The sequence below is a fragment of the Scyliorhinus torazame genome, chromosome 13 (genome assembly GCF_047496885.1).
Source record: "Scyliorhinus torazame isolate Kashiwa2021f chromosome 13, sScyTor2.1, whole genome shotgun sequence".
In the NCBI taxonomy this organism is placed as follows: domain Eukaryota; kingdom Metazoa; phylum Chordata; class Chondrichthyes; order Carcharhiniformes; family Scyliorhinidae; genus Scyliorhinus; species Scyliorhinus torazame.
Window position 1 is genome coordinate 1,398,813 of NC_092719.1, and position 1,111,692 is coordinate 2,510,504.

Here is a 1,111,692-nt window from a genome sequence, read left to right on the forward strand (position 1 = left end):
CTCAAAGAACTCGATAAGGTTTGTGAGGCATGACCTACCCTTCACAAAGCCATGCTGACTATCCCTAATCATATTATTCCTATCGAGATGATTATAAATCTTGTCTCTTATAATCCCCTCCAAGACTTTACCCACAACAGACGTGAGGCTCACCGGTCTATAGTTGCCGGGGTTGTCTCTCCTTCTTGAACAAAGGGACCACATTTGCTATCCTCCAGTCCTCTGGCACTATTCCTGTAGCCAATGATGACATAAAAATCAAAGCCAAAGGCCCAGCAATCTCTTCCCTGGCTTCCCAGAGAATCCTCGGATAAATCCCATCAGGCCCCGGGGACTTATCTATTTTCAGCCTGTCCAGAATTGCCAACACCTCTTCCCTATGTACCTCAATGCCATCTATTCTAATAGCCTGGGTCTCAGCATTCTCCTCCACAACATTATCTTTTTCCTGAGTGAATACTGACGAAAAATATTCATTTAATATCTCGCCTATCTCTTCAGACTCCACACACAACTTCCCATCTTTGTCCTTGACTGGCCCTACTCTTACCCTAGTCATTCTTTTATTCCTGACATACCTCTAGAAAGCTTTTGGGTTTTCCTTGATCCTACCTGCCAAATACTTCTCATGTCCCCTCCTTGCTCATCTTAGCTCTCTCTTTAGATCCTTCCTCGCTACCTTGTAACTATCAAGCGCACCAACTGAAACTTCACTCCTCATCTTCACATAGGCCTCCTTCATCCTCTTAACAAGAGATTCCACTTCTTTGGTAAACCACGGTTCCCTCGCTCGACGCCTTCCTCCCTGCCTGACCGGCACATACTTATCAAGAACACTCAGTAGCTGTTCCTTAAACAAGCTCCACATATCCAGTGTGCCCAACACTTGCAGCCTACTTCTCCAACCTATCCCCCCCAAGTCATGTCTAATGGCATCATAATTGCCCTTCCCCCAGCTATAACTCTTGCCCTGCGGGGTATACTTATCCCTTTCCATCACTAACATAAACGTCAACGAATTGTGGTCACTGTCCCCAAAGTGCTCACCTACCTCCAAATCTATCACCTGGCCTGGTTCATTACCCAAAACCAAATCCAATGTGGCCTCTACTCTTGTTGGCCTGTCAACATATTGTGTCAGGAAACCCTCCTGCACACATTGTACAAAAAATGACCCATCTAATGTACTCAAACTATATCTTTTCCAGTCAATATTTGGAAAGTTAAAGTCTCCCATAATAACTACCCTGTTACTTTCGCTCTTACCAGAATCATCTTCGCCATCCTTTCCTCTACATCCCGAGAACTATTTGGAGGCCTATAGAAAACTCCCAACAGGGTGACCTCTCCTTTCCTGTTTCTAACCTCAGCCCATACTACCTCGGAAGAAGAGTCCCCATCTAGCATCCTCTCCGCCACCGTAATACTGCTCTTGACTCGCAGCGCCACACCTCCCCCTCTTTTGCCTCCTTCTCTGAGATTACTAAAACACCTAAACCCCGGAACCTGCAACAACCATTCCTGTCCCTTCTCTATCCATGTCTCCGAAATGGCCACAACATCGAAGTCCCATGTACCAACCCATGCTGCCAGTTCCCCTACCTTATTTCGTATACTCCTGGCATTGAAGTAGACACACTTCAAACCACCTACCTGAACACTGGCCCCCTCCAGCGAAGTCAATTCTGTGCTCCTGACCTCTATACTCTCAATCTCGCGTACCCTAAAACTACAATCCAGGTTCCCATGCCCCTGCTGTATTTCTTCAGCCAGAGGGTGGTGAATCTGTGGAACTTTTTGCCACAGAAGGCTGTGGAGGCCAAATCGCAGAGTGCCTTTAAGACAGAGATAGGTAGGTTCTTGAGTAACAAGGGGATCAGGGGTAAAGGGGAGAAGGCAGGATACAAGATGATCTTGTATTCTAGCCCTCTTGACATGAATGCTAACATTGCATTTGTCTTCTTAACTGCCGACTGAACCTGCACATTAACCTTAAGAGAATCTGGAGACTGAGCTCCAACGACGGCGTGAAAATGGTGTTGTTTCACGACAGAAAAATTGTTGTGAAAGAGCCACCGATTCTCCGTTCCGGGGGGGCGAGGGGGAGCGGGGTCTAGCAGCCAGGCAGCCTGGAGCACCCAGCTCTAGCTGCCGGTATGGCCTGGAGAATTGCCGGGTCCATAAGACCATAAGATATAGGAGCAGAATTAGGCCACTCGGCCCATCGAGTCTGCTCCGCCATTCAATCATAGCTGATATTTTTCTCATCCCCATTCTCCTGCCTTCTCCCCATAACCCCTGATCCCTTTATTGATCAAGAACCTATCCATCTCTGTCTTATAGACACTCAGTGAATTGGCCTCCACAGCCTTCTGCGGCAAAGAGTTCCACAGATTCACCACCCTCTGGCTGAAGAAATTCCTCCTCATCTCTGTTTTAAAGGATCGTCCCTTTAGTCTGAGATTGTGTCCTCTGGTTCTAGTTTTTCCTACAAGTGGAAACATCCTCTCCACGTCCACTCTATCCAGGCCTCGCAGTATCCTGTAAGTTTCACTAAGATCCCCTTTCATCCTTCTAAATCTCAACGAGTACAGACCCAGAGTCCTCATCCGTTCCTCATACAACAAGCTTTTCATTCCGGGGATCATTCTTGTGAACCTCCTCTGGATCCTTTCCAAGGCCAGCGCATTCTTCCTTAGATATGGGGTCCAGAACCGCTCACAATACTCCAAATGGGGTCTGACCAGAGCCTTATACAGCCTCAGAAGTACATCCCTGGTCTTGTATTCTAGCCCTCTTGACATGAATGCTAACATTGCATTTGTCTTCTTAACTGCCGACTGAACCTGCACATTAACCTTAAGAGAATCGTGAACAAGGACTCCCAAGTCCCTTTGTGCTTCTGATTTCCGAAGCATTTCCCCATTTCGAAAATAGTCTGTGCCTAAATTCCTCCTTCCAAAATGCATAACCTCACACTTTTCCACATTGTATTTCATTTGCCACTTCATTGCCCACTCTCCTAGCTTGTCCAAATCCTTCTGCAGCCCCCTTGCTTCCTCAATACTTTCTATCCCTCTACAGATCTTTGTATCATCTACAAAGCACCATCAGTCAGGGCTGGTTTAGCACAGTGGGTTAAAACAGCTGGCTTGTAATGCAGAACAATGCCAGTAGCACGGGTTCAATTCCCGTACCAGCCTCCCCAAACAGGTGCCGGAATGTGGCGACTATGGGCTTTTCACAGTAACTTCATTGAAGCCTGTTTGTGACAATAAGTGATTATTATTTTAAGGAGCTGGTTTAGCACAGGGCTAAATAGCTAGCTTTTAAAGCAGACCATTTGAAGCCTACTTGTGACAATAAGCGATTTTCATTTCATTTCATTTTCATTTCAGTTCCTTCTTCCAGATCATTAATGTATATTGTAAACAGTTGTGGTCCCAGCACAGACCCCTGAGGCACACCACTAGTCACCGGCTGCCATCCTGAAAAAGACCCCTTTATTCCCACTCTCTGCCTTCTACTAGTCAGCCAATCCTCTCTCCATGCCAGGATCTTACCCTTAACACCATGGGCTCTTAACTTATTTAACAGTCTCCTATGTGGCACCTTGTCAAAAACCTTCTGGAAATCTAAATAAATCACATCCACTGGTTCTCCTTTGCTTGTTACTTCCTCAAAGAACTCGAACAGATTTGTCAGACACGACCTCCCTTTGACAAAACCGAGCTGACTCAGTCCTATTTTACCATGCACTTCCAAGTACTTTGCGATCTCATCTTTAATAATGGACCAATGACCGAAGTCAGGCTAACCGGCCTATCATTTCCCGTCTTCTGCCTCCCTCCCTTCTTAAACAGGGGTGTTACATTAGCCACTTTCCAGTCCTCGGAGTCCCTTCCTGCCTCCAGTGATTCCTGAAAGATCATCACCAATGCCTCCACAATCTCCTCAGCTATCTCTTTTACAACCCTGGGGTGTAGTCCATCCGGTCCAGGTGACTTATCCACCTTCAGGCCTTTCAGTTTCCCCAGAACCTTCTCCTTAGTAATGGTCACAGCACTCACCTCTGTCCCCTGGTTCTCCTGAAGCTCTGGCATCCCACTGGTGTCTTCCACCATGAAGACTGATGCAAAGTAACTATTCAGTTTGTCTGTCATTTCTTTGTTTCCTATTATTACTTCTCCAGCCACATTTTTTAGTGGTCCAATGTCTATTTTTGCCTCTCTCTTACCTTTTATATATTGAAAGAATCTCTTCCTATCTTCTTTTATATTACTAGCTAGCTTGCACTCGTACTTCATCTTCTCCCCCTTACTGCTTTTTTAGTTGTCCTCTGCTCGCTTTTAAAGGCTTCCCAATCCTCTGGTTTCCCACTATTCCTTGCCATTTTGTCTGTCTTTTCGTTTGCTTTTATGCTGTCCTTGACTTCCCTCATCACCATGGATGCCTTGTCCTCCCCTTAGCATATATTTAAAACTCCTGCCATTGCTGTTCCACTGTCTTCCCTGCTCGGCTCCTTTTCCAATCAACTCTGGCCAGCTCCTCCCTCATGTCTTTGTAGTTACCCTTATTTAATTGCAATACCATGGCCGCGCATGCGTACGGCAGTAGCCTGCAGCTGCTGTGACGTGCAACATGGCGTCGCTCACGGACCCCGCCCACAAAATAGTCCTCCCTTCGGCCGACTCGCCCGGACCACCCCACCACAGTGCCCCCAGCCCTACGTTTATCCATCCTTGCCTGCGGATCGGCCCTCCCCAAACTGTTGCGGTGCTGGACTGAGTCCGCAGCCACCGCGCTGAGTTCCCGACGGGTGAGACCAGGAGTGACCCACGCCGTCAGGATCTCGGCTGGTCGGGGGCGGAGCATCAGGGGGCAGGCCTCAGCCAACATACGGAGGCCGTGGATACGACCTGCGGCATACTCTGCGAGCACAATGCTTTTTAGGGGCAGAGCATCGCAAAAGCGGCGCCGCCCCCAATTTCGGCGTCATCAGGGATTCTCCACCCTGTCGCCGAACATGATTTGGCGTCGGGAATCGGAGAATTCAGCCCCAGATATTTGAAAATGAAGACTTGAAATCCCTTGTGAGGAAGAGAGTTTTACTGAGATTGTGTAATTAACAATGGGTTGCTGAGAAATTGGTATTCTGCATCTGCCTTTAGTGTACAGTGTAATGTGTTCAACCACATATATTACACATGTACATGTACATATATTACACATGTACCTCATGTTGATTCTGCACGTTAAAGTATATTGTTTTACTTTTCTGATTTTGTATAGTAAGGTTAATTTTATTTGTTTAAAAAGCATTGAATCATGAGGCTTTATTCTCTGAGTGTGTACCTGGGTTTTCAAACTTTCTCTGGTTTAAACAAAATGTTATTGATCCCGAACCCGATCATAATAATTCTTGGAGCTCAACCAAGCATTCATACTGAGGCCTTGTTTCTAAAGATAAAGTTCCCAGATGGCTTCATGATGAATGCTTGGCTGAGCTCCACAACTTGTTGATGTATTGGCTCAGTCGTGATCTGTTCAGACAAGATGAAGTCGAGTGGAGCTGACCAGCTTGCAATTCAAGGTGTGAGCTTATTACTCCCATCCTTTATCCCATATCAGCAGAATTGGCAGCACTGAATGAGGGAGGAATCCCTATTTATACAGACCCAGCTATGCAAAAATCCAGCCCAATCTGTCAACTTCAGAACTGGCTCTCATACCTAACTTTGTATCATATGAACATACAAAACAGAAGCTAAAGTGCCCATTCTATTATATTCTAACGGAGTGGAGGAATACTGGAAAGATCTGAAGACAGCCATCATCTCAAGCTTTGAAAAAACCATCAGCTCCAAGACCAGGAAGCACCAAGACTGGCTCGACAAGATTGACCAGACCATCCAAGACCTCATTGACAAGAAGCTCTCCGTGCCTGTCAAAATGGCATATCCAACAAAGCAAAGAGGAGAGCTTATCAATTATTCAAGGCAGAGCAGCACGGTGGCGCAGTGGGTTATCCCTGCTGCCTCACGGCGCCGAGGTCCCAGGTTCGATCCCGGCTCTGGGTCACTGTCCATGTGGAGTTTGCACATTCTCCTCATGTTTGCGTGGGTTTCACCCCCACAACCCAAAAGATGTACAATGTAGGTGGATTGAACGTGCTAAATTGCCGCTTAATTGGAAAAAGAAAATGAATTGGGTACTCTAAAAAAATTTTTAAAAATTAGCCAAGGCAGAGGTAGAAAGAAGAACTCGGGAAGTCAAGGACCAATGGTGGACTGACAAAGCTAAGGAGCTGCAACTCCTCACTGACAAGCACGACACCCGGAGCTTCTTCAGTGCCACCGAGGCAACATATGTACCCAACACCCCAGTACTCAAACTGGTGTGGAGTAAGGACTAAGCTCCCTTGAGAGACTGAGAAAACATTCGCTTTTGATGGAGAGACACTTGAAAGAACTCCTCAACCATCATACAATCACAAATGAGGAGCTGCTCAGGATAGTCCACGGCAGGACAAAGCAGTGCTGGTGTGAGCTGCACACAGAGCTCCAGGGCCTCTTGTGAAAGCCTACTAAGAAAAAACTGAAATTGAGAAAAAAACAGTATGAAGATGAATATTTGAGGTATGGCTTTGCGCCAGTGCAAATCAGGATGAATGTGATTTGAATTGAATTTGAATTGAATTGAATTTGATTTATTGTTATGTGTACCGAGGTACAGTGAAAAGTATTGTCCTGCGTATAGTCCAGACAGATCGCTCCATACATGAAATAATAGGACATGCATAAATACACAATGTAAATACATAGGCCCAGGCTTTGGGTGAAGCAGATGGAGTGCAGCACTACTTAGTAGAAAAGATGTCTGAAGAGATCAGTTGAGTCCATAATTGGGTCATTCAGGAGTCTGGTAACAGCGGGAAAGAAGCTGCTTTTGAATCTGTTTGTGCGTGTTCTCAGACTTTTGTATCTCCTGCCCGATGGAAGAGGTCGGAAGAGATAATAACCTGGGTGGGAGGGTTATGCTGCCTGCTTTCCCCAGGCAGCGGGAGGTGTAGATGGAGTCAATGGATGGGAGGCGGGTTCGTGTGATGGACTGGGCGGTGTTCACGACTCTCTGTAGTTTCTTGCGGTCTTGGGCCGAGCAGTTGCCATACCAGGCTGTGATGCAGCCAGATAGGATGCTTTCTATGGTGCATCTGTGAAAATTGGTAAGAGGCAATGTGGACATGCCGAATTTCCTGAGGAGGTACAGGCTCTGTTGTGCTGACTTCATCATAGCGTCAACGTGGGGGGACCAGGACAGATTATTGGTGATGTGCACACCCAGGAATTTCAAGCCGTTAACCATCTCCACCTCGGCCCCGTTGATGCTGACAGGGGTGTGTACAGTACTTTGCTTCCTGAAGTCAATGACCAGTTCTTTAGTTTTGCTGGCATTGAGGGATAGACTGTTGTCGATGCACCACTCCACTAGATTCTCTATTTACCTCCTATACTCTGGCTGTGTTGTATGCAGGGAAGTACTGGCAAATGAAATTTTAATACCCTCAAAACTTCAAAGACATTTGAAGACAGGCCAGCACGGTAGCACTGTGGTTAGCACTGTTGCTTTATGGCAGGGCGGTGGCGCAGTGGTTAGCACTGCTGCCTCACGGCGCCGATGTCCCAGTTTCGATCCCGGCTCTGGGTCACTGTCCATGTGGAGTTTGCAAATTCTCCCTGTGTTTGCGTGGGTTTTGCCCCCACAACCCAAAGATGTGCAGGGTAGGTGGAATGGTCACGCTAAATTGGCCCTTAATTTAAAAAATGAATTGGGTGTTCTAAATTTAAAAAATTAAAAAAAAAAGACATTTGAAGACTAAGCTTGGCGAGTTCGAGGAGAAACCTCTTGATTTTTTCGAAGGATACAGCGGGAACCTAAATGATCAGCTGAAGTCCTTATCGGAAATATAACATGGAATGACAAGGCAAGTGAGATCGTGAGGACCAAGCAAGCTCACCTGTTGCATTAAAGGTAAGCGAAAATGGTGTGTCGCGGAGGTCGGCCGGCGTAGATCGCGATTGTCGGCTGGCGTGGGTCCTGAAGGTCAGCCGCCGTGGGTCCCGAACGTCGGCCGGCCTGGGTCCCAGTTGGCAAAAGTGGGTCCCAAGGAAAAAAGTTTGAAAAACAGTGCATTAAGTGATATGGGGATAGTGCGGAAGATGGTGTTGAGGTAGAAGGTCAGCCATGATCTAGTTAAATGGTGGAAGGCTTGAGGGGCCGAATGGCCTCCTCGTGCTCTGATGTCTGCTCCCAGTAATTGTACTTTTCTGTAATAATATGCACTCTTGGAAAAGGAGGCTCCTGTGTAAGGTGCAGAATGTTTGGCAATGACATGGTTTATCTCAGATTCCGTTACCAAAGATTAACAAGCTCTGAAAGTTGAAACGTGGAAATCTCAGCATTCTGCATCTGACACGGGTAAAACCTCCTTTTCCAACAATGCATTTTATTATTTAAAATCTATTACTCGGAGCAAAAGTAGCAATTGTTTTGGCAAAACTGGCCAATTATCAGGCACTTGTAATGAGGAAGCTGAAAAGTTATGAAACTAAACATTGAATTTGAGAAACAATGACCCACACATGGAAATGGCTATAATATTGATAAACATAAGGTTCTATATTAGCATAACAGTGAAAGTCAAGTTATAATAACCTGCATTTATATAGCACCTTTAATGTTGAGGAAAACTTCACAGAAACATTATGAAGGGAAATTTGACACTGTGACACGTCAAGAGAGCTTGAGGCTGAGGCAGATGAAGACATGGTCAGCAGTGATGGAGAGATAGAATCAGGACTGCCGAACAGCCAGAGTTAGATGAGCTCAGAGATCTCATTAGGTTGCTGTCTGTGGGAGATCACAGAGGCCGGGAGGGGCAAGGCTACGGAGGGATTTGAAAACAAATGACCAGGAGCCACGTAGGTTAGTGAGCACGGGGGTTATGGGGAAGGGGAGCACAGGGGTTATGGGGAAGGGGACTTGCTGGGTATGAGCCCATGGGCAGCACGGCGTATGGAGCAGAGAATGTGGGAGATCAGCCAGGAAGGCAGCGTAATAGTTGGATCTGCGCATAACAAATACATGGACGAGGGTTACAGCAGGAGATGAGCTGGAGGAGGAGTGGAGCCGGCTAATGTTGTAGATTTGGAAATAGGAGGTATTTGTGATGGTATAGCTCTGTGGTCAGAAACTCAGTTCAGGTCAAAGGTCATATCAAGCTTCCAAATGGTTTGGTTTCACCTCGGAGAGTTGAGTGGGTTACTCTGGGCTAAGGACCAGTGTTTGTGGCTGGAACCAAAGACAATGGCTTCAGTTTTCGCAATATTTCATTGGAGGAAAATTTAGATCCTCCGGTACTTGATGTTGCTTAAACAGTCTGATCATTTTGCACCAGTGGAGGTGGTGACGAGGGACAGCTGGGTGTTGTGAGTATAAATGTTGAAATTGGCTCTGTGCTTTGAGTTGGTGCCAGTGAGGGGTCGCATGTCGCTGACAAAAAGGAGGGGGCTGAGGATAGATCCGAGGGGAGTAGTGGAGTGGGAAGAGAAGCCACTGCAGTTAATTCTCTGGCTATGATTAGGTAAATAAGAATAGAAGCAGGTCCGTGCAGTCCCACACAGCTGGGTGGCAGTGGAGAGACCTGAAGGAGGATGTTGTGATCAATCAAGTCAAAGGGAGCAGACAGATTGGGAAGATCGAGCAGGGATGAACTTTGTCACACAGGATCTAATCAGTGACTTTGTTAAAACCCTTCTGTTATTGGGACAGAAACCTGGGGCGAGATTCTCCGCCCCCCCCGCCGGGTCGGAGAATCGCCGGTGGCTGACGTGAATCCCGCCCCCGCCGGTTGCCGAATTCTCCGGCACCTGATATTCGGCGGGGGCAGGAATCGGGCCGCGCCGATTGGCGGGCCCCCCCCCGCGATTCTCCGGCCCGGATGGGCCGAAGTCCCGCCGCTAAAATGCCTGTCCCACCGGCGTAGATTAAACCACCTACCTTACCGGCGGGACAAGGCGGCGCGGGCGGGCTCCGGGGTCCTGGGGGGGGCGCGGGGCGATCTGGCCCCGGGGTGTGCCCCCACGGTGGCCTGGCCCGCGATCGGGGCCCACCGATCCGCGGGCGGGCCTGTGCCGTGGGGGCACTCTTTCCCTTCCGCCTTCGCCACGGTCTCCACCATGGCAGAGGCGGAAGAGACTCTCTCCACTGCGCATGCGCGGGAATGCCGTCAGCAGCCGCTAACGCTCCCGCGCATGCGCCGCCCGGAGATGTCATTTCCACGCCAGCTGGCGGGGCACCAAAGGCCTTTTCCGCCAGCTGGCGGGGCAGAAATTTGTCCGTCGCGGGCCTGGCCCCTTAAGGTTGGGGCTCGGCCCCCGAAGATGCGGAGCATTCTGCACCTTTGGGGCGGCACGATGCCCGACTGATTTGCGCCGTTTTGGGCGCCAGTCGGTGGACATCGCGCCGATACTGGAGAATTTTGCCCCTGATTGGAGTTGTGCGTAAAAGGCCTATAGTTTTGGGAATCAGCAACATATTGCTCGACTTTTAAGTTGAAAGGGAGGATAGGAATGGGTTTGTAACTTTGAAGGACGGAGCAGTCAGGGCAGATATTTTGAGGAAATGGGTGATACGGGAGATTTAATAGTGAGAGGAGCAGAGTATTGGAGCTTGAATACTACATGTGATAAAACAATGGCATTGACATAATAGAAACACAGAAAGATAGAAAATAAGAACAGGAGGAGGCTATTTGGCCCTTCAGTTCCTCCCTCTCACTAAACTCTGTGTTCCCCAACATTTCTGGTATGTGATTTCTGTCCTCATTTGTGAAGACAGAACCAAAGGATGAATTAGTTGCTCAGCCATTTTTTTTGTTTTGTCTTTTTTTATAAATTTAAAGGACCCAATTATTTTTTTTCCAATTAAAGGGCAATTTAACGTGGCCAATCCACATACCCTGCACATCTTTGAGTTATGGGGGTGAAACCCACGCAGACACGGGGCGAATATGCAAACTGCACACGGGCAGTGACCCAGGGCCGGGATCGAACCTGGGACCTCGGCATCGTAGTCCCAGTGATAACCACTGCGCCAACGTGCCACACCTGTTCAGCCATTTCTTTGTCCCCTATAATACATTCCCCCGTTTCTGACGGTAAGGTACCTACATTTGTCTTCACCAACCTTTTTTTCTTCATGTACCCATAGAAACATTTACAGTCAGTCGATAAGCTCTATAATACTCTTGTATTCTATTTTCCGCTTCTTAATCAATCCCTTTGTCCTCCTTTGCTGAATTCTAAACTGCTCCCAATCCTCATACCTGTTGTTTTTTTTGGCCAATTGGTATGCTTCTTCCTTGGATCTAATACTATCCCTAATTTCCTTTGTAAGCCATGGATTGGCCACCCTTTCCCGTTTTACTTTTGTGCCAGACAGGAGTAAACAGTTGTTGCTGTCCCCCCCCGTGCACTCTTTGTGTGTTTGCCATTGCCTATCCACAGTCATCCTCTTCAGCAACGCTCCACAATCGATCATAGCCAACTCGTGACTCATATCAGCGTAGTTCCCTTTATTAAGATTCAGAACCTTAGCCTCAGAATCAACTACCTCACTCTCCATCTTGATGAAAAATTATATTACTGTCGCTCAGCCCAAGGAGCCTCGCACAACCAGATTGACAATGATTCAGTTTTCATTACACAGTACTCAGTCTAGGATCTTGTTAGTTCCTCAATGCATTGGTCCACAAAACCACCCCGGTTTACACTCCAGGAATTCCTCCGCCACGGTACTGTGACGAATTTGATTTGCCCAATCTATATGCAGATTAAAGTCACCCATAATTACAGCTGTTCCCTGGTTAAATGGTTAAAACTGAGGAATGAATGATCTTCTTGGATTAATATGTCTCGCGATTGGTTGGACTGTTATTAATTGAAGATTCAGGAGAACTATGAACGCGAGTTGAAACATCAAAATTTAAATAAAGGTGAACTAACAGAAACAAAGTTTTTAAAAAATCATTTGGATGAGTTCCGCAGCACAGGGAAATTATTTTTATTGTTTAACGGGTGAAAAGCTGATGGGCTGTATATATGAGTTTAGAATGTGTACAGTGAGAGCATACATATGGCTCATGCAATATAAAAACAGCATTGTAAGCAGTTTTCCTATTCTTTTGAGACTGACTCATAAGTGAGAGGAGTTGTGATTTACAAACTGGGTAGATGGTTGTGTTTATATAAATCATGACGAGTATCTTTGCACAGAATCAGGCTATTCGGCCCAACTGCTCCATCCAGTGGGATAGGTTTTCTGGTCCCGCCCAACGTGGAATCGATCATTTAAAGGTTCGTTGACCCCGCGTGGCAATGTCCAGGCTCGGTAAGGGCACAAGTGGAAAATCCCAGTCAAGAAGTTTCTCCTGAATTCCCGATTGGATTTATGTGACTGTCGTGTATCTATTGCCACTGGTTCAGGTGTTGCCTGCAAGTTGAAACCTCTCTACACCTCCATAATCATAGATCATAGAATTCACAGTGCAGAAGGAGGCCATTCAGCCCATCGAGTCTGCACCGGCCCTTGGAAAGAGCTCCCCACTTAAGCCCACGTCTCCAGCGTATCCGCATAACCCAGCAACCCCACTTAACCTTTTTGGACACTAAGGGCAATTTAGCATGGTCAATCCATCGAACCTGCACATCTTTGGACTGTGGGAGGAAACCGGAGCACCCGGAGGAAACCCACACACACACGGGAAAAACGTGCAGACTCCGCACAGACAGTCACCCAAGCCGGAATCGAACCTGGGACCCTGGAGCTGTGAAGCAACTGTGCTAACCACTGTGCTACCATGCTGCCCCATAATCAAACCCTATCATGGTTAGGGGAGCAGTGGCTGAGTGTGGGACTACTGAGCTGGTGCCAGGGACTGAACTTTACCATGGCAATGGCAGGACCGAGCTTAACTATTCTACTACAGGTGGCATCCAATTAAGGATGGAGGGGGAAATCCCATTGCTGCTGGCCCAATCACAAGGAGTCAGCAGCTCTGAAATCTCAGCAGCCCAATGGGTGAGGGGATAGTTGTTGAGGCAGATCCGAGGCCTCAGGACACATCCAGGTAAGTACATTAAAAATGACACTGCACCACCCTTCACCCTACCTAGCCCCACGCCCCCACCCTCCCCGCGTAACCCAGTAACCCCACATAACTTTGGTAGACACTTAGGGACAATTTATCATGGCCAAACCACCTAACCTGCACATCTTTGGACTGTGGGAGGAAACTGGAGCACCCGGAGCAAACCCACGCAGATACGGGGAGAATGTACAGACTCCGCACAGACATCCGAGGCTGCAATTGAACCCGGGTTCCTGGAGCTGTGAGGCTGTCGTGTTAACCACTGTGTCACCGTGCCGTCCACATTGTCACCAGTAAAATGCTGATGGTTCTGTAAAATTGCCCATATTGAGACCAGAAAGCGTGGAAATTCCCCAGAAGCACGCCTGCATACGGGAGGTGTCTCAACACCGCTCCCGGCCATTCTACCAATCAATCTGCCACCTGGGGGCAGGATAAATGCTGCCCGTGTTTCTGAAGTTGTTGTTGCCGGTGCCTTCCCCACTTCTGCATTTTATGATGGTGAAAAAATAACATCTAAAGTTCTGCCCAACTCCTGTGGATATTTGGAATCCTCCAAAATAAGATGGGTTTGATTTGAGTCCGTTTTTTTGGCAATCACAATTTTTATAATAGCAAACAGGAACCAATGTTTGTTCAGTATGGTATGAAAGATGACAGCTCGCGTTCTCTTGGAGATTTAACATACTGCTTCCATCATAAAGTCAAAATTGATTTGAATTTGTAACGTGATGGATTACATTTGACCTGTAATATCCGACTAATACAATGATGACATGTCACATTGTGTGAAATTAGTTTAAACTGCCTTTGGTTATAATTTTGTTTTTAACTTTATACAGAAAAGAAAATATATTCCTAAGTATCTAAATTATATTCTAAATATCTTTTAAAAATATAATCAAGAAGTTCTAATTTCAGCTTCATCAACAACAGGTTGGCCTGGGATTTGCAGTCGAAATTAACAGTGATGTTATCGAGTGCAACCATTCGTTACACATGAATAATGCAGCAGATTTAGGTGGAGGATGGATGTGGTTGAATGTCACAGAATCACAGAATTATGACTGGGCAGGGGTAGGCCATTCGGCCCCCGAGTCTTCTCTGGCCCTCTCAATGAGCAATTCACCTTGTGTCATTCGTCCTGCCTTCTCCCTGTAATCCTGAACATTCCTCCTTATGTAAACATCCAAACATTCCAGTCCTGGTCACGCTGCTCCACGGTTATCATGGTGGAATGGGGGGAGGGAGGGAAGGGTAAAACTACAAGTGTAATAGTTAATGGGAACCAGAGCAGCAGGTCAGCGTGTGAGGAGAAGGTTGAGGTTAATAGGATGAACAGGCAGGGCCAGTCTAACCACTACAGAGGGGAAAGGAAACGTAAAATATCAAAATCTAAGGAGGCTGTGGGAGTGGAAGTTGGTGATCAGGCTGAACGCGATCAGAGATTAATAAAGAAGGTCAGAATGTGTGAAAGTGTAGTGCACAAGGCAATCCTGCAACGAAAAGACAAATCATAAGAACATAAGAACTAGGAGCAGGAGTCGGCCATCTGGCCCCTCGAGCCTGCTCCACCATTCAATGAGATCATGGCTGATCTTTTGTGGACTCAGCTCCACTTTCCGGCCCGAACACCATAACCCTTAATCCCTTTATTCTTCAAAAACTATCTATCTTTATCTTAAAAACATTTAATGAAGGAGCCTCTACTGCTTCACTGGGCAAGGAATTCCATAGATTCACAACCCTTTGGGTGAAGATGTTCCTCCTAAACTCAATCCTAAATCTACTTCCCCTTATTTTGAGGCTATGCCCCCTAGTTCTGCTTTCACCCGCCAGTGGAAACAACCTGCCCGCATCTATCCAATCTATTCCCTTCATAATTTTATATGTTTCTATAAGATCCCCCCTCATCCTTCTAAATTCCAATGAGTACAGTCCCAGTCTACTCAACCTCTCCTCGTAATCCAACCCCTTCAGGTCTGGGATTAACCTAGTGAATCTCCTCTGCACACCCTCCAGCGCCAGTACCTCCTTTCTCAGGTAGGGAGACCAAAACTGAACACAATACTCCAGGTGTGGCCTCACTAACACCTTATACAATTGCAGCATAACCTCCCTAGTCTTAAACTCCATCCCTCTAGCAATGAAGGACAAAATTCCATTTGCCTTCTTAATCACCTGTTGCACCTGTAAACCAACTTTTTGCGACTCATGCACTAGGACACCCAGGTCCCTCTGCACAGCAGCATGTTTTAATATTTTATTATTTAAATAATAATCCCTTTTGCTGTTATTCTGACCAAAATGGATAACCTCACATTTGTCAACATTGTATTCCATCTGCCAGACCCTAGCCCATTCACTTAAACTATCCAAATCCCTCTGCAGACTTCCAGTATTCTCTGCACTTTTTGCTTTACCGCTCATCTTCGTGTCGTCTGCCAACTTGGACACATTGCACTTGGTCCCCAACTCCAAATTATCTATGTAAATTGTGAACAATTGTGGGCCCAACACTGATCCCTGAGGGACACCATTAACTATTGATTGCCAACCAGAGAAACATCCATTAATCCCCACTCTTTGCTTTCTATTAATTAACCAATCCTCTATCCATGCTACTACTTTACTCTTAACGCCATGCATCTTTATCTTATGCAGCAACCTTGTGTGTGGCACCTTGTCAAAAGCTTTCTGGAAGTCCAGGTATACCACATCCGTTGGCGCCGTACAACCTGCAAGTCTTTGGACTGTGGGAGGAAACTGGAGCACCCGGAGTAAACCCACGCAGACACGGGGAGAGTGTGAAGACTCTACACAGACAGTGACCCAAGGCTGGAATCAAACCTGGGACCCTGGAGCTGTGAGGAAGCAGTGCTAACCACTGTGTCACCATGCCAATGCTTTGATATGAACTTCGATCTGCATTTTTATAGCATATTTTACATCTTCAGAATGTCTAAAATACTTTTATTGTGAATGTATTTTGAAATAGAATCACTGTTGTTATGTCGGCAAATTCTAAACTACATGTATGCACAGCAAGACTCCACAAACAGTAATTGTGTTCTGGGGCTGTTAATTGAAGATTGATGAATGGACAGGAGGTCAGTGTAGAACCCTTCTCCTTCTTGATCAGTTGGGTTTAACATTTCCACCATGTCTGAGGTATCTTCTGAAAAGTTATAACTTCAACATTGACCTGCTGTCTCGGTAATGTGAGCATTGAAATGGGGCTGGAAAACACAATCTTCCGAAGAACAAATGGTATTACTGAGCCAAACAGGAGACGTGCTGCAAAAGAATTATTCATCGATTAGCTCAACACGAGAATAAATGCAGTTTTATAAAAAGTGAACTTGTGTATATGAGGGCCCAGTGTATTGATGCTCTCACTTTATAGGCACAGTACAACTGTCTACTATCAGCCATTGCTCAAAGGTCCGGGAAACACACCAATTATTCTGGACATTGGAATGGAGCTGCTTCACGCTGAGGTTTTATCAATCTGGTTTAGTATTTCTGGCTGCCAGCCCAACTTTGACAGCTAGCCAATAAATAAATCTCCGGCCAAAGGGAGGCCCCCTGATGCAGACTCCTGCCATTACAAAGCTTGTGAAATCACTTGCTTTAAAAGTTGAAGCTGCCTCCAATTCTGTCACGTTTATTACATATAATTGAGCTGACATGGAGACAGGCTGGGCACAAACGCAGAGCAGAGATACTACCCCATGGAGACAGGCTGGGCACAAACGCAGAGCAGAGATACTACCCCATGGAAACAGGCTGGGCACAAACGCAGAGCAGAGATACTACCCCATGGAAACAGGCTGGGCACAAACGCAGAGCAGAGATACTACCCCATGCTAGTCCAGTTTCAACCTTTCTTGCTCACATTGGTAAACCCGATGTTGGCAGCAGTTTGACAATTCCTGTCTTGATTGACTGCTGCTCTGAACTCTGCCCTGGATATTGCAGATTTATAAATCTCATTCACAGTCTGATTTCTGCTCGGGATCACTGTACATTGAGACGGAATGTTATAGAATTAGATCTTGGGCAGCAAGTGAGGATTGTACTTTTAACATCACATTACATTCAGGTCCTGATATCAAACACAGAATTAAGTTACTCAGATGTGCATTGAATGTGGCAGCAGGCGTTTCCTATTCCAGACATACTAACAAACGTCTTTTGTAAGTTTTGGCATCTTAAGTTCTGCCTCAGAACAGACACAACTTTGGTACAGGTTCTGATGACTGCATCATCTAGCTGGCCACTGTTTAATCAATGATTGTACCTGAAAACCCCAGTAGCTCCACAAAGCATAATAATCTCCGCGCAGGGAACTGGGTCTTCATTGTCCCACAGACTAACTCTGAGCATTCAGAGATGAATTTGCTGGAATATTTTATACCCCTGCATATCAATGCACACCAGAACAAATTACCTTGGGTTTAGAATTAGTCTGTGTGAATAACCAGCTGATGTAAGATGTCTTCCTTAATTTAACCTGTTTCTGTTAAATAGGTTAAAATATCCACTCAAATAATGGATAAAGGAGTTTTGTAACCTAACTTTACACAAGCTCATTTTAAACATCAAGGATATCACCCTCCAGGTGGTGGGGTTTCAGGTATCTGATGCTCGTGTCCTTCGAGGTGGTAGTGGTCGTTGGTTTGACCCCCAAGGCAGGTTTTATGGTGGGAACTGTCATAATATACACACAGGTATATGATGGTGCACAGACAGACAATGAGTGACACAAAGGATGACCAATGAACATACAGAACACAGCAGCCAATCACCAGACAGGACACGACCACTATATAACCAGGGGGCACTAGTTTTCCCGCTCTCTCGGGATCCAGCCTCTGGGACAGTCAGAGCCCGTGAGCAACAACTAGAACATACACCATGTTGTAGTGAGATACTCTGGTCAGGTTAGCCTCAGGTCGCCAGTCAACTCAGCACAGTGTCAACCCACAGTTAAAGTATGCATGATAGTTAAGAGTTTAATAAAATAGAGTTGCATTTCTTCAAGTGTTGGAAGCCTGTCCCTCTCTCTGCTACAGTAAACGCAGTCCTCCCAGACCCAGCTTACCCAACACATCATGGTACCAGTGAGTTATGTTTGAGTTTGACGGACCCACCTTGAGATAGTCTGCCTTTGACCAGCGATCAGCCATCCGGTAACATGGACAGCGTCCGCCCTCCCCCGCAGCTCCGCATCGCCGGCAACCTCGGTGCGAACTGGAAGATTTTTAAGCAGAAGTTTCAGCTGTATCTTGAAGCCATTGACCTCGAGGCCACATCGGATAGCAGAAAGATTGCCCTCTTCCTCTCTACAGCCGGGGACCATGCTATCCACATTTTTAACTCCCTCACCTTTACTGAAGGTGAGGACAAGACAAAGTTCAAAACAGTCCTGCTGAAGTTCGACAGCCACTGTGACATCGAAGTCAACGAGAGCTTTGAACGCTGTGTTCCAGCAGAGGCTTCAGGGTAAGGATGAACCTTTCCAGTCCTTCTTAACTCATCTCCGTATCCTCGCGCAATCCTGCAACTACGGCTCCACTTTCGACTCCATGATCCGTGACCAGATCATTTTCAGGGTCCATTCCGATCCCCTTCGCCAGCAACTCCTCAAAGTTAAGCAGCTCACCCTCACCATCGGCATCGAAACCTGCATCCTACATGAGCACACTAATGACCGGTACTCCCATATCAAGGCGGCAGAGACGGCGTGGCAAGGCCCCCACGATGCGGAGCGGGTGCAGGCCATAAAACAGCTCCAGGACCTGAGTCTGGATGAGGGCAGCCATTTCGCGCGCTTTTCCCGGGCTCCTGCGCATGCGCACAACGACCGAGGGGACGGCAAGGCCGAGGATTGAACTGCGTACATCTTTCGACTGCACCGCGCATGCGCGGTGGCGCACGGAATGTCCCGACATCGACATCATGACGTGCAACAACTGTGGCTCCGCCCACTTAAAGCGGCAATGTCCCACGCAATCTCGACACTGTCTACAGTGTGGCAAGCTTGGCCACTACGCAGCCCTGTGCCGATCTGCTCAACTGCCCATCACACAGCGATCCCCGTCGCAGCGCAGGAACGTCAGGTCAGTGCAGCAATCCGTTGCAGACTCCGACTCCGACATGGTTCCAGATCCCGACACCGAGGATCTCATATCCCCATTCCGGGTGGGAATCATCACCAAGCATACGATGCTTTCCAAAAAAAAGGCTTACCCACTCCCAGTGCTGAGCATTGATCCGGACGGCGAGTGGTGTGCCACCCTTACGGTCAACGAATCTCGCATTCGCTTCAGGCTGGACACCGGCGCTTCAGCGAACCTCATTTCGAAGTCTGACCTGGATACCATCCACGTCAAGCCGAGCATTCTTCCATCGGCCTGCCAGCTTATCGACTACAATGCCAATGCCATTGCTCCCAGTGGCTCATGCCAGCTTGTGGTTTCTCATCGTTCCTCAAGAGCCACCCTGCGTTTCGAAATAGTCACGTCCAACAAAGCTTCCTTGCTCGGTGCTCAAGCTGCAAAATCCTGAATCTTGTGCAGCGGGTTCACTCCATGTCGCCCGCTGAGGCATCGGCCTCGCCAGATGCCAACTTTCAAACCCAATTAGACGACATCATAGCACGATACCACAGCATCTTCGAGGGTATGGGCACACTCCCCTACACCTACACGATACTTCTGAAACCGAATGCCACACCCGTGGTTCATGCACCGCGTCGGGTGCCGGCCCCCCCTTAAGAACCGCCTCAAGCAGCAGCTGCAAGACCTCCAGGACCAGGGCGTCATTTCGAAGGTCACGGAACCCACGGACTGGGTTAGCTCCATGGTCTGTGTCAAAAAAACCGTCAGGGAAACTTCGCATTTGTGTCGACCCCAAAGATTTGAATCGTAACATCGTGAGGGAACACTACCCCATCCCTAAGTGAGAAATGGCTCACGCCAAGTTATTTACGAAGCTAGATGCTTCCAAGGGGTTTTGGCAGATACAGCTAGACGCATCCAGTTGAAAGCTCTGCACTTTTAACACCCCATTTGGTCGTTACTGTTACAACCGGATGCCCTTTGGCATCATCTCCGCCTCGGAGGTGTTCCACCGCATAATGGAGCAAATGATGGAGGGGATCGAGGGGGTGCGAGTGTACGTCGATGACGTCATTGTCTGGTCCACAACTCCTCAGGAACACATCAATCGCCTCAAGCGAGTGTTCCATAGGATCCACGAGCATTGCCTCGTTCGGTCAAGCAGAAATAAAGTTCCTCGGCGACCATATTTCGCGGTTCGGTGTGCAGCCACACGCAGATAAGGTGTCGCCAATCAATGCTATGAAGACACCGGAGGACAAGAAGGTGGTCCTCCGCTTCCTAGGGATGGTCAACTTCCTTGGGAAGTTTATCCCCAACCTCGCATCTCACACCACAGCTCTCCGCAATCTTGTAAAAAAAAACACCGACTTCAAGTGGCTGCCCCGCTCATGAGCGAGAGTGGCGTGAGCTCAAGGCGAAACTCACCAAGGCCCCGGCCCTTGCGTTTTTCGACCCTGCCAAGGAGACGAGGATCGCCACCGACGCGAGCCAGGCTGGCATTGGGGCAATACTCCTCCAGCGCGACGAATCCTCCTCCTGGGCCCCAGGCGCATATGCATCTAGAGCTAGCGATATGTTCAGATCGAGAAAGAGTGCCTGGGCCTCCTCATGGGGATTGACAAATTCCATGATTACATGTATGGACTCCCCAAGTTTACGATCGAAACGGACCACAGGCCACTGGTTCACATCATACAGAAAGACCTCAACGATATGACGCCACACCTACAGCGTATCCTCCTCAAACTCCAACGCTATGATTTCGACCTGGTCTACAACCCGGGCAAGGAGCTCATTGTGGCCGATGCACTCTCTCGCTCCATCACCACGCCGTGCGAGCAGTCGGACTTCGTCTGCCAGATCGACACCCATGTTGAGTTCTGCGCATCCAACTTTCCAGCCACTGACGAAAGGATCGTGCAGATTCATCAAGAGACGGCCAGGGGTCATGCACCATCTCACAGATGGTTGGCAGAAGGGCCAGTGCCCACAGTTCGACAATATAAAAGACGACCTGGCAGTGGTCGATGGCATACTAATGAAACTGGACAGGATAGTAATACCACAGAGTATGCGAGAGCTCGTCCTTGGCCAACTCCACGAGGGTCACCTGGGGGTGGAAAGGTGTCGCCTGCGAGCCCGAGAGGCAGTATATTGGCCTGGCATCAATGACGACATCGCCAACACTGACCTAAATTGCCCAACGTGCCAACGGTTCCAGCTGGCTCAGCCGAAAGAGACTTTGCAGCCGCATGAACTGGTGTCGTCCCCATGGACCAAGGTTGGCATTGATCTCTTCCACACAAAAGGCCGGGACTACATCCTCCTCGTGGACTATTTTTCAAATTACCCCGAGGTGGTCAGACTGCATGGCCTCACGTCAGCAACAGTCATCAGGGCGTGCAAAGAGACCTTTGTCCGTCATGGCATTCCACTTACGGTCATGACAGATAATGGCCCACGCTTCTTCAGTCAGCAGTGGACGGATTTTACCCGACGGTACAATTTCACGCACGTCACTTTACGCCCCCACTACCCCCAGTCAAGTGGGAAAGCAGAAAAGGGGGTACACATTGTAAAACGACTGTTGTGTAAAGCTGCTGATTCGGGTTCAGATTTTCACCTGGCACTGCCAGCCTACAGGGCGACTCCTTTGTCCGCTGGCCTGTCCCCAGCACAGCTGCTAATGAACCGCACACTACGGACGACGGTGCCAGCTATCCACGTCCCGGACCTTGACAATTTTCCGGTCCTGCAAAGTATGCAACTGTCTCGGGCCCAATGCAAGTCGGAGTACGACGCCCACGCCACAGATCTCGCTGCTCTGGTCCCTGCTGACCGAGTTCGTGTTCAGCTACCTGACGGTGGCTGGTCTGCCACAGCTGTGGTGGTCAAGCAAGTGGCCCCGAGATCGTTCCTCGTTCGCATGCATGATGGCTCCTTTCTTCGCCGTAATAGGCGGGCACTGCGGCTGCTTCCACGCCCGCCACCTGAACGTGACGTCCCGCCTCGCCTGCCGATTCCTCAGGACACACCCTTCCAAGAGGTCACCGATCTGCCGCTTCTTTTGCCACCATCTACGTTGGACGCAGCTCCGCCCGTTCCAGTGCAGGCGGCCCCTGACCCTCCCTTGAGGCGCTCAACCAGAATTCGTCGCCCGCCACAGAGACTGAACTTACTGACTGAATGTTGCATTGCCTCGTGCTTCGTTCACACATCGGCACATATTGATTCTTCCTAATTTGTTGTATGCCCTCTATCTGCACTAGACACCTTCCCATGTAAATACGTTCACGTATTTTGCATATAGTTCAGCTCCTACTCATGTAAATGCGCTCACATAATTTGTACATAGTCAGGCTCATACACACACCCACTATTTATTCACACATACACGCATTTTTTGAAAGGGGGGAGATGTCATAATATACACACAAGTATATGATGGTGCACAGACAGACAGTGAGTGACGCAAAGGATGACCAATGAACATGCAGAACACAGCAGCCAATCACCAGACAGGACATGGCCACTATATAACCAGAGGGCACTAGTTTTCCCTCTCTCTCGGGATGCAGCCTCTGGGACAGTCAGACCCCGTGAGCAACAACTAGAACATACACCATGTGGCAGTGAGATAGTCTGGTCAGGTTAGCCTCAGGTCTCCAGTCAACTCAGCACAGTGTCAACCCACAGTTCAAACATGTTTAATAGTTAAGAGTTTAACAAAATAGAGTTGCATTTCTTCAAGTGTTGGAAGCCTGTCCCTCCCTCTGCTACAGTAAACGCAGTCCTCGCAGACCCAGCTTACCCAACACATCACCAACGAGAAGCGAGTTGAATGGATGGGATCTCACCAAGTAACTGCACATTCACCCATTAAGGCCCCTAGTGACCATCTAATGGTTTCAAGGCCTTTACCCGCCAGGCTCAATTTTTAGGCTAACGGGAACAGATGCGGGGAGGGTGGGAAAGTGACATTAAACATTATCCTCAGAGTTGGGGCACCTTCTCCCCCCGGGACGTTGGAGCTCTGGGACCTCCACCCCCTAGCCTACCCAATGATGCCCCCCCCCCCCCCCCCCCCCGCCCCCCAGGACTTCCCTACCCTCCCGCCCCGGACCCAGGACTTACCTTTTCAAAGGTCTCGGGATTTGGTTCCAGGCAGAGAGTTGCAACACTGATTCTGTCACTGTGGTGCAGGGCAGGAAGCTGCAGTACTGCCTCAGGTCACTGCAGTGCAGGGCAGGGAGCTGCAGTACTGCCTTGGGTCACTGCATTGGAGGGCAGGGAGCTGCAGTACTGCCTCGGGTCACTGTGGTGTAGAGCAGGGAGCTGCAGTACTGCCTCGGGTCACTGCAGTGTGGGGCAGGGAGCTGCAGTACTGCCTTGGGTCACTGCATTGGAGGGCAGGGAGCTGCAGTACTGCCTCGGGTCACTGCAGTACTGCCTCGGGTCACTGTGGTGTAGAGCAGGGAGCTGCAGTACTGCCTCGGGTCACTGAGGTGTAGAGCAGGGAGCTGCAGTACTGCCTCGGGTCACTGCAGTGTGGGGCAGGGAGCTGCAGTACTGCCTCGGGTCACTGTGGTGTAGAGCAGGGAGCTGCAGTACTGCCACGGGTCACTGCATTGGAGGGCAGAGATCTGCAGTACTGCCTCGGGTCACTGAGGAGTAGAGCAGGGAGCTGCAGTACTGCCTCGGGTCACTGCAGTACTGCCTCGGGTCACTGCAGTGCAGGGCAGGGAGCTGCAGTACTGCCTCGGGTCACTCCAGTGCTGTATCTGGCCGGGGTGAAGAGCTGTCGGTTTTCTGATTGGCTGCCATCTCTCTCGAGCAGAACTACCTTCCAAGAGCAGAGGAAGTCCCGCCCCCTCCAATCAACGCTGAAGTGAGCGGCGACTGTTCGGGTGGCGAGCGCCGATCACTTGCCATCTTTAAAAGCCTATCCGCACTGTCACAGGCGGCTTGGGGAGTTGCTGCAGAGCCCAGATGTTACACCTGCTGCTACTCTGCATCAGTGGTGGAGGCAGTGAATGTTTCATTTGGTGGATGACGTGCCAATTAATGAGACTGAGTTGTCCTGGGTGGTGTCGAGCTTCTTGAGTGTTGTTGGAGCTGCACTCATCCAGGCAAGTGGAGAGCATTCCATTACACTCCTGACTTGTGCCTTGTCGATGGTGGACAGGCTTTTGGGGGTCAGGAGGTGAGTTGTTCACTGCAGGATTCCCAGCCTCTGACCTGCCGTGGAAGCCACAGTATTAATGTGGCTGGGTCCAGTTCAGTTTCTGGTCAATGGTTACCCCCAGGATGTTGATAGTGAGGAATTCAGCAATGAAATGCCACTGAATGTCAAAGGCGATGGTTCGATCTCTCTGGTCATTGCCTGGTACTTGTATGATGGAAGTGATACTGCCACTTATCAGGTCGAGCTTGAATGTTGTCCTGATCTTAGTACCAAGGGTCACAGATAGCTTCAATATTTGAGGAAAAATAGAAAGCCTGGACTGGGACCAATCATGGCACGCTGTTCTTAGCTTTCCTTTCCAGAGTTACAAGCATCACCTCTTGACCCACAAACCAGTTTCAATCGGAGTGAATGATTCAACCAGAAGTGAACCCAGTGAATATTCATCACCTACATAACATTAAAACCAATTAACAAAACCAATGTATCTTTTGTCACAGGTGCAAATATAATAGACACCCCAGCGCAGCCATCACAGAACAATGAAGTGAATAACCATCTTTTACAGCAGGCTGCAGGACTGATTATAAATTCAGACACACCAATTGCAAGTTGGAAATCTCCTATTTTCCTGCAATTTGAGACCTCAACCACCTGAACAGTCGACTTGATGGCTCTCGCCTAATGAGGCAGGTGAACCAATCTGCCATTGTCTGTGTGGCTGGTTTAATTGGGCAGGTACTGTGTGCCTCAATGTGTCTGTTAGATTGTCAGTAAAAGGAACTGGGCTTTGTAAATATGAACTGAAGTCTCCATCAATATTTCTTCCTCGCTGAAAAGGGAGAATTACAATATATTCCAAATTGGCAAAATTGTTCCAGCGTCCAAGAAAATAATCTCATGTTTTCAGGGTTCTCAACCTTTTTCGTCAACTTCATAATAGATTACTGCTGCCAAATGACTAAAGTGTTCCTCAAGCTTAATTTTCACTGCAGTGGTAGTCTGATACACGGCCAGTGAAATTCTAACAGATCTGTTCACATTATACTTTAATCTGTACATATGTCACGTGTCAGAATTTCTGCCCATGCAAAATATGTCAAATATATTGACCTCGAGTTTCTGCTGAATTTTGCTGCTTTTATAAATATAATTGACTGATATTGGTATAACCGGCACAAAAATAGCAGAATTTCAACCACCGGTTGAGTTCAGTGCATTTCGATTCTCTGAGACTTATTGGAAGCATGGTGAACTCAATACCATTAACATGAGACTGCCCCCACACGTTCCACTCATTCTTCAATAGACAGAACACTCTGTCAAGATGGCATTAATGAGAAATCGAGAAGCCGGTTTATGTTTCAAAATATATATGACTGAAAAAGCAGCAATTCCAGACTTTTTAAAACTCTCCAATTATTGCTTCATAACATCATTTTGGATATCTCAGTTGGTGAGGTTGCTGGAGCACGGTTCAGAATGACACCAACATCTTGGGTTCAATTCCCATTCCAGCTGCGATAGGCTAGGGCCCTGCCCCTCACCCTATCCACATGCATGAATGAATAAACTGCCCAGTACAACATTCCAGTGTCCTGCCCAGTGTTAATTCCTCATCAATATCACTCAAACAGATTATGTGATCATTATTACTATTCCGACCCCAGACCAGACCCCAACAGTGGCTGTAACAGTAACAACAAACCTTGTTACTAACACAGGATTAAAATATCTTTAACATTACACCAGAAGATAGATGACAATTACCCCTGAAACAATGCTGATCAATACAGTGACACAACAATCCTTAACTGCTATCTTTATTCCCTCTCAAACAACAGAACCAGTCAACTCTCAATCCACTTTTAAATACAGTTAGCACTCAGGAATACTTGCTGTACAGAGCTGTCTTGAAACTCCACTTTGAGAAAGCGAGATCTTGACAGACTGCTTAATGGAAAAGACCTGACCCCCCCTGTCAGAATAATGTAAAATTTCTGACTGTATTTCATCAGAAATCTTCTCAGCTCACCTTCCTGTCACAAATAAAACATAGGAATCAGGAACAGAAGTCGGCAATTCAGTCCTTCGAGCCTGCTCCGCATTCAATCAGATCCTGGCTGATCTCTTCCTGGTCACAAATACACCTCCCTGCCTGAACCCCATATTCCTTTATCAGAAAACTCCCTGAAAATCCTTAATACCTGACTACTTCAACCCCAGTCACCTCCCATTAACTACATTATCTTACTAAGCTGAACACAATGTCTCGAATGAACTACTTCACAGGCAATTCTATGAATATAAATAAAAATCCATCAACCCAAACTTTTACGATGCTTTAATTGCACCCTCCGGCTCCAGAAAGCCTGGCTGTCTTGTAAACCACAATTCTATAAAAGCATGACTGCAGCAGTCACACACACGAATCGAGGTTTTAACCCTTACTGCACCCAATACATATGATACCATGGGCGAAATACTCCGTAATCGGCGCGATGTCCGCCGACAGGCGCCAAAAACGGCACAAATCAGTCCGGCATCGCGCCGCCCCAAAGGTGCTGAATCCTCCGCATCTTGAGGGGCCGAGGAGTAACCTTGAGGGGCTAGGCCCGCACCGGACTTATTTCCGCACCGCCAGCTGGCGGGAAAGGCCTTTGGTGCCCCGCCAGCTGGCGCGAAACTGACATCTCCGGGCGGTGCATGCGCGGGAGCGTTAGCGGCCACTCACGGCATTCCCGCGCATGCACAGTGGAGGGGGTCTCTTCCGCCTCCGCCATGGTGGAGACCGTGGTGAAGGTGGAAGGAAAAGAGTGCCCCCACGGCACAGGCCCGCCCGCGGATCCGTGGGCCCCGATCGCGGGCCAGGCCACCGTGAGGGCACCCCCCCGGGGCCAGATCGCCCCGTGCCCCCCCAAGGACCCCGGAGCCCGCCCGCGCAGCCTTGTCCCGCTGGTAAGGTAGGTGGGTTAATCCACGCCGGCGGGACAGGCAATTCAGCAGCGGGACTTCGGCCCATCCGGGCTGGAGAATCGCCGGGGGGGGGGGGGGGGGGCGCCAACCAGCGCGGCCCGATTCCCGCCCCCGCCGAATATCCGGTGCCGGAGAATTCGGCAACCGGCGGGGGCGGGATTCACGCCAGCCCCCAGCGATTCTCCAACCCGGCGGGGGGGTCGGAGAATCTCGCCCCAGATATCTGAAATTACAATCACATTCCTGTTGATGGGAGCTTGATTTGTGCACATTGGTTGCCATGTTACAATAATGACCACACTTCAAAACTATTACATTGGCTGTAACACAGTTTGCTACATCCTGTGGTTATGAAAGGAGCTGTATAAATAAACAGGGGCAAAATTCTCCGTTTCGGCGCAAAGTCCGCCGATCGGCGCAAAAAACGGCGCAAATCTGACTTGCGTCACGTCGGAAAAATGGTTCAAAAGTCTCCGGCCCGAAATGGGCGAGCAGCGATGTGACGGGATCCGCGCTTGCGCACGTGGTTCACGCTGTGCAGCGTCATACGCGCCGCACGGCGTGCCGGCTCATAAGGCCGCGCTGCTCCCCCCCACCCGACCGGAACACCCGACCGGAACACCCGACTTGATGGCTGGCCGCCGCTCAGCCCCGAGGTTCCAGTCATGGGATGTGGAGGCGCTCCTGGACGCGGTGGAGCAGAGGAGGGATGCCCTGTATCCCGGGCACGGCCGCAGAGTTGCCCCACGCCACAGCCGGCGTCTGTGGAGGGAGGTGGCAGAGGCCGTCACCGCTGTGGCCCTGACACCACGGACAGGCACCCAGTGCCACAAGAAGGTGAACGACCTCGTCAGAGCAGGCAGGGTGAGCCTCCCCCCCCTGCCCGATATCCATATCCCCCTCCCCATATCCCCCCTCCCCCATATCCCCCTCCCCCATATCCCCCATATCCCCCCTCCCCATATCCCCCCTCCCCATATCCCCCTCCCCATATCCCCCTCCCCCATATCCCCCCTCCCCCATATCCCCCCTACCCCATATCCCCCCTCCTCCATATCCCCCTCCCCCATATCCCCCCTCCCCCATATCCCCCCTCCCCCATATCCCCCCTCCCCATATCCCCCCTCCCCCATCCCCCATATCCCCCCTCCCCCATATCCCCCATATCCCCCCTCCCCCATATCCCCCTCCCCATATCCCCACCTCCCCCATCCCCCATATCCCCCCTCCCCCATATCCCCCCTCCCCCATATCCCGCCCTCCCCATATCCCCCCTCCCCCATATCCCCCCTCCCTCATATCCCCCCTTCCCCATATCCCCCCTCCCCCATATCCCCCTCCCCCATATCCCCCCTCCCCCATATCCCCCATATCCCCCCTCCCCCATATCTCCCCTACCCCATATCCCCCATATCCCCAAGTGAATCCAGCCCTAACCCTAACCTCTGCAATGCACGCGCAACCGATGGCGTGCATTCATTTCCCTGCCTAACACTGTTGCCTTTTACCCCGCCACCCCCCCCACCCACCCCCCCCGCCACAGGAGAAGTGCGCACACAACAATAGGGAGCATGTGAGGACTGGAGGAGGCCCCGCTGATGAGAGGCCACTGACCGAACACGAGGAAAGGGTCCTGGAACTGGCTGGCGGACCTGAGGACCGGGAGGTTGCTGATGCAGAGGTCGGGGGTGTACTAGCAAGTGAGCCACCGACAGCCGGTCCCCATATCCCCCCTCCCCTATATCCCCCTCCCCCCATATCACCTGATCACTGCCTGATGTCTAACCATGCATGCTTCATTGTGTATCGCAGGAGCAAACGTCCAGGCACCCATCCCCGCAGATGCAGACCGCCCGCAGGATGCCCCTCGGAGACCACGGGAGACGGAGAGACCCGGACCCTCCGGCATGCGACGCCCGCAGGATGCCCCTCGGAGGCCACGGGAGACGGAGAGACCCGGACCCTCCAGCATGCGACGCCCGCAGGATGCCCCTCGCACACCACGGGAGACGGAGAGACCCGGACCCTCCGGCATGCGACGCCCGCAGGATGCCCCTCGGAGGCCACGGGAGACGGAGAGACCCGGACCCTCTGGCATGCGACGCCCACAGGATGCCCCTCGGAGGCCACGGGAGACGGAGAGACCCGGACCCTCCGGCATGCGACGCCCGCAGGATGCCCCTCGCACACCACGGGAGACGGAGAGACACGGACCCTCCGGCATGCGACGCCCGCAGGATGCCTCTCGCACACCACGGGAAACGGAGAGACCTGGAGCAACAGGGAGACGACACCCCCGTCACGTGCGGGAGCGACGACGCAGGCGTGTGCCACCCAGCGACGAGGGGGGCAGCCACAGGCCCCCGTCACATCCGAGCCAGGACACCACTACCCAGGACACCACTACCCAGGACACCACTACCCAGGACACCCCTACCCGGGACAGCACTACCCAGGACACCCCTACCCGGGACAGCACTACCCAGGAAGACGAAATACGGACAGTGACTCAGAGTGGATGGGTGGAGACGAACCCCCACCCCAAAGTGCCATGGACTCAGAGTGGGACGAAGAGCACGACACAAGGCCACTGCTGTCACCAACACCCTCCACCATCGCAGAAACACTCACCACGGTTGGGAACTTTAGTGATGAGGCGTCTGGTACACTCACTGGTGCGCACAACACAGCCGTCCCGGTACAGCAGGTGGAGGTAGGAGCAGCAGAGGGGCCGGGCGGTCGGAGGGCAGCCCAGCCCAAGCGAACATCTGCCGCCCAGATGGATCCCGGGTTCCTGGAGTTTCCACACCCACACATAGATCCGATGCAACCACCGACCCGGAGACGAGCGAAGAGGGTGACGGCCGGCTTGCGGCGGCTGCAGTCACAGGTGGAGGAGTCCACCCGCGTCCAGGAGCTGGAAGTGGTGCCGGTCATGCGTGCCACCCAGGCCGACACCGCAGGGGTGGCGTCCGCGGTGGAGGCAATGGGTGCGACGGTGTCAGACATGGGGAACGGTTTGCGAGGCCTGGGGCTTTCCGTGCAGGCGGCGTCTGTGGCCCAGGACATAGAACATAGAACATAGAACAATACAGCGCAGTACAGGCCCTTCGGCCCACGATGTTGCACCAAAACAAAAGCCATCTAACCTACGCTATACCATTATCATCCATATGTTTATCCAATAAACTTTTAAATGCCCTCAATGTTGGCGAGTTCACTACTGTAGCAGGTAGGGCATTCCACGGCCTCACTACTCTTTGCGTAAAGAACCTACCTCTGACCTCTGACTATATCTATTACCCCTCAGTTTAAGGCTATGTCCCCTCGTGCTAGCCATTTCCATCCGCGGGAGAAGGCTCTCACTGTCCACCCTATCTAACCCTCTGATCATTTTGTATGCCTCTATTAAGTCTCCTCTTAACCTTCTTCTCTCCAACGAAAACAACCTCACGTCCATCAGCCTTTCCTCATAAGATTTTCCCTCCATACCAGGCAACATCCTGGTAAATCTCCTCTGCACCCGCTCCAAAGCCTCCACGTCCTTCCTATAATGCGGTGACCAGAACTGTACGCAGTACTCCAAATGCGGCCGTACCAAAGTTCTGGCTGCCCTCTCACAAGAGGCCATGACCCAGTGCCAGCAGGCCAGAGCCTAGTCTCAGCAGGCCATGGCCCAGTCTCTGCAGGCCATGGCCCAGTCTCTGCAGGCCATCGCTGAGGGCATCGGCGCCAGTGGCCATGTGCGAGCTGGCGTCGCACTGTCACAGGCAGGGTTTGCCAACCCCCTGGGCTCCATGGCTGCAAACCTGCAGACCCCTGTTGATACCAGCACGGGCCTCCAGGACTGGCAGCGCCAGATGCCGGGGGGGCGTCGGATGGCCAGTCCGTTCGCATCCCCCATCCATGTAGAGGCCTGAGGGCCATCGGGCACCCCGAGGGAGGAGGAGGTGGTGTGGTCCGTCCCGGTTCCCCCTGTAGGGGAGGTCCCGGAACACCGCAACACCTCGGACTCCCCCCCTTCCGTCCCAGGTGCATAGGGTGGGCAACGGGCAGGACAGGCTGGCAGCTCGCCATCCCAGTCGCCCGGGCCGCAGCCTGGCCCATCTAGGCCAGGACGCCCCAGGAAACGGCCGCCAAAGGGATCCAGTGTCAGAGGGCAGGAATCACAGGAGTCCACCTCCAGTTCTGCTGTACCGTCTGGGGAACCACGTAGACGTAGTCAAAGGGCCCGTAAGGCCAAACAATTAGACACTGAGTAAGTTGGCACGGGTGCAGGGCACAGATGAGTTTTAGGGGCTAGGGCACGTGCATGAACTCCTTTGGTTATTAAAGTCAATGTTACACCTACAGAAGCTGCCTTTGTGCTCTGTCCAAAGCGTGCGGGGGTGTCATGTACGTTGAGCGCAAGTGTGTGTGTGTGAGGGGTGGTCTTACCTCAGCCCCAGGTGAGTCTGCCCCCTTCCCCCTGTGCCGCCATCAACATCCCCCTGGGCAGAGGACGGGACCGTGCGCTGCAGTGTCACAGCCGCATGCAGGGATGGTCCGGTTGGATGGTCGTACTGTGGCCATGGGTCAGACATAGTCCAACGATGTGGAGCCAGGAGCTCATCGCAGGGCGGGTTGTCATCATCCTCCATGGCCTGCAATAGACACGCGTCCACCCGCAACTGTGTGAGCCCGGCCATTGTGTCGCAGGTGGATCGGCAATGGGGGGGGTGGTGTGCATGCGGGTGGGGTGGGTGGGGTTGGGGAGGGGGGGGAGGGTGCTGGGTGGGTGGATGGGTGGGGGGTGTGGGTGGTCGGCTGTTGCCATGGTGTGCGGTCTGTGGCCACACTACCCGATTCCCACGCCCATTTGGTCAGTGAAGCGGGCGGCTATCAGTCTGTCCCGTGCCCGCTGGGCCAGCCGGTAACAGTGGACAGCCCCCCGCCTGTGTCTAGCCCATCTGCCCTGACCATTGCCCCCAACCCACTCATCTGGGGAGGACTGCGCCTCTTCCTGCTGCTCCTCCACTCCGCCCTCCTCTGCCTGCGGCACATCGCCCCTCTGCTGGGCTATGTTGTGCAGGACGCAGCACACCACAATGATGCGGCCGACCCTATCTGACCAATACTGGAGGGCGCCCCCAGAGAGGTCCAGGCACCTGAAACGCAACTTCAGCACGCCAAAGCACCTCTCTATCGCTCCCCTTGTCGCTACATGGGCATCATTGTAGCGGTTCTCCGCCTCATTGCGTTGCCTCCGTACAGGCGTCATCAGCCACGATCGCAATGGGTAGCCCCTGTCGCCCAGCAACCAGCCCCTCAGCCGGGGATGGCGTCCCTCGTACATGCCGGGGATGGATGACCGCGACAACACGTATGAGTCGTGTACACTGCCTGGGTAACGGGCGCAGACTTGCAGGACCATCATGCGGTGGTCGCAGACCACCTGTATGTTCATCGAATAGGTCCCCTTCCTATTGGTGAACATGGCCCTGTTATCTGCAGGTGGCCGCACGGCGACGTGCATCCCATCGATCGCGCCCTGGACCATGGGGAACCCGGCCACGGCAGAGAAGCCCACGGCCCGGGCATCTTGGCTGGCCCGGTCCACGGGGAAGCGGATGTAGCGGTGCGCCATGGCATATAGGGCATCTGTCACTGCCCGGATGCACCGATGCACCGATGTCTGCGATATGCCGGACAGGTCCCCACTCGGTGCCTGGAATGACCCCGTTGCATAAAAGTTCAGGGCAACCGTAACCTTGACGGACACGGGGAGAGGGTGTCCCCCGCCAGTGCCATGCGGTGACAGGTGTGCCAGCAGGTGGCAGATGTGTGCCACGGTTTCCCACCTCATCCGGAGTCTCCTCCTGCATTCCCGGTACGTGAGGTCCTGGTATGACTGCCGGGGCCGGTACACACGGGGCGCCCTCGGGTGCCTCCGTTGCCGTGGGGCCGCGACGTCCTCCTCCCCCTCCTCGTCCTGTCAGTCAGGTGTCCCTCCAGCCTGGGCGGCTGCCGCCTGCCCCTAGCGGCAGCCTGCGCCGCCTCTCTGGCACGCTCCTCCTCCTCATCCAGGACAACATGGACATTAGCGGCTGCCGCCACGGCGGCCAACATCACTGGATGATCGGAAAACATGACGGCCTGGTGGGGGGGGAGGGGAACGACGACATGTCATCATTGCCCATATCCCCTCCTTCCCCCCAGCCAGGTGGCATGGACCGCATGGGTCCAACTGTTGGAGGCTGGCACCTGGCCAGGTGGACCAACTCACTTGCCCTCCCATCCCCCTCCCCGGCACGGGCTCCCCCCCCCATCCCCCTCCCCAGCACGGACCCCCCCCATCCTCCTCCCCGGCACGGACCCCAACCTCCTCCCCGGCACGGACCCCCCCCCCCCCATCCTCCTCCCCGGCACGGATCCCCCCATCCTCCTCCCCGGCACCGACCCCCCCATCCTCCTCCCCGGCACGGACCCCCCCATCCTCCTCCCCAGCACGGACCCCAACCTCCTCCCCGGCACGGACCCCCCCCCCATCCTCCTCCCCGGCACGGATCCCCCCATCCTCCTCCCCGGCACCGACCCCCCCATCCTCCTCCCCGGCACGGACCCCAACCTCTTCCCCGGCACGGACCCCCCATCCTCCTCTCTGGCACGGACCCCCCTCCCGGCACTCCCCCGGAGCCCAGCCCACTGTAACCACCCCCCCCCCCGCCGCACACACACGCACACAACCCGAGACACACCTCTCCCCACACATTCAGACTGTGGCCACGCCATCGCCTGCCCAGAGCCAACCCCCCAGGCTGTCACTCACCTCCACGCTGGTCGGCGTGAGCCTGGAGTACAGGGTCACGCCGATGAAAAGGAGGTTTGATTTACATCCACGTGAACGGTCATCACGTCGACGGGACTTCGGCCCATCCGGAAGGGAGAATATCGGCAGGCCCAAAATCGGCTGCCTTGCGCAGACCCGTGCCATTCTCCGCGGCAGCGGCGCCATTAACGCCCCGCCGACTTTTCTCCCTTCGGAGAATTTGGCAACCGCCGGGGGCGGGATTCACGGCGGCCAACGGCCATTCTCCGACCCGCTGGGGGGTCGGAGAATGACGCCCCAGATATTTCACTTTTCACAACATTTACACCTTATGTGCTATGACTTTGACTTTGTGGCTTTTATTGAAATCTGACTTACCTGACCAGGTGTTCCTTCTCGTTTTGAGGAGGGTTTTTTTCAACATAATTCAAATGTACAGACTGCCATGGAGGGATTATCATCTCAGGTTTCTGATCATTCGTCTAGTGACATAACCATTCCACTACTGTAGCCAATAGCAACCCACCTTTCTATACAAAAAATATCATTCTCTAATTTCACAGATATATTGACATTAACTTGTAGCTGCCGTTTAATCCTCTCTCTCATTGCCCCCCTTTCTTTGATGCTTTGGAACAACTGATTCTATTCAGCGAACGGTGGATGAGGCAAACTTTTCAACTCGAAATCTTTGTTCGTCGCTTGGGAAACTGAACACAAAAATCCTGTCCAATTCAGCATGGCTCCGACATTCCTGTATTTTGGGATTTTCCTGCCTCTGACAATCATCTGCACCCACAGAGTAAATATTGGGATCAGTGTTTCACATAAGGCAATTACCATCTACATCACACATTAACCCTTTATGTTATACCAGTGATCTTGCTTTTGAATTGAGGCAGCATTTAATAATAATAATAATAATAATAATCTTTATTATTGTCACAAGTAGGCTTACATTAACACAGCAATGAAGTTACTGTGAAAATCCCCTAGTTGCCACACTCCGGCGCCTGTTCGGGTACACAGAGGAAGAATTCAGAATGTCCAATTCATCTAACAGCACGTCTTTCGGGGCTTGTGGAAGGAAACCGGAGCTCCTGGAGGAAACCCACACAGACACGGGGCGAATGTGCGTACTCCGCACAGGCAGTGACCCAAGCCGGGAATCAAACCCGGGTCCCTGGCACTGTGTAGCAACAGTGCTAACCACTATGCTACCGTGCCGCCCAACAGTAAAATGGCAGCGATGATGCCAGTTATAGTGTGAATGTATCTGTTAAAATACATATCTGATACAATATGGAAGATTGTGACTGAATAGGTTCATGTGATGGAATTTGAAAGCATACACAAATATAACTGAAGCATCATATTTCAAAATCTCTTTACTGTCTAGATTTAATTGTATCAGCAGAAAAATGCTCAATACATTTCTGTGACATTCTTATGCTATTTTATTCGAGTTGTTAAAGGTTTATTCTGTGTTAAGTGATGCCTCCATTAAAAATGTGGGCAATAAAAATGCTTACACTTGAAGTGATTCTTCCCTATTCTCACTGCGTCATTAGCAGGCCTATAGTTTACATCCTAGTCATATCATCCCATCACAATTCAGCTGCAACTGTTATTTCCTCCAGCTTTCTGAAGTAATGATGTGTGTAAATTGGAAAGAGATCAATGTGATGGAAAGCAAGGCATGGTTAATCAGCTAATGAGGTCACTGCAGGCACATTTTGATCCATGTCCAGAAATCACTCGTCCATGCCGAGGTTAAGATTGTGCGGAGAACATTAATCTGTGCAGCTCAAAACCTGATGGAATGGACACAAAGACAGAGAAAATTGTCCTCAAAAACATTTCTCCCACACTCTCCACCCCATCCCATATAAAACTTCCAGCATTATCAAATCAGTAGCTGACCCCACTGTTACGGAAACTGCTGAAAACGCGACTGCCAAAATCAATGAGGCTTGACTGGCGATGGCGAAAGGGTTAGTCATCTGTTTTATATAAAAACCAGGCCAAATATTCTCTCAACCATAACAGCACACTCCTGCAAGCATCCACTTAAGAAAACGTAACCCTAGGCTATTGCAGAAAGTAAAATCTTTATTCTTCTCTGGAAAATGTTACATGGTGAGTGAACAATAACATTGACCGTGTGTTGATTGGCATGGAGACTTTAATTCAAGCCAGCCTCTGGACCTGCTTAGGAACAAATACTTTTTTGTGTAACATAGTTTTTTGCTGTCACTGGAAATTAATCCCTGAACACTCTTGCCAACAACCCCGTACCAGTTAAAGGGATAGCTGCACCCAGGCATATATAATATAATGACCAACTGCGGTCCCAAGTTCATTTCATTTTATCAAATAAGATATGTGATTCATTTGAGTTCTTCATCTGTATTGTTTCTCGGTAATCAAACATTGCTGTACACAGAAACGAGAGTAGCAACTAAGCTGGTGAAAAGTTGCTGGAAGCCAGATATGACAGAAACTAGACTAACTCAAATTAACAAGAGGAGACTAACATTCAAAATAAAACTGAGCTGTTGTGATATGTATAGCTTTTAAAATTAAAAACAAAAATTACAAGTAACTTGATAGGTAGGATGCTTTGTAAACTGAGTGTAACCCAGACTCCCTCCTACAATGTTCAATAAATAGTCTTGCCTAATATATGGATCCAAACTTGCTCTAATGCACAAAGGTTTCCAGGGATGGAGGGTATACTGTCTGGGCCGGCGACTGCCTGAACTGCTGCATCTCACCTCCTTCCAGCTAAGTTGTAGGAGAAATACATTCAGTTTGATAAAGCATCGTCTTATGCTAAATTCACAAATCTCCCTGACTTCAGCTCTCAACCTCCAATGACTTGTTATATTGAGCTGCTCAACCTTGTGTTTTTTGACTCAATTTTCACAGTTCAATTGGCAGACAAAAAAGAACACGACGTAGGCTTGTACGCCAATCCCAAGATTAAAAGTTAAAATTCAGGCTAACCAAATGTTTAGCCATATTGGGCCAAATTTGAATTTGGCCATTTTACTTCGATTGGCCACTTATATCATTTAAATTGTACCATCAAAAGTTTCTTTGTATATGATGTGCGGTGTCCTCAACCCAACCATCTTCAGCTGCTTCATTAGTGACCTTCCCTCTATTTGAAGGTCAGACGTAGGGATGCTCGTTGATGATTGCACAACTCCTCAGATAATGAAGCAGTTCATGGCCAGACACAGCAAGATCTGGACAATATCCAGACTTGGGCTGATTAGTGACAAGGAACAATCACTCCACACAAGTGCCAGGCAATGATCATCTTCAACAAAAGAGAATCTAACCATCACCCCTTTACCTTCAATGGCATTACTGTCATTGAATCCTTCCCGATCAACATCCCGGGGGTCACTGACCAGAGACTGAACTGGCCAGCCAGAGAAATACTGTGTCTACAAGAGCAGGTCAAAGGTTAGGGATCCTGTGACGAGTAACTTACTTCCTGCCCAAAGCCAGTCCACCATCTACAAGACACAAGACAGGAGCGCGATGGAATGCTCCCACTGTCTGGGTGAGTGCAGCTCCAGCAACACTCAACAAGCCCAACAACTTCCGTAGGACCAAAAGAATGCACTTTCACAGACTTCATTAATGAACATTAAAATAATTTGTTAATAAGGATTGTTCAGCAGCTGCAAGGTTGCAGCGAGCTCCCTACGCATCTCTTTGCTAAAGAAGACTCCAGCCCCAGTGGTGATTTCCCACTCTGAGTCCCAATTGATCCCCAGGTCAAGTGATTCTCAATCTGCTGTGATGCCCTTAATGGAATAATCACCACCTTCCTCCCCCTTTAATCCTTTCTATAATCTTCAATAACTGAGTTACTCAGTCCTAAATTTCTAACTAAACATCATGGGCGGGATTCTCCGATCCCCGAGCCATGTGTTTCTCACTGGCATCCGTTCCCTGACAACGGGATTCTCTCCACCTCCTGTTTATCAATGGAATTTCCCATTGAAGCCACCCCACACTGCCGGGAAATCCACGGGTGCGAGTGCGCTGTCAGCGGACAAAGGAAGTCCCTACGGCCGGAACCTCTGGCTCATGTACACAAGTTTGACAGTTCGATTGGCTTCACTATTGGTCAGGAGTTGGCTTGTTTGAGGGGTTTTCTGTTTCTTGTAGAGCAGTATTAGTCTATGGTCTGAGCTGCTTCCACAGGATCGACATTAACAGGAACAGTTCTGACGGATACCCATTCTAACACAGGCAGTTCATTACTATTTGCCTCCACAGGGATGTCAGTTATGTCTGTAAGAGATCGATCAGGTATTTTGATACTGACGGTTCGAAGACATTTCTTGATGGAAACACTGAGCACTGGAGCATCTCTCTACTCAAGTGATCCACGTGATTGCGAACAATTAGTCCCTCCACGTCCACTTGGTTTGACAGAGAACATTTTTCCAGGGGACCAAACTTGATCCTCCACCACTGAAATGTCACATTATATACTTAATGTGGGATTTCTATGTTGCAGTGGTGATGACTCATTGATAAGATCTTAAGGTTTGTGTGTTTCAACATAAATACTTCTATTGGGAGGTTTTAACTATGTACAGTTCCAAATATGGGGCGTCATTCTCCGACCCCCCGCCGGGGGCTGGCGCGAATCCCGCCCCTGCCGGTTGCCGAAGTCTCCGGCACCGGATATTCGGCGGGTCGGGAATCGGGCCGCGCCGGTTGGCGGGCCCCCCCGCGATTCTCCGGCCCGGATGGGCCGAAGTCCCGCCGATAAATTGCCTGTCCCGCCGGCGTGGATTAAACCACCTTTTGAACGGCGGGACAAGGCGGCGTGGGTGGGCTCCAGGGTCCTGGGGGGGGGCGCGGGGCGATCTGGCCCCGGGGGGTGCCCCCACGGTGGCCTGGCCCGCGATCGGGGCCCACCGATCCGCGGGCGGGCCTGTGCCGTGGGGGCACTCTTTCCCTTCCGCCTCTGCCACGGTCTCCACCATGGCGGAGGCGGAAGAGACTCCCTCCACTGCGCATGCATGCAAAACTGTCAGCGGCCGCTGACGCTCCCGCGCATGCGCCGCCCCGAGATGTCATTTCCGCGCCAGCTGGCGGGGCAACAAAGGCCGTTTCCGCCAGCTGGCGGGGCGGAAATTCCTCCGGCGTCGGCCCAGCCCCTCAATGTTGGGGCTCGGCCCCCAAAGATGCGGAGCATTCCGCACCTTTGGGGCGGCGTGATGCCCGTCTGATTGGCGCCGTTTTGGGCGCCAGTCGGCGGACATTGCGCCGTTTCGGGAGAATTTCGCCCATGGTCTTGCATGGAGCTGTTTCATGTAGGCGTGCTGTTTACCAAGTTCAATTCTAGGCTGTTCGCTGACCATGTGACTACATACATCATTCTGTGGGCGGTGCCACTCTCCAATCGGATATTAACCCTTGCTCTGCCGAATACCTTACATTATAATACATGCAAGCACATTTCATCACAATATAACACAGTATTAGATCTTGACAGTTCTTTCACAATCTCGGTCTGCCATGTGTGAAGGAATGGTTGTGGTTCTGTGCCTAGTACTTTGGGCATGTGATAAAGTTTCTCCTCTTTCCAGCATTTCAATTCTGCATCTTTTACGCTGACCATTTTATCATACTGGTTCCTGTGTTTTTCCATTGGTGGAACCATTTCTGTAATCTTGTTTTGACAGAATCTCAGTTTCCTTCTGCCCAAATTGCTCATTCTGCATCAATTTCAGCGTTTTTACCTCTTCAGTTAATTCCTCATTGTCAAGCTTCCCTCCTTCGAGCTCTTATTCCCCCGATTCCACTCTTCACTGGGTTTGTTCGTTTGTCTGTTATTTACAGCACTGAAGGAGGCCATTCAGCTCATCGTGTCTGCACCGGCTCGCAAAAACCAACCGAGCTAGCCCCATTCCCTATTTTATTTTATAGTTTATTTTTCATAGAGTTCAGCTTATTGTCTTCTCTAAAACGTTAATTATTTTTGCTGATTCCTGTTTACAATCAACAGTTCTTAATTTCTTTTGAAGCCTTTAATTTCTGCATTTCTTCCGTGGGGAATCCATTATGTTCTCACTGAACGTAAACATTTCACAAATGAAATCTTAATTTCTACTTCTCTTAACTTCAGTCAAACCCCTTTATCTTCACCGTTGGTCAGGAGTTGGCTTGTTCCCATTGAGCAATTGTCTTGTTGCACTCTTGTGGGATCTTTAGTTTCTCTCTTTCTGCAGTCTTTCATTTCCCTTCTCGGATATTTCATTGCCCTCTTCCTGGGATCTTTCATTTCTCTCCTTCTGGGACCTTTCATTGCCCCCCTTCTCGGGTCTTCTTTTGCCTCCTCATTGAGGGATTCATTGCCTCCTCTGAGATATTCCATTGCCTCTTTTTTGGGGTCCTCATTTCCTCCTCTGGGGTCTCCCACTGCCTTTTTCTTGATGTCTTATGGACCTTTCCTTTTTTGAGAGTTTCCCTCTATCGGGGTCTTCACTATTTTTACGGTCCTTAGCGTTTTGTTCCTTCTTGTGGTTGTTGCCTTAAGTGCATTATCACTTTAAATGTATTAGCTCTTTAAGGGTAATGCCGCTTTGAGACTCTACAATAATATATTTTCTCCACACAGGTTGCAGTTGCTCGGATACAGTTAGCCTCCCTTTGCAGGTACAAGAGTGTTCCCAGCTGTTTCTTTTTTTTGTTTATTCTTAAAGCTGCAGAACTGCTTTCTAACGCCAGCCATTTTTTAAGCTTTTGAACATTTTAAACTGCAACAGTTCTTTTTCTTTTATCCAAATTCCTCCTTTTTAAATTTGACATCACAGCTCTTCCAGCTGCCAGTTCCGCATTGCATCATCTCTTGTTTTTTCACTCTGTAGGTTTCTTTTTCAAAACAGCCAATTCAGGTCCCTCAGCCTCTCCTGTGCATTGAGCCTCCCAGACCCCCTCTGAAAGTGGAGGTACTTTACTGTATTTCACTCACCCTTCTTGTGGATTCTAACCCAGGGGTCTTCCCTCCGTCGCTCGCCCATCTTGTACCTGTCCACCTTTTCTGATTCTACATTGCACGGAGTCTGTCACTATCTCAAATGGGTTTATTTGCTTGAAGAGAAGCATTCTGGTGAGTATTTTGTTTTTTGAGGCTTCCATTAAAACAGGATATTCACGGGGGTGGCACGGTGTCACACTGGTTAGCACTGCTGCCTCACGGCACCGAGGACCTGGCTCGATCTCAGCCACGGGTCACTGTCCATGTGGAGTTTGCACATTCCCCCTGTGTCTGCGTGGGTCTCACCCCAACAACCCAAAGATCTGCAGGGTAGGTGGATTGGCCACGCTAAATTGCCCCATGATTGGGAAAAAATAATAATTGGGTACTCTAAATTTATTTTTAAAAACAGGGGCGGGATTCTCCGCCGGTGGGATTCTCCGCCGGTGGGATTCACCGCCGGTGGCATTCTCCATTTTGCCGGCGCTCGAGGGTTTCCCGAAGGCGTGGGACTGCCCCACAATGGGAAATCCCATTGACCGGCCAGCGTAACGGAGAATCCCGCCGGCGGGTCGCGGCCGAATTGTGTCGGGGCGGGACGGAGAATTCAGCCTAGGCTGTGGCAATGTCAGAGGAGGGCAGAACCTCCCTGGCAGTACCAGAGGAGGGCAGTACCACCCTGGCAGTGTCAGAGGAGGGCAATACCACCCTGGCAGTACCAGAGGAGGGCAGTACCTCCCTGGCAGTACCAGAGGAGGGCAGTACCTCCCTGGCAGTGCCAGAGGAGGGCAGTACCACCCTGGCCGTACCAGAGGAGGGCAGTACCTCCCTGGCAGTACCAGAGGAGGGCAGTACCTCCCTGGCAGTACCAGAGGAGGGCAGTACCTCCCTGGCAGTGCCAGGGGAGGGCAGTACCACCCTGGCCGTACCAGAGGAGGGCACTCTGGGGAGACCCATTTCGGTGAGTTCTCCTTGTGAGTGTGTGTGGAGGGGGGTGGGTGGGGCGTAATGGTTTATTTTGGAGATCGGCGCTCCCTTTCGTTGCCGGCTCTGCCAGCCCCCCTCCCGCCGGCGTGATGGCAGAAACCACAGAGTGCCATGGTATCCGGAGAGAGAGCTCGGTTGAGCAGTTAGAACATAGAACGATACAGCGCAGTACAGGCCCTTCGGCCCACGATGTTGCACCGAAACAAAAGCCTTCTAACCTACACTATGCCATTATCATCCATGTGCTTATCCAATAAACTTTTAAATGCCCTCAATGTTGGCGAGTTCACTACTGTAGCAGGTAGGGCATTCCACGGCCTCACTACTCTTTGCGTAAAGAACCTACCTCTGACCTCTGTCCTATACCTATTACCCCTCAGTTTAAAGTTATGTCCCCTCGTGCCAGCCATATCCATCCGCGGGAGAAGGCTCTCACTGTCCACCCTATCCAACCCCCTGATCATTTTGTATGCCTCTATTAAATCTCCTCTTAACCTTCTTCTCTCCAACGAAAACAACCTCAAGTCCATCAGCCTTTCCTCATAAGATTTTCCCTCCATACCAGGCAACATCCTGGTAAATCTCCTCTGCACCCGCTCCAAAGCCTCCACGTCCTTCCTATAATGCGGTGACCAGAACTGTACGCAATACTCCAAATGCGGCCGCACCAGAGTTCTGTACAGCTGCAACATGACCTCCCGACTCCGGAACTCAATCCCTCTACCAATAAAGGCCAACACTCCATAGGCCTTCTTCACAACCCTATCAACCTGGGTGGCAACTTTCAGGGATCTATGTACATGGACACCTAGATCCCTCTGCAGGGGTACTCACCTCAGCCAGCACACTGTGCACAGATCGCAAAATCCCACCCATCGCTGGGCCTTTGTCTGTGAGGGGAGTGGGCACAGTGACAGATTGCATCACCATGAACTTCTCCTCTCTGCGGAGGCTGACTGAGCGGCTGAGAATTTCCACCACTTTCTGCGTTTGTTTCCGATCCCTAACATCCATCATTTTTGAAAGTTTTACTTGAACGAAAAGAATTGCTGCTTTATCAATTTTTGGAAATATTTAATTGAACTGAGTTTTTAAAGCTGATCTTGCACATGAAGCTGGCGAACTGGGTACCACTCCCTGGATAGTGCCAGAGTACCTATCCACTCCCTGGATAGTGCCAGAGTACCTATCAACACCCTGGACAGTGCCAGAGTACCTATCAACACCCTGGACAGTGCCAGAGTACCTATCAACACCCTGGACAGTGCCAGAGTACCTATCCACACCCTGGACAGTGCCAGAGTACCTATCCACATCCTGGACAGTGCCAGAGTACCTATCCACACCTGGACAGTGCCAGAGTACCTATCCACACCCTGGACAGTGCCAGAGTACCTATCCACTCCCTGGATAGTGCCAGAGTACCTATCCACATCCTGGACAGTGCCAGAGTACCTATCCACACCTGGACAGTGCCAGAGTACCTATCCACATCCTGGACAGTGCCAGAGTACCTATCCACACCCTGGACAGTGCCAGAGTACCTATCCACTCCCTGGATAGTGCCAGAGTACCTATCCACTCCCTGGATAGTGCCAGAGTACCTATCCACATCCTGGACAGTGCCAGAGTACCTATCAACACCCTGGACAGTGCCAGAGTACCTATCAACACCCTGGACAGTGCCAGAGTACCTATCAACACCCTGGACAGTGCCAGAGCACCTATCCACACCCTGGACAGTGCCAGAGTACCTATCAACACCCTGGACAGTGCCAGAGTACCTATACACACCCTGGACAGTGCCAGAGTACCTATCCACTCCCTGGACAGTGCCAGAGTACCTATCCACATCCTGGACAGTGCCAGAGTACCTATCCACTCCCTGGACAGTGCCAGAGTACCTATCCACACCCTGGACAGTGCCAGAGTACCTATTCACACCCTGGACAGTGCCAGAGTACCTATCCACACCCTGGACAGTGCCAGAGTACCTATCCACACCTGGACAGTGCCAGGGTACCTATCCACACACTGGACAGTGCCAGAGTACCTATCCACACCCTGGACAGTGCCAGAGTACCTATCCACATCCTGGACAGTGCCAGAGTACCTATGCACATTCTGGACAGTGCCAGAGTACCTATCCACATCCTGGACAGTGCCAGAGTACCTATCCACATCCTGGAAAGTGCCAGAGTACCTATCCACATCCTGGACAGTGCCAGAGTACCTATCCACACCTGGACAGTGCAAGAGTACCTATCCACACCCTGGACAGTGCCAGAGTACCTATCCACACCCTGGACAGTGCCAGAGTACCTATCAACACCCTGGACAGTGCCAGAGTACCTATCCACACCCTGGACAGTGCCAGAGTACCTATCCACACCCTGGACAGTGCCAGAGTACCTATCCACACCCTGGACAGTGCCAGAGTACCTATCCACATCCTGGACAGTGCCAGAGTACCTATCCACACCCTGGACAGTGCCAGAGTACCTATCCACACCCTGGACAGTGCCAGAGTACCTATCGACATCCTGGACAGTGCCAGAGTACCTATCCACACCCAGGACAGTGCCAGAGTACCTATGCACATTCTGGACAGTGCCAGAGTACCTATGCACATTCTGGACAGTGCCAGAGTACCTATCGACATCCTGGACAGTGCCAGAGTACCTGTCCACATCCTGGACAGTGTCAGAGTACCTATCCACACCCAGGACAGTGCCAGAGTACCTATGCACATTCTGGACAGTGCCAGAGTACCTATGCACATTCTGGACAGTGCCAGAGTACCGATCGACATCCTGGACAGTGCGAGAGTACCTGTCCACATCCTGGACAGTGCCAGAGTACCTATCCACATCCTAGACAGTGCCAGAGTACCTATCCACATCCTGGACAGTGTCAGAGTACCTATCCACACACAGGACAGTGCCAGAGTACCTATGCACATTCTGGACAGTGCCAGAGTACCATTGCACATTCTGGACAGTGCCAGAGTACCTATCGACATCCTGGACAGTGCCAGAGTACCTATCCACATCCTGGACAGTGCCAGAGTACCTATCGACATCCTGGACAGTGCCAGAGTACCTGTCCACATCCTGGACAGTGCCAGAGTACCTATCCACACCCTGGACAGTGCCAGAGTACCTATCCACACACAGGACAGTGCCAGAGTACCTATGCACATTCTGGACAGTGCCAGAGTACCATTGCACATTCTGGACAGTGCCAGAGTACCTATCGACATCCTGGACAGTGCCAGAGTACCTATCCACATCCTGGACAGTGCCAGAGTACCTATCGACATCCTGGACAGTGCCAGAGTACCTGTCCACATCCTGGACAGTACCAGAGTACCTGTCCACATCCTGAACAGTGTCAGAGTACCTATCCACACCCAGGACAGTGCCAGAGTACCTATGCACATTCTGGACAGTGCCAGAGTACCTATCCACACCTGGACAGTGCCAGAGTACCTATCCACACCTGGACAGTGCCACAGTACCTATCCACACCCTGGACTGGGTGCCAGAGTACCTATCCACACCATGAGCTGGGTCCCAGAGGACCTATCCACACCCTGAGCTGGGTGCCAGAGTACCTATCCACACCCTGAGCTGGGTCCCAGAGGACCTATCCACACCCTGAGCTGTGTGCCAGAGTACCTATCCACATCCTGGACAGTGCCAGAGTACCTATCCACACCCTGGACAGTGCCAGAGTACCTATCCACACCCTGGACAGTGCCAGAGTACCTATCCACATCCTGGACAGTGCCAGAGTACCTATCCACATCCTGAACAGTGCCAGAGTACCTATCCACATCCTGTACAGTGCCAGAGTACCTATCCACATCCTGTACAGTGCCAGAGTACCTATCCACACCCTGTACAGTGCCAGAGTGCCTATCCACACCTGGACAGTGCCAGAGTACCTATCCACATCCTGGACAGTGCCAGAGTACCTATCCACACCCTGGACAGTGCCAGAGTACCTATCCACACCTGGACAGAGCCAGAGTACCTATCCACATCCTGGACAGTGCCAGAGTACCTATCCACACCCTGGACAGTGCCAGAGTACCTATCCACACCCTGGACAGTGCCAGAGTACCTATCCACACCCTGGACAGTGCCAGAGTACCTATCCACACCCTGGACAGTGCCAGAGTACCTATCCACACCCTGGACAGTGCCAGAGTACCTATCCACACCCTGGACAGTGCCAGAGTACCTATCCACATCCTGGACAGTGCCAGAGTACCTGTCCACATCCTGGACAGTGCCAGAGTACCTATCCACATCCTGGACAGTGCCAGAGTACCTATCCACATCCTGGACAGTGTCAGAGTACCTATCCACACCCAGGACAGTGCCAGAGTACCTATGCACATTCTGGACAGTGCCAGAGTACCTATGCACATTCTGGACAGTGCCAGAGTACCTATCGACATCCTGGACAGTGCCAGAGTACCTATCCACATCCTGGACAGTGCCAGAGTACCTATGCACATTCTGGACAGTGCCAGAGTACCTATCGACATCCTGGACAGTGCCAGAGTACCTGTCCACATCCTGGACAGTGCCAGAGTACCTATCCACACCCTGGACAGTGCCAGAGTACCTGTCCACATCTTGAACAGTGTCAGAGTACCTATCCACACCCAGGACAGTGCCAGAGTACCTATGCACATTCTGGACAGTGCCAGAGTACCTATCCACACCTGGACAGTGCCAGAGTACCTATCCACACCTGGACAGTGCCACAGTACCTATCCACACCCTGGACTGGGTGCCAGAGTACCTATCCACACCATGAGTTGGGTCCCAGAGGATCTATCCACACCCTGAGCTGGGTGCCAGAGTACCTATCCACACCCTGAGCTGGGTCCCAGAGGACCTATCCACACCCTGAGCTGTGTGCCAGAGTACCTATCCACATCCTGGATAGTGCCAGAGTACCTATCCACATCCTGGACAGTGCCAGAGTACCTATCCACACCCTGGACAGTGCCAGAGTACCTATCCACACCCTGGACAGTGCCAGAGTACCTATCCACATCCTGGACAGTGCCAGAGTACCTATCCACATCCTGGACAGTGCCAGAGTACCTATCCACATCCTGTACAGTGCCAGAGTACCTATCCACATCCTGTACAGTGCCAGAGTACCTATCCACACCCTGTACAGTGCCAGAGTGCCTATCCACACCTGGACAGTGCCAGAGTACCTATCCACATCCTGGACAGTGCCAGAGTACCTATCCACACCCTGGACAGTGCCAGAGTACCTATCCACACCTGGACAGAGCCAGAGTACCTATCCACATCCTGGACAGTGCCAGAGTACCTATCCACACCCTGGACAGTGCCAGAGTACCTATCCACTCCCTGGATAGTGCCAGAGTACCTATCCACATCCTGGACAGTGCCAGAGTACCTATCCACACCTGGACAGTGCCAGAGTACCTATCCACATCCTGGACAGTGCCAGAGTACCTATCCACACCCTGGACAGTGCCAGAGTACCTATCCACTCCCTGGATAGTGCCAGAGTACCTATCCACTCCCTGGATAGTGCCAGAGTACCTATCCACATCCTGGACAGTGCCAGAGTACCTATCAACACCCTGGACAGTGCCAGAGTACCTATCAACACCCTGGACAGTGCCAGAGTACCTATCAACACCCTGGACAGTGCCAGAGCACCTATCCACACCCTGGACAGTGCCAGAGTACCTATCAACACCCTGGACAGTGCCAGAGTACCTATCCACACCCTGGACAGTGCCAGAGTACCTATCCACTCCCTGGACAGTGCCAGAGTACCTATCCACATCCTGGACAGTGCCAGAGTACCTATCCACTCCCTGGACAGTGCCAGAGTACCTATCCACACCCTGGACAGTGCCAGAGTACCTATTCACACCCTGGACAGTGCCAGAGTACCTATCCACACCCTGGACAGTGCCAGAGTACCTATCCACACCTGGACAGTGCCAGAGTACCTATCCACATCCTGGACAGTGCCAGAGTACCTATCCACACCCTGGACAGTGCCAGAGTACCTATCCACTCCCTGGATAGTGCCAGAGTACCTATCCACTCCCTGGATAGTGCCAGAGTACCTATCCACATCCTGGACAGTGCCAGAGTACCTATCAACACCCTGGACAGTGCCAGAGTACCTATCAACACCCTGGACAGTGCCAGAGTACCTATCAACACCCTGGACAGTGCCAGAGCACCTATCCACACCCTGGACAGTGCCAGAGTACCTATCAACACCCTGGACAGTGCCAGAGTACCTATCCACACCCTGGACAGTGCCAGAGTACCTATCCACTCCCTGGACAGTGCCAGAGTACCTATCCACATCCTGGACAGTGCCAGAGTACCTATCCACTCCCTGGACAGTGCCAGAGTACCTATCCACACCCTGGACAGTGCCAGAGTACCTATTCACACCCTGGACAGTGCCAGAGTACCTATCCACACCCTGGACAGTGCCAGAGTACCTATCCACACCTGGACAGTGCCAGGGTACCTATCCACACACTGGACAGTGCCAGAGTACCTATCCACACCCTGGACAGTGCCAGAGTACCTATCCACATCCTGGACAGTGCCAGAGTACCTATGCACATTCTGGACAGTGCCAGAGTACCTATCCACATCCTGGACAGTGCCAGAGTACCTATCCACATCCTGGAAAGTGCCAGAGTACCTATCCACATCCTGGACAGTGCCAGAGTACCTATCCACACCTGGACAGTGCAAGAGTACCTATCCACACCCTGGACAGTGCCAGAGTACCTATCCACACCCTGGACAGTGCCAGAGTACCTATCAACACCCTGGACAGTGCCAGAGTACCTATCCACACCCTGGACAGTGCCAGAGTACCTATCCACACCCTGGACAGTGCCAGAGTACCTATCCACACCCTGGACAGTGCCAGAGTACCTATCCACATCCTGGACAGTGCCAGAGTACCTATCCACACCCTGGACAGTGCCAGAGTACCTATCCACACCCTGGACAGTGCCAGAGTACCTATCGACATCCTGGACAGTGCCAGAGTACCTATCCACACCCAGGACAGTGCCAGAGTACCTATGCACATTCTGGACAGTGCCAGAGTACCTATGCACATTCTGGACAGTGCCAGAGTACCTATCGACATCCTGGACAGTGCCAGAGTACCTGTCCACATCCTGGACAGTGTCAGAGTACCTATCCACACCCAGGACAGTGCCAGAGTACCTATGCACATTCTGGACAGTGCCAGAGTACCTATGCACATTCTGGACAGTGCCAGAGTACCGATCGACATCCTGGACAGTGCGAGAGTACCTGTCCACATCCTGGACAGTGCCAGAGTACCTATCCACATCCTAGACAGTGCCAGAGTACCTATCCACATCCTGGACAGTGTCAGAGTACCTATCCACACACAGGACAGTGCCAGAGTACCTATGCACATTCTGGACAGTGCCAGAGTACCATTGCACATTCTGGACAGTGCCAGAGTACCTATCGACATCCTGGACAGTGCCAGAGTACCTATCCACATCCTGGACAGTGCCAGAGTACCTATCGACATCCTGGACAGTGCCAGAGTACCTGTCCACATCCTGGACAGTGCCAGAGTACCTATCCACACCCTGGACAGTGCCAGAGTACCTATCCACACACAGGACAGTGCCAGAGTACCTATGCACATTCTGGACAGTGCCAGAGTACCATTGCACATTCTGGACAGTGCCAGAGTACCTATCGACATCCTGGACAGTGCCAGAGTACCTATCCACATCCTGGACAGTGCCAGAGTACCTATCGACATCCTGGACAGTGCCAGAGTACCTGTCCACATCCTGGACAGTGCCAGAGTACCTGTCCACATCCTGAACAGTGTCAGAGTACCTATCCACACCCAGGACAGTGCCAGAGTACCTATGCACATTCTGGACAGTGCCAGAGTACCTATCCACACCTGGACAGTGCCAGAGTACCTATCCACACCTGGACAGTGCCACAGTACCTATCCACACCCTGGACTGGGTGCCAGAGTACCTATCCACACCATGAGCTGGGTCCCAGAGGACCTATCCACACCCTGAGCTGGGTGCCAGAGTACCTATCCACACCCTGAGCTGGGTCCCAGAGGACCTATCCACACCCTGAGCTGTGTGCCAGAGTACCTATCCACATCCTGGACAGTGCCAGAGTACCTATCCACACCCTGGACAGTGCCAGAGTACCTATCCACACCCTGGACAGTGCCAGAGTACCTATCCACATCCTGGACAGTGCCAGAGTACCTATCCACATCCTGAACAGTGCCAGAGTACCTATCCACATCCTGTACAGTGCCAGAGTACCTATCCACATCCTGTACAGTGCCAGAGTACCTATCCACACCCTGTACAGTGCCAGAGTGCCTATCCACACCTGGACAGTGCCAGAGTACCTATCCACATCCTGGACAGTGCCAGAGTACCTATCCACACCCTGGACAGTGCCAGAGTACCTATCCACACCTGGACAGAGCCAGAGTACCTATCCACATCCTGGACAGTGCCAGAGTACCTATCCACACCCTGGACAGTGCCAGAGTACCTATCCACACCCTGGACAGTGCCAGAGTACCTATCCACACCCTGGACAGTGCCAGAGTACCTATCCACACCCTGGACAGTGCCAGAGTACCTATCCACACCCTGGACAGTGCCAGAGTACCTATCCACACCCTGGACAGTGCCAGAGTACCTATCCACATCCTGGACAGTGCCAGAGTACCTGTCCACATCCTGGACAGTGCCAGAGTACCTATCCACATCCTGGACAGTGCCAGAGTACCTATCCACATCCTGGACAGTGTCAGAGTACCTATCCACACCCAGGACAGTGCCAGAGTACCTATGCACATTCTGGACAGTGCCAGAGTACCTATGCACATTCTGGACAGTGCCAGAGTACCTATCGACATCCTGGACAGTACCAGAGTACCTATCCACATCCTGGACAGTGCCAGAGTACCTATGCACATTCTGGACAGTGCCAGAGTACCTATCGACATCCTGGACAGTGCCAGAGTACCTGTCCACATCCTGGACAGTGCCAGAGTACCTATCCACACCCTGGACAGTGCCAGAGTACCTGTCCACATCTTGAACAGTGTCAGAGTACCTATCCACACCCAGGACAGTGCCAGAGTACCTATGCACATTCTGGACAGTGCCAGAGTACCTATCCACACCTGGACAGTGCCAGAGTACCTATCCACACCTGGACAGTGCCACAGTACCTATCCACACCCTGGACTGGGTGCCAGAGTACCTATCCACACCATGAGTTGGGTCCCAGAGGATCTATCCACACCCTGAGCTGGGTGCCAGAGTACCTATCCACACCCTGAGCTGGGTCCCAGAGGACCTATCCACACCCTGAGCTGTGTGCCAGAGTACCTATCCACATCCTGGATAGTGCCAGAGTACCTATCCACATCCTGGACAGTGCCAGAGTACCTATCCACACCCTGGACAGTGCCAGAGTACCTATCCACACCCTGGACAGTGCCAGAGTACCTATCCACATCCTGGACAGTGCCAGAGTACCTATCCACATCCTGGACAGTGCCAGAGTACCTATCCACATCCTGTACAGTGCCAGAGTACCTATCCACATCCTGTACAGTGCCAGAGTACCTATCCACACCCTGTACAGTGCCAGAGTGCCTATCCACACCTGGACAGTGCCAGAGTACCTATCCACATCCTGGACAGTGCCAGAGTACCTATCCACACCCTGGACAGTGCCAGAGTACCTATCCACACCTGGACAGAGCCAGAGTACCTATCCACATCCTGGACAGTGCCAGAGTACCTATCCACACCCTGGACAGTGCCAGAGTACCTATCCACACCCTGGACAGTGCCAGAGTACCTATCCACACCCTGGACAGTGCCAGAGTACCTATCCACACCCTGGACAGTGCCAGAGTACCTATCCACACCCTGGACAGTGCCAGAGTACCTATCCACACCCTGGACAGTGCCAGAGTACCTATCCACATCGTGGACAGTGCCAGAGTACCTATCCACATCCTGGACAGTGCCAGAGTACCTATCCACACCCTGGGCAGTGCCAGAGTACCTATCCACACCCTGGACAGTGCCAGAGTGCCTATCCACACCCTGGGCAGTGCCAGAGTACCTATCCACACCCTGGACAGTGCCAGAGTGCCTATCCACACCTGGACAGTGCCAGAGTGCCTATCCACACCCTGGACAGTGCCAGAGTACCTATCCACACCTGGACAGTGCCAGAGTGCCTATCCACACCCTGGACAGTGCCAGAGTACCTATCCACACCCTGGGCAGTGCCTATCCACATCCTGGACAGCGCCAGAGTACCTATCCACATCCTGGACTGTGCCAGAGTACCTATCCACACCCTGGGCAGTGCCTATCCACATCCTGGTCAGTGCCAGAGTACCTATCCACATCCTGGACAGTGCCAGAGTCCCTATCCACACCCTGGGCAGTGCCTATCCACATCCTGGACAGCGCCAGAGTACCTATCCACATCCTGGACAGCGCCAGAGTACCTATCCACACCCAGGACAGTGCCAGAGTACCTATCCACATCCTGGACTGTGCCAGAGTACCTATCCACATCCTGGACAGTGCCAGAGTACCTATCCACACCCAGGACAGTGCCAGAGTACCTATCCACATCCTGGACAGAGCCAGAGTACCTATCCACACCCAGGACAGTGCCAGAGTACCTATCCACACCCTGGACAGTGCCAGAGTACCTATCCACATCCTGGACTGTGCCAGAGTACCTATCCACACCCTGGACAGTGCCAGAGTACCTATCCACACCCAGGACAGTGCCAGAGTACCTATGCACATTCTGGACAGTGCCAGAGTACCTATCCACATTCTGGACAGTGCCAGAGTACCTATCCACATCCTGGACAGTGCCAGAGTACCTATCCACACCCTGAGCTGGGTGCCAGAGTACCTATCCACACCATGGACAGTGCCAGAGTACCTATCCACATCCTGGACAGTGCCAGAGTTCCCTATCCACACCTGGACAGTGCCAGAGTACCTATCCACACCTGGACAGTGCCAGAGTACCTATCCACACCCTGGACAGCGCCAGAGTACCTATCCACACCCTGAGCTGGGTGCCAGAGTACCTATCCACACCATGGACAGTGCCAGAGTACCTCTCCACACCCTGGACTGGGTGCCAGAGTACCTATCCACACCTGGACAGTGCCAGAGTCCCTATCCACACCCTGGGCAGTGCCTATCCACATCCTGGACAGCGCCAGAGTACCTGTCCACATCCTGGACAGCGCCAGAGTACCTATCCACACCCAGGACAGTGCCAGAGTACCTATCCACATCCTGGACTGTGCCAGAGTACCTATCCACATCCTGGACAGTGCCAGAGTACCTATCCACACCCATGACAGTGCCAGAGTACCTATCCACATCCTGGACAGAGCCAGAGTACCTATCCACACCCAGGACAGTGCCAGAGTACCTATCCACACCCTGGACAGTGCCAGAGTACCTATCCACATCCTGGACTGTGCCAGAGTACCTATCCACACCCTGGACAGTGCCAGAGTACCTATCCACACCCAGGACAGTGCCAGAGTACCTATGCACATTCTGGACAGTGCCAGAGTACCTATCCACATTCTGGACAGTGCCAGAGTACCTATCCACACCCTGTACAGTGCCAGAGTGCCTATCCACACCTGGACAGTGCCAGAGTACCTATCCACATCCTGGACAGTGCCAGAGTACCTATCCACACCCTGGACAGTGCCAGAGTACCTATCCACACCTGGACAGAGCCAGAGTACCTATCCACATCCTGGACAGTGCCAGAGTACCTATCCACACCCTGGACAGTGCCAGAGTACCTATCCACACCCTGGACAGTGCCAGAGTACCTATCCACACCCTGGACAGTGCCAGAGTACCTATCCACACCCTGGACAGTGCCAGAGTACCTATCCACACCCTGGACAGTGCCAGAGTACCTATCCACACCCTGGACAGTGCCAGAGTACCTATCCACATCCTGGACAGTGCCAGAGTACCTGTCCACATCCTGGACAGTGCCAGAGTACCTATCCACATCCTGGACAGTGCCAGAGTACCTATCCACATCCTGGACAGTGTCAGAGTACCTATCCACACCCAGGACAGTGCCAGAGTACCTATGCACATTCTGGACAGTGCCAGAGTACCTATGCACATTCTGGACAGTGCCAGAGTACCTATCGACATCCTGGACAGTGCCAGAGTACCTATCCACATCCTGGACAGTGCCAGAGTACCTATGCACATTCTGGACAGTGCCAGAGTACCTATCGACATCCTGGACAGTGCCAGAGTACCTGTCCACATCCTGGACAGTGCCAGAGTACCTATCCACACCCTGGACAGTGCCAGAGTACCTGTCCACATCCTGAACAGTGTCAGAGTACCTATCCACACCCAGGACAGTGCCAGAGTACCTATGCACATTCTGGACAGTGCCAGAGTACCTATCCACACCTGGACAGTGCCAGAGTACCTATCCACACCTGGACAGTGCCACAGTACCTATCCACACCCTGGACTGGGTGCCAGAGTACCTATCCACACCATGAGTTGGGTCCCAGAGGATCTATCCACACTCTGAGCTGGGTGCCAGAGTACCTATCCACACCCTGAGCTGGGTCCCAGAGGACCTATCCACACCCTGAGCTGTGTGCCAGAGTACCTATCCACATCCTGGATAGTGCCAGAGTACCTATCCACATCCTGGACAGTGCCAGAGTACCTATCCACACCCTGGACAGTGCCAGAGTACCTATCCACACCCTGGACAGTGCCAGAGTACCTATCCACATCCTGGACAGTGCCAGAGTACCTATCCACATCCTGGACAGTGCCAGAGTACCTATCCACATCCTGTACAGTGCCAGAGTACCTATCCACATCCTGTACAGTGCCAGAGTACCTATCCACACCCTGTACAGTGCCAGAGTGCCTATCCACACCTGGACAGTGCCAGAGTACCTATCCACATCCTGGACAGTGCCAGAGTACCTATCCACACCCTGGACAGTGCCAGAGTACCTATCCACACCTGGACAGAGCCAGAGTACCTATCCACATCCTGGACAGTGCCAGAGTACCTATCCACACCCTGGACAGTGCCAGAGTACCTATCCACACCCTGGACAGTGCCAGAGTACCTATCCACACCCTGGACAGTGCCAGAGTACCTATCCACACCCTGGACAGTGCCAGAGTACCTATCCACACCCTGGACAGTGCCAGAGTACCTATCCACACCCTGGACAGTGCCAGAGTACCTATCCACATCCTGGACAGTGCCAGAGTACCTATCCACATCCTGGACAGTGCCAGAGTACCTATCCACACCCTGGGCAGTGCCAGAGTACCTATCCACACCCTGGACAGTGCCAGAGTGCCTATCCACACCCTGGGCAGTGCCAGAGTACCTATCCACACCCTGGACAGTGCCAGAGTGCCTATCCACACCTGGACAGTGCCAGAGTGCCTATCCACACCCTGGACAGTGCCAGAGTACCTATCCACACCTGGACAGTGCCAGAGTGCCTATCCACACCCTGGACAGTGCCAGAGTACCTATCCACACCCTGGGCAGTGCCTATCCACATCCTGGTCAGTGCCAGAGTACCTATCCACATCCTGGACAGTGCCAGAGTCCCTATCCACACCCTGGGCAGTGCCTATCCACATCCTGGACAGCGCCAGAGTAACTATCCACATCCTGGACAGCGCCAGAGTACCTATCCACACCCAGGACAGTGCCAGAGTACCTATCCACATCCTGGACTGTGCCAGAGTACCTATCCACATCCTGGACTGTGCCAGAGTACCTATCCACACCCAGGACAGTGCCAGAGTACCTATCCACATCCTGGACAGAGCCAGAGTACCTATCCACACCCAGGACAGTGCCAGAGTACCTATCCACACCCTGGACAGTGCCAGAGTACCTATCCACATCCTGGACTGTGCCAGAGTACCTATCCACACCCTGGACAGTGCCAGAGTACCTATCCACACCCAGGACAGTGCCAGAGTACCTATGCACATTCTGGACAGTGCCAGAGTACCTATCCACATTCTGGACAGTGCCAGAGTACCTCTCCACATCCTGGACAGTGCCAGAGTACCTATCCACACCCTGAGCTGGGTGCCAGAGTACCTATCCACACCATGGACAGTGCCAGAGTACCTATCCACATCCTGGACAGTGCCAGAGTTCCCTATCCACACCTGGACAGTGCCAGAGTACCTATCCACACCTGGACAGTGCCAGAGTACCTATCCACACCCTGGACAGCGCCAGAGTACCTATCCACACCCTGAGCTGGGTGCCAGAGTACCTATCCACACCATGGACAGTGCCAGAGTACCTCTCCACACCCTGGACTGGGTGCCAGAGTACCTATCCACACCTGGACAGTGCCAGAGTCCCTATCCACACCCTGGGCAGTGCCTATCCACATCCTGGACAGCGCCAGAGTACCTGTCCACATCCTGGACAGCGCCAGAGTACCTATCCACACCCAGGACAGTGCCAGAGTACCTATCCACATCCTGGACTGTGCCAGAGTACCTATCCACATCCTGGACAGTGCCAGAGTACCTATCCACACCCAGGACAGTGCCAGAGTACCTATCCACATCCTGGACAGAGCCAGAGTACCTATCCACACCCAGGACAGTGCCAGAGTACCTATCCACACCCTGGACAGTGCCAGAGTACCTATCCACATCCTGGACTGTGCCAGAGTACCTATCCACACCCTGGACAGTGCCAGAGTACCTATCCACACCCAGGACAGTGCCAGAGTACCTATGCACATTCTGGACAGTGCCAGAGTACCTATCCACATTCTGGACAGTGCCAGAGTACCTATCCACATCCTGGACAGTGCCAGAGTACCTATCCACACCCTGAGCTGGGTGCCACAGTACCTATCCACACCATGGACAGTGCCAGAGTACCTATCCACATCCTGGACAGTGCCAGAGTTCCCTATCCACACCTGGACAGTGCCAGAGTACCTATCCACACCTGGACAGTGCCAGAGTACCTATCCACACCCTGGACAGCGCCAGAGTACCTATCCACACCCTGAGCTGGGTGCCAGAGTACCTATCCACACCATGGACAGTGCCAGAGTACCTCTCCACACCCTGGACTGGGTGCCAGAGTACCTATCCACACCTGGACAGTGCCAGAGTACCTATCCACACCCTGGACAGTGCCAGAGTACCTATCCAAACCCTGGACAGTGCCAGAGTACCTATCCACATCCTGGACAGTGCTAGGGTACCTATCCACATCCTGGACAGAGCCAGAGTACCTATCCACATCCTGGACAGTGCCAGAGTACCTATCCACATCCTGGACAGTGCCAGAGTTCCCTATCCACACCTGGACAGTGCCAGAGTACCTATCCACATCCTGGACAGTGCCAGAGTACCTATCCACACCTGGACAGTGTCAGAGTACCTATCCACACCCTGGACAGTGCCAGAGTACCTATCCACACCCTGGACAGTGCCAGAGTCCCTATCCACACCCTGGGCAGTGCCAGAGTACCTATCCACACCCTGGACAGTGCCAGAGTGCCTATCCACACCTGGACAGTGCCAGAGTGCCTATCCACACCCTGGACAGTGCCAGAGTACCTATCCACACCTGGACAGTGCCAGAGTGCCTATCCACACCCTGGACAGTGCCAGAGTACCTATCCACACCCTGGGCAGTGCCTATCCACATCCTGGACAGCGCCAGAGTACCTATCCACATCCTGGACTGTGCCAGAGTACCTATCCACACCCTGGGCAGTGCCTATCCACATCCTGGTCAGTGCCAGAGTACCTAACCACATCCTGGACAGTGCCAGAGTCCCTATCCACACCCTGGGCAGTGCCTATCCACATCCTGGACAGCGCCAGAGTACCTATCCACATCCTGGACAGCGCCAGAGTACCTATCCACACCCAGGACAGTGCCAGAGTACCTATCCACATCCTGGACTGTGCCAGAGTACCTATCCACATCCTGTACAGTGCCAGAGTACCTATCCACACCCTGGACAGTGCCAGAGTGCCTATCCACACCTGGACAGTGCCAGAGTGCCTATCCACACCCTGGACAGTGCCAGAGTACCTATCCACACCTGGACAGTGCCAGAGTGCCTATCCACACCCTGGACAGTGCCAGAGTACCTATCCACACCCTGGGCAGTGCCTATCCACATCCTGGACAGCGCCAGAGTACCTATCCACATCCTGGACTGTGCCAGAGTACCTATCCACACCCTGGGCAGTGCCTATCCACATCCTGGTCAGTGCCAGAGTACCTATCCACATCCTGGACAGTGCCAGAGTCCCTATCCACACCCTGGGCAGTGCCTATCCACATCCTGGACAGCGCCAGAGTACCTATCCACATCCTGGACAGCGCCAGAGTACCTATCCACACCCAGGACAGTGCCAGAGTACCTATCCACATCCTGGACTGTGCCAGAGTACCTATCCACATCCTGGACAGTGCCAGAGTACCTATCCACACCCAGGACAGTGCCAGAGTACCTATCCACATCCTGGACAGAGCCAGAGTACCTATCCACACCCAGGACAGTGCCAGAGTACCTATCCACACCCTGGACAGTGCCAGAGTACCTATCCACATCCTGGACTGTGCCAGAGTACCTATCCACACCCTGGACAGTGCCAGAGTACCTATCCACACCCAGGACAGTGCCAGAGTACCTATGCACATTCTGGACAGTGCCAGAGTACCTATCCACATTCTGGACAGTGCCAGAGTACCTATCCACATCCTGGACAGTGCCAGAGTACCTATCCACACCCTGAGCTGGGTGCCAGAGTACCTATCCACACCATGGACAGTGCCAGAGTACCTATCCACATCCTGGACAGTGCCAGAGTTCCCTATCCACACCTGGACAGTGCCAGAGTACCTATCCACACCTGGACAGTGCCAGAGTACCTATCCACACCCTGGACAGCGCCAGAGTACCTATCCACTCCCTGCGCTGGGTGCCAGAGTACCTATCCACACCATGGACAGTGCCAGAGTACCTCTCCACACCCTGGACTGGGTGCCAGAGTACCTATCCACACCTGGACAGTGCCAGAGTACCTATCCACACCCTGGACAGTGCCAGAGTACCTATCCAAACCCTGGACAGTGCCAGAGTACCTATCCACATCCTGGACAGTGCTAGGGTACCTATCCACATCCTGGACAGAGCCAGAGTACCTATCCACATCCTGGACAGTGCCAGAGTACCTATCCACATCCTGGACAGTGCCAGAGTTCCCTATCCACATCTGGACAGTGCCAGAGTACCTATCCACATCCTGGACAGTGCCAGAGTTCCTATCCACACCTGGACAGTGTCAGAGTACCTATCCACACCCTGGACAGTGCCAGAGTACCTATCCACACCCTGGACAGTGCCAGAGTACCTATCCACACCCTGAGCTGGGTGCCAGAGTACCTATCCACACCCTGAGCTGGGTGCCAGAGTACCTATCCACACCCTGGACAGTGCCAGAGTACCTATCCACACCTGGACAGTGCCAGAGTACCTATCCACACCTGGACAGTGCCAGAGTACCTATCCACACCCTAGACAGTGCCAGAGTACCTATCCACACCCTGGACAGCGCCAGAGTACCTATCCACACCCTGGACAGCGCCAGAGTACCTATCCACACCCTGAGCTGGGTGCCAGAGTACCTATCCACACCCTGGACAGTGCCAGAGTACCTATCCACATCCTGGACAGTGCCAGAGTACCTATCCACACCTGGACAGTGCCAGAGTACCTATCCACACCCTGGACAGTGCCAGAGTACCTATCCACATCCTGGACAGTGCCAGAGTACCTATCCACATCCTGGACAGTGCCAGAGTACCTATCCACACCTGGACAGTGCCAGAGTACCTATCCACACCCTGTACAGTGCCAGAGTACCTATCCACACCTGGACAGTGCCAGAGTACCTATCCACATCCTGTACAGTGCCAGAGTACCTATCCACACCCTGTACAGTGCCAGAGTACCTATCCACACCTGGACAGTGCCAGAGTACCTATCCACACCTGGACAGTGCCAGAGTACCTATCCACACCTGGACAGTGCCAGAGTACCTATCCACACCTGGACAGTGCCAGAGTACCTATCCACACCTGGACAGTGCCAGAGTACCTATCCACACCTGGACAGTGCCAGAGTACCTATCCACACCCTGTACAGTGCCAGAGTACCTATCCACACCCTGTACAGTGCCAGAGTACCTATCCACACCTGGACAGTGCCAGAGTACCTATCCACACCTGGACAGTGCCAGAGTACCTATCCACACCTGGACAGTGCCAGAGTACCTATCCACACCTGGACAGTGCCAGAGTACCTATCCACACCCTGTACTGTGCCAGAGTGCCTATCCACACCCTGTACAGTGCCAAAGTACCTATCCACACCTGGACAGTGCCAGAGTACCTATCCACACCTGGACAGTGCCAGAGTACCTATCCACACCTGGACAGTGCCAGAGTACCTATCCACACCCTGGTCAGTGCCAGAGTACCTATCCACATCCTGGACAGTGCCAGAGTACCTATCCACACGCTGGACAGTGCCAGAGTACCTATCCACACCCTGGACAGAGCCAGAGTACCTATCCACATCCTGGACAGTGCCAGAGTACCTATCCACTCCCTGGTCAGTGCCAGAGTACCTATCCACACCTGGACAGTGCCAGAGTACCTATCCACACCCTGGACAGTGCCAGAATACCTATCCACACCCTGGACAGTGCCAGAATACCTATCCACATCCTAGATATGCCCCCTGGTCCATGTTCAATCAGCGAAGGAGACATCAATTATTCATGATGGATTTCTGTGGCCAAAGTGTTTGAGCAGAATTGCAGAAATGCTATTATTACAGTTGTATGTACAGATGTGCCAAGCTCATTAATAATTGTGTTATTGTTGGGATTTCGATACCACTCATGCTTGCATAGTTTCGAAGGGGTCACTGAACCAGTGCTGGAACTTGACAGTGTGGGGATTAGCAGCTGGAATCTGCATGGGGTGTATATAAAACACCATTCGTGATGTTTAATCTGACTACAATCAGCTGCAATCTCTTGATTATTTTAATTACATTTAAATTGTACTCGTCAAACGTTTTAATGAGCAATATGTGAGAGAATTCCAAGAACTGTATTAATACCAGTGCTCTGAATACTTTGATACTTCTTCTTTCTGCAACTTGGGAGAATTCCTTTGGCAAAGTGTAAAAATGAATTAAAATCCTGGATCTTAAAGCTGGAATCTACAGCCTGCACGACCTCAGCTTCCCTGTGCTGCCACCCTGGAAGGTCAGACAGTGATGTTCTCTATCTTCCCCTCTCTTTGGCTTGCCACAGAGCTGGTATCTGTGTCAGAATGGATTCAGACATCAATCGAGGTTCAGTGAACACACAATACTCCTGTAAACCAATTATTACGATTCCCGTAAAGACCAACAGCTTTTAAAAAGTGATTTGAATTTTCCAGTGTCCACAGAATAAGATTGCACCTTTTGAGGTTTTTACTGACAACAAATACACTAAAGTACAGAAATAGTGGGACTTGATTTAAAGTCAGCTAAATGTTGCATTTAGTGCAGTGTTTCTTGGCAAATGCATGTCGAGGATCACTCGCTTTGCAAAGGCACTTTGCCGTGTTTTATGGCCTTGGTGAGGAACTCCCCATCGAGTCCGCACTTTAGTAATTTCCAGCACTGGCGAGCTCAGCTCATCATTAATGCAGGAAGATTCCGCGGATTGGGGTGCATTTGTAAAGGCAGCCCCGATATTTCAAATCCCCCTCAGCAACCCCCCAGGGGCCTCCCGACTATGCACCTCACCCAACTTACTTCTTCCAGGGTCCACGGGCTTCCCCTTCACCTCACCTCTTATGGACAAGCCCCCCCCCTGGGCCATGCTCCTCGTACAGGCAACCTGGCACCTGGACAGCTTGGCACTGCCAGCTTGGCACCTTGGCAGTGCCCCCTCCATCCTGGTAATGCCACCCAGGTACACTGGTCCTGCAGGATGGCATTGTCAAAGTTCCTGGGTGTCAGTGCCAAGGTGCCAGATTGGCAGTGTCAAGGTGCCCAATGCCAGAGGGAGTATCAGGGTGCCACTCTTCCCAATGCCCTACCACCCAGCGGTCTTCAATGGCCTTGTGGACCCCTCAGGTGCTGTTATGATTGGTCCATGTTTGTGTGGACTCATACTAATGGAGCTTGGCGAGGACTCCCAGGCCCAGCCGGAGATCCCAGGCCCAGCTGGAGAATCCAGGCACAGCTGGAGATCCTATGCCCAGCTGGAGATCCCAGGCCCAGCCGGAGTTCCCAGGCTCGGCCATGGATCCCAGGCCTAGCCGGAGATCCCAGGCCCAGCTGGAGAATCCAGGCACAGCTGGAGATCCCAGGCCTGGCCGGAGATCCCAGGCCCAGGCGGAGATCCCAGGCCCAGCCCGAGATCCCAGGCCCAGCCGGAGATCCCAGGCCCAGCCGGAGATCCCAGGCCCAGCCAGAGATTCCAGGCCCAGCCAGAGATCCCAGACCCAGCCGGAGATCCCAGGCCCAGCCAGAGATCCCAGGCCCAGCCGGAGATTCCAGGCCCAGCCAGAGATCCCAGGCCCAGCCAGAGATCCCAGACCCAGCCGGAGATCCCAGGCCCAGCCAGAGATCCCAGGCGCAGCCGGAGATTCCAGGCCCAGCCAGAGATCCCAGGCCCAGCCAGAGATCCCAGACCCAGCCGGAGATTCCAGGCCCAGCCAGGGATCCTAGGCCCAGCCAGGGATCCAAGGCCCAGCCGGAGATCCCAGGCCCGGCCGGTGATCCCAGGCCCAGCCGGAGATCCCATGCCCAGCCAGAGATCCCAGGCCGGAGATCCCAGTCCCAGCCGGAGATCCCAGGCCCAGCCGGAGTTCCCAGGCCCAGCCAGAGATCCTCGGCCCAGCCAGAAATCCTAGGCCTAGCCAGAGATCCCAGGCCCAGACGGAGATCCAAGGCCCTGCCGGAGATCCCAGGCCCAGCCGGAGGACCCAGGCCCAGCTGGAGATCCCAGGCCCAGCCAGAGATCCCAGGCCCAGCCGGAGATCCCAGGCCGGAGATCCCAGGCCCAGCCGGAGATCCCAGGCCCAGCCAGAGATTCCAGGCCCAGCCAGAGATCACAGGCCCAGCTGGAGGTTCCAGGCCCAGCCAGAGATCCCAGGCCCAGCCGGAGATCCCAGGCCCAGCTGGAGATCCCAGGCCCAGCCGGAGATGCCAGGCCCAGCCGGAAATCCCAGCCGGAGATCCCAGGCCCAGCCAGAGATCCCAGGCCCAGCTGGAGATTCCAGGCCCAGCCAGTGATCCCAGGCCCAGCCGGAGATCCCAGGCCCAGCCGGAGATCCCAGACCCAGCCGAAGTTCCCAGGCCCAGCCAGGGATCCTAGGCCCAGCCGGAAATCCCAGGCCCAGCTGGAGATCCCAGGCCCGGCCGGAGATCCCAGGCCCGGCCGGAGATCCCAGGCCCAGCCAGAGATTCCAAGGCCAGCCAGAGATCCCAGGCCCAGCCGGAGATCCCAGGCCCAGCCAGAGATTCCAAGGCCAGCCAGAGATCCCAGGCCCAGCCGGAGATCCCAGGCCCAGCCGGAGATCCCAGACCCAGCCGGAGTTCCCAGGCCCAGCCAGGGCTCCTTGGCCCAGCCGGAGATCCCTGGTCGGCCGGAGATCCCAGGCCTGGCCGGAGATCCCAGGCCTAGCCGGAGATCCCAGGCCCAGCCGGAGATCCCAGGCCCAGCCGGAGATCCCAGGCCTGGCCGGAGATCCCAGGCCCAGCTAGAGATCCCAGGCCCAGCCGGAGATCCCAGGCCCAGCCGGAGATGCCAGGCCCAGCTGGAGATCCCAGGCGGGAGATCCCAGACCCAGCCGGAGATCCCAGGCCCAGCCGGAGATCCCAGGCCCAGCCAGAGATCCCAGGCCCAGCCGGAGATCCCAGGCCAGAGATCCCGGGCCCAGCCGGAGATCCCAGGCCCAGCCGGAGATCCCAGGCCCAGCCAGAGATCCCAGGCCCAGCCATAGATCCCAGGCTGGAGATCCCAGGCCCAGCAAGAGATCCCAGGCCCAGCCGGAGATCCCAGGCCCAGCCAGAGATCCCAGGCCCAGCCGGAGGTCCCAGGCCCAGCCGGAGGTCCCAGACCCAGCCGGAGTTCCCAGGCCCAGCCAGGGATCCCAGGCCCAGCCGGAGGTCCCAGGCCGGAGATCCCAGGCCCAGCCGGAGATGCCAGGCCCAGCCAGAGATCCCAGGCGGGAGATCCCAGACCCAACCGGAGATCCCAGGCCCAGCCGGAGATCCCAAGGCCCAGCCGGAGATCCCAGGCCCAGCCAGAGATTCCAGGCCCAGCCGGAGAACCCAGGCCCGGCCGGAGATCCCAGGCCCGGCCGGAGATGCCAGGCCCAGCTAGAGATCCCAGGCGGGAGATCCCAGACCCAACCGGAGATCCCAGGCCCAGCCGGAGATCCCAAGGCCCAGCCGGAGATCCCAGGCCCAGCCAGAGATTCCAGGCCCAGCCGGAGATCTCAGGCCCAGCCAGAGATCCCAGGCCCAGCCGGAGGTCCCAGGCCCAGCCGGAGATCCCAGACCCAGCCGGAGTTCCCAGGCCCAGCCAGGGATCCCAGGCCCAGCCGGAGGTCCCAGGCCGGAGATCCCAGGCCCAGCCGGAGATGCCAGGCCCAGCTAGAGATCCCAGGCGGGAGATCCCAGACCCAACCGGAGATCCCAGGCCCAGCCGGAGATCCCAAGGCCCAGCCGGAGATCCCAGGCCCAGCCAGAGATTCCAGGCCCAGCCGGAGAACCCAGGCCCGGCCGGAGATCCCAGGCCCGGCCGGCGATCCCAGGCCCAGCCAGAGATTCCAAGCCCAGCCGGAGATCCCAGGCCCAGCCGGAGATCCCAAGGCCCAGCCGGAGATCCCAGGCCCAGCCAGAGATTCCAGGCCCAGCCGGAGAACCCAGGCCCGGCCGGAGATCCCAGGCCCAGCCGGAGATCCCAGGCCCAGCCGGAGATCCCAGACCCAGCCGGAGTTCCCAGGCCCAGCCAGGGATCCTAGGCCCAGCCGGAGATCCCTGGTCGGCCGGAGATCCCAGGCCTAGCCGGAGATCCCAGGCCCAGCCGGAGATCCCAGGCCCAGCCGGAGGTCCCAGGCCGGAGATCCCAGGCCCAGCCGGAGATCCCAGGCCCAGCTAGAGATCCCAGCCGGAGATCCCAGGCCCAGCCGGAGATCCCAAGGCCCAGCCGGAGATCCCAGGCCCAGCCAGAGATTCCAGGCCCAGCCAGAGATCCCAGGCCCAGCCGGAGATCCCAGGCCCAGCCGGAGATCCCAGACCCAGCCGGAGATTCCAGGCCCAGCCGGAGATCCCAGGCCCAGCCGGAGATCCCAGACCCAGCCGGAGATCCCAGGCCCAGCCGGAGATCCCAGGCCCAGCCGGAGATCCCAGGCCCAGCCAGAGATCCCAGGCCCAGCCGGAGATCCCAGACCCAGCCGGAGATCCCAGGCTGGAGATCCCAGGCCCAGCCGGAGATCCCAGGCCCAGCCGGAGATCCCAGGCCCAGCCGGAGATCCCAGGCCCAGCCGGAGATCCCAGGCCCAGCCGGAGATCCCAGGCCCAGCCTGAGATTCCAGGCCCAGCCAGAGATCCCAGGCCCAGCCGGAGATCCCAGGCCCAGCCGGAGATCCCAGGCCCAGCCGGAGATCCCAGGCCCAGCCGGAGATCCCAGGCCCAGCCGGAGATCCCAGGCCCGGCCGGAGATCCCAGGCCTAGCCGGAGATCCCAGGCCCAGCTAGAGATCCCAGGCCCAGCCGAGGTCCCAGGCCCAGCCGGAGATCCCAGGCCCAGCCAGAGATCCCAGACCCAGCCGGAGATCCCAGGCCCAGCCAGAGATCCCAGGCTGGAGATCCCAGGCCCAGCCGGAGATCCCAGGCCCAGCCGGAGTTCCCAGGCCCAGCCAGAGATCCCAGGCTGGAGATCCCAGGCCCAGCCGGAGATCCCAGGCCCAGCCGGAGATCCCAGGCCCAGCCGGAGATCCCAGGCCCAGCCAGAGATCCCAGACCCAGCCGGAGATCCCAGGCCGCAGATCCCAGGCCCAGCCGGAGATCCCAGGCCCAGCCGGAGATCCCAGGCCCAGCCGGAGATCCCAGGCCCAGCCAGAGATCCCAGACCCAGCCGGAGATCCCAGGCCGCAGATCCCAGGCCCAGCCAGAGATCCCAGGCCCAGCCGGAGATCCCAGGCCCAGCCGGAGATCCCAGGCCGCAGATCCCAGGCCCAGCCAGAGATCCCAGGCCCAGCCGGAGATCCCAGGCCCAGCCGGAGATCCCAGGCCCAGCCGGAGATCCCAGGCCCAGCCAGAGATCCCAGACCCAGCCGGAGATCCCAGGCCGCAGATCCCAGGCCCAGCCGGAGATCCCAGGCCCAGCCAGAGATCCCAGGCCCTGGGAGAATCTGGCAAACACATATTTAACGGAGCCGAATAGCTCATTTAAATATTCTGATTTGGATCTCGCCCAGCGAGGGTGACATCCAGATCACCACCTCTCGACATGTTTCAATCATCACGAATCACGTGAGAAACCTCTCACGGGATTCAATGGCTTTGACCTGCCACAAGTCGGGAGTAATGAGGCTGCTGTATCGCGCCCAGTATTCCCCATTAACTTCTTAACACAACCTAAAATCGCACGGGTATGCAGGACACCACAATCTCAGCAGAAAGATATTGGAACTTCTCATTTGCTCCTGGCTTTCACAAGATCTCTCCCCTCCCCCATCAGGGTGAATCTTCCAGCCTCCTTAACGACCCCTTGACCTGATCTGAACAGACTGGAATGGGCTTCCAGTAACAAGGCACCCTTTGGCAACTCCTTGTTCAGTAAGGAGAAGATAGCAGAGTAGTGGTAATATCACTAATCCCAAGGCCCAGGCCAATTCCCGAAGACATGAGTTCAACAACCACCAAGGCAGCTGCATGTCGAGGATCACTCTCTTTTCAAAGGCACTTTGCCGTGTTTTCAATTGATAAAACCTGGAATTGAAAAGCTAATCACATGACAACTATCATTGATTGTTGTAAAATCCCAGTTATCTCATTAAGGTTCTTTAGCGAAGGAAATTTGCCATCCTTCCCTGGCTTGGTCTACACGTGACTACAGATCTACAACAATGAAATTGATTCTTGTTGCCCTCTGAAATGTCTCGAATCAGCTGCTCAGTTCAAGGGCTGAGCATCAAATGCACAAATTCAATAAAAATGAATCCTCGACATGTGATGTTTCTTCAAAGAGGGAATCCATCCTTACCAGCGTCTGGTGCCAATCCAAGAACAGTCCTTTTCCCCTTCCTGGCAGAACAGCACCTGCCCTGGATCTTCATCTCGAATTCTCTCTGTCTGACTCTGCGAAGCTGTGATTCTAGACCAGGAAGACCGGCTGCCTCCTCCTCGTGTCCAGCTGGCAAAACTTGCACCAATCTTTCAATAAGCTTTGACCAAGGTGCCTGTCCACATGACAACCAAGTGACATGAGCTTATTCCACAGGAGGTCACTTCCCCCTCGCCAAACTATTTCATTTCACCTTGATTAAAGGAGATTAAAGGAGATAGTTTAAAACATAAACATCTTATCAATTGTAACACAACGATATAATATAGCTTTATTGTTACTGCATTAGAGATTTAAATTTCAAATCTCAGCAATAACAAATTTCAAATTGATTTCAATAAAACTGTTAATTCCTGGGTTTGCATGAGGAAAATGCCCAGAACGTTCAACCCAGAAGAAGAAGATGGAGGATGAGAGGGGTAAATTCCAGTGTGCAGGGCCAAGGGAAAGTATTTCTCGCAGTAATGGATGAAGTCAGCTGAAGTCAAAGGAACAGAAAGTTTGGGGATTTATTACATTGGAGAAGTTCATGGCGTTGGGGAGGGGGCTGAGGTTAATTAGAGATTTCAATTACAGAGTTACATCTTGGTTGAAAATGCATGTGTAATATTAATAACAGTAAGAAGTTTTACAACACCAGGTTAAAGTCCAACAGGTTTGTTTCGATGTCACTAGCTTTCGGAGCACTGCTCCTTCCTCAGGTGAATGAAGAGGTATGTTCCAGAAACATATATATAGACAGATTCAAAGATGCCAGACAATGCTTGGAATGCGAGCATTAGCAGGTGATTAAATCTTTACAGATCCAGAGATGGGGTAACCCCAGGTTAAAGAGGTATGAATTGTGTCAAGCCAGGGCAGTTGGTAGGATTTTGCAGGCCAGGTGGTGGGGGATGAATGTAATGCGACATGAATCCCAGGTCCCGGTTGAGGCCGCACTCATGTGTGCGGAACTTGGCTATAAGTTTCTGCTTGGCGATTCTGCGTCACTGTACCAGGGTACAGTGAAAAGTATTTTTCTGTGAGCAGCTCAAACAGATCATTTAGTACATGAAAAGAAAATACATAATAGGGCAACTAAAGGTACACAATGTAAATACATAGACACCGGCATCGTGTGAAGCATACAGGGTGTAGTGTTAATGAGGTCAGTCCATTAGAGGGTCATTTAGGAGTCTGGTAACAGCGGGGAAGAAGCTGTTTTTGAGTCTGTTCGTGCGTGTTCTCAGACTTTTGTATCTCCTGCCCGATGGAAGAAGTTGGAAGAGTGAGTAAGCCGGGTGGGAGAGGTCTTTGATGAAAATTAAATGAAAATTGCTTACTGTCACAAGTAGGCTTCAACTGAAGTTACTGTGAAAAGTCCCTAGTTGCCACATTCTGGCGCCTGTTCAGGGAGGCTGGTACGGGATTATGACGTGATAACGACACCGTCACCTCTGCTGGAAGGGCTTATGTGTCAACGTTGATGGAGGACATCGTCAGTTATGAGTTTTCGCTGTGCAATACTCTGCCAACACTCAGGACCAAGCTTCTCACATTGATTCTATTAGATCAGATGTTAGCTTGATTCACTTGGTAGCACTGTTACCTCAAAGTCAGGAGATCGAGCATTCTAGCCTCATTTGCCATTTCAGCATTTGGAATAAGCTGCAGTATTAGGGCTGGGTGAGATTTTAAATTGTAGCCCCACTTACCCACTCCAATTAACACCAAAGACCCCATTCCATTTGTGGAAAAGCGGACAACACCAATAGCTTTCCCTCAACCAATGAAAGCAAAGGAAGTAGGTTTATATGAACTACGCTATTTGTAACTTTGTGTTTCGGATGATAACTGACTGTAACAAGAGCAGAAAGCAGCGTGAATTTCCTGTTATCGTAAACATTGTAAACTGGCCCTTGGAAACGCTCTGTTCTCGGTATTGTAGCCACATAAAATGGCTGCTTCCCGATTAATTTGGCCAAAACCCGATTTTAAATGGCTAACTGGAAAGGCTGATGGGAAAAGCAGGTAACAAGACACAAACGGACAGCTGCAGGCAGAATATCATATTCGGCTCTGGGGAGGTCGGCCCAGATCGATACTCAGGGCTATTAACAGCCCATCAACCCAGACATCTGCAGTTTAATCGGCTATCCCCGGGAACAATTGCAACATATTAGCAATTGAATACCGGGCCAGACCTGTCGGCGCCTGCAGTGGCCGAAACAAAGACAAGTGAGCGACCACCCCCCGATCGAGGAATCGCCTCACCATTGGACACATCGACCCCAGAGATTGGGGACAGATCCAATCACTTGGGACTCAGGGTCAAGGGCCGCCCCGAGAGGCGGGAAGCCCCTGAGCCCTATAAAGTGAGGGGCCAAGTTCAGATCTCTCTCTCTCTCCTTTCTTCGCCTGCTCGAGACCTTCGCAAGAACATCAACCAGCAACTGTAAGTTTGAATCCAGCGATCGCTATCCGATAAAGACTCCTAGCCATCGACCTGTATCAGCCTTTTGAATCCCGCGGGCCAGATCCGATTCGATAAGCCATTTGTTTCCCTGACCTGGTGGGCCCTTCCTAAAGCTAAGTATTGGCCAGTAGTGATAGGTTTATTATATAGATAGTAGGATTATTGTATAAACATTACTTGTTATATATAATAAATGACCATTGATTTCAATCTTACTAAGCAGTGTGCTGACTTATTAATCATAACTTGAACTTGAACCACGTGGCGGTATCAGAAAGATACCTGGCGACTCGTGAGCAAAGGTGACGTAATCAGAGCTAATAAACTAAGGCTAAAAAGAGCAACATAATTGGCGACTCCGCCGGGACCCGACATAGAAGTGGAAAACCACTCCGGGAGAACCCCAACAATTTGAATAGAATCCAATCGGAAACAAAAACAAAAAAAAACACAAGTGTTCAAGCGGTTCTGGTTAATAATTCACAATTCGGAAGTGTGTGTATGCATGCGTAACTAACAGGGTTATAAGGTAAAACTGATAGATTTTGTTGCGTCAAAACTGTCGGAAGTCTGTATTTTCGGAAATTAGCGCAAGCCGTACCCGCATCTACAACACCACCTTAGCCCCCTGTTCCAAATTTGAACGTAACGAGCAGATAAGAGAGATAGCCATGCAGGCAATGCAAAGCCTCATGATCCCCGAAGAATTTGTGGTCGCACCGATCAGCAGCGTTAGAGTGGGACAGTGTCCCATTTGGGAAGTGGAAATACGCAAATTTCTGCAGGGTAAAGGATGGCCCGTGTGGAGCGGTTTCTGTAATAACGACGACTCAGGTCCCGGAAGTATAGGGCATACTTGGTGGGAGAACATGAGTGAAATTCATAAAAAGAGCTTAGCAAAAGCGTGCAAGCCGATGGCAATCGTGTCCTGTCTGGCACAATTGCGAGGCACAGAGGAGGTCATCAGGACGCTCCGAAAAGAAATAGAGGGCATACATCGTATGAGTAAAATCGATGTATGCGAAATGGAAAAGGAAAACCTGGAATTGAAAAGGCAGTTAGAAGCCAAGGACGAAGGGGTGGCTGACGCCAAACGGGGTCACCAGTCTTGTCTGGCGCATTTAAGCAGTTTTCAATCCCAGTATGAGAAGGCTTATCAGGACACGCAGCGTGCCATCCTGGTTAAGAAAGAGACGGAGAAGCAGGTGGAGACACTACAGAAGCAATGTAGTGATCTCAAGGCAGCCTTGAGAGCGCTCCACGCTGCAACCACAGAACAAAGGCAGAGTACCTTAGACCATGCGAAGTGCCGAAAGCAAATTGCAGACCTGCAATCACTGCTTTCTGTCCAAAAGGGATTGCAAGACACCTTTGGGGAAGGTTTAGACCAGGAAGACGGCCCTGATTGGGAAGAACTGCAAGAGACAGCGCAGAGATTATGTTCAGGGAGCATGTGCGCAGGGAAAACCCCAAAGGAGGAAAGCACCCCCACCCCCCACACAACAGATAATACAGGCTCCCATGAACCCTGTAACAACCCACCGCACCGCCACGGCAGACGAGGCGGAAGTCTTATATTCCACCCCCCTCACAGTGACCCAATTACGGGACGCGTGTGCTAAAATCGCACCGTTCCTCCCCGCTTCAGACCCACACCATTTCTGGGACACAGGAGGGTCCCGCACAACCTTAAATTCCTCCACCCTTGGTAAGGACACGTGGCCCATCACAGCCACTATCACCCTCAGCGGCTTCACAGGCCACTCACAACAGGGACATATCACGACACCTGTACCCATCCAGATCGGAACTATTAATACAAAACACCCCGTAGTTTTAGCCCACCTGCCCCCAACAGCAGAGCACATTTTAGGGATCGACTTTATGAGCTCTCACCACCTCTCTTTCGATCCAGTCAACCAGTGTGTCTGGAAGATGGCGAAATCCGCTAGAGCCCCCGCAACGCTCAATATAGGGGATTATATGAACAGAATTAGCGCAGTAGGCGAGTTTTGGTTCAACCCCACCACACTCAGCACGGACCGACAGGTTAGGGCCGTCCTGCAAAAGAACAGGGCAGCATTTGCAACCCACAAACACGACTGTGGACGGATGACCGGTTCCGTACAAATAACCGGACCGGACCCAAGACCCCAAAAACAGTACGGATTTCCCCTAGAAGCAGAGGGAGAAATCCTAAAGGTCATAGAAAGCTTATTAGAGCAGGGCGTCCTAAGATCGGTAGCCTCAACTAATAATGCCCCGATTTGGCCAATAAGGAAACCCGAGAAGTCACATATTGTGACCAATTATATGGGTTTAATTGGCCCCAAGAAGGACAGACACACTAACACACCGGATATTAAACCAAGGTAGTTACAGATACTATGCTTGGTTTACAGAACTTCAGAAGCTCCAGGACCGGAGAAAAACAGAGAACACAGAGAAAGAAAAGAAAGAGGACAGCCATGAGGACTCCTTTCATCGTGCTCAACATTCTTTTTCTGAACATTTGGTTGCGCGGGAACGCGGACCCCATTACTCCTAACCCCCCTGCCGTTAATGTTTCACTGCCCCGCAGTACCGAGGGCCCAGTCACCAGCCACGCTGCACTATCCTGGTGTGCCAAGTTCATAACTTGGTACTCCCTGTCATACATCATTGAGGCACCGTTAGCATTGGCCATACTCTGCTGTGCAGTACAGACCATGCGCCTCCGCAAGTGGAAAAGGAGAGCGTACCGCGCTCGAACCCCGGTATATCGGATCCGATCGCCGATATTCGGCTATGACCAGACCCCAGACCCCCGCGACCTATAAAGAATAAAGAGTATTCACTTGCGTTATTACTGTAAATAAAGAGATGTACAAAACGTTTCATTAAAAAAAATGTATGATCCTGAGCTTGACTGCCAAGCCAGGAAAGAGTATATTAAATGTTGTGATTGTTGTTGTATGTTTTAGGAAGATAGGATAATGCAATGTTTAGTGAGTATAGAGTATTGAGGTAAAATTAGAAGTTCCCAGTTTTATTTTTTTAGATACATGCCCCTGCCTGACATAGCGCCCTCAAGAATTGTTTAGGTAAATTTTTGTGCATAGCTAGGGTCTGAGTAGTGGCCATGTAGGAGGTGCCCCCCCCCCCCCCCCGCCCCGGTCAGGGAACGAAAAGGACAAAATTTATGTGATCCTTCACGCTTCACGTTAGGATCACAAGGTGGGAATGTAGCCACGTAAAATGGCTGCTTCCCGATTAATTTGGCCAAAACCCGATTTTAAATGGCTAACCGGAAAGGCTGATGGGAAAAGCAGGTAACAAGACAGAAACGGACAGCTGCAGGCAGAATATCATATTCGGCTCTGGGGAAGTCGGCCCAGATAGATATTCAGGACTATTAGCAGCCCATCAACCCAGACATCTGCAGTTTAATCGGCTATCCCCGGCAACAATTGCAACATATTAGCAATTGAATGCCGGGCCAGACCTGTCGGCGCCTGCAGTGGCCGAAACAAAGACAGGTGAACGACCACCCCCCGATCGGGGAATCGCCTCGCATTTGGACGTATCGAACCCAGTGATTGGGAACAAGTCCAATCACTTGGGACTCAGGGTCAAGGGCCGCCCCGAGAGGCTGGAAGCCCCGGGGCCCCATAAAATGAGGGGCCAAGTTCAGATCTCTCTCTCTCCTTTCTTCGCCTGCTCGAGACCTTCGCAAGAACATCAACCAGCAACTGTAAGTTTGAATCCAGCGATCGCTATCCGATAAAGACTCCTAGCCATCGACCTGTATCAGCCTTTTGAATCCCGCGGGCCAGATCCGATTCGATAAGCCATTCGTTTCCCTGACCTGGTGGGCCCTTCCTAAAGCTAAGTATTGGCCAGTAGTGATAGGTTTATTATATAGATAGTAGGATTATTGTGTAAACATTACTTGTTGTATATAATAAATGACCGTTGATTTCAATCTTACTAAGCGGTGTGCTGACTTATTAATCATAACTTGAACTTGAACCACGTGGCGGTATCAGAAAGATACCTGGCGACTCGTGAGCAAAGGTGACGTAATCAGAGCTAATAAACTAAGGCTAAAAAGAGCAACTGTATAACCCCTCTCCCTGTTCAACCAGAATCTGCCGGGTGCAAAGCATCATCCATTTCAGATTGGAAAGAAATAATTGTAAACTAAAAAAAAAATGACTTGCTGGTTTACTAATTGCCATGATGCCACTTAAAAGGTAATAAGATGATATGAAATCAGAGCAGAAGTGTGTCATTCGGCCCATCAATGTTGATCTGATTGTAGCTTTAACTACAATTTACAGCCTCTCTTGTTGATGAAAAATCTGCCGAACATAGACTTGTTTATATTCAATTATCCAGCCTCCACTGGTCTTAGTGGAAGCAAATTCCAAAGAATAACAACCCTCTGACAGAAGGAATTCCTTCTCATCTCCAACTTAAATGGGCAACTCCTCATTTTTAAACTGTTCCCTCGCTCTAGATTCCCGCACAAGTGGAAACAATCTCTCAGCATCTAGCCTGTCAGCTCCCTCAGAATCTTACCTGTTTCAACAAGATCACCTCTCATTCTTCGAAACTCCAATGAGCATAGGACCAACCTTTCTTCACAACGCAGCCCCTTCACCTCAGCAATCAGGCCAATGAACCTTCTCTGAATTGCCCCCAGTGAACACAACTTTCCCTGAGCACGCATTTTCAACAGGCATCAATGGTCTCTATGTAAGAGAAGTAAAAGGTCCCCTACTCAGCAAATTATTACCTTTCTGCTAAACTGTTGAGGATTTTACAATTCCTGTCCTTCCGCACAGTTGGTGTGAGTGACATTTTCAATGATGCTGCAAATTGTTTGAATATTATTGCTGAATTATGTAAACTTTGAAAGCTATAAAAACTATTTTCAGCAATTTATAGCTTAAAACAAGTGAACCCAGATGGTCAAATTTCACTTCCCCGCCGAGTGCAGGTGTCAGCATCCGCGTGTGTGGTTGGAATGTGAGATCGTTCATACACTGCAAATAAGCAGATCTTCCAGAGAGGCGTTGGGGAGTATTTTCCATTCCCGCCAGTGGCTGGAATCAGGGCAGATGGGGCATTTCAGTTGGTGGAAAGCAAAAGATCGGTTTGTTGACAGTCGGATGAATTGTCTGAATTTCTTTCTCCCAACTCTCAAGACCGGTTAAAGGCAAACCAAGTTTCCCGTCAACAATGTCAGGACACTATTTGCATTCATTAACGTCTCGGGCATGCTAATTAAATGGCGATATTACTCGAATTAAGTTCACTCTCCAAATTAAAATGGTGGAGGGTTTGAATGTTTGTCAAAGGGGGAGCAATCAAGCGGGCTGATTGGTCCTGCATGGTGTTGAGCTTCTCGAGTGTTGTTGGAGCTGCACTCATCCAGGCAAGTGGAGAGTATTCCATCACACTCCGGACTTGTACCTTGTAGCTGGCTGACAGGCTTTGGGGAGTCAGGAGGTGAGTTACTCACCGCAGGATTCCCAGCCTCTAGCCTGCTTTGGTAGCCACAGTATTATTTGGCTAGTTCAGTCCAGTTTCTGGTCAATGGTAACAGCCAGGATGTTGATAGTGGAGGATTCAGCAAAGGTAACTGTAATAACCTCCACATCACATATCCAATTGAGGATGATTGTTTCCCTGTGCTCTTTGGGAGTGCAAGCTCCCCCACCCCCTCACTAGCACTGGGATAAAAGGTCAGCCAGTGTGAGTCTGAGTAGAAAGGAGAGAGAACCCGGTGAGCTGGGACCGGGCCTCATGCAGGTTCAGAGTGAGAGCCTGATAGGTAAAGGTCTTCTCAGGGGCAGGGTTCACAGAGGGGGACTAGTTAGGTGGCTTGGATAATGGGAAGCGGCAGCATCAGGGTGGGAATGGGAATGGTGAAGGGTGTTGGCTCTGAGGGAAGGAATGTCATGAGGAGTGGATCGTGAGAGGATCCAGGGTAATGGGGGAGGGTTCAAGGGTGACAGAGGGATGAGGAATGGTGATGTTGGTTGGTCCATGGTAATGGAGCAAGGTTGGTGGGTGACAAGGGGAGGGGGAGTGAGTTTGAAAGGTGATGAGCATAATTTTAACAAACTGACCTTGACTACAGATTTGGTCAGTCAGTGCGATCCCTCGAGATTGGAGGATGGTGTTTTCAGGTGGGTGGAGTACAAGGTTAACACAAATGGCCGACTAAAGGGTCAATCTAATAACTCTGAGGTAAATGCTGAGTTGTGTTTTCCTCTCGATGATGAAGCCCACACGGCCACAGATTTGTTCCTGACTCATGGAAACATCAAGATCCCAGCAAAGTGTGGAACGGCTTTCCATTCTGGGTCATTTACCATTGACTGCAGTCAGAGGCTGGGCTGGAGGGAGAGAGGGAGGGAGGGATGGATGGAGGGAGAGAGGGAGGGAGGGAGGGTGGGAGGGAAGGAGGGAGGGAGGGAGGGACAGAGGGACGGAGCTGTACGCCTCCAAGGGACACGATTGCTGAACCGCCAACTCCAAACTTCCATCCTCCCAAGCGAATGGTTATGGCTGACAAGGGCTCATGTGGTTGGTCCTCCAGAATATCCATTACATGGAAGGGGTGGGGTGGGGACGCCATGTCTACACCGAGGCCAGGTGAAGGCTTTCAGATGGATGGAAACCTGTAAAGGACAAACTCACTAAATGTAGAATTCCTTCACACATCCACTGAGGTGTTGATGCTTCAGGCTGCAGATAGCCCTGCCTTGGTGATGGCTCTCATCCAGATGAGGAGATGGAGGGCCCATCATAGGTAGACATAGGGCAGGAGGAACAAGGGCCTGAGCAGCTCGAGGCAGCGGAGGTTCTACACGTTGGAGAACATGGAGCACCACAATGGCGAACATTGATCCAACCATGGGTATATCACTGGGTTGTGCTCTTATCTAGAGATGAGCCAGAGGCAATTACGGAGGTGCCCTCGTATCCCGGGAAGTGGTTGTTCACATCTGCCAGCTTCTCCAGTACGAGCTGTAACTGCAAGGACTCTGGGGGAGTAATGTGGACCTCCTGGCCTGCGAAGGACGAATGTCTGTCTGGCTCCCGTTTAAATATGGTGCCAGGACCTCTGACCCCATACAGTAACAGCAGGGTGAGCGATGTCCTGCCGGTCGCGCCACATGATTCGCCGAGCTCCTTGCAGACACATAATTAATGAGCTGGCCATTGGAAAATCACGTGTTTAACCATCCCACCCCCAATTGGAATTCATGCTAACTTTCCCGCTCACCACTGACTCAGGGGCCACAATGTAAAATTCCATTTGGCAATTCAGACAAATGTTGATCCATAATGTTAACATTGGAACGGGAATAGCAAACATGTTAACCCCTCTTTCACTTACATGGATAGGAATATCAGTGAAGGTGTTATTAATTGACATAAAGAATATCATAGCTAAGAAATCCAAAAATGGACCAATTTATACAACTTTATGAGGCATTTAATTGGACTTCAAGAGAAATGAAGCATTGTCCAGGATTTGTCAGTGGTTTCAGTGCTCCAGCCAGAGTAACATTGACTTATTGTATTCTCGATGTGGAGATGCCGGCGTTGGACTGGGGTGAGCACAGTAAGAAGTCTTACAACACCAGGTTAAAGTCCAACAGGTTTGTTTCGATGTCACTAGCTTTCGGAGCACTGCTCCTTCCTCAGGTGCATGAAGAGGTATGTTCCAGAAACATATATACAGACAAATTCAAAGATGCCAAACAATGCTTGGAATGCGACCATTAGCAGGTGATTAAATCTTTACAGATCCAGAGATGGGGTGACCCCAGGTTAAAGAGGTGTGAATTGCATCAAGCCAGGACAGTTGGTAGGATTTTGCAGGCCAGATGGTGGGGGATGAATGTAATGCGACATGAATCCCAGGTCCCGGTTGAGGCCGCACTCATGTGTGCGGAACTTGGCTATAAGTTTCTGCTCGGCGATTCTGCGTTGTCGCGCGTCCTGAAGGCCGCCTTGGAGAACGCTTACCCGGAGATCAGAGGCTGAATGCCCTTGACTGCTGAAGTGTTCCCCGACTGGAAGGGAACATTCCTGCCTGGTGATTGTTGCGTGATGTCCTTCACCTTGCGCTTCAGCAGTGACTGATGGAAATAAAGATATGATAGGTGAGGACCTTGAGATGATTGTAATCACTAAGGAGGCAGTATTGGGCAAGCTAATGGGGCTAAAGGTAGACAAGTCTCCTGGCCCTGATGGGATGCATCCCAGAATGTTAAAAGAGATGGCTAGGGAAATTGTAAACGCACAAGTGATAATTTATCAAAATTCACTAGACTCTGGGGTGGTCCCAGAGGATTGGAAAGTAGCAAACGTGACACCACTGTTTAAAAAAGGAGGTCGGCAGAAAGCGGGTAATTATATGCCGGTAAGCTTAACTTCGGTTGTAGGGAAAATGCTGGAATCTATCATTAAGGAGGAAATAGCGGGGCACCTGGAGGGAAATTGTCCCATTGGGCAAACGCAGCATGGGTTCATAAAGGGTAGGTCGTGTCTGACTAATTTGGTAGAATTTTTTGAGGACGTTACCAGTGCAGTAGATAACGGGGAGCCAATGGATGTGGTATATCTGGATTTCCAGAAAGCTTTTGACAAGGTGCCACACAAAAGGTTGCTGCATAAACTAAAGATGCATGGCATTGAGGGTAAAGTGGTAGCATGGGTAGAGGATTGGTTAACTAACAGAAAGCAGAGAGTGGGGATAAATGGGTGTTTCTCTGGTTGGCAACCTGTAACTAGTGGGGTCCCTCAAGATCAGTGTTGGGCCCGCAGTTGTTCACAATTTACATAGATGATTTGGAGTTGGGGACCAAGTGCAATGTGGCAAAGTTTGCAGACGACACTAAGATGAGTGGTAAAGCAAAAAGTGCAGAGGATACCAGAAGTCTGCAGAAAGATTTGGATAGATTAGGTGAATGGGCTAGGATCTGGCAGATGGAATTCAATGTTGCCAAGTGTGAGGCTGTCCATTTTGGGAGGAATAACAGCAGAATGGATTATTATTTAAACGGTAAGATGTTAAAACATGCTGCTGTGCAGAGGGACCTGGGTGTGCTGGTGCACGAGTCGCAAAAAGTTGGTGTGCAGGTGCAACAGGTAATTAAGAAGGCTAATCGAGTTTTGTCCTTCATTGCTAGAGGGATGGAGTTCAAGACTAGGGAGGTTATGCTGCAATTGTATAAGGTGTTGGTGAGGCCACATCTGGAGTATTGTGTTCAGTTTTGGCCTCCTTACCTGAGAAAGGACATATTGGCACTGGAGGGAGTGCAGAGGAGATTCACTAGGTTGATCCCAGAGTTGAGGGGATTAGATTAAGACGAGAGGTTGAGTAGACTGGAACTGTACTCATTGGAGTTTAGAAGGATGCGGGGGGATCTTATTGAAACATATAAAATTATGAAGGGAATAGATAGGATAGATGCGGGCAGGTTGTTTCCACTGGTCGGGGAAAGCAGAACTAGGGGGCATAGCCTCAAAATAAGGGGAAGTAGATTTAGGACCGAGTTTAGGAGGAACATCTTCACCCAAAGGGTTGTGAATCTCTGGAATTCCTTGCCCAGTGAAGCAGTTGAACCTTTTTAAGAAAAAGATAGATACCTTTCTAAAGAGTAAAGGGATTCGGGGATATGGTGTACGGGCCGGAGAGTGGAGCTGAGTCCACAACGATCAGCCATGATCTCATTGAATGGTGGAGCAGGCTCGAGGGGCCAGATGGCCTACTCCTGTTCCTAGTTCTTATGTTCTTTTGTTCTTATGTTTTGCACCATGTTCATAACTCAGCTGTTGCTATCGTTCACACCAAAGCTTCAAAACGATTGGCCTGAGTTCTGAGCGAGGTCAGCACGCAATCGAATCAGATATAGAATGGACTCCCATTCATTATTATCAATGCAACCATCAGAAATGTATAACCTTCCAATAATGTAAACAATCTCGGAGCTTCTTGAACTGCACACCAATCCCCAGCGAGAGGTAACAATTGGTTGTGGAGGGCTCTTTCATTCTGTAGTATGATCCCAGCAGTAAATTTGAATAAAAGGGTTACATTTTCTTTCAGTTCATTGCAATGTTCCCAATTTCAGATTTGGATTGGCATCAAGTTTGCATGTTTTGTCTAAAATTAGAAGTTTGAGTTATTTTTGGACATTGTTGGTGCGATTCAGCGGAAATATTTCGAAGCCCGCGTTTGGGTGCATTTGGCAGGGTATTTCTCGACAGCTGCATTGGCGAGATCGCGGCCTGTACATAGATACTTAGTGCCAAAAATGAGCCCCCAAGTGAATCTCAACATTTCTGGCTCCTTTACCGTCTGATTCGCCCGATTCCCGGCACAGTGCCTCGCCACTAACAAGTGGGAGCTGCTTTTAAACGCTCCCTCAGCACTCACTCCCATTCCACACTTTGGCAATGCCGACCTGGCCAGACTTCCCGACACAGTGGACGAGAGGCCTGTTCCCCCAAGGGGGTGGGAGGATCAGCAGCAGGGTCAGAAATGCTGCCTGGGTGGCAGTGCAGCAGCTGTCAGTGTGGACAGTGTGACCAGGAGGACTGCCGTCCAATGTTGGAAGGAGGCCAATGACCTCCACCGAGCTGCAAGGGTAAGTTACCACCTCTCTCCTGGCATCGGTTTCAGCTGCCACCCCTCAAATTTCCAACCCACCCCATACACCCCCCCACAAATCACCGGCTGCCACCTCGCACCCTCCCCACATCCCATATTCAAGCTTGTTCCTCAGAACACCCCGATACCCTCCATCACAACCCCTTCATGTCCAGGTGCGGTGCCCACATTTGCCACCTGCTATCGACCCACTGACCCATCAAGCGTAGGGCGCACAATGCCCTCTCTGTGTCCTCGCAGAAGGACATAGCCCATAATGAGAGGGAAAGTGGAAGATGGGAGGCAGAATCCCAGAGATTCGAGTCATCATCCCCCAGATCAAGTTTAAACTGAATTTAAATTTCTTTATGCAAATACTTTGGGTCTCTTGTGGGAAATTAGCCGGAGAGTGATTATTTAGTGGAAGTGAAAATGCAAGTTGGATTCAGGTTTAAACTTCAGTCTGAAAGGTAAATTGGTTTCCTTCACTGATTTTCCTCATGAAATAACTTCATGTTAAAGGTATTTGTAATTGTGCTGAAAACAATGAAAGCTGCATTTCTGTCAAGTCACACTTTTGAAACTTTTCTATTGTTTTAGCTTATCGCTACTGCCTGACGCAGTCACAGCTGGCGTGGGATTGACACCAACTATGGAAAAGTCTACAGTGTGGACGCATCTTATTGAAAAATCTGACAAGAAAATATTAGGGCGAAGGAAAAACAAACTGTTTTAATTCTGTTTGGAGGGGAATGCAGCCCATGGAGAGAGGAAGATGAAAATATAAAATTGGAACAGAGTGAGAGGAGGTGCAGTGAACAATTTTAGAAGGTCACACTGTCTTGAGTTAATAAAGCTCAGAGGATAATAGATTTTTTTCATTCTTTCAATGGTTGCAGCCATCGCCGGCTGGGCCAGCATTTATTGCCCATCCCGAGTTGCCCTTCAGAAGGTGGAGGTGAGTTGTCACCTTGAACCACTGCAGTCCCTAAGGCGTAGGTACATCCACTGTGCTGCTAGGGAGGGTGTTCCAGGATGTTGCCCCAGCGACAGTGAAGGAGCAGCGATATATTTCCAAGTCAGGGTAGTGAGTGACTCGGAGGGAAACCTCCTGTTGGTGGGGTTCCCAGGTATCTGCTGCCCTTGTCCTTCTAGATTGTAGTGGTTGTAGGTTTGGAAGGTGCTGTCTGAGGAACCTAGATGAGTTGCTGCAGTGCATCTTGTAGGTGGTACACACGGCTGCTACTGTGCGTCGGTGGCGGAGGAAGTGAATGTTTGTAGAAAGGATGCTAATCAATCAGACAACTTTGCCCTGGATGGTGTCGAGCTCCTTGAGTGTTGTTGGAGCTGGACTCATCCAGGTAAGTGCGGAGAGTATTCCATCACACTCCTGACTTGTAGATAGTGGACATACTTTAGGAGTCGGAAGTGAGTTCGCTACAGGATTTCTAGCCTCTGAATTGAGCTTGTAGACACAGTATTTATATGATTGGGTCCAGCTCAGTTTCTTGTCAATGGAAACAATGGATGTTGGTTGTGGGGGATTCTGCGATGGTAATGCCATCGAATGTCATGGGCGGTGGTTAGATCCTCTCTTGTAGGAGATGGTCATTGCCGGGCACTTGTGTGGCGCGAATGTTACTTAATGTTACACACTTCAATCATGATGAATATTATTACTTGAGGAACTGTCTTACAGTGCCAGGTGTTTATAAATAGTTTAATATATGAAGAGATTGCAACCCTAAGTAAAACTACTTGAATATTATACAGTTAGTAAAAGAACAATTGATGGAGAAGAGCTTCTGTTTAGTTACCTAAAAAAACATCTTTCAGTATAAAAGGAATTTTGTAGTTTGCTGCCAGTGATATATTAGGCCATGTTATCCACTGTTATGCTCAATGTTATTAATTTTATAATTCTTTGATGATCAAAAGTTGTTAGTGATTCTTCTCTGCTTCTTGTTTGTTCCTTTTTTTGGTCTTGCGAGGTTTCTTTGTTACCTTCGCTATTGCTGATGTGTTTTTAACTGTTAGATTGGGCGATTTCTCTGTCAATGGGACGAGGGTATTTGCAGCGATGTTTGCAGATTTCCACCAAGAATATTTGTTTTGACATGAACTGGCCTTCATAAAATAGCGACCACTGAGAGGCCTTGTGCAGTCGAGAATCAATAACTAAAGTCAACATGTCAGAGCTTTGTCCAGCTGTTCGGGCTGCTGTCAAAACAATATCAGGGCCCCGCTGTGATAGCTGAAAATATTCCTGGCATGAATACACATTCTGAATGAATGTAGAGAATCCCTGAGCTTTAACTCGGCATGTTTTGCAAGGTTTCTGATAACAGTCCCCCCAGTTTCCAACAGGAATGGCCCAACTGAAACATCCAGAAAATCACACATCTATTTACCGTCTAATCTCTTGTCATTTAACACACATCCTTGTTCATCTGACACTTAAACAAACTCCCTCTTAATACTTTGGGTCTCTTGTGGGAAATTAGCCGGAGAATGATTATTTAGTGGAAGTGAAAACATGTTTCGAAGGAAAACTGTAGAATAACAACAAAACACATGGGATGTCAACACTTGGCAAAGCAACGTTCATCAATGCATCGACACCACTCAGCAACTGCATATTCCATTAAACCTTTTTCAGATTGGACATTCTCCCTCTGTTTTTATGCTGAAATGTGGGCCTTAGCTGGTAAATATTATCAGCAAAAATGTTGTTCGGTAAAGTTACGGTGAAGCTTGTTCAGGGTTGGTAGTGTTATAGGGTCAATGCAAATTCTTGATCTCAGCTTTAAAGGTACAATGAAGAATTAAAGGGGAGGGGATATTTTTGAAAAAAAGGAGACAGAATATTATTGGGGGTCATGCAGAGTTGTTGACCTGGCAGAGTCAACCAGTGCCAGGGGCGGACTTTCTGTGGAGTCACATTTGGGAGGCGATCCACATTATGTCTGGTTGGGGGGTGGAGTGAGCCGAGGCCAGTGAGGGGGGAAATTGCAGGTGAGGCGGGATTGCCAGCGATACGACCGTTGTGTGCGTGTGTGTGAGTGTGTGGGGTGGGGGGAGAGACCCTGATGATTATGAGGAAATGGTGGTAGGGGAATGCAGGGGATATCCCCGTGTTGGGGGCGGTGGGGGAGTAAATGATCTTCAGTTCTGAATGGGGCACCCTATAAAGATGATTCCCTGATCTCGGTAGAACCGGCCTTCCTGCCTTTACCAGGCCGTGCCCTGCCAGGCTGACAGCGGAACCCACGCCCACTCAGTTTTTATACTCAGAGAGGCTGAAGATCTGGAGTGAAAACAGGTGTGTGTAAATGGAGATCCACATACCCTGTTTTCAGTCTGATACATGTGTAAACAGATTATCAGGACAGAAGGTGGAAGAAGAAACCAGCGGGAATAGCAACGTGGGCGCAAAATCTTGGCTCCTCACTGTCTTCAGGTAATGTCTCAGAGAACTGGAGAATAGCCAATGTTGTTTCTTTGTTTAAGAAGGGTAGCAAGGATAATCCAGGGACCTACAGGCCGGTGAGCCTTTCCTCAGTGGTAGGGGAATTACTGGAGAGTATTCTTCGAGACAGGATCTACTCCCATTTGGAAGCAAGTGGACGTATTAGTGAGAGGCAGCACGGTTTTGTGAAGGGGAGGTCGTGCCTCACTAACTTGATAGAGTTTTTCGAGGTGGTCACAAAGATGATTGATGCAAGTAGGGCAGTGGATGTTGTCTATATGGACTTCAGTAAGGCCTTTGACAAGGTCCCTCATGGCAGACTGGTACAAAAGGTGAATTCACACGGGATCAGGGGTGAGCTGGCAAGATGGATACAGAACTGGCTAGGTCAGAGAAGGCAGAGAGTAGCAATGGAAGGGTGCTTTTCTGATTGGATGGCTGTGACTAGTAGTGTTCCGCAGGGATCAGTGCTGGGACCTTTGCTGTTCGTAGTATATATAAATGATTTGGAGGAAAATGTAACTGGGGCATGCCTCTGAGACTATTGTCTGGCACTGTCCCTGTCAAAGGCTGGCAGTGCTGTTATGTGTGGTGCAGGCGGAGAGCGGCGAGGTCTTTGAAAGGGGGAATTTGCAGTGATGGGTAGTGTAACCATTCAGGGGGAGAACTTGCATTGGGGGGAGCAGGCATTGAGGGGGGGTGGCCATTGAGGGGGAGAACTTGCATTGGGGGGAGTGGGCTTTGAGAGGAGCACGGTGGCAATACTGCCATGATGGTTGGGGGGGGGGGGAGAGGAGAGTCCCAATAGTTGTGCCCTTGGGGAAAAGATCCCAGGTACTTTTGGGGTGACGGGGTGTGGGGTGAAGCTGGGGGGAATTTAACATCAGTTCTGATCAGGGCGTCCTTTAAAGATGGCGCCCCGATCTCTGTGGAGCCGGCTTGCTTGTCCTATCAGGCACCACCCCGCCAGACTGATGGCTTTAACCTCACCCCCCAATTTATTTTCATCAGAGTGCTTCAATATGTGGTCTGAAAACTCAGCAGTGCATCTGGAGAGATACACATGGGTTTTCAGTCAGAACCTGGCACCCTGACAAATTACAGGAACTCTTCAAGAAAGAGTGAGGAAGGTTCTTTGGCGAGGAGTGAGATTCAGGGTTATTGGGAATGTGCTGAGAGAAGTTAGGGCAGGCTGGCTTGTTGGTCTTCTGCCTGGAAGTATTACTGTGTTAATATATTTGTACTTGTTCAAAATGTCAGTAATCAGAATAGTAAATCCATACAGGCTTGGGGAGAAATCGTACGGCCCCATCGTGGTGGCTCGGGGCTATGAATTGCGGTGAGCATTCAAAAGTCCATCGATTTCGGCGTAACTGGAAAATCCCTCTGGGAGAGGCTGTAATGTTCCACCCTTAGTTTCTGAAAAATAAATAGCTCTTATCTGTCACAAAACAGATACAGGTGAATCAAAATGGAAAAGTACATTTTTAAGATGAGGTATTTCAAATGAAAGTGGATATCTCTGCGCAGTTAAATAATGAGGGGCCTATCATAATGTTCAGATTGCAGAAGAAACGTTCATCTTTTCCTTATTCTATTCAATTAATTGAAAATGGTTTCACTAAAGAATATGCTGCAAGTACTTTCAGAAACCTTTGAGTCCACAAAAAATAATTTGGACAAAGTCTGAAATAACAATTAAAATGGTAAATGGAGATATTTCTGTACAAGATGACTGTGTGTGGCTAATTAATTCACAAGACATTTGAATCAGCTCAGATTGGAATTTCTGAATGGATGGACCAAGATAAATGAACAATTTTATTTCCAGACATAAATGGAACTGTTTACATCAGCTACAGTATTAAAGAAGATTAATTTATTGTTTTAAAGGCAGGACTGTCAGACGCACTGTTTCCAGCAGGTCACTCCTGGGTCATTCATAGCTCACTCCTGACCGTCTACAGGTTTTCTTTATTTTATTTCTGATAATTTTACCAATTTTCTCGTGCGAGTGGGTTTCTTGCTGGTGTGTGTACTTCTGTCTTCCTTTACCTCGTGGAGATGAACTTTGTATCATCCAGTAATCCTTTGCTTTTCTTTAAAACAAAGTTCAGGACCTTAAACCTCCTCACTGACTGGAATATCTGTTTGGCTGTTTCATGTTCCCATTCCTGATTCGACTAAAAATCATGTTTATCATTTACATAGAATAGAATTACATAAAGTCACAATGCAGAACCCATCTCTCTGACTGGTCGACGGAAGTATTAATGTTCCATATGAACCACTACCTAGTCCCTTACATTTCACCCTACAACACCCTCCTTTCCCCCTCACACATCTTCCCTTTTTAGATTCAGTTGTGAAGATCAATTCTCCTTGAGATATTCACATTTCCTTCCTCTCCTTGTCCAGGTTCTTACATTTTCAGTTTGTGTCTCAGTATGAAACTCTGGGATCTGAATTATCAGCAGGAGGAGCATTTTGATCGTAAGGACCAATGGTGGTGGAGGACAGCTCTGCTATCAGCTGCATGAATATAATTCTATTCTATTGGAATTGGAGGAGGCTATTCAACCCCTCAAGTTTGTTCCACCATTCAATGAGATTATGACTGATCTGTGATCAAATTCCGTAGCGGCCTTTGTCCCATTTCCCAAGTGACTTTGGCCAACAAAAATCTATCAGTTTCAGACTGAAAGTTAACTAGTAATACCATCCCAGACCAGACCCGAACAGTGGCAAGGATATTGGACTGAAACCCCAATATTTTAGTTTATTTTAAGACTGTACGAAAAGAATGATTCGCTCCAGGAGTGATTGCACAAAGAAATATGGTTTTGGTATTTCTATAACACAACTTTATTAGAAATACAATATTAAACAATTATCTTCATATCTGCAAAGAATAGCTTACAGTTACCCTTAACACCCTTTAATTTCCCATTTAAAAGCAAGAAAAGAAACATACACCTCTCAATCCAGCTTAAGAATCAGCAGTGCATTGATTAATACCTGCTTTGCAGAACAGATTTGGGTCCCAGTCATAACCCCTTCAGACTCTGGCTGAATACCTTCAAATAACTCCTGGGTTGTTTCAGCCTCGTCCTTGTCTTCAGACAGGACCGTTCTGCATTAAAATATTATTACTCTTTTTTTATTAAACTATCCTACTGGAAGAGAATTGTGGACTCAGGGTCAGGCAGATCAGAATTCAGCTCCTCTCTCTCCCAAAGATTCTCCAAAACTCACTGCCTCTCTGCCTTTCTGGGCACCACCCAGCAATGACACCATCTCTCCAAGCTGAAAAACAAATGATCTGTGAAGGCTGAAAAAGCACATTAACTCCGCAGGGACTTCCCCAGTCAACCCACATTCCTCTGGCCAATTTAACCTGCTGTATCACAGAAGCAAAACAAAATCCTTTAAAAAAAAACATGACCACTGCAGTCAAACACACTATAATCACAGGCTTTTAACCCCTAACTTGTCCCAATATTTAGAAGCCAATATTTCTAAAAATTTTCCATTCGTCACACTACTGATCCGGTCAGTGTTTGCCTTCTGTTTCATGTTTTTATTTCAGATTTCCAACAATTTCTTATTTAAAGCGTAACTTTCATGTCATGTTTATTCACTCTCTTTCTGGATGACATCAATATCACTCATAGTCATTTTGGTCTAGAGGGCAAGGAAGGAATTTATCATTAATCACACAAAGCTAATTTAATTTAGCAGAGAGAAAATGGGAAAGTTGATTATCTCTTAGTATTAAAATGGTTAAGATTGAAGTTGAAAATATTTAAGGGATCCAGTCAGCCTCTGTGAATGTATTAGACCTCCGCTTGCAATGGTTTGAGTTAAACCACAGCCCACTCAGAGCCAGAGAATTGTAAGACTAACCTCACAGCTTCTCACAGTGTTTAGCGAAATTTTATTTGAGTGACTTCTACTTTACAAATATTACAAAAGCAAAATCTTGCGGATGTTGGAAATCTGAGGTAAAAAACTTAAAACGCTGTAAACGCTCAGCTGGTCAGGCAACACCTGTGGAGGAAGAAACAGAGTTAATGGGCTGAAATTTACCTGGTGAAAACAGGGCTGCGCTCATGTATCATTTGGCACAAAGATGTCAGGTTGCGTTCCCGACATCATGATGCCCAAACCCGGGAGCTCGCCCACCTTCTTCAAATTAAATGTAATTGTTTGGTCAAGCTTTTAATTCAGTTTCATATTGTCCCAATTGAAAATGAAATGAAAATCGCTTATTGTCACAAGTAGGCTTCAAATGAAGTTACTGTGAAAAGCCCCGAGTGGAATAACATGTACTGGGAGAGTCTCTTTGTCTCTTTTTGTCTCCTGAACATTGGTTCAGGCTCAGCACTTTCTACAGAATTTAACTCAAACATTTGGAATGTGGTTTCTGGTGACCTGTGTCTCAGTGTGAAACTCTGGGATCTGAATTATCAGCAGGAGGAGCATGTTGATCGTAAGGACCAATGGTGGTGGAGGACAGCTCTGCTATCAGCTGCATGAATTAAATCAGAAGCAGTCTGTTTTTTATTTAAAATCCTCCCGAAATCCCCAAGTAATTTACCCATTAATTTACCAGAAAGGGCTTTCCACAACTCATTCTTTGAAAACAATGGACTTTAATATCTGCTTCTGACCTTTGGTATCATTTAAACTGATGGCAGGAGATGAAATTATGAAGGAAATGAGTGAACATTTATCTGCTATATGTAGTGTTGCACACAGCTTCCTGATTATAAATGTAATGTCACTGTAAAGCATAAGGTTCGAGTCTCTAATCCAATATGAGGCAGTCTAATGGGATCAGGGGCGGGATTCTCCGATATCGGCGCGACGTCCGCCGACCGGCGTGAAAAACGGCGCAAATCAGTCCAGCATCGCGCCGCCCCAAGGGTGCGGAATTCTCCGCATCTTGAGGGGCCGAGTCCTCACCTTGAGGGGCTAGGCCCGCGCCGGACTGATTTCCGCCCCGCCAGCTGGCGGGAAAGGCCTTTGGTGCCCCGCCAGCTGGCGCGGAAATGACTTTGCCGGGCGGCGCATGCACGGGAGCGTCAGCGGCCGCTCACGGCATTCCCGCGCATGCGCAATGGAGGAGGGGGTCTCTTCCACCTCCGCCATAGTGGAGACCATGGCGAAGGCAGAAGGAAAAGAGTGCCCCCACGGCACAGGCCCGCCCGCGGATCGGTGGGCCCCGATTGCGGGCCAGGCCACCGTGGGGGCACCCCCAGGGGCCAGATCGCCCCGCGCCCCCCCCCCAGGACCCCGGAGCCCGCCCGCGCCGCCTTGTCCCGCCGTTCAAAAGGTGGTTTGAGTCTTGCCGGCGGGACAGGCATTCCAGCAGCGGGACTTCGGCCCATCACGGGCCGGAGAATCGCCGGGGGGGGGGGGGGCCCGCCAACCGGCGCGGCATGATTCCCACCTCCGCCGAATATCTGGTGCCGGAGAATTCGGCAACTGGCGGGGGCGGGATTCACGCCACCCCCTGGCGATTCTCCGACCCGGCGGGGGGTCGGAGAATCCCCCCCCAGGTATTTGTCTTTTATTATTTTGATCGTAGGACATTTTTATCTCAATTGTATTATATTTATATGTTGAACTAATGTTATTAAAAGTCCTGGTTTAACACACAGGCAGGTGGTGTATCTGTAATTAAGATGTTGTAAAAGTGACATAACCATTCATCCCAACTACGTACTTGTTTACAAAGAGATGTCGAATGGAATTTTGTTATTATTGTTGGAGATTCCCTGGAAAGTAGCTAATTTTAGACAAAGACTTAGGTAAACAGGTCATGGAATGTGAGTGGGATAGAGATGAGGTAATTGATGGGAGGACCCATGGGCGGAATTCTCCCCCCCCCCCCCACGCCGGGTGGGAGAATCGCCGGGGCACCGCGCGAGTCCCGCCACGCCGCCCCAGCACCCGCACGCGATTCTCCTACTCCCCCACAAACCGGCGCGGCGAGAATCACAGCTGGCCGCTGGGAGAATCGCTGCTCGCCGTTTGTAACGGGCAAGTGGTGATTCTCCGGCCCGGATGGGCCGAGCGGCCTGCCCAATATGACAGGTTCCCACCAGCGCCGTCCACACCTGGTCGATGCCAGCGGGAACAGCGCGGGAACACTGAGGGGGGCGGCTGAGGGTGGGGGGGGGGGGGGCCGGGGAGTTCCTGCACTGGGGGGGGGGGGGACTGAAAAGGGGTCTGGTCTGCGATCGGTGCCCACCAATCGGTGGGCTGGCCTCTCTGAAGGAGGACCTCCTTTCCTCTGCTGCCCCGCAAGATCCGTCCGACATCTTCTTGCAGGGCGGCCGCGGGGAGAATGGCAACCTGCGCATGCGCGGGTTTATCATAGATCATAGAATTTACAATGCAGAAGGAGGCCATTCGGCCCATCGAGTCTGCACTGGCTCTTGGAAAGAGCACCCTACCCAAGGTCAACACCCCCACCTTATCCCCATAACCCAGTAACCCCACCCAACACTAAGGGCAATTTTGGACACTAAGGGCAATTTATCATGGCCAATCCACCTAACCTGCACATCTTTGGATTGGCGCCGGTCAACCTGCGCATGCACGGATGACGTCATTTACGCGGTGCCGGCCGCGTCATTTACGTGGCGGCAAGGCCCGGCATGCGTAATTGATGCGGCGCCGCTCCTAGCCCCCGGGGGCGGGAGAATAGGGGGCTGGGAGTGGCCTCTGACGCCGGAGTGAAACACTCCGGTTTTCACTCCGGCGTCGGGACTTAGTCTCCCGATGGGAGAATTGTGCCCCATGTCTGTAGCCAGCAGTTTTTGCTGCAGTATCCTTTAGTCTGAAAATGACAGAAGGATCTGCAGGCTGTTGCTGAAAGGGTCTCTCTCTCTCTCCAAATAGTCTTTCCGAGAAAGCTCCACACAAGAGTGCAGCAAGTTTCCCCTGTTTGCTAACTTTGTTTACCAGTGGCTTTTGACCTGTAATGTGCTTTGCTTAATTGGAGATAGGGAAGGTATACTTTTCTTTTAGTTTAAGAATTGATTAACTGTTAATTGAAAAGCTATTTTCTGTAATGTTAATGTAGTTACTCCTCTGTTAATAATGAAGTTTGTTATTGATATTAAAGATCCCTATTTGTCAGTGGAATCGCTCCTGGGAGTGAAGTATCCTTTCCTCAGAGTTTACACATTGAAAAATTGTTGGGGTTTCCCGTCTGGTTTCCTGATATAAATTGGGATCTGGTCCGGGGACCATAACAACATTCAAAGTTCTCTGATTTTTTTCTGTTTATATTTTACAGCTTTTATTTTTCAGAACATTTTCAGAGATGATGATCTGAGGAATGAAGAAAGTTACACAATTCCATGGCAGTGTGGGCAGGAGAGTCCATCACAGGCCTTTCAGCAGTTTCTGGGAAGACAATCATTCACCTGCTTTAATAGAATATATTTTCAATTTTACAGTACAGTGCACAGGAAAAATCCTTTCTGCCATTGATTAAGTGGCATTGTGAATCCCTGTTTTATAGAATTTAGAATTTACAGTGCAGAAGGAGGCCATTCGGCCCATCGAGTCTGCACCGGCTCTTGGAAAGAGCACCCCACCCAAGGTCAACACCGCCACCCCATCCCCATAACCCAGTAACCCCACCCAACACTAAGGGCAATTTTGGACACTAAGGGCAATTTATCATGGCCAATCCACCTAACCTGCACATCTTTGGACTGTGGGAGGAAACCGGAGCACCCGGAGGAAACCCACGCACACACGGGGAGGATGTGCAGACTCCGCACAGACAGTGACCCAAGCCGGAATCGAACCTGGGACCCTGGAGCTGTGAAGCAATTGTGCTAACCACAATGCTACCGTGCTGCCACTTTTGGGCACTTTTTCGACACTTTATTTATCACAGGACCTTTTTCAGTTATTTTTGGATGGTGTATAGAAAAACGGGTGGCAATAAACGGTGAAGATTAAACAATGGTAAGATAAACAGTTTTCCTGTGAGGGTCATTACATTTTAATATCAGAATCTACAATGGCAGGTGTAGAAATGTCCGGGTATGCCTGGTGCTGCTCCTGCGTGTCGTCCTGCACTCTTTATTGTGATGGTTTTATCTTCATTGCTCCTATTTTAGGCACTCAAGCTCTGGTTTAGCACAGGGCTAAATCGCTGGCTTTGAAAGCAAACCCAGGCAGGCCAGCCTCCCTGAACAGGCGCCGGAATGTGGCGACTAGGGGCTTTTCACAGTAACTTCATTGAAGCCGACTTGTGACAATAAGCGATTTTCATTTCATTTCATCCTTCACACCCGATCACCCCCACCCACTCCCTGTGCCACTACCGTTCACCATGCCACACACCCACCCCCATAGCCCCCATACCAACTCTATGCAAACTAATGCCAGTATACCCAGAATCCTTGGCCTAATACCCTCCATGCCAACTCACACAGTATCTACCATGGGAAGAGCTCAGGAGCAGGGTCAGATTTACAATGAGACACACCATGCCCAGGCACAGGGCCTTGACAAATGGTGGGGTGCTGGGGGGGGGGGGGGGGGGGGGGGGGGGGGAGGCTGCTGCCTCTACCGCCCGCCCCGTACCACACTGGTACACTCAGTCAGCTGGATTGCAGAGCACATCAACATCGCCATTCAGAGGCTGATTCCTGTCTGCATTAGCTGCTGATACGCTCCCTCACCAGGGGGCCGGGGGAGTTTCCTTTGCCTGACTCCTAATTTTTAAAACATTGTTGGGGGAATTCCTAATGTGGGGGGGGGGGGGGGGTGCGCGATACGATGGGGAAGCCTGCTCACATGATATCATCATTTATCCAAATGCGTTTCTTGATCTTTCTGGGTGGGAAACTCTTTACGTCACTGGGGGAGGGGCAGGTAAGTCAGGAAACTGGACCTGGCGGCCGATATTCCCGTTTCTTTGACTCCGGCAAGATTTTGCGCCCGCATCGTCATTTGCACTCGCAGCAAACGCAGGCCCAAAGTCTAGGCCGCAGGTTAAAGCCCTTGCCTCAGCTTGAACTCAGCGCAGTTCAAATTGCCCACCTGAGATTGAACTTCCCTCCTGTGAATTACCCCTGCCTCCTTTCTCATATCGGCAAAAACAGGATCGGTCACAGCCGGTGGTGGGACGTTCACACCGAGGGCGTCATTCTCCGACCCCCCAGAGGGTCGGAGAATGGCCGTTGGCCGCCGTGAATCCCGCCCCCGCCGGTTGCCGAAGTCTCCGAAGGGAGAAAAGTCGGCGGGGCGTTACTGGCGCCGCTGCCGCGGAGAATGTCACGGGTCTGCGCAAGGCAGCCGATTTTCGGCCTGCCGATATTCTCCCTTCCGGATGGGCCGAAGTCCCGTCGACGTGATGACCGTTCACGTCGACGTGAATCAAACCTCCTTTTCATCGGCGTGACCCGGTGCTCCAGGCTCACGCCGACCAGCGAGGAGGTGAGTGACGGCCTGGGGGGTTGGCTCTGGGCAGGAAATGGCGTGGCCGCAGACTGATTGCGTGAGGAGAGGTGTGTCTCGTCTTGTGTGTGTGTGCGGCGGGGGGGGGGTGGTTAGAGTAGGCTGGGCTCCGGGGGAGTGCCGGGAGGGGGTCCGTGCTGGGGTGGAGGTTGGGGGTTGGAGGGGGTCCGTGCTGGGGTGGAGGTTGGGGGTTGGAGGGGGTCCGTGCCGGGGTGGAGGTTGGGGAGGGGATCCGTGCCGGGGTGGAGGTTGGGGGGGGGTCCGTGCTGGGGTGGAGGTTGGGGAGGGGGTCCGTGCTGGGGTGGAGGTTGGGGGTTGGAGGGGGTCCGTGCCGGGGTGGAGGGGGTGGAGGTTGGGGAGGGGGGTCCGTGCCGGGGTGGAGGTTGGGGGGGGGTCCGTGCTGGGGTGGAGGTTGGTGGGGGGGTCCGTGCTGGGGTGGAGGTTGGGGGTTGGAGGGGGTCCGTGCCGGGGTGGAGGCTGGGGAGGGGGTCCGTGCCGGGGTGGAGGTTGGGGGGGGTCCGTGCTGGGGTGGAGGTTGGGGAGGGGGTCCGTGCCGGGGTGGAGGTTGGGGGTTGGAGGGGGTCCGTGCCGGGGTGGAGGTTGGGGAGGGGGACCGTGCTGGGGTGGAGGTTGGGGAGGGGGTCCGTGCTGGGGTGGAGGTTGGGGGGGTGTCCGTGCTGGGGTGGAGGTTGGGTATGGGGTCCGTGCTGGGGTGGAGGTTGGGGGTTGGAGGGGGTCCGTGCCGGGGTGGAGGTTGGGGAGGGGGTCCGTGCCGGGGTGGAGGTTGGGGGGGGGTCCGTGCTGGGGTGGAGGTTGGGGAGGGGGTCCGTGCCGGGGTGGAGGTTGGGAGGGGGGGTCCGTGCTGGGGTGGAGGTTGGGGTGGGGGTCCGTGCTGGGGTGGAGGTTGGGGGTCGGAGGGGGTCCGTGCTGGGGTGGAGGTTGGGTGTTGGAGGGGGTCCGTGCCGGGGTGGAGGTTGGGGAGGGGGTCCGTGCCGGGGTGGAGGTTGGGGGGGGTACGTGCTGGGGTGGAGGTTGGGGGGGGGGGTCCGTGCTGGGGTGGAGGTTGGGGAGGGGGTCCGTGCTGGGGTGGAGGTTGGGGGTCGGAGGGGGTCCGTGCTGGGGTGGAGGTTGGGTGTTGGAGGGGGTCCGTGCCGGGGTGGAGGTTGGGGAGGGGGTCCGTGCCGGGGTGGAGGTTGGGGGGGGGTGTCCGTGCTGGAGTGGAGGTTGGGGAGGGGGTCCGTGCTGGGGAGGAGGTTTGGGGTTGGAGGGGGTCCGTGCCGGGGTGGAGGTTGGGGGTTGGAGGGGGTCCGTGCCGGGGTGGAGGTTGGGGAGGGGTCCGTGCCGGGGTGAAGGTTGGGGGGGGGTCCGTGCTGGGGTGGAGTTTGGGGAGGGGGCCCGTGCTGGGGTGGAGGTTGGGGGGGGGGGGGGTCTGTGCTGGGGTGGAGGTTGGGGGGGGGTCTGTGCTGGGGTGGAGGTTGGGGGAGGGGGTCCGTGCCGGGGTGGAGGTTAGGGGTTGGAGGGGGTCCGTGCCGGGGTGGAGGTTGGGGAGGGGGTCCGTGCCGGGGTGGAGGTTGGGGGGGGGTGGTCCGTTCTGGGGTGGAGGTTGGGTGTTGGTGGGGGTCCGTGCCGGGGTGGAGGTTGGGGAGGGGGTCCGTGCCGGGGTGGAGGTTGGGGGGGGTCCGTGCTGGGGTGGAGGTTGGGGGGGGGGGTCCGTGCTGGGGTGGAGGTTGGGGAGGTGGTCCGTGCTGGGGTGGAGGTTGGGGGTCGGAGGGGGTCCGTGCTGGGGTGGAGGTTGGGTGTTGGAGGGGGTCCGTGCCGGGGTGGAGGTTGGGGAGGGGGTCCGTGCCGGGGTGGAGGTTGGGGGGGGTGTACATGCTGGAGTGGAGGTTGGGGAGGGGGTCCGTGCTGGGGAGGAGGTTTGGGGTTGGAGGGGGTCCGTGCCGGGGTGGAGGTTGGGGAGGGGGTCCGTGCCAGGGTGGAGGTTGGGGGGGGGTCCGTGCTGGGGTGGAGGTTGGGGAGGGGGTCCGTGCCGGGGTGGAGGTTGGGGGTTGGAGGCGGTCCGTGCCGGGGTGGAGGTTGGGGAGGGGGTCCGTGCCGTGGTGAAGGTTGGGGTGGGGGTCCGTGCTGAGGTGGAGTTTGGGGAGGGGGCCCGTGCTGGGGTGGAGGTTGGGGGTTGGAGGGGGTCCGTGCTGGGGTAGAGGTTGGGGTTGTGGGGTCCGTGCCGGGGTGGAGGTTGGGGAGGGGGGTCCGTGCCGGGGTGGAGGTTGGGGAGGGGGTCCGTGCCGGGGTGGAGGTTGGGGGAGGGGTCCGTGCTGGGGTGGAGGTTGGGGAGGGGGTCCGTGCTGGGGTGGAGGTAGGGGGTTGGAGGGGGTCCGTGCCGGGGTGGAGGTTGGGGAGGGGGTCCTTGCCGGGATGGAGGTTGGGGGGGGGGGTCCGTGCTGGGGTGGAGGTTGGGGTGGGGGTCCGTGCTGGGGTGGAGTTTGGGGGGGGGGTCCGTGCTGGGGTGGAGGTTGGGGAGGGGGTCCGTGCTGTGTTGGAGGTTGGGGGGGTGGTCCGTGTTGGGGTGGAGGTTGGGGAGGGGGTCCGTGCCGGGGTGGAGGTTGGGGAGGGGGTCCGTGCCGGGGTGGAGTTTGGGGGGGGGGTCCGTGCTGGGGTGGAGTTTGGGGGGGGGGGTCCGTGCTGGGGTGGAGGTTGGGGAGGGGGTCCGTGCTGTGTTGGAGGTTGGGGGGGTGGTCCGTGTTGGGGTGGAGGTTGGGGAGGGGGTCCGTGCCGGGGTGGAGGTTGGGGGTTGGGGGGGGGTCCGTGCTGGGGTGGAGGTTGGGGAGGGGGTCCGTGCCGGGGTGGAGGTTGGGGGTTGGGGAGGGGGTCCGTGCCGGGGTGGAGGTTGGGGGTTGGGGAGGGGGTCCGTGCCGGGGTGGAGGTTGGGGGTTGGGGAGGGGGTCCGTGCCGAGGAGGGTGATGGGAGGGCAAATGAGTTGGTCCACCTGGCCAGGTGCCAGCCTCCAACAGTTGGACCCATGCGGTCCATGCCACCTGGCTGGGGGGAGGAGGGGATATGGGCAATGATGACATGTCGTCGTTCCCCTCCCCCCCCACCAGGCCGTCATGTTTCCAGATCATCCAGCGATGTTGGCCGCCGTGGTGGCAGCCGCTCATGTCTATGTTGCCCTGGATGAGGAGGAGGAGGAGGAGGAGGAGCGTGCCAGAGAGGCGGCGCAGGCTGCCGCAGAGGGGCAGGCGGCAGCCGCCCAGGCTGGAGGGACACCTGACCGACAGGACGAGGAGGGGGAGGAGGACGTCGCGGCCCCACGGCAACGGAGGCACCCGAGGGCGCCCCGTGTGTACCGGCCCCGGCAGTCATACCAGGACCTCACGGACCGGGAATGCAGGAGGAGACTCCGGTTGAGGCGGGAAACCGTGGCACACAGCTGCCACCTGCTGGCACACCTGTCACCGCGTGGCACTGGCGGGGGACACCCTCTCCCCGTGTCCGTCAAGGTTACGGTGGCCCTGAACTTTTATGCAACGGGGTCATTCCAGGCACCGAGTGGGGACCTGTCCGGCATATCGCAGACATCGGTGCATCGGTGCATCCAGGCAGTGACAGATGCCCTTTATGCCATGGCGCACCGCTACATCCGCTTCCCTGTGGACAGGGCCAGCCAAGATGCCCGGGCCGTGGGCTTCTCTGCCGTGGCCGGGTTCCCCATGTTCCAGGGCGCGATCGATGGGATGCACGTCGCTGTGCGGCCACCTGCAGATAACAGGGCCGTAATCACTAATAGGAAGGGGACCTATTCGATGAACGTACAGGTGGTCTGCGACCACCGCATGATGATCCTGCACGTCTGCGCCCGTCACCCAGGCAGTGTACACGACTCATTCGTGTTGTCGCGGTCATCCATCCCCGGCATGTACGAGGGACGCCATCCCCGGCTGAGAGGCTGGTTGCTGGGCGACAGGGGCTACCCATTGCGATCGTGGCTGATGACGCCTATACGGAGGCCACGCAATGAGGCGGAGAACCGCTACAATGATGCCCATGTAGCGACAAGGGGAGTGATAGAGAGGTGCTTTGGCGTGCTGAAGATGCGTTTCAGGTGCCTGGACCTCTCTGGGGGCGCCCTCCAGTATCGGTCAGATAGGGTCGGCCGCATCATTGTGGTGTGCTGCGTCCTGCACAACATAGCCCAGCAGAGGGGCGATGTGCCGCAGGCAGAGGAGGGCGGAGTGGAGGAGCAGCAGGAAGAGGCGCAGTCCTCCCCAGATGAGGGGGATGGGGGCAATGGTCAGGGCAGACGGGGTAGACACAGGCAGGTGGCTGTCCACCGTTACCGGCTGGCCCAGCGGGCACGGGACAGACTGACAGACGCCCGCTTCACTGACTAGATGGGCGTGGGAATCGGGTAGTATGGCCACAGACCGCACACCATGGCAACAGCCGACCACCCACACCCCCCACCCATCCACCGACCCAGCACCCTTACCCCCCTCCCCAACCCCACCCACCCCACCCGCATGCACACCACCCCCCCCCACCCCATTGCCGATCCACCGGTGGCACAACGGGCCGGGCTCACACAGTTGCGGGTAGACGCGTGTCTATCGCAGGCCATGGAGGATGATGACAACCCGCCCTGCGATGAGCTCCTGGCTCTACATCGTTGGACTATGTCTGACCCATGGCCACAGTACCACCATCCACCCGGACCATCCCTGCATGCGGCTGTGACACTGCAGCGCACGGTCCCGCCCTCTGCCCGGGGGATGTTGATGGCGGCCCAGGGGGAAGGGGGCAGACTCACCTGGGGCTGAGGTAAGACCACCCCTCACACACACACTTGCGCTCAACGTACATGACACGCCCGCACACTTTGGACAGAGCACAAAGGCAGCTTCGGTAGGTGTAACATTGACTTTAATAACCAAAGGAGTTCATGCACGTGCCCTAGCCCCTAAAACTCATCTGTGCCCTGCACCCGTGCCAACTTACTCAGTGTCTAATTGTTTGGCCTTACGGGCCCTTTGACTACGTCTACGTGGTTCCCCAGACGGTCCAGCAGAACTGGAGGTGGACTCTTGTGATTCCTGCCCTCTGACACTGGATCCCTTTGGCGGCCGTTTCCTGGGGCGTCCTGGCCTAGATGGGCCAGGCTGCAGCCCGGGCGACTGGGATGGCGAGCTGCCAGCCTGTCCTGCCCGTTGCCCACCCGATGCACCTGGGACGGAAGGGGGGGAGTCCGAGGTGTCGCGGTGTACCGGGACCTCCCCTACAGAGGGAGCCGGGACGGACCACACCACCTCCTCCTCCCTCGGGGTGCCCGATGGCCCCCAGGCCTCTACATGGGTGGGGGATGCGAACGGACTGGCCATCCGACGCCCCCCCGACATCTGGCATTGCCAGTCCTGGAGGCCCGTGCTGGTATCGACAGGGGTCTGCAGGTTTGCAGCAATGGAGCCCAGGGTGTTGGCAAACCCTGTCTGTGACAGTGCGACGCCGGCTCGCACATGGCCACTGGCGCTGATGCCCTCAGCGATGGCCTGCTGAGACTGGGCTATGGCCTGCTGAGACTGGGCTATGGCCTGCTGAGACTGGGCCATGGCCTGCAGAGACTGGGCCATGGCCTGCTGAGACTGGGCCATGGCCTGCTGAGACTGGGCCATGGGCTGCTGAGACTGGGCTATGGCGTTGAGCGCCTCTGCCATCTGGCTCTGGCACTGGCTCATGGCCTCCTGTGAGAGGGCAGCCATTTCCTTGCCCACAGACGCCGCCTGCACGGAAGGCCCCAGGCCTCGCAAACCGTTCCCCATGTCCGACACCGTCGCAGCCATTGCCTCCACCGCGGACGCCACCCGTGCGGTGTCAGCCTGTGTGGCACGCATGACCCGGACCACTCCCAGCTCCTGGACGCGGGTGGACTCCTCCACCTGCGACCGTAGCCGCCGCAAGCCGCCCGTCACCCTCTTCGCTCGTCTCCGGGTCGGTGGTTGCATCGGATCTATGTGTGGGTGTGGTAACTGCAGGAACCCGGGATCCATCTGGGCCGCAGATGTTCGCTTGGGCTGGGCTGCCCTCCGACCGCCCGGTCCCTCTGCTGCTCCTACCTCCACCTGCTGTACCGGGACGGCTGTGTTGTGCGCACCAGTGAGTGTACCAGATGCCTCATCACTAAAGTGCCCAACCGTGATGAGTGTTTCTGCGATGGTGGAGGGTGTTGGTGACAGCAGTGGCGTTGTGTCGTGCTCTTCGTCCCACTCTGAGTCCATGGCACTTTGGGGTGGGGGTTCGTCTCCACCCATCCATTCTGAGTCACTGTCCGGTATTTCGTCCTGCGGGTAGGGGTGTCCTGGGTAGTGCTGTCCCGGGTAGGGGTGTCCTGGATAGTGGTGTCCTGGGTAGTGGTGTCCTGGGTAGTGGTGTCCTGGGTAATGGTGTCCTGGGTAGTGGTGTCCTGGCTCGGATGTGACGGGGGCCTGTGGCTGCCCCCCTCATCGCTGGGTGGTCTCTCCCGCACGTGACGGGGGTGTCGTCTCCCTGTTGCTCCAGGTCTCTCCGTCTCCCGTAGTGTGCGAGGGGGCATCCTGCGGGCATCGCATGCTGGAGGGTCCGGGTCTCTCCGTCCCCCGGGGTGTGCGAGGGGCATCCTGCGGGCGTCGCATGCTGGAGGGTCCGGGTCTCTCCGTCTCCCGTGGTCTCCGAGGGGCATCCTGCAGGCGTCGCATGCTGGAGGGTCCGGGTCTCTCCGTCTCCCGTGGTCTCCGAGGGGCATCCTGCGGGCGTCGCATGCTGGAGGGTCCGGGTCTCTCCGTCTCCCGTGGCCTCCGAGGGGCATCCTGCGGGCGGTCTGCATCTGCGGGGATGGGTGCCTGGCCGTTTGGTCCTGCGATACACAATGAAGCATGCATGGTTAGACATCAGGCAGTGATCAGGTGACACGGGGGAGGGGGATATAGGGGAGGGGGGATATGGGGACGGGCTGTCGGTGGCTCACTTGCTGGTGGGCCCCCGACCTCTGCATCAGCAACCTCCCAGTCCTCAGGTCCGCCAGCCAGTTCCAGGGCCCTTTCCTCGTGTACGGTCAGTGGCCTCTCATCAGCGGGGGCCTCCTCCAGTCCTCACATGCTCCCTATTGTTGTGTGCGCGCTTCTCCTGTGGGGAGGGGGGGGGGGTGGTGGCAGGGGTAAAAGGCAACAGTGTTAGGCAGGTATATGAATGCACGCCATCGGTTGCGCGTGCATTGCAGAGGTTAAGGTTAGGGCTGGATTCACTTGGGGATATGGGGGATATGGGGGAGGGGGGATATGGGGGAGGAGGGGATATGGGGAGGGGGGCTATGGGGAAGGGGGGATATGGGGGAGGGGGGATATGGGGAGGGGGATATGGGGGAGGGGGGATATGGGGGATATGGGGGAGGGGGGACATGGGGGATATGGGGGAGGGGGATATGGGGGAGGGGGGATATGGGGGAGGGGGGATATGGGGGATATGCGGGAGGGGGGATATGGGGGAGGGGGTATATGGGGGATATGGGGGGGGGGGGGGGGGGGAGGGGGGGGGGGGGGGGGGGGGGGGGGATATGGGGGAGGGGGGATATGGGGGATATGGGGGAGGGGGGATCTGGGGGATCTGGGGGATATGGGGGAGGGGGATATGGGGGAGGGGGGATATGGGGAGGGGGGATATGGGGGATATGGGGGAGGGGGGATATGGGGAGGAGGGATATGGGGGATATGGGGGAGGGGGGATATGGGGGAGGGGGGATATGGGGGAGGGGGATATGGGGAGGGGGGATATGGGGGATATGGGGAGGGGGATATGGGGGAGGGGGGATATGGGGGATATGGGGGAGGGGGGATATGGGGGATATGGGGGAGGGGGATATGGGGGATATGGGGGAGGGGGGATATGGGGGAGGGGGGATATGGGGGATATGAGGGAGGGGGGATATGGGGGATATGGGGGAGGGGGCATATGGGGGAGGGGGGATATGGGGGGAGGGGGGATATGGGGATATGGGGGAGGGGGGATATGGGGAGGGGGATATGGGGGATATGGGGGAGGGGGGTAATGGGGAGGGGGGGATATGGGGGAGGCTCACCCTGCCTGCTCTGCCGAGGTCGTTCACCTTCTTGTGGCACTGGGTGCCTGTCCGTGGTGTCAGGGCCGCAGCGGTGACGGCCTCTGCCACTTCCCTCCACAGACGCCGGCTGTGGCGTGGGGCAACTCTGCGGCCGTGCCCGGGATACAGGGCGTCCCTCCTCTGCTCCACCGCGTCCAGGAGCGCCTCCACATCGCGTGACTCGAACCTCGGGGCTGAGCGACGGCCAGCCATCCAGTCGGGTGTTGCGGTTGGGTTTTCCAGTCGGGTGGGGGGGAGCAGCGCGGCCTTATGAGCCGTCACGCCGTGCAGCGCGTATGACGCTGCACGGCGTGAACCACTGCGCAAGCGCGGATCCCGTTACGTCGCTGCTAGCCCATTTCGGACAGGAGACTATCGTCCCATTTTTATGACGTGACGCAAGTAGGATTTGCGCCGTTTTTTGCGCCGATCGGCGGACTTTCCGCCGATAACGGAGAATTTCGCCCCAGGTTCCCGCCCTCCATTTTGGAAGCTCTGCTGAATCTCCCTGACTCTGTGAAAATCTCGGCCCTATCATGTAAATATGATGGTTTGTAATAAACTCAACTTTCATTATTCCTCTACTGTGAGAGGTTCAGAAATTCACTGGATTATCCTTTCATATTCGGTGAGGAAACTTTCAGAATCGGATAGTAGTCCTTCATGTAGAGACAATAAGAGAATGACATTAAAACGTAGAAATGACTGTTGACAATGTTAGCATCTGTCCAAAAATATTTTGTCTGTTATTGTATCATAAGAACATAAGAACTAGGAGCAGGAGTCGGCCATCTGGCCCCTCGAGCCTGCTCCGCCATTCAATGAGATCATGGCTGATCTTTTGTGGACTCAGCTCCACTTTCCGGCCCGAACACCATAACCCTTAATCCCTTTATTCTTCAAAAAACTATCTATCTTTATCTTAAAAACATTTAATGAAGGAGCCTCTACTGCTTCACTGGCAAGGAATTCCATAGATTCACAACCCTTTGGGTGAAGAAGTTCCTCCTAAACTCAGTCCTAAATCTACTTCCCCTTATTTTGAGGCTATGCCCCCTAGTTCTGCTTTCACCTGCCAGTGGAAACAACCTGCCCATATCTATCCTATCTGTTCCCTTCAAATTTTATATGTTTCTATAAGATCCCTCCTCATCCTTCTAAATTCCAACGAGTACAGTCCCAGTCTACTCAACCTCTCCTCGTAATCCAACCCCCTCAGCTCTGGGATTAACCTAGTGAATCTCCTCTGCACACCCTCCAGTGCCAGAACTGCCTTTCTCAGGTAAGGAGACCAAAACTGAACACAATACTCCAGGTGTGGCCTCACTAACACCTTATACAATTGCACACAACCTCCCTAGTCTTAAACTCCATCCCTCTAGCAATGAAGGACAAAATTCCATTTGCCATCTTAATCACCTGTTGCACCTGTAAACCAACTTTTTGCGATTCATGCATAGCACACCCAGGTCTCTGCACAGCAGCATGTTCTAATATTTTATCATTTAAATAATAATCCCTTTTACTGTTATTCCTACCAAATGGATAACCTCACATTTGTCAACATTGTATTCCATCTGCCAGACCCTAGCCCATTCACTTAGCCTATCCAAATCCCTCTGCAGACTTCCAGTATCCTCTGCACTTTTTGCTTTACCATTTATCTTAGTGTCGTCTGCAAACTTGGACACATTGCCCTTGGTCCCCAACTCCAAATCATCTATGTAAATTGTGAACAGTTGTGGGCCCAACACTGATCCCTGAGGGCACCACTAGCTACTGATTGCCAACCAGAGAAACACCCATTAATCCCCACTTTTTGCTTTCTATTAATTAACCAATCTTCTATCCATGCTACTACTTTCCCCTTAATGCCATGCATCTTTATCTTATGCAACAACCTTTTGTGTGGCACCTTGTCAAAAGCTTTCTGGAAATCGAGATATACCACATCCATTGGCTCCCCGTTATCTACCGCACTGGTAATGTCCTCAAACATTTCCACTAAATTAGTTAGGCACAACCTGCCCTTTATGAACCCATGCTGCGTCTGCCTAATGGGGCAATTTCCATCCAGTATCATCGGCAAAAACCATTTGCTAATATCACACAAATGCACAAGGCATTCGTCTGCAGACATCAGCGCAGCCTCGCTGTTTCCTGCCAGGTTTATACAACTGACTAGTCACATCTACTTTTCATCAGTCATTACAGAGAGAGAATTATAGCCACAAGAAAAAGCAACATTGCCAAATGCAAAACTCAGAATATTTTTCTTTGATCGTTGGCAGTCATCCGTTCTGTGACATGATGGTCTGCACCATGGAGCTCGGCTCCCTGCTGAGTGTTGGCTGGTGTGTCTCAGGAGTCCCAGTCTGCCCTCCCAGATTCTGCCACAATGGAGGATGGTGGGCTGAGGTGCACAATTCGCTGCTCCTTGTTTCCTCTGAATCCTCGCCCCAGTCAGCTGGCTTTTCCTAGTATCATCCTAGTTTTTGAATACTCCTAACAATCACTTTAATGATATCCACAATAACAGATTTAATTTGAATTTGTATTCACACCAGAATTCTTCTTTCTGACTAATTGTGTTGAAGCATTCTTTTCTCTTTACACCCAGTGGAGATTTCTTTGTTAATAATAAGGGTTTTCCAGCAGGTGGAGGTCTTGATCTTTACAAATACATTTCACAGCTTTGTGCTTCTGGGGATTTTGTTCCATGATGACAAGGCATTTATAGCCTTAACTACAAAACATTTTCAAAACTATTTCAGTGTCTGCGAACATTAAATTATTTTATTATTTTTCATTGAAACACCGACACGTGAGTCTGTTGCTGTCAGACTTTCCAGAATGTTGCCCAATCTTCTGGTTGTTTATGTGTTTTGCATTTTTGTGTTGTGCTTCTTGCTAATTAGTTATTTTAAACCTTTATTATTAACCAGTTTCATTACTCAAAACCTTTCTCTCCAATCACCTGTCACAAAAATCCGATTCCATCAAAACAATTTCTTCATTGTCCAACCAGCACACAGCTCTTCACAATCTCACAATAAAACCCCTTGCAGATAACACACAGAATTGAAGGGTGGAAGCTTCCCATTCCGCCTGCAGTGGGTTTGTTGGCGACAGGAGAGAATCCAGCAGGAGCCAAGAATGTTGGAAACCTACCAGCGTAAAATTCCGTTGCAATTGTCCGAATGGTGAGTCGCTCTTCTCGCTGTCTGGTGGCACCAATGCCATTTGCATTCATTTGCATCTCATGGATGTTCATTAAACTAGCTGCCCATTGGCACCTGTCATAGCAGCATGAAATTACGTTGGTCTTTAACCCGATTGCTAAAGAATGGCCTCAGCTCACGGGAGATGTCGGGCCAAGTGCAACAAAGCCTTTCTGCCAAAGTGTTGCACTGCTCCTGATGCACTGACACCACGCTGCCCATTCCTACGCTCCTCTCCACGCCAACCTGGTCTTCACTGGCCCAGGGACCCTCTGTGTGGGGGTTGGGAAGTACAGGGATGTCAGAACGGCACCCCCCCCCCCCCAATGCTGTCTCACAGTGCCAGGGACCCGGGTTAGCAATTCTGGAAAGTGTGAAAATAGATAAGTCACCTGGGCCGGATGGGATTTATCCTAGGATTCTCTGGGAAGCTAGGGAGGAGATTGCTGAGCCTTTGGCCTTGATCTTTAAGTCATCTTTGTCTACAGGAATAGTGCCAGAAGACTGGAGGATAGCAAATGTTGTCCCCTTGTTCAAGAAGGGGAGTAGAGACAACCCCAGTAACGATAGACCAGTGAGCCTTACTTCTGGGGCGAAATTCTCTGTTATCGGCGGAAAGTCCGCCGGATCGGCGCAAAAAACGGCTCAAATCCGACTTGCGTCACGTCGGAAAAATGTGTCGATAGTCTCCGGCCCGAAATGGGCTAGCAGCGACGTAACGGGATCCGCGCTTGCGCAGTGGTTCACGCCGTGCAGCGTCATACGCGCCGCACGGCGTGACAGCTCATAAGGCCGCGCAGCTCCCCCCCACCTGACCGCAACACCCGACCCGCAACACCCGACTGGATGGCTGGCCGTCGCTCAGCCCCGAGGTTCGAGTCACGCGATGTGGAGGCGCTCCTGGACGCGGTGGAGCAGAGGAGGGACGCCCTGTATCCCGGGCACGGCCGCAGAGTTGCCCCACGCCACAGCCGGCGTCTGTGGAGGGAAGTGGCAGAGGCCGTCACCGCTGTGGCCCTGACACCACGGACAGCCACCCAGTGCCACAAGAAGGTGAACGACCTCGTCAGAGCAGGCAGGGTGAGCCTCCCCATATCCCCCCTCCCCCATATCCCCCCTCCCCCATATCCCCCTCCCCCATATCCCCCCTCCCCCATATCCCCCCTCCCCCACATCCCCCCTCCCCATATCCCCCCCTCCCCCATATCCCCCCTCCCACATATCCCCCCTCCCCCATATCCCCCTCCCCATATCCCCCCTCCCCCATATCCCCCCTCCCCCATATCCCCCCTCCCCCATATCCCACATATCCCCCCTCCCCCATATCCCCAAGTGAATCCAGCCCTAACCTTAACCTCTGCAATGCACGCGCAACCGATGGCGTGCATTCATATACCTGCCTAACAGTGTTGCCTTTTACCCCTGCCACCCCCCCCCTCCCACAGGAGAAGCGCGCACACAACAATAGGGAGCATGTGAGGACTGGAGGAGGCCCCGCTGATGAGAGGCCACTGACCGAACACCAGGAAAGGGCCCTGGAACTGGCTGGCGGACCTGAGGACCGGGAGGTTGCTGATGCAGAGGTCGGGGGCGTAGTAGCAAGTGAGCCACCGACAGCCCGTCCCCATATCCCCCCTCCCCTATATCCCCCTCCCCCGTATCACCTGATCACTGCCTGCATGTCTAACCATGCATGCTTCATTGTGTATCGCAGGACCAAACGTCCAGGCACCCAGCCCCGCAGATGCAGACCGCCCGCAGGATGCCCCTCGGAGGCCACGGGAGACGGAGAGACCCGGACCCTCCAGCATGCGACGCCCGCAGGATGCCCCTCGCACACCGCGGGAGACGGAGAGACCTGGAGCAACAGGGAGACGACACCCCCGTCACGTGCGGGAGCGACTACCCAGCGATGAGGGGGGCAGCCACAGGCCCCAGTCACATCTGAGCCAGGACACCACTACCCAGGACACCACTATCCAGGACACCCCTACCCGGGACACCACTACCCAGGACACCACTACCCAGGACACCACTACCCAGGACACCACTACCCGGACACCCCTACCCGGGACAGCACTACCCAGGACACCCCTACCCAGGACACCACTACCCAGGACACCACTACCCAGGACACCACTACCCGGGACACCACTACCCGGGACGGCAGTACCCGGGACAGCACTACCCAGGAAGACGAATTACCGGACAGTGACTCAGAGTGGATGGGTGGAGACGAACCCCCACCCCAAAGTGCCATGGACTCAGAGTGGGACGAAGAGCACGACACAACGCCATTGCTGTCACCAACACCCTCCACCATCGCAGAAACACTCACCTCGGTTGGGCACTTTAGTGATGAGGCGTCTGGTACACTCACTGGTGCGCACAACACAGCCGTCCCGGTACAGCAGATGGAGGTAGGAGCAGCAGAGGGGCCGGGCGGTCGGAGGGCAGCCCAGCCCAAGCGAACATCTGCCGCCCAGATGGATCCCGGGTTCCTGCAGTTACCACACCCACACATAGATCCGATGCAACCACCGACCCGGAGACAAGCGAAGAGGGTGACGGGCGGCTTGCGGCGGCTGCGTTTGCAGGTGGAGGAGTCCACCCACGTCCAGGAGCTGGGAGTGGTGCCGGTCATGCGTGCCACCCAGGCCGACACCGCACGGGTGGCGTCCGCGGTGGAGGCAATGGGTGCGACGGTGTCAGACATGGGGAACGGTTTGCGAGGCCTGGGGCTTTCCGTGCAGGCGGCGTCTGTGGCCCAGGAAATGGCTGCCCTCTCACAGGAGGCCATGAGCCAGTGCCAGCGCCAGATGGCAGAGGCGCTCAACGCCATAGCCCAGTCTCAGCAGGCCATGGCCCAGTCTCTGCAGGCCATGGCCCAGTCACAGGAGGCCATGACCCAGTCTCTGCAGGCCATCGCTGAGGGCATCGGCGCCAGTGGCCATGTGCGAGCTGGCGTCGCACTGTCGCAGACAGGGTTCGACAACCCCCTGGGCTCCATGGCTGCAAACCTGCAGACCCCTGTCGATACCAGCACGGGCCTCCAGGACTGGCAGCGCCAGATGTCGGGGGCGCGTCGGATGGCCAGTCCGTTCGCATCCCCCACCCATGTAGAGGCCTGGGGGCCATCGGGCACCCCGAGGGAGGAGGAGGTGGTGTGGTCCGTCCCGGCTCCCTCTGTAGGGGAGGTCCCGGTACACCGCGACACCTCGAACTCCCCCCCTTCCGTCCCAGGTGCATCGGGTGGGCAACGGGCAGGACAGGCTGGCAGCTCGCCATTCCAGTCGCCCGGGCCGCAGCCTGGCCCATCTAGGCCAGGACGCCCCAGGAAACGTCCGCCAAAGGGATCCAGTGTCAGAGGGCAGGAATCACAGGAGTCCACCTCCAGTTCTGCTGTACCGTCTGGGGAACCACATAGACGTAGTCAAAGGGCCCGTAAGGCCAAACAATTAGACACTGAGTAAGTTGGCACGGGTGCAGAGCACAGATGAGTTTTAGAGTCTAGGGCACGTGCATGAACTCCTTTGGTTATTAAAGTCAATGTTACACCTACCGAAGCTGCCTTTGTGCTCTGTCCAAAGTGTGCGGGGGTGTCATGTACGTTGAGCGCAAGTGTGTGTGTGAGGGGTAGTCTTACCTCAGCCCCAGGTGAGTCTGCCCCCTTCCCCCTGGGCCGCCATCAACATCCCCCGGGCAGAGGACGGGACCGTGCGCTGCAGTGTCACAGCCGCATGCAGGGATGGTCCGGGTGGATGGTGGTACTGTGGCCATGGGTCAGACATAGTCCAACGATGTAGAGCCAGGAGCTCACCGCAGGGCGGGTTGTCATCATCCTCCATGGCCTGCGATAGACACGCGTCCACCCGCAACTGTGTGAGCCCGGCCCGTTGTGCCGCAGGTGGATCGGCAATGGGGGGGGGTGGTGTGCATGCGGGTGGGGTGGGTGGGGTTGGGGATGGGGGTAAGGGTGCTGGGTCGGTGGATGGGTGGGGGGTGTGGGTGGTCGGCTGTTGCCACGGTGTGCGGTCTGTGGCCATACTACCCGATTCCCACGCCCATCTAGTCAGTGAAGCGGGCGTCTATCAGTCTGTCCCGTGCCCGCTGGGCCAGCCGGTAACGGTGGACAGCCACCCGTCTGTGTCTACCCCGTCTGCCCTGACCATTACCCCCATCCCCCTCATCTGGGGAGGACTGCGCCTCTTCCTGCTGCTCCTCCACTCCGCCCTCCTCTGCCTGCGGCACATCGCCCCTCTGTTGGGCTATGTTGTGCAGGACGCAGCACACCACAATGATGCGGCCAACCTTATCTGACCGATACTGGAGGGCGCCCCCAGAGAGGTCCAGGCACCTGAAACGCATCTTCAGCACGCCAAAGCACCTCTCAATCACTCCCCTTGTCGCTACATGGGCATCATTGTAGCGGTTCTCCGCCTCATTGCGTGGCCTCCGTATAGGCGTCATCAGCCACGATCGCAATGGGTAGCCCCTGTCGCCCAGCAACCAGCCCCTCAGCCGGGGATGGCGTCCCTCGTACATGCCGGGGATGGATGACCGCGACAACACGAATGAGTCGTGTACACTGCCTGGGTGACGGGCGCAGACGTGCAGGATCATCATGCGGTGGTCACAGACCACCTGTACGTTCATCGAATAGGTCCCCTTCATATTAGTGAACACGGCCCAGTTATCTGCAGGTGGCCGCACGGCGACGTGCATCCCATCGATCGCACCCTGGACCATGGGGAACTCGGCCACGGCAGAGAAGCCCACGGCCCTGGCATCTTGGCTGGCCCGGTCCACAGTGAAGCGGATGTAGCGGTGCGCCATGGCATATAGGGCATCTGTCACTGCCCGGATGCACCGGTGCACCGATGTCTGCAATATGCCGGACAGGTCCCCACTCGGTGCCTGGAATGACCCCATTGCATAAAAGTTCAGGGCCACCGTAACCTTGACGGACACGGGGAGAGGGTGTCCCCCGCCAGTGCCACGCGGTGACAGGTGTGCCAGTAGGTGGCAGATGTGTGCCACGGTTTCCCGGCTCATCCGGAGTCTCCTCCTGCATTCCCGGTCCGTGAGGTCCTGGTATGACTGCCTGGGCCGGTACACACGGGGCGCCCTCGGGTGCCTCCGTTGCCGTGGGGCCGCGACGTCCTCCTCCCCCTCCTCGTCCTGTCGGTCGGGTGTCCCTCCAGCCTGGGCGGCTGCCGCCTGCCCCTCTGCAGCAGCCTGCGCCGCCTCTCTGGCACGCTCCTCCTCCTCCAGGGCAACATAGACATGAGCGGCTGCTGCCACGGCGGCCAACATCGCTGGATGATCTGAAAACATGACGGCCTGGTGGGGGGAGGGGAACGACGACATGCCATCATTGCCCATTTCCCCTCCTCCCCCCAGCCAGGTGGCATGGACCGCATGGGTCCAACTGTTGGAGGCTGGCACCTGGCCAGGTGGACCAACTCACTTGCCCTCCCATCCCCTTCCCCAGCAGGGACCCCCCCCCCCCCCCGGGCACGGACCCCCCCCCCAACCTCCACCCCGGCACGGACCTCCCATCCCCCTCCCCAGCACGGACCCCCTCCCGGCATTCCCCCGGAGCCCAGCCTATTCTAACCGCCCCCCCCGCGCCGCACACACACACACACAAGCCGAGGCACACCTCTCCTCACACATTCAGACTGCGGCCACTCCATCGCCTGCCCAGAGCCAACCCCCCAGGCCGTCACTCACCTCCTCGCTGGTCGGCGTGAGCCTGGAGCACCGGGTCACGCCGATGAAAAGGAGGTTTGATTCACGTCGACGTGAACGGTCATCACGTCGACGGGACTTCGGCCCATCCGGAAGGGAGAATATCGGCAGGCCGAAAATCGGCTGCCTTGCGCAGACCCGTGACATTCTCCGCGGCAGCGGCGCCAGTAACGCCCCGCCGACTTTGCTCCCTTCGGAGACTTCGGCAACCGGCGGGGGCGGGATTCACGGCGGCCAACGGCCATTCTCCGACCCGGCGGGGGGTCAGAGAATGACGCCCCTGTTGTGGGAAAAATCTTGGAAAGGTTTATAAGAGATAGGATGTATAATCATCTGGAAAGGAATAATTTGATTAGAGATAGTCAACACGGTTTTGTGAAGGGTAGGTCGTGCCTCACAAATCTTATAGAGTTCTTTGAGAAGGTGACCAAACAGGTGGATGAGGGTAAAGCAGTGAATGTGGTGTATATGGATTTCAGTAAAGCGTTTGATAAGGTTCCCCATGGTAGGCTACTGCAGAAAATACGGAGGCATGGGATACAGGGTGATTTAGCAGTTTGGATCAGAAATTGGCTAGCTGGAAGAAGACAAAGGGTGGTGGTTGATGGGAAATGTTCAGACTGGAGTCCAGTTGCTAGTGGTGTACCACAACGATCTGTTTTGGGGCCACTGCTGTTTGTCATTTTTATAAATGACCTGGAGGAGGGCGTAGAAGGATGGCTGAGTAGATTTGCAGATGACACTAAAGTCGGTGGAGTTGTGGACAGTGCGGAAGGATGTTACAGAGGGACATAGATAAGCTGCAGTGCTGGGCTGAGAGGTGGCAAATGGCGTTTAATGCAGAAAAGTGTGAGTGATTCATTTTGGAAGGAATAACAGGAAGACTGAGTACTGGGCTAATGGTAAGATTCTTGGCAGTGTGGATGAGCAGAGAGATCTCGGTGTCCATGTACATAGATCCCTGAAAGTTGCCACCCAGGTTGAGAGGGTTGTTAAGAAGGCGTACGGTGTGTTAGCTTTTATTGGTAGAGGGATTGTGTTTCGGAGCCATGAGGTCATGTTGTAGCTGACCAATACTCTGGTGCGGCCGCATTTAGAGTATTGCGTGCAATTCTGGTCGCCGCATTATAGGAAGGATGTGGAAGCATTGGAAAGGGTGCAGAGGAGATTTACCAGAATGTTGCCTGGTATGGAGGGAAGATCTTATGAGGGAAGGCTGAGGGACTTGAGGCTGTTTTCGTTAGAGAGAAGAAGGTTAAGAGGTGACTTAATTGAGGCATACAAGATGATCAGAGGATTGGATAGGGTGGACAGTGAGAGCCTTTTTCCTCAGATGGTGATGTCTAGCACGAGGGGACATACCTTAAAATTGAGGGGAGATAGATATAAGACAGATGTCAGAGGTAAGTTCTTTACTCAGCGAGTAGTAAGGGCGTGGAATGCCCTGCCTGCAACAGTAGTGGACTCGCCAACACTAAGGACATTCAAATGGTCATTGGATAGACATATGGACAATAAGCGAATAGTGTAAATGGGCTTTAGAGTGGTTTCACAGGTCGGCGCAACATCGAGGGCTGAAGGGCCTGTACTGCGCTGTAATGTTCTATGTTCTATGCTGTCTCACAGTGCCCGGGACCCGGGTTAACACTGCTGTCTCACAGTGCCCGGGACCCGGATTAACACTGCTGTCTCACAGTGCCAGGGACCTGGGTTAACACTGCTGTCTCACAGTGCCAGGCATGCGGGTCAACACTATGTCTCACAGTGCCAGGACCCGGGTTAGCACTGCTGTTTCACAGTGCCAGGGACCCGGGTTAACACTACTGTCTCACAGTGCCAGGGACCCGGGTTAACACTGCTGCCTCACAGTGCCAGGGACCCGGGTTAACACTACTGTCTCACAGTGCCAGGGACCCGGGTTAACACTGCTGCCTCTCAGTCCCAGGGACCCGGGTTAACACTGCTGTCCCACAGTGCCAGGGACCCGGATTAACACTGCTGTCTCACAGTGCCAGGGACCTGGGTTAACACTGCTGTCTCACAGTGCCAGGGACCCGGGCTAGCACTGCTGTTTCACAGTGCCAGGGACCCGGGTTAACACTACTGTCTCACAGTGCCAGGGACCCGGGTTAACACTGCTGCCTCACAGTGCCAGGGACCCGGGTTAACACTGCTGTCTCACAGTGCCAGGGACCCGGATTAACACTGCTGCCTCACAGTGCCATGGACCCGGGTTAACACTGCTGTTTCACAGTGCCAGGGACCCGGGTTAACACTGCTGTCTCACAGTGCCAGGGACCCGGGTTAACACTGCTGTCTCACAGTGCCAGGGACCCGGGTTAACACTGCTGTCTCACAGTGCCAGGGATCCGGGTTAACACTGCTGTCTCACAGTGCCAGGGACCCGGGTTAACACTGCTGTCTCACAGTACCAGGGACCCGGGTTAACACTGCTGTTTCACAGTGCCAGGGACCCGGGTTAACACTGCTGTCTCACAGTGCCAGGGACCCGGGTTAATACTGCTGTCTCACAGTGCCAGGGACCCGGGTTAACACTGCTGTCTCACAGTGCCAGGGATCCGGGTTAACACTGCTGTCTCACAGTGCCAGCGACCCGGGTTAACACTGCTGTCTCACAGTGCCAGGGACCCGGGTTAACACTGCTATCTCACAGTGCCAGGGACCCGGGTTAACACTGCTGTCTCACAGTGCCAGGGACCCGGGTTAACACTATGTCTCACAGTGCCAGGGACCCGGGTTAACACTGCTGTCTCACAGTGCCAGGGACCCGGGTTAACACTATGTCTCACAGTGCCAGGGACCCGGGTTAACACTGCTGTCTCACAGTGCCAGGGACCCGGGTTAACACTGCTGTCTCACTGTGCCCGGGACCCGGATTAACACTGCTATCTCACAGTGCCAGGGACCCGGGTTAACACTGCTGTCTCACAGTGCCAGGGACCCGGGTTAACACTGCTGTCTCACAGTGCCAGGGACCCGGGTTAACACTGCTGTCTCACAGTGCCAGGGACCCGGGTTAACACTGCTGTCTCACAGTGCCAGGGACCCGGGTTAACACTGCTGTCTCACAGTGCCAGGGACCCGGGTTAACACTGCTGTCTCACAGTGCCAGGGACCCGGGTTAACACTGCTGTCTCACAGTGCCAGGGACCCGGGTTAACACTGCTGTCTCACAGTGCCAGGGACCCGGGTTAACACTGCTGTCTCACAGTGCCAGGCATCCGGGTCAACACTATGTCTCACAGTGCCAGGGACCCGGGTTAACACTGCTGTCTCACAGTGCCAGGGACCCGGGTTAACACTGCTGTCTCACAGTTCCAGGGACCCGGGTTAACACTGCTGTCTCACTGTGCCCGGGACCCGGATTAACACTGCTATCTCACAGTGCCAGGGACCCGGGTTAACACTGCTGTCTCACAGTGCCAGGGACCCGGGTTAACACTGCTGCCTCACAGTGCCAGGGACCCGGGTTAACACTGCTGTCTCACAGTGCCAGGGACCCGGGTTAACACTGCTGTCTCACAGTGCCAGGGACCCGGGTTAACACTGCTGTCTCACAGTGCCAGGGACCCGGGTTAACACTGCTGTCTCACAGTGCCAGGGACCCGGGTTAACACTGCTGTCTCACAGTGCCAGGGACCCGGGTTAACACTGCTGCCTCTCAGTCCCAGGGACCCGGGTTAACACTGCAGCCTCACAGTGCCAGGGACCCGGGTTAACACTGCTGTCTCACAGTGCCAGGACCCGGGTTAGCACTGCTGTTTCACAGTGCCAGGGACCCGGGTTAACACTACTGTCTCACAGTGCCAGGGACCCGGGTTAACACTGCTGCCTCACAGTGCCAGGGACCCCGGTTAACACTGCTGTCTCACAGTGCCAGGGACCCGGGTTAACACTGCTGCCTCTCAGTCCCAGGGACCCGGGTTAACACTGCAGCCTCACAGTGCCAGGGACCCGGGTTAACACTGCTGTCTCACAGTGCCGGGGACCCGGGTTAACACTGCTGTCTCACAGTGCCGGGGACCAGGGTTAACACTGCTGTCCCACAGTGCCAGGGACCCGGGTTAACACTGCTGCCTCTCAGTCCCAGGGACCCGGGTTAACACTGCTTCCTCACAGTGCCAGGGACCCGGGTTAACACTGCTATCTCACAGTGCCAGGGACCCGGGTTAACGCTGCTGCCTCACAGTGCCAGGGACCCGGGTTAACACTGCTGCCTCACAGTGCCAGGGATCCGGGTTAACACTGCTGTCTCACAGTGCCAGGGACCCGGGTTAACACTGCTGTCTCACAGTACCAGGGACCCGGGTTAACACTGCTGTTTCACAGTGCCAGGGACCCGGGTTAACACTGCTGGCTCACAGTGCCAGGGACCCGGGTTAACACTGCTGTCTCACAGTGCCAGGGATCCGGGTTAACACTGCTGTCTCACAGTGCCAGGGACCCGGGTTAACACTGCTGTCTCACAGTGCCAGGGATCCGGGTTAACACTGCTGTCTCACAGTGCCAGGGACCCGGGTTAACACTGCTGTCTCACAGTGCCATGGACCCGGGTTAACACTGCTATCTCACAGTGCCAGGGACCCGGGTTAACACTGCTGTCTCACAGTGCCAGGGACCCGGGTTAACACTATGTCTCACAGTGCCAGGGACCCGGGTTAACACTGCTGTCTCACAGTGCCAGGGACCCGGGTTAACACTATGTCTCACAGTGCCAGGGATCCGGGTTAACACTGCTGTCTCACAGTGCCAGGGACCCGGGTTAACACTGCTGTCTCACTGTGCCCGGGACCCGGATTAACACTGCTATCTCACAGTGCCAGGGACCCGGGTTAACACTGCTGTCTCACAGTGCCAGGGACCCGGGTTAACACTGCTGTCTCACAGTGCCAGGGACCCGGGTTAACACTGCTGTCTCACAGTGCCAGGGACCCGGGTTAACACTGCTGTCTCACAGTGCCAGGGACCCGGGTTAACACTGCTGTCTCACAGTGCCAGGGACCCGGGTTAACACTGCTGTCTCACAGTGCCAGGGACCCGGGTTAACACTGCTGTCTCACAGTGCCAGGGACCCGGGTTAACACTGCTGTCTCACAGTGCCAGGGACCCGGGTTAACACTGCTGTCTCACAGTGCCAGGCATCCGGGTCAACACTATGTCTCACAGTGCCAGGGACCCGGGTTAACACTGCTGTCTCACAGTGCCAGGGACCCGGGTTAACACTGCTGTCTCACAGTGCCAGGGACCCGGGTTAACACTGCTGTCTCACAGTGCCAGGGACCCGGGTTAACACTGCTGTCTCACAGTGCCAGGGACCCGGGTTAACACTGCTGTCTCACAGTGCCAGGGACCCGGGTTAACACTGCTGTCTCACAGTGCCAGGGACCCGGGTTAACACTGCTGTCTCACAGTGCCAGGGACCCGGGTTAACACTGCTGTCTCACAGTGCCAGGGACCCGGGTTAACACTGCTGCCTCTCAGTCCCAGGGACCCGGGTTAACACTGCAGCCTCACAGTGCCAGGGACCCGGGTTAACACTGCTGTCTCACAGTGCCAGGACCCGGGTTAGCACTGCTGTTTCACAGTGCCAGGGACCCGGGTTAACACTACTGTCTCACAGTGCCAGGGACCCGGGTTAACACTGCTGCCTCACAGTGCCAGGGACCCGGGTTAACACTGCTGTCTCACAGTGCCAGGGACCCGGGTTAACACTGCTGCCTCTCAGTCCCAGGGACCCGGGTTAACACTGCAGCCTCACAGTGCCAGGGACCCGGGTTAACACTGCTGTCTCACAGTGCCGGGGACCCGGGTTAACACTGCTGTCTCACAGTGCCGGGGACCAGGGTTAACACTGCTGTCCCACAGTGCCAGGGACCCGGGTTAACACTGCTGCCTCTCAGTCCCAGGGACCCGGGTTAACACTGCTTCCTCACAGTGCCAGGGACCCGGGTTAACACTGCTATCTCACAGTGCCAGGGACCCGGGTTAACGCTGCTGCCTCACAGTGCCAGGGACCCGGGTTAACACTGCTGCCTCACAGTGCCAGGGACCCGGGTTAACACTGCTGTCTCACAGTGCCAGGGACCCGGGTTAACACTGCTGCCTCACAGTGCCAGGCATCCGGGTCAACACTATGTCTCACAGTGCCAGGGACCCGGGTTAACACTGCTGTCTCACAGTGCCAGGGACCCGGGTTAACACTGCTGTCTCACAGTTCCAGGGACCCGGGTTAACACTGCTGTCTCACTGTGCCCGGGACCCGGATTAACACTGCTATCTCACAGTGCCAGGGACCCGGGTTAACACTGCTGTCTCACAGTGCCAGGGACCCGGGTTAACACTGCTGCCTCACAGTGCCAGGGACCCGGGTTAACACTGCTGTCTCACAGTGCCAGGGACCCGGGTTAACACTGCTGTCTCACAGTGCCAGGGACCCGGGTTAACACTGCTGTCTCACAGTGCCAGGGACCCGGGTTAACACTGCTGTCTCACAGTGCCAGGGACCCGGGTTAACACTGCTGTCTCACAGTGCCAGGGACCCGGGTTAACACTGCTGCCTCTCAGTCCCAGGGACCCGGGTTAACACTGCAGCCTCACAGTGCCAGGGACCCGGGTTAACACTGCTGTCTCACAGTGCCAGGACCCGGGTTAGCACTGCTGTTTCACAGTGCCAGGGACCCGGGTTAACACTACTGTCTCACAGTGCCAGGGACCCGGGTTAACACTGCTGCCTCACAGTGCCAGGGACCCCGGTTAACACTGCTGTCTCACAGTGCCAGGGACCCGGGTTAACACTGCTGCCTCTCAGTCCCAGGGACCCGGGTTAACACTGCAGCCTCACAGTGCCAGGGACCCGGGTTAACACTGCTGTCTCACAGTGCCGGGGACCCGGGTTAACACTGCTGTCTCACAGTGCCGGGGACCAGGGTTAACACTGCTGTCCCACAGTGCCAGGGACCCGGGTTAACACTGCTGCCTCTCAGTCCCAGGGACCCGGGTTAACACTGCTTCCTCACAGTGCCAGGGACCCGGGTTAACACTGCTATCTCACAGTGCCAGGGACCCGGGTTAACGCTGCTGCCTCACAGTGCCAGGGACCCGGGTTAACACTGCTGCCTCACAGTGCCAGGGATCCGGGTTAACACTGCTGTCTCACAGTGCCAGGGACCCGGGTTAACACTGCTGTCTCACAGTACCAGGGACCCGGGTTAACACTGCTGTTTCACAGTGCCAGGGACCCGGGTTAACACTGCTGGCTCACAGTGCCAGGGACCCGGGTTAACACTGCTGTCTCACAGTGCCAGGGATCCGGGTTAACACTGCTGTCTCACAGTGCCAGGGACCCGGGTTAACACTGCTGTCTCACAGTGCCAGGGATCCGGGTTAACACTGCTGTCTCACAGTGCCAGGGACCCGGGTTAACACTGCTGTCTCACAGTGCCATGGACCCGGGTTAACACTGCTATCTCACAGTGCCAGGGACCCGGGTTAACACTGCTGTCTCACAGTGCCAGGGACCCGGGTTAACACTATGTCTCACAGTGCCAGGGACCCGGGTTAACACTGCTGTCTCACAGTGCCAGGGACCCGGGTTAACACTATGTCTCACAGTGCCAGGGATCCGGGTTAACACTGCTGTCTCACAGTGCCAGGGACCCGGGTTAACACTGCTGTCTCACTGTGCCCGGGACCCGGATTAACACTGCTATCTCACAGTGCCAGGGACCCGGGTTAACACTGCTGTCTCACTGTGCCAGGGACCCGGGTTAACACTGCTGTCTCACAGTGCCAGGGACCCGGGTTAACACTGCTGTCTCACAGTGCCAGGGACCCGGGTTAACACTGCTGTCTCACAGTGCCAGGGACCCGGGTTAACACTGCTGTCTCACAGTGCCAGGGACCCGGGTTAACACTGCTGTCTCACAGTGCCAGGGACCCGGGTTAACACTGCTGTCTCACAGTGCCAGGGACCCGGGTTAACACTGCTGTCTCACAGTGCCAGGGACCCGGGTTAACACTGCTGTCTCACAGTGCCAGGCATCCGGGTCAACACTATGTCTCACAGTGCCAGGGACCCGGGTTAACACTGCTGTCTCACAGTGCCAGGGACCCGGGTTAACACTGCTGTCTCACAGTGCCAGGGACCCGGGTTAACACTGCTGTCTCACAGTGCCAGGGACCCGGGTTAACACTGCTGTCTCACAGTGCCAGGGACCCGGGTTAACACTGCTGTCTCACAGTGCCAGGGACCCGGGTTAACACTGCTGTCTCACAGTGCCAGGGACCCGGGTTAACACTGCTGTCTCACAGTGCCAGGGACACGGGTTAACACTGCTGTCTCACAGTGCCAGGGACCCGGGTTAACACTGCTGCCTCTCAGTCCCAGGGACCCGGGTTAACACTGCAGCCTCACAGTGCCAGGGACCCGGGTTAACACTGCTGTCTCACAGTGCCAGGACCCGGGTTAGCACTGCTGTTTCACAGTGCCAGGGACCCGGGTTAACACTACTGTCTCACAGTGCCAGGGACCCGGGTTAACACTGCTGCCTCACAGTGCCAGGGACCCGGGTTAACACTGCTGTCTCACAGTGCCAGGGACCCGGGTTAACACTGCTGCCTCTCAGTCCCAGGGACCCGGGTTAACACTGCAGCCTCACAGTGCCAGGGACCCGGGTTAACACTGCTGTCTCACAGTGCCGGGGACCCGGGTTAACACTGCTGTCTCACAGTGCCGGGGACCAGGGTTAACACTGCTGTCCCACAGTGCCAGGGACCCGGGTTAACACTGCTGCCTCTCAGTCCCAGGGACCCGGGTTAACACTGCTTCCTCACAGTGCCAGGGACCCGGGTTAACACTGCTATCTCACAGTGCCAGGGACCCGGGTTAACGCTGCTGCCTCACAGTGCCAGGGACCCGGGTTAACACTGCTGCCTCACAGTGCCAGGGACCCGGGTTAACACTGCTGTCTCACAGTGCCAGGGACCCGGGTTAACACTGCTGCCTCACAGTGCCAGGGACCCGGGTTAACACTGCTGTCTCACAGTGCCAGGGACCCGGGTTAACACTGCTGTCTCACAGTGCCAGGGATGGGTTAACACTGCTGTCTCACAGTGCCAGGGTCCCGGGTTAACACTGCTGTCTCACAGTGCCAGGGACCCGGGTTAACACTGCTGTCTCACAGTGCCAGGGACCCGGGTTAACACTGCTGTCTCACAGTGCCAGCGACCCGGGTTAACACTGCTCTCTCACAGTGCCAGGGCCCCGGGTTAACTCTGCTGTCTCACAGTGCCAGGGACCCGGGTTAACACTGCTGTCTCACAGGGCCAGGGACCCGGGTTAACACTGCTGTCTCACAGTGCCAGGGACCCGGGTTAGCACTGCTGTCTCACAGTGCCAGGGATGGGTTAACACTGCTGCCTCACAGTGCCAGGGACCCGGGATAACACTGCTGTCTCACAGTGCCAGGGACCCGGGATAACACTGCTGCCTCACAGTGCCAGGGACCCGGGTTAACACTGCTGTCTCACAGTGCCAGGACCCGGGTTAGCACTGCTGTTTCACAGTGCCAGGGACCCGGGTTAACACTACTGTCTCACAGTGCCAGGGACCCGGGTTAACACTGCTGCCTCACAGTGCCAGGGACCCCGGTTAACACTGCTGTCTCACAGTGCCAGGGACCCGGGTTAACACTGCTGCCTCTCAGTCCCAGGGACCCGGGTTAACACTGCAGCCTCACAGTGCCAGGGACCCGGGTTAACACTGCTGTCTCACAGTGCCGGGGACCCGGGTTAACACTGCTGTCTCACAGTGCCGGGGACCAGGGTTAACACTGCTGTCCCACAGTGCCAGGGACCCGGGTTAACACTGCTGCCTCTCAGTCCCAGGGACCCGGGTTAACACTGCTTCCTCACAGTGCCAGGGACCCGGGTTAACACTGCTATCTCACAGTGCCAGGGACCCGGGTTAACGCTGCTGCCTCACAGTGCCAGGGACCCGGGTTAACACTGCTGCCTCACAGTGCCAGGGATCCGGGTTAACACTGCTGTCTCACAGTGCCAGGGACCCGGGTTAACACTGCTGTCTCACAGTACCAGGGACCCGGGTTAACACTGCTGTTTCACAGTGCCAGGGACCCGGGTTAACACTGCTGGCTCACAGTGCCAGGGACCCGGGTTAACACTGCTGTCTCACAGTGCCAGGGATCCGGGTTAACACTGCTGTCTCACAGTGCCAGGGACCCGGGTTAACACTGCTGTCTCACAGTGCCAGAGATCCGGGTTAACACTGCTGTCTCACAGTGCCAGGGACCCGGGTTAACACTGCTGTCTCACAGTGCCATGGACCTGGGTTAACACTGCTATCTCACAGTGCCAGGGACCCGGGTTAACACTGCTGTCTCACAGTGCCAGGGACCCGGGTTAACACTATGTCTCACAGTGCCAGGGACCCGGGTTAACACTGCTGTCTCACAGTGCCAGGGACCCGGGTTAACACTATGTCTCACAGTGCCAGGGACCCGGGTTAACACTGCTGTCTCACAGTGCCAGGGACCCGGGTTAACACTGCTGTCTCACTGTGCCCGGGACCCGGATTAACACTGCTATCTCACAGTGCCAGGGACCCGGGTTAACACTGCTGTCTCACAGTGCCAGGGACCCGGGTTAACACTGCTGTCTCACAGTGCCAGGGACCCGGGTTAACACTGCTGTCTCACAGTGCCAGGGACCCGGGTTAACACTGCTGTCTCACAGTGCCAGGGACCCGGGTTAACACTGCTGTCTCACAGTGCCAGGGACCCGGGTTAACACTGCTGTCTCACAGTGCCAGGGACCCGGGTTAACACTGCTGTCTCACAGTGCCAGGGACCCGGGTTAACACTGCTGTCTCACAGTGCCAGGGACCCGGGTTAACACTGCTGTCTCACAGTGCCAGGCATCCGGGTCAACACTATGTCTCACAGTGCCAGGGACCCGGGTTAACACTGCTGTCTCACAGTGCCAGGGACCCGGGTTAACACTGCTGTCTCACAGTGCCAGGGACCCGGGTTAACACTGCTGTCTCACAGTGCCAGGGACCCGGGTTAACACTGCTGTCTCACAGTGCCAGGGACCCGGGTTAACACTGCTGTCTCACAGTGCCAGGGACCCGGGTTAACACTGCTGTCTCACAGTGCCAGGGACCCGGGTTAACACTGCTGTCTCACAGTGCCAGGGACCCGGGTTAACACTGCTGTCTCACAGTGCCAGGGACCCGGGTTAACACTGCTGCCTCTCAGTCCCAGGGACCCGGGTTAACACTGCAGCCTCACAGTGCCAGGGACCCGGGTTAACACTGCTGTCTCACAGTGCCAGGACCCGGGTTAGCACTGCTGTTTCACAGTGCCAGGGACCCGGGTTAACACTACTGTCTCACAGTGCCAGGGACCCGGGTTAACACTGCTGCCTCACAGTGCCAGGGACCCGGGTTAACACTGCTGTCTCACAGTGCCAGGGACCCGGGTTAACACTGCTGCCTCTCAGTCCCAGGGACCCGGGTTAACACTGCAGCCTCACAGTGCCAGGGACCCGGGTTAACACTGCTGTCTCACAGTGCCGGGGACCCGGGTTAACACTGCTGTCTCACAGTGCCGGGGACCAGGGTTAACACTGCTGTCCCACAGTGCCAGGGACCCGGGTTAACACTGCTGCCTCTCAGTCCCAGGGACCCGGGTTAACACTGCTTCCTCACAGTGCCAGGGACCCGGGTTAACACTGCTATCTCACAGTGCCAGGGACCCGGGTTAACGCTGCTGCCTCACAGTGCCAGGGACCCGGGTTAACACTGCTGCCTCACAGTGCCAGGGACCCGGGTTAACACTGCTGTCTCACAGTGCCAGGGACCCGGGTTAACACTGCTGCCTCACAGTGCCAGGGACCCGGGTTAACACTGCTGTCTCACAGTGCCAGGGACCCGGGTTAACACTGCTGTCTCACAGTGCCAGGGATGGGTTAACACTGCTGTCTCACAGTGCCAGGGTCCCGGGTTAACACTGCTGTCTCACAGTGCCAGGGACCCGGGTTAACACTGCTGTCTCACAGTGCCAGGGACCCGGGTTAACACTGCTGTCTCACAGTGCCAGCGACCCGGGTTAACACTGCTCTCTCACAGTGCCAGGGCCCCGGGTTAACTCTGCTGTCTCACAGTGCCAGGGACCCGGGTTAACACTGCTGTCTCACAGGGCCAGGGACCCGGGTTAACACTGCTGTCTCACAGTGCCAGGGACCCGGGTTAGCACTGCTGTCTCACAGTGCCAGGGATGGGTTAACACTGCTGCCTCACAGTGCCAGGGACCCGGGATAACACTGCTGTCTCACAGTGCCAGGGACCCGGGATAACACTGCTGCCTCACAGTGCCAGGAACCCGGGTTAACACTGCTGTCTCACAGTGCCAGGGTCCCGAGTTAACACTGCTGTCTCACAGTGCCAGGAATGGGTTAAAACTGCAGTCTCACAGCGCCAGGGATGGGTTAACACTGCTGTCCCACAGTGCCAGGGACCCGGGTTAACACTGCTGACTCACAGTGCCAGGGACCCGGGTTAACACTGCTGACTCACAGTGCCAGGGACCCGGGTTAACACTGCTGTCTCACAGTGCCAGGGACCCGGGTTAACACTGCTGTCTCACAGTGCCAGGGACCCGGGTTAACACTGCTGTCTCACAGTGCCAGGGACCCGGGTTAACACTGCTGTCTCACAGTGCCAGGGATGGGTTAAAACTGCAGTCTCACAGTGCCAGGGACCCGGGTTAACACTGCTGTCTCGCAGTGCAAGGGACACGGGTTAACACTGCTGCCTCACAGTGCCAGGGACCCGGGTTAACACGGCTGTCTCACCCGTTATCTGATGCGGCTCTCCCCCCGCCGGCAGCGGGATTCTCCCGGCAGCTGGCCAATGGGGTTTCCCATTGTGGGGACTCCACGGCGTCGGGAAATCCGCGGGTGTGAGTTCGCTGCCGGGGAAACGGAGAATCCCGCCGACGGAGAATTCTGCCAATTACATTTTGTTCAGTAATTGTGGTAGTATGTATTGGGGGTCATGTGGGACTGGAAGCCCTAATGTCATTGGCTGACAGATCCCGGGTCCTGGTTGGCCGTTGACCTCTAGCTCCGCCCTGAAGGCGAAGTATAAGAAGCCGGTGTCTTCCCCCGCAGGCCAGTTTACTATCGGGCTGCTGGGGAACAGACACGCTTAATAAAGCCTCATCGACTTCACTATATTCGTCTCATGGAGTCTTTGTGCGCTACAATTTATTAAGCGTGCCTAAAAAGGACTATGGAGCTCAGGATCATTCCAGAATGCCTGAGGATCAGCCCCCACGCAGTGAATGCGGCAGCAGCCTTCAAGCACTGGCAGACTTGCTTCGAGGCCTACATCAGGACGACCACCGGCCGAGTCTCAGACGAACAAAAACTGCAGGTTCTGCACTCGAGGGTGAGCACGGAGATTTTCACCCTCATTGAAGACACCGACGATTTCCAGACGGCGTTCACAGCACTGAGAAGTCTCTACGTTCGCCCAGTTAACCAAATCTACGCTCGCTACCAGCTCGCGACGAGACGGCAAGCTCCCGGAGAATCGATGGACGAATTCTACGCCACGCTGCTGATTTTGGGACGAGCCTGCAGCTGCCCGTCGGTGAACGCAAACGAACACACGGACATGTTAATGCGCGACGCTTTTGTGGCAGGTATGCAATCCTCCCAAATCCGCCAAAGACTTCTAGAAAAAGAGTCGCTAGGACTCTCAGAGGCACGGGCCCTAGCAGCCTCCCTAGACGTGGCCGCGCGTAATACCTGCGCCTACGGCCCCGACTGCGCGGCAGCCCATTGGGCCCCGTTCGTACCCGTCGCGGCAAACCCCCTACCCCCCCTCCCGGACGCCCCGCAGGCGCAGCCGCTCTGGGTCCCGACCACCGCGGTCCCGGGAGAACTGGGAGCCCTGCACGCCGCCTACGCTCCCCAACCCCCCTTCCTGCAGCCCACGTATGACCCGCCACCGGCGCTACCGCTTTGGGTCCCGGCCAACACTCCCCACGGAGAGGAGGGGGTTTTTCGCGTCCCTAACGCCACCCTAACCCCCGTCCCGCGCCCCACGCCTGACCCGCCGGCGCCACCTACTTGGACCCTGACCACCGCTGTCCCCGGCGAGGGAGCTCCGCACGGTCCTAGCGCTCGCGGCCCCACGCCTGACCCGCCGGCGCCGCCGACCTGGGCCCCGACCACCGCTGTCCCCGGCGAGGGAGCTCCGCACGGTCCCAGTGCTCGCGGCCCCACGCCTGACCCGCCGGCGCCGCCGACTTGGGCCCCGACCACCACTGTCCCCGGTGAGGGAGCTCCGCGCGGTCCTAGCGCTCGCGGTCCAAGAGCTCGCGGTGAGGGAGCTCCGCGCGGTCCAAGCGCTCGCGGTCCTAGCGCTCCCCAGACCCCCCAGCACACCATGTGCGACCCGCAGACGCCGCCATTTTGGGTCCCGGCCACCACGAGGGGAGGAAGGGCGCCGCCATCTTGGACCACCCCAGACCTGTACGACGCATGGGGGCGGCCATTTTGTCCACCCCCGCCGCCATCGTGTGACCCCCCAGCCACGTGCAATGTATGGGGGCGGCCATTTTGTCCATCCCCGACGCCATCTTGGACGGCAACAACGGACCCCACCCCACTACTACAACCACGGCTCGCTTCGGTTACGCTCGATCAGGCTCGGCCCCGGACACTCCAGACGACGACGACAACGGTCCTAATTAACGGCCACGAGACGCCATGCCTAGTCGACTCCGGGAGCACGGAAAGCTTTATACACCCCGACACGGTAAGACGCTGTTCCTTGACCACCTATCCCAGCGCACAAAAGATTTGCCTAGCTGCAGGATCCCACTCCGTACAGATCCAGGGATTCTGCATAGTTACCCTAACGGTACAGGGGAGGGAATTCAAAAACTACAAACTTAACGTCCTTCCCCAACTCTGTGCCCCCACCTTGCTGGGATTAGATTTCCAATGTAATCTACAGAGCCTTACGTTTAAATTCGGCGGCCCCATACCCCCACTCACTATCTGCGGCCACGCTACCCTCAAGGTGCAACCCCCGTCCTTGTTTGCGAACCTCACCCCGGATTGCAAACCCGTCGCCACTAGGAGCAGACGGTACAGCGCCCAGGACCGGACCTTCATTCGGTCCGAAGTCCAGCGGCTACTAAAGGAGGGCATAATCCAGGCCAGCAATAGTCCCTGGAGAGCGCAGGTGGTAGTAGTGAAGACAGGGGAGAAACAAAGGATGGTCATTGACTATAGCCAGACCATCAACAGGTACACACAACTAGACGCGTACCCTCTCCCCCGCATATCCGACATGGTCAATCGGATTGCCCAGTATAAAGTCTTCTCCACCGTGGACCTCAAGTCCGCCTACCATCAGCTCCTCATCCGCCCAAGTGACCGCAAGTACACAGCCTTCGAGGCAGACGGGCGATTATACCATTTCCTACGGGTCCCTTTTGGCGTCACAAACGGGGTCTCGGTCTTCCAACGGGAGATGGACCGGATGGTTGATCAACATGGGTTGCGGGCCACGTTCCCGTATCTCGACAATGTAACCATCTGCGGCCACGATCAGCAGGACCACGACGCCAACCTCCAAAAATTCCTCCAGACCGCCAAAGCCTTGAACCTCACGTACAACGAGGACAAGTGCGTTTTCAGCACCGACCGGCTAGCCATTCTGGGCGACATAGTACGTAACGGGATAATAGGCCCCGACCCCGAACGTATGCGCGCACTCATGGAATTTCCCCTCCCGCACTGCCCAAAAGCCCTGAAACGCTGCCTGGGATTCTTTTCGTACTACGCCCAGTGGGTCCCCCAGTACGCAGACAAGGCCCGCCCCCTAATACAGACCACGACCTTTCCTCTGTCGACAGAGGCTTGCCAGGCCTTCAGCCGCATCAAAGCGGACATCGCAAAGGCCACGATGCGCGCCATCGACGAGTCCCTCCCCTTCCAGGTCGAGAGCGACGCCTCCGATGTAGCTCTAGCGGCCACCCTTAACCAAGCGGGCAGACCCGTGGCCTTTTTCTCTCGAACCCTCCACGCTTCAGAAATCCGCCACTCCTCAGTGGAAAAGGAAGCCCAAGCCATAGCGGAAGCTGTGCGACATTGGAGGCATTACCTGGCCGGCAGGAGATTCACTCTCCTCACTGACCAACGGTCGGTAGCTTTCATGTTCGATAATGCACAGCGGGGCAAAATTAAAAATGACAAGATCTTAAGGTGGAGGATCGAGCTCTCCACCTTCAACTATGAGATCTTGTACCGGCCCGGAAAGCTGAACGAGCCGTCCGATGCCCTATCCCGCGGCACATGTGCCAAAGCACAAATTGACCGCCTCCAAACCCTCCACGAGGACCTCTGCCACCCGGGGGTCACTCGGTTTTACCACTTCATCAAGTCCCGCAATCTCCCATACTCTTTAGAAGAGGTCCGTACAGTCACAAGGGACTGCCACATCTGCGCGGAATGCAAGCCGCATTTTTTCAGGCCAGATGGAGCGCACCTGATTAAGGCTTCCCGCCCCTTTGAACGCCTCAGTCTCGATTTCAAAGGGCCCCTCCCCTCCACCGACCGCAACGCATATTTTCTTAATGTAGTGGACGAATACTCCCGCTTCCCTTTTGCCATTCCCTGCTCCGACATGACCGTGGCCACAGTCATTAAAGCCCTGAACAGCATCTTCACACTGTTCGGTTACCCCGCATTCGTCCACAGCGACAGGGGGTCCTCTTTCATGAGTGACGAGCTGCGCCAGTTCCTGCTCAGCAAGGGCATAGCCTCAAGCAGGACGACCAGCTACAACCCCCGGGGGAACGGGCAAGTAGAAAGGGAGAACGGCACGGTCTGGAAGGCCGTCCTATTGGCCCTACGGTCCAGGGATCTCCCAGTTTCACGGTGGCAGGAGGTCCTCCCGGACGCTCTCCATTCCATCCGGTCGTTATTATGTACAAGCACTAATCAAACGCCGCACGAGCGTCTCCTTGTCTTCCCTAGGAGGTCCTCCTCTGGAACGTCGCTGCCGACCTGGCTGGCGGCCCCAGGACCCATCCTGCTCCGAAAGCATGTGCGGGCACATAAGGCGGACCCGTTGGTCGAAAGGGTTCACCTCCTCCACGCAAACCCCCAGTACGCCTACGTGGAGTACCCCGACGGCCGACAGGACACGGTCTCCCTGTGGGATCTGGCACCCGCCGGCACCACGCACACCCCCCCCGACACCATCAACCCAACCGCCCCCCTTCCTGCCACCGCCGCACCCCGCAACCGCCCCCTTCCCAGGAGGATCAGTCCCCCTCCCCTTTGCACCGACAGCTGAAACCGTGCGGTTCCCGGAGGCGACAACGCTGGTACAAGCACCACCACCACCGCCGGGGCCGAGGCGATCGACACGGACGACCAGACCGCCCGACCGACTCGTGGCGTCGATGTAAAACAAAGATGGACTGTTCAATGAACATTTTGTTTTTCCTATACCCTCTGTAAATAGTTGTAACAGGACAAAACTGTCCAATACTGTACTACCATGTAACTGTTCTATCCTCCCAGGACCAGCCCTGTTAACCCTTAACACCATACGAAGCATCACCACGCCGGGTTCATTTTGACAAGCGGTGAATGTGGTAGTATGTATTGGGGGTCATGTGGGACTGGAAGCACTAATGTCATTGGCTGACAGATCCCGGGTCCTGGTTGGCCGTTGACCTCAAGCTCCGCCCTGAAGTATAAGAAGCCGGTGCCTTCCCCCGCATGCCAGTTTACTATCGGGCTGCTGGGGAACAGACACGCTTAATACAGCCTCATCGACTTCACTCTATTCGTCTCATGGAGTCTTTGTGCGCTACAGTAATGATTTGCTGTCACCAGGTGTTATCCAATGCAATTGATAATGAGTAAGTCATGTCATTCTTCAGAGATATCGAACAAAATTTAGTTATTGAAGGAAATTATTACCGTGACGTTGTAAAGCCGGCATTGGGCAGTTGGAAAACAAATTGCAAGAACCAATGTGGTTCCAATTTCATCTTTTATGTAAATATCAGTGAGATATTGTCACACGGACAGGTTATCAACATAAGCAAGTGGGAGCCACATTAGCCTCATTAGCCCATTGAGAAACAAATCAGTTTCATTACAGCTTCTTGTCTTTGTAAACAGCATCTATTCTATGGCTGGGGATATGGGTAATAAAACATGATATTTGCAATTTTCATGTTGAACCATTGCTCTGAGCTTCACACAATGAAGTATTGTTTTGTGGGTCACAAAGTTTCGTGCCAAGTCTTCAGGGCAACATCACTATTGTATCAACAGGAAACTCAAAGTTCAGTTAAATTGTTGAAGCACCTGGATCAAAGATTGGGTTGCCTCTGAGTTTCATTGGTATCAGTTTCGAAAATGGCTGCAATTCAATAATTCAATTGAAAAAATACCTCTTGTCAGTTCAGCCATCCTGGATACTAAACCAGATGATCGGCTGCATGGCGAGGTGCAGAGAGTGTAAATCCCAGTTATCCGGCTTCTTTCAGAATGCGATGTAAACTCTGGCAAACCGACCACGGTGGGGGTGTAAATGTAGTTTGGGAAAAACGAAACGGAGGGTAAATTTTCACTTGTAACAGTTTGCACATGTGTCCCTTGGGGGAAGGGGTGTAATTTTAACCCGGGGAGGGTGTGAGCGTTTGATGTGGTGTGAGGTATTAGGAAGCTGACACCACTCGGGTGCATCAGGCTGGTTGCACACAGCTTACTCGAGAGACTAATCTGTTAGCACGATGGTAATCACTCATTGGGAGCAACATTTCAACACAGATTTCAGTTTAATGTCAGATCCAGGGATTTCCTGCGTTTCCCAGAACTCACTGTTAAAATCAAGGTGAGAAACACTTCAGCAATTGAGGAGGTTGGTTAAAATCTGTGTAAGTATTGCAATAAACAGTCAGTGCTCACAGCTGCTTTCTTATAGAGCAAAGAACAAAGAACAAAGAAAAGTACAGAACAGGAACAGGCCCTTCGGCCCTCCAAGCCTGTGCCAATCATTATGCCCTAACTAAAAAATACTTTCACCCCTTACTCGGTGCGTACCCCTCTATTTCCTCCCTATTCATGGACCCATCCAGATGCCTCTTAAATGTTGCTAATGTGCCTGTTTCCACCACATCCTCTGGCAGCGCGTTCCAGGCACCCACCACTCTCTGTGTGAAAATCTTACCCCGCACATCTCCCTTAAACCTTCCCCCTCTCACCTTGAACCTATGCCCCCTGTAATTGACACTTCCACCCTTGGAAAAAGCCTCTGACTATCCACCCTGTCTGTGCCTCTCACAATTTGGTAGACCTCTATCAGGTCTCCTCTTAGCCTCCATCTTTCCAGTGAAAACAATCCTATTTTAGTCAACCTCAAGACCAGGCAACACCCTCGAGACCAGGCAACATCCTGGTGAACCTTCTTTGCACTCTCTCCAAAGCTTCCACGTCCTTCCGATAATGTGGTGACCAAAACTGCACGCGATACTTCATATGCGGCGTAACCAAGGTTTTATAGAGCTGCAACATGATTTCCCAACTCCTGAACTCAGGCTGATGAAGGTAAGCATGCTATATGCCTTCTTAATCACCTTGCCCATCTGTATTGCCACCTTTCAGCAACTGTGAACCTGCACGCCCAGATCCCTCTGCATGTTAATGTTCCTAAGGGTTATGCCATTTACAGTATAATTCTTGCCTAGATTTGATCCTCCAAATGCATCACCTCACATGTGTCCAGATTAAACTCCATCCCTGTGTCTGTGTGGGCTTCCACCGGGTGCTCCCACAAGTCCCCCAAAAAGTGCTGTTAGGTAATTCGGACCTTCTGAATTCTCCCTCTGTGTACCCGAACAGGCACCGAAGTGTGGCGACGAGGGGCTTTTCACAGTAACTTCGTTGCAGTGTTAATGTAAGCCTACTTGTGACACTAATGAAGAATATTATTATAATCCCACACTCATTGCAGGAGCGATTCCTTTCAGCCCCCGGAATGTTAGATTCTCATAGTGGTTCTTGTTCCCTCCACTCTCTACTCCATCATTGTCACCCACTATATTCCCACTCTCTACAAGTCCTTTTCCTTGATACTTCTGCCTTGTTACCTCTCTTCTTTTCTCCTTTGTCCGTTCTAACTCCCCTCTTCCATTTCTGTCCTTCTGTACAAGAGGTTAACTAGAAAGTGTTGTTGTTAACTGGATAGTGCTGGCTGCTTCAAATATAAATAGGCAACAAAACTATTAACAAGCAACAAGTATACAGCAGAGAATGATGTTAATCAGCTAGCGGAAAGCACCAATAAACCATCACATCTCAGAAAGAGTATCAATATAAAAATTGAAATTTATTTGCCGTATGTTGAACAACATTGCACAGCAGCATACAAAAGCCTGAAGGTGTGTTTCTAATCGATGCATCCTGATGCCGCACAGTAACTCCTTGATCACTCACTTTAAAATGGTGCATTAACCCCACTATAATATTAAGGTCATTGCTGCTTTTTGTCAAGTAAGTTAGCTTGTTAACGTCAGGGTAGATATTAATTTATATTGACTGTTTATTTGTAGGACAAGTTGACCATTTTTTCTGAAAAAAGTCTTTCACTCAACTTACGTTAAGGAAAGACCACACACTCAGCCAACACATCAGAATCATTTACACAGCTGAAATCTATCACGGCATATTTTACTCTGTGTGTTGTGACCTGTACAAAAATATCACATTAAACTCAGATGGTCCCTTCTGTAATATGAAAAATCAAAAATATTATTTTAACAAAGGTATTTTCATTTTCTCTCTGGCCAACATTTTCGTGAAAATATTTGATTAAAACTAAGAATTCTTGTGAATGGGTTTCTGTATCGACTGAGAGTAAGAAAGTGAGTTTCATGAAGATGTTTCCAACTCTGACTAAAACGAAGCTGGTGGGAATTTGGAGCCGATATTTTAAGTTAACTGATGTCGGGAGAGAATTATCTGTGATACATGCAGATGTCACCGTGGCACACGGCAGGCTGGCATAGTGGTTAGCACTGCTGTCTCACAGCTCCAGGGACCCGGGTTCAATTCCATCCTCGGGTGACTGAGTGGAGTTTGCACGTCCTCCCCGTGTCTGCGTGGGTTTCCTCCGGGTGCTCCGGTTTCCTCCCACAGTCCAAAGATGTGCAGGTTAGGTGGACTGTCCATGCTAAATTGCCCCTTAGTGTCCAAAGGTTAGATAGAGTACAGGGATAGAACGGGCCTGGGTAGAGTGCTCTTTCAGAGAGTTGGTGCAGATTGGATGGGCCGAATGGCCACATTTTGCACTGTAGGGATTCTATGATTAACTTCACTCCACAGTAAAATTGGTTTTAAATGGATCAGTTTGCTTTCATTATTGTTTCAATCGTCCTGTTTAGTTTTAATTGAACAGAGGGAAATGTGAAATTGACAGTGAGAAATTCTACATTTCCTAAATGCCCAAGCTGTTTCTCCAAGAGCTTTAGATTGCTTTTATTGTGATCTTTCGTTCACCTGTTTGAGAGAAGTATGACGATAGAGTACACCGTCTCACTTCGGCAGTTCTCAACTGGCAGAGGACTGAACACAGACAAACAACGCCTGCCTGCAAAACACAAAACATAATGTCTAAAGTTAGATGTGATTGGACAGCACTTACTGAACAATCCCGAATGCGCTATGAATTACATCAACAATCAATTTAAGATTATTAGTCAGGCTCGCAATGTGGCTCATGTACTAGAACATTGCTAGAAATTACGGGCGGGATTCTCCGCTCCCGGGACTAAGTGCCCGCGCCGTTGTGAAGGCCGTCGCGTTTCACAACGGCGCGAACAGGGCCCGGGCACGACCTATTCTGGCCCCCACAGGGGGCCAGCACTGCACTGGAGCAGTTCACACCACTACAGCCTCCTTACGCGGCACCAAATGGGCACCGCGCTAACCCGCGCATGCACAGTTGGGCCGCGCCATCCTGCACAAGCGCGGGGAACTTCCTACGCGCGCCGGCCCCTCACCAACATGGCGCCGGCGTTCTGGGGCTGGCCGCGGAAGGAGGTAGGCCCGGGGGGGGGGGAGAGGCCGGCCCGCCAATCGGTTGTCCTCGATCGCAGGCCAGACCCCATCGGAGGCCCCCCCCCCCCCCGGTGAAGGAGCCCCCCCCCGCCCACAGGCCGCCCCCCCCAGAGTTCCCGCACAGTTCCCGCCGGCCGCTCAGCCCATCCGGGCCGGAGATTCGCCGCTCCCCGTTTGCGGCGATTTTTCGAGCGGCCCAGCGCGATTCTCGCGGCGCTGGTTTCGAGGGGGTGGGAGAATTGCGTGCGGGTGTCGGGGCGGTGTGGCACGACTCGCGCGGCGCCCCGGCGATTCTCCCACCCGGCGGGGGGGGGGGGGGGGGAGAATACCGCCCCACATATATTCATTTGCAGATCCTGGGGCCTGGATTCTTCGCTTCAGCGGCTCAGTGCCGGCTCGAACGGAGACTCTGTAGACGTTTTACCAAAAATCGGTGGCGACCCCTCATCAATTTCGGGACTGGTGTGGAGCGAGCAGCAGCGCCGGGTGAAACCCTCGTTCCCGCACCGAAAATGGCCGGAGAATGGCCGCTCATGCACACGCCGACGGCCTGCAGCGGTTGCGCTGTCCAACATGGCGCCGGCCGTGCGGGGACTCGACCCACAATCCGCGGCTCCACAGGCCACCCCCTGGCCACTCACCACCAGTCGCCCTCGCAGGTGCCCCCCCCCCCAACCCGGCCAGCGGCACAGACCCCGGCCGAGTGTGGCGGGGCTGGGCACATTCCGCAGCCGCCACGCCGGGTACCCAACCACTGAGACCACACCTGTCCCCTGCGGTTGGGAACTCGGACCATCGGGGGCAGAGCATTGTGGGAGGGCCTGGCAATACGCGCCAATGCAGCTGCAACACCGCACGGCGCACGATGCAATTATGCCATTTCGGAGGGGGCGGAGCATGGTGACCGGTGTCAAATTGGAGCCGACCCCGATTTGGGCATCATAGTGGATTCTCCACCCGATCGCCAATTACAATATCGACGTCGGGCAACGGAGAATCCCGCCCCTTTCTCTGCACAAAAAAAGAACATGTCCAGACGTTGCACCTTTCTTGAATAAACAAAAGCATGTGGGACAATAGCTTCCTGATTGGAGAGCTTGAGGTAATTTTCATTGGAACAGAGAAGGCTGAGGGGTGACATGATTGAGATTTACAAAATTGTGAGGGGGAGTGTAGAGGAGACAGGAGGAATCAGTTTCCTTTGGTAAAGAGTTCAAAAACCAGGCGTCATAGATTCAATCTAAGTGGCAGAAGGTGCTGAGGGGACATGAGAAAAAACCTTTTACGCAGAGGGTGGTGGGTGTCTGGAATTCGCTGCCTGAGTCGTGCTGGAGGCAGAAATCCTAAACTACTTTAAAAACTACCTGGATCTGCACCTTATATGCTGTACGTTACAGGGCTGTGGATCACGTGCAGGAAGATGACATCAGAACATACGAACATAAGAACATAAGAACTAGGAGCAGGAGTAGGCCACCTGGCCCCTCGAGCCTGCTCCACCATTCAATGAGATCATGGCTGATCTTTTGTGGACTCAGCTCCACTTTCCGGCCCGAACACCATAACCCTTAATCCCTTTATTCTTCAAAAAACTATCTATCTTTATCTTAAAAACATTTAATGAATGAGCCTCTACTGCTTCACTGGGCAAGGAATTCCATAGATTCACAATCCTTTGGGTGAAGAAGTTCCTCCTAAACTCAGTCCTAAATCTACTTCCCCTTATTTTGAGGCTATGCCCCCTAGTTCTGCTTTCACCCGCCAGTGGAAACAACCTGCCCGCATCTATCCTATCTATTCCCTTCATAATCTTGTATGTTTCTATAAGATCCCCCCTCATCCTTCTAAATTCCAGCGAGTACAGTCCCAGTCTACTCAACCTCTCCTCGTAATCCAACCCCTTCAGCTCTGGGATTAACCTAGTGAATCTCCTCTGCACACCCTCCAGTGCCAGTACGTCCTTTCTCAAGTAAGGAGACCAAAACTGAACACAATACTCCAGGTGTGGCCTCACTAACACCTTATACAATTGCAGCAGAACCTCCCTAGTCTTAAACTCCATCCCTCTAGCAATGAAGGACAAAATTCCAATTGCCTTCTTAATCACCTGTTGCACCTGAAAACCAACTTTTTGCGACTCATGCACTAGCACACCCAGGTCTCTCTGCACAGCAGCATGTTTTAATATTTTATCATTTAAATAATAATCCCTTTTGCTGTTATTCCTACCAAAATGGATAACCTCACATTTGTCAACATTGTATTCCACCTGCCAGACCCTAGCCCATTCACTTAGCCTATCCAAATCACTCTGCAGACTTCCAGTATCTTCTGCACTTTTTGCTTTACCACTTATCTTAGTGTCGTCTGCAAACTTGGACACATTGCCCTTGGTCCCCAACTCCAAATCATCTATGTAAATTGTGAACAGTTGTGGGCCCAACACTGATCCCTGAGGGACACCACTAGCTACTGATTGCCAACCAGAGAAACACCCATTAATCCCCGCTCTTTGCTTTCTATTAATTAACCAATCCTCTATCCATGCTACTACTTTCCCCTTAATGCCATGCATCTTTATCTTATGCAACAACCTTTTGTGTGGCACCTTGTCCAAGGCTTTCTGGAAATCCAGATATACCACATCCATTGGCTCCCCGTTATCTACCGCACTGTTAATGTCCTCAAAAAATTCCACTAAATTAGTTAGGCACGACCTGCCCTTTATGAGCCCATGCTGCGTCTGTCCAATGGGACAATTTCCATCCAGGTGCCTTGCTATTTCTTCCTTGATGATAGATTCCAGCATCTTCCCTACTACCGAAGTTAAGCTCACTGGCCTATAATTACCCACTTTCTGCCTACCTCCTTTTTTAAACAGTGGTGTCACGTTTGCTAATTTCCAATCCGCCGGGACCACCCCAGAGTCTAGTGAATTTTGGTAAATTATCACTAGTGCATTTGCAATTTCCCTAGCCATCTCTTTTAGCACTCTGGGATGCATTCCATCAGGTCCAGGAGACTTGCCTACCTTTAGCACCATTAGCTTGCCCATCACTACCTCCTTGGTGATAACAATCCTCTCAAGGTCCTCACCTGTCATAGCCTCATTTCCATCAGTCACTGGCATGTTATTTGTGTCTTCCACTGTGAAGACCGACCCAAAAAACCTGTTCAGTTCCTCAGCCATTTCCTCATCTCCCATTACTAAATCTCCCTTCTCATCCTCTAAAAGACCAATATTTGCCTTAGCCACTCTTTTTTGTTTTATGTATTTGTAGAAACTTTTACTATCTGTTTTTATATTTTGAGCAAGTTTATGCTCATACTCTATCTTACTCTTCTTTATAGCTTTTTTAGTAGCTTTCTGTTGCCCCCTAAAGATTTCCCAGTCCTCTAGTCTCCCACTGATCTTTGCCACTTTGTTTGTTTTTTCCTTCAATTTGATACTCTCCCTTATTTCCTAAGATATCCACGGTCGATTTTCCCTCTTTTTACCGCCCTTCCTTTTTGTTGGTATAAACCTTTGCTGAGCACTGTGAAAAATCACTTGGAAGGTTCTCCACTGTTTCTCAACTGTTTCACGAGAAAGTCTTTGCTCCCAGTCTACCTTAGCTAGTTCTTCTCTCATTCCATTGTAATCTCCTTTGTTTAAGCACAAAACTCTAGTGCTTGATTTTACCTTCTCACCCTCCATCTGTATTTTAAATTCTACCATATTGTGATCACTCCTTCCGAGAGGATCCCTAACTATGAGATCCTGAATCAATCCTGTCTCATTACACAGGACCAGATCTAGGACCGCTTGTTCCCTCGTAGGTTCCATTACATACTGTTCTAGGAAACTATCGCGGATACATTCTATAAACTCCTCCTCAAGGCTGCCTTGACCGACCTGGTTTATCCAATCAACATGTAGATTAAAATCCCCCATGATAACTGCTGTACCATTTCTACATGCATCAGTTATTTCTTTGTTTATTGCCTGCCCCACCATAATGTAACTATTTGGTGGCCTATAGATTACTCCTATCAGTGACTTTTTCGCCTTACTATTCCTGATTTCCACCCAAATGAATTCAACCTTATCCTCCATAGCACCGATGTCATCCCTTACTGTTGCCCGGATGTCATCCTTAAATAACAGAGCTACATCACCTCCCTTACCATCCACTCTGTCCTTCCGAAAGGTTTGATACCCTCGGATATTTAACTCCCAGTCGTGACCATCCTTTAACCATGTTTCAGTAATGGACACTAAATCATAGTCATTCACGATGATTTGCGCCATCAACTCATTTACCTTATTGCGAATACTACGAGCATTCAGGTAAAGTACACTTATGTTGGCTTTTTTTACCTCTGTTCTGAATCTTAACACCTCGATCAGTAACCTCTCCTAAGTTATATTTCCTCTTAACCTTTCTCCTAATTTTCCTTGTCGTCGAACACATATGTTCCTGTAACAACCTGCCACGTCGCTTACCATTAATGTTTTCACTTCCCGTTTTATTTCTTTTAGTATTCCTGGTCCTATTCACTGAGCTCCCCTCAGTCACTGTACCTTGTACTGTCACCCTTTTTGATTTTTGACTATGGCTTCTCTGCCTTACAATTTCCCCCTTACTGCCTTTTATTTCTGTCCCTGTTTTACTACCTTCCAACTTCCTGCATCGGTTCCCATCCCCCTGCCACATTAGTTTAAACTCTCCCCAACAGCTCTAGCAAACACCCCCCCTAGGACATCGGTTCCAGTCCTGCCCAGGTGCAGACCGTCCGGTTTGTACTGGTCCCACCACCCCCAGAACCGGTTCCAATGTCCCAGGAATTTGAAACGGCAAATTGAAACTGCACCTGGGTGTCTTTGGGTCAGCATGGACAAGATGGGCTGAATGGGTCCCTTCTGTGCTGTATCATCTTTTCTATGGTTCTATGGTGCATTCATCATGGTAACGTCTCAACCAATCAGAGCTGACATGCCAACCAATCTGCATCTGTTTTCTGGTGCAGTATAAATTATTGTTCTCTATGAAATTTGGTATTCTGACATTTGTCCTGATGAATGCAAGATGCAAAACGTCAACAGCTTGTCTCTTTTTTCTAGCAATCCTCAAGTTCTGTACTACCAAGAGGCTATGTATATATTATTTCAGGTCGCTAGTCTAACCCATGCACAGACCAAGTTTTATTTAATGTAAAAACAACACGAGACCTCTGGAGTTCAACAGAAAAAGCAGCAGGCTAGAGATAATGATAATTATTCACAATCAATGATCAGAATAAAATTCTATTACCTCATCACGTCCAATTGTGGATGGTGGTGGGCAGTTAGGCAGCTCATGGGAGGAGTAATTCATTGAACATTTCTTCATTCACAGTGAAAATAAACCAGGTGTTTAACAGACAAAACTGAAATGTCTGCTGACTTTGTCAACTCAAACTGTCAAAGTGATGTTTCCATTAACCTTGATCCTGAGGCCCAACCAATTGATTCAGCTCCAGTGAGATAGAGGAATTGGCTGACTGACTGGTTTGTATTGCTGCAGACTCTGTGCCTCTGTATCTGAGCTAGTCCAGTGTAACTATGAAAGGCAAAGCAAGAGCAACAATAGGCTCAGCCGAAGAAACCATGTTTGTTGGAGACCGATCATTAGAAGCCCAGGTTACTGCTGCAAGAGATTCTCATGAATTAACCTTGGTCCAAACGTCTTCAATCGTTTCATCCATCAATGGGTTTCCCTCCATCATAAGGTGAGGAAGAAAGGTCACAATTCAGTAATGCCTAGCAGTATGCCAATTCTTCTGGTAATGAAGTAACTGCAGTGGGCCCTGTGTAACATGCCAGCCTGGGCAGTGACAGGTAGATTTTCCACCACCTAAGTGGTTCAAAACGAACATTTGCCACCAGAAAAAAAACATCCAATTCTAGTTGATCTTCAATGCCACGGCCATCAATATTCTGGTGGTGACCATTGAAAGGGAGCTTTAAGTGGATTAAGTGGATCAACTGTGTCAACCACATAGTTCCAAGAGCAGGGCTGCACACTCTGTGATGAGTGGTTTGTCGCCTGACCCATCACAATTTTTGAACAATCTAAAAGGCTCAGGAGGGTAGTGTGATGGAAAGGAGCGGCAATAGATCATGGAAGAAGCTCAATACTATTCAGGACACAACAGGAAGTTTCGTCTCCACTGCCATAAGACTAAATATCTACCTTCTCTCATTGGCTCTCTGGCTGCAATATGTAACATCTACAGGCTGCACTTCAACAACTCACCAGCCTTCCTTTGACAGCAGCTCCATACCTCGTGACCTCTATCACCAAGAGTGGCAAGAATAGGGGGGCAGCAACGTGCATGGTTTCTGCACCGAGACACACACCATCTCACCTTGAGCTTATTGTCATGGATTCAAGATCCTGCGATTCCCAGCCTAATATCAGCATGGGAGCATTATCGATACACACAGCATTTCAATAAAAATAACATGTTTATGGTAGTTATGTTACTAGTTATGTTATTGGACTGGATTAATGATCTAGACACGAGTTAAAATCTGCAATAAAAGGGCAGGCTCAATGGCCATGAAAATTTCATGGACTGTGAAATTGGTATGGACAGTTGATGATGTCACTAAAGCTGGCCTTGCAGTGATGCCCACATGAATAAATAATAGTATCTGATTAACGTTAGCATTAGATGGGACCTACTAACCATGCAATGAAAACATGCAATCTAGCAACACAAACAAAAAAGGATTCAAGTTGTGCAATCACTAAACCCTTTGGAATTTCTACATAAATCTATCTTACACATAAGAAGGTCCTTATTACAGTGAAAAGGAGCCCCTACCCCAATGAATATCGTATGCTAACATCGGCAAGAGGGCCAATTATGTCACCTCCACTAGCCTCAACAGAGTTCAGAAATCAGACAACTGAGTGCTGAATTTGGTGCTTTTTGAGTGCTATAGTAAGAGTTTGGTGACCGAGGGAGTATAAGGCTTCATTTTTATCTAAAGATTAGTCTTTCTTTTATTTAGTTAATTAACTTAAAAGTTGCTGTTTGGTTTAGAAGAAGGTGAATTTTCAATAAGCTTTAAACAGGCTTCTACTTGGAGGCACTTGCAGCTGGAGCTTGTTAATTAGTTAATTCGATTAGGCCAGTTTTCAGAGGCTAGATTCACAGTATAAAAGTGATCCCCTACAGTGCAGACTTTGTTTGCACTGAGTGCTGAATTTGGTGCTTTTTGAGTGCTATAGTAAGAGTTTGGTGACCGAGGGAGTGCTGAATTTGGTGTTTTTTGAGTGCTATAGTAAGAGTTTGGTGACCGAGGGAGTGCTGAATTTGGTGCTTTTTGAGTGCTATAGTAAGAGTTTGGTGACCGAGGGAGTTAGGTGAGGAGGGAGTAAGGTGCTCCTTTCATTTTGTTTCCGACATTTCCGCAAAGAGTGCGAAGAGAGCCAGGAGTTTATAGAAAGTGTAGCTGACTGGGAGCAGAGTCGGAGGGCGGAGATCTAGTTAGTCCACAGGGCAGCTATATTCTGTCAGGTAAGAAGGGATGGAGGCTAGGCCAGTTGCATGCTCCTCCTGTAGGATGTGGGTGGTGAGGGATACAACCGGTGTCCCCGCTGACTATACCTGCGGGAAGTGCACCCAACTTCAGCTCCTCAAAGACCGTGTTAGGGAACTGGAGCTGAAGCTGGATGAACTTCGGATCATCCGGGAGGCAGAGGGGGTGATTGAGAAGAGTTACAAGGAGGTAACCACACCCAAGGTACAGGACAAGAATAGCTGGGTTACAGTGAGGGGGAAAAAAACAAACAGGCAGACAGTGCAGGGATCCCTCGTGGCCGTTCCCCTTCTAAACAAGTATACCGTTTTGGATGCTGTTGGGGGGGATGACCTACCGGGGGAAGGCCCTAGCGGCCAGGTCTCTGGCACTGAGTCTGGCTCTGGGGCTCAGAAGGGAAGGGGGGAGAATAGAAAAGCAATAGTTGTAGGAGATTCAATGGTTAGGGGAATAGATAGGAGATTCTGTGGTCGCGAGCAAGACTCCCGGAAGGTATGTTGCCTCCCGGGTGCCAGGGCCAGGGATGTCTCGGATCGTGTCTTCAGGATCCTTAAGGGGGAGGGTGAGCAGCCAGAAGTCGTGGTGCACATTGGTACCAACGACATAGGTAGGAAAAGGGGTGTGGAGGTAATAAACAAGTTTAGGGAGTTAGGCTGGAAGTTAAAAGCCAGGACAGACAGAGTTGTCATCTCTGGTTTGTTGCCGGTGCCACGTGATAGCGAGGCTAGGAATAGGGAGAGAGTGCAGTTGAACACGTGGCTGCAGGAATGGTGTAGGAGGGAGGGCTTCAGGTATTTGGATAATTGGGGCGCATTCTGGGGAAGGTGGGACCTGTACAAGCAGGACGGGTTGCATCTGAACCAGAGGGGCACCAATATCCTGGGAGGGAGGTTTTCTAGTACTCTTCGGGAGGGTTTAAACTAATTTGGCAGGGGAATGGGAACCGGATTTGTAGTCCAGCAACTAAGGTAGCCGATATTCAGGATGCCAAAGCATGTAGTGAGGCAGTGGGGAAGGGAACATTGACAAAGGAGAGTACTTGCAGGCACGGAGATGGGTTGAAGTGTGTATACTTCAACGCAAGAAGCATCAGGAATAAGGTGGGTGAACTTAAGGCATGGATCGGTACTTGGGACTACGATGTGGTGGCCATCACGGAAACTTGGATAGAAGAGGGGCAGAAATGGTTGTTGGAGGTCCCTGGTTATAGATCTTTCAATAAGATTAGGGAGGGTGGTAAAAGAGGTGGGGGGTGGCATTATTAATTAGAGATAGTATAACAGCTGCAGAAAGGCAGTTCGAGGAGTATCACCCTATTGAGGTAGTATGGGATGAAGGCAGAAACAGGAAAGGAGCAGTCACCTTGTTAGGAGTTTTCTATAGGCCCCCCAATAGTAGCAGAGATGTGGAGGAACAGATTGGGAAACAGATTTTGGAAAGGTGCAGAAGTCATAGGGTAGTAGTCATGGGCGACTTTAACTTCCCAAATATTGAGTGGAAACTCTTTAGATCAAATAGTTTGGATGGGGTGGTGTTTGTGCAGTGTGTCCAGGAAGCTTTTCTAACACAGTATGTAGATTGTCCGACCAGAGGAGGGGCAATATTGGATTTAGTACTGGGTAATGAACCAGGGCAAGTGATAGATTTGTTAGTGGGGGAGCATTTTGGAGATAGTGACCACAATTCTGTGACTTTCACTTTAGTAATGGAGAGGGATAGGTGCGTGCAACAGGGCAAGGTTTACAATTGGGGGAAGGGTAAATACGATGTTGTCAGACAAGAATTGAAGTGCATAAGTTGGGAACATAGGCTGGCAGGGAAGGACACAAGTGAAATGTGGAACTTGTTCAAGGAACAGGTGCTACGTGTCCTTGATATGTATGTCCCTGTCAGGCAGGGAAGAGATGGTCGAGTGAGGGAACCAAGGTTGACAAGAGAGGTTGAATGTCTTGTTAAGAGGAAAAAGGAGACTTATGTAAGGCTGAGGAAACAAGGTTCAGACAGGGCATTGGAGGGATACAAGATAGCCAGGAGGGAACTGAAGAAAGGGATTAGGAGAGCTAAGAGAGGGCATGAACAATCTTTGGCGGGTAGGATCAAGGAAAATCCCAAGGCCTTTTACACATATGTGAGAAATATGAGAATGACTAGAGCGAGGGTAGGTCCGATCAAGGACAGTAGCGGGAGATTGTGTATTGAGTCTGAAGAGATAGGAGAGGTCTTGAACGAGTACTTTTCTTCTGTATTTACAAATGAGAGGGGCGATATTGTTGGAGAGGACAGTGTGAAACAGATTGGTAAGCTCGAGGAAATACTTGTTAGGAAGGAAGATGTGTTGGGCATTTTGAAAAACTTGAGGATAGACAAGTCCCCCGGGCCTGACGGGATATATCCAAGGATTCTATGGGAAGCAAGAGATGAAATTGCAGAGCCGTTGGCAATGATCTTTTCGTCCTCACTGTCAACAGGGGTGGTACCAGGGGATTGGAGAGTGGCGAATGTCGTGCCCCTGTTCAAAAAAGGGACCAGGGATAACCCTGGGAATTACAGGCCAGTTAGTCTTACTTCGGTGGTAGGCAAAGTAATGGAAAGGGTACTGAAGGATAGGATTTCTGAGCATCTGGAAAGACACTGCTTGATTAGGGATAGTCAGCACGGATTTGTGAGGGGTAGGTCTTGCCTTACAAGTCTTATTGAATTCTTTGAGGAGGTAACCAAGCATGTGGATGAAGGTAAAGCAGTGGATGTAGTGTACATGGATTTTAGTAAGGCATTTGATAAGGTTCCCCATGGTAGGCTTATGCAGAAAGTAAGGAGGCATGGGATAGTGGGAAATTTGGCCAGTTGGATAACGAACTGGCTAACCGATAGAAGTCAGAGAGTGGTGGTGGATGGTAAATATTCAGCCTGGAACCCAGTTACCAGTGGCGTACCGCAGGGATCAGTTCTGGGTCCTCTGCTTTTCATTAATGACTTGGATGAGGGAGTTGAAGGGTGGGTCAGTAAATTTGCAGATGATACAAAGATTGGTGGAGTTGTGGATAGTGAGGAGGGCTGTTGTCGACTGCAAAGAGACATAGATAGGATGCAGAGCTGGGCTGAGAAGTGGCAGATGGAGTTTAACCCTGAAAAGTGTGAGGTTGTCCATTTTGGAAGGACAAATATGAATGCGGAATACAGGGTTAACGGTAGAGTTCTTGGCAATGTGGAGGAGCAGAGAGATCTTGGGGTCTATGTTCATACATCTTTGAAAGTTACCACTCAAGTGGATAGAGCTGTGAAGAAGGCCTATGGTGTGCTCGCGTTCATTAACAGAGGGATTGAATTTAAGAGCCGTGAGGTGATGATGCAGCTGTACAAAACTTTGGTAAGGCCACATTTGGAGTACTGTGTACAGTTCTGGTCGCCTCATTTTAGGAAGGATGTGGAAGCTTTGGAAAAGGTGCAAAGAAGATTTACCAGGATGTTGCCTGGAATGGAGAGTAGGTCTTACGAGGAAAGGTTGAGGGTGCTACGCCTTTTCTCATTAGAACGGAGAAGGATGAGGGGCGACTTGATAGAGGTTTATAAGATGATCAGGGGAATAGATAGAGTAAAGAACAAAAGAACAAAGAACAAAGAAATGTACAGCACAGGAACAGGCCCTTCGGCCCTCCAAGCCCGTGCCGACCATACTGCCCGACTAAACTACAATCTTCTACACTTCCTGGGTCCGTATCCTTCTATTCCCATCCTATTCATATATTTGTCAAGATGCCCCTTAAATGTCCCTATCGTCCCTGCTTCCACTACCTCCTCCGGTAGTGAGTTCCAGGCACCCACTACCCTCTGCGTAAAAAACTTGCCTCGTACATCTACTCTAAACCTTGCCCCTCTCACCTTAAACCTATGCCCCCTAGTAATTGACCCCTCTACCCTGGGGAAAAGCCTCTGACTATCCACTCTGTCTATGCCCCTCATAATTTTGTATACCTCTATCAGGTCGCCCCTCAACCTCCTTCGTTCCAGTGAGAACAAACCGAGTTTATTCAATCGCTCCTCATAGCTTATGCCCTCCATACCAGGCAACATTCTGGTAAATCTCTTCTGCACCCTCTCTAAAGCCTCCACATCCTTCTGGTAGTGTGGCGACCAGAATTGAACACTATACTCCAAGTGTGGCCTAACTAAGGTTCTATACAGCTGCAAAATGACTTGCCAATTCTTATACTCAATGCTCCGGCCAATGAAGGCAAGCATGCCGTATGCCTTCTTGACTACCTTCTCCACCTGTGTTGCCCCTTTCAATGACCTGTGGACCTGTACTCCTAGATCTCTTTGACTTTCAATACTCTTGAGGATTCTACCATTCACTGTATATTCCCTACCTGCATTAGCCCTTCCAAAATGCATTACCTCACATTTGTCCGGATTAAACTCCATCTGCCATCTCTCCGCCCAAGTCTCCAGACAATCTAAATCCTGCTGTATCCTCTGACAGTCCTCATCGCTATCCGCAATTCCACCAACCTTTGTGTCGTCTGCAAACTTACTAATCAGACCAGTTACATTTTCCTCCAAATCATTTATATATACTACAAACAGCAAAGGTCCCAACACTGATCCCTGTGGAACACCACTGGTCACAGCCCTCCAATTAGAAAAGCATCCCTCCATTGCTACCCTCTGCCTTCTATGGCCTAGCCAGTTCTGTATCCACCTTGCCAGTTCACCCCTGATCCCGTGTAACTTCACCTTTTGTACTAGTCTACCATGAGGGACCTTGTCAAAGGCCTTACTGAAGTCCATATAGACAACATCTACTGCCCTACCTGCATCAATCATCTTAGTGACCTCCTCGAAAAACTCTATCAAGTTAGTGAGACACGACCTGCCCTTCACAAAACCGTGCTGCCTCTCACTAATACGTCCATTTGCTTCCAAATGGGAGTAGATCCTGTCTCGAAGAATTCTCTCCAGTAATTTCCCTACCACTGAAGTAAGGCTCACCGGCCTGTAGTTCCCGGGATTATCCTTGCTACCCTTTTTAAACAGAGGAACAACATTGGCTATTCTCCAGTCCTCCGGGACATCCCCTGAAGACAGCGAGGATCCAAAGATTTCTGTCAAGGCCTCAGCAATTTCCTCTCCAGCCTCCTTCAGTATTCTGGGGTAGATCCCATCAGGCCCTGGGGACTTATCTACCTTAATATTTTTTAAGACACCCAACACCTCGTCTTTTTGGATCACAATGTGACCCAGGCTATCTACACCCCCTTCTCCAGACTCAACATCTACCAATTCCTTCTCTTTGGTGAATACTGATGCAAAGTATTCATTTAGTACCTCGCCCATTTCCTCTGGCTCCACACATAGATTCCCTTGCCTATCCTTCAGTGGGCCAACCCTTTTCCTGGCTACCCTCTTGCTTTTTATGTACGTGTAAAAAGCCTTGGGATTTTCCTTAACCCTATTTGCCAATGACTTTTCATGACCCCTTCTAGCCCTCCTGACTCCTTGCTTAAGTTCCTTCCTACTTTCCTTATATGCCACACAGGCTTCGTCTGTTCCCAGCCTTTTAGCCCTGACAAATGCCTCCTTTTTCTTTTTGACGAGGCCTACAATATCACTCGTCATCCAAGGTTCCCGAAAATTGCCGTATTTATCTTTCTTCCTCACAGGAACATGCCGGTCCTGTATTACTTTCAACTGACACTTGAAAGCCTCCCACATGTCAGATGTTGATTTGCCCTCAAACATCCGCCCCCAATCTATGTTCTTCAGTTCCCGCCTAATATTGTTATAATTAGCCTTCCCCCAATTTAGCACATTCATCCTCGGACCACTCTTATCCTTGTCCACCAGTACTTTAAAACTTACTGAATTGTGGTCACTGTTACCGAAATGCTCCCCTACTGAAACATCTACCACCTGGCCGGGCTCATTCCCCAATACCAGGTCCAGTACCGCCCCTTCCCTAGTTGGACTGTTTACATATTGTTTTAAGAAGCCCTCCTGGATGCTCCTTACAAACTCCGCCCCGTCTAAGCCCCTGGCACTAAGTGAGTCCCAGTCAATATTGGGGAAGTTGAAGTCTCCCATCACCACAACCCTGTTGTTTTTACTCTTTTCCAAAATCTGTCTACCTATCTGCTCCTCTATCTCCCGCTGGCTGTTGGGAGGCCTGTAGTATACCCCCAACATTGTGACTGCACCCTTCTTATTCCTGATCTCTACCCATATAGCCTCACTGCCCTCTGAGGTGTCCTCTCGCAGTATAGCTGTGATATTCTCCCGAACAAGTAGCGCAACTCCGCCTCCCCTTTTACATCCCCCTCTATCCCGCCTGAAACATCTAAATCCTGGAACGTTTAGCTGCCAATCCTGCCCTTCCCTCAACCAGGTCTCTGTAATGGCAACAACATCATAGTTCCAAGTAGTAATCCAAGCTCTAAGTTCATCTGCCTTACCCGTAATGCTCCTTGCATTAAAACATATGCACTTCAGGCCACCAGACCCGCTGTGTTCAGCAACTTCTCCCCGTCTGCTCTGCCTCAGAGCCACACTGTCCCTATTCCCTAGTTCTCCCTCAATGCTCTCACAATCTGACCTATTGCTCCCGTGCCCACCCCCCTGCCATACTAGTTTAAACCCTCCCGTGTGACACTAGCAAACCTCGCGGCCAGGATATTTATGCCTCTCCGGTTTAGATGCAACCCGTCCATCTTATACAGGTCACACCTGCCCCGGAAGAGCTCCCAGTGGTCCAGATAACGGAAACCCTCCCTCCTACACCAGCTGTTTAGCCACGTGTTTGTCTGCTCTATCTTCCTATTTCTAGCCTCACTGGCACGTGGCACAGGGAGTAATCCCGAGATTACAACCCTCGAGGTCCTGTCTTTTAACTTTCTGCCTAGCTCCCTGAACTCCTGCTGCAGGACCTCATGCCCCTTCCTGCCTATGTCGTTAGTACCAATATGTACAACGACCTCTGCCTGTTTGCCCTCCCCCTTCAGGATTCCCTCTACCCGTTCGGAGACATCCTGGACCCTGGCACCAGGGAGGCAACATACCATCCTGGAGTCTCTTTCACGTCCACAGAAGCGCCTATCTGTGCCCCTGACTATAGAGTCCCCTATTACTATTACTCTTCTGCGCTTTGACCCTCCCTTCTGAACATCAGAGCCAGCAGTGGTGCCACTGCTCTGGCTGCTGCTGTTTTCCCCTGATAGGCTATCCCCCCCGACAGTATCCAAAGGGGTATATCTGTTCGAGAGGGGGACAACCACAGGGGATTCCTGCACTGACTGCCTGCCCTTTCTGGTGGTCACCCATTTCTCTGCCTGCACCTTGGGTGTGACCACATTTACATAACTGCGATCTATGACGCTTTCCGCCACCTGCATGCTCCTAAGTGCATCCAATTGCTGCTCCAACCGAACCATGCGGTCTGTGAGGAGCTGCAGTTGGGTGCACTTTCTGCAGATGAAGCCATCCGGGACGCTGGAAGCCTCCCGGACCTGCCACATCTCACAGTCAGAGCACAGCACCCCTCTAACTGACATTGCGTCAATTAATTAAAATTAAAATTTGTCTTTTTTCTTTTTTAAATACTTTTTTTTTAAATTGCAAAGTTACTGTCAACTATCTGTTTCCTAGCACTAGATTTCTAATAGAAATGCGATAGCTAACTATAATACTCTCCGATCTCTGGCTTAGATATCCTCTAAATTATAATTAAGTTATTATGTTTAATTAGTTCCCAAATACTCAAAAATTTTTTTAAAATTTAGGTTAGAATCCCAACCAGCCACTCAGGTCACAGCTTTTCTGTGATGTCACTTCAGTTTCCCCCCGACACACACAATTTGAAAAAAGGTATAAAAGTAAAAATCACTTACTTACCTTCTTACCTTCTGAGTGTCTGAGATGTTCTCAGGTTCTCTCGCTGACAGAGACTGCTCCAAGTAGACGTAGACAGTCAGAGACTTTTTCCCCGGGTGGAACAAACCATTACAAGGGGACATAAATTTAAGGTGAAAGGTGGAAGATATAGGAGGGATATCAGAGGTAGGTTTTTTACCCAGAGAGTAGTGGGGGCATGGAATGCACTGCCTGTGGAAGTAGTTGAGTCGGAAACATTAGGGACTTTCAAGCAGCTATTGGATAGGTACATGGATTACGGTAAAATGATATAGTGTAGATTTATTTGTTCTTAAGGGCAGCACGGTAGCATTGTGGATAGCACAATGCTTCACAGCTCCAGGGTCCCAGGTTCGATTCCGGCTTGGGTCACTGTCTGTGCGGAGTCTGCACGTCCTCCCCGTGACTGCGTGGGTTTCCTCCGGGTGCTCCGGTTTCCTCCCACAGTCCAAAGATGTGCAGGTTAAGTGAATTGGCCAATGATAAATTGCCCTTAATGTCCAAAATTGCCCTTGGTGTTGGGTGGAGGTGTTGTTGAGTTTGGGTAGGGTGCTCTTTCCAGGAGCCGGTGCAGAATCAAAGGGCCGAATGGCCTCCTTCTGCCCTGTAAATTCAATGATAATCTATGATTAATCTAGGACAAAGGTTCGGCACAACATCGTGGGCCGAAGGGCCTGTTCTGTGCTGTATTTTCTATGTTCTATGTTCTATGTTCTTACATCTACTTTGAAACACACCAACAACACAAAGTTCTGTTTATGGCCAATGTTCCTCCATATATTTTTCACTTCATCAAACTGCACTTATCAAGATACCCTCCTGGCAATCAAGGTAAACAGGGAAATACCTGCCAACATATTCAATGTCTCCGTGTTGACACACAGCTTTCATTATTCGTTCTATTCTCTGGAAACCTGAGCACTTTCACAATGAAGGCCTCAGGGCTGTTAGGCAGGGTTGGAATGTTTTGTTTCTGAACAATTCACTTGGTCACTTTGCACTGAAAGAGAGTTCAAACTGCCCTTCCTTTGTTCTGTGGACAGCAAGGGGTTAATGCTTTCCACTGGATGTGCCGGATTCCAAGGTTGCAGAGATTATCCTTTGAACATCAACTTCAACTCTGAGGACACTTAATTGTGATATTTTGACTTCACAGAGGAAGGATGTTTTGCCTCTTGTGCATGTGATGGTTTTTTTTGAAATAACTATCCAGTTTGTTCCACTTCCTGGATGGTTTTGTCCCCAAAAATCAGCAGAGTCCGGTTTTGGGTGGGGAAAGCAGTATTTGAACCGCCAACGCCAATGGCGACTGTTTGCACCATATTGTTCAGCCCGTAACGCAGAGGAACGGGTTTTACATTGGCTCGCTGGCTGGGCCGTCCCTGAATCGCCCTCATGGCCTTGGCCTCTGGCCTGCAGCAATCCGGGTGCAATATTTAAAGGCCGTCCCTACTCATTCTCCTCAAGGAAAGGGAAGCTGCTGGGAACTGAGGGCTGTTAAAGCCAAGAAACCAGCGGCCCCGTCAATGCCAATGCCCTCCGGAGGAGGACAGACACCCAATGCCACAAGGGATGAACCATCTCCTCCGTTCTGCAAGTGTAATTCACTGTTCTCATCATCTCTAATTCAACTGAATCATCAGAAACTGATTCATCAGGAACTGAATCATCAGGAACTGAATCATCAGGAACTGAATCATCAGGAATGAATCATCAAAAACTGAATCATCAGGAATGAATCATCAGAAACTGAATCATCAGGAACGAATCATCAGGAACGAATCATCAGGAACTGAATCATCAGAAACTGAATCATCAGGAACTGAATCATCAGGAACTGAATCATCAGGAATGAATCATCAGAAACGGAATCATCAGGAATGAATCATCAGAAACTGAATCATCGGGAATGAATCATCAGGAACTGAATGATCAGGAATGAATCATCAGAAACTGAATTATCAGGAACAAATCATCAGGAACTGAATCATCAGGAACTGAATCATCAGGAAATGAATCATCAGGAATGAATCATCAAAAACTGAATCATCAGGAATGAATCATCAGAAACTGAATCATCAGGAACGAATCATCAGGAACGAATCATCAGGAACTGAATCATCAGAAACTGAATCATCAGGAACTGAATCATCAGGAATGAATCATCAGAAACGGAATCATCAGGAATGAATCATCAGGAACTAAATCATCGGGAATGAATCATCAGGAACTGAATGATCAGGAATGAATCATCAGAAACTGAATTATCAGGAACAAATCATCAGGAATGAATCATCAGAAACTGAATCATCAGGAACTGAATCATCAGAAACTGAATCATCAGGAATGAATCATCAGGAACTGAATCATCAGAAACTGAATCATCAGGAACTGAATCATCAGAAACTGAATCATCGGGAATGAATCATCAGGAACTGAATGATCAGGAATTAATCATCAGAAACTGAATTATCAGGAACAAATCATCAGGAATGAATCATCAGGAACTGAATGATCAGGAATGAATCATCAGAAACTGAATTATCAGGAACAAATCATCAGGAATGAATCATCAGGAACTGAATCATCAGGAACTGAATCATCAGAAACTGAATCATCAGGAATGAATCATCAGGAACTGAATGATCAGGAATGAATCATCAGAAATTGAATTATCAGGAACAAATCATCAGGAATGAATCATCAGGAACTGAATCATCAGGAACTGAATCATCAGAAACGGAATCATCAGGAATGAATCATCAGAAACTGCATTATCAGGAACGAATCATCAGGAATGAATCATCACGAACAGAATCATCAGAAACTGAATCATCAGGAACTGAATCATCAGAAACTGAATCATCAGGAACTGAATCATCAGGAATGAAGCATCAGAAACTGAATCATCAGGAACTGAATCATCAGGAATGAATCATCAGGAACAGAATGATCAGGAACTGAATGATCAGGAATGAATCATCAGGAATGAATCCTCAGGAATGAATCCTCAGGAACTGAATCATCAGAAACTGAATCATCAGGAACTGAATCACCAGAAACTGAATCATTAGAAACTGAATCACCAGCAACTGAATCATCAGCAACTGAATCATCAGAAACTGAATCATCAGGAACTGGATCATCAGCAACTGAATCATCAGGAATGAATCATCAGGAACAGAATGATCAGAAACTGAATCATCAGGAATGAATCATCAGAAGCTGAATCATCAGGAACTGAATCATCAGCAACGGAATCGTCAGGAATGAATCATCAGGAATGAATCATTAGGAATGAATCATCAGGAACTGAATCATCAGGAACTGAATCATCAGGAACTGAATCATCAGGAATGAATCATCAGGAACTGAATCACCAGGAACTGAATCATCAGGAATGAATCATCAGAAACTGAATCATCAGGAATGAATCATCAGAAACGGAATCATCAGAAACTGAATCAACAGAAACTGAATCATCAGGAACTGAATAATCAGAAACTGAATCATCAGAAACTGAATCATCAGGAACTGAGTCATCAGGAACAGAATCATCAGAAACTGAATCAACAGAAACTGAATCATCAGAAACTGAATCATCAGAAACTGAATCAACAGAAACTGAATCATCAGGAACTGAATAATCAGAAACTGAATCATCAGAAACTGAATTTCAGGAATGAATCATCAGGAACTGAATCACCAGGAACTGAATCATCAGGAATGAATCATCAGAAACTGAATCATCAGGAATGAATCATCAGAAACTGAATCATCAGAAACTGAATCACCAGAAACTGAATCATTAGAAACTGAATCACCAGCAACTGAATCATCAGCAACTGAAACATCAGAAACTGAATCATCAGGAACTGAATCAACAGAAACTGAATCATCAGGAACTGAATAATCAGAAACTGAATCATCAGAAACTGAATTTCAGGAATGAATCATCAGGAACTGAATCACCAGGAACTGAATCATCAGGAATGAATCATCAGAAACTGAATCATCAGGAATGAATCATCAGAAACTGAATCATCAGAAACTGAATCACCAGAAACTGAATCATTAGAAACTGAATCACCAGCAACTGAATCATCAGCAACTGAAACATCAGAAACTGAATCATCAGGAACTGAATCATCAGCAACTGAATCATCAGGAATGAATCATCAGGAACAGAATGATCAGAAACTGAATCATCAGGAATGAATCATCAGAAACTGAATCATCAGAAACTGAATCAACAGAAACTGAATCATCAGGAACTGAATAATCAGAAACTGAATCATCAGAAACTGAATCATCAGGAACTGAGTCATCAGGAACAGAATCATCAGAAACTGAATCAACAGAAACTGAATCATCAGGAACTGAATAATCAGAAACTGAATCATCAGAAACTGAATCAACAGAAACTGAATCATCAGGAACTGAATAATCAGAAACTGAATCATCAGAAACTGAATTTCAGGAATGAATCATCAGGAACTGAATCACCAGGAACTGAATCATCAGGAATGAATCATCAGAAACTGAATCATCAGGAATGAATCATCAGAAACTGAATCATCAGAAACTGAATCACCAGAAACTGAATCATTAGAAACTGAATCACCAGCAACTGAATCATCAGCAACTGAAACATCAGAAACTGAATCATCAGGAACTGAATCATCAGCAACTGAATCATCAGGAATGAATCATCAGGAACAGAATGATCAGAAACTGAATCATCAGGAATGAATCATCAGAAACTGAATCATCAGGAACTGAATCATCAGCAACTGAGTCATCAAGAAACTGAATCATCAGGAACGGAATCATCAGGAACTGAATCGTCAGGAATGAATCATCAGGAATGAATCATCAGGAACAGAATCATCAGAAACTGAATCAACAGAAACTGAATCATCAGGAACTGAATAATCAGAAACTGAATCATCAGAAACTGAATCATCAGAAACTGAATCATCAGGAACTGAGTCATCAGGAACTGAATCATCAGGAATGAATCATCAGGAACAGAATCATCAGAAACTGAATCAACAGAAACTGAATCATCAGGAACTGAATAATCAGAAACTGAATCATCAGAAACTGAATCAACAGAAACTGAATCATCAGGAACTGAATAATCAGAAACTGAAACATCAGAAACTGAATTTCAGGAATGAATCATCAGGAACTGAATCACCAGGAACTGAATCATCAGGAATGAATCATCAGAAACTGAATCATCAGGAATGAACCATCAGAAACTGAATCATCAGAAACTGAATCAACAGAAACTGACTCATCAGGAACTGAATCATCAGGAACTGAATAATCAGAAACTGAATCATCAGAAACTGAATCATCAGGAACTGAGTCATCAGGAACTGAATCATCAGGAATGAATCATCAGGAACAGAATCATCAGAAACTGAATCAACAGAAACTGAATAATCAGAAACTGAATCATCAGAAACTGAATCAACAGAAACTGAATCATCAGGAACAGAATAATCAGAAACTGGGTCATCAGAAACTGAATTTCAGGAACTGAGTCATCAGGAACTAAATCATCAGGAATGAATCATCAGAAACTGAATCATCAGAAACTGAATCATCAGAAACTGAATCATCAGGAACTGAATCATGAGAAACTGAATCACCAGGAATGAATCATCAGGAACTGAATCGTCAGGAATGAATCATCAGGAATGAATCATTAGGAATGAATCAACAGGAACTGAATCATCAGAAACTGAATCATCAGAAACTGAATCATAAGAAACTGAATCAACAGGAATGAATCATCAGGAACTGAATTATCAGAAACTGAATCATCAGAAATGAATCATCAGAAACTGAATCATCAGGAACTGAATCATCAGGAACTGAATCATCAGAAACTGAATCATCAGGAATGAATCATCAGGAACTGAATCACCAGGAACTGAATCATTAGGAATGAATCATCAGAAACTGAATCATCAGGAATGAATCATCAGAACCTGAATCATCAGAAACTGAATCAACAGAAACTGAATCATCAGGAACTGAATAATCAGAAACTGAATCATCAGAAACTGAATCATCAGGAACTGAGTCATCAGGAACTGAATCAACAGAAACTGAATCATCAGGAACTGAATAATCAGAAACTGAATCATCAGAAACTGAATCAACAGAAACTGAATCATCAGGAACTGAATAATCAGAAACTGAATCATCAGAAACTGAATTTCAGGAACTGAGTCATCAGGAATGAATCATCACAAACTGAATCATCAGAAACTGAATCATCAGGAATGAATCGTCAGAAACGGAATCATCAGAAACTGAATCATCAGGAACAGAATCATCAGAAACTGAATCAACAGAAACTGAATCATCAGGAACTGAATAATCAGAAACTGAATCATCAGAAACTGAATCAACAGAAACTGAATCATCAGGAACTGAATAATCAGAAACTGAATCATCAGAAACTGAATTTCAGGAATGAATCATCAGGAACTGAATCACCAGGAACTGAATCATCAGGAATGAATCATCAGAAACTGAATCATCAGGAATGAATCATCAGAAACTGAATCATCAGAAACTGAATCATCAGAAACTGAATCAACAGAAACTGAATCATCAGGAACTGAATAATCAGAAACTGAATCATCAGAAACTGAATCATCAGGAACTGAGTCATCAGGAACTGAATCATCAGGAATGAATCATCAGGAACAGAATCATCAGAAACTGAATCAACAGAAACTGAATAATCAGAAACTGAATCATCAGAAACTGAATCAACAGAAACTGAATCATCAGGAACTGAATAATCAGAAACTGGATCATCAGAAACTGAATTTCAGGAACTGAGTCATCAGGAACTGAATCATCAGGAATGAATCATCAGAAACTGAATCATCAGAAACTGAATCATCAGGAACTGAATAATCAGAAACTGAATCATCAGAAACTGAATTTCAGGAACTGAGTCATCAGGAATGAATCATCAGAAACTGAATCATCAGAAACTGAATCATCAGGAATGAATCATCAGAAACTGAATCATCAGAAACTGAATCATCAGGAACTGAATCATGAGAAACTGAATCATCAGGAATGAATCATCAGGAACTGAATCATCAGGAATGAATCATCAGGAATGAATCATCAGAAACTGAATCATCAGAAACTGAATCATCAGGAACTGAATCATCAGGAATGAAGCATCAGAAACTGAATCATCAGAAACTGAATCATCAGGAACTGAATCATCAGGAATGAAGCATCAGAAACTGAATCATCAGGAACTGAATCATCAGCAACTGAATCATCAGGAATGAATCATCAGGAACAGAATGATCAGGAACTGAATGATCAGGAATGAATCATCAGGAATGAATCCTCAGGAACTGAATCATCAGAAACTGAATCATCAGGAACTGAATCATCAGAAACTGAATCATCAGAAACTGAATCATCAGGAACTGAATAATCAGAAACTGAATCATCAGAAACTGAATTTCAGGAACTGAGTCATCAGGAATGAATCATCAGAAACTGAATCATCAGAAACTGAATCATCAGGAATGAATCATCAGAAACTGAATCATCAGAAACTGAATCATCAAGAACTGAGTCATCAGGAACTGAATCATCAGGAATGAATCATCAGGAACAGAATCATCAGAAACTGAATCAACAGAAACTGAATCATCAGAAACTGAATCATCAGAAACTGAATCAACAGAAACTGAATCATCAGGAACTGAATCATCAGGAATGAATCATCAGGAACTGAATCATGAGAAACTGAATCACCAGGAATGAATCATCAGGAACTGAATCATCAGGAATGAATCATCAGGAATGAATCATTAGGAATGAATCAACAGGAACTGAATCATCAGAAACTGAATCATCAGAAACTGAATCATAAGAAACTGAATCATCAGGAATGAATCATCAGGAACTGAATCATCAGAAACTGAATCATCAGAAATGAATCATCAGAAACTGAATCATCAGGAACTGAATCATCAGGAACTGAATCATCAGAAACTGAATCATCAGGAATGAATCACCAGGAACTGAATCATTAGGAATGAATCATCAGAAACTGAATCATCAGGAATTAATCATCAGGAATGAATCCTCAGGAACTGAATCATCGGAAACTGAATCATCAGGAACTGAATCACCAGAAACTGAATCATCAGAAACTGAATCACCAGCAACTGAATCATCAGCAACTGAATAATCAGAAACTGAATCATCAGAAACTGAATCATAAGAAACTGAATCATCAGGAATGAATCATCAGGAACTGAATCATCAGAAACTGAATCATCAGAAATGAATCATCAGAAACTGAATCATCAGGAACTGAATCATCAGGAACTGAATCATCAGAAACTGAATCATCAGGAATGAATCACCAGGAACTGAATCATTAGGAATGAATCATCAGAAACTGAATCATCAGGAATTAATCATCAGGAATAAATCCTCAGGAACTGAATCATCGGAAACTGAATCATCAGGAACTGAATCACCAGAAACTGAATCATCAGAAACTGAATCACCAGCAACTGAATCATCAGCAACTGAATAATCAGAAACTGAATCATCAGAAACTGAATCATCAGCAACTGAATCATCAGGAATGAATCATCAGGAACAGAATGATCAGAAACTGAATCATCAGGAATGAATCATCAGAAACTGAATCATCAGGAATGAATCATCAGAAACTGAATCATCAGGAACTGAATCATCAGCAACTGAGTCATCAGAAACTGAATCATCAGGAACGGAATCATCAGGAACTGAATCGTCAGGAATGAATCATCAGGAATGAATCATTAGGAATGAATCATCAGGAACTGAATCATCAGGAACTGAGTCATCAGGAACTGAATCATCAGGAATGAATCATCAGGAACAGAATCATCAGAAACTGAATCAACAGAAACTGAATCATCAGGAACTGAATAATCAGAAACTGAATCATCAGAAACTGAATCATCAGAAACTGAATCATCAGAAACTGAATCATCAGAAACTGAATCATCAGGAATGAATCATCAGGAACAGAATCATCAGAAACTGAATCAACAGAAACTGAATCATCAGGAACTGAATAATCAGAAACTGAATCATCAGAAACTGAATCAACAGAAACTGAATCATCAGGAACTGAATAATCAGAAACTGGATCATCAGAAACTGAATTTCAGGAACTGAGTCATCAGGAACTGAATCATCAGGAATGAATCATCAGAAACTGAATCATCAGAAACTGAATCATCAGGAACTGAATAATCAGAAACTGAATCATCAGAAACTGAATTTCAGGAACTGAGTCATCAGGAATGAATCATCAGAAACTGAATCATCAGAAACTGAATCATCAGGAATGAATCATCAGAAACTGAATCATCAGAAACTGAATCATCAGGAACTGAATCATGAGAAACTGAATCATCAGGAATGAATCATCAGGAACTGAATCATCAGGAATGAATCATCAGGAATGAAGCATCAGAAACTGAATCATCAGCAACTGAATCATCAGGAATGAATCATCAGGAACAGAATGATCAGGAACTGAATGATCAGGAATGAATCCTCAGGAACTGAATCATCAGAAACTGAATCATCAGGAACTGAATCATCAGAAACTGAATCATCAGAAACTGAATCATCAGGAACTGAATAATCAGAAACTGAATCATCAGAAACTGAATTTCAGCAACTGAGTCATCAGGAATGAATCATCAGAAACTGAATCATCAGAAACTGAATCATCAGGAATGAATCATCAGAAACTGAATCATCAGAAACTGAATCATCAGGAACTGAATCATGAGAAACTGAATCATCAGGAATGAATCATCAGGAACTGAATCATCAGGAATGAATCATCAGGAATGAATCATCAGAAACTGAATCATCAGAAACTGAATCATCAGGAACTGAATCATCAGGAATGAAGCATCAGAAACTGAATCATCAGGAACTGAATCATCAGCAACTGAATCATCAGGAATGAATCATCAGGAACAGAATGATCAGGAACTGAATGATCAGGAATGAATCATCAGGAATGAATCCTCAGGAACTGAATCATCAGAAACTGAATCATCAGCAACTGAATCATCAGCAACTGAATAATCAGAAACTGAATCATCAGAAACTGAATCATCAGCAACTGAATCATCAGGAATGAATCATCAGGAACAGAATGATCAGAAACTGAATCATCAGGAATGAATCATCAGAAACTGAATCATCAGGAACTGAATCATCAGCAACTGAGTCATCAGAAACTGAATCATCAGGAACGGAATCATCAGGAACTGAATCGTCAGGAATGAATCATCAGGAATGAATCATTAGGAATGAATCATCAGGAACTGAATCATCAGGAACTGAGTCATCAGGAACTGAATCATCAGGAATGAATCATCAGGAACAGAATCATCAGAAACTGAATCAACAGAAACTGAATCATCAGGAACTGAATAATCAGAAACTGAATCATCAGAAACTGAATCATCAGAAACTGAATCATCAGGAACTGAGTCATCAGGAACTGAATCATCAGGAATGAATCATCAGGAACAGAATCATCAGAAACTGAATCAACAGAAACTGAATCATCAGGAACTGAATAATCAGAAACTGAATCATCAGAAACTGAATCATCAGAAACTGAATCAACAGAAACTGAATCATCAGGAACTGAATAATCAGAAACTGAATCATCAGAAACTGAATTTCAGGAATGAATCATCAGGAACTGAATCACCAGGAACTGAATCATCAGGAATGAATCATCAGAAACTGAATCATCAGGAATGAACCATCAGAAACTGAATCATCAGAAACTGAATCAACAGCAACTGAATCATCAGGAACTGAATAATCAGAAACTGAATCGTCAGGAACTGAGTCATCAGGAACTGAATCATCAGGAATGAATCATCAGGAACAGAATCATCAGAAACTGAATCAACAGAAACTGAATCATCAGGAATGAATCATCAGAAACTGAATCATCAGAAACTGAATCATCAGGAACTGAATCATGAGAAACTGAATCACCAGGAATGAATCATCAGGAACTGAATCATCAGGAATGAATCATCAGGAATGAATCATTAGGAATGAATCAACAGGAACTGAATCATCAGAAACTGAATCATCAGAAACTGAATCATAAGAAACTGAATCATCAGGAATGAATCATCAGGAACTGAATCATCAGGAACTGAATCATCAGAAACTGAATCATCAGGAATGAATCATCAGGAACTGAATCACCAGGAACTGAATCATTAGGAATGAATCAACAGAAACTGAATCATCAGGAATGAATCATCAGGAATGAATCCTCAGGAACTGAATCATCGGAAACTGAATCATCAGGAACTGAATCACCAGAAACTGAATCATCAGAAACTGAATCACCAGCAACTGAATCATCAGCAACTGAATAATCAGAAACTGAATCATCAGAAACTGAATCATCAGCAACTGAATCATCAGGAATGAATCATCAGGAACAGAATGATCAGGAACTGAATCATCAGGAAGGAATCATCAGAAACTGAATCATCAGGAACTGAATCATCAGCAACTGAGTCATCAGAAACTGAATCATCAGGAACGGAATCATCAGGAACTGAATCGTCAGGAATGAATCATCAGGAATGAATCATTAGGAATGAATCATCAGGAACTGAATCATCAGGAACTGAGTCATCAGGAACTGAATCATCAGGAATGAATCATCAGGAACAGAATCATCAGAAACTGAATCAACAGAAACTGAATCATCAGGAACTGAATAATCAGAAACTGAATCATCAGAAACTGAATCATCAGAAACTGAATCATCAGGAACTGAGTCATCAGGAACTGAATCATCAGGAATGAATCATCAGGAACAGAATCATCAGAAACTGAATCAACAGAAACTGAATCATCAGGAACTGAATAATCAGAAACTGAATCATCAGAAACTGAATCAACAGAAACTGAATCATCAGGAACTGAATAATCAGAAACTGAATCATCAGAAACTGAATTTCTGGAATGAATCATCAGGAACTGAATCACCAGGAACTGAATCATCAGGAATGAATCATCAGAAACTGAATCATCAGGAATGAACCATCAGAAACTGAATCATCAGAAACTGAATCATCAGAAACTGAATCAACAGAAACTGAATCATCAGAAACTGAATCATCAGGAACTGAGTCATCAGGAACTGAATCATCAGGAATGAATCATCAGGAACAGAATCATCAGAAACTGAATCAACAGAAACTGAATAATCAGAAACTGAATCATCAGAAACTGAATCAACAGAAACTGAATCATCAGAAACTGAATAATCAGAAACTGGGTCATCAGAAACTGAATTTCAGGAACTGAGTCATCAGGAACTGAATCATCAGGAATGAATCATCAGAAACGGAATCATCAGGAACTGAATCATGAGAAACTGAATCACCAGGAATGAATCATCAGGAACTGAATCGTCAGGAATGAATCATCAGGAATGAATCATTAGGAATGAATCAACAGGAACTGAATCATCAGAAACTGAATCATCAGAAACTGAATCATAAGAAACTGAATCATCAGGAACTGAATCATCAGAAACTGAATCATCAGAAATGAATCATCAGAAACTGAATCATCAGGAACTGAATCATCAGGAACAGAATCATGAGAAACTGAATCATCAGGAATGAATCATCAGGAACTGAATCACCAGGAACTGAATCATTAGGAATGAATCATCAGAAACTGAATCATCAGGAATGAATCATCAGAACCTGAATCATCAGAAACTGAATCAACAGAAACTGAATCATCAGGAACTGAATAATCAGAAACTGAATCATCAGAAACTGAATCACCAGGAACTGAGTCATCAGGAACTGAATCAACAGAAACTGAATCATCAGCAACTGAATAATCAGAAACTGAATCATCAGAAACTGAATCAACAGAAACTGAATCATCAGGAACTGAATAATCAGAAACTGAATCATCAGAAACTGAATTTCAGGAATGAATCATCAGGAACTGAATCACCAGGAACTGAATCATCAGGAATGAATCATCAGAAACTGAATCATCAGGAATGAACCATCAGAAACTGAATCATCAGAAACTGAATCAACAGAAACTGAATCATCAGGAACTGAATAATCAGAAACTGAATCATCAGAAACTGAATCATCAGGAACTGAGTCATCAGGAACTGAATCATCAGGAATGAATCATCAGGAACAGAATCATCAGAATCTGAATCAACAGAAACTGAATAATCAGAAACTGAATCATCAGAAACTGAATCAACAGAAACTGAATCATCAGGAACTGAATAATCAGAAACTGGGTCATCAGAAACTGAATTTCAGGAACTGAGTCATCAGGAACTGAATCATCAGGAATGAATCATCAGAAACTGAATCATCAGAAACTGAATCATCAGGAACTGAATCATGAGAAACTGAATCACCAGGAATGAATCATCAGGAACTGAATCATCAGGAATGAATCATCAGGAATGAATCATTAGGAATGAATCAACAGGAACTGAATCATCAGAAACTGAATCATCAGAAACTGAATCATAAGAAACTGAATCATCAGGAATGAATCATCAGGAACTGAATCATCAGAAACTGAATCATCAGAAATGAATCATCAGAAACTGAATCATCAGGAACTGAATCATCAGGAACTGAATCATCAGAAACTGAATCATCAGGAATGAATCATCTGGAACTGAATCACCAGGAACTGAATCATTAGGAATGAATCATCAGAAACTGAATCATCAGGAATGAATCATCAGGAATGAATCCTCAGGAACTGAATCATCGGAAACTGAATCATCAGGAACTGAATCACCAGAAACTGAATCATCAGAAACTGAATCACCAGCAACTGAATCATCAGCAACTGAATAATCAGAAACTGAATCATCAGAAACTGAATCATCAGCAACTGAATCATCAGGAATGAATCATCAGGAACAGAATGATCAGAAACTGAATCATCAGGAATGAATCATCAGAAACTGAATCATCAGGAACTGAATCATCAGCAACTGAGTCATCAGAAACTGAATCATCAGGAACGGAATCATCAGGAACTGAATCGTCAGGAATGAATCATCAGGAATGAATCATTAGGAATGAATCATCAGGAACTGAATCATCAGGAACTGAGTCATCAGGAACTGAATCATCAGGAATGAATCATCAGGAACAGAATCATCAGAAACTGAATCAACAGAAACTGAATCATCAGGAACTGAATAATCAGAAACTGAATCATCAGAAACTGAATCATCAGAAACTGAATCATCAGGAACTGAGTCATCAGGAACTGAATCATCAGGAATGAATCATCAGGAACAGAATCATCAGAAACTGAATCAACAGAAACTGAATCATCAGGAACTGAATAATCAGAAACTGAATCATCAGAAACTGAATCAACAGAAACTGAATCATCAGGAACTGAATAATCAGAAACTGAATCATCAGAAACTGAATTTCAGGAATGAATCATCAGGAACTGAATCACCAGGAACTGAATCATCAGGAATGAATCATCAGAAACTGAATCATCAGGAATGAACCATCAGAAACTGAATCATCAGAAACTGAATCAACAGAAACTGAATCATCAGAAACTGAATCATCAGGAACTGAGTCATCAGGAACTGAATCATCAGGAATGAATCATCAGGAACAGAATCATCAGAAACTGAATCAACAGAAACTGAATAATCAGAAACTGAATCATCAGAAACTGAATCAACAGAAACTGAATCATCAGGAACTGAATAATCAGAAATTGGGTCATCAGAAACTGAATTTCAGGAACTGAGTCATCAGGAACTGAATCATCAGGAATGAATCATCAGAAACTGAATCATCAGAAACGGAATCATCAGGAACTGAATCATGAGAAACTGAATCACCAGGAATGAATCATCAGGAACTGAATCGTCAGGAATGAATCATCAGGAATGAATCATTAGGAATGAATCAACAGGAACTGAATCATCAGAAACTGAATCATCAGAAACTGAATCATAAGAAACTGAATCATCAGGAATGAATCATCAGGAACTGAATCATCAGAAACTGAATCATCAGAAATGAATCATCAGAAACTGAATCATCAGGAACTGAATCATCAGGAACTGAATCATCAGAAACTGAATCATCAGGAATGAATCATCAGGAACTGAATCACCAGGAACTGAATCATTAGGAATGAATCATCAGAAACTGAATCATCAGGAATGAATCATCAGAACCTAAATCATCAGAAACTGAATCAACAGAAACTGAATCATCAGGAACTGAATAATCAGAAACTGAATCATCAGAAACTGAATCACCAGGAACTGAGTCATCAGGAACTGAATCAACAGAAACTGAATCATCAGCAACTGAATAATCAGAAACTGAATCATCAGAAACTGAATCAACAGAAACTGAATCATCAGGAACTGAATAATCAGAAACTGAATCATCAGAAACTGAATTTCAGGAATGAATCATCAGGAACAGAATCATCAGAAACTGAATCAACAGAAACTGAATCATCAGGAATGAATCATCAGAAACGGAATCATCAGAAACTGAATCATCAGGAACTGAATCATGAGAAACTGAATCATCAGGAATGAATCATCAGGAACTGAATCATCAGGAACTGAATCATTAGGAACTGAATCATCAGGGACTGGATCTTCAGGAACTGAATCATCGGAAACGGAATCATCAGAAACTGAATCATCAGGAATTGAATCATCGGGAACTGAATCATCAGGAATGAATCATCAGAAACTGAATCATCAGGAATGAATCATCAGAAACTGAATCATTAGACACTGAATCATCAGGAACTGAATCATCAGGAATGAATCATCAGAAACTAAATCATCAGGAATGAATCATCAGAAACTGAATCATCAGGAACTGAATCATCAGGAACTGAATCCTCAGGAATGAATCATCAGAAACTGAATCATCAGGAATGAATCATCAGGAATGAATCATCAGGAATGAATCATCAGAAACTGAATCATCAGACACTGAATCATCAGAAACTGAATCATCAGGAACTGAATCATCAGAAACTGAATCATCAGGAATGAATCATCAGTAATGACTCATCAGAAACTGAATCATCAGGAACTGAATCATCAGGAATGAATCATCAGAAACTGAATCATCAGTCACTGAATCATCAGAAACTGAATCATCAGTCACTGAATCATCAGAAACTGAATCATCAGGAACTGAATCATCAGAAATTGAATCATCAGAAACTGAATCATCAGGAACTGAATCAACAGGAATGAATCATCAGGAATGAATCATCAGAAACTGAATAATCAGGAACTGAATCATCAGAAACTGAATAATCAGGAACTGAATAATTAGGAACTGAATCATCAGGAACTGAATCATCAGAAACTGAATCATCAGGAATGAATCATCAGAAACTGAATCATCAGAAACTGAATCATCAGGAACTGAATCATCTGGAATGAATCATCAGGAACGGCACAACCCGTTGTGTGCACAGAATTGCTTTAACAGCTGACCAGTTTTACAACTTACTGTTTCAGTCCTATAGCTAATAGAGGCAGCAGGTTTATTTATAACAGATGCCACATCTCAGTGTCTGATGCTTGCACAGTGTGTGTTGTTCTAATCTGACTTTAATGGTTGATGATCAGCCTGCCATGCGTTATTTCACCAGTTACAGTGTAAAAGGTGATCTGCATTTTCAGGAGATTTAAGATTCCAGTTTGTCAGACTTTCCCATGTGTCTGTGAGCAGATCAGTGGTCACGGTATAGATTGAGAGCAGACATTTCAGCAAACATCAAAACAAGTTCTACTACATGTAGAATAAGGGCAGCAGATACTTGGGAACATCACCACCTGCAATTAGTTCCTCTCTAGTAAGCTACACACCATCCTGACTTGGAAATATATCACCGTTCCTTCACTCTCACTGGCTCAGAACCTTGGACCTCCCTCCCTAACAGCTTTGTGGGTGTACCTGCACCACATGGATGACCACCATCAGGGATGGCAAATAAATGCTGACCTGACCTGGCCAGCAACGCCCACCTGATAAAGAGCGGGAGGGTCACGGTACTCCACTCGGAGTTTGATTCAAAGTCACAGGGGGGGGTGGCCATTTTGCTGAGCCAAAGGACGGGGTTTCTAGGGGCCAAGGAAGTGCATGACCCATGTGGGAGGTAGGTGATAGTGAGCGGGATGTTGGAGGGGATGCTAGAGAACATTGATGCACCGAATTGGGATGATGTGGGGTTTGTGAAGGAGTTGCTGGGAACGATTCCAGATGTGGGCACACATCAGTGATTATGGGAGGGGACTTTAACTCCGTGCTGGAACTCAGGGTCGATAGGTCGTGCCTTAAGTCAGTGGGAAGGTTGAGGATAGGTTGGTGCCAGTTCCTTCATCGTTGTTCTCAGTTCCTTCATCTTCATACCAGGATGTCCCTCGTGCAGTTGGTCAAGAATTCTACTTCGCAAGCACAGGGGAATAATCACATGGATTCTCTACAATAGAACTCCATTCTGAACTCTCAACTCAAGTCTTTGTGTGATGTAGGGCTTGGAGTCTGGATTTTTCTTTGAACATCTGACAGCGTTTCTTTTTGGACCAAGTCCATCACCTTCCCCATCACTGGATTGGTTCTTCTGTATCGTAGAACTTGAGATGAAGTTGCAGGTACACTATCAACGGACGAGAAATAGCTCAGAGAGCCCACTTGGGGAGAATGGGATCAAAGGCTATGGGGAGAAAGCAGGATTAGGCTATTGAGTTGGATGATCAGCCATGATGGTGATGAATGGCGGAGCAGGCTCGAAGGGCCAAAAGGCCTCCTCCTGCTCCTATCTTCTATGTATCTATGTAAAGAAACCTTTATGTGTCACTATGGTGAGTAGCGGATGTGATTCAGCCGCCACATTCATCTGTAGATATGTCTGTGAAAGATCAATTTTACTGAATTTCTGTCCTCCAGAAAGTTCAGCAAACAAACCTTCAATCAGGGGCAGTGGATAATGATCCATCCAGAATCCTGGGTTAAAGCTGTGTGGTGGTATGTATTAGGGGTAATACGGTACACCATGAATGCCGAGGAGCTATTGGAGGACAGATGCTGGGTCCTGATTGGATCTGCCGCCTACTGGGCTCCACCCAGATAGGCGGGGTATAAGAACCCGTTTTACTCCCCGCAGCTGCATTCTGTGACTGAGCTGCTGGGGAACGAGTCTGAACAAGTCTGCTCAATAAAGCCTCGATTGAAGTTCTCTACGTCTCGCCTCATGTGTGATCGATGGTGCTACAATTTATTGAGCAGACTTAAAAAGGAATATGGAGCTCCGGATCGGTCCAGAGTGCCTGCGAATCGGCCCCCAAGCAGCTAACGCAAAATCGGCGTTTAAGCACTGGCTGGCGTGCTTTGAGGGATACCTCCGAACGGCCCCCGGCAGACCAACAGAAGACCAGAAGATGCAGGTCCTGCATTCCAGGGTGAGTCCCGAAATCTACTCACTCATCGAGGGCGCGGAAGAATTCCCAGAGGCGATCAACTTGCTGAAGGAGATCTACATTAAGCCCGTCAACCAGGTCTACGCATGCTACCAGCTCGCGATGAGACGACAAATCCCCGGGGAATCTCTAGACAAATTCTTCAATGCCCTAACGATCCAGGGACAAAACTGCAACTGCCCAGCGGTTACGGCGAACGAACATACGGACCTCCTGATCAGAGACGCTTACGTAGCAGGTTTGGCATCGTCGCAAATTCGCCAGAGACTTTTAGAGAAAGACTCTCTCGGACTCACAGAGGTACGGGCCCTTTCAGCCTCCCTCAACGTGGCCTCCCAAAACGCCTGCGCCAATGCCCCCGACCGTGCTGCAGCCCCTTGGGCTCCGTGGACTCCCGTCGCGACCAACCCCCCTGCACCCCCCACCCCTCCGCAAGCGTGCGCATCCAGAATCCCAGACCACCGGGGGAACCCCGCTGCTATTTTTGCGGGCTGCAAAAACACCCCCGCCCACGCTGCCCGGCCCGCTCGGCCACCTGCAAAAGCTGCGGTAAAAAGGGGCGCTACGCAGCGGTGTGCCAGTCCCGTGGGGTCGCCGCTATCTCCGGGGAACAAATGGGACCATGGGCTCCACCCCCCCAGCGACCCACGGGCGGCCAACGGGCGTCGCCATTTTGGGCCCCGGACACCACGAGGGAGGGACGGGCACCGCCATCTTACTACCCATGGGCCGCGTGCGATCCATGGGAGCGGCCATTTGATCCACCCCCGGCCGCGTGCAACCCATGGGGGCGGCCATTTTGTCCACCCCCGACCGCGTGCGATCCATGGACAACGACAAAGGTGCTGGTGAACGGCCACGAGACGCCGTGTTTGATCGACTCGGGGAGCACGGAGAGTTTTATTCACCCGGACACGGTAAGATGCTTGTAATTCGGCCAAGCACCCAAAAAATTTTCCTGGCGGCGGGGTCCCACTCCGTTGAAATCAAAGGGTTCTGCTTCGCAAACCTAATGGTGCAGGGGAGAGAGTTCAAGAATTACCGGCTGTATGTCCTTCCCCACCTCTGCGCTCCCACCCTCCTGGGGTTGGACGTCCAATGCAACCGCCAGAGCTTAACATTCAAATTTGGCGGCCTATACCCCCACTGACTATCTGCGGCCTCGCGACACTCAAGGTCGAACCGCCCTCCCTGTTTGCGAACCTCACCCCGGATTGCAAACCCGTCGCCACTAGCAGACGACGGTACCCAGGACCGGACGTTTATCAGGTCCGAAGTCCAGCGGCTGCTGAAGGAAGGCATAATCCAGGCCAGCAATAGTCCCTGGAGAGCCCAGGTGGTAGTAGTGAAGACAGGGGAGAAGCAAAGGATGGTCGTAGACTACAGTCAGACCATCAACAGGTACACGCAGCTAGATGCGTACCCTCTTCCCCGCATATCCGACATGGTCAATCGGATTGCACAGTACAAAGTCTTCTCCACCGTGGACCTTAAGTCCGCCTACCACCAGCTCCCCATTCGCTCCGGTGACCGCAAGTACACTGCCTTCGAAGCAGACAGGCTGCTATACCACTTCTTAAGGGTTCCATTCGGCGTCACGAACGGAGTCTCAGTCTTCCAACGAGAGATGGACCGAATGGTTGACCAGCACGGTTTACGGGCCACATTCCCGTACCTCGACAACGTCAACATCTGCGGCCACGACCAGCAGGACCACGACGCCAACTTCCGCAAATTCCTCCAGACCGCTAACGCCCTCAACCTCACCTACAACGAGGAAAAATGCGTGTTTAGCGCCCACCGTCTAGCCATCCTTGGCTACGTAGTGCGTAATGGAGTGATAGGCCCCGACCCCGAACGCATGCGCCCCCTCATGGAGTTCCCTCTCCCCCACTGTGCCAAAGCCCTGAAACGCTGCCTGGGCTTCTTTTCTTATTACGCCCAGTGGGTTCCTCAATACACAGACAAGGCCCGCCCACTAATTCAGTCCACTACTTTTCCCCTATCGACATAGGCCCGCCAGGCCTTCAGCCGCATCAAAGCGGATATCGCAAAGGCCACGATGCGCGCCATCGACGAGTCCCTCCCCTTCCAAGTCGAGAGCGACGCGTCCGACGTAGCTCTGTCGGCCACGCTCAACGAAGCGGGCTGACCTGTGGCCTTTTTCTCCCGGACCCTCCACGCTTCAGAAACCCGCCACTCCTCAGTGGAAAAGGAAGCCCAAGCCATAGTGGAAGCTGTGCGACATTGGAGGCATTACCTGGCCGGTAGGAGATTCACTCTCCTCACTGACCAACGGTCGGTAGCCTTCATGTTCGATAATGTGCAGCGGGGCAAGATAAAAAACGACAAGATCCTGCGGTGGAGGATCGAACTCTCCACCTACAATTATGAGATCTTGTATCGTCCCGGAAAGCTGAACGAGCCGTCCGATGCCCTATCTCGCGGCACTTGTGCCAACGCACAAGTGGACTGTCTCCAAGCCCTCCACGAGGACCTCTGCCACCCGGGGGTCACTCATTTCTACCACTTCACAAAGGCCCGCAACCTCCCTTACTCTGTCGAGGACGTCCGAACAGTCACCAGGAACTGCCAAATCTGCGCAGAATGCAAACCGCATTTTTTCAGGCCAGATAGAGCGCACCTGATAAAGGCTTCCCGTCCCTTTGAACGCCTCAGTTTGGACTTCAAAGGCCCCCTCCCCTCCACCGATCGCAACATATACTTTCTTAACGTCGTTGACGAATAGTCCCGTTTCCCCTTCGCCATCCCCTGCCCCGACATGACCGCGGCCACGGTCATTAAAGCCCTATGCACCATCTTTACCCTGTTCGGTTTCCCCACCTACATCCATAGTGATAGGGGGTCCTCCTTCATGAGTGACGAGCTGCGTCAATTCCTGCTCAGTAAGGGCATAGCCTCGAGCAGGACGACCAGCTACAACCCCCGGGGGAACGGGCAGGTAGAGAGAGAGAATGGAACGGTCTGGAAGACCGTCCTACTGGCCCTACGGTCTAGGAGTCTCCCAACTTCCTGCTGGCAGGAAGTACTCCCGGAGTCCCTTCATTCTATCCGGTCCCTGCTGTGTACCACCACGAACCAAACGCCGCACGAGCGCCTCCTTGTCTTCCCTTGGAAGTCCGCTTCTGGAACGTCACTTCCGACCTGGCTGGCAGCCCCGGGACCCATTCTGCTCCGGAAACATGTGTGGACGCACAAATCAGGCAGAAGGCAGAGAGTTGGGATAAAAGGTTCTTTTTCGGAATGGCAACCGGTGACGAGTGGTGTCCCGCAGGGTTCAGTGTTGGGGCCACAGCTGTTCTCTTTATATATTAACGATCTAGATGACGGGACTGGGGGCATTCTGGCTAAGTTTGCCGATGATACAAAGATAGGTGGAGGGGCAGGTAGTATGGAGGAGGTGGGGAGGCTGCAGAAAGATTTAGACAGTTTAGGAGAGTGGTCCAAGAAATGTCTGATGAAATTCAACGTGGGCAAGTGCGAGGTCTTGCACTTTGGAAAAAAGAATAGAGGCATGGACTATTTTCTAAACGGTGACAAAATTCATAATGCTGAAGTGCAAAGGTTCTTGGGAGTCCTAGTCCAGGATTCTCTAAAGGTAAACTTGCAGGTTGAGTCTGTAATTAAGAAAGCAAATGCAATGTTGTCATTCATCTCAAGAGGCTTGGAATATAAAAGCAGGGATGTACTTCTGAAGCTTTATAAAGCATTAGTTAGGCCCCATTTAGAATACTGTGAGCAATTTTGGGCCCCACACCTCAGGAAGGACATACTGGCACTGGAGCGGGTCCAGCGGAGATTCACACGGATGATCCCAGGAATGGTAGGCCTAACATACGATGAACGTCTGAGGATCCTGGGATTATATTCATTGGAGTTTAGGAGGTTGAGGGGAGATCTAATAGAAACTTACAAGATAATGAATGGCTTAGATAGGGTGGATGTAGGGAAGTTGTTTCCATTAGCAGGGGAGACTAGGACCCGGGGGCACAGCCTTAGAATAAAAGGGAGTCACTTTAGAACAGAGATGAGGAGAAATTTCTTCAGCCAGAGAGTGGTGGGTCTGTGGAATTCATTGCCACAGAGGGCGGTGGAGGCCGGGACGTTGAGTGTCTTTAAGACAGAAGTTGATAAATTCTTGATTTCTCGAGGAATTAAGGGCTATGGAGAGAGAGCGGGTAAATGGAGTTGAAATCAGCCATGATTGAATGGCGGAGTGGACTCGATGGGCCGAATGGCCTTACTTCAGCTCCTATGTCTTATGGTCTTATGGTCTTACTCCACGCAAACCCGCAGTACGCCTACGTGGCGTACCCAGACGGCCGACAGGACACGGTCTCTCTGCGGGACCTGGCGCCCGCTGGAGCTCCCCACACCCCCCCCAACACCAATCACCTCCCCCTCACTCCCGCCGGTGCACCCCACAGCCACCCCCTTCCTGGGGGGATCGGTTCTCCTCCTAGGCCCGTCCAAGAGTAAGGAAACAGAGGGGGACAGCGCGATGTTCCCAGAGTCAACCGGACCCGAGCCAGCACCACCACCACCACCACCCGGACTGAGACGATCGGAAAGGGCGACCAGAGCACCATCTCGACTCATCGAATCGACTTAGGGGGCGTCATTATCCGACCCCCCGCCGGGTCGGAGAATCGCCGGGGGCTGGCGTGAATCCCGCCCCCGCCGGTTGCCGAAGTCTCCGGCACCGGATATTCGGCGGGGGCGGGAATCGGGCCGCGCCGGTTGGCGGGCCCCCCCGCTGGATTCTGCGGCCCGGATGGGCCAAAGTCCCGCCGATAAATTGCCTGTCCCGCCGGCGTGGATTAAACCACCTTTTGAACGGCGGGACAAGGTGGCGTGGGTGGGCTCCGGGGTCCTGGGGGGGGGCGCAGGGCGATCTGGCCCCAGGGGATGCCCCCACGGTGGCCTGGCCCACGATCGGGGCCCACCGATCCGCGGGCGGGCCTGTACCGTGGGGGCACTCTTTCCCTTCCGCCTCCGCCACAGTCTCCACCATGGCGGAGGCGGAAGAGACTCCCTCCACTGCGCATGCGCGGGAATGCCGTCAGCGGCCGCTGACGCTCCCGCGCATGCGCCGCCCGGAGATGTTATTTCCACGCCAGCTGGCGGGGCAACAAAGGCCGTTTCCGCCAGCTGGCGGGGCGGAAATTCCTCCGGCGTCGGCTCAATGTTGGGGCTCGGCCCCCAAAGATGCGGAGCATTCCGCACCTTTGGGGTGGCGCGATGCCCGTCTGATTGGCGCCGTTTTGCGTGCCAGTCGGCGGACATCGCACCGTTTTGGGAGAATTTTGCCCAAGATGTATATAATTCAGTGGCCCAGTAAAGTGGCATTGTTGTAAATAGTTAACGCTGCTAATCGGGTAAAATGTGAATAATTCAGTGGCCCAGTAAAAGCGGCATGATTGTATATAGTTCAATGGTTAAAGCACCGACCCTGTAAACCCCTACCACCATACCACCCACCACCCTGCCGGGTTCTTTTTTAACAAGGGGAGAATGTGGTGGTATGTATTAGGGGTAATACGGTACACCATGAATGCCGAGGAGCTATTGGAGAACAGATGCTGGGTCCCGATTGGATCTGCCGCCTACTGGGCTCCACCCAGATAGGCGGGGTATAAGAACCCAGTTTACTTCCCGCAGCTGCAGTCTGTGACTGAGCTGCTGGGAAACAAGTCTGAACAAGTCTGCTCAATAAAGCCTCGAATGAAGTTCTCTACGTCTCACCTCGTGTGTGATCGATGGTGCTACAAGCTGTTTTAAAATCTCGACAAATTCTCACTGAGCTGTTGCATTTTAATACAGGAACAATTGGTGTTGCCCCATCACTTGTAGCAACAGTTTCAATGTCCTAATCTTCCAGATTCTTCTTCAACTTTAGGCCTAACGGCCTAGTTTTGAGACATTTGCACGTGCTGTCTGGCTTGATTTTTAGGTGTAGCACAACTCCAGTTATTGAGCCTAATGAATCTTCAAATACCTTCTTGTACTTCATCAGAAGTTGTTGCAAGTTGCTCTTTGAATCCACTACGGCTGAGGGATTTGGAGAATTCCGCCCTATGTCAATGGTATTCAGAAATCTGTTTGTCTCTGTTTCAAACATCCTCATTGATGGAGATTCCACAGCCTCTGGGAAAGAGAATTCCAAAGATTCACTGCCCTCTGAGTAACAGAAATTTCTCCTCGTCCCAGTCTTAAGGGTCCTGCCTATCCCTTTAAGTATTTTATAGGTTTCAATGAGATCAGTTCATTCTTTAAAACTCAAGAGAATGCCGGCTCAGTTTGCCCGATCTCTCCTCATAAGACAGTCCCGCCGTGCCCAGAACAAGTCTGGTGAAGCGTCACTGCACTTCCTCTATGGGAATAATATCCTTTCGGAGGTAAACTATTCACAGTAGTCCAGGTGTGGTCTAACCAAACTTCAGTACAATTGAAGCAAGACTTACACTGCTCCTGTACGTAAATCCCCTTGTGATAAAGGCTAACATTCCTTTAGCCTTCCTAATAATTTGTTGCACCTGTATGCTCGCCTTCAGAGACCTATTGACATGGACATCAGGTCCCTTTGCACACATTCTGCACATTTGTTCCTCCTCCCAAAGTGGGCAATCTCACATTTACATTAATGCCCATCTCATGAACGATCATTAAAAGGCTAATTTTCCGGAATGATGTAACGATATTAAGTGCCCCCCCAGCAGATAATTAAAATGATCTGCTTCCCGATTGCTCATTTGAACATAGCAACAGGAGTTGGCCATTCAGCCCCTCGAGCCTGTCCCACCACTCAGTGAGATCATAGCTGATCTGTGACCTAACTCCATACACCTGCCGTTGCCCATATCCCTTCATATCTTTGCTCAACAAAAATCTATCTATCTCATTTACAACTGTTCCAGCTTCAACTGTTGTTTATGGGAGAGAGTTCCAAATCCCTTTGAGTGAAGCCTCTGACTGTCCACCCACCTCTGCCTCTCATAATTTTGTAGACCTCTATCAGGTCACCCCTCAGCCTCCGTCTTTCCAGTGAAAACAATCCTAGTTTATTCAACCTCTCCTCATAGCCAACACCCTCGAGACCCAGGCAACATCCTGGTGAACCTTCTTTGCACTCTCTCCAAAGCCTCCACGTCCTTCTGATAATATGGTGACCAGAACTGCACGCAACACTCCAAATGTGGCCTAACCAAGGTTTTATACAGCTGCAACATGATTTCCCAACTCCTGTACTCAATGCCGTGGCTGATGAAGGTAAGCGTGCCATATGCTTTCTTAATCACCTTGGCCACCTGTGTTGCCACTTTTAGGGAACTATGGACCTGCACGCCCAGATCCCTCTGGATGTTAATGTTCCTAAGGGTTCTGCCATTTACAGTATAATTCATACCTAGATTTGATTCTCCAAAATGCATCACCTCACATTTGTCCGGCTTAAACTCCATCTGCCATTTCTTTGCCTGAGTCTCCAATCAATCTACATCTGTTGTAACCTCTGACAATCCTCGGGACGAACAGCAACTTCGCCAATCTTTGTGTCATCCGCAAACTTACTAATCAGACCATCCACATGTTCCTCCAGATCATTTATATATACGACAAACAACAGAGGTCCCAGCACTGATCCCTGTGGAACACCATTAGCTACACGTCTCCATTCAGTGAAATACCCTTCCACCGCTACTCTCTGTCTTCTATAACCAAACCATCTATCCATCTATCCAGCCCACCCCAAATGCCATGTGATGAGTGAACCAGATGGGTTTTTACAACAATCAACAATGGTTTCATGGTCATCATTAGACTTTTAATTCCAGATATTTATAGAATTCACATTTCATCATCAGTCCTGTTGGGATTTGAACCTGGGTCCTTAGAGCATTACTCTGGGTTCTTGGATTACTATTCCAGTGACAATATCACTACATCACCCACCACCTGCCGTATTCAATAGATAGGCTGACAGGGAAAAGATAGTTAAGAGTGCTGGTAAGAATTTATTCCTTATCAACACATTGGAAACTAATGGATTTAATCAGTAGCAGGAGTCCTGAGATGGTGCCCGGTTTCCATATAGGAACCATAGAATCTCACAGCACTGAAGCAAGCTACTCATCCGAGGATTCTCACTGCACAACTCTCAGAAAGAACTATTCAGGGTGTCCTATTTCTCATACTCCTCTATCTTTTAGTTCAGCTGTGTTGATGGAGTCTATTCCTGCAACAGTTTCTGGTGAGAACATTCTGTGTCTTCGCAATCCCTCAATTCATATCAATAAACATCATATCATCAGATTTCATTTGGTTGTGAAATTCTTGCTGAAGACAATGTTTTACCTGCTGTAGGAATGGGCTCAATTTTCACGTATAAAGAAAGATTCCAGAACTGGAGTTTGGGATGTGCTTCTTGAGGGAAATAAGTAATGGGGAGAAAAATAATGTTATTTAAAAAAAGTCAGAAAATCTGGTAATGTCCATTTCACAAAGAGTATTTTTGCCAAGCTGAAATCTAAATGTCTTAATGAATGTACATCGGGATAATAACCTCAGAAATAAATATTTAATAAAGTATAAAATATTGGCAAGACTGCATATATGGGTATCTAATACAGCTGAAGTTGTATGGCAACTTTTGCCATAGTCCCAGGTGACCACAGGCTGCTTTCCCCTTAGAGGGGGAGAGGTGACTGGTGCTGATTTAACCTGAGGGTCACCACACCTCAGGTGAGGGGCAAGGTTGAGAAGGCGGGGCCTTCATGAATAACCTGAGCCGGTACAGGGAATTGAACCCACGCTGCTGGCCTCGCTCTGCATCACCAATCAGCTGTCCCCCAACTGAGCTAAACTGACCTCTCTGACTGAAAGCCACAGCTTTAGTGAGTGAATATCTGAGCGGGTGCTGTCTAAATATGGCACCATGATTTTCGACTCCATGAGAAACAACAGGGCACATCAATCCCTGCTCTCACCTCCACGAGAGTCAGCTGAAATCCTCGCTGGTGCATAATTAATGAGCTGAGGAGCAGAATATGGCACTGGTTTATCCGAACCTTCGCCCAGCGGGAACCACACTGACCCTCCTTCCCAGCACTGCCCTTCGTCTCCAGAATAGAAAATTCTGCCCCATCTCCCTTTGGCTGCAGACATCTTGAATTAAATAAATAAGGTTGATGCAAGTCTGCACCACAAATCTCTCTACAAATTGGCACTCTTGGCAGCTTCAATACAAGGCTGGTGTGGGAAAGTGAACATTTGGTGAGAACAGTAAGAGTGCATTTTTTGAGGTTAGTTACAAGGCACCTTATCCTGACAACGTGGATTTCCATATCAGACCTTGTTACTCATGAATTCTGAATGCTTGTTCCTGGCTGTCAAAGCAGAGAGTGGGATATATTCTCTCCTGCACTCAGTAACAAGAAGGAAGAGGCAATGGGAGAAAAGAACAGTTTGAGCTATGAGAGCATAAAAATAGACTGGAAATTCTTCTTTAAAAAACACAATTCTGTCTCCAGTTCTCTGCTGGCAAATTAAAAACTGCCCAACATACACAGAATACCAACAAAAATAACATTTTATGACAAAAGATAGCTGATAAATTTCATTATGTCAAAAGTTAAATCCTTACACACAGCAGCCCCGTGATGTTTTTAGTTTATTAAAATATATGGGGTGAAATGATTGAAAAAAGATCATGAATTTATGTGTTAGGAAAATGTCTTCAGTTTGTTGGCTGGATCGGTGCAGAGTCGGGAGATTCTGCAGACATTTAAAATGACGAGGGAGATCTGGTTATTATAATAATTATTGCTTATTGTCACAAGCAGGCTTCAAAGAAGTTACTGTGAAAAGCTCCTAGTCGCCACATTCCGGCGCCTGTTCGGGGTGGAAATCCCGGTCTCATTTCTGACAGGTGCAATTTTTGGCAGCAAGGGGAAAGGGGTGGGGCATGATTGACACATCAAGGGAATTCAGCACCGCCATGTGAACTGAATGCTGAATTAATCCATTTTGGCTGCTGCAAGGATTTTACATTCCCATTTTCGGGAGACGGGAATGGTGCAGGCGGTGGGGTATCAAGCGGGAGACCCAAAACGGCTTTTACGTTGGGGGGGAATTCCCCTCTCGATCATCCCCTCCCCTCACCAATGATGTACTTTATATTTACTTCAATATGCATATCAGGTGTTTGCGCCTGATTGTCCCCCCACCTTAGATTATCCATTCACATTGCTGAGCTCTCACCACACGTCCATCGCACCTTGGGCCAGGTGGAATGAGGCCGCTCAAGGCACAAAGGTGAGTACAGCCCTTGGGGGGGGGGAGAAAGGGTCATTCCCGGCACACGCTCCAGAGGCAGTAGGTGGGCAGTGCCCGGGGGGGCAGTGCCCGGGGTAGTGCCCGGGGGGCAGTGCCCGGGGAGGGTGGACAGTGCCCGGGGGTGGCAGTGCCCAGGGGGGCAGTGCCAGGTGGGCAGTGCCTGGGGGGCAGTGCCCGGGGTAGTGCCCGGGGGCAGTGCCCGGGGGGCAGTGCCCGGGGGGGCAGTGCCCGGGGAGGGTGGACAGTGCCCGGGGGTGGCAGTGCCTGGGGTAGTGCCCGGGGGCAGTGCCCAGGGGTGGCAGTGCCAGGGGTAGTGCCCAGGGGGCAGTGCCAGGGGGCAGGGGGCAGTGCCCGGGGGGGCAGTGCCCGGGGAGGGTGGACAGTGCCCGGGGGTGGCAGTGCCCAGGGTAGTGCCCGGGGGTCAGTGCCAGGGGGCAGGGGGCAGTGCCCGGGGGGGCAGTGCCCGGGGGTGGTGGACAGTGCCCGGGGGGGCAGTGCCCGGGGGGCAGTGCCTGGAGGGGTGGACAGTGCCCAGGGGGGCAGTGCCCAGGGGGGGCAGCGCCCGGGGGGGGTAGTGCCCGGGGGGGGCGTGGGGGATGGTTCCGTTGGTGGAGTTGCCTGGGTGTTAAGTTTTTTATTTTTCCAGATCAGGGCGCCTGTTCAAAAGTTGCCTAAGTGTTGGAGGGGCAGGCTCATTCAGAGCTCTCTCAGCCAGTCTGATATTGTGGACCCCCCCACCCCACCGCGATCCCTCCCCCCCCTCCTTCACTTTTGTTTTGAAAGTGTCAAACAATATGGCAGGAAAGGTTGCCAGCCGGCGGGCTACATTCCATTTTTTTTTTAATTGGAAAATTGCACCCAGAGTGTTGGAATCGCAAATTGATGGAGTTGACATTAACGCCCTTGAAGGGCGGGTAAGGTCGATACAAGAGGCATGATCTACAATTTTTTTAAGTTCTCCACTTTTAAAATTAAAAACAAAATAGGCTGCAGCTGTCAGAGAGAATTTAAAAACCATCCTGATGGATTGCTTTGATTGACAGACACAGGTTAGAAAAAAACATCTGGTCATAGTTTCTTTAGAGTTCTTTGTTGACATTTCACCAAGAGTTATTGTCATGTCAGCACAAATACTTGAATGAGTTTCAAAAGTTACAACTATCACAACAGGGATTTCTGTATTCAAAGTTTGATTGACAACTTAAATAATGATATTGAAGAATTAGCTGTCTTTGATGTGGGTTCTGAATAATTTGTTTGGTTTAATAAGAGATCAACTGCTTGAGATTTCAATGGATTTTATGAAGGCGAGTTTTTTCACTCGACAATTGAAAAGAATAAGCTATATTAAATTGTGAGAAGTTTGTGTTTTTATAGCTCCATATGGTTACCACTGGGTTGGTATGGGGGCTACTATGAAGTGGCAAAAGTGGTGGATTGGGGGTGAGAATGAGATGGTGTGAGTGTGTGAGGGTGAGAGGGTACGAGTGTGAGAGGATGAGAAGGTGTGAGGGTGACAAAGGACAAACAATTATTGAAACCACTAGAGCAAAGTTCCAGAAACCCAAGGCAATCTCTCTGAGGCCCATTCAGCCCTCACCTAACCCCAATGCTAACCATGCTCTGCCTCCGTGATCGGTAAGTCAGACTCCCTCATTCCACTCCCCCCCCCCCCCCCCCCCCCCCCCCCCGCCCCCACCACCACCACCCCACCCCGGGTACTTATTATATGGTTTGGCTTTGTTTGGCCCTTGTTCCGCACTGTAACCAATCACTATTTGTCGATGTACTCTGCGAATATTCTTTTTGTCTATTGTGTACGTACTTTGTACGTTCCTTTGGCCGCAGAAAAATACTTTTCATTGTAATTCGGTACATGTGACAATAAATCAATCAATCAATCAAATGAAGAAATTTCCCAACTCAAGCTCGCATCCTGGGTAACTAAAATCCAGTCTGTATCTCAGACATATATGGGTCAAAGAGTAGTCAGCTATGCTTGCTTCATTATTTCCTTAATTTTCGGAATGTTTACTTTAGTTTTAGCTCTTGATATAGTTTCAAAGGGAAATGTATGTAATGAAGCACAGTCTATTTGTGTGCCGAGAAACTGGAAGTAATTAGAAGTTCATCATGTACAGTATTTCAAGACAGTTTAATTGCATATTTGATGGGTTAGTGTTACCCCACATTATAGAACAGAGAACATGGAACAGTACAGCACAGTACAGGCCCTTCAGCCCACAATGTTGTGCCGACCATTTATCCTAATCTAAGATCAACCTAACCTACACCCCTTCAATTTACTGCTGTCCATGTGCTTGTCTAAGAGTCGCTTAAATGTCCCTAATGACTCTGACTCCACCACCTCTGCTGGCAGTGCATTCCACACACCCACCACTCTCTGTGTAAAGAACCTGCCTCTGACATCTCCCCTATACCTTCCTCCAATCACCTTAAAATTATGTCCCCTCGTGACAGCTATTTCCGCCCTGGGGAAAAGTCTCTGGCTATCCACTCTATCCATGCCTCTCATCGCCTTGTACACCTCTATCAAGTCACCTCTCTGCCTTCTTCGCTCCAGTGAGAAAAACCTTAGCTCCCTCAACCTTTCTTCATAAGACATGCCCTTCAGTGCAGGCAGCATCCTGGTAAATCTCCTCTGTACCCTCTCCAAAACATTCACATCCTTCCTATAATGAGGCGACCAGAACTGGACACAAAATTTCAAGTGTGGTCTAACTAGAGTTTTATAAAGCTGCAGCAAAACCCTGTTGGCTCTTAAATTCAATCCCCCAGTTAATGAAAGCGAACACACCATACGCTTTCTTAACAACCCTATCAACCTGGGTGGCAACTTTGAGGGATCTATGTACGTGGACCCCAAGATCCCTCTGTTCCTACACACGTCCAAGAATCCTGCCTTTAACCCTGTATTCAGCATTCAAATTCGACCTTCCAAAATGAATCACTTCACATTTATCAAGGTTGAACTCCATCTGCCACTTCTCAGCCCAGCTCTGCATCCCGTCAATGTCCTGTTGTAACCTGTAACAACCCTCAACACTATCTACAACTCCCCCAACCTTCGTGTCATCGGCAAACTTACTAACCCACCCTTCCACTTCCTCATCCAAGTCATTTAGAAAAACCACAAAGAGCAGAGGTCCCAGAACAGATCCTTGTGGGACACCACTGGTCACCGACCTCCAGGTGGAATACTTTTTATTCCATTCTGTTTTGCTTCATTCAAACACTTACCAAAATATATACCACAAAACCGTGTGGTTGCATTAGTTGAAACCTGAATTTATTCATTGGACACAAGAGAAACTGAAGAAAGATATTTAGCTTCAAGTTCAACCTTCCAGAATATCACCTCCACCCTCGCCCCTGAAATATATCCAGTGGTTTCGTAAGAATCCAAATTCCGCCATCCCTCCTGCCAACTGTTAGCCACCTCCGGGTAAGAAATACTTCCTGATGTCTGTTAAGCTTTCCCTTCACAAACCTATGCCCTCTGCCCCGATAGCAAAATTCTAACATGGCTTTACCTTCTCTGTCCAATTAGTATTATGTACTGTGAGTAACCCACCTCCACAATATCCTTCATAGTGGCTGCAATCAAACACAGCTACTTTCTCCATCATTACACACCTCTGGTTATTTACTTGTGTAACGGTCAAACCAGTTTTATTTAATCAATGGTCTCATGATGTTGAAAACAAGCTTAAAAATCTCCGGTAAAATTGGAAGTTGTGATCGAGTGTCATTAATTCAGTTGCACATTTAGGAATTTCTACTGATATTTATCCATGAAATTGTAGCACTATTCTGATTTTCAATCATTTATGTTGCGGCTTTCTAGTTTAATGATTGAGTCTGTCTTTCTCCTTCTGAGAGTGGAATTAGAGTCAGCTGGAATATATAAATCTCTCTGTCACCATCAAGCTGTGATATTCAGAGAAATATTAATGGCACGATTTAACTAAAAGGGAACAAAGTCCCATAGCGAGTGCGTTTAGCCGCGTGTTTCCCCGGGCTCACAGCGCTGAGAAACACCCCACTATTTAATGCGCCCCCGGTTAGAGAAGGGGCCTCAGTGGGGACCGCGTGACCAAGGCACATAGCCCCGCTTTCCGCACTGAGGAGCTCACTCGCCAGAACTCCTCGGTGTAGAGGGAGATGGCGTCCCGATCTCTGGAGCCCCTGATGCAACCCCCGACCCCCCCCAGCACGGTTATGGGGGGCACGGCAGCACAATGGTTAGCACTGCTGCTTCACAGTGCCAGGGTCCCAGGTTCAATTCCCGGTTTGGGTCACTGTCTGTGCGGAGTCTGCACTTTCGGTGTGGGGTGGATTCAATGGGAAAATCCTATTGACAAGCTGTGGGAAGAGAGAATCCTGCCACTAGTGAATGGCCATCGCCAAGAAACACATGGCTAGGGGACTGGAGAATCAAGCCCCTAATCTCGCTCATAAAAATTCCTGCAGGCCTGCTGGGGAACTGAGTTTAGGGAACTGATGTGTTTGCTCAGAAGTTAAAGTAATACTGAGTTTAGATTGTGGTTTTTGGGTGTCTGTGGAAGAGCTACCAGCTGAAAAAAGTACCTGGTGAATGCTCAGCAGTTTGCCGGAAGACAATGATGTGAAACTGACCTAACCCAAGCAAGAAACCTTGATGTTGAGACAGTGGTAAATCCTCACTGGGGATTTGTGTCTGTCAGGGTTGAAAAGAATCATGTAAGTTTGAATAATTTTCTGGGATCTGCATAGAAATCTTTCCAATCTATTTGTCCAGTGTAATAGCTAATTTGTTCTTGTTTGCTAAACATTGTATTCTTTGTGTTAACAAAACACTGGCAGACTCCTGTGAATGTGTTGAGTAACATCAAGCTAGGTCTTGTTCTGGAATCAGAGTTGTCCTGTATAAACAATAGCTTGAATCAGTAGAATAGTCCATTTCTGGAAGAATAGAAAGATTAGCTGCTCATGTTATGATAATGCTATACTGGATTTACATCCATACAATTATTTATTTGTTCATCTCAACCTTCAGCTCAGCTCTGAAATCTGATTTGCTTAAAACATCAATGAAAAAAATCTGCCTGAATTATAAGAGAAGCAATTGGTTAAATCAAAAAATACACATTGTGAATAGCTTTAATTTTTATGCAGTTTACAAGGAAATTTCACAGAATCAAATCTCAAATCAGCTCTGTTTGAATTATTTATAGAGTGAATATACATTTATGACAATAAGGATGATTCAACAATATTACAGTAAGCATAGACACAGAAAAGTCTGCTTTCTTCATTAAAGAAAAATAGCAATTTCTATTGAAGCTGATTGTAGCACCAAATTCTTACAGCTCATTTTGCATATTTTAAATTAAAAAACATATGACAGTTTGTAGAATGTAGTAGGATCTTTCAAGCTGTCACAAACATTTCCATTTGTACAGTTGGAGCTGGTTCTGTGCTGGGAACCAGAAGAAATCATTCCTTTCATGGGCGTGATGGTCTATCAGAGAATTCTGCAAATATGTCTCATCACATCCAGGTCCCAAAGACAAAGATCAACAACAAACAGAAAAACAGAATTATCTTCTGGGGTGTCTCCTCGACATTTGAAAATGAGAAGCTAAGCAAACTCCATAGTTTAAAAGAAAAGTTTATTCAACAACTGAATACATGCCAAAAGAAATAATTTACAGCAGCATTTTCATAATATTCCTTTCCAGTTTTAGGGTACCCCTTTGAAATGCAATGATAAATAGAGAAATTAAAACTCGTCTACCAGATACACATGCTTTGAATAACTGTAAAGTGTACACTTCTTGTTTCAGGAATAGCCAAATAAATAGCCTTTTGTATTTCATCTGGGCAGGTTATATAGACACTATAATAGCTGGCACAAACATATGAAAACTAGCTGACTATCACCATTGCAATAAAACATAATATTGTTCCTCTTTGTCTAACAAAAATATATATACACCAGTCTAGGCAAGTGGATAAACGAATGAACTATTTAACAAGAGTATTGCTAATTACTAAATAATGGAAAAGATCACTGTCTAGTATAGTTTACTGGGGAAAAACAATCTATAAAGAACATCCACATGCATTTTTTTACACAGTACCTTTTAATAGACCATAAAACTATTAATTTCTTCTGCAAACAAAGCTCGTCAAAATCACAAGATGCAGTCTGATGTTAAGTCTGGTTGTTTATGGTCTATAAACCTTTCCTTTAAACAATAATGTAATACTATGAAGCTAATGCTCCACTAGATTATCAGTCCACTGATTGTTAGCATGTAATTAACATTCTTTCTGTGATTTGTTGCAATGGGATTGTTGGATTTCTTAGTTACCAGTCAAAGTTGTTCCAACACTCCTTTCATTTTAGGATATATCAATCTGGTCATATAAGCACAACTAGAAGATGAGGTGCATCAGGAGAGGAATTGTAAGAATGTCATTATCCATCTAATGTTATCTCTCCACAGTAATATATAATTTTCTGTAAAAGGACAAAAATAAATCATACATGAACGTTTTGCAAAATATTAATTGAGAGAAAGATAAAGAAAATATTTGAGCAGATATTGAAATATCTGAGTCCTCTAGAATAATTTAAATTATGTCAGTGAACCTGACAATTCTTTGCTCTGGTGTCTTTTTAATGCTTGCACAGTGGTGATCGATATACTTTAAAAGTTAGAGCATCAGCAAGCTGACATTGGAAGGAAATGTGCTGGTTAGCATATTATTTGGATGATTGTGATAAGTGATAAGCATCCAGCCCCTGCAGGTAGATTGTCCACCTTCTTATCAGGCTCTGAGTAGTTCTCAGATATAATTCAGAAGGTGACAAAAGCTATTTTAAACAGGTCTGAGCTCTGGAAATCACTATCTCCTCAAACTAGGTAAAGAGAACTATTTGTGCAGTGGTTCCAGTTTTGTAAAAGGTATCACAGGTGACCATTCGAAAACTCCAACAGCAAGCAGTGCCTCGATTATTCCCATTTTTGTGTTAGCATTGCTTTCATGTAGTCTTGTTTCCCCCGCTTCAGCCTCCATTTTCAGGATATTATATATCCTCGGGGGGGGGGGGAGACTTTATTTTCTCATCGTGTGTGAGCATCGCTGGTTAGGTCAGCAATTGTTGCCCATCCCTAATTGCCTTCGATACACATCTACTCCTTTAATTTTGAGGTGACTGCTACCTATGTTACTGCATAGTTGGCTATCTTGAAATGAGTAACAGAAGCAATGTTTTATTTTCTCTTCACCTGCTCATATTCCTTGAGAGAGAAAAGAGAGAGCTGGAGAGAATGGAATTTCTTTCATGTGATTCTCTCGTTATATGATTGCTAAATGACAGATGCCTCTCGCACAACTGAGGTAGTAAGTGAGTTTATGTGATGGATCATTCTGGACCTTCTCTCTTAATATGAAATAGTCAAATATATTAGCTGTTGGAGCTAGTTTTACAGGATATTAAATGTAACCTGTGCAGGTTAAAAAGAAAAGTCCTTAGCAATTAAGATACAGCAACAATTGTTATTTTTATTACAAATAATATCTCGCAATTTTAATATGTATTATTTACTGGCAAGTACAATTGACTAACTTTGCACCGTCACCACTCCATTGCTTTATTTAAAGTATATTTCAATGCAACAACTCCTGATACATGGACCGTGGGGCTTTGGAACCCTCACTGCTCTCGAACTTTCATTTTGGACCATGTTTGCCTTTCTGACATTTCGAAGACTTACATTGGCAGCAAGGATACCACACACCCTCCAACCATTCCCAACAATACAACTGCTACTTTAACTCTGCGATGGGATCATTTGGAATTTTGATTTGGTCCATCATTCTACAGCCTTAGCAACCGGATTCCTTCTGAATATTAGTATAAGTGGGCAGTAAGTTATTTCTGGAAGATTTAGTGCCGTATTTTTATTCCTAATGGGCACTGATGTACTAGACTTAAAGCAATTGACAATCAAAGCTGCTTTCCTCACCTGGAACTATATCAGTCACCAATGTTAACTGATTTAATCTTCATTGAAGTTGAACATTTTCTTTTGTCCATCTAATGTTCTCAAATATTCTACCAGTCAGCTCCATATCTATAGCCTTTTCAAAAACTTCTTTCCATAAAATACACCATTACCAGAACACAAATTAAATGTCTTTTGACATGCCTGAGTAAACATTTTGGAGTTCTATTCAAAGTAGATGGGACATTGGTCTTTTACTTCAGTCGAGCAGCACCTTAATTTCCATCAGTTGTTAAGTGGTAATTCACCATGCTGTCGTTTGTGGGTTATTGTTGCACACAAAATAGAATGCCATCGTTCTCTGCTGTGCTGACTGTAAATATTCCAGCCAATGTAGTCAACTTGGTCTTCTTGAATCCAGTGCCTTCCCACTCCTGTGACATTGGTTCCACTTGCATGTTCATCAGTAGATGTGTTTGTCTGAACTTTGTGTTCATTGTCTTTTGGTCAAAGTGGGGCCCATGCACTCAACAGTTTCACATTACACTAAACTGATTACACATGCTGCACTTTGCAAGGTTCTCTGGTCACCTCTGTCAGTTCACTTACACCAGAGCATTGTCATTGCACACTGTAATCCTTAACCTATAGCAGGCATGTGAAAGATTGACAAACAAATCTTATATTTCCCCACCTGATCTTCAATCCCGTGTTCCTTGTGCACAAAGTACTTTAATGGGAAGCAGTAATTAATTGTTAACACATTCTGGCATAAGCAAACATTTGGGGGAGGTTATCCAAACTGAGTTGGCGAATTTCAGTCAGTTCCATGTATCGTTGAAACAGCAAGTCCAGTCCAACTATGAAATGCATTGACAATCACCATGCTGCATTGACAAATAGAGTAAAGGAGATGAGAAAGGACAATGGGTGGCCGTTGTGTATCTGGTGAGCAGCCCATATACTTGTAAACATCAACATAATGCAATGAATTAGTTAATGTATGTATTGCATTTTGTTTGAATTCAATATCTGTAGAGGTGTGTACTGTTAGACACTTCTGGGTGGCCTCTCCGACTCATGGGTCCTCCTGTTTCGACCTTTCTTGCTTTCCTGTAAGTGTTTCCATTTGTTGCCGTTTCCAGGTGTGTGCGCTGGTCTTTGTTTCCTCTGCCGCCGATCCCGCCGCCACACCTGTTCACAGAACTCATCCATGGTGTTGAGGTTGGGATGGTTTATCAGTTGCATGAAGTCCCTGTACCACACCTTCTGGTTTGAAGCCATCATGCTGGGGCTCTCCTTGGTCCTCAGGGTGTCATCTACCTCTTTGTGCAGAAGTTCCTCCAGATGTTCCGTGTCAATAATTTCCAGGGTCACCTTCAGTAATGTCTGCATGAAGCCATGTTCCACAGTCTGACAAATATACATCCCAGCATCTTTCCTTTGCAGGCTTCGCAGCAACAGCCCCTGTTCAGTCTTGATGACTCTGTCATTTGCTCTCATCTGCAGCACAAGGAGGATCACGTCATCAGTCATTGAATATTAACAAGAGCAAGGGAGGGAGGATTTAAACAAAATGTAAAAACAGCTGGAGAAAGGACAGGTCAACAAAAACTCTTCTTAATGAAGTATTAAATCAAACAAAGCAAGAGGAATGTGGAAATGTAAGATGAAAAATATAAGTTTGTGAAAAACATAAATCTGATTCCGGAACAAACTTAGTCCACAATTACTGGAGGAACAATTACTTAAAACTGAGGTTGTTATTACATTTCTCTGGAATAAAGGGGATATTTTTTGTAAGGGGACCAGTTGTATGTGACAGTCAGTCAGTAGATGTGTGTTTGCAATTATCTGTGGTATTTTAAGCCCGCTGGATAAGGTGTTTATAAATTCCTATCTGCGCCATTTCAATTTTACTTAAAACCAATTAACACCTGTGTTTAATAGTGTTGACAAGAATTTAGTAAAATACAGACAATAACACACTGAGGAATTTTAACTCAGTGGCCATTAAATGAGAACAGCAAATCCTCTTTCAGCAAACATCAGTCAGGGTTTTTTTGAAAATCCCAGGGACTAATGAAGTTGAATTATTGAACAGAGGTGGCCAGGGATGTCATCTGTAGAAAGCTTGGCAGTGTGGTATAGATCATATTGCAGAGTGACACCAATCATTCCTGCATCTCGACGATTACGAACAAAGGTTTGATAAGTCTGCTGTCAACTCAAACGTCGAACATCACTACAGTCGCCATGTTTCTTTATGACATCTTAAATTCTTGAGCTAAATACAGGTTTTTAGCACTCTTTACAATAAACACAGGGAAGTCTTTACAAAACCAATGGGACTCTGCTGGGGAAGTGAAGAAGATGCTGACACTACTGTTGATAACAGACATCGATGGCAGTCTAAACGCAGCCAATCTATTTCACTACCAGTTTGTCAGATCGCAAAATATTAGGATGGGAGATGAGCACAGACAATTAAGTGTCATGAGTTACTCTTTACATTAATTGTGTCCTATCACACAAAGCTTAATTAAACTGCTAACTCAGTCGAATGATGAATGTATTTCACATCTCCCACACCAGAATTAGGAAGGTTCTGGTTTTCACTTTGCCATCGAGTTGTAACAAGATGAAAGCTTCTGGGATTAATGGTTGCTACATGCAAGGAACAGACTGAATCATTAATCTGTGCAGCCTCAGCTTTTACTGAACATTCCTCAGTGAATTGTCCCTGAAATGAAATTAAAGTGGGACTAATACAGTAGATTGCCTCGGGATGGTTGGGGGGGGGGGGGGGAGTTGGAAAGACTACACATCAAGACTAGAAAGAATAGAACACCTTGTTGGAGAATCACTATGCCTAATCAGTGAGGAACAGGGTACATGAACCATTTTAAATTGTACAATTTGCCCCAATCAGTTAAACATTAACATGTTAAAAATGTATATGTACTTTTGACTAAAATTCCCTTCTAATTAATTAAAACCTGCCTCCGAGTAACATGTTTTTAAAAAAAAGTCACCCAAATGTAACCCCGTTTTCTACTTCCCCGCGGTACCACAGGTTGGATTATCTAGAATTAAGGTGAATACCCAGGGATCACACAGGGAAATCTGGATCCTGTAACATTGAAGGAAAGAAGTAATAGAATTTCAGACACATTCCTGACAAAGTAGAGGAAAAATAGATGAAACCTAACTCAACAAAGGCCTGTGGACCTGAAGGTAATCTGTTTTCCAGATTTTAATATTTTTTGTGCCACAATGTCATCCCTGATGCCAGTAAAACACAGTAACATAAAATCAGATTTATCACTCTTTTGCCAATTAATGCCAATTTGATTTTTAAAAATCTGAATTTGAGTTTTGGGAAATTGAAGTTTGATGTCTGAGGATGTGTGTGAGAGTGAGTTGTGTGTGTGAGAGTGAGTTGTGTGTGTGAGAGTGAGGTGTGTGTGAGAGTGAGGTGTGTGTGAGAGTGAGGTGTGTGTGAGAGTGAGGTGTGTGTGAGAGTGAGGTGTGTGTGAGAGTGAGGTGTGTGTGAGAGTGAGGTGTGTGTGAGAGTGAGTTGTGAGGATGTGTGTGAGAGTGAGGTGTGTGTGAGAGTGAGGTGTGTGTGAGAGTGAGGTGTGTGTGAGTGAGGTGTGTGTGAGAGTGAGGTGTGTGTGAGAGTGAGTTGTGAGGATGTGTGGAGAGTGAGGTGTGTGTGAGAGTGAGGTGTGTGTGAGAGTGAGGTGTGTGTGAGAGTGAGGTGTGTGTGAGAGTGAGGTGTGTGTGAGAGTGAGGTGTGTGTGAGAGTGAGGTGTGTGTGAGAGTGAGGTGTGTGTGAGAGTGAGGTGTGTGTGAGAGTGAGGTGTGTGTGAGAGTGAGGTGTGTGTGAGAGTGAGGTGTGTGTCAGAGTGAGGTGTGTGTGAGAGTGAGGTGTGTGTGAGAGTGAGGTGTGTGTGAGAGTGAGGTGTATGTGAGAGTGAGGTGTGTGTGAGAGTGAGGTGTGAGGAAGTGTGTGAGAGTGAGGATGTGTGTGAGAGTGTGGTGTGTGTGAGAGTGAGGTGTGTGTCAGAGTGAGGTGTGTGTGAGAGTGAGTTGTGAGGATGTGTGTCAGAGTGAGGTGTGTGTGAGAGTGAGGTGTGTGTGAGAGGGACGTGTGAGGATGTGTGTGAGAGTGAGGATGTGTGAGAGTGAGGTGTGTGTGAGAGTGAGGTGTGTGTGAGAGTGAGGTGTGTGAGAGTGAGGATGTGTGTGAGAGTGAGGTGTGTGTGAGAGTGAGGTGTGTGTGAGAGGGACGTGTGAGGATGTGTGTGAGAGTGAGGTGTGTGTGAGAGTGAGGTGTGTGTGAGAGAGTGAGGTGTGTGTGAGAGTGAGGTGTGTGTGAGAGTGAGGTGTGTGTGAGAGTGAGGTGTGTGTGAGAGTGAGGATGTGTGTGAGAGTGAGGTGTGTGTGAGAGTGAGGTGTGTGAGAGTGAGGTGTGTGTGAGAGTGAGGATGTGTGTGAGAGTGAGGTGTGTGTGAGAGTGAGGTGTGTGTCAGAGTGAGGTGTGTGTGAGAGTGAGGTGTGTGTGAGAGTGAGGTGTGTGTCAGAGTGAGGTGTGTGTGAGAGTGAGGTGTGTGTGAGAGTGAGGTGTGTGTGAGAGTGAGTTGTGAGGATGTGTGTCAGAGTGAGGTGTGTGTGAGAGTGAGGTGTGTGTGAGAGTGAGGTGTGTGTGAGAGGGACGTGTGAGGATGTGTGTGAGAGTGAGGTGTGTGAGAGTGAGGATGTGTGTGAGAGTGAGGTGTGTGTGAGAGTGAGGTGTGTGTGAGAGTGAGGTGTGTGTGAGAGTGAGGTGTGTGTGAGAGTGAGGTGTGTGTGAGAGGGACGTGTGTGTAAGAGTGAGGATGTGTGTGAGAGTGAGGTGTGTGTGAGAGTGAGGTGTGTGTGAGAGTGAGGTGTGTGTGAGAGTGAGTGTTGGGTGTGTGTGAGAGTGAGGTGTGTGTGAGAGGGAGGTGGCTAGGGTGCATGTGCCTGGGGTTAAGGAGACGGAAAAGGTGAGACCAACATGAGAAATGAGATGCACCAAAGTAAACAAATTAATTTGGTCTTTGGTGAGCAATCATTCATCAATTCCAACATGAACAAATTCATCATTTAACCACTAATTCTACTTTTTACCTTCAGGAAGCCAGGACTTTGGTCTGGTGCAGAGTCTCTGTCCTTCCCAGCACCCCTCCACCTTCCCCCCCCCTCGCCCCCCCCCCCAGCATTACCCCCACCCCAACCCCCAGACCCCCACCATAGAGGCAGAAAGGTCAGGGGTGAGCCTGTTCACACTTGGCCGTCAGCGCAGGTGCCAGCAGCATTACAGGGAGGAATGACACTGTCGGGGCTGCATCCAGTCTCCAGTGGTGATTGTCGATAGGGTTGGATGTAAAGTTAAGTGGGGGGAGTCTCGGTCAGGGTTGCAGACCTTGATGAGGAAGTGGGGGCAGGGTGGATAGGGAGATGTCAGGGTGGGAAAATGTGGGAAAGGAAAGACCTTTCGGGGAATCACCGATGGACACTGGGAACCTCTAAGGGCGGTCTTCCCATTGGCCAACACCAGCCCCAGCAGTGAATGCTGCCGGGCGCTACCTCCTCCTGCAGCAGTAAAGTGAGGAGGTCTTTAGCGGCCATTCATTGGCTCAAGTGAAGCTGGCCCGACACCCCTCACCCACTGTGGGTTAAATTGCTAATGGGGACAGGCGCAGGTGGGTATCCACAGGAATGATGCTCATGGCACCAATTTCCCCCCTCCCCCCCCTCAACACCCACTCCAGTCCTCTGCCCCTTTCACCCCACCCTCAGATAGCTGTAAAATCCCAGAAATGTTGTGTGGGACCGGCGTTTTTCTGGAGTGGTCAATGGGCTACACTTAAGCATCAACTAGTACTCATAATAATTTTGAAAGTAAGGGAACAATAAAGTTACTGACAAAACAAAACTGGCTGAAACAGGAAAGTAGAGGTCACCCTGTTAGGGGTTTTCTATAGGCCTCCGAAAAGTTCCAGAGATGTAGAGGAAAGGATTGCAAAGATGATTCTGGATAGGAGCGAAAGCAACAGGGTAGTTGTTATGGGGGACTTTAACTTTCCAAATATTGATTGGAAACGCTATAGTTCGAGTACTTTAGATGGGTCCGTTTTTGTCCAATGTGTGCAGGAGGATTTCCTGACACAATATGTAGATAGGCCAACGAGAGGCGAGGCCATATTGGATTTGGTACTGGGTAATGAACCAGGACAGGTGTTAGATTTGGAGGTAGGTGAGCACTTTGCTGATAGTGACCACAATTCGATTACGTTTACTTTAGTGATGGAAAGGGATAGGTATATACCACAGGGCAAGAGTTATATCTGGGGGAAAGGCAATTATGATGCGCTGAGGCAAGACTTAGGGTGCATCGGATGGAGAGGAAAACTGCAGGGGATGGGCACAATGGAAATGCGGAGCTTGTTCAAGGAACAGCTACTGCGTGTCCTTGATAAGTATGTACCTGTCAGGCAGGGAGGAAGTGGTCGAGCAAGGGAACCGTGGTTTACTAAAACAGTCGAAACACTTGTCAAGAGGAAGAAGGAGGCTTATGTAAAGATGAGACATGAAGGTTCAGTTAGGGCACTCAAGAGTTACATGTTAGCTAGGAAGGACCGAAAGAGAGAGCTAAGAAGAGCCAGGAGGGGACATGAGATGTCTTTGGCAGGTAGGATCAAAGATAACTCTAAAGCTTTCTATAGATATGTCAGGAATAAACAAATGACTAGGGTAAGAGCAGGGCCAGTCAAGGACAGTAGTGGGAAGTTGTGCGTGGAGTCCAAGGAGATAGGAGAGGTGCTAATTGAATATTTTTTGTCAGTATTCACACAGGAAAAAGACAATATTGTTGAGGAGAATACTGAGATTCAGGCTACTAAACTAGAAGGGCTTGAGGTTCATAATGGAGGAGGTGATAGCAATTCTGGAAAGTGTGAAAATAGATAAGTCCCCTGGGCTGAATGGGAGTTATCCTAGGATTCTCTGGGAAGCTAGGGAGGAGATTGCTGAGCCTTTGGCTTTGATCTTTAAGCCATCTTTGTCTACAGGAATAGTGCCAAAAGACTGGAGGATAGAAAATGTTGTCCCCTTGTTCAAGAAGGGGAGTAGAGACAACCCTGGTAACTATAGACCAGTGAGCCTTACTTCTGTTGTGGGCAAAATCTTGGAAAGGTTGATAAGAGATAGGATGTACAATCATCTGGAAAGGAATAATTTGATTAGAGATAGTCAACACGGTTTTGTGAAGGGTAGGTCGTGCCTCACAAACCTTATTGTGTTCTTTGAGAAGGTGACTAAACAGGTGGATGAGGGTAAAGCAGTTGATGTGGTGTATATGGATTTCAGTAAAGTGTTTGATAAGGTTCCCCATGGTAGGCTACTGCAGAAAATACGGAGGCATGGGATTCAAGGTGATTTAGCAGTTTGGATCAGAAATTGGCTAGCTGGAAGAAGACAAAGGGTGGTGGTTGATGGGAAGTGTTCAGACTGGAGTCCAGTTACTAGTGGTGTACCACAAGGATCTGTTTTAGGGCCACTGCTGTTTGTCATTTTTATAAATGACCTGGAGGAGGGCGCAGAAGGATGGGTGAGTAAATTTGCAGATGACACTAAAGTCGGTGGAGTTGTGGACAGTGCGGAAGGATGTTACAAGTTACAGAGGGACATAGATAAGCTGCAGCGCTGGGCTGAGAGGTGGCAAATGGAGTTTAATGCAGAAAAGTGTGAGGTGATTCATTTTGGAAGGAATAACAGGAAGACAGAGTACTGGGCTAATGGTAAGATTCTTGGCAATGTGGATGAGCAGAGAGATCGCGGTGTCAATGTACATAGATCCCTGAAAGTTACCACCCAGGTTGAGAGGGTTGTTAAGAAGGCGTACAGTGTGTTAGCTTTTATTGGTAGAGGGATTGAGTTTCGGAGCCATGAGGCCATGTTGCAGCTGTACAAAACTCTGGTGCGGCCGCATTTAGAGTATTGCGTGCAATTCTGGTCACCGCATTATAGGAAGGATGTGGAAGCATTGGAAAGGGTGCAGAGGAGATTTACCAGAATGTTGCCTGGTATGGAGGGAAGATTTTATGAGGAAAGGCTGAGGGACTTGAGGCTATTTTCGTAAGAGAGAAGAAGGTTAAGAGGTGACTTAATTGAGGCATACAAGATGATCAGAGGATTGGATAGGGTGGACAGTGAGAGCCTTTTTCCTCAGATGGTGATGTCTAGCATGAGGGGACATAGCTTTAAATTGAGGGGAGATAGATATAAGACAGATGTCAGAGGTAGGTTCTTTACTCAGAGAGTAGAAAGGGCGTGGAATGCCCTGCCTGCAACAGTAGTGGACTCGCCAACACTAAGGGCATTCAAATGGTCATTGGATAGACATATGGATGATAAGGGAATAGTGTAGATGGGCTTTAGAGTGGTTTCACAGGTCGGCGCAACATCGAGGGCCGAAGGGCCTGTACTGCGCTGTAATGTTCTATGAAACGCAGCATCTAGAAGCTGAAATCACAATTGAAGATACCGGTACAAAATGCATCAATTGCATTTTAATGGAATTAATTTTCCTTTATATCGGTTTAAGACTCCGGGTTAATGTATGAATATCACGGGAGTGATTTCAATCTCTGCAGTTCTGAGCATACAGCTGTAATCAGTACCTCATCTTGGTGTTCCTCACTCTGTCTCTGGAATTTCCAGAATACCAGGGCTCGCTGGGATTTAGGGACACATTCCAAAAACGTGGTGCTGTTCTCCACCCCGTAGATAATCTTTTCCTCCATATTTTCATGTTCGTGCAAATTGTCTGAGGGAAGAAGACACAACAGCAAAAATAGAAAAAAGTCCGGCCAATCATCGTGCATTGTGAAAAGTATAAAATAACTATGATCACATTGTTTATCTTGCAGGGCTCACGATTACATTAATCTTCTGCTATTACTTCTTTGGTTTGATTTTCAGAGAGCCGTGGTCTCTGCCCCAACTCTCCCTCCACCTCCTCCGGAAGGTCGGGGGGAAAGTTGCTCTCTGTGCAGTAGTTGGAGGCTGGGAGCAGTGTCTTCCACCCCTACCTCAGGAGGAAGTCTCGTCTCAGAGAGCCGTGCGCCATCAGATGGCTCCCAATTCAGTCGTCCCAGCATCACCAGCCATAAGCAATGGCCACTGCTGCGACCACAGGGAATGCCGCCAAACCAAGGTGTCCATGTAAGTCCGGGGTCGAGGGTCTCACCGAAGCCTGCCAGCCTGTCTCAATAAGGGTGGTAGGGGTGGTTGGATGCCATTTCTGTGCTGAGGGGGCCGACATGGGAGGCTGCTCCCTACCCCTCTGTCTGACACCACTCGTATAGTTGATTCTGCCAGACCTCCTACGTGGCATGAGCTCCCCCACATTGTGGGGAAAATACCGGTGCACTGGTACGATGCCCCTTGAGGCCATTATAATCGAGCCCATTATTTCAGAAATTTCCATCTGCTTTACAGACACATAATTACTATTTTGAAAATGCACAGTTAAAACAACAGCCCACCTTCAACCCAGCAAACAGCTATTTTGTGGAATATTCTTCAAATGTTCTTTCAGGTACTGAGATTGTACTCATGGGTGGGTTTCTCCGACCTCCCGCCGGGCGTGAATCCCGCCCCCGCTGGTTGCCGAATTCTCCTGCACCGGATATTCGGCGGGGGTGGGAATCGCACCGCGCCGGTTGGTGGGCCCCCTCCGGCGATTCTCCGGCCCGCGATGGGCCAAAGTCCCGCTGCTGGAATGCCTGTCCCGCCGGCGAGAATCAAACCACCTCTCTTACCGGCGGGACAAGGCGGCACGGGCGGGCTCCGGGGTCCTGGGGGGGCGCGGGGCGATCTGGCCCCGGGGGGTGCCTCCACGGTGGCCTGGCCCGCGATCGGGGCCCACCGATCCGCGGGCGGGCCTGTGCCATGGGGGCACTCTTTTCCTTCCGCCTTCGCCATGGTCTTCACTATGGCGGAGGCGGAAGAGACCCCCTCCACTGCACATGCGCGGGGATGCCGTGAGCGGCCGCTGACGCTCCCGCGCATGCGCCGCCCGGCAAAGTCAGTTTCGCGCCAGCTAGCGGGGCACCAAAGGCCTTTCCCGCCAACTGGCGGGGCGGAAATCAGTCCTGCGCGGGCCTAGCCCCTCAAGGTGAGGGCTCGGCCCTCAAGATGCGGAGAATTCCGCACCTTTGGGGCGGTGCGATGCCCGACTGATTCGCGCCAGTCAGCGGACATCGCGCCGATACCGGAGAATCCCGCCCCAAATATCAGTCTTCATTGGATATTCTCCCAGGTTTGATGTCACCTCTGAAGCAGAGTTCCCACTCAGGAGGGGATAGTCCCCCTGCCCAGTTGTATTGTGACCGTGATAACGCGGGCGTGTTCACGGAATTCTGTATTGCCATAAAAGGGTCTGCTATGTCCTGGGAGGTGGACTGTTCAGCATTCAATCAATAAACTAATTTATTTTAATGTAATGAATTTTAAAATGTTCAAGAAATCTACACTGATGTCATTATCCTCCTCGAAAAATAGAAAATAATAAAACATATCGGTCTACCTTTGTAAAAGGCCAACATGCATTTTCCACACTCGTCAGACCCAAGAGGAGATTTCCAAGGTTTCTTTTCCACTTCAAATCTGCTACCCACCTTTTCCTTCTAGCAAGGCAGAAGGGGAAATATGTCACCTATTGCAACCGCCCCCCCCCCCCCCCCCCCCCCCGGCCACTCCCCAGCTTTACAAACTCACTAATTGAACCAATATAATTCAATTAAATATTACTGTCCATTCCAAAATGAATTGCAGGTACAGTGAATCCTGTGTTGCCGGGCGCTGTACAGCTCCAGGTTTACACTAAAGTTACATTTTACACTGGTTCACTAGAATGATAAAACTGTAATATATTTCTTAGAGATGGCAACCACTCCTCATCTGTCTTTCAGCCAATCATCCAAAAATCTGAAAATGTGACCCTGGGCCATCCTTGACTTAGTCACCCAATAATAATGGTTTATCCTGACCACAGGACCAGGTCAGCACACAGGACCGTTATAATATTTTGCCTGATGACTTCAGGTAACCCATGTTCTGGAGGACAGGAGGAGGAAACTCACAGGTAAACCAGATCTCACGTCCACAACCAAAATGTTACAACACGTTTAACAACATGCCTGATATTCTCTTCCAAAGTCTTCAACTAGAAAGAAGATCATTGGGCGGGATATACTGCGCACCCCTCCATTGGCCAGCAGCGACATCTTGTGGTCCCGCTGTTGAGTGCATCCCTCACTGTCGTGAAACCCGCGACGGGAATGTTCCATTGGCTGGACCGGAGGATCCTGCCGGCGTGAACAGCTGGAAAGTTCCGGCAACACTGTCCAGTGTAAACCCGGCTGGGTTGCTGATTCACTATTCCGCGCTTTGTGACATTGCCCCATGTGAATGTCACCTTGACAATACTGCACATCCTGTAATAGAGTCTCGAGATACAGGACCTTATAGGAAAGCAAAGGTGGAATGGATAGTTACCATAGAACAAGTGCTGGACATTTAAATGTTTGTGTGTGAGCTCTTACTATTTGCTTAAATTGGAATTGGTTTGTGTTACAGTAAATTTGATACTGCTCACGTTGTAAAGACATCTTGCAAGACAATGTTGTATATTTAACCAATTGTAACCAACATGTCGCCTTTAATTCCAATTACCACCAATGTTTACATATGCAGATTGGTGCCCATATGCTTATGAGGATTGTACATTGGTACTTGGTCAGGTTTCTCTCCAAAATCTTCCACCAGGGAATTTTCTTGAGAGATGCACAATGAGTACAGACGATGGTAACATTAATTTTAAAAGTTCAAAAAAATTTCCTTAAATGAATCCTTCGAGGACATGGAGGTTAAGGCTTGTGGAAGATTGTTCTCGTCCTTAATTTCTCTTGGGAAAAGGAATTAGCAAAGGAAGTACATTGAGGTGTTTACATTGGAGCAGTTGGTTATGAACGCTTTGAGCTCAGTCACTTTTGGGATTAATGTATTGCCAGGAAATGTTTAATTGTCCATTTAAAATTTAATAGAGGCACGTCAACCATGGGTTTTTCTTTAGTTCAGGAGACTGCCAGCCTTGCGATATGACCAACTGGGGGACATTAGAATCTCATAGGTTATTGCTTCAAATGAAACGAGCTGTCTACCATTGAACTTTATCACAGGGGGTAATGTTTTTAGAAGTATGTGGATCACAAGTGGCTGCATCATACTCCAAGTGTGGTCCAACCAACATTAAAGACAGCTGCCTATTGTTCAGTTACATTTTGTCCAGCAGTCCAAAATCTCAAACCTTTTGGAAGCCTTGGAAGCTGAGTATTGTTTCCACATTTGCACTTACTTATTTAAGGTTTGTGTCTATTGATCATATTTGAAGGGGTTATGCCATAACAAATATGAAATAGTCTCAGTTTGACTGAATTATTCTTTGGGTGAGAAAATTAGCCTCAATCCAGGTGTAGAATTTGAGTATATAATTAAGGTTGGTTGAGGGAATAATAATGATAATCTTTATTATTGTCACAAGTAGGCTTACATTAACACTGTGAAGTTACTGTGAAAATCCCCTAGTCGCCACATTCCGGCACCTGTTCGGGTACTCAGAGGGAGAATTCAGAATGTCCAATTCACCAAACAGCACGTCTTTTGGGACTTGTGGGAGGAAACCGGAGCACCCGGAGGAAACCCAGGCAGACACGGGGAGAACGTGCAGACTCCACACAGAGAGTGACCCCAGCCGGGAATCGAACCCGGTCCCTGGAGCTGTGAAACAACAGCGCTAACCACTGTGCTACCGTGCAGCCCAGACTTTGTTGTCTGTCCCCTAATAATTCTTGACTCTCTTGTCAATCCAAAACCTGTATAACTGTGAGTTCTCCCAGTGAGCCAGAGAGAAGACAGAGCCAGGAGTGAGACACAGCAAAGAGTGAGTTTGGGAATTTGAATCGAGGTGGGAATTCGAAGCTGGGTGGGGAGGAAGTGTTTTTTATCCCTGGTAAGTGACTGGTAAGTAGTGTTTCTGTTTTTTGTGTTTCGCTTCATTGGTATATTTATTTATTTTTTTCTTCATTGTTTATTTGTTTATTTAAATTTTGGGGGGGGGAAATTGAAATTGTTGAAGTTAACCGAAGGTTTAAGACATGGCAGGAGATCTCAGACCCGTGTCATGCTCCTCGTGTGCAATGTGGGAGCTCAGGGACACGTCCACTGTCCCTGGCTCCTTCATGTGCATGAAGTGTGTCCAGTTGCAGCTCCTGTTAGACCGCTTGACGGCTCTGGAGCTGCGGATGGACTCACTTTGGAGCGTCCGCGATGCTGAGGACGTCGTGGATAGCACGTTTAGCGAGTTGGTCACACCGCAGGTGAAAGGTTCTGAGGGAGATAGTAAATGGGTGACCAAAAGACAGAGAAAGAGTAGGAAGGCAGTGCAGGTGTCCTCTGCGGTCATCTCCCTGCAAAACAGATATACCGCTTTGGATACTGTTGAGGGAGATGGCTCACCAGGGGAAGGCGGCAGCAGCCAGGTTCATGGCACCGTGGCTGGCTCTGCTGCGCAGCTGGGCAGGAAGAAGAATGGCAGGGCTATAGTGATAGGGGACTCAATTGTAAGGGGAATAGACAGGCGGTTCTGCGGACGAAATCGAGACTCCAGGATGGTATGTTGCCTCCCTGGTGCAAGGGTCAAGGATGTCTCGGAGCGGCTGCAGGACATTCTGGGGGTGGAGGGTGAACAGCCAGCTGTCGTGGTGCACATAGGTACCAACAATATAGGTAAAAAACGGGACGAGGTCCTACAAGCTGAATTTAGGGAGCTAGGAGTTAAACTAAAAAGTAGGACCTCAAAGGTAGTAATCTCAGGATTGCTACCAGTGCCACGAGCTAGTCAGAGTAGGAATGTCAGGATAGAGAGGATGAATACGTGGCTCGAGAGATGGTGCAAGAGGGAGGGATTCAAATTCCTGGGACATTGGAACCGATTCTGGGGGAGGTGGGACCAGTACAAACCGGACGGTCTGCACCTGGGCAGGACTGGAACCGATGTCCTAGGGGGGGGGTGTTTGCTAGAGCTGTTGGGGAGAGTTTAAACTAATGTGGCAGGGGGATGGGAACCGATGCAGGAAGTTGGAAGGTAGTAAAACAGGGACAGAAATAAAAGGCAGTAAGGGGGAAAGTGTAAGGCAGAGAAGCCATAGTCAAAAATCAAAAAGGGCGACAGTACAAGGTACAGTGACTGAGGGGAGCTCAGTGAATAGGACCAGGAATACTAAAAGAAATAAAACGGGAAGTGAAAACATTAATGGTAAGCGATGCGGCAGGTTGTTACAGGAAGATGTGGGTTCGACGACAAGGAAAATTAGGAGAAAGGTTAAGAGGAAATATAACTTAGGAGAGGTTACTGATCGAGGTGTTAAGATTCAGAACAGAGGTAAAAAAGCCAACATAAGTGTACTTTACCTGAATGCTCGTAGTATTCGGAATAAGGTAAATGAGTTGATGGCGCAAATCATCGTGAATGACTATGATTTAGTGGCCATTACTGAAACATGGTTAAAGGATGGTCACGACTGGGAGTTAAATATCCGAGGGTATCAAACTTTTCGGAAGGACAGAGTGGATGGTAAGGGAGGTGGTGTAGCTCTGTTATTTAAGGATGACATCCGGGCAACAGTAAGGGATGACATCGGTGCTATGGAGGATAAGGTTGAATCCATTTGGGTGGAAATCAGGAATAGTAAGGTGAAAAAGTCACTGATAGGAGTAATCTATAGGCCACCAAATAGTAACATTATGGTGGGGCAGGCAATAAACAAAGAAATAACAGATGCATGTAGAAATGGTACAGCAGTTATCATGGGGGATTTTAATCTACATGTTGATTGGTTTAACCAGGTCGGTCAAGGCAGCCTTGAGGAGGAGTTTATAGAATGTATCCGCGATAGTTTCCTCGAACAGTATGTAATGGAACCTACGAGGGAACAAGCGGTCCTAGATCTGGTCCTGTGTAATGAGACAGGATTGATTCACGATCTCATAGTTAGGGATCCTCTCGGAAGGAGCGATCACAATATGGTGGAATTTAAAATACAGATGGAGGGTGAGAAGGTAAAATCAAGCACTAGTGTTTTGTGCTTAAACAAAGGAGATTACAATGGGATGAGAGAAGAACTAGCTAAGGTAGACTGGGAGCAAAGACTTTATGGTGAAACAGTTGAGGAACAGTGGAGAACCTTCCAAGTGATTTTTCACAGTGCCCAGCAAAGGTTTATACCAACAAAAAGGAAGGACGGTAAAAAGAGGGAAAATCGACCGTGGATATCTAAGGAAATAAGGGAGAGTATCAAATTGAAGGAAAAAACATACATAGTAGCAAAGATCAGTGGGAGACTAGAGGACTGGGAAATCTTTAGGGGGCAACAGAAAGCTACTAAAAAAGCTATAAAGAAGAGTAAGATAGATTATGAGAGTAAAGTTGCTCAGAATATAAAAACAGATCGTAAAAGTTTCTACAAATACATAAAACAAAAAAGAGTGGCTAAGGTAAATATTGGTCCTTTAGAGGATGAGAAGGGAGATTTAATAATGGGAGATGAGGAAATGGCTGAGGAACTGAACAGGTTTTTTGGGTCGGTCTTCACAGTGGAAGACACAAATAACATGCCAGTGACTGATGGAAATGAGGCTATGACAGGTGAGGACCTTGAGAGGATTGATATCACCAAGGAGGTAGTGATGGGCAAGCTAATGGGGCTAAAGGTAGACAAGTCTCCTGGACCTGATGGAATGCATCCCAGAGTGCTAAACGAGATGGCTAGGGAAATTGCAAATGCACGAGTGATAATTTACCAAAATTCACGAGACTCTGGGGTGGTCCCGGCGGATTGGAAATTAGCAAACGTGACACCACTGTTTAAAAAAGGAGGTAGGCAGAAAGTGGGTAATTATAGGCCAGTGAGCTTAACTTCGGTAGTAGGGAAGATGCTGGAATCTATCATCAAGGAAGAAATAGCGAGGCATCTGGATGGAAATTGTCCCATTGGACAGATGCAGCATGGGTTAATAAAGGGCAGGTCGTGCCTAACTAATTTAGTGGAATTTTTTGAGGACATTAACAGTGCGGTAGATAACTGGGAGCCAATGGATGTGGTATATCTGGATTTCCAGAAAGCCTTTGACAAGGTGCCACACAAAAGGTTGTTGCATAAGATAAAGATGCATGCATTAAGGGGAAAGTAGGAGCATGGATAGAGGATTGGTTAATTAATAGAAAGCAAAGAGTGGGGATTAATGGGTGTTTCTCTGGTTGGCAATCAGTAGCTAGTGGTGTCCCTCAGGGATCAGTGTTGGGCCCACAACTGTTCACAATTTACATAGATGATTTGGAGTTGGGGACCAAGGGCAATGTGTCCAAGTTTGCAGACGACACTAGGATAAGTGGTAAAGCAAAAAGTGCAGAGGATACTGGAAGTCTGCAGAGGGATTTGGACAGGCTAAGTGAATGGGCTAGGGTCTGGCAGATGGAATACAATGTTGACAAATGTGAGGTTATCCATTTTGGTAGGAATAACAGCAAAAGGGATTATTATTTAAATGATAAAAAATTAAAACATGCTGCTGTGCAGAGAGATCTGGGTGCGCTAGTGCATGAGTCGCAGAAAGTTGGTTTTCAGGTGCAACAGGTGATTAAGAAGGCAAATGGAATTTTGTCCTTCATTGCTAGAGGGATGGAGTTTAAGACTAGGGAGGTTATGCTGCAATTGTATAAGGTGTTAGTGAGGCCACACCTGGAGTATTGTGTTCAGTTTTGGTCTCCTTACTTGAGAAAGGACGTACTGGCACTGGAGGGTGTGCAGAGGAGATTCACTAGGTTAATCCCAGAGCTGAAGGGGTTGGATTACGAGGAGAGGTTGAGTAGACTGGGACTGTACTCGTTGGAATTTAGAAGGATGAGGGGGGATCTTATAGAAACATATAAGATTATGAAGGGAATAAATAGGATAGATGCGGGCAGGTTGTTTCCACTGGCGGGTGAAAACAGAACTAGGGGGCATAGCCTCAAAATAAGGGGAAGTAGATTTAGGACTGAGTTTAGGAGGAACTTCTTCACCCAAAGGGTTTTGAATCTATGGAATTCCTTGCCCAGTGAAGCAGTAGAGGCTCCTTCATTAAATGTTTTTTTGATAAAGATAGATAGTTTTTTGAAGAATAAAGGGATTAAGGGTTATGGTGTTCAGGCCGGAAAGTGGAGCTGAGTCCACAAAAGATCAGATATGATCTCATTGAATGGCGGAGCAGGCTCGAGGGGCCAGATGGCCTACTCCTGCTCCTAGTTCTTATGTTCTTATGTTCTTATAACTCAACCTTGAATAAATTCAGTGAGCCAGCCGCCACTGCCTTCTGGCAAAGACAACCTCATATTCTGAATACCTTCCGAGATAAATAATAGCCCCTTATCTCCAACTGAAATGGCAGACCTTTTATATTAAACTGTGTCCCCAGTGCTGGTCTCACCCACAAGGGGAAATATCCACCCGGTCAAATCCCCTCAGCATCTTATATTTCAACAAGATCACCTCTCAATCTTCTGAACTTCAATGGGTATTGGCTCAGCCCGTACAAACTTTATTTATAAGATAAGCCCCTCATCCCAGAATTCGTCATGAGAACCTTCTCGAGATTACTTCTGATGCAACTATATTATTTTTCTGTTATATTTCTTTGTTGTCACAAAGAGAAAATGGTTGGGGATGTCCACACTCTGTATTATTTCAAACAGGGTGAGAGGTTTTATTCAGAGCTTTGTTCATACAGTCGGTGGAGAATTGCAAATCCCGCGCAAACTCTCACTGCTGATGTCACTACTCATCAGGTGACTCATAACCAGCAAGATTAAAGGTCCAGTTTAATAAAAACGAAAGTGTCTCACCTGCCGAAAGCCTGCTGCCTGGAAGTACCACACGGAATAATGATTCTGCCAAGGAGACCATCTGTAAACCAGATACTTTGATCAACAGCCGTTAGGCTCGGCCATGCTGCAAAAAACTCATCATCTGTAGCAAAGAATCTTAAATTCTGACTTTAATCCTTATTATTTTTACCCCTTCCCCGCCCCCCCCCTCTGTGTTTGTTTGCCTTCAATGTGTGGGTAAAGGGTGGGACAGTTAAAGGGGAGCAGTAGTGGGTTAGCTTGCTCATTATCCAGCTGAATTATTACATATTTCATCTTTATTCCTGCTATAAATAAACAGTAATTGTGTTTAAACTTACAAACCTGGTGACTAAAATTATAGGGCAGCAAACGGCCAAAGACTTTGGGAATTTTTACAGGGAGCTTTGGTTAATTAACTTGTGTTGTGAGTCCGGGATGAGTGAGGCTGGAATTAACTGAAAACTAGCCCAAGGTGTTGTAAAACCTCTAAGATTCTTAATAATTTGATGTCGGACTTTTCTCGGGGTTTTTCTGGATAACTAAATGTTGTTGCATCCTAAACATTCAACCCCTGACTGAGCCAGGTTGGTGCAACCTGGATGCCGGTCATGTCGCTGACAATTCGGGGACGCCAATGTCCTCGGAGCCCCCCGGTGTTGTAATCACATCAGTGGTGAGATTCCCGACTACGGCTCCGTGTTTCCCATCTGGAGACGGCGCGCGGATCGCTGGCGGTGGGATTCCCGGCTCGTGTTTCCCAGCTGGAGACGGCGTGCTGATCGCTGGTGGTGGGATTCCGGGCTCCGTGTTTCCCAGCTGGAGACGGCGCGCGGATCGCTGGCGGTGGGATTCCCGGCTCCGTGTTCCCCAGCTGGAGACGGCGCGCTGATCGCTGGCGGTGGGATTCCCGGCTCCGTGTTTCCCAGCTGGAGACGGCGCGCTGATCGCTGGCGGTGGGATTCCCGGCTCCCGCTCCGTGTTTCCCAGCTGGAGACGGCGCGCTGATCGCTGGCGGTGGGATTCCCGGCTCCGTGTTTCCCAGCTGGAGACGGCGCGCTGATCGCTGGCGGTGGGATTCCCGGCTCCGTGTTTCCCAGGTGGAGACGGCGCGCTGATCGCTGGCGGTGGAATTCCCGGCTCCGTGTTTCCCAGCTGGAGACGGCGCGCTGATCGCTGGCGGTGGAATTCCCGGCTCCGTGTTTCCCAGCTGGAGACGGCGCGCTGATCGCTGGCGGTGGGATTCCCGGCTCTGGCTCCGTGTTTCCCAGCTGGAGACGGCGCGCTGATCGCTGGCGGTGGGATTCCCGGCTCGTGTTTCCCAGCTGGAGACCGCGCGCTGATCGCTGGCGGTGGGATTCCCGGCTCCGTGTTTCCCAGCTGGAGACCGCGCGCTGATCGCTGGCGGTGGAATTCCCGGCTCCGTGTTTCCCAGCTGGAGACGGCGCGCTGATCGCTGGCGGTGGGATTCCCGGCTCCGTGTTTCCCAGCTGGAGACCGCGCGCTGATCGCTGGCGGTGGAATTCCCGGCTCCGTGTTTCCCAGCTGGAGACGGCGAGCTGATCGCTGGCGGTGGGATTCCCGGCTCCGGCTCCGTGTTTCCCAGCTGGAGACCGCGCGCTGATCGCTGGCGGTGGAATTCCCGGCTCCGTGTTTCCCAGCTGGAGACGGCGAGCTGATCGCTGGCGGTGGGATTCCTGGCTCCGGCTCCGTGTTTCCCAGCTGGAGACGGCGCGCTGATCGCTGGCGGTGGGATTCCCGGCTCCGGCTCCGTGTTTCCCAGCTGGAGACGGCGCGCTGATCGCTGGCGGTGGGATTCCCGGCTCCGTGTTTCCCAGCTGGAGACGGCGCGCTGATCGCTGGTGGTGGGATTTCCAGCTCCGTGTTTCCCAGCTGGAGACGGCGCGCTGATCGCTGGCGGTGGGATTCCCGGCACCATGTTTCCCAGCGGGAGACGGCGCGCTGATCGCTGGCGGTGGGATTCCCAGCTCCGTGTTTCCCAGCTGGAGACGACGCGCTGATCGCTGGCGGTGGGATTCCCGGCTCCGTGTTTCCCAGCTGGAGACCGCGTGCTGATCGCTGGCGGTGGGATTCCCGGCTCCGTGTTTCCCAGCTGGAGACGGCGCGCTGATCGCTGGCGGTGGGATTCCCGGCTCCGGCTCCGTGTTTCCCAGCTGGAGACGGCGTGCTGATCGCTGGCGGTGGGATTCCCGGTTCCGGCTCCGTGTTTCCCAGCTGGAGGCGGCGTGCTGATCGCTGGCGGTGGGATTCCCGGCTCCGTGTTTCCCAGCTGGAGACGGCGCGCTGATCGCTGGCGGTGGGATTCCCGGCTCCGGCTCCGTGTTTCCCAGCTGGAGACGGCGCGCTGATCGCTGGCGGTGGGATTCCCAGCTCCGGCTCCGTGTTTCCCAGCTGGAGACGGCGCGCTGATCGCTGGCGGTGGGATTCCCGGCTCCGGCTCCGTGTTTCCCAGCTGGAGACGGCGCGCTGATCGCTGGCGGTGGGATTCCCGGCTCCGGCTACGTGTTTCCCAGCTGGAGACGGCGCGCTGATCGCTGGCGGTGGGATTCCCGGCTCCGTGTTTCCCAGCTGGAGACGGTGCGCTGATCGCTGGCGGTGGGATTCCCGGCTCCGAGTTTCCCAGCTGGAGACGGCGCGCTGATCGCTGGCGGTGGGATTCCCGGCTCCGTGTTTCCCAGCTGGAGACGGCGCGCTGATCGCTGGCGGTGGGATTCCCGGCTCCGTGTTTCCCAGCTGGAGACGGCGCGCTGATCGCTGGCGGTGGGATTCCCGGCTCCGTGTTTCCCAGCTGGAGACGGCGCGCTGATCGCTGGCGGTGGGATTCCCGGCTCCGGCTCCGTGTTTCCCAGCTGGAGACCGCGTGCTGATCGCTGGCGGTGGGATTCCCGACTCCGTGTTTCCCAGCTGGAGACGGCGCGCTGATCGCTGGCGGTGGGATTCCCGGCTCCGGCTCCGTGTTTCCCAGCTGGTGACGGCGCGCTGATCGCTGGCGGTGGGATTCCCGGCTCCGGCTCCGTGTTTCCCAGCTGGAGACGGCGAGCTGATCGCTGGCGGTGGGATTCCCGGCTCCGTGTTTCCCAGCTGGAGACGGCGCGCTGATCGCTGGTGGTGGGATTCCCGGCTCCGGCTCCGTGTTTCCCAGCTGGAGACGGCGCGCTGATCGCTGGCGGTGGGATTCCCGGCTCCGTGTTTCCCAGCGGGAGACGGCGTGCTGATCGCTGGCGGTGGGATTCCCGGCTCCGTGTTTCCCAGCTGGAGACGGCGTGCTGATCGCTGGCGGTGGGATTCCCGGCTCCGGCTCCGTGTTTCCCAGTTGGAGACGGCGCGCTGATCGCTGGCGGTGGGATTCCCGGCTCCGTGTTTCCCAGTTGGAGACGGCGCGCTGATCGCTGGCGGTGGGATTCCCGGCTCCGTGTTTCCCAGTTGGAGACGGCGCGCTGATCGCTGGCGGTGGGATTCCCAGCTCCGTGTTTCCCAGCTGGAGACGGCGCGCTGATCGCAGGCGGTGGGATTCCCGGCTCCGGCTCCGTGTTTCCCAGCTGGAGACGGCGCGCTGATCGCTGGCGGTGGGATTCCCGGCTCCGGCTACGTGTTTCCCAGCTGGAGACGGCGCGCTGATCGCTGGCGGTGGGATTCCCGGCTCCGTGTTTCCCAGCTGGAGACGGTGCGCTGATCGCTGGCGGTGGGATTCCCGGCTCCGAGTTTCCCAGCTGGAGACGGCGCGCTGATCGCTGGCGGTGGGATTCCCGGCTCCGTGTTTCCCAGCTGGAGACGGCGCGCTGATCGCTGGCGGTGGGATTCCCGGCTCCGTGTTTCCCAGCTGGAGACGGCGCGCTGATCGCTGGCGGTGGGATTCCCGGCTCCGTGTTTCCCAGTTGGAGACCGCGTGCTGATCGCTGGCGGTGGGATTCCCGGCTCCGGCTCCGTGTTTCCCAGCTGGAGACGGCGCGCTGATCGCTGGCGGTGGGATTCCCGGCTCCGGCTCCGTGTTTCCCAGCTGGAGACAGCGCGCTGATCGCTGGCGGTGGGATTCCCGGCTCCGTGTTTCTCAGTTGGAGACCGCGTGCTGATCGCTGGCGGTGGGATTCCCGGCTCCGTGTTTCCCAGCTGGAGACGGCGCGCTGATCGCTGGCGGTGGGATTCCCGGCTCCGTGTTTCCCAGCTGGTGACGGCGCGCTGATCGCTGGCGGTGGGATTCCCGGCTCCGTGTTTCCCAGCTGGAGACGGCGCGCTGATCGCTGGCGGTGGGATTCCAGGCTCCGTGTTTCCCAGCGGGAGACGGCGCGCTGATCGCTGGCGGTGGGATTCCCGGCTCCTGCTCCGTGTTTCCCAGCTGGAGACGGCGCGCTGATCGCTGGCGGTGGGATTCCCGGCTCCGGCTCCGTGTTTCCCAGCTGGAGACGGCGCGCTGATCGCTAGTGGTGGGATTCCCGGCTCCGTGTTTCCCAGCTGGAGACGGCGCGCTGATCGCTGGCGGTGGGATTCCCGGCTCCGTATTTCCCAGCTGGAGACGGCGCGCTGATCGCTGGTGGTGGGATTCCAGGCTCCGTGTTTCCCAGCGGGAGACGGCGCGCTGATCGCTGGCGGTGGGATTCCCGGCTCCGTGTTTCCCAGCTGGAGACCGCGTGCTGATCGCTGGTGGTGGGATTCCCGGCTCCGTGTTTCCCAGCTGGAGACCGCGTGATGATCGCTGGCGGTGGGATTCCCGGCTCCGTGTTTCCCAGCGGGAGACGGCGCGCTGATCGCTGGCGGTGGAATTCCAGGCTCCGTGTTTCCCAGCGGGAGACGGCGCGCTGATCGCTGGCGGTGGGATTCCCGGCTCCGTGTTTCCCAGCTGGAGACGGCGCGCTGATCGCTGGCGGTGGGATTCCCGGCTCCGTGTTTTTCAGCTGGAGACGGCGCGCTGATCGCTGGCGGTGGGATTCCCGGCTCCTGCTCCGTGTTTTCCAGCTGGAGACGGCGCGCTGATCGCTGGCGGTGGGATTTCCGGCTCCGGCTCCGTGTTTCCCAGCTGGAGACGGCGCGCTGATCGCTGGCGGTGGGATTCCCGGCTCCGTGTTTCCCAGCTGGAGACGGCGCGCTGATCGCTGGCGGTGGGATTCCCGGCTCCGGCTCCGTGATTCCCTGCTGGAGACGGCGTGCTGATCGCTGGTGGTGGGATTCCCGGCTCCGGCTCCGTGTTTCCCAGCTGGAGACGGCGCGCTGATCACTGGCGGTGGGATTCCCGGCTCCGTGATTCCCAGCTGGAGACGGCGCGCTGATCGCTGGCGGAGGGATTCCCGGCTCCGTTTTTCCCAGCTGGAGACGGCGTGCTGATCGCTGGCGGTGGGATTCCCGGCTCCGTGTTTCCCAGCTGGAGACGGCGCGGTGATCGCTGGCGGTGGGATTCCCGGCTCCGTGTTTCCCAGCTGGAGACGGCGCGGTGATCGCTGGCGGTGGGATTCCCGGCTCCGGCTCCGTGTTTCCCAGCTGGAGACGGCGCGCTGATCGCTGGCGGTGGGATTCCCGGCTCCGGCTCCGTGTTTCCCAGCTGGAGACGGCGCGCTGATCGCTGGCGGTGGGATTCCCGGCTCCGTGTTTCCCAGCTGGAGACGGCGCGGTGATCGCTGGCGGTGGGATTCCCGGCTCCGGCTCCGTGTTTCCCAGCTGGAGACGGCGCGCTGATCGCTGGCGGTGGGATTCCCGGCTCCGGCTCCGTGTTTCCCAGCTGGAGACGGCGCGCTGATCGCTGGCGGTGGGATTCCCGGCTCCGTGTTTCCCAGCTGGAGACGGCGAGCTGATCGCTGGCGGTGGGATTCTCGGCTCCGTGTTTCCCAGCGGGAGACGGCGCGCTGATCGCTGGCGGTGGGATTCTCGGCTCCGTGTTTCCCAGCTGGAGACGGCGCGCTGATCGCTGGCGGTGGGATTCCCGGCTCCGGCTCCGTGTTTCCCAGCTGGAGACAGTGCGCTGATCGCTGGCGGTGGGATTCCCGGCTCCGTGTTTCCCAGCTGGAGACGGCGCGCTGATCGCTGGCGGTGGGATTCCCGGCTCCGTGTTTCCAATCTGGTGACGGCGCGCTGATCGCTGGCGGTGGGATTCCCGGCTCCGTGTTTCCCAGCTGGAGACGGCGCGCTGATCGCTGGTGGTGGGATTCCCGGCTCCGGCTCCGTGTTTCCCAGCTGGAGACCGCGCGCTGATCGCTGGCGGTGGGATTCCCGGCTCCGTGTTTCCCAGCTGGAGACCGCGTGCTGATCGCTGGCGGTGGGATTCCCGGCTCCGTGTTTCCCAGCTGGAGACGACGCGCTGATCGCTGGCGGTGGGATTCCCGGCTCCGTGTTTCCCAGCTGGAGACGGCGCGCTGATCGCTGGCGGTGGGATTCCCGGCTCCGTGTTTCCCAGCTGGAGACGGCGCGCTGATCGCTGGCGGTGGAATTCCCGGCTCCGTGTTTCCCAGCTGGAGACAGCGCGCTGATCGCTGGCGGTGGGATTCCCGGCTCCGTGTTTCCCAGCTGGAGACAGCGCGCTGATCGCTGGCGGTGGGATTCCCGGCTCCGGCTCCGTGTTTCCCAGCTGGAGACAGCGTGCTGATCGCTGGCGGAGGGATTCCCGGCTCCGTGTTTCCCAGCTGGAGACGGCGCGCTGATCGCTGGCGGTGGGATTCCCGGCTCCGTGTTTCCCAGCTGGAGACGGCGCGCTGATCGCTGGCGGTGGGATTCCCGGTTCCGTGTTTCCCAGCTGGAGACGGCGCGGTGATCGCTGGCGGTGGGATTCCCGGCTCCGGCTCCGTGTTTCCCAGCTGGAGACGGCGCGCTGATCGCTGGCGGTGGGATTCCCGGCTCCGACTCCGTGTTTCCCAGCTGGAGACGGCGCGCTGATCGCTGGTGGTGGGATTCCCGGCTCCGTGTTTCCCAGCTGGAGACGGCGCGCTGATCGCTGGCGGTGGGATTCCCGGCTCCGTGTTTCCCAGCTGGTGACGGCGCGCTGATCGCTGGCGGTGGGATTCCCGGCTCCGTGTTTCCCAGCGAGAGACGGCGCGCTGATCGCTGGCGGTGGGATTCTCGGCTCCGTGTTTCCCAGCTGGAGACGGCGCGCTGATCGCTGGCGGTGGGATTCCCGGCTCCGTGTTTCCCAGCTGGAGACGGCGCGCTGATCGCTGGCGGTGGGATTCCCGGCTCCGTGTTTCCCAGCTGGTGACGGCGTGCTGATCGCTGGCGGTGGGATTCCCGGCTCCGTGTTTCCCAGCTGGAGACCGCGTGCTGATCGCTGGCGGTGGGATTCCCGGCTCCGTGTTTCCCAGCTGGAGACGGCGCGCTGATCGCTGGCGGTGGGATTCCCGGCTCCGTGTTTCCCAGCTGGTGACGGCGTGCTGATCGCTGGCGGTGGGATTCCCGGCTCCGTGTTTCCCAGCTGGAGACCGCGTGCTGATCGCTGGCGGTGGGATTCCCGGCTCCGTGTTTCCCAGCGGGAGACGGCGCGCTGATCGCTGGCGGTGGGATTCTCGGCTCCGTGTTTCCCAGCTGGAGACGGCGCGCTGATCGCTGGCGGTGGGATTCCCGGCTCCGTGTTTCCCAGCTGGAGACGGCGCGCTGATCGCTGGCGGTGGGATTCCCGGCTCCGTGTTTCCCAGCTGGTGACGGCGTGCTGATCGCTGGCGGTGGGATTCCCGGCTCCGTGTTTCCCAGCTGGAGACCGCGTGCTGATCGCTGGCGGTGGGATTCCCGGCTCCGTGTTTCCCAGCTGGAGACGGCGCGCTGATCGCTGGCGGTGGGATTCCCGGCTTCGTGTTTCCCAGCTGGTGACGGCGTGCTGATCGCTGGCGGTGGGATTCCCGGCTCCGTGTTTCCCAGCTGGAGACCGCGTGCTGATCGCTGGCGGTGGGATTCCCGGCTCCGTGTTTCCCAGCTGGTGACGGCGTGCTGATCGCTGGCGGTGGGATTCCCGGCTCCGTGTTTCCCAGCTGGAGACGGCGCGGTGATCGCTGGCGGTGGGATTCCCGGCTCCGTGTTTCCCAGCGGGAGACGGCGCGCTGATCGCTGGCGGTGGGATTCTCGGCTCCGTGTTTCCCAGCGGGAGACGGCGCGCTGATCGCTGGCGGTGGGATTCTCGGCTCCGTGTTTCCCAGCTGGAGACGGCGCGCTGATCGCTGGCGGTGGGATTCCCGGCTCCGTATTTCCCAGCTGGAGACGGCGCGCTGATCGCTGGCGGTGGGATTCCCGGCTCCGGCTCCGTGTTTCCCAGCTGGAGACGGCGCGCTGATCGCTGGTGGTGGGATTCCCAGCCCCGTGTTTCCCAGCTGGAGACGGCGCGCTGATCGCTGGCGGTGGGATTCCCGGCTCCGTGATTCCCAGGTGGAGACGGCGCGCTGATCGCTGGCGGTGGGATTCCCGGCTCCGTGTTTCCCAGCTGGAGACCGCGTGCTGATCGCTGGCGGTGGGATTCCCGGCTCCGTGTTTCCCAGCTGGAGACGGCGCGCTGATCGCTGGCGGTGGGATTCCCGGCTCCGTGTTTCCCAGCTGGAGACGGCGCGCTGATCGCTGGCGGTGGGATTCCCGGCTCCCTGTTTCCCAGCTGGAGACCGCGTGCTGATCGCTGGCGGTGGGATTCCCGGCTCCGGCTCCGTGTTTCCCAGCTGGAGACCGCGTGCTGATCGCTGGCGGTGGGATTCCCGGCTCCGGCTCCGTGTTTCCCAGGTGGAGACGGCGCGCTGATCGCTGGCGGTGGGATTCCCGGCACCATGTTTCCCAGCTGGAGACGGCGCGCTGATCGCTGGCGGTGGGATTCCCGGCTCCGTGTTCCCCAGCTGGAGACGGCGCGCTGATCGCTGGCGGTGGGATTCCCGGCTCCGTGTTTCCCAGCTGGAGACGGCGCGCTGATCGCTGGCGGAGGGATTCCCGGCTCCGGCTCCGTGTTTCCCAGCTGGAGACGGCGCGCTGATCGCTGGTGGTGGGATTCCCGGCTCCGTGTTTCCCAGCTGGAGACGGCGCGCTGATCGCTGGCGGTGGGATTCCCGGCTCCGGCTCCGTGTTTCCCAGCTGGAGACGGCGCGCTGATCGCTGGCGGTGGGATTCCCGGCTCCGTGTTTCCCAGCTGGAGACGGCGCGCTGATCGCTGGCGGTGGGATTCCCGGCTCCGTGTTTCCCAGCTGGAGACGGCGCGCTGATCGCTGGCGGTGGGATTCCCGGCTCCGTGTTTCCCAGCTGGAGACGGCGCGCTGATCGCTGGCGGTGGGATTCCCGGCTCCGTATTTCCCAGCTGGAGACGGCGCGCTGATCGCTGGCGGTGGGATTCCCGACTCCGTGTTTCCCAGCTGGAGACGGCGCGCTGATCGCTGGCGGTGGGATTCCCGGCTCCGTGTTTCCCAGCTGGAGACGGCGCGCTGATCGCTGGCGGTGGGATTCCCGGCACCATGTTTCCCAGCTGGAGACGGCGCGCTGATCGCTGGCGGTGGGATTCCCGGCTCCGTGTTTCCCAGCTGGAGACGGCGCGCTGATCGCTGGCGGTGGGATTCCCGGCTCCGTGTTTCCCAGCTGGAGACGGCGCGCTGATCGCTGGCGGTGGGATTCCCGGCACCATGTTTCCCAGCTGGAGACGGCGCGCTGATCGCTGGCGGTGGGATTCCCGGCTCCGTGTTTCCCAGCTGGAGACGGCGCGCTGATCGCTGGCGGTGGGATTCCCGGCTCCGTGTTTCCCAGCTGGAGACGACGCGCTGATCGCTGGCGGTGGGATTCCCGGCTCCGTGTTTCCCAGCTGGAGACGGCGCGCTGATCGCTGGCGGTGGGATTCCCGGCTCCGTGTTTCCCAGCTTGAGACGGCGCGCTGATCGCTGGCGGTGGGATTCCCGACTCCGTGTTTCCCAGCTGGAGACGGCGCGCTGATCGCTGGCGGTGGGATTCCCGGCTCCGTGTTTCCCAGCTGGAGACGGCGCGCTGATCGCTGGCGGTGGGATTCCCGGCTCCGTCTTTCCCAGCTGGAGACGGCGCGCTGATCGCTGGCGGTGGGATTCCCGGCTCCGTCTTTCCCAGCTGGAGACGGCGCGCTGATCGCTGGCGGTGGGATTCCCGGCTCCGTGTTTCCCAGCTGGAGACGGCGCGCTGATCGCTGGCGGTGGGATTCCCGGCTCCGTGTTTCCCAGCTGGAGACGGCGCGCTGATCGCTGGCGGTGGGATTCCCGGCTCCGTGTTTCCCAGCTGGAGACGGCGCGCTGATCGCTGGCGGTGGGATTCCCGGCTCCGGCTCCGTGTTTCCCAGCTGGAGACGGCGCGCTGATCGCTGGCGGTGGAATTCCCGGCTCCGTGTTTCCCAGCTGGAGACGGCGCGCTGATCGCTGGCGGTGGGATTCCCGGTTCCGTGTTCCCCAGCTGGTGACGGCGCGCTGATCGCTGGCGGAGGGATTCCCGGCTCCGTGTTTCCCAGCTGGAGACGGCGCGCTGATCGCTGGCGGTGGGATTCCCGGCTCCGTGTTCCCCAGCTGGTGACGGCGCGCTGATCGCTGGCGGAGGGATTCCCGGCTCCGTGTTTTCCAGCGGGAGACAGCGTGCTGATCGCTGGCGGTGGGATTCCCGGCTCCGTGTTTCCCAGCTGGTGACGGCGCGCGGATCGCTGGCGGTGGGATTCCCGGCTCCGTGTTTCCCAGCTGGAGACGGCGCGCTGATCGCTGGCGGTGGGATTCCAGGCTCCGTGTTTCCCAGCAGGAGACGGCGCGCTGATCGCTGGCGGTGGGATTCCCGGCTCCGTGTTTCCCAGCTGGAGACGGCGTGCTGATCGCTGGCGGTGGGATTCCCGGCTCCGTGTTTCCCAGCTGGAGACGGCGCGCTGATCGCTGGCGGTGGGATTCCCGGCTCCGGCTCCGTGTTTCACAGCTGGTGACGGCGCGCGGATCGCTGGCGGTGGGATTCCCGGCTCCGTGTTTCCCAGCTGGAGACGGCGCGCTGATCGCTGGCGGTGGGATTCCCGGCTCCGTGTTTCCCAGCTGGAGACGGCGCGCTGATCGCTGGTGGTGGGATTCCCGGCTCCGTGTTTCCCAGCTGGAGACGGCGTGCTGATCGCTGGCGGTGGGATTCCCGGCTCCGTGTTTTCCAGCGGGAGACAGCGCGCTGATCGCTGGCGGTGGGATTCCCGGCTCCGGCTCCGTGTTTTCCAGCGGGAGACAGCGTGCTGATCGCTGGCGGTGGGATTCCCGGCTCCGGCTCCGTGTTTCCCAGCTGGTGACGGCGCGCTGATCGCTGGCGGTGGGATTCCCGGCTCCGTGTTTCCCAGCTGGAGACGGCGCGCTGATCGCTGGCGGTGGGATTCCCGGCTCCGGCTCCGTGTTTCCCAGCTGGAGACGGCGCGCTGATCGCTGGCGGTGGGATTCCCGGCTCCGTGTTTCCCAGCTGGAGACGGCGCGCTGATCACTGGCGGTGGGATTCCCGGCTCCTGCTCCGTGTTTCCCAGCTGGAGACGGCGCGCTGATCACTGGCGGTGGGATTCCCGGCTCCGTGTTTCCCAGCTGGAGACGGCGCGCTGATCGCTGGCGGTGGGATTCCCGGCTCCGTGTTTCCCAGCTGGAGACGGCGCGCTGATCGCTGGCGGTGGGATTCCCGGCTCCGTGTTTCCCAGCTGGAGACGGCGCGCTGATCGCTGGCGGTGGAATTCCCGGCTCCGGCTCCGTGTTTCCCAGCTGGAGACCGCGCGCTGATCGCTGGCGGTGGGATTCCCGGCTCCGTGTTTCCCAGCTGGAGACCGCGTGCTGATCGCTGGCGGTGGGATTCCCGGCTCCGTGTTTCCCAGCTGGAGACGGCGCGCTGATCGCTGGCGGTGGAATTCCCGGCTCCGGCTCCGTGTTTCCCAGCTGGAGACCGCGCGCTGATCGCTGGCGGTGGGATTCCCGGCTCCGTGTTTCCCAGCTGGAGACCGCGTGCTGATCGCTGGCGATGGGATTCCCGGCTCCGTGTTTCCCAGCTGGAGACGGCGCGCTGATCGCTGGCGGTGGGATTCCCGGCTCCGTGTTTCCCAGCTGGAGACGGCGTGCTGATCGCTGGCGGTGGGATTCCCGGCTCCGGCTCCGTGTTTCCCAGCTGGAGACGGCGCGCTGATCGCTGGCGGTGGGATTCCCGGCTCCATCTCCGTGTTTCCCAGCTGGAGACGGCGCGCTGATCGCTGGCGGTGGGATTCCCGGTTCCGTGTTTCTGAGCTGGAGACGGCGTGATGATCGCTGGCGGTGCGATTCCCAGCTCCGGCCGCTGTCATTGGAATTTCCCAGGGATGCGCTTTGGCAGGACCCGGTAATCCCATCGCAAGCGGACGGCCGTGGTCCCTAGTGACGGGGAGCAGTAGTGATTCCTGTCGACCTGGCAATGCGCTTGCAGGAAGGAAGAATTCCGGGAGCCGGGCGAATCCGGATTCAAACACTCAGCAAATTAAAATGCTGATTCCAATGTGCTGACCTGTTTCACATCCATAGCAGGATGTGTGTCGGCCTCAAGGTGGCCACAGAATCACCCCCATGTCACCAATTGCTGTGGATTATATCCACTCTACACAGCAGCTGCTGTCCTGGATATTATTTGATGGTTTCATGAATACAGATGGACCTTTAACAGAGAATGACTATATTTCCATTTCATAACTATACTGTTATATCTAAAAATTTGTTTTCAGCATTCTGCTTGACAGCTGCAGAGGAGCAGCATTAAGCCCAATATATTGATCAATTCTTTAAGTTATTGTCAATGGAGATACATTCATTCTGATAATGAAACTTTGGGAAAGTCTGTGGTTTCGTTTATAGACATCCAATAAATCATCCATCAGTTAAATCCCTGACAACGGAAACCTAATTCTGAACCTCTCACTGTATAAAGTCTTTATGCTTGAACAAAGCCTCATTTTAGAAGACATGAGGCCTCAGATTTCTACAAGATAAAACTGTCATGATATGCAGACTTGCAGATAATGATATACAGACAGGCAGCTAATGAACACAGAGAACAGGACTTGACCAAAGAGCAGGCAGGACACTCAGGACTGGTATCTCACTATAAAAGGCACGAGGCACTCACACTCCGCCTCTTTCCACTGATGAACATTTACAGAGGGAGTCAGGGTGTATGTACAGTATCACACCTCCAGCACGTGGCTAAGAGCTAGTCTGGTTCAGTCAGACAGAGTAACCACACTTAGGTTAGCAGAGAGTCGAACTCATAGAGAACTGTGCTAACTGTGCTACTGGTTCAATAAACCTGATTGAACTAACTTCAAGGTCTGGAGTATCTTATGGTTAAAGCTGCATCCAGTTGCAGCCTGTGTTATCCCAGAGTACATAACACGACAAAAACCAGCTGGAAAGAGTTACCAGAAAGCTGGGTGTGAAATCCATACTCTACAATATCAGTGTGTGAACACATTCAGATGCAATCCCCTTGTGCATTGTTGGAATTGATTCAGTTATTTGAATAGGTTAAAACTTGTGTTAAAATATTCAAGTGTTTCTTTGTTAATGTTCCAAACATGATTTCATCCTCTTGGGAATTTGTGCCTGTATGTAATGTTACATACAAATGATTTAAAGTCTTATATTGTAAATGTTTAACTTTCTGAACACACGTGTATTGTGCAAACATTGACTGCTGGAGTTACGACATTCTGAACCAGTGCGGCCATTTAAACATACTTCAGTGCATGTGCTAAGTTTATAAATGGAAAAGTTTCAAACGTTTACCAGAGTGCGTGTGTTGTTAATATGACAAAACTCTGTCTCGGCCTTTCCACCAGAGGGCAGTGGTACCAAACATTCAGCTTCAGGATGTGTCTTGGAGTTTACCGCTTGTCGGGTGACGAGGTTTTATGCATTTTGCATTTTTCCTGCCGAAAGCACCAAACCGTAAAGAAATTTTGTGCATGAGCTAGTAATTCTCAGGACTTATTTAGAAATATTGTGAGATCCTTCTCAGCAATGTTTGTTGGATGTTGGTGACATATTCAAGTCTGAAGTATAACTAGCTGCAGTGGGAGTAAATCAATAACTAGATGCAGTGAGGAAAATTAATTATTGGTCTGTCGGCGTGAACAAGTTCCAGGATGAGATTGAAGCAAGCAGAAGAATATTTCTGCCCCAAAACAATTCCCCCGCCCAGTTACTCAACTTCACTTCTGTCGATAATCTGTTATTTGCTAGTTTCCAGTTCTGACACTCTGCAATGATGCAGCTAACAGACCGGGACAGGTAAATATACTCCCAGGCATCGTGGATGGAGTTTTTGGTTCAGGATGGTGGATGGAGATGGTATTGTGGATCAACAATAACATCGCAGAATCATAAAGTCCACTGCACCAAAACCCAATCACCTCTGTATTCAGGAATCAAAACGGAATCAAATCACCAACACGATTTACACCGAGGGGGGAGGAGTTTATTCATTCACCAACACTGCTTTTTCACATTTACACTCATCTCATTTCAATTTAAAGAAAACATTGGTGAGTTTGGTCAATCGATTCAGGTAAATATTTTCCAGAATCCTCAACCAATCGCAATGTTTACGGGCTGCGAGTTTGATTTAATAAAGGGATAGACTATAAATTAACTGAGATTGTATAAAACATCCTGCCTGGTGTCACATGGTCAGCTCTCGTCGTCAGAAACTAATGAGCAGCCGGGGACACAAGCATCGGGAATGATCCCGCTGATCGGAAAGCAAAGTTAGAGGAAAAGATCAGTTTAAATGGGATTGTATCCGATGGAAGAGGGAGAGTTGAGATGTTCCAAGAAGTGTTTAAGATGAAGGACAATGATAAAACTGGTTCAAGCAGATTGTTCACATTGGAGAAGGTTTCATATCGTCGAGGGAATGAGGGGAAAATAAATCAATTAGGTTGAGGATGTAAATCAGGCTGGTTTCTTCACTCAAAGGTCCCAGCATCGATGAATAAATTAACATGAGGATATTACAACACAAAATCAGGAGAGAATCAGGATGGGAGGGAAGACGGGAGGATAGGGAGGGGGAGGGAGGATGGGGAGGGGGAGGGGAGGATGGGGAGGGGAGGAAGGGGAGGGGAGGGGAGGGGGAGGATGGGGGAGGGGAGGATGGGGAGGGGGAACGGGAGGGTGGGGAGGGGAGGATGGGGGAGGGGAGGAGGGGGAGGAGAGGATGGGGAGGGGAGGGGAGGATGGGGGAGGGGAGGATGGGGAGGGGAGGGGGAGGGGAGGATGGGGAGGGGGAAGGGGAGGATGGGGAGGGGGAGGGGAGGATGGGGGAGGGGAGGATGGGGAGGGGGAGGGGAGGGTGGGAGGGGGAGGGGAGGATGGGGAGGGGAGGATGGGGAGGGGAGGGGGAGGATAGGGAGGGGAGGGGAGGATGGGGAGGGGGAGGGGAGGATGGGGAGGGGGAGGGGAGGATGGGGAGGGGAGGGGAGAATGGGGAGGGGGAGGATGGGGAGGGGGGAGGGGAGGATGGGGAGGGGAGAATGGGGATGGGGACGGGAGAGGGGAGGGTGGGGAGGGGAGGATGGGGATGGGGGACGGGAGAGGGGAGGATGGGGTGGGGAGGGGAGGATGGGGAGGTGGAGGAGGGGGAGGGGAAGATGGTGAGGGGGGTGGGAGGGGGAGGGCATGATAGGGAGGGGGAGGAGAGGATGGGGAGGGGGTGAGTGTGGGGGGCGGGTGGATGGGAGGAGGGAGGGGGGCGGGGGAATGGGGAGGGGAGTATGGCAGGGAGACGGGAGGATGGGGAGGGGAGGATAGGGAGGGGGAGGGGGTGGGAGGATGGGAGGGGGCAGGCAGATGGGGAGGGGGGAGGGGAGGATGGGGAGGGGGAGGGGGTAGAGGTGGATGGGGAGCTGGGAAGGGGAGGGGTGGATGGGGAGGGGGAGGGGTGGCTGGGGAGGGGGAGGGGAGGATGGGGAGGGGGTGGGGAGGATCGGGAGGGGAGGATGGCGAGGGGAGGATGGGGAGGGGGATGGGAGGATGGGAAGATGGGAGGGGAGGGGTGGATGGGGAGCGCTGGATGGGGAGGGGAGGGGAGGGGTGGATGGGAGCGCTGGATGGGGGGTGGGAGGGGGAGGGGAGGTGGGGGAGGGGTGGATGGGGAGAGGGAGGAGTGGATGGGGAGGGGGAGGGGTGAATGGGGAGGGGGAGGGGGAGGAGGATGTGGAGGGTTGGATGGGGAGGGGGGGTGGATGGGGAGGGGTGGATGGGGAGAGGGGGAGGGGAGGATGGGGAGGGGGAGGGGAGGATGGGGCGGGTACGATGGGGAGTGGTGGATGGGGAGGGGGAGAGGTAGGGGAGGGGTATGGGGAGGGGTGGATGGCGGAAGAGGGTTGGGAGGATGGGAGGGGTGGATGGGCAGGGGTGGATGGGGAGGGGGAGGGGAGGGGGAGGGGGAGGGGAGGATGGGGAGGGGGAGGAGGAGGGGAGGATGGGGAGGGGGAGGGTGAGGGGAGGATGGGGAGGGGGAGGGTGAGGGGAGGATTGGGAGGGGGAGGGGGAGGGGAGGATGGGGAGGGGGAGGAGGAGGGGAGGAGGGGTTGATGGGGAGGGGTGGGGAGGATGGTGAGGGGGAGGGGTGGGGAGGATGGTGAGGGGGAGGGGGAGGTTGGGGAGGGGGTGAAGGAGGTTGCAGTGGGGTCTGGTTGCTTTATGGAGACAGGAGGAACATTTCAGCTCCTTCCATTTCTACAAAAAACATAATTTAGACAAGTTTTGACGTTTATTTTGAGGGATCTGTTGGCAACAATCTTATTAGTGTTAGTGTCACAAGTAGGCTGACATTAACACTGCAATGAAGTTACTGTGAAAACCCCCTAGTCGCCACATTCCGGCGCCTGTTCGGGTCACAGAGGGAGAATTCAGAATGTCCAATTCACCTAACAGCACGTCTTTCGGGACTTGTGGGAGGAAACCGGAGCACCCGGAGGAAACCCACGCAGACACGGGGAGAACGTGCAGACTCCGCACAGACAGTGACCCAGCAGGGAATCGAACCTGGGACCCTGGCGCTGTGAAGCAACAGTGCTAACCACTGTGCTACCGTGCCATGCCAAATTAGTCAGAGTTTGTGCACCACAAGTTTTGATATGTCTGCACAAACCTCAATTCTACGTTATAGTGAGATGTCCGGGGCGGGATTCACCGCAACCGGCGCGATGTCCGCCGACCGGCGCCAAAAACGGCGCGAATCAGTCCGGCATCGCGCCGCCCCAAAGGTGCGGAATCTTCCGCATCTTGAGGGGCCGAGCTGGCGGGAAAGGCCTTTGGTGCCCCGCCAGCTGGCGCGAAACTGACTTTGCCGTCCGGCGCATGCGCGGGAACATTAGCGGCCGCTCACGGCATCCCCGCGCATGCCGCCATGGTGGAGACCGTGGTGAAGGCGGAAGGAAAAGAGTGCCCCCACGGCACAGGCCCGCCCGCGGATCGGTGGTCCCCGATCGCGGGCCAGGCCACCGTGGGGGCACCCCCCGGGGCCAGATCGCCCCATGCCCCCCCCCCCAGGACCCCGGAGCCCACCCGCGCCGCCTTGTCCCGCCGGTAAGAGAGGTGGTTTGATTCTCGCCGGCGGGACAGGCATTCCAGCAGCGGGACTTTGGCCCATCCGGGCCGGAGAATCGCCGGGGGGGGGGGCCGCCAACCAGTGCGGCGCGATTCCCACCCCCGCCGAATATCAGGTGCCGGAGAATTCGGCAACCGGCGGGTGCGGGATTCACGCCAGCCCCCGGCGATTCTCCGACCCGGCGGGGAGTCAGAGAATCCCGCCCCAGATCTTGATCACATTAGCAGGAGCCTGAATAGACGGAGTGAAGGCTTTTGTTCTGCTGCCTTGGTTATCATTGGCTGGGATTTCCTGGCCCGGTTGCGGTGGGATCCAGCACCGGGGAGTGTGGCGGCCCAGGCGGGAGTCCATTGTCTTCCAGTGGGATTGAATGATTTCCCAATGCTGGGCGGAGGCAGTGAACCCAGCCCATTGTGTCTGGTTTATGCTCATAGAAATTCTAAAAAGAAAATTTCAAAAAACCCCACTCTGAAATCACGTTTAACTATGAAATGGGCAGAGTTCTCATGTTGACCAAATTATAAAGTCATTAAAGTCACAACTCAATCTTCCTCACCTGTGTTCAGCTGCCTGAATTCAGCTGGGCTGCCATCCAGGCGACTGGCTTCTCAGCAGCCATTGACCAGGAATGGAGACAAACAGCCGAGATTCTGAGTTGAAGGGTTATTGGAAGACAAGGGGGTGGGACTATCAGTGAGGACAGGAATGGTTTTGACTCTTTCTGTGGCGGCAACCAATATGCTTTTACATGGAGAGTGTGCACTTGGCTGGAGTATTGGACTGCACTTGGTGTCAGTGACTCCAAACCTGAGATTGTAAACATAAGTAAGAGGAGCAGCAGTGGCCATTCTGACCTCAAGCTTGTTCCTTCAATAAGAGAATAGCTGATCCTCAACCTTAACTTCACTTTCCCGTCTGGCTCCATATCGTCTGACTCCTTCAAAACCCAAAGATTTATCGATCTCTGTTCCAAATGTGTCCATTGATTAAAGATCCACAGCTCTCGGGGGTAGAGGATTCCAAACATTTACAACTCTCAGATCTAAAACGGCCAATCCCGGACCCTGGAACGATGGAGCAGACTTTCACAGATGGAGGGACTGGAGGTGGGCTGGCATGGAATCCCACACCACCGGCTGACATTGCAGGTTTGCCAGCATGGTTCCACCTCGCCCCCCAACCACCGAGCCATTTTCGGAAAGGCCAGATCGTGGTGGTGGTGGTCGCGGGGGGGGGCAGCGCTCCGGGAGGATTTTGCCACATCCTGATGGACACAGCTGCAGGGCAGCCTCCGACAAACATTCGCAACTCCCACCTCTTATTGGTGAGCCAGCCTCAGAAATCTCCCTGCCTTCCTTCTTTGGCTGGTGACTGCACTCTCTGGCCAATAATTGGCCATCACTGAACATCACGTCAGGGACCTACTTCCAACACAGCCAGGGTGCAGCACGGAGGAGTTCTCCTGACATCGGGGTCCGAACTCAGGACGAACAATTCAGCTCTCTGAGCTCTTTAGCGGGATTCTCCCTTCTGGGGACTAAGACCCCAAACCAGCGGGAGAACCGGCACCAACTACTCCGGCCTCAACAGCCCCCGAAAGTGGGGAATTCTCCACACGTTCGGGGGCGAGGTGGACGCCGGAGGGGTTGGCGCCGCTTCAGCCGGCGGCGAAGTGACGGCGTGATTCCGCGCATGCGCAGACCAGCCGCCCTATTTTGGCACATACGCGGGGGGGTCTCTTCCCCGCACTGGCCATGGCGGAGCTGACAGGGGCCGGCACGGAAGGAAGAAGTGACCCCACAGAACAGGCCCGCCCGCAGATCTCTGGCATGATCATGGGTCAGGCAACCGTGGGGGCCCCCCCTGGGGTCGATTCCCCGAGAGCCGCCCCCGCCGACTTACCTGCCAGATCCCGCCTTGTGGGATCCGCCATCAGGAACCAACAGTGGGGGGGGGGTCACCGTTGGCGGGGCAGGAAGATTCCGCTGGCGGGACAGGACAGGAATTCCCGTCCAATATCTTTGTTAATCTCCAACTTTTATTTTACTCTCCTTGCCCAGGGATTCATCGAGAGCAGCATCAACTCTTCCCTGTTTCGTGTGAGTGATTGCCTATCACCCGCTCTCTCTCCTCAGCTTCACTGAGAAAGGAGGTTCACCACTGACATCATCTTGTTTATTGAGAGAAAGCAAATGGCAAGAGTTACTGCTCCCAAAATCAGCTGAGAAGAAGGAGAATCAGGAGGAGGGAGAGAAGAGAAGCCTGTGAATCTTCTCAGCATTCCTTTGAAGAATGGATGAGACACAGTTTGTCGTTTTTGGCTATCTTTAGGTTTTAATGCACATTTAACCTCTGCCACCTGGCACTCAGCATTCTCCAGTGTCGAACGTACCACCAATATATCCAAATGGGTCAAATTAACCACTCTCATTTTAAGAACAAAGAAGATTACAGCACAGGAACAGGCCCTTCGGCCCTCCCAGCCTGCGCCAATCCAGATCCTTTATCTAAACCTGTCGCCTATTTTCCAAGGATCTACTTCCCTCTGTTCCCCGTCCGTTCATATATCTTTCGAGATGCATCTTAAATGATGCTATTGTGCCCGCCTCTACCACCTCCGCTGGCAAAGCGTTCCAGGCACCCACCACCCTCTGCGTAAAAAACTTTCCATGCACATCTCCCTTAAACTTTCCCCCTCTCACCTTGAAATCGTGACCCATGTAATTGACACCCCTACTCTTGGAAAAAGCTTGCTGCTATCCACCCTGTCCATACCTCTCATAATTTTGTAGACCTCAATCAGGTCCCCCCTCAACCTCCGTCTTTCCAACGACAACAATCCTAATCTACTCAACCTTTCTTCATAGCTAGCACCCTCCATACCAGGCAACATCCTGGTGAACCTCCTCTGCACCCTCGCGAAAGCATCCACATCCTTCTGGTAATGCGGCGACCAGAACTGCACGCAGTATTCCAAATGTGGCCTAACCAAAGTCCTATACAACTGTAACATGACCTGCCGACTCTTGTACTCAATACCCCGTCCGATGAAGGCAAGCATGCTGTATGCCTTCTTGACCACTCTATCGACCTGCGTTGCCACCTTCAGGGTACAAATGACCTGAACTCCCAGATCTCTCTGTACATCAATTTTCCGCAGGACTCTTCCATTGACCGTATAGTACGCTCTTGAATTGGATCTTCCAAAATGCATCACCTCGCATTTGCCTGGATTGAATATAAATGATTTGGAGGAAAATGTAACTGGTCTGATTAGTAAGTTTGCAGACGACACAAAGGTTGGTGGAATTGCGGATAGCGATGAGGACTGTCTGAGGATACAGCAGGATTTAGATTGTCTGGAGACTTGGGCGGAGAGATGGCAGATGGAGTTTAATCCGGACAAATGTGAGGTAATGCATTTTGGAAGGTCTAATGCAGGTAGGGAATATACAGTGAATGGTAGAACCCTCAAGAGTATTGAAAGTCAAAGAGATCTAGGAGTACAGGTCCACAGGTCATTGAAAGGGGCAACACAGGTGGAGAAGGTAGTCAAGAAGGCATACGGCATGCTTGCCTTCATTGGCCGGGGCATTGAGTATAAGAATTGGCAAGTCATGTTGCAGCTGTATAGAACCTTAGTTAGGCCACACTTGGAGTATAGTGTTCAATTCTGGTCGCCACACTACCAGAAGGATGTGGAGGCTTTAGAGAGGGTGCAGAAGAGATTTACCAGAATGTTGCCTGGTATGGAGGGCATTAGCTATGAGGAGTGATTGAATAAACTCGGTTTGTTCTCACTGGAACGAAGGAGGTTGAGGGGCGACCTGATAGAGGTATACAAAATTATGAGGGGCATAGACAGAGTGGATAGTCAGAGGCTTTTCCCCAGGGTAGAGGGGTCAATTACTAGGGGGCATAGGTTTAAGGTGAGAGGGGCAAGGTTTAGAGTAGATGTACGAGGCAAGTTTTTTACGCAGAGGGTAGTGGGTGCCTGGAACTCGCTACCGGAGGAGGTAGTGGAAGCAGGGACGATAGGGACATTTAAGGGGCATCTTGACAAATATATGAATAGGATGGGAATAGAAGGATACGGACCCAGGAAGTGTAGAAGATTGTAGTTTAGTCGGGCAGCATGGTCGGCACGGGCTTGGAGGGCCGAAGGGCCTGTTCCTGTGCTGTACATTTCTTTGTTCTTTGTTCTTTGTTCTTTGAACTCCATCTGCCATTTCTCTGCCCAACTCTCCAATCTATCTATATTTTGCTGTATTCTCTGACAGTCCCCCTCGTTATCTGCAACTCCACCAATCTTAGTATCATCTGCAAACTTGCTAATCAGACCACCTATACCTTCGTCCAGATCATTTATGTATATCACAAACAACAGTGGTCCGAGCACGGATCCCTGTGGAACACCACTGGTCACCTTTCTCCATTTTGAGAAACTCCTTTCCACCACTAGTCTCTGTCTCCTGTTACCCAGCCAGTTCTTTATCCATGCAGCTAGTACACCCTGAACCCCATACAACTTCACTTTTTCCATCAACCTGCCATGGGAAACTTTATCAAACGCCTTACTGAAGTCCATGTACATGACATCTACAGCCCTTCCCTCATCAATTAACTTTGTCACTTCCTCAAAGAATTCAATTAGGTTTGTAAGAGATGACCTCCCCTGCACAAAACCATGCTGCCTATCACTGATAAGTCTATTTTCTTCCAAATGTGAATAGATCCTATCCCTCAGTATCTTCTCCACCAGTTTGCCTACCACTGACGTCAAGCTCACAGGTCATTAATTCCCTGGTTTATCCCTGCTACCCTTCTGAAACAAATGGACATTAGCAATTCTCCAGACCTCCGGAACTCACCCGTGCTCAAGGATGCTGCAAAGATATCTGTTAAGGCCCCAGCTATTTCGTCCCTCGCTTCTCTCAGTAACCTGGGATAGATCCCATCCGGACCTGGGGACTTGTCCACCTTAATGCCTTTTAGAACACCCAAAACTTCCCCCTTCCTTATGCCGACATTAAGAATCTCACCCATTTCCTCTGACTCCACGCATAAATTCCCTCTTTTGTCTTTGAGTGGGCCAATCCTTTCTCTAGTTACCCTCTTGCTCCTTATATACAAATAAAAGGCTTTGCGATTTTCCTTAACCCTGTCAGCCAAAGATATTTCATGACCCCTTTTAGCCCTCGAGATTTGTCCTACTTTCCCGATATTCCTCCAAAGCTTCATCAGTTTTAAGTCGCCTAGATCTTATGTATGCTTCCTTTTTCATCTTAGCTAGTCTCACAATTCCACCCGTCATCCATGGTTCACTAATCTTGCCATTTCTATCCCTCATTTTCACAGGGACATGTCTGTCCTGCACTCTCATCGACCTTTCCTTAAAAGACTCCCACATTTCCAATGTGGATTTACCCTGAAACAGCTGCTCCCAATCCAGATTCCCGAGCTCCTGCCGAATTTTGTTATCCTTGGCCTTTCCCCAATTTAGCACTCTTCCTTTAGGACCACTCTCGTCTTTGTCCATGAGTATTCTAAAACTTACGGAATTGGGATCGCTATTCCCAAAGTAATCACCGACTGAAACTTCAACCACCTGGCCGGGATCATTCCCCAATACCAGGTCCAGTATGGCCCCTTCCCGAGTTGGACGATTTACATACTGCTCTAAAAAACTCTCCTGGATGCTCTTTACAAATTCTGCTCCATCTACGCCTACAACACTACGTGAGTCCCATTCAATGTTGGGGAAGTTAAAATCTTCCATCACGACCACCCTATTGCTCCTACATTTTTCTATAATCTGTCTACATATTTGTACCTCTACTTCACGCTCGCTTTTGGGAGGCCTGTAGTAAAGTCCCAACAATGTTACTGCAACCTTCTTATTCCTTAGCTCTACCCATATTGCCTCAGTGCTCGAATCCTCCATAGTGCCCTCCTTAATCACAGCTGTGATATCATCTCTGACCAGTAATGCAACTCCTCCACCCCTTTTACCTCCCTCTCTATCCCTCCTGAAGCATCTATGCCCTGGGATATTTTGCCAGTCTTGCCCTTCCCTCAACCAAGTCTCAGTAATACCAATAACTTCCTAATCTGGTTCCCATTCCCCTGCTACATTAGTTTAAAACCTCCCCAACAATGTTAGCAAAAGCACCCCCTAGGACATTGGTTCCAGTCCTGCCCAGGTGTAGACCATCCGATTTGTAATGGTCCCACCGCCCCCAGAACCGGTTCCAATGTCCCAAAAATCTGAATCCCTCCCTCCTGCACCATCTCTCAAGCCACATATTCATTCTGACTATTCTTGAATTTCTACTCTGACTGTCTCGTGGCACTGGTAGCAATCCTGAGATTACTACCTTTGAGGTCCTACTTTTTAACTTATCTCCTAACTCCCTAAATTCTGATTGTAGGACCTCATCCCGTTTTTTACCTATATTGTTGGTGCCTATATGCACCACGACAACTGGCTGTTCACCCTCCCCCTTCAGTTTGTCCTGCAGCCGATCTGAGACATCCCTGACCCGTGCACCCGGGAGACAACATACCATTCGGGAGTCTCGTTTTCGACCACAGAAATGCCTGTTTACTCCCCTTACAATTGAATCCTCGATGACTATATCCCTGCCAGTCTTTTTCCCGTCCTTCTGTGCAGCAGAGCCAGCATCGGTGCCATGAGCCTGGCTGCTGCTGCCTACCCCTGGTGAGTAGAAGAATTGGTCAGAAATACAGAACGGTTGTTCAACCTGAAGCAATTAAATCCCAGTTAACTTACCTTTGTGGTGTTGGTCAGAACACTGGGTAAGAGGGTCACCGTTCCTTATATCCTGCCTTCTGCTGCGTCTGAAATAAGAAATATCTGTGTGAGTTTCAAATGCCTGTTTCCTTTGATGGATTAGATTTTGTGTCCACATTGAAATGAATGTTCTGGTTTTATGAAAGCAAATATTTTGAGATCAGAGACAGGTCTGGAGAACTCCAGGCCACTGAGTACAATGGGGAATCATTTTGATTTGATTTGATTTATTATTGTCACATGTATGAGTATACAGTTAAAATTATTGTCTCTTGCATGCTGTACAGACAATGCATACCACTGCATTAAGTCAGTCTTCTATATTTAGGACAATATTGATTCAGATAGGAATGTATTGGCTAAACCCATCTATCACAATGAGTTTGTCTGCAGGTGCTTCAATTTGAGTTTGAAGTTCAGTAGAATACATTACATTAACTGTTCTATTTGTATAAAACTAGAAAGACATTTGGGGAGATCCTGAAGTTTCTGAGGAATGAATCAACAGGGCTATTTGGTGGTGTAGTATCACCGTGATCCACCCAAAGGATCAGTTGTAATAAACCAAGACAGAAAATTTGATAAGGAATGAAATCACTCAGCATCGACCTTAGCATTGGAAATGACAAAGTCAAACCCACTTCTGTCAAACCTGCAAAATCCTCCTTACTACTTATGGTTTGTGCCACAATTGGATGAGCCGCCTCACAAACTCGTCAAACAACAGTCTGACCGAATCAGAGTGATGGAATCATACCTTACCGATAATGTCCTTGATCACCATCACCATCCCTGGGTATGTCCTGTCTCACCGGCAGGACAGACCCAGCAGAGGTGGCGGGTGGTATAGTGGTATACAGTCAGGAGGGTGTAGCCCTGGGAGTCCTCAACATCGACTCTGGATCCCGTGAAGTTTCTTAGTATCAGGTCAAACACGGGCAAAGGTACCTCCTGCTAAATACCACATACTGTACCCCACCTCAGTTACTGAATCAGTACTCCTCATGTTGAACACCACTTGGAGGAAGCACTGAAGGTGGCAAGGGCTCAGAATGTACTCTGGGTGGGGGGCATTCAATGTCCATCACCAAGAGTGGCTCGGTAGTACCACCACAGACCGAGCTGGCCGGGTCCCAAAGGACAGAGCTGCTAGACTGGGACTGCAGCAGGTGGTGAGGGAACCAACAAGAGGGAAAAACATACGTGACCTCATCCTCACCAACACATTTGGTGCGCATGCATCTGTCCATGACAGTATTGATAGGAGCGACGAACACACATGCCTTGTGGAGTTGAAGACCCATCTTCACAGTGAGGATACCCTCCATTGTGTTGTGTGGCACTACCACCGTGTCAAAAGTTCGAATCGGTCAAGCAACTCAAGACTGGGCATCCATGAAGTGCTGTGGGCCATCAGCAGAATTCATAGGATCATAGAATCATAGAATTCACAGTGCAGAAGGAGGCCATTTGGCCCATCGAGTCTGCACTGGTCCTTGGAATGAGCACCCAACTTACGACCACACCTTCACCCTATCCCCTTAACCCAGCAACCCCACCGAACCATTTTGGACACTGAGGGCAATTTATCATGGCCAATCACCAAAACTGCACATCTTTGGACTGTGGGAGGAAACCGGAGCACCCGGAGGAAACCCACGCACACACGGGGAGAACGTGCAGACTTCACACAGACAGTGACCCAAGCCGGGAATCGAACCTGGGACCCTGGAGCTGTGAAGCAACAGTGCTAATCACTGTGTTACCGTGCTGCCGTGTATTCAACCCCAATCTGCCACCTCATGGCCCCGGCATATCCCCCACTCTACCATTACCACCCAGCCAGGGCATCAACCCTGGTTCAATGAAGAGTGCAGGAGAGCATGCCAGGAGCAACATCAGGCAGGCCGAACAATGGGGTGTCAACCTGGTGATGCTACACCACAGGACTACGTGTGTGTGAAACAGCATCAGCAGCAAGTAACAGACAGAGCTAAGCGATTCCACAACCAATGGATTAGATCTCAGGTTTGCAGTCCTGCCACATCCAGCCGTGAATGGTGGCGGACAATTAAACAACTCACTGGAGGAGGAGGCTCCACAAATATCCCCATCCTCAGTGATGGAGGAGCCCAGCACATCTGTGCAAAAGACAAAGCTGAGGCATTCGCAACAATCTCCAACCAGAAGTCTTGGTCTCCCCAGCATCACAGATATCAGACTTCAGCCAATTCGATTCACTCCACGTGATATCAAGAAACGGCTGAAGTCACTGGACACTGCAAAGGCTACGGGCCCTGACAATATCCCACCAATAGTACTGAAGATATGTGCTCTAGAACTTGCCGCACCCCTAGCTAAGCTGTCCCAGTACAGCTACAACACTGGCATTTACCAGCAATGTGTAAAATCTCCCAGGTATGTTACGCATTCAAAAAGCAGGACAAATGGGCAGCACGGTAGCACAGTGGTTAGCACTGTTGCTTCACAGCTTCAGGGTCCCAAGTTCGATTCCCGGCTTGGGTCACTGTCTGGGCGGAGTCTGCATGTTCTCGTGTGTCTGTGTGGGTTTCCTCCGGGTGCTCCGGTTTCCTCCCACAAGTCCCGAAAGACGTGCTTGTTAGGTGAATTGGACATTCTGAATTCTCCCTCAGTGTACCCGAACAGGCGCCGGAATGTGGCGACTAGGGGCTTTTTACAGTAACTTCACTGCAGTATTAATGTGAGCCTACTTGTGACAGTAAAGATTATTTTAAAAAATAATTTAAAAATCCAACCTTGACAAATGTGGCTCCATTTGTCTAATCTCGATCATTGGCAAACTGATGGAAGGGATCATCAGAGTGCTATCAAGCAGCACTTACTTAGCAATAACCTGCTCACGGACGCTCAGTTTGGGTTCTGCCAGGGTCACTCAGCTCCTGACCTCATTGCAGCCTTAGTTCAAACATGTACGAAAGAGCTGCATGCCAGAGGTGAGGTGAGAGTGACTGCCCTTGACATCAAGGCAGCATTTGACCGAGTGTGGCATCAAGGAGCCCGAGCTAAACTGGAGTCAGTGGGAATCAGGAAGAAAACTCTCCGCTGGTTGGAGTCATACCCAGCACAAAGGAAGATGGTTGTGGTGGTTGGAGGTCAATCATCTCAGCTCCAGGACATCACTGCAGGAGTTCCTCAGGATAGTGTCCTAGGCCCAACCATTTCAGCTGCTTCATTAATGACCTTCCTTCCATCAGAAGGTCAGAAGTGGGGGTGTTTGCAGATGACTGCACAATTTCAGGACCATTCGCGACTCCTCCGGTAATGAAGCAGTCCCTGTCCAAATGCAGCAAGACCTGGACAATATCCAGGCTTGGGCTGACAAGTGGCAAGTTACATTCGCACCACACAAGTGCCAGGCAATGACCATCTCCTACAAGAGAGGATTTAACCATCGCCCCTTGACACGCAATGACATTACCATCGCTGAGTCCCCCACAATCAACATCCTGGGGGTTACCATTGTTCAGAAACGGAGCTAGTCACAGTAATACTGTGGCTCCCAGACCAGATGAGAGACAGGGGGCCTGTTTTTCGGCTCTGAAAGGCAGCCCACCGATGGCCGGAACTGGACATTTCGTTCCCCTCGCTGTCCATGGAATTTTTCATTGAATCCACCACCAACCACCGGGAAACTCGGAGCTGGGATTCACCATCCACAGGCCCGGAAGATCCTGTTGGCAAGAACCGCTGGAAAATCCACCCCTAGGAATCCTGCGACGAATGACTCACCTTCTGACTCCTAAAGCCTGTCCATCATCTACAAGGCACAGGCCAGGAGCCTGATGGAATACACTCCACTTGCCTGGATGAGCACAGCTCCAACAACACTCAAGAAGCTCAACACCATCTAGGACAAAGCAGCCCCGCTTGATTGCTCCTCCTGCCACAAACATTCAAACCCTCCACTACCGACGAACAGTAGCAGCCGTGTGCACCATCTACAAGATGCACTGCAGGAACTCAGCAAGGTTCCTTAAACAACACCTTTCAAACTCACGACCACTCCCATCTAGAAGGATGAGAGCAGCAAATACCTGGGAACCCCACCACCTGAAGGTTCACCTCCGAGTCACTCAGCATCCTGACTTGGAAATATGTCGGCCATTCCTTCGCTGTCGCTGGGGCAAAATCCCTATCAGCACTGTAGGTGTACCTACACCCCAGGGGCTGCAGCGGCTCAAGAAAGCAGAGCATCACCACTTTCCCAAAGAAAACCGCAGTGGATAATGAATGCTGACGTAGACACTGAAGCCAAACGTATCATGAATGACTTAAAAAACTTGTTTTCTCCCGAGCAGGGTGTTTACCTGAAACAGACTCCGACACTGGGCAAACCAGCTCCCTGTGACAGGCAGTTCTGGACAAGGCCAGGCTATCTACAGCTTCTTTTGGTGTTCTAGCACCGGTGGAGCCACAAAGAGGAGTTTTATTTATTTCTGGGGGATGAAAGGTTCAGGTGTGTTCCTCTGGGCTTCACTTCTAGACTGCCAGCACACTGGGTATGGTCCTGTCCCTGAAACAGATACCGCACCCCCCAACTCCGAGATCTACCTTTCTCCACCAGGTGTCCTGATGTTGCCGGAACCCAGACCTGTCAAGCTGACTGGGGCATGAACATCCTCCCCACAGCCCAGCCGCCCTGTACTAATGAAGTTCAGTCTTCAGGATGATCACTGGGAACATCAGGCAGGAGCATAAAGCCCTCTCGTTATCTGAACATTTATAAAATGTTCATTGTTGTTCACTCACTGTCACACTTGTAATAGACTTCAAAACCCGGAGTTGCTTCTCTGATAGACTTTTCACCATTTACAGACACGTCATCCTATCTGGACCTTTTCAGCAGTAAAACCCCTTTTCTTGGGCAAATCCCAATTCGAAATCTGGCTTGATTCAATCTGTCTGTGGTTCAACAGTCTTTGAAGTTTATAATATTGTATCAGGTGTCCCAAATATAATCAGGTATTCCGTCCCTAAACTCAGCAAGGTGCCTTTAACCAGCACAAAACACATTTACAACGTAAATTCAATAACTCTGCAGTACAACCTGAATAGGCTAAGCAACTTAAGGTAAAATACATTCCGAAGATGAATGTATTTATTGTCCAGGCTATAAATACATCTTCAATCCCTGACATCTTCCCATTAATATATCACAGGTGCTTCTGAAGTGTAAAAAATGTCCATTCTGCACAATCCATTAATGCAGCTTCTGCAGTGGGTTCATTGTCTTGGTGAAATATAACTTCTGACTCTGGGTATGGATGTTGAACTGCATTACATTTAGAAGCTAATTAGCTGCAATGTAAATTAATCGCCTCTCCTTGCATTCACCAAGTATTGATCAAGAGCACACACATGTGAGAACACAAGAAAGCATTAAAAAAGTTGTTGTTTAATTAATCAAGTCTTTTTTTCCACAGACCCTCAAGTTATCGTGGATTCTGCCAGCCCAGTTAATCTCCTTTGTGAAATTGCTCCTTACTTACACTGCAAAATCAATTGAAGCGGTCTAAGCAATCACAGGAAAAGCCAGGCACTTTTCCACGTATTTTATATGTGTGCTCAATCTTATCTGGAGAGGTTGCAGTTTTATCCCGGTAGTTAGGTCAAACTGGTTGATTAACACCATGTTGAGGATAGGTTACAGAGCATGTCGCTCATGAGTACAGTTTCTCCAAAATTCTTTTTACTCATTTGTGGGATGCGGAAATCACTGGCTGGGATTTGAACCTGTAACCCCAGGTCTGTGAATTGACCAATCCACTGACAATACCCCCCATGCCACCAGCTCCCAAGGGTGTCTCGGTGCGAGAAAAACAAGAGCTTTAATATTTATTTTCTGCAGTATTACTGTCATATTATTTTATACCAGGAAACAAGCTTGGGGCTGTGACTGGGGTTAATTGGATTGGAGACAGATAGAATGCAAAGGTCAGAGATCAATAAATGAGGTGAGAAGACAGAGTGGTTGTAAATGGTAATGAACAGACAAGCTGGAGAGCTTGTAGAGGAATTTACATAAGGCAAATAAAAACTGGTTTAAAGTTAGCTGTTGTATTTCAAAAGGAACATATACAAATAGATGAGGCAAAAGAGTGTACATTTACTATTAAAATAAAGTAGTCTTGATGTTAAAAAACAATGAATCAATTCTGGGAAAGTTAACTTCTAAACGATTGTGGAAAGCAATAGAGTGCAAAATCAAAGGGAAACAGAGATTTAAAACACTGAAGACTATGTTGGTGGTGGTGACTGTGAGGCTCCGAGCAAGACAATGTGTGCGTTGAAGCCAGACCTGGCAAGAGTACTTTACCACCATCCTCAGAGAGGACCCAAAGAGCTGTAGGGTGTTGAGTGGTAATGTTACTGGAATGTTATAGTTTTGAAGATCTATAAGGACTATTGCCATCAAAAGGGGGTTTAGCTCAGAGTTTATTTAAGACAAAGTCAGTTTGGAAATGTTTGTAAAATATTGTTAACTGTGTAAAGGTGTTCTTGTGTTTGAAGTATTGTTTTCTTTTCTCTTTATTTTAATCAATGTTAATCTTTAATATAAAATCACAATTAGTCTGATAATTACTTGTCTTAACTTCAGAAAGCTCCTCATAATACATAAGTTGTAAAATTGTTCCGGCAGCTGATTCAAATTTCCTTTTAGAATTTGGGTTGCCTGACGCCCACCATTCTCTTTGTTATAACATAGTGCATGACTGCTGATGTCAGTGTTACATCATGGTCTACATCCTTCAATACCATTGATATTCTGTTCACCCAATACACAGCATTTACAATCCCTGATATGGCACTGCAGAAACCTGTGTTTATGCACCATTTAAATCACCTCTACCTGTGTTTTAAAATGTTTCCACCTATTTCCTAAATAGATATTCATCTGTTTTCATTTTTTTTGGAAAGATAAAGTGGAGTTCTTAAGTTTAGATAATAATGCGAATCATAAGACCGTAAGAAAAAGAAGAGGTGCTAGAAAAGCTGGCAGAACTCTCGTTAGAGAAGTTGCCAGGCCCAGATGGGATGCATCCTAGATTGCTGAGAGAGGTAAGGGAACAAATCACGGAGCCATTGATGAAAAATTTCCAGGCCTCTCTGAACACAGGATTAGTCCCGGGGGACTAGAAGATTACAAATGTGATGTTGTTGCTTAAGAAAGGGGCAAAGGAGGGGCAGCACAGTGGTGCAGTGGTTAGCACTGCTGCCTCAAGGTGCCGAGTTCGATCCCGGCTCTGGGTCACTGTCCGTGTGGAGTTTCACATTCTCCCCGTGTTTGCAAGGGTTTCGCCCCCACAACCCAAAGATGACCAGCGTAGGTGGATTGGCCACACTAAATTGCCCCTTAATTGGGAAAAATTAATTGGGTACTTTTAAGCAATGGGGAAAGGATGACTCAGGAAACTACAGAACTGTCAGCTTGATATCAATTGTGGGAAAACTGATGGAGGCCATGATATGGGATGAGATAAATATACACTTAGAGAAAAATAAGTTAATATTAGACAGTCAACATGGTTTTGTCAAGGGCAGGTCACGTCTGACAAATTTAATTGAGTTCTTTGACGAGGTGACATGGGCAGTGAATAATAATCTTTATTGTCACAAGTAGGCTTACATTAACACTGCAATGAAGTTACTGTGAAAAGCCCCGAGTCGCCATATTCCAGCGCCTGTTCGAGTACACTGAGGGAGAATCCAGAATGTCCAATTCACCTAATAAGCACGTCTTTCTAGGCTTGTGGGTGGAAACCGGAGAACTGCGAAGAAACCCACGCAGAGACGGGGAGAATGTGCAGACTCCGCACAGACAGTGACCCAAGCCAGGAATCGAACCCTGGACCCTGGAGCTGTGAAGCAACAGTGCTAACCACTATGCTCCCGTGCTGCCGGGGTAGTGGGCGAGATGAGGGTAGTGATGCGGATGTTGTATATTTGAACTTTAAGAAAGCATTTGATATGGTGCCACATGGGAGGTTGGTTAGCAAATTTAAAATGTTTGAAGGGCAGCATGGTGGCATAGTGATTAGCACTGCTGCCTCACGGCGCCAAGGTCCCAGGTTCAATCCCGGCTCTGGGCCACTGTCCATGTGGAGTTTTCACACTCTCCCCGTGTTTACATGACTTTCGCCCCCAAAGATGTGCAGGGTAGATGGATTGGCCACGCTAAATTGCCCCTTAATTGGAAAAAATAAATTGGGTACTCTAAATTTATTTTTAAAAAATGTTTGGGATTGATGGGTCCTTGGCAACATGGATTAGAAGTTGGCTCAGAGATAGGAAACAGAGAGTAGGTATAGACGGCATTTCTCTGACTGGAGGCGAGTTATAAGTGGGGCTCCCCAGGGCTCAGTGTTGGGAACCTTGCTTTTTATTCAAGGTCTCTAAATTGAGACAACTACAATTGCTGCCTGTCCATCCTACCAAACACTTCCAGGACAGAGCCCTGTTATTGGTTATATGCTGAAGGTCACTTTAACTCCCTTTGACTGTGAGCAGCCTGTAGCTTCACAGCTGAAGGCTATTGCTTCTGAGAAATTAATCTTGTTAGTTGTGAGAGCACCTCACTGCTGCAGGTTGTGTTTGCTGTTTGCTTCTGCTGGTGGCTGCAGATGCCTGGAGGCTGCTTTTGCTGTTCCCTTCCTTTTCCGTAGCCGGAAAGCAGGATAATTTTTTCTGAACTTTGATTTGATTTGATTTTTTATTGTCACATGTATTAGTATACAGTGAAAAGTATTGTTTCTTGCTGTACAAACAATGCACACCGTACATAGGGAAGGAAGGAGAGACTGCAGAATATAATGTTACAGTTATAGCAAGGTGTAGAGAAAAGATCAACTTAATATGAGGTAGGTCCATTCAAAAGCCTGATGGCAGCAGGGAAGAAGCTGTTCTTGAGTCGGTTGGTACGTGACCTCAAACTTTGGAAATACCCGAGTCCTGGAACATCGGGATTGGGGGGAGGTATGTGTCCAGATGGGAATCCGGTTTGAAGCAAGAAGATGCTGCGGGACCTGATGTGCGACATTGATCCAAATGGGCCACCTGCTAATGCCATTGAAGAACTGCTTTTGCAGATTGCTGCTGCTTTTGTTGCTGCTGTGGTGAGTGCTGTGTGTAACTGGCACATCACCGCGGAATAAACACGCTGGAAGTTCAGGGGCGAAATTCTCCCCCAACGGCGGGATGCCCGCCGACTGCCGCCAAAGCCGGCGCAAATCAGACGGGCATCGCGCCGGCAAAAAGGTGCGGAAGGCTCCGCATCTTTGGCGGCCTAGCCCCAACATTGAGGGGCTAGGCCGACGCCGGAGGGATTTCCGCCCCGCCAGCTGGCGGAAATGGCGTTTGTTGCCCCGCCAGCTGGCGCGGAAATGCGGCGCATGCGTGGGAGCGTCAGCGGCCGCTGTCAGTTTCCCGCGCATGCGCAGTGGGGAGAGTCACTTCCGCCTCCGCCATGGTGGAGACCGTGGCGGAGGCGGAAGGGAAAGAGTGCCCCCACGGCACAGGCCCGCCCGCGGATCGGTGGGCCCCGATCGCGGGCCAGGCCACCGTGGGGGCACCCCCCAGGGTCAGATCGCCCCGCGCCCCCCCCCAGGACCCCGGAGCCCGCCCACGCCGCCTGGTCCCGCCGGTAAATACCAGGTTTGATTTACGTCGGCGGGACAGGCAATTCCTGGGCGGGACTTCGGCCCATCCGGGCCGGAGAATCCAGCGGGGGGTCCCGCCAACCGGCGCGGCCGGATTCCCGCCCCCGCCCAATCTCCAGGAGCGGAGACTTCGGCGGGGGCGGGGGCGGGATTCACGGTGGCCAACGGCCATTCTCCGACCCGGCGGGGGGTCGGAGAATGACGCCCCCCATGTTCAACTACACCTTGAGCGTCAGTGGATTATGTGGACTGCAGGATTTGGTTCCGATGAGATTGGGCCATGTGGGAGGAGCCTACACAGCTGCGACTCCTGGACAGAGAATGGCTCTGACACATGGAACAAGTCACACATTGCGGGACAGATCATTTCTCCGACAAAGTTCTGGACATGATAACACAATCTCAGACTTATCCACCGTTTCTGTTGAGGAACCTCCGAGAGGTGATACTGTGTGTTGTTTTTTTTGTGAAAATGAGCTGATGTAGCTTTGTATCGGTACCAATATGGAACAATGACGTTTCCTTGTTGTTTAATGGTGAGTGTCATATGTGGAATGTTACGTGGTTGATTTTCAAATCTTTGTTACTCTTGACCATTTAATAAACACAATATTCTCAAGTGGCTTCTTGTGGGTACACGTGACGTGTCTCAGACAATGAACATTGCATCAATTATTCAATCAAACTGTGAATCCTGAACAGTTTGTCTGAACTCTACACGTGTCAGCACCTTAGACGCAGCAGCCAGCAATCAAACAGTAAAGAGCCGGGCTTCAGCACTGGGGATATTGTTGCGACCATAGGTGTGGATCAGGGATAGACAGCTGAACCTGGCAGGGGCCCGGGGTCTGGGGTCCAGAGGCTCTTGCTGTGGCCAGGGGTGAGTGTGCAGAGTAAGGTTTTCCAGCACATCTGGCTTGATGGATGTCATTCCGAGAGAAGACGGGTCACGTAAGGGTGAGGGAGGCTTGGGCGATTTGAGGGTCCCAGAATGGAAGGCCAAACTGATTGTGGGTCTCTCTCCTTCTCCTTACAGAGACCAGAATGGATGGTGGTGTCGGACCCGCAGAGGCTGCCCCTCAGAGTGCTGGTGGCAGCCCAGGCGGCTAGACGCCGGAGAAGACAGCAGCATTGATGCGGTCTGCAGGTGGCACGTCATGTGCAGGGGGCCGCCGCATACCCTGAAGACCTGGCCATCCATCAGGCCAAGGTGGGACCCAGAGGGGGAGAACAGCGATGGTCGAAGTTGGACAGGCATCGTTGATCTTTCAAGGAGATGACAGACAGCATGTGCCGCAGGACATGGGGCACCTGTGCCAGGTCCCCACAGACATGGCATCTTGTGGAAGAGAAGGAAACCCACTCCCGGTAGCCCTGAAGGTCAATGCAGCCATGAATCTATATGGCGCCGGTGAATTCCGGGGCTTGCGTGGGAACTTGTGCGGCATAACCCAAATACAGCCCATAAGTACATCCCGTGAGGTCACAGATGCCCTCTGTGCCCGGGCAGCTGACTATATCAGAATTGAGCTAGCCCAAGCCCACCAAGGTGCCCAGGCTGCAGGGTTCTCCACCATCGCCGGGATGCCCGGGGGTAATTGATGGCACGCAGGTGGCCTTGTGCATCAGCAAGTGCCTTCATTAACAGGAAGCGGTTCCACTCCCTGAACGTTCAACACATGTCCCTCCCACCACTTTCCCACCCACACTCCACCCCTCCCCTTGACTATACGTTTCAATCCTGCCAGAGACTGGGTGGGGTGATGGGCCTGTGTCAGCAGTGGGTCAATAGACCAACCAGGAGAGTGGTCACTCACTGTGAGGTAAGCTCTGATGCTCCTCAGTTTATGCCAAAGTTGTGACAGAGGCTTCACATGTATCAGGTGTGACATGTTTTAATTGTGAACATTTCCATTCCCCCCATCTACAGATAGTACCCCCACCCCCCCTCTCCCCACAGTGCCCAATCAGTGATCCTCTCTCTTCTTGATCTTTCATGGTCCACTGATACGCCTAGGTGTGTCCCCAGGATGCGCATCACAGGTGGAGACAGGCGTCTGCTTTTCTCTCCCTGTAGCCTTTGATGCTCTTGGCAGATGTTATTTGGATTACCTGGAACCAGAAGGCCCTGGCCAACTTACCGGTGTCACTGCCGTCACCGTGCCATCCTGTTCTGCCCGCTGCCCTGTGTCAGGAGGGGGGGTTTCGGAAGAACTGTAGACTGCTGACATCTCCTAGGCCCCAGGCAGCCTCCAGCGCTTCCTCCCCCCTGATGGTGCCCTCAGGGCCCTAGGGGGTCTCAATAGGATGGACAGACAGCTGGAGTGACCTCCACTACCTCTGCGTTATTTGGCTCTGCCAGTCCTGGCGGCTCCCCATTGTCTGCACCATGATGTCAATGCCTTCAGTGATTGTCCTCAGTGACTGGGCCGTGCTCCGTAGTACCGCGGGCAACGTCCACCTGCATCTGGGACATGTCCCTCCGTGACTGGGACATGATAATGAGGCCCTCAGCCATGGTCATTATGGACTGAGCCACGCCTTTGCCACCACCACTCAAGACGCTGATGTTGTGCTCCAGGCATTTCATTGCGGTCGTCACCCTCGCAGTGTTGGTCTCGGTGCCATGCAGTGTTGGCATCATCTCCTGTGCCCTTAGCCTTTGGGATTCTTCCAATCGGCCTTGCACCATTAGAATGTCACCGACATCCCCTCCGTGTCCTATTATCTGCATCAGCTCTGGGATAATCCAGCTCGGCATCTGGCTGGGACACAGCTGAGTCCTGGGATCCAGCAGACCTCCAACTGCTGCCTCCTTTCGATATTCCTGCCTCCACCTGATGTGCGTCAGTAACTATGTGATACCCACCAGATTGTGCCCCAGAAGAACATCCACCAATGTCATCCACCGAGATGTGTGTCTCGGTGCTGGTGGAGGGTGGGCGTGATAGATGTAATACCTCGATGGTGGTCTCCTCGGAGCTCTCCTCCAAGGTGGTCTCTTGGGTGGCAGTGGGGGAGAGGGACTTTGGATGGTCCTGCGCCATCAGATTGAGATCCTGTGAGACAATGGATATGTGGTCAGTGCGAGGGAAGGATCATTTTGTCTGACATGAACGACTCATTTAACACAGCTCATCTGGGTGAAGGGTCAGTGGACCCTCACCTTTGCGCACAGGCCAACTTCGCGGTGGGTGGCTGCTCTCTCCCTGGTCAACCTTGCGATCCCCAGGGCCCATTCCTCATAGCATGTGAGGATTCGGATCTCTGTCCCCTGTCTTGGACCTTTTCTGCTTATCACAGGCTACCTTCTCCTCCGGGGACAAAGAGAAGACATTGTGAACCACCCGTTTGATTGATCGCGGGGGGGGGGGTCTATTCCAGGTGGCACGTGTGGGCCCCACACATGTAGGGGCTGTGCTGGTGGGTGCTAGGGGGTGCTGAGGAACAAGCACAAAGACCGGATTTGGGGAGATTTCTGCCGGTGATTTTTGTGAGAGGGGTGGTCTGGGAATTTGAGGGGTGGCAGCCAGACATGATGACAGGAGGGAGGTGGTAACTTACCCTTGCAGCTCGGTGGAGGTCGTTGCTCTTTTTTCCGACATTCTTTCCGGCAGCACGGTAGCACAGTGGTTAGCACAATTGCTTCACAGCTCCAGGGTCCCAGGTTCGATTCGGGCTTGGGTCACTGTCTGTGCGGAGTCTGCATGTTCTCCCCGTGTGCGTGGGTTTCCTCCGGGTGCTCCGGTTTCCTCCCACAGTCCGAAGACGTGCAGGTTAGGTGGATTGGCCATGATAAATTGCCCTGTGTGTTGGGTGGGGTTACTGGGTTATGGAGTTATGGGGATAGGGTGGGGGTGTGGGCTTGGGTAGGGCGCTCTTTCCAAGAGCCGGTGCAGACTCGATGGGCCGAATGGCCTCCTTCTGCCCTGTAACTTCTATGAAAATCTATGAAATAAACGGTGGTCCTCTTTGTCACGCTGCCCACACTGACAGCTGCTGCCACTGCCACTTCCCTCCTTCCAGGGAACAGGATGCCCCATCTCCCATCGATGGCACCGAGAAGCCTGTCCTGGGCAGCATCCCCAAGGCGAGGAGCAGGTCTGCATGGTGCCTAGCTGGTGTGTTGACAGGGAGTGCGTGAGCGAGCGTTTAAAAGCATCTCCCTCTGGTTAGCGCCGAGACACTGAGGCGCAAGTCGGGCGAATCAGACGGCGAGATAGCTAGTAATAGCGAGAGGCTCGTGATGGCTCATTTGCGGCGTTAAGTGCCGTGAAATACGGCCACTATCTCGTCAACGTGGCCATCGAGGAAACCTCACCAATCATGCCCAAACTGACACTTAAAATATTTCATTTAAATCGTGCCCACGGGCTGTTGATGCGCATCTCAGAAAATAGTTAGCGTTTATAGTCCGAATGAGTTTATTAGAACATAGAACATAGAAAATACAGCACAGAACAGGCCCTTCGGCCCACGATGATGTGCCGGACCTTTGTCCTAGATTAATCATAGATTATCATTAATTTACAGTGCAGAAGGAGGCCATTCGGCCCCCTGAGTCTGCACCGGCTCTTGGAAAGAGCACCCTACCCAAACTCAACACCTCCACCCAACACCAAGGGCAATTTTGGACACTAAGGGCAATTTAGCATGGCCAATCCACCTACCCTGCACATCTCTGGATTGTGGGAGGAAACCGGAGCACCCGGAGGAAACCCACGCAGACACGGGGAGGACGTGCAGACTCCGCACAGACAGTGACCCAAGCCGGAATCGAACCTGGGACCCTGGAGCTGTGAAGCAATTGTGCTATCCACAATGCTACCGTGCTGCCCTTAAGAACAAATAAATCTACACTATATCATTTTACCATAATCCATGTACCTATCCAATAGCTGCTTGAAGGTCCCTAATGTTTCCGACTCAACTACTTCCACAGGCAGTGCATTCCATGCCCCCACTACTCTCTGGGTAAAGAACCTACCTCTGATATCCCTCCTATATCTTCCACCTTTCACCTTAAATTTATGTCCCCTTGTAATGGTTTGTTCCACCCGGGGAAAAAGTCTCTGACTGTCTACTCTATCTATTCCCCTGATCATCTTATAAACCTCTATCAAGTCGCCCCTCATCCTTCTCCGTTCTAATGAGAAAAGGCCTAGCACCCTCAACCTTTCCTCGTAAGACCTACTCTCCATTCCAGGTAACATCCTGGTAAATCTTCTTTGCACCTTTTCCAAAGCTTCCACATCCTTCCTAAAATGAGGCGACCAGAACTGTACACAGTACTCCAAATGTGGCCTTACCAAAGTTTTGTACAGCTGCATCATCACCTCACGGCTCTTAAATTCAATCCCTCTGTTAATGAACGCGAGCACACCATAGGTCTTCTTCACAGCTCTATCCACTTGAGTGGCAACTTTCAAAGATGTATGAACATAGACCCCAAGATCTCTCTGCTGCTCCACATTGCCAAGAACTCTACCGTTAACCCTGTATTCCGCATTCATATTTGTCCTTCCAAAATGGACAACCTCACACTTTAGTGAACATAAATAACAATGCTCAAATCCATTTCTTTTCTCATCGTTTCTATTGTTTGTCATACCATGGGACAGGTGTTTTGTGTTTCTGTTTAATTCATCTGCATTAAACTCCAAATGCCATTTCTGCTCTATCTACTTACTTGGATCAAATACCTTTGAATGTTGTTAAGCTCTTTAATAAGTTGCACTTAATACCTACGCACCTCAAAATCATTGATGAATATGAAATGAATGAATGAAAATCGCTTATTGTCACAAGTAGGCTACAAATGAAGTTACTGTGAAAAGCCCCTAGTCGCCACATTCCGGCACCTGTTCGGGGAGGCTGGTACGGGAATTGAACTGTGCTGCTGACCTGCCTTGATCTGCTTTCAAAGCCAGCGATTTAGCCCTGTGCTAAACCAGCCCCTATCTGAATATCTGAACAGCAGAGAAGAAATACTTTTGAAACTTTATTAATTACTTTTTCTCCGTTTATTTTTGCTCTTGGTTGAGTTGATTTTTATTCCAGGTAACAATGTTTCTAGGAAATGAGGACTGATTGGTGACAGCAGGGCAGTGGAACTTATTGGAAACCTCTTTCAAAGACCTAGCACAGACAGAATGGGTCAAATGGCCCCCATTTCTGCTGCAAGATTCTATGACTTACCCTGTCGTACATGGCAACTATTTCAGGAAGAGTTCCATCTGAAAGAACGCTCAAAGATAGGAAACAAGCTTGGAACTGAGCCACACTTTGAGCTCATTTTTACGGCCAGTTCAGAGCTAGTGTAAATCTCAGAAAGCAGCCAATCTGCACAAACTTTCACTTTCCTCAATGTTTATACCTGGATCATGAATCTGAACATGGAATGATCTCAGTTAACTGAATCTTGTCCAATGCATACAATAGGCTTGAAAAACAAGAAAGACAATGAAGAGAGATCGGGATTTTAATCAGTTTTTTGCCATCAGACTGGTTCCAATTAATTTGATCTGACAGGTAGAATGGGGTAATGCTAAACGCAATTGGTGAGACTGGAACAAAAACAGAATTGAATCAGAGCAATAGCTACAAAGACTTATTACAGTTAAGAGATGACGGCATGGAGAAAACATGCATCATCGAGATCCATTGGAACAACTTATAAGTGACCTTCAGTGCAGTGATACCAGCGCCTCGAGGTGGGAGGCTGCACGAGGAACCAGCACCCAAAATATTGGCTTTGCAGTTGAGGGTGACCATTCTAATTCAATTACCCAGGAATAACTACCCAGGCCACACAGATTTATAGCGAAGGTACAAAGATGACTTAAGCCAGGGTAATAAAAGAACCTCAACTTCCTGAACTTTCATCTTCCCATTTTTAGAGTGCACAAAACATAAAAGTAGGAATTTCTGTAATCCCTGTTAAAACGTGACTGTCAGGAGAGAATGCACTGTGCCAAGAATTTCACAATCACCATAATGGGACCGTCTAGGCACATCTGGAAAATGAAGAATTACGGTAGCATTTGATGTCTGGATTCTAGTCGTCATGCTGTTGTTAAGACATATTTATGTGACAGGTGCGTTTAATTTTTAATCTTTATTTGGCAATGAGCTGAGCACAAAATCATATCCTATTTATTTATTTAAAAACATACCTGGAGTGTGAGGTACCCTCCCAGGAAAGGAAGCAGCACACTGCTCTGTACGAACATCATTCAGACAATTTCTTGGGCTCTGTTTTGACACATTTTACTAATTAACAAATGGTGTTAGCCTATATTCATGTCATGGTTTAATCTTCTTCGGCAGTCACTCACAAACGAGTCTGACTGTTCACTGAGGATTCTCCCTGTTGCTGGTCAGGGGTTCTGTGGGTGCTTGCATGGTGAGGAGCCCGATCCCAGAGCCACACCTTCAACTGTACACTTGCCAGATGTTTCTGGGAGGTGCGATTGGTCTGTGGACTCAAATACAATATGGAAAAGTGTGAGGTTCTGCACTTTGGCAGAGTGAATGGAGGCATAGACTACTTTACAAATGGGTAAAAGCTTCAGAAATCAGAAGCACAAAAGGACTTGGGAGTCCTTGTTCATGATTCTCTTAAGGTTAATGTGCAGGTTCAGTCGGCAGTTAAGAAGGCAAATGCAATGTTAGCATTCATGTCAAGAGGGCTAGAATACAAGAGCAGGGATGTACTTCTGAGGTTGTATAAGGCTCTGGTCAGACCCCATTTGGAGTATTGCCAGCAGTTTTGGGCCCTGTATCTTAGGGAGGATGTGCTGACCTTGGAAAGGAGGTTCACAAGAATGATCCCTGGAATGAAGAGCTTGTCATATGAGGAACGGCTGAGGACTCTGGGTCTGTACTCGTTGGAGTTTAGAAGGATGAGGGGGGATCTTATTGAAACTTACAGGATACTGCGAGGCCTGGATAGAGTGGACGTGGAGAGGATGTTTCCACTTGCAGGAAAAACTAGAACCAGAGGACACCATCTCAGACTAAAGGGACGATCCTTTAAAACAGAGATTAGGAGAATTTCTTCAGCCAGAGGATCTGTGGAACTCTTTGCCGCAGAAGGCTGTGGAGGCCAAATCACTGAGTGTCTTTAAGACAGAGATAGATAGGTTTTTGATCAATAAGGGGATCAGGGGTTATGGGGAGAAGGCAGGAGAATGGGGATGAGAAAATATCAGCCATGATTGAATGGCGGAGCAGACTCGATGGGCCGAGTGGCCTAATTCTGCTTCTATGTCTTCTGGTCTTCTGGACTGTATATCACAGGTCATCCTTTCTCAGACTCCTTTTCCTGGTCTCCTCTTGCCATTAGGTGTTCCTGATGAATTGAGTCTTTTCAATCAGGAGGTTCCACCAAGTAGGTCATTCCTGAGCAAGCGTCTCCCAGGCGTTGGTGTCTCTTGAGGGGAGCCTTCAGGGTGCCTTTGAAGTGCTCCCTTTGCCCTCCTCTTTTTTGGGAGCCTTTCTTGAGCTAGGCGGAGAAGATTTGCTTTGACAGTCGGGACTTTCACATTCTAAGCACATGGCCGGCCCAGGCGAGTTGGTTTTGGATGATCATGGCCTTGATGCTGGTTCTTTTGGCTCCTTCAGGACGTTGATGTTAGTGTGCCTGTCTTCCCAGCTGATACAGAGAATCTGTCTCAGGCAGTGTTGATGGTGCCTCTCCAGGGCCTGGAGGTGATGTCTGTTTCTGAGCCGTATAGAAGAGTTGGGAGGATGTCTGCCTTTTCCATGAGGCTCTTGGTGTCAGCAATGATGTTGCGGTTCTCAAGACTCTCATCCTTAGGCATCCAAAGGTGAAGCTCACGGATTGGATATGATGTTGGATCTGCACATCAATGCCAGCCTTAGCTGAGGGGTGGCTCCCCAGGTAGGGGAAATGCTCCACATTTGGCAGCGTTTCTCCGTTAATCTTGATGAAACGAGAGACCGGACCTTGTCCTGCGGTAGGCTGGAAAAAGGACTTCAGCCTTCTTGAGGTTAAGGATGAGAACAATTCTTCGGTATGATTCCGTGAAGCTGCCACCACGGCCTGGACATTCACTCCTGCGAGAGTGGAGATGGCGATGTCATCCACATACTGAAGATCCACGGGCGGTGTCCATAAGACCATAAGACATAGGAGCAGAATTAGGCCACTCGGCCCATCGAGTCTGCTCCGCCATTCAATCATGGCTGTCAGTGTTGCTTTCTTCGTGGATTTCTACCAGTTAAGTTGAAAATGTTTCTGTCCACCCTGTCGATGATGTCAACTCCACTGGGAAGCTTGTTCCTGACAAAGTGAAGGATGGTGGCAATGAAGATGGAGAACAGGTTGGGAGCGATGACACATCTCTGCTTGACTCCAGTCTTGACCTCAGAGTTTTCTGCCTTATTTCCATCGGGGAAGACTGACACTGACATCTTGCTGTGGAGGATGTTGATGAATTTCTCTGAACAGCCAGCCTTTGACAGGATCTTCCATAACAATTCCCGATTGATTGAATCGAAAGCCTTGGTCAGATCGATGAAGGACGTGTAGAGTGGTTGCTGTTGCTCCTGGAATTTCTCTTCAAGCTGCCGAGCAGTGAAAATCAGGTCGGCTGATCCACGGTTTGGTCAGAAGCTACACTGGCTTTCCGGAAGGAATTCATCCTTGACAGAGGGTCGGACCAGTACCAGCGGAACGACTGTGGATCTCCCTACTGCTGCCGTCTTCATCCGCCATCGCAGCAACTGATATTATACGAGTATCTTCCTCTTGATCTGCTGCTGACTCCTTGTTTAACTATATTCTTGATATTTTTGATCATGGTCAACTTTCTTAGAATCCATAGAATCCCTTCAGTGCAGAAGGAGGCCATTTGGTCTATCGAGTCTGCAATAACCCTCCGACAGAGGACCCTAGCTAGGCCCACTCCCACCCACCGACCCCCCCCCCCCCCCCCCCGCCCCTTTCCCATAATTCCACTTAATCTTCACATCTCTGGACACTAAGGGGCAACTTAGCATGACCAATCCACCTAACCTGCACATCTTTGGGCTGTGGGAGGAAACCGGAGCACCCGGAGGAAACCCACGCACACACGGAGAGAATGTGCAGACTCCGCACAGACAGTGGTCCAAGGACGGAGCTGAGGTGGGACCCTGGCTCTGTAAGGCAGCAGTGCTAACCACTGTGCCGCCCCTCTTGTACCTGGAAATATACTCAATATACTTAGAATTACATGGCTATCAGAATAGACATATTTAGGTTCTGGCAGGGCACAGGTACAGTATAGTATTCTAGCGGGACACAGGTGCTGTGCAGTATTCTAGCGGTGCACAGGTACTGCGCAGTATTCCAGCGCGGCACAGGTACTGTGCAGTATTCTAGCGGTGCACAGGTACTGTGCAGTATTCCAGCGCGGCACAGGTACTGTGCAGTATTCTAGCGGGACACAGGTGCTGTGCAGTATTCTAGCGGTGCACAGGTACTGCGCAGTATTCCAGCGCGGCACAGGTACTGTGCATTATTCTAGCGGTGCACAGGTACTGTGCAGTATTCCAGAGCGGCACAGGTACTGTGCAGTATTCTAGCGGTGCACAGGTACTGTGCAGTATTCCAGCGGGACACAGGTACTGTGCAGTATTCCAGCGCGGCACAGGTACTGTGCAGTATTCCAGCGCGGCACAGGTGCTGTGCAGTATTCTAGCGGGACACAGGTGCTGTGCAGTATTCTAGCGGTGCACAGGTACTGTGCAGTATTCCAGCGCGGCACAGGTACTGTGCAGTATTCCGGCGGGGAACAGGTACTGTGCAGTATTCCGGCGGGGAACAGGTACTGTGCAGTATTCCAGCGCGGCACAGGTACTGTGCAGTATTCCGGCGGGGAACAGGTACTGTGCAGTATTCCAGCGCGGCACAGGTACTGTGCAGTATTCCAGCGGGGAACAGGTACTGTGCATTATTCTAGCGGGGCACAGGTACTGTGCAGTATTCTAGCGGGGCACAGGTACTGTGCAGTATTCCAGCGGGGAACAGGTACTCTGCAGTATTCCAGCGGGACACAGGTACTGTGCAGTATTCTAGCGGGGCACAGGTACTGTGCAGTATTCCAGCGCGGCCCAGGTACTGTGCAGTATTCCAGCGGGGAACAGGTACTGTGCATTATTCTAGCGGGGCACAGGTACTGTGCATTATTCTAGCGGGGCACAGGTACTGTGCAGTATTCTAGCGGGGAACAGGTACTGTGCATTATTCTAGCGGGGCACAGGTACTGTGCAGTATTCTAGCGGGGCAAAGGTACTGTGCAGTATTCTAGCGGGGCACAGGTACTGTGCAGTATTCCAGCGGGGAACAGGTACTGTGCCGTACTCTAGCGGGGAACAGGTACTGTGCAGTATTCCAGCGGGGAACAGGTACTGTGCAGTATTCTAGCGGGGCACAGGTACTGTGCATTATTCTAGCGGGCCACAGGTACTGTGCAGTATTCTAGCGGGGAACAGGTACTGTGCAGTATTCCAGCGCGGCCCAGGTACTGTGCAGTATACTGGTGGGGCACAGTAACTGTGCAGTATTCTAGCGGGACACAGGTACAGTGCAGTACTCCAGCGGGGAACAGGTACTGTGCAGTATTCCAGCGCGGCCCAGGTACTGTGCAGTATTCTGGCGGGGCACAGGTACTGTGCAGTATTCCAGCGGGACACAGGTACTGTGCAGTATTCCAGCGGGACACAGGTACTGTGCAGTATTCCAGCGGGACACAGGTACTGTGCAGTATTCACTTTTATGTAAACTGCAGGGGCACAATGGAAATGCTGAACGACATTCCTGCATCTGAGTTGTTGGCCATCTTTGAAAAGAGGAGTTCCATTCTTCCGAGGTTAATGTCCGTGTGAGTTACACAGAAAGCAATGCAATTAAACACGTCAATGTGTTCTTTAGAACGACGATAAAAAAGTATTTCAAACAAAATATCATCAAAACGTAAAGCCTACAAACGTGTTTTTCATCGGAGAGAAGTCTGGCATTTTGAAAGCAGGGCAGAGCGTATTTCTTCTAAATTCATTTCTTTTTGAGATGTGATGGGATATCAAGGCGGAATAGCTTGGCCACCTCTCCATTCTGAGGAAGTGTCTACTCAGATCCCACACTGACCAAGCTCTCCCCTCCTACACAGTAGAACTAGATATACCCGCAGGAAGGACACTATCATATTTAACTGACAATTGATCATAGAAAGACTGACCAGTTGGCATGGAGCTCATCAATGTAACGGTATTTGAAGGAAGATGTTGATGCAGACTCTCAGTCTATTTCTCCCTTTCTCCCTCCACCCGCCCCCCCCCCCCCCCCATTCCTCCCAACCCCCTCCCCTCCCAAATCTGCTCACTCTCTGACCCCTTAGAGTCATCGCGGTGTACAGCACAGAAAAGGCCCATTGAGTCAGTGCCAGTCAAAAACTACCTACCTAATTATTCTAATCTCATTTTTCAGCACCTGTCTGCTCTGGGATCGCAAGCGCACATCTAAATATTTCTTCAATGTTCTGAGGGTGTCTGTCTCCAGCCCCCTTCCAGGCAGCGAGTTCCAAACTCTCACATCCCCTATAAAACTCCTGCCCATAACCTTAAATCTCTGCCCCCTGGTCACTGACCCCTCCACCAAGGGGAAAAGTTTGTTCCTGTCTACTCTATCTACGTCCCTCATAATTTTATACATTTCAGAGATTTGGAGTGAAATTTACAGCTGATGATGTTTAGAGGCATCTGCTGCCTTGTTCTAGATGGTAGTAGTTGTGGGTTTGGAAGGTGCTGCCTAAGGAGCCTTGGTGAGTTCCTGCAGTGCATCTTGTAGACGGTACACACGGCTGCCATTGTGTGTCGGTGATGGAGGGAGTAAATGTATGTGGAAGGGGTGCCAATCAGGTGGGCAGCCTTTATTAATGTTGTATGTATTTTGTAGCATGTGATGAATCATGTGGGGCAGCACGGTAGCACAAGTGGATAGCACTGTGGCTTCACAGCGCCAGGGTCCCAGGTTCAATTCCCCGCTGGGACACTGTCTGTGCGGAGTCTGCACGTTCTCCTCGTGTCTGCGTAGGTTTCCTCCGGTTTCCTCCCACACTCCAAAGATGTGCAGGTTTGGTGGATCCGTGATAAATTGCCCTCAGTGTCCAAAAAAGGTTAGGAGGGGTCATTGGGTTGTGGGGATAGGGTGGAAGTGAGGGCTTAAGTGGGTCGGTGCAGACTCGATGGGCCGAATGGCCTCCTTCTGCACTGTATGTTCTATGAATATGACGACCTGATTACCACAAGTTTGGCGTGCATTGAAATGGACAACATTGAACTAGATATTTATTTGTTGAGAGAAGATGGAGGGGACAGAGTTCATCTGAATATATGAAAAAGACCAAAGGAAAGAACATCTTGTCCTGTACAGCTGTGTTGTAACTAGGAAAGAACTGCCAATGATCACCACACAACAATAGCCAGGTAATCTCTCAGGAGAGACAGATTTTAAATGCCAGAGCCAATTCAGGGAATGAAAGCGTTCCAACAAATTCCTTTCTGTCCCCAAAAGTTGATTATAAATGGGTCTCAGGAGATCACAATGACCTTGAGGTACATCATCCAACATAGATCTGTATTTTTACACAATTTCAGTATTCCATAGAAACCCATTTGCAGCAAAACTGCATCACTACACAAGCCATTTCTTCAGACATGTAGATTTATTTTGTTGTTTACTTTAATCATTTGTATTTCTAATATATTTTATGATTGTTTTGGTTTTGCCCTTTCCATTCTGAAAGAAGTAAAATTTTTCACAAGTGTCTGTGGGTTCCTGAGGCCATCGGGATGTTCCAAAGGTGGGCACGAGAATGCTCCGAAGGTGGGCACGAGAATGTTCCGAAGGTGGGCACGAGAATGTTCCGAAGGTGGGCACAAGGATGTTCCGAAGGTGGGCACGAGAATGTTCCGAAGGTGGGCACAAGGATGTTCCGAAGGTGGGCACGAGAATGTTCCGAAGGTGGGCACGAGGATATTCCGAAGGTGGGCACGAGGATGTTCAGAAGGTGGGCACGAGGATGTTCAGAAGGTGGGCACGAGGAGTTGGTTTCGCTCAAAATGGAATGTTAAATTCAGAGTTTCTCTGACATTAAATTACATTTGCTCGGAATTATGAGCCTAGCATATATGAGGATATTTACATTTTTCCTGTTGACTATATTATTTAGTTTCAGTTCCTGCACAAAGCTATGGGGCGGGATTCTCCGTAGTCCCATGCCGAAATCGGGATCGGCGATCGGGCGGAGAATGGACGCCGGGACCGGGGCAGATGCCGGTTTGACGGCGGTTTGCGATACACAGCCCCCTGCAAACCAGCGCCATTGGGATGTGCGCCGGGCGCAGTTGCAAGGCCATTCGTACGTCATCAGCTGGCTCACCTGCAATGCTCCGCCCTCGATGGGCCAAGTTCCCAACGGCGGGGGCCGCGTGCGGTCTCAGCGGTCGGGAACCCAGCGTGCCGGCTGCCGACGGTGTCCAGTGCAGCCACACTTGTCCGGGATCCGTGCCGCTGGCCAGGGGTTCTGCTCGGGCTGGGAGGACTGGTGGGGGGTGGCCAGGGGGTGGCCAGGGGGTGGGCTGTGGGGTCGGGGTGGGCAGGTTAGGGTTCGAGCACGGCCAGTGCCATGTTTTCCAGCGTGACCAGTGCAGGCCGTCAGCCCTGAGCATGTGCAGCCCGGGACCCGGCTATTCTCCAGCCGTTTTCCACGATCTAGCCCCTGGAATCGGTGAGGGGTTCACGCTGATCTCCCGCGGATTCTCTGTTGGCTCCGGCACTCAGCCGCTGGAACGGAGAATTCTGCTCATTATTTTTGGAGTCCAAATCGATAAAATCTATAATTAGAATTGGTGCTTTTATCAGTAAATTATCCACAATAGAGAATTTAAGATGTGTACTCAAGCCGAATGGAGATACAAGGGCCATAGGCAGGATTCTCTGATCCTGAGGCTGTGTGTTGACACCGTCGGAATCGCGACGCCAGGATCAGCAATTCTGGCCCCGAGAGGGGGCCAGCCGGGCGCAGGAGCGGTTCGCACCGCACCAGCTGCTTATCCGGCCGTGGAATGGGCGCCGGGGGATGCGATTATGTGCAGTGGGTCCGGCGCGAACCCGCGCATGCGCAGTCTCTCCCTTGTCCGCGCCGGCCCCGACCCAACATGGCGCAGGAGTACAGGCACCGGCGCGGATTAAAGGAGGCCGGGAGACAGAGAGGCCGGCCCGCCGATCGGTGGGTCCCGATCGCGGGCCAGGCCACATCAGAGGCAACCCCCCCGGGGTCGGACCCCGCCTCACCCCCCCCCCCCCCCCCCACAGGCCGCCACCCGACCCTTCAACGCCGAGGTCCCGCCCGCTCAGAGCAGGTTAGAATGGTGCCGGCGGGACTCGTTTTTTTTTATGGCCGCTCGGCCCATCCGGGCCGGAGAATCGGCGCTGACCACGCCGGCCCCAATTGTGCCGATTCTCCGGCGAAGACGCTCTGCGGAGAATCACGTCCCGGCGTCAGGGCGCGATTCGCACCGTTCCCCCGGCGATTCTCTGACCCGGTGCGGGGTCGGAGAATCCCGCCCATATATCCTAATTTCTTACTTCAAACCAGGAGTGACCTGGCCTCGAGTGCGACTGTTCAGCAAGAAAGTCAGATTGAAAAATATCAGCAGCAAAATAGCCCCACATGTCGCTGCACACATTCCCAAAATATATAAACCTGAATCTGTGCAAAGTTTACAAAAAGACTGCTCGAGTCCCAGACTCTAAATGAGCTGACGATCAGGCTGGGATACGTACAGAGCTGATAGGCAGCAGGCACATTGGATCATTAATGTGAGAAAACCCCAGCTCGGAAAGGGTTACTTTAACAAAAAAGGGGCACAATTGGTTTAATGAATTAAATCTGTCACAGAGGGACTAAGAGTAGGATTGACATATTGCCAAACATAACTACCAAGTGCTCCCGAGTGATGTGCTTCTGCTGTCAGCTTTGCCCATCTGCCTGATATTTCCTCATTCAATGCTCACATGAATATTTACCACTGCTGTTGAGGATCTCCGACTGAGGGTTTATGCTGCTCACCGACTGAACAGCAACACCTTCATTAAGAGGAAAGGTGTCAATACCAGAAATCTCAAATCACTCCTACCTTTTGGCAGTGGGGAAATATCTGGAACACGAGAAGCCATCCCAAGCACAGTAGGGGTCCCTGGCAAGGCAGCATTCCGCACAGGCTTTTCCATAAACATCACAGCGATGCAAGGGAAGCTGAGACACGCCAGCAGCGGAGCCAGTATACAGCTGTTGCTGAGAACAAAACAAGAAATATTGACCTGGGATAATTGCAGTGGATAGAAAGAGATAATTCATCACAGCTGAGCAGAAGATGTCTGTTATTTTACTACACTTGTGCTTATTTTTAGGTCCAACAGCAAAGATGCATCAGTCAATCCATTTTCACCATTCGAATTGTGCAAATATTCTGTTATATTTTTCCATGTGTTGCACAAATTTAAGGGAGATGGTCCACACGGAATCGGAGCTTCAAGTTACAAAATCTGTTGTAAAACATATCTTCAATTTCACCATTGTATTTGCCTCCTTATTTGTAGAATTAGTAGCAAAATAAAGAACAACAGCTTGAAGGAGTTGGAATAATTTCAGAATATTCAGCCAATATCCATGGGTTTGCTCAATGAATCTTTGCAGTAACCAGTGCCTTCAGCCATTCCTTGATGTCATGTGGAGTAAAGTGAACTGGCTGAAGGCTGACAACTGTGATACTGGGGACGCCTGGAGGAGGCCGAGATGGATCATCCACTCGGCAATACTAGCTGAAGGTTGTGTGAATGCTTCAGTTTTATCTTTTGCACTGATATGCTGGGTTCACTGTCATTGAGACTGGGGATATTTGTGGCACATCCTCCTCCTGTGAGTTGTTTAATTGCCCACCAACATTCACGGCTGGATGGGGCAAGGCTGCAGAGCTTCGATCAATGTTATTGTTTGTGGAATTTCTTAGCTCTATCGATTGTTAGGAAAATGAAGGGGATTTTAAGGGATTTTTATTTATATTGGTAAACATTAGCAATAAAGTATAGTTTTAAGCAGGGTTAATTTAATGTTTCTGTGACTGGAAGGAGAAAACCTAGAGTTAGTTATATGCTGAACAAAAGTGTTTGTATGCTTGGGGATTGGTTAAGTTCCAACTGTGTTTCTATTGAGCTTAGAGAGGGCTACAGTGTGAAGGATGAATAAATCAGCAGTGGTGGCTTAGCAACTGGGGCCTTGTAAGGTAGAGACGCTTTTAAGTTTTAGCTTAGCTAGAGAGGTAAGTCTTTTTCTCAGCAGAAAGCATTTAACTTCTTTTGATGTGGTGAGGACCTGTCAACCATAGCGAAATGTTTAAACATTGTGGTTAGCATCACAGCAGTGTACTTAAGATGTTTTCAAGGAGGAAGGGAAATGAAGATAAACAATCCAGACACTATCTGGAAGTTATTACACTGTCAATTGCAGCCTACTAAAAACTATTTATCTTTAAAAGTAAATAGAAGCCTCACAGATCAAATGATTCAAGAGGGTTTAAAGCCTTGTGATGTGTTTTGGATTTTTATGAAGTAGCAGCTGCTGTTTTCAACATTTCTGTCTGAGGCAGCAGATGTAAGGGACAGGTAAGTGAAAAAGCAGTGATTTTTCACTGTTTCTGCCTGGGCTGTTCTTTAGCTTCAAGGCATTGGAACCGGTTCTGGGGGAGGTGGGACCAGTACAAACCGGACGGTCTGCACCTGGGCACGACTGGAACCGATGTCCTAGGGGGGGAGGGGGGGGGTGTTTGCTAGAGCTGTTGGGGAGGGTTTAAACTAATGTGACAGGGGGATGGGAACCGATGCAGGAATTTGGAAGGTAGTAAAACAGGGACAGAAACAAAAGGCAGTAAGGGGGAAAGTGTAAGGCAGAGAACCCATAGTCAAAAATCAATAAGGGCGACAGTACAAGGTACAGTGACTGAGGGGAGCTCAGTGAATAGGCCCAGTAATACTGAAAAGAATAAAATGGGAAGTAAAAACATTAATGGTAAGCGACACAGCAGGTTGGTACATGAAGATATGGGTTCATCGACGAGGAAAATTAGGAGAAAAGTTAAGAGGAAATATAACTTAGGAGAGGTTACTGATCGAGGTGTTAAGATTCAAAATAGAGGTAAAAAAGCCAACATAAGTGTACTTTACCTGAATGCTCGTAGTATTCGGAATAAGGTAAATGAGTTGATGGCGCAAATCATCGTGAATGACTATGATTTAGTGGCCATTACTGAAACATGGTTAAAGGATGGTCACGGCTGGGAGTTAAATATCCGAGGGTATCAAACAATTCGGAGGCTGGTTTAGCACTCTGGGCTAAATCGCTGGCTTTTAAAGCAGACCAAGGCAGGCCAGACGCACGGTTCAATTCCCGTACCAGCCTCCCCGAACAGGCGCCGGAATGGGGCGACTAGGGGCTTTTCACAGTAACTTCATTGAAGCCTACTTGTGACAATAAGCGATTTTAATTTCAAGGACAGAGTGGATGGTAAGGGAGGTGGTGTAGCTCTGTTATTTAAAGATGACATCCGGGCAATAGTAAGGGATGACATCGGTGCTATGGAGGATAAGGTTGAATCCATTTGGGTGGAAATCAGGAATAGTAAGGCGAAAAAGTCACTGATAGGAGGAGTCTATCGGCCACCAAATAGTAACATTATGGTGGGGCAGGCAATAAACAAAGAAATAACGGATGCATGTAGAAATGGTACAGCAGTTATCATGGGGGATTTAAATCTACATGTCGATTGGTTTAACCAGGTCGGTCAAGGCAGCCTTGAGGAGGAGTTTATAGAATGTATCCACGATAGTTTCCTAAAACAGTATGTAATGGAACCTATGAGGGAACAAGCGGTCCTAGATCAGGTCCTGTGTAATGAGACAGGATTGATTCATGATCTCATAGTTAGGGATCCTCTTGGAAGGAGCGATCACAATATGGTGGAATTTAAAATACAGATGGAGGGTGAGAAGGTGAAATCAAACACTAGTGTCTTGTGCTTAAACAAAGGAGATTACAATGGGATGAGAGAAGAACTAGCTAAGGTAGACTGGGAGCAAAGACTTTATGGTGAAACAGTTGAGGAACAGTGGAGAACCTTCCAAGCGATTTTTCACAGTGCTCAACAAAGGTTTATACCAACAAAAAGGAAGGACAGCAGAAAGAGGGAAAATCGACCATGGATATCTAAGGAAATAAGGGAGAGTATCAAATTGAAGGAAAAAGCATACAAAGTGGCAAAGATTAGTGGGAGACTAGAGGACTGGGAAATCTTTAGGGGGCAACAGAAAGCTACTAAAAAAGCAATAAAGAAGAGTCAGATAGAGTATGAGCATAAACTTGCTCAGAATATAAAAACAGATAGTAAAAGTTTCTACAAATATATAAAACAAAAAAGAGTGGCTAAGGTAAATATTGGTCCTTTAGAGGATGAGAAGGGATATTTACTAATGGGAGATGAGGAAATGGCTGAGGAACTGAACAGGTTTTTTGGGTCAGTCTTCACAGTGGAAGACACAAATAACATGCCAGTGACTGATGGAAATGAGGCTATGACAGGTGAGGACCTTGAGAGGATTGTTATCACTAAGAAGGTAGTGATGGGCAAGCTAATGGTGCTAAAGGTAGGCAAGTCTCCTGGCCCTGATGGAATGCATCCCAGAGTGCTAAAAGAGATGGCTAGGGAATTTGCAAATGCACTTGTGATAATTTACCAAAATTCACTAGACTCTGGGGTGGTCCCGGCGGATTGGAAATTAGCAAACGTGAAACCACTGTTTATAAAATGAGGTAGGCAGAAAGCGGGTAATTATTGGCCAGTGAGCTTAACTTCGGTAGTAGGGAAGATGCTGGAATCTATCATCATGGAAGAAATAGCGAGGTACCTGGATGGAAATTGCCCCATTGGACAGATGCAACATGGGTTCATAAACGGCAGGTCGTGCCGAACTAATTTAGTGGAATTTTTTGAGGACATTACCAGTGCGGTAGATAACGGGGAGCCAATGGATGTGGTATATCTGGATTTCCAGGAAGCCTTTGACAAGGTGCCACACAAAAGGTTACTGCATAAGATAAAGATGCATGGCATTAAGGGTAAAGTAGTAGCATGGGTAGAGGATTGGTTAATTAATAGAAAGCAAAGAGTGGGGGTTAATGGGTGTTCCTCTGGTTGGCAATCAGTAGCTAGTGGTGTCCCTCAGGGATCAGTGTTGGGCCCACAATTGTTCACAATTTACATAGATGATTTGGAGTTGGGGACCAAGGGCAATATGTCCAAATTTGCAGACGACACTAAGATGAGTGGTAAAGCAAAAAGTGCAGAGGATACTGGAAGTCTGCAGAGGGATTTGGATAGGCTAAGTGAATGGGCTAGGGTCTGGCAGGTGGAATACAATGTTGACAAATGTGAGGTTATCCATTTTGGTAAGAATAACAGCAAAAGAGATTATTATTTAAATGATAAAATATTAAAATATGTTGCTGTGCAGAGAGACCTGGGTGTGCTAGTGCACGAGTCGCAAAAAGTTGGTTTACAGGTGCAACAGGTGATTAAGAAGGCAAATGGAATTTTGGCCTTCATTGCTAGAGGGATGGAGTTTAAGACTAGGGAGGTTATGCTGCAATTGTATAAGGTGTTATTGAGGCCACACCTGGAGTATTGTGTTCAGTTTTGGTCTCCTTTCCAGAGAAAACTAGGTTAATCCCAGTGCTGAAGGAGTTGGATTACGAGGAGAGGTTGAGTAGACTGGGACTGTACTCGTTGGAATTCAGAAGGATGAGGGGGGATCTTATAGAAACATATAAGATTATGAAGGGAATACACAGGATAGATTCGGGCAGGTTGTTTCCACTGGCGCGTGAAAGCAGAACTAGGGGGCATAGCCTCAAAATAAGGGGAAGTAGATTTAGGACTGAGTTTAGGAGGAACTTCTTCACCCAAAGGGTTGTGAATCTATGGAATTCCTTGCCCAGTGAAGCAGTAGAGGCTCCTTCATTAAATGTTTTTAAGATAAAGATAGATAGTTTTTTGAAGAATAAAGGGATTAAGGGTTATGGTGTTCGGGCCGGAAAGTGGAGCTGAGTCCATGAAAGATCAGCCATGATCTCATTGAATGGTGGAGCAGGCTCGAGGGGCCAGATGGCCGACTCCTGCTCCTAGTTCTTATGTTCTTATGATTTGTATTGTGGATGAGGGGACCCTCTGATCAACGTTGGCGGCAGCAATGTGAAAAATTTACCCCCTTGATCCATCGCAGGATCCACCATACCAGGGCCACGCTTGAAAATATTTGCACCAATCCACACCGGCGTGCAGTGTTTCGCACTGTTGCTTCACAGCGCCAGGGTCCCAGGTTTGATTCCCGCTTGGGTCACTGTCTGTGCAGAGTCTGCACATTCCCCCTGTGTCTGCGTGGGTTTCCTCCGGGTGCTCCGGTTTCCTCCCACAAGTCCCGAAAGACGTACTGTTAGGTAATTTTGACATTCTGAATTCTCCCTCTGTGTACCCGAACAGGCGCCGGAGTGTGGCGACTAGGATATTTTCATAACTTCATTGCAGTGTTAATGGAAGCCTTTTTGTGACAATAAACATTATTACTATTATCCCGGTTGAGAGTGTTGGAACATCACAGGTTGTGGAGAATTGGGGTTCCAGCCGGTAATAGGATGGAAATGGGTTGAGATTACCCATTTTCATCTTCCCATTGGCGTGGGGGGTATGGCTCGCTTCCCCCTCTGGTCGGGTCCAAAGCATTGGAATGGGATTGGTGCTGATCCCAGTTATTGCCTGACACCCGATTTGCCGTCAGATTGGGAACCCTGCTACCGGCAGTGAGCAGCGGAGAATCCACCCCGATGTTTTTTTTAATCAATTTCCTTTTTTTCATACCCTGAATGACAGAACACAATGGTCGCTAGATCTCAAATGTCCTCTTCATTCTACCTCACTAACTGTTAACTCCTTATTCATTCGAACTAAATCTGATATCTGCCCCTTGCGAGTTCTTTAATGTGTTGCTTTAAAAACAAGTTCCTCATAATTTCATTAAAGGGCAGCACGGTGGCGCAGTGGTTAGCACTGCGGCCTCACAGCGTGGAGGTCCCAGGTTCGATCCCGGCTCTGGGTCACTGTCCGTGTGGAGTTTGCACATTCTCCCCGTGTTTGCGGGGTTTCGCCCCCACAACCCAAAGATGTGCAGGCTAGGTGGGTTGGCCACGCTAAATTGCCCCTTAATTGGAAAAAATGAATTGGGTACTCAAAATTTATTTTTAAAAAAATAATAATTTCAATAAATATGCATGCACAGACTGTGTCTCCAGACAAAAACATTTAAATTCTTCAGGATTACTCAAAAGTCCTCAACTTTTCTCTCCCAGAAAACTGCCCCTGACCTGCCTTTAGATATTTGTGGCCATTTCTAATAATAAGGTTTCTCCTTGGCTGTTTTTAATTCTATCCAACTGTCATGATATCCACATCAGCATATCATGGTGCAATCACACACACACTGATGGACAGGCAGTTGGACTAATCAGCACACACATAACATCACAGCCAATCACCAGTGAGAGAGCACACGCACTATAAAACAGGGAACACCACAGTTCCCGCTCATTCTACCAGGAGATAGCTCAGAGCACAGAGCTCACAGCGTGCCACTCAGACATAGACCATGTGCTGAGTGCCTCACTAAGATAGTGATAGGGCTGGGTCCACAGGTTAGCTGGTGAAGCACGTACCCAAGCCAGCAGTTAGTAGTTACCGTAGTTAAGACAATAAAACAGAGTTGTACCATCTACAGCCGTGTTGGATCATTTGTGCATCAGAACACCCAACATGACATGATACCAGGAGTGGAAGCTATCCAGCGACTGTGAGACCTACCTGCACCCTTTCAGAAATCCGCCATCCTGCTCCCTGGACAACATCAGCCCGCCGCAGCCGCTCCGAATCGCTGGTAATCTCGGCGTAAACTGGAAGCTGTTTAAACAGCGCTTCCAGCTCTTCCTAGAAGCCACAGACAGGGAGAATGCATCGGACACCAGGAAGATCGCCCTCCTCCTCTCCAAGGCGGGGCAACACGCCATCCACATCTACAACTTCCTGGCATTTGCGGAAGGCGAGGACAAAACAAAATATAAGACGGTGCTTCTGATGTTCGAGGAACACTTCAGCGTGGAAGTCAATGAGAGCTTCGAGAGGTACCTATTCCAGCAGCGCCTGCAGGGTAAGGATGAGCCTTTCCAATCTTACTTGACACACCTCCGTATCCTCGGGCAGTCCTGCGGCTATGAGGCCACCTCCAACCCCATGATACGGGATCAGATAGTTTTTGGGGTCATCTCGGACACCCTACGCCAGCAGCTCCTTAAAATTAAGCGCCTCACCCCAGCGGCTGCCATCGAGACCTGCTTCCTCCATGAGAACGCGACCAGCCGGTACTCCCAAATCCAGGCAGCCGAAGCGGCATGAAAAATGAAAATTGGCACAGGTCCTACGAGGCGGAGCGGGTCCAGTCGATCCAGTTCCTCCCGGCCCGCGGCCCGGATGAGGGAGGCCATTTTGCTTGTACGCGCCAAAAGAGGGGACGTTGACGCAGAGGGACGCGATGCGCAGGCGCGCTCTACGCAGGACCGCACCGTGCATGCGCGTTGGTGCAACGAACCAGTTGGACCAGGCAGTTGGACCAACCAACACACACACAACATCACAGCCAATCACCAGTGAGAGCACAGGCACTATAAAACAGGGAACACCACAGTTCCCGCTCATTCTACCAGGAGATAGCTCAGAACACAGAGCTCACAGCGTGCCACTCAGACATACACCATGTACTGAGTGCCTCATTAAGATAGTGATAGGGCTGGGTCCACAGGTTATCTGGTGAAGCACGTACCCAAGCCAGCAGTTAGTCGTTACCGTAGTTAAGACAATAAAATAGAGTTGTACCATCTACAGCCGTGTTGGATCATTTTGTGCATCGGTACACCCAACACGACATCAACCACATCACATCCAGTTTCCAACTCCTTTTCTCTGTCGTCTTCCTGAAGATATTTAAAGGCAGGCTTTATGGAAAAAAATCACGCCATGTACCGATACTTATTTCAAATCTATAGATCACAGACAAACTCTGTCCGCTGAAGTCTCAGCTCAGTGGACACAATATTTATCTGGGTGTTTGCTTGAATTGATTTTGGATAAGAAACTGTTATTATTATAGACAATCAAATCTATCTGCAAAATGGAGATCGAAGTACAAACGTTAATGGGATTTAGCAAATCCTGTCTCTTCGAGGGACTGACCCTCAAACTGGGGTAACGGATTTGGTATTCGAAACGTGGTTAGCACCTCCGGTATTTTACTACATTAAAGGCACTATATAAATGCAGTTGTTTTTATTTGTGACATAGCTCTGGCGATGGTTACATCGGCTATAACCAGAGTAGTTCTATGCTCAATGAATCGCTGGCCTCTTTCTTCAATATCTGAAGCTTCAATGTTGCATTTTCTGCCAACAGCGATCAATTCCATTTCTTCCATTTCCCCAAAACAAACTAAATAACGTCAACAAGTTTCCTTCTCAGGAATCAGAAGTATTTTTCATTAGCTTTCTCAACATCCAATGTATTTACAATGCACCATTGAACTAAATCTCACCTGTTTGGTGGAAATTGCCATTGTTGTGATAGGTGTCAGCTCCTGGAAGATAAAAGTGAAAATGTCATTCGTTTGTGCTTTCATTTCTCATCAAATGTTGAAATATTGCACACAGGTCTGGAATTCCATCCCTGAGGTGGCTAATGGGAGTCAGGAACGTTTCTGGCTCAGCCAGTGTGCGTTGGAGAAAATGACTGCAAAAGCGGGATCTTCATCGCCAGGGGAAAGGTGTAGGCTCAAGAAAGATGCTAGAAGCAGCTACAGGGCTGCCGGGTGCCAAGGCAACTGTTGGACTTCATCCAGCACCTTCCAAACCCTCGATCCCCACCACCTCAACAGAAAAGGGCAGAAGATTACATGGGAACACCTGCAAGTTCCTCTCCAAGTCACTCACAATCCTGACCTGGAAATGCATCACCGTTCCTTCACACTGTCGCTGGGTCAAAATCCCAGAACAGCACAGTGGATGTACCTAAACCACAGGGACTACAGCGGTCCAAGAAGGCAGCTCACTATCACCTTCTCAAGGGGCAAATAGGAATGGGCAACAAAAACTGGTCTTCCAGCAGGGTCTACATCACAGGAATTTAAAAAAATTAAAATAAAAGCAGGAAGACCCTCAAAGGCTTAATCGTTACACCCCTCGTAGTCTGCATGCCCCATCCATGCTACCTCATGCCCTGCTTGTCAGACTATGTCCACACCCCTCCCTTGGCCCCTCGTGATCCCTGTGCCAAGTTATGCTCTTCCACACTAAGGATATTTAAGCAAAGACCTTTAATGTCCACAGATATTGCCGACCTTTTTGTTACTGCTTTCTTTTAAAAATAAATCTTTAAATTATCTATTTATCCAAAATTAAATTGTCTTGTTTAATGAAATCCTTGCAGTTGTGTAATAAATGTGTTCAATGATATCCGGCTCTGGGAATATGCAGCCTCATGGATAAATTTTATTTGGATATTCACACATCTGTTGGCGGGAGCAGGTGATCTTTGATCGGACACATTCGTTCTTAAGCATGCACCAATTCATCAGAAATCTCCGAGAGATCAGAGAAGTCAAGTTGTGAATAAAAATCTGAGATTATCAGGTTCTGTGATTGTAAAAATGCCAATCATTGTGCCACGGTTGGTGTGACCTTTGAGAGCAGCACATTGAAGTCAGAGCTGTGATGACAGATGGATTGCTGGAGCCGGTCGCAAGGACAAAGCTTTAGGTTAATGAAAGAATGAGAACTCTCACCCGCAACACTGCCAACTCCTCCAGTAGGACCTCTTCAAGGTCATGCCAAGTCTCTCGGGGAATAGACACCACCTTCAGAACTGTCCCCACATCTTAAAGAAATAACAATAAAAAGCAGGTTAATTTATTACTCTGTTCGCTTTTTACATTAAGTGTTATCTTATAGCTCTGTGTTTCATCGAGATTTATGAAGGGTGTTCATTACAATAGGCCAAATGCTTTTCTTAGATTAGCAAGATGAGCAATTTTCTTCATATACATGCTTCATAAATTTCTTTCCAGAAACTCTTTCCTCACCGTTGTTCTGCTGTCACTGTAACAATGAAATGACTCCCACAGTATATTCTTTATTACAAAAATTATACTGCAGCATAAATAGATGTCTGTACATAGATATATCATAAGATATAGGAGCAGAATTAGGCCACTCGGCCCATCGAGTCTGCTCCGCCATTCAATCATGGCTGATATTTTCTCATCCCCATTCTCCTGCCTTCTCCCCATAACCCCGATCCACTTATTAATCAAGAACCTATCTATCTGTCTTAAAGACACTCAGTGATTTGGCCTCCACAGCCTTCTGCGGCAAAGAGTTCCACAGATTCACCGCCCTCTTGCTGAAGAAATTCCTCCTCATCTCTGTTTTAAAGGATCGTCCCTTTAGTCTGAGATTGTGTCCTCTGGTTCTAGTTTTTCCTACAAGTGGAAACATCCTCTCCACGTCCACTCTATCCAGGCCTCGTAGTATCTCGTAAGTTTCAATACGATCCCCTCTCATCCTTCTAAACTCCAACTAGTACAGATCCAGAGTCCTCAACCGTTCCTCATATGACTATAATAGAATTTACAGTCCAGAAAGAGGCCATTCAGGCCATCGAGTCTGCACCGGCTCTTGGAAAGAGCACCCTACCCAAGGTCAACACCTTCACCCTATCCCCACAACCCAGTAACCCCACCCAACACTAAGGGCAATTTTGGACACTAAGGGCAATTTTGAACACTAAGGGCAATTTAGCATGGCCAATCCACCTAACCCGCACATCTTTGGACTGTGGGAGGAAACCGGAGCACCCGGAGGAAACCCACGCACACACGGGGAGGATGTGCAGACTCCGCACAGACAGTGACCCAAGCCGGAATCGAACCTGGGACCCTGGAGCTGTGAAGCAATTGTGCTATCCACAATGCTACCGCGCTACCCTTCAATCCAGCGATCATTCTTGTGAATCTCCCCTGGACCCTTTCCAAGGCCAGCACATCCTTTCTTAGATACGGGGCCCAAAACTGCTCACAATACTGCAAATGGGGTTAACAATAACTATTGAATTTACCATTTGAATATTCCAATGAACTTGATCTCATACCATTGAGGGAAGCATGGATAGAAATGCATTGTGGCAATAGTCGGTTATCAGCTTGGCTTCTGTGTTTAAATTCTGGAGTAAGATTTGAAATCATAACCTTCCCCATCATTAATAAGGATAGAATAAACTAAATGATGTGGTGGGAGGGGGAAAGAGAAGATTGGAAGATGGCTGAATCGCAGTCACACTTGTCAAACACCCAGGCTGCTAAATTAGACACTCCCCTCCCCACCCCTCTCCTCCTCCCAAAACAAATGGGGGGGGGGGGGGGGGGGGGGTTGGTTTGGGGCGGGGGGGGGGGGGGGGGGGGAGTTTACAATGTGCGATTGCTTCCGCTGCAAGCACCATGTTAAAATATCACTCACAACAACGGGAAACTGGGCACTGCAGAGTTCCATTCTGCACCAAGTGTTCCAGAGATTTTTTACTCTTTTATTTCCATTTTCGCTCCGTAAAGATGGTGTAGAATCCCACCAGCATTCCCCGCCAACATTCCCCGCCAACATTCCTCGCCAGCAATCCTCGGCAGCATTCCGCGCCAGCATTCCCCGCCAACATTCCTCGCCAGCATTCCCCGCCAACATTCCTCGCCACCATTTCTCGCCAGCAATCCTCGGCAGCATTCCGCGCCAGCATTCCCCGCCAACATCCCTCGCCAGCATTCCTCGCCAACATTCCTCGACACCATTCCTCGTCAGCATTCCTCGCCAGCATTCCCCGCCAACATTCCTCGACACCATTCCTCGTCAGCATTCCGCGCCAGCATTCCCCGCCAACATTCCTCGCCAGCATTCCCCGCCAACATTCCCCGCCAACATTCCCCGCCAACATTCCTCGCCAGCATTCCAGGCCAACATTCCTCGCCAGCATTCCTCGCCAGCATTCCGCGCCAGCATTCCCCGCCAACATTCCTCGCCAGCATTCCCCGCCAGCATTCCGCGCCAGCATTCCCCGCCAACATTCCTCGCCAACATGCCCCGCCAGCATTCCTCGCCAACATTCCGCGCCAGCATTCCCCGCCAACATTCATCGCCAGCATTCCTCGCCAGCATTCCCCGTCAGCATTCCACGCCAACATTCCTCGCCAGCATTCCCCGCCAGCATTCCTCGTCAACATTCCCTGCCAACATTCCTCGCCAGCATTCCTCACCAACATTCCCCGCCAACATTCCTCGCCAACATTCCTCGCCAGCATTCCGCGCCAACATGACGGACAGCATTCCTCGCCAACATTCCCCACCAACATTCCTCGCCAGCATTCCCGCCAGCATTCCCCGCCAGTATTCCTCGCCAACATTCCCCGCCAACATTCCTCGCCAGCATTCCGCGCCAGCATTCCGCGCCAACATTCCTCGACAGCATTCCGCGCCAACATTCCCCGCCAACATTCCCTGTCAACATTCCTCGCCAGCATTCCTCGCCAACATGCCCCGCCACCATTCCGCGCCAGCATTCCGCGCCAGCATTCCGCGGCAACATTCCCCGCCAACATTCCCCGCCAACATTCCTCGCCAACATTCCTCGCCAGCATTCCTCGCCAGCATTCCTCGCCAACATTCCTCGCCAACATGCCCCGCCAACATTCCCCGCCAGCATTCCGCGCCAACATTCCGCGCCAGCATTCCCCGCCAACATTCCTCGCCAGCATTCCTCGCCAACATGCCCCGCCAGCATTCCTCGCCAGCATTCCGCGCCAGCATTCCGCGCCAACATTCCCCGCCAACATTCCTCGCCAATCATTCCTCGCCAATCATTCCTCTCCAGCATTCCCCGCCAACATTCCTCACCAGCATTCCTCGCCAGCATTCCCCGCCAACATTCCTCGCCAGCATTCCCGCCAGCATTCCCCGCCAGCATTCCTCGCCAACATTCCCCGCCAACATTTCTCGCCAGCATTCCGCGCCAGCATTCCGCGCCAACATTCCTCGACAGCATTCCGCGCCAACATTCCCCGCCAACATTCCCTGTCAACATTCCTCGCCAGCATTCCTCGCCAACATGCCCCGCCAACATTCCGCGCCAGCATTCCGCGCCAGCATTCCGCAGCAACATTCCCCGCCAACATTCCCCGCCAACATTCCTCGCCAACATTCCCCGCCAACATTCCTCGCCAGCATTCCTCGCCAGCATTCCTTGCCAACATTCTCCGCCAACATTCCTCGCCAACATTCCCCGACAGCATTCCCCGCCAGCATTCCTCGCCAGCATTCCTCGCCAGCATTCCTCGCCAACATGCCCCGCCAACATGCCCCGCCAACATTCCCCGCCAACATTCCCCGCCAACATTCCTCGCCAGCATTCCTCGCCAGCATTCCTCGCAAACATTCCTCGCCAGCATTCCTCGCCAGCATTCCCGCCAACATTCCTCGCCAGCATTCCTCGCCAGCATTCCTCGCCAACATTCCTCGACAGAAATCCCCACCAGCATTCCCCGCCAACATTCCTCGCCAGCATTCCCCGCCAGCATTCCTCGCCGACATTCCTCGCCGACATTCCTCGCCAACATTCCCCGCCAGCATTCCCCGCCAGCATTCCCCGCCAGCATTCCCCGCCAACATTCCCTGCCAGCATTCCCCGCCAACATTCCCCGCCAGCATTCCTCACCAGCATTCCCCGCCAGCATTCCCCACCAGCATTCCCCTCCAGCATTCACCGCCAGCATTTCCCGCCAGCATTCCCCACCAGCATTCCCCGCCAACATTCCTTGCCAGCATTCCCCGCCAGCATTCCCCGCCAGCATTCCCCGCCAACGTTCCACGTCAATGTTCCACGTCAATGTTCCACGTCAATGTTCCACGCCAACATTCCACGCCAGCATTCCCCGCCAACATTCCCCGCCAGCATTCCCCGCCAGCATTCCCCGCCAGCATTCCCCACCAACATTCCCCGCCAACGTTCCACGTCAACGTTCCACGCCAACGTTCCACGCCAGCATTCCCCGCCAGCATTCCCCGCCAGCATTCTCCGCCAGCATTCTCCGCCAACGTTCCCCGCCAACGTTCCACGCCAACGTTCCACGCCAACATTCCCCGCCAGCATTCCCCGCCAGCATTCCCCGCCAGCATTCCCCGCCAGCATTCCCTGCCAGCATTCCCCGCGAGCATTCCCCGCCAACATTCCCCGCCAGCATTCCCCGCCAACATTCCACGCCAACATTCCACGCCAACGTTCAACGCCAACATTCCACGCCAACGTTCCACGCCAACATTCCTCGCCAGCATTCCCCGCCAACATTCCCCGCCAGCATTCCCCACCAACATTCCCCGGCAGCATTCCCCGCCAGCATTCCTCGCCAACATGCCCCGCCAACATGCCCCGCCAACATTCCCCGCCAACATTCCTCGCCAGCATTCCTCGCCAGCATTCCTCGCCAACATTCCTCGCCAGCATTCCTCGACAGCATTCCCGCCAACATTCCCCGGCAGCATTCCTCGCCAGCATTCCTCGCCAGCATTCCTCGCCAACATTCCTCGACAGCATTCCCCACCAGCATTCCCCGCCAACATTCCTCGCCAGCATTCCCCGCCAGCATTCCTCGCCAACATTCCTCGCCAACATTCCCCGCCAACATTCCTCGCCAACATTCCCCGCCAGCATACCCCACCAGCATTCCCCGCCTGCATTCCCCGCCAACATTCCCTGCCAGCATTCCCCGCCAACATTCCCCGCCAGCATTCCTCACCAGCATTCCCCGCCAGCATTCCCCACCAGCATTCCCCACCAGCATTCCCCGCCAACATTCCTCGCCAGCATTCCCCGCCAGCATTCCGCGCCAGCATTCCCCGCCAACGTTCCACGTCAATGTTCCACGGCAACATTCCACGCCAGCATTCCCCGCCAACATTCCCCGCCAGCATTCCCTGCCAGCATTCCCCGCCAGCATTCCCCGCCAACGTTCCCCGCCAACGTTCCACGTCAACGTTCCACGCCAACGTTCCACACCAGCATTCCCCGCCAGCATTCCCCGCCAGCATTCCCCACCAGCATTCTCCGCCAACGTTCCCCGCCAACGTTCCACGCCAACATTCCCCTCCAGCATTCCCCGCCAGCATTCCCCGCCAGCATTCCCTGCCAGCATTCCCTGCCAGCATTCCCCGCCAACATTCCCCGCCAGCATTCCCCGCCAACATTCCACGCCAACGTTCAACGCCAACATTCCACGCCAACGTTCCACGCAAACATTCCTCACCAGCATTCCCCGCCAGCATTCCCCGCCAGCATTCCCCACCAGCATTCCCCGCCAACATTCCCCGCCAGCATTCCCCGCCAGCATTCTCCACCAACATTCCCCGCCAACGTTCCACGCAACTATTCCATGCCAACGTTCCACGCCAACGTTCCACGCCAACATTCCCTGCCAGCATTCCCCGCCAGCATTCCCCGCCAACGTTCCCCGCCAACGTTCCACGTCAACGTTCCACGCCAACGTTCCACACCAGCATTCCCCGCCAGCATTCCCCGCCAGCATTCCCCACCAGCATTCTCCGCCAACGTTCCCCGCCAACGTTCCACGCCAACGTTCCACGCCAACATTCCCCGCCAGCATTCCCCGCCAGCATTCCCCGCCAGCATTCCCTGCCAGCATTCCCCGCCAGCATTCCCCGCCAACATTCCCCGCCAGCATTCCCCGCCAACATTCCACGCCAACGTTCAACGCCAACATTCCACGCCAACGTTCCACGCAAACATTCCTCACCAGCATTCCCCGCCAGCATTCCCCACCAGCATTCCCCGCCAACATTCCCCGCCAGCATTCCCCGCCAGCATTCCCCACCAACATTCCCCGCCAACGTTCCACGTCAACTATTCCACGCCAACGTTCCACGCCAACGTTCCACGCCAACATTCCACGCCAGCATTCCCCGCCAGCATTCCCCACCAACGTTCCCCGCCACAGTTCCCCACCAACGTTCCCCGCCACAGTTCCACGCCAACGTTCCACGCCAACATTCCCCGCCGGCATTCCCCGCCAGCATTCCCCGCCAACATTCCCCGCCAGCATTCCCCGCCAACATTCCACGCCAACGTTCAACGCCAACATTCCACGCCAACGTTCCACGCCAACATTCCTCGCCAGCATTCCCCGCCAGCATTCCCCGCCAACATTCACCGCCAACATTCCCCGCCAGCATTCCACACCAACATTCCCCGCCAACATTCCCCGCCAGCATTCCCCGCCAGCATTCCTCACCAGCATTCCCCGCCAGCATTCCCCGCCAGAATTCTTCACCAACATTCCCTGCCAGCATTCCCCGCCAACATTCCACGCCAGCACACCTCGCCAGCATTCCCCGCCAGCATTCCTCGCCAACATTCCTCGTCAACATTCCGCGCCAGCATTCCCCGCCAGCATTCCCTGCCAACATTCCTCGCCAGCATTCCCCGCCAACATTCCTCGCCACCATTTCTCACCAGCAATCCTCGGCAGCATTCCGCGCCAGCATTCCCCGCCAACATCCCTCGCCAGCATTCCTCGCCAACATTCCTCGACACCATTCCTCGTCAGCATTCCTCGCCAGCATTCCCCGCCAACATTCCTCGACACCATTCCTCGTCAGCATTCCGCGCCAGCATTCCCCGCCAACATTCCTCGCCAGCATTCCCCGCCAACATTCCCCGCCAACATTCCCCGCCAACATTCCTCGCCAGCATTCCAGGCCAACATTCCTCGCCAGCATTCCTCGCCAGCATTCCGCGCCAGCATTCCCCGCCAACATTCCTCGCCAGCATTCCCCGCCAGCATTCCGCGCCAGCATTCCCCGCCAACATTCCTCGCCAACATGCCCCGCCAGCATTCCTCGCCAACATTCCGCGCCAGCATTCCCCGCCAACATTCATCGCCAGCATTCCTCGCCAGCATTCCCCGTCAGCATTCCACGCCAACATTCCTCGCCAGCATTCCCCGCCAGCATTCCTCGTCAACATTCCCTGCCAACATTCCTCGCCAGCATTCCTCACCAACATTCCCCGCCAACATTCCTCGCCAACATTCCTCGCCAGCATTCCGCGCCAACATGACGGACAGCATTCCTCGCCAACATTCCCCACCAACATTCCTCGCCAGCATTCCCGCCAGCATTCCCCGCCAGTATTCCTCGCCAACATTCCGCGCCAACATTCCTCGCCAGCATTCCGCGCCAGCATTCCGCGCCAGCATTCCGCGCCAACATTCCTCGACAGCATTCCGCGCCAACATTCCCCGCCAACATTCCCTGTCAACATTCCTCGCCAGCATTCCTCGCCAACATGCCCCGCCACCATTCCGCGCCAGCATTCCGCGCCAGCATTCCGCGGCAACATTCCCCGCCAACATTCCCCGCCAACATTCCTCGCCAACATTCCTCGCCAGCATTCCTCGCCAGCATTCCTCGCCAACATTCCTCGCCAACATGCCCCGCCAACATTCCCCGCCAGCATTCCGCGCCAACATTCCGCGCCAGCATTCCCCGCCAACATTCCTCGCCAGCATTCCTCGCCAACATGCCCCGCCAGCATTCCTCGCCAGCATTCCGCGCCAGCATTCCGCGCCAACATTCCCCGCCAACATTCCTCGCCAATCATTCCTCGCCAATCATTCCTCTCCAGCATTCCCCGCCAACATTCCTCACCAGCATTCCTCGCCAGCATTCCCCGCCAACATTCCTCGCCAGCATTCCCGCCAGCATTCCCCGCCAGCATTCCTCGCCAACATTCCCCGCCAACATTTCTCGCCAGCATTCCGCGCCAGCATTCCGCGCCAACATTCCTCGACAGCATTCCGCGCCAACATTCCCCGCCAACATTCCCTGTCAACATTCCTCGCCAGCATTCCTCGCCAACATGCCCCGCCAACATTCCGCGCCAGCATTCCGCGCCAGCATTCCGCGGCAACATTCCCCGCCAACATTCCCCGCCAACATTCCTCGCCAACATTCCCCGCCAACATTCCTCGCCAGCATTCCTCGCCAGCATTCCTTGCCAACATTCTCCGCCAACATTCCTCGCCAACATTCCCCGACAGCATTCCCCGCCAGCATTCCTCGCCAGCATTCCTCGCCAGCATTCCTCGCCAACATGCCCCGCCAACATGCCCCGCCAACATTCCCCGCCAACATTCCTCGCCAGCATTCCTCGCCAGCATTCCTCGCAAACATTCCTCGCCAGCATTCCTCGCCAGCATTCCCGCCAACATTCCTCGCCAGCATTCCTCGCCAGCATTCCTCGCCAACATTCCTCGACAGAAATCCCCACCAGCATTCCCCGCCAACATTCCTCGCCAGCATTCCCCGCCAGCATTCCTCGCCGACATTCCTCGCCGACATTCCTCGCCAACATTCCCCGCCAGCATTCCCCGCCAGCATTCCCCGCCAACATTCCCTGCCAGCATTCCCCGCCAACATTCCCCGCCAGCATTCCTCACCAGCATTCCCCGCCAGCATTCCCCACCAGCATTCCCCTCCAGCATTCACCGCCAGCATTTCCCGCCAGCATTCCCCACCAGCATTCCCCGCCAACATTCCTTGCCAGCATTCCCCGCCAGCATTCCCCGCCAGCATTCCCCGCCAACGTTCCACGTCAATGTTCCACGTCAATGTTCCACGCCAACATTCCACGCCAGCATTCCCCGCCAACATTCCCCGCCAGCATTCCCCGCCAGCATTCCCCGCCAGCATTCCCCACCAACGTTCCCCGCCAACGTTCCACGTCAACGTTCCACGCCAACGTTCCACGCCAGCATTCCCCGCCAGCATTCCCCGCCAGCATTCTCCGCCAGCATTCTCCGCCAACGTTCCCCGCCAACGTTCCACGCCAACGTTCCACGCCAACATTCCCCGCCAGCATTCCCCGCCAGCATTCCCCGCCAGCATTCCCCGCCAGCATTCCCCGCCAGCATTCCCTGCCAGCATTCCCCGCGAGCATTCCCCGCCAACATTCCCCGCCAGCATTCCCCGCCAACATTCCACGCCAACATTCCACGCCAACGTTCAACGCCAACATTCCACGCCAACGTTCCACGCCAACATTCCTCGCCATCATTCCCCGCCAGCATTCCCCGCCAGCATTCCCCGCCAACATTCCCCGCCAGCATTCCCCACCAACATTCCCCGGCAGCATTCCCCGCCAGCATTCCTCGCCAACATGCCCCGCCAACATGCCCCGCCAACATTCCCCGCCAACATTCCTCGCCAGCATTCCTCACCAGCATTCCTCGCCAACATTCCTCGCCAGCATTCCTCGACAGCATTCCCGCCAACATTCCCCGGCAGCATTCCTCGCCAGCATTCCTCGCCAGCATTCCTCGCCAACATTCCTCGACAGCATTCCCCACCAGCATTCCCCGCCAACATTCCTCGCCAGCATTCCCCGCCAGCATTCCTCGCCAACATTCCTCGCCAACATTCCCCGCCAACATTCCTCGCCAACATTCCCCGCCAGCATACCCCACCAGCATTCCCCGCCTGCATTCCCCGCCAACATTCCCTGCCAGCATTCCCCGCCAACATTCCCCGCCAGCATTCCTCACCAGCATTCCCCGCCAGCATTCCCCACCAGCATTCCCCACCAGCATTCCCCGCCAACATTCCTCGCCAGCATTCCCCGCCAGCATTCCGCGCCAGCATTCCCCGCCAACGTTCCACGTCAATGTTCCACGGCAACATTCCACGCCAGCATTCCCCGCCAACATTCCCCGCCAGCATTCCCTGCCAGCATTCCCCGCCAGCATTCCCCGCCAACGTTCCCCGCCAACGTTCCACGTCAACGTTCCACGCCAACGTTCCACACCAGCATTCCCCGCCAGCATTCCCCGCCAGCATTCCCCACCAGCATTCTCCGCCAACGTTCCCCGCCAACGTTCCACGCCAACATTCCCCTCCAGCATTCCCCGCCAGCATTCCCCGCCAGCATTCCCTGCCAGCATTCCCCGCCAGCATTCCCCGCCAACATTCCCCGCCAGCATTCCCCGCCAACATTCCACGCCAACGTTCAACGCCAACATTCCACGCCAACGTTCCACGCAAACATTCCTCACCAGCATTCCCCGCCAGCATTCCCCGCCAGCATTCCCCACCAGCATTCCCCGCCAACATTCCCCGCCAGCATTCCCCGCCAGCATTCTCCACCAACATTCCCCGCCAACGTTCCACGTCAACTATTCCATGCCAACGTTCCACGCCAACGTTCCACGCCAACATTCCCTGCCAGCATTCCCCGCCAGCATTCCCCGCCAACGTTCCCCGCCAACGTTCCACGTCAACGTTCCCCGCCAACGTTCCACACCAGCATTCCCCGCCAGCATTCCCCGCCAGCATTCCCCACCAGCATTCTCCGCCAACGTTCCCCGCCAACGTTCCACGCCAACGTTCCACGCCAACATTCCCCGCCAGCATTCCCCGCCAGCATTCCCCGCCAGCATTCCCTGCCAGCATTCCCCGCCAGCATTCCCCGCCAACATTCCCCGCCAGCATTCCCCGCCAACATTCCACGCCAACGTTCAACGCCAACATTCCACGCCAACGTTCCACGCAAACATTCCTCACCAGCATTCCCCGCCAGCATTCCCCACCAGCATTCCCCGCCAACATTCCCCGCCAGCATTCCCCGCCAGCATTCCCCGCCAACATTCCCCGCCAACGTTCCACGTCAACTATTCCACGCCAACGTTCCACGCCAACGTTCCACGCCAACATTCCACGCCAGCATTCCCCGCCAACGTTCCCCGCCACAGTTCCCCACCAACGTTCCCCGCCACAGTTCCACGCCAACGTTCCACGCCAACATTCCCCGCCGGCATTCCCCGCCAGCATTCCCCGCCAGCATTCCCCGCCAACATTCCCCGCCAGCATTCCCCGCCAACATTCCACGCCAACGTTCAACGCCAACATTCCACGCCAACGTTCCACGCCAACATTCCTCGCCAGCATTCCCCGCCAGCATTCCCCGCCAACATTCACCGCCAACATTCCCCGCCAGCATTCCACACCAACATTCCCCGCCAACATTCCCCGCCAGCATTCCCCGCCAGCATTCCTCACCAGCATTCCCCGCCAGCATTCCCCGCCAGAATTCTTCACCAACATTCCCTGCCAGCATTCCCCGCCAACATTCCACGCCAGCACACCTCGCCAGCATTCCCCGCCAGCATTCCTCGCCAACATTCCTCGCCAACATTCCGCGCCAGCATTCCCCGCCAGCATTCCCTGCCAACATTCCACGCCAACATTCCACGCCAGCATTCCTCGCCAGCATTCCCCGCCAACATACCTCGCCAGCATTCCACGCCAGCATTCCCCGCCAGCATTCCCCGCCAGCATTCCTCGCCACCATTCCTCACCTACATTCCCCGCCAACATTCCTCGCCAGCATTCCTCGCCAGCATTCCTCGCCAGCATTCCTCGCCACCATTCCTCACCTACATTCCCCGCCAACATTCCTCACCAGCATGCCCCGCCAACATTCCTCACCAGCATGCCCCGCCAACATTCCTCACCAGCATTCCCCGCCAACATTCCTCGCCAGCATTCCTCGCCAGCATTCCTCGCCAGCATTCCTCACCAGCATGCCCCGCCAGCATTCCCTGCCAGCATTCCTCGCCAGCATTCCCCGCCAGCATTCCCCGCCAGCATTCCCCGCCACCATTCCTCGCCTCCATTCCTCGCCAACATTCCCCGCCAGCATTCCTCGCCAGCATTCCTCGCCAGCATTCCCCGCCAACATTCCTCGCCAGCATTCCTCGCCAACATTCCTCGCCAGCATTCCTCGCCAGCAATCACCGCCAGCATTCCCCGCCAACATTCCACGCCAACATTCCTCGCCAACATTCCCCGCCAACATTCCTCGCCAGCATTCCTCTCCAGCATTCACCGCCAGCATTCCCCGCCAACATTCCACGCCAACATTCCTCGCCAGCATTCCTCGCCAGCATTCCTCGCCAGCATTCACCGCCAGCATTCACCGCCAGCATTCCCCGCCAACATTCCACGCCAACATTCCTCGCCAGCATTCCTCGCCAGCATTCCTCGCCAGCATTCCCCGCCAACATTCCTCACCAGCATTCTCCGCCAACATTCCTCGCCAGCATTCCTCGCCAGCATTCCCCGTCATCATTCCCCGCCAACATTCCTCGCCAACATTCACCGCCAACATTCCCCACCAGCATTCCCTGCCAACATTCCCCGCCAACATTCCCCGCCAGCATTCCTCGCCAGCATTCTCCGCCAGCATTCCCCACCAGCATTCCCCGCCAGCATTCCCCGCCAACATTCCTCACCAGCATTCCCCGCCAGCATTCCCCGCCAACATTCCTCGCCAGCATTCCCTGTCAAAATTCCCCGCCAACATTCCTCACCAGCATTCCTCGCCAACATTCCTCGCCAGCATTCCCCGCCAACTTTCCCCGCCAACATTCCTCGCCAGCATTCCCCGTCAACATTCCCCGCCAACATTCCCCACAAACATTCCCCACCAGCATTCCCCACCAACATTCCCCGCCAACATTCCCCGCCAGCATTCCCCGCCAACATTCCCCGCCAGCATTCCCCACCAACAATCCTCGCCAGCATTCCCCTCCAGCATTCCTCGCCAACATTCCCCGCCAGCATTCCCCACCAGCATTCCCCTCCAGCATTCCTCGCCAGCATTCCTCGCCAGCATTTCCCGCCAGCATTCCCCGCCAGCATTCCCCACCAACATTCCTCGCCAGCATTCCCCGCCTACATTCCTCGCCAACATAACCCACCAACATTCCTCGCCAGCATTCCCCGCCAACATTCCCCGCCAACATCGCAGATGGCGCCGTGTTGTACTGCATGAACGCTGCAGGTAATCAGGAATGCGTGCTCGCATGCGCGTCCCGGGTCCCGCCGTTTTCGACGCAGGAGGCAAGAGTTTCAGTCGCCGCCCGTGCGAGCCCCTCACCTGTACCAGAATCGGTGAGGGGTGCGCGCTGATTTTTTTCACGTAAACCTCCCGTGGATTCTCCATTCGAGCCGGCACTTAGCCGCAGGAGTGAAGATTGCCCCTCATATGTTTGCACGTTCACAGCAATAATTAATGGAAAACGACCAAGAGCAGGAAATCTAGCGAAACCTTCTCTGCACCAACAAGGGCCGCCCGATAGCAAAGCTCCCTTAACTTCCAATCTGGGTGGGATCAACTAGCTCACCACAAATTGAGAATCAAACCTGGGGCCCTGCTGGTTCACATTACTCCACATATCCCAGCGCTGATCCCACAAAGCCACATGGGGTTAAAATGATCCCTCTGAGAAAGTGTGCTGAAATAGCTGAACCATGATTTCAGTCTGTCCCTGAAACTTGAAAGGCCTCTGAAAATCCTTCATGTAACAGTGGTTTTAGGATCAAGGATACAGTCTGCAGGGAACAGGCTTGGCATTTGCTCTTTTTGAACTAAAACTAAAAATTGAGTTTGACCAAGGTAGGAATAAATCTTTCAAATATCACTGAGGTGGTATTTAACCCGAAAGTCCTTCTCCTTGTGAAAATATTCCATTGATGAAAGAGGAAAATGTCTTTCCAGATTAATTATTATCTGACATCATTAAAAATTTAGTTTGGTCGACTCAGCAGAATACAGCAAAGAGCCATTTTATAGGGAAACATCCTTACCGCAGAAATATTAAACTTGCCTTGATTTGAAAACCATATGATTCAAGAGTGACATGAAGAAACCGTTTGCCACCAGTGTATTATTCATTTTAGCAGAAACTCCGATGCTTGCTTTAAACGTCTGCAAATTAGACTTGAAAATAGGATTTTGAATGCTGTGCTGTCAAGGAAATAGTGAGGGATCCTTGAATCAAAGTGCAGAAGAACTAATCAGACTTCTGGCAATGAGTCATCCCCTGATACCAAAGCTGAATACGTTTAAAGATTTTACATTGACAAGCTGTGTTCAACAATGCCTAAGGTCACCTTTTCCATTGATCTCAACACTAGTCTGGCTGGAAGGTTGCATTCCTGTATCTGATTGTTTTAGTATGCAATCACTTCACCTGCAACGTGAGGCTCACTCGATTGGCCCTGACCATTTTTGTAAATTTGTACAGATTGTTGTGACACAATTAACTTTTTAATGACTCTGTATGTAGAAACTGAACTTGGATTTTATTGCCTCGCCACATTATTACTACATAAAGAATAATAGTTATTGTCATTAAGTGAAATCTGACCATTCAAATTTCGACACATCATAAACTGTGAGAAGAACGTTTGAACAGATAACGATCATCTGAACATCAATATTTGATTCCAGTGTTCAAACTACACCTGGTTGAGTTCTTTTATTTCAATATATCTCCTGTGGCCTCAGTGGTAGTTTATTCAGTTTGAAGCACAGGGTCGAGCAATCAGTGATCAATGTAATTCACAGATACTAACATTCCCTACTCAAAGCTTGCAGCTATGGCAATACCACCACGGTTCACGCACACTACCAGTTAGCTCACACCTCTCACTGTGGATGTTCCCCGACATTCGAGAACAATTGATAATCCCGTGACATAGATTCCCTTTCGTGCTCTGCATGGATTAAGTGTTCCCAGGGACTAATTACCAGAAAGTTGACCAAATGATGTTTCAAAGTTTCACGTTGAAACAAAACATGCCTGTTACAAATGCATATCGCGGTGAAACTGCAAACATGTTGAGAAGGAGAAACAAGACTATTGATGGCCCCTGACAATGGGGAGATAGTGGTGCAGTGGGAATGTCACTGAACTAATAAACCAGGGATCAGATTCACGTTCTGGGGATATGGGTTCAAAGTCCACTATGGTAGCTGGTGGAACTTGCATTCAATTAATAAAACCTGCAAACAAAAGCTCTTACTAGGAATGGTCACCGTGACGATGATGACTGACTATCATGGAACCCAGCTGCTTCAATGTCCTTTAGGGAAGGAAATCTGCCGTCCTTACCCGGTCTGGTCTACATGTGACTCCAGACACACAACAATGTGGTTGACTGTCCTCTGAAATGGCCGAGCAAAGCACTCAGTTCAAGGGTAATTAGAGATGAGCAACAAATGGTGACTTTGCCAGTGATACCCACATCCCACGAATGATCAACAAGAACACATCAAAACGTTACGCCAGGCAGAAAAAGTCTACAAACTGCTGAAAAGTTAATTTGCTTAGCCAAAATCAAGCACAAATTCATGCTTATTAGTGAAAACCAAAATGCAGGATATAAATGGAAGTTTGCAAAGTGCTGAAGGGATTGTTTTCAACATTATTACCTGTTCCAATGAACATGACATCGTACTGCCCATCTTCAGCCTCCACTCGATCCACAACTATCTGGGTGAACTGGTAATCTACATCGGTCTTTATGACGATTGGCCGATTGTTGATGGGCAGTGCTGGATTGTACATGGCTGGGTGACTTCTGGCAAATGTGATTACATCATCAGGAAAGTCCTTTGTTGATTCAAATCCTCCAAATGTTTTGCTCGGACACTTTAATAGAACAAATCAGTTGGGGGAAAAATTATGTAAAGCGAAAATCGATGCTGTAAAAAAGTATTCGCAGTTAATACACTAGTCGGAGAAAAACCTTAACTTTAAAACGACCACAATCAACAAAACAAGCAAAAATATCATGGATGCTGGAGATATGATAATGAAAACAGAAAGTTCTGGACAAACTCAGCAGGTCTAGTAGCCTCTGTGGAGAAAGAAACAGTTCACACTTTGAGTCCAAAACCAAAGAGTCACGTTGGAGTCAAAGTGTTGTCTCTGCTTCTCTCTGCACAGATGCTGCTGAGATTTCCCAGCATTCCTGTTTATAAAACAAACCAAAACTCCTTTAAGACAATTCTTCTTCTTCTATAATTTGAGTATTTTAACCCCCTGTGGTGATTGACCCTTTAAGGGCTGCACAGCAGGAAAGGGTCACCTGGTTCTAGTCCTGACATGTTTGGAATTTTAAACGTCTACAAGGCAAGTAGCTGAAAGCGCTAACTGAAAACGTCACGGTGACCTGGGAGCTGAGTGAATGCCCTTAACCAATCATCTGATGATCTGAATGGGTAAATAAATGTGGGGTAATTGAATGTCAAACCAGATACAAAACAACAAAGAAGGATTGGTTTGAGAGAGAGATAAAGGAGATAGAAAGATAAATGTTTTTAAAATGTTAAACCTCCAGCAACCGTTAACACACAAGAAATTATGGGCTGGATTCTCCGGCTCCCTAGCCACGCGAACATTTATCACATTGTTGGCAGAGCAGTTAGACATAAATGGACAAGATTTCACTTTCTGTGGCGAGTTTTGTTTGCATTTACTGTAGAAATTCAGCAACTTTACATCATTCAATGCATTTCAATGGTAAGCCAGACATGCAAATCTAATGGCGAAACAGTGCAACTGGGACAGCAACTTTACTGTGTTTAACTGCACATCTGCCCTGTCCCTCAAGTTGCTGCAGCATTTACGGAATGTCATTAACATTGGCCCATGGAATATGACATGGTCATTGACTTGCAACAATGGCATTGCAGACACTGGTCAGGATTGCTGAAGTAAGCTGGACATAAAGTCAAGCTTCTAACCTTACATTGGCACCTTGACTCAGGCTGGCTGAAAATATTTAATAGCTGTGGCAACACTCCCCAAAGCTCGAAGCGAGAGTTTCCAGCAGAGACATGTTTAATCCTCTTGTTTATATACCCGATTGCTGAACATTTTAAATTCACATGATTTAACAATAAACCTGTCTTACAGATTGGTAACCTTTTCAGATTAACTGGCAAGTTAATACATTTTGTTAACACTGATGGGGTGAAATCACACTGTGGAAAATTTATAATGAGCACATTAACATGTCCGTCTGAAATTCTTTTGTCCCGATTTTAGCAATGGTGGTAACCCATTTATTTTAAACGGGTTGAACAAGTTCACCAAAGAAACAGGGAACAAACAGAATGTTCGGAATTCACCCGTCGTTGGGATTCACTATTCTGAGCGGCAGTGAGCCCCGCCCACGGGTTTCCCAGCAGCGTGGGGTGATTTCCATGGAAAATCCCATTGACAAGCGGCGGGAAGGTAGAGTCCCGCCAGCAGCGAAGGGCGCACGTCCGAGCAACATGGGAATGGGGGACCGGAGAATCTCGCAGTGTGTCTCCCAGACGCAGTTACGGATATCCTAATCCCCATCGGGATTTTACTCTGCACCAAAGACCTTGAGTGCAATCTAACCAAAAGCAATCAGAGTCTGCTCTGGATGGGATTGGGGGACCCCGCTATCAAACGGCACTCTGCTGCTATTCCTGGCTGTGGTGGGAAATGCCTCTCCCCCAAGGCTGCACTCAGCACCACTCCCTGCACTAGGGAGCTCCTCAGTGCAGCAAGAGATCGGGACAACATTTTTAAATGACATACTGTGATCCCAGCGCTTGCACAGGTGGGTTCTTCTCTGCGCCTGCCACGGCAGAGCTTTACAGCGGCCGGCATGGAAGGAAAGAGTGCCTCTACGGCACAGGCCCGCCTGCAGATCGGTGGGCCCCGATCGCGGGCCAGGCCACCGTGGGGCCCCACCCAGGGCCAGATCCTCCCACGTCCCCCACCCCCCGAGGACTCCGCAGACCGCCCGCAGAGCCAGGTACCGCCGGTAAGAACCTTGTGTAATTTACGCTGGTGGGACTGGCCAAAAACGGGTGGCCACTCGGTCCATTGCGGAGTGGAGGATCATGGGGGGGGGCCACTGCCAATGGCCCCCGACCGGCGCGATGCGATTCCCACCCCCGCCAAAAAACCGACGCCGGAGAATCCGACAGCCGACGCTGGGACGGCAGGGCGGGATTCATGCTGCCCCCCGACGATTCTCTGGCCCGGTGGGGGATCGGAGAATCCTGCCCCTAGTCTCCATATGGACTGTGTTTTTACAAGGACGGGGTGGGAGGGGGGGGGGGGGGTAGGAGGAGAAGAGACATGATGGAGTGTGCACCAGCTGTTGCAGCCCAAGTCAGTGTTCTGCATATTGTAAGTAGTTTATGTTCCTTTGTCCAAGTTTGTGCTGTCTACATAATAAATAGTTTATAACCCGTCACTTCTGTCCTACATTGTTACCCTGTAGCACCAGTTGTCCCAACTTAATTGGGGAAGATGTAGACCGGGTGGTCAGGGATACATCACGATGATGTGGACACAGGAAGTGACATATCAATGCGGGAGATCTTTCCCAGCACGGGCAGGCACACAGCTGTAAGAGCTGCTGAGATTCTTGAATAAACCCGTCTGCTTGTGCAGCCTTTGCTGTCCCTCGATATAACCCAGTGAAGGCAACGAGAGAGATGGCAATCTGACTGCAGACACGGAGAAGTTGAGTACAAGAGACCATGTGGGGATTTTACACTCCGACAGGAGCGATGGACAATAAGAGAAGCGACAGTTATGAAATAGACAAGATCGACATTCCATAAAAGAAAGGACGAGACAGAGAGAACTAATAGAAACAAGGAAAAGTAGTGAAGAGGGTTAGAAGAATATTGCCAGAAAAGCACGAGGGGGAAATTAAGAGATTGTAAAATAGATGATTTTCCATTAACTGCACCCCTCATCATCGGAATCTTGTGCACCCTCTGTGGGACCAGAATGTCCAGTGAACAGCCGGTAAATCCCGCTCCCATTGAGATGTATGTTTGGAAAAGATGGACATTTTAAAATGCTCACAAGTATGCTCCAGTGAAGTTACTGTGAAAAGGCCCTGGTGAAATGAAAATGAAATGAAATGAAAATTGTTTATTGTCACAAGTAGGCTTCAAATGAAGTTACTGTGAAAAATGGCCTCCTGTGTCGTAACAATTCTGTGGGAATGCTGGGTCCTCCTAACTCCAACCTGTTCCAATTGCCTACAGAGCTTGCTTGATTCAAATTTCAACAGTGAACAGGCAAGTCTGGAAGGACTTAGTGCTTGCATCACAGGAATTGTAGAACAAACGGAATATATGGGTGCGGTGCCATCCTCCATCGCCACATTCCGGCGCCTGTTCGGGGAGGCGAGTCCGGGAATTGAACCCGCGCTGCTGGCATTGTTCTGCACTGCAAGCCAGCTATTTAGCCCACTGTGCTAAACCAACCCCCACATACACCTGACTGAGATCGGACCTGAGAGGATGGCTTTTTTGCAGATTAGTCCATTTTACTCCATTGCTACTCAGTCATTCATATACAGATTTATATTTGCACCAATGTTAGAAACACTTACTGTTCCTGGGCGAGGATATGGGACCCTTCCTTGGAATGGTACCCACTGATAGGTCGGACCTTCCCGATGGGCATATGGACCCAAGAACACTCTCCTTATATCAGACATACTGTACATACACACAGCCGAGCCCTTAAAGATGTTGCTGTAAGAAGAAAGAGCCATGAAAATAATTAGTCTGTACTTGCAACTGGGGGTTAACATAATGATATTTGTGTTACTGAGGAATGCAGAATATATTTGCAATCAGAAAATGCTCTTTTCCCTCCAGAATATCTTAATCATGACCTCAGGAAGGAAAATCGTACATGTAGTCACCTTGACCAAAGGGACTGCACAGGAAACCATACCAGGAAATTTACTCCCAAATTGCATGGATTGAGAAAGTCCTGATTAAAGCAATCTGTTGTGACAGACAGATTAACTCTTGCCCTACTGAAGATGTGACATTCCTCGCTCTTCTGTGGACTGCTTGGTCATAACTCTAATCATGAGGACCCACCAGCGATTGGTTGAGGCAAAAAATGGCAAAGCTGATAACCTTCTTGTTCTGAGGATGATGAATGGAAAATAATTCATTCCAATCCTGCTGTCACTTTCTTCAAGGCACTTCAACAAACCCATCTGTCCAAGCTTACCCCCCGAGCGACCTTATTTGTTAATTAATTGTATGTTCTTCATCACCCTCAAAGTAACTGCAATCAGTCTACAATATATTGCCACAATATTTTTATATTTGTGCTTAATTCTGGAAGCTTTTTTAAATAAACAAATGGCCACTTGCAACACTCCTGCAAAACACATTTTTGGGGATATGCCTGTCCATCCCTGAAATGCTGTCATTTCCCAACAATTGAAAGAAATGAGCAATGGATAGATAGTACTATCATACACCGACACAATCACAGAGTGCCTACAGACTGGGTCAACAAGGCTCCTTCAACAGCACCTTCCAAACCCACGACCATTACCATCTAGAAGGACAAGAGCAGCAGATACCTGAGAACCCCACCACCTGGAGGTTCCCCTCCAAGTCACTCACCATCCTGACTTGGAAATATATCGGCCGTTCCTTCAGTGTCCTGGAACTCTCCCCCTCCCAATCCCCCAACAGCATTGGGGGCCTCTCACGGCATCCCCGCGCATGCGCAGTGGAGGGGGTCTCTTCCGCCTCTGCCATAGTGGAGACCATGGCGAAGGCAGAAGGAAAAGAGTGCCCCCATAGCACGGGCCCACCCGCGGATCGGTGGGCCCCGATCGCGGGCCAGGCCACGGTGGGGGCACCCCCCCAGGGCCAGATAGCCCCGCGCCCCCCCAGGAGCCCGCCCGGACCGCCGTGTCCCGCCATCCCCAAGGTGGTTCAATCCACGCTGGCTGGCGTGGGTTGACAGCAGCGGGACTTCGGCCCATCACGGACCGAAGGATCGCCGGGGGATTCCCGCCGACTGGCGCGGAGCGATTCCCGCCCCCGCCGAATCACCGGTGGCGGAGAATTCGCCACACGGCGGGGGCGGGATTCACGCCGGCCCCTGGCGATTCTCCGACCCGGTGGGGGGGGGGTCAGAGAATCACGCCCCATGTTTCCACAAACATAGGTTTCCATTCTACTTATGACAGAGTTATGGTAGCACTGTGACATCATCCAAGAGCTACGAAGGCAAATAAAGCTACCGTTATTCACTTTACTTCATTCATACCGCAATGCACCTCAATTCCTCACCTGGAAGTGGTAAAGATGCCATAAATAAAAGGATTCTTGGGATCTTTAGATTTCATTATGTAAATATCCTCTGAAAAACAATACTTTGCATTTTAGTCAGCAGGAAATAAAACATAGAGAATTTGCTGAAGGAAGATTAGTAATTGTTTGCCATGGCATCGGTTTTCCTACTTACGTAATTCATCAAAGTGAGTGTCGATTCCGTTTGGTCCTGGTACTGAACAGACTAAACGAGCTTTGAGAAAAGTTACCCATTTATTAACAAGGCTTCTATGGCCGCCAAAGTCATTCTGATGACAAAAACAAGATAAGTTAATTGCATCATTAAATCACAATGACATATCAGAGCGCTTTGTTAATGGGGGAAGGAGGGTCAATGGAAATACTTCCAATGTGAAGTACGTCCTGTTTATCAATAGAGCTGGAGGCTTCAGGCTCTGCTGATGTGAGTGAGACAGAGGTGTACAGATGTGGTAGAATGCCGCACTCCCCTAGTTCCATCCTTTGCATCTGGCCGTTGCCAGAGACGGGGCATTTCTGGCCGTTGCCAGAGACGGGGCATTTCTTTAGCACCGTTTTCAGCTGAATGGAATTTCTGGTGGGCTTCTTCACCAGAACCTTGGCATAAATTAACACTGTTCGGAATCCTAAATCCCAGTGTGTGTCCAGTCTGGGATTCAGAATTTTGCAGCCTATATTTTTGAATGATTGGAATATTTATCTTTTCTGATAGATATTTTAAACTTATCTAACTTACAGCTAAAGTAACAAAGCCTTAATTTCAATTTTTGTGAAGTCTCGAGATGTGAGAGATCATATTTGAATATTTTGGAAATCCACTTATATCTGAAGCAACTTCAGTGATGAACAGGAGGGGTACATCCCAGTACAGCGATGAACAGGAGGGGTACATCCCAGTACAGCGATGAACAGGAGGGGTACATCCCAGTACAGCGATGAACAGGAGGGGTACATCCCAGAACAGTGATGAACAGGAGGGGTACATCCCAGAACAGTGATGAACAGGAGGGGTACATCCCAGTACAGCGATGAACAGGAGGGGTACATCCCAGTACAGCGATGAACAGGAGGGGTACATCCCAGTACAGCGATGAACAGGAGGGGTACATCCCAGTACAGCGATGAACAGGAGGGGTACATCCCAGTACAGCGATGAACAGGAGGGGTACATCCCAGAACAGTGATGAATAGGAGGGGTACATCCCAGTACAGCGATGAACAGGAGGGGTACATCCCAGTACAGCGATGAACAGGAGGGGTACATCCCAGTACAGTGATGAATAGGAGGGGTACATCCCAGTACAGCGATGAACAGGAGGGGTACATCCCAGTACAGCGATGAACAGGAGGGGTACATCCCAGTACAGCGATGAACAGGAGGGGTACATCCCAGTACAGCGATGAACAGGAGGGGTACATCCCAGTACAGTGATGAACAGGAGGGGTACATCCCAGTACAGCGATGAACAGGAGGGGTACATCCCAGTACAGCGATGAACAGGAGGGGTACATCCCAGTACAGCGATGAACAGGAGGGTTACATCCCAGTACAGCGATGAACAGGAGGGGTACATCCCAGTACAGCGATGAACAGGAGGGGTACATCCCAGTACAGCGATGAACAGGAGGGGTACATCCCAGTACAGCGATGAACAGGAGGGGTACATCCCAGTACAGTGATGAACAGGAGGGGTACATCCCAGTACAGCGATGAACAGGAGGGGTACATCCCAGAACAGTGATGAATAGGAGGGGTACATCCCAGTACAGTGATGAATAGGAGGGGTACATCCCAGTACAGCGATGAACAGGAGGGGTACATCCCAGAACAGTGATGAATAGGAGGGGTACATCCCAGTACAGCGATGAACAGGAGGGGTACATCCCAGTACAGCGATGAACAGGAGGTACATCCCAGAACAGTGATGAATAGGAGGGGTACATCCCAGTACAGCGATGAACAGGAGGGTTACATCCCAGTACAGCGATGAACAGGAGGGGTACATCCCAGTACAGCGATGAACAGGAGGTACATCCCAGAACAGTGATGAATAGGAGGGGTACATCCCAGTACAGCGATGAACAGGAGGGGTACATCCCAGTACAGCGATGAACAGGAGGGGTACATCCCAGTACAGCGATGAACAGGAGGGGTACATCCCAGTACAGCGATGAACAGGAGGGGTACATCCCAGAACAGTGATGAACAGGAGGGGTACATCCCAGAACAGTGATGAACAGGAGGGGTACATCCCAGTACAGCGATGAACAGGAGGGGTACATCCCAGTACAGCGATGAACAGGAGGGGTACATCCCAGTACAGCGATGAACAGGAGGGGTACATCCCAGTACAGCGATGAACAGGAGGGGTACATCCCAGTACAGCGATGAACAGGAGGGGTACATCCCAGTACAGCGATGAACAGGAGGGGTACATCCCAGTACAGTGATGAATAGGAGGGGTACATCCCAGTACAGCGATGAACAGGAGGGGTACATCCCAGTACAGCGATGAACAGGAGGGGTACATCCCAGTACAGCGATGAACAGGAGGGGTACATCCCAGTACAGTGATGAACAGGAGGGGTACATCCCAGTACAGCGATGAACAGGAGGGGTACATCCCAGTACAGCGATGAACAGGAGGGGTACATCCCAGTACAGCGATGAACAGGAGGGGTACATCCCAGTACAGCGATGAACAGGAGGGGTACATCCCAGTACAGCGATGAACAGGAGGGGTACATCCCAGTACAGCGATGAACAGGAGGGGTACATCCCAGTACAGTGATGAACAGGAGGGGTACATCCCAGTACAGCGATGAACAGGAGGGGTACATCCCAGAACAGTGATGAATAGGAGGGGTACATCCCAGTACAGCGATGAACAGGAGGGGTACATCCCAGTACAGCGATGAACAGGAGGTACATCCCAGAACAGTGATGAATAGGAGGGGTACATCCCAGTACAGCGATGAACAGGAGGGTTACATCCCAGTACAGCGATGAACAGGAGGGGTACATCCCAGTACAGCGATGAACAGGAGGTACATCCCAGAACAGTGATGAATAGGAGGGGTACATCCCAGTACAGCGATGAACAGGAGGGGTACATCCCAGTACAGCGATGAACAGGAGGGGTACATCCCAGTACAGCGATGAACAGGAGGGTTACATCCCAGTACAGTGATGGATAGGAGGGTTACATCCCAGTACAGTGATGGATAGGAGGGATACATCCCAGTACAGCCGCATTGTCCCAGTTAGGTATTTGAGCTTTGACCTAGCTGGTTACTGATGAAAAGTTCTGCAACTACTCGCTTAGGCTAATTATCGAGCATGAACGCTGTGAATTGATCTTGCAATGTGAACAGGGCAAACACAAAACATTGACAGCCCTTTCAAATCATGGATCAAAGTCTTGGTATCTAGAAAAATCAATGCAGTCACTTTAAGGTAGATAGTAGCACATTCATATCGTAAGTCATTGTATTAACATTGAGGATTAACTCATGTACGGGAAAAAAGATTACACTGAAATTACCTGCTCCAAGTTACACTCATGTTTTCACTTTTATAGTTAGGTGGACATAAACGAGTTTCTCTTATCCTATAACAGGTGATATATGTAAACTTTGATTTGAAAAATGTTAAATGGATTGTCAAATGCCATTAATTCAAGTAACAAGTCAGCAGCACTAACAACACAATAACCTATTGTGGTTATCAGCGCCCCACTCTCCGTGGACAGAATCATGTACCATTGAAAGATAAAACATCACCAATGACTGATGTACTGCAGTTAGACTGCCAAAACCATCATATCGTTTATTCATTATATCAGCTGAGGTTCCCATCCAGAACAATAAAATAGTAAAAACACTGCCTTTGCTCCAATGCTGGCACTATTGTTCTGAACTGACTTCCCAATAAAAGTAGGGCATACTCGAACAAGCCCTTCATATCATGAAATTGCTTCTCTCAGTCCAAACGCGTCATATGAAAGGAATAGGTCGAAATAGGAATGCAAGCCATTGAAAGTTGAATTGTGCTGCAGCTTAGGAGGTACACCCTTTATCTTTGCAGTTTCAATTCATTTAAACATAGAAACATAGAAAATAGGTGTAAGAGTAGGCCATTCTCTTGTGTGGGACCTTGTCAAAAGCCTTTTGAAAGGCCAGATACACAACATCACCCTTGTCCACTCAGCTGGTCACATTCTCAAACAATTCCAGAAGATTTGTCAAGCGGATTTCCCTTTAGTGAATCCATGCTGACTTGGACCGATCCTGTCCCCACTTTCCAAATACTCAGTTATTTCATTCTTAATAATTGACTCCAGCACTTTCCCCACCACCAATGTCAAGCTAACCTGTCTATAATTCCACGTTTTCTCTCTCTACCCTTTTATAAAAAGTGGGGTTACATTAACTATCCTCCAATCCATTGGAACTCTTCCAGAGTCTCTAGAATGCTTGAAAATGATCACCAATGCGTCCACTATTTCTAGTGCCACATCCTTAAGTACTCTGGGATACAGAGCATCAGGCCTTGGGGATCTATGAGATTTAATCCCATCAATTTCCCTAATACAATTTCCTGACTAATAGGAATTTCCTTCAGTTCCTCCTTCATGCTAGACCATCTGTCCCGTTGTATTTCTGGAATGTTATTTGTGTCCTCCTGAGTGAAGACAGATCCAAAGTAATTGTTTAAATGGGCTGCCATCTCTTAGTTGCCCATTATGATTTCACCTGATTCTAACTAAGGGACCTACATTTGCCTTCAGTTCAGATTAATGGGATAAACGTTTCCATAATCTTCCAGGGGCCAACATAGAATCATAGACCCCAGGCAGCCACCCTCAGCCTATCATACTGTACCGATTTATTAACGTTTTGATCTAATTAGTCTCATTGCTCTTCGCCTTTTGATTTTGCATTTCCCAGTTTACATCTGATTCTCTTTTGAAGGTTCCTATTGAATCTGCTTTCTCCGCCCTTTCGGGCAGCATCTTCCATTTCACATCAACTCACTGCTTTTAAGAACATCACCTCTTCTCCTCTTTGGTTCTTTTGCCAATTATCTTAAATCTGTGTCCCTCTGCCCACCAACCCTCCTGTCGCTGGAAACTATCTCTCCCTGTCTGCTCTATCAAACCCTCCCATAATGTTTAAGACCTCTGTAGCCACGTAAAATGGCTGCGTTCTGATTAATCTGGCCAAAACCCAGTTTAAAATGGCTAACCCGAAAGGCTGCTGGGAAAAGCAGCTAAGAAGACACAAGCAGGCAGCTGCAGACAGTATTGCATATTTGGCTCTGGGAAGTTAGCCCAGATCGATACTCAGGGCTATCAACAGCCCATCAACCCAGGTATTCGCAGTTGCATTCAGGACTGTTTGCAGCCCATCTATTCAGACATCCACAGTTAAATCGGCTATCCCCGGGAACAATTGCAACATATAAGCAATTGAATACCGGGCCAGACCTGTCGGCGCCTGCAGTGGCCGAAACAAAGACAGGTGAGCGACCACCCCCCGATCGAGGAATCGCCTCACCATTGGACACATCGACCCCAGAGATTGGGGACAGATCCAATCACTTGGGACTCAGGGTCAAAGGCCGCCCCGGGAGGCGGGAAGCCCCTGGGCCCTATAAAAGTGAGGGGCCAAGTTCAGATCTCTCTCTCTCTCCTCTTCGCCTGCTCGAGACCTTCGTAAGACCAGCCACCGGCAACAGTAAGTTTGAATCCAGCGATCGCTATCCGGTAGAGACACCTAGCCACCGACCTGTACCAGCCTTTTGAATCCTGCGGGCCAGATCTGATTGGACAAGCCATTCGTTTCCCTGACCTGGTGGGCTCTTCCTAAGTTAAGTATTGGCCAGTAGTGATAGGTTTATTATATAGAAAGTAGTATTAGGGTATTAATATTGCTTGTTGTATATAATAAATGACCGTTGTTTTAATCCTTACTAAGCGGTGTGCTGTATTATTAATCATAACCTGAACTTGAACCACGTGGCGGTATCAGAAAGATACCTGGCGACTCATGAGCAAAGGTGACATAATCAGAGCAAATAGACTGAGGCTAAAAAGAGCAACACCTCTATTAAATTTCTCCTTCACCTTCCCTGTTCTAAGGAGAACAGGGCAACATGGTAGCACAGTGGTTAGCACTGTGGCTTCATAGCTCCAGGGTCCCAGGTTCGATTCCCGGCTTGGGTCACTGTCTGTGCGGAGTCTGCACATTCTCCCCGTGTGTGCGTGGGTTTCCTCCGGGTGCTCCAGTTTTCTCCCACAGTCCAAAGATGTGCAGGTTAGGTCGATTGGCCAAGATAAATTGCCCTTAGGTTGGGTGGGGTTACTGGGTTACAGGGTAGGGTGGAGGTTTGGGCTTAAGTAGGGTGCATTTTCTAAGAGCCGGTGTAAAGTCGATGGGCCGAATGGCCCCCTTCAGCACTGTACATTCTATGAAATCTAAGAACAATTGCAACTTCAAAGGATATAGGGGGAAAGTGAGAACGGGTTACTGAGTGTGATAATCAGCCATGATCATAATGAATGACGGAGCCAGTTCCATCGGCCAAGTGGCCTCCTCCTGCTCCAATGTTCTAAGTTTCTAACTTCTCCAGCCTCTCACATGACTGAAGTCCTTCAGAACTAATCTTGTCCACCTGTGAAAGGGAGGAAGGGAATTCAGAAAGGGTAATAGTGCAGCCCCAGTGCTAGGGCTGCCATGCATTGGGTGATGTGTCCATCTCATGGGCAATCAGCGGATTTTCACAACAGCACAAGGCCACCTGGTTTCAATAGCTCATCGAGTGCAGCTGGCCTCCCTTAAAACATGCTGGTGGATTTTGTCAGAATTAAAGACAGGCTGGCAGTAGGGTGATTGAAAAAGCAGACTCTTCAACGACAATAAAAAGTAGCCATATTGAAGGAGGGGTTACCTAGTAACAGAGTGTCAGCCATGGCTCAGTTAGCAACATGCTGGCCCCCGAGTCTCAAGGTTCTGCGTTCAAGTTGCACCGCAAGGTTTGAGAATAAAATTGCAGGCTGACACTCCAGTGCAGTACTGAGCCAATCACTGGGCTCCCTCCCATGATTCGAGTTGCTTGCAGTGGACAGTGGGAGAGCGAGATCATGTCAATCAGAATCGAGCTTTGTTCTAGGCACCAATCTGTACTCGAACATAAACAGGGTGATTTAAACCTGATCAGACGGGGTCCAAGGGTAATTTGAAATGAAACGTCACCAGCTACGATACAAAATTATTTGACATTACATAATACATCCTTGATGTCGGGTCCCTGCGAATGAACAGCAGATCACTTTTAGATCAACTACTGCAGAGAATCCGTCTCTGTCATTCGACCATTTTAATAGTCTGTAGGCAGCACAGAAACTGGACTTGAACTGAATATCCCCCACATATCGACACCGACTGTTTTCAACTTGTGAGCTGATACATAACAGAGATGTCAGGAATGCCATTTAATCCTCCAATTCAGATGATTGTTTTGAACAGGTTTTTCTGCTGTGTTTTTTGAATATTTGTAGTCCTTCCTAAATACTTTGAATCCACATTTAATTGTAATTCAGATGTAACCAAGATCCTTCAGATACACAGGGTTGGATCCTCCGCTCTGCCAGCCGCGTGTTTTTCGCTGTTCACTGGCAGTGGGATTCTCTATCCCACCGCTTGTCAATGGGATTTCCCATTGGAGCCACCCCCTGCCACCCGGAAACCACAGGTCGGGGTGAGCTTCCGCCGGGAACAGAGGGTTCCAACAGCCGGAATATTCCAGCTGTAGACGTATCATTACCAAGACTCAATTAATTTTTCCTTCAGTTCGAAACGTTTTCTTACTACCTGAAAGTCTGACTATATTCAATTATTGAGTGGATCAGGTTATAAACTGGAATGTGTTTATCTGTATTTATGAGCACAAAATGAAGGTAATGTTGACAGGGCAGCACGGTAGCACAAGTGATTAGCACTGTGGCTTCACAGCGCCAGGGTCCCAGGTTCGATTCCCTGCTGGGTCACTGTCTGTGCGGAGTCTGCACGTTCTCCCCGTGTCTGCGTGGGTTTCCTCCGGGGGCTCCGGTTTTCCTCCCACAGTCCAAAGATATGCAGGTTTGGTGGATTGGCCGTGATAAATTGCCCTTAGTGACCAAAAAAGGTTAGAAGGGGTTATTGGGTTACAGGGATAGGGAGGAAGTGAGGGCTTAAGTGGGTTGGTGCAGACTCGATGGGTCAAATGGCCTCCTTCTGCACTGTATGTTCTATGTATGTTCTAAAAGTCTAGCGGGGAAACATTCTTCTCCGGTCTGTGGAGGCACAAGAGTTGCCAGAAACTCACACAAAAAATGTTAGTGAGGCCTGTGTGGCCATATTTATAGCCTCCCTTTATATCAGGAACATTACAAGGTAATGCTTTTTAAAATAAATATATGTTTTGTGTTCAGGAGTTTATTTTGTAGTCAAAGGATCAATTTTGCAGGATTTTTTGAAACAGCCTAATGTCAAGGAAACAGCCTACATCCACCCAATCAATGTCGTCATACAAAATAGCTTGTGTTACTGTAATCTTCCAATAGATATGTTTATCTTGTCTGTACTCTGTCAGGATACCTATTGTCCCTCTCTCTCAGGGATGCTGAGCTAATGTAAATTATTACAAAATAAAGAGTGAAGGTTGCGGAGGAGGTATGATGTAATGGTCTTTTAGTTGAGCTGAAAATACCTCAAGGAGATTTCTCAAATCCCAGTGGGCAAATCAACCATGTCCAACTTCAGCACCTGGAACATGACATCTCCACGCAGCCTCTGCAATGTTGAGTGTGTTTTCTGTGAGTATCATTCCCTCTCATAAACTAAGAATCTGCATTTCGATTCTGAATTCCCGGAACAACAGCTCCGTGACGGCTTGTTTGGGCTTAGTTGGGGGATAAGCTGCTCGCGCAGGAACAACTCTGGGCTCAGATGAGTTTGCATTTTATTTCCTGTGTACATTTGCCTGCATTGCAACATCCTTAATTGCTGTTCACTGCAGCGAAGAAGCATTGAAGATAGCATCAGTTTGCAAAACAATCAATTGGCATTCATCAAAATCCCTTATTGTCCTAAAAGAACATTGCTAGCAACTTCTTTTCCAGCCAATTTAAAACACGCTAGGCTAATGAGATGGGCCAGATACATCGTACGTCCAGTCCTGCTCCATCTGAACGTTAGGTATTAATTAACACAATGACTTTGAAAGTTATCCTGTGTAAAAGTGAAAAAGATGCCGTCTGATGCAGATTGAAAAAAAACAGAATTGCAGAATCATCGGGCAAAAGGCGGTTCAGTGAGGCATTGACACAGTTAATATATCAACATCTAGAACCAATGTTGGAAAATATTTTATTTACTTCATAGTAACCACACTCATCTCAACTTTTTATTTGATGGTTATTTGGGAAACACCCTCAGCCTTTAACAGGAGTTTTTAATTCATACACAAAACAGCTTGTGATAATTAAATATATTTTCTTGTTTTCTGTATGGGAAGGAGCTGTGAATCATAAACTTTCCTGGCATTACTTCGAAGGAAAACGAACGACGAACGGAGGACTTGACTGGGTCCAAATGGCAATACTTGTATTGAATGTCACTGTGTTGATTTTATAGAGAAACTGCGTTTTGATTATTGTTTCCGGACGAATTTGCTGCTTTCAATTAACAGTGGAAGATTGGACTGGTATACTACAATATGGTCTGGTCCAGTTGAGGTACATTTAATGTGTACACTTGAACCTCTTTAGTCATTCAGCGACTGAAGAAACAGGATCCGAAAACCAACCACAATTTACACAAATGTCCAGATTTCTCAGGAATTTCTATTTCCCTTTGCTTTAATAAATGACATGCTCTGGCCCAGCATTTTCCACTACACCCTCCCCATAAAGTAATTCGGCTGAACTTAGAATCTTGCTAATCAGAGCCAGAACGAGACCTGCTTTGTGCAGTGGACTTAAGCACAAGCGGCAGAATTGATTTCCCCTTGAGCTCCTTAACAGACAAGGCTGCATTTATATCAGTCCTGAGGTGGATTAAAAACTTGAGCTGGAAAGGCAGACTGATAACCCTGCTGGCTCAGGAAAGTAGATGCTTTCACATCGTGTGGTTTAGGATATCCATTACATTAAGTTCTGTAAATGCTGACAGTTGTTCGCTGGAATATCATGGAGCTGTTTGCACACTATTCTCAAAACCAGTTGAGCCTCAATTCTAAAACCTCAGTTGGCAAATAATGCAACAACAACTCGTCTCTCCTTTATCACCTCTTTCACAATGAATCTAATAACATTTGCCTTATTCCACCCTACTCTATAGTTATCAGGTGCCTTGACTACTTTCCCTACCTCTGACCTGCGGTGTGTTCATCAAATCGTTTCTCATACTGGGCGGCAGAACTTCCAACCATCTTCCCTTCACATTTTTCAATTGCCCCGTAGGTACCTCTGACAACATGCCTTTGATCATCTCTTCTATTTTTGCTTGGATGGATTTCCCAATTGGAAAATCCTTCAGTTCTTTGAGCTAGAAATGTATGTTGACTGGTATCTCAAAATGAGCATTTATACTCCCCACCTCATTCTCACACTGGCTTCAATTCATTTCAATCCAGCTGAATATCAAGTGAAGTACAAAACAGCAACAGAAATGAAAATGCTTCCTCAGTGGTACTGGTTACGTTGAACTTGTACATTCCTGTCTTTGTTACAGATGATGCACTAATGTCAGCTGTTGTAGTTATAGTATTAGTATAGTTACAGTGTATTATTTGTTTACTATTTCTCCCAGTCCGAGATCACACTTCTCTTCACAATTCCACAACAATAACTTTGGAACTGGACTCTCAGCAGAACAAAACAGGCTGACCACCAATCAGAGGACAGAACAAAACAGGCTGACCACCAATCAGCCAGCAGAACAAAACAGGCTGACCACCAATCAGAGGACAGAACAAAACAGGCTGACCACCAATCAGCCAGCAGAACAAAACAGGCTGCCCACCAATCAGAGGACAGAACAAAACAGGCTGAGCACCAATCAGAGGACAGAACAAAACAGGCTGAGCACCAATCAGAGGACAGAACAAAACAGGCTGAGCACCAATCAGCCAGCAGAATGAAATAGGCTGACCACCAATCAGAGGACAGAACAAAACAGGCTGAGCACCAATCAGAGGACAGAACAAAACAGGCTGACCACCAATCAGAGGCCAGAACAAAACAGGCTGACCACCAATCAGCAGTTGCTTCTTCGTTGCGGCAGATTTCAGTGGAAAGAGTTGACTGAATCCATAATGGTTAATGTTGACCAATTTCACCCCCGTGTCTCCGCTGTCGAAGTGTGTAACCATTAACCCAGGGTGACACCTTAATATTTGGAGAATTTTTCACCCTTTCAACTGACCTTACACACTTGTCCTATTCGGGCATGAGTTGCTTTTCCTGAATACTCTCCATCCAATGCATTTTCTCGAAAAAAGAAATATATCTTATCATCTTCTGGATTGTCACTCTCTGGTATCAAGTGGGCACCAATAAATTTTGGTTCTGAAGAAAAGAAATATGAAAATAAGCAAACTATTAAGTGAAAAATCATCTTTTTTAATAATGCGCTGATTAATTCTAATACCAAACCTGTTAATATAATCAAATCACATTAGATTTCCAACATTGTTAGATGCTCAGAATATGTTATTGGCAAATAAATGGTTATAGAACACAGAACATAGAACATAGAAAAATACAGCACAGAACAGGCCCTTCGGCCCACGATGTTGTGCCGAACCTTTGTCCTAGATTAATCATAGATTATCATAGAATTTACAGTGCAGAAGGAGGCCATTCGGCCCATTGAGTCTGCACCGACTCTTGGAAAGAGCACCCTACCCAAGGTCAACACCTCCATCCTATCCCCATAACCCAGTAACCCCACCCAACACCAAGGGCAATTTTGGACACTAAGGCAATTTATCATGGCCAATCCACCTAACCTGCACATCTTTGGACTGTGGGAGGAAACCGGAGCACCCGGAGGAAACCCACGCAGACAAGGGGAGGATGTGCAGACTCCGCACAGACAGTGACCCAAGCCGGAATTGAACCTGGGACCCTGGAGCTGTGAAGCAATTGTGCTATCCACAATGCTACCATGCTGCCCTTAAGAACAAATTAATCTACACTATATCATTCTACCGTAATCCACGTACCTATCCAATAGCCGCTTGAAGGTCCCTAATATTTCTGACTCAACTACATCCACAGGCAGTGCATTCCATGCCCCCACTACCCTCTGGGTAAAGAACCTACCTCTGACATCCCCCCTATATCTTCCACCATTCACCTTAAATTTATGTCCCCTTGTAATGATTTGTTCCACTCGGGGAAAAAGTCTCAAACTGTCTACTCTATCTATTCCCCTGATCATCTTATAATTATGTTTAAACAATCTGTGGTCCTTCCAAAGGACTTATTCCTGAATGTTAATCAGGTTTAGGGAGTCCTATGAACTCAGGCCTCAATGGCATCCATTAGTTGTCGTGGAGCTCCCTGCGAAGGCAAGAGTGGGATCTGTACGGAGGAGGCTTCAGTAAATCCACCCCATCTGACCTTGCATCTCTGGGTGGCAGACGCAGTATAATGTGGATAAATGTGAGATTTCCCACTGTGTGGTGGCAAAAACAGGAACAACAAATAAGAACAAAGAACAATACAGCACAGGAACAGGCCCTTCGGCCCTCCAAGGCTGTACTGGTCATGATACCAACCTTAGTCAAAACCCTGAGCAGTTCCGAGTGCTGTATCACTCTATAACCATCCTGTCCATGCATTTGTCAAGATGCTTTTTGAACGCCGTTAATGAATCTTCTTCCAGATTCCAGCGATGAGCTGAGAGAGGGGAATGTGCAACAAGACCTGGGTGCCCTTGTGGCTGCAGGTGAGCATAGAGGTGCAGCAGGTGGTAAAGAAGGCAAAATAAGGGGAAATCTCTTCACCCAGAGAGTGGTGAGCCTGTGGAATTCGTTACCACAGGACGTAGCTGAGGTCAAAACATTGTGGGCTGGATTCTCTGTTTTGGAGACTATGTTCACCCGCCGGGGCGAATTGCGGCAGTTTTACGATCCCCTTGCGGTTGCAAAGCGGATGTGATTGAGTGTTCCACGCCGTGTAAATGTATGCCTGGTGTGGAATACGAGGGAATCGCAGGGAATCCCGATAGCAGGCCGCCATCTTCAGCGTGCGGCCAGATAGCGAGGTCCCCTGGCCAACACCTTCTGGACAGCAAATCGGCCCCAACTTCCCCCTCCTCTGTACCTTGAATCGTCCCCAAACCTGCCCCCCACCTCGACCCTCGGATTGCCTGGGTGCCTCCCCCACCCTCAGGTATGGGAGTGACCCAACCCACCCCCCCCCCCCCAGGAACCCTTGTAATAGGGGGACGCCCCACAGGGACCCTTTACCTAAAGGAAACCCCTCCACAGACCTCCCCACAGAAAAGGTACCCTGTGTGGATGCTAGAGAGCAGTCCAGACAGAAGCAGTGGGCAGCATTATCGCTGTAACACTCACCTTGCAGTTCCACATGTTCACTCCTCAAAGGAGAGCAGCTGTATCTGAGTCTGGTTACCACATATCCACTGTCGGCAGGTCATTCCTGATTTGGCAGTGTAAGCCTGTTAGCTACATTTATTTACATGCCGCTGGCGTGTGGTGTGGACACGCTGCCAGCAGGGGGCCGGAGTGCTCGGGTCGGCACCCGCCACCAACCCCGATTTTGCCCCGACACCAGGTTCTGCGTCCCATCGGGGAACGCATTCCAGGTGTCCCAGAGCGGAGAATCCAGCCCCGTATGCTTTTAAGAAGTATTTAGATACCGCTCTTGGGGCTGAGGGGGGGGGGGGGGGGGGCATGGGGGGAAGCGGGAACAGGTTACTGAATTTAATGATTAGCCATATTTATAATGAATGGAGGAGCAGGCTCGAAGGGCCTATTTTCTCTGCTTCTATGAGGTGTAGGTACATCCACAGTGCTGTTAGGGAGGTAGTCCCAGGATTTGGCTCCAGCGACAGTGAAGGAACGGCCGATATATTTCCAAGTCAGGGTGGTGAGTGACTTGGAGGGGAACCTCCAGGTGGTGGGGTTCCCAGGTATCGGCTGCTCTTGTCCTTCTAGATGGTAGTGGTCGTGGGTTTAGAAGGTGCTGCCTAAGGAACCTTGGTGAGTTACTGCAGTGCATCTTGCAGATGGTACACACGGCTGTCACTGTTCGTCCGTGGTGGAGGGTTTGAAGATTTGTGGATGAGGTGCCAATAAAACAGGCTGCGTTGTCCTGGGTGGTGTTGAGCTTCTTGAGTGTTGTTGGAGCTGCAATCATCCAGGCAAGTGGGGAGTCTGGACCCGCACGGGAGAGACAACAGGAACACACAGTAGAGTAGAAAAGAACGACTGTCAATGGGCGGTGATTAGATCCTTTCTTGTAGGAGATGGTCATTGCCGGGCACTTGCGTGGCGTGAATGTAACTTGCCACTTATCAGCACAAGCCTGGATATTGTCCAGGTCTTGCTGCATTTGGACATGGACTGCTTCAGTGTCTGAGGAATCCCGAATAGTACTGAACATTGTGCAGTCATCCGCAAACATCCCCACCTCTCACCTTATGATGGATGGAAGGTCGTTGATGAAGCAGCTGAAGATGGTTGGGGCCTAGGACACGACCCTGAGGAACTCCTGCAGTGATGTCCTGGAGCTGAGATGATTGACCTCCAACCACCACAACCATCTTCCTTTGTGCCGGGTATGACTCCAACGAGCGGAGAGTTTTCCCCCCTGATTCCCATTGACTCCAGTTTAGCTCGGGCTCCTTGATGCCACACTCGGTCAAATGCTGCCTTGATGTCGAGGGCAGTCACTCTCACCTCAGTATTGCCCGCAAAAAAGATTCCCTAAGCACCTTAATGCTTCAACTCACGAACAGATGTCCACCTCTGCTCTGCTATTTAAAAATAATAAATCTTTTACTTTCTCACCAGCAAGGAGTAGAAGTAACATTTTACCAGAGGCACATTAACTGCAATTCTGATGTTTGCACCTGGGCTTTCAATATTCTGAAAAGCAAATGCTCTTTATAAACTACAATTTCTCGTGAATCAAAGCAGCCCATCATTTATCATCTGCAACTGCTCAACTCTCACAAGATTTATATGAGGTACAACAGTCAGGAAAGGCAAGTAAGCCTTGATCTTATTGTGTTAAAGCAATAAAGCCCTTTGAGTCCCAAACTTCTGTGTAGAAAGGGTCAAATTGCAACATTTGAAAATGCCAATATTTTATGGATTTCCTTACCTTTCTCCAACAAAAAGCATTGTATTGGATATGTGTCAACATCTGAGGAAGAACAGTTCAACCATATCCCTAAGTGTGTTGGCTTGGAACTTAACTGGAGCACTGGAGATTGCACAACATCTCCACACATCTTTCCTTCAAAAACTCCAAAGTGTGGAAAACAACATCCAATTTATCCTGTCCTATATTAAACCTCAAATCTCTTTTAAACCTAACCCTCATCAATCTCCATAGTTATCCCTGTCTGATAGTACCCTGTGCATTGCTCTCATTTACAACTGCTGTCATAGCCTATCACTTTAATCTCAGTCAGGTATACGTGTTAATGATTGCATTCTGCCCTTCTCATTCTCGTCTCCTTTTCATCCTCCCTCCTCTCTGTTATCCTTGGCAGCCTAGTTCTCAGCTACCTTGATCCAACATTCTGGATCTTTCTGTCCCCTCTGCCTAATCGTACCTGCATAAATGTCTAAAAAACCGAGCCCTTCACTCGTGCCTTTGGTCACGTCCTCTAATCCTTCTCCTTGGTTTCTGGGTTTGCCTCGGTGAATGTTATGGCATCTTTATGTTGCTGATGTCCTATCCACTCTCTTCCCTTTACTGCATTTTTCACCTACCGTTTAACTTTCCCTGTTAATCAGTGTCTCAGTGTTTTGGTCAGAATAACTGGCAAAAATGATCATGAGGAAATAAGGCAATAACACTCTGACATAGTTAAACATTCAGCAACAAATATTTCTCGATTAATAATATTCCAAGCAAAAAAAGGGTGAAAATCTTTGTGTTTGGTCTTGTTACTGATGCTCAGCAGAGCTATTTAAATAAAGATAGTGCTTATTCCATTGTAGAACTATTTATTATGTGACTTTGACTGTTTCTGAATGAAAACAAGCAGGCATCAGATCTCATCTGCTTTAAAGACGTACATTTTTTGCAAATGAACAGCACACCTGTAAATAAACCTGCTAATTACACATTGCAAATCCCGTTAACATCAGTAAGTGGTGTTTGTATTTATTGCTCTTATACTGTATTATCTCTCAATGCAAAACAATGTTGATGCCTATGAATGCGAGATTGTCAATATTGTGATGTTTTTCAAATCCCTCCATGGCTTCACTCCTCCCTATCTCTGTAATCTCCCAGTCTCACAGCCCTCCAAAGTATTGGCACGCCTCCAATTCTAGCATCTTGTGCATCCCCAATTTTAATTACTCCAATTCAGTAGCCATGGGCGGGATTCTCCCCGACCCGGCGGGGCGGGGGGTCCCGGCGGGATGGAGTGGCGGGAACCACTCCGGCGTCGGGCCGCCCCAAAGGTGCGGAATTCTCAGCACCTTTCGGGGCCAAGCCCTCACCTTGAGGGGCTAGGCCCGCGCCGGAGTGGTTTCCGCTCCGCCGGCTGGCGGGAAAGGCCTTTGGCACCACGACAGCCGGGGCCGAAAGGTCTTCGCCGGGCGACGCATGCGCGGGAGCGTCAGCGGCTGCTGACGTCATCCTCGCGCATGCGCAGGGGAGGGGGTCTCTTCCGCCTCCGCCATAGTGAATACCATGGCGAAGGCGAAAGGAAAAGACTGCCCCCACGGCACAGGCCCGCCCGCGGATCGGTGGGCCCTGATCGCGGGCCAGGCCATCATGGGGGCACCCCCCGGGGCCAGATTGCCCCGCGCCCCCACCCAGGACTCCGGAGCCCGCCCGCGCCGCCTTGTCCCGCCGTTCAAAAGAAGGTTTAATCCACGCCGGCGGGACAGGCATTCCAGCAGCGGGACTTCGGCCCATCGCGGGCCGGAGAATCGCCGGGTTGGCCCCGCCGAATATCTGGTGGCGGAGAATTTGGGACACGGCGGGGGCGGGATTCATGCCAGCCCCTGGTGATTCTCCGACCCGGTGGGGGGTCGGAGAATCGCGCCCCATGTCTTCAGTTGCATCGAGCTTCAGCTCTGCAATTCCTTGTGTAAACATCCCTGCCTCCATACCACGCTCTCCTGTAAGAGCTCCTTGAAACCTATCTGTTCATCCAAATAGTTCCTTGTGTGGTGTCAAACTTTGTTTGATATTACTTGTGGAGTACCTTAGGAACTTATTGTATTAAAAGGCGTTTTATATTTATGCAGATTATAGTTGAGCCCCCAGTCACATCAAAATTGTAAATTTGGCATCGACTTCATGATCCGTTCCTTGAGAGTCGACACTGAATGTGATGAAACAAGTAAATATGCATCGTGCAGAACTCTGGGGATATGAAATATGGAGTAACTGGAATCCAGCAGTAAAACACATTCAGTGCTTCCAGCTATGCACACACAGTGTAGATAAAACTGTACTCAATATTTGTGCTATAATCACATACTCTGTGCCTCACAAATGGAATCATGAGATATAAATACTTAAATGATTTGCTTTAAAATTTCACTCATTAATATGTGTTCCGATTAATTATTTAATATTGGTATTGGAATATTCACTTCTTCGATGCAAATCTGACTACACCAAAGATTAATGTGATCATAAAAAAATTATTTGTCCACTACTTAAGGAGATATATTAACCAATTTAATTTAAAATAGTTAAACTTCTGAAAAGTAGCAAAGGAATTCAATGCGAGTGTTCTAGATTTTAATTTGCTTATAAATAAAGTGTGATTTTAAACACTAAAACTCCATGCCACTGCTCACAGTTAATCGCTTATTTTACTTGACCCCACGGTCAAGGCGGGCTGGTGAAAATGCTCACCTCGATGCTCTGCGACTTTGTCCCAGCTAAAAAGCCCTCACCACTCGCCCCTCACCCCTCCTCACACTTTTTTTTTTACTGTCTGTTCTTATTCATTCATGTCCCATTTTTTCTGTTTGATGAGTAAAGTTCAGTTCTGTTGCTATTAGAGTTACGTCTGTTGACACTCATTAGATGACACAGCACAACAGTAGTGTCGTATTATAATCGTTCCCAGATCTGAACACTTCGGACCCCTCAAGTCTGGTCACATTGTACTTAACCTCTGTCTCTATCTGACTGATTTACAGCTGTAAGTTACTTGCTTTGTATGGTTTAGTTTTTGAGCACTTCAGTAAACACTGCACTGCAGCTCTCTGTTGGCTATTTTTTGACCATGCTATTCAAACTGTTTTCCATTCTACAAACTGCAGGTCAACACTCCAAGTTGAAGACAGAAATTAATCAGTTTGCTCAAATGAAATATCAAATGGTGGATGCGGTATTGAATAATGTGTCATCACAACCATTCCCACCACATGTGGCACGCATGGGGCTGAATCTCTGAACCTGAGTGGGGAAATACCCACCTCAGCAAACCCAACTGGGGAGGAAATGCCCAAATTTTCAGTCTTGTTCCAGGACAGGGTTGGGTGTTAATAGGAGTTGGACCCATTGCCCCAGAAATACGGTCGAGGCAGCCACTGGAACTAAGGGTGTGGAGGCGGGCTGGTGAAAATGCTCACCTCGATGCTCTGCGACTTTGTCACAGCTAAAAAGCCCTCACCACTCGCCCCTCACCCCTCCTCACACTCCTGAAGCCTCATCCATGCCAATTGGCGTGGGTGTACCTCAGGGACTGTAGGTGGTTCAAGAAGGCAGCTCACCACCACCTCCTGAAGGACAACTAGTGATGGGCAATAAATGCTGGCCAAGCCATTGATACCCACATCCCATAAATGAATCAAAAAATGCTCATGCCACCTCATTCCTCCCAACCACTCCCAAACCACTCATTGCCTCCCTAGCAACCTAACTTTTACCCCTCTACCCAACCCCAATTGCCCCTCATAACTTTCATATCAACTTCTTCCCTTATACCCTCCTTGCCAACACACCTGGTGTCCACAGTGGGCAGGCCCTAGGAGTCATGGTGAGGGGAAAAAAATAAAATTCTAAGACCCATATTTTTGTCACTATGAAGAGGTTTTCCTTCACAGCAAAGATCCTACAAATGACTGAAAATTCTAAGTCTGACCCCACATTGGCATGTTCCATTTTCTCAGGGCGAAGGAGGAGTTGGGCCAGGGTTCAGACATGCATAGTTTACAGAGGCAACATAATATCACCAGCTGCTTCCTCTAGAGTGGAACTTTAGTAGACCAGGAGTATGAAACCCGAAGTGTGCAGATTAAAACAGGTAAGAGGATGTCTGAAAATGGTGGATCTATTTTGGAAATCCAAGATAAAGCTTTGGATAGGTAAGGTGCCCCTTTGAATATGATCCAAGGACCCTTTTTGGAGAGGTAAGGCACCCATGGAATTGTTACAACTGAACAGGATTGCCATTTGTTCTGCACAAACTCATTGGAACTGCCAGCTGTCATATCAAAATGTCCAGCTGTCCAAGAATTGGCAAACTGTCCTGCTGCCAAAGAACTGTTCAGCTGTCAAAGCTGTCAAGGAGCTGTCAAAGGTGAGTTGACAGGAGGGGGTAAGGGCAAAGGGTGGTGGGTTGATGGCATGGGTTGATATAAGTTGGCATGAATTGGTATAGGGGCCATAAAGGCCCGTGGAGATATGCGAGGAATAGGGGGTATGAGGGGCATGGGAGGTGGGCAGAGGGGCATGGGTTGACATGGGGGTATGAGGAACCATAGGAGAGGGTAGAAGGGCCTAATTTTGCACAGGTTGGTATGGATGAGGCCATAGGGAGTATGTGGAGGACGAGTGAGGTGAGGGTAAGGGCTGGAAATGTATTTTTTTATGTTATTATTTTTGTATTATTTCTTTCAACATAGTGCCATAGCAGAGGCAGACCTTCTGTGAAAAATGCCTATGCACCTGTTTTGGGATGGCGGGTCTGCCTGACTTCCACTCCAGCCTGTACCACCCCCCCCCCCCGCCCCACCCCCCCCACCCACCTAAAGTATGATCTGCAAGCAACCATTTTTCAAGGTCGAGTTCACAGACTTTGGAATTCTACCATCGATGGTAATTCAACCTGGAAGCAGAAATCTGGGCCAAAGTGTCTATGGATGACTTCACAATTTAAAAAAAAAAGACTCACTGACAAAAACAAGTCAATACATTTAAATTCCATCAAGCACTTAATCTCTTAGGGAGACAAACATCAAAGACTTGGAACTGTGAATCAAAACTGTGAACATACAGGTATCCCACTGTGATAATAATAGGTTGCAGAATCAGTCATGCAGCACTATAATGATAACCCTCAGGTTTCTGCCAACAGACAGCTAGTGAAATTGTAAGCGCTTTTTTTCCAACTATATTCTCCCCGTACAGAAGAAAATTTAAAGACTTTGTGGATTTAAATGCCTTGACAACTTAGACAGTCCCACTGAGTTTATCCACTTTTTAGGCACATTCATGTCAACGCTTAACAACACTAATGGGCAACTGACCACTCCCAAAGGCATACTTCGCACTTTCCAAAAGAGTACCCTGCCTCTCTAAATAACCCTGGCAGATTTGTATATTTTTCTCAAATGTCTAAACCCCACAAGTCATGGGCGAAATTCTCCTACCCGCCCCGCCACATTTCTGCCCCGACCTGCCGGTGGGAGTCTCCGTCACACCGGCCGGTCAATGGGGTTTCCCATTGTGGGGCAGCCCCACGCCGTCGGGAAACCCCCGGGCGCCGGCAGAACGGAGACTCCCGCCGGCGGAGAATGACGCCCCATGTTTTTGAAATCCATGAATGAACACTTTTTAAAAAATTAATTTCCAGGATGTGGGCATGTTGGCTGGATCAGAATTTATTGCCCAGGCTAGTGGAGAATATTCCATCACACTCCTGACTTGTGCCTTGTAGACAGTGGACAGGCTTTGGTGTGTCAGGAGGTGAGTTACTTACCATAGGATTCCTAGTCTTTAACCTGCCCTGTTAGCCACAGTGTTAATGCAGCTAGTCCACTTCAGTTTCTGATCAATGGTAACCCCCCCAGGATGGTGATAGTGGGGGATTCAGTCATGGTAATGCCAACGAACGTCAAGTGGCGATAGTTCAATCCTCTCTTTTTGGAGATGGCCATTACCTGGCACTTGTGTGGCACAAATGTTACTTGTCACTTGTCAGCCCCGAGCCTGGATATTGCCCAGGCCTTGCTGCATTTGGACAGGGACTGCTTCATTATCTGAGGAGTCGCAATGTTACTGAACATTGTGCAGTCATCCACGAACAACCCTACTTCTGACCTTATGATGGAAGGAAGGTCATTGATGAAGCAGCTGAAGGTGGTTGGGCCGAGGACACTACCCTGAGGAACTCCTGCAGCGATGTCCTGGAGCTGAGGTGATGGAAACCGAACTGGATCTGTTTGAAGGCAGCGTCTCTTTTACATGAACCATAGATCTGCAATCTCCAACCTGGCCCCAAATTATGGGTGTTGTGTTCGGGGGCAGTGTTTCCGGACTCACGGCTCCGTTGCTGCTTTCTTGAAGGCGTGGAGACTTGCAGCTCAGTGAAAATTGTGGGTCACAGTCAGGGTTGACTCTACAGCCTGAACCTCCAAACTCACAGCTGTACACATTCACAATGTTTCAAATCACAACACTGACGGCAAAATGGTTTCTGACAGAACTAACACTTATTGAACAGACCAATAGAAAGACTTTCCGAGCAAATAAATGGGGAACATTCTAAATCAGAATAAGAGACCTGTTTCAAAAAGACAGAGTTCATTTTATTAATTTTGTATTGCTGCAAAAAAGGGTTTTCTGCAGGCTTACCGCACTCAGCCCTTTTAAATAGTAGCTAACCGGTGGAATGCTGGTACTGAAGCAATGTGCTGCAACGGGTTACTGCATCAAGTGATACGTTTGATCTGAACCCATAATTTGACACACTGCAAGTGTCTAATCTTGCCCTTTCTGGGAGGCTGGAATTGGGCAAGTAACCCTGGGCCTCCCTTTACATCCTGTCAGCATTAAATGTGTTGATCTTAGAACAGTTTCTCTTTGTGTGTTTGGCCAGGAATCTGTGTGAGACAATGGGGGAACCACAAAGAATACTTCACAAAGGAGACCTTTGTGATGACTTGTCAGCATTAGATAACAGTTTATAATCAGAATATGAATCAAAGCAAGTGTTATTTTAGTATAGATTAAATGATATCCTTAAAATGGTAAAGAATTTCGGGATTGAAATTTGGGTGGGATTCTCCGACCCCCCCGCCGGGGTGGAGAATCACCGCGGCGCCGCACGAATCGGGTCACGCCGCCCCAACGCCGGGACGTGATTCTCCCACCCCTGTGAAAACAGCCGCTCGCGCGTGGCGCCGGGCCGCACGGAGAATCGCTGCAAATGGCCGTAGCGGCGATCCTCTGGCCGCGATTCTCCGGCCCGGATGGGCCGAGCGGCCGTCCCAAAAAATCCGAGACCCGCCGGCGCCGTTCTAACATGCTCTGGGCCGGCGGGACCTCGGGGTTGAAGGGTCCGGGGTCGGCCTGTGGGGGTGGAGGGGGGGGGTCCAATCCCGGGGAGGCCCTCTGTGGTGGCCTGGCCTGCGATCGGGACCCACCGATCGGCGGGCCGGCCTCGCTGGCTGCAGACCTCTTTTCCTCCGCCCCGGTTCCTGGATCCCTGCGCCATTTGGCGTCGGGGCAGGCGCGGGGATGACAGCCAGTGCGCATGTGCTAGTTGGTGCCGGCCCAACTGTGCAGACCCCGCGGTGCCGGGTCGACACCGGGACCGGCAGCTGCAGCGGCGTGGGTCGTTCCAGCACCCTGCTGGCCCCCCCAGGACCCGAGAATCGGGTCTCAGAACCGGCGCCGGAGTGAAGTACTCCTGTTTTGGCGCCGGCACGACACTCTGGCGCCAGACCAGAGAATCGCGGCCTGTGTGTGTGTGGAATTGTAACACCTAATCCCCAATAATGGAGTTTAAAACAGCTGTGTGAGTGACGTGAGAAAAAACTAATGTAAGTTAACTCTTAGTTATCGTGTTTGGGAAAGGGAAAGAAATTAAACTCAGATTTTAAACTCTGTTCACGGTGGCATAGTGGTTAGCACCGCTGCCTCACAGCGCCAGGGTCCAGGTTCGATTCCCGGCCTGGGTCACTGTCTGTGCGGAATCTGCACGTTCTCCCCGTGTCAGCGTGGGTTCCCCCGGGTGCTCCGGTTTCCTCCCACAGTCCAAAGACGTGCAGGTTAGTTGAGTTGGCCATGGTCAATGCACGGAGTTATGGGGATAGGGTGGGGGAGGGGCCTCGGTTGGCTTCTCTTTCACAGGTTTCAGGACAGATTACTGTAGGGATTCTATGATTTTTATCTGATGATATCTGCTGGAAAATATGGATGATCCCGGTGCTGGATGGGGAGAGGATCAGATCAACTCTAACATATTGAACGGTCAAGGTCCAAAAACACCCAGATCGGGAATTTTCTTGCCGATTATCCTGATGTCGCGCACTAACTGCAGACAGTACGCAGGGTGCAGCACCTGAGCTGGATTTCCGTCGATCCTCCACTGGGAACACAGAGCCTGATGGGGAGAATCCATTAGGGAGGCTGACAGCTAGAAGAATAAAAGGCTAAAGACCCATGGGGATAACAAACTGGAGCGCCCCCTCCCTCTGATTGATCAATACTTTACTCTGTGCTAGTTCAGGTCAGTACATTATGAAGCAGCAAAATGCGAACAACCAGAAAGGTTCTTTTTTGTATCAGGATGTTTACTTTTGATTTTCAACCAATCACTGAACTGCTGTGAAGGGACGACATTCACCTTGAGGAGAACATATTTTGAGAAAACAAATAACAAGAAAAACCTGAAAATTTTTCAGAAAACTGAATATGAATTAAAGTAAAAATTCCCAGGGTATGCAGAGGATTCATGTTTTGAAATATTATCGGAAGAGATGTCTAAAAGGCCAGAATTGGACTTGGAGTAAACCGAAGGAAGGAAGTGAACCTGTGCGAGTAATTTCCCAGCTACTCACCATTCAGCCACCTGGAGTCGTGCTGCTCTGTCCTTATCGGGTGATGCTGCCCCAAAGTGCGGAAGATTGCAAAATCTCTGCCCATGAAATCTGCTGCTGTGCCCGAATATAGTTCCCCATCTGTGAAATAGGGAGCACAAAGTTGTCAGGATCGGAAGAACTGTTTCTTTGGGGCATGTTCCCGTGATACATTGTGTATGGAATCATAGAATTCACACATTTTGAACATTGCACCTCGGTTACAGTAATGACTCCTCGATCTCCTCTTTCTTTCCTATTCTTTTCAAAGTTGATCGGATGATGCAGTGAGTGCATTATTCCTTAGTGTCACCCAAAGAGCAGCACAGACGCTCACTCAGCAGAGACGCTCACTCAGCTCAGACAGTCACTCAGCACAGACGCTCACTCAGCACAGACGCTCACTCAGCACAGACGCTCACTCAGCTCAGACAGTCACTCAGCACAGACAGTCACTCAGCACAGACGCTCACCCAGCTCAAACAGTCACTCAGCTCAGACAGTCACTCAGCACAGACGCTCACTCAGCACAGACGCTCACTCAGCACAGACGCTCACTCAGCTCAGACAGTCACTCAGCACAGACAGTCACTCAGCACAGACGCTCACCCAGCTCAAACAGTCACTCAGCACAGACGGTCACTCAGCACAGACGCTCACTCAGCACAGACAGTCACTCAGCACAGACAGTCACTCAGCACAGACGGTCACTCAGCACAGACATTCACTCAGCTCAGACAGTCACTCAGCACAGACGGTCACTCAGTACAGACAGTCACTCAACACAGACGCTCACTCAGCTCAGACAGTCACTCAGCACAGACGGTCACTCAGCACAGACGCTCACTCAGCACAGACGGTCACTCAGTACAGACAGTCACTCAACACAGACGCTCACTCAGCTCAGACAGTCACTCAGCACAGACGGTCACTCAGCACAGACGCTCACTCAGCACAGACGGTCACTCAGCACAGACGCTCACTCAGCACAGACGGTCACTCAGCACAGACGCTCACTCAGCACAGACAGTCACTCAGCACAGACGCTCACTCAGCACAGACGCTCACTCAGCACAGACGCTCACTCAGCTCAGACGGTCACTCAGCACAGACGCTCACTCAGCACAGACAGTCACTCAGCACAGACGCTCACTCAGCACAGACGCTCACTCAGCACAGACGCTCACTCAGCACAGACGCTCACTCAGCTCAGACGGTCACTCAGCACAGACGCTCACTCAGCACAGACAGTTACTCAGCACAGACGCTCACTCAGCACAGACGCTCACTCAGCACAGACGCTCACTCAGCACAGACAGTCACTCAGCACAGACGCTCACTCAGCACAGATGCTCACTCAGCACAGACGCTCACTCAGCACAGACGCTCACTCAGCACAGACAGTCATACAGCACAGACGGTCACTCAGCACAGACGGTCACTCAGCACAGACGGTCACTCAGCACAGGCGCTCACTCAGCACAGACGGTCACTCAGCACAGACGTTCACTCAGCACAGACGCTCACTCAGCACAGACGGTCACTCAGCACAGACGGTCACTCAGCACAGACGGTCACTCAGCACAGACGCTCACTCAGCACAGACGCTCACTCAGCACAGACGCTCACTCAGCACAGACGGTCACTCAGCACAGAAGCTCACTCAGCACAGACAGTCACTCAGCACAGACGGTCACTCAGCACAGACGGTCACTCAGCACAGACGCTCACTCAGCTCAGACAGTCACTCAGCACAGACGGTCACTCAGCACAGACAGTCACTCAGCACAGACGGTCACTCAGCACAGACGGTCACTCAGCACAGACGGTCACTCAGCACAGAAGCTCACTCAGCACAGACAGTCACTCAGCACAGACAGTCACTCAGCACAGACGGTCACTCAGCACAGACGCTCACTCAGCACAGACGCTCACTCAGCACAGACGCTCACTCAGCACAGACGCTCACTCAGCACAGACGAGTACTCAGCTCAGACAGTCACTCAGCACAGACGGTTACTCAGCTCAGACAGTCACTCAGCACAGACGCTCACTCAGCACAGACAGTCACTCAGCACAGACGCTCACTCAGCTCAGACAGTCACTCAGCACAGACAGTCACTCAGCACAGACGGTCACTCAGCACAGACGCTCACTCAGCTCAGACAGTCACTCAGCTCAGACAGTCACTCAGCTCAGACAGTCACTCAGCACAGACGGTCACTCAGCACAGACGCTCACGCAGCTCAGACAGTCACTCAGCACAGACAGTCACTCAGCACAGACGGTCACTCAGCACAGACGCTCACTCAGCTCAGACAGTCACTCAGCTCAGACAGTCACTCAGCACAGACGGTCACTCAGCACAGACGCTCACTCAGCTCAGACAGTCACTCAGCACAGACGGTCACTCAGCACAGATGGTCACTCAGCACAGACGGTCACTCAGCACAGAAGCTCACTCAGCACAGACGCTCACTCAGCACAGACAGTCACTCAGCACAGATGGTCACTCAGCACAGACAGTCACTCAGCACAGACAGTCACTCAGCACAGACAGTCACTCAGCACAGACGGTCACTCAGCACAGACGCTCACTCAGCACAGACGCTCACTCAGCACAGACGCTCACTCAGCACAGACGCTCACTCAGCACAGACGCTCACTCAGCACAGACGCTCACTCAGCACAGACGCTCACTCAGCTCAGACAGTCACTCAGCACAGACAGTCACTCAGCACAGACGGTCACTCAGCACAGACAGTCACTCAGCATAGACGGTCACTCAGCACAGACGCTCACTCAGCACAGACGCTCACTGAGCTCAGACAGTCACTCAGCACAGACGAGTACTCAGCTCAGACAGTCACTCAGCACAGACGCTCACTCAGCACAGACAGTCACTCAGCACAGACGCTCACTCAGCTCAGACAGTCACTCAGCACAGACAGTCACTCAGCATAGACGGTCACTCAGCACAGACGCTCACTCAGCACAGACGGTCACTCAGCACAGACAGTCACTCAGCATAGACGGTCACTCAGCACAGACGCTCACTCAGCACAGGCGCTCACTCAGCTCAGACAGTCACTCAGCACAGACGCTCACTCAGCACAGACAGTCACTCAGCACAGACGCTCACTCAGCTCAGACAGTCACTCAGCACAGACAGTCACTCAGCACAGACGGTCACTCAGCACAGACGCTCACTCAGCTCAGACAGTCACTCAGCTCAGACAGTCACTCAGCACAGACAGTCACTCAGCACAGACACTCACTCAGCACAGAAGCTCACTCAGCACAGACGGTCACTCAGCACAGACGCTCACTCAGCACAGACAGTCACTCAGCACAGACAATCACTCAGCACAGACGCTCACTCAGCACAGACGGTCACTCAGCACAGACAGTCACTCAGCAGAGACGCTCACTCAGCACAGACGCTCACTCAGCACAGACGCTCACTCAGCACAGCCGCTCACTCAGCACAGACGGTCACTCAGCACAGACGCTCACTCAGCACAGACGGTCAGTCAGCACAGACGCTCACTCAGCACAGACGCTCACTCAGCACAGACGGTCACTCAGCACAGACGGTCACTCAGCACAGACGGTCAGTCTGCACAGACGCTCACTCAGCACAGACGCTCACTCAGCACAGACGCTCACTCTGCACCGACGCTCACTCCAGCCCAGATGATGGCTGATCCAAGGTTCCGGGAGTCCGTGATCTACCGAATGCTGGATGCCGTTGTGTAGGGAGGGACACCCCCTTCCCCAGGGTGGGGCAGATCCTGAGCGAAGCCTGGGATGAGGTGGCAGAGGCTGTGAGTGCTACCAGCCTCACCAAGAGCTCCGACACGCCATGCTGGAAGAGGAATATGAACGTATCCCTTCAGTCTGGGTGTGTAACCACCCCTGTGCCCCCAGCTTTACCACCCACCCCCCCCCTTACTCACTCGTCACATCGTCCCCTAATCCCCTAGAGGCCAATGGCACCCCAACTGCCTGCATTTCCCTTACAACCCACCCGACACGCACCCCCAACACAGTTATTGTCCTCTTTGGCCAGGAGCCTTGCACATACAGGCCGCCAGCTATCACCTCCCCCACCCCCCACATCCCACTCAACAGCCTCGGCAGTTGGGCCCTGCTAGTAAATACTTGCACCAATTCACGCCTACAGTCAGGGATGGATCGTACCAGAATCCCAATACCGACATAGAGCAGTGCGGAATCCAGCCCATTATATAACCACAAAAATTGTAGCTTCTCAGTTTTTACAATCTCCTTGGTGTCGAGTTCAATTATGCCAGATTCCATCCATCGAATTTCAACATGATATTTACTACAAGCAAATAATAAAACCTGCGCAACTTCATAAATTTCCAACTGCGTAAAATAATCTGTATAGAATAACAGAGATTCGAGTATGTAGGAAGGATTTAAGACACATTAAGATTCAGATGATATTAAGAAACTTTTCACATTTTGCTTGATTTCACCTGAATACTTTGATACATTGCTGCCGACTAATAGTTTCCAGAAAAAATGGCTTATCCTTGACTGAAATTTCGAAGTGAAGTTGCAATGCTTGCTGCAGTAATTTTCCGAGGCTGACGTTGTAGCTCTCCAATTTACCATCCTTTTGTGTAAACTGTCTAATGAAGAGCTTCATATCAAACAGTAATGTTTGCTTTTCTGGTCACTGACTCAACAGTTTCTGCAAGCTGACTATCAGTGCTGTTATAGCTAATACATGTGACGTGATCTGTCTGTTCTTGCTTGGCGAGAGTGTTGTGAGAATATACCTCTGCCGGGACAAGCTGACACTCTTGTTTGTTTTAGCCTTATTAAAAGCATGCTTCCTGCTGACAATGCCTCAGAGGGAGTGCTGCGCCCAATGCTTCATTTACACTCCCCCACAGGAGAAGTATGTCTGGATATAACTGAGTGAGGAATGGAGCAGGAGGAGGAAATGTTGAGGCACAGTAAAAGCACACAGTTCATTCACATCTTTAACTTAACACGCAGACCAGGCAAAACAACGTATGCCGTGCTTAAGTGTGCAAAATTTCCAAGGCAAAATTAAATATCATTCATTTTGGTTCAGCTGTTCAAAGTAAGAATGTTTTTCAGTCCAGTGGTTAGTTTTTCAATCTGTTCACATGTTAGATCAGATGGCCTAACATTGTATTTGCTTCAACAGTAATGGGCAAGTTCTACAAGGTGTCCTCCTGGAATTAACACTGGGCATTTGTGTTAGTGGGTCCTGAAGAATCTCTTGTCCATTTTTGACGTCCACTTTCGATCCTGCTGTAGGCTAGTGCAGCTCACAGCTACAAGTCTGGAGCTCAAATTCACTAAATCAACCCAAATACATCATCCTTGAAATTGGCATGATCAGCAATCATCTGACATAATCAGAAATTTATGTTAACTGGGGAGAAAACATTAACTGAACGAGTTTAAGTTCAAAATATGCAATGCCGACAAATTAAGCACAGATAAAATTGAGGAGTAATATCATCAAGCAACAGAAATATTTACTCAGCGTAAAAGCAATGAATCTCACCAAGTGACTTAAAAAAATCATTTTCCTCTCGGTAGGAACAACTCTAGATTAATTGGCCCCTTTCCAACTTGCATCTGTTAATGTTAATCAAAAGAGCAAAATGGAACGCCTCATATTCTGTCATGCAAAATTGTTACAGTCGCCACTATCAAAGTTCCAGGCTGAGAACAATCATTCTGCTTTGTTACATTAAATTGAATCTTAAGTTAACTCATTTTGCTGTTTAAAAAAAAGTTCTTGTATCTTCGAGAGCAGCATCACCAGGAGAGATGGTATTGTCGTAATGTTTGTGAACTAGTAAACTAGAGGCCCAGGTTAATTCTCTGGGACATGGGTTCATTCCCACCATTGCAGTTTGTGAAATTCACATTCAATTAATAAATATATTTGGAATATAAAGATAATCTCACTAATGGTGCCATGAATCGAATGTCGTAAAAACCCATTTGGGTCCCTAACATCCTTTCGGGAAAGAAATCAGCTATCCTGACCTGGCCTGGTCGAGATGTGACTCCAGTCGCACAGCAATGTGTCTGACTCTAACTGCCCTTTGAAACTGGTCCACTCAGGTACCACATGAAATGAGCGGTTTATGAAGATGACTCACCACCATCTTCTCAAAGGCAATTAGGGGCGGGCAGCAAATGCCTTAAAGGGGCACCCAAATCACATGAAAGAATTTTTAAAAAGCATTGCGTATTATTGTAGTTTACAAAAAGATCTTGTGCTATTCTCTTATTCATATCTGGAAAATTTCAATCATTTGAATTAGTTGACATTCCTCTCTGCAGTCCCAATAATTCACTATTTGGAAAAAATTTGGAATCTGTATCTGGATAAAGCTTTACTATATGCTCAAATGAAATTGACCGTGGGCAGAAAAAATCACTCCTCTCAAAAATGAGATCATCCTATTACTCTCCCTACAGCTCAGGTTGGATGTCTACCTGTGTAATATCTGTGGGATACTATCTGTGTTCTGGTGGGATATCTGTCTGTGTTCTGGTGGGATATCTATCTGTGTTCTGGTGGGATATCTGTCTGTGTTCTGGTGGAATATCTGTCTGTGTTCTGGTGGAATATCTGTCTGTGTTCTAGTGGGATATCTGTCTGTGTTCTGGTGGGATATCAGTCTGTGTTCTGGTGGAATATCTGTCTGTGTTCTGGTGGGATATCTGTCTGTGTTCTGGTGGGATATCTGTCTGTGTTCTGGTGGGATATCTGTCTGTGTTCTGGTGGGATATCTGTCTGTGTTCTGGTGGAATATCTGTCTGTGTTCTGGTGGAATATCTGTCTGTGTTCTGGTGGGATATCTGTCTGTGTTCTGGTGGGATATCTGTCTGTGTTCTGGTGGAATATCTGTCTGTGTTCTAGTGGGATATCTGTGTGTTCTGGTGGGATATCTGTGTGTTCTGGTGGGATATCTGTCTGTGTTCTGGTGGGATATCTGTCTGTGTTCTGGTGGGATATCTGTCTGTGTTCTGGTGGATTATCTGTCTGTGTTCTGGTGGAATATCTGTCTGTGTTCTGGTGGGATATCTGTCTGTGTTCTGGTGGGATATCTGTCTGTGTTCTGGTGGAATATCTGTCTGTGTTCTAGTGGGATATCTGTCTGTGTTCTGGTGGGATATCTGTCTGTGTTCTGGTGGGATATCTGTCTGTGTTCTGGTGGGATATCTGTCTGTGTTCTGGTGGGATATCTGTCTGTGTTCTGGTGGAATATCTGTCTGTGTTCTGGTGGAATATCTGTCTGTGTTCTGGTGGAATATCTGTCTGTGTTCTGGTGGAATATCTGTCTGTGTTCTGGTGGAATATCTGTCTGTGTTCTGGTGGGATATCTGTCTGTGTTCTGGTGGGATATCTGTCTGTGTTCTAGTGGGATATCTGTCTGTGTTCTGGTGGGATATCTGTCTGTGTTCTGGTGGAATATCTGTCTGTGTTCTGGTGGAATATCTGTCTGTGTTCTGGTGGAATATCTGTCTGTGTTCTGGTGGAATATCTGTCTGTGTTCTGGTGGAATATCTGTCTGTGTTCTGGTGGGATATCTGTCTGTGTTCTGGTGGGATATCTGTCTGTGTTCTAGTGGGATATCTGTCTGTGTTCTGGTGGGATATCTGTCTGTGTTCTGGTGGGATATCTGTCTGTGTTCTGGTGGGATATCTGTCTGTGTTCTAGTGGGATATCTGTGTGTTCTGGTGGGATATCTGTCTGTGTTCTGGTGGGATATCTGTCTGTGTTCTGGTGGGATATCTGTCTGTGTTCTAGTGGGATATCTGTCTGTGTTCTGGTGGGATATCTGTCTGTGTTCTGGTGGGATATCTGTCTGTGTTCTGGTGGAATATCTGTCTGTGTTCTGGTGGAATATCTGTCTGTGTTCTGGTGGGATATCTGTCTGTGTTCTGGTGGGATATCTGTCTGTGTTCTAGTGGGATATCTGTCTGTGTTCTGGTGGGATATCTGTCTGTGTTCTGGTGGAATATCTGTCTGTGTTCTGGTGGAATATCTGTCTGTGTTCTGGTGGGATATCTGTCTGTGTTCTGGTGGGATATCTGTCTGTGTTCAGGCGCTACCATGATTTTGACCCAAGTTACTCCGATCAGGATTTGAGATCTTCATCGTTGGTTTCCAACATGACCCCAGCAACGAGTAGGGGCTTGCCAGTGGCTGACAGGTGGTCTTACAGCTCAGAGACTTAAATGGAGCCTCTCCGAAGGCCTCAGCTGAAACAAGGGTGGATAGAGAAAAATTGGCCAAGAACGTGGGGGTTAGAGGAGGGTGAAATTTGGCTGCTGCCTAAAATGAACAAAACTAAACTGACAGCACATTTGTCTGGTTTTATTTCCACTGATTTCAGATCAGGCTGAGTGGAAACGGGCCGAGCGTTTGTCCCATTATCACCCCCTCCCACTGGCAATGGCTTGTGATGGGTGGAGAGGGAGCAGCAGAGACTGATGTGGGGGTTGGTGCAGCTTGTGGAGGGAGGGAAGGGGACAGTGGAGGGAGAATGTGAGATGGTGATGAGCTGGGTGCCAGATATTTCCCCCTTTCTCTGGCTATAATTAGGACTGGATTGTGGAGGCAATTCCACCGTTGAGTTTCTGAATAGGTGTTCCCATTGGTGCCAAGATATGAGAGTCAGCGGAATGCATTTCTGAGGCTTTTCGTTGTGTTTAACAAGGTGAGAGGTGGAACTGCCGGGGAATGAAGCACCTCATAAACTTTGGCATTTTGGATATATTTGCCTCTGAGCCGCGTAGACAAAAAACACAAAGTTCACCTGTGTGCTCTACCCAGATTAATGTCTGCATTTAAAAAATCCATATAAATGACAGTTTCAATTTATATATCGCCCTGTCAGGATAGTGAAATGGATCGAGATACTTCACAAGAGTCATCAAAAACATTTTGACACCAAGCAACATAAAAAGATTAAAGTTGGTGATCGAGAGTTGGGTAAAAGCAGCAGGGTATAAAGAAGGGAGGGGGAGCAAAGTGGAGGGAAAGATATGGAATAAATTATACATTACACCTCCTGTCTAAAGTGTTTTTCTTTTTTTTAACCTTTCTCGTTTTCCCTTTGCGATTATGATTTATTCATTTCTCTCTTGGTTTTGATGGGCCTCCCTTTCGTTGGGTTCTCGCCTTTGCTTTTATTTCTCACTGCAGCCAGTTTTCACATTTACTGATTCATTCGCAGAATTGTGGGATTCATCATTTTGAAATCTCCAATTATAATTTCTCAGAATGCAATTTCGTCAGCAGGCCAGTAACTCTCCAGCAAATTGAGCACTGTCCTGCTTCCCAACGAAAGGAGAATCTTACCTCACTCACTCTGTCTCTCTCTGTCTGTCTCTCTCTCTGTCTACCTGCGTTTCAATACTAATGAAAATCAGTTGCTGCTGGCTCAAGGTTTATTGATTTCTACTGGAACAATAACTCATACTCTGGTGAATATCAATGGGTATTTGTAACATGACCAGGAGAACAGGCAAACAGCTCAGAACACATGAATTTTTATATACCTACCCAGATCCAGACTTATTAATTAAAAAAAAAAAAAATTTAGAGTACCCAATTCATTTTTTCCAATTAAGGGGCAATTTATCATGGCCAATCCACCTGCCCTGCACATCTTTGGGTTGTGGGGGTGAAACCCACGCAAACACGGGAGAATGTGCAAACTCCACACGGACAGTGACCCAGAGCCGGGATCGAACCCGGGTCCTCGGCGCCATGAGGCAGCAGTGTTAACCACTGTGTCACCGTGCTGCCCTGATCCAGATGTATAATTTAGAATTTGTGAATACAGATTTCTCATATATCTGGGAGTAATCTGCAAGCTATTTAACGGTGTAATGGAGCAGTAAACTTACACAAAAACAGACTTGCACTTTTCACAAGATCATTTCCATTGTAGCAATGATAGAACTTAACACAGAAATCAGCACGCTGAGATGTGTGCAATGCCAATTGCAGATATTTTCCTGGTGGCGGAGTTGTTTTTTAAAACTGAAATCTTAGGATGTGGGTGTCACCAGCAAAGGCCGGTATTTATCTCCAGTTCTTTGTTGTCTTGGGTATCAATCGCTTGCTGAGCCATTTGGAGGGGATTAGGAGTTGCACCGGGGAAGCCGTATACAAATGAGACCAGGTAAGGACAGCAGCAGATTAGTGAAGCAGCTGTGTTTTTCTGTATTTTCATGCTTACTTTCACTGGTAACAACTTTTATTTCCAGATATCTAAAAGAGCCACGACAAACATACCAAATTCTTACAGGACCCAACAGGGTAGATACAGCAAGGATATATACCCTGGCTAGATGGCAGCCTAGAACCAGTGGACACAGAATAAGGGGCATGTCATTTAAGACCGAGACGAGGAAGAATTTCTGCTTTTATTAGGAAGAAAGTGTCAGGTGTTTGCACTAATGGCGACAGCATCTATGTTTACAATGGTTAGACTGCGAGACTCCAAAAACCAAAGAAGGTGCTGAGAATATTATCCTTTACTTATGTACTTTAAACTGCCCAATAACTTCCACGATAAAAGATACTTGAGGTCTTAAGAATAGTTAATCAGCATTTCTACCTGGATACGAGGCTAGTGTGATTCATGTTGCAATGAGATGGGCTTTGAGAGGAGACATATTTCTCAGACACCCTGAAAACTCACAAAAATAGGCAGTTTGACAGAATCTGGACGAAATAGAGCAGCTAACAGTTAAATCGTTTGATGATTCAGTGCACAGAAATGCATGCGCGAGTCCATACTTGGATGGAAAGTACTTATGAGGATTTGAAATGAGGCTGGAAGATTAGCCAAGCTTGTGCTCGAGGAGGAATCTCCACAAAAACTCTCACCATGAAGGAGAGTTAGATGAGTAAAAGTTACCAGGCTGAGAAAGGAACTAGTGGAAGTAAACCTTTGGGAATTAAGGATCACTTGGGATTGGTTCCAGGAAAATTAAATATCTACTTAAAGGCCCTGTGAATTATATCCGTGAAGTGTGTTATAGGTTATGTTAAAAATGGAAGTGGCATGTTCTATGGTTAAATGTATAAGTCACTGACAAAAATAATTTAGTGAATAGTGCTATTAGTCTGTTTGTTACAGTAAAATTTTTAAAAGGCAAATTCTTGTCATGTCATCCTATCAGCTATCAACTAGAAGTTGGAATTTCCTTTTTTAAAGATATTTGTCGAGGGATCACAACAGAAGAATCAGCTGGAACACCAATGTTTCACAGATATTCAATGTTGCCAAGACAGCAGAAAGTCATTTGAAGATTGAAGAGCTGAATAAATTACAGAGAAAAGATCAGTAATAAAATAAAAAGAAATATGTCAAGTTGCTTGCCTGGATGGCTCTCTGAATGACTATCAGCTGTGATTTAGTGGATTTCACTCTCGATTCTGAGTGAGGAATTATAGGTTCAAGGCCCAACCAGGATTTGATTAAAAAAAGGAGGTGCTTTGAGTGAAGCACTGAGGGTGTGCTGCAAAGGCATTGGGCACGATTCAGCGCACTTAAAACTAAAATTGGCTTTTGAGTGTGTTTGGTTGGGTGATTCTTGGCGATTCAGCTGCACTTTGCCGTTTTTTTTACCTTTGGAATTTTTCCCCGCCAGGGCCGCACTCAAAGAGAGTTCTTGCCGGCACGCTGACCTCGTCAGCAGGAATGGGGGTTCGCAGAGCGGGGCCTTTTTGAACGGCAGCCTCAATCTTCACATCCCATTCCCCTCCCAACCTTCCTACAACCCTGTCAGGGCCACCATGCTTTCTGGACCCCCTAAGCTTGCCAAGTCCTGCGGGAACCCCCTCTTCATTCCCTCTCACCCTCCCCTCCAATTGGCAAGGTCCCGGCCTGAGCCCGACCCCTGGCAGTACCAAACTGGCACCCAGGCAACTTGGCACTGCCAGCCTGGCAGAGCCTCAGGCACCCTGGCAATGTCATCCAAGATGGCAAAGCCAGGGTGCCAGCCTGGCCATGCCAAGGTGCCCAGGTTCCAGGGGGAGGGCCACTCTGCCCTATCCCCAACCACCCGGGGGTCTCCAATAGAGTCATAGAGTCACAGATGTTTACAGCATGGAAACAGGCTCTTCGGCCCAGCTTGTCCATGCCGCCCAGTTTCTATCACTAAGCTAGTCCCAGTTGCCCGCATTTGGCCCGTATCCCTCTATACCCACCCTGCCCATGTAACTGTCTAACTGCTTTTTAAAGGAAAAAATTGTACCCGCCTCGACCACTGCCTCTGGCAGCTCGTTCCAGATGCTCCCTACCCTCTGTGTGAAGAAATTTCCTCTCTGGTCTCTTTTGTATCCCTCCCCTCTCACCTTCAACCTCTGCCCTTTAGTTCTAGTATCCTCTACCTTTGGGAAAAGATGTTGACTATCTACCTTATCTGTGCTCCTCATTATTTTATAGATCTCTGTAAGATCACCCCTAAGCCTCCTACGCTCCAGGGGAAAAAGTCCCAGCCTATCCAGCCTCTCCTTATAACTCAGACCATCAAGTCCCGGCAACATCCTGGTAAATCTCTTCTGCACTCTTTCTAGTTTAACAATATCCTTCCTATAATAGGGTGATCAGAACTGAACACAATATTCCATTTGTGATCTTACTAATGTCTTCTACAACTTCAACAAGACGTCCCAACTCCTGTATTCAATATTCTGACCAATAAAACCTCGCATGCTGAATGCCTTCTTCACCACCCTGTCCACCTGCAACTCCACCTTCAAGGAGCTATGAACCTGTACTCCTAGATCTCTTTGTTCTGTAACTCTCCCCAACTCCCTACCATTAACTGACTAGGTCCTGCCCTGATTTGATCGACCAAAATGCATCACCTCACATTTATCCAAATTAAACTCCATCTGCCATTCATCAGCCCACTGGCCCAATTGGTCAAGATCCTGTTGCAATCTTATATAATCTTCTTCACTGTCCACTATGCCACCAATCTTGGTGTCATCTGCAAACTTACTAAACATGGGCGTCATTCTCCAACCCCCCGCCGGGCTTGTGCCGTGGGGGCACTCTTTCCCTTCCACCTCCACCATGGCGGAGGCGGAAGAGACTCTCCCCACTGCGCATGCGCCGGGAAACTGACAGCGGCCGCTGACGCTCCCGCGCATGCGCCACATATCCGCGCCAGCTGGCGGGGCAACAAACGCCATTTCCGCCAGCTGGCGGGGCGGAAATACCTCCGGCGTCGGCCTAGCCCCTCAATGTTGGGGCTCGGCCCCCAAATATGCGGAGCATTCCGCACCTTTGGGCCGGCGCGATGCCCGTCTGATTGGCGCCGGCTTTGGCGCCAGTCGGCGGACATCCCGCCGTTGGGGGAGAATTTCGCCCCATGTCTCCTACATTCTCATCCAAATCATTAATATATATAACAAATAACAGTGGGCCCAGCACCGATCCCGGAGTCACACCGCTAGTCACAGGCCTCCAGTTTGACGAACAACCCTCCACGGCCACCCTTTGGCTTTGGTCGCCAAGCCAATTTTGTATCCAATTGGCTACCTGACACTGGCTTGCGTGAGGTTTACCCTTTTCCAACAACCTACCATGCAGTATCTTGTCAGAGGCCTTGCTAAAGTCCATGTAGACAACGTCGACTGCACTGCCCTCATCTACCTTCTTGGTTACCCCTTCAAAAAATTCAATCAAATTCGTGAGACATGAATTTCCCCTTACAAAGCCATGCTGACTTTCCCTAATTAGCCCTTGTTTGTCTAAATGCCTGTCGATCCTGTCCCTCTGAATACCTTCCAACAATTTGCCCACTACAGAAGTAAGGCTAACCGGTCTGTAGTTTCCAGGCTTGTCCCTACAGGCCTTCTTAAACAAGGGTACAACATTTGCTACCTTCCCATCTTCAGACACCTCTCCTGTGGCTGTCGATGATTCAAATATCTCAGCTAGGGGGCCGGCAATTTCCTCCCTTGCCTCCCACAATGTCCTGGGACACGTTTCATAAGGTGCCGGGATTAATCTATCTTGATGCACTTTAATACCTCCGGCACCTCCTCCATTATGCCTGGTTCCTGTTTGTGAGGACCAGTAGTGCTAGGGGCTTGGACGGGGCAGAGTTTGTAAGGAGCATCCAGGAGGGCTTCTTAAAACAATATGTAGATAGTCCAACTAGGGAAGGGGCGGTACTGGACCTGGTATTGGGGAATGAGCCCGGCCAGGTGGTCGAAGTTTCAGTAGGGGAGCATTTCAGGAACAGTGCCCACAATTCAGTAAGTTTTAAAGTGTTGGTGGACAAGGATAAGTGTGGTACTAGGGTGAATGTGCTAAATTGGGGGAAGGTTAAATATAACAATATTAGGTGGGAACTGAAGAACCTAGATTGGGGGCGGATGTTTGAGGGTAAATCAACATCTGACATGTGGGAGGCTCTCAAATGTCAATTGAAAGGAATTCAGGACCGGCATGTTCCTGTGCAGAAGAAGGATAAATAAGGCAAATTTCAGGAACCTTGGATAATGACGCGAGATATTGTAAGCCTCGTCAAAAAGAAAAAGGAGGCATTTGTCAGGGCTAGAAGGCTGGGAACAGACAAAGCCTGTGTGGAATATAGGAAAGTAGGAAGGAACTTAAGCAAGGAGTCAGGAGGGCTAAAAGGAGTCATGAAAAGGCTTTTTACACGTACATAAAAAGCAAAATGGTAGCCAGGGAAAGGGTTGGCCCACTGAAGGACAGGCAAGGGAATCCATGTGTGAAGCCAGAGGAAATGGGTGAGGTACTAAATGAATACTTTGCAACAATATTCACCAAAGAGAAGGAATTGGTGGATGTTGAGTCTGGAGACGGGTGCGTAGGTAGCCTGGGTCACATTGAGATCCAAAATGACGAGGTGTTGGGCGTCTTGAAAAATATTAAGGTAGATAAGTCCCCAGGGCCTGATGGGATCTACCCCAGAATACTGAAGGAGGCTAGAGAGGAAATTGCTGAGGCCTTGACAGAAATCTTTGGATCCTCACTGTCTTCAGGTGATGTCCCGGAGGACTGGAGAATAGCCAATGTTGTTCCTCTGTTCAAGAAGGGTAGCAAGGATAATCCAGGGAACTACAGGCTGGTGAGCCTTACGTCAGTGGTAGGGAAATTACTGGAGAGAATTCTTCGAGATAGGATCTACTCCCATTTGGAAGCAAATGGACATATTAGTGAGAGGCAGCACGGTTTTGTGAAGGAGAGGTCGTGTCTCACTAACGTGATCGAGTTTTTCGAGGTGGTCACAAAGATGATTGATGCAGGTAGGGCAGTGGATGTTGTCTGTATGGACTTCAGTAAGGCCTTTGACAAGGTCCCTCATGGTAAACTGGTAAAAAAGGTGAAGTCACACGGGATCAGGGGTGAGCTGGCAAGATGGATACAGAACTGGCTAGGTCATAGAAGGCAGAGAGTAGCAATGGAAGGGTGCTTTTCTGATTGGAGGGCTGTGATTTGTGGTGTTCCTCAGGGATCAGTGCTGGGACCTTTGCTGTTCGTAGTATATATAAATGATTTGGAGGAAAATGTAACTGGTCTGATTAGTAAGTTTGCAGACGACACAAAGGTTGGTGGAATTGCGGATCGCAATGAGGACTGTGAGAGGATACAGCAGGATTTAGATCGTTTGCAGACTTGGGCGGAGAGATGGCAGATGGAGCTTAATCCGGACAAATGTGAGGTAATGCATTTTGGAAGGTCTAATGCAGGTAGGGAATATACAGTGAATGGTAGAACCCTCAAGAGTATTGACAGTCAGAGAGATCTAGGTGTACAGGTCCACAGGTCACTGAATGGGGCAACACAGGTGGAGGCATACGGCATGCTTGCCTTCATTGGCTGGGGCATTGAGTATAAAAATTGGCAAGTCATGTTGCAGCTGTGTAGAACCTTAGTTGGGCCAAACTTGTAGTATAATGTTCAATTCTGGTCACCACACTACCAGAAGGATGTGGAGGCTTTAGAGAGGGTGCAGAAGAGATTTACCAGGATGTTGCCTTGTATGGAGGGCATTAGCTATGAGGAGTGGTTGAATAAACTTGGTTTGTTCTCACTGGAACGACGGAGGTTGAGGGGCGACCTGATAGAGGTCTACAAAATTATGAGGGGCATAGACAGAGTGAATAGTCAGAGGCTTTTTCCTCGGGTAGAGGGGTCAATTACTAGGGGGCAAACGTTTAAGGTACGAGGGGCAAGGTTTAGAGGAGATGTACGAGGCAAGTTATTTACACAGAGGGTAGTGGGTGCCTGGAACTCGCTGCCGGAGGAGGTGGTGGAAGCAAGGACGATAGTGACGTTTAAGGGGCATCTTGACAAATACATGAATAGGATGGGAATAGAGGGATACGGACCCAGGAAGTGTCGAAGATTGTAGTTTAGTCGGGCAGCATGGTCGGCACGGGCTTGGAGGGCCGAAGGGCCTGTTCCTGTGTGTACCTTTCTTTGTTCTTTGTTCTAGTACTAAACGGCCCTTGGTGAAATCTCACACTTGTGGCTGTCGAGTCTCAGGCACAAGTTGAATTCAGCATCCGGGTATTTAAATGAGCGGGTGATTCGCGATCCACCTGGCACCCAATTTGGGATTCGTACGCGATTCACCCGTTGCACCCCAATACACGCCAGACACAACGGGGGCATCGCTAAATTGCGCCCATTGTCTTCTGGATGAGCAGAGGAGTTCTGCTTGATGTTGCAGACAAAAATTTTCTCTCAATCCATATCACAAAAACAGGTTATGTGGTCATTGTCACATTGGTGAATTTTGGCTTCCGTACAATGTCTCTTTGGCTATAAAGCACTTTGATGCATTCTGTGTCTGTGAAACATTCTGTATAACCTACATAGAGAAGTCTGTTTTTCTCTTTCTGATCACAGTTCCCAGTCACTCTATCATGCAGCAAGTGTCATTGCAATTTCAGTCACTATCCCAACAATGCCAACTCCAGAACCAATCCAGGCCGAAGAGTTCATCGTCTGATTTGATTTGTTGCTTATGGATAATTTTTTAAAATATAAATTTAGAGTACCCAATTCATTTTTTCCAATTAAGGGGCAATTTAGCGTGGCCAATCCACCTACCCTGCACATCTTTTGGGTTGTGGGGGCGAAACCCACGCAGACACGGGGAGAATGTGCAAACTCCACACTGACAGTGACCCAGAGCCAGGATCGAACCCGGGACCTCGGCAGCGTGAGGCAGCAGTGCAAATCACTGTGTCACCGTGCTGCCCGCTTATGGATAATTTAGGCAACTGGATTCCTGATTGTCTATTTTTCAGATGTAAGATATATACCAACACAATGATAGAGTTAAAATAAAATTATTGATGAATATTTTGATACAACTTTATAGAATCTGAATTGATAAGTGGAACATTAACTAATCTTGCAATACTTTTCCTCACGTATTACTTCAAGTGCTTGGCCTTATCCAGGATCTTTGGATTAGTAGAGGGATTTCAAAATCAGGTTTTCAGGGTGGCTGTATTCAATGTAATTTTATCATTGGTAAAACAGCTTTTTAATTAAAGTTATTATATTGGAACCTAAGTAAATTGAACTTACTGAAGGACAGTGTTAATCTTTTAATTCAACTCAACTGATGTTATCAATATTGCATTCAATTCAGCGTTATCTGACTTTCACCCCTCAGTGACCCCAGCATTTTAAAATCCGATTTTGTATTACCGTCAAATGTCAATCTTTTTAAAGTCTTGATCTGAAAAGAGACTGATTCTACCTAAACCTGCTGACTGAAACACAAATCCCAGCTCTTCCTGCTGATCCAGAAATAAAACCAGATAACGTAAAATTTGAAAGGAAGGTTGGAATAGAGCCAGTGTGACTGCCAGCCTTTAACATAAAAACGGTAGCATTTTTAGAATATTAAACTCTGTAAGCATCGTATTTCACAGTCATTGTGGCTGCCCCACCACAATCGACAACACAACCAGGAGCAGATTACTCTCACAATGGCTTGGATTTTCCTCAGCCCACCTGCCTCGGGAGAAAGTCGCTGCCAAGACATTTTTGTTCTGAAACTGCGTGTGTTAACTAGAGTCCGGCTCATCACCCTGAAAAAGTTTGGAGGCAGCCATCGGGGCTGTTTAGAAGGCTCAGCATGGTGCTATGGATTTTGTCCCCACCACAATTAAAACAAAGAGGGTTTCCATCCCTCATGTCTCATTCCCCCTCATACTACGCACATTCCTGTGCCCCATCCAAGCCATCCTGTGTCACTTCATACCCCCCCTTGCTGTTCATACCCTCCAAAGCATGTTATGCTACTTCAATGCCCATTCACCCACTGAAAAGAACCAACAAACCCGTGAGTAACATTAGGAAATGTGAAAAATCTTTTCAAGTCATTCATTCATAACCTTCTACTTTCTTCAAGAAAAAAAATCTCTTTTCAATACAGTTGTATTGAAGTGTTAAATATCCAAACCTTCTAATCTATCAACAGCAGAAACTGCAGGCTCTTGAAACTACTTTACCTTGTGTAAATATATGTTAAATATTTGACAGCATAAATCAGGGATCTAGAGATGTCAGTCAAGCAACGTTTCTCCTGGGGTGAGACTCTTTTTTAAAAAAAAAAATTTATTAAAGCTTTTTAACACAATTTTTCTCCCTTACAAACAATAACCCCCCCCGTAAGAGAAAAAAAAAAGAGAAATCGCGGGGGTGAGACTCTTTTAATACTCTGATCAATGTTTGGGTTCCCAACCAAAAATGCATGATGATTGGATAGACATATGGACGATAAGGGAATAGTGTAGATGGGCTTTAGAGTGGTTTCACAGGTCGGCGCAACATCGCGGGCCGAAGGGCCTGTCCTGCGCTGTAATGTTCTATGTTCTATGAAACTTGGCTGAAGGCCCAGAAACCCATTAGCCTGTTGAAACAGCTCCATCTCAAGGCAAACATTTCTTGATTGACAGCTCTAGCTTCCTGATCTATGTTGTCAATTGCTCAACGTGTATTTAAATAAGATAAAGAAGCTTCAGGTGTTTACAGTTTCAGCTACTGATACATTAAAACGCCTGGCTGGCTGGCACTTTCATAGGATTGTAGCGAAAGGATATTTTTTTAAAGAAAGTAGAATGTTATGAATGATATAGGGTTACGATAGGGTTCATTGGTTCCGTATAGAGTTTATAGTAGATTAATAGGCATGGAAGCAACACAGCTTGGCATGGGATGCAAGAGGGGTGATGGGGTGTAGATGGAATGGCATAGCTTGGCATGGGGGCTACAGGGGCACCATTAGGGTGGTTAGAGGGACATATCTTGGAATGGGTGAAAATAGTTTAAATTTGCATTTCAAAAGGTTCCCTCATCCAGGATATGGTTCACAACACCTCTGAGGTATTTGAACCATGAGCCCTTTAAACATTGGTCTGACTCCATGAAAATTGTGGGTTACCAAGACATGTCTATCCCTCAATGGAACTGGCTAGGCCAGGAGCATAGGCGTACAAACCGCACCACCTCACACCTTTGAACTGTGCTGATGAAAATCAGGAGTACCGCGATAGGGTCGGGAATGGGGTCCCAACCACCATCTTCTCACCTTCGCAGATTTGCCCTGATTCCACGAATATCCAGCCCAAAGTAGTCCTTATTGATTTATGCTGCAGTAGGATTATTAACATAATAACGTACACTGAGAAAGTCGCCTCAGTCCATCATTTTAATCAGGCACAGATGAGATTGTCTTTAATTAAGTATTGAGAGAAACTTTGGAAAGTCAATGCTTTCTTTGGGCTAGATTCCACCGCCCCCCCCCCTCACCCCGGCAACGTGTTTTGCGCCGGCTGGTTGGGTCTTCCAGTCCCGCTGATGCCTATGACGTTTTGTGCGGCTCGCCCGACCTGCCACCGGGGAACCCGGCATGGGGGGCGGGGGTCCCCTTCAGCAGGATCGGAAGATCCGTGGAAAGGGCTGAAAAATCCACCCTTTGTCTTGAACCCCAATGTTCCCATCATATTATTGCATTGGTGGCATCACCGATTCTCCTGTGTCTGACCTTCCACTGTGTGCCCAACTCCAAACTGCTTGGAGAACAAATTATTCACAGAGTCCAGCGGCCGCCACTAGGTTAAAATTCTAATTGGTTGCTACATTTTGGGCTTTGTATATTTGTTTTATACTGAAAGACAAAAATCACACGTGTTGCTCTTTTTAGCCTTAGTCTATTTGCTCTGTTTACGTCACCTTTACTCATGAGTCGCCAGGTATCTTTATGATACCGCCACGTGGTTCAAGTTCAGGTTATGATTAATAATACAGCACACCGCTTAGTAAGGATTAAAACAACGGTCATTTATTATATACCACAAGCAATATTAATACCCTAATACTACTTTCTATACAATAAACCTATCACTACTGGCCAATACTTAACTTTAGGCAGAGCCCACCAGGTCAGGGAAACGAATGGCTTGTCCAATCAAATCTGGCCCGCGGGATTCAAAAGGCTGCTACAGGTTGGTGGCTTGGTGTCTCTACCGGATAGCGATCGTTGGATTCAAACTTACAGTTGCCGGTGGCTGGTCTTGCAAAGGTCTCGAGCAGGCGAAAAGGAGAGAGAGAGAGATCTGAACTTGGCTCATCACTTTTATAGGGCCCAGGGGCTTCCCGCCTCCCGGGGCAGCCCTTGACCCTGAGTCCCAAGTGATTGGATCTGTCCCCAGTCTCTGGGGTCGATGTGTCCAATGGTGAGGCGATTCCTCGATCGGGGGGTGGTCGCTCACCTGTCTTTGTTTCGGCCACTGCAGGCGCCGACAGGTCTGGCCCGGTATTCAATTGCTAATATGTTGCAATTGTTCCCGGGGATAGCCGATTTAACTGTGGATGTCTGAGTAGATTAGGTGTAAACAGTCCTGAATGAAACTGCGGATACCTGGGTTGAAGGGCTGTTGATAGCCCTGAGTATCGATCTGGGCTACGTTCCCAGAGCTGAATATGCAAACCTGTCTGCAGCTGCCTGCTTGTGTCTTCTTGGCTGCTTTTCCCAGCAGTCTTTCGGGTTAGCCATTTTAAACTGGGTTTTGGCCAGTGTAGCGCACAATGACTTACGAGAGAGACGAGTAGAGATGAAGTCGATGAGGCTTTATTAAGCGAGACTTGTCCCCAGCAGTTCAGCAACAGAATGGAGCGGCGGGGAGAAGCTCAGGTTCTTATACTCCGCCTTCAGGGCGGAGCCAGGAGTCAACAGCCAACCAGGACCCGGGATCTGTCAGCCAATAGCATCACGGCTTCACAGTCCCACATGACCCCTAATACATACTACCACATTCACCCCTTGTTAAAAAATGAACCCGGTGGGGTGGTGGTTAGCATGGTGGTAGGGGTTTACAAGGCTGGTCCTGGGAGGAAAATTTTGGGCATGTCATTACAGTTTTAGCCCTACACTGGGCTATGTACAAGGTTTGTGAAACTATTTACAATATTAGTAAGAGAAAATTTTTTTGTTACAGTCCAACAACATTCTTGGTGTCACACCGATGCCACGAGTCGAGCAGGTGGTCTGGTCTTCCTCGTCGATCGCCTCAGCCCCGGTGGTGGTGCAGGTGCTTGTTCCGGCGTTGTCGTCTCCGGGAGCGTTTCGGTGTTTGTTCCTGTTTCACTCCTGGGCGGACACGGGAGGAGGACCGATCCTCCCGGGAAGGGGGCGGTCGCGGGGTGCGCCGGTGGCAGGAAGGAGATGATCGGTGTCGGGGGGGTGTATGTGTTGCCGGCGGGCGCCAGGTCTCGCAGGGAGACCGTGTCCTGTCGGCCGTCGGGGTACGCCACGTAGGCGTACTGCGGGTTCGCGTGGAGGAGGTGAACCCTCTCGACCAACGGGTCCGACTTGTGCGCCCGCACATGTTTCCGGAGCAAGATGGGTCCTGGGACCTCCTGCCACCGGGAAACTGGGAGATCCTTGGACCGTAGGGCCAGTAGGACGGTCTTCCAGACCGTGCCGTTCTCCCTCTCTACTTGCCCGTTCCCCCGGGGGTTGTAGCTGGTCGTCCTGCTCGAGGCTATGCCCTTGCTGAGCAGGAACTGGCGCAGCTCGTCACTCATGAAGGAGGACCCCCTGTCGCTATGGATATATGCGGGGCAACCGAACACTGTGAATATGGTGCCAAGGGCTTTAATGACTGTGGCCGCTGTCATGTCGGGGCAGGGGATGGCGAAGGGGAAACGGGAGTACTCGTCCACCACGTTCAGGAAGTATGTGTTGCGGTCGGTGGAGGGGAGGGGCCCTTTGAAATCCAGACTGAGGCGTTCAAAGGGGCAGGAAGCCTTGATCAGGTGCGCTCTATCCGGCCTGAAAAAGTGCGGTTTGCACTCCGCGCAGATGTGGCAGTTCCTGGTGACTGTACGGACCTCCTCCACGGAGTAGGGGAGGTTGCGGGACTTTATAAAATGGTAGAACCGAGTGACCCCCGGGTGGCAGAGGTCCTCGTGGAGGGCTTGGAGACGGTCTATTTGTGCGTTGGCACATAGGGCATCGGACGGCTCGCTCAGCTTTCCGGGACGGTTCAAGATCTCGTAGTTGAAGGTGGAGAGCTCGATCCTCCACCTTAAGATCTTGTCATTTTTAATTTTGCCCCGCTGTGCATTATCGAACATGAAGGCCGTTGGTCGGTGAGGAGAGTGAATCTCCTGCCGGCCAGGTAATGCCTCCAATGTCGCACAGCTTCCACTATGGCTTGGGCTTCCTTTTCCACTGAGGAGTGGCGGATTTCTGAGGCATGGAGGGTTCGGGAGAAAAAGGCCACGGGTCTGCCCGCTTGGTTAAGGGTGGCCGCCAGAGCTACGTCGGAGGCGTCGCTCTCGACCTGGAAGGGGAGGGACTCGTCGATGGCGCGCATCGTGGCCTTTGCGATATCCGCTTTGATGTGGCTGAAGGCCTGGCGAGCCTCTGTCGACAGGGGGAAGGTAGTGGTCTGTATTAGCGGGCGGGCCTTGTCTGCGTACTGGGGGAGCCACTGGGCGTAGTATGAAAAGAACCCCAGGCAACGTTTCAGGGCTTTGGAGCAGTGGGGGAGGGGAAATTCCATGAGGGGGCGCATGCGTTCGGGGTCGGGGCCTATTATCCCATTGCGCACTACGTACCCCAGGATGGCCAGCCGGTTTGTGCTAAAAACGCACTTTTCCTCGTTGTATGTGAGGTTCAAGGCGTTAGCGGTCTGGAGGAATTTTTGGAGGTTGGCGTCGTGGTCCTGCTGATTGTGGCCGCAGATGGTTACGTTGTCGAGATACGGGAACGTGGCCTGCAACCCGTGCTGGTCAACCATTCGGTCCATCTCCCGTTGGAAGACCGAGACCCCGTTCGTGACACCAAATGGGACCCTTAGGAAGTGGTATAGACGCCCGTCTGCCTCGAAGGCTGTGTACTTGCGGTCACCTGGGCGGATGGGGAGCTGGTGGTAGGCGGACTTGAGGTCCACGGTGGAGAAAACCTTATACTGGGCAATCCGATTTACCATGTCGGTTATGCGGGGGAGAGGGTACGTATCTAGCTGTGTGTACCTGTTGATGGTCTGGCTATAGTCTATGACCATCCTTTGCTTTTCCCCGGTCTTTACTACTACCACCTGAGCTCTCCAGGGACTATTGCTGGACTGGATTATGCCTTCCTTCAGCAACCGCTGGACTTCAGACCGAATAAATATCCGGTCCTGGGCGCAGTACCATCTGCTCCTAGTGGCGACGGGTTTGCAATCCGGGGTGAGGTTTGCAAACAAGGATGGGGGCTCAACCTTGAAAGTTGCGAGGCCGCAGATAGTGAGTGGGGGTATTGGGCCGCCGAATTGGAATGTTAGGCTCTGCAGATTACACTGGAAATCTAATCCCAGTAATGTGGGCGCGCAGAGTTGGGGAAGGACATAGAGCCTGTAGTTTTTAAACTCCCTCCCTTGCACCGTTAGGTTCGCGATGCAGAACCCTTTGATCTCTACGAAGTGGGATCCTGCAGCTAGGGAAATCTTTTGCGTACTTGGATGGATTGTCAGAAAACAGCGTCTTACCCTGTCGGGGTGAATGAAACTTTCGGTGCTCCCGGAGTCGATCAGGCATGATGTCTCGTGTCCGTTAATCAGCACCGTTGTTGTCGTCGTCTGGAGCATCCGGGGCCGTGATTGATCCAGCGTCACCGAAGCCAGTCGTGGTCGTAGTGTCTCGGCGTCTTCTTCGGACCCCGTGGAGCCGTCGATGCTGGGGTCCTTTGTTGTCATCCAAGATGGCGGCGTCCATGAATCGCACTCGGCCGGGGGTGGACAAAATGGCCGCCCCATGGATCGCACGTGGTCGGGGGTGGACAAAATGGCCGCCCCATGGATCGCACGTGGTCGGGGGTGGACAAAATGGCCACCCCCATGAATCGCACATGGCTGGGGAGTCACAAGATGGCGGCACCCATCCTCCCCTCGTGGTGGCCGGGACCAAAAATGGCGGCGCCCGTGGGTGATTGCGGTGACCCCCCGGGACCGGCACGCAGCCGCGTAATGGCCCTTCTTGCCGCAGCTTTTGCAAATAGCTGCGCGGGCCGGGCAGCGCCGCCGGGGGTGTTTCGCTTGCCCGCAGAAATAGCAGCGGGCCCCCCCGGGATGATCTGGCGCTTTAACCGTGCAAGCCTGTGAGGGAGGGGGAGGTTTGTCGCGACGGGGGTCCACGGAGCCCAAGGGGCTGCCGCGCGGTCGGGGCCGTAGGCGCGGGTGTTTTGCGAGGCCACATCTAGGGAAGCTGCAATGGCCCGTGCCTCTGAGAGTCCTAGCGACTCTTTTTCTAAAAGTCTTTGGCGGATTTGGGGAGAGTTCATACCTGCCACAAACGCATCGCGAATTAGCATGTCCGTGTGTTCAATCGCGTTCACCGGCGGGCAGCTGCAGCCCCGTCCCAAAATTAGCAGCGCGGCGTAGAACTCCTCTAACGATTCTCCGGGACTTTGCCGTCTCGTTGCGAGTTGGTAGCGTGCGTAGACCTGGTTCACGGGGCGAACGTAGATGCTCTTCAGTGCTGCGAGCGCCGTCGGGAAATCCTCTGCGTCTTCTATGAGAGGGTAAATTTCCGGGCTTACCCTCGAATGCAGGACCTGCATTTTCTGGTCTTCTGTGATCCGGCCGGGGGCCGTTCGGAGGTAGCCTTCAAAACAAGCTTGCCAGTGTTTAAAAACTGCTGCCGAGTTCGCTGCGTGGGGGCTGATCCGCAGGCATTCCGGGGCGATCCGGAGCTCCATAGTCCTTTAAGCTCGCTTAATAAATTGTAGCGCACAATGACTTACGAGAGAGACGAGTAGAGATGAAGTCGATGAGGCTTTATTAAGCGAGACTTGTCCCCAGCAGTTCAGCAACAGAATGGAGCGGCGGGGAGAAGCTCGGGTTCTTATACTCCGCCTTCAGGGCGGAGCCAGGAGTCAACAGCCAACCAGGACCCGGGATCTGTCAGCCAATAGCATCACGGCTTCACAGTCCCACATGACCCCTAATACAGACTACCACAGCCAGATTAATCGAAACGCAGCCATTTTACATGGCTACACACGTGATTAGAGAAGTGTGGTTTGAAATCATTGTTAGAGCCTCTATTTATGTGAATTTAACCAATTCAACATTGGTGTCACAGATACATGACACAAATCTGATTATACTGATCATCACAAAATTTTATTTGGGGGAGATAAGCAGAACCCATTATTTTAGATTGTCTGGTTTCTATGTACATTGCTTGAGTGTAGTCATCACTCAATAGAATGTGTAATATCACCAATGCGTATGCGGAACAGTCGCATTGAATTGGTTGAATCTGTTAAACTCCGAATTTACTCACCAATTAAAATAGAAGTGGTCAGCAGCCTTGGGTCGTAGGGGCTTTTCCCTCTTCCATTCTCAAAGTGCGATGTTTCGAGTTTGAATACATTTTCCTAGTTGCATAAAAATATACAATGATTAACACAACTCGAGGTCCTCACTAAACCAAATAATTTACCTCAATCTAACACCATGATTGATGAGACAATTATACAACTCATAATGATTTTTAAAATCATTTTACTGAACAAGAAAATGTTGCTGCATTAATTCATGTGCCTGTCTTTACTGCGTTCAGAGAGCTGTTTATTTCCCCTAACTGCCGGGAAATCATTGCGCGTATCAATATGACAGTCAAGTCTTTCAGCAAAAGAATTATAAATTGTGGCGAACTCTATGAACATGTATGAGTAGAACATTGACGTCTGGTTTGCAGAAACCATAAGGTAGAAATTACTGTCTGTGATATTATCACATGGATGCTTAACACCATCACATCATTTGAAATAATTGAGTTGTTATTCCCATGGAGCCTCCATCATCATTCAATGAAATCTAGACTGATGGGCGACCACATTCCTGCTTTCCAGTAATATTTTTTGGGTGACAAAAATGTACAAATTTTAAGATTAAAATTAGCAGCTGATCTTGCATTAAGATTAAAATTAGCAGCTGATCTTGCATTAACAGCTCTCTTGCTTCAGTCCATGCTCTGGGCTGAGGGTTTAGGCTCAATTCTGCCAGTTTCGCTGAGGACTTCGGCACTTGTGTTGAGGTGAATCGCCAGGGCTGACTGAATCCCTGGCCCAGTGCCCTCCCTGGCTGGCGGCCTCTGCTGGCTTGGACCCAGTGCCCCGCAGGGAGTTCCCCACAGCCGGTGGGGCCCAGTCTTCAGCCCCACTCCAAAGTTGAGAGGCCGAAGGCCCACTCACCTCGCCCCCTACACACTTCCCTGCTTGAGAGTTGTCGTCCAAGCAACTAGGCACATCACATAATGAGTGCTCAGCAATCCTGTGATCAGCAGGTCTGATTGAGTTATGATAAATGTCACATTCAGATCCACACAGTGGGAGTAGAATTTTCTTCATGCGTTACAGATCAGGGAAAATGGTCAGGGTTTAGGACGATATTAAACGTTCAGTTGAGACGATCTTCGCAGCCCCTCATCCGTATAGGCATTTTTATTGTGGCCTTGTAATGGATCAACCCCGGCTGGTCGAGGTCAGCCTTGTGTCCAATATGATTGGTGGCACCTGTCACCTCAGCTGCAAAGTCACTGCAAGTCCTCGATGTGTCCTCTTCCAGTACCACTGCACAGGTACATCTCATCGCGCAGCAGACACGCCCTGGGTTCACCACGCACAGTCACTTCAAGGTTCCGCATCAGTATCCTATTCCCTCCTCCCAACACGAGATACAGTAATGCTCTTCAGTGAGTGATTTATTTCCACTTCATTCACCAGGTTTCTGGCCTTGAGAAACTCCTCGCTGTGCACCATTTTGTGAGTCTGCTCTCCTGTTATAAGTTCAACAACATACGTGTGGCCCCAGTGTCAAGCTGCTTGCTGACTTGGTGAGGTTCAGAATCGGCACAATATCTTATTCCAATCTATCATATTCCAGTTCCACAGGAATATTCTTGTGCTGATTAGAAGGTTCACCTGATCTGCTTTATGATTATGTGGCATTTTCCTCAGTGCTTCATTCTCGATCCTATCGGACACCATCTTGAACGTGTGGTTTAGCCTCATGTGATGCTTAACGATCCACCCGGCAACTTAACCATCTCCATTTAAAGGTGTGGTGAGCTCAAGGAGATAATACACACAAAGGACTGGGTCTGTTCCAAGGGATAGATACAGAAGAGAGTAACCTGTGCAGGAATGTGGAGTATTATTATAAATATAGACCAGCTCCAGGAGATACTGGGATCGCTTTAATTTACTCTCAAGAGGCAGGATGTCCTTGCAGAGCGTTGTTGAATCGCTCACACTGTTCATTACTCTCCAGCACAGAGATAGTGAATTTTCCATGAAAGGAACCTAAGGTACAAACTGATTGACTTCTGTAAGAGATGGATTACGGATTAAAAAGGAATTATCTCCAACAATTGCAGTAACATTTGCTCCAATCCAACTCCTAGAGTCCAAAGGAACTTGAACAAATGTCTGCCACAGCTCCAGTGACACAGACAAAGACTCATAAACGATGAACTCTCAGTTTTTTAAAATCTTTCAGCATTGAACTTGGCTCAGAAAGCAGCTACCTACAGGATCAATTGTAGATTTTTAATACTTGCGTATACGGGAATGTTCACAAAGTGTGGGTTTACCTTTTAAACTATTTTGCTCTCTTTATCTGGGTGGGTTTTTAACACAATAAAAATGAACCCCTTTTTGTGTCAAACCTGAGGAAAGCCTTTCAGACTCGTTTCCTAAAAATCAGTATGTGAATAGTTGAACACAGATATTGAGTAAAATTCCTTCATTTGTCTAAGTCCATCAACAAGTCTTGTTGTGGAGCGAGACGGAGTCGTTTTAACCCGTCCCTCATGTGGCTATAACATTATGAAAAATATGAATGAGGCCAGACAGGGAGAGCGTGCTGTAGTCATGATAAGGATGTCCAATCCTTGAACAGTGGAGATTGGGAGGTAGGAAAAGATATTGATCAGTTCACACCCTTCAGCAAGATGCTCTCAGAAGAACTTGTGAATACTGGTTGACCTCCACCATTCCCGTGTCAGTTAGCATCGACTCCTCCATTATACCAAACCTCACAACCACCAGAGGACACCTCCTTGTCACTCCAGAGAAGACTGCCCTTCATCCTGAGAAAACCTCACCCCCTGTAATTGGCTCTCTCTGGCCATGAGGCTCTCCATGTAGGTAGCTCAGGGAGGACAGGACTTGTGCTTGTTGTGCAGTAACCTGTTCCACTTGGGTCCTCAGCCTGAGGTTAATACCTCCGCCTGCACCAACAGCCACCTCCCTGATGGTGGCCTCTTTCCAGGAGCCGCTTCTTTCTCCGTGGTACAGCTGATGTGGTCCCGCACGTTTAAGAAGGATAATTGGGGTTTGTCACTATTAGGCCTCCTCAACGTGATGCAGGCAGTTGCAGCCCTCACTGCTTCAGCTCGGCAGTCCTGCAGCAGTGCGCCCCTGGTTGATTTGAGGGACAGATCCAGGAGGATAAAGCGATCTCCGGGGACACGGAGACTGGATTCTCTCCCTCAGTTTCCTTAGACCCATAAAACCGCTGCAGTAATTGCGATAGGCTATTGGTGTCCTCAGAAAGCCAAGGCAGGACCTCAAAGATCCACTCCGGACTTCTTTGAAAATCTTTATGCTTCCTAATATTTCCTGTTGGGCTCTGATAGCAGCTGTTTCCTGCTGCCTGCCTGGTCTGATTGAGGCCACTGATTGTCACGATCAATTATGCAACTCGGGGAGAATTCTCCCATTCTGGGATTAATCCCCGTGGCTGGGATGGGAATGTGGAGTGTTTCCCACTCTGGAGGCTGGTGGGAAAGGGTGGCAAGTCCTCTGGTCCCGGTTTCAATAGTTATGCGACTGGGTGCTTTGTGCCATATTGCGTGGCAGGGTGGGCTTGGTGGTGCCTTGTCCACCATCCTAACATCACTGACCCACTTGAGGAAAGGAGGTAGACTTCCTGAGAAGGAGAATGGATCTCCGGGAGCTTTCCGATGTTGGAAGATAGACACCCTCCGGGATACCGAACCTGAGAGATCCACCCGCAGGTACTCCCCCAACTCACTGCTGTGGTGTGCCAGGGTCACAGCGGCCTCCATCCTAAACTCCGGAGGCAGCCCTGGCTATCGTTCACTTGAATCCAGCGTCGGGGGGGGGGTGGGGGGGGGGGGGGGGGGGGGGGGGCGGAGATCAGGCCTTCACCTGCATCCCATAAATGGGAAACAAATTAGTTTCACGCTGGCCTCCACGGGATTTTTATGCCGATAGAGAATTGGGAGAATTCCTCTGGTAGATCAGCCGGCATTTGTTGCCCCTCCCTAATTGCCCTTGAACTGAGCAGCTGGCTGGGTCCCTTCAGAGGGCAGCTAAGAGTCAACCACATTGCTGTGGGTCTGGAGTCACATGTAGGCCAGACCGGGTAAGAACGGCAGATTTCCTACCCTAGAGGACATTAGTGAACCGAAGGGTTTTTAATGACAAACATAAAAATGGTTTCATGGACAAGCTTTCAGTTCCAGCTGCCAGGGCGTAATTTGAACCCATTCCCCAGAGGCGTGGGCCTCTGGATTTCTAATGCAGCAACATTACCGCTGCCCTACTGTCTCCCCACAATAAAATGCTCAATTTGCTCGAAACCCAGCTGATTGGTTTTCCCTTTCTAGGAACTTGCAGGTGGTGCTTCCTCTGCCCGAGTCAGCAGGTGTATTGCACAGCTGACATTAAAAACAATGATGTTTTACACTGGCTCTTTCTGAGCTGCTCTCTAGCTTCCAGGCAGGGGTCTCTGTAATGGTGGGGGAGGGGGGCGGAGGGGTTCCACGCTGGTGTTTCTGTAATGGTGGGGGAGGAGAGGGGTTCCAGGCAGGGGTCTCTGTAATGGGGGGGGACGCAGAGGGGTTCCACGCTGGGGTTTCCATAATGGGGGGGTTCCAGACAGGGGTCTCTGTAATGGTGGGGGGGGGGGGGGGTGACAGAGGGGTTCCACGCTGGGGTTTCCGTAATGGGGGGTTCCAGACAGGGGTCTCTGTAATGGTGGGGGGGGGGGGTGACAGAGGGGTTCCACGCTGGGGTTTCCGTAATGGGGGGTTCCAGACAGGGGTCTCTGTAATGTTGCAATGGGGGCATTCTGGTGGGGTTCTCTGTAATGAGGGGCCTTCCAGGCAGGAGTCTCAATAATGGCCGGGGGTGGGGGGGGGTTTCCAGGCAGGGATCGCTGTAATGGCCGGGGGTGGGGGTTCCAGGCAGGGATCGCTGTAATGGCCGGGGGGTGGGGGGGGGGGGGTTCCAGGTAGGAGTCTCTGTAATGGCCAGGGGTGGGGGGGGGTTCCAGGCAGGAGTCTCTGTAATGGCCGGGGGGTGGGGGGGGGGGTTCCAGGTAGGGGTCTCTGTAATGGTGGGGAGGTGGGGGGGGGGGTTCCAGGCAGGAGTCTCTGTAATGGCCAGGGGTGGGGGGGGTTCCAGGCAGGGATCGTTGTAATGGCCGGTGGGTGGGGGGGGGGGGTTCCAGGTAGGGGTCTCTGTAATGGTGGGGAGGTGGGGGGGGGGTTCCAGGCAGGAGTCTCTGTAATGGCCAGGGGTGGGGGGGTTCCAGGCAGGGGTCGCTGTAATAGCCGGGGGTGGGGGGGGTTCCAGGCAGGGGTCGCTGTAATGCCGGGGGTGGGGGGGGTTCCAGGCAGGGGTCGCTGTAATAGCCGGGGGGTGGGGGGGGTTCCAGGCAGGGGTCGCTGTAATGGCCGGGGGTGGGGTTCCAGGTAGGGGTCTCTGTAAAGGGAGGCTTTCTGGTGGGTTCTCTGGTGGAGGTCTCTCAAATGGGGGGAGTCTGGTGGGGGGGTGGGGGGTGGGGGGGGGGGGGGGGTCAGAATGTGCATTGTGAAGGGGAGGGTGCCCTCTGTTGGACTTTGGGGGAACTCCCTTAAAAACTTACCCCTTTGGCCCATCGTGAGTTCCACCGCGCCAAGGCCAGGCTGGGGAACACCGGCAGCAACTCTCCCAGAGGAGCGGGGATTCTCCTGTTGGCGCAGGGGGCGAACCTCGATGCTGCTGGGGACTGGAGCTTTGGAAAGGGCCCCAATCCTGTTTTTTTTGTCCGACACTGGATTCTCTAGCACATGGGCTACTCCATTACCAGCGGTGAGCAGCGGAGAATCCAGCCAACAACCTCATACATCCTCCTGCCAAATATTTTCCTCTCCTCTTCCAAATTGGGGCTGATCAGTAATGATCCACCCTTTACAAATTCATGCTGCGATTCTAACCTCAGCCAATAATCTTCAAGCTGTTCAGTCTGTCTTTCCTTAATTACATGATGATTAAAATCTAAGCTTCATGGTGGTTGAATTATTTTCACTAATTCTAGTTTGGCACATATACAACCGTAAAATTCAATAAAATCTTAAGATAAAAGAGCAAGGGCAGAATCTCCCTGAGGATAAAGCCCAACTTCTGTTAACGTACACTGAAATTATTAACCTCATTTTTATAAATGTGTTCACAATTTTGCTTGATCAAACGCTTCGTGAAACGAATCAGAACACAAAGTAACATTTTAAAGAAAGAGGAACAATATTTTCGCAAAGAAAGTGGGTCTGGATTTACCACGCGTATAGAACACAGGAGCTTTTCAAAAATCTTCATCAATAGAAAAAAATACTTATTTTGGACAATATTCCAGGAACGTAATACTTTCCAAGGAATTCCCTCAACTTATGAGTTCCGTCCTATTTATTGGGTTTGATTCTCTGGCCTCCCAGCCGGGTGTTTCTCGGTGGATGAACGAGGGGCGTCGTTCCCTGGCAGCAGGATTATCGCCTCCCACCGCTGTCGATGGGAATTCTGATTGAAGCCCCCCCACACTGCTGGGAACCCCATGGGTGGGGGCGCGCTGTCAGTGCGACCAAAGAATCCCGCCTCTAGCAAACGGCTGGAGAATTCCGGCCAATTTATATCAACAGGCTACCCTCTTTCCCACGACACCTTTGAAAGCACACCACTCTCTCCATTTTCCATCTCTTTCACATTCTCACTGAGATCAGCTCCAGAGAACACCCTTCCCAATCTATCCACTCCTGCTTCAGTGACACAATCGCTGTCAAAAGTTCCGCAGTGCTGGCGACATCTGCAAGTGAAACAGCTTTATTTCCTGAATGGAAAACTAATTCCTCTTGTACGTGTGCCAGATGAGACTATGCTGAGTATTTTGGAAACCAATACATTTGAGGATGCCTTGCTCTGAATCGTGTGCTTCAATCATGGTTATTGCGAGTGACTCAGCCAGTTCTATGATGGAATGGGAAACGGGAACCAATTATAGCACACAATTTTACCCTATGTTTTAATTAGCTCTCTATCCTCTATTCTAGAATTCAGTCTGTTGGATCAATCACTGCAGACTAATTAGAGTTTCCAGCATGCCTGTAAGAAGATCAATTGCAGATCTAAACACAGGATTGTAAATGGAAGCAGAAAGGCAGAAACTCAGGGAGATAAAGACTGCAGAACAATATTATTATATTGATATCAATTAATCTGCAATTTTATAAAATCCCTGTGACAGGATTTTAGAATTCATCAGCTGATGTTGGAATACCAAAGACCTAATTATATTGCTGGATTATAATAATAGTGATTTGTTCATGTAATTGGAGAGGAAACATTGATTCGATCCGATGGCAATAATTCCAGCTCAATGGATTTCTGGAGACTTAATCGCATCAACAACCTTGAACATCTTCCCTCAGTAAGTGAAACCAATTCTCCAAGTGCACTGTCAATAAAAATCTCTTTTTATAACAAAGTATTGTCAAATGTAATTCATCACTTGGCATTTTAACCTGAACAGTAACCTTTAATGAAGGTAAAATAGATGGAAACTCTTTATTGTGGAGACACTTTTATTTACAGCTGGCAATGTGCGATTAATGCAAACCAGGGCAATCAATTCTACCAGAAATGAGAGATTTTCATTTTATCTGGAATACGACTGAATTCCTCATGTGTTCCTTCTCCCAACAGGATGGACAAGTATCATTTCAGTGGGTGTTTATTAGAAACGTGTAGAACATATTTGCATAGATCAAAGAAATTGACAAAGGTAGATGAAAAATTCTATAGGTTAGTGATTTAAACATCCAACATATTAGTCCTGGAGCTGCATTGACACAGAGACCCCTGCAGTAGCTGTGAAAGATTTGAAGGTGCATTTGAAGAGGAGCAGTGTGTTTTCCACATGTTCTTCCAATATTCATCCTTCAGCCAACATTTCTAAACACCGTTCATCCAGTCAAACATCGAGGCCGGGATTCCCCGAGCCCGCGCCAGGTTGGCGAATCGCCGGGGATGGCACGGGAATCCCGCCACGCCGCTCCGACGACGGGCCGACGATTCTCCGGTCGCGCCGGCACGGTCGCTGCAGCGCCGGTCAGGAGCATTGATAGCGGCACCTTTGCCGATTCTGCGTGCTCGATGGGCCAAGTGCCTGCCGGGTCCCGCCGGCGTCATTTGCGTATGGTCCTACCCGGCGGGCCTTCGGCGTTCTGGCTGCAGGGGCCGTCCTGGTGGGGGGGGCGGGGAGGGGGACTCTGGGGGGGGGGGGGGGGGGGGGGCTCCATGGTGGCTAGGCCCACGATCGGGGCCAACCGATCAGCGGGCGCGCTAATTCTGGGGGGGGAGCTATGTTCCTCCCCGCCGGGCCCCTGTAGGGCTCCGCCAAGTTGCCCACGGCGCGGAGACAGCCGTAGCGCGCGTGCGCGGACCCGCGGCGACTGTGGCGGGACGGCTTTCGGTGCCAGAGCAGCGCACAGCATTCCGGCGCCATTCTAGTCCCCGAGCACGTGGCGAATGACTGGACCTGGAGGCCCGTTGACCCCGGCGTCACTCGCGCCGGTTTTGATGTCGGCATCAGCACTTGGCCAGGATTTCGGAGAATCCCTGCCCTTATTGCTGGATTGTGGGAGCTTGCTGTGTGCAAACTGGCGGCAATGTTCCCCATATTACAAAAGTGACTACAGTTCAAATATACTTCCATTGGGATGTGCTTTGGGATATCCTGAAGTCATGAAAGATGTGTCGTAACGGGAAAGTTCTCCCTTTTCAAAGGAAAATAAATCTGCCAAAAAAGAATGATGATAACTTCTTCAGGCACTTTGAAAAGTGTGGTCCAATCAGGAGCAGTCAACACACATTCCCGACTAATCAAATCCTTCAGGGAAATCACGCCATGTATAAAGAAAGGGAATTCCGGGATTGTGGCTGATGTAGAATTTTGAAACCTATTTGTTTCGGGATTAGGAGGGTCAGGTGTTTTTCACGGATCAGTGCAGACTCGATGGGCAAAGAGCCTCTTCCACACTGTGTGATTCTGTGATTCTGTAATGCCGAGGAGGAGTAAATGGATGGAGTGCAGTCATAAGCAGAATTTGCTGACAACACAAAATCAACAAACACGGCAAATTGTGATGCAGAGACTACAGCATTCCAAGCGTGGCCTAGTCAACCATCTGGGCAGATTCACCATCATTTCCTTATTCTCAAATTCAAAGCTCCAGGTATACAATCTTGAATAACAATTGCTGAGATTTCTCCAACTGTAGTACTGATTTTAAGATTTAAAATTTGAAAGATTTTGCAGGCACCCAAGTGGCAGGCTAGGAGACAGAGCAGCCAATCAAAACGTCTGAGGGCTGCGTCTGCTCACTGCATGATCTGCGGTCAACCATTCAGGCGGGAAGGGCAGTGACTCAGCCTCCCGCCTACCAGAGGTGAGCTGCCAATTAAAGGCCGAATTGAGTGTCATGCTCCTGGGATTACTGGCACTTGGTTGGTGGTGGACCTGCTGCTCTGCTAAGCGGGAGGCTGCCAGTTACCAGGAGGTGGTTCCCATGAAGGAGTTAGCACGGGAATACCCCAGAGTCAAGGGCTTGTCCCACAGCCCCAAGTTGCCCCTGGAGAGTTTATCCTTCCAGTCGCAGGAACATGCCTTCTTGGCCCTGGAACACAATACAACTCTCTGACACCTATGAAGGCACCTCAAAATGGAGGCACCACTCGTTCTCTCTCAACAGAGGGCACCTCTCTCAGATGCACTCCAAAGGTTAGAGAGTTGTTGGTCTTAGATTGGGTCAGCAATATAGAGAGTCAGCCTCCTATTTTTTATTGAGCAGTGAGCCCAGTGATAGACAATTTATGGGTAGCACGGTAGCACAGTGGTTAGCACTGTTACTTCACAGCACCAGGGACCCGGGTTTGATTTCCGGCTTGGGTCACTGTCTGTGCGGAGTCTGCACATTCTCCCCGTGTCTGCGTGGGTTTCCTCCGGGTGCTCCGGTTTCCTCCCACAAGTCCCGAAAGATGTGCTGTTAGGTGAATTGGACATTCTGAATTCTCCCTCTGTGTATCCGAACAGGCGCCGGAGTGTGGCGACTAGGGGATTTTCACAGTAATTTTGTTGCAGTGTTAATGTAAGCCTACTTGTGACAATAATAAAGATTACTATCATTAAGAGGCCATCACTGGGAAAATTACCACCATGGTCCTATTCTCTGCCTCTGCTGGCTCAGAATCTATTTATGGTTCCAATATCCCTCCTGAGTAAACCCCAGCCACAGATTCACTCAAATGATGCCAAAGTTGAGAGGATAGAATTATCCTAAAGGCTTGAAAAATGAAGACTTTATTCACTGGAATTTACAAAAAAGAGCTGTTTGAACTTTGATAGTTTGTGAGCGGTTATGATACGAAGAATTATTTTTTGCTGTTTGATAAACCAATAAAAGAACAGCATAAATTTAGCATTTGTGCGAAAAGCAAAAAGAGACAGGGGCGATAAAACCTTCTGTTACCCAAACACGGAATGCAGCAGATCTCCTGGTTATTGAAGCTGAGGAAATGAAGTGCTTTAGAGAGGATTGCATCTGCGAAAATTGTAAAGGGTCGTGGAGAAGGCAGGAAAATGGGATTAGACTGCATTGCTTTGTTTTGGAGCTAAAACTAGTCCAGAAAGAATGGGTTGAATGGCCTCCTTGGCTGCTAAGGTTCCTTGAATGTTAGAACATGTGTAGCCAAGTTACACTCTGTACAGACTGGGGATTGCTTCATCCAAACATCAGGAAATCACTTTGCACTTTATAAGAAACAGAACATACATTCTTGGCCCTTCAAGGTTCTCCTGAATTCACAGACTGTTGCGTGTAACATGATTAGAGTTTGTGAATTTGTGATAAGTTCATGTGCCTCACTTACGTCAACCTGAGTATCACAGACATTGGTAAAGAGTAATACGTCTATCATTACTGATATCCTTCAGAACAGATATTGCAGTAGAGAATGTGATGGAATAGGATGTATTTGTTACTTCCATGTTCCCTTTGCTTGCACAAAAATCAAAATGTTGTATCAATAGGCCAGGACTAGGGGGCATAGCCTCAAAATAAGGGGAAGTAGATTTCGGACTGAGTTTAGGAGGAACTTCTTCACCCAAAGGGTTGTGAATCTATGGAATTCCTTGCCCAGTGAAGCAGTAGAGGCTCCTTCATTAAATGTTTTTAAGATAAAGATAGATAGTTTTTTGAAGAATAAAGGGATTAAGGGTTATGGTGTTCGGGCCGGAAAGTGGAGCTGAGTCCACAAAAGATCAGCCATGATCTCATTGAATGGTGGAGCAGGCTCGAGGGGCCAGATGGCCTACTCCTGCTCCTAGTTCTTATGTTCTTATGTTCTTATGATTGTAGATTTCAGAAATGTTTCGGAGTGGACACTCATTATTTTTAAGGTTTAAGTGAAAGCTGGAAAAGGAATGAGCTGACACGAAAATTCTAGTTGCTTTAACCTTCCTAGTGAGAACAAATCTTCTCAAACCTCGGGAAATAAAGCAACTTCCGATTCTGAAAATGTAATTTACATGTGATAATTACACCATTCAGCATTAGCAAGTTACAAATAATGAAATGTAGAACTGAGATGGGGAGGGTGTGTGTGGGGGGGGGGAGGGGGGGGGGGGTTGAGCAGGAAACAATAGTGACATTTTAGTGTTAATTGCAGTTAAAAGATTAATTACAAACATCGATTCAAGCCTTTTTATGGGGCATTTCATTGCTAATCTCTCATTCTGGTGAAAACACTAAATATTATTCTGACCATTGAACCATGCTTGTTTCTGGTTCACAGACAACCCCCGCTCCCCCAACTCTGAACCTTCCCAATGGAGGCGCTCCTGCCTCGAGCACTGACATCTGACACTGGGCAGAGTCCTAAGGTTGGGGGTCACAGAGCAGGGAAGTGCGCTGATGATATTAGAATGCATGTTAATGGAGTTCCCAGCATTGCATGGCAGGAACCTCGATACGTCATTGGTGGGGGGACAATCCAGCGGGGAAGTCCGGCTGCCGTGAATGCCATTTTGAGGCTCCTGCTGCAGTTTCAGCCGCACCCCCATTCCTGCCAACCGGAAACAGGGATGGGAAATCCCAGCCGACATGTGTGTCTATGCCACATATCCATTGGACATTACACCCTCATTTAATAACTACCGTGTGAATTGGGACTAGCTTAGTGATAAAAACTGGGCGGCATCGAAAGGTTGGGCCGAAGGGCCTGTCTCATGCTGTAAACGTCCATGACCTCTATGAATGCTATTTTGGTGATAAAGGTCATGAACTTGCACAGACACCAAGTCACACTCAATACCACGTTCACTTTTCACCACTTTACATCATATACTATTGGGAACGTTTAATGAGAATATTTATCAGGGATAGACGGGATTATCCAGCCATTCCCCGGCAGGATCTCCCGGTCCAGCCAACGGCGACCCCACGCCGAGGGTTCCGCCGGCGGTAGAGGGAGCGAACAATGGGAAAGCTTGTTGATAATAGCGGGCCGGAAGATTCCATTGCCAGTATTAGGCTGAACAAATGCAAATGCAATGGAGGGGAAGCTAAATAAATACATTGAATTATAGAGTCATGGAGTAGTTTTGGCAGGAGTCCACTTGTTCCATCTAGTCCATGTCAGCTTTCTGTAGAGTAATTAATTCCGTCTCATTCTCCCATTCTATCCATGTAACCCAGTGAGTTTATTACCCTCATGTTCCTATCCATTTTCAGTTTGAGATAATTAGTTTTCTCCACATTCACCAGCCTTTCAAGCAGCAAATTTGGGGTTGCTGGGTTGCGGGGAGGGTGGAGGTGTGGGCTTGGGTAGGGTGCTCTTTCCAAGGGCTGGTGTGGACTCGATGGGCTGAATGGCCTCCTTCAGCACTGTAAATTCTGTGATTCTGTGAAATTTCAGGTCATTACTTCTTACTGTGTAAAAAATGTCTTCCCCATACCTGTTGCACCTCTTATTCAAAACTCTTAAATCTGCTTCCCCCAGTCATTGCTCCATCAACGAATGTGAACATTTGTTCTTTGTCTACCTTCCCTAAGCCTGTCACAAACATGTACACCTCAAATCTCCCAATAAACTCCTTCGCTCCAAGGAGAACAACCCCAGCATCTCCAACACAACCGTGTAGTTAAAATCCCCATTCCTGCACCATTCCATCTCCTCTACGCCCTCGCAAGGATCCTTTCTAATGTGTTGTGACCAGAACTAAATGTGGTCTCACCAGAGTTTGTAAAGGTGCAGCATATCCTGACTGCTTTTGCAATCAATGCTTCGATGTAGGAAGCCCAAGACCCCAAGTGGTTTGCTAACTACTCTCTCAATATGTCCACCACCTTGAAAAATCTACATAAATAAATCTCTGATCTCTCTGTTCTTACACACTCTTTAAAACTGTGTCATTAACTCTACATTGCGTTCCCTATTCCTTCTTCCAAATGCATCACCTCATACCTCTCAGTATTGATCCATCTCTAAATTGTCCGTCCATTCTGCCAGCCTATCTCTGACCTGTTGCAATCAATTGGTATCAGCCTCATTCTTTGTCACACCTCCAAGTATTGAGCTTCCCCTCAATTGCATTTGCATTTGTTCAGCCTAATACTGGACGTTCTATGATTACCAGAGTGTAAGATGAATTACACTTAAATAAATCTTATAACTATAAGGCCACTTAAAGCAATGAAGTATTAATGAAGCGTTTGATTATTATTTGAATTTGATTGAATTAAATGTATTATAACTGCCAGTAACATCTATTTCTTCCTCATTACATTGGTATCATCAGCAAATTCATAACTTTTACTCTTTATTCCAATATTCAAGTCATTTATATATATTCTAGCATTGACGCTTGGGGAACACCACTGTCTATCATATCCTCCCATCTGAAAAACAACCATTTGCTACTACTCACTGTTTTTTGATCCAAGTTGACTCAGGCCTCCCTGTTCCATGGAGCTGAATTTTACTAACCAGCGAGGAAGGCCCGCTGAGGCCACACTTATTACCATTTCCTGCATGAACGAGCTAGGCTGGGCAGTGTAGGAAGAGAGTAATCGGGGTGCCATTTTCAAAAGGTGCCCCAATCTCGAGACCACAATGGACCCCCCCAATGTCCCAACTCACCAATAAGAGGGTTATCCTGCCCCCCCACACCCCATCTTATAAGGAAGGGCAGGAGACCCCTGGGCGGCATCCCTGATGCAGGCAAAATGCCAACCAGGCACCGTGGCACTGCTGCCTGACCACCTGACAGTGCTATTGTTAGTCTCGCAGTGCCACCTGGACACTATGACACTTCCAGGTGGCACTGCCAGTGTGCCAGGCTGGCAGTGTCACCGGGGCAGGGTACCACCCTGCCCAGAGCCTGACCACCCAGCGCCCTCGATTGCCCGTTAGGCTCCCCGCGTACCAATATGCCTGGTTCCTGTTTGTGCAGGCCAGTGCTAATCGGCAGCAGGCAGGGATCTCCTCAGTGAGGCTGATAGATCCCGGGCACTGGTTAGATCCAGCGAATGCCAACCTAAATGTGCCTAACTGCACACTTTAATATGCAGATTTGGGTCCCGCCCATTGTGGGCAGGATCTAGATCGTGAGATCCCATGAGATCTTGCGAGACAAAGTGAGCTGGGTAAATCCCACGAGATTAACTGGCCATGTCACAGCCCAAGTTGGACGTCGCCGTTAGGTTTTGCCCCAATTAAGATGAAATAAAACTACTGCAACAATGTTTTCATTTAAGTTTCTCATTTCAAATAAACTGTAATTCAAATACATAGCATTAGAGTACCCAAAGATTCTGGTGATAGAACTGCACCTTGTGCTGGAACTCCTTTTGAGTGGTTGGTTCTGGCAATGACTTTGATCAGTTGATCACCATGATTATGACATTACTTCCCCACTTCCATCATTAACTTGTTACCAACCAGGAAATCAACCAACAACTGATCATCCAAGATGTCTTTGAAACATCTGGGTGGCGCCTCAAGGATGTTTTTAAATGATAAAGCTGCCGATTTGTAAACAACAGCTGAAATGGTGACTGAAGCAAGTGGACTGTCCGTAGACGAGGGAAATTCATTCACAAAGGAGCACATACTGAAGGCAAAATAAATTCTCAATACTTGGTAAAACAGCCTAAATTTGTAAAGCCTTATCTCTCTTCTGATTATTGTGGATAACTAGAATAAGATGCGCTTATACACCACTCCTTAACACAGCCGCACAGAATAAAAGAATTGCAAACCAATTTAAAAATTGGAAATGGAAAATTTGGAAGTCCTTCAATATGCATCAAAATGCCACATTATTAGATAAAAAAGTTAACAGAGTGGAAAATGATAGCACATATTAAAGAATGGTGCACAACTATACAACTCTTGATTATCAAAACCGCTGAACTATCAGAATCAACTCCTACGCCCGTTGCACATTTTCGGGTAATTACTGGCTTCCAGTATTCTGAACTTTTCATGAAGCAAATTAATTCTTTGTTTCTGAAGCAGCAACTGGAATAAATGCCCCTTCAAGCTCGATAATTTAACTCTTTCAATAGACTTTTCAGTTTTATTTCAAAGGCAGCTTGCTGCATAATATCTGGAAAAATATTTTCCAGGAAATACCCGGTGAGCAGTGCTACAAAATAAAAATATAGCAAGGTAACAGGCATTGCTTAATTCACAGAGGATTGGGAATAATTTTTTAAATTTTAATATCAAAAAAGTCACTGGAACATGAGAAGGAAACCGAGTTGACAAAATCAGGTTAACCATTGTGCACTTACTGAGTTCGATAAATTAGCGAATCCGAGGTAGCATTGAGAAGATTGGAATATCTGGGGTCAGGGTGGGTTCAACTCAATTGAATATTTGGACTGGCAGTTTCGTCAGTGACTGCATGTTGTGCATGTCTGATTTACCATTGAAATGGTCAGAATGTACATTGAGAAATTGAATATGCTAATTATGGTACATTAAAATTATTATATTAATACACAGGAAGAGGATCAAAATGACAAAATGATTCCAGGATTTAAAACAAATTAACCACTGTAAAGAGAATGTATTCCCTTGGAGACAAGGCTGTACTTTATTCAAATGTTGATCATTAAAGTAAAAAACCAGAGAGCGAAATTAACAGACTTCCAACTAAATTTTCTAGATTTTTATGTCATCATTGGCTACAGGAATAGTGCCAGAGGACTGCAGGATAGCAAATGTAGTCCCTTTGTTCAAAAAGGGGAGCAGAGACAACCCCGGCAACTATAGACCGGTGAGCCTCACGTCTGTAGTGGGTAAAGTCTTGGAGGGGATTATAAGAGACAAGATTTATAATCATCTAGATAGGAATAATATGATCAGGGATAGTCAGCATGGCTTTGTGAAGGGTAGGTCATGCCTCACAAACCTTATCGAGTTCTTTGAGAAGGTGACTGAACAGGTAGACGAGGGTAGAGCAGTTGATGTGGTGTATATGGATTTCAGCAAAGCGTTTGATAAGGTTCCCCACGGTAGGCTATTGCAGAAAATACGGAGGCTGGGGATTGAGGGTGATTTAGAGATGTGGATCAGAAATTGGCTAGCTGAAAGAAGACAGAGGGTAGTGGTTGATGGGAAATGTTCAGAATGGAGTTCAGTTACAAGTGGCGTACCACAAGGATCTGTTCTGGGGCCGTTGCTGTTTGTCATTTTTATCAATGACCTAGAGGAAGGCGCAGAAGGGTGGGTGAGTAAATTTGCAGACGATACTAAAGTCGGTGGTGTTGTCGATAGTGTGGAAGGATGTAGCAGGATACAGAGGGATATAGATAAGCTGCAGAGCTAGGCTGAGAGGTGGCAAATGGAGTTTAATGTAGAGAATTGTGAGGTGATTCACTTTGGAAGGAATAACAGGAATGCGGAATATTTGGCTAATGGTAAAGTTCTTGGAAGTGTGGATGAGCAGAGGGATCTAGGTGTCCATGTACATAGATCCCTGAAAGTTGCCACCCAGGTTGATAGGGTTGTGAAGAAGGCCTATGGAGTGTTGGCCTTTATTGGTAGAGGGATTCAGTTCCGGAGTCAGGAGGTCATGTTGCAGCTGTACAGAACTCTGGTACGGCCGCATTTGGAGTATTGCGTACAGTTCTGGTCACCGCATTATAGGAAGGACGTGGAGGCTTTGGAGCGGGTGCAGAGGAGATTTACCAGGATGTTGCCTGGTATGGAGGGAAAATCTTATGAGGAAAGGCTGATAGACTTGAGGTTGTTTTCGTTGGAGAGAAGAAGGTTAAGAGGAGACTTAATAGAGGCATACAAAATGATCAGGGGGTTAGATAGGGTGGACAGTGAGAGCCTTGTCCCGCGGATGGAAATGGCTAGCACGAGGGGACATAGCTTTAAACTGAGGGGTAATAGATATAGGACAGAGGTCAGAGGTAGGTTCTTTACGCAAAGAGTAGTGAGGCCGTGGAATGCCCTACCTGCTGCAGTAGTGAACTTGCCAACATTGAGGGCATTTAAAATTTTATTGGATAAACATATGGATGATAATGGCATAGTGTAGGTTAGATGGCTTTTGTTTCGGTGCAACATCGTGGGCCGAAGGGCCTGCACTGCGCTGTATTGTTCTATGTTCTATGTTCTAAATCACAAATTGGAAGGATTTCTTTAAACCCACATAATGGCAGTATTGTGGGATAAATCTTCAATATATTCAGGAATTGCAGAATTGATAAATTCATTTCGATAAATACGCATGAACAATTCTGAAGTTTAGATTGTGAAGTATAGTCTGATACAATGAAATATTCTGTGCTGTTGGGAATAGAATCCTGTAGCTGAACAATGTCAATGTTCTGAGCCATATTTCTGTTCAAATTCTGATCCAGAAATCATAGATTATCATTGAATTTACAATGCAGAAGGAGGCCATTCGGCCCATCGAGTCTGCACCGGCTCTTGGAAAGAGCACCCCACCCAAGGTCAACACCTCCACAATATCCCCATAACCCAGTAACCCCACCCAACACTAAGGGCAATTTTGGACACTAAGGGCAATTTATCATGGCCAATCCACCTAACCTGCACGTCTTTGGACTGTGGGAGGAAACCGGAGCACCCGGAGGAAACCCACTCACACACGGGGAGAACGTGCAGACTCCGCACAGACAGTGACCCAAGCCGGAATCGAACCTGGGACCCTGGAGCTGTGAAGCAATTGTGCTATCCACAAGGCTACAAGAATCTACATCATTCCCTGTTACAGGAATGGAAACAGTATCTGGAAAATGTTTTTTTTATTCACTAGATGATTGCTTAAACTTTTATAATTCATAAACTGGTTGAAGCAAAGTATTTAGGGAACAGGGCAAAGGAGGTTTAGGGTATAAGTTCATCTTGGAAGATACCGTGAAAAGAAAATAGTAAAGAGGCACCTGTTTTGGACTTTGACTTTCATTCCATTGACTTGTGTTTATTTCAATTGCCTTACTGTTCCTATTGTCTCACTTTGAAAAGGAAGATCTGAGTCACGTAACTCTGCTCTTCAAAACCATGAATAAACCACACAAATACTTTAAATGTATGACATTAATACCATTACCCAGCAAAACAGAACAGAAAGGATAAATAGAACATGTATTTGCAAAGTGCTTCATTGGGTCTCTAGAAATATTTCAAAACAGTTCAGAAACAATCAATTACTTTGAAGTACAAAGAGTATTGTTCGTTAGACAATCACAACAGCCACTTGAGCATTGAAGGGCTCCACATAACAGCAATGTGCTGAATGACGACCGCACACTGAATTTGAGTTTGGTGATGCTACTTAAAAGAAGAATATTGACCAGGAGACCATAAGATCTCCCGTCTTTTCATTGAGTGGCACATACTTGAACAGAGCTTCACTTTTCACATCCCATCTAACACTACACAATCCCCTCAGCGCCTCACTGTCACTGCACAATCCCCTCAGCGCCTCACTGTGATGAACAGTTACTGCCTTATCATCATGTCAGGTGATGTCCCCTTTAAGACTGGGCTTGGAACCCTGGGGACTCCGCCTCTGGCTCCGCCCATCTGTGAGCCATATATAAAGGGCTGCCTCATGGTCTGTGTAGCAGTCAGCTCTCGTCTCTAGCTCTAGCATAGTTCTTAGTCTAATAAAGCCTTCTTTACCATTTATACTCTAAGCATCGTTATTGAGGCTAGGCCAGTTACATGCTCCTCCTGTAGGATGTGGGTGGTGAGGGATACCACCGGTGTCCCCACTGACTATACATGCGGGAAGTGCACCCAACTTCAGCTCCTCAAAGACCGTGTTAGGGAACTGGAGCTGAAGCTGGATGAACCTCGGATCATCCGGGAGGCAGAGGGGGTGATTGAGAAGAGTTACAGGGAGGTAACCACACCCAAGGTACAGGACAAGAATAGCTGGGTTACAGTGAGGGGGAAAAAAACAAACAGGCAGACAGTGCAGGGATCCCTCGTGGCCGTTCCCCTTCTAAACAAGTATACCGTTTTGGATGCTGTTGGGGGGGATGACCTACCGGGGGAAGGCCCTAGCGGCCAGGTCTCTGGCACTGAGTCTGGCTCTGGGGCTCAGAAGGGAAGGGGGGAGAATAGAAAAGCAATAGTTGTAGGAGATTCAATGGTTAGGGGAAAAGATAGGAGATTCTGTGGTCGCGAGCGAGACTCCCGGAAGGTATGTTGCCTCCCGGGTGCCAGGGCCAGGGATGTCTCGGATCGTGTCTTCAGGATCCTTAAGGGGGAGGGTGAGCAGCCAGAAGTCGTGGTGCACATTGGTACAAACGACATAGGTAGGAAAAGGGGTGTGGAGGTAATAAACAAGTTCAGGGAGTTAGGCTGGAAGTTAAAAGCCAGGACAGACAGAGTTGTCATCTCTGGTTTGTTGCCGGTGCCACGTGATAGCGAAGCTAGGAATAGGGAGAGAGTGCAGTTGAACACGTGGCTGCAGGAATGGTGTAGGAGGGAGGGCTTCAGGTATTTGGATAATTGGAGCGCATTCTGGGGAAGGTGGGACCTGTACAAGCAGGACGGGTTGCATCTGAACCAGAGGGGCACCAATATCCTGGGAGGGAAATTTTCTAGTACTCTTCGGAAGGGTTTAAACTAATTTGGCAGGGGAATGGGAACCGGATTTGTAGTCCAGCAACTAAGGTAGCCGATATTCAGGACGCCAAAGCGTGTAATGAGGCAGTGGGGAAGGGAACACTGACAAAGGAGAGTACTTACAGGCACAGAGATGGGTTGAAGAGTGTATACTTCAACGCAAGAAGCATCAGGAATAAGGTGGGTGAACTTAAGGCATGGATCGGTACTTGGGACTACGATGTGGTGCCCATCACGGAAACTTGGATAGAAGAGGGGCAGAAATGGTTGTTGGAGGTCCCTGGTTATAGATCTTTCAATAAGATTAGGGAGGGTGGTAAAAGAGGTGGGGGGGTAGCATTGTTAATTAGAGATAGTATAACAGCTGCAGAAAGGCAGTTCGAGGAGTATCACCCTATTGAGGTAGTATGGGTTGAAGTCAGAAATAGGAAAGGAGCAGTCACCTTGTTAGGAGTTTTCTATAGGCCCCCCAATAGTAGCAGAGGTGTGGAGGAACAGATTGGGAAACAGATTTTGGAACGGTGCAGAAGTCATAGGGTAGTAGTCATGGGCGACTTTAACTTCCCAAATATTGAGTGGAAACTCTTTAGATCAAATAGTTTGGATGGGGTGGTGTTTGTGCAGTGTGTCCAGGAAGCTTTTCTAACACAGTATGTAGATTGTCCGACCAGAGGAGGGGCAATATTGGATTTAGTACTGGGTAATGAACCAGGGCAAGTGATAGATTTGTTAGTGGGGGAGCATTTTGGAGATAGTGACCACAATTCTGTGACTTTCACTTTAGTAATGGAGAGGGATAGGTACGTGCAACAGGGCAAGGTTTACAATTGGGGGAAGGGTAAATACGATGTTGTCAGACAAGAATTGAAGTGCATAAGTTGGGAACATAGGCTGGCAGGGAAGGACACAAGTGAAATGTGGAACTTGTTCAAGGGACAGGTGCTACGTGTCCTTGATATGTATGTCCCTGTCAGGCAGGGAAGAGATGGTCGAGTGAGGGAACCATGGTTGACAAGAGAGGTTGAATGTCTTGTTAAGAGGAAAAAGGTGACTTATGTAAGGCTGAGGAAACAAGGTTCAGACAGGGCATTGGAGGGATACAAGATAGCCAGGAGGGAACTGAAGAAAGGGATTAGGAGAGCTAAGAGAGGGCATGAACAATCTTTGGCGGGTAGGATCAAGGAAAACCCCAAGGCCTTTTACACATATGTGAGAAATATGAGAATGACTAGAGCGAGGGTAGGTCCGATCAAGGACAGTAGCGGGGGATTGTGTATTGAGTCTGAAGAGATAGGAGAGGTCTTAAACGAGTACTTTTCTTCTGTATTTACAAATGAGAGGGGCGATATTGTTGGAGAGGACAGTGTGAAACAGATTGGTAAGCTCGAGGAAATACTTGTTAGGAAGGAAGATGTGTTGGGCATTTTGAAAAACTTGAGGATAGACAAGTCCCCCGGGCCTGACGGGATATATCCAAGGATTCTATGGGAAGCAAGAGATGAAATTGCAGAGCCGTTGGCAATGATCTTTTCGTCCTCACTGTCAACAGGGGTGGTACCAGGGGATTGGAGAGTGGTGAATGTCATGCCCCTGTTCAAAAAAGGAACTAGGGATAACCCTGGGAATTACAGGCCAGTTAGTCTTACTTTGGTGGTAGGCAAAGTAATGGAAAGGGTACTGAAGGATAGGATTTCTGAGCATCTGGAAAGACACTGCTTGATTAGGGATAGTCAGCATGGATTTGTGAGGGGTAGGTCTTGCCTTACAAGTCTTATTGAATTCTTTGAGGATGTGACCAAGCATGTGGATGAAGGTAAAGCAGTGGATGTAGTGTACATGGATTTTAGTAAGGCATTTGATAAAGTTCCCCATGGTAGGCTTATGCAGAAAGTAAGGAGGCATGGGATAGTGGGAAATTTGGCCAGTTGGATAACGAACTGGCTAACCGATAGAAGTCAGAGAGTGGTGGTGGATGGCAAATATTCAGCCTGGATCCCAGTTACCAGTGGCGTACCGCAGGGATCAGTTCTGGGTCCTCTGCTGTTTGTGATTTTCATTAATGACTTGGATGAGGGAGTTGAAGGGTGGGTCAGTAAATTTGCAGACGATACGAAGATTGGTGGAGTTGTGGATAGTAAGGAGGGCTGTTGTCGGCTGCAAAGAGACATAGATAGGATGCAGAGCTGGGCTGAGAAGTGGCAGATGGAGTTTAACCCTGAAAAATGTGAGGTTGTCCATTTTGGAAGGACAAATATGAATGCGGAATACAGGGTTAACGGTAGAGTTCTTGGCAATGTGGAGGAGCAGAGAGATCTTGGGGTCTATGTTCATACATCTTTGAAAGTTGCCACTCAAGTGGATAGAGCTGTGAAGAAGGCCTATGGTGTGCTCGCGTTCATTAACAGAGGGATTGAATTTAAGAGCCGTGAGGTGATGATGCAGCTGTACAAAACTTTGGTCAGGCCACATTTGGAGTACTGTATACAGTTCTGGTCGCCTCATTTTAGGAAGGATGTGGAAGCTTTGGAAAAGGTGCAAAGAAGATTTACCAGGATGTTGCCTGGAATGGAGAGTAGGTCTTACGAGGAAAGGTTGAGGGTGCTAGGCCTTTTCTCATTAGAACGGAGAAGGATGAGGGGCGACTTGATAGAGGTTTATAAGATGATCAGGGGAATAGATAGAGTAGACAGTCAGAGACTTTTTCCCCGGGTGGAACAAACCATTACAAGGGGACATAAATTTAAGGTGAAAGGTGGAAGATATAGGACGGATATCAGAGGTAGGTTCTTTACCCAGAGAGTAATGGGGGCATGGACTGCACTGCCTGTGGAAGTAGTTGAGTCGGAAACATTAGGGACCTTCAAGCAGCTATTGGATAGGTACATGGATTACGGCAAAATGATATAGTGTAGATTTATTTGTTCTTAAGGGCAGCACGGTAGCATTGTGGATAGCACAATTGCTTCACAGCTCCAGGGTCCCAGGTTCGATTCCCGGCTTGGGTCACTGTCTGTGCGGAGTCTGCACGTCCTCCCCGTGTCTGCGTGGGTTTCCTCCGGGTGCTCCGGTTTCTCCCACAGTCCAAAGATGTGCGGGTTAGGTGAATTGGCCAATGATAAATTGCCCTTAATGTCCAAATTGCCCTTGGTGTTGGGTGAAGGTGTTGAGTTTGGGTAGGGTGCACTTTCCAAGAGCCGGTGCAGACTCAGGGGGCCGAATGGCCTCCTTCTGCACTGTAAATTCAATGATAATCTATGATTAATCTAGGACAAAGGTTCGGCACAACATCGTGGGCCGAAGGGCCTGTTCTGTGCTGTATTTTCTATGTTCTATGTAGGCCTAAAACCAGAGAAGCCTCAATCTGGAAGCACGGACACCGGAGGCGAATTAAATTTTTAAATACTGGCTGCGGTGCTTCGAGGCCTACCTGGGGCCACACAAACTGCATCTACTCTACACCCAGGTGAGTCACAGAATCTCCGCCATGCTCGAAAAGGCGACGACTTATGAAGAGGCGGTCAAGTTACTCCGCAAGTGGTTTGTCAAACCCATCAACGAGGTACACGCCAGGCATCTGCTCTCTACCTGCCGGCAGCGCTCGGGGCAATCGCTAGACAAATTCGTCGAGAAACTCACCGCGCTTGCCAGGGACTGTGACCATCAGGATGTGACAGGGGAAGTCCATATGAACCTGCACATCAGAGAAGCTTTCGTGTCCGGCATCCGCTCGACCTACATCCGGCAGCGGCTGCTCAAAAATGGGGCATAAGACATCCAGGACACGCTAACGCTCGCCTCCTCGCTGGAGGTGGCCCGACATAACTTGGGTACATACCCCGCGGACTCTGCGAGCCTGTGGTAGTATGCATTAGGGGTCATGTGGGACTGTGAAGCCGTGAAGTCATTGGCTGACAGATCCCGGGTCCTGGTTGGACGTTGACCTCTAGCTCCGCCCTGAAGGCGGAGTATAAGTACCAGGAGTCCTCCCCCGCAGGCAGTCTACTACTGAACTGCGGGGGAACAGTCACGCTTAATAAAGCCTCATCGACTTCACTCTATTCGTCTCTCGGAGCAAGGACGGGGGTTGCACCTTGAGGGTTGCGAGTCCGCAGATAGTGAGTGGGGGTATTGGGCCGCCGAATTTGAAGGTTAGGCTCTGTAGATTGCACTGGAAGTCTAATCCCAGTAATGTGGGGGCGCAGAGTTGGGGAAGGACGTAGAGCCTGTAGTTTTTAAACTCCCTCCCTTGCACCGTTAGGGTAACTATGCAGAAGCCTTTGATCTGTACGGAGTGGGATCCTGCAGCTAGGGAAATCTTTTGTGCGCTGGGACGGATGGTCAAAGAACAGCGTCTTACCGTGTCGGGGTGGATAAAGCTCTCCGTGCTCCCGGAGTCGACCAGGCATGGTGTCTCGTGCCCGTTTATCAGCACCGTTGCCGTCGTCGTCTGGAGCGTCCGGGGCCGTGCTTGGTCCAGCGTCATTGAAGCCAGGCGTGGTTGTAATGGTTGAGCGTCTTCTTCGAACCCCGTGGAGCCGTCGACACTGGGGTCCGTTGTTGCCGTCCAAGATGGCGTTGGGGGTGAACAAGATGGCTGCCCCCATGCATCGCACGTGGCTGGGGGGTCACAAGATGGCGGCGGGGGTGGACAAAATGGCCGCCCCCATGCGTCGCACAGGTCTGGGGTGGTCCAAGATGGCGGCGCCCTTCCTCCCCTCGTGGTGGCCGGGACCCAAAATGGCGGCGCCTGTGGGTCGCACATGGGGCGTTGGGGGGGTTGGGGAGCGTTAGGAACACGCAGGACTCCCTCTTCTCTGGGGACAGCGGTGGCCGGGACCCAAAGTGGTAGCGCCGGCGGGTCATACATGGGGCGCGGGGGGGGGGGGGGGTTGGGGAGCGTAAACGGCGTGCAGGGCTCCCTGTTCTCCGGGGAGAGCGGTGGTCGGGACCCAGTGTGGTTGCGCCTGCGGGTCGTACATGGGGCGCTGGGGGGGTTGGGGAGAGTAAACGGCGTGCAGGGCTCCCTGTTCTCCCGGGACAGCGGCGACCTCGCGGGACCGGCACACAGCCGCGAAATGGCCCTTGTTCCCGCAGCTCTTACAGATCGCTGCGCGGGCCGGGCAGCGCTGCCGGGGTTGTTTCGCCTGGCCGCAGAAATAGCAGCGGGCTCCCCCGCTGCGACTTGGCGTTTGAACCGCGCAAGCCTGTGGGGTATCCGGGGGGGGGTGGGTTTGTCGCGACGGGTGCGTACGGAGCCCAATGGGCTGCCGCGCGGTCGGGGCCGTAGGCGCGGGTATTTCGCGCGGCCACGTCTAGGGAGGACCTCCTGCCACCGTGAAACTGGGAGGCCCCTGGACCGTAGGGCCAGTAGGACGGTCTTCCAGACCGTGCCGTTCTCCCTCTCTACTTGCCCGTTCCCCCGCGGGTTGTAGCTGGTCGTCCTGCTCGAGGCTATACCGTTGCTGAGCAGGAACTGGCGCAGCTCGTCACTCATGAAGGAGGACCCCCTGTCGCTGTGGACGTATGCGGGGCAACCGAACAGTGTGAATATGGTGTTCAGGGCTTTAATGACTGTGGCCGCGGTCATGTCAGAGCAGGGGATGGCGAATGGGAAGCGGGAGTACTCGTCCACCACATTAAGGAAGTATATGTTGCGGTCGGTGGAGGGGAGGGGTCCTTTGAAATCCAGACTAAGGCGTTCAAAGGGGCGCGGGGTGCCCTACAGAGCCCCCCCGGACTTCCTCAGACTCAGCCGTATTACAGGCCAGCGCCTCGCAGCGACCCGCTTACCATGGGGGCACACCGTGCTACTTCTGCGGGCAGGGCCAGCACCCATGCCCACGCTGCCCAGCCCACTCCACGATCTGCAGCGACTGCAGGAAGAAAGGGCATTTTGCGAGGGTCTGCCTGGCCAGACCCAGGGGCCAGAAAAACAAAGAACAGCTGGCCCAAAAATCAGGCTCTCAGGCCCGCAGGCCTCGCAATGCTGCTGCGCACCGACCCGACACGCCCCCTTCTGACGCGTCATCAGTCTCGTGCGAATCATGGGAGCGGCCATCTTGTCGGCGGCCATCTTATTGACTCGACACGTGCGACCGACGGCGGCGGCCATTTTACGAGTCCGACTCGGCTGAGAAATCGGTCTACCCGCGAGTGGGTGCGATCACCCTCGACCAAACTCGGCCAAAACACCTGCAGAACTCTATGATGCAGGTCCAGGTCAACAGGCACGACACTGCATGCCTCTTCGACTCCGGGAGCACAGAGAGCTTTATCCACCCTGAAACGGTAAGGCGCTGCTCCCTACGCACCCATCCCACATCCCAAACCATAGCCCTCGCATCCGGGTCCCACTCGGTACAAATCACGGGGTACTGTATTGTGGATCTCTCGATCCAGGGTGCCAAATACACCCGTTTCAAATTTTATATCCTCCCTCACCTCTGTGCCCCCCTGCTGCTCGGACTGGATTTCCAGTGCAGCCACCGAAGCCTGACACTGAAGTTCGGCGGACCCTTGCCCCCCCCTCACGGTATGCTGCCTTGCAACACTGAAAGTCGCACCCCCCTCGCTATTCGCTAACCTCACTCCTGACTGTAAGCCCGTCGCCACCAGGAGCCGGCGCTACAGTGCCCAAGATATGGCTTTTATCAAGTCAGAGGTCCAGCGTTTACTGGGAGAGGGGGTCATTGAGGTTAGCAACAGCCCTTGGAGAGCACAAGTGGTGGTAGTCCGGTCCGGGGAGAAGAACGGATGGTCGTGGATTATAGCCAGACCATAAACCGATTCACGCAGCTTGATGCGTACCCCCTTCCTTGCATCGCGGAAATGGTAAATCGGATCGCCCAATACCGAGTCTTTTCCACGGTCGACCTCAAATCCGCCTACCACCAGCTCCCCATCCGACCAAAAGACCACCCCTATACTGCCTTCGAAGCAGCCGGCCAGCTCTTCCACTTCCTCAGGGTCCCCTTCGGTGTCACAAATGGGGTCTCCATCTTTCAAAGGGCGATGGACCAAATGGTGGACCAGTACGGTTTGTGGGCTACATACCCGTACTTGGACAATGTACCCATCTGCAGCCATGACCAGCAGGACCATGACGCTAACCTCAAAGTTCCTCCAGACCGCCCGAGCCCTTAACCTTACCTATAACGAGGGCAAATGCATTTTCCACACCACCCGGCTAGCCATCCTCGGCTATGTCATGGAAGACGGGGTCCTAGGTCCCGACCCTGACCGCATGCGCCCCCTTAAGGAACTCCCTCTCCCCCGCAGCCTCAAGGCCCTCAAACGGTGCTTGGGGCTTTTCTCTTATTACGCCGTGGGTCCCCAAGTATGCGGACAAAGCCCGCCCATTCATAAAGACCACCATTTTTCCCCTTTTGGCTGAGGCTCAATTTGCCTTCAACCGCATCAAGGCCGACATCATCAAGGCCGCTATGCACGCGGTGGACAAAACCATCCCTTTCCAGGTAGAGAGCAATGCATCAGACATCGCCCTGGCTGCTACCCTCAACCAGGCAGGCAGACCAGTAGCGTTCTTCTCCCGAACCCTCACCGCCTCCGAGGTTCGACACTCTGCAGTCGAAAAGGAGGCACAAGCCATTGTGGAGGCTGTGCGGTGCTGGAGACACTACCTCGCCGGTAGGAGGTTTACCCTCGTCACCGACCAACGGTCGGTCGCCTATATGTTCGATAACACGCAAGGGGGCAAAATAAAAAACGATAAAATTTTGAGGTGGAGGATCGAACTCTCCACCTACACGTACGATATCAAGTATCGTCCAGGGGAGCTCAACGAGCCCCCAGATGCCCTGTCCCGCGGCACATGCGCCAATGCGCAGGAGGACTGCCTGCAAGCCATCCACAATGACCTCTGCCACCCGGGGGTTACCCAGCTCATCCATTTTATCAAGTCCCGCAACCTACCTGACTCAACCAAGGAGGTCAAGGCCATGGTCAGGGCCTGCCAGGTCTGTGCGGAGTGCAAACCGCACTTCTACCGGCCAGACAAGGTTCGGCTCGTGGAGGCCTCGGGTCCCTTTGAGCGACTGAGCGTGGACTTCAAGGGGCCCCTCCCATCCACCAATCGTTATGCCTATTTCCTCACCGTGATCGATGAGTTCTCCCGTTTCCCATTCGCCATTCCTTGCCACGACATGACCTCAGCCACGGTGATTAAGGCACTGCACAGCATCTTCACCCTGTTCGGTTTCCCCACTTATATCCACAGCGACCGGGGTACATCGTTCATGAGCGATGAACTGCGTCAGTATCTGCTCAGCAAAGGCATCGCCTCGAGCAGAACGACCAGTTATAACCCGCGGGGAAACGGGCAGGTGGAGAGGGAGAACACAACAGTGTGGAAGGTTGTCCTTCTGGCCCTGCGGTCGAGAAATCTCCCAACCACCCGCTGGCAGGAGGTCCTACCCGATGCCCTACACTCCATTAGGTCACTCCTCTGCACGGCCACGAATGAGACCCCTCACAACCGATTGTTTGTCTTCCCCAGGAAGTCTACCTCCGGGGTCTCGCTTCCACCTTGGCTGATGGCTCCAGGTCCTGTTCTTCTCCGGAGGTACGCGAGGAGCCATAAAATGGACACCCTGGTCGAAAAGGTCCGACTGCTCCACGCCAACCCCAGTTACGCCTACGTTGAGTACCCCAACGGCAGGCAAGATACGGTTTCCCTCCGGGATCTGGCGCCCGCTGGATCCTCCACCACAGACGCCCCTTTCCGCGCCGCTCCCCTGCAGGACCCGGCGCCCCCTACAACACATCCCCTTCCGGCCCTACCCCCCGTTGGTGAGCTCCTACCATGCGCCCCCCCCTTGCGTCCCCCTTTACACACCCCGCCGGCGCCGGCTCCGCTACCCCCGGCCCTGCCTAGTTCCTCTGCCCCGACCCGGACCGAAGCTCCGACCGCTGTGCACCCGGGTGTGCCCTCAACTGGGATGTCCGTGCCCGCCGCACCACCGCCCGAACTGAGGAGGTCGAGGAGGACGATCCGGCCACCGAGACGGATGGACCTATGATGGCACTTCACCCCCGCTGGACTCTTTTTAAACAGGGGGTGAATGTGATGAACGGTTACTGCCTTATCATCATGTAAGGTGATATCCCCTTTAAGACCAGGCTTGGAACCCTGGGGACTCTGCCTCTGGCTCCGCCCATCTGTGAGCCATATATAAAGGGCTGCCTCATGGGCTGTGCAGCAGTCAGCACTTGCCTCAGCTCTAACATAGTTCTTAGTCTAATAAAGCCTTCTTTACCGTTTACACTCTAAGCATCGTTATTGAGGGTACCTCACTCACTGACACCGCACAATCCCCTCAGCCCCTCACTCACACCGCACAATCCCCTCAGCCCCTCACTGACACTGCACAATCCCCTCAGCCCCTCACTGACACGCACAATCCCCTCAGCCCCTCACTGACACGCACAATCCCCTCAGCCCCTCACTGACACCGCACAATCCCCTCAGCCCCTCACTGACACCGCACAATCCCCCCAGCCCCTCACTGACACCGCACAATCCCCTCAGCCCCTCACTGACACACACAATCCCCCCAGCCCCTCACTGACACCGCACAATCCCCTCAGCCCCTCACTGACACGCACAATCCCCTCAGCCCCTCACTGACACTGCACAATCCCCTCAGCCCCTCACTGACACGCACAATCCCCTCAGCCCCTCACTGACACGCACAATCCCCTCAGCCCCTCACTGACACACACAATCCCCCCAGCCCCTCACTGACACCGCACAATCCCCCCAGCCCCTCACTGACACGCACAATCCCCTCAGCCCCTCACTGACACGCCCAATCCCCCCAGCCCCTCACTGACACACACAATCCCCTCAGCCCCTCACTGACACACACAATCCCCCCAGCCCCTCACTGACACGCACAATCCCCCCAGCCCCTCACTGACACACACAATCCCCTCAGCCCCTCACTGACACGCACAATCCCCTCAGCCCCTCACTGACACACACAATCCCCCCAGCCCCTCACTGACACCGCACAATCCCCTCAGCCCCTCACTGACACCGCACAATCCCCCCAGCCCCTCACTGACACGCACAATCCCCTCAGCCCCTCACTGACACGCCCAATCCCCCAGCCCCTCACTGACACTGCACAATCCCCCCAGCCCCTCACTGACACGCACAATCCCCCCAGCCCCTCACTGACACGCCCAATCCCCCCAGCCCCTCACTGACACACACAATCCCCCCAGCCCCTCACTGACACCGCACAATCCCCCCAGCCCCTCACTGACACCGCACAATCCCCTCAGCCCCTCACTGACACGCCCAATCCCCCCAGCCCCTCACTGACACTGCACAATCCCCCCAGCCCCTCACTGACACGCACAATCCCCCCAGCCCCTCACTGACACCGCACAATCCCCTCAGCCCCTCACTGACACGCCCAATCCCCCCAGCCCCTCACTGACACGCACAATCCCCTCAGCCCCTCACTGACACGCCCAATCCCCCCAGCCCCTCACTGACACCGCACAATCCCCTCAGCCCCTCACTGACACCGCACAATCCCCTCAGCCCCTCACTGACACGCCCAATCCCCCCAGCCCCTCACTGACACGCACAATCCCCTCAGCCCCTCACTGACACGCCCAATCCCCCCAGCCCCTCACTCACACCGCACAATCCCCTCAGCCCCTCACTCACACCGCACAATCCCCTCAGCCCCTCACTGACACGCCCAATCCCCCCAGCCCCTCACTCACACCGCACAATTCCCTCAGCCCCTCACTCACACCGCACAATCCCCTCAGCCCCTCACTGACACGCACAATCCCCTCAGCCCCTCACTGACACGCACAATCCCCTCAGCCCCTCACTGACACGCACAATCCCCTCAGCCCCTCACTGACACGCACAATCCCCTCAGCCCCTCACTGACACGCACAATCCCCTCAGCCCCTCACTGACACCGCACAATCCCCTCAGCCCCTCACTGACACGCACAATCCCCTCAGCCCCTCACTGACACCGCACAATCCCCTCAGCCCCTCACTGACACGCACAATCCTCTCAGCCCCTCACTGACACGCCCAATCCCCCCAGCCCCTCACTGACACCGCACAATCCCCTCAGCGCATCGCTGTCACGAAGCAGCCAAGTTCTGAATTGGGGTTTGAATCCACCACATATGAAGACAGACGTGCGGGTCCAGCCTAACAAGACAAGCGTAACTGATGGTAATTAACTGCAACGTTGATATGAATTTGGAATTTGTGACTGGGTTCAGAACACATGACTCTCGGCCTATCGGTGGATATATTGCCCTGCAGACAGTTTTACTTTGTGATTAGCCTGTTATCTAACTTTTAAAACAACATTCAATACCCAAAATATCAGGAAGAAAAATATCTATCCATAGAACCATTTCATATCAAATGTTTATGGAAGTTAATTGGATGTTTTAATCCAGGCTAAATATAATTTTAGAAATGTGTTTTGATGAAGCATTGTTTGATGATGTGAACACTGACCAGTGTCACGGTGACAGGAATTGAAGAGCAGACATTTTCAATTTTCTTGAATAACCTTCTGATATGTTTCTGGCTGTAATTTAGAAATGAGTTCAATCTTTCTGCTTGAAGTTGCTGAGATCATTCAGAATATGTCATCACCTTAGCTTGGTAAAGGGTGGCCGACTCATCCACAATTAACCTCTTTCTCCCGCCTTTGGAAGAGTAATTTTCTGTGATGTGAAAGAAGTGAAATCTGCCAGCATTGACAATCATTGAGACTGTGATCAAACACTTGGCACTGCTTCATAACAATATCCAGTGATGACAGCCAATTAACTCAGGATAAAGCACAGTGCTGTTCACAATCTCAGAACAGAAAAACAATTGTCCTATTATTAGTGGAATATTCTGGAAACGGATTGACACAAACGTATATTAGACACATCAAACAGAACACTAGAAGGCTTGACTAGCCTGAACTTCAACTCATTTTTTAAATGGATGGTGGCAGGGAATCTAACCCAGTCTGATCGGAAAACCATTCCTCCCTCCTAGACATCTCCGTGAAACTGCAGCATTACTCAGGGGGAGATAAACAGGAATACTGGATGGAAAGTTAAATAATTAAGGATATTTCAGTTTCATGGTTAGAAATAATAAATAACATTTTGGAAACATCTCAGTCCATTACACTGAGGAATGGATTTCAAATGAGGATAACTAATATATTTCTTTCAAGAATAATGGGTGCGTCACATCACATTCATTACAACCCCCGGGGCATTGTACTCAACAAAACAAATGACTGGTATAACAGAGAAGATCAGTATCAAATGTTCTATGGGATCAAATAATAGGCCTTCAATCCTAATTCACGGCTCTATTGGTATATAGGACTTCTGTCTCCGAGGCAGAGGGTGTGGATTCAAATCCCAATCCATGGATTTAAGCACAAAAACGTGTCTGATACTCCAGTGCAGTACAGAGAACCTGCTGCACTATCAGGGAGGTTGTCTTGTGATGGAGATCTTAAACCCAGATCCAGTCTGTCACTCAGTGGACATCAATCCCACAGTCTATTGAAGCAGGTTTCCGCTATTCTGGCCAATCAATATCACAACAAAAAACCTTCTTTTCAACAGCATAAAAGCCGCACATTTCTATCCCGCTCCAGTTCTGAAGAACCGTTTAGGACTCAAAGCGTTAACTCTGTTTCTCGCTCCACCAATGCTGCCAGACTGGCTTTGTTTGCCCAGCACTTTCTGTTTTTATTTCTGATTTCCGATGTCTGCAGTATTTTGCTTTAATATTATTAATTAGTGTCACAAGTCGGCTTACATAAACACTGCAATGAAGTTACGGTGAAAATCCCCTAGTCGCCACACTCCGGCGCCTGTTCGGGTGCACAGAGGGAGAATTCAGAAAATCCAATTCACCTAACAGCACGAATTTCGGGACTTGTGGAAGGAAACCGGAGCACCCGGAGGAAACCCACGCAGACACGGGGAGAACGTGCAGACTCCACACAGACAGTGACCCAAGCCGGGATTCGAACCTGGGACCCTGGCGCAGGGAAGCAATAGTGCTAACCACTGTGCTACCGTACCACCTGTTGGTGTGAGCTCAAGTAGGGTGCTCCTTCCAAGGGCCAGTACAGACCTGATGGGCCGAATGGCCTCCTTCTGCACTGTAAATGCTATGATAAGCAATTTTGTAAACACATTGTGGATTCAATTATTGGGACATTTCTAACACTCAAAGCGGGAGAGTGGTCCGGATCTGCTCTGCTTAAAGCAAAACTGCAACCAAAACTGGATCACATGACACACCTCCTCTGAGTGATGTATTGCTGCAATCCCTTAAAGGATTATTATTATTATAAGTACAGTCTTGGTACAAGAAAGTGAGAAGAAAATCATGGGGAACAACAAAATTGAGGGGGAAATTGCGATAGGTAGATAGATTAGAAACTCAAAAAACTAAAATGAACAATTTGAATAGCCGCTAACTTGGAGGCAGAAAAGAGATTCACTCACTGAGCAGAAGGAAGGAAGATATGTTCGAAATTTTGAGAAGCCTGAGGATAGATAAGTCCCCTGGGCCTGATGGGATATATCCTACGATTCTTTGGGAGGCGAGGGATGAGATTGCAGAACCTTTGGCTTTGATCTTTATGTCCTCACTGTCGACAGGAATAGAGCCAGAAGACTGGAGAGAGGCGAATGTTGTCGCCTTGTTCAAGAAAGGGAATAGGCATAACCCTGGGAATTATAGGCCGGTTAGTCTCACTTCAGTCATAGGTAAATTATTGGAAAGGATCCTGAGGGATCGGATTTATGATCATTTGGAAAGATACAGCTTAATCCAGGATAGTCGGCACGGATTTGTGAGGGGTAAGTCTTATCTCACAAGTTTGATTGTATTCTTTGAGGAGGTAACTGAGTACATAGATGAAGATAGAGCAGTTGATGTATACATGGATTTTAGTAATACGTTTGATAAGGTGCCCCATGGTCGGATCATGCAGAAAGTAAGGAGGCATAGCATAGAGGGAAATTTGGCCGATTGGATCAGTAACTGGCTATCGCATAGAAGACAGAGGGTGGTGGTAGATGGTAAATTTTCATCCAGGAGCCCAGTCACCAGCGGGTACCACAGGGATCAGTGCTGGGTCCTCTGCTATTTGTGATTTTTATCAATGACTTGGATGATGGAGTTGAAGGTTGGGTTAGTAAATTTGCTGATGACACCAAGATTGGTGGAGTAGTGGATAATGTGGAGGGCTGTTGTCGGCTGCAAAGAGATATTGATAGGATACACAGCTGGGCTGAAAAGTGGCAGATGGAGTTTAACCCTGATAAGTGTGAGGTGATTCATTTTGGTAGGACAAATTTGAATACGGATTACAGGGTCAACGGCAGGGTTCTGAAGAATGTGGAGGAGCAGAGCGATCTCGGAGTTCATGTCCATAGATCTCTGAAAGTTGCCACCCAAGTGGATAGAGCCGTGAAGAAAGCCTCTAGTGTGTTAGCATTTATTAACAGGGGGATTGAGTTTAAGAGCTGTGAGGTTATGTTGCAACTGTACAAGACCTCAGTTAGACCACATTTGGAGTATTGTGTGCAGTTCTGGTCACCTCATTATAGGAAGGATGTGGAAGCATTGGAAAGGGTGCAAAGGAGATTTACCAGGATTCTGCCTGGATTGGAGGGTAGGTCTTATGAGGAAAAGTTGAGGGAGCTAGGGCTTTTCTCATTGGAGCGAAGTAGGATGAGAGGTGACTTAATTGAGGTTTATAAGATGATGAGAGGGATAGATAGAGTGGACGTTCAGAGACTTTCCTCGGGTGGATGCAGCTGTTACAAGGGGGCATAACTATAAGGTTCATGGTGGAAGATATAGGAGGGATGTCAGAGGTAGGTTCTTTACTCAGAGAGTGGTTGGGGCGTGGAACGCACTCCCAGCTATGGTAGTGGAGTCGGACACTTTAGGAACTTTCAAGCGGTTATTGGAGAGGCACATGGAGCACACCAGAATCATTGGGAGTCGGTTGATTTGATCTTAGTTTCAGACTAGTTCGGCACAACATCGTGGGCCGAAGGGCCTGTACTGTACTGTACAGTTCTATGTTCTATGTTGTAACTCAGAACACAAGAAGAATCCCAGACGCAAGAGAGAGGTAGCAAAAATAAAACAGCCAGGAATTGACCAGCAGTGTAGACAACAGGAAATAAGGGCAGACAGAGAGTTGGAGAGGAAACCAGATTGTACAGGGGGGAGATAAATCAAAAGTAATTAAATGACCTGACAGGGACTGTGAATGATAACTAGATCAATAATCTTTCATCTTCCCCTGTAAATTGAAACTTTACTCAGACTATATTTTCAAATATTTTGGAGAACATGATGAAGAGCTTCTCTGCCGGCATTTTTTCCAGAAACTATCCCAGATTTCGAGAGCATTTTCCAATTTTCCGATTTTGTTTCATATTTGTATTTAAAATATAAAATGAACATATTAATTTGCCTGGTTCAGGAGCGTAATAAGAAGATGAGCTATTCGAAGAAATTAAAATAAAGAAGGACTTCCAATCCACAACACTTCTGCTTAGTTGTGTCGACATCACAGACTGATATCCACATTCACTATCATTCCTACGGGGAGTAGGAGTTAAACCAACCACAGCCTGCTGGAAATTAACATATTAAGACGGAAATAATCTCACGATGGGTCTGGAAGATTTCCAGTGATTGGAGCTGTGACTATTTCTTTTAGCAGCTTGTTCCATTGTGGGGTTGTCCTTGGGAAGAAAGATGTTGAAACATTGTCTTAGAAACAAATGGGGTGGGATTCTCTGTCGACCGGCGAGGAATTCGGAAACACGATTGGGCCCAGAATTGATTCCCGTGCCGAAATCACGGTGGGTGCCAATTTCACGGCAAATCACAATTCTCTGTCGCCTCGACAGTGGCATCAATACATTCCAGAACGCACGTAGAGTAAACATCGTTGGCACATCATTCGAGGGTCCAACCCGATACTCTCCGGGGCCTCCGTGATGCTCCTCCCCCGATGGCGAGGTTCACACATTTAATAACCGTGGAACTAGCGGTTTGGCTGCTGAGGGGGAAGGGGGTACGGAAAATGACCGACATCGCCATAGTGTCCTGACAGCTGTGCTGTACGAGCTTCTGCCAGGGCCGGAGGGGGAGTTGCGGTGGGTGGCCAGGATTTGGTCTTGTGGTCAGGGTGGATGGGCACAGCACACCATGGCCGCAGCCGGCAAGGCAGTGGTGCAGCTGCACATGCCACTGACTGCCCATTGTGTATTTAGTGCCACGGGCCATATAGGTCCCCCCCCAGGACAGCCCCCCCCAGTGCCCTCTGACCCCAGCCGACCCATCAGCTGTATGGGCGCGTCCAGCACCACCTGTGCCATCCTGTTGGTTGGGTTGATGTGTGCAGGGAGCGAAGTGCGTATCTGCAGCTGCAGCTTGTCAGCCTCCTGAGTGTCTGTCACGAATCCAACACCGTTTCTCACTGGAACTGATTGTGTTCCACGTGGCGTCAGTTCGAGCCCCTCCACAATTACTGAATCGGTCCAGGTGCGGCGACAGTTTTGCTGTCGTGGAAACTCCACAAATCCTTCCCGGCATCAAGACTTGGTCTCAGGAATGGCGGAGCCGCCAATGGTCTTTGTAGTTTGTGTGGATGGTGACCTCCGGTTTTGTCATTGCCGGAGGGCACCAGGTACTGGTTTTTCCCACCAGCCCATTGCATATCTTATAGAACCCGGACCCCAGACCCCAGCCGGGAACATTACCTGGACCCGGCGCTGGTTCCCTCCCTCTGGTCAAAGAACAAAGAAAAGTACAGCACAGGAACAGGCCCTTCGGCCCTCCAAGCCCGTGCCAACCGTGCTGCCCGACTAAACTACAATCTTCTACACTTCCGGGGTCCGTATCCCTCTATTCCCATCCTATTCATGTATTTGTCAAGATGCCCCTTAAACATCACTATCGTCCCTGCTTCCACCACCTCCTCCGGCAGCGAGTTCCAGGCACCCACTACCCTCTGTGTAAAAAACTTGTCTCGTACATCTCCTCTAAACCTTGCCCCTCGAACCTTAAACCTATGCCCCCAATTGACCCCTCTACCCTGGGGAAAAGTCTCTGACTATCCACTCTGTCTATGCCCCGCATAACTGGGGCCCAGTTCCTGGGTGTGTCAATGTCGGCTGCTGCCTCTATGGTGTTGATGCCTCCAGTATCCAGGCGTCACGGTCTAATTGGGAAGCCAGGCAGTAATACTCGCCTGCGTCTCCCCACGGGAATCCACTTGGACGCTGCGGAGTGCTCACATCACAAACACATTGTCAGTTCTATATCAGTGATGGCCTTCAGTTGTGCGGCCAGAGGCCACCACGGTCAGTGGGAGTTAAAGGGACCCTCACCATGGGGGTAATGGTGAGGCGAACAGGCAGCAGCTGAGGTTGCCCCTGGTATGGGTATACACGATCCGGGGGGATCGTGTATACCCATACCGCATGTTGGACCCGTGGGCGCTGAGCCCATCACCTTCCAGCCCTGGGGCACCCCCCCCCAGCCCCAACTGAGCCCGTTCCCCCCCCTGCCCCACCCGGGGGCTCCCCCATCCACCCGAGCCCTGTGGTACCTGGGCTGATTGCTCGATTTCGAAATGGCTCCACCCCTCCTCCGATTGCGCCAGCTTCATGATTTTAAATAGGTGCTAAACCCGGGGAGGGAACCAAGGGCAGCACGGTGGCACAGTGGTTAGCACTGGAGGGTCCCGCTTGGGTGACTGTCTGTGCGGAGTCTGCACGTTCTCCCCGTGTCTGCGTGAGTTTCCTCCGGATGCTCCGGTTTCCTCCGGGTGCTCCGGTTTCCTCCCACAAGTCCCGAAAGACGTGCTGTTAGGTGAATTGGACATTCTGAATTCTCCCTCTGTGTACCCGAACAGGCGCTGGAATGTGGCGACTAGGGGCTTTACACAGTAACTTCATTGCAGTGTTAATGTAAGCCTACTTGTGACAATAATAAAAATGACTAAAAAATAAACGGCACCCTTGTGACCTCTCACTGGGTCGGCGGTTAGATTATGAGAGGCTGTTCGATCAGGCTTCCTTCCCGTTCACGGGATGGAGATTGGTCTTCATTGGTGATTGTTGGTGTCTCGCCACGCTGCATCGGGATTCGGATCCTGCCAACGGGAGCGGGCTGGTAAGATTGGGAACTGATCGGCGCCCAGCGCGGTTCCCGATTTCGGATGTTCCCGCGATCTAACTGGCTCATGGGGAGTTGCCCGTCGTGGCACGCCCGTTAGATTGCGCCCCCAGTGTCGAAAGGACGTTAAGTTTGGGGGCCACATACTGTAAGCAGAATTAGTTTTTGCTTTTCCTCTCCTGAAATTTCATTTGTGACAAAAAATAGAGAATCTTTCAATGTCGAAAAAATAACCGAGTCTTTCAGCGTCAGGAACGCAGTGTTCAGGCTGTGGGTCAAAAACAGAGATTTTGCAAAAAGGGGCATTTTTGTTTAATGTGCTGTTGCTGTAGAGATTTTTGTTTCAACTTTGAAGTCAAACCCTTCCCCAACACCCACCTAGCCCCCCCACAACTCCCACCTAGCCCCCCTCCCAACACCCACCTAGCCCCCCCACAACTCCCACCTAGCCCCCCTCCCAACACCCACCTATCCCCCCCACAACTCCCACCTAGCCCCCCCCCACAACACCCACCTAGCCCCCCTCCCAACACCTACCTAGCCCCCCCACAACTCCCACTTAGCCCCCTCCCCTACTCCCAACTAGCCCCTCCCCCACAACACCCACCTAGCCCCCCCACAACTCCCACCTAGCCCCCCTCCCAACACCCACCTAGCCCCCCCACAACTCCCACCTAGCCCCCCCCCATAACACCCACCTAGCCCCCCTCCCAACACCTACCTAGCCCCCCCACAACTCCCACTTAGCCCCCTCCCCTACTCCCAACTAGCCCCTCCCCCACAACACCCACCTAGCCCCCCTCCCAACACCCACCTGGAGAGGAAACAGTCAGTACAGGGATCCCCTGTGGTCGTTCCCCTGAGTAACAAGTATACCACCTTGGATACTATTGGGAGGGACGACTTCGACTTACCAGGGGTAAGCCATGGGGTGCAGGTCTCTGGCACAGAGTCTGTCCCTGTTGCTCAGAAGGGAAGGGGGGAGAGGAGTAGAGCATTAGTCATTGGAGACTCCATAGTTAGGGGGATAGATAGGAGATTCTGTGGGAACGAGAGAGACTCCCGGTTGGTGTGTTGCCTCCCAGGTGCCAGGGTGCGTGATGTCTCGGATCATGTTTTCGGGATCCTTAAGGGGGAGGGGGAGCAGCCCCAAGTCGTGGTCCACATAGGTACCAACGACATAGGTAGGAAAAGGTTCGGGGATGTAAGGCAGGAATTCAGGGAGCTAGGGTGGAAACTTAGATCTAGGACAAACAGAGGTATTATCTCTGGGTTGTTACCCGTGTCACATGCTAATGAGACGAGGAATAGGGAGAGAGAGGAGTTGAACACGTGGCTACAGGGATGGTGCAGGAGGGAGGGTTTCAGATTTCTGGATAATTGGGGCTCATTCTGGGGTCGGTGGGGCCTCTACAAATGGGATGGTCTACACCTGGACCAGAGGGGTACCAATATCCTGGGGGGGAAATTTGCTAATGCTCTTCGGGAGGGTTTAAACTAGTTCAGCAGGGGCTTGGGAACCTGAGTATAAGCTCCAGTAAACAGGAGGTTGAGAGTAGTGAGGTCATGAGTAAGGTTTCAAAGTTGCAGGAGTGTACCGGCAGGCAGGAAGGTGGTTTAAAGTGTGTCTTCTTCAATGCCAGGAGCATCCGGAATAAGGTGGGTGAACTTGCGGCATGGGTTGGTACCTGGGACTTCGATGTTGTGGCCATTTCGGAGACATGGACAGAGCAGGGACAGGAATGGTTGTTACAGATGCCGGGGTTTAGATATTTCAGTAAGCTCAGGGAAGGTGGTAAAAGAGGGGGAGGGGTGGCATTGTTAGTCAAGGACAGTATTACAGTGGCAGAAAGGACATTTGATGAGGACTCGTCTACTGAGGTAGTATGGGCTGAGGTTAGAAACAGGAAAGGAGAGGTCACCCTGTTTGGGGTTTTCTATAGGCCTCCGAAAAGTTCCTGAGATGTAGAGGAAAGGATTGCAAAGATGATTCTGGATAGGAGCGAAAGCAACAGGGTAGTTGTTATGGGGGACTTTAACTTTCCAAATATTGACTGGAAGCGCTATACTTTGAGTATTTTAGATGGGTCCGTTTTTGTCCAATGTGTGCAGGAGGGTTTCCTGACACAGTATGTAGATAATCCAACGAGAAGCGAGGATTTGGTACTGGGTAATGAACCAGGACAGGTGTTAGATTTGGAGGTAGGTGAGCACTTTGGTGATAGTGACCACAATTCGATTACGTTTACTTTAGTGATGGAAAGGGATAGGTATATACCGCAGGGCAAGAGTTATATCTAGGGGAAAGGCATTTATGATGCGATGAGGCAAGACTTAGGATGCATCGGATGGATAGGAAAACTGCAGGGGATGGGCACAATGGAAATGTGGAGCTTGTTCAAGGAACAGCTACTGCGTGTCCTTGATAAGTATGTACCTGTCAGGCAGGCAGGAAGTGGTCGAGCAAGGGAACCGTGGTTTACTAATGCAGTTGAAACACTTGTCAAGAGGAAGAAGGAGGCTTATGTAAAGATGAGACATGAAGGTTCAGTTAGGGCGCTCGAGAGTTTCAAGTTAGCTAGGAAGGACCTAAAGAGAGAACTAAGAAGAGCCAGGAGGGGACATGAGAAGTCTTTGGCAGGTAGGATCAAGGATAACCCTAAAGCTTTCTATAGATATGACAGGAATAAAAGAATGACTAGGGTAAGAGTAGGGCCAGTCAAGGACAGTAGAGGGAAGATGTGCGTGGAGTCCGAGGAGATAGGAGAGGTGTAAATGAATATTTTTTGTCAGTATTCACACAGGAAAAAGACAATGTTGTCGAGGAGAATACTGAGATTCAGTCTACTAGACTAGAAGGGCTTGAGGTTCATAAGGAGGAGGTGTTAGCAATTCTGGAAAGTGTGAAAATAGATAAGTCCCCTGGGCCGGATGGGATTTATCCCACAATTCTCTGGGAAGCTAGGGAGGAGATTGCTGGGCCTTTGGCTTTGACCTTTAAGTCATCTTTGTCTACAGGAATAGTGCCAGAAGACTGGAGAATAGCAAATGTTGTCCTGTTGTTCAAGAAGGGGAGTAGAGACAACCCCGGTAACTATAGACCAGTGAGCCTTACTTCTGTTGTGGGCAAAATCTTGGAAAGATTTATAAGAGATAGGCTGTATAATCATCTGGAAAGGAATAATTTGATTATAGATAGCCAACACGGTTTTGGGAAGGGTAGGTCGTGCCTCACAAACCTGATTGAATTCTTTGAGAAGGTGACCAAACAGGTGGATGAGGTTAAAGCAGTTGATGTGGTGTATATGGATTTCAGTAAAGCGTTTGATAAGGTTTCCCACGGTAGGCTACTGCAGAAAATATGGAGGCATGGGATTCAGGGAGATTTAGCAGTTTGGATCAGAAATTGGCTAGCTGGAAGAAGACAAAGGGTGGTGGTTGATGGGAAATGTTCAGACTGGAGTCCAGTTACTAGTGGTGTACCACAAGGATCTGTTTTGGGGCCACTGCTGTTTGTCATTTTTATAAATGACCTGGAGGAGGGCGTTGAAGGATGGGTGAGTAAATTTGCAGATGACACTAAAGTCGGTGGAGTTGTGGACTGTGCAGAAGGCTGTTGCAAGTTACAGAGGGCCATAGATAAGCTGCAGCGCTGGGCTGAGAGATGGCAAATGGAGTTTAATGCAGAAAAGTGTGAGGTGATTCATTTTGGAAGGAATAACAGGAAGACAGAGTACTGGGCTAATGGTAAGATTCTTGGCAATGTGGATGAGCAGAGAGATCTCGGTGACCATGTACATAGATCCCTGAAAGTTGCCACCCAGGTTGAGAGGGTTGTTAAGAAGGCGTACGGTGTGTTAGCTTTTATTGGTAGAGGGATTGAGTTTCGGAGCCATGAGGTCATGTTGCAGCTGTACAAAACTCTGGTGCGGCCGCATTTGGAGTATTGCGTGCAATTCTGGTCGCCACATTATAGGAAGGATGTGGAAGCATTGGAAAGGGTGCGGAGGAGATTTACCAGAATGTTGCCTGGTATGGAGGGAAGATCTTATGAGGAAAGGCTGAGGGACTTGAGGCTGTTTTCATTAGAGAGAAGAAGGTTAAGAGGTGACTTAATTGAGGCATACAAGATGATCAGAGGATTGGATAGGGTGGACAGTGAGAGCCTTTTTCCTCGGATGGTGATGTCCAGCACGAGACATATCTTGAAATTGAGGGGAGATAGATATAAGACAGATGTCAGAGGTAGGTTCTTTACTCGGAGAGTAGTAAGGGTGTGGAATGCCCTGCCTGCAACAGTAGTGGACTCGCCAACACTAAGGGCATTCAAATGGCCATTGGATAGACATATGGACAATAAGGGAATAGTGTAGATGGGCTTTAGAGTGGTTTCACAGGTCGGCGCAACATCGAGGGCCGAAAGACCTGTACTGCGCTCTAATGTTCTATGTTCTAGCACCTCCCCCAACACCCACCTTGCCCCCCCAACACCCTCCTAGCCCCCAACACCCACCTAGCCCCCCAACACCCTCCTAGCCCCCCACAACATCCACCTAGCCCCCCCAACACCCTCCTAGCCCCTCCAACACCCACCTAGCCCCCCCACTCCCTCCTAGCCCCCCCAACACCCAACTAGCCCTCCAACAACCTCCCAGCCCCCCAACACCCAACTAGCCCCCCAACACCCTCCTAGCCCCCCCAATACCCTCCTTGCCCCTCCCAACACCCCCCTAGCTGCCCCCAACACCCTCCTAGCCCACCCCCCGCAACACCCTCCTAGCCCACCCCCCACAACACCCTCCTAGCACACCCCCCGCAACACCCTCCTAGCCCACCCCCCACAACACCCTCCTAGCACACCCCCACAACACCCTTCTCACCCCCCCACAGCACCCACCTAGCCCCCCAACACCCACCTAGCCCCCCCACTCCCTCCTAGTCCCCCCAACATCCTCCTAGCCCCCCCAACACCCATCTATCCCCCCAACACCCTCCAAGCCCCCCCAACACCCTCCTAGCCCCCCCAACACCCTCCTAGCCCCTCCAACGCCCTCCTAGCCCCTCCCAACACCCTCCTAGCTGCCCCCCCAATACCCTCCTAGCTGCCTCCCCAACACCCTCCTAGCCCACCCCCCACAACACCCTCCTAGCCCCCCCCCACAACATCTTCCTAGCCCCCCCACAACACCCTCCTAGCCCCCCCAGCCCCCACAACACCCTCCCTGCCTCCCGGCTTCAGAAGCCGGCGATTTTCCTCATCGCCAATGTAATAGCCACAATGCTCAACAACTACTCGGCAGGTGAAAGTTAATACATTTGTTTTTTGGAGTTTGACCATTTGCAAAGAAGGACAAAAAATGCCACCTTACTCCTCGACTCCCCGGGTGTCAACTGGTCAACACCCAACCGTCGGTCCGCGAGCTTGGAACCGCGGATCCGGGAATCAATTACAAACCCGCCATCTGCCTCTCCACAGGATCTGCCGCGTTACCACAGATTCCCATTCCAAATTTCCGATCCAGGATGTGACACTGCTGTATTTCCCACACTGCTTCCTGCAGAATCCTGTACCACTTGTTTGGATCATTTCAATCTGATTGATATCTCTCGCTACAGAAGGATTGCACACACTGCTTACATATTCCAGGGTTATACAAGCAAATGTTTGTTAAGTTTTAACTCTGGAAATTTCCTTCATTAGAAAAATCATTGATAACCCTATCCCGTGAGAGATATTTGTACATTTGATGTGTAATTGTCAGTACTGAGCAGAGATTGAACATTGTTGTCTAACACGATTTACGGTCGGCATCCAGCAGTGCCCAGATTCAGATTCCAGGACTTACTGTGGAGCTGTGTGCTGATACGCGTTGTTACTACGTCAGCAGAACAGTTCCCTGCAAAGGCAAAATGTACAGAATAGTGGGACTCTTGCGAGGAGGCTGGAAAGAAGGTACAAATTCTCATCTCCTGCCAGAGAGAAATGTTTATTGCTGGATTTTTCCCTCCGAATATATTGCTCGAAGCACCAAATGCTGAAACAGCTCCAATAATGTTCTGCTGAACAATCGGTTGTTCAGCTTTCTCCATACCCACCTGACAACCTGACCTTGCTATTTTTCAAATATTCCTTCAGTCAATATTCTGGAAGATTCTTCTTCTACTGAAACACTTTGGCGTTAAGCATTTTGTAGCTCAAAGATTTAACATCACATTTGTAAAACATTGCAGAGTAATCAGTACCTGGGACATTGAGACCAACATTTACATCACGTTATCATTCACCAAAAATGTGGAAAAGATCCACAAGCAACAGGTGCAAGAGTCAGGTGAATATTATTCCTGACATTCAGTATAACCTTGGAATATGCTTGGTGGAAAATTGCTCTCTCTACGGCATTAATCACATGTAAATCGCGAGGTTGTTTGTGTAATAAAACTGATTTGGCAGACAATCTAAATGCATCTTCCTTTGAGTTTTTAAAACATGCTTTACAGGTGTTGAGGCAGATCTTTCCGTGAAAGCCACCTACATTGAATTTTGCTGGATTAGTTTTCCAAATCTTACAAGTCTTTACGTGCATATTTTCTCTCATTGTCCTTGATCTAGAAGAGTTGCACTAAAGTTTAACCACAAGCAGTGTTAAAAATAGGAGCGGTGCTCTAAATGTGCCAATATATATTCATGCCATATGTTCTGTCCTTCTGATTGCTGGGCAGCAGTTAAAGGAAAAGGTCCCTGTGAATTTGGCACAATCCTTGCTGGCATTCCAATTCAAATAAAACATGGCATTTTCTGCTTTTGCAGTTGGCATCCGAGGATCTTCCACCCATTCAAGTAAGAATGGAAAGTGGAGAGCTGGTAGCTGTGAAGTGGAAACTCCCAGCCAAAGAATTTCAACAGAATTGTTTTTTCTTAAGAAATATGCTAAGCTAATTTTCACAAAAAAACTCAAACACACAGTATCCCCCTTTGCAGGGTCCTCAACAGAAACAGAGAATAACGTTCCACATGTCACATCAAACAATTATAGCATCATTAGGTTTTCTAATCAAAGCACAAGGAACTATAATAGCCAACGCCTCCACATCTCTCTTGTGGTGATTTCCTGAGTGCGGTTTCTCTCGTGCGCCAGCAGCATCATGTTTGGTGTTGTGTGGTCTGTCAGCACAGAGTTACTTTTTTGGGAAGTTATTTATGTTAATTTCCCTTTGCCGCATGGAATTGGAAAACTGTGGTCAGTGTCACCACTTTCCTTGTCCTTATTATTTTCCTCTTCACTCATTTTGGCTTTGCTGCATTGCCCAGCTCTTCAATCAACGTTGGATTAGAGAAAGTTAAACACAGCAAATTTTAATCCATTTTCCCCTCTGTTGGCAGATGGGAACGACCGAGCTCCAAGGCCGAATTTTCCAGTCCTGCCAATGGCAGAACCCCCGCTGCAAGTTTCCAGGCGCCGTGGGATGATTCAAAGGAGGAACCCCATTGGCAGCACCGGGAGCAGATGGACCTGCTACTGGCCAATGGCGGACACCCTCCCGCCTCCTTCCTCACTGCCTCCCCCCTCCTCCCCCACTCCTGCCCCCTCTCCCTGCCCCCCTCCTCCCACCCTCCTCCCCTCCTGCCCCCTTCCTCCCCCTCACCCTCCTCCCCCTCCCGTACCCCTCCTCCTGCCCCCCTCCCCCTGCCCCCCTCCTCCTGCCCCACCCTCGCCCCTCCCACCCCCCTCCTCCCCCTCCCCCTCCACCTCCTCCCACCCCCACCTCCTCCTCCCCCTCCCCTCCCCTCCCCTCCCTCTCCCCCTCGTCCCCTCTCCTTCCCCTCCCTTCCCCCTCCCCCTCCTCCCCCCTGCCCCCTCCCGCCCCCTCCTTCTCCTCCTCCCCCTCCTCCCCCTCCTCACAACCCCTCCCATCAGACTCTCTCCCCATCAGACCCCACCATCAGAGACTCCCCAACTGAAACAGGCCCTCCACCCCCGGTTCTCCTTTCAGGCCCCTTCTCAATCCCCTTCTTTATTGGTCATGGCCCTTTCAAGACCTGCCCCTTGGCCCCCTGGCAATTCCAACATGGCAGGGGGCACCTGCCCTGCCATGTCCCCGACCACCCACGGGCTCCAAAGGCCTCTGCGTTCCACGGTGTGGTCATCCCTTCTGGCCTCTGTTGATGGAGACCACTTATGATTCTGATCGGCCTCATGTTGCGCTGGCATGGGCGGTGACTCAGAGAGCTGGGAGACTGGGTAAAACTTGGAAATGTACATTTAAATGAGTGAAACAAATTGCGTTGGGTGCTGTGGGCTGGGAATATCACGTACCATATGGCGCCCGGCGCAAATCCCGTTTAGGGGCTCTCCCGTTATTCTTGGGGTATTGCGGGATGTGCACAAGGCGCAAAGCGGAGGGAGAATTGCTCCAACATAAATGAAAATGAAGCACTTGATATCTAGGAGCCAAATTACAACATGATAATGAGAGAAATAACAATCTGACAATATCTATGATGTCTCCTTTTCACCCTGTGAGCAATGGTATAGTTTGGGATGAGACAAGTTTCTTGTATTGGAACAAAAATATAAACAATACATCACAAAAAGTGCTTTGGAAGAATAAAAAACATGTGTAGGGGAGGAGGAAAAGTTATTTTTACCTCAGGCCGATGACCAACTTCAATGTAGGCACAGACTGGGTGAAAAGCTCCTGTTCCACAGGCATACAGGTGGCTTTGGTTATAATGCTGCAGAACGCGGATGAAATTTGCACATTCTTTCTGCATGAGAGATAACATGAAAGGAATTCAGATGATTAGTCCAAGATTTTATACATGAGCTGTCTTCAACTCTAACATTTTTTGGATCTTCCTGTCTATTTCTGAAGCTGCTGTCTTCATTCTGAAAACATTGAAGATTTCCATTTCAGCAGTAAGACAGTTTTGCTCCTTACTTTGAAATAAACAATGTAGAAGCGGGAAGATTTCCACTCTTATTGCCCACAATGTCTTCTGCAATAACAAAGCGTAACTTTCTGAAGAACATATGGCAAATGGATACTGAATCCATTAATCGTACAGTGCGTACATAGTTCAGACATCAGAACTGTTAGCATATCAAATCCTAACCCCAACCCTAACCCCAACCCAAACCCTAACTGTAAGCATATCAAACCCTAGCCCTAACCCTAACCTCAACCCCAACCCGAACCCCAACCCTAACCCCAAGCCTAACCCGAACCCAACACAACCCGAACACCAACTCCTACCCAAACCCTAACCATAAGCATATCAAACCCTAGCCCTAACCCCAATTCTAAACCCAAACCCAACCCAACCCTAACCCCAAATCCAAACCTAACTGGAAGCATATCAAACCCTAGCCCTAACCCTAACCTCAAACCCAACCCTAACCCCAACCCTAACCCAACCCAACCCTAACCCCAAATCCAACCCTAACTGTAAGCATATCAAACCCTAGTCCTAACTCTAACCTCAACCCCAACCCTAACCCCAACCCCAACCCTAACCCAACCCTAACACCAACTCCAACCCAAACCCTAATCGTAAGCATATCAAACCCTAGCCCTAACCCCAATCCTAAACCCAAACCCAACCCCAACCCTAACTATAAGCATATCAAATCCTAACCCCCACCCCAACCCTAACCCTAACCCCAAACCCAACCCTAACCCCCACCCCAACCACACCCCAAACCACCCCTAACTATAAGCATATCAAACCACTATTATTTTAAGATAGATAAACATCTAACGGGCATGGTTTGCTGATTATGACGTGTTATTTACCCATATGGAGCCCCATCTACTCTGAAACGTTGGAATTGGAAAAGTTAACTATTTATGTGTAGGAAACAAATTGTTTTCAATTATACACTTATCTCGGATGTAATTCCCGGGCTAGTTTGAGGTTGATGAAATGTAAACTAATCCTGCAGATCTTGAACATGTTTAGACATAAACTATCTTCCAGTCAGCTGATAGATTCCTTATAGGAATCGATAGGCCAGGGTTGGTTGAAGACTTGCTGTTATCACTGGGGAGACTGTTCAGGAAATAATGGTGTCATGATTCACACAATTATGCTCACTAAGCTAATAACTTACGCCTATATTTAACCATTTGCAGCTCCGTCGCTTATGTAATGAACGGTGATTGAGACTTTGCTGTATTAATGCTGCTGTGATCATTGCTGTCTCTTAGACTGAGCCAGAACAGATCTGGGGAGGTGCGGATGCTGGGATTTTAAAGGAATTGAACGGCAACGTTTCAAACAGAACTTTAACAGGGGAGAAACAGCAGCAGTTTACCGAGAGTTTAACTAACATCACAGCAAATAATAAAATACAGGCAAGACGATCGATAAACTGGAGTGTTTCATGGTCTAAATGTATTTGCAGAGTATATAGATATATTTTAAAATTGTATTATTTTCTTGGGTTTTGCTTCACCGCACGAATCATTATAAAACAAACAACCTCATGGTTGACGCAAGGCATTGGGATCTAGGTGATAATTGGAAACTGTTGAAGAATCCAGCCAGAGATAGTCACTGAATGGTGCAAAGAGTAAAGTTTTAAAGACAAATTCCTGTTAAAGGCCCGTGACAGGATTGAGCAGATAAAATAATCGCCTCAACTGAAATTTCATTCATTTCCAGACAGATAATTCACTGTAGGCGTAAGACTTTAAAAATGTCAGCTTAAAATATCACATCGATGACTTCTCGAAGCTTATTTTATTATCTCTTGTTGCGAATCAATCAGATCCAGTGACAGAGCCACAGGGGGTTAAATGACGGTTATAATTACAGTGGAATCATTCGTTAGCTAAACAGAACTGACCAATACGAATCGGAACCGTTTGGCAATGTTACTGTGAAATAATCCCATTCTGGTGTGTTGTTAAGTTTTACACAGGATCAATTTCACATTATGATGGGGATCCCTTCTCTGTTAGAAACACCCCAGCAGAGACAGGTCGCCATTGGACGTCGAAAGGATCTTCCGATCCTGTCAATGTCGATGGCCCTTTGCCCGGGGAACGCGCTGTGGGGGCCACCTTCAGGATGTTGGGGGGGGGGGGGGGGGGGGTGAGTGCGAGATTGAGAAAATCCTGTGCTGGCAGGTTCACTGACAACATTTCACCTTTGAGCAAGACTGTGCCAGCTTCCTGCCCAACAGGAGCAAGTAGCAAATCAGCAGCAAATAGGGTCCCATGCAGGGGCGAATTAGTAACATTGCCAGGATTTTTCAGATGGTGGGCTGATTCCACACTGAGGGCTCTCCTCCACACGGTTGGCCTGGCAACTGTGACCCCAGTTTATTTGAAACATTAATTTTACAACGCTCAGAAGCCACTTCCTGCTGACCTTCACAGGGGCCTTCACAGTCCCACAACCTCCCGAGGGACTGTCAGCAGCCCAGAGCGTCAAGCCACCCCCCATTGACACTCCTGCTTGCTCACCCATCTTTAATTGGACGGGGTTCACAGAGGAGGCCTGTTACTACGTTCCCTCCGGGAAGATCAGACAGGAGGTTGGACCTCAGAAACTACTGGAGTTAGGACCTGGATATGGTCCACGCCCTCCTTTAAAAATTAAAGAAATAAGACTCACCCATGTAGCTGATTCCACCCACATACCACCCTGAAGAAAAAAATATTCTACAGCTGCTGCAGATTGTGCACGGGTACAGAGAATGGCCCAAAGTCAGACTGCTCATTTGGAGAGTTGATGCAGACACGATGTGCTGAATGGCCTCCTTTCACCCTAACACTTCTGTGATTCTGTGATTCAAACAAAACTTCAGCATATTCATCCTGACACCTTCAAACCTGGTTCAGCGGAACTGAAACATCAGAAGCCGCAACCCCTTCCTTCAACAAACAAAATGCCAGTTCATGTTGCAATCTGTCTTTAAGGGGTAGCAGCATGTCATCATTGGAAGGGAAGTGTGTCATGTGATCCAGTCTCAGTTTCACTGTGAGCAGAACACAGCCCACACAGCTCTGTTGTTGGTGTCTTCAAGCGTTCTATCCATTTGCCTAGCCGAAATAAATGAATCCGCCGTGTGTTTACCTAATCCCTGATAAGTGATTGTTGCTTTTATATCTTTACAAATAGGCGGCAATTTTAGCTGCACTGTGTTTGTATTATACATATTATTATAGCTTCCAAATCGATTCCGCTACAGCAGATTTTCTTTTGCAATACACCTACAGGTATTTTTGCATGAAGCCTGTTCCATGTATACATTATTCTGTGACATTTCTGCAATGGAAATGTTAAATCAGAGTACTCGGAAATATTAAATAACACTGGGACATACATGTACTAAAATAATATTTGTGACTTTCTCTAAAAGAGATTAATATTAATTTGATGAAATACGAAAGTTGGTTAATCCCATTAAAAAACTCATTTGTTACATTTAGCAGTATTCTGTTAAAAATTTAAACTTCAGTGAATGAAGTTTGGTGCAGTAACATTACTTCTGTGGACAATATCCACTGACCAGAAAATCGTTCGGTATTACAAAGTGATTTTAATATTGAAAAGGTTTGAAGCATTTTAGATATTAAAGTGACGCAGTTATCCCAACCCTGACTGTGCTGATACACAGAGGGGTTGGGTACAGAGATATCGGGCCAGGATTCCCATTCTCCATGTTCTCATACTCTGAAGATACCTCGGAAAATTCACTGGGGGACCCTTGGAAGTCCCAACACAAAGACTGCAGAGGATTTGCTTGGGAAGTTTAAACCTCCGACAGACAATTATCCTGCAACCAACGTAAACCAATACTTCGATTTGAAGCAGAAACTTCAGATGGTTCCGGAACTCTGAGCAGAATAGTTACATAGGAAATGTTAGAAGAAGTAAAACCATTTCAAATCCTGTGTAGTCACAGCACTGACCTCTCCCCCGCCACCCCCCCCCCCCCCCCCCCCCACTGGCCCCTCCTGACTATTACCCCATCCACTGACCACCCAATATCCAACTGATCTCATTATTCCCAACTATCCACAAACCACCTCACCCTTTGCGACTACCCCATCCCAGCCCCTTTGACTACTTCCCATCTCCTCAACCACCTGACCCTCACCCCAGTCTCATCTACCCTCCCAACTATCTGACTATCATCCCAACCCCACCCCATGACCTTTCCACTGCCTCAATCTATCTATCTCTCACTCCCAACTGCCTTCCCAACCCCACTCTCTGATGACTTTTCTATTCACTCAACTATCCTCCCAACTACCCACCCAACCCCCTCCACTACTCCTCCAATAACCTGACCTCCTGTGACTACCCCCACCAGGCCACCCAACTCACCCCAAGCACCTGACCCCACCCTGGTGGGTCTCAACACTCCACCATCACCCAGATACCCTCTCCCCGCCCTCGCAAAGTGGCTGGTGCCGTTAAATTTACCCACTTTTGGCAGCCAGTAAAACAGAGGTGTGGCTTCAAATGTTGCTGCCCTGCTCTGGGAGTACCCGGGGACCAGCTGCCTGCACCAGGCTGACAGCGGGGAATCCAGTCAGACATGTGCATTTCCCAACCTGGATAACTGAAAATGAGCAGAGTGACATCTGACAGTGGGGATCTGGGTCAATCAGCAATGTAATAATATCTTTGTTTATTATTCCTAAAAATAGGAAAACTGAGGGAAAAAATGTGTGTACCCAACAACGTTACATCTGCTGCATTACATAACAGTCATAGCTTTAACCTCGTCATCTCCTCAATGGAGGCATTGGATTGGAATTGAATCCCAATGTGCTTCTTTCTCCTTGACCTCTTACAGAGTACAGCAACTAGCATTAGCTCTGAATTAACACCACAGGTTCCTTTGCTAGTTGGTTTGGTTAAGTTTAAATACCGTCATCATAACGTTGGCCCCAACCATCTTTCCCACTGAATTGCTTTGTAAACTAAAACAGCAGCAAATGGGTTTGTACTGAGGGGGTAGTTCTGCTCTGTAGCAGATACCAGACATTTCCTTTCACACTTACTAAAATGTCAGCAAAGTTTTCTTAATGATAATTGGAAAGCTTTGGCCAGATTTACGTAAATCCTGAAGACTAGTGACAGCCCACACGAACAGTTTTGGGAGGCAGCTAATCCCCAGGCAAATGTTTAAGATCTGTAACACTGATTAAAAAGTGAGATACAAGCTTTCCAGCCCAGTTATAAAAACAACAGTCCATCTGTATAAACATGCTCTACACAGAAGCAATTGGAAGAAAATAGAACCATCTGGATGTACAGGAGCAGCTGGATTTAACGATTGAAATATTTTGTGGGGAAAGTATATTTAGATTAAGTTTTGACATCCCGCTATGAAATAATGGTGAATCTGAAATAAAGTTGACAAAACCATTGTAAACATTGTTTGCCTCAAGTAAACTGTGAGACAGATAGTCAGGTAAATAGGCACACTGGCTAATTTCCATTCATTCCTTTTCCCAATTAATTCTCCCACTCACAAACATAATGACCGTCTGTGACTGCATGGCAATGCTCTTGTCTGCTGCTGCTCACCCGTTTATTGTGTGTCACTGTTAGTCACAGTGAGTCACACTTGCATCTGAGTCAGGAGGTTGTGCATTCAGGTCCCACCCCAAAATTGGGTACAATTTGTTTTATTCATTTATGGGATGTGGCATCGCTGCCTAGACCAGCATTTATTGCCCTTCCCTGAGTGCCCTTGACAAGGTGGCAGTGAGCTGCCTTCTTGAACCGCTACAGTCCAGGCAGAAATTTCAGAGCAACTGCTGCTCCATCATTGGCACACAGCAGGATTCTCCTTTCTGTCTTTCAGGTGAAACATTCAATGACATTTCACCTTGGCCAATAGCTGGTCATTAATTCCCATTGCTGTTTGTGAGAGCTTTCTGTGGACAAATTGGTTGTTCTGTTTTCACAAATTACGCAATGACTTCAAAAACACTTCATAGAAACATGCATAAAAAATAGAAGCAGGAGGAGGCCATTCGGCCCTTCAAGCCTGTTCCGCCATTCATTATGATCAGGGCAGATCAACAAGTTCCATACCCTGACCCCACCTCCCCCTACCCCTCAGATCCCTTGATCCCGTTAGCCCCAAGAGCTATATCTATTTCCTTCTTGAAATCACACATTGATTTAGGATAGAACATAGAACATTACAGCGCAGTACAGGCCCTTCGGCCCTCGATGTTGCGCCGACCTGTGAAACCACTCTAAAGCCCATCTACACTATTCCCTTATCGTCCATATGTCTATCCAATGACCATTTGAATGCCCTTAGTGTTGGCGAGTCCACTACTGTTGCAGGCAGGGCATTCCACGCCCTTACTACTCTCTGAGTAAAGAACCTACCTCTGACGTCTGTCTTATATCTATCTCCCCTCAATTTAAAGCTATGTCCCCTCGTGCTAGACATCACCATCCGAGGAAAAAGGCTCTCACTGTCCACCCTATCCAATCCTCTGATCATCTTGTATGCCTCAATTAAATCACCTCTTAACCTTCTTCTCTCTAACGAAAACAGCCTCAAGTCCCTCAGCCTTTCCTCATAAGAGGCGGAATTCTCCAACCCCCCGCCGGGTCAGAGAATCGCCGGGGGCTGACGTGAATCCCGCCCCCACCGGTTGCCGAATTCTCCGGCACCGAATGTTCGGCGGGGGTGGGAATCGCGCCAGTTGGCGCCCGCCCCCCCCCCCCGGCGATTCTCCGGACCGCGATGGGCAAAAGTCCCGCTGCTGGAATGCCTGTCCCGCCAGCGAGAATCAAACCACCTCTCTTACCGGCGGGACAAGGCGGCATGGGCGGGCTCCAGGGTCCTGGGGGGCGCGTGGGGCAATCTGGCCCAGGTGGGTGCCCCCACGGTGGCCTGGCCTGCGATCGGGGCCCACCGATCCGCGGGCGGGCCTGTGCCATGGGGGCACTCTTTTCCTTCTGCCTTCGCAATGGTCTCCACTATGGCAGAGGCGGAAGAGACCCCCTCCACTGCACATGCGCGGGGATGCTGTGAGCGGCTGCTGACGCTCCCGCGTATGCGCCACCTGGCAAAGTCAGTTTCCCGCCAGCTGGCGGGGCAGAAATCAGTCCGGCGCGGGCCTAGCCTCTCAAGGTTAGGGCTCGACCCCTCAAGATGTGGAGGATTCCGCACCTTTGGGGCAGCGCGATGCCGGACTGATTCGCGCCATTCTTACCGCCGGTCGGTAGACATCGCGCCGATTGCGGAGAATCCCGCCCAAGGTGGCTCACGGTAAAAAAATCATCTGTGGGGTTTTGAGGAGAAATCCACAGACATTCACTTGGGTTCAGAGAAGAGTGTGTCTGACCATGGCCAGCCTGTCTGCTTAAAAGGGACTTTGTGTTAATGAGACCATTGTAGTTTAAAATGCAAATTGTAACTTGTGTTAATCTTAAAATCTGTGTATATTTATTAACTAAGAGGGGAGTAAAGGAGCATTGTGCTACAGAAGAGCCAGGAAATGGCCATCGACAACAAGCGAGAATCTATCCAGCTCCTCTTGACAGACAATGCATTACTATTGCTGAATCCTCAACTATCAACACCTTGGTGCTTCCCATTAAGCAGAAACTGATCTGGAGTCATCATATTGATGTTGTGGCTACAAGAGCAGGTCAGAGGCTTAGCATTCTGTGGAGAGTAACCCACGTCCTGACTCCCCAAAGCCTGTCCACCATTTACAAGGCAAAAATCAATGATAGAATTGGCTGTGTGAATGCAGCTTCAACAACACTCCAGAAACTCAACACCTTACAGAACAAAGTGCACCACCACCATCCTTCACCTGGTCAGGAACAAGCTTCCCAGCGGAGTCGACATCGTCTACAGGATGATCGGAAAACCTTTCAACCTCAACCGGTTGAAATTCAAGAAGAAAACGACATTGACATCTGGCTGGGGCGATGATATCGCCATCTCCACTCTCTCAGAAGAGAATCCCGAAGCCACCTTCACGGCACATAGGAGGAATCGTTCAACCCGCCCCAGTACAAGATCCCGTCTCTCCCTCCATCAGGGTCAACTGAGAAGTCCTACCAAACGTGGAACATTTCCACTACCTGGGGAGCCACCGGTCATCTCCAGCTGACATCAATGCAGAAATCCAACATCATATCCGACCTGTGAGTGCCTCCTTTGGATGAGAGCCTTTGACGATAGCGAAATCTGTGCAGAAACCAAGATTCTCGTGTATCAGGAAGTCATTATCCCAATTCTTCTACACAGTGCTGAAAATTGGACAACAATAGTTCAAGGCCCTGGAGAGGTACCATCAATTCTCCACATCAGCTGGGAGGACAGGAGTATTGACATCAGTGTCCTTGAAAAAGCCAATGGCATCAGTATTGAGGCCATGATCATCTGAAACAAACTCCATTGTGCTGGCCATGTGCTTAGGATGTCAAGAGTTCCGACTACCAAAGCAAATCTTCTTTTCCCAGAATCGTCTTTTCTCAGCTTAAGAAAGGCTCCTGAACAAGAGGAGGGTAAATGGAAGACTTCAAAGACACCCTGAAGGCTCTCCTCAGGAAATGCAAACTGGACATCAATGCCTGGGAGATCCTTGCTCAGAAGAGACCTACTTGGAGAAACCGCTTGATTGAAGAGACACAATTCTTCAAGAGCACGCAATGGCAAGAGGAGGCGCAAGAAAGGGGCCCGAGAAAGGAATACCAGCGATCTAGAGTCCAAGGACCAATCCCATGCCCTGGAAACACCTGTCAAGTGTGCGGTCAAAATGCAGCTCTAGGATCGGGCTCGCAAGAACCAGCAGAAACCATGACCAGTAACCCAGAGTTTCTGAGGTGGACAATCGTACTCGTTACCGAGTGATCGCTGAAGAAAAGAGTCACATTTGGGATAAACGTCAAAATGTAGTTCAATCAGTCAAAGTTAATGGGAGAAAAGAAACAAAGGAGTTTTGGTAAATGTTCTTTTCTTCAAATGTCAATAATGTTGGTCTTAAGCTCAATATCAAAGGTATTGAGAAAATGAGTGGAAATTTCTTTAATTGATGGCTCATCATCCTGAAGTTAAAACAAACAAACTGCTGGCAGAATCAATGAATGAATAATTCAATGTACTGAGGTATTGGAAGTTCAAGAGCAGCATGTTTTCCAAACTATAACTGCACAAAATATTGACCACAAATTAATCACCTCATGTCCTCCAGAGTACAAAACAAAATGATCGCTCTCGCATTTAAATAGGGGCCGGATTCTCCGGCCTTTGGTTGGTGGTCGGATTCTCTGTTCCCACTTATAGCGCACCCGGCACGGATTTCCCAGTGGCATGGGGGGATTTCAGTGGGAAATCGCATTGACTCGCGGCAAAGTAGAGAATTCCGCCACCAGAGAATGGAGCAGGCAAATTCTTCAATCTCGTTAGCAGCGGTAGCAGAGCGGACTCGCAACGGAGAATCCAGTCCAGCTTCTTAACAATAAAAGGAGATCGGAACAGTGGTTTATTCCAGAACACCAGAACACAGGAAAACTGGCTAATGTGCAACTCAATTCAATCCTTGAACTGCTGAAAATCTCATCAAACTTTCCCAGTTTTAGATAGTTATACTTTCTTACTCATACCCACAGCCACAAGGGATCACATATCTGTGCTCATTGTTGTTTTCCTTCCTTCAGTTCCATTTTTATTGTCTCTTATTAATGTGCATATCAATACCAACTTCTCAGATTGTCAGAATGAGATTCTCAAAGATGCCCCTGTCCAAATAAGTTGAAATTGCTCCTTAAGGAATAACAATTAAACTGAAGTCCATTTGCCAGCGGTTCTTATCTATGACCCTGAACATTCACAAAGTCACATTGAGGCATTCAACTATGATATGTGGTACATGTGACCAGGATTCAGGGGTTATATCAAACGACACAAACATGTTGAGTGCAAAGACAGGGGCCAGGATTCTCCGAAATCCCGGCCGAGTGTTGACGTCGGCGTAAACGCTGGAGTGGTGTACGCCGGAGTGGTGTACGCCGGAGTGGTGTACGCCGGAGTGGTGTACGCCGGAGTGGTGTACGCCGGAGTGGTGTACGCCGGAGTGGTGTACGCCGGAGTGGTGTACGCCGGAGTGGTGTACGCTGGAGTGGTGTATGCTGGAGTGCTCTACGCCGGCGCCAATGGGCCCCTGGCCCAGCAATTCACTGGTCTTCGGGGGCTAGCATGGCGCCAAAGTGCTGCGCGCTGCTCCGGCGCCGAAAGGCAGCCCTTCATGTCCGGCGCGGGTCCACGCATGCGCGCCCCGGCCGTCACCATGCCGGCGCATGCGCGTGTGGTTGCCGTATCCGCATCGGCGTAAAGCAACATGTCAGGGGCCTTACAGCGGGCCGCGCGGAGTGAGGTCGGCCCCATCCAGATCGCGGCCGCCCGCCAATCGGAAGCCCCCAATCGCGGGCTTGGACCCGGTGGAGGCCCTCTCCGGAGTCAGATCCCCCCGCCCCCCCACCAGGACACCCACCGCGGCCACGGGTCCGAGCTCCCGCCGGGTGGTACCAGGTTGGAACGGCGCCGACGGAACTCAGTGGGAGTTCAGCCCATCGCCTGCGGAGAATCGCTGCGGGGGCCTATTTCAGCGGCCCCCAACTGGCGCAACGGCAACTGTGGCGTGCCGATTATCCGGTCGCCGGAGAATTGCACCGCGGCATCGGGGCGGCGTGGTGGGAATCTCTGACCAAGTGCGGGCTCGGAGAATCCCGCCCCTGATGTCTACTTGCATCCTCTTAGCCAGAAGGACAGAATCATCTGAGTTGTTGACCATGGCTGTCATCAATACCGAGTTGACAGGTTTCTGTGAAATGGAATCGGATCAGTCACTGTTCCTCTTCATAGACGACTGCATCACACGGCTCCTTCCAGTTATCCAATGCAGATCTGATCATGTTTGCTTCGTGAAAGTAAGTATCTGTAAGAGTGTTTCAGTAACAGCTGGGGCCCTGACTGCAGTGTTTGGCCTTCAGGCTTTCCATTCTAAGCTGTGTCACTGGCCTGTCCTCAGTATACATCTCCCTGAACATACCATTCTCAAAAATACTTAATGGATCATTTGTTTTTCAAGTTTAAATTTATTTACTAACATATATTTTAATTAATTCGATTTTGACAGATTTTTAAGACTATATTTCTCCAGGGAATTAATGCTTTGAGAATTACCCCACCTCACAAAATATTTCTATGCAAGTATTTGAGTGCTTCAGCTGAGGTACTTGCTTGCAATGCAGGATACACGTAATCAAAAGATGTTGTAACAAGGTAATAGAAGTAGTTACTTGCAGGCAGAAACTTGTATTTTCTTACTGAGGTACCAAAGAAATCTGTTTCTTTAGATGTGAAATTGGGTTTTATCTTCCAGGTTGTAATCCAAAACCAACAACAGTGTCCATCCAACCAAGTCAAGAGGTAAGTAATTCCTCACTTACAAATATATTTATAGTGACGGGTAGGAGGAACAAGTTGGCAAGTTGCATTCTGTTTGGGCAAGATTCCCTCCACGCGCTTTCTGAAGTAAAAGGGTAAGTCGATCCTTTATAAACGTATAGTGACCTGGTTAACAGTTACTGATTAATGGGGAAATGAGACCGTATTATCACTGTGCAGGGCCTTCATTGCCATGTAATGAATATTAGAGTTTGTCCCGTTGCCTAATTTTGCAGCTGGACTTGAGACCATTTCAGCCTGAAAACCTGGGAAGCTGTTCGATGTTCCATGTCTGTGATTTTTACCTGGAAGCAAAATCTGCTCTTTGAGAAATGCAATTGGACAATGGTTCTGTGCAATACTTTAATGGGGCCTGACAGAGAGTGACGGAATTCCTGTCAGCTTTGGTTTACGCCAACGCTTGATGCCAGCACAAAAAGTGTGAATCATAGAATCTCTATAGTGCAGAAGGAGGCCAATCAGCCCATCGAGTCTGCACCGACCCTTTGAATGAGCACTCTACCCATGCCCACTCTCCCTATCCCTGACATCCCATAACCTAACCTGCACCTCCCTGGATACTGTGGGGCAGTCTAGCATTGTCAATCCACCTAACCTGCACATCTTTGGACTGTGGGGGGAAACCAGAGCACCCGGAGGGAACCCACGCACACACGGGGAGAACGTGCAAACTGCACACAAACAGTTAACCGAGGGCGGAATCGAACCTGGGTCTCTGGGCGCTGTGAGGCAGCAGTGCTAACCACTGTGCCACCCGTATCCATCAATGAGGAGTATTCACTCATTTTTAGTTTGGTGCAAGGGCCCCGAAGTTAAACTCAACCTTTCATTTCCCACTACCCAATTTGTCTTTGTGTTATAATGAACGAGGGAAACATCAGTCCAAAAAGCATCCCTCCATCGAGATCTCTAATTCGTCAACATCAAAGTGAGTAGTTTGCCTACATGGCACTGTAAATTTGCATGTATTGATGCAAAACTATAATATCAGTAAATATAATCCTTACCACAAGGTCCTTTCCTGCCCATTTACATTCATTTCTCCTGCTGGGTGATGGAGGCCACACGATCTGAAAATCAACCAAGAAATAAGAACTTTTTTAAAAAGTGTAATATTGGCATTATTCAGTTTAGTTTCTATACTACCTAGTCCTTTCTGGACCAACAATTCCAATGTTCTTTGAAATTCAAACCAACCTTCCAGATATTGAAGTTCCTATCAAAGTGAAATTGGGAAACTTATAATACTGTTACTAGTTTAGCAAGATGTGCAAATCCATTGCAACAGTAATGCCAGGTCAAAATTGAGCGTTATTGCTGATCGGGTAGCTCTGATTGTACATTACCCAATTACTTCTCAGGAGAGTTGAAGTCAGGATCTGGTCTTAAAAGCTTTTTGACTGTTATTAACTTCTGTTAGAAATCAAAGGTAGTTTTAAAAGATTCATATTTGTCTTGGTAAACATTCGAAATGAGGTAGAGTTTTATGAGTGTTAATGTTTCTGTGCCTGGAAAGTAAAAACTTCAAGTTAAAATCATGCTGGACAAATATGTTTATATGTGTGGACGTTGGTTTCAATTCCAACTGTAATTCTATTGTGCTTAGAGAGGGTTACGGTGTGAAGAATAAATAGAACTAGCAGGGGTTGCTTACCAGCTGGAGGCCCATATAAGGATAAAAAAAGCTTTTAGGCTTTAGTTTTAGCTAAATGTGTTGGCCAATGGAAATAGGACCTGGGGGAGTAGACATCTCTAAGCTCTATCAGAAGAAAGGACTGGACAGGACAAGGGTTGCAAAGAAAGAGGCTTCCTAGAATGCAAGTTACAGTCCAGATAGCCAGGGAATTGGGACAGAAAGAGTATTTAAGACAACTGGAGTGAACAGAGACCAAGGTTTTGTTCACAAGAATTCAAGGAAGAATAAACAAAGTATTCTAAATCAAAGAGACATTTGCAGTAACCAGGGCCGGGATTCTCCCCTACCGGGCGGGGCGGGGGAATCCGGCGGGATGGAGTGGCGGGAACCACTCCAGCGGTGCGTCGCCCCAAAGGTGCAGAACCGCACCTTTAGGGGCCAAGCCCTTACCTTGAGGGGCTAGGCCCGCGCCGGAGTGATTTCCGCCCTGCTGGCTGGCGGGAAAGACCTTTGGCGCCATGCCAGCCGGTGCCGAAAGGACTTTGCCGGGCGACGCATGCGCGGGAGCATCATCGGCCGCTCACGGCATCCCCGCGCATGTGCAGTGGAGGGGGTCTCTTCCACCTCCGCCATAGTGAAGACCATGGTGAAGGTGGAAGAAAAAGAGTGCCCCCATGGCACAGGCCCGCCCGCCGATCGGTGGGCCCCGATCGTGGGCCAGGCCACCGTGGGAGCACCCCCGCGGGCGCCAGTTCGCCCCCGCCCCCCCCCCCAGGACCCCGGAGCCCGCCCGCGCCATCTGCTCCCGCCGGTAAGGTAGGTGGTTCAATCCACGCCGGCTGGCGAAGGTTGACAGTGGCGGGACTTCGGCCCATCGCGGGCCGGAGAATCGCCGGGGGGAGCCCACCGACTGGCGCGGCGCAATTCCCGCCCCCGCCAATTCTCTGTTAGCGGAGAATTTGGGACACGGCGGGGGCGAGATTCACGCCAGCCCCCAGCGATTCTCCGACCCGGCGGGGCGTCGGAGAATCGCGCCCCAGATATTAAAGTGCGGCAGCAGACTTCAAATTAAATCAAATATCTGGGGCGGGATTCTCTAATAGTGGGGCCATGTCCCCGCGCCAGCGTGAAAACCGGCACCAACCACTCCGGCGTCAAAAGCCCCCAAAAGTGAGGAATTCTCACCTTTCTAGGGGGCTAGGTTGCCACCGGAGTGGGCCCCGCAGCTCCAGCCGGCGCGGAACAGCCGGTGTGATTCCGCACATGCGCGGGGGTTCCTTTCTCCGTGCCGGCGCCCGGACAATATGGCGGGGCCCTACAGGGGCCCGGTGCGGGGTAAAGTAGGCCACCACAGAACCACCCACCCGCCAATCTGTAGGCCCCGACCGCGGGCCAGGCCACCGTGGGGGCCCCCCCGGGGTCGGATCTCACCCCCCGCCCCCCAACCAGGCCGCTCCCCGCACACACAACTTCCAGGTCCCACCGTGTGGGAGGTGATTAATCCACATCGGCAGGACTGGGCCAAACTCGTCAGACACTCGGCCCATCGGGGCCCGGAGAATCGCCAGGGGTCAGCTGTCAACGGCCCCCAACTACCGCGGCGGGAATCCCGCGGGCGCCCGAGAATCGGCACCAGAGAATGGGGAAGCCGGCGTCGGGGCACGATTCTCGCGCCGCCCCGGGGATTCTCCAACCTGGCGCTGGGTCGGAGAATCCTGGCCCTGATGTCATTTTGCTACAGTCTTGTAATCAGGAGTTAACACAAATGCGAGCAGTTTGCACAGCAGTCAAGACAAGGAAATCCTAAAGGATTTGGTGTAAAATCCTGCACTCAATTTGGTGTTCAAAATGGAGTGGAAGCTTTGTTTAAAAGTGTCATTTGGAAAACCCGGAGGCTAGTAAGTGCCTGGAACTCGCTGCCGGAGGAGGTGGTGGAAGCAGGGACGATAGTGACGTTTCAGGGGCATCTTGACAAATACATGGATAGGATGGGAATAGAGGGAAACGGACCCAAGAAGTGTAGGAGATTGTAGTTTAGTCGGGCAGCATGGTCGGCACGGGCTTGGAGGGCCGAAGGGCCTGTTCCCGTGCTGTACTTTTCTTTGTCTTACAACACCAGGTTAAAGTCCAACAGGTTTGTTTCGATGTCACTAGCTTTCGGAGCGCTGCTCCTTCCTCAGGTGAATGAAGAGGTCTGTTCCAGAAACACATATATAGACAAATTCAAAGATGCCAAACAATGCTAGGAATGCGAGCATTAGCAGGTGATTAAATCTTTACAGATCCAGAGATCTGTAAAGATTTAATCACCTGCTAATGCTCGCATTCCTGGCATTGTTTGGCATCTTTGCATTTGTCTATATATGTGTTTCTGGAACAGACCTCTGCATTCACCTGAGGAAGGAGCAGCGCTCCGAAAGCTAGTGACATCGAAACAAACCTGTTGGACTTTAACCTGGTGTTGTAAGACTTCGTACTGTGCTCACCCCAGTCCAACGCCGGCATCTCCACATCACGTACTTTTCTTTGTTCTTTGTTCTTTGGATTTTAGAATGTAAATTGGTAAGGGAAAGTATAATTATGAGAGAAGATTTTAAACTGCATTTTCGGGAGTGGAGTTTGGAAACTCACATGTGACAATCATCTGGGGGGATTCTGAGGAGATACCCACAAACATTCAATTGAGTTCGGAGAGGAGTGTATCTTACCACAGTCCTTTAGTGTGCTTAAAGGGATATTGCGTGTTAATGTGACCATTGTAGCTTAAGTTGTAGCTTAAGGAGTAAAGGATTATTGTATAATAATCCAATTTTTGCATGTTTAATAAATGTTTTTCCTTGTTGTGAAAAATAATTAACCATCTTGTGTCTCTGTTCCTCCACATTTAATTTTTTTTGAAGTTACAGACTTTTGAGCCAGTTTTCCAGTTATAACATCAACTGGGATTGTAACACTTCTCCTGATGTAACAGACATCATTGAAAATAAATTACTTCAATTGTAATGTTTGGAGTTTGGGGAAAGGAGGTTAGGAGAAGGGTAAGGATATACAATATACCATGACAACATTACAATGTATGTTGTAATTATACAACACTTAATATGGTTTGATCAAATCTCCGTCATCAACTAAACATCTGTCAAACAGATTGATACAGAGGCCATCTTGTCGTCCAAATATTACAACAAGTTAATCAAATTGGGAAATGTTTGAGAATTGGACTGGATTTGGTTAATATGTTCTGTTGTTTTATAAGGCTTCATGTTTAGCAAAAGCAAACAATGCATCAATTTGTCAAACCTTCCTTTAGAGCTTTGATCTTTCTCTTTTGACTTTTTAATAATCATAAACAATAATTAACAGCATAAATCGGGCTAACAAACTGAGGTGCTTTTATGCTAATTGATATCCTGCAATTTAAAACTGCAGTGAATAAACCTTCTAACAATTGGACTGCGCTTTTTGAATTATAAACATGTTACACTTCATACTGTGGCATCTGTAAACTATGACAAGCGCTTATTAAAATTACTTGCAGAACTTGATTTTAAGGCACTATTTTTGCAATTAGCCCATTCAGCAATGCAAATTTGAAATTTACATTTTTAATATTACATCATACACTTTGCCTTTCTCATAACAATGCACACCTTACTCAGATATGTAATGGCCCATGACAAATTATTCACATCTATAATTTATGACCAATTTTCAGAATGTTTTAGATGATCCTTTGGAAGAATATTGATAGTGGAAAAATGAATAATTCCAGCGATTTCTTCAGTTTTTGATAAACTGTGTCAGGTAACGCTTTAGAGTTTCAAATATTTACAATATATAGAAACTAACCAATCAGTGAAATAAGTCCCTCCATTGGAACTGCTCGAGGGGAATAAAAATAAGACGATTGGATTCATGCAAACACTTCACTTGCTCGGTTTAAAGTCCACGTTTTGTTGTTATATTATTGTCATGCTTTTGTTGAGATGCCAGAAAGAGGAATTTGTTATAAATGCAACACAGATGTTTGTGTGATAAAACCTAGTACTCTGTTTTCTCAATCTTTAAACAGAAATCTAAGTACTAGAACTTCAGAATTGTCAAGTTTATTTTAAACAAAATGAAATATATATAGCTGTTTTATTCAGTGACTTCTCTTGTATATAAATTACAGGACTGTTTGACAGCCAAATTCAATATGTGAGCAGAGAGACAATTCCTGAATGTTTATTTTGAATTGCTTGGTGTGACAGGAATGTAAAGTCATCTCTGCCAATGGGTGGCCGATTGGGATCAGTGAACTACTTTTAAAACACAGTTAAGCACAATTTTGTTTCGCCCTTTCCTGCCGCTGAGGTTGGAATTTATTGAAACATGTTTGCACTGATTGACATTCAGACCTAAGACCCAATTCTGCTCATCGTGTGAAGCTTGTGCCCATCAAGAGCTGTCAGCATAAAATGGAACTCTTCTTTTATTTACTGACTGAATTCGCACAGACCAAAACAGCACAGATCATACGAAGCAGTTTACTCGACACTGTCCCAGCAACTTGCTTCAAATCCATCCTCACAACACAGTGCTCAAAGTACAATTTCTATTCCTTACGCTATAGAATTGTTATGTTGCAGAAGGGAGGCCATTCGGTCCATCGTGTGTGCTCCAGCCCTCCAAACGAGCATCATGACTTTGTGCCGTTCCCCTGCCTTTTCCCCGAACCCAGGCACATTGTTTCTGTTCAAATAATCATCTAACACCCTCTTGAATGTCTCGACTGAATCTGCCTCCACCACACGTGCAGGTGGGGACCACTCGCTGGGTGAAAAAACAGTTTTGTCGCATCATATTTGCTTCTTTTGCAAATCACTTTAAATCTGTGCCCCTCTCGTTATCAATCCTTTTCTGAGCAGGAACAGTTTCTCTCTATCAGTCCATAGATGTGCAGTTTAGGTGGATTGGTCATGATCAATTGTCCCTCAGTCCCTTGGTTAGTTGGGGTTACTGGGTTACAGGGATAGGGTTAGGGTGTGGGCCAAGTTTCGATACAGACTCGATTGGCCGAATGGCCTCCTTTCGCACTGTAGGGATTCTATGATTCTACTCTGTCCAGCCTCTTATGATTTTGAACATCTCAATCAAATCTCCTCTTAGCCTTCTTCTCTATAAGGAGAACAGTCCCAACCTCTCCAATCTCTCCAATCCATCCTCATACCTTAACAGTCCTCTTGCTCAAGTATAGATTGTGTCATTGCTATTTAGCTGATATGAATTGCGCCGTAAAAATATTATACTCTCTCAAACTTCAAAATATTCATTGGGCCACTTCAATCAGGAATTGACTTTTTCAGTTCTCCCTTTTCAATTCAGTATAGATCTATACGATTAGAGGATAGATTTTAGGCTTATCTCACACACTACCAGTGCACAGAAATTAATTACTCACAGTCCAATGTGTGATCATGGTGAATCAGAAACCTTGCTTTGTGCAAACACTTGTAGAAGACAACAGGAATGCTTTGATAAGTTTTACAAGATATTAAATAATCACCAGCGTGCAGTGTTGGATTCGTACTCCATTCTGAATGAACAAAGACACGTGATGACATTTGTTACAAGGGCAGTTAGAGAATTAAGGGTACTACAACTGGAAAGCTCAATGATCTGTGTTAAATCTGAACAAGTCCTAGATTTATGAAGCGGCCCTGCAGTCTGCACAGTGGGAGGGGTAGCACAGTCAGGGTCAACAAAGACAGAAGAGCTGTCAGTGGAACTTGTTAAGACTTTACCTTCTTGGAAACTGGTCGCTCAGTAATCTCTGGTGTGTGTGCTGTAGGTGTGACTGGTCATGCGTGACTGACTATGTTTCACTGGCTGTCTGTCAGGACGGAGTAAGAATGCTGCCTGACAGCAACCAAGTACAGAAAAGCTTTGCATTCCTGAAATCGAGAGAAGGTTGAATGTGTGCACAGTTTAAAAATGAGTTCTGCTTAAACTAACATTTCTCACAAATAATGTCTCTTTGCTTCCCCAAAACCACTGGGGAAAATACTCGAATACAGTCTCAAAAAACAGTGGCATTTACTCTTTGGCATCAGTGACCTATTGAAGCACTGATATTGTGGGTTATGCTGCACTTTGAAGTGTGAGATGCCTGTACTGTCTAATGAAATGCAAGTTACTGCTGGCTTTCTGAGTCACTCACTCACTTCTCCACCACAAAGCTGGGGATTACTCTCCTGCATATCCCTCAAATCCACCTGTCACAGCTGAGTGGAGATTTCTCTGTTTACACTAAAGCCAGTCTGGGCTGAACAGTCTCCCAGAAGCAGGAAGGGTTCTATTTCAGGATCTTAAGCAACCTGCACTGACTTACTCGTGTAAAATAATTTTCTGAAATCAAAATGCTTCACTTCAATAGAGGAAGGGTCATGCTGGATCTCTTTGAAAACCTTTTGAGCATTATTCGGAAGCATATTGACGCTCCATCAGTCCCTGCTAAAGGAGTCGACCATTCAGACAATCAAATCTATTCCATCAATCCCGAGGATCTTAACTTTCCACACTCTCCCCATGATTCTGGTAATATCCAAAGGCCTTTTGCTCTGTCTTCAATGTACTCCATGGGCTGGAATACCCCTGCTGTGTCTTCAATGTACTCTATGGGCTGGAATACCCCTGCTGTGTCTTCAATGGAAAACGTAAAAAACGACAAATGCCAAACCCTCCATCTTCCCACCCACGCCCGAGTCTACCCACAATGCAGTAGGTGGGCAGCCCACTCACTATATGCAGATAGATAAATAAGAGTCAATTGAGCTCATTAACAAGCTAATTGACTCTGATGAAATGCTGCCCATGTCACAATACGTTGGTGAAGACAGGTGGGCGTGAATGCGCAATGTTTTTTTTTAAGTTATTAAAAGGGCGGGAAGGAAGTGGGGGTGCTACCTATTGTGGTGATATGCATCACTGTAAGTACACAAGGGGTTAATGTAAATATACTTAGACTAGATAAACACTAGAGGGAGCACCAGAGACATCATGACACACAGACAGTCAACCAATAGGTCAGTAAGATAGGACACGACCAATGGGCAGTCACGACACACCCAAAAGTGACACTACCACAGGGGGGCATTACACCAACCCATATAAAAGGACACAGCACACCTGCTCAGTCTCTTTCCAGTGGATACACTCAGTGAGTACAGACACAGGGTTGATTGAAGCACATCACACCCACCACGTGAATTGTAGCAGACTGGTTAGTCAGTCTGAGTAGCTATAGCAGGATTAACAGTAGCATTGAATCCAAGTAGGAGAATTGTTAATAGTTTAATAAATGTGTTAAAGCTTTCTCCAAGTCTGAACCTTCCTTTGTCAGAGTGCACATCAAGGAAGCAGCTTATGCTACGACAAGAGCAGAACAAAACACCTATGTGGATGCCCTTTGCACTTTGGGGGTGATGCAGTTAATGTGGAATTGAAAACAAGAGAGTGTACTTTGAATAAAGTAGATTTTGTGGACAACAGGGAAAGAGCAATTATCTTTGGGCAATAAATGCCACATTTGCGAGAGATATCCACACGCTTTGACCTAATGGAAAAAAGGGGAAGTAAGTTGTGATGAAAAGAAATTGAGTTTGAAAAGCAGCTCAGAAATGATCAGAATGTTAAGGTTTCATACAGTCCGGTAGAGTCAGAGAAAGATAGCAAGGAGCGGAATGAAATCAGCGGGTAGGAAGCATGGATTTTGGCAGGAATTGGGAAGAACGGCTTCAATTTTCCCAAAGCTAAATTGGGGGAGTTTTCATTCATCCAATACTCAATATCAGGCAAGCAGTCTGGCTGAAGACAGCTGAATGATGATTGAGAGGAGCAGTAGATCTGGTCTGGGAGGTGTTAGCTTTGCAGAGAGTCTGTATAGACTCGGACTGTTTTCATTAGAATGATGGAGGTTGAGGGGTGACCTCATAGAGGTCGAGGGACATGGATAGAGACATGGGCAGGCACACCCAGGGTGGAGGTCAGTAACCAAGGGGCATAGGTTAAGGGGCAGGATTCTCCCAGTGGGCGGCTAAGTGCCGACGCTGGAGTAAAAACGGGAGTGCTTTATTCCAGCGTCGGCGCCCATTCCAGGACCTCATTCTGCAGCCCACAGGGGCTAGTACGGCGCCAGAGCAGCCTCCGCCGCCATAGTTGTCGATCCCAACCTGATCCCGGCACCATGGGGTCCGCGCATGCGCAGTTGCCTTCTTCCCCACGACGGCCCCGGCGCCAAATGGCGCAGGGCTACAGAAGCCAGCGTGGAGGAAAGGAGGCCGGGGCGGCAGAGAGGCTGGCCCGCCGATTGGTGGGCCCTGATCACGGGCCAGGCCACTACGGAGGCCCCCCCTGGGGTCGGTCCCCCCTTCCCCCCAACAGGCCGCACCCGGACCCTTTAATGGCGAGGTCCCACTGGCCCACAGCAGGTTCGAACGGGGCCGGCGGGACTCGGCTTTTTGATGACGGCCGCTTAGCCCATCGGGCCTGGAAAACCGGCGCGCCGGCCTGTGCCGGAGAGTCGCCGCATACCCTGACCGGCACCGTGCCGACCACGCCGGCGGCAATGGCACCGATTCTCCTCTTTGCGGAGAATTGCGTTCCGGCGTCGGGGCGGCGTGGCGCGATTCGCGCGGTACCTCGCCGATTCTGTGACCCGGCAGGGGGGTCAGAGAATTCCAACCAAGGTCTGTAGAGCAATGTTTAGAGGAGATATAGGATGCAGGTCTTTTACACAGAGGGTGGTGAGGGCCTGGAACCCGCTGCCAGAGGAGGTTGTGGAAACGGATACATTAACGGTGTTCAAAAGGCGTCTTGACAAATATATGGATGGGATGGGTATGGAGGGATACGGCACAAGGAAGTGCTGAGGGTTTGGCCACGGGTGGTATCATGACCGGTACAACCATGGAGGGCCGAAGGGCCTGTTCCTGTGCTGCATTGTTCTTTGTTCTTTAAAAAAAAATTTAGAGTACCAATTCATTTTTTCCAATTAAGGGGCAATTTAGCGTGGCCAATACGCCTACCCTGCACAGCGTTGGGTTGTGGGGGTGTAACTCCCGCAGACACGGGGAGAATGTGCAAACTCCACACGGACAGTGACCCAGAGCCGGGATTCGAACCCGGGTGCTCAGCACCATAGGCGGCAGTGCTAACTGCTACGCTTCTTTGTACACGTTGATCATGTGTTAGTGACAGTGACCACAACTCCTTGACCTTTGCCATAGTGTTATGGGCCAGGGTTTAGACAACCCAAAAGTGTATCATGGAGTTCACCTGACCCACAGCTTTTAATAGATTGTGGTATGGGGAGCACACGGCCCACTCTACAGGTGTGGGACAGCAGAAATGGAAAAGTATTTTTAAAAAGCAAAACAATGTTTATTCAATGAACTCAAGTTAACCTTTTTATAACATACAGTGAACATCTTAGCAACCAACAATTCAAATACAATCCCCAAAGAACACTAAGTAATACTTAATAACTTCCCAAACAACATCCAGAAGACAGAAGAAACACCTTTCAACAGAAGCACATGAGGTTAACATTCACTACTGAGAACATTTATAATTCTGAATTCACCAAATGATCAGGAGATAGTCTTTTGATGGCAGAGAGAACAGCAGTACACCTGCTTGGTCTGGCTTCAGTTCCAACACTGAAAACGAAACTAAAACACACCCTGCAGCCTGCTCAAAAACAAAAGTAAAAAGCTGACAGACAGCCCAGCTCCATCCACACTCTGACATCACTGATAATACCCATCTCTTAAAGGTACATTTCTTAAACACCCATTTCTAAAAGGTACTCTCACGTGACAATAGTCATGGGGAGGAATAGGAACAGACAGTATGGGAAGGTATTTAATTGGTGGAGGGGAAATTATATTGCTATTAGACAGGAGCTGGGGAGCATAAATTGGGAACAGATGTTCTCAGGGGAAATGCACAACAGTAATGTGGGGGTTGTTTAAGGAGCAGTTGCTGCGAGTGCTGGATAGTTTTGTCCCACTGAGACAAGGAAGGAATGGTAAGGTGAAGGAGCCTTGGATGACAAGAGAAGTGGAGCTTCTAGTCAAGAGGAAGAAGGAAGCTTACGTAAGGTTGAGGAAGCAAGGATCTGGCACGGCTCGACAAGGTAGCCAGGAAGGAACTCAAAATGGACTTCGGAGAGCTAGAAGGGGGCATGAAAATGCCCTAGCTGGAAGGATTAGGGAAAACCCCAAGGCGTTCTACACGTATGTGAGAAATAAGAGGATGATCAGAGTGAGAGTAGAACCGATCAGGGATAGTGGAGGGAACTTGTGCCTAGAGTCTGAGGAGATGGGGGAGGCCCTAAATGAATATTTTGCTTCAGTATTCACTAGAGAGACCTTGTTGCTCATGAGAACAGTGTGAACCAGGTTAATAGGCTCAAACAGGTTGATATTAAGTTGGAGGATGTGCTGGAAATTTTGAAAAGCATCAGGATAAATAAGTCCCCTGGGCCAGGCGGGATATATCCAAGGTTTCTACGGGAAGCGAGGGAGGAGATTGCTGTGCCGTTGGCGATGATCTTTGCGTCCTCACTCTCCACTGGAGTAGTACCGGATGAGTGGAGGGAGGCGAATGTTGTTCCCCTATTCAAGAAAGGGAATCGGGAAATCCCTGGGAATTACAGACCCATCAGTCTTACGTCTGTGGTGAGCAAAATATTGGAAAGGATTCTGAGAGATAGGATTTATGATTATTTAGAAAAACATAGTTTGATTAAAGATAGTCAGCATGGCTTTGTGAGGGGCAGGTCATGCCTCACAAGTCTCGTTGAATTCTTTGAGGATGTGATGAGACACATTGATGAAGGTCGGGCAGTGGATGTGGTGTATATGGATTTCAGTAAGCCTTAGGAAACTATGGAGCTAACTATGTGGGAGTAGGATGGAAATAACTGATTGAGATGTACTGGTTACATTCAGACAGATAAAAATTGAATCATACGAAGTCAGTGTGAAACTGGACACTGGATAAAAGGCAATAACAACATAATGGAGGTTATCAAAAGGTCCTGCAGTGTGACCATTTTTCTTTTCCATTAAAAGGTAAAATTAGAAAAAATTATTCTAGAATTATTGACTTTGGGTAGAATAAAATTAACAATTCCTACTCTCATTAATGAATACATCATTGGATAGTTGGCAGAATCTGTCGGATTCCTTATCATTTTGCATATTAAATGTAGCTATTTAAATGTGGGAATATTGATATTTGGAGGAAGATTGTGAAAGGTCTGTGAAACACTGAGGATGCACAGCAGAAATTGCTGAAATGTTACCCCTTTCACAGGATTGTACCACACCTAATAATTCACAGGAGTCAGTCACTATTGTGTTTGACACATCTTTGAAGTTATAATAAGTCAACATATGCTTAAGCACATTTTGCACCCAGGAAATGATTAATTTTAAGTTTAATCTGTTTATTTTCACTTGATTTTAAACAGATGAATCTCTCTATTAAAATAGCCATTAAAATTTTTGAGAAGACATCTTAAATGTTTGAATGCTATTAGCGAATAGTGGGATTTCAACACATTTAACACTCTTTAAAAAGTTATAAAAATCAATTTTGTAGCCAGTTTTGTATGCATTACAGCACTAAAACTGTTATAATACACTGGAGGTGACGGAGGCACAGTGTATACAGACAAGAACATCGACTCCAGTCCCCATGAAATCTCAAGACATCTGGTCAAACATGGGCAAGGAAACCTCCTGTTGATTATCATGTACCCCCTCCCCCCTTCCCCCCCTCCCCACCCCACCTCCCTCAGTTCATGCTGAACACCACTTGGAGGAATCACTGAGGGTGGCAAGGGCGCAGAATGTAGTCTGGGTGGGGTACTTCAATGTCCATCACCAAGCGTGACCCAGTGACCTCACTACTGTCCTAACTGGCTGAGTCCAAAAGGACATAACTGCTAGACTGGCTCTGTGGCAAGTGGTGAAGGAACCAACAAGGAAAGACCTATTGACCTAATGTCCAACAACCTGGCAGCCACAGGTGTATATGTACATGATGTTATCGGTAGGAATGACCACTGCACAGTCCTAATGATGATGATATTAAAGATACCCTCCATTGTGTTGTGTGGCACTACCACTGTGCTAAATGGGGTAGATTTTAAACAGATCTTGCAACTTGAGACTGGCCTTTGTTGTGTTATGTTATTGCTAGTAACATAAGCTGCCATTTGATGTAGGCTCTGCTGAAAGATGCTCCAGACTTGGAGATAAGTTTAACGTATTTATTGAACGATTAACAATGCTCTTAAATGAGTTTGACACTCTACTAATCTGCCTCTAGTAACTCAGTCTACTCTGCTAACTATAAAAGCTTGCCCTCGGCCATGTGCTAGGGTGTGATGTTGCTGATAATCAACCTTGTCCTGCTCTCTTTGTTTCTGCCGGTGGAAGAGGCAGAGCCTGTGTGCCTTGTCCTTTTTATATGGGTCGTGTAGTGCCCCCTTGTGGTAATGCCACCTCTGGGTGTCCTGATTACCCATTGGTTGTGTCCTGTTCTAATGACCCATTGTTTGCGTGTCTGCATGTCATGACATCTCTGGTGCTCCCTCTAGTGGCTACTTAGTTGTAGTGTATTTACATTAACCCCTTGTGTATATACAGTGATGCATATCACTACATCCCCCTTTTTGGTGTTACATATTTTCTGTACTTTGTTAAAGAAAATTGGACAAAACAGGTAGATGAATGATGACATGTACAAGTTGTGATGATATTGATGATTATACAATACCAATTAATATCTATGAGTCCAATCTTATGAATTTGTATGGTTGAGTTGCTTTCTTCTTCTGTTGTTGAAGTGGTGATGTTGATGTTGTCATTTCTTTGTGAACGTCGTCAGTGTTCTTATGTTCAAGTAACCAAGAAGTCATCATGAGGTGTTCGAATGGTCGAATCACTTCGTTGTCTGATTTCGACTTTTGTTTTCTATGCTTGTGGCAGCGATTCTGTCTGTCATCTTTCTTGAAAGCTGGTTTGCTTGTTTCTAGTGGAGCAAACGTGAATTTGTGAGATTCGGTGTCGTGCCGTGGTATGTTTGTACTCTTGCCATTGTTTTGAGCTGTGCTGTTTCATTGTCCTCCATGTGCAGAGTTGTACCAGGTCGTACAAGTTGTTGTTTAATAGTTGTTGTTTTTGTCGTGCTTGTCGCGCTCAATGACTGTCCATGTGGATAATTTCAGTCATTCTCAAAGTTACTTGTGTCAGTGTCCTTTGTGGTATCTGATGCTTCATTGAGCGTTTCTTCTTGAGGATTGTGGGAATGACCGGATGTTGCACTGATCTTGGTGACATCACTTCTTTGTGGTTGATGTGATTCCTCTTTGATTCCTTGGTGCTCCTCTTCTGGAGTCATTTCTGGTTCACTTGAATCATCTTTGGTTTCTTGATGCTCCTCGTCTGGAGTCAAAATCTTCAAGATTTCATTTTCTTGTGATAGGCTCGAGTAGATGAGGTTTTAATTGACGTGGTCTCACTGGACTCACGAGTAGTTTCACTTTGATTGTTGACTGCGTCTGTACATACAAGCTGAGATCTGTGATCTTGCTGTGATCTTGCGCATCTTGTATGGGAATTGTGATTTCTTCGTCACTTGTCTCACATACAGTGGGTAGACATTCAGTATCTTCTTGGTGGTTAAATGAGCTGGGTGGACTTTCATAGTCTGCTGCTGGTTGCTCAGGTAAGGTTAATAGACCTTCATGGTCTTGTTCATGCATGGACTTTGCTATGGAGTCTTGAGTTGCTTCCATTGTGGAGTCTGTCAACGAGCTCTCTGTGGAGGCTTGTATCGCTCTCGCTGTGGAGTCTTTCATCGCTCTCTGTGTGGAGTCATGCCGTGGTCTCGCTGTGGAGTCTTTCATCGCTCTGTGTGTGGAGCCGGGGACTCTTCGTGGTGCGTGGACCACTGGTTTGGCGGAAGGCCGCAGTAGAATCCTGTACCCGTACGGAGGTGTGTCCATCCCGCTGAAGACATCTGGAGACTGGGTCAGGATGAGTCGATGCTGGCCATAAGATCCGGAGGAGACGGCGTCATGGTGTAGTCCCGTCGGATGAGGGTCAGTTGCTTGCAGGCGTGCGCACCTAGCAGGGACGCCCTGTTTGGCTGAACAGTCTCGAAGCGTAGGCTTGTCTGTATGTGTCGGTTGGACACTGTCAGGTGGCAGGACCCCAGTGCCTTAATTGCATTGCCAGTGTAGTCCTGGAGTTTGCAGGCAGCTGGAAGGAGCTTGGGAGCTTTCTTGATTCTCGTAAAGTTCGACTGCGAGATCAGGTTGGCGGAGGCACCTGTGTGCAGTTTGAACTGGATGGGCCATTGGTTGACATCCATTGCTGCATTTCATTCGTCCTCAAAATCCACGGCAAGGATTGACGGGACTTGCAATGTACCCGGTGTGGCGTATTCGCACTTCGTGATCATCATAGAATTTACAGTGCAGAAGGAGGCCATTCAGCCCATCGAGTCTGCACCGGCTCTTGGAAAGAGCACCCTACCCAAGGTCAACACTTCCACCCTATCCCCATAACCCAGTAACCCCACCCAACACTAAGGGCAATTTTGGACACTAAGGGCAATTTTTTAGCATGGCCAATCCACCTAACCTGCACATCTTTGGACTGTGGGAGGAAACCGGAGCACCCGGAGGAAACCCATGCACACATGGGGATGATGTGCAGACTCCGCACAGACAGTGACCCAAGCCGGAATCGAATCTGGGACCCTGGAGCTGTGAAGCAATTGTGCTATCCACAATGCTATCGTGCTGCCCCGTGATGATGCCTATTCGGTATGCGTTATCCAGGTAGTCATCGTCTGGATCTGTAGCACTGCCTTGATCAGAGTCATGTGTTTGGTGTCGCACACTCCTGAGTCGTTCAGTACTCGCTGTGTGGCATCATTTTCTTGTTGGTCAATGAACAAATCAGCTTCTTTGTTTTTGGATTTGTCATTGCGCTCTTCACTTCGAGTAGTGCAAACTGCTTGTTCCAGGGTGCTGCGGAGGTTCTTTTCAACGTCTGGTAGAAGTTCAGGAATTGTTCTGTCTTTCGAGGTGAAAGAATTGTTTTTTGTGGCTTTTAGGGGGCAGCACGGTAGCATTGTGGATAGCACAATTGCTTCACAGTCCAGGGTCCCAGGTTCGATTCCCGCTTGGGTCACTGTCTGTGCGGAGTCTGCACGTTCTCCGTGTGTCTGCGTGGGTTTCCTCCGGGTGCTCCGGTTTCCTCCCACAGTCCAAAGATGTGCAGGTTAGGTGGATTGGCCATGATAAATTGCCCTTAGTGTCCAAAATTGCCCTCAGTGTTGGGTGGGGTTACTGGGTTATGGGGATAGGGTGGCGGTGTGGACCTTGGGTAGGGTGCTCTTTCCAAGAGCCGGTGCAGACTCGATGGGCCGAATGGCCTCCTTCTGCACTGTAAATTCTATGAAAAACTCTTCTTTTTAATTTTCGGACATTTCCCCTTTAAGTGGGCATGGTCCAGGGCCTCTGACGTCATGATGCTCGTGACGTCATGCGTCGGACTCAATTGCGCATGCGCACGCTGAGGTTCCTTTACTGTGCGCTCTTTTCGCAACTGCGCCTGCATGGCTCCTCGCGCATGCACAAAACACCTGTTTGCCGGTTTGCGTCTTTTAGGGAAGTGCGCATTTGCGGACTGGTCAGACTGCTCACACGCAAGATGGCTGCCATTCAAAACTGCCGTCTTCTTCTGTTTCAACCCTACCTCTGCCTTGTGGTGAGTATTCGCGCCAGTTTTACCGATTTCGGGAGACTCACGACCCTCTGGAAGAAGAAATTTCACCTGAAATGGCGACCCGTTATTTTTAAACAGTGACCCCGAGTTCTAGATTCTCCCACAAGAGGAAACGTCCTCTCCACATTCACCCTGTCAATGCCCCTCAGGATCTTTATAGTTTCAATCAAGTCGCCTCTCACTGTTCTAAACAACAACACAAGTCTATTCTGTCCAGCCTTTCCTCAGAAGACAACCCGTCCAATCCAGATATCAGTCTCGTAAACCTTCTCTAACGGCTTCCAAATGCTTCTTCTAATATTCTAGCAATAGTACTGAAGACGTGCTCCAGAACTTGCCTGAGACAAGCTGTTCCAGGTGCAGCTGCAACTCTGGCATCTGCCCAGCAATGTAGAAAAATGTCCAGGTTATATCCTACAAACAAAAAGCAGAATAAATCCAAGCTGGCCAATTACCGCCTATCAGTCAACACTCAATCTTCAGTAAAGTGATGAAAGGGGTTGTTGGCAGTGCTGTCAAGCAGCATTCACACAGCAATAATCCAGTCACTGACTCTCGGTTTCCGTTCTGCCAGGGCCACAGAGCACCTGCCTCAGTACAGCCTTGGTTCAAACATGGACAAAAGGGCAAAATTCCAGATATGAGGAGAGAGTGACTGCCCTTGACATCAGGCCAGTGTTTGATTAAGTATGATATCAAGGAGCCCGAGCTAAACTGGAGTCAATGGGAATCGGGGAAAATTCTCCGCTGGTTGGAGTCATACCTGGCACAGAGGAAGACGGTTGTGATCGTTGGAGGTCAATCATTTCCGCTCCAGGACATCACTGCAGGAGTTCCTCAGGGTAGTGTCCTAGAATCTTCAGCTGCTTCATCAATAACCTTCCCTCCATCATAAGGTCAGAAGTGAGGGTGTACACTGATGATTTCACAATGTTCAGCACCATTCATGATTCCTCCAGTACTGTAGCAGTCAGTGTGCATATGGATCAAAACCTAGACGATAGTCAGCCGTGGACTGATAAGTCACAAGTAACATTAGGGCCACTCAAGTTCCAGGACATTACCATCTCCAACAAGAGAGAATCTGACCATCTCCCCGTTACAATCAATGGCATTGTCATCACTGAACCTCCCCTTTCAATATCCTGAACTGAACTAGCCATCTAATACTGTGGCTACAAGAAAAGGTCAGAGGCTGGGAATCCTGCAGAGAGTAACACACCTCCTGATCTCCCCAAAGCCTGTCCACCACCTACAAGGCACAAGTCAGGAGTGTGATGGAATACTCTCCACTTGCCTGGATGAGCACAGCTCCAACAACACTCAAGAAGCTCAACACCACTCAGGACAAAGCAGCCCCGCTTGATTGGCACCTCATCCATCACCTTCAACATTCATCCCTCCACCACCAATGTACAGTGGCAACAGGGTATTCCAGATGCACTGCAATAACTTACCAAGGCTCCTTACAAAGCCACAACCTCTACCAACTAAAAGGACAAGGGCAGCAGATACCTGGGAACCCCACCACCTTCAGGCTCCCCTCCATCCAAACCACCCACCATCCTGTCTTGGAAATATATCGCGGCCCCTTCACTGTCACTGGCAAAATCCTGGCACTTCCTCCCTGATAACACTGTAGGTGTACAAAGGCCATATGGACTGCAGCGGGTAAGAAGGCAGCTCAGGGCCACACTGTCAAGGGCAATTTATAATGGGTAATAAACACTGGCCTAGTCAGTCCTGCCCACACCCTGTGGATGAATAAATAAAAACAAATAACGTTTTTAAGGATTGAACTGTGAAGGGTGTAAATAGAGAAAAGTGGTTTCTTCCACTCATCCAGGTGGTAAGAATGGGACATGGAGGCAAGATTCTCATGAAAAGAACAAAGACAGAGACGGGAATATTAATGCAAGTTCCAGTACTCGGTCCAATCAGGGAATCTATGAAGACAATACAAGGCTCTGTGGATAGAGCAGAGGAGTGTGATGAGTAAAGATTGAGGATGAAGCAGGCATATGAGGAGTTGAATCATTGGATAATTTCTATGATTTCAATAATGTCTTTTGTATTAAGTATTAAACCTTTAATAATTATTTCAAAAATGCACCATGCTGACTGGTATCCACCATGTACAGTGTTCTAAGCCCCTTTGTCGAGTACCCTATGCCAGACATCCTACATCACCCCACTGTGACCAGAGTTCATGCATGGATCACGGCTTTCAGAGAGAGACGATGATGTCTGACACATATTAAAGCACACCCAAAGATGTGCATGTTGGGTGGATTGGCCTCGCTAAATTGCCTCTTACATACATATAACACAGAACATACAATGCAGAAGGAGGCCTTTCGGCCCATCGAGTCTGCACCGACCCACAAGCCCTCACTTCCACCCTATCCCCGTACCCAATAACCCCTCCAAACGTTTTGGTCATTAAGGGCAATTTATCATGGCCAATCCACCTAACCTGCACGTCTTTGGACCGTGGGAGGAAACCGGAGCACCCGGAGGAAACCCACGCAGACACGGGGAGAACGTGCAGACTCCGCTCAGACAGTGACCCAGCGGGGAATCGAACCTGGGACCCTGGTGCTGTGAAGCCACAATGCTACCCACTTGTGCTACCGGGCTGCCCTTAGTGTCCAAGGATGTGCAGGTTAGTTGGGGTTATGGGGATAGGGCAGGGGATTGGGCCTGGGTGGGGTACTGATTTAGAGGGTCGGTGCAGACTCGATGGGCCGAATGTTCTCCTTCTGCACGGTAGGAATTCGATGGTTCCATCCAGCAAATGTATCTTCAGGAACAAAGTTGAGGAGAGAACATTGGGGACAAAAGTACCAGTTTGCAATGAATGCCCGAGCATCTGATTTTCTACCATCTCATTTTCTTTTGGTGAAGAGCCCAGTCTTTTGTGCTGTTGGAAAGAATTTTACTTTGCTTGCTGCAAGGCAGACACTGAGGTAGAGTCAGGAGCCCTGTATGCCAGTGATATTCTTCGATGATGCACAAGCACATACCTTCAAAACATCCTTGTTTATGTTGATCAGATTGAAAGAAAATATGTGATCTTTGGCCCCAACAAAGAGTCTGCCTTTCTCCTCATCCAGCAAGAACGCTTGGTAACTGGAGCTGTTTGCAATGCCACCAAAAGTGACAACATTGTTTAATTCCATCATTTCTGTGAAAAGAGAGATAAAAAAAACTTGAGTGAAAGAAAAGATCAAGTGAGTTCAACTGTTCTGATTGACAACACCATAACACAACATGTTTTGAACAAGTATGCAAAGGCCATTGAGATTTTGAAACTTTGAACATGCAAGTACTTGAAGGGAGATAGTGTTTATGGAGGAATGCTGTCAAATGTCTATAATTATTTTGCCTGAAGGTAAAGATTTGGGGTGTTTATTTATAGCCGTAAGGACTGAAATTATTTCATGCATCAAGGTATAAAACCCAATGCTTTTGTCCAAGTTACTCCATTTCTCTATTATCTAAATATTAATCAATTATATATTGTAAGAAGCGGAAACTAGAGTTACTTCTAGATGAAGATGAAGATATTAAACCTTACATCCTATGAAATAATGCCTAATTCTCAACAGTTCTAAACTTGGGAATCTTTAATTGTTTTTGCCTCACAGTCAATGTATTGTGAGGTTTGAAGACACTCTGGGCCCAAAGTTCAGAAACTCCAGCAGATTTATCTCTTCACTGAAGCCAGCACGGATTTAAATTGGATATAAAACTGATACTTTACCCAAACCCGCCTAGTACACGAAGCTGAATTTAGCTTAGTTCGTAGCATCTGCTTGTCTAAAGCAATATGCGTCGAAAGTTTATGTAGCAGAGATTTTCCATTGCTGCCTTACTGAGTCTCCTCCAAATGTTCCAGAGGATTTTCTTCTCCTTCTGGCCTTGCAGTTACCAACCAGTGATAGTGTACAGAAACCTACTGCCCTATGATGCCTCACCTGAGCTGTCATCCTTCAGATTGAGCAACTCAGCCTAGTTAATCCAACCCCTGCAGTCAATATTCGATATCCTCACAATGCTGCTTATATTCTGACATGGCTTTATATTCATGGACTAAAATCTCAGCATGAGTAACGGAGGAATGGCCTCATAAAGCACATAATGCTTTCAGAAACCATTTCCACACCAGGTTGAAAGTACAGCTGTGGAGTAGCAATATAATTCTCTGTTCCTCCATTTATCATTCTGTTTCTAAATCTGACAGTTAAACCTTAGATGTTCTGATGTTCTGTAGCACTAACCTCTCTTTTTCTCTTTCCAGCTCGGACAAACCTACTCTGTATTCTTTGTTTGTTGTGTTTTATTTCAGTCAGATTCAAATTTATGTGTTGCGCGGTGGCACAGTAGTTAGCACTGCTGCCTCACAACACCAGGGTCCTGGGTTCAATTCCAGCCTTGGGTGACTGTGTGGAGTCTGCACATCCTCCCCGTGTCTGCGTGGGTTTCCTCCGGGTGCTCCGGTTTCCTCCCACAGTCCAAAGATGTGCAGGTTAGGTGAATTGGCCATGATAAATTGTCCCTTGATATGCAGGTTAGGTTACGGGGACAGGACGGGGTTGATTGGGGTGTGGACCTGGGCAGAGTGCTCCTTCGGAGGATCGGTGCAGACTTGATGGGCCAAATGGCCTTCTTCTGCTCTGCGGGGACTCCATGTTCAGCTCACTGTTTTTTCATAGAATTTACAGTGCAGAAGGAGGCCATTCGGCCCATCGAGTCTACATCAGCTCTTGGAAAGAGCACCCTACCCAAGGTCAACACCTCCACCCTATCCCCATAACCCAGTAAACCCCACCCAACATTAAGGGCAATTTTGGACACTCAGGGCAATTTACATTCGCCAATCCACCTAACCTGCACATCTTTGGTCTGTGGGAGGAAACCGGAGCACCCGGAGGAAACCCACGCAGACACGGGGAGAATGTGCAGACTCCGCACAGACAGTGACCCAAGCCGGAATCGAACCTGGGACCCTTGAGCTGTGAAGCAATTGTGCTATCCACAGTGCTGCCGTGCTTAGTTCAGTAGTATGATTCCCTATTTTCTGGGATCTGTCCAAAGAATTTCCAATCTCCAACTTTCATGGTTTTAAATGCTGTGATGTAGAGAGTAGAACATAGAACATAGAACATAGAACATTACAGCGCAGTACAGGCCCTTCGGCCCTCGATGTTGCGCCGACCTGTGAAACCACTCTAAAGCCCATCTACACTATTCCCTTATCGTCCATATGTCTATCCAATGACCATTTGAATGCCCTTAGTGTTGGCGAGTCCACTACTGTGGCAGGCAGGGCATTCCACGCCCTTACTACTCTCTGAGTAAAGAACCTACCTCTGACATCTGTCCTATATCTACCACCCCTCAATTTAAAGCTATGTCCCCTCGTGCTAGACATCACCATCCGAGGAAAAAGGCTCTCACTGTCCACCCTATCCAATCCTCTGATCATCTTGTATGCCTCAATTAAGTCACCTCTTAACCTTCTTCTCTCTAACGAAAACACCCTCAAGTCCCTCAGCCTTTCCTCATAAGATCTTCCCTCCATCCCAGGCAACATTCTGGTAAATCTCCTCTGCACCCTTTTCAATGCTTCCACATCCTTCCTATAATGCGGCGACCAGAATTGCACGCAATACTCCAAATGCGGCCGCAACAGAGTTTTGTACAGCTGCAACATGACCTCATGGCTCCGAAACTCAATCCCTCTACCAATAAAAGCTAACACACCGTACACCTTCTTGTGAGCACCGAGTGAAATGTCTTCGCACGTGGATAAAAATTGGACTAAGTCCATTTACTGACCTCACAAATTGGCACAAGTTTAGGTTCCAAAGGGACACCAGAGTTCAGTACGCCGGGCTGACATCAATAAATAGTGGGTCACAATGGAACACAAACACAGATATGAAAGAGATGAATAGAAACCGGGTTAGAAAAGATCTCCTATTGGAGCAGCGCCGGTTTGTCAAAAGGCCCATCTATCCACATCTTATTTACTCTCTGAAAGCAAAAAATCATCAAAAAATGATCTCAATCTTTATTTCAATATCTTTTAATACCCATTCAAATCTACTATAGTTTCTTTTTTATTTTCTCCAAATTGTTTTTCTCATTAGTACTCTTCATTTCCTGGATGTATTTTTCCTTCTTGCTTTGTACAAACACTTTTTGCCAGCCCAATTTCTAATATTAGAATCAGGGTCGGGGGTTGCCTCAGAGGAGTATCGCTTCATGCTTGGCTTTAACTCAAACAGCACTGTGGCCAAGAAAGACCTCAAATTGGAGCGGAGTCAAAATACCAGACAACAGAAGCTCTTCTCCCTGTAGCTGTTGCAGCAATATGCAATTAGCTACAGATTAATTCTATAGAATCAGTCGTGCATGTTGTATGTTCTGTTAGCCTTAGGGTTTAAAGTGGTGTCATTGTCAGTGCTGTACTCTAATCTACAGCTCATTCAGATCAACACAAAGAGTCGACTCATGGATTGAATTTTCCACTCGATAGTCACCGAATAGTTATAGGAGTTGCCAATAAATCCAAATTTTTGGTTAATGAAAAGGAATTACAAGTAGTGGCAGTCATGATTAAGGCACCTCTGCAGAACTATTGCTATACTGCTAATTCTCAATTTTCCTTTGCCAAGTGCTACTGCTCAAATTTTATTTTATTTTTGGCATGGCCGGAATCCTCTCCTTCAACACCAGCTCCGGTTTTCTGTTTCATTTGAATTTTCGCAGTAATTTACAGCACAAAAGGAAACCGGAGAATCATTGAAGGTTTACAGAAAGGAAGCAGCCACTTGGCCCCTCAAGCCCATGCCAGCTCTCTACACAAACAATCCAACCAATCCCACTCCTCCACTCATTCTCATGCAAATATTTTCGCCTCAGATGCTTACCCACCCCCTTTTAAAAAGTTCCAACTAAATCTCTCTCCAATACACTTAAATGCCGTGCATTCCCAATGCTCTCCTCTTACTCCCTGGAAAAACTCAATCACCTTAAATCAGTGTGCTCTAGTGTGCAACCCTTCTGCCAATGTTGCCGTATGATTTATTATGTCCAGACACCTCACCATTTTGAACAACTCTACTAATAAGTCTCTTATCCTTAGAACTATTCTCATAAATGGGGCGGGATTCTCCCAGTCCTGGGCCGGGCCGGAGATCCCTGAGAACGGGCCACACCTCCCTGACGCCGGCACGCGATTCTCCATTGGCGCTGGCGTGGTTGGCGCGGCGCCGGCCGCGGGCCGCTCTACGCGGCCGGTCCACCGAATCCGCGGCCCGCCGATTCTCCGGCCTGCATGGGCTGAGCGGCCGTAAGAAAAGAGCCAGGACCTGCCGGCGCCGTTCTAACCTGCTCTGGGCCAGCGGGACGACGGCATGGAAGGTCGGGTGGCAGCCAGTGGGCAGGGGCCCGGGGGCTCCGATGTGGCCTGGCCCGCGATCTGGGCACACCAATCGGAGGGCCGGCCTCTCTGGCTGGGGGCCTCCTTTCCTATGCGCCGGCCCCTGTAGTCCTGCATCATGTTGCGTCGAGGCTGGCGCATTGAAGGAGGCCACTGCGCATGTCCCCATTGGCGGCGGCGCAACCGCGTATGCGCGGATCCCGCGGCACCCAGTTCGCGCCGGGATCGGCAGCTGGAGTGGCGCGAACCGCTCCAGCGCCATGCTGACCCCCTGTTGGGGCCAGAATTAGTCCTGGGAGTGGCCCGTTCACGCCGTCGTAAAACGTGACGGTGTTTACGATGACATGGAAACTCTGCCCTGGGATTGGAGAATCCCGCCCCTGATGTTTGCACCCTCTCTAAAGCCTTCATATCTGTCCTCGAGCAGCACAGTAGCACAGTGGTTAGCACTGTTGGTTCGCAGCTCCAGGGTCCCAGGTTCGATTCCCGGCTTGGGTCACTGGCTGTGCGGAGTCTGCACGTTCTCCTCGCGTCTGCGTGGGTTTCCTCCGGGTGCTCCGGTTTCCTCCCACAAGTCCTGAAAGACGCGATGGTAGGTGATTTGGACATTCTGAATTCTCCCTCTGTGTACCCGAACAGGCGCTGGAATATGGCGGCTAGGGGCTTTTCACAGTAACTGATTGCAGTGTTAATGTAAGCCTATTTGTGACAATAAAGATTGTTATTATTATTAAAGTATGGAGCCCAGTGGGCAGCACGGTGGCGCAGTGGGTTAGCACAGCTGCCTCACGGCGCTGAGGTCCCAGGTTCAATCCCGGCTCTGGGTCACTGTCTGTGTGGTGTTTGCACATTCTCCCCGTGTCTGCGTGGGTTTCGTCCCCACAACCCAAAGATGTGCAGGGTAGGTGGATTGGCCGCACTAAATTTCCCCTTAATTGGAAAAATATCATTGGGTACTCTAAATTATTTTTTTTAAGTATGGAGCCCTGAATGAAACACAATACTCCAACTGAAGGTAAACCAGGGCCGGGATTCTCCCGCAATCGGCGTGGGGGGGGGGGGGGGGGCGGGGGGGGGGGCGGGGGGGGGGGCGGGGGGGGGGCCTTACCGGCGCTTAAGAGTGGCATGAACCACTCCGGCTTTGGGCCGCCTGGAAGGTACGGAATCCTCCACACTTCCGGGGGCTAGGCCGGCGCTGGAGTGGTTAGCACCGCGCCAACCAGGGCCGAAGGGCCTCCGCCGGCTGGCACGAGTTGGCGCATGTGCAGTAGCGCCAGTGTGATCTGGCACATGCGCAGAACCGCTGACGTTATTCCTGCGCATTCGTTGGGGGTTTCTTCTCCGCGCCGGCCATCGCGGAGCCTCACAGAGGCCGGGGCGGAGGGAAAGAGTGCCCCCACGGCACAGGCCCGCCCGCAGATCAGTGGGCCCCGATCCCTGGCCAGACCATCGTGCGGGCCCCCCCCGGGGCCGGATCCCCCACGCCACCCCGAGGACTCCGCAAGCCGCCCTCAAAGCCAGGTCCCGCCCGTATGGACCTTGTCTAATCCACGCCGGCAGGACCGGTCCAAAACGGGCGGCCACTCAGCCCATCGGGGCAAGGAGAATCGCCGGGGGGCCACTGCCAAAGGCTCCCGACCGGTGCGATTCCCGCCCCCGCCCGATAACCGGCACCGGAGAATTCAGCAGCCGGCGTCGGAGCGGCGGGGCGGGATTCACGCCGCCCCCCAGCGATTCTCCGGCCCGGCGGGAGGTCGGAGAATCCATCCCATGTGTTTTATAAACGCTCTTTATAACCTCCTTGCATTTTATGCCCCTCTTTATAAGACCAGAATCCAGTTCTCTTTTCTAACAACTTTCTTAACCTGCCCTGCTACCGTCAACAATTTGTGCACATTTCACCCCAGTCATGCACCTATTTTAGATGTGTTGCTTTTATTTTATATTGCCTCTCCTCATACTTCCAAACAAAATGCACCATTTTCTCTGCATTAAATTCCATCCGCCCTGTGTCTATCCAATTTGCGAGCCTAGATTCTATTGAAGTTAATCCACGATCCACTTCATAGTTCACAATACTCCAAAAATTATGGCATCTGCAAATTGTTTAATTGTGTACCGTACGCCAAAGTGAGGTCATTAATATAGATCCGCAAAAACAGTGATCCTAACACCTAATATTATATCTAATTCCTTGGGGAACCCAATTGTAACTCTTCCTCCAGTCTGCTCTCTGGCCGTGATCTTGACCTCACACTCGTTGTCCGTGGAATCAGCATTCATCAAGGCTGGACAAGTTCACTTTTGCAGAGATTGAAGAGAATGGGACCCTTTTCCTTGGAGAAAAGAAATTTGAGAGGAGACTGATAGAGACGTTAAAAATCATGAGGGGTCTCAAGCAGCACGGTGGTGCTGTGGTTAGCATTACTAGTGGGGCGGTGGCAGGAGTTGCTGTCTCACATTGCCAGGGATTTAGCTTTGATTGGAGTCTTGGGTGACTGTGTAGACTCTACACCTTCTCCCCGTGTCCGTGTGGGTTTTCTCCGCGTGCTCCAGTTTCTTCTCAAGGTCCAAAGATGTGGGTATGTGGGGCTACGGGGATAGGGAGGGGGATTGGGCCTTGGTGTGGTGCTCTTTCAGAGGGTTGATGCAGACTCGATGGGCCAAATGTCCTCCTTCTGCACTGTAGAGATTCTATGGATTCTGCAAACTGTCCCCTCTCGTGAATCGAGAACCAAAGGGCATAAATTTAAAGTCATTGGCAAACGAAACAAAGCAATATGAGAAAGAACTCTGTCACACAGTGATTACGGTTTGGAATGCATTGCACTGCCTGAGAGTGTGGTGGAGGCAGGTTCAATTGAAGCATCGAAAGAATTAGGCTGTAATCTTAAAAGCAAGAACGTCCAGAGTTGGGCGGGGGGAAAGCAGAGGAATAGCACCAAGTGAGCTGCTCCCTCGGTGAGCTGGTGCAGACATGTGGGCCGAATGGCCTCTTTCTCTGCTGTAACAAATCTCTTAACCTGTGATTCTGTGACGAGTATTTGGGGTTATTTATTATGGGTGGTCTTGCCATTTTTCACAAATAATCCTCACTTTTCACTCAGTGTTAATATGACGGTATTTCCTCAAGGGGTTGTAGAGACGTTTATAGTTTGTATTGAGACTCTAAGATTAAGCGATGTTTGAATTTCAGGATCGTGTTTATCTTGACTTGGAGCTTTTCTGATTGATTTGGTTGCCAGAGTAGATGCTCAGAATGTCAGCTGTATTTGGATTTCCCCAATGAGATTGTCTTTCAAGGTCAAAGAAAATCTACACGTTTATTCTGAACACTTGCACAAAGCACTAAATATGCATCATTCTGATCTCTGTTAGAATACAAAACAATGACGGCAGTGTGAGGGTAATCAAATCCCATCTTGAAGGTTCTTATCGAACGTACCTGTAGGTCAGTTTTAAACTGGGATTTTCATTTTCAGAGGATGGGAACAGATTCCTGCAGGCAGTAAAACAACTGTGCGGTGCAGTTTTAGATTGTTGATGAGTAGCAGATTCAATTCTGAAAGTAACGACGAGTTGCTCAGGGCAGAATTACACCCACTGCTGATGGTAAACAATGGACAGGTTGTGTGGCTAAGCAGACAGGGATTCCCAGCCATTTACTCATTGTTAATATTCATTACTTTCATATCCACTTTTTGTGTCTCATTCATGATGAGACAAATTAAATTCTCAACACATTTTTATGTTGTGCATTGAAAATAAAAACATCATTGCCCTAAAAAAATCTATTTTCTGCAAACCTTTTCTGAATTTTGGATAACCACATTCCTCAGTGTGGTCGTAGATGATGTGGTCGGAAATGCTTTTTTTATTCATTCATAGGATGTGGGTGTCGCTGATTAGGACATTTATTGCCAATCCCTAATTGGCATGGAGAAGGTGGCAGTGAACTATCTTCTTGAACCACTGCAATAACTGAACTATCAGCTTCGGGTGAGGAGTTGCAATTGCAGATCATGGAAACTCCTCGACCCTGGTGTAATCCAGGGCAAACCTCTCTGCAGGAAGTGTTTTCAGCACAAGTCAGCCTCAAAGAACAAAGAACAAGAACAAAGAAAAGTACAGCACAGGAACAGGCCCTTCGGCCCTCCAAGCCCGTGTCGACCATGCTGCCCGACTAAACTACAATCTTCTACACTTCCTGGGTCCATATCCCTCTATTCCCATCCTATTCATGTATTTGTCAAGATGCCCCTTAAACGTCACTATCGTCCTTGCTTCCACCACCTCCTCTGGCAGCGAGTTCCAGGCACCCACTACCCTCTGCGTAAAAAAACTTACCTCGTACATCTCCTCTAAACCTTGCCCCTCGCACCTTAAACCTATGCCCCCTAGTAATTGACTCCACTACTCTTGAAAAAAGTCTCTGACTATCCACTCTGTCTATGCCCCTCATAATTTTGTAGACCTCTATCAGGTCGCCCCTCAACCAAGTTTATCCAACCTCTCCTTATAGCTAATGCCCTCCATACCAGGCAACATCCTGGTAAATCTCTTCTGCACCCTCTCTAAAGCCTCCACACCCTTCTGGTAGTGTGGCGACCAGGATTGAACACTATACTCCAAGTGTGGCCTAACTAAGGTTCTATACAGCTGCGACATGACTTGCCAATTCTTATACTCAATGCCCCAGCCGATGAAGGCAAGCATGCTGTATGCCTTCTTGACTACCTTCTCCACCTGTGTTGCCCCTTTCAGTGACCTGTGAACCTGTACACCAAGATCTCTCTGACTGTCAATACTCTTGAGGGTTCTACTGTCCACTCAGGATTTATGATCTGGAGGCAAAGTTGCGACACATCAGGGAAGGAGAGAATTACCTGGACATTTGTTTCTGGATGTGGTCACACTGCTTGTTGTGTTCTGCTGCTTCGGATAACACAGGCTGCTACTTGGTGCAGTCTTAACTAAAGGATGCTCCAGTCTCTGAAATGAGTTCAATGTGTTTATTGAACTATTAACACAGTTCTCAAATGAGTTTGACTCTCTGCTAATCTAACTGTAGTAACTCAGTCTAACTGTAGCAGTTTGCTCGAAGCCACGTGCTGGGGTGTGACGCTGCTGATCAACCCTGTCTAACTCTCTAGATGTCTGCCTGTGGAAAGAGGCAGGGTGTGAGTGTCTCATCCCTTTTACAGTGTTTATGCCATGCCGCCTTGTGGTGATGCCACCTCTGAGTGTCCTGACTGCCCATTGGTTGTGTCCTATTCTGAGTGTTCATTGATTGCATGTTTGCATATCGTGACACTGCTTAGCTCAGAGATTTCTGACTTGGTGATTGGTCGGGGCAATAGGGTGTGACTGCGAGGCAGGTGGACGGGGACCCAGAACCTGCCAGTTAGTCTCCAGAACAGAAAATTACACCCAAGAAATCTTCCCATTTCTGCTTTAAACAAACTCAATGACGGAGCTCCCACAGCCCTCTGAGGAGAGAATTCCAAAGATCCTTCATCCTCGGAGTGAAGAAAGTCCTCCTCATTCAGTCCCAGGGCCTATTTGGACATCACCCACCAGCCAAACACCACCCCTCACTCACCTCCCCCTATCCCCCACCTCACTGCCCCCCCCCCCCCCCCCCCCGCCCCCACCAGATCTTTAGAAAAGGTTCCCAATGGTTCCAATGAATGAATGAACATAATGCTGAGCATTATTTTTGCTATTAGGAGGAGGATGGATGACAAATTCATGTTTCTTGATTCCGTACTTGCTTTATTTTGCTTTCTATCACAGCCACTTATTTCTTCTCTATTGCAGAGTCTCAGTCCCTGGCATCTTGTCCGCTCAAGAAGCAGGAGAGAAGATCTTCATCCCGGCTTCGTCAATAACTTTCTTATCTCAAAGCAACGTGGAAAGAACATGGGGAAGAATGCACGGGATGAAATCACTCTTTTAATAGAAAAATGTGCGAGCTTTTTTCTGTCATCAAAGACTTGCTGATGAAATATCTTTCTGAGAAATCGCACCCTTCATGCAATGCTTCCTGCCCGTTGTTAATGACCAAGAAAATCAGCATCATCTCTGAGGTTATAGTTATTAGCGATCTGGTTCAGTTGGTGGTCTTTAATTCTGAACGTTTAATGTTAAAGTTCAACTCCTGAACATTAGCGTATAATCAGCACTGCAGTGAGGGAGTGTCCCTGAGTGAGGGAGTGTCCCTGAGTGAGGGAGCGTCCCTTAGTGAGGGAGCGTCCCTGAGTGAGGGAGCATCCCTTAGTCAGGGAGCGTCCCTTAGTCAGGGAGTGATCCTGAGAGGGAGCGTCCCTGAGTGAGGGAGCGTCCCTGAGTGAGGGAGCGTCCCTGAGTGACGGAGCGTCCCTGAGTGAGGGAGCATCGCTAACTGAGAGAGTGCCCCTGACTGAGGGAGCGTCCCTGAGTGAGGGAGCGTCCCTTAGTGAGGGAGCGTCCCTTAGTGAGGGAGCGTCCCTGAGTGAGGGAGCGTCGCTAACTGAGAGAGTGCCCCTGACTGAGGGAGCGTCCCTGACTGAGGGAGCGTCCCTTAGTCAGGGAGCGTCCCTGAGTGAGAGAGCGTCCCTTAGTGAGGGAGCATCCCTTAGTCAGGGAGCGTCCCTGAGTGAGGGAGCGTCCCTTAGTGAGGGAGCGTCCCTTAGTCAGGGAGCGTCCCTGAGAGGGAGCGTCCCTGAGTGAGGGAGAGTCCATTAGTGAGGGAGCGTCCCTGAGTGAGGGAGCGTCCCTTAGTCAGGGAGCGTCCCTTAGTCAGGGAGCGTCCCTGAGAGGGAGCGTCCCTGAGTGAGGGAGAGTCCATTAGTGAGGGAGCGTCGCTGACTGAGAGAGTGCCCTTGACTGAGGGAGCATCCCTGACTGAGGGAGCGTCCCTTAGTGACGGAGCGTCTCTTCGTGCCATCCTGAGAGAGTATTCTACCTTGGCATAGCGGGCACAAGGAGGACCTTTTGAACTTACTTTTGAAAAGGTTCCCTCACCCAAAACTTCCCCTTTCACCCCGCCACAGACCATCCCGTCTCCATGATAATCCAGCCCCGGGAAAGTGCAGGTGGAAGCTGCTGCTTTCCCAAGTGAGCTGCAAGATGGGAGGGCATATCGGAACCCTGCCACCTTCCCGTCTCCTCCGGTATAAGGTTCTGGATGGGAACCGTAACCCTGCCACCTTCCCGTCTCCTCCGGTATAAGGTTCTGGATGGGAACCGGAACCCTGCCACCTTCCCGTCTCCTCCGGTATAAGGTTCTGGATGGGAACCGTAACCCTGCCACCTTCCCGTCTCCTTCGGTCTTAGGTTCTGGATGGGAAGACCCATGGTCGACTTTCCCACCCAACTGCCAATTGAGGCCTAGAAGTCGCCAATTAATTACCACTTAAGCACCTGATCTCAGCACCAGCTGTAGGTGGGCCTGTCACAATTGGCCATGCACGGCAGCTAACAACACGCGGTCAACTTCACACCTCCTAGCGTAGTGGGGGGAGGGGTGATGGGGAGCGCAGGTGCAGGAGGAGTGGAGGTGGGGGGAGAAGGGGAAGGGGGAGTGGGGGTGTGGACGGGGGAGGGTCCCTTGATCAAAATCACTCATTGTCTGAATGAGGGACATGCCATTAGGAAGGTGTAGCCCTCTGCGAGTCCCTCCGGTGCTCTCACTGTTGATGTGCCCCTCTCCCCAGCCACGAGGAGCACTGCTCTCCAGATCGCGTACCTGTGGCCTGGGTCACTGCCATCCAGGGACTCTGATACCCTTCCTTCTGGCAGTAGCCACTGTCCCTTAATGGTGCTGCTGAGCACAAGAGTTGCCAGCCTCCAATTGGCCAGCAGTTTTCGGTAAGCGAGGCCTGCGCCAAAGCCTTAAGTCCAGACGAAGACAGTCGCCGCTCTCGTCGCCGCTCTCGTCGCCGTTCTCGTCGCCGCTCTCGCCGTCGCTCTCGTCGTCGCTCTCACCGCTCTTGTCGCCGCTCTCGTCGCCGCTCTCGTCGTCGCTCTCACCGCTCTCGCCACCGCTCTCGTCGCAGCTCTCGTCGCCGCTCTCGTCGCCGCTCTCGTCGCCGCTCTCGCCACAGCTCTCGTCGCCGCTCTCGCCGCAGCTCTCGTCGCCGCTCTCGTCGCCGCTCTCGTCGCCGCTCTTGCCGCCGCTCTCGTCGCTGCTCTTGCCGCCGCTCTCGTCGTTGCTCTCGCCGTTGCTCTCGTCGCTGCTCTCGCCGCTGCTCTCGTCGCTGCTCTCGCCGCTGCTCTATTCGCTGCTCTCGTCACTGCTCGATTCTGTGTGATTCAGCCGGCTTCCCATAAAGAGGCAGTGGTGGTCTCTCAGTGGCTCACTAGCTGCAGGCGAGACCCCGACACCTCAATGAGGCTTCGCTCTGTGATTGCTAATCAGTTCTGGACCAGGTGCACAATCAACACCTTTGAAAAACACCTGAACATCGATGCTACACAACTGGGGCTGAATGCAAGCAGACAATGAAATAACATGCTGCTTGTAAATTAATGCAGATTGTGAATATAAGCTAAATACTGCAGATGTTCCTGGCACATGTGAAGTAAAAGCAATGAGCCATTTTTCCAGCACTCACTGTTTTTATGTTTTGCTCTGTACTCGTGCATTCATAGAATCATAGAGTGCGGAAGGGGGCCATTCGGCCCATCGAGTCTGCACCGGCCCTTGGAAAGAGCGCCCTACTTAAGCCCACCCCTCCACCCTATCCCCGTAACCCAGTAACTCCACCTAACCTTTTTTGGACTCTAAGGGCAATTTATCACGGCCAATCCACCCAACCTGCACATCTTTGGACTGTGGGAGGAAACCGGAGCACCAGGAGGAAACCCACGCAGACACGGGGAGGATGTGCAGACTTCGCACAGACAGTGGCCCAAGCCGGAATCGAACCTGGGACCCTGGAGCTATGAAGCAACAGTGCTAACCACTGTGCTATCGTGTCACCCCTATTGTTGCAGTGCTGATAATTGTGAGACCATCTGCTTGTTTCAGTAGAAAGAAAGAATAATCTTCTATTTATATAACCCCTTTCATGACCTCAAGCTCCCCTCCATAATGAATGATGTTTTCTTGGAGATTGGTAATTAAGTACTAGCATGCCTGGATGTGTACCATACGACTGGAATGACAATCAGCCAGCTGACTGAACAGGAGCTAGCAGGATGAATCCTTAATTGTCCGCAAAGTCTTCATTCCCTGCAGTGCACAGGAGAGAACGTCATTGCGTTTTGATCACATGTTTATCAAGCTGAAAACGAAAGCTATTTCCTTTGATGAAGAAACCGCCCAGATTTTGGTCTCAAAGAATGTAATGACCTCAGGTTGGAAGTGAGGGGTGAAGCAGACAGTCCATTTGACAAGAGTATGCAGCATCACGTTGAGCAAATCTCCATCAGGTTTGGAAAGGGAGCTTGAGTCCACTCAGTCACAGAATTATACAAGTGTCTAACTGAGCTTCAGTTATAAAGCTCAATGCAGAAAAAGCTCAAGCTTCATGTTTACATTTACTGGGTTAGGGAGGGGTGACTGTAAAACGATGTCCGCCAATAACATCTAGTTCAAAACTTAAAGATTAAATTTAGAAAATTGTACTCTTTTCAGATACAAAAACAGCTTTTGTGGAACTTACAATGTTTAACAAAAGATAACACAATATTGTTGCATGCTGGACCAGTTGAGGATGAATTTGTTCTTGTATGAGAGAGATTGTGTGACCAGTAGCTTAACAATACATTATTAAACACAGTAAAGCACCTCACTAATTAACTCTTTTAAAACTGAAAGTATTGTTTTTGCTTCTTTGCTTAATCCTGGAGCGTTGCTGCATACAATTCATGTTACTTAGAATTGGCAGTTATGTACAAACACATATACACATGTGCATACACACCAAACACACATACTACACACATGAACATACATTTGCAAACAGAAAAACACACAGATACGCGCACTCACATTTACGGTTGAGGAGTGGGTGAGTATTAAGTGTGTCAGCTCCACACCAACATTGTAGGCAAGGGTGGCGGGGGGGGCATGTCAACGCTACCCCTCTCCGCCCCATATTTTCAGTGCATGGTTTGAAATGTGCTGATGAAGGGACTGTACATCACGGATCTTGCCTGATCTGCTCGGTTTCCCAAGATTTTTTGACTGTGTCAGATTATGACACTTTGAGTGTTTATCAATTCTCAGTTTTTATATAATATTATGCCACAGCACCCTGGGCGAGTGCGTGGTCAACTCCAGCGCCCCCCCTTGACCCGGAATGCAACACAATTGAATGAACCATTAATTGTTAAAAAGATACCCAAAGTCTTTGGCCCCTGACTGCCCAATAATACAGTCACCAGGTTTGTAAATGTAAACCCAATTACTGTTTATTTATAACAAGACTATACTGAAATATGCAGTAAGTACAACGGGTTAAGTAGTATATCATTCCTAATCCCCCACTTTTAAGTTGCCCCCACTCTACTGTTGCTCTTATTAGCCTTAGTTTTATTAGCTCTAATTCTGTCACCTTTGCTCACGAGTCACCAGGTATCTTTCTGATACCGCCACGTGGTTCAAGCTCAAGTTACGATTAATAATACAGCACACCGCTTAGTAAGAGTTAAAACAACGATCATTTATTATATATACAGCAATAAATACTTATACAATAATCCTACTGTTCATATCACTACCTACCACTACTACCTACCACTACTGGCCAATACTTAACTTTTAGGAATGGCCCACCAGGTCAGGGAAACAAATGGCTTATCGAATTGGGTCTGGCCTGCGGGATTCAAAAGGCTGATACGGGTCGATGGCTAGGAGTCTCTATCGGGTAGCGATCGCTGGAGTCAAGCATTACTTGTTTCTTTGTCGAAGGTTCTTGCGAAGGTTGCGAGCAGGAAGAGAAGGGAGAGAGAGAGAGATCTGAACTTGGCCCCTCACTTTATAGGGCCCAGGGGCTTCCCGCCTCTTGGGGCGGCCCTTGACCCTGAGTCCCAAGTGATTGGACTTGTTCCCAATCACTGGGTTCGATATGCTCCAATAATGGGGCGATTCCTCGATCGGGGGGTGGTCGTTCACCTGTCTTTGTTTCGGCCACTGCAGGCGCCGACAGGTCTGGCCCGGCATTCAATTGCTAATATGTTGCAATTGTTCCCGGGGATAGCCGATTAAACTGCAGATGTCTGGGTTGATGTGCTGCTAATAGTCTTGAGTATCGATCTGGGCCGACTTCCCCAGAGCCGAATACGCTATTCTGTCTGCAGCTGTCCGTTTGTGCCCTGTTGGCTGCTTTTCCCATCAGCCTTTTCGGTTAGCCAGTTTAAATCGGGTTTTGGCCAAATTAATAGGGAATCAGCCATTTTAGGTGGCTACACTACACACACACAAGACAGACAAACACAGAGGGCAGGAGAAGATTGTAAATAATAAGTAAAAGGAAAAAGAGTCTTTATGTCTGAGGTTTGTCTTTAAGCAGACCTTGCTTCACACTGAGCTTTCAGATCCAGGGGCGAAATTCTCCCCCAACGGCGGGATGCCCGCCGACTGGCGCCAAAGCCGGCGCAAATCAGACGGGCATCGCGCCGGCAAAAAGGTGCGGAAGTCTCCGCATCTTTGGCGGCCTAGCCCCAACATTGAGGGGCTAGGCCGACGCCGGAGGGATTTCCGCCCCGCCAGCTGGCGGAAATGGCGTTTGTTGCCCCGCCAGCTGGCGCGGAAATGCGGCGCATGCGCGGGAGCGTCAGCGGCCGCTGTCAGTTTCCCCGCGCATGCGCGGGAGCGTCAGCGGCCGCTGAAAGTTTCCCGCGCATGCGCAGTGGGGAGAGTCTCTTCCGCCTCCGCCATGGTGGAGACCGTGGCGGAGGCGGAAGGGAAAGAGTGCCCCCACGGCACAGGCCCGCCCGCGGATCGGTGGGCCCCGTTCACAGGCCAGGCCACCGTGGGGGCACCCCCCGGGGTCAGATTGCCCCGCGCCCCCCCCCAGGACCCCGGAGCCCGCCCACGCCGCCTGGTCCCGCCGGTAAATACCAGGTTTGATTTACGTCGGCGGGACAGGCAATTCCTGGGCGGGACTTCGGCCCACCCGGGCCGGAGAATCCAGCGGGGGGTCCCGCCAACCGGCGCGGCTGGATTCCCGCCCCCGCCCAATCTCCGGGAGCGGAGACTTCGGCGGGGGCGGGGGCGGGATTCATGGCGGCCAACGGCCATTCTCCGACCCGGCGGGGGGTCGGAGAATGACGCCCCATGTCTCTGTTTGCAGCCTGTAATGGTTTCACTGTAGACTCATCCAGGTCTCTGCAGTTTCAGAAATACAGAAACTCAGCCTTTCCAGAGATAGAGAGGAGAGAAGAGGAGCAGCTCCTTGTCCCTGTATGTCCAGGTCCCAACTCCACTTTCCTTCGGTCTCTGGAAATCATCCCACTCAGGCAGGATCCAATCACCACCTGTCACTGGGCAGAATACAACCTTTTGACCAATTCATTGGCCACCAACCAACCAATCAAACCGAGTCCCACCCCATCTCTCGGGTGCCACAATATCTGGGTCTTGCTGTCCAAAGCTAGCTGAGTATTCTTTGTTGTAACTTTTGATTACCTCATTCTCTCTGCTGCTTGACTTAAAGATACATGTCCATTAAGCATCCATAGATCAAAATAACGTCAAAAATAAAGAAAGGGGAAATAAGGGAATTTGCAGGAAGGAACCTTCTAATTGCCTATTGTTCTGTTGTGGGTGTCTTGCTGAACCATTTCAGAGGTCGGTTTGTCCTACTCCTCATGTGGCAACAAGCCAGGTCACTGCTGGGTTAATATCAATGGTTGTAGAATGAGGCCCTTAATCAAGGGGTGGTGATGGTGGTGGTGGGGGTGTTGGAGGAGGAGGGGTTGGAGGAGGAGGGATGGTCGACCATGGGACTTCCCGCTATACACTTAATTGGAGTGGAGGCAGGAAGGTGTTGGATGCCACCCTCCTACCCAATTACAGACCCCTCTGACTCCAAACACACCACGAGGGATGAAAGGGGATTCAACACCCTTAGTGTTGGGTGGGGTTACTGGGTTATGGGGATAGGGTGGAGGTGTTGACCTTGGGTAGGGTGCTGTTTCCAAGAGCCGGTGCAGACTCGATGGGCCGAATGGCCTCCTTCTGCACTGTAAATTCTATGATAATCTATGATAATCAAACCTAGCTTTTAATTCAAGATTTATTAATTAATTGAAATTGCATCAGCTTCCATAATGGAATTTGAATTCATGTCTCAGAACCACTTCAGTGTATCCCCATTGCACATTCTGCTCCAAACCACTCACTAGCCTGAGTTGGAAATATATCAGCCGTTCCTTCACTGTCGCTGGGTCAAATTCCTGGAACTCCCTCCCTAACAGCAGTGTGGGTGTACCTACACCTCAGGGACTGCAGCCGTTCAAGAAGGCAGCTCACCACCACCTTCTGAAGAGAAATTGACGATGAGCAATAAATGCTGGTGTAGTCAGCATTACTCACATCCCAAGAACAAATTTAGAACAACGTTAATGGAAAAATGCTGCCTGTGCCGCAAATCTGAATTAAACACAGAAAATGCTGGAAATACTCAGGGGGTTCCATTGGCAGGTGGAACAACAGAGTTAACATTTCTGGTCTGTGATCTTTTGTCAGAACTGGGAAAAGTTAGAAATGTAACAAGTTTTGAGCAGAAGGTGTTTGGGACAAGGACAGTGGTGATTTCGGAGGGGATGAATGAAGAAGAGGTGGTCTTCCGATACCAGAGGGAATGGTGAAGGGGAAAGACTAAAAGAAACAGAAGGTGTGTCGAGAGCAGGTGTGCTGCTGACAGAGAAATAAAATAATTCACAAAGTCAAAGAAAGGAAATGGAATGGAGATTATAGTCTGAATTTTTTTTAAACCAATGGCTTTGCCAGGCTTGTTCCCCTCTTTATATGACAAAGAAACAGTTATTCAATACAGCAAAACAAATTGACACATGCAACTTTCCTACCTGTCTAGACTTACTCATTTATCTCTGCTGATGTCACTCAGCCAACAGTACGTCCAATAGCTGGCTTATATTTCAAACAGCTTCTACTATTATCAAATCATATTCCTTTGCCAATATTGCAGTCGTAGTCAATACAGTGCAACACTGCCGTGTCATCAAACGCTTCACTGACAATAATAGCTGGAATGATCACAGATGTTTCATTTTCTCTATTATATCAGCTGTGCTTTTTAATTATTTCATTAGAAGTTCTCATTTTTGCTCTCATGATTTTTGTAATTAACCTCTTTGTCTTTGTTACTCATTAGCTTGTGAAAATATGTCACAAATTACGTCACAATGGGAATGTTAAAAATCTTGCATTCCCAATCAATTGATGCAGTAGGAGCACAGTTATACACACAGGCACTATTTCAGGATACTGTCTCATTCCCCCCCCCACCCCCGCCACCACCACCAAATAATTTCTTGTCCCTACTAATCTCTTATCAGGCATGTTTTTATAACTCTCCGAGTGTCATTTTAACTGATCCTTCGCACATGATTGAAAGGCAACCAATAGAAGCCACAATAGCAATTTTGGCATAATTTAACTTTATTTTTAATTTATTTATCTTGGGAATCTGCCACTATCTCAACACACTCAATCGAGCAAACACCAAGCACCGCAAAGTTGGATCCATAATTCTACTGGATGTGCGTAAGGTCGTATATCCTGAAAACCTTTTGTGTAATTAAGCTCAAGGTGCTTTCATTCTGTAAAAACCCAAAGAGCACAGGAAAAAGTCAATTTGGCGCAATGCGTCATTGCTGACTCTCTGAGAGAGCTCAATCTTCCACTATCCTTTGTCTAAGTTTGTGTTTATTATACAACAGTGCACACACCATGGCCTGAAAATAAAACCAGTTTCATCACACAATTATTTTACATATTAATATAAAAATAATCAGTGGACCATTTTGAAAGAGATGCTAATCTTTTGGTGGAATATACGGCCAGCCCCATGCATTATGGTAGCCGGGCAACTTTTGGTCAGGTGGAGGGTAGTGGGTCGGTGGGGGGGGGGGGGTCGGTGGGGGGGAGGTCGGATGTTGAAGATGAAAATCGCACCCATCAAGTTTTGTTCCAGGTCAAAGGGAGTAATAATTCTAAATAAATTTTTAAAAATAAACCATGATAGCACAATTCGAGCTTAGTAGACAATCCTTTATAAATCAGTAAGAAATTGGTTCATTATTGCATTTGCAATTATTTTGAATGAGCTCAGCTGTTATGAAAATAAGATCGAGTCTGATGTGGAACATAGAACAGTCCAGCACAGTACAGGCCCTTCAGCCCTCGATGTTGTGCCGACCATTTATCCTAATCTAAGATCAACCTAACCGACACCCCTTCAATTTACTGCTGACCATGTGCCTGTCTATATGCCGGATTCCTGAGCCTCAGGGACCCTGTGCTGGAGGCTATAAATACAAAGGGTTCGCAAAATCTGAGACACAGAGGACTGGATTCTCTGCTGTTGGGATACCTTGCTGTAGATTACAGTTTACAGTTACAAACCTCACTGTATTGTGAGTTATTATTTGGAGTAATGAAATGAGGTGGAATTTAATGCTGGCAATGGGGTTTTCATCTTCAACATCCGACCCACCCCCACCCACTACCATCCACCTGACCAAATGCCACCAAAATCCAGGGGCTGGCCGTATACACAGCCCAATCCCGCTATTTCTGCTGATTAGTGGGAGAGACTAAAAGCTGCCTTTACACGATGCATCTGTCCCGGCGTGATCTGCATCATGGCCTCACCCAGCGTGCTCTAGCTCAGCATATTTAAATGAGTCATTAAACTAATTAAAATATACACAGCCCGTTCGAGAACGGGTTGCCATGGCTCCCGGTATTCACTTTCCGCCAACCTGGCAGTGCCAACCGAATTGCCCGGGTGTCACGGGGCAGTGCCTGAAGCGTGCAGGGGGCATGAAGGGTGTATGAAGGATGAGGGCGTGAAATGCTGCTATGAAGGAAGGGGGTTGAAGGAGGGGAATGGGGGTGTAAGAATGTTGGGGGGGGTGAAGTGAAGGAGGGTATGGATGGGGTTATGAAGAGAGGAGGGTTGAAGGGGGTCTTTAGTTCTCCAGTCCAGGGAAAAATTCTAAGGGCGCAATCTATCGGCCCCTTCGTGTGTCACCGAGGACACAATGAGGCTGATAAATCTTCGCCTCTCGCAAAATTCACCGGCCTCGTCACGATCTGGCTCCCTCCCATTCAAGTGGGCAGTTAGGCTCCCCGGTGATCCCCCAACATGACTCCGGACACCCCCAATGCCCCAACCTACCTGTTGGAAAGTCCACAAGCCATTCGCACCGCACCCCATAAGGGCAGGGATCCCTGGGAAAATCCCCGGCGCGGGTAAAATGGCACCTTGGCTCTGCCCGCCTGTTACCCTGGACGTGCCCCTGCAAGGCTGGCAGTGCCATTGGGTGGTTGGCGCTGCCAGGGGGCCACCTTTCCCAGGAACCAACCACCTGTGAGCCTCTATCGCGTGCGAGGACCTCCCCAAGTGCCGTTCTGCCTGGTCCCTATTTGTGGAGACCAGTGCTAAACAGCACCCGGCTAGGGTGTCCTCGGTGAGGCCGTTAGATCCCGGGGGATGGTTAGCTCTGGCGGAGACACGTTTAAATAGGCAACTTTAGATCCACCCATAGTGGGCGGAATCCAGATAATGATATCTCGTGAGATCCCATTAGATCTCGTGAGGCATGGCGAGCCAGATAAATCACATGAGAGACGCCTCGCGAGATTTACCAGCCGTGTCTCAGTCCGAGTCATGTCGATGCGACCATTAGATCACAGCCTAAGTGTGGTTGAATTGCGGTATGGATCGCACCCAAACACTGGCAGGAATCACTCCGTGAAACTCCCCCCAAAATGACACTTAGGGCGGGATTCTCCAGTCTGGATTCTCCGGTACCCCTCCCGTGTGTTTCTCGGCTGCCTGCCGCTTGCTCGCGGTGGGATTATCCACTCACGCTGCTTATTCATGGGATTTCCCAATGAAGCCACCCCATGCTGCCGGAAAACCCAAGGGCTGGGTGTGCTGCCGGCGGGAAACGTGAATCAAACGGCCGGAGAATTCTGGCCTCAGTCATGTTTGGACGAATCGCTCGAGGCTTTCTCACTTTATTTGTTTTCAAGGATTCTCACACGTGTAGTTCATCACCTTCATCATCGAGGAAATGGCTGATCGTCCTGTCAATGGATAAAGACTTGAACTGTCTTCACTACATTCCTCTGACCATTATTCTAACACAAATCCTAATTCATTTATTTTAAATTTAGCAATTAAAATAATATTAATTTATTTAATTTGTTTTATAAAATAAATCAGTCCAAAATATTTATTGTACATCATAAAATGGCATAATCAGATAAACATCTATCACAGCAACTAACTGCTTGGCCGTCGCCATTCAAACTCTCAATCATTGCACTCAGAATGTTTCAAGAACATTGACATTAGTTTGGAGAGGCACAGAGCTACAAAAGACCAGAGGTAAGATTTTAAACTTGTTTTGTAAAATCAGTCTTGATTTATAATTCTCAAAATTAAATACCTCATACCATATGCCATCATCTGTGTGCTTGTGTAATGTAAGGAGGGAGGGAGTGGTGAGGAATTCGGATTTATTATCAGCATTGTTTCAGTGACACAAGCACATTGGAATCCAGGAATGGGCGATGAGGGGAAGACGCAGAAATCTTCAATTACTTTGCAATCCTGATGAACTTTCATGACGTTCAGAAGAACAAAACTTGACTGATAAGAAAACTTGCGGAAACAGTTGTGCCAGCAACAACTACACCAGATCAAAACAACAACCTGCAAATGATTTTAAAATGTTGTGTGGAGTTTCCTTCAGGCAATTCATTGGTAAACGATTACAGAGGTTGTGACAGTGACCGTGAGTGTGAATAATACCCTGGGCGTTTGGCTTCAAGCTTTGTAATGTATGCTGTTTAACTTCTGAAATCTTTGTAATAACACACTCCTAAGCTAGCCCCAAGCTGCATTCAATGTCCATGCAATCATATATGAATAAAATGTTTTCATATGTGTACATTTGAGCCAAAGTCCTTGATATCCAATTGAAACACAAATATGAGTACAGCATATCCTGTTGAGATGAAGGTGATTTATAAATCCCTGGTCTGTGTTGAGTTAGCTGATCTCGTCTGAGTTAGTGATAGGTGTTTGGCAATTGGCGTCAGCATTATAAACTAAAACGGACAGAATGCCAAAAGTTCCTGCTCCGAATTGTTAACCAGTGACTCTGACTGGAAGTTTGTGGACACTGAATGAAGGCTGGATCTTTTTATTTTCTTCATTTTCATGGGATGTTGGCGTCGCTGGCTGTGCCATCGGAGGGTAGGTCTTGTGAGGAAAGGTTGAGGGAGCTAGGGCTGTTCTCATTGGAGCGAAGGAGGATGAGAGGCGACTTAATAGAGGTTTATAAGATGATGAGGGGGATAGATAGAGTGGACGTTCAGAGACTATTTCCTCGGGTGGATGTAGCTGTTACAAGGGGGCATAACTATAAGGTTCAGGGTGGGAGATATAGGAGGGATGTCCGAGGTAGGTTCTTTACTCAGAGAGTGGTTAGGGTGTGGAATGGACTGCCTGCTGTGATAGTGGAGTCGGACCCTTTAGGAACTTTCAAGCGGTTATTGGATAGGCACATGGAGCTCACCAGAATGACAAGGTGGGATAGCTTGATCTTGGTTTCGGACAAAGCTCGGCACAACATCGAGGGCTGAAGGGCCTGTTCTGTGCTGTACGTTCTATGTTCTATGTTCTATTTATTGCCCATCCTTGAGGGCATTTAAGAGTCAACCACGTTACTGCGGGTCTGGAGTCACAAGGAGGACAGACCGGGTAAGGACGGCAGATTTCCTTCCCTAAAGGACAGTAGTGAACCAGATAGGTTTTTATGACAACTGTCAATGGTTTCATGGTTATCATTGATCTTTTTAAAAATTCAAATGCCGCCAGCTGCCCTGGTGGGATTCGAAAATAGGCCCTCACAGCATTACCCTGGGTTTCTGGATTACTACTTTAGTGACAATATCACTACACCTCCTCTGACACTGCACGTTCTCCTCGTGTCAGCGTGGGTTTCCTCCGGGTGCTCCGGTTTCCTCCCGCAGTCCCAAGATGTGCAGGTTAGGTGGATTGGCCGTGATAAATTGCCCTTAGTGTCCAAAAAAGGTGAGGTAAAGTTACTGGGTTACGGGGTAGGGTGCTCTTTCCAAGGGCCGGTACAGACTCGATGGGCCGAATGGCCTCCTTCTGGCACTGTAAATTCTATTATTCTATGACTCAGCTTCAACATCCTCCCCGAGTCAAATAGCTGCCATTGCACACTAAATAGGCTTACCCATGAGTAAGGCCCAATTGGCCTTGCCCCAAAGGGGTGGTGGAAAATTATAGAATCTTATTCCATAAATTCAGCAGAGGAGATGATGGAAGGAAATTTGTGGAAATATATTGGTGCACAACAGGGACAAAATTAGAATATTGCGTTTCTTTTACTGCACAGAAACGGCACAGTGTGAAGAAACCTCAACTCTCTGTGCCTACAGATTGTAGATTGTAAAGTTGGAGTCCCTAGGTTCAATATATGCTTATTTCATTCAGAACTCCATCACATTGGGCTGCCTGAGGCGAGCAGCTTCTCCATTGGGTTTGGGTGAGGGAAAGGTTCGAGGTCACGTCACCCCAGGTCCCATTGCATTACAAGAGAAGTGTTTCGGGAAGCAGATTTTCCAGGTTCTCTCTCGGGGCCAGTGAAAGATGGATAAACTGCTACAGTGTAGAGGAAAGAGAGGCATTCCTTTGCAAAAAAAAAAACACTTTACAGTGTACAAAGGTTCAAAACTCTGCTCTGACAACATTACTTAAAAATCAGAAGTTGTAAGAAAGCTGCAGTGTGCCCTCCCAGCTGTGGACTCCACCTCTCATAACCTCAGTGGATTATGAGTAGCAGGATGTTTACATCGACGAGGCAGTCAGTTCAGTGTTCATTTCAAGTGACAAAATCATCACTTTTATTCTTTGGCTTTTAGAATAATGTTTTGAAAGAAGCAGGTGGCCAAAAGTGTTTTTTACGAACCAGACGAATAATTAAAAGACCATTAGTGATAAGCTGTGGAAAATAAATGTCCAGCAAAGGGAAATAGATCCTTTTTTTTGCAGTCTGGTCCCTAATCCTTGGATAAGGCCATTTTAAAACAAGTCAACTCAATTAAAAGACCATTCCTGCACAAAGCATCTCCCACAAGGCCCACTGCCAAATCACCAACCAAGACACTGGTTACAAAATCAGCTGCCAGATTGAGCCTATCTCCCACTTGGTGACTTTTTTTCCAAAGCTTTTACATTTGATCTTTGGAACGCTTGCCATAAAAACAGCAAGACTAAGAGGAGCCACCCAGCTTATCAAACTGCCTTTGTTGTTCCATTTCATTTCAGAACTAACAAACATAGATATTCATGTTATAGTTGCATTTTGCTCCCTTTGATCAGTTAAGGAGCAGCACTGATAGAGGCCAGAAACCTCAAGCTCAAATCTGCCCAAGTCTTTCCCCAGTAGAAGGGGGCTGCCCTCTGTGGGACAATGAGAGGATGAAGTTATTATCAGTCAAAGGGGACAGAGCGTGGCCTGTTAATGAAGCAATGAGGTTAACAGTTGAGTAACACTAACATCTCGAGTGGAGTTTTACGGTCCTGTTGTAGAGATCACTCTATAATTCAGTGAGCCATTTAAAACTCTGTAACTGGGCATCATAAAATACTGCCAGCGTAAAACTGCTGCCATCGCCCATCAACTCCGAACCCAAAACTGCCGCCATCGCCAATCAACTCCGAACCCGAAACTGCCACCATCGCCCATCAACTCCGAACCCGAAACTCCCACCATCGCCATCAACTCCAAACCCAAAACTGCCACCATCGCCCATCAACTCCGAACCCGAAACTCCCACCATCGCCCAACTCCGAACCCGAAACTCCCACCATCGCCATCAACCCCGAACCCGAAACTGCTGCCATCGCCCATCAACTCCGAACCCAAAACTCCCACCATCGCCATCAACCCCGAACCCGAAACTCCCACCATCGCCATCAACTCCAAACCCAAAACTGCCACCATCGCCCATCAACTCCGAACCCGAAACTCCCACCATCGCCATCAACTCCAAACCCAAAACTGCCACCATCGCCCATCAACTCCGAACCCAAAACTCCCGCCATCGCCCATCAACTCCGAACCCGAAACTCCCACCATCGCCCAACTCCGAACCCAAAACTACCACCATTGCCCATCAACTCCGAACCCAAAACTGCCACCATCGCCCATCAACTCCGAACCCGAAACTCCCACCATCGCCCATCAACTCCAAACCCCAAACTCCCAAAATCGCCCATCAACTCCGAACCCGAAACTCCCACCATCGCTCATCAACTCCGAACCCGAAACTTCCACCATCGCTCATCAACTCCGAACCCGAAACTCCCACCATCGCCCATCAACTCCGAACCTAAAACTGCCACCATCGATAATCAACTCCGAACCCGAAACTCCCACCATCGCTCATCAACTCCAAACCCAAAACTGCCACCATCGCCCATCAACTCCAAACCCGAAACTGCCACCATCGCCCATCAACTCCGAACCCAAAACTCCCACCATCGCCCATCAACTCCAAACCCGAAACTGCCACCATCGCCCATCAACTCCGAACCCAAAACTCCCACCATCGCCATCAACTCCAAACCCAAAACTGCCACCATCGCCCATCAACTCCGAACCCAAAACTCCCACCATCGCCATCAACTCCAAACCCAAAACTCCCACCATCGCCATCAACTCCAAACCCAAAACTGCCACCAACGCCCATCAACTCCGAACCTGAAACTGCCGCCATCGCCCATCAACTCCGAACCCAAAGTTCCCACCATCGCCCATCAACCCCGAACCCAAAACTGCCACCATCGCCCATCAACTCTGAACCCAAAACTCCCACCATTGCCCATCAACTCCGAACCCAAAACTCCCACCATCGCCATCAACCCCGAACCCGAAACTCCCACCATCGCCATCAACTCCAAACCCAAAACTGCCACCATCGCCCATCAACTCCGAACCCGAAACTCCCACCATCGCCATCAACTCCAAACCCAAAACTGCCACCATCGCCCATCAACTCCGAACCCAAAACTCCCGCCATCGCCCATCAACTCCGAACCCGAAACTCCCACCATCGCCCAACTCCGAACCCAAAACTGCCACCATTGCCCATCAACTCCGAACCCAAAACTGCCACCATCGCCCATCAACTCCGAACCCGAAACTCCCACCATCGCCCATCAACTCCAAACCCCAAACTCCCAAAATCGCCCATCAACTCCGAACCCGAAACTCCCACCATCGCTCATCAACTCCGAACCCGAAACTCCCACCATCGCCCATCAACTCCGAACCCAAAACTCCCACCATCGCCCATCAACCCCGAACCCGAAACTCCCACCATCGCCCATCAACCCCGAACCCAAAACTCCCACCATCGCCCATCAACTCCGAACCCAAAACTCCCACCATCGCCCATCAACCCCGAACCCCAAACTCCCACCATCGCCCATCAACCCCGAACCCGAAACTCCCACCATCGCCCATCAACCCCGAACCCAAAACTCCCACCATCGCTCATCAACCCCGAACCCAAAACTCCCACCATCGCCCATCAACCCCGAACCCGAAACTCCCACCATCGCCCATCAACCCCGAACCCAAAACTCCCACCATCGCTCATCAACTCCAAACCCAAAACTGCCACCATCGCCCATCAACTCCGAACCCGAAACTCCCACCATCGCCCATCAACCCCGAACCCAAAACTCCCACCATCGCTCATCAACCCCGAACCCAAAACTCCCACCATCGCCCATCAACCCCGAACCCGAAACTCCCACCATCGCCCATCAACCCCGAACCCAAAACTCCCACCATCGCCCATCAACTCCGAACCCAAAACTCCCACCATCGCCCATCAACTCCAAACCCAAAACTCCCACCATCGCCCATCAACCCCGAACCCGAAACTCCCACCATCGCCCATCAACCCCGAACCCGAAACTCCCACCATCGCCCATCAACTCCGAACCTAAAACTGCCACCATCGATAATCAACCCCGAACCCGAAACTCCCACCATCGCTCATCAACTCCAAACCCAAAACTGCCACCACCGCCCATCAACTCCGAACCCAAAACTCCCACCATCGCCCATCAACTCCAAACTCAAAACTGCCACCATCGCCCATCAACTCCAAACCCAAAACTGCCACCATCACTCATCAACTCCGAACCCAAAACTCCCACCATCGCCCATCAACTCCAAACCCAAAACTGCCACCAACGCCCATCAACTCCGAACCTGAAACTGCCGCCATCGCCCATCAACTCCGAACCCGAAACTCCCACCATCGCCCATCAACTCCAAACCCAAAACTGCCACCAACGCCCATCAACTCCGAACCCAAAACTCCCGCCAACGCCCATCAACTCCGAACCCGAAACTCCCACCATCGCCCATCAACCCCGAACCCAAAACTCCCACCATCGCCCATCAACTCCGAACCCGAAACTGCCGCCATCGCCCATCAACTCCGAACCCGAAACTGCCGCCATCGCCCATCAACTCCGAACCCGAAACTCCCACCATCGCCATCAACTCCGAACCCAAAACTCCCACCATCGCCATCAACTCCGAACCCAAACCTCTCACCATCGCCCATCAACTCTGAACCCAAACCTCTCACCATCGCCCATCAACTCCGAACCCGAAACTGCCGCCATCGCCCATCAACTCCGAACCCAAAACTCCCACCATCGCCCATCAACTTCGAACCCGAAACTCCCACCATCGCCCATCAACTCCAAACCCCAAACTGCCGCCATCGCCCATCAACTCCGAACCCGAAACTCCCACCATCGCCCATCAACTCCGAACCCAAAACTGCCACCATCGCCATCAACTCCAAACCCAAAACTGCCACCATCGCCCATCAACTCCGAACCCAAAACTGCCGCCATCGCCCATCAACTCCGAACCCGAAACTCCCACCATCGCCATCAACCCCGAACCCAAAACTGCCACCATCGCCCATCAACTCCGAACCCAAAACTGCCACCATCGCCATCAACTCCAAACCCAAAACTGCCACCATCGCCCATCAACTCCGAACCCGAAACTCCCACCATCGCCATCAACCCCGAACCCGAAACTCCCACCATCGCCATCAACCCCGAACCCGAAACTGCTGCCATCGCCCATCAACCCCAAACCCAAAACTCTCACCATCACCCATCAACTCCGAACCCAAAACTCCCACCATCGCCATCAACTCCGAACCCAAAACTCCCACCATCGCCCATCAACTCCGAACCCGAAACTCCCACCATCGCTCATCAACTCCAAACCCGAAACTCCCACCATCGCCCATCAACTCCGAACCCGAAACTCCCACCATCGCCCATCAACTCCGAACCCGAAACTCCCACCATCGCTCATCAACTCCGAACCCGAAACTCCCACCATCGCCCATCAACTCCGAACCCAAAGTTCCCACCATCGCCCATCAACTCCGAACCTGAAACTCCCACCATCGCCCATCAACTCCAAACCTGCCCACTCAGTGGTCTAATATCGGACAGCACCGTAGTCATCAGTTTTAAATGTTATTTTGACGATTTGGACAATATATTTTGCATGGTCTTGTATTGAATTCAACACCATTATGACAGTGAATGTCGCCTGGGAACAATTCCAATGGCTGGCTTTAAAATCAATTGAAAAGCAACAAATTTGCAGGTTTCTCTTTTTTAAAATAAATTTAGAGTACCCAATTATTTTTCCAATTAAGAGGCAATTTAGCGTGACCAATCCACCTACCCTGCGCATCTTTGGGTTGTGGGGGTGAAACCCACGCAGACACGGGGAGAATGTGCAAACCTCACGCGGACAGTGACCCAGGGCCGGGATTCGAACCCGGGTCCTCAACGCCACAGTCCCAGTGCTAACCACGCGCAGGTTTGCAGATTTCTGATGACATTTTCTTCTTTCACAGTACAATCAAAAACTGAGGTAGCAACAGGCTCAATTTAATTTATGTAAAAGCCAAATTATTAATAATGTTAATGAAGCAATGGGGATAATTTTCAGCTAATCCGTCCTTTGTGGAACTACTCATTGAAGTCAGTGGAGAACACTGAGTGGTGAGTAAAACCAGTGTTCCGCCCAGTCCTCTGGGATCCTTGTTTGCCAAGTTATTCTGCACTGTAAATTCTATGATAATCTATGATGTTAAAGCTACCCATAGAGATCGGCCTTTCTATTGGTTTATGTGCGAGGCCGCATATAGCTCCATTGTGTATATTGGGGCGCTCTGCTCGCCGGAACTCCTCCGTGTACAGATATCGGGACACTATTTGAAAATGGTGACCCGATCTCCGAGGCCCCTGAAGAAATCCCCGACCTCCCGCTCAGCCTGAATGCAAAATGAGAGGGTCTCCAGTCACCCTGTAGCCCCCCCTGCCCCCCCCCCCCCCCCCCCCCCCCCCCCCACCAGCCTTTTATTTTTAGAAGCTGCTGGCGTAGGCTGCCGGAGGCAACCCCAAAAGCGATCTGGTCCCGGATCATGGACTCTGAGGTGGTGTCGTAACCGCAGGACTGCACGAGTATGCGGAGATGCGTCAGCAAGGACTGAAAGAGCTCATCCTTACCTTGCAGGTGCTGCTGGAAGACATACCTTTCAAAGCTCTCGTTGACTTCAAAGTTGAAGTGTTGGTCGAGCTTGAGGAGGACCGTGTCATATTCAGATTTGTCCTCGCCTTCCGCGAACACCAGGGAGTTGTATACATGGATGGCGTGCTGACCTGCGGTGGTGAGGAGGATGCCGATCTTCCTTTTGTCCGAGGCGCCCTGTTTTTCGTTGGCTTCCATAAAGAGTTTGAAGCGCTGCTTGAACAGCGTCCAATTTATGCCAAGGTTCCCAGCGACTTGCAACGGCTGCGGTGTGTTGACTGTGTCCATGGGACAGGATGGCAGATTTGTGGGTAGGTTGTGATTCACTCCTGGTGCCATGAAATGTTGGGTGCTCTGAGATACAGACGAACCAACACGGTTGCGATTGGTACAACGCAGTTTTATTCCTTTAAACTATTAATATAACAAACTTGGTACTCAGCACGTGGTGACTGTGTGAGTGTCTGGCTTTGAGGTCCTTGCCCTGTGCCGTCTCCTAATGGACTGCCCAGGAAGTGTTGTGTTTCTTGTTTTGTACTGTGTATGCTCTTATCTGTGATTGGCTGTCGTGTTATGTGTGCTAATTGGTCCGTTGCTCTGTCTATCATTATGTATGTGTGTATGTGCTGTGATGTTCACTTGAATATCATGACACCCCCCCAACACCTACGCATGGCATCACCAACCGGATCGTGCATGCGCGCAAACAATGCCAGCTTGGCACTCTAGGTGGGATTTATGTGATCTCGTGAAGCTATGTGAGCGGGATAGATCCCAGGAGCAGAGTCTACCCCCGACGAGCTGCTTTTACGACGCAGCGTGGCCATTGGATCGTTCCCCTAGTGCCATTTTGGTAGGTAAACTGGTGAGGATCCCGCTGGTTGTTCGGCCGCACTTCCGATCGCAATCCGCCCACACTCGGGGTGGATTCTCTGCCACCGGCAACGTGCTTCCTGACCCAGCCGAGAATTGAGCATCGGCCCAAAATTGGAATCGGCGTCCATTCCAATACTCCGATCCCCTGCCACCGACAGCAGCAAGCTACACGCCCTGCGCAGGCAGGAAGATGCAAATCAGTCATTTGAACCTATTTGCACCTGATTAGCGTCTGGAAGCCTGTTTCTCCAGGCCTCTGTGATGCCCCAGGCCGCTCAGCCGGGATCCGCAAGGCCGTGGATTGGTGCAGGTATTTACAAGCATGGCCCTGATGCAGTGGGTCAAGGGGATAAGTGCGTAACGTGGATGACCCCCAAAGTCCATCAGAGGGCCCGCTACCCCCCCAACACAAATCCAGCCCTCCCAGTACCCCCATCCCAATAGAAAGCACCATCCCTCCATCCCGCAAATCAGAGACACCCACATGAAAACTGTAGAGAAGTCCAGGCAATGGGTTGAAAAATTACTGCATTTTCACTTACCTCTCCCGAACATCTTCTGCTTCAGACAGAAGTGTTAGAAACAGCAGCGGTTACAGGTGTCAGAGGTTTCCTCGAAAGCCCAGCGCACTTCAAAGTGCTTGAAATCCTTTGACAGCCTTTGGAATGCAGATCTCCCATTTTTTCAGCAATTGATTGACAGGTTTATTACTCCAGAGAAGGATTCTTGATCAATCTTTCTCCTCACACTTGAATGAATCTCCATTATTCTGCTTTGCTGCTAATCACAATGTATTTCTGTGACTCCCAGATCCTCATCACAGCAAAGGCAGCTAAGTGCTTCCTTCTGTGAAAAAGAAGGAAGTCAAAGTATTTTGCTGCTTTTCTGATTTGATTTGCTATGTGGGGGTGGGGAGGTGGGCCAGCTGTCAGGCTTTGGTATTGGCTCGCCCCCTCAAAATGGTGAATCGATACTGGATTCCGAACAAAAAGCCCCACGACCTCCCTTCCATGCATACATTTGCATGGGTATCACTCCTAGTGACAGCGGAGACCAGGAGTGATTCTACTCTTGCAGGAGTATTTAGTCCCCAGAATGGAGAATCCAGATTCAGTATTCGAACTCCCTCCTGGCTGTGTTACGATGGTAAGATGTGTTGTGTTGTTAAACTACTATTGTCTTTTTAGAATCATCATCCTGGAATTCCCTACTTGGCACCATCCCATTGGCAATGCACAAGAGGTGCTCTGTGTTTACCTACAGAGGTTAGATCCCAATACTCAATACTTTTCACAGTAACTTAATTGAAGCCTGATTTGTTATGTTGCAGGTGTCACATAAGCACCTTCCTTGTGGTGCACTTAACAAAGGAAGGTTCAGATGTGGAGATAACTTCAACACGTTTATTAAACTATTTACACTTCTATTACTCGGGTTCGACACTACTGCTAATCCTACTATAGCTACCCAGACTGACTAACCAGTTGCTGCAATCCACGTGGTGGGTGTAATATTGAATCAGCCCTGTGTCGCTACTCACTGACTGTCTCCACTGGAAAGAGGCAGATCATGTGTGTGGTGTCCTTTATATATGGGTTGGTGTAATGCCCCCCTGTGGTCATGTCACCTCCGTGTGCATCGTGAATGCCCATTGGTCGTGTCCTATCTAACTGATCTATTGGTTGAGTGTGTGTGTGTGTGTGATGTTTCTCGTGCTCCCTCTAGTGTCTAGCTAGCCTACATGCATTTACATTGATGCACATCACCACAAAGCCTACTTGTGACAATAAGCAATTATTATTATTCTTATCATTACTACTTGTGGCAACAGGCAAAATAAATTCAGACTAACTATGGTGCTGGACATCTATCTCTTAACCGGCATCACTAAAACAGATTATCAGGTTATTATCACATTGCTGTTTGCTTCAACATCTTGCTGTTCAGAAACTGGCTTCCTGTGTCTGCCAGTACAACAGTAAAGCATTTTTAAAGTATTTCATTGACTGAAGCCCTTTGGGATGTTCTGAGGTCGTGAAATTCAATTCTTTATTTTTTTCTGGATGGCTTTTTGAAGCATTCAAATTTCAGCATCTCACCTTCAGAGGCTCCTGTATGAGTATGGATAAGCCAGGGAAGCGGGATTGGTCACGTGCGCCACGCTGACAAGCAGATCTTCAGGCCTAGCTGCACCCACATGGTAACTATTCCAGGAAATGTCTTCTTAGAGTCTGAGTTACCAGGACTGGGAAGAAAACTTTGAATGAACCTTCTTTAAATTCCCCTGCTGCATTAAAATACCATAAGGCTGGCACACCATGAGGTAAAACCAGTCAACTGCAGACACATCCCACACACGGGACTTGCTTTGTCATCATTTTTATCTGTCACTTCTTAACTTCTTACAGCTACACCCCTTGTCATAGACTCTATCTAGACTCTATAAAGACTTCTACATAGATCTCCACATAGATCTCTACATAGACTCTGCATACACTTTGCAAAGATCTCTGCATTCTGAGCATTTTGAGGGACTTTCACAATTTGTCCCCAAATGAAATCTTCATGTTAAAGTTGTCATATTTAAATTTCACTTAAGAGGTGAATTTCCTCTCCTCGCTTTAATGAGCACCTCACATGCTGGACTTTGTTTACACCTGTGTTTATGGTTCATGGAATGAATGATGAAACTTGAGTGTTGATAATACATTACCAACTCAGGTAGATTGACCAACATTTTCTTAACACAATCTGTCCCAGAATAGAAGTCTTTTTGTTACATTTATGAACTCACTGTAATTATTCTTATTTTTCCTAACCTCAAGAAGCACAAACTACCCGTAACACAAAGTGTTTTGTGATATTTGATTATCTATTTGGATAATAGTTATGATGCAGATCAGATGTGAAATAAGGCTCCCTCCATTTCTGCAACCTTGCTATTTGAAACAAAGTACAATCGCTACGAAGGTAGATGTGATAATGCTCATTAAATCATCATATAGTCAGAGGGTGCCCATTTAGCAAAAGTCAACAACAGCTGGGGAGAGCAACCACGTTTGAATCAACAAAATTTGACTGACCCATTTATAAATGGTGCCAATGTTAAGGGTAAGACTCCACACGGAGGTCACAGGAAGCAAATCTAGAACATTCAGTCTAAAGCAGGAAAACAGAATTGGCGTTCTTCTAGTGTTCATCCTTGTCGTGTTCAGCTGATAGGAAAGGTTTGGTATGTTACAGGTAGACGCTGCACTGCTTTGGAAATTATTTTTAATGGAAGAACTGTCATCCCAATGATAATCATGATTAATGGATTTTACAATGCTGGCCACGCTTTGTGATCAATGTTGTTAGACGGTGTTCGAATGAAGAGTTTTGCTCAAAAATAATGGATTATCTGAGGATTTGTGGGAATTGGTGCAAATCACTGAATTTTGAGATAACAAGAACAATAGCACAAGGTTACAGAACTCCGCGTTCTGAGAAAGGATGAAGTACGGTGCTGGTATTAGGAAACTAAATAGATTGCTTAGCTCACGAGAGATCAGCAATTTAAAATTAACTTGCCAAAGTGGAAGAGTATTAAAAACAGTAAGATAATTCACAATGTGGAGGAGACAGGGGAGGAGATTTACCATCTGCCTGAGATAGGGGGATTAGGGAGGACAAGTTCACAACAACTGCTGTGCCGCAGTGTAAGGATGCCCAGCTTATCGTCAGGGTCAGGCTTCATTCGAATTTTGCCACCAGGTGTAGACAGCCAAAGGTGTGTCCAACAGCAGCTGACAGGGAGTGTGAGGGTGAGAAATCTGCCAGTTCCCAGAGTGTCAGACTTGACAGAGCTTGAGCACAGGCCAATGACATTGTTCCGGTAAACCAGAAGAAACACTTGTCAGGCGAACAGTTTGGAGACTCAGTTTTATGATCCAACTAAGAGGACCATGTTCAGGGTCTACTGCACACATGTGTAACTGACAATTTGAAATCGGGCCCTCCAGCTGGCTCCTGCCCCGATTCACTTTATCGAAGCACAAATCAGGAGGTACAGACTTGCCTCGGAATTACAGAGGGCTGGCAGGGAACCCCCGCCCCACACCCCACTCTACCCTCAACAATATTCAATGGCTGACTTCCCAATATCAGGCATGAAATGCATGGGACACAATTGAAATAGTTTGATATGAAAATATTTTGTCTTTGCTTCCAAACAGACTGCAGGAGACCGCAGGATACAGGGTGGGCGGAGGGGGGAGACTTGTCTCTGATGCCTTCAAGCCATCATTAAATATTGTGGATACTCATAACAAGGACAACTACAGCTGCTGCCTGCCTGTCCCACCAAACACTTCCAGAACAGAGCTCTGCTCTCGTTTCAATGGCTGAAGGTCACTAATTCCTTTTGACTGTGAGCAGCCTCTAGCTTCACAGCTGAAAACTGTTTCTGATGAGGAATTGGCCATGTTAGTTGTGAGAGCACTTCACAGCTCTCAAGTGTGCTGCAGGTTGTGTTTGTTGCTTGCTCCTGCTGGTAGTGACACTAGCCGGAAGGCAGTGTGTTTGTTTGCTGCTCTATCTTTTGCTTTTGTGGCCTGGATCAAGGAAAGGGATGATGTTGGATGGCCTCCTGCCAGTGCTGGAGAAGGGGAACGGGTGCTCTTTCTCTCCTCTAGTCTGCGCTGGTTGGTGTGACTTTCCACAGTTGAGAGTCCATTTCTGGGAGATGTGGGAGGGAGAGTGAGGCGGTTTGTTTTCCTTTTCTTGTCTACTGGTATTGTTGACAGTTTAATGAACAAAATATTCTCGCGTGGCTGCAGGTTGTGTTTGATGCTACTTCTTGCTGGTAGGTGCAAATACCTGAAGGCCGTATGTATGTTTGCTGCCACCTCTTTTGCTGCTGTGGTTTGGAGGAAGGGAACAGAAGATGTATGATGACCTGCTGCCAATACTGGAAAAGGGATGCACTTTCCCTCTGCTGGCTGTCATGATATTCAAACATACATCATAACACATACATAATGATAGACAGACCAACAGACCAATTAGCACACATAACACGACAGCCAATCACAGACAAGAGCAGACACAGTATAAGACAAGAAACACGACACCTGCTGGCCAGTCCATCTGGAGACAGCACAGGGCCAGGACCTCATTAGCAAGACACTCACACAGTCACAACGTGCTGGGTACCAAGTCAGATGTGTAAATAGTTTGTTGGAATAAAACTGCATAGTACCAATCGCAACTGTGTTGGTTCATCTGTACCTCAGAGCACCCAACACCTCATGGTACCAGTGAGTGAATCGATACCTACCGGCAAATCTGCCATCCTGAGCCATGGACACCCGCAACAAACCGCAGCCGTTGCAAGTCGCTGGGAACCTGGGCACAAATTGGAAGCTCTTCAAGCAGCGCTTCGAACTCTTCATGCGAGCCAACGAAAAACAGGGCGCCTTGGACGAAACAAAGATTGCCATGCTCCTCACTACCGCAGGTCAGCACGCCATCGATGTATACAACTCCTTGGTGTTCGCGGAAGGCGAGAACAAATCTAAGTATGACACGGTCCTCCTCAAGCTCGACAAGCACTTCAACGTTGAGGTCAATGAAAGCTTTGAAAGGTATGTCTTTCAGCAGCGCCTGCAAGGTAAGGATGAGCTCTTTCAGTCCTTCCTAACGCACCTCCGCATACTCGCGCAGTCCTGCGGTTACGACACCACCTCAGAGTCCATGATCCGGGACCAGATCGTTTTTGGGGTTGCCTCAGGCAGCCTACGCCAGCAGCTTCTAAAAATTAAAGGCCTGACCTTAGCATCTGCAGTTGAAGCCTGTGTCCTGCATGAAAATGCGACCAGCCGCTATGCCCAATTTCAGGCGACCGAATCAGCACGGAGGGGGGGGTCCCACGCGATCGAACCGGCAAGCCAGGCCGCACATGAGGCCGAACGCATCCAGGCAATCGAGTTTCTCCCGGCCCGCGGCCCGGACGAGGGCGGCCGTTTCGCGCGCTTTTTGAGGCCTCCCGCGTTTGTGCGCGCCAAAACCTACGGCAACACTGAGGGACATGCTGCGCAGGCGCGCCCGACGCAAGACCGAACTGCGCATGCGCAGTGGCGTAACGAACGCCATGATGTCATGATGTGCGGCAACTGTGGAGCTGCACATTTAAAAGGGCAATGTCCTGCAAAAACCCGACAATGCCTACGCTGTGGCAAAGTGGGCCACTACGCTGCCTACTGTCGAGCGGCTCAACCTGTTGATCTCCCGCATCTCCGACAACCTCGCAGGAACGATCGGACCATTCAGCCTCCACATCACGACATCCAAACCGACGACACAGATGACCAAGACGCCTTCCGGGTTGCGGTCATTGATGCGAACCGGGTCAACACCATCAATCCGGCCGATGAATGGTGTGCCACCCTGACGGTCAACCGATCGTCGATCACTTTCCGCTTGGACACTGGCGCCTCCGCCAACCTCATAGCATGGTCAGCCTTCTATGCCATGAAGGTCAGACCACCAATCCAGCCATCCCGGTGCAAGATGGCCGACTACAACGGGAACGTTATCCTGGCCATGGGATCCTGCCAGCTCCAGGTGACACGCAAAACACACACGGCCACACTCTCGTTCGAGATAGTTGGCTCATCGAAGGACTCCCTGCTGGGCGCACAGGCATGTAAGGCTCTCCACCTTGTACAACAAATTCTGTCTCTCTCTCCAGACGGCACGTCTGACTTCCCGGATGCAGAGTTCTACGCACAGCTCCAATCGCTCCTCGTCCACAACCAGGAGCATTCGAGGGCATAGGAACACTGCCATACACCTACCGAATTCGCCTCAAACCGGACGCCATCCCGGTCGTTCACGCACCTCGCAGGGTTCCTGCGCCACTTAAAGACCGCCTCAAGCAGCAGCTGCAGGATCTCCAGGACCAAGGGGTCCTATCCAGGGTCAGGGAGCCCACGCCGTGGGTCAGCTCCATGGTGTGTGTCAAGAAGCCCTCTGGTGAGCTCCGCATCAGTATAGACCCCAAAGACCTCAATAATAATATTATGAGGGAACATTATCCCATACCCAAACGGGAGGAGATCACCAGTGAAATGGCCCAGGCGAAGATATTCACGAAACTGGATGCGTCTAAAGGATTTTGGCAGATCCAACTGGACCCGTCCAGCCGAAAGCTATGTACCTTCAACACCCCTTTCGGCAGGTTCTGCTACAACCGGATGCCATTTGGCATCATCTCGATTCAACTAAATGGGAACAAAGCGCTTCCCGGCACTCACAGCACTGAGAAACACACGGCTATACAATGCGACTCACATTGTATAAGGGGTCTCAGCGGGTTACTGAGGCCGCACTCAGCCCCGTTTTATACACTGGGGAGGTCCACTTGCCGGAACACCCCAGTGTAGCGAGAGATTGGGATACCATTTCTAAATGGCGTCCTGACCCCCAAGGACCCTGAAGCGATCCCTGAACCCCCCCAGCCCGAATGCACTACGGGACGCACACCCCCCCCGCACACCCCCAATACCCATGCAGGGTACCCCCTGCCCGATCGCGCGCTGGCACTGGCGCCCAGGCAGTACTGGCGACCTGCTGTTGGTGCCCCGACCCCCTCGGAAGAACAGGATATCAGCCTCACATCAATGTATTGAGAAGCCTGGCCTGGTCGGCATCCCCAAAGCGAGGGGTCGGTCTGTGCGCTGCCGAGCGTCTGGGAGTCAGGGATGACGGAGTGTTTAAAAGCAGCTCCCTCTTGTTAGTGGTGAGACTCTGAGGCACAGTTTAGGCAAATCAGACAGCGAGGCAGCCATTAATGGTGAGAAGCTCCTGGGGGCTCATTTCTGACACTGAGTCCCACTAAATATGGGCTGCGATCTTGCCAAGGTGACCGCCAATCGCGCCCAACATGACACTTGGAAATGTTTCCGTTAAATCGCGCCCCTCATCTCTGCCACAAGATTAGACCCATTCCCTGGATTCACACTATTCAATCCCCTCAGAATCTTCCATTTCAATAAGAACAGCTCTCACTCTTCTAAATCCAATGAGAACTGTCCCAACCTGTTTAAGGTTTCTCCAGAAGGAATGTCTTTCATCCCAGGAATGAGTTGAGTCGACACTGCTGATCGACCTCGCTGTTATCAGCGAAAGTGGACACTATGAGCAGTTGAGGTTCCGACACACGTTCTTGGCTGGAAACCCCGCGGCGTGTTTTCCGACAGTGGACCTGACGCACCCTTGGCCGATGGGGGGGATCTTCCAGTTTTGCCACTATCAATGGGTTTTCCCGTTGTTTGCACCCTCTGCTGCGGGGGAATGCCTGGCGGGGGGGTCAACTTCGACAGGACTAGACGATCTCGCCAGCGGGAAGGCCTGGAAAACCCTGCCCCATGGGTCATATCTCGTCAATTAAAGCTCCTGTCCAGTATCACTCCTCCATCTCCTGCCTCTGAGCGACTGTCTGAACTAAGGCAATAATTTGTCCTCAACTCCATGAGCTTCAATCTTGGCTGTCAATCCTTATCGAAGGAAGGGCATTTTAGTTTTGAAGAATTGCTGTAATAGGGGTCACGATTTCAAGGTGAGAGGGGGAAAGTTTAAGGGAGATGTGCGTGGAAAGTTTTTTACGCAGAGGGTGGTGGGTGCCTGGAACACTTTGCCAGCGGAGGTGGTAGAGGCGGGCACGATAGCATCATTTAAGATGCATCTAGACAGATATATGAATGGGCGGGGAACAGAGGGAAGTAGATCCTTAGGAAATAGGTGACAGGTTTAGATAAAGGATCTGGATCGGCGCAGGCTGGGAGGGCCGAAGGGCCTGTTCCTGTGCTGTAATTTTCTTAGTTCTTTGTTCTCGTGCTTTGCCTAAACTCAAATGAGTGCTTGTATTTAAAAGTTATTCATACATCAGCATTTTAGAAATGTTAATTCATTTTGATCTTCAATCCCAATAACATAATTTAGTGTAAAATAAACTCAAGAGCTTGGAACTTAAAACATTATTTAAATAAAACTATCATATCACTTTTTAAAACATGGGTGAAATAGTTCAAAGGGAGAATTATTGTGGAGATTTATCAAATGGAATCTACTTTGAGGATCTCAAGATGCATTCCATGCTGCGCAATCTGTTTTTTGTTGTAAATTAACTAAATATTTTAAAAATTGATTCAACAGTTCCATTCAGCATTCAACTAATGAGAAAAGCCTGCACTGGTTTTCAATCTGAAATGCCCACTCAGTCGCAGTCTTCAATAGCGAGCATGATCACTTCTGAGAGAGTCACATCTTCACGCTGCACACTACAATATGGTGCTATTGGTAATCTATTGCAGATTGTCACTGACTTGGAATAGGTAAACATTTCACGTTTTATACAGGCACAGTTTCTTTTCATTTACCAGAAAGAGCGTTGGAGACAAAACAGTTTTCTTTCACGCTGTTTTGTGAGGCCTTCTTATTGAGAGGAGATTATTGATCTGAGGAGAAACTTTTCTCACAGAACTGGCTAACATGCTATGTTGTTCCTCATTTAATTACGCCCCCCTTGCTCTGCCACAGATTGCCTTAGGCTCAACAAGCCAGACCCTATCTATTTCGATGAAACTGGAGCTTGGGCATCCACGAAGCAAGGACAGATCCATGTTCCGTGAACAATTTCCCACAAGTCACATAATCGAAAGGTAAAGCACGATGAAAGGAGGTAGGAAAGGACGGAGACATTTATGCTGCAAAATATATGACAAGAAAAATAATTAATTCAAGGCTATTTTGAAAGGATATTGACTGCATTTATTTACAGCTCTGGACAGCACAACTTACACACATAATGAGCATGTCAGGTGTCTATCTGTGGGAAATATAGGAACAGGAGGAGGCCGTTTCGTTCTGAGTGGGCGGGGGGGGGGGGGGGGCTGGGGAATTCTACCCACTGAATCTACTAATATCTGTTTGTAACCTTGTGCTTCCAACTTTACTGTTTTCAAAGTCTCGTGTCTTTGTGTCATCTGTCATTAAATTTGGATTTGTGTTTTTTTTCTCATCATCTAAGTTGTGAATAAATATGGTGAATAAATATAGTTAAATTGAGCGGCTTTACAAAAGGAAATCAAATGCTATCAGAATATTCTTTCCATATAACGTTCTAGCTTCAGTCTGCATTGAGGACCAATAATGCTACATTTGTATAATCTTAGTATTGTATACTTCAATATCCCCACAAATCTATATGGATCGTCTGTTCCATTAAGCTATCAATGATTCCTTCACCACAACCCAACATGCATGTTTTGCAGCTGAGATAATCGACGTTATCTTCACAGCTCTCAAGATGTTACTTAAATTCCCAGTAGTGGCTGGGAACAAACTTCTGTCATTTCTGATGCTTGTTGGTTCCAAAGAACCAATTAAGGTGAAAAAACATTTGTGTTAAATTGACAATTATGACATCCCAAAGGATGTAAATCCTCCCGTTCACACATACCAATGAACAACCAGTGACCTGCTTGTGGATATTTTACATTTATCCTATTTTTAAATTAAATTTATATGAATATTTAGATCTCAAATAAATTAGGTTGTGAAGTGGCCATGACTCAGAATTGGGGAAAATTGGAAAAAAATGAAATTGGGATAAAATAAAAAAAGGGGAATTGACAAGGGCTTAAGGAGGTGATGATATGCAAATTAGCATACTAGAGAGAACATCAAGGGCGGGATTGTCCGACCCCCTGCCGGGTCGGAGACTCCTCGGGGGGGCGTTGTGAATCCCGCCCCGCCACTCCGACGCCGGCTGCCGTATTCTCCGGTGCCGGTTTTCAGGCGGGTCAGGGAGCCGTGGACAGCGGCCCCCCCCGGCAATTCTCCGGGCCCCGATGGGCCGAGCGGCCGTCGGTTTTTGGCCAGTCCCGCCGGCGTGGGTCAGATATGGTCCCATACGGCAGGACCTGGCTGGTAGGCCAGCTGGTGCAGTCCTCGGGGGATCCAGCCCTGGGGGGGGGCCCCACGGTGGCCTGGCCCGCGATCGGGACCCACCGATCTGCGGACGGGCCTGTGCCGTGGGGGCACTCCTTCCTTCTGCACCGGCCACTGTGGGGCTCCGCCATGGCCGGCGTGGAGAAGACCCCCCCTGCGCATGCGCTCGAATACGTCGGCCGGTCTGCGCATTATACCTATGTGATTAGAGGAAAACAATGGGCTGTAGCAGAGGTAACTTCAGAGTGGGGAGATAAGGAAATTGGCACTTATGAGCTAAAAGCCGGGTCCACAGAGTGGGTAACATCAAAGGGGAAGAATAATATGTCCATAGCATAATACAATAACAGCAGTTACCATCAGAGCCACTCCCAGCTGCAGGAAACAGTCTCCCTGAAAGCAAGTTATTGCTAAAGGCGCAGCTGGTTAAAATCCAAAACTCAAACCGAGAAGATGATATACTCAATGAAACTGAAGATGGTTTTCCAAAGATGGACAAATAACCTGTGAGTGGTAATTATCTGCTGGATTTAGCTCATAAGGTTATATAATATTGGATGTTGTTTGGGAACAAGGGGAGTCTCCGAGTTCAGGAAATGTAGGTAGATGGGGTAACCTCTGAAAATACTGAGTGTGCACAGCCATCGGTGATAGTCCTTCTTGGCAAGTGTTTTTTTTTAAGTTAATAAGTATTCTTTATTCATTGATCACAAAACAACTGGACTATTCCTCCCTGGTTTGCATATGTTGTCTCACAATAGACCAAATTAACAACATAAACCACTCAGAACTGGTGTTCCAAGTTACCTTCTGGGTTTTGGGATAGCCTCACATTTAACATCAGCGAGGTTCATAAAAATTTTAATAAATATTTTATTTAAAGAGTAGAAAATAAACTATTACTGTTGAAAACATGATATTGCTTCCTTAATATGCCCACAAAAAATGTATCAATTCTTATTACATAATCTTACCCCAAGACCATTCAACATATTGAAATAGTTAACCACATATTTAAATTATATATTTCAAAATATTTTCTCTAACCCTCTTAACATAAAACAGACCTGAAAACATATTTCCGGATTGCCCATAACAGCCTTTCACTCCGATTCATTGAATGTTAGCTTTTATTCATATTTTAAAGCCAATGCCTAGAATTTTACACTCCCCCCGGTGGGTTCGAGATTGAGAGGTGGGCTGAGGGTGGGGGGGGAGTAAAATTGCACGAACAGATTTCTCTCCAGGATCCTGCCCGTCCCACCTGGTTGCGGTTTTGGGTCAGGGCGAGCAGCGCCTCGGAAGCGAAATCCGGCCTTGCCACTTAACGCATTTTGAAAGGGTTTACTCTAATTTCATGGTAGTTTTCTGAATCACTGTATGGTAGGTTTGCTGATACACAAATCCAGACTCAAATACAAACACAAAGGACTTGACATTCCTCCTGGGTAATACTGGATCGTCTTTCCACTCCAGGCAGCACGTGAAATTTAGTTCCATTGCACTCAATGGAAATAAATCAAAACTTATTATAAATTGAAACTAAATTCTATAATCTTTAATAGTGTCACAAGTCGGCTGATATTGACACTACAATAAAGTTACTGTGAGTATCCGAGTCGCCACACTACCGCCCCTGTTTGGGTTCACGAGGGAGAATTCAGAATGTCCAATTCACCGAACAAGCACATCTAAATTAAAAATATCAGAACCATGAGATGTTCGATGCATAACATGAGTAAAATTACAGGATGAATTAGTGGCAGGAATTCTAGCCTCAGCACTTTTCATAGAATCCCCACAGTGCAGAAGGAGGCCATTCAGCCCATCAAGTCTACACCAGCTCTTGCTCCGATAAAGCACCCGACCTAGGTCCAATCCTATGCTCCTATCCCCGTAACCCTACCTAATCTTAGGGTAATATTAGCACGGCCAATTCACCTAACCTGTACATCTTTGGACTGTGGGAGGAAACCGGAGCACCCGGAGGAAACCCTCGCAGACATGGGGAGAACTTGCAAAGTCCACACAGTCACCCGAGGTGGGAATTGAACCCGGGTCCCTGGTGTTGTGAGGCAGCAGTGCTAACCACTGTGCCGTCCAAAGTGGACACAAGTGGAAATGAAGATTCCATTTTTGAAACATCAACTTCCAGCCAGATCATGGCAGATTTCACCGAAAGCGACCCACACCACAGGTTCCCTGGTGTCGTCGGGTGCACACAACGGCAGGACTGCAGCACCCCGTCGCCGGCCAATGGCAGGTGTCTCCGCCGGCACAAAACACAGCGGAGGGTTTGTAGATCCTGCCCAGTGATTCTTTGTTAAGTTATTTCTGGTAGCGTAAGGTTCTTTGCTGTGTTAAAATCCTCTTGTGTAGAAGCGTATAGTGGTTATTATACCAGACTAGTAACGTAAATTATAAACTAAATACAAGCATGGCTAATGATCAAACTCAATGCAATAAATGTGATAAATTGCAGACAAGGAGCAGAAAAAAAGAAAGTCACCAAATTGGTTCATTAATCTCTCCTGGTAAGGAACTACCAGCCTCTATACAGTGTGATTTACACAGACCTCTGGTGATTGACTCAAAATGTACTCGAGTAACGAGGGGTTAACAATGATACCTCAACAACTAATCAGAAAGGTTTAACCTTTAACCAAATTTTCAGCAATGTGTCTTCCGTCTACTTTCTCACCACATTATTTAATTTCACAATTGTTTCCCTTTCTTTCTCAAAATATAAAGCTCACAGGAAGCGTTTGGGCCTGTGAAATATTTAAGTCACTGACTGTAATTGAGTCAGGTGTGCAGAGGATAAAGACGTTTAACAGAGTCTTGACTAACCATTAGGATGAGGAAGCGACCCTGCCTACCAGAGAGATAACGGAAGCTGGCAGATAATTGAGGGTCGCAAGAAATTAAACTGCAACGGAATAATACAAGGATTCGAACAAATAGGGTGCGGAGCTGGGGTGTGAGGTTAATTCTGAGACTCAACGTTGTTGGTGGTTGGAGGACTTCAAAGTTTTTAATTATTACGACATGTGTTTCTCTGCCATTTCATTTAGAAAAACATGTTCTCTGCTGCAGTTAACATCCTCCACCAAGATAAACACACTCTCTTGAAATTTCTGCAGGGGTCTATGATCTCCAGCACTCACTTAGATGAATGATCAGCAAACACCTCAGAGAAATAGTGGAAACATTTTGACGACTTGTCACACATCACATCTTCCTCATGAACTGTCTTCACAATCAAATGTCTGTGAAAACTTGAGACCTGTCTGGGAATGTTTTTTGCTTATTTCAAAGACAAAGGCTATATTTAGTAGCCGTCAAATGACTGAATAGTATTGTCTTTAGAGCGGCTGCAAGTTGCACATTCCCCGGAAAGCTACATCAGACAGAGACACAGAATCAGTGCAGCAATTCTGAGGACAAAGTGCATCAGGACTTGAGTACATGTTAACGAAGCAAACTCTCAATAGCTGACCAGTGTCAGAAGGTTCGGTATTATTTTCATTTTCAGGTGTCATGTTTACGGCCTAACTGCTGCTCTCATCTTTTATGTCATTCGTATTTTAACACCATCAAGTAGCAACTTCTCTTTATGCCAATGCTGTTTGTGTACATGTGGCAGTCAAGTGAACAAAATCATTTAACATAAGAACAGTTCATTCCTTGAGCTCCCAACAAAGCAGATTCAGGAACAGCAGACAAAACAGCTGTCCTGGTTTTGTTGCTGAGGTGATGCACTGATCGTTCTGCATGTGCACAACATAAGGACCAAGAAGGAAAGAGCAAATTTAAAATCAATGTTCATTTTCTCCCTTCTCTCCTGAAGGATTTTGGCTGAGGTGTGGCTTAATAAACACCACTCATTCATTTCACATCCAAATCTTCATGTTTGAGTCTTCGTGTAGCATCGCAGACAGACCCGAGCATGTTCTCAGCTGAAGCTGTGGAGGGGACATGTCGGCTTACAAAGCAAAAGGATACGGCAGCATTACAAGGCAGCTATTTAGGGAATGGTAACCAGAATGTGACAGGAAGGGATAGGGTGCAAAAACATTTAAAAAAGCAACAAATGGGGTCAGGAAAGGAAAAAAATAACAAAAAGGCAAAATGAATAGCTCTTTACTTAAATGTATGTAGTATTTGGCACACAGTAAATGTATTAAAGGCCCAAATTGAGGTTAATGGGTATGATTTTATAAACATTACAGAGACATGGGGCGGGATTCTCCGCCCCCCCCCGGCCGGGTCGTAGAATCGCCGGGGGGCGGCATGAATCCTTGTCCTCCCCAGCCACCGAATTCTCCGGCACCGAAGATTCGGCGGGGGCGGGAATCGTGTCACGCCGGTCGGCGGGCCCCCCCCCGGCGATTCTCCGGCCCACGATGGGCCGAAGTCCCACTGCTGTCATGCCAGTCCCACCGGCGTGAATCAAACCACCTACCTTAGCGGCAGGACTGGCGGCGCGGGCGGGCTCCGGGGTCCTGGGGGGGGGGGGGGTGCACGGTGCGATCTGGCCCCGGGGGGTGCTCCCACGGTGGCCTGGCCCGCAATCAGGGCCCACCGATCCACGGGTGGGTCTGTGCCATGGGGGCACTCTTTTCCTTCCGCCTCGGCCATAGCCTCCGCGCTGGCCGATGCGGAGGTGACTTCCCCCCCCCCGCGCATGCGCGGGGATGACATCAGCAGCCGGCGGAGTCCCTTCGGCCCCAGCTGGCATGGCGCCAAAGGCTTTTCCCACCGGCCGGCGCCCGCCAACCACTGCGGCGCGGGCCTAGCCCCTCAAGGTGAGGGCTCGGCCCCTAAAGGTGCGGAGAAATCTGCACCTTTGAGGCGGCCCGACGCCGGAATGGTTCCCGCCACTCCATCCCGCCGGGTGGGGGAGAATCCCGGCCATGGTTACAGGGAGATCAAAAGTGGGAACTAAATATTCAGTGATATGTGACTTTTCGTAAGGACAGGCAGGAAGGAAAGGGTGCTGGGGTAGCATTGTCAGTAAAAAATGGAAGATGTAGAATTCATGTGGGTGGAGGTAAGAAATAACAAGGGATAGGCGCTAGTGCTAGTAATCTTTACCCCCCTAGCATTAGCTGCACTGTCAGGCAGAGAATAAATCAGGAGATAATAAAGGCATATAAAAAAGGCAGTACTTTCATCGCTTCTCGAACTTTTGGCTAAGATGAGCGTGAAGTCAGGTGTAATGCCTGGATCTGGTGTGTCTCTCTTGTGGAAACCATGAATTGGATTCAATTTGGGTTGGTTTTTAGAGCGGGAAAGGAGCTGGGATTAGGGGTTTGCCCCTGTCCACACTCTGAGTTCTGGCTTTGTAACTCTGAGAAAGTTATTTTAAAAACGGCAGTACTTTCAACATGGGTGACTTTAATCTTCATGTAGATTGGGAAAATCAAATTGGCAGAGGTCGCCATGAGGGAGAATTCACAGAGTGTATTAGAAATACATAATATAATCCAGCAGAGTCAATGTGGCTTCATGAAAGGAAAATCATGCCCCCAAAAAATGTGGCAATTGAAGTGGCAATGAACAGGGCAGAGGAAGGGGAAGCGATAGATTTAATATTCAACCAAAAGTGAAAGTGCCGGAAAATCTCAGCGGGTTGGCAGCCTCTGTAGGGAGAGAAAAGAGGTAAAGTTTCAAGTCCAGGTGACCATTTGTCAAAGCTTTTATCTAGATGTAATATTACTTGGATTTCCAAAAAGCGTTCGATAATATCCACACAAAAGGATATTTAATAAGATAAGAGGTCATGGTGTGGGGGATAGTATATTAACATGGATAGAGGATTGGCTAACTGGTAGAAGACAGAGTTGGGACAAAAGGGGCATTTTCAGGATGGCAGCCTGTAACTAGTGGAATGCCACCGGGATCAATGCTGGGGCCACAGTCATTTACAATATATATTAATGACTTGGACTGGTTAGCACTGGGACTACGGCGCTGAGGACCCGGGTTCGAATCCCGGCCCTGGGTCACTGTCCGTGTGGAGTTTGCACATTCTCCCTGTGTCTGCGTGGGTTTCACCCCCACAACCCAAAGATGTGCAGATTAGGCGTATTGGCCATGCTAAATTGCCCCTTAATTGGAAAACTGTTAAATGCACTGAAACAATTGGGCACTCTAAATTTATTTTTTAAATTAATGACTTGGACGAGGAAAGTGAATGTACTATTGCCATGTGAAATGAAATGAAAATCACTTATTGTCACAAGCAAGCTTCAAATTAAGTTACTGTGAAAAGCCCCAAGTTGCTACATTCCGGCGCCTGTTCGGGGAGGCTGGTACAGGAATTGAAACGTTCTGCCAACCTGCCTTGGTCTGCTTTAAAAGCCAGCTCTTTAGCCCTGCGCTAAACCAGCCCAGATGTTTGCAGATGACACAAAAATAGGTGAGAAGGCAGGTGGCGAGAACGACACAGAGTCTAGAGAGAGATATAAACAGGTTAGGTGAGAGGGCAAAATGTTGGTAGATGGAACATAATGTAGGAAAATATGAAGTTATGCACTGTGCTAGGAAAAATAAAGGAGCTGAATCCTATAAAAATATCTTACTTGCTGCAGTAGTCTGTAGTGTTCTGGATCTTTCACAACTATTTTGGCTCGGCAATGGAGGTAATCATTTCCTCAGCTAGATTGTATATATCTTGTCATCTCGTAAGAGCTTTGGAAAATACCAGACTTATGAAAAGTTGCCAGCAGCATGACAGAAGATGTGCTAAATGCCACATTAAGAAAATAGCCTCTCTCAATCGAGGCCTAGATCTTAATGTTTTTATCTTTTTTCCCAAAATACAGTTAATGACCTTGTTCATTAAACACACAATGTAGCTCAAACAAAGGAAGACCTTAAACTACAACAGGAAACCATCTTAAATTACAGAACATTGAGTTCATGATTTAACTGGAAATGATAATGTTAACACAATGTCCAAACCAAGCTAGCAGCAGTTCTTCCACACATGGTAAGTGTAAACGTGTGTGTCCCAGTATCAAGTCAGTCCCCACCTCTGTGAGGCTAACCTCCACCCCAGTGACCACAATTAGCCATTCTAAATACCTGCTTCTCTCCCCAAAAGCTAAACTAAATCCACGATCAACAAAAGAAATGTCCTATCCTGCTCTAGTCTGAATCGGAAAGAGTTGTCTGAAATTTTCGATAAGGTTTACCACAATGCAATGGGAATCTGCTCAAACAGAAGGTCCTTTTTCAGATTGTCTGGTAAAAGGAGAGTTGCCGTTGATAGCAGCGCCTGTCACACTGTGTCAAATAGCAACCATAATGGTAATGGATAGTAGAGCAGACTCATAGGGTTGAATGGTCTATTCCTGATCGCTTAAGCCAGCAGAAGTTAACAAATACAATAGGATTCGCTACTGCAGAATATAGAAGAAAACTATGGTAATGATTTTTAACTTAACACCAAGGTGAATTAAAATTGAACCTGTGTATTGGGTTCCTGTAATAGGAAGGATTTAGGTTAGCCCTTAACGTAAATCTAATGGTTTCTATGATGTTAATTGGCTTCCAATGCCAGTTTTTACATTCCAGGTTGAAAATTTCCCTCCTATAACTCACAATATAAGTGAGTAAAAGAGACTTTCATTCAAACATCTTTTAGACCATCACAAAGCATCTTACATACAAGGGCCTATTTTGAAGCATAGTGGTGTGGACGAATATCACCGCAATCTGTGTACAAGACCTCTTAAACTGCTGAAAATGGTTCATCGGTACTTCATTAGTCTTGAGACTAATGAGGGAGGAATTTTGGCCGGAATTTATTTCATGGGAATATTAGCTTGGAAATCAGGAGAATTCCGTGCTCTGCTTTGAATGTTTCCATGGCATTTACGGCTAAGCACTGGAATAAGTATTCGGGCCCCTGTTTAATAATTTATCCAAAGGGTCACTCCTTTGACAATGCAATATTTCATCAGACTGCTTTGTAGCGTCAGTCTAGATTAAGTCTGCAAGTCCTAGAGGGAAGCTTGAACAAGTAACCTTCCAACTCAGAGGTGACCGTGGGCGTCATTCTCCGACCCCCCGCCGGGTTGGAGAATCGGCGGGAGCTGCCGTGAATCCCGCCCCCGCCGGTTGCCGAAGTCTCCGGTACCGGATATTTGACGGGGGCAGGAATCGGGCCGCGCCGGTTGACGGGCCCCCCCGCTCGATTCTCCGGCCCGGATAAGCCGAAGTCCCGCCGATAAATTGCCTGTCCCGCCGGCGTGGATTAAACCACCTTTTGAACGGCGGGACAAGGCGGCGTGGGCGGGCTCCCGGGTCCTGGGGGGGGCGCGGGGCGATCTGGCCCCGGGGGATGCCCCCACGGTGGCCTGGCCCACGATCTGGGCCCACCGATCCGCGGGCGGGCCTGTGCCGTGGGGGCACTCTTTCCCTTCCGCCTCCGCCACGGTCTCCACCATGGCGGAGGCGGAAGAGACTCCCTCCACTGCGCATGCGTGGGAAACTGTCAGCGGCCGCTGACGCTCCCGCGCATGCGCCGCCCGGGGATGTCATTTCCGCGCCAGTCGGCGGGGCAACAAAGGCCGTTTCCGCCAGCTGGCGGGGCGGAAATTCCTCCGGCGTCGGCCTAGCCCCTCAATGTTGGGGCTCGGCCCCCAAAGATGTGGAGCATTCCGTACCTTTGGGGCGGTGCGATGCCTGTCTGATTGGCGCCGTTTTGGGCGCCAGTCGGCGGACATCGCGACGTTTCGGGAGAATTTCGCCCCCAGGTTCCTGCATGTGTCAAACACACGCCTGCTCATAAAATATAATTTAGAGATAAAATATACCAAAGAAGCCAATCTGATCTCTGGCTTGTTCAACGGACAACAGTTGTATTAATATTTTACTTTATTATAATATTGACCTACTATCCACACAGTACAAGCAGTTTCAGAGCTTCCATTGCACTTTTTAAATGTTTCATACCTTGGTCATTTATAAGTCTGAAAAGTAACTCCACAATTTCATTGCCTTAATTTATAGGAGACATATGTTCTCCACTGTTATTTTTTGTGGAGACAGGGGTGTTGTGTCTCTTTAATAGCCCACATGATAAGACCAACTCCTCAATGCTTTGCTATCTATATCATGTCGCAGTCTTATCTTCACTTGAAATGCCACAACCATGCAATAAGCAGTTTTCAGGGGCTAGGAATCTGTGAGCTTTTATTAGCCTTTAGAATGTACTTGTTTTGATGATACAATACATCAATATTATGCTAGTTAAAAAAAGTCAGCTTCACCCACCAAATCTGGCATCAGCAAAATCCTGAAATAATTCAACTGTATAAAAATATAAATGTACAAACCCCCAAATATCTGCAAGAGGCCTACTGGGGAAATACCCGTTAGTACCCTTACCCATTCCAGGGGTCAGGAGTTGTCAGTGTTAATCACGCCACTTTGGACAGATTTGGAATTCCGGGGTAGGGGTTGGACAGCTGCTAGGAATATCTCGCCCCAATGACAATTTTGATTTGCCCTCATTAGCCTATGTACAGAAGACTGAAGGGACATAAATAATTGTACAATTTCAGGAGGCAGAGCCAAGGCCAATCCCCAAGCTGGGACCCTCAGGGAGGCTGGATTTATGGTGCTCCAAGTACTGACAATCCTGACTCTTCCTGGTGTATTCCCCACTAGGTATGAAGCAGAACAGGGATGAGAACAGTCTAAGCTCAGGAATTCCCTCTTCCCAGAGTTCACCCTCTCACATTAAGACCAGTTTTGAATTGGATGGTGGAACAAGCTGATTATGTGGCGGCATGGTGGCACAGTGGTTAGCACTGCTGCCTCACACGCCAGGGTCCCGGGTTCAATTCGAGCCTCAGGTCAATCTGTGTGGAGTTCGAATGTTCTCCCCGTGTGTGTGTGGGTTTCCTCCGGGTGCTCCGGTTTCCTCCCACAGTCCAAAGATGTGCAGGTTAGGTGGGTTGACCATCATAAATTGTCCCTTAGTGTCCAAACATTTAGGTGGGGTTACAGGGTTATGGGGCAGGGTGTGGACTTGGGTAGAGTGCTCTTTCAGAGGGTTGGTGCAGACTCGATGAGCCGAATGGCTTCCTTCTGCACTGTAGAGATTCTATAATTCTATGTCACAATGCGCAGGGGAGCACATGGTCCAAGGTTCTCAGAATTAAACTCTGAGCTGAGGAATCGGTGAATGACAATTTCGGAATGGAAGAAAATCTGAAATACTGGCACAAAAGACCAAGGGTGAGATCCTCCGTCCCGACGCACATGTTTCCTGGTGCAGCGTGCCCCCCGTTGGCAGCGGGATTCTCTGTCCCACCAATGGGGTTTCCCATTGTGGGCATCCCCACACCATTGGGAAAACCGCAGGCGTGAGTGCGCTGCCGGCGAAACGGAGGAGCCTGCCGACGGAGAATCCCGCCCCAATTTTATCTGGATTCGTGGCTAGAAATTGGTGGTGTGCACAATCCAACTGGGAGATCGGAGACTGGCTGGTTTAAGGATTTAAGCCTTAGGCCTCACTTACTTTATATTGGGTGAATATTAGGACAAACAAAACAATTTAACGTTTGTATGGACCTTGTTGTCGTTCGAGTCAGAACACGGTTCAATAATCCTCCAATTACTGCACTACTGAGAAACGAGAGGCAATGATTCTCCCCAAACTTTTCATTATTAGGATCCACAGCATTGCTGCAGTGCAAAGGGAGGCCATTTGACCAATTGGGTTTGCACCGACTCTCGAACAGGGCGTGTTCCACTCACTTCAGTCCAATTTCATAAATAGTGCCGAGAATTTACATTCTGTATTTCACTTGGGGATGCAAGGGTCCTGATGCCTGAAGAATAATCCATCCCAATATTAGGCAATTGGTCTTCGGGATGAGATTGGTCATTGCTCTGCCCTCATATGTCCAGTTCCGGCCAACCCTTGTTTGTGACGGTAGAGAGCTCGGAATATTTCCTTATTTTCTGCATCTTTCAGCAGATTTTCACATCTTGCACTCGTCCAAGATGATTAAATGAGTGAGATTTATATTGGCTTCCTGTTCAACTGCCAAAAATATCAGGCAATGGAATTCAGCGCATGACCCAGAGTCAGAAGAATCAAAGTAGCTTGAAACCTGGCAAAGAATTGCCTGAGAAAGGAACATATCAGAATTGAAATTCGAAGGTTAGTGTGGACGTCAGCATCTTTCAATGCAGCGACAGTGCAAAATGAGAGGTCCTTGTTCACCAGGAATAAAAGCTACCCCACAGCCTCAGAGCCACAATGTCCCATGTAGCACTATTCAAAACCATTTAGGCCACAAGGAATTGAGTCTGACTAATGGTTTATTCGCCAATCTCCGATTAGACAATAATTGGTTATGCAGTTACAGTTGGCATTGGTGACCCCTGGTTATGTCTTGCAGGGTCCACTCTACGTTGTCAACACCAAACAACTGACAGAAGTGAAACACACAACTTTCTGGTCAATAGCTGGTTGAGGGCAATAGCTCCGAGGAAACACAGCTGTGCAACAGAAGGCAAGCAAGTGTCATTAATGGAACAGATCCGGTACAGTCTACATTTTTCCTGTTTTAAAATAATATATTTATTCATTCATAGGATGTGGGCATTTCTGGATAGGTCAGCATTTGTTATCCATTCCTAATTGCCTTTGAGAAGGTGATGGTGAGCTGCCTTCTCGAAACGCTGAAGTGCATGTGGTGTAGTTACACCCACAACTGGTGGGAGAACTAGCAAAGGAACTAGGAAAGGAAATCTGCCGTCCTTACCCGGGCTGGCCCACATGTGACTCCAGATCCATAGCAATGTGGTTGATTCTGAAATGCCCTCAGGGAGGGGCAGTAAATGCCCTCAGGGAGGGGCAGTAAATGCCCTCAGGGAGGGGTGGTAAATGCCCTCAGGGAGGGGCAGTAAATGCTGGCCCGTCCAGCGACGCCCACATCCATGAATGAATAACATGATTTTTTTTTACCCGTTCAGAATTTTTATGTTTCAATTAGATTACTCTCGTTCTTTGGAACTCCAGGGAATATGGGCCGAGCCTACTCTCTCCTCATAGGACAATCCCATCATCTCAGGAACTATTACAGTGAATCATTGCTGCACTCCCTCTTGGGCAAGTATATCTTTCATTCAGTAAGGACACCAATACTGAAAATCCTCCAGCTTTGGCCTCACTAATGCCCTGTCCACCTGCATTTATTTCAGGTGAAAGGCAGGACTCTCCAATACTATAGAACATAGAACATTACAGCGCAGTACAGGCCCTTAGGCCCTCGATGTTGCGACGACCTGTGAAACCACTCTAAAGCCCATCTACACTATTCCCTTATCGTCAATATGTCTATCCAATGACCATTTGAATGCCCTTAGTGTTGGTGAGTCCACTACTGTTGCAGCCAGGGCATTCCATGCCCTTACTACTCTCTGAGTAAAGAACCTACCTCTGACATCTGTCCTATATCTATCTCCCCTCAATTTAAAGCTATGTCCCTTCATGCTAGACATCACCATCCGAGGAAAAAGGCTCTCACAGTCCACCCTATCCAATCCTCTGATCATCTTGTGTGCCTCAATTAAGTCACCTCTTAACCTTCTTTTCTCTAACGAAAACAGCCTCAAGTCCCTCAGCCTTTCGTCATAAGATCTTCCCTCCATACCAGGCAACATTCTGGTAAATCTCTTCTGCACCCTTTCCAATGCTTCCACATCCTTCCTAAAATGCGGTGACTAGAATTGCATGCAATACTCCAAATGCGGCCGCACCAGAGTTTTGTACAGCTGCAACATGACCTCATGGCTCCGAAACTCAATCCCTCTACCAATAAAAGCTAACACACCGTACGCCTTCTCAACCTGGGTGGCAACTTTCAGGGATCTATGTACATGGACACCGAGATCTCTCTGCTCATCCACATTGCCAAGAATCTTACCATTAGCCCAGTACTCTGTCTTCCCGTTATTCCTTCCAAAATGAATCACCTCACACTTTTCTGCATTAAACTCCATTTGCCACCTCTCAGCCCAGCGCTGCAGCTTATCTATGTCCCTCTGTAACCTGCAACATCCTTCCGCACTGTCCACAACTCCACCGACTTTAGTGTCATCTGCAAATTTACTCACCCATCCTTCTACACCCTCCTCCAGGTCATTTATAAAAATGACAAACAGCAGTGGCCCCAAAACAGACCCTTGTGGTACACCACTAGTAACTGAACTCCAATCTGAACATTTCCCATCAACCACCACCCTTTGTCTTCTTCCAGCTAGCCAATTTCTGATCCAAACTGCTAAATCACCCTGAATCCCATGCCTCTGTATTTTCTGCAGTAGCCTATCATGGGGAACCTTATCAAACGTTTTACTGAAATCCATATACACCACGTCAACTGCTTTATCCTCATCCACCTGTTTGGTCACCTTCTCAAATAACTCAATAAGGTTTGTGAAGCACGACCTCCTACCCTTCACAAAACCGTGTTGACTATTTCTAATCAATTTATTCCTTTCCAGATGATTATATATCCTATTTCTTAAAATCTTTCCAAGATTTTGCCCACAACAGAAGTAAGGCTTACTTGGAGTATAGTGTTCAATTCTGGTCGCCACACTACCAGAAGGATGTGGAGGCTTTAGAGAGGGTGCAGAAGAGATTTACCAGAATGTTGCCTGGTATGGAGGGCATAAGCTATGAGGAGCGATTGAATAAACTCGGTTTGTTCTCACTGGAACGAAGGAGGTTGAGGGGCGACCTGATAGAGGTATACAAAATTATGAGGGGCATAGACAGAGTGGATAGTCAGAGGCTTTTCCCCAGGGTAGAGGGGTCAATTACTAGGGGGCATAGGTTTAAGGTGAGAGGGGCAAAGTTTAGAGTAGATGTACGAGGCAAGTTTTTTACGCAGAGGGTAGTGGGTGCCTGGAACTCACTACCGGAGGAGGTAGTGGAGGCAGGGACGATAGGGACATTTAAGGGGCATCTTGACAAATATATGAATAGGATGGGAATAGAAGGATACGGACCCAGGAAGTGTAGAAGATTGTAGTTTAGTCGGGCAGTATGGTCGGCACGGGCTTGGAGGGCCGAAGGGCCTGTTCCTGTGCTGTACATTTCTTTGTTCTTTGTTCTTTGTTGGTCTATAGTTACCGGGGTTGTCTCTACTCCCCTTCTTGAACAAGGGGACAACATTTACTATCCTCCAGTCTTCTGGCACTATTCCTGTAGACAAAGATGACTTAAAGATCAAAGCCAAAGGCTCAGCAATCTCCTCCCTACCTTCCCCGAGAATCCTAGGATAAATCCCATCCGGCCCAGGGGACTTCTATTTTCACACTTTCCAGAATTGCTAACACCTCCTCCTTATGAACCTCAAGCCCTTCTAGACTAGTAGCCTGAATCTCAGTATTCTCGACAACATTGTCTTTTTCCTGTGTGAATACTGACGAAAAATATTCATTTAGCACCTCTCCTATCTCCTCGGACTCCAAGCACAACTTCCCACTACTGTCCTTGACTGGCCCTACTCTTACCCTAGTGATTCTTTTATTCCTGACATATCTATAGAAAGCTTTAGGGTTATCCTTGATCCTACCTGCCAAAGACTTCTCATGTCCCCTCCTGGCTCTTCTCAGCTCTCTCTTTAGGTCCTTCCCAGCTAACTTGTAACTCTTGAGCGCCCTAACTGAACCTTCATGTCTCATCTTTACATAAGCCTCCTTCTTCCTCTTGACAAGTGTTTCGACTGCTTTAGTAAACCACGGTTCCCTTGCTCGACCACTTCCTCCCTGCCTGACAGGTACATACTTATCAAGGACACGCAGTAGCTGTTCCTTGAACAAGCTCCACATTTCCATTGTGCCCATCCCCTGCAGTTTTCCTCTCCATCCGATGCAGCCTAAGTCTTGCCTCATCGCATCATAATTGCCTTTCCCCCAGATATAACTCTTGCCCTGTGGTATATACCTATCCCTTTCCATCACTCAAGTAAACGTACTCACCTGACAATTGATTCTTCTGTCTCATCTTCCTCTCCAACCAAGAAAATAGTTTCACTCAAGCCTACAATCTGGCTCTCAGTGACACCATGTCTGAGAAGAGCAATGTGTTAATTGACATGGCCAATGTTGTTAAATGTTATAACATCTTCGCCTTTCAAAATTTACAGTTTAATTTCTAGATGGGATAAGATCTCATACATCTCGGGCTTTGAATATTTCAATCTACTTTTATTGCCGAGTTAAGCTGTCACACAGTGAAGAATTGCATTTTATTGAATTTTCTTCATCAATGACTGAGATTCTTGACTATTAATGTTCATTCTGTAACTGGCACAGTTTATAATTTAAAATAGAAACCCTGATTCACATGAAGCTTTGATTTGTTAAAACTAAGAACTCCAGCTGCCAGGGTGTAACAGAAACATTACAAAGCTGCTTTTGTTCCAAGTTACATTTTCCAACCTCTGGTCCCTAATCAAAAGAATAAACCAAATATTTTTCCATCAACGTTGTCAATCAAACCCAAATGCTGGATCACAGAATGGAAAGTAAGACTGAGGACAGAGAAAAAAAAATATTGGGAGTGTCAGCAATGGTTCTGTTGGGAGAGCTCGTGCTTTGTGTCAGGTTATTGTGGGTCCAGGTCCCACTTCAGAGATTGACCTTAAAAATCTAGGCTAACCCTCCAGTGCTGTACTGAGGGGGTGCTGCACTGTTGCGGGCCCAGTCTTTGACTATACTGAGGGGGTGCTGCACTGTTGCGGGCCCAGTCTTTGACTATACTGAGGGGGTGCTGCACTGTTGAGGGCGCAGTCTTGGACTGTACTGAGTGGGTGCTGCACTGTTGAGGGCGCAGTCTTTGACTATACTGAGGGGGTGCTACACTGTTGAGGGTGCAGTCTTTGACTGTACTGAGTGGGTGCTGCACTGTTGAGGGCGCAGTCTTTGACTATACTGAGGGGGTGCTGCACTGTTGCGGGCCCAGTCTTTGACTATACTGAGGGGGTGCTGCACTGTTGAGGGCGCAGTCTTGGACTGTACTGAGTGGGTGCTGCACTGTTGAGGGCGCAGTCTTTGACTATACTGAGGGGGTGCTACACTGTTGAGGGTGCAGTCTTTGACTGTACTGACGGAGTGCTGCACTGTTGCGGGCCCAGTCTTTGACTATACTGAGGGGGTGCTGCACTGTTGAGGGCGCAGTCTTTGACTGTACTGAGGGGGTGCTGCACTGTTGAGGGCGCAGTCTTGGACTGTACTGAGTGGGTGCTGCACTGTTGAGGGCGCAGTCTTTGACTGTACTGATGGAGTGCTGCACTGTTGATAGTGAATAAAATATTAAACCTGCTCTCCCAGGCCCACATAAAAGATCTCGTGGAACTATTTCAAAGAAGAGCAGGAGAGTTCTCCCCAGAGTCCTGGCCAAAACATATCCCTCAATCAACATCATCGACACAGAGTATCTGGAAATTATCACGTTTTTGTCAGTGTGCAATGTAACTGCTGTGTTTCCTCCATCACCGCAGTGACTATACTTTTTAAAATATTCTTTGTTTGGGTTGCAGAGCATCCTCAGCTTGTGAAAGGTGCTACATGGATGGAAGTCCTTTTTTTTAAAGTAGAAGCCCTTGTGAATAATCCATATCCTGCCAAATCCTCTACTTTTATAAGGAGCCTGGTATTAAGTGGGACACCACAGATATCTGAAAAATAGCTCAACCCAATTTTAATTAGGTATTTTTAAAAACATCCTTCTCCCTTCTGGGGACTAAGTCCCCACGTCGGCGGGAAAACCGGCTCCAACCACTCCAGCGTCAACAGCCCCCGAAAGTGCAGAATTCTCTGCATTTCGGGGGCTAGGTGGACGTCGGAGGGTTTGGCACTGCTCCAGCCGGAGCCAAAGGGCCGGCGCGAGTTGGCGCATGCACGGAATCATTCCGCGCGGACCGGCCGGTGTATTTTCGACTGCACTTTCTCCCCGTGTCTGCGTGGGATTCCTCCGGGTGCTCCGGTTTCCTCCCACAGTCCAAAGATGTGCAGGTTAGGTGGATTGGCCATGATAAATTGTCCTTTAGTGTCCAAAGGTTAGGTGGGGTTACTGGGTTACGGGGATAGGGTGGAAGGATGAGCTTAAGTAGGGTGCTCATTCCAAGGGCCGGTACAGAGCCAATGGGCTGGATGGCCTCCTTCTGCATTCTATGATTCTATGAAAGAGGTTGAATGTCCAATTTCTACACTATATTGTTAGGAAACTAGAACACCAAACTGCTTTGAGGCAATATCTTCCAACTCAACAATCCAGCAATAAATATATATATATATACAACAGTAAACGCTGGGAATACTCCGCAGCATCTGTGGAGAGAAAAGCAAAGTTAATGGGCTGGAATATCCAACCTATCTCGGCAGAGGGATCTTCCTGCCGGAACCGGCCCCCACCACGGGCTACGCAGCGACGGGATAGGGGAGCCATCTTATTGCCATTCACTTGGGCGGGACCGGGAGATCCTGCGGGTGACCAATGGCAAGCCTGGAAAATTCCGGCTAATGTTTATGGTCAATGACATTTCGTCAGAACTGAATTGTTTTTTCAATGTGGCTTTCTTGAACTTACAACATAAATTGAGGAATTCACACATTGAGCAATTCATTTCAAAGCACCAACAGCACCTTCATAAATTCCTTTTGTCATAACTCGCAACAAATTTACACTCTTTCTGCAGACTTCAAATTGCAAACAATTACTCGATCAAATTCAAAGCGGCCTGATTTTGCCCCGGGGAATTATGTAACAGCCACTTCGAGCAGTTGTGTCTGGACACGGGATTCATAAATGTGTCACCACAAAGCTCCAGTTGCTGCTCTGTAATCTACACCTGAGAAAAGAGCAAAACCTCAGTGCACCAGTGAAAACAAATGTTTCAAACATGTTGATCACTTTAAACCACACATCTGGCCGATAAAAAGGGCAGGTTCGAAAGGAAAGCTCACGAGATATATTAGCTCCATTTCTAGTTGTATGGTTTGGAGGGGTCTGGACAAACTAGATGAACTGATCTTGCTATAAATGAAATGAAATGAAAATCGCTTATTGTCACAAGTAGGCTTCAAATGAAGTTACTGTGAAAAGCCCCTAGTCGCCACATTCTGGCGCCTGTTCGGGGAGGCTGGTACAGGAATTGAACCGTGCTGCTGGCCTGCCTTGGTCTGCTTTAAAAGCCAGCGATTTAGCCTGGTGTGCTGAACCACGTGCATGCGCAGCGGAGGGAGTCTCGTCTGCGTCAACCATGGTGAAGACTGTGGCCGAGACAGAGGGAAAAGAGTGCCCCCATGGCACAGGCCCGCCCGCGGATCGGTGGGCCCCGATCGCGGGCCAGGCCATGGTGGGGGCACCCCCCGGGGCCAGATCGCCCCACGCCCCCACCCCAGGAACTCGGAGCCCCGCCCGCACCGCCAGTCCCGCCGGCAAGGTAGGTGGTTTGATTCACGCCGGCGGGAACTGGCATGACAGCAGTGGGACTTTGGCCCATCATGGACCGGAGAATCGCCGGGGGGTGGGGGGAGGGGGGGGCCCGTCGACCGGCATGCGCGATTCCCGCCCCCGCCGAATATCCGTGCCGGAGAATTCGGCGGCCGTGGGGGCGGGTTTCACGGCGGGGGGTCGGAGAATCCCGCATCGTATGTTGGTACCTCAGCAATAAATACAAAAATCCAATTCCCTGATATACATAGAATATGTCAGATGGAGATGCAAATTACAATATGATTCACATTGCAATCATCAGTGTTAAATTATTCATTCTAGTCACATGTAGGGCAGAGCAGACAAGAACAGCAGATTTCCTTCCCTATGTCGTGTTATTCACCCTGGGGTAACACGGACTGCAACTGGATGCAGTTGTACTTGAAAGTAGACTCCAAACTGTGATGTTGGTTCAATACGCTTTATTGAACTTGTTAAGCAGTGCACACAGTTCGCTGTGGGTTTGACACTACTAATCTAAGCGTGCTTACTATAACTAACTAGACCAGACTAGCTCTGAGCCACGTGTAGAAGGTGCTCACTGATATATACACCCTGACTGTCACTACAGTTGTCACCAGTGGAAAGAGGCAGAGTGTTGATGCCTCGTGTGTTTTATAGTGGGAGACCACCTTCTAGTGTTCTGCATGGTGATTGGTTGTGTTGTGTCCTGTGTGTTGAAAGGCTGTACTGGGTGTCTGTCACTGCCTGTCTGTATCTCATTATGTGCATGAGTGTATATCATGACACCCTAAAGGGTATTAGTGAACCAGATGGGTTTCTATGGCAACTGTTTAATGTTCTTCATTAGGTTTTTAATCCAGATCTTTATTGAATTCAAATTTCCCCAATTGCTGAGGTGGGATTGGAACCTGGGCCGCTGGATTTCTATGACAAACCACTAATCCACCATTCAATTATACAGGCTGTGTGGGCTCAGCACAATGTGTAATCTGCTGGAATACTGTAAAATTGTCCAGAATTACACTGAATCTACAGAACAGAAACAACCCATTTGACCCAACTGTGTCAGGATGACGTATTTAATCCACACAGCCTCCTCCCACTCTCGGAATTTCTTTCCACACACACCCTTTACCACCATGAACTCATGGAACCTCCCTTCCAATGCACCAATGTTATTCATTACTTCACTACTCCACGTGATCCACAGCTCCACTCTGTAAATCAGTGCCTCCAAAGAGCTTGAATTGATTTCTCAGTGCTGACGGTATATTAATTACCCCCGTGTTTTGCCTGCACTCACTTGTGGGAATAGATTATTTGTTTCACCCAAAAGAAGCACTAAAGAGTATCTTCTCATCCACCCTATCAAAAGCATTCTTGTAGACCAATATCAGCCTCCCCTTGGTCTCTTTTTGTTCATGTGTCGATCTTTATTGACAGTTGCTGTGGCTTTGGGTGTACCGTCTTGTGTGGGAGGGCGGCACGTTGACACAGTGGTTAGCATTGTTGCTCCACAGCAACAAATAGTTAACCTTTTAATAAAATAGTGTTGCACTACTTCAAGTGTTGGTGACCTGTATGTGATCCAGAACACCCAACACATCATGATACCAGGAGTGGATGCATATTAGCACTTCTTAGACCTACCTGCAAGTGATCTGCCTTCCGCCAGCATTCCGTCATCCTGCAACATGGACAACATCAGCCCGCCGTCGCCGTTCTGCATCGCCGGCAACCTCGGGGCCAACTGGAAGATTTTCAAACAGCGCTTCCAGCTCTTCCTTGAAACCACGGACAGGGAGGGCGCCTCGGACGCCAGAAAGATTGTTCTTCTCCTCTCCACGGCCGGGGACCATGCCATCCACATTTTCAACTCTCTCACCTTTGCAGATGACAAAGACAAGACGAAGTTTAAGACGGTCCTCCTCAAATTTGATACTCACTGCATTGTAGAGGTGAATGAAAGTTTTGAGCGCTACGTGTTCCAGCAGCGTTTGCAGGGTAAGGACGAACCTTTCCAATCCTTTCTCACGCACCTCCGCATCCTTGCGCAATCTTGCAGCTACGGGCCCACCTCTGACTCCATGATACGCGACCAGTTCGTTTTCGGTGTTCAGTCGGACCCCCTACGTCAGCAGCTCCTCAAAGTAAAGCAACTCACCCTAGCGACCGCCATCGAGGCTTATGTCCTACATGAATGCCATCAGTCGGTACTCCCATATACAAGCGTCTGAAACGGCGCGGCAAGGTCCCCACGAGGCGGAACGGGTCCAAGTGATTGAGCACCTCCAGGGCCTCAGCCTGGATGAGGGCGGCCATTTTGCACGCTTTTCGCGGACTCCCACGCTTGTACGCACCAAACGAGGGGTCGGCGACATGGAGGAATGTAATGCGCAGGCGCGCACCATGCATGACCACACCGCGCATGCGGGGTGGCGCATCGAACGTGTTGACGTCACGATGTGCAGCAACTGTGGCTCCGCCCATTTAAAGCGGCAATGCCCCGCAAAATCTCGACAATGCCTACGATGTGGAAGACTTGGCCACTATGCTGCTTGCTGTCGAGCAGCTCAGCCTTCCAATTCATATCGCTTCAGCCAGCCTCGCAGGAGTGTTCGGGCAATTCAACCCACGGTCACCAAGTCCGATTCCGACCTCCCGCACAGCAGTGACACCGAGGATCCGAAGGCGCCTTTTCGAGTCGGTGTCGTAATGAAAAACAGGCTGTCCCCGAAGCAAAGACACCAGCCACTGTCGGTATACAGCATCGATCCAGACGATGAGTGGTGTGCCACCCTGACGGTCAACCAGAATTCGTCGCCCACCTCAGAGACTTAATTTGTGAACTTTGTGCACTAATGGACTCTCTGGTCTGTTCTGTTCTTCCTTTTAATCGTCCAAGTGGTTTGTATATAGTGTTCATCTCGTTATTTGTGTGACACACTTTTATCTGCACCAGGCACTTTCCCAAGTAAATAGCTTAGTTTTATGTACATAGCCCTGTAAATATTTCGCACACACGCAGTCAGGAACACTCACCATACACTATTTATTGTCACGCAGGCACATTTTTTATATAAAAGCGGGGATGTCATAATATACACCAGTATATCATGGTGCAGACACACATTGATGGACACACAGTGGCACCAATCAACACACACAACACCGCAGCCAGTCACCAGTGAGAGCACATGCACTATAAAGACAGGGGGCATCAGAATTCCCGCTCATTCTAGTAGCAACTAGCTAGGAGGACAGAGCTCACAGCCTGCAGCACAGACATTCACCATGTGCTGAGTGCATCGACTGGTTAGGACAAAGCAAAGGTCTTTAGTTAAAGCTAGTATCGTATTTACCCACAGTTCAAGTAAGTTTAAATAGTTAACCTTTTAATAAAATAGTGTTGCACTACTTCAAGTGTTGGTGACTTGTATGTGATCCAGAACACCCAACACATCAGAGGTGACACGACCACAGGGGGGCATTACACCAACCCATATATAAAGGACACATGATCTGCCTCTTTCCAGTGGAGACAGTCAGTGAGTTTAGACACAGGGTTGATTCAATATCACTCCCACCACGTGGATTGCAGCAACTGGTTAGTCAGTCTGGGTAGCTATAGTAGGATTAGCAGTAGTGTCGAACCCGAGTAATAGAAGTGTAAATAGTTTAATAAACATGTTGAAGTTATCTCCACGTCTGAACCTTCCTTTGTCAAGTGCACCACAAGGAAGCCACTGATGTTACACCTACAACATAACAAATCACAGAAGGAGGCCATTCGGCCCATCGAGTCTGCACCAGCTCTTTGAAAGAGCACCCTACCCAAGCCCACATCTCCACCCTATCCCCATAACCTAGTAACCCTGGAACTGTGAAGCAATTGTGCTAACTACCTTGCTACCGTGCTGCCACAATGGTATACACTGCTGGTAAACACTGCTGCTACTGTGTATCATTGGTTGTCGGAGTGAATGTTTATTGTGGAGGATGTTGAGCCATTCAATTGGGATGCTTTGTCCAGGATGGCATTGAGTTTTTTGAGTGTTGCTGAAGCTCACCTCGGCAAGTGGAGAGTATCCTACTACACAGCTGACTTGTGTCCTGTCGACGGTAGACAGGATTTGGGAAGCTGGGAGGTGACTTGCTCTGCCTCTGATCTACTTTTGTAGTCACAGTATTTATATGGCTGGGTCTAATTCAGTCACTTGTTAATGGTGCCCCCCAAGGATGTTGTTAGTAGGGAATTTAGCAATGGTAATGCCATTGTCTGTCAAGAGGAGATGTTGAGTCTCTGTTGTTGGACATGGTCATTGTCTGGCACTTGTGTGGCGCTAATGTTACTTGCCATTTAACACCCTAAGCCTGTATATTGTCCAAGTCTTGCTGCATTTGGACACAAACTGTTTCAGTATCTGAGGATTCCAGAATGGTGCTGAACATTGTGCAGTCATCAGTGAACATCCCCACTTTGGACAAAATGGTGGTGGGAAGGTCACTGAAGTGCCGTTTGATAGCAGTGCTGATGACACCTTCCAACATGTTACATAGAATCATAGAATCATAGAAGTTTACAGCATGGAAACAGGCCCTTCGGCCCAACCAGTCCATGCCGCCCAGTTTTTACCATTAAGCAAGTCCCAGTTGCCCGCACTTGGCCCATAACCCTCTATACCCATCTTACCCATGTAACCATCTAAATGCTTTTTGAAAGACACAATTGTACCCGCCTCTACTACTACCTCTGGCAGCACATTCCAGACACTCACTACCCTCTGAGTGAAGAAATTGCCCCTCTGGGCCCTTCTGAATCTCTCCCCTCTTACCTTAAACCTATGCCCTCTAGTTTTAGACTCCCCTACCTTTGGGAAAAGATGTTGACTATCTATCTTATCTATGCCCCTCATTATTTTATAGACCTCTATAAGATCACCCCTAAGCCTCCTACGCTCCAAGGAAAAAAGTCCCAGTCTATCCAGCCTCTCCTTATAACTCAAACCATCAAGTCCCGGCAACATCCTAGTAAATCTTTTCTGCACTCTTTCCAGTTTAATAATATCCTTCCTATAATAGGGTGACCAGAACTGCACACAGTATTCCAAGTGTGGCCGTACCAGTGTCTTGTACAACTTCAACAAGACGTCCCAACTCCTGTATTCAATGTTCTGACCAATGAAACCAAGCATGCCGAATGCCTTCTTCACCACCCTGTCCACCTGCGACTCCACCTTCAAGGAGCTATGAACCTGTACTCCTAGATCTCTTTGTTCTATAACTCTCCCCAACGCCATACCATTAACTGAGTAGGTCCTGGCCTGATTCGATCTGCCAAAATGCATCACCTCACATTTATCTAAATTAAACGCCATCTGCCATTCGTCGGCCCACTGACCTAATTGATCAAGATCCCGTTGCAATCCTAGATAACCTTCTTCACTATCCACTGTGCCACCAATCTTGGTGTCATCTGCAAACTTACTAACCATGCCTCCTAAATTCTCATCCAAATCATTAATATAAATCACAAATAACAGTGGACCCAGCACCGATCCCTGAGGCACACCACTGGTCACAGGCCTCCAGTTTGAAAAACAACCCTCGACAACCACCCTCTTCCTTCTGTCGTCCAGCCAATTTTGAATCCAATTGGCAACCTCACCCTGGATCCCGTGAGCTTTAACCTTCTGCAACAACCTACCATGCGGTACCTTGTCAAAGGCTTTGCTAAAGTCCATGGAGACAACGTCTACTGCACTGCCCTCATCTACCTTCTTGGTCACCCCCTCAAAAAACTCAATCAAATTTGTGAGACATGATTTTCCACGCACAAAGCCATGCTGACTGCCCCGAATCAGTCCTTGCCTCTCTAAATGCTTGTAGATCCTGTCTCTCAGAATACCTTCTAGCAACTTACCTACTACAGACGTTAGGCTCACCGGTCTGTAGTTCCCAGGCTTTTCCCTGCTGCCCTTCTTAAACAAGGGCACAACATTCGCCACTCTCCAATCTTCAGGCACCTCACCTGTGGCTGCCGATGATTCGAATATCTCTGTTAGGGGACCCGCAATTTCCTCCCTAGCCTCCCACAACACCCTGGGATACATTTCATCAGGTCCCGGGGATTTATCTACCTTGATGCGCTTTAAGACTTCCAGCACCTCCTCCTCTGTAATATGCACACTTCTCAAGACATCACTATTTATTTCCCCTAGTTTCCTAACATCCATGCCTTTCTCCACCGTGAATACCGATGAGAAATATTCATTCAGGATCTCACCCAACTCTTGTGGCTCTGCACATAGATGCCCTTGTTGATCCTTAAGAGGCCCTACTCTGTCCCTAGTTACTCTTTTCCCCTTTATGTATTTGTAGAATCTCTTTGGATTCTCCCTTGCATTATTTGCCAAAGCAATTTCATGTCCCCTTTTTGCCCTCCTGATTTCCCTCTTAACTCTATTTCGACAATCTCTATACGCTTCAAGGGATCCACTTGATCCCAGTTGCTTATGTACGTCATATGCCTCCTTCTTCTTTTTGACCAGAGTCTCAATATCTCGAGTCATCCAGGGTTCCCTACTTCTACCTGCCTTACCCTTCACTCTAAAGGGAATGTGCTTACCCTGCACCCTGGTTAACACATTTTTAAAAGCCTCCCATTTACCAGCTGTCCCTTTGCCTGCCAACAGTCTCCCCCAATCTACCTCTGCAAGTTCCTGTCTGATACCATCAAAATTTGCCTTGCCCCAATTAAGAATTTTAACTCTTGGGCCAGACCTATCATTCTCCATAGCTATCTTAAAACTAATGGAATTTTGGTCACTGGTCCCAAAGTGATCCCTCACTAGCACTTCTGTCACTTGCCCTTCCTTATTTCCCAAGACGAGGTCAAGTTTTGCCCCCTCTCTAGTCGGTCCATCCACATACTGAATGAGAAATTCCTCCTGAATACACTCAACAAATTTCCCTCCACCCAAGCCCCTAATGCTATGGCTGTCCCAGTCAATGTTGGGAAAGTTAAAGTCCCCTACTACTACCACCCTATTATTCTTGCAGCTATCTGTAATCTCCTTACATATTTGCTCCTCAATTTCCCGCTGACTATTTGGGGGCCTGTAGTACAGTCCTACCAAGGTGATCTCTCCCTTCTTATTTTTCAGTTCCACCCATATAGAGTCAGTGGGCGAACCCTCGGATATATCCCCTCTAAGTACTGCCGTGATGTTCTCCCTAATCAAAAACGCCACTCCCCCTCCTCTCTTACCTCCTGTTCTATCCTTTCTATAGCATCTGTACCCCGAAACATTGAGCTGCCAGTCCTGCCCCTCCCTTAGCCATGTTTCAGTCATAGCTATAATATCCCAGTCCCATGTGCCCGTCCATGCCCTGAGTTCATCCGCTTTGCCCGTCAGGCCCCTTGCATTGAAATAAATGCAGTTTAATGTAGACCTTCCTTGCTCTCTGCCCTGCTTTCTCAGGTCATGCTTTACACACTCTCCCTTCCTGCCTTTTGTTTCTGTCCCCACTGACTTCCTACATCGGTTCCCATCCCCCTGCCACATTAGTTTAAACCCTCCCCAACTGCACTAGCAAACACACCCCCGAGAACATTGGTTCCAGTCCCACCCAGATGCAGACCGTCCGATTTGTACAGGTCCCACCTCCCCCAGAACCGGTCCCAATGTCCCAGGAATTTGAAACCCTCCCTCTTGCACCATCTCTCAAGCCACGTATTCATCCTAGCTATCCTGTCATTCCTACTCTGACTAGCTCGTGGCACTGGTAGCAATCCTGAGATCACTACCTTTGAGGTCCTACTTTTTAGTTTAACTCCTAACTCCCTAAATTCAGCTTGTAGGACCTCATCCCGTTTTTTACCTATATCGTTGGTGCCTATATGCACCACGACAGCTGGCTGTTCACCCTCCCCCCCAGAATGTCCTGCAGCCGCTCCGAGACATCCTTGACCCTTGCACCAGGGAGGCAACATACCAACCTGGATTCTCGTTTGCGTCCACAGAAACGCCTGTCTATTCCCCTTACAATTGAATCCCCTATCACTATAGCTCTGCCACTCTTTTTCCCGCCCTTCTGTGCAGCAGAGCCAGCCACGGTGCCATGAACCTGGCTGCTGCCACCTTCCCCTGGTGAGCCATCTCCCCCAACAGTTTCCAAAACGGTAAATCTGTTTTGGAGGGAGATGACCGCAGGGGATCCCTGCACTGCCTTCCTACTCTTCCTCTGTCTGTTGGTCACCCATTCCCTATCTGCCTCAGTAATTTTAATCTGCGGTGTGACCAACTCACTGAATGTGCTATCCACAACTTCCTCAGCATCGTGGATGCTCCAAATGGGGTGGAAATTGTCCGGGTTGGATTTCTCCTGTCCGGGCAATTTTACTCATTGCCGGGTGGATGCCAGTGTTGTAGCTGGACTGGAATAGCCTATCTCATAGATTATCATAGATTATCATAGATTATCATAGAATTTACAGTGCAGAAGGAGGCCATTCGGCCCATCGAGTCTCCACCGGCTCTTGGAAAGAGCACCCTACCCAAGGTCCACACCTCCACCCTATCCCCATAACCCAGTAACCCCACCCAACACTAAGGGCAATTTTGGACACTATGGGCAATTTTGGACACTAAGGGCAATTTATCATGGCCAATCCACCTAACCCGCACATCTTTGGACTGTGGGAGGAAACTGGAGCATCCGGAGGAAACCCACGCACACACGGGGAGGATGTGCAGACTCCGCACAGACAGTGACCCAAGCCGGAATCGAACCTGGGACCCTGGAGCTGTGAAGCATTTGTGCTATCCACAATGCTACCGTGCTGCCCCGGGGCGCAGCAAGTTCCGGAGCAGAAGTCTTCAGTGCTATTGCCGGAATGTTGTCAGGGTCCACAGCCTTTGCAGTATCCAGAGCCAACAGCCATTTCTCGCTATCACATGGAATGAATCGGATTGGCTGAAGACTGATATTCGGCTGGGGACCTCTGGAGGAGGATGGATCGTCCACTCAGCATTTCTGGCTGAATGCAGTGGCTTCTTAGCCCATGGGTCTCAAGCAGGTGGTTCCAATGGAAAGCGAGGATAGGCAGATGTAAGAGATGTAAGCGGGTGTCTTTAGCAAGGCCAGTATTAGTTACCCATCCCTAATCGGCCTCAAGCTAAATGTTTTTCTGTACCATTGCAGAGGACAGAGTCAATCGCTTTGTTACTGAATGTATTTTTGTCTTGAGTTTTATAGTTTAAATGTACACATGGATTCCTTTTTATCACTTTTCAACTGTAAATATTGGACAAATGCTAATAATTTATACACATCTGGTACAACTTAGATACAGTGCATACTTTGTCTTGTTGAACACATCTGGTATTATTTGGTTAGTATATGATCTTTGTACATGTTATATGGTAAACTGGGGATATTGTACACTCGCATTAACAGAGGAACTGATGCTGGAGATTGAAGCAAGCTGCCCTGATGATGGAGGAGCCGGGGATTTATTCCTCCAGTTTCCTATTCAGGATAGCTGCTTTATAAATGTTAGCTATCATCAACGAAAGTCTCACATTGCTCATATGAAACATGTGTGAGCTGAGCTATACAATTATATATAACAGCCATTAGCGAGCAAAACATTTTTATTTACATGAACCATTCTCTTTAAACTATCTTCTCTCCGAGAGCAATCTGAAGATAGATGAGTGAAGTGGGGCGCGATCTAATGGCCACCCGACTCTGGACGCAACAAGGCCGCCAAGTCTCGCGAGATTTATGGACCTCATTACGCCTCGTAATATCTAAGGGGATCTCGCAAGGCACTGCTATCCAGATCCCGCCCACAGAGGGAAGGGTCCAGATTTGCATATTTAAGTGTGCAGTTAAACCTGAAATACGTTCGTGCTGCAGTTACCCATAGCGATGGAGCTAACGGTCTCGCCTCGAAGACCCTGAGCAGGCAGCTTTGAGCACTGATTTCTACTGGTGGACCAGGTGCACCGGTGACTGGGGGGGTCTCCCAGGTGATCGGGGCCCCCTGGATGGTCGGGCTCTGGACAAGGTGATACCCAGGCACCCTGATGCCACCTGGGAACCATGGCACTGCCAGCCTGGCACCCTGGTACTGCCACCCAGGTACAATGCCACTGACACCGCCAGCCTGGCACCCTAGCAGTGCCACCCTGATAATGCCAGGGAGCCCAGGTGACACTTCCAGTAACCAGGGAGCCTAGGTGACACCGGCAGTATCACGGTGCACAGGTGGCATCTTGCCCATGCTGGGATCAGTCCCAGGCAGCACTGTGGTGCAGTGGTTAGCACTGCTGCCTCACAACGCCGAGGTTCCAGGTTAAATCCCGGCCCTGGGTCACTGTCCGTGTGGAGTTTGCACATTCTCCCCGTGTTTGCGTGGGTCTCACCCCCACAACCCAAAGATGTGCAGGCTAGGTGGATTGGCCGCGCTAAATTGCCCCTTCATTGGAAGAAAATGAATTGGGTACTCCAAATTTTTTTTTTTAATGGGTAAGTTGGGGCGTTGTGGCAGTCCAGAGTCCATGGTGGTGGTGGTGGTGCGGGGGGGGGGGGGGGGGGGGGGGGTCCAGAGATCAGGACGGCATTTATAAATCTCTTCCTGCACCGGCAAGCTGAGCTCGTTAGTGCAGGAAATGGGAATAAGTGTGGCCTCTGTGAGGCCCAGAACTGAAGCAGAGCCCCGTTTAATAGCAGGTTCGTTCTCGGCGCGGTCTGTACCGGGAAACACGGCTAAACGTGCCCAAACCGCCACTTTTTTTCATTTCTGTTAAATCGCGCCCAGGGGGCCGGAGAATCCCCGCGACCGGCACAAATCTCGCCATGCCGTCCCGACGCCCGGACGCGATTCTCAGCAGAGCGGAGAATCGGCGACGCTGCCGGCGGCATGGTCGGCGCGCCGCCGGTTGGGGGCCGCTCTATGGGGTCCCCCGGCGATTCTCGGCCTGGGATGGGCCGAGCGGCCGTTACAAAAAAGGCGAGTCCCGCCGGCACCGTTCCAATCTGCTCTCAGCTGGCGGGACCTCGGCGTGGACGGGTCCGGGGGTGGCCTGTTGGGGGGATCGACCTTGGGGGGGGGGGCCTCCATTGTGGCCTGGCCTGCAATCGGGGCCCACCAGTCGGCGGGCCGGCCGCTCGGGCTGGGGGCCTCCTTTGTTCCGCGCCGGCCCCTTTAGCTCTATGCCATGTTGCGTCGGGGCCGGCGCGGACAAGGGAGCCACTGCGCATGTGCGGACCCCGCGGACCCCATCTGATGCCGGGATCGACAGCTGGAGCAGCGTGGGTCGCTCCAGCGCCGTGCTGGCCCCCTGCAGGGGCCAGAATTGCTTCTCCTGAGGCCATGTTGATGCCGTCGAGAAACACGACTGCATTTCCGACAGCGTCAACACTTAGCCTCAGGATGAGAGAATCCCGCCCAGGGTCTTCGGTTCTCTTTAGATGCCGCACAGACTAAGGTACACATTTTGCTGCTAATCCTTTCATTTGAGTTTTGTGATGTCCTCACCACCTGGGTTTGGACTTCCTAAGTTCCCAATTCCTCAGTCTTTGTCTCACTGTTAACTCCATCTTTGTTCTCTCTGATCTGATTATGATGAGCTTTCTGAGTTACTCTGCTGATTGGGTTAGAGTGTCAATTGATTCACCTCAGGACAGGTCAGTCACTTGTGAAACTCCACTGGTAAAAATTCACAACGGAGGGGAAGTTATTTACACTCTCAATCTTTTGTGTATTCCCCACCTGGTCGTCAATCCTCTTACTATTTACACTTTCACCAGTCTGAACTTCAGTGATTGAGTTATTTATCCGTTTGTCACACTTTTGCTGCATTGACTTTGCATCATTTGGACAAGATTCACACATGATCAATCATAATGAGCCTGATCCAGTTGGTGAATTGCGGCACTGCTCGCTCAGCCCAGTTAAAGATGACACATTTTCATCCAATTAAATGGGCTTGTCACAGAACAGGAGTTCCAACAGCTATTTGAGTTTAGATAGAGAGGAAAATATGATTTAAATTGGCTCTGGTCTGCTGTCTCTCTATTGTTTCTGGAGCAATGGGAAACAATTCACATTACTGTCTGCACTATCAGACTATAGCAGAGGGAGAAATCGGACTTGATTTTCAGATTATGCATTTCTAACAGTTCAGGATTGCCAAGAGCTGCTGGAAGGTTAGAGCTGGCTATTTGCAATGGAGAATGTGGATTGTCAAACCATGGAATAGACACATTCAATTACTCTGATTGTTCAACATTAAAGTGTCATGTTAGCAAGATAATGGTAAATATCAGGACATTATCCAAGCTCAGAATGTAAACGCAATTAAATAGCCCGAATAAGGGATTCCCATCACACAAGTCATTGATTCAGTGCTGTCTGGAACGCAGAACTCTGAACTGAAAATTTACATTCCCCGCACAATACTTTCCATTGTTGGTGACAGACTGCTCCATCCAATAATCCTGTTCCTTATCAAATTGTTTAACGCAGGACCAGAGGAACAGGAACAGGCCATTTTGCCCCTCAAGCCTATTCTGACATTTAATTAGATCATAACTGTTTTGTGAACTCAAAGTGCCCACCTTTTCCCCATATTCTTAATACCTATTGTGCACAAAAACCTATCAAGCTCACAGTTAGTCAGCCATTGATATTTAGCATCAATTACCATATATGTTACTTTATTGTTGAACAGAGTAATTGAATTTTGACTATTCCATGGTTTGACAACCCACACACTTCATTGCAAACAGACAGTTCTAATCTTCTACCACCCTTTGTCGAGAGAGTTCTTTCCTAATTTCGCTCCTGAAAGTTTTAGATCGAATTTTCCAACTCTACCCTCTCACCCGAGCCTAGTGGAAATAAATTCGACCTGCCCGATCTGTTCCACTTGATATCTTGAAAATTTTGATTAAATTATCCATTAACCTTCTAAATTCCAGAGACTGCGACTGCAGTGTGTGAACCTCTTCCCACAATTTAATCCTCGGAGTTCAATTGTCAGCTGTCGCTCGACTCAAGGATCCTAGTCAGAGCTGCGGGTTTTTTGCCCTGTGTCTTCATGTGAAATGAAAAAAAATGAAAATCGCTTATTGTCACAAGTAGGCTTCAAATGAAGTTACTGTGAAAAGCCCCAAGTCGCCACATTCCGGCGCCTGTTCGGGGAGGCTGGTATGGGAATTGAACCGTGCTGCTGGCGTGCTTTGGTCTGCTTTCAAAGCCAGCGATTTAGCCCTGTGCTAAACAGCAATAAGTTAATTCACAACCTGCAGATCTTTGGGTACATGGGGGCAAGATGTCCCATAAATCAATAGGGTCTTGAGCAGCATTTTCTTCTGTCTCTTTCCTTCCCTGTCGCTATGTTGCCTCATCGTTAAGACACTGTGACTCAAAGCGTAATGCATTTTGAAGGACAAGTGTCAGGTCGTAGCAAGCTCCTCCCAGTCATTATTATCAATGCTGCCAAGGAGAGCTTCAGTATCTTTGAGGCCTTTTCTTTGTCCCCCATGGAACATTGGCCTTTTGAGAGTTGAGAAATAGGAGCTGGCAGGACAATTGCTTTTGCAGGGGTTTTGCCTGAGTGATGGATTCAAGACTGACATTGCCGATCGTTCAATCGGCATCTCATTAAATCCAGAGGATGCAGTGTGTACCTGGGAGTCCAGATATCATTGTGATGGATCAACACTGCACTGTCTCCATGGTCAATCATTGTAGAAATGGTATTTAATCCCTTGTAGAATGACAAAATTATTTATAGACTTCACTCGCAATAAGAAGTTGGGTTTTTCCTGCTTCACAGTTGCAGCATCCAGAAGTCATAAATGGCACAGCACATCAGACCAAGCTGACCATGTGGAAATCAATCTGGTCCCACCCGCCCACTGGGAATCGCTGTGGGCGAGTCGGAAAATCTGACAGACTATTTAAAGGTTAACCTTGGGTGGGAATTTCCGGCCTAGGGTTGGAGGGGACTGGAAACCTCTCCCCATGACATAAATAAGGGCTCTTCCTTTCTACCCGCCTGGGAGTATTATTTTAAGGCGGGAGGATGACATGATAACTGCCCCATCTGGCCATTTATTTATATATCCCTTCTGTTATTTTGTGCTAAGCCAAGTTGTAATATTGGGAAATAAACACTCCCACATCAAATATAAAATGCCGAATACCACCCCCCCCATTCCACAAACACAATCGACAGAATTGTCCCAGAAATCAGCAGTCCGGTTTTGGGTGGGGAAAGTGGGTTTGAGCGGCCAACGCCAATGGTGACTTTTTCCGCCATATTGTTCAGCTCTTAATGCAGAGGCACGGGTTTTACATTGGATCGCTGGCTGGGTCGTCTCTGATTCGCCCTCCCGGCCGTGACCTCTGACCTGCAGTAATCCGGGTGCAATATTTAAAGGCCGTCCCTACGCACAGCTCATTCTCCTCAAGGAAAGGGAAGCTGCTGGGAACTGAGGGCTGTTAACGCCAAGAAACCAGCCGCCCCGAAATTCAGCAATGCCTCCCGCAAGCGCCAACTAGATGCAGCACAGGGGGCAATAGCAGTGGTTGTCAATGCCAATGCCCTCCGAAGGAGGACAGGACAACCACAAGGGGATGAACCATCTCCTCTGTTCTGCCAGGGTAAGTCACGCTTTTCATCATCTCAACTCACACACACATCACACATCCACAGGGATCTCACCCAATGCTAGCCCCAGGGACACCACCCCTCACTCTCCCACACACACATTCGTCTCCCCTGTGGGACATGTTCTCAACCCATCCATGGCACCAGCCACACAAGCCAGGATTCCTTACCATCTGGCTTGGCACATGTCCTGCTTACTCTCCCTCCACCTGTCCTCATGAAGGACAAACTGGCTGACAACATCAGGAGAGGTCCCAGAATGGTGGCCTGAATTCAAGGTCCTCTCACAGTTAGAAGACAGAGCCAGTCAGCTGGCTGGTGAGGACATGAACCATTCCTGTGCTGACGATGAAATCGGTGGTGATGGACCAAGTGAGAATCCAGCAGAACAACCTCCATCAGACACAATGACGGGGGCCCCTGCCATGCACTAAAAACCTTTCCTTTCCTTTAGCAGTGCTAACCACTGCGCCACCACGCCACCACGCCACTGCCGTACTGCCACGAAAATTAAGTGCTGTGGTTATCTCCATGGTGACTGGCAGTGACTATCCGCAGGGATGGACACTAGGGAGGAAAATCACTGAATTAAATGTAAATGTATGTTAATTTATGGAAATCAGGTTCATGCTCACTGACTGCGTGAGGGGGTGGGGTGAAGATCTCAAAGCGAGATCTCACTGCCGCAATCCTGTTATGGCTCTCTCCTGAGATTTCGCAATCAGAACGGGATTTGTTCTCGCAGCTCACGGACCTCAATAATCACGCCCCTTATAGCTCACAATAATTCTGATATCCACGCAGTGTGAATATCCCATACTAATGGTGCAATCCTTAAAAATACTATTTTAGACACATTGGCTTGAAGATTCATTCTTGAGTTGGGTATGGGGAGCTGGGAAAATTCCGGCTCAGCCCATCCTCCTCGGGAGTAAGTGCCCACCAATGTGTGACCTCCATTGCCAGGGAAGGGACATACAAACTGGAGTCAGTCCCGCTGATCGGGGAGAAAGTACAGAGGATGTCACGGGCACTGCTGGGTCCCCAGCTGGGCTGTTACAAAAACTCATTTTGGTGTCATGGGACTTAATCCTAGTGGAAAAAATAACATGAAAACCACTCCATCCCTCACCCCTCACACTATTTTCACACTTCAAACACTCCAAGCCCCATTCATGCCACCTCATGCCTCCACCCACCCCCTCAGGCCCCTCAAGCTCCCTATTCCAGACTCTGCCCTTTCACCCTCCCCTCAACTCCCTCATGCCCCTTATCCCAAAGTCTGACACTTCCAATGCCCACTGACCGACTGTACACTTTCTAGAACCATTGAACATCAAAGTGTCAGTGATTTGTGGGGAAAAAAGCCTTGAAAAATTGTCACTCATTGCTAAATTTCTCCTCTGAAAAAACTGCCTGGGACTGCAAGTCAACAAATGTGTCAATCATTCTTCAGGCCATTTGACGTTTCAAAGACCACAATGCACAAACACTTGAAAACACTTAACTATGTAAACAAACATTGAAAAATTGACAGCAGAGATCTGAGAGTCTGGGCTGTATTTCAAACAGTGTTTCCTCTGGAGAGCAGGGGTACTGTTATTCTAAAAGATGTTTGGGCTCTCAGTCAAGCCTCATTATGTATGCTTGGCTGAGACCCCAGCTATCCAGTCGAATATCAGAACACCTGCTCCCCAGAATAAACATTGATTGATTGACAGCTCCAGCTCTCTGATCTCCAAGGCCAGTTTCACAATGTTTATCAACAACATGTCCTTTCAAGTGTTTCTCTCATTTCAGAAATTTAGCAATTATATTATTTAAAAGCTTTTCACGTTACTCTGTGATATTCACTGGTTCCAGAAAGTGTGCAGTGGGTCAGTGGACATATAAGTGCCAGAGCCTGGCAGAGGGGACATGAAGGTTTGAGGGAGTGGGTGGGGCATAGAACATACATGGCAGAAGGAGGCCATTCGGCCCATCGAGTCTGCACCGACCCACTTAAGCCCTCACTTCCACCCTATCCCCGTAACCCAATAACCCATCTTAACCTTTTATGGACACTAAGGGCAATTTAGCATGGCCAATCCATCTAACCTGCACGTCTTTGGACTGTGGAAGAAAACTGGAGCACCCGGTGGAAACCCACACACACACGGGGAGAACGTGCAGACTCTGCACAGACAGTGACCCAAGCCGGAATCGAACCAGGGACCCTGGCGCTTTGAAACCACAGTTCAAGGTGCAATCCCTGGTCTGTGGCTCCTTAACTTAACTCACCTGGAACAGTCAGAAGGCTGCAGTAATCTGTTTATTTATTTACTGCAGAAGGGAAAACATAACCTGACTTTCTCTAATTACCAATGCAGCAAGTGTTTGTGAGGTCAGGAATGGGTCAATGTGTGACGCCCCCACAGTTAAATAGTACAGCAGTAGTGTCCATGTGGGTTAGGTATTATTGGACACCTGAGTTAAAATTTTCAGGAGAAATGAGGAGAATACTGGATGAAAATTGAAGAAATAAACAAACAATAAAATACTTCATTCTTGGACATAAACAGAACTCCACCAAGTAGAAATTCGGTCAAGCCCATATTTGATACGTGGGTACAATCTTGCATCTGACCTGTGGCTCGCCCAGTATCACAGGGTAAGAAGCAGTTACTTTTGCAAAGTGTGATTGAAGAATGCCTCAATATTGGTGGCAGCCACCCTTTGGTAAGAGAGGATAGGGAGTCAAGATGTAGTGACCTAGGGTTGGGGCAATGGGGTAGCGCAGTTACTCTGACCTGTCATCTCTGTAATGGCATTGGAATTAACAAAGTGTTACATTTCACAGTAAATAAAGCCCAGAGTTCCCATAACTCTCAGCATCCTGAATTATTGGGTCACGTCAGTGTGACATTGACAATTAATTGGAAAATAGCCATCTCCAACCTATAGAATATATGACTCGACAAGATTCACTGCAGCAACTCATCAAGGCTCTTTCGACAGCACCTTCCAAAATGACGACCACCTCTTTCTCAAAGGGCAAGGGCAGCAGATACCTGGGAACCCCACCACCTGGAAGATCCCCCTCAAGCCACTCACCATCCTGACTTGGAAATATAATTGGCCGTTCCTTCACTGTTGTTGGGTCAAATTCTGGGAACTCCCTCCCTAACAGCATTGTGGGTGGACTGCAACAGAGGAAAAAGTCGGCTCACCACCACGTTCTGAAGGGAAATGAAAGATGGGCAATAAATGCGGGCCGAGCTTTGACACTCACATCCCATAAATGAATTTTAAAAATACAGTGAGAAGTGTAAAAGATATCCTAAATGAAGAGTTGATTTCACTGCGTTAATGTTTAATGTAACACTGCTCCAATAACCTCCGGGTTCCCCTGCGTCGCAATTAGTGCTGGGAATCTCGCTCAGATGTTCCCACGTAAGAGTTTACCCGCTAATTGCCCAGAATCGCTAACACCTCCTGGGCAATTGCACTGGGCACGGAACCATACGACAGGAGCGATCGAAATTGCTGACTCCAGATGGTTCTGTCAGTTTTACCCTGACAATTACTCTTCAAGAGTTAGAAAAAAAATCAGTTCAAACTCCAGAGTAACTATTGAAACATCCATGGGACTCGCACCGGACACCACTCCAGCTGGCAGCAACAGCGGGGCAGATTCGCAACGGAAATACACACTCAGCGTGCAGCAAATGATTTTCTCCGTTTTCAGGAAGAGGCACAGTGAGACAAATGGCTCAAATCGTGCTGGATCGTTCGATAGAAATAGAAGGGAGGACAATGGCGGAATTTTCAGAAAAATGGGGTGGCATGTGGCACAGTGGTTAGCACTGCTGCATCACAGCGCCAGGGACCCGGGTTTGATTCCCGGCTTGGGTCACTGTCTGTGACCCGAGGAAACAGGTGCTCCGGTTTCCTCCCACAAGTCCCGAAAGACGTTCTGTCAGATAACTTGGACATTCTGAATTCTCCCTCTGTGTACCCGAACAGGCGCCGGAATGTGCGACTGGGGGATTTTCACAGTAACTTCATTGCAGTGTTAATGTAAGCCTACTTATGACAATAAAGTTTATTATTATTATCATCTCTTGTGCAAAAGCCGGTGCGATTCCTGTTGGCTCAGCTGTTGCGAAACTGAACGTGATCTTTGCACACGTTCCCACATGAATCAAATCGAGCTGGTGGCCCCAGGCATCTGAATGACCTGACGTGGGGTTCAGCTGTGCAGTGCTAACAAAGGGGAGCTGCAGATAAGCAACCCCTCGGCATCCACTCCCAGTCCATCCAGCAGGATGGCAGCACAGAGAGCAGCTCCTCACTTCCTGGAGGGAGACCTGAACAGAATTCCAGATGCCGTGGAGAGGTGGGGCCTGTACCCCAATGTGGGCAGAGGACCCCAAAGTCACGTGACCACTCCGCCTGGCATGCGGAGGCAGCTCCGATTCCCAATGTAAAAACAACAATGATCTCCTTCGAATTGCAAGGGTCAGTTCCCATCTCCCTCCCCTGGAATGTCACCTTTAATTCATTCACTGCCACCTTGCACCCTCCCAACAACCGAGCCCCCAGCACCTTCCTCAGAACACCCTGACACTCCTCATCACAACCCCTCCTGTCCAGGCACGGTGCCACTTGCAGTTGACCCCCAGTCCGTGAGGCGTCCGGCTCACAATGGCCCCTTGGTGCCCCCGCAGGAGACGGTCACTCAGAGTAAGAGGGAGAAGATTGGGTTTCTGAGCAAAGGGCTATGGAGATTGTGGGGGAGGGCCAGGAGTGAGCCGGGACTGACTGAGAGTGTGGTCAGGATTCACTGTACCTTCATCCATATAACCTGTTTCCAGTGAGTTACCCAGCGCCGTGTCCTTTCCATTCACTGACCCCATGTTGTTTGTCTTGCAGGACCACCATCTGATGAGGCTGGGCCATTTGGAGCCCCTCACGACCCTCGATTACTCCAAGACATCCAGGAGAGCCGGTCAGCGACATTCCTGCAACTACAAGGCAGAAAGGCGGAGTTCCAAGGTCTTCAGTCACAGGAGATGTTGGTGCTGATAGGTGGCACCGAGACCAACACTGCAGAGGAAAGCCTGGGATGGGGGGGGGATTCTCTGACCCTCCACGCCAAAATTAAGCTGGGCGCAGGGATGGAGAATTACCCAAAATAGGCTCCCACGCTGGCACGCAATTCTCCGGCGACCGGAGAATCACCGACAGTCGTGCGCGGGTGATCAACACGGCGCCGGTCGGGGGCCATTGAAAGCGGCCTCCGCGGCAATTCTCTGCGCTGGACGGGCCGACTGCCCTCCGAGTCCCGCCGGCGTGCTTCACATGTGGCCCCACCTGGCGGGACCTCTTCGTTCTGGATGCGGGGGCCGTCCTGGTGGGGGGGGCGGGGGGGATCCGACTCCGGTGGGGGCCTCCACGGTGGCCAGGTCCGCGATTGGTGGCTACCAATCGGCGGGCGCGCTCATTCTGGGGGGGCCTATGTTCCTCCGCGCTGGGCCCCTGCAGGGCTCCGCCATGTTGCACAGGGGCCGGCGCGAAGACGGGCGTGGCCATGTGGGCGTAACTGCAGGGCCCCGCCGGCAGCCAGAGCTGCGGGATGTATTCCGGGGCTCTGCTAGCCCCCTTTGGGAAAAAGTCCGGAGTGATTCCCGTCCGTTTTCAGGAAGGGAGAATCCCACCCAGGATGTTTGAGCATGAGTGGTGGAGGTCCATGGCTGAGATCTTCAAGAACATGGAGCAGACACAGAGGTCCATTGCTGCGGGGCTCCACACCATGGTGCAGGCCTCCAGGACTGGCAGTGCCAGGTGACAGAGGCTTCTGGATCTCACTGCCGCTGCCCCTCCATCCCATGGTGTAGCCCCGGGGCCGACAACCATCCCGAGGGAGGAGAACATAGAAACATAGAAAATAGAAGCAGTAGGAGGCCTTTCGACCCTTCGAACCTGCTCCGCCATTCATTATGACCATGGCTCATCATCAAGTTCAATACCCTGATCCCGCCTCCTCCCCATATCCCTTGATCCCTTTAGCCCCAAGAGCTGTATCTAATTCCTTCTTGAAATTACACAACGTTTGGGCCTCAACTACTTTCTGTGGGAGTGAATTCCACAGATTCTCCGCTCTCTGGGTGAAGAAATCTCTCCTCACCTCAGTCGGAAAAGGTTTACCCCTTATCCTCAAACTATGACCCCGAGTTCTGGACTCCCCCACCATCGGGAACATTCTTCCTGAATCTACCCTGTCTAATCATGTTAGAATTTTTCTCATTTTTCTTAACTCCAATGAATATAATCCTAATCGATTTAGTCTCTCCTCATATGAAAGTCCTGCCATCCCAGGAATCAGCCTGGTAAACCTTCGCTGCACTCCCTCCATAGCAAGAACATCCTTCCTCAGGTAAGGAGACCAAAACTGCTCACAATACTCCAGGTGTGGCCTCACCAAGGCCCTTTACAATTGCAGTTATACATCTCTATTCCTAAACTCAAAAGAAAGCGACGGAGCCCATTCCGGGGCCTTTCACGATGGACACTCTGGCAGCCTGAACACCTTCTGAATCCCGCTTCCTGACATCGGTGCGTCTCAGGGGCAATGGGCAGAACAGGATGACACGGCAACACCAGTGACATCGGAGTGTCGGCTGGGTCCCCCATGTCCAGGTCCTGCAGAGGACGCCCGCCAAGGTCATCTCAGGCTTCAGGGCACAGAAGGAAGCAGGCTGCCTCTACCTCTAATCCTGGGGTAACACCTAAACATATCGGAAGGCCACACAACATTAAAACATTTTAAGAGCTCAAAGTGGACATGGATGAAGTCAGGCACCGTTACTAAGGGAGTGGGTAATGTGGCACTGTAATGATTTGCCACACACTGTGGGACAACGAAATGTACCCCTGACCTCACTCAGACAGGAGCCCAGTAGTCAGCGTGCAGTCAGCAGACAGACAAGAGTCAGATGTGAGCCGAACTTGAGGAGAATCACAACCTTCCTCACAGAGAGTCACCATCATCCTCCTGCCTTGACAAATGTCTCACTCACATGGACAACCCAGGCCCACCACACTGGTGAGATGTCAGAGAACTTCGGAGGTAAGGCTGTGTGGAATCTGGATGATATGATCTCTCTGGTCTGTCACACCCTGGCTGCTGCCTGTCCTCCATTTTCCGGGGCCTTCGCAGGCCCGCCCTCCCCTCACTCCTGGTCTTCCAACTCAGAGGAAGTGGCACGTCCCCTCCAGAATATCGCTGCTCTGCTGTGCCCTCCACATACAATGAATTCTAATGCAGGCTGGTCAGGTTCTCACACGTTCTGGGCGAGATCTGGATCACATCAGCATGAAGGGCCCAGGAAGATCGCAAACTGACTTGCGCCAGGTACAAGTTCCGGTTTGGATCACGCGCCAGATTTTCCCGACATAATGGGATTTGTGACAGACGTAATGTGGCTCCACCTAGTTGGAAGGGAAGAACAGCAACATTGAATCATAGAATCCCTACAGTTCAGGAGGCCATTCAGCCCATCGAGTCTGCACCGAATCTCTGAAAAAGCACCCTACCTAGGACCGCACCCCATCCCAATAACCCCATCTAACCTAAGGAACACTAAGGGGCAATTTAGTGTGGCCAACCCACCTATCCTGCACATCTTTGGACTGTGGGAGCAAACTGGAGCACCCGGAGGAAACCCACGCAGACATGGGGAGAACGTGCAGACTCCGCACACAGAATCGAACCCGGCTCCCTGGTGCTGTGAGGCAGCAGTGCTAACCACTGTGCCACCGTGCCGCACTTGAACTTCCTCTTGAATCTGCTCTGCTTACATTCAGGAACCCTGTAATCAAGCTATATTACAGTCAAACTATGGTATTTGCGCCAATAAAATGGAAGAAAAAAAACTGGATGCTTGGCTTCATGAATTTGTAATTTAAAAATATGCAGAATCAATATTTGTTTGAAAGGCGATGTAATGGTGAGGAAGGAATGGCAAACTGACTATCGTCAGTGTTCCTTTGGTGTAAGACTAACTAAAGCCAAGGCTAAATCTGCTCCAATGCGCTCAGATTTAATTGTAACTCCAATGTTAGCTGCAGCTGGAGTTCGGTGAAAACAAAGATTGCTTCCTGCCGTTACTGAAAGCAGTGTGTGCGCTGTTCAAACACACCATGGAAAAAAATCTAATCGGGGGAAACAACGTCTTTCCATTTCCAGCCCATTTTATCATCGTGTTAAAATGAGACAAATGTGTCACACAATAAATGACCTTTTGCACTGTAGGTACACGGCAAAAAGCAGCAGCTATTCCACACTAATTACAACCCCACAAACCACATTACTCTGAACAGTCAGGCTGTCGGTTGTTGAGGGGTGGGTATTGGGCAGGGGAATAATGCCATCACCTGAACAGGAAGCACGACCCGTTGTTTAACATCATACCTGCAGGAACTTCTTCATGCTTCGTTACTCTGCATTTCCCACAGCTCGTGTGAATGCAAGGCATAACATTGTTCTTGATCAGGGGTAAACCACAGTAACATGTTTACATTACCATGTGTAGATTAAAGCCCTTCATTTAATGGATTACAAACAAAGATTTTAAAATATCACCAAATAACAGCACAGTCAGCATTATTACATTTGGTGCGTGCCGATTCAGAGTTGTGGAAAGTGGAGTTCCTGTACTGATTTGCTATTGGCCCAGTCCTAAAACCTCACTTCACATGGGCAGAATGACATTCATATGTTTTTATGCATTTACATTTTTGCTAATATAGGAGACAGCTTTATCAGGGTGAAAATGCATAGATATTGCAACTGAAAGTTCTGGAGTATAAAATGTTAAATTATCTTTTAAATTCTGAGGAGGTGGAATAGATTCAAGGTGGAATTGCCTCAAGATTTACATGTGCATTTGTGACTCCTTTCTTCATGTATATCCTGGCCTAGGTCAACTCTGGACAAGACCCATGATGAAAAAATTGATTCTCAGTGAATGGAGAAGACTGAACTTCTGAGATATTCACCAGTGTTTTCAGGGTTACATTCACATTCCAACCTGTTTAGAGTCACTGGTTTGTGGTGACTGAATAAATCAAATTTTCTTTTTATTACTTGAAATTCTGGACAATTTATGAGTTTTTAACTGCTGTTTTGAGAATGCATTCTCTAATTCCATTTATTTTTCAGTGAAAATGACGATTACCAAACACTGCAACACAACTTTAAACAAAACTGTGCAACTATTGGGTTAGCCATTCAACTAAGGTGAACTCACATTTGAGTAACAAATTTAGGATGTGCAATATTTTATTTTCTGTTTCTGTGGCAGCTCCAGGACAGGTTTGTTAGCCATGGATCAAGAAAAATCAATCAATAAACAACATCTTATTTTAACATTTTGCCCAGTCACTGAACAATGTCGATCAGAACTTGTCCTAAATAAATGTTTTAAAATCCATCACAAAATTAAATCAATTTTAACTCGTTTCACAGCTGACTCTGACAACAGAAATTAATTTTTTTCAATCTGTGCAATTCTAAACATCATGTAACTGCACCTTTTTAAGGCGTTAGTTAACAGCAAGAAACTGAGGATTTTTCCTGTAAAATATCAGATTAAATACACAAAATACTCTTAACAAAATTGAACAGAAAAAACCCCAGAAAAATATACAATGCAAAGTGAAAGGTGTCACAAACGAAAAGGAACCATTCTACAGTGAGGACTGGGAAATAAAGAAGAAACAGAGAGAAGGAAGGCGTAGAAGGGAGGAGAACGGATTACCTTTGTAAGTGAGCTTCAATCTTGGAACATTGTTCTTCCCGTTCTGACAGTTCACCACAGCAGGAAGCAGCAGACTGGAGCAGAGTCCGAGGATCCCAAAGAGCCAGCCCATGGCTTGCAGCTTGTTTCTGTGAAGATTCAGTAAAGTGTCTCTGGACTATAAACCTCACACAGTCAAAGGAAGCCTAGAACCTGCAGGTGACAGGTGAACAAAGTCAGTGTGATGCAAAAGACTGCGCCAGCCTCTACCAGCAGATTTCTCTTCCAACAACTGCTCATTCCACCAGTCAAGTGGAATAATCTCTACACACCCAGTTTAATGACCACACTCAGGCTAGATGCCAGATTATGAGGTACAACTGTGAAGCTTTTTCTGTGGGAACATAAAGCTTTTGAATACAGCAGCGCTGTTTTTGCTGAACGCCTTTTATTTACTCTGCTCCTTTTAGCTACTGGCTTCGGCTAATCCTGCTCCGTAGCTTCACTTCAGTGCCCGCAGGCAGTCATAAGGAGCTTCCACTTTTTTTCACTGAAGGCAGTAAATGACGATCTCTGTGGGCAGAGTCCTTTTCTCTCTGCTCCAAAGCCTTACTGACAATGGAGGAGCAAACCAGGATTGCACATCTCATTCCTCCCTTGTTACTGCAGCATGACGAAGAACAGCCAAAGCTGTGGGGAGAGAGAGAGAGAGGAGGGAATAGTTTAGTTCCTACAGCTTTCAAAGGACACCCCTTTCAGGATATCAGTTCAATTAAACAAGCTGGGATTGTTTCCGAAAGGTGGGATGAAGGAAGCCAGCTGTTTATCATGCGCCATCATTTCCTAAATGAAAATAATAAAACATAATTTATTGACATCTCTGTGGAATAAATGAATTACTGTTTCGCACTTTAACAAGAGCGAGTACAGATGATTCATGCTTCTCACAAGAACTAATCCTCATCAGTTGGATTTTAATCATCTAACCTCTGTCTGTATTGCACATTGCAATCAGCATTTCTTTTCAGTTATTCCATTGTGGCGTTATGATATTCAAATTAAACAAATCATCAATTTTAGTAGTTCCCACACTTTTCCCTAATCCCCATAACTTTCCTGCCTGAGGCTGTGGGCTCAAATTAAATCCTTTAATATGACACAGGGACAACAATTGTATGTAGATATGAACTTGCTCTCTCTGTCTCATTCTTTCATTCGCACACACACACACACAGTCTCTTTCTGTGACCAATGAATTAGTTTACCAGCTACGTTGACCTTGCTTAACTGTGTATCGGCAATTGGACAGCAGAAAAAAAGAGGGGGAAAAAAACACCATTTCTTTACTTGACAAATATTTCGCAAAAGGAGCTGGCCTGAGTTCATTCTGCCCCCTGCGGTAGTCTGTACTTAACTTCTCACGCGCAGGAATTAAGTGAGAGACAGAAATGTCATTGTTTATTCCAAACAGTCCAAACCAGGCAATGCAATGAAGAACTGAGATGTTCACTGAATGTAAATAAAAGCAGGTTAGTTTGTGTGGGGTGGAAAGTGATTGGAGACGGAGCGGTTTAGCCTCCAGCAACCAGGAATTCCAGCAAAAAGAACAAAAACACAAAAAGCTTCTATAAGGTTACAACAGGTCACCTTCAGCTAAAAAACAGCCATTTTCAGCAAAGCTATTGTTTAAAGGAATGTTGAGCATCACCAGAATTTTTCTTTACAAGCATAATATTGTTTTAAGAAGCCTTTTAACCATTGTAAAAACGTTTGTAGCTATCAATATTACACAGCTAAACACAGGGAGCTGAGAACACAGAGCCAGAATTAAAGATGTTTAAAGGTGTTCATTAGGGATGTGGAACAACTGCTAAAAATACCGATTTCTAAAGGAAACCGCATCTACAAACACACAGACACAACCAGTAATCCACTGGTAGATCTCACCCTGGATGAAAGTACTTCAAAGAGAAACTCATTACTGTTTGTAATAGTCCAAACATCAGTAAATAGCTTCAAAGTCACTTTGTTTCCTAATACAGGCTCACTGCATGGAACTGTGCACATGGCAAAGTTACCTGAAAGCCTATGACTGGTTATAACCAAAGAAAATAGAAGCTCAATGATTAATTTGGTCTCTGCGATGACAGGTTTCATCTTCTGTTAACAACATGTAACCCTCGCTGGTGATGCCAGTCTGGGACTATGTAACCCTCGCTGGTGATGCCAGTCTGTGACTATGTAATCCTCGCTGGTGATGCTAGTCTGGGACTATGTAACCCTCGCTGGCGATGCCAGTCTGGGACTATGTAACCCTCGCTGGTGATGCCAGTCTGGGACTATGTAACCCTCGCTGGTGATGCCAGTCTGTGACTATGTAATCCTCGCTGGTGATGCTAGTCTGGGACTATGTAACCCTCGCTGGCGATGCCAGTCTGGGACTATGTAACCCTCGCTGGTGATGCCAGTCTGGGACTATGTAACCCTCGCTGGTGATGCCAGTCTGGGACTATGTAACCCTCGCTGGTGATGCCAGTCTGTGACTATGCAACCCTCGCTGGTGATGCCAGTCTGTGACTATGTAACCCTCGCTGGTGATGCCAGTCTGTGACTATGCAACCCTCGCTGGTGATGCCAGTCTGGGACTATGTAACCCTCGCTGGTGATGCCAGTCTGGGACTATGTAACCCTCACTGGTGATGCCAGTCTGGGACTATGTAACCCTCGCTGGTGATGCCAGTCTGGGACTATGTAACCCTCGCTGGTGATGCCAGTCTGTGACTATGTAACCCTCGCTGGTGATGCCAGTCTGGGACTATGTAACCCTCGCTGGTGATGCCAGCCTGGGGCTATGTAACCCTCGCTGGTGATGCCAGTCTGTGACTATGCAACCCTCGCTGGTGATGCCAGTCTGGGACTATGTAACCCTCGCTGGTGATGCCAGTCTGTGACTATGTAACCCTCGCTGGTGATGCCAGCCTGGGGCTATGTAACCCTCGCTGGCGATGCCAGTCTGGGACTATGTAACCCTCGCTGGTGATGCCAGCCTGGAGCTATGTAACCCTCGCTGGTGATGCCAGTCTGGGACTATGTAACCCTCGCTGGTGATGCCAGTCTGTGACTATGTAATCCTCGCTGGTGATGCCAGTCTGGGACTATGTAACCCTCGCTGGTGATGCCAGTCTGGGACTATGTAACCCTCGCTGGTGATGCCAGCCTGGGGCTATGTAACCCTCGCTGGTGATGCCAGTCTGGGACTATGTAACCCTCGCTGGTGATGCCAGTCTGGGACTATGTAACCCTCGCTGGTGATGCCAGTCTGGGACTATGTAACCCTTGCTGGTGATGCCAGTCTGGGACTATGTAACCCTCGCTGGTGATGCCAGTCTGTGACTATGTAATCCTCGCTGGTGATGCCAGTCTGGGACTATGTAACCCTCGCCGGTGATGCCAGTCTGGGACTATGTAACCCTCGCTGGTGATGCCAGTCTGTGACTATGCAACCCTCGCTGGTGATGCCAGCCTGGGGCTATGTAACCCTCGCTGGCGATGCCAGTCTGGGGCTATGTAACCCTCGCTGGCGATGCCAGTCTGGGACTATGTAACCCTCGCTGGTGATGCCAGTCTGTGACTATGTAACCCTCGCTGGTGATGCCAGCCTGGGGCTATGTAACCCTCGCTGGCGATGCCAGTCTCGGACTATGTAACCCTCGCTGGTGATGCCAGTCTGTGACTATGTAACCCTCGCTGGTGATGCCAGTCTGTGACTATGTAACCCTCGCTGGTGATGCCAGCCTGGGGCTATGTAACCCTCGCTGGTGATGCCAGTCTGGGACTATGTAACCCTCGCTGGTGATGCCAGTCTGTGACTATGTAATCCTCGCTGGTGATGCCAGTCTGGGACTATGTAACCCTCGCTGGTGATGCCAGTCTGGGACTATGTAACCCTCGCTGGTGATGCCAGTCTGGGACTATGTAACCCTCGCTGGTGATGCCAGTCTGGGACTATGGCAGCAACCACCAAACTCAGGCTGGAGTTATTGGAGGTCTTCTGTTCTTTGCTGTTCTGTTCTTTGAAGCCACAAAGAGAGGTGGCACACTCCAGATTTGTGGTGCAAGGGGATTATTTACAAGTTGCAGCTCAAACAGGGACTCTACAAAAGTCCGCAAAACGCTCTGATGACATTATTGTGTGACACGTGACATTACACCAGCCAATGGTATTACTCTGATCAATAACAGGAGAATAATGTGAAACTGGCAGACCAGAGCTATAGAAACACAGAAAATAGAAGGAGGAGGCCATTCGGCCCTTCCAGCCCGCTCTGCCATTCATTGTGATCATGGTTGATCATCCAGCTCAATAGCCTAACCCCGCTTCAACCATATCCATTGATCCCCTTCGTCCCAAGTGCGATATCTAACTGCTTCTTGAAATGTTTTGGCCACAATTACTTCCTGAGTTAATGAATTCCACAGGCCGACCACTCTCTGGGTGAAGAAATTTCTCCTCATCTCTGTCCTAACTGGTCTACCCCGTATCCTCAGACTATGACCCCTGGTTCTGTACACACCCACCATGGGGAACATCCTTCCTGCATCTACCCTGCCCAGTCCTGTTAGAAGTTTATAGGTTTCTATGAGATCCAGCCCCTTCATTCTTCTGAACTCCAGGGAATATAATCCTAACCGATTCAATATCTCCTCATACATCAGTCCTGCCATCCCAGGAATCAGCCTGGTAAACCTTCGCTGGACTCCCTCTAGAGCAAGAACATCATTCCTCCGATAAGGAGACCAAAACTGCTCACAATATTCCAGGTGAGGCCTCACCAAGGCCCTGTATAATTACAGCAATACATCCCTGCTCCTGTACTCAAATCCTCTCGCTATGAAGGCCAACATACCATTAGCCTTCTTTACCGCCTGCTGCACCTGCATGTTTACCTTCAGCGACTGGTGTACGAGGACACGCATACTGCTGGCTGTGTATCTGTTCAGGTCACAATGGAAGATCTCTCCATTGGCACACGGAGACACTTGTGTGAAATGCCATCAGGTCACATGCTCATTAAGATAGAAAAAATGGGAGAGAGAGGGCGGGTGTTAGTGTGTGTGTGAGAGAGAAAGTGAGTGAGTGAGAGAGAGAGAGAGTGAGAGAGAGAGAGAGAGGGTCTGTATGTGTGTGTATGTGAGAAAGAGAGAGCAGGAGTGGGAGAGGTGGCACGATTTAGCAGGGAGGAAGTGGTCGAGCAAGGGAACCGTGGTTTACTAAGGCAGTCGAAACACTTGTCAAGAGGAAGAAGAAGGCTTATGTAAAGTTGAGACATGAAGGTTCAGTAAGGACGCTCGAGAGTTACAAGTTAGCTAGGAAGGACATAAAGAGAGAGCTAAGAAGAGCCAGGAGGGGACATGAGAAGTCTTTGGCAGGTAGGATCAAGGATAACCCTAAAGCTTTCTATAGATATGCCACAACATCGAAGTCCCAGGTACCAACCTGTGCCGCAAGTTCACCCACCTTATTCCGGATGCTCCTGGCATTGAAGAAGACACACTTTAAACCATCTTCCTGCCTGCCGGTACACTCCTGCAACTTTGAAACCTTACTCATGACGTCACTACCCTCAACCTCCTGTACACTGGAGCTACAATTCAGGTTCCCAAGCCCCTGCTGAACTAGTTTAAACCCTCCCGAAGAGCATCCGGAAATTTCCCCCCCCCCAGGATATTGGTACCCCTCTGGTCCAGGTGTAGACCATCCCATTTGTAGAGGTCCCACCGACCCCAGAATGAGCCCCAGTTATCCAGAAATCTGAAACCCTCCCTCCTGCACCATCCCCGTAGCCACAGGAGGAGAGAGAGTGGGTCTGTGTTTGTGTGTGTGGGGGAGAGAGTGTGGGTCTGTGTTTGTGTGTGTGAGGGAGAGAGTGTTGGTTTGTGATTGTGTGTGTGTGAGGGAGAGAGTGTGGGTCTGTTTGTGTGCGCGAGAGAGAGTGGGTCTCTGTGTGTGTGTGAGGGAGAGAGAGTGGGTCTGTGTTTGTGTGTGTGTGAGGGAGAGAGAGTGTGTCTGTGTGTGCGTGTGTGTGAGGGATAGTGAGTGGGTCTGTGTGTGTGTGAGGGAGCGAAAGTGGGTCTGTGTTTGTGTGTGTGTGTGGGGGAGAGAGAGCGGGTTTGTGTGTGTGTGTGTGTGTGTGTGTGTGAGGGAGAGAGAGTGGGTCTGTGTTTGTGTGTGTGGGGGAGAGAGTGTGGGTCTGTGTTTGTGTGTGTGAGGGAGAGAGAGTGGGACTGTGTGTGTGGGGGAGAGAGTGTGGGTCTGTGTTTGTGTGTGTGTGGGGGGGAGAGAGTGTGGGTCTGTGTGTGTGTGAGTGTGAGGGAGAGAGAGTGGGTATGTGTGTGTGTGTGTGTGTGTGGGGAAGAGAGTGTGGGTCTGTGTTTGTGTGTGTGAGGGAGAAAGTGTGGGTCTGTGTTTGTGTGTGTGTGAGGGAGAGAGTGTGGGTCTGTCTTTGTGTGTGTGAGGGAGAGAGTGTGTGTGTGTGTGTGTGTGCACGAGAGAGAGTGGGTCTGTGTGTGTGTGTGAGGGAAAGAGTGTGGGTCTGTGTTTGTGTGTGTGAGGGAGAGAGTGTGGGTCTGTGTTTGTGTGTGTGAGGGAGAGAGTGTGGGTCTGTGTTTGTGTGTGTGTGAGGGAGAGAGTGTGGGTCTGTGTATGTGTGTGTGTGTGTGTGTGCATGAGAGTGGGTCTGTGTTTGTGTGGGTGTGTGCGAGAGAGAGTGGGTCTGTGTGTGTGTGCGTGCGAGAGAGTGGGTCTGTGTTTGTGTGTGTGTGTGTGTGCGAGAGAGAGCGGGTCTGTGTGTGTGAGAGAGAGTGGGTCTGTGTGTGTGTGTGAGGGAAGAGAACGGGTCTGAGTGTGTGTGTGCGAGAGAGAGCGGGTCTGTGTGTGTGTGTGTGCGAGAGAGAACGGATCTGTGTGTGTGTGTGTGTGTGTGAGAGAGAGTGGGTATGTGTGTGTTTGTGTGTGTGAGGGAGAGAGCGTGGGTCTGTGTTTGTGTGTGTGTGGGGAGAGAGAGTGTGTCTGTGTTTGTGTGTGTGTGGGGAAGAGAGTGTGGGTCTGTGTTTGTGTGTGTGAGGGAGAGAGTGTGGGTCTGTGTTTGCGTGTGTGTGAGGGAGAGAGTGTGGATCTGTCTTTGTGTGTGTGTGAGGGAGAGAGTGTGTGTGTGTGTACGAGAGAGAGTGGGTCTGTGTGTGTGTGTGTGTGTGTGTGTGTGTGTGCGAGAGAGAGTGGGTCTGTGTGTGTGTGTGTGAGGGAGAGAGTGTGGGTCTGTGTTTGTGTGTGTGTGAGGGAGAGAGTGTGGGTCTGTGTGTGTGTGTGTGTGTGTGTGTGTGTGCGAGAGAGAGTGGGTCTGTGTGTGTGTGCGTGCGAGAGAGAGTGGGTCTGTGTTTGTGTGTGTGTGTGTGTGTGTGTGTGTGTGAGAGAGAGTGGGTCTGTGTGTGTGTGTGAGGGAAGAGAACGGGTCTGAGTGTGTGTGTGCGAGAGAGAGCGGGTCTGTGTGTGTGTGCGAGAGAGAGCGGGTCTGTGTGTGTGTGTGTGTGTGCGAGAGAGAGCGGGTCTGTGTGTGTGTGTGTGTGTGCGAGAGAGAGTGGGTCTGTGTGTGTGTGTGAGGGAAGAGAACGGGTCTGAGTGTGTGTGTGCGAGAGAGAGTGGGTCTGTGCGAGAGAGAGTGGGTCTGTGTGTGCGAGAGAGAGTGGGTCTGTGTGTGTGTGTGTGCGAGAGAGAGTGGGTCTGTGCGAGAGAGAGTGGGTCTGTGTGTGTGAGTGAGGGAAGAGAGTGGGTCTGAGTGTGTGTGTGCGAGAGAGAGTGGGTCTGTGTGTGTGTGTGCGAGAGAGAGTGGGTCTGTGTGTGTGAGTGAGGGAAGAGAACGGGTCTGTGTGTGTGTGTGTGAGAGAGAGTGGGTCTGTGTGAGAGAGAGAGAGTGGGTCTGTGTGTGTGAGTGAGGGAAGAGAGTGGGTCTGAGTGTGGTAGTATGCATTAGGGGTCATGTGGGACTGTGAAGCCATGATGTCATTGGCTGACAGATCCCGGGTCCTGGTAGGTGGTTGACCTCTAGCTCCGCCCTGAAGGCGGAGTATAAGAACCAGGAGTTCTCCCCCGCAGGCCAGTCTGTTACTGAACTGCGGGGAAAAAGTCACGCTTAATAAAGCCTCATCGACTTCATCTCTATTTGTCTCTCGTGAGTCTTTGTGCGCTACACTGAGTGTGTGAGTGAGGGAGTTGGGTGTGTGTGTGTGAGTGAGGGAGTTGGGGGTGTGTGTGTGAGTGAGGGAGTTGGGGGGGTGTGTGAGTGAGGGAGTTGGGGGGGTGTGTGTGAGTGAGGGAGTTGGGGGTGTGTGTGTGAGTGAGGGAGTTGGGGGTGTGTGTGTGTGTGAGGGAGTTGGGGGTGTGTGTGTGAGTGAGGGAGTTGGGTGTGTGTGTGTGAGTGAGGGAGTTGGGGGGGTGTGTGTGAGTGAGGGAGTTGGGGGGGGTGTGTGAGTGAGGGAGTTGGGGGTGTGTGTGTGAGTGAGGGAGTTGGGGGTGTGTGTGTGAGTGAGGGAGTTGGGGGTGTGTGTGTGAGTGAGGGAGTTGGGGGTGTGTGTGTTTTTCTCTGAGTGTGTGGACCAGTGTGGATCTGCACATGACCACATTCTGCTGCAAGGGAATCTTCCCGATTAGGATCATTGTTACATTTCATTTGTGGGTTTTTTTCACCAGAACTGTCTTTATCTATCATCACTGTGACTAAAATGAATTTGTTTCACTCAGTTTGACAACCCTGTTAACTTGAAGTTGTTGGGATTGAAGTTAAACCCCTAAAACAGGAGCAGGTATTGTGATTAACCTGTTCCGATTGATTGTACACAGGCAGATCAGGAACTTGGTGCTGCCTGTTCATTCCTGTGATAGCTGTGTGTCTATCAATGCTCCCTGACATTGTTCACTGACTGCACACATCAGCAGAGAGCCCAATCTTATTGCATTTTAAAGCTGGCCTGTGCCTCTGAAGGGGAGGTTTACTGTGGCTGCAGAGAGGTGCCAGGCTCATTGTGAATAATGCACTGTGAAATATAGATCCCCACCCCATCAAAAACTCTTCCTTCCTCCAAAACGCAACCTGACCCACACACACTCTGCCTCCCTGCATGTCTGAACCCTGGCCAACTCCCCTCACACACTCTCACACTCTTCCACCCCACACATCATTGTTGCTGGGTCGATTCTCAAGCCTGCTTGCGTGCACGGCACAAGTTAACCGTCCGTATGGTCCGGAGCAATGTTTTCCACCAATCAGAGCCTGATGCATTGTGATAGGCTCAGTGAGCAAATGCAGAGTAATCAACTCTGACTGAACCCCAGTGCTCGGCCAGCATGGGCCCCCCCATTGGTCAGGGCCCTGTGTCTCGGCACAGTGTGTTTCAGTGTAAATCCCCCCCAGCTCATGACGATATCCCACCAACAGCATCACCAACCCCAGACACCGCGCAATTCACCACACGCCCATCATTCGCCCACCAACAATCGCTATCCACAAGGACTCATACCCAACATACATCTGTTTCACCTCACCCTCTCACAGATAGTGAGCTTATACTCACTGACAGCTATTCAAGCATGACTCGTACATCATCCAAATAAAATTCACACCTTTGCCTGAAGGTGGCAAATAATAGGGAACAGCAGGAATTATCAGGTTGCTGCAGGAAAGAGGTATAACTGCACATTTTAACCCTGATGGAGGAGACAGTGTCGGCCTTTATGGGAAGGGACATTGTTGAAAGCTCCTAACCCCCTTTTTCTCCTCCCTCTTTGAGAAACTTGTCCTCTGCGTAACCTCTGTTCATTCTCCCAGTCAAGCTAATGAAGCAATTGGTTTATGCCACAGCCTTTAATTCACCAAAAATAGTGGGCGGGAAATTCTGGCCAATATTGTAACAAAGTCCATGCCACTCCCTCCAGACGAGGGAAACATTAAGCAGGTAATAGAAGTACAGCAATCAGAGGAAAGAATCCAGCAACTAAGCAACTTAGCTAAGCAGATGCTGATCCCTTTAAAAAGCACTGGTTGGGAGTGGATAGGGTCTCCATACTGTTGACTACGTGTTTCGCAATGCAACATTAAGACACGATGGTGGAGCAGATTCGACAGGCCATATGGTCTTCCCGTTCCTATTTCTTGTGTTCTGTTGTAGGTTGGGGTGGCAGAGCTTGTGTTAAATCAGCATTGTGGCATCGTGATCCGCTGATGGTGCTGCAAGTCCATCCTTCGGAAATTTGCATCTGGTACTCTCCCTGTCACAAGTATGTGTCCATGAGAGGTGTACGTTGGGCGGACGTTAATCTCAGCTCAGAGAAGAACTCAGATCAGCTTTATTTGTAAACGGGCAGGTATCGTTTGGGAATTTCAAGGGGCCTCGCAATGGCCAACATATGGGCAGCACATACAGAGCTCAATTATTTCCCTGTATTTCAAGTAACGTTGACCTTTACAAGCCTAGACAGAAATATAATTAACACTGACTTGCAAAATGCTAAAGTCTGTAACAAGATGAAAATTAGGCCTGACCATAGGAAAAACAAAGGCCCCTAATTAGAATGCCCCTGTGTTGCTGTGCTCCCACCTGCTTTGTCTCCAAGTTGGATGAATCATGTTAATTCTTAACTCAACCCCGAGGTAAAGCCCCTTGTGTTCGTGAGGTGTCATATAGAAGGACAATCAATGTCATCACTTTGATCACAGACATCATCTTGAGCCAAACTCTCAAAGTGCCAAAGGGAGTTGCTGGCAAGTTGCCGTTTGTTTAACTTCATAAAGAACTTAGCATCAGTAAATAGATAGAATTGGGTTCTGGCAAACTGGAAAAAAACAAACAATGGTAGCGCTGAAATATGCAGTATATGAAGTCAGTTTATTCACTTATCAATATACTGATGTTGTCGCAAGAACAGGAAATGTTTGACAATCTCAGCAGGTCTGACAGTATCTGTGGAGAGAGAGAGAGAGTGAACGATTCATGTCTGGATAGCTTTTTGTCAAAATTGACGTTGTTTATTTTTGCCAACTTCAATCGGCTCCCTGCATTGAACAGGACTGACAGAGAGACTTCTCACACTCCTGCTGTGCCTGCTTTGCAGAAAGGAAGGAGACAAGAATCCGATTAGGTCAGAATACATATCTATAATCATTCATTTGAACAGGTCATTCTGATTTTATTACAGAAACAACTTGTTGATTGGGTAATCGTCCTTAGATTGTTTCAGAGTGCTTAACACAGTGATGTGCACCAATCAGGAAGGGGGTACATTTGGAGATGCAGGGGGAGACTGAAGAAATGGCCAAAGATTTTATTTATAGGAGAATTTGAAGACAAGTCAAGAAACAGGAAAGTGAAGTAATTTATGACTGAAATTGTAGCGACAGGGGGAGCTAGAGTTATTGAGTGTTGGGGGTTTCAGGGGTGGAAATATGTTGTTGATTCCATGGGTGACCCAAGGAGGATAGGAACTGTGGATGTGGACAAACGTTTCCAAGACAGAAGAATGTGAGGTGAGGGGTCTTCTTGCAGGAGATCAGTGATGTTATTCCTTACAAGTGTTGAGCAACAGCAGTGAATGCTGTGACGTTAAGCTCAAAACAAGACTGAACTAGATTCTGCCCAGGAGAACAGTGATGCAGATTAGAGAAAGGCAGAGGTGTTGGAAAGAGCAACAAAACTGCCTTCTGGTTTTGTTAATACTGCACTGAGGAAGTATTTACTCATTAGGTCTTGACGTCAGGCACCATTAAGATCCCACAAACATCCTTTAAAAGAATGGCCAGCCAATCGACTTTTCGGAAATATTGGTTAAGGAAGGGTTTTGGCCAGGGCACTGGAAAAACTTGCTACTCTTCCACGAATAGAGGATCTGAAGCATCCACCTAATCCACTGGAACAGGATATCTATTTTAAAACTCATCCAATAGACAGTCCCTCCAACAACCTAGCATTTCCTCAGGATTAGGATGGATTGGCATTTAGAATGTAAACTCAAATCCCAAACCACCTGATCCACAGGAGAAGCCAAGGTGACACACATCCTGCTTTGTGCAATAAATGAACAGGAAAATCCTTTGTCGCCAACACCATGAACGGATTCAAGGAACAATTAATATTTTTCGGAGAAGGGATTGAGGATAGCGTGAAAAGGTGCATCAATTCATTGAGGTCAACCAACAAAGGGGCAGATTTATTGTAATGAATGGTTTTCTATTGTTGCAAAAACATTTCTTACAACAGTATTTCAACAACAAACTACAAAGTATGAATTCAAAGAGCGCCTTGAGCTGATTTTGTGTTATTCCTGATAAATCTCTCGTGAACACAAGATGGCCCATGCTGGAAGAGTGAACAGTGTTGAGGTTTAATGCTTTAAAATAGCTCAAGGTTCTAACCTTAGACAATTACTCGACTTCTGTTCGATAATTCTGAAGCAACTAGAGTTATAATATTTTTTTCAGGTAAACATTTGCCTCTGCTTCTTTCCATTGAACGCAAATTTGAAATTCCTCTTTGGAACGAGAACACAAAATGCGTAGATGACTTGAGAAAGGACTACTCTCAATTGATAAAGACTTCCCTTTTTCAAAACACATGTTAAATGGCACTAATAGTGCGTTCTCATCCTTCCCCCGTTCCTCCCTTTCTATTTAGGGTTGTTTTGTTTATTGTGGTCTTCTATTTTGACTCCCCAAAAGTTTCAAACTTGTTCTAGGGTCCAGATGCTCTCACCAGCAATTAATGCTTCCTGTGCCAATCAAAAATTTGAATCTTACTCAACCATCTAGTGGGATTGGATTTGTGGTTGGGACACAGTATTTCACAGCACACAGCAGTCTGTGGACTTTGTGAAAGAAAAGTAGGGTTTAGTTAAATTGGTCTGGTTCCGACCACTTATAGTGGGCATGTTGGTTCCAACACAATTTTCCCACTAAGCACATTGGGTGGTTTGCATAATCAAAGCATTCTGGTACTAATTAAAGGTTGAAATGGACAGAAATAAAGCCGTCAAGAAAACATGTGCTTCACGCCATTGGCACTCCGCACAGTAAACGTACACTCGGAATCTGAAATGCTATTTTTTTGCAGTAATTACAAAGATTGCCAAAACAGACCCACAAGCGTACCTGTACTCCACTTAAAGCTTGAAAGGAGTAACAGACGTCAAACCAATCCCCAAGGTAAATCGGTCTGTTATATTAAAAAAATATACCTGAACTGCTTGCTTGAGTAATTGTCATGTAATTTACTTCAAAGCGAGGTGCAAAATATTCAATTAACACCTGTTTCTGCCTGAAATAGCCAGCGCTACACACTGTAAGCGAGAACTTTGTAATTGACAAAAACAGTAATATAACTGGTTTAGTGCCAAAGGCCTCATTTGGCTCTGAAAGGTTTAAATTGGCGGGGACTATATCACATCTATTTTAATGCCATTAAAATGTAAAAAGCAATCACAATTCTCAACACAAATACATCTTTCTTTCTGGAATTATCCATGATTCTTAATACACGGGACCAAATGCCAGACATTGTGTCACCTCATAGCAGGCATCAGGAGGGACCTGCGAAAGGCAGGAGGACCAGCATAAGAGGAGGATACCCCAGAGATCGGTACGGCAGTCGGGAATGCATGGCCTAGTCAACCATCAGAAGATGCAGAGAGAGGAGATGAATGTGGAGCGACGAACTGAGGACGTTCGCAACCAGGCAAAGGCAAACACAAAAAACTTGAGAGACAACATTGTTGTATTTAGTAAACTGCTGAGTGGACAATATGCCATGTGCCTGGCCAATGTTAAAAAATCCATATCATGACTTTTAAATTCACCTGTACAATCGGGCAGCACGGTAGCATTGTGATTAGTACAATTGCTTCACAGCTCCAGGGTCCCAGGTTCGATTCCGGCTTGGGTCACTGTCTGTGTGGAGTCTGCACATCCTCCCCGTATGTGCGTGGGTTTCCTCCGGGAGCTCCAGTTTTTTCCCACAGTCCAAAGATGTGCAGGTTAGGTGGATTGGCCATGCTAAATTGCCCTTAGTATCCAAAATTGCCCTTAGTGTTGGGTGGGGTTACTGGGTTATGGGGATAGGGTGGAGGTGTTGACCTTGGGTAGGGTGCTCTTTCCAAGAGCCGGTGCAGACTCGATGGGCCGAATGGCTTCCTTCTGCACTGTAAGTTCTATGATAATCAATGATACACCTGCCTTCTCAGGCAGAGAAAGAAACACCTGGCAATTCAAGGAAGAAATAGTGAGGCATCTGGATGGAAATTGTTCCATTGGGCAGACGCAGCATGGGTTCATAAAGGGCAGGTCGCGCCTAACCAATTTAGTGGAATTTTTTGAGGACATTACCAATGCAGTAGATAACGGGGAGCCAATGGATGTGGTATATCTGGATTTCCAGAAAGCCTTTGACAAGGTGCCACACAAAAGGTTGCTGCATAAGATAAAGATGCATGGCATTAAGGGGAAAGTAGTAACATGGATAGAGGATTGGTTAATTAATAGAAAGCAAAGAGTGGGGATTAATGGGTGTTTCTCTGGTTGGCAATCAGTATCTAGTGGTGTCCCTCAGGGATCAGTGTTGGGCCCACAATTGTTCATAATTTACATAGCTGATTTGGAGTTGGGGACCAAGGGCAATGTGTCCAAGTTTGCAGACGACACTAAGATGAGTGGTAAAGCAAAAAGTGCAGAGGATACTGGAAGTCTGCAGAGCGATTTGGATAGGCTAAGTGAATGGGTTAGGGTCTGGCAGATGGAATACAATGTTGACAAATGTGAGGTTATCCATTTTGGTAGGAATAACAGCAAAAGGGATTATTATTTAAATGATAAAATATTAAAACATGCTGCTGTGCAGAGAGACCAGGGTGTGCTAGTGCATGAGTCGCAAAAAGTTGGCTTACAGGTGCAACATGTGATTAAGAAGGCAAATGGAATTTTGTCCTTCATTGCTAGAGGGATGGAGTTTAAGACTAGGGAGGTTATGCTGCAATTGTATAAGGTGTTAGTGAGGCCACACCTGGAGTATTGTGTTCAGTTTTGGTCTCCTTACTTGAGAAAGGACGTACTGGCACAGGAGGGTGTGCAGAGGAAATTCACTAGGATAATCCCAGAGCTGAAGGGGTTGGATTACGAGGAGAGGTTGAGTAGTCTGGGACTGTACTCATTGGAATTTAGAAGGATGAGGGGGGATCTTATAGAAACATATGAAATTATGAAGGGAATAGATAGGATAGATGCGGGCAGGATGTTTCCACTGGTGGGTGAAAGCAGAACTAGGGGTCATAGTCTCAAAATAAGGGGAAGTAGATTTAGGACTGAGTTTAGGAGGAACATCTTCACCCAAAGGGTTGTGAATCTATGGAATTCCTTGCCCAGTGAAGCAGTAGAGGCTCCTTTATTAAATGTTTTTAAGATAAAGATAGATAGTTTTTTGAAGAATAAAGAGATTAAGGGTTGTGGTGTTCGGGCCGGAAAGTGGAGCTGAGTCCACAAAAGATCAGACATGATCTCATTGAATGGCGGAGCAGGCTCGAGGGGCCAGATGGCCTACTCCTGCTCCTAGTTCTTGTGTTCTTATGTAATTCCTAGAAAGGGAGAATCACATCAGTTGTATTTAAACCCCATTAGATCTTAGATCTGCAAGGCTTTTACTCATATCAATGTGAAATTATTTTGCTGGACTGTGATTGGTAGCTTTCACATGCAGTCAGCTGTTTGGGTTGTTCAACCTCATTTCCCTTTACCCTTCAGTAGATTTAAAGCAGCCAGCTGCGAAACTAGCCACAAATGTTCATAAATATCTAGCTATGATTGACAGCCCTTGGACCACATCAAAGGCTGTTAGTGATTTCTGCAGGAAAAAGATGAAGTGAACGCACTTAACTGTTTTCTCTGGTGGGGATCTGATTTTTGATTTGATTTTGATTTGATTTAATTTATTGTCACATGTACCGAAGTACAGTGAAAAGTATTTTTCTGCGGCCGAGGGAACGTACACAGTACGTACATAGTAGACAAAAGAATAATCAACAGAGAACATTGACAAATGGTACATCGACAAACAGTGATTGGTTACAGTGCGGAACAAGGGGCCAAACAAAACAAATACATGAGCCAGAGCAGCATAGGGCGTCGTGAATAGTGTTCTTACAGGGAACAGATCAGACCGAGGGGGAGTCGTTGAGGAGTCGAGGAGCTGTGGGGAAGAAGCTCTTCCTCTGTCTGGATGTGCGGGTCTTCAGACTTCTGTACCTTCTGCCTGATGGAAGAGTCTGGAAGAAGGCAATGTCTGGGTGGCAGGGGTCTCTGACAATGCTGTCTGCCTTCCTGAGGCAGCAGGAGTTTTATGGGGGTCTCTGGTGGGGTCTCTTTTATGGGGTTGTCTCAGGAAGGGTCTCTCTAATGGGGGGCTCTGGCGGGGGGGGCCCTAGTGGAGGTGTCTGGTCACCCTCATACTGTGGGTGGGGGTGAGGCGCCACCTAGAAAATCCCGTGGTGGGGGGGGGGAAATTGCGTTGCGAGGGGCAGCCACCTGATCTGGACCATCCATTCAAAATGCTGGCCCAATAGTGGGATTCACAATGGAATCCTTGCCATGAATTTGCATGGGAAGGGAGAGAGAATTGCCTCTGATTTGTGCTCCCAGTGCGAGTGCTCCACCTCCATCGGGAAAATATATTCTCCCAAACAGAGAATTCAGCCTTGATTTTGCGTTTGCCAATGTCTGTGCTGGTTCAGAGCTGGACATGCAATGTCATCTGGATCGTTCTCCAATGCACGGGACAGTTTTGACCTTATGATCAGCACGAAGAAATGTGAAGAAATGAAATGAACCAGCGTGCTCCAGGAAAGTCCCATCTCCAGTCCAGGGTTTCAGTCCATGAGTAGACCTGTCAACAATCAATAAGGTCACATACTTCGGCAGTAAACTTTCTGAAGTCTATATTGATGATGAGACACATGGAAGAATTGCCAAAGCTGGTGTACTTCAGCAGGTTTTGAACATCAGTCTGGGAATGAGGAGGTGTAAGTCTGCCGACTGAACTGAAGTCGATAGAGTAATAATCCTACTCTATACCTGTGAAATGTGGACTGCATCACGGCAAGAAGCTCAGTCAGTTTCACTTGAGCTGCCTTTCAACGTTTCTGAAGATCAGATGGTCGGAGAAAATGATCATAGAATTTGCAGTGCAGGAGGCCATTCAGCCCATCGAGTCTGCACCGGCCCTTTTGGAAAGAGCACCCTACCTAAGCCCACACTCCCACCATATCCCTGTAACCCAGTAACCCCACCCAACCTTTTTGGACACTAAGGGCAATTGATCATGGCCAATCCACCTAACCTGCACATCTTTGGACTGTGGGAGGAAACCGGAGCACCCGGAGGAAACCCACGCACACACGGGGAGAAAGTGCAGACTCCACACAGACAGTCACCCAAGCCGGAATCGAACCTGGGACCCTGGAGCTGTGAAGCAACTGTGCTAAACACTGTGCTACAGTGCCCCCAGACACGGAGATGCCCACCCAAGCCAAGCAACCTGACCACATTGAGACAGTCACAACTAGTTGGGCTCAATGCCTCACACTTGCTTATTAAAGTGCAGCTTCTATGGAGAGCACGAGCCTGCAGTGCGCCCTCATGAGGGTCAAAGGAAGTGTTACAAAGACATTCTGAAGGCTTCACTGCGGAGTACTGATAGAAGTTCACCCAGGATAGCAAAATAAAAAACGATACATTGTCCTTTGAAAGCAAATGTAAATCAGAGATAGAGAGAAACACGACGAGAAGAAATCCCATATCAGCAATTCACCCAAAGCTCAGTTATCTGTGATGTCCTGTCCTGTTTGCAATAGAACCTATTGGTCCCGATCCACTTCAGCAGTCACCTACGTACCCACTGAAATCCTATTAAATACTGGAGATGATGAGTGCTTCACCTCGAAGGCTGAACAAGAGAGAATGTAAAAGTCCCGACCTTTATTTAGTTGTGTCAATTGTAAGAGCTAAGAACGATGTTAAAGCAGTGGGAAAAGTATATAAATCCATCCATCAGTGACTCAGACAGGAAAAAGAAATTGCAAAGGGAGGTCGCACCAGGATTGTATCTCCCAGTATTGCCAGTTGATGATAAAATTGGTGAATAGATGGTGAAAGGAATGTGCTTTTGAACAGTTTATCTGAATGGAGTTGCTGATATCGTTTGTTCCCATAAAGACGTTTCTATAAAGCTTTCAAAACAGCTTCAACATTAAAGCAGCAAACCATAGCCCACTAGATTGATGAGGTCATGCCAACACTGACCAACATTAATTGAAGTAAACTGCAACTATTTTCCATTCATTTTTCAGTACAGATGTTTAGAGATTGTGGGCGCGATTCTCCACTCCCGCGCCAGTTGGGAGAATCGCCTGAGCTGCCAACATTTCCGGGGACGCTGGTCCGACGCCCTCCCGCGATTCTCCCAAGCAGCGGGGACGGGCCAGTCGAGTTTCGCGGGCCGCAGGCCGGAGAATCGACGGAGACACCGAAAATGGCGATTCTCCGGCACCCCCGCTATTCTGAGGCCCGGATGGGCCGAGCGGCCAGGCCAAAACGGCGGGTTCCCCCCGGTGCCGTCCACACCTGGTCGCTGCAGTCGTGGGCGGTGCGTGAACGCTGGGGGGGGCGGCCTGTGGGGGGGCGAGGGGGGATCCTGCACCGGGGGGTACCTCAAATGTGGGGTGGCCCGTGATCGGTGCCCACCGATCGTCGGGCCGTCCTCTCTGAAGGAGGACCTCCTTCCTTCCGCAGCTCCGCAAGATCCATCCCCCATCTTCTTGCGGGGCGGATTTAGACAGGACGGCAACCACGCATGCGCGGGTGACGTCCGTTAGGCGGCACCGGCCGCGTCATCTATGTGGCGCCGCTTTTACGCGGGCGACAAGGCCTGGCGCGTGTAGATGACGCGGCCCCGATCCTGGCCCATTGTCAGGGCCTGAATCGGTCGGGACCGGGGCCGTTCCGCGCCGTCGTGAACCTCGACGGCGTTCACGACGGCGCGGCCACTTGGGCACGGGAGTGGAGAATCCCGCCCTGTGGTTGTCATCTTAATGTAACAACCACAATAATTTGGTCGATGATTCAAAGGAATACTTTTGCCCAACTATTTTTTATATATCCAGCACCAGCTGTATTTGTGATTCACGTTGCTAGATTTACAGTTAATGGGATCACGTGCTTGGCTTCATTCCCCCCCTTCCAAACTCTAATCATGTTTGGACACTCACGTGTCAACACACACACATTGGGACAAATGGCATCCTCTGTTGCCTGGTCCTCTGATTATAGATCATCCCCCAATGTATTGAAACATATTGTAATACTGGCACAGGGCACTGCTAAGGGAAATATTCCCCCGTCAACCCCGCCCCTCCCCCCACCCCACCCCGCGAGAAAGTAAAGGAATCAGGTGACCAAACGAAATGAAATGAAATGAAAATCGCTTATTGTCACAAGTAGGCTTCAATGAAGTTACTGTGAAAAGCCCCTAGTCGTATAGATCCCAGTTCCGGAGGGACACGAGGACAGTATAGATCCCCGTTCTTGAGAGACACGAGGACAGTATAGATCCCAGTTCCAGAGGGGCACAAGGACAGTATAGATCCCAGTTCCAGAGGGACACGAGGACAGTATAGATCCCCGTTCTGGAGGGACACAAGGACAGTATAGATCCCAGTTCCAGAGGGGCACAAGGACAGTATAGATCCCAGTTCCGGAGGGACACAAGGACAGTATAGATCCCAGTTCCTGAGAGACACGAGGACAGTATAGATCCCAGTTCCGGAGGGACACGAGGATAGTATAGATCCCCGTTCTGGAGGGACAGGAGGACAGTGTAGATCCCAGTTCCAGAGGGACACGAGGACAGTATAGATCCCCGTTCTTGAGAGACACGAGGACAGTATAGATCCCAGTTCCAGAGGGACACGAGCACAGTATAGATCCCAGTTCCAGAGGGACACGAGGACAGTATAGATCCCCGTTCTGGAGGGACACAAGGACAGTATAGATCCCAGTTCCAGAGGGGCACAAGGACAGTATAGATCCCAGTTCCGGAGGGACACAAGGACAGTATAGATCCCAGTTCCTGAGAGACACGAGGACAGTATAGATCCCAGTTCCGGAGGGACACGAGGATAGTATAGATCCCCGTTTTGGAGGGACAGGAGGACAGTGTAGATCCCAGTTCCGGAGGGACACGAGGATAGTATAGATCCCAGTTCCGGAGGGACACGAGGACAGTATAGATCCCAGTTCCTGAGAGACACGAGCACAGTATAGATCCCCGTTCTGGAGGGACACAAGGACAGTATAGATCCCAGTTCCAGCGGGACACGAGGACAGTATAGATCCCAGTTCCAGAGGGACACGAGCACAGTATAGATCCCCGTTCTGGAGGGACACAAGGACAGTATAGATCCCAGTTCCTGAGAGACACGAGGACAGTATAGATCCCAGTTCCTAAGAGACACGAGGACAGTATAGATCCCAGTTCCTGAGGGACACGAGGACAGTATAGATCCCAGTTCCAGAGGGGCACAAGGACAGTATAGATCCCAGTTCCGGAGGGATTTGACGACAGTCTTGATCCCAGTTCCGGAGGGACACGAGGACAGTATAGATCCCAGTTCCTGAGGGACACGAGGACAGTGTAGATCCCAGTTCCCTTTTTAAAAAAATTTAGAGTATCCAATTTATTTTTTCCAATTAAGGGGCAATTTAGCGTGGCCAATCCACGTACCCTGCACATCTTTGGGTTGTGAACAAAGAATATAGAAAAGTACAGCACAGGAACAGGCCCTTCGGCCCTCCTAGCCTGTTCCGACCATGTTGCCCGTCTAAACTACAATCTTCTGCACTTCCTGGGTCCGTATCCCTCTATTCCCATCCTATTCATATATTTGTCAAGATGCCCCTTAAATGTCACTATCGTCCCTGCTTCCACCACCTCCTCCGGTAGCGAGTTCCAGGCACCCACTACCCTCTGTGTAAAAAAACTTGCCTCGTACATCTACTCTAAACCTTGCCCCTCGCATCTTAAACCTATGCCCCCTAGTAATTGACCCCTCTACCCTGGTAAAAAGTCTCTGACTATCCAATTGTGACATTGTGGGAGCGAAACCCACGCAAACACGTGGAGAATGTGCAAACTTCACACGGACAGTGACCCAGAGCCAGGATCGAACCTGGGAGCTTGGCGCCGTGAGGATGCAATGTTAACCACTGCACCACAATGCTGCCCCTAGATCTCAGTTCCTGAGGGACATTAGGACAGTATAGATCTCAGTTCCTGAGGGTCACGAGGACAGTGTCGATCCCAGTTCTTGAGGGACGCGGGTACAGTATAGATCCCAGTTCCGGAGACACACGAGGATGGTATAGATCCCAGTTCCTGAGGGATAGGAGGACAGTATTGAAACCCCCTACCCCCCCTGTGGACACTAATGAACCACTCCCACCTCCACCCGAGGCTACAGTAACCATTGTTTCTACTTTATTTGCCAATTCTTGACATTGATTTCAAATCCAGTAGGCGTTCCACACCCAGATGGTGCTGTCGTCTCTTAGGCAAAGCGCGAGGTAACATTGACTCTCACTTTATTATATGTGATACCCGGAACACTTTGCACTGTTAGTCTTACTAATGTAAAATTAGTCCTCTCAAAATGTGTCAATATAAATGATTTTCTTTTAAAACTAATTTTCACATTTCTTAATCCGGGTATTGCAAGGCTGCTGTTAAATAATTTCATTCTGACAACCGTTTATCTTGGTTTAGTTTGGGTTTAGTGTTGAGTGATGAAGCCTTGAAATCTGGATTCATAAAAGCCTTCGGTTTCCCTATGGAAACACTTCAGGTCTTTGCAGTGAATAGGTTGTGCCATCTTCATTCCCAATTGGAGGAATATTTTCCAGTCATACCCAATTTTTGCATCGCTGCTCCGCACCGCCCTAACTATGCCTAACCTTTGAAGGATCTCTGTATTCCCAGGTGGATGGACGCAGTGACAGTTTCCTCCAGGTACTTGTCACTTCCTCTGCGTGCTGAAATTGCCCACCTTCTGCTGGTCTCATCTCTGGAGGCTACCTTCCCGGTTTGTTTGCTGTCTCCTCTGGTTACCTCGCTAGAGGGGTGATAGGTTTTCCTCTTTAATTGACAGGTTGCAATTTGTCCTGTATTTTAGGGGCTCTATCATTTGGGGGCCCTATGCCATGGTATGGTGTGTTTCTTGGTAACTCCACCATGTGTTTTACAGGAACTATTAACTATTTCAAGCTTAGCCTATGTCACAAGGCGATAGAATAAAAATACACTTTCAGTTTGGAAAGTTTAGCTGAGTGTAGCAATGATGTTTATTCTTTACCCCAAAGAAAAGCAGTACGCAAATGTTTGGGACTCTTTTTGTTCCTAAATGCACAATGTGTTGAGATAATCTGAAACTCACAGTTGTAATTCTCCCAAACCACCTTTTAAGGACAATTTATTTGAGTCCTAGTTTTCTTTCCTGGATAGTTTTCTTTTCTACCTTCTTACATTCTGTGACATTATGTGTAATGTCTGGCACATTAAGAGCTAATGTGATACTTTATTCTACCACCAGATGGAGCTGGGGAGCAGACCTATAAAAGGGAATGCCTCTCAGACTTCTGGGAGAAGGTGTAAGAAGGAGTAAGGAGAAGTATTGAGTAGGTGTGAGTTAAGATAGTTCAGTTGTATCGAGTTCTGTAGCATAGATACAGTATCATCGTATTTATTAGTTAATACCTTGTAATGTGTTCGAATCATAATTTGTGTCGTGTACATAAACTAGCTTTGCTTAATAACATAGCTTGATGTTCTTTGGCTACACTACACCTTTAATCCATCCTGAGAAACTCAACAAAGAACATCACACATTCCATGGGTTCAATTTGACCTAAAAGGGGATAGAAGAGAGCAGTGGGTTGGCTACCTGGTTCTCTGAACAGCCACTGTCAGCTAATTACTCGGGGTGACCAGAAGACATCATGTGGCCTTGTTGTGGTTGCTGTGAAGTATCGCTTCAGAGATAGTTGGGCAAAATGATATAATTCAGGAGTAAATTTTCTTTTGAGTTGCTGTAAATATTCCTCCTGGTAACTTTTTCCAACTTAGTTTCATGGTTGGAAAGCTGAGACTTCTGCAACTTATCTGCAATCCCACACAGACCCTTCAAATTCAATTAATGCATTTAATTAATCACACGTGATACAAGTGGCTGGAAGACATTGCACTGAAGATACCACAATTCTATCCCATGTCACAGCTAAAATGAATCTAAAATCAAGCTCTTGTATCGAACTGAAGAGCACGTATGGTGCATAGATAATGAATGTCTTAACTTTGCAACAATTAATATTTGCGACAGGCCAATATTTGACAACTCATATTTCAATTTCCGCTCAGCATCTTGCTCTCTTGCCCACGTGTCCATCCTCGGCCTGCTCCAATGCTCCAGTGATGCCCAACGCAAACTGGAAGAACAACGCCTCATCTTCTGATTGGGCACGGTACAGACTTCCGAACTCAACACGGAGTTCAACAACGTTGAACTTTTCCCTCCATGTTCATCCCCTGGTTATTTGTTTTGCTTCCTTAGCTTGCCCCAAAACAGCCCCTCCCCCACAGGGCCAACTGTCACTTGTTTTTCAGTTTTGCTCCCACTGAGCACGAACCCTTGTTCTCCTATTAATATATTCTCCTATCTTACCTTTCTGCCACTATTAGCAATTCTTCAGTCCTCAATGCTACCATACACACCCATTTTGTCTTGCATCCATGATACCTTTGTCAATCTCTCCTTAGCTCCGACCTATCCCACCCACCCCCCTCTCCAACTTTAGTCGGAAACATTAGGGACCTTCAAGCAGCTATTGGATAGGTACATGGATTACGGTAAAATGATATAGTGAACATTTATTTGTTCTCAAGGGCAGCACGGTAGCATTGTGGATAGCACAATTGCTTCACAGCTCCAGGGTCCCAGGTTCGATTCCGGCTTGGGTCACTGTCTGTGCGGAGTCTGCACGTCCTCCCCGTGTCTGCGTGGGTTTCCTCCGGGTGCTCCGGTTTCCTCCCACAGTCCAAAGATGTGCGGGTTAGGTGAATTGGCCAATGATAAATTGCCCTTAATGTCCAAATTGCCCTTGGTGTTGGGTGGAAGTGTTGAGTTTGGGTAGGGTGCTCTTTCCAAGAGCCGGTGCAGACTCAAAGGGCCGAATGGCCTCCTTCTGCACTGTAAATTCAATGATAATCTATGATTAATCTAGGATAAAGGTTCGGCACAATATCGTGGGCCGAAGGGCCTGTTCTGTGCTGTATTTTCTATGTTCTATGTTCTATGTTTTATAATTTGTTGCATTTCTTATATAATAATAATCTTTATTGTCACAAGTAGGCTTACATTAACACTGCACTGTGAAATCCCCTAGTCGCCACATTCCGGCGCCTGTTCAGGTACACAGAGGGAGAATTCAGAATGTCTAAATTAGCTACCATCACGTCTTTCGGAACTTGTGGGAGGAAACCGGAGCACCCGGAGGAAACCCACACAGACACGGGGAGAACGTGCAGACTCTGCACAGTGACCCAAGCCAGGAATCGAACCCGGGATCCTGGAGCTGTGAAGCAACAGTGCTAACCACTGTGCTACCGTGCTGCCCTATCCCTCTTCAGTTCTTAAGAGGAGTCATATTGGACTCAGAACATTAACTTTCTTTCTCTCTCCACAGAAACTGCCAGACAAGTTGGGGTTTTCCAGCATTTTCTGTTTTTATATCAGATTTTCTTACCCAATATACATAACTGTAATTCTATTCCCTGTTTGTTTCTGTTCAGTTGAACCTGGAAAATTCAGATGGGCTGGCTAATAGTTCCAAGGTTTTAAGAGTTAAGTTAATATCTTTGTGCTGTTTCTCGTCTGTCACCAAACCACTTGTCCCACATGAAACACAAACCTTCACAACTAGCTGTATTCAAAGCATATCAAAAGGAAAACTCCATTGCAAATGAGGGAGGTGAGAGAACAGAGAAAAAGGCAGGTTATTGCAGAGGCCATTGACTACGCCACCACACCAGGGCAAGCCTTTCATCTTGCGTTCTCTCCATGCAGAGAAAAGCAGTGCAAAGAAGCAATGTTTCAATTAGAGATTGCTGTAACCTTATATACATGTGCTGCTGATTACCTTAGAGAGAAAGGCAGGCGCCTGTGAAGCTTTGCAAAGACCCAGGCTTGCATGACTGTAGATTTTGAAGCTATTTCTGTTTTCTATAATCTATGAAAATACGTACAGGCAAACTGTGAAAGTAGAACAATGTGTTTAACACGTCAAGTTAAGTGTGAGTGAATAATCCACATAATTGCTGCACGTTATTACTTTCCAGAATATCCGACGACACATTTGTAATTTCTAATATATTTCTGCTGATATGCGAGTTACAGATGCCATGTGAAGCCATGTTGGACAAAAGTTAAACACGTCGCGTAAACAGATGTCTGCAATTCAATTAAAAAGTTTTATCCTTCTTGCTGGTCAAAGCTCACACAGTTAACGTTGGGAGCAGTTTAGCTGCTTTTGGAGGATGCTGAGAATGCACATCTTAGACAGACAGATTCTCACCAGGTCAGAACTCGGCGTCGATTTACTTCAGGAATGCTTCATGTGCAAGGCTTGTTTCTGGTCACTATGGAATGCGGCGGATCTACTTTCCAGTCATGTTTGGAACTGTTGATTGGATCAAGCTGATCACTGCAATTACAGACATCCCGGGGATCTGTTTACTATTCCTGCTGCTTTGGCACCTGCACTTTTATAGGAAAGCACCATTTTCCATCCTGTGAATGCGCGCCGGGAACACATGTATGAAAAATACTGTTTTGTTTGGGGTATTTTCAAAGGAATTTACAACTGTACTTTGGATGATATCAGATGAAAGCAGCAGTCAGCTTTAGGTTGACAGGTGGCATGGGAGAAATGTCTGTTGGTTCTGGCATACACAAAAGTTAATAAAGCTTGTAACAACTATAAATACACGGTGCAATATTTAGAGGTGCTGTGAAATACAAGCTGTTGAAGACACAAAGTATTAAATACGGTGGGTTTTAATACCGGGGGTGTTACAGGGACTCAGTTCCTTTGCACTGCTACAGTGGGCCGATGAATGGCAGATGGAGTTTAATTTGGATAAATGTGAGGTGATGTATTTTGGTCGATCGAATCAGGGCAGAACCTACTCAGTTAATGGTAGGGAATTAGGGGGAATTACAGAACAAAGAGATCTAGGGGTACAGGTTCATAGCTCCTTGAAGGTGGAGTCGCAGGTGGACAGGGTGGTGAAGAAGGCATTCGGCATGCTTGGTTTCATTGGTCAGAACATTGAATACAGGAGTTGGGACGTCTTGTTGAAGTTGTACAAGACATTGGGAAGACCACACATGGAATACTGTGTTCAGTTCTGGTCACCTTATAGGAAAGCTATTGTTAAACTAGAAAGAGTGCAGAAGAGGTTTACTACCGAGGATGCCACCAGGACTTGATGGTCTGAGCTATAAGGAGAGGCTGGATAGGCTGGGACTTTTTTCCCTGGAGCGTAGAAGGCTTAGGGGTGAACTTATTGAGGTCTATAAAATAATGGGGAGCATAGATCAGGTAAATAGTCAACATCTTTTCCCAAAGTAGAGGAGTCTAGAACTAGAGGGCAGAGGTTTAAGGTGAGGGGGAGAGATACAAAAGAGACCAGAGGGGAAATTTCTTCACACAGAGGGTGGTGAGTGTCTGGAACGAGCTGCCAGAGGCAGTGGTAGAGGCGGGTGCAATTTTTTCCTTTAAAAAGCAGTTAGACAGTTACATGGGCAGGGTGGGTATAGAGGGATATGGGCCAAATGCGGGCAAGTGGGACTAGCTTAGTGATAGAAACTGGGCGGCAGGGTCAAGCTGGGCCGAAGGGCCTGTTTCCATGCTGTAAACATCTAAAACATCTAACTGGAGATAACAGAGTGCTGAACACTGGGCGCAATTCTCCCATCGGGAGACTAAGTGCCGACGCCGGAGTGAAAACCGTAAAAGCGGCGGCGCGTAAATGTCACGGCCGGCGGTGTGTAACTGGCGTCACCCGCGCATGCGCAGGTTGCCGTCCTCCCCGCGGCCGCCCCGCAAGAAGATGTCGGACGGATCTTGCGGGGCAGCGGAGGAAAGGAGGTCCTCCTTCAGAGAGGCCAGCCCACCGATTGGTGGGCACCGATCGCGGGCCAGACCCCTTTTGAGTCCCCCCCCTGGTACAGGAACCCCGCTCCCCCCCTCCCCACAGGCCACCCCCCCCAGCGTTCCCGCACTGTTCCCGCCGGCAGCGACCAGGTGAGGACGGCGCCGGTGGGAACCTGTCGTGTTGGGCAGGCCGCTCGGCCCATCCGGGCCGGAGAATCGCCGCTCGCCCGTTACAAACAGCGAGCGGTGATTCTCCGAGCGGCCAGCCGTGATTCTCGCCGCGCCGGTTTGTGGGGGGGTGGGAGAATCGCGTGCGGGTGCCGGGGCGGCGTGGTGGGACTCCCGCAGCAGCCCGGCGATCTCCCACCCGGCGTGGGAGGGGGGGGGGGAGAATTCCACCCCCAGTTCTCCTGGTTCGCCAACATACACTTCCTCTGATTGAAAATGTGGCTTTCTGTGAGATTCTTACCTTGCTGCAGTCCTGCCAGAATCACCGTTCTCATCGAGAGACAGTGTCATCTGTCTAGATATCTGTCTACAATATCACCATTGAAATGTCCATTCTTGTATTAAAACCCTTCGGTATCTCTGCATTCTCCTTCGGCCCAACAATGCACTCAACAACCCTTTCCAAATATCTGCTCCCTGTCATGATATGCAGACATGCAGATAACGATATACAGACAGGCACAGACAGGCAGCTAATGAACACAGAGAACAGGACATGACCAATGAGCAGGCAGGACACTCAGGACTGGTATCTCATTATAAAAGGCACGAGGCACTCACACTCCGCCTCTTTCCACTGATGAACATCTACAGAGTGAATCAGGGTGTATGTACAGTATCACACCTCCAGCACGTGGCTAAGAGCTAGTCTGGTTCAGTCAGACAGAGTAACCACACTTAGGTTAGCAGAGAGTCGAACTCATAGGGAACTGTGCTACTGGTTCAATAAATCAGATTGAACTAACTTCAAGGTCTGGAATATCTTTTGGTTAAAGCTGTATCCAGTTGCAGCCTGTGTTATCCCAGAGTACATAACACGACATGCTACCAGGAGACTGCTTAATCTAGGTGGTTTACCTCAGTTCGTTCCGTGCCGACCAGCGAATGTATCCCGGCACCATGGAGAACATTCAGGTTCCTCACCAGCTCAGGACCTCCGGCAATCTCAGTGCCAACAGGCGGACATTTGAGCAAATGTTTCTGCTGTACATTAAAGCTTCAGACCTCGCGGGTGCGTCTGATGCAAGGAAGATCGTGCTTCTCCTCTCAACAGTGGGTGATCAAGCCATCGAACACTTCAACTCTTTTCACTTCACTGAAGGCCAGGGCAAGACAAAGTTTCAGACCATCCTGGACAAGTTTGATAGTCACTGTGAAGTGGACACCAATGAAATCTTCGAGCGCTATATATTCAAACAACGTCTACAAGGTAAAGATGAATCTTTCAACTCCTTCTTAACTAACCTCTGCCTGCTAGCGCTGTCCTGCAACTTTGGTGATATTACTGGCTCCATGATCAGAGACCAAATCATTTTTGGTGTTCTCTCTGATCCTCTGAGAGAGCAGCTACTGAAAATCAAGCATATGACCCTGCCAGTCGTGATTGAAACATGCACAGTGCATGAGCACGGCAAAAATCGCTACACCCAGTACAAATCGGCTGAAAATGAGAAATTTGCCTCCCACGAGGCAGAGTGTGTGCAGGTCATCTCCCAGATGCAGCGCCTCAGCATTGATGAAAGCGGCCATTTCGCGCACTTTTCCCGGGGCCCCACGCATGCACGATGCAAATGGGATAACAAGGCGGCTGACACCCACACTGCGCAGGTACAGATGTCTGCCGACCGCACAGCGCATGTGCGACGACTCGCGGAGCCTCAGGACGCCGACGTCATGACGAGCTCGAACTGCGGCAACGCCCACTTAAAGAAACACTGCCCTGCAAGAGGCAGGCGATGTTTAAACTGTGGGAAGCCTGGACACGGTGCAGCCTTGTGCAGGTCTGCACCACCAGTCAGGAGCCAGTGCTCCCAATTCCGACGACGGCGCGTTCAGAGTGTACAACAACGATGCTTATATGTAAATAGTTGTGTTACCAATAAACACCACTATTCAACCGTACAAATCTCTGAACCTCTTTGTGAGGCCGACTGGACAAACAACTTGAACCCACTGGTGAATGACTGGAATCTGAAAAACTAAAGGAACAGCGTCCTGGCCTCCCTGAGGCACAGCTGGACAGACGGCCCAGCAGGAGGTCACCGAAACAGAAACTCCATTGCAGACACGGAGCTGAAGAGCAGAAGCAAAATACAGAGTGGAGCCAAAGAACACCACCAGGGCCATTGGGAGTCCATTGTGTATCCCCATCGATTGTGGAGCCGGTGGACATGTTAAGGCTGAGAAACAATCTCGCTCTAAGTCTGAATCAGCCTTTAAAAATCTTCAGGCCATCAATCAGTCAGAGCAATCCGAATCAATGTGGACGGCCGAGTTCAGAGATGGAGCCATAAAACCATAAGACATAGGAGCAGAATTAGGCCACTCGGCCCATCGAGTCTGCTCCGCCATTCAATCATGGCTGATATTTTCTTCACCCATTCTCCTGCCTTCCCCCCATAACCCCTGATCCCATTATTAATCAAGAACCTATCTCTGTCTTAAAGACACTCAGTGATTTGGCCTCCACAGCCTTCTGCGGCAAAGAGTTCCACAGATTCACCACCCTCTGGCTGAAGAAATTCCTCCTCATCTCTGTTTTAAAGGATCGTCCCTTCAGTCTGAGATTGTGTCCTCTGGTTCTAGTTTTTCCTACAAGTGGAAACATCCTCTCCACGTTCACTCTGTCCAGGCCTCGCAGTATCCTGTAAGTTTCAATAAGATCCCCTCTCATCTTTCTAAACTCCAACGAGTACAGATCCAGAGTCCTCAAACGTTCTGCATACGACAAGCTCTTCATTCCAGGGATCATTCTTGTGAACCTCCTCTGGGCCCTTTCCAAGGGCAGCACATCCTTCCTTAGATCCGGGGCCCTAAACTGCTCACAATACTGCAAATGTGATCTGACCAGAGCCTTATACAGCCTCAGAAGTACATCCCTGGTTTGGATTCTAGCCCTGTCGACATGAATGCTAACATTGCATTTGCCTTCCTAACTGCCGACTGAACCTGCACGTTAACCTTAAGAGAATCGTGAACAAGGACTCCCGAGTCCCTTTATGCTTCTGATTTCCTAAACATCTCCCCATTTAGAAAATAGTCTGTGCCTCCATTCCTCCTTCCAAAGTGCATAACCTCACACTTTTCCACATTGTATTCCATCTGCCACTTCTTTGCCCACTATCCTAGCTTGTCCAATTCCTTCTCAAGCTTGCCTGCTTCCTCAATACTACCTGCCCCTCTACAGATCTTTGTATCATCTGCAAACTTAGCGACTGTGAAAAGCCCTTAGTCGCCACATTCCGGCGCCTGTTCGGGGAGGCTGGTACGGAAATTGAACCCGCGCTGCTGGTCTTGTTCTGCATTATATGCCAGCTGTTTAGCCCACTGTGCTAAACCAGCCCCTAACTTAATTCCTTACTAACAATGCAACCCCGCCCCCTTTGCCCATCTGCCTGTCCTTTCAATAGGACATATATCCTTGGATATTTAGATCCCAGCCCTGATCCCCTTGCAGCCACGTCTCTGTGATGCCCACAACATCGTACCGGACAATTTCAATGTGCGCAACAAGCTCATTTACCTTGTTGCGTAGACTGCGCGCATTTAGGTACAACACCCTCAATCCTGCATTGGCCACCTCCCTTCTCACACTCATCACCTTTTCTGCTCTGCCTGAGGGTGATGTTCTCTTATTTTTGTTCTGAATTTCCCCTTCAGTTATTACACCTTCTGAGCTCACATTCTGGTCCCCACCCCCTGCCAGACCACAGAGTGGCTAAACTCCATTGAAAAAAAAGACGAAAGGCATGACTCAGCAACTGCGATGTGCCCGGCCTGGATCGAGTCCCCGAACCCGTTCTGCTAGGTGCGATCTGGGTCCCGCCCTCGCTGGGCATGATCTAGATCTGCATATTTAACTCAGCCAGTTAGATACCTGGATGCAGTCTGCACCTGGCGCGCGGGAGTCAACAGCCTCCCCTGCGAGACCTCGACAGGGTGCCAACAGCATTGCTTTCCACAAACGTGGACCAGGCATGACGGCACCTTGGGGGGTCTCACAGGCCATTAGGAACCCCCGTGTGGTCAGGGACTGGGCCAGAAGGTGCATTGAAACTCCCCCTCTCAGTGCCACCCTGGCAATGCTACTCTGACACTGCAGAGTGCCATGTTGGCAGTGCCGGGGATTGGGCCTGGGGCCCTTGCCCATTGGAAGGGGGATGGGGCGGGATTCCAGGGACCTCGAAAAGACTGGGGAATGAAGGGGAGTGGCAGAAAGTGGTTCGGGGGGCTGAAAGGGGATGGGGGGGGGGTGGGGTCAGTGTGTAGAGATTGTGGCTGCCATTCACAATGGCACCCCGATCTGCAAGGAACCGTCCTGTGCAGGAAATGGACTAAAGCACGGTAGCATTGTGGATAGCACAATTGCTTCACAGCTCCAGGGTTCCAGGTTCGATTCCGGCTTGGGTCACTGTCTGTGCGGAGTCTGCACATCTTCCCCGTGTGTGCGTGGGTTTCCTCCGGGTGCTCCGGTTTCCTCCCACAGTCCAAAGATGTGCAGGTTAGGTGGACTGGCCATGCTAAATTGCCCTTAGTGTCCAAAATTGCCCTTAGTGTTGGGTAGGGTTACTGGGTTATGGGGATAGGGTGGAGGTGTTGACCTTGAGTGGGGTGCTCTTTCCAAGAGCCGGTGCAGACTCGATGGGCCGAATGGCCTCCTTCTGCACTGTAAATTCTATGATTCTATGATTCTATGATAAATTGTGGCCTCGGCAGAGAGAAATCCCCAAGGCCCGAAAAACTGGCAAAGTGCCGGTGAATAGCGGGTAAATTCAAAATCCAAAACAATTGCTGCAAGAGATCAATCCTTTTGAGGTCTGGATCTGTGATTATCGTGGCTCAAAGCGTGACACGCACCACGAAGAATCATTGACAGAACAGTGACTGAAGCGCCCTCTTTACGCGGGGGTTCCTAATCCCGCCCAATGTCAATGTCAATGCGAGTACACGTGAATCAGCGAGTACACGTGAATCGGCGAATACACGTGAATCAGCGAATACACGTGAATCAGCGAGTACACGTGAATCAGCGAATACACGTGAATCAGCGAATACACGTGAATCAGCGAGTACACGTGAATCAGCGAATACACGTGAATCAGCGAATACACGTGAATCAGCGAATACACGTGAATCAGCGAGTACAGCTGTCATCTCCAAGCCACAAAACAGCCGGGGATAATGGAGCAACCTGAGCAGGTCAATTTGAGCTGATACAAGGTCTAAAAGGGATGCAAAATTGCACATCATAAAGAAGAAGTTTTTGAAGTTACCGGAGTGTAACCGGACTCAGTAGGAAATCAGACAAAGTCCAGATTAACACAAAGTTGCTCTTGTTTGGTGTATTTGGAAATTAAGTGATCCAAATGCAAAGCATTGATGAATTTTCAGCCAACTTTGATGAGACAATAAAAGCCTTTGACAAGTATCTTCATGTTGGGGAATGGGGAGAGCATAAAAAGACCGATAGAAAAACACAGCGAAAGCAACTGCCGAGCAAAAGACATTACCCAAGAAAACCGCACGAGGGTGGCAGACTGTGGGCAGGATTCTCCAGCTACTTTCGCCCAGCGACCAGAGAATCCCGCCCAATGTCAATGGACTTCTCCATTGTCCGTTGCCGTGGGCAGGGCATTTAATCCAGCCCTATGTTAGCACAATGAAGTACATGAGACAAGGGATTAGTAGAGGGAAGAGGAGGCTGAGAACCAGCTGGGAGGCTGAGAAATAGATCTTTCTGGGAATGCCGACATAGTACCCGAACTGCAACAGCAGGTGGCAGTGCTGAGCCAGCCGGCTCTGATTGAAGGTAAAGTTGGAGAGCATTTCAAGCTGCAAGCGGCGACTGAAGCCACAAATGGCACAGTTACAGAGCTGGAACAGGACTTCACCAGAGGTAGATCTGGCCAACAGTGCAACAGGGAAAAGGCAGAAATAGAAACTTAGGACGGGGATCTCCGTTCATTCCCACCGGCGGAACTCTATGTCCGTTCACGGCAGTGGGAATCTCCGTCCGTTTATGCGGCAGGATTCGCCAGTCCGGCGTCGGCGAATTGAAGTTTTGGCTGAGCGCCGAACTCTCCATTCTCACTGGCAGTGGTAGCAGGGCGAGCTCCGACCGGAGATTCCTGGCCATAGGGGCAGGAGGAGGCCATTCGGCCCCTCAAGTCAAACTTTAACTCAATCACAGCTGATCTTCTGCCTCAACACCACCTTCCTGCATAATCCCCGTATCCCTGAATGTCACTGGTATCTAGAAAAAAGATTTGAAAATATAAATTCGATGCTGCAGCTCAGTGAACGAGAAGGAAATGAACTGGGTGTCTGAAACCGACCGAGAACCATCAATTTGTTGAAGAATCAAATGGTTGAAATGAAGATCAAGAACCGAGAATGAAGAGAAGGTAGGAGACCTCACAAAGGAGCATGAAGAGCAGATGTGTTGTTGTAGAATGTGAGCCTAAAGGACAGCACCGAGGAATTAGACTCCACAAAGCGAAAACAGATCATTGGAGAGAACCAACTTTGATGTATGAAAGAGGAGTTTGCGAGTGACACAGGACCATCGCTCACAGGAAGTAGAACACCTGAAATGATAAACTTGTTCAACAAAGATAGACCTTCAATTAGAACTTGATGAACTTCAAAGACATCTTTATTATGTATTGTGAAAAATGTCTGCAACAGAAGGACGGGCTGTTAAATCAGAACATGAATGCAGAGTTAACAACCAAATCTGATAACTCTCTCAACTTTAATCCAATCTGAAGGACACGAAAGATGAAATGCGCAGGATGCAAGAAATCCAGACTTTAAAAGCAGATAAGGAAAATTTGAAGAAACAGATTGAGAATCTAATGCGTGGATTTAGGTTTACGGAGCAGTCAGTCAGTGACCATAGAATAAAAACTCCAAAAGGAGTTGAATGCCCCGGTGAATTTGTGAAACTGGAATAAGGGTTCCACAGATTACTCGGAAAGGGAGACGACTTAACTCACCGGAGTAGTTGCTGATCTGAATGAAATGTTCATAATCAGTAAACAAATATTTGAGTGATGTTGTGAATCATAGAATCTCTACAGTGCAGAAGGAGGCCATTCGGCCCCCTCGAGTCAGCACCAACCCTCTGAAAGGGCACCCTACCCAGGCCCACTCCCCCACCCCATCCCGATAACCTCACCTAACATTTTGACACTAAAGGGCAATTTATCATGGCCAATCCACCTCACCTGCACATCTTTGGACTGTGGGAGGAACCCACACAGACACGGGGAGAAAGTGCAAACTCCACACAGTCACCCAAGGCTGGAATTGAACCTGGATCCCTGGTGTTGTGAGGCAGCAGTGCTAACCGCTGTGCCACCGTGCCGCCCAAAGTGGACACAAGTAGAAATGAAGATTCCATTTTTGAAACGTCACCTTCCAGCCAGATCGTGGCAGAGCACACAGAGAAAGACAGCTCAGACATGAAGGAATGGAGCGAACAATCCCCCCAGGAGGAGTGGGATAAACCTGCGGTATCTGAACAACGAAGGTGGCCATTGATAAGGAAATGTTCAATCCCGAGAAACAAAAAGCAAATCAGATGGAGACATTGACGTGCTGGAAATACAGAATGCTGCATATTCAATGCCAAGCTAAGAAAAACTGCCCAAAGCAACTGAACCTACCACTCTTCAACTGTGACCAGAATGAGATCTGGAGGAATGGACCAGCCTCCAGACCATCTAAACGTATAAATTCCAAGACTTGAGGTGGGAAGAAGCGGTAGCATGTAAATATGTTGGCTAAAGGCAGTATAAGCGTGTCTGGCATAGCAAGGGGTTAATATGTACGTACATACATATGGACACGTGAATTGAGAGCTCCTCGAGTCACCATTCAATCAGGTCATAACTGATCGAATTTTAACCTCAACCTCACATTTCTGCCGACACCCGATAACCTTTCACCCACTTGCTTATCAAGAATCTATCTTCCTTTAAGATATTCAGAGACTTTGCCTCAATACCCTTTTGAGGAAGACAGTTTCAAAGTCTCTCAACCCTCGAAGAGAAAGTTTTGTTGTAATCTCTGTAATAAAATGGGCGACCACTTATTTTTAAACAATGGCCCAAGTTCATGATTCTCCCGCAAGAGCAAACATCCTATCCACATCCACCATGTTTCTATCCCCCAGGACCTGATGTTGGACTGGAGAACAGTACACTCCTCGGTGTGATATAAACAGCCACAAGGCGTGGGATCTGGATCAGATGATGAGCATGCAGAGACCTGTGTAGAAGTAAGCATTGAGTTAGGCGATAGTCTGGGCTATATATTGTACATATGTAAATAGTTATGTGTTGCCAATAAATACTACTGTTCAATCTACAATCCTCTAAACCTCTTTGTGAGACCTACTGAGCAGACCCTTACATCACATATCATTTCGCTGCGTCGCACAATGTGTTAATACAACAGTGTGTGTAATATGAAGTCACTTCAAAAGATCACTTCAACTAAACTTCAATGTTACTTACTGAACATGTGTTTAGCTTATGCAGAATAAAATCTCACTATAAAGCGTATCACCGCAGTAACACCTGATGGAACTCATTGAAAGCAGAATTCAATGGGTTTTATTTCAGCTTAATATTTCCATGGTTGTAGCAAATAGGAGTCATCGCATTTCGTAGAATTAGTTGTGTTTATAGCCCCTTTATAGATTTTTTCATCAGAAGTATTTGTCTTTTTAGCAAATACTTAGTGAACAATGAATCAAAATAGACAATGTGCAAGCTCTTCCGGCTGTTCACAGTTAATTGAAAGCTATTTTCTGAGACGTAAATGTGTTTAATCCTCTGGTCAGTGGAACCACTCCTGCAGCGAAGTATCCGTTCCTCACAGTTTTCAAAAGTAAAAAAGTCTTTGGGGTTCTTGTCTGGTATCTTTCCCCAACTCCCCGAGGTTGGTTTTTACACCAATCAAGCATTGACAATTTCATGGTCACCATTTCTGAGGCTAACTTTATATTCCAGACTTATTGTTTTTAAATTCTACCAGCTGCCAGAGCGGGATTTGAACCATTATCCCCAAAGCATGAACCTGGGCCTCTGAATTATTCTCCCAATATCATCACTCTGCCAGTACCCCCGCCAACAGCAGCTAATTTGTACAAAGTCAGCTCCAACAAACATCAATGTGATAATCAATAGATAATCCAGCAGAGGGTAGCAGAGCGGAGATGCTGATTGGCTGTTGCGGGGAAAATTTGCATCAGTGCATTGCGGTCACTGTATCCAGACGGTGCGGAGAGAGAGAGGGCGAGATTTCAGTAAAGAGCGTGGAGAGAGAGAGGGCGAGACTTCAGTAAAGAGCAGAGAGAGAGAGAGGGCGAGACTTCAGTAAAGAGCACGAGGAGAGAGAAGGCAAGACTTCAGTAAAGAGCGCAGAGAGAGAGAGGGTGAGACTTCAGTAAAGAGTGCAGAGAGGGGGCGAGACTTCAGTAAAGAGAGAGAGAGAGAGGGCGAGACTTCAGTAAAGAGCACAGAGAGAGAGAGGGCAAGACTTCAGTAAAGAGTGCGGAGAGAGAGAGGGTGAGACTTCAGTAAAGAGCGCGGAGAGAGAGGGCGAGATTTCAGTAAAGAGCAGAGAGAGAGAGAGGGCGAGACTTCAGTAAAGAGCACAGAGAGAGAGAGAGGGCAAGACTTCAGTAAAGAGCACGGAGAGAGAGAGGGTAGGACTTCAGTAAAGAGCACGGAGAGAGAGAGGGCGAGACTACAGTAAAGAGCGCGGAGAGAGAGAGGGCGAGACTTCAGTAAAGAGCGCGGAGAGAGAGAGAGGGCGAGACTTCTGTAAAGAGCATGGAGAGAGAGAGGGCGAGACTTCAGTAAAGAGCGCGGAGAGAGAGAGGGCGAGACTTCAGTAAAGAGCACGGAGAGAGAGAGGGCGAGACTTCAGTAAAGAGCACGGAGAGAGAGAGGGCGAGATTTCAGTAAAGAGCACGGACAGAGAGAGGGCGAGACTTCAGTAAAGAGCACGGAGAGAGAGAGGGCGAGCCTTCAGTAAAGAGCGCGGAGAGAGAGAGGGCGAGACTTCAGTAAAGAGCACGGCGAGAGAGAGGGTGAGACTTCAGTAAAGAGCGCGGAGAGAGAGAGGGCGGGTCTTCAGTAAAGAGCGCAGAGAGAGAGAGGGCAAGACTTCAGTAAAGACCGTGGAGAGAGAGACGGCGAGACTCAGTAAAGAGTGCGGAGAGAGAGAGTGCGAGACTTCAGTAAAGAGCGTGGAGAGAGAGAGGGCGAGACTTCAGTAACGAGCAGAGAGAGAAAGAGGGCGAGACTTCAGTAAAGAGCGCGAGGAGAGAGAAGGCGAGACTTCAGTAAAGAGCGCGGAGAGAGAGAGGGTGAGACTTCAGTAAAGAGTGCAGAGAGGGGGCGAGACTTCAGTAAAGAGAGAGACAGAGGGCGAGACTTCAGTAAAGAGCACAGAGAGAGAGAGGGCAAGACTTCAGTAAAGAGCGCGGAGAGAGAGAGGGCGAGACTTCAGTAAAGAGTACAGAGAGAGAGAGGGCATGACTTCAGTAAAGCGAGCGGAGAGAGAGAGGGCGAGACTTCAGTAAAGAGCACGGAGAGAGAGAGGGCGAGACTTCAGTAAAGAGCACGGAGAGAGAGAGGGCGAGACTTCAGTAAAGAGCGCGGAGAGAGAGAGGGCGAGACTGCAGTAAAGAGTACGGAGAGAGAGAGGGCAAGACTTCAGTAAAGAGCGCGGAGAGAGGGCGAGACTTCAGTAAAGAGCGCGGAGAGAGAGAGGGCGAGACTTCAGTAAAGAGTACGGAGAGAGAGAGGGCATGATTTCAGTAAAGAGCGCGGAGAGAGAGAGAGGGCGAGACTTCAGTAAAGAGCACAGAGAGAGAGAGGGCGAGACTTCAGTAAAGAGCACGGAGAGAGAGAGGGCGAGACTTCAGTAAAGAGCGTGGAGAGAGAGACGGCGATACTCAGTAAAGAGTGCGGAGAGAGAGAGGGCGAGACTTCAGTAAAGAGCACGGAGAGAGAGAGGGCGAGACTTCAGTAAAGAGCATGGAGAGAGAGAGGGCGGGACTTCAGTAAAGAGCACAGAGAGAGAGAGGGCGGGACTTCAGTAAAGAGCATGGAGAGAGAGAGGGCGGGACTTCAGTAAAGAGCGCGGAGAGAGAGAGGGCGAGACCTCAGTAAAGAGCGTGGAGAGAGAGAGGGCGAGACTTCAGTAAAGAGCGCTCTCGGGTAAGATAGCTGTTTGTTTGTTTCAAATTTTTATTAAAAACGGTATTTTGACGTCACACGAGACTGTGACCTGATTGGCTGAAGTCGCACTGGGCTAAATTTGAATATCTGGAGTTCCTGATTTAAATTCTAGTTTTGATTTGACTTAGATTACCATTTTAAAGTTGATTTGAATAACTATTAAAAAAAAATTTAATTGGACTTAAATAATTATTTTGGGTTGATTTAAATTACTACTTTAAATTTGATTTAAATAACTTTTCTAATTTCAATTAAATAACTATTTTTAATTTGTTGTCAGGTCTAGAGCGATAAATACTCAACTTTAAAAAAAAAAAATCTAATTACATAGTACACGGGGATTGGATTTAATCTGACACAAAAACATCCTTCTAAAGTTTAATTTTAAAGGTTTAATTTAAGGGAATAATTCATGGCAGGACAGCTCCAAGGCGTAGTCTGCACCTCTTGCTCCATGTGGCAGGCTGGGGACAGCTCCAGTCCCCAGGGCCAGCATGTGTGCAGGAAGTGTCTCCAGTACAGCTCCTGGAAGCTCGAGTTTCAGAGCTGGAGCGGCGGCTGGAGACATTGTGAAGCAATGTAGATAGCATGTATAGAGAGGTGGTCACATCGCAGGCTCAGACTCTGCAAGCAGGAAGGGAATGGGTGACCACCAGGCAGAGCAAGAGAGCGAGGCAGGTATTGCAGGAATCTCCTGTGACCATTCCCCTGCAGAACAGATATGCTGTTTTGGATACTGCTGAGGGCAATGGCCTCTCAGGGGAAAACAGCAACAGCCAAACTCTTGGCACCATGGTTGGTTCTGCTGCAGAGGGGAGGGGTGATAAGTGTGACAGTGCAATAGTTAGTGCAGATTCAACTGTAAGGGGAATAGAGAGCCATTTCTGTAGCCGCAAACGAGACTCCAGGATGGTATGTTGCCTCCCTGGTCCGAGGGTCAAGGATGTCTCGGAGCGGGTACAGGACATTCTGGAGGGGGAGGGTGAACAGCTAGTGGTCGTGGTACACATCGGTACAAATGACATAGGTAAATAAAGGGATGAGGTCCTAAAAGCAGAATACAGGGAGCTAGGAAGGAAGTTAAGAAATCGGACCTCGAAGGTAGTGATCTCAGGATTACTACCGGTGCCACGTGCTAGTCAGATTAGAAATGGCAGGATATATCGGATGAATACATGGCTGAAGGGATGGTGTCAGGGGGAGGGTTTCAGATTCCTGGGGCATTGGGACCGGTTCTGGGGGAGGTGGGACCTGTACAAACTGGACAGGTTACATCTGGGCAGGACTGGAAGTGATGTCCTAGGGGGGCTATTTGCTTGAGCGGTTGGGGAGTGTTTAAACTAATGTGGAAGGGGGCTGGGAACTGATGCAGGAAGTCGGATGGTAGTAAAACAGGGACAGAAACAAAAGGCAGTAAGGGGGAAAGTGTAAGGCAGAAAAGCCATAGTCAAAATTCAAAAAGGGCGACAGTTCAAGGTACAGTGACTGAGGGGAGCTCAGTGAATAGGCCCAATAAAACTAAAAGGAATAAAACAGGAAGTAGAAACATAAATGGAATGCGACGCGGCAGGTTGTTACATGAAGATATGGGTTCAACGACAAGGAAAATTAGGAGAAAAGTTAAGAGGAAATATAACTTAGGCGAGGTTACTGATCGAGGTGTTAAGATTCAAAACAGAGGTATAAAAGCCAACGTAAATGTACTTTACCTGAATGCTCGTAGTATTCGGAATAAGGTGAATGAGTTGATGGCGCAAATCATCGTGAATGACTATGATTTAGTGGCCATTACTGAAACGTGGTTAAAGGATGGTCACGACTGGGAGTTAAATATCCAAGGGTATCAAACTATATGGAAGGACAGAGTGGATGGTAAAGGAGGTGGTGTAGCTCTGTTATTTAAGGATGACATCCGGGCAATAGTAAGGGATGACATCTGTGCTATGGAGGATAAGGTTGAATCCATTTGGGTGGAAATCAGGAATAGTAAGGTGAAAAAGTCACTGATAGGAGTAGTCTATAGGCCACCAAATAGTAACATTATGGTGGGGCAGGCAATAAACAAAGAAATAACGGCTGCATGTAGAAAGGGTACAGCAGTTATCATGGGGGATTTTAATCTACATCTCGATTGGTTTAACCAGGTCAGTCAAGGCAGCCTTGAGGAGGAGTTTATAGAAAGTATCCGTGATAGTTTCCTCGAACAGTATGTAATGGAACCTACGAGGGAACAAGCGGTCCTAGATCTGGTCCTATGTAATGAGACAGGATTGATTAATGATCTCATAGTTAGGGATCCTCTTGGAAGGAGCGATCACAATATGGTGGAATTTAAAATACAGATGGAGGGTGAGAAGGTAAAATCAAACACTCGTGTTTTGTGCTTAAACAAAGGAGATTACAATGGGATGAGAGAAGAGCTAGCTAAGGTAGACTGGGAGCAAAAACTTTATGGTGAAACAGTTGAGGAACAGTGGAGGACCTTCCAAGCAATGTTTCACAGTGCTCAGCAAAGGTTTATATCAACAAAAAGGAAGGACGACGGAAAGAGGGAAAAACAACCGTGGATATCAAAGGAAATAAGGGAGAGTATCAAATTGAAGGAAAAAGCATACAAAGTGGCAAAGATTAGTGGGAGACTAGAGGACTGGGAAATCTTTAGGGGGCAACAGAAAGCTACTACAAAATCTATAAAGAAGAGTAAGATAGATTATGAGAGTAAACTTTCTTTGAATATAAAAACAGATAGTAAAAGCTTCTACAAATATATAAAACAAAAAATAGTGGCTAAGGTAAATATTGGTCCTTTAGAGGATGAGAAGGGAGATTTAATAATGGAAGATGAGGAAATGGCTGAGGAACTGAACAGGTTTTTTGGGTCGGTCTTCACAGCGGAAGACACAAATAACATGCCAGTGACTGATGGAAATGAGGCTATGACAGGTGAGGACGTTGAGATGATTGTTATCACCAAGGAGATAGTGATGGGCAAGCTAATGGGGTTAAAGGTAGACAAATCTCCTGGCCCTGATGAAATGCATCCCAGAGTACTAAAAGACATGGCTAGGGAAATTGCAAATGCACTAGTGATAATTTACCAAAATTCACTAGCCTCTGGGGTGGTCCCGGTGGATTGGAAATTAGCAAACGTGATACCACTGTTTCAAAAAGGAGGTAGGCAGAAAGCGGGTAATTATAGGCCAGTCAGCTTAACTTTGGTAGTCGGGAAGATGCTGGAATCGATCATCAAGAAGAAATAGCGAGGCATCTGAATGGAAATTGTCCCATTCGGCAGACGCAGCATGGGTTCATAAAGGGCAGGTCGTGCCTAACTAATTTAGTGGAATGTTTTGAGGACATTACCAGTGCGGTTGATAACGGGGAGCCCATGGATGTGGTATATCTGGATTTCCAGAAAGCCTTTGACACACAAAAGGTTGCTGCACAAGATAAAGATGCATGGCATTAAGGGTAAAGTAGTAGTATGGTTAGAGGATTGGTCACTTAATAGAAAGCAAAGAGTGGGGATTAATGGGTGTTTCTCTGGTTGGCAATCAGTAGCTAGTGGTGTCCCTCAGGGATCAGTGTTGGGCCCACAATTGTTCACAATTTACAGAGATGATTTGGAGTTGGGGACCAAGGGCAATGTGTCCAAGTTTGCAGACGACACTAAGATGAATGGTAAAGCAAAAAGTGCAGAGGATACTGGAAGTCTGCAGAGGGATTTGGATAGGCTAAGTGAATGGGCTAGGGTCTGGCAGATGGAATACAATGTTGACAAATGTGAGGTTATCCATTTTGGAAGGAATAATGGAGTCTTGTCCTTCATTGCTAGAGGGATGGAGTTTAAGACTAGGGAGGTTATGCTGCAATTGTATAAGGTGTTAGTGAGGCCACACCTGGAGTATTGTGTTCAGTTTTGATCTCCTTACCTGAGAAAGGACGTACTGGCGCTGGAGGGTGTGCAGAGGAGATTCACTAGGTTAATCCCAGAGTTGAGGGGGTTGGATTACGAGGAGAGGTTGAGTAGATTGGGACTGTACTCATTGGAATTTAGAAGGATGCGGGGGAACCTTCTAGAAACATATAAAATTATGAAGGGAATAGATAGGATAGACGCGGGCAGGTTGTTTCCACTGGCGGGTGAAAGCAGAACTAAGGGGCATAGCCTCAAAATAAGGGGTAGTAGATTTAGGGCTGATCTTAGGAGGAACTTCTTCACCCAAAGGGTTGTGAATCTATGGAATTCCTTGCCCAGTGAAGCAGTAGAGGCTCCTTCATTAAATGTTTTTAAGATAAAGATAGATAGTTTTTTGAAGAATAAAGGGATTAAGGGTTATGGTGTTCGGGCCGGAAAGTGGAGCTGAGTTCACAAAAGATCAGCCATGGTCTCATTGAATGGTGGAGCAGGCTCGAGGGGCCAGATGGCCTACTCCTGGTTCTTATTATGTTTTTATAATCTCCTTCCTAATGCTAATTGAGGATAAATATTAGTGGAAGTGGGCTCATTTCAGCGAGTACATTAAAATGATTTATATCACACCTCCGTACTGCAATGGGGGTTTGGCGTAAAGCTTTTTTGCCGTCAAATCTCCAAAATGAAACTTCAACCCAGAATCTTCAGATTCAGAGGTATCAATGGGCCGGAGTTAATGGGGCGAGTCACATCACGTAGCAGCACCTGTCCCATCTGAATTTAACATGTACTTTAGAATGGGCGCAATCTGTCATATCTGATGTATCACACACATTTCTACCTGATTTTGCCCATAAAACATTGCTCCACTTCAGGGTCTAGACGTGATAATCGAAACCATCAGCGTTCCAAAGGCTGCCGTCCGCGAAGCCATTTGTTAATCGGCAGTTTTTTGCCACAGGTCTTTTCTCCATCAGTATTTTGACAGTATGTTGGGGGGGCTGATGTTATGAGTATGGCTGTTCCAGACACACTAACTGTACTACAGCTGCAGGAACCACTCTTTAACTGACTTCAATATTTTATAACAACCCAGGTGTTTCACACATGAACAAGGAGAGCGGTGAGGTCTTCTCCTTGCTGAGGTGACGTGTTGAGTTTCAGCAGTTCGCAAAGTGCTTGAAGTTTCCATTGCCGTGCTGCCCGTTATTTTCACACCGGCCGTCGCTGCAGGTTCACACTGGGCCCTCGCTGCAGGTTCACACTGGGCCCTCGCTGCAGGTTCACACTGGGCCCTCGCTGCAGGTTCACGCTGGGCCCTCGCTGCAGGTTCACACTGGGCCCTCGCTGCAGGTTCACACTGGGCTCCCGCTGCAGGTTCACACTGGGCTCCCGCTGCAGGTTCACACTGGGCTCCCGCTGCAGGTTCACACTGGGCTCCCGCTGCAGGTTCACACTGGGCCGTCGCTGCAGGTTAGCACTGGGCCCTCACTGCAGGTTCACACTGGGCTCCCGCTGCAGGTTCACACTGGGCCCTCGCTGCAGGTTCACACTGGGCTCCCGCTGCAGGTTCACACTGGGCCCTCGCTGCAGGTTCACACTGGGCTCCCGCTGCAGGTTCACACTGGGCTCCCGCTGCAGGTCACTCTGGGCCGTCGCTGCAGGTTCACACTGGGCTCCCGCTGCAGGTTCACACTGGGCTCCCGCTGCAGGTTCACACTGGGCCCCCGCTGCAGGTTCACACTGGGCCCTCGCTGCAGGTTCACACTGGGCCCTCGCTGCAGGTTCACACTGGGCTCCCGCTGCAGGTTCACACTGGGCCCTCGCTGCAGGTTCACACTGGGCTCCCGCTGCAGGTTCACACTGGGCCCTCGCTGCAGGTTCACACTGGGCCCTCGCTGCAGGTTCACACTGGGCTCCCGCTGCAGGTTCACACTGGGCTCCCGCTGCAGGTTCACACTGGGCCCTCGCTGAAGGTTCACACTGGGCTCCCGCTGCAGGTTCACACTGGGCTCCCGCTGCAGGTTCACACTGGGCCCTCGCTGCAGGTTCACACTGGGCTCCCGCTGCAGGTACACACTGGGCTCCCGCTGCAGGTTCACACTGGGCTCCCGCTGCAGGTTCACACTGGGATCCCGCTGCAGGTTCACACTGGGCCCCCGCTGCAGGTTCACACTGGGCCCTCGCTGCAGGTTCACACTGGGCCCTCGCTGCAGGTTCACACTGGGCTCCCGCTGCAGGTTCACACTGGGCCCTCGCTGCAGGTTCACACTGGGCTCCCGCTGCAGGTTCACACTGGGCCCTCGCTGCAGGTTCACACTGGGCCCTCGCTGCAGGTTCACACTGGGCTCCCGCTGCAGGTTCACACTGGGCTCCCGCTGCAGGTTCACACTGGGCCCTCGCTGAAGGTTCACACTGGGCTCCCGCTGCAGGTTCACACTGGGCTCCCGCTGCAGGTTCACACTGGGCTCCCGCTGCAGGTTCACACTGGGCCCTCGCTGCAGGTTCACACTGTGCCCTCGCTGCAGGTTCACACTGGGCCCTCGCTGCAGGTTCACACTGTGCCCTCGCTGCAGGTTCACACTGGGCTCCCTCTGCAGGTTCACACTGGGCCCTCGCTGCAGGTTCACACTGGGCCCTCGCTGCAGGTTCACACTGGGCTCCCGCTGTAGGTTCACACTGGGCCCTCGCTGCAGGTTCACACTGGGCTCCCGCTGCAGGTTCACACTGGGCCCTCGCTGCAGGTTCACACTGGGCCCTCGCTGCAGGTTCACACTGGGCCGTCGCTGCAGGTTCACACTGGGCCCTCGCTGCAGGTTCACACTGGGCCCTCGCTGCAGGTTCACACTGGGCTCTCGCTGCAGGTTCACACTGGGCCCTCGCTGCAGGTTCACACTGGGCTCCCGCTGCAGGTTCACACTGGGCTCCCACTGCAGGTTCACACTGGGCCGTCGCTGCAGGTTCACACTGGGCTCCCGCTGCAGGTTCACACTGGGCCATCGCTGCAGGTTCACACTGGGCCCTCGCTGCAGGTTCACACTGGGCTCCCGCTGCAGGATCACACTGGGCCCTCGCTGCAGGTTCACACTGGGCTCCCACTGCAGGTTCACACTGTGCCCTCGCTGCAGGTTCACACTGGGCCGTCGCTGCAGGTTCACACTGGGCCCTCGCTGCAGGTTCACACTGGGCCGTCGCTGCAGGTTCACACTGGGCTCTCGCTGCAGGTTCACACTGGGCCCTCGCTGCAGGTTCACACTGGGCCCTCACAGCAGGTTCACACTGGGCCCTCGCTGCAGGTTCACACTGGGCCCTCGCTGCAGGTTCACACTGGGCTCCCGCTGCAGGTTCACACTGGGCTCCCGCTGCAGGTTCACACTGGGCTCCCGCTGCAGGTTCACACTGGGCTCCCGCTGCAGGTTCACACTGGGCTCCCGCTGCAGGTTCACACTGGGCCGTCGCTGCAGGTTCACACTGGGCTCCCGCTGCAGGTCACTCTGGGCCGTCGCTGCAGGTTCACACTGGGCTCCCGCTGCAGGTTCACACTGGGCTCCCGCTGCAGGTTCACACTGGGCCCCCGCTGCAGGTTCACACTGGGCCCTCGCTGCAGGTTCACACTGGGCCCTCGCTGCAGGTTCACACTGGGCTCCCGCTGCAGGTTCACACTGGGCCCTCGCTGCAGGTTCACACTGGGCTCCCGCTGCAGGTTCACACTGGGCCCTCGCTGCAGGTTCACACTGGGCCCTCGCTGCAGGTTCACACTGGGCTCCCGCTGCAGGTTCACACTGGGCTCCCGCTGCAGGTTCACACTGGGCCCTCGCTGAAGGTTCACACTGGGCTCCCGCTGCAGGTTCACACTGGGCTCCCGCTGCAGGTTCACACTGGGCCCTCGCTGCAGGTTCACACTGGGCTCCCGCTGCAGGTACACACTGGGCTCCCGCTGCAGGTTCACACTGGGCTCCCGCTGCAGGTTCACACTGGGCTCCCGCTGCAGGTTCACACTGGGCCGTCGCTGCAGGTTAGCACTGGCCCGTCGCTGCAGGTTCACACTGGGCTCCCGCTGCAGGTTCACACTGGGATCCCGCTGCAGGTTCACACTGGGCCCCCGCTGCAGGTTCACACTGGGCCCTCGCTGCAGGTTCACACTGGGCCCTCGCTGCAGGTTCACACTGGGCTCCCGCTGCAGGTTCACACTGGGCCCTCGCTGCAGGTTCACACTGGGCTCCCGCTGCAGGTTCACACTGGGCCCTCGCTGCAGGTTCACACTGGGCCCTCGCTGCAGGTTCACACTGGGCTCCCGCTGCAGGTTCACACTGGGCTCCCGCTGCAGGTTCACACTGGGCCCTCGCTGAAGGTTCACACTGGGCTCCCGCTGCAGGTTCACACTGGGCTCCCGCTGCAGGTTCACACTGGGCTCCCGCTGCAGGTTCACACTGGGCCCTCGCTGCAGGTTCACACTGTGCCCTCGCTGCAGGTTCACACTGGGCCCTCGCTGCAGGTTCACACTGTGCCCTCGCTGCAGGTTCACACTGGGCTGCCTCTGCAGGTTCACACTGGGCCCTCGCTGCAGGTTCACACTGGGCCCTCGCTGCAGGTTCACACTGGGCTCCCGCTGTAGGTTCACACTGGGCCCTCGCTGCAGGTTCACACTGGGCTCCCGCTGCAGGTTCACACTGGGCCCTCGCTGCAGGTTCACACTGGGCCCTCGCTGCAGGTTCACACTGGGCCGTCGCTGCAGGTTCACACTGGGCCCTCGCTGCAGGTTCACACTGGGCCCTCGCTGCAGGTTCACACTGGGCTCTCGCTGCAGGTTCACACTGGGCCCTCGCTGCAGGTTCACACTGGGCTCCCGCTGCAGGTTCACACTGGGCTCCCACTGCAGGTTCACACTGGGCCGTCGCTGCAGGTTCACACTGGGCTCCCGCTGCAGGTTCACACTGGGCCATCGCTGCAGGTTCACACTGGGCCCTCGCTGCAGGTTCACACTGGGCTCCCGCTGCAGGATCACACTGGGCCCTCGCTGCAGGTTCACACTGGGCTCCCACTGCAGGTTCACACTGTGCCCTCGCTGCAGGTTCACACTGGGCCGTCGCTGCAGGTTCACACTGGGCCCTCGCTGCAGGTTCACACTGGGCCGTCGCTGCAGGTTCACACTGGGCTCTCGCTGCAGGTTCACACTGGGCCCTCGCTGCAGGTTCACACTGGGCCCTCACAGCAGGTTCACACTGGGCCCTCGCTGCAGGTTCACACTGGGCCCTCGCTGCAGGTTCACACTGGGCTCCCGCTGCAGGTTCACACTGGGCTCCCGCTGCAGGATCACACTGGGCTCCCGCTGCAGGTTCACACTGTGCTCCCGCTGCAGGTTCACACTGGGCTCCCGCTGCAGGTTCACACTGGGCTCCCGCTGCAGGTTCACACTGGGCCCTCGCTGCAGGTTCACACTGGGACCTCGCTGCAGGTTCACACTGGGCCCTCGCTGCAGGTTCACACTGGGCCCTCGCTGCAGGTTCACACTGGGCTCCCACTGCAGGTTCACACTGTGCCCTCGCTGCAGGTTCACACTGGGCTCTCGCTGCAGGTTCACACTGGGCTCTCGCTGCAGGTTCACACTGGGCTCCCGCTGCAGGTTCACACTGGGCTCCCGCTTCAGGTTCACACTGGGCCCTCGCTGCAGGTTCACACTGGGCTCCCGCTGCAGGTTCACACTGGGCCCTCGCTGCAGGTTCACACTGGGCCCACGCTGCAGGTTCACACTGGGCCCTCGCTGCAGGTTCACACTGGGCCGTCGCTGCAGGTTCACACTGGGCCGTCGCTGCAGGTTCACACTGGGCCCTCGCTGCAGGTTCACACTGGGCTCCCGCTGCAGGTTCACACTGGGCCGTCGCTGCAGGTTCACACTGGGCTCCCGCTGCAGTTTCACACTGGGCACCCGCTGCAGGTTCACACTGGGCTCCCGCTGCAGGTTCACACTGGGCCCTCGCTGCAGGTTCACACTGGGCTCCCGCTGCAGGTTCACACTGGTCTCCCGCTGCAGGTTCACACTGGGCCGTCGCTGCAGGTTCACACTGGGCTCCCGCTGCAGGTTCACACTGGGCCCTCGCTGCAGGTTCACACTGGGCTCCCGCTGCAGGTTCACACTGGGCCATCGCTGCACGTTCACACTGGACCGTCGCTGCAGGTTCACACTGGGCCCTCGCTGCAGGTTCACACTGGGCCCTCGCTGCAGGTTCACACTGGGCCCTCGCTGCAGGTTCACACTGGGCCGTCGCTGCAGGTTCACACTGGGCCCTCGCTGCAGGTTCACACTGGGCCCTCGCTGCAGGTTCACACTGGGCTCCCGCTGCAGGTTCACACTGGGCCGTCGCTGCAGGTTCACACTGGGCTCCCGCTGCAGGTTCACACTGGGCCGTCGCTGCAGGTTCACACTGGGCTCCCGCTGCAGGTTCACAGTGGGCCCTCGCTGCAGGTTCACACTGGGCCGTCGCTGCAGGTCCACACTGGGCCCTCGCTGCAGGTTCACCCTGGGCTCTCGCTGCAGGTACACACTGCGCCCTCGCTGCAGGTTCACACTGGGCTCCCGCTGCAGGTTCACACTGGGCCCTCGCTGCAGGTTCACACTGGGCCCTCGCTGCAAGTTCACACTGGGCTCCCACTGCAGGTTCACACTGGGCCCTCGCTGCAGGTTCACACTGGGCCCCCACTGCAGGTTCACACTGGGCCCTCGCTGCAGGTTCACACTGGGCTCCCACTGCAGGTTCACACTGGGCCGTCGCTGCAGGTTCACACTGGGCTGTCGCTGCAGGTTCACACTGGGCCCTCGCTGCAGGTTCACACTGGGCCCCCACTGCAGGTTCACACTGGGCCCTCGCTGCAGGTTCACACTGGGCTCCCGCTGCAGGTTCACACAGGGCCCTCGCTGCAGGTTCACACTGGGCCCTCGCTGCAGGTTCACACTGGGCCGTCGCTGCAGGTTCACACTGGGCACTCGCTGCAGGGTAACAGTGGGCCCTCGCTGCAGGTTCACACTGGGCCATCGCTGCAGGTTCACACTGGGCCCTCACTGCAGGTTCACACTGGGCCCTCGCTGCAGGTTCACACTGGGCCCTCGCTGCAGGTTCACACTGGGCTCCCACTGCAGGTTCACACTGGGTCGTCGCTGCAGGTTCACACTGGGCTCCCGCTGCAGGTTCACACTGGGCTCCCGCTGCAGGTTCACACTGGGCTCCCGCTGCAGGTTCACACTGGGCTCCCGCTGCAGGTTCACACTGGGCTCCCGCTGCAGGTTCACACTGGGCCGTCGCTGCAGGTTCGCACTGGGCCCTCGCTGCAGGTTCACACTGGGCTCCCGCTGCAGGTTCACACTGGGCTCTCGCTGCAGGTTCACACTGGGCTCTCGCTGCAGGTTCACACTGGGCCCTCGCTGCAGGTTCACACTGGGCTCTCGCTGCAGGTTCACACTGGGCTCTCGCTGCAGGTTCACACTGGGCCTCCGCTGCAGGTTCACACTGGGCCCTCACAGCAGGTTCACACTGGGCCCTCGCTGCAGGTTCACACTGGGCTCCCGCTGCAGGTTCACACTGGGCCCTCGCTGCTGGTTCACACTGGGCTCCCGCTGCAGGTTCAAACTGGGCTCCCCCTGCAGATTCACCCTGGGCTCTCGTTGCAGGTTCACACTGGGCCGTCGCTGCAGGTTCACACTGGGCCGTCGCTGCAGGTTCACACTGGGCCCACGCTGCAGGTTCACACTGGGCCCTCGCTGCAGGTTCACACTGGGCCCTCGCTGCAGGTTCACACTGGGCTCCCGCTGCAGGTTCACACTGGACCGTCGCTGCAGGTTCACACTGGACCGTCGCTGCAGGTTCACACTGGGCCCTCGCTGCAGGTTCACACTGGGCCCTCGCTGCAGGTTCACACTGGGCCCTCGCTGCAGGTTCACACTGGGCCCTCGCTGCAGGTTCACACTGGGCCGTCGCTGCAGGTTCACACTGGGCTCCCGCTGCAGGTTCACACTGGGCCTTCGCTGCAGGTTCACACTGGGCCGTCGCTGCAGGGTAACACTGGGCCCTCGCTGCAGGTTCACACTGGGCTCTCGCTGCAGGTTCACACTGGGCCCTCGCTGCAGGTTCACACTGGGCCCTCGCTGCAGTTTCACACTGGGCTCCCACTGCAGGTTCACACTGGGCCGTCGCTGCAGGTTCACACTGGGCTCCCGCTGCAGGTTCACACTGTGCTCCCGCTGCAGGTTCACTCTGGGCCGTCGCTGCAGGTTCACAATGGGCTCCCGCTGCAGGTTCACACTGGGCCCTCGCTGCAGGTTCACACTGGGCTCCCGTTGCAGGTTCACACTGGGCTTCCGCTGCAGGTTCACACTGGGCCGTCGCTGCAGGTTCACACTGGGCTCCCGCTGAAGGTTCACACTGGGCTCCCGACGCAGGTTCACACTGGGCTCTCGCTGCAGGTTCACACTGGGCCATCGCTGCAGGTTCACACTGGGCTCCCACTGCATGTTCACACAGGACCCTCGCTGCAGGTTCCCACTGGGCTCCCGCTGCAGGTTCACACTGGGCCGTCGCTGCATGTTCACACTGTGCCCTCGCTGCAGGTTCACACTGGGCCCTCGCTGCAGGTTCACACTGGGCTCCCGCTGCAGGTTCACTCTGGGCCCTCGCTGCAGGTTCACACTGGATTCCTGCTGCAGGCTCACACTGGGCCCTCGCTGCAGGTTCACACTGGGCCCTCGCTGCAGGTTCACACTGGGCCCCCACTGCAGGTTCACAGTGGGCCGTCGCTGCAGGTTCAAACTGGGCCGTCGCTGCAGGTTCACACTGGGCTCCCACTGCAGGTTCACACTGGGCCCTCGCTGCAGGTTCACACTGGGCCCTCGCTGCAGGTTCACACTGGGCCCTCGCTGCAGGTTCACACTGGGCCCTCGCTGCAGGTTCACACTGGGCCCTCGCTGCAGGTTCACACTGGGCCCTCGCTGCAGGTTCACACTGGCCTCCCACTGCAGGTTCACACTGGGCTCCCGCTGCAGGTTCACACTGGGCCGTCGCTGCAGGTTCACACTGGGCCGTCGCTGCAGGTTCACACTGGGCTCCCACTGCAGGTTCACACTGGGCCCTCGCTGCAGGTTCACACTGGGCTCCCACTGCAGGTTCACACTGGGCCCTCGCTGCAGGTTCACACTGGGCCGTCGCTGCAGGTTCACACTGGGCTCCCACTGCAGGTTCACACTGGGCCGTCGCTGCAGGTTCACACTGGGTTCCCGCTGCAGGTACACACTGGGCCCTCGCTGCAGGTTCACACTGGGCTCCCGCTGCAGGTTCACACTGGGCCGTCGCTGCAGGTTCACACTGGGCTCCCGCTGCAGGTTCACACTGGGCCCTCGCTGCAGGTTCGCACTGGGCCATCGCTGCAGGTTCACACTGGGCTCCCGCTGCATGTTCACACTTGGCCCTCGCTGCAGGTTCACACTGGGCCGTCGCTGCAGGTTCACACTGGGCCCTCGCTGCAGGTTCACACTGGGCTCCCGCTGCAGGTTCACACTGGGCTCCCACTGCAGGTTCACACTGGGCCGTCGCTGCAGGTTCACACTGGGCCCTTGCTGCAGGTTCACACTGGGCCCTCGCTGCAGGTTCACACTGGGCTCCCGCTGCAGGTTCACACTGGGCCGTCGCTGCAGGTTCACACTGGGCTCCCGCTGCAGGTTCACACTGGGCCCTCGCTGCAGGTTCACACTGGGCCGTCGCTGCAGGTTCACACTGGGCCGTCGCTGCAGGTTCACACTGGGCCCTCGCTGCAGGTTCACACTGGGCCCTCGCTGCAGGTTCACACTGGGCCCTCGCTGCAGGTTCACACTGGGCTCCCGCTGCAGGTTCACACTGGACCGTCGCTGCAGGTTCACACTGGGCCCTCGCTGCAGGTTCACACTGGGCCCTCGCTGCAGGTTCACACTGGGCTCCCGCTGCAGGTTCACACTGGTCCGTCGCTGCAGGTTCACACTGGGCCCTCGCTGCAGGTTCACACTGGGCCCTCGCTGCAGGTTCACACTGGGCCGTCGCTGCAGGTTCACACTGGGCTCCCGCTGCAGGTTCACACTGGGCCATCGCTGCAGGTTCACACTGGGCCGTCGCTGCAGGGTAACACTGGGCCCTCGCTGCAGGTTCACACTGGGCTCTCGCTGCAGGTTCACACTGGGCCCTCGCTGCAGGTTCACACTGGGCCCTCGCTGCAGTTTCACACTGGGCTCCCACTGCAGGTTCACAGTGGGCCGTCGCTGCAGGTTCACACTGGGCTCCCGCTGCAGGTTCACTCTGGGCCGTCGCTGCAGGTTAACACTGGGCTCCCGCTGCAGGTTCACACTGTGCTCCCGCTGCAGGTTCACTCTGGGCCGTCGCTGCAGGTTCACGCTGGGCTCCCGCTGCAGGTTCACACTGGGCCCTCGCTGCAGGTTCACACTGGGTTCCCGTTGCAGGTTCACACTGGGCTCCCGCTGCAGGTTCACACTGGGCCGTCGCTGCAGGTTCACACTGGGCTCCCGACGCAGGTTCACACTGGGCTCTCGCTGCAGGTTCAGACTGGGCCCTCGCTGCAGGTTCACACTGGGCCCTCGCTGCAGGTTCACACTGGGCTCCCGCTGCAGGTTCACACTGGGCCATCGCTGCAGGTTCACACTGGGCCCTCGCTGCAGGTTCACACTGGGCTCCCGCTGCAGGTTCACACTGGGCCCTCGCTGCAGGTTCACACTGGGCCCTCGCTGCAGGTTCACACTGGGCTCTCGCTGCAGGTTCACACTGGGCCCTCGCTGCAGGTTCACACTGGGCCCTCGCTGCAGGTTCACACTGGGCTCCCGCTGCAGGTTCACACTGGGCCATCGCTGCAGGTTCACACTGGGCCCTCGCTGCAGGTTCACACTGGGCTCCCGCTGCAGGTTCACACTGGGCCCTCGCTGCAGGTTCACACTGGGCCATCGCTGCAGGTTCACACTGGGCCCTCGCTGCAGGTTCACACTGGGCTCCCGCTGCAGGTTCACACTGGGCCCTCGCTGCAGGTTCGCACTGGGCCATCGCTGCAGGTTCACACTGGGCCCTCGCTGCAGGTTCACACTGGGCCCTCGCTGCAGGTTCACACTGGGCCCTCGCTGCAGGTTCACACTGGGCCGTCGCTGCAGGTTCACACTGGGCCCTCGCTGCAGGTTCACACTGGGCCCTCGCTGCAGGTTCACACTGGGCTCCCACTGCAGGTTCACACTGGGTCCTCGCTGCAGGTTCACACTGGGCCGTCGCTGCAGGTTCTCACTGGGCTCCCACTGCAGGTTCACACTGGGCTCCCGCTGCAGGTTCACACTGGGCCGTCGCTGCAGGTTCACACTGGGCCCTCGCTGCAGGTTTGTGTCTCTTTGCTCAATTTGAACACGAGCTTCAAATCAGCAGTAGTGACAAAGGAAGGTGGGTCTGCAAGCAGTGAGCCATTACCCTCTCAGCACCATTGGGAAGCTCCGCAGTGCAATGGGCCCGAGAGCTTGGGGAAACTGTTCAGATGCTTCACTGTACAGTTGTTCAGCTCATTTAGTTTAAATAAATTGTCGGACTTTACTGGGCCTTGTGCACATTCTCCTCATGCTATGTCTGGCTTCACTGAGGTGTGTTGAGATCAGCTACAGCAAAAGCCTCAAGTCTCTGCTGATATTGACGCAGTGCTCGACGCGATGCCTGATGGAGTGTCTGATGCAGTGCCCGACACGGTGCCGACGCAATGCCCGATGCATTGCCCAACACGGTGCCTATCATGGATTTTGGCAGCGTGAGTCGATTTCGGCGGCGTGAGAGCAGCTGGTGAGTCAGTTTCAGCGGGAGCATTGCGGAAGGAGGTTGCTGGGAGGTAAGTCAACCTTTAAAAGCACTTCTCTTTGCAGGGGCAGGCCAGTCGATTTCGGCGGGAGTGGAGCTGGCTGGTTAGTCAATTTCAGCAGGAGCTGAGAATTTTTCTTTTTTTTTTAAATTAGTTTTTTAGGCGGGATCAGGAAGTCGACCCGCGGACGTCTGGGAAGACCCTCACCAATAAATTCTGGTGGAGAGGAAACCCGAGACACTACACGTGTAGTGTCTCCCACCCACCCTCCTCCTCTAACCTAATAATAAAACCCATTGGTCTGAGGTAAGTACCATATTTTTATTATATTATTATTATTTTTTATAAAAATTTAATTTAGTTGTTAGCCAGATCTTGGTAGAAAGTTAGAGGAATGGCAGGGAAGGGAGTACAATGTTCCTCCTGCAGGATGTTTGAGGTGAGGGATGCAGTTAGTGTCCCTGCTGATTTTACCTGCAGGAAGTGCTGCCATCTCCAGCTCCTCCAAGACCGAGTTAGGGAACTGGAGCTGGAGTTGGAAGAACTTCGGATCATTCGGGAGGCAGAAGGGGTCATAGATAGCAGCTTCAGGGAATTAGTTACACCAAAGATTGGAGATAGGTGGGTAACTGTAAGAGGGACTGGGAAAAAACAGTCAGTGCAGGGATCCCCTGCGGTCGTTCCCCTGAGAAACAAGTATACCGCTTTGGATACTTGTGGGGGGGGGGACTTACCAGGGGTAAGCCATGGGGTACGGGCCTCTGGCACGGAGTCTGTCCCTGTTGCTCAGAAGGGAAGGGGGGAGAGGAGCAGAGCATTAGTAATTGGGGACTCTATAGTCAGGGGCACAGATAGGAGATTTTGTGGGAGCGTGAGAGACTCACGTTTGGTATGTTGCCTCCCAGGTGCAAGGGTACGTGATGTCTCGGATCGTGTTTTCCGGGTCCTTAGGGGGAGGGGGAGCAGCCCCAAGTCGTGGTCCACATTGGCACCAACGACATAGGTAGGAAAGGGGACAAGGATGTCAGGCAGGCTTTCAGGGAGCTAGGATGGAAGCTCAGAACTAGAACAAACAGAGTTGTTATCTCTGGGTTGTTGGCCGTGCCACGTGATAGTGAGATGAGGAATAGGGAGAGAGAGCATTTAAACACGTGGCTACAGGGATGGTGCAGGCGGGAGGGTTTCAGATTTTTGGATAACTGGGGCTCTTTCTGGGGAAGGTGGGACCTCTACAGACAGGATGGTCTACATCTGAACCTGAGGGGCACAAATATCCTGGGGGGGAGATTTGTTAGTGCTCTTTGGGGGGGTTTAAACTAATGCAGCAGGGGCATGGGAACCTGGATTGTAGTTTTAGGGTAAGGGAGAATGAGAGTATAGAGGTCAGGAGCACAAATTTGACGTCGCAGGAGGGGGCCAGCGTTCAGGTAGGTGGTTTGAAGTGTGTCTACATCAATGCCAGGAGTATACGAAACAAGGTAGGGGAACTGGCAGCGTGGGTTGGTACCTGGGACTTCGATGTTGTGGCCATTTCGGAGACATGGATAGAGCAGGGACAGGAATGGATGTTGCAGGTTCCGGGGTTTAGGTGATTTAGTAAGCTCAGAGAAGGAGGCAAAAGAGGGGGAGGTGTGGCGCTGCTCGTCAAGAGCAGTATTACGGTGGCGGAGAGGATGCTAGATGGGGACTCTTCTTCCGAGGTAGTATTGGCTGAAGTTAGAAACAGGAAAGGAGAGGTCACCCTGTTGGGAGTTTTTTATAGGCCTCCTAATAGTTCTAGGGATGTAGAGGAAAGGATGGCGAAGATGATTCTGGATATGAGCGAAAGTAACAGGGTAGTTATTATGGGAGACTTTAACTTTCCAAATATTGACTGGAAAATATATAGTTCGAGTACAATAGATGGGTCGTTTTTTGTACAGTGTGTGCAGGAGGGTTTCCTGAAACAATATGTTGACAGGCCAACAAGAGGCGAGGCCACGTTGGATTTGGTTTTGGGTAATGAACCAGGCCAGGTGTTGGATTTGGAGGTAGGAGAGCACTTTGGGGACAGTGACCACAATTCGGTGACGTTTACGTTAATGATGGAAAGGGATAAGTATACACCGCAGGGCAAGAGTTATAGCTGGGGGAAGGGCAATTATGATGCCATTAGACGTGACTTGGGGGGGATAAGGTGGAGAAGTAGGCTGCAAGTGTTGGGCACACTGGATAAGTGGGGCTTGTTCAAGGATCAGCTACTGCGTGTTCTTGATAAGTATGTACCGGTCAGACAGGGAGGAAGGCGTCGAGCGAGGGAACCGTGGTTTACCAAGGAAGTGGAATCTCTTGTTAAGAGGAAGAAGAAGGCCTATGTGAAGATGAAGTGTAAAGTTTCGGTTGGGGCGATGGATAGTTACAAGGTAGCGAGGAAGGATCTAAAGAGAGAGCTAAGACGAGCAAGGAGGGGACATGAGAAGTATTTGGCAGGAAGGATCAAGGAAAACCCAAAAGCTTTCTATAGGTATGTCAGGAATAAGCGAATGACTAGGGAAAGAGTAGGACCAGTCAAGGACAGGGATGGGAAATTGTGTGTGGAGTCTGAAGAGATAGGCGAGATACTAAATGAATATTTTTCGTCAGTATTCACTCAGGAAAAAGATAATGTTGTGGAGGAGAATGCTGAGCCCCAGGCTAATAGAATAGATGGCATTGAGGTACGTAGGGAAGAGGTGTTGGCAATTCTGGACAGGCTGAAAATAGATAAGTCCCCGGGACCTGATGGGATTTATCCTAGGATTCTATGGGAGGCCAGGGAAGAGATTGCTGGACCTTTGGCTTTGATTTTTATGTCATCATTGGCTACAGGAATAGTGCCAGAGGACTGGAGGACAGCAAATGTGGTCCCTTTGTTCAAAAAGGGGAGCAGAGACAACCCCGGCAACTATAGACCGGTGAGCCTCACGTCTGTAGTGGGTAAAGTCTTGGAGGGGATTATAAGGGACAAGATTTATAATCATCTAGATAGGAATAATATGATCAGGGATAGTCAGCATGGCTTTGTGAAGGGTAGGTCATGCCTCACAAACCTTATTGAGTTCTTTGAGAAGGTGACTGAACAGGTAGACGAGGGTAGAGCAGTTGATGTGGTGTATATGGATTTCAGCAAAGCGTTTGATAAGGTTCCCCACGGTAGGCTATTGCAAAAAATACGGAGGCTGGGGATTGAGGGTGATTTAGAGATGTGGATCAGAAATTGGCTAGCTGAAAGAAGACAGAGGGTGGTGGTTGATGGGAAATGTTCAGAATGGAGTACAGTCACAAGTGGAGTACCACAAGGATCTGTTCTGGGGCCGTTGCTGTTTGTCATTTTTATCAATGACCTAGAGGAAGGCGCAGAAGGGTGGGTGAGTAAATTTGCAGACGATATTAAAGTCGGTGGTGTTGTCGATAGTGTGGAAGGATGTAGCAGGTTACAGAGGGATATAGATAAGCTGCAGAGCTGGGCTGAGAGGTGGCAAATGGAGTTTAATGTAGAGAAGTGTGAGGTGATTCACTTTGGAAGGAATAACAGGAATGCGGAATATTTGGCTAATGGTAAAGTTCTTGAAAGTGTGGATGAGCAGAGGGATCTAGGTGTCCATGTACATAGATCCCTGAAAGTTGCCACCCAGGTTGATAGGGTTGTGAAGAAGGCCTATGGAGTGTTGGCCTTTATTGGTAGAGGGATTGAGTTCCGGAGTCGGGAGGTCATGTTGCAGCTGTACAGAACTCTGGTCCGGCCGCATTTGGAGTATTGCGTACAGTTCTGGTCACCGCATTATAGGAAGGACGTGGAGGCTTTGGAGCGGGTGCAGAGGAGATTTACCAGGATGTTGCCTGGTATGGAGGGAAAATCTTATGAGGAAAGGCTGACGGACTTGAGGTTGTTTTCGTTGGAGAGAAGAAGGTTAAGAGGAGACTTAATAGAGGCATACAAAATGATCAGGGGGTTGGATAGGGTGGACAGTGAGAGCCTTCTCCCGCGGATGGATATGGCTGGCACGAGGGGACATAACTTTAAACTGAGGGGTAATAGATATAGGACAGAGGTCAGAGGTAGGTTCTTTACGCAAAGAGTAGTGAGGCCGTGGAATGCCCTACCTGCTACAGCAGTGAACTCGCCAACATTGAGGGCATTTAAAAGTTTATTGGATAAACATATGGATGATAATGGCATAGTGTAGGTTAGATGGCTTTTGTTTCGGTGCAACATCGTGGGCCGAAGGGCCTGTACTGCGCTGTATTGTTCTATGTTCTATGGAGCCGACGCAGTACCCAATGCGGTGCCCGCGAAACGGTGCCCACAACACAGTGCCCGTGACATTGTGCCCGCGACACGGTGCCCGTGACACGGTGCCTGATGCCGTGTCTTGACGCGACGCCCGATGCAGTGCCATATGCGGTGCCCGACGCAGTACCTGGCGCAGTGTCCGGTGCAGTGCCTGACGCAGTGATGCAGGGCCTGACGCAGTGCCTGACACAGTGCCTGGTCAGTGCCTGATGCAGTGCAGTAGGTGCTGACTAATGCATTTTCATCACTAGTAGCTGCATGTTGGAAGAACACACTCAGTGTTCTCCATCAATGAAGCAACTGAGCTGAGAAATTCCCAGCAATATCGAAACATTCTTTTTTGGCAGTACTTTGATTCACTTAAAACCTGTGATCAAGGTTTAGTATTTATTCTTAACACAGGCGTTCAACACATTTTTTTAGGACTGTGCTGGTAATAGCCTAATAATCTGGTCCCCCTTTTGTATTTGGAGAGGCAGTAGTAATTGCAGATTCTTCAGCACACCAGCCTGACCGCAATCTGATATCAGGCAACATTCTTCCTGGGATATTACTGTTTCATAAACAAATGACTGTTTATGAATTGATCAATGGTGAACACATGTCTTGGCACCGTGCCAGCTGCACCCCTGTGCCACACAGTAGATGCACAAATGATCATATTGCCCCAGCAGCAAGGCTTTCTGAAGAAGGATTAGTGAAATCCATCACGGCCTTTGTATTTGAAACACAAAGGAATGAATTGCAGCTGTAGAGGTATTCCATGTTACAGCCTAAAAATGAAACACTATAAATTTTAATATGTATTTTTACACAATAAAATTAATATACAAAAGCGGATGTTAATTAGCATAAGGTTGTCAGGTTTAATTTGCTTTCATTTGGGTCAGTCAGGGAAGCACCAGCCCAGATTGAGGCACGCTTTGGAATGGTTCCACACTCTGCTGCGTGGCTTTGATTTACGGTGGACAAGATCAGTTGTGATTCATGCACATTACAACATGTGGTTAACTCACACTCCCTGTTAAGTTATATCTAATACTGTGTAATGTCGGGCATGGTTTAGCAATACCCATTCAGTTGTTGCAGTACAGCACTGAAAACTACTGTTTCTGTGGAGTGGGTAGAAAACCCTTTCTGAAATATAACAAGGAAAACGTTTTTTTTCTTTCTGACAAACCATATGAATTATTTTCTGAAGAGTTCACTGCAAACTATCTTTGCATTATGTTTTTCTATTTATTTATGTCCCTATTTGCCCCCAAATTTGTCTGTCAAGTCAGTTACTCTTGCTAATACTCTTGCACCCATCAGCAGGCCGCTTTCCATGTGCCAGACTATCAGTGAACATCAGCAAGCTGAAAATGAAAATCACTTATTGTCACAAGTAGGCTTCAATGAAGTTACTGTGAAAAGCCCCTAGTCGCCACATTCCAGCGCCTGTTCGGGGAGGCTGGTACAGGAATTGAACCGTGCTGCTGGCCTGCCTGGGTCTGCTTTAAAAGCCAGCGATTTAGCCCAGTGTGCTAAACCAGCCCCAGCTGTTTAACCAGAGGTCTTTGCAGTGGGACCTGATTGACTGCCCAGCTCTACGGCTCGCTGGATAGCTATCAGAGTTTGAGCAGGGCTCGCTGGATAGCTATCAGAAGTAGGAATGCTGGCCGATTCCACTGAGTGCCAAGTCCACACACACTGACACCAACTGAAGCACCCGAACCTGAAGCTGTTAATTCAACATTGATGTTTTTTTTTAAGGTGGTACAAACAGCCAGAGCTGCAATGAGGGCCTGGAGAATTTGACCCTGGTGATTGACTGAGAGAAATTGTTTTGGGGAACCAATGGGTTACTAAATTAGCATATTTATTTTAGTAAGATTTCAATTCCGTGTAAGAATATCATGTTAATGGGGCAGAAAGGATGCACTCAGACTCCAGCTCCAACTAAAATAAACTGAAACGCAGCTGATATTTGTGTTATGAACATAAGACTACCTTACAGGCGAAAGTCAAACTGCTTGGGCAGTGACTAACGGTAATGCGAGATGTCCAATTAATTTAACATTGCAAAAGCATCCGGAATTCTGAAGGGAATTGCTGTCGACCAAGGAATACTTGTCATTGGATAGGTGATCTCTCTCACCTCGGAGTAACAGAAGCTTCCAACTTCCCTCCATACAAACATTTATTTAGATTTCTTCAATGTTATTCTTGCAAGTGCTTCTTTGTCTTTCTCTTGCTCCTACCAAGATGTGCAAAAAAACTGCACCAAATATTCATCCTTCTGCCTCCAATCTCACTGTGTTGTGAACAAAGACCAGTACAGCACAGGAACAGGCGCTTTGGCCCTCCAAGCCTGCGCTGATGACATGTCCTATCTAGGCCAACCATCTGTATCCTTCTATTCCCCGTCTGTTCATGTGCTGATCCAGATAAGTCTTAAAGGTCGCTATAGTATCTGCCTCAACCACCTCACTTGGCAGTGCCACGTTTTCATCCCTCCGCCATTGGTCCGGACACCATCAGCTGCCCCAGCTAAAGTCCTGGAATTTCCCCCTTCAGCCTTTTGACCCTCCTTGAAGGCAATTGTTGAAACCAACCCCTTTGTTCAGGCTTTTGATGGCCTGTCCTATTAGCTTGGTCTTATATTTTGCCCAAAATGTGCCTGAGAGAATTTATTACATCAAAGGCACTCTATAATTACAAGTTGTTGTTGGTTGCTACGAGCTCATTTATCACAGGTTTGAGGAACTCTTGAGCTCCCTCAGTCTTCTCCAATCCCTACATTCTTGAGGCTTTGAAAATATAAATGTAGCAGTGCTCAATATTGCTTCTTTCATTCTTAGCAATTTTGCCAATATCGATCAACATGCATATTTCCAGAAGTTTACAATTACTGCGTATATTGATATTTAAGACGTTTGGGTTAGAGAGTAATGTACTGACACTCATACAAATTTAGCAGCAACTAATCTAGACTGTCACTCCAGCATAATAATGAAAAAGTGCTGCATTGTCAGAGGAATCTCATTGTGATTTTGCTGGATATTAAAGTGCTGCATTGTCAGAGGAATCTCAGTGTGATTTAGCTGGATATTAAAGTACTGCATTGTCAGAGGTATCTCAGTGTGATTTTGCTGGATATTAAAGTACTGCATTTTCAGAGATATCTCTGTGATTTAGCTGGATATTAAGTGCTGCATTGTCAGAGGTATCTCAGTGCGATTTAGCTGGATATTAAAGTGCTGCATTGTCAGAGGTATCTCTGTGATTTAGCTGGATATTAAAGTGCTGCATTGTCAGAGGTACCTCAGTGTGATTTTGCTGGATATTAATGTGCTGCATTGTAAGAGGTATCTCTGTGATTTCGCTAGATATTAAAGTGGTGCATTGTCGGAGGTATCTCAGTGTGAAGTAGCTTGATATTAAAGTACTGCATTGTCAGAGGTATCTCAGCGTGATTTCGCTGGATATTAAAGTACTGCATTGTCAGAGGTATCTCAGTGTGATTTTGCTGGATATTAAAGTGCTGCTTCTTCAGAGGTATCTCAATGTGATTTTGCTGGATGTTAAAGTGCTGCATTGTCACAAGTATCTCAGTGTGATTTCGCTGGATATTAAAGTGCTCCATTGTCAGAGGTATCTCAGTGTGATTTTGCTGGATATTAAAGTGCTGCATTGTCACAAGTATCTCAGTGTGATTTCGCTGGATATTAAAGTGCTGCATTGTAAGAGGTATCTCTGTGATTTTGCTGGATATTAAAGTGCTGCATTGTCAGAGGTATCTCAGTGTGATTTAGCTGGATATTAAAGTGCTGCATTGTCAGAGGTATCTCTGTGATTTAGCTGGATATTAAAGTGCTGCATTGTCAGAGGAATCTCAGTGTGATTTTGCTGGATATTAAATGCTGCATTGTCAGAGGAATCTCAGTGTGATTTTGCTGAATATTAAAGTGCTGCATTGTCAGAGGAATCTCAGTGTGATTTTGCTGAATATTAAAGTGCTGCATTGTCAGAGGTATCTCCGTCGGATTTCGCTGGATAGTAAAGTACTGCATTGTCAGAGGTATCTCAGTGTGATTCAGCTGGATATTAAAGTGCTGCATTGTCAGAGGTATCTCAGTGTGATTCAGCTGGATATTAAAGTGCTGCATCTTCAGAGGTATCTCAGTGTGATTTTGCTGGATATTAAAGTGCTGCATTGTCAGAGGTATCTCCGTGTGATTTAGCTGGATATTAAAGTACTGCATTGTCAGAGGTATCTCAGTGTGATTTTGCTGGATATTAAAGTACTGCATTTTCAGAGATATCTCTGTGATTTCGCTGGATATTAAAGTCCTGCATTGTCAGAGGTATCTCAGTGTGATTTAGCTGGATATTAAAGTGCTGCATTGTCAGAGGTATCTCTGTGATTTAGCTGGATATTAAAGTGCTGCATTGTCAGAGGTATCTCAGTGTGATTTAACTGGATATTAAAGTGCTGCATTGTCAGAGGTATCTCAGTGTGATTCAGCTGGTTATTAAAGTGCTGCATCTTCAGAGGTATCTCAGTGTGATTTAGCTGGATATTAAAGTGCTGCATTGTCAGAGGTATCTCAGTGTGATTTAGCTGGATATTAAAGTACTGCATTGTCAGAGGTATCTCAGTGTGATTTAGCTGGATATTAAAGTACTGCATTTTCAGAGATATCTCTGTGATTTAGCTGGATATTAAAGTGCAGCATTGTCAGAGATATCTCAGTGTGATTTAGCTGGATATTAAAGTGCTGCATTGTCAGAGGTATCTCTGTGATTTAGCTGGATATTAAAGTGCTGCATTGTCAGAGGTACCTCAGTGTGATTTTGCTGGATATTAATGTGCTGCATTGTAAGAGGTATCTGTGTGATTTCGCTAGATATTAAAGTGGTGCATTGTCAGAGGTATCTCAGTGTGAAGTAGCTGGATATTAAAGTACTGCATTGTCAGAGGTATCTCAGTGTGATTTCGCTGGATATTAAAGTACTGCATTGTCAGAGGTATCTCAGTGTGATTTAGCTGGATATTAAAGTGCTGCATTGTCAGAGGTATCTCAGTGTGATTTAACTGGATATTAAAGTGCTGCATTGTCAGAGGAATCTCAGTGTGATTCAGCTGGTTATTAAAGTGCTGCATCTTCAGAGGTATCTCAGTGTGATTTAGCTGGATATTAAAGTGCTGCATTGTCAGAGGTATCTCAGTGTGATTTAGCTGGATATTAAAGTCCTGCATTGTCAGAGGTATCTCAGTGTGATTTAGCTGGATATTAAAGTGCTGCATTGTCAGAGGTATCTCAGTGTGATTTAGCTGGATATTAAAGTACTGCATTGTCAGAGGTATCTCAGTGTGATTTAGCTGGATATTAAAGTACTGCATTGTCAGAGGTATCTCAGTGTGATTTTGCTGAATATTAAAGTACTGCATTTTCAGAGATATCTCTGTGATTTAGCTGGATATTAAGTGCTGCATTGTCAGAGGTATCTCAGTGTGATTTAGCTGGATATTAAAGTGCTGCATTGTCAGAGGTATATCTGTGATTACGCTGGATATTAAAGTACTGCATTGTCAGAGGTATCTCAGTGCGATTTCGCTGGATATTAAAGTGCTGCATTGTCAGAGGTATCTCAGTGTGATTTAACTGGATATTAAAGTGCTGCATTGTCAGAGGTATCTCAGTGTGATTTAACTGGATATTAAAGTACTGCATTGTCAGAGGTATCTCAGTGTGATTCAGCGGGATATTAAAGTACTGCATTGTCAGAGGTATCTCAGTGTGATTTCGCTGGATATTAAAGTACTGCATTGTCAGAGGTATCTCAGTATGATTTAGCTGGATATTAAAGTACTGCATTGTCAGAGGTATCTCTGTGATTACGCTGGATATTAAAGTACTGCCTTGTCAGAGGTATCTCAGAGTGATTTCGCTGGATATTAAAGTGCTGCATTGTCAGAGGTATCTCCGTCGGATTTCACTGGATATTAAAGTGCTGCTTCTTCAGAGGTATCTCAATGTGATTTTGCTGGATGTTAAAGTGCTGCATTGTCAGAGGTATCTCTGTGATTTAGCTGGATATTAAAGTGCTGCATTGTCAGAGGTATCTCCGTGTGATTTAGCTGGATATTAAAGTACTGCATTGTCAGAGGTATCTCAGTGTGATTTTGCTGGATATTAAAGTACTGCATTTTCAGAGATATCTCTGTGATTTCGCTGGATATTAAAGTCCTGCATTGTCAGAGGTATCTCAGTGTGATTTAGCTGGATATTAAAGTGCTGCATTGTCAGAGGTATCTCTGTGATTTAGCTGGATATTAAAGTGCTGCATTGTCAGAGGTATCTCAGTGTGATTTAACTGGATATTAAAGTGCTGCATTGTCAGAGGTATCTCAGTGTGATTCAGCTGGTTATTAAAGTGCTGCATCTTCAGAGGTATCTCAGTGTGATTTAGCTGGATATTAAAGTGCTGCATTGTCAGAGGTATCTCAGTGTGATTTAGCTGGATATTAAAGTACTGCATTGTCAGAGGTATCTCAGTGTGATTTTGCTGGATATTAAAGTACTGCATTTTCAGAGATATCTCTGTGATTTAGCTGGATATTAAAGTGCTGCATTGTCAGAGATATCTCAGTGTGATTTAGCTGGATATTAAAGTGCTGCATTGTCAGAGGTATCTCTGTGATTTAGCTGGATATTAAAGTGCTGCATTGTCAGAAGTACCTCAGTGTGATTTTGCTGGATATTAATGTGCTGCATTGTAAGAGGTATCTCTGTGATTTCGCTAGATATTAAAGTGGTGCATTGTCAGAGGTATCTCAGTGTGAAGTAGCTGGATATTAAAGTACTGCATTGTCAGAGGTATCTCAGTGTGATTTCGCTGGATATTAAAGTACTGCATTGTCAGAGGTATCTCAGTGTGATTTAGCTGGATATTAAAGTACTGCATTGTCAGAGGTATCTCAGTGTGATTCAGCGGGGTATTAAAGTGCTGCATTGTCAGAGGTATCTCAGTATGATTTAGCTGGATATTAAAGTGCAGCATTGTCAGAGATATCTCAGTGTGATTTAGCTGGATATTAAAGTGCTGCATTGTCAGAGGTATCTCTGTGATTTAGCTGGATATTAAAGTGCTGCATTGTCAGAGGTACCTCAGTGTGATTTTGCTGGATATTAATGTGCTGCATTGTAAGAGGTATCTGTGTGATTTCGCTAGATATTAAAGTGGTGCATTGTCAGAGGTATCTCAGTGTGAAGTAGCTGGATATTAAAGTACTGCATTGTCAGAGGTATCTCAGTGTGATTTCGCTGGATATTAAAGTACTGCATTGTCAGAGGTATCTCAGTGTGATTTAGCTGGATATTAAAGTGCTGCATTGTCAGAGGTATCTCAGTGTGATTTAACTGGATATTAAAGTGCTGCATTGTCAGAGGAATCTCAGTGTGATTCAGCTGGTTATTAAAGTGCTGCATCTTCAGAGGTATCTCAGTGTGATTTAGCTGGATATTAAAGTGCTGCATTGTCAGAGGTATCTCAGTGTGATTTAGCTGGATATTAAAGTACTGCATTGTCAGAGGTATCTCAGTGTGATTTAGCTGGATATTAAAGTGCTGCATTGTCAGAGGTATCTCAGTGTGATTTAGCTGGATATTAAAGTACTGCATTGTCAGAGGTATCTCAGTGTGATTTAGCTGGATATTAAAGTACTGCATTGTCAGAGGTATCTCAGTGTGATTTTGCTGAATATTAAAGTACTGCATTTTCAGAGATATCTCTGTGATTTAGCTGGATATTAAGTGCTGCATTGTCAGAGGTATCTCAGTGTGATTTAGCTGGATATTAAAGTGCTGCATTGTCAGAGGTATCTCAGTGTGATTTAACTGGATATTAAAGTGCTGCATTGTCAGAGGTATCTCAGTGTGATTTAACTGGATATTAAAGTACTGCATTGTCAGAGGTATCTCAGTGTGATTCAGCGGGATATTAAAGTACTGCATTGTCAGAGGTATCTCAGTGTGATTTCGCTGGATATTAAAGTACTGCATTGTCAGAGGTATCTCAGTATGATTTAGCTGGATATTAAAGTACTGCATTGTCAGAGGTATCTCTGTGATTACGCTGGATATTAAAGTACTGCCTTGTCAGAGGTATCTCAGAGTGATTTCGCTGGATATTAAAGTGCTGCATTGTCAGAGGTATCTCCGTCGGATTTAACTGGATATTAAAGTGCTGCTTCTTCAGAGGTATCTCAATGTGATTTTGCTGGATGTTAAAGTGCTGCATTGTCAGAGGTATCTCTGTGATTTAGCTGGATATTAAAGTGCTGCATTGTCAGAGGTATCTCCGTGTGATTTAGCTGGATATTAAAGTACTGCATTGTCAGAGGTATCTCAGTGTGATTTTGCTGGATATTAAAGTACTGCATTTTCAGAGATATCTCTGTGATTTCGCTGGATATTAAAGTCCTGCATTGTCAGAGGTATCTCAGTGTGATTTAGCTGGATATTAAAGTGCTGCATTGTCAGAGGTATCTCTGTGATTTAGCTGGATATTAAAGTGCTGCATTGTCAGAGGTATCTCAGTGTGATTTAACTGGATATTAAAGTGCTGCATTGTCAGAGGTATCTCAGTGTGATTCAGCTGGTTATTAAAGTGCTGCATCTTCAGAGGTATCTCAGTGTGATTTAGCTGGATATTAAAGTGCTGCATTGTCAGAGGTATCTCAGTGTGATTTAGCTGGATATTAAAGTACTGCATTGTCAGAGGTATCTCAGTGTGATTTTGCTGGATATTAAAGTACTGCATTTTCAGAGATATCTCTGTGATTTAGCTGGATATTAAAGTGCTGCATTGTCAGAGATATCTCAGTGTGATTTAGCTGGATATTAAAGTGCTGCATTGTCAGAGGTATCTCTGTGATTTAGCTGGATATTAAAGTGCTGCATTGTCAGAAGTACCTCAGTGTGATTTTGCTGGATATTAATGTGCTGCATTGTAAGAGGTATCTCTGTGATTTCGCTAGATATTAAAGTGGTGCATTGTCAGAGGTATCTCAGTGTGAAGTAGCTGGATATTAAAGTACTGCATTGTCAGAGGTATCTCAGTGTGATTTCGCTGGATATTAAAGTACTGCATTGTCAGAGGTATCTCAGTGTGATTTAGCTGGATATTAAAGTACTGCATTGTCAGAGGTATCTCAGTGTGATTCAGCGGGGTATTAAAGTGCTGCATTGTCAGAGGTATCTCAGTATGATTTAGCTGGATATTAAAGTGCAGCATTGTCAGAGATATCTCAGTGTGATTTAGCTGGATATTAAAGTGCTGCATTGTCAGAGGTATCTCTGTGATTTAGCTGGATATTAAAGTGCTGCATTGTCAGAGGTACCTCAGTGTGATTTTGCTGGATATTAATGTGCTGCATTGTAAGAGGTATCTGTGTGATTTCGCTAGATATTAAAGTGGTGCATTGTCAGAGGTATCTCAGTGTGAAGTAGCTGGATATTAAAGTACTGCATTGTCAGAGGTATCTCAGTGTGATTTCGCTGGATATTAAAGTACTGCATTGTCAGAGGTATCTCAGTGTGATTTAGCTGGATATTAAAGTGCTGCATTGTCAGAGGTATCTCAGTGTGATTTAACTGGATATTAAAGTGCTGCATTGTCAGAGGAATCTCAGTGTGATTCAGCTGGTTATTAAAGTGCTGCATCTTCAGAGGTATCTCAGTGTGATTTAGCTGGATATTAAAGTGCTGCATTGTCAGAGGTATCTCAGTGTGATTTAGCTGGATATTAAAGTACTGCATTGTCAGAGGTATCTCAGTGTGATTTAGCTGGATATTAAAGTGCTGCATTGTCAGAGGTATCTCAGTGTGATTTAGCTGGATATTAAAGTACTGCATTGTCAGAGGTATCTCAGTGTGATTTAGCTGGATATTAAAGTACTGCATTGTCAGAGGTATCTCAGTGTGATTTTGCTGAATATTAAAGTACTGCATTTTCAGAGATATCTCTGTGATTTAGCTGGATATTAAGTGCTGCATTGTCAGAGGTATCTCAGTGTGATTTAGCTGGATATTAAAGTGCTGCATTGTCAGAGGTATATCTGTGATTACGCTGGATATTAAAGTACTGCATTGTCAGAGGTATCTCAGTGTGATTTAGCTGGATATTAAAGTACTGCATTGTCAGAGGTATCTCAGTGTGATTTAGCTGGATATTAAAGTACTGCATTGTCAGAGGTATCTCAGTGTGATTTTGCTGGATATTAAAGTACTGCATTTTCAGAGATATCTCTGTGATTTAGCTGGATATTAAAGTGCTGCATTGTCAGAGGTATCTCAGTGTGATTTAGCTGGATATTAAAGTACTGCATTGTCAGAGATATCTCAGTGTGATTTAGCTGGATATTAAAGTACTGCATTGTCAGAGGTATCTCAGTGTGATTTTGCTGGATATTAAAGTACTGCATTTTCAGAGATATCTCTGTGATTTAGCTGGATATTAAGTGCTGCATTGTCAGAGGTATCTCAGTGCGATTTAGCTGGATATTAAAGTGCTGCATTGTCAGAGGTATCTCTGTGATTTAGCTGGATATTAAAGTGCTGCATTGTCAGAGGTACCTCAGTGTGATTTTGCTGGATATTAATGTGCTGCATTGTAAGAGGTATCTCTGTGATTTCGCTAGATATTAAAGTGGTGCATTGTCGGAGGTATCTCAGTGTGAAGTAGCTGGATATTAAAGTACTGCATTGTCAGAGGTATCTCAGCGTGATTTCGCTGGATATTAAAGTACTGCATTGTCAGAGGTATCTCAGTGTGATTTTGCTGGATATTAAAGTGCTGCTTCTTCAGAGGTATCTCAATGTGATTTTGCTGGATGTTAAAGTGCTGCATTGTCACAAGTATCTCAGTGTGATTTCGCTGGATATTAAAGTGCTCCATTGTCAGCGGTATCTCAGTGTGATTTTGCTGGATATTAAAGTGCTGCATTGTCACAAGTATCTCAGTGTGATTTCGCTGGATATTAAAGTGCTGCATTGTCAGAGGTATCTCTGTGATTTTGCTGGATATTAAAGTGCTGCATTGTCAGAGGTATCTCAGTGTGATTTAGCTGGATATTAAAGTGCTGCATTGTCAGAGGTATCTCTGTGATTTAGCTGGATATTAAAGTGCTGCATTGTCAGAGGAATCTCAGTGTGATTTTGCTGGATATTAAATGCTGCATTGTCAGAGGAATCTCAGTGTGATTTTGCTGAATATTAAAGTGCTGCATTGTCAGAGGAATCTCAGTGTGATTTTGCTGAATATTAAAGTGCTGCATTGTCAGAGGTATCTCCGTCGGATTTCGCTGGATAGTAAAGTACTGCATTGTCAGAGGTATCTCAGTGTGATTCAGCTGGATATTAAAGTGCTGCATTGTCAGAGGTATCTCAGTGTGATTCAGCTGGATATTAAAGTGCTGCATCTTCAGAGGTATCTCCGTGTGATTTAGCTGGATATTAAAGTACTGCATTGTCAGAGGTATCTCAGTGTGATTTTGCTGGATATTAAAGTGCTGCATTTTCAGAGATATCTCTGTGATTTCGCTGGATATTAAAGTCCTGCATTGTCAGAGGTATCTCAGTGTGATTTAGCTGGATATTAAAGTGCTGCATTGTCAGAGGTATCTCTGTGATTTAGCTGGATATTAAAGTGCTGCATTGTCAGAGGTATCTCAGTGTGATTTAACTGGATATTAAAGTGCTGCATTGTCAGAGGTATCTCAGTGTGATTCAGCTGGTTATTAAAGTGCTGCATCTTCAGAGGTATCTCAGTGTGATTTAGCTGGATATTAAAGTGCTGCATTGTCAGAGGTATCTCAGTGTGATTTAGCTGGATATTAAAGTACTGCATTGTCAGAGGTATCTCAGTGTGATTTAGCTGGATATTAAAGTACTGCATTTTCAGAGATATCTCTGTGATTTAGCTGGATATTAAAGTGCAGCATTGTCAGAGATATCTCAGTGTGATTTAGCTGGATATTAAAGTGCTGCATTGTCAGAGGTATCTCTGTGATTTAGCTGGATATTAAAGTGCTGCATTGTCAGAGGTACCTCAGTGTGATTTTGCTGGATATTAATGTGCTGCATTGTAAGAGGTATCTGTGTGATTTCGCTAGATATTAAAGTGGTGCATTGTCAGAGGTATCTCAGTGTGAAGTAGCTGGATATTAAAGTACTGCATTGTCAGAGGTATCTCAGTGTGATTTCGCTGGATATTAAAGTACTGCATTGTCAGAGGTATCTCAGTGTGATTTAGCTGGATATTAAAGTGCTGCATTGTCAGAGGTATCTCAGTGTGATTTAACTGGATATTAAAGTGCTGCATTGTCAGAGGAATCTCAGTGTGATTCAGCTGGTTATTAAAGTGCTGCATCTTCAGAGGTATCTCAGTGTGATTTAGCTGGATATTAAAGTGCTGCATTGTCAGAGGTATCTCAGTGTGATTTAGCTGGATATTAAAGTACTGCATTGTCAGAGGTATCTCAGTGTGATTTAGCTGGATATTAAAGTGCTGCATTGTCAGAGGTATCTCAGTGTGATTTAGCTGGATATTAAAGTACTGCATTGTCAGAGGTATCTCAGTGTGATTTAGCTGGATATTAAAGTACTGCATTGTCAGAGGTATCTCAGTGTGATTTTGCTGAATATTAAAGTACTGCATTTTCAGAGATATCTCTGTGATTTAGCTGGATATTAAGTGCTGCATTGTCAGAGGTATCTCAGTGTGATTTAGCTGGATATTAAAGTGCTGCATTGTCAGAGGTATATCTGTGATTACGCTGGATATTAAAGTACTGCATTGTCAGAGGTATCTCAGTGTGATTTCGCTGGATATTAAAGTGCTGCATTGTCAGAGGTATCTCAGTGTGATTTAACTGGATATTAAAGTGCTGCATTGTCAGAGGTATCTCAGTGTGATTTAACTGGATATTAAAGTACTGCATTGTCAGAGGTATCTCAGTGTGATTCAGCGGGATATTAAAGTACTGCATTGTCAGAGGTATCTCAGTGTGATTTCGCTGGATATTAAAGTACTGCATTGTCAGAGGTATCTCAGTATGATTTAGCTGGATATTAAAGTACTGCATTGTCAGAGGTATCTCTGTGATTACGCTGGATATTAAAGTACTGCCTTGTCAGAGGTATCTCAGAGTGATTTCGCTGGATATTAAAGTGCTGCATTGTCAGAGGTATCTCCGTCGGATTTCACTGGATATTAAAGTGCTGCTTCTTCAGAGGTATCTCAATGTGATTTTGCTGGATGTTAAAGTGCTGCATTGTCAGAGGTATCTCTGTGATTTAGCTGGATATTAAAGTGCTGCATTGTCAGAGGTATCTCCGTGTGATTTAGCTGGATATTAAAGTACTGCATTGTCAGAGGTATCTCAGTGTGATTTTGCTGGATATTAAAGTACTGCATTTTCAGAGATATCTCTGTGATTTCGCTGGATATTAAAGTCCTGCATTGTCAGAGGTATCTCAGTGTGATTTAGCTGGATATTAAAGTGCTGCATTGTCAGAGGTATCTCTGTGATTTAGCTGGATATTAAAGTGCTGCATTGTCAGAGGGATCTCAGTGTGATTTAACTGGATATTAAAGTGCTGCATTGTCAGAGGTATCTCAGTGTGATTCAGCTGGTTATTAAAGTGCTGCATCTTCAGAGGTATCTCAGTGTGATTTAGCTGGATATTAAAGTGCTGCATTGTCAGAGGTATCTCAGTGTGATTCAGCTGGTTATTAAAGTGCTGCATCTTCAGAGGTATCTCAGTGTGATTTAGCTGGATATTAAAGTGCTGCATTGTCAGGGGTATCTCAGTGTGATTTAGCTGGATATTAAAGTACTGCATTGTCAGAGGTATCTCAGTGTGATTTTGCTGGATATTAAAGTGCTGCATTGTCAGAGGAATCTCAGTGTGATTTTGCTGGATATTAAATGCTGCATTGTCAGAGGAATCTCAGTGTGATTTTGCTGAATATTAAAGTGCTGCATTGTCAGAGGAATCTCAGTGTGATTTTGCTGAATATTAAAGTGCTGCATTGTCAGAGGTATCTCCGTCGGATTTCGCTGGATAGTAAAGTACTGCATTGTCAGAGGTATCTCAGTGTGATTCAGCTGGATATTAAAGTGCTGCATTGTCAGAGGTATCTCAGTGTGATTCAGCTGGATATTAAAGTGCTGCATCTTCAGAGGTATCTCCGTGTGATTTAGCTGGATATTAAAGTACTGCATTGTCAGAGGTATCTCAGTGTGATTTTGCTGGATATTAAAGTGCTGCATTTTCAGAGATATCTCTGTGATTTCGCTGGATATTAAAGTCCTGCATTGTCAGAGGTATCTCAGTGTGATTTAGCTGGATATTAAAGTGCTGCATTGTCAGAGGTATCTCTGTGATTTAGCTGGATATTAAAGTGCTGCATTGTCAGAGGTATCTCAGTGTGATTTAACTGGATATTAAAGTGCTGCATTGTCAGAGGTATCTCAGTGTGATTCAGCTGGTTATTAAAGTGCTGCATCTTCAGAGGTATCTCAGTGTGATTTAGCTGGATATTAAAGTGCTGCATTGTCAGAGGTATCTCAGTGTGATTTAGCTGGATATTAAAGTACTGCATTGTCAGAGGTATCTCAGTGTGATTTAGCTGGATATTAAAGTACTGCATTTTCAGAGATATCTCTGTGATTTAGCTGGATATTAAAGTGCAGCATTGTCAGAGATATCTCAGTGTGATTTAGCTGGATATTAAAGTGCTGCATTGTCAGAGGTATCTCTGTGATTTAGCTGGATATTAAAGTGCTGCATTGTCAGAGGTACCTCAGTGTGATTTTGCTGGATATTAATGTGCTGCATTGTAAGAGGTATCTGTGTGATTTCGCTAGATATTAAAGTGGTGCATTGTCAGAGGTATCTCAGTGTGAAGTAGCTGGATATTAAAGTACTGCATTGTCAGAGGTATCTCAGTGTGATTTCGCTGGATATTAAAGTACTGCATTGTCAGAGGTATCTCAGTGTGATTTAGCTGGATATTAAAGTGCTGCATTGTCAGAGGTATCTCAGTGTGATTTAACTGGATATTAAAGTGCTGCATTGTCAGAGGAATCTCAGTGTGATTCAGCTGGTTATTAAAGTGCTGCATCTTCAGAGGTATCTCAGTGTGATTTAGCTGGATATTAAAGTGCTGCATTGTCAGAGGTATCTCAGTGTGATTTAGCTGGATATTAAAGTACTGCATTGTCAGAGGTATCTCAGTGTGATTTAGCTGGATATTAAAGTGCTGCATTGTCAGAGGTATCTCAGTGTGATTTAGCTGGATATTAAAGTACTGCATTGTCAGAGGTATCTCAGTGTGATTTAGCTGGATATTAAAGTACTGCATTGTCAGAGGTATCTCAGTGTGATTTTGCTGAATATTAAAGTACTGCATTTTCAGAGATATCTCTGTGATTTAGCTGGATATTAAGTGCTGCATTGTCAGAGGTATCTCAGTGTGATTTAGCTGGATATTAAAGTGCTGCATTGTCAGAGGTATATCTGTGATTACGCTGGATATTAAAGTACTGCATTGTCAGAGGTATCTCAGTGTGATTTCGCTGGATATTAAAGTGCTGCATTGTCAGAGGTATCTCAGTGTGATTTAACTGGATATTAAAGTGCTGCATTGTCAGAGGTATCTCAGTGTGATTTAACTGGATATTAAAGTACTGCATTGTCAGAGGTATCTCAGTGTGATTCAGCGGGATATTAAAGTACTGCATTGTCAGAGGTATCTCAGTGTGATTTCGCTGGATATTAAAGTACTGCATTGTCAGAGGTATCTCAGTATGATTTAGCTGGATATTAAAGTACTGCATTGTCAGAGGTATCTCTGTGATTACGCTGGATATTAAAGTACTGCCTTGTCAGAGGTATCTCAGAGTGATTTCGCTGGATATTAAAGTGCTGCATTGTCAGAGGTATCTCCGTCGGATTTCACTGGATATTAAAGTGCTGCTTCTTCAGAGGTATCTCAATGTGATTTTGCTGGATGTTAAAGTGCTGCATTGTCAGAGGTATCTCTGTGATTTAGCTGGATATTAAAGTGCTGCATTGTCAGAGGTATCTCCGTGTGATTTAGCTGGATATTAAAGTACTGCATTGTCAGAGGTATCTCAGTGTGATTTTGCTGGATATTAAAGTACTGCATTTTCAGAGATATCTCTGTGATTTCGCTGGATATTAAAGTCCTGCATTGTCAGAGGTATCTCAGTGTGATTTAGCTGGATATTAAAGTGCTGCATTGTCAGAGGTATCTCTGTGATTTAGCTGGATATTAAAGTGCTGCATTGTCAGAGGGATCTCAGTGTGATTTAACTGGATATTAAAGTGCTGCATTGTCAGAGGTATCTCAGTGTGATTCAGCTGGTTATTAAAGTGCTGCATCTTCAGAGGTATCTCAGTGTGATTTAGCTGGATATTAAAGTGCTGCATTGTCAGAGGTATCTCAGTGTGATTCAGCTGGTTATTAAAGTGCTGCATCTTCAGAGGTATCTCAGTGTGATTTAGCTGGATATTAAAGTGCTGCATTGTCAGGGGTATCTCAGTGTGATTTAGCTGGATATTAAAGTACTGCATTGTCAGAGGTATCTCAGTGTGATTTTGCTGGATATTAAAGTACTGCATTTTCAGAGATATCTCTGTGATTTAGCTGGATATTAAAGTGCTGCATTGTCAGAGATATCTCAGTGTGATTTAGCTGGATATTAAAGTGCTGCATTGTCAGAGGTATCTCTGTGATTTAGCTGGATATTAAAGTGCTGCATTGTCAGAAGTACCTCAGTGTGATTTTGCTGGATATTAATGTGCTGCATTGTAAGAGGTATCTCTGTGATTTCGCTAGATATTAAAGTGGTGCATTGTCAGAGGTATCTCAGTGTGAAGTAGCTGGATATTAAAGTACTGCATTGTCAGAGGTATCTCAGTGTGATTTCGCTGGATATTAAAGTACTGCATTGTCAGAGGTATCTCAGTGTGATTTAGCTGGATATTAAAGTGCTGCATTGTCAGAGGTATCTCAGTGTGATTTAACTGGATATTAAAGTGCTGCATTGTCAGAGGAATCTCAGTGTGATTCAGCTGGTTATTAAAGTGCTGCATCTTCAGAGGTATCTCAGTGTGATTTAGCTGGATATTAAAGTGCTGCATTGTCAGAGGTATCTCAGTGTGAATTAGCTGGATATTAAAGTACTGCATTGTCAGAGGTATCTCAGTGTGATTTAGCTGGATATTAAAGTGCTGCATTGTCAGAGGTATCTCAGTGTGATTTAGCTGGATATTAAAGTACTGCATTGTCAGAGGTATCTCAGTGTGATTTAGCTGGATATTAAAGTACTGCATTTTCAGAGGTATCTCAGTGTGATTTTGCTGAATATTAAAGTACTGCATTTTCAGAGATATCTCTGTGATTTAGCTGGATATTAAGTGCTGCATTGTCAGAGGTATCTCAGTGTGATTTAGCTGGATATTAAAGTGCTGCATTGTCAGAGGTATATCTGTGATTACGCTGGATATTAAAGTACTGCATTGTCAGAGGTATCTCAGTGTGATTTCGCTGGATATTAAAGTACTGCATTGTCAGAGGTATCTCAGTGTGATTTCGCTGGATATTAAAGTACTGCATTGTCAGAGGTATCTCAGTGTGATTTAGCTGGATATTAAAGTACTGCATTGTCAGAGGTATCTCAGTGTGATTCAGCGGGGTATTAAAGTGCTGCATTGTCAGAGGTATCTCAGTATGATTTAGCTGGATATTAAAGTACTGCGTTGTCAGAGGTATCTCAGTGTGATTTCGCTGGATATTAAAGTACTGCATTGTCAGAGGTATATCTGTGATTACGCTGGATATTAAAGTACTGCATTGTCAGAGGTATCTCAGTGTGATTTCGCTGGATATTAAAGTGCTGCATTGTCAGAGGTATCTCAGTGTGATTTAACTGGATATTAAAGTGCTGCATTGTCAGAGGTATCTCAGTGTGATTTAACTGGATATTAAAGTACTGCATTGTCAGAGGTATCTCAGTGTGATTCAGCGGGATATTAAAGTACTGCATTGTCAGAGGTATCTCAGTGTGATTTCGCTGGATATTAAAGTACTGCATTGTCAGAGGTATCTCAGTGTGATTTTGCTGGATATTAAAGTGCTGCTTCTTCAGAGGTATCTCAATGTGATTTTGCTGGACGTTAAAGTGCTACATTGTCAGAGGTATCTCTGTGATTTAGCTGGATATTAAAGTGCTGCATTGTCAGAGGAATCTCAGTGTGATTTTGCTGGATATTAAATGCTGCATTGTCAGAGGAATCTCAGTGTGATTTTGCTGAATATTAAAGTGCTGCATTGTCAGAGGAATCTCAGTGTGATTTTGCTGAATATTAAAGTGCTGCATTGTCAGAGGTATCTCAGTGTGATTTTGCTGGATATTAAAGTACTGCATTGTCAGAGGTATCTCAGTGTGATTTTGCTGGATATTAATGTGCTGCATTGTCAGAGGTATCTCAGTGTGATTTTGCTGGATATTAAAGTACTGCATTTTCAGAGGTATCTCTGTGATTTCGCTAGATATTAAAGTGCTGCATTGTCAGAGGAATCTCAGTGTGATGTAGCTTGATATTAAAGTGCTGCATTTTGAGAGGTATCTCAGTGTGATTTCGCTGGATATTAAAGTGCTGCATTGTCAGAGGTATCTCAGTGTGATTTTGCTGGATATTAAAGTGCTGCATTGTCAGAGGTATCTCAGTGTGATTTTGCTGGATATTAAAGTGCTGCATTGTCAGAGGTATCTCTGTGTGATTTTGCTGGATATTAAAGTACTGCATTGTCAGAGGTAACTCAGTGTGATTTCACTGGATATTAAAGTACTGCATTGTGAGAGGTATCTCAGTGTGATTTAGCTGGATATTAAAGTGCTGCATTGTCAGAGGTATCTCAGTGTGATTTTGCTGGATATTAAAGTGCTGCATTGTCAGAGGTATCTCTGTGTGATTTTGCTGGATATTAAAGTACTGCATTGTCAGAGGTATCTCAGTGTGATTTAGATGGATATCAAAGTGCTGCATTGTCAGAGGTATCTCAGTGTGATTTAGCTGTATAGTAAAGAACTTCATTGTCAGAGGTAACTCATTGTGATTCAGCTGGATATTAAAGTGCTGCATTGTCAGAGGTATCTCAGTGTGATTTTGCTGGATATTAAAGTACTGCATTGTTAGAGGTATCTCAGTGTGATTTAGCTGGATATTAAAGTGCTGCATTGTCAGAGGTATCTCAGTGTGATTTCGCTCGATATTAAAGTACTGCATTGTCAGAGGTATCTCAGTGTGATTTTGCTGGATATTAAAGTCCTGCATTGTCAGAGGTATCTCAGTGTGATTTAACTGGATATTAAAGTGCTGCATTGTCAGAGGTATCTCAGTTTGATTCAGCGGGATATTAAAGTCCTGCATTGTCAGAGGTATCTCAGTGTGATTTTGCTGGATATTAAAGTGCCGCATTGTCAGAGGTATCTCAGTGTGATTTTGCTGGATATTAAAGTGCTGCATTGTCAGAGGTATCTCACTGTGATTTCGCTGGATATTGAAGTACTGCATTGTCAGAGGTATCTCAGTGTGATTTTGCTGGATATTAAAGTACTGCATTGTCAGAGGTATCTCAGTGTGATTTTGCTGGATATTAAAGGATCAAGTGTACAACCTAAAATTGAGAAAATAATTTTCCCAGATGTCTTGGCCAATAATCCTGCATTAATTTAAACCATTACCCTTTCATCTCATTTCTGTTTGAGGGGTATTAATATGTTGTCACATTTGACCACATAATCAAATTATTAATTTAAAATGAATTGTCTTCAGGAGAAAGTGATGTGAAAGGAACTCTACACTTGCCTTGCAGATTCCTTAGATAATCTGATAATGAGTAGAATAGAAAAGCACAGAAGCTGGCCATTCAGCCCACACTGACCCTCTGACCACTTTAAAAATAAGAAAATGTGTTGCCGGGACTAATTCCAGAATTGTAATTTAATTGACACAATCACCAAGTGATTTCTTCTCTTCCACCGTATGATGAAAGTGTGTTACTTTCTTTCCATCTTTATATCTCCTGCGATATGATTCTGATATTAATCTTTAGTTAGGTTATTGAGGTTTTCAACAAGAGATGTTGATATACGTTACTTGTTTGTTTCTATTTACGATGAAGCCCAGCCCTTGCTTAGTGCCTGCATAACCAGACAAAGATTAGCAGTGATCCATCCAAACTTAGTTGACAACAAAGAACAATACAGCCCAGGAACAGGCCCTTTGGCCCTCCAAGCCTGCGCCATCTTGATGTCTGACTAAACTAAAACCTTCTTCACTTCCGGGGTCTGTATCCTTCTATTCCCATCCTATTCATGTGTGATGATATGCATAATGTAAGTTTGTATATAATGTGATGTACAATCTCCAACCACTAGATGGCATTGTAAACCCATCACGTCACCTTGTGATCTGGGAGTTGGGAGTTGATCATGCTGGGAGATAGATGTATTTGCAGTAAGAGTTGTTTAGAATTAGTTCTTTGTTAGTTTGTTTATCCTAGTTATCTTATCACAGTTTGTTCTATAATTAATTATTTTAAACTACATGTTCTGTGGTTCATCTTTCCCTTTGGCCAATCTACAAAACATGACATCATGTATTTGTCAAGGTGCCTCTTAAATGTCACTATCGTATCTGCTTCTACCACCTCCTCCGGCAGCGAGTTCCAATCACTTACCGCCCTCTGTGTAAAAAGATTTCCCTCCCACAACACCTCTAAACTTTGTCCCTCGCACCTTAAACCCCTATCCCCTAGTAATTTATTTTTCCACCCTGGGAAAAAGCTTCTGACTATCCACTCTGTCCATGCCCCTCATAATTTTGCAGACCTCTATCAGGTCGCTCCTTAACCTCCGCCGTTCCAGTGAAAACAATCCGAGTTTATCCAACCTTTCCTCATAGCTAATGCCCTTCATACCAGGTAACATCCTGGTAAACCTCTTCTGTACCCTCTCCAAAGCCTCCACATCCTTCTGGTAATGTGGGTAGTAATAATCACCAACTGGTCAGTAGGACGTTTTTCTTAAGTTTGAGAACAAAAGTTAAAATGTGGAGACCAGCCCCTTATGGAGGACAATATCAAGGTTGAAAAGAATTGAGGAGTAGACCAGGCATGTAATAGTCAAGCAGTGTGAACCAGATTCTTCAGTGTAATAGCATGGGAGGAGTAGGAAAGGATTGGAAAGTGAAATATTCACTCCTTAGGTGGAATACCATGGGAAAGAGCAGAGGGGTCCAAATAACTTGTAAAAGCTCATAGAGTAAGGATGGAAGCGAGTAAATGAGAAACCGTTGTGTATGAATCGGAATGTATTGGAACATCACCATCACAATACTGGTATTGAATATTCCTGCAGTGTCTTGTAGAGCAGGCCTTTAAGTTTTAACAAAGACAAGAAACTAATGTTATTTTTCACGTTACTGTCCTTTTGTGGGAGACCTTAATTTTAAGATATCAGATGAATTGAGGAGAATCCTGTAATTATAATGCATCCGATTTTAGAGTGATTTAAGTTTAAGTTAAGCAATGTGCAGCAGACTCAAATCATAGTTTTAAATAAAAAGTTAGAATTCACAAAGAAAAATGACTGTGGCTTATTTATATTTGAGAAGTGCAGCTGCATGAACATCAAATGGAGAGAAGGAAGCAATTAGAACTGGTTCAACAATATTAGACAGCAAGATCAAAGAGATTGAATGTCTGCATGATGCCTGGACGAGGTGGTTGGATAACAAGCTTATTAATCAATAAATTGTATATCTGTCCATTATATTTTAATCAGCATCGTTTAGTTGTAAACCTATTAACTATCTGCAACAATCATTGTAAAAGCAATTCGTTAACGAATGTGCTGTTGTCAAGGACTTTGAGATCGCTTCAGGACTCTGATATTGCACTCTATCCAGGGCCCCACACTCACTGTGAGCAAACTGAAAATTGCAGGATTTGCACCCGCAGTACGATCACTGTCGGTGGTCCTGCCTTCTGACAGCATGGAAATGACTCAGAATTGGTGTCTTTAAACTGTTGTGAACTGACCAGGTGCCAGGAACACATTGTGCATTAACCACACCTCACACTATCTGCTGGTGCTTTTCTCCCACTGCTGACACCATGAGCGCGCCAGCCGATTCCAGTACTGGTTCGCGCCTCACTCGGTCACTCTCTCCGATCCATTCTCTCTGCCACAGCCTGCCCTGAGCCATCGTCGGTCCTTGCTGCCACACTCCCTCTGCCAACACAAGCCCTCACCGGCTCTTTCTGGAGTCTGCTATCTGGCTGTGGTGACTATATGCACGGTACTCTTGATATATTTCACATCACAATCAGCTTTTGCCCAATTCTAATGCAGAAACACATTTCCCTACCAAATGCCGACAAGTTTGCAGTCTGGAAATAATATACATCAAAGTTGATCTTGTAAACAGAGATTACTGATGACCATTTCAGCTATTTCCACTGAGGTTCACACAGGATTCTGACTCAGAATTCCATAACCCTGTTCCAGCTATTCTACAAATCTGCAGTATTTTACTAATCAGAGCATTACAGTCACTGACATTGGGAGTGCAAGGGGGGGTGAGGGCAGTGTGCCTTCTGCAGTTGCGGCATCATCAAATCAGCCTTCTGCAAATCGAAAAAGCACTAGTATCTCGCTTATCAATTAAAGGTCATGAATGTCCAATTTTAAAAGGAGCTTGTGAGGTGTAATATCCCACACGGGAACTACAGGCTGGCAATGCTCGTCTTCCCTATGCCTCCTTGCGGAGTATGAGCTCCCTCGCTCGGGGCGGATATCTCAATTAGCCAATGTGTAAAAGATCAGCCAGACAGTCACGGACCAGAATCGGGACCCGGTAGGGGTCAATCGGATAGTGTACATATCGTTTGTGTAAATAAATCGTTGTTTCTTATTTTGCTCAGTGTCGACTCCCCGTGTCCTTATTAAATGTGGAAAATGAAGCAATGTGAAAAAGCAAATATAGAAAAAGCCATCTCAGACATCTCAAACAGCAAGTGAGCCACTTAAACCACTGTGGAGATGGAAACCTTTAATAACCAGTAGCAAAATATGGTGGTTCAAACGATGTTGGAATAAAAGTCTGAATTCCCGGTAGAGAAGGGAATGTTATTAATTGAAAACAAAAAAGTGTGCTCTGAATTTTACAATAATGTTGGCTGTAAACCAGAAACATGAACATTTGTAATAGGAGTGCACCAGAAAGTACAAGGTATGAAGAATGGAAGTGGAATTGGAAGTGCTGATATTACACATGTCATGGTAATGAGAGAATGCATTGCAGGAAGGAAGAGGATTCTGTTGGTTCGGTCACCGTGTTATAATCCCCAACTGTGGTGTTTTACGCGGGTGGAATTGATTGAGCTTATGGTCGCTTGGAGCAGGAGAGCAATGAGGCGTTGTAGCTGATGTGTTGTCTTTATTGACCAGATGGAGCATCTCAATGACACGCCCTCTCTGGTGAACCTGGGCTTTCCACTGCATGGCCCATGGGATTCAGGCTGTGCTTGTTTGCTCTCTCTGCTTCCGGGCATGACTGGATTTTCCTTCTCTTGTCACTCTCCATCTCCAACAGCAATTAAGCAACTAAATCCTTTCTCTCAGGCAGAAAGCTCTTTCCATACAGTTCATTTTCTCCTTTTAATTGACAACTTTGCATATATCCTTACCGCCAGAGGATGTGGGGTGGTGGGGGGTCCAGAATGTCCCTGCCAGTGTTTTAAAACAACTTCAGATCAGACCACAAAGGTGCAATTTTTCAAAAATTAGCTTCACCCCCTCACTGGGGGTGATTACATTGCTGGCAAGGAGGCAGGGACGGTCTCAAGGTGACATGTCACCGCTGTAAATCCCGCTACGGCCCCCTCTCTCCTTCTCCCTCTCTCTCTACTCTCTCTCTCTCTCTCCCTCTCTCGAGCATTAGCGGCCATGGCCAGGAAATCACTATTTGATGTGATGAAATGACTGCGGGTGTTCACCAGTCACTCTTTAAAAATACACAAATCTTTTTTGCCTTTTTTCCAATTGTCCACTATTTCCTTTTCTTTTTTCTCCTTTTAAAAAAAAATAAGTTTAGAGTACCCAATTAATTTTTTCCAGATAAGGGGCAATTTAGCGTGGCCAATCCACCTACCCTGCACGTCTTTGGGTTGTGGGGGCGAAACCCATGCAAACACGGAGAGAATGTGCAAACTCCACACAGACAGTGACCCAGAGGATCGATCCTGGGACCTCGGCGCCGTGAGGCCGCAGTGCTAACCACTGCGCTACCATGCTGACCGTTTTTTCCTTTTCTGAAGTGGAGATATATTCAGAACCTGAGCAGGGCTCACTTTCACCCACCACTCTGTCCATTCACATTCTCCACCTTGACTTGCAGACAAGCCGACGTACAGGTGTGAATTCCTGAAGTTATCCTTCCTGTACCCCTTGTCCCCTTTACATTCTAAAACATACAACAGGGTCCGAGTGAAGAAGTTCTGCATCAAAGCTCGGTTTTGTTAAGCAGGTCATCCACTCCTCCCTAACCAGGTCATCCACTCTTCCCTAATCAGGTAATCCACTCCTCCCTAACCAGGTCATCCACTCTTCCCTAACCAGGTAATCCACTCCTCCCTAACCAGGTCATCCACTCTTCCCTAACCAAGTCATTCACTCCTCCCTAACCAGGTAATCCACTCCTCCCTAACCAGGTCATCCACTCTTCCCTAACCAGGTAATCCACTCCTCCCTAACCAGGTAATCCACTCCTCCCTAACCAGGCCATCCACTCCTCCCTAACCAGGTCATCCACTCTTCCCTAACCAGGTAATCCACTCCTCCCTAACCAGGTAATCCACTCCTCCCTAACCAGGCCATCCACTCCTCCCTAACCAGGTAATCCACTCCTCCCTAACCAGGTAATCCACTCCTCCCTAACCAGGCCATCCACTCCTCCCTAACCAGGTCATCCACTCTTCCCTAACCAGGTAATCCACTCCTCCCTAACCAGGTAATCCACTCCTCCCTAACCAGGCCATCCACTCCTCCCTAACCAGGTAATCCACTCCTCCCTAACCAGGTAATCCACTCCTCCCTAACCAGGCCATCCACTCCTCCCTAACCAGGTCATCCACTCTTCCCTAACCAGGTAATCCACTCCTCCCTAACCAGGTAATCCACTCCTCCCTAACCAGGCCATCCACTCCTCCCGAACCAGGTAATCCACTCCTCCCTAACCAGGTAATCCACTCCTCCCTAACCAGGTAATCCACTCCCCCCTGGAGGCTGTCTGTGTGTTTCAGGTTCTGATGGATTTTCTGGGGAATTTAAAGGGAATCTATGCCGGGCGAGGTTCCCCTCCTGCTGCTGTTCACAGACACCTCCTAGTGGCATTAGAGAAACTTGGAGATGCACAGAAATCTGATTATTCCATCCTCTCGTCTAGGCAGCTCGTCTAGGCAGAGGTGGGAGCACAATCTCAAATAGGGGATAGGGGAAACAGGCAGAAGAAACAAAGTGATGGATAACTCAAAATGCTGGAACATTTTATACTTGTGATCAAATAAAACAGAATATTCTTGTTGCAAATGTTCTGAATTTAGGAATCACAAGAATAGGAGCAGCATGCTGGAGTCCTCCTGCCCTGAATGATCTTTACTTACATTGTAGGTTCATTAAAAACAGTGTTCACACAGAGGGGGGGGGGGGGGGGGGGGGGGGTGCGGTGAGCTCAGTTTTAGCTTCACAGCTATTTCACTTTCTTGATACCCAGAAATGGAGAAACTGATTTTGGATCATGCTGGATAATTACAATCTTATAATTATGTTCCAGGGCTTCAGACCCCAAACTGCACAAACTTTTATTTCGCAGAAGAGTGTTAAATCTTTGAAGATGCACCTCTTCATTAAATAAATAAAAGATTGACAACATTTTTACATAAGATATGGCTCCACATGTTTGACAATTTACACAAGAATACTTGCCAAGTGTTCTGAACATGACAAAATATTCACAGTTCTAAGCAAAAGCAACTTCAGCACTTAAAGGGTGAATTGCCTTTCCCTCTTTAGACTTCACATTTTAAACAGACAGACTCTTGAATGGATTCAGATAATGCCTTCAGGACATGACCTGAAGGAATAGAAAAAAAACATTCAGAAAATAGTAGCTGGCTTACCGAGAATGGCTCAAAGGGGAAAAATGTACCCGAGTGCAAACATTAATCCCACAGGAGATGACTTTCACACCTTTATGGAGAACTTAGACCAATGCTTTGATTTGAACTAATCAAATATGTCAACTGAGTGTTCATTGCTTTCCTCCGACCAGTGAAAAAACTGCTTCTGGATAAAGACCGTAATCCAAGGCTTTGATGCCAGTACCGAACCGCTGCTCTCTCAGCAACTCCTTCAAGTGTGGAAAAGCAGCAAGGGAATCACTCGGAAAGCAAAGCGAAGCACTGGGTGGGCGGGGACAAAAGGGTACGAGAGGGGAATAGCAGCCATATGCTCAAAGCTAAACCTAAAGCAGACATAACAAACACATTTTACAAAACCTACTTTACAAGATTTATTTGCCTTTAACAGGCTGCGAGCTATTGAGTCTGCCTGCTCCACCACGCACTCATATGAAACACTTTTAATTCAGTTTTAACAAGTTCAGCAATTTGACTTGTTCATTTTCTTGAGAAAGCCACTTTATATGCTGCTAATGACTATTGCTGGCTGCGTAAATAATGTAGTTATTTCACTTTATGGCTCACTGCTCTAAATCAGTAAATACTAATTGGACTACTTTCCGAGAATAAAACCTCATTTCCTCCCTGGGTCACTGCCTAAACAGAGAGTCTCTACCACCTGAGACTTGGGTAGGATTATGCTTCTGGTCTGATCAACGTTAGGCTGTTTGAAATGAGATATTCTGGGGGTAATTTTAACCTTAGTGACTGAGAATGAGGGACAGAATTCTGGGCTCAATCTGCGCCTGTGACCATTCTCAGCTAACTTCAATAGGACAGGCATAAAGCCAAAGTTTCACCCAATCTCATCAATTTCCTGATGGCAAGTCCATTAAGATAACCCCAGAAATGTCTCTATATTGTCACGAATACACTATCACGAAGGTCTCTCCATTTCCATATAAATGCCAATGGGTTTGTCACATTTTGCCAAATTGCCCTCAAACCACCATCCTCATTTATTTTGCCATTACTTTCTCCTCACTTCCTTTCTTCTTCTGGTACTCGGGGATCCTGTGAGTTTAATGTTAACAGTTGCATCCAGAGGGGGTGACACTGGCAAAGCCAGGAATTTGTTGCCCACCCCGTTGTCAAAGGGGTTTAGACAGCAGATTAGACTCATGAAGCCGTGTTAGAGGGCAGGCAAAATGGTGTGTGACTGGAGTTAGGGTTTGTGATTGGTGTGTGACTGGAGTTAGGGTTTGTGATTGGTGTGTGACTGGAGTTAGGGTTTGTGATTGGTGTGTGACTTGAGTCGTACATACGGATGGCAGGTCTCATTCACTAAAGGACAAGTATGAACCAATCACGTTTACGTGTGAATCTTGCAGTTTTGTGCCCACGTTTACTGGCAACAGCTTTTTATGTCTAGATTTAAGAACAAACGGACTTAAATGCTTCCAATATTAGGGGCAGCCCGGTAGCACAAGTGATTAGCACTGTGGTTTCACAGTGCCAGGGTCCTAAGTTCGATTCCTTGCTGGATCACTGTCTGTGCAGAGTCTGCACGTTCTCCCCGTGTGTGTGTGGGTTTCCTCCGGGTGCTCCGGTTTCTTCCCACAGCCCAAAGACGTGCAGGTTAGGTGGATTGGCCGTGATAAATTGCCCTTAGTGACCAAAAAAGGTTAGGAGGGATTATTGGGTTACGGGGATAGGGTGGAAGTGAGGACGTAAGTGGGTTGGTGCAGACCCGATGGGCCGAATGGCCTCCTTCTGCACTGTATGTTCTATGTAACAGCCATGATGGAATTTTAATCCTCATTCTTTGGATATCTTAGTCAGGTACCTGAACCATTGCATATTCATATCCTCACATCATATTATCGCCACATCTCCATATTATCGAACAAAGTAGAAAGGGTCGAGAGCTTCAAGTTTTTAGGTGTACAGATCACCAACAGCCTGTCCTGTTCCCCCCATGTTGACACTATAGTTAAGAAAGCCCACCAACGACTCTACTTTCTCAGAAGACTAAGGAAATTTGGCATGTCAGCTACGACCCTCACCAACTTCTACAGATGCACCATAGAAAGCATTCTGTCTGGTTGTAGCACAGCTTGGTATGGAGCCTGCTCTGCCCAAGACCGCAGGAAAGTACAAAAGGTTGTGAATGTAGCCCAGTCCATCACGCAAACCAGCCTCCCATCCATTGACTCTATCTATAATTCCCGCTGCTTCGGAAAGGCAGCCAGCATAATTAAGGACCCCACGCACCCCGGACAAACTCTCTTCCACCTTCTTCCGTCAGGAAAAAGATACCAAAGTTTGAGGTCACGTACCAAACGACTCAAGAGCAGCTTCTTCCCTACTGCCACCAGACTTTTGAATGGACCTACCTCGTATTAAGTTGATCTTTTCTCTACACCTTGCTATAACTGTAACATTATATTCTGCAGTCTCTCCTTCCTTCCCTATGTACGGTCTGCATTGTTTGTACAACATGCAAGAATCAATACTTTTCACTGTGTACTAATACATGTGACAATAATAAATCAAATCAAATCAAATCAAAAAACATCTCTCCTGTAAGACACCCTTCACCGGTCCCAATATCTCTAACTGGTTTAATGCCAAATGTTGTTTGAGATGCCTCCTGTGAAGCAATTTGCTATGTTTTACTAGCAAGCAATGAGACAAATGGTATGTTAGCCTTTGATGCAGGGGGGTTGTGTCCCACAGTAAGGATGTCATCGTGCAATAATAGACAGCTTTAGTGTCCCAAACGTGCTGTAATGACCCAGATCTTTCACAAAGTGACAAATACTGTCAGATCGCCACTGCGCTCAAACCTGTCTGCGTCGAGATGCTGTTCCACATTTTTTGTTGGCTCTTCCAAGTCCGGCCTCTCCAGAAATATCGAACAAAACCCAGGACATTATATTTTTATCCTTTTTGTTTCTTTCACCCTATTCCTCTTCCTGATCCCTTTTCTCTTTCCTTGTTCCAATTTTCTTTCTTATTATTTCACTCATTTGCCTCTTCAGTCCATCAGGTGACAAGGGAAGGCAAAAGATTGCAAAGGAGATAGAGACATGGGGCGAAATTCTCCCCCAACGGCGCGATGTCCGCCGACTGGCGCCAAACAAGGCGCCAATCAGACGGGCATCGCGCCGGCCCAAAGGTGCGGAATGCTCCGCATCTTTGGGGGCCGAGCCCCAACATTGAGGGGCTAGGCCGGCGCCGGAGGGATTTCCGCCCCGCCAGCTGGCGGAAATGGCGTTTGTTGCCCCGCCAGCTGGCGCGGAAATGCGGCGCATGCGCGGGAGCGTCAGTGGCCGCCGACAGTTTCCCGCGCATGCGCAGTGGGGAGAGTCTCTTCCGCCTCCGCCATGGTGGAGGCCGTGGCGAAGGCTGAGGGGAAAGAGTGCCCCCACGGCACAGGCCCGCCCACGGATCGGTGGGCCCCGATCGCGGGCCAGGCCACCGTGAGGGCACCCCCCCCGGGGTCAGATCACCCCGCGCGCCCCCCAGGACCCCGGAGCCCGCCCACGCCGCCTGGTCCCGCCGGTAAATACCAGCTTTGATTTATGCCGGCGGGACCGGCAATTTCTGGGCGGGACTTCGGTCCATCCGGGCCGGAGAATTGAGCGGGGGGTCCCGCCAACCGGCGCGGCCCGATTCCCGCCCCCGCCCAATCTCCGGCACCGGAGACTTCGGCGGGGGCGGGGGCGGGATTCACGGCGGCCAACGGCCATTCTCCGACCCGGCGGGGGGTCGGAGAATGACGCCCATGGAGTAGCCAAAGTAATATTCACAGGGAACGTGAATGCCCACTATTTAAATATAGACCCTCTAGATTTATAGAGCGATTATCACCACTGCTATGAACACTTGAATCGTTAACTTTTCATCTGTAAAATGGTCTCTTCCAAAAAATGTTGCCAAAAGTTCTTATCTGATTGTGATTGCTAGACCGTGGATCCCACGCTCATCCAGGGGTTTGCTTCGGAGTACAGTGGGGCTGGAATTTGCTACCCCAGAATGCGGTGGATGCTGGGATAGTGAGTAAATTTAAGGAGGAGTTAGCCAGATTTTTAATTGGTAATGGGTTGAACGGTTATGGAGAACGGGCAGGACGGTGGAGTTGAGGCCAGGGTGGGATCAGCCAGGATCGCATTGAAGGTATTTAGGCTCGGGAGGCTAAATTGCCGAATCCGCTCCTTGGTCATGTGTTCCAGGGAGGAGATGCTCTGGCTGATTTTGCAATCCAGCTCTTGGTCTGTAACATTGTAGGTCACAGATGAGGAACATATCAGGCATGATAGACTGGCGGAGCAGAATCGATGGGCCGAATGGCCTAATTGTGTTGCTATATTTTATGAAGGTTCAGTAATGATAGATTACAGAAAATGAAACATTCTGACCTCACCCTTGGATGTCCAAGGACAATTTTTGTTCTTGCGATGTGTGGTTTACCATCATTCAATGGTTTAGTTTATTTTCACTGCATTGCTCATTCTCTGCATACTCCCTATGGACAGTCTTCCTCCTCATCCCTGTGGGAATAATCCATCCACCATAATACCCAAGACATGCTCCAATTCTTGGTCCTCAGTGAGTCTCCTTGTTCACCCACTCTGTTAACATGCATACCCACCCGCCAGAACCCTCAACTTCTTTCAGATACTTTCCATTTCCCCCACTTTGGATGACTGTTCTATCAGTGACCACAGATTCCATTCCTAAATCTCTTCAACTGCCTCCTCTTTAAAATGTTTCTTTAAAACCAAACTCTTTGCCGTTTTTGATGATTCCTTCAATGTTACCTTCTATTCAGAATATATTATCCCCACTCCATGTGAAGCACCATGGGGGACTTTCCCGATGGTAAAGGCACAGTGAAAATCATTGTAGTCGTTAAATCTGCATGTGTAGAGTTTTCCTGGCAACCTTTCCATTTCAGTCCCCAGACAACCTGGAGGTTCCTCGTGTATTCACTGATGAACCTACATTTTTGATGTCTAATTTAGAAGGTGTTAAGCATTGTCTGCCTTAGCCAAGAATTATTTGATTAAGATTTCCTTCTCACTTTCTTGCTACCTTTTAACTTTAGGCTTGCACATGATGTTGTCACGCGGTTAAAGAAGTTCCATTTCTTTACAGTTTAGATTTTGGTAGACTTTTCAAACAGCTAGATTTGGGAAGCGTGTCTGATAATGTTGACTTTTTAAATCTGGTCTCTTTCTGCTCTATTTATGTGCATCTTTATTCAAAATAAATTCAATGATTATTCACCCTGAAGGTAATTGAAATGATATCTAGATCAAGAACATAAGGAAGGTGTGTCTGATAATGTTCAGTTGTAGAGCCAAAGCCCCAAGGTGAACAATTGGGATCTTCAGAACAGAGATGCAACGCCTGTTTGTGAATTAACTGGAGTGGCCCCACACGCGTTGTGACTGAAGGATGTTTGCATGAGTTTAGTTGTGAACAGATTAACTATCTTCGCTTCTACACCCGTGTCAAAATATATTATGGTAATTGTAAGATTTTAAAGGGTTTGATTTGTCATGTGGAAAAAAAGTCAGCACATTACATAAAATTACAGCTTCCTGTTTGAAGCATAATTGGCCATTCGTTGTCAATGCATTACCAAATTGGAATCTCTTAATGTTCATTTCTTGGTAACACCCTTATACAAACTACAAAACCACTGTCACTAAAGCAAATCGAGAGAAAGTCCATCTGCAGTTATTTCAAGGGATCTTTAGAAGGTTGGTTTCAGGTGAGAGTTAGGTGAGAGTTAAAATAAAATGTGATTCATTACACAGGATATCAGTGTTCAACAGCAGCAGGTTTGTAGAATCATTGCTCATTGATATCTCACTGCAGCAATAGTTGGATTGGATTGGATTTGTTTATTGTCACGTGTACCGAGGTACAGTGAAAAGTATTTTTCTGCGAGCAGCTCAACAGATCATTAAGTACATGAGAAGAAAAGGGAATAAAAGAAAATACATAATAGGGCAACACTTACATATACAATGTAACTACAAAAGCACTGGTTCATAAATTCAGTATGTTTAAAGAAAGACTATGGTTTGTTGAAGTCACCAACATTACAAAGCAAAGAGGGACAAACAAGCTTGGGTCTCCGAACCCAAAGAATAGAGTGTAGTAAAATAAGTGACTCTATACCGGCGTGTATGCCTGAGTATGGAAGCTGACAAAGTCACATCCAAGTTGTACACACTGTTCTGATCTGTGAGCTAGGGAAATCTGCCAACAATAAAACATAAGGAAATGGAACATTTCTTCACCATGTGCCAGTACCATCCCCAAACCTCAAGTCAGGAAATTGCTACAGGAATACAGGCTGAAGTCCAACTTCACTTCCTTCCTTCATTATTGTCATAATTCTCATCTTCGTCAACGCCAATATTTTCCTCCATCTCTGCTCCCCTGTAGAGCGGAGCTGCTGATTGACTGTTGCGGGGAAAATTTGCATCAGTGCACTGCGGTCACCATATCTTGAAGGTGGTTTGTGGAGCAGCTGTTGTCAAGTGACAGTTAAACCCGAAACACTTCTTCAGTGTTTCCCTCCCTACCTCCTCCTCTAACCAAAGAAAAAAAGACAATCACTGTAAGGATCCCAGCCGAGTAAAGATCAAGAGGGAGACTCGAGGGCAGGTAGAAGTAGAAAGAAGTTGAACCGTGACGTCACAGCCTGCAGTGAAAGAGCACGAGGAGAGCGGCGGGGACACAGGATAAAAGAGCGTGAGTTTAGCGGCGGGGACACAGGATAAAAGAGTGCGAGGAGAGCGGCGGGGACACAGGATAAAAGAGCGCGGGGAGAGCGGCGGGGACACAGGATAAAAGAGCGCGGGGAGAGCGGCGGGGACACAGGATAAAAGAGTGCGAGGAGAGCGGCGGGGACACAGCTGCCGGAGAAGCGGCCTTCAGATTTTCGGTGGGAGCAGTGGCCAGGGGTCTGTCGGGAAGGTAAGTTTTCCTCTTTAAAAACTTACCTTGAAGAGTGACATCACAGCAAAGCAGTGACCTGATTGGCTGGTAATCAAAGTGTTCCAACTAGCAGTAGCTGGGAGAAATTCAACTCTTCGTGGGTTGGTAAGTATTGTGATTGGTAAGTAAAATCGTTATTCCTTTCACTTATTCATTATTTGACATTATATTTGTAATCAGTTAAGGTAAAGTGTAAAAATGGCAGGCGATCCCAGACCCGTGTTATGCTCCTCGTGCTCAATGTGGGAGTTCAGGGACGCGGCCGATGCCCCTGACTCCTTCATGTGCGGGAAGTGTGTCCAGCTGCAGCTCCTGTTAGACCGCATGACGGCTCTGGAGCTGCGGATAGACTCACTTTGGAGCATCCGCGATGCTGAGGAGGTCGTGGATAGCACGTTCAGTGAGTTGGTCACACCGCAGATTAGGATTGGTGAAGGAGACAGGGAATGGGTGACCAAAAGGCAGAGAAAGAGCAGGAAGGCAGTGCAGGTGTCCCCTGCGGTCCATTTTGGATACTGTTGGGGGAGATGACTCACCAGCGGAAGGCAGTAGTAGCCAGGCTCATATCACCGTGGCTAGCTCTGCTGCACAGAAGGGCGGGAAAAAGACTGGCAGGGCTATAGTCATAGGGGATTCAATCGTAAGGGGAGTAGACAGGCATTTCTGTGGTCAATAACGAGACTCCCAAATAGTACGTTGCCTCCCGGGTGCACGGGTCAGGGATGTCTCAGATCGGCTGCAGGACATACTGAAGGAGGAGGGTGAACAGCCAGTTGTCGTGGTGCATATAGGCACCAATGATATAGGTAAAAAACGGGATGAGGTCCGACAATCAGAAATAAGGGAGTTAGGAGATAAGTTAAAAAGTAGGACCTCAAAGGTAGTAATCTCAGGATTGCTACCAGTGCCACGAGACAGTCAGAGTAGAAATTCAAGAATAGTCAGAATGAATACGTGGCTTGAGAGATGGTGCAGGAGGGAAGGGTTCAGATTTTTGGGACATTGGAATCGGTTCTGGGGGCGGTGGGACCATTACAAATCGGATGGTCTACACCTGGGCAAGACTGGAACCAATGTCCTAGGGGGAGCTTTTGCTAACACTGTTGGGGAGGTTTTAAACTAATGTAGCAGGGGGTTGGGAACCAGATTAGGAAGTTAGAGGTCAGTAAAGAGGCATCAACTAAAGCCAGTAAGGTACTAGATAATAAACTCAATGTGACTAAGGGGAAGAGTAGACAGGGAAGAGATGATGAACGCAAAGGGACAGGTGGTCTGAGGTGCATTTGTTTCAATGCGAGAAGTGTAGCAGGTAAGGCAGATGAATTTAGGGCTTGGATTAGTACCTGGGAATATGAGGTTATTGGTATTACTGAGACTTGGTTGAGGGAAGGGCAAGACTGGCAACTAAATATCCCAGGGAATAGATGCTTCAGGAGGGATAGAGAGGGAGGTAAAAGCGGTGGAGGAGTTGCATTACTGGTCAGAGCTGATATCACAGCTGTGATTAAGGAGGGCATGATGGAGGATTCGAGCACTGAGGGTAGAGCTAAGAAATAGGAAGGGTGCAGTAACATTGTTGGGACTTTACTACAGGCCTCCCAAAAGCGAGCGTGAAGTAGAGGTACAAATATGTAGACAGATTACAGAAAAATGTAGGATCAATAGGGTGGTCGTGATGGGAGATTTTAACTTCCCCAACATTGAATGGGACTCATGCAGTGTTGGAGGCGTAGATGGAGCAGAATTTCTAAGGAGCATCCAGGAGAGTTTTTTAGAGCAGCATGTAAATTGTCCAAATCGGGAAGGGGCCAGACTGGACCTGGTATTGGGGAATGATCCCGGCCAGGTGGTTGAAGTTTCAGTCGGTGATTACTTTGGGAATAGCGATCACAATTCCGTAAGTTTTAGAATGCTCATGGACAAAGACGAGAGTGGTCCAAAAGGAAGTGTACTAAATTGGGGAAAGGCCAAGTATAACAAAATTCGGCAGGAGCTAGGGAATGTGGATTGGGAGCAGCTGTTTAAGGGCAAATCCACATTTGAAATGTGTGAGTCTTTTAAGGAAAGGTTGATTAGAGTGCAGGACAGACATGTCCCTGTGAAAATGAGGGATAGAAATGGCAAGATTAGGGAACCATGGATGATGGGTGGAATTGTGAGACTAGCTAAGATGAAAAAGGAAGCATACATAAGATCTAGGCGACTTAAAACAGATGAAGCTTTGGAGGAATATCAGGAAAGTAGGACAAATCTCAAACGCACAATAAAGAGGGCTAAAAGGGATCATGAAATATCTTTGGCCAACAGGGTTAAGGAAAATCCCAAAGCCTTTTATTCGTATATAAGGAGCAAGAGGGTAACTAGAGAAAGGATTGGCCCACTCAAAGACAAAAGAGGGAATTTATGCGTGGAGTCAGAGGAAATGGGTGAGATTCTTAATGAGTACTTTGCATCGGTATTCACCAAGGAGAGGGACATGACGGATGTTGAGGCTAGGGATGGATGTTTAAATACTCTAGGTTAAGTCAGCATAAGGAAGGGGGAAGTTTTGGGTGTTCTAAAAGGCATTAAAGTGGACAAGTCCCCAGGTCTGGATGGAATCTATCCCAGGTTACTGAGGGAAGCGAGGGACGAAATCGCTGGGGCCTTAACAGATATCTTTGTAGCATCGTTGAGCATGGGTGAAGTCCCGGAGGACTGAAGAATTGCGAATGTTGTCCCTTTGTTTAAGAAGGGGAGCAGGGATAATCCAAGGAATTATAGACCTGTGAGCTTGACGTCAGTGGTAGGCAAACTGTTGGAGAAGATACTGAGGGCTAGGATCTATTCACATTTGGAAGAAAATAGATTTATCAGTGATAGGCAGCATGGTTTTGTGCAGGGAAGGTCATGTCTTACAAACCTAATAGAATTCTTTGAGGAAGTGACAAAGTTAATTGATGAGGGAAGGGCTGTAGATGTCATATACATGGACTTCAGTAAGGCGTTTGATAAAGTTTCCCCTGGCAGGTTGATGGAAAAAGTGAAGTCGTATGGGGTTCAGGGTGTACTAGCTAGATGGATAAAGAACTGGCTGGGCAACAAGAGATGGAGAGTAGTGTTGGAAGGGAGTGTCTCAAAAAGGAGAAAGGTGACTAGTGGCGTTCCACAGGGATCTGTGCTCGGACCACTGTTGTTTGTGATATACATAAATGATCTGGACGAAGGTATAGGTGGTCTGATTAGTAAGTTTGCAGATGATACTAAAATTGGAGAAGTTGCAGATAGCGAGGAGGACGGTCAGAGAATACAGCAAAATATAGATAGATTGGAGAGTTGGGCAGAGAAATGGCAGATGGAGTTCAATCCAGGCAAATGCGAGGTGATGCATTTTGGAAGATCTAATTCAAGAGCGGACTATACGGTCAATGGAAGAGTCCTGGGGAAAATTGATGTACAGAGAGATCTGGGAGTTCAGGTCCATTGTACCCTGAAGGTGGCAACGCAGGTCGATAGAGTGATCAAGAAGGCATACAGCATGCTTGCCTTCATCGGACGGGGTATTGAGTACAAGAGTCGGCAGGTCATGTTACAGTTGTATAGGACTTTGGTTAGGCCACATTTGGAATACTGCGTGCAGTTCTGGTCGCCACATTACCAGAAGGATGTGGATGCTTTAGAGAGGGTGCAGAGGAGGTTCACCAGGATGTTGCCTGGTGTGGAGGATGCTAGCTATGAAGAAAGGTTGAGTAGATTAGGATTGTTTTCGTTGGAAAGATGGAGGTTGAGGGGGGACCTGATTGAGGTCTACAAAATTGTGAGAGGTATGGACAGGGTGGATAGCAACAAGCTTTTTCCAAGAGTGGGGGTGTCAATTACAAGGGGTCACAATTTCAAGGTGAGAGGGGGAAAGTTTAAGGGAGATGTGCGTGGAAAGTTTTTTTACGCAGAGGGTGGTGGGTGCCTGGAACACTTTGCCAGCGGAGGTGGTGGAGGCGGGCACAATAGCATCATTTAAGATGCATCTAGAAAGATATATGAACGGGCGGGGAACAGAGGGAAGTAGATCCTTGGAAAATAGAAGAGAGGTTTAGATAAAGGATCTGGATCGGCGCAGGCTGGGAGGGCCGAAGGGCCTGTTCCTGTGCTGTAATTTTCTTTGTTCTTTGTTCTGTACTGTTCTCGATCTGCAGGAGTACAAGCAAATGATAGCTGAGCAAAGATACACCTCCTTGACATCAAACAGCCAAACAAAGTGTTTGGATGCTTGTGGCTGTATGATGTTTCTGAGGCATATCTTCTGAGGTGCTCAGACACTAACATCACTACTTTTCATCTAACCTTACCATCTCCACAGCAAAGGTAGACTGCCTCCACACGTGCTCTGCTTCTTATGAGATGTTTTAGGCTGGGAATGCAACCACTGATGGCCTGTCTCTCATGGACATTGTGTTGTTTCTTTTTCCTCCAGTAAGATTGTGTAACTGACATAAAAACTGACAATTGAGAAATGTGTCGGGGCTGCAGCAGGCGCTGTGGTGCTGTCATCCTGTTGAAGTGGAGAAAGGGGTTTTGATGGAGTGTGTACTGAGCCAGGATACAATAGCAGTAATCTATTTTTCAGAGGGCAGATTGTGGTAATACCTAGTCTCAGCAGGGGGGAAATGATTGGCGTGTTGCCTTGCCTAGGCCATTAAACACTTTTCACAAGTGGTTTGTTACAGTGGAGGTGAAAGTATTATCAGAACTCTGTGCCAGTGTTGCCTCCTCTACTGGCAAGTAAAATAGCCAGCATTCTATCTATCCACCATCTTATTTAATTCAACAGGATATGCACTTCATTCAGTAGTTTTCCAATGAAAAACTATCAACAATTGTTGGAGGGTATTTTTAAATCTCTACCAGTTCATCTACCCAGACTAACCTGCAGATACTTAAAAAAGTCACATCTGGAGTTCACGGTCAAAGTCATTATACATAACATGATGAATATGTTGAATATTTTTCAGTTCCATGCATTAAATAAATGGCCCAGTGTCCCTGGGGAAAATCTCAGTGACAAATACAACATGCCCATTTCACTAGCTAGATATTCCACACTGAGACATGTCAATAACGCACAGTCAGTGTATCTCCTGAGCGAGTGTCTCGCCCACCTGCAGTGAAGTTAAAATTCTCCATGAAGGTTTTTTTGATGGAGTGAAGGTATATTTGCTGCTTCAGATAATTTATCAAATACTATCCAACTGTTGTTCATTTAAAGTACAACATTTAGCTCGATGCCTGTAGCACATCATTTAGAATTGCGCATCGAATATTAACTTCCATCATTAGAAATAAATGTATATCCCATTAAATCTCACATCGGTTATAAAGTGATGAATTCAGTATTTGTTATCTTGATAGGGCATGATGAATGGAACATAAGTAGTATGTTTGGTGGTTCATTAGTGGGAGTTTGACCTATATACAACTCGGAGCTACCAGAACATAGGCATCAATATTAATGACCTTTCATCAGGAGAGATTATAGAAACATTTCCCTGTGATTGATGTGCCTGCGTTGTGTATCTGGAAGGTGCCGGCACAGGGTTCTTTGAGAAAAATACAAAGGAAGCTGTTTCTAATATTTTAAATGCACTGGTTCACATAAGTGTGTACTGATCAAAAGCTGTAAATGTGGATGCAATAAAGAGTGGATAGCCACTTTTTTCTCGAAAAGGTCAGCTCATGTTACAGAAATCAAGTGAATACTTCTTTCAAATTCTTATCTTCTGTATTAGAATCAGGAAGGAAATTATTTCTTATGTTAATAAACAAGTAACAGGAAATGTTATTACTTAGGTGTAAAGGAGAACAATTCTCTTTACACCAGCACTATTGACTGCACAAGACCTTACCAGAAAAATCTATTTGAAAATATTGAAATTCTGAATGATAAATTAATAAGAACAAACCCAAAACTTTGCCTCGTTAAGCCCAACATTTGTAGGTTTTGCTGTATTGTTGCTGGAGTGTTTTTTGTCAGCTGGTGCCGTGCCAACGTCCATCGATTGTCCATTATGTTAGGAACTGGTACAACATGGGAGTGAGAAAGGAGATTGACATACACACTCTTGGGAAGATAGAACGTCAGAGATGTCTGCACGTACAGGTCCACAAATGAAAGTGGCAACACAAGTGGACAAGGTAGTCAAGAAAGCAGACAGAATGCTCGCCTTCATTGGACGAGGCATTGAGTATAAAAACTGGCAAGTCATGTTGCTGTTGTATAGAACTTTGGTAAGGCCGCATTTGGAATGTTGCGCACAATTCTGGTCGCCACACTACCAGAAGGATGTGGAGGTTTTGGAGAGGGTGCAGATGAGGTTTACCAGGATGTTCTCTGGTCTGCAGGGTGTTATCTATGCAGAGAGGCTGAATAGACTTAGACTGTTTTCATTAGATCAATGAAGGTTGCGGGGTGACCTGATAGAAGTCTACAAGATTATGAGGGGCATGGATAGAGTGGATGGGCAGGCACTCTTTCCCAGGGTGGAGGGGTCAGTCACCAGGGGGCATAGATTTAAGGTCCGTGGGGCAAAGTTTAGAGGAGATGTGCGAGGCAGGTTTTTTTACACAGAGGGTGGTGTGTGCCTGGAACACATTGCCAGGGGAGGTTGTGGAAACAGGTACTTTAACGGCTTTCAAAAGGCAATTCGACAAATACATAGATAGGATGGGTATAGAGGGATACGGCACTAGGAAGGTTTTGGCCAAGAGTGTTATCATGACTGGTACAGGCTTGGCAGGCCTGTTCCTGTGCTGTATTGTTCTTTGTTCTTTAACATGGGAGTCAGAAAGGAGATTGACATACACAACAGGACATGATGAGAAGGCAAAAAGGGGCTTTTAATAAGTATCAGGCGAGTAAGAGGCATTAGTGGAGCATAGAAAGTGCAGGATGGAGCTTAGGAAATCAGTTAGGAGAGCAAAGAGGGGATATGAGAAAGCTCTGGCTGGTAAAAGCAGGGAAAATCCCAAGATATTCTATAAGTATATCAATGGGAATGGAATAACCAGGGAACGAGTAGGGCCCATATGGGACCAAGGGGGAAATCTGTGGGTGGAGCCAGACGACATTGGTCGGGTGTTGAATGAATCTGTCTTCATCCAAGAGAATGAGAAGGCAGATATGGAACTCAGGGAGAGAGATTGTGAGGTTGAGCAAATTGTCACAGGGAGTGACAAGGTATTGGCGGGTTTAAAAGTGGACAAATGTCCAGGTCCAGATGAATTGTGTCCCAGGATTCTGTGTGAGGCGAGGGAAGAGAAGCAAATACCATTTGTTTAAAATCATGTGAAACAAGTAAACACACGGGTGGAACTCTCTCCCTCCGCCGCGCCCCCCGCCCCCCCCCCCCCCCCGCCCCCCCCCCCCCCCTGCCTTGCTGGCAGAATTTTCCAGTCTTGCCGAAATTAATGGCCGAGGAATTCCAGCTCGAAAGATGTGGTGAGCCATTGGTCGTCAGCGTGATCTTCCATTCCCGCCAAAGCCTCCAGGCTTTTTTGTGGCTTGCCCGCCCTTCCGACCGCTGTGGGACCTAATGCAGAAGGCCAGCTTCGCCTGGTCCGGAAAATTCCACCGGTGTGATGGGCTGGAATATTCCACCCAGTGCATTTTACAGCCCCGCCCCAACCTCGACCCAGCCATAGAATTCCACCCATGATTCCCAGGAAGCACTTGTCCAAACATAGTTCAGAATGATGTCTAAAAACTTAGTGCATGCTGTCACTCACGTTGCATAGAATATCCAATTTATTCTTCACATTTAAATACATGATACTGAGTGAATATATTTATTAAAGTCACTCTATATTGGACTTTTACTGCTGAATATGCTAAATGTAGTGAATCAGCTGACGGCTGAAGTGTTGAGGCTGACAAACTGACAGAGGCAGATCGATATCTAGAAAGTGAATCACTTTTGTTCCAATGCTGACAATCTTTGTTTTGATTGAATTACTGAAAGAATGAATGATTGGACGCTTTGTCAATATCTTTGTAGAGTGCCTGCTTTTCACTGAAGCTCCTAATTAGTGGAAAACAAAGTCTGTGTTTCTTGGGGTTTAATCATATCTCATAAGATGACAGGCAGCTGACAATGAATTTAAGGTTGATGTGTTGGAGGAAGGTGCTGGGCATATTTTTGTCCACAGAGAAAAGAGAGCCAAAAGAGGCGAGTTGACAGTTTTTGTCACAACATCCAAATAATGCTGCATTTTACCATAAGCTAAATGGTGGGTGGGATTCTGTCAGCCCATGCCGGTTCGGAGAATCGCCGGGACGGGCGCGATTCGCGTGACGCCAGTCCGGAGAATCGGTGCCATTGGCGCCGGCACGGTCAGCGTGGCACCGGTCGGGGGTCGCTCTACACGGCCCGCCCCCCGGCGAGTCTCCGCCCGGGATGGGCCAAGTGGCTGCCAAAAAAGCCCGAATCCCTCCGACACCATTCACTTCTGGTCTTACCCGGTAGGACCTCAGCATCCAGATGGGGGGAGGTGGTCCGACCCCAGAGGAGGGGGGCCTCCACCGTGGCCTTGCCCGCGATCGGGGCCTACCGATCGACGGGCTGGCTTCTCCTGGTGGGGGCCTCTTTTGCTCCGCGCCTGCCCCTGTAGCCCTACGCCATGTTGCGTCGGGGCAGGCACGGAGAAGGTGGCGACCGTGCATGCGCGCATTCGCACCGGTCGCAGTGTGCGAGACCGGACCCGCGGTGCCCATTTGACGCCGGTATCAGCAGCTGGAGCGGCGTGGGTTGCACCAGTTCTGTGCCGGCCCCTGTAGAGCAGAGGATCACTACACGTAGTGGTCCGAGGACGCCGTAGTTAAACTCTCCAGTTCTTACGACGGCGTCAAAACTCTGCCTTCAGAAGGGAGTATCCCGTCCATTAAGTTTGGAAACAACAAAAAAGGCTGTATTCTCCTCAAGACGAATATTTGGTGGAGTCATTTTCTCCTTCGCTGCCTGGTGGTATCTGGTACTGCACATCTGTCCTTGATAGGAGTGGCTGCGTTCCACAACAGACAGATGCTGAGATCTCAGACAGACAACATTCAGGTGTTCAAAGTGTAAATCACGTCCAAGTTCCTCAATATCCCTTTAATTACAATTAGTCCTGGTGTACTCCTGCACTCAGCTTTTCCATTCACAATATCATTCACCAAAAAGTCTTCTGGCTTTTCCCAGTCCACTGCCAGAACGTTGGAAGAATCTTCATTATTCAGCATAAAACATGGATTCTGGAAAAGTCACAATGGCGGGAGTAGGAAAATCCGAGACAGTTCCCAACAAACGACTCTTTTTTGGATGCAGTATTGTTTCTATTTTCCATCACATACGAACATTTGAATTGGAGCAGGAGTGGCCACTCTGCCCCTCGAGCCTGCTACACCATTCAACAGGATCTTGGCTGATCTGATTGTAACTTCAACCCCCCACATTCCTGCCTACCCCCGATAAACTTTCGCCCCCTTGTTAATCAAGAATCTATCCAGCTCTACCTTAAAATTATTCACAGACTTTGTTTCCACCCCCTTTTGAGGAAGAACATTCTAGAGAATCACGATCCCCTGAGAAAAAGAAACCCCCATCTGGCTTAAATGGATGACTCCAAATGGGTGAATCCATGTTTTATGCTCAATAATGAAGATATGGTGACTCCATATTTTTTAAGTGGTCCCTAGTTCTAGATTCTACTTCTAAACTACTTGTAACGCATTTATATATTTATTTAAATAAGGAGTCCAACAGTACTCCCAATATTCTCCAATCAATGCCCTGTACAACTGAAGCATAATCTCCTCACTTTTGTATTCAATTCCCTGGGAAGAACAATAACATTCTATGAGCTTTCCTAATTACTTGTTGTACCTGTTTTCCAGCCTTTTGCAATTCATGTACTAGGACACCCAGATCCCTCTGCACCTCAGGGCTCTGCAATCCCTCACCTTTTCGGGAATAAGCTTCTTTTTTTATTCTTCCTGCCAAAAATGGATAATTTCACATTTGCTCACATTATGCTCCATTTGCCAGATTTTTGTCGGCTCACTGAACCCATCTCTGTCCCTTTGCAGCCTCCATACGGCCTCTTCACAATTTACTTTCCTACTTATCTTTGTGCCATCAGCAAATTTAGCAATAATACCTTTAGCCCCTTCATTCAATTCATTTGTACAAATTGTAAATGTTGAAATGAAATGAATGAAATGAAATGAAAATCGCTTGTCACAAGTAGGCTTCAAATGAAGTTACGTGAAAAGCCCCTAGCCGCCACATTCCGGCGCCTGTTCGGGGAGGCTGGTATGGGAAATGTTGAGGCCGCAGCACTAATCCCTTCACTTTATTGCAAATATATTCAAATATTTAACTATGCACTGCAGCACAAAAAAACTACTTCTGCGGCTGAATTTTCCGTGACCCCACCAGGTCCACCTTCCTGCCACTCCCGTGCTCACCACCATAACACAGTCGGTGTTGGTGTCAAAATTGGCAGCTCACCAACCATAGTTCGATAAATAATCAAGGGTCAATTCACAGAATGAATCCGTACAGTGCAGCAGACCATTCGGCCCATCGAGTCTGCACCAACGATCTGAAAGTGGACTCCACTCCACTGCCCAACCTCCCCTATCCCCATTACTCCGTAACCCAATCTGCACATCTTTGGACTGTGGGAGGAAACGGAAAAACCCAGAGGAAACCCACGCAGACACAGGGAGAAAGTACAAACTCCACACAGACAAGGCCGGAATCAAACTGGGGTCCTTGGTGCTGTGATGCAGCAGTGCTAACCACTGTGCTTTTTAACCATTGAGCTTGCGAACAAGGCAATTGGCCCCATAGTACGGTGCTCACTCTATAATATGGTTGGCTTGTGCAGAAGGGGGGGAATGGGCATGCTCGGGTTCTTTGACTTTGCTTCTGTGAGGCCATGGGGGATGGGGCACCACCTCCCCTTTTTCTCTACTGCCCCTCCGTAATGTGCAGCCCATGGTGAGGAATCACTGCGCAGTCTAGGTGTTAATCACACCTGTAATTTACTGGGACCTAAATAGTTTCCTTTTTTTGTTTATCAAGACTGAAATGTTAAGTTGTTGGTAATACATTTGGAGGTTGAATCATCCTCTGTGATGCTAAGTTGATAGAGCAGAAAGGGTACATGCTTGTGTGCTGGTCTATCTTGGTCCCAATGGGCTGAGCCAGTTTGAGTTATACAGTCAGTTTCAATGTCATTGAGTAGCAGGACCAGTGGCCTCTATATAAAAATAGTATAATATCTTCCATTGCTGAATACCAATGACAATAAACAGACGCTGAGAATACTGCCAACATATTGCTCCGTAGACAATGGTGCTGAGCGTGCACGCTCTACACCCGCACAGAGCTTGGCTTCCCTCCCTGGATTGTGCTCAGGCCTCCTTATCCTGTTTTCTGGGAAGTGGCTTCCCAATTCACTGAGGACATCCTGCAGCTGCTATCACGTTATTAGCCTTTCATGAATTGAAGGACCCCTTGTAGGAGTATTACAAGACAGCTGGTATCCATGGAGCCATAACCCCGAGTGTTAACTTCTCCCTTATTATTCAGCACCACTAAAGAAATGGAAGGAATTCTCTTTTGTTAATTGATAGTAACTTGCCAGTTCCTCAAATATTGAGCTGATTTGGATATTTTAAAATCCAATGAGGTGCCTCTGAACCCAACATAAAGACAACAGCAGAAACAACAGAGTAAATGAGAAATAGCGACCCAAATACAAACCACCTGCTGGAATTGGCACATCTTTGTCTTCAAGATTAAAGGGTCTGTTTCGCCCAATGCAGCAAGGATTTATTTTTCCACAAACCACTGTTCGATATTTACTAATGCACTAACATCAGTCACATAACAAAATAGTTTTATATAAAATATTCAGTTTCAACTGTCGATACGAACAAGATGTGAATGAACACATGAATGTCTGATGTTAGCTTGTCAGATACACCAACCATGTGACACTCCCGGCTTAACCTCGGCATGGGGTTCAGAAATGGCTCTGGGAAGAGATAATAGGAGATTGAAATGGAAATACAATCAAGAGCAGAATTCCATGGCGGTTAATACCAATAATCTGGCATTGGGAGAAAAGTGATCAAGTCATAAGAGATTGGATTAGCGAAACTAACACAATGGAGGTGCAAGTTAACTGCTTAAACTGGTGAGGCCTTTGAAACAATGAATGTCTCCTTGTGACTTACTCGTACTTGATTCAATTAAATGTTCTAACTCTAATCTCAGAGATTGATTTCAACTTTCACTGCTGGGCATTCATTGAATCATAAAATTTACAATGTAGAAGGAGGCCATTCGGCCAATTGAGTCTGCACCGACCCTTGAAAAGAGCACCCTACCCAATCCCTCCATCCTATCCCTACACCTCCACCCTATTCCCGCAACCCACCTAACATTTTTTGGACACCAAGGGCAATTTAGCATAGCCAGTCCACCTAACCTGCACATCTTTGGACTGTGGGAGGAAACTGGAGCACCCGGGGGAAACCCACACAGACACGGGGAGAATGTGCAGACTCCGCACAGACAGTGACCCAGGCCGGGAATCGAACCTGGGACCCTGGAGCTGTGAAGCAACAGTGCTAACCACTGTCCTACCATTGCTGGATGCCCATTATACACCAGGCTGGATGTTCATTCTCATTGACCTCAATGAAAGGAAAACTCTGATGTGTGTGAAAGGTGACTGATCCGCCACTGAAAGGTTTTACACCGGCACAAATTTAATTTGTAGTTTCAGAATAACACTGATCAGGATATTCACAGGATTTAAGCTGCTATCGTATGGGCAGGTGAGATATATTCGGAACATTATAATGGCCAGAGAATCTCTATTTTGGGGAGAGGGAAAACTGAGTGGGGCTCTAACTCCTGCCCATGGCACTTAGACCTGCCAGAAATGCATGCAACTGGGATGATGACATGACGGGGCTTTGCAGCAGGACCTGGTCAACCTGCCAACACACGAGACAAGACACATTTATCAGTAGAAGCCATTGGAAAGATCAATCACCATTTATCAGACCCAACTACAGCAAGGCAAGTGATATGTTTAGGAAGAAATTGGACTGATGAAATCAGGGAAAATATTTATACAGTTCTGTGGCATTATTGGACTCAATTACAAGATGAAACGGTTTACAAGCAGCAATGCAAATTGAAGTTGCTGCTCTTTTATCTTTTTTAATAATAACCACAAGACGCGAGCATGTTCCGTGTACTGGACAAATGACCACACAACCAATATATTAGTTTAATTATTGTTTATTCTTAAACATAGGCTTGGTTCTATGCATAATAATCTATACGCAGCTACACATTAAACTATATCTAACAGCTAAATGACGTTTATTTAACTTTCAAGTGACCGGCTCTGTGCAGGTTAGACAAGGCCTTTTTCTGAATCCTCATGTGTGGTGGCTGGAAGTCTTCAGGTGCGTTTGGGCTGCGGCTTGTCCTTCTGGTAGCGATCGCGGGTCCTTGAACTTGGCTGGTCGATGGGCTGCAGTTGGTGAGGCAGAGACGGGTCCCAAAAGAGACAGAATGTTGGTCACGCAGTTCTTATCCTCCGATCTTTCGCGCTCTTTTGGGTGGTCCCGACTCGGGATCCAATGGATCGATAGGATTTCGATCACCCTAATCGATTCTGGCCAATTAGGGGCAGGTACCTGGATAGCTGGGCAGGTCCTAGTTGTTATTGTCCAAGGCACGTATGCACTCCCAAATAAGATAAATAGATGCCCCCGAGTCTGCTACTGTTGCTATGTTTCAATCTGAGTCCCATTGTCCTGGGGAAATCGGTGATTGATCTTTAGCAAGTTTCTGTACAGGTCTGGTTTCCTCCTCACAATACACAGGGCTGTGTATCGTCTGTGTCCCAACCTGACCATAATTCCCATTATCCTTTGCGGGCGGCCATTTTAGTGCTTGCAGGTTGAGGCTAAAATCCAATCTGTAATTCGGATACGATTCCATTCAAGGTGCAGATTTTGTAACCAATTCCGAATCTCGTTACTTTCTGATCAAATGTTCTTGATGAATGTTTGAAATCCACAGAATGAACCATTTGTACAGAGATTCTCACGTACTCATCAGTAACTCTCCTTGATGTGACTGCTTTAGAATATCTACTTGTACCCACAATTATAATCACCAGAAGAAACAAATACTAGTAGTCTTACATTTTCCATTGACGGTTGGAAATATTTATTTAACTTCCGCATGAACTTATGACCCAGGGTTCCTTACTGAAGTATTGGCATACAGAAAAACCATTGTAATTCCTGACAGCTCATTCCAGATACCTTCAAAATAAAAATGTTAAGACTTGATTTCTATTCGAATTACCTTCGAGAGTTTAAGCTAATACAATAACAATCTAGAACTAGTAACAATGCAAGAAGGAACTGGATACAAGTCCAAACCATAAATCAAATCTCAAATAATGTGGTGTTGCATATTACCTGGTGTAGTAATAATCAAACAAAACATGTTCTGATGTTTGATTCCAATCTATAATGATAAAGCAGCAACTGAATGAGATATTGACCTCGGTACTTGCTAGTAATGGGAGATAGAGATCAATGATTGTTCCTAGGAGGTGTTTGTGTATATATGGAATCATAGATTGGTTACAGCACAGCAGATGGAAATGCGGCCTAATGTAGGGTCTATACCGGCTCTTTGGAACAGCGATTCAGCCAGTCCCACTCCCCTGCCTTTTCCCAAGAGCTCGGCAAATTTCCAGTATCCAGTTAATTTGGTTTTGGTTGGATCTTCCTCCAGCACACTTTCAGGCAGTACATTCCAGATCCTAACTACTCGCTGCATAAAAAGATATTCCTCATGACACGGTTTCTTCTTTCTCGATGTGAGCCAGAGACAGGACCATCTCAGCTTTAACATCTTCCGTGGTCCGATGTTAACAAATAATGCAGGCTCCCACAAAAATAACCAGCTGTTGTGTGATGTGCAGGATTGACAAGAATGTGAAGTCACACCCAACCTGGGTCAGGGTCTTCTGGATAACCGTCGCTCTTAAAACTCCCCCCAAAAAAACTTTGACTTGCTGTATCACTCCACATGTTAAAAGTCTTCCTCAAGGTTGACTCATTTTGAATATTTTAGAACTCTCTCCCCAAATGCATTACATTTCTTGCTTTGCGTTTTCCCCTGTTGTGCACCGTGCTGCTCTCCGACATGAGAGTGAAATAAGGAAGGAAACTGGAATGAAGTCAAGAACATAAATAGTGAAAACTTGCAACCAATATATAATTTGTCTCCTCGTGGAAATTGCGCAGAGAATTTCCTGAGACACTTCCCTCCTTAGTCAGCTCACCTTTTCCATTTCCCTGTCTCCTTCCACACAAACTAAAGCCTGTCCCTTTGACAATATCTTTCAAATTATTACAACATTGAAGCCAAACTCAATGCTGTGAAATGATAGTCCAGCTTGATTATAAACCAGAAATCCCCGACAGCCATGTCCCTTTAAAACACACCAGGGATCTCCAGCACTGGAGTTAAAAGGTTCAATGCAGACGCACTGAATGTCGGTGAGTAAAGTTATTGTCCAGTCCTTGCTAAGTTCAAGTGGACGATGTTACATCATCCTCTGTGAGTCAGATTTGAAAGCACATTGATGTTTTTAATCTGCTAAACAAACTCTTTGGAACAAAGCAGGTATTCATTCGCATGTGAAACTGTAGAACAAAGTGGCATTTCAAACCAGCCGGAAACACTAGGATCTGACAGACATCAGTTAACAAGAGCAGCATGCGATGTATGATTTCTGTGTCTATCGGCTGTCTAATGTTTACAGTCATATTCCTGCACATTATCAACAAGAGAAATATACAGCAGTATCAATTTCCTCTTGGCTAATGTCCAGGATGTTGTTAAAAGGTGTAAGAGTCTAACTTAGATCTGCCTTTATGACCCATAATTAAGATTTAGAGCATGAAATTCCTGGGCAACTTCTTTCCTGATGTCAGTGATTCAGAGAGGGAACCCCAAAAGCTATAGAAACCTGAAATGAAAACTGGAAATGCTCAGCAGGTTTGGCAACATCTGTGGCGAGAGAGAAACAGAGTTTAACGTTTCAAGTTGATGATCTTTCATCAGAACTCGGTGGAATCGGATTCCAGCCCATACACAGTTCAGGTTAACATTAGTCAGCTCAGCAATTTCAGAACCTCAGTCCTAGGGATAGCCCTTCAAAGGTGATTTTCTCCTCAAGAGGCTGATTAGTGTTTTCTAATTGATAGAGATTCTTGTACATTTAGACCTTTTATTGAAGCAAATGAGTGACGGTGTGGAGTTTGCACGTTCTCCCCGCATCTGCGTGGGTTTCCTCCAGGAGTTCCGGTTTCCTCCCACAGATATGCAGATTAGGTGGATTGTAACTGTCTAAATACTTTTTGAAAGAAAAAATTGTACCCGCCTCTAATACTGCCTCTGGCAGCTCGTTCCAGACACTCGCCACCCTCGGTGTGAAAAAACTGCCCCTCTGGACCCTTTTGTATTTGTGCACATTAGGTGGGGTACAAATCTGTTACGGGGCTGGCCTGACCCGCGATCGGGGCCCACCGACCTGCGGGCGGGCCTGTGCCGCGGGGGGCACTCTTTCCTTCCGCGCCGGCCTCTGTAGGGCTCCGCCATGGCCGGGGCGGAGAAGAACCCCCCTGCGCACGCGCAGGAACACGCCAGCCTAGCTCCCGGAAGTGAGGAGGAGTCCGCAACTTCCGGTCAGCCGGACGCTGGAGTAGTTCGCGCCGCTCTTGGCGCAGGACCATCCGGCCAGTTGTGGGAGAATCCCGCCCGAAGTATAGTAAGAGATATGGGCAAAGTGTGGGAAAATGACACCGAGGTAGAGAATCAGCCGCGAACGAGTTGTATGCCAGAGCAGGCTGGAGGTGTTTAATGACGCACTCCTTTTCCTATTTCCTCTGATCCTGTTGCTGATGTAAACAGGCTGGCTGATGGCTGACGAGATGCTCCTGCTGTAAAGTGCTTGTGGTAAATTTTGTGGAGGAATTCATCAATTTCAGTTGTAATGGCCTTCGGAGTGACACGATCAGGAAAGGGGGGGTTGAATTGCTCCCAGTTTTCCCACTCCTTGTTTGACCACACAGGTGTTTTATTAAAGGATGTTCTTGCCAATTCAGTGAGTGATAATTATTCACATGCTGTAATTGTGAAAAAAAATAAACACAGACTGGCTCCCGAGTAAGTTATTAAAAAGAAAAGAGAATAGTTTACATTATACTTAACCCAGTCAGAGGAAAAATCACACCCTCTCCACACACACGCCCACATCCTTATTGCTGTAATCCCACCCTGAGGAGCAATTTTTAGCATGACCAATCCACCTAACCTGCGCATCTTTGGACTGTGGGAGGAAACCGGAGCACCCGGAGGAAACCCACGCACACACGGGGAGAACATAGAAACTCCACACAGATAGTCACCAGAGGTCGGAACTGATCTCAGCTCCTGGTACAATGAGGTAGCCTATCGCGCCCTGGGCAGACTCCACCTGGAATATTGTATTCAATTTAGGACACAAAACGTCAATATGGATGGACTGGAGAGAATACAGAGCCAGAATGATGCCTGGCTTGATGTTTAATTAGAAGGACAAGCTGTATCAGCAAGGTGTGCATTCTCAAAAGGAGTGATCCACGTTCATCTTCGGACATCCAGTTCGCAAAGGATGGTACTGGACCTAATCTTTGTTCAATTTAAATTTGTTCACAGAGTTCAACGCCACAAGCTGACACCTCCTAACCCAACCACACTGATTTCACTGTGTCTCTGTATTCTGAAGTGAAACTCCAGCCCATCTACATACAATTAATATACAAGTAACAATCTCATCAAGCTTTTCACAATGAAAAAGGAATTCAGTCGGTTAGATAAACTAATTGAAGTCTTTAATGTTGAGATTGATATATTTGTGGTGGATCAGGGTATCAGAGGATCTGAATGAAGAGGATACCGAGCAACACTGATATAGTAGAACAGTGAAGCAGACTCCAGGGTCTACCTCTGTCAGCCGTGCTCTGCTCGGCTATTCCCATCATCGAGCTGAAAAAGCACTTTCTTCACAACTGAATGTTGAGCCAGAAAGAGCAGTAATGCTCTCTCAGCTCCACATCATGCTGCAAAACTGCTGCCAACCTCCAATAGCTTTCCCTTCCATCCTCCCGCTCTCACTGAGAGAAAGCTAAGGCCTGCTGACAGCAAGGCAAACAGTTTGGAATGGATCTCATTAAAATAGGCAAGCTTATTCTGGAGCAGAAAAAACAATCAAATTATTGCAAAGTGTTCCCATTTTGGTCTGTTTTAATAAACTGTCGAGCTGGGAATAGGATTCTAAGAGTTTTCAACCGTGATATTACTGGTAGGGATTGAGGGTGCTTGTCAGTGACCAGGAAGCCTTGCAAATGCTGAGGGTGGAGAGGTCTTGCTGTATTTCATGATTGTTTACATCTGTTTTTCACACAACAACTGGACAGATTGAGAGGCTGACTGTTTTCTGGGAATGTCCATCCTACAAGACAGCAGTTTGGGACCACTGGGGACAGTCCTTGACAATTAGAAAGATTGCTGGTCGAGGAGAGGGTGAGGTGCAGGGATGGAGAGCAGTGGAGAGCAGAGGGGGGTGAGCGGAGATTGCAGGGGCGGGAGAGATAAATCATGTGAGAATAAATGACCCTGAGATCACCGGGGGTGGGATAGAAACTTGTGGGCAGAGGACAGGGGGGAAATGGGCAGATTGTAGCAAGTTAGTTTGGGGTGATGAGAAAATTTATTTCTGTTCTTCTTGACCCACAAGCTGTCGTGGAAAAAAATATTTTCCTGCGGGATCTCACCTCCCTCCTTGTGCAGGATTCCTGGACCTCAGGAAACCTGTGCTGGAGGCTTTAAATACAAAGTGTCAACAAATTCTGAGACACAGAGAGCTGGATTCTCTGCTGTTGGGATTCTCCGTTGCGCTGGCAGCCCGGAGATTTCCCGACAGCGCGGGGCTGCCCACAGTGGGAAACCCCATTAGCCGGCTGGCGAGACGGAGAATCCCGCCCAGACTCTCATTTAAATCTGATAAATACTGACCCTCAAGCCACCCCATTCACAGCAGGTTGGGGGTAGTTTTTCCATTTTAAAATGTTTAACACTCCCAACACCCCACAGCCTCACACACTGTTACACCCATTTTCAAAATAAAATTATGTCAGTTGTGAAATATTTACTCAACTTGTTTGTGTTTGTGCTGCTATTAATTTATGATTCAGGCTTTTCGTTCGTGAACTAAATGTTTACAGGCTATTCCCATATAATTATCTGCCGCAGTGAATTTTTCTATCAAGTTGAGAGGAAAATGCTAGCGTAATATATTGCGGGATTTTATATTCCGAATACAGCCGGTCCGCTCTCTGCCAAGTGTCATTTTGTATCTTGGCTACAAGTGTTGATGGTTTATAAGTAGAAATTTGTACCAGTAAAAATCATTTGGTCTGAGCATTGCAATGGAATGACACATTATGCACAGAACTTTAGATGGGAGTTCAGTTCAGACAGAATCTATAGAAGAGGACAGGACATATTTTGCAAAACACATTTGTTGCTAAAGAGCTCAGCGTCGAAAACCAATTTATTGATGTCAATTACTCGGGGGCATATGTTTAAGGTGCGAGGGGCAAGGTTTAGAGGAGATACACGAGGCAAGTTTTTTTTACACAGAGGGTAGTGGGTGCCTGGAACTCGCTACCGGAGGAGGTGGTGGAAACAGGGACGATAGTGACGTTTAAGGGGCATCATGACAAATACATGAATAGGATGGGAATAGAGGGATACGGACCCAGGAAGTGTAGAAGATTGTAGTTTAGTCAGGCAGCATGGTCGGCACGGGCTTGGAGGGCCGAAGGGCCTGTTCCTGTGCTGTACTTTTCTTTGTTCTTTGTTCTGTGTCTTCCAAACCCAGAGATTAAATAAGTTACTAATAGTTAAATTAATTTGCACCCATTTTCTGGCATTTAGAATCTTTAATTATATATCATTAAAGTACACATTTCAATTACACTACAGAGATCAATGGAATGCTCAGTCAGCAGATGACAATACCACTTTGCCTTTGTATAGCACCTTTAGTGTAATGAGGGGGGGCCCCACAAAACATAATCAAAAAGTACAGAAGGCCATTCCGCCCAGCGAGCCTGTTAAACTAGATCATGGCTGATCATCCATCCACCTCTACACCACATTCCCAGATTGTCTCCATATCCCTTGATGTCATTAGTATCTGCAAATCATTCGAGTTCTATTTTGAACACCCTCAGTGAAGAAATCCCTCCTCATTTAAAACATTTGAACCTGTGGAGTCCCATTAGTGACCTGTTCTTAGAAGTTTACAAATGTCAAATTTTAAATATTGTCAGCTTTTTCTCACTTTTATTTTCGGACTATTTTCTCTTGCGCTTGAGCTAACCTTTCTTTCCCTGTCTACATATTTCTTTCTGGATGTCTGCCATGGTTCTGTTGTCGGACACTCACCTGTCTGCCATGGTTCGGTTGTCGGACACTCACCTGTCAGTCATGGCTCTGTTGTCGGACACTTGTGGATTGTTGTGGATTGAAACACCAGGATTTGAACACAGAAAACCGGCTGATGTGACTGATGCGGTTTTGCACTTTTGGAGGTACCATCTTTTGGTGAAATGTTAAACTGAGGCCCCCTCTCAGGTGGTCACATTAAAGATTCCAAGGAGCTTGCTGAATGCAAATCGGTTGCCCTGTTACTTACGTTGCAACAGTGAGTACAATTTAAAATTACTTCCAGGTCAGCATGGTATGTGACTTGGAGGGAAACTGCAAGAATGGTGTTCCCATGCCTCTGCCGCCCTGATTTGTCGAGGCGGTAGTGTTTGTGAGGCGCTCTCGAAGGAGCCTTGGTGAGTTGCTGGAGTGCATCATGTCAATGGTTCACACTGTGGCATCTATGTACTGGTGCAGAGGGAATGATTGTTTAAGATACTGGATGGACTGTATGCAAAGCTTAGTTCCTGTTTATTTTGCGAGATAGTGATGATGCACAGCTCTTTCCCCACATTCATCAACAGAATTATTATTTCCATAGACAAGGTTCAGTGAAATATCTGCTACATGTAAGTGTAGACCGAATAAGGAAACTATTCCCTAGATTGTGTTCAGCTGAACATTGTAATGAAAAACAAAGCACAAATATAATGAGGGCTTTCCAAACAAACCAAAATATCTTAATTTTCCACCATTCTGAGCCAAGTTCCAACATCAATGTGACATCGGTGCATTAAACTTTCACATTCCCATTGCTGTGTAAACAAACCGCATCATCCATGCTGACCATTACTGGATTTAATTTCATCCGTTGGACCTTAATTTACATCTTTGCGATCAAGCAGAAGTGTCAGGAAAGTGGTGGATAAAGCAATGCTATGCTTCATTTGACTTTGCAAAATAATTACATTGCATGAATCCCATTCCAACACCACAACATTTGGAGGTTCTTCTGAGTCATCTATGTTCTGCAGTGAAATCTGAATGAGTGCCAGATATCATGTGCAGTGCTAGGATTGAGCTTGGAATTTATCTCAATATACCTCAAGTTATTGCAAGGTTGGTGAAACAGGGGGCGGGATTCTCCCCTCCCCGACGGGGCGGGCCGTACCAGCGCCGAGGAGTGGCGGAACCACTCCGCGTCAGGCCGCCCGGAAGGTGTGGAATCCTCCGCACCTTCAGGGGCGGGGTTGGCGCCATGTCAGCCGGCGCCGAAGGGCCTCCGGCCGGCGCGGGTTGGCACATGCGCGGGAGCGCCAGCGTGTGCTGGCGTCATCCCAGCGCATGCGCAGGGGGTTTCTTCTCCGCGCCGGCCATGGCAGGGAATTACAGCGGCCGGCGCGGAGGGAAAGAGTGCCCCCACGGCACAGGCCCGCCCGCAGATTGGTGGGCCAGGCCGCCGTAGGGGGCCCCCCCAGGGCCAGATCCCCCCGTGCCCCCCCCCCCCCCCAGGACTCCGCAGGCCGCCCACAGAGCCAGGTCCCGCCGGTATGGACCTGGTGTATTTTACGCCGGCGGGACCTGCCGAAAAAGGGCCGCCACTCGGCCCACCGAGGAGCGGAGAATCGCCGGGGGGGGGGGGGCGCGCTGCCAACGGCCCTGGCCGGCGCAGCGTGATTCCCGCCCCTGCCGAAAAACCGGAGACTCCGGCAGCCAGCGTTGGGCCGGCGGTGCGGGATTCACGCCGCCCCCGGCGATTCTCCGACCCAGCCGGGGGGGGGGGGGGGGTGGGGGGGGTGGGGGGGGGGGGGTGGTCGGAGAATCCCACCCGGGTTCTCAATGAGGGATACAAGCTTAAAGGACACAGGGGATTTTTTCCCTCCAAGTTTCAGTCGAACAGCTGTTTGCGCTCAAGTGGAAAATGATTGGTTTTGAAAGTTGATAAGATTCAGAAGGCAAGGGATGAAAGTAACGATGAATGGAACATTATTAAGTGCAAGCTGTAACACTTAACACTTGCGTGAAGGTAGACCAAAGCTATTCTGCCTCATCAATGTGAACCGACACCAACTTTAAAGAGAGTGCCTTGCTGCATCAGTGTGATATTTCCTTACCCTTCACGTGATCCCGTTTTTCTCAGAGAGATTGCTGATTAGTGCTAAATTATGGGCACTTTGATTCAGTGCCCAAACACCCACAGGAATTGGTTGAGACAGTCCAGACTCGGTGTGGCCTATTTAATCTCATCCTTTGAAGATATTGACACTGACATCTTCCCAACTGTTGTTTCTTCAAGAAGACCAATGTTCCTGCCTCATTTGAATCCATTCCAGTTTTTCCCACTGTCTTGCATTAAAAAAGTAAACATAAAATCCCATCACCAAATAAAAACATACAAAATAGAAACAGGAGGAGGTCATTCGGCCCTTCGAACCTGCTCCACCATTCATTATGATCATGGCTGATCATCAGGTTCAATACCCTGATCCCACCTTCCCCCCATATCCCGCGATCCCTTTAGCCCCAAGAGCTGTATCTAATTACTTCTTGAAATTACACAACGTTTTGGCCTCAACTACTTTCTGTGGGTCTGAATTCCACAGATTCACCACTCTCTGGGTGAAGAAATTTCTCCTCACCTCAGTCCTAAAAGGTTTACCCCTTATCCTCAAACTATGACCCCTTGTTCTGGACTCCCACACCATCGGGAACATTCTTCTTGAATCTACCCTGTCTAACCCTGTTAGAATTTTGTAAGTTTCTATGAGATCCCTGCTCACTCTTCTAAACCCCAATGAATACAATCCTAACCGACTTAGTCTCTCCTCATATGACAGTCCCACCATCCCGGCAATCTGCCTGGTAAACCTTCGCTGCTCTCCCTCCACAGCAAGAACATCCTTCCTCAGATAAGGACACCAAAACTGCACACAATACTCCAGGTGTGGCCTCACCAAGGCCCTGTACAATTGCAGTAAAACATCTCTATTCCTGTACTCAAATCCTCTCGCTATGAAGCCAACATACCATTTGCCTTCTTTACTGCCGGCTGTACCTGCCGCTTACTTTCAGCGATTGATGCACGAGGACACCAAGGTCTCGCTGAGTATCCGCCTCTCTCAATTTACACCCATTCAAATAATAATTTGCCTTGCAATTTTTGCTATTGAAGGGGATAACCTCACATTTATCCACATTATACTTAACCTGCCTTGCATGTGCCCACTCACTCAGCTTGTACAAATCCCGCTGAAGCATCTCTGCATCCTCCACGCAGTTCACCCTCCCACCCAACTTTGTATCATCTGCAAATTCATGGATCATACATTTAATTCCCTCATCCAAATCATTAATATATAATGTGAACAGTTCGGGTCCCAGCACAGATCCCTGCGGTACCCCACTAGTCACTGCCTGCCAATCAGAAAAAGACCCATTTATTCCAATGTTTTGCTTCCTGTCTGCTGACCAGCTTTCTAACCATCTCCAAACACTACCCGTAATCCCATGCGCTTTAACTTTACACATTAATCTGCTATGTGAGACGTTATCGAAAGCTGTCTGAAAGTTTAATAAACCACATCCTCCAGCTCTCCCTGGTGAACTCTACTAGTTACATCTTCAAAGAATTTGAGTAGATTTGTCAAGCATGATTTTAGTTCCGTAAATCCATCCTGACTTTGTCTGATTACACGACTGCTTTCCGAATGCTGTGCTATGAAATCCTTGATAATGGACTCCAGCAACTTCCCTGCTACTGACGTTAGGCTCACTCGACAGTTTGCGATTCTCTCCGTCTCCCTTTTTGAATAGCGGGGTTACATTCGCTACCCTCCAATCTGTAGGAACCATTCCAGAGTCCAAAACATTTTGGGAAATGACCATCAATGGATCTACTATTACTAGGGCCACTTTCTTAAGTACTCTGGAATGAAGTATATCAGGCCCTGGAGATTTATCCGCCTTGAATCCCATAATTTCCCCAAAACCATTTCTTTACTGATACTAATTTCCTTCAGCTCCTCACTGAAACTTGTGTTTCTCAGAACCTCCGCTACATTATTCATGTCTCCCTTTGTGAAGACAGAAGCAAAGTATGAATTTAGTTCCTCCGCCATTTCTTTGTTCCCTGTTATGAATTTCCCCGTTTCTGACTGTAAAACATTAGTTTTGATTAATCTTTTTTTCTTTACGTACCTAGAAACTTTTACAGTCAGTTTTTATGTTCCCCACTAGTTTACCTCCAAATTGTATTCTCCCCTTCTTAATCAATCCCTTTGTTGAATTTTAAACTGTTCCCAGTCCTCAGGTCTATTGCTTTTTCTTGCTAATTTGTATGCCTCGTCTTTAAATCTAATACTATCTCTAATTTCCCTCATAAGCCATGGTTTGGTCACAGTTCCCTTTCTTCTCTCCGGCCAAATTGGAATAAAAACGTTTGGAGTTCACCGATTTGTTCCTTGAATCCTGCCATTGCCTGCCCACTGTACTTCCTTTCAGCAATGTTCCCAGTCCATCATAGCCAGCTCATGCCTCATATCATCATAGTTTACTTTATTGAGGGTCAGGACCCTGGTCTCAGAATCAACAACCTCACTATTCACCTTGATAAAGAATTCTACCATATTATGGTCACTCATCCCCAAGGGTTCTCTCACAACTGGAATGCTGACTAATCCTTCACATTGCACAACACCCTGTCCAAGTTGGCCTTTTCCCTTGTTGGTTCATCAACATACTGGCCCAGAAAACCATCCCGTACACACTCCAGAACTTCCTCCTCCATTGTACCGTGGCTAATTTGAGTCACCAATCTATATGCAGATTAAAGTCACCATAATCACAGGTGTTCCTTTATCACATGCATCTCTGATTTCCTGTCGAATGCTATTCCCAACACCACCACTGCAGTTTGGTGGTCTGCATACCACCCCTATGAATGTTTTTTGCCTCTTGATGTTTCATAACTCCACCCAGACAGATTCCGCATCATCTGTACGAATCTTTCCTCAATATTGTGTCAATATCTTCCATTAACCTGGCTAAATTATAGTCAATGCATCCTAGGTGAAAAGACATGATTGCTAATTGCGCGTTGATGAGCTCCATTTTAATAAATGCTCCCTTTGTGTTGGCTTTCAAAGTTTTGTGCCACCTTGAAGGGAAATCACCAATTGAACATTAGCTAACCTCAAATGAAAGTTAGCAAGGTTGCTATTAATTCCCTACCTTGATTCTACAGTGTAAATTCCCTGATCCTGCGATCTTTGGAGGGCCTAATTGAAGAGAGCAAGGGACGGAGATTGGTTTGAAACATGGTAAACCAAATTCTTTAAGCTTTACTCCCTGTACCCAGAAATCTCCATTGGATCAAGGAATTTAGCCTTTCTTCCAGTAGGGCAGGTCGAAAATGTCTTCTTCCCAAGTTGGACTTGGCATAGTCACAAATACTTGGTGTTAGCAAAGGGAAAAACTGCTTGCGGCCTAGTGCCTTCGAGAATTCTGAGCCCAACTCTGCACTCTTTAATTGATGATGTTGCGAAGAGGCACTCTATAAATAAATCATTTTCTCATGTGTACTGTCGGATTAATCAAGTTACTATTTCAATATTAGAATGGTTAAAGTGCGGAGTCTGGAGGCCTTCTCTCAAATTCAGTGTGTATGAGTCTGTTTTGTCTTTTTGTGAGCGTGAAATCCATCCCCCCTTGGTTTTATGGTCACCAACACCCTCCCCCTCCTCCTGCTCCCATGGTTGAAGTGTCCCTCATCTTATTTACTAAGAGCCAGCCACCTTCTTGTTGATGTTTCTCAGGAACCCTTTCTATCAAGGACACAGCAGCGTCTCTAAGCCACACGGAGTTGGATTTTCCCGGAGGCAGGGAGACAGGGTGAGTTGAAGGGTACGTTTTGGTTGAAGAGTAAATTTTGTTTGTGACATAAGAGATAACTCGCCCCTTCATTTTGGAGTCAATGACAAGGAATCCTTTCCATCCCCCTGGAGGATTACCCGGAAATGTTCGGCGGTCCCAGTTTAATATCGCATCCAAAGGATTGCATGTCCAACTGTGCAGAACTCCCTCAGTACTACGTTCGAAACATTCTTTCACAGAATGTGGGCAACGCTGGCTGGCACTTACTAACCCCCCTCATCCCCCGAGAGACACAAGGCTTACACCAACTTTCTGGATCTTTAGCCCCATTAGCTTCGCCCCATGAGAGCCCCTTTCACTGAGCGCAGCCATCACCATTTCACCAGGTTGGCTTTGGCCTGCCTGGCTCAATCTTCCCTGCTGCTGTCCATTCAAGAGCCACTTTGACTATTTTCTCCGATGGCATTCTGAATGCTTGGCCAAGCCAGAGGCGTCAGTAGTGCTTGGTCTCACTGATTATGCTGCAACAGCAGCTTTTTCATGCAAGTCTAAGTTGGAGATGTTATTTGGCCAGAAAATGCGGAAGATTTTCCTGAGACATCCATTGTGAAAAGACTCTTCTTTACTCGTATCTGACTCTCTGACTCGCTCTCTGATCCATACAGTAGGACAGATTTGGCATTGCTGTTATATAGCCTAACCTTTGTCTTCATGCTGCATTTCTGAGACTTCAGGTGGGCTGAAGCTGAGCAAATGGTGAGCCTTGCAGAGTCTTCCTCTCTTGATATGCCCTTCTTGGTCTCATTATCTTTGCTGATGACATTTCCTCAGTAAGTAAACTCTTCTACTGTCTCTAAAGGAACTCCATTCACAGTTTTAAGTGTAGTAGACTTGGCATTGATGGGCATTGCCTGGGTCCTGATGGTACTTATTTGTAGACCAGTCCTACTCGCAAAGCTGACTCGTCTGTCAGTCTTCTGTAGATGGGCATGTCTGGATGACAGGAGAACTCTGTCATCAGCAAAGTCGGCCAGCTCAAAGGGGAAAGCAGCCTATGGTGCTTGGAGACTTTCACAGTATAAGTTCCAATTAACTTGAGCCTCTGACGTGGACATTAAATGAGCCTATCCCACGATACAGGCAGGTGCTTGGGAACAGCCCCTTACAAGATGGTAATGACTGTATTGTTGTGGTTAACGGGGAAACAATGATCCCATTTTGAAGCTGAAAATTCCACTCACTCATGTTTTCCTTTGATTAACAATAACATTTAAATGAATATTTTTCTAACTTTGGTGATTATTATTGGGTGTCAATGGGACAACAGAAGTCAGAAAGTTAGAAAGAAAGACTACTGACGTCTCATTATGAAGTAATCATATAAATCGGCCTACTTTGAAAGCATAATAAAAACAGTAAGTTACTGGAAAAACTCAGCACGTCTGGCAGCATCTGTGGAGAGAGAACCTGAGCTGATGTTTTGAGTAAAGGAGGTTGTGTGGCAGTTGTGTGATGTCCTTGTATAGTTTTCCAAGACAGCTAAAAGTCGTAGTGTTTACAAAGAACATCAAGCTGTGTATTTAAAACAAAGCTAGTTTATTTTGCACTACTTTAAATGGTTCCCACACTCTTCAAAGTAATAGCTAACAAAATAATAGTATTGACTCTATGTTACAGTAATCTATTATGTAACTCTAATACAACCAACACTCTAACTCAACATCGCACTATCTTTCTCCATAAGCTTCTCCCAGAATGCTTAGAGACGCAGCCTTTTATAACGCCATCTAGTGTTGAGATCCATGAACATCATCTTGTTAACCCTTTACTCTCCTTAGGTTCTACATATAGCATTACAAGTGTGTAGTGCCCCTACCTCTGGAGCAGAAACTCTGGCATAAAGTCCAACGTCAGGATTTGTTGGTCATGGTTCATGGTGTGGCCCAATGAGCTGATGATCAGCTCAGGAATCCTTTCACCACTTTTCCCCAATAATATTAAAGAACTGGGAACAAAGGGAATAGACAGGAAGGACTCTTACACCAGTGCACATTCTGCTCTCTTTCCTGTTTAGGTTTGTGCATATACAAAAAACCTTTTCTTTGATTTAGTTAATTGACAATTCGAGCATTTTGAGCAGTTGAACCATCATTTTCTTTTCTGGATAGTTGATTGGATCATCAGTGCTAAATGCAGTCCAGGCCTCTGGCTCTGACTCAAACCAAAATATTGCTGCGTTTGATATTGAGGAATGATTACCAGTTGCCAAAATTCTGCTCTGACAAAATGCAATGTAAATATATAAAGAAATGAAATAAACAACACGACATAGAAAGGAACCCTGGGGATAACGGTAACATTATATTCAAAGCTCAACATATGGAGTGAAACAATAGGAAAGTTGACAAATTCCGATTAAATACTGCCAGAGTAATACCAATAATAAAAACCATACCAAGGATTTTAATACACAATACGCATTAGTTTAGTTATCACATTAGAACAAAGCTACATTAGTATTGAAGAGGGTGCAAAGGGAAACAACAATAAGATTGATGCCAAGTGGACAAGCAATAAAGCAAAGATTACAGAAAGGGTCCAGAACTCAATTTTTGCATGAGGAAGATTGGAACTAGGGGCAGGAGTTGACCATTAGACCACTTGAGCCTGGTCCACCATTCAACTAGAGTATGGCCATTTTCCTGCACTATCCCTGTATCCCTTGTTATCTTTAATATTCAGAAATCTATCGATCACTGTCTTGAACATATTCAATGTCAAGACAGAGGTCGATTTGGTTTCTGGACTGGTAGGCACTGCATAGTCATTGACAAGCAGAAAATTGGAAAGTATGTCCTTGGATGTCTTGCCTTTGCCTGGCGCCCTCTCAGATTGACGGCTTCCGATCTATCTGATATCTGTTTCCGATACCAGGATCACCATCATGGAAGACATCGGAGAACAAGGTGGAGAAAACATGCTGACGAGTGTTGGCGCTATCATGCTGCCTGTTTACCTTTATTAGTGTCGGGGAATTGACCAGGAGACTCAACATCATCCAGAACACATGTGAACATGTTGTCATGGAACTATCGAGCCGTTGTGAAGAATTTCTCACAGCAGCTGAATTTCCCTATTTCCATTCAAAGGACTCATGGCTAATTATGTCAATGTAATGTACCAAACTGCTCCTGGAAAGCTCCATCATGGCCAGAGCAGGTCAACAGTGGATGGATTCACTGATCTCAACAGCACACTTTCTCGAGCCGTCCATGTATGATAACAAGGCACAGACAAGAATTGCCAAAGCTAATGTAGCCCTTGGAAGACTTCAAACATCAGTCTGGGAATGAGTAGGAGTAAGTCTGCCTACTGGGCTGAAGTCTATAGAGCAGTAACCCTGCCCATTCTGCTCTAAGGATACAAGATTTAGACTGTGTACCAGAACCATGGCAAGAAGCTCAACCACTTTCACTTGAGCTGTCTTTGGAAGTTTCTGAAGATCAGATGATCGGAGAAAATACCAGACACGGAGATGCCCACCCGAGCCAAGCAACCAGACCACATTGAGACAGTCACAACTGCGTTGGGCTGGTCATGTAGCCAGAATGCTTCACACTCGCTTATCAAAATGGATCATCCATGGGGAGCCTGAGTCTGGAGTGCACACTTCTGACTGTATAAGTAAGTGTTACAAGGACACTCTGAATGTCCAATTAGGAGTTTTAATATTAACTTTTAGTCCTGGGAGAAGTGTGTCCAGCATATCAGAGGCAGAGAGAAGATGCAAGGAGAGAGAATTCCCAGACAATAACTCGTCCAAATTGCATTGTGTGCTGTATCATTGCCCTATTTGCAGCAGAACCTTGTGAGCACAGATTGGCCTCTGCAATCACCCACGTACCCGCTGGAACACCATCAAACTCCCCAGATAACGAACATGGTCATCTCTGCCTCAAAGGATGAAGAAGGAAAGACGTTTAACTTTGCTGCTTTCATTTGTATGTTAGTTTTTCACTCCCATCTCAAATGACAAATACATTGCTTTCCTCAAAGCTCATACAACATACCTAACACAACAACAACTTACATTTGTATAGTACCTTTTAACCTAACGAAACAACTCATGGCACTTCATGGGAGCATTATAAAACAAATATATGATGTATAATGAGCTAATAGGTCAGGTGCCTGAAAGCTTGGTCAGAAAGTTGGGTTTTAATGAGAAGAGGGAAGTGCGAGAGGTGGAGAGGTGTCAGAGGGTATTCCACAGCTGGGGCTCAGGTAGTTGAAGACGCGGCCACCAATGGTAGAGCAATTAATATTGGGAATGCACAAGAGGTCAGAATTAGAAGAGCTCAGATATTTTTGGAGCACTGTGTAAGAGACGACAGTGGTGGGGTCAGTGCTTCTGTACCCCCACACCTGGCACTGGCACATCTGGGGCGTCATTCTCCGCCGGCGGGAGTCTCCGTTTTGCCGGCGCCCGGGGGTTTCCCGACGGCGTGGGGCTGCCCCACAATGGGAAACCCCATTGACGGGCCGGTGTAACGGAGCATCCCGCCGGCGGGTCGGGGCAGAAATGTGGCGGGGCGGGATGGAGAATTTCGCCCCTGATGCGCAGCGGGCAAAACAGGTTGACACCTCGTCAACTGTGAGACACAAAACCCGGCCTGGCCCCTCCAGTTCCAGACCCTCCAGAGGTCGGCTGCCAAAGGCATCTCAGGTCAGAGGGCGAGATACGCAGCAGACTGACTGTGTCTGGTCTGTTGTCTGGGGTCACACGTAGAAATAGGCCATGGGCCATGTGAGTTGAAGAAGTTAGACGGCAGTTAAGTTGGCGCGGGTGGTAGGCTAGAAGTAGGGGTCAGGCAACAATAATTCTCCATAGTCGCGAATAAACACCTTTTCACCAACATTCCGACTTGCCTCAATCCTCTGTTTGAAGGTTGTGAGGGATGAGATGGGTTGGGTATAGAGGGTTGAGGGGGTGTAGGTGTAGAGAAGGTGGAGGGGGGTGGCGCCAGAAAGTAGGCTGGGGAGGGGGTGGGGAAAGAGGCCGGCCTGTCGATCGGTGGGTCCCGATCGTGGGTCAGACCCCATCGGAGCTCCTCCCCGGTGAAGGTGCCCTCCCCCCAGGCCACCCCCCCCCCCGACCATTCTCGCAGAGTTCCCGCCGGCAGCGACCAGGGGTGAATGGCGCCGGCGAGACTCTGTCGTATCCGCGCGGCCACGCGGCCCATATGGGCCGGAGAATCGGCGGCCCCCCCGATTCCAGGGCCCCACGACCGCACCAAACACGACGGCGCAAATGGTACCGATTCTCCGCACCTCGGTGAATCGCGCGCCGGCGTCGGGGCGCGGTTGTGCCGATTCTCCGGCCCGGCACGGGGCTCAGAGAATCGCCCTCAAAATCACGACAGTGCAGAAGGAAGCCATTCGGCCCATCGGGTCTGCACCGACCCTCTGTAGGAGCACCCTACCTCAACCCTCAAACACACTCCCACCCCTCAGCCGTTGCCCTGATACGTTGCCTTCCTCAGTGCACCTCTGTCCCTGTCAGTGAGTGGCACCGGGTCTGTGATGTGAGGAGTCCCCACCCTCACCGTCCATCCCTGTCAACATGGGTACCAGCGGTTGCCACAACCAGTATCAGCGATCGGCTCTGTGGCACCTGTCTCCCCATCGGGGTCTACTGAGGGTGTCCTTATTGGGTGAGCTGTACGTTATCCCGCCAGCAGGGTGGCACCTGGTTCATAGATCATAGAATTTCCAGTGCCGAAGGAGGCCATTCGGCCCATCGAGTCTGCACCGGCCCTTACAAAGAGCACCCTACTCAAGCCTACGTATCTACCCTCTCCCCGTAACTTAATCTCTTTTTGGACACTAAGGGCAATTTAACATGGCCAGTCCACCTAACCTGCACATCTTTGGACTGCGGGAGGAAACCGGAGAACCCAGAGGAAAACCACACACACACGGGGAGAACGTGCAGACTCCGCACAGACAAGGGTACTGGTTGTGTAGTGGAGAGTGTCACCGTGTGCCACCAATCGTCTCCGTATTTAGGGCATGTGAGTGGGAGTGAAGCAGGGAAGTATGTGTCTGCTGGGAGTGTAGCGGCCGTGTGATGTGGGTCCTGGGTGTGACACACAGGTTGTGACAACCTGTCCGGGGGCTGGGTGGATGGGAGCAGGGGTGCGATGGGCAGGCAGGGCTTGGAGACAGCTGGTGGTCCTGAGGGGTGGGCTGGCTGAGTGTGTCACTGGTGAGACCTCTGCCCTGAGAGGGGCAGTGTGTGCCTGGGATGATGCCAATTGCCATGGTGCATGTGTCCTTTGTTTGGGGTGAGCTCTGCTATTCCCCTGCGTCTCCTGCAGTGGGGCTGAGCTTCTGCTGAGTGAACTGAGGAGTGGCAGCACCTGGTGGGTCACCGATTGAGCTTGGCCACGCCCATTCCGGTGATGGCCACGCCCATCCCGGTGATGGGTCAGCCGGGGGTCTGAGGGTTTCCAGCGGGGCAGCCTGGGTGGGCACCCAAATGACCAGAGGCTGTGTGAACATTTACAGGACACAGTGAGTGGTCAGCAGTGAGCAGCCAGGGGCCTGCAACTTGTACCAAAGGCTGTGTTTAAAACACAGACTGCAGCAATGAGGGTCTGATCCAAACCCCCCCCCATCCCGAGGAGCAACCCCGATCCCGAGGCGGACAGACCGAATTCAAGGAGCTGTCAGCACATTGCTCCCCCCCCCCCCCCCCGGCCCCCAGCAAGCGGTACAGGTTTTCACACCTTGTTTACCTTCTCTCCCCCTCAGCAGCCATGATGCCCAGCCCCGATTGTAAATGCTGGAGTAAATCACGCTCGCGTGACTTCCGCCTGAGAGGGGTGGAGCGTCGCGGGGGCCCGGAGAATACAGGGTCAAACCCGCCAGTCACATTTAAATGAATATAAATGTTGGTTTTGCCCCAGCAAGGGGCATGAACCTTGTTACCACCACCAGCAGCGGACCGGACAAGGCCGATTAGGCATCGGGTGCAAATCTCAATTTTAGCTGGACGCCCGATTCTCCGCCCGATCGTCGTTCATGTTGAGGCATCACGTGGGAGAGAATTTAGCCACTGTCTTTTCACCTTTCATTACATCCAAGGCAGGAGCTTGAACCTTGGGTTTTGTACTACACCTGGTTATTGAATCATTGATCTGTAATGAACTGCAGGCTATGAACACCATTGACTAATTCACGATTATCCCATTTGCCTTTTGATGACATTTCATCCATTGAGTGTCTCAGTCGCTTCTTTCAGAGACTCATTTGTGTGAAAGTATCGACACTTTCTGAAGGTGGCCAGATTTACTGAACACAGGAACATAGTGTTGACCAGTCACAGGTTGCGATGTCTACTGTTATTCTGATAACAAGCTGTAACCAGATCTGATTGTTGCAGAATATTTGCACCAATTTTATCTGCATTTGAAACTGTTCTGCTCAATATCTAATATACTGAATTCAATTCTAAAATCAAGACAACCATTCACAACTAGAGTTAGCTATTCGCTTGCACCTTAAGCTCCACTAAAACACTAATCACATCAACATCTTGCAGTAAGATTCAAACTGCTGCATTAATGTTAAGATCTCACATGCATTTTTGAATGTCGAAAATCAGTGAAACGTCATTGGAGAATGAATGTGTTCGGCAGCATTGTGAAGTTCTGAGGTATTTGGGATAATTCTTTCAATGAAAGACTTGTTCACACTTCATGCGCTTGTTATAATTAAACAATGGCAGACCACGAACTCTTATCATTCATCACCATGTAGATATTTGCTCACAGTATTAATGCCACTTATGGGATTACATCATATTTAATCTGCTAATAGTTGTTGATCAGTACAGTGTGACAGATCAACATGCCGACAAATAAGCCATCTCGGGTCACCAGCAGTGAACGAAATGCTCGCAGGTTGAAAGCCTGCTGATTAATAGCAGTAACATGATAACACATTCAAATCACATTTGCCTGTTTGTCATTTCAAGAAACACATTAGGTCATCTGAAACAAAATAGTTTTTCTGATCTCCATGTATACAATGGAGAGACTCCTCTCTAATACATCGAGCTATTCATTAAAGATAGGTTTATGAATAGCACACAAAGGAATATCAATACACAAGTGTCTTTGTTAAAATAGCAGATGGAGGAATTAAAAAAAAAGATTGATGCACAATCCATTAAAGCATCGTTACTAATCTCACACTTCATCTTTAAATCCCTTGGGATCAATGCTAATTTATTTGAGTGGGGGGAGGGGATGCAATGATCTCAAGTGGAGACAGAATTGGGAATCACACAATGCTCGAAGTTATCCAAAATATGGCAGCATCTTTCACAGACAGTGCCTTGCTCTGCATACTGTCTTTGATTAAATTATAAACCAGTGTGTATGGTGCTACCATTGTGCGATGCAAGGACACAGGTGCCATCTTTTCACAAAAGTACAAAGAATGTGGAGCGCAATTCTCTGTAGCCCGAAATCGGGATCGGCGATCGGACGAAGAATGGCTTCCGATGCCGGATTCGGGGCAGGCGAGTCTCCAGCCGTTTTCTGTGCGATCCGCGGGTATTCCACGTGGCGCCGATGTTAGCCCCTCACCAGTACTGGAATGGGTGAGGGGTTCGTGCCGATATTCCCGTCGTGAACCATCCGCGGATTCTCCGTTGGCGCCGGATGGTTCACGACGGGAACGGAGATTTCTGCCCCTGCTGTTAGGCATCACTGGAGCTGATGGGCGCGATTGAACGGCCTCACTGCGCCCGACCTGTGACACAAAATTCCGCGAGCGGCCTTTCGCGAGATATGCAATGCTCAGAATGCCTTGCAAGATCTAACGAGACGGATCACACCGATGAAGATTTAGGTTTTGGAAGTAAGCAGTTTGGCTCTCAGTCAAATATGTTTTGCGTCGGATTCTCCCAGAGCCTGGGACGAATGCCCAACCTGGGAGACCTCACCATGGACTGTTTAGCACTGGTCCACACAGACGAGGACAAAGTGTTATGGCGCCTTGGGGGGGGGGGGGGGGGGTCTCCCCAGGTCATCGGCGACCCCAGGGTGTTTAGGTTCAGGGCAGGGTGGTACCCTAGCACTCCTGCTGCCACCCAGGCACCTTGGCACTGTCAAGGCATCCTGCCAGTATCACCCTGCCAGGGGCACTGCCAGTGTGCCAGGATGGCAGTGCCAATGTACACAGGTGCCAAGGATTGGGCCTGGGGGTGCCCTGCCCTTATGAGGTGGGGTGGGTTGGGTGCTCTAGGATCCCATAACACACAGGTTATGCCATTAGGGGGCCCAAGAGGCTGTGTGAGGGGGAAGGGGTTGAGAGATTGGGGCGAGGTTTAAAAATGACCCCCCAATCTTTTCCTGCACCCACAGGCTCAGCTCAGTGCTGGAAATGAGGGAGGTGTGACCTGAGTGGGGCCTTCCTCACCAAGGGAAAAAAAGGGGAGTTCAGTTTAATAGCAGCATTTGCTAAATGAGCCCAAAACAAGACTATCCTTTTTCCCGTTAAATTGCGCCTGAGAGCAGGCAGCTAACATTGTTGGGTGCTGCGCCCACTGTGTACTCATTATCGGGAAGATGAACAAATGTGAGTCCATTATAACCTTTGGAATGTCGGTTCCTTCCTCATTTGTTCCTGGGATCAGGAAGATAGACATTGCTCACCTTTCCTGTTAACTTCTTCCACATTTACCAGGGACCCTCTCCACTCCTTTGTACAGCACCTCTTTATGTAGAACCTCCAAAACTACATCATGCCCTGGCCTTGCCCTCAGGGACAATACAAGTTGAAGCTGAACCACTCGGAGCTGCTGCCACCAGAAAGCACAATCATTTTCTTCATGTGTCTTTCTCCTACCAGCAGTGTGTCCAGACAAACACACTGCCAGAATAGCCATTCACTGGAACCCTCCTCCCAGCAGTTTGTCCAGACAAACACACTGCCAGAATAGCCATTCACTGGAACCCTCCTCCCGGCAGTGTGTCCAGACAAACACACTGCCAGAATAGCCATTCATTGGAACCCTCCTCCCAGCAGTGTGTCCAGACAAACACACTGCCAGAATAGCCATTCACTGGTTCATTCCTCATGGCAACACCGTAACCAATTAGAGTCAATCTGCCTGGTTTAAATTTTCTAACAACACTTGGTAGTTAATGGTCAGTCACCATTAACCAGTGCATTCTCCATGGCAATGTTTCCAATTACTAACCATTCAACACTCTTGTCATACAGTATGAAATGATTGATTTCAATGACAATGGTATTCGTGCGATTGTCCTGATGTGTACAAGAAAAAAAGCTTTGACAAAATTTAAGCGACTCTTAGACAGGCACATGGACAGCAGTAAATTGAAGGGGTGTCGGTTAGGTTGATCTTAGATTAGGATAAATGGTCGGCACAACATCGTGGACTGAAGGGCCTGTACTGTGCTGTACTGTTCCATGTTCTATGTTCTATGTTCCATGTTCTATGTTCTATGTTCTAAAATGACTTCTTCAGGAATGTTTACTTTATCCGAAGTTCAATATCCAAGCTTCATGCAATATTGAGTATCAAACAAATCTAAACAAAATAGCAGTATGCTGAAGTTCGACTAGAACTGGAATAATGTTGTGTTCACCTCGCAGAGTGACAACTTGAGGTAACACTGCAACAGGGTTATTTCTACTGCTGTCAGATTCTCTTCAAAACCAAGAATGCTGTAAATTCACAAACACCAGCTATTTAACAGTCACAATATTCCCCAGTTGCCGGACTCATTTAGAAGGATGTTGAAAACGATAACAGTAGGAGCCTGCGAGTTACTTTGTATTTATACAAACATTAAAGAAAAGGCCCACATCTACCTCCTGGGTGACATTTGCTACTTTCGGTGAGCGGAGAACTATTTTATTTACTCTCCAGATTTGTTGGCACTTTCAGAGTTGCGGTCAGCGCAATGGAAAGCTTCTGTAAAAGGTAAATTGATCAGTTTGAACAAAAGTGTGTGCTGAGTAGTTGCCGGGTGTAGTAGGTTCAAGCGCTTGGCATACCCAAATCATTGTGTTGGTATTAGAAATGAATATGTCAACATTTTGATATGAAATTCTCTTGGCTGGTTTTCTGGTGGTGGTTTTGTGGCCCGTGAGATGAATACGGCCCACAAGCTCCTTTTACTCAGCCCATGAGGTTCTCACTGACACTTTTCTAATGGCAATAACTGTACACAGAGACAATATGACTGTGGTAGTCTGTGTAGAGGTATTACGGTACCTGGTAATGCTGGAACACCATTGGTAGATATTGTATGTTTCCTATTGGTCAAGCTGTATGGTAGCTCCGCCCTGCAAGGCGGGGTATAAGAGCCCGTGCCATCCCAGCAGCCTTCATTCTGTACCTGAGCTGCTGGAGGAAACAGCCAGCTTATTTACGCCTTCAGTTGGACGACAACCTCGCTTTAGTGGTCACTGATCGTGCATCAATTTAAAAAGCTAGATTTAAAAGGATGGAGCTCCGAATCAAGCCGGAGTGTCTGCAACTCGGCCCCCAGGCGGCGAACTCAGCGGCAACCTTCAAGCACTGGCTGGCGTGTTTTAAAGGATATCTCGGAACTGCCGAAAACACACCCACGGGAGAACAGAAATTGCAAGTCCTGCACTCGAGGGTGAGCCCAGAAATTTACACCCTCATCGAGGAAGCGGACGACTTTGATGCAGCAATGGCGCTGCTAAAAGGACATTATATTCGCCCGGTAAACCAGGTCTATGCCCGACATCTGCTAGCAACGAGGCGACAAATCCCTGGGGAATCGCTGGAAGAATTCTACAGTGCACTCCTGGTGTTGGGGAGAAACTGCAGCTGCCCCAAGTTTCGGCGAACGACCACACAGAATTCTTGATCCCAGATGCTTTTGTGGCAGGTATGCTGTCCTCCCAAATCCGGCAGCGATTGCTGGAAAAAGACACCAGGAGCAGACGGTACAGTGCCCAGGATCGGATCTTTATTAGGTCAGAGGTCCAAAGGCTACTGAGAGAAGGAGTCATTGAAGCTAGCAACAGTCCCTGGAGAGCCCAAGTAATGGTGGTAAAGACCGGGGAGACTACAGTCAGACCATCAACAGGTTTACGCAGCTGGACGCGTACCCTCTCCCCCGCATATCCGACCTGGTAAACAGGATCGCGCATTACAAGGTCTTCTCCACGGTGGATCGTAAGTCCGCATACCACCAGCTCCCCATCCGCACTAGTGATCGCAAATACACTGCCTTCGAGGCAGATGGGCGGCTCTATCACTTCTTAAGGGTTCCCTTCGGTGTCACCAAAGGGGTCTCGGTCTTCCAGCGCGGGATGGACCGAATGGTTGACCGGTACGGTTTACGGGCAACATTCCCGTACCTCGATAATGTCACCATCTGCGGCCACGACCAGCAGGACCACGACACCAACCTCCGAAAATTCCTCCAGACCGCAAAGATCCTTAACCTTACGTATAACAAGGATAAATGCGTGTTTAGCACCGACCGCCTAGCCATCCTCGGCTACGTAGTGCGAAATGGAGTTACAGGCCCCAACCCTGAACGCATGCGCCCCCTTATGGAGATCCCCCTCCCTCACTGCTCCAAGGCCCTGAAGCGCTGCCTAGGGTTTTTTTCTTACTATGCCCAGTGGGTCCCCAACTATGCGGACAAGGCCCGTCCCCTGATCCAATCCACAGCTTTTCCCCTGTCGATAGAGGCCCGCCAGGCCTTCAGCCGCATCAAAGCAGACATTGCGAAGGCCACGATGCACGCCATCGATGAGTCCCTCCCCTTCCAGGTCGAGAGCAACGCGTCTGACGTAGCTCTGGCGGCCACCCTCAATCAAGCGGGCAGACCCGTGGCCTTCTTCTCACCTACCCTCCATGCTTCCGAAATCCGCCACTCCTCAGTCGAAAAGGAGGCCCAGGCCATAGTAGAAGCTGTGTGACATTGGAGGCATTACCTGTCCGGCAGGAGATTCACTCTCCTCACTGGCCAATGGTCGGTCGCCTTCATGTTCGATAATGCACAGCGGGGCAAGATAAAAAACAATAAGATCTTGCGGTGGAGGATCGAACTCTCCACCTACAACTGCGAGATCTTGTATCGTCCCGGGAAGCTAAACGAGCCTCCTGACGCCCTGTCCCGCGGCACATGTGCCAACGCACAAGTGGACCGCCTCAGAGCCCTCCACGAGGACCTCTGCCACCCGGGGGTCACTCGCTTTTTCCATTTTGTCAAGACCCGCAACCTGCCCTACTCCATCGAGGACGTCAGGACAGCCACCAGGGACTGCCAAATCTGCGCGGAGTGCAAACCGCACTTCTACCGGCCAGAGAAAGCGCACCTGATAAAGGCTTCCCGTCCCTTTGAACGCCTCGGCATGGATTTCAAAGGCCCACTCCCCTCCACCGACCGCAACACATACTTCCTCAGCGTGACTGACGAGTCAAAGCCCTCCATAGCATCTTTGCACTGTTCGGGTTCCCCTCCTACATACATAGTGATAGTGGGTCCTCCTTTATGAGCGACGAACTGCGTCAATTCCTGCTCAGCAAGGGCATCGCCTCGAGCAGGACGACCAGTTACAACCCCAGGGGTAACGGACAGGTCGAGAGGGAGAACGGAATGGTCTGGAAGACCGTCCTACTGGCCCTACGGTCCAGGAATCTCCCAGTCTCCCGCTGGCAGGAAGTCCTCCCGGATGCCCTCCCCTCTATCCGGTCACTGCTTTGTACCACGACCAACCAAACACCTCACGAACGTCTCCTTGTCTTCCCCAGGAAGTCCTCCTCTGGGACCTCGCTCCCGACCTGGCTGGCAGCTCCCGGACCCACCCTGCTCTGAAAACACGTGCGGGTGCACAAGTCGGACCCGTTGGTCGAGAGGGTCCATCTTCTCCACGCTAACCCCCAGTGTGCCTACGTGGCGTATACCGACGGCCGACAAGATACAGTCTCCCTACGAGACCTGGTGCCCGCCAGATCCCCACGCACACCCGAGCCACCAGTCCCATCCTCCCTCCCACCAGTGCACCTTACAGGAGGATCGGTCCTTCCGCCGGCCCCATCTAGGCCCCCCCACCCACCGACGCACCGTTCAGACGCTTCCTTCCCAGGTCAACCGTTTTCCCCACCAGCGCCGTCTAGGGGTGTTGAAGCTGTCATAATATACACCAGTATATCATGGTGCAGACTCACACACTGATGGACACACAGCATGACCAATCAACACACACAACACCACAGCCAATCACCAGTTAGAGCACACGCACTATAAAGACAGGGGGCATCAGAGTTCCCGCTCATTCGGGATGCAGCCTCTCAGAAGGACAGAGCTTACAGCTTACAGCACAGATCCTCACCATGTGCTGAGTGCATAGACTGGTTAGGGCAGGCATAGGTCTTTAGTTTAATCTAACATCGTGTTAACCCACAGTGAAAGTATGTTCAACAGTTTTGCACAAGTCGGACCCGTTGGTCGAGAGGGTCCGACTTGGGGGGGGTTTAAACTAATGCAGCAGGGGCATGGGAACCTGGATTGTAGTTTTAGGGTAAGGGAGAATGAGAGTATAGAGGTCAGGAGCACAGATTTGACATCGCAGGAGGGGGCCAGTGTTCAGGTAGGTGGTTTGAAGTGTGTCTACTTCAATGCCAGGAGTATACGAAACAAGGTAGGGGAACTGGCAGCGTGGGTTGGTACCTGGGACTTCGATGTTGTGGCCATTTCGGAGACATGGATAGAGCAGGGACAGGAATGGATGTTGCAGGTTCCGGGGTTTAGGTGTTTTAGTAAGCTCAGAGAAGGAGGCAAAAGAGATGGGAGGTGTGGCGCTGCTAGTCAAGAGCAGTATTACGGTGGCGGAGAGGATGCTAGATGGGGACTCTTCTTCCGAGGTAGTATGGGCTGAAGTTAGAAACAGGAAAGGAGAGGTCACCCTGTTGGGAGTTTTTTATAGGCCTCCTAATAGTTCTAGGGATGTAGAGGAAAGGATGGCGAAGATGATTCTGGATATGAGCGAAAGTAACAGGGTAGTTATTATGGGAGATTTTAACTTTCCAAATATTGACTGGAAAAGATATAGTTCGAGTACAATAGATGGGTCGTTTTTTGTACAGTGTGTGCAGGAGGGTTTCCTGAAACAATATGTTGACAGGCCAACAAGAGGCGAGGCCACGTTGGATTTGGTTTTGGGTAATGAACCAGGCCAGGTGTTGGATTTGGAGGTAGGAGAGCACTTTGGGGACAGTGACCACAATTCGGTGACGTTTACGTTAATGATGGAAAGGAATAAGTATACACCACAGGGCAAGAGTTATAGCTGGGGGAAGGGCAATTATGATGCCATTAGACGTGACTTGGGGGGGATAAGGTGGAGAAGTAGGCTGCAAGTGTTGGGCACACTGGATAAGTGGGGCTTGTTCAAGGATCAGCTACTGCGTGTTCTTGATAAGTATGTACCGGTCAGACAGGGAGGAAGGCGTCGAGCGAGGGAACCGTGGTTTACCAAGGAAGTGGAATCTCTTGTTAAGAGGAAGAAGGAGGCCTATGTGAAGATGAAGTGTGAAGTTTCGGTTGGGGCGATGGATAGTTACAAGGTAGCGAGGAAGGATCTAAAGAGAGAGCTAAGACGAGCAAGGAGGGGACATGAGAAGTATTTGGCAGGAAGGATCAAGGAAAACCCAAAAGCTTTCTATAGGTATGTCAGGAATAAGCGAATGACTAGGGAAAGTGTAGGACCAGTCAAGGACAGGGATGGGAAATTGTGTGTGGAGTCTGAAGAGATAGGCGAGATACTAAATGAATATTTTTCGTCAGTATTCACTCAGGAAAAAGATAATGTTGTGGAGGAGAATGCTGAGCCCCAGGCTAATAGAATAGATGGCATTGAGGTACGTAGGGAAGAGGTGTTGGCAATTCTGGACAGGCTGAAAATAGATAAGTCCCCGGGACCTGATGGGATTTATCCTAGGATTCTCTGGGAGGCCAGGGAAGAGATTGCTGGACCTTTGGCTTTGATTTTTATGTCATCATTGGCTACAGGAATAGTGCCAGAGGACTGGAGGACAGCAAATGTGGTCCCTTTGTTCAAAAAGGGGAGCAGAGACAACCCCGGCAACTATAGGCCGGTGAGCCTCACGTCTGTAGTGGGTAAAGTCTTGGAGGGGATTATAAGAGACAAGATTTATAATCATCTAGATAGGAATAATATGATCAGGGATAGTCAGCATGGCTTTGTGAAGGGTAGGTCATGCCTCACAAACCTTATTGAGTTCTTTGAGAAGGTGACTGAACAGGTAGACGAGGGTAGAGCAGTTGATGTGGTGTATATGGATTTCAGCAAAGCGTTTGATAAGGTTCCCCACGGTAGGCAATTGCAAAAAATACGGAGGCTGGGGATTGAGGGTGATTTAGAGATGTGGATCAGAAATTGGCTAGCTGAAAGAAGACAGAGGGTGGTGGTTGATGGGAAATGTTCAGAATGGAGTACAGTCACAAGTGGAGTACCACAAGGATCTGTTCTGGGGCCGTTGCTGTTTGTCATTTTTATCAATGACCTAGAGGAAGGCGCAGAAGGGTGGGTGAGTAAATTTGCAGACGATACTAAAGTCGGTGGTGTTGTCGATAGTGTGGAAGGATGTAGCAGATTACAGAGGGATATAGATAAGCTGCAGAGCTGGGCCGAGAGGTGGCAAATGGAGTTTAATGTAGAGAAGTGTGAGGTGATTCACTTTGGAAGGAATAACAGGAATGCGGAATATTTGGCTAATGGTAAAGTTCTTGAAAGTGTGGATGAGCAGAGGGATCTAGGTGTCCATGTACATAGATCCCTGAAATTTGCCACCCAGGTTGATAGGGTTGTGAAGAAGGCCTATGGAGTGTTGGCCTTTATTGGTAGAGGGATTGAGTTCCGGAGTCGGGAGGTCATGTTGCAGCTGTACAGAACTCTGGTACGGCCGCATTTGGAGTATTGCGTACAGTTCTGGTCACCGCATTATAGGAAGGACGTGGAGGCTTTGGAGCGGGTGCAGAGGAGATTTACCAGGATGTTGCCTGGTATGGAGGGAAAATCTTATGAGGAAAGGCTGATGGACTTGAGGTTGTTTTCGTTGGAGAGAAGAAGGTTAAGAGGAGACTTAATAGAGGCATACAAAATGATCAGGGGGTTGGATAGGGTGGACAGTGAGAGCCTTCTCCCGCGGATGGAAATGGCTGGCACGAGGGGACATAACTTTAAACTGAGGGCTAATAGATATAGGACAGAGGTCAGAGGTAGGTTCTTTACGCAAAGAGTAGTGAGGCCGTGGAATGCCCTACCTGCTACAGTGGTGAACTCGTCAACATTGAGGGCATTTAAAAGTTTATTGGATAAACATCTGGATGATAATGGCATAGTGTAGGTTGGATGGCTTTTGTTTCGGTGCAACATCGTGGGCCGAAGGGCCTGTACTGCGCTGTATTGTTCTATGTTCTATGTTCTCGTTTCTAACTTAATAAAATAGTGTTGCACTATTTCAAGTGTTGGTGGTCTGTATGTGTTCCACGGATCCAGAGCACCCAACACATCAGAAGCTGCCACAGAGATCGAGGCCACGCTCCCGGAGTCACAGATGCCCGAGCCTCCACCAGCGTCACCACCGAAGCTTCGACGATCACAGAGGACGACCAGGGCCCCCGATCGACTGATTGCTTCATTGTAAAGTGTATACAGTTAATTGTGAATCTGTAAATAGTTACAAAAACACTGTACGGAGCTATTACGCTACCTCCATAACTATAATTTCTACCACGTTACCATGTTGTAATATCAAGCCACCACCCCCGCCGGACTCTTTTTTAACAGGGGGTGAATGTGGTAGTCTGTGTCAAGGTATTATGGTGCCTGGTAATGCTGGAACACCATTGGTAGATATTATATGTTCACTATTGGCCAAGCTGTATGGTAGCTCCGCCCTGCAAGGTGGGGTATAAGAGCCCGTGCCGCCCCAGCAGCCTTCTTTCTGTACCTGAGCTGCTGGGGGAAACATCTAGCTTATTAAAGCCTTCCGTTGGACTACAACCTCGCTTTAGTGGTCATTGATCGCGCATCAAAGACTTCACCTGTTTAAATAACCCAGGGCTAAAGGAGTGGAAATGCTGCTCCCTGAATGGTGGATTTTGTCTAATTAGGGGGTGATTTTTTAAGGCAATTGGAGATTCAAGTTTGTTTTTAACCATTTTGAGATTTGAGAGCTGACTTTTCCAGGTTTTGAGAGATCGCAGCAGGATGGACGAGGCACTGAAAGACTGGTAAGGGCTATAAGTAACGCGGGTTTGAATATAGTTGTGTGTTTCTGAGTCTCCAATTCTTATCTATAAATTCCTCACTTTTATAGGCCCTCAATGCTGTATGTGTGGAGATTACATTCTGTGCAATCCATTCTGGCCCATTGACTGTCTTTCACATGTGTCCAGTCCCCAACTCCAGAAGATCTGACCCCCCTGAACAACTCAAAAATGTGAACCCATCTGTTTTAAACGGGTTAATGTTGACTTCTCAAAAAAAATCTGCAGAGAGAAATTTTGTGAATCACTGGTAGGAACACATTTCGTAACTCTCGATTACTAATATCTTTGCCATTTGAACTACATTGTATATATGAACCGTAGAGAAAGTGTTTGTAACTCAAAGTCAAAGTCACGGTTACTGATTTCAGTTGTGGGTCGTATTAATTTGAAGCCATTATTAGGGCAGCACGGTAGTACAGTGGTTAGCACAATTGCTTCACAGCTCCAGGGTCCCAGGTTCGATTCCCAGCTTGGGTCAGTGTCTGTGTGGAGTTTGCACGTTCTCCCTGTGTCTGCGTGGGTTTCCTCCGGGTGCTCCGGTTTCCTCCCACAGTCCAAAGATGTGTAGGTTAGGTGGATTGGCCATGATAAATTGCCCTTAGTGTCCAAAATTGTCCTTAGTGTTAGGTGAGGTTACTGGGTTATGGGGTAGGGTGGAGTTGGGGGCTTGGGTAGGGTGCTCTTTCCAAGAGCCGGTGCAGACTCTATTGGCTGAATGACCTCCTTCTACACTGTAAATTCTCTGAAGCCCTGCATTTTGACAGGTTTCAAAGGGGTTCTCGAAATTCCAATGACGATCATGTACTTCAAAAAAGGCTGCATGTGGAGGAAATAATTCCATTCAGGTCAGCATTGAATAAGGATGAAAACAATGAAGTAAGCAGCAAGATATATGTCTACTGTGTTTAATGAACAACTTTCAAGAATGAGAGTAAATGCGATACAACATAAAAACTTAAGAAAAGAAGAAATAGGCCATTCAGCCCCTCACGCCTGCTCTGCCATTCAATAAAATCTTGGCTAATCTGATAATGGCCACTTTTCTGCCTTCCTCCCGTAACCCTCGACTCTCTTGTAGATCAAAAAATTGTCCAATTCCATAGCCCGGCCTCCACAGCTCTCTGGAGTACAGAATTCCAAAGATTAAGGATCCACTGTGAGAAGAACATCCTCCTCATCTCTACCTTAGATAGGAGACCCCTTATTCTGAAACTGTGCCCCCCGCCCACCTGGTTCTAGATTTCCCAACAGGGGGAAACATCTTCCCAGCATTTCCCCTGTCAAGGATGTTAGGAATATTAAATGTTTCAATACTATCGCCTCTCATTCTTCGAAACTCCAGTGTGCAACGGCCCAATCTGCTCGATCTTCCCGTGCTAAACAATCCCTCTATCCCAGGAACCAGCCGAGAGAACATTGTCTGAACTGCTTCCAAAGCGAGTAAATCACTCACGTGTTGTCACGAGGCTATGCCCCTTTCATTTTTGAAAATATGATTTTTCAACTGAAAGGAAATTTTGCCATTTGAACAGAGGCAGACAAACTGTTTTAAAAAGGACAAGTCTGCCTTCCGAGGTCAATGTGAGGAACTAACAAATCACCCCTCAGCGAAGTGAGACATTTTCTATAATTCAGACATCCATCGAAACGCATAGCTGTCTAAGGAAGAGGCATTAAAAATGCAAAGTGCTGGATATTTGAACAACGGCTGCCATAGACGGACACACCCAAACCTTCTGGGTGAAGTATTTCACAACAAAGCTGGCTAGCCGCTTCAGAGAGATTGCAAGTGATGCAGTGGTGTCAAAAAGTCCTCAACCGAGGAAGCAAACTGATGGGCGCTCTCGCTCTTTCAGAATCACTGTGTTACTCGATTCAAGAAGCCAGGTCTACCTTTAACTAATTAGCAAATCAGAACCACAAAATAATTGCAATACCTTCTAAATCTGACTGCATTGAAGAAGTCAGCAAACCTAAATAAACTCCTGGCTTTAGAATTCTCCACTAAGGGAGATAATTTCATCCTCTCCACTCAATCCTACCCCTCATAATTGTGTACACCTTACATGCTGACTCTTTGTGATTCAAAAGGCAGCCAGGTCCCTTTTTACTGCACCACTCTGCAGTCTCCATATAAATAATAATCATCCGACCAAAGTGGACAAGCTCGCATTACTCTCCATCTGTCAAATCTTTACCCACTCACTCCACCTCTCTACGTCCATTTGCAGATGTCGAATTTTCAGTTGAAGTCAGCGTCGGGATGGAAGGCAGACGGACCTGTAATTGGGAGCCAGAGGCCCCCCATGTGGTTCAGCAGCACAGTCCTGATCTCGAGCCATTTTCAAAGAGAGCAACACTGTGGCTTTGTCTGCACCTCGCAGCACTGATTCAAGACGGCTGCTCACCACCATCTTCTCAAGGGCCCGTTGGAATGGACAACAAATGTTGGCCCAGCCAACAATGCCCACATCCCATGAAAGAATTAAAACCTTTTCACTGGTGATAATCATTATTTCAAGTTCCTCCCTTGCTTTTCCGTCTTGATTTGCTATTAGCTGTGTGATACTTTTAGTGTCTTCTGCTGTGAAGACAAATAACAATACTCATTTAAAGTTTCTCACATTTCCTTGTTTTACAGTGTTAGTTCCCCACTTTCGTCCTCTAAGGGATCAATCCACTAGCACTCTCTGCTGAGTTCAAAGGCGATGAGCCCAAGTTTTATTCCAGAGACTTGAGCACAGATTCTGAGCTGAAACTCCAGGGCAGCCACTGGGGGAGCCTCCGCTGCGCAGCTGGAGATATCGGGTTACTGGAAATGAAACAGGGACCCGTGTCGGGCACATTTACCTGGCGCTGGCAGTGTCAGGGACAACACCGCTATTAAACGGGACTCTGCTTCATTTCCGGGCCTTAGCGAGGAACAGCCCCATTAAGGCTGCACCTAGTCCCATTTCCACTTGCCAGTGCAGGGAGCGGTCATGGTGCCACCCAGGGCCCCCCCTTCAGCTCGGAGATTCCCCCAGGGGTCCACGTTTGTGGAAACCAGTGCGAAATGGCTCCCGCGCGGGGTCTCTGAGGCAAGGTCGCTTGACCCCGGGCGCTGGGTGGGTCCGGCGTAGATATATTCAAGTGAGACTAGCTACTCACTGGAATATACAAATCTGAATCTCGACCTCAATGCGTGGCATCAAGATCGTAGCACCTTGCAAGATTTCATTAGATTTTGCGAGGCGTGACGAGGCGGGTAAATCCCCCGAGAGGCCGCATGTCCCGAGGCCGATAGATCCCAATTTGTGCAACTTTAAACTGAGGCCCTGTCTGTCCGCTCTGGGGGGATGTAAACCATCCGATGGTATAATTTGAAGAGCTGGGTAGATATGTCCAGAGTCCTGCCCAATATCTCATCCCGAATCGAACAACTAAAATAGATGCTCTGGATATTAGCATATTGCTGTTTGTGGGATTTTGCTGGGAAGAAATCGCCTCCCTCATTTCTTACTTTACAACAGTGATAGACTTCAGCAGCACTTTGTCATCTATATAGGACAGCCTGAGGTTGTGAAAGTTACTATATAAATGCAAACGTTTCATTCTTCTTTGATTTTAGATCAGTACAGTTATTTTCTTACCGGTATCTGGCTGGGGGACATTTGTCATTTCCAAATCCCTTGCCAATTTATCTGCTTGGGATCAAGTGGTGGAGGAATAAATGACATCACTGAGAAACGTCTGAAACAATGTTTGTAAGTGCAAATAAATACGTTATCACAATAATCCAATACTTCATTTACCACAGTTAGAAAGCTGCTGTGCACTGACTGATGCATCATCTATTCCAGTTTGAATGATTATTGTTCACACCTGGTACAGGTGGGTTTTGCAACTGCAGGCAAGTAATGAATTCCTTCAATGAACACAACTCCTGTACAATGTGAGTGAAAGGTAATTTATGGTCAAATGTAGTCTGTGTCGGCTCAGTCGTGGCGATATTTGATTTGTGCGACTATTCCACAGACCGTGCCATTGTTGTACTTAATTACCACAGGACGGAGAAAAATCAAGAGGAATTCAGTGGAACCTGGAACAATAACATTTGCGGTAACTGGGCCATTATGTTTTTGCAAATGATTGACTTTTAATTAAATTTTGAAAGCATATCTCAAACTGGGCATGATTTATGGAAATTAAAGGATCACGCGTCAGCATGATGTGTATTTATTACATTTCCAATTTATACAACAAGTAAACTGAAGCAGGATAATTGAAAAACTCAAAGTACTCGGCAAAACAAGTTACGGAATGTCGTTTCACAGAGCTTGATTATATTGGTCAACTAATTACTTGCAAAGCGATTGCTGACCCTAAGTCTTCAGATATATGTCGGCTGAAGTGTCTGGAAATACATTTTTAAAATTGTTTTTCTATGTTGCTCTTAAAATTGGTGTAAAAATTAGTTACGCATCGGCCATTTAAATTTTAAATTTAAAAAAAAAAATCTTTATTGTCACAAGTAAGCTTACATTAACACTACAATGAAGTTACTGTGAAAAGCCCCTAGTCGCCACATTCCGGCGCCTGTTCAGGTACACTGAAGGAAAATTCAGAATGTTCAATTCACCTAACAGGCACGTCTTTCGGGACTTGTGGGAGGAAACCGGAGCACCCGGAGAAAACCCAGGTAGACACGGGGAGACCGCACAGACTCCGCACAGACAGTGTTCCAAGCCGGGAATCGAACCTGGGACCCTGGCGCTGTGAAGCAAGTGCTAATCACTGTGTTACCGTGCCGCTTTTTAACCTACATGCAGTCTTGCCTTACACTGCTCTCAGAGAAATGTTGCAGTACGAAGATCTGAGAGATGGGTTCATACCCCCCAAGATTCACACATATGGTGAGCTGCTGATTTCAGATGTGTTGTTGAGGATAGAATGGTTGCTCAATGGGAGGGTCGAATGGCCTCCTCCTGCTCCTATTTTCTATGAGATTAGATACCCCCTCCAGAGGAAGAGGAAGTCAATGAAAGGGAGGATTAGCTGCAAATGGTCCTCAGACATGCGTGTGTCACTGATACAATATGACTGATATTCTACATAATGGTTATGTTACTGGGCTAATGACCTGGGCGACAATAAGTTCAAATCCCACGACAGTAACCAGGAAATTTAAATTCAGTGAACTTAATAATTCTGGAATAACGATTCATCAGAGTAATGGCAGCCATGAAGCTCCTGGATTGTTGTAAAAACCCATCTGGGTCACTAATGTCCTTTAGGGAAGGAAATCTGCCGTCCTTACCTGGTCTGGCCTACATGTGACTCCAGAGCCACAGCAATGTGGTTGACTCTATGGGGCCCTGCAAAAAGGTCCAGCAAGACACTCAATTGTACTACACCCCCCCGATCAGCAGAATAAGGAGGCTGCTCACCCGGGACCGCCATCTCAAAGACAATGGGCGCGATTCAGCGATTTTGTGTGAGTGAGTGTATAGGAGTGCTCATGTGCATGAGTGAATGAATGAGGGTGTGTGAGAGTGAGTGTGTGAGGGTGAGCATGTGTGACAATGAGTGTGTGAGAGTGAATGTGACAGTGAGTGAGTGAGTGAGTGAATGAGTGTGAGTGAGTCAGACTGAGTGTGTCTGTGAGAGCCAGTGTTCAAGGGAGTGTGTGTGTTAGAAAGCGGGTGGGCCTGAAAGGGGAGGGCATATAGAGATCGAGGCTGCTAGTCACAGTGGCACCCCGATCTGCGAGGGGGAATTCCTGCCAGCGAACTCAGCTCCCGAGCAGCAAATAAACTAAAGTGTAGCCTCGGCTGAGGGGGAAATCTCCTCGAGACCCAAAAAACCAGCAAAGTGCCAGTGAATAGCGGGGTGAATCTCGGCATGGCGACCACCAAGAAACAGCCCGCCAAACATGACCAAAAACGGACTTTAACTGTTTTCTGCTGAATCGCGCCTCGATGGTGAGTTGGCCAATGGTGCTGATATCCCAATGAATGAATAAAAAATAGAACTCTGTTAGTAGAATAATGCCATATACATTGAAATGCAGTAACATGATGTAGAAGTTCCAAATCTGATTTTATTTCTATTGTTGGGAAATTACAAATTAAATGTCTGTTATAAACCCACAAGAGTTCAAACCCACATCACAAATGTGTGGGGTTTTATTTGAACTCTGAGCCCTTTTACAACATATCCCCTTGGTGCAATTTCATTGATATAATTCCCTTCTTCCTGATGTGACAAGAACATTCCACAGGGACATCCAGGATAATCTTCCTATTTACACACTGTCCAACTGCAACAACCATTAATATTAAACTCTCTTCAATGTGTCACACACTTTAGTAGCAGAGGATTGGCCAGAACATTGTCTGTAAGTCTGCTGTCTTCAAAACCAGATATATCTCATTGACATGTTGGCAGTCGCACTATTGCTGCAACGTAAACACGTTATTACTCACATCAACCGTACAGTGGGAGATGGAAACGTCACTAACATTCAATGCAAAGGCTGCTAGCGCAGTTGGACTGAGCATTAATTGAGTTTCTCCCTCTTTCACCCATATTGAAATGAAAGACTTGCATTTATGTGGCACCTTTCACAACTTCAGCTTAACCCAAAGCACTTTACTGCCGTTGATGTGTAGTGTATGATGATGTCGAAAATGCTGTGTCCAATTTGCACACAGCATTTCCCCCAACCAGCAAGAGAACAATGATCAGGTAACCTGCTTTCCTCAGTGTCGTTTGCTGGGGGATGAATATTGGGCAGGACGCCCAAGATAATTTCCCTTTGAAATAATGTCATGGGATCCTTTACATCCACATGAGGGAGCAGACGGGACCTCGGTTTATCATCTCCTCCAAAAGACTCTGCAGTTTAGGGAGGTTAGAAGGTTACAGTCCAAATCACAATTTGGGGTGTAAGTTACAACATAAATAACAAACAACACCATTAGACCAGAAGACCAGAAGACATAGGAGCAGAATTAGGCCACTCGGCCCATCGAGTCTGCTCCGCCATCAATCATGGCTGATATTTCCTCATCCGCACCAGCTCTGTTTGGAAAGATTCAGCACTGTAGCACATTTAATACAGCTTTCTCATTCAGAGTGTTCTATTGTGGGGCTCCACATCTAAATACATTCAAACTTTGCAAATTAATCCTTGCCCTGCTGTCCCTTCAGGAGCCAGAGCTCTTTGCTTCACAAGATCATGTCCAATGCTAAAAATATTGCATATTAGTACAAAAATAAATTGTCAACCAAATCCCATTAAGCAAACTCGAACTTGGATCTCCTTTGATTTGACACATTCCACGGCTTGCTAACGAAACGTGGACCCTTGTGGCTGGGGAAACTGGGCCGCAAACATTTGCTGGACAGAAGTTCAGACATTTTTACAGGATTTTAGACTCTAAACCATACAACCATTCAATTCAACATCAAACCACACAATATTGCCGACAAAAATTCAAAAATGTTAGCAGCTGATCAGGAACAGATGGGAGCTTCAGATAATTTTTTCCTGTGTTATTTGGTTTAATTTATTCTGCACAGTCCAATTAACCTGCTAAACAGCAGTGACCGAATTTATGATATCATTCCAGATGTCCACATGTTCTTATTAATTATATTGAATACCCATTGGAAAAGATTCTCCCTTTATTTTGTTGTGTTTATGATGGGAGGGAGCAAGTTCTTTTACCTCTTACGATGAAATTGGTAGCACATGGAAATTCTAAATGATGCAACTTCTGTTGTTTTAACACCTCCTCCTTCAGCCCCTTGATTCCCTTTTCCCCTCTGGATTTTGGGATCAGTTAAATACAGATGCTAAAACCTGCCTTTCCTCGCCACTGGAGTGGGTTTAGGTCATCAGTTCAGTTATTGATCCAGATCATTGTACTCACTGTCCATGAGAGCAGCAGAAGTGGAAATGATCTATGATTTTGAAAGGAAATTGGAGGTCCGTTTGAAGGAACTAAACCGACAGGAAACAAGCGGGCAGTGGTACCGAATGGATTGCTCTGCAAAGAACTAGCATGAACCTGATGGGCCGATTGGCCTCCTTCTGTGCTCTCAATGTCTCGGAGTCTCAATAGACTGGATTGTGATCTGAGAGGCAAGCTGTGTCTAAGTGTGCCCGCCTCTGATAAAGTGCCTGCACAGGAGGGATTGTACAGGAGGGATTTTCATTTCAGGGGGGCTGGGTGTATTCCAGAGATGGGCATACAGGAACACAAGAAATAGAAACAGGAGTAGGCCACCAGGCCCTTCAGCCCTGCCCCGCCATTCAACACGATCATGGCTGATCTATGCCGACCTTAACTCCTCCTCTGTGCCATTTCCCCACAGCCTCTATTCCTCGATCCATCAGATATTTATCCACCTCCACTTTACATACTTCTAATAATCCCGCCCCCACCTCCCTCTGGGACAGAGGATTCGAGAGATTCCCCACCCTCTACGAGAAGGAATTTCTACGCATCTTAGATTTAAATGATCGGCCCTTTATCTTGTAGCTCTGTCCCCTTGTTCGAGACTCTCCCACTAGTGAAAACATCTCACCATCTACCCTGTCATCCCCCTCAGCATCTTATATGTTTGAATAAATATGTTTGAGTGCCTGGAACGCGTTGTCAGGGGAGGTTGTGGAAGCAGATACATTAACGGCGTTCAAAAGGCATCTTGACAAACACATGGATAGGATGGGGAAAGAGGGATACAGCACAAGGAAGTGCTGAGGGTTTTGGCCAAGGGTGGTATCATGACCAGCAGAGGCTTGGAGGGCCCAAGGGCCTGTTCCTGTGCTGTATTGTTCTTTGTTCTTTTCATTGTGCAAAATAGCTTCCCAAAACAAACACAATATGTAATGACACAGTCAGTGACTACTCTTTTATTCTCATCTGTTTGTGAAAGCAGATGTAATGGGCTTGTGATCTGTCTTTGAATGGACCATATTAACACTGACCCCATAAACACCAGTTTGAATGTCGTCAAACCAGAATCCGCACCAATTTACAACACAAACAGTGGCAACATTCACAATGAATGGTCAGAAGTATAACAGTAACTGGAATTCCTCAGTGATAAAAGTATTCTCAGGAGAAGAGTATCTATCCATGTTTTTATATATTATATTTAATTTATACATATATTTATTACATTTATATGACTCAGGCTCCAGGTATCTTCATGCTCATAAATCAGGACAACTTTCTTTTCATGGTTTATGACAATATCTGAAGAGCTTATTATGGTCCGCAAACCTGCCCTTCGCTTTTTGTATCTAAATACGCAACAGACATTAACTAAGCAACTGTCGGCTGTCGCTATCTTTAAGTTGCTATAAATAAGAGTAGTTGTGGCCTTGTTTAATCAAAATTGATTAATAGTCTGTAACTATTAATTAAAGTTTGTTAATATGAGTAATCGGATTAACTCTTGGAGCAGATTGAAATACTGGCGTTTCCTCCTGAGATTAGAGTTTAAACCTTTGAGAGCTGGAAAAGGATTCCCGAGCCAAAAATAGCAAAGAGATGGCAAATTATTTAGTCTACCGCAAGTATTCTTAGAACAAGGATATATTTTCTGGGTCCATATGATTCCCAAGTCCTGCTTATTGTATATAGCACTGTAATATTAATGTAACTGTTTTCAGACATTACATGAAAATCTGATTGAAATTTTGACATCAGCAAATGTCATTCAAAATATAGTGCGATGGATGTAAGAAATTATTATATTTTTCGCAGGAATGTTATCAAAAACTGGGATCAGATGCATACAGATAGTATGTCTGCTTGAGCGGTGATTAAGGTGTCACAAAAATGAGGTAAAATGGGGATGCGGTGAAGTAGTGGTATTGTCACTGGCCACATAATCCAGAGACCCAGAGTAATTATCTGGGGACATAGGTTCAAATCCACCATGGCTGATGGTGGAATTTAAAGTCAATAAAATATCTGGAATTAAAAGTCTAATGATGACCATGAAACCATTGTCGATTGTCATCAAAACCCATCTGGGTCACTAATGTCCTTTAGGGAAGGAAATCTGCCGTCCTTACCCAGTCTGGCCTACATCTGACTCCGGACTCACAGCAATGTGGTAGATTCTTAAATGCCCCTCTGAAATGGCCGAGCGAGCCACCCAGTTGTATTCAACCGCCCCCATGGGTGGGGGGGGCAGTGGTACCCTGGACGGTCGCCCCCGGTTAGGGGTGGGGGCGGGGGGCAGTGGTACCCTGCACAGTCTGCCCATTCAGTCCTTAGTGACGGTACTTAGTCTCTCAAATGGAGAATCCCGCCCTGAATATGTCAACAACTGGGATGGAGACCTTCACTCTCCAGTGAAGCAATCTTCTACTAATCTGATTGGTGGAACATATACAGGAAATGGTGGAAATAGAGAATAGACAAGATCGAAACTCAAAAGGCATTTTAAGAGGGATCTTTATGTAGCTGTAACAATAACTTGTCTGTTTCTCCCTCACAGATGCTGCCTAATTTTGTCATCCTTTATTTGCTAGTTGCTGTTGTGAGCACCTTGGGTCATTTCAGCAGGTTAGAGCAGCTGAATGTTAAATGGAAGTTAGTATTGGTGAGAATTCCCGTGTTCCCAGTTTTTATCTCAGGTTTCCAGGATCTGTATTTCCTTGCTTTTAGTGAATTATCTTTGAGGGGCAAAAGGAACATCACGTTTAGAATTATTCTACTGACTGTGAAATTAATCAACTATCAATGCAAGGAAAAGATTGTAAATTCAAGCCTTTGACAAATAGGAAATGACTCTCGACATAATGTTGTGATTTCACTCGATAAACACTGAATGGAGAGGTTTCTGCCCAATCGGGTAGCTCGGTGCAAAATCAGCTCAGAATTTCACCAGTTTTAAGAAAGTTTTTTTCATCCCGTGTCTGCACAACGTTATTCGCATGAAGTACTTCTCTGATGTGACCTGACTTTTTTTCCAAGAAAAAACATTGCATGCTTCTCCCATGAAATCCGAGTAAGTATACATTAAACACCAGATTCTGCTACAATCAGCAGGGGGAGTCCTTGTGGTTGGAAATCAGAGGCTGTCATTGAGTTCTCGAGTACAGCTTAATAGCACGGTGCACAGACCCTGTCAGTCTGCACAGTAACACTGTGCACACACCCTGTCAGCCTGCACAGTAACACTGTACACACACCCTGTCAGCCTGCACACTAACACTGTACACACACCCTGTCAGCCTGCACACTAACACTGTACACACACCCTGTCAGTCTGCACACTAACACTGTGCACACACCCTGTCAGCCTGCACAGTAACACTGTACACACACCCTGTCAGCCTGCACACTAACACTGTACACACACCCTGTCAGTCTGCACAGTAACACTGTACACACACCCTGTCAGTCTGCACACTAACACTGTACACACAACCTGTCAGTCTGCACAGTAACACTGTACACACACCCTGTCAGCCTGCACAGTAACACTGTACACACACCCTGTCAGCATGCACACTAATACTGTACACACACCCTGTCAGTCTGCACACTAACACTGTACACACACCCTGTCAGTCTGCACATTAACACTGTACACACACCCTGTCAGCCTGCACAGTAACACTGTACACACACCCTGTCAGTCTGCACACTAACACTGTGCACACACCCTGTCAGTCTGCACAGTAACACTGTACACACACCCTGTCAGTCTGCACAGTAACACTGTAAACGCACCCTGTCAGCCTGCACAGTAACACTGTACACACACCCCGTCAGTCTGCACACTAACACTGTACACACACCCTGTCAGTCTGCACATTAACACTGTACACACACCCTGTCAGCCTGCACAGTAACACTGTACACACACCCTGTCAGTCTCCACAGTAACACTGTACACACACCCTGTCAGTCTGCACAGTAACACTGTGCACACACCCTGTCAGTCTGCACACTAACACTGTACACACACCGTCAGTCTGCACAGTAACACTGTACACACACACTGTCAGTCTGCACACTAACACTGTGCACACACCCTGTCAGTCTGCACAGTAACACTGTACACGCACCCTGTCAGTCTCCACAGTAACACTGTACACACACCCTGTCAGTCTGCACACTAACACTGTACACACACACTGTCAGTCTGCACAGTAACACTGTACACACACCGTCAGTCTGCACAGTAACACTGTACACACACACTGTCAGTCTGCACAGTAACACTGTACACACACCCTGTCAGTCTGCACACTAACACTGTACACACACACTGTCAGTCTGCACACTAACACTGTACACACACCCTGTCAGTCTGCAAACTAACAATGTACACACACCCTGTCAGCCTCCACAGTAACACTGTACACACACCCTGTCAGTCTGCACACTAACACTGTACACACACTCTGTCAGTCTGCACACTAACACTGTACACACACTCTGTCAGTCTGCACACTAACACTGTGCACACACCCTGTCAGTCTGCACACTAACACTGTACACACACCCTGTCAGTCTGCACACTAACACTGTACACACACCCTGTCAGTCTGCACACTAACACTGTACACACACCCTGTCAGTCTGCACACTAACACTGTACACACTCCCTGTCAGTCTGCACACTAACACTGTACACACACCCTGTCAGTCTGCACACTAACACTGTACACACACCCTGTCAGTCTGCACACTAACACTGTACACACACCCTGTCAGTCTGCACACTAACACTGTACACACACCCTGTCAGTCTGCACACTAACACTGTACACACACCCTGTCAGTCTGCACACTAACACTGTACACACACCCTGTCAGCCTCCACAGTAACACTGTACACACACCCTGTCAGTCTGCACAGTAACACTGGACACACGCCCTGTCAGTCTGCACAGTAACACTGTACACACACCCTGTCAGTCTGCACAGTAACACTGTGCACACACCCTGTCAGTCTCCACAGTAACACTGTGCACACACCCTGTCAGTCTGCACACTAACACTGTACACACACTCTGTCAGTCTGCACACTAACACTGTGCACACACCCTGTCAGTCTGCACACTAACACTGTGCACACACCCTGTCAGTCTGCACAGTAACACTGTGCACACACCCTGTCAGTCTCCACACTAACACTGTACACACACCCTGTCAGTCTCCACACTAACACTGTACACACACCCTGTCAGTCTGCACAGTAACACTGTACACACACCCTGTAAGTCTGCACAGTAACATGCTACACACACCCTGCCAGTCTCCACACTAACACTGTACACACACCCTGTCAGTCTCCACACTAACACTGTACACACACCCTGTCAGTCTGCACACTAACACTGTACACACACCCTGTAAGTCTGCACAGTAACACTGTACACACACCCCGTCAGTCTCCACAGTAACACTGTACACACACCCTGTCAGTCTGCACAGTACCACTGTACACACTCCTTGTCAGTCTGCACAGTAACACTGTACACACACCCTGTCAGTCTGCACAGTAACACTGGACACACACCCTGTCAGTCTGCACAGTAACACTGTACAAACTCCTTGTCAGTCTGCACAGTAACACTGGACACACACCCTGTCAGTCTCCACAGTAACACTGTACACACACCCTGTCAGTCTCCACAGTAACACTGTACACACTCCTTGTCAGTCTGCACAGTAACACTGGACACACACCCTGTCAGTCTGCACAGTAACACTGTACACACACCCTGTCAGTCTGCATACTAACACTGTACACACACCCTGTCAGTCTGCACAGTAACACTGTACACACACCCTGTCAGTCTGCATACTAACACTGTACACACACCCTGTCAGTCTGCACAGTAACACTGTACACACACCCTGTCAGTCTGCACAGTAACACTGTACACACACCCTGTCAGTCTGCACAGTAACACTGGACACACACCCTGTCAGTCTGCACAGTAACACTGTACACACACCCTCTCAGTCTGCATACTAACACTGTACACACTCCTTGTCAGTCTGCACAGTAACACTGGACACACACCCTGTCAGTCTGCACAGTAACACTGTACACACACCCTGTCAGTCTGCATACTAACACTGTACACACTCCTTGTCAGTCTGCACACTAACACAGTACACACACCCTGTCAGTCTGCACACTAACACTGTGCACACACCCTGTCCGTCTGCACAGTAACACTGTACACACACCCTGTCAGTCTCCACAGTAACACTGGACACACACCCTGTCAGACTGCACACTAACACTGTGCACACACCCTGTCAGTCTGCACACTAACACTGTGCACACACCCTGTCAGTCTGCACAGTAACACTGTGCACACACCCTGTCCGTCTGCACAGTAACACTGTACACACACCCCGTCAGTCTCCACTGTAACACTGTGCACACACCCTGTCCGTCTGCACAGTAACACTGTGCACACACCCTGTCAGTCTGCACAGTAACACTGTACACACACCCAGTCAGTCTGCACAGTAACACTGTACACACACCCTGTCAGTCTGCACAGTAACACTGTACACACACCCTGTCAGTCTGCACAGTAACACTGTGCACACACCCTGTCAGTCTGCACACTAACACTGTGCACACACCCTGTCAGTCTGCACAGTAACACTGTGCACACACCCTGTCAGTCTGCACAGTAACACTGTACACACACCCTGTCAGTCTGCACAGTAACACTGTACACACACCCTGTCAGTCTGCACAGTAACACTGTACACCCACCCTGTCAGTCTGCACAGTAACACTGGACAATCACCCTGTCAGTTTGCACAGTAACACTGTGCACACACCCTGTCAGTCTGCACACTAACACTGTACACACACCCTGTCAGTCTGCACAGTGACACTGTACACACACCCTGTCAGTCTCCACAGTAACACTGTACACACACCCTGTCAGTCTCCACAGTAACACTGTGCACACACCCTGCCAGACTGCACACTAACACTGTACACACACCCTGTCAGTCTCCACAGTAACACTGTGCACACACCCTGTCAGCATCCACAGTAACACTGTACACACACCCTGTCAGTCTGCACAGTAACACTGTACACACACACTGTCAGTCTCCACAGTAACACTGTGCACACACCCTGTCAGTCTGCACAGTAACACTGTACACACACCCTGTCAGTCTGCACACTAACACTGTACACACACCCTGTCAGTCTGCACAGTGACACTGTACACACACCCTGTCAGTCTCCACAGTAACACTGTACACACACCCTGTCAGTCTCCACAGTAACACTGTGCACACACCCTGCCAGACTGCACACTAACACTGTACACACACCCTGTCAGTCTCCACAGTAACACTGTGCACACACCCTGTCAGCATCCACAGTAACACTGTACACACACCCTGTCAGTCTGCACAGTAACACTGTACACACACACTGTCAGTCTCCACAGTAACACTGTGCACACACCCTGTCAGTCTGCACAGTAACACTGTACACACACCCTGTCAGTCTCCACAGTAACACTGTACACACACCCTGTCAGCATCCACAGTAACACTGTACACACACCCTGTCAGTCTGCACAGTAACACTGTGCACACACCCTGTCAGCATCCACAGTAACACTGTACACACACCCTGTCAGTCTGCACAGTAACACTGTGCACACACCCTGTCAGCATCCACAGTAACACTGTACACACACCCCGTCAGTCTGCACAGTGACACTGGACACAAACCCTGTCAGTCTCCACAGTAACACTGTACACAAACCCTGTCAGTCTCCACAGTAACACTGGACACACACCCTGTCAGTCTCCACAGTAACACTGGACACACACCTTGTCAGTCTGCACAGTAACACTGTACACACACCCTGTCAGTCTCCACAGTAACACTGTACACAAACCCTGTCAGTCTGCATACTAACACTGTACACACACTGTGTCAGTCTGCACAGTAACACTGTACACACACCCCGTCAGTCTCCACAGTAACACTGTACACACACCCTGTCAGTCTGCACAGTAACACTGTGCACACACCCTGTCAGTCTCCACAGTAACACTGGACACACACCCTGTCAGTCTGCACAGTAATACTGTGCACATACCCTGCCAGACTGCACAGTAACACTGTACACACACCCTGTCAGTCTCCACAGTAACACTGTACACACACCCTGTCAGTCTCCACAGTAACACTGGACACACACCCTGTCAGTCTGCACAGTAATACTGTGCACACACCCTGTCAGTCTGCACACTAACACTGTGCACACACCCTGTCAGCCTCCACAGTAACACTGTACACACACCCTGTCAGTCTGCACAGTAACACTGTGCACACACCCTGTCAGTCTCCACACTAACTCTGTACACACACACTGTCAGTCTGCACACTAACACTGTACACACACCCTGTCAGTCTCCACAGTAACTCTGTGCACATACCCTGCCAGACTGCACACTAACACTGTGCACACACCCTGTCAGCCTCCACAGTAACACTGTACACACACCCTGTCAGTCTCCACAGTAACACTGTACACACACCCTGTCAGTATGCACAGTAACACTGTACACACACCCTGTCAGTCTCCACAGTAACACTGTGCACACACCCTGTCAGTCTGCACACTAACTCTGTACACACACACTGTAAGCCTCCACAGTAACACTGTGCACACACCCTGTCAGTCTCCACACTAACACTGTACACACACCCTGTCAGTATGCACAGTAACACTGTACACACACCCTGTCAGTCTCCACAGTAACACTGTGCACACACCCTGTCAGTCTGCACACTAACTCTGTACACACACACTGTAAGCCTCCACAGTAACACTGTGCACACACCCTGTCAGTCTCCACACTAACACTGTACACACACCCTGTCAGTATGCACAGTAACACTGTACACACACCCTGTCAGTCTGCACAGTAACACTGTGCACACACCCTGTCAGTCTCCACAGTAACACTGTGCACACACCCTGTCAGCCTCCACAGTAACACTGTGCACACACCCTGTCAGTCTCCACACTAACACTGTACACACACCCTGTCAGTCTCCACAGTAACACTGTGCACACACCCTGTCAGTCTGCACAGTAACACTGTACACACACCCTGTCAGTCTCCACAGTAACACTGTGCACACACCCAGTCAGTCTGCACAGTAACACTGTACACACACCCTGTCAGTCTGCACAGTAACACTGTGCACACACCCTGTCAGTCTGCACAGTAACACTGTACACACACCCTGTCAGTCTCCACAGTAACACTGTGCACACACCCTGTCAGTCTCCACAGTAACACTGTGCACACACCCTGTCAGCCTCCACAGTAACACTGTGCACACACCCCGTCAGTCTGCACACTAACTCTGTACACACACCCTGTCAGTCTGCACAGTAACACTGTGCACACACCCTGTCAGTCTGCACACTAACTCTGTACACACACCCTGTCAGTCTGCACAGTAACACTGTACACACACCCTGTCAGTCTCCACAGTAACACTGTACACACACACTGTCAGTCTGCACAGTAACACTGTACACACACACTGTCAGTCTGCACAGTAACACTGTACACACACCCTGTCAGTCTGCACACTAACACTGTACACACACTCTGTCAGTCTGAACACTAACTCTGTGCACACACCCTGTCAGTCTGCACACAAACACTGTACACACACCCTGTCAGTCTGCACACTAACACTGTACACACACTCTGTCAGTCTGAACACTAACTCTGTGCACACACCCTGTCAGTCTCCACACTAACACTGTGCACACACCCTGTCAGTCTACACACTAACACTGTACACACACCCTGTAAGTCTGCACAGTAACACTGTACACACACCCTGTCAGTCTGCATACTAACACTGTACACACTCCTTGTCAGTCTGCACACTAACACTGTACACACACCCTGTCAGTCTGCATACTAACACTGTACACACACCCTGTCAGTCTGCACACAAACACTGTACACACACCCTGTAAGTCTGCACAGTAACACTGTATACACACCCTGTCAGTCTCCACAGTAACACTGTACACACACCCTGTCAGTCTGCACAGTAACACTGTACACACACCCTGTCAGTCTGTACAGTAACACTGTACACACACCCTGTCAGTCTGCACACTAACACTGTACACACACCCTGTCAGTCTGCACAGTAACACTGTACACACACCCTGTCAGTCTGCACAGTAACACTGTACACACACACTGTCAGTCTCCACAGTAACACTGTACACACACCCTGTCAGTCTCCACAGTAACACTGTGCACACACCCTGTCAGTCTGCACAGTAACACTGTACACACACCCTGTCAGCCTCCACAGTAACACTGTGCACACACCCTGTCAGTCTGCACAGTAACACTGTGCACACACCCTGTCAGTCTGCACACTAACTCTGTACACGCACCCTGTCAGTCTGCACAGTAACACTGTACACACACACTGTCAGTCTCCACAGTAACACTGTACACACACCCTGTCAGTCTCCACAGTAACACTGTGCACACATCCTGTCAGTCTGCGCACTAACACTGTACACACACCCTGTCAGTCTGCACAGTAACACTGGACACACACCCTGTCAGTCTCCACAGTAACACTGTACACACACACTGTCAGTCTCCACAGTAACACTGTACACACACCCTGTCAGTCTCCACAGTAACACTGTACACACACCCTGTCAGTCTGCACAGTAACACTGTACACACACACTGTCAGTCTCCACAGTAACACTGTACACACACCCTGTCAGTCTCCACAGTAACACTGTGCACACACCCTGTCAGTCTGCGCACTAACACTGTACACACACCCTGTCAGTCTGCACAGTAACACTGTGCACACACCCTGTCAGTCTGCACAGTAACACTGTACACACACCCTGTCAGTCTGCACAGTAACACTGTACACACACCCTGTCAGCCTCCACAGTAACACTGTACACACACCCTGTCAGTCTGCACACTAACACTGTACACACACCCTGTCAGTCTGCACACTAACACTGTACACACACCCTGTCAGTCTGCACACTAACACTGTACACACACTCTGTCAGTCTGCACACTAACTCTGTGCACACACCCTGTCAGTCTGCACAGTAACACTGTGCACACACCCTGTCAGTCTGCACACTAACACTGTACACACACCCTGTCAGTCTGCACACTAACACTGTACACACACTCTGTCAGTCTGCACACTAACTCTGTGCACACACCCTGTCAGGCTGCACACAAACACTGTGCACACACCCTGTCAGTCTGCATACTAACACTGTACACACTCCTTGTCAGTCTGTACACTAACACAGTACACACACCCTGTCAGTCTGCACAGTAACATGCTACACACACCCTGCCAGTCTCCACAGTAACACTGTGCACACACCCTGTCCGTTTGCACAGTAACACTGTATACACACCCTGTCAGTCTCCACAGTAACACTGGACACACACCCCGTCAGTCTCCACAGTAACACTGTACACACACCCTGTCAGTCTGCGCACTAACACTGTACACACACCCTGTCAGTCTGCACAGTAACACTGTACACACACCCTGTCAGTCTGCGCACTAACACTGTACACACACCCTGTCAGTCTGCACAGTAACACTGTACACACACCCTGTCAGTCTGCACACTAACACTGTACACACACCCTGTCAGTCTGCACAGTAACACTGTACACACACCCTGTCAGTCTGCACAGTAACACTGTACACACACACTGTCAGTCTCCACAGTAACACTGTACACACACCCTGTCAGTCTGCACAGTAACACTGGACACACACTCTGTCAGTCTCCACAGTAACACTGTACACACAACCTGTCTGTCTGCACAGTAACACTGTACACACATCCTGTCTGTCTGCACACTAACACTGTACACACACTGTGTCAGTCTGCACAGTAACACTGTACACACACCCTGTCAGTCTGCACAGTAACACTGTACACACACCCTGTCAGTCTGCGCACTAACACTGTACACACACCCTGTCAGTCTCCACAGTAACACTGGACACACACCCTGTCAGTATGCACAGTAACACTGTACACACACCCTGCCAGACTGCACAGTAACACTGTGCACACACCCTGTCAGTCTCCACAGTAACACTGGACACACACCCTGTCAGTCTGCACAGTAACACTGGACACACACCCTGCCAGACTGCACAGTAACACTGTACACACAACATGTCAGTCTGCACAGTAACACTTTACACACACCCTGTCAGTCTGCACACTAACACTGTACACACACCCTGTCAGTCTCCACAGTAACACTGTGCACACACCCTGTCAGCCTCCACAGTAACACTGTACACACGCCCTGTCAGTCTGCACAGTAACACTGTACACACACGCTGTCAGTCTCCACAGTAACACTGTACACACACCCTGTCAGTCTCCACAGTAACACTGTGCACACACCCTGTCAGTCTGCACACTAACACTGTACACACACACTGTCAGTCTGCACACTAACACTGTACACACACCCTGTCAGTCTGCACAGTAACACTGTAAACACACCCTGTCAGTCTCCACAGTAACACTGTACACACACCCTGTCAGTCTGCACACTAACACTGTACACACACTCTGTCAGTCTGCACACTAACTCTGTGCCCACACCCTGTCAGTCTGCACACAAACACTGTACACACACCCTGTCAGTCTGCACACTAACACTGTGCACACATCCTGTCAGTCTGCACACTAACACTGTACACACACCCTGTCAGTCTGCACACTAACACTGTACACACACCCTGTAAGTCTGCACAGTAACACTGTACACACACCCTGTCAGTCTGCATACTAACACTGTACACACTCCTTGTCAGTCTGCACACTAACACAGTACACACACCCTGTCAGTCTGCACAGTAACATGCTACACACACCCTGCCAGTCTCCACAGTAACACTGTACACACACCCTGTCAGTCTGCACAGTAACACTGTACACACACCCTGTCAGTCTCCACAGTAACACTGTACACACACCCTGTCAGTCTGCACAGTAACATGCTACACACACCCTGCCAGTCTCCACAGTAACACTGTACACACACCCTGTCAGTCTCCACAGTAACACTGGACACACACTCTGTCAGTCTGCACAGTGACACTGTGCACACACACTGTCAGTCTGCACACTAACACTGTGCACACACCCTGTCAGTCTGCACACTAACACTGTACACACACCCTGTCAGTCTCCACAGTAACACTGGACACACACCCTGTCAGTCTGCACAGTAACACTGTGCACACACCCTGTCAGCCTGCACAGTAACACTGGACACACACCCTGTCAGTCTGCACAGTAACACTGTACACACAACATGTCAGTCTGCACAGTAACACTGTACACACACCCTGTCAGTCTGCACAGTAACACTGTACACACACCCTGTCAGTCTGCACAGTAACACTGTACACACACCATGTCAGTCTGCACAGTAACACTGTACACACACGCAGTCAGCCTCCACAGTAACACTGTACACACACCCTGTCAGTCTCCACAGTAACACTGTGCACACACCCTGTCAGTCAGCACACTAACACTGTACACACACACTGTCAGTCTGCACACTAACACTGTACACACACCCTGTCAGTCTGCACACAAACACTGTACACACACCCTGTCAGTCTGCACACTAACTCTGTGCACACACCCTGTCAGTCTGCACACAAACACTGTACACACACCCTGTCAGTCTGCACACTAACACTGTGCACACACCCTGTCAGTATGCACACTAACACTGTAGACAGACCCTGTCAGTCTGCACACTAACACTGTACACACTCCCTGTCAGTCTGCACAGTAACATGCTACACACACCCTGCCAGTCTCCACAGTAACACTGGACACACACGCTGTCAGTCTCCACAGTAACATTGTACACACACCCTGTCAGTCTGCACACAAACACTGTACACACGCCCTGTCAGTCTGCACACTAACACTGTGCACACACCCTGTCAGTCTGCACACTAACACAGTACACACACCCTGTCAGTCTGCACAGTAACATGCTACACACACCCTGCCAGTCTGCACAGTAACACTGGACACACACCCTGTCAGTCTGCACAGAAACACTGTACACCCACCCTGTCAGTCTCCACAGTAACACTGTGCACACACCCTTTCAGTCTCCAAAGTAACACTGTACACACACCCTGTCAGTCTGCACAGTAACACTGTACACACACCCTGTCAGTCTGCACAGTAACACTGTGCACACACCCTGTCAGTCTGCACAGTAACACTGTACACACAACCTGTCAGTCTGCACATTAACACTGCACTCACACCTGTCAATCTGCACAGTAACACTGTACACACCCCCTGTCAGTCTGCACAGTAACATGCTACACACACCCTGTCAGTCTGCACAGTAACACTGTACACACACCTGTCAATCTGCACAGTAACACTGTACACACCCCCTGTCAGTCTGCACAGTAACACTGTACACACACCCTGTCAATCTGCACAGTAACCCTGTACACACACCCTGTCAGTCTCCACAGTAACACAGTACACACACCCTGTCAGTCTGCACAGTAACACTGTACACACACCATGTCAGTCTGCACAGTAACACTGTACACACCCTGTCAGTCTGCACAGTAACACTGTACACACACCCTGTCAGTCTGCACAGTAACACTGTACACACACGCAGTCAGTCTCCACAGTAACACTGTACACACACCCTGTCAGTCTCCACAGTAACACTGTGCACACACCCTGTCAGTCAGCACACTAACACTGTACACACACACTGTCAGTCTGCACAGTAACACTGTAGACACACCCTGTCAGTCTGCACACTAACACTGTACACACTCCCTGTCAGTCTGCACACTAACACAGTACACACACCCTGTCAGTCTGCACAGTAACACAGTACACACACCCTGTCAGTCTGCACAGTAACACTGTACACACACCCTGTCAGTCTCCACACTTACACTGTACACACACCCTGTCAGTCTCCACACTTACACTGTACACACACCCTGTCAGTCTCCACACTTACACTGTACACACACCCTGTCAGTCTGCACACTAACTCTGTGCACACACCCTGTCAGTCTGCACACTAACACTGTGCACACACCCTGTCAGTCTGCACACTAACACTGTACACACACCCTGTCAGTCTGCACAGTAACACTGTGCACACACCCTGTCAGTCTCCACAGTAACACTGTGCACACACCCTGTCAGTCTGCACACTAACACTGTAGACACACCCTGTCAGTCTGCACACTAACACTGTACACACTCCCTGTCAGTCTGCACACTAACACAGTACACACACCCTGTCAGTCTGCACAGTAACACAGTACACACTCCCTGTCAGTCTGCACACTAACACAGTACACACACCCTGTCAGTCTGCACAGTAACACAGTACACACTCCCTGTCAGTCTGCACACTAACACAGTACACACACCCTGTCAGTCTGCACAGTAACACAGTACACACTCCCTGTCAGTCTCCACAGTAACACTGTACACACACCCTGTCAGTCTGCACACTAACACAGTACACACACCCTGTCAGTCTGCACAGTAACACAGTACACACTCCCTGTCAGTCTGCACACTAACACTGTACACACACCCTGTCAGTCTCCACACTAACACTGTGCACACACCCTGTCAGTCTGCACAGTAACACTGTGCACACTCCCTGTCAGTCTGCACAGTAACACAGTACACACACCCTGTCAGTCTGCACAGTAACACTGTACACACTCCCTGTCAGTCTGCACAGTAACACAGTACACACACCCTGTCAGTCTGCACAGTAACATGCTACACACACCCTGCCAGTCTCCACAGTAACATGCTACACACACCCTGTCAGTCTGCACAGTAACTCTGTACACACACCCTGTCAGTCTGCACAGTAACACTGTACACACACCCTGTCAGTCTGCACAGTAACACTGTACACAAACCCTGTCAGTCTGCACAGTAACACTGTACACACACCCTGTCAGTCTCCACAGTAACAATGTGCACACACCCTGTCAGTCTGCACAGTAACACTGTGCACACACCCTGTCAGTCTGCACACTAACACTGTACACACACCCTGTCAGTCTGCACAGTAACACTGTACACACACCCTGTCAGACTGCACAGTAACACAGTACACACACCCTGTCAGTCTGCACAGTAACACTGTACACACACCTGTCAGTCTGCACAGTAACACTGTACACACACCCTGTCAGTCTCCACAGTAATAATGTGCACACACCCTGTCAGTCTGCACACTAACACTGTGCACACACCCTCTCAGTCTGCACAGTAACACTGTACACACACCCTGTCAGGCTGCACAGTAACTCTGTACACACACCCTGTCAGTCTGCACAGTAACACTGTGCACACACAGTCAGTCCCCACAGTAACACTGTACACACACCCTGTCAGTCTCCACACTAACACTGTGCACACACCCTGTCAGTCTGCACAGTAACTCTGTACACACACCCTGTCAGCCTGCACACTAACACTGTACACACACCCTGTCAGTCTGCACAGTAACACTGTACACACACCCTGTCAGTCTGCACAGTAACTCTGTGCACACACCCTGTCAGTCTCCAAAGTAACACTGTACACACACCCTGTCAGTCTGCACAGTAACACTGTACACACACCCTGTCAGTCTGCACAGTAACTCTGTACACACACCCTGTCAGTCTGCTCAGTAACACTGTACACACACCCTGTCAGTCTGCACAGTAACTCTGTACACACACCCTGTCAGTCTGCACAGTAACTCTGTACACACACCCTGTCAGTCTGCACAGTAACACTGTACACACACCCTGTCAGTCTGCACAGTAACACTGGACACACACCCTGTCAGTCTGCACACTAACACTGTACACACACCCTGTCAGTCTGCACAGTAACACTGGACACACACCCTGTCAGTCTGCACAGTAACACTGTACACACACCCTGTCAGTCTGCAGAGTAACTCTGTACACACACCCTGTCAGTCTGCACACTAACACTGTACACACACCCTGTCAGTCTGCACACTAACACTGTACACACACCCTGTCAGTCTCCACAGTAACACTGTACACCCACCCTGTCAGTCTCCAAAGTAACACTGTACACACACCCTGTCAGTCTGCTCAGTAACACTGGACACACACCCTGTCAGTCTGCACAGTAACACTGTACACACACCCTGTCAGTCTGCACACTAACACTGTACACACACCCTGTCAGTCTGCACAGTAACACTGTGCACACACCCTGTCAGTCTGCACACTAACACTGTACACACACCCTGTCAGTCTGCACAGTAACACTGTACACACACCCTGTCAGTCTGCACAGTAACACTGTGCACACACCCTGTCAGTCTGCACACTAACACTGTACACACACCCTGTCAGTCTGCACAGTAACACTGTGCACACACCCTGTCAGTCTGCACAGTAACACTGTACACACACCCTGTCAGTCTGCACAGTAACACTGTACACACACCCTGTCAGTCTGCACAGTAACACTGTGCACACACCCTGTCAGTCTGCACACTAACACTGTACACACACCCTGTCAGTCTGCACAGTAACACTGTGCACACACCCTGTCAGTCTGCACAGTAACACTGTACACACACCCTGTCAGTCTGCACAGTAACACTGTACACACACCCTGTCAGTCTGCACAGTAACACTGTGCACACACCCTGTCAGTCTGCACAGTAACACTGTACACACACCCTGTCAGTCTGCACAGTAACACTGTACACACACCCTGTCAGTCTCCACAGTAACACTGTACACACACCTGTCAATCTGCACAGTAACACTGTACACACACCCTGTCAGTCTGCACAGTAACACTGTACACACACCCTGTCAATCTGCACAGTAACCCTGTACACACACCCTGTCAGTCTCCACAGTAACACAGTACACGCACCCTGTCAGTCTGCACAGTAACACTGTACACACAACCTGTCAGTCTCCACACTGACACTGTACACACACCCTGTCAGTCTCAACAGTAACACTGTACACACACCGTCAGTCTCCACAGTAACACTGTACACACACCCTGTCAGTCTGCACACTAACACTGTGCACACACCCTGTCAGTCTGCACACTAACACTGTACACACACCCTGTCAGTCTGCACAGTAACACTGTACACACACCCTGTCAGTCTGCACAGAAACACTGTACACAAACCCTGTCAGTCTGCACAGTAAAACTGTACACACACCCTGTCAGTATGCACAGTAACACTGTACACACACCCTGTCAGTCTGCACAGTAACACTGTACACACACCCTGTCAGTCTGCACACTAACACTGTACACACACCCTGTCAGTCTGCACACTAACACTGTACACACACCCTGTCAGTCTGCACAGTAACACTGTACACACACCCTGTCAGTCTGCACAGTAACACTGTACACACACCCTGTCAGACTGCACAGTAACACAGTACACACACCCTGTAAGTCTGCACAGTAACACTGTACACACACCCTGTCGGTCTGCACAGTAACACTGTACACACACCCTGTCAGACTGCACAGTAACACAGTACACACACCCTGTCAGTCTCCACAGTAACACTGTACACACACCCTGTCAGACTGCACAGTAACACAGTACACACACCCTGTAAGTCTGCACAGTAACACTGTACACACACCCTGTCGGTCTGCACAGTAACACTGTACACACACCCTGTCAGACTGCACAGTAACACAGTACACACACCCTGTCAGTCTGCACACTAACACTGTGCACACACCCTGTCAGTCTCCACAGTAACACTGTACACACACCGTCAGTCTCCACACTAACACTGTACACACACCCTGTCAGTCTGCACACTAACACTGTGCACACACCCTGTCAATCTGCACAGTAACACTGTACACACACCCTGTCAGTCTCCACAGTAACAGTGTGCACACACCCTGTCAGTCTGCACAGTAACACTGTACACACACCCTGTCAGTCTCCACAGTAACACTGTGCACACACCCTGTCAGTCTGCTCAGTAACAACGTACACACACCCTGTCAGTCTGCACAGTAACAACGTACACACACCCTGTCAGTCTGCTCAGTAACACTGGACACACACCCTGTCAGTCTGCACAGTAACAACGTACACACACCCTGTCAGTCTCCACAGTAACACTGTGCACACACCCTGTTAGTCTCCACACTAACACTGTACACACACCCTGTCAGTCTCCACAGTAACACTGTACACACACCCTGTCAGTCTGCACAGTAACACTGTGCACACACCCTGTCAGTCTCCACAGTAACACTGTGCACACACCCTGTCAGTCTGCACAGTAACACTGTACACACACCCTGTCAGTCTGCACAGTAACACTGTACACACACCCTGTCAGTCTGCACACTAACACTGTACACACACCCTGTCAGTCTGCACACTAACACTGTACACACACCCTGTCAGTCTGCACAGTAACACTGTACACACACCCTGTCAGTCTGCACAGTAACACTGTACACACACCCTGTCAGACTGCACAGTAACACAGTACACACACCCTTTAAGTCTGCACAGTAACACTGTACACACACCCTGTCGGTCTGCACAGTAACACTGTACACACACCCTGTCAGACTGCACAGTAACACAGTACACACACCCTGTCAGTCTCCACAGTAACACTGTACACACACCCTGTCAGACTGCACAGTAACACAGTACACACACCCTGTAAGTCTGCACAGTAACACTGTACACACACCCTGTCGGTCTGCACAGTAACACTGTACACACACCCTGTCAGACTGCACAGTAACACAGTACACACACCCTGTCAGTCTGCACACTAACACTGTGCACACACCCTGTCAGTCTCCACAGTAACACTGTACACACACCGTCAGTCTCCACACTAACACTGTACACACACCCTGTCAGTCTGCACACTAACACTGTGCACACACCCTGTCAGTCTGCACAGTAACACTGTACACACACCCTGTCAGTCTCCACAGTAACAGTGTGCACACACCCTGTCAGTCTGCACAGTAACACTGTACACACACCCTGTCAGTCTCCACAGTAACACTGTGCACACACCCTGTCAGTCTGCTCAGTAACAACGTACACACACCCTGTCAGTCTGCACAGTAACAACGTACACACACCCTGTCAGTCTGCTCAGTAACACTGGACACACACCCTGTCAGTCTGCACAGTAACAACGTACACACACCCTGTCAGTCTCCACAGTAACACTGTGCACACACCCTGTTAGTCTCCACACTAACACTGTACACACACCCTGTCAGTCTCCACAGTAACACTGTACACACACCCTGTCAGTCTGCACAGTAACACTGTGCACACACCCTGTCAGTCTCCACAGTAACACTGTGCACACACCCTGTCAGTCTGCACACTAACACTGTACACACACCCTGTCAGTCTGCACAGTAACACTGTACACACACCCTGTCAGTCTGCACAGTAACACTGTACACACACCCTGTCAGTCTGCACAGTAACAACGTACACACACCCTGTCAGTCTGCACAGTAACACTGTACACACACCCTGTCAGTCTGCACAGTAACACTGTACACACACCCTGTCAATCTCCACACTAACACTGTACACACACCCTGTCAGTCTGCACACTAACACTGTACACACACCCTGTCAGTCTGCACAGTAACACTGTGCACACACCCTGTCAGTCTGCACAGTAACACTGTACACACACCCTGTCAGTCTGCACACTAACACTGTACACACACCCTGTCAGTCTCCACAGTAACACTGTACACACACCCTGTCAGTCTCCACAGTAACACTGTACACACACCCTGTCAGTCTGCACAGTAACACTGTGCACACACCCTGTCAGTCTGCACAGTAACACTGTACACACACCCTGTCAGTCTGCACATTAACACTGTACACACACCCTGTCAGTCTCCACACTAACACTGTACACACACCCTGTCAGTCTGCACAGTAACACTGTGCACACACCCTGTCAGTCTCAACAGTAACACTGTACACACACCGTCAGTCTCCACAGTAACACTGTACACACACCCTGTCAGTCTGCACAGCAACACTGTGCACACACCCTGTCAGTCTGCACAGCAACACTGTACACACACCCTGTCAGTCTGCACACTAACACTGTACACACACCCTGTCAGTCTCAACAGTAACACTGTACACACACCGTCAGTCTCCACAGTAACACTGTACACACACCCTGTCAGTCTGCACAGCAACACTGTGCACACACCCTGTCAGTCTGCACACTAACACTGCACACACACCCTGTCAGTCTCAACAGTAACACTGTACACACACCGTCAGTCTCCACAGTAACACTGTACACACACCCTGTCAGTCTGCACAGCAACACTGTGCACACACCCTGTCAGTCTGCACAGTAACACTGTACACACACCCTGTCAGTCTGCACAGTAACACTGTGCACACACCCTGTCAGTCTCCACAGTAACACTGTACACACACCCTGTCAGTCTGCACACTAACACTGCACACACACCCTGTCAGTCTCAACAGTAACACTGTACACACACCGTCAGTCTCCACAGTAACACTGTACACACCCTGTCAGTCTGCACAGTAACACTGTGCACACACCCTGTCAGTCTCCACAGTAACACTGTACACACACCCTGTCAGTCTGCACACTAACACTGTACACACACCCTGTCAGTCTGCACACTAACACTGTACACACACCCTGTCAGTCTGCACAGTAACACTGTACACACCCTGTCAGTCTGCACACTAACACTGTACACACACCCTGTCAGTCTGCACAGTAACACTGTACATACGCCCTGTCAGTCTTCACAGTAACACTGTACACACACTCTGTCAGTCTGCACAGTAACACTGTACACACACCCTGTCAGTCTGCACAGTAACACTGTACACACACCCTGTCAGTCTGCACAGTAACACTGTACACACACCCTGTCAGTATGCACAGTAACACTGTACACACACCATGTCAGTCTGCACAGTAACACTGTACACACACCCTGTCAGTCTGCACAGTAACACTGTACACACACCCTGTCAGTCTGCACAGTAACACTGTACACACACCCTGTCAGTCTGCACACTAACACTGTACACACACCCTGTCAGTCTGCACAGTAACACTGTACACACACCCTGTCAGTCTGCACAGTAACACTGTACACACCCTGTCAGTCTGCACAGTAACACTGTACATACACCCTGTCAGTCTTCACAGTAACACTGTGCACACACCCTGTCAGTCTGCACAGTAACACTGTACACACACCCTGTCAGTCTCCACAGTAACACTGTACACACACCCTGTCAGTCTCCACAGTAACACTGTGCACACACCCTGTCAGTCTGCACAGTAACACTGTGCACACACCCTGTCAGTCTGCACAGTAACACTGTACACACACCCTGTCAGTCTTCACAGTAACACTGTACACACACCCTGTCAGTCTCCACAGTAACACTGTACACACACCCTGTCAGTCTCCACAGTAACACTGTACACACACCCTGTCAGCCTGCACACTAACACTGTACACTCACCCTGTCAGTCTGCACAGTAATAATGTACACAAACCCTGTCTGTCTGCACAGTAACACTGTACACACACCCTGTCAGTCTGCACAGTAACACTGTACACACACCCTGTCAGCCTCCACAGTAACACTGTACACACACCCTGTCAGTCTGCACAGTAACACTGTACACACACCCTGTCAGCCTCCACAGTAACACTGTACACACACCCTGTCAGCCTCCACAGTAACACTGTACACACACCCTGTCAGTCTGCACAGTAACACTGTACACACACCCTGTCAGCCTCCACAGTAACACTGTACACACACCCTGTCAGTCTGCACACTAACACTGTACACACACCCTGTCAGCCTCCACAGTAACACTGTACACACACCCTGTCAGTCTGCACACTAACACTGTACACACACCCTGTCAGCCTCCACAGTAACACTGTACACACACCCTGTCAGTCTGCACACTAACACTGTACACACACCCTGTCAGCCTCCACAGTAACACTGTACACACACCCTGTCAGCCTCCACAGTAACACTGTACACACACCCTGTCAGTCTGCACACTAACACTGTACACACAACCTGTCAGCCTCCACAGTAACACTGTACACACACCCTGTCAGCCTCCACAGTAACACTGTACACACACCCTGTCAGCCTCCACAGTAACACTGTACACACACCCTGTCAGTCTGCACAGTAACACTGTACACACCCTGTCAGTCTGCACAGTAACACTGTACACACACCCTGTCAGTCTGCACAGTAACACTGTACATACACCCTGTCAGTCTTCACAGTAACACTATGTACACACCCTGTCAGTCTTCACAGTAACACTGTACACACACCCTGTCAGTCTCCACAGTAACACTGTACACACACCCTGTCAGTCTCCACAGTAACACTGTACACACACCCTGTCAGTCTGCACAGTAACACTGTACACACACCCTGTCAGTCTGCACAGTAACACTGTACACACACCCTGTCAGCCTCCACAGTAACACTGTACACACACCCTGTCAGTCTGCACAGTAACACTGTACACACACCCTGTCAGTCTCCACAGTAACACTGTACACAAACCCTGTCAGTCTGCACAGTAACACTGTACACACACCCTGTCAGTCTGCACAGTAACACTGTACACACACCCTGTCAGCCTCCACAGTAACACTGTACACACACCCTGTCAGTCTGCACAGTAACACTGTACACACACCCTGTCAGCCTCCACAGTAACACTGTACACACACCCTGTCAGCCTCCACAGTAACACTGTACACACACCCTGTCAGTCTGCACACTAACACTGTACACACACCCTGTCAGCCTCCACAGTAACACTGTACACACACCCTGTCAGTCTGCACAGTAACACTGTACACACACCCTGTCAGCCTCCACAGTAACACTGTACACACACCCTGTCAGTCTGCACAGTAACACTGTTCACACACCCTGTCAGCCTCCACAGTAACACTGTGCACACACACTGTCAGTCTGCACAGTAACACTGTACACACACCCTGTCAGTCTGCACAGTAACACTGTACACACACCCTGTCAGTCTCCACAGTAACACTGTACACACACCCTGTCAGTCTGCACAGTAACACTGTACACACACCCTGTCAGTCTGCACAGTAACACTGGACACACACCCTGTCAGTCTCCACACTAACACTGTGCACACACCCTGTCAGTCTGCACAGTAACACTGTACACACACCCTGTCAGTCTGCACACTAACACTGTACACACACCCTGTCAGTCTGCACAGTAACACTGTAGACACCCTGTCAGTCTGCACAGTAACACTGTACACACACCCTGTCAGTCTGCACAGTAACACTGTACACACACCCTGTCAGTCTGCACAGTAACACTGTACACACACCCTGTCAGTATGCACAGTAACACTGTACACACACCATGTCAGTCTGCACAGTAACACTGTACACACACCCTGTCAGTCTGCACAGTAACACTGTACACACACCCTGTCAGTCTGCACAGTAACACTGTACACACACCCTGTCAGTCTGCACACTAACACTGTACACACACCCTGTCAGTCTGCACAGTAACACTGTACACACACCCTGTCAGTCTGCACAGTAACACTGTACACACCCTGTCAGTCTGCACAGTAACACTGTACATACACCCTGTCAGTCTTCACAGTAACACTGTGCACACACCATTTCAGTCTGCACAGTAACACTGTACACACACCCTGTCAGTCTCCACAGTAACACTGTACACACACCCTGTCAGTCTCCACAGTAACACTGTGCACACACCCTGTCAGTCTGCACAGTAACACTGTGCACACACCCTGTCAGTCTGCACAGTAACACTGTACACACACCCTGTCAGTCTTCACAGTAACACTGTACACACACCCTGTCAGTCTCCACAGTAACACTGTACACACACCCTGTCAGTCTTCACAGTAACACTGTACACACACCCTGTCAGTCTCCACAGTAACACTGTACACACACCCTGTCAGCCTGCACACTAACACTGTACACTCACCCTGTCAGTCTGCACAGTAATAATGTACACAAACCCTGTCTGTCTGCACAGTAACACTGTACACACACCCTGTCAGTCTGCACAGTAACACTGTACACACACCCTGTCAGCCTCCACAGTAACACTGTACACACACCCTGTCAGTCTGCACAGTAACACTGTACACACACCCTGTCAGCCTCCACAGTAACACTGTACACACACCCTGTCAGCCTCCACAGTAACACTGTACACACACCCTGTCAGTCTGCACAGTAACACTGTACACACACCCTGTCAGCCTCCACAGTAACACTGTACACACACCCTGTCAGTCTGCACACTAACACTGTACACACACCCTGTCAGCCTCCACAGTAACACTGTACACACACCCTGTCAGTCTGCACACTAACACTGTACACACACCCTGTCAGCCTCCACAGTAACACTGTACACACACCCTGTCAGTCTGCACACTAACACTGTACACACACCCTGTCAGCCTCCACAGTAACACTGTACACACACCCTGTCAGCCTCCACAGTAACACTGTACACACACCCTGTCAGTCTGCACACTAACACTGTACACACAACCTGTCAGCCTCCACAGTAACACTGTACACACACCCTGTCAGCCTCCACAGTAACACTGTACACACACCCTGTCAGCCTCCACAGTAACACTGTACACACACCCTGTCAGTCTGCACAGTAACACTGTACACACCCTGTCAGTCTGCACAGTAACACTGTACACACACCCTGTCAGTCTGCACAGTAACACTGTACATACACCCTGTCAGTCTTCACAGTAACACTGTGTACACACCCTGTCAGTCTTCACAGTAACACTGTACACACACCCTGTCAGTCTCCACAGTAACACTGTACACACACCCTGTCAGTCTCCACAGTAACACTGTACACACACCCTGTCAGTCTGCACAGTAACACTGTACACACACCCTGTCAGTCTGCACAGTAACACTGTACACACACCCTGTCAGCCTCCACAGTAACACTGTACACACACCCTGTCAGTCTGCACAGTAACACTGTACACACACCCTGTCAGTCTCCACAGTAACACTGTACACAAACCCTGTCAGTCTGCACAGTAACACTGTACACACACCCTGTCAGTCTGCACAGTAACACTGTACACACACCCTGTCAGCCTCCACAGTAACACTGTACACACACCCTGTCAGTCTGCACAGTAACACTGTACACACACCCTGTCAGCCTCCACAGTAACACTGTACACACACCCTGTCAGCCTCCACAGTAACACTGTACACACACCCTGTCAGTCTGCACACTAACACTGTACACACACCCTGTCAGCCTCCACAGTAACACTGTACACACACCCTGTCAGTCTGCACAGTAACACTGTACACACACCCTGTCAGCCTCCACAGTAACACTGTACACACACCCTGTCAGTCTGCACAGTAACACTGTTCACACACCCTGTCAGCCTCCACAGTAACACTGTGCACACACACTGTCAGTCTGCACAGTAACACTGTACACACACCCTGTCAGTCTGCACAGTAACACTGTACACACACCCTGTCAGTCTCCACAGTAACACTGTACACACACCCTGTCAGTCTGCACAGTAACACTGTACACACACCCTGTCAGTCTGCACAGTAACACTGGACACACACCCTGTCAGTCTCCACACTAACACTGTGCACACACCCTGTCAGTCTGCACAGTAACACTGTACACACACCCTGTCAGTCTGCACACTAACACTGTACACACACCCTGTCAGTCTGCACAGTAACACTGTAGACACCCTGTCAGTCTGCACAGTAACACTGTACACACACCCTGTCAGTCTGCACACTAACACTGTACACACACCCTGTCAGTCTCCACAGTAACACTGTACACACCCTGACAGTCTCCACAGTAACACTGTACACACCCTGTCAGTCTGCACAGTAACACTGTACACACCCTGTCAGTCTCCACAGTAACACTGTACACACACCCTGTCAGTCTCCACAGTAACACTGTACACACCCTGTCAGTCTCCACAGTAACACTGTACACACACCCTGTCAGTCTGCACAGTAAGACTGTGCACACACCCTGTCAGTCTGCACAGTAACACTGTGCACACACCCTGTCAGTCTGCACAGTAACACTGTACACACACCCTGTCAGTCTGCACACTAACACTGTGCACACTCCCTGTCAGTCTGCACAGTAACACTGTACACACACCCTGTCAGTCTGCACAGTAACACTGTACACACACCCTGTCAGTCTGCACATTAACACTGTACACTCCCTGTCAGTCTGCACAGTAACACTGTGCACACACCCTGTCAGTCTCCACAGTAACACTGTGCACACACCCTGTCAGTCTGCACAGTAACACTGTACACACACCCTGTCAGTCTGCACAGTAACACTGTACACACACCCTGTCAGTCTGCACACTAACACTGTGCACACTCCCTGTCAGTCTGCACAGTAACACTGTTCACACACCCTGTCAGTCTGCACAGTAACACTGTACACTCCCTGTCAGTCTGCACAGTAACACTGTACACACACCCTGTCAGTCTGCACAGTAACACTGTACACACAACCTGTCAGTCTCCACACTAACACTGTATACACACCCTGTCAGTCTGCACACTAACACTGTACACACACCCTGTCAGTCTCAACAGTAACACTGTACACACACCGTCAGTCTCCACAGTAACACTGTACACACACCCTGTCAGTCTGCACAGCAACACTGTGCACACACCCTGTCAGTCTGCACAGTAACACTGTACACACACCCTGTCAGTCTCCACAGTAACACTGTACACACACCCTGTCAGTCTCCACAGTAACACTGTACACACCCTGTCAGTCTGCACAGTAACACTGTACACACACCCTGTCAGTCTGCACAGTAACACTGTACATACACCCTGTCAGTCTGCACAGTAACACTGTGCACACACCCTGTCAGTCTCCACAGTAACACTGTACACACACCCTGTCAGTCTGCACAGTAACACTGTACACACACCCTGTCAGTCTCCACAGTAACACTGTACACACACCCTGTCAGTCTGCACAGTAATACTGTGCACACACCCTGTCAGTCTGCACAGTAACACTGTACACACACCCTGTCAGTCTTCACAGTAACACTGTGCACACACCCTGTCAGTCTGCACAGTAACACTGTACACACACCCTGTCAGTCTGCACAGTAACACTGTACACACACCCTGTCAGTCTCCACAGTAACACTGTACACACACCCTGTCAGCCTGCACACTAACACTGTACACTCACCCTGTCAGTCTGCACAGTAACAATGTACACAAACCCTGTCAGTCTGCACAGTAACACTGTACACACACCCTGTCAGTCTGCACAGTAACACTGTACACACACCCTGTCAGCCTCCACAGTAACACTGTACACACACCCTGTCAGTCTGCACAGTGACACTGTACACACACCCTGTCAGCCTCCACAGTAACACTGTACACACACCCTGTCAGTCTGCACAGTAACACTGTACACACACCCTGTCAGCCTCCACAGTAACACTGTACACACACCCTGTCAGTCTGCACAGTAACACTGTACACACACCCTGTCAGTCTCCACAGTAACACTGTACACACACCCTGTCAGTCTGCACAGTAACACTGTACACACACCCTGTCAGTCTGCACAGTAACACTGGACACACACCCTGTCAGTCTGCACAGTAACACTGTACACACACCCTGTCAGCCTCCACAGTAACACTGTACACACACCCTGTCAGTCTGCACAGTAACACTGTGCACACACCCTGTCAGCCTCCACAGTAACACTGTACACACACCCTGTCAGTCTGCACAGTAACACTGTGCACACACCCTGTCAGCCTCCACAGTAACACTGTACACACACCCTGTCAGTCTGCACACTAACACTGTACACACACCCTGTCAGTCTGCACACTAACACTGTGCACACTCCCTGTCAGTCTGCACAGTAACACTGTTCACACACCCTGTCAGTCTGCACAGTAACACTGTACACTCCCTGTCAGTCTGCACAGTAACACTGTGCACACACCCTGTCAGTCTGCACAGTAACACTGTACACACAACCTGTCAGTCTCCAAACTAACACTGTATACACACCCTGTCAGTCTGCACACTAACACTGTACACACACCCTGTCAGTCTCAACAGTAACACTGTACACACACCGTCAGTCTCCACAGTAACACTGTACACACACCCTGTCAGTCTGCACAGCAACACTGTGCACACACCCTGTCAGTCTGCACAGTAACACTGTACACACACCCTGTCAGTCTCCACAGTAACACTGTACACACACCCTGTCAGTCTCCACAGTAACACTGTACACACCCTGTCAGTCTGCACAGTAACACTGTACACACACCCTGTCAGTCTGCACAGTAACACTGTACATACACCCTGTCAGTCTGCACAGTAACACTGTGCACACACCCTGTCAGTCTCCACAGTAACACTGTGCACACACCCTGTCAGTCTGCACAGTAACACTGTGCACACACCCTGTCAGTCTCCACAGTAACACTGTACATACACCCTGTCAGTCTGCACAGTAACACTGTACACACACCCTGTCAGTCTCCACAGTAACACTGTACACACCCTGTCAGTCTGCACAGTAACACTGTACACACACCCTGTCAGTCTGCACAGTAACACTGTACACACACCCTGTCAGTCTCCACAGTAACACTGTACACACACCCTGTCAGTCTGCACAGTAACACTGTACACACACCCTGTCAGTCTCCACAGTAACACTGTACACACACCCTGTCAGTCTGCACAGTAATACTGTGCACACACCCTGTCAGTCTGCACAGTAACACTGTACACACACCCTGTCAGTCTTCACAGTAACACTGTGCACACACCCTGTCAGTCTGCACAGTAACACTGTACACACACCCTGTCAGTCTGCACAGTAACACTGTACACACACCCTGTCAGTCTCCACAGTAACACTGTACACACACCCTGTCAGCCTGCACACTAACACTGTACACTCACCCTGTCAGTCTGCACAGTAACAATGTACACAAACCCTGTCAGTCTGCACAGTAACACTGTACACACACCCTGTCAGTCTGCACAGTAACACTGTACACACACCCTGTCAGCCTCCACAGTAACACTGTACACACACCCTGTCAGTCTGCACAGTGACACTGTACACACACCCTGTCAGCCTCCACAGTAACACTGTACACACACCCTGTCAGTCTGCACAGTAACACTGTACACACACCCTGTCAGCCTCCACAGTAACACTGTACACACACCCTGTCAGTCTGCACAGTAACACTGTACACACACCCTGTCAGTCTCCACAGTAACACTGTACACACACCCTGTCAGTCTGCACAGTAACACTGTACACACACCCTGTCAGTCTGCACAGTAACACTGGACACACACCCTGTCAGTCTGCACAGTAACACTGTACACACACCCTGTCAGCCTCCACAGTAACACTGTACACACACCCTGTCAGTCTGCACAGTAACACTGTGCACACACCCTGTCAGCCTCCACAGTAACACTGTACACACACCCTGTCAGTCTGCACAGTAACACTGTGCACACACCCTGTCAGCCTCCACAGTAACACTGTACACACACCCTGTCAGTCTGCACACTAACACTGTACACACACCCTGTCAGTCTGCACAGTAACACTGTACACACACCCTGTCAGTCTCCACAGTAACACTGTACACACACCCTGTCAGTCTGCACAGTAACACTGTACACACACCCTGTCAGTCTGCACAGTAACACTGTACACACACCCTGTCAGTCTGCACAGTAACACTGTACACACACCCTGTCAGTCTGCACAGTAACACTGTACACACACCCTGTCAGTCTCCACAGTAACACTGTACAAACACCCTGTCAGTCTGCACAGTAACACTGTACACACACCCTGTCGGTCTGCACAGTAACACTGTACACACACCCTGTCAGTCTGCACAGTAACACTGTACACACACCCTGTCAGTCTCCACAGTAACTCTGTACACACACCCTGTCAGTCTGCACAGTAACACTGGACACACACCCTGTCAGTCTGCACAGTAACACTGTACACACACCCTGTCAGTCTGCACAGTAACACTGTACACACACCCTGTCAGTCTGCACAGTAACACTGGACACACACCCTGTCAGTCTGCACAGTAACACTGTACACACACCCTGTCAGTCTGCTCAGTAACACTGTACACACACCCTGTCAGTCTGCACAGTAACACTGTACACACACCCTGTCAGTCTGCACAGTAACACTGGACACACACCCTGTCAGTCTGCACAGTAACACTGTACACACCCTGTCAGTCTCCACAGTAACACTGTACACACCCTGTCAGTCTCCACAGTAACACTGTACACACCCTGTCAGTCTCCACAGTAACACTGTACACACCCTGTCAGTCTGCACAGTAACACTGTACACACCCTGTCAGTCTCCACAGTAACACTGTACACACACCCTGTCAGTCTCCACAGTAACACTGTACACACCCTGTCAGTCTCCACAGTAACACTGTACACACACCCTGTCAGTCTGCACACTAACACTGTACACACACCCTGTCAGTCTGCACAGTAACACTGTACACACACCCTGTCAGTCTGCACACTAACACTGTACACACACCCTGTCAGTCTGCACAGTAACACTGTACACACACCCTGTCAGTCTTCACAGTAACACTGTACACACACCCTGTCAGTCTGCACACTAACACTGTGCACACACCCTGTCAGTCTGCACAGTAACACTGTACACACACCCTCTCAGTCTGCACACTAACACTGTGCACACACCCTGTCAGTCTCCACAGTAACACTGTACACACACCCTGTCAGTCTCCACAGTAACACTGTGCACACACCCTGTCAGTCTGCACAGTAACACTGTACACACACCCTGTCAGTCTGCACAGTAACACTGTACACACACCCTGTCAGTCTGCACACTAACACTGTACACACACCCTGTCAGTCTGCACAGTAACACTGTACACACACCCTGTCAGTCTGCACAGTAACACTGGACACACACCCTGTCAGTCTGCACACTAACACTGTACACACACCCTGTCAGTCTGCACACTAACACTGTACACACACCCTGTCAGCCTCCACAGTAACACTGTACACACACCGTCAGTCTCCACAGTAACACTGTACACACACCCTCTCAGTCTGCACACTAACACTGTACACACACCCTGTCAGTCTCCACAGTAACACTGTGCACACACCCTGTCAGTCTCCACAGTAACACTGTACACACACCGTCAGTCTCCACACTAACACTGTACACACACCCAGTCAGTCTCCACACTAACACTGTACACACACCCTCTCAGTCTGCACAGTACCACTGTGCACACACCCTGTCAGTCTGCACAGTAACACTGTACACAAACCCTGTCAGTCTCCACACTAACACTGTACACACACCCTGTCAGTCTGCACAGTAACACTGTACACAAACCCTGTCAGTCTCCACACTAACACTGTGCACACACCCTGTCAGTCTCCACAGTAACACTGTACACACACCCTGTCAGTCTGCACAGTAATACTGTGCACATACCCTGCCAGACTGCACAGTAACACTGTACACACACCCTGTCAGTCTCCACAGTAACACTGTACACACACCCTGTCAGTCTGCACAGTAATACTGTGCACATACCCTGCCAGACTGCACAGTAACACTGTACACACACCCTGTCAGTCTCCACAGTAACACTGTACACACACCGTCAGTCTCCACAGTAACACTGTGCACACACCCTGTCAGTCTGCACAGTAACACTGTGCACACACCCTGTCAGTCTCCACAGTAACACTGTACACACACCCTGTCAGTCTGCACAGTAATACTGTGCACATACCCTGCCAGACTGCACAGTAACACTGTACACACACCCTGTCAGTCACCACAGTAACACTGTACACACACCGTCAGTCTCCACAGTAACACTGTACACACACCCTGTCAGTCTGCACACTAACACTGTACACACACCCTCTCAGTCTGCACAGTAACACTGTGCACACACCCTGTCAGTCTCCACAGTAACACTGTACACACACCCTGTCAGTCTGCACACTAACACTGTACACACACCCTCTCAGTCTGCACAGTAACACTGTACACACACCCTGTCAGTCTCCACAGTAACACTATGCACACACCCTGTCAGTCTGCACAGTAACACTGGACACACACCCTGTCAGTCTCCACAGTAACACTGTACACACACCGTCAGTCTCCACAGTAACACTGTACACACACCCTGTCAGTCTGCACACTAACACTGTACACACACCCTCTCAGTCTGCACAGTAACACTGTGCACACACCCTGTCAGTCTCCACAGTAACACTGTGCACACACCCTGTCAGTCTCCACAGTAACACTGTACACACACCCTGTCAGTCTCCACACTAACACTGTGCACACACCCTCTCAGTCTGCACAGTAACACTGTACACACACCCTGTCAGTCTCCACACTAACACTGTACACACACCCTCTCAGTCTCCACAGTAACACTGTGCACACACCCTGTCAGTCTGCACAGTAACACTGGACACACACCCTGTCAGTCTGCACAGTAATACTGTGCACATACCCTGCCAGACTGCACAGTAACACTGTACACACACCCTGTCAGTCTGCACAGTAACACTGTACACACACCCTGTCAGTCTCCACAGTAACACTGTACACACACCCTGTCAGTCTCCACAGTAACACTGTACACACACCCTGTCAGTCTCCACAGTAACACTGTACACACACCCTGTCAGTCTGCACAGTAACACTGGACACACACCCTGTCAGTCTCCACAGTAACTCTGTACACACACCCTGTCAGTCTGCACACTAACACTGTACACACACCCTGTCAGTATGCACAGTAACACTGTACACACACCCTGTCAGTATGCACAGTAACACTGGACACACACCCTGTCAGTCTCCACACTAACACTGTACACACACCCTCTCAGTCTGCACAGTAACACTGTACACACACCCGGTCAGTCTCCACAGTAACACTGTACACACACCCTGTCAGTCTCCACAGTAACACTGTGCACACACCCTGTCAGTCTGCACAGTAACACTGGACACACACCCTGTCAGTCTCCACACTAACACTGTGCACACACCCTGTCAGCATCCACAGTAACACTGTGCACACACCCTCTCAGTCTGCACAGTAACACTGTACACACACCCTGTCAGTCTCCACAGTAACACTGTGCACACACCCTGTCAGTCTCCACACTAACACTGTACACACACCCTGTCAGTCTGCACAGTAACACTGTACACACACCCTCTCAGTCTGCACAGTAACACTGGACACACACCCTGTCAGTCTCCACAGTAACACTGTACACACACCCTGTCAGTCTGCACAGTAACACTGTACACACACCCTGTCAGTCTGCACAGTAATACTGTGCACACACCCTGTCAGTCTGCACAGTAATACTGTACACACACCCTGTCAGTCTGCACACTAACACTGTACACACACCCTGTCAGTCTGCACAGTAATACTGTACACACACACTGTCAGCATCCACAGTAACACTGTGCACACACCCTGTCTGTCTGCACAGTAACACTGTACACACACCCTGTCAGTCTGCACACTAACACTGTGCACACACCCTGTCAGCATCCACAGTAACACTGTGCACACACCCTGTCTGTCTGCACAGTAACATTGTACACACACCCTGTCAGTCTGCACACTAACACTGTACACACACCCTGTCAGTCTGCACACTAACACTGTGCACACACCCTGTCAGTCTGCACACTAACACTGTGCACACACCCTGTCAGTCTGCACAGTAACACTGTACACACACCCTGTCAGTCTGCACACTAACACTGTGCACACACCCTGTCAGTCTGCACAGTAACACTGTACACACACCCTGTCAGTCTCCACAGTAACACTGTACACACACCCTGTCAGTCTCCACAGTAACACTGTACACACACCCTGTCAGTCTCCACAGTAACACTGTACACACACCCTGTCAGTCTGCACACTAACACTGTACACACACCCTGTCAGTCTGCACACTAACACTGTGCACACACCCTGTCAGTCTGCACAGTAACACTGTACACACACCCTGTCAGTCTCCACAGTAACACTGTGCACACACCCTGTCAGTCTGCACAGTAACACTGTACACACACCCTGTCAGTCTCCACAGTAACACTGTACACACACCCTGTCAGTCTGCACAGTAACACTGTACACACACCCTGTCAGTCTCCACACTAACACTGTACACACACCCTGTCAGTCTGCACAGTAATACTGTGCACACACCCTGTCAGTCTGCACACTAACACTGTACACACACCCTGTCAGTCTGCACAGTAACACTGTACACACACCCTGTCAGTCTCCACAGTAACACTGTACACACACCCTGTCAGTCTGCACAGTAACACTGTACACACACCCTGTCAGTCTCCACAGTAACACTGTACACACACCCTGTCAGTCTGCACAGTAACACTGTACACACACACTGTCAGTCTCCACAGTAACACTGTACACACACCCTGTCAGTCTGCACAGTAACACTGTACACACACCCTGTCAGTGTCCACAGTAACACTGGACACACACCCTGTCAGTCTGCACAGTAACACTGTACACACACCCTGTCAGTCTTCACAGTAACACTGTACACACACCCTGTCAGTCTCCACAGTAACACTGTACACACACCCTGTCAGTCTCCACAGTAACACTGTACACACACCCTGTCAGTCTGCACAGTAACACTGTGCACACACCCTGTCAGTCTGCACAGTAACACTGTGCACACACCCTGTCAGTCTCCACAGTAACACTGTACACACACCCTGTCAGTCTCCACACTAACACTGTGCACACACCCTGTCAGTCTGCACAGTAACACTGTACACACACCCTGTCAGTCTCCACACTAACACTGTGCACACACCCTGTCAGTCTGCACAGTAACACTGTGCACACACCCTGTCAGTCTCCACAGTAACACTGTACACACACCCTGTCAGTCTCCACAGTAACACTGTACACACACCCTGTCAGTCTCCACAGTAACACTGTACACACACCCTGTCAGTCTGCACAGTAACACTGTGCACACACCCTGTCAGTCTGCACAGTAACACTGTGCACACACCCTGTCAGTCTCCACAGTATCACTGTACACACACCCTGTCAGTCTCCACAGTAACATTGTACACAAACCCTGTCAGTCTGCACAGTAACACTGTGCACACACCCTGTCAATCTCCACACTAACACTGTGCACACAACCTGTCAGTCTGCACAGTAACACTGTGCACACACCCTGTCAGTCTGCACAGTAACACTGTGCACACACCCTGTCAGTCTCCACAGTAACACTGTACACACACCCTGTCGGTCTCCACAGTAACACTGTACACAAACCCTGTCAGTCTGCACAGTAACACTGTGCACACACCCTGTCAATCTCCACACTAACACTGTACACACACCCTGTCAGTCTGCACACTAACACTGTACACACACCCTGTCAGTCTGCACACTAACACTGTACACACACCCTGTCAGTCTCCACAGTAACACTGTACACACACCCTGTCAGTCTGCACAGTAACACTGTGCACACACCCTGTCTGTCTGGACACTAACACTGTACACACACCCTGTCAGTCTCCACAGTAACACTGTGCACACACCCTTTCAATCTGCACACTAACACTGTGCACACACCCTGTCAGTCTGCACACTAACACTGTGCACACACCCTGTCAGTCTGCACACTAACACTGTACACACACCCTGTCAGTCTGCACAGTAACACTGTGCACACACCCTGTCAGTCTGCACAGTAACACTGTACACACACCCTGTCAGTCTCCACAGTAACACTGTACACACACCCTGTCAGTCTGCACAGTAACACTGTGCACACACCCTGTCAGTCTCCACAGTAACACTGTACACACACCCTGTCAGTCTCCACAGTAACACTGTACACAAACCCTGTCAGTCTGCACAGTAACACTGTGCACACACCCTGTCAATCTCCACACTAACACTGTACACACACCCTGTCAGTCTGCACACTAACACTGTACACACACCCTGTCAGTCTGCACACTAACACTGTACACACACCCTGTCAGTCTCCACAGTAACACTGTGCACACACCCTGTCAGTCTGCACACTAACACTGTACACACACCCTGTCAGTCTGCACAGTAACACTGTGCACACACCCTGTCAGTCTGCACACTAACACTGTACACACACCCTGTCAGTCTCCACAGTAACACTGTGCACACACCCTTTCAATCTGCACACTAACACCGTGCACACACACTCTCAGTCTGCACAGTAACACTGTACACACACCCTGTCAGTCTGCACAGTAACACTGTACACACACCCTGTCAGTCTGCACACTAACACAGTACACACACCCTGTCAGTCTGCACAGTAACACTGTACACACACCCTGTCAGTCTGCACACTAACACTGTGCACACACCCTGTCAGTCTCCACAGTAACACTGTGCACACACACTGTCAGTCTGCACAGTAACACTGTACACACACCCTGTCAGTCTGCACAGTAACACTGTACACACACCCTGTCAGTCTCCACAGTAACACTGTACACACACCCTGTCAGTCTCCACAGTAACACTGTACACACACCCTGTCAGTCTGCACAGTAACACTGTACACACACCCTGTCAGTCTGCACAGTAACACTGTACACACACCCTGTCAGTCTGCACACTAACACTGTGCACACACCCTGTCAGTCTCCACAGTAACACTGTGCACACACACTGTCAGTCTGCACAGTAACACTGTACACACACCCTGTCAGTCTGCACAGTAACACTGTACACACACCCTGTCAGTCTGCACAGTAACACTGTACACGCACCCTGTCAGTCTCCACAGTAACACTGTACACACACCCTGTCAGTCTCCACAGTAACACTGTACACACACCCTGTCAGTCTGCACAGTAACACTGTGCACACACCCTGTCAGTCTGCACAGTAACACTGGACACACACCCTGTCAGTCTCCACACTTACACTGTACACACACCCTGTCAGTCTCCACAGTAACACTGGACACACACCCTGTCAGTCTCCACAGTAACACTGGACACACACCCTGTCAGTCTCCACACTTACACTGTACACACACCCTGTCAGTCTGCACAGTAACACTGTACACACACACTGTCAGTCTGCACAGTAACACTGTACACACACCCTGTCAGTCTCCACAGTAACACTGTGCACACACCCTGTCAGTCTGCACACTAACACTGTACACACACCCTGTCAGTCTCCACAGTAACACTGGACACAAACCCTACAGTCTGCACAGTAACACTGTACACACACCCTGTCAGTCTGCACAGTAACACTGTACACACACCCTGTCAGTCTCCACACTAACACTGTACACACACCCTGTCAGTCTGCACAGTAACACTGTACACACACCCTGTCAGTCTCCACAGTAACACTGTACACACACCCTGTCAGTCTGCACAGTAACACTGTACACACACCCCGTCAGTCTCCACACTAACACTGTACACACACCCTGTCAGTCTGCACACTAACACTGTACACACACCCTGTCAGTCTGCACAGTAACACTGTGCACACACACTGTCAGTCTGCACAGTAACACTGTACACACACCCTGTCAGTCTCCACACTAACACTGTACACACACCCTGTCAGTCTGCACAGTAACACTGTGCACACACACTGTCAGTCTGCACAGTAACACTGTACACACACCCTGTCAGTCTGCACAGTAACACTGTACACACACCCTGTCAGTCTGCACAGTAACACTGTACACACACCCTGTCAGTCTCCACAGTAACACTGTACACACACCCTGTCAGTCTCCACAGTAACACTGTGCACACACCCTGTCAGTCTCCACAGTAACACTGTACACACACCCTGTCAGTCTGCACAGTAACACTGGACAATCACCCTGTCAGTCTGCACAGTAACACTGTACACACACCCTGTCAGTCTCCACAGTAACACTGTGCACACACCCTGTCAGTCTCCACACTAACACTGTGCACACACCCTGTCAGTCTGCACACTAACACTGTACACACACTCTGTCAGTCTGCACAGTAACACTGTACACACACCCTGTCAGTCTCCACAGTAACACTGTGCACACAACCTGTCAGTCTCCACACTAACACTGTACACACACCCTGTCAGTCTCCACAGTAACACTGTACACACACCCTGTCAGTCTCCACACTAACACTGTGCACACAACCTGTCAGTCTCCACACTAACACTGTACACACACCCTGTCAGTCTCCACAGTAACACTGTACACACACCCTGTCAGTCTGCACAGTAACACTGTACACACACCCCGTCAGTCTCCACACTAACACTGTGCACACACCCTGTCAGTCTGCACAGTAATATTGTGCACACACCCTGTCAGTCTGCACAGTAACACTGTACACACACCCTGTCAGTCTCCACAGTAACACTGTACACACACCGTCAGTCTCCACACTAACACTGTACACACACCCAGTCAGTCTCCACACTAACACTGTACACACACCCTCTCAGTCTGCACAGTACCACTGTGCACACACCCTGTCAGTCTGCACAGTAACACTGTACACAAACCCTGTCAGTCTCCACACTAACACTGTACACACACCCTGTCAGTCTGCACAGTAACACTGTACACAAACCCTGTCAGTCTCCACACTAACACTGTGCACACACCCTGTCAGTCTCCACAGTAACACTGTACACACACCCTGTCAGTCTGCACAGTAATACTGTGCACATACCCTGCCAGACTGCACAGTAACACTGTACACACACCCTGTCAGTCTCCACAGTAACACTGTACACACACCCTGTCAGTCTGCACAGTAATACTGTGCACATACCCTGCCAGACTGCACAGTAACACTGTACACACACCCTGTCAGTCTCCACAGTAACACTGTACACACACCGTCAGTCTCCACAGTAACACTGTGCACACACCCTGTCAGTCTGCACAGTAACACTGTGCACACACCCTGTCAGTCTCCACAGTAACACTGTACACACACCCTGTCAGTCTGCACAGTAATACTGTGCACATACCCTGCCAGACTGCACAGTAACACTGTACACACACCCTGTCAGTCTCCACAGTAACACTGTACACACACCGTCAGTCTCCACAGTAACACTGTACACACACCCTGTCAGTCTGCACACTAACACTGTACACACACCCTCTCAGTCTGCACAGTAACACTGTGCACACACCCTGTCAGTCTCCACAGTAACACTGTACACACACCCTGTCAGTCTGCACACTAACACTGTACACACACCCTCTCAGTCTGCACAGTAACACTGTACACACACCCTGTCAGTCTCCACAGTAACACTGTGCACACACCCTGTCAGTCTGCACAGTAACACTGGACACACACCCTGTCAGTCTCCACAGTAACACTGTACACACACCGTCAGTCTCCACAGTAACACTGTACACACACCCTGTCAGTCTGCACACTAACACTGTACACACACCCTCTCAGTCTGCACAGTAACACTGTGCACACACCCTGTCAGTCTCCACAGTAACACTGTGCACACACCCTGTCAGTCTCCACAGTAACACTGTACACACACCCTGTCAGTCTCCACACTAACACTGTGCACACACCCTCTCAGTCTGCACAGTAACACTGTACACACACCCTGTCAGTCTCCACACTAACACTGTACACACACCCTCTCAGTCTCCACAGTAACACTGTGCACACACCCTGTCAGTCTGCACAGTAACACTGGACACACACCCTGTCAGTCTGCACAGTAATACTGTGCACATACCCTGCCAGACTGCACAGTAACACTGTACACACACCCTGTCAGTCTGCACAGTAACACTGTACACACACCCTGTCAGTCTCCACAGTAACACTGTACACACACCCTGTCAGTCTCCACAGTAACACTGTACACACACCCTGTCAGTCTCCACAGTAACACTGTACACACACCCTGTCAGTCTGCACAGTAACACTGGACACACACCCTGTCAGTCTCCACAGTAACACTGTACACACACCCTGTCAGTCTGCACACTAACACTGTACACACACCCTGTCAGTATGCACAGTAACACTGTACACACACCCTGTCAGTATGCACAGTAACACTGGACACACACCCTGTCAGTCTCCACACTAACACTGTACACACACCCTCTCAGTCTGCACAGTAACACTGTACACACACCCGGTCAGTCTCCACAGTAACACTGTACACACACCCTGTCAGTCTCCACAGTAACACTGTGCACACACCCTGTCAGTCTGCACAGTAACACTGGACACACACCCTGTCAGTCTCCACACTAACACTGTGCACACACCCTGTCAGCATCCACAGTAACACTGTGCACACACCCTCTCAGTCTGCACAGTAACACTGTACACACACCCTGTCAGTCTCCACAGTAACACTGTGCACACACCCTGTCAGTCTCCACACTAACACTGTACACACACCCTGTCAGTCTGCACAGTAACACTGTACACACACCCTCTCAGTCTGCACAGTAACACGGGACACACACCCTGTCAGTCTCCACAGTAACACTGTACACACACCCTGTCAGTCTGCACAGTAACACTGTACACACACCCTGTCAGTCTGCACAGTAATACTGTGCACACACCCTGTCAGTCTGCACAGTAATACTGTACACACACCCTGTCAGTCTGCACACTAACACTGTACACACACCCTGTCAGTCTGCACAGTAATACTGTACACACACCCTGTCAGCATCCACAGTAACACTGTGCACACACCCTGTCTGTCTGCACAGTAACACTGTACACACACCCTGTCAGTCTGCACACTAACACTGTGCACACACCCTGTCAGCATCCACAGTAACACTGTGCACACACCCTGTCTGTCTGCACAGTAACATTGTACACACACCCTGTCAGTCTGCACACTAACACTGTACACACACCCTGTCAGTCTGCACACTAACACTGTGCACACACCCTGTCAGTCTGCACACTAACACTGTGCACACACCCTGTCAGTCTGCACAGTAACACTGTACACACACCCTGTCAGTCTGCACACTAACACTGTGCACACACCCTGTCAGTCTGCACAGTAACACTGTACACACACCCTGTCAGTCTCCACAGTAACACTGTACACACACCCTGTCAGTCTCCACAGTAACACTGTACACACACCCTGTCAGTCTCCACAGTAACACTGTACACACACCCTGTCAGTCTGCACACTAACACTGTACACACACCCTGTCAGTCTGCACACTAACACTGTGCACACACCCTGTCAGTCTGCACAGTAACACTGTACACACACCCTGTCAGTCTCCACAGTAACACTGTGCACACACCCTGTCAGTCTGCACAGTAACACTGTACACACACCCTGTCAGTCTCCACAGTAACACTGTACACACACCCTGTCAGTCTGCACAGTAACACTGTACACACACCCTGTCAGTCTCCACACTAACACTGTACACACACCCTGTCAGTCTGCACAGTAATACTGTGCACACACCCTGTCAGTCTGCACACTAACACTGTACACACACCCTGTCAGTCTGCACAGTAACACTGTACACACACCCTGTCAGTCTCCACAGTAACACTGTACACACACCCTGTCAGTCTGCACAGTAACACTGTACACACACCCTGTCAGTCTCCACAGTAACACTGTACACACACCCTGTCAGTCTGCACAGTAACACTGTACACACACACTGTCAGTCTCCACAGTAACACTGTACACACACCCTGTCAGTCTGCACAGTAACACTGTACACACACCCTGTCAGTGTCCACAGTAACACTGGACACACACCCTGTCAGTCTGCACAGTAACACTGTACACACACCCTGTCAGTCTTCACAGTAACACTGTACACACACCCTGTCAGTCTCCACAGTAACACTGTACACACACCCTGTCAGTCTCCACAGTAACACTGTACACACACCCTGTCAGTCTGCACAGTAACACTGTGCACACACCCTGTCAGTCTGCACAGTAACACTGTGCACACACCCTGTCAGTCTCCACAGTAACACTGTACACACACCCTGTCAGTCTCCACACTAACACTGTGCACACACCCTGTCAGTCTGCACAGTAACACTGTACACACACCCTGTCAGTCTCCACACTAACACTGTGCACACACCCTGTCAGTCTGCACAGTAACACTGTGCACACACCCTGTCAGTCTCCACAGTAACACTGTACACACACCCTGTCAGTCTCCACAGTAACACTGTACACACACCCTGTCAGTCTCCACAGTAACACTGTACACACACCCTGTCAGTCTGCACAGTAACACTGTGCACACACCCTGTCAGTCTGCACAGTAACACTGTGCACACACCCTGTCAGTCTCCACAGTATCACTGTACACACACCCTGTCAGTCTCCACAGTAACACTGTACACAAACCCTGTCAGTCTGCACAGTAACACTGTGCACACACCCTGTCAATCTCCACACTAACACTGTGCACACAACCTGTCAGTCTGCACAGTAACACTGTGCACACACCCTGTCAGTCTGCACAGTAACACTGTGCACACACCCTGTCAGTCTCCACAGTAACACTGTACACACACCCTGTCAGTCTCCACAGTAACACTGTACACAAACCCTGTCAGTCTGCACAGTAACACTGTGCACACACCCTGTCAATCTCCACACTAACACTGTACACACACCCTGTCAGTCTGCACACTAACACTGTACACACACCCTGTCAGTCTGCACACTAACACTGTACACACACCCTGTCAGTCTCCACAGTAACACTGTACACACACCCTGTCAGTCTGCACAGTAACACTGTGCACACACCCTGTCAGTCTGCACACTAACACTGTACACACACCCTGTCAGTCTCCACAGTAACACTGTGCACACACCCTTTCAATCTGCACACTAACACTGTGCACACACCCTGTCAGTCTGCACACTAACACTGTGCACACACCCTGTCAGTCTGCACACTAACACTGTACACACACCCTGTCAGTCTGCACAGTAACACTGTGCACACACCCTGTCAGTCTGCACAGTAACACTGTACACACACCCTGTCAGTCTCCACAGTAACACTGTACACACACCCTGTCAGTCTGCACAGTAACACTGTGCACACACCCTGTCAGTCTCCACAGTAACACTGTACACACACCCTGTCAGTCTCCACAGTAACACTGTACACAAACCCTGTCAGTCTGCACAGTAACACTGTGCACACACCCTGTCAATCTCCACACTAACACTGTACACACACCCTGTCAGTCTGCACACTAACACTGTACACACACCCTGTCAGTCTGCACACTAACACTGTACACACACCCTGTCAGTCTCCACAGTAACACTGTGCACACACCCTGTCAGTCTGCACACTAACACTGTACACACACCCTGTCAGTGTGCACAGTAACACTGTGCACACACCCTGTCAGTCTGCACACTAACACTGTACACACACCCTGTCAGTCTCCACAGTAACACTGTGCACACACCCTTTCAATCTGCACACTAACACTGTGCACACACACTCTCAGTCTGCACAGTAACACTGTACACACACCCTGTCAGTCTGCACAGTAACACTGTACACACACCCTGTCAGTCTGCACACTAACACAGTACACACACCCTGTCAGTCTGCACAGTAACACTGTACACACACCCTGTCAGTCTGCACACTAACACTGTGCACACACCCTGTCAGTCTCCACAGTAACACTGTGCACACACACTGTCAGTCTGCACAGTAACACTGTACACACACCCTGTCAGTCTGCACAGTAACACTGTACACACACCCTGTCAGTCTCCACAGTAACACTGTACACACACCCTGTCAGTCTGCACAGTAACACTGTACACACACCCTGTCAGTCTGCACAGTAACACTGTACACACACCCTGTCAGTCTGCACAGTAACACTGTACACACACCCTGTCAGTCTGCACACTAACACTGTGCACACACCCTGTCAGTCTCCACAGTAACACTGTGCACACACACTGTCAGTCTGCACAGTAACACTGTACACACACCCTGTCAGTCTGCACAGTAACACTGTACACACACCCTGTCAGTCTGCACAGTAACACTGTACACGCACCCTGTCAGTCTCCACAGTAACACTGTACACACACCCTGTCAGTCTCCACAGTAACACTGTACACACACCCTGTCAGTCTGCACAGTAACACTGTGCACACACCCTGTCAGTCTGCACAGTAACACTGGACACAAACCCTACAGTCTGCACAGTAACACTGTACACACACCCTGTCAGTCTGCACACTAACACTGTACACACACCCTGTCAGTCTCCACAGTAACACTGGACACACACCCTGTCAGTCTCCACACTTACACTGTACACACACCCTGTCAGTCTGCACAGTAACACTGTACACACACACTGTCAGTCTGCACAGTAACACTGTACACACACCCTGTCAGTCTCCACAGTAACACTGTGCACACACCCTGTCAGTCTGCACACTAACACTGTACACACACCCTGTCAGTCTCCACAGTAACACTGGACACAAACCCTACAGTCTGCACAGTAACACTGTACACACACCCTGTCAGTCTGCACAGTAACACTGTACACACACCCTGTCAGTCTCCACACTAACACTGTACACACACCCTGTCAGTCTGCACAGTAACACTGTACACACACCCTGTCAGTCTCCACAGTAACACTGTACACACACCCTGTCAGTCTGCACAGTAACACTGTACACACACCCTGTCAGTCTGCACACTAACACTGTGCACACACCCTGTCAGTCTCCACAGTAACACTGTGCACACACACTGTCAGTCTGCACAGTAACACTGTACACACACCCTGTCAGTCTGCACAGTAACACTGTACACACACCCTGTCAGTCTGCACAGTAACACTGTACACGCACCCTGTCAGTCTCCACAGTAACACTGTACACACACCCTGTCAGTCTCCACAGTAACACTGTACACACACCCTGTCAGTCTGCACAGTAACACTGTGCACACACCCTGTCAGTCTGCACAGTAACACTGGACACAAACCCTACAGTCTGCACAGTAACACTGTACACACACCCTGTCAGTCTGCACACTAACACTGTACACACACCCTGTCAGTCTCCACAGTAACACTGGACACACACCCTGTCAGTCTCCACACTTACACTGTACACACACCCTGTCAGTCTGCACAGTAACACTGTACACACACACTGTCAGTCTGCACAGTAACACTGTACACACACCCTGTCAGTCTCCACAGTAACACTGTGCACACACCCTGTCAGTCTGCACACTAACACTGTACACACACCCTGTCAGTCTCCACAGTAACACTGGACACAAACCCTACAGTCTGCACAGTAACACTGTACACACACCCTGTCAGTCTGCACAGTAACACTGTACACACACCCTGTCAGTCTCCACACTAACACTGTACACACACCCTGTCAGTCTGCACAGTAACACTGTACACACACCCTGTCAGTCTCCACAGTAACACTGTACACACACCCTGTCAGTCTGCACAGTAACACTGTACACACACCCCGTCAGTCTCCACACTAACACTGTACACACACCCTGTCAGTCTGCACACTAACACTGTACACACACCCTGTCAGTCTGCACAGTAACACTGTGCACACACACTGTCAGTCTGCACAGTAACACTGTACACACACCCTGTCAGTCTCCACACTAACACTGTACACACACCCTGTCAGTCTGCACAGTAACACTGTGCACACACACTGTCAGTCTGCACAGTAACACTGTACACACACCCTGTCAGTCTGCACAGTAACACTGTACACACACCCTGTCAGTCTGCACAGTAACACTGTACACACACCCTGTCAGTCTCCACAGTAACACTGTACACACACCCTGTCAGTCTCCACAGTAACACTGTGCACACACCCTGTCAGTCTCCACAGTAACACTGTACACACACCCTGTCAGTCTGCACAGTAACACTGGACAATCACCCTGTCAGTCTGCACAGTAACACTGTACACACACCCTGTCAGTCTCCACAGTAACACTGTGCACACACCCTGTCAGTCTCCACACTAACACTGTGCACACACCCTGTCAGTCTGCACACTAACACTGTACACACACTCTGTCAGTCTGCACAGTAACACTGTACACACACCCTGTCAGTCTGCACAGTAACACTGTACACACACCCTGTCAGTCTCCACAGTAACACTGTGCACACACCCTGTCAGTCTCCACACTAACACTGTGCACACACCCTGTCAGTCTGCACACTAACACTGTACACACACTCTGTCAGTCTGCACACTAACACTGTACACACACCCTGTCAGTCTGCACAGTAACACTGTACACACACCCTGTCAGTCTCCACAGTAACACTGTGCACACAACCTGTCAGTCTCCACACTAACACTGTACACACACCCTGTCAGTCTCCACAGTAACACTGTACACACACCCTGTCAGTCTCCACACTAACACTGTGCACACAACCTGTCAGTCTCCACACTAACACTGTACACACACCCTGTCAGTCTCCACAGTAACACTGTACACACACCCTGTCAGTCTGCACAGTAACACTGTACACACACCCCGTCAGTCTCCACACTAACACTGTGCACACACCCTGTCAGTCTCCACAGTAACACTGTACACACACCCTGTCAGTCTCCACAGTAACACTGTACACACACCCTGTCAGTCTCCACACTAACACTGTACACACACCCTGTCAGTCTGCACACTAACACTGTACACACACCCTGTCAGTCTGCACAGTAACACTGTGCACACACACTGTCAGTCTGCACAGTAACACTGTACACACACCCTGTCAGTCTCCACACTAACACTGTACACACACCCTGTCAGTCTGCACAGTAACACTGTGCACACACACTGTCAGTCTGCACAGTAACACTGTACACACACCCTGTCAGTCTGCACAGTAACACTGTACACACACCCTGTCAGTCTGCACAGTAACACTGTACACACACCCTGTCAGTCTCCACAGTAACACTGTACACACACCCTGTCAGTCTCCACAGTAACACTGTGCACACACCCTGTCAGTCTCCACAGTAACACTGTACACACACCCTGTCAGTCTGCACAGTAACACTGGACAATCACCCTGTCAGTCTGCACAGTAACACTGTACACACACCCTGTCAGTCTCCACAGTAACACTGTGCACACACCCTGTCAGTCTCCACACTAACACTGTGCACACACCCTGTCAGTCTGCACACTAACACTGTACACACACTCTGTCAGTCTGCACAGTAACACTGTACACACACCCTGTCAGTCTGCACAGTAACACTGTACACACACCCTGTCAGTCTCCACAGTAACACTGTGCACACACCCTGTCAGTCTCCACACTAACACTGTGCACACACCCTGTCAGTCTGCACACTAACACTGTACACACACTCTGTCAGTCTGCACACTAACACTGTACACACACCCTGTCAGTCTGCACAGTAACACTGTACACACACCCTGTCAGTCTCCACAGTAACACTGTGCACACAACCTGTCAGTCTCCACACTAACACTGTACACACACCCTGTCAGTCTCCACAGTAACACTGTACACACACCCTGTCAGTCTCCACACTAACACTGTGCACACAACCTGTCAGTCTCCACACTAACACTGTACACACACCCTGTCAGTCTCCACAGTAACACTGTACACACACCCTGTCAGTCTGCACAGTAACACTGTACACACACCCCGTCAGTCTCCACAGTAACACTGTACACACACCCCGTCAGTCTCCACACTAACACTGTACACACACCCTGTCAGTCTGCACAGTAACACTGTACACACACCCTGTCAGTCTCCACAGTAACACTGTGCACACAACCTGTCAGTCTCCACACTAACACTGTACACACACCCTGTCAGTCTCCACAGTAACACTGTGCACACAACCTGTCAGTCTCCACACTAACACTGTACACACACCCTGTCAGTCTCCACAGTAACACTGTACACACACCCTGTCAGTCTGCACAGTAACACTGTACACACACCCCGTCAGTCTCCACAGTAACACTGTACACACACCCCGTCAGTCTCCACACTAACACTGTGCACACACCCTGTCAGTCTGCACAGTAGCACTGTACACACACCCTGTCAGTCTCCACAGTAACACTGTACACACACCGTCAGTCTCCACAGTAACACTGTACACACACCCTGTCAGTCTCCACAGTAACACTGTGCACACACCCTGTCAGTCTGCACACTAACACTGTACACACACCCTGTCAGTCTCCACAGTAACACTGGACACAAACCCTACAGTCTGCACAGTAACACTGTACACACACCCTGTCAGTCTGCACAGTAACACTGTACACACACCCTGTCAGTCTCCACACTAACACTGTACACACACCCTGTCAGTCTGCACAGTAACACTGTACACACACCCTGTCAGTCTCCACAGTAACACTGTACACACACCCTGTCAGTCTGCACAGTAACACTGTACACACACCCCGTCAGTCTCCACACTAACACTGTACACACACCCTGTCAGTCTGCACACTAACACTGTACACACACCCTGTCAGTCTGCACAGTAACACTGTGCACACACACTGTCAGTCTGCACAGTAACACTGTACACACACCCTGTCAGTCTCCACACTAACACTGTACACACACCCTGTCAGTCTGCACAGTAACACTGTGCACACACACTGTCAGTCTGCACAGTAACACTGTACACACACCCTGTCAGTCTGCACAGTAACACTGTACACACACCCTGTCAGTCTGCACAGTAACACTGTACACACACCCTGTCAGTCTCCACAGTAACACTGTACACACACCCTGTCAGTCTCCACAGTAACACTGTGCACACACCCTGTCAGTCTCCACAGTAACACTGTACACACACCCTGTCAGTCTGCACAGTAACACTGGACAATCACCCTGTCAGTCTGCACAGTAACACTGTACACACACCCTGTCAGTCTCCACAGTAACACTGTGCACACACCCTGTCAGTCTCCACACTAACACTGTGCACACACCCTGTCAGTCTGCACACTAACACTGTACACACACTCTGTCAGTCTGCACAGTAACACTGTACACACACCCTGTCAGTCTGCACAGTAACACTGTACACACACCCTGTCAGTCTCCACAGTAACACTGTGCACACACCCTGTCAGTCTCCACACTAACACTGTGCACACACCCTGTCAGTCTGCACACTAACACTGTACACACACTCTGTCAGTCTGCACACTAACACTGTACACACACCCTGTCAGTCTGCACAGTAACACTGTACACACACCCTGTCAGTCTCCACAGTAACACTGTGCACACAACCTGTCAGTATCCACACTAACACTGTACACACACCCTGTCAGTCTCCACAGTAACACTGTACACACACCCTGTCAGTCTCCACACTAACACTGTGCACACAACCTGTCAGTCTCCACACTAACACTGTACACACACCCTGTCAGTCTCCACAGTAACACTGTACACACACCCTGTCAGTCTGCACAGTAACACTGTACACACACCCCGTCAGTCTCCACACTAACACTGTGCACACACCCTGTCAGTCTCCACAGTAACACTGTACACACACCCTGTCAGTCTCCACAGTAACACTGTACACACACCCTGTCAGTCTCCACACTAACACTGTACACACACCCTGTCAGTCTGCACACTAACACTGTACACACACCCTGTCAGTCTGCACAGTAACACTGTGCACACACACTGTCAGTCTGCACAGTAACACTGTACACACACCCTGTCAGTCTCCACACTAACACTGTACACACACCCTGTCAGTCTGCACAGTAACACTGTGCACACACACTGTCAGTCTGCACAGTAACACTGTACACACACCCTGTCAGTCTGCACAGTAACACTGTACACACACCCTGTCAGTCTGCACAGTAACACTGTACACACACCCTGTCAGTCTCCACAGTAACACTGTACACACACCCTGTCAGTCTCCACAGTAACACTGTGCACACACCCTGTCAGTCTCCACAGTAACACTGTACACACACCCTGTCAGTCTGCACAGTAACACTGGACAATCACCCTGTCAGTCTGCACAGTAACACTGTACACACACCCTGTCAGTCTCCACAGTAACACTGTGCACACACCCTGTCAGTCTCCACACTAACACTGTGCACACACCCTGTCAGTCTGCACACTAACACTGTACACACACTCTGTCAGTCTGCACAGTAACACTGTACACACACCCTGTCAGTCTGCACAGTAACACTGTACACACACCCTGTCAGTCTCCACAGTAACACTGTGCACACACCCTGTCAGTCTCCACACTAACACTGTGCACACACCCTGTCAGTCTGCACACTAACACTGTACACACACTCTGTCAGTCTGCACACTAACACTGTACACACACCCTGTCAGTCTGCACAGTAACACTGTACACACACCCTGTCAGTCTCCACAGTAACACTGTGCACACAACCTGTCAGTCTCCACACTAACACTGTACACACACCCTGTCAGTCTCCACAGTAACACTGTACACACACCCTGTCAGTCTCCACACTAACACTGTGCACACAACCTGTCAGTCTCCACACTAACACTGTACACACACCCTGTCAGTCTCCACAGTAACACTGTACACACACCCTGTCAGTCTGCACAGTAACACTGTACACACACCCCGTCAGTCTCCACAGTAACACTGTACACACACCCCGTCAGTCTCCACACTAACACTGTACACACACCCTGTCAGTCTGCACAGTAACACTGTACACACACCCTGTCAGTCTCCACAGTAACACTGTGCACACAACCTGTCAGTCTCCACACTAACACTGTACACACACCCTGTCAGTCTCCACAGTAACACTGTGCACACAACCTGTCAGTCTCCACACTAACACTGTACACACACCCCGTCAGTCTCCACAGTAACACTGTACACACACCCCGTCAGTCTCCACACTAACACTGTGCACACACCCTGTCAGTCTGCACAGTAGCACTGTACACACACCCTGTCAGTCTGCACAGTAGCACTGTGCACACACCCTGTCAGTCTGCACAGTAGCACTGTACACACACCCTGTCAGTCTCCACAGTAACACTGTACACACACCGTCAGTCTCCACAGTAACACTGTACACACACCCTGTCAGTCTCCACACTAACACTGTACACACACCCTGTCAGTCTGCACAGTAGCACTGTACACACACCCTGTCAGTCTGCACAGTAACACTGTACACACACCCTGTCAGTCTCCACAGTAACACTGTACACACACCGTCAGTCTCCACAGTAACACTGTACACACACCCTGTCAGTCTCCACACTAACACTGTACACACACCCTGTCAGTCTGCACAGTAACACTGTACACACACCCTGTCAGTCTCCACACTAACACTGTACACACACCCTGTCAGTCTCCACACTAACACTGTACACACACCCTGTCAGTCTGCACAGTAGCACTGTACACACACCCTGTCAGTCTGCACAGTAACACTGTACACAATCTGATGGTGTAGTTAACACAAGAACATAAGAACTAGGAGCAGGAGTCGGCCATCTGGCCCCTCGAGCCTGCTCCGCCATTCAATGAGATCATGGCTAATTATTTTGTTGACTCAGCTCCACTTACCCACCCGCTCACCATAACCCTTAATCCCTTTACTTGCCTTAAAAGCATTTAACAAGGTCGCCTCAACTGCTTCACTGGGCAGGGAATTCCCCAGATTTACTACCCTTTGGGTGAAGAAGTTCCTCCTCAACTGAGTCCTAAATCTACTTCCATTATTTTGAGGCTATGCCCCCTAGTTCTAGTTTCACCGCCAGTGGAAACAACCTCCCCATATCTATCTTATCTATCCCCTTCTTAAATCAATATGTTTCTACAAGAACCCCCCTCATTTTTCTTGAGTTACAGGGCGGGATCGGCGGAATGGCCCGACAGCAGCGTAAAAAACGGCGCAAACCACTCCAGCGTCGGGGCGACAGGAAGTTGCAGAATCCTCCGCACGTCTGGGTGCGAGGCCGGCGTCGGAGGGATTGGCGCCGCGCCAGCCAACGCCAATGGGACTGCATGAGTTAGCGCATGCGCAGAACCGCCGCCGTGGTTCAGTGAATGCGCAGACCGGCCGGCATATTCTGGCGCATGCACAGGGCGTGTCTTCTCCGCGCCGGCCATGGTGGAGCGCTACAGGGGCTGGCGCGGAAGAAAGGAGTGCCCCCACGGCACAGGCCCGCCCGCAGATTGGTGGGCCCCGATCGCGGGCCAGGCCACCGTGCGCCCCCCCGCCCTTGGGATCGGATCACCCCCCCCCCGAGGACCACACCAGCCAACCTACCTGCCAGGTCCCACCGTGTGGGACCATGTCCAATCAAAGCCGGCGGGACTGGCCAGAAACAGACGGCCGCTCGGCCCATCGGGGCCCCAAGAAACGCCGGTGGGGCCGCTGCCAATGGCCCTCGACAGGCGTGGCGTTATCCCAACCCCTGCTTGAAACCCGACGCCAGAGAATACGGCAGCCGGCATCGGAGCGGGTTTCACGCCACCCCCTGGGTATTCTTCTACCCGGCGGGGGGGTCAGAGAATCCCGCCCACTGTGTTCACATACCAGTCAGACTGTGCTGTTGGTGTACACATTCCAGTCAGACTGTGCCGTTAGTGTACACATACCAGTACAGTTGGTGTACACATTCCAGTCAGACTGTGCCGTTAGTGTACACATTCCAGTACAGTTGGTGTACACATACCAGTCAGGCTGTGCCGTTACAGTGTCAGATGTACATGCTGTTATCAGTATAAACTGCAGAAGCTTCGAGGGCAAACACGTTTTGAACTGAATATTACAGAGACAACTGGAATAAATACATGCACCATTAAAATCCCAATTTGAGCAAAATTGAGCCCAATAGACTTAAAAATATTTACTTGGAAATTAATCTAGAAACACAGGAAAACAAAAGCATGCTTAAGCCATTCGGCCCTCCCAGCGTGATCCGCCATTTAACGTGACCATGGCTGATCCCCCCATCTCGACGCTAGACTCCCACACTCCCCTTTGTTCAAGGAAAATGAAGGTATTTGGGAAAGAAGCAGAACTCTGGGCTAACAGTGGTAGCAGAGGATGGTTACTGTGCAAATGTGAATGGTTGAGAGATACAACTTTTCCCGAAAAGAAAGGAAAGGGGGAGCCGGGGGGGTGGGGGGGGGGGGGTGGGGGGGTTGTGTGGACACTGTTAGCTTCTGGCTGCTGTTGAGTAAAGAGTCCAGCGTTCTGCTTCTTTCCCAAACACCTTTATTTTTCCTTGAACACACTCTGCACCAAACTCTACCATCACACCAAACAAATGCCACCTGAAGTCCCTTTTCCATATCAGCATCAATTATTGGATACTTACCATCAATGAGACATCTAATTGGAATGTCTCTTAACCCATTCCTTAATCTCTCCCATCCCCGGACACCTTCAGAGTCTAGAAATCTACATTTCCTTCTTATATATATTCAGTGACTTGGTCTCGGTAAAGAATTCCACAGGTTCACCACCCTCTGACTGAAGATGTTTCTCCTCATCTCAGTCCTAAATGCCCGTATCCTGACACTGTGACCCCTTGTTCTAGATCTCCCCACCCCCTAGCCAGAGGAAACAACATCGCTGCATCCAGTCTGCCCAGCCCTGCCAGAGTTTCCTCCATTTCAATGAATCCTCTCTCATTTCTTCTGAACTCCTGTGACTACAGGTCCAGTCGACACAATCCCTCCTCAGGCGACAATCCTGCCACCCCCGGGAACAGTCTGGTGAATCTTCGCTGCACTCCCTCGATGACAACTATATCCTTTCTCAGATAAAAAGACCAAATCTGCACAAAATCCTCGAGGTGTTGTCTCGCCCAGGCCCTGCAAGTTCTTTGATTTTATATAAACTTAAGAGTGCAGTCAGATCGTGTTCAACTATATTTAAAACAAAATCCCGTCAGAGTGTATCGTTGTCCATATCAAGTTTGGAAAAGTATTAATTCCATGCCGAACAATAAATCTGGCCGATGAAAAGCTGGGATTGTCCAATACAATTAGTTTCACTTTTATAGGCTGCCTGCATTTGGTAGAATTAATATCATCTTTTAACCAAATCTGACAGCGACTGAGTGTCAGGCAGAAGCATCAACTCAATGAAGCTATAGTTTGGAAAATTAACACTAACTTTATATCATGTCTGCCCTTGAGTCAGACGATCTTCAGAATGTGATTAGTCGAAATAACTTCCCAGCAGGCAGACAGAAAATGTAATTACTGATGTCACTTTCTTTTCTTCTTAAAAGGTAAAGCAAACTGATGGCCGAATTCTCCCGTTTTGAGGGTGGGTGTAGTGGCGACAGCTCCTTTCCCACAGGCCGAATGGCTTTGGGAATTCCCACAAGCTTTGTCCTTGGAACTTCATTAATTATGCGCAGGCGCGTTCCCCTTCGAACCTCCGGGTGAGCTGGCAGCCCATTCATCAGCTGGCAAGTTCAAAGGTCCCGGCGCCATATTTAAATACCAGTCCAGCACACATATCCCCCTCTCCTGCCCATCAGTCTTGACCAGACCGTGCCGAATGTCAGCAACCCAGAGGGAAAAATCAGAAAAGTCTAGCTGCGTCAAGAAGGAGCCTCTATTCACCCCCCCCCCCCCCCCCCCCGCCCACTGAGTCTATCCCCTGCGATGTGCTCACGTCCTACTTGGATTTCTATGCACCGTATCTGGAGTCTCCATTCATCTCCATCCTGTACACAATGTGATGTCCCGTTGACTGTCCTGTGTGCGAGATTTTAATGCAGCCTCGTCAGGGTCCAACTTTCCTGCCCTCGCTCTTCCCTCTGCCTTCCATTGCTCGCCTTCTTCATCCCCACCTTGGCCCCTGCTAGCCTCCCCTTGTCATCGCCAGCCCAACCACGCCCCCCCCCCCCCCCCCACCCACCACCACCACCACATTGGCTTCCCCCCAATTGAACTCCAGGCCTTTGTTTATGGGGGCTGCAGGAGTCCCAGAGCACAGAGATGCCCAGACAGACACTGGTGTATGGCACCAGGGGGAGTAGGAGACCCCATACTCCCCAACCCCAGGCACAGTGCGTCTCCGACTCAGTGACACCGGAGAGTCCATGGACCCAGCAGCACGGTGCTGCCCATGAAGACCAGCTGGGCATGGAGATGGAGGGCAGGAACCGATCTGCCCTGGCAGAGTGGTGAACAGTGCATCAGGAGCAGCGCAGCGCTGTGCCAGAAAGGTTGTTGCACTGACCTCAAAGTCTCTGATGAACGGGAATCCGTCTTGTGCACGCCACTCACTATCAATCACGGGGCGTCATTCTCCGTCCCCCCGCCGGGTCGGAGAATCGCCGGGGGCCGCCGTGAATCCCGCCCCCGCTGGTTGCCGAAGTCTCCGGCACCGGATATTCGGCGGGGGCGGGAATCGCGCCGCGCCGGTTGGCGGGCCCCCCCGCTCGATTCTCCGACCCGGATGGGCCGAAGTCCCGCCGATAAATTGCCTGTCCCGCCGGCGTAAATTAAAGCACCTACCTTACCGGCGGGACAAGGCAGCGTGGGCGGGTTCCGGGGTCCTGGGGGGGGCGGGGCGATCTGGCCCCGGGGGGTGCCCCCACGGTGGCCTGGTCCACGATCGGGGCCCACCGATCCACAGGCGGGCCTGTGCCGTGGGGGCACTCTTTCCCTTCCGCCTCCACCACGGTCTCCACCATGTTGGGGCTCGGCCCCCAAAGATGCGGAGCATTCCGCACCTTTGGGGCGGCGCGATGCCCGTCTGATTGGCGCCGTTTTGGGCGCCAGTTGGCGGACATCGTGCCGTTTCGGAAGAATTTCACCCCCTGTCTCAGACCGACATGATTCCGTGCTGGCATTATGCAAGGTTGAAAGGCCTGATGGGATGCCGGCAGGCAGCTGTTTTAATGAGTATTCATGGGTTGCAAATACGTTCATGTCACCAACCAATGGGAAGACAGGCCCTCCATTAACCAGCCATTGGGAGAATTGAAAAGTGATTTTACCCGAGTGATTTCCCAGCTCTTTGATTCCGCCGGATTTTCAGCTCCCGACTGCAGGCGGGATGGGAAAATTCTGTTTTTAATAAATTAAGCACATTTAGAATATGCATACATTTATTTAATTCAACTATATTCCTCCGGTAAAATGCACATTGCTTATGTGAAACTCTACCAGTCATCTTTACAGTATAAATAGAACAAAGAACTCTGAATACAGAGTCAAATCTAGACCAGTCGAACATTGGGCGGGATTCTCTGAAAATGGGGCTATGTCCCCACGCCAGTGGGAAAACTGGCGTTAACCACTCCGGCATCAACAGCCCCCAAAAGTGAGGCATTCTCCACTTTCTCGGGGGCTAGGTAGATGCCGGAGTGGTTGCCGCTGCTCCAGCCGGTGCGGAAAGGCCCGCACGAGTCCGCGCATGTGCGGACCGACCGGCCGGCCCACGGGCAATATGACGGAGCCCTACAGGGGCCCGGCGTGGAGGAAAGAAGGCCCCCTCCCTGCACGCAACCAGTCCACCCTCAGATCGGTGGGCCCCGATAGCGGGCCAGGCCACCGAGTGAGTCCCCCTCAGGGCTGGACCCCCCCCCCCCCCCACCCAGGATCACCCAGGACCGCCTCCGCACACTTACCTGCCAGGTCCCGCCGTGTGTGAGGTGAGTAATTAACACCGGCGGGACTGGACAAAAGTTGACGGCCACTCGGCCCATCGGGGCCCAGAGAATCACTGGGGGGGGGGGGGGTGCTGTCAACGGCCCCTGACTGGCGTGGCAGGAATCCCGCCGACCCCCGAAAAATGGCGCCGGAGAATAGGGAAGCCGGCGTCAGGGCGTTGCGGCGGGATTCGCGCCTCTCCCCGGGGATTCTCCGAATATATGGCCAAGTACGATCTGCTCGAAAATGACATCAATACAACAGCAATGACTATCAAGCAGCAACAGAAATAGGCAATATCCAATCACCAATAGGCACATCGAAATGCCTCAGAATGGATGTATCATTCATGCCAATAAATCTTCTTGGATCTACAACCAGTGATGTTTTGTGGATGTCTCTCCTAATTCTAAAGATGAGAATTAGCGCTCCGAAAGCTAGTGACATTGAAACAAACCTGTTGGACTTTAACCTCGTGTTGTAAGACTTCGTACTGTAATTCTAAAGAGGCAGAGGAATCAATCAGATCAGAATGAAAAACCCTGAACAGCCTCAACGCTGAACCTATCCGCTGAATGCTTGCCTATTAACCACCTCGATGTTGAGGGGCAAGTAGTTCCATGTGAGACAAATGATGCCACGTCGAAACCAACACAAACTATCTTACCTTCACTCTCAGATTCTCGGAGAAGTTTAATGCAGATTCAGTTTGTTGAAGGCATCAAACTGCAAAGTGACCACAGAGATAGAGATAGAGCTAACACAGCTCATTCACGAGTCCCTGCAGTGCAATGATCCCCATAGCAGAGGGTCGTCAATCGCTGGGACATTTTTAGTATCACCACATGAAATCCTTCACAGACGTTTATGAGAGATTTATGACGTAATGTGCTATAACGTGGGTTCTAAATATAGACACATTGTGATAGGCATTCAATTCCCCAATCAAGTTTAGAATTCAAATTGCAGCTTTTCAGTTTTACTCGTGTCCTAGGATTACTTGTAAATGATTTGTTTAATTCCTGACCAACTTCATACTAGATGCCAGAAAATTGAAAATAAACAATTGTACTGTCTAATGAATAGACAAGCGATTGTCATTCTAGTTTGAATGCAGAATAATAAACAGTGCATGCCGTACAATATACTAAAGTGGCTCTGTATTTCTGGAAATTGCCATTATTTTTAATTGATACTATTCTGTGGAGGAGGCTTTGAAAATCATCACTTGCTTTCTGACTATTTACTAAAATAATAGCTTTTCCCAGTCACTGACTCAAGGTTAGATTTATCCCAAATGGTCTTCAGCGAGAGGACTCGAGAAGGCCTTTAAGGATTTGAAGGTCTGGGATGAATAAAAAATCTTCAGGGTGTCAATAACATGAAAACAGAGAATTCCCTGAATAACTTTATAGCCTAATCTCGGTGATCACTTTACCTTTCCCACCTTCAAACAAACTGGATCTGCATTAAAGTGCTCAGAAACTCCAAACATCTCTGTGACAGATAGAACTGTTAGTGCCCAGTATGAAGAGATTCAGCTCTTCAATATCGAGGCAAGGAACAGAATGGTGTTAGACTATAGTCTTGGTTTGCAGCTGGGGATTGAGGCAATGGATAGTGTTGGTTGATGTAACTTTGCTTTTGTTGGGAGTAACCTGGAAATACTCCAGATTTGGATCAATGATTAAAGCCTGAGAAAATAGCAAAAAAAAAAAGATTTAAAGGCTTCTGTATTGGAATGTGAGCAGTATTTGTAACAAAATGGGTGGATTGTTAGCACAGAGGGAAACAAATATATATATTACCTGATAGCCATGACAGAGGCTGCTAGGTGATCAAGGCTGAGATCTGAATATTTATATTTCAAAAAGATGAGAAGCTAGGAAAAGATGTCTTGAGTACAATCGTGAGAGATAACCTTAGCTCAAAAGAGCAAGATGTAGAATTAGTTTGGGTCGAGATAAGAAATAGGAAAGCTAAGAGGTGACTTGTGTGAATAGTTTATAAGCCCCCTTACAGTAGCTACACTGTAGGGCAGGGTGTACAGGGAGAAGTAATTGGGTGTGTAGAAAGACACTGTAATAATCGGCATTTAGATTGGGCAAATGAAAAGCAGCATCTTCTGGAGGGAACGGACTATTCTCGACCTGTTAATATGCAATGAGATAGGATTAATCAATACGCTCACGATAAAGAAGTCTCCAGGGAACAGCAATCATAACATGATAGAATTTCATGTTCATTTTGAAGGTGAGAAGTGTGGGTCTAAGACTAATGTTTTGAAACCAAATAAAAAGTAATTAGCAGGATATGCAGGCAGAGCTGAATTAAATGAACTAGGAAGTTAAATTGAATTGGAGGACAGTAGTGATGCAGTGGCAGATATTTAATAGCTTTCAGCAAAGATTTATCCCATTGCGAAAAACAGACTGGAGAACTTTGCATCATCCGTGACTAAATAATGAAGTTAAAGAATAGGATCAAATTAGAAGAAACATTGTAAAGATCTGCAAAGATTATTGGTAGGTCAGAAGATTGGACAGATTTTAAGAACCAGCAAAAAATGACTAAACAAAACAATAAGGAGGGAGGAAGTAAATGTTTCTACAAGTATTTGAATAGGAATAAAGAGTAACTGAAACTGGGTGACCACTTTGCAGAACACCTCTGGTCCGTCTGTAAGCAGGACCCAGATCTTCCTGTCGCTGCCATTTCAACTCACCGTCCTGCTCCTGCTCCCACGTCCACATGTCCGTCCTTGGCCTGCTGCAATGTTCCAGTGAAGCCCGGTGCAAACTGGAGGAACAACATCTCATCTTCTGATTAGGCACGTTACAGCCTTCCGGACTTAACATTGAGTTCAACAACTTCAGCCTGTGAACTCTCTCCTCCACCTTTACCACATTTTCATTTCTATCAATTCATTTTCATTTCTTCCATTGATTTGTTTTCCCCTCACCATTGTCCCTCCTCCCCCTCCCTCATCCTTGTCCACTCCCCCACTCCACTTGACCCTAGTTGTCCTTTGACACACTGCTGACCCCTGTTCTGCCATTGACACATGCTGATGTCTTAATGTGCCACTATCAGCACCCTTCTTGGTCATTATCACCAGCATTTACATTCCCCTTGTCTTCTGTCCATGACATATTTGACAATCTCCACCTATTGCTGGCCCTCTGTCATGCTCCCTCCCGCTTCCCTCCCCGACAAAGAGTCATCCAGACTCGAAACGTTAGCTCCATTCCCTCTCCGCAGAGACTGTCAGACCTGCTGAGATTGCCCAGCATTTTCCATTTTTGTTTAGATTCCAGCATCCACATTATTCTGCTTTCAACTAAAGCTAGTGTTGGTCCACTAGAGAGTTTTGGAAATTGCTAATGAAAAACAAGGAAATGACAGAAGCTTTGAACAGTATTTTGTCTCTCTTCACTGTGGAAAACTTCCCAAAGATACTTGAAATCAGGAGGTGAAAGGGAGGGAGGAACTTAAAAATAATCACCATCACCAAGGAAAAGGTACTGGGAAAACAATTACATCTAAAGACTGACAGATCTCTAAAACATTTCATTTGATTTGATTTATTATTGTCACGTATTAGTATACAGTGAAAAGTGTTGTTTCTTACATGTTGTACAAACAATGCACATCATACATAGGGAAGGAAGGAGAGACTGCAGAATATAATGTTACAGTTATAGCAAGGTGTAGAGAAAAGATCAACTTAATACGAGGTAGGTCCATTCAAAAGTCTGATGGCAGTAGGGAAGAAGCTGTTCTTGAGTCGTTTGGTAAGTGACTTCAAATTTTGGTACCTTTTACCTGACGGAAGAAGGTGGAAGAGAGTATGTCCGGGGTGTGTGGGGTCCTTAATTATGCTGGCTGCCTTTCCGAGGCAGTGGTAATTATAGATAGGGTCAATGGATGGGAGGTTGGTTTGCGTGATGGACTGGGCTACATTCACGACCTTTTGTAGTTTCCTGCAGTCTTGGGCAGAGCACAAACCATACCAAGCTGTGATACAACCAGAAAGAATGCTTTCTATGGTGCATCTGTAGAAGTTGGTGAGGGTCGTAGCTGACATGCCAAATTTCCTTAGTCTTCTGAGAAAGTAGAGTCGTTGGTGGGCTTTCTTAACTATAGTGTCGACATGGGGGGACCAGGACAGGTTGTTGGTGATCTGAACACCTGTACACCATGATGGCTAGCATCGGAGGATCTTAAAATAAGTGGCATCACTTATAAAAATTCCTTAGATTCTACAAGGATCCCAGCAGATTGGAAAGTAGCAAATATAATACCTTTATTCATGAAAAAAAAAACAGGTCAGTTAGCCCAACATCAGTCATAGGGAAATTTATAGAATCCATTATTAAGGAGGTTGCACATTACTTAGAAAATCATGATAGTATCTGACAGAGTCAACATGGTTTTGTGAAAGGGAAATTATATACAACTAATTCATTAGAGTTCTTTGAAGAAGTAACAGGTGGATAAAGGGGGACCTGTAGATGTGATGGTCTTGGATTTCCAAAGGGTATTTGGTAAGGTGCCACATCAAAGTTTACTGGAGAAATACAAAACCCATGGCCTAGGCGGAAACAGATCAGCATAAATTAATGGGTTGGTTAGCTAACAGGAAGCAGAAAGTATAGAAAAATGGATCTTCTTCAGATTGACAGGAGTGGCTATTGGAGCTTCACTGGGATCAGTTCTTTAGGCCTGAACTATTTGTTGTCCATACCAAAAACTTGGACCGAGAAACTGAATGGATGGTCATTTGTCAATGACACCAAGGTAGGTAGGAAAATAAGTTGTCAAGAGGAGGTTATGGGCAGGATTCTCCAGCCGCACCCCCCCCGACCAGAAATTCCCACCCGAGGTCAATGGACCTTTACATGGTCTGCATCCCGCCTGCGGCGATCTTGTGGTGGGTACGGCCAAAGGATCCAGGCCAAAGTGTCTGCAAAGGGATACTGACGGTTAAGTGAGTGGGCAAAAAAAAATTGCAGATGGAGCATAATGTGAGGAAGTGTGAACTTGTCCACTTTGTCAGGAAGAAAGGAAAATCAGTAAACTATTGAAGTGGAGAGAAAGTGCCGAACTTGGTGGTACAGAGGGATCTGGGTGTCCTGGTACATGAATCACAAAGTCAGTTTGAAGCAAGTGATTAGAGAGGCGAATGGAATGTTGGGGCCTATTGCAAGGGTAATGGAATATAGGAAGTAGGTAAGTATTACTGCCTCTGTCCAGTGCCATGGTGAGACCCCACATGGGATTTTCCGTGTCCTTCAGCAACGGAGTCAACCTGATATTGGCTGGTGGTGGGATCTCTGATCTCACCACAGTCAATGGGGCTTCCCGTTGAATGCCGCCTCCCCTCCACTGCCGGGATACCCCCAGTGGGGGTGCATCATTGGTGGGACCAGAGATCCCATCTGTGCGAATGACTGGGAAATTCCGGTCCACATCTGTAATACAGGGAACAGGGCGGGGTGGGGGTGATGTTTCCTGTCTGGGGGACATTAGAACCAGATGCTTAGTTAACTACTTCGAAAGTCTCCCTTTGAAGACAGATGTGGAGATGCCGGCGTTGGACTGGGGTGAGCACAGTAAGAAGTCTTACAACACCAGGTTAAAGTCCAACAGGTTTGTTTCAAATCACAAGCTTTCGGAGCGCTGCTCCTTCCTCAGGTGAATGAAGAGGTAGGTTCCAGAAACATACATATAGACAAAGTCAATGGTGCAAGATGATACTTTGAATGCACGTCTTTGCAGGTAATTAAGTCTTTACAGGTCCAGAGATAGGGTAATCAACCTGTGTGTAGACACGGGAGTGAAGGGTTATGGGGTCAGACAGCAAAGTGGGGTTAAGTGGAGCACATTCGGAAGGGCTGAATGATCTAATCCTGCTCCCAAGTCCCATGTTCCTGCCCTTCATCATCTCATTACTGACGGAGGACGCTACAATTCTCCCATCAAAACTCTGACTAATTAGAAAAGGCCAATTGTCGGAAATGTTGGTGAGTGAGGAGGAGAAACAGAGAAACCTCACAGGAACTGAGCCCCTCCCTCAGCCTAAATGAGAGTCAGAGGTTTGAGCAGCATCAAAGTTAATCAGTGCAATCACGGTTAGACAGTGACATGACCATTTTTAGACCTTGTTTAAACCTGTATTGAGGGCGAGGTGAAGGTCACACAGCTGGATTTGGTGGATTGCAGAGAAACAAACTATTGAGTGATGTTCAGCTCAGCTGTTCTGTAACGGTTTCTGTATCAGCCAGCTTCCACATCCTGCCATACATCCTGTTCACATCCCAGGTTTATGGATCTTAGAAATCTATTTAGTAAATTGGGACATCATAGAAATTTATAAATATAAAATTTAAAATTTTGACAACTGTTTTTTATTCATTGAAGGGATGTGGGCGTTGCTGGTTAGGTCAGCATTTATTGCCCATCCCTAATTGCCCTTCAGAAAGTGGGGATGAGCTGCCCTCGTGAACCGTTGCAGTACATGTGGTGTAGGTACACCCTCAGTGCTGTTAGGGAGAGACTTCTAGGATTCTGACCCAGAGACAGTGAAGGAACGGCGATACATTTCCAAGTCAGGGTGATGAGTGATTGGGAGGGGACATTTCAGCTGGTGATGGTGTACCCACGTGTCTGCTGCCCTTGTTCTTCTAGAGGGTGGTTTGGAAGGTACTGTTCAAGGAGCGTTGACGAGTTCCAGCAATACATCTTGTAGATGGCACATACGGTTGCTACTGTGTGTCAGTGGTGGAGGGACTGAATGTTTGTGGAAGGAGGAGCAATCAAGCAGGGCTGCTTTGTCCTGGATGGTGTTGAGCTTCTTGAGTGTTGTTGGAGCTGCGCTCATCCAGGCAAGTGGAGAGTATTCCATCACACTCCGGACTTGTACCTTGTAGATGGTGGACAGGCTTTGAGGGGTCAGGAGTTGAGTTACACACCGCATGATTCCGAGCCACTGGCCCACTCTTGTAGCCACAATATTAATACTGTGGGGCTGATTTAGCACAGGGGGTTAAACCGCTGGCTTGTAATGCAGAACAAGGCCAGCAGTATGAGTTTAATTCCCGTACCGGCCTCCCCGAACAGGTGTCGGAATGTGGCGACTACAGTAACTTCATTGAAGCCTACTTGTGACAATAAGCGATTATTATTATTAATATGGCTAGTCCAGTTGAGTTTCTGGTCAATGGTAACCCCCAGGATGATGATATTAAGGGATTCAGTGATAGTAATGCCATTGAATATCCAGGGCAATGTTTAGATTTCATCTTGTAGGAGATGGTCATTGCCTGACCTTTGTATGTGGTTAAGTGTTACTTTCCACTTCAGCCCAAGCCTGGATATTGTCCAGGTCTTGCTGCATTGGGACACGGACTACTTCAGTATCTGAGGAGTCGCGAATGGTGCTGAACATTGTGCAGTCATCTGCGAACATCCCCATATCTGACCTTATAATGGGGGGAGGTCACTCGTGAAGCAACTGAAGATGGTTAGATCGAGGTCAGTCTGCAATTATGACATCCCTGGATACAGAAACCACTGAACGATCATATTGAATGCAGAACTCCAAAATCCATTCTTCACATTTCACATGAAATCTATTAAAACAATATTTAAATAAGTTGAAGACAGATCTGCCTCTTGAAGTCTGGATGCTGCGACCTACACCCACAATCCCCCAGTTTTAAATCATTGTGAATTTTGAAAGGCTTTAACTCAGATGTCACTGTGTGGTCCAGTGGTTCGGTTTCCTTGTTGTAATTCTGAATTTCTGAAAATACAAATGTTCTTATATGAATAACTCACTTGTTAACGAGCCTCAGCACACTGGACGCCAGTCTACCCAGTTGCTAAGTAAATACCAGCACTGTTGGAAAGTCCCCAGGAGTCACCACAAATGACTGGTCCCCTTCACAGGAACCTCACACACTTGTCTCTTAGTCTAGGAAAGGGAAAGAGCCATTTCCCAGAAGGATGGCTTTATAGTAAGAGTTGGAGGTGGCAATCTGACATTTTATGGATGAAATTGAAAATTTACAGGAGGCAGTTATTGACTTTCCGTCATTCTACTTTTTATTAAAAGAATTAGAGCTTGGAGGCAAACATTTGGAAAATAAATTTACCACTGACCTTCCACTCAAACAGATTTTTAATACACCATGATTTAGGCACTGTTGGTGTAGGGCAGGAACTTCATTACTTCCTGCAAATTCGGGTCTTATTGTGTATTTAGTACACCTGGGGCGAGATTCTCCGACCCCCCGCCGGGTCGGAGAATCGCCGGGGGCTGGCGTGAATCCCGCCCCCGCCAGTTACCGAAGTCACCGGTACCGGATATTCGGCGGGGGCGGGAATCGCGTTGCGCCGGTTGGCGGGCCCCCCCGCGCAATTCTCCAGCCCGGATGGGCCGAAGTCCCGCCGCTAAAATGCTTGTCCCACCGGCGTAAATGAAACCACCTACCTTACCGGCGGGACAAGGCGGCGCAGGCAGGCTCCGGGGTCCTGGGGGGGCACGGGGCGATCTGGCCCCGGGGGGTGCCCCCACTGTGGCCTGGCCCGTGATCGGGGCCCACCGATCCGCGGGCGGGCCTGTGCCGTGGGGGCACTCTTTCCCTTCCGCCTCCGCCACGGTCTCCACCATGGCGGAGGCAGAAGAGACTCCCTCCACTGCGCATGCGTGGGAATGCCGTCAGCGGCCGCTGACGCTCCCGCGCATGCGCCGCCCGGAGATGTCATTTCCGCGCCAGCTGGTGGGGCACCAAAGGCCTTTTCCGCCAGCTGGCGGGGCGGCGGAAATTCGTCCAGCGCCGACCTAGCCCCTTAAGGTTGGGGCAAATGGTGCATTCCGGACCTTTGGGGCGGCGCGGTGCCCATCTGATTTGCGCCGTTTTGGGCGCCAGTCGGCGGACGTTGCGCCGTTTCCGGGGAATTTCGCCCCTGATGTCATTAATGCTCCAATCAGCAATATGCCAATTCAATGTTAAACCCTGAACACTGGTCATGGCTGCGAGACCAGAAATGGCCCAACTGGAAAGGTGGATCCTAATGAGGTATTATCGAGTAGAGCATTCGAGTGATCCTGGATGTAAAACTGGACACATCAACTTATTTTGCAACTTTGCTTCACTTGGCTGGGAATCCATCAGAACAATAGATTATTCCTTTCCCTCACTATCAGAAAGGGGGGAACAGTGGACATTCTTTAGACTTCTTAAGGACCAGAAATGGCATCTTGTGTGCAGGAGTTGCTCTATATCGGCATTCAGGCCACCCGAGTTCCCATCCTCCCCAAAGGTGAGCTATCAGCCCCAGATCATCAAAGGTCAATGAGGTACAAGGATCATGGACCATGATCAGGTGCTGTGATTGTGCTCCTGTTAATGCGCCCAAGAACAAAATCAAATCTATTGTCTCCATTTTCTTTTGAAAGAGGTCTCTCTCTTTTATGATTGTTGATACTTAGAATTCCCTATTTTTCTGCCTATTGGTTCTCATAAATCTTTCCAAGGAAATGAAAGGAATCCCGATAATAATGGGATCACTGGACTTGGTCACTACTCAATTACTGACTGTAGAGGCATCCCGAAGCACGAATATTTCTTGCAGTTACAACTGCGACGAGGCTGATTTGCCTGCAGCAGCGGCAGGAACTGACTGTCCTCATTATCATTCTTCACTGTCCATTTTCCCCCTCTGCGATTTATACATTTGGAATTAGGACCAATCCTGCATCACTCGAGGCTGCTCCTCGTCCACCCCGACTGTTACTCACAGGAAAGCTTATCCCTTTTCACTTATGATGATCATCCAAATGCAAAAGCCTAAATCTATCGCAGGATTGGATTTTGTTTATCTGTAATGTACTGAAAATAAATAGAAGAAGTTACATAATCACTTAAATTCATAACATCTATCAAAAGCACTGTTACATTCAACCAAGTAAAATAAATAAGACTGTGTTGCTGAATTCTGGTAAGTCTGCAAAGCCCTCAACATTATTTCCCTCTGTGCATGCAGTTCAATGAAAATACTTTTATTCACATGCTGTGGTTTATAATGGCAGGCTGGTCAAATAATTTTCCTTAGCTTTACACGCAGCAGAATCATAACTTGTATTTAAACAGTGCTGTTGATGTACGAATAAACCCCAAGGCACTTCACAGGAGCCTAATCAAACAATTATGGCAGTACAGTTTTTTGATTCAGAGAGGGAGAATATAGTTACTGTATTTTGAAAGTTAGTGGGGAGAGTTGAAAGGTTAAATGTTGTTAAAAATACATATTTAATGTTTTGAAGCTCAGAGAATATTTACACAGAACCTCCCCCAGGAGACTATGTTGTCAGGGTCGGGACCAGTGTTTCCTCCAATATCCTTCCATTATGCATAGTCCATTTAAAACAGCCACTTGGTCCCATATGCTGAAAGCTCGGCTTCGTTTGAACATCCTGTTTGTCCCGTGCGGTAAATCCGACACCTCTGCACACCTATGTAGCTCAGACAGAACACTGATAGGAACTACGATTAGTGGGCAGCACGGTAGCACACTGGTTAGCACTGTTGTCTCACAGCTCCAGGGTCCCAGATTCGATTCCCGCTTGGGTCACTGTCTGTGTGGAGTCTGCATGCTCTCTCCGTGTCTGCGTGGGTTTCCTCCGGGTGCTCCGGTTTCCTCCCACAGTCCAAAGACATGCAAGTTAGATGGATTGAGCATGCTAAATTGCTCTTAGCGTCCAAAAAAGGTTAGGTGGGGTTACGGGGATAGGGTGGAGCTGTGGGCTTAGGTAGCGTGCTATTTCCAAGGGCTGGTGCAGACTCGATGGGCCGAATGGAGACCGTCTGCACAGTAAATTCTATGATTCTATGAAGATGTAGCCAATAAGGAAGGTTCAGCCAAGATTTCTTTTTATAAATTCAGAGTCCCCAATTTCTTTTTTCCAATTAAGGAGCAATTTAGCGTGGCCAATCCACCTACCCTGCACATTTTTGGGTTGTGGGGGTGAAACCCACGCAGACATGGGTAGAATGTGCAAACTCCACACGGACAGTGACCCAGGGCAGGGATTCGAACCCGGGTCCTCAGCGCCGTGAGGCAGCTGTGGTAACCAGTGAGCCACGTGCCGCCCGAGGTGTCGCCAAGATGAGCAGAATGGCATGTTCTCATTTCAGGTTTTCTTTTGTTATTAATATGAGCCACTAAACTGCGTCTCTTCAAGTGAGTTAAAGGTCGCATGCGATTGTCGAAAGATTATCCTCCTGAGCAACAATCATCCACACCCAAACCACAAAAACAGATTATCTGATTATTTATTGAGCTTGCTACTGGTAGAACCTTGCTGTGTTAAATTGGCTGTTACGTGTGTCGACAAGGGAACAATGATTGCACGTCGTGGGCAGCATGGTAGCACAAGTGGATAGCACTGTGGCTTCACAGCGCCAGAGTCTCAGGTTCGATCCCCTGCTGGGTCACTGTCTGTGCAGGTTAGGTGGATTGGCCATGCTAAATTGCCCTTAGTGACCAAAAAGGTTGGGGGGGTTACGGGGATAGGGTGGAAGTGAGGGCTGAAGTGGGTCGGTGCAGACTCGATGGGCTGAATGGCCTCCTTCTGCACTGTATGTTCTATGTTCAAAAGTAACTCGGGAGGCTTGGGACATGCTACGGATCCAAAAGACATTTCTTAAACAAACATTCATGGTTTCATCTTTCAAATCATTTTTGGTGGAGGGATAAGATATAATTCTTTTTAAAACATCCTTTATGGGTTATCTTATGCCATCTATCATTCGTTACAGGAGTGGCAGATGCTCCCAGACCAAATGTCCAAGACAGAATGTGTGAGAATTGTTCAGAGACAACTTTCCCTCAAGTTTCTGCTCGTTTCAAATACTAAAACTGCCTGCTGTTGCTCAAATATAACTCACCGCTGTCAATGGTAACGCAGCTTTCAAAACTTATTCCACACCTCACATGACAACATCGTTGAGGAATATCTAATCAATCATCTGTGTAGAAGTGTCACTTCTTACAGATCAAATCTTTTACAGTTTTCAAACCTGTTTTTTTTATCCTCCTGCCTTCACTTTGATTACTTCACACAGCTCGCAATAGACAGGAGCTGGTTACCTGCTGGTTAGCCAGTTGACAGGGGGTGTTTGAGCTCCAATCTTCCTCCAGGGAAGTGGGAGCATCTGCCAGTTATTTCCTGCAGACTGCACCATTACTGTGAATTCATCCTGTGGAAAATCACAGGTGTAAATTTGCTTCTTACCATTCTGCGGGGCAGCATGTGACACCTAAGCACTGTCACTTTACAGTCTGACTGCAGTTAGGTTCTGGATATTCATTAACATTTTCAGCGAAATCAAATAAGCTTTCAGCAGTCTGTTGTCCATCGAGATAGAATATTCCCGTTCGGTACTAACTATGCCATATATTTCTTCAGGTTTTGATTAGTACTTTAGTCAAATAGGGTTGATGCGGAGTGGTGCCTCAGTATTACCCCAACACGTTACAACATTTCACAGAGCATTCTATGGCACCATTTCTATTTCCAGTACCATTCACAGTCTCTGAAATGAGTGAGGTTTGCTGCTGAATGAGCAATTTTAGAAAGGAAGGAACATGGGAAATGGAAAAAGCCGTTTGACCCATTTCCACCATTGAACTTCAGAGATTTCACCATGACAATTGAGGTAGATATTCCAGGGCAGTGGTGAAGGAGTGCTGCACTGTCAGAGGGTCAGTACTGAGGGATTGCTGCACGATCAGAGGGACAGTACTGAGGGAGTGCTGCACTGTCAGAGGGTCAGTACTGAGGGATTGCTGCACGATCAGAGGGTCAGTACTGAGGGAGAGCTGCACTGTCAGAGGGTCAGTACTGAGGGATTGCTGCACGATCAGAGGATCAGTACTGAGGGAGTGCCGCACTGTCAGGGAGTCAGTACTGAAGGAGTGCCGCACTGTCAGAGGGTCAGTACTGAGGGAGTGCCGCACTGTCAGGGAGTCAGTACTGAGAGAGTGCTGCACTTCAGAGGGTCAGTACTGAGGGAGTGCTGCATTGTCAGAGGGTCAGTACTGACGGAGTGCTGCACTGTCAGAGGGTCAGTACTGAGGGAGTGCTGCACTGTCAGAGGGTCAGTACTGACGGAGTGCTGCACTGTCAGAGGGTCAGTACTGAGGGAGTGCTGCACTGTCAGAGGGTCAATACTGAGGGAGTGCTGCATTGTCAGAGGGTCAATACTGAGGGAGTGCTGCACTGTCAGAGGGTCAGTACTGAGGGAGTGCTGCACTGTCAGAGGGTCAGCACTGAGGGACTGCTGCACTGTCAGAGGGTCAATACTGAGGGAGTGTTGCACTGTCAGAGGGTCAGTACTGAGGGAGTGCTGCACTGTCAGAAGGTCAGTACTGAGGGAGTGCTGCACTGTCAGAACGTCAGTACTGAGGGAGTGCCGCACTGTCAGAGGGTCAGTACTGAGAGATTGCTGCACTGCAGGGGGTCAGCACTGAGGGAGTGCTGCACTGTCAGAAGGTCAGTACTGAGGGAGTGCTGCACTGTCAGAGGGTCAGTAGTGAGGGAGTGCTGCACTGTCAGAGGGTCAGCACTGAGGGAGTGCTGCACTGTCAGAGGGTCAATACTGAGGGAGTGCCGCACTGTCAGAGGGTCAGTACTGAGGGAGTGCCGCAATGTCAGAGGGTCAGTACTGAGGGAGCGCTGCACTGTTAGAGGGTCAGTACTGAGGGAGTGCTGCACTGTCAGAAGGTCAGTACTGAGGGAGTGCCGCACTGTCAGAGGGTCAGTACTGAGGGAGTGCCGCACTGTCAGAGGGTCAGTACTGAGGGAGTGCTGGACTGTCAGGGGGTCTGGGCTGAGTGAGTGCTGCACTGTCAGAGGGTCAATACTGAGGGAGTGCTGCACTGTCAGAGGGTCAGTACTGAGGGAGTGCTGCACTAACAGAGGGTCAGTACTGAGAGATTGCTGCACTGTCAGGGGGTCAGGACTGAGTGAGTGCTGCACTGTCAGAAGGTCAGTACTGAGGGAGTGCTGCACTGTCAGAAGGTTAGTACTGAGGGAGCGCCGCACTGTCAGAGGGTCAGTACTGAGGCAGTGCTGCACTGTCAGAGGGTCAGCACTGAGTGAGTGCTGTACTGTCAAGAGGGTCAGTACTGAGGGAGTGCTGCACTGACAGAGGATCTGTACTGAGGGAGTGCTGCACAGTCAGGGGGTCAGGACTGAGGGAGTGCTGCACTGTCAGAGGGTCAGTACTGAGGGAGTGTTGCACTATCAGAGGGTCAGTACTGAGGGAGTGCTGCACTGTCAGGGGGTCAGGACTGAGTGAGTGCTGCACTGTCAGCAGGTCCGTACTGAGGGAGTGCTGCACTGTCAGAAGGTCAGTACTGAGGGAGTTCTGCACTGTCAGAGGGTCAGTACTGAGTTAGTGCTGCACTGTCAGCGGGTCAGTACTGAGGGAGTGCTTCACTGTCAAGAGGGTCAGTACTGAGGGCGTGCTTCACTGTCAGAGGGTCAGTACTGAGGGAATGTTGCACTGTCAGAGGATCAGTACTGAGGGAGTGCTGCACTGTCAGAGGGTCAGTACTGAGGGAGTTATGCACTGTCAGAGGGTCAGTACTGAGGGAGTTATGCACTGTCAGAGGGTCAGTACTGAGGGAGTGCCGCACTGTCAGAGGGGCAATACTGAGGGAGTGCAGCACTGTCAAGCGGGTCAGTACTAAGGGATTGCTGCACTGTCAGAGGGTCAGTACTGAGGGACTGCTGCACTGTCAGAGGGTCAGTACTGAGAGAGCGCTGCACTGTCAGATGGTCAGTACTGAGGGACTGCTGCACTGTCAGAGGGTCAGTACTGAGGGACTGCTGCACTGTCAGAGGGTCAGTACTGAGGGAATGCTGCATTTGTAAGGTGCAATTTTTAAAATGAGAGGTTAAACTGCTCCATTAGGCAAAGATATATTAATCTTTTGAAGGATTTATGCCCTCGCTCAACATCACTAAAATAAAACTGATCTGGTCGTGTCTGTGTAGGTTTCCTTCAGGTGATCCAGTTTCTTCCCACAAGTCCCGAAAGACGTGCTGTTAGCTAATTGGACATTCTGAATTCGCCCTCTGTGTACCCGAACAGGGCCGGAGTGTGGCAACGAGGGGCTTTTCACAGTAACTTCCTTGCAGTGTTAATGTAAGCTGACTTGTTACACTAATAAAGATAAAGATTATAAAGATTAAAGATTATCGCATTACTGTTTGTGGGATTTTGCTAGGGTTTCCTAAGTTGCAACTACGACGAGACTGCCAAAGTATTTAAATAATTGTAAAGTGCTTTGCGATGTCCTGAGTTCATGAAAAGTACTCTATAAATGCAAGATTTGTTTCTTTGAAATCTTAGGTGATCTTGTCCCTCAATTCCATTTGCTCACTGTTATAACCTGCCTACTTACCATTGGCTGGGGACTAATGACTATCCCACAATCCTGTGGGAGTGTGAGCTCCCCCAATGAGGGGGGGCGGAGAAACCACTAGCAACCTCCTAGTATAAATAAGCTGGCCAGTTCAGGAACCAGGAGGAAGGAGTATGTAGCAAGGGAAGTTACTGCTACTGTTATGTATATATTGTTATAGTAAATAAATGTTATTACTTTGTATCCTTAAAACTCGTGCTGGATTCTTCGTGGCCCTTACAAAACTGGCGACGAAGGTTAACGTGAATAGCCGTCTACACTGCTGAAGCCACCTCCCTGGATTTTTGTTGGATACAGGTTGGAAGTTGTTTTCTATTATACCATGCCTCTGTACGGACGTTTGGATGTTTTTGATGCTGCGCTGGAAAGCTGGAACCAGTACACACAACGGATGCGTTACTATTTCCGGGCAAACAATATCACCGAAAACGAGCGCCAGGTGGTCATATTGCTCACCGCCTGCGGCCCGCTTACGTTTGGGGTGATTAGGAGCCTTACGTACCCAGCTGCACCGGACTCCAAAACGTTTGATGAACTTGTGAATATAGTGGGGCAACATTTTAACCCAACCCCGTCCACGATAGTCCAGTGTTACCGGTTTAATACCGCTGAGAGGACCCCAGGAGAATCCCTTGCCGATTTTCTATCCAGGCTATGCAGGATTGCGGAGTACTGTGACTATGGTGAGACCTTGTCAGAAATGTTACGCGACCGTTTGGTTTGCAGTATTAACAATGTGGCCACCCAGAGAAAGTTGTTAGCGGAGCCAACATTGACTTTTCAACAGGCCATTCAAATAGTATTGTCCCGAGAGAGTGCAGAGCGAGGAGTACAGGAACTACAGGGAATGGAAGTGCACGCCTTGGGGCGCAACCCCTTCCGTCCGAAAACGTACCCCCGCACTCCTGCGGTACCTTGGGCGAGGCAATGTCGGACCGACGCCAGTGGCCGTCGGACATTCTTCCCCGAAGGGAGCCTTCTCCAGAGCCAATGGATGAGGAGCCATGTCCGTGTCAGACTTGTAGGCGCCGACCCCGTCGCGGACGGCGGTCCTGGGGGCGCCAGAGGCGCTGTCGTTCCGACCGAAACTAAGACCAGCCCAGGGGCCGTGACTGGGACCAGCCCAGAGGCCATACCTTCCATGTGGATGAACCTGCGGCGACTGCCCCTGAGAATGTGGAGACGGAGGACGACTGCCTGCAGCTGCATTGTGTGGCAGCTCCCCGTGTGGCTCCCATTAAGGTGACAGTACGGGTCAATGGCCACCCGCTTGAGATGGAGTTGGATACTGGCGCAGCGTTCTCCGTGATCGCCCAGAGGACATTCAACCGCATCAAGCAGGGTATACAGACCCTTACATTAACCGACTCACAGGCCAAGTTGGCCACCTACACGGGGGAACCACTGGACATTGCAGGAACTACAATGACCCCTGTTGTCTATGGACGCCAGGAGGGGCGTTTCCCACTTATCGTGGTGCGCGTCCATGGGCCTGTTGGGTCGGGACTGGTTGCGCCATTTGCGGTTGCAATGGCAGCACATCCTCCAAACAGTTTCTGAAGGGTTGACTGAGGTGCTAGGACGATACCCAGATGTATTCCAGCCTGGTTTGGGGAAAATAAAAGGGGCCGTAGCCCATCTCCAAGTTGAACCAGGAGCCACGCCGCGCTATTTCCGGGCGTGCCCAGTGCCTTACGCCTTTCTCGAGAAGGTAGAAGGGGAGCTCACTCGTTTGGAGAGTTTGGGTATTATCAGGCCCGTCCGTTTTGCTGACTGGGCAGCACCAATTGTACCTGTAATTAAGCCAGGTGCCACAGTTCGCTTGTGTGGCGACTATAAACTTACAGTGAATACGGTTTCCCGACTCGACCGATATCCAATGCCTCGCATCGAGGATCTCTACGCGAAACTTGCAGGTGGACTCTCGTTCACAAAATTAGATATGAGTCACGCCTACCTGCAGTTGGAGCTGGACCCTGCCTCCCGACCATATGTAACGATTAATACACACCGGGGCCTGTATGAATATACATGGTTGCCCTTTGGAGTATCCTCTGCCTGCGCAATTTTTCAACGTGTTATGGAGGGCATTTTGAGAGGTTTACCACGTGTTGCTGTCTACCTAGATGACGTTTTGATTACAGGGACGACGGAGCAGGAACATTTGGAAAATCTGGAGGCCTTAGACGCCTTTCGGAGGCTGGAGTCCGTTTACGTCGCACAAAGTGCGTATTTCAGGCAAAGGAAGTGGTCTACCTGGGTTATCGGGTGGACCGCGAAGGTCTGCACCCCGTCGCAGAGAAGGTGCGTGCAATTCAACATGCCCCCACCCCGACTGACACTTTGCATCTTCGTTCTTTTCTCGGTCTTGTAAACTATTACGGGAAGTTCCTCCCCAATCTGGCAACTACGCTGGCCCCTTTGCACCTTCTGCTAAAGAAAAATCACACCTGGGTTTGGGGTCAGCCGCAAGAAACCGCTTTCCGGCGGGTAAAGCAACAGTTGTCGTCGTCTGGGTTACTAACCCACTATGATCCTGGAAAGCCTTTGCTCGTCACATGTGATGTATCCCCGGATGGTATTGGGGCCGTCCTGTCCCACAAGATGGAGAATGGGGCCGAACGACCGATAGCTTTCGCCTCCCGCACATTGACTGCAGCGGAGAAAAAGTACGCGCAGATCGAGAAGGAGGGCCTGGCAGTGGTTTTTGCGGTGAAACGCTTCCACCAGTACGTGTACGGCCGCCATTTCACTATCGTGACTGATCATAAGCCTCTGCTGGGACTTTTCAGAGAGGATAAGCCAATACCGCCCATTGCTTCTGCACGGATCCAGAGCTGGACTTTGTTGCTTGCTGCATACGAGTATTCTCTGGAGCACAAACCAGGAACGCAGATAGCGAATGCTGACGCACTGAGCCGATTGCCTTTATCGACCGGCCCCATGTCGACCCCCATGACCGGTGAGGTGGTTGCAACCCTATATTTTATGGACACCTTGCTTGTCACGGCATCACAGATCCGTGAGTGGACCCAGACGGAGCCAGTCTTGTCAAAGGTTCGGCACATAGTCCTGTATGGTGGGCAGCAGAGACAGCTCCCAGGTGAGTTGCGGGCATTTTCCTCCAAGCTGTCAGAATTCAGCGTGGAAGACGGCATCCTCTTGTGGGGGACGCGTGTGATTGTCCCGGAAAAAGGCCAGGAGCTGATACTAACAGACTTGCACAATGGGCATCCGGGCGTGACAAATGAAAATGTTGGCCCGGAGTTATGTCTGGTGGCCAGGCCTCGACACCGACATTGACAAGGTGGCCCAAAACTGCTCCATTTGCCAGGAGCATCAGAAGCTTCCGCCGGCCGCGCCCCTACATCACTGGGAATGGCCAGGGCGGCCTTGGGCACGCTTGCATGCCGATTTCGCAGGCACTTTTCAAGGATCCATGTTGCTTCTACTAATTGACGCCTAGTCCAAATGGCTAGAGGTGCATAAGATGCAGGGGACAACGTCCTGCGCAACAATTGAAAAGATGCGTTTATCGTTTAGTACGCATGGCCTCCCCGAGGTGCTGGTCACGGATAACGGCACTCCATTCACGAGTGAGGAGTTTGCTAGGTTCACAAAGATGAACGGCATCCGCCATATCAGCACTGCCCCTTACCACCCGGCTTCAAATGGGTTGGCAGAGCGCGCAGTGCAGACATTCAAAAGAGGCCTAAAGAAGCAGTCTTCCGGATCAATGGACACGAGACTGGCTCGCTTTTTGTTTACATACAGGACCACCCCCCCCATGCAGTGACTGGGGTAGCTCCCGCAGAACTCCTAATGGGCCGGAGACTTCGCACCCGCCTTAGAATGGTTTTCCCGGATATTGGCGCAAAAGTACGCCGCACACAAGAACGGCAGGGACAGGGATTTTCTCGGCATCGTCCGATTCGGCAGTTTGCGCCCGGTGACCCAGTGTTCGTTCAGAATTTTGCTGGTGGTGCCCAATGGGTTCCTGGTGTTATCTTTCGCCAAACGGGCCCTATATCTTACAAGTGCAAGCCCAGGGTCATCTCCAGCGAAAACATGTAGACCACGTTCGGTCCAGAAGATCATCCCCTCAAAAGATTCCCCGCCCCCGGAGCTCATTTCAACAGCCCCAGAGACAAGGGAAGGTAGTCCTCACAATCTTCCACTGGTGCCTCACTCGAAGCCTGCGCAGGTCGTTACGGGACCGAATGGAGATAGAGACGCTGACATGACGGAGGCAGCAGACTCTGACTCCGAGATGGAGACACAGGATGAATCAGAGGGGGAATCCTCGGGTCCACGGGCCGTGGATGTACAACCGCGCCGTTCATCACTGAAGCGCCGGTCTCCGTCTCATTACACGCCGCCTGATCCAGCGCCGCGTGCAAATGGTGTCTGGCCTGCGGCCAAACGAGTCCGACGCCCTCCTTCGCCAGGGTCTTCGGTGGATTCCTTGGACTTTGGGGGGGAGGGATGTTATAACCTGCCTGCTTACCATTGGCTGGGGACTAATGACTATCCCACAATCCTGTGGGAGTGTGAGCTTCCCCAATGAGGGGGGCGGAGAAAACACTAGTAAACTCCTAGTATAAATAAGCTGGCCAGTTCAGGAACCAGGAGGAAGGAGTATGTAGCAAGAGTAGCATCTGCTACTGTTATGTATATATGTTATAGTAAATAAATGTTATTACTTTGTATCCTTAAAACTCGTGCTGGATTCTTCGTGGCCCTTACAAAACTCACCTTAGCTCCATGCCCCTTATTACTGTTATAATCATAGAATTTACAGTGCGGAAGGAGGCCATCTGGCCCATCGAGTCTGCACTGGCCCTTGGAAAGAGCACCCTACCCAAGCCAACACCTCCACCCTATACCTGTAACCCCATCTATCCTTTTGGATGCTAAGGGCAATTTAGCATCCCAACCCACCTAACCTGCACATCTTTGGACTGTGGAAACGGGAGCACCCGGAGGAAACCCACGCACACACGGGGAGAAAGTGCAAACTCCACACAGACAGTCACCCGAGGCCGGAATGGTGCTGTGGGGTAGCAGTGCTAACCACTGTGCCACAATGCCGCCCAAATGTTCACCACCAAAATGATTGATCTGAGTTTTGAATGCTTCTGTTGACCAGTCTCAGCAGCTTTTTGTTGGAAAGAGTTCTGGGCAGTTTTGTGTCAAATGGCCAGAAATTGTCAACATTAATTTTGTATTGAAGCAGAGAAGCTTGTTAAGAGTAAAGATGTTCCTGTCATTATTCTGGACTGGAGTCTTCACAGAGAAAGACAAAGGCCGGGATTCTCCGACCCTCCGCTCTGCAATCGCGCTCGGCACGGGGGCGGAGAATAGGCTTCAGACCTGCGGCCGGGGACTTCTCCGGGGACTGGAGAATCGCCGGCAATCTCGCATACGTAGTCGACACGGCGGCAGTCAGGGGCCATTGAAAGAGGCCCCCGCGGCAATTCTCTGCAGACAACTGGCCAAGTGCCCGCTGGCGTGGTTCACTCATGGTTCCATCCAGTGGGAGCTCGGACTGGCGGCTGCGGATGCCCTGGTGGGAGGGGCCGGGAGGGGATCCCTCACCGTGGGGTGGGGGGGCCTCCAGGACGGCCAGGCTCGTGATCAGGGGCCACCAGCGATCTGGGGGGGGGGGGGCCTATATTGTCAAGGCCGGCCCGCAGTGTGGATCCACCATGTTGCGCAGGGCCACCGCCGCGTGCATGCGGGTCTCCCGCGGCTGGAAGTGCAGGGCCCCGTATCGGCTGCCGGAGCTGGGAGGAGCACTCCGGGGTCCTCCAGCCCCCTGGAAAATGGAGAATCACTCTGGACTTTCTCCAGGAAAGTGCAGAGTGATTCACGCCCGTTTTCCCATGGGCGTGGGGACATCGCCCCATTATCAGAGAATTCCACCCAAATTCTGTCACAACCTGAAACAGCAAGCCCTAAAACATAATAAAAGTGTTATTATAAAACATATACACCAAGTTTACCAATACATACAGGGTAATTTATATACTTCAAAAAATGTTTAACCCTTCCCTCTGACACTCCCTTCACATTTGATATTAAACCTTCATTGCATGGGAAGCCATGATGCCCACATTACCGTAGCCCGCCAGTACTGACTTATTAAACAATGTATTTTTCACTATTGGAAATGAGGAACATTAGTACAGGGGGTACTTGTGTAGGGCAATGGTGTAAAATGTGTGAGAGTGAATCAACCGCTCCATACTCTCCTCCCCCAAATTCCATTTCCACTAGAATTCCAGAATTAGCAGGATGAAATTGAAACACTGCAACTTGCACTAAGATCCAAACTTCTAGTTTATCCAAACCAACCTGTGATTAATTCCTATCTACAAGGATCACTTCATGCATATTTTTATTTCTGCCCAATTGTGTGGATTCATTCAAATGTTCTGCATCAATACTGGCCAAGGCCACTATCACGGCCAGTTCTGACTGTCCAATGTCAGAGTTATAACACTGGGTACTCCCAACTCCCTCACTACCCTTGCTTTATCTATCAATGAAGAGCTCTTCTCCCATTCGGCACTCCATCTGGAGCCTAGCTAGAAACATATGCATTTAATCCAAGTGAGGCTGACTGATAGGAAGGCCTGGGATTAACAGTTGTAACTGGACAGTTGGGCATTAAGTATTTAGCAGATTATTAGGTCACCTCTTGTCTTTCACCCATTCCAAAGGATGTGTAAAGATTGCTGATATGGTGTTGATACCTGGGTCAATTGAACTGAAAGTGTTTCAATTATGTTAAAAGGCTGGTGGTGAAAGAATTGGCAGAGTCAGTCGCACCTGCTGCAGCCACTGTAAGTGGATCATGGATGGAATTGGCAAAGGTCATATTCTTAAGAGGATGAGATGAGGACAGATCAGAACTGCTCCGGGTGACCACAGACTGCATTCCTGGGTACTCATCCTCATCAAAATCCCTAATTATAGGATTGACACAGAAACTAAGATCCTGTAATTAGAAACACTTTTTTGTTCATAGGTGAGTGCTTCCAGAAAAAAAGAACCCCATCTGTTCCCACAGTTTGCAAACAGTTTAGTTTAAGAATGTAATGTTGTTCCAATATAATTACAATGAATGTGGAAGTGACATTTGTTTGTAGGCTACCGAATCAAAATGCATTGTTGAAAAGCATCTTGTAGCAATGACTTTCACAAATTAGACTCTTTGAAATAATAATCTATACAGAAAACTCAGATTAAACTGTCATTGAAAAGGATTCAATGTCGGTTCATATTTCAACAGTGATACCAGTAAACAGGGGCCCGCATTCCCTCAGTTAATGTTGAGAAAAGCAATTTAAATTCTTAGCAAAGCTGATTTAAAATTAATTTGAAAACAATGGGGAAACAATCTGCTAAAAGTCATCAACGCACATGTGTCACCTTAGATCACAAAAGCAAAGGGCAAATCATTAGTTAGGCGTCAGTTGGATTTTGTGTCCAGTTTTGGATGGTCCACTTTTGGAACTATGTCAAGGTCATGGGTAGCGAATGGAGGTGAGAACGCAAGTCCTGAGTTGCACTGAGACCAGAAACGCTGCAGGTTCTTTCATTAAAGTAGAGGAATTTAAGAGGAAATCAAATCAGGCTATTTGTAACTATGAGGCATTTTGATGAAATGAATGACATTTTATGGCATTATTTCTGCTGCTCGGTAAGCAGCAATTCAAGTGCACAAACTATATATTGGCCACGCTGCCAGCAAGAATGGAGAATTTGGTGCTGAGTGGGGCGAGGCCAGAGAATTCTGGCCATTGTCACCAGGAGGAGGAAATGGGAGCGGGAAAGAAGAAACAGCTCCTCAGATGGATGGGAAATCATGGGCCAGGATTCTCCGCGTGCCACGTGGGGGGGGGGGACTTTCTCTTCCCGCCGCTTGTCGTTGGGTTTCCCATTTAAGCCACCTCACAATGAGAAACGCATGGGCGGGGTTGCAGCTGCCAACGGGAAAGAATCCCAACGGCTGGAGAATTCTGGGTCATGAATTACCCAGTCCAAAGCAGGAAGCAGAATCGACAATTGTTTTACAAAGTAAGTTGATAAATCTTGGGAAAAGTAAAATCAGAAAAACCATAAAGAAAAGGCATGGGAACATGATCAGAATGAGGCAAAGAGGTTCCTGACCCTGCTGTTAAATTAGTGCTGGATGTATTGTGCAAGGGGGGAAAGATGTTTCTGGTGGGCTATGTGTAATGAAACTATACATTTCCTTATAAATAACAGGTTTACGGCTTTGTTTCAGATATTTCCCAAGAGGAGATCATTCTCCCTGTTTCCATTTTGAAAGATGTTTCCAAAAGATAATCAGAATAAAGCCAACGATTTTAACTTTCTAAATAAAGCAGACAGCACCCAGAGAGCGACTGCATGGGAGAGCTACTCATACCCTTTGAACTGAAGCAAAGTCTTCAGAAGAGACAAGTAATGAAAACTGCCCTTTATATCACCTGGTAGGTTTTGTTGCGAGTCTGTGATCATTGATATTGGTGAGGCTAGTGAACTGATTGCATTGCATATTCAAAAAGTTTTTTTTTTTTTTTTTTGCTGCATTGTAATTTCTGATTTAATTACACATAGCCAGTCTTGCCCAACTTTTAAAAATTAAACCTAAAATGCGGTCAAGTGGGACTAGCTGAGTGATAGAAACTGGGCGGCATAGACAAGCTGGGCCGAAGGGCCTGTTTCCATGCTGTAAACATCTATGCCTCTATCTCAAAGAACAAGAACAAAGAATAAAGAACAATACAGCACAGGAACAGGCCCTTCGGCCCTCCAAGCCAGTACTGGTCATGACATGTTCTAAACATTTTGTCCGGAGGAGGACTCAGTTGGCATTTGTTTTCCTCATGCCGTCCCTGTCTAACACGCAGTTCCAAAGGTTTGCGCCCTTCCCGACCTAGCATTGAAGTCATCTAGCCAAGGAGAATCAGCTTGTCTCTGAGATACAGGACAGTGTTTGGTCGAGGCTGGAGTAGAATGCCTCTCGTCTCGTCCCTTGCATCTGAGGTTGTGATATGCTGTTCTGGGGCCAGGGTGAACCGTAGAGTCATGAGCCTTTCGATCACCCCGCAGAGGTGTCCGTTGAGGTCAACCTTTACAAAATCACTGGTTCGGCCCCGGTTATAGTATTGTATTCAATTCTGCCATCACACTTTTGGAAGGGAACCAAGGATTTAGAGAGAGGAAGCAACTTGTTGGAATATCAGAGGTGAGGGACTTCAGTTTCATCGAGAGACCAGAGAAACTGGATTTGTTCTCTTTAAAGCAGAGAAAGGTGAAGAAAGATTTGATCGAGATTTTCAAAAAAAACAGTCTTGACCGAGGAGAAACTGTGGTTATCAACTCCTGCCACTGGAAACCAATTTAAGATGATTGGGAAGGGAATCAGAGGCAACATATGGGGAAGAAATATTTACACTGCAAATTGTTGTGATCTAGAACATATTTCCATGCAATGGTGTTGGAAGCAGATTCATTCAGAAAGGAATTGCATAAATACTTGGAGAGATACTTACTGCATTATAGAAGAGCTGGAATGTAGTGAGACAAGTTAGGTAGATCTTTGACAGAGACAGCATGATGGGTTGAATGACCCATGATGGGGCAGCACGGTAGCATTGTGGATAGCACAATTGCTTCACAGCTCCAGGGTCCCAGGTTCGATTCCGGCTTGGGTCACTGTCTGTGCGGAGTCTGCACATCCTCCCCGTGTGTGCGTGGGTTTCCTCCGGGTGCTCCGGTTTCCTCCCACAGTCCAAAGATGTGCAGGTTAGGTGGATTGGCCATGATAAATTGCCCTTGGTGTCCAAAATTGCCTTTAGTGTTGGGTGGGGTTACTGGGTTATGGGGATAGGGTGGAGGTGTTGACCTTGGGTAGGGTGCTCTTTTCAAGAGCCGGTGCAGACTCGATGGGCTGAATGGCCTCCTTCTGCACTGTAAATTCTATGATATGATAATCTATGATACCACCCTTTGCCAAAACCCTCAGCACTTCCTTGTGCCGTATCCCTCTATACCCATCCTGTCTACGTATTTGTTGAGATGCCTTTCGAATGCCATTCGTGTATCTGCTTCCACAACCTCCCCTGGCAACGCGTTCCAGGCACTCACCACCCTCGTATTACTTTCCGATCTAAATTTAAATTAATATGATTAACAGGGGCAGAAGTGTCAGAAAAATGCAACAGCGTTCAATGTTTTCAACACAATCTCACTTCAACTCCAGAGATTTCTTTCCTTAACATTCCCAATCTTTTACTAATCATCCTGTCTGTTTTGAAATCTATAAATTATATCTGGAATTGATTTGACGCTGTTCTAACTGCTGTTTGACTGCTGAAATGGGGCTGGTTTAGCACAGTGGGCTAAACAGCTGACTTGTAATGCAGAACAATGCCAGCAGCGCGGGTTCAATTCCCGTACCGGCCTCCCCGAACAGGCACCGTAATGTGGCAACTAGGGGCTTTTCACAGTAACTTCATTGAAGCCTACTTGAGACAATAAGTGATTATTATTATTATTATAACTGTATTATGAGACCAGCAGGGACTTCATATTCTTTCTTGGTTGGAGCAGAAAGAGAGGAACGATAAAAACACACAGCGGAGGTAGATGGGCAATGGCAGAGACGAAGAGACACAACTTCAATATACGGGGAACATGCACAAAACAAAATGAATAAATTATTCTTCAACTCTGAGCCCCTTGTAAATATAAACTCCACATGACAAATCTGTAATTTTTAAAGAACCTTGTTGATTTTTGTTTTTTTTGTTCCTAGTCTCGCTGAGGTAAATCTCTAGATGAACAAAATCTAGATTTCTGTAACGTTGCTCTTTTCCGTCAATGGCATGTATTGAAGTGATTAGTATTCCACACAATGCACCTCGTGTGTTCTCCAGCGGTTTCTCTACTGATCCACACATTGCTATAAATAATTTAGGTGTTATATTGCAGAGCAGTGGACCAGGAATACACACTGTTGCTGATTTTTCCTGCTTCGGAGTCAGCTTCCGATAAATATAACTTTTAAATTGTGTTCATTTCTCTCCTTTCTCCTTCATGCAGTGTGCATCATCTGTACCTGAAAGGGTGCACAGACCTGAGGTTGTTTGCTAAACTTCTGTTGATGCAATCAATCCTATAAATCTGCCTGTCAGGTGCCTTCAAACTGGGGTCTGATCCTTTTCCTTCTGAGGATATATCCGAATCCCAACTGGCATCTCTTTCTGACCCCAAACTGGAATAAGAAAATCACATACAGGAAGACACTTCTTACTATCCGTTATGTGGTGTAGCTGTGCATTACAAACACAGGGCTCCGATAACATCATTTTGTATGCCCAAAACAAATCATGATAAAAAAGATACTGGAGTGCAATAGTGCAATTTTCTAAAATTGTTTTACTTTATGAATTTCAAGTTATTTATTTCACTGTATGTGTATCATGTTAAACAAATAAAACTGTCTTCCCAGGTGGTAGGGACAAAGGGGGCGGGATTCTGTGATCCTGAGGCTAAGTGTTGACGCCGTCGGAAACACGGTTGCGTTTCTCGACTGCATCAACACGGCCTCAGGATCAGCGATTCTGGCCCCTACAGGGGGCCAGCACGGCGCTGGAGCGGTTCACGCCGCTCCAGCTGCTGATCCCGGTGTGAACTGGGCGCCGCGGGATCCACGCATGCACAGTGGCACCGGCGCCAACGCGCACATGCACAGTGGCTTCCTTCAACGTGCCGGCCCCGACACAACATGGCGCAGGGCTACAGGGGCCGGCGCGGAAGAAAGGAGGCCGCCAGCCAGAGAGGCCGGCCCGCCGATCGGTGGGACCCGATCGCGGGCCAGGCCACATCGGAGGCCCCCCTCCGCTCTGCGGAGAATCATGTGCCGGCGTCGGGGCGGCGTGGCACTATTCGCGCCAGTCGTGGGGATTCTCTGGCCCGGCTCCGGGCTGAGAGAATCCCGCCCAGGATGTCACATGACGTGTTCACATGCTAACGGTACACATGCTTACTTCAAAGGCTAGATCTTTCCCATCGGAATACAGCTGTAGTATGTTATGTTGGTTCCATTTTTCTTTGGATCCCATTGGCTGCATCTTAATAACCTCCCTGGCATTTAGTTTTTTTATGTTTGAAGTGAATTCCTTCACGAAGAGTCAGACAGGTGATATGTAGTGGAAATGAGTCTGGACCCGAGCTTGGTTCTAGACTTGACACTGTGCCAATCACAGAGGTCCAAGGTCAAACTGCAATTGGACCACATCTAAATCTTTAGAGAAAAATGCATTTCACGACCCCAGCAATGGCCCTCTTGTCAGGGTGGGGAGGGAGCTGGGTGGAGTTTGGAATGGTCAATAGTCAGGTGTGTCCCGCGAGGGAGATCATGCCTGCTGTTTTGAGTTCCACAGAGGTAACTTTTAAAAATTGATATTTACCTAGAATTAGAGGTCACTGCAGAATTTGATGCTTTCCCCACATGTCAGAAACAAATTCAGCAGAAAGGTGACATTTCCCGGGTATTAGTGTCCTCCTGGGTATAGTGGAGGAGATGAACATCTCAGAATGCGGCCTAAAAGCAGCTCCTGAATATTTAACAATGGGGGAGTTTGGACACAGGTTGTCTCAGTACAAAAGTGACAGACATGCTCAAAAGCGACAGACATGTTCAAAACCATCAGGAAATGGGGAGAACCGGTTCTCTTTGGCAAAAGGGTTGAGTACCTGAGACACAGATTGGGGAAAGAATCAAAAGCGACAGTACAAACATTTTACACAGCAAGTATTAGGACCTGGAATGCACTGCCTGAGTGAGTGCTGGGCAGAGATTCCTGGCTGAACAAGAAGATACAAAATTTGCAGGGTTCTGGGGAAAGAGCGAGGGCGTATGACTAGCTAAACTGCTCTTAGAGAGAGTTGGCATGGATTCAATGGCCTCTTGTTCTGGAATCATTCTTTGATTCGATACTTTTGTGATTCTGTGATTCTAGAATTTTGTGATTCTGTGGTTTTATACTTTGCTCGTATCATGTTTTGTTAAATTTATGGAATGGACGAAGACAATGACAACCTTGTAAACAGCAGCATATATTTAGAGAGCAGTTTTACTGTAAAAGCTGCTTCAAATGGAATAGACTGTACATATTCCTCCACTTTTCCTTCAAAACCAGCATTTGAGGAGATTCAGATCAGGAATCCTGAATGGTGTGCCCCAATGTCCATAAATGTGGCTCAATCTTCTAACTTCCATTCCACACCTTTCATTCCTAAATCCAATATTGATAAACTCTCCTCAGTCTGACTGAGCAACATTGTTCCAGATGTTGGCTGTTACATCAGCAAAACTAGGAAAATGCCACCCGGCAGCAAAATGACACCAAACACAAAGAGTTTTCCTTTGTGCAGGAATGTTTCCCACAGTGTGAACGAGAAAAAGCAATGACTGAGTATTTAGCAAATATCTGCAGATGGAAGATGCAACAAAGAAATAAGAACAAGAGTCACAATTGGGAAAGACCATGGGCTCGATTCTCCGCCGGCGGGAGTCTCCGTTTTGCCGGTAGCCCGGGGGTTTCCCGACAGCGCGGGGCTGCCCCACACTGGGAAACCCCATTGACCGGCCGGCCTAACGGAGCATCCCGCTGGCTGGGTGAACCAGAAATCTGACATGGTGAATCCAGCCCCATATTTGGTAAAAGGAGATGGTTGCTAATCATTGCTGAATAGACAACTCAAAACACAACTTCTGAAGAGTTTGATTTGGGGTGTTATTTTGGATAGATGTGAGAGTTGGACCTTATGAAAGGAGGAGAACAATTTGCTAAATAAGTTTGAAATGTGGGTTCGGAGGGAAAGGATCACTGACAGAAAAACTAAATAGTGCTGAGGACAGTGAACAAGCAAAAACATTTACTGAACATTGTTTTCTTTCGTGTGGTGTGGACATAGTTGGCAAGGCAATCATTTATTACCCCTCCCTAATTTCCCCCGAGATGCTGATGGAACCACTGCAGATAAATTGATATGATATATTTCCAAGTCAGGATGGTGAGCTTTGACAAAGAGTCATCAGACTCGAAAAGTTAGCTCTTTTCTCTCCCTACAGATGCTGCCAGACCTGCTGAGATTTTCCAGCATTTTCTCTTTCATTTCAGATTCCAGCATCCGCAGTAATGTGCTTTTATCAGGATGGTGTGTGCCTTGGGAGGGGAACCTCCAGGTGGTTGTGTTCCCAGGTATCTGCTGCTCTTGTCCTTCTAGATGGTCAAGGATGTGGGTTTGGAAGGTGCTGTCTAAGGAACCTTGGTGAGTTCCTGCAGAGCATCTTGTAGATGGCACACGGCTGCCACTGTGTATCAATGGTGGAGAGATTGAATATTCAAGGTGATGGATGAGGTGTCAATTAAATGGTTTGCTTTGTCCTGGATGGTGTTGAGCTTCTTGTGTTGTTGGAAATGCACTCATCCGGGCAAGTGGGAAGTATTCCATCACACTCCTGACTTGTGACTTAATGATGATGGACAGGCTCTGGGGAGTCAGGAGCTGAGATATCTGCCACAGATATTCCAGCCTGCTCTTGTAGCCACAGTATTTATATGGCTCGTCCAGTTCAGCTTCCGGTCAATGTAAACGCCCCAGGATGTTGATCGTGGGGGATTCGGTGATTGTAATGTAATTGCATGTCAGGGGGAGGTGGTTAGATTTTCACTTGTGTGACACAAATGTTACTTGACACTTAGCAGCCCAAACCTGGATATTGTCCAGGTCTTGCTGCATTTGGATATAGAACATAGAATAGAAAAATACAGCACCGAACAGGCCCTTCGGCCCACGATGTTGTGCCGAACCTTTGTCCTAGATTATCATTGAATTTACAGTGCAGAAGGAGGCCATTCGGCCCATTGAGTCTGCACCGGCTCTTGGAAAGAGCACCCTACTCAAAGTCAACACCTCCACCCAACACTAAGGGCAATTTTGCCACTAAGGGCAATTTATCATGGCCAATCCACCTAACCTGCACATCTTTGGACTGTGGGAGGAAACCGGAGCACCCGGAGGAAACCCACGCAGACACGAGGAGGATGTGCAGACTCCACACAGACAGTGACCCAAGCCGGAATCGAACCTGGGACCCTGGAGCTGTGAAGCAATTGTGCTATCCACAATGCTACCGTGCTGCCCTTAAGAACAAATAAATCTACACTATATCATTTTACCGTAATCCATGTACCTATCCAATAGCTGCTTGAAGGTCCCTAATGTTTCCGACTCAACTACTTCCACAGGCAGTGCATTCCATGCCCCCACTACTCTCTGGGTAAAGAACCTACCTCTGACATCCCCCCTATATCTTCCACCATTCACCCTAAATTTATGTCCCCTTGTAATGGTTTGTTCCACCCGGGGAAAAAGTCTCTGACTGTCTACTCTATATATTCCCCTGATCATCTTATAAACCTTTATCAAGTCGCCCCTCATCCTTCTCCGTTCTAATGAGAAAAGGCGTAGCACCCTGAACCTTTCCTCGTAAGACCTACTCTCCATTCCAGGCAACATCCTGGTAAATCTCCTCTGCACCTTTTCCAAAGCTTCCACATCCTTCCTAAAATGAGGCGACCAGAACTGTACACAGTACTCCAAATGTGGCCTTACCAAAGTTTTGTACAGCTGCATCATCACCTCACGGCTCTTAAATTCAATCCCTCTGTTAATGAACGCGAGCACACCATAGGCCTTCTTCACAGCTCTATCCACTTGAGTGGCAACTTTCAAAGATGTATGAACATAGACCCCAAGATCTCTCTGCTCCTCCACATTGCCAAGAACTCTACCGTTAACCCTGTATTCCGCATTCATATTTGTCCTTCCAAAATGGAGAACCTCACACTTTTCAGGGTTAAACTCCATCTGCCACTTCTCAACCCAGCTCTGCGTCCTATCTATGTCTCTTTGCAGCCGACAACAGCCCTCCTCACTGTCCACAACACCACCAATCTTCGTATCGTCTGCAAATTTACTGACCCACCCTTCAACTCCCGCATCCAAGTCATTAATGAAAATCACAAACAGCAGAGGACCCAGAACTGATCCCTGCGGTACGCCACTGGTAACTGGGATCCAGGCTGAATATTTGCCATCCACCACCACTCTCTGACTTCTATCGGTTAGCCAGTTCGTTATCCAACTGGCCAAATTTCCCACTGTCCCATGCCTCCTTACTTTCTGCAGAAGCCTACCATGGGGAACCTTATCAAATGCCTTACTAAAATCCATGTACACTACATCCACTGCTTTACCTTCATCCACATGCTTGGTCACCTCCTCAAAGAATTCAGTAAGACTTGTAAGGCAAGACCTAACCCTCACAAATCCATGCTGACTATCCCTAATCAAGCAGTGTCTTTCCAGATGCTCAGAAATCCTATCCTTCAGTACCCTTTCCATGACTTTGCCTACCACCAAAGTAAGACTAACTGGCCTGTAATTCCCAGGGTTATCCCTAGTCCCTTTTTTGAACAGGGGCATGACATTTGCCACTCTCCAATCCCCTGGTACCACCCCTGTTGACAGTGAGGACGAAAAGATCATTGCCAACGGCTCTGCAATTTCATCTCTTGCTTCCCATAGAATCCTTGGATATATCCCGCCAGATATGGACTGCTCCAGTACCTGAGGAGTCACAAGATTTGCTGAATCTTGTGCTGAAGATTTTGCAACCATCAGAAAACATCCTCATTCCCAATGGAAGATAATTGATGAAGTAATTGAAGATAATTGGTCCTCGGACACTCCCCTCAGGATGTCCTGCAATGATGCAGGGCGTATCTTAAGTGAGAATTGACTTATAAGAGACATTATGGAGGGAGGATTTTAAGGAAAAAGAAATGGAAGGAGGAGAAAATCAAAGCAGCTTGGCTTGTAAATGGAAGAAAGTTATTGCCATATGTAAACATTGACGCGGAACAGAGAGGTAAGGGGCAGAATTTTACATTCCCTCCTGGCAGGCTTGTATGCCGACGGTTGCCATAAATTTCTTTGGCTGATCTTCCCACTGAGATCCTGCCCACTCCGTCCTTTCTGCAATTTGAAGGATGGACAAGTAAGGCCTGCGCCATCTCCCCACCTTTGCCTGAATTTAGGCCCTTAAGTGACCATTTAGTGACATTTCTCACCAAGTCTCAATATTCAGGCTGGTGGGAGAAGATCAAGGTCAGGCGGGAAGCCTGAAAAATGACCCCGCTCAGATCTCAGGGGAGGGGGTCCCTCCTGTCAACATTGGGCACCCTCCCTGAAGGTCTGGCACCTGTGAGTGCTCTCTTCTGAATGAGGTGCTGAAACCCCAACTCCATCTAATTGATCCCCATCGAAACGTTAACTAACTGCAGAGCAGCCAGTATCAGCAAAAATTATTTAATTTATTCAAAATAAGAGTATCGGCGGAAATGTGTTCTCCATCTCCATGGATGGCAGGAAGAAAGATTCCATTATCCGAAATATCCTGACCATGGGAAAGCCAATGTGCCAAGGAGTTTTACCTTCAGGCAGAGCACATCTGAATGATGCTGAAAGCACTGACACTCCCTGAAAGATCGGTCAAATATCCACAAAAGGTTTTCTAATTATTCAACATTACTTAATAAATATGAATTAGGAGTCAGTCTCTCAAATTGCACTCTGATTCTTGTTCTTTCATATGTAGAAAATCCAAGCCGAATGTTTGCATTGTGAAATGCGACCTGTAAAGAAAATGTCACATTTTTTAACTTTATTCTTTCGTGGGATGTGGGATGTCACTCGAAAGGGCAGGATTTGTTGCCCATTCCTTATTGCCCTTGAACTGAGTGTCTCGCTCGGCTATTTCAGAGGCAGTTAACAGTCAACCTCATTGCCGTGGGTCTGGAGTCACATGTAGACCAGCCCAGGTAAGGACGCCATTACTGAGTTTGCCTTTCAATTCCAGGTTGCATTAATGGAATTTAAATTCCCACTGGCTGCCTTGGTGGGATTTGAATTCATGTCCCCAGAACATAAACCTCTGGATTATTAGTTCAATGGCAGTGCCACTGTCTCCCCTAAATTAGTCTAGCACCTTTCACAATGTCCCAAAGCGATTTTCAGCCAGTGAAGTACATTTGAAACACGGTCACTTCTGTGATGTATGAATTTAATTTGCTTTAAACCAAACATTTTTTTACCATGTGGTTAATAAAACTATGTTTCAAAGAAATAGTTACTTTTTATTGCCACAGGCGAGTATCAATAACAGTGTGAAACCCTCCTCAGGTGTAACCCGAGGCAGCCCAGCACTGATTTAGGAGAGATATATTTAAACCTCATTTGCACTCTCAGCAGACCAAATCATCAACATCATGGCTCACAGTGAAGGTGGGGAGTATTTGTGAAGTGATTGATGAAAGCTGCGGTCAATGAAAGTGCTGTTCATTAGCTTTGTTATGCTGGAGCCCTGCAGAAGAACAGGTTCAGGGAACACGGAGGTGCAATGTAAATAGAAACGGAACATCAATGACCTCTAAAGGTTAGAATTATATACTGGGGTGTGTTGTGAAAAATTTGAGAAGTTGTGAAAGAACCAAATCTGCACTAAAATGGCAAAATTCAACATGATGGGTCCTCCACAGGAGCAATTCATCTCTCGGTCACGTAATACAAGACCAGGTATTCAAGTATGGTTCCAAATTCAAAGGTTCCCTCATCCATCTCACTTACACACGTTGTCCTAAAGTGACTTTAGATGGAACTGTGGAGATTGATTTATGTGGTCTTCGATAAAATCAGTTGATAAAGAACAAAGACTCCAAATAGTGATGAACCTTTATAAATTGATCTCAGAATTGTCTGCACTCATATGGGATGCATTACTCAGAGCTTCACCTGAAGTATTGATTGCATCTAAAACAGCTTTGAGTGCATTTGTACGGCACCGCGGTGCAGATCGACGACCAGATACACTAAACATTGCCCAAGGAGAATTGACAATGGTCTCCTCCATACAGCTGTTAAGAATTGGAGATAAAATTAGCGGCGGCATTCCGAAGGTAACATTGGCGGCCTCACGCTCAGCTCGGAGAATCCAGGACTGAGTGAAGCACAACTGGTTTCCTGATAAGAGATTCCATTAATTAAATAAATTGATTATACTGCAATTGAGGATTCTCCAAAATGTGGTTAGTATTGTGGGATGTTCTTCAGAGAGTAATCACACCACTCGGGTTGGCAGTATAACTACCATCAGCTGAAATCATCATTTTAAAGGGAAGCTTGGCTGCCTCTATATTTTCAATATCAACACAGAACTGATGAAGAGTTTACACCCATAATGTTGACCAGCCTTTTCACAGGAGAACATAAGTAGGTAAGGAATAGGCCATTCAGCCCCTCGAACCTGCTCTGCCATTCATTAAGATCAAGATTGTCCTGCTTGATTCTCAAGACCCTCGATCCCCTCAGACTGATCTCAGCCTTGAAAATACACAACGATCGAGCATCAACAGCCCTTGAGAATTCCAAAGGCTTACAACCCTCACGTGAAGAAATTTCTCCTCATGTTTTACCCCAAATGGCACATCTTTTATAGTGAGACTATGGCTATAATGTTCTGGCCCTTCATGCTGGAGGAATGTTCTGGTCCCACCGACGGTGACTCTCCCACCACAGGGTCCCTGATGGCAGAGAGCACGACAACAAGAAAACCTGTTGACAGCAGGGGGACTGGAAGATCCCACCTCTAGTCAGTGGTGGCCATCTCAGCCACTGCAAAACATGCCCCGTGACTACTGGTCCCAGACTCTCTACTCAGGAGAAACAAGGTCTCGGCATCTGTCAAACCCTCTCAGAAACGTATGTTTGACATTACAAATTCCGATGAAATGCTTGCATATCTCCAGCTCTTTGTGCTTGTCTCGATTTATCTTCAGAGTAATTCACTTCACATTTACCAAGGCCCAAATTCCATTTTAATGTGTCTTAGAATCTACAGATAGGGGATTTGGGAACTGACTAGAAACCTCAAACAGGAAAAATAAGATTGAAGGAAGGAAGGTTTGCATTTATATAGCACCATATTAATTCCCTGAGAAACATCTCAGAAAGCGTCCGATAGCTGTTGAAATGCTGTCAACTCTTGCGATGGAAGCAACAGTTGAGAAAACAGGTCCAGCAAGTAATTAGGAAAGTCACTTTGGCAGCAAAAACTGACAGACAAATGATTATCACAATGGTTATAGGTTACAAGAGGGGAGTGTGCAACAAGACCTGGGTGTTCTCGTACATCAGTCACTGAAGGTCAGTATGCAGGTGAAGCAGGCGGTAAAGAAGGCAAATGGTATGCTGGCCTTCATAGCGCGAGGACTCGAGTACAGGAACAGGGATGTCTTGCTGCAATTATCCAGCGCCTTGGTGAGGCCACACCTGGAATATTGTGTGCAGTTTTGGTCTCCTTATCGGAGGAAGGATGTTCTTGTTCTAGAGGGAGTGCAGCGACGGTTTACCAGACTGATTCCTGGGATGGTGAACTGACGCAGGAGAGATGCGAGTCAGTTAAGTTTGTATTTGCTGGAGATTCGAAGAATGAGGGGGCTGGATCTCATAGAAACCTATCAAAGCCAAACAGGACTGGACAGGATGGATGCAGGAAGGCTGTTCCCGATCGTGGGGAGTTCAGATAGGACTGAGATGAGGGGAAATCTCTTCACCCAGATACTTGTGGCCTGTGGAATTTGCTACCACAGAAAGCAGTTAAGGCCAACACATGGTGGGCTGGAGTCCCCACTGCCCGATGCTAGCAGAGAGACCTGCAGTCAAACAGAGAACCTGATAACGAGGTCCGCGGCCTGCCACCCCTCCGTACCGCAAAGCGGCCCAAACCCATCCCCACCAACCCTCCCCCCCCCCCCCAACCACCCCATACATCCAGAAGCCCCAGAGAGGTCAGTGAAATGCAATCAGATGCTTCAGTGATTGAAATGCACTTAATGCTTGGAATTCACTTACCTCTCTTTGATGTGGTCAATGTTTGTCAACATTTGGGTTTCACAACTCAGGCTGCTTACCCCTCTGTGGGCGCAAGATCGGTGAGGGGGCGCCACCGATTCTTTACACGTAAAACTCCACGGTTCCTCCACACTTAGCCTCAGAATCAGAGAATCTGGCCCATTGTCTCCCAAAGTGAAGAATCCAACCCCAAATGTTTTCAAGGAGTTAGATATCGCTCTTCAGCTAAAGGGATCAAAAGGTAGAAAGCAGGATCAGGTAGCCAGCCGCAGGACCTCACTATCGGGCTGCCCGCTCAAAATGGCAGTTGGATAGCAGGATTCCCTCACAATCCTCGCCATGCATTAATTTGCATGGTGGGGGATTGGGAATCACTTCCTAATCTGTGCTCCCAGTGGGAGCTCAAAGCATTTGCAATTCAGCTCCGGTGGGAGAACATAGGGCCAGATTCTCCTCCCAAGTGCGGAGGATCCATGGCGTTTTACGTGGAAAACATCGGCAGCAACCCCTCACCGATGCTGCAACTGGTGAGTAGCTTGCAGCCACGACACGCAAAACACCCAGCCTCCACAAAATAAACGGCCGGCAATTGTCGGGTCCATGGCCGCGTATGTGCACATCGATGGCCTGCAGCGGTTGCGCCGTAGACACGACCTGCCCCCCTGGACACTGCCTCGCCACCACCTGGCCACCCCCCACCAGTCTCCGCAGTCCTCGCGGAAGACCCCACCCGGCCAGCAGCACAGCTCCCGCCCGACTGTGGCGGTACTGGACATAGTCCGCAGCTGCTACGCCGGGTTCCCGCATGGCTAGGCCCACACATCCCCTGTGCCGTTGCGAACTCAGCCCATCGGGACAGAGCATAGGGGGAGGGCCTTCAGGTGACGACTTGAGGCCGTTCCAACGGCGGCGGTGCGCACTGCGATAACACCATTTTGGAGGGGGCGGAGTATGTGAAAGCTGCGTAAAACAGGCACGCCCCCGATTCCATCGTAAAAAGGGATTCTCCGCCCAATCGCCGATTACAAAATCAGCGTCGGCAAGCGGAGAATCTCGCCCATAGCCCCCTAAATAAAGGATCTTGCCCCACCTTTGGAGTATTATGCACAGTATTGGTTTCCATATTTCAGGAAAATATGTGAATATGTTGGAATCAGTTCAGAGAAGGTTTACTGGACTAATGGGGTGGCAGTGATGCAGTGGGATTGTCGCAATGATAGTAATCCAGAGACGCAGAGTCATGTTCTGGAGATCCGGGTTCGAATCCCGCCTTGGCAGATGGAGAAATTTGATTTCAGAAAAAGGAAACCTGGAATGAAAGCATCTAAAAGGTGACCATGAAACCATTGCCGATAGTTGTAAAAACCCACTTGGCTCTCTCATGCCCTTTAGGGAAGGAAATCTGCCATCCTCACCCGGTCTGGCCTACATGTGACTCCAGACACACAGCAATGTGGTTGACTCTGAATTGCCCTCAGGAATGGACACAAAATGTTGGCCCAGCCAACGATGCCCCCATCCCATGAACGAATAAGAAGGAAATACCAGGAATGGATGGGTTGTCTTATGGGGAAAGGGATCCACTGGAGTTTTGAAGATGAAGAGGCGACTTGATCAAAACCTTTATGATCCTCAGGTGTATTGGCAGAGTGGATGTGGAGAGGATGTTTCCTCTGGTGGGAATATCTAGAACGAGGGATCATTGTTTAAAAATAAGGCATCGCCCATTGTTTCTCCCAGTGGGTCGTTTCTGGAACTCCGCAAAAGGCAGTGGAAGTAGAATCTGAATATTTTCAAGGCACAGCTATAGAGATTCTTGATTAACAAGGGGTGAAAGGTTATCGGGGCTTTGGCAGGCGGGGGGGGACACATAAATACCCCGGCCAGTGTGTGGGCTGTGGGCCGGAGACACTTGGAGGAGTAGAGAGTAAGTTATTAAATTCCTTTAGGTCATATCCATCATCGTTCCCTCGGGGTCACTTTTCCTGGATCTTACAGAGGCAATTGATCTTCATATTTCTCGGACAAGGAAACTCTCAAGCTTCTCGTTGGCATTTTCTTAATAATTGTCTTCCAAGGTTGAAATATTAAACTTATTCCACTGAATCATAAGATAATGTAATTTGTGCATTTAAGGTTGCTACATTAAACCTTATCGTGGTTTAGTTGTTGGGCTTCAGTTGATATCCCCTAATACTAGAAACAATGGTCATTTGGAATTGTGGGATTGAAACCCAAATATGTATTCCGAGAAAGTATTTCTCTCAAAACCATCTTCAGAGATAAGAATCCAAAGGGTAAACATTTCATTCAATGGGCGGAAAGTGAGGCCAAAGGGCCAGTCTGGTTGGTTACGACCAATTGTACTTTGTTCAGAACTCTTGACCATAATTCCTTAACCTGAGCATTAATCGCTCATTGATGCTAATAAGCTTAGTAAATTATGTTTAACTTTATGTGATATTCTTCAGGTAGAGTTAATTAAAACACTGCAGGAGTGACGTGACCTTTTTGAACAGGAAATCTGAGGATCCGTGACACCCTCTGGGTAGCCATGACCTTTTATTGCTTCTTTCCAAAGGGATTACCAGCTTTGTTGCTGTTTCTTTTCTCTATTTTTGTGGGGGGGGTTAATCACAATATAAAAACTACTCAGCTTCAAGAAGCCACCTCAGAGTAAGCTGCATAAATAGCTGTTTTTTCGATCACTTACGTGAAGTTAAATTCCCTCTTCTCATCCAAAAGATTGTATTTGAATAAGAACAGAAATTTCTAAAAAACACTAGAAGAGATTGGGTCAAAAACCCAAGGACTATGTCAACTCGCTGCATGAAACATATTCTTCAATGGAGCATCATCGAATTGTATCCAACGTCTTATCGAAGACTCCTCCGCAAAGGAATATTCAGCCTGGAGAAGGGGGAAATGTGAACATGTCCACGTGCGACTAAAATACATTGGCCAAAGTTATCAATGAGCTTGCGGCCTTTTGATCTAAAGACAGGGAAGAGTTATAATAACACAGGAAGGGTGGGGGGAAATCACATTGAAAAGAAATTAAAGAACTGCATTAATTTTATTATTTGGAGATGCTTCAACCCTATAATTTGGCAATGCTGTAGGAAAAACAATGCCCTGCGGTGATATTGTGAAATGGAATCCTTTTAACTGACCACATTTCCTGCACATCATTTGTAGCTTTTTTCGGGGAAGTGGTCCTGTCAATGCAATTAAGGAGATCATAAATAGTTTCTGAGAGGTAATAATTTTCTTAAGTTAACTAAAGGCTGATAAGAGTGATTATTGGCCTCCTGTCTGTGTCTGCATGCTGGCTGCACAATGTAAATAACACACGCACAAAATATCTCAGGTTATGGGTAGACTAGAAAAAGTCTGTTTCCCTTAGCGGGTAGAAGGCTAAGGGGAGATTTTAGAAGTGGTGTTGGAAATTAGGGTGGTTTTGATAAAGTTGGTAGAGGAAGCTGTGTCCACTGGTGTGAGGACTGAGATAACTAAAGGATGCAGATGTAAGATAATTGGTCAAAACAGCCAGACAGAAAAACGAGTGGAATATTTTATGTGAAACAAGTAGCTGTGATTTGGAATCCACTACTGCCTAAAAGGATTGTCGAAGCAGGTTAAATAGTGACGTACAGAGGAAATATTTACTTGGTGATGGGGTAACAGCAGTGGACTGGAATTAATTGGTGGCTTTTGTCAAAATCCAGCACACAGAGAATGGACCAAATGGCCTCCTGTGGGTTCTGGGAGTTTCTACAATGGCTGGTAATCTACTTACTGGTCATTAGCAATGTTCAGACTTCCCCCCAAAATAGGAGGTCAGCGACTGATGCCATAAAATACAGCATCAGATTTGTTGGGTTTGCCTTGATTGCTCGGTCCATATTTCACATCCATTTATTTTCCAATAAAAAGCACAGTAGTGTAAAGGAGTAAAGCCAGCTATGAGGTAAAGCCCCAGTAGGCACTCATACAAAGCAGTAATGCCACCAGGGCCAATCTCTTCCTGATAGAATTGTTCAGGCTGGGTAAGCAGGGTTGCAGTTATACTGTGCTTGCTGAGCTGGCTTCTAGCAGCAGAGCAGGAAATACGTAACTAATTTTGAGATAAATGTGTCGGCAATCTTGTTCTTCAGAGAATCATTTTGCTGCCAGGCATCAGTGTCGACTATAAAAGGTCGCCATACAAAAACTGCTGAGGATCCAACAAATTGGTGATAGATTTGGATTTTTGTTGTGACAATAATCATCCAACTACTTCTGGTGAGGGCCGATGGCACAATCCTAAGAAAATATCCAAGACGGTGCGAGTTACTTACTCTGGTATTTCTTTCATTTGCAGTTTAAGGGCCCCCAACAACTTCATGACTCAATTATTATGATTCAAGTTCCTCAGAAATTCTGGGCCATTTAGTTCAAACAGATCATCATTATTCTAAGCTGGAATTCCATGGAGAGACAACCGTGTTGAGGTTAAATCCTTGCAGGCTTTCGGCAAGGCAGGTGGAAAATGTGAACTATGAGACGAACGCTTACCCCCTGAGGCCATTCTGCTGACTTGGCTACTTCAGAAAGTAGTCATTTCTGTGAGGACGAGATGCAAGACTGCGAGAACTATAACGCGCCCCAGTGAAGCAACCTTCTATCATGGATTTCGACTTCAGGGATCTTATTAAAACTGACTGTGGGTCTATTCATGAAAAGAAGTCAAGGTTTGAACTTCAGCATATGAGTATCATGGGGACTGTGATTCAGTTCAGACAAGTGTGAGATGATTTACTGCACTGCTCCGGCCTATAGGGTTGTCTCGACCTGAGGGCACTGCTCTATAAATACAGAGTCTTACTGTCAGCAAACACCATTCTTCATACATTTGGGGGTTTTTCCTGGTAAAGCTCTCTCAGTCACTACTCTGAAATGGCTTGTGAGTGTTTAACAGGAAAATAAAGTTTCGGAAGTAAATCCTCAGTGTTTGTCACTATATCCTCCAGCCTCATTGCACATTCTCTTTGCATTGCCATGCAGCATAACAAAATAAACATTCCAGACCTGTTTTGATGATAATATAGTTTTACAAATCTGCCAGGGTGGAATCTTACACATACGCAGACTATTCTGACTGTATTTTGCAATTGGTGAATGAGGAGAAATTGGAGACATTAAAAGTCCAGAGATCGATTTCACCTCTGAGACTATATCCCAAGGCAGGCAATGGGAATGGGGACTGCTTCCCACTGGAGGCTGGCAGGAAACCATGCCAACTTCATTAATTATTCCCCTGGTGGTTTAGCACCATAGTCCAAGAAGATAAACATTCTGTCATCATATCTGGGTTAAAAGGTGTCCAACATCACTGAATCACCGACTCACCATTGAAGAAGGAAGGTGGTCCTCCTGAAAGTGATGGATCTCCAGGAGCTCTCCAAGGCTGCATGATAGATCTCCTCGATGACACTGAATCTTGAAGATCCACCTATAAATCCCCCCCCCCACCCCCCCACCCCCGTCGAAGACCCGGATTCAATCCCAGTCCCGGGTCACAGTTTTCACATTCTCCCTGTGTCTGCGTGGGTCTCACCCCCACAACCCAAAGATGTGCAGGGTAGGTGCCCCATAATTGAAAAAAAGAATTGGGTACTCTAAATGTATTTTTTTTAAAGTAAATACTCACCCTCACCCAATGCAGTGGTTGTGACAATGTGGATATTGTATGGTCAATGAAGGGTTAACAATTTTATGTAAATACATCTAACCACTAGATGGTGATCAAGAGCAGTCACATAGATGACGTGACACCCTTGATTTTGGGAGGTGTTGTTTAGGCGCGAGAGAGTAAAGTAGTGTGTTCAGGAGATTTGTAGATATAGTCATAGCATAGTTTATTTAGCAACATTTGTACTTAGGAAGACTTTTGAATCTAGTTATAAGTAGTGTTAATAAATTAGCTTTGTTAATCAACAGAGCTTGATTTTCTTTGTTGAACACGACACATCAAAGCCATCCTTATCAAGAAGCAGAGAACATCACAGTGGTGTCTTGAGATCCGGGTTGCTAGCAGCCTCCATCCCAAACTCAGGAAGTAGCGGCAGGCATTGTTCAGGTGAATCCTGACCTCTGCACACCGTGTTTCTCCAAATGTGCTCTGGACAGGTGTGTTCACCCACTGTTGTCATGGAGAGTTGAGCGTGTGAGTAGGATTCTGTTCCCGACTTCATCTACACCCCATTAGCAGGATGCAATCAGTTTCACACTGGCTTCCAGCGGGTTTTCCGATCTGCCATGTTGGGCACCAGGTGAGGATCCCGTGGAAAATTCACGCTGGCGTAAAACCACTTTCTGGATTCTTGATGAATTCTGCACCCCTCAGCCTGGGGGCATGGGTGAATTCTGTCCAGGTGTACATACCAAACCATTTTAGAAATATGGTCCCTTCAAATTTGTAAACATTATCCACATTCTTATTCCAATAATATGACGATAAAGAATTGTTGAACCAAAAAATATTGTAAATGGTGATCTTTATGACATCCAACTTTAATGCTAATTCTAGCCAACATCAATGACATGCACCACAAAAACTAAACAAAACTTCCTGTGGAACTGCGGATGATGAAGTTCAGAAAATAACATCCATATGATTTTGAGGTCCTCGATGTCTACAATGGACAATTGTGTGATTCTGCGTTTCGGGCCTGCAGGTTCAAATCTCAAGTGAGCTTTGACTGTTCTCACTAACGGTGCTGTTCAAATAAAATTGTTCAAATAAAAACTGAGAGCTTTTCACCTCAGCTTTTATGCTTTCACGCTAAGGTGTAAAGGGATGAAACCTCAGATGAACATGGCGTAAAGCAGTGCTATTTTTGTTCAAATAGTCATTATTTGGTCTGACTAATTATAAAGCTATTGCAAAGATGATCAAAGAATATCAGCAGCTGCTTATTTATATTGTGGTTTGTCGTGTACACATTATCCTTCAATCAGCAGGAAGACACATCTGCTTTTTCCATTCCTACTCCGCAGCTGTCTCGTGATGGACGATGATATCAATGCAGGATCGTGAGTTTCTCATCTGACTGGATGTTCATCTGACTGAAAGGCCCGTTCTCGATTTGTAGGATCTTTGGATACCTGGAGCAGGATGTCCCGTGAAGTAGTGGGATCCGGAGTGCGGGATTTGCTTACTTTTCTTTCAGTTTCTGCTGTCGCTTTGCCTCATCGTCAAGACGTTGGTGACTCAAAGCAGCTGGATGGATGGGTTGTCACCATTTTGAATGATTGGTCATTAGCTCCTCCCAGTTATTAATGTCGATGTTGCTGTGCCTCAAGGAGAGTTCAGAGTGTCGATGAAGAGTTTTCTTTGTCCTGCTCTGGAATGATGGACATTTGAGCGTTGAGAAACAGGATCTATTTCGACCACCTGGACAGTGTTTCAGTCCATTGAAGTTGATTTTGCAGGAGTTTTCCTGAATACTTGCGCAGTTGGCTTCAAGAAGGATTTGAACCTTTATTCAATGGATCTCCCATTGAATCCAGAGAATGCAATGGAGGCATTGCAGATGGGATTTCTCTAGTGCTGTTATGTGGCTGATACACAGTCCAGGTCCCATTGCAGTACAGGAATGTGCTAAGACAACTGCTTTGCACACGAGAACTTTTGTTGACTTGTGGAGATCTTTGATGGCAAACACTCGTTGCTGTAGATTGCAGAATGTCAAACTGGTACAGCCGATCTGATGTTGAATTTCCTCATCAATGATGTCTTTTTGAGAGAGGTGCTGCCAAGGTATGGGGAATACGGAACTTATTCCAGAGTCGCTCCTTCAACATGCATGCTGAAGTATGTTGAGGAGGTGGTGACATAGTGGTGACACAGAGGCCCAGTCTAATGTCATGGGGACAAGGGCTCAAATCCCACCATGGCAACTGGTGGAATTTAAATTCAGTTCACAAAATTTGGAATTGAAAATTAGTCTCAGTGACAGTAACCATGAAATTATCATTGATTGTTGCTAAAAGCCCAGCTGGCCCACTCATGACCTTGTGACTCCAGACCCACAGCAATGTGGTTGACTCTCAAGGAGTTGATGGGATGTGGGCATCGCAGGCTAGGCCAGCATTTACTGCCCATCCACGGTTGCCCTTGAGGGGACAGTAAATTGTCAACCCTCCGAAATGGCCGAGTGAGCCAGTTAGTTCAAAGGTGGGATGGGCAACAGATATTCTGGATGACTTGGTTGGTAAGGAGGAGGCAATGGCATAATTGTAATGTCACTGGACTAGTAATCTGGAGACCCAGAGGGTAATGCTTTGAGGGTCGGGATTCAAATCGCACCATGACAGATGCAATTAAAGGTTTAATGATGACCATCAAACCATTGTTGATTGTGCCATGGGAGTGTCCCTTTAAGAAAGGTTTTTGTCTTATCACACGGCTTCAGTGATGTCATTGTGTGGATGGAGCTGGGCCGTGGCTCTGTGAGTTTTCTTTCGCTTTCACATTTGGCTGCTGTGGATTCAGACAGAAGTGTTTGGCCTGTCTCTCTCTATTTTCATTTTGAAGAGTTGTTCCAAGAAAAACCCATTGATTATAGCTCCCTGCTGCTTTGGCAACTTTAAAAGATATAGTTTGCTTTCCAGAAGGGTTCAAACCTGCTGGTGAGATGGGGTCAGAATCTCAGGGAAAGCCAGTCTTATTCAAGTGAGAATGCAGAGTGCTGGGCCACGCCCGTGAAAAGGGGTTTTTGGTTTATGGGATTTTGTTTTTGAATTGGAACAGTTAAGGAGGAATTAATTCAGGGTAATAAATAGATACTGTAGCTGTGTGGGGTATTTATGTTTGTAATTGATAAAAAATCTTGCTGTGTGTGTTTATACAAATGTTAACTAAATTCTTAGAATAAAGCTTGTTTAGGAAGACTGTTGAATAACATCTGAAGTGACGGTTCTTGTGCTCACCCTAGCCAAATTCAACAAAAAAAGTTATCGGTCAGGTGAACTCCATAATACACTTTGGAGTTTTTAAAACCTGGCCCATAACAATTGTTGTAAAAAACATTTATTCACTAATGCCCTTGGGGAAGGAAATCTGCCATCTTTACTTGGTCTGGCCTACATGTGACTCCAGACCCACAGCAATGTGATGGACACTGAAATGGTCCAGCAAGCAGGGCAATTAGGGATGGCAATAAATGCTGGCCCAGACAGAGATGCCCACATCTCATAAACAAATAAACATGGGGCTGGTGACAAGGTTATGGGTCACGGCTGGTGGAGGCTGATTTCCTGCCCCTCCTTCCCTAATCACATGTCACCTCCCACCCCCGCCACCATGAGCGATGCTCTGCTGTTTCCATTCCTTTTTAAACACTGTGATGGCAGCAACAGCAAACTTCAAAGATTGAAAATTGCAACGGTAACTCATTGGGATAAAAGACTTTGGAATTTCCCAAAGATGGATGAAGAGCTAAATATAGATGAGTATTTCTTCTTTACAGCAGCCTGGAATTGCAATAAGAGGTTTAATTAAAGCCCGTTAGCCTGTTACATATGGATTTAGATTACACATATATCAAAGTGGAGTTTGCGCATTCTCCCCGTGTGTGCGTGGGTTTTACCCCCACAACCCAAAGATGTGCAGGATAGGTGGATTGGCCACGCTAAATTGCCCCTTAATTGGAAAAAAAGAATTGGATACTTAATTTTTAAAAATAATAATCTAGTCTTTTACTACATCAGGAAATATAATGTTAAGTCATCAATTTTCTGGTTGGGAATTCCAAGCCGAATGCTTTTTGCCTTCAACGCCAGAAAGCGAAAATACTGAAATGACTCTCTGCATTATGTACTTTCCAACAAGGCACACTCAGTTTGGCTCTGGCAGGTCACACCAGAAAGAGTTTTAGTTTTACTCTATTTGGAATTACTTGCAACAGTATTAACAAGTTTAACTTGTTCTGAAATGTTAATACATTAATCTTTGCTTGGTGCATCTGTATGCATTGCTATGGTTACACAGGTCAGCAGGCCACAATCTCAAGCCAGCACACTACTTTCTTCACTCACTGTTTATTATTCTCACTTGAACTGGTGTACAGTAACCCATCGACTCGTTTTTCACTCTCAGTGTGGCAGCACTGCTGAGGTGAGGACAAGGCTTGCCCAGGAGCCTTGTGTACATGTGCTGACACACATTTATTTGAGGGTTAAAAGGTCCTCTGAACACAAATGATGAATCTCTCAAGTACTGAATTGCAAGGCCATAAAACACCACACAAGGACTAACAACTTTTCAACACTCTTCAGAATAGTTCACTCAAACTATTAACAATAATCATATTGACATTCCCCTTAACTTGCCTCCCAAATGTGTTTAAACGGGGATGTGGTAACGCTTCTCGTATAGTGGCGATATTTTTGGTCATGAAGACCATCAACTCCATACCCCCAGAACGCCGAGATCCACTGCAATTCGCATACCGCCGCAACCGAGATCTCCCTGGCCCTACACACATCATTAGAGCATCTCGACAACAAGGACTCCTATTTATTTACTACAGCTCCGCCTTCAACACCATAATCCCAGCCAAGCTCATAGTAAAGCTCCAAAACCTAGGACTTGGCTCCTCCCTCTGCAACTGGATCCTCGACTTTCTGACCCACAGACGACAATCAGTAAGAATAAGCAACAACACCTCCTCCATGATAGCCCTCAATACCGGGGCCCCACAAGGCTGCATACTTAGCCCCCTACTATACTCGATATACACACACGACTGAGTGTCAAAATTTGGTTCCAACTCCATCTACAAGTTTGCTGACGACACAATCAGAGTGGGTCGGATCTCGAACAACGACAAGTCAGAATACAGGAGGGAGATTGAGAACCTAGTGGAGTGGTGCAGCGACAACAATCTATCCCTCAATGCCAGCAAAACTAAAGAGCTGGTCATTGACTTCAAGAAGCAAAGCACTGTACACACCCCTGTCAGCATCAATGGGGTCGAGGTGGAGATGGTTAGCAGTGTCAAATTCCTAGGGGTGCACATCATCAAAAATCTGTCCTGGTCCACCCACATCGACGCTACCACCAAGAAAGCATAATAGTGCCTATACTTCCTCAGGAAATTCAGCATGTCCACATTGACTCTTACCAACTTTTACAGATGTACCATAGAAAGCATCCTATCTGGCAGCATCACAGCCTGGTATGGCAACTGCTCGGCCCAGGACCGCAAGAAACTTCAGACAATCGTGAACACATCCCAGTCCATCACACGAACCTGCCTCCCATCCATTGACTCCATCTGCACCTCCCGCTGCCTGGGGAAAGCGGGCAGCATAATCAAAGACCCCTCCCACCCGGCTTACTGTCATGTGAGAGTACCTTTCAGAAATGGGTGTTTATAAATGGGTGTGTATATAAATATCTGTAGTGAGTGTACCTTTAAGAAATGGGTGTTTATTACTGCAGTGATGTCAGAGAGTGGGTGGAGCTGGGCTGTCTGTCAGCTTTTTACTTTCGTTTTAGGCAATTTGCTGCAGGGTGTGTTTTACTTTCGTTTTCAGAGCTGGATAGCTGCAGTCACAACCTGAAGGTGTATGAGTCTCTCTCTCTGTAATCTAAAGAATGTAAATCGATCCTTTGGTAATTTAAAACTAATAACTGCTCTCAGTAGTGACTTTAACCTGATGTGCTTCTGTTTAAAGGTATTTTTTTAAGTCTTCTGAATGTTAAAAGGACAGCTTAAGGATTACTTAGTGTTGTATTCTTTGGGGGTTGTATTTGAATTGATGGTTGCTAAGATGTTCACGGCATGTTTTAAAAAGGTTAACTTGAGTTCATAGAATAAACATTGTTTTACTTTAAAAAATACTTTTCGATTTCTGCTGTACCACACCTGTAGCGTGGGCCGTGTGCTCCCCATACCACAATCTATTAAAGGTTGTGGGCCAGGTGAATTCCATAATACACTTTGGGATTCTCTAAACCCTGGCCCATAACATTACTCACTCTTCCAACTTCTTCCATCGGGCAGGAGATACAAAAGTCTGCGTAAACGCACAACAGATTCAAAAACAGCTTCTTCCCCGCTGTTACCAGACTCCAAAATGACCCTTTGATAGACTGACCTGATTACTAAACACTCCTGTATGTTTCACCCGAAACATGTATTTACTTGTATACTTTACCTGTGTTGCCCTATTATGTATTTTCATTTTCTTTTATTTTCATGTACTAAATAAATCTGTACTAAATAATCGGTTTGAGTTGCTTGCAGAAAAATTCTTTTCACTGTACCCCAGTAAATGTGACAATAAACAAATCCAATCCAATTCAAATTTCACCATTTGCCATTGAGGGATTCAAACCTGGGTCCCCGGAACATTACCCTGGGTCTCTGGATTACTAATCCAATGACAGTGACAATGCCACACAGCCACTGCGTCCCTGTGAAGATGGTTCCCATCGTGGGTTTGGAAGGTGCCATCAAGGGAACCTTGGAGAAGTCCTGCAGTGCGTCCTGTAGATGATACACGGCTGCCACTGTTCCTCGGTGGTGAGGGAGTGAATGTTTGTGGAAGGAGGAGCAATCATGTCGGCTGCTTGGTCCTGTATTGGGTCGAGCTTGTTGAGAGTTGTTAGAGCTGCACTTATTCAGGCAAGTGGGGAGTATTCCATTACATTCCAGATTTGTGCCTTATAGAGGACAGGATCTGAGAGCCAGGAGGTAAGTTACTCACTGCAGGATTATATATACTGCATACAGTGCACCAGGTATTATTTGTCCAAAGCCTTATATAAATGTAGTAAAAATTCCTTATTCTTCTATTCCAACCTGGTTTCAATAAAGGTCACATACCATTTACCTTCCTAATTCAACCACTCTGGTAGTCGGTATTAGGGGTATTATGGTACCCTGAATAATGCTGTAAGACCATTGGTGTGGGAGGTACCTGAGACTGCTATTTTCATTGGTGAAGCCTGCCTGCTGGTTCCGCCCAGTAAGGCGGAGTATAAGAGCAGGTGTCTCCCCAGCAGCTGCATTCTGTACCTGCGCTGCTGGGGGAAACATCTCGTGCAATAAAGCCTTCAATTGTCTCCAATCCCGTCTCAGGAGTTACTGATCGAGCATCAACCACTTAAGCATTCAACCAGCAGCAGCTGACCGACGTGCCATTCAGAGAGGTTGCCCAGCAAACCCGATAGGATTTCCCAGCAGCTTGCTGGGCAGGGGGTGCTCTTGCTCACAGGCAATGTGTCCAATTGAGAGAACGAGCATTATGAATGGGGGTCCCGCAAGAACTTACCCTCTGTCCTCGTTTCCGGCCCCCTCGCCAATGATCACCTCAGTGAGCAGCTCTTGGGTGAGATTTCCTCCGTGCTGGGGGCTTAATTGGATAGGAGCCCAGGTAAGTGCATGACTGCAATTTAATAGCATCAAACCTCCTGGACAAAACAATAGGGCATCCCAGCAGTTCTCCACCTGGTGGAAGAGACTCCCGTTGTGCATGTTAATTTTGGGTTAATTTTTCCAGCTGTTCTCGGTCCTGCCGATAGCAACCCCCCGTGCTGTGGGTCCCATGGCAGGGGAGAGTGCGAACAATGGGAAACCTGGGCGGGACTGTGATATCCTGGCTACGCCCAACGGTGGGTCTCCTTTGCTACTGCAAAACATGCCAGCCGAGTGTGCAAGATTCGGCCCTCTGTTTCCCTCTCTGCCGATGCGTCAGATCGGAGAGGATTTCCAGCATCTTCTGGTTTTATTTCATATTTCCAGTGTCCAGTGTAAAAGTCCTTCCTGTTTATTTCCTTTGTTCCCATTTCTTTTCTTTTATTATTTTCGGTCTGTGGACCCATAATCGTAATGTACCTTTAAGTAGAAGACTGCTTGCCAGGACAGTGTGCTCCTAGGTTTTGTATTTTGGAGAGGAGAAACCAGACTCACCGGCACCGAGTGAATCTCATGAACCGGTTTTGGAAGCAGTTGGTTCAATTGGTTAACTGGTAACTGGTGGGTTGGCCAGGAACAATGTTCTGCCTGACAATAGTCAGAAATTGTTCCTGCCAGGTGTTTTTTGTCCCAGGGAGAACCTGTCAAATGCCTCTGGACCCTGGGTGGAAGAGGAGCCGTGTTTCTCCCTCTCTCTGCAGCCAGTTGCCGGCTGTCTCTGAGTCTGCAGTGAAGTTCATTACAAACTGAAGGAAGAGGAAGAACCCAACTGAAGGTCTAACCTTGAAAAAGAAACTAACTGGAAAACATCCATCCGAATCAAAGATTGTATATATATATCATACGCGAGTTATAAAGTTGGGAGGGGGCTGAATCAGATAGTGGAGAACCAGTTGTATTTTTCATCCTATTTGTTTATAATTATTGTTAATAATAAAAAGTTGCTTGTGTTTAAATTTTACAATTGAACTGAACCAAAGCAGAGGGTCTTCATATAAAATCTAATTTGACTTGTGATGAGACTGAGGGTCAAGGGTGGCTCGGATTGACAGTGCGCTCGCCCAGGAATAAACAAATATTCAGATACCATATCTGAAATGTTGTTTATATATATGTACACTTAGCACATGTGCACAACGTTATTTGAATGAATAATTTGAAGAAAGCTTTTATTCATTTAAAGTGAACAATTTTGTGTCAATCTCTAAATAACAAAATAAATTCATGCAAATGCATTAAATATTTATGAATCAATGTCACGGTTAGATTTTTAGGCTACAGCCTTTTAAAAAAACATATTCTAAATTGCAGTCACCAATTCTCACATGATAGAATTTCAGATCCAAAATATTTCTTGGTATCCTTATTTCGCCTTCAGATGATCTATTTCTCATCAGATACCATGTCAAACATATGTCGGAATTAGCTCGAGACTCTTCTCCTCACATAACCAACACATCACTCTTTCCATTTATTTTGAAACCAAATCGTCACTAAAAGGAGTCTGGGTGTGTTTGTGCTTGTAATACTGTACTGGGGGCTGGTTTAGTACAGTGGGCTAAACAGCTGGTTTGTAATGCAGAACAAGGCCAGCAGCGCGGGTTCAATTCCCGTACCGGCCTCCCCGAACAGGCGCCGGAATGTGGCGACTAGGGGCTTTTCACAGTAACTTCATTGAAGCCTACTTGTGACAATAAGCAATTATTATTAATAATTACCTTTTGATACACAACAACTGGTGTTGTTTAAAAATTGGTGGCGAGGGAACCACCAAGAGGGGAAAAAATACTTGACCTCATCCTCACAACCTGCCTGCTGCAGATGGATCTGCCCCTGACAGTATCGGGAGGAGTGACCACCGCACAGTCCTTGTGCAGACAAATCCCGTCTTCACATTGAGGATACCCTCCATCGTGTTGTGTGGCACTGGCCCCGTGCTAAATGGGATAGACTTCAAACAGATCGAGCAACTCCAGGCTGGGCATCCATGAGGCTGGGGGCCATCAGCAGCAGCAGAATTGTATCAACCACAATCTGTAACCTCCTGGCCCGACATATCCCCCACTCCCCCATTACCACCCAGCCAGGGGATCAACCCTGGTTCAATGGAGAGAGCAGGAGAGCGTGCCAGGAGCAACACCAGGCATACCGAAAAATGAGGTGTCAACCTGGTGAAGCTACAACACAGGACTACTTGTGAGCCAAACAGTATAAGCAGCAGGTAGCTGACAGAGCTAAGAGATTCCACAACAAACGCATCAGATCGAAGCTCGATATTCCTCCCACATCCAGCCGTGAATGGTGGTGGACAATTAAACAACTCACTGGAGGAGGAGGCTCCACAAATATCCCCATCCTCAATGATGGAGGAGCCCAGCACATCTGTGCAAAAGACAAGGCTGAGGCATTCGCAACAATCTTCAGCCAGAAGTGCCGAGTGGATGATCCGTCTCGGTCTCTCCCGGAGGTCCCAGCATCACAGATATCAGTCTTCAACCAATTTGATTCACTCCAGGTGATATCAAGAAATGGCCGTAGGCACTGGATACTGCAAAGGCTATGGGCCTGGACAATATTCCGGCAATACTACTGAAGGCTTGTGGTCCAGAACTTTCCCCACCCCTAACCAAGCTGTCCCAGTACAGGTACAACACTGGCATTTACCCGGCAATGTGGAAAACTGCCAGGTGTGTCCTGTACACAAGAGACAGGCAAAATCCAACCCAGCCAATTACCGCCCTATCAGTCTACTCTCTATCATCAGCAAAGTGATGGAAAGAGTCATCAACAGTGCTATCAAGTGGCACTTACTCAGCAATAACCTGCTCACAGACACTTAGTTGGGTTCCGCCAGGGTCACTCAGCTCCTGACCTCATTACAGCCTTGGTTCAAACATGGACAAAAGAGCTGAATGCCAGAGGTGAGGTGAGAGTGACTGCCCTCTATCTACATCAGGGCAGCATTTGACCGAGTGTGGCATCAAGGAGCCCGAGCTAAACTGGAGTCAAATGGGAATCATGGGAAAAACTCTCCGCTGGTTGGAGTCATACCCAGCACAAAGGAAGATGGTTGTGGTGGTTGGAGGTCAATCATCTCAGCTCCAGGACATCACTGCAGGAGTTCCTCAGGGTTGTGTCCTCGGCCCAACCATCTTCAGCTGCTTCATCAATGACCTTCCTTCCATCATAACGTCAGAAGTGGGGATGTTCGTTGATGACTGCACAATTTCAGGACCATTCACCAGCGACTCCTCAGATAGTGAAGCAGCCCATGTCCAAATGCAGCAAGACCTGGACAATATCCAGGCTTGGGCTGACAAGTGGCAAGTAACATTTGTGCCACATAAGTGCCAGGCAACGACCATTTCCTACAAGAGAGATTCTAATCATCGCCCCTTGACATTCAATGGCATTACCATCGCGGAATCCCCCACAATCAACATCCTGGGGGTTACCATTGACCAGAAACTGAACTGAACGAGCCACATTAATACTGTGGCTACCAGAGCAGGTCATAGGCTAGGAATCCTGCAGAGAGTAACTCACCACCTGACCCCCCCAAAGCCTGTCCATCATCTACAAGGCACAATTCAGGAGTGTGATGGAATACTCTCCATTTGCCTGGATGAGTGCAGCTCCAACAACACTCAAGAAGCTCGACACCATCCAGGACAAAGCAGCCCCGCTTGATTGGCCCTCCTTCCACAAACATTCAAACTCTCCACCACCAATGCACAGTGGCAGCCGTGTGTACCATCTACAAGATGCACTGCAGTAACTTATCAAGGTTCCTTAGGCAGCACCTTCCAAACCCACAATCACTACCATCTAGAAGGACAGGAGCATCAGATACTTGGAGTAACTGGGGGACAGAGGTCAACCACTCCCCCTTTTTATGGCAGAGGGAGGGGGGTCAGTCCAGGAGGGGGGTGGGGCGGGGGGAGGTAGGTCAGACTGGATCACACCAGGAGGGCAAGTCGGGTCGGGTGGGGATGATGTCGTGGATCCCCTGGGGTTGGGTTTGTGCGGGGTCTCCGTGCGAGGCTGGATGTTTCAATAGTTACTCTGGGAGTTAAAACTGACTTTTCTCCTTCTAGCTTTTTCAGAGTAACTATCAGGGTAAAATTGGCACAACCATCCAAAGTCAACAATTTAAATCACTTCAGTCGGATGGTTCCCAGCCCAGCGCATTTGCCCAGAGGGGTTCGCACTTCTGGGCAATTGCCAGTTGAACCATTACATGGGAACTTCCTCGAGGAATTCCCAACACATTATTGGGGTACCCTCCAAATGCAACATTAGCGAAGCTGTAATTGATGGGATTGAACATCTGGGGCGAAATTCTCCCCAAACGGCGCGATGTCCGCCGACTGGCGCCCAAGACGGCGCCAGACGGGCATCGCGCCGCCCCAAAGGTGCGGAATGCTCCGCATCTTTGGGGGCCGAGCCCCAACATTGAGGGGCTAGGCCGACGCCGGAGGGATTTCCGCCCCGCCAGCTGGTGGAAACGGCCTTTGTTGCCCCGCCAGCTGGAGCGGAAATGACATCTCGGGGCGGCGCATGCGCGGGAACGTCAGCGGCCGATGACAGTTTCCCACGCATGTGCAGTGGAGGGAGTCTCTCCGCCTCCGCCACGGTGGAGACCATGGCGAAGGCGGAAGGGAAAGTGTGCCCCCATGGCACAGGCCCGCCCGCGGATCGGTGGGCCCCGATCGCGGGCCGGGCCACCGTGGGGGCACCCCCCGGGGCCAGATCGCCCCGCGCCCCCCCAGGACCCCGGAGCCTGCCCACGCCGCCTTGTCCCGCCGTTCAAAAGGTGGTTTAATCCACGCCGGAGGGACTTCGGCCCATCCGGGCCGGAGAATCCAGCGGGGGGGCCCGCCAACCGGCGCGGCCCGATTCCCGCCCCCACCGAATATCCGGTACCGGAGACTTCGGCAACCGGCGGGGGCGGGATTCACGGCAGCCCCCGGCGATTCTCCAACCCAGCGGGGGGTCGGAGAATGACGCCCCAGGAGCATTCCCCTGCAGTCAAATGTGGACTGTCCTGGTTAATAAGGGAATAATAATCTATCCACAAACAGTAGCACAATCTTCTCTATGAATGGGGAGACTCATTATCACACAGGCATTTATTGTGTATTCCATATTGATCAGTCAAATTATGAAAAATATGTTTAAAGCTTTCTCAAAATAGCCATTTTAAATGAGAAGTCAGCCAGAATTAAAAGACGACGAGATGTTAATGACTCCCAGGCAGAAATGTCTGCTAAGTGTTCAGAACCATATGTCATCCTTCAATAGTGAAATCCAACTTGTAACATTGCACCTCGAGAGTCAGTGTTTGTGCCCTGTTCAGAACCTTCTGCAATCCTCATGTCTGCAGTTGTCTTTTACAATTTCCAACATCATCTTGTTTTTGATGGAAATAGCTTCTATTTATCAGTAGCATGAAGCCCAGGAACAGAAGCAAATCTTCACTAAAGACAAGTGTATTTATTATTGTTAAATATGACATTTTCTTTTTCAGGCCCTTTCAAAAGACTGTTCGGCATCAATACATTCAAACTAGAGCTGGACCCGTCCATTCTCTGACCATGGGAATGCACTGAGAAAACCTGGCAACACTCTTCCCCATCCCCCTCCGCCCCGCCCCCATCCTCCTCCGCCCCATCCCCCTCCGCCACGCCCCCCTCCGCCTCGACCCCTTCCGCCCCATCCTCCTCCGCCACGCCCCCCTCCGCCCCATCCCCCTCCGCCCCATCCACAGTCTGCTAAAGGGAGTTCTTCAGTCAAATTCCGTAGACAGCAGTTTTGATCTAGCTTCCTAATGTTCCGTTTGGAACCCCACACCCACACACGCTGACCCTCACACCCACCCCATGGCAGATTGCAATTCCCTCATGAAAATGGCATGAAACCGATTTGCTTTCCACTAGATTCAGATGAAGACCCAACGGAAACTACCTCACCGATCATCGTATTCCCAGAGGGAAATGGTGCCAGTACAGAACGTACCTGTCCATGTGGCATGTAAATATTGGGACTTACCTGACGGAGGCCAAGGTTGCCTCTGGATTTCGGGATAGGCCCTCCAGGGACTATGACTGCTGGAACACACAGCAGAGGGTGGGGGGAGCACTCGGAAGGTGCATCTTCAAGAGTGTTCCTGGAGATCCATCTTCTTTCTTCAGTGCGTCCATCTTCTTCAAGAGTGGGTCATAGATGTCTGCAGAAGACTTCCGGGTGCGGCGATGACCAGCTGAGTCGCACGTTTCGGCAGCTCCCGGTGAAACGGACTTTTGGGCTCTTGATAGGAGCCCCAACGGCAATTTTGACGGCTAAAAACACTGTGCGGTAAACCAGAAGGGAATCCCCCCTGGATACGGATGAAAAAAGGAGGAGAAAGTGGCCGGATTGCAGTGGATCCTTTAGAACAGCGGCAAGGAAGGCAAGCAAAAACCAAGATGGCGTCAGAAGGTGGCAGTTTAACATGGGGCCCTGAACAACAAGAGTTCTTGAAATGCTGTGTGGAAGAGCTCAAAAAGGAAATGAAGAAAGAGCTGTTGGCCCCGATACTACAGGCGATAAAGGGCTAAAGGAGGAACAAAAGACCCAGGAGCGGGAGCTTCGGGTCGTGAAGGCAAAGGCAGCCGAGAATGAGGACGACATACAGGGCCTGGTGGTGAAGACGGAGACGCATGAGGCACATCAGAAACGATGTGTGGAAAGGTTGGAGGCACTGGAGAACAACGCAAGGAGGAACAACCTGAGGATTCTTGGTCTTCCTGAAGGTGCGGAGGGAGCGGACGTCGGGGCATATGTGAGCACGATGCTGCACTCGTTAATGGGAGCGGAGGCCCCGGCGGGTCCGTTGGAGGTGGAGGGAGCATACCGAGTGATGGCGCGAGGACCGAGAGCAGGAGAAATTCCCAGAGCCATAGTGGTGAGATTCCTCCGTTTTGAGGATAAAGAAATGGTCCTTAGATGGGCAAAGAAAACCCGGAGCAGTAAATGGGAGAACGCGGTGATCCGCGTTTATCAAGACTGGAGTGCGGAGGTGGCGAGAAGGAGGGCGAGCTTTAATCGGGCCAAGGCGGTGCTTCATAAAAAGAAGATAAAATTTGGAATGCTGCAACCGGCAAGACTGTGGGTCACATATCGAGGGAGGCACCACTACTTTGAGACGGCGGATGAAGCGTGGACTTTTATTGTGGAAGAAAAACTGGAATGAGCGGGTTATTAAAAAGAACGTTTGAACAAAATGGTGGGGCGAATGTGGGGGGCGAAGAGGGGGGTTAAAAAGGGGGGAAAGAGGAGTTTTATGTACTAATCCTGCGATGTGGTAACTTTTCTCTCTTCCACAGGTGGTGATGGGGGGAGGAGGGGAGGTGGAGGAGATGGGGCGTTGGCCATTGGGGGCGGGGCCAAGGAAGAAGCGCGGGCTTGGTTCCCGCGCTATGATAATCATGGCGGGAATAGAGAAGCAGGAAGGAGGGGGCGTCGCACGGTGCGAGCCGAGGTCACGGGGGGAAGCCGAGGTCGGCCAGAGTTTGCTGACTTCTGGGAGCAACATGGGGGGAGTAATTATGCTAGCGGGGGATCTAGCGGGGGGGGGTGGGTGGGAGGGGGGAATTACTGGGGTGCTGCTGCTGGGGAGAGGGGGGAGCTGGTATGGGAGGGGATGGGCGGGGGGGGGCACCGCCTGGGGGAGATACAGCTGCGTGGGAACCGGGTGAAGAGCTGGAAAAAGGGGATGGCTAATCGACAAGGGGGGGGGGGTAGGAAGCCCCCCAACCCGGCTGATCACGTGGAACGTGAGAGGGCTGAACGGGCCGATAAAGAGGGCACGGGTACTCGCACACCTTAAGAAACTTAAGGCAGATGTGGTTATGTTACAGGAAACGCACCTGAAACTGATAGACCAGGTTAGGCTACGCAAAGGATGGGTGGGGCAGGTGTTCCATTCGGGGCTAGATGCGAAAAACAGGGGGGTGGCTATATTAGTGGGGAAGCGGGTAATGTTCGAGGCAAAGACTATAGTGGCGGATAACGGGGGCAGATACGTGATGGTGAGTGGCAAACTACAGGGGGAGACGGTGGTTTTGGTAAATGTATATGCCCCGAACTGGGATGATGCCAATTTTATGAGGCGGATGCTAGGACGCATTCCGGACCTAGAGATGGGAAAGCTGATAATGGGGGGAGATTTTAATACGGTGTTGGAACCAGGGCTGGATAGGTCGAAGTCCAGGACTGGAAGGAGGCCGGCAGCAGCCAAGGTACTTAAAGATTTTATGGAGCAGATGGGAGGTGTAGACCCGTGGAGATTTAGCAGACCTAGGAGTAAGGAGTTCTCGTTTTTCTCCTATGTCCATAAAGTCTACTCGCGAATAGAGTCTTTTGTGCTGAGAAGGGCGTTGATCCCGAAGGTGAGGGGAACGGAGTATACGGCTATAGCCATTTCGGATCACGCTCAACACTGGGTAGACTTGGAGATAGGGGAGGAAACAGGAGTGCGCCCACCCTGGAGAATGGACATGGGACTAATGGCAGATGAGGGTGTGTGTCTAAGGGTGAGGGGGTGCATTGAAAAGTACTTGGAACTCAATGATAATGGGGAGGTCCAGGTGGGAGTGGTCTGGGAGGCGTTGAAGGCAGTGGTTAGAGGGGAGCTGATATCAATAAGGGCACATAAAGGGAAGCAGGAGAGTAAGGAACGGGAGCGGTTGCTGCAAGAACTTTTGAGGGTGGACAGACAATGTGCGGAAGCACCGGAGGAGGGACTGTACAGGGAAAGGCAAAGGCTACATGTAGAATTTGACTTGCTGACTACGGGCACTGCAGAGGCACAATGGAGGAAGGCACAGGGTGTACAGTACGAATATGGGGAGAAGGCGAGCAGGTTGCTGGCACACCAATTGAGGAAAAGGGGAGCAGCGAGAGAAATAGGGGGAGTGAGGGATGAGGAAGGAGAGATGGAGCGGGGAGCGGAGAGAGTGAATGGAGTGTTCAAGACAATTTATAAAAAATTATATGAAGCTCAACCCCCGGATGGGAGGGAGAGAATGATGGGCTTCTTGGATCGGCTGGAATTTCCCAAGGTGGAAGAGCAGGAAAGGGTGGGACTGGGAGCACAGATCGAGGTAGAAGAAGTGGTGAAAGGAATTAGGAGCATGCAGGCGGGAAAGGCCCCGGGACCGGATGGATTCCCAGTCGAATTCTACAGAAAATATGTGGACTTGCTCGCCCCGGTATTGACGAGGACCTTTAATGAGGCAGAGGAAAGGGGACAACTGCCCCCGACTATGTCTGAAGCAACGATATCGCTTCTCTTAAAGAAGGAAAAGGACCCGCTACAATGGGGTCCTATAGACCTATTTCCCTCCTAAATATAGATGCCAAGATCCTGGCCAAGGTAATGGCAATGAGAATAGAGGAATGTGTCCCGGGGGTGGTCCACGAGGACCAAACTGGGTTTGTGAAGGGGAGACAGCTGAACACGAATATACGGAGGTTGTTAGGGGTAATGATGATGGCCCCACCAGAGGGGGAAACGGAGATAGTAGTGGTGTTGGATGCCGAGAAAGCATTTGATAGAGTGGAGTGGGATTATTTGTGGGAGGTGTTGAGGAGATTTGGTTTTGGAGAGGGGTATGTTAGATGGGTGCAGCTGTTGTATAGGGCCCCGATGGCGAGCGTGGTCATGAATGGACGGGGATCTGCATATTTTCGGCTCCATAGAGGGACAAGGCAGGGATGCCCTCTGTCCCCATTATTGTTTGCACTGGCGATTGAGCCCCTGGCGATAGCGTTGAGGGGTTCCAAGAAGTGGAGGGGAGTACTTAGAGGAGGAGAAGAACACCGGGTATCTTTGTATGCGGACGATTTGCTACTATACGTGGCAGACCCGGCGGAGGGGATGCCAGAAATAATGCAGATACTTGGGGAGTTTGGGGATTTTTCAGGGTATAAATTGAACATGAGGAAAAGTGAGTTGTTTGTGGTGCATCCAGGGGAGCAGAGTAGAGAAATAGAGGACCTACCGTTGAGGAAGGTAACAAGGGACTTTCGTTACCTGGGGATCCAGATAGCCAAGAATTGGGGCACATTGCATAGGTTAAATTTAACGCGGTTGGTGGAATAAATGGAGGAGGATTTCAAGAGATGGGATATGGTATCCCTGTCACTGGCAGGGAGGGTGCAGGCGGTTAAGATGGTGGTCCTCCCGAGATTCCTCTTTGTGTTTCAGTGCCTCCCGGTGGTGATCACGAAGGCTTTTTTTAAAAGGATTGAAAAGACCATCATGGGTTTTGTGTGGGCCGGGAAGACCCCGAGAGTGAGGAAGGGATTCTTACAGCGTAGCAGGGATAGGGGGGCGCTGGCACTACCGAGCCTAAGTGAGTATTATTGGGCCGCTAATATTTCAATGGTGAGTAAGTGGATGGGAGAGGAGGAGGGAGCGGCGTGTAAGAGATTAGAGAGGGCGTCCTGTACGGGGACTAGCCTACAGGCTATGGCGACAGCCCCATTGCCGTTCTCACCGAGGAACTACACCACAAGCCCGGTGGTGGTGGCTACACTGAAGATTTGGGGACAGTGGAGACGGCATAGGGGAAAGACTGGAGCCTTGGGGGGGTCCCCGATAAGAAACAACCATAGGTTTGCCCCGGGGGGGAATGGATGGGGGATATGGAATGTGACAAAGAGCAGGAATAACGCAACTGAAAGATCTGTTTGCGGATGGGAAGTTCGCGAGTCTGGGAGCGCTGACCGAGAAATATGGGCTGCCCCAAGGGAATGCATTCAGGTATATGCAACTGAGGGCTTTTGCAAGGCAACAGGTGAGGGAATTCCCGCAGCTCCCGACACAAGAGGTGCAGGACAGAGTGATCTCAAAGACATGGGTGGGGGATGGTAAGGTGTCAGATATATATAGGGAAATGAGGGACGAAGGGGAGACTATGGGAGATGAACTAAAAGGGAAATGGGAAGAAGAGCTGGGGGAGGAGATCGAGGAGGGGCTGTGGGCAGATGCACTAAGCAGGGTAAACTCGTCGTCCTCGTGTGCCAGGCTAAGCCTGATTCAGTTTAAGGTATTACACAGGGCGCATATGACTGGAGCACTGCTCAGTAAATTTTTTGGGGTGGAGGATAGGTGTGCGAGGTGCTCGAGAAGCCCAGCGAATCATACCCATATGTTTTGGTCATGCCCGGCACTACAGGGGTTTTGGATGGGGGTGACAAAGGTGCTTTCAAAAGTAGTGGGGGTCCGGGTCGAACCAAGCTGGGGGTTGGCTATATTTGGGGTTGCACAAGAGCCGGGAGTGCAGGAGGCGAGAGAGGCCGATGTTTTGGCCTTTGCATCCCTAGTAGCCCGGCGCAGGATATTGTTAATGTGGAAAGAAGCCAAGCCCCCGGGGGTGGAGACCTGGATAAATGACATGGCAGGGTTTATAAAGCTAGAGCGGATTAAGTTCGTTCTAAGGGGGTCGGCTCAAGGGTTCACCAGGCGGTGGCAACCGTTCGTCGAATACCTCGCAGAAAGATAGATGGAATGGAAAAAAGAAGGCAGCAGCAGCAGCCCAGGATCGGGGGGAGGGGGGGGGGGGGGGTAGGTGGGGGGAGGAGGAACCAGAAGGACTCTCAGGGTTGTTAATATATACTGTATAATATGTATAGGTCGTTGCGACAGATAATTATATATTGGACTGTTAAATTATATTTTTGGAGAGTGTTACTTGTGATAAGGCAGTTGCCAATTAGGGTTAGTTTTCATTTTTGTTATTTATTATTTATTCATTTTTTGTTTATAAAATAGGTCATTATTATCTGTATTGTTACAATGTTGTGTAAAGGATGCACAATGTACTGTGTTGGTTGACCAAAAATTTTCAATAAAATATTTATTTAAAAAAAAAAATAGATGTCTGCAGATCCTTTAAAAATAATACTTGGATACGATGGTGGGCCGGGACCCAGCCAGCCCCCTGCCATACGGAACATCAGAAAACCCCTGACTGCATAAATAGGAAGGGGTTCTATTCCCTGAATCTGCAATTGGTGTGCAACCAGCAGATGCTCATAATGCCCATCTGTGCTCGATACCCGGGCAGCATGCACAACTCTTACATCCTGGCGCACTCGTCAGTTCCCGGATGCTCCCTCAGGTGAGGGGTTGACTCTTGGGTGGCAAGGGTTACCCGCTGAGGTTATGGCTAATGATGCCAGTCCTGAGGCTCCAGACTGAGGCTGGGAACCGCGACAACGATGCTCTTGCAGCAACAGGGTGCGTCATCGAGCTCTGCATCGGCATCCCGTTCCATTGCCTGGACCTCTCTGGTGCGGTGCTCCAATATAACCCCTGGAGGGTCCCCAACATCTTGGTGACCTGCTGCATCCTTCATAACATCACACAGCAGAGGGGGGACCTGCTGGAGAAAGAAAAGTGCTAGGCCTCATCTGACGAGGAGAGTGTCCAGGATAATCCGGGCATTGGGCCCGGGCTGCAGGACACCTAACGCCCAGGATCACCTCATCACCTCCAGACTTCCTGGCCACTGACAGGTCCACCACCCTGTCACACCTCTCCATGTTCTCCGCCCACCCCACCCACCCGCTTCCAAGTGGCGGCCCCTTCCCCATAGCCACTCATATCCTCCACTGCGCCTCCTCCCTTCACTCCTTCCCACCATCCCAGCTTCCCCCTCCCCACTTTGATGGTCCTACCATCACAACAGGGTGTTAGCCCTGGGTTGGCAGTATCAGCGGGTCTTGTCCATGGGGCGGAGACGACTCGCTGTGAGGTGAGCTCTGGTGCTCCTCATAGCTTGACAAAGTCTGACTCCTGACTTTAGGATCACATTCCACTGTCCAGCTGGGTGTTCCTGCATGTGTGCAGGCCATTCCATCGCAGGGGCCCATATATCCTTTATGGATTATGGAGATGGTGAGTGGTGATGGGTCACTTATTGGGTAAGCTGTCCTACAAGGCGGCCTCACACTTCTGGCCCTGTTCCCTGCTGTCTTAAAGAGTTACCCCCCTTGACCCACCATGAGCTCCACAGCATCAACTGCACGTTTGTCAGGACCAGCACCAATTCCCACCCACGTGATTCTTGGCCCACAGGCCCGGGGAATCAGGCAGGTCCAGAGATGGTAATGGGTCTTAATGACATTGGCACGGGGCGCGAACCTTGATCCCGACACCACCGGAGGGCCGGGGTATGAGAAAAGGGTCAACGCCCAGCGTCCATCCCTCTTTCTCCCAGATGCTGGATTCTCCGCTGCTTTGGTAACCTACAGTGGAGTGAGGCAGAGGATCTAGCCCTATCTGTTTACACAACCCCTTATCAGCGACAGCATTATATCAATACAATGCTTCAATTGTTTCTTGGTTAGACCACACCTGGAATATCCTGTACAGTTTTGCTCCGACTATAAAGGAGGAATTTTCCTGTCATGGAGAAGGTGCAGCGCAGGCACACCTGACCGATCTCGGACATGCTTGGATTGTGCTATCAGGTGGGATTGTGGAACTGAATTCTTTGGAGTTTAGAAGAATGAATGATGATCTCATTGAAACTTTAGAAATCCTTAAAAGGAAGGATATGCTGGCCTTGGAAAGGGTCCAGAGGAGGTTCACAAGAATGATTCCTGGAATGAAGAACTTGTCGTATGAGGAACGGTTGAGGATTCTGGGTCTGTACTCGTTGGAGTTTAGAAAGATGTGGGGGGATCTTATTGAAACTTACAGGATACTGTGAGGCCTGGATAGAGTGGACATGTTTCCACTTGGAGGAAAAACTAGAAACAGAGGACACAATCTCAGATTAAAGGGACGATCCTTTAAAACAGAAATGAGGAGGAATTTCTTCAGCAAGAGGGTGGTGAATCTGTGGAACTCTTTGCCACAGAAGGCTGTGGAGGCCAAATCACTGAGTGTCTCTCAGCCAAAATAGAAAGGTTCTTTTTTTTTCATAAATTTAGAGTACTCAATTTTTTTTTTTCCAATTAAGGGATAATTTAGCCTGGCCAATCCACCTAACTTGCACATCTTTGCGTTGTGGGGGTGAAACCCACGCAGACACGGGGAGAATGTGCAAGCTTCACACGGACAGTGACCCGCCGCGATTCGAACAGAGGTAGATAGGTTCTTAATTAAGAAGGGGATCAGGGGTTATGAGGAGAAGGCAGGAGGATGGGGACGAGAAAAATATCAGCCATGATTGAATGGCGGAGCAGACTCGATGGGCCGAGTGGCCTAATTCTGCTCCGATATCTTATGGTCTTATGACAGGCTGGATGCAGAAAGGACGCTTTTCCCTGGCCAGGTGATCTAGACCCAGGGGACAATCTCAGATAAGGGTCAGATTGAGGTTAGTGGGCGAAAAAGGCATCAAAGTGTCTGATCAGCAACGACTGTGTTGAATGGCCGGGCAGGGTCGACGGGCCGAATGGCTGACTTGCGTTCCTCTCGGAGAAAATAAAGTTATTGGATAATTTTACATTCAGTTTGAGGGAGAGAAAAATGGGTCCAAGACAAATATTTAAAAAACATAAATAGGGCCATTAAATTCGAGCTAGCTAAAGTGAGCTGGAAAATTAGGTTTGAAGGACAAGTCAATAGATATGCAGCGACAGACATTTAAAGGATAATTCCGAATACACAGGACAGATACATTTCAAAGGAGAAAGAAAAATTCCAATTCCAAAGGGGAGGATCCATCATCTGTGGTTAACTAAAACAGTCAAAGATGGGTGGGTTGTCTTGTGAGCAAAGGGTGGAGAAGTGGGGTCTGTATTCATCAGAGTTTAGAAGAGTTAGAGGGAACTTCATTGAAAACCGAAAGAACCGGAGAGGTTGGAGAATATTTCCTCTTGTTGGTCAATCTAGAACTCGGGGTCACTGTTTAGAAATAAGGGGTTTCTCATTTAAGACAGAGATGAGGATAAATATTTCCCCAGAGTGGCCCGTTCCTGCTCCTAATTCATATGTTCATTTGTTAATTGGCTTGTGTCACTCCCACCAACTCTGCTGGGAGAGTGGAGATGACACCAAAGCTGGTGGGGTAATGGTAATGTCATTGCTTTTGGGGCATCAGCTCAAATCTCACCATGACATCTAGTGGAACTTAAATTTAATTTAGAAACCTGGGCCAAGACTTTACAGCCCGTACCCCCCAGGGGGATATTCCTGTCCCATCGAAGCGAGTGGGGATTTAAATAGCTTGCTGCATTCACCAGGGGGTGGGGGGGGGGGGGACGGACACTGATTGGAAGCTAGTCTCACTAATGATGACCATGAAACTATCATAAATTGTTGTAAAAACCCATCTGGTTCACTAATGTCCTTTAGGGAAGGAAATCTGCCGTCCTTACCCGGTCAGGCCTACATGTGACTCCAGACCCACAACAATGTGGTTGACTGTTAACTGCCTCTGAAATGGCCGAGCGAGACACTCAGTTCAAGGGCAATTAGGGACGGGCAATAGATTCTGGGCCCAGTTAGCGACGTCCACATCCAATCAAAGAAGAAATACAAAACATTTCACCAGTAAAGGTCAAAAATAAATTATGCAAGATGCATGAAAATAGTTTGGGTATCTTTTTGTTCTGAACTCGACAGCAACTAAAACCAGTCACTAAAGTAATCTGTGAAGAAGCAATTGAAATTTACTCGGTTTTGAAGAGGGTGATTTTCCCTTTAAATAGTTGTTGCATGGAAAATTCCCACAATGTGTTGTACACCACAGGGAATACATTTGCACTGTTTAATTAATGGAGGGAGTCTGTGCTGCTTCTGACATTACAGATATGATACTGCCACTGTCCCTCATTCACAGACACAGTCACCATGTGGGCTGTTAGGCATTAATCATCATTCATTTTCTGTCAACTGCTTGAGCCATTTCAGCACTTGCTTTATTTCAGTGGTGCTGCATTTCCGTGTCGACCGTCCCTCAGTACTGCTCAGATAGGGACATTAATATTCATGACAAAGAGTTGGGAAAGTTAGACGAGATAAGTAAAAGGCAGTGTGCAATAGTGAGAGTTAAAACAAATCAACAAAACATATCCAGCAAATTCCAAGTTGTATGATATCGGGTAGATTCCCGATGAACAAAAGGTGAAAGGTTATCAGAGATAGGCAAGAACGTGGGATTGGAGTTACACTGTGATCAGCCATGATCTAACTAAATGATGGGAGCAGGATCAAAGAGCTGACTCCTGCCCCGAACTTGTATGTTGTACGTTAGCACGTATGTTTGCATGTTTAGTGTGGATCGAGCCCATCAACACCACGTCAGAAATGCACCAAAATTCTTCACTTGCGTTGTTTTCAGAATAATCTAAATTTGGGCATTTTAATTGCATCGTGACAAGTGCCAACATGTTCATGCGAGCTTTCTCTCAGAGGGGGCATTAATCCGGCTCCGAAATCACAAAGCCGGGAATCTGTGTCAAGCATGTTAGCATCGGTAGGTTAGTGCACCACAGAATATATGCAGGGCACGGGTTTTTATTTGCTGATGAAACATTGCTTTTGTAAAGGTTGTTTTTTTCTTGTTGAGATCATTGCAATTAAAGCTGCAGTTATTTCATTATCTTTCATGTCTTGATTATCCTCAGAAACTTTAGCAATTTTCATTTAGCATTTGTCAAACTAAAATGAAACATGGTAGATTTTTGAAAGAACATATGAAATAGGAGAGGAGGAGGCCATTCAGCCCCTCAAGCCTGCTCCACCCTTCAATAAGATGATGGCTGATCAGTTTGCGTTTCGAGTTCTACATTCCCATCTACCCCCAATCATTTTGATTCCATTGCCTAACAAGAATCGTTAACCTGGGCTTTAGAAATAACCAATGACCCGGCTTCCACCGCCTTCCGAGGGAAAGAACCCAAAAGTCACAGAATACTCATTTCCTCATCTCTGTCATATAAAGTTGACCCCTAATTTTAAAACAATGCCCCCTGGTCCTAGACTCTGAACCACCTCGAATGCATTTACATCATTACTTCAATAATGAGACCTAAACTGCACATCCAGGGCTCGATTTAACTAAATGGGAACAAAGTTCCAAAGCGAGTGCGTTTAGCCGCGTGTTTCCCGGCACTCACAGCACCGAGAAACACCCCGCGGTGTAACACGCCCCCGGTTAGAGAGGAGGCCTCAGTGGGGAACCCGTGGACGAAGCGGCACATAACCCCGTTTCCTGCACTGAGGAACTCTGCTCGCCGGAACTCCTCGGTGCAGTGAGAGATCGGGACGCCATTTTTCAATCTCTGGAGCCCCCGTGCAACCCCCAACCCTCCCAAGCCCCAACTCACTATGAGGGGGGTCACCCTCCCCAACACCCATGCAGGGCACCCTGGCCCAAACGCCACACGCAAAAAATGCCAGCTTGACAGTGACAGGCTGGCACCCATGTGGCACTGCCAGGGTACCACCGTGCCCAGAGGGTAAGCACCTGGGGGCATCCAATCCCCTGGGAAACCCCCACGAGTGCCTTTCCATCTTGTCCCCATTTGTGGAGACCAATACTGAACTGTGTTCGCCCGATGTCTCTCGCCGTACTGAGTAGTTCCAGCGTGCGGATCTCCTCGGTGTAGAAATAATAATAATCTTTATTATTGTCACAAGTAGGCTTACTGCAATGAAGTTACTGTTACCGAGTGACGTTTTATAGCCATGTGTTTCTCGCTGTGAGTGCCGCAAACACACGGGTAACACGTTCGCTCTGGGACTTGGTGCCCATTGAATTGTGCCCAACATTCCATTAGCCTTCTTATTTACTTGCTGTACTTGCAAACTAATGTCTTGTGACTCATGGACAATGACACCCAGATCCCTCTGCACCTCAGAATTCTGCAGTCATTTTCCATTTAAATAAATCTCTGCTTTTTATTCTTCCTGCCAAAGTGAACATTTTCTTCATTATACTCAATCTGCCAGATATTTGTCCACTCGCATCAGCTATCCAGATCCCTCGGTAACCTCCGTATGTCCTCTTCGCAACATACTTGCCTCCCTATCCTTGTACCATTTACAAATTTAGCTACCTTGCCTTCCTCTAAGTCATTGATATAAATTGTAAAAACTTGAGGCCCCTGTGGGGCTCCATTTGCCACATTCTGCCAATCAGACAAAGACCCATTTATACCTACTCTCTGTTTTCTGCCAGCCAATCTTCTATCTAGGCTGGTAAGTTACCCTCGACACCATGAGCTTTAATTTTCACAATAACCTTTGATAAGGTGGCATTGATGTGGCACCTTATCAAATGCTTTCTGTCAATTTAAGTACAGTACATCTGCAGACTCTCCTTTATTCACAGCACATGTTACTTCATCAAATAACTCCGAAAAAACTGGTTAGAAATGATTTGCCTGGTCGCAGAGGACCAGACGGGCTTTGTCAAAGATAGACAGCTTACCTCGAACATGAGGCGCCTGCTGAACGTGATAATGACCCCCTCCGGGGAGAGAACACCAGAGATGATCGTCTCCCGAGATGCAGAAAAGGCCTTCGACAGAGTCGAATGGAAATACCTCTCGGAGGTACTGGAGCGGTTCGGGTTTGGAACAGGGTTTACCTCCTGGGTAAAGCTCCTATACAACATTCCCACGGCGAGCGTAGGGACCAACAATACCAACTCCCGATACTTCCAGCTGCACAGGAGCACCAGACAAGGGTGCCCACTGTCCCCGCTGCTGTTCGCTCTAGCGATCGAACCACTAGCAATTGCGCTCAGAGCAGCAAAAAGCTGGAGGGGGATCCGAAGGGGCGGCAGAGAGCACAGAGTCTCACTCTATGCAGATGACCTGCTCCTCTACATTTCGGATCCACAGAGCAGCATGGACAGAATCATCGCGCTCCTGGAAGAGTTTGGCGCCTTCTTGGGCTGCAAACTCAACATGAGCAAAAGCGAGATCTTCCCGGTACACCCACAAGTAGGTGGGGCAGCACTAACGGGACTGCCGTTTAAACAAGCCCGACACAAATTCCGCTACCTGGGGATCTAAATAGCCCACGACTGGAAAGGGATCCACAAATGGAACCTCACCAGTCTGACGGAGGAAGTAAAAAAGGACCTGCAAAGATGGAACACACTCCCACTCTCCCTCGCGGGGAGAGTCCAGATGATCAAAATTAATGTACTGCCCAGGTACCCCTTCCTACTTAGATCCATTCCGATCTACGTCCCCAAGGCCTTTTTCAAGGCGTTGGACAAACTAATCATGGCGTTTGTATGGGGGGGGGGGGGGGGGGGAGTGGCGGGGGGGGGAAAGGCTGGGATCCCAAAGAAGGTCCTACAAAAAAAAAAATCCAGGGGGGGGGGCTAGCCCTCCCAAACCTACAATTCTACCACTGGGCGGCGACGGCCGAGCGAATAAGGGGATGGTTCAAGGAGCCAGAAGCCGAGTGGGTGCGCGCGGAAGAGGCCTCCTGCATGGGGACCTCCCTCCGGGCCCTCGCCATGACAGCACTCCCATCCCCACCCAAAAAACACTCCAGCAGCCCGGTGGTGATAGCCACCGTCCAGTCCTGGAACCAGCTACGGCAGCAATTTGGCCTGACCAAAACGTCGGACAAAGCTCCCATCTGCAATAACCATAGGTTCACACCAGCGCTGACTGATGCCACCTATAAAAAGTGGGGACAGGACAGAGGGACACTGACAGTCAGGGACCTATACACGGACCGCAGGATCGCAACACTGGACGAACTGACAGAGAAATTCCAGCTAGCCAGGGGGAACGAGCTCAGGTATCTACAGCTCAAAATATTCCTACGAAAGGAGACAAGGACGTACCCACAACCGCCACGACAGACACTACTGGAAGAACTACTGGACACAAGCATACTAGACAAAGGAAACTGTAGCGACGTGTATGACCGACTGGTAGAAGGGGCCGACACCGTACTGGACGCAACAAGAAAGAAATGGGAGGAGGACCTGGGGATTGAAATAGGGTGGGGACTCTGGAGCGAAGCACTGCATGGGGTCAACTCCACCTCCACGTGCGCAAGGCTCAGCCTGACGCAACTAAAAGTGGTACATCGAGCCCACTTAACAAGAAGCCGTATGAGTAGGTTCTTCCCAGAGGTGGAGGACAGATGTGAACGGTGCCAAGGAGGCCCGGCCAACCACGCCCACATGTTCGGGTCCTGCCCCAGACTTGTGGAGTACTGGACAGTCTTCTTCGAGGCAATATCCAAGGTGGTGGGGGTGAGGGTGGAGCCATGCCCGAAAGTGGCGGTCTTCGGGGTTTCAGACCAGCCAGATCTATTTCTGGGGAGGAGCGCGGACGCCCTTGCCTTTGCCTCCCTGATCGCCCGCCATAGAATCCTGTTCGGCTGGCGGTCAGCAGCACCACCCAAAGCTGCAGACTGGCTGGCGGTCAGCAGCACCACCCGAAGCTGCAGACTGGCTGGCGGTCAGCAGCACCACCCAAAGCTGCGGACTGGCTGTCCGACCTCTCGGAATCTCTCCACATGGAGAAAATCAAATTCGCCGTCCGAGGGTCAGATGACGGCTTCCACAGAACGTGAGAGCCATTCACCCAATTGTTCCGGGACCTGTTTGTCGCCAACGAATGAGAGGAAGAATAGCCAGGTGGCCAAGAATCAGGGGGGAGTAGCTGGGGCATGGTGGGGGGGGGGGGGGGGGGAGAGGGATGTACCGGGAGAGGGGGGGGAGGCAGCTAAGCCTACGAGGAAAGAAAGGCGAACCACGAGAGGGAGGGGGGAGGGGAGGAGAGAGGGAAGAGACAGGGAATGAGAAAGGAAAATCAGGGGGGGGAGGGCGGAGGCAGGGAAATGAGAGCCGGAAGGAAGGCACAGGATACAATAACGAACAGGGCATCTCCAGGAGTAGGAAATGAGGAGAATGAAGATGAAAGACGGGAGGAACGGCAGAAGTGGCAGTGAGCGCGAGACGGCAGCGAGATCCGTCCGGGAGAAGAGACAACAACACCAAACCCATTCGAGTATTGCCCACTGTAATTGTCTCTCCGGCACCCAAATGTATATTTACTTCCCCGGTCTCCACCCCCACCCCCCCCCCCCCCGCCCCTCCCTGCCGCAAACAGTCGCCTACTCATGTGTTGTAAAGGATTTTGCCAGTTGTACAGAGTTGCTGCTGTTGACCTGCACAATACACTACCAGTTATCCTATTTCATTTTTCTTCTTGTATATTTTTTTTACCATTTACTATTTTCTTCTCTTTGGTATGTTTGGGTATGCCCCTCCCACTTTGTTCAAAAACCCAATAAAAAACATTTACTAAAAAAAGAAATGATTTGCCTTTCACAACACCATGCTGACTCGTTCCGATTCCCTTTCACAACACCATGCTGACTCGTTCCGATTCCCTTTGACTTATCAAACTCCCCAGTTATAACCTCTTTAATGATTGATTCTAACACCTTCCACACGACAGCTGTCAAGCTAATTGGCCGATAGTTTCCTGTTTCCTGCTTCCCTCCATTCTTGAATAGAGGGATTATATTCGCTTTCCAGTCTGATGGAACCTTTCCAGAATCTAGAGAATTTTGGAAAATTAACACCAACCCATCTGCTACATCATTAGCTCCTCCATTAAGATCCTAAAATTTCCATTAGGACCCAGAGATTTGTCAGATTGCGGCTCCATCAGTTTGCTCAGTATCGCCACCCTAGTGATTGTAATTTCACCAAGTTCCTCTCTCTCCACCACCTCCTGATTTACAGCTATCCCCAGAATGTTTTCTGTATCCTCTATAGTGAAGACAGAAGCAAAATATTTGTTCATTTCATCCACCATTTCCTTATTATCAACCATTAACTCCCCATTCTCACTCTCTGGAGGGCCAACACTCATTTTACTTCCCTTTTCCTTTTTGAATACCTGTAGAAACTCTTGCTATCTGTCTTTATATCCCTAACTAGCTTCCTCTCAAACACTAATTTCTTTCTCCTGATTAACCTTTTAGTCATTTTCTGCTGCTTTTTATATTTTGACCAATCAGCTTACACATATTTTCCTTAAGTTCGATACTTCCCTTAACTTCTTTAATTAACCATGGATGGCGGGGCCCCCGCTTAGAATTTTTTGTTGTTGTTGAAGGAATATATTTATTCTGAGTATCCTGAATTGGCCTCTTAAAATAACTGCTGCTGCTTCTCTAATGATGTATCCCCGAGCCTAGTATCCCAGTTAAACTACTCCCAGCTCAGCTTTCATGCCCACGCAATTGCCCTTATTTAAGTTTATACTACTCGGCTCAGACCCACTTTTTTCCATTTCATACTGGATGTAAAATTCAATCATATTGTGGTCACTGCTACCTTGGGGAGCCTTTACTCAGAGGTCATTATTTGATCCTGTCACATTGCACAATATTGCTTCCACTAGCATCTTATTTCCCCTATTATTCCTCATCTCCACAGAAACTGATTCTACATCTTAAATCTCCTGAACCAAGGCCATCTCTAATTATTGCTGAAATGCTATTCTTGCTGCCCCTCCACCTTGACGTAGCTTCCTATTCTTCTTGAATGTCGTATACCCCATAATATTGAGGACCCAATGCTCGTCATCCTGCAGCCACGTCTTTGTAACGTTTATTGGGCCATGGGCTGGATTCCCCATTCCCACGGCAATGTGGCAATGCTGGCATGGGGCCCGTCGTGTTTCACAACCGACAAATCAGCGTGAACCCCTCACCGATTCCGGTGCTGGTGAGGGGCTAGTACCGGTGCTGACTGAAATGCCTGCCTCCCGCGGTGGAAACAGCCAGAGAATGGCCGTCTCCCGGGCCACGCATGCCCACGGCTGACGACCTGCAGTGGTCGCGCCGTACAACATGGTGCCGGCCGCGCACGAACCCAACCCGCCATCCGCGACCCCACAGCCCACCCCCTGGCCACCCCCCACCAGTCTCCCCAGCCCTCGCAGAAGCCCCACCCCTACCAGCCAGCGGCACGGATCCCGGCCGAGTGAGGTGCCGCTGGACACAGTCAGTCGTCAGAACCCAGATTCACGATTTGTGGGGCCACACGTGGCCTGCGCGTCGGGAACTCAGGCCATTGGGGGTGGGGCATCCCGGGTGGGCTGGCCGATGAGGCACCAATGGCATTGCGGCTGCGCACGGCGCGGGTCACAATGATGCCAGTTCAGAGGGGGTGGAGCAGGCCTGACCTGCGTCAAACCCGCGCCAGCCCCGATTCCGGCCCTGGAGTCGATTCTCCGCCCGATAGCCGGACACGATTTTACCGTCGGGCAACGGAGAATCCAGCCCCCTATTTATTTCCTTCAATGTGCACTATCAATTTGCTTACTTCATTATGAATGCTACGCACATTCAGACGCAGAGCCTTCAGTTTTGTCTTGTTATCTTTGCAACATCTAGTCTTGATTCTTAGTGTACTTCTATTTTTTCTCTCTGTCCCCTCCTGCCTTTCTCTGACCCTCATGTTCCAGATTTTCCTCCCTTGCAGCAAGCTGCAATAGTCGTGAAAGTGATGTTTTGTTATCAATTTGCAACTTTACTGAAATACAGTTTTTGTTACAGAGGTGACAACACGGTAAGGAAGTGCTTTTACTGCAAAATTCTCTTTTCCTTACAACATGTGCCTCTATATTATAACAGATTGCTGCATTGCTGAGTGCATGTGTGTGACCGGAAGAAGATCACCAATCTCCAGAACTGTCTACAAGCTCCTATAAACGTCCATTTATATTGTAATACTTTAACAGTGCTATGTTTGCACTTTTAGATGGTGTCAACTTTACTTCCTTGAAACAATGGCATTTCTGTTTAAATATTTATCAGAATGGTGTTTTTTTTAAGTGATTGGAGAATATGGGGAAATGAGGTATTTCTAATAATCCCATCTATATTTATTTTTTCTGAAAACAGCAGAATAAAAGAGATAATTTTAAAGCATACACATTTCTCCCACTTTATGGTTCCTCGTGTGTCAGCAGTTGTTACCTTCTCGTGACAGTGCATATCGGCAGGGTCGATGAGGAGTCACATCCTTTTTTCATCTTAATTCCACAGTTTGCACTTTCTGCCACAATTTTGAAATGCTGGTTGATTTTTCTCCACTGCAATTCACGGACATTATAACTAATTTCAATTTCCCTCCATCAACCAGGTTGTAGAACTTGTACCAGGCGATTAGAATGGGAAACGTAGACTGTTGAAACATAACCTAATATTCATTGCAGTTTCCTTTCCTCTATTAATTGGGTGTTTCTAAATGAGGCAATGACTGTCGGATAGTCTGAAGCTTTTAATAAAGACCAGGATATGTTTGACTTTTGCAAGACAGAAAAGACCTTACCCTGCATGTTAGGTGTGTGGAGATTGGGAGTGATTTCTAAAAACATAATAAATAGGAGTAGGAGTTGGCCATTTTCCCCTCGAGTCTGATGTGTCATTCAATAAGATTCTGACTGATCTCATTGTGGTCTCAGTTCCACTTTCTTCTCTTATCCCATTACCCTTGACTCCCTTGTCAATCAAAAATCTGTCTAACTCAGCCTTGAATGCATTCAATGACTCAGCTTCCACATGGTAAGAGAATTCCAAAGATTAATCATCTTCGAGAGAAGATATTTCTCCTCATCCTCATCTTCATCTGAATATTGTTCTTTGTTCTTTGAATGCACTCTAATCCGCTCTATGTTTTGTTGGGAATCTACCTTGCTCTGAATCCCCATTGTTGCTTCTCTCCTGAAAGACAAAGCATTTGAAAAGCTGTATCTAGGCACAATCCTGGACGTTTGCAGTTAATTTCTCCTGCGTGCAGTCATCCCGTTGTGATTGGCACGTTGGTGCTGCCAAGGCTGCTGCGTCAGAATTTGATTAATTGCTGTCTGTACTTTTGTAACTCCTTCACCTTGAGTTACACGAGAATGCATAGGTTGACAGGATAAAAAATTACCTGCTCAAAAGATTATGGACTAAAATTGGAAGAGACAAACTTGTCTAGTTTATTAGCTGCCTTCAAAGTGCTGCAATTGCATTTACTCTTTTCCCAATAGATTAGCATTGAAGAATCGGCCAAGAATCCAGCCCACAAATCAATATCTTCTATTCTGAATCGTTCTCTTGTAAGCTGACACTTCCTTAATTAAACTTCCAAACTTGCCTTTTCTCTGTCCAGCAGGCTATCGCACTCAGAACATTACCCCTCTTTCACCATGAAATCATTGATTCAGCACAAATCTGCTTACTGTCCCTCCAAATATCTTTGGACTTATTCCAAATATGCCCGTTGCAACATCTTTAGTTCAAAAGGCTACTAAGTGCACTTCGCAGAAATTCCAGCAAATACAGTTTGTGCGTTTATATCTGAGGAAATACAAATACTGCAAAAAAGTCACTAATAATTTCTGCGGAACAATAAGCTGAGCTAGATCACCAGATCTAATTCACATTACCGTGAAATCAATTGCTGTTTCATTTATAAACATGTCACCAGAATCAAGCTATCTATGTCCCATTTAAAAAAACCCACAAATATTTGTCTTAATGCTCTATTGCATCTGAGTGGCCTGAATGGCCTCTTTCTGCACAGTATGTTCTATGACATCTCTGAAATGCTTTCTCGGAGTATTTTGGAATGATTGTAGCCATCTTTCCATTCCATGCTGAATCAATACATTATTCAAAGATATTCCTCGGGACATTCCAATCAAAAACACTCCCCTCAATGCGTTGCAATTCTATTCCTGCTAACTGATCTCAGAGAAGTAATGTGGGGCTACATACCTCATTATATTAATCTTTTCATCATTAATTATAATAAACGGCTATATGATTACTGTCTGATGGCTTTATGTTGCTCTGATATAGCAAGCACCCAGAGCCATTTTATGAGTAATGGGGTTATTTTCAACATATGACTGGGATGTATAGGTAACACTGAATATTAGAAATTAAATCAGGAATATGTACAAAATCACAGCACGCCTCAAGTCGAGCTCACCAAGGAAAATTCATGTCATTCCATTCATCTGGTGGACAAAATTCTGAACTAACATTTAAAACATAACTGCACGGTCTGTTTGAAAAGATTCCGGCAACATTCCAATATTGCCTTTTAAAAAGAATCCTTGCACTGCCCGTACAGCAAGCAGAATGAACTCAGACCTTCATTTACTTTCCTACGTGTTCAAGAAAATGAAGAGCATAAATTGTAAAATCTGTTCAATAAGTAGATGATTCACCCTGTGAAATGCAGGCACATCTCAATCAGTCATCTTTCCTACAATGCAAGGATATACTAGATGTGGTTAGTAATCTATCCTTTTAAATGATTATTGCAGAGTACAATAAGGTACAAACTGCAAGGAGAGTCAGAAAGGGAAATACATATGACAGTCGTTTACACAATTCTTGGAGAAATGCTCAAGAGTTTTCTTTGTGCAAGCAGTTGTAATTAATTCCATGTTACTTAAAAATAAATTTCTACTCACAGTGCCTGCTCCTTTCGTCTGCAGTTTGTATCCAGTACCTCCACTGAGTTCCAAGTCGCTCACAAACAGATTGGTCTGATATTGCTGAGCCACCCTAGCAGGTTTGCTGACTCTTGGACGCAGTTTGTATTGTTAGTTTGACGAGCCATCACAAAAAGTGCTGTGCTCCAGCCCAAGGGCAGTGTGAGTTAGCTACTACCCCCCCCAGGGGGCTGCACCATTTCACCTACACCTGGGCAAATCGATCACGCCGCCCTCCTGTTGGAGAGTTTGTGCTCTGTGACCCAACCAGCCTGCCGCTGTCACACTTGCTTCCTATTAAAAAGCCTGACGGTGGATTGTATGAGTAATTGTGTGCGAAGGTAGCCTGTCTGGCTGGCAGATGTGAATAAGCTTCAGTGGAGCAGTGCAGATGGGCTGTGTAGGGCACGAACAACACTTAGCAAAGGCGTGATTAAAACAACAGCCCCAACCTCCCCCTGTGGGGGAAAGGGGATAGCCAATAAAACAGACTGATTGTATGCTGGGGAATGTATGGGGTTGTAACAATGCAGCCAATGAGAAGGAAATAAACTTAAATGGGAAACAGAGAGCGAGGAAGGAAGCTGCAGGCACCAGGACAGGAATTCTTCATTGAAATGCTCATTATTCTGCCAAATCCCTCTCAACACGGTGATGGGATTAATTTCCTGTAGGTGTAATCCACAGAAAATAGAGCAACACTTGTTTTTTATTACTGTTTCTGACTAAAATGTACATGCTGGAAAAAACGTTTGTTTCATTTTATTTCTCATCTGACCACCCCTGGCAACTTTTGTGCAACATTGCATCATGTGGAGGGCTGGGCAGCACGGGGCACAATTACTGATCACAGTAATTGATTAGAAATGAATTGACTCCTGATGAGCTCACAGTTACTTTATAATAGGGGCTGCGATCATTCGCTGACTTACATTGAGGGCATTTCAACCCTTGTTTGAAAATTAGAAATGACAGAAAAATCACTGACACATGCATATCCTGCCACCCACAATACAATTCATACCACACAGGATAACATGCTTCTCATTGTCATAATATCCACTCATGTATATAATGAGATGCAGACAGGCAGTGATTGACACATAGGATGACCAGTAAGCACACAGCACAGTGCAGCCAATCACCAGACAGGGCACTACCACTGGAAAGCCAGAGGGCACTAGGTTTCCCGGTCTCTCGTGACCCAGCCACTGAGACAGTCAGAGTCCACGAGCTAGCAAGTGCAAACACCATGCGGTAGCTAGTAAGTCTGGTCAGGCTACTGAAAGGTCTCCAGTCAGTTCAGTATAGTGTCGACCCACAGCTGAATATGTAGATCAGTTCTATCGTTGAATAAAACAGTGTTGGATCTTCTCCAGTGTTAGATGTCTGTTTTTAGCTTCCCTGCATCGAGTGCAGTCCACATCGAACCTACCTGCCTAACACATCATGGTACCGGAGTGATACTGATCTTGACGGACCTTCCTCGAGTGAATCAGCATTGACCAGCAAGCAGCCATCTGGTGAAATGGAAAACATCCAGCCTCCTCCGCAGCTCTGCATCTCCGGCAACCTCGGCGCCAATTGGAAAATCTTGTAGCAAAAGTTCCTCTTGTACATCGAGGCCTCCGATGCCAGGAAGATCACACTATTTCTCTCCACCGCGGGAGACCACGCCATCCACATCTAAAACTCCCTTACGTTCGCTGACGGCGAAGACAAAACAAAATTCAAAACAGTCCTGCTGAAGTTCGACAGCCACTGCAACATTGAGGTGAACGAGAGCTTTGAACGGTACGTTTTCTAGCAGAGGCTTCAGGGTAAGAATGAACCTTTTCAGTCCTTCGTGACCCATCTCCGCATCCTAGCGCAGTCACGTAACTATGACTCGACGGCTGATTCCATTATCCGAGTTCAGATCGTTTTCGGGGTCCACTCCGACTCTCTTCGGCAGCAACTCCTGAAAGTTAAACAGTTGACCCTCTCTGTCGCTATCGAGACGTACGTTGTCCATGAGCATGCTAAGAATCATTGCTCCCACATCAGGGCGGCAGAAACTGCAAAGCTGGCCTCCCACGAGGCGGAACGGGTACAGGCCATTGCGCAAATGCAGGGCCTGAGCATTGAGGAGAGTGGCTGTTTCGCACACTTTTCCCGGGTCCCTGCGCATGTGCGCCACGACCGAGTGGATGACGAGCCCGACAACCCGACAGCGCAGGTGTGTACGCCGACCGACCGCACTGCGCATGCGCAATGGCGTGCAGAACACACTGACGTCGGCGTCATGACGTGTCTGAATTGTGGCTCCGCCCATTTAAAGCGGCAATGACCGGCAAAAGGACGTCGGTGTCTACAGTGTGGCAAACTTGGCCACTACGCAGCCCTTTGCAGATCTGCTCCACCGCTCAGCAGCCAGCGATCCCAGCTGCGGCGCAGAAGTGTCCGCTCAATACAACAAGGCATGCCAGATTCTGATCCCGACAGCCCAACGGACCCTGATGCTGAGTGCCTCAAGTCCCCATACCGGGTGGGCATCATAACTATACATGCGCTGCCTTCCACCACAACGGCGAAACGCCTCTCGATCCTCAGTGTGGATCCCGACGACGAGTGGTGTGCTGTCCTCACAGTTAACAAGGCTCGCATCCGATCTAAACTGGACACCGGCGCATCAGCGAACCTCATCTCAAAATCCGACCTCGACGACCATCCGCGCCAGACCAAGCATTCTTCCACCGGCCTGCCAGCTCCTTGACTACAATGGCAATGCCATATCTGCCAGTGGCTCCTGTCAGCTAGGGGTATCCAACAAGGCAATCAAGGCAACACTGCGGTTTGAAATCGTCGGGCCTGACAGAGCGTCCCTGCTCGGTGCTCGAGCCTGCAAGCTCCTGAAGCTGGTTCAGCGAATCCACACCATGTCATCATCACCGGTGACGGCCTCGCCTGATGGAAACTTGCAAGCCGACATAGATGACATTATCACACAGTACCACAGCGTATTCGATGGAATGGGCACGCTCCCATACCAATATAAAATCCTGCTCAAGCCGAACGCCCCCCCTGTAATCCATGCACCATGCCGGATGCCGGCACCCCTCAAGAAGCAATTACAGGACCTCCAAGACCAGGGCATCATATCGAAGGTCACAGAGCCAACAGACTGGGTCAGCTCCATGGTCTGCGTAAAGAAGCCGTCAGGGGAGCTTCGCATTTGCATTGACCCTAAGGATCTAAACTGCAACATCATGCGGGAGCATTACCCGATACCAAAACGTGAAGAGTTGACCAGTGAGATGGCTCCTGCCAAATTCTTTACTAAGCTGGATGCCTCGAAGGGTTTTTGGCAAATGCAGCTGGACGCGTCCAGTTGAAAGCTGTGCACGTTCAACACCCCGTTCGGTCACTACTGCTACAACCGGATGTCTTTTGGGATCATATCTGCCTCCAAAGTATTTCACCGCATCATGGAGCAGATCGAGGGGGTGCGAGTATACGTCGACGACGTAATTATCTGGTCCACAACGCCCCAGGGACACATCGCTCGCCTCATAGAATCATAGAATTTACAGTGCAGAAGGAGGCCATTCGGCTCATCGAGTCTGCACCGGCTCTTGGAAAGAGCACCTTACCCAAGGTCAATACTTCCACCCTATCCCCATAACCCAGTAACCCCACCCAACACTACGGGCAATTTTGGACACTAAGGGCAATTTATCATGGCCAATCCACCTAACCTGCACATCTTTGGACTCAAGAAGATATTCCAGAGAATTCATGAACATGGTCTCCAGCTCAACAGGGCCAAGTGCTCATTTGGTCAATCGGATATTAAGTTCCTGGGTGACCACATCTCGCAGCAGGGCGTGCGGCCAGATGCCAACAAGGTCTCGGCGATTAATGCCATGAAGACCCCGGAGGACAAGAAGGCGGTCCTCCGCTTCCTCGGGATGGTCAACTTCCTCGGGAAATTCAATCCCAATATGGCATCCCACACCACGGCCCTCTGCCATCTCGTGAATAAGTCAAGGGAATTCCACTGGCTGCCCATGCATGAAGAGGAATGGCGTGAGCTGAAAGCAAAGCTCACCACAGCCCCGGTTCCAGCGTTCTTCGACCCAACCAAGGAAACCAAGATATCGACTGATGAAAGCTAGGACGGCATTGGGACGGTGCTCCGTCAGCGAGATGACTCCTCGTCCTGGGCTCCAGTGGCATATGCCTCCAGGGCCATGATGCCCACTGAGCAACGGTACGCTCAGATTGAGGAGTGTCTGGGCCTCCTGCCAGGGATAGTCAAGTTTCACGACTACGTTTACGGCCTGCCAAAATTCATGGTAGAAACGGACCACAGGCCTCTAGTCCATATAACCCAGAAGGATTTAAATGACAAGACACCTCGGTTACAGCGAATTCTTCTTAAGCTATGCCGCTACGACTTCGAACTTGTCTACACGCCAGGAAAAGAGCTGATCGTTGCAGATGCCCTATCCCGGTCCATCACCACACCGTGTGAACAAAGTGACTTCATCTGCCACATAGAAGCGCAAGTGCAGTTGTGTGCCTCGAACCTTCCAGCCTCTGACGAACGGGTGGTCCAAATTCGTGAGGAGATGGCCAAGGATCGTCTGCTGCAGCGCGTGATGCAGCACCTCAGCAATGGCTGGCAGAAGGGACAATGTCCCCAGTTCTATAACGTAAAAGACGACCTGACGGTGGTGGAGGGAATCCTTCTGAAACTCGATATGATCGTAATTCCTCAGAGCATGCGGGCTATGGTTATGGGCCAACTCCATGAAGGTCACCTTGGGGTCGAGAAATGCCGACGCAGAGCTCGGGAGGCGGTCTATTAGCCGGGCATCAGCCAGGACATTGCCGACACAGTCCTCAACTGCCCTACCTGTCAGAAGTTTCAACCAGCTCAACCCAAGGAAACGCTGCAACAGCACAAGATCGTGACCTCTCCGTAATCCAAAGTAGGTGTAGACCTTTTCCACTCCAAGGGGCGTGACTACGTACTCCTGGTCGACTACTTTTCCAGTTACCCAGAAGTGGTGAAACTGTCCGACCTCACATCAAAGGCGGTAATCAAAGCCTGCAAAGAAACGTTCACCAGGCATGGGATTCCGCTCACGGTAATGAGCGACAACGGTCCTTGCTTTTACAGCCAGGAATGGTCTGATTTTGCACAGTCCTACAACTTCTGTCACGTAACCTCCAGTCCCCACTACCCGCAGTCAAACGGGAAGGCCGAGAAAGGGGTCCATATTGTCAAGCGGTTGCTGTGCAAAGCTGCAGATTCAGGCTCCGACTTCAACCTGGCGATGCTGGCATACAGGGCAACCCCACTGACCACTGGGTTGTCTCCAGCGCAGATGCTCATGAATCGCACTCTGAGGACCACAGTTCCAGCCATCCATGTTCCAGACCTTGACCACCTCACGGTCTTACAGAAAATGCAGCAGTCATGGGCCCAACAGAAGGCCACATACGATGCTCATACCACGGATCTACCCGAGCTGGCCCCAACTGATCATGTTCGTGTCCAGTTGCCTGAGGGCAGCTGGTCAGCCACAGCTGTTGTGATCAAACAAGTGGCCCCAAGATTGTTCCTTGTCCGCATGGCTGATGGCTCAGGCGCAACAGACGGGCACTGCGAAGAGTTCCACGCCCACTACCTGACCAAAGTGCCCCGCCGCCTACGATGCTTCCTCCGGAGGTACCCTGGCATGAGGCCACCGATCTGCCAGCAATCCTGCCGGCCCATGCGACCACTGCGATGGCAGCAATCCCGCCTATCCACGTGCAGGCGGCTCCTGATCCACTTCTGCGGCGATCGACAAGAATTCATCACCCACCACAAAGACTGAATCTGTAGACTGAACGTTTGTACATTTTGTGACTTCATCGATTTAACCTCTGTAAATATTGTGTCGTTTGCCATGAATCTGCACTATTGACACCTTCCTATGTATATACGTTCATTTAGACACCTTTTGTATATAGTCAGACATATATATATATATATACGCATGCACACCTTAGTATTTATTTATCTAAAAATAAAGGGGGAGATGTCATAATATCCACTCATGTATATAATGAGATGCAGACAGGCAGTGATTGACACACAGGATGACCAGTAAGCACACAGAACAGTGCAGCCAATCACCAGACAGGACACTACCACTATAAAGCCAGAGGCACTAGGTTTCCCGCTCTCTCGGGACCCAGCCACTGAGACAGTCAGAGTCCACGAGCTAGCACAGTGCAAACACCATGCGGTAGCTAGTAAGTCTGGTCAGGCTACTGAAAGGTCTCCAGTCAGTTCAGTATAGTGTCGACCCACAGCTGAATATGTATATCAGTTTTATCGTTGAATAAAACAGTGTTGGATCCTCTCCAGTGTTCGACGTCTGTTTCTAGCTTCCCTGCATCGAGTGCAGTCCACATCGAACCTACCTGCCTAACACATCACTCATGTGATAAATTATTCACTTCTCATGGAGAAAGTATTATAAATGAGAACAGGTAACAATGTGAAAAAAAGAGTCACTTAAACCAGTCCCCAATCTGAAAAAAACCTAAACTTTTACACTTCTAACAAAGTTTGATCATAATACAGCGTAGATGGAGGCCATTCACCCCATCAGGCCTGTGCTAGCTGGTTGAAAGAGCTGCCCAGTTAGTTCCACTCATCCCTGCTCTTCCCCCTTTGTCTGAAAAATCTTTTCTCTTTAACTATTTATCCAATTTATTTTTTAAAGTTACTGTTGAATCTGCTTCCACCACCTGTTCAGGCAATGCATCCCAGATCACAAAACTCACTGTGTGTAAAAATGTTCCCTCATCCTCCCCTCTGGTTCTATTGTCGCTCATCTTCAATCTGTGTGCTACTGAATCTCTTGCCACTGGAAACATTTTTCCCAGATACTCAATCATCTCTATCTCCTCTTCACCTTGACTGCTCTAAAGGAAGACAATCGGAACTGCCAGGTTAGAGAAGTCAGAGGCGTAATGGCATTGTCACTAACCCAGAGAACCAGGTTCGAACCACGGCTGTGGCGAAATTTAGAATTAAAAGTCTAACGATGACTATAAAACCATCATCGACTGTTGTGAAATCTATTCTGATTCACTAATCTGCTGCCCTTACCTGGTCTGGCCGAAATGTGATTCCAGACCCACAGTAATTAGAGAATTGTAGAATCCCGAGAGGCCAAGATGTTTACTCTTACCTGCCACTCAGTTCAAGGGTAATTAAGGACGGGTAACAAATGCTGGCCCAGGCAGCGACATCCTGGGAACATTCAGCAACTAATGTTGCCCCAGTAGCATTCTAGTAAATCTCCTCTGCGTCATTTTCACTTCCTTCCTAACGAGTAATGTCCAAAATTGGACACAATGCATTTTATAAAGGTTTACAATAATTATAAAAAGTAAACAACTGCAGATACAGGAAATCTGAAGCACAAACAGAAAATATTGGTTGAGCCTTCAAGTGAAGAAAAATTATTCACCTCTTTATTAATGTATTAACTCTGTTTCTGTGTTGCTGCCTGACAATCTGGGTGTGATTCTGCAGAAAGATTTCCAAGTGTTGTCGTGAGTGTGAACTGCCCCGACCTTCAACGTTAATTGGTCCACTGACCGACCTCACGTGCTTCTCGCCGCAAATTAAAGCTCACCAGCTGACTCATCGGGACCGCGCTTGCCGGCCTCCGACTGACAAGGTCGCGCAGCACTTACGCTGCACTTGCTCAGCCAACCCCAGCCAGCGCGCAACATTGGCGCCCAGGAACCCGGCCACAAGATTGAGGTGGAGATCTGGGGAGGCTGTTCGTTGCTGTGGAGGCCAGGAGTGATGTCTGTTCCCCCGAGGGTCCCGGAGAGTGAGCCACAGGGCAGCCAGTGCGCCAGTCCTGAAGTGGCAGTGCTCAGGGAGTGTGACCAGGAGGTCTGGCCTCCAGTGCAGGAAAAAGGTCAACAATCTACACTGGGCAACATGAGTGAGTAGACACCAACGTGCCCCCCCCCCACCAACCCCAAGACCATTCCACCCCCAACCCTCCATGCGACCCCCAACACTCCCTCCACCACTCCCTTTCCCTTCAACCCCCCAAACCTAACCCTGCCTTCACACCCCTCCCACCACTGTGAACTAGACATGCGGCTAAAGATGATTTCTCTGTGTCTCCTGAGGAAAAGCTCTCCCACAATCGCTGGGAGAGGGCAGAGACTGGCGGTGAGTTGCCGGACATCAGAAACCTCACCATCCCTCAGGGGCTTCCCCTGGAGGTTACCGGTGTGGCCGAGGATGGTCACCAACGCGGAGGCTGGCGGATACCACAGACAGGCTACACCCAGGGGACCTGTCAAATGTGAGTTGTTATTGCCTTACTGACTGATCTATCCTTCCCACTGACCACATGTACATTCTCCCGCAGGTCCTCCAGCCGATGGTGCCAGCCCATCCCAGGGGGACCCTTCTCCTGCCTCCCAGAACAATACCTCAGAGGGAGCTCCGAGGATGCCTCCATAATAGTCGTGGCACAGCATCCCCAGCCTCCACAGATACACACACTTCAGTGGGAAATGTTAGTGGACAGGCTTCTGGGGCACAATCTGGTGAGCACCGCACTGCTGCCGATGTACAGCAGGTGGAGGCAGGAACCCCCCCAGGAGAGACAACAGTCGGTGGTCTGCTGGATCCCCCCCAGCCTGATGCTGAGCCTCTGGTACAGGGTTACCCGGAGCTGGTGGAGACGATAGGGAGCAGCCGGGACATTCAGAGGGAGATGTCAGCGTCACTCCAGCAGATCCATAGCCGATTGGAGGAGTCCCAGAGGCTCCGGGCGCAGGAGATGCCATCTGCACCGAGGCCAACACGACCAGAGTGGAGAGCCTGGTGCACGACGCCGGTACCATTAGTGAAGGTGTCCAAAGCGTTGCGCAGTCGGTAACGGATGGGAATGCCCAAGGCACAGCGGAGCTTGTCCCAGTCGCAGGTGGGCATTGCTGAGGTTCTGCAGAGCATGGTCCAATCTCTGCGGAGCATCTCTGAGAGCGTTGACAGGATGGTGCAGACCATGGGGAGCCACCAGGGCTGGCAGAGCCAGATGATATAGGGGCAGCCGGGGCTTAAACCAGTTGCCCCTCCATCCCAAGGTGAACCCCAGGGCCTATAGGCACCGACCAGACAGAGGGGGCACTGGATGCTCACCCGGACCCATCCCATGGATTGGCGACAGTGGTCACCAGCTCCCCCGGGTTCCACCCCTCTGATGAGGCCACGTCTCGGGGTCAGCAGGCGGGACAGGGCGGCACGGCTGTGCATGTGCCATCAACAAGTGAGCTGGGGCCCTCCAGCCCCAGAGGACACACTCCTGGGGCATCGAAGGCCACGGGATGAGGTAAGCAGCTGGCTGCCTCCACCTCAGATGTGCACCCTGAGGAAACACCAAGACGTAACGGTATAGCGAGGAAGGTGAAGCAAATTGAGGATCACTGAGGGCACCGGGGAAGGGGGAAGGGAGGGGGTGAGGGGGTGGGTGGCACCTTCGGGAGAGTGGGGAATTGTAAAACACAATAAACACTCTTGTGCACAACCAGTATGTCGCCTCTGTCTCTTTCATCCAAAATGTGGACTGACCTCTGAACCCTTGTCCCATCTCCCCAGGCATCCCCCCCTCCCCAGGCACACCGCCTGCAGGTGATGGGTGTGAGCGAGCAATCAGCTCGGGGCAGGAGTCAGACCATCGCATTGATTGAGGAGCACCAGCGCCCAGCTCTCTGCGGGTTATCATCACCCCCCTGCCCTCGACAGTCACCCGCTGACGGTGCCGACACAGTCCCAGCCCCCTGGAGTGATGTGATGGGGAGTGGAGGGTTGGGGGGGGGGGGGGTGGACCAGGTCGCGTCCTCAGTGAATCGGGCGAGTATGAGGGCCTTCCTGGCCCTCCGGGCTTGCTGGACTCTCACCGCTGCCACCTGTCCTCCAGCCTCCGGCTGGTCCTCAGGTTCCTCCCCGGGGTCGTCCTCCAGCCCCTGCTGCTCCGGCGCCTCATCCTCGTCCCCGTCCCCCTCCTCCTCGGAGTTGGGTACATGTTTCTCATCTCACCAACCTCCAGCTAGTCACCCCGCTGCTGTGCCAGGTTGTGGAGGACACAGCAGACCACCACAAAGCGGGCGACCCTCCGGTGGGTGCTTCAGGGCACCACTGGAGCGGGCAAGTCATCGGAACCCCATCTTGAGGAGTTCGATGCACCGCTCAGTGACAGCCCAGGTGGCTGCATGGGCCTCATTGTACCGGGTCTCCGCATTGGTCACCGGCCTCTGTACTCTGAGTCTTAACCAGGTCCTCAGCAGGTACCCCTTATCCCCCAGGAGCCAGCCGCCCATCCTGGGGTGCTCCTCGAAGAGGCCGGGGACTGCCCCAGGGTGTAGCTGCCATGCACACTCCCCGGGAAGCGGGCATTATCTTCATCTGGTGGTCACACACCAGCTGTATGTTGCGGGAGTGGAACCCCTTTCTGTTAAGATAGGGCCCCCCGGATGGCCTGGTGAGCGCGGGGCAATATCCCTGGACCTGGGGCACCCTGGTCATGGTGGAGAAACCTGCAGCCCGGGCATCTTGCTGGGCTTAGTCCATGTCAAAGACGATGTAGTTCTCCACCCGGGCACACAGGGCATCCGTGTCCTGTCAGATACACTGTGGCTGCGAGATGCCACACAGGTCCCTGCTGGAGCACTGGAATTAGCCCGACGCGTAAGCATTCAGGGCTGTGGTGGCCTTGACAGCCACCGGGAGCAGGTGTTCTCCTCCACGTGGTGCCAGGTCCACGAGGATAAGGCACAGGTGTCGCACTGTCTCCTTGTTGAGGCGGAGCCTCCTGAGGCACACGCTGTCCGTCATCTGTTCAAATGACCTGTGACACCTGTACACCATGGGTCCCTCCCTGGCCTGATGGACGGCCGGGTCCTCAGGGTGTGGAGCGGGTCCGGCACATGGGCTGCTGCCTCAAGCATCTGCTGACGCTACTGCTGCCACCGTCTCCAGCGTCGCCCGGCCTAGCAGCACCACGAGGGCAAGCTCTGTGTCCAACATCCCTGCCAAGCATTCAATATCTGTAAGGCATTGGGAAGAGGGTGTTAGAGTGACAAACAGTGGTGACTCCCACTCCGAGACCCTCCCTCCATTCTCCCATTGATCCCTCGCACCCAGAGCACCCTGTCCACGCACTCACGGCCGGAGTGGACGCCCTCACCGGACCCCAGACCCTGTACCCTGGACACCCACTCATAACGTCACCCTGACCGGGCACTGCTCCCCTCCCCATGGCACCCACCCTCTGGCCGTGGACATGCCCCCGAAGCTGTGTCCCATCCCTGGGTGTTTGGATGTTGGTTGCTGCGTGTGTGGTATTTGCTCCCGCAGTGTCAGTGCAGTGTCCGGGCATCATGGTGTGATTGGGTTGCTGGGCAATGACTCCCACATGCTACATGGCCTGCCCATCCATGGGAATCCACGTGGGTTGTGTCAAGTGATCACTTTTCTACAATTGCCAATTCCACATTAGCGATAGTCTTCAGCCGCACAGCCAGAGGCCTCCGCAGTCAGTGGGGGTGATGGGTGGTCGGTTGGGCAGAGGGGCAGGGACAGAAGTTGCCCCCAGAACGGGTTAACAAGATGCAGGGTTTGGAATGGTGGTGCCACGAACGGTTGCCCCCGCTTGCCCCCCCCAGTGCCTCCCCCCACACCCTCCCATGGCAGCCCACCCCAGCTGAGTGTCCCCCTCCTCCTGCTGAACACTGGGGCGGCAAGTCCAGTGCCCTCGGTTTCTTTGCCTGTGAGCAAAGGTGACTACTCACCTCCTCGGCTCGCTACTGAAGTCCTTCCGCCAGGTTCACATTTTTAAAAAGGAGTACGAATCGGCACCAGCGGGAGCACTTGTTGGGCAGACATACGTCAGATGAAATCTAATTAGGGGCAGCACGGTAGCATTGTGGATAGCACAATTGCTTCACAGCTCCAGGGTCCCAAGTTCGATTCCGACTTGGGTCACTGTCTGTGCGGAGTCTGCACATCCTCCCCGTGTGTGCGTGGGTTTCCTCCGGGTGCCCCGGTTTCCTCCCACAGTCCAAAGATGTGCAGGTTAGGTGGATTGGCCGTGATAAATTTCCCTTAGTGTCCAAAATTGTCCTTAGTGTTGGGTGGGGTTACTGGGTTATGGGGATCGGGTGGAGGTGTTGACCTTGGGTAGGGTGCTCTTTCCAAGAGCTGGTGCAGACTCGATGGGCCGAATGGCCTCCTTCTGCACTGTAAATTCTATGTATTCTATTCTAATGCAGGGAAGTGAGGAGAGGCAATATAAATTAAACTGTACAACTGTAAAGGATGTGTTGGATCTGTAGGTGTATATATAAATACATTGAAGTTGACAGCAAATATTGACAAGGCTATTAAAAAGCAAATGGGACTGTTGGTTTGATTAAAAGAGAAATAACTTGCAAAATAATTCATTATTTTAAAAACAGGAAGTGCTGGAAATATCCAGAGGGTGCGAATCTCCAGCCTCATTGCTCTCCCGCTCAAGTGAAATGTCGGAGACTGTTGGATAAGGAGTGGCTCCCGTTAATTGGATGGAAATGGGGCTGAAGTGGAGATAATTGGATAGGGTGGACAGTGAGAGCCTTTTTCCTTGGATGGTGATGTCTAGCATGAGGGGACATAGCTTTAAATTGAGGGGAGATAGATATAAGACAGATGTCAGAGGTAGGTTCTTTACTCAGAGAGTAGTAAGGGCGTGGAATGCCCTGCCTGCAACAGTAGTGGACTCGCCAACACTAAGGGGATTCAAATGGTCATTGGATAGACATATGGACGATAAGGGAATAGTGTAGATGGGCTTTAGAGTGGTTTCACAGGTCGGCGCAACATCGAGGGCCGAAGGGCCTGTACTGCGCTATAATGTTCTATGTTCTATAATTGGTTTCTCGCCACGCTACGGCGAGAGCCTGATTTCGCCTACAGGAGTGGGCCGGTTGCATCACAGACTGGCGCCCGGCACGGTTTTCATTTTAGGCCTCTCCCGCTATTCACCGGCCTCATTTCACTTGATTGCCTCTCCTCACTTGTACTACTTTGCACTTCTCTGCATTAAATTTCACCTGACACACGTCTGCCCATTTTACCATGACTACTCCATGTCCTGCTGAAACCGATTACGTTCTTCTTCATTGCTGACTGCATTTATGAGATTTGTGTCAAACGTTCAAATTATACCCGACTCCGGTCTTTAATGTATATATTGTGATAGGATCGACCCCCGTTCATTCCGAGCTGCAATCATAGAATCATAGAATTCACAGTGCAGAAGGAGACCATTTGGCCCATCGAGTCTGCACCGGCCCTTGGAAAGAGCATCCTAAGCCCAGACCTCCATCCTATCCTGGTGACCCAGTAACCCCATCCCTTTTGGACAGTAAGGACAATTTATCACGGCTAATCCACCTAACCTGTACATCTTTGGACTGTGGGCGGAAACCGGAGCACACGGAGGAAACCCATGCACAATCAGACCAATGCCTGTAGGACAGTGCCTCAGTCTCAGGAAGGGAGGATGGTGAGGCAAAATCAGCTGGCATTCCTATTCCGGATCATTTCCCAATGATTCCTGCTGAGGAATGAATGTGGGTCGATATCAGGTTAACAGGCAGAACTGGGCTTTCATTTAAACATCCTAGCAAGACTAGCTAAATTAGATTCTCTGATCAGTGTTGTCCAAAGAATGTCAACTCGGATAAATTAGTGTTTGTTCTTTTTTCCATTTAATACCGATGTAATTTCCCTCGGTAACTTCTTTCTGTAATAATAAGCTCCCGGTGATAGTTTTGCATGTTTTATGCATGACTTGTTTCCACAGCCTACCAATAAGAAATGGGTCCCCTGCGTTGCTGCAGCCTCAGTTGTTTGCGGAAGAGTTTTTAAAGATCTCTGATTGAAGACTATCGGACAATTTTCAGCCCAATTATTTTTGTCTATTTTTTTGCTTGTTTCCTCTTGTTTTTATTTTCATGTTTAGGTTCCCTTCTTTGGCAACAGTTGGGCTAATGACAATTTTAAAAATGTATTCTTTCATTGGATGTACAAGTCAGTGAATGTTTGCCGGCAAAGGCCAGCAGTTAATGCCCATCCCGAATTGCCCCTGAACTGAGTGTCTCGCTCGGCCATTCCATGGGGCGGTTAGGAGTCAACCATATTGCTGTGGGTCTGGAGTCACATGTAGGCCAGACCAGGTAAGGACGGCAGATTTCCTTCCCTAAAGGACATTAGTGAACCTGATGAATTTTCGCAACAATTGGTGACCGTCATCATCACTGAGGCGAGCTTCCAATTTCGGATGTGATTAATTAAATTTAAATTTCACCAGTTTCTGTGGTGAGGTTTGAACCTGTGTCTCTGTTTCTCCTCAGAGCGTTAGCCTGGGTTTCTGGATAACCAGTCTTGTGACATTAGCACTGTTCTACCACTTCCCCCAAGCCTGATATACTGACATCAACCAACAAGCCTGTCCAGTTCTGGTAGATAGCTTCAATATCTGAGGACTTGCTAATGGCGTGCAAAACCCACAAACATCCCCACTTCTGACCTTATGGTCATTGATGGAGCAGCTGAAGATGGTTGGGTCTGGGACACGGCCCTGAGGAACTCCTGCAGTGATGTCCTGGAGCTGCAATGATTGACCTCCAACCCACAAAACATCTTCCTTTGTGCTAGGTATGACTCCAACCAGCGGAGAGTTTTCCCCCTGATTCCCATTGACCCCAGTTTAGCTCGGGCTCCTTGATGCCACACTCGGTCAAATGCTGCCTTGATGTGGAGGGCAGTCACTCTCACCTCACCTCTGGCATTCAGCTCTTTTTGAATTGTATTTTCTATGCAACCAGGAGCAGTAGGAGCCCCCACCCAGTCACCTCTACAGTCCTTTCTTGGCAACCAATTCTATAATGGGACCTTTAAACAAACCTGAGGTCATTCATTAACGCATTTCAGTGGCAATGTCTGTGTCAGCTGGAATTCTGCATCATCCAAAGAGTGATTGTCATGTGATTAGCAGTTTGACCAATCTCTGCAGAGAGGGCACAGGCAGTCCCATTGATGTTAGGAAACTAAGGGAAATAAATAGTGATGTCTTGAGAAGTGTGCATATTACAGAGGAGGAGGTGCTGGAAGTCTTAAAGCGCATCAAGGTAGATAAATCCCCGGGACCTGATGAAATGTATCCCAGGGTGTTGTGGGAGGCTAGGGAGGAAATTGCGGGTCCCCTAACAGAGATATTTGAATCATCGGCAGCCACAGGTGAGGTGCCTGAAGATTGGAGAGTGGCGAATGTTGTGCCCTTGTTTAAGAAGGGCAGCAGGGAAAAGCCTGGGAACTACAGACCGGTGAGCCTAACGTCTGTAGTAGGTAAGTTGCTAGAAGGTATTCTGAGAGACAGGATCTACAAGCATTTAGAGAGGCAAGGACTGATTCGGGGCAGTCAGCATGGCTTTGTGCGTGGAAAATCATGTCTCACAAATTTGATTGAGTTTTTTGAGGGGGTGACCAAGAAGGTAGATGAGGGCAGTGTAGTAGACGTTGTCTACATGGACTTTAGCAAAGCCTTTGACAAGGCACCGCATGGTAGGTTGTTGCAGAAGGTTAAAGCTCACGGGATCCAGGGTGAGGTTGCCAATTGGATTCAAAATTGGCTGGACGAATGAAGGCAGAGGGTGCTGTAAACTTCTATGATTCTATGATTCTAAGCTGGTATGTTCTGTGCCTTCCTCATGTCTGATCAATGGGCAGCACACACCGATTTCTTTCCACAGATTGGCTTTGGAAATACCTTGGACAGAGTGCCACCTGTAAATCATAGAAAAGCCCATGATTGCTGGTGAGGACGAGTTGAAATGACAGGAACCAATAGTGAGGAATGTGAATAATGGGATAATAAGAATTAAAGGGCCATTATATATGTTACTCTGCCCTAATAAAATTATATATTCACATATGATCCTAAATTTATAAATAATTTTATAGTGAATATTTAAAATATGAATACATACAAATGTATTAGTTTGAGCTCTGCCACAGCACAGTGTGTGACTGCATCTCTAAATCTGCCTGTAGTGATGAAAAGGGACTGTGAAAGCAGATTGCAATAGTTTGCGCTGTTGTAAGTATCTGATGAGTTGTAGCACAAAGCTTCCTAGCAGCCAGTACAGTGACAGAGATTGCTGTTACAGCAACTATTAATAGAGGAGTCGCGCACAGTTGAAAACAAATACAATAATTATACATTTGTACAAAGCATAGGTTTAGCCACAGTGAGAGCATTGGAATTAGTTATGGGTTTCCATAGAAAGAATATTAAATCCATTGTAAGTGCCCAGTGTAGGTTCACCAATGTGTGGGTAGGAAACAATGGGGCTGGATTTCCCCACAGGCTTTGGGAGCAACTTGGAGGTGGGAGGTGGGGGGGGGGGAGTGCGGGGAGGGGCACTCCCCTCCCCCCCCCCCCTCCCCCCCCCCCCCTTCCCCCCCCCCTCCACGGCACTTGTTGCATACTAGGTTTCTGGTCACCACTGCAGTGTTCTTACTTGCAGTAAAAATGACAAATAATGGTAATTGTTTCTAAATTTGATTTTCCTCTCCATATTTGCCTCTTATGTATTGTCGCTCTTCCAATTGTAACTCTATACATGTGGAAAGGTTTAGGGATTCGTTTTCTGAACCAGCTCAACAAGGCGGCTGAGCCTCTTGCAAATTATAGTTTGGTCTCCGTTCCTACAGGAACTGGAGCAATCAATAGATTATGAAAATAAACAAGTAGCTGAAGGGAATGAGGCTGTGGTGAATAAACAAGCTTCACTCTCTAGACACATGCTGGGAAGGCTGTAACAATCGCCGTCCATTACAGCAGGAATAATTGAGTCCATTTCTTCTCAGTGTCTGGGTGGTGATCTGATGATTGTCACTTTTATAGCACCTGCTCGATTCCTCGTTCCATTGAAGTCATATCCAAGTTTCACAAACACTGATATCTGGAGAAAGTGTGAAGATAGTCCAGACAGGTGGGTTTTACTGGAAATATTTCAGTTTTAAACTCCGCCATTCTCCGCCAGCGAGATTCTCTGTTTTGCCGGTGCCCGGGGATTTCATGTCGGATTTGGATGCCCCACAATGGGAAATCCCATTGACCAGCCGGCGTAACGGAGAATCCCGGCAGCGGGTAAGGGCAGAAATGTGGCGGGGCGGAGAATCCAGCTCTATGTACAAGCAAACAGGATCAAACTTTTGTACAATGTGAAAAAAATTCAGAACAAATCACCTGAGGCTGGGAAATGCAGTTGGGAGTGAACCACACTGAGCAAGGCAAAAACTTCCTGTCAATTCTATTTGCTCTTATAACTACTTATAATTACCTTTGTTCAAGGAAGATACCTATATGATTAACTTTGCCTTGTTAAATAGTGCTGTTTGAGAAGAGGAAATGTAGCCCCTTCAACCTATTTGGTCAGATAGGCCGGTAGCTCCAGAGGGTGAGGCATCTTCCCCAGAGAGGGGCGGAGATCTTGCTCTGCCCTTAGCCCACCTATAGCACTTCATAGTTGAGGGGCAAGCTGGCATTGAGTTTGCCTCCCTTCCCCCCATCCCCCACCCCCGTAAAATGTAATCCTCTGTCTCTGATAGATTCTAGTAACTTGCTCATCGCAGAACCTGCACCTGAAATTTCTCTTTTCAATATCCTGAGATAGAAACTATCAGTTCCTGGAGGTTGCATTTTCAGTCCAATTCTTTTCTCTATTACCATTATATTTTTTAAAATCTTGTATTAAATTCTCTGAGATTTTCCCCTTGATTTATTTTCAGTTTCTCTTGTACAGTTTGTATTTTTAACTCACCGCCATCGTATAAAGTACTAATTTTAATAAGTTGGCCATTTCCATATTGTCTATTATAGTATTCTCTGCATCTATCTTATTGAAAGGCTCATATTTCTCTTTACCTCTCTTTTGCTCTTTAAATATTATTTAAAAGTTGTGCGAAATTCTCCTGGCCTCACCGCCACATGTTTCTGTTGGCCGGCAGCGAGGTTTTCTGGTCCAGCCGTGATCCATGGGATTTCCCATTGAATCCACCCCATGCCGCTGGGAAATCCGCAGCAGGGGTGTGCCCTCGGTAGGACAGGAACATCCTGCCAGTGTGAACAGCCGGAAGATTGTGTCCCCTGCCTTTGACGTTCCCAGTCGTCCTTTTGGCATATTCTCTTTCTTTGTCCCACTGCTTTATCGCCCGCTGATGTTTTGGGTGTTGAACTTCGGGGGAGTACAGTACCCCAGGAGCCAATCTCTGTAATCTATTAGGACTAATTATTATTGGCACTCTGCTGGTGCCATAACCGTCTCAATGTTCAGCTGATCTCCTAGTGCAGTAAATTGCTTCCCTTTTATATCTACAAGTAGTGTTGAGCACAGCATTCTTAATATCATTTCACCTTCTTGTGCATGTCTCACCCCAAATCAATGCAGACATTGTTCCTTCGCAGTCCTAGTCTGAGCATCATTTAGCCATTCCAGTTCCTGTACATTGTGTACATTGAAATGTCGGGTGGCACAGTGGTTAGCACTGTTGCCTTACAGCTCCAGGGAAACAGGTTCAATTCTGGCCTTGGGTGACTGTCTGTGTGGAGTTTGCACTTTCTCCTGGTGTCTGCGTGGGTTTCCTCCGGGTGCTCCGGTTTCCTCCACAGTCCAAAGATGTGCAGGTTAGGTGGATTGACCATGATAAATTGCCCCTTAGTGTCCATAAGGTTAGGTGGGGTCACTGGGTGACGGGGATAGGGTGGAGGCGTGGGCTTAAGTAGGGTGCTCTTTCCAAGGGCTGGTGCAGATTCGATGGGCCAAAGGGCCTCCGCCTGCACTGTAAATTCTGTGATTCTACAATAAGAAGGCTTACATTAACAATGAAGTTACTGTAAAAATCCCCTAATTGCCACACTCAGGCGCCTGTTCGGGTACACAGAGGGAGAATTCAGAATGTCCAATTCACCTAACAAGCACACCTTTTGGGACTCTGTGGGAGGAAACTGGAGCATTCCGAGGAGTGGCAATCATTGTCCGATTGCCGCTGTATCCGTAAATCTGCCTGACCCAACGCTGTCCCACATTTCTCTCAAGGCATGGTGCAGTGTCCCTCGAAGAACTCCATTGGATCATAGTGAAGCCAGTAAAAGGCAAGACAAGCTCCCTTTTTATGACACTCACAACCATATTGTGAGTTTAAATGTCCAATGTGAACACTAGTGAATGGATGTTAGGTGAGTGAGTGGCTGGGTATGAGGGTAAGTGGGTAGGGATAACCGGGTGGTCAGGAGGGGTGAGGGGATTAGTCAGGTGCTTGTGAGAGGTTCTCGGGAAGGTCACGGGGTTAGTCAGGGAGTCGGTGTGAGTGACTGGGGTGTCAGTTCTGTAGTTACCCAGGACTTTCTTTCATTAATCCTCACAGCCTGATCCATGTCAACTACATGTTTATTTTTATGTAATCCATTAATTGTTCCAGTCCCTGTAGGAATTATAAGAAATGCAAAGCACCCTTAACGGAGTCCAAACTATACTTTACATGAGGCTCAGTATCTCAGTGAGATGGTTTTCATCTGTCTAACTTTTCCTGGGTAACTAGTCCCACGGAACTAGCTGAAGTCTCTGACTCGCAAACATCGGTGGAGGGTCCCAGGGGCCACCAGAAGTTCAAACTTCCAGGGCAATTCCCGCAGTGGTCGGGGCGTCAGGATTTCCAGACGCCCCAATATGCATGTTGGATCATACATCCCATCCCTGACAATCCGGAGACCGGAAGATCGAGTTCATAGTAAATGAATCAGAAACTGTTACAGGAGACTTGAACACATAGCTGAGATACCGATAACATACCCGGACCCTCACGAATCGGACCCTCACAAAGGACAAAGTTACACTGTATGTGGTAAGAGTGAGGGTTACTCAGCATGCTGGATTATTGCCAGGTTCAATTCTCCACCGGACTGACCGTAGATATAAGCAGCAACCACAGCGATGTTCAAATTCTGCAAACATTTAGGGAGTGAGATCATGTTCTTAAAATTAAACACCAAAGTATTTTTAGTGTGCCACACTATTGTATAAAAATAGAAGCCCCTTTAAGCTGCATTGTAAATATTGTACATATTGTGGTGCAAACTACAGCTTTTTTATTCATCCCTAAATTCCATTGAAAACACTTGCAGTTAAAAATGAAGAGTATAATTTTGTCTATTTTACACATCATTCCTGAAATCTTCCTGAAATACGATGGCTATAGTTATCTGTTCGTACATGAAATGCCTCTTCATGAAATATTGATCCCAGCTGTGGAAACTTTTGACATCCAGTTTCTCACCGATAAAGGAGAGTATGGCTGGAATTCCCAGACCACGATGAGCTGTGACAAGTTTAACCCCATTGTAACTGACGTTATATAAAGGACTGACTGAAACGCTGCTATTTCTTTGCCTCCAATTTGCCTCTTCGCCTGGGAAATAGCTCCACGAGCTCGGGCCATTTTCAGTGCAACACTCAAATGGCCATTCAGCATGGAGCACTCAATGCCCACAAGCTATCTGGTCATTCAGAACATTACCACAAGGCACAATCCAATCCTCACCTGATGCGCATTTTTCAGGAATGGTCAGCAGATAACGATCAGCAGTAAGAACTGTAGCTGGCTCCCCTCCCCCCCCCTCCACACACACACACACACCCTCCACCTTCACCGATTCTGGAAACTGTGCACAGAGCAGTGACCGAAGCAGCAATCTGCCTGCGGCGTGTGTGGTTCCATTAATGAGCTAGCCTAACCGGTCAATCATCCACACTGCCCTGGAGTATTGCAGGTATACCTGGCTCAGGTTTTGGGTTACCGAGGTTGAAACAAAAAGGTGAATAAAATCTGGACTCCTGTTGCCAGCCTGGAGCCACTTGTACCCCAATCAGACCCAACGTACTATCTCCATAACACAAAAATGTTAGTCAGCCTGGGAGAGGGGATTGCAATCTGAACAGTTTTCTTTATTTGTCCCTGATCGGTGAGCATCGCAGACCGGGTCCACATTTATTGCCCATTCCTGAGGATATTTAATAGTTAACCACATAAACGTTTACATGACATTGGCCTTGTTGTTATTTTTCATGGGATTTGCCCGTCACTGACAAGACCAGGACTTATTACCCATTTCCAATTGAACTTGAACTGAGTGGCTTGCTGGGCCATTTCAGAGGGTAGGTTAGAGTCAGACACATTGCTGTGGGTCTGGAGTCACATGTAGGCCAGACCAGATAAGGACAGTAGTGACCAAAAGAGAAAATGCTGGAAAATCTCAGCAGGTCTGGCAGCATCTGGAGGGAGAGAAAAGAGATAACGTTTCGAGTCCAAATGACCCTTTGTCAAAGCCAGGACATTAGTGAGCTGGATGGATTTTTCTGACAATAAATGATAAATTCATGGTCACTGTGACTGAGCCTTGTCGCTAATTCCAGATTTATTAAGTGAAGGTCAATTCTTCCGGCTCTGTGGTGGGATTTGAACCCTTGTCCCCAGAGGATTAGCCTGGGCTGCGTTAGCCCAGTGACATTACCACGATCCCACCTATCTGCTACTTTATTTAAACACATTAGTTAAAACAGAGTCCCGTGTTGAGCTGGTTTAGCCAGTGTTTCCCGCATGGCAGTGGTGCAAACAACTCCGCTATCAAACGGGCCTCGGTGAAGAACGTCCCGTGGAGGCCGCACTCAGTCCCGTTTCTTGCACTAACAAGCTCCGCTCACCAGTGCAGGAAGAGATCAGGATGCAGAAATGGCGCCCCCGATCTCTAGACACCCCGTCCCTTGGCCTCTGGATCTCCCCCATGTACCAACTCAACAATAAGGCGGTCATCGAGCCCCCAATACCACCCCCACCCCCCACACCCCTCCTCATAAGGACAGAGCCACGTAGCCGGGTGCCACTTTTAGGGTGCCATGCTGGCAGTTCCACGGTGCCTGGGAAGCTGCGGGGGTGCCAATGTTCCACCCGGCCCAGAACCTGACTACCCAAAGGGCCCCGATCACCTGGGAGACCCACCCCCACACACCTAATTGCCAGTAGGCTTGGCTCTTGTTTGTGGAAACCAATGGTGATCGGTGCCCGCTCGGGGTATCGGACGCCAGGCCGATAGATCCTGCGGCTGGGTAGATCAGGCATTCAGATATCGCATGGTGTTACGAGGGCGGTCAATCTCCGGCCTCGGACGTGTCGAAGCCGATAAATTGCGGCCAACACTCCTGCTAAAATGAGAGGCAATATCCACACACTAATACTCAAACTTTATGGTACAAACTAGCATTTAGTTACAAAGTTTACAAAACTGAGCGGTAGGAATCCACTCTGGGAATTCAGCAACTGTTAATGTTAACAAAATGCTGATGCTGAACTGTAAAAAGAATTTACAATTTTGCTCATTGACACGGAAACATGTTCAAGCAATAACCAATGTTTTAGGGCCTCTTGTAGTGACTGTGAGGTGTGTGTGTGGGTGCTGAACGTTGTTATGCCTCTCGCATGTCTCCATTTATGTCACAAGTTAACTATTCAGAGCGAGACTTGACCTGAGTTTGTGACTCCACCACCTTTACTGAACCAACTGTTGCGTTTATTCAAAGTGATCAGATTTCTTTGTCAGACAGAACATGTCGAGTTGACGTTGCACTGTCTCCGTAAAAACAAATTGTCTGTGGACAAACATGGAGACACATGATGCTCTCTTATACACAACTGCTGTCATTTTATAAAATCATAGAATCCCTATAGCGCCGAGGGAGGCCATTCGATCCATTGGGTCTGCACCGGCCCTTGCAAAGAGCATCCTAGCTAGGTCAACTCTCATGCCCGATCCCTGTAACCCCACCTAACCTGCACATCTTTGGACTGTGGGAGGAAACCGGAGCACCGGAGGAAACCCACGCACACACGGGGAGAACGTGCAGACTCCACACAGTCACCAAAGGCCGGAATTGAACCCTAGTCCCTGGAGCTGTGAGGCAACAGTGCTTACCACTGTGCCAAAATTTCTCCTATCCATTTTCCCTGCTCTAAGTGTGGCCTCGTTGGGACGTTCCTCAGCGAGGCCGAGGAATGAAGCATAGGCCCGTTGAATCGCAAAGTTGTTCTCACCACTTCCAGTGCTGGGAAACACCTGCGCGCTCGACAGGTGACTCCGATTTAATTAATGTGTTTAAAATAAAGTAGCTGACAGGTAGGATCGTGGTAATGTCACTGGGCTAACGAAGCCCAGGCTAACCAAGCCCAGGTTAATGGTCTGGGGACAAGGGTTCAAATCCCACCAGACAGGCAAATCATCTATTTTACTGGCTCATGCTAATTTCTTCTAATTAAACATTGGACCGATTAACAAAAGCTGGATCAAAGGGTAAGGATTGAAGGAACTTCCTGAAGAAAGAGAAAGAGATCAAGAAGTGAAGAGATTTACTGAAAGAATTTCCGATCTTGGGCTCAGGCAGCTGAGGCATTGCTGGATGAGTGGAAACTGGAATGGACAGAAGACTGAATTGACAGAGGGCAGTTACCTCGGAGGGCTGGACAAGGTTGGAGAGATAGGGAGGGACATGCCCCAGGAGAATTTTAAAATCAAGGCAATGTTGGACCAGGAGACAACATAGCTCAGTGAACACTGGGGTCAGGAGTCATGGATTAATCGGACTTGGAGTGACCGATGCCACCAGCAGAATGTGAAGGCATCTGGCGAAAGGAACCTTGTTAAATCTGTGAAATACGAGGGTCATTTTGTGGAAATAAAAGAGCGGGTATGGAAACAATTAGCACCTGGGGCGGGATTCTCCCATCCCTCGGCAGAGTGTCCACGCAGTTGTAAACCCCATCGCGTTTTAGGACGGCGTGAACGGGCCGCTGCCAGTGTTAAGTAATGGGTTAAGAGACATTGCAATTAGTTGTCTCATTTATGTTAAGCATCCATTAATTGACACTGATATGTAAAGGGGCTTCAGGTGGCCTCTGGGAGGTGGTGTGTTGTTAAGAGTTTTGTGCAGAGGCTGTGGAAGTGAAATAAATGGTGTTTGATGAAAAGGACCCCCTCCACTGCGCATGCGCGAGGATGTCGTGAGCGGCCGCTGACACTCCCGTGCATGCGCCGCCCGGCAAAGTCATTTCCGCGCCAGGTGGCGGGGCACTAAAGGCCTTTCCCGCCAGCTGGCGGGGCGGAAATCAGTCCGGTGCGGGCCTAGCCCCTCAAGGTTGGGCTCGGCCGCTCAAGATGCGGAGGATTCCGCGCCTTTGGGGCGGCGTGATGCCGGACTGATTCGCGCCGTTTTTGGTGTCGGTCGGTGGACATCGTGCCGATTGTGGAGAATTCCGCCCCATGTGTGTGTTTTTGAGTTTCTTGAAATGTTGTTTTCACCTAATTATTTTTTTTCTCCAAGGAAGGGGAGACTGTTAAATAATGGGTTAACAGACATTGCAATTAGTTGTCTCATTTATGTTAAGTATCCATTAATTGACACTGATATGTAAAGGGGCTTCAGGTGGCCTCTGTCAGGTGGTGTGTTGTTCAGAGTTTTGTGCAGAGGCTGTGGAAGTGAAATAAATGGTGTTTGTTGAAAAGGAACAAGAACTCTTCATTTCACAGCAACTAAAACGTCTAACAGCCAGGAGTAATTCTGGCCCCTATAGGGGGCCACCACACTGCTGGAGCGGTTCACGCCGCTCTAGCTGCCGATCCCGGCGCTGCGGGATCAGCGCATGCACAGTGGCATCGGCGCCAACGTGTGCATGCGGGTGGCCTCATTCAACGCGCCGTCCGTGACACAACATGGCGCAGGGATACAGGGGCCGGCGCGTAGGAAAGGAGGCCGAGGGCAGAGAGGCCGGCCCGGGCAGGCCGCATTGAAAGCCCACCTGGGGGTGGAGCCCCCTCCCCTCCCAAGAGGCCACCACCCGACCCTTGCACGCAGAGAGCCCGCCGGCTGCGAGCCGGTGTGGATGGCGCCGGCGGGAATGAGCATTTAAACAACGGCCGCTCGACCCATCCCGGACCGGGAATCGGCGAGCTGGCTGCGTAGAGCGGCCCGCGACTGGCGGCGCGCCAACCATGCCGGCGCCAATGGCGCCGATTCTCCGCTCTGCGGAGAAACGTGTGCCAGCGTCGGGGGGGGCGTGGCCCGGTCACGGGCCGCTCTACACGGCCAGCTCGCCGATTCTCGGTCCGGGATGGGTCGAGCGGCCGTTGTTTAAATGCTCATTCCCGCCGGCGTGAGACGCAGCTGAGAGAATCCCACCCCTGGGGCGAAATTCTCCGGAAACGGCACGATGTCCGCTCACTGGCGCCCAAAACGGCGCCAATCAGACGGGCATCGCGCCGCCCCAAAGGTGCGGACTGCTTCGCATCTTTGGGGGCCGAGCCCCAACACTGAGGGGCTGGGCCGACGCGGGAGGGATTTCCGCCCCGCCAGCTGGCGGAAATGGCCTTTGGTGCCCCGCCAGCTGGTGCGGAAATGACATCTCCGGGCGGCGCATGCGCGGGAGCGTCAGCGGCCGCTGACAGTTTCCCGCGCATGCGCAGTGGAGGGAGTCTCTTCCACCTCCGCCATGGTGGAGACCGTGGCGGAGGCGGAAGGGAAAGAGTGCCCCCACGGCACAGGCCCGCCCGCGGACCGGTGGGCCCCAATCGTGGGCCAGGCCACCGTGGGGGCACCCCCCGGGGCCAGATCGCCCCGCGACCCCCCCAGGATCCCGGAGCCCGCCCACGCCGCCTTGTCCCACTGGTAAGGTAGGTGATTTAATTTACGCCGGCGGGACAGGCAATTTATCGGCGAGACTTGAATCGAGCGGGGGGTGGCCCGCCAACCGGCGCGGCGCGATTCCCGCCCCCGCCGAATGTCCGGTGCCGGAGACTTCGGCAACTGGCGGGGGCGGGATTCACGCCAGCCCCCGGCGATTCTCCGACCCGGCGGGGGGTTGGAGAATGTCGCTCCTGGTGCCTGCAACTATGGACAACAAACAAAGCAAAGAACAAAGGGAATTAAATCCCAGTTTTTCCAGGAACTAATCACTGAGCAGCAACAAATGGAATTCACAGTATTGATGATTTCCAGTCAGGGGAAATTTGGTCTTTTCATTACACGGATACATAAAATGTCAAATGTCTAACAATTAAAACTTGATTGGCTGCTCACATTACGGGCTGAATTCTCCGCTCCGTGACGCCTGAAATGCGAATCGCAATCGGGTGGAGAATTACGGGAAATTTGCCATTGCTGCAGTCTGTCTTTCAAATGCACCCCTTTGGGGCTCCAAGCTCCTGGCTCTGTGGGTGCCCCGCAGACGGCCCCTCTGGACACCCTCATACCCAGCTGGGTCATCAATGGGATGTGTGTGGCCAAGCTCAATCAGGGTTCATCAGGTGTTGGCGCTCCTCAGAAGCGCTGCCACATTGCAGAGGAAGCAGGGGAACAGCAGAGCTCTCCCCAACCAGGGGAACCTGCACTGTGGCCATTGGAAACATCCCTGGTTCGCTGCCCCCCTCAGGGTAAAAGCCTCACCAGAGACCCCAACCAATCTGGTTGACTCGCTTTCTCAACAGCACACCCGATGGGAACACGGATTGCATGCTATTCAGTCCCACGGCAACGCTTAGTCTCCCAAACAGAGAATCCTGCCCAACATGTCAGCAAAGTTGGTGCCTATGGAATAAAAGGCAAAATAATATCATAGATACAAAATTGGCTAAATAGCAGAGAAAAGATCAGTGGTGAATGGTTCAGTTTCAGAAAGTAAAAAGCGGAGTTCCCTTGGGTTGGTATTAGGACCACTGTTTTTCTCCATTTATATGAATGACTTTGTGTCATATCTAGTCCAGGAAACGTGTACCATCTGCAAGATGCACTACAGCAACTCCCCAAGGCTCCTCAGGCAGCAACTTATGGGTTAGATTCATGCTAGACATGGATCTTTGTATGTGTGTGTGTTGGCGGGGGGGGGGGGGTCTGTTGAGTTTAAACTGTGCTCCTATTGTGCTTCGAAAGGGTTACAGCTTGGAAAGTAAATGCATTTGTAGGAAGATAAAACAATTGCTCAGCAACCGCGGCACATTTAAGGTCGGAAGGCTTTTTGAGTTTAGTTTAGAGCTGGATATATAGCAGTCGAAGATAGGAAGCCAGGGAGTGAATATCTCTGCGCTCTGCCAGAACAAATGCTGGACAGGACAGGGCGGCTGCAAAAAGGCGAATATGGTCCAGACAACCAGGGAATTAGGACAGGAAGAATGCCTTAGAATGTCTTAAGTTAATGAAACAGAAACCAAGAAGTGAACAAGATACAGTTCAGGAGAATTCAAGGGGAGAGCAGATAAATGAGTTCTGAATTGAAGAGACAGCTGTAGTAACCAGACTTAAAGTGGGAAAGCAGACTTCAGAGGCAAATCAAAAGTTTGGTGCCATCTTAATGGAGTCTGGGAATCGATAGCTAATGCAATTGTGAAAAGTTTATGTAAGCATCCAGACAAAAGGAATCCTGAAGAGAGAGGTGTAAAACTTGTAAGTGAATCATTGATGTAAGCAGCTGGAGGAAAGCATTGTTTAAAAGATGATTTGTAAATGCAGGATTTAAATTCACTCGTGTGGAAAAGAGTAACGTTCAGTGAGGCAAAGTGGCTCACAGTATAAGAATCACCTGGGGAACTTAGAGGAGAAATTCAGCAAAATGAATGAGGTTTGTGCATGAGCAGTGGGAGAGAGCACAGCCAGAGTGAGACGCAGCCAGGGTGGGACACAGCCAGAGTGGGATGCAGCCAGAGTGGGATGCAGCCAGAGTGAGTCGCAGCCAGGGTGAGACGCAGCCAGAGTGAGACGCAGCCAGAGTGGGTTGCAGCCAGTGTGGGACGCAGCCAGAGTGAGACGCAGCCAGAGTGAGACGCAGCCAGAGTGAGACGCAGCCAGAGTGAGTCGCAGCCAGAGTGAGTCGCAGCCAGGGTGGGACGCAGCCAGTGTGAGATGCAGCCAGAGTGGGACACAGCCAGAGTGGGACACAGCCAGAGTGGGACGCAGCCAGAGTGAGGCACAGCCAGAGTGAGACGCAGCCAGAGTGAGATGCAGCCAGAGTGAGTCGCAGCCTGAGTGAGTCGCAGCCAGGGTGGGACGCAGCCAGAGTGAGACGCAGCCAGAGTGGGACACAGCCAGAGTGGGACACAGCCAGAGTGGGACGCAGCCAGAGTGAGACGCAGCCAGAGTGAGACGCAGCCAGAGTGAGACGCAACCAGAGTGAGTCGCACCAGAGTGGGACACAGCCAGAGTGGGACGCAGCCAGAGTGAGACGCAGCCAGAGTGAGACGCAGCCAGAGTGAGTCGCAGCCAGGGTGGGATGCAGCCAGAGTGAGACGCAGCCAGAGTGACTCGCAGCCAGGGTGGGACACAGCCAGAGTGGGACGCAGGCAGAGTGGGAGGCAGCCAGAGTGAGACACAGCCAGAGTGGGACACAGCCAGAGTGGGACACAGCCAGAGTGAGACACAGCCAGTGTGAGATGCAGCCAGAGTTGGATGCAGCCAGAGTGAGACACACCCAGAGTGAGAGGCAGCCAGAGTGAGACACAGCCAGAGTGGGATGCAGGCAGAGTGAGACACAGCCAGAGTGAGACGCAGCCAGTGTGATACGCAGCCAGAGTGGGATGCAGGCAGTGTGAGACGCAGCCAGAGTGAGACGCAGGCAGAGTGAGACACAGGCAGAGTGAGACACAGGCAGAGTGAGACGCAGCCAGTGGGAGACGCAGCCAGAGTGAGACACAGCCAGAGTGAGACACAGCCAGACAGGGACCCAGCCAGTATGAGTTGCAGCCAGAGTGAGACACAGCCAGAGTGAGACGCAGCCAGAGTGAGACGCAGCCAGAGTGAGACGCAGGCAGAGTGAGACACAGCCAGACTGGGACCCAGCCAGTGTGAGGCACAGCCAGAGTGAGACGCAGCCAGACTGAGTCGCAGCCAGAGTGAGACGCAGCCAGAGTGAGACACAGCCAGAGTGGGACACAGCCAGAGTGGGACACAGCCAGTGTGAGATGCAGCCAGGGTGAGACGTAGCCAGAGTGGGACACAGCCAGAGTGGGACACAGCCAGTGTGAGATGCAGTCAGAGTGAGACGCAGCCAGAGTGAGACACAGCCAGAGTGAGACACAGCCAGAGTGGGATGCAACCAGTGTGAGACACAGCCAGAGTGGGACACAGCCAGAGTGAGACGCAGCCAGAGTGAGATGCAGCCAGAGTGAGTGTGGGTACCGGAATTTGGAAAACAGTGGGAATTGCCCTTCTGCAACAGTAGAGGTTCTGCAGGAGAGACCTGATTGGTAAGTAGTGGGTAAGGTTGGTAGGTATTTACTGCTATTGTTGATAGTTTGTATGGTCTTTTTGTGGTTGAGAGTTCGTAAGGAGCAACTTCTGTGATAACAAGGACAAGGACGAAGGGTGCTGGAGTATTGACTTAATCTGATATTAAGCAGATTCCAAAGGTTTAGTTTAAAGGGATAAGTCATGACAGGAGAGGTCAAAGCTCAGGTTTGCTCCTCATGATCCATGTGGGAAAACAGGAACATTTCCAGTGCCCGGGGCCAGCGTGTGCTCAGGAAGTGTTTACCGCTGCAGCTCCTGGAAGCCTGGGTTTTGAAGCTGGAGCGGCAGCTGGAGACACTGTGTAGCACCAGCAAGGAGAAGAGTATCGTGAATGGCACATGTGGCGAGGTGGTCACACCGCAGGCTCAAACACCACAGGCAGGAAGGGAATGGGTGACCACCAGACAGAGCAAGAGAGCTAGGCAGGCAGTGCAGGAATCTCCTGCAAAACAGATATTCCGCTTTGGATACTGCTGAGGGCAATGACCTCTCAGGGGAAAGCAGCAGCAGCCATATTCATTACACTATGGTTGGTTTTGCTGCAGAGGGGAGGAGTAAAAAGTGCGGGAATGGAATATTTACCGAGGGCTCAATTGTAAGGGGGATAGATAGGTGTTTCTGTGGCAGCAAACGAGACTCCAGGATGGTGTGTTTCCACCCTGGTGCTGGGGTAAAGGATGTCTTGGAATTGTTACAGCACATTCTGGAGGGGGAGGGTGAACAGCCAGTGGTCATGGTGTATATCAGTGGGACACAGCCAGAGTGAGTCGCAGCCAGAGTGAGACGCAGCCAGACTGAGATGCAGCCAGAGTGAGACGCAGCCAGAGTGAGACGCAGCCAGAGTGGGATGCAGCCAGAGTGGGACACAGCCAGAGTGGGACACAGACAGAGTGGGACGCAGCCAGAGTGAGATGCAGCCAGGGTGAGACGTAGCCAGAGTGGGACACAGCCAGAGTGGGACGCAGACAGAGTGGGACACAGCCAAAGGGATGGGGTTCTAAAAGTAGAATATAGGGAGTTAGGAAGAAAGATGAGAAGTTGGACCTCAAAGGTAGTGATCTCAGGATTACTTCCAGTGTCACGTGCTGGTCAGACTGGAAATAAATACATGGCTGAAGAGATGGTGTTGGGCATTGGGACCAGTTCTGGGGCAGGTGGGACCTGTACAAACTGGACGGGTTACACCTGGGCAGGACTGGGACTGTTTGCTAGCTAGGGGAGGGTTTAAACTAATATGGCGGGGGATGGGAACCGAGGCAAGGATTCAGAGGAAATAAGGACAAAAACAAAAGATAGAAGGGGGAATAAGAAAAGTGATAGGCAGAGAAATCAAAGGCCAGAATCAAACAGGCCAAAGTGAAAAATATTGGGAGCGAGACAAGTAACGTTAAAAAGACAAGTGTCACAGCTTTGTGCCTCAACCCAAGGAGCATTCGCAATAAAGCAGGTGAACTAATCATGCAAATTGATGTAAATGGGGATTATATAGTCAGGATTACGGAGACATAGCTGCAGGATGACCAGGGATGGGAACTGAATATCCAGGAGTATTCAATATTTAGGATGTACAGATTAAAAGGAAAAGGGGTTGGATTGCATTGCTGGTTAAAGAGGGAATTAACGCAACAGTGAAGCTCTGATAGTGTGGAATCTGTATGGGTTGAACTGAGAAACACCAAGGGGCAAAAAACATTCGTGGGTGTCGTGTATTGACCCCCCAAACTGTAGTGGTGATGTTGGGAATGGCATTAAACAGGAACGAGATGTATGCAATAAAGGAACGTCTGTGTGATTTTAATCTGCATTTAGATTGGGCAAATCAAACTAGTAACAGCACAATGGAGGAAGAATTCCTGGGTGTATGGGTGGTTTTCTTGGATGGTTTTCTGGACCAATACATTGAGGGACCACTAGAGAGCAGGCCATCCTAGACTGGGTACTGTGTAATGAGAAAGGAATCATTTTGTGACACCCTTGGGGATGAGCAACCATAATATGATATGAATTTTTCATCAAGGTGGAGAGTGACGTCGTTGATTCTGAGTCTAGGGTCCTGAATATTAACAAAGGAAACTACAATGGGCACGAGTTGGCAATGATAAAATTGTTAATTCTTGTCGGGCGCAAAAGCGAATCAGGAAAGGTGGGCAAATCATGGCTGACAAGGGAAATTAGAGATAGTATTGGATCCAAGGAAGAGGCATACAAATTGGCCAAGAAAAAGCAGCAGACCTGAGGATTGTGAGCAGTTTAGAATTCAGCAAAGGAGGACCAAGGGGTTGATTAAAAAGGGACAAATAGACTATGAGAGAAAGTTTATGGGGAGCATAAAAACTGACTGTGAACGTTTCTATAGATATGTGAAGGAAAAAAGACTGGTGAAGACAAATGTACAGTCAGAAACAAGGGAATTTATAATCAGGAACAAAAAAATGGCTGACCAACAAAATACATACTTTGGTTCTGTATTCACAAAGGAAGACAGAAGTAATGTACCAGAAATGTAGGGCAATGTAAGGTTTAGTGAGAGGGAGGAACTAAAGGAAACCTGTATTTGTGAAGAAATGGTGTTGGGGAAATTGATGGAATTGAAGGCCGATAAATCCCAAGGGGCTGATAATTTACATCCCAGAATACTTAAAAAAGTGGCTCAAGAAATAGTGGACGCAATGGTGGTCATTTTCCAGGATTCTATAGACTCTGAAACAGTTTCTGCAGATTGGAGGGTAGCTAATGTAACCCCACTATTTAAAAAGGGAGGTATAGAGAAAATAAATCTAGAGACCAGTCAGCCTATTAGTAGTACGAAAAATTCTAGAATCCTTTATCAAAGATTTTATAGCAAAGAACTTGGAAAACAGTAATAGAATTGGACAGAGTCAGCATGGGTAATAGAAATCATGCTGAACCGATCTACTGGAATTCTTCGAGGATGTAACTAGTAGAGTTGATGAGGGGGAGCCAGTGGATGTGGTATATTTGGACTTTCAGAGGCTTTCAACAAGGTCCCACATAAGAGATTAGTGTGTAAAATTAAAGCGCATGGGATTAGGGGATTAGGGTAGTGTATTGAGCTGGATAGAAAACTGTTGGCAGACCGGAAACAAAATGTCTTAGTGAATGGGTCTTTTCCGAATGGCAGGCAGTGATTAGCGGGGTACCCCAGGAATCGGTGTGAGGACCCCCCCTATTCACAGGGCGGCAGCATGGCACAGTGAAAAGCACTACTGTCTCACAGCGCCAGGTACCCGGGTTCAATTCTGGCCTCGGGTGACTGTCTGTGTGGAGTTTACACTTGCCCCCCGTGTCTGCGTGGGTTTCCTCCGGGTGCTCCGGTTTCCTCCCGCAGCCCAAAGATATGCAGGTTAGGTGGATTGTCCATGATTGTGTCCAGGGACGTACAGTTAGGTGGGGTTATGATGATAGGGCAGGAGTGTGACCCTAGTTAGGTGCTGTTCAGAGGATCGATGCAGACTCGATGGGCCGAATGGCCTCCTTCTGCACTGCAGGGATTCTGTGATTCTATTAATGATTTAGATGAGGGAATTAAATATAATATTTCCAAATTTGCAGATGACAGAAAGCTGTGTGGGAGGGTGAGCTGTGAGGATGTTGATCTCCAAATTTCTTTCTCTGTCAGTCTGGCCTCAATAAAAGTTGAGACGGATTCGCACGTAAACAGAAGTTATTTATTTAGCTTGCAAGCTTAATCATCTTACAGAAATGTAAGAGACATCCAGCCTCTTTCATTCCAGAAAACGACTGAACTAACAGACAAAGGGATCTCTGCAAAATCAGTTCAAATGGTATCAAGTTTCACATACTCGACGGACATAGGTCAGCCTATGTCCCTCCTGACCTGTTCGATCTATTCTGATTGGCTCACTTCCAATCCCTTTCTCTGGCCCCTATCAATGAAGCATCACCCTCATAGACACACCTCTTCCGGCTTTTTCCATGCGGTCTCAAATTCCTTTGTCCCTAACTGCAAAAATCAAAGTGGCTTATTTCTACATTACATTAACTAGTAACTCTAAAGTAACTATTTTATATCACATTCGTCATTCCCTCCTTTTATCATTCCATGATAACCGAACTATCCAATCTATAGCTACGGTTCCTCATCTAAAAAGATTTGTCGCTGCATTTCCAATTCCTGTCTTAGCCCCCCTTCATCTGCTTCACCCTCATGGATTTTAACAGTTAAAATTTTTTCTCGGTGATTGGGGCGGTGATCTGATCCAGTGCACCCAGCATTCTACCCATCACACATTTAAGGATGGCCAGGCCCACAAAGATGCAGCCGATAGCTACCACTAGATACATGGCCATATTTATCAACCAGTCCTTCCATCCTCCAAATCCCCAGTTACCCCAAGAGTCAGGATCCTGCATCCCGTCCAAGTGATCCCGTATGCGATCCATAAATTTAGTAATGTTAGCAGTCAAGTCCTGAATCCCCATAATACACTTGCCCTGTACTATGGCGCATACCCCACCCTCACGGGCCAGAAGATAGTCAAGAGCATACCGGTTGCGTAAGGACCTCCCAGTAGCCCAGTTTATCCAATTTTGAAATGCCCATTCGGGCCGCCCAGCAATGCAGAAAGCCCTATTCCCAACAGTGATATGAGAGACATTCGCCCAGCCACAAAGGAGCTGGAGGCCAGCGTTCAATGGAACGCAAGTGGTGCTATAACAAACGCATTGGCCAGACGCCTGGGTGATATGGCACCTCCTGTCCGTACAGGTGGGAAACAGACATGTTATATTTGTGTCCACCTCTACCAGCAAACAGCCATATCCTTCACTGCTGAAGCAATTCTCGTACGACCGGGAATCCCTATTGGGAGTGAAGTGGCTAGGTATGTACGCCCTCCACCGTCGCAGCCTATCGTACTGTGAATGGGAATTATCCCGAGGGAGGGGAAGGCAAATAGCCGGTGGTGCTGAATCCGGATCGTAAGGAAGAGTGACTTGCTCGGGCAATGGCTCGGAACGCTGACAATGAACCACCGTTTGGGGAGTGCCCCAAAGCGGTGAAACAGAAAATAACCTAGACACCGCTGCGGGGTTTGGGTAGCAGACAACCCGTCCCTGGCCATACAGACGGTGGTAAATCTGGTAGAAGAGATTCATACTACCCGGGTTTTCCTCAGTTTGGCCTTTAATTAACTTAAGTGCATCTCCCGGTAACCTACGTTCTAGCTGTACTTCCCTTCTCACACGCCCCGTCCTCTCTCTAGTCCCTTTCTCTTTCTCATGGTCTCTTCCTACACTCTTCTGACAGCCTGATGTTACCTTTATTGTACCACTTTTAACACATCCAAAATCAAATTTACATGTATTCCAAAAACAAGGCAATGTCCATATAATGTTCCCTTCCCATCGCCGGGGCCGGTGCAGCTGCTTCATGACTCCCGCATTCTCCTTAACTTTGATGACCTTCCATGAGTCGATACCATGTCCTCGTATATGGGGGCAGTGAAGAACATCACCTGTGCATAGGTGATGTATCCTTGTAGATTGGTTGGGGCTACACAGATACATAATATTCCCCTTTTCCATGTCCATCGCCAATAACACGCCAAGCGAAGTGAGGCCAAATATCAGACAGACGATGCGTAGCCACTCCATCATGCTCCACACCTGTAAAATAGCACTGGAGAAGGGAGGCAGGTTAGTATCCGACCCTTTACAGTAGTGGAGATGGGCTCAATTTACAGTGATGTAGGTGGACCCAAGCACTTCGCCCCTCCACTTTAACTGCTGTGGGGGTGGTAAGGAGAACTTGGAAGGGCCCGTCCCATCGCGGCTCCGACCCCTTCCTAGTCCAATTTTTGACCATTACATAACTACCGGGCTGGACTGAAAGTGAGCTAGGTACTGGGCAATGGCTCGTGAGCCGCGCGGACTTGGCCATGGAGTTCCTTGAGCACTTGCGTAAGGGCTAGAACATAGGTGGTCATTTCCTCAGTCATCTGATGAAACTGAACCCGTCTGGGAACCTGCAGGCTCCAGGGAGTTCTAAGAGGCCTGCCATAGAGAATCTCGGCGGGAGAGAGCCGGGCCGGTCCCGCAGGTGTAACCCGCAGCTGGAAGAGGGCAACGGGGAGCAACTTAAGCCATGTCAGTCCCGTGTCTGCTCTTAATTTAGCCAATTTAGTTTTGAGGGTCAGATTGTGTCTTTCAACCACCCCGGCTGCCTGTGGTCTGTAAGCACAGTGTAACTGCTGGCGTATGCCCAACTGGGAGCAAAACTCCTTGTTAATTTGTCCAATAAAATGAGGCCCATTATCAGAACTTAACTGAGCTGGTATACCGTACCGGGGAATGATTTCCCTCATCAAGACTTTAACCACAGTAGCAGCTTTACTATAGATAGTCGGATACGCCTCAACCCATCTGCTGAACACATCCACAATGACCAAAACATATTTATAACATTGACACCTTTCCAACTCAATGTAATCCATTTGGAGCGTCTCAAAGGGACCACTGGGCAACGGGGTTTGCCCCTTCCCACAAGGGATACCTTTTCCGGTGTTATATTGCTGACAAATCAAACACCGATTACTGATACTTTGGGCCAACCCCTGCATTTTAGGGTGCCACCAAGTGTCCAGCAACAAATCACTAGTCCCCCGAGCCCCACAATGAGTTGCAAAGTGTACACATTCGATGACCCATAAAGCCAGTACATCAGACATACAAGTCTGATGTGCAGGCGTGGTCCATAAAGAGGAAACAGAATCATATGTACAACCTAACCGTTTCCACATTTGTTTATCACTCTCAGGAGCGTCCTCCTGTAACCTTATGACGTCTTGGATGGTTGGCATTGGCTTGTCAGAAGCAGACACATTCATAGTAGATCGTTTAGTCTGACTTAACATTTTAGGCACCATCACTTGCTGAATTTGTGCGGCTGTGCGCGCTGCACAATCTGCTCGTTCATTACCAACGTCAACTGGGGTTGTACCATTCGTGTGGGCAGCACATTTAATAACGGAAATCTGCGCTGGCAGAAGGAGGGCCTGCAGTAGGTCATTAACTAAACCCCGGTGGGATATTTGACCACACATAATCATGTCAGGTTGTTCTGACGAAATGTCACTCAAATCGCCCCTTATTGTGGTAGTTTCCTGAATCAAGGCTAAACAGTCGTGGCCAGGTGCGTCTTCATGGACAGGGGGACCACTAAGAAAACAGGCTGGATTGATAGTGGTACAGTATTTAAATGTCAGACGTGGATTGTTCAAAAGGTATATCTCATACCTATTCTGACGAGCTGCGGTAAGATGCTGACCATTCGCCCCATATCCCTGGCATGGTACTGGTCATGGACCTGACGTGTAATATGAGGGCTTACCGAAGCTGACTGTGGCCATAAATGTGGTGATATTGTAACAAAATCGGCTGTACCTTCTTTTCCCGTGACTGTGGCTGTAACCTTGACTGGCCATTCGGTCTCAAGTAATGGCCAGTATTTGTCCTCCAACTCCCTGTTTCGTCCAGTTCTGTCATAGGCCAGGGTAACGTGATGCAGTGATAGTGGCTGTTCAATGTCTAACGTCCACCACTGGGGGGTGATAGAAATATAGCACTGTTGTCTCATCCTCCTCTTCGCTGATCCACCCACCCAAAGTCACTATATTGGAGCTCCTGCTGGTAAACTACCATTTCTGCCGCTTGTTGGGATCGCAGATCATCCTTTTTCATTACATACTCAGTCTTAACCTTTGTAACTGAGCCTCCTTCTTGGCCTACACCCTCCTTCCAGTAAAATCTGACTGCCCTTGCCATCTGGGAAGGGTCGTTCTCTGTCCAATTCATGTTATTACATTTCACAGCAGTAACCACAGAAGGTGGTAGGCAATGCATTAACATAGCACAGTATTGAGGGGAATTCTGACCATTTTGATACAGCAAATCGCCTGACTGCCCCCGGTAGATTTCATTAAAACGCCCCAGACATTCCTATGGCTCATCAATCTTCCTAGGTTTTAGGTCTAAGATAACAGAAAGATTTATGGGCCTTTGAAATGTGCTATTCAACGCATTCAAGATCTGTGTCCTTCTTTTCTCTATTTGCTCTCTTTTTTTTTTTAACTTAAAAATGTTTGAAAATTCAAATTGAATTACTGCAACTTGCAAGCTTAGCTCTGATCTCAACTCAGAACTAAATTTACAATTTGCTTAACACAAACTTGTATAACATTTACAACTTAATTATTTCTTTATCTTAACAATTTTTTCTTTTAACAAGTTTTTTTTTCTGTTACATACACATAAGTATTAGCAAAATCAACTATCATAAGTATTAGCAAAATCAATTATCATCTTCAGATTGACACTTTTTAAAATGGTGTCCATGATCTTCTTTAAGTTTCTATTAATCTCCAGATAAAATGAGATAAACCTTATTTCAAGTAAGTAAAATTTAAGATTCTGGCAATTTCAATCAATTGCTTTCGAAAATAATAACTTTTATCAAAGAGGTGGAGAAACCCACTGGTTTCCTTTAATTAATTCAAAACGTAACTTTGCTGGTGTTCACTGACTCAAAGGAAAGGTATCCGATTACACTGCAGACTGTTATCTCAAGGCCTGAGTGAGAAGCACTGTCTGTTTTCAACTCCGCCTGCTGCTGTTAACCCTTTGAGAGACTTCTGCTTCAACCTCACAATCTCAACTAGACCTCGGAACTTTACAGTCCAAGGAGACAATTTTAGCTTAATCAACTATATATTTAAAACACTCACACATAGAGTTGAACCATCTTCAGATTTAAAAACAGTTATACTGGACTGAACCCCCATCTATTGAAGTCCCATCAGCCCCTGAACCCATATAATAGACTGAACCTTTATTATTTAAAGTCCCATCAGCCTCTGAACCCTAATAATAGACTGAACCTTTATTATTTAAGTCACATCAGCCTCTGAACCCCGATAATAGACTGAACCTTTATTATTTAAAGTCACATCAGCCTCTGAACCCCGATAATAGACTGAACCTTTATTATTTAAATTCACATCAGCCCAAAACCCTAACCCAAGCCGAAACAACAATATGAAATCCCATCAATTAAAGTGCTAATCCCCAGACTGACCTGTGATTTCGTCGAGGCGGTCTTTCTGTGCCAACCGCGAGTGACCAGACTAATCAGACGATAAGAAGAGGGGAACAATCAATGCTGGTCGTTTTCCATTTCTACATTGAGGGCCCTTTGTTCCCGTCCTCCTGTTCATAATCAGTCTAATTCTGATTTCGCAGTTGGAACAGGATCGCCCAGAGAAATCCCGGTTTTCGGCACCAAATGTTGATCTCCAAATTTCTTTCTCTGTCAGTCTGGCCTCAATAAAAGTTGAGACGGATTCGCACGTAAACAGAAGTTATTTATTTAGCTTGCAAGCTTAATCATCTTACAGAAATGTAAGAGACATCCAGCCTCTTTCATTCCAGAAAACGACTGAACTAACAGACAAAGGGATCTCTGCAAAATCAGTTCAAATGGTATCAAGTTTCACATACTCGACGGACATAGGTCAGCCTATGTCCCTCCTGACCTGTTCGATCTATTCTGATTGGCTCACTTCCAATCCCTTTCTCTGGCCCCTATCAATGAAGCATCACCCTCATAGACACACCTCTTCCTGCTTTTTCCATGCGGTCTCAAATTCCTTTGTCCCTAACTGCAAAAATCAAAGTGGCTTATTTCTACATTACATTAACTAGTAACTCTAAAGTAACTATTTTATATCACATTCGTCAAGGAGAATGTGGAGATGATTAAGTGTGATTTGGTCAAGTTGAGTGAGCAGGCAAATGCATGGCATGAGTGGTATAAAGTGGATAAAGGTGAGGTTATCCACTTTGGTAGCAAAAACAGGAAGGCAGATTATTTATCTGAGGGTTGTATCACAATCAAACTTTTCACATTTGATAAATGTCTTTTTTCTTTGTTGCAAAAACTAGTTAGTGGTCATGTGACTCTGGTCCTCCCCATTTTCTAAAGAAATGTAAAAATTATGGGACTGGATTCTCCGTTTTTGGGACGATGACCCACGCCATCGTGAAAACTGTTGTCTTTTACGCCAGGAAAACTGGGATCAAAAGGCTACATCTTCACGGCCCTGCAGGGGGCTAGCAGGCAGCTGTTGTGACGCTCCAGCTGCCAATATGGACCTCCGCACTTCCGGGTCAGAAGCCGCGCATGCGCAGGGCGGCGACCTCCAGCGGCTGCGTGGTCCTCCATGGCGGACACAGACCACGGACCTGGACCGGCAAAATAGTGCCCCACATCGGTTGCACGCACGCCTCAGACCGCCCGCACACATTGTCCCCAGCCCCGAATGAAGCCCTCCCCCTGCCCGCCGATCGGCCCTCCCCCGACTGTGGCGGCAAAACCGATTCTCCGCCCCATCGCCAAACCTGATTTCGGCAGCGGGGAATCCAGCCCACGGTCTTTTGGGCCAGGGTTCTATTCTGGGATCTTCCCTTCCAGTTACAACATCAACTGGGATCATAATAAATGTCATCATTCATTGTGAGAGGGAATTGAATACAAAAGTAGGGAGGTATTGCTCCAGTTGTACGGGGCATTGGTAAGACCACATTTGGAGTATTGGTCTCCTTATTTGAGGAAAGATGTAACTGTTTCAGAATCAGTTCAGAGAAGATTCACTGGACTAACACTAGGAATGGGCGGGTTGTCTTATGAGGAAAGGTTAGGTTTGTATCCAATGGAGTTCAGTCGAGTAAGAGGCAATTTGATCGATTTAAGATCCTGAGGGGTGTTGACAGGGTGGGTGTGGAGAGGATGTTTCCTCTTGTGGGAGAATCTAGAACTCGGGGTCACTGTTTAAAAATAAGGGGTCACTTATTTAAGATGGAGATGTGGAGAATTATTGTCTCTCAGAGGGTCGTATGTTTAGAACATAGAACATGGACCTGTACAGCACAGTGTCGTGTTATTCACCCTGGGGTAACACGGACTGCAACTGGATGCAGTTGTACTTGAAAGTAGACTCCAAACTGTGATGTTGGTTCAATACGCTTTATTGAACTTGTTAAGCAGTGCACACAGTTCGCTGTGGGTTTGACACTCTACTAATTGACACTCTACCGCAGCACGGTAGCATTGTGGATAGCACAATTGCTTCACAGCTCCAGGGTCCCAGGTTCGATTCCGGCTTGGGTCACTGTCTGTGCGGAGTCTGCACATCCTCCCCGTGTGTGCGTGGGTTTCCTCCGGCTGCTCCGGTTTCCTCCCACAGTCCAAAGATGTGCAGGTTAGGTGGATTGGCCATGATAAATTGCCCTTAAGTGTCCAAAATTGCCCTTGGTGTTGGGTGCGATTACTGGGTTATGGGGATAGGGTGGAGGTGTTGACCTTGGGTAGGGTGCTCTTTCCAAGAGCCGGTGCAGACTCGATGGGCCGAATGGCCTCCTTCTGCACTGTTAATGCGATGATAATCTATGATAATCCGGTCAATGTCTCTTTGCAGCCGACAACGGCCCTCCACATTATCCACTACTCCACCAATCTTGGTGTCATCAGCAAATTTACTAACCCAACCTTCAACTCCATCATCCAAGTCATTGATAAAAATCACAAATAGCAGAGGACTCAGCACTGATCCCTGTGGTACCCGCTGGTGACTGGGCTCCAGGATGAAAATTTACCATCTACCACCACCCTCTTGTCTTCTATGTGATAGCCAGTTACTGATCCAATCAGCCAAATTTCCCACTATGCCATGCCTCCTTACTTTCTGCATGAGCCGACCATGGGGCACCTTATCAAACGCATTACTAAAATCCATGTATACGACATCAACTGTTCTACCTTCATCTATGTACTTAGTTACCTCCTCAAAGAATACAATCAAACTTGTGAGATAAGACATACCCCTCACAAATCCGTGCTGACTATCCTGGATTAAGTTGTATCTTTCCAAATGATCATAAATCCTATCCCTCAGGACCCTTTGCAATAATTTACCTGTGACCGAAGTGAGACTAACCGGCCTATAATTCCCAGGGTTATACCTATTCCCTTTCTTGAACAAGGCGACAACATTCGCCTCTCTCCAGTCTTCTGGCACTACACTTGGAGTATAGTGTTCAATTCTGGTCGCCACACTACCAGAAGGATGTGAAGGCTTTAGAGAGGGTGCAGAAGAGATTTACCAGAATGTTGCCTGGTATGGAGGGCATTAGCTATGAGGAGCGGTTGAATAAACTCGGTTTGTTCTCACTGGAACGACGGAGGTTGAGGGGCGACCTGATAGAGGTCTACAAAATTATGAGGGGCATGGACAGAGTGGATAGTCAGAGGCTTTTCCCCAGGGTAGAGCGGTTAATACTAGGGGGCACAGGTTTAAGGTGAGTGGGGCAAGGTTTAGAGTAGATGTACGAGGCAAATTTTTTACACAGAGGGTAGTGGGTGCCTGGAACTTGCTGCCGGAGGAGGTGGTGGAAGCAGGGACGATAGTGACATTTAAGGGGCATCTTGACAAATACATGAATAGGATGGGAATAGAGGGATACGGACCCAGGAAGTGTAGAAGATTGTAGTTTAGTCGGGCAGCATGGTCGGCACGGGCTTGGAGGGCCGAAGGGCCTGTTCCTGTGCTGTACATTTCTTTGTTCTTTGTTCTATTCCTGTAGACAGTGAGGACATAAAGATCAAAGCCAAAGGCTCTGCAATCTCAGCCCTCACCTCCCAAAGAATCCAGGATATATCCCATCAGGCCCAGGTGACGTATCTGTCCTCAGGCTTCTCAAAATTTCTAACACATCTTCCTTCCGACTATCTACCTCCTCCAGCCTACCAGCCTGAATCGCACTATTCTCCTCAACAACATGGCCCCTCTCCTTTGTGAACACTGAAGAAAAGTATTCATTTAGGGCCTCGCCTATATCTTCAGACTCTATGCACACGTTCCCACTACTGTCCTTGACTGGCCCTAACTTCACCTTGGTCATTCTTTTATTCCTCACATAAGTGTAAAAAGCCTTGGGGTTTTCCTTGATCCTACCCGCCAAGGACTTCTCATGCCCCCTCCTAGCTCTCCTAAGCCCTTTCTTGAACTCCTTCCTAGCTATCTTGTATCCCTCAAGTGCCCTAACTGAACCTTGTTTTCCCATCCATACATAAGCCCCCTTCTTCCTCTTGACAAGACATTCAACCTCTTTTGTGAACCATGGTTCCCTCACTCGACCATTTCCTCCTTGCCTGACAGGGACATACATATCAAGGATACGCAGTATTTGCTCCTTGAACAAGCTCCACAGCTCAATTGTACCTATCCCTGACAGTTCCTGTTTCCATCTTATGCTCCCCAATTCTTGCCTAATCGCATCATAATTACCCTTCCCCCAGGTATAAACCTTGCCCTGTCGTATGTTCCTATCCCTCTCCATTGCTATAGTGAAAGTCACCGAATTGTGGTCACTATCTCCAAAGTGCTCTCCCACAACCAAATCTAACACTTGGCTCGGTTCATTACCCAGTACCAAATCCAATGTGGCCCCGCCTCTTGTCGGCCTATCTGCATATTGTGTGAGGAAACCCTCCTGCACACACTGGATAAAAACAGCCCCATCCAAACTATTCGGATTATAGTGGTTCCAATCAATATTTGGAAAGTTAAAGTCACCCATGACAACTACCCTGTGACTACCGCAACTATTCAAAATCTGCATTGCAATCTTTTCCTCCACATCTCTGTTACTGTTTAGGGGCCTATAGAAAACTCCTAACAAAGTGACCGCTCCTTTTCTATTTCTAACTTCAGCCCACACTATCTCGGTAGACAGATCCTCCTCAAACTGCCTTTCTGCAGCCATTATACTATCCTTGATTAACAATGCTACTCCTCCACCTCTTTTACCACTTTCCCTAATCTTACTGAAACATCTAAACCCTGGAACCTCCACCAACCATTCCTGCCCCTGTTCTATCCACGTTTCTGGAACTCTCTTCCTCAAAAGGCAGTGGAGGCAGACTTTGAATATTTTTAAGGCAGAGCGAGATAGATTGTTGATTAACAAAAGGGGTGAAATGTTATTGGGGGTCGGTCGGAATGTGGGGTTGAGGTTATGATCAGCTATGATCATTTTGAATAGCGGAGCAGTTTCGTGGAGCCGAATAGCCTCCTCCTGATCCTAAGTCACATGTTCATATTTTCGCAGAAACACTCAATTGTTGCAGTGTAAAAGGAGGCCTTTCGACCAATCATCTCTGCTCTGGCTGTCTGACCGAGAACTAGCATTTTCAGCACTGATGTGAATGTTTGTTGCGTGTGCTGCCTTTTCAACACATTGTCGGAAACAAACGTTACTGGCCTTGTGCTTGTTTGAGATTCCAGTGCACACACAGCCATGTGAATGTCTGACAGCCATGGTGATTGTCAATTTCAATCCCTGCGATGTGGAAAATTATTTCAACAACCCATATAGTGTGCTCAGTTCAACAGAAATTAACAGGTTCCATCAAGGCAAGTGTAACACATCCTCTCATTCAAATCAGTAAATCCAATAATTCCATTGAGATATATCTTGTGCTTTGTGTCTTCCATAACACATTAAAACATGGATCGCCAGTCTGGTGCCTTGCAATGAAACAACACAAAGCAAGAGCATCATAGGTCTGATCTCAACTAAGACAGTACTAAAGATCTCATCAACTTAACACTGGGGCAGGGGGACAGATTAGCCAAGTCTCCTGGCTTTGATCACTGTCCAGTCAGAAAATGCAATTGAGTATGTACAGGGGAAGGTTAGGGCGAGACCCCCCCCCCCAACCCTAACCCCACCCTTGACAGATAGCACACGAACCTCTACCATTGAAATTCACATTCCCAGAATGTTCCTGTACAAAGGACGTGATGGCGTCTTGTTAAAGTGAGATTGTCTTAAGCGTTTCTTTGAATTAAACATGGAATGAAAAGATACAACACGTGATGAAGAAATACTGTAGCTTCTTCCTTATTCTTCAATGCATGATGACCTTTGACTGATCATGTGCCGATAGGCCATGTGGAATTATTCCACGGGGGAAGGTTTTCTCTGTCATTTCATAAATCATAAAGCTATTTTCAAAAATGTCATTATGCAGGAGGAATCTTCTGGCTATGTGTTATATCCCTTAACAGGTTTTTATATTGGTTTTAAAATCTTAAGAACAAAACCAGCTTTGACAGTCTGAAGCCACAAAGAGTGTCCAGTTTGAAATCCTTTTCATGGAAGCTTGTCCTCGAGATAGCAGAACGCCAGATAGGACAGACTATTTGATTCTGTATGCACAGTACATCTGACAGCCATTATGGCAAGATCTCAGCTTTCTGTAAAAAGTATAAATTAAAGCCCAAATTTAATTTAAAATATGCGATATGTTTATTATTGTAAAAGTCAACAGTACATGCTTTGAAAGCTGAGCTGGTCCACAATAGCATTGACTATCCACAGATGATATTTTTCTTCTGGTATGTATACAGAGGCATAGCATTTTGGCAGTGAATTAAAGTGTCTGGAAGCAATTAGAAATAGCAAGAGCTAACAGTGTTTAATTCTATCAGAGACAAGTACATTTTTGTTGTTCCTTGTGCTCTGATAAATGTCCTTCTTTGGTGTTCTGGTTATATTCTATGCCTGCTAATCCTGGGCTAAAAGATGCCAGAATGGTTTGTGATGATGACATATAATTCATGGATTATGATTTAAAAAGTGTTCAAATTTGGGATATGAACAAAATAAGAGGTGAAATTAGGAAAATCTGCAGGGGTCTAATCACTGCTTCCAAGCTGAGGTAGCCCGAGGAAACAATTGGAAAAGTAATTTGCATGAAGGGGAAGAGAAAAGATTACTTTGGATAAACATTTTCATTTTCATCACACAAAAAACAGCTGGAGATGGAGGAGATTTCGGTAAAAAATGTCAGTAATGTCCAAACTGACACCGCAATAGTCCCAGAGGGTGTTAAAAAGATCAGCCAATTTTAATTTCTTGACCCTTTTGTACAACTACAGTGAAATAAAAAGAGACATTTCTGGAATTACTTGGAGCAAGAGAAAAGACAGATCTGTGTATCAGGTGTGGGTCCTTCCACATTTTCAATGAAGGACTAAGAAAATATTGACTTGCCTATTCTCCTAGTAGATAATTCCAGCATTTTCTATTTTTATTTAACATTTCCATTATTTAGAATTTTCCTTTCTTTTAATTTGAGCTCCTGTGAAGTGGTTTCTGGTACATAGATTTTGCTGGAATTTTACAGCACAGAAACGGACCATTCAGTCGGAGAGGTCTGTGCAGGTTATGATATGCCACATCTCCTCCCACTTCACTTAAACCGATTAATATATTCTTCTGCAATAAAATCAAATTACTGCGGATGCTGGAATCTGAAACCAAAGAGAAAATGCTGGAAAATCTCAGCAGGTCTGGCAGCATCTGTAGGGAGCGAAAAGTGCTATTCCTTTCTCATGCAATTAATCAATGCTATTAGCCTCAATTCTCCATCTGTTTGTGATCTGTGTGGTACAGAATATTTCCCAGGTAAAGTAAAACAACAGAAAATGTACTTTAAGAGCTATTTGCAACAACACCAGGAAGCCATTTAGGAAGAGGAGCTACTGCTCGCAGATTAGTACCAGCAATGCTTTATAGAAAAGTGCAATTGTAATTGAGGCAGGAATTTATGTATTGGTCAAATACGAGCTCTGACTGCTCACTTTGTCAGGAGCAGTCACCTGACCTCAGTTTTGGCTCTTGGCAATTAGCAACTAGAGGGCGTGGCTGTTTATCCAATTAAGGATGGACTCTCGAGGTTTGAATGCCAATAGGAGTCCTCCAGCACATGAGTAGCTGCTACCTGCCATTGCAGGTAAGGAAGAGAGAGGGTACGTCCATCCTGAGGCAACCTCTCAACACTTTTTTACATATTTGAACTAAAAGATAGACACAGGTGCCAGGCCAGCATTGTGGTGGGAAAATGTCCACTGGACAATCATAGTCAGCCTCTGATCCACGGCCATTATTGGTCTGTTAACTGCTTTACCATTTCTTAAATGCAAGTAGCCATTCTTGCCCTCAACCAGGCTTCCTTAAAATGGTTCAGCAGCATGATGATACTGGAGAGCCATTCCTCCACCTTCATTCTCACCACGATCAGTCCACAGAAACCTACCTGAGGGTGAGTGTGGGTGGAGGGATCAATCCAACGTTCCCTTTCTTTCCATGGCCTGTGTTAGAACCAGCTCCAGGTGAGACACCCCAACAGTTGATGTCCCTTTGTCTTTATCAGAGATGGTAATCAGTTTTTGGATTATTTTAGAAGTACCTTGTCTGGAAACAGAGGGAGGGGTTCCATTGTCCCTCAGAGAAATCGCTGCAGCCATTCCTGTCAGTGGCTAACTGTACATTCTCACCCACCTTTGGGCTTTATGTCCAATATTCCCATTATTACGATCCCGGACATGACTCAACACCAGTAGCTGGGATACTGGTCAGAAACTTCAATATTTGATTTTAATTTTGTAAGCCTGTGAGGAAAGGATACTTCGCCCCAGGAGAGATTGCATGAAGAAATAGGGACAGGGTATTTTAAAACAAACGTTATTACTAACGCAGGATTAAAATATCTTTAACATCACACAAGAAGATAGCTGACAATTACCCCTTAAACAATGCTAATCAATACAGTGACACATTAATCCTTAATTGCTATCTTCACTTCTACCCAAACAACAGAACCATCTCAGTTCTCAATCCACTTTTAAATACAGTTAGCAGACCCAGACATACTTGTTTAAGAGATGTTCTTTGAGACTGTTTTCGGAGATAGACCTGAACCCTGCCAGAACAATGCAAGATCTCTAGCTGACGTCTTCAGAAACTGTCGTCATGGTTTGTCTTCCAGGAACCAACCAATCTCTGCTTCTCTACTAAAATGGCTGGTCTTCTACCTCCTTCCATTAGTTACATCATCTTACTAACTGAACACAGAGGTCTCTAATTAATTACTTCACAGGGGACCCAAATGTCCATTGGTCCAAGCTTTTATGATGCTTTAATTGTATCCCTGGTCCCAAAAAATCCTAGCTGTATGCACCCCCATTAATCCTGAAAGATGTGCTGTTAGGTGAATTGGACATTCTGAATTCTCCCTCAGTGTACCCGAACAGGCGCCGGAATGTGGCGACTAGGGGCCTTTCACAGTAACTTCATTGCAGTGTTAATGTAAGCCTACTTGTGACAATAATCAAGATTATTATTATACCAGGACTTTTAATAACAGTACTGCAGCAGTCAAACACACACTAACACAGGTTTTTAACCCTTACTGCACCAAATACATACAATGCAATATATCTGAAACTCCCACATCCATCACATCCATGTTTTCTTCTCTCCATCACCGTAACACCTGCTACTGTACCTGTACATTTTAATACCGCTGGTACGTTGTGGATTTGCTGCCAACAGAACTTTAACTACCGGCTGGAAAGTTGTGATACAAATGAAGTCGTCCTGCACCTTATCACCAAAGAAACAAGTTTCCATGGTAACCCCGCCAGGACAACTACCACGGAGTTCAACATAAGCAGAATAGGGAGAGACCCGCTTTTGAAGACACTTCTCCATTCAACAGAGGGAAAGGGCTATTTTAGCTGACAGCCAGTGTAGTTCTGGTCGAAGAGGCCCTGTTAAGTCCTTTTGTGATACATTAGTTTCTGTGGTGTTAATTATTACATCAAAGGGCCAAGTTCAGGCCCAACAAAGAAGAGCAAAATGAACAATGACACAGCTTATTGGAGAAGTTCCATATGCTGCTTTAATTTTGCACAACACTTAGCTCCTCGCCCCAGTTGCAAAGCTTTGGGAACCCAACTTCTCTGAAAGTGGAGGGAAAATTGAAGAGAGAGTGCCACCAAGTAATCGGAGATTTCCTCAGAAATTCAGTGCTGGAAGTGAGGAAATATTCACGGCTCCAAATAGCGACTGGCTAAAAGATTTGAAGAGAAAATAGAATAATAATAATAATCGTTTATTGTCATAAGTAGGCTTCAATGAAGTTACTGTGAAAAGCCCCGAGTCGCCACATTCCGGCGCCTGTTCGGGGAGGCTGGTACGGGGCTGGTAGAGGGTTTCAAACTCATATAGAAAAGTTGCAGCACTGGATGAAGAAGGAGTCCATTCTTTCACACATCCTGTTTCATTGTGGTTATCTTGTACACCGTCTCCTCACAACATCGGAAATGCTGCTTCATTCAGTTATCCCATCTAAGCAGAACTGGAACTGAATGGTTTTGACCTACATCCAACAACCTTAACTAAATCTATATTTTGAGCTGATTTAGCTTCCCAGGAATTTATATGCCTGCCCTATGCCAACATAGGAACATTTCAATATTCATGTATGATGCTTGCAGATGCATCATTTTTCCATCATTGAAATTAATTTCGTATTACATTAACCTGATTCAGTCTATCAGTGAAATTGTCTACAGAAAATTACTTATGGTCTTGGACTCAACTTACAATCGATCAGTTTACAAAACATTCAATTTACTTTCAACACTCGGTCAGTCAGTCTGATGGTCATTCATCTCAACAAAGATAAAAGGCAAGGTTTAAGACAGATTTGAACTGTTCACACCTGACAAGAATGAGACTTAAGGGAGGGTTAAAATAGGGCACACCTGCTACAATAACTACCAAGAATTAGGTAGTGTGTGGGCCTCATAAATATTTAAAGGTTGGTGTTGAATGTCATACTTTGGTCACAATGTCAGTGTAACTACAGAAAATGTGAGGGGCAGGCGGGCTGATTGTTCATAGGAAAGTTGCTACAATCTTGGTGCACCTCCAGAAGGATCCTCGGCAAGAAATAATTTTTAAAAATGGTTTCCTTATGATCTGGACAAAGTAAAATTCTCTTTGGGGTCTACAAGAAAACTGTGGATGTTCCCTCCCCCTAGTCTGACTGCAATTACCCCAGATATCCCCCCTCCCACTCCAAAACACCCCCATCCCCAGACACCTCCCCACTCCAAACAACACCCTCTCCGAACACCCCTACCCCAGATAAACCCCCTCTCCAAACACCCCCACACCAGATATCCCCCCTCGCCAAACGCTCCCACTTCAAACACCCCCCACCCCAGACCCGTATTGAAACCAAACACTTGATTGCTGTAAACTGGTAAAGAACAAAGAAAATTACAGCACAGGAACAGGCCCTTCGGCCCTCCCAGCCTGCGCCGATCCAGATCCTTTATCTAAACCTGTCGCCTATTTTCCAAGGATAAAGAACAAAGAACCTGGGCCTCCACCGAAAAACTCTCATTTCTCAAAATCCCAGCCACTGACCTTCTCGTTATTCTCACTGTGTACAGACCAAAAAACGTTTTGGATATGGTCATGATCCTGGTGAGTTGAGATGTTACAAGGCTGGTTGGTCACCTCACTGCCATCAATGCTGCACTTCCATCCTGAGTTACAAATGGGACATTTGGTTTTGAGTGACCATTAAGCTGAATTGGTGGCACAATGGTGATGTCACTACACGAGTTAGCCATCTCTCTCTCTTGCTGTCTCTCTCTGTCTCTCTCCCTCTCTCTCTCCCTCCCTCTCGCTCTTTACCATCTGTCATGGTGGGATTCGAACCCGAGACCCCAGGCGCAAAGCCCTGAGTCTCTGTGTCTGCGTGGGTTTCCTCCCACAGTCCAAAGGTGTGTAGATTATGTGGATTGGCCATGATAGATTGCCCCTTAAGGTGGTGTTGCAGGAATAGGACTAGGATTGAGCCTAGGGAGCGTGCTTCTTCGGAGGGTCGGTACAGACATGCTGGGCCGAATGGCCTCCTTCTGCACTGTAGGGAGTCTATGATTCTATGTGGCAGTGTTAAATCAGAGCAGCGATTTATTTAACTGAGAATAACTTTAAACACATCAGCACAACTATTACATAGGCCTTGTTCCGTCGACTCTCAAGCTGATTCCTTCCTCTCGGCCCTGTATGTATATGATGGAGGATACTGCCACTCCTGGCAACAACTCTCCCACGTAACCATTTTGATCCTCCACCAAAGTTCTATCCGCTAAACATTCCGTTTGAAATGACCTGTCTTCTTGCCTGTATCACGATGGCCTGAACTCATCAGCTGAACATCGAGCCACTTTGTGTGGGCATCTACCACAATCAAAAACTTCAGACTCAAAAAGGGACCCGCAAAGTCGATGTGGCACCTCATCCATGGTCGCCCCAGTCACTCCCAAATGGGCAAACCCGCTTCAGGCAGAAGGTTGTGCTGAGCCTGACATTGTTTGCCTTGCTTGGCCGTATTTGTGATCCCCTTGTCGATTGCGAGGCACCAAACGTAACGCCTGGCCAGCTGCTTCACCTTGAACTGACCAAGATTATGGCTGTGCAATTCTTGGAGAAGATGCTGCCGCCTCGGGGGGGGGGGGGGGGGGGGGGGGGGGGGGCACTGGCACTTGGCAACCCCACTGGAAAAAACCCTCTTCACTGGTGATTCCGTCCCTACGTTGCAGAAAGGGCCTCATCTGTTTCGGCCTCTCAAAATGCCAGTCCGTAAGAACCATCCTTTTAACCCAACACAGGGTCTCTGTTGGTCCATATCTTAACGTCGATGGATGAAATAGAAAGAGGGCTGGATTCATCCGCCCCGCCCACTGCAAGGATGCCACGGGCGAGAGGCGGACAACGGAGAACGTCATTGACCTCGGGCGCGATTCTCCGGTCGCTGGGCGGACACGGCCGGAGAATCCCAGCCAGAGCATCAAGAAAATCTCGAGCCAGGATGATCTCCTGTGGAGAGGGAGCTCGGATATTGTTTGTGGTAGTGGAAGCTGCTCAAGGCATCTGCATTTGATATCTGGGCTTCTGGTCTATCGGTTTATGAATAGACGGCACAGAGCAGTGTCCACCTTTGCACTCGAGCTGAAGCTATTGATGGGAAGGCTTCATCTTCACGGGAAAATGCCGAGTAATGGTGTATGGTGTGAGATGATAGTAAAGTGCCGGCCTGAACATATCGATGACATCTTTTAATGGCATAAATGACCGCCAGACGTTCTTTCTTAATCTGGGAATATTTCCTTTCCGCATCATTCTGGGTGCGAAGACTGTGGGGCAGCACGGTAGCACAGTGGTTAGCACTGTTGTTTCACAGCTCCAGGGCCCCAGGTTCGATTCCCGGCTTGGGTCACTGTCTGTGCGGAGTCTGCACGTTCTCCCCGTGTCTGCGTGGGTTTCCTCCGGGTGCTCCGGTTTCCTCCCACAAGTCCCGAATGACGTGTTACTAGGTCATTTGGACATTCTGAATTCTCCCTCTGTGTACCCGAACAGGCGCCGGAATGTGGCGACTAGGGGATTTTCACAGTAACTTCACAATGTTAATGTAAACCTACTTGTGACACGAAAGATTATTATCTTATCTTAGAGTGGGTGCAAAGGCTCTCCATTGTGTGCTGAAATATAATGCAGGCAGATGAACCTTGTTTCTTGGAATAAGCCTTTATGAGTGTTTATGATAACAAACTTTAGTGACTCCCTTCCAGCCCAAGCTACTGGTATGCATGGCTTAGATCCAATTTGGTGCAGTGAGGCCCCTGCCAACTTGACATATAAATCTATCCTGGGGATAGGATGTTTATCTACTTTAGTTTCCCTGTTCACCATCATAGAAACGCTACAGCACAGGAGGAAGCCATTCAGCCCATCTTGCCCATGCCAGCCTGATAGAAATCCGATTTTGTATTTGGGAACTAAAAATGGATAATGCAGATCCAGGGTTCCGAATAGAACATAGAACATAGAAAATACAGCACAGAACAGGCCCTTCGGCCCACGATGTTGTGCCGAACCTTTGTCCTAGATTAATCATAGATTATCATTGAATTTACAGTGCAGAAGGAGGCCATTCGGCCCTTTGAGTCTGCACCAGCTCTTGGAAAGAGCACCCTACCCAAACTCAACACCTCCACCCAACACCAAGGGCAATTTGGGCATTAAGGGCAATTTATCATTGGCCAATTCACCTAACCCGCACATCTTTGGACTGTGGGAGGAAACCGGAGCACCTGGAGGAAACCCACGCAGACACGGGGAGGACGTGCAGACTCCGCACAGACAATGACCCAAGCCGGAATCGAACCTGGGACCATGGATCTGTGAAGCAATTGTGCTATCCACAATGCTACCGTGCTGCCCTTAAGAACAAATAAATCTACACTATATCATTTTCCCGTAACCCATGTACCTATCCAACAGCTGCTTGAAGGTCCCTAATGTTTCCGACTCAACTACTTCCACAGGCAGTGCATTCCATGCCCCCACTACTCTCTGGGTAAAGAACCTACCTCTGATATCCCTCCTATATCTTCCACCTTTCACCTTAAATTTATGTCCCCTTGTAATGGTTTGTTCCACCCGGGGAAAAAGTCTCTGACTGTCTACTCTATCCATTCCCCTGATCATCTTATAAACCTCTATCAAGTCGCCCCTCATCCTTCTCCGCTCTAATGAGAAAAGGCCTAGCACCCTCAACCTTTCCTCGTAAGACCTACTCTCCATTCCAGGCAACATCCTGGTAAATCTTCTTTGCACCTTTTCCAGAGCTTCCACATCCTTCCTAAAATGAGGCGACCAGAACTGTACACAGTACTCCAAATGTGGCCTTACCAAAGTTTTGTACAGCTGCATCATCACCTCACGGCTCTTAAATTCAATCCCTCTGTTAATGAACGCGAGCACACCATAGGCCTTCTTCACAGCTCTATCCACTTGAGTGGCAACTTTCAAAGATGTATGAACATAGACCCCAAGGTCTCTCTGCTCCTCCACAATGCCAAGAACTCTACCGTTAACCCTGTATTCCGCATTCATATTTGTCCTTCCAAAATGGACAACCTCACACTTTTCAGGGTTAAACTCCATCTGCCACTTCTCAGCCCAGCTCTGCATCCTATCTATGTCTCTTTGCAGCCGACAACAGCTCTCCTTACTATCCACAACTCCACCAATCTTCGTATCGTCTGCAAATTTACTGACCCACCCTTCAACTCCCTCATCCAAGTCATTAATGAAAATCACAAACAGCAGAGGACCCAGAACTGATCCCTGCGGTACACCACTGGTAACGGGGATCCAGGCTGAATATTTGCCATCCACCACCACTCTCTGACTTCTATCGGTTAGCCAGTTCGTTATCCAACTGGCCAAATTTCCCACTATCCCATGCCTCCTTACTTTGTGCAGAAGCCTACCATGGGGAACTTTATCAAATGCCTTAATAAAATCCATGTACACTACATCCACTGCTTTACCTTCATCCACATGCTTGGTCACCTCCTCAAAGAATTCAATAAGATTTGTAAGGCAAGACCTAACCCTCACAAATCCGTGCTGACTATCCCGAATCAAGCAGTGTCTTTCCAGATGCTCAGAAATCCTATCCTTCAGTACCCTTTCCATTACTTTGCCTACCACCGAAGTAAGACTAACTGGCCTGTAATTCCCAGGGTTATCCCTAGTTCCTTTTTTGAACAGGGGCACGACATTCGCCACTCTCCAATCCCCTGGTACCACCCCTGTTGACAGTGAGGACGAAAAGATCATTGCCAACGGCTCTGCAATTTCATCTCTTGCTTCCCATAGAATCCTTGGATATATCCCGTCAGGCCCGGGGGACTTGTCTATCCTCAAGTTTTTCAAAATGCCCAACACATCTTCCCTCCTAACAAGTATTTCCTCTAGCTTACCAATCTGTTTCACACTGTCCTCTCCAACAATATCGCCCCTCTCATTTGTAAATACAGAAGAAAAGTACTCATTCAAGACCTCTCCTATCTCTTCAGACTCAATACACAATCTCCCGCTACTATCCTTGATCGGACCTACCCTTGCTCTAGTCATTCTCATATTTCTCACATATGTGTAAAAGGCCTTGGGGTTTTCCTTGATCCTACCCGCCAAAGATTGTTCATGCCCTCTCTTAGCTCTCCTAATCCCTTTCTTCAGTTCCCTCCTGGCTATCTTGTATCCCTCCAATGCCCTGTCTGAACCTTGTTTCTTCAGCCTTACATAAGTCACCTTTTTTCTCTTAACAAGACATTCAACCTCTCTTGTCAACCATGGTTCCCTCACTCGACCATCTCTTCCCTGCCTGACAGGGACATACATATCAAGGACACGTAGCACCTGTTCCTTGAACAAGTTCCACATTTCACTTGTGTCCTTCCCTGCCAGCCTATGTTCCCAACTTATGCACTTCAATTCTTGTCTGACAACATCGTATTTACCCTTCCCCCAATTGTAAACCTTGACCTGTTGCACGTACCTATCCCTCTCCATTACTAAAGTGAAAGTCACAGAATTGTGGTCACTATCTCCAAAATGCTCCCCCACTAACAAATCTATCACTTGCCCTGGCTCATTACCCAGTACTAAATCCAATATTGCCCCTCCTCTGGTCGGACAATCTACATACTGTGTTAGAAAAGCTTCCTGGACACACTGCACAAACACCACCCCATCCAAACTATTTGATCTAAAGAGTTTCCACTCAATATTTGGGAAGTTAAAGTCGCCCATGACTACTACCCTATGACTTCTGCACCTTTCCAAAATCTGTTTCCCAATCTGTTCCTCCACATCTCTGCTACTATTGGGGGGCCTATAGAAAACTCCTAACAAGGTGACTGCTCCTTTCCTATTTCTGACTTCAACCCATACTACCTCAATAGGGTGATACTCCTCGAACTGCCTTTCTGCAGCTGTTATACTATCTCTAATTAATAATGCCACCCCCCCACCTCTTTTACCACCCTCCCTAATCTTATTGAAACATCTATAACCAGGGACCTCCAACAACCATTTCTGCCCCTCTTCTATCCAAGTTTCCGTGATGGCCACCACATCGTAGTCCCAAGTACCGATCCATGCCTTAAGTTCACCCACCTTATTCCTGATGCTTCTTGCGTTGAAGTATACACACTTCAACCCATCTCCGTGCCTGCAAATACTCTCCTTTGTCAGTGTTCCCTTCCCCACTGCCTCATTACATGCTTTGGCGTCCTGAATATCGGCTACCTTAGTTGCTGGACTACAAATCCGGTTCCCATTCCCCTGCCAAATTAGTTTAAACCCTCCCGAAGAGTACTAGAAAACCTCCCTCCCAGGATATTGGTGCCCCTCTGGTTCAGATGCAACCCGTCCTGCTTGTACAGGTCCCACCTTCCCCAGAATGCGCTCCAATTATCCAAATACCTGAAGCCCTCCCTCCTACACCATTCCTGCAGCCACGTGTTCAACTGCACTCTCTCCCTATTCCTAGCCTCGCTATCACGTGGCACCGGCAACAAACCAGAGATGACAACTCTGTCTGTCCTGGCTTTCAACTTCCAGCCTAACTCCCTAAACTTGTTTATTACCTCCACACCCCTTTTCCTACCTATGTCGTTGGTACCAATGTGCACCACGACTTCTGGCTGCTCCCCCTCCCCCTTAAGGATCCTGAAGACACGATCCGAGACATCCCTGGCCCTGGCACCCGGGAGGCAACATACCTTCCGGGAGTCTCGCTCGCGACCACAGAATCTCCTATCTATTCCCCTAACCATTGAATCTCCTACAACTATTGCTTTTCTATTCTCCCCCCTTCCCTTCTGAGCCCCAGAGCCAGACTCAGTGCCAGAGACCTGGCCGCTAGGGCCTTCCCCCGGTAGGTCATCCCCCCCAACAGCATCCAAAACGGTATACTTGTTTTGAAGGGGAACGGCCACGAGGGATCCCTGCACTGTCTGCCTGTTTGTTTTTTTCCCCCTGACTGTAACCCAGCTATTCTTGTCCTGTACCTTGGGTGTGGTTACCTCCCTGTAACTCTTCTCAATCACCCCCTCTGCCTCCCGGATGATCCGAAGTTCATCGAACTTCAGCTCCAGTTCCCTAACACGGTCTTTGAGGAGCTGAAGTTGGGTGCACTTCCCGCAGGTATAGTCAGTGGGGACACCGGTGGTATCCCTCACCACCCACATCCTTCAGGAGGAGCATGTAACTGGCCTAGCCTCCATCCCCTCTTACCTGACAGAATATAGCTGCTGTGTGGACTAACTAGATCTCCGCCCTCCGACTCTGCTCCCAGTCAGCTACACTTCCTGTAAACTCCTGGCTCTCTTCTCACTCTTTGCGGAAATGTCGGAAACAAAATGAAAGGAGCACCTTACTCCCTCCTCACCTAACTCCCTCGGTCACCAAACTCTCACTGTCGCACTCAAAAAGCACCAAATTCAGCACTCCCTCGGTCACCAAACTCTCACTATCGCACTCAAAAAGCACCAAATTCAGCACTCCCTCGGTCACCAAACTCTCACTATCGCACTCAAATGCACCAAATTCAGCACTCAGTGCAAACAAAGTCTGCACTGTCGGGGATCACTTTTATACTGTGAATCTCGCCTCTGAAAACCTGGCCTAATCCAATTAACTAATTAACAAGCTCCAGCTGCAAGTGCCTTGAAGTAGAAGCCTGTTTAAAGCTGATTGAAAATTCACCTTCTTCTAAACCAAACAGCAACTTTTAAGTTAATTAACTAAATAAAAGAAAGACTAAACTTGAGATAAAAATGAAGACTTATACTCCCTCGGTCACCAAACTCTCACTATCGCACTCAAAAAGCACCAAATTCAGCACTCGGTGCAAATAGACACCGAGATCCATCACAGCCCAAGGACACGAAGGTGCCGTTTCTAATCCCACCTTCTTGCACCCAGTCCATCACTCTGTAGCTTACAGTGCTTAAGGTGCAGATCTTTTGAAAAGAGTTTCGGGTCTCTGTTTCCACCACCAACTCGGGCAGCGAATTCCAGACTCCCACCACCCTCTGTGTAACACGTTCTTCCTCACGTCCCCATTACACCTTCTGTCTCTTATCTTGAATCTATGCCCCCTGGTTCTATAATTCTCCGCCAAGGGAAACTATTTTATCCTGTCCACTCTATCTCTCCCCCTCCTAATTCTGTACACCTCAATTAAGTCACCCCTCAGCCTTCTTCGTTCCAAGTAAAATAACCTTGACCTATCCAATCTCTCCTCGTAGCCACACTTTTCCAGCCCTGGCAACATTCTTGTAAACCTCCTCTGCACTCTCTCCAGAGCAATAACGTCCTTCCTGTAATGTGGTGACCAGAACTGCACACAATACTCCAGTTGTGGCCTCACCAGTGTCTTATACAATTCCAACATTATATCCTTACTTTTATATTCTGTACCTCTGCCAATGAAGGGGAGCATTCCATTTGCTTTCTTAACAATCTTGTCTACTTCAACTGCTGCCTTTAGGGGCCTGTGTACCTGTACGCCGAGATCTCTCACTTCATCCACCCCTCTTAGTATATTCCCATTTATTGTGTACTCCCTACAACTGTTTAATCTTCCTAAATGCTGACCTCACACTTCTCTGTGTTAAATCTGCCACTTTATTACCCACTCTACCAACCCATTTTGACGATTACAGTGTCCAATTATTTTTTTCCAATTAAGGGGCAATTTAGTGTGGCCATTCCACCTGCCCTGCACAACTTTTGGGTTGTGGTCATGAGACCCATGCAGACATGGGGAAAATGTGCAAACTCCACATGGACAGTGACCCAGGGCCGGGATTGAATCTGGGACCTCGGCGCCGTGAAGCAGCAGTGCTCACCACTACCCCACTGTGCTGCCCATTAGCTTCCTCTACACATTAGGTCAATCTTTGTGTCATCTGCAAATTTCCCAATCATGCTCCCCACGTTCACGTCCAAATCATTAATGTATAACGCAAACAGTAAGGGTCCCAACACCGAGCCCTGTGGAACACCACTGGAAACACCTTTCCAATTGCAAAGGCAGGTATCGACCATTACCCTTTGTTTCCTGTTACTAAGCCAACTTTTTATCCAGTTTGCCACATTGCCCTGTATCTCTTGGGCTTTCACCTTCTTGACTAATCTGCCATGTGGGACATTGTCAAACGCCTTGCCAAGATCCATGAACATCACATCCACTGTACTACCTTCATCAACCCTTCTCCTCACTTCCTATATCTACTTATGTATTTCAGTGTTGAACGTTCTCTCCTGAGAAGCATCTTGGAATGTTCTACTGTGTTGAAGGTTCTATATCAATACAGGTCATTCATGATGGCCCTGCCTTCTCAACCCTGCCCCTGAGAGGTGGTGACCCTCAGATTAAATCACCACTAGTTGGCTCTCCCCCTCAAAGGGGAAAGCAGCCTATGGTGATCTGGGACTATGGCAGCGTTACTTTACTTTATATCTATACAAACTTGTAACAATATAACATTTTATAGAATTTACAGTGCAGAAGGAGGTGGAAAGAGCCACTACTTAAGACCACGCCTCCACCCTAGCCCCGTAACCTAGTAACCCCACCTAACCTTTTTGGACACTAAGGGCAATCTAGCCTGGCCAATCCACCTAACGTGCACATCTTTGGTCTGTGGGAGGAAACCGGAGCATCCGGAGGAAACCCACGCACACATGGGGAGAACGTGCAGACTCCGCACATACAGTGAGCTAAGCCGGGAATCGAACCTGGGACCCTGGAGCTGTGATGCAACTATGCTAACCACTGTGCTACCGTGCTGCCCTCCGCGGTATACAATATGTATATTGTATGGGAGATAAAGGGTTAACAATTTAATGTAAATATTTCTTACCACCAGATGTGATCAAGAGCAGTCACATATATATCATGTGATGATCTTTCCTTCGGAGAGGTGTTTAGGCATGAGATAGAGCAGTTGTATATTTGAGAGTTCTGCAGTTAGAGTTAGTGTAGTTTATTTTAGCAATCTTATACTTTAGGAATACGTTTGAATCTTATTTAAGTACTGTTAATAAATCAGCTTTGTTAATTTACTTCGCTTGATGTTCTTTGTTCAACACTACGCATTCAAGACATCCAGACAAAGAAAACAGAACAGCACAAAGTTGTTATTGAATCAGTTTATCTATACTTTCAAAATACACTCATAAATGAGGTCAATTTACAATGGGCTTATTCATTCTGACGAGAGTAGAATTCATTTAATGGTCTGAGTATTATGAGAAGTGCTAATGCTATAATATAAATATTGTGTCAAACTCGTGACAATTTAGAAATCTTTAATTTCCATCCATCTGCAAATCTATGTCTTGTGTACATGAAAACTGGTTCACATCACCAATTAGCAGAATGAACTGTCCCATTATGAGTGTGGAGTGAAACCTGCCACCTCTGGTCACTTATCGTGAGCTCGGCTATATATCAGTGGGTTTACATCAGCTTAATGTAAACAGTTAATGCAAATTGCAGTCGTTTTGTCAAGCTGAAGGAAAACATAGGGGTACACCAAGCTGGAAACCGAATAACACATGATTCATATTGGAGCCAAAATAAACAGAAAATACTGCAAACACAAATGGGACAGAATCCCAACCGGTATCCTCAGCTGGGATTTAACACGGAATTGTTAACCGTCTATGTTTTGTTAATATTGGCAGAGTTTATTAGAATTTACTTGACTTAAGGTGATGCAGTCCTGTGACAACATAGGAAGAGGTGATATTGGTTGCATCATATTCTTCCCAGGTGACATGTGCCAAAGAAAGTTTTGACCAAATGCTAACTGAGTTTAGTCGGTGAATAATTCAGCACACTCTGAATTCAGCGCAACCGAGGACATGTCACTGAACATTCTACATATTTATTCTTAAAAGGTCATGAATGTAGGTTAGTCAATGGAGGAAAATTAATCCAATACATTGACCTTTATTGAACAAACCTGGCAGCTGTAAAAAAAACAAGAGTTAAAAAATGATATTTGAAAATTGCAAACATGTAGATTGATACTTAACAATGTGTGATAATCCCTTAACCACGGTGTGAAGGAACACCTTAACCACAGTGTGAAGGAACACCTTAATGCTTAAACTGGTGACACTGCTCTGAGTCAGGAATTGAGATTGAGGAGCCTCTGCTTGCATCTGCAACCCCTGTCCCACACATGATGGTTAACAGTTAACTACTCTCAGAGGTGACTGTAAGTCACTCAATTTTATCAGTTGTGTGTAGATATTCTGGGTCAGAAAGGACGCGGTGTTGGGCATCTTGAAAAACATTATGGTAGATAAGTCCACAGGACCTGATGGGACCTACCCCAGAACACTGAGAGAGGCAAGGGAGGAAATTGCTGAGGACTTGACAGAAATCTTTGCATCCTTACTGGCTACAGGTGAGGTCCCAGAGGACTGGAGATAATGTTTTCCTTGTTCAAGAAGGATAGCAAGGATAATTCAGGAAATTACAGGTCGGTGAGCCTTACATCAGTGGTAGGCAAATTATTGGAGAGGATTCTTTGAGACAGGATTTACTCCCATTTGGATGCAAGTGGCGTATTAGCGAGAGGCAGCATGGTTTTGTGAAGGAGGGGTCATGTCTCATTGATCGGGTGTTTTGAGGAAGTGGCAAAGATAATTGATGAGGATAGGGCAGTGGATGTTGCTACATGGACTTCAGTGAGGCCTTTGACAAGGTCCCTCATGACAGACTGGTACGGAAGGTGAAGTTGCACGGGATCAGAAGACAGAGAGCAGCAGTAGAAGGATGCTTTTCTGAATGGAGGGCTGTGACTAGTGGTGTTCCGCAGGGATCAGTGCTGGGACCTTTGCTGTTCGTAGTGTATATAAATGATTTGGAGGAAAATGTAACTGGTCTGATTAGTAATTTGGATGAGGGTTGGTGGAATTGCGGATAGTGATGAGGACTGTCAGAGGATACAGCAGGATATAGATCGGTTGGAGATTTGGGCGAAGAGATGGTAGATGGAGTTTAATCTGGACAAATGTGAGGGAATGCCTTTTGGAAGGTCTAATACAGATGGAAAATATACAGTAAATAGCAGAACCCTTAAGAGTATTGACAGGCAGAGGGATCTGAGTGTACAGTTCCACAGGTCACTGAAAGTGGCAACACAGGTGGAGAAGATAGTCAAGGAGGCATACGGCATGCCGGTGAATCTGTGGAACTCTTTACCGCAGAAGACTGTGGAGGCCAAATCACTGAGTGCCTTTAAGACAGAGATAGATAGGTTCTTGATTAATAAGGGGATCAGGGGTTACGGGATGAAAGCAGCCATCATTGAATGGCGGAGCAGACTCGATGGGCCGAGTGGCCTAATTCTGCTCCTATGTCTTGTGGTCTTATGGTCTTAAAATTTAACACTTTAAACCCTGGTATTATTCTGGTGAATTAACGTGGTATCCTCTCCAAGGCCAATACAAAAACCTTGACATGAATGCCACAGTTCAACAGTAAGTGTTTATTAACTATTCATAACCATGTACATATTTACAACATAAGATCTAAGTTAGGTGTTGTCTTCATGCATGCCTCGATACACGTCTCTATCAGTACAAGACTGCCCGCTAGACTTGGGTCAGATGTTCCTTTACATCACACCATGAGCTGTCCCATATTAACCCTTTCTTTGCCAGACCCACAGTCCCCCCGGCTCAGGCAGTGAGAGTTCAGGATAGTAGGTGGGTGAGCATGCGGTACGGCAGGAAGAATCATAGAATTTACAGCGCAGAAGGAGGCCATTCGGCCCATCGAGTCTGCACCGGCTCTTGGAAAGAGCACTCCACCCAAGGTCCACACCTCCACCCTATCCCCATAACCCAGTAACCCCACCCAACAATTTTGGACACTATGGGCAATTTAGCATGGCCAATCCACCTAACCCGCACATCTTTGGACTGTGGGAGGAAACCGGAGCACCCGGAGGAAACCCACGCACACACGGGGAGGACGTGCAGACTCCGCACAGACAGTGACCCAAGCCAGAATCGAACCTGGGACCCTGGAGCTGTGAAGCAATTGGCTATCCACAATGCTACCATGCTGCCCTTAAGGAATGGACAGGAGTTTCTGTAACCATCACAGTGAGTCCCACACAGTATGTTGCTGTTCGAATAAAGGACATCACACAGGGCTGGACTTCCACAAGTTCACAGGGGTGAATTTCACATTTTGAGCAGTGGCAGGTGAAGTATCAAAAGACCCACCCACCAATGGCCCAACTAATGGTGAGAGATACCCATACCAAGTGTGTAACTGGGCAGGCTGGCCAGCAAAACAGGGTGGGCTGCCTCCCATACCAATCCCCTGTGTCTATTGGAGGATTCCCCCTCCATATCTCCCCCCCCCCTACCCCACATCCATCCTGCCAATGTCCTCCAACCCCCATATCCTCCAGCACTGTCCCCCCAGACCCCATCCCTTCAGGAGATCTGGCAGCACAGCAAATCCCCAAGCTTAGCTTAAAGACCTGGCCCATCATCACACACCCTCTTTGGGACTGGCCACTGTCCCAGCAATGGCACTGCTGAGATCTGAGAGTTGTCGGCCATTTGATTAGTTGGCAGTGTCATGATATACACACACATCATGATAGACACACCAACAGACAAATCAGAACACACAACACCACAACCAATCACAGAAAGATATAAAAGCACAAACACGACACCTGGTGGTCAGTATTAGCTGGAGACGAGGACCAGGACAGACCTGCTACACGACACACTCAGGGAGACAGCACGTGCAGAGTATCCAGAACGAACTGTATATAAGAGTTAAAATAAAATAGAGTTGTACCACATACAACTGTGTTGGCTCATCTGTGCACCAGAGAACCCAACACCACAGGCAGCTCTTAGAGGTCGGGCTTCCTCCTCACATGGTGGTGGAAGGCTTGGTTCAAGTCGATTATTGGGCTGACAGAGACCCTGTGCACCCCACTCATAAAGTCCAGGGCAAAGGGTGTGAAAAATATTCTGCTGGGGGAAGAGAATCAGACAGAAACCTTGATACACATCAATGCCGAAAACATGGAGAGGGCAGGTACTGAGGTTCTACAAGCAGACCATGAGGACCAAGGGATAAAGTTAAAAAGTAAGACCTCAAAGGGAAAATAGGGGGGATAGAAAGTTGCAATGAGGAAGTAATAAATTTACAAATGGATATAAATAGGCGAGTGGCCATAATTTGGCAGATGGAGTTTAATGTGGAGATGTCCCATTTTGGTTGAAAAAATGGAAAGGCAGCTTTTGAACTAAATGGAGAGAACGTTTAGAGTACTTTGGTACAGAGGGAACAGGGTATCCTCGTGCTTAAATCACAGAAAGTTAGCATGCATGTATAGCAGGTAACAAGGAAGGCAAATGGAATTTTGGCCTTTACAGATAAAGGAATAGAGTATAAAAGTAGGGAGTTGTTGCTGACACTGTACAAGTTGAGACTGAGCCTGGAGTACAGTCTATTGTTTTGGTCCTTTTATTTGAGGAGGGATGTAGTCGCATTAGGTGCAGTTCAGAGGAAGTTCATTAGATTGATTCCAAAGACGAAATAAAATGGATGAATCATTTGCACAGATAGATGTAAAGGGATATGATATAGTTGGGATTATGGAGACATGGCTCCAAGGTGACCAAGGATGGAAACTAAATATTGAAGGAATGACAGACAGAAAGGAAAAGGTGGTGGAGTTGTATTGTTGATTAAAGAAGATATTGAGACAATATTGAGGAAACATATTAGCACAGATGATGTGGAATCTGTCTGGGTTGAGTTAAGAAACACCAAAGGGCATAAAATATTTGTAGGGGTGATATACAAACCGCAGTGGTAATGTTGGGAACAGCATTAGACAGGAAATCAGAGATGCATGTGATAAAGGAACATCTGTGATTATGGGTGACTTTAATCTGCATATAGATTTGGTGAGTCAAATTAGTCACAGTGCAATAGAGGAGGAATTTCTGGAGTGTGTACGGGATGGTTTTCTGGACCAGTATGTTGAGGAACCAACAAGGGAACAGGACATCTTGGACTGGGTGTTGTGAAATGAGAAAGGATTAGTTGGCAACTTAGTTGTAAGAGATCCCTTGGGGAGGAGTGACCACAATACGATAGAATTCTTTATCAAAGTGGATAGTGATTCTGAGACCAGGGTCCTGAACCTCAAAAAAGGTAACTGTGATGATATGAGGCAATGAGCTGGCAATGATGGACTGGGAAACATTACTGAATGGAAGGGCAGGCATTCAAGGAATGAATAGGTGAAGTCCCAAAGTTGTTTATTCCTATTTGGCACAAGAGTAGAAAGGGAGGTTTGGCCAAACTATGGCTTACAAGGGAAATTAGAGATAGTCAATAGCATTAGATTCAAAGAAAAAAAATGCAAATTAATAAGAAAAAGCAATGGGCCAGATTCTCTGTTTCTGAGTCTAGGTGTTGACGCTAATGGAGAATCCGTGAACCTTCACGTCAGAAAAATCACGCCACACCTGTAGCGCACAAAGACTCCGTGAGACGAATAGAGTGAAGTTGATGAGGCTTTATTAAGCGTGTCTGTTCCCCCGCAGCTCGATAGTAGAATGGCCTGCGTGGGAGGACTCCGGCTTCTTATACTCCGCCTTCAGGGCGGAGCTAGAGGTCAACGGCCAACCAGGACCCGGGATCTGTCAGCCAATGACATTAGGGCTTCCAGTCCCACATGGCCCCTAATACATACTACCACAACACCTGCACCGACTCTGCTACTGGTGAGGGGCTAGTACCGACGCCGCATGGAACACCATTGAATGATGCACGTTTTAGTTACCGTTGTATGAAGAGTCAGAAGTCCTGTTCCTTTTTACCAAACACCATTTATTTCACTTCCACAGCCTCTGCACAAAACTCCAACAACACACCACCTGACAGAGGCCACCTGAAGCCCCTTTACATATCAGTGTCAATTAGTGGATACTTAACATAAATGAGACAACTAATTGCAATGTCTCTGAACCCATTACTTAACATTGAATCCCACAAAAAATGGTATGGGAATTGCCGGGTCCGTGACGGACACTCGCAGGGCTGACAAGCTACAGCCACGCTTAAACAATACATGCTTAAAGAATCATAATCCTTCCTTTGAAACTGCCTGACCCTGTCAATCAAGAGACTTTTAAAAGACAAGGGTCTGTGAAATTAAATGTAAACAATGCAGTTCAAAGCTTTTAGGTTTCTAGGCATGCACACAGGCTTAAAAAAGATAAAGGGAAATGAAATTGACTGTGAAAAAAACACTTCAATTGTTCCCTCACATTAAAAGGAAGACTTTTACCTTCATCTCACAGATCTTATTTAAATCATACTGGGAGACAGTTTGAAGGTTTTAAGGCTGTAGATAGGAATACTCTCACTTTATTCTCCAAGATCTTTCATCTAGACATGATGAGAGATGGTTTAAAGGTAGAAGATGCAAAGAGCAGCCAAACAAGCCCTTCCAGGAAAGACCCCTGACTTGAACCCCCAAGTCTCACCTCCCCTGAAAGACTCCTCCCGACACCCTGAAGACAAGTGGAGAGACGATACTTGCCCCCACCCCCACCCAGAGTACAAATCGCCAGGTCCCTGTTTCTCAAGACTTGCAACAATTCACACCGGCGAAACCACCGGCTGTAGGGGCTGGAGCATCTCAGGAGACTGGTGAATCGGGAGTCCGGCCCAATAATAATATTAGAAATAGGTTTAATGAAGTATTTGCAGTTTCCCAGCGGTGCTGGGCAGGATCGTCATTGGGGCCGGTGGGTGAGGCCAGGAAGCTCACAAAGGACTTGATGCCTGGCATGAAATCCATTTCCAGCCTCCCACTCGATTAGCTAATTGGAATTCCCGCCATTGGCTCGCAGACACGGAGTATCCCCCCCAGGGTGCGGTTCTATTGTCTCTCTCAGTAACTAACCCAATTTACATTCACGGTCATCTTTGCGTATCCATTTTTAAAACCGCAGAGCTTGGGTGGAATTCTCTCAGCCCGGGCCGGGCCGAAGAATCCCCGCGACCGGCGCGAATCGCACCACGCCGTCCTGACGCGATTCTCCGCAGAAGGGAGAATTGGCAGCATTGGCATCGTCGTGGTTGGTGCGGCGCCAGTTGGGGGCTGCTCTGCGCGGCCCCCCCCGCCGATTCGCGGCCCGAAGTGGGCCGAGCGGCCGTCGTAAAAAAAAACGAGTCCCGCCGGCGCCGTTCACACCTGCTCTCAGCCGGTGGGACCTCGGCGTTTAAGGGTTCAGGGACGGCCTGCGGTGGGTGGGGTCCGACCACGGGGGGGGTGGGGGGGAGCATCCGATGTGTCCTGGCCCGCGATCAGGGCCCACCGATCGGCGGGCCGGCTCTCTGGCTGTGGGCCTCCTTTCTTCCGCGCCAGCCCTGCGCCATGTTGCTTCGGGGCCGGCGCGTTGAAGGGAGCCACCGCGCATGCGTGAACTCCACGGCGCACAGTTCATGCCAGGATCAGCAGCGGGAGCGGCGTGGGTCGCTTCAGTGTCGATCTGAATTGCTGATCCTGAAGCCGTGTTGGCACCGTCCATGTTGACGCCGTCGAGAAACGCGACGGCGTTTCTGAAATCGTCAACACTTAGCCTCAGGATCACAGAATCCCGCCGCTTATTTCAGAGTTCAGTATGTCTGTACATAATGTGGGGTTTTCTCCATCAGCAGAGCAGGAGATAGTTTGGCAACGGTTTGCATTTGAGTAAAACAAATTTATTGCACTCAGAAGATTGCAGTAAATCACTAAACTTGCTGGCGTTTAATTTTTAGTGACAAGACTTTAGCTGTACTGTGAATGTATCCATTTTATACTAAAATGTGTGGCGCTTTTCAAAGCAAGAATAATTCAATACAGCTGCAGGTCTCATTGAGAGTATATCGAATTCAGACGATAACATTTCCGTAAAGTGTTCTTTGGTTTTTTCTCTGACTCGGTAAATTAATAATGTTTGATTGCTAATAAATGTGTTTCACTTAAGTAGACATAAATAATGTCTTTAATTAATGTAGTTTAATTGATTAATTAATGCTGCCTCTCACATACAGTGGTAATTTCTCACGCCAACATAACCCTGCTGTCATCATGAAACAAATCCAAGAATATATGAGGCGTCTGCAGTTTAATAAACTCCCTCTATCTTCTTGGTAAAATCAGACCAAGCTTGGTCAGAATGTGCACAGCACTCCTCATGGAGCCTTTTTCTTTGGCCCATTCACTCCTATTGTCCCTTAATCCTCAGTAATCCTCTATCGAAGGCATTTCAACACAATTGGCTATCAATCAATGAAGATGACTGGTAAATTCCAAAAGTGCTCAAATTGATGCAGACACTTCAGAAACCGGCAGGTGTCTGATTTCTCAAAGCAGATTGAAGCATTAACCTTCAAAATGGTTAAAGGACAGTAAAGGATTTTCATGACAGTAGAAATTGACACACATTGTACAAAATGATTGCTTGAAGGTTAAATGTTTGTTCGCTGTTGACTTTTCTGCTGAAACTGTTATCTGCCACTTTCAGCATGTTACGATTGATGGTGGGGGGGAATGTTGTTTATGTTTTTCCTGATAAATGTTCCTCTTCCAATTTTCTCATTCATGGTCCTTGGCTTTTTATTACAAGGTGAATGAATGGGCAGCGCAACTTACTAAAGACAATTTCACTGAATTGTTTCTGCAGGATCAGCTGATATTATAGTTCGTTGGTTCTTTCCCTGAAATGCAAGCTACTTACATGAAATGTGCGGTAATGTATCTTGATAGAGAACTAAGGATACTCCTACACAATAGTTGGCACTGAATACCAAGTTTTCAGAAACACAAAGTGTGCGTATCAACTCGTGCAGGTGTTGCAAACTGGGTCGGGATTCTCCCCTACCCGGCGGGGCAGGGGGTCCCGGCGGGATGGAGTGGCGGGAACGCACCTTTAGGGGCCAAGCCCTCACCTTGAGTGGTTGACGCGCTGCCAGCCAGCGGGAAAGGCCTTTGGCGCTACGCCAGCCGGGGCCGAAAGGTCTTCGCCGGCCGGCGGAAGTCCGCGAATGCGCAGGAGCGTCAGAGGCTGGTGACGTCATCCCCGCGCATGCGCAGGGGGGGGTTGTCTCTTCTACGTCGGCCATGGTGAAGGCTCTGGCCGAGGCAGAGGGAAAAGAGTGCCCCCACGGCACAGGTCCGCCCGCGGATCGGTGGGCCATGGTGAAGGCTCTGGCCGAGGTGGAGGGAAAAGAGTGCCCCCACGGCACAGGCCCGCCCGCGGATCGGTGGGCCCCGATCACGGGCCAGGCCACCGTGGGGGCATCCCCCTGGACCCCGGAGCCCGCCCACGCTGCCTAGTCCCGCCGGGAAGAGAGGTGGTTTGCTTCTCGCCGGCGGGACTGGCATTCCAGCAGCGGGACTTCGGCCCATCGCGGGCCGGAGAATCGCCGGGGGGGTGCTCGCCCACCGGCGCGATTCCCGCCCCTGCTGAATATCCGGTGCCGGAGAATTCAGCAACCGGCGGGAAGGTTGGAGAATCCCGCCCCATAGATAACTTTCAAAAAGACATTTGACCAACTTAAAGGACGGGATTTCAAGTTTGAAGACTTGGGGAGGCGGAGATGTCGTGGTATTGTCGTTGGGCGAGTAATCCAGAGACCCAGGATAATGATCTGGTGACATGGGTTTGAAACCCACCACGGCAGGTAATGGAATTTAAACTCAATAAAAAATCTGGAATTAAGAGTCTAGTGATGACCATGAAACCATTGTCGATAATCGGAAAAAACCATCAGGTGCACTAATGTCCATCGGGGAAGGAAATCTGCAGTCCTTCCCTGGTCGGACCTCCATGTGACTCCAGACCACAGCAATGTGGTTGACTCTTAACTACCCCCTCGCGGGCAATTAGTGATGGGCAATAAATGCTGGCACAGCCGGTAACAGCCATGTCCCATGAATGAATAAAAAAAATATGTAACAAACAAACTAAACTGAAAGCAACATCGGCTAAATACGACTTAGTCAGCAGCTAAATACTCTAAATCACAGTAAAGGTCGCAACTTTAATTTTAACACAACTGAACCCCCCCACACCACAGTTACAGTGCGCGATCTACCGACTGTTCACGCTGGTGGGATTTTCCAGTCCCACGACGGTGCACGGGCTTCCCAGTGGTGAGGGATGCCAGTCACCGAGAAATCCTATTGACAACATCGGGGTGGGTAAATCCCGCTGGCGGGCCACCTCTGCCGCTGAAAATCAAGCGGCGGGTTGGTCAATAAATCCCGCGCTCAGTTTACAACCCGCTCGCCACAGAATTAAAATTGAAGTTTTTACAGGAACCAGTCCAACATCACTCCATGCTTCCAATGGGATCACGTCTCCCTGATTCATTGAATTGTAACATTGAATAACCATCAAAATATGCTTTCCTGAATTGAAATCCCCTGACAGCTCTCACTAAATCCCCCCTACTTACCCCTATATCAACACAGACTCTGAAAGGAGTTAATGTTCAACAATGATTCATCAAATACATTCATTCTCCAGCCATAATCATCCCATCCCTTTACCAATTATTCAGTCTGATCTCTATGAGCAAGCCATTATAATTGATAGTTTCCTGATGGAATGACAGGAAAGTGGGTTATATTTCCTTAAATTTGTGAAAAGCCGAATTGTTATTGTTTTTATATCATCTATTGACAAGAAAGTTTTAGTAATAAGTGGCACCAATAGAAAAATGCTAAAATGAGTGTAAATTCTTTTTGTAAATCACGTGATATTATATTTCCACCTTAATGTCACTTGGAATACATGTTCCTCATTTGTAATGAAAATATTCTAAAAAGAAAATGCAGAGAATGAATGCCATGGAAAGATTTGACAGAACCTCCATTGAGATGCCTCATCACCTGATTGAGATTTCTGTGCAAGAGGTGAAAACATAGCACTTCATGGTGAGACCACCGGAGAGGAATTGACTTTGGTTCAATTGAAAGGATGTTGCTAATCCAAGAAGCTCTCAACGTCACCGCAACCTGGAGGTCATCACTTCCTGCAAGAACCAAATGTTACAAGCAGCCACTGGGAGCAGGAATTGGCACCGGAAGCTTCAAGTACAAGAATCACGAAAAACAAGAATACAAATATCACATAACCATGGGCTTCCTGAACCAAAATTAAATAACTCCCCCTCCATGCTGTCTCAGGTTTATGATTTGTATGACTAATGGAATACAGTGAGGTTGCACGCTGCCTCTCTCTCCAGCTACAGCTGCCCAACTGGCTTCTTCCACATGGACAAAAATAATCTTGCCTTATAATCATTTTTTCGTCCAACCTTTAGATAGGGTGAGTAAAATAAAAGCTGCCACCAGTCAGTTTATATTTTGAATTACAATTAACAGGTGGCCATTTTCTTGCCCGTCGCACCAATTTGAAGAGGAACTAGGATCTGGAAAAAAAGTAACACTTTTTCTTTCTCTTCTTTTGAAATTTAACCAAATTTTTTTGAAAAGGTAAACTGGAACTGCAGTCTAACGTCGACAGGAATTTAAATTGAATTAAATTAAAGAGAAGTCCAGCTTTCTTTGATTTTATATGTCAATAGATTTATCATAGAATCCAAGAATCCCTACAGTGCACAAGGAGGCCATTCGGCCCATCGAGTTTGCACCCACCCTCTGAAAGAACATCTTACCTAGGCCCAATTCCCCACCCTATCCCCCAACCCTGTCTAACCTGCTTATCTTAGTTCAGTAAGGAATAATTTAGCATGGCCAATACTCCTAACCGGCACATTTTTGGTAATTGCATTCGTAACAAAGCAGAAAACTACACAGATTCATTAGGAATTCACTGCACTACTTGCAACAAAATCATAATCATATTTAAAAATGACATTATTTTGGTAGGAAGAGGAAGATTCTCCTGCACTTTTTTTCCACGTTCTGCCATCTTCTGTTTCTAACTGATGCTGCTTGGGGAGCAAAGACAGCTGGGTAGAAAGACTGACTTAAAAGCTCTTTTTTACAGCACTGCTGGAGGGTCCCAACCTATTGCTGCTGCCATACAGGGCTTGATTTTCAATCTGGGGTCAGGAGCCTGATGTCCGGGAGATCAATCCTTGGTCCCAACCTCCTTTTGTGTCTGCGTCGTTCCTGCCATCTTTAAACACACATCCCACTATTGGGCCAGAGGTGATGTGGGGCACTGCCTCAGGGATAGAACCTGACTGCACAATCCAATCTTCAAAGTCAGACACTGGCATCATTTGACCTGCTGTAGCCTTACAGAATAGAGGAGGTTGGAGATCAGAGGGCTTCATGGCCTGGGTAAGTTAGCGAAAGGGAATAGATACAAAACTTGCTCGGAAAATAACCTCTGTTCCCAAAAATATTTGTCCAGCAGATACAAGGCTTCGTAGTTTTCGTACTGCACCCAACAACTGTGCACGAATGTCTATCAGACTGATTTCACTTTCACAATCACCTCCTAATCCTCCATGGCCCAGTTACAGGCTCTTCAGGGATATTAGCAGGCAGTTAATTATAATCTGATGATTTCCGACAACATCCGCCCCCCCTCATCCTCACTGTGAAAATAGGAGGGTGGCTCGGAAATGTCAGGATACCGACACACCATATGACAGCACTGCGTTTAAAGCAAGCCGACCTCTAACCTCACCCCTAGTGGATGATTGAAAATCAAGCCCGGAATGTGTGTTCCAATGCACCATTGCAACACCTGAGTCGCTTCTCTTAAAACAACAAAAATAAAATCATACCAATGAAACCCCAACACACTAACAAAGGGGTATTTAAAATCGGTACAAACTGCTCGTATAAATGCCTTGTAGTGAACCCAGAGGCTAGAAACTGAATACCTAAAACACTTGGGAATCTGCTGAAATTCTGAAACTTCCCAAGTGAATTCTCTTGTTCTGTGTGTCTCCAGAATGCGATCTCATATTTAAGAGCTAATAGATTCTTGATTTAAGGGAGAACCAGGAACACAAGAACACACAAGAAGAAATGTTCCATCACTGAGCAATATCTCACTTTGCCTGATGAATATTTGATTTCTAAAGCTCTTCTTCACACCACCCTGAAAGACCAAAGAGACATTAATTTGTTATATAATGCCCTGCAATTAGATCCACAGTCCAATAGAGGGGGGAAAGGAACCTTTTTCAATATATCTATTTAATTTTATCTAAAATATAACATTTGTTTCCACTAAATTCTGCAAGTGTAGTCACAAACCCTCCACAATGTCACACCTGTTCTTCAATATCAATTCAGCAATTATTTCAATGTTGCCTTGTATTTTCCACTTGCTTCAAAATAATACCGGAAATATCTTTTGTGGCTTACAATGTTGTTCAAACCTCCTGGTTTTATTTTCTGCTCTCATTGAAACACTTCCAATTCAGTCAGTGTCAGCATCAGACTATTCAGTGCCAAGTGTAACATGGTTCAGGTGCTAATTATAGCTCTCTTGGTAATCATTTACATCATGCCTGTATCAGACCTGTGTAAACACTACGTTTATACATTCACCTGATCCATCAGTTCTTTGATCAGGATTCCTGATTTTGTGTTAGCATTGAATGAGGGACAGTTTGCAATGAGAGACAGGCTGAAATCCAACCTGGACAGATGGGATGAAATGGTCTCATCTTTGCTGGCTCCAAAGATCCTGTGGAAAACGAGGATGAACACAGTGCTCTTGATAGATGTGAGCACACAGCTCGAAACAGGGCAGAAAGTGGCAATCCCGCTCAGCAGTTCAAAACAGCGGCATCGTTCAAAAGGTTTAACATTTTATATTGTTTCAGTAGGTCCGTCATTTCTAAGGAAGGCACATCTGACCCGGTAACAAAATCTGAACAAAGAAGTGTCTATTCCTCAAAACTAACGTCCTATACAAATAAAACACCCAAGGTAAACCAAACAGAAACCAAAAACTGGATCACAAAGTTTTAAATTGTTAACGTTTAATTTTTTTATTAACTTATGATTACAACAAACATTTTATTACATTTAAATGTTGGGGGAGGTGAGTGAACAGATGTAACCTTAATCAGCTCTCGGTTACCTCTTTTCAAATTTAAAATGCTAAAATATTGACAACAAGAACTTGAGCATTTACATGACCAAGTGAAGGAAGGAAAAATCTTCGGTCTGGTAATAACAAGCCCTGTCCCAGAAGCTATCAAAATCCACGTCGTGTGTTCAGTCAGTAAAACAAAGACCGACAAGATGACCTGAGTCTCATTCAACACCTGCTGGATCTTCTGCTCTGTAATATTCCCGGTTCACTAGTTAGGTAAATAATGCTACATTTATTTACATTTGCAAAGGTTCGCAGCCTTCAGGATTGGACTGATACAGAAACCCCGACATGCTTGCCAGGGTCATCCCCCACCCTGGTCCCAGGTTTTGTCGCCCCTTAAAGGGGAAAAACACCACTTGCCCCCCCCACTCTAAGTTATTTTATACATCGATAATAATTAAACTACTTAGTCCCCAGTAATTAGAACATTAAACACATGCAATCAGTTCATCATAAATTAAGTCTTTCAGGTGATTTCTGGTTTCTAGCAGAGCGGTGTAACTCCTTGCCGGGGTCCCTCCACTGGGGAGCTTTCTGCAGAAACCACCATACCCAGCATCTCCTCAGGTACGGGTAACTCAGCTTCATCTGTCTCCATGGGGACAGCGGGCTCGCTTGTAGGTAACAGCACCTCAAGCATGAATCTGGTGTTCTTGATTAATAAGGGGATTTCTTGATTAATAAGGGGATCAGGGGTTATGGGGAGAAGACAGGAGGATGAGGAACATAAGAGCCATGACCAGAACACCACGGCGGTGCAGTGGTTAGCACTGCTGCCTCACTGCGCCGAGGACCTGGATTCAATCCCGGCCCCGGGTCACTGTCCGTGAGGAGTTTGCACATTCTCCCCGTGTCTGCGTAGGTCTCACCCCCTCAACCCAAAAAGATGTGCAGGGTAGGTGGATTGGCCACGCTAAATTGCCCCTTAATTGGAAAAATAGAATTAGGGACTCATAATTTATATTACAAAAAAGCCATGTCCGAATGGCCGAGCAGACTCGATGGGCCGAATGGCCTAATCTCGCTCCTATATCTTATGGTCTTGCTGGTGACATAGTTTTAGGTGGCAGTACTGGCTGCTGGGACAACTCTCGTCCTCGTAAATGGTCCACATGCTTCCGGATGATTTTTCCTTGTACACCCACTTCATAAGACAAAGGTTCTGTTTTTGACAACAGCTCCTGGGACCCAACTTGAGCCACTTCCAAAATTTCTGATATGCACAGCTTCCTCCACTGAAAACCACCTTTTTGATTTCTTGGAATCCTGATTTTTCTTCTGACTGCACCGACTGACCTCTAATCTCCCCGTCAAATTCAGAAACACCAGGATTAGTCTGGTCCGGGGACGCCAGCCCATCAACCACTCTGTTGCTGTACTCCTGGTGTAGAACATGTTGTGGTTTTATAGCCCAGAAGTTCTGGCCTCCAGGGTCACCCCTAACCGCTTCTTCGAACCCACTTTGAGGGTTTGCCCTGCTCGTTCAGCCAGTCCGTTGGATGCTGGGTGCCAAGGCGCCGTCCAGATGTGCTTGATACCAATATCATTAGTGGACCCATCCACGATGCTCCGCCTCCGATAGGCCGAGTTCCTGACAGGGCGATCCACATGTGCTCTCACAAATCGTGAGCCTGGCGTGGTGGCTGCTGAGAGAGGGTGTACGGACAGTGTCCAGCACCACCATACTTCGCCAACAGTTGTGCCGCTGGCTGGGGGGAGTAGTTGGGGGTTGTCAGGAGGTGGACTGTGGGGTTGGGGTGGATGGGTATGCAACACCATCACCACAGCCGGCAAGGCAGCCATACAGCTGACAGCCCACTATACACCTGGTGCCCTGGGTCAGATAGGTGACCCCCAGGGGCACCTGTCTGGGTGCCCTCTGGCCCCAGCTGACCTGTCAGCTGTATGGGCGCTCAAGCATAACCTACCTCATCTTTTCACGGCGATCAGTGTGTGTGTGTGTCGGGGGGAGGGGGTGTATAGTTTAAGCTCAACTGCAGCTTGTCAGCCCTGTGAGTGCCCACCATGGACCTGGCGATTCCCACAAAGTCTTTTGTGGGTTTTGATGGTGCTCCACGCAGCGCGACCGATAGCAGAATCGGTGCAAGTGTGGCGCCAATTCTTCTCACCTGAAAGTCCACGGATTCGCCATTGGTATCAGCACGTAGACTCAGGAACGGATAACCCAGCCCCAGATGTTTCCTCTTTCATTGGTGGTAACCACTAAATATTATCATTAATCTCTCCACTGGCAAGACATTTCGATATTCCATGACACTCCTCTCTTCAATGAACTATGTGCACTCACATTATCTCAGGCCTGCAGGCAGGGAATCCCCACAATGCACCATCACGACCTCATGCTCCTCTTGAGCAAGGCTCTTTCTGAACTCTACAGCAAGATAATAACTTGCATTTACATAGCACCATTAATGTCATAAAACACCCCAAGGTAGAGAAGCTCTCTTCCATTTGGACCAACACTGCTGCCATTTAAATATCTCACTGTACCCACAACAAAGTCTCTTTTACTGCCTCAGCTTATTCAAGATACAATTACTTATATTGTAATCAACTATAATAATAATCGCTTATTGCCACAAGTCGGCTTCAATGAAGTTACTGTGAAAAGCCCCTAGTCGCCACATTCCGGTGCCTGTTCGGGGAGGCCGGTACGGGAATTGAACCCACACTGCTGGCTTTGTTCCGCATTACAAGCCAGCGATTTAGCCTACTGTGCTAAACCAGCCCCAATGTTAACTTTTGGCAGATTTCTATTTCCTGTTTTGTATTTACTCATATTTGTAAAGTTGAATCTTTAATGCAGGATGAGTAAGTCAAGAATAACAAGTTGCCACTGGATGTTCTGCCAATATACATGTTTTTGGTAGAAAGCAGCTATCAAAGCATTAAGAATCTAATAGGAAGGATAGTACATGAACATAGTTTATCCTTAACCACCATCAATTATTTTCAAATTAACTTAGCACAATTTTAATCCAACCTCCAAAATATGGATAAATCTCCCACAAAGTGATTCAAAATCAAAGTCAAAGAATCGATTTGATAGATGCAATAGGAAATCTCAGTAACACGTAGATCTCACAAAATGACACCAAAGTCGTCAGCAGTGAGATGAATCTGTCACAGAACCGGCTGCTGAAGTCTGTTCCAGAGGTGCAAATACAACAATTTCCAATCGACTTGCGAGCGTCTGGAAGGAGATTGATGGGTTTCTCTCGCTTTGAGCAGATTCCCCTGTGTGCGATTCCCTTGAACAAACAGTTATCAAACTGGGCCAATTAATGGCTAAACTGCAGAGGCAAAAACCGTAAATGGAAAAAGGGGGATAGAAATTAGCCCATGGATAATAAAACAAAATCGTTACACATGTTAGAGTCTTTAACCCTGGTGAGTAAAATGTGAGTGCATTTCCCAAGGACACCTTTGACAGGTCAGGGAAAGTGTGATGGAGTAACTTCGCCCTTTGATGAGCCAGCTACTGTTTATTTGTAATTGATTGCTTGAGGTAAAAGAGTGAAGCCAACCCTTTAGGATCTATAAACTGATAGCTTGATGATAACACCAGATAAATGAGCACAACGGAAGTCTTGTTTGCAGAGGGAGTGGGAATTAGGATTTGATCCAAATGAAAAATATCAGGGGATGAAATTGATCGATGCCAGCAGTGAGGGACAGGCTTGGAAATCAGCAGCTGATTGGGCACTGCCCAGGTTTCTTATTCTCCATTTAAAAAACTCAAGACTTTCAATTTCAAATTACACCAAAGTGAAAGTGAGACAAGGAAATGAAACTCTGAAAATAATTTGAATCATTGTTCTGTGAGCTTGACTGGAAAGTTGAACGGTTGTGGTGACGAGAATGTCTACACGTTCACGATGAGCTTCTGCTCTCGGTCCAATTTGACCCCGCTGTGTGTTTATATCTACACGATCAACTCACCTTCCTGTATCACATGTAAAACAAATTGGTTCAAAACAAGCTATTATAAATTGATGAAAATCCCCATGTCTTTTCCTTCTACCAATTTACAACTTGATCTTATCCAATCTAGTTTGAGGGAGCAAATGTCATGGAACTATTTTGGAGAAAAAACTGAGGAGCAACATGACCCATGATCGATGCTGATTTTTGTTTACTAAAGATATAAGGGGGATCAGTGAACAAGTATTAAATTACAGTTATGCAGGGACACTGTCAATGTGTATAGCTTCATTTTACATTATGCCACTTTGCATCATGTCAAGTGTCCCGGTATTCCAGTCAAAGCACAGTCGGAACTTGAAGAATAGGCAGACAGGCGCTAGGAGCAGACAGGAATGGGATGACATCACGGTATCACACTGCCATGTGCATTACTTCAATGGCAGGAACAAGTTTCAGTGATTAATGATGTAGTCACTGAAGGCTAGCGTCTATACAAGTCCCCTCAATAAAAATCAATGTGATCCAGAAGAAGATCTATTTTTTTTGAACTGCAGATTAAATTCAGAATTTGAACCCTTCAATTCAGTTTAATGTTTTCTCCTCCTGAGAAGTTGAGGAAATCCACGGCAACATTTACTAACCCACGAGTGCTCTCAGCTTTCGAATTGACAGCCGGCCAGATTGGCATGAGCACCCAAGGTCAGCTGTCAGACTGAACTCATGCACGGGGTTTACTATAATTACTAACGTAACGAGTGCTACATGCCTCAAATAACTAGATACAATTAATTAAAAAGACTGAAAGAATACATGTAGGGATTGGTTATTACAATGTCAGGGCGAAAAATATATTTTGAAACATTTACAATATTTTTCTTTAAACATTTTCATTTATTAAAAAAGGAAAAGGTCCAAAGAACAGAATTGACAGAATCATTATGTGTTCCAGAAAGATTACAATCTACATTCACCAGTCACCCTCCCAAAGGCAGGGAAAGCACATGTTCATTCTGGTGTGAAAAGCGAATTTCAGTTGGATTTCTGTCTACCCACAGCAATGTTAACCACTGGGACATACTGACCTGCTGTACACTGAATCCCAGCATGGGATGCTCGGGATATTTCTGTCAGCCTGCGAAAATTCGATGGTGAAGATTTTCCTGCCAACACTCGGGTCTGGGATTCTGGTGGGCATCTTGCGGTATGAAGGAGGGGAGGGGTGGATGCTGGCATCCATCTGCAGGAAAGGTAGGAACATCCCGGGTAAGATTGAGAGAAGCATCTGAATTTCCACTCCTCTTCTCAATTGATTTCGCTGGCAGGGAATTTGGGCTGGGTTCCTGCGTTAGGTTGGATTTAAAATTGCGGTCAGACGCCAGGTTACATCATCGGACCCCTGTCTGCACATTCAACAAAAACCCCTCCAGCTTCAGGTGAGAGCCTTTGCCATCTCCTGGATAAAACGAAAGGCAACAGGATCCAAGTGTCTTTCCAGATTTTTGTTAACTTTACAAATCTGCTTTGCCCATTTGTCACTGTCTGATAGTTGGTAATCAACGATAATCTGCTATTCAAAGGTGGCATTTTAAATGAATTGACAACCAAAAACGGTCTTACCAAGAAGCTACCAGATTACTGGGCTGATGCCACATGCCAATGTTTCAGAATACATCATTCTCTGGATAACCTGGTGAGGTAACCATAGCCTCAAGATGCAGTCAATTTCTCTCTGTAAATGTTGTGGGCAGGATAATGAGTGCATTCTGGCAGTGGTACGTCCACCTGTCTAATGGGGTTCCGACAGAGAGAGATGTTGGAGAGTCCTCTGTTAGGTTAATGCCCTTTGGTACTTCACCATGCTCGTCACCATGGTCTGTCCCTGTTCTAATTCAAATCCATTATGATCTTGAAATGCATACTCACAATTCTGACATTTGAATACGAGGGTTGACTGAGCACATCAAAACATTCCAGACAATACAATCTCAATGCTAAAACTCAACCTGAAATTGAAATTAGAATACCTAGAGTGCAGAAGGAGGCCTTTCGATCCATCGAGTCTGTACCAACCACTCTGAAAGAGCACTCCAAGCAGGCACAAAACCCTGGACACGAAGGGCCAATTTTAGCATCGCCAATCCACCTACCTGAGTATTGATTAACTATCGATGCTCACTGTTAGCTTGGCATTTTTACCTTTTCCTCGACCACGCATTTTAAATTCTGTTTGAGGAGAAAGACAGATCACTGCAGAAATATTCACAGTCTGCATGGCTAGTTTGTGACCTTCAGGTATCTCCCCCTGTTGGAAAGGCATTGTGCTTGATGCTACACTCTGAAAATCCAGCTGTGATCTTGAACTTGCCAGCTGGGGGTTGACTGAGTGGGAAGGTCAGGTCAGTAAAGGTGTATAGCACAGGCTGGACAACTCATTGCAAGTCAAGTTCCCTGTACAGCTGTTGATTTTCACAGCACATGATTATATTTAGACAGGAGTTTGTTTGCTCCTTGCTCCATCAAGGTAAAGCCACAGTATTTTATTGCAACACAGAGAAAACTTGGTACTCAATCGTTAAAACACTACAGCCTATTTGAAATGGGGGAACAAAACTCCTCGATGATTATCAGGAGTAAATTATATAAATTTAAATCACCACTATATTAGCTAGGCTCTGCCTGCGTAAAGCCAAAGTCTTTTCGAAACAAAAATGCACAACATGTCATAAGTTACATAGTCATTGGAATTTGCTGCATATGTTTGTCTTTAGTTCTGTAAGTTAGCCACTATAACTTATCTCCAGGTTCAATGTTTCGGGTGATTGTTCTGTGCCTTTTCACAAAATTTGTATTCACGAACAGCTGCCAATCTCCAAAGTACAAATTCCAACAGCTTCTGATTGATTTTCCTCCTTCCATTCCTTCCATTTATCTTTGTTTCGAGAAGGAATGGAATCTTTACCAGTCCACTGAATGTTGCTTCAGAGGTAATGACTGCTATTGTTCTTTATTAGGTGTGCATGCGGTTTGAACATTCAGGCATGACACAAAATCATAATAACACTTGCACCTGTTTTGACCAGAAATAAAATAGCAGCTATTCAGATGACATTTGAATGCACAAGGCCATGAAGAATTGTGATTCAGTCTTCATCCTTTTTACAAAGATAGATTTTGGTACAAATGAAGCAGGACTATCTAAATACCGCATCTTTCACCTTCATTTGTTAGGCAGACAACATCTTTCACTCACGGTTATTTAGTTTAACAGACAAGGGGCTGTTTAGCACAGGGCTAAATCGCTGGCTTTGAAAGCAGACCAAGGCAGCCAGCAGCACGGTTCAATTCCCGTACCAGCCTCCCCGAACAGGCGCCGGAATGTGGCGACTCGGGGCTTTTCACAGTAACTTCATTTGAAGCCTACTTGTGACAATAAGCAATTTTCATTTCATTTCACAAGATAAATAGAATGCAAAATACTTCAGCAGGTCCTGATCAGCTCTCCAAACCCTCATCCTGATCTCTTGTGATTAGGTCTAATCATAATGCACTTACTTTGAACTCAAGTCTGTGCAGGCCAACATCCTGAGGAGGGTCCGGTGGAGTACAAATGTTGACATTGCTGATGGACCTGTTAACATGTTCTGCTGTTCTCAATTTGATGAAATTCTACAACATATGGCTTCAGTACACTGGCTAATCGCCCAGTCCACTGGCTAATCGCTCAGTCCACTGGCTAATCGCTCAGTCCACTGGCTAATCTTTGAATGCATTGGTTAGCTTCCAAGCACACTCACTAGCCTCTGAGCACACTCACTGGCCTCTGAACACACTCACTAGCCTCTGAACACACTCACTAGCCTCTGAGCACTAGCCTCTGAGCACACTCACTAGCCTCTGAACACACTCACTAGCCTATGTGTGCGCTGGCTAACCTCGAGGTACACAGGTTTACCTCCAAGAACAGGGGCTAATCTCCTAAATATGGGCGGGATTCTCTGAAATCGCGGCTAATTGTTGACGCCGGCATAATCATGGTGCCGGAGTGCTGCATGCAGCGCCAGTGCCGATACGCGACCCTGCACTGCCGGTCGCAGGTCCGCCCATGCGCGCGGCGGTCGGCTGCGGTGCCGGGTCCGCGCAACATGGCGGAGCCACACAGCGGGCTGGCGCGGAAGAAGGTAGGCCCTCCCCCGGATCATGTGCGCCCACTGATCGATGGACCCCGATCACGGGCCTGGCCATCCCCTGGAGTCTGATCCCCCCCCCCCCCCCCCACCAAGACGGCCACCACGGCCGCGGGTCCGAGCTCCCGCCGGCTGGAACCATATGAGAACCACGCCGGCGGGAACTCGGCCAGTCGACCGCTGAGAATCGACCCGGGGGCCTCTTTCAAAGGCCCCCGACCGGCGACGCGTCGATCGCGCGCGGCTGGCGGTGATTCTATGGTCGCCGGGGAATCGTGTCCCGGCGTCAGAGTGGCGCCGCTGGCCGTCCCGGTGTCGCGCGGGCTCGGAGAATCCCGGCCCAGATCTGTCATGTCTCATATTCTGTATCCTGAAATATAATTTTTGAATTAAATATATTTAATTTGTACTGGAGTGAATTAAAACTATCTCCTTCTACCATCTGTCCATGGAGCCGGTTCCATAACTTTACCACTCACTCTCTGAAATGCTTCTGTGTATTTCTTTTTATTGACCTCTCTTCAAGCACCGGCCATTGCCTCTGATTGTACTCTTTGGGACAAGGTGAAGTAGTCTGTCACAGTTGACATGATCCAATCCCATTCGAATCCTAAAAGCGATCCCTCTTAACCTTCTCTTTTTAGGAAGAACATCCCCATTTTAAGTCATCACTCCTCATAATCCATTTCTTCCAACTCTTCAATCGTTCTTGCTACTAGTCCCTGTTATGTTTTCAATAATGACGGTGTTATTTCTGTCTGTGGTGGCCAGCACTGGTTACAAAATTCGAAATGGCGTTGCACTATTGGTTCGGATTAGCTCACTATTTCGTTGCACTATTGGTTCGGATTAGCTCACTATTTCAGTTCAATACTGACCTTTAGTTGCTGCGATTTGCTTCAGCAGCCGTCACCGAGAATCATTCAGGAAACATCAAATTGTTAACCGAGATCGCCAGGTCGCTGGTAATTTCCAGAGTTGTTTTCTTTCTCTTTATGGACTATTTGCCATTCTGGAGTTTTTAATCCCAGGTAAAGTATTTACGTTGCTCCGTATTGAATGTCACCTGTCCAATTTCCAAGCTCATTCCAAACCTCTGCAGCTTCTCTTGTTTCACTTTGCCGATTACCACATTCATTCGCTTTCTACCTTCGGAAAGTACAGTTAGTGCTTGCGATTTCTAGCTCCTGAATCGTTATAAATGTGTTAAACACAAGAGGTGTCCAGAGAAACCCCAAAATATTTCAAAGTACATGCCACATGGAAGCTGACATGTCTGTATCATTCGCACAGGTGTAAGTCATGGATAAGATATGAACAAGCAGAAGTCTTAACTTAAGGCACATTTGCATAGATGGCTTTAGGACCGTTAATACTGGCACTTCAGAAGGTTAAGGGAGGAGGTATCATCGTGTTTGATACAACCATTTGTCTTGAATTTTGCTCCATTATTTATAAGCACAGGGGTAGATTCTTGCCTGTAACATCTGTGAGGTATGCATCTACCTGGGCATAATGAATACATTCAACGATCACATGTAAGTAACAAAATCCATTTGGTCTGTCACCAGCCCCCCCCCCCCCCCCCCCCCACAGGAGGGATCACGCACCCTCCCACAGGAATCTGATGAATTTTCAGAGAACATTTTCAGAGAAAATTCATCAGATTCCTGTGGGGGGGGGTGGGGGGGGGGTGGGTGCGTGACCCCTCCTGTGAGGGGGGTGCGTGACCCCTCCTGTGGGGGGGGTGCGTGATCCCTCCTGTTGGAGGGTGTGTGACCCTCCTGTAGGAGGGTGTGTAACCCTAGCACTCCCTCAGTACTGACCCTCTGACAGTGAGGCACTCCCTCAGTAAGAAGTCTTACAACACCATGTTAAAGCCCAACAGGTTTGTTTCGAATCACTAGCTTTCGGAGCACCGCTCCTTCCTCAGCTGAATGAAGAGGTGGGTTCCAGAAACATACATGTGGACAAAGTCAAAGATGCAATACGGTACTTCGATCTTGTCTGCTTGTTTGCACCTTTGTAAAAACTTTTCTATGATTCTATGATTCTATTAATGTCAGTGTGAATAGGCATGTCTATATGTAAGTTTCTACATTGTCTACATATATATTTCTGTAACCCACCTCTTCATTCACCTGAGGAAGGAGCTGTCCAACACCGGCATCTCCACATCATGACTTCCTCAGTAATGCACTGGAATGCCAGCTTACGGTATGTATACTCACTGAGGGAGTGCTGCACTGTCAGAGGGTCAGCACTGAGGGAGTGCTGCACTGTCAGAGGGTCAGTACTGAGGGAGTGCTGCACTGTCAGAGGGTCAGTACTGAGGGAGCGCCGCACTGTCAGAGGGTCAGTACTGAGGGAGTGCTGCACTGTCAGAGGGTCAGTACTGAGGGAGTGCTGCACTGTCAGAGGGTCAGTACTGAGGGAGCGCTGCACTGTCAGAGGGTCAGTACTGAGGGAGCGCTGCACTGTCAGAGGGTCAGTACTGAGGGAGTGCTGCACTGTCAGAGGGTCAGTACTGAGGGAGCGCCGCACTGTCAGAGGGTCAGTACTGAGGGAGTGCTGCACTGTCAGAGGGTCAGTACTGAGGGAGTGCTGCACTGTCAGAGGGTCAGTACTGAGGGAGCACTGCACTGTCAGAGGGTCAGTACTGAGGGAGCGCTGCACTGTCAGAGGGTCAGTATTGAGGGAGTGCCGCACTGTCAGAGGGTCAGTACAGAAGGAGTGCTGCACTGTCAGAGGGTCAGGACTGAGGGAGTGCTGCACTGTCAGAGGGTCAAGACTGAGGGAGTGCTGCACTGTCAGAGGGTCAGTGCTGAGGGAGTGCTGCACTGTCAGAGGGTCAGTGCTGAGGGAGTGCTGCACTGTCAGAGGGTCAGTGCTGAGGGAGTGCTGCACTGTCAGAGGGTCAGTACTGAGGGTGTGCCGCACTGTCAGAGGGTCAGGACTGAGGGAGTGCTGCACTGTCAGAGGGTCAGGACTGAGGGAGAGCAGCAGTCGAAGACATTAGTGAACCAGATGTTTTATTTCACAAAAATTGACAATGGTTTCATGGTTGTCATGAAAAGTTTAACTCCAGATTTTGTTTTATTGATTTCAAGTTCCACCATCTGCCCTGGTGGGATTTGAACCCGGGTCCCCAGACATTACCCTGGGTCCCTGGATTACGAGTCCAATGCCAATACCACCACACCACCGCCTCCCCAATAATTCGAGCATTTTGAATTTTTATTCATAAATTAATAATAACTGCCATGGCAGCTGACATTAACTTGTGTACACTGAATTAATCACATTTATCAACTTCTCAAAAATACAAGTATATATACAAGCTCATGGGGTGGGATTTACCACCCGTCGTGTGTATTGCAGCAGTGGGGGCAGCACGCCAGCAGGATCTACCGACCCCGCCGTTGTCACGGTGAAGGTTCCCCTCGTCGCTGGGAAACACGTTCACCACCGTGGGACCGGACTCTCTCGCCAGCGTGAACAGCTGGTAAATCCAGTTCATTCAGTTATTTTCACAACACAGAAAAAAAATACTGCTTCGCAGCAAAGTGTGCACTGAACCTATGTTAAAATCCATTAAAATCCTTCTCCTCCTGGTCTTCAAAACTGTATGATGTGTCCAAATCCTCCCAAATAGTATCACCATGTGGATCTGGGCATGATGTCCATCAGCAATATGTCATCATTGACTGTATCATTCCACAAATCATCATACTCTGCACATTGGACACTCCATTTCTTGAATGGCTTCACATCACCTCCATTCTGATTTCATCCCAAGCTTTAACAACCCATTCGCATTGGGTCTTCGCCCATATGCTACCTCCCTTGATGAATATCTTTTCTCCTCCAATAATCCAGTTATTCCAAACTTTTCTCATGCAATCCCTAATAATCCAGTTATTCCAAATTTTTCTCATGCAATCCCTGAAGGATTGTTTACAAAGATACCCAATGGGGCTGGTTAGACCACTGGGAATCATTGCCTTTTCACTGTTCTGCGATTTACCTTCAGCAATGTGTTGATCGCACAACCACTCTACCAATTGGGAAGGATTGGGAAGAGCTTTAGAAAGCCAAGACTGCGCATCCATGAGGTGCTGTGGGCCATCAGAAGAAGTGGAACTGGAACATAGAACATAGAACATAGAAAATATAGCACAGAACAGGCCCTTGGGCCCACGATGTTGTGCCGAACCTTTGTCCTAGATTAATCATAGATTATCATTGAATTTACAGTGCAGAAGGAGGCCATTCGGCCCCCTGAGTCTGCACCAGCTCTTGGAAAGAGCACCATACCCAAACTCAACACCTCCACCCAACACCAAGGGCAATTTAGACATTAAGGGCAATTTATCATTGGCCAATTCACCTAACCCGCACATCTTTGGACTGTGGGAGGAAACTGGAGGACCCGGAGGAAACCCACGCAGACACGGGGAGGATGTGCAGACTCCGCACAGACAATGACCCAAGCCGGAATCGAACCTGGGGCCATGGAGCTGTGAAGCAATTGTGCTATCCACAATGCTACCGTGCTGCCCTTAAGAACAAATAAATCTACATTATATCATTTTACCGTCATCCATGTACCTATCCAATAGCTGCTTGAAGGTCCCTAATGTTTCCGACTCAACTACTTCCACAGGCAGTGCATTCCATGCCCCCACTACTCTCTGGGTAAAGAACCTACCTCTGATATCCCTCCTATATCTTCCACCTTTCACCTTAAATTTATGTCCCCTTGTAATGGTGTGTTCCACCCGGGGAAAAAGTCTCTGACTGTCTACTCTATCTATTCCCCTGATCATCTTATAAACCTCTATCAAGTCGCCCCTCATCCTTCTCCGCTCTAATGAGAAAAGGCCTAGCACCCTTAACCTTTCCTCGTAAGACCTACTCTCCATTCCAGGCAACATCCTGGTAAATCTTCTTTGCACCTTTTCCAGAGCTTCCACATCCTTCCTAAAATGAGGCGACCAGAACTGTACACAGTACTTCAAATGTGGCCTTACCAAAGTTTTGTACAGCTGCATCATCACCTCACGGCTCTTAAATTCAATCCCTCTGTTAATGAACGCGAGCACACCATAGGCCTTCTTCACAGCTCTATCCACTTGAGTGGCATCTTTCAAAGATGTATGAACATAGATCCCAAGATCTCTCTGCTCCTCCACATTGCCAAGAACTCTACCGTTAACCCTATATTCCACATTCATATTTGGCCTTCCAAAATGGACAACCTCACACTTTTCAGGGTTAAACTCCATCTGCCACTTCTCAGCCCAGCTCTGCATCCTATCTATGTCTCTTTGCAGCCGACAACAGCCCTCCTTACTATCCACAACTCCACCAATCTTTGTATCGTCTGCAAATTTACTGACCCACCCTTCAACTCCCTCATCCAAGTCATTAATGAAAATCACAAACAGCAGAGGACCCAGAACTGATCCCTGCGGTACGCCACTGGTAACTGGGATCCAGGCTGAATATTTGCCATCCACCACCACTCTCTGACTTCTATCGGTTAGCCAGTTCGTTATCCAACTGGCCAAATTTCCCACTATTCCATGCCTCCTTACTTTCTGCATAAGCCTACCATGGGGAACCTCATGGCTTGACAGATCCCTCCACTCCACCATGACCACCAATCCTGGAGCACATTCCAGGAGCAAGACCAGGTATACCTAAAAATGAGGCGTCAACAAGGAGAGGATACAACACAGGACTACTTGAGTGACCCGGTCAAGAAGAACGATTTGAACTTGGGGGCTTAACTTTATAGTCCCCAGGGGCTTCCCGCCTTTCGGGTCGGACCCTGTACCTGGTTCTAGGTGATTGGACTTTGTTCCAATCACTTGGTTCGATTTCTCCAATACTGGAGCGGTTCCCTGATTGATGGGCGGTCTTGAGGTGTCCGTTAACCTCTTTTGTGTTGGCTCCTGCTGGAGCCGGGGAGTCTGGCTTAGCTTTGTTTGTCCCAAATGTTGCGATCGTTCCCGGGGATCGCTTATTAGTATGTAGATGGCTGCTACATTATTATGCAGATGGCTGCTTGTATCGATGCTGTCTGAGCTTTTGCAGAGTTTAATACACAGTAAACTTGCACATGCTGGTTTCTGCCTGTGTTGGCTGAATGTCCCTGCAGCCTTTGCTGTTCTCCATTTTACATTGGGAGTTGGCCAACCCAGGTGGCTACACTCCCATCCTGAATCTTATAGTTATGCCCCCTTGTAACAGCTACATCCACCCGAGGAAATAGTCTCTGAACGTCCACTCTATCTATCCCCCTCGTCATCTTATAAACCTCAATTAAGTCGCCTCTCATCCTCCTCCATTCCAAACAGAAAAGCCCTAGCTTCATCAACCTTTCCTCATAAGACCTATCCTGCAAACGAGGCAGCATCCTGGTAAATCTCCTTTGCACCCTTTCCAATGCTTCCACATCCTTCCTATACTGAGGTGACAAGAACTGCACACAATACTCCAAATGTGGTCTCACCAGGGCCACGTATAGTTGCAGCATAACCTCGCATCTTAAACTCAAGCCCCCTGTTAATAAACGCTAACACAGTATAAGCCTTCTTCACGGCTCTATCCACTTGAGTGGCAACCTTCAGAGATCTGTGGACATGAACCCCAAGATCTCTCTGATCCTCCACATTCCTCAGAATTCTGCCGTTGACCCTGTAATCCGCATTCAAATTTCTTCTACCAAAACGAATCACCTCGCACTGATCAATAGTAGTGAAGACTTGTGCTCCAGAAATTGCCACACCCCAGCCAAGCTATTCCAGTACAGCTACAACACTGGCACCTACTCAGCAATGTGAAAAATTGGCAATGTATGTTCTGGACACAAGAAACAGAACAAATCCAACCTGGCGAACTACTGCCCCATCAGTCTACTCTCAATCACCAGTGATGGAAGGGGTCATAATAATAATCTTTATTGTCACAAGTAGGCTTACGTTAACACTGCAATGAAGTTACTGTGAAAATCCCCTAGTCGCCACATTCCGGCGCCTGTTCGGGTACACAGATGGAGAATTCAGAATGTCCGATTCACTTAACAACACATTTTTGGGACTTGTGGGAGGAAACCGGAGCACCCGGAGCAAACTCACGCAGACATGGGGAGAACGTGCAGACTCCGCTGATAGTGCTATCAAGCAGCACTTGCTTTGCAATAATTTGCTCACGGATGCTCAGTTGGTTTCTGCCAGGGCCACTCAACTCCTGACCTCATTGTAGCTTTAGTTCAAACATGGACAAAAGAGCTCCAGAGATGAGGGCAACTGCCCTTGACATCAAGGAGCCCGAGTTAAACTGAACTGAATGAATCAGGGGGAAACTCGCTACTGGTTGGGGTCATACTTAGCACAAAGAAAAATGGTTGGGGTCTTTGGAGGTCAATCATCTCAGCTCCAGACATTTCTCTGGATAGTGTCCTGGGCCCGAACATCTTCAGCTGCTTCATCAATGATCTCCCTTCCATCATAAGGTCAGAAATGGGGATGTTGGCTGATGACTGCACAATGTTCAACACCATTCCTGACTCCTCAGATACTGAAGCACTCCATGTCCAAATGCAGCAAGACCTGGATAATATCCAGTCTCGGGCTGAGATGTAACATTCGTGACGCACAAGTTCCAGGCAACAAACATCTTCAACAAGAGGAATGCCAGCTGCAGAGAGTGGAGCTTGAGATAAGTGTGGGAGTTGAGGTGAGTGTGGGAGTTGTGGTGAGTGTGGGAGTTGAGGTGAGTGTGGGAGTTGAGGTGAGTGAGGGAGTTGAGGTGAGTGAGGGAGTTGAGGTGAATGAGGGAATTGAGGTGAGTATGGGAGTTGAGGTGAGTGTGGGAGTTGAGGTGAGTGTGGGAGTTGAGGTGAGTGTGGGAGTTGAGGTGAGTGTGGGAGTTGAGGTGAGTGTGGGAGTTGAGGTGAGTGTGGGAGTTGAGGTAAGTGTGGGAGTTGAGGTGAGTGTGGGAGTTTGGAGAAATGGGGGAGTTTGGGGAAGTGGGGGAGTTTGGGGAAGTGGGGGAGTTTGGGGAAGTGAGGGAGTTTGGGGAAGTGAGGGAGTTTGGGGAAGTGAGGGAGGGAGTTTGGGGAAGTGAGGAGTGAGGTGTTGCTGTGTCTTGGTTTCCTAACTACGTCCGCAGATCGGGGGGCAGGAACAGGTCAAGGCCGGAGAGCTGGGAGATAAGCCACAGCAGTCCTTCAACATCAAGCAAACACGCTCATGTGTTATCGCAGGTAAGTGACTGGTAGGTCAGTATCTCTCCGTTCTGCCTTTTCTGACTTGTTTTGAGGTTGAAGGCTAGGTTTGAAAATTTTAAGTGAAAACTAAAGATCAATTGTAAAATCAAAAACTAATTGAAAATCTAATTAAATGTAAAAGGGATGGAGGACCAAGCGATGTGTTGTAGCTGCAGAACGTGGGGGCCTGGTGGACCCCATTGTGGTTCATAGTGACCACATCTGGAGCAGATGCTGGTTGCTTGAGGAACTTCAGCTCCGCGTGATGAGCTGCGAGTGGGGGAGGTAGAGACAACAAGAGGTAACCCTGCCCTTGTCCAACAGGTTCGAAATTCGTGCTCCCTGTGTGGACGAGAGTGGGGACTGTTGGGAGGATGAGCAAACTGCTCATAGCATCGTGGTTCGAGGAGCCATTCATGTGCGGGGTGGGGCGGGGGGAAGAGAAATATCATTGTAGTCTCTGATAGTATAGTTAGGGGAATGGACACTGTTCTCTGCAGCCAGGATCGAGAGTCGTGAAGGCTGTGATGCCTACCTGATGCTCGGGCTATCTCATCAAGGCTGCAGAGGAACTGACAATGGGAGGATAAAGATCCAGTTGTCAAGTCCACAGAGGTATCAACGATATAGGCAGAACAAAGAAAGAGGTTCTGTGGAGGGAATATGAGTAACTAGAGGCTAAATTAAAAAGTACTACAAAGATAATAATCTCTGGATTGCTACCTGAGCAACAAGCTAATTGGCACAAAGATTGGTGTGGGAGAAATGGGACATTGGCACCAGGACTGGGGAAAATGGAGCGGTTCCAATGGGACTAGCTCCACTTGAATTATACTGGGACCAGAGTCCTGGCAAATCGAACAACTGGGTTTGTAGATCGGGCTTTGAACTAAATAATGGGGGAAGAGTTCAGTTGCACGGACATTTAAAAATCAAAGTGTAAGAGAAGGTAGGAGTATAATGATGAGGCTGATTGTTACCAGATAAAGAAAGGAAGGGACAAAGCGTGTGAACATCATATTATACCAGGGAAGCATACACAAATCAGCAAGATTAATAATAATGGGAGAAACCGAAAGGCTTTGTATCTGAATGCATGTAGCATTTGAAAGAAAATTAATGAGCTATCAGTGCAAATAGAGGCAACAGGGCATCATTTGGCGGCAATTAATGAGACATGGTTACAAGGAGATTGGAAAAAGTCTAATGTAAATAAAGGCGAAAAGTAGGAAACTCTAGATCAGTTAGTTTAACGTTGGTCATTGAGAAACTGTTCTGATCCATTAATAAGGAAGTAGTATAGGGCGTTTGAAACATCAAAACGCACTCCATCAGAGTCAGCACAGTTTCGTGACGGGTAAGCCATGTTTGACTAATTTTCTGGAGTTCTTCGAAGATGTGAGAAGCAAAGTGGACAATGGGATCCTGTAGATGTAGTTTCTTGGGCAGTCCCTCAGGGTGGAGGATGACTTGCTTCCGCTCCGGAGAGGTGGGTTCTGCCGTGGCTGAATAGTCCGACCCTGGATCCACAGACACTGCCACAGCTTTGTCCGGTGGTGCTTGATGAGGTGGCTGGGACCCTCTGGATTCTGCACTCGCTTTCCGCTGTCGACACTTGGCATACGCATGCTGCACTCGGAGATGTTCAAGGTGATTGGCGAATTTGTGGATGTTTTTTCTCCAACTAAGGCAGCGATTCCCACGTATCAGTGGGAATGTTGCATTTACTTAGAGAGGTTTTCAGAGTGTCCTTGCGGCATTGCCTCTGCCCTCCGAGTGATCGCTTCCATTGCGGAGCTCGGAGTAGAGCACTTGTTATTATTATCAAGCAACTTACTATCTAAATGGGGAGAGACTTTGGGGAGCTCCGATGCAGAGGGATCTGGGTGTCCTCATGCATCAGTCACAGAAAACGAGCGTGCAGATACAGCAGGTAATAACGAAAGCAAATGGATTGCTGCCATTTATAGCTAAGGAGGGAATTGAGTATAAAGGTAAGGAAGTGTTGTTGCAATGATACAAGGCAGTGGTGAGACTGCACCTGGCGTATTGTGCACAGTTTTGGTCTCCTTATTTGAGGAAAGATGTAGTGACATTGGAGGCAGTTCAGAGGAGGTTGACTAGGTGGATTCCAGAGATGAGGGGTTTGTCGTATGAAGAGAGATGGAGCAGTTTAGGCCCATACTTTCTCGAGTTTAGAAGAATGACGGGAGATTAAATTGAAGTATACAAGATGCTAAAATGTATGGATCAAGTAGACTTGGAGCGGACGAATCCTTTGATGGGGCATTTTCGAACGAGAGGTCATGTTCTGGCTCCACACCTGGACAGATTCCGCTACCGTGGAGGGGCTAGCAGCGGCGCCACGTGGAACACAATCGATTCCAATGAGAAACGGTGCCGGATCCGTGATCAACGCTCGGGAGGCTGACAAGCTGCAGCTGCACATACACATTACACTCCCCACACACACTCATCCCAGCCGCACACACACATTACACTTCCCACACACACTCATCCCAGACAGCAAGATGGCACTGGTTGTGCTGGAGTGCACCCATACAGCTGATGGGTCAACTGGGGCCAGAGGGCACATAGGGTGCCCTGGAGACACACCCATACAACCCATGGCCAAAGTTTACAGCGGGCAGTCAGTGGTGTGTGCAGCTGCATGGCAGCCTTGCCGGCTGTGGCAATGGTGTTCCGTGCCCGTTTACCCCGACCCCACAGCCCACACCCTAGCCACCCCCGCAATTCCCCCCAGCCCTGGCAGAAGCCCCCCGACCAACGGCACAATGGGCAGCAAACTACGGCGATGTTGGACACTTTCCGTACCCCCTCTCTCTCCCTCAGCAGCCATGACGCCGGTGTGACGATCATTAAAACACAAGTGAACAGTGCCATTGGGAACTCGGCCCATTGGAGGCGGAGCATCACAGATGCCCCGGAGAGTACTGGATCGGGCCCGCTAATGATATGCAAACGATGTCTACTGTACGTGCGTTCCGGACCACATTGATGCTGCTGTTGAGGTGACGGAGAATTGCGATTTGCCATCAAATCTGCGCCTGCCGAGATTTTAGGTCGGAACCTATTCTCCGCCCAATCGCCTTTCCCGATTTAGGGACCCATCATGTCTTCCAACAAGAAAAAATGATGCCTTGTGAAAAACTTTGTGCCGGTATCATGTTCAGTACTGTTTTTCCCATTAATGTCTGGAATATTTGTGTGTTTATTTTAAGAGGGAAATAAATAGAGGAACTAAGCAGAAGCTGCAAGTTGTGATATCTGAATCTTTCAGTCCTTTTCTTTCTATACTCAGTGTAACTATTTTTAACTTGTTTTCTCTAGTTAGCTGTTTTAAGTAAAATGTGTAAATTGCAAATGAAGCAGCAGACAACATAAAACAATCACAGAAAACTCTTAAATACAGAAAACACAGAATCAAGACTGGGAACTGTGTGTCTAACCAAGCCCGGTGTTAATGAAGTTGACTGGATTTTGCATTTGTTCAGTCAAAGGCTAGAAAATCTCCCTGCTTCAGGGAAATATGACCTTTATCATCCACTGGAACTCACCAATCTACCTTATGAAGCAATCACTCTACCTCAAAGTTTCCCCTTGATCACTCATCCACCCATAACTCCACACTCCCCAATTGATGTTAATGGTTGGGAAAGTGGTTGTGGGCAGACATGTATACAGTGAATAACTTGGCTTGATGATCATTTAGAAAACTGTGGGAGTTGAAGAAGTCTGATTCACCAGAATACTCCTTCTTTTGTTTCAATTTTGGTTTTATTTCAGTTAACCTCAGTTTGTTAGTCTTGACTGTTCAAATACCTTCTTGTCAATAGTGTCTGCAAATTTGGACACTGGGAATGTTTAAAATGAAAGTCTTCAGTTTCACAGTCTGCCAGTATTTACAGCATCAGCAATTTCCATGTGTGACTGACGGGAAGAATGTGGACACTGTCAGAATCATTAATGTCTGGTGTGGAACTTCTTCCAGATCCTAACAGCCACTGAACAAATTGCAGAACTGACAGGGACATGTATGATGAACAACACGAGAAACTGGTTCAGAAAGACACGTATTCATGCAGAACTGTTCAATATGACACACTTGGTTTGAATTGGAATGGATTTGTTTATTGTCATGTGTACCGAGGTGCAGTGAAAAGTATTGTTCTGCGTGCTCAGATAGATCATTACGTACATGAAAAGAAAATACATAAAAGGGCAAACATAAAATACGCAATGTAAATACATAGACACCGGCATCGGGTGAAGCATACAGGGGTGTAGTGTTAATCAGATCAATCCATAAGAGGGTCTTTAGGAGTCTGGTAACAGCGGGGAAGAAGCTGTTTTTGAATCTGTTAGTGCGTGTTCTCAGACAGAGTCAATGGATGGGAGGCGGGTTCGCGTGATGGATTGGGCTGTGTTCACAACTCTCTGTAGTTTCTTACAGTCTTGGGCCGAGCAGTTGTCATACCAGGCTGTGATGCAGCCAAAAATAGATGCTTTCTATGAGGATACTTTCTATGGTGCACTGTAAAAGTTCGTAAGAGTCAATGTGCACATGCCGAATTTCCTTAGTTGTCTGAGGAAGTATAGGTGCTGTTGTGCTTTCCTGGTCGTAGCGTCGATGTGGGTGGACCAGGACAGATTTTTGCTGATGTATACACCTAGGAATTTGAAGCAGTCGAATATCTCCACCTCAGCACCACTAATGCAGACAGGCGTGTGTGTACAATACTTCACTTCCTGAAGTCAATGAAGTATTTCTGAAAATTCATCACAATTGCAATGTAGGAAATGTGGCAGACAAGTTGTGCACAGCAAGCTCCCACAAACAGTAATGTAATGATGATCAGATCATTTGTTTTAGTGTTTAGTTCTCCTTCAAAATACTGATTAGAACATCTTTTACATCTATCTGATTGGGCAGGCATGGCCTTGGTTTAATGTTCATTTGGAAGGTGGCCCTCCATTAGTGCAGCACACCCTCCATTCTGAACAGGAGTGCAGGCCAAGACTTTGTCTAAATCTCTGGAGTGGGACTTCACCCAGTGACCCTCTGACCCTGAGGGGAGAGCATTACACACCCAGACTGACTGTGGTCATTCAGGCCATGAATGGCTCTGTTGGACATGATGATTGGTGATGTCATGGCCATAACTGATTCAGATTGTAGCAATAAAATCCTCAGAGATACTTACAACATCTTTTTCCTTATAAGAATTTGCATAAAGGTAAGTAATACTGGGTCAAGTTATATCATCTTACAACGCGTCTTCAATCCAACAATCAGAAAACTACCTCCAATAGCACCAGGGTAAACTTCCACTCTGTATACCAGCCACCACATAAACCTGAGAGTGCTTAGAAATCCTTTCAAAGCATCCCACAATCCTGCCCTATGCCCCCCCTCACCCTGACCCCCCCCCAATCAGCCCACCCCAATCACCACTCCTCACCCTGACTGCCCCCCCAATCACCACCCCCCTCGCCCTGACCGCCACCCCCTCCAATCACCAATCCCCTCGCCCTGACCGCCGCCCCCTCCAATCACCACCCCCCCTCGCCCTGACCGCCACCCCCTCCAATCACCACCCCTCTCACCCTGACCGCCGCCACCTCCAATCACCACCCCCCTCGCCCTGACCGCCGCCCCCTCCAATCACCACCCCACTCACCCTGACCGCCCCCCCCCCCCTCCAATCACCACCCCTCTCACCCTGACCGCCCCCCCCCCCCCCCAATCACCCACAACTCTCCCATCTGTAATCTTATCCAGCCTCATCTTCCATCAAACCTGGCCTGCCATGTATCTCCACTCCCCCCATTCCTCCATTCGCTTCCAGCTGATTTAGTAATTTTCTCTGGAACTCGCACACAAATCCTCTTCATTTTCTCGCTCCATCCTTCCTTTGCCCTTTTGTGGAGTGATCGGAGAAGCTTTTTTATTTTGAAGTTGTTGTGATTATGGAAGCTGCAATTAAACTGTAACCAGTAAGTTTTTTTTGCTTGTTGTACGAGTAACATCCATGGTGTTGGGATATTTTGGGTCCAGAACATTGAGCAGACTTGTCTGGGATGTCTTTCCTCCTGACTGTGAATGGAGGCTGAGAGAAATGGAGGTCAGCAAAGGTTAAGAAGCCCTTCAGATTGTAAACAGAACAATATGTTGGCAAACTTTGGCCAATGTTCAGAAGAAGCATATTGAGAAGTTATTTCATTGAAGTTAAGCAACACAATTCATTAATGTAGGAAAGTGTAGCATGTTCATTAGTGTTCTAACATTATGTGCCAACACATTTTATTGATTAAATTTGAGTTGCACTGGATATTTGTTGTAAAATAAAGCACTATACTTCTGGGGCGAAATTCTCCGTTATCGGCGCAAAGTCCGCCGATCGGCGCAAAAAACGCCGCAAATCTGACTTGCGTCACTCCGGAAAAATGGTTCAAAAGTCTCAGGCCCGAAATGGGCTAGCAGCGACGTGACGGGATCCGCGCTTGCACACGTGGTTCACGCCGTGCAGCGTCATACACGCCACACGGCGTGACGGCTCATAAGGCCGCGCTGCTCCCCCCCACCCGACCGGAACACCCGACCGGAACACCCGACTGGATGGCTGGCCGCCGCTCAGCCCCGAGGTTCGAGTCACGGGATGTGGAGGCGCTCCTGGACGCAGTGGAGCAGAGGAGGGACGCCCTGTATCCCGGGCACGGCCGCAGAGTTGCCCCACGCCACAGCCGGCGTCTGTGGAGGGAGGTGGCAGAGGCTGTCACCGCTGCGGCCCTGACACCACGGACAGGCACCCAGTGCCACAAGAAGGTGTACGACCTCGTCAGAGCAGGCAGGGTGAGCCTCCCCATATCCCCCCTCCCCCATATCCCCCCTCCCCCATATCCCCCCCTCCCCCATATCCCCCATATACCCCTCCCCATATACCCCCTCCCCCATATCCCCCATATCCCCCCTCCCCATATCCCCCCTCCCCCATATCCCCCACTCCCCCATATCCCCCCTCCCCCATATCCCCCCTCCCATATCCCCCACTCCTCCATATCCCCCCTCCCCCATATCCCCCTCCCCCATATCCCCCCTCCCCCATATCCTCTCTCCCATATCCCCCACTCCCCCATATCCCCCATATCCCCCCTCCCCCATATCCCCCTCCCCCATATCCCCCACTCCCCCATATCCCCCCTCCCCCATATCCCCCCTCCCATATCCCCCACTCCTCAATATCCCCCCTCCCCCATATCCCCCTCCCCCATATCCCCCCTCCCCCATATCCTCTCCCCCATATCCCCCACTCCCCCATATCCCCCATATCCCCCCTCTCCCATATTCCCCCTCCCCCATATCCCCCTCCCCATATCCCCCATATCCCCCCTCCCCCATATCCCCCCTCCTCCATATCCCCCCTCCCCCATATCCCCCTCCCCTATATCCCCCCTCCCCCATATCCCCCTCCCCCATATCCCCCCTCCCCATATCCCCCCTCCCCCATATCCCCCCTCCCCATATCCCCCCATCCCCCATATTCCCCCCTCCCCCATATCCCCAAGTGAATCCAGCCCTAACCTTAACCTCTGCAATTCACGCGCAACCGATGGCGTGCATTCATATACCTGCCTCACAGTGTTGCCTTTTACCCCTGCCACCACCCCCACGCCACAGGAGAAGCACGCACACAACAATAGGGAGCATGTGAGGACTGGAGGAGGCCCTGCTGATGAGAGGCCACTGACCGTACACGAGGAAAGGGCCCTGGAACTGGCTGGCGGACCTGAGGACCGGGAGGTTGCTGATGCAGAGGTCGGGGGCGTACTAGCAAGTGAGCCACCGACAGCCCGTCCCCATATACCCCCTCCCCTATATCCCCCTCCCCCATATCACCTGATCACTGCCTGCGTGTCTAACCATGCATGCTTCATTGTGTATCGCAGGAGCAAACGTCGAGGCACCCATCCCCGCAGATGCAGACCGCCTGCAGGATGCCCCTCGGAGGCCACGGGAGACGGAGAGACCCGGACCCTCCGGCATGCGACGCCCGCAGGATGCCCCTCGCACACCACGGGAGACGGAGAGACCCGGACCCTCCGGCATGCGACGCCCGCAGAATGCCCCTCGCACACCACGGGAGACGGAGAGACCTGGAGCAACAGGGAGACGACACCCCCGTCACGTGCGGGAGCGACCACCCAGCGATGAGGGGGGCAGCCACAGGCCCCCGTCACATCCAAGCCAGGACACCACTACCCAGGACACCACTACCCAGGACACCACTACCCAGGTCACCACTACCCAGGACACCACTACCCAGGACACCCCTACCCGGGACAGCACTACCGAGGACACCCCTGCCCGGGATAGCACTACCCAGGAAGACGAAATACCGGACAGTGACTCAGAGTGGATGGGTGGAGACGAACCCCAACCCCAAAGTGCCATGGACTCAGAGTGGGATGAAGAGCACGACACAACGCCACTGCTGTCACCAACACCCTCCACCATCGCAGAAACACTCACCTCGGTTGGGCACTTTAGTGATGAGGCGTCTGGTACACTCACTGGTGCGCACAACACAGCCGTCCCGGTACAGCAGGTGGAGGTCGGAGCAGCAGAGGGACCGGGCGGTCGGAGGGCAGCCCAGGCCAAGCGAACATCTGCCGCCCAGATGGATCCCGGGTTCCTGGAGATACCACACCCACACATAGATCGGATGCAACCACCGACCCGGAGACGAGCGAAGAGGGTGACGGCCGGCTTGCGGCGGCTGCAGTCGCAGGTGGAGGAGTCCACCCGCGTCCAGGAGCTGGAAGTGGTGCCGGTCATGCGTGCCACCCAGGCCGACACCGCACGGGTGGCGTCCGCGGTGGAGGCAATGGGTGCGACGGTGTCAGACATGGGGAACGGTTTGCGAGGCCTGGGGCTTTCCGTGCAGGCGGCGTCTGTGGCCCAGGACATGGCTGCCCTTTCACAGGAGGCCATGAGCCAGTGCCAGTGCCAGATGGCAGAGGCGCTCAACACCATAGCCCAGTCTCAGCAGGCCATGGCCCAGTCTCAGCAGGCCATGGCCCAGTCTCTGCAGGCAATAGTCCAGTCTCAGCAGGCCATGGCCCAGTCTCTGCAGGCCATCGCTGAGGGCATCGGCGCCAGTGGCCATGTGCGAGCCGGCGTCGCACTTTCACAGACAGGGTTTGCCAACCCCCTGGGCTCCATGGCTGCAAACCTGCAGACCCCTGTCGATACCAGCACGGGCCTCCAGGACTGGCAGTGCCAGATGCCGGGGGGGCGTCGGATGGCCAGTCCGTTCGCATCCCCAACCCATGTAGAGGCTTGGGGGCCATCGGACACCCCGAGGGAGGAGGAGGTGGTCTGGTCCGTCCCGGGTCCCCCTGTAGGGGAGGTCCGGGAACACCGTGACACCTTGGACTCCCCCCCTTCCGTCCCAGGTGCATCGGGTGGGCAACGGGCAGGACAGGCTGGCAGCTCGCCATCCCAGTCGCCCGGGCCGCAGCCTGGCCCATCTAGGCCAGGACGCCCCAGGAAACGGCTGCCAAAGGGATCCAGTGTCAGAGGGCAGGAATCACAGCAGTCCACCTCCAGTTCTGCTGTACCATCTGGGGAACCACGTAGACGTAGTCAAAGGGCCCGTAAGGCCAAACAATTAGACACTGAGTAAGTTGGCACGGGTGCAGGGCACAGATGAGTTTTAGGGGCTAGGGCACGTGCATGAACTTGTTTGCTTCTTAAAGTCAATGTTACACCTACAGAAGCTGCCTTTATGCTCTGTCCAAAGCGTGCGGGGGTGTCATGTACGTTGAGCGCAAGTGTGTGTGTGAGGGGTGGTCTTACCTCAGCCCCAGGTGAGTCTGCCCCCTTCCCCCTGGGCCGCCATCAACATCCCCCCGGGCAGAGGACTGGACCGTGCGCTGCAGTGTCACAGCCGCATGCAGGGATGGTCCGGGTGGATGGTGGTACTGTGGCCATGGGTCAGACATAGTCCAACGATGTGGAGCCAGGAGCTCACCGCAGGGCGGGTTGTCATCATCCTCCTGGCCTGCAATAGACACGCGTCCACCCGCAACTGTATGAGCCCGGCCGTTGTGCCGCAGGTGGATCGGCAGTGGTGTGCATGCGGGTGGGGTGGGTGGGGTTGGGGAGTGGGGTGAGGGTGCTGGGTGGGTGGATGGGTGGGGGTGTGGGTGGTCGGCTGTTGCCATGGTGTGCGGTCTGAGGCCATACTACCCGATTCCCATGCCCATCTAGTCAATGAAGCGGGCGGCTATCAGTCTGTCCCGTGCCCGCTGGCCCAGCCGGTAACGGTGGACAGCCACCCGCCCGTGTCTAGCCCGTCTGCCCTGACCATTGCCCCCATCCCCCTCATCTGGGAATGACTGGGCCTCTTCCTGCTGCTCCTCCACTCCGCCCTCCTCTGCCTGCGGCACATCGCCCCTCTGCTGGGCTATGTTGTGCAGGACGCAGCACACCACAATGATGCGGCCGACCCTATCTGACCGATACTGCAGGGCGCCCCCAGAGAGGTCCAGGCACCTGAAACGCATCTTCAGCACGCCAAAGCACCTCTCTATCACTCCCCTTGTCGCTACATGGGCATCATTGTAGCGGTTCTCCGCCTCATTGCGTGGCCTCCGTACAGGCGTCATCAGCCACGATCGCAATGGGTAGCCCCTGTCGCCCAGCAACCAGCCCCTCAGCCGGGGATGGCGTCCCTCGCACATTCCGGGGATGGATGACCGCGACAACACGTATGAGTCGTGTACACTGCCTGGGTAACGGGCGCAGACGTGCAGGATCATTATGCGGTGGTCGCAGACCACCTGTATGTTCATCGAATAGGTCCCCTTCCTATTGGTGAACATGGCCCTGTTATCTGAAGGTGGCCACACGGCGACGTGCATCCCATCGATCGCGCCCTGGACCATGGGGAACCCGGCCACGACAGAGAAGCCCACGGCCCGGGCATCTTGGCTGGCCCGGTCCACGGGGAAGCGGATGTAGCGGTGCGCCATGGCATAGAGGGCATCTGTCACTGCCCGGATGCACCGATGTCTGCGATATGCCGGACAGGTCCCCACTCGGTGCCTGGAATGACCCCGTTGCATAAAAGTTCAGGGGAACCGTAACCTTGACGGACACGGGGAGAGGGTGTCCCCCGCCAGTGCCACACGGTGACAGGTGTGCCAGCAGGTGGCAGATGTGTGCCACGGTTTCCTGCCTCATCCGGAGTCTCCTCCTGCATTCCCGGTCCGTGAGGTCCTGGTATGACTGCCGGGGCCGGTACACACGGGGCGCCCTCGGGTGCCTCCGTTGCCGTGGGGCCGCGAAGCCCTCCTCCCCCTCCTGGTCCTGTCGGTCAGGTGTCCCTCCAGCCTGGGCGGCTGCCGCCTGCGCCGCCTCTCTGGCACGCTCCTCCTCCTCATCCAGGGCAACATGGACATTAGCGGCTGCCACCACGGCGGCCAACATCGCTGGATGATCGGAAAACATGACGGCCTGTGGTGGGGGGGGGGGGGGGGGGGGGGGGGGGAACAACGACATGTCATCATTGCCCATATCCCCTCCTTCCCCCCAGCCAGGTGGCATGGACCGCATGGGTCCAACTGTTGGAGGTTGGCACCTGGCCAGGTGGACCAACTCACTTGCCCCCCCATCCCCATCCCCGGCACGGACCCCCTATCCTCCACCCCGGCACGGACCCCCCATCCCCCTCCCCGGCAGGGACCCCCCATCCCCCTCCCCGGCACGGACCCCCTATCCTCCTCCCCGGCACGGACCCCAAACTCCTCCCCGGCACGGACCCCCCCCCCCATCCTCCTCCCTGGCACGGACCCCAACCTGCTCCCCGGCACGGACCCCCCCCCCCCCCATCCCGGACCCCCCATCCCCCTCCCCGGCACGGACCCATCCCCCTCCCCGGCACGGACCCCCCCATCCCCCTCCCCGACACGGGCCTCCCCATCCTCCTCCCCGGCACGGACACCCCCATCCTCCTCCCCGGCACGGATCCCAACCTCCTCCCCGGCACGGACCCCCCCCCATCTCCCTCCCCGGCACGGACCCCCCATCCCCCTCCCCGGCACAGACCCCAACCTCCTCCCTGGCACGGAACCCCCATCCTCCTCCCCGGCACGGACCCTCCTCCCCGCACTCCCCCGGAGCCCAGCCTACTCTAACCACCCCCCCCGCCGCACACACACACACAAAAACCCTACACACACCTCTCCCCACACATTCAGACTGCGGCCACGCCATCGCCTGCCCAGCGGCCAACCCCCCAGGCCGTCACTCACCTCCACGCTGGTCGGCGTGACCCTGGAGCACAGGGTCACGCCGATGAAAATGAGGTTTGATTTACGTAGACGTGAACGGTCATCACGTCGACGGGACTTCGGCCCATCTGGAAGGGAGAATATCGGCAGGCCGAAAATCGGCTGCCTTGCGCAGACCCGTGACATTCTCCGCGGCAGCGGCGCCATTAACGCCCCGCCGACTTTTCTCCCTTCGGAGACTTCGGCAACCGGCGGGGGCGGGATTCACGGCGGCCAACGGCCATTCTCCGACCTGCTGGGTGGTTGGTGAATGACGCCCCTGATCTCCTATTACCGAGTATCTTTGAAGACAGCGGTGAGGCAAGTCTGAACAGATGCAAGGGACATGAATATCTGGTTGATGTTGTACCAGTAAGACACACGGAGCTTACGCACTGTATAAACAGGCAATGCACAATGTACATGACATCTTCGAACTGGGGAGACTGGTGTCCATGTACTAGAGGATCTATCAGATGCTGAACATGTCGCAGTTCCCTCCATCAGAAGGTGTCCCATACATCTTTTTATCTATCCCTCTATCCACTCTGACTCTGAACAAGTGAAATTACTCTCTCATGGACATAGATCTCCTTCTATGAATCCCTGTGATAAGATGTACAGCCGTATCATCTGTGAATGATATATATTCTAATACAGTATCAGCGGTGTCTTTATTTCTCATTCTGAAATGCTCCATTTATTTAAGGCTTGCCTCAGAGAGAACTGATAATTTAATCTCTTGAAGATCTGTATTTATATCATTACTTCTTCCTCCTGTTTTAATACAACACCTTTTGTTAAACATATAGGGCAGGATTCTCCGCCCCCCCCCCCCCCCGCCGGGCTGGAGAATCGCCGGGGGGGGGGGTGGGGGGGGGGGGGCGGCGTGAATCCCGCCCCGCTGCCCCGATGTTGGCTGCCGGATTCTCCGGCGCCGGTTTTTCGGCGGGGGTGGGAATTGCGCCACGCCGGGTTGGGGGCCGTTGGCAGTGGCCCCCACCGATGATCCTCCGCTCCGCGATGGGCCGAATGGCCGTCCGTTTCCGGCCAATTCCGTCGGCGTAAATCAAACAAGGTCCTTACCGGCGGGACATGGCTCTGCGGGCGGTCTGCGGAGTCCTCGGGGGGGATCTGGCCCCGGGGGGGGCCCCCACGCCGGAGTGGTTCACGCCACTCCTCGGTGCCGGTGCAGCCCGCCCGTCGGTTAGGGGAGAATCCCGGCCATGGTGCCTGACAGCCTCTGGCACAATAATTATTTACATTCTGTAATATATATTAAAACATTCAAAGAATGGCAGAATCTACAGTTACCCTTTGAACTGTTTTCACCTTGTATCACTGTCAGCACCTCCACATTGGGTAAAACAAATGCTGCTGTCATCCAAAACAGCAAGTGGCAGCACACGTTACGTGGAGAGGGGGTCAGAGTGAGTTATCGCTACGACTATGTTGCAAGGAATTATTTTTCCAGAGACTGAGCTTTTGCATTCAAAGTTTAAACTTCATGCTGAGATTATGATAATATTCATGCGGTTTTGACATCTATTATACTATTTATTCTACTTATTATCACAGCCACCATTGACTTAAATCTATAATCGGCTTAGCATTGGGGACCCGGGTTTGATTCCGGCCTTGGGTCACTGTGTAGAATTTGTACAGTCTCCCAGTGTGTGCGTGGGTTTCCTCCGGGTGCTCCGGTTTCCTCCCACAGTCCAAAGATGTGCAGGTTAGGTGGATTGACCGTGATAAATTGCCCCTTAGCGTTAAGAAAAAAGGTAGGTTAGGTTAAGGAGTTGTTGGGATAGAGTGCAGTGCTCATTCAGAGGGTTGGTGCTGATATGATGGGCTGAATGACTTCCTTCTCCACTGCAGGGAGTCTATAATTATGATAACGATGAATCCTCTCTAATTCAGCAATCTCTCGGGATCAAGAATGATTTGTTTCCACTGACGTTTGATGCATTCTAACATGTCTGATTAGTCTACTGAACGATCTTCTGATGTGGCCACATGTAGGACAGGTGGTGCTTAGCAAGTTGGGTCGGTGATTTGTTGGGAGATTGTGCACTCTCTCCGATGCCCCTACTGCATGTTCCTGACCAAGACTCTCAACGTGTTTTTCCAAAGGAACCTTCTTCATTGTGGTCAGTCACAAACCGGGGATTCCCGTGAGTCAGTCAGTTTCTTTGATCTCTTCAGTATTGCTTTGAAGCCATCCCTAAAACAATTCCACTGCCCTCCTGGGAGTCTCCTACCACAACCGAGTGCTGAATGGAGAATGTTCCACCAACATTCATTCCCTCCACCACCGACGCACAGTGGCAGCTGTGTGGTAAGCATTGCAGGAACTCACCGAGGTTCCTGTGGTGGTCTGGCAGAGAATCCTCAGCCAGGTCAGCGGGTGAATAACAATGATACAGAGGCCACAGGTCTGACTGCCTCGGAGCAACTGCTGCTCCAGCCTTGATATCTTTACTACACCATTATTATATCTTTACTACACCATTATCACATCTTTACTACACCATTATCACATCTTTACTACACCATTATTACATCTTTAGTACACGGCTCACTGATGTAATCTGCCCAGGACAGGACTCCACCTTCTGGGGATGGTGACTGGCTCTCGGTCCACATTGGTCGCAGGAGTCAGGTGACCTTCCTCTCCAGTGCTGTCTTAAAGTGACAGGCATCTCAATCTACAGCTGCTTAGACAGCACCTTCTAAACTCACGACCACTACCACCTAGAAAGACGAGTGTAGCAGGCACATGGGAGCTCCAGCACCTGGAAATCCCTCTCCAAGTCACTCACCGTCCTGACTTGGAAATATATTAATGGTCCTTCTCTGTCGCTGGGTCACAATTCTGGAACTCCCTCCCTGACCGCACTAAGGGTGTACCTGCACCACATGAACAGCAGTGTCAGCTGTCCTGATCAGCTTAGTTGCGCTGGGTATCATGGAGTTACAAGAGATGCGACAATGTAATATTTCTGGGGTTAATATCCAGAGTAAGTCCTTTGTATCTGACCCCTGTCTCCAAAGGGAGGCATTTGCAGAGGGTCCTGGGCAGTGGAAATCAGTCACATCAGGATGAAATCTAATTTCATTTTCAAATCAGCAATAAAAGTGAACCTACTGAAAAGAATCACAGAATCTTTACCTTACAGAAGAAGGCTATTTGGCCCATTAAGTCTGCACTGGCCCTCTGAAAGAGCATTCTACCTAGCCCCACTGCCCTGCCTGATCCCTGTAACCCTGCACACTTTCATTTCGGATAACAATCCAATTCCCTTTTGAATACCTCGATCGAACCTGCCTCCACCACCCCCTCAGCAAGTTTGTTCCAGACTCCGATCACCCTCTGGGGGGAATTTTCTTTCCTCACATCATTTCCAATCCTTGTCCCCATTATTTTGAATCTGTGCCTCTTGTTCTTGATGCTCGAGTGGGAACAGTTTCTCACTATTACCCCTGTCTATACCCCTCAGGATCTTGAAGACCTCCATCTAGTCTCCTCTCAGCCTTCTTTTCTCCAAGGAAAACAGTCCCAACCTCTCCAACCTATTCTCAGAGCGACATTTCATTATCCCTGAATCTTGTGAATCTCCTCTGTACCGTCTCCAATGCCTTCACATCCTTCCTGAGGAATGGAGCCCAGAACTGGACGCAATCTCCAGGTGAGGCCGACTAGTGTCTTATACAAGTTCAAATTGACCTCCTTACTCTTATACTCAATGTCCCTGTTAATACGATCGATTTTATTAGCTGCTCTCTGAACACGCCCGGCCTTCTTCAATGACTTAGGTACAGAGGCACTGAACTTCCCCTGTTCCTGCCTCGTCTTTCGAGTTTCTCCCTTTCTGGTTTACGGTCGCTCCACGTTCTTCCTGCTGAAACGAATCACCTCAAAAGTATGAGAAATTTATCAAAATGTAAATGAAATCTGATGTGATATTCAAACAAGTACTGTCCAGGGTGTGAATGAACAACAGTGAGCTCTGCTGCTTCCCATTGGGGAATGGAAGATGAAAATGAAAAAAAAAAGAAAATCGCTTATTGTCACAAGTAGGCTTCAAATGAAGTTACTGTGAAAAGCCCCTAGTCGCCACATTCCGGCACCTGTTCAGGGAGGCTGGTATGGGAATTGAACCGTGCTGCTGGCCTGCCTTGGTCTGCTTTCAAAGCCAGCGATTTAGCCCAGTGTGCTAAACCAGATGAAGACTGTGCTGTCCTCGTGATTTCTTTCTTCATTTTGAGCAAGTGCTCCAATATTTATTGAGAAACGTGTAAAACTCATTATTTAATGGAAAGCCAATTAATTAAAAAAGCCACGTCAAGCTATTTGATTGTATGTATCTAATTCACATTGTACTTTTCTGAATGACAAGTTAATACCGAACAATAATCTGCTAAAAAACAAGTCAAGTAAAAGACAAAAGAATAATTTCTCCTGTTTAATATTACATCGTTTCGAGCATCAAAATAGAGCTCAGTTATGAAAAATAAAATGTGCAATGAGAGGTTCAGCATGCATGTAAACATAACTCAGGCAGACTAAAATATTGAATATTGCCTCAGAGAAATGCTACCAACACACGGTTTGTGCTGTGTGTGGATGACAACCACACGTGAGAGACCTCATTTTTCTACAGGGGCACATGCAACATTTATTATCCTCACAGCATTGTCTGCTTGGAGTTGCTTGATCAGCTGAAGTTGAATCTGAATCACCCAGAGGGAAAATTATTTACAAAAGTTCTGTACTCCCAACAGCTGTTTGGAAAAATAAGATTCCAAATCCCAGCAGGAATCTGCAATATGTGAGGGAAAGTGTTTCAACTTGAAATATACGGAACAAAAGTAAATGTATTCTTGCAGTCTGACCCAGTTTGGTTTGCTGATGAATGCCGTGAATTACGAGACGCTATTGAACCATTCACGTCTTTTAGAGAAAAGTAGATGCTGCAAAAAATGTTATCGAGAACTGCGACCCTGAATTGCAGCAGTTAAAGCAGAATATGAAACCTATTGTAAATCTGGATCTCACACAATCCAAAGCTGAAAACATGAAAAACACAGAATGGTCAAGTTTCAACAGATTTATTTTGTTAATCCCAACCCATTAATATAATCATCCAATATATAATAGTAATTATCATGAAAACATTCTGAACATTGTATATCAACACCTCCTATACAGCCTATTTACTTTTCCTATCCTATTATTTTTTTTAATTGGTATATATTTTTTCACCCGAGTGCAGTGGTGGTTCTCGGGGCAGAATCTGCCTCGAACATCTCAGGCGGGATTCTCCAATGGCTGACGGCGAAATCGGGAAATGCAATTGGGCGGAGAATAGGTTCCGACGCCAAAATCGCGGCAGGTGCTGTTTTGATGCCAAAGCGCGACTCTCCGGCACGTTGACAGCGGCCTCAATGCCCCCCACCCACCCTCCAAAATACCCCCCTCACCCGGCCGTCACCAACCGGTGGGGCATCACGTGACCCACTCAAGGGCAAATCGCATGGAAGCCCCCATGGGGGTGCCGGGCAGGTGCCGTGGTGCATGCCCCTGGCAAGGGAAGTGCCCGCCAATGGTGCCCTTGGCCTCAGGGATGGGCATCGGCCAGAGGCTCCTACAGTACCGGGCATCAGGGAACATGCGGGGGCAAGATCTGCAGTGCCAACCGGGGCCACTATGTAACCCGGTGGACCTGGTTGGGCAGGGGGGTACATGTCGGCCTTTCACCCCCTGCAGACAATGGATATTGGAATTCAACCAGCAATGGTGGCCTTCCTGCTGGTTGCCGCAGCCCTGGGGGATGTCCTGTAGCTGTACGAGCTGGAGCTGCTCGAGGAGGAGGAGGCTGCAGCAGATCGGGCAGCAGCAGAGTGGGCAGCAGCAGAGAGTGCCCCAGAGGAACAGGCCCAACAGGCAGAGGAGATGGAAGAGCTGCAAAGGAGGCACCTTATGAGGCCTCGTGTGTACCGGCAGAGCCTGTCGTTCAAGGACCTTCTGGACCGGGCATGCCATTACAGAGTCTGGCTGAGCGGCAGGCAATGTGAGATATCTGCCAGATGATGGCACACCAGGCACAGTGGGGGTATGGGGGAGGACACCCGCCCCCGGTGACTGACAAGGTGATGTCGCCCTGAACTTTTACGCGATGCGGTCCTTCCAAACGCTGATTGGGGACCTGTCCAGGATCTCACAGACCTCGGACCCCAGGCCACCCACAGTGTCTGCCCATCCACCACCCCCACCCCTGTGGCCAACCCAGACCAGTCCACCCCTCACGCCAACCTGACAGAGCACTGAGGCAGGTTGTAACAATGTGAACAGGTCAAAAGGGCCGATTTAGCTCAATGGGCTAGACAGCTGGTTTGTAATGCAGAACAAGGCCAGCAGCGCGGGTTCAATTCCCGTACCAGCCTCCCCGAACAGGCGCCGGAATGTGGCAACCATCACCTCTTCCTCCCTCCGGGTGCCTATTGGTCCCCGGGCTTCTCCATGGGAAGGGGGTTCGAGCGGAGTCATCCCCGCTACCCGGCGCTGCCAGACCTGGAGGCCCACTCTGGTCTTGACCAGGGACTGCAGGCTCATGGCCATGGAACACGGGGAGTGGACCATCTCCATCTGGGACTGCGCCATATCGCATGGCGACTGTGCCACCACCTTCTGGGTTTGTGTCACATCAGCCAGTGACTGCCCCATCTCCCTCTGGGACTCAGGCACCTCCCTTTGTGTCTGCGGCACGTCAGCCAGTGCCTGGGCAATGCCCCGACGTTCCCAATCATGGCCTGCTGTGACTGGGCCACGCTGAGCAGCACTACTGCGATTTCCAGGTGGCTCTGGCGCATGGCAGCCTGTGAGAGGGTGGCAACCCTGTCCTGGGCCTTGCCCCCCAATGTCTCAATCGTGGATGCCACCCATGCGATGTTGGCCTGGGTGGCATGCATGGTCGGCACCACCTCCTGCTCCTGCATTGGCTGGGGGGTGGAGGACACTGGATGGGCCCTTTCTATCTTAAGCAGGTGTTGGGGGGTGAGGGGTGAGGGTGGTGTTGGGGGGTGAGGGGGAGGGTGGTGTTGGGGGGTGAGGGGGAGGGTGGAGTTGGGGGGTGAGGGGGAGGGTGGTGTTGGGGGGTGAGGGTGGGGGTGAGAGGTGAGCGCGGTGGATACACGGTGTGGGTGCCAGTATGTGGGGCAGGTTGGGGGTTGGGCCACCCTCCATGTTGGGGGTGGAGGAGTCGGGAGATGGGTGTGTGGGATGGGGGTTACTGCCAGGGGCACAGTGCTGCCTGCACACTCTGGCCACCCTGAGGAGGCACTGCTGGCCGATCTGGACGGTGTTGCTGGTGGCACTGACTGTCTCTGCCACCTGCACCTCCTTCCCGGGCCGGGGTACAGGGTCACCCGCCTCTCCTCCACCACGTCCAGGAGGGTCTCCAGCTCGATGTCAGTGAAGTGTGGAGCCGCTCTGCTCGCTACCACCTTGTTGGCTGGGCTGGTGTGTGCGGGAGTGAAGTGTGTGTGTGTGGCTGCAGCTTGTCATCCTCCTGAGTGTCAATCCTGACCCCAGCGAATCAGACACCGTTTCTCATTGGAATCGATCGTGTTCCACTTGGCCCGGTGCCAGCCCCTCCACAGTCGCTGAATCGGTCCAGCTGGGGCGCCGGTTTTGCTGTTGTGGTATTTATCTGGTGCTCGACATTCCGGACTCCTGTTCTCTATAAGGTGGGAGTAACTTTCACAATTCGGGGCATTTCTAAACACAAAGCCGGCTTCACAGGTCACATTTGCCGCCAATGGAATGGATCAAAGAGCGAAGGTGACATTGTTTCACTGAAGGTGCGATCAGGTCAACCTTTGATGTGTAAAATATTTCAAAGCAGAAAAGATTCTCCTCAAGGACAAATAAATGAATTGATAGCCAGTCGGAGATTGTGCCCAAACGCGTAATTGTGTTGTCTTTGTGATCAGGACAAGTATCAGCCTTGTGGCATTATCTTGAATGTTGACTGAAAGCTGAACAAACTGAGACACTAACGCTGGTACAATACAATCGAGCGCTGCCAGGATGCCTTACAAATACTTTCAGGTTTTGAAATCGCAGGTCATCCCTGTTTAAATGATTCCACAATATCAGTCAAGGCCACAAATGGGGTTACAATTATGTAGCCTCATTTAAACTTTAATTAACCTTTACTTACCTTCCAGATGGTTTTGATGAACTTGTGACTCTGAGGATTTGTACCTTGAGGCATTCTTTAAGTTTATGTGCAATAAGAGCTGAAGAGAAAACCTTTGCAGCTGATTGGATTGCCTCGGAGAAGCAGCTTGTCATCTTGCTGCAGTGACCTTTTCAATAATTCACCATTGCTTCAGTTATCGCAACTGATCTGGTCAAATTGCAAAACTTACTTGAAACGACAGCCATGTTCATTGTAATGGGGGACAAATCAGGCAAGATTACAATTCATCCAAGATGTGACTCTGTCAGGATCTAATTAAATATCTGATGAAAACCAAATTGAACCAAATGTATCAACTCTTTGCTTCATTTGATTAATCACACAGGGATAAGGATCCATCTGGTTAGGAAATGCAAGGACATTGGGCAGAAGTTTCACCCCACCATAGCGATGGGAATGGAGCTGAATAGGCAGGTAATTTTCTGAAAAAGATTTAGAAGTTGCTGAGAGGGCTCTTCAGGCTATAGACATCTCTCTCTCTCTCTCTCTCTCTTTTTTCTCTCACTCTTTTTTTTTCTCTTTCTCTCTCTCTCCCTTACCTGCAGTAGGAGGCACATAGAACATAGAAAAATACAGCACAGAACAGGCCCTTCGGCCCACGATGTTGTGCTGAACCTTTGTCCTAGATTAATCATAGATTATCATTGAATTTAGAGTGCAGAAGGAGGCCATTCGGCCCACTGAGTCTGCACCAGCTCTTGGAAAGAGCACCCTACCCAAGGACAACACCTCCACCCAACACTAAGGGCAATTTTGGACACTAAGGGCAATTTAGCATGACCAATCCACCTAACCTGCACATCTTTGGACTGTGGGAGGAAACCGGAGCACCCGGAGGAAACCCACGCAGACACGGGGAGGATGTGCAGACTCCGCACAGACAGTGACCCAAGCCGGCATGGAACCTGGGACCCTGGAGCTGTGAAGCAATTGTGCTATCCACAATGCTACCATGCTGCCCTTAAGAACAAATTAATCTACACTATATCATTCTACCGTAATCCATGTACCTATCCAATAGCTGCTTGAAGATCCCTAATGTTTCCGTCTCAACTACTTGGACCTTTGACCCCAATCTCAGAGTCCCCACCCCAAAATACAGAATCCTACCTACTGCCTGAGTGAATTCATTCTTAACTTTGTGAGAAATATTGAGGCAAATCCTTCATTAACATATTCATGATGTCATGTTAAATACTCAAAATTATATAATTTAAAAAATTCATATAAAGATACCTGTAAATGGAAGAGGCAAAACAATTTAAGGCACTTCACCCTCTTATATTTCCTCAAATTACAGTGTTTAGCACTGCTGCTTCACAGTTCCAGGGTCCCAGGTTCGATTCCCGGCTTGGGTCACTGTCTGTGTGGAGTCTGCACGTTCTCCCCGTGTCTGCGCGGGTTTCCTCCGGGTGCTCCGGTTTCCTCCCACAAGTCCCGAAAGGCGTGCTTGTTATCTGTCCATCTGCTACCTTACTGCCCATTTGACCATCCCGTCTGTATCTTCCTGTAACCCAAGACACTCAACCTCACTGTTAACCACCCGGCCGATCTTTGTGTCATCCACAAACTTACTGATCCACCCTCCACACAGTCATCTATGGCATTTATATAAATGACAAATAATAGGGACCCAGCACGGATCCCTGGGGTACCCCACTGGACACTGTCTTCCAGTCACTAACGCAGCCGTCTGTCATCACCCTCTGTCTCCTACAGCTCAGCCAATTTTTGATCCACCTTATCAGGTTATCCTATTATCCATGTGCATTTGCTTTCTTTATAGGTCTCCCATTTGGGACCTTATCAAAGCTTTGCTGAAATCCATGTAAACTACATCAACTGCGCTACCCTCAACCTGGTCACATGTTCAAAAAATTCAATCAAGTTTTTTTAGTCATGACCTCCCTCTGACAAAGCCATGCTGACTATTCCTGATCAAACCTTGCCTCTCCAAGTGGAGATAGATTCTCTCCTTCAGAATCTTCTCCAATAGTTCCCCTACCACTGCGTGAGACTCACTGGTCTGTAGTTCCCTGACTTATCTCTACAACCTTTCTTAAATAGTGGGACCACATTAGCCGTCCTCCAATCCTCTGGCACCTCTCTCGTAGCCAGAGCGGAATTAAACATTTGGTTCAGGACCCATGCAATCTCCTCCCTTGCCTCCCACAGCATCCTGGGTCACAATTCATCCGGACTTGGAGATTTGTCCACTTTTAAACCTGCTAACACCTCCAATCCCTTGTCACTCCCCATGACATTTGCTCAAGAACCTCAAGTCTCTCTCCCTGAGTTTTTTTGTCTGCCTCCTCATTCTCTTGGGTGAAGACAGATGTGATGTCTTCATTCAACACCCTACGGATGTCCTCTGGCTCCACCCACAGATTCCCCCCTTGGTCCCTAATGGGCCCTACTCTTTCCCTAGTTATCAGCTTCCCAGTGATATACTAATAGAATATCTTGGGATTTTACCTACTTTTACCAGCCTGAGCTTTCTCATATCCCCTCTTTGCTATCCTAATTGCTTTCTTAAGCTCCATCCTGCACTTTCTGTACTCCACTAATGCCTCTTTTGATTTGGTTCCCTTGTACTTGCTAAAAGCCTCTCTTTTCCTTCTCATTGTATCCTGTATATCTCTGGTCATCCATAGTTCTCTAGTCCTGTTACTCCTTCCCATCATCCTAGAGGGAACATGCTGGGCCTGTACCCTCCCCATTTCCTTTTTTAATCTCCCCCCCCCCGCCCTCCGCCAGTGCTTTTTTATAGATTTCCCCACAGTCCACCTCTTTCCAGTCTACCTTTGCCTTATTTGACTAAAATCAACTCTCCCCAAATCCCAAACCTTTTATTGCAACTTGTTTATTTCTTCATCCATAACAAACTTAAATTGTACCATGTTGTGGTTGCTATCACCAAAATGCTCCCCCACCAACATATCAACCACCTGTCCAGCTTCATTCCCCAGAATTAGGATTCTCCAAAATCTCCAAAGTGTCCATTTTAATGGAGTGAAGGAACTGGGAAGAGCTGAAGACAGCCATCATCTCAAGTTGTGAAGAAACCATCATCCACAAGACCAGGAAACACCAAGACTGGCTCAACGAGAATGACTGCACCATCCCAGACCTCATCGATAAGAAGAGAAAAGCTCTCCACGCCTGGCAAATCAACATCACCAGCAAGGAAGAGAAGGAGAGCTTGTCAATCTGCCACGGTGGTAAAAAGGAGGATTAGGGAAATCAAGAACCAATGGTGGACTGAGAAAGCTAAGGAGCTGTGACGCCTCACTGACAAGCACAACACCCGGAGCTTCTTCATTGCCACCAAGTCAATATATGGACCCAACACCCCAGGCCTCAAACCGGTGTGGGGTAAGGGCAGAACCCTCTTGAGAGACATAGAAAACATTGACCTTCGATGCAGAGAACACTTCAAAAAATTCCTAAAAGGTGATTCAATCATAGATGAGGACGTGTTTGAACAAATCCCCCAACTCTCCATCAAAGATGTTCTTGGAGTCACACCAAGTGTGGACGAAGTTGAAGCTGCCATTAAACAGGTGAAGAATGGAAAAGCCGTGGCAGTGAACGGGATCCCAGCGGAGATTTTCAAACATGGAGGAGAACAGATCACCCATCATCTCCATCAACTGTTCCTAGAACTCCAGAACAAGAAGAAATTCCTGCCTATCTCAGGGATGCCGTCATCACCACCTCTTCAAGAAAGGAGACAAAGTGAACTGTGGAAACTATTGAGAAATCTCCCTACTCTCCATCACGGGAAAGATCATTGCCCGAATCCTCACTAGCCACTCTCTCCCAGTCTCTGAAGAAATCCTTCCGAAAACCAGTGTGGCGTCCGATCAAACCGTGGAACAGCGGACCTGATTTTCACTGCTCGGCAACTTCAAGAGAAATGCCAGGAGAAACATCAACCAGTCTCCATGGCCTTCATCGATCTGACCAAAACATTTGACACAGTCAATCGGGAAGTGCTGTGGAAGACCCTGTCAAAGGCTGGCTGTCCAGAGAAATCCACCAACATCCTCCAACTCCTGTGCAACAACATGTCGCCGGCAATCCTCACCGACGAAAAAATGACAGCTTCTTTCAAGGTCAAGAGTGGAATCAAGCAGGAATGTGTCATCGTCCCACCCATTTCTCCATTTTCATCACCACAATCCTTCACCTTGTCAAGAACAAGCTTCCAGTGGAGTAGACATCATCTACAGAATGTACGGGAAACCTTTCAACCTCAATTGGCTGAAATCCACGAAGAAAATAACAGTGACACCGCTCGTGGAGCTACAGTATGCGGATGACATCGCCATCTCCACTCTCTCAAAAGAGAATCTCCAAGCCACGTTCGACAACCTTCGAGGAAGCATGACAAAGAATCGGTCTCAGCCTCAACCTAAGGAAGACTTAAGCCCTTTTGTAAACCGTGCCAGCGCAAGATCCGATTTTTCCTTCTATCAAGATTAATGGAGAAACCCTGCAAAATGTGGAACATTTCCCCTCCCTGGGGAGCCAGCCCTCAGCTAAGGCTGGCATTGATGTGGAGATCCAACATCATATCCAACCCACGATTGATGACTGTCTTTGATGGCCGTGACATTCATGCTGACACCAAGATTCTCTGGTCATCCTCCCAGCTCTTCTATATGGCTCAGAAACCTGGAGCACGTACCCTCACCACCCCAAGGCCTGGAGAGGTACCATCAACACTGTCTGAGATGGATTCACCACATCAGCTGGAAGGACAGGTGAACTAACGTCAGCATCCTTAAGGTAGCTCAGAGCACCAGCATTGAGACCACGAGCATCTGAAACCAACTCTGCGCGGCAGGTCTTGAGCTCAGGATGTCAGGGTCCCGACAAGCAAAGCAAATCTTCTTTGTTCAGCTCAAATCCCTGTCTCTCCCCCCGCCCCCCCACCCCCCCCTCCCACCCTCCCGTGGTTCGCCTTTCTTTCCTCTTAGGTTTAGCTGTCCGTTCCCCCCCCCCACCTCCTTCTCCCGGTCTATCTCTCCCTCTTATGCTTTGGCTACTTTCCCCTGATTCTTGGCTACCTGGCTATTCTTCCGCTTGTTCATTGGCCACAAACAGGTCCCAGAACAATCGGGTGAATGGCTCCCACGTTCTGTGGAAGCCGCCGTCTGACCCTCGGACGGCGAATTTGATTTTCTCCATTTGGAGAGATTCCAAGAGGTCGGACAGCCAGTCTGCAGCTTTGGGTGGTGACGCTGACCACCAGCCAGTCTGCAGCTTTGGGGGGTGCTGCTGACCGCCAGCCAGTCTGCAGCTTTGGGGGGTGCTGCTGACCGCCAGCCAGTCTGCAGCTTTGGGTGGTGCTGCTGACCGCCAGCCAGTCCGCAGCTTTGGGTGCTGCTGACCGCCAGCCAGTCTGCAGCTTTGGGTGGTGCTGACCGCCAGCCAGTCTGCAGCTTTGGGCGGTGCTGACCGCCAGCCAGTCTGCAGCTTTGGGTGGTGCTGCTGACCGCCAGCCAGTCTGCAGCTTTGGGCGGTGCTGACCGCCAGCCAGTCCGCAGCTTTGGGTGGTGCTGACCGCCAGCCAGTCTGCAGCTTTGGGTGGTGCTGACCGCCAGCCAGTCTGCAGCTTTGGGTGGTGCTGCTGACCGCCAGCCAGTCTGCAGCTTTGGGCGGTGCTGACCGCCAGCCAGTCTGCAGCTTTGGGTGGTGCTGCTGACCGCCAGCCGAACAGGATTCTATGGCGGGCGATCAGGGAGGCAAAGGCAAGGGCGTCCGCCCTCCTCCCCAGGAATAGATCTGGCTGGTCTGAAACCCCGAAGACCGCCACTTTTGGGCATGGCTCCACCCTCACCCCCACCACTTTGGACATTGCCTCAAAGAAGGCTGTCCAGTACCCCGTAAGTCTGGGGCAAGACCAGAACATGTGGGCGTGGTTGGCCGGGCCTCCTTGGCACCGTTTACATCTATCCTCCACCTCCGGGAATTACCTACTCATATGGGTTCTTGTTAAGTGGGCTCCATGTACAACTTTTAACTGCGTCAGGCTGAGCCTTGCGCACGTGGAGGTGGAGTTGACCCTATGCAGTGCTTCGCTCCAGAGTCCCCACCTTATCTCAATCCCCAGGTCCTCCTCCCATTTCTTTCTTGTTGCGTCCAGTACGGTGTCGGTCCTTTCTATCAGTCGGTCATACATGTCGCTACAGTTTCCTTTGTCTAGTATGCTTGTGTCCAGTAGTTCTTCCAGTAGTGTCTGTCGTGGCGGTTGTGGGTATGTCCTTGTCTCCTTTCATAGGAAGTTTCTGAGCTGTAGATACCTGAGCTCGTTCCCCCTGGCTAGCTGGAATTTCTCTGTCAGTTCGTCCAGTGTTGCGATCCTGCGGTCCGTGTATAGGTCCCTGACTGTCAGTGTCCCTCTGTCCTGCCCTCACCTTTTGAAGGTAGCGTCAGTTAGCGCTGGTGTGAACCTATGGTTGTTGCAGATGGGAGCTTTACCCGACATTCTGGTCAGGCCAAATTGCTGCCGTAGCTGGTTCCAGGACTGGACGGTGGCTATCACCACCGGGCTGCTGGAGTGTTTTTTGAGTGGGGATGGGAGTGCCGCCGTGGCGAAGGCCCGGAGGGATTATTCAAAAGTTGATCTCCAAGATGGGCCAATTCATTGTTCGTTTTGTGAAAATGGCATCTTGCTCACTGCCTCACCATTGAAATGCATCGAATGGTGTAAAGTTCTGCATCTGTACGGCAAAATCAAAATTAAATTCATCAAAGTTCTCATGTCCATTCGAGCGGAAGTGCCTCGTCAATATTGTGATAATTGTTAATTACTGCCTGATATACATTCTGATATTAAAAATCAACTATTGTAAGGGTGGTGATTCATTCCTTCAGGTTTATTTGTTGTTGGAGATTTGAAAACTGTTAATTTTTAAAAACTTTTCCATTCAGTTTCATTTTCCTTTCTCTTAAATATTACTGGAAAAGTGACATTGGGCGTGATCCAACCGTCACACTGGGCCTGAAGGGCAGCTCGCCGCAGCGCTGTGTGGGCAGTAAAAGCTGGGAGACCCAGCTTCCGGGATCTACCAGCTCACAACGCCTCGTGAGATCCATCCCGAGGCGTTGCAATGTAAATCCTACCCATTGTGGGCAGGATCACTTTTTGGCAACTCTCCATATTGAGGCGGGGCAGTAAGCCTCACTCTAATGTGTAGATTCCCGAGGTACCTGAGGCTTTGGGATTTATTCCCTTTGCCTTGGAGACCTCGGGCAAGTGCCATTCAGTACTGGTCTGCACAAATGGGGACCAGATGGTACTGCACTTGTGGGGGTCTCCCGGGGGTTGGAGGTCCCCAGCTGCATGCTCTTTGGGCAGGGTGCTGCCCTGACACTGCTGCCGCCTCCAGGGCACCCTGGCAGTGCCATGTGGATGTCAGCCTAGCATTGCCAAGGTAACACTGCCAGCTGTCATGGGCACTGCCAGGGTGCAGGTTGGCACTTTGAAGCTGGCATTCTTTGCTCTTGATTGGGCTGAGGGTGCCCTGTGTGGGTATTTGGGGGAGGGCCAGTGACCTTTCATAGTGTATTCAGGGTGAGGGTGTTGGGGGTTGTTTCGAGGGCCTCGCTGATCAGGATGCCATTTAAAAATGGCGTCCTGACCTTTTGCTGCACTGGGTGTTCCAGCGAGCGACGCTCCTCAGTGTACAAAACGCGGCTGTTTGCAGCCTCGGGCACGCGTTCCCCACTGAAGCACCTTATACAATATGAGTGACATTGTGTGGCCATGTGTTTCTCAGTGCTGCAAGTGCTGGGAAACGTGCAGTAAACACGCTCACTATGGGACTTTGTCCCCAATTAGTTGAATCGCGCCAATGCTGTTTAAGCTTTTCATTTTGCACTCACCAGGATAACCAGGACAAATGCAAGAATACCAAATATCAAAGGGAAAATATTTTACACTGCTGCAGAAGAGGATGCTGATTGGTTGGCAGGCTGACTCTAATGGATCAATTCTCTTATTTTCTCTCTGACATGGTCTCTGCTCATCCAATCTTTCTAATCTATCTATCTCTTTATTTGATTTTCTGTATCTGATTTAACATTGAATTCATCCACTCACATTTCCTTCTCAATCCCTATTCTTCAATCTAATAGGTCAATTAGATACCCTGGGTTGTTTGACCTGCTCACTCAGACCCCATGCAGAGTCCTTACTTCCATCAATCCAATATTATTAGTTCACATTTTCAGTAAGTTGTCACTCAAACATTATAAAAATCTAAACATGCCCATGCAGGTCTAACAACCAGCAGGTGGCAAGGGTATAGCCCAAAAGCATTGCTTTAGTATTAAATAAGTAATTAAATTGAAACTCTCAAACTTGTTATAAAATGTTGGCAATGAAAAATTATGAATTGTGTGGATTACCACACACAGCGGAAAAACATCGGTTATATGAAGGAAAGCAAATGGGGCATATTGTTCAAGCCAACATTATATCAGAGACACAAAGTCTGTATGTGGCACATTGAAATTTACTGAAGAAAAGGCACATTTATAATTACCCAGGCTTTCTAGTTATATCCTGGAGAGTCCAGGATCAGTTCCATCTTAATGAACCGTCACATTATTCAGTTTTAAGAACAAAAAAATGTGATCAACAGTAAACTCTGGGCGAGGTCGGATCTCGAACAACAATGAATCACATTCCTTCGGGGAGATAGATAACCCAGTGCAGTGGGCTATCCGAATGACACTACTCTCTCCCTCAATGCTTGCAAAGCTAAACAGCTGGTTATTGACTTCAGAAAGTGAAGTATCGTACACACCCCTTTCTGCATCAACGGGGCCGAGGTGGAGATGGTTGGCAGCTTCAAATTCCTAGGTATGCACATCACCAACAATCTGTCCTGGTCGACGCTCTGACCAAGGAAGCACAACAGCACCTATACATTCTCAGGAAACTAAGGAAATTTGGCATGTCCACATTAACTCTTACCAATTTTTACAGATGCACCATAGAAAGCATCCTATCTGGCTGCATTGCAGCCTGGTATGGCAACTGTTCGGCCCAGGGCTGGAAGAAACGACAGAGTCAGGAACACAGCCCAGTCTATCACGCAAACCCACTCCCATCCATTGACTTTGTCTACACCTCCCGATGCCTTGGGAAAGCGGGCAGCATAATCAAAGACCCCTCGCACCCGGCTTACTCACTCTTCCAACTTCTTCCATTGGGCAGGAGATACAAAAGCTTCTTCCCCTGTTGCTAGTTTCTTTTTCTACTTGGTCTTTTCTGTGGCTCTGTTCCAATTAGGGCAATCAGTGAATTTGCCTTTCTTTCTATGCTATGTATGTCCGAATGCTCAGAGTCGCCAGGTATCGAATAATACCACCACAAGTTTCAACCGGCCATCGATCAAAGAGCCAAACACCAGTTGCTTAGTTCAAGGTTCAGGGTACTTTATTTACACACAATTAGTTATGCAACATAAACACTACTAGTTAACTACACCTATCAACCAAGACAACCTGTACTTAACTTCAGGCACCCGGCTTATGTCAGAAAACAGTGGCCGCTGTTCAATTCTGGATCTCTCGGGTTTGAAGGAGTAAATGCTGCTCAGCTGGGCTCATCTGTCTGGTAGCGGGCGTTGAACTTGGACTCGCTTCTGGTGTTGCTGCAATTGGCGATGGCCGTGATCGGGGTACCAAGGCCAAAAGAGAGCGAACATATGGTGAACTCTTCTTCTTATACTCAGGGGGTTTTCAGGCTCTTTTCGGCGGTCCTTCGATTTGGGCCTTACTAATTGGGTGATCCCTGACCACTCCATTCGATTCCTTAACCAATACGTGGGCGGGGATCTGGATGGCTGGGCGTGTCCCAAGCGGTCACTGACCCCGTTGTTTGCGTTTCCCTTGAACAGGGAGAGGCGCCGAAATGTCTGGGACTGTCCCGGGTGCTCGAGTATCAGTCCTTTGTTTTGGGGAAGATGGGCCATCAAATGCTAATCGGCCTGATTAACATGCTAATGGGACGGAGTTTCGATACCGTCTGGGCTTTTGCTGCCAAATATGCATTTCAGGCTCTGAGCCTGCCTGAGTCTTTGCTTGTCCCTTTTACCCGCCAGGCTTTGCAAGTACCTCTGCACCTAGTTGGAAGTGGCCATCCCAGATGGCTACACCCTGCTGTTACCAGACTCCTGAATGACCCTCTTATGGACTGAATTGATCTCTTCACACATCTTCTCTACTGAGTAGTGCTGCATTCCATATGCTTCACCCGATGCCGGTGTCTATTTATTTACATTGTGTGTATTATGTATGCCCTATGTATTTTTCTCATGTATGGAATGATCTGTCTGGACTGTACGCAGAACAATACCTCAGTACCCGTGACAATAAACAACTCCAGATCCAGGTCTCATCCATTGTGGGGCCTGTTGCGAGCGAGAATGGAAAATTTGGCATTCCAGTCAGAACTCCATTCACTTTCAGTGGCACGGGAAAATCCCAGGCACAAACAAGGAAGATCCCGGACTGTGTGTGCCCCTGAGCCTGCTCCTTCGTTCAATACATTAATGGCTGATACTTTGTCTTCACTCCACTTTCCAGCCCACTCTCCATATCCTCTGACTCACTGAGAGACCAAAGGTCTACTTCAGCAAAGAACAAGAACATAGAAAAGTACAGCACAGGAACAGGCCCTTCGGCCCTCCAAGCCCGTGCCGACCATGCTGCTCGTCTAACCTAAAATCTTCTACACTTCCTGGGTCCGTATCCCTCTAATCCTATCCTATTCATGTATTTGTCAAGATGCCCCTTAAATGTCACTATCGTCCCTGCTGTCACTACCTCCTCCAGTAGCGAGTTCCAGGCACACACTACCCTCTGCGTAAAAAACTTGCCTCGTACATCTACTCTAAACCTTGCCCCTCTCACCTTAAACCTATGCCCCCTAGTAATTGACCCCTCTATCCTGGGGAAAAGCCTCTGACTATCCACTCTGTCTATGCCCCTCATAATTTTGTAGACCTCTATCAGGTCGCCCCTCAACCTCCGTCGTTCCAGTGAGAACAAACCGAGTTTATTCAACCGCTCCTCATAGCTAATGCCCTCCATACCAGGCAACATTCTGGTAAATCTCTTCTGCACCCTCTCTAAAGCCTCCACATCCTTCTGATAGTGTGGCGACCAGAATTGAACACTATACTCCAAGTGTGGCCTAACTAAGCTTCTATACAGCTGCAATATGACTTGCCAATTCTTCTACTCAATGCCCCAGCCAATGAAGGCAAGCATGCCGTATGCCTTCTTGACTACCTTATCCACCTGTGTTGCCCCTTTCAGTGACCTGTGGACCTGTACATCTAGATCTCTCTGACTTTCAATACTCTTGAGGGTTCTACCATTCACTGTATATTCCCTACCTGCATTAGACCTTCCAAAATGCATTACCTCACATTTGTCCGGATTAAACTCCATCTGCCATCTCTCCGCCCAAGTCTCCAGACAATCTAAATCCTGCTGTATCCTCTGACAGTCCTCATCGCTATCCTCAATTCCACCAACCTTTGTGTCGTCTGCAAACTTACTAATCAGACCAGTTACATTTTCCTCAAAATCATTTATATATACTACAAACAGCAAAGGTCCCAGCACTGATCCCTGCGGAACACCACTAGTCACAGCCCTCCAATTAAAAAAGCATCCTTCCATTGCTACTCTCTGCCTTCTATGACCTAGCCAGTTCTGTATCCACCTTGCCAGCTCACCCCTGATCCCGTGTGACTTCACCTTTTGTACTAGTCTACCATGAGGGACCTTGTCAAAGGCCTTACTGAAGTCCATAGAGACAACTTCAACTGCCCTACCTGCATCAATCATCTTGGTGGCCTCCTCGAAAAACTCTATCAAGTTAGTGAGACACAACCTCCCCTTCACAAAACCATGCTGCCTCTCACTAATATGTCCATTTGCTTCCAAATGGGAGTAGATCCTGTCTCGAAGAATTCTCTCCAGTAATTTCCCTACCACTGAAGTAAGGCTCACCGGCCTGTAGTTCCCGGGATTATCCTTGCTACCCTTCTTAAACAGAGGAACAACATTGGCTATTCTCCAGTCCTCCGGGACATCTCCTGAAGACAGCGAGGATCCAAAGATTTCTGTCAAGGCCTCAGCAATTTCCTCTCCAGCCTCCTTCAGTATTCTGGGGTAGATCCCATCAGGCCCTGGGGACTTATCTACCTTAATATTTTTCAAGACGACCAACACCTCGTCTTTTTGGATCTCAATGTGACCCAGGCTATCTACACACCCTTCTCCAGACTCAACATCTACCAATTCCTTCTCTTTGGTGAATACTGATGCAAAGTATTAATTTAGTACCTCGCCCATTTCCTCTGGCTCAACACATAGATTCCCTTGCCTATCCTTCAGTGGGCCAACCCTTTCCCTGGCTACCCTCTTGCTTTTTATGTACGTAAAATATATATTCAACAAGGGATTATTAACAAAATACTGAGGCGGAGAATTACAGAAGTTCACAATCCATTGTTCGCTCCACATTTCATTGAGAAATGAACAACTCCTTGTTCTGAGATTGTGGCTGTCATGTTCTTTAGGCAGTGTGGCAGTGGGAACAGGCTGACCAGGGGAAAGATATATCAGCAGGAAACATAAACTGTTCAATGAGGCCCTGGCTGGAATGGATATTGGTCGTCTGCAAGAGGACTCAAGTAAACACAGAAATTAACTCATTATTGCTCTATGGACTTTGTAATTGCCCACTCACATTTACACAAAAGATCAAGATCATGGTATGAATGTGTAACTCACTTCCAGACAGACGTGATCAACTTTGCAGCAGGATGAACGACAAACAAAGAGGCCATCTGACTCCATAAAGGGCTACTAGTTGGTCAGACAGGAGTGTTTAAGAGGACAATAGATCTTGCTTGAATCACCCTGGCTGAACAGGTGTATTCTGTTTATTGACATTAATGAGTTTAAGCCTAGATGGGACAATAGAACTCAGGCCAGGCGTGGGCATATACCTATGACTCAGTGCTAGCAGAACATACCTTCAGCGATAACCTGGGAGTCCCCCACATACAACCATCGCGAGAAGAAGGGTCCCTGGGCTCTGAGACCAGAGAAGATATCCACATCGAGTGATCGTAGCCTGGCCATCGCCCTTCACTAAGTGTGGGTAATACCAAGAGCTCAGCTGCAAATCTGAGTCGCACTTTGTGCGAGTGATGCTGAAGATTGTAAGCCCCAAATAAAATAGATGTACAATTTTTAAAAATCGGAGAATTGTGAATAAAATTGAGTTACACTGCAAACCTCTTTTGTCTTTGTTCATCTCAAAAGTAAAGACACCTGGGTACAACGTTTTGAAAATAAACTGGCTGAAGTGTCTGATAATTTACAGACAACAGTAGAAAGGCACCCAGCACTCATAAGGGAATGTGTAAACACATTGTGGGCTTATTTGTTAAGTTTAGGCATGTGAGAAATTAGATTTGAAGAGATCAGCATTAGAGCTGTGTGTGTGCTCTGCTGAAAGTAAAAGTGAAACTAAGACTGGATCACACGACACTCTCCTTTCTAGTGTTGCCTTGCTATTATCTCTTAAAGGCAGCTTACCAGAATGGCCTGGACTTTTGAATCTGGCTCCCTCTGGCTGTAGAAGAGGGGAAGTAATCTGGAGGTACATGATCGGGAAAACACGTTAGCTAATAATCTAAGATTGTAATTCAGCACAGAAAGTGTTTTGGTTTAAAATGTGTATTTTCTTTTGATAATTGGCCTTACAGATTTTGGCTGAACACTAGTGATGCGATCTGGCAGATGGTAAATGCCACGCAAACCAAACCCCAGAGGGAAACATGGCAATCTATCACAGCCCTTTTCTACTTGGGCAGGAAAAGCAGAGGGCACGACTACACTGCCAGCTTTATTTTTAATTCATTCATTGGATGTTGGTGTCGCTGGGCCAGCATTTACTGCCCCTCCCTGAGAGCATTGAAGAGTCAGCCACATTGCTGTGGGTCTGGAGTCACATGTAGGCCAGACCAGGTAAGGACGGCAGATTTCCTACCCGAAAGATGGGTTTTTATGACAGTAATGGTTTCATGGTCATCATTAGACTTTTAATCCCAGTTTTATAGTGGATTCAAATTTCACCATCTGCAGTGGCAGGTTTGGCACCCGGGTCCCCAGAGCATACCTTGGTTTCCAGATCACTAGTCCAATGACAATAAGCCGCTGACTCTCCTTTTCCCACCATAATTTTAGACACTTTGGCAAGAATAATACAATGAGAAGTCTGAATCCTGTGACCTCATGCTGAAGGGGGCGTGGTGGGGGGGGGCTCTGATTCAAGCCTGCCCACCAGAAACTGGGACGTTTAAATGCTCAGGACATCCCTGAACCCCGACCCCACCCCATGGATCCCCCGACCTCTTGGAACTCCCCCACCCTGCCCATGGATGTTGACCAGCAGTTCCCTCACAGAACTCCACCCCCACCACTAGAATGGACGCCCCCCCCACCAAGGGGCAGTGACAAGGGGTAATACTGGGGGCAGTGCTGGAGCAGGTGCCAGGGTACTGTCCTGGCATGGCCCTCTCCCCCTCTCACCTGTGCACCTCCAGCAGGTTCCGCTGCCAGGTAAACATCATTGGGGACGTGTTATAACTCTCGCTGAGGTGAATGGCCAGTTTAATGAGGGCGGAATTCACCTGACACCAACAGTTAGATTGATGCAAATGGAGATCCCAACATTTAAAGTCGCGATTCCCGTTACGTCATTGATGGGGTGCGAGGTCAACTGCAACGGAAAATCCCGCCATCTTAAAATCCTAATGGCCATCACATTTGAGTAAAATGAAATTTAATAGCCTCACTTTATTCATTTTTAACCTTTTCCAAGTTCTAAACTCTTTTTACTTCCCTTTGAAATTTAACTCAACACAACAATCTTTATCTCCTAACGCAAATTTCTACCCATATTTTAATTATTTGTAGAACGTCCATCTCAGCTCCATTCATTTTAAATGCCTGCCTTTTACATCGAGCCCCTAGATGCCCTCAATTTTGTAGAAACTCAGTCTCCAGCTTAATTAATAATAATAATAATAATCTTTATTAGTGTCACAAGTTGGCTTCCATAACACTGCAATGAAGTTACTGTGAAAAGCCCCTAGTCGCCACACTCCGGCGCCTGAGGGAAAATTCAGAATGTCCAAATTTCCCAACATTAAATTAGGCACAGACAGACACAGAACCACAGCCACAAGCCTGCTTTCCCCAATACGCCCCAAGATATGTTTAAAAGGAGCTTCTTCTACACACTGGTCCTAAGGAAATGAACCCATTTGTAACACTGCAGCTGATGTCCTTGCATGTTATTGTGCTGAGTGATATGTTACACAGTATATTCCCTCTGGAATATGCAGAAATAGTATTAGCCAACTCAGTTGTCTGTATACCTAAATTCCATTAAAGTTTATTTAGAGATAGAATTATTCGGCACATATCTTCCAACTGCACAAGACAAATATTTACACATGGCACTGAAATCCTGTCTGAGCTGAACTTCTCAACAAGTAGAATGAATATTGAGTGTTGGCACAGCATAAACATACAACCAACCTCCTTCGGCCACTTCCAGAATCTGTCACTCTGGGACCTTCTGTGAAACTGCTCAATTACTGACCCCGTTTTATGTCAACAAACCTCATTCTTTCAGCAAAAGACTGAAGAACTGATGAAAAATTCTGTTTTTTTAATCAATGTAATTTATTCAAAATGGAATGTACCAGACAAACTTGAAAAATATGAATGTCCAGATCGATAGTGGTAGCAATCTCGAACCCATAACAACACAAAGACACAACGGAGATCAACTCATGCAATAAGTTCCTTTAAACAATTGTCAATGTCTTTGTTAAATGGCTGGTGTATTTCACAAGGCATGCTGCAATGGCGATCGACAACAATAATCCAATGCTTACTGGGAGAGAGAGAGACGCAAAAGGATTCACCATGAAATAACGGGAGCAGGAGTGCTCAGATGCAGGGACACAGGCCGGGAGGGAATCAAAGAAAGGTTCAGAGTGAAGATAATGGAAGGGGTGCAGTGCAAAATATATGGCATTGTTCTTTAAAGTGCACAGTCTCCCTTTGATGTAAATTCCAAATGCAACTTATTGTTCAACAAATCACAATAAAAACTAAACATCTTCAATACCTGCTCATTCTGCTCAGGATTTTACAATCTCCACCTCAAATACTATCCCTAAAGTTACTGCAGATTCACACAGTTAACCAGAAAAAACATTCTACCAAATGTCTGAGTCAGTGGTGGTGCAGGAGTTTTGATGCTGCTAATTGAAACTTGGGATTTTAAAATGTAATAGCTGGAGGTTGGAGTGGAATAAACATGAAGAGAGGCGAGGGAAGGAACAGGGGAATATGAATTCGGAAATTAAAGGGGAAATGTTTTTTTAAAATTAGTAATGCCATGTTTAGAGTCTACTAATTGTGTTCTCCTTTGCACAGTGAGCGTTGCAGGAGAGATTCCAACAGGAGATCGCCACAATCGCTACAATAATAAGCCTCTGATTTCATTCAGGTCAGTTGCAAGTCGGAATACATGCTGTCAGCACTGGATACCTAGAATGCTGTTTGAAAATTCTAACTGGACAGTTTCCTTCTCATGATACCACTCTACTCTGTTAGTAGCTGAAACTATTTGTCAATAACTGGGATTGGGAAAATTAGCTACTGGAAATCCAACCATGAAAGGAATTACTGCCCATTTCCATAAGACCATAAGACAGAGGAGCAGAATTAGGCCACTCGGCCCATCGAGTCTGCTCCGCCATTCAATCATGGCTGATATTTTCTCATCTCCATTCTCCTGCCTTCTCCCCATAACCCCTGATCCCATTATTAATCAAGAACCTATCTATCTCTGTCTTAAAGACACTCAGTGATTTGGCCTCCACAGCCTTCTGCGGCAAAGAGTTCCACAGATTCACCACCCTCTGGCTGAAGAAATTTCTCCTTATCTCTGTTTTAAAGGATCGTCCCTTTAGTCTGAGATTGTGTCCTCTGGTTCTCGTTTTTCCTACAAGTGGAAACATTTTCTCCACGTCCACTCTATCCAGACCTCGCAGTATCTTGTAAGTTTCAATAAAATCCCCTCTCATCCTTCTAAACTCCAACGATCACAGACCCAGATCCTCAAATGTTCCTCATACGACAGGTTCTTCATTCCAGGGATCATTCTTGTGAACCTCCTCTGGACATTTTCCAAGGCCAGCACTTCCTTCCTTAGATATGGGACCCAAAACTGCTCACAATTTCCTTCAATTCCTTCACAGATTATCATAGAATTGACAGTGCAGAAGGAGGCCATTCGGCCCATCTAGTCTGCACCAGCCCTTGGAAAGAGAACCCTACCTAAGCCCACACTTCCACCCTATCCCCATAACCCAGTAACCCAACCTAACCTTTTTAGACACTAAGGGCAATTTATCATGGCCAATCCATCTAACCTGCACATCTTTGGACTGTGGGAGGAAACCGGAGCACCCGGAGGAAACCCACGCACACACGGGGAGGATGTGCAGACTCCGCACAGACAGTGACCCAAGCCGGGAATCGAATCTGGGACCCTGGAGCTGTGAAGCAATTGTGCTATCCACTGTGCTACCATGCTGCCCTATTGAATATACCCTAGTGAAACACACAATGTTTTCATAACTTCTTACACTTTAGTATTAACTTTGAATAATATTTCAGATGCTGTTATGCGTCGTCGCACACCATTGGCATTCTTAAGAGACTCCAGACTTTGTTAAGAACAAGAAGGTGTTAATTAACAAAGAGTAATTTGGTACAGGAGGTTTTGCAGCTCTAGCATTCCTTGGAGCACAGCTCCAAGTCCTTACATGCTTACTACATAGCTGCTAGATGTATTCTTCCCAAGAGAGGACTCCCCCTTCTGAGGTGATCACTCACTCTCAGTTCCCATTGGTCCCTTGAGTCAGGTGGCGCTTTTCGACTGTACTGCCCCAAAGAGACAGACATCACAAATACAACACAGCTGCATTTGAACTTCCGTATTCTGATGAGTAAATTCCTTTACTAACACTGTAATTTTGAAGTATAATTGAGGTTATATGAAAAGGAACCATGGCAGCAAATCTGCACAAAGCAAATATTAATTGCTCTGTTCAAGGACAGAGGATACATTCTTATACATTAATATACCAAAATGATGTTAGGAGTATGAGAACAAAATGCTTTCAGGATGTGCTTGGAGTAAAACTGCAGTAAAACAATTTTACTTTACTTCGATGCTGTGGAACATCAATATAGTGGATCAAATGTTGCTGTCAAAATCATAGCAAAACTAATATTATGGGCCATTATTTTGTGTAAGTAGCAACTCAGGTGAGGTCACGTGTGTGATTAAAGGTGGAAATGCAAAAGGTGGCATCTGAATTGCACAGTTCTTCCATTATCTTTTCAAACTTGGCACCTCACTGTCTGGCTCCCCATTCCATTGTATCGAGTGGTGGGAAGTTCCTATACAAGAATAGAAGTTGAATCCATTTGGGTGGAAATCAGGAATAGTAAGGCGAAAAAAATCACTGATAGGAATAGTCTATAGGCCACCAAATCGTAACATTATGGTGGGGGAGGCAATAAACAAAGAAATAACGGATGCATGTAGAAATGGTACAGCAGTTATCATGGGGGATTTTATTCTACATGTCGATTGGTTTAACCAGGTCGGTCAAGGCAGCCTTGAGGAGGAGTTTACAGAATATATCCGTGATAGTTTCCGAGAACAGTATGTAATGGAACCCACAAGGGAACAAGCGGTCCTAGATCTGGTCCTGTGTAATGAGACAGGATTGATTCATGATCTCATAGTTAGGGATCCTCTCGGAAGGAGCGATCACAATATGGTGGAATTTAAAATACAGATGGATGGTGAGAAGGTAAAATCAAACACTAGTGTTTTGTGCTTAGACAAAGGAGATTACAATGGGCTGAGAGAAGAACAAGCTAAGGTAGACTGGGAGCAAAGACTTTATGGTGAAACAGTTGAGGAACAGTGGAGAACCTTCCAAGCGGTTTTTCACAGTGCTCAGCAAAGGTTTATACCAACAAAAAGGAAGGACAATAGAAAGAGGGAAAATCGACCATGGATATCTAAGGAAATAAGGGAGAGTATCAAATTGAAGGAAAAAGCATACAAAGTGGCAAAGATTAGTGGGAGACTAGAGGACTGTGAAACCTTTAGGGGGCAACAGAAAGCTACTAAAAAAGCTATAAAGAAGAGTAAGATAGATTATGAGAGTAAACTTGCTCAGAATATAAAAACAGATAGTAAAAGTTTCTACAAATATATAAAACAAAAAAGAGTGGCTAAGGTAAATATTAGTCCTTTAGAGGATGAGAAGGGAGATTTAATAATCATAGAATTATCATAGAATTTACAGTGCAGAAGGAGGCCATTCGGCCCATCGTGTCTGCACCAGCTCTTGGAAAGAGCACCCTACCCAAGTTCAGCACCTCCACCCTATCCCCATAACCCAGTAACCCCACCCAACACTAAGGGCAATTCTGGACACTAAGGGCAATTTATCATGACCAATCCACCTAACCCGCACATCTTTGGACTGTGGGAGGAAACTGGAGCACCCGGAGGAAACCCACGCACACACAGGGAGGATGTGCAGACTCCGCACAGACAGTGACCCAAGCCAGAATCGAACCTGGGACCCTGGAGCTGTGAAGCAATTGTGCTATCCACAATGCTACCGTGCTGGGAGATGATAATGGGAGATGAGGAAATGGCTGAGGAACTGAACAGGTTTTTTGGGTCAGTCTTCACAGTGGAAGACACAAATAACATGCCAGTGACTGATAGAAATGAGGCTATGACAGGTGAGGACCTTGAGAGGATTGTTATCATTAAGGAGGTAGTGATGGGTAAGCTAATGGGGCTAAAGGTAGACACATCTCCTGGCCCTGATGGAATGTATCCCAGAGTGCTAAAAGAGATGGCTAGGGAAATTGCAAATGCCCTAGTGACAATTTACCAAAATTCACTAGACCCTGGGGTGGTCCCGGCGGATTGGAAATTAGCAAACGTGACACCACTGTTTAAAAAAGGAGGTAGGCAGAAAGCTGGTCATTATAGGCCAGTGAGCTTAACTTCGGTAGTAGGGAAGATGCTGGAATTTATCATCTTGAAACCTTGAGTGTGCAGGTAGAACAGGCAAGAGGGGGAAAGAATTTGGTGGCTTCATTTGGATAGCCAGGGGTTTGGGCAGTACGGTAGCATAGTGGTTAGCACAGTTGCTTCACAGCTCCAGGGTCCCAGGTTCGATTCCTGGCTGGGTCACTGTCTGTGCGGAGTCTGCATGTTCTCCCCGTGTCTGCATGGGTTTCCTCCGGGTGCTCCAGTTTCCTTCCACAGCCCAAAGATGTGCGGGTTAGGTGGATTGGCCATGCTAAATTGCCCTTAGTGTCCAAAACATATTAAGTGGGGGTTACTGGGTTACGGGGATAGAGTAGATATGTAGGCTTCAGTAGGGTGCTCTTTGTAAGGGCCGGTGCAGGCTCGATGGGCCAAATGGCCTCCTTCTGCACTGTAAATTCTATGATTCTGTGCTTGCTCTTTGGAGAGGCAAGGTATTCTTTTGACTAGAGTCCTGGGACACCTATGGGAGCAGTAAGGCCCTTTGGGATTGTTAAAATTAAATGTGATTATACATTTTTATGCACAAATACATTTGCACTGTCAAGCTGTCAAAGAGTTGTCCAGCTGTCAAAGAACTGCCAAAAAACTGTCCAGCTGTCAAGAAACTGCCAAAGAACTTTCAAAACTTTCAAGGACCTGTCAAGGATATTAGGTGAGTTGGCATGGAGGGGGGAATGCAAAGAGTGTTGGCTGGGTGCATGGGTTGGCATAAGGGGTATGAGACTCCATGGTGGGTGATGGAGAGGGATGGGTTAGGGGTAACAAATGCTTTGTTAAAAACTGTGGTTGAACTTAATCAAAAAATAAGTTTATTTTTAATTCAAAATAACAATTTTAATTCTGATTCAATTTTCTAGGATGTTTTCCCTCCCTACCTTTAATACATTAGTTACATTGCTTATTTAAATTATTTGATAATTTAAATGTATTAGCTTTAAAAATCTTGATATTATCAGAAGTAAACTGCATGAGAAAATTAAGTGACATTTTGAATTAATCATATTCAATAAATAATCCAGTCCATAATTCCCCTGAAGACCACCAGGACCTCACCTCTTGCCCGTTCCCCACATCCCACACTCTACCCAAGTTTGACATCTCTCTCTAACCTTGAGCTGTTCTTTGCTGCTGGCTTGACCTGTAGCAATACAATTCTGCCTCATTCTCGGAATGGATTCTTGCCACAGTTAGAATTCCGGATTGATCAAGGATTTCCCCCGATAGCACAGAGTGAGACCCCAGAATGGAGATTGCCAGAACATTTCATAAAACTAGCAAAAACTGATTGACTATTCCAAAAATTGATGCTGCAGCCTGTAATAAGCTAGCAACGAAAGACAGGCCTCTAGACATGCCAAAGTGTTCAGTCACATAAAACGTACAACAAAGAAATAGGGCATCTGAGTCAATTGTTCTATACTTACAGTTTGCTCCATATGAGCCTCTTCCCAACTTTCATCTGAAATTATCAGCATATCCGTCAGTTCCTTTGTCCCTCGTGTTTTTATCTCGCCAACACGACCAATCGGCCCCAAAATGTTTCCATTAAAACGCATTCACTATTTCCATTGATTAAGGAGTCAACAATTCGAGCTCCTGCAGTAGAATTTGATATGCATTGTACCTATTTTTCGGGTTCATAATGAGAACAGAGCACACTATGTTCACAACGGGAGCTTTTGGGTTTAATTATCTCAGTTTTACAAAGGGCCCAGAATAATCTCTACTCCCAAAAATCTAAGATCATCACCAAAGGACTAAAAGGACAGTTAAGAAAATGTTACGCAGAGAGTTATTACAAGATGGAGTGCACTTCTGGAAACACAATAGTAACGTTTAAAATTTAAAGAAATAAATGTTTGAAAAATAAAAAAGATAAGAGTATGGGTTTTAAATGACCATGAAGGAGTCCACAACTTGAACAAGTAGTTCAAAGAAACTTTATTTGCAATAACTATTATATACATCACATGGTATAGATCCCAAGTGGGACTGCCTTGCTGGTGTCTAACTTGCCGGCTTTATATACCCCCCAGCTAGACATTGCCTCCTTAATGGGGGAGCTCGTATTCTGCAAGGTTCACGGGGAAGTTAACTGTTCCCACCCTGTCAGATACATGCGGGAAAAAGCAAAAGGTTTTATTTGATGAATGGACCTTTCAGAGAGCCAGTATGAGGCTGATTCGTTGAATGGCATTCTCCCGAGTTGTAGCATGCTATGATTCTATAACTCTGTTTATCAGTGTATTAGGTGCTTATCTATCTGTTGATGCCTTGCCTGTGAAAAGGGTTTGCAAAATGATTGATGGTGCGGATATCAATTTACTCCATGCGTGTGCATTTTAAGCTCGATTGTCCCGCTGCACAGGGGTTCCTCTTTCTTGTTGATGATTGTTGTGTGTTGATTCTTGTAGCTTTCGTGTCTTGCTGTTTTATCTGATCTAAGTAATTTTGATTTTGGCAGCCCCAGGGTTACCATTGTCGCATTCAGTTTTGTGCGTGTGAAATTATATTACTTATTCAGTCATTAGAGCATTTTATGACTGTACTGTATGCAGGACTTTTCCTATCTACTTATTACATTTGGTTATTTTTTCTCAAATGATATTTTGGATGATTTTCTTCCCATCGAATTGTTTTGTCTTTTTGGGTACAGATCTCTATTTTTGTTCCTGGTGTGGTCTATACACAGTGTGTCCTTTGTGATTGAGGAGGTGAACAGCCTTTTCTTGGCACCCATCATGAACACAAAATGTCTGACCTGCTGAGTATTTTCATTATTTTCCGTTTATATATCATTACCCCACTTTGGTCAGGTGCCAAGGATCTCATAATAGTGACCTTGCAGAAATTCTTCTGCGTTTTCTCCCAGTTGGAATGAAGATACCACAGTGGTCTCCCTGAATTAGCTTCCTGCCAGAGAAGGCTGAAATCAGGAATGGAGTGGGGGATATCTAGTTCATAATTCATGCGTTTTGGAACGTAGTTATAGGAATTAAAGTTTAAACTGTAGAAAATGGGGACTTTGGGGTAATGAAAACCACACTGACGTAGATGCAACTCAAACAAGTTTCAAGTTTATTATAGTTAAAAGGTTGGGCTATGTTGATTTAAGCGGTTAAAAGCTCGATAGGTGTTAGATCCAGATAGAGCGATCGCAAGGAAGTGATCATGAAAAAGCAATAAACATTTTAATTATACGAATAACTACAAAACACAACTCCACTCCCCGAAGGGTCACCTACCCAGCCCATCTGTCCGGTTGGCTTCCTTTGTTGAGGGTAAATCCCGACCCCTTAACGGGGAAGTTCGTATTCATCCGAGGTTACGGACAATCCACAAAAAGTCAAAAGGGAATTCATTTCCATTATCTGGCAACAGGCCATGCCTGCCCCATTGCTATGGAGATGGGTAGGACTTAATGATATTCTTTGTTTTGAGTCTCTCTCAGTTAGCCAGCAGGCAAAACTGGTTGATGTTTGGAAAAGTACCTGAGAGATTGTCAGCTTTGGGTCTCCTGTAGCTTGTAATTCCTTTGAAATAAAGAAATAAAGTTAGACCCTAACCCTAACCCATTGTAGAGTAAACGTGAGACAGTTTGCCCAAATAGAGCCTGTGATTGGGAACAGAACTCTGCATTAGAAAAAGTTGGTCACGGGAAAACCACTGGAAGATTTATGAAGCTGGAAGCTGAAGAAAATATCTGCAGATCTCGTGTCAGTGAACAACAGTTCACCTTGTTACAGTTGAAGTTCTGGAGGTAATCATCTTGATGGCAGTTTGAAAGCAGAGTTGTGGACTATCGGAAATCAAAGGTGTTTTCTGATGTTTTAAGCCACAGTGCAGGAGTCAAAGGGAGTCTTGTGCTTGAGCTGTGAAATTCAGTCATTACGTTTGAAAGGAAAGGTGAAAGGTCGCTCAGCCAATAGCTAATGGAAGGGTCCACCAAGAATCTTGTATATTAGTGAATAGCTGGAACATTGAAGAGAAATCTCTAGTAAATCCCGGAGGGGATTGATTACAGGAAAAATGAATGAACCTTAAATATTTCATAAGATAGGGAGCGCTTGGGGGAAAAAGTAAGATGTAGAGCTGCGTTTATATAGGTTTTTATAAGCTAAAATGCGAAGTTAATAACCTCACTTTATTTAATTATTTTTGATACACAATCACCTCAGTTCCAGGACATGGCTGCAGAAGGTCCTCAGGGCAGCCATCATCAGCGGCTTCATCAATGACCTCATAAGGTCAGAAGTGAAAATGTTCGCTGATAATTAATGTACAATGTTCAGCACCATTCCTGACTCCTCAGATAATGAATCCATGTTCAAATGCAGCAAGACCTGGACAATATCCAGACTTGGGCTGACAAGTGGCAAGTAACATTCGTGCCACACAAGTGCCAGGCAATGACTATCTCCAATAAGAGAGGACCTGACTATTACTCATTACCATCACTGAATTCCCCACAATCAACATCCTGAGGGTTACCATTGATCAGAAACCGAACTGGACTAGCCATCTAAATAATATAGACGCGATTCTCCCACAAGGGGACAAAGTCTCCGAGCGAGCGCATTTAGCCGCGTATTTCCCGACACTCACAGTGCCGAGAAACAGGACTCGCGCTGAATAAGTGGCCTGAATGAGGAACATGTGGCTGTTGCTGCACAGAGCCCCGTTTTGTACAGTGGGGAGCTCTGCTCTCATTGTAGCAAGAGATCGGGATGCCATTTTTAAATGGCGTCCCGAGCTCCGAGGCCCCCAAAACATTCCCAGACCTGCCCCCAGCCCGAAAGCAATATGGGAGGGTCCTCCCGTTTGTGGGGACCAGTGGTGAACGGCGCTCACCCGAGGTCTCCGAGGTGAAGGGTTGAATCTCAGGTACCTCAGGAATCTGCACATTAGAGTGAGACCAGCTGCATCGCTTTAATATGAGGAGTGTTCCCTATGGTGACCAGAGCAGGTCAGAGGCTATGAATCATGTGGCAAGTAACTCACCCCCTGACTCCCAAAGCCTGTCCACCATCTACAAGGCACAAGTCAGGAGTGTGAGGGAATACTCTCCACTTGCCTGGGTGAGCGCAGCTCCAACAACACTCAAGAAGCTCAACACAATCCAGGACCAATCAGCCCGCTTGATTGCTCCCCCTTCCACAAACATTCAAACCCTCCACCACCGATGCACCGTGGCAGCCGGGTGTACCATCTACAAGGTGCACTGCAGGAACTCACCAAGGTCCCTCAGGCAGCATCTTCCTAATCTAAGGCCACTACTATCTAGAAGGACAAGGGCAGCAGATACCTGAGAGGTTTCTCTCCAAGTTACACACAATTCTGACTTGGAACTAAATTTCCATTCCTTCACTTCTTGAAGTAAACGGCAAAGGGGGAGTCCAAAAATTTCATCAGCAAAAGTTTATTTAGCATCCAGTAGGATTTACACAGGACCTGGTTACACATCTCAAGGTCCTGACTTCTTTCACTCAGCTGCTAGAGTAACTAACCTGTTATATTAGTGCTGGTTAACTCACAACCCAATCAGCAGGAGGGAATAATCATCCCCAGCTGCATGAGTGACATGCAGGGTTACAACACTTCCATCGTGGCATAATCTGGAACTCCCTCACTAACAGCACAATGGGAGTACCTACATCTCAGAGACCACAGTGGTTCAAAAAGGCAGCTCACCCACACCTTCTGATATTGGGGAACTGGCAGACATGTTGAACAATTACTTTGCTTCTGTATTTACTGTTGAAAAGGAGGATAACTCGCTGGAAGTTCCGAAAAAATTAATAGTCGATAGAGGACAGGGTCTTAATACAATTAACTTACATTCAGCATCAGTAACTAGGAAATTAATGGATCTAAAGAGTGACAAATCCCCAGGACCTGACGGTTTCTATCCGAGGGGGTTAAAGAAAGTGGGGGAGCACATTGTAGATGCCCTAACTATAATCTTTCAGAGTTCCCTGGATTCAGGAGTAATCCCTCTGGATCGGAAAATTATGGGCGCTATCCCCCCCCGCCCCCGCCGGGTGGGAGAATCGCCGGGGCGCCGCGCAAATCGCACCACGCCGCCCCGACCCCCGCACGCGATTCTCCCACCCCCTGGAAACCAACGGCGTGCGATTCGCACCGGGCCGCTCGGAGAACCGGCGAGCGGCGATTCTCCAGCCGGATGGGCCGAGCGGCCTTTGGGTGGACGGCCTGTGGGGGTGGGGAGGGGGGCTCATTCACCGGGGTGGCCTCCGATGGGGTCTGGCCCGCGGTCGGGGCCCACCAATCGGCGGGCCGGCCTCTCCCCCCCGGGCCTACCTCCTTCCGCGCGGGGCCCCAGAACACCGGCCCCATGTTGGTGAGGGGCCGGCGTGCGTAAGACATTGGGCTGCCCCAACTGCGCATGCGCGGGTTGGCACGGCGCCCATTTGGTGCCGCGTAAGGATGCTGGAGCTGTTGAACCGCTCCAACGCCGTGCTGGCCCCCTGTGGGGGCCAGAATAGGTCGTGCCCGGGCCCTGTTTGCGCCGTCGTGAAACGCAACAGCGTTCACGACGACGCGAACACTTGGCCTCAATATTGGAGACTCGCCCCCTACGCATGTCACTCCACTTTTTAAGAAGGGTGAAAGGGGAAACCAGGGAATTACAGACCGGTTCGCTTAACATCTATGATGGGGAAATTGTTGGATTCTATAATCAAGGGTGGGGTAACTGAACACCTTGAAAACTGTTGGTCTATCAGGGAGAGCCATCATGGATTTGTGGAGGGGAGATCCTGTCTGACTGATCTTACTGAATTTTTTGAAGAGGTGACTAAGATAGTGGAAAGGGGAATGTCTACGGATGTTATTTATATGGACTTCCGGATAAAGTTCCACACAAGAGTCTGTTAACTAAGGTGGAAGCCACAGATTGAGGGCAAATTATTGACATGGTTAGGAAACTGGTTGAGTGGCAGGTGACAGAGAGTGAGGATAATGGGTTAGATAATCGGTAAGCTTAGAGTAGCATGGTGACACAGTGGTTAGCACTGCTGCCTCACAGCGCCAGGGACCCAGGTTCAATTCCGGCCTTGTGTGACTGTCTGCACATTCTTCCTGTGTCTGCGTGGGATTCCCCTGGGTGCTCTGGTTTCTTTCCACAGTCCAAAGATGTACAGGTTAGGTGGATTGGCCATGCTAAATTTCCCCTTAATGTCCAAAGGTTAGATGGGGTTATGGGGTTGTGGGGGTGTGGGCCTAGGTAGGGTGCTCTTACAGAGGGTTGGTGCAGATTTGATGGGCTGAGTGGTCTCCTTCAGCACTTTAGGGATTCTATGGTTCTACAATACTTTAAGTGGCAGGAGGGGACGAATGATGCAGCACAAGAATCTGTGTTGGGGCCTCAATTATTCACATTATTTATTAATGACTTGGATGATGGCACAGAAAATCATCTATCCAGATTCGCTGATGATACAAAGTTAGGTGGCATTGGAGACAGTTTAGATAGCATCAAATTCCAAGGAGATATTGACAGACTAGGTGAGTGGACAACATTGTGTCAGATGGAGTTTAATGTGAGCAAGTGTGAGGTTATCCATTTTGGACCAAAAAAGGATAGAGCAGAGGACTTTCTAAATGGAACGAGGTTGGGTACAGTGGATGTCCAAAGAGACTTGGAGGCTCAGGTGCATATGTCCTTAAAATGCCAGGAACAAGTGCAGAAAATAATCAAAAAGGTTAATGGAATGCTTGCCTTTATATCCAGAGGATTGGAATATAAAGACACAGGGGCTATGCTGCAGCTTTACAAAACTCTGGTTAGACCCCACTTGGCATCACTGGGAGCAGTTCTGGACACCACACCTTAGGAAGGATATTTTGGTCTTGGAGAGAGAACAACGTAGGTTTACAAAAATGAAACCTGGATTATAGGGGTTGATTACGAGGAGAGATTACACAAATTAGACCTGTTTTCACTAAAATTTAGAAGGTTAAGGGATTAGTCACCTGATCTGATTGAAGTATTCAAGATATTGGGCGAGATTCTCCGACCCCCCGCCGGGTTGGAGAATCGCCGGGTGCTGGCGTGAATCCTGCCCCCGCCGGTTGCCGAATTCTCCGGCACTGGATATTCGACGGGGGCAGGAATCGCACCGCGCCGGTTGGCGGGCCCCCCCCGCGATTCTCCGGCCCGGATGGGCCGAAGTCCCGCAGCTAAAATGCCTGTCCCGCCGGCGTAAATTAAAGTAGGTATTTACCGGCGGGACAAGGCGGCGCGGGTGGGCTCCGGGGTCCTGGGGGGGGCGCGGGGCGATCTGGCCCCGGGGGGTGCCCCCACGGTGGCCTGGCCCGCGATCGGGGCCCACCGATCCGCGGGCGGGCTGTGCCGTGGGGGCACTCTTTTCCTTCCGCCTTCGCCACAGTCTCCACCATGGCAGAGGCGGAAGAGACTACCTCCACTGCGCATGCGCGGGAATGCCGTCAGCCGCCGCTAACGCTCCCGCGCATGAGCCGCCCGGAGATGTCATTTCCGCGCCAGCTGGCGAGGCACCAAATACCTTTTCCGCCAGCTGGCGGGGCGGAAATTAGTCCGGCGCGGGCCTAGCCCCTTAAGGTTGGGGCTCGGCCCCCCAAGATGCGGAGCATTCCGCACCTTTGGGGCGGCGCGATGCCCGACTGATTTGCGCCGTTTTGGGCACCAGTCGGCGAACATCGCGCCGATACCGGAGAATTTCACCCCCAAACAGGGAAAGACAGGGTCGATAAAGATAAACTATTTCCACCGGTTGGAGATTCTAAAACTAGGGGACAGAGTCTAAAAATTAGGGCTAGACCGTTCAGGAGAGATGTTAGGAAGAACTTCTTCACTCAAAGGGTGGTCGAGGTTTTGAACTCTCCCCCACACACAGACGTTGAAGCTTGAACAGTTGTTAAATTTAAATCGGAGATAGGTGGTCAATTGTTGATTATTCAGATTCCTTGAAATGTTACCGGTTCCTGAATGGAGCACAATATAAATTCAAAAATTAGAAGAAACTTCTTGTAATGTTAAAATATCTGGAGAAAATGAGGCAGTAAAGTCCGGATGAGGGTTTGGGTTATTGAGGACAAAACGGAAGATGTGAACCAGTGGAACAAAACCTGGCCGATGGTAAAACTGCACAGCATGGATGAAAATACTGAAGAACAAATATATATTACCCTTGGTAATAATGACAAAATCACGTGGGAATTCTCCGTCGTCACAATTGCACCAGTAACACGATGGAAACAAAGATTAAACTATTATTTTGAATGTGCACAAAAAGGCAAAGCAAATTTAAACACCGTAAATTACTGAAATAAAGTAGTATCTGGAGAGTAGCCAAAGCTGCAAGGCAGTTAGGCAGTGTCTGGACGTGTGCAATCCAGTTCATTTTCACCCTCAAGGTCACAGAAACATTCAAATGTATCACATCCATTTTATCCGGGGATTCTCTCCATGAAATTGTCTCCTTTCTTTTTTCAGAGTTTCAATGCCTACCACCTGCCATCCAATTTCTTCTGTGAGGCAGAAAATTGGTCCATTCTTGGCCAAGGATTTGCTCACACCATCCACAGATCAATAACCGCTGACTTGTGAATGCCAGGAGGCATACTTTGAATAGCATCACTCAACAGCCGAGCTCAGCTCTCCTCCTGATCTAGGTCATTGTTGTACAAAGCTGTCAGTATATTTGTTGTCAATTCTCCTATTGCCGAAAACTGTTAACTCTTAAATGGGGTTTACATTTCACTGAAATAAAAACACGCCTTGCTTCTTCTAAAAAAAAACCTGTTATCATAGAATTATTGAAACAGGAGGTGGCTGCTCTGTTTATTTTGGCGGTGTGGAAGAGCTCTCCAATTAGTCTCCTTAACCTCTTTCCCCACAGCCACACACATTCCTGTGATCCCACGTACTGGGATTTGAAACAGAACAGAAAATGTTGCAGACAGAGAGCAGGTCAGGAAGCGTGTATGGAGAGAGAGATTAGTCATCAGAGATCAGTGATTTTTAGGGTTTAATGTGTGCACCAGGATTGACAATAAGGCAAACACATACCTCATTTAGACTATTAATTTACTCCATAGATTGGGGGCATTTTGGGGATATTACCATTGACGTACACTTCAATCACTGGAACTAGGAAAAGACCATTTGACCCAAAAAATACATCGGGCGAGATCTTCCAGCTGTTTCCGCCAGCGGATTTTCTGGTCCCGTGAACAGCACTCCTCCGCCATGGGATGTCTGGCGGTGTGTGTTCATTCAATGGGAAATCTCACTGACAGCGGCGTGACAGAGGACCAGCCAGCAGGATGCTGCCTCCCACTGCCGAGAAACATGCTCGGGGAGGCCCGAAAACCTCGCTCATCCTTTTCGGCGGATCTCTAGATTCCTGTCTTTTCAATACCCCACCCTTTTTAAACAATCCAGCTGCGGACTCAATTGTATGACTGGCTTTACCTGATAAATTAGTTCATTCGTGTAAAATATTTCAGCCTAAATTCAGAGTTTGCTTCAATTCTCTTGCTGTTTTCTTTGAATCTCAAAAATAATGGTCAGGATTTCCCAGCTGTTCCCACTGGTGAGATCTTCCCGTTGCTCCGGCAACAATTCCCTCTGCGGGTTCCCCAGCATCGGAAAATCCGAACAGCAGGTCCAGGAGATCCCGGCAAATGGTGGATTGCTTGCACTGCTGCAATACACGCTGCCGGGTGAGAGGGGGGGCGGCGGGGGGGGAGGTGGAACATCCTGCCCAATTGTCTGGATAGAATTGAACAATTACCTTCAAAATTTCACAAGTTCTGTTATTAATGGGCTGTTTAAATGTCATTCACCTCAGCACAGTTTACCAAATAAGGAAATGTGTATTCCACCCACCATATGTCTTGGCAAAATTAGTAACTGCGTTGGGTTGTGGACCGGCATTTCTCTTTGGCAACACCAGTAAGTTCTGCAGAGAGCTCTCCCATACCCAGCGGGTCCACTCTCATTATCCTCCCATTCCTGGTGCAGAGACTTTAGGAACTCAATTCAACACAGCCAATTTTAACTCGCTTGGGGAATAGTTATTGGTGACCATGTGGAAGATGATTGGCCTAATGGTGCAGACTGTAGATGATCATTTTCTGTGGATGGATCAGTGTCCATGCTGAGGAAATGTCCTTCAACAAAGACAAGCAGAGAGTAACATAACGATAACTAATTGGCACCCATGTTAGCGGTAGTTTGATGCCATCACATTGCCTTGCACAAGTGACAGTAGGTAGTGCCTTAGAAAACAACTGCATCTTTGAGATCATAATACAATGGTTAATCTGATGCACAAGCAGTAAAAAGCAGAAGGTATTCTTTAAAAGCAATTGATGTTAGTTCAGTAAATATGTTTAAAGTTAGGACCGTTAGATTTTTGTTAAATGGCTTAGATAGGGTGGATGTAGGGAAGTTGTTTCCATTAGCAGGGGAGACTAGGACCCGGGGGCACAGCCTTAGAATAAAAGGGAGTCACTTTAGAACAGAGATGAGGAGAAATTTCTTCAGCCAGAGAGTGGTGGGTCTGTGGAATTCATTGCCACAGAGGGCGGTGGAGGCCGGGACGTTGAGTGTCTTTAAGACAGAAGTTGATAAATTCTTGATTTCTCGAGGAATTAAGGGCTATGGAGAGAGAGCGGGTAATTGGAGTTGAAATCAGCCATGATTGAATGGTGGAGTGGACTCGATGGGCCGAATGGCCTTACTTCCGCTCCTATGTCTTATGGTCTTATGGTTAACCAATGACCTTGTGGGATGTGGAACCAAGGTGGATGAATAGAGTCCGGAGACAGAGCAGTACTGCTCTCATTTGAACAGGAACATAGGAGCAGAAATCGGCCATTCTGCTCCTCGAGCCTGCTCCACAATTCAACTCGACTGTGGCTGATCTCCTTTGGTGGCAGAAGAGGTGGGATTTTCCGGTCCGTCAGCCGCGATTTCCTGTGCGGCGTGCCCTCACCGGCATGGGATCCTCCGTTCCGGAAGCATGCCAGTGGGATTTCCCATTGTGGCTTCCATCGGGAATCCCGCGGATGTGGGTGCGCTGCCGGCAGAGTCGCTGCCGGATGTCGCCGATGGAGCATTCCGCCCATAATATTTGAGCCTGTGTAAAAGTGACACCAATAAGTTCACAAAACACACAAGGACAAAGGTGCTAGAAAGACACAATGTATTCCATTATGCAATGTATGAAAATTAATTTAATTTCTTGCATTCGGACAATTTTTGTTTAAATCGGCAAAGAAAGTGATTGTATCCCTGAAGATCCTTTAGCCGGTGGGTAGGTTAAGCCTCTTCTATCGCTTCTCTACCATAACCAGGCAGCTGACTTTGTGTCTCACATCCAGGGCAGGATCCACTGCAACAACTTTTCAAGGTTAATTGGGATGACCAGGTTAAAATACTTCCAAAAGAAAAATTGCTACTTGATAATGATAAATGAATGTGCTGACAAAACTTGGTTCTTGAGGTTCTCCAAAATTTAGAAGTTGACAGAAGCGGTCGTATCATTCTGGCTCCAGAAAATTCGACTGTCACAACAGCAGAAAGACAGATCTGGGAGTGCACACGAGAAAACACTTTGAATTGAAATTGCAGCTCTTTTCCAAAAGTGGCTTTAACATTTAGCAGCTTTGTGGCCAGAGCATTTGACCTTAACGCGAGGAAAGGTTTCTGGCATTGATCACGCTGATTGTTGTGGGCAACAGTCCCCCATTTAGGAATGAATTAAATGATGATGTATCAAACATTCATGAGATCCAGGTGCTGTCCAAAAATGCTTTAACCTCTGGAGAACAGGGTCCAAATCCATTTAAGGAGCTAATTAATGTCATCTCTCACTTTCATCTGATCAGGGTCACGTAAAAAATGAGCGACAGTCAAAATTTCTTCCTTTCCTTTCGACAGCCAGTATTTAGAATTGTGAAGCAAAGCATAACAGACCCAGATCTTCCAATCAGCATCAGATACGTTATCTGTCACTCCGATCTGTGCCTATTTCAGGGCAGTTTTCTGATGGAGAGTCCTTCACATCTGATCCAGTGCAGCTGACCTCACGGGGAGAGACAGAAATTCCTCGCAGAAACCACACTTTTTACTGCACGAGCTGCTAGATTCCAATAAGAAGAGTTTGAACTCTCCAAAGCTGCATTTAAAAGCTATGTGTGCAATTCCCCGGAAAGGTTTCTAAGTGTTGTAGCGAGCGGGAATTGCCGTGAGCTTCCCGGCACTAGGCCCAGCGAGGCCGGCAACGCAATTCAATGTTAATTGGGCCACGAGCGCAACCATGGCAGTGGCAAGGCCAACACTGCCAGGATGGTGACCGCCGCAGACAGCCTGGTGCATGATGTCGGCACCATGAATGAAGGTGTCAAAGTTGTCGCACAGTCGGTGACGGCCATGGCTGAGACTCTCGGAAGAATGGCCAACTCGCTGGGGGATGTGACATACCAGGCTGACCTTGATGAGGTTCTGCGGAGCTTGCTCCCCTCTCAGCTGGGCAGGGCTGAGGCGCTTCAGAGCATAGCCTGGTCGCTGAGGAGCAACGGGAAGGTCAGGGTCCTGAATGCGAACAGACCGAAGATGCTCAGCAAAGCGATCACCCAGTCTGCATTTGGTATCTCCGATATAGAGGAGACCACATTGGGAACAGCGAATGCAGTAGACCAAATTGGAAGAGATGCAAGTGAAACGCTGCTTAACCCGGAATGAGTGTTTTGGGCCTGGGATGTTAAGCATGAAAGAGGTAAAGGGGCAGGTGTTACACATTCTGCGATTGCATGGGAAGGTGCCATGGGTGATGGGAGAGGTACTGGGTATGGTGGAGGAGTGGACTAGATTGTCTCAGAGGGAACGGTCTCTGCGGAATGCTGACAGAGGGAGTGAAGGGAAGGTGTGTTTGGTGGTGGCATCATGCTGGAGTTGGCAAAAATGGCGGAGGATTATGCTTTGCAAACAGAGGCTGGTGGGGTGAAATGTGAGAACAAAGGGAACTCTATCCTTGTTCTGTGAGGGAGTGGAGGGGGCGAGGGTAGTGGCACGGGAGATGGACCGTGGAAGAAGATGAAAGAAGGAAATGGTGCTTCGAAAATGTGTTCCTTCTTCCTCAACCGTGATTTCCCACCTACAGTTGTTGACAGGGCATTGGTGGTGATCTTTCAGGAATCACTGGAGGCAGGAAGGGTCCCAGAGGACTGGAAAGTGGCTAATGTAACACCGCTGTTTAAGAAGGGAGGGAGGTCAAAGACGGGAAATTATAGGCCGGTTAGCCTGACTTTGGTCGTTGCTACGATTTTAGAGTGCATTATTAATGATGAGTTTGCAAAGTACTTGGAAGTGCATGATAAAATAGGACTGAGTCAGCACGGCTTCGTCAAAGGGAGGTCACGCTTGACAAATCTGTTGGGGTTCTTTGAGAAGGTAATGAGGAAGTTAGACAAAGGGGAGCCAGTGGACGTGATCGATTTGGATTTCCAGAAGGTCTTTGCCAAGGTTCTGCACAGGAGGCTGCTAAATAAGATCAGAGCCCATGACGTTAGCGGTAAGATACTGGCATGGATAGGGGATTGGCTGACTGACAGAAGGCAGAGAGTGGGGATAAAGGCGTCTTTTTCAGAATGGCAGACAGTGGCTAGTGGTGTTCTACAGCGATCACTGTTGGGACCACAACTTTTCATGATCTGGAAGAAGGAACTGAAGGCATTGTTGCTAATTTTTCAGGTGGTACAAAGATTTGGAGAGGGACAGGTAGTATTGAGGCAGTAAGAGGGCCGGAAAAGGACATGGACAGGCTCGGAGAGTGAGCAATGAAGTGGCAGATGGAATACAATGTGGTAAAGTGTGAGGCTATGCACTTTGGAAGGAGGAATGGAGGCATAGACTATTTTCTAAATGGGGAAAGGCTTCGGGAATCTGAAGCAAAAAGGGACTTGGGAGTCCTTGTTCAAGATTCTATTAAAGTTAAAGTGCAGGTTTAATTGGCAGTTCGGAAGACAAATACAATGTTAGCATTCATGTCAAGACGGCTAGACCAGGGATGTACTTCTGAGGCTGTATAAGGCTCTGGTCAGACCCTATTTGGAGTACTGTGAGCAGTTTTGGGCCCCGTATCTAAGGAAGGATGTGCTGGCCTTGGAAAGGGTCCAGAGGAGGTTCACAAGAATGATCCCTGGAATGAATAGCTTGTGTTAGAGGAACGGTTGAGGACTCTGGGTCTGTACTCGTTGGAGTTTAGAAGGATGAGGGGGGATCTCATTGAAACTTACAAAATACTGCGAGGCCTGGATAGAGTGGACGTGGAGAGGATGTTTCCACTTGTAGGAAAAACTAGAACCAGAGGACACCATCTCAGACTAAGGGACGATCCTTTAAAACAGAGATGAGGAGGAATTTCTTCAGCCAGAGGGTGGTGAATCTGTGGAACTCTTTGCCGCAGAAGGCTGTGGAGGCCAAATCACTTAGTGTCTTTAAGACAGAGATAGATAGGTTCTTGATTAATCAGGGGATCAAGGGTCAGGGGGAGAAGGAGGAGAATGGGGATGAGAAAAATATCAGCCATGATTGAATGGCGGAGCAGACTCGATGGGCCAGTGGCCTAATTTTGCTCCTACGTCTTATCGTCTTATGGTCCTGAGGTTGTGGCTGCTCAACTGGGACTGCATCAGGTCATGAGGGACCCAACAAGAGGGAAAAACATTCTTGATGTCATCCGCACCAGCCTGCCTGCTTCAGATGAATCTTCTATGACAGTATTGGTAGGAGTGACCACTGCAGGGCAGCATGGTAGCACAGTGGTTAGCACTGTCACTTCACAGCTCCAGCGTCCCGGGTTTGATTCCCGGCTTGTGTCACTGTCTGTGAGGAGTTTGCACGTTCTCCCCGTGTCTGCCTGGGTTTCCTCCGGGTCCTCCGGTTTCCTCCCACAAGACCCTAAAGACGTGCTGTTAGGTGATTTGGACATTCTGAATTCTCCCTCTGTGTAGCCAAACAGGTGCCGGAATGTGGCGACTAGGGGCTTTTCACAATAACTTCATTGCAGTGTTAATGTCAGCCTACTTGTGACAATAATAAAGATTATTATTGATTATTGTAGAGACACAATTCTGCCTTCACATTGACGATCCCCTCCACCGTGTTGTGTGGCACTACCACCGCGCTAAATGGGATAGACTTCGAACAGATCCAGCAACTCCAGACTGGCATCATGAGGCTGTGGGCCATCAGCAGCAGCAGAATTGTATCAACCACAATCTGTAACCTCCTGGCCCGGCATATCCCCCACTCCCCCATTACCCCCAGCCAGGGGATCAACCCTGGTTCAATGGAGAGAGCAGGAGAGCGTGCCAGGAGCAACACCAGGCAGACCGAAAAATGTGGTGTCAACCTGGTGAAGCTACAACACAGGACTACTTGTGAGCCAAACAGCATAAGCAGCAAATAATAGAAACAGTTAAGACACTCCACACCAATGGATCAGATCTAAGCTCTGTAGTTCTGCAAAATACAGCTTTGAATCATAGAATTTACAGTGCAGAAGGAGGCCATTCAGCCCATCAAGTCTGCACCGACTCTCTGAAAGAGCACCCTACCCAACCGCACACCTCCACCCTATCCCCATAACCCAGTAACCCAACCCAACACTAAGGACAGTTTTGGACAATAAGGGCAATTTATCATGGCCAATCCACCTAACCTGCACATCTTTGGACTGTGGGAGGAAACCAGAGCACCCGGAGGAAACCCACGCACACACGGGGAGGATGTGCAGACTCCGCACAGACAGTGACCCAAGCCGGGAAACGAACCTGGGACCCTGGAGCTGTGAAGCAATTGTGCTATCCACTGTGCTACCGTGCTGTTCTTCAGAAGATAGTCCCATAGATAGAAGATAGAAGAATGGTGGTGGACAATTGAACAATTTAACAGGGTAGATAAAGATAAACTATTTCCACTGGTTGGAGATTTTAAAAAAGCGGGCATTGCTTAAAGATTAGAGCTAGACCATTCAGAGATGTTGGGAAGAGCTTCTTCACTCGAAGGCTGATAGAGGTTTGGAACAGTGCCCCACAAGCAGACGTTGAAGCTAGAACAGTTGTTAATTTTAAATCTCAGGTAGCTAGATTATTGTTAAACAAAGATATGAAGGGATATGGGCCAAAGGCAGGTAGATGGAGTTCGGTCACAGATCAGCTATGATCTCATTGAATGGTGGGACAGGCTAGAGGGGCTGAATGGCCTACACCTGTTCCTGTGTTTCTATAACAGAGCATATTGATTTTCACAATATCTGGATGTTGTGGAATTGTTGATTAAGTTTGTTTTCATGTTGTTTTAAAATTTTCTATCAACGTAGTGTATACCAGGATAAAGAAATGCCGTGTATTGTAACATTATTCTATTTGCGATAGATCTATCTGACACTATGGGTTGAACTTTCTGGCTCCCTAACAGAAGTGGGTGGAACTGGAAAATGCAGAAAGCCACTCAAAGGTTTATTGCTTTTGGCGGGAGCAGAAAGCCCCACTGATGGAAAATCCTGTGTTATGGCCGATATATCCTGGCCCTGACATCTTTGCGGGCAGGAAGATTTTCAGCTCTCCAAATATTCCCGTTTCGACTGTGACGATGTCCACTCGTGTCAGGGCTGGAAATTCCCTCCATTGCTGCACGGAAACATTCTGGCAATGGAATAAATAGCAGCAGTCTTCATTTTTAAATGCCGCCCCGATCTTTCGCGCCCCCTCAGCGACCCCACAGCAGCCTCCGGACACCCCGACTGCATCCAACCTATCTATTACAGGGCCCTCGAGTCCACTCGCACCCGCCTCGTAAGGGCAAGGCACCCACGGGCCTGATCCCTGACATGGGCGACCTGGCACCTGGACAAATTGGCACTGCCATCCTGGCACCATGTCAGTGCATGTGCCAGCCTGGCAGTTCCATCTGGGCACCCTGGAAGTCCCAGAGTGGCACTGCCAAGGTGCCCAGTTGGCAGCATCAATGTGCCAGGGTGGCACTGCCCAGAAACACGGGTTCCAGTGGGAGTGTCAGGGTACCACCCTTCCCAGGGGCCGACCACCCGGGGGTCTCCAATGGCCTGAGAGACCTCCCCCCAGGTACTATTGCGACTGGTCCACATTTGCCTCAAGGCTCATCTAAACATGTTGATCTGGATCACATCCAGCATGGGCGAGATCCAGGCCGCAACGTCTCACGAGGTTTAGTTGAATCTCGCGAGACGTTTCAAGCATTGAGTATTTTGTGAGAGGCCCTCACGAGATTCAGCGGCCTTGTCGCCTCACCAGGTCGGGCGTGACAAGGCTGGCAAATCCTGATCAATGTTTCTGACACTTCTTCAGAATGGACTCTTGCAAGAAGAGTCAAATTAGGTTCAAAAGGTTATCTCTGTTTCTCCACAGATGCTGCCGGACTTGCTGAGCTTTCCCAGGGCTTTCTGTTTTTTACCTTAATAGGGAAATTGGTAGTGGTGTGTTGAAGAACTGCAATAATGTTCAGGGTAATTTTGATAGTATTATACAGATGTTGAATTTAAGAACACAGCTGGAGTTGCCTCTGCTGAAAAATTGGGGTTAAGAGAGAAAAGTAAAATTATGCTTTCGTATATTTAAAATGAAATCATAGAATTATAGAATGCCTACAGTGAGTCCATTCGGCCCATTCGGTCTGCACTGACCCTCCAAAAGAGCAGCTGGGCTCAATCCCACACCCTATTCCCGTAGCCCCGTAGCCCCACTTAACTGTGAACACTAAGGGGCAATTTAGCTTGGCCAATCCACCTAACCTGCACATCTTTGGACTGTGGGAGGAAACCGGAGCACCTGGAGGAAACCCACGCAGACACGGGGAGAACGTGCAGACTCCGCCCAGACAGTGACCCAAGCCGGAATCGAACCCGGGTCCCTGGTGCTGTGAAGTGGCAGTGCTAAACATTGTGCCACCGTGCTGCCCTATATAATGTTTGTCAAGAGATTATCCAGCCTGGCAGATTTCATTGATAACCCTTTCCTTGTGCATTTATCTGACATGAAATTTCCATAAGCATTCTCCCTCTGAATAAACATCACAGGACAGACCAAGATTCCAAAATACCCAAGCAATCAACTTGATCTGCAGAATGTTCTCCCTGAATGGTCTTGTCAGAATGCAATTATTAGATAAAACTGTGAGAGTGATGCTGGAATTTTCACTTTGCTCCTGTGTGTGGGTAACTTACAAGCATCATTTCAGTTTTCAATCTATGGAAAGTGCAAGAGTGTGAGAAAGTAATCCAGGTTTACTGACCCATTCAATGCAGTGGGCTGGAGAAAGCATTACATTTCAAAGAACGGACACCACAAGATCCATTGGAATGTATCAGAGCTTCGAATACAGTCTGCTGATCAACACGATCCTCCTTGCGTCGAACTATAAATCTGAAAAAGTGTGCAGTTGAAAGTGTGAATAGACTGGACGTTCAGTTGAGAGTGGAAACCAATTGAGGTTATAACAGATAAGGCACACAGCAGCACCCCTGATGGCAGGGTCAGTCTTGGTAACTGGTGCTGTGGTGTGGAGCCAGAAAGAATAAGAGAGGTTTTAGGGTTGTTCTATAGTTTGTATCGAGTTTACTTGGCTCGGTTGGAACAGTGGTGTGAGAAGCGAGTGACATCATCAGACCCACTCGCGTATTGGCCCCTGTAATTGTTTCTCCGGCACCCGAATGTATATTTACCTGCCCGGTTCCCCCCCCCGTTCCCCCCCCCCCCCCCCCCCCCCTCCCGCCTCCACACACACACACACACACACACACACAAACAGATGCCCACTTAAGTGTCAAAAACAATATTGCCACTTGTACAGAGTTGCTGCTGTTGAGGTGGTGCATAATACCTCACCAGTTATTTGATTTTATGTTTGTTCTTTTTGTGGTATGTTTGTGTGCGCTCTTCTCTTCTATATATATTATTCTGTGTACATAACGGTAAATATACTTTGTTCAAAAACCCAATAAAAAACATTTATAAAAAAAACAGTGGCGTGGATATTACAACCAGCCTCAGTATCTCCAGGCTGGGAGTTCTTACTCTGCTCACTGTTTACCAGTTACTTGCACAGGCATCAAATAAGCAGAGGATGGTCACAGTTAATTTCCCCATTGCCAAGCAACCCAGCACTAACTATATCCAGGCCAATATATAAGGAATACTCATTCAAACAAGTGTGTTGATAGCTACATGTAAACTTCTACTTTTATACGAGCTGGGTCCTCAGGGTGCAGCAGGATATGGGGACAAGAGAACAAAATAAACTGTTTGTCGCAAAAATAGTGCATGAAAATATCTCTAAAGATAGAAAATAAATGCTACACTGGGGTTTGTCTGGCTTAACAATGAAAAATGATTATATGAGTATAATTTTTTTGTTACACATGTGGTGACAACACAAAGTCAGCGATGTTTCTGCTATGTAATCGTGTGGAAAGCATGCTCTGAATTTTTTGGAAGGACACTGGAAAAATTATTTTTGGGCTTGAATATAAAATTAGCATCAGGACAAACAGTTCAATGAAAACAGGTTCTGGATCTATGAATGCCAACAATTTGAGGCCAAATACATGAGAATATATATATAATTTTAATAAATTTAGATTACCCAATTCATTTTTTCCAATTAAGGGGCAATTTAGCGTGGCCAATCCACCTACCCTGCACGTCTTTGGGCTGTGGGGGCGAAACCCACGCAGCCACGGGGAGAATGTGCAAACTCCACACGGACAGTGACCCAGAGCCGGGATCGAACCTGGGACCTCAGCGCCGTGAGGCAGCAGTGCTAATCCACTGCGCCACTGTGCTAGGATACATGAGAATACATAACTAGAAGTAGGCCATTCAGCCCTTGAGCTTGTACTGTTATTTAATTAGATCATGTCTAATTTGAAGACTGACTCATTTATCCACCTTAGCTCCATATCCCTTGTTAACGTTCGCAACAAAAAGTTAAATCTCAACATCCAGGATCTTTGGAGGGAACAGGGTGCAGATTTCTACTCTCCTTTGCATCCTTTCAATCCTGATTGGTCAAGCTCAAATTTAAGATTATACCTTCTTTTCATTCCCCTCACTAACTATCTTATCAAGTCTTTGTTATTTCACAGACTCTTCGAAACTGAAAGAAATACAAATCAAGTTCTGCAGCCTATCCACATGATTTAAAACTTAAAGCCCTGTTACCTTTTCGCTAAAACTGCGTGACATCCCCACCAGAGTGTCCAAAACTAAATACAATACTCCAGATAGGGTCTGGCCACCACTTTGTACATTTAAAGCATCACTTGTTCATTATTGCATTCCAAAATAATTTGAGGCACTGACCAACATTGCATCAGATTTCTTGATTACTGTTTTCTATTTGTGTACTAGCTTTGAGTGACTTGGACATCTGGACATCCAAACCCCTTTGTTCTCCACAGCTCTATGATTCTTACCATTCAGAATATAATTCCAATTTGTCTTTGCCAGAACCAAGTTGTCAACCAAACATCCCATTGCCCTCCATCCGTCATAAACTTTCCCTCTCCCGCTCATCGCCAAATTCGCTAATCCTCCCCAACCGATTCCATGTATCTCGGTGGGGACCATTTCTGTGGTTACTAAGCAGAAACCCTTTCCATCACAAGATTCAAACTGAGTCCACCAGTCACATGGAGAACAGTAAGAAATGGACTCAAAATGTTGGAGCTTCATCAAGTGAAAATGTGATTATTTCAAACTTATTGGAACCAGAAGACACAGCTTCTGCCGCTATTAATGTGACATCACCGTACACCTTGGCCAGGGTAACACAAGGCAGATGAAATTCTCTTTAGCCAAGACAGTCACTGTTCCTTCAGAGCTGAATACATTCCATCTCAGTCATCTTTGTTGAGCTACTGATAGAGTTTCTGATTAGAACAAATTTCTGCTGGTTTCGGACATTTTGTTCTGTGCAGGGGATTTGGATTCTTTCACAAAAGAGCCTAAAAGACTGTGAGAACATTCTTCAGTCAGTCTGCAGTGGAAGGGAACCAAAGACTACACAATAGAAGAAACATTACAGCATTGTCCCATCACACACTTAATCAAAGCTTGTTCCTGCCAGGGAGCAAGCAATAGCCAATTGAGTTTCAAATTTCATCTTTAATGTTAAATTTAATGCAGTCCATTCGCTCTTTTGTTCTGCTGCCAATATGCATCAATTCATATGATACCATTTATATATTTTCAGGCACAATTGATATATTGTGCACAGGGACATATATAAAAAATTACTGAATATGGATTGCCTTGATATCATAGCCTCAATCAAATGACTTTCATCGCAACTTGATTAATAAACTGTGTACATCACTTACTACATTTACAGAGGGTGGGGGGGATATTCCGTGTTCCTCTGAGGCGGGAGGCAGCCTGTCGTTGGTCGGCCCACTCCTCGCCGTCGGTGGGACAGCGCTCAGCTGAATCCACATTGCAGCTGAACGATGTGGAAACCTGCTCTCCAAAGTGGAAGGTGGGTCGGTCTGAAACGCAATTGCAGCCATGAATCCCAGACCCTGGAAAAAATCCCATCAACCTGCCCACTAGTGAGATGTAGGAGGCACCTTGTTCCTGCACTCAGCATCTCAGGAGGCCATCAAATCATTACCCAAACTAGGTGTTCATTAATTCTGGAGCCAGATGGTCAAGTAGCAAACCAGAAGCTAATCATTTACTTAATGCCATTTATTTAATATTAGATTTATTTAAGAGAAATAAAGTATTACAAATGTCTGCCTTCCTGTTATCCAGTGCCCAGTGTCCTAGGAGCCTCCCTTTTTACTCATTTAGGCCTAAAAATAAAACAAATTCACAAAGTGACAGCCCCTTAATGGCACTGCACCATAAATACAAAACTTTCAAAGAAAACTTCGCAATTCAAATGAAAATGTAATTCCCAGGGCTGATGATGCACGTCAGCTACTGCAGTGTTCACCATGCCCAGGAAGCGTCAAACATTCCGGCAAACACGTGTGCTCCCAGTCCAGGAAACATAGCCACGGAAGAGGGGAAGATAGTCAGGTCGGACATCAATTCTCTTTTATACTCTTTTGATTATACAGGTAAAATGAAGTGAACAAGTGGATTGAGTTAACAAACTAAATGAAATTGATAGCCTCTTAAAGGGACAGTGCAACAAAAGGACAAAACAAAATGCGACTTTCGGGGCCCATAATGCCGACCAACCCCTGCACTTCCTGACATTAGCAAGTGAAATAACAAGTGTCAATTACCTGTGCATTTACCATTTGGGTTGGTAAAGGTTTGCTGAATAGTATTATTTAGATTGGTGGGTCGATGATATTTGCACTGACATCTGTTAGGATACCGGATCAGACCCCTATTTTTGTTCGGATATCAGACAAGAACCTCAATGTTTTAAAGTTGTAAACTTACGAGAAAATCCCAGATGAGATGACTGTGACCAATGGGTATCTTTGATGTTAAAACAAACTTTAATTTAAACACAGAATTAACCACATTATCAAATAAATAGCTTTAAAATGATCAGTTAAACAGTTTTTAAATAGAGGAAAAACCTGAACTTATGATCTATACCTGCCACTAATTCCAATTAAGCAACCCAATACAGTTCAAATGTTTCTTATAAATAGAGTTAACAAAACAGATTTACTTTCTTGGCTGTGTCGAGGCTTTTGGAGAGCGTTCCTTTCAAGAGCAGATTCAATACATTTCTGTCTTGTCAGACTCAAATCCTATGGCAAACTGCAAAGCTACTGACAGACTTGGCTCCTCCCATTAATTCCACCATCTGTATCCCACTAAGTTCCATGACCTGCTTAACTAGGACGAAACACCACTCCCGCCATAAATTATCTACACTCCAGGGAATCTCCAGCAATCAAAACATTATCCCATTACCCCTTTATCTGTAACCAAGTGGTTTAGGACTTCATAATTACAGTTTTATTAGACACACAGTCTGGGTACCTTAATCTAGGTTCTTTAATAATGTTACTACAACAAATATATACCTTAACCCAGGTTTTTAAAAACATTACTGTAACAGATATAAAATATATTGTATAACAATCTCTCCATTCATCCATCATACATCCAATCATTTGTGATCATCGCTGATTTCCAGCAGCAATTTGCAAAGCAGTTGCTGATTTATCTGAATCGTCGAGGGAGCAACTACAACATTTTAGAGCAGCAACAGGAACACCCACTTAAAGCAGACAAGGTTTTTGCGTTTAGTAGGAAACCCTTACAGCCTCTTTAGCAACTCACACCTGATGCAGGTGCACCTTTGGCGGCATGGTCGCACAGTGGTTAGCACTGTTGCTTCACAGCTCCAGGGTTCCAGGTTCGATCCCTGGCTTGGGTCACTGTCTGTGTGGAGTAACAAGCCCTATCCAATCCTGTGAAATCTGCAGCCTGTTCCTCGATGGGGGAGAGTTTCCTCAACTCCAAGATTCCCCAGCGGTCTTCACTCTCTCCATTTTGTTGTGGGAGATCTTGAGCGAAATTCTCCATCCCGCCCCGCCGGCGGGATGCTCCGTTACACCGGCCGGTCAATGGGGTTTCCCATTGTGGGGCAGCCCCACGCCGTCGGGAAACCCCCGGGCGCCGGCAAAACGGAGACTCCCGCCGGCGGAGAATGACGCCCCTTATCCTGCATCAAGACAGATTAACCATGAGCCGCAATGTGGCGACTAGGGGATCTTCACAGCAACTTCTTTGCAGTGTTAACATAAGCCGACTTGTGACACTAATAAAGATTATTATTATAGACCCTGTCAGCATAACGTTACACTGGTGGAGGGGCGATAATACAGTGAGCAAGCCCAGAAATGCATGTTAAAGGGATTCCAGAGCTTTTATGAAGGGAACCCCATGATATCATTGACGGGAGGTGGGGACAATGTCCCACCAACGTGAAGGCCATTTGAGGACTCCCGCTAAGTTCTCCGTCTCCATTGGCTTTTCCCGCTCACTGGAATTTGCATTGATTGTGTTAGGCTTTAGATTGGGCTTTTTAAAGAATTTTCTCCAATGCGACCAAGGGACATTCACTCACATTACCTTTCAGATCACACTGAGTTAATGGAAATTTAACCACATGATGAAAATTAAAGAAGGATTTGGGGAAAAAACTAACCATTAACTATTCTAGGTCAGTTCCTAAGTTAACAAGTGCCCTCAGATTTAAACACCTTCACTCCTTGACCAGCAACCTGGAATCGGTTTTCTTAAAGGTATTTTGATTTGAAGATCTGTTATAATTCTGATGACTATTAGATAAAGCGCTTAATAGATAAACTAGCAGTGTGTACAGGGGACAATCATTCAGCTGCAGTGTCACAGAGCTTTTCCTGCAGTTCAGTAAAGACATAATGGTGACCTCAAAACTACAAATGGGTTATCAGAACGTTACTGACAAGTTGAGGACGTTCCAGGTCCAGAGACATTGTGCCTCTCTCTTTACTCTCTCTGGGGTTTTTTTCAAGCTGAATATTTCTTCATTTTCACATGGGAATTAATGAAGTGGACAGCAGCAGGTGCTGCGCTTCTGATGTGTGACACGACACACTTCAGGAAATCGAGAGGTCACTGCTGTTTTAATTGCCATGTGCTTTGTAGAATTAGTTGGGATGTTGTTTTCTCACCAATGTTATGCCAACCCCCCACTGATTTTATCCCTCACATGTGGTAAGAATGTACAGCCTCCTAAATCCTATTTATGTGGAACCCTTGAGTAGATCCATCTGTGAAGTAATAAGCTGAAATAAAAGACCACATTCCTCCTGATTTGACTCAAGTGAATATTGAAAAATATTTTACTTGCCATCAACCAGTAATAATTCCAAGATGGTGTCTCTATTTCCCACGTATCAACATAAATGCCACTTTTAAATAGTTTTATAGTTCCTTTCACCCAGTTTTCCTTCTTATTCAAGGCACTTACATGTGCTGGGGTAAGGTTCTACCAACACTACTTGATCTTTGCTACGATACTCAAATGGCCATTCTCCATGTGGGAGTGTCAGCCGGTATTGGGCTATCAGAGTCCAGGGCAGCTTGAACCTCAGACAGCTTCCCAACACAATTATATTCCAGTGAGGATCATTAGTCAGCAGTCAACTGGGGGAACCATGGGGCAGTTTTCTTCTCTCCCTCGTCAGGGTCACTGGGGTCAAGCTGTTTCCTTCCACCACTGCTCAACTGAATTTTCAAACATGACAAACACAAAGGTCAGAAACAACAACAATTTGCAGTTATATAGTGCCTTTAATATCGTAAAATATCCCCAAACACTTCACAGTAGCATTATCAAAAACATGTAGTACAGGTGGCTAAACCTTGAGGAATGTCATAAAGAGGACATGTAGATTGTGAGGTGGAGAGTATTACAGACATAATTCCAAGTCTTAGAGCTTAGGTAGCTGAAGGCATGGCCACCCATGTTGGAGTAAAGGGAATTGAGGATGTGTAAAAACTATTTTTTCATTCAAGGGGTGTGAACGCCACTGGGCAGGCCAGCATTTAGTGACCATCCTGAACTGCCTTTGAGAAAGGCAATTGGAGAACATCCGACTGATCCATAAGAAGTTCAAAGGCAAGCAAAGATTTACTGATGTCCTTTGGGGAAGGACATCTGCCGCCCTCACCTGGTCTGGCCTCCAGGTGTCTCCAGGTCAACAATAATGTGGTTGACTCTTAAACGCCCTCTGGAATTGCCTGGCAATTCACTCAATTCAAGGGCAACAAGGAAGGGGCAATAAATGTTGGCCCACTATTGAATAAAAGAAACTCCAAGTTCAATATCATGACCAAATGTTGAAATGTTACTTTGTATTCTAATAACCACATCACCTGTATGCATCAGAAGAAGCAGTCATCTGAACATAGGAACAGAGGGATATAGGATGAGGAGTAGCCCATTCTGCCCATCGAGACCGCTTCAGAATTTGATTCTTCCCACAGTTTCCCTGTATCCCTTAATGTCATTGGTACCTAGAAATCTATCAACCTCTGCTTTGAGCATACTCACTGACAGCACATCATACCTACTGAACAAAGTCAAGAGCATTACTACGGGCTGGTTCCCCACCTACCTGACTCACGGTCACTTCCTCCTGTCCCTGATCACTGACCAACTCTAAAGTTCTGTATAACCCAAGGGGAGTGAGTGGCTGTCTCCTGACAGAAAGTGCCCCCCTTCTTGAGGCTCCACATGTCCACAACTCAGACTCCACCCCAGCAAATCTGCCCACACTGCAGCCACTTTATGCAGATATGGTTGTCCAGGGTTTCAGGGATTTCCACAGTATCCCACATTTCCCAGCACATCACCAGACCTGCCATTTCAGCCCAACCTCATTTTAAAATTAGTTAATTAGTTAATAAGTTACACAGATCGAGTAATAGAAGGTTGCACTGACCTAGCATTGAGCCAAGGAAGGACACTCTCCAACAACTAGAGGCTGAAAAAAACGTAGAAAAAGAAGCCCCTCTTAATAATAATAATAATAATCTTTATTGTCACGATGTAGATTGTGCAATGAAGTTACTGTGAAAAGCCCCTAGTTGCCACATTCCGGCGCCTGTTCAGGTACACAGAGGGAGAATTCAGAATGTCCAAATGACCTTAACAGCACGTCTTTCTGGACTTGTGGGAGGAAACCGGAGCACCCGGAGGAAACCCACGCAGACACGGGGAGAACGTGCAGACTCCGCACAGAGAGTGACCTAAGCCGGGAATCGAACCTGGGACCCTGGTGATGTGAAGCAACAGTGCTAACCACTGTGCTACCGTGCTTCCCACTCTGCCCCTCTGCATCAAATTCCCACCTGCACCAAATTCACAACTATTCACTCGGCAATGTCTTACTCAGGCATCGTTGTGTGGCTGCGTGCCCCTCTCTCTCAACTGACCCCTGCCAAATACGATCATCTACAGCCCAAGAAACATCCATTTACTCTGCCTTGCTGTTTTCTGTCCGAATTGTTTTAATCAAAGCTTCAATATCTCTTGTGAATTTTGTTAACCAGCCTTTCACCTGGTACTTTGTCAAATGCTTTCTTAAAACCCATAGAGACAACATTGCTTTACCTTCTGTAATGTTCTCCGTCACTTCAAAGAATTCAATTTGATTAGCCAAGCACAATCCTTTTATCAACTATGCTGGATGCCTTTAATAGATTCAAATCTCTCCAAGTGCCTGCTGATCTTTCATCCGATTATTTTTTCCATCACCTGACCCACCATTGATGTTAGATTGTCCTTTGTCCTCACACCCTTCCTTGAACAGGTATGTCACAATTTCCACCCTCCAATCCTCTGGCACCTCCCCTGGAATCTCAGGAAGATTGGAGGATTATGGAAAGGCCTCCCGTTATCTCCATCCCCACTTCGTTCAGCAACCTGGGATGCAAGACATCCAGATCTGGTGACTTATCCACTCCAAGCATAGCCAGTCTTTGCAGCCTGGAGGTCCATGACCAGTGGTGTCCTGCAGGGATCTGTTCTGGGAACTCTGCTCTTTGTGGTTTTTAGAAATGACTTGGATGAGGAAGTGGAAGGGTGGGTTAGTAAGTTTGCCGATGACACAAAGGTTGGTGGAGTTGTAGATAGTGTCGAGGGCTGTTGTAGGTTACAATAGGACATTGACAGGATGCAAAGTTGGGCTGAGAAGTGGCAGATGGAGCATCCTGGTAAATCTAGATAAATGTGAAGAGATTCATTTTGGAAGGTCAAATGTTAATGCTGAATACAGGGTTAAAGGCAGGATTCTTGGAAGTGTGGGGTCCACATACATAGATCCCTCAAAGTTGCCACCCAGGTTGATAGGGTTGTTAAGAAGGAATATGGACTGTTGGATTTCATTAACAGGGGGATTGAGTTTAAGAACCGCTAGGTTTTGCTGCAGCTTAATAAAACCCTAGTTAGAGCACACTTGGAATATTGTGTCCATTCTGATTGCCTCATTATAGGAAGGATGTGGATGTTTTGGAGAGGGTACAGAGGAGATTTACCAGGATGCTGCCTGGACTGGAGGGCATGTCTTATGAAGAAAGGTTGAGGGAGCTAGGTTTTTTTTCACTGGAGCGAAGAAGGCAGAGAGGTGACTTGATAGAGGTGTATAAGGTGATGAGAGGCATGGATAGAGTGGATAGCCAGAGACTTTTCCCCAGGGCGGAAATAGCTGTCACGAGGGGACATAATTTTAAGGTGATTGGAGGGAGGTATAGGGGAGATGTCAGAGGTCGGTTCTTTACACAGAGAGTGGTGGGTGTGTGGAATGCACTGCCAGCAGAGGTGGTGGAGTCAGAGTCATTAGGGACATTTAAGCGACTCTTAGACAGGCACATGGACAGCAGTAAATTGAAGGGGTGGAGGTTAGGTTGATCTTAGATTCAGATAAATGGTCGGCACAACAACGTGGGCTGAAGAGCCTGTACTGTGCTGTACTGTTCCATGTTTTATGTTCTATGTTCACATCATGCTTCTCATGTTACTTTGTCAACACTTAGTAAACACTGATAAAAATAGTCGAGCCATACCCTGTACCTCTGAGCATATACCACTCACTTTGTCCTCAATGGAACCCACTGCACCTTTTACCATCTTTTATTTACATGCCTGTAGAAGGAAACCCCAAATCCCTCTATGTAAACCGTCATTCTATTCTCATATTCTCTCTTTGCAAGTCTTATATTCCACTTCACCTCAAGTATGAACTTTTCCTGAACTATTTGAGGAAAGCGGAAGTGAAATTAGGCTCAATCCAATTCATGGGGGTTTACTGATCATTCACTTTTGTGCAAATCGGATTTTTAGTGTGACGAGCAGAGAGCAGCGCACACTGGAACAGAGAAACACATTGCAGATTATTGGAATGCCCAAAAAAACATGTACAGATACAACAAACCAATTCAAACAAAATAACTCTCAAAGGTCCAAAAATGTGATTATTTGTGTATTCTGAGCCAGCTTGGCAAAAAAAAATAATTTAAAGCCAAGAATTGTTTTTATTCAGTGAGTTGTTATGATCTGGAATGCACTGTCTGCAAGGTGCTGGAAGCAGATTGAATAATAACTTTCAGATGGGAATTGGATATATATTCTTGAAACAACAAGGGTTAAAGCACCAATGTTCCCTCCAGGTATTCTTTGCTGTGCGATGGTCTGCTTGTTGAGTTTGGCAGGAGGCCTAGAAGCTGGTTTAACGCCGGTGTGAGTTTCCCGTTGGTGCCTACCATGCCGGATTGGGAAACCCGCTGGAGGCCGACATGAAACTACTAATGGGATGCAAATGAAGGCCCTGCGCCTGATTCCTCGCGATGCCAGCAGGAAACCACATCAGCATGAAACACATTTGGAACAACGTGGCGTGCTGATGTTGGGATTCACCTGAGCAATGCCTGGGCTGCCTCGGGATTTAAGGATGGACGCTGCCGGCAACGCTGAATCCCGCAACACCACAGCATGGCTCGGGGGAGGTGGATCTTCCAGCCTCAGAATATTGCTGCATCTTCTGCTTTCTCGGGAGGTCCATATTCATTCTCAGGAGAGCTATCTTCATTTTCTGAAGGTCCATCTTCCTGGTTCAGTAATGAGCCAGTGATGTTGACGCCTTTTCAATATGGTGCCCGGGTACAATAGCATCAGGCCGGCCTTGCCATGGCATAGGGTGCATAACCCCAGGGAGAATAATTAATGAGGTCGGGGCCGGAAGATTTGGCATGATCCCGCTGACCCCCTCAGCAGGAAACACCCCACGTTCCCACACCACCGTGGGATTTAGTCTTCGGATGGGAGAATTTCACCCTTTGCATTTCAGGATACAGTTAACCTCATAAAGATATTCCTCATCACTGAATTGTCTCTGCTCATGTCACAAAGATCAGCTGAAGAACAGATGTGGAGAATTTTACTCTTATATCAAATGAAATGTCCTGCCCAGTGGAGCTGGATTTGAGTGACTGGAACCTTGATTCCGGGCATGTTGACGTGGGAAAGGATTTTATTTTACAACTAGACAGATCAACTCTGATTGATCAAGGCATAATTTAGTTAAAAATGTGCAAAAATGGACATGTTCTGTTTTGAAAAGCCCTGTTTGTGAATATAAGTAGTCTCTGGCATGAGTAGCACATCATGATGCGATTCCAGGATTGGACACCACTTACTAAAATCCTGATTGTGCTGAGAATTACCCAACTTGAAGTTTAGCAGTCAGGCAGGCTGTGCAGCTCATTCACATGTGTTAGAAACTAAGTATATTTAAACACAAGGTGCTGCCCTTTGCAGACAGAACATGCCCACAAATTGCTCCTTTTTCAGCTAAACAAAAGCTTTAGGGGACAGCCATTCCCTGGTTCATTCCCCAAGATAATGCCCTGACCAATTAGAGTCAATCTGTCTGGTTTTAATTGAAACAAAAGCTTGGCAGTTAACTGCTCTCTGATGCATTCTCTATGGAAATGCATCTACCAATCAGAATCTACTTTCCAACCAATCAGCACCCTCCTCTCATGTGGTAAAACATTGCTTTGAAATGTGGTATTTTTACCACTGTTCTGATGAATGTAAGATGATAAACTTTGACAGCATGCATTTTTTCAGCAACAATCAGGTTCTACACTCCCCAGCAACTAACAATCATTGTTTTTGATTTTAGTTCAACACCTTTGATCTGGAACATCCATGGCTGTTTCCAGAACTAAGAAGTTATGTCCGGAATTCTCCGATCTGAGTCCGGCCTCGCCACTCCTGCCAGTGAGAATGGAGAATCTGGCTCTCAACTAAACCTCCACTCACTGCAGCAAAGCCAGAGAATACCACCAGCGAGAAGGGTTGGAGAGTTTCGGCCTATTCCTATCAGGAAAGACCAAATAGGCTTGGGGCCTTTTCTCTCGAAAAGACAAGGCTCACTTCCGCTTGTGACCATGGAGTGATTGGTCACATAAAGGGTTGTTCCTGTTCAAAGTCATAGAAAAGGGCTCTTTTTTCCCAGATCTGGGTGGAATTTTGATGACAAGGCGTAGGTGAATGTTAGAGGAGGAGTTTACCCCTGGAATGGTCTGTCTTCTGGTCACCGGACCCGGCAGAAAACAGTGAGAGGTTTGGCTGGAAAGTTGAAGCAGTCTTGTGCTTCACAGACAGTCTCTTCCAGCATGCAGGCAGGGGAGGAGGAAGCTGTCAGGGCCCAGATACAGGAACTGATGACTTTTATCAAGGAGGAATTCCACAAACAGAGGAAGGAAATGCATGAGGATCCTGCAAAGGCCACTGCAGAAGCTGTGGCACCCCTGAAGAGTACTTTGGAGCAGATGGAGAGGTGTTTGGAGGTGCAGGGGTCACAAATTCAGGAGATTGAAGGAGTGATCTCGGACCACAGCGATCGTGTGGTGGCTCTGGAGGCGGAGGTGGGGCTCCTAGGAGACCTTTGTAAAACACTGAGGGCAAAGGTTGAGGAGCAGGAGAATACCTCGAGAAGGCAGAACCTGCGAATAGTGGGCCTGTCTGAAGGAGTGGAAGGTGTGAGTGCCACGAGGTACGTCTCAAGGATGCTGGCGGGACTGGTGGCAGAAGGGGTGCTAGATAAGGCACCTGAAGTGGACCGAGCGCATAGGTACCTGAGGCAAAAGCCTAGAGCTGTGGAGCCGCGGGCGGTGATCGTGAGACGCCATAAATTTGTGGAGAAAGAGAAAATTCTACGGTGGGCCAGGGAGAAGCGTAGCTGTGACTGGGAGGGAAATAACTTCCGGATTTATCAGGACATCGGAGCAGAGTTGGCAAAACGGCGGGCAGGTTTCAACAAGGCCAAGGCGGTGCTGTACCGGCGGCAGATCAGGTCTGGGGTGCGAGACCCGGCGACATTATGGGTGACGTTCGGAGGCCGGGAGTATTATTCCGAGACTCCAGAAGTGGCTGAAGACTTCATTAAGGAGCATAAACTGGGCGAGAACTGAGTGGACAATGCTTGGGAACCATGGGTGCTGGCACTATGTAATGGTCGGGAGCATGTTTGAAGTGGGTGTAGGGATTGGGGGATTTTCGCCTTTTTTTTTGGGGGGGGGGTTCTGTTCAATGTTGAGATTGTAAGGAGTTGTAGGGGTGAAAGATTTATGTGGGGATGGATGTTCCACCCTCCTCCTGTTTTATGGGACTGTTTGTATTTAACATCTGTTTGTTGCTTTTGGAGAAGGCTACCTGGAGTTCAGGAGAAGTCCTTGTTTGGGTGGGGGAGGGTAAGGCCAGCAAGAGGCCTTCTTCTTGGAGCTGAGGAGTGGGGGGGGAGAGGGAGGGGGTGGTCATTAGGATGTGCCTTTGGGCAGGGGCAGCCGCGTTATGCTGGTGAACGGAAGTGAGGTGGTGGGGAGAAGGCCAAGAGGGGTGGCCGGGGGGAAGGGGGAAAGGGGAAGTGGGGGGGAAAGAAGTGGAAGGGGAAAAGCGGGGATGGGGGGTTTCTGCGACGTGGCAGGGGGTGAGAGATGACATGGTCAAGGGTGAAGAAAGGGGCCACCTGGGATGGGCTAGGTACAGAGTGGAATTAAAGGGGCAGCAGTTAAGTGGGGAAGATGACGGATGGGAGAGGGGATTGAAGGCACAAGCCTCCGGTAAGGTTGGTAACGTGGAACGTCCGGGGACTGAATGGACCGGTTAAAAGGTCGCGGGAGTTCGCGCACCTCAGGAGCTTGAAAGCGGGGGTTTGTCTTTTTGCAGGAGACACACCTCCGTGTGAAGGACCAGGTTAGGTTAAGGAAGGGGTGTGAAAGCAGGTTTTCACTCGGGGTTTGATTTGAATTGGAGGGGTGTGGCGATTTTAATAAGCAAAAAAATGGGATTCGTGAGTGCGAAGGAGGTGAGGGATCCAGGTGGGAGATATGTGATTGTGAGTGGGGTATTGGAAGGGGCACCGGTAGTGTTGGTAAATGTATATGCCCCAAATTGGGATGATGTGGGTTTTATGAGGGGGTTGCTGGCAGCAATCCCGGATTTGGCCACGTACCAGTTGATCATGGGAGGAGATTTTAACTGTGTCCTGGAGCCGAGGGTGGATAGAGCGAGCCCCAGGTGGATGGGTAGGGTACGAATGGCAAGGGAGCTGGGGGGGGGGGCGGTTTATGGAGAGGATGGGTGTGGTGGATCCATGGCGCTTTCAGAACCCAGGGGGAAGTGAGTATTCCTTCTTTTCACACGTCTATAAGGTGTATTCGAGGATTGATTACTTTGTAGTGAGTCGGGAGATTTTGGTTGGGGTGGAGGGGGCAGAGTATGCGGGGATAGTTATCTCAGACCATGCACCCCACTGGCTGGATATTCGGTTCAGTATGGGATGAGAGCAGAGTGTTATGGGCCAGGGTTTAGAGAACCCCAAGGTGTATCATGGAGTTCACCTGACCCACAACTTTTAATAGATTGTGGTATGGGGAGCACACGGCCCACTCTACAGGTGTGGTACAGCAGAAATGGAAAAGTATTTTTTAAAGCAAAACAATGATTATTCTATGAACTCAAGTTAACCTTTTTAAAACACAGTGAACATCTTAGCAACCATCAATACAAATACAACCCCCAAAGAATACAACAGTAAGTAATCCTTAATAACTTCCCAAACAACATCCAGAAGACAAAAGAAACACCTTTCAACAGAAGCACATCAGGTTTACATTCACGACTGAAAACATTTCTAGTTCCGAATTCACCAAATGATCAAGGGATAGTCTTTTCATGGCAGAGAGATCAACGGTACACCTGCTCTGTCTGGCTTCAGCTCCAACACTGACAGCGAAACAAAAACACACCCTGCAGCAAACAGCCTAAAATAAAAGCAAAAAGCCGACAGACAGCCCAGCTCCACCCACACTCTGACATCACTGATAAACACCCATTTCTTAAAGGTACATTTCTTAAACACCCATTTCTTAAAGGTACTCTCACATGATAAGAGGCCGGGGCGGAGGTTTGACTCGGGGTTGTTGGCGGATGGAGGTTTTTGTGATAAGGTGCGGTTGGCGATTAGGGGTTATGTGGAGTTCAATCAGAATGGGGAGGTGTCAGCGGGCATTTTTTGGGAAGCACTGAAGGCAGTGGTCCGGGGAGAAATTATCTCATTTACGGTTTGTGCGAATAAGGAAAGGAGGGCGGAACATGAGCGTCTAGTGGGCGAGATAGTGGAGGTGGACAGGGAATATTCGAGGGTGCCCGCCGTGGAGGGATAGGCGAGGACGAAATAGTTGCAGGGGCAATTTGACATGCTGGCAACGGCGAGGGCTGCAGGGCAACTGCGTAGGGCAAGATGGGTGCAATACGAGTATGGGGAGAAAGCGAGCCGCATGCTGGCGCACTAGCTGCGGAGGCAGGCTGCGTCCAGGGAAATATTGAAGATCCGGACTGGGGCTGGGGATGTGGTGTCAGAGCCAGGGAAGATAAATGAGGCATTTAGAGAGTATTACCAGGGACTTTATGAGGCAGACCCAGGAGGAGAGGAGGGGGACATGGAGTGGTTTTTGGACGAGCTGGAATTTCCCCAGATGGAGGAAGCAAAGAGGCAGGCGTTGGAGGAGCCCCTGGGGCTGAGGGAGGTGCTGGATAGTATCAGGGGTATGAAGTCAGGGAAGGCCCCTGGGCCGGATGGGTACCCGGCAGAATTTTATAAGGAATTTGCGGCGGACCTGGCACCACATCTGTTGGGGCGTTTAATGAAGCGCTGGAGAAGGGGGAGTTGCCGGAGACGATGAAGCAGGCAGTAATCACACTAATCCCCCAAAAAGGGAAGGATCCGGTGGAATGTGGGTCGTATAGACCCAATCACTATTGAACACGGATGTGAAACTGTTGGCTAAGTTGTTGGCGGGGAGGATGGAGGATTGTGTTCTGGGGGTAGTTGCAGAAGATCAAACAGGCTTCATGAAGGGCAGAGGCAGCAGGGGGGCTTGGCGTTGCCAAACCTGCTTCGTTATTATTGGGCGGCGAATGTGGACAAGGTGCGGTGGTGGTGGGAAGGAGAAAGGGTAGAGTGGGTTAGGATGGAGGAGGAATTTTGTTCGGGGTCAGGTTTGAGGGCTATGGTGGTGGCAGCATTGACAATGGCTCCGAGTAGGTATTCAGGGAGCCCGGTGGTGCAGTCCACGGTGAAGATATGGAATCAGTTGAGGAGGCATTTTAGGGTCGAAGGGATGTCGGTGCTAACGCCGCTGTGTGAGTATCATGGGTTTGAGCCGGTGGGGGGGATGGATAGTGTGTACAGGAGGTGGAGGGAAGTGGGGCTGGTCAAGGTGAGGGATTTGTATTTGGAGGAAGGGTTCGCCAGTCTGGAGGAGCTAAGGGAGAGGGTAGAGCTGCCGAGGGGTAGTGAGTTCAGGTATCTACAGGTTTGGGACTTTGCACGAAAGGTCTGGAAGGGGTTCCCAAGATTGCCGGGATACATCCTGCTGGAGCGACTGCTGCTTCCGGATGTGGAAGGGGGGGAAAGAATTGGGGATATATATAAGTGGCTGGGGGAGCAGGGAGGCGAGCGGGTGGTGAAGATCAAGGAGAAATGGGAAGTGGAGTTGGGAATGGAGATCAATTGGGGAGTATGGAGTGAGGCACTGCGAAGGGTAGACGGGACCTCCTCTTGTGCAAGGATGAGCCTGATACAGTTTAAGGTGGTGCACAGGGTGCATATGACTCGGGCTAGAATGAGTGGGTTCTTTCATGGGCTAGCAGATGCGTGTGAGAGGTGTGGGCGGGGGCCAGCGAATCATGCGCCCATGTTTTGGGGTTGTGAAAAATTGGGAAGATTCTGGGCGGGAGTGTTCGTGGTCTTAGCCAGGATAGTGGAGGAGGGAGTGGACCCGGACCCTTTGGTGGCGATATTTGGGGTTTCAGAGAAGCCGGAGCTCATGGAGAGGAGGAAGGCCGATGTTGTGGCCTCCACCTCTCTGATTGCACGGCGATGAATTTTGCCGGAGTGGCGGTCGGCATCGCCACCGGGGGTAGCGGCATGGCTGGGTGACCTGTACGACTTCCTGCGGTTAGAGAAGATAAAGTATGAGTTAAGGGGCTCAGCAGGGGAGTTTGAGGAAAGGTGGGGGATGTTTGTGACCGTGTTTGAGGAGCTGTTCGTCGCAGGCGGGTGGGGGTGGGGGGGTGATGGGGAGTGGGGGTGGGGGCGGTTGAATAAGGAGAAACAAACTGTATAGTTGATTGTTGGGAAGAATGTTTCCCAGGGTGCTAATTTGCTGTAACCCACTTTGATACGAGTTTGAATAAAATGCGTTTCAGAAAAAAAAAAGACAAGTTTGATAAGTGATCTGATGGAGGTCTTATTGAGGTATGATGGGGTAGAATTCGGGACCAAAACTGAGGGTGGTAAATGTAAAATATGTTCTGATCATTCCATTGAGGAATTCCGGAGAAACGTATGCAGAGAGTGATGGGAATGTGGAACTTACTACCCAGGGGAGTGGTTGAAGCGAACTGCATAGCTGCCTTTAAGGGGAGACTGGATAAACACATGATGGAGAGAGGAATAGAAGGTATGTTGATGAAGGGAGATGAAACCGGGTGGGAGGAGCCTGTGTGGAACAGCAACACCATCCCAGACCAGGTGAGCTAATGGCTGCTTCCTGTCTCTAAATGTTGCATACGTAAAGATGATCAAATGTACAAACACACTTCACTATCGAAATGGAAAGGAACAGAACTGAATATTTGCACCAGCATCTGTGGAGTTAAAAAATAAGCTAAATTAACTTGCCCTTTCATGTGAAAATAACCAAAGTCATTCTAATTCATTGCACTTACTGTTTATTGCCCCTCTAGCAAATGTTAATGACTTCCCAGCCAAATGGAAATGAATTACAAGTCAGCCTTGATGATCGACTTGTGATCTATCAATTTTTAAAGACTAACAGCTGGGTCACATGCTGAAACCCTGTGGTGATCCATTAGATTTGCTGTGAATGATAACCTTTAGCTGGGCTCCATTTTAAATAAAACTTGCGGCAGCTTTAGATGCTGCTCCATGCAAGAAGGGTAATACATCACATTGTCTCAGCGTTTGTAACTTGTTTTTATGTGGCAGCAGAGGTCTGGCACACGTTTCAGCCAGCCTCTTAACCAAGATGTGCAAATACCACTCGGAGATACAGCACATTTATAAGACTTTGTGCGCTGATGGCTGCTTTCGATCGGAATGAAGATTAAAGTAGCGACAGGGGAGATAAACTGGAATTCAGGTTGGAGAAGGTGCTCCTTTTCGACTATTGGCTATGCACGGTCACCTTCTCAACCATTTGTACACATCCAGCTCTCTTGTTTTTTCATTTTCAATCTCAGTTTGTCTGAAAGAACAGGAACAGGTAAAAATAATTTAATTGTACAAGTGGTTTTCATTTACAAAATTGAGCATAGAAGGGGCAGATTATCCGATAGCTGGGTCCTGTAGCTTGCTGCGCATTAGGACTTCAGGCACCACTGTACCTCAGATATTGCACCCACTGTACATCAGAGAATCGACCTACTAACTGATGGAAAGGAACAGTGTAGTTTGAGTGTCTTCACAACACAAAACATTAGTGTCTATGAACTGCTTGAATTAATCATCTATTGGAGCAGCAGTAATATGGAACGGTATTACTCTGCTTCACCGCAGTGTTGTGCATCATCCACCTCTAATTACTTACCACCTGTCAGGTTCCTCCTGTTCGGAGTAATTCATCTAACAATTCACTGACTCTGCTTTGCTGGTTGTTTGTGGTCCCCCAGTGGATTATGTTTCTAAAAGTGTCTTCGTGTGTCGTATCCACAGAAACACCACACAGGGCAGATTCTGCATCCTGGATTTTGCTTTTTGTTGGAATCCCAATTGGAATAGGTAAGGGTGAGTTTTACTGGAAATGACCCTGGGCTCGGTTATTTAAGTTCAGCAGGCTGTTTTTGAGATTCGGGGAAGTTGTCCTGTTGCGATTGGGAGGGGCTGGGGTGTAGAGATATAGGAGAAAATAAGGACTTCCATGACCTCGGGACGTCCCAAAGTGCTTTACACTTCAAATATACTTCATGAAACACAGTGATAGATGTATTTATATTGTGATCATATCTATATTTTTAGATTTTATATATGAAATACAGCAACCTATTTTTATCCAGTAAAACTCTCTCAAGCAAAGACGTGTCAATGATAATTATTTGACAGACTGAGGGATAAATATTTGGCAGGACACCCAGAACCCCCTCTGTTATGATCGCCATAGAAATTCCAGTGACCAACTTAAAGGAATCACACAATGAGATTTCAAGACTTTTACTGCAAATAACTAAATTTGGCATCGACTAAACATTACTTCGGAGGCAACTAATATTTTAAACCAGGCTTGTCCAATGTGCTGTCCAGGGCCAGATGCAGCCCACAATGCCGCTCTGTGGCCCCCAGAGTCAGTTTTCAAGATGCTGGTCAGACAGGTAAGTTTGAATGGAAGACTCAGCTCCTCCAATCACAGGCTGTATCTTTCTCATGTTTCATGCGCAGGAGCCTATCAGCAGCAAATGTGCGAAAAACAATCTGTGATTGGAAGGGATACAAATACCTTCAGTGGTGAGTTCAGGACCCAGTGAGCTTAGGGCTTGGAGCAAAGGATGCGGCTGGGAGCCAAGACCAGGAATCCAAGGAACCAGAATGCAGAGCTGCCTGGGAGCGGGGCCTGGGCGTCTGGATCTGGTATCCAGAGCAGGGCACTGGCAGGCCAGAATAAAGCAGGAGGCACCAGGAGCTGTGGTCCACAAGAGTCTTTGTGAGGGAATAGAAAGCAAGAATGGAAAGGAAAGAAGGAAGAGAGCATGGGAGAGCGAGAGATACCCCCCTCCCACCACAGACTCTGGACCCCCGTTACACCCCAACTCACCAATTAGGGGGTCATTGAACCCCTCACACCCTACCTCATAAAGGTAGGGCACTCCTGGCCCGATCCCTGACATAGGAAATATGCCATCTGGGCACCTCCGTTAAATATGCAAATCTGGATCCCGACCTCAATGCGTTAGATCATATCGTGATGCCTTGCAAGATCTCGTTCGAACTCGTGAGGCATAACGAAGCTGGTAAATCTCATGAGAAGCCTCTGCGCGATTTACCGGCCTCTTTATGTCCCAAGTGGGGTGCGCGAGGCCGATAGTTCATGCCCTTTATCTTTTCAAAATTCGCTCATTGGCCCCTTGAGTGTTAAAACAATTAAAATGTGGCTGCCCCCATTGAAAAGGTTGAATCTGCTCATAACTATAGATATGTTAACCCTCATTAATGTCTTATTGCCACCAGTAGCCACATCTCTAATTTACGTTTTCCACATTACAGTCATTACATGAAATAGACCACTATTCACTTCCAGCTTCAAATTGGTTCAAATCTGTCCTTTTCACTGAGTCATAATATCCAGAGACGGATTGTCCTCTTCCACAGTCTTTAAGAATTCTGAGTAAAGCCTATTAATATCTTGTCCCAGGAGCATGATGGAACACTGGTTAGCACTGTTGCCTCACAGCGCAAATGACCTGGGTTCAATTCTAGCCTTGGGTGACTGTGTCGAGTTGCCATGTTCTGCCCGTGTCTGCAGGAGGTGCAGTCCAACGATGTACAGGTTAGTTGGGGTTACGGTGATAAAGTGTGTCAGTGGGCCACCAGGAAAAATTCACCAGCCTTCTTACTGTGGACTTCTTCTCTTTGACCAATGGGAAATCTTTCCATTTAATTAGCTCCAACGGCCTCTTTCCCTGTACTGACCACAGTGGTTCTGACCTGCTCTCTGGGCCACAGCAGTTCTGACCTGCTCTCCGGGTCTTTTTCAGGCAGTTTGTCAGGTTGTTTAAAAGTGTTGTCTGCGTGCCATGCTGACCGTGATCATTCTTCCAAACTTCCCAAGAATAGCAACATCTGTAATTATCAGTGACTTTAATCTGCATATTAATTGGGCAAATCAAATTAGCCACAATACCATAGATTCGGAATTCCTGGCGTGTATGCAGGATTGTTTTCTGGACAAATAAGTATGGGAGCCAACCGGAGAACAGGTCATCCTGGACTGCATACTGTGTATTCAGAAAGGAATCATTGACAATCATTGTGCAAGACCCGCATGGGAAATAAGTGACCATAACCGGATATAATTGGTCAACAAGATGGGGAGTGACATTGGTGATTCTGAGACTAAGGTCCTGAATCTAATAAAGGAAGCTACAATAATATGTGGCGCGAATTAGCGATGATAGATTGGGAAATGTTACATTTTTTTTATTTGTTCATGGGTCGTGGGCATTGCAAGGTATGCCAGCATTTATTGTCCAACCATAATTGCCCTTGAGGGGGCAGTTAAATGTCAACCACATTGCTGTGGGTCTGGAGTCACATGTAGGCCAGACTGGGTAAGGACAGCAGATTTCTTTCCCTAAAGGACATTAATGAACCAGATAGGTTTTTACAATAATCAACAATGGTTTCATGGTCATCTTTAGACATTTAATTCCAGATATTTCATTGAATTTCAAATTCTATCATCTGTCATAGTGGGATTTAGACCCGGGCCTCCAGATCATTGTCCTGGGCCTCTGGATTGCTGGTCCTAGCGACAATACCACCACCTCCCTGTAATTAAAGGGATGACAGTGGATAGACAATGGCAAACATTCAAGGAACACATGGGGGAACTGCAACAACTGTTTATTCCTGTCTGGCACAGAAATAAAACAGGAAAGGTGGCCAATCCATGGCTTACAAGGGAAATTAGGGATAGTATTAGATCCAAGGGAGAAGCATACCAATTGGCCAAAAAAACAACAGACCTGAGGATTGGGAATTCAGCAAAGGAGGACCAAGGGATTGATTAAGAAAATAGAGACTGAGAGTACATTTGTGGGGAACATAAATATTGTAAAAGTTTCTATCGATATATAAAGAGAAAAAGATTGGTGAAGACAAATGTCTTTAGATAGAAACAGGGGAATTTATAATTGCGGACAAAGAAATGGTTGGCCAACTAAATACATACCTTGGTTCTGTCTTCACACGGGGAGGTCACAAATAACAATCCAGAAAGGTGGGTGAACGCAGAGTTCAGTGAGAGGAGGAACTGAAGGAGATCAATATTAGTAGAGAAATGGTGTTGGGGAAATTGATGGGATCGAAGGCTGATAATCCAGGGCCTGATAATCTACATCCCAGTGTACTTAAGGAAGTGGCCCTAGAATTAGTGGATGCATGGGTGGTCATCTTTCAAGATTCTATAGACTCTGGAACAGTTCCTACAGATTGAGGGTAGCTGATGTAACCCCACTATTTAAAACGGGAGGTCGCGAGAAAACAGGGAATTAGTGACCAAAAATCTGACGCGATCGTGGGGAAAATTTTAGAATCCATAATCAAAGATTCTCTTGCAGAGCACTTGCAAAACAGTGGCAGGATCGCACAGAGTCAGCTTGGATTTCTGAAGGGGACATCATGCTTGACAAATCCACTGGAATTCTTCGAGGACAGAACTGGTGGAGATGACGAGGGGGAGCCAGTAGATGTGGTTTATTTGGACTTTCAGAAGGCATTCGACAAAGTCCCACATAAGAGGTGGCACAGTGGTTAGCACCGCTGCCTCACAGCTCCAGGGACCCGGGTTCAATTCCGGCCTCGGGTGACACTCTGTGTGAAGTTTGTACTTTCTCCCCGTGTCTGCGTGGGTTTCCTCCGGGTGCTCCGGTTTCCTCCCACAGTCCAAAGATGTGCAGGTTAGGTTGGCCATGCTAAATTGTCCCTTAGTGTCTCCAGGTTAGGTGGAGTTACTGGCTTAATCGGGTGTTCTTTCAAGGGCTGGTGTAGAGTCGAATGGCCGACTGACTTCCTTCTGCACTGTAAATTTTATGAAGAGATTAGCATGTAAATTTAAAGTGAGATGGATCGAAAACTGATTGACAGACAGGAAACATAGAAACTAGAAGCAGGAAGAGGCCATTTGGCCATTCGGGCCTGCTCTGTCTTTCATTCTGATTTCATAGAATTTACAGTGCAGAAGGAGGCCATTCGGCCCATCGAGTCTGCACCTGCTCTTGGAAAGAGCACCCTATCCAAACCCACACCTCCACCCTATCCCCATAACCCAGTAATCCTACCAAACACTAAGGGCAATTTTGGACACTAAGGGCAATTTATCATGGCGAATCCACCTAACCTGCACATCTTTGGACTGCGGGAGGAAACCTGGGCACCCGGAGGAAACCCACGCACACACGGGGAGGATGTGCAGACTCCGCACAGACAGTGACCAAGCCAGAAACGAACCTGGGCCCCTGGAGCTGTGAAGCAATTGTGCTATCCACTGTGCTACTGTGCTGCCCACTGGCTGATCATCAAGTTCAATACCCTGATCCCGCCTCCCCCCATATCCCTCGATCCCTTTAGCCCCAAGAGCTGTATCTAATTCCTTATTGAAATTCCACAACGTTTTGGCCTCAACTACTTTCTGTGGGAGTGAATTCCACAGATTCACCACTCTCTAGGTGAAGACATTTCTCCTCACCTCAGTCATAAAAGGTTTACCCCATATCCTCAAACTATGACCCCCCTCGTTCTGGACTCCCCCACCATCAGAAACATTCTTTCTGAATCTACCCGTCTAATCCTGTTAGAATTTTGTAAGTTTCTATTAGATCCCCTCTCACTCTTCTAAACTCCAATGAATATAATCCTAACCGATTTAGTCTCTCCTCATATGACAGTCCCGCCATCCCAGGAATCAGCCTGGTAAACCTTTGTTGCTCTCCCTCCATAGCAAGAACATCCTTTCTCAGATAAGGACACCAAAACTGCCCACAATACTCCAGGTGTGGCCTCACCAATACCTATACATTGCAGTAAAACATCCCTATTCCTATACTCAAATCCTCTCGCTATGAAGGCCAACATATCATTTGCCTTCTTTACTGCCTGCTGTACCTGCACGCTTACTTTCAGCGACTGATGCACAAAGACACCTCTCTCAATTTACACCCATTCAAATAACAATCTGCGACAAAGAGTAGGAACAAATGGGTCTTTTTCCAAATGGCAGGCAGTGACAAGTGGGGTACCGTAACGTTTGGTGTTGGGACCCCAACTATTCACAATATATATTAATGATTTAGATGAGGGAACAAAATGTAATATCTCCAGATTTGCAAATGCACAAAGCTGTGTGGGAGGATGAGCTGTGAGGAGGATGCAGAGATCCTTCAGTGTGATTTGGACTGAGTGAGTGGGCAACTAAATGGTAGATGCAGTATAATTTGGATAAGTGCTAGGTTATCCACATTGTTATAAGAAACGTGAAGGAAGACTATTATCTGAATGGCCATAAATTAGGAAAGGGGAATGGGCAACAAGACCTTGCTGTCCTCGTACATCAGTCGCTGAAGATAAGCATGCAGGTACAGCAGGCAGTAAGGAAGGCAAATAGTATGTTGGCAAGAGAATTTGAGTTCAGAGCAGGGATGTCTTGCTGCAATTATATAGAGCCTTGGTGAGGCCACACCTGGAGTATTGTGGGCAGATTTGGTCTCCTTATCTGAGGAAGAATGTTCTTGTTACAGAGGGAGTGCGGTGAAGGTTTACCTGACTGATTCCTGGGATGGTGGGACTGACGTATGAGGAAAGATTGAATTGGTTCGGATTGTATTCACGAGTATTCATGAGGGGAGTGGATCTCAGCGAAACCTATAGGGTAGATGCAAGAAGGATATTCCCAATGGTGTGGTGTCCAGAACAAGGAGTCGCAGTCTGAGGATACGTTGGGGACAGTTTCTGCCAGAGAGTGGTGGGAAAGAACATAAGAACATAAGAACTAGGAGCAGGAGTAGGCCATCTGGCTCCTCGAGCCTGCTCCGCCATTTAATGAGATCATGGCTGATCTTTTGTGGACTCAGCTCCACTTTCCGGCCCAAACACCATAACCCTTAATCCCTTTATTCTTCAAAAAACTATCTATCTTTATCTTGAAAACATTTAATGAAGGAGCCTCTACTGCTTCACTCGGCAAGGAATTCCACAGATTCACAACCCTTTGGGTGAAGAAGTTCCTCCTAAACTCAGTCCTAAATCTACTACCCCTTACTTTGAGGCTATACCCCCTAGTTCTGCTTCCACCCGCCAGTGGAAACAACCTGCCCGCATCTATCCTATCTATTACCTTCATAATTTTATATGTTTCGATAAGATCCCCCCTCATCCTTCTAAATTCCAACGTATACAGTCCCAGTCTACTCAACCTCTCCTTGTAATCCAACCCCTTCAGCTCTGGGATTAACCTAGTGAATCTCCTCTGCACACCCTCCAGCGCCAGTATGTCCTTTCTCAGGAAAGGAGACCAAAGGCCTCACTAACACCTTATACAATTGCAGCAGAACCTCCCTAGTCTTAAACTCCATCACTCTAGCAATGAAGGACAAAATTCCATTCGCCTTCTTAATCACCTTCTGCACCTGTAAACCAACTTTTTGCGACTCATGCACTAGCACACCCAGGTCTCTCTGCACAGCAGCATGTTTTAATACTTTATCATTTAAATAATAATCCCTTTTGCTGTTATTCCTACCAAAATGGATAACCTCACATTTGTCAACATTGTATTCCATCTGCCAGACCCTAGCCCATTCACTTAGCCTATCCAAATCCCTCTGCAGACTTCCAGTATCCTCTGCACTTTTTGCTTTACCACTCATCTTAGTGTCGTCTGTAAACTTGGCCACATTGCCCTTGGTCCCCAACTCCAAATCATCTATGTAAATTGTGAACAATTGTGGGCCCAACACTGATCCCTGAGGGACACCACTAGCCACTGATTGCCAACCAGAGAAACACCCATTATTCCCCACTCTTTGCTTTATTTTAATTAACCAATCCTCTATCCATGCTACTACTTTACCCTTAATGCCATGCATTATTTATCTTATGCAGCAACCTTTTGTGTGGCACCTTGTCAAAGGCTTCCTGGAAATCCAGATATACCACATCCATTGGCTCCCCATCATCTACCGCACTGGTAATGTCCTCAAAACATTCCACTAAATTAGTTAAGCACGACCTGCCCTTTATGAACCCATGCGGCATCTGCCCAATGGGACAATTTCCATCCAGATGCCTCATTATTTCTTCCTTGATGATAGATTCCAGCATCTTCCCTACTACCGAAGTTAAGTTCACTGGCCTATAATTACCCGCTTTCTGCCTACCTCCTTTTTTAAACAGTGGTGTCACATTTGGTAATTTCCAATCCGTCGGGACCACCCCAGAGTCTAGTGAATTTTGGTAAATTATCACTAGTGCATTTGCAATTTCCCTAGCCATCTCTTTTAGCACTCTGGGATGCATTCCATCAGGGCCAGGAGACTTGTCTACCTTTAGCCCCATTAGCTTGCCCATCACTACCTCCTTAGTGATAACAATCCTCTCAAGGTCCTCACCTGTCATAGCTTCATTTCTACCTGTCACTGGCATGTTATTTGTGTCTTCCACTGTGAAGACCGACCCAAAAAACCTGTTCAGTTCCTCAGCCATTTCCTCATCTCCCATTATTAAATCTCCCTTCTCATCCTCTAAAGGACCAATATTTACCTTAGCCGCTCTTTTTTGTTTTCTATATTTGTAGAAACTTTTACATTCTGTTTTTATATTCTGAGCAAGTTTAATCTCATAATCTATCTTACTCTTTATAGCTTTTTTAGTAGTTTTCTGTTGCCCACTAAAGATTTCCCAGTTCTCTAGTCTCCCACTAATCTTTGACACTTTGTATGCTTTTTCCTTCAATTTGATACTTTCCCTTATTTCCTGAGATATCCACGGTCGATTTTCCCTCTTTCTACCGTCCTTCCTTTTTGTTGGTATAAACCTTTGCTGAGAACTGTGAAACATCGCTTGGAAGGTTCTCCACTGTTCCTCAACTGTTTCCCCATAAAGTCTTTGCTCCCAGTCTACCTTAGCTAGTTCTTCCCTCATCCCATTTTAATCTCCTTTGTTTAAACACAATACACTCTTGTTTGATTTTACCTTCTCACCCTCCACCTGTATTTTAAATTCCACCATATTGTGATCGCTCCTTCCGAGAGGATCCCTAACTATGAGATCATGAATTAATCCTGTCTCATTACACAGGACCAGATCTAGGACCGCTTGTTCCCTCGTAGGTTGCATTACATACTGTTCTAGGAAACTATCGCGGCTACATTCTATAAACTCCTCCTCAAGGCTGCCTTGACCGACCTGGTTAAACCAATCGACATGTAGATTAAAATCCCCCATGATAACTGCTGTACCATTTCTACATGCATCAGTTATTTCTTTGTTTATTGTCTGCCCCACCATAATGTTACTATTTGGTGGCCTATAGACTACTCCTATCAGTGACTTTTTCGCCTTACTATTCCTGATTTCCACCCAAATGGATTCAACCTTATCCTCCATAGCACCGATGTCATCTCTTACTATTGCCCGGATGTCATCCTTAAATAACAGAGCTACACCACCTCCCTTGCCATCCACTCTGTCCTTCCGAATAATTTGATAGCCTTGGATATTTAACTGCCAGTCGTGACTATCCTTTAACCATGTTTCAGTAATGGCCACTAAATCATAGTCATTCACGATGATTTGCGCCATCAACTCATCTACCTTATTCTGAATACTACGAGCATTCAGGTAAAGTACACTTATGTTGGCTTTTTTACCTCTGTTTTGATTCTTAACACCTCGATCAGTAACCTCGCCCAAGTTATATTTCCTCTTAACCTTTCTCCTAATTTTCCTTGTCGTTGAACCCATATCTTCCTGTAACAACCTGCCGAGTCACTTACCATTAATGTTTTCACTTCCCGTTTTATTCCTTTTAGTATTACTGGTCCTATTCACTGAGCTCCCCTCAGTCACTGTACCTTGTACTGTCACCCTTTTTGATTTTTGACTTTGGCTTCTCTGCCTTACACTTTCCCCCTTACTGCCCTTTGTTTCTGTCCCTGTTTTACTACCTTCCAACTTCCTGCATCGGTTCCCATCCCCCTGCCACATTAGTTTAAACCCTTCCCAACAGCTATAGCAAACACCCCCCAGGTTCCAGTCATGCCCAGGTGCAGACCGTCCAGTTTGTACTGGTCCCACCTCCCCCAGAACCGGTTCCAATGCCACAGGAATTTGAATCCCTCCCTCTTGCACCATCTCTCGAGCCACACATTCATCCTCTCTATCCTGACGTTCCTACTCTGACTAGCCCGTGGCACTGGTAGCAATCCTGAGATTACTACCTTTGAGCTCCTACTTTTTAGTTTAACTCCTAATTCCCTGAATTCAGCTTGTAGGACCTTGTCCCGTCTTTTACCTATATCGTTGGTGCCTATGTGCACCAGGACAGCTGGCTGTTCACCCTCTCCCCCCCCCCCCCCATAATGTCCTGCAGCCACTCCGAGACATCCTTGACCCTTGCACCAGGGAGGCAACATACCATCTGTGAACCTGTGGCATTCGCGACCACAGAATGTAGTTGAGGCCAAAACATTGTCGTTGAGTTTCATCGTTCTTGAGACTAAGTGTTTTCACCGGGGCAGGATTTGTGGAATTCCACGACAGCAATACTGATGCCGCACCTGGACCGATTCAGCGACTGCAGAGGGGCTAGCACTGGTGCCACGTGGAACACAATTGATTCCAATGAGAAACGGTCCAGATTCACCAGATTCACGATTGACACTCAGGAGGCTGACAAGCTGAAGTCGCACATTCACTTTATAATCTGTCCCAGCCAACACGATGGCACTGGTTGTGCTGGAGTGTGTCCATCCCACTGATAGGCCGGTGGGGCCAGAGGGCATCCAGAGGAGTGGCCTGGAGGGCACCCAAAAGACATGTGGCCCTCAGTTCACAGTGGGCAATCAGTGGCATGTGCTGCATGGCAGCCTTGTGGGCCATGGCAATGGTGTTCCATGCCCATCCATCCCGACCCCACCGCCCACTCCTGGCCGCCCCACTCTACTCCCCCCGGCCCTGGCAGAAGACCCCTGACTAGTGGCACAACTATCAGCAAACTATGGCAATGTTGGACACCGTCCATACCCCCTCTCTCTCCCTCAGCAGCCACAACGCCGCTTTCAAGATTTTTATAAGCCCAAGTGAACCTCACCGTCGGGAATTCGCCCCAGTGGAGGTGGGGAATCGCAGAGAATACCGGGTCAGGACCGTTGATGACATGCAAACTATGTTTACTGTACATGCAGAGTGAGTGGAACGCATCAAAGGCGCTATCGAGACACAGGAGAATTGCAATTTGGCATAAAAACGGCGCCCACCACGATATTGGCGTCACAACCGATTCTCCGCCCAATCGTGTTTCCCGATTCTGGCGTCAGCTGACAGAGTATCCCGCCCTGTATATTTTCAAGAAGCCGTTAGATACAGTACTTGGAGCGAAGTGAATCCCAGGATATGGGCGAAGGCAGGGTCTGGCTATTGAATTGGATGATCAGCCATGATCATAATGAATGGCGGAACGGGCTTGTAGGGCCGAGTGGCCTCCTCATGCTATTACTTTCTGTGTTGCTGTGTTTCTATGAATCGTGAGACTGATAGGCAAGTATGTTACCAACAGAGCAACAGGAGATTAATGACAGTTATTGAATGCTTTGTTGTTCTTTCCTTCCCTTTGTTTGTCCCAGAAATGTCTTCAACATTTTGCTGAACATGTATTTGTTGTGCATCAGAGTTTGAAGCGCAGTTTGCTAACTAAAACAAGCTTGCAATTCAATGTTAAACTTACAATTCAATGTTAAGCTTTCAGTTCAATGTTAAAATCACAAGGCTTTGAATTCTGATCCATCCGAAAACTTAGCACCCAGAAAGAAAAGCCTTTGTTACAGGTATCGTTTAGAAAGTTGGACAATGGTCTTTTTACAGAGCTACCATAAAAGTTTGTGAGTGAGCACAGTCCCCAGTTACTTTCTCTTGTCATCATATTGGCTCCTGAGGCGTTATCGGTTTATCACTCTGTAATGTTGTTCCAACTTCACAAAATAGCTTTCCTAAATTAAGAACAGTACGAAGTCTTACAACACCAGGTTAAAGTCCAACAGGTTTGTTTCGATGTCACTAGCTTTCGGAGCGCTGCTCCTTCCTCAGGTGAGGAAGGAGCAGCGCTCCGAAAGCTAGTGACATCGAAACAAACCTGTTGGACTTTAACCTGGTGTTGTAAGACTTCGTACTGTGCTCACCCCAGTCCAACGCCGGCATCTCCACATCATAAATTAAGAACAGAAGAGTTATGCAACATAATAAAGGTCATCAAGTCCTCTCCATCTATTGCCCAAGCACAACCTATTCTCTCCACGATTCTGATCCACACAATGTTCTGACTGAACGGTCTGCAGGAATATTCCCTGACCCCTGCAAGGCAACATTGAGAACCATCCAGCTGGTGAATTTCTCCAGTGTTTGGGTCAATAATCGCGATAATTTACAAACTACTTCTTGTTCAGGTCAGGACCAGGCACAGTTTGTACAAAACGTCAGCAGAGGAAGAAGGCAGCAATGAATGACATGAAGGGATGTGGCCAGGTTCACAGTCATTAGCAAGGCCACTGCCTTTTGTTTTACTATTAATGTGGAGAGAATTGTGAAACTCAGTACTTATAAAAATTTCAGACACACCCAATAAAAGCCATATAATCCTGACCAATAAAAATTGCATTTGATTTATTCACTTTAAATCTGTAGCCTGGACAACAGTGGAAAAAATTCTATTAAAATGAATCCCAGTGAAAAGCACAAAACAAGATCAAACAATGTACTCGGTGGCAGTTGCTGAAAGTGATATCTCCCTTTCTATTGGGGCAGACATGAAACATGGATATCCACTGATTGTGCTGCTATAACGGTGACAATGGGATGACTCTTTGCCCTTTGTGCAGAGTCATATATGGGTCGGAATTGGCCGTCTGTTGAGATTCTCGGGTCCCACCAGCAGCATGGGATTCCTGGCGGCGTGGGGTGGCTTCAGTGGGAAATCCCATTGACCAGCAGTGGGATTGGAGAACCCCGTCGCCAGTAAGGGGCATGCTGCCAAGAAACACACGGCTGGGGAACCGGAGAATCCGGCCCCTGCTCTGATTAACAAACAGGACGGTTCACTGAGTTACTGGCAATGTGAAACCATTGAGACCACAGCAATCTAAAAATTAACTGAATCAACGTATGGTTACTTCACAGAAGCAGACCATTGGGCCCATTGTCTGCACCTACTCTTCAAACCATTGTTCGGAGTTAGTGCCATTCCCCGCGCTTTCCTTGTACCCGCGCACATTTGAATAGAAACAACAATCATCTGAAGCCTCGGCTGAACCTGCCTCCACCACACTTCCAGGCCGTGCATTCCAGACCCCAACCAGTCGCTGGGTGAAAAATATATTTTCTCCCATCATATTTGTTTCTTTTGCAAATGACCTTAAATCTGTGCCCTCTCGTTCTTGACCCTTTAACAAGCAGGGACAGTTTCTCCCTGTCTAATCTGTCCAGCCTCCTCATGATTTTGAACATCTCTATCAAATCTCCTCTCCGCCTTCTTGTCCCCAAGGAAAACAGTCCCAACCTCTCCAATCTATCCTCCTCACTGAAGTTTCTCATCCCTGGAACCATCCTTGTAAACCTCCTCCCCACTCTCTCCAACGTGTTCACAACCTTCCTATGGTGTGGCCAAGAACTGTCCACAATATTCCAGCTGAGGTCTAACTAGTGTCTTGTACAAATTCAGCATAACTACCTCGCTCCTGTACTCTGTGCCCCTGTTAATAACACCCAGAATTCTCTCTGCTTTATTAACTGTACTCTCCACCTGTCCTGCCACCTTCAATGATCTTTGCACCGATACACCCAGGTGCCTCTGCTCCTTCAGAAATGTACCCCTTCTTTTATATTGTCTCTCAATGTCCTTCCCTCCAAAATGCATCACCTCTCACTTCTGCCACCTGCCCACTCCACCAACTTGTCTGTGTGCTTTTGAAGTTCTGAATTGTCCTCTTCACAGTTTACAATACTTCCAAGCTTTGATTCAATGCAAACCTTGAAATTGTCCCCTGTGCACTAAGATTCAGATCATTAATATATATCAGGAAAAACAATGGTCCCAATGCTGACCCGAAGGGACACCACTACAAACCTTCCTCCAGCCCGAAAAATATCCATTGACTGTTACTGTTGGCTTCCTATTATTCACCAATTTTGTATCCACGTTGCTGCTGTCTGTTGTACTGCATGAACTGTAACCTTTCTCACCACTGTGTTGGGTGGCACTGTATCGAATGCTTTTTGAATTTCATACACATAGACAATATATTGCTTCAAGTAGCAGCTGCACTAATAGATATGCTTGCAATATATCTGCAGGCACATTTCATTACTGTGTGCCAACTTCCAAAGATTAAATGAGTTAGAATCATACCCTGGTCATCTGCAATCATAATGTGCAATGTGGCATTTCTGTCACATGACTTTATTGACACACAAAATGTTGACAAGACAACGTGGCCTAAACATCATTTCTAAAAAGCAAGCTGACATAAATTAAAGTCAAATTAAAATGAAACTAATAAACTCCAGCTGTAGGGTTTTTAGTGCTGGCCAACTGTTAGTAACACAAATTGAAGATGTTTACATGCCAATAGCCAATGTTTTAAACTGACAGTCAGCTTGTTAATGCTTCGTAACAATCATCTGATTTTTCCACTGGTAACGATGTTTATCAGCATCAGCCAGTGTGTGGGGGCTGGGCCTGGCAGTACCGATTGGATCAACTGGAGGAAGGGACCGGTGTCTGCCAGGACCACAAATTACTCTCTCGCACTATTGCTTGTACACAAATTAAAGGCATGAACACTTCTGAGATGAGTGAATCGTTTTTGAATGCCACATTTACAAGAATGTTTATGAGCTAGTCAACAACATATTTAGAATTATTTTATTGTCCTCATAAAGGAACTTTCTGATTTATACCCAGATTTTACTTTATTGAGGGCCCCGCAAGACTGGCTGAAATGACCTGGTTTCAAGTTGAAAGATGATCTTCCATGTAGTGAATATATAACTGGCTTCATCCCAGTCACAAACCTTCAGTTCCAAACCATGGAATTTGCAAAATAAATGAGGTTAAAGCAAGGATAGGTTTTAATCTACAAGACAGTTGTGAGGCCAACTTTGTTATATAATGCAGAAACTTGGCAACATCAGGAAGAGATGAACAATGATGGATACCAATGGAATGTGGATGTGGAGGTAGACGAGTGGAGGAACAAGGAAAGGTCAAGAATGAGGAACCAGCCCATCAAGGGGTGAGTGAAGATTGTGGGATTGTCAACGGCATTAGCTGAGAGGAGCTGGGTATGGTATGGTCATTGGTTGCAGAGCGAGGAAACGTGGTGACACATGTGATGAAGATCAGACTGCGAGGGAGAAGGGGAAGAGGAAGGCCGAAGACCAGGTGGAAAGATGCTGCAACCAGAGGCTTTAACGCAGTGGGATTGGAGGAGGAATGGGTGACCAACAGGAGGAGATGGAGCAAGGTGGTCAATCAGCATTGTGGTGACACCAAGTAAAATGGAAGAATTCAAAAGAAAAAGATAAAGAAAAGGGGGTGAGTTTTACTTAATACAAACATATTCCCATGTTTGGAATTTTATTTTTGTACTGGGATATAAGGAATGTTGGCCTGTTTATGGATGAATTGACACATCCCAATATATTCTTTAACTTCTTTAATTGGATGTGGGAGTCGCTGGCTAGTCCAGCATTTATTGCCCATCCCTAATTGCCTTTGAGAAGGAGGCGGTGAGCTGCATTCTTGGACCGCAGCAGTCCATATGGTGTAGGTGCACCCACTGTGCTGTTAGGCAGGGAGTTCCAGGATTTTGACCCAGCAACAGTAACAAATTTCAGAAGGTGTTTCCAGGGTTTTCCACACATTTTTAAGGCAATCTATTATCACGGAGAGGGGGAGGGGGAGGAGAGAGAGAGTTGTCAAAACACACATGGAAATGTGGAGACTGATATTAAAAATCAGACTGCATTCCAGCCATCTCATAGCACAGAATACGCTTCTCTTTAAAAACTATTAAAACGTGTAATGATTTTCATTTCCAGTTGAGATGAGCAAGATAATATAAGATGGAGATTAGTGATTAGCAGGTGAATGTTGTGATATTCCTCTGCTATTGTAATGCAAGCACAGATTTATTCATTCTAATGGCTTAATGCTTCTATTAAAATAGCAGATGAAATAATTTTTTACAAGCGCATTTATTTTTATCAGCTATTGCAAGCTAATGGTGATTTAAATTCTTGTTTTTAAATTCACTTGCAAAGAAATGAGGAGCAGGAGTCGGCCATTCGGCCCATCGAGCCTGCTCCGCCATTCAGTATGGTCATGAATGATCCTTGATCTCAATGACAGATTCCTGCTTTTTCCCCATACCCCTTGATGCCATTGAAATGTAACAAATTGTTTATCTCTTTCTTGAATACAGTCAGTGACGTGGCCTCCACAGAATTTTGTGGTCGAGAATTCCATCGGTTCACTCCCTTCTGAGTGCAGACATTCCCTCATCCCAGTCCTGCATGGTCGACCCTGTATCCCGAGACTGCATCCCCTGCTTCTAGATTCCCCAATCAGGGAAAACATCCTCCCTGAATCCAGTCGGTCCAGCCCTGTGAGAATTTTATACATTTTTAGCAGATCTCCTCTCATCCTTCTAAATGCTCATAAATGCAGGCCCATTTGAACGATTTCACCATAATAATCAGAGCCAGTTTAAGCAATCCTGGCTCCTGTGCAGCTGGGATGTCTCCACATCTGTGGATTGCACTGCCTTCCACACACACACACACACACGCACACATACACCCACACACGTACACCAGCCTCCTTCCATTAAAACACAAATGTGGCAGGAAATGTGAAGAAATAGGTCTATAGAATATTTATTCATCGCAGTAATAATAAGGCAAATTATATCATAATTACTTTGTTTAAATGGTGGGATTCCTGGTTGCAAATCCCAAAGGCTCGTGTGGTAAGGTAATAACCATGCTTGTAAAATGTCCATGGCGATATTGGTAGTCCTGCCGTGGAGGATAAATTGATGGGTTGGACGAAACTCAACTCCAGCATCTGCAGATAATTGAACAAAAGATAGAAAACTTTATAAATTCAACAGGACATCATAGTTTTCAATGTAGCCATATATTGTATATCACCATCCTTCACTAGTAAAGGAATAAATGCCGTGGTCTGCGCTTTCAACAGAAACAAATGTCAAACTTGCATAAACAATGACCAAAATGTCAGCTTTCATTCTGTTGAGCGAACAAATGTCTGCCACGTCAGGCCATAGGTCATTGATATTATGCTGCTTTTCAATCAGCTCACAGGAACTGAGTAATAAATGTCATTGTTCTTGTTTTGCAGCCTGCCCCATGTCATGCAGTGTTTAGTATCATGACCCAAGTTAAACACGGAAATGCAGAGATTATGTTTCGCAATAACAGTAGGAGTAAGAAAGCAAATGGAAGAACATCCTAGAAATATTGAAGTTAAGGAGGGATCTTACTCAAATTATTCATAGATTCCCTGTAGTGCAGAAGGAGGCCATTCAGCCCATTGACTCTGCGCCAACCCTCTGAAAGAGCATCCTACCCAGGCCCTATCCCCGTAACCCCACCTAACCTGCACTCTAAGAGACAATTTAGCGTGGCCAATCCATCTAACCTGAACATCTTTGGACAATGGGAGGAAACCGGAGCACCCGGAAGAAACCCACGCAGACACTGGGAGAACGTGGAAACTCCGCAGAGAGAGTCACCCGAACCCGGGACCCTGGCGCTGTGAGGCAGCAGTGCTAACCACTGTGCCGCCGTGCTGCCCTGAGTACTGATGCACTCAATATAACCACTTCTCCTTGGGTAATTTTCATAAATTTAATATTTACCTTCCAAAAAGAGGTAGACATGATATTCATCTCCTGCAGTCCAAACTGAAAGTTCAGAATTATTTGTTGCCTCCCAGGTGTTTGGGTAAAGGACACTCCCCAAACACTGGGAAAGACAATGGAAGGGAAAGAGGAAGGGGGGGGGGGCATCCAATCATAATTGTCATTGTGGAAAGATGGTAGCTATTCCGTAAACATGAGTAATAAATGAGCTGGAAGAATGTTAATGAAGCGGCATCAAAGCTATCAAAGAAATCAAAGATTCAACACCATAATCCCAGCCAAGCTCATATCAAAGCTCCAAAACCTAGGACTTGGCTCCTCCCTCTGCAACTGGATCCTCGACTTTCTGACTCATAGACCATAATCAGTTAGAGTAAACAACAACACCTCCTCCACAATAGTCCTCAATACCGGGGCCTCGCACGGCTGCGTACTTAGACTCCGACTATATTTCCTGTACAGTAAGCAGTCTTACAACACCAGGTTAAAGTCCAACAGGTTTGTTTCAAATCACTAGCTTTCGTAGCACTGCTCCTTCCTCCGGTGAATGAAGAGGTATGTTCCAGAAACATATATATAGACAAAGTCAAAGATGCAAGACAATACTTTGAATGAGAGCTTTTGCAATAATTAAGTCTTTACAGATCCAGAGGGAGGGGTAACCCCAGGTTAAAGAGGTTTGAATTGTCTCAAACCAGGACAGTTGGTAGGATTTTGCAAGCCCAGGCCAGATGGTGGGGGGTGAATGTAATGCGACAGGAATCCAAGGTCCCGGTTGAGGCCGTACTCATGTGTGCAGAACTTGGCTATAAATTTCTGCTCGGCGATTCTGCGTTGTCGCGCGTCCTGAAGGTTGCCTTGGAGAACGCTTACCCGAAGATCAGAGGCTAAATGCCCTTGACTGCTGAAGTGTTCCTCGACTGGAAGGGAACATTCCTGCTGCCGATTGTCGTGCGATGTCCGTTCATCCGTTGTTGCAGCGTCTGCATGGTCTCACCAATGTACCACGCATCGGGACATCCTTTCCTGCAGCGTATGAGGTAGACAACGTTGGCCGAGTCACACGAATATGTTCCGCGTACCTGGTGGGTGGTGTTCTCACGTGTAATGGTGGTACCCATGTCAATGATCTGGCACATCTTGCAGAGATTGCCATGGCAGGGTTGTATGGTGTCATGGTCGCTGTTCTGAAGGCTGGGTAGTTTTCTGCAAACAATGGTTTGCTTGAGGTGCGCGGTTGTTTGAAGACAAGTAGTGGGGGTGTAGGGATGACCTTGGCAAGATGTTCGACTTCATTGATGACATGTTGAAGGCTGTGAAGAAGATGCCATAGTTTCTCCACTCCGGGGAAGTATTGGACGACAAAGGGTACTGTCGGCTGTGTCCCGTAATAGTCTTCTGAGGAGGTCGGTGCGTTTTTTTTGCTGTGGCGCATTGGAACTGTCGATCGATGAGTCGAGCGCCATATCCCGTTCGTATGAGGGTATCTTTCAGCGTCTGTCGAAGTCTGTTACGCTCCTCCTCGTCTGAGCAGATCCTGTGTATACGGAGAGCCTGTCCATAGGGGTGGCTTCTTTAATGTGTTTAGGGTGGAAGCTGGAGAAGTGGAGCATCGTGAGGTTATCCGTGGGCTAGCGGTAAAGCAAAGTGCTGAGATGACCATCCTGATGGAGGTAAGTGTGTCCAAGAATGTAACCGATTTTGGAGAGTAGTCCATGGTGAGTCTGATGGTTGGATGGAACTTATTGATGTAACCGTGTAGTCGTTTCAGTGATTCTTCGCCGTGGGTCCAAAGGAAAAATATGTCATCGATGTATCTGGTGTATAATGTCAGTTGAAGGTCCTGTGCGGTGAAGAGGTCTTGTTCAGACTTGTGCATGAAGATGTTGGCGTATTGGGGTGCGAATTTGGTCCCCATGTCTGTTCCGTGTGTCTGGATGAAGGACTTGTTGTCGAAGGTGAAGACGCTGTGATCCAGAATGAAGCGGACTAAATTTCCTCTTAATTGGAAAAAAAGTTTAAAAGTGAGCAGGGATGCAAATAAAACTGTAATTAGTTTTAGGAAGGACAGATTGTAATTGCCAAATTGGAGTAAAAATATTGGTGAAGCAGGAAATACTTTGGAGAGGACTGACGTACAGAGTGATTCGTCTTGGGCAGCCCCTCAGGGTGGAGGGTGATTTGCTCCCACTCCGGGGAGATGGTTCCTGAGCTGGCTGAATAGCCCGATCCTGGATCTGCAGACTCTGCCACAGTTTGGCAGGTGGTGCTTGATGAGGTGGGGGGGGGGGGGGGGGGGGGACACACTCTGGATTCTGATGTTTAACCTTTGCCTCCGTGTGCTCCAACCTATATCATAGAACATACAGTGCAGAAGGAGGCCATTCGGCCCATCGACTGTGCACCGACCCACTTAAGCCCTCACTTCCACCCTATCCCCATAACCCAATAACCACTCCTAATCTTTTGGTCACTGAGGGCAATTTATCACGGCCAAACCACCTAACCTGCACATCTTTGGACTGTGGGAGGAAACCGGAGCACCCGGAGGAAACCCACGCAGCCACCTGGAGAACGTGCAGACTCCGCACAGACAGTGACCCAGCGGGGAATCGAACCTGGGACCCTGGCGCTGTGAAGCCACAGTGCTGGCCATATCACTCGAGATGATTGACGCCTTCACAAATGCTTTTATTCCAGTCTGTCCGAACTAAAGCAAGTGATTCCCACATGTCGATGGGCATATTACATTTATTTTGAGAATCTTTCAGTGTCCTTGTAGCGTTTCCTCTACCCTCCCAGTGATCACTTGCCATTGCTGAACTCGGAATAGAGCTCTTTTTTGGGGAGTTATGTGTCGGACATGCGGGTAATGTCGAGTTCGAGTTGAGGGGGAGGATGGAAGGGTTCTACAACTCATGGGCCATCTTCATCATGCATTTTCATGAATTGGATGACGTCGAACACTGGGCGGGGGGGGTTGGAATATATAAACTATTGTTGATTCTTTTTCATTAATGTATGGAATTCAAAATGTTGGGAGCTGTTTGAGGGTGGGTGGGATAAGTTGGCTCGGGCATTGCCGGTGTATTTGTTGTTATTGTTAATTATTTGTTGTTGTAATTTAGATGAAAATGTGGAAAAAGGAGGAGAATAAAAATATTTATAAAAAAAGAGTGCATCTCTGCCATATTTTAGTAGTTCTGGGAGGATTCTCTCTGTGCGAGAGGCCCTGTTGTTTTTCTGCTGTCGGATTTCTTTTTCGGCCTCTCGGTGAGCTGGGATGGTGGCGGGTAGCGTGTTGCGGGATGGTGTCGAGGGCACTTGCGGTGAAGTCTGCATCTTGGTTGAGGAGGTCCTCGAAGTGCTCTCTCCAGCGGGTGTTGGCTGCTTCTCTGATTTGATGAGTGCCTCTCCGTTTTTTACCTCTCAGTGGAGCGGGCCTGTGGCTGCTCAGACCGTAGATGGTTTTGATTGTGCTGAAAAAGCCACTCGCATCGTGGTTGTTGGCGAGTTGCTGTGTATCCTGCACTCTTTCCACCCACCATTGGCATAGTGGTTAGCACTGCTGCCTCACAACTCCAGGGACCCAGGTTCAATTCCAGCCTTGGGTGACTGTCTGTGCGACGTCTGCACGTTCCCCCCGTGTGTGCGTGGGTTTCCTCTGGATGCTCCAGTTTCCTCCCACAGTCCAAAGATGTCCAGGTTAGGTGGATTGGCCATGATAAATTGCCCTTCGTGTCCAAAGGTTAGGTGGCGTTACTGGGTTAGGGGGCTGGGGTGGAGGTGTGGGCTTAAGTAGGGTTCTCTTTCCAGGGGCCGGTGCAGACGCGATGGGCTGAATAGCCTCCTTCTGCACAATAAATTCTATGATTTGTTCTTTAGGTTGCGAGTTATTTGTTGCCCCTTGGCCCTCCGTTGCCTGTTGGCTTGTTTCCTCTCACTCGAGTTTTGGTGGAGCCGCCAGTTCAGGAACACCTTGTGTTTGGAGTCTAGAGGATTCTGGATCTCCTGATCATTCTCATCAAACTAGTCTTGGTGTTTCCCGATCTAGAGCCCGAGCGTCTCCTCGCAGGTGCTGACTATGGTGGACCAGGCACTGTGGGTGTTCTGCGGCTCTGGCTCATTGGTTGTGGTCTGGTTTGCTGTGAGACGCTGACTGAGTCACCCTTACTTCTCAGGATCTCTGAGTCCAGCGACATTGAGTCTCCTGCGGCAGAGTTTCTTCTGCCTGAGTCAGTTTGGGATCAGGGTGATGGAGATGGTGGGGTGGATTTGTCAGTGACAATCCAGCAGTCATGGCTCCAGTCGTCGTGTGGGTGATGTGGACATCTTTGTGGTCCCTTGTTCGGACGATGATACAGTCCAGTGCTTGTGGGGAGGGGGGTGTTGCCATGAGGTCTTTTGCTTGTCCCTCTAGCGGAACAGGGTGCTTGTGCTGACCAGGTCATGTTCAAGGCATTTTGTCAGGAGGAGGGCTCTGTTGTCGTTTGTCTTCCCTCACTCACATTTCCAAAGGTTTGTGTCCCTCCTGACTCGAGCAATGAAGCCGTTGAGGAGAATTCTTCTCTCACTTTGGGATGCGGGCCAGCGATTGGTCGAGGTTGGAGTAGAATGCCTCTTTTGTCTCATCCGTTGCATCTCGGTTTAGGGTGTAGGGATTGTCATCTGTGACCCAGGTCCAGGGTAAGCCGTAGGGTCATGAACTGCTCACTCACCCTGCAGGGGGTTCGTTGAGACGTCTGCCAATTTGTTTTTTATGGCGAAGCCGACTCCTTGGAGACGGCGTTTTTCTTCTGTTTTGCCTTTTCAGAAGACGTGGCAGCCGCCACCTTGTTCTTTAAGCTGGCCTTCTTCTGCCAGTCACATCGCTGCCTCACTCAGGGTGGAAGGAGGCAGTACTTTTGGGAGGGCTGATGTACATCAAATAGTCATTGCGAGTTTTGATCAAAGACAAAAACAACCTGGTGCATTACTGGATTTGCACTCCCTACTTGTGGGAGCAGGGAAATGGAGAAGAAGAAAATCTATAGATAGAATAGAGGGAGAAATAAGAAATAAGATTAACAAAATAATTGTCCTGAGAGATTTTACTTATTGATTTCAACATGAAACAGAGGAGGAAAAAACTAAACTGTTCGCATAATTCCTTCCTCAAGTATCGTGTTGTATGTGTACAGAGAGGCATTTTCAGGTTTAGTTATGAGATAAAGGGGAAGGGGCTGGATTTCAGAGGGGGAGGGGCTTATCACTCTCTCTTTCTCCCCCCCCCCCCCCGAAGGAAAGTCAGTGCTGTACTGAACGGCACTCAAAAGCCCAGCCCACAACAATAATAGGTTGCCAGCGGCTTTAAGCAAGGTCAGTTTTCCACCCGTCAGTGGTAGGAAGACCCTCCCTCAAGAGCTGCTGGCCAATCTGATTGTCTGAGATCTTGCAGCCCCACCTTTGCCAGAAACCAGTAGGAGGAACTGCAGGGACTGCAAGCAAGTCCTTGAGGAAGAGCAATGATGTCTGAAGTGAGGTCAGCCCAAGGCAACATAGGGAGTGGGGCAAAGGGAGTGTGAGGCCAGGTGTGGAGCTTCAGTGGGCGGGACATAGGGGCAATTGCCATGAATGATGCCTTGACCCATTAGAGTCAGCCTTGTTTGAATTTAAATAAAAGTTTGGCAGTTAACTGCTCCCTGGTGCATTCCCCACGGCAATGCCTCTACCAATCAGAGTCCACTTGCCAACCTATGTGCACCATCTTCCAATGGACTATAAAGTGTTGTTCCTTTTGAGATTTGGTATTCTTGCTAATTTGTCCTGATGAGTGCAAAAGGAAAAGCTTTGACCAAACAGGAACCCCTAGGGGTCTATCGGGAACTGTGTATATATCAGTTGTAAATAAAACTTGGTTCTTATTTTTATTGGGTGTGGACTCTCCGTGACCCTATTAAAGATACAATGGGTGGAATTTATCACCGAGAATAGCAATCCTGCTTTGAATCCAACTCCAGAGGCTGACACTCCCAATACTGTACGGGGGACATGCTACATTGTTGGTGTCATCGTTAGATGAAACATGGCAAGGTGCTATTTAACTGCTCCTTTTCCCACCTGCCCAGGTAAGGGGTGCTATATGGGCAGATAGACAAGCACAGTAGTCAGCAGAAGTATTTTACCTCGGGCGCAAGTAGTGAAACTGCAACAACAAAGTCTCATTTTCAGTGCCAAATCTCTTATAACCAGCATTCCAATGTGAAGCCTGCGTATTGTGCATGATTCAGCCAGTTGGTCCCTTGATTAAGTTACTCACCGATAAAAAGGTGATTAAAGTGTTTTGGGCTGTGTAGCTTATTTGAGAAACAGAAATACAGGACTCAAAAGCATTTTTGTGTTGGCTAAACTCCATCAGTACGTTTTTCCCCGACAGTTGTTTCTGATTTTAATTCAAAGTGTTTTTATGTAACAAAAAGACATTCTGCATTCCAAGTTTGAATTGCAATTCTGCAGCTTCACAATTAAACATTTGAGAATTACCCACTTAAAAGAAACTTCTGAACAAAATAAATTTAAAAATTAATGAGCTGAATTTAACAAAACCCAGAATCCTTCAATTGACGCAGATTTAAAAATGTACATGAAATATATTGGGTGTCACTTGTTATGGCAAAGTCAACAATGTAATGATTTATTATGAAGAGCCACTATTAGTAACTTGAAGCAACTTCAGTGGTAATTGTATCCCTGATCAAATAAACTTTATTTCATTCTCCTCATTTGTTACCTCAAAGGAAATGGTTTGCATCAAAAAATGCCTAAACAGCAGGCTGGTACAGTAGGAATCACTAAGTGCAAAGAAAACAAACAAAGACAAAACAAAGTCCACATACCTAAAAGTCCAGATGAAAAATTCCAACTTTTAAGAGACGTGCTTTGAGAGCGAGGATGAAATGCCTATCGTTTTATTTGGACTGTAACAAATCATGCTGGAGGCCATGCTGGGGTTGACAACAAGGATAGCAGAACCACATTCCACATTTGTGGCCTGATCCTTTCTGACCTCTGAACATTACACATGAAACAGTCCCAGCAAACATCAAACTAACAGCTTTAATTGGAAAAGACCAAGTTCAACAGGTGGATTGTACCACTGTCAGGATCATGGTTACGTCATCCTCAAGTGCAGAGACGAGGCTATGGTGAAATGAGTCTGCAACCTGTTGTACTTTCATAGCACACACACCCTCGAAGGTCCAACAGAAATGGATAAAATTGTCCTAAGGTACAGCTAGGTGACACAGACCCATTAAATACCAAGGGAGTGTCTCACTGACATGTGGGTAGGCAGGGGAATGACTCAATGAAAGGTCACAGACAGAGGAAGGTGGAGAGTAGCTGAAGGATCAGAGACACTGGGATAAGTTCACTCCATAATTGTGGCCAATAGACTAGAATCTTAGATCCATCTGGTATGAGAAACTTGGAATAAGGTGAACTGTTCCTGGTGTCACTTTGATTATTTTTTATTTATAGACTATGTGTAACGTATAGTCTTAAATAAAAATTATGAGGGACATAGATGAGGTAGATAGAAATAAACTGTCCCCCTCAGTAGAGAGGTTAATACCGGGGGGCATTGATTTAAGGTGAGGGGCAGCAGGTTTAGGGGAGATTTGAGGAAAAGCCTTTTCACCCAGAGGGGGGTGGGAGTCTGGAACTCGCTGCCTGAAAGGGGGGTGGAGGCAGAGACCCTCAGAACATCGAAGAATCATTTAAATGAACACTTGAAACATCACGGCATATAAGGCCACGTGCCAAGTGCTGGAAAATGGGATTAGAATACATAGTTGCTTGATGGCTGGCACAGAGATGATAGGCTGAAAGGCCTTTTCTGAGCTATTAAACTCTATGACTCTATTTGTTTATGGGATGTGGACATCAGTGGCCAGGGCGGCATTTACTGCACACTCCTAATTGCTTTGAAAAGGTGGTGCAGAATCTTGCACGACTGCACTCCAGGTGGTTGGGCTGGATTGGATTGGATTTATTTATTGTCACATGTACCGAGGTACAGTGAAAAGTATTTGTCTGCAAGCAGCTCAAACAGATCATTTAGTACATGAAAATAAAATAAAAAGAAAATACATAATCGGGCAACTGTGTAAATACATAACACTGGCTTCAGGTGAAACATACAGGGGTGTAGTGTTAATCAGGTCATAGAAATAGACATGGAACATACAGTGCAGAAGAAGGCCACCTGGGCCATCGAGCCTGCACCGACTCACTTCAGCCCTCACTTCCACTCTATCCCCGTAACCCATAACCCCTCCTAACCTTTTGGACACTGAGGGCAATTTAACATTGCCAATCCACCTAACCTGCATGTCTTTGGACTGTGGGAGGAAGCCGGAGCACCCGGAGGAAACCCACGCAGACACGGGGAGAACGTGCAGACTCCGCACAGACAGCGACACAGTCCATAAGAGGGTCGTTTCGGAGTCTGGTAACAACGAGGAAGAAGCTGTTTTTGAGTCTGTTCGTGCGTGTTCTCATACTTTTGTATCTCCTGCCCGAAGGAAGAAGTTGGAAGAGCGAGTAAGCCGGGTGGGAGGGGTCTTTGATTATGCTGCCCGCTTTCCCCAGGCAGCGGGAGGTGTAGATGGAGTCAATGGCAGGTTCGTGTGATGGACTGGTCTTTCTTCACGACTCTCTGAAGTTTCTTACGGTCTTGGGCTGAACAGTTGCCATGCCAGGCTATGATGCAGCTAGCTAGGAAGCTTTCTATGGTGCATTTGTAAAAGTTGGTAAGAGTCAGTGTGGACATGCCAAATTTCCTTAGTTTCCTGAGGAAGTATAGGCACTGTTCTGCTTTCTTGGTGGTAGTGTCAACATGGGTGGAACAGGACAGATTTCTGGTGATGTGCAGCCCCAGGAATTTGAAACTGTTAACCATCTCCACCACGGCCCCGTTGATGCTGACAGGGGTGTGTACAGTACTTTGCTTCCTGATGTCAATGGCCAGCTTTTTAGTTTTGCTGACATTGAGGGAGAGATTGTTGTCTTTGCACCACTCCACTAGGTTCTCTATCTCCCTCCTGTATTCTGACTCGTCGTTATTCGAGATCTCACCCACAATGGTCGTGTCATCAGCAAACCTATAGATGGAGTTGAACAAAATTTTGCCACCCAGTCGTATGTGTACGGGGAGTACAGTAGAAGGCTACATACGCGGCCTTGCGGGTCCCCGGTATTGAGAACTATTGTGGAGGAGGTGTTGTTATTTATCCTTACTGATTGTGGTCTGTGGGTCAGAAAGTTGAGAATCCAGTTGCAGAGGGAGGAGTCAAGTCCTAGGTTTTGGAGCTTTGCTATGAGTTTGGCTGGGATTATGGTGTTAAAGACGGAGTTGTAGTCAATAAATAGGAGTCTGATGTAGGAGTCCTCGTTGTCGAGATGCTCCAGGGGTGAGTGTAGGGCCAGGGAGATGTTGTCTGCTGTGGACCAATTGCGGCAGTATGCGAATTGCAGTGTGTCTAGGCGATCTGGGAGTATGGAGTTGATGCATTTCATGACCAACATCTCCAAGCACTTCATTACGACTGATGTCAGGGCCACCGGACGGTACTCATTGAGGCAGGTTGCCTGGGTGCATCCACAATGCTGGTCGAAGGGATTCAAAGATTTTGACTCGGTGACAGTGAACGAGCGGTGATATATTTCCAAGTCACAATGGTACATGACTTGGAGGGGAACTTGCCGGTGGTGGTATTCCCATGTATCTGCTTCCCTTGTTCTTTTAGGTGGTAGATATTGTGAGGTTATTGGAAGGTGCTGTTGATGGAGGCTAATGTTGCTGCAGTGCATCTTGTATATGGTACATGCTGTTGGCACTGTGCGCTGGTGGATGGGGGTGTATTTAAGGTTGGTCGATGAGGTGCCAATCAAGCGCTGCTTTGTCCTGCATAATGTTGAGCCTTCTGCGAGTTGTTGGAATTGCACTCACCAGACAACTGAGAGAATTTCACCGCGCTCATGACTTGTGGACAGGTTTTGGGGAGTCAGGTAATGAGTTACTGGCCACAGAATTTCCCAGCCTCTGACCTACTTTTGTGGCCACAGGATTTGTATGACTGGTCCAGTTAAGTTTCTGGCCAATTGTAACCCCAGAATGTTGGTGGTGGGAGATTGAACAATGGAAATGTAATTAAATTTCAAGGGGAGATGGTTAGATTCTCTCTTTTTGGAGATGGCCATTGCCTGGCACTTGTGTGAAGCAAACATTACAGTTGTTTTCCACTCACCATCCAAAGTCTGAATGTTGTTCAGCTGTTTATGCTTAGTAACATGGACTGCTTCAGTATCTGAGGAGTCGTGATCTGTGTTGAACGCTGTGCAGTCATCAGCAAACAGTCCCACTTCTGACCTCATGAGGGAAGGAATGTCATTTATGAAGCAGCTGAAGATGGTTGGCCTAGGGCAGCATGGCGGCTCACTGGTTAGCACTGCTGCCTCACAACACCAGGGACCCAGGTTCGATTCTAATTTTCGGTGACTGTGTGGAGTTTTCACGTTCTCCCCGTGTCTGCGTGGGGGTTTCCTCCCACAGTCCAAAGAGATGCAGGTAGGGCTGAACTAACTGGAGAACTACCTTTAACTCCTATCTTAGTATTCTCCAAAAAGCCTTTTGAAGAAGTAGCATTCACCACAAGCCTACTGCTCCTTCTTCACCTCTCACTGATATTTATCCTCAGAATTTCCATTCACTGGACCATCATCAACCTCCTCCTGTCCCCTTTCCCTCACCCCATTCTCCATGAGGAGAGATTGGGTCAGCTGTGCCTGTATTCACTACAATACAGAAGAATGAGAGGGCATCTAATTGAAACGTGTAACATTCTGACAGAGCTGGACAGACTGGATGTTGCTTCCTCTGGCTACAGGGTCTAGAACAAGGGCTCACAGTGTCAGGATACAGTCACCAATTTCAGACTGAGAGGAGGAGAAATCTCTTCACTCAGATGGTGGTGAACCAGTGAAATTCTCGACCGCAGGAGGCTGCGGAGGCCAAATCACTGAATGTATTTAAGAAGGAAATAGATAGATTTCTGGACTCTAAAGGTGTCAGGGGCAATGGATAAAGTGCTGGAGTATGTCACTGAGATCGAGGTCAGTCATGAGCATAGAGAATGGCGGAGAAAGCTCGAGGGGCTGAATCGGCCACTCCTGGTCCTTTGTTTCCATCTGTTTTGTGGATCTGTGACCATCGATGAGAGTTACCCTGGTGGAGCCAATAAGATCGGTCATCCTCCTGTGGGAGAGGGCTTCCGGCGACCTGTGCACCCCCTCCCCCCCCGCCCCCCCGTCCTTCCCTCTGGGGCATTTACGTCATCAGCTCCCTGCACCCATGCTGTGTCGCTTTCCCCGCAGAGCTGCCTCCTTCCATCAACCACAGTCAGCATGGCTTTGTGCGTGGAAAATCATGTCTCACAAATTTGACAGAGTTTTTTGAGGGGGTGACCAAGAAGGTAGATGAGGGCAGTGCAGTAGACGTTGTCTACATGGACTTTAGCAAAGCCTTTGACAAGGTACCGCATGGTAGGTTGTTGCAGAAGGTTAAAACTCATGGGATCCAGGGTGAGGTTGCCAATTGGATTCAAAATTGGCTGGACGACAGAAGGCAGAGGGTGGTTGTAGAGGGTTGTTTTTCAAACTGGAGGCCTGTGACCAGTGGTGTGCCTCAGGGATCGGTGCTGGGTCCACTGTTATTTGTGATTTATATTAATGATTTGGATGAGAATTTAGGAGGCATGGTTAGTAAGTTTGCAGATGTCACCAAGATTGGTGGCACAGTGGATAGTGAAGAAGGTTATCTAGGATTGCAACGGGATCTTGATCAATTAGGCCAGTGGGCCGACGAATGGCAGATGGAGTTTAATTTAGATAAATGTGAGGTGATGCCTTTTGGCAGATCGAATCAGGCCAGGACCTACTCAGTTAATGGTATGGCGTTGGGGAGAGTTATAGAACAAAGAGATCTAGGAGTACAGGTTCATAGCTCCTTGAAGGTGGAGTCGCAGGTGGACAGGGTGGTGAAGAAGGCATTCGGCATGCTTAGTTTCCTTGGTCAGAACATTGAATACAGGAATTGGGACGTCTTGTTGAAGTTGTACAAGACATTGGTATGGCCACACTTGGAATACTGTGTGCAGTTCTGGTCGCCCTATTATAGAAAGGATATTATTAAACTAGAAAGAGTGCAGAAAAGATTTACTAGGATGTTACTGGGACTTGATGGTTCGAGTTATAAGGAGAGGCTGGATAGACTGGGACTTTTTTCCCTGGAGCGTAGGAGGCTTAGGGGTGATCTTATAGAGGTCTATAAAATAATGAGAGGCATAGATAAGGTAGATAGTAAACATCTTTTCCCAAAGGTAGGGGAGTCTAAAACTAGAGGGCATAGGTTTAAGGTGAGAGGGGAGAGATTCAGAAGGGCCCAGAGGGGCAATTTCTTCACTCAGAGGGTAGTGAGTGTCTGGAATGGGCTGCCAGAGGTAGTAGTAGAGGCGGGTACAATTGTGTCTTTTAAAAAACATTTAGATAGTTACATGGGTAAGATGGGTATAGAGGGTTATGGGCCAAGTGCGGGCAACTGGGACTAGCTTAATGGTAAAAACTGGGCGGCATGGACTGGTTGGGCCGAAGGGCCTGTTTCCATGCTGTAAACTTCTATGATTCTATGATTCTACACAGAGCATATTCTTCCTGACCTCGACATGGTTGGGGAGGATGTGCAGAGAGGTGTCGCTAAACTTGGGCGCAGGAGGTTCTCCCCTCCCTGACATCCCACAAAAGAAAAGTTCTGACAGTAAGGATTCTGGGCACCATTTAAATATATGCCCCTCTGGGTATGATGACAGGATGCACCCCCTAAATCCTGCTCTGCCATGAAGCTGATGAAAATACCCAGATTAATAATGAATGATGTTGTGGTGGATGATATGGAGTGGTTTCCCGTCAGCCTGTGCAGAGTAAAACACTCCCTATCCCCGTTCCTGTCCCTGCCGTGGGACCTCGTCCCTGTTGGGAAAATTCCACCCATTGACTCTCTTTCTCTCACCATAACTTTGGACTTTAACCTGGTGTAAGACTTCTTACTGTGCCCACCCCAGTCCAACTCCAGCATCTCCACATCATAAATGCAGGCTTCCTGAAGATTTCCAGCATTTTCTGTTTTCATTTCAGATTTCCAGAACCTGCAGTATTTGAAATTGACTGTTGGAGACATTGGTGCTGGACTTCCTATCGGACTTGGTGCTGGACTTCCTATCGGACTTGGTGCTGGACTTCCTATCGGACTTGGTGCTGGACTTCCTATCGGACTTGGTGCTGGACTTCCTATCGGACTTGGTGCTGGACTTCCTATCGGACTTGGTGCTGGACTTCCTATCGGACTTGGTGCTGGACTTCCTATCGGACTTGACCTCGCGTTTGACCATTTGTTTTATGAATTAAAGACAATTATCAAGATTAACAAATGCAAGACTGCACACCTCGCTCCGTCTCCCAAATAAGCACAAGAACAGCGTGCCAAATGGCAATTAAAAGTTAGGTTTTAACTCTAAATGCTCCTTCGTCACATTCAATCAACTTTTTATTTTTTATATGAACTGTCACCTTAACATTGACACCAGCTGAAATTATAAAGTATGTGTGACTTGTATTCAAAATTGCCAATCGCCACTGCCTTGACTGAAGGTATTCACAAAGTGAAGACTACAACATTACAAATTAATCAAAAAGCAGAAACACCCAGTCACGCTCCCAAGTTAATTTATTTCACAATATATTTTAGGCTTCATATGCATCAATCAGGGGTTGTGAGAGATTTTAAAGTCTTTGCAATTGTCCAGTGTTTATTCATATCTTTCTTTATTGCAATCACCCTCCAGACATTTCCAAACATTTTTTTATTTCATATGATTTATTTGATTTGATTTATTTGGTTTTTCTTATCACATGTATTAGTTACATTGAACAGTATTGTTTGGTGCATGCTGTACAAACAATGCACACCGTACATAGGGAAGGAAGAGAATCTCGGGAAGGAAGAAAAGCTGACGTCTCAATGTAGTTTTTCTATTCGAGTATATTAGTGACTGCTCCAGGTAACCGTGGTCACTCGGTGCTGCAAATTGTGTACATGTTCATTCTGAATACCACATCACCGCATTGGTGAACAGGACAATCCTCATGCTGAATAACATTACTAGGAAAAGAGGGAATTTCTTTTCAATTTGTACAGGAATCTCGGCATGCTTGATTGTCATACAGGTGGTGAGCTGTCTGGTGTCATTGTTTAATTAGCTATGCCGTCTATAAAACCCTTGGTTAAGAACATTTTTGATCTTTATTACTACTTCTTTAAAATGAACCAAGTATGGGAAGTTCACATCCATTGCTATTTGCAACTGGATATTAAAAAGGAACACAGGAAAAATATTTTCCCTCCCAAATCCATTACAGATGTGGCTCTGTGAACAGCACTCTCATCTCAAAAAGGATGCGAGTTTCAGACCAGGGTTCGAGCAGGAAAATCTAAGCTGACACTCCATTGCATCACTGAGTGAGAGCTGGACGGACAAAGTGCTGTCTATCAGGTTAGATATTAAACTGCAGTCCTATCCCCTCTCTCAAGTGAAGGTAAAAAGCTCCAGAACATTATTTCAAAGATCAGGGGAGTTATCCACAGTGCTCTGTCGAATATTTAGCTCTCATACATAATCACTTCAACCTAGTATCTGGTCATTGCCCCATGGCTGTTCGAGGGGTCACTGCTGTGCGTACTTTGTCTATCATGTTTCCTACTTTCCAACAATTCAAAAATTGCTTAATTGGCTGTAAAACACTTTGGAGTGTTCTAATGTCCTGCCAGTTGCTATATAAATGCAAAAAACAAAATAGAGAGGATGCTGAAAATCTGAAATATAATCAGAAATTGTTGGAAATGCTCAGAAGGTCTGGCACTACTTGTGACCACAGAAACAGGGTTAACGTTTTCAGATCTGTGATCTTCCATAGGTTCAAGCCTTTCTTCATTTTTAACATTACAAATTATATACTGGGTTTTGCCATTTGGACACTGTGGGGTAAATCAGTCCTGTGGCACAGCACATGATTACTATCTGATTAATGGTTAAAATTTACCTGAATGTTAGAGTTTCCTATTGGAGTCAGAGGCCTCTTTGTCGATAGCTCCTGCTACAACTGAACAACCATTATCCATGGTGTAACCTTGAGACTGATTTCTACAGCCCTCTTTATTTTTTAATCTGTTTGAAATGTCCCCACATCTGTATCATTGAAAATTATATAAAGTTTAATTAAGAAAGACAATGGTCATCGATTTGTGTGAAGAGTATATTATTGTTATCTTTTATATTGGAAAGATGATTAATTAAACATTCCAGAATAAAAATGAGAAACAATCAATGCTCTTGTGTAATTTATTATTTTTCTGGGGATTAATGAGAGCCATTATTTGGCTGCTTTTCTCGTTCCTGAATAAACACTGGTTCATCTGTCAACATGATAAATGGAGTGAGCGGGCAATATTCGCCTGGTCTTCTCTAATCCAAGGCTAAACTAGCTGCAAACTGATGTGGCAGAACAATTTCGCGATGAGTCACCCGGATTTCCTCATTATCAGTGGGAAATGCCTCTCTTCCATTCCCCACAGAATTTTGACTTGAGAATGTAATCTCTTGTGTGAAATATCACATTGTGCTACAGTTTACGACATCACCCAACCTTTCAGTCTCATTAAATGAATAACCTCCTCCTTGGTTGCGATGTTCCTCTGAAGGAAATGTTTTCCATTTTGCGTTAACATGTAATTGTCAATTTGTAAAGTGTGTAATTTATCAGAAATCTTTTCCTTGTTTCTTGGATGTCATTAAGTATATTTTCAGGGCAGCAAGGTGGCGCAGTGGTTATCACTGCTGCCTCACGGCGCCGAGGTCCCAGGTTCGATCCCGGCAATGGGTCACTGTCTGTGTGTAGTTTTAACATTCTCCCCGTGTTTGCGTGGTTTTCGCCCCCACAACCCAAAGATGGCAGGATTGTTGGATTGGCCACGCTAAATTGCCCCTTAATTGGAAAAAATGAATTGGGCACTCTAAATTTATTTTAAAAAAGAATATTCTCCATCCAGTTGAAGAACTGACAGTATTTATAGCACAAATTACGAGTTCGCACATTATTGAATTGTTTTCTACTTTCTCCCTTTGCTCATAGTCAGCAAACAATTCAATTCCTCTTTAGCCGTAATGTCAAATCCATATCACCGTAGTTTCCCATCACCACTCTCCCTCGACCCTGTCCCTTCCCATGTTCGATCCAAGATCCGAAGCCGGAACACCGGAATGCCTGGGGTGTGATTTTCCAGCCACACCCCCACCCAGATTGTCCGATCCCATCGAAAGTCAATGACATTTAGCTGGACCATTGAATCTCCTGCAGCTGTCCTGCAATGATAGACAGAAAATCCTACCCCTGCTCTCGACCCCATTCCCATTAAAGCCCCAGGTGACCGCTTACTTGACTTCCCTTTATGCTTCCTGTGCAAGTTGAAATGTAATTTGTTCCCTCTTAGACACAATCCTCCCTTTCAAAACTGTAATAGTCATCACTGTCCTCAAACAAATCCAAACTCTGCTTTCAGTATGAATATTTATTCCTATTAAAGCCCATTGAACACATTGTCACCTCTCGGAACCATCTCCATCTCCCCCAGAGCTCTCTGTTTGAATTCCTGTCATCAGATTTCGACCATTTCCACAGTAATTTGATGGCACCCACCAAAGTCATGATGTAATCATGGTCTACTCCCCCCTCCTCATCCTGTCATCAGCTTTTGCACATTCGATCACATCATCTCCGCCAGCACCTACCCTTGCCCTTGAGCTGTGTGGCAGTGTTCTTGTTTGATTCCAAGCTTAGCTGGTATATCCATCCAGACACAATAATTCCACTTCCTGTTCTAAATGCAAGTTGCTATTGTTACTGCATTGTAATGAGCATGGTTGAAACATTTAAATAATAATTGCAGCTTTTATTGCAAAATCTTTGCTGATATAATAATCACGTGGATATGTACAGTGCCTTTAACATGGCAAAATGTTCAAGACAAAAATAGAAGCAGGCATAAAAATGAGAGATTAAGAGTTTGGCTCTACTAATGGATGTTAACAGCAATCTTGGAGGGTAGACAAAGCTGCAGCAGGAAGGATGCAGCTTCTGGGAGTGATGGAGAGGTTAGTGACACTTTTAAATCCGTTTTTGAATCTATTAAAAATGATGTGATAACTGGGCATTTAGAAAAAAGGGCAGCACGGTGGCGCAGTGGTTAGCACTGCTGTCTCACGGCGTTGCGGACCCGGGTTTGATCCCGGCTCTGGGCCACTGTCCGTGTGGAGTTTGCACATTCTCCCCGTGTTTGCGTGGGTTTCGCCCCCACAACCCAAAAAGATGTGCAGGGCTAGGTTGATTGGCCGCGCTAAATTGCCCCTTAATTGGAAAAAATTAATTGGGTACTCTAAATTTAAGAAAAAGAAAATAATGGTGAGATTGAGATGAGGCAACTTGGATTTCTGAAAAGGAAATCATGTTTGACAAACATGTTGAAGTTTCTTTAGGATGTTCCCAGCAGAATAGATAAGGGAGGACCAGTGGATGTGGTTCATTGGTATTTCCAAAGGCTTTTAATAAGTCTCACACAGGAGGTTAGGAACAAAAAATAGAGTTTATGGGGTCAGGAAAGATCCTGGCATGGATTGAGGATTGGTTAACAAACAGAAAACATTCTCGGGGTGGCAGGCTGCGATTAGTGTGGTATTACAAGGATCGGTGCTTAGGCCTTAGCTGTTCATAATCTGGACCAATGCTTTGGATATGGGGACCAAATGTAATATTCCCATGTTTATTGATGGCACAAAACTTGGTGGGAATATGAGTTGTGAGGAGGAAACAAAGTGGCTTCAAGGAAATTTGGACAGGCTAAGTGAATAGGCACGAATGTGGCAGATGAAATGTATTATAGAAAAATGTGAAGTTATCCCCAAGGTAGGAAAAACAGAAATGAAGAGTATTTCTTAAATGGTGAGAGATTGGGAAGTGTTGATCATAGATCATAGAATTTACAGTGCAGACGGAGGCCACTCAGCCCATCGAGTCTGCACTGGCTCCTGAAGAGCACCCTACCTAAGCCCATACCTCCACCCTATCCCCATAACCCAACAACACCACCTAACGTTTGGACACTGCGGGGCAATTTAATGTGACCAATCCACCTGACTCGCACATCTTTGGACTGTGGGAGGAAACCAGAGCACCCGGAGCAAACCCACGCAGACACAGGGAGAACATGCAGACTCCGCACAGACAGTCACCCAAGCCAGGAATCGAACCCGGGTCCCTGACACGGTGAAGCAACAGTGTTAACCCCTGTGTTACCGTGCCATCCTTGATGTCTCAAGAGACCTGGGTGTTCTTGTTCACAAGTCACTGAAAGCTGCCATGCAGGTACAGCAAGCAATTATGAAGGCTAATGATATGTTCACCTTCATTGCAAGAGGACTTGAGTACAGGAGTAAAGAGGTCTTGTTGCAATTGTATAGACCTTCAGTGAGACCGTACCTGGAGTATTGTGCACAGTTTTGGTCTCCTTACCTAAGTAAGGATATACTATCCACAGAGGGGGTACAACAAAATTCATCAGGCTTACCCTGAATTATTCTTTGAGGAAAGTTTGAGGAAACAGCCTCTGTTCTCGAAAGCTTAGAAGAACGAGAGGTGAGCTGATTGAAGTGTACAAAATTCTTCCAGGACTTGACAGGATGTTCCCCCTAGCTAGGGGGGGATTTGCAACCAGAGTCAACTTGCTACCAGATTCTGGAAAAAGTAAGTGAGAATTAGCAAAATAGTTCAGTCAATGGGTAACAGAATCGGTCTTAAACGTCCCAGAGGTTCTGATAAAGATTAGAAAGTTTTAAAATGAGTATTTTAATCTTTGTGTCAATGTCCTTATACATACACACATTATAATCAAGCCTGAAAACAATTGCCATTGAAGTCAATTGTAGCTATTTACATCTTGGCAGCATCCAGCTCTTCAAAATCATGAAAATATCAATGACAATATCATAATCCTCAAATTTGTTCCAGAGGGAGCGATCTGTTCCAAACCTAAATGGGTGCAGAAGCCAAGGGAAGACAACTTAATAACAGTACCACATCCAGGGCTATGGGCCGGGTGCAGGAAGGTGGCATTAGAAAGTACACCTGGGTGTCTCGGGCTGGCATGGACAAGATGGGCCGAATGGCCTCCTTCTGTGCTGTAACTTTTCTATGGTTCCATAACAGTGGCTTTTTAACGTTTCACACATTTTGTATCACACATCAGCTCCCAGGATGATATCATACTGACTACAATTGTGCAGTATACCAGCAACATATAGTTATCTGGCTGTAAGTCACTTCAGTACATCCCATAGATCCCTTTAAAGTATTAACATTCGGGTCTGGAATTTTAACTGCGTTCCTCCAGGATCATTGCTGTTATATCCTGTGCTATTAGGGAGGGAGGTCTAGGATTTAGACCCAGCGACAGTGACGGAATGACAATATATTTCCAAGTCAGGATGGTGAGTGGTTTGGAGGGGAGCTCCCACGTGATGCAGCTTCCATGTATCTGCTGCCCATGTTCTTCGAGATGGTCATGGTTGTGGGTATTGCAATCCCAGACCAGACCACAGCAGCGGCTCGGATACTGGACAGAAACCCCAATATTTTATTTTAATTTTCTAAGCCTGTGAAGAAAGGATACCTCACTCCAGGAGCAATTAATAATCTTTATTGTCACAAGTAGGCTTACATTAACACTGCAATGAAGTTACTGTGAAAAGCCCCTAGTCGCCACACTCCGGCGCCTGTTCGGGTACACCGAGGGAGAATTCAGAATGTCCAATTCACCTAACAGTACGTCTTTCGGGACTTGTGGGAGGAAACCGGAGCACCCGGAGGAAACCCACGCAGACACGGGGAGAATGTGCAGACTCCGCACAGACAGTGACCCAAGCCGGGAATCGAACTTGGGACCCTGGCGCTGTGAAGCAACAGTGCTAACTACTGTACTACCGTGCTGCCAATTAATTTTGTGAAGAAATAGGGATATGATATATTAAAACAAACTTTATCACTTACACAGTATTAAAATATCTTTAACATTACACCAGAAAATAATTTACAATTACCCCTTAAACAACGTTAACCAATGAAGTGACGCAGTAACTCTTAACTGCGATATTCATTCCCACTCCAACCACGACAAAACATCTTGGGCTGCATTCGCCGATTCTGCGCTCTGTCTGGAGGATGCGTCTGGCCTTACGATCAAAACATCGGGTCGCCCTCGCACCGATGCTCCACCCGGTGGGGGACTGGCAGCCACGCCAGATAATGCCCCCAGCTTTACCTGCAGATACGAACGCGGAATGACCGGATCCGTGGCCGCGCGTGCGCATGACACGGCCTCACCATGCACCAGGGCAGCACGGTAGCACAGTGGTTAGCACAGTTGCTTCACAGCTCCAGGATCCCAGGTTTGATTCCCGGCTTGGGTCACTGTCTGTGCGGAGTCTGCACGTTCTCCTCGTGTGTGCGTGGGTTTCCTCCGGGTGCTCCGGTTTCCTCCCACAGTCCAAAGATGTGCGGGTTAGGTTGATTGGCCATGATCAATTGCCCCTTAGTGTCCAAAAAGGTTAAGTGGGGTTATTGGGTTACAGGGATACGGTGGAGGTGTGGGCTTAGGTAGGCTGCTCTTTCCAAAGGCCGGTGCAGACTTGATGGGCCAAATGGCCTCCTTCTACACTGTATATTCTATGATTCTATGAATATGGCGCTGGCCGCGTGTGGACCCGGTCTGCCAAAAACTGCTCCCAGTAAGACTCCTCGCCCCCCCTGCCCCCCCCCCCCCCCCTGCCCCCCACCCCCCCCCCCCCCCGACTTTGGCAGTGCGAGACACAGGTTTACGATGGTTGAGGGGACACTTGTCCCACGGCGTCAGGAAATCGGCCCATCGGGGGGAGATAATCGGGGGAGGGCCTCGGGTGACGTCCAGCGGCCGTCCAAACGGCGTGGGGCCTACTCCTCATCTATGACATTTTTGAGGGGGCAATTTGAATGTGATTTCGGCATTCGGAGAATCCCGCCCATTAGCTCTCAATCCACCGTTAAAATACATTGATCACTCAGGAATATCTATTTTACAAAGATGTCCTTTGCGAAAGAGTAATCTTTTGACTGCTTTATAGATAAGACCTGAGTCCTGCCAGAACCATGCAGTAACTCAGGCTGCATTTATCCAGAAGAGACTTCTCAACTCGTTTCAGCTCATCTCTTCATCAGACAAGTCTGAATTGGTTGGAAATAAACTGCTAATCTAGCTACAGACATATCTTTAACTGAACTGCAGTGAGAGCAAAACGTTTGACCTCTATTCACAGCTCCATCTAACTCTGAACTGAAACTCTGCTTTCCTGCAAAATGCCTGATAACCATTAACTACATCATCTTGCCAAGCTGAAATCTAATTAGCTCCACAGGGAACCCCTCCTTAATCCAAACAACACGGCATGAGCCAAAGTTGTTTATGATGCCCTATGCAACCCTGCTCCAAAAACACACTTGCCGTTGAACCAGGATTCTATTAAAACGTGACTGCAGCAGTCACACACACACACTACCCCAGGCTTGTAACCCTTACTGCACCAAGTACTTACGGTACAAAATATTATAGTTTTATTGACCATCCAGACACCAACCCAAAATGTGAAGAATGGAAGGAACTGAAACTGACCATCATATGACTGAAACTGGCTGAAGATAAAAAAAATCTACTATCCCAAGAACAAGAGAAAAATTGGTCAGTCTAAAAGAACACCAATTCTAGAATACAAATTGCAGGACAAGGCAGTACCACCTATGCCTTTTTTAAACGTGGAGACTGTTGCATCTTAAATGTCTCCCAGTCCCAGGATCCATGGGAAGCCTGATGGACCCCCCCCCCCCCCCCCATCCCCAGCAGGTCCTGTAAGACACAAGACAAGATGCATGATTAGGCCGCGGACCGCGGGGGGAGGAGTAGGGGTGGCGATGAGGATTGTATGAGGGTGGTGATGGGGTGACGGTGGTATGGGGTGAGGGTGGTGTTTGTTGGGCTGATGGAGGAGTGGGGGTGAGAGTGGTCTGGGGGTGAGGGCGGAGTGGGGGTGAGAGTAGTCTGGGGGTGAGGGTGGAGTGGGGGTGAGGGTGGTGTGGGGGTGAGGGTGGTGTGGGGGTGAGGGTGGTGCGGGGGTGAGGGTGGAGTGGGGGTGAGGGTGGTGTTGGGGTGATGGTGGTGTGGGGTGAGGGTGGTGTTGGGGTGAGGGTGGTGTTGGGGTGAGGGTGATGTGGGGTGAGGGTGGTGTTGGGGTGATGGTGGTGTTGGTGTGAGGGTGGTGTTGGGGTGAGGGTGGTACGGGGTGAGGGTGGAGTGGGGGTGAGGGTGGAGTGGGGGTGGGGTGAGGGTGGTGTTGGGGCAATGGTGGTGTGGGGTGAGGGTGGTGTTGGGGTGAGGGTGGTGTTGGAGTGAGGGTGGTACGGGGTGAGGGTGGAGTGGGGGTGAGGGTGGACTGGGGGTGGGGGTGACGGTGGTGTTGGGGCGATGGTGGTGTGGGGTGAGGGTAGTGTTGGGGCGATGGTGGTGTGGGGTGAGGGTGGTGTTGGGGTGAGGGTGGTGTGGGTGTGAGGGTGGAGTGGGGGTGAGCGTGGTGTGGGGGTGAGGGTGGTGTGGAGGTCAGGGTGGTGTGGGGGTGAGGGTGGTGTGGGGGTGAGGGTGGTGTGGGGGTGAGGGTGGTGTGGGAGTGAGGGTGGTGTGGGGGTGAGGGTGGTGTGGGTGTGAGGGTGGAGTGGGGGTGAGGGTGGTGTGGGGGTGAGGGTGGTGTGGAGGTGAGGGTGGTGTGGGGGTGAGGGTGGTGTGGGGGTGAGGGTGGTGTGAGGGTGAGGGTGGAGTAGGGGTGAGGGTGGTGTGTGAGTGAGGGTGGTGTGGGGGTGAGGGTGGAGTGGGGTGAGGGTGGTGTGGGGGTGAGGGTGGAGTGGGGGTGAGGGTGGTGTGGGGGGAGGGTGGTGTGGGGGTGAGGGTGGTGTGGGTGTGAGGGTGGAGTGGGGGTGAGGGTGGTGTGGGGGTGAGGGTGGTGTGGAGGTGAGGGTGGTGTGGGGGTGAGGGTGGTGTGGGGGTGAGGGTGGTGTGAGGGTGAGGGTGGAGTAGGGGTGAGGGTGGTGTGTGAGTGAGGGTGGTGTGGGGGTGAGGGTGGAGTGGGGTGAGGGTGGTGTGGGGGTGAGGGTGGAGTGGGGGTGAGGGTGGTGTGGGGGGAGGGTGGTGTGGGGGTGAGGGTGGTGTGGGTGTGAGGGTGGAGTGGGGGTGAGGGTGGTGTGGGGGTGAGGGTGGTGTGGAGGTCAGGGTGGTGTGGGGGTGAGGGTGGTGTGGGGGTGAGGGTGGGGTGGGGGTGAGGGTGGGGTGGGGGTGAGGGTGGTGTGGGGGTGAGGGTGGTGTGGGGGTGAGGGTGGTGTGGGGGTGAGGGTGGAGTGGGGTGAGGGTGGTGTGTGGATGAGGGTGGAGTGGAGGTGAAGGTGGTGTGGGGGGGAGGGAGGTGTGGGGGTGAGGGTGGGGCAGGGGTGAGGGTGGTGCGGGGGTGAGGGTGGAGCGGGGGTGAGGGTGGAGCGGGGGTGAGGGTGGTGCGGAGGTCAGGGTGGAGCGGGGTGAGGGTGGTGTGGGGGTGAGGGTGGAACGGGGTGAGGGTGGTGCGGGGGTGAGGGTGGAGCGGGGGTGAGGGTGGAACGGGGGTGAGGGTGGAGCGGGGGTGAGCGTGGAATGGAGGTGAGGGTGGAGCAGGGGTGAGGGTGGAGCGGGGGTGAGGGTGGAGCGGGGGTGAGGGTGGAGCGGGGGTGAGCGTGGAACGGGGGTGAGGGTGGAGCGGGGGTGAGCGTGGATCAGGGGTGAGGGTGGAGCAGGGGTGAGGGTGGAGCGGGGGTGTGGGTGGAGCGGGGGTGAGCGTGGAACGGGGTGAGGGTGGTGTGGGAGTGAGGGTGGTGTGGGGATAAGGATGGTGTTGGGGCGAGGGTGGTGTGGGGGTGATGGTGGTGTGGGGGTAAGGATGGTGTTGGGGCGAGGGTGTGGGGGATGTTGACACACGTGTCATGGGGAACCGCAACTAAGCGGGGTCTCACTTCCTCACCCACGGCGGAGCTACAACTCAGCAACGTCCCGTTGCTCCGCGCCGCCGGCCACGTCCAGTGCCCTCTGCTTGGTCAAGGTGAGGTGCGATAGGTGCAGCAGTCTCCCTCCTGTCTTCTCCCACTCCTGGTGGTTGTTCCCCTGGGGTGGAGCGGTAAATGAGTGTTAGACAGTCTGACTCATGTTGCCCAGGGGGTGAGTAGTTGGTGGGCCCGGTGGTCAGGACACCCGACCATGGCAGCTGGTATGGGTGCCGGCATGTGGGACAGGGTGAGGGTTCGGCCACCCTCCGTGTTGGGAGGGAGTAGGGTTACGGCTGTGTGGGAAGTGGGTTTGTGCCAGGGGCACAGTGCTGCCTACTCACCCTGGTCGCCCTGAGGAGGTTGTGCTGTTCTTTCCAGCACTGCTGGTCAGTGGGGAGGGTGTTGCTGGTGGCCCTGACCGCCTCTGCCACCTACGCTCAGGCATGATGAATGGCGGCAATTGGAAGCCTCTTTCCCGGGCCGGGGTACAGGGCCACCCGCCTCTCCTCCACCACGTCCAGGAGGGTCTCCAGCTCGGAATCAGTGAAGCGAGAACCTGCTCTCTTTGCTGCCACCTGTTGTCTGGGACATGTATGTGGGGAGCGAAGTGTGTATAATAATAATAATCTTTAGTGCCACAAGTAGGCTTACATTAACACTGCAATGAAGTTACTGTGAAAAGCCCCTAGTCGCCACATTCCGGCGCCTGTTCGGGTACACCGAGGGAGAATTCAGAATCTCGAAATTACCTAACAGCACGTCTTTCAGGACTTGTGGGAGGAAACCGGAGCACCCGGAGGAAACCCACGCAGACACGGGGAGAACGTGAAGACTCCGCAACGACAGTGACCCAAGCCGGGAATCGAATCTGGGATCCTGGCCCTGTGCAGCAACAGTGCTAACCACTGTGCTACGCAGCTGCAGCATGTCAGCCTGAGTATCAATCATGAAACCGGCACAGTTTCTCATTAGAATAGATTGTGTTCCACGTGGCGGTGGTGCTAGCACCTTAACAGTAGCGGAATCAGTCCGGTGTGGTGCCTGTTTTGCTGTCCTGAAAGTCCAAGAATTCTGCATTGGCGTCAACACTTAGTCTCAGAAATGGGGAATCCCGCCAGTAGCGTTTAGACTTTCAGGGGAATGTTGGGAATAAACAACCTTTTTTATTTAAACACATGAAAGCTTGCTGCTGTTAATTATATTGTGTTCACACACACTGGGTTCTAACACACACACATATATATATTCCTTTTCAAAAACACACTCTTAATGGTCAGTGAGGGCAAAGGCTTTAATTCTTTCCTGACATCGTCCCTAATAGTTTGAAAGTCCAGCCGCAGTCTCCTCCTTGATATGTTTTACACCTTGCTGAGGATTGTTACATGTCTTAATTTTAATCTGAAACATTCCTGAATCAAGCCTGGAACTAGCAGAAGGTTGACGACTTGAATCCAGGATATTATGCTATTAATGTTGGTGCGTTTGATGTGATCTTATTAAATTTTCCTACTCACCATGGCTGATGCCATAATAATGATGGAGTAGAAAAACATTCATTCTAATACAGATTTCCAGACTGATGTGGTTGGAAGGGACTGAATCAGCTCGGCAATTATTTGGGGATTTGGAAAGGGGAATGAAGGTCTACTATTGTACAATTCCATGCTGTAAATGATTCCACATGCTCTCTCCCAGGTTACTTTGAAAAAAAAAGTTAGGGAATCTCATTTCTATTGCCTAAAACGTAATCAAAATGTGATAGAAATAGACTGTGGAGAAGGGTCATTGCAATATAAACCAGGGAAGAAAGAGCAAAATGTAACGAACGGTTGCCTGGATTATCTGGTCCGCCAGCCGTGTGTTTCTCGGCTGCGTGCCGCTCCCTGGTGGCGGGATTCTATTTTCCCGCTGAGTGTCAATGGGATTTCCCTTTGTAACCACTCCACGCCGATGGGAAACCTGCCGGTGGGGTTGCACTGCTGGTGGGAATCTTGAATCGCAATAATGGAGAAAACCGGCCAATATTCTTCATAATTGTAATTTAAAGCTGGTGCATCATCTATGATTTATCTATACGGAGAGGAAAGTGGCGTAGGCGTCCATGAAAGGCAGATGTTTTTAGTTCCTGGGAAATTGGTGATCATTAGGGTTTTTTTTACGATGGTATCTGAATGGAATTTGGCATCGAATGAAACAGGTTCTGTGGATAACTGGGTCAAGAAAACCAGTCCTAATTTTGAAGTTCTATCTCATTTTGTATGTCAAATTCCTCCACCCATATTTATAATGTAACAGGAGGTTCGATGCTGGACGTACAAGTGGCATATATATTGCCTGTTATTTTCAGTTTACACATGAATTTTCTGGGAGTTTAAAAAAACAAAAACACTAAACAATAAAAACACTGCACTTTAATAACAAATTCAAGTGAATAGATTATGTTTTTTGAAAAGTGGAAGTAGTTGTGTAAATTAATAAAGATGGTAAGCACTGATTGTCCCATTGAGGACATCAGGGCAGCATTGGCTGAGAGTGGGGAGTGGCTGGGTTGGACACTGGAACTACAATTGAAGATTAGAAGACTGGGTCAAAATATTGTTTGCATTGGAAAGTGACTTGTTTAGGTCCGGATTGATTTAAAATAATTTTATTTGATGCCGAGCTAATTCTGCCAGATTCTCCATTAGTTTTGTTTTGCATGTGTTTTCGTTATTGGTGCCGGTTGCAGGACCTACACAGTGAAAATAATTAGTCATTTTGAGACACAAATAAATCTTTTAACAAGAAACAGACTGTTAGAGTAGGTTGGAAATGGGCTGAAGATTGAAATCATCTGAAAAGCCTTCAGTTTAAGGAAAGCATTGTGCTGCCCAGTGATATTCAACTAAAGTGAAGGGGCAGTTCTTAAATGTTTTTTGGGATGCTGACGTTCCTGGCAAGGTCAGGATTTGTTGCCCATCCCTAATTGCGCTTGAACTGAATGGTTTGCTCGGCCATTTCAGAGGGCAATTAAAGTCAATCATCGTGATCTGCAGTCACATGCAGACTGGACGGATTAAGGACGATAGATTTCCTTCTCCAATGGGCATGAGGGAATGCCGATGGATTTTTACAATCGATAGTTGTGATGGTCACTGTTACTGTGACTAACTCTCAATTCCAGATTTTATAAATTGAACTTAAATTCCTCCATCTGCTGCGGTGGGCTTTGAACACATGTCTCCAGAGTTGGTGCATTTGCCTGTCCCTCTGGATTGTTAGCCAGTGACATTACCACTAACCCAACATTTCCCCATACGCTTGATGAATGACATATGTGTCACCAGTGTGAACTATAAAGAATAGACTGTTTCACCAGGTAAACCTGGCAATGAGCCACTCCTTTCATGGCCTCAATGGAAATAAAAGGTGGAGCTACCCTGGTTAGATATCCTTCAATGGACAAGTGATTTGTGATTTTTATATCACAACTTAGCACAATCCTCACTTAGGTCCTTATGGTAACCAATCGGACAAGGGTTATGGTCAAACTTTGCTGATGGATGCAAAGCTGAGGAGATATTAAGGAACCACCAGTCCTAGCCTGGTATGGAGGGCATTAGCTATGAGGAGAGGCTGAATAAATTTGGTTTCTTCTCACTGGAACGAAGGAGGTTGAGGGGCGACCTGATAGAGGTCTACAAAATTATGAGGGGCATAGACAGAGTGGATAGTCAGAGACCTTTTCCTCAGGGTAGAGGGATCAATTACTAGGGGGCATAGGTTTAAGGTGCGAGGGGCAAGGTTTAGAGGAGATGTACGAGACAAGTTTTTTACACAGAGGGTAGTGGGTGCCTGGAACACGCTGCCGGAGGAGGTGGTGGAAGCAGGGACGATAGTGACGTTTAAGGGGCATCTTGACAAATACATGAATAGGATGGGAATAGAGGGATACGGACCCAGGAAGTGTAGAAGATTTTAGTTTAGTCGGGCAGCATGGTCGGCACGGGCTTGGAGGGCTGAAGGGCCTGTTCCTGTGCTGTACTTTCCTTTGTTCTTTGTTCTAATTAGGTTTTAATGTGTTAATACTTTATTGATAATTATTTGAACAATCGGCTCTCCGGTAGGCTGTTCAGAGGACACAGAGTCACAGTTACAAGATATATTTGTAGACATATGTGGACAGGGTTTGTCTGATGATTGAATTCCAAAATGGAGAACAACATGCGACTGATATGATGACAGCAATTGTTTCAAAAGATACATTCCTGTTGAGGACAACTCTTCCTTCTGCCGTTTTGGTGAAGTAACAACTGGATTAAGTTATGATCCTTGGCCACACCCCCAGGATTTTGGTAACCTTTTAATTAAATTTGGCAAATTTTGGGATTCAAGCCATTGGCTCAGAGAATAAAGTCACAAAATTCCACAGGTTTTGAACAAATAAAATAAACTTTACTGCACCAGGTTAGAAAAGTAAAACAACCTGTAAAATGTTTGGAGTTTATACTCTAACATTCAGAATCAACATAAGGTACATATGAATTAACAGACAAACTATGGTTAAATATTCACTGGTGCACATCAAATGGCAGATGCAGTGAAGACGGATTCCATGGATTTCTCAGCATCAACCCAAACATCAGGGTCACGAGAGTCATACAATCTCATTAAAACTTTTGAAGATCTCACCTTGGAACTCCCTCAAAGCTGCTCAGACACGGACTGACTCAACTGCTGCTCACTTCCCAGCGCTTCAATCTTGTCTCCCGAGACTAATGTTCTCCTGGTTTCCCATGCCTGCGTTCCAGACTTTAATTATTGGGAGAACTTCAGCTCTTCAAGGCTTCCCCAGAGCCCTCTCGACCAGAAGTCTATCAACTCAGCTCTTCAGAGCTATCAACAGAACTTCAGCTGTATGGAACGAGCCACCTTCTTTTCCAACTGCACCTGACCGACTCTACATGACCAACTCTACTTGACTAACTCTACCTGCTAACTGGACCTGACTAACTCTAGCTGACTAACTGAACCTGACTAACTCTAGCTGACTAACTGGACCTGACTAACTGGACCTGACTAACCGTACCTGACTAACGCTACCTGACCAACTCTACCTGACTAACTCTACCTGACCAACTCCACTGATCCTTGAACTGATCCAGGTGATTTATTAAAACACTGCAAGAGGGCCCAGCGCTTGTTACTCAGCAGGGACAAATGTAATAAGTTTGGAACATCTGTATTTTAAAATTACAATCTCCACAGATTGGTAACTAATACAGCACATGTAGACACAGAAACATGGATTTTAACATAACTATTAGCGCCTGAGTTCATAAACCTCATATTAAAATAATTATCCCAAAAGCATCAATTCGGATCTGAATCAAAACAGTTTCACAAGTTTATCAGTGGATTTGCTGATCTTAATAATTAGTCAGCCACCAGCAAATTCACTTTGTGGGTGTGAAGGCATTGTTAATAAACACATTTAGTTTACTGTCTCAATTCTGTGGATATCATTGGTGTGAAGATATCAGCGGAGAACTGTTTCTATGAAAATATATTTGGCAAACCTTTTGGGCGGAGATTCCCCGTTGGGAGACTAAGCGCTGATGCCGTGACTGAATCGTAAGTGTTCTGTGTTGACAAAAGCAGTGCCGGTCCCAGAGTGATTCAGGTACCATTATTGGGCAAGCATCAGTGCCACATAGAACTGCCGCAATTCTCATGCATGCCGACCCTCATGCCAGCCTCGCTGATGGCACTGGTAGCGCTGGAGCAGACCCATCCCGTAGATGGGTCGGCTGGGGCCAGAGGATACCAGGGGGGATAGCATGCAGGAGGGGGGTACCAATATGACCTGTGGCGCTAAGTTCCCAATGGACACTACAGTGATGTATGGCACTGTCTGTACCCACTCTCTATCCCTCAACAACCGCCATGTCTGTTTCAAGATTTTAATTACCAGAAGTGACCCTCGCCGTCGGTATTTCTGCCTGGCTGTAGTAAACTGCAATCATTTCTCACAAACCTTAGCATCATTGTAAATATTGTTCTGATTCTGCCCACTCACAATCCAATGTATTTTCAATTCTCTGTGACTTTACTGAACAGTAATCCATTCTGGTTGCCAGCTTCCTCTGTTCCATTAACTCCAGACAGCTTGGAAACATCTCTTAATCTCTCTAGTTTCCTTAACGAGCAGGACTTTGGATTTTCGATATCTGTTTTCTTTACCATTAGTACATAGTATGGCTTTTATTCTAGCAAGGCTGAGAAATATATGTTCCCTCTTTAGCCTTCTGAAACCATTGCTTCTAGCAGAACTGTGAGTGCTACATTCTCTCTCACTAGCGATCTCCAACTGAAATCAAGTTGGCTAAATTAAAAGCTTAAAATCTTCTCTACCTTACAAGGTTCCTGTTGCTAAGCAACCACAGCTGGCTTATTTAGTCTTCATGTCATAGCCCTCTCTCACCACAATAGAATCACAGTTGCACTTGAAACCAACCCCCACACATACAAATACCTTTGACAAGCATGAATCTAACTATAGATTGTACCCTTCCAGGCACAGAAACATTAAATCAACCCTACTTAAAACAATACCTTATTTCTAATTCTGATGGACACAGAGGTAAATCCCTCATAATTACCTGTATTTTACTAACAACCATTAAAACCACTGTGGAGGTGACTACAACATCCTGCACATTGTCTTCCTAACATGTACTGTTAGGGAATGTTAACTTTTGAAAGTGTTGAGTACAGTTTGTTACATTTTTTTTATTGTGGGCAGTTTCCACAAGGAACACTGAACATCTGAATCATCTTTCAAAGTACAGTTAATTCTTAATCAATTAAAAAAAACCTGTTGATGTTGGAGATCTGAATTAAAAAAACAGAAAATACTAACCAGCTGGGCTGGCACCATCGGTAGAAAGAGAATTAGAGTTAATATTTTGAATGCATTATGACTGTTCTTCAGAACCTTTTATAATACTCAATAAAATCTGTCTATAGCATAAATCAATACAAGGCAGGAATATAGGCCCGGATTCAGACCTGTTAGAAGGACTCTGGAGCCAATTAAGTATAGTTCTCAAGCAAGCATACATAATGAGGCCACCCAGTGCCATCGAAAGACTTTTTACACCTGTCCCTATTTTGTACGCTTGGTTGAGAGCCCAGATTAGCAGAGGATTCTGTTTTTAAAACTGGAAAGAACTGTTGCCTTTGCTTGATTTACATTTCTAAATTGTTAGAAGAAGTTGCTGTTTCTGTGACCTCTTTTGCCAATGTCTAAATGTTTATTTGACTAAGTGGTGTGAAGTATTTGAAAATCTGTTATTGATACCTTAATGCTCTGTCTGATTGACTTTTTTATAGGGTTATAGGAAGAGCAATTTTATTTTCAAACGTTTTGTGAGGTTTTCCTTGACTGAGCAGGCCCACACATGTCATTGTTACTATTTGGCTTTTTGGTTATGGGCATAGTGTCTACTGAACATTCAAAGGCCATGTGTTGGCATGAGTTGGCATGGAGAGAACATGGGAATGGGTGGGGGACATGATTAGCACCCCTGTGTAAAGGGCCATGGGGGTGGTGGGGGCATGAGTTTGCGTGGAAGTGGAATGGGGTCTGGGTAGGGGCGAGGGGGCACAAGGAGTGAGAGCTTGAAGGAACTCATTTTCTTAAATGCCAAGTCCCAGGTAACCAAGACGGGCCATCTAACCAGCATGCCTCGGCACTTGGTCACCCTATGGCTGCCACGCTCAGTGTCTGTGATTGGCAGGCCCGGCTCCATCCTGCAAACACGCCAGGCCACAGTAAAGATCGCAATATTTCGGGGCATTTCTGCTGCGGTGGGTCCAGGAAGTCGGGAATTTCTGACTTGAGTTACCTGCCTTAGTAGTGAAAATCTGACCTATGATTACAGCCACTTGGGTTAAGTGGAGATATGTTGATAGGTTTTGACATTTTAAAATTATTTTATGCTAGCTTAGCTGACGTGAACACTGAGGGGACTATTGTAACGGACATCATTCAACCAAATTGATATTTTGGGCGAGTTTGGCAGGATGTTTCCCGTCAGCCTTTTGCGTGACAGCCACACTGGTATTCACCCACACTGGCATTTGTTAGGTGAGTTTGGGCCCTGGTGAGTTTGTGGCCCTGGTGAGTTTGGGCCCTGGTGAGTTTGGCCCTGGTGAGTTTGGGCCCTGGTGAGTTGGGACCTGGTGAGTTTGGCCCTGGTGAGTTTGGGCCCTGGTGAGTTTGGCCCTGGTGAGTTTGGGCCCTGGTGAGTTTGTAGCCTTGGTGAGTTGGGCCGTGGTGAGTTTGCCCCTGGTGAGTTTGGGCCCTGGTGAGTTTGGGCCCTGGTGAGTTTGGCCCTGGTGAGTTTGGCCCTGGTGAGTTTGGGCCCTGGTGAGTTTGGGCCCTGGTGAGTTTGGGCCCTGGTGAGTTTGGCCCTGGTGAGTTTGGGCCCTGGTGAGTTTGGGCTCTGGTGAGTTTGTGGCCCTGGTGAGTTTGGGCCCTGGTGAGTTTGTCCCTGGTGAGTTTGGGCCCTGGTGAGTTTGGGCTCTGGTGAGTTTGTGGCCCTGGTGAGTTTGGGCCCTGGTGAGTTTGGCCCTGGTGTGTTTGGGCCCTGGTGAGTTTGGCCCTGGTGAGTTTGGCCCTGGTGAGTTTGGGCCCTGGTGAGTTTGGGCCCTGGTGAGTTTGGGCCCTGGTGAGTTTGTCCCTGGTGAGTTTGGGCCCTGGTGAGTTTGGGCTCTGGTGAGTTTGTGGCCCTGGTGAGTTTGGCCCTGGTGAGTTTGGGCCCTGGTGAGTTTGGGCCCTGGTGAGTTTGTCCCTGGTGAGTTTGGGCCCTGGTGAGTTTGGGCTCTGGTGAGTTTGTGGCCCTGGTGAGTTGGGCCCTGGTGAGTTTGGGCCCTGGTGAGTTTCACTCTGGGCCCCAGCCCACACCACAGCAGTGGGTGCTGAACTCTTTGGCCGCTCAGAGATCCGGCCACCATTTTGAAAGCATGCCCCGATCACGAAGTGAACGTGAGGGACCCCCAACCATGGGCAGTCAACCTCTGCATACATGGGCATTACCCCCCCCCCCCCCACCATTCCCCCCACCCCCAAGGGAGGACACCTGCTATGGGGTCACTGAGGCTCCCACACACACACTTTTCAGGCCTTCCCACCTTCCCTTTTGGGCACTCCCTTTAAATGATCTCCACCCTTCACCCCCCAACCTTTATGAAGCCCCTTCATATCCATCCTTCACCCCCTCCACACTTCATAGCCTACTCTGTCCCCCTTTCATTGGTATGACCTCCCTCAGGCCCTAACCCTGGGCAGTGCTACTCTTGCAACCATGCACCCTGTCACTGCCACCCTAGCAGTGCCCCTGCCAGGGTGGCAGTGCCAAGTTGCCCAGGTGCCAGTGGGAATGAAAGGATGCCACCCTGCCATGTCCTCAACCACCCAGACATCTCCAATGTCATAGGAGACCACCCAGGTGCTGTTACACCTGGTCCATGTTTGTGTGGACCAATATTAAACAACACCTTGGCGCGGTCCTCCAGGTGAGACCGTAGGTCCCGCGCACCAGGAGAATCTGGCTCATTTAAATATGCACATCTGGATCTTGCGCAGCGAGGATGAGATCCAGATTATGACGTCTAAAGGTCTGGTTGAATCTCAAGATGTTGCGAGTGTTGTGAATCTCACAGGTCTCGCGAGATTCAAAGGCCTCGTCCCACAGCAAGTTGGGCACAAAGAGGCCAGCCAATCGCACCCAACATGTTTGCATTTTTGTCATATATTCGATTGACACAATGACAACATTGCCATTCATTCAGAGAGGGAAAGTGAATTGCTGCCGTTCTGCTGGAGCACAAAAGGATGTTACACTTCTCTAAAGAGTGGAAAAGATTACAAAAATATTCTGTGTTATTCAGAGAAAATTCTCCATTCAAATGATGGATTTTCTTGTTATGGTGTAGTTCCTGATTGGCTACATCCCAAAACATTTTAGTTCTCTTCCAAATAAAGTATTCATAGCGTTTAGTAATTGCATGGCAGGTACAGACTGACACAGTGGGTAAGAACACCATGCTTCCATCTTCGGGACTGGGGTTTGAATGTAATCCAGATATACAAGATGGATGTTCCCTCTCTGAGTGAATCTGATTTGGATATCTTCAATCGATTTCAAACTTAGTGCGAGTTTGTAATACAACTACTCATTTGATTAAGTACCAATCTTCCTCCTTATTAGGTAGTGCCTTGGGATCGAGGATGACTTGATTTCACTCTGATTTGATGAATTTGATGTGGAGATGCCGGCGTTGGACTGGGGTGAGCACAGTAAGAAGTCTTACAACACCAGGTTAAAGTCCAACAGATTTGTTTCAAACACTAGCTTTTGGAGCATTCACCCGAGGAAGGAGCAGTGCCCCGAAAGCTAGTGTTTGAAACAAACCTGTTGGACTTTAACCTGGTGTTGTAAAACTTCTTATTGATGAATTTGGAGATAGTGGATAAATCCAATGTGTGATTTGCAGACTGCCACATGCAGGGTAGATGGTGCCTGAAATGTTGGGTATTTGTGTTGTTTGGCGGTTAATATGCTCTCTCTGAGGTCTCTGCACACTTCCAATAACATCTCCCAATGTGGTAGGTTCATTCGGTTGTCAAAAGCCAGAATTTTCATTAATGGATGAGGATGTTTGACTTCTTCAGGGATTCTTGGCTGACATCCCTAAAATATCTCCATTGTCCTCTTGGGAGTCTCCTGCTGCAACCGAGTTCAAAACAGAGTAGTTGCTTCAAGAATTGGATTCCAGGCATATGGATGACGTATCCCACCCCGGAGCTGGTTTTAAGTGATTAGCTCTTTGATACTGAGCATGTTGGCTTGGGATAGCAGGCTGCTGTTGGATTGCCTTTCTTGCCATCAGATCCTGTGAAGGCACCATTGATGGTACTTCTCCAGTGATTGAGGTGTCCAGGATATGGAGAGATTCTGTAGATGGTCCAAGTCTCCAAAGTAGAAAGATGCACGGGTGTCACTGCTCTGCATGACTTTGACTTAAGACCAAAGAGAAAATGCTGGAAATCTCAGCAGATCTGGCAACATCTGCAGGGAGAGAAAAGAGCTAAAGTTTCGAGTACAGATGATAAAGGGTCATCTGGACTCAAAACATTAACTCTTTTCTCTCCCTACCTATACTGCCAGACCTGCTGAGATTTTCCAGCATTTTCTCTTTGGCTTCAGATTCCAGCATCCGCAGTAATTTGCTTTTGTTCTTTGACTTGAGATCCTGGTCCACAAATACTTTTTTCTACATTTGGCCCAAGGCTGAACTGGCACAATGGGTGTCATGATGAGTTTTATCATCCAACCCTTCCTTTATCGTGAAGGGACTCCCATCGCCAAATTTCCCAGCACCTCACCAATGATTTTAATTGATGGGTTAGTGGTTGAACTGTGGGAGCTGGTAGACGAGGATCTTAACTTGCAATAAAAGGTGCATTTTCTCATCTGCTTTAAAGGAGTCAGCAATGGACCTGGAACTCAGTTACTGAGTTTGTTTATACACAAGTGTTATTTACAAACTGAAGCTCAACGACTGAGGTAGGAGTGAGTTTAGTTTTGGGTTGATATACTGAGGAGGTTGAATAGTTTCCCCCCTGTTCTGTAGATTGTCACCATATCTCAATGCTGGAGGTGAGGTGCAGCAAATGGACCTGAGATAGTTATACTATTTAGATATGTTTAAAGGCATGGAGCTGGATTCTCCGCTCCCCAACGGCAAAATCACGTTCAGCGATGGGGCGGAGAATCCGGTTTCCTGCACAAAATCGTGACTGGGCTGGTTCCGCGATTATCCGCCCCCCGAAAAACGGCATAATCGGGGAGTACACCGCACCGATTATCCACCGCCTCAGGCCAATGCCTAAGGCCCGCCACGCTATTCTTCGTCCCCGACCAGCCGAATTTCCGAAGGCGTGGACCATTCATGGTCCCACCGTCCGTGGTACCCGCGGACTCGGTCCGGGGCTGCCACAGTCTGGGAGGGTCGATCGGAGGGCAAGGGAAGCTTCATTTGGGGCTGGAGTATTTTGTGTGTGTGGTCCTGGTCAGGCGAGCGACCGATCGGAGGCACTATTTCGGCGGTCCAGATCCACGGGCTGAGTCCATCATGGAGCACGGCGCGGCCACTGGACGCCGCCGTGTGCATGCCCGACCTCTGACCCGGAAGTGTACGGGGCTGGAGCTGCGAGCTACACGACAGCCTCTTGCTAGCCCCCAGCAAGGCTGTGAATCTGTGGCCTTTTGACAGCAGTTTATTTGGCATAAAAGACCACAGTTTTCACGACAGTGTGGGGACATAGTCCCAGAAACAGAGAATGTAGCCCATGGTTTATCAAAGTGCGGGTCGCGATCTGTGGGCAGGTGTCGGGAGGGTTGCTGGGTGATCAGTGGTGGCGTTTCCATGGTGGTCCCGATGGTGGGAGAAACGCCCAATGGTCGCAACCGGCACTTTTATTGAGAATGGCTGGTGTCGCTGTCTTTTAAATGAGAAGGAAAGGAGGATGTGTGCAGTTTTCCAGCCCCAAGCGGTAGCAGTAAGCAGGTCATGTGCCCTGAAGGTACATTTGATGTTAAGCACCCTGTATGTATGTGCTTTTGGTGCAAAATCATTGTGAAGAGCTTCTTCTAGTTTCTAGCTGCTTTCAAGTAAGGCAAGAGGATTGTGAAGATTAATTGTTTTCCTACGAGAAAGAGATGGCGAGAGACACAGGATCTCACAACAGAATCTTCTGGAGAGAGCTGCTCATGAGAGTCCAGGGCAGGACAGATCAGTACCAGTTTTAACTCTGTACAATGATTCAGGGCCTCTGGTTAACAGCCTAAAAAGGAGAAACTTAACTCGGGAACAAAGCAGTATAAAGATGATTTCTTGAGGTATGGTTTTCTCAATGATGCCAATGCAAATAAAGATGCAAAGCCCATGTGTGTTTTATGCTGGGAGGAACTGGCAAATGAGAGGAGAAGTTTCAGATTTTGAAAGAGAAGTGGTGGGCGAAAATTCCTTTTGAGGTTGAGACCCCAGAGTCAGATATTAACTTACAGATGACTTGAAATGAAAAGACTACGCTGCTGTAATTGACCTGTGACAGCACATTAAAAATGCACCAATAGTCCACGAGGCTGTCAACAATCTGGAGTAGAATCTCCCAGGAGTATCCAGTGCTGAGTAAAACAAGCATTATGTTGCTATTGTCCTTCACAACAACGTACATGTGCGGGGTTGGATTTTCCGTTCTTACAAAGATGAAGATGGCACCTAGGAACCGGCTGCACTCTATATCTGATACGCGCATTGCCCTCTCCTCCTGTGAACCTAATTAGAGTGAGATTGTGAGGACCAATCAGGCTCCTCTTTCACATTAACGGTAAGCGAGTGTCACAAAGTTCGGCCGGCGAGGGGCGTATGGGTTCGGCCGGCGAGGGGCGTATGGGTTCGGCCAGCGAGGGGCGTATGGGTTCGGCCGACGAGAGGCGCAAGGGTTCGGCCGGCGAGGGGAGCATGGGTTCGGCCGACGAGAGGCGCAAGGGTTTGGCCAGCGAGGGGCTTTTTGAAAAACATTGGTTTAAGGAATGTCTGACAGCATTTATTCCAAAGACTGGAATGTCGGGTTTTGTTGGCTGGTGTAGACAAAGGTCAGTTGCTAAATATGATTAAAAATGATTACAAACATAACAGGGAAAATGATACATACACACAGTGCCCAATGTTAGATTGGAAGTGGCAACAAAAAGCCAAATTAACACTGCATTTATTTCCAAATTCAATTGGAAAATCTGTCAGCTTAAACATCGCTCAGAAAAAAATACTATTTCCAAAATTTAGAACAACTTTCCATGTTTGTCCTTTTGCAGCTTTAGTGACTTGAATCTGCTGAACATCCTGGTGACATGCTTTCGGAATGCAGTTAATCTTCTTGCTGTCCTTCGCTGGTCCAGTCTCTGTCAGCATTCCTGACAAATTGGATTGTGATTGCCAGGGAATCACAACAATCCTCGCACCATTTCTATCAACTACAATCAATAATAATTCAACAAGTTCATAGTCCTGGTTGGCAATGAGCATTTTTATGCTGAATGTTTTAGACAGGCTCAACTTTGGCTGTTATTAGAAACAAAGATCTCACTGTCAACGCTCAATTTACACAACCAAGAGGTAAAATGAATTGACGAACATTCATGGCTTTTCAATTTGCTGTGGAAGCAAATTTAATTTACCCATTGAAATGCTGTCCAGTTCAGGGAAGTTTGAAACAAACATTAAAAACGAGACGGCACACCGTGCAATTTAAATCAGACTGAGCACCGTGCAGCACAACCCCTTCATGGTCACATGCGGTGCCCACACATGCCACCTCCTATTGACCCTCCTGGCCCATCAAGCGTGTGGCTCACACGACCCTCTCTTTGTCCCCTCAGTGGATGATAGCCCATAATGAACAGGAGGGGGCGAGTGGGTGCATAGTACAAGAGATTTGTGTCCTCACACCCTGTGAGGAACTGGCCCTGGAGATCCTGGGGATACACCGACAGCGAGGTAGGCCTGTCATCCCCAGCGAGGGTGCATCCACTGCCCCTTCATCCAGATGACCCGTCTCAAGTCAATAGTTCGGGTCAGACAACATTATCTTTCCCTCTCACTGATCACATGTCCATTCTCTGACAGGATGAGTGTCTCAGCAATATCCCCCTCAGCAATGCCCCCTGTGTCTCGGACCCGTCCCTCAGTGACTGGGACACGATGTTTAGGCCCTCAATAATGATCGTCACAGACTGAGCAACGCTTTGGGCATCACCATGTACCACTGTACAGTGTCTCAGCAATGCCCCCTGCGTCTGGGACCCATCCCTCAGTGACAGAGCCATGCTGTACAGTGTCTCAGCAATGCCCCCTGTGTCTCGGACCCGTCGCTCAGTGACAGAGCCATGCTGTACAGTGCCTCAGCAATGCCCCCAGTGTCTCGGACCCATCGCTCAGTGACAGAGCCATGCTGTACAGTGCCTCAGCAATGCCCCCTGTGTCTCGGACCCGTCGCTCAGTGACAGAGCCATGCTGTACAGTGCCTCAGCAATGTCCCCCTGCGCCTGGGACCCATCCCTCCCTGCCACCCAAGAGACCACCTCAGAGGAGGACACAATCGAGGCATCACAGCTATCACTCCCATCTGCCTCCAACGCAGAGACACACACCTCAGTGGGCGACATTAGTGAACAGGCTTATGGGCCAAGTCTGGTGAGCACCACACCATTGCTGATGCACATCAGGAGGACACAGGAACATCCAAGGGTATCAGCAGTCGGAGGGCTGCTGGATCCCAGGACTAAGCGAGTTCCTAGCCAGGTGCCGACCTTCTGGACAAGGTTCTCCCAGAGCTGATGCAGGTGCTACGATACATGGGATTCAGAAGGGGATGTCAGGCACATTCCAGCGACTGCATAGCCGATTGGAGGAGTCCCAAAGGCTTTGGACACAGGACATGTTGCCGACAATGCGTGGCACTGAGACCAATACTGCTAGGGAGGTGAACGCAGTGGAAAACCTGAAGCACAACGTTCGCATCTTGAGTGGTGATGCCCAAAGCGTTGCTCAGTCTGTGACGACCATTATAGAGGGCCTAAACATCGTGTCCCAGTCACTGAGGGACGGGTCCCAGATGCAGGGGGACATTGCTGAGGCACTGTACAGCATGCCTCTGTCACTGAGGGACGGGTCCCAGACGCAGGGGGACATTGCTGAGGCACTGTACAGCATGCCTCTGTCACTGAGGGACGGGTCCCAGACGCAGGGGGCATTGCTGAGGCACTGTACAGCATGGTTCTGTCACTGAGGGACGGGTCCCAGACGCAGGGGGCATTGCTGAGGCACTGTACAGCATGGCTCTGTCACTGAGGGACGTGTCCGAGACGCAGGGGGACATTGCTGAGACACTGTACAGCATGGTTCTGTCACTGAGGAGCATTGCTGAGGCACCAATACCATGGTGCAGACAATGGGGAGCAAACAGGACTGGCAGAGCCAGATGACTCCTGGATCCAGCTGTGGGTTCGAGCCTGAGAAATGCCACACAGGTCCCTGGTTGACCCCTGCACCGATCCGGTTGCAATTCAGTGGTGACCTTGATGGCCACCGGGAGTGGGTTTCGTCCTCGTCCACGAGGTGCTGTTTCCACGAGGACCGAGGTGCCACACTCTCTCTTTATTGAGACCCAGCCTCCTGTGGCTGTCACAACTTTGTGCAGTTTACAAATCTTGTTTACATAACGCTGCCAGTCACTAGAGAAGAAGTAAAACTTGTGTTTATTTAACACCTTTCACAATGTCGGGATGTGCTTAAAGCCAATTAAGTCCTTCCGAAGTGTAGTCACTGTTGGAATGTAGAAACAGGCTGCACACAGCAGATTCCCTCAAACAGCAATGACAGAATGACCTGATACTGGCCAGAACCCTGCAGAGTGAGAACTCCTCTTCAATAGAGATTAAATTAGAGAGCTAGCCCAATAAGGCTGTAAAGAGGGTGAACACAGAGACAAGGGAAGAAATGAGAAACAGGCAATCAACTTGCAAAAGTTACCTGTTAATGCAGTGTGGTGGATGATTCATTTTTACTTTAACAATTCAATAGCAGACAAGCTGAAGAAAAACTGTCCAAGGTTCAGCTCATCGATGTGAAGTTCATTAAACAGATAGTGAGAGTCACTTCCAAATGATTTCCCAAATCTATTTGCAGACACTTCAATCTTTGTGACAAAGAAGCCAGTTATTGATGAATCACTGAGTAGACTGAGATCAATATTTTGCTACCACTGTGCGCTAAAAGGGATCATTCCCTCAGAATATTAATCATTAACACATTTTAATAGCATGAATTTTGCTAAACCTGAAAAATCTTGAACTTTCTCTTGGGGAACCGGACTTCCTGCTAAAACCCTACTTCCATATCCAGGTGGTGGTGATGGTGTGAGATTCCCATTGCTGTGTAGAGATTTCTAGTGAATAAAAATATTTATTAAAAAAAAGAAGACATTTCTAGTAAATAATTCTAAAGTAACAAAAGTTACCCACCTGTTAATTCAACAAAACAGGTATGTGGATATTCCTACGTGCAAAACACCATGCACACACCAGTAAAATACTTTGACCGAGGTAAATGCGATACCCACATTCCAACTGTAATAAACCATAAGAACATATCTCAATCCTGACAGGTATGGGTCCAATGGAAATATGAGAATACATCTCTGTCAAATGTATCTGCCAATTGCAGACAGCAACATACCTCGCAAAAGGCCTTCTTCAGCATGACACATACCATAGACAGAGAGAGAAACTCTGGTCTCGTATTTATCCCTCTCTCCCTTTCCTGTAGCACTAGGGATCTTTGGAATTCCTTCTCTGAAACGTTCTACCAGATTGAATCGCAAAATAAATGCAAGATTTTTTGTTGAAAAGAATGTCTTCTTTCAAACTGTGGAGATAACTTTTACCTCCTTCACTCTTTCAGTGCTTAAATCGGTCCATGTGTTGAGGAAATTAGAGGGCAGATTCCTTTTCTAAAGTACAGCGTGGATTATTGGGAATAATATCCTTTTCCAAACTTTCACAGAGCCCAGGCACTCGGTCAGGAAGTAAAAGATTGCTCACTATTTCAATACGTCTGACAGCTCAAATAAATACCTCAGAATGGTGAGTGTATCTTGTATCACAGAGATCAGTGCCTACTATTCATTTGGAGAAGCATATCTGGTTTCAATGAGTCACAGAACTCAAACATATGCACAAGGACTTTGAAAGCATCTTCTCAATGGCCCCTGACATCTCCTTCAACAAATCATAGCGAGAGAACATCACTGCATGTGCTTCAAAGCATCTATGTGGCTGTTGCAATAGTCAACAGAAGGCGATAAATAGTTAATATTTTCACAATTACAATCTTCAGTGGCACATTGGCACACTGGCTAGCACTGCAGCCTCACAGCGCCAGGTACCCATGTTTGATTCCGGCCTTGGTGACTGCGTGGAGTTTGCACCTTCTCCCCATTTCTGAGTGGATATCCTCTGGGTGTTCCTGTTTCCTCCCACAATCTAAAGATGTGCAGGTTAGGTGGACTGACCATGATCAATGTGCAGGATTATGGGGATAGGGCGGAGGAGTGGGCCAAGGTAGAGTCCTCTTTCGGAGGTGCAGACTCGATGGGCCGAATTGCCTCCTTCTGCACTGTAGGGATTCTATGGAGTTGTAAAATGGAGTTTGTTTCATTTTTCATAATCTGGTTCCAGTTTAAGTCTATAACTCATGAGATTTTATGGTTGGAATTATTGCCCATTGAAGACAAGAGAATATTGGATATTGCTTTTTAACAAACGAATAAAATGCTTATTGTATTTCTAATTTTAATTTCCTCTCAAGTTGAAATGTAAACGTTGATCTTATTTGCTCTGTGCATTACATGCTGCAAAGATACTCCACGTTTTCCATGCAATTATTGTAAATCTGCTTTTTATTTATTCATGCTATAGTTCATGCAGATGATATGTATCCTCTCAAACATTTGGCAAAGTTTACTTTTGTTGCATATAATGCCCAAGTCGAAGGGTAAGTGGGTTTTCAATTATCTCTGCTCCTGAGGTTACACATTTGAGAAAATCCACAAGTAGCTTTCGACTTTGTGTGGTATTGTGAAATGGGTGATACTGAATTGGTAACTTATTTTAAATGTTCATTGAATTTTATTTCCATTGAAGTTAAATCAGGGGCATATAACATCAAGAAGGAATTAGATATAGCTCTTGGGGCTAAAGGGATCAAGGGATATTGGGAGAAGGCGGGAGTAGGGTATTGAACCTGAGGATCAGCCATGATCAAAATGAATGGCGGACCAGGCTCGGAGGGCCGAATGGCCTCCTCCTGCTTCTATTTTCTATGTTTAGGAGGATATGCAATCACTATCATAGGGACATTCTACACTATTACACAGAGTCAAAAATTTACACTCACAATACGGCCGGGATTCTCCGATCTGAGTTTACCCCGCTGCCAGCGAGAACGGACAGAGAATTCTGGCCGTAATCTCCAAGCAGGGATACAGCATTTGAAATGTCCCGTGGTCATGTAAAAGTTTAACCATTTGGATTTGGTCCCTGCCATTCAAGCTACAGAGCTAATTGTTTGAAATCAATTTGTGGTTCTTGGATGTGACAAACTGGCTGCTTTACTAAAGACAAGGCAGTATCCTTACTGAGAGATGGAAGAGGGGTTTATAGACAGCTCCAAATATTAGAAATTGACAGAAAGCACTTAACTCTCTTTGATGTGGTCCAGGAGTGTCAATCATAGCTTGATGTTTATAAACATTGTGGTTAGTTTCACAGCTGGGTACTTCAAAGCTACTCAAGCATGAAGGGAGATGAATGAAACAATGTTAACAGCTGTGAGTGTGTGTGTGAAAGCTGTCAATCACAGCCTCATAAAATCAAATTAAAGAGGAATTGCTGAATGGTTTGTAGCTCAAAGATCTCAGAGGTTTCAAACCCAACTGGTGGACACCTGCTGCTTCCTGTGCCAGAGCCAATGGGTATATTGCAAAATGAGTTTTAAAGCGATGCTTTTTTTCACTGCCTCTGTCTGGACTGCTCTACAGCTTCCAGGCAGGGGTCTCTGTTATGGGGGGTTTCTGGTATAAGTCTCTCTAATTACAGGGTCTCTGCTGGGGGTCTATCCAATTACAGGGTCTCTGCTGGGGGTCTCTTTAACTAGGGAGTCTCTGGTGGGGGGGAGGGGTCAGTGGGGGGGGGGGGGCGGGTTCTGATGAAGGTGGAGGGCAGGTCTTGCATTTTGGGGGGAGAGGGTGGCAACTTCCTTAAAGTGTTACCCCCTTGGTCCACCACGGCCACATTTGTCAAGACCTACACCAATTCTCACACACATGATTCCCGGCTCAGAGAATCCGAGAATATGGTGCCTGGCCCATTAATGATCCCGTTCTTAACCTCGATCACGCTGCCAGCAGGGAACTGGAACATCAGAATGACGCTGGATTCTCTGTCGCTGGGAGCAGAGTTCCCGATGCCACAGAGAATCCAGCATTTCGGAGAGCAGCTAGAAGCTGCAGACAGTTTGGGTGCGACACTGAAAACATCTCCAAGGTGATTGGGTTAACTTTAATACCATACTTAATAATGGCAACTAAAGATTAAGACATTATGTACAGCTAACTGCATGATAATCACTTGAGCAGTATTAATGCTGGAGTTAATTTAAAAATAGAAATTTTCACAAAAGTAATATATTTTATTGTGAATGCAGTATTAAGACCGAAGTGGAGGGAACTGAGCCAAAACAGCTTCCTCACACACAAACTCGTCAATTGGCAAAAGCTCCAGTCTTTTGTTCTGTAACCACCAAGAAATTACATTGTTCAAATTTTAACCTCACGATGCTTCACACGTTCATCCAAAATGCTTTGCTATTTTAATCCAGCAATTAATCTGTTTAATCAAAAAATGACTTGAAATCAAAACATTAAATGCTCATATATGTTTTGAACAGTGTACTTTGACACAACCAATCATTAGCAACTTTCTTTGCTCATTGACTCACTGAGGATTCTGGACAAGGCAGAAGGTGGATGAAGGGAGAAAAAGGTTGAGAATGACAGCGGAAGATTGAGAAACTTGAGGCCGGGGGTTCCACTGCATTAATATTTTCACCCACGTAGAACATTGGGCCCCAGGTACCAACAGTTTCTCAAGAAAATGCTGTTCAAGATTGAAAGAGAAGTCTTTCCTTGGAAAATTAAAATTGATCCTTCTGATACGTGCCTTATTAGACCATGAGGCATTTTTCAGTATTCAGTAAGTGCTGGGATTTTATATGAATTAAGTTCTGAAGCAAAATTTGCAGCAGTTGAAAGATAGATTCAATGGAAATTGGACTATGTGAATCATCACTTTGTGCAAAAAGCTCATGTGGATGCAGTTAAAACTTTATGCAAACAGAAACATGGGTCTGAATTCCAGGCCAAGCTGCCCCCCTCTTGCCCATTGTGGGTTTTAAAGTGGTGGTGGGGGGGGGGGGGGGGGAGGGGAGGGGGCAGTGTGAAATTGCATGGAAAGGGTTCCCTTCGGGATCCCACCCATTCTGAGCCCACGTGATTTTACAGTGGGGTGGACAAGACGTTGAATGGGAAACCCGCCCTTGCCCCAATTAAGGCCCGAAGAGGCTCTGCTGGCCACTCCGGCACTGTGCTTGGATTGGTTGGAGAGTTGTCAGCTGGTTTGATTGGCCAGCAGCTCTCCAGGGCAGGGCTTCCTTCCAAGGATGTCCCGCCTGCTGCTCATCAACGCTCAGTGGAGCATAAAATGGCATTGGGCCTGTCAGAATCAGAGGATGTGTTCCCACCGACTCTCTGGATGGGTGGGGCTTGAGATCCCATCATCCAAAAATTTGAGGGCTCGGTTTTGAAATTCAGTATTTATTTTCCGAGGCTGCTGATGGATAGATAGATGTTGAGATGGGAAGCATCAGTGAGAATATCCAGACATGAAATAAAAACTCTGATAAGTTACTTTTGCTATAATAATAAATACATCCATATCATTGTAGTGCAGCAGATTATCATCATCGAATTTCATAGAATTGACAGTGCAGAAGGAGGCCATTCGGCCCATCAAGTCTGCACCAATTCTTGGAAAGAGCACCCTACCCAAGGTCAACATCTCCACCCTATCCCCATAACCCAGTAACCCCACCCAACACTAAGGACAATTTTGGACACTAAGGGCAATTTATCACGGCCAATCCACCTAACCTGCACATCTTTGGACTGTGGGAGGAAACCGGAGCGCCCGGAGGAAACCCACGCACACACGGGGAGGATGTGCAGACTCCGCACAGACAGTGACCCAAGCCGGAATCGAACCTGGGACCCTGGAGCTGTGAAGCAATTGTGCTATCCACAATGCTACCGTGCTGCCCCTTAACAATGCTGCAGCAAAATATATAAACCTCCTTCCTGGAGAAGCTACAACAATGTTTTAGACTTTGTCCAGCCTGTTGATATGAAAATGTAAAATGATGTGCAAGCAGCTGTATGCAAATCTTGAGTTCATACACTAATTAATGAAGAGCCCCAACATGGTTTATGTATAAAATGTTACTTCAGTCTAACACATTTTGAGAGCAAAACAATATCAGCCCACGAGGCAGCCTTTGCTGAGAAGATCTGGGAATCAAAGATAGTTGGAAATCTCAATCAATGGTGAAAGAATTTGAAACACTCAAACTATACATGCATAACCCACAATCCCAAAAGTCCCACAATCAGTAATGAGGTAAATGGCCAGTCTGTTATGCTTGAGGGATCAATTTTAGCCGGACACCAGGATAATCCCCTGGGCTGTCTTTGAAAATCAGTCACACTCTACACACAGAGGCCCATCTGCAGCACCAAATTTGTGCCTGAGCGGGAATTTGAAGTCTACTCATGCCTCACTGCCTCCGCCGCAGCCGGAATAACTGCAAACTCCTCTCATGGTTCAGCCTTGAGCAGGATAGAGCAGGGTGTAATACCTGTATTAGACCTTCACACTATTATTGAGCCTCCCTAGTCTAAATCTGCCCCATCACACCATTTTATGTTATCTGCAGATTGATACTGAAATCCAGCCTATCAAACTCCTTCATTTATATGGTATCCTCAGCGGGTACTACAGTGGTTAGCACAGTTGCTTCACCGCTCAGGGTCATTGTCTGTGCGGAGTCTGCACATTCTTCCCGTGTCCCGTGTTTAAGTTGATAAATTCTTGATTTCTCGAGGAATTGAGGGCTATGGAGAGAGAGCGGGTAAATGGAGTTGAAATCAGCCATGATTGAATGGTGGAGTGGACGCGATGGGCCGAATGGCCTTACTTCCGCTCCTATGTCTTATGGTCTTATGGTGTCTTCGTGGGTTTCCTTCGGGTGCTCTGGTTTCCTCCCACTGTCCAAGTGCAGGTTCGGTAGATTGGTTATGCTAAATTGCCCTTGGTGTCCAAAAAGATTAGGTGGGGTTACGGGGATAGGGTTGAGGCATGGGCTTAAGTAGGGTGCCCTTTCCAAGGGCCGGTGCAGACTCGATGGGCCAAATGGCCTCTGTCTGCTCTGTAGATTCTATGATATAATTCTATGATATAACTTAGCTGATTGTCTGTTAAAGAAATACATTTGAGGAGGTAGTCAGTGTTTTGGAAGTTGATAGAGTATCATTCAGGCCTTTGAATAAAATATGCTGGTTGTCAGATAAATTTCCCTTCTGAGAAATAGCAGTGTATTAATAGACTACAGTACAGTGGCAGCCCATGATGATAATGATCCCATAGTGAAGAACAGTCTCAATAAGGCTAAAGATCTGCACATTGTACAATATCTTGTTTGTCAGGACTTGCTAAATCCTGGTCCGTTTTGTGTTTATTGCCTGTCCTGCTGTCTGGTTTAAAATGGGGTGCGGGATTTTCCGACCCCACGCCGGGTCGGAGAATCGCCGGGGGCTGGCGTGAATCCCGCCCCCGCCGTGTCCCGAAGTCTCCGCCACCAGAGATTCGGCGGAGGCTGGAATCGCGCCGCACCGGTCGGCGGGGACAGGAATCGTGCCGCGCCAGTCGGCGGGCCCACCCCCGCCGATTCTCCGGCCAGCGATGGGCCGAAGTCCTGCTGCTGGAATGCCTGTCCCGCCAGCGTGGATTAAACCACCTTTTGAACGGCGGGACAAGGCGGCGCGGGCAGACTCTGGGGTCCTGAGGGGGGGGGCGCGGGGCGATCTGGCCCCAGGGGGTGCCCCCACGGTGGCTGGCCCCCTGGCGCTCCCGCGCATGCATCGCCCGGCGAAGACATTTCGGCCCCGGCTGGCGTGGCGCCAAAGGCCTTTCCCGCCAGCCGGCGGAGCGCAAACCACTCTGGCGTGGGCCTAGCCCCTCAAGGTGAAGGCTTGGCCCCTAAAGGTGCGGAGACATCCGCACCTTTGGGGCGGCCCGACGCCGGAGTGGTTCCCGCCACTTCATTACTCCGGAACCCCCCGCCCCGCCGGGTAGGGGAGAATCCCGCCCCGAACTTTTGGTTTTGAACAGAAACCCCACCCCCTGCTGCAAGGTGCTATGTGGTCTGATCCAGCAGATCCCCTCTGAATCAGTATTCTTTGTGGCATAGCCCATGATGTCATGCTGATGGACTTGGCAAGCAGCCAATCAGCTCGTTTAAAATCTGGCCTTTGGACAAATTCTCATTTGGGATTGGTGGAGCTTTTCAGAACCTTCTGGATCAGGAGAAGCCAGCCCCATTTTGTCAGTCCAGTGAATGATCCAAGTAGGAAGCAACTTTAAGGCACTCTCTCTCAGCCAGGCGATTTAAGAGATACCCCAGACAGACCCCTGGAAGGCACTCCTATTTAAAAGACTGCAAGCAGTAGCCAGACCAGTGAAGGGAACTACTGGTTCTAAAGGCTGTGAGCAGGTTCTCCCACCAGGTCTGTAGCACTTTAATGCTCTGTCTGAATGGCTGCGAACGCGGAGAACTCTCTTCACCATACAGCTAGAATCTCTGCACAGAGATCAGACAAGCAGTTGAAAGACAGTGCAGATATGAAACCTGCTGTAAACTCTCAGGTAGAAAACTCCAGTAATATCCCAGGGAGTCTGAGGGTCTTTCTGGTGGTCACATGATAGAATTGCACAAACCTGAATGTCCTGTGTGAAGGTGATTCCCCAGAGGAAGACCTATAGTGTGAGCGTTCTAAAGGATGGTAGTCTTTAAAATATCCAAACTCTCCAGTGGTTTGCAACATCTCGCATTCTGAAGCGATCACCGCCTACAAGGACTTCAATCGTAGCAGCAAAGATCCCCAAATCCCTCATAATCTTTTAATCCCTGTTATTTTTAATCCTTTCCCTACCCCCTACCATATGTTTGTCTTGTGTGTGTCTGGGTGGAGGGTGGGATGGGATTTTGGGAATAGTTAGGTTCGGAGACCGTTGTTCCATTATTTCCAGGATATGTTCATCTTTTACTCTTGCTATAAACCTTGTGCCTGTTACTCATTGGAACAGTCAAGGGCTCAAGATCTCCGGAAAATGCACAAATTATTAGTTAATTTTGTTGGGACACCGGAGTCTGTGGGGCCTGAACTGACTGCCCATTCACCCAGGGTGTGGTAACATGGTGCACTGAATGTGCTGGAGAATATTTGGGAGGAATTGCCTGCACTGTAGTAGTGTCATGAGGAGGCTATCACTATGTGAAAGCCAGGAATGAAAAAAGTGCATATCCCAGTGCCTCAGATGCAAACCCCCAACATGTTAATAGGTAATCTCTGTTTCATCAGAAGATTATTTGAACACTTAAGTTCCAGAGAATTAGCTGAAGGTTTTGATATCAAGGCAGTGTTTTTTGCTGAATTTGATCATGGCACAGAAACTTGCGCACATGCAACAAGTATCCCTGAATCAACCAATGGAAATATATAGATTAATAACTGAGTGCATTTACACAGTACAATCTTTATCAATTTCTCACTGGGGGCAAAACAAAAGTGGGTGCAAATAGTACATTTGCCATTCGGTAACATTCACCTTGAAAGAAGAGCAGTTTACAGACTTGGCTGCTTTGGATGATATATGTGGCACCTCCAGTGCTGATTGTGTACATAGCTTCAGTTTAATGAGTTGATCAAAGCCAAGTCTCACAACAGACTGGAAGATATTCACCTGGACCATCTGTCGAGGATAAAATCCTACCTCTCACAAAACAATTATTAAAAAACAGACAGATGACATTTTCAGCATATTGTAAACCATGTTCAATAAACATTAACCTATTTGTTTGTGTTTTATATATCACCATTCAATTGCTGTCCTGACTATGGCAGAAGAGTAATGTTCAGTGGCACCTGTTTTATGGGGCAGTTTAGCACAGGGCTAAATCGCTGGCTTTTAAAGCAGACCAAGGCAGGCCAGCAGCACGGTTCAATTCCCGTACCAGCCTCCCCGAACAGGCGCCGGAATGTGGCGACTAGGGGCTTTTCACAGTAACTTCATTTGAAGCCTACTTGTGACAATGAGCGATTTTCATTTTCATTTCATTTTCAATAAAATATATTGCAAATCTGCTGGGGAACATTCACCTGCCTGCAGTGTTAGCAGTGTTAGCTACCACAAGCATAATCTTTATCAACAAAGTGAGATTTCTAATTCACACGTAGTAAAGCACTGACCCACGTTTGACAGATCAACACATGTACACATCTATGGGATCTTCCCATTCCACTGAGGTGAGCCCCCCTCCCCTCCCCGGCAGGTTCCCAGGCAGCATGGCCAACAAAGAAACGCAAATGGCATTGACTTCGGTGGGAATGGGAGATCTTGTCAGCAGCCAAGGGAAAGCCACCTCCAGGATACCCCCCATAAGTAGGACAGAAAATCTAGGCTGTGAATACAAAGGTGGTTCCTGAAATACTGGGCTGGGTTTTGTGATACTGATTGGAATTAGGTTAGGTTCCTCAGCAGGTTCTCCTCCAGACACAGAGGATGATCCCAAGATAGCTGTCATTCATAGACACCTTGCTGGATTCTGGGTGTATGTGCTGTCTGCAGATGAGCAAGTACCAGTGTCACTAATGCCTGCGCATGTCAAGGAATATTTACCATATTCTGCAGGGTTTGGCTCCAGAGAGACTGCAGGGACTATCATTGCTACTGTTGGTGAAAGTAACCACTGCACTCAAATTCTACAGCAGTGGCTCCTTCCAGGACTCCACTGGAGGCCTTTGTGGGATTCACAAATACATCCCGGAGATCATGGATGCCATTTTTGGAAAGGCCCACAAAGACTCCGCCAAGTGGGTGAGAAAACTGATAACAAGAGCACTGAATGCAGATGGGATCCCTGCAGACCCAGGCTCGGCTCCTCAAAGACAAGGGTTGCCCACAAATGACATGGTGGATGATGCCTTTGTGGCAGCCTCAGACTCCTGCTGATGAGGAGATGGGGGAACTGCACCTTTGCTCTGTTGAGGAGGATATGGAAGGGGTTGAGGGGGATGAGGTTGTGAATGCCGAGGATGAGAGCGAACACACCATTGCACGGGCCAGACGAGGCAGATGTGATTGTGATGGCCTCATTGCCAGCAGATTCCAGGAGGCCGGTGTTGCTAATTGTGTTTCTCTTTATTTGGCTCTGAATATGGCGGTCAATATGGTCGCCTTCCTTAATTCTAATTACGTTTGCTCTAGAGTCGCCAGGTATCTCTCGATATCGCCACAAGGTTCAAACTGAATACTGATCAAAGACCCGATACACCAGTTAGTTAGTTCAAAGTCAAATGCTGATTTATTTACACACACAGTTAAATATACTCATGCACAAATACTACAGACTAAACTATATACTTAGCTTCGGGCGCCCACTCAGTCAGAGGAACAATGGCCGTTGTTCTGTTCTGAGGCTGCTGGGGTGGAACTGGTACGGGATAACAGCTAAGGTCGTCTGTCTGGTAGCGAGCGTTGACCTTGGACTTACTTGTTCTGGTGCAGCTTTTGGGCAGGTCTCTCCTCGGTGAGAGCCGGAGTCAAGAGAGCGATTCTCTCTTGGGGAATCCTTCTTATACCCAAAAGGGTCTTTACACGCTTTTGGGCGGGCCTTGAACTTGGCCCCAATTAATTGGGCCTTTTCTCAATTGTTCCTATCGATTTCCTCCAATAAAGGGGTGGGTGCCCTGATGGCTGGGCGTGTCCTAGGTGGCCGTTGGCCTGCTTTGTTTCGGTCTCCTCTGGCGCCGGGGTGTCTGCCTTAGAATCGGTTACTCAAATGTTACTCTTTTGTTCCCGGAGATGGGCCATTAGTATGCTAATGGGCCCACAGTTTTGGTCTTGCCTGGGAGCTGCGGCTCCAATATACAGACAAGCTCTGGACCTGCTTGTTTTCTCAGCATTGTCCATTTTCCCTGCAATCTTTGCAAAGTGTCCATTTTGTAATCGGGAAGTGGCCGTCCCAGATGGTTACACCGGTGATTAGATGCACTGAGGACACTCCTGGACATGTCAACATGAACACTCATTTCTGCGCCTCTAATTTCAGCCATCAGTTTTCAGATGACAGTCCATCATTGCACAGCACCCTCACATTGTCCTGATGCTGTGAGGGACGACCACGACTTCAGGGCGTGAGTCCAATCTGATATGAGGTGCTACCTGGAGGAGGACACCCCCAACATCAGAAAGTGCTGCCTCTTCACACAGCCATCTAGCATCCCAGACGTAACAGCACACTACAAGATGCACTTGTATGGTCATCAGTGGGTTAGTGGCTGCATGTCTTCCATTTAGAAAGGCTCCTCAAGGAGATCCACTGTGAGCAAGGCAACCAATATGGTACATTGATGGTGAAACTGAAGCATGACACTGGGGACAAGGGAGCCGGTGAAATTCGGCCTGTGTGACTGCACTGACAGATGACATTGTTGGGCTGTCGGACACCCCCTGAAATGACACCCACGTCTGGCACTTCCAATTTGGGTTCCTGAGTTGCATTAATGAGACTACTCCAATGGGGAAGGGTACCTGACAATGAGAAGGCCAAATACTTGCCTGCTTGACATTGAGATGCCTCCTCACACAAACAACCAGCCCTTGCTCTAGTGAAATGTAACATGATTAGACAACATGAAGCCCTCAGGGCACATGATTTTGCTTATGAGGAGCCCTGTTGTTGGCCATCATATTCTATTGCTCCCCTGCACATTGCCAGAAGACATGATGTGCGATACCAGAGCACGTTTACAGGTGTTGTGCCCTCCAGAGATCACCATTTGGAAGTTCTATCAGTGACCTATCGGAGTGCCTAAGTGTAGGGCTCACATCACCATTGACCAGCTGACTGATGAAACTCTTACCCCCCACGAGAGCTAAGTGTTCCATCGCTTCGTCACCATGAGGTGGTAAGGTTTTCCCACTTTTTGCTGAGATTGGCACATTGGTTCTGGAAACATTGAGATGTGTCTGGTTTAGGGAAGCGCACATAAGCTCTGTTAATAGGTTCAGATCATTGAACTCTGCCAAGAGACAGCGGGCAGGTGGGGCTGGAAGCTACATGAACCTTCTGCATGTGTGATCACATCGCCCTTAAACACCACACCTTCTCTCCGGAATGTAGATACGATATGGGGACACCTCTGCCTCAGTGATGCAACCATGATGTGGAGATGCCGGCGTTGGACTGGGGTGAGCACAGTACGAAGTCTTACAACACCAGGTTAAAGTCCAACAGGTTTGTTTCACCTGAGGAAGGAGCAGCGCTCCGAAAGCTAGTGATATCGAAACAAACCTGTTGGACTTTAACCTGATGTTGTAAGACTTCTTTCAGTGATGCAGAGCCAGCAATACACAGAGCAGGACCCAGCCACACATGGGAAGGGGATTCTTGCAAGAAGCATAGTTTACATTAAGGGGCAGGCGTTATTGATGTGGCGAGTGATGGTGATACTGAACACACACTGTGGTTAGACATTGCACAGAAGCAGGTCCAGGATTGTGGTAGTTAGCATGAGTATGTGCTGGAACCAAGGTTTCACACATCACTGCTATTAACACAGCTCAACATAAGAGGGAAGCAAAGACAATAGGAGACATGAAATGATTCAGAGTGTATTTACATCTGTGAACATTATTTTTACGCCTGTAACCTGATGCCCAGATTTTACAATGAAATCTTTTTCACTTCCTTTCCCTGCTGCTACATCTCGCTGCTGTCCAGATACCCAGAGTGGAGGTGAAGGCAGCTTACTGACTGCTGCACCCTTTGGCAGGCCCTGTGGAGCTCCCCAGTCTGCCTTGGGTGTCCTGCTGTTGGGCCGGGTGCATCCTTCTGGGCCTGTGGAGCTGAAGGTGATTTGGATTGGCCAGTCACTGCTGGGTCACCAGGTTGGATTGTCTTGGGTTATCCAGCTTGTGTCCGTCCTCCCATTGGGTGCCCAGGGACCCTGGCTGCCTTCGTGAGGAGATAAGGGAGAACTGGAGTGAGATGGAGCTGCCCCTTTCTCGCATTACACTGATTTATGCCACTGATAGTGACAGCAATGGGGAGCAAGTCCTCGAGCAGTGCAGGGCGGGTGTCTAGGACCAAGGTCTCCATGCGGGCTGCCGATGTGTTGTTGTTGACCTCAGACTGAACGCAGACGGACTCCTCCAGCACGCGCTGCAGCCCGAGGAGGTCAGCTGATATCCCCTCCTGATATTTCCTTGACTGTCTTTGCAGATCCACCAACTGATTGAGGGCCGAGTTCAAAGGTTTGTCAGCATTCAGCAATTCTCCTCCGACTGTCCCTGCCTCTAGCTGCTCTGGATCAGATTGTGCGCTGTGTTAACCAGGTGGTGAGGGCTAGATCACCGAGGCATCTGAGTCAGATCCGCTGGAGGGAGAGGGGGAGTGCAGTAATGGATCACCAAAGGTGCTGTCATCAGGATTCTCATCCAAAGTGTGGTCACGGCTGGAGCTGAGGGCCTGGCCTGTGGCTGCCCTCGGGAGCTTTCCAGAGGTGCCTGTAGAAAAGATGAGAGATTATTAGTGTGTGGCCGGGGGCGATGATACAAGAGACATCACTCACTGTCTGGTTGTCTGACGGACACTTTTGTGCTCAATCCTCACTTGGGTCTCTGCTGCCAACCTCACCATCAGCTCAGCTACGGTCCACATCCTCTCCCGGACGTTGTATGGCTCAGTTTTCAGTATTTCCGAACCTCGATTTCGGTGAGTTCTCTGTCGGGCTGGGACCTCTTCTTTTTATTGTCCTGTGAGGGGAAATAATCAGGATGCTTGGAATGTGTGTGGTTGGCACTCATTCATCCGCTTTTACAGGGTGTTGGTACCGATCACCTCCACCACTACCTCCCAAGACCATTTGGTCACCTTGCTGGAAGTCCCGCAGCCAGAGAGGGGAGAAAGGACATTGTAGTGGGCCTCGCCCACTGAGGCATCACTCAGTTTGCGTTCTACATACTTCTTGCCTTTGGATGCCATTATCGGTGGAGCTGTCCTAAGCTGCAGAGAGTGTGAACTCTGTACAGAGGTGGCAGCTAAGTATGGCACGTCAAGTTACAGGGGGTGGGCAAATCAGAAGCTGCATGCCAGTGATATGGCGTGTTCACTGTGGGTGAATAATTAATACAATTTGAAGCAATGATGGTGCAAAAACCCAGCATGGCAGCCTTTTTTTACACCAACCATGTATCAATGCTTCTTAAAGTTAATGATGACAGTGGTCTGATTAAAAATATAAGTGACCATGAGCTGACATGGTTGCCAGGTTGTTACTCTGATAATTGGTAAGTTGTCAAGTGAAAGATCAGCACTGCAAAAGTTGAAAAGTATTCAGATGAATTGGAAAGATCACCAACTGTATAAAGTAATATTCTGCATTGTACAATACAGATCCAGAGCTAATCTTTATATTCTCCCCATGGTTTTCACTAAATCTTGAAAGAACACATCATCCATCTGTTTGGCTTTTTCCAAGCATAGTCTAATGTCTAAGCTTTTAAAGAAAAACTAAGCCATCTGTTAGGCTGTTCTTTTGGCTATCTTCAAAGGCTCTAATGGATTCTGCTCTGCAGGGTTTGTTTACACTGCTGTTCCGGAGATTTTGAGCTTGTTTATTTTGACAGGGTTATGAAGAGGCCAACCATTTTTATTAAAGCCTATTCAAGCATTGTTTAGTTATTTTGAGATTATGATCTGTTCAGACTTCTAATTGTTATTGCAGGACTTATGGGTTCTGTTTATAGTGGATCTTTGGAGAGGGTGAATCACAGGTGAGGTTGGGGTGAAGATGATGAAGGGTATAAGAGTGGATGGTGAAGGGAGATTTGGGCTAAGGCAGAGTAAGGGGTGTGGGATGGGGGTAAGGGAAGGTGAGGGGTAGTGAATGAAGGCTAGGGGCCTTTCTCTGGTTTGCAGAACTGGACTAATATCTCGGCAAATAAAGGCATCAGCGCAACCCCAACTCCATCACCAACCTGCTATTGGAGGTGAATCTGGACCTTTCACTTCTGCCAGATGACAATCCCGCTGGACAGCACTGCCCAGGCAGAGTCGGGATCATGGCATCGGGAAATTCCCAACTCACGATTCCCGCCGCAATGATGAAAATCTGGCCTCGTCAGTTGAGCAAATTTGATTCCGCAGGAATACAAAATGATGAACAAAATGCCTATTTTTAACTGTTTCTACTTTAAGAGAGATGATCACAAATAAATTGAAAATTACCTATGTGACACTGAACAAAAATATTACCTGAAAGCCTTAACTGATGACTTCATGTATTAATTGATCCACTTATCCCCAGATCACTTGGGAAGCACCAGTCAGTCTGTGTCGTTACTTCAACAATTACTCATTATTTCCACTCCCAAATCAGATTACTCTGTAACCACAGTCCTTCATTACATTCCTCCGCATTAAAGTGTGTTAGTGTAATGAAATAAAATGTATGTCATATTTTCCCAAAGGATATTAAATATTCTGGAAAATTAGAGGAAGGTTTAGAGGAACTCACTGTCCATGACTTACATAATTACACGAGAGAGGAAGTAGCAGTGTTATGCATAATCACTTGTTCTTAAATCTCACAGGGACATCCATTTGAACATAGCATTGCTAAATGGTATGTGCATTGCTAATCTCACAGACAAAATTTGATTAACGTTTGGATGCGGTGCCTAGTCAAAGTTCACATTTCCTGTTTAGATGAATGTAAAAGAATGTACGACAATATTTGGTGAAGGTGAATTTGCCAGAATTCTGAATAACATTTCTCCTTCAGTCAATGCCATGAAATGCTGATTAACTGGCCAATTATTTATGTTCTGTTTGTCGGACCTTTCATTCCAGAATTTGGCTTTTGGGATAGTGAATACACTTTCAAAGTTATGTATTGATTGTGTTGGGCCTTTGGATTTGCAGAGGATGTGACAATGCACAACAAAAATGTGAAGTCTTTCTTTAACTGGTGGGCGCCAAGGCAGCACAGTGGTTAGCACTGTTGTTTCTCAGCAGCAGGGACCAAAATTTGATTGCTGGCTTGGATCACTGTCTGTGCGGAGTCTGCATGTTCTCCCCGTGTCTGCGTGGGCTTCCTCCAATGATCTACACGGTAAAATAATGAATGAACTCCTTTTTGTATTTCTGTTGGGATATGATCTTTTGTTCTATTGCGGTATTTCCAAACACAGGGTTGAGACCTGGTGGGTCCAGGGCCATGCATCGCGGCTTTCCCGAACATGGAACATAGTGCCCAATGGCCGTGACCGTCTTTTAAAACTCTGTGAGCTGTTCAGCAGAGTCCAGGGCAGGACAAAGCAATGCTGGTGTGAGCTGTTCAGCAGAGTCCAGGGCAGGACAAAGCAATGCTGGTGTGAGCTGCTCAGGAGAGTCCAGGGCAGAACAAAGCAATGCTGGTGTGAGCTGCTCAGGAGAGTCCAGGGCAGAACAAAGCGACGCTGGTGTGAGCTGTTCAGCAGAGTCCAGGACAGAACAAAGCAATGCTCGTGTGAGCTGCTCAGGAGAGTCCAGGGCAGAACAAAGCAGTGCTGGTGTGAGCTGCTCAGGAGAGTCCAGGGAAGGACAAAGCAATGCTGGTGTGAGCTGCTCAGGAGAGTCCAGGGCAGAACAAAGCAATGCTGGTGTGAACTGTTCAGCAGAGTCCAGGACAGAACAAAGCAATGCTCGTGTGAGCTGCTCAGGAGAGTCCAGGGCAGACAAAGCAGTGCTGGTGTGAGCTGCCCAGGAGAGTCCAGGGCATGATAAAGCAATGCTGGTGTGAGCTCCAGAGCCTCTGGTGAGCAGCCAGTGAAGAAGAAGCTGAAATAAGGAACAAAGCAGTATAAAGATAATATTTTAAGGTATGGTATTATCAAGTGTGCCAATACAAATCAGGATGCAAAGCCCATGTATGTTGCATGCAGGGAAGTACTGGCAAATTAACGTTTAAAACTCTCAAAGCTTCAAAGGCATTTGAAGTCTAAACATGGCGAGTTCAAGGACAAACCTCTTGATTATTTTTTAAGGATGCAGCGAGATCTTAAATTGTCTGCAGAAATGTAACATTGAATGACAAAGCAAGTGAGATCGTGAGGACAAAGCAGGATCATCTGTCGCATTAAAGGTAAGCAAAAACGGTGTGCCGCGAAGGTCAGGTGGCGTGGGTCATGAAGGTCAGCCGGTTGGTAAAAGTGGGTCCCGGGAAATAAAGTTTGAGAAACACTCTTCTATTGTGAAAATATTTCCATTAGTAGGGCACAAAAACATCTGGAGCATTTACTGCCATATTTTAGGAATACTTGCTTCTTTCTCCTGCTTTCCATGAATTTAAAGAAGCTGGAATCAATATCAACCTACACTTGTCAAAGCCCCGCCTCAAAAGCGACTGTGATGCCATTTCATTTCTCCAGAAGTTTGTTCCTCATATCCACAATCCTCTGAGGGAATTTTTAAATCTCCGGGTTTCTGATTTACGTTGTTTGGCCTCCAGTCCAGTCCAGGTACCTGGCATTCTCACTTCACGCAAGTTAAATTCTCCTTTGTCTTGGCGTAAAATATGTGGTAACACAAAATGGCTGATGGGAATGCCAGATGTCCCTTTTTTCTGAATAATACATCAAAGATACTCTTCCATCTGCAACATTCTGATCACTGTAATTTAAATAAATGTAGGAAAACCTGTAAACATTCGCAAGTTGTGTTTGGCAAGGTCTTGCAGCAGCTGTCTCCAGCAGTCAGTCAGATAGAGTTAAGATGATTGATTTTTCAAAGAATGAAAGTGTAATCATCCTAATTGAGGTGAATTGAAGGAAAATTGGTATCAGATATTCCCTTTGACCCTTTCATTTCAATCAATCCTTCATTAATTTAAGGCAAATTGATTTCCATGATCCATAAAAACTACCAGGGGTTTCCTGAAAAAGAATGTAATCACTCATACTCTGCACGATGAAGAGAATAGGAAAGCTTCGCTCTGGCATTCTGAAACAGAGACACAACAAATAATACGATTCATATCTTACAGTGTTTCAGATACAGTTCAGATGTCACTTGATGAACTGTATGCTGGGCGGTTTTGGATGGTGTTAGTATAAATCATACTGGCCACTTAAATAATTACATTTTCATGGTTCATGTATCAGAAGATGCTCCTTGATGTGTTTGCATTTAAACATTTAGATGAGTCCTGGCATAGATTTTGTTGATAATGACTGCACACTGACAATACTAACTGCACAATTAATAACACTTATTATTGTACTTCGACTTTCTTCTTGCTTGCTTCAAGTGACTCCTGTTCCTGAAACTCCAATTTTTGCCGATGCTTGCCACTGATGGAAGCGGTCTAATGTTGGAATTTGCCGTGTGCAGGGCACACACGCCATCATGAGAATTAACTTTTCACTCGGGAAGAAACTGCAGGAAAGGGGAAGGGGAAGATTCCGATTCGGAAAACCTGCAGCATTTATACAGCTGTCACTAAAGGCAGAGAGTAACGTTGGAATGCGAATAGGGATAATTGGTATTCTGAGTCTAGTATTAAAAACCAACATATCTAGATCATTTATAAATCCATTTGCAAGACTAAGGGCTGGATTTTCATCCTGGTACCAAGTCATGGGAGTCAGGAAAATACCCGACCTGGCCCGCCTGCATCGGTTGAAAGTGTCTGTAAGGACAGAATTTTAATTTCTACGAGGGGAGCTGTGGCCTGTGGAAGGTCAGCCAGCCACGCAGAGAGCTTGGAGCCAGCCATGAAAGCGTCTGGGTGTGGAGCGAGCTATTTAGAAGCCTTGCTTCAGTGCTTTGGGACTTTGCCCCAGTTATAAGCCCTACAGGACTCATCATCACAGCCACTCACTCCCACATACTCTCCATGCCCCATCTAGGTCCCCCCAACCAGACCCTGTGGCCCCGCAGGCCCCCATGCCAAACTATAGCACTTCCATGCCCATACACTGTACAGAACCCCCAATGAACATTAGTGTGACAATAGAACATAGAACATTACAGCGCAGTACAGGCCCTTCGGCCCTCGATGTTGTGCCGACCTTTGAAACCAATCTAAAGCCCATCTACACTATTCCCTTATCGTCCATATGTCTATCCAATTACCATTTGAATGCCCTTAATGTTGGCGAGTCCGCTACTGTTGCAGGCAGAGCATTCCACGCCCTTACTACTCTCTGAGTAAAGAACCTACCTCTGACATCTGTCTTATATCTATCTCCCCTCAATTTAAAGCTATGTCCCCTCGTGCTAGACATTACCATCCGAGGAAAAAGGCTCTCACTGTCCACCCTATCCAATCCTCTGATCATCTTGTATGCCTCAATTATGTCACCTCTTAACCTTCTTCTCTCTAACGAAAACAGCCTCAAGTCCCTCAGCCTTTCCTCATAAGATCTTCACTCCATACCAGGCAACATCCTGGTAAATCTCCTCTGCACCCTTTCCAATGCTTCTACATCCTTCCTATAATGCGACGACCAGAACTGCACGCAATACTCCAAATGCAGCCGCACCAGAGTTTTGTACAGCTGCAACATGACCTCACGGCTCCGAAACTCAATCCCTCTACCAATAAAAGCTAACACACCGTACGCCTTCTTAACAACCCTCTCAACCTGGGTGGCAACTTTCAGAGATCAATGTACATGGACACCAAGATCTGCTCATCCACACTGCCAAGAATCTTACCATTAGCCCAGTACTCTGTCTTCCTGTTATTCCTTCCAAAATGAATTACCTCAAATTTTTCTGCATTAAACTCCATTTGCCACCTCTCAGCCCAGCTTTGCAGCTTATCTATGTCCCTCTGTAACGTGTTACATCCTTCCGCACTGTCCACAACTCCCCCGACTTTAGTGTCATCGGCAAATTTACTCACCCATCCTTCTACGCCATCCTCCAGGTCATTTATAAAAATGACAAACAGCAGTGGCCCCAAAACAGATCCTTGTGGTACACCACTAGTAACTGGACTCCAGTCTGAACATTTCCCATCAACCACCACCCTTTGCCTTCTTCCAGCTAGCCAATTTCTGATCCAAACTGCTAAATAACCCGGAATCCCATGCCTCTGTACTTTCTGCAATAGCCTACCGTGGGGAAGCTTATCAAACGCAAATAGAATGTGTAAAAATGTTAATTAAAACAATTAATTGATAACTTTCCACTTTCTTAAGCCCAATAAAAGCATCAACAATGTTGGACCCTTTGAAGTATCAATAACTGAAACTGCAAACACTTGAAACCTCTTTACCTTGTGGAGGTAAACATTGCGATAACATAGATGAGAGAGCCAGAACGAAACATCAAGCAATGTTTTCCCAGGGTGTTTCGGTACTCTAATGGATTTCTGGGCTCTTAGCCAAGCATACATAATGAAGTTTGGCTGAGAGCCAGGAAATCCGCTAGCCTGTTGGAAGAATTGTAAATGTCATACCTTGGTATGGGTAGAATGAGAGGCCATGGGATTGAGTGGGAGGAATACCTTGGCACGGGAGCATGAGGGGACATGTTGATCTTTCAAATGTGTCCCTCATATCCACTATGGTTCGTGACTCCTCTGAGTTGACATGAACCATGACTCTTTGAAAGGCTGTACCTTAGATATACTGGTATTGGAGGCAGTCCAGAGAAGGTTCACTCCGTTGATCCCAGATATGGAGGGAGTTTCTCATGAGGAGAGGCTGAGAAGAATGCAAGGCAACCATATTGAGGCATATAGGATTTTCAGGGGGTTTGACAGGGTCGATGCTGATAGGTTGTTTCCCCTTGTGGGAGAGTCGAGGACCAGAGGGCAGAATCTCAGAGTCAGGGGGTCACCCATTTCAGACAGAGATGAGGAGGAATCTCTTCTCTCAGAGGGTAGTGAATCTGCAGAATGATTTACCGCAGAGAGCTGTAGAGGCTGGGTCATTAAGTATGTTCAAGGCTGAGATAGAGAGATTTTTAATCAGTGAGGGAATCGAGGGTAATGGGGATAAGGTGGGGAAGTGGAGTTGAGGATTATTATATCATGTCCGTCATGATCTCATTGAATGGTGGAGCAGACTAGATGGGCTGAATGGCCTACTTGTGCTCCTACGTCTTCTGGTCACATTAAGGACTCCATGAAAATTGTGGAGGATTGGGCTGGCTAGGTCGGAAGGAAAAGGTACGGGCTCACAATCCAAGCAAGCTCACACCCTTGAAAGACACTCCTTAAAATTGGAAAACCTGGCAATGGGGAAAGGAATCTGGAAATCGGGACCCTCCCACCATTGCTAAAGGAGTCCTGAATTACCCTGACTTAGCAAAGTACATCCTCATGTGTACTGATTATCAGCGACAACCCAATGTTATTATTTCAGTGGCAGAGGCTTCTGAAATTAAGCATATTACAATTGCATCTTCAGGGTGCGGGCAATGATGGGAATTAGTTCAGTTCACTAGTCAATTAAATATTAAGTACAATTAATTATTCACTAAATAATAGTAATTGTTCGCGGTTGTTCCGGTGCTAAAATTTTTTTACATTGAGAAACAATGTTCTGCTATAGCTTTTTTAAGCAATTAATCTGCCTACTTAGCCTGTCTTCAGTGTGACTACGTTTTGTCACCCTCGGGCTGTTACTGTGGCATCTGATTATATGTTGGCTCGAGTATAATTACAGATTGCTCCTTCCTTACTTGGTTTCTATGGTGAATGAACGTGTTGACATGTTGGTCAATAGCAAAGAGATTGAGGTCATTAGGGAGGTCGAGGCTGGATATAGTGATTTTAAGTGGGGGAGATGGGTTGAAGTTGCTTTGTAAAATTACCTTTAAGAAAACATTACACTGTTTTTTCAAACTCATTTTAGGTTTTCCCAGAAGGCTGTGAATGGGAATTTCTTTATTTTTTGGTATTCATGTTGACAGATGACAACCACAGGTCAAAGTATTAAAACGTGGTCAAACAGATGGCTGCTCTGCCCAAGTGCGAGGTGGTCATCTCGAGATGCTACATGCTCTTTCATCAATGGCATGTTTCACACCTGAGCCTGAGTAAATATTTGTGTAGACAACTTGTACCGTAGCAAAAAAAGTCAGCATTGTATTGAAAGCTATATATTTAATTATGTCTTAAGCATTTGAAAAATTATTACAAGGTTTACAACAAATTTACATTCCTTTAAGGTCCAAAAAACACAACAGCAAAGGTGATCCAACCATGTCTAATGAGAGAAATTAAAGATTGTATTAATTAGAGGATGAGGCTTATAATATTTCCAGAAAAAGCTTGACGATTGTGTTAGAATTCAGCAAAGGCAGGCCAGGAAATTGGTAACAAAAGAGAATGTCAAAGTAAACTGGCGAGAAACATGAAAATGGACTGGAAACGTTTCCATGGATTTGTAAAAAGGAAAAGATTCCCAAAGACAATTGTGGGCCTGTTGCAGGCGGAGATAGGTGGGTAACTGTAAGAGGGACTGGGAAAAAGCAGTCAGTGCAGGGATACCCTGCGGTCGTTCCCCTGAGAAACAAGTATACCGCTTTGGATACTTGTGGGGGGGGGGACTTACCAGGGGTAAGCCATGGGGTACGGGCCTCTGGCACGGAGTCTGTCCCTGTTGCTCAGAAGGGAAGGGGGGAGAAGAGCAGAGCATTAGTAATTGGGGACTCTATAGTCAGGGGCACAGATAGGAGATTTTGTGGGAGCGTGAGAGACTCACGTTTGGTATGTTGCCTCCCAGGTGCAAGGGTACGTGATGTCTAGGATCGTGTTTTCCGGGTCCTTAGGGGGGAGGGGGAGCAGCCCCAAGTCGTGGTCCACATTGGCACTAACGACATAGGTAGGAAAGGGGACAAGGATGTCAGGCAGGCTTTCAGGGAGCTAGGATGGAAGCTCAGAACTAGAACAAACAGAGTTGTTATCTCTGGGTTGTTGCCCGTGCCACGTGATAGTGAGATGAGGAATAGGGAGAGAGAGCATTTAAACATGTGGCTACAGGGATGGTGCAGGCGGGAGGGATTCAGATTTCTGGATAACTGGGGCTCTTTCTGGGGAAGGTGGGACCTCTACAGACAGGATGGTCTACATCTGAACCTGAGGGGCACAAATATCCTGGGGGGGAGATTTGTTAGTGCTCTTTGGGGGGGTTTAAACTAATGCAGCAGGGGCATGGGAACCTGGATTGTAGTTTTAGGGTAAGGGGGAATGAGAGTATAGAGGTCAGGAGCACAGATTTGACGTCGCAGGAGGGGGCCAGTGTTCAGGTAGGTGGTTTGAAGTGTGTCTACTTCAATGCCAGGAGTATACGAAACAAGGTAGGGGAACTGGCAGCATGGGTTGGTACCTGGGACTTCGATGTTGTGGCCATTTCGGAGACATGGATAGAGCAGGGACAGGAATGGATGTTGCAGGTTCCGGGGTTATGGTGTTTTAGTAAGCTCAGAGAAGGAGGCAAAAGAGGGGGAGGTGTGGCGCTGCTAGTCAAGAGCAGTATTACGGTGGCGGAGAGGATGCTAGATGGGGACTCTTCTTCCGAGGTAGTATGGGCTGAAGTTAGAAACAGGAAAGGAGAGGTCACCCTGTTGGGAGTTTTTTATAGGCCTCCTAATAGTTCTAGGGATGTAGAGGAAAGGATGGCGAAGATGATTCTGGAAAAGAGCGAAAGTAACAGGGTAGTTATTATGGGAGACTTTAACTTTCCAAATATTGACAGGAAAAGATATAGTTCGAGTACAATAGATGGGTCGTTTTTTGTACAGTGTGTGCAGGAGGGTTTCCTGAAACAATATGTTGACAGGCCAACAAGAGGCGAGGCCACGTTGGATTTGGTTTTGGGTAATGAACCAGGCCAGGTGTTGGATTTGGAGGTAGGAGAGCACTTTGGGGACAGTGACCACAATTCGGTGACGTTTACGTTAATGATGGAAAGGGATAAGTATACACCGCAGGGCAAGAGTTATAGCTGGGGGAAGGGCAATTATGATGCCATTAGACGTGACTTGGGGGTGATAAGGTGGAGAAGTAGGCTGCAAGTGTTGGGCACACTGGATAAGTGGGGCTTGTTCAAGGATCAGCTACTGCGTGTTCTTGATAAGTATGTACCGATCAGGCAGGGAGGAAGGCGTCGAGCGAGGGAACAGTGGTTTACCAAGGAAGTGGAATCTCTTGTTAAGAGGAAGAAGGAGGCCTATGTGAAGATGAGGTGTGAAGTTTCAGTTGGGGCGATGGATAGTTACAAGGTAGGGAGGAAGGATCTAAAGAGAGAGCTAAGACGAGCAAGGAGGGGACATGAGAAGTATTTGGCAGGAAGGATCAAGGAAAACCCAAAAGCTTTCTATAGGTATGTCAGGAATAAGCGAATGACTAGGGAAAGAGTAGGACCAGTCAAGGACAGGGATGGGAAATTGTGTGTGGAGTCTGAAGAGATAGGTGAGATACTAAATGAATATTTTTCGTCAGTATTCACTCAGGAAAAAGATAATGTTGTGGAGGAGAATGCTGAGCCCCAGGCTAATAGAATAGATGGCATTGAGGTACGTAGGGAAGAGGTGTTGGCAATTCTGGAAAGGCTGAAAATAGATAAGTCCCCGGGACCTGATGGGATTTATCCTAGGATTCTCTGGGAGGCCAGGGAAGGGATTGCTGGACCTTTGGCTTTGATTTTTATGTCATCATTGGCTACAGGAATAGTGCCAGAGGACTGGAGGACAGCAAATGTGGTCCCTTTGTTCAAAAAGGGGAGCAGAGACAACCCCGGCAACTATAGACCGGTGAGCCTCACGTCTGTAGTGGGTAAAGTCTTGGAGGGGATTATAAGAGACAAGATTTATAATCATCTAGATAGGAATAATATGATCAGGGATAGTCAGCATGGCTTTGTGAAGGGTAGGTCATGCCTCACAAACCTTATTGAGTTCTTTGAGAAGGTGACTGAACAGGTAGATGAGGGTAGAGCAGTTGATGTGGTGTATATGGATTTCAGCAAAGCGTTTGATAAGGTTCCCCATGGTAGGCTATTGCAGAAAATACGGAGGCTGGGGATTGAGGGTGATTTAGAGATGTGGATCAGAAATTGGCTAGCTGAAAGAAGACAGAGGGTGGTGGTTGATGGGAAATGTTCAGAATGGAGTACAGTCACAAGTGGAGTACCACAAGGATCTGTTCTGGGGCCGTTGCTGTTTGTCATTTTTATCAATGACCTAGAGGAAGGCGCAGAAGGGTGGGTGAGTAAATTTGCAGACGATACTAAAGTCAGTGGTGTTGTCGATAGTGTGGAAGGATGTAGCAGGTTACAGAGGGATATAGATAAGCTGCAGAGCTGGGCTGAGAGGTGGCAAATGGAGTTTAATGTAGAGAAGTGTGAGGTGATTCACTTTGGAAGGAATAACAGGAATGCGGAATATTTGGCTAATGGTAAAGTTCTTGAAAGTGTGGATGAGCAGAGGGATCTAGGTGTCCATGTACATAGATCCCTGAAAGTTGCCATCCAGGTTGATAGGGTTGTGAAGAAGGCCTATGGAGTGTTGGCCTTTATTGGTAGAGGGATTGAGTTCCGGAGTCGGGAGGTCATGTTGCAGCTGTACAGAACTCTGGTCCGGCCGCATTTGGAGTATTGCGTACAGTTCTGGTCACCGCATTATAGGAAGGACGTGGAGGCTTTGGAGCGGGTGCAGAGGAGATTTACCAGGATGTTGCCTGGTATGGAGGGAAAATCTTATGAGGAAAGGCTGATGGACTTGAGGTTGTTTTCGTTGGAGAGAAGAAGGTTAAGAGGAGACTTAATAGAGGCATACAAAATGATCAGGGGGTTGGATAGGGTGGCCAGTGAGAGCCTTCTCCCGCGGATGGAAATGGCTGGCACGAGGGGACATAACTTTAAACTGAGGGGTAATAGATATAGGACAGAGGTCAGAGGTAGGTTTTTTACGCAAAGAGTAGTGAGGCCGTGGAATGCCCTACCTGCTACAGTAGTGAACTCGCCAACATTGAGGGCATTTAAAAGTTTATTGGATAAGCATATGGATGATAATGGCATATTGAAGGTTAGATGGCTTTTGTTTCGGTGCAACATCGTGGGCCGAAGGGCCTGTACTGCGCTGTATCGTTCTATGTTCTATGTTCTAAGACAATGTAAAATGGGAAATAAGGAAATGGCTGAAGCTCTCCTTTCCACCCCCAGTGTGATTTGTGGCAGCAAAGGTTACCTGCGGGATCTTCTGATGCCATCCCTGTCAATGGGGTGACCCACTGTGCGCACCCTCTGCTGTCGGGGAGCCCACGTTAGGCGGTTGTGGTCCGGAAATTCCGCCCGTGTAAACAGCCAGAAAATCCCACCCTTCCCATCTATGTTCACAGAAGAAGATACAAAAAACCATCCAGGAGAACTAGGGAAGCAAGGGGCATGAAAGAGGATCTGAAAAAAACCAGTATGAGTAAAGATACTGGAGAAATCAGTGGGACTGAAAGTTGGATTGCAGGTAGAGTATTGTGTCCAGTTTTAGTCCCTTACCCAAGGAATTTGCCATTGTGGGAGTGCAATGAATGGTCATTGATCTGTGGGGTGGCAGGAGTGTCCTAAGGGGCAAGACTGAGCAGACTGGGTCCATATTCTCTCGACTTTAGAAGAATGGGAGGTGATGCCATTGAAGCATATAATTCTTGCAGGATTTGACAGGGTAAGGTGGCGCAGTGGTCAGCACTACTGCCTCATGGCGCCAAGGTCCCAGGTTCGATCCCGGCTCTGGGTCATTGTCCTAGAATGGCTTGTAGGGGTGAATGACCAAGAAGGAGTGAATCAAAGCATTAAAATTCCAGGATACAGCAAGTCCTGAGAAATGTTTTTAAAAACTGTCAGGGAAACCAGGGCCCAAAGTCAGTGCTTGAACATGTGGGGCAGGATTCTCATTCTTAGGGCCCCAAGATCGTGTTCTCCGATGGGATGCAGAATTGGGCATCTGTGCAAAATTGGGATCAACGCCAATCTTCGACCTGATTGCGGTGCTCCGACCCTCCCCTACTGGCAGCGGGATCGAGGTCCACAATCGTGCACAAGTGGGAGCATGTAAATTAATACTAATGCGTCTTAGTTATCAATTTGCATCCATTTAGCGGGCACACCACCCTATGCTCCGGCCCTCCGTGATTCTCCGGTCCCTGTGACTGGGAATCACGTGGGCGCGGATCACTTGTGGTCCCTACCAGCATGGCGCTGACGTGGTGGACCTTGAGGTGGGCCAAGGGGGTAACTCCCCCCCCCCCCCAAGGAATTATCCCCTTGGCCCATCTCAAGGTCCACCATGTCAGCGCCATGCTGGTAGGAACCATCTGATCCCAAATGAGGGCCATCACCCCCCCACACAATGCCTGCCCACCTATCCTCTACCAGATCCCCCCAACTTCCACAACCCAGGGACCCCTGTAATGAGGGAACCCTGCAGGCACCCATGTAATAGGGAGACCCCCCACAGGGACCCAGTTAATAAGGAAACACTGCCTGTGACCCATGTAAAGGAGACCCCCCCTCCCAAGGGTCCTCCCTGAGCAAAGGGTCGGGTCGCCCACAGGGACACTTGTAAAATGGGAACCCCCCTCAGGGCTCCCCCACAGGGATTCCTTGTGTATAGGCACCCCTCTCACAGACCTCCCTCACAGAGAGACCCCCCTCCCCACCCCCAGAAAAGAGACACCTGTCTGGAATTTGGAGAGCAGTCCAGACAGGGGCAGTGAGAAGAATGACAGCTGGAATACTTACCTAGGAACTCCACCTGTCCATTCCTGGAGGAGAGCAGCTGTGTCCTGTATCTGCTCTCCACAGATCCATTAGCTACAATGTGTAGCTTTCTGGTAATGGTCTGTTATTGCACATTTTCTGCAAACTTCAGCTTTGATTCATTCATCTCCCTTCACGGTTCAGTGTCCTAATTGGTGAAAGCCCAATGTTTACAATCATTGACCACATCAAAGAGAGGTAAGTGCAGTGCAATCATACGTTTGAGTGATTGGAATGCACTTGGACCTTGGAATTTCCCCACAGGTTAATGCCATCCACGATATTCAGTTCTTCTCTTTTTGTGAGGTGGGGCTTTGTGTCGTCAGTGGGTGTCCGCGGATCCTGCCATCGAGGATCATATGTCATAACTTGGGCAACATGGGGTCCTTCTGTGTCCAAATCTTAATTTGTTTCGTAGGTACCAGCAAGGATTTGGATTTGGATTTGATTTATTATCACGTGTACTGAGGTACAGTGAAAAGTATTGCTCTGCGTACAGTCCAGACAGATAGTTCCACATATCAAAAAACATAGGACATTCATAAATATATAATGTAAATACATAGACATTGGGATCGGGTGAAGCATACGGAATGTAGTACCTCTCAGTAGAGAAGATGCGTGAAGCGAGGTATAGACAGAGTTAATGGATGGGATGGACTGGGCTGTGTTCATGACTCTCTGTCATTTCTTACGGTCTTGGGCCGAGCAGTTGCCATACCAGACTGTGATGCAGCCCGATAGGATGCTTTCTATGATGCACCTGTAAAAACGAGTGTGTGTGGAAATGCAGAATTTCCTTAGGTTCCTGAGGAAGTGCTTTCTTGGTTGTATCATTGATGTGGGTGGATCAAGACAGATTGTTGGTGATGTGCACACCTAGGAATTTGAAGCTGTCAACCATCTCCGCCTCGGCCCCGTTGATGCTGACAGGGGTGTGTATGATACTTTGTTTCCTGAAGTCAATGACCAGCTCCTTAGTTTTGCTGACATTGAGGGAGAGATTGTTGTCGCTGCACCACTCCACTAGGTTCTCTATCTCCTTCCTATATTCTGACTCATCGTTGTTTGAGATCAGACCCACCATGGACGTGTCATCAGCAAACGTGTAGATGGAGTTGGAGACAAGTTTTTCCACACAGTAATCACACAGTGATTCTAATTACATGAGCAGTCTATGTCCAAATGCACCAAGATCTGGACAATATCCAGGCTTAGACTGAGAAGTGGCAAGTTACATTCAGGCCACAGAAGTACCAGGTAATGACCATCTCCAACAAGAGAAAAATCTAATCATCACCCTTGACATTCAATGACATAACCTTCACTGAATCTCCCACAATCCACATCCTGGGGTTACCATTGACCAGAAACTGAACTGGACCCAGCCATATAAATACTGTGGCTACAAGAGCAGATCAGAGGCTAGGAATCCTGCGGTGAGTAACTCACCTTCTGACTCCCCAAAGCCTGTCCATAATTTTCAAAATCCAAGTCAGAAGCATGTGGGAATACTCTCCACTTGTCTAGCTGAGTGCAGCTCCAACACTCAAGAAGCTTAATACCATCCAAGACAAAGCAGCCCACTTGATTGCTTCTCCTTCCACAAACATTGAAACCCTCCACCACTGACGAACAGTAGCAGCCGTGTGCATCATCTACAAGATGCGCTGCAGGAACTCAGCAATGCTCCTTAGGCAGCACCTTCCAATTCAACAATCACTACCATCTAGAAGGACAAGAGCAGCAGATACCTGGGAACCCCACCACCCGGAGGTTCCCCTCCAAGTCACTCACTGTCCTGACTTGGAAATATATCGGCCGTTCCTTCACTGTCACTGGGTCACAATCCTGGAACTTCTTCCCTGGCAGCGCTACATACACCATATGGGCTGTAGCGGTTCAAGAAGGCAGCTTTCAAGGGTAATTATGAATGGGCAATAAATGCTGCCTAACCAGTGACTGCCACACCCATCCCTTCAATGAATACATTTAAAAATCATTATATCTATATTCTGTTACTTTATGTTTTACAGATTCAGATATTATTCTGCTTGGAAAAATATCAACACAGCCTTTTAAGATATTGTCAAGTGTCTGCAACAACCCTGACCAGACAAAATCCTTTTTTTATTAATCAATGGATTTCCAGTCGAAAGGCTGCTTTGTTTTGCTCAGTTTAATATTGAGTGAACAATTTGAGGAATCAAAAAAATGATTAAAAGCTTGGCAGAAAATGGGCAGAGATTTTACAAACTATTTACTTCAAAGGGGTTACACAATTTCTAACTTGATGATTATTAAATCAATACACTGACATCAAGTGGACTGTAAACATTTTTACATTGAATCCCAGCAGAGAGAGTTGCAACGTTGGAGGGCATGTCAAGCATTCAGATATTGTGAAAGTTATAGCAATGGAGGGAGCAGATGTATGGGGCTAAGGAAAATTTTATTGTCTTATTATTTTTTAAATTCTGTTGCTTCACAGCTCCAGGGCCCCAGACTCCCGGCTTGGGTCACTGTCTGTGCGGAGTCTGCACGTTCTCCCCCGTGTCTGCGTGGGTTTCCTCCGGGTGCTCCAGTTTCCTCCCACAAGTCCCGAAAGACGTGCTGTTAGGTAATTTGGACATTCTGAATTCTCCCTCTTTGTACCCGAACAGGCGCCGGAATGTGGCGACTAGGGGCTTTTCACAGTAACTTCATTGCAGTGTTAATGTAAGCCTACTTGTGACAATAAAGATTATTATTATTATTATTATTAATAATAAATGATAATGAAATGGACACAATATGCCCTTTAATAAACGCTCAGTTTGATGTGTGAATCCTTACACAATGCCTCACTGCACTGAAACCGATTGGTATCGCAACGGAATGAACACTGATAATCAACAATCACTATCTCACTGCTGCTGCTTTTCAAAGTTAAACAAAGTGTGTGAAGGACTGTAGGGTTTGACCAGTGCCTCAAAACAAAATAGTTCATTCAGAGAGGAATACCTTCGATCTCAGGCAGTGTGAGTCATATTTTAATTCCTAGATCTGAACCCTTTCTGGATCCTGAATAAACACCCACATGGTAATCTACGCGCACCCACTGTCTTGATGCACAAAGCCCTCATTGGTTAGGACAGATGCTCACCAGCCGGTTAGCAAGGGCAGCATTCGGCCAGAATAGGGCCTGATGGAAAGGGAGGGGGGATTTCTGAAGCTGCTGATCTTCCACAAAATGAAAGCACAACCGGAGAAGAAGGTAATGGGCAAGGAAGGGCTCTGTGCTGCGGAAACCTCCCTTCCCATTTTCACCAGCTCGTTGGAAGTGGTGATTACATGGAGGAAAATATATTCCCTGCCAGTGGCTCACAAGAGGGCATGGCTGGAGATGCCACCGGAGGTCAGCAACAGAGGAGCAGTGAGGATGAACTGGGTCCTGTGTCAGAAACCTTCAAGGGTATTCTTAGGTCCAGAACAATGAGTGACAAGAGAAACGGGGCTGGTCGCCGACCAGGAAAGGCAGTTCTACCTGCAGCTCCAGTGTGGGCAAAACTATTTCTTCACCAACTCTATTTTTCTATTAAAACATGGAATGACACTATTATTTGGACACGTGGAATTTTTTTGAAGTAGGTCATTACCTGGACTGTCAAGAAGCAATACTTTTCTCGGAAATCACATGATTTCAGCTCGCTGATCATCATAGTACTTGGGTAGGAAGGGCTGTTTGTTTGACTGAACTGTAAGTATTTTAATTGATGGGGGGGAAAAAAATGATTTAATGGCAAAGGCTCATGATTTACAGGAAATCACCTGACAGAAGAGCTTTACGTTTGTACTATAAGAACATAAGACCATAAGACATAGGAGCAGAATTAGGCCACTCGGCCCATCGAGTCTGCTCCGCCATCAATCATGGCTGATATTTTCTCATCCCCATTCTCCTGCCTTATCCCCATAACCCCTGATCCCCTTATTAATCAAGAAGCTATTTATCTCTGCCTTAAAGACAGTCAGTGAATTGGCCTCCACAGCCTTCTACGGCAAAGAGTTCCACAGATTCACCACCCTCTGGCTGAAGAAATTCCTCCTCATCTCTGTTTTAAAGGATCGTCCCTTTAGTCTGAGATTGTGTCCTCTGCTTCTAGTTTTTCCTACAAGTGGAAACATCTTCTCCACGTCCACTCTATCCAGGCCTCGCAGTATCTTGTCCGTTTCAATAAGATCCCCTCTCATCCTTCTAAATCTCAACGAGTACAGACCCAGAGTCCTCATCCGTTCCTCATACAACAAGTTCTTCATTCCAGGGATCATTCTTGTGAACCTCCTCTGGACCCTTTCCAAGGCCAGCACATCCTTCCTTAGATATGGGGCCCAAAACTGCTCACAATACTCCAAATGGGGTCTGACCAGAGCCTTATACAGCCTCAGAAGTACATCCCTGGTCTTGTATTCTAGCCCTCTTGACATGAATGCTAACATTGCATTTGCCTTCCTAACTGCCGACTGAACCTACACGTTAACCTTAAGAGAATCGTGAACAAGGACTCCCAAGTCCCTTTGTGCTTCTGCTTTCCGAAGCATTTTCCCATTTAGAAAATAGTCTATGCCTAGATTCCTCCTTCCAAAGTGCATAACCTCACACTTTTCCACATTGTATTTCATCTGCCACTTCATTGCCCACTCTCCGAGCTTGTCCAAGTCCTTCTGCAGCCCTCTTGCTTCCTCAATACTACCTGTCCCTCTACAGATCTTTGTATCATCTGCAAACTTAGCAACAGTGCCTTCAGTTCCTTCTTCCAGATCATTAATGTATATTGTGAAAAGTTGTGGTCCCAGCACAGACCCCTGAGGCACACCACTAGTCACCGGCTGCCATCCTGAAAAAGACCCCTTTATCCCCACTCTCTGCCTTCTGCCAGTCAGCCAATCCTGTCTTCCTGCCAGGATCTTACCCTTAACACCATGGGCTTTTAACTTATTTAACAGTCTTCTATGTGGCACCTTGGCAAAGGCCTTCTGGGAATCTAAATAAATCACGTCCACTGGTTCTCCTTTGTCTAACTTGCTTGTTACCTCCTCAAAGAACTGTTGTTTTTGAGCTCAGTTTTTGGGAATGAGCTGAGAGGAATGCTGCCCTATCTCGCCCTGCCAGGCCTGAAACCCTGATCACCAACCAGCAGCTGGAGAATCCGCATCCAGGTCTGCCTCCGGTGACCTGCAAAGCTGAGACATGAAGAATTGATCCAGCTCTATACTCACCCCCATGCCAAAGCTCCATTGGTGAGAAACCCCAGAAATCCACTGGGAGCAGTGGCTCACCTTCACAAAAGTGAGCCCGAGGTCGACAGTGTCGAAACTCTGCCAACTTTATCCCATATTTTATAAACACCTAACCTCCGAAGCCCACCTCTGCAGAGACCGGGGGCTGGATTCTCCGTCGGTGACACCAAAACCGCCATCACAATCGGAGGAGGGCCGATCCGTGGGCAGGGGGGGGGCAATTCTCCGGCCGTATTGGCAGCTAGAGCCGGGTGCTCTACGCTGCCGTCCTGCTAGCCCCAGAATCGGAGAATCCAGCTGCCTATGTGTTTGGCCTTTGTTTATGTGAGTGTACATTGTTTGTGCGCTGGGATATTTTTATAAAGGATAGATTCACTCCCAGAGTACAGTTGTGTGTTAACCAGTTCTTGCAACTTGTTTTTTTTTTTAAATGTTGTTTTATAATAAATCAATCATTCTCAGTTTATTGAAATAAGTCAGGTTAAAGTCTCTTTTATTCCTGGTTTTCTAGGAGCAAAAGTAAGTAATTGGTCATTTTGGTGAGTGAATTAAACTTTTAAATAAATGGTGTGACCTGGTTTGCGGGGGGGGGGGGGCTCCTCCTATCCCAGCCCTAACATCGGGGTGAGATGTGTGCCCACATATTGCAATGACCGGACTGGAGGAGCCCATTCATCTCCAGGTCTCTGCAATGACCCAGCGTTTTGAGTATATGAGCTCCTCTGTCGAGAGAATGATGAACCTCGTGGAGGGTCGTCGTGCAGCATCAGTCAGAGTGGATGTAGGAACAGCGCACTGATACGTCCAAGGAACCTGCTCGAGTCAGCTGCATTGACTGGGCAGTGATGGAATTGGTGCAGATTCCATGGAGAGGATGGCAGCTGTGCCCCAGCTGTTGATTCCTTTCAAAATCAAGGTTGCCATGAAAGGGCTCAGGAGACAACACATGGTGAGGAGGGGGCCACACCTCAGAGGGTCTATCATTATCATCCACCATTATGGTCCCTCTGATGGGTGATGTAATCTGTAGAGACACACCCCGTATCAGAGGCTGCCCCTGTAGTTGGATCAATATTTGAAGATTCCCCTCCCTTCCATCACGCCCCATTACGATAACAACATGCATGGCTGTCACAGGCATGAGGCCCAGAGAGCCACTTGCGAGCACTGCCTCCATATCATCCTCACCCTCAGAGGAGCACCTCGTAGGAGTGGCCATAAATGCAGACCACAGCATTGTAATATCACTTTGTGGGTCACTGAGACGTTTATGATGTAAATAGCAGTTGACTCTTGAGCTACAGCGCACTTGGAAAATTGTCATAATAAGACTGACTTCGGTGTTTCCGCCTCATCTTTGCAAGACACAGGAGAATGGGCCGTGAGGGTCGCATTTACCAGACCTAAGAATGCACTTGAAGCGTTTCTGACACTATGCAATTTCTCCCCACCACTCCTTTGCCGCTGACCTCCTGCTGACCTCCAGCCATGCCCTCTTGGTCAGAATTGTGACACTTCTGTTTCCACGGGCAGGGAAGAGAATGTTCCTCCACATACACACCACCCCAGCAGGTTCTCCAGTGGGTTATGTGAAAGTGAGGGTGGGGGGCTTCCATGGCACAGCCCCCTCCCTGCCCAGTGCTGACTGTTCCAGTTGTGTTTCTACGTTGCAGAGTGGTGGAGTGAGCTGGTGAAGGTAGTGAAAGGTGCAGAGTCTGGAGCCTTCCTGTCCCTCTGTCTCCAACCATCTGCCCCTGCGACCAAACAGTTTGTCTTCACAGACTGGTGTTAAAATATTCTGGACGGAGGAACAAAGAGGTGAACAAATATTCCACAAGCAAAAGAAGAACAAATACATCCATTTATATCATCCTTCTGGTGATGTGGTGACCAGAACTGCACGCAGTATTCCAAATGTGGCCTAACCAAAGTCCTATACAACTGTAACATGACCTGCCGACTCTTGTACTCAATACCCCGTCCAATGAAGGCAAGCATGCTGTATGCCTTCTTGACCACTCTATCGACCTGCGTTGCCACCTTCAGGGTACAGATGGACCTGAACTCCCAGATCTCTCTGTACATCAATTTTCCCCAGGACTCTTCCATTGACCGTATAGTCCGCTCTTGAATTAGATCTTCCAAAATGCATCACCTCGCATTTGCCTGGATTGAACTCCATCTGCTATTTCTCTGCCCAACTCTCCAATCTATCTATATTTTGCTGTATTCTCTGACAGTCCTCCTCACTATCTGCAACTCCACCAATCTTAGTATCATCTACAAACTTGCTAATCAGGCCACCTATACTTTTGTCCCGATCATTTATGTATATCACAAACAACAGTGGTCCGAGCACGGATCCCTGTGGAACACCACTAGTCACCTTTCTCCATTTTGAGACACTCCCTTCCACCTGTCTCTGTGTCTCCTCTTGCCCAGCCAGTTCTTTATGTTAAGGGCCAGTTGATCCTCCTCCGTTGGTTGAAGAATTTTGGCCAGGACACCAGAGGAAACCTTTTGCTTTTCTTCAAATTGGGCCTGGGATCTTTTACCTCCACCTGTGGGAGAAGACGGACATGGGTTTAAAATCTCTCCCGAAAGACTCTGGGGGCGAATCTCCGATATGGTGGCCAAGTGTTTGCGCCGTCGTGAACGCCGTTGCGTTTCACAATGGCGCGAACAGTGCCCGGGCACGACCTATTCTGGCCCACACAAGGGGCCAGCACGGCGCTGGAGCGGTTCACGCCGCTCCAGCCTCTGTACGCGGCACCATATGCATGCGCAGTTGGGCCACGTCATCCTGCGCATGCGCTGGGAACCTTACGCGCGCCGGCCACGACGCAACATGGCGTGGGTGTTCAGGGGCCAGCCGCGGCGGAATGTAGGCCGGGGGGGTGGGGGGAGAGGCCGGGCTGCCGATTGGTGGGCCCCGATCGCAGGCCAGACCCCTTCGAAGGCCCACCCCCGGTGAAGGAGCCCCCCTCCCTCCCCCCCACAGGGCCCCCCCCCCGAGCGTTCCCGCAGAGTTCCCGCCAGCAGTGACGAGGGGTGGACGCCGTCAGCGGGACCCTGTTGTGTTGGAGGAGCCGCTCGGCTCATCCGGGCCGGAGAATCGGCGCTTGCCGTTTGGGGCGATTCTCCGAGTGACCCGGTGCGATTCGCGCGGCGCTGGTTTCCGGGGGGTGGGAGAATCGCGTGCGGGGGGCCGAGGTGGCGTGGCATGATTCGCGTGGCGCCCCGCCGATTCCCCCACCCGCCGGGGGGGGGGCGGAGAATCCCGCCCACCACCTCCATCTCAGTACTGCACTGGACGTTTCACCTAAATTTTGACCTCAAGTCACACCTGATAATGGAACTTGAACCCACAACCCCATGGGCAGCACGGTAGCATTGTGGATAGCACAATTGCTTCACAGCTCCAGGGACCCAGGTTCAATTCCGGCTTGGGTCACTGTCTGTGCGGAGTCTGCACATCCTCCCCGTGTCTGCGTGGGTTTCCTCCGGGTGCTCCGGTTTCCTCCCACAGTCCAAAGATGTGCAGGTTAGGTGGATTGGCCATGATAAATTGCCCTTCGTGTCCAAAATTGCCCTTAGTGTTGGGTGGGATTTATGGGTTACGGGGATAGGGTGGAGGTGTTGACCTTGGGTAGGGTGCTCTTCCCAAGAGCTGGTGCAGACTCGATGGGCCGAATGGCCTCCTTCTGCACTGTAAATTCTATGATAATCTATGAATCTATGACTGAGGAACAAAAGTGTCACCTGTTGCACCATTGTGACCAGCAGGACAGAATTTTGTAATTTCTTGTGTTACCTTTGATACCTGGGGGACTGGACCTCTTAGGGACGCTGCAAGAAAATAGAGTTGCACAAAATCTGAAACAAAAACAGAAAATACTGGACAACCTCAGCAGGTCTGTTGAGACAGAGAAGGGAGCTAACATTTCGAGTCTGGATGATTCATTGTCAAAGGTCTTTGTCAAATCATCCAGACTCGAAACGTTAGCTCCTTCTCTCTCCGCACACACTCAGATCTGCTGAGATTTTCAGTATTTTCTGTTTCTGTTTCAGGATCCAGCACCCGCAGTAATTTGCTTTCATCTTTAGTTACACAAAATACGGTCTGCAACAAATGATGATTGACACTGAAATTTTCAGAACCAGGTCACCGACAGTTTCAAACATCAGAAACAGAAATCGAAAGCTGGCTGTGGAAATACCTTCTGGTACAAATGATAGAGCTGTCTTGTTAAAAAGGCAACACAGTTCTTTCAAGCCGGAACCTTACTCTGCAATTAAGGTTATAAATTAGAACAAGAGAACAGAAGAAAAGGGACATATTGGAGGATACCAAGCGAGAGGAGTGCAACTATGTATGAAGATAAGTGATTTGGAAAGAGACAGGCAGATCAGAGCAAGACAAATGGGTGGGGCAGTTCGGAAATTAAGATATGCAACTTTGACAGGGCCCGTTAGCTAAATGTAAGCAAAGTATTTAAAGCTGAGGATACTCAAAGTGATGTCAACAATGGTGGGCGCCTGTTACGCTATTTAATTTTAAAATTATAGGCTTAATGTCTCAGGAATTCATCATAAATCTAATCTGCCCTCACAAAGGGAAAATACGGGCCAACGTTCTGAAAGCAAAAGGATTTATCCTGTCACATTGGTCATAATGTGAAATCTTGATAACACTTGGTACCAGCTAATCTGTATTGTAAATAGTTTAACAGCATTAAAACATTGACATAGCTTATTCACTGGTCTTATGTATTGTCATCTTCTAATGCAGTTTGTCCATGATTCCTAGGTACAGAACAATGTAATTGTTAGATAAAGACAGGTATGATGATGCACACATTTGTTTGACACTGTGGCATTTCCTGAATAGAGGCAACACAACTATACAAATTATATATAGAAAGGCAACGGCTTATCCCTGTCTCAAATTCCTCTCAGATCCACATGGTCCATGTTTCTGTGCAGGATTAATCTGGGAGAGAGTTGACGTATCTCCAATACAGTCAGTGTCAAGGGAAAACCCACCATTGGCACAAGAACAGACATTTGGTTGAAATCTCAGAATTTCATGAAACAAAGAATTCAGAAATAATTTGACTCCTGCTCCATAGGAGCAGGACAACCCAGTAGCACAGTGGTTACCACAATTGCTTCATAGCTCCAGGGTCCCAGGTTACTGTCTGAGCGGAGTCTGCATTTTCACCCCGTGTCAGCGTGGGTTTCCTCCGGGTGCTCCAGTTTCCTCCCACAGTCCAAAGATGTGCAGGTTAGGTGGGTTGGCTATGATAAATTGGATAGGGTGGAGGTGTGGGCTAAAATAGGGTGCTCTTGCCAAGGGCCGGTGCAGACCCGATGGGCTGAATGGCCTCCTTCTGCACTGTAAATTCTATGATTTATTAATGGCTGCAGTTCAGGTGCATATAAAAATCCTTGAAATGTTAAGGGGGTGCGATCTTCATTAAACCAGTGCTTGACAGTTGTTTGTGAAAGGACTACAGTCAGAATAACCCTGCCACATTTCCTCACTCTGGGCTAAAGTTTCCTCTGTGTGCTATAGAACTGTTGCTCATTTTCGATCCCAACAGCATCACCAATACTGTTGCTAATATTAATGGTAATGTTGGTGAACCACAAGCCTTCCCTCATATCGATCAAATGACCACACAACCAGTTAGTTAGTTCAAAAGATGACTTATTTACATACACAAGAGTTACCTTGACGTGCAAACACAATATCTGCTAGGAGTTAAACTACATCTATCAGCTACAATAACCTACACTTAACTTCAGGGCGACTGGCACTGTGCAAATGGATAAGGCCTTTATCTGGATTTCACGTGGCTGGTTCGAAGAAAGCGGCTCTATCTCTGCTGGGCTCATCCGTCAGGTAGCGATCGTTGGTCTTGAACTTGGCTGGCTCTTCCTGCTACAATTGGGCTGGCACAGGCCGGATCCAAAAGAGACAGAACACATGGCTGTGTCCTCTTTTATCCCTCTGGGATTTTGTGCTCTTTGGGGCGGTCCTTAACCTTGGATCCAATAGTTCGACAGGCTCCGATCACTTGCTTAGATTTCGGCCAATAAAGGGGCGGGTGCCTTGTTAGCGGTCATTGTCCTTGGCAGTTGGGCTTTCTGAGTAAGGGGAGTGGCGCTGATCAGTCTGTGGCTGTACCGGTTGCTTGATTGGAGTTCTATTGTCCTGGGAAAATGGGCCATTAAAATGCAAACGAACGGGGGGTTTCGATCAGGTCTGGTTACCTGTGTTTCAAATACACATAGGCTCTGTATCTGTCTGAGTCCTGGGTTGGCCACAATTCCCATGGTCCTTTGCAGGTGGCCATCTTAGATGGCTACAGAACAAAACCACAAAGGCAGGCTTTGTCCTCATTATATCTACGGGTGATATAACTCTTCCCTCAAGTAGATTATTTGCAATGAATAGAATAAAACATTCACATTAATTTGTTTGCATTGTGTGTGTTGTGGTCATAGATTGAAACTGCTCAAGTCTGTAAGTTGCAGTAACTGACTTTATTCAGAAACGTATTTGAGAGACAGAGCCCTTCTCCTACAAAATGTCTGACTGGTAGCAAGGCTGCGTGACATATTTATATATTTTCGTTATCACCCTTTCACTGTCAATCTTACTGGACAGCATTATACTGGCTGCAGCTGAATCTGTGCTTGTTATCACAATTTCCTTACCCATCCTGTGAAGGTCACTAAATGATTGTTAGTTTCCTGCACCAGCAATCTGAGAAAGGGCTCTAATAATTATTATTTTAAAGCTGTACATTCTCATTATTACATTTGCCTGCTTCAAAGCTTTTAATGTCAAATCATTTTAATTACCCCATTTGAAAGTCTATTTGAAAGTAAAGCACGTTTTGCTCAGGATGTCCCAGAGAGCTTTATAGATAATGAAATATTTTTTGAAGAGTACTGCCTGTGGTAACGAAGGAAACACTGATAAGAGAGTAAGAGTGATACGCAATCAATACGCTTGAGTCCTCGAGGAGTCATATCGATCTAGCTTTAATCAAATAGAACTGTACCCAGCAGTGATGTTACAGAAGTGAAGACTGCTGGGATGGCATTGGTTCTTATACTCCGCCTCGCAGGGCGGAGCTATATACATTAACCAATGGTAGACCCCGCGGTCTAGCCAATGATCAACCACCTCTCAGGTACTGCAATACCTGGTATTACCACATTCACCCCCTGCTAAAAAAAGGACCCAGCGGGGTGATGGCCAGTATTACTGTCGCCTTTGCATTGCACGGTAGGACCAGGTATTGCAGGTACCATGCTTGTCGAGGGCAACGGAGGAAGTTCGTGTGTTGTTTATTATAGTTCTTTTTTTTGTTATGGTGCCGCAATCAGACGATCGGGCGGCCTGGTCGTCCTTGTGGAGCGTCTAAGTTTCGGTGGCGATCCTGGTGAGGGCCCCGGCGGTTGTAACTCCGGGAACGTGGTGGCATCCTCCCAGGCAGTTTCGTCACCCCTAGGCGGCGCTGTAGGGGCGAAAAATGGGCAGGGGGGAGGGGCGCCTGCAGGGGGCGTCGGTGGCTGTTCGGCGCTGGGTATGGGTTCCGGCGGCAATACTGAGCCTCCGGTCAGGTGCTGTGGGGGGGGGGTAGGGTCAGTGGCTTGGGTGCGCGTGGAGCTCCGGCGTGTGCCAGGTCCCGAAGAGAGACCGTATCTTGGCGTCCGTCGGGGAACGCTACGTAGGCGTACTGGGGGTTGGCGTGCAGCAGGTGGACCCTCTCGACCAACGGGTCCGACTTGTGCGTCCTCGCATGTTTCCGCAGCAGGACGTGCCCGGGTGTCGCTAGCCAGGTTGGGAGCGAGGTCCCCGAGGAGGACTTCCTGGGGAAAACAAAGAGACGTTCGTGAGGTGTATGGTTTGTGGTAGTACACAGTAGTGACCGAATGGAGTGAACGGCCACTGGGAGGACTTCTTGCCAGCGGGAGACTGGGAGATTCCTGGACCGAAGGGCTAGCAGGACGGTCTTCCAGACCGTTCCGTTCTCCCTTTCTACCTGCCCGTTTCCCCGGGGGTTGTAGTTGGTCGTCCTGCTCGAGGCGATGCCTTTGCTGAGCAGGAACTGGCGCAGCTCGTCGCTCATAAAAGAGGACCCCCGATCGCTGTGGATGTATGCGGGGAAACCGAACAGTGTAAAAATACTTTGGAGGGCCTTGATGACGGTGGTTGTGGTCATGTCTGGGCAGGGGATGGCTTTGGACCTCGGACTTGATGAATGTCCGGTCCTGGGTGCTATACCGTCTGCTCCTGGTGGTGACGGGTTTGCAATCCGGGGTGAGGTTCGCAAACAAGGAAGGCGGGTCGACCTTAAGGGTCGCGAGGCCGCACACAGTGAGGGGGCGTTTTTGTACACCACGTCCATGGACCCTGCCCAGTGTGTCCATCTCTAGGAGCCTTCGGCGGATGTCGGGGGAAGCCATACCTGCCACAAAAGCATCTCAAATCAAGATTTCAGTGTGCTCGTTCCCCGTCACTGGTGGGCAGCCGCAATTTTGGCCCAGCACTATCAGTGCCCGGTAGAAGTCTTCAAGCGTCTCATCTGGGCTCTGTCATCGCGTTGCCAGCAGGTGATGGATGTAGACCTGGTTCAGTGGATGAATGTAATGTCCTTCCAGTAGTTCCATGGCTGTATTATAGTTCGCCGCCCCTTCGATCAGGGGGTAGATCACCGGGCTGACCCGTGAGCGTAGGAGGTGTACCTTCTGTACTTCCGTGGGGGTGTCAGCAGCAGTATCGAGGTAACCCTGAAAACACGCCAGCCAATGTTTAAAAACCGCGTCGAGTTTTCAGCGAGGGCTGAGCTGAATGTTGGCTTGATGCGAAGATCCATCCTTCAAGAGTCCTTATTTGATTAAATTGATATGCAATCAATACGCTTGAGTCCTCGAGGAGTCATATCGATCTAGCTTTAGTCAAATAGAACTGTACCCAGCAGTGATGTTACAGAAGTGAAGACTGCTGGGACGGCATCGGTTCTTATACTCCACCTCGCAGGGCGGAGCTATATACATTAACCAATGGTAGACCCCGCAGTCTAGCCAATGATCATCCACCTCTCAGGTACTGCAATACCTGGTATTACCACAAAGAGTTAAAGATAAAAGCAAATTACTGTGGATGCTAGAATCTGAAAGAAAAACAGAAAATACTGGAGAATCTGACAATAATCTTTATTAGTATCACAAGTAGGTTTACATTAACATTGAAATGAAGTTATTGTGAAAAGCCCCTTGTCGCCACATTCCGTAACCTGAGGGAGAATTCAGAATGTCCAAATATGTATCCAATTCTCTTCAGAAAGTTGGTATTGATTCACTTCTGCCATACTCACCATCCTAAATGTCTGATCAGGAAAAAGAAGCCTCAATACTAAAGAGGAGTGACTGCATTGATTAGTTGTTCTCAAATCCTTGCTTGATTCTGCAACCCCTGACTCAGAGGAGAAACTGCTATTGGCTAAATCAAGACAACACACATCCTCCTCACTGAAGGAGACCTCAGGACCCTAATATTCCAAACATTGCCTCAGCGAAGATACTTGCATTTACGGTTCCTTTTGGCCTTGTGTTCATTATAAATACATGGGGCGCGGTTCTCCTAAATGGAGACTAAGTGTTTGCGTCGTCGTGAACGCCATCGCGTTTCACGGCGGCACGAAATGGGCATGGGGACAACCGATCCTGGCCCCCATAGGAGTGGTTCACACCGCTCCAGCCTCACTTCCCGGCGCCAGATGGGCGCCATGCCAACCCACGCATGTGCAGTTGGGCCGCACCAACCCGTGCATGCTCAGGGAACTTCTTCAACGCTCCGGCCCCGACGCAACATGGCGTGGGGGTTCTGGGGCCGGAAGCGGAACAAAGTAGGCCCGGTGGGGGAGAGGCCAGCCCGCCGATCGGTCAGCCTCGATCATGGACCAGACCCCATCGGAGACCCCCCCCCCCGGTGAAGGAGCGCTTTTCCCTGCCCCACAGGCCGCCCCCCCCCCCCCGACCCTTCGCGCAGAGTTCCCGCCGGCAGCGACCAGGGGTGAACGGCGCTGTTTCCGCGCGGCCGCTTGGCCCATCCGGGCCGGAGAATCGGCGGCCCCACCGTGGACAGCGGCCCGCGAATGGCGCCGATTCTCCGCACCTCGGAGAATCGCGCGCCGGCGTCAGGGCGGCGTGGTGCGGCTGCGCCGATTCTCCGGCCCGGAGCGGGGTTGGGAGAATCGCGCCCATGTTTCCTTTCAAATAAACAGAACTTCACAACTAACCATCTGTTTTTCCTCGGTTGATGTGACTCATAGCTTCTAATAATTTGACTCCTTTGTTTCAGCTGTGCATGGTTCCGATGTCACTTGAAGAATAACAGGACATGGTCAGCATTTGGATGGAAATTAACTTCAACTATAAACTTTTTCTAGTATAAGCGTACTTTTTGGCACTTGTCACTTTCAAAACAAGATTCTCTGAAGCAAAATGCAAATTAAGTGGATATGGGTTTGTTAAAAATCACAAAGAGTTCTCTTTGTGTGTGGTACTTTTGGTTTTCTCTTCCCTTATTGAATCTTTGTTCCATCAATAGAAGTTTGAACCAATGTTTCAATGTTTGAATTGTTTTGTGTGTAGCAGATGCTGAGTTTTATACATTAGTTTGTCTGTTTGGTTTTCATCACCTTGTCCGGTTCTGATTTCTTTAGTATGAGCAGGTTTGAGATGTCCCTCTGTTGGGTATCATTACATCTTGATGTTTTGTATATTTCCCTTTGTGCTAAGGTTTGCATTATTTGTGTCTGGATCACATTATTCCCATTTCACTTTGGCATGAGATATTTAAGTGATTTGTAAGCTGCCAGTGGGTTTGTACAGCTGCATTTGTTATCACTGCCTTGAAAACATTTGCTATTTTGTTTGAAGTTTCTGGTTGTTTTTTTAATACCATTTTGTTCAGCATTTACTTGTATTCACTAATCGTTAAATGTTGAAGTGTAACCTTGTGTTGTATCCGCCTTTGTCTTTTGAACATTCTTTACACAGTCTCAGCCTATCCAAATAGTATTGGTCATTTTCCCCTATAACCCTGGTTCTACCTTTGAAAAGCCATCACCTATGTTGTGTTTGTGTTACAAGCTTCGAGTTGTTTTTAAGTTGATAATTACAAATCTATATTGAAAAAGTTCATGTGTAGAGAATGACAATAAAACACATTATTTGATTCTGAAAATCATTTGAAGAAGGATAAAGTGTAATAGTCCAATAATCGGCCCCTTGCTTCAACTTTTCTTTAGCTGTTCCAGACTTTTCCCTTGCCCCCCATCGACCTTCGGAAGATGTTAGCTCCTATAGGTTATTAGACGTTGGTAACTATTCATGGATAAGCTTTGACAGTGATGCCTTATTTCCTAATGGTGGGTGACACATCAAAGCTGAACTAATCCTCAGCAGAAGTCCGGGAACATTCATTGCCATTGTGGAAGGGCTGGATCCCAAACACTGACAAAAAGGACTTGTAACTCTTCCCATGTTCCAGGGAGAACTCTCGCTTTTTGTAGCCATGTCATCACATGACCACTCAGTCTACATCTCCCCTGTTGTAGTTAGGACAACCAGTGATATTGAGATGTAACAGTGAGTCTGAACAGCAAATGTGTATGAACCCTTATATAAGATACAGATTGAACAGGCTAACAATAAGTAACTAGTTACATTTGGTGAGACTTGGATTAAGCTGGTACATCTGGTGCACAGTCCATCGCACCACCTTTCCACCCCTTTTTGTTATAATAATAATAATCTTTATTGTCACAAGTCGGCTTACATTAACACTGCAATGAAGTTGCTGTGTAAAGATGAGATTCAAAAGCCAGGTCTAGATTAGGTGGTGACATAATCAACAAAGAACAAAGAACAATACAACCCAGGAACAGGCCCTTCGGCCCGCCAAGCCTGCGCCAACCATGATGCCTATGTGAACTAAAACCAGGACACACACCAGCCCAGCCAACAAGATGGCACTGGTTGCGCTGGAGAGCGCCCATCCCACTGATGGGTTGGCTGGGACCAGAGGGCACTTTGGGGGGGGGGTGCTGGGGGACACTCATACGACCTTTGGCCCTAAATTGACACAGGGCAGTCAGCGGCGTGCGCAGCTGCACAGCGGCCTTGCCGACTGCGGCAATGGTGTTCCATGTCCGCCCACCCCGACCCCACAGCCCATCTCCTGGCCACACACCGTTACTCTCCCCGGCCCTGGCAGAAGTCCCCCGGCCAGCGGCACAACTGTCAGTAAACTATGGCGATGTTGGACACTTTCCGTCCCCCCTCTCCCTTCCTCAGCAGCCACAGAGCCAGTTTCAGAATTTTTAAAAACACAAGTGAAACTTGCCATTGGAAATTCGCTCCAGTGGAGGGGGAGAATCGCGGCGGCCCCGCAGAATACCGGGTCAGGCCCACAAATGATATGCCATATGTATGTGTGTTTGGAACACATTGATGCCACTGTCGAGGCGGCAGAGAATTGCAATTTGACGTGAGATTGTCAGCTGCCGCGATTCCGGCATCAAAACCGATTCTCCGCCCAATCGCGCTTCCCGATTCCAGCGTTAGCCGATGGAGAATTCCTCCCCAGTTCTTTTACTTCAGTCACTGAAGAGCAATAAGCTGCTGGTTTTCATACATTTAAAAGATCTTCAGTTTCCACCTACAGACAACAGGCAGCAGGGAGAGAAAACAGCTCCCTTCATTCTGAAGTTGATCACTTCTGGAAAGTTCTCTCAGAAACATCACCCAGCAGGAATTAATCACTGACTGTTGCCAGGCAGAACACTGTCTCTGGTCAACCTATTGAATGCCAGTTAACCAATCAAACTGATTCCCTCCAAAACCGGTTCCTTCCATCTATTTGGTGCCGAAGAGTCTGGCATCTCCTCCACCCAAACACAAATCCTGAGAATCCAATATCCTGTCAAGCAGACTGTTCTAAACATTGACTCTTCTGCTTTCTTCTCTCTACTTTTTAATTTTTTTATTTAAAAAAATATATATTTAGACTACCCAATTCATTTTGACCAATTAAGGGGCAATTTAGCGTGCCCAATCCACCTAGCCCTGCACATCTTTGGGTTGTGGGGGCGAAACCCACGCAAACACGGGGAGAATGTGCAAACTCCACACGGACAGTGACCCAGAGTCGGGATCGAACCTGGGACCTCAGCGCCGTGAGGCTGCAGGGCTAACTCACTGTGCCACCGTGCTGCCCATTCTTCTCTCCATTTAAAGGCAGATCCCAATTATTGATCCACGGACCAAAACAATAAAATAAAATAAATGGGAACAACAGAAATGGACAGGAAGGACTCTACCAATGTCCACTGGTGTAGAGGGTTTGTGTTGGAGGCTGGATGGTCAGAGTATTGTGGAGGTTGTTGATTTCTATACCTGTAGGAGGTGACGATGGTTGTGTACATTGTGGTCACTGTCTGAGGCTATGTCATAACTATTGGGGTTGCAGGGCATCGTTGGATACCACCGTCAACTGGTCATGACCATGTGCGGGCGGGATCCGACTGTTTGACCAAGTTTTGGAGAGCCGAATCTGTGGGCATCTCGATCACAGTGCATTTTCTTCTGAATATACATTTCAGGAGGGCCTCGTGCACATTGGTTTCAGGTTTGGGCTGGAAGAGATTCCGAGCAGTGGAATAGTGGTCCTGGTGAGCCTGGAAAAGATTGAGTGGCAGCTCCATTTATGGGAGATATTCCCGACTCAGAGACCATATGGAGAAACGTCCATTCGCTAGTTGCAGAGGGTGGGGACATGATGAAAATTTGAGGGCAGCACGGTGGCGCAGTGGGTTAGCCCTGCAGCCTCACGGCGGCGAGGTCCCAGGTTCGATCCCAGCTCTGGGTCACTGTCCGTGTGGAGTTTGCACATTCTCCCCGTGTTTGCATGGGTTTCACCCCCACAACCCAGAGATGTGCAGGGTAGGTGGATTGGCCACGCTAAATTGCCCCTTAATTGGAAAAAAATTAATTGGGTACACTAAATAAAAATATTAAAAAATGATGGAAATTTAGAAAAAAGTGAAATGTTCTGTGATGGTGAGAGTCTAAGAAATGACTGCACAGCAGTTAATCAATAAACAAGATAGAAAACAAATCTGGAGTACCACTTCAACTGTAACATTACTGTGGTATTCAATTGTCCTATGGTTGATCATGCGAATCTCTCTTCTAATGATGGTCACTATGCTTGATTGATTAAGTCAGAGAGTAATAGAGTCATAGAGAGCAAAGAAAAGGCACTTCCGCCCATCGTGTCTGCATTGGTCAAAACCAACCACTTAACGTTTATAATCCCATTTTCCAGCACTTGGCCCATAGCCTTGTCTGCCCAGGGATTGCAAGTGTCCAACTAAATACTTCTTCAATGTTGAGGGTCTCTGCCTCCACCACCCTGTCAGGCAGCGAGTTCCAGACTCCCACCACCCTCTGGGAGAAAGGTTTTTCCTCACATCCCCTCTGAACCTTCTGCCCCTTACCTTAAATCCATGTCCCCTGGTCATTGACTCCTCCGCCAAGGGGAAGCATTTCTTCTTGTCTATTCTATCTACGTCCCTGATAATTTTATACATCTCAATCATGCTCCCCCTCAGTCTCCTCTGCTCCAAGGAAAAAAGTCTGGGTGTGGACTCAGGACACAAGAAAAAGTAAATAAACTCGAAGCTTCTGGAAACTAGACCCAGATGCATAGAGACATGATAAAGCAAAGTAAATAAAACCTTCTTGGACAATAGAAAATTGTGTCATATCGACATAAATGTGAGAGATATAAAATGGACAATAATTAGGACAAGGGACTACAGGTTAAAACCAGTGAAAAGCAAATGTGTGGCTGATTTCAGAAGCCCCTCCTTTATAGGAAAAATGATTATTCAATTAAATTCAGCTAACAGGGCAGTTTGATGTATGTTTTATAATAATAATATAATAATAATAATAATATAACCGCTTATTGTCACAAGTAGGCTTCAATGAAGTTACTGTGAAAAGCCCCTAGTCGCCACATTCCGGCGCCTGTTCAGGGAGGCCGGTATGGGAATTGAACCCGCGCTGCTGCCTTGTTCTGCATTACAAGTCAGCAGTTTAGCCCACTGTGTTTTAGGGGAAGTGCCTGGTGTAAATGTTCTACTTGCATGCTCCTAGTAAAGAGCTTTGTCGATTGACAATAATTATTCCCCCCACATCCCCACATTACGGTCTTAAAATCGAGACATCTTCCCTGCTGGCTAACTGTACGACAGCCAGGTTATTTTCTGCGAAGGAACCATACCGCAAAGCAGCCTTTTGGTGATTGCAGGGCACTGGGGAAATGTTAATGAGGCCCAAGCTTCACTGGCAGGTTCTACACCACAAAGCTGATGTTGTGCCGATCTGGAACCCAAGCATTTGATCCCCCTCCACGTTTAATTAGGTTTCCTGAATGAAAACCATTTCAACATTAGAGATTTGACTACCTCCTGAGGAAATTAGACGATATCCCAACCATTGACTCAATCTGAACTGGTATATGAGAAATTCAATTTAGAGGTGGCCAGTGTTTCAATAAACGTATCCTAAATACCCAGTGCTGTTTGTATTTCGCCTTGTCAACTGGAACTAATTTCATTGCAAGAATAAATGAAAATCCTTCAAAACCAAATAGGTAAAGATTAACTGTTTAAAAAGATCAGTAATTAATAACATGACAACATCTTCACAAGATAATAAAATATTTGTGGCATTGGGATTCAAACACAAGTGCCTGTTGGAATGAGGAATAAAATTTGCCCCTACAGAGTAAATGTTTTGTTTGATCTCAGCACCTTTTACTTGCCGTCTCACTAGATTCCTCAATTCCTTTTCTTACCAGCCATGCACCCAACTGTTCTTAAACCCACCATATAATTTCAATGGGTTTCCCTCATAAAATGTTCATCAAGGCGATTAACTTTCAGCTGTAAGGTTTTCCACCTGATTTCTCTTCGTCCTCTTAAGCTTCTCATTTTTAATCCTTGTTCTTCACTTCAGTGAATAATTTGCTTGGTTCCAAGGTTAAATAAAGGTTCAACTTATCAGAGGAGCTTAACCTCAAGCATTTTGTGCTGTTTTGTGCAAAAAGTTAGCAAATTCTTATGAAACACGATGTATTTGAAACTGGAATATTTTAAGCTGTGTTCGCAACAAAATAGCTTCAGTCCCAAACTAAGTCAGGTTTTAGGAAACTAAGCCCTTTAAGAGTCCACTTTTAGGATTTTGAATCAGTGGTAGAATGTGACATAAAGAAATAAATGGAATTGTTAAGGAGCCTGCGAACTATTGGTGCTGAATAAGAGGGCAATGTGCTAAATTGCGTATTTCAATTCAGCTCCAGAGAATACAAGACAATCACAGCAATGGAAATGAAACAGTTTAAAAGCATTCTGTGCCTGAATCTTTTCCAATCCCTTTCTGCCACTTGAAGCTCCTCAAATCAAGAAAGGGATTTGCTGTCATGGACAATGCACATCAGGAGGATTTTAAGTTCGCTGTCATTCAGGCCATTTCAAAGAATCAATCTGGAAGGATTAGTTTCCTATATCAATGTAAATCTGCTACGAGATGAAGACACCAGCAACACTTCAGAGATATCTCGAGTGAATTTCACCCCGTTTGCAGCCTTCTGCTTTTCAAGATCAACCTTGAGACCTTCATTTTACTTTGAGCTTCCCAAAACTTGTGTAAAGTTTATACAATGTTAAAAAACGGAACTTTATTTCATGAATGTGCTCGTTTTAAGTGTTACAAAATAATCTTTCAAATGGAAAGAAATTTAAATGCTTCTTAAAAGATATGTGGGCCGGATTTCTGTTCTGGAGCGCTAGGTGCTGCCGCTGGAGTTGAATCATTGGCGGGGGCGGGAGGGGGGGGGTCACCACCTTTCCAGCGCCTGCAAGCACAGCTGGAGGAGTCCAGCTGCCGTCAGGCACAGGAGATGTTGCCGACAGTGCGTGGCACCCTGACCAACATTGAAAGGGTGGCGGGCACGGTGCAGGGCCTGGGGCAAGACATCAGTGTCGTGTTGGGTGTTCCGATGCACAAATGATCCAACATGGCTGTAGATGGTACAACTCTGTTTTATTGTCTTAACAACGACAACTACTAACTGCTGGCTTGGGTACGTGCTTCACCAGCTAACCTGTGGACCCAGCCCTATCATTATCTTAGTGAGGCACTCAGCACATGGTCTATGTCTGAGTGGCGCGCTGTGAGCTCTGTGTTCTGAGCTATCTCCTGGTAGAATGAGCGGGAACTGTGGTGTTCCCTGTTTTATAGTGTGCTCTCACTGGTGATTGGCTGCAATGTTATGTGTGTGCTGGTTGGTCCAACTACCTGCCCATCAGTGTGTATGTGATTGCACCATGATATGCTGATGTGGATATCATGATATCCCCCCCCTTTCACAAGGATATGTGTCTACATCTAATAAATAGAAATGTGTACTGAGTACATCTGAGTATGTGTGTGCAATATTTACAACATGTACATGAGGCTAAACTATATACACAGGAAGGTGTCAGGTGCAACGGAACAACGAGGTTGTACCAATAACAACAAATGCAATCAGCAAACGACGAGAGAAAACTTCTGGAACAATGAACGACAAGAAAAGAAACTCGTTAACAGTACTGTAAAACAATTCAGTGAGTCCAATGTGCTAACAGGCTCATAAGTCAAGTCTCTCAGGTGGGTGACAAATTTGGGTTGACCGTTAGGGTGGCACACCATTCATTGCCCGGATCAATGCTGTGCACTGGCAACGGCTGGTGGTTCCGACTTGGGGACATCCGGTTGTTGTGGATTACCGCAATGCGGAAAGGCTCCCTGTCTTCGGTATCGCTGGTCTGCATACTATCAGGATATGACTCGGTGTAGGGGGGCTGAATCGCCCGCACGACCCTGCGAGGTTGGCGGAATTGTTGGGAGTTGGCAGGTTGAGCAGCTCCACAGCAGGCAGCATAGTGGCCCATCCTGCCACAGCGGGGGCATTGTCGCGCTTTGGCCAGACATTGGCGCTTTAAGTGGGCGGAGCCACAGTTGCCACACGTCGTGACGTCATAAGAACATAAGAACTAGGAGCAGGAGTAGGCCATCTGGCCCCTCGAGCCTGCTCCACCATTCAATGAGATCATGGCTGATCTTTTGTGGACTCAGCTCCACTTTCCGCCCCGAACACCATAACCCTTAATCCCTTTATTCTTCAAAAAACTATCTATCTTTATCTTAAAAACATTTAATGAAGGAGCCTCTACTGCTTCACTGGGCAAGGAATTCCATAGATTCACAACCCTTTGGGTGAAGAAGTTCCTTCTAAACTCAGTCCTAAATCTACTTCCCCTTATTTTGAGGCTATGCCCCCTAGTTCTGCTTTCACCCGCCAGTGGAAACAACCTGCCCGCATCTATCCTATCTATTCCCTTCATAATCTTATATGTTTCTATAAGATCCCCCCTCATCCTTCTAAATTCCAACGAGTACAGTCCCAGTCTACTCAACCTCTCCTCGTAATCCAACCCCTTCAGCTCTGGGATTAACCTAGTGAATCTCCTCTGCACACCCTCCAGCGCCAGTACGTCCTTTCTCAAGTAAGGAGACCAAAACTGAACACAATACTCCAGGTGTGGCCTCACTAACACCTTATACAATTGCAGCAGAACCTCCCTAGTCTTAAACTCCATCCCTCTAGCAATGAAGGACAAAATTCCATGTGCCTTCTTAATCACCTGTTGCACCTGAAAACCAACTTTCTGCGACTCATGCACTAGCACACCCAGGTCTCTCTGCACAGCAGCATGTTTTAATATTTTATCATTTAAATAATAATCCCTTTTGCTGTTATTCCGACCAAAATGGATAACCTCACATTTGTCAACATTGTATTCCATCTGCCAGACCCTAGCCCATTCACTTAGCCTATCCAAATCCCTCTGCAGACTTCCAGTATCCTCTGCACTTTTTGCTTTACCACTTATCTTAGTGTCGTCTGCAAACTTGGACACATTGCCCTTGGTCCCCAACTCCAAATCATCTATGTAAATTGTGAACAGTTGTGGGCCCAACACTGATCCCTGAGGGACACCACGAGCTACTGATTGCCAACCAGAGAAACACCCATTAATCCCCACTCTTTGCTTTCTATTAATTAACCAATCCTCTATCCATGCTACTACTTTCCCCTTAATGCCATGCATCTTTATCTTATGCAACAACCTTTTGTGTGGCACCTTGTCAAAGGCTTTCTGGAAATCCAGATATACCACATCCATTGGCTCCCCGTTATCTACCGCACTGGTAATGTCCTCAAAAAATTCCACTAAATTAGGTAGGCACGACCTGCCCTTTATGAACCCATGCTGCGTCTGTCCAATGGGACAATTTCCATCCAGATGCCTCGCTATTTCTTCCTTGATGATAGATTCCAGCATCTTCCCTACTACCGAAGTTAAGCTCACTGGCCTATAATTACCCACTTTCTGCCTACCTCCTTTTTTAAACAGTGGTGTCACGTTTGCTAATTTCCAATCCACCGGGACCACCCCAGAGTCGAGTGAATTTTGGTAAATTATCACTAGTGCATTTGCAATTTCCCTAGCCATCTCTTTTAGCACTCTGGGATGCATTCCATCAGGGCCAGGAGACTTGTCTACCTTTAGCCCCATTAGCTTGCCCATCACTACCTCCTTGGTGATATCAATCCTCTCAAGGTCCTCACCTGTCATAGCCTCATTTCCATCAGTCACTGGCATGTTATTTGTGTCTTGCATTGTGAAGACCGACCCAAAAAACCTGTTCAGTTCCTCAGCCATTTCCTCATCTCCCATTATTAAATCTCCCTTCTCATCCTCTAAAGGACCAATATTTACCTTAGCCACTCTTTTTTGTTTTATGTATTTGTAGAAACTTTTACTATCTGTTTTTATATTCTGAGCAAGTTTACTCTCATAATCTATCTTACTCTTCTTTATAGCTTTTTTAGTAGCTTTCTGTTGCCCCCTAAAGATTTCCCAGTCCTCTAGTCTTCCACTGATCTTTGCGACTTTGTATGTTTTTTCCTTCACGGTGCGGTCCCACGTAGAGCGCACCTGCACATCACGTCCCTCTGCGTCAACGTCCCCACTTTTGGCGCGTACGCGGGAGGCCTTGGAAAGCGCGCAAAATGGCCACCCTCGTCCGGGCCGCGGGCCGGGACGAACTCGATCGTCTGGACCCGCTCCGCCTCGTAGGATCCGTGCCGTGCCGTTTCGGTCGCCTGGATTTGGGAGTACCAGCTGGTCGCGTTCTCATGGAGGATGCAGGTCTCGATGGCAGTCGCTAGGGTGAGGCGCTTTATTTTCAGGAGCTGCTGGCGTAGGGTGTCCGAGATGACCCCAAAAACTATCTGATCCCGTATCATGGAGTCGGAGGTGGCCTCATAGCCGCAGGACTGCGCGAAGATACGGAGGTGTGTTAAGTAAGATTGTAAAGGCTCATCCTTACCCTGCAGGCGCTGCTGGAAGAGGTACCTCTCGAAGCTCTCATTGACTTCCACGCTGAAGTGTTCCTCGAATTTCAGAAGCACCGTCTTATATTTTGTCTTGTCCTCGCCTTTCGCGAATGCCAGGGAGTTGTAGATGTGGATGGCGTGTTGCCCCGCCTTGGAGAGGAGGAGGGCGATCTTCCTGGTGTCCGATGCATTTTCCGTGTCCGTGGCTTCTAGGAAGAGCTGTTTAAACAGATTATAGTTGACGCCAAGATTTCTAGCGATTCGGAGCGGCTGCGGCGGGCTGATGTTTTCCATGGAGCAGGATGGCGGTTGTTAGTACGTGAGGAAAGTGATGACATTGGTGGAGAAATTATTAACTGCGTATGTTCATCCATATTTAATGCTTATGCAACCATCCAGAACAGAATAACAACCTTTTGTAAGAAAGGAAATAGTGATTTGTGTTCCCGTAAGGCTTCTTAATTAGCCAACCATGGAAAACATTTATTTTAAGTGTCAGACGAAGCTTGAATGTGACTCCAATAATTCCTGGGCAGGGACAATATAAAATGCTTCAGTCTTGTCACAAAAAAGGAATCAACTCTCGTTGTCAGACAACAACACCTCTGGAATTAGAGACGGGTGAAAATGAGTACCATTGCCAATTGGAGCCTGGGATTTCTGCGTGTACTGCGCTTTTCAATACAATTCATATGATATCGATGTGACCAGCTCAAATGATCACGGAACATATAAGCACAAATTGAATTTAGCACAACAGAATGGCACTTGAAGCAGATGTGTTCACAAAACTAGTCAGGCCCTTAAGGTGATTTAATCGCAACTGGGAGTTTTCACTAATTGTGCTGATTTACAGACCTGTGAAGAAGCTCAGAAACTCAAGCTGGACATTTTAATGCAACGCCATTAATGTGTATGTTTTCAAAGGATTTGATTTCTTAAAAATGCAATAAGGAACGGATTATTGCATCCCAACCTAACTAGAAAATAGTTTTGTATATATTTTTTTGAAAGTCACTTGCAATAATTTTAAATTGGGGGCTTATGGCTGGCTGATTTAAACTGTGATTTCAAAATGCTTATGTTTTGTGATAAATCCATTCTTAAGCAATTTTTCGAAATCAAGGTGGCACTTGTGTGTATCATGGAATATTTTTTAAATGTGTAACGACACCTTGGGCCAATGGGCAGACAATTCGAGCCACACTTGACCCAGAGTCACAAGTAGTTGAAATTAGCTTTTCTTTTAAAATACTGGAGGTCTTCGGCTACCCGAAAACTACAGTAACCAGGTTTGTAACTTGAAACATAATTAACTTTTGATTATTAATCATAACTATAATTAAATAGACTCAAATACAACTGGTTAACTACCATTTAATCTCTACCCCCCCCCACCCGTTTTAACTCACCCCACCCTCTACACACACACAAACACACACACATATAGACAAGCACAGAGGGGAAAGATGGGTGCAAAATAATGATGAAAATAAAACGATAAGAGCCTTTGTTTCTGATAGAAATCTTCCAGTTGGTTTCTTCTTTAGTCTCGGCCTTCATATGGATGTTATCTCTTCTGTCAGTTTGGAATGGTTTTCACTGTAGATACACAGAAATACCAGGCAGGTAGCATAAGAGAGAGAGATAGAGAGACGTGGGGGTCGATTCTCCCAGCCCCGCGGCGGGCTGGAGAATTGGCGCAACCGCACCACAAGGCCCCGACGCCGGCGCGCGATTCTCCGAGGCGCGGTGAATCGGCGCCATTTGCGCCAGCGTAGTTGGCACGGCACCGGCCGCGGGCCACTGGAATCGGCGGGGCCGCCGATTCTCCGGCCCAGATGGGCCGAGCGGCCGCGCGGATACGACAAAGTCCCGCTGGCGCCGTTCACCCCTGGTCGATGCCGGCGGGAACTCTGCGGGAACTGTCGGGGGCAGCCTGTGAGGGGGGTGCGGGGGGCTCCGTCCCGGGGGGGGGGCCTCCGATGGGGTCTGGCCCACGATCGGGGTCAACCGATCGGCGGGCCGGCCTCTCCTCCCCCGGGCCTACTTCCTGGCACGGCCGGCCCCTGAACACCGACCCCATGTTGAGTCGGGGCCGGCGCGCTAAAGAAGTCCCAACTGCGCGTGCACGGGTTGGCACCGCGAAAGGAGGCTGGAGGCTCCAGCGCCGTGCTGGCCCCCTGTGGCCCCCCGTGGGGGCCAGTATCGGTCGTCCCCGGGCCCTGTTCGCCCCGTCGTGAAACGCGACGGCGTTCACGACAGCGCGAACACTTGGGCTCCATTTTGGAGAATTGCCCCCAACATCTTCTTTCAGGATCTAGAAGCTTCTGCCTTCAGACAGTAAGCAGCAGAACAGAGAGAGACCTTGATGGTCCAATGGTTTCTGCCAGGTTCTGACTGAAAAAACCCACTGACAGGAACCAATCACTATCTGCTGCCTGGTAGGAGCTGTCCCTGGCCAATCAAAACAAAGCACACCAATCTGCTGGGTGCCATAAAGTCTGGGCTCTTCTTCCCAAAATGCATAACTTTATAACACAGTGAACTATTTTGGTACTTTTGAGTTCCTTACGGCTTCTGTCAACTTAAAGGTACATCTCCATTAATGATCCATCGACCAAAAATGATAAAGACAAAATAAAATAAATAGGAACTAAGGGAATCAACAGGAAGGGCCCTGACAAGTGAGTTTTAAAATAAAAATTATGGGCTGGATTCTCCGATTCTGCGGCTAAGTGCCGATCCTGGCATGGGAACTGTGGCGATTTGGGTTGTCATAACCAGCGGCGAACCCTCACTGATTCCGGGACGGTGAGGGGCTAGCAGCAGCGCCAAACGGCCGGGGAGTGGCCGTGTCTGTGACCGCGCATGCGCATGGCGACGACATACAGCGGCCGCGCCGTACAACATGGCTCCTGCTGTGCATGGACCCAACCTGCCAAATGCTGCCACACAAGACACCCCCTGGCCACCCCCCACCAGTTCCCCCAGCCCTCGCAGACACTGTCTGCAGCCACCACGCGGGTTCCCGACCGTTCAGCCCACATGTCAACTACGTGGTCAGGAACCATCGGGGGAGGGACCTCCGATGACGTGTCAAGGGCGTTCCAATGCTGCGTGGTTCGCGATGCAATGACGCCATCTCAGAAGGGGCGGAGACGAGAAAACTAGCGTCAAACCAGCTCCACCCCCAATTTGGGCGTCAGAAGGGATTCTCCACCCGATCGCCGATTCCGATATTGGTGTTGGACAATGGGGAATCCCGCCCTATGTGCTAAAACATTGTCTGATCCTGCTGCCTCCTGGGTAATTTTATGTTTTACAAAATCAAAATGAGTTTTATAAAACTATGGGCGCTTCCTATAAATCTGGGCACATGCGACCACATCAGTAACACAACATTCCATTAAAAACACTTCATTAACAAATATAAAGGGGGAAGGGAATGCGTTTACTTCGTGGCACTTCAAGGAGTGCGTGAAGTCTTCGGTTAACTCCTCAGCGCAGACAGCACTGCGGGCTGTTATTTACATAGCATTCATCATTGCTATCATTGAAGAAATGCTGAATGTCCTACAGTATATCTGCCCCCATCCCCAGCCCGCTGGGAATCAATGTACTCTGGGTAGCACCATTGGAGGTGGTGCTGCATGATCATGCTCCTATTGCCTCAAGTCATTCACTAATACTATTGTGCACTTCATATCTGCATTTGTTTGCAGATTTATTGACCTAAGTGGCTTCTTAGTTGTTTCAAGGCTGATCCTTGTAGTTACGATCCTTGTAGTGGCTAACTGCTCTGCTGTCCAAACAAAACCTTTAATTTTTTTTATGAGCAATTCATCGCTAACGAGTAAAATTACCTCTCACAATTTGCAAGTGGAATTTTGGCTCCTTTGGAATATATAAAATGTAGCTTTTGATAAGAACTGTCTTGAAGTGTTGCTGTGCTAATTTACCAGTAATTGCTCACACTACATTAACACACTTTGCATAGTTATGCTTTGGCTCGTTAATCTCTTGTGGAAGTGTATTACCGCCAGTTATTGGCTGGAGATCTCCAGCCGTTCGTTGGCAGCGGGTTTCTCTGGTCTCGCCAACAGAACACCCTTGCCGGTGGGAGATTGGCGAATCTTGCCATTATAATTACCATTCGACTCGCTGATCCCGATGGAGTTGTGCGCAGACAGTGATTATATTTATGCTCCAACGGGTTGATCTCCTACGGGGGGTGTAGACCAGACAGTTGGAACCAAGTGTGGGTTCCAGGTTAAGTGGATCTGCAGGGCCTAAAATAATTGGAGCAGATGTTCAGAAGTAATTCAGCCTTAACTTCAAAGCCACTTCTTTGATTATTTTTGTATTTTTACCGAATGACGACAACCTGGGGCGAGATCAGAACGAAAGAAGCAGAGTCAATTTGGAGTGGAGCTTGTCTCCAAAGTACAGGCTGAGGAAAGGAGAGATTGAGAACTGAAGGTGCTACAATGCCACACTGACTTGATGGTGTCTTTATACCGTGACGAGCTTTACATCGGCAGTTTTCATTATAGATTTGGACAGAAGAACTTGGAATCAAAAAGCTTGTTTGAAGCAAATATCCATCATTTTTATTTGCATTTTCCCCCCAAATTATAAGATTTTTCACACTTCACACCGGGGAGGATAGGTAGTTAGTGGGATTTACACAATGCCAGTTTTTAAATAAGCTACTAAAGGGGACTCAAGAATAAGGGGCGGGATTCTCCCGCAATCGGCGGGGCGGGCCGTACCGAGGAGTGGCGTGAACCACTCCGGCGTTGGGCCGCCCGGAAGGTTAGACCGGAGCTGGAGGGGTTGGCATGGCGCCGAAAGGCCTCCACCGGCAAGCACGGGTTGGCGCATGCGCAGGAGCGCCAGCGGGTTCTACCGCATGCACAGAACAACTGGTGTGATTCCTGCGCATGCGCAGAGGGTTTCCTCTCCGCGCCAGCCATCGCAGAGCCTTACACAGGCCGGCGTGGAGGAAAAGACTCCCCCCATGGCACAGGCCCGCCCGCAGACCCTGTGCCGCGATCCCGGGCCAGGCCACCGTGGGGGCCCCTCCCCCTGGGCCGGATACCCCTGAGGACTCCGCAGGCCGCCCCCAGAGCCAGGTCCCGCCAGTATGGACCTTGTCTAATCTACGCCAGCGAGACTGGCCGAAAATGGGCGGCCGCTCGACCCATCGGGGCCCGGAGAATCGCCGGGGGGGGGGCCACTGCCAATGGCCCCTGACTGGCGTGCCGCAATCCCCGCCCCCGCCCAAACGCCGGCGCTGGAGAATTTTGCAGCCGGCCGCCTGGCGGCGGGGCGCGATTCATGCCGCCCCCCCCGGTGATTCTCAGACCCGGCGGGGGGTCGGAGAATCCCGCCCAAGCTGTCCATTGTAGGAAAATCCTGACCTACATTCTGCTGCATTGCCAACTTCCCATGGCTGAGGAAATCCTCCCAGAGAGAGTGTGGCTTCAAACCCTCCAGAGAAACCTCTGACATAGTCTTTGTTGGCAGAAAAAGACAAGAAAAATATCGCAAACAACACCAGGAACTCCTCAAGCGTTTATCTGCCTGACCAAACCATTTGCCTCAGTAACTTGTCCTCCAAAGATTTGGATGTCCGATAAAAATCATCACTATCTTTCAACTCCTTCATGATGATATGACAGTAATTACCTTCAGCGGGAGATCTGAAACAAAACATCTTCAAAATTTGGACCAGTGTCAAGCAAAGTTGGGCAATAGCCCCCATACTATTTATAATCTATCTGATAATTGCTACTCACCTCAGCAACTGCCCTCTGGTGTCAGTATTGTATACTGCAAAGATGGAAAACTCTTTAATCTCAGCCGCTTCCATTCCCAAACTAAACTGACCGCCATAGACATATATAACCTACAGTTTGTGGATGACTGTACTGTCACTGTCCACTTTCTACCTCTTCAATCCTGCATACAAGAGACTTGAGCCGGAATTCTCCGGTTCATTTGTCGGTGGCGGGATTCTCTGGTTCCGTTAGCAGTGCAGGTTTCCCGATGGAGTGTGGTGGCTTCCAAGGGAATTCCCATGGACAGCGACCGGAGCAGAGTATCCCACTGCCAGCGAATGGACCACTGCAGAGGAACATGTGGCTGGGAGGCCGGGGAATCCTTGAATGTTGACAAAGAAAAATCCATCTCGAAACTCACAGCAGATCAGCCAGTGTTGTGAAGTATAATGGGTTAATAATTATAGTAATGGATAGTGATGTGACTCATGATGTAACAGTGTCATCAACAGTCATGTGCTAGAGAGCAGATGAAATAGTTTGTACCCAAGTGAGATGGGTCTACCTATTTAATCATTGTGCGTATGGTGTAACTAAAGCAGTTTTTCGATTCCCAGTCTGGGACACACTAGAGTTACTCAGGGATAGAGGGAGACCTTCCCAGTATAGGTTAAGCCAGGAGACAAATTACAAACCACATTCCACCTCCCATGCATGTTAAAGGAAAGACTCTGGAATACATTGAGCATTTCCCAAATCTCACCAGCTGACGAATGTGATATAAGATAGTTAGTTTAAATATATTAGTTACAGTAATGTAGATGTAGGCCGGTCTACTTCTAGTGAGTTCACAGACAAAGGATTTCAGAAAGCACGGCAAGGAAGGGGGAGGGGTGACTGGTTGAGGAGGAGAAAAGGATGCTGGGTAACAAGAGGCCCAGGGTTAAGGAATGAGAAGTGAGCCAATTAGAATGTATGGCCAGGTCAGGAGGGGTATAGGATGACCTATGGGAATCGTGTGTGTGAAACTTGATGCCATTTGAATGTATTTGTAGAGATTCCTTTGTCTATAATAGCACTCGATTCTGAAGACCCAGGAGGCAGCTTGTGTTCTGGGTTTTTGTGAAGCGAGTCAGGCTTGCAAGTTGGGTAAAAATAAATAATACTATGCCTACAAATCCATCTCCAGTTTTATTGAGGCCAGACTGACGGGTAAAAAATTCAACATTTGTCACAGCCACCTCTCTCAGGAGACCCCATTGGTGAGGAAATCCAACATCATATCTGCTGCACCAGCTCAGCCTTCTACAAAGCACAGCAGCAAAGATAACAATGACCCCTGCAAGTCAACTAAAGTCCTGGTGTAGAGAGCAGTTGTCTTCACCACACTCCTGTACTGCATGAGAACTGGACTGTGTATCAATGATACCAAAGAGCATGAGAGAAATTCCATCAGCAATCCCTCCACTGCATCCTCCAGATTCAATGGGAGAACATTCAAACAAACCGTGATGTTCCTTTTTGAAGCCAGCTCCACAAGCATTCAGACTGGACACTGTCAGTGGGCTGCCGAATACCTCGCCAGATCCTGTTTTCTCTACTCTCAAACGGGCATCATTCCAAATCAGGACAAAGAAAACTCTTCATCGACACTCTGAACTCTCCCTGAGACACAGTAACATTGACATTAATAACTGGGAGGAGCTAGCGACCAATCATTCAAAATGGCAACAACCCGTCCATCCAGCTGCCCCAAGCTTTGAGTCACAATGTCTTCATGATGAGACAGAGCAGTGGCGGATAAGTGAAGAAAATGAAGCAAATCCTGTACCCTTGATCCCAGTGCCCGATGGGGCATCCTGTACCCTGGATCCCAGTACCCGATGGGGCATCCTGTACCCTGGATCCCAGTACCCGATGGGGCATCATGCCCCCTGTGCTCAAAGGTCTGTGAGTCAAGAATTGACCTGTTCTACCACATGAAGACACTTGGCAGAATCTCACGACCCTGAGAAGACGTCATCCTCGAATCGAGTGACAGCCGACAACATTCCAAATCCTGAAATTGAATTGAATGACATTGTTCTTTAAATTACTGTTCCACACTGGAATTTCTGGTGGCAAGCTTTTCCCACACCCAAATTATCTCCCACATTGCAGGGATTGTTTATGCCATAAAATACCACTCTGGGAAAACACTATATTTAGGAGAAGCAGTTGATCAAGAACTTACACTCCAGTTTTAATTAGTGAAGCTGCACCCCCTACTGTCAAGTTTGCGGTTTGTGTGGCTTTGTCTGGATTTCCTGGAAACTGACCAAGCGACCTGACGCTGTTCATAGAAGCAAAACAGCTCAAGTTTCTGAAAATCATGGAACACAATAAACCTTGAATAGTCAGGAAATCGAGCTGTTGATCGAATGAGGGAACTTGTGTTTGCAATTGACTTTAACTTAACATACATACCAGCGCACAATGCCAAAACTGGCTAGTCAAGTTCGAGCAAAAGAACTAAGAAAATTCAAGATTGCACCTGAAACTAAAATATGTTTTTTCCACCGTAAATTAAGCCAATCTGTTTTTTAAAAATCATAAGAATTTACAGTGCAGAAGGAGGCCATTCGGCCCATCGAGTCTGCACCGGCTCTTGGAAAGAGCACCCTTCCCAAGGTCAACACCTCCACCCGATCCCCATAGCCCAGTAACCCCACCCAACACTAAGGGTAATTTTGGACACGAAGGGCAATTTGTCATGGCCAATCCACCTAACCTGCACATCTTTGGACTGTGGGAGGAAACCGGAGCACCCGGAGGAAACCCACACACACACGGGGAGGATGTGCAGACCCGCACAGACGGAATCGAACCTGGGACCCTGGAGCTGTGAAGCAATTGTGCTATCCACAATGCTACCGTGCTGCCCACAATTTGCAGATCTTTAATTTGAAATGTTAAATTGGTTTAGTTACTTCTTTGCTAATCTCATTGCTATTAGACATTGAGCAGAATTTCCAAACCCCAATGCATGAGTTCCCCTATGGTTCATACAGCAAACCCTTCAAACCTCCATTGACTTTGGTGGAATTGGAATATTCTGCCCAGGATTTCACTGACTTCACATCGCGACTGAGTTACCATTCTCTTTCTTCACTGAAATAATGAATGTCAGGAAACAGAGGTAGCTTTAAGTAATATATATTTGTGTTCTTAGATATTTTTTCAATGCTTTAGGTGGGTTTAATTTTATATTTCTGTGTAAGAGATTTTTAGGTTAAAACTTTAGTTGGATTCATGTTAAACAAAGTAGCTTGCAGCTTTCTCTGATCACGAGTCACCCAGACTCAAAACGTTCATTCTGTTCTCTCTCCACAGATGATGTCAGACCTGCTGAGATTTTCCAGTATTTTCTGTTTTCTGTGCTTGCATGCCTGTAGGTTTTGGTATCATTTCTGCATTATGATTAGAGAGTTTACGATGTGAAAACAAACAAGTGTTGAGGAAGAAACTGGGCTGTTGCTTAGCAACCAGGGGCCACTTTAAATGAGAGAGAATTTTTGAGTTTAGTTTTAAGCTGGATGCAATAACAGTTGGAAACTGGGCGCTGGAGAGGAAGCAGCAGTTTGTAACATGGAGCACAGCCATATAACCTGGGTTTCTCCAGTGATCATAATGAGTGGAACTAAATTGCATTGTTATACAAGTCACAATAGTACTGCTAATATTGTTGAAAAGAGAGCTAAATTGTTGAAGCTTTTTGGCTTGCTCTCATCAGAACAAATGCATGAATGCCAAATTTCAAAGGGGCTAAATCGGGCACTGATTGGTTAACAAGTCAATTATGCTGGCTTCACTTGTTCCACAAGAAGAACAAGTACCATCAGTGACATTATATTAGCTGACAGGGACTGGAGTAGATATAAATATATAGCACAAACTTTTAATTGTCCTCAAGAATGTGAATTTTTAAGAGTTGAACTTGCTCTCTGAGCCTGCTATGTTTTCTTGCTGTGATAAAATTCGGGGAGGATACAAGACCCCTGACACTGACCTTCCAATCAGACCGAGCATCCTCCATATCCCTCTTCTTACCTTCAGTTTCTATCCTGATTCTGTCTATTCACTGAAATTAACCACCTGACTGAATGCAACATTCTCGGTTCGTGTGAAGAGTATTTTCGGCAGCTTAATAAGCGTTGTACGCATGAGCTGCACAAAATGTGACTATCATCCCCACATTAGCAACACCAATGACAAAGTCTTTGGTATGGGAGCAATGTCGACAGCTGTCAAAGAGGGGCCATAGTCATCCTGCTGAATCAGTGAATCACCTGTTGAGACAGTTTGTTCCTGATTGTGTAGCTGGACGATGCTCTGTAGGGCCAATGGTGGGGTAATTAACCCAGTTGTTTTCCAATGTCCTGGACAATCATCTCTTGAGTTCTATCCTCAAATCACTCTGGAGAGGAGGTTTTGCAGTAATTAGGTGTCATGGGTGGAAATATTGTAACCAGCAGAATAAGGCAGCCTATTCATGAGCAGTAAATCTCGAATTAATAAACAGCAAAATATTACAGTAATTTTAATTTTGTTTTCACAGGATAGAAAATTGGGAACCACACTAAAATCTTCCGAAGAAACAATGGTCAGGGTTCTCTGATTGGGAGACTCTGTTCTCCCAACGGAACTCAATTGCACCTGATTTGCGCTCATGCTGGGAGCACAAATCAGGAAGAGATTCCCAATCCCTAGCCATGCATATTTTTGCAGAGCGAGGATTGCGAGGGATGTCCTAGGGAATGGCACTATCGGGTTGCCATTTGAGAGGGTGGCCCAATAGTGAGGTCCGTAGCTGGGCCCCCTTCCCCCTGCAGCACAATTAAGCAGCCCTCCCCCCCCCCACCCCTGGGACTTTCTGGGTTGTCCCCCTTCTCCCCCCAATATGGGGGTGACCTGATATCCCCGACTGTCCCCCCCACCATAGACTCCCTAAATAAAGAGACCCCCCCACAAACCCTCTAAATGAAGAGACCCTCTACATTGACTCAGTAAATAAACAGACCCCCCAGAGACCCTCTCCCTCTACTGTTGAGTTTGCTGTTCGTGTGGCTAGGTCTGGATTTCCTGGAAACTGACCAAGCTAATTGAGGCTGATGTGGTGAAGTTAACAGCACTTAACTCTGTTTGAAGTGGCCCAGGAACTGTCAGCCAATGTTTGATGCTATAAACATTGCGGTTAGTTTCACAGCTGATCACTTCAAAGTCACTCAACAACGAAGGAAGATGACTGGAACAATGCTGACAGCTGAGTGTGTGCAGAAGCTGTAAGTTACAGCCTTGTAAATTCAATATCACAGAGACATGAATGAATGGTTTGCAGATCAAATATCTGAGAGGATTTAAACCCAGCTGACTGTTTTTTTCTTTCCTGGAATTGACAGGTGCTGCTTCCTCTGTCTGAGCCAAAAGGTGTATTGCCCAGGTGAGTGTTAAAGCAGTGATTTGTTTTCACTGCCTCTTTCTGGACTGTTCTCTAGCTTCAGATGGGCTTTCTGACAGGTGTCTCTCTTCTGAAGAGTCTGTGGGGGGGTCTCTTTATTTAGGGTATCTGAGGGGGTCTCTGTATTTAGGGGTTCTCTGTGTGGGGTATCTTTATTTCGGGTGTCTCCTTATTTAGTGGATTGGTGGGGCGTTCTCTTTAATTAGGGGATCTCTGCTCAGGGGTCATGGGGGGGGGGGTCTGGTGTGGGTGGGGGGCAGGTCTTGCATTGCAGTGGGGGAGGGTGGCCCTCCGATGGACTCAGGGGGCAACTTCCTGAAAGTGTTAGGTCCATTGTGTCAGGGCCACATTTGTAAATACATGCACCAAAACTCACCCCGGTGATTCCTGGCCCAGAGAATATGGTGCCTGGCCCATTAATACGATGCCAAGGGGTCTTAATGACCCATTTGCATCCTCTTGCTAGTGTGGAGCACGAACCTCGATCACCACGCCAGCGGGCCGCTGTAACATGGGAAGCGGAACGGAGACCGTCGCCGAACCTGTTTTCTCGGATTCTCTGTCGCATTGGGAACTCTGCCAGGCAAAGAATCCTGCCCAAAATGTATTGATTTCCTGATCACTTTAACACCTGTGGACATGAATAATACAGCAGCAAGGATGTCTGTGGATGGTTAGCTTCAAGGCTATTGCAAACTTTTGAAGATGTGTAAGTGCATGTACCATTTGAAAATGAGATGTTTTCAATGTCAAACCAAAGTTATTAATTACAAGACAAACTACTGAGTGTAGAGTGCCTTGTGTCATTGATCAGGTTTTATAGACATATCATAGCCCATGTCTTCATTCTTCATACCTTTGCACCTGTGCAGGTAATAATTACAGTGTGCAGTGGAATAGGCAGCAAATGTTCCCTTCAATAAAAACATGCATTGACTTGTGCCAGAAGCACATTACATTGAGTCATTAAAACCTGTAGCAAGCTCACCCTGAGGAAAGGGAATTCATAATGTGTTCTTTCATTAACCGGCAGGTATAAAACACCAATGCTTTAACAAAAAAGAGAACTTGAATAAGAGTTCATTTCTGGGAAACTAAATATTACATTAATTTCAATTAATCTATATTTATAACATCTGAGGCGGGAGTGCTACAAGCCTTCCAAATTTGGACAAAAACAAAATCTATTTTTAAAACCATTTGCTTCAAATGAAACTACCCAAGGCAGTGATATCATCCCAAGTTGAATGTGAACTTCAATATTTTAGAGTTTAATTATATTTTCTTTAAATCCAATGAGCCATAAAGATGCGGGTTAATTAAATTGCCAACATAATCATTCAAAAGCACACCAGCAACATTTTTACCAAAATATTGTGCCAAGCTAATGGTGGGTTAGCTTTGTTGGTTAGACAGCTAGCATATGGGTCAGATTAGCACCAACAGCACTGCGTTTGATCCCCGTCCCAGCAGATTGTGTCAACTAAACACTTAGAGTCATAGAATTCCTACAGCTCAGAAGGAGACCATTCAGCCCATCGAGTGCGCACTGACCCTCTGAAAGAGCACCCTACCCAGGCCCAATCCCATGCCTTATCTTCTTAACCCCACCTAATCTAAACATCCTTGGTCACCTAAGGGGCCATTTATCAGGGTCAGTCCATCTAACCTGCACAGCTTTAGACTGTGGGTGGAAACCGGAGCACCCGGAGGAAACCCTCGCAGACATGGGAAGAATGTGCAAACTCCACACAGTTGCCCAAGGCCGGAATTGAACCCACGTCCCTGGCGCTGTGAGGTAGCAGTGCTAACAATTGTGCCACCGTTCCGCCCCTAAACAATATGTTTTGAGCATTAACATAACTTTCAGAAGCAACACATCGCTCCCTATGTTGAATGATCTCCACACAATGATGGAAAACTGGCATGGACTTTGCAGCAAAAATCACTCTGAGGTCATCAGTATTATTAAAGAACATAAGAACATAAGAACTAGGAGCAGGAGTAGGCCATCTGGCCCCTCGAGCCTGCTCCACCATTCAATGAGATCATGGCTGATCTTTTGTGGACTCAGCTCCACTTTCCAGCCCGAACACCACAACCCTTAATCCCTTTATTCTAAAAACTATCTATCTTTATCTTAAAAACATTTAATGAAGGAGCCTCTACTGCTTCACTGGGCAAGGAATTCCATAGATTCACAACCCTTTGGGTGAAGAAGTTCCTCCTAAACTCAGTCCTAAATCTACTTCCCCTTATTTTGAGGCTATGCCCCCTAGTTCTGCTTTCACCCGCCAGTGGAAACAACATGCCCGAATCTATCCAATCTATTCCCTTCATAATTTTATATGTTTCTATAAGATCCCCCCTCATCCTTCTAAATTCCAACGAATACAGTCCCAGTCTACTCAACCCCTCCTCGTAATCCAACGCCTTCAGCTCTGGAATTAACCTAGTGAATCTCCTCTGCACACCCTCTAGTGCCAGTACGTCCTTTCTCAAGTAAGGAGATCAAAACTGTACACAATACTCCAGGTGTGGCCTCACTAACACCTTATACAATTGCAGCATAACCTCCCTAGTCTTAAACTCCATCCCTCTAGCAATGAAGGACAAAATTCCATTTGCCTTCTTAATTACCTATTGCACCTGAAAACCAACTTTTTGCGACTCATGCACTAGCACACCCAGGTCTCTCTGCACAGCAGCATGTTTCAATATTTTATCATTTAAATAATAATCCCTTTTGCTGTTATTCCTACCAAAATGGATAACCTCACATTTGTCAACATTGTATTCCATCTGCCAGACCCTAGCCCATTCACTTAGCCTATCCAAATCCCTCTGCAGACTTCTAGTATCCTCTGCACTTTTTGCTTTACCACTTATCTTAGTGTTGTCTGCAAACTTGGACACATTGCCCTTGGTCCCCAACTCCAAATCATCAACCTTTTGTGTGGCACCTTGTCAAAGGCTTTCTGGAAATCCAGATATACCACATCCATTATCTACCGCACTGGTAATGTCCTCAAAAAATTCCACTAAATTAGTTCGGCACGACCTGCCCTTTATGAACCCATGCTGCGTCTGTCCAATGGGACAATTTCCATCCAGATGCCTTGCTATTTCTTCCTTGATGATAGATTCCAGCATCTTCCCTAATACCGAAGTTAAGCTCACTGGCCTATAATTACCCGCTTTCTGCCTACCTCCTTTTTTAAACAGTGGTGTCACGTTTGCTAATTTCCAATCCGCCGGGACCACCCCAGAGTCTAGTGAATTTTGGTAAATTATCACTAGTGCATTTGCAATTTCCCTAGCCATCTCTTTTAGCACTCTGGGATGCATTCCATCAGGTCCAGGAGTTTTGTCTACCTTTAGAAATCCTCTCAAGGTCCTCACCTGTCATAGCCTCATTTCCATCAGTCACTGGCATGTTATTTGTGTCTTCCACTGTGAAGACCGACCCAAAAAACCTGTTCAGTTCCTCAGCCATTTCCTCATCTCCCATTACTAAATCTCCCTTCTCATCCTCTAAAGGACCAATATTTGCCTTAGCCACTCTTTTTTGTTTTATGTATTTGTAGAAACTTTTACTATCTGTTTTTATATTCTGAGCAAGTTTATTCTCATAATCTATCTTACTCTTCTTTATAGCTTTTTTAGTAGCTTTCTGTTGCCCCCTAAAGATTTCCCAGTCCTCTAGTCTCCCACTGATCTTTGCCACTTTGTCTGTTTTTTCCTTCAATTTGATACTCTCCCTTATTTCCTTAGATATCCACGGTCGATTTTCCCCCTTTTTACCGCCCTTCCTTTTTGTTGGTATAAACCTTTGCTGAGCACTGTGAAAAATCTCTTGGAAGGTTCTCCACTGTTTCTCAACTGTTTCACTATAAAGTCTTTGCTCCCAGTCTACCTTAGCTAGTTCTTCTCTCATCCCATTGTAATCTCCTTTGTTTAAGCACAAAACTCTAATGCTTGATTTTACCTTCTCACCCTCCATTTGTATTTTAAATTCCACCATATTGTGATCGCTCCTTCCAAGAGGATCCCTAACTATGAGATCCTGAATCAATCCTGTCTCATTACACAGTACCAGATCTAGGACCGCTTGTTCCCTCGTAGGTTCCATTACATACTGTTCTAGGAAACTATCGCGGATACATTCTATAAACTCCTCCTCAAGGCTGCCTTGACCGACTTGGTTAAACCAATCAACATGTAGATTAAAATCCCCCATGATAACTGCTGTACCATTTGTACATGCATCTGTTATTTCTTTGTTTATTGCCTGCCCCACCATAATGTTACTATTTGGTGGCCTATAGATTACTCCTATCAGTGACTTTTTCGCCTTACTATTCCTGATTTCCACCCAAATGGATTCAACCTTATCCTCCATAGCACCGATGTCATCCCTTACTGTTGCCCGGATGTCATCCTTAAATAACAGAGCTACACCCTTACCATCCACTCTGTCCTTCCGAAAGGTTTGATACCCTCGGATATTTAACTCCCAGTCGTGACCATCCTTTAACCATGTTTCAGTAATGGGCACTAAATCATAGTCATTCACGATGATTTGCTCCATCAACTCATTTACCTTATTCCGAATACTACGAGCATTCAGGTAAAGTACACTTATGTTGGGTTTTTTACCTCTGTTCTGAATCTTAACACCTCGATCAGTAACCTCTCCTAAGTTATATTTCCTCTTAACCTTTCTCCTAATTTTCCTTGTTGTCGAACCCATATGTTCCTGTAATAACCTGCCGCGTCGCTTACCATTAATGTTTTCACTTCCCGTTTTATTTCTTTTAGTATTCCTGGTCCTATTCACTGAGCTCCCCTCAGTCACTGTACCTTGTACTGTCGCCCTTTTTGATTTTTGACTATGGCTTCTCTGCCTTACACTTTCCCCCTTACTGCCTTTTATTTCTGTCCCTGTTTTACTACCTTCCAACTTCCTGCATCGGTTCCCATACCCCTGCCACATTAGTTTAAACTCTCCCCAACAGCTCTAGCAAACACCCCCCCAGGACATCGGTTCCAGTCCTGCCCAGGTGCAGACCGTCCGGTTTGTACTGGTCCCACCTCCCCCAGAACCGGTTCCAATGTCCCAGGAACTTGAATTCCTCCCTCTTGCACCATCTCTGCAGCCTCTTCACAACTCACCCTCCCATCCAGCTTTGGGTCCCATCACAGATCAACATCTGTCCAGCTCAGATCTGGATTCGTTAGGTACTTGGAGCTGAGGACAGCAGCTTGAAGTAGTTTTCCGAATTTCACATTGGCACAATTTTGTTTTTTTCCCAAATGCAAACAGTTCTTTTAACAATTCTTTCTTCCTTAAGCACTTCATCAGAACTTAGGATGTTGGAACTATAATCTTGGCACCATTTACACCTGACGATTTTAAAGATGGCAAAACATAAACAAGGATCTTTATTGTATCTGTGAAGTTTCACACAGTGGCCTTGCTAATTTCAGATCTCTTCTAACAGATCCCAGCAGCAGAGCGAGCTCAGTCAGTGGTGTGGGAAGGACAGCAGCTTGTCCTTTTCTGCTAAATCTGATAAGAAATTAACTGGCTCCTTGTTCCTTGAAGAATCACAAGTCAATTTTTTTCTTTGTGCAGTGATTTCAAACTCATTCTGAATCTCACCACTCCATTTGCAGCCTTCAAATGGGCTATTGTGGTGCCAACACAGAGCCTCACACCCACCTAGAGCCTCACACCCACCCAGAGCCTCACACCCACTCAGAGCCTCACACCCACCCAGAGCCTCACACCCACCCAGAGCCTCACACCCACCCAGAGCCTCACACCCACCCAGAGCCTCACACCCACCCAGAGCCTCACACCCACCCAGAGCCTCACACCCACTCAGAGAGTAACACCCACCCAGAGTGTCACACCCACCCAGAGCATCACACCCACCCAGAGCCTCACACCCACCCAGAGCCTCACACCCACCCAGAGCCTCACACCCACCCAGACTGTCACACCCACCCAGAGCCTCACACCCACCCAGAGCCTCACACCCACCCAGACTGTCACACCCACCTAGAGCCTCACACCCACCCAGAGCCTCACACCCACCCAGAGCCTCACACCCACCCAGAGCCTCACACCCACTCAGAGCATCACACCCACCCAGAGTGTCACACCCACCCAGAGCGGGGGGGGGGGGGGGCCCGCCAACCGGCGCGGCGCGATTCCCGCCCCCGCCAAATCTCTGGTGGTGGAGAATTCGGCAACCGGCGGGGCGGAAGTCACGCCAGCCCCGGCGATTCTCCGACCCGGCGGGGGGTCAGAGAATCTCGCCCGATATATGTGCTCCTGCGGTGTGGTGGACCAGATGATGACGTCGTCCACATATACGTGCACCCCTTCGATGCCTTCCATCATCTGCTCCATGTTCCTCTGAAAGACCTCGGATGCCGAGAGATGATGCCAAATGGCATCCGGTTGTAGCAGAGCCTGCGGAAAGGGGTATTGAAGGTGCATAGCTTTCGGCTGGAGGGATCGAGTTGGATCTGCCAAAACCCCTTAGAAGCATCCAGTTTCGTAAATATTTTCGCCTGGGCTATTTCACTGGTGATCTCCTCCCGTTTGGGTATGGGATAATGTTCCCTCATGATATTATTATTGGGGTCTTTGGGGTCAATACAGATACGGAGCTTGCTGGAGGGCTTCTTGACACACACCATGGAGCTGACCCACGGCATGTGCTCTGTGACCCTGGATAGGACCCCTTGGTCCTGGAGATCCTGTAGCTGCTGCTTGAGGCGGTCTTTAAGTGGCGCAGGAACCCTGCGAGGTGCGTGAATGACCGGGATGGCGTCCAGTTTGAGGCGAATGCGGTAGGTGTATGGCAGTATTCCTATGCCCTCGAATGCCTCCTGGTTGTGTGCGGGGAGCGATTGGAGCTGTGCGTAGAACTCTGCATCCGGGAAGTCAGATGTGCCGTCTGGAGAGAGCGAGTGGACTCGTTGCACGAGGTGGAGAGCCTTGCATGCCTGTGCGCTCAGCAGGGAGTCCTTCGATGAGCCGACTATCTCGAACGAGAGTGTGGCCGTGTGTGTGTTGTGTGTCACCTGGAGCTGGCAGGATCCCATGGCCGGGATAATGTTCCCGTTGTAGTCGACCATCCTGCACCGGGATGGCCGGATTGGTGGTCTGACCTTCATGGCGTAGAAGGCTGACCATGCTATGAGGTTGGCGGAGGCGCCAGTGTCCAGGCGGAAAGTGATCGGCGATCGGTTGACCGTCAGGGTGGCACACCATTCATCGCCCCGATTGATTGTATTGACCCGGTTCCCATCAATGACCGCAACCCGGAAGGCGTCTCGGTCATCGGTGTCATCGGTTTGGATGTCGTAATGTGGAGGCTGAATGGTCCGCATGTTCCTGCGAGGTTGTCGGAGATGCGGGAGATCAACAGGTTGAGCCGCTCGACAGTAAGCAGCGTAGTGGCCCACTTTGCCACAGCGTAGGCATTGTCGGGTTTTTGCGGGACATTGCCCTTTTAAATGTGCAGCTCCACAGTTGCCGCACGTCGTGACGTCATGGTGTTCGTTACGCCACTGCGCATGTGCAGTTCGGTCTTGCGTCGAGCGCGCCTGCGCATCACGTCCCTCAGTGTTGCTGTAGGTTTTGGCGCGCACAAGCGCGGGAGGCCTCGAAAAGCGCGCGAAACGGCCGCCCCCGTCCGGGCCGCGGGCCGGGAGAAACTCGATTGCCTGGACCCGTTCGGCCTCGTGGGTCGCCTGGCTCTCCGATCCGGTCGCGTAGGACCCCCTCCGCTCCGATTCGGTCGCCTGAAATTGGGCATAGCGGCTAGTCGCATTCTCATGCAGGACACAGGCTTCAACTGCAGATTCTAAAGTCAGGCCTTTTATTTTTAGAAGCTGCTGGCGTAGGCTGCCGGAGGCAACCCCAAAAGCGATCTGGTCCCGGATCATGGACTCTGAGGTGGTGTCGTAACCGCAGGACTGCGCGAGTATGCGGAGATGCGTCAGGAAGGACTGAAAGAGCTCATCCTTACCTTGCAGGCGCTGCTGGAAGACATACCTCTCAAAGCTCTCGTTGACCTCAACGTTGAAGTGTTGGTCGACCTTGAGGAGGACCGTGTCATATTCAGATTTGTCCTTGCCTTCCGCGAACACCAGGGAGTTGTATACATCGATGGCGTGCTGACCTGCGGTGGTGAGGAGGATGGCAATCTTCCTTTTGTCCGAGGCGCCCTGTTTTTCGTTGGCTTCCATAAAGAGCTCAAAGTGCTGCTTGAAGAGTGTCCAATTGATGCCCAGGTTCCCAGCGACTTGCAACGGCTGCGGTGTGTTGACAGTGTCCATGGCGCAGGATGGCAGATTTGTGGGTAGGTTTCGATTCACTTCTGGTACCATGAAATGTTGGGTGCTCTGAGATACAGACAAACCAACACGGTTGCGATTGGTACAACGCAGTTTTATTCTGTTCAACTATTTATATAACAAACCTGGTACTCAGCACGTGGTGACTGTGTGAGTGTCTGGCTTTGAGGTCCTTGCCCTGTGCCGTCCCCTAATGGACTGCCCAGGAAGTGTTGTGTTTCTTGTTTTGTACTGTGTATGCTCTTGTCTGTGATTGGCTGTTGTGTTATGTGTGCTAATTGGTCCATTGCCTGTCTATCATTATGTATGTGTGTATGTGCTGTGATGTTCTCTTGACTATCATGACACCACCCAGATCACTGAACCCACTCAGAGCTTCACACCCACCTAGAGTGTCACACCCACCCAGAGCCTCACACCCACCCTGAGTGTCACACCCACCCAGAGCCTCACCCCACCCAGAGCCTCACACCCACCCTGAGTGTCACACCCAGCCAGACCTCACACCCACCCAGAGCCTCACACCCACCCAGACCTCACACCCACCCAGAGCCTCACACTCACCCAGAGTGTCACACCCACCCTGAGTGTCACACCCACCCAGAGCCTCACACCCACCTGAGTGTCACACCCACCCAGAGCGTCACACCCACCCAGAGCCTCACACCCACCCAGAGCCTCACGCCCACCCAGAGCCTCACACCCACCCAGAGTATCACACCCACCCAGAGCGTCACACCCACCCAGAGCCTCACACACACCCTGAGTGTCACACCCACCCAGAGCGTCACACCCACCCAGAGCATCACACCCACCCAGACTGTCACACCCACCCAGAGCCTCACACTCACCCTGAGTGTCACGCCTACTGTTGTGCTACTCTGGGAAAGTGTGCGGTTAATTCCAGCCCCAATTGCCCCAGAGTAACAACACAAGTGAATTAACCAATAATTCTGATTAGAAATTCCTGAAGACTTTAACCCTTAGCTGCCCAATAATTAGAGTTACCAGGGGCGAAATTCTCCCGAAACGGCGCGATGTCCGCCGACTGGCGCCCAAAACGGCGCCAATCAGATGGGCATCGCGCCGCCCCAAAGGTGCGGAATGCTCCGCATCTTTGGGGGCCGAGCCCCAACATTGAGGGGCTAGGCCGATGCCGGAGGAATCTCCGCCCCGCCAGCTGGCGGAAACGGCCTTTGTTGCCCCGCCAGCTGGCGTGGAAATGACATCCACGGGCGCCGCATGCGCGGGAGCGTCAGCGGCCGCTGACAGTTTCCCACGCATGCGCAGTGGAGGGAGTCTCTTCCGCCTCCACCATGGTGGAGACCGTGGCGGAGGCGGAAGGGAAAGCGTGCCCCCACGGCACAGGCCCGCCCGCGGATCGGTGGGCCCCGATCGCGGGCCAGGCCACCGTGGGGGCACCCCCCGGGGCCAGATCGCCCCGCGCCACCCCCAGGACCCCAGAGCCCGCCCACGCCGCCTTGCCCCGCCGTTCAAAAGGTGGTTTAATCCACGCCGGTGGGACAGGCAATTTATCGGCGGGACTTCGGCCCATCCGGGACGGAGAATCGAGCGGGGGGGGGGGGGGGCCACCAACCGGCGCGGCCCGATTCCCGCTCCCGCCGAATATCCGGTGCCGGAGACTTCGGCAACCGGCGGGGGCGGGATTCACGGCAGCCCCCGGCGATTCTCCAACCCGGCGGGGGGTTGGAGAATGACGCCCCAGGTTTGTAAAACACGATTACTGTTTATTCTTACCAAGAACTATCATGAAATATGCAGCAAGTACAACTGGATAATGACAAGCTAATATCTACTAACCCCTTTAACTAAGCCATCCTCTACCCCCACACACAAGACTGACAAACACAGAGGGGGGAAAAGGAGTAAAAATAATAAGGATGAAGGTCAAAAGTTAAGATTCTTTCTTTCAACTGATGGTTCTTTAACACACTTTCCCCACAGCGCGCTGGATAATCAGTGTCTCTGGTTTACAGCCAGTAAGGGCTGTCCTTGCACAGCCATTCATTCAGGATCCCCGCACTTGAAAACACGGTACCTACAGACGGCAGGTTTTCTGGGGAAAGGTTTGTTTTTTATCAAACTGGGGCCTTCAGCTTGAGGGTCACATCCAGCTCTATTTCTTTCTGTAAAGACACTTTACTTCACATCAAACCTTGCTTTCAGCTCATGGTTTGACTTCAGGCCATTCAAGTGTCAAGAGAATGACCCCCAGATTGCTGGAGAGAGAGCCAGCCCTCACAGCAGCCTTCTGATTGTCCAATCAACTTTTATCCAATAATATTGTCAATGCTGAGGGAAATATTTGGTTCATTTTTAACCAATAAACAACCCTTCCAGCTTTAAATTCTCTCTTGCCCTTCACATGTTTACTTTCAACAACAAGTAAAGCTGAGGTTTCAATCCTGTCAGATTTGGTTGACTTTATTTGCACCTTCTTACTGTGAACATTTAACTCCTCATCACAGTTTTTGCAGTCACAGCCCTTATCCCCATTTGGTAATACGGACTGAGACAATGTGTGCTTTTCAGGTTTCAATTGCTCCTCTTTCGTGAACATGTCACTGCAGCCAGGACCTGTAAAATGCTTAGCGACATTCATAATGTCCATTCAGTTTGTTATTCAAATTCAGATTCCAAATAAATAAATTAAATATGTAGCTACAAAACACACAAATGGTATATAAAACCAGAAGCAGTCACCAATCAATTATTTTAGATATATCGACGTGGATTTCCATTCTCCCAGGAATGTCTCAAGGATCTACATTGAAAATGAATTGCTTGGCCGTAAGTTTGACTATTGTCACAAAGGCAAATTCAGCCACCATTTTCCAGTGCGGGAGATTCCAAGGACATCAATTAGATGTTTGGTCAGTTAATCTGTTTTTCATTATAAATAGGGTCAGTCACCAGGGGGCAGAGGTTTAAGGTCCGTGGGGCAAAGTTTAGAGGAGATGTCCGAGACAGGTTTTTCACACAGAGGGTGGTGAGTGCCTGGAACGCGTTTTCAGGGGAGGTTGTGGAAACAGATACATTAACGGCGTTCAAAGGCATCTCGACAAATACATGGATAAGATGGGTATAGACGGTACGGCTATACTGAGGGTTTGGGCCAAGGGTGGTATCTTGACCGGTGCAGGCTTGGAGGGCCGAAGGGCCTGTTCCTCTGCTGTATTGTTCTTTGTAAAAAGCCATGACTTTGAATTCCATTGCTAAACTTTTCATTGCGCTGCTAGAACATATTCCTCGGCCGTTATGTTTGGAAGCTGGAACAACTTAGATGAAAATACTCAAGACTGTTTTGTTTTAGTAAATTTGCATTGTTTTAAATAATTGCACTGCATCCGAAGAAATAAGAATTCTTACTCAAGTTGAGTTTTAGCAATATTTTGGCATGACACCTCCTTGGCTCCTGAAACGTAATGTGCTGTGATTCAACTAAAACCTGACTTGTGACCTTCCCTGTCTGCTGTCAAAATGATTATTTCCGGGGCTGTTCCTTTTAGTTTGCTATTATAAAGCAATTGACTTATCCTCAGAGCCCTGACCCATGTTACCCATCCCTTGCATTTATACCTGTCATGTTGAAGAACCTCAAATTTACCAAAATACTTCAGCCAACAGTTACACAGAGAAAGACCAGGCCAAACATTGTCTCATGGCGCAACCTATTAACGCACCAATGCTTACTGCTGTTAGTTTTCATGTCAAAACTAAGAGGAGATATTTTTGCAGTAAATTCTAAAACCTCTAATTTTTATGTTGTACCCAAACCCATTCCACTTAATTTCACACATTAACTTCAGTCCACTTTGGTGCAGTTTCACTCAAAGTCAGATACGAGGGGTAAGCATGGAAATTCTCATAACCTGTGCTGACAAAAGGTGTGTTCCTGAAGAATCATTTGTCAGGCTTTGCTGTTACACTGCAGCCTGATGTTGCTTTTCCATATTTTGATTCCTGGAAGTTACCGGCCTGTTAGCCCATGGAATGGAAGTTTCCTCTGTTAAATTTTAAAGCTGTGGATTTTTCACACAGACCCTCTTTCTTTTACTTTGCAGTGGGATTGAAATCTGGGCCGGGATTCTCCGGCTGTTGCGATTCACTTTACCCGTCGGCAGCACACCCCCGCCCTCTGGTTTTCCACTGCCGGGGCGTGGCTTTAATGGGAAATCCCATTGACAAGCGGTGTGAGTATAGAATCCCTCCGCCAGCGAGCAGTGCGCCGGTGAGAAACATGCGGCTGGGGGACGGGAGAATCCCATTCCGTGCTGTGCATCCAGGTATTCCTTTGCCAACGGTTGTTGCGGATAAGGGTCCTGACGTTCCAGGTCTCGAAATTTATTTGGATGGGTGGGTGGGGTTGGGGTGGAAGATGTCTGTGCGTGGATTCTTTTAACGTTGGGTGGTCGTTGCACATCAACCAGCGCACGGTCCCAGTGGAGCGGAGTTGGGGCGGTGGATGGGGGGGATTCCCGCCCACAGAATTTGATGACGCATTTACTGACTTGGACCACTTCTGTTAATTTTGTGAACTTTTTGTTCTCCACATCCTCAGAATCAGACTGCAGGTACCAACCATATTGCTTCCATGGTCTTTCAGCGGGAAAGTCTGCAATCGGCACGATAGCCTGACGCTGGCGTCAGAAACGGCGCAAACACTCCGGCGTCGGGCCGACCGGAAGTAGCGGAATCCTCCGCACTTGCGGGGGCGAGGTGGGCGCCGGAGGGGTTGGCGCCATGCTAGCCGGCGCCGAAGGGACTGCGCGAGTTCACGCATGCGCCAAAGGGCCGGCGAGATCCCACGCATGCGCAGAACTCCCGGCGTATTCTGCCGCATGCGCAGGGGGTTATCTTCTCTGCACCGGCCATGGCAGAGCCCTACAGTGGCTGGCATAGAAGGAAGAAGTGCCCACATGGCACAGCCCCCCCCCCGGGGTCAGAAACCCCTGCTCCCCCCCCGAGGACCGTCGCAGCCAACTTACCTGCCCAGGTCCCTCCGTGTGGGACCATGTCCAATCCACACCAGTGGGACTGGCCAGAAACCAACGGCGCTCGGCCCATCGGGGCCCGGAGAATTGGCGGGGGGTGTGCCGCTGTCAATGGCCCCCGACAGGCGTGGCGTGAACCCCACCCCCGCCCCTGGCCGAAAACCAGCGCCGGTGAATACGGCAGCTGGCGTTGGGGTGGTCGGGGCGGCCGGGGCGGCGGGGCTGGATCCCCCCCCCACCCACCCCCCCCGGGATTCTCCGACCTGCCGGGGGGTCAGAGAATCCCACCCTTTGTGTTTGAAGCACTTCTTGGTCCACTGGAGCAACAAGAACTGATTTATTAACATTCATTTATGGGATGTTGGCTCTCCTGGCTAGGCCAGTATTTCTTACCCATCCCTAGCTGTCTTTTAGTGGTGGCAGTTCTGAGTAACTCCTCGGTAATGGACATAGAAATCCTCCAACCAGAGTACATTCTGTGCCCTTGCCACCCTCAGTGCTTCCTCTAAGTGGTGTTCAACATGGAGGAGTAACTGATTCATTGCTGATGGTGTCCGGTGCGGGAGGATTCCTTGCCCATGTTTAACCTGAAGCCATGAGACTCCATGGGGTCCAGAGTCGATGTTGAGGACTCCCAGGGTAACTCGCTCCCGACTGTATCCCACTGTGCCGGCCCCTCTGCTGGGTCTCCCCTGCCGGTGAGACAGGACATACCCAGGAATGGTGATCATGGTGTCTGGGACATTGTCTGCAAGGTATGATTCTGTGAGTTGACTATGTCAGGCTGTTGCTTGACTAGTCTGTGAGACAGTTCTCCCAACTTTTGCACAAGCCCCCAAATGTTAGGATGGAGGAATTTGCAGAGTCGACCCAGGACTGCTTTTGCCGTTGTCTTTTCTGGTGCCTGGGTCGATGTGGTGGCTTGTCCAGTTTAATTCATTTTTTAAAAATTCATAGCGCTTGAATACAACTGAGTAGCTTGCTGGGTCATTTCGGAGAGCATTTCAGAGTCAGCCACATTGCTACATGTCGCATGTCGGCCAGACGAGGTAAGGACAGCAGGTTGCCATCTCCTACACCAAGTCCTTTAATGCTGTATTGGAGAACCGTGTGACAAAGTTGTTGCTCTGTTGTACAATTCCCACTCTTTTCCCGTTCATAAACTCTTCCACAGTGACTTTCAGCACCTCCTCCAGCAGGAATGTGCCTCAGTGACAAGAGGAGAAGTCTCCCATGAATGCGGGACCCCTCCAAAGCCAGACTGTCACTCAGCATCAGATTGAACACTGGGATGAAGACTATTATCATCATAATTAGCAGGCAAAGTTTGCCAATTACAGTAAAATGGAGCTTTTAGCCCCCAATTCTGAAACACTGCTGTGCAATGCCCATGTAGTCATGTTGGATAAATGCTGCTGCTTGTCTGAGCACAAAGAGTTTGCAGCCACGCACTATATCCAGCAACTTAGCTTGTTGAATTCAGCGATGCACTATGTGGAGAATGTGCAAACATCTGGATTAACGAGATCTGCAAAACTGCTTTAGTTGTTTGTGAAATTTGGGATTGTAATACAGCTTGTAATGGATTTGTATGTTTCACAGTTGCTAAAATTTACTTTTAGAATAACCATATGAAACCAACTCCAAAACTGTGCTGAGTTAATCTCACAACATTCTAACTGTTGCAGTTTATTAAAGAAACCCAAAGCAGAGAACTGAGCTTTCAAGTTGGTTATGATTGTGTCTGATTGGGAGGGAGGTGCCCTGAGAGACCGGAATAGCTATTCCATTCTTTGCTGCTTTCTCCATAACCAGAGATGGATTCCCATTTGCAGCTTGGCAGACGCCTGACATATTGTGAGAAAGGACCCAAGAAATCGTGGACACAATGGCACAGTGGGCAGCACTGCTGCCTCCCAACACCATGGATCCAGGTTGGCACGGTGGCACAGTGGTTAGCACTGCTACCTCACAGCGCCAGGGACCCGGATTCAATTCTGGCCTCCGGTCACTGTCTGTGTGGAGTTTGCACGCTCTCCCCGTGTCTGTGTGGGTTTCCTCTGGGTGCTGCGGTTTCCTCCCACAATCCAAAGATGTGCAGGTCAGGTGGATTGGCCATGCTAAATTGCCCTTAGTGTCCAACGGTTAGGTGGGGTTATGGGGATGGGGTGGGGGAGTGGGCCTAGATGGGGTGCCCTTTCCGAGGGTCAGTGCGCACTCGAGGGCTGATTGACTTCCTTCTGCACTGTAAGGATTTTGGATAATCAAACAATAACAACACCATGCTTTGCAACTCCCGTGATTTGGAATAATTTGGCTTATATTCTTTTGGTGGGAGGGATTTAACAATTGGCCCAAACTTCAAACTGCTTCTTTATCCTAGTACTCAGTTGTTTTTGGATGTTGGTGCAATAAAACATATGTTTATGTTAAAAATAATCAAATATGTCAAGTGGATTTAAAAAATGGTTCTTTTTATTTGAAAATAATAGGCCATTTCTAGAATTTGGCTCCTTAACTGAGTTCTGAGGAGGCTGGGGCTTTCCACTTCTATGCTAATAAGTTATCCCTTCCTGCCCATTCTGGCTGGAGAACATTGAGCTGGAAAACTCCCGGCAATTATTATAACTCCAATTGCTTTCCAGTTTCCTCAGGATGCAGGCCCCCTGTTATTAGGAATTAGGCAAACTGTCTCAGAGGAGCAACGCACAGCAACACAACCAGGAACCGAAACCGGGGGTGAGGCCATTCAGCTGGTTCTGCCGTTCTATGAAATTGATCTGTGACCTAACTCCATAGGCCCATCTTTGCCCCATACCCCTTAATACCTCTGGGTTGAAAAATCTATAATTACCAAATTTAAAATTAACAATTGATCGAGCATCAATTGCCTCTTAGGGAAGAACATTCCCAACTTCTACCACCATTTATGTGGTAATTCACCATTCTGAATTTGACCCTTGAAATGTTTGGCCTTTCTATATCTCCTAATCCGAGACTCCTCAACCAGCAGACCTAATTTCTCTCGATGAACTCTCTCTGTTCCCATTTAATATCTTGAAAACTTTGTTCAAAGTGCTCCTTTGGCTATCTGCTCTAACATCTTCTTTTGTGGTTCTGTAAACTTTGCTAACTCTTGTGGAAACGCCTTGGTATGGTTTACCAAGTTAGAGGCATTGTATAATGACATGTTCTTATTCTTGTTCAATCTTAGCCTTTGGTTGAACTCACTGCTTTCAGATATTGACTATTTATACAACAAAATCACCCTCTTAATAGGAAGCTTTGCTTTATTTTAGGTACATATTATTCCTTATTCCATTATTCTCAAGAATGTAATAAGAGGAGTTCATTCCATGAAATCCACTGGACACAATTCAGCGGTCTTGTCACAACCAATTGGTGTTGAGACGAGTCCGTTGAAACAGCTCGTGACCCTCAATGGAATCTCGCGAGAATTCACAATCTGACTCTCGATCTCACTGGGCAAGATCCAGACGTGCATATTTCAATGAGCCATTAGGAAGTGGTAGTGTCATTGTGGCACTGCCAAGGTGCCCAGCTGGCACTGCCAGGATGCCAGCTTCCTTTGCTGGTGGAATTCCTCCTTGATGAAGCCCCTTGATGGGGCTTTTCACAGTAACTTCATTGAAGCCTACTTGTGACAATAAGCGATTTTCATTTCATTTTCATTTCAACTGCCCCATCTGGGGCTTTCCCCCTCCACCAATCTCGAAATTGGTGCTGCAGCCCCAGGTCTCCTTCAACCCCTTAGCCAAATCCAGCACTGTCTTCTTCGGCTCTGGTAGCCAGTAGACTTGCCGATCTTGGGGAGAACCTCTTCTCCTACACCTTCTGCACCACATTTCTGCGAAATCTATCCCACTTTGGGTAAAATGTGCCAAAGCCAACGTCTTGGAGCCTGAGCTGCCTGTGTGCAACCACTCATCTCATGGCCGACACTGTACGTCCCTGTGATTCTATGATTCTCGGAGGTTTACCAGATCTGGAGGGTTTGCCTGGTCTGGAGGGTATGAGCTACGAGGAGAGGTTGGATAAACTCGGATTGTTTTCACTGGAATGACGGAGGTTGAGGGGCGACCTGAAAGAGGTTTACATAGTTATGCAGGCGTGGTCAGAATGGATAGTCAGAGACTTTTTCCCAGGGTAGAGGGGTCAATTACTAGGGGGCATAGGTTTAAGGTGCGTGGGGCAAGGTTTAGAGGAGATGTACGAGGTACGTTTTTTACACAGAGGGTAGTGGGTGCTTGGAACTCGCTACCGGAGGAGGTGGTGGAAGCAGGGACGATAGTGACATTTAAGGGGCATCTTGACAAACACATGAATAGGATGGGAATAGAGGGATGCACACCCGGGAAGCGCAGACGGTTTTAGTTTAGACAGGCATCATTACGGGCACAGGCTTGGCGGGCCGAAGGGCCTGTTCCTGTGCTGTACTGTTCTTTGTTCTTGTTCTATCCCCCCTCCCACCCCCGCCAGCATGATGTGTTGGTGGGCGGACAATATGTTTTGACATGCGGCAAGTGTGAACTGAACCCGTCGGGGCGCACAGGTACTGTTCTGTCCCCGGGGGAGAGGATCATGTCCGGACAGCTTCCTGGCACTGTCCCCTGGCATTGCCCTCCGGGAAATGGACAGTGTCAGGTTTGGGGTGGGGGCTTCCGTTGGGGAGGTCCGGGGGGGCGGATTTCCATTTCCGTAGGGGATGCATGCTGGGACAGGAGGGGGAATTCTGTGTCAATGATGGGGGAGGTGGGGGGTGGGTTCTGGAAGGGGGGTAGTATCTGTGTCTTTTGTCCAGGGGCATGGGTGTTACCCGGGAAGGGGTGGTGTCTGTCTCCATTGTGCGGGGGGGGGGGGGGGGTGGATTTGGGTATTCCTCAGGGACGGGATGATATCTGTTTCCCCGGGGTTGAGGGGGGGGGGGGGCGAGTCCTTTTTGACTTTTATTTCAGATTGGGTGCCCTTCATTGAGAGCCACACCTGCCAGCAGGGCATTGTGGGTCCCGCCACCAGCATTTTTTTTCAGAGTTTAAACGCACGGCAAGAAAACTCGGCAAGGCAGCTGGCGAGCTGCCCTCTGCTAGTCACGCCGGACACAACACTTTGGAGAGAAGAACCGATTCCAACAATGCCTTATTTATTTGTTGATCGAGCACCACATGGCCATGATTGAAAAAAGACCTTTTCTCCTGGGAGAAAGCATTTCCAAAATTGGAGTTGATGACATAATGGGTAATGATGTTCTAATCATCTCCATTGTGGTACCAAACATCTGAGATCAACCCAACTGTGCAGTGTTTTCCTTCTGTGAACTGATGGTCCCTTGGTGCAGTGGGATGTGAAGTTACTAAATTGATGACATGATGAAAAGAATAAAAGAACAATCTGTGCAATAAAGTTATTAGGGAATCTCATGAATGCCCTTGATGTCCCAAAGTAAAGGGTGAGTTAAAAATGCTGCAACTTATCAAAGCCTGATCTACCAAACTGTTACATCCACTTTCAATTTACTCAACAGGACAACTAATATATTGACATTAAAACATCTGAAATGACCAACAATAAACATTTGTGCCCATTTGTATCATATCATCTGAAACATATGGGCCAAGAAACAGAAAAATAAATATTCTTGCAGTTGTGAGGATAATTCCAAGCTGATGGTTGTTTATTAAAGTTTTCAACATTTTATGGAGCAAAGTGTTTTACATTTGAATGCAGATTTAGAGAGTTTGAGAGAATGACGGGAACAGCTTTGATGTGATCTAATATATATTGTGGTTACCATGAGATTCCAATGTGTTTATTTATGCCAACAAATGACATTGCATAAGGCTAACATGTTGCCTTAAGTTTCCTTCCAATATACAGGAAGGAAAGAATGATGTGGTTGCCTATTGTTGAAATCAAAATAGCTCTTCTTCTTTTGTTCTCCTTGGATGACACAATGAAAGAGTAGAACAAGGCAGAATTATAGCTACAAAGATAGATGTCTCACTACTGACCCTGCAGGCTCTGGGAGCACAGAAGGACTTTAGGAAATTGAAAACAGATTTCCCAAAGCTAAATGCAAGCTGCAACAAGTGAAGGTGAAATCATCACTTTAATATGTCACTTGTATGCACTAATGTTAAAAGAAATGTGCAGAAAGATCAGATTTATGTATAATGTTCTTTTTGTGAACTTCTTCAATCAAATATTGGTTGCAATTGTAACAAATATCGTTGTGTTGCGTATTGCAAAAGTCCTTGCAGAAACTTTGCTGGTTTGTATTAAAACTGCATCGTCTTGACACAAGGTCAGAAATCTAAAGTGAGACTAACATTGATTAAGGAAAGCTTGCGAGTCAATTGGAGATATACATACTAAATGAAAAAATGGACAGGGTTATTGAGGAAAGAAATCATGGGTTTTGGTCCTTTACCTGTTACTGAGCCCCTTATTTCCCTGCCCACCCCCACCACCCCAAACCTCCCCTCGCATCAGTGCCCAGAATCGGGAACCATAGCCACAGTGGACTCAAACTGTTTTTGAAAGCTTCAGCAAAACATCTTGGCTTTTGTACTCTGTCTCTATCTATAATGTCCGATCGAAAGCCATGGCTTTGTCAGACAATTTGATTGTTCATATTATGCAACCAGCTCCACTTCTTTGAACTTAGCCTTGTGGAACATTCAGACATCCGAAAGACTGGACCCTCACAAATGAGAATACCTTGAACAGTGGCATATTCTATTGGCACATAACTCCTGGTTTCCACATGTACCTTCCACAATATTAGCACCAACCAATTCACCTGCAATAATCTGCTATTTCTATCCACATTGTGGCCTTTGTTAACAGAAAAATTGCACTTTGCATTGTTTGATAAATACTTTCCATTTTAAATTGAAACTGACCACACTGACAAATGAGCCTAGAGCAGGTAACAGGATAGAAAAGGACTGGAGATGCTGGAAATCTCAAAGAGAAATTGAAGGTGCTGGGAATTCTCAGCAGGTCGGATAGCATCCATGGAGAAGGAAACCAAGTCAACACTTCAGGTCCTCAATCTGCACGAGTTCTAACAAAGGGTCACTCTTTCTATCAGCATGGATGCTGCCAGACATGCTGAGAATTTCGAACATTTTCCATTTCTACTGGAGCAACAATAACCTCTTTTCCCAGCCCTCCAAAAAGCAGTCAGGACTACCTGTGAGCCTCTTATCCTCAGTCAGAAACTCACCAGTAGCTGCCTGAGATCTGGCTTGGCACAGCAATAAACATGAATTTTTTAAAAAATGGTTAAAGCATGAACAAAAGATAAAAATCAATGTCAAAGCAATGAATTAGGAAAGTAATTAATAAAATTATCAGTAAAAAGTGTCAAGCAGAGGTAACTAATGAAATCTTTTATGCCTTTTCACAGAACTGCTTGACAGAGATAGAGTAAGCCCTAGTCCTGGTCACCAGCAAAGGGCAGAAAGTTGGATTCTTGATAAGCGAGGGCATGCAAGGTTATCGGAGGGTAGGCAGGGAGTGGAATTGAGGTCAGAATCAGATCAGCCATCATCTTATTGAATGGGGGAGCAGACTCGAGGAGCTGATTGGCCTACTCTTGTTCCTAATTTGTTTGGATGTATGAACGAGAAGGTTCAATAGTGAGCTTGTGGAAACATTACATGTTTGGAAAGATACATATCATGAAAGTGAATGCAATTAAAAGAGGCACACAGACCCCATCAAGAGTCAATACTTCACAATTATGTTCCAAGAATTATTTTCTTTTTCAGAAATACAAGCTTATTTCACATGCACAATAGATTGGAAGATAGCAACATAAATCTTACAGATTGAGCTGTTTGCTGGGTTAGCTATCTGTGGATCCGGCAGTCTGAGATCTTGGCAATGCAGGCTGAGACTGCAAGCCAGCTGCACTACTTATTGGGAATATGTAGCCTCCTGACCAGGGTTTGGCCACAAGCCAGGCATCTCATATGTTGCATTTTGTGCAAAAAGAATTGTTTGTGGTAATCTTGGAGTAATTATTTGAAGAACACCATATGTTTTATTCCTACAATTAGATATTTCACAGAAAGCTCAATTCTAACAAGTACCAACATCGTAATAGAATAAAATCTACCTCAAATCACAAAGTCTACAGGGCCAATTTAACTCTGTTTTTCTAGGCGATGCCTTTATTATAGAATGGAAATGAGCAATTTAATTGTGATGAATTATTCACCATTCTGAGTCAAGGAACTTGTGGAACCTTTTGGATATGTTTGTTCAAGTTAGGTATTGTCTCTTTTGCAAATATCCTGTGCACAACATATATATAATTTAGCCCAGTAAATTATATGCTTGAGATTTATGGATGATCTTATCACAATAACAACTACAAACTCATTTCACAATTTATTTTCTGATCTAAGATTAAATAGCGCAAAAAATTAAATACAGGGGCCCAGCATGTAAATAGCAGGTTTCACCCTCAGTGTTATAGCTGCATGATTTGCATCTAAACGATTGTTAACTGATGAAATGTCAGATACATACTCAGATTAATATGCAATATTGGCATTGACCATGCTCACCATGCTGTATGACAACGTGGTGTGAACCAGTAAGACATTGTTCAACTCCACCGCTCTTTAGCAAGAACAAAAGCAGACATAGATTAAAGTTCTTTCATGTGCAATGAGGTCACTCTAAACATGAGGATCTCTCGTTCTCTAGAAGCCTTCGAACCAGGCCGACACTGCAGCATATTGACGGTACATTGTAGCCAAATTTCAGAATGATACATTTACTGGCAGAACCATCTTAATGTGGAAGAGTTATTAGTTGTCCAAACCTCTTAAGGTAAAGGTAAAGCTGCCAGAGACCCAGATGGCCATAGGCTGCTTTCCCCTTTGACAGTGAGGACTGACCGGTGGTGATTTAACCTGAGGGTCACCACACCGCAGGCGAGGGGCAAGGTTGAGAAGGCGGGGCCTTCATGAATAACCTCAGCCGGTACGGAAATTGAACCCACGCTGTTAGCCTCACTCTGCATCACGGACCAGCTGTCCCGCCAACTGAGCTAAACCATCCTCTGAGATAGATGCTTGTCGATGTCCTGGCAGCCTTCGGACACTTAACCACATTAATAGATCTATATATGGGTGGCACAGTAGCACAGTGGTTAGCACTGTTGCTTCACAGCGCCAGGGTCCCAGGTTCGATTCCCGGCTTGGATCACTGTCTGTGCGGAGTCTGCACGTTCTCCCCGTGTCTGCGTGGGTTTCCTCCCACAAGTCCTGAAAGATGTGCTGTTAGGCAATTTGGACGTTCTGAATTCTCCCTCAGTGTACCCGAACAAGCGCCGGAGTGTGGCGACGAGGAGCTTTTCACAGTAACATCATTGCAGTGTTAATGTAAGCCTACTTGTGACAATAAAGATTATTATTATTCAATTATTTCTATTCAGATCATTAATGATGTCAATTAAGAGCCTGAGCAACCAGTACACTGTCTTAAGTAGAGAATATTTTAATGTTCATTTTACTTACTGGGAAGAAGGTGTGAGATATTCACATCTTTAACCAATGACCTGAGCAGCTGCGTTGATGGTGGATAAATATTAATTTCCAAGTTTCACAGGAAGTTGTTAGGAATGAAAGGTTTTACAAACATCTATATTTTCAACTACCTTCTAATACCAAGATTAAAAATGAAGTTTGGCAGGGCTATAGCAGTTCTATCTTAATGCCAGGTCAATGTGATTCACACTGCCATGGGGATGGAATTTATGAAGGAAGAGTCCACTAAAGCTATTGCAGTATTGGGTTAAACGTTTTGAAGAGGTATCACTGAACCTGACTGAAACAGGTCAGTCTGCAAGAATGTGAGAGAGAGTGAGCAAGCAGGAAGATAGAGGCTGCCAAGTCTCTATTGTTCATCATGCAGAATGCGGGTTGGTGTTCATTCTTGGATTGAAGAGCCCGAGTTTGTGGCAATCTAAGAGAGTTGGAAGATTTGTCTCCAGGGTAACTCTCATCATGACTGTGCTCCTGGATTAGAGTTTTTCCCACTGGAATAGGGAACAGGAAGCAATTCAGCAGGAGCTGAGAATAGCTTTGGACTGCTTGCTGGAGAATGAATTATCTACTTACGGGACAGAGTAAAGTTTAAATGTGAAGGGAGATTTTCAGTCCTTATAGGGCAACTTTTCTGTTTTGAATATAAGTTGCCGAGGGCAGCACAGCGGCGCAGTGGTTAGCACTGGGACCATGGTGCTGAGGACCTGGGTTCAAATCCCGGCCCTGGGTCACTGTCCATGTGGAGTTTGCACATTCTCCCCGTGTCTGCGTGGGTTTCACCCCCACAACCCAAAGATGTGCAGGGTAGGTGAATTGGCCATCTTAAATTGCCCCTTAATTGGAAAAAAATAATTGGGTACTCTAAATTAAAAACAAATATGAAGTCCACAGCCTCATTTTACCATTTAAAGTTCCAACCCACTGAATGGGTGCAGGTTGGTAGACTGACACTATCCCACCTCCAGTAAAACCAGAAGTGGGCTAGTTGGAGTCTGGATTCAGATTTTTTACAGTTTATCATTGCACCCAATTCAAACCCACCCAATTTGAGGTGTGAAGCTCCCCACAATGAGGATCTGTGAATTTGTGCTTGAATCACATGTTGTTTTGGACTCAGCAACTTCGCCATGCTAAGTTCAATTTTAATGTTGGGACAAAGGTAAAAGAGGCCATTTGAAGAAGATAAAAATTGAATCTTATGAGCACCTATGATGCCTGGGAAATTTCAAAACTTATCTTTATCCACAATGCTGCTTGCGTAATCCTTATAGTATGGGAATAGTGCCTGGAATTGCATCTCACACCTCCTACTGTGCTGAGATCCACAATAAGGTGACCGTCCTAACTCATCAGTAGTTTTATCAATACTTTATTTGCATATTCCTGAAAACTACTGAAGCATGATACAAAGACAATTCTTGAACAGGTCTAAAAGTTTTGGAAACAATAGATCTGCTTTGTAATATTTATTCATCATAGTATGCCCTAGTTGGATATAAACTAAATTTATCTTTTACCAATGGCAGTAATTGGGAAAAGACATAGCATTTATTATTTTATAAAGTCCTGTTCATTAATTGTGATGTGGCATAGAACGGGCCTCAAACAGCAACCACATGGAACAGCAACCACATGGATCGCAAATCTAATACAAGAGAAATGCTCTTTTAGGACCGGTCTTCAAATGTTTCGGTTTGATCACCTTCCTGAAAATATTGACAATACCAGAGAGCTCGCACAAATATTCTCTTCATCCCTGAGATTAACTATCACTGTTGACAGAATCCCACTGACTTTTTCCGAATAGTGACACAATTGTCGACATTTAATAGTTAAACAATCAGGGATCCCTTGCAAATATAAACACAGATATAGGCACCTATTGCAACGAGTGTCAGTTACAGGGACCTTCACAGAATTTACAGTGCAGAAGGAGGCCATTTGGCCCATCGAGTCTACACCGGCCATTCGAAAGAGCACCCAACTTAAGCCCACACATCCCTATCCCTGTAACCCGGTAACCCCACCTAACCTTTTTGGACACTAAGAGCAATTTAGCATGGCGAATCCACCTAACCTGCACATCTTTGGACTGTGGGAGGAAACCGGAGGAAACGCACGCAGACACGGTAAGAACGTGCAGACTCCGCACAGTCACCGAAATGGGAATCGAACCTGGGACTCTGGAGCTGTGAAGCAACTGTGCTAACCTCTATGCTTCCGTGCTGCCCGCTAAAGTTTCTACAAATATAATCAGCATTCTGGGGATCTTCTGGACAAAACCGTGTTAGTCACTGTAATGGCTGATACAAATCCAAGGGGAGAACGTGCAAATATTGATACAACTGCGGGGCAATCAAACAAAATTAGACAATCACAAGTAACTTTGAGGAGTCTTTAAGATTCTTGGACCAATATTGTAAAGCCCTGCTTCAGACTTGACTAACCAAGCATTATTCAGAGCAGCATATGGTTTTACAAAAATCAAAAAGCAAGTTATTTATTTAAGAATGAAGAAGTGAAACAAAAATTAAACTTAACTCCACTGCTAATAACTCTCAAACTTTTGAGCGTTAAATTTCAATTAACTTCAGTTCACCCCAAGTTTGAATCTTAAAAGCTTCTCGAATTAAACTTAAGTCTTCACATTGCGATTTGCCCGTAGCTATGTTTAAGTTGTGTATCCAAACCATTCCATTGTGAACATTACACTAATCCCTTTGGAGAGGATTTTCTGCTTATTACTCACTTAAATTATTCAGCTGTGCTTTAATCAGCACATTGAAGCTAAAACCCACTTAAATCACATGTATCATGGTGTGACATTCGCAATTTTTAAATTATGTTGAGCATAAGAGTTCAATACAATCAAATCCAGATTGTGTTTTTGGTCCAATGTTTAATTCCGCTTCAAGCATTCATTCATGATATGTCACATCAATGTCCATTCACCTCAATTATTTGCAGTTCTGATCCAGATATAAACACTTAAATATCTAACAACTCAAGCATGTCATTTTCCCCATCCTAATGTGCTCCTTTTTTGCCTCATGACTTCCGTGGTTGCCAAGGGAGTTGCTCCCTGCTCAGTTAATAGGAATTTGTTTTAGATCCTACTGTCTCTCCCCCCCACCCCCCGCCCCCCAACCCCTCCACCCCCTCATTCCGTTCGTCCCCATTCTCTCCCCCCCCTCCCCCCTCTCCCCACCTCCCCACCGTCACTGCTCCTGCCCCTGGCAGCCCAATCACAAAAAATGTCTAAGTCATTCTCTGGGCAGCAGTGGTCCACAGTAACTCAGGGAAGTGGTCATTTTCTATGTGTGGGTTGAACAGGATTGAATACATTTTTCTTGGAAACTGAAGACCTTGTTAAAGCCAAAGGTTGGTGAGGTTTGTTTGCGACGTTTAAGGGGCATCTTGACAAATACATGAATGGGATGGGAACAGAGGGATACAGACCCCGGAAGTGCAGAAGATTTTAGACGGGCAGCATAGTTGGCACAGGCTTGGAGGGCCGAAGGGCCTGTTCCTGGGCTGTACTTTTCTTTGTTCTTTGTTGCTCATAAAATGTTTGATAATAAAGAATAAGAATTTAAAAATTGATAATATTTCATTGTTGCCTCGTAACTTGACCGCGGGTGGTCGGCAGTCTCATGGGGTGAGTGGTGGTGCAGTCAGAATTACAGCCAGGGTTCCAGTTGGGGGTCAGTGGTGTGGTCGGGATTCTCAGGGGGAGGGGGGGGGTCTGGATGAGAGCCAGTTTTCCAGTTGAATGGAACAACAAGAATGGAATCAGGGAAATGCAGCCGGAGACATTTGGATTGTTGTGAAGACATGTTGGAAGATTGATATGCTGAACCATGTCAAAAGCTACACATAGGTGAAGAAATAAGAGGATAGATACATAGATACATAGAACATACAGTGCAGAAGGAGGCCATTCGGCCCATCGAGCCTGCACCGACCCACTTAAGTCCTCACTTTCACCCTATCCCCGTAACCCAATAACCCCTCCTAACCTTTTTTTTTGATCACTAAGGGCAATTTATCACGGCCAATCCACCTAACCTGCACGTCTTTGCACTGTGGGAGGAAACCGGAGCACCCGGAGGAAACCCACGCACACACGGGGAGAACGTGCAGACTCCGCACAGACAATGACCCAGCTGGGAATCGAACCTGGGACCCTGGCGCTGTGAAGCCACAGTGCTAACCACTGTGCTACCGTGCTGCTTTTGCCAAAATTGATAGTTTATTTTTGTCAAAATTGTGGTGTTCAATTGTTCTAAGTTTGATTATGTGTGTCTGTTTCCTATTGAAGCTCACTGCTTGATTGGTTAAGCCTGGATGTGGACCGAGAGAAAATTGATAGTTTATTTTTGTCAAAATTGTGGTGTTCAATTGTTCTAAGTTTGATTATGTGTGTCTGTTTCCTATTGAAGCTCACTGCTTGATTGGTTAAGCCTGGATGTGGACCGAGAGAAAATTGATAGTTTATTTTTGTCAAAATTGTGGTGTTCAATTGTTCTAAGTTTGATTATGTGTGTCTGTTTCCTATTGAAGCTCACTGCTTGATTGGTTAAGCCTGGATGTGGACCGAGAGAAATGTAAGCAAGCTGCCTAAAGAGTAGGAAACCAGAGTTGAAACATGGAATAGACATTTCAAAACACTGTGAATAAAACCTGTCAAACACGTGGAAACAAATGTCATCTGTGCAGAGCTCCGATAGGTATAACATACAACAACAACCACATGGGATGTCATTTATGATTGTGAACTTTGGAAGCCTGGCAGAAAGGGAACTCTGATTGGAATGATTCAAACATTGAGTTTCAGGAAAGATGGACATGGATTCTTGAGGTGATAACACATTCAAAGACTTTGGAGAGGAAGGCGAGGTTAGAGATGGGAGTTTGTAAAGAGGGAGGGATGATAATGATGGGTTTGAAGGGTGGGGGGGGGAGGAATACCCAAGGAGGGAGAACCATGAACAATGTCAATGGTAAACAACATCCTTGAATCTAATAAAAGTACATATTACAAAGGGTGACTGTTAACTTAATAACTAGAGAGGACCCTCGGGACCTTTGTCAATGTGTCATTGTTACTGGTATTGGTAAGTGAGGAAATGATAAAAAAACACATTTCAGGGAGGCGATATAATAACAATTTAAATAAATATATAGAAAGAAACAAGTGTGGCACAATGGTTAGCACTGCTGCCTCACAACCCCAAGGACCCGTGTTCAGTTCCCGCTTTGGGTTACTGTCTGTGTGGAGTTTGCCTGTTCTCCCTGCGTCTCCATGGGTTTCCTTCGGTTGCTTCAGTTTCCTCCCACAGTCCAAAGATGTGCAGGTTAGGTGGGGTGACAAGGATCGGGCGGGAGAGTGGACCGAGGTAAGGTGCTCTTTAAAGGTTGGTGCAGACACAGTGGGCCGAAAGGCGTCCTTCTGCACTGTCGGGATTTTATGATCCTTCTTGCTCTGCAGGTGATGTACCCACATAAGATGGGCATCAGAATTGCCGTGACAGAGGTAGAAAGCTTTTGAACTGAATTATTGGACTAATTATTGTTAATCAGCCACGCAGCGCAATTCAATTCCAATTTGCTTCATCGGTGCCATTAACATTCCTGTGGGTGTTTTATGAAAACCTGTTGTGATTGGCAGTAATTTCCAGCTACTTTCGTTTTCCACTTTAACGCTTGGATGGTGCTCAGGTCAATTCAAATGAAACACTGTTCAGAGTTACAACGTTTTAATGATTTGCCTTTCAAGATCAGGTTGGATTCTTACATTCAGCAAGACACGACTTGACCCTAGTGATGTTGTCATAACAGAAATATCTGTTGTTTTTTGGGTAGGGAGTCACAATTAGTACAGATCCCATCCCCTCAAGGGTTAATGTAAGGTAATTAACCATTGCATAGAATGTATTGGAGCAATCTCTCTCCATGGGTTATGTAGCTGGATGTGGAGATGCCGGGGTTAGACTGGGGCGGGCACAGTAAGAAGTCTTACAACACCAGGAGAGGAATCTCTCCAGGCATGTGGGGCAAGACAAGGAGACAGTGTCTTCATGAACTACCACAGTCAATATAGGAATTGAACCAGTGCCATTAGTGTCTTATACACCAAACTCTAACCAGTTAGTCAACTGAGCTAACCATCAAATGCAATCAACTCACTACCAGGACACATAGGTTCAGTTATAAGATGCTGGAATCCGAGCTGATGTGGATTTACAAACCTGATTCTAACTGAGCTGTGAGTAATAACATGAACGCAGACCCTTCACTAATTCCACTAACCCTCTGAGCCACAATCTTCAGTAAAATTTAGTAAAGCAATCTCTACTCAACCCAAGGTGCCAGGCTGGCAGTGCCAAGGTTCCCGGTTGGCATTGGGAGTGCCAGGTGCCACTCTGCCCAGAGCCTGACCATCTGGAGGCCTCGGCTTGCATGGGAGAACCCCCCCCCCCTCCAAGTGCTGTTAAGCCTGGTCCACATTTATAGAAACAAGGGCTAAACAGCACACATCAAGGTCTCCCAAAGTCCCGGGCCTTGGGAGACTCCGATGCAGTGTTAGGACACTGTTGTCAAACCTTTGTCTGTTCTGTGTCTCCTGTTAATCCTGGTCCTGCTGCCTGCCTTCAATCTACAGTCTTCTGGTTAGCTGCTGCACCATTGGGATTTCTGCTTGTAAATCAGACTTTGCACAAATTGAAACACCCCTACTCTAATGGATTAATCAGAACTTCCCTGCTGTGTTCTGTGGCAGAGCCTATGATTTCAGTTTGATAGACTTGGCAAGCTGTCAATCCACTCATTGGAAATCCGGGAATTGCACCGATTCTCATTTGGGATTGGAGGAACTTTTCAGAAACTTCTGGAGCAGGAAAAGCCATTTTGTCAGTTCTGAGAAGGATTCAGCCAGGTGGCAGCTGGAAGGAACTCTCTCTCTCTGCTGAGCAGTTATCAGACCGGTGAAGCCTCTCTCATTTAAAAGACACAGAGGGAAAACAGAACTGTGGAAGAGATCTCTGGATTGAGAAAATGCAACCGTTTTTTCCACAGGTCAGTAATGTTCTTACTTTGTGTCACAGTAGCTGGGAAGAGCTCAAAGTGAAGATAAACTGAGAGCATTCTTTATAATACAGCTGGAATTTCTGCACAGGAATTAAGTAAATGAAAAACCTGCAAACTTTCTAATTTAAAGCCCAGTGACATCTCACGGCAGCAGAAGCTCCATCAGCTGGTCAGGGGTTAAAGATCCAAGAAAAACACAAGTTATTGGTTAATTCACTTATGTTGAGCTCTGGGGTATGTGGGGTTGGAACTGACCGTGCACTAGCCCAGGGAACGCGAGATCCAGAGTGCGACGTCTCGCAAGATCTCGTTAGATCCAGCGAGGTGTCCCAAGTGTCATAAATCAAACAGGTCTCAAGAATGAGTTAACAATGTTTATCCCCTACTTTCAGACCAGCAAGAATCAGCTGTTCAGAGACCGTGACAATCAGAAAGTCAACGAACCAGATGCAGTCAATTCAGCAGCCAAGGTAATAAAAAGTAATAGCTTGAAAGTGGGAAAAGGACTCTAACCTACCTGTTCTGACTTCAAATTCACCTGAGAATCAATCACCTGGCAGAGGTGCCTCTCCTTACAAGATCTTCACTTTAAGCAAACTAACCAACTCGTCTAAGAAACTACAGATAAAAGCAAATTATTGCAGATGCTGGAATCTGAAACAAAAATAGAAAAGACTGGACAACCTCAGCAGGTCTGACAGCTTCTGTGGAGAGAAAAAGTAGCTCATGTTTCGAGTCTGGATGACACTTTGAGTTAAGAAACTACAGGCCTGCCATGAAAGAGTGTCTGAGCCAAACATTGTCATCATGTTTTTCTTTATCTGTACCTTATCTTTGTGTGAGTGATAGTGGCCATGTTCAGTGACCACATTGCACCCGGCACAGATCTGGGTCCAACAGATAAATCTTGCAAGGGCCCCAGATTGGGCTGCATGGTGGGGGCTGGGCTGATTGCGAGTCATCTGACTGTCTGCAGCCGACGAGATCTGGATCTCGTCCTGGTTGGGCATGATTCAGATCTGCATAGTTAAATGAACCATTAGGCCTAATTTAAATACCTAGAAGCTGCATTAACCTAGCGCCCAGGAGTCAGCAGCCGCGCCTGTGAGACCTGGATACGGCACCGTTTAGCACTGGTTTTCACAAACGTGGCCCAAGCGCGACAACACCTCAGGGGGTCTCGCAGGCCATTAGAGATGCCTTGCTTGCCATGGGCAGGGAAAGATGGTACACTGGCACTCCTCCTGGCACCCAGGCACCTTGGTACTGCCAGCCTTCCATTCTGGCAGTGCCAACCTGGCACTACCAGGCTGCCAGGAACCAGATTGACTGTGCCAAGTGACAGGCCGGAAGGTGGGGGGGGCTTGCCCATAACAACTGGAATGAGCGGGGATTAGTGTAATATCCCAAAAAAGTTAGGTGGGTTTACAGGGATATGGCTGGGGCATGGGCCTGGGTGAGGTGCTCCTTAGGAGGTTTGGTGCAAGCTCGACGGGCTGAATGGCCTCCTTCTGCACTGTAGGGATTCTATGATTCACATGGTTCTTTATAGTCCCCATAGGAACGCCCACCAATCCATGCTCCCTTGCCACTCTTTGCCATTACACCTGCCATGCCAACTCATTCAGTGCCCACCATGATCAGACCTTAGGAGCCGTGCTGAGCTGAAATGAAATAAGGGGCGGGATTGCCCCCTACCCAGCGGGGCGGGGGGTTCTGGCCTAATGGAGTGGCGGGAACCACTCCGGCGTCGGCCCGCCCCAAAGCGACCTTGAGGGGCTAGGCCCCCGCCAGAGTGGTTTGTGCTCCGCGAGCTGGCGGGAAAGGCCTTTGGCGCCATGCCAGTCGGGGCCGAAAGATCTTCGCCGGGCGACGCATGCACGGGAACGTCAGCAGCTGCTGATGTCATCCCCGCGCATGCGCAGGGGAGGGGGTCTCTTCCGCTTCTGCCATAGTGAAGACCGTGGCGAAGGGGTAAGAAAAAGAGTGCCCCCACGGCACAGACCCACCCGCGGATCGGTGGGCCCTGATCGCGGGCCAGGCCACCCTGGGGGCACCACCCCGGGGCCAGATCGCCCCGCGCCACTCCAGGACCCCGGAGCCCGCCCGCGCCGCCTTGACCCGCTGTTCAAAAGGTGGTTTAAGCCATGCTGGTGGGACAGGATTTCCAGCAGCAGGACCTCGGGCCATCGCGGGCCGGAGAATCGTCGGGGGTGGGCCCGCCGACCAGCGCGGTGCGATTCCCGCCACCGCCGAATCTCTGGTGGCGGAGACTTCGAGACACGGCGGGGGCGGGATTCACAACAGCCCCCGCCGATTCTCCGACCCGGCGTGGGTTCGAAGAATCCCGCCCCAGGTTCCGACTTAGCTACGTTATAAAAACCCAAGGGTTATGAGCACCTCCTGGAACAAAGTAGTCAGGTAACATTTCTCCTCCCTGATGCATCACAGTGTTTGCAGCTCAGCCTCCAGTTCAGTGACTCTCAGCTGAAACTCTTCAAGCAGCTGTTGCTTAATACTGGCATCTTTGCCCTGGATCACACTGCCACTTTTATTATTATTAATAATACTATTTATAATTTATCATGTTCTCAATTACTTTATAATTAATAAATCTAATACTCCCAAATAGCTCCACTACTGCTGGTAAAACTTAATACTACTAATAAAAAATTATAATTACTAATAAATTACATGAATTCTGAAAGATTAATGAGCGAAATACTCACCAATCTCTGAACTGCTTCCCTCCTGTCTCATTGCACCAAATTCCCTAAATGATCAGATTCCCAAGATCACTCTCTGTGACTAGTTGCACTCAGTGATGAGCTTCTGTTTGCATGCCTGTTACTTTGTACATTCAGCAAGTCCACTTCTATTTATACTGACTGAAATTGTACAGAGGTGAGTCAACGCTGCTGGCTGGAGCAACTCGTATAAACTAGTTATCTAATTAAACAACTGTAGCTACCTTTCCTGGAGAGATTATCCATGACTGACTGAAAGAAACTTAACTTTAACAGTAAATTGTAGTTAAATTAGATTTTACAAAGAGATTAACCCTTAAATGTAATTCTTAAAATTCCCTTACTCATCAAATTCTCAAGGTCATATTGTGTGACTAGCTGCACTCAATGATGAGCTGCTGTCTTGCTTACTACCTGGAAACAGTCAAGCATAATAATAGGCCTCAGGCTTATCTCAACAAACAGCAATTGAAAATGAAAGCACTGATTTTTTTCAACCGCAGGCTGTTTTTTAAATTCAAAATTTAAAGAGCAGAGGATTTAAATAATTTGGCAGCTTCACAGTTTCATTGACGTTATCCAGTTTCTGTGCACATTCATATCTCTTCTTAACCCTACCAAAAGTTACTTGACCTCTCGAAAGAACTCTGGGTAGTATAGACATTTTCCACAAATTTCTAAATCACACAAGTCATGTTTCAGAAAGCTCAAGGATGAAAATTGCTTCTGAGTAAAGGCAGATGCATGGCTGCCCCTGTGAACGGTGCAGAACACTACTGGCCCTGTGAAAATCCAGCCCTCAGTTTTGTAATACTATAGTCATTAGCTTTTGGGTCCCAATATTTTAGCATATTGATAAGGTGTGTCACCTTAGTGTCAATGACCCACGTACTCAAATTTTTGGGATGCCCTGTATTATAAACAATGATTAAGCATACCCTAATGCACCTTTAAGAAGAGTGTGTAGACATAACAACATTTCCGACTGACTTGTAAATGTGTAGAAAACATATGTGATTTAAACATTCCATAACCGTTATTTTATGACAGGGGCAGCACGGTAGCACAGTGGTTAGCACTGTTGCTTCATAGCACCAGGGTCCCGGGTTCAATTTCCGGCTTGGGTCACTGTCTGTGCGGAGTCTGCACGTTCTCCCCGTTTCTGCGTGGGTTTCCTCCGGGTGCTCTGGTTTCCTCCCACAAGTCCCGAAAGACGTGATGTTAGGTGAATTGGACATTCTGAATTCTCCCTCAGTGTACCCGAACAGGCACCGGAATGTGGGCGACTAGGGGATTTTCACAGTTACTTCATTGTTAATGTCAGCCTGTTTGTGACAATAAAGATTATTATTATTTTAAGCGATTATTATTTGGTATACATTTAATCTTGTTTAGAATCTCTTTTAGTTTAACATGTGGCAAGTACTTTTGCAACGGATTGCATGGTTTTCATTTAAAAGTCCTTAAAACCGAATATTTCAGTGCTGAAGAAATTGATGGAAATAACATTTTGTTGTATTTTAAACCTTGCTGTCCTTAATTATTGATGATCTGTTTCTTCACCTCCTGGGTTATAACTGTGATTGTCGTTAACTTGCAACACTAAATATGCACAGATGGCAGGTCCGCCCAGCATTGAATTACTGCTCCAAATCTCATTTTGCATCCAGCAGTAAATTCTCCCAAATATTAACAAACATTAAAATCTTTCCCCTGGGTCTTGATGGTATGATATAGCTATTATTCTTAACAGGCAAAAAATGTCGCAGCAACCATGGAGCCCTTGTCTATATAAAAAGTTTAGTAACCACTTTGAGTCAGAACAGCAGCACTGGTTTAAGCTTCCTTCCTGAGCCAATTTCAGTTTCAGTATCAGTGGGGAACCTCGCAATAACTTGGCTGCACGGGATTATTCCACTTATAGTTAAAACACTGTATGAAACTTGGTAATTGTCTTAATCGCTGATCCTATTAAATCCTTCCAAATCAAAGAGTTCCAGATATGCAAGTAAATCATTAGACCTTATGTAATAGCTTCAGATGTCAAGGGTACTGTGTTCAATAACATCACTTCAGATGTCAATGTAAATTACAGCTGGATCCGACAATCATTGAGAAGTAGCTGCTGTTGAAAAAGCCGTTCACTTTCTCTCTCCTATTTTATTGGTTTCTTCTTTCTAAGATCACTTTGCCTTCACTGCCATCCCTTCTCCTGTCAGGATGATAGCGAGATCTAGACTCTTCATTTTAGATTTATTGTCACACTGGTACAGTGAAAACTATTGTTCTGTGTAAAGTCCAGACAGATTGTTTCATACATGAAAACAAAAACATAGGACATACATAAATGCTCAATGTAAATACCTAGACATGGGGTGAAGCATACGAGTGTGGTGCCACACAGTTGAGAACATGGGTAGAGATCAGTTCAGTACATACCAGGGTCATTCAGGAGTCTGGTAACAGTGGGTAAGAAGCTGTTTTTAAAATCGGTTTGTGCATGTTCTCAGACTTTTGTATCTTTGTCACCAGGGATGCAGCAACCCGCTCTACTGAAACCTGATCAATTTCACCTCAATGAGGAAAGGTGATCTGAGAAAGAGCAGCATTGGAATTTATTCATGACTATCGGATATTTATGTTCTGGTCCCTCATTCCGGCCTCCTCTCAAGTGGAAAAATATTCTTTATTTCAACCCTATCAAACCGCTTCACAATTTAAAAAACCTCCATTTGGTCACCCAGACACTTCCAGAGAAAAGAATCCCACTCATGGCTAGATCCCAGCTCCAAAATCTTGGAATATCTTCACTGATATCAAAAATATATCAAATCGATTTAAAAATAAATTTGTATACAATATATATATATTACATATATGTTTATGTTATGGAATGCTCTGAAGTAAGTTTAATAAGTTTAACTTTTCTCGGTCTATCTATCTCTTCCTGAGAAGATTTAGCGCCATAATTACTGTTTTAGAAATGCAGCTTTTGGAGCCGCAGGTTATGTTGATACTCAAATAGTTCACAGAAAAGCGGATACCGGAAAAAACTCTGTTCTCGTTTCAGATTCCAGCAACCACAGTATTTTACTTGTAAATTCATGAAGTTAAGTTGAATTTATGTTATCCAAACCAGTTTGACAGCTAAATACTGTAATTAAAGCAGACTTGTGCAAAACTGTTGAACCTGTTCTAATGAAGCAATAACTAAATCTAGAATCATTGAACACCTACAGTGCAGAGGGAGGCCATTCGGTACATCGAGTCTGCACTGACCCTCTGAAAGAGCAGTCTAACCAAGGCCCACGTCCTTGTCCCATCCCTGTAACCCCACCTAACCTTTGGACACTAAGGGGCAATTTAGTGTGACCAATCCACCTACCCTACACACCTTTGAATGAAATGAAATGAAAATCGCTTATTGTCACAAGTCGGCTTCAAATGAAGTTACTGTGAAAAGCCCCTAGTCGCCACATTCCGGCGCCTGTTCAGGGAGGCTGGTACGGGAATTGAACCTTGCTGCTGGCCTGCCTTGGTCTGCATTCAAAGCCAGCGATTTAGCCCTGTGCTAAACCAGCCCCAGACCTCCCACAGTCTTTGGACTGTGGGAGGAAACCGTAGCACCCAGAGGAAACCGACACAGACATGGGGAGAATGTGTAGACTCCAAACAGTCACCCAAGGTCAGAATCAAACCTGGGTCCCTGTTTCTGTGAGGCTGCAGTGCTAACCACAGTGGCACCATGACCCCGGAAGGATAAGATGCTCCAAATCATCGAATCACAGAATCCCCACAGTGCAGAGCTATAAAAATGGGAGAAAAGATAGAAGATTTGCATCTCATCACTAAATGAGTGCAAGTAGGTGGATGGATGAATTCAACCAATGGCCACTTCTAAACACAATTTCACGGGGTGGAATTGGTTTACGCCAGGAGCTGCGAATCAGCAGCTGATTTGCCAGTGGGCTCGTTGTTACCTTCCATCGAATCAGAAAATATCGGCCAGACTTTTAATTCCAAACTAAATAACAGCAACAATGAGACCAGGAAGAATCTTCCAACAAGGGTTTCAGAAGTCGTTCTGTGAACTTCGGTGAAAGTAGAACGGCAGCTATGAAAAATGAACTGCCAATTCACTATTTGTTTCACATTGTTTGCAAAGACCAACTTTCATCCCCTGCACATTGGTGGAAATGAATAAGCATCATGTGAAGCTGGGTTGTCTATAAAGGGTTCCTGTGGATTTGCAGATTGAGGTTGACTCGCATTGTTTGAATTGAAGTTGACAGTCAGAATCAAACTGACAGATCTGCTTAGATTTTACTATTGGTTACACGCAAAATGGCTCTAACCAATTCAAGAAAGTGACAGTGAACCAGAACTCTGTAGTTATTTCCAGAAATTGTGGTTGTTTTGACATTTGGTTATTATTAAAATTTTAGTTTTGAGATGTCCTACATTCCAGATAATAAATGTCCCATCTGAAACTTTAAATTTAAATATTTGAAAACAGGATTACTAATAGTCAAGCATTATTGTGCAAACATATATCCTCAGATTTATCATCATTTGCAGTAAAATGGAACTGTATTTTGAAATTATTGATTATTCATAAGTTTTATTTTTAAATTGTCTGTCAGAAATAAAGTTTCTGGATGCAAATTTACAAGAAAGAATGAATAATGTAATACGAAAGAAGGAAGATGACTACAAATGTTACTGCTGGTGGTTTCAAAGTTTCCAACCTGTACCGATGTTAACTTTTACAAAATGTGTTAATTTTCTTCCCCACATTTCACTGGGAGGAAAATGGCAGGTGTGATTGAGAAACGGAGCGTCGCATTGACGATTTTCAGTTTCTACGTCATGGCGCCATATAATAAAACCAAAAGTAGCATTACACTTTGGGCCATAATTTCCCAGCTCCCCAGTTTCGGATTTGGGGGGTTTACCAAAGATGCGCTGGGGAATCTCCTTCCAAAGTTCCCAGATAAGAGTTTGCACTGAGGTTGCTCAGAGTTGCAAACCTCCCCTGGGCAATTTCCCTGCCCTGGGAGCCACTGCAGAATGTGATTTAAATTGGAAACTTTGGATGGTTCTGACGAGATGACACCCACAAAAACTTAGAAGAATTAAACCCTCTTTTAGCTTCTGTGTGCCTAGTGTACTTATTTATTTACTTCACTTTTACTTATTGTAAAACCCAGACTAACCCCCACCCCCTTCCAGAACTCTTCCCACTGCCCACACCCAAATGCCTAACCTCCAGGACACTCCTCCCAACTACCCCCCACAGGACAACTCCCACCCCAGACTCCCCATGAGATTCCCGTGGCTCTCAGTGGGGTACAAGCCTGGGAGCATGA

General features: G+C 48.5%; 1 protein-coding gene and 1 long non-coding RNA gene across 3 annotated transcripts; one reads left to right on the forward strand and one right to left on the reverse strand.

The window, feature by feature from the left end:
* Positions 1-183,444: 183,444 nt before the first annotated feature.
* Positions 183,445-780,545, reverse strand: sema3ab (sema domain, immunoglobulin domain (Ig), short basic domain, secreted, (semaphorin) 3Ab). Of its 2 annotated transcripts, none has more exons than XM_072470939.1 (18): positions 780,115-780,545; positions 500,086-500,277; positions 414,900-415,060; positions 395,388-395,450; positions 382,548-382,667; positions 335,461-335,554; positions 309,542-309,661; positions 296,713-296,855; positions 285,398-285,512; positions 285,223-285,292; positions 283,503-283,647; positions 279,532-279,751; positions 263,933-264,024; positions 262,688-262,729; positions 254,089-254,240; positions 228,164-228,231; positions 194,519-194,664; positions 183,445-187,310 (listed from the first exon to the last, which is right to left on the reverse strand). In XM_072470939.1, the coding sequence occupies exons 2-18, from the start codon at positions 500,195-500,197 to the stop codon at positions 186,858-186,860; spliced, it is 2,316 nt and encodes a 771-aa protein (XP_072327040.1). In that variant the 5' UTR covers positions 500,198-500,277; positions 780,115-780,545; the 3' UTR covers positions 183,445-186,857. The 2 variants fall into 2 exon arrangements, with proteins under 2 accessions (XP_072327040.1, XP_072327038.1); XM_072470937.1 differs by having other exon boundaries at positions 254,089-254,246; positions 780,115-780,544.
* A 124,003-nt stretch (positions 780,546-904,548) lies between these two features.
* On the forward strand, positions 904,549-920,720 carry LOC140387649 (uncharacterized). Its single transcript, XR_011933927.1, has 3 exons — positions 904,549-904,805; positions 907,293-907,365; positions 920,516-920,720. It is a non-coding gene; the product is annotated as an uncharacterized lncRNA (long non-coding RNA).
* Positions 920,721-1,111,692: the final 190,972 nt, after the last annotated feature.

What these genes read in the sequence shown, in the direction of transcription:
- sema3ab (XM_072470937.1), bottom strand. Translation starts at nt 500,197, where the DNA reads ATGGGCTGGCTCTTTGGGATCCTCGGACTCTGCTCCAGTCTGCTGCTT. An exon ending in TAAACAAGGATGTTTTGAAG is followed by an intron (nt 395,451 to 414,899) that starts GTATGTGCTTGT and finishes GTTGATTTTCAG; the next exon opens with ATCGTGTGGCCTCCATCACC. An exon ending in CGACTCCAGGTGGCTGAATG is followed by an intron (nt 296,856 to 309,541) that starts GTGAGTAGCTGG and finishes TCTTTTCTTCAG; the next exon opens with AACCAAAATTTATTGGTGCC.